The sequence below is a fragment of the Archocentrus centrarchus genome, chromosome 22, assembly GCF_007364275.1.
Source record: "Archocentrus centrarchus isolate MPI-CPG fArcCen1 chromosome 22, fArcCen1, whole genome shotgun sequence".
In the NCBI taxonomy this organism is placed as follows: Eukaryota; Metazoa; Chordata; class Actinopteri; order Cichliformes; family Cichlidae; genus Archocentrus; species Archocentrus centrarchus.
Genome location: NC_044367.1, coordinates 23844214 through 24958914, shown reverse-complemented (window position 1 = coordinate 24958914; position 1114701 = coordinate 23844214). Strand labels below are relative to the sequence as shown.

Here is a 1114701-nt window from a genome sequence, read left to right as displayed (position 1 = left end):
TAAAGAAAAATTAAACTGCAGTTCCTCTAGTGATCACTTGAGGTTGATCCCAGAAGTGAGTTGGACAGATGTCTAGTTACATAGCTTTAGAGACCTGTTGGCAACCACAGGTCGCTAGGGGAAAATGTTTGCTCCCTGATCAACTAGCGAGTGGTCACTGGCAGTTGCTATGTTGCCACAGTCACTCATAGTTTGTATGAATGATGCTGACTTGTCTGCAAACACTCACCACTTACTCTCTGAGTGGTAGTGAGACAGAGAGCGTTTACTTTCAGAGTAAAAGTTGTGCCTTACCACTGCAACCATCATGTTTCAAAAGGAGCAGCTTTTACTTTGGTGATTGAATTGAATTCAATTTTATTTATATAGCACCAAATCACAACAGTCACCTCAAAGCACTTTATACTTTAAGGTAAAGACCATACAATAATTACAGAGAAAACCCAGCAGTCAAAACAGCCCCCTGTGAGCAGCGCTTGGCGACAGTAGGAAGGAAAAACTCCCTTTTAACAGGAAGAAATCTCCAGAAAAACAGGCTCAGGGAGGGGCAGTCATCTGCCGCAACCAGTTGGGGGTGAGGGGACGGAGACAGGACAAAAGACACATTGTGGAAGAGAGCCAGAGATTAATAATAACTAGTAATTAAATGCAGATTGGTGTATAAACAGAGAAAAAAGATGTGAATGAAAATGGCTTTAAGACGCCACGTTTTGCTTCATCGTCAGTGCTGCTGCTGCTTTTTAGAGCAAGAAAGTGACCATATTTGGATAAGAGGGCGGAGTTTTATCAATAAAGTTTACAGATTCAAATTTATAGAGTAAGGAACTATTCATAGAGATGAAAACAACTTTTTGTACCAGTCTGGAAACAGGCTTTTTGATGCTGCAAAGTTAAACATTTTAACATGGGCGTCTTTGGGGGTGACTCGCTCCTGTAGCCGGCCTCTAGTGGTCATTTGAAGAACTATAATTGCTGGAAGTTGCTGCTTAGGTGGAACTTTGAGCTGCAGCATAATTCCTTCAGCTGTGCCAGTTATTGCACAGGACTGGAAGTGAAATTTGCTGCTTGTTTTCCATCCAGCTGTGAACAAATAAAAACATTCTGTTTCAGTTCAGTAAAAGTTGTGATTGTTACAAACATTTTACTAATGCAACTGTGCATTTCATCTGACTGTGTGTGTGTGTGTGTGTGTGTGTGTGTGTGTGTGTGTGTGTGTGTGTGTGTGTGTGTAGGGCTGTCAGAGGGACTTTTCCAGATCGCCCAGAACGTCTTGTCTGAAGATGAAGAGGTGTTGCTAGGCAACAGAGCCAGGGACAGAATGGGTGAAAGAGAGAGCAGAAAAATGTGGGAGTTGGTGGAGAGAGAGGGAGAAGAGACGGGGGTGGCGGCTCGGGCGATGATGAAGACGATAATATAATCCAAGGACTTGCGTGAGGAGGTCAAAATGAAAGCTTCGCCTTGAATATTTAAGACTTAAGTGCTGATTGTGGGATTGCTGAGGAGCAGACAGAGGGACAGAGAAGTGTAGGAGGTGCTGGATGTATCCATGTAGCTCTCTGTCACACACACACACACACACACACACACACACACACACACACACACACACACACACACACACACACACACACACACACACACACACACACACACAGTTAGTAGTTGGAGTCATGTAACCGTCTGAAGTGTATTAATACATCCTGCTGCTCTTTACTTGCTATTAGTGAGCTGCCAATCCAACATTAATAACAGGCTTTCCAGTGCAGAAGATTCTCCCCCACCTTTAAGATTTTACTCATAAATATTTCAGCTTTTCACCTGACAGCCAGAAGAATGGAGAGTATCTGAGGGTTCTTTTTTATGGGTAGTGCAGAAGATCTGAGTTTTACTGATCAAATTATTAGTTACTTCCTGTTTTTGATCTTCTGTTGGCTTCCCGGTTGAACTTTCTTCTACATTTACAGCTTTATTGTAGCCAGCTGATCGCGGTCACTCAATTTTACCAGTTTTATCACCAGTGATGAGTTATAAGACATGTGGGATTAAAAAAAAAAAATGAAGGAAGCAGATAACATGAATCCAGCTTTGCTGTATGAGTTCCCTTCACTACTTTTTAAAATTTTTGTAAATAACCTCTTGCGGCCCACACAGAGTCTGCACTGCCTGGCTAAACGAGGGTCCTGAGGGTGAATGATTTCTAGCCCTGTAGGCCACATCCATCTATATACAGTCTGTAGTGCTGTCTGCCTGCTAGGCTCTATCTACTAATCTGAGTCACTGAACAGTGATGTTGCCCTTTGGAGCAGTTTAATTGGGAATTTCTGGTAAATAACAACGCCCTGTGCAGTACTTAGAGCTGATCAATTATGGAAAAAAATATAATCAATGCTGAGATCATGATTATGTTATATCCTCTTTTTATCCCTTAGAGATAGAGGAGCTCAGTCACTCAGGAGGGGCTCGGAGTCGAGCCGCTACTCCTCCACATCTACAGGAGCCAGTTGAGGTCGCCTCCTGGACAAGATTTTCCAGGCATGTCCTGCCAGGAGGCAGCCCCAGGACTCACTGGAGAGATTACAACTCTTGGCTGGCTTGAGCTGGAGGAAGTAACTGATTTCCCTAAACTTTATTTGTAATAAGTGACTAAACCTGCCATGGCCTGGCAATAAATGAATTTGGGCTTATTAACAAGTGAGCAAACATCAGAGGGCTAAACTTATGCCATTATCTCATCAAAATATGGTCACTTCTGGCCTCCAAAAATGAACACAAACCGATGATGCTACAGCCATTTTTTATATACAGTCTATGGTTGCATCCCTCTGTTGTCCTTATCTTCCGGTTTTTGTTGAACAAAGTCTTTGATAATCTCATCCAAAAATATGTTAAGTTGGTTTCAGAGTCTGTGCTCACAGTAAGACATCACAGGCAGTCACTGATGAGTCATTTTTAAGCAGCACGTCCCCCACAGAGTTGCAGGAAAACACACAAGTCAGCTCTTTAAAGAAAAAAGAAAACACCACAAAGAGCAGCCTCTCAATTCATGTTTGTGTTTTTATTGGAAAAACAAAATGCAAAGACGAGCATGTACATCTTGGAATGCAGATCAACTGAACCGAACAGAACAGCTGGACTGGGCCGGGCCTCGCCGCACCCACACACACACACAGGCACGCACGCACACTCACACACAAACAAGATAGAAACGCCGCAAAGCACCGACCCCCATCCCCGCTAAAGTGAGAAACGCCCCTGCATACACACACAGCCTATGAGGCAACAAGTTTTCTTTAACCACTTCCTGTTTTAATCTCCAACCCTTCGGTTACCGGATGTTGCCTCAAAAACTGCACATGTATACGGATCGCCTTTAACCAACCGAAAGCCTACAACGTACTTGCCGCCCAACGGGGTTCAAATCGTTACCCCGCCCTCAACAAAAAGTAAACACATGAAGGAAAGTGACATGCCAGAAACACAAAATCTCAAATGACTTATTTATTCAATTTCAATTTTTTTTTTTTTAAATATATGACTTCAATCAGTAAACAAACTAAAATGTGCCGCTGCTTCGCTCAGCTAACCAACACCTCCCAGGCCAACCTGAGGTCCACTGACTGCTCCCTGCTGCCGCGCTCTCGACGTTAATCCACGCAAGCCGCATGCATGAAGAACAAAAAAAAGACAGGAAGTTAAGGAAGAAAGGCGATCGGATGGCCCAAGTCATCGACGTGACGTCAGGTAGCCGGCTGTGCAGCGACTGCTGGGCTGCTGTGTTGAGATCTGGTTGGGCAGCTCGGCGCTGAGGTGGGGGAGGGGGCAGGGCAGAGAGGTGGGGGTACAAGCCAGTACATGCAGATTCAGTTGGGTTTTTTTTTTTTCCTTTTTGTGAACTTGTTTAATATGGACAGATTTGAGATTTTGAACATTCAGTTTAAGTTGTTGATACAGAACAGTATGATTAAATGTAGATTTTTGCAATAAGAGGTAAGTGAAACGTTTGACGAATTCTTTGTCATTAACGCGAGCCCAGTTCACTTGGCGGTCATCATCTGAACAAATTCTGAAGAGGAAAAAGAGAGAAGGAAAACCCATCAGGAATGACAACACAGTGAAGGCTCAGGACCACTCAAGAGCTGTGGAGCTTCCGTTAACTGTAATGACTGAGCTCACCTTCGTAGTTGACCTGTCCATCTCCATCGATGTCGGCTTCCCTGATCATCTCGTCTACTTCCTCGTCCGTCAGCTTCTCTCCCAGGTTAGTCATCACATGACGCAGCTCTGCTGCACTAATGTACCCGTTTCCATCCTGCCAAGAGACAGGAAAAGAGTGATCAGACAACACACCTAGAGCCATATATTTACTGCAGCTTTGTGAGGCAGGAGGTGGGCGCGTATGTGAGATACCGCTGTCACAATTATCCAAAAACCATGTTTGATTATTCACCATGTTATTCCACTTCTGTTCTTGACTTCCTGTTCTAAATGTGACATGAGGTGAGTCAGTTTCTCCACAGAGACTTTACTTGGGCGGACTGCCCAGGTATATCTGATCAGCTATTTTACTATTTTTAAAAAGAAAATTGTGATAAATTCAACCATATTTTATTTATATAGAGCCTATTCACTACAACAATCATCTTAAGATGCTTTATATTCTAAGGTACTTGGAAACAGTGGGGAGGAAGAAGTCTTTTTTTTTCTTTTTTAAACAGGAAGAGACCAACAGAACCAGAGAGGGTCAGTATCTATTATAACTGACTGTGGGGAGAGGAGCACAGAGAGACTGAGACAGATTAATCTACTGGACAAGCCTCCTAACCCTTATTTTAAAAGCTCAGTTGCTGCTAGCCAGCCAGCACTGGCATTTCCTGTCTTTAGTCATCTCTACCAGCTGACTAGCAGCCTTTATACCCTTCAGCTGTGTCCCCCAAAGGATCTTATTTAGCAGACTCGCTGTCCAACTCGCTCCTGGACTATGGCTGGTGAGGGTAATACTCTTCCTGCCCAGGAGATGAGCTGGTAGACCAGTAAAACCTGAACCTGCATCAGGTGGAGGATGGGTTTTAGTGCCACTGTACTGAGCTCACCAAAGCTGTAGAACCTGAACTACAAGCTGCAGCTAAAAGCGAAGGAGTTGGAATTTATTGGATGATTTAATGCTCTTTTTTAAATTTTATTGCCAGAAAGTATGAATCAAATTAGCAGCCGTGCACAACATGTCTACATCTATCTGAGCAACTGCATCATCTTAGGGGTTGTCGCTTCCTCCATGATCAGGGCAGTTTGGTGCCCAGCAGGAGAGCCTTTAATACTTCTTGTCTTTCTCGTTTCTTAACATGATTTTCACTTGCTTTCCGAAGACATTGAGAGTCCTTGTGGGAGAAAATTGTCAGTGTTTGGTTTTAGTCATTGCTTTTAACCAGCAGCATTTTTGCTTCTTAGAGTCATTTAAATGCCTCAAATGCATTTGGAGAAGTGCTGAGAACACAGCTAGGAATCTTACGGAAAGTGCTTTTGTCCACAAGCATTTACCAGCTCTTTTCTCCTCTTGTCAACGACAGGAAATCTGTAAAGCCTTTACTCCCACTTCCTCTAACTGGAAATTACTAGCGAAAGCAGCGTAATGTGCCATTTTTTCAAACTCTAAATTCCAGAGCAATATTTGTCCTAAATGTTCTGCAGCCATCAGCCACCAGATGGAGCTGTAGTCTTGACATCGTTATAGAAAAACGCCATAAATTTCCGAAAGGTAATTAACACGCAATGTACCTGCATAAAGCATAAATGCGACAACATCGGCCACTTACATAGGTTACATCATAGCTCGACAAAGACCCAGCGCTTAAGTCTGAATCAGGGATAAGCTGGGGGAGAGGGAGATCCGGGCTCCACTGCTCAGGATGCCGCCCCCACAACCCAGATTAAAAAAAAAAAAAAAAAAAAAAAAAAAAAAGGATGGATGTATTGTATTGATTTGATGCGTGTCATGAATTGTAGAGCATCATTCATAATGTGCGGCACAATGCGCCACACTTTGAAGTTGCAATTTATTCATTTTTTGGATGTTAATTTCTCATATTAAATGATGCGTGAACACTGTTTGCAGTAACGCATTTTCATATATTTAACATAAATTGATTTGAAGTTTTTTTTTTCCTTCGTTGTTGTGCACTGCTCATAATGCGCGGTGCCGCACAGTTAAGCAGTATTTAAAGTGCAATCCATTATAGAAGAATGCGATTAATGGTTTCAAATGCCTTTGTTTTGACAGTTTTTGACATTGTCCATTAAACAGGCATGAAATTGAATTTGATATCAGAGTGTTTCTTAGTTTTAGACTAATCTGTTGGTCAAATTTTTTCCTTGTTTAGCTGACTAAACTTAGTGGCCAGGAACATCCCTAGTCTTTACCTTGCAAAGTAAAGTGCCTTGAGGCAACCATTGAACTGACTCAGAATGTACTGTACAAATAAAATACTGACAGCCTTCACATGTTAAAATATGTATGAGCACATTTAAGATTTCTAAATGTTTACTCAAAACCTCTCTTTGCTCCCCCAGCCACGAACCCAGGCCCACCTTATCAAAGACTCTGAACGCCTCCCTGATCTCCTCCTCACTGTCAGTGTCCTTCATCTTCCTCGCCATCATCGTCAGGAACTCAGGGAAGTCGATGGTCCCGTTGCCTAGTAGTAGCAGTAGGAGGGAAATATGACTCATCGTTGATAAAAGGGTCTAAAAAAGACAAGTTTGACAGATGAATCCTTCCCCACATCGAGGGAGGAGAGCAGCATACCGTCAGCATCCACCTCGTTGATCATGTCCTGCAGTTCTGCCTCAGTTGGGTTTTGACCCAGTGACCTCATAACGGTGCCCAGCTCCTTTGTGGTGATGGTCCCATCGCCATCTTTATCAAACAGGGAGAAGGCCTCCTTGAACTCTGGACAGGCAAACAGAGAGGAGGAGGAGAAAATATCAGAATACCACTTAAACTGCAGTTGCAAACACATGGATGAATAAAGAGGGAAAAAAATTTGTTATATTTTTTTTTATATTGCCTTACCAGCAATTTGCTCTTCTGTTAGTTGGTCAGCCTAAAAGAAGGAGAACATAAGAGAGTGAAATGCTAAAAAAAGCTCAATCATTGAGGTGCTCACATAAACCGGGTTAGTACTTAGATTAATGAAGAAAAGAACTGTTCAACAAAATGTCTTGGTGGTGGGAATCTTTAAAATCATGTTATGGTGCAAACTCAACAAACTTTAAGGACTTCACTTTTTTACGTCCTGATGGCTATTTACAGTTAATCAGATAATGCTTCATTAAGCGTTACCAAGATGGCTGATGAGTGGTGAGAATTGCTTCTGCAAGCACTTTGGTTGTGGTACACTTGTGACACGCAAGCTTTTCCTGGCAGAACTTTTTGTCTTTGGCCATCAATATCACAGTTTAACATATTTTACCAGTCCAGGACGTCCTCTAGTCTTTGTTGTTATACTTGCAGAGATATTACTGCATTACATCCTACCATGTAAATTGTTCTTTTAGTGTAAAGAAGAAGTACATTCTGAAAACCTTCATATTTAATAGACCACTGATTGTGAAACTGACAAAGAGCTCTTTGGGTTCACATTTTAAAGAAATAAAGCCTTTAATAAAACAAAACAAAGTATTTGCAATCTCGTTATTCAGATGTTTTTTGGTGGGTTTTTTTTGCCCCTATGTACCCACCGTATAAAAAGAATTCTGAAACTTCATGGTTCATTTATAGTGGGAAAAAAAGTTAAAAAAAACCAAAAAACCCCCCATTAGCTCTTTTTCTGTCATTTAATGATCTATTATTTCCTCTACAGTCCAACATTTTCAATCATTCTCTGCAATTTTCTTATTTTGAAAAGGTCACATACATGTTTGATCCTGCAGGACTATAGCGGTACTTGTCTTTAAGTACCGCTATAATCTTCCCATCAGCCAATCAGCAACAGCTATCATGCTGCAATCACAAGTCAGAGGGTAGAAAATATGATAAATAAATGCAGGCTTGGTGTGAAAAGCAGGAGATTATGGATTAATCAGGGATGTTTTTCTTTGAATCCAACCTTTATCTCATCAAAGTGGATGTCTGTGAGGTCTGCCACCAGCTTTGCTGCTTTCGGTTCTGTTTTTTTTGCCTCCCTGGCTCCACTTCCTCCATCTAGCCTTAACCCTCCAGGTCCTTTGCGCTGCTTCAGATCCACACCTCTGCCTCCTGCACCTACTCCTCCGGTTTTCAGGGTGAGCCCGTCAAGTGCTCCCCGCACCATCACCAAGCCTTCAGCCAAGCACTCTGCCCTCTTGCTGGTCTGGACGCCCTGTTTTTTCACTTCGGCCAGCTCGGCCTTGGTTCTCTGCAGGCAGTTCCTCAGGTCCTGCATCTCTCTGACAAGGCCGTCCATGCGGCTTGATGACGAGTCCATCAGCATCTGGAGGAAGGCTCTGTAGCTCCTCTCCTGCTGCTGGATCAGCTCCTTGTAGTAGTGCTGCTGTTCATCCAGGAGGTCATAGACAGTAGACAAGCTCACTAGCTCATCCTCTGCTGGGTAGATGGCAATTTTCTTGGGCAGCATGACAAGCGAGTGATGGCAGGAAGGGCAGGAACTGGGAGGGACCGGTGGATGAAAAAAGTGGTTAGCCATCTAGCCGTTGCTCCTGATTGGTAGAAAGGATGGAAGGAGGAGACTTTGCCATGTCTCTGAATAACTACATATTTGCGTAGATGATTATAAGATGCTAAAAGATGGTTTTAATTGCCCTGGACAGGCAGACAGAGAGATGCATGAATGGTCTTGTTTTCCAGTCCTTAGAGCGTAGATCGATGACAGAAGTTTTCTCTAGGGCAGAAAGGGTCAGCAGACTGGCACTGACCAGGCAGGTTGATGGAAAAGCTGCTCTGCCTGTTGACGTTTTCCGTTTTGCTCATCTATGTGTCCATCTCTCAGCTGAGCTTTCTTTCCAAGTGATCAGGCACTGTCCTTCCCTGGCTGCAACTGCCTGAGTCAGCGACACTTTGGAGAACCCCTCTCTTAGCCGTCTTTCAGCCTTCCTGACACATGGACATTAAAGCCCTCCTGCAGGCCGGAGGAGGTCAGTGAAACTTGTCAGGAAAATTGACTTTAGGTGTGTGAGAGTAACAGTGTCCAGACCAGGGGGGGAGGTCATGGGAGTTTAGAGTGTGTCCACATGTATGTGCTAATCTGTCACCTGTCATCTCACCACTACAGTTGCAGCTCCCAGGGAGGATCGGTTAGCTGGTCATCTCACCTCCTGCACAGCATCATGGGTCACACTAAATGGACTTCTCTGGAAGTTCCCCCTCTCTCACCACACACTAACTTCTCCCCAGAGCAGGCCAAACTTACACCGCTCAACGGAAAAGCTCAGTGCTCGTAAAAACCCAGCACAAGAATTAAAAAACAAAAAAAAACCCAAAGCCATGCACTTTTAAATTTTTCAAAAAAAGATTTTTCAACTGATTTCTGTATAATGGACCGAGATGCTGCCTTTAACAAAACTGCAGATCTGGGCTGTGACAAACATGTCAAACTATAAGCTAGTGAGGGCTAGTGATACGAATAATTTTAGTTTTATATTTATCATTTGTTTGCATTTTGATTTCACTTGAAATTTTTATTTCCAGTTCAATTAAATTTGAATTAGTTTCCACTGAGGGTTTGCTTGTTTCGGTTTAGTTTAAAACTGCTTTATTTCAGCTATTTTCATTTTTTTATCTTTATAATGTGGGTGCTGTTTGTCAAAGCTCACACTTAAGAAGTTAAGAAAATATTAATTACAACAAACATGAACCAAAGTCTTCTCACCCAGTTTTAGTTCACTATAATAACTTTTACGGTTGCACTGGTCAAGCTTCATTCATTTCTGATTCAATACAGATAGATGGCTGTGGATATCTGCCAATAATGGGTCCCAATCTGATACAGGTGTTGAATTATTAAGGTGTATTCCTTGCTGTGTACGACAACATCAAGCTTGACCTAAACATTGCTTTACTAACTTACAAAAGATTTTATAATCTTTAAATCTGATTTTGGATGAAGTTTATTGTGCGTTTTTGTGAAGTAATGCTTGTTGTGGTAAGAGCTGAGCAAACAAAAATTATTATTTATCATCATCATCATGGTCTGATTACTTAGCACATATACAAACTGGTAAAAATGTTGATTTATTAGACTAATGTATTTTTAATAAATCAGATTTCTGTGAACTTTATTCTTTCCAATTTAAATTGTAATTAAACCTACCACAGCCTGTTGGGGACTGAATATGGACTTTTATGGATATGCTTAAAGGCAAAATAATGCATGGGGCACATTAACAGTTTAACCTCAGTTATCTTGTGTGAATAACTGCTGGAGACCAAGCCTGAAACGGAAATTAAATCAATCAATTGCATAACCATGATTTTAAATAATGCAATCTGGATCAAAACACGCAGTGTACCCTTGTGACTCAAGGGGAAGGCTGACAGTACAGACAGCACTGATCTGTGTCAGGCCGAGCGATGGTTAACAAGCTGCTAACACCTCTAATATCCAGGCCAAATTCTTCTCAAGGCGCCTGGCAGCAGAAACCACGTCGGGCATGAGTGCTCTATGGTTTCTTTTAACAGCACCCATGGGGATTATTCAGAAACTTAAAATTAAACTCCGTGCAGATGGTTTTGATTAAAGCTGAACACGATAGCTTCTGTTCACAGTACTTTGACACTTAAAGCGGGCTCACGGTGAACACGTCACACAAGATAAGTCTGTCTGCTTATAAACTGATCCTGCACATGCAAAGGAAGTACAACTTCACACTACTTCCTGTGTCTACTTTCTCACCTATGTAGCTATAGCAACCACAAACTAACCACAGGGTGATTTCCCCTCCAGGAAATGGCCCCATGGGACAGTTTTTACGGGTCATTATCAGGACAGAGGAAGGGAAAATAAGTAATTAAAGTGCCAACTCTGGGTTAAGTACTTCTGAGCATCCACAAGAAACTGCTAGATGGAGCTCAAATAACAGCAAACAATCGGGAGCTAGACTAAAACAAACATCACCTTCAACAATGTCAAATCTAAGAAAGCCAACAGTTTTCACCCCTGCCATTCATCTCTGTAAATCAGTGGGATTTTCCCCCTTAAATTCTTCATTGGGGTGGGATTTATCCACTTTAGAGGGGTGATCAGCACCAGGTGGGCAGCAAGAAATAACAGGTGTGTAACTTGAACCTGAAAGCTGTTGCTTTGTTTCTTTTCAGATGAGGGCTTCTCTCAGATGAGATCATCATGATCTCATGTTGACAAAAATAAACATCATGAAGAAAAGCCTGAGTAAACTATATTGTGATGCCTACAGGCTGAAGAACAGCAGTCAATTTCTCCACGTTTGTTCTATAAGAGTAATACATTGAATAAAAGCAGATAAAAAGCTTTACATCTACTCGTTCAAAGAAATAATTCAGAATCACTTTGTCATTCAGACATGACATCAAGAAGCAGTGCAGAACAAAATTACATACAGGTACCCACCAATTAAATTAAAAGTCCACTGTTCATGAAATGTTTTGGTTTAACTTAAGCCCCTGAGACTCAGAAGCACTAATATTTTGAATTATTGAAAAATGTCAAAAATTGACTGAGATGGCAATTCAACTGAGAGTGACCCTCGCCTTTTTGTCCCAGACTTTGCAATATAGAAGTGCATAATTAAGGCCGGGTCCTCATCTGTAAACTTTTTAGTTTTGTCATTAGTCATCAGAATACTACAAAACTTTGGCCCTGTTTTTTTTTTTTCCCCTCTTTTATGGCAAATCATGAGCTCAAAAAAATTGATGAAAAATATAAGTATTGTAGTGAAATTTAGGTTTCCATGGAAACCAATGTTGGGTAACACCCACACACAATAACACCTGATTTTTAAATGTTTGCATATACTCAGCACTCATGGCATGGTGGTTAGCACTGCTGTCTCACACTTAGAGGGTTCAAATCCACCTTGGCCTGGGCCTCTCTCTCGCTCTGTGGAGTTTGCATGTTCTCCCCATGTCTGCGAGGGTTTCCTCCGGGTACTCCGGTTTCCTCCCATAGTCCAAAGACATGCAGTTACTGGGGTTAGGTTAATTGGTGATTCTAAATTGCCAATAGGTGTGAATGTGAGTGTGAATGGCTGTCTGTCTGTGTCAGCCCTGCGACAGGCTGGCGACCTGTACAAGGTGTACCCTGCCTCTCGCCCTATGACAGCTGGGATAGGCTCCAGCGACCCTGAACAGGATAAGCGGAAGAGAATGAATGGATGGATGTATATACTCAGATATTGATGCAATTTTTTTTTGAAGCATAACACTTAAAAATATATTCAGTGATAGTGAAAAAGTCATGCATACTCTCAGCAATCTCATATTTCCCTGAACGTTCACAGCACCATCTTGCGGTAGCCACCAAATGTCTAAAACTGGGTCCAAATGCGCATACATGGATCTTAAGAATGAAACGAAGGCACTGATTCAGTGAAGAAAATATCTTTAAAAAAGTACTTTCCACTAGGGGTGTGCGATATATATTGTCTATAATAATATCTTAATTGCCATGTAAACGATGCGTGGACTGACATTATTGAGTATGCTACTGACTGGGAAAAAAATCAACAATCAAAACGCCTCAATTCCAAGCGTTCACTACTTCATACTCTAGTATATGCTGCTGCATGTGTGAATTGAGAGTGCCCATACTGTGTGCTAGCATAGCTGCCTAAACAACACACCTAAAGCTGGAAATGAGTGAACACACTGCTCCAGGGGAAGAAATTCAGACATCGCCAGCCTCGCAGTCTACTGCCTTAGATTTAATTCCTAGGCGAGGATCATCTTCACTCACAGCAAGACAATCCGGGTTCGATTCCCAGTCCGGGCCATTATGTGTGGAGTTTGCATGGTCTCCCCGTGCTTGTGTGGGTTTCTTCGGGTACTCCGGTTACCTCCCTCCATAGACATGCATATTGGGTTGATTGGTCACTCTAAATTGCCCGTAGGTGTGAATGTGTGCATGAGCATGTGTTGGCCATGTGATGGACTGGACCTGTCCATGGTGTACCCATGGTGTACAGTTTTTCACTGTGTGAGACAAACAGCAGTGAATGGAGCAGCTACAAAGTTCTCTTGTCTTCATTTGCTGATCAGGTGGTTAATGAAGGACCTCCAGCTGTTTCCCAGTAAATGTTTAATAGTGGTTATAGGCAGGAAAAAAAAAGAGCTTCTTTTGGGCGCTAGAAAAACGTTTACTTTCGCTCCACCTGAGCTCACCGTCTGTATAACAGCTCTGCCTCTTTGCACTTGTGTAGACAGACTGCATGTAAAACAGCTGCCTGCTGCTGTTGCGTTAGTGTTTTTGTTGAAAAACTGGGGCTGCAAGAGCTTAATGTTGTAATGCTTTGTATTTACAAGCATTCTCCTAAATATGTTTCTACTGCAGGTCTATTTTTAGTCACTAACCAGAGATTAAAGTATAAAAATATATTTTGATGGGGAAGTGGTCCTTCCGGTACTGAACGATCGCTAGTGCTAATAGTGGCACTCACTAGCAATATGTCTATGGTTATAGCGATCCACTCTGGGAGCTGAAGCAGAGAAAAAAAAATAACAGCTGAAATTCTCAGCACAACGAGCACAACACACAAGCACAGCTTAGAGTGGTGGAGGTGTGGAAAAAACGTTGTCAGCGATGATCCACTTAGTGTTAAAGGGAATCCGTCGCAGCAACAGAGAACTTTTTAAAATCTGAGGGGTTTTATGTAACTCCTGATCCACACTCCAGTCCAGTAGGTGGCGGTAATGCAGCTCTAAGCTGGTTCGCCCACCACCATTAAACCCACAAGACGACGATGACCACGACAAGGAGAAATTTAATGCTGCCTATCTGAGTGAAACGCGACACCTGTGCGCTGCAGAGTTTAAACGAAGCATCGAAGCAATGAATTTGCTTTGAAGATTTTTTATAATCAAATTATTCCAGTTACTAGAGGAATTGTTGCAGCCCTCAATCATACTAAGTATGCGGGAGTCTTGAAATGGAAAATCTTAAACATTATGACTTCCAGGTCGGGTCACACAAACTGTTGTGGTCAAAATTCTTGCCACCCATTGCGGATTTGCGGGTACCTACCAGTTAAATAAAAACACCAAATAAATAAGCAAATAGCAACACCATGATCCATGGCATTACACTGTATTACAATGCAGGTTGCAATATAGATTACAAACACTACTAATCAATCCCCTCGTCCAGCTATAATAAAAGCCAGACGAAAAATCAAAAGTACGCCTTAGGTAAGGAGCTTATTTTTCAACTTAGTCCTACAATAAAAGTAAACAAGATTGTTATTATTAAAAACAAGCAACCCTCAGGGCCCTGTGGCCAAAAAAAAAAAAAAAAAAAAAAAAAAAATGCAAATAAGGGAACCTCTGCAACACACACACATATATTTAAACCAAACCTTGTCAATAATGATGTATCTGTAACTTTAAATGTGTTAATGTGATAATTAGGACAAAAACTGCAACACAGGTAAAGTGGAACTACACACAAATTTAGACTTTAATTACTTATTCTGTTTGTAGGAGTCCTTTGAGAGTCTGGTGTTTAGTTTTTCCTTCCTCATTAGAGGATATATATTTATATATTTAGGTAATGGTTCAACCCAGAATTGGGAGTGAAAGAGAATGGATGGATGGAAGGTAGCGGTTGATGTTTGCATGCCTCCAACTTCATCTTTTTTAAGCCAATGCAGCATTTTAGTCCAGTGACTCTGGATCCATCGGATGATGCAGACCCACATCTTTCTACGCTGTTTATACCCCACTCTGCATTTAATCAGTTATTATTAATATCTGGCTCTCTTCCACGGCATGTCTTTTGTCCTCTCTCTCCCCTTAGTCCCAACCAGTCGTGGCAGATGGCTGCCCCTCCCTGAGCCTGGTTTTGCCAGAGGTTTCTTCCTGTTAAAGGGAGTTTTTTCCTTCCCACTGTCACCAAGTGCTTGCTCACAGTCATTTTGACTGTTGATTTTTTCTGTAATTATTGTATGGTCTTTAGCTTACAATATAATGCACCTTGAGGTGACTGCTTGTTGTGATTTGTGCTATATAAATAAAATTGAATATTATTAGAATGCTATAATTGTGTGTGGGATTTTTCCAGCATTGTAATTGCTAGATGTGCAGAGATTGATGAATACTCAATCTCAAATTCAGGTCCTGAAGCGCTCAAATGACGGTACATTTGGTTTAGGCCCTCTAAAAATTACTTGTTTAATTTTAAGCACTGCTTACTACCGAGTTTAGGTACTAAAATGTACTCTGAGGGCTGAGTAGTAAAAAGTACTCGTTTAGATTTAGGGTTAGAAAATAGATATCCAGCTTGCACAGACAACCAGGAACACACACACACACACGCTCTCTCTCTCTCTCATATATATATATATATATATATATATATATATATATATATATATATATACACACACACACACACACACACACATACTTAACAACAGGGTGCTGCGTGTGTGAAGTAAAGCACCTCCTTCCACAAGCTATAAACTACAAACCCCGACCGGGGCGGGATGCTTACCACTCCCCAGGAGACCGACGGTGCATTCATGGACACACAAACCAGAAACAGTGGTGTATATATGTTGTATAAATAGTGTAAAATAGTTTTTGCAGCCACGGCAGACCACATTTTTCCATCTAAAACCATCAAAGTGCACTTAAAAACGCGACGTGAAACAAGTCAAACACGGATTATTGTACGGCAAAAAGGAATGCATGCAAGCCATACCCTATGACCTAATTAGGACTATCACCTGCTTTTACAATGATTACACGCTGGACTTTGACAGCTGTTATCTACAACTGTTAAGTCAACGCCTTTAAAATATGCAACCCTACATATCCGCTGAAACTGGAGGCCAGATGTGCGCCCTTTTTTTTTTTTTTGATCGGTGTCTCAAAGTAACTGCAGAGAGATGCAACACTCCTCCTGAAGCAGAGGACCACCCTTAGCTCCCCGGGAGCGAAAACGCACCGGAAAATCCGTCTATCCGCGAGGGCAGCAATGTTAGCTGTGATGCTAGCGCCGGCAGCCAACGGAACTACCACAACTATCAACTGTGGCCACCTGTAACGAGCAGTACCCCTCAGTTTGGGGAGGACGAGGGGGTTAACGGCACCTACACCTGCTGTAATTTCACAAGCTGGGCGCTAAAAAATCCGCGATGATAATAAGCTGCTCCACCCGCAGGGTCTCCGTCCATTACCGCCACAATATTAACGGTCAACTCTGCGCGCTCTGCGGTGGAGGTATTTTAAACCCCACCCGACACCTAGTCAGCTTCACACAGTTTAAATCAGTACACACCACAAAGTACGGCTGGTTAAAATACTCACCATATCTGTGTAGAGCTCCGACGGTATCTGCTAACGCTACGGGGAAACAGAGGGAAATGGACGGTCGCCACCGAACAGGAGGGCTGGCTGTTGCTTGGAGGCGGGCGCGCAGGACGAAGCACCGCCGCTCGGCTCTCACTGTATTCCTCCGCTCTGTGGCGCTGGAGGTGAAGAAGGGAGGGGCAGGTGAGTGTGGCTGCTCGCGCACTCTGCACGCGTACACGCGCCGGATCTTGTCATTTAATTTAAATCCAGGGAAGTTGTGAGTTGGGAAAAACTGCAGTTATTTAGAAAACAGTAGGGGAATACAGGTTTGGTGGTGATGTGCAGTGCATATACTTAACAAAAAGGTGTGATACAAGAAGTGAACTCCTCATTTCTTTATATTTGAAACATGTGCAGATATAGATGTACAGTTCTAACTTATTATTCAGCACGGCCTGAACTCTCTTAGGCATGTTTTCTTGGAATTTCTTTAAGTAGTCTTCAGGAATAGTTCTCCCGGCTTCTTGCAGGACAAAGTTCTTCTTTGGATGATCCCACACTCCTTCAGTAATTTTGAGTTCAGGCTCTGGGGAGGCTGATAGTGCTCCACTGTGTGTTTTTCTATCCAGATATGCATTTACTGCATTGGCAGTGTGTTTGGGACCATGGTCACACTGAAAAATTAACCTGTTGCCAATCAGATGCTTTGCAGATGATGTTGTGTGGGGGATCAAAATCTGACTGTACTTTTCTATGTTCATAATTCCATCAAGATCTCCAACACCACTGACTGAAATGCTGCTCCAAACCATGACAGCGCCTCCACCATGTTTTACAGATGGCTGTAGACAGTCACTGTTGGACCTCTCTTCTGACTTCCACCGAGACTACTTTTGATGAGGCTTCAGTGATCAGTAGATGGATACTTTTCATCTACCATAGATGGCTTTTTTAGGCCTGGCACGTCTTATTTTGTCCTCCACTTCTCCAGTTACCTCAGTATTTTTTTGAGGCCACACTGCACGCCATACAGAGATATGCCAGGTTCTCAGCTAATAGCTCTTTGGGAATCACCTTGTTGGTGCAAAAATACTATTTTATGTCTGCCAAACTGTATTATTTGCATTTTTCATAGATTTAACTAAAGAAACGGGAACAAATCTTTTTTTTTTTTTTAAGCAAAGTACCTAAAGACACAACACTGGTTTATCCCTTGAGTTAGGTGCCTTTGTCCTTGAATGATTCATAGGTCAGTGTTAAGTGGCTTAACAAACAAACAAAAAAACATTCCCGAAGATTGTCAGGTACTGTACAATGACTGGACTGAAAATGAGTGAAAAAACAGCCAAAGAGAAACTTTTAAAGAGCCCCAGAAAGCCTGGAGAACTATTGCTCAAGACCACTTTAAACATTGATAAGAAAGTCTGGCTTCTTAGAAGCAAACCATAAAGAAATGAGGGGTCGATCAAGACTTCTGCACAGTGCTGTATTTCTGCAGGTGTCTGCAGGAGTCTGGTAAGTGAAGTTCCTCAAAAGACATCTTCAAGCCCCTTGGAGGCTCAAAGTTTGAATAGAGAATGGAATAACACTAAATTTTCATTTTTAAATGACTCTATTAAAGACTGATTATGAACTGACTTTTCTATTTGACCACTTAAAGCACTGTGCACGATCGTCATCCATTCAGTCACACAGCAAACAAACACAAAGATAAACACAAACTCTGAGGGTTACAGATTCAGCACAGATCATGTGAAAGACAAATATGCTGTAGGGCTTTTGTTTTTTACTGATGTATTACATTTTTTTTATCACTTAGTCACTCTGGTTTCAGGAAATGTTGACATTTAAGTATCTGTGACATGGTTTTGGTATCTTATTTCACCTTTTTTTGACAGTCCGATGGAGCCAGAGATTATAGCACTGAGCTTACATCATGTTGAATGACCCACTCTACCTGTTAAACCACAACCACTCCTGTATGCTACTCTCACATTACATTTCTTATAGTGTGACAAAAGGTCGTGCTACAAGAAATAGGAAAAACATGTTACAGCATGGCAAGAACTGCTGAAAATGCTCAATCCTTGAGGTTACCTCTAAACATAGATAGATGTAGCTTCTGGGTCTGCAATGTGAAGTTCACAACGTGAAGCTCCTTGGCTCTTCAGAAAACTCTTTATGGCCTCAGTTGCTCATTTCAGGTCACAATGAACACAACATGTTGTTTATTTTGCAAACTGTTGAGATTACTGTCATATTCACCATTTTTTTGTCATGTCCAATTTCAAAACATGTTAAAATGCCCAAATGTAGAACAGAAATAAAGATATTTACTTATATTTCTCTAATTTGGGGTTTAAGTGGTCTTGTTTCACATGTGCACACCTCATCCCAAAACAAGCAGCACTGACCTCAAAATTAAGATTAGTATGTTACCTGCCTACTCCCAGTCACCTGCCAGAAGGTATTTCCCCTGTCATCTCAAATTTTTAAAGTCCAACCTTGACATTTTTGTCCAGTTTATGAAAAAATAAATCAAATATCAAAATGCCCACAAGCCAACAGGTAATAAACTAGACCTATTAAATCTTCTCTAATCTAAATATCCTGGATAAAATACCTTTTTTCAAACAGTGTGTTGCTACCTGTCAGTACCTGTCCTCTCTTAAACAGACCTCTTTGTGGAATCCCTGCAGTCTGAAGTTGTGCTGGTGTCTCTTTCTTTTACATTTAAGGTAATATTATTATAATCTGAAACTATATAACCATCGCTATTTGGGCTATGATCATAAAAAAATAACATTATTGTGTAGTGGAGGATTATTAATGTTCTCTGGGTGGAAAATAGCATTACTGTGACCTCAAAAAAGCGCCACTTACGCCGTAGCGCGGCCACACAGAAACTGAAGGACTACTTTGTGTAACAGAGTATTTTATGCGGGCGGAAGGATACGCCCTAAGCAGCGCTTCTGACAGTACTGGGTGAAGTTGTGGGTTTGCTTTTGAGAGGCGGATTCTGATTGGACAGCGCGGAGCCGCAATGTGCTACACGCTGTAAGGAGGCCGCTGATTGGCCTGGGCGGATCTGCAATGCGTCAAACCACAACGCGTCTCCACCGCTGCTGTGGACAGTCTGGAAGGCGGGCGAGAACTTCCAGGTAGTTTACAGGTGTGTGGCAAGTACAGTTGAAGAGGTGGTACCCCTGTTTGTATAAAAATTACACAAGCAAATGTATATGTAACAGAGTTTATCATAGAATTGTTAACATAATGAAAATGAAAATGCTCCTGAAAGTTACAACTTTCTGTAGTAACTTCCCGTCTTGTTAAATCATATATGAACTGTGATTAACCACATTCTTTGGAAAGCTGAGTTGCGTTTCTCTAGCCACACCCTGGCCTTATTACTGCCAGGCCTGTTGGATCAAGCAATCACCTAAACAGAATTTGTCTGACAAAACAGGCTAAAAGACCACAAAATGCAACACATCATGCCACGATCTAAAGATACAGCTAAGACAAAGTCACTGACATCTATCAGTCTGGAAAGGGTTACAAAGCCATTTCTAAGGCTTTGGGACTCCAGTGAACCACAGTGAGATCCATTATCCACAAATGGAGAAAACTTGGAACAGTGGTGAACATTCCCGGAAGCAGCTGGCCTACTAAAATCCTTCAAGAGTTCACCAACGACTCATCCAGGTGGTAACAGAAGAACCCAGAACAACATCTAAAGAATTGCAGGCCTCATTTGGCTCAGTTAAGGTCAGAGTTCATGATTCAACGATAAGAAAAATGGCCTCCACGGGTGAGCTCCAAGGAGAAAAACATTGCTGACCAACAAGGACACAAAGGGTTGTCTCACATTTGCCAAAAAACATCTTGATGATCACCATTCTGTGGGCTGATGAGATAAAAAGTTTGAATATTTTGGAAGGTTTGAATCCAGTTACATCTGGCATAAAATGGACACAGTATTTCATATGCAGTGGTAGTGTGATGGTCTGGGGCTGCTTTGCTGCTTCAGGACAAATTGCTGTAGTTGATGGAACCATGAATTCTGCTCTACCAGAAAATCTTGAAGGAGACTGTCCGGCCATCAGTTCGTGCCATGAAGCTCAAGCGCACGTGCAGCAGGACAATGATCTGAAACACACCAGCTAGTCCACCTCTGAATGGCTCAAAAAAAAAAAAAGGTGGTGATTTTGAAGTGACCTAGTCAAAGTCCAGACTCAAATCAGATTGAGATGTTTTGTCATGACCATGCTCAAAAATCTTAAGACGTGGCTGAATTAAAGCAATTCTGCAAAGAGGAGTGAGCCGAAGTTCCTCCACAGTGATGTGAAGGCTCATTACCAGTTATCACAAATGCTTGATTGCAGTTCTTGCTGCAAAAGGTGGCACAACCTGTTATTAAGCTTAGGGGGCAATTGGTTTTTCCACACAGGGCCAGGTAGGCTTGGATAGCTTTTTTTTCACCTAATAAATTAAATCATCATTTAAAAACTGCATTTTGTATTTCCTCAGGTTATCTTTGTCTAATATTAACATTTCTTTGATGATCTGAAACATGTAAGTGTAACAACTATCTAATAATAAGATGAAAACGGGGCAGGCCAAGGGGTTTGAACAGTACAGTGTAAAAAAAAAAAAAAGCTCACCTGCTGAAACAAAGACAGATGGGAGAAAGAAAAATAGTGGAAATAAATAGTTTTTTAAATAGTTAACAGTAAAAGTGGGTTAATAAGATGCTCTGCATTAGCGCCAGATTTATATTACAGGTTGTAGATTTTGTCTTTTAAAGCAACTGCAATTGTTTATGTTCAGCATGGGTCAACTTACAGTAATAATGCAGTCTGTATTTCATTTAACTGGGGCATCTATCCATCAGGCTGGAGCCTATCCCAGCTACCTCAGGGTGAGAGGCCAGTCCATCACAGGGCCACACAGAGAGAGACAGATGACTATTTTACTCTCACTTTCACACAACCAATTTAGAGTCAATAGTTAACCTCACATGCATGTATTTGGACTGTGGGGAAACATACACTGAACCCTCCCCATCTCAAACACAGGCCAGATACTCCATTTTCACATTTTATGGTTAAACACTGCCATCTAGTGGTGAACCTTTAACTTACATTTTATAAATACTGATGACAGTAAGATTAGATGTACTTTATTTGCCACAAAAGTTGGAACGTTCCTGTGTGACAGCAGCCAGAACATTGAACACAGCTGTAACAAATTGCCTTAAATGAAGTTTAATAGCTTAATAAAAATAAAACATGAGAAAACAGATAAAATCAATAAGGCAAAAGAAAAAAAAAGGTATACCAAAGAAAGGAGCTCAGTTAAAGAGAAGAAGTAAAATAAAATGAAAATGCACACTTGCAACACTTTTTTTTTCTCTCTCCATATTTTGTAACAACAGGCATAGACAACAAAATTCAGGCATTGCTTTTCATTTTGATTTTATATTTTATGCCAAATTAGATATTTTTAAAAATTTGATAGCACCAAATCACAACTAATTTTGTTTTCTTTACAGTACAAAAGATCAGTATTAAAGAGAAAACCCCAACAATCAAATGCTGCCCTATGAACAAGCACTGGAAGACAGTGGAAAGGAAAATCTCCCCTTTAACAGGAAGAAACCTCTGGTAGAACCAGGCTCAGGGAGGAGCAGCGATCTGCTGCGGCTGGTTGGGGATGATGGAAAACAAAGAAGAGACGAGATGAAGCTACTGTAAGTTTTGCTTTTGGAATTTTTATTTGATGCTAAAATTAGTTTTTGGATAAATTAGGTCTGTGTCAAGATTTTGAAAGAAGCAGGGCAGTGGAGGAAGATGGTAATTAATCATCAATGTGCTTACAGCAGCACCTGGAGCAGGGCTTTGTAAGAGCTTTTCCCACTGCTGAACTGGCAGTTCTGGACTTCTTTGGACAAGGACTGAGGAGGATACCGAGATGGATTTTTAGGTGCCTCAAAACAAAAGATCTATTACATGACATTGCAGCCTGTAAGGCCTGTTCTGTGGCCCCAAACTCCTTACTGAGGCCCCTTAGCCATTGTTTTGGTAAGCTGATGCATGTCCATGAGATTTCTTACAGACTCCACGCTGCTGATTTCAGGGTGCACCAAATCTGTGAGACGGTCGGTAGCAGCATCAATTTCTTTAAGTGAAACCAGAGACAATTTTGTGGCCTTTTTGGATTTCATGAGAACTCTAATTAAGAGAAAGGTGACTAAGTCATTAGACATTTTCCTCTGCTTCAGACGATGACACTGACAAGAGTTTCTCCTCTGGCTTTTTAAGGGTTGATGACTGACTGATGTGATCCTCTTGAGGCTTGGGAAGAGAGGTTATTGTAGGCTCAGGTGTTGCACTTGAACAAGATGATGTTGTGGAGCTTTTTGTTCTGGAGGTACGGCCATCTCTACTTTATTCACACAGGAGATGGATTTGTTTTGGAGCAGATGCTGAACTAGAATGACGGGAAGCTACAAATACTCTGACACTGATTTCCTTATGCTGGTTATGAATCCAGTATACATATACATACATATATATATTCATATATCTAGCCATACACAGTAACACGTGTGCGTCTTCAGCACACTTACCAGGCACTTGGTCAATAACTGTGACTATTAAAAGGTTACATTCGCATTTATGTATCTTTCTTTGCTAATTTTGTTTAATGACATTTACTATAATTATTAATACTTTGTTACCTTGACGATATGCTGAGAGGCAGCTCTTTTTGCTTCATCACTTCCTCATTTTATCTTCACTAGCAAACCTACAGGGACACCATTTGTGACATCATTCTCATCTGGCGTTCCATTCAGTGCTCAACTGAACTGTCAAATTGTGGGATTTGTATACTCCATATAAATGTTGGCACTCACAGAGCCCTAGGCAATATTTGTGCAAAGTTTGACCATGATTGGTCCACTCTAGGAGGAGATGGGGAGCACACGAAGGACTGTAACAACTTCTGGCATAAAGAGTACATTTTATGTCATATTTAACAGAAAACAGGCCTGTTACATAAATTAGTCTTATATTTATTGACAAAATCAAGTACTAAAGCACAGTTTTAGTGGTTTGCTGTGATAATTAAAGCATTTTGAGTCACTGTATACAAAAATAACTCTTTGCCCATCCTCAGGTCATTGCAGCAGTTCAATACCGCAGCCTTGTATGTGCTGAGTTTGCCTTTGTGTGCGTCCTTTTCATCAAGTCTGTCAATATGAAGGCGCACACACACACTCGAATAGAGTGTGTGTGTGTGTTCAGTCTTCCAGCAGTATATCCAGTTCTTCTAAAGGCAGCCGCACTCGCAGTTCTTTCTCTGTCATCAGGTCCACAAACTCCTGCAGATGATCGGGAAACAGCTGCACTGCATCCATATACAAACCCTGATCACACACACGCACACACACACGAATAAATGCCAATTAACAATCACACAAAAGTGAATTTTACATACGCACAGTCTAAAAACTGAAGATGCTTGATTTACAGAACTGAGTTTGAATTAATTTGCAGAAGTGTAATAAGACATCAGGGTGACAGAGATGGTGATAATTGTGACTGGTTAGTTTGGTAGTAATATGCTGTGTAAGCACAGTATATTGATCAAGTGGCAGCATGCAGAGCTGAAAGATATTTTAAGCTTTAAAATAAGAAGTGTAAACCATTTTGACTGGAAGCAGAAGCTGTAGCTGTCTGCCAGGAGGAGCTGCTCAATATTTATCAGTGTAGTTTCACTTGTATAACCACAGCTGATGACTCTGAGGATTCACCAAGGAACTATAAATTAAGTTTTGGGAATTATCACTTTCATTGTATGTGTGTGCCTCACCTTAGCCCAGGGGATATTTTGTAAGGCCTTGTAGAAGATCCCTTTGGCTTTATCCACCTTTCCTTCAGACACCTACAAGTTCACATGTATACACATTACATTCACAGTGCACACATTTTTCGATATTTGTGCATCTACATGCAGAGAAGCATAATCAATATTTTGTAAGAGGAGGAACCTTTTTTTTTTTTTTTTTTCCTGAAATGCACATTTTAGAATCTTTCTTTCAGGATAATTTCCCCCCCCTATTTAAGCAGGATCAGGTCTGTACGTCTTCCCTAACAGTTTTGTGGCTCCAGTGCAGGAAACAGCAGCAAATGTGCGCGTGTTTGTGTGAGCAGTCTCACCAGGAAGTGGATGTACATTCTCCAAAGTAAAGGACAGTGAGCACCCGTCTCTGTTGCTATGGCATTTTCGAAGAGTCCGCGGATGCGGTTGCTGAGGCCGTTCTCCGGCAGGATGGGTAAGGAGTCATCATGGCAACAGGATCTATAAATACCATAGATTTACATGTGCAATATTTTGTCAAAAATTTGATAATTATGAATAGATAATGTGCAACCCTGTTTCCAGGAACGCTGCGTTAAATCATACTATAATCATCAAAGCATTTGTATCTATGTGTGTTCCCCATCTCCTCCTAGACAAGTGGACCAATCTTAATAAAACTTTACAGAAACACTGCCTAGGGCCTTGTGAGTGCAAATTAAATTAATTTGTTTTAATTATTTGCTAATTTAAAATTTGACACCAGAAATCTTTAAGCATTTGGTAACCAAGGAAACAAATGCTGTAGCTTTAAATCCAAATGTTTCCTATAAATTAATAAATGTAGGATTTCTGGATTTTTATTTTTATTTTTTTTAAAACATGGATGACAGGTTTGGACTACAGGCAGACTGAGGGTTTCTACAGGGATACATGAGGAATGTGGTTTAGTATCATCTCACTGAAATAAGCAAAGCCTCACTGAAAACATCACCACATGGATGGCAGCACATGTTCCTGCTAAACCTGCATATAACATTCAGATGTGCACGGTTACTCGTCCCCTAAAACAAAACTGAACTCTGCACTGTTAACAAGCCAGGTTGGTCCTCTCTTCTTTAACTCGGTGGAGGCAGGAAGAGAGGAGGAGTCATTTTTTAATGTGTAAGGCAACATCAGGCTTAAACATCAGTTTTGTTACCTTATAAAATAAATATAAGATGTAAATAAATCAAATAATATAACTTGAATTAAAAAACTATATTTATTACTAATAATAGGGACACACAAAGTCTATACAAACTTGCAACTTGAGGGAAATTGGGGTGAATTCACAAGAGTTTAGGCTGACACATGATGGTCCCCTCCAAATCTTTACTCCTGAAAGCGTCTCTGGCACACTCATCTTTTAATCAATCACAATATTAATAAATCTGATTAGTTGTGTGATGTTCCACCAAGTGTATTTAACTTTTTTTGAACATTAAAGAACTTTTCCAGTCTTTGGTTGCCCTTCACTTGCTTTTTTTTTTTTTTTTTTTTTTTTTTTTTTTTTAAACTTGTTGCTGGCTTCAAAATGAGCATTTTATTAATTAAATTTTTTAAAACTACTTTCATCCATTTCCAAATCATTTCATTCTGTTTTTATTTACAGTTTGCATACCGTCCTTATATTTTTAGAAACTAAGTTGTAAAATAATGTGAATTCTGATGCTCGTGGTCACCATCTGTCGTCTTACCGCTGAGCTGCGTCCACCAGCTGCTTCCTTTGCTGTTCAGCGACGATGGCAAAGAGCCGCGGCATCACGTTGCTGCAGACTCTCGTTACAGAGTGAAAAAAGCGCCGCGCCCGTCCAGCGCTATGGTAACGGTTCTCCACCTGAAACACATCCCATGGAAGTCAGTCAGGCCAAAATTAATGAATCATGTTATGGCTCAAATAGCTGTAAGAACAAAATTCATGTAGAGAAGGATGGTTAAAAATTAGTTTTTAATTAGGCTAACCTGTACATAAATGCTCCAGAGAGGGGTGCTGGTGGGGCAGACCGGGAGGGCTGATGTCAGTGTTTGTCTCAGTGTCACTAGAGGAAACACAGCGACGTTGTTGTGGTACCTGAGCAATGCCGCCTGCTGCACCGCCAACACCTCACACTCAGAAACTAGCCTGCTGACACAGGGCCCATTTGAATCAGCTTCAGTCAGCGTGCGGTGCACTTCCTCCATCTTCTCTCTGACCAGGGCGTAGACAGCGTTGGCTGCTTGGATGCTAACCGTGAGGTACTGAAAAAGAGCATAGCAGCCGACCAGACCTCTCACCATCAGCTTCTCTCCCGTCAGGTCGTCTTGAGCTGAAGCTGAAAGGATTAGACAAAAAGAGCGAGCTCATAAAGTGGAGATCATTTTTTACACTCTTTAACACATCAGATGCCTTCTAATCTGAAGTAAGATGGCTTTAACTCCACCACTATTCTGAAATCTGCAACAAACTATAATCAGTTTAGAAAACAGGGTTTCCATCAGAAGAAGCCCTGGTTTATGAGGTCTTTGAGAGGTTAAACACTTGGAAACGGTTCAGAAAACAAACCTTTACTGTTTTGGTCCAGGGCTGATAAGCTGATGGCCAGAGCCTGTTCATAGGATTTTCTGGCTTTTAAGATGGAAACCGGGGAGGGGGAAGATGAACTGAATGAGGAGGTTCCTTCTGCTAGCTGGGTCAGTACACACACAGCCGGGGACGCCGTTACATCGATCGGTTGCCCCTGTCGCCCTTTCTCGACGTCCTCCACCTCCAGCTGGGACCACATCAGGCACAGATCACACAGAGCGAAGCTGCTCAGCCCTTTGGTTCCTGCCATCGCCATCGCTGTGGAGAACACTTTGCGGGCCTCATCCAGGTTGCCCAGCAGCCATTCCAGGTGGGCGTACTCCCGCCACAACACCAATGATGAGCGGTTGTCTGGTTCTTTGAGCAGCTGCTTGGTGACCCGCTTGCTGCTCTTCCCCTGAGAGCGAAGACGCTTTTTATTCCCGCTGCGCAAGCAGCGCAAGACCTGACGCAAACATGAGGAATCAAAAGGATGCGGAGGTTAGTTTGACCTTACTTTCAGTTTGAATGCAGTCAAATGAACAAACTCCTACCTTGAGTTTCTCGTACCGGATCCAGCTGAGTGACTGAAAGGCTCGGTGGTGGCGAGGAAGCACAGGCTGAAGCATACTAAACACGTTGGTGAGGAACTTTTCGCCCTGTTTCCCGAGCCCCACCCACTTTCTTGTTCCCTGGAGAGTTGTCATGTGACCTATAGAGTTAACCCCAGCATCAGGTAGGTCGTAGGAGGTCAGAGGATGATGGGGATCATTACCTAGGATGAAATTTTTTTTTTTTTTTTTTAAGACTTCATCTCAATTATATTTAAAAACGATAGCAGCTTGTTGTATTCAGACTTATTTTTACCCTGAGTGAGCAGAGAGAGGTTCTCCAGCAGCAATCCAGGCTGACACGGGGAAGCAGAGAGCACAGAGTCCACAGGCAGACCCAGAAAGGACAAGAAACGTAGAAACAGACGGAGCTGGAGCTCTGGCGAAGACAAACAAATCAGGGATGGGCCAATGTCATCAAACAACACCTGGAATTAGAGAGAAAGGTCGGCAGAGGGGTCAAACTACATGATAACATTCAAACAGATTATTTTAGCTTAAAACAATCAAACACTTTACCTGTCTGTCAGGGTCCTCACAGTCCTCTTCTGATTGGCTCTTGGCTTTGTCAGGCCTCCAGGGCAACCAGTGTGTGGCTTCACGAGATGACTCCACATCCAGCCAGATGGTTCCTCTGGGCTGGGTCTTGTCCTTCACCTCCTCTTCATCCTCTTCCTCTTCTTCTTCTTCCTCTTTGGAAGAAAACCCCCCACACCACCAGAAAGGGGAGAAAAAAAAAAAAAATCAATGTGTAGATTAATAACATTCCCATAAAGAGAGCTTGGCTCACACAGCCTGCAATAACTGTTTTATACATAGAATTTCTAGGCAGAGTCATGTGGTCTTTGATTGCTGCAGATGACGTGGTTGTTTTCCTTCATCGAGTGGTGACCTCCAAGTTGTACTGGGGGCTCTCGTGTGTGGGGAATGAGCTGCTGCTTTAAGTGCAGAAGCTCGAGTATCTTGGGGTCTCATTTGCGAGTTAGGGGAGAGGGAGACTGACAGACGGTGACGCTGGTTTACTGATTGATGCACGTTCCTACCATCACCTTTGGCTGTGAGCTCTGGGTAGTGACTGAAAGAACAGCACCACAGATACAGGTGGTGGGCTCAGCCGTAGAAATACGGTGCAGAGCACACCAATTGGCTCAAACTACAGTAGCCAGCTGATGGTGGTTCAGACATCATGGACGCCTGTTAGGTGAGATGTTTTTGGGCATCTCCAACTGGGAAGAGACCCTGGGGCAGACCCAGGACACAATAGCAACATTACATCTCTCAGATGGCTTAGGAATGCCTCGGTTACACTAGTATTAGGATCTGTGTGTTTTACCTGGAGTGGGCTGTAGCCAACCTCCTCGCTCTTGCTGAAGCATCCACGCTTTCCAACCTCTGGCGCCAAGCTCCCCAACTCTGGCCTCCCCACTGTCCCAGAACGGCTCAAAGAACTCGACCTGTAGACACAGAGTCAGAAAGAACTGCAGAAGGGCACAAATTCTTCCTCACTAAAACAGAAAACGCACTAAATTCAAGAAAAAATAAAACCGTGTCATTGTCGCTAGTCATCTTTTACATACAAGCAAAGTTGCATCACATTCATTAGCTGCAGCCAGTGGCTGTGTGGTATTTCATGAGGATCCAGGACAGTTTTATTTATCATCACATCCAACTCCTAGAAAAAAATATGTCACACATGTCCTTTAAGAGTAGATTACAACATTAAAACTCAGTGTGTGTGTGTACCTGCTGCTTAGTGGACAGTTCTCGCACACTGTCAGGCTTGAAAAAAGTAAAGTCGATCATGGCCTGAAACAGTGCAATCGCCTTCTCTGAGTGACCACACTGACGCAGGAAGTGACACTGCTGGGTGAAGATATCTGGACAGAAAAAAAAGGACGACATTAATGAGCCTTAATGTTGTCCTCATACAAAAGAAAAGGACCAAATGATGAATGAACCTCGCACTGAAATGTCAACCGTCTCAGTTACCCAACATATCCTCCTCTGTTCCTGGCAGAGACGGATGAGACACCATGCTGCCGTCTCGCACAGCACTGAGCGTGCTCAAACACTTGCTGTACGCAGAGTTGACCTTGGACACAGTGAAGTTGCTGAAGTAGCTCTGGGTGAAGAGCAGATACTCCCTCCACAAAGGGGTGCTGTTTGGGTGGAGAAACACCTGAACCAACAGATAAAGAGCAACTTTATTATTATTTGGATGTGATACTTTTTTCCATTGCTATCAAACAGTAAATCAGGCATGCCTGAGGGTTTCTCCAGCATTTTGGGGATATTTATAAGTGTGGTTGAACAGCCAAAAAAAATTACTTCCTGTGTCTTTTTTCTAATCACAATTAAGAAAGTAGTGTAGATGTACCAGTTTCTTCCACTCTTTAGCCAGAGCTGGGGGCTCCCAGAGCTCCTGGCAGATTCGCAGCCTCTCAAGCTGCAGAGCTATGCAGAGGGGGTTGGTGGCCACGGCACGATCTGCGATGCTTAGCTTTTTCTCCAGCACAGCCCTGTGGGAAGACTTGCGGTGCCCTACAGCATCACTGCCCTGCTGCTCCTCCTCACCTCTGAACACAGCCGCACTCGCCTCATCCTAGAGCAGGAGGGAGAGGAGGTGGTGATGGAGTAAACTGAATCTTATTTCATAAGCCAAAGAGAGTGCTCTCCTGTTATTACACTGCATGGGTTATCTAGAAATGCACCCATCACATTTTAAATCCTATTTAAATATCCCCCCAAAAATGTAACTGGGGTGGAAATCAGGCAACTATGGAGGAATATCTGTGATATTCAGGGATTCTTGGTCTTCAAGTCAAAGCTCTGAGGTATGCTTGGGCTCTTTTCCTGCTGCAGAATCTGGCCCGACAGACAGATGTCAGAGTCCTTTTATCCACGTCACATTTACAGGCAGCTGTGTTTGTTTTGCTCCCAGGCAATAAATAAAAAGTGCATTTAGATTTGAATTCCTTCCTGAAACAGGCAGTAGGAGCACATTAAAGCAGTTTTAAAGCTACTGAAACTATATGGCAGGTCACTTTTAAAACTTTTAATTAAAATGTATTATTGTGGTTGATTAAATGTCAAACTTTTTCTGTTGAGGGTTTTATGTACATGGGAAGATTTGTTGAACATGCAGTTTGCATTAAATGAAAGCACATTTTCATTTCATTTAAGTTTGAAACTCCTGGTTTAACTTGTGTGCATGATTTGTTTAAGCCTTTACCGACAGATCTCCACCTTAAATGCGGTATTCTAGAATGCCCTAAACCCCAACAATGGCTGCAGGTTAATCAAATCCACTTCTGAGATACCTGAACACTTCTTTAGTGGAAGGACAGGACCCAAGTAAATGAACCTTTTTGCACTAAACTGTTTGATTGCTGTTGTGGTGAAGAACCTCAATTACTGTTTCTAAATCTTAGATCTCTGAGTATTTCCAGATGTAGATAAAAATGTCCCAGATTTTGCATGTGGTCTCACACACACACACACACACACACACACACACACACACACACACACACACACACACACACACACACACACACACACAAAACATGCTGAGAAACTTGTTTAAATTTTCCCTAAAGGAAAATGGCAGATCTCCATGTTAAATGCTGTGTGTGATTTGAAATTGTCCGTAGGTGTAAATGTGAGTGTGAAAGGTTGTTTGTCAGCATCAGCTATGCGACAGACTTGTGACCTGTCCAGAGTGTCAGCTGGGATAGTCTCCAACACCCCTGAAACCCTGAATTGGAAAATAAGTTAAGAAACTGGATGGTGAATGTAAAATTCCTGCTGCAGGATTTCTTCTTTGTGAAGTGAGCGCTTACAGAATCAGAAAGTCAGCTTTTTGGAGAAATGTTCCCCCAAAATGACACTGGTACTTTCAGCTTCCAGTGTGGGAGCAGAGTGAAGGTTCAGATTTCAGACAAATGTTGTCAGTCAGAAAAAATCTCTCCTTTGCAACAACCTCCCTTGAGTCAATTATGCCCGAGCAGAATCCCAGCTTAAGTCCTCTCAGTGCTTCTTGTGGTGTTCTCATGTGAGAGCACAGTTGGTGTTTGTTTTGTTTTTTTAAAGAAAACTTTAATGCGCCCTCTGGTACTGACTCCTGCAAAGCACCCTCTGAAGCACTGACATTCCTACAGCAGCATGATAAAACAGAGGTGTGTACCTGGTATCGTATGAACTCTATCCACAGCTGTGTGTCTGCTGGCTGCTCTCTCAGCCGCCTGTTAAACTCTTCAGTCCTCCCACCCAAAAGGGCAGTGCCCTCTACCGTGTGAGCACCCTCCTTTTGCTGGTCCTGCTGTCCTTTTCCCTGTAGCCAGAGGGCAGTCGAGGAGTCGTACACACCGAGGGGATTCACCAACGATCTCTGGCCCCTGTCACCTAAAATAAATAAATAAATAAATAAACTCATGCATTAAAGAGCAGGGGTTATCTGTAAGGACTACCATGAGGAATAATCAGAAGTTGTTAGAGATATTTCAGTCCATTAAAGACCTGAACTATATTGTGATGCTAAATCCCTGGAAGCTGAGCTCTTGGGTCTTGGTTCGGATGGTTTAACTTGGAGGTAAGAGGCTTGGGAATGCGTTGACAAAGACCCTAACAGAGCCAAACAAACATAACTGTGTCTATGTCTGACCCTTCCCCTATATATACACACCATCAGAGAAAAATGTTTTAGCGAATAATATGCCATTTGCTCAAACGACATAAAACTTGGCACCACCTAAGTTTGAAGGAGATCAGATAAACAGACGTTGAGAGAGACAAAGAAGAGACGGACAGACTCATACAGAGATTTCTCAAATGATTAGTGAGATGGCCTGTTTTACAAATGTGAAGACTTAATCCCTTTTTCTGTCAGCCAGAAAAATAATCAAACTCTGCTGACATTTTTTTGATTAGTCCTTGATCGTGGTCACTTACATAAGTGTGTGTTCCTCAAATCGGTAAAATGATAAGGACTAAAGTGGCACATTAAGAATTAAGCCCCCCCCCCCAACCTCATACCTTTCTCTCCTCTATTTTCTGCCTCATCATCACCCAGAGGGAGGAAGAATGCAGAGGTGGTGGCATCGCTACCATCAGGAGTTGCAGGTAATGCAGGAAGAGGAGGCGCTGACTTCAGCAGCTGTCGATTGACTGTAGAGTAGTATCTGTCCGCTGCTTTCTTACTGTCCCCGCCCTTCTTCTTCTTGTTGGTAGTCTCTGAATCCTCCCAGCTGACTCCCTGCCTGTGAGACTCCAGACCCAGGGCCGAGCTGCCTTTCCTCTTATATCTGGAACACAAACATGAAGGTGGGTCTGAGGCAGGGTACAGAATATATGGATGAATCCCAGATTTGCACACGAAACATTTGCACGCACAGTTTAAGCACAGATTTGTGCGTAGGGCTTATAGTCCTGTCTTTACACTCAGGACAGATATAATCCCACCTCTCCTTAAACTGTCTGAGGATTCCTAAAAAACATCTGGAGGACAGAGGAGAAAGGAGAGAGGAGGGCAGGAGGAGCTATAGTATAATCGAGGATGCACAGGTGTGTCCTTACAGTGTTTTTACCTTCAGAGTCACACACAACTGGAATATAAAAACTGTGGTGGGAGCAGAACTCTAAAAAACTCATCCTTTTTATTCATATGCTGCTTCATTTATTAAAAATTATCAAACTTTTTTGCCCTTCACTGTTTGCAAGACTTTAAAAAAGTATAATCTCCCATGACATTGCGCAATGTTGCAAAACTAGTCAAAAGTAACCTTAAATATAGCACAGATAGGCCTGAGATCAAAAAATGGGTTATAATGAAACAGTTTATGATGCAGTCGTGCCAAATGTCGGTGAGGATGTACTTCTACTTGTGCACCGTTTGTGCACGAAGGACTAAAGACGAGGGGAGTCAAGTGTGCAAGACAGGGCAAAAGTTTGGGTTTTACCTGGCTACGTCTCCTCTGTACAGAGACTTGTAAGTCCAGTTGGCGGGGTCTGGTTTTCGATCCACACAAAACGGCTGCTCTGTCGGCAACTGGAGGTCATCCAACCAGGAGAAACGGCTCGCTAACTGAGGAGCCTCCTGCCTGCATAGTTTCACAGAACAGAAGTGAGGTTATATATAGAATATAAAATTACAAGTGGAAGCCTCTGTGACATTAAAGATATTTGTGCACCTTTCGGCCTCTTGTTCCTTTTTGAGATCACTCGGGTAGATGGTTTCAGAGTCAGATCCGCTGCTGTGCGAATACCTCCCACTCTTCTTTTTGTGCTTTTTCTTCTGTTTCTTTTTCTTTTTCTTCTTTCTGGATGCCACACTGTCCTGTCCCTCGTCTTCAGAGCTGACATCTCTGCTAACGCTGATGATTATGAGGCAGTGACACAAAGAAAGGCTTCAGCACCAGTCATCAATCTTCAACACAGTTTGATGAATTTCTAAACGCTAAAGGTAATTTTGGGGCCACCTCACTGGCTAGAGCTACATTTGAATTTGCAGATTTTTATGCCAGATGCCCTTCCTGACACCACCCCCAGGGGTTTGTGTCTTTCCAGGGACTGAACCAGGGAGTGATGAATTTCTAAAGAAAATTTTCTACATATTTCTAAAGCATTTCAAAGTTCAGCAAAAAGAGTTATGATTATTTATTTTTTTACCTTGCTTCCCACTTGTTTTCCTCCTCACTGGTCTTCTCTAGAAATCGACTGTGGAGAGAGAGGGCATCTCCAGTCTGAAAACTCTTATTCTTCAGCCAATCTAATTCTGAAAATCAGAGCAGACAAAAGAAAGCTACTTGATAATCAGAATGAATGATGACTCATGAATGACATGATCTGCTTCTGTCAACATATATATATTTTTTTCGCAAGCATCTTGCCCTTGTAGTGCAGGGATCACACATCTCATGTACTCCTTTATTATAACTGGCACAATTGCCATCTGTAAAACACAGTGGAGTCTGTGTCGTGGTGTGGGGCTGCATTTCAGCCGGCGATCTTGTCAAAATTGATGGAATTATGAACACAGAAAAGTATCACGGTACAAAGTAATATCTGGAAAACATCTGATTGAAAACGAATTCACTTTTCAGCATGGCAATAATTCCAAACACACTGCCAGTGCGGTAAAAGCATACCTGGATAGAAAAACACACAGTGGGACACTATCAGTCATGGATTAGCCTCCCCAGAGCCTGGACCTTAATATTACTTAAGCTGTGTGGGATCATATAAGGCAGCCAACATCTAAAGAGCATCTAGACTCCTGGATGATTGAGAACCTTCGCAGACAACAAATCAGCAGCTTTTCCCAGCAACAGTTAACCAGCATTAATATCACACTGAAAGAAGACGACAGCAGCTGTCTTGGACTTTCGAGTCGTGAAATCAAAGATAAAGCAAAGACAAAGCAGGACATTTTGTGTCACAGAGCTCCAGCGCCGAGCCGCTGTTCTGACAGCGAATATCAGCTCGATTTTCGGACGGTTTCAGTTTGTCGGCGTCCTGTCAGTCTGACGGAGCGTCCAGAAGAGTGTTAACCGATAATAAAAGCAGGGTGTTACAGGAAGCAGTGATCACCTTTGGCGGAATCTTTAACGTTGCTGCTCGCCTCTTCTGCAAACGCTGGAAACAGCGCCATGATCCAGTGTCGCATATAAACAGGACGCAGGAATGTGACGTCACTTGGCGGTTGGACTCGCCAAAATAAAACGTGAATATTTTTTTTTAATTTGTAAAATCGATCCAATGGGGGCGGGGGGTGCCATCATTAATTCGAAATTTAACTCAAAATTCCGAGTTATGGTTTTTACTGGCGAAAACAAGAAAAATGGCGTTTCACTTCGAACAAAGCAGTTAAATATACAAAGATAAAAAAATAGTAATAAGGCCAGCAGCCAGGGCATTCATACTGAGTAGTGAGAGCCTAAATGTTTAAGTGCTTATGCTGTATTGTGTAAATAAGATTGTGCAAATGTTCAAAGAAGGTCCCTGGTCATAGTTTAGTGCTCTCACAGCCTGTGGGAAGAAGCTGTTGAAAAGTCTGCTGGATCTACAGGAGGGGGGCACGTATGATCCCTCTGGCCATCTTCACCCAAATATTGAGCTGATGAGCATAAACATCAGCTGGCCATGGCTCCATTTTAACCAGGCTGCACGCCTACTCAGCTGGCTGTGAAATGTGTCGCAGCTTTTTGTATTTTGATTGTTGCCATCACCAACGCCCTGAATGTCCGAGTTGCTCTCAGAGTCCAAGTGGTCTTCTTGGTGGCCAAAGTGATTTCGCTGACTTTCATTGTAATTGGAGGACTAGTGGAAGTCATAAGGAGCAGCACTGTGTTTGAGGAAAATTTTAAAGTTGAGAATGCTTTTAAAGACACTCAGTATTCTTTGAGCACTCTAGGAATGGCTGTCTTTCAAAGTCTCTGGTCTTACTCAGGCTGGTACAACTTAAACTATGTCACTGAGGAGCTGAACAGACCAGAGGTAAGACTGAAAGGGATTATGCAAACAATATTTTTAAAATACAGCTTCACCTGACAGACAGTGCTTTGATAAAGATTATGCAGGAAAATATGACTGTTTCAATGCTATACTTAGTGCTTTAAGCCCCCCAACTCTGATTTTGTGTTTCAGGTGATTTATCAACTTTGCTCTGTAAATCAGTGATCAAGGTGTCTGAGGTTTTATGCGAAGTTAACAAAGGTACACGAGAGGACATTGCTTGGATTGCTGTAACTGCAGTCCTAACTCTAATTTGATATCAAAGACTGTAAATAAAGATATGCTGTGAACATAAGATATGAGGATGGTGCAACAGAACATGTTTTGACAACACGAAACATTTCCATCAACATTTTTTTTGCATCTCCAACTTTTTGAGAACAAATAATGAGTTTTTGTGCCAGAGCTCAGCAGTATTAGTATATGACTGTTCCACAGTGTCTGCTAACTGCATGAAAATGTCTTTTTCTGTTATTTCAGACTTAAATCAAATTTAATTAAACAACAGCTCAGGTTTGGAGAGCATTTTTTTCATGCTTTGGCAAACTATGAAAAAAAAAATATTCAAGTGGGCTTCATGTTATTCTGTGTGACTGATTTGTTAATTTGCAAACCCTGGTGCAACCAAGGTTTAACCACAGCATACCAAGCTAGTCATGTTGCCTTTGGTTTGTTTTCCTTTCTTTCTCTTTTGGCACAGGTAAATCTTCCCAGGGCAGTGCTGATAGCCATTTCTCTGGTGACTACTCTGTACTTGCTGGTGAATGTGAGCTATGTGACAGTAATGATACCTAAAGAGCTTGTGTCCTCGAGCACAGTAGCAGTTACCTGGGGGTAAGACAACACCTGATCTCAGCTTGAAAAGATCTTATAAATGCTTCAGCCACCGAACGAGAAGGAAACCAGGAGAAATCATCTTCTGTGTATAGTCATATGATATACATTCATTTTACTGATGGTCAGACAAATGCTGCTGTTATCTTTCTAAGGTGAATCACCACCTGATCATGGTGGAGGGATTTATATGTCCCTGTGATTCCAGGAGATATGTTGTCAGGGGAATTTGCCCCCTGGTAGGGTCTCCCATGGCAAATTAGTCCTGGGTGAGGGGCCAGACAAAGAGTAATTCTGGAGAGCCCTATGGAAGATACATCAAGGGAACTGTTTACCCTGCCCTGGATAGGGTTACTGGGGCCCCACCCTGGAGCCAGGCCTGGGGAGGTAGCTCAAGGAGAGCATCTGGTGGCCGGGCATTAGACTGTGGTGCCTGCATGGGCACAGCCCGAAGAGAAGACATGGACCGGTTTCCTCTAGGCCTGCCACCCACAGGAGACGTCGTAGGGGTGAGGTGCAGTGAGGTGTGTTGGGCGGTGGCCAAGGTCAGAGGCCCTGGCAAACTGATCACTGGCTATCAAGACTGGTTATCAGGACATGGAGTGTAACCTCTCTGGTGGGGAAGGAGCCTGAGCTAGTACGTGTGGTTGAGAGATACCGGCTAGTTATAGTCAGGCTCACCTCAATGCATGGCCTGGACTCTGGAACCAGTCTCCTGGAGAGGGGCTGGACTCTGTTCCAGTCTGGAGGTGCCCTTGGTGAGAAGCGGTGAGCTGGGGTGGGTATTCTTGTATCCGCTCAGTTTACTGCATGTACATTGGAGTTGTCACTGGTGGACGAGAGGGTTGCTTCCCTGCCCCTTTGGGCTGGAGAATGGGTCCTGACTGTTGTTTGTGCTTATGCTCCAAATGACAGTTTAGAGTTGCTGGGTGGGGTGCTTGAAGGTGCTCCATCTGGTGACTCCATCATCCTACTGGGAGAATTAAACACTCACGTGGGCAATGACAGTGAGACCTGGAGGGGCGTGATTGGGAGGAATGACCTGCCCGATCTGAACCTGAATGGTGTTTAGTCACTTCCAAGATGGCGCCAGTGTTTACGGCGAGTCGTCTACCTAGCCTGTTCAGTTTGCTGTTTGTTGTTTTTGTATCCATTGGTTTTTTCTGCCAAGATGTTACAGCTTTGCTCGTTTATGATCGCCAGTCACTTCTTGACATCCGTGATTTCCAAGCGTCTCTGTTGATGTACAACTTTGACACCTGGTCAGCCAGCCGTCCACCGGACTTGCTTGACATACCTGTGTACTTGTGGCGTCGAACCTCTGCAGCTCCCCGTAGGAAGCGTCTCAGACGACGGGGGAAACGAGGAGGTGTGCGAGCTAGGATGAAGGCTCGTTCTCGCTGCTTATCGGCAGTGTGTTGGCGATGGCTCTGTCCAGTTGTGCCGAGTTCCTCGGGCTCATCCGGTGCCATTCCGCTGGTGCCATATTCTGCTCCTCCACGGGGTCGAGGCCACAGACGCGGTACTGATAGATCTAATCTTCGCTCATTGGACCGGGCTGCATCTTTGGCTGGAGAGGATCGGCTTTTACGCTTGGCATTGATCAATGCCAGATCACTGGCGAACAAAAGTTTTATTTTGAAAGATTTTTTCACGTCACGCCAATTGGATTTTATGTTTCTCACGGAAACCTGGATTCAAGACGGTGAGACTGTATTGTTTTCTGAGCTTTTTCCCCCTTGCTGTGATTTCTTCAGCTCTCCGTGGGCCACCGGTAAAGGTGGGGGGCTAGCTTCAATTTTTAAATCCTTCTTCCACTGCCGTGAGGTACCGTTTGATAGCTGTGCCAGCTTTGAGCTGCAGCTTTTTGAGGCAAATTTTCCTATGACTGTCCTGTGTGCTGTTATGTATCGTCCTCCAAGATTTAACAAAGACTTTGTTCAGGATTTTATGCATTTTGTCGCAGGAATTGCTCTTAAATCTGACCATTTCTTAATTGTTGGTGACTTTAATATTCATGTTTGTTGTGAGTCTAAACCTATGGTCAGAGAGTTTTTGGATCTCTTAGAGTCATTTAACTTGAGTCAATCGGTTGCTGGTCCCACACATGAAAAAGGACACACATTGGACCTTGTGCTGTCTTATGGCCTATGTGTGGATATCAGTGAAATCTGTCATTCCTGTATTTCAGACCACTTCCCTGTGTTGTTTACGGTCACGGTCAGATGCTGTGAGATTTTATCCCCTCCTGCACACGCTGGCAACGCTCACTTAACCCTTCAACTGCCTCCAGGTTTTCTGCTGCTTTTAAAGACACTTGTTTGTATGCCCTGGATCACTGTGAATACAGTGTTGAGGAATTGTTCACTATGTTTGACTGCACTTGTCGGGAGATCCTTGATTGTGTGGCCCCTCTGAGAAGGAAACGCTCTGAAACACGTTCTGAGCCTTGGCTAAACAAGGATATTCGCACTCTCAGACGTAACTGCAGACAGGCAGAGAGAAAATGGAAAAGGGATAAACTTCAGGTCTCTTATGAAATTCTTCGGGACATGTTGCGTATCTATCAAAGTGCTGTAAAGAAGGCAAAGACTGGCTTTTTATCCAATCTCGTTGCTGCTAATAGCCATAAGCCTAAAGTTTTTTTTAGAGTTTTTAATTCTCTTGTTGACCCTTTGGCTTCAGATCATGAGCCATCATCTAACATGCTATGTGAAAGCTTTCTAAAGTTTTTTACTGACAAAATTTCTGGCCTTATGCATTCCACACTCGTTGCTGTAGAACCCTTAATATCCCCCTTGTGTCCTGCTGTTTTTGATGAGTTTGAGCCAATTACGTTCCCTTATTTGTCGGACATAGTCAATCAACTACGTCTTGGGAATTGCTCTACTGACAGTATCCCTGCTCCTTTATTTAATGATGTTTTTAGTACTATTGGATCCAGTATTTTAACTTTGGTCAACACCTCTCTCTGCTCAGGTGTTGTTCCAACTTCTTTTAAGCATGCTGTTGTACAGCCCCTCTTAAAAAGGAAGAATTTAGATCCATCTGTCCTTGGTAATTTTCCCATTTCTAAGCTCCCTTTTTTATCAAAGGTCTTGGAGAGAGTTGTTTTTAACCAACTACAAGCCTTTTTAGCAGAATTTGACATTTATGAAAAATTTCAGTCTGGTTTTAAGTCCCACCATAGTACTGAAACTGCCCTTTTAAGAGTTCTTAATGATCTTCTCATAGCTGTCGATTCAGGAAGCCCTGCTATATTAATCCTTTTAGATCTAACAGCAGCTTTTGATACTGTCAACCATTCGATTCTTCTGTCTCGCCTTGAACAGTGTATGGGTATTAGAGGCTCAGCACTTGATTGGTCTAAATCCTATTTGACTAACAGAAGGTTTTCTGTAAGTATGGGTGAATATTCTTCCTCTGTAGCCTGTCTGTGGTGTGCCTCAAGGATCTATCTTGGGCCCATTACTGTTTTCTTTATATATCCTACCCCTGGGGTCAATTTTTAGGAAATATAACTTGTCTTTTCATTGTTTTGCTGATGATATTCAGATCTATTTTCCAATGAAATCTAATGCTCCAAATTCATTGCAGATTTTGTTGAACTGTCTTTCTGACCTGAAAAATTGGCTAAACATGAATTTTCTGTATCTTAATGAAAGCAAAACTGAGATTCTTTTGTTCGATTGTGCTGACCAGTTGAGGACCTCTGTTGCCTCTCTTGGACACTTAGGGTCATACATCCATCAATCTGTCAAAAATCTTGGTGTGATCATTGATGGCTCCTTTAACTTTGACAAACAAATTAGTTCTGTGGTGAAGACTAGTTTTTTCCAACTGAGATTGTTGGCCAAAGTAAAGCCCTATCTTTCTTATAAGGATTTTGAAAGAGTCATACACGTTTTTATCATGTCTAGACTTGACTACTGTAATTCTTTATATGTAGGTTTATCTCAGTCATCTCTTCGTCGGCTCCAAATGGTCCAGAATGCTGCTGCTCGACTTTTAACAGGGACCAGAAAGCGTGAGCATATTACTCCAGTTTTAGCCTCACTTCATTGGCTTCCTGTTAATTTTAGAATTAATTTTAAGATTTTAGATTGTTTTTAAGATTTTATCTGGGCAGGCACCTCTGTACTTGTCTGATCTTATTCATGTTCATACTCCTGTCAGAACATTAAGGTCTGCCAATCAGATGATCCTAAAAATTCCAAGGTCTAGACTTAAAAACAGAGGTGATCGAGCTTTTTTAGTTGTGGCGCCGAGTCTCTGGAATGCCTTGCCATCTCATATTAGATCAGCTCAGACTGTTGCTACATTTAAATCTTTGCTAAAAACGCATTTTTATGGTCTGGCTTTTAATTCGAGCAAATCTTGACATTTTTTATTTATTTAGTTATTACATTTTTGTCTGGATTTTTGTTTGTGTGTTGATGTTTTGTATTTTATGTATTGCCTGTGAAGCACTTTGGTCCATTCTGGTTTTTAAATGTGCTATATAAATAAATTTGACATTGACATTGACATTGGACTTCTGTGTAAACCACAGTTTGTCCATTACGAACACCATGTTTGAACATAAAGATGTCCATAAGTGCACTTGGCACCAGGACACCCTAGGTCACAGGCCAATGATTGATTTTGTAATCTTATCATCAGATCTGCGGCCATATTTTCTGGACACTTGGGCAAAGAGAGGAGCTGAGCCTTCAACTGATCACCACCAGGTAGCGGGGGAGGATGCTGGACAGACCTGGTGCACATGAATGTATAGTCAGGGTGTGTTGGGAATGCCTGGCAGAGGCTCCAGTCCACGAGATCTTCAATTCCCACCTCCAGCAGAACTTTGACAGCATTCCAAGGACATTGAGTCTGAATGGACCATGTTTCGCACCTCCATTGTTGAGGCTGCTGCTCAGAGCTGCGGGTTGGTGCCTGTTACTGTAGGGTCTTTACCTTACAATATAAAGCGCCTTGAAGTGACTGTTTGTTGTGATTTGGTGCTATATAAATAAATTTGAATTGAATTGAATTAATCCTGAAACCAGATGGTGGTCACCTTGGGCTTGGTTGGCTTGTGGGACTCTGGAGGCAGCTGATGGGTACCAGCAGGCCAAGTGGAATGTGGCTTGGGCAGTGGGCGAAGCAAAAAATTGGGTATGGGAGGAGTTCAGTGAGGCCATGAAAAAAAGACTTTTGAACGGCCTTGACGTGATTCTGGCAAACCTCCTTAATCCCACTGACACGCCTTCTGTAGTGGAAGCAGAGTCTAGGGACGAGGGGAACGACTTGCCCATTGGTGGCAGGGTCCCTGAGGTGGACAAGAGTTCCTAAAGGCTCTGGATCTTGTAGGGCTGTCTTAGTTGACATGCCTCTGCAATGTCGTGTGAAGATCTGGGATGTTGCCACTGGATTGGTAGACTGGGGTGGTGGTCCCCATCTTTAAGAAGGGAGACTAAAGGTTGTGCTCCAACTATAGGGGGATCACACTCCTTAGCCTTCCAGGTAAGGTCTATGCCAGGGTGCTGAAAAGGAGGGTCCGTTCATTAGCCAAGCCTCAGATTCAACAGGAACAATGCGGTTTTCATCCTGGTCGTGGAACACTGGACCAGCTCTTTATCCTCTTGAGGATATTCGAGTGTGTGTGGGAGTTTGCCCAAGAAGTCTACATGTATTTTGTGGACTTGGAGAAGGCATTTGACCACATCCATTGGGGTATCCCTAGGGGGTGCTGCAGGAATATAGGATGTCTGGCCCATAGTGCGGCACATTTGACAATAGCAATGGGGCAGTTGGACAGCGTCCAAAAGGTCAGCAACCTGTGTGGTATTCAAAATAGGTTTGCCATCAGATTTCAGGAACAATCTGTTTTTCCAAAGAGCACCAAAGTCATGCACAACACCAAAAGTGTAACGGGACTCAGTGTAAATGGTGACAGTTTTATTTGCTGAGAGGCGACAGGCTTCTGTGAGGACAACCAGTTCTGCTGTCTGAGCAGAAAAATGCCCAGGCAGGGAGCCAGAAACAAGTACATCATGTTCAGAACAGACAGCATAGCCAACATGGTTGACACATGTTCGACAGGCTCACAGAATGCATCACAGACTAGATTAACTTCTGTGTGGACACCATTGTTCCTACCAGGATTGTAAAATGTTACCCAAACAACAAGCCGTGAGTAACAAAGGACATTAAAGCACTTCTCAACAATAAGAAGAAGGCCGTCAGGGCTGGCAACAGGGAGGAGGTGAGAATGATCCAGAGGGAACTTAAAACAACAATTAGGGAGGCTAAAAACAATTATAGGAGGAAGCTGGAGCTGAAACTCCAGGAGAACAACATGAGGGAGGTATGGAGTGGAATAAGAACCATCACTGGCTTCAGGACCAGCAACAACAAGGGAATGGAGGGCAGTGTGGACAGGGCCAATGAGCTAAATCTGTTCTTTAACAGGTTTGACACTGCAGGCTCTGTCATCCCTCGTCCAGACAGCTCTGCTGCCGGTCTCCAGAAGTCCACTCCACCCCCACCCACCCCCACACTTCACAATAGCCTGCTTCCTTCCTGTGATGGCCCTCTTGACATCTCCACCCCTCCGTCATCTGCCACCTCTACAGTTAGTCTCACTGCTGACCAGGTGAGAAGACAACTTAAGAGACTCCACACAAACAAGGCTGCAGGCCCTGACGGGGTCTCCCCCAGGGTGCTTAAAGCCTGTGCCACCCAGCTTTGTGGAGTACTGCACCATGTCTTCAACATGAGCCTGAATCTTCAGAGGGTCCCTGTGATGTGGAAGACATCTTGCATCGTTCCGGTCCCGAAGATGACGCGACCCAGTGGCATCAAGGATTACAGGCCAGTGGCACTGACTTCCCACATAATGAAGACCATGGAGAGGCTCATCCCGGATCAGCTCCGGCCCATGGTCCAGTCATTTCTGGACCCCCTCCAGTTCGCCTACCATCCCCGCCTGGGAGTTGAGGACGCCATTATCTACCTGATAAACCGAGTCTATGCTCACCTGGATAAGCCGGCCAGCACTGTGAGGGTCATGTTCTTTGACTTCTCAAGTGCATTCAACACCATTCAGCCTGCTCTTCTGGGTGATAAGTTGACAGCGATGCAGGTAGATGTCCCCCTTGTGTCCTGGATTGTTGACTACCTGACTGGCAGACCACAGTATGTACGCCTGCAGCACTGTGTGTCTGACAGAGTAGTTAGCAACACTGGAGCCCCACAAGGGACTGTCCTCTTCACCCTCTACACCACAGACTTCAGCTACTGCTCAGAGACCTGCCATCTTCAGAAGTTTTCTGATGACTCTGCAATAGTTGGATGTATCAGCAGGGGAGATGAGGATGAGTACAGGAGGACAGTGAAGGACTTTGTCACATGGTGCAAGCGGAACCATCTAGAGCTCAACGTGACAAAGACAAAGGAACTGGTGGTGGACTTGAGGAAAGACAAGGCACCGGTGGCCCCTATGTCCATCGGGGGGGGGGTCAGTGTGGACACCGTAGAGGATTACAAATATTTGGGAATACACATTGACAACAAACTGGACTGGGCTAAGAACACTGATGCCCTATACAGGAAGGGCCAAAGTCGTCTCTATTTTCTGAGACGCCTGAGGTCCTTCAATATCTGCCGGACTACGTTCAGGATCTTCTATGAGTCTGTGGTGGCGAGTGCCATCCTCTATGCTGTTGCATGCTGGGGCAGCAGACTGAGGGCGGCAGACGCCAACAGACTCAATAAACTGATCCACAAAGCCAGTGATGTGGTGGGAGTGGAACTGGATTCGCTTATGGCAGTGTCGGAGAGGAGGATGCTGTCTAAGCTGCAGGCCATTATGAAGAATGGCTCCCACCCACTCTACAACACAGTGATGGGACACAGGAGCACATTCAGTGCAAGACTCATCCCACCAAAATGCACCACAGAGCGCCACAGGAGGTCATTTCTACCCGTGGCCATCAGACTCTATAACTCCTCCCTTAATAGGTGACATTGTGGTTCATCAGTGTCATTCACTTATCAGTATTCATTTGGTATGTGTGCCTGCAATTGTACATAAAATTGTTTAAATTTCCATATACATTGTACATACACTATATACATTGTAGATACACTTACACATTGTACAAAAAAAAAGGACTATGCATATATATATAATGACACCTATTTAAAAATTTTTTTTGCACTCACAAGTTTCATATGTGTATAGATTTAGATGTGTATATAGTCAAATTATCTCTTTAGTCTTTATATTTTTATGCCTTTAGTGTATGTTATTGTGTTTTTGGTTTACTCATTTAAATGAAACGGTTGCAGCTGTAACAACAGAAATTTCCCTCTGGGATCAATAAAGTATTCTGATTCTGATTCTGACATCAGGAGATTTGTGAGAGGAGCCGTCAACAAAGAGAACAAAGTCAGGGTTTTGTGAGGTCAGGTCTAGGCGTGCAGACAATCTGCAGGGCAGCAGCACAGTCATGTGGTTCTCCATTATCAGCAGTGGGTAGGAGAGTTGCAGGGTTGAGAGTAGTGCATCGCTGCACTGTAATGTTAGGCATGTCAAGCAACACGGAAGTGTAACGAAGCCATCTCCAGCAGAAAGGCGGGAAGTTTTCTGTTCCAACAAAATAATAGACACTGAATGTGGGACCATGACCGTCAAATCAGAATAGCCGACAACATCACGTGAAGCAAAGACAGCTTTCTCAGCAGCAGCCATGGCACGTTAACAACTCGGTAGTCCTGCTGCAACCGCATCCAGGCGTGAAGAGTAATAGGCCACTGTTCTCAAACAGTCACCATGTTTCTGTAATAAGACTGGTGACATGAATACCCCCTTCTCATCAACCATTTGAACAAAAGGACATGAAGAGTCTGGCAGTGCAAGAGCTGGAGCGGTTTGGAGAGTAATAATCTCTAAAAAAGCATCTTCCCCTTCAGGTGTCCAGGTGATGAGATCATGTGCGGCCAGGTTCTCGCCATAAGATAAGATAAGAGATAAGATAGTGTTTATTTGTCACATGCACAGTTATACACAGTACAATGCACAGTGAAATGTATTTTGTACGTGCAACCTTATATACACACACATATAAATAAGAAGAATAAAAAATAAAAAAAAGTAATTCACACTATACACTATACTCTATATACTATACACTATACACACTTTTTAAATTATAATATTTACACTGTGCAATAATGGTCCAGTTAGGGCTCAGAGTTGAGCAGACGGATGGCTTGTGGGTAAAAACTCTTCTTCAACCTTTCAGTCTTAGTCCTCAGGCAGCGGTAACGCCGGCCTGATGGGAGCAGGGAGAAGAGAGAGTGTCCGGGGTGGCTGGGCTGTTTTAGGATCTTCATGGCCCTCAGCCTGCACTGCTTGGTGTAAATGTCCTGCGGGTTGGGGAGGGTGGTTCTGATGGTCCGTTCAGCTGAACGAATAAATCATCTCTGAGAGAGGGGCCTCTACTGTAATTTGGAATAAAATTTCTACAGTTGGAAGTAATGCCCAGAAAAAACATCATTTGTCATTTAGTCAGTGGTTTTGGGATTTTGCACACTGCAACTATCCTTTCTGAAGATAGGCAGCATGCTGAGTGGGACTTGAGTTTGTGTGAACTGTAATTTGGGCTGACTGACCTTGTGCCCCTTAGCATATAGATGTTGAAGTAGGGAGATCGTGTCATGCTCACACTGAAATCGGCTCGGAGCACAGAGAAGAAGATCATCCACTTTGAACGCCTCATCAAGAGAGGCTTTCAAACCAGAATTAAAAATGGTTGGTGACTCACAGTAGCCCTGACAAATTCCCACCTTGCCATTGAACTCAAAGGCAAAGTTAACAGTGCACAGGGAGCCTGCTGAGCAGGTTGTGTGTGTGTTAGGTGCACCATGTGTCAGTGATGTATGTGAACTGTGTGCCAGTGTGTGAACTGTGTGTGTGTGATATCTCACTTCCCTTTTTTTGCTGATCAGGCAACTCGCCTTCATCTGACTCGTCTGGAGTCCCGCTCCCCGATCAGTCTGACATGCTCTGATTAGTCGACGTTCCGTTGACTAGCTGTGGGCATTTGTTGCGCCAATGACAAGTCTGGCCGCAATTGTAACATCGGCCATCTTGGGTATCTGGGAGAAGCCACCCCGCCCTCTTCCACGTCCACGCCCTCTCCCTCGGGTGATGTTTTGCCCAGTGGTGACTGGTGAGTACAGAGTGAGGGTTGTTTTTCTTTGGTCAGCATCTTGTTTGTCCTTTTTTCTCTGGTTCTTCTGGTTAACCAGCTCCTGCGCATGTTGCACATGATGACGCAGTTCAGTAAGACGGCTGTCATACTTCAAGCCCACATATGTTTGCCTCACCACACCTGCTATTTCAGGCTTTCGACCATCCATAATGTGCACGCACAACAGCTTTTCCCATGGGGTTGGATTCACTCCCAGAACAGCTGGTTGCTCCAGGCTGGAGTGTTTATTGAAAGATTCTTCCATGCGATGTAGGAAATCCCCTTTGGGAAAGCCGTTTGTATGGTGTTGCAAAGGTGGTGAATAGCAGCTTGGCATAGAGAGATGATGTATCACGAGTAACATATGGAGGTGGGGCCAAAGCCGTCACCCCATTAATTAGGGCATTATCTGTTTTGCCACTTCTTTAGCTCTTCTTTCTTTAGCTATTGATTTTCTATTCCTACATTCAGTTTCGTCCTTCCAAACACTTAAACGTTTCATTTGTTTTTCATATTCAGTCATTTTATAAGTTTTCACTTTTAGCTTCCTTTTTTCTTTCTGCTATAAGAGTTAAAGTAAAAATTTTCCATTACAGAAGCAAAGCTAAACACAAAGCACATGGGACAAGGGACTGTCAAAGTAAAACCGGAAACAACTAGACGGAGACAGAAATGCAGACTTGACACACCGTACAGGAAATAAACAACAAAACAGAACACATCAGACCAGAGACATGACAAAGGGACAGGATAGACACTAGAAAACAGAGACTCAGGGAAGACAGGAACAAAAGGAACTATGAAATCAATATGTCAATAACAATAACTAATAACAGAACAGGAAACTATGATGGCTAATCAAACTGAAACAAACTAGGAACATAACAGAAACTCAAACAAAGGCACGGAGACGGAGACTATGCTGTAGTCACGCGAGACTTTGTGAATCTCGGCAGTATCGTTAATGGCGGCGTGACTCTATCAGCAAACATTTGCGTGATTAGCCTTTTTTTTTCTCGCCAATTTATAACTAGACAGGCTTAAAACTAAAAAAATATAGGTAGTTTCTTAGCCTAACTTAAATTATTTTCAACAATCTGGAGGACGGTGGAGAGGACCTGGATAGTTTGCTGCGGTACATCGACGGGTGTTTTGAGCGAGTCGTCATGGGGAAAACAGACAAGACGCCGACTCCCTCCACCAGCAAAGCAACGCCGTCCACAAAAAGAAGCCGCCCAGAAGATTCCCCAGAGGCAACTTCGCCACCCACCACCAATATTGTGGACATTCTGGAGTCCATTAATAACAAATTGTCCAGCTTTGACGCCCGCTTGGCCCTGGTTGAAATCCTTCACAAGGAGTTTCAGGCCCTGCGGGAGTCAGTCGAGTTCAGCCAGCATCAGGTGGAAACACTGGCTGCTGAAAACGCTGTCCTCAGAGAGTCGGTGAATTCCCTCACCGAGGAAACGACCCGGCTCTCAGAAGAAAATAAGAAAATTAAAGAATCGATTATCGAGCTTCAGGCCCGCAGCATGAGAGAAAATCTTGTGTTTTCAGGTATCCCGGAGAAGGCAGAGGAGGACCCGGAGGCTACAGTGAAGGAATTTATCCAAACTCACCTGAAGCTCCCGGAGGACGCCGTGAAGACCATCGCCTTCCATAGAGTCCACCGCCTGGGAGGGAAGCGACCCGGAGCACGCAGACCCAGACCGATCGTGGCCAAATTCGAACACTTCAAAGAAAAAGAGCTGGTGAAGAGCCGCGGCCGGGAGCTGAGAGGGACGGACTTCAGCGTCAACGACCAGTTTCCAAAGGAGATTCTGGAGCGACGCAAGGCCCTATTCCCCATCCGGAAGAAGTTCATGCAGGAAGGCTCCCGGGCTGTCATCGCCGTGGACAAACTGTATGTAAACGGACAGCTTTACCGAGACAAAAACACCACGCCATGGCTCAGCTGATCGATCAGGTGATCTGTGTCCATATTAACGTTCTTTTCTGAGTTTTTTTTTCAACTATCTAAACAGTACCATTAAATAGTCTAAATCTGTCTAAGTAGTACCATTAACGCCGACGAGTCAGCATAGTACCGTGATCGTTTGTTTGGTTGTTTGTTCTGTTTTGTTTTCCCCTCATCTAATTTCATTCTTATGTCACTTAGTTCACTTTTTACACGTCTTTTTTCTTTCTGCACTCAGCAATATGTTTACGTCACTTACAATGCTACAGTTTACTACACTAACATACAGCGCAGATGCACACACACCAACATACAGCGCACATACACACGCACACATCAATATAAAGGGCACACGCCAACATACAGAACATATGTACACACACACACACATCCTTAGTGAGCACACAACAGTCCATCAGTTAGTTTAAATATGAGCACACTCAGATTTGTCTCATGGAATGTGCACGGGGCTGGTTCGAGGGAAAAGAGACTAAAAATTTTTAATCGGTTAAAAGACTTAAAAGCAGATGTTGTTTTTCTACAGGAGACACATGTGTCCAAAACATCTGTGCTCACTCTTTCCTCTCCACAGTTCCCTCACACGTACTCAGCCTGCTATAACTCCAAACAAAGAGGTGTAGCTATATTGATTAACAAGAAGATAAACTTTAACATTAGCAACAGTACAATAGACCCTGAAGGTAGATTTATAATACTTAATTTATCTATACAGAATACAGATTTATGTATTGCTAGTATATATGGACCAAATGTTGATGACCCCTCCTTCTTTCATGCTTTGTTCACTTCACTCTCAGATCACTCTGACACCACACTTGTAATAGGAGGAGACTTCAACCTGGTACTTAATGCAGATATTGACAGGCTCAGTACAGCAGCGAGTCAGAGGAACTGGCAGTCTGCAGACATTCTTAAACAGTACATGAAGGATTTTGGACTTTGCGATGCTTGGCGTTCACATCACCCTACTTTGAGAGATTATAGTTATTTCTCACAAGTACACAAATCTCATTCCCGCTTAGATTACTTTTTAGTTAGCAGCTCCATAATGATGGATATCACAGACACTCAGATTCACCCTATCACTATTAGCGATCATGCACCGGTGTCTATGTCTCTGACACAGAAAAGAGTCACACCACCAATCAGGAACTGGAGATTTAATACATCATTACTTAAAGAAGAAGATTTTATTAATTATTTCAAAAAGGAATGGTCAGCATACTTAGAATATAATGATATTCCAGGAATATCACCATGTGTTCTTTGGGAAGCAGGAAAGGCAGTAATGCGGGGCAAAATAATATCTTACTGCTCGCATAGGAAAAATAAAGAAAAAGCACTTGTGTTAGAATTAGAACAAAAAATTAAATCTTTAGAAACTGCTTATGCCGCTTCACCACAAGAACATACAATTATCAGCCTGAGGAAACTGAAACTGGAGCTAAATGAAATAATTGATAAAAGGACACAATTTATGTTGCAGAGGCTGCGTTTGGAAAACTTTGAGCATGGAAATAAATCTGGAAAATTCCTGGCCAAGCAATTAAAACTGAATAAAGAAAAAACAGCTATTTTTTCTATTAAAGACTCGACTGGTATTATTACTCATGACCCACAACAAATAAATAACTCTTTCAGAGACTTCTATGAAGCCTTATATTCACCACAGATTAACCCATCTGATACTGAAATTGAAGAATTTCTTAATAATATAAATCTACCAAAACTAAATGACAGCCAGGCTGCAGCTCTGGATTTACCTCTTTCATTGTCTGAACTTAGTGAAGCCCTACAGCATCTCCCAAATAATAAAGCCCCAGGCCCAGATGGTTTTCCAGCCGAGTTTTATAAAGAATTTTGGTCTGAGCTAGCTCCCATTTTTTTCAGAATGGTAACTCAGATTCAGAATGACCACATCTTATCTCCAACCTTAAACTCTGCTAACATTAGCCTGCTTCTTAAACCAGGCAAAGACCCCACACTCCCATCCAGCTACAGGCCAATCTCTCTCATTAATGTAGATCTTAAAATAATTTGCAAAGCCCTTGCCAAAAGATTAGAAAGTATTACTCCATTTATTGTACATCCAGATCAAACAGGCTTTATCAAGGGTCGGCACTCAGCCAATAATACACGTCGACTGATAAATATAATAGACTATTGTTCTATTAACAAATTAGAGACGACAATCGTGTCTTTAGATGCAGAGAAAGCATTTGATCGGGTAAATTGGAAATTCTTACTAGCAGTTCTGCAAAAATTTGGATTCGGTTCATCCTTTATAAACTGGATCAGAACACTACACAGCTCTCCGAATGCGCGAGTTAGGACAAATGATCTCATTTCACAAAGTTTCAGTCTGCAGAGGGGCACTAGGCAGGGCTGCCCACTCTCTCCCTCTCTTTTTGTAATTTTCATTGAGCCGCTAGCAGCAGCAATCCGTCAAAATGCAAATATTAAAGGGATTCAAACTGAAAATATGGACCATAAACTTAGCCTTTATGCTGATGATGTATTACTTTTCCTTGGGAATTCACAAGGCTCTCTTTTGAAGACTATCACACTGATAGATAAGTTCTCATCTATATCTGATTACTCTATCAATTGGAGTAAATCAACAGTTTTGCCTCTGAATTGTAATTTCCAGAGAACCTCTAGGACCCCACTAAAGTCAGGAAATATTAGATATTTAGGCATAAATTTTTCCGCCAGGCTCTCAGACTTGGTACGATTAAATCATATCCCCTTATTAAAAACAATAGAGGATGATCTCACACGTTGGAACAGTTTACCTATATCACTTATGGGGAGAGTTGCTGCCATTAAAATGATGGTTTTACCAAAAATTAATTATCTATTTTCATTGATCCCTAATAAACCTTCTATTCCTTGGTTCAAGTCACTAGATTCAAACATCTCAAAATTTTTATGGAAAAACAAACCGTCAAGAATAAGCTTAAAAACTTTACAAAAGCCAAAACACAGTGGAGGTCTAGAATTACCAAACTTTTATTACTATTTCTTAAGCAGTAGATTGCAGTATATTTCAAAGTGGATCAAATCCAACTCATTAGACAACCCATGGCTGGATCTAGAACAGGCGTTTTGTGGAAAAATAAAAATCTCAGATTTACCTTTCATTAGTTCCAGTATTAAACATCATAACTGCTATAAAGTCCTTAGTATAAATACCTCTCTGACAGCCTGGTGGGAATTTTTAAAAATAACTAAGTCTTCACTCATCCCCTGTAAACTAACACCCATTTGGAACAATCCAGATATTTGTCAGAAAAAGAAAATGCTGAATTTTCCGTTATGGCGTGATAAGGGTATAAATAACTTAGAACATATTATCCAAGATGGAAATTTTATCACGTTCCAAGAACTTATATCAAAATATAGAATTGGCAACGGTAGATTTCTGGAATATCAACAAGTTAAGTCCGTCCTACAGGGAAGATTTAACCTTAATCAATTGAATCTAGAAATGCCTACTTGGGTAACAGAATTTCTTAACCTCTGTACCCCAAAATTGTTATCAAAATTATATAAATTATTAATAAAAACTGATGATTCAGTTTCCCTCCCAATTACAAAATGGGAGCGTGATCTTTCTGTCAACCTGGATCAAAATTTATGGACAGAAATATGTTTAAATATCTTCAAAATGACTAAAAGACCCCAAATACAACTTGTACAATATAAGATTCTCCATAGAACATACTACACTGGACAAAGGATGTTCCAAATGGGCCTTACACACTCAAACATATGCACCCACTGTACAAGCAATTCAGAGGATAATCATCTACACGCTCTGTGGTCTTGTGTACCAGTTCAGAGATTTTGGCAGAGGATTTGTGAAGATCTATCCACATGGTTTAGCTGTCATATCCCAACTTCCCCCAGACTATGCATCTTAGGTGATGTCAGTGAATTAATTATGGAGTTAAATATATCACACATAGTTCTTACTGCCTTGTGCATCGCTAAGAAGATGATCCTCATGAACTGGAAGACAAAAAATAAACTATGTATTACTCAGTACAGAAATTTATTAGTAGATCATGTTAGTTTAGAGAGAATGTCTGCTTCATCTAAAAACAAATTGGAGGAATTTGACTCTCTTTGGTTCCCACTGCTCAGCTCCATTACTTAGTGGGGGTGGTGGGCTGCGGGCTCTGCTCCTGATGTGCTTTGTGGGGGGGTGGGGGGGGACTCCGGGGGCCTGGGTAGCTGGTAGCCTCCTGGGGCTGGGGTCCTGGGGCGACCTTCTGGTGATGTCTGTGTGCCTGTCCTGGTTGATGGTGGTGGGGGCTTGGATGGTGCTGCCTTCGGTCCTGGGGTGTGGGCGGGGTGCTTGGGGGGGTGGTGCCGGCCCTCGGTCGGTTGGCTGGTCTTCCCTGTGTGGCTTGGGGGCTGGGGTCTGGGGCCCCGGCACTGGGGCCGCGCCGGCTCCCGGTGGGCCCCCCCTGGCGCGGGGGGGGCCTCTGCTGTCCCGGCCGCGCCGCCGGGTGGGGTGGGTTGGCCTGACGTCGGGATGTCCGGTCTACGCTTTTGGGGCCCTGGGGTGCCTGCATTGCAGGGGGGTGGGGTGGGGGATGGGGCCGCGGTGGGGTGGTTGGGGGGGACTGGGCACTGCATTTCCATGCCCAGGCCAGTATGTCCTGTCGCCTGTTTGTGTCTATTGTTGAGTGAATGGGCATCTAGGAGGAGCGGGCCGCCCTCTGCGGTGGGGGCGAGGGCGCCAACCTCGGGTGCTGCAGTGCTCCGGGATGCTGTCACCGCGGCCCCGGGCTCACCTCCCCCTGCCCTGTGCTGGGGTGTGGGAGGTCGGGGTGCCTATTGAGCCAGCGGCCAGCTGGCTCTCTTCTTCCAGGATTTTTCCTGGTCATATGCCCCCCCCCCCCTCCCCCTCCCCATACACAAACACACACACACACACACACAGAATACACATCACTCACAGATGTAGGATGGAGAGGCCACGTGGAGAGCTGCACCACCACTTGCCTCTCCGTTTTAATTGCACTTTAGTCATTATAACTCACAACACATACACACTTACACCCTGATACACATAGGACCTTTGGGGCAGGCATGTTACTCAGAGGTTGATGAGATGGGCCGCTGAGGTGGCCCCACTCGGATCCTCGTCACTGTCTGTCTCCAAATTTTATTTGCACTTTAGACATGGAGGGTTTTGGGGGGGCAGTGTGGGCAAGCGCTGACGACCAACAGTTGGCGCTTGTGGCATAACTGTCCCCTCAATTTTAACTGCACCCTATACACCTCATTCACTCACAAACATTAACACATAGACCTACAAGTTGGGGAGGAGGAGGGGTGGATGGGTCATCTTACACCCCGATTTCTTGCGTCTCGCCCGGGGTAGGGGTCGGGTGGTTCCTTGGGGACCGGGCTGGTGGCGTCCTGGGGTCGCTGTTGGCCCTGGGGTGGTTTCCACTTGCCCCGCCTTCAGAGGGTGGGTAGCTATGGATGAATGTGTGTCTTTGTGTATTTGTCACCGTCTCCGTGAGTATGGGTGGGTGAGTGAATGTGTATGTATGGCATATCTGTGTGTGGGTAAGTATGTATGGGCATGTATGAGTATCTGTGTATAAATGTGTACACGGGTGTCTGGGTGTGTTTGTATGTATGGCTGGACCTGGGTCTGGGCCTTGTGCCTTGCCTCCTGGCCGCTCCTTGCTGGTTGCCTCCTCCCCCCTACCCCCCTGGGATGGGGGTGCCTCGGGGTTCCGGGGTGGGGCTGGGTGTTCTGGCGTGGGTACTGGCCTGCCCCCCTTGGGGGTGCGGTGCGGGGCTGCGTTGGCTTCTTCGGCGTGGGGGGGGGCTCTGTGGAGGGTCGGGCGGTCCTTGGGTGCCGTGGGCCCGGGAGCCCTGCCGCCGGCCAGTGCAGGGGGCTGGCCGCTGGGGGGGGGCTGGCTTCTCATCGCCTTGGGTTCCCTGGAGCCCTCGCTCCTCGACTGGGGGGGCTCCGTCTGAGACCACCCTCTCCCGTCTGCTGGGGTAGGTGTGCGGTTGTCTTTGGACTGAGTGGCCGGGGGTCTTCCTGGCCCTTGGGGGGCTGCTGGTGGCCTGGGGTTCTGGGGGCTTTCCGTACCTGCCTCTGGCTTCTGATGGGTGGAGCTGCAGCGTTTTGCCCTCATTGGTAAGTACGTTCCATGACACAGACACAAACATGACACAGACACAAACGCCCACTCAATCACAACTCAACAAAATTGTTGGTGTGCGTAACATGCTTTGTTAGTTTTGTTTTTCACACACAAATTTATTTTTGCAAGTATTGATAGTATTTTTTTTTATATGTTAAAGTGATGAACTATCTGATTAATAGACTTGTGCTCTTTCCCCTTTTTTTTTTTGCTCCCTTTCTCTCTCCCTTTTTCTTCTCTTTATTTTCCTCTTCTTCAGCCTGTCAGCTCTGGCTGTTACATAGTATGTGGAAAAATAACTCAGATAAATAAAATAAAGGGTTAAAACAACAACAAGAAGAGCCTATTGAGAACCTATAGAGCTCATCTTGAAATAGCAAATATGTTTGGCACAACAACGCATTCAGATCACAGTTCTGCTTGCAAGATCTACCAGACATGACAGGCTAAAAGAAAAAAAAAAAAAAAAAAAAAAAAAAAAAAAAAAAAAAAAAAAAAAAAAGAAAGATTCTTCCATGCGATGTAGGAAATCCCCTTTGGGAAAGCCGTTTGTATGGTGTTGCAAAGGTGGTGAATAGCAGCTTGGCATAGAGAGATGATGTATCACGAGTAACATATGGAGGTGGGGCCAAAGCCGTCACCCCATTAATTAGGGCATTATCTGTTTTGCCACTTCTTTAGCTCTTCTTTCTTTAGCTATTGATTTTCTATTCCTACATTCAGTTTCGTCCTTCCAAACACTTAAACGTTTCATTTGTTTTTCATATTCAGTCATTTTATAAGTTTTCACTTTTAGCTTCCTTTTTTCTTTCTGCTATAAGAGTTAAAGTAAAAATTTTCCATTACAGAAGCAAAGCTAAACACAAAGCACATGGGACAAGGGACTGTCAAAGTAAAACCGGAAACAACTAGACGGAGACAGAAATGCAGACTTGACACACCGTACAGGAAATAAACAACAAAACAGAACACATCAGACCAGAGACATGACAAAGGGACAGGATAGACACTAGAAAACAGAGACTCAGGGAAGACAGGAACAAAAGGAACTAGGAAATCAATATGTCAATAACAATAACTAATAACAGAACAGGAAACTATGATGGCTAATCAAACTGAAACAAACTAGGAACATAACAGAAACTCAAACAAAGCCTAAAAGAATACAAAACGCTGGGCACATGGCACAGGGCCATGACAGCCAAAGTTTGGGTTTTACCTGGGTACGTTTCCTCTGTGCAGGGACTTGTAAGTAAGGTTTGTAAGGTTTTTGATCCACACAGAACAGCTGCTCTGTGGGTTTTACGTATCAGGTTGTTTCTTCTGCTTACAGTTTAGTTCTCAGTTTATTTGCATTCCTGATTAATTAGTTTCACCTGTTGCTTGTTCCCCTATTACCCTGCTGTGTATTTAAAGTCTCAGTGTTTTGTAGTTTTGTGTAATGTCTAGGTTGATGTTTCCTGCTGTATGCCTTTGTGTTTCGAGTTTCGTGTTTCCTTGTTCAGCTGGTTCCTGACCAACTATTTGAGTTCAAGTGTTTACAATGAAATCTAAGTTGTATTTAACCTCTCGCATTGTGTCCTGCATTGGGGTCCTCCCTGCCTTGCCTGCAGCAGCCATGACAGGAGGTGAAACATCCAGAAGTAAGAATTTCAAAATTTACAATTTGTGGTTAATAGAAATACCAAAATACAGAAGAAGATTGACAAAAAATGGGCACCTCCAGTCATGTTTGTATATAATTTATCTAGGGCTGCAATGATTCATTGAGTAACTTGAATATCTCAATATCCGCAATGCAGACACTATGCAGTGACAACACTGTTATACTTTAACGTGAAGTCTGTCTGCACACAGTGAAGAGCAAAGAGGCGGAGCTGCTCCCAAGAAGGTGGGCTCAAATGGGATGAAAGAAATTGTTTTTCTACTGTCCAAAACAGCAGACCTTAAAATCTTTACTATAAATATATCAATTAAATTCTATAAACATTTTAAAATATAAAAATTAAAGTGTTTTACCCCTCTGGCCAGCAGAAATATACATGGGGCCAGTAAAACTCAGAGCCACTGACCCTGTGCTGTTACTCTGAATTATTATTAATTATTAACATGTCCACCATCAGAACGTTATAGAGTAAAGGCTGTTTTGTGCTCTATTTTAGGCTGTATATTCTATTTATTTTTGCATTTAAGAAAATGTTTTCTTCAAAACTCGGATTTAATATGGTACGTATTAAAACACTGCTTTCCACTTTAGAAATTGCATTGAGCAGTTTATTTTAAAAGACCTCTGTTTTCTCTTTTGAAGATTAACTATTACTCGTTAATAACACAAGTATTTCTATTTCAATTACTCAATGAACAGATGAATAATTAATAGAATACTTGATTACTAAAAAAAAAATAATCGATAGCTGTAGCTCTAATCTTATCTTCTTACTGATTTAGATGAGTAGACCAGGACAAACTGTGAGCACATGAGAGCTGATATAATAATCCTAGCCACAACGTGGTGCAGTAGTTATCACTTTTGCCTCACAGCAAGAAAACTGTAGAGTTAATATTTAATTCAAGGTTACAAGAGCTGGTTTTACCCCCACCCCCCGGATGCTTTGAAAGCCATTTCTACGCAGTTTGTAGTGTCTGAATACTTTGTGATCTTTCAGTCTGCTCTGTAGACGTGTCACCCTGCTCTCTGTGGCCATGGAGGACAAAACCCAAAAACCTGAAGGCCTCCAACTGAAGAGGCAAATTGGGTTGGTTGGCGGTGTAGCAATAGTTTCTGGAACCGTGATTGGATCTGGGATCTTCATGTCCCCAAAGTTTGTCCTGGGCTATGTGGGAAGCCCTGGTGCCAGTATGTTAATCTGGGCTCTGTCAGGAGTTCTATCTTTGTTTGCAGCTCTTTCCTACATTGAAGTTGGGACCATCATTCCTGAATCTGGTGGGGACTTTATGTACATCCTGAGGATCTATGGTTCATTCCCTGCCTTCTTTGCAGCAATCACTTTTATCTTGCTTCTGAAACCTTCCAGCATTGCAGCAAAGTCGATCAGCATTGCACAGTATGCCATGGCTCCATTTTATCCAGGCTGTGCACCTCCTCAGCTGGCTGTGAAATGTGTCGCAGCTTTTTGTATTCTGATTGTTGCCATCACCAACGCCCTGAATGTCCGAGTTGCTCTCAGAGTCCAAGTGGTCTTCTTGGTGGCCAAAGTGATTTCACTGACTTTCATTGTAATTGGAGGACTAGTGGAAGTCATAAGGAGCAGCACTGTGTTTGAGGAAAATTTTAAGGTTGAGAATGCTTTTAAAGACACTCAGTATTCTTTGAGCACTCTAGGAATGGCTGTCTTTCAAAGTCTCTGGTCTTACGCAGGCTGGGACAATTTGAACTGTGTCACTGAGGAGCTGAACAGACCAGAGGTGAGACTGAAAGGGATCAAATAGTAGCATTTATGCAAACAATATTTCTTTAAATGCAGCTTATCACCCGACAGGCAGTGCTTTGATAAAGATTATGCAGGAAAATATGACTGTCTCAGTGCTATACTGAGAAAGCTGAGCACTTAGTACTTTATGGCTTTTTTCCAAACTGTGAATTTGTGTTACAGGTGATTTGACTGTTCCACAGGGAATTTAATGTTTTTTATTTTTTTGAGGAATTTCCAAACTTCGGGATAAATAAAGTTTATCTTAAATAGTTAAAACTTCAGTGTGATTATCCTTTTTGTTCATAGCAGTTCATAATCATTGGGTCAATATCACCAAAAAGTGCTTTTGGGACTTCGTAAATCATCTAAACAAAATTTCAGTTTTCCAACTAATTTCATGTCCATTGCATCAAGTTGACTTTAGGCTGTTGTAAATGAATGTTGGTCAAGCTCCCACACTTTTTATGAATTTACTGCAAGCAAATAAAGAATGAGCACATTGTAAAATATGTCCACCCTGTCATGCACAAAGTCAAATGAAAATAAATGCATTTTCATACCAACGTGATTATACAATGCACATTTTCAGATAGCTAGTTTGTCCCTTGCTCAACAATAATATTTATTTGGCAAAATAAGGCATTTGAAAATAGTGAAATAATTGCAAATTGCTTGTGTCTTCAAAGAATCTGTGATAGCTTTTCAAACAATATTATTTGGCAGTGATTAGTTTATTAAGAAAATGTGAAAAGCTTTTACTAACTTGTGACAATAACTTGAATATTTTCAAAAAAATGAAAAATTACAGGGTGGACAAAAATGTGTTAACTGCTGACATGAATAGATTTATTGAGAGCTTTCTCAATAAAAGTGGACATTGCACAATATAAATATGAACATTCATAAGCTTTTTGCATCACAATTAAGATATATAATGGGGTCTAAGGTGGCAAAAGGAAGTGTATGACAAATTGCTTCTCTGGGAGTCACTTCCTAAGTTCTTCATTGTATCGTATGCAAACTCTCCTGCATTTTTGTCTTAAGTTGTGTGACTGTTTGCTTGTGTCCAGTTGCCATTTGACTAACATAATCTTTCAGAGGGCAGCACGGTGGCGTGGTGGTTAGCACTGCTGCCTCACAGTTAGAATGACATCTAGAAGCTCCAGGTTTGATTCCACTTTGGCCCGAACCTCTCTCTCTGTGTGGAGTTTGTATGTTCTCCACGTGTCTGCTTGGGTTTCCTTCCACAGTCCAAAGATATGCACTTACTGGGGTTAGGTTAATTAGTCACTCTAAATTGTGTGTGAATGCGAAGGTGTGAATGGTTGTCTGTGTTGGCCCTGCAACAGGCTGGTGACCTGTACAGGGTGTACCCTGCCTCTCGCCCTATGTCAGCTGGGATAGGCTCCACCCCCCTCGTGACCCTGAACAGGATAAGTGCAAGAGAATGGATGGATGGGTGGAATCTTGTAGCAACAAGGATGTTACTTTAAAAAAAAAAATCTCAATTGTACTGATGCATTTCTCCCATAGCAAGTTAAGGCAGCAGGATACACCTTTCTCTATCCTTTTTTTTTCCATTTCCCCCCTTCTCTGTCTCACTGAGCTCAGGGATACCCTTCTTCTTTCCAGTGTTTCTGTCTTTATCTCGTCCTCTGTCTGGGGCAGCATCATGTTGTTCCTAATATTGCCTTGCTGTCTCTGCTCCACCTGGACTCATTGCTTTAAAAAGACAATACAAAACTCACCAATGATTGGCCCTTTTTAGCATTATGAGCCTAATTTGAGAAAAAAGTTCAAAGAACTCTTAAATTATCACCATCTCATCAAAATATGTAAAAAAAAAAAAAAATCCCAACTATACAATACAAAGTCCACCCTGTCGTGGGGTTTGGCGACAGGGTGGACATTTTTGGACTAATTTAGTATCTAAGAAGCACATGGTGGACATCAGCTACCAGAGCTATTGGTTATTGAAGGAGACCACATGATGTTTTCAAAATATATTTAAATTTTCGGAAATTAGGAAATATAAGTGTAGCTACTCACTGTAGCTGCCGCAGCTGTTTCAGCCTCCATTGAAGAAATACAGATTCAGGGTGCTGATGTTACTGACTTTATTAGTTGGTCTCTTAAAGGGGCAATTACTCCATGATGACAGGGTGGACAGTAGTTTTAGGGACATACACAAAATGTTAAATAAAATAATAAAAATGGAGACAAAAAAATCTAAATGGTTTGTTTTACCCAATAATTTGGTAAGAGTAATAAGAACATTTAAAAAGTGTTTTCATTTTGTGCCATTTGATACCTTAATACACTGCTTCAAAGGAGCAGACCAGCGTGTGGGACATAGGAAAAACAGATACATCCAACCAAAGAAAATGGTATAAAATTAGTGAAATTCATCTTAAGAAACTTGTTCTTATACTGATGTGTGTGTCAGTGTATCCACATTTATAATAATACCTAAAATTTTCATTATTTTGAAACATGTTAACAATGATTTATTGATTCTGATGAGGACACTAAAAGGTACTTTATACTGATATTGACCCAATTAACCAGTCTGCTATCTGCATGAAACTTAGTGCACTGTCCTTTTCTGTTATTTCAGACTTAAATCAAAGTCTGAAATAACACTTTATGGCTTTTTCCCCAAGCTCTGAATTCGTGTTTCAGGTGATTTATCAACTTTGTTCTAGCACATCACAATAATGCTCTGTAAATCAGTGATCAAACTGTCTGAGGTGTTGTACAAGGTTATCAAAGGTAGATGAGAGGACATTACTTGGATTGCTGTAATCGCAGTCCTAATTCTAATTTAATATCAAAGACTGTAAATAAAGATATGCTGTGAATATAAGATATGAGGATGATGCAATAGAATATGTTTTGACAACAAGAAGCATTTCAACCAACATTGTTTCTGCATCTCCAACGTTTCAAGAACAAATAATGAGTTTTTGTGCCAGAGCTTGGCAGTATTAGTATATGACTGTTCCACAGGGAATTTAATGTTTTTCATTTTGTTGAGGAATTTTTAAACTTTGGGATAAATAAAGTTTATCTTAAATAGTTAAAACTTCAGTGTGATCATCCTTTTTGTTCAGAGCAGTTCATAATAATTCACTAGTGCACTGTCCTTTTCTGTTATTTCAGACTTAAATCAAATTTAATTACAACAGTTCAGGTTTGGAAAGCATTTTTTTTCATGCTTTGGCAAACTATGAAAAAAAAAAATATTCAAGTGGGCTTCATGTTATTCTGTGACACTGATTTGTTAATTTACAAAGTCTGGTGCAACCAAAGTTTAACCACAGCACACTAAGCTAGTCATGTTGCCCTTCATTTGTTTTCCTTTCTTTCTCTTTTGGCACAGGTAAATCTTCCCAGGGCGGTGCTGATAGCCATTTCTCTGGTGACTACTCTGTACCTGCTGGTGAATGTGAGCTATCTGACAGTAATGACACCTAAAGAGCTTGTGTCCTCAAGCGCAGTAGCAGTTACCTGGGGGTAAGACAACACCTGATCTCAGCTTGAAAAGATCTTATAAATGCTTCAGCCACTGAGCGAGAAGGAAACCAGGAGAAATCATCTTCTGTGTACAGATGTACGATATGCATTCATTTTACTGATGGTCAGACAAATACTGCTGTTACTCTTCTAAGGTGAATCATCACCTTATCGTGGTAAAGAAGTTTGTGTGTCCCAGTGATTCCAGGAGCTATGTTGCTCCGCAGCCTAGTGCCCTGGTCTCATGGCAAATTGGTCCTGGGTGAGGGGCCAGAGAAAGAGTGATTCCAGAGACCCCTATTGAAGATACATCAAGGGAACTGTTTACCCTGCCCTGGATAGGGTTACTGGGGCCCCACCCTGGAGCCAGGTCTAGGGAGAGAGCTCAAGGACGATCCATCTGGTGGCTGGGCATTAGTCTGTGGTGCCCGGGTGGGTGCAGTCCAAAGAGGAGACAAGGGTCTGTCCTCCAGTAGGCCCACTACCCGAAGGATTCGTTGTTGGAGTTAGGTGTAGTATGTGTTGGGCAGTGGCCAAGGGCATAGGCCGTGGAGGACTGATCCCCGGCTATCAAGACTGGCTATCGGGACATGGAATGTCACGTCTCTGGTGCAGAAGGAGCCTGAGCTAGTACGTGTGTTTGAGAGATACCGGCTAGATATAGTCGGGCTCAACTCAATGCATGGCCTGGGTTCTGCAATTTGGAGTTGCTCTCGGGGAGAGGCGGTGAGCTGGGGTGGGTATTCTTGTATCCCCTCGGCTTACTGCATGTACGTTGAACTTGTCACTGGTGGACGAGAGGGTTGCTTCCCTGCCCCTTTGAGCTGGAGAATGGGTCTTGTCTGTTGTTTGTGCTTATGCGCCAAATGACAGTTCAGAGTACCCACCCTTCCCGGAGTCACTGGGTGGGGTGCTCAAGGGTGCTCCATCTGGTGACTCCATCATCCTACTGGAAGACCTCAACACTCACGTGGGCAGTGATAAAGAGACCTGGAGGGGCGTCCTTGGGAGGAACGGCCTGCCTGATCTAAACCTGAATGGTGTTTTGTTATTGGACTTCTGTGTAAACCACAGTTTGTCCATAACCACTCTTGGACAAAGAGAGGAGCTGAGCTATCAACTGATCACCATCAGGTAGCGAAGGAGGGTGCGGGACAAACCTGGTGCACCTGAATGTATAGTGAGGGTGCGCTGGGAATGTATGGCAGAGGCCCCTGTTCGCAAGCTCTTCAACTCCCGCCTCTGGCAGAGCTTTGACAGCATTCCGAGGGAGGCTGAGGACGTTGAGTCTGAGGCTGCTGCTCAGAGCTGCGGCTACAAGGTGGTTGGTGCCTGTCATGGTGGTAATCCCCAAACCAGATGGTGGTCACTAGAGGTGATGGGCACCGTCAGGCTCCCTTCACATCGGGCTTGGTTGGCAGCTGACGGGTACCAGTAGGCCAAGCGGAACGTGGCTTGGGCAGTGGCTGAAGCAAAATCTCAGGTATGGGAGGAGTTTGGTGAGGTCATGAAAAAAGACTTTTGTATGGCCTCAAAGTGATTCTGGCAAACTGTCAGGCAACTCAGAAGGGAAAAACAGTGCTCTACCCACACGGTTTATAGTGTGGGTGGGGCACTGCTGACTTTAACTGAGGAGGTGGAAGGAATACTTTGAGGGCCTTCTTAATCCTGCTCCCACTGTAGTGGAAGCAGAGTCTGTGGATGAGGGGGCTGACTTGCCCGTGACTGGGGGTGAGGTCATTGAGGTGGTTAAACAACTCCTTGGTGGCAGGGACCCTGGCGTGGATGAGATTTGCCTGAGTTCCTAAAGGCTCTGGATATTGTAGGGCTGTCCTGGTTGACACGCCTCTACAACATTGCATGGAGGTCTGGGATGGTGCCACTAGATTTGCAGAGTGGGATGGTGGTCCCCATCTTTAACAAGGGATACCAGAGGGTGTGCTCCAACTATAGGGGGATCACATTCCTCAGCATTTCCGGTAAGGTCTATGCCAGAGTGCTGGAAAGGAGGGTCCATCCATTAGTCAAACCTCAAATTAGAGAGGAACAATACCATTTTCATCCTGGTAGTGGAAGACTGGACCAGATCTTTATCCTCTTGAGGATATTCGAGTGTGCGTGGGATATTGCCCATGAAGTCTGCATGTGTTTTGGGGACTTGGAGAAGGCATTTGACTGTGTCCATTGTGGTATTGTGTGGGGGGTGCTGCAGGAGTATAGGGTGTCTGGGCCGTTGTTGTAGGCCATTCAATCCCTGTACACACGAAGAGAGAGCTTATTCTGTATTGCCGGCCATAGGTTGGACTCGTTGTTGGACCTGTGTATGTTGGACTTTGTCAGGGCTTCCTTTTGTCACCAATTCTAGGCGTAGCCAAGTGGCAGATGGCTTCCGCCTTGGTGGCCTCAGACTCTGATCTCTTTATCAGGTAGTGGCCTCCAGCTTGCAGTGGAATGGTTTGCAGCCGAGTGTGAAGCGGCTGGCATGAGAATCAGTGCCTCTAAGTCAGAGACCATGGTCCTTAGCCAGAAAAGGGTGGATTGCCCACTCCGGCTCAGGGACGGTTTGCTGGCCCAGCTGGCAGAGTTCATGAGTGATGGGAGAAGGGAGTAGGAGATTGACAGATGGATTGGGGCTACGTCTGTAGTGATCTGGACGCTGCACCGGTTCACCGTGATGAAGAGGGAGCTGAGTGTGAAAGCGAAGCTGTAGATTCACCAGTCAATCTACGTCCCTACCCTCACCCATGGTCATGCGCTTTGGGTAGTAACCAAAAGAATGAGATTGCAAATACAAGCGGCAGAAATTAGCTTCCTCTGAAGGCTGGCTGGCCTCTCCCTTAGAAATTCAGGAGGGGCTCAGAGTAGAGCCACTGCTCTGAAAAGAGCCAGTTGAGGTGGTTTGAGGATCTAACTAGGATGCCTTTTGGGTGAAGTGTTCTGGGCATGTCCTACTGGGAGGAGGCCCTGGGGCAGACTCGGGACACACTGGACAGGTTATATTTCTTGGGTGGCCTGGGACAGCCTTGGGGTCCCCCACCCCGGATAAGCTGGAGGAGGTCCCTGCATAGAGGGAAGCCTGGGCTTCTCTGCCTAGGCTGCTGCCCCCGCAACCTGGCCCCAGATAAGCGGAGGAAAATGGATGGATGTTAAAGACACAAACTGGATGGATGGATGTAGTTGTCCGGTCTGTATTTTGAAGCCTCTATATTAGCATTTTATCCCCTGCCATGTTGGGGTTGTTTTGGAGCTAGAAGTGACCATATTTGGATTAAAAGTTATCTTAATGCTTCCATGAATCTGCAAACTGTATGAAACTGATACAGATGAGTGCCAATTAGTGCTGAGAGAGAAAATACAAGAATTTTACTCAACAAAACTATAGCACAAAATTTTTTCTGGGCTAATCATTACAGCAAGCCATGCTGCTTGAAGGTCAGTGACGAGTGGTTCAGTGGAGGAGGTAACTAGACCTGAAGCTCCAGTACAATGTCTCCATATAGTGGAGGTGTGGCTTGGCAGAAAACCAGCCTGTGTAATTTCAATTTGTAAAAGAATCCAGATCCCAGACAATGCACCAATACACACAGCAAGACTGGTGAAAGATTGGTTTGATGAACATGAAAGTGAAGTTGAACATCTCCCATGACCTGCACAGTCACCAGATCTAAATAGCCACTTTGGGGTGTTTTGGAGGAGCGAGTCAGGAAACGTTTTCCTCCACCAGCATCACGTCGTGCAGCATGCAAAATAGGGAGCAGCTATAACAGAAACAGTAACTGCACTGTCATGTTCATCATGTAACACATTGTGAGATGTTTTGTAACAGAAATAATTTCCATACAGGAATAAGGTGCTGGGCAGCTGGGGGTGGATCATGTCTGTGGCTGCAGCCTTGTCAGCTTTTGGTTCTCTAAATGGGACGTTCTTCAGCAGCGGCCGTGTGTGCTTTGTTGCTGCCAGGGAGGGACTAATGGTAACAGCCTCTCTACCTTATGAGAATACATACACCTGTTTAAATTAATGATGGTGCAGAGTGTTATACAGACCTGTGTTGGTTTTGTAGCCAGATATTCTGTCCATGGCCCACGTCCACAGACTGACTCCATCTCCAGCACTGATCTTCACTACGGTGATCTCTCTGGTGGTGCTGATTCCTGGAGACTTTCAGAGTATTATCAGTTACTCCAGGTGAAGACTGACTCTGTTTCTGCTTTATTCCTAATTTATAGCTTTTCCTGTTTGTCTTACATTCCTCTTCTTTCACTGTTTTCAGTTTCACCTCCTGGATGTTCCACACCATCGTTCTGTCTGGGCTCATCTATTTCAAAATCAAGAAGTCGGACCTTCCCAGGCCATACAAGGTCAGTGTCATGCACTAGGTTCTCTTTTTTTTAAAGCTACATGAGAATCACATCTTGTTCCCATGCCTGGTTTTTCCTCTCCCCACAGGTTCCCATTATACTTCCTATACTGGTCCTCATTGCTGCGATATTCCTTGTGCTGGCACCCATCATAGACAATCCTCAAATTGAGTACCTCTATGTGGCTTCATTTATCTTAAGTGGTGTTATAGTCTACATACCCTTCATCCATTATAAGCTCTGCCCAGGTCTGCTGGACAAGTTAACAGCGTTCCTGCAGCTATTCTTAGAGGTCGCCCCGGCAAAAAAAAACCTGTAATTTCTACTGAACACTCACAGATAGCATCTCCAATATGATTCAGATAACTCAAACATATAAAATAAGCCTGGCTGAATGATTTAGCTTTACAATATATTGTATGTAATTATATGTGAAAATGTTTTACTTCTGTTATTGTAAATTTACAACTTTCAGTTCTTTATAAAAGATTATTTGCAAATTGTTTCAGTTTAAAACACATTAAGATGACAGGAAAAAAATGAAATCCATATTTGTTTTTGAAAGATGCTGATTTGGGGTTTTAACAGGGGCGCAGTTATATACTTTCTGAGGTTTATGGGACACATTTTGTGCCACTGGATTTTAATACAATGACCTATCAAACATACATATATGTATTTGGTAAACGCTAAACCTACTATAAGTCATCATTTTAGAGCACTATAGTGCTACCATTTCCTGCATGCCAGTCTCTTTCCGCTTTCCATTCATCTATCAGTATGTAATCAACAAATGCGGTATCACAAAACATTTGTCTGATTTATACATACACATATATATATATACACACACACATATATATATATATATATATATATATATATATATATATATATATATTATACACAATGTTTGCAAGATTAAAAAAGTATAATGTCCTGTTGCTATGTTGGGAAACTAATTATTAGCACAGAATCACCTGAGATCAAAAAATGCAGAAGTAGTTGGGTTATAATGAAACAATTTATGATGCAGTTGTGTCAAATGTCGGTGAGAATATACTTCTACTTGTGCATCTTCTGTCCGAAGGACTAAAGAGGAGAGGTGTCAAGTGTGCAAGATGGGGCGTATATCTGTGTGGCTGATGAGGGTGGACCCCAGAATGCAGGACTCAGAGACAGAAATAAATTTAAAACGTGATTTAAAAGGTGACGAGAAGGGAAACGATAAACAGGGTTAGACTGGGCTGGATGGGTGCCAGAACCAAATACAAAAAAAACCAACGGATAAGGTGACACACAGCAGGAATACATCGACGACAACGCGACAAGGAACAGACACAGACTGAGGACTTAAATACACTCACTAGGTAATCAGGGAACAGGCAACAGGTGAAGGCACAGCTGAACGTAATTAAACAAAGGAGACAAGGGGAAGCAAAGCTAAACACAAAGCACATGGGACAAGGGACTGTCAAAGTAAAACCAGAAACAACTAGATGGAGACAGAAATGCAGACTTGACACACTGTACAGGAAATAAACAACAAAACACAACACATCAGACCAGAGACATAGCAGAGGTACAGGACACACACTAGAACACAGAGACGCAGCAAAGACAGGAAAAAATGGAACTAGGAAATCAATATATTAATAACAATAACTAATAACAGGAGAGGAAATTATGATGGAAAGTCAAAACCAAAACAAACTAGAAACATAACAGAATCTCAATGAAAACAAAGTCTAAAACAATAAGACACAAAACGCAGGCACACAGCCCAGGACCATGCCAGTTTGGGTTTACCTGGCTACGTCTCCTCTGTACAGGGACTTGTAATTCCAGTTGGCTCGGTTTTTGATCCGCACAGAACAGCTGCTCTGTGGGCGAATGGAGGTCATCCAACCAGGAGAAATGGCTCGCTAACTGAGGAGCCTCCAATCTGCATAGTTTCACACACAAACATAAATACAGAACACAAGCAAGGTTATATGTAGTGTAGTAGTGTTGTACATAGAGCATTTATTTTATTGATCTTCAATACAGTGCGATGAATTTCTAAAAAGCCAAAATGCTCTCTTATTCACAAGGCCAGATGCCCTTCCTGACACAACCTCCAGGGATTTGTGTCCAGATCCACATCATTTTGGATCCAGGCATTGAATTTGTGCACGGTATGGAAGCAACATTAAGCCCTGGTAGAGATATGCAGCAACTCCTGGCAATAGGTGTTATGGAGTGATGAATCTAGATTTTAAATTTTTGGTTCAAATTGACAATATGTACAGAGGAGGTTGGGAGAGGGGTACAACAGTTGAGTATCTACAGCATGGTGAAGGCTCTGTCATGGTTGGGGCTGCATTTCAGACAGTGGTGCTGGAGATCTTGTCAAAATCGATGAATTATGAACACACAAAAGTACCATCAGATTTTGATCCACCATGCAATACCATGTAGAAAGCATCTGATTGGCAGTCACTTCATTTTTCAGCACGACAATGATCCCAAACACACTGGCAGTGCAGTAAAAGCATGTTTGAATAGAAAATACAATGAAACGCTATCAGTCATGGATTGGTCTCCCCAGAGTCAGGACGGCGACATTACTGAAGCAGTGTGGGATCATATAAAGGCAGCCAACATCCAAAGAAGATCTTTGAAGCCTGGAGAACTATTCCTGAAGACTATTTAAAGGAATTATAAGGAAGCTGCCTCAGAGACTTCAGGCTGTGCAGAAGAACAGAGGTGGCTACACCAAATACTGACTTTCAAGCTTGTTAGAATTGTACAAACTCTGTTTATACCTTATTTACTGTATTTGCATGTGGTCATTAAATTAATGGTACATCCCATGGTATCTAAAGGTTTGTTATAGAATAAACAGAATAAAGGGGAAAGTAATAAAAGAATCAGCTGATTTTTTTTTAAGGGGTGAGGAGAGAGGCACCAACTGATTTGTCATGAAATGACCCCAACAGCTTTAATATTTAATAAACTGTTGATGCAGTGATGCAAGTAGGGCGGGTTAAAGGTACCTACAGATACTGAAACGTTTTTTGAATCATAAAGAAGTGAAACCATTGCTGTTTTAGCTCCAGAATCCACCGCACGCCCCCTCTGAGATCTGTAATGAGACATCGCTGAAACTGGCATTTTTTTTTATTATTGGTGGAAACAAACTTCCACAGAAATGTCCCGAAGGTGGTCTTCAGAGACTGACGCACAACCTGACAGTCCCCCCCCCATCACCTTGAATAAATAAGTAATGGTTTCACTAGAAAAAAAAATCATTTGCTGTCATTGCTGAGAACCTTACAAATGTTTAACATGATGTAGTTGTTTGATCTTGATGTCATAATGTTGTGTATTGGAGAAATCCTTCGCTGACAGTCTTAATGTATAACATAAAGTTTATTTACAAAAAAGACAATGTCAAAACCGATGCTTTGTAGAGCCATCGGGGGACAGGGTATTCCAATCTCTCTAACTCCACTAAACAAAAGAAGAGACAAAGGTTATATACAGTACCATAATGTTGGCAAACCCCCACGTCCTGCCTTTCCATATATGGCTAAGAAACAGCTCCAGCCTCCTAACCTATAGCTGGACATCTGGACAATCCCTTATATGGAAAGCCAGAGATCCTACAAGGACATTCTATGCATTCCTTCTGTGGGGGAAGTTTAAATCACATCTCCTTTGCCTGAGCCCTTAAGGAAAGAGACAATACATACATTCCAGTAAAGGCTTTAAGAAAGAGAACACATATGCATACATAGAATTTTAGCATAGCAGTACAAACACCATATATAGTATTTTCTGAAAAACCAGGTATATCTTGTTTCCTGCATGTATGTGAGGTCATTCTCTTTTTTGGAGAGAGCAACAAGAGGTTACACTCTCTCATACCATTTACTGATCAAAGCAGCCCTGAACTCAAGGCCATAATCCTAAAGGAGAAAACCTATACATAAATGCAGTTTAACACAAAGATCGATCAGACACCACAATGAACTTTGAATTATAGCTAGCAGCATAAAACTTTGGAATCAGTTCTTTGTACTGATGTCACAGAAGTACAGTAGCAACAGAAAAAATAAATTAATAGCTAGAAATGATTTAGCTTTAGATGTTAATCCCAGCTGTAGGACGCATGCTAACATCAGCTTAGATACTTATTATTATCCTGTTGGTTGTGTGCACTTTGTAAGATGGAACAAAACACACAGGAACAAACTGTGGATATTCTTCCTATTTCTTCTCTTTAATCAGCAGAAGACATGAAAGACCTTAAACTTGCATCAACAGTCTATCTTATCATAAATGTTAACACAAAACAAAACACCTATACTAAGGCAGTGCAATTCAGATTTCATTGTTAGTTGCTGTAATGTTGTAAATGTTACATTCAAGATTAAATGATTATTGTGCCACATCGTGTTTGACAGATTTCTGTATTTTCCTCTAATAAAGTCCAGATTCACTCTGTGCTGGGCTGTGTCAGGTTTACATCAGTTTCCATTCATTTAGTAAATTTATTCAGTTGAATTAAAATTATAAAGATAAGTTGCTTGTTAAAAAAAAAAAAAAAAGTAGTTAATGCAAACATCTCATCACACTGTTTGTGGTGGAGTATCTGTGGCTTTCCAGGATTTACAGCACTGTAACGTGGTAGTTAGGGTGTGAAGTTAGCTAGGCATGTAGAGCTGTTGATGATGATCATGAGGGCAACTTTTTGAACACAATAACTTGAGAACTTGATGCCACCTAGGATATTCAAATTGATACCATAAATGCATTTCCTAAAAGTCTCAGATGAGTTAATTCTTACCATAATAATGTCAATCACAGAAAATGGCAGTATTCTCTGATTTATATTTATTATGATTTTAGCATTTCTTATTCCTGGTTCTTACTCAAAAGCCATTTGCTTTTGATTTGATATGGTGAATAAAGTCACTGAGGCTCATATGCACCACAGTAACATCTACTGAGACCTGTTGATTATATCTTTTAGAACTTGAACTTCCTGGGGATTTGTGCCACCTACAGTCTACTGCTAGAAGGCTGAGGGGTGGCACTTTTGACCGTTTAGGTTTCTCGTTCATTCAGTGCTCAGTTTTAAATTGATTTTTGATTTACTGGCAGTATAAAGAGACAGGAAATGGGGCAAAGATACAGGGGAAGACAGGCGGGCAAATCGGCCACAAGCCGGCACTTGAACTCGCGCCGCCCATACCACAAAGCAGCATATACAGGTGGTTGCCTGCTCCACCCCTGAGCCACCCAGGCACCCTAGTTTCAGGGGAAAGATTTAGGAAGTTCAGAATGGGTACAATGCATTATTTCCTGTAAATTGTTTTATTTCAGTTAGTTTTTAACCTTTTTATAAACTTAATACAAAAAGCAAGGAAATTTGAGTTTGGTTCAGTGCTCAGTTTTAGATTTACTTTGATTATTTTCAAATGGGTTTTTTTTTAAGCTTTACTTGGCAGAAATAAGAACCAGTTCATGTCCTGACCTTGATGTAATATCCATGGTTTTTTTTTTTTTTGGCCACAGTGGCTTTATTGGCAGTGTAGAGGGAAAGGAAAGAGGAAAGATATGGGGGAAGACACATGGGCAAATCGGCGACAGGCTGGGAGTCGAACCTGCACTGCCTGCACCACAAAGCGGCATATGCCTGCTCCACCACTGAGCTACCTGAATACCCGATGATAGCCTCGCCTTACTTTCATAGCTCCTTAATTATTTAATTATTTTACATCTAAGAAAATGTTTTCTTCAAAAATCGGATTTAATATGGTACGTATTAAAATAGTGGTTTTCACTTTAGAAATTGCATTGAGTAGTTTACTTTAAAAGAGCTCTGTGTTCTCTTTTGAAGATTAACTATTACTCATTAATAACACAAAAGTATTTCTATTTCAATTACTCAATGAACAGATGGAATAATTAATAGAATACTAGATTACTAAAATAATCGATAGCTGCAGCTCTAATTTTATCTTCTTACTGATTTAGATGAGTAGACCAGGACTGTCATGTCCTGGGCCGTTTGCCCAGCATTTTGTGTTTATAGTTTTTCCTGAGTTTGGCCTCCCAGTATGTTTGATGTTATTGTGCCTGCGTGTGACGTTGTGTGCCCGTGTGTTCCTGTGCTCCCTGTGGTTTCTCTTCGTCTCCCTTCTGAAAGGTTTTTGTATTCTTTTCCCCCCATCTTTAATAAACCTTTTGAGTTATGTATGTCTCCGGAGTCCTTCGTGTTTGCCCTTCCTCGCCCGTTTCCTCCACGGCCATGACAAGGACAAACTGTGAGCACATGAGAGCTGATATAATAATCCTAGCCACAATGTGGTGCAGTAGTTATCACTTTTGCCTCAACCATAGAGTTAATATTTATTTCAAGGTTACAAGAGCTGGTTTCCCCCCACCCCCCCACGTAGCCATTTCTACACAGTTTGTAGTGTCTGAATACTTTGTGATCTTTCAGTCTGCTCTGTAGACGTGTCACCCTGCTCTCTGTGACCATGGAGGACAAAACCCAAAAACCTGAAGGCCTCCAACTGAAGAGGCACATTGGGTTGGTTGGTGGTGTAGCAATAGTTTCTGGAACCATGATTGGATCCGGGATCTTCATGTCCCCAAAGTTTGTCCTGGGCTACGTGGGAAGCCCTGGTGCCAGTATGTTAATCTGGGCTCTGTCAGGAGTTATATCTTTGTTTGCAGCTCTTTCCTACATTGAAGTTGGGACCATCATTCCTGAATCTGGTGGGGACTTTATTTACATCCTGAGGATCTATGGTTCATTCCCTGCCTTCTTTGCAGCAATCACTTTTATCTTGCTTCTGAGCCCTTCCAGCATTGCAGCACTGTCAATCAGCATTGCACAGTATGCCATGGCTCCATTTTATCCAGGCTGTGCACCTCCTCAGCTGGCTGTGAAATGTGTCGCAGCTTTTTGTATTCTGATTGTGGCCATCACCAACGCCCTGAATGTCCGAGTTGCTCTCAGAGTCCAAGTGGTCTTCTTGGTGGCCAAAGTGATTTCACTGACTTTCATTGTAATTGGAGGACTAGTGGAAGTCATAAGGAGCAGCACTGTGTTTGAGGAAAATTTTAAAGTTGAGAATGCTTTTAAAGACACTCAGTATTCTTTGAGCACTCTAGGAATGGCTTTCTTTCAAGGTCTCTGGTCTTACTCAGGCTGGGACAATTTGAACTATGTCACTGAGGAACTGAACAGACCAGAGGTGAGACTGAAAGGGATCAAATAGTAGCATTTATGCAAACAATATTTCTTTAAATACACCTTGGCACCTGACAGGCTGTACCTTGAAAATGATTATGCTGGGGAAACATGACTGTCTCAGTGCTATACTGAGAACCCACTTTATGGCTTTTTCCCCAAGCTCTGAATTCGTGTTTCAGGTGATTTATCAACTTTGTTCTAGCACATCACAATAATGCTCTGTAAATCAGTGATCAAACTGTCTGAGGTGTTGTACAAGGTTATCAAAGGTAGATGAGAGGACATTACTTGGATTGCTGTAATCGCAGTCCTAATTCTAATTTAATATCAAAGACTGTAAATAAAGATATGCTGTGAATATAAGATATGAGGATGATGCAATAGAATATGTTTTGACAACAAGAAGCATTTCAACCAACATTGTTTCTGCATCTCCAACGTTTCAAGAACAAATAATGAGTTTTTGTGCCAGAGCTTGGCAGTATTAGCATATGACTGTTCCACAGGGAATTTAATGTTTTTCATTTTGTTGAGGAATTTTCAAACTTTGGGATAAATAAAGTTTATCTTAAATAGTTAAAACTTCAGTGTGATCATCCTTTTTGTTCAGAGCAGTTCATAATAATTCACTAGTGCACTGTCCTTTTCTGTTATTTCAGACTTAAATCAAATTTAATTACAACAGTTCAGGTTTATAGAGCACTTTTTTTCATGCTTTGGCAAACTATGAAAAAATAAATAAATATTCAAGTGGGCTTCATGTTATTCTGTGACACTGATTTGTTAATTTACAAAGTCTGGTGCAACCAAGGTTTAACCAAATCATACTAAGCTAGTCATGTTGCCCTTCATTTGTTTTCCTTTCTTTCTCTTTTGGCACAGGTAAATCTTCCCAGGGCGGTGCTGATAGCCATTTCTCTGGTGACTACTCTGTACCTGCTGGTGAATGTGAGCTATCTGACAGTAATGACACCTAAAGAGCTTGTGTCCTCAAGCGCAGTAGCAGTTACCTGGGGGTAAGACAACACCTGATCTCAGCTTGAAAAGATCTTATAAATGCTTCAGCCACTGAGCGAGAAGGAAACCAGGAGAAATCATCTTCTGTGTACAGATGTACGATATGCATTCATTTTACTGATGGTCAGACAAATACTGCTGTTACTCTTCTAAGGTGAATCACCACCTTATTGTGGCGGAGGGGTTTGTGTGTCCCAGTGATTCCAGGAGATGCGTCGTCCTGGAGCCTTGCCCCTTGGTAGGGTCTCTCATGGCAAATTGGTCCTGGGTGAGGGGCCAGAGAAAGAGTGATTCCAGAGACCCCTATGGAAGATACATCAAGTGAACATACATCTGGTGGCCGGGCATTAGCCCGTGGTGCCTGGCTGGGTGCAGTCCAAAGAGGAGACATGGGTCTGTCCTCCTGTAGGCCCACCACCCAAATAATGCGTTTTTGGAGTCAGGTGCAGTGTGTGTTGGGTGGTGGCCAAGGACATAGGCCTTGGAGGGCTGATCCCCGGCTATCGAGACTGGCTATCGGGACATGGAATGTCATGTCTCTGGTGGGGAATGAGCCTGAGCTATTACATGAGGTTGAGAGATACCGGCTAGATATAGTCGGGCTCACCTCAATGCATGGCCTGGGCTCTGCAACCAGTCTCCTGGAGAGGGGCTGGACTCTGTTCCAATCTGGAGTTGCTCTCAGGGAGAGGTGGCGAGCTGGGGTGGATATTCTTGTATCCCCTCGGGTTTCCTGCATGTACGTTGGACTTGTCACTGGTGAACGAGAGGGTTGCTTCCCTGCCCCTTTGGGTTGGAGAATGGGCCCTGTCTGTTGTTTGCACTTATGCGCCAAATGACAGTTCAGAGTACCCACCCTTCCCGGAGTCACTGGGTGGGGTGCTCAAGGGTGCTCCATCTGGTGACTCCATCATCCTACTGGAAGACCTCAACACTCACGTGGGCAGCGATAAAGAGACCTGGAGGGGCGTGCTTGGGAGGAACGGCCTGCCTGATCTAAACCTGAATGGTGTTTTGTTATTGGACTTCTGTGTAAACCACAGTTTGTCCATAACCACTCTTGGACAAAGAGAGGAGCTGAGCTGTCAACCGATCACCATCAGGTAGCGAGGGAGGATGCGGGACAGACCTGGTGCACCTGAATGTATAGTGAGGGTGTGCTGGGAATGTATGGCAGAGGCCCCTGTTCGCAAGCTCTTCAACTCCCGCCTCTGGGAGAACTTCGACAGCATTCCGAGGGAGGCTGAAGACGTTGAGTCTGAGGCTGCTGCTCAGAGCTGTGGCTGCAAGGTGGTTGGTGCCTGTCATGGTGGTAATCCTCGAGCCATCAAGCTCCCTTCACATCGGGCTTGGTTGGCCTGTGGGACTCTGGAGGTAGCTGACGGGTACCAGCAGGTCAAGTGGTATATGGCTTGGGCAGTGGCCGAAGCAAAAACTCAGGTATGGGAGGAGTTTGTGAGGCCATGAAAAAAGACTTTTGTATGGTCTCGAAGTGATTCTGGCAAACTGTCAGGCAACTCAGAAGGGAAAAACAGTGCTCTACCCACACGGTTTATAGTGTGGGTGGGGCACTGCTGATTTTAGTTGTTGTGTATTTATTTTGTATTTTATTTCACCTAGTTATTTTATACAGTTTTATTATTTGATTCTTGATAAACTCTGTATGTTATTGTTGCTTGTATCCTATGTTATTTTTATTTATTTATTTATTTTTATCTGCACTTCCCTTGTGTATTGTCTTGTTTTCCTTGTTCAGCACTTTGGTCAGTGCTTGCTGTTTTTAAAGTGCTTTATAAATAAAATTGGCTTGGCTTGGCACTGCTGACTTTAACTGAGGAGGTGGAAGGAATACTTTGAGGGCCTTCTTAATCCTGCTCCCACTGTAGTGGAAGCAGAGTCTGGGGATGAGGAGGCTGACTTGCTCATGACTGGGGGTGAGGTTACTGAGGTGGTTAAACAACTCCTTGGTGGCAGGGCCCCTGGCGTGGATGAGATTTGCCTGAGCTCCTAAAGGCTCTGGATGTTGTAGGGCTGTCCTGGTTGACACGCCTCTACAACATTGCATGGAGGTCTGGGATGGTGCTACTGGATTGGAAGAGTAGGGTGGTGGTCCCCATCTTTAAGAAGGGATACCAGAGGGTGTGCTCCAACTATAGGGGGATCACATTCCTCAGCATTTCCAGTAAGGTCTATGCCAGAGCACTGGAAAGGAGGGTCCTTCCATTAGTCAAACCTCAAATTAGAGAGGAACAATACCATTTTCATCCTGGTAGTGGAAGACTGGACCAGATCTTTATCCTCTTGAGGATATTCGAGTGTGCGTGGGATATTGCCCATGAAGTCTGCATGTGTTTTGGGGACTTGGAGAAGGCATTTGAATGTGTCCATCGGGGTATCGCGTGGGGGGTGCTGCAGGAGTATAGGGTGTCTGGGCCGTTGTTGTAGGCCATTCAATCCCTGTACAAACGAAGAGAGAGCTTGTTCTGTATTGCCGGCCATAGGTTGGACTCGTTGTTGGACCTGTGTATGTTGGACTATGTCAGGGCTTCCTTTTGTCACCAATTCTAGGCGTAGCCAAGTGGCAGATGGCTTCCGCCTTGGTGGCCTCAGACTCTGATCTCTTCATCAGGTAGTGGCCTCCAGCTTGCAGTGGAACGGTTTGCAGCTGAGCGTGAAGCAGCTGGTATGAGAATTAATACCTCTAAGTCAGAGACCATGGTCCTTAGCCAGAAAAGGGTGGATTGCCCACTCCGGCTCAGGGACGGTTTGCTGGCCCAGGTGGTGGAGTTCACGAGTGATGGGAGAAGGGAGTAGGAGATTGACAGATGGATTGGGGCTGTGTCCACAGTGATGTGGATGCTGCACCGGTCCACCGTGATGAAGAGGGAGCTGAGTGTGAAAGCAAAGCTGTGGATTCACCAGTCAATCTAAGTCCCTACCCTCACCTATGGTCTTGAGTTTTGGGTAGTAACCGAAAGAATGAGACTGCAAATACAAGCGGCAGAAATTAGCTTCCTCTGAAGGCTGGCTGGCCTCTCCCTTGGAAATTCAGGAGGGGCTCAGAGTAGAGCCGCTGCTCTGAAAAGAGCCAGTTGAGGTGGTTCGAGGATCTGACTAGGATGCCTCCTGGGTGCCACTTGGGTGAAGTATTCTGGGCATGTCCTACTTGGAGGAGGCCTGGGGTAGACTCAGGACATACCGGACAGGTTATATTTCTTGGGTGGCCTGGGACAGCCTTTGGGGTCGCCCTGGATGAGCTGGAGGAGGTGCCTGCGTAGAGGGAGGTCTGGGCTTCTCTGTTTAGGCTGCTGCTCCCGTAACCTGGCCCCAGATAAGCGGAGGAAAATGGATGGATGGATGGATGGATGGGTGGACTTTTCTAAGTTAAAGACACAGACTAGATGGATGCAGTTGTCCGGTCTGTATTTTGAAGCCTCTATATTAGCATTTTAGCCCCTGCCATGTTGGGGGTTTTTTGGAGCTAGAAGTGACCATATTTGGTCACTCCTAGTTATCCTAATGCTTCCATGAATCCGCAAACTGTATGAAACAGACACAGATGAGTGCCAATTAGTGCTGAGTGAGAAAATACAAGAATTTTACTCAACAAAACTAAAGCACAAAATTTTTTCTGGGCTAATCGTTACAGCAAGCCATGCTGCTTGAAGGTCAGTGACGAGTGGTTCAGTGGAGGAGGCAACTGGACCTGAAGCTCCAGTACAGTGTCTCCATATAGTGGAGGTGAGGCTTGGCAGAAAACTAGCCTGTGTAATTTTAAGTTGTAAAAGAATCCAGATTCCAGTTGTTTCTAAAGGTAGAAATTAGGTATGGATACCAAAAAAAGATTTTGTATACCAAGCTGTAAATGCCTTATTTTCATGGCTGAAGTTGATCATTTAACAAATGGCCACTGGAGGAAGTGCAGATTTTGTTCAACCAGTGTTGACTTTGGGGATCATAAAAGTCGCTCAGTTCTTGGGCTTCTCCGTGATGTCGCAATGGCTATATCCATTTTACAGCATATAGTTTCAGATTAAGTACCAGAGAGAATCTCATTCTGAGGGATTAACAGGTGGAGCCTGTCTTATTTTAACCTTGTGAGCATCCCACAGATGCTCAATTAGATTTAGATCTGGGGAATTTGGAGGCCAAGTCAACACCTCAAACTTGTTGCGCTCCTCAAACTATTCCTGAATCATTTTTTGCTTTGTGGCAGGGTGCATTATCCTGCTGAAAGAGGCCACAGCCTTTAGGGAATACTGTCTCCATGAAAGGGTGTATATGGTCTACAACAATGCTTAGGCAGGTGGTACAAGTCAAAATAACATTCACATGGAAGGCCGGAAAGTTTCCCAGCAGAACATTGCTCAAAGCATCACACTGCTTCTCTTCATCCTGGTGCCAGGTGTTCCCCAGGTGAGTTATGCACACGCACCTGGCCATCCAGATGATGCAAAGGAAAATTCGATTAATTAGACAAGGCCCAAACTTCCATTGCTTCGTGGTCCAGTTCTGATGCTCATGTGGCCATTATCTGCATGGACACCCTAACTGGTCCGAAGTTGTGCAGCTCTGTATCCAACAAACTTCGATGCACTGTGCAAATGCTGTTAAGTAATGCTTTATATGAAGCTCATGCTGTAAACTGATTTATGATTATTTCTTCAAATATATAATTAAGTTTGAAAGTGTCTCAATTTAAAATGTGATGTAAGGCACAGTAAATTCTTGTTACAGTCTGTTTATCAATGTTAAGAAACTTTAAGATATAAAGTAACATGTCTTGTGAGAACTGAGTAAAGGTTTAAAGACTTCTTTTCATGACAAGCAGCCAACAAGATATTTTATTGTTTGGTTTGTCTTGTACTTTAATTTTATTCTGTGTGCATGCTAGGTACCACGTAATATGCTAACGCGCTTTGTATGATTTGTCCATAAATACAGTTCTCATGGTGAGACTAAGCTAGCAGAGAAAGGCTTAAGCAATTAACGCCTGTTTCAAAGAACCGACCTGTGTCTGTGCTGCCCTGGAGAGAGCTACACACTGTGTATTCTGACACCTTTCTATCAGAACCAGCATTAACTTTTACTTCAATTCTAGCTACAGCTGCTCATGGACTGTATGAGCCAGCCTTCTCTCTCCAGTGAGCCTTGGCTTCCCATGACCCTGTCGCTGGTTCACCACTGTTCCTTCCTTTGACCACGACAGACTGGGAATGTCACACAAGAGCTGCAGTTTTAGAGATGCACTGACCCAGTTGCCCAGCATCACAGCGTGGCCCTTGTCAGACTCGCTCAAATCCTTACACTTGCCCATTTTTCCTGCTTCTAACACATCATCTTTGAGGACAAAATGTTCACTTGCTCCCTAATGCATCCCATACACTAACAGGTGCTATAATGAAAAGATAATCAGTGTTATCCACTTCACCAGTCAGTGGTCATGTTGTGCCTGATCGATGTATATAACTGAATGTCATCTGCATAGCAATGATAAGAAATGTACTTGAAAGTACTCAAAGCATGCAGAATAGGGAGCAGCTATAACAGAAACAGCAACTGCAGTCATGTTCATCATGTAACACATTATGAGATGTTCTGTAACAGAAATCATTTCCATACAGGAATAAGGTGCTGGGCAGCTGGGGGTGGATCATGTCTGTGGCTGCAGCCTTGTCAGCTTTTGGTTCTCTAAATGGGACGTTCTTCAGCAGCGGCCGTGTGTGCTTTGTTGCTGCCAGGGAGGGACACATGGTATCAGCCTCTCTACCTTATGAGAATACATACACCTGTTTAAATGAATGCTGGTGCAGAGTGTTATACAGACCTGTGTTGGTTTTGTAGCCAGATATTCTGTCCATGGCCCACGTCCACAGACTGACTCCATCTCCAGCACTGATCTTCAGTACGGTGATCTCTCTGGTGGTGCTGATTCCTGGAGACTTTCAGAGTATTATCAGTTACTCCAGGTGAAGACTGACTCTGTTTCTGCTTTATTCCTAATTTATAGCTTTTCCTGTTTGTCCTACATTCCTCTTTTTCACTGTTTTCAGTTTTACCTCCTGGATGTTCTACGCCAGCAGCCTGTCTGGGCTCATCTATCTCAAAATCAAGAAGCCGGACCTTCCCAGGCCATACAAGGTCAGTGTCATGTACTAGTTTCTCTTTTCTTAACACTACATGAGAATCACATCTTGTTCCCATGCCTGGTTTTTCCTCTCCCCACAGGTTCCCATTATACTTCCTATACTGGTCCTCATTGCAGCGATATTCCTTGTGCTGGCACCCATCATAGACAATCCTCAAATTGAGTACCTCTATGTGGCTTCATTTATCTTAAGTGGTGTTATAGTCTACATACCCTTCATCCATTATAAGCTCTGCCCAGGTCTGCTGGACACATTAACAGCGTTCCTGCAGCTCTTCTTAGAGGTCGCCCCAGCAGAAAAAAACCTGTAATTTCTACTGAACACTCACAGATAGCATCTCTATGATTCAGATAACTCAAACATATAAAATAAGCCTGGCTGAATGACTTAGCTTTACAATATATTATATGTAATTATATGTGAAAATGTTTTACTTCTGTTATTGTAAATTTACAACTTTCAGTTCTCTATAAAAGATTATTTGCAAAATGTTTCAGTTTAAAACACATTAAGATGACAGGAAAAAAATGAAATCCATATTTGTTTTTGAAAGATGCTGATTTGGGGTTTTAACAGGGGCGCAGTTATATACTTTCTGAGGTTTATGGGACACATTTTGTGCCACTGGATTCTAATACAATAAACTATCAAACATACGTGCATATCTTTGGTAAACGCTAAACCTACTATAAGTCATCATTTTAGAGCACTGAATGTCACTCTCTTTCTACTTTGTAATCTACAAATAAAGTATTATAAACATCTTACTTTGTTTTGGCTCTTGCTGGGGTGCCACGAAACATTTGTTTGATTTGTGTGTGAGGCTCACTGTCCTGTCTTTACACTCAGTATATATATATATATATATATATATATATATATATATATATATATATATATATATTATAATGTGTTGTCACCATGTTGGGAGACTAAATATTAGCACAGAATCACCTGAGATCAAAAAATGCAGAAGTAGTTGGGCTATAATTAAACAATTTATGATGCAGTTGTGTCAAATGTCAGTGAGAATGTACTTCTACTTGTGCATCTTCTGTCCGAAGGACTAAAGAGGAGAGGTGTCAAGTGTGCAAGATGGGGCGCATGTCTGTGTGGCTGATGAAGGTGGACCCCAAAATGTAGGACTCAGAGACAGAACTAAATTTAAAAGGTGATGAAAAGAGAAACAATAAACAGAGTTAGACTGGGCTGGATGGGTGCCAGAACTAAATACAAAAACAGGGAAACATCAACAATGACACGACAAGGAACAGACACAGACTGAGGACTTAAATACACTCACTAGGTAATCAGGGAACAGGCAATAGTTGGGGACACAGCTGAATGTAATTAAACAAAGGAGACAAGGGGAAGCAAAGCTAAACACAAAGCACATGGGATAAGGGACTGTCAAAGTAAAACCAGAAACAACTAGGCGGAGACAGAAATGCAGACTTGACACACCGTACAGGAAATAAACAACAAAACACAACACATCTGTCATGTGGGAACGGTGTGGCAGGCAGGGTGGACCCAAATGCAGAACTCCAAGGCAGACTATACTTAAAAGGTGGCTTTATTGTAGATAACGTGAAACATAATGCAGAGGAACGGCACTGTAACAAAACTCAAACTGACAGGAAACAGGACAAAACCACACCTCCATTAGGGAGGACGCAACGGAGAACAGAACAAACACAGGGGCTTAAATACACACGGCGGCGTGGGTTCAAGTCCCGGCCCGTTGCCAATTTGCCCGCGTGTCTTCCCCTCTATTTTTCCCCCATTTCCTGTCTCTCTCCACTGCCCATAAATGCCGCTGTGGCCAAAAATGCAAAAAAAATACACACAGGAGGTTAGAATGAGAGACAAGAAACAGCTGGAGAACACAGGGCACAGGTGAACAGAATCTAACAAATTAAACAAGGGAAACAAATCTAAACATGACACATAGGGAACACCAGACTGTCAAACTAAAATAGGAAGTAACTAAAGAAGAAAACAATGAAGACTGGACAAAGGACACTAATCACAGAGGGAACTCAACATATGATAACACGAAGAAGACATGGACGCCAGAAACACAAGAACACAGGGAAGACAAGAACGGGAAATAAACCAAGCTAAATTCAAAACTATAACAAACTGAAGACCTATACAAAAGAAAGCTAATAAACATAATCAGAGATATAACTTAAACAGAACCAAAGAACACAAGACACTGGGCCTTCAGCCCAGGACCATGACAACATCAGACCAGAGACATGACTGAGGTACAGGACAGACACTAGAACACAGAGACGCAGGGAAGACAGGAAAAAAGGGAACTAGGAAATCAATATGTCAATAACAATAACTAATAATAGGACAGGAAATTATGATGGCTAATCAAAACCAAAACAAACTAGAAACATAACAGAAACTCATAAATCATAAAGAAGTGAAACCATTGCTGTTTTAGCTCCAGAATACTCTGCACTGCCGCCTCTGAGATCTGTAATGAGACATCACTGAAATTGCAAAGACACCATCTGCTTAGTGGCAGTTTATCATGCATCAGCCAACCTGACAGTAAATCAGGCTGTACTGAACCTAAGTGGACTAAACTGATTGTGATCAGCTAATGAAAAAAATGCCATCCTTAACTTAAAATTTTGAGTTATGGATGGCATTTCTTTATTATTGGTGGAAACAAACTTCCACAGAAACGTCCCAAAGGTGGTCTTCAGAGACTGACGCACAACCTGACAGTCAACCCCCCTCAATCACCTTAAATAAATAAGTAATGGTTTCACTAGAAAAAAAAAATAATTTGTTGTCATTGCTGAGACCCTTACAAATGTTTAACATGAACTTTGAATTATAGCTAGCTGCACAAAGTTCTAAGTAAAACTTTGGAATCAGTTCTTTGTACTGATGTCACAGAAGTACAATAGCAACAGAGAAAATAAATGAATAGCTAGAAATGATTTAGCTTTAGATGTTAATCCCAGTTGTAGGACACATGCTAACATCAGCTTAGATACTTATTATCCTGTGATTATCTGTTGGTAGTGTGCACTTTGCAAGATGGAACAAAACACACAGGAACAAACTGTGGCTATTCTTCCTATTTCTTCTCTTTAATCAGCAGGAGACACAAAAGACCTTAAACTTGCATCAACAGTCTATCTTATCATAAATGTTAACACAAAACAAAACACCTATACTACGGCAGTGCAATTCAGATTTCATTGTTAGTTGCTGTAATGTTGTAAATGTTACATTCAAGATTAAATGATTATTGTGCCACATCGTGTTTGACAGATTTCTGTATTTTCCTCTAATAAAGTCCAGATTCACTCTGTGCTGGGCTGTGTCAGGTTTACATCAGTTTCCATTCATTTAGTATATTTATTCAGTTGAATTATAATTATAAAGATAAGTTTATTTAAAAAAAAAAAAAAGTTAATGCAAACATCTCAACACACTGTTTGTGGATGTTCAAATTGATACCATAGATGCATTTCCTAAAAGTCTCAGATGAGTTAGTTCCCAGACTAACTCCCAAACTAAAACCCAAAGCGCCATATACATGTGGTCGCCTGCTCCACCCCTGAGCCACCTGGGTGCCCTAATTTCAGTGTTTTAATATGAGGGTTTTCAGTTAGTTTTTAACCTTTTTATAAACATAACACAAAAGCAAGGAAATTTGTGTTTTGTTGATTTTTTTCTTTGTTGTTTTCTTTGTTGCTTCTTGGCAATAAATCTTATACTGTTAGAAAGCCTGTTTATTGCCACGTTTGTAAGGAAAATGCATCTGCGGGTTGAGCCCATGAAAAAGCTATTGATTCTTATTTTGAGCTACCCGGGTGATTACCCCAGGTGCTGAAAATCAGAGATATAAAGATAAATAAGCAGAAAAGGCTGTCTGGCATTGGCAGAAAAGATTTTTATGTTTTGAAGGTTTTATCAGTTCAGATAGTACATTGAGAGCAGAATCAGCTGTGAGTCATAGAATAATTTACAGTCTTTACTTGGCACAAGGAAGAACCAGTTCAGGTCCTGTCCTTCCTCTGATATCCTTGATATGCATTTGTTATGCATTTATGCATCTGTTCATTTTTCCACTCACATGAGGAACTTTCTAATCTTTTGCTGACAGTTCAGCTTTCTAATCTTCATGTACGGCCAGAAAACAAGCAAATATAATATTTACAGGTGCCAGAGAAAGGCTTCAAGCACACCAGTAGAATCCACTTGGCTTACAGGGATTTTCCCAGTAAGGAAAGCAGGACTGAAATGATTTAAAACATTCTGAGTTTTTAATTTGTCTCTGCCCAGTCAGTGTTTTATGGAGATAAAATAAATGCTAAAATGAATCACAGAAACCTGAGAGACAGGGAGAACTCTGGACAAGCAGGCATGCGTAAAGTCAATGATAGCCTCACCTTACTGTCATAGCTCTTTGATTATGTTTCCTCCTCCTTTTCCACATGTGGACCTTGTGTAACAGTCAGTGTTTTACAACTACAAATGTCTGTTCTTGTCTGCTGCTTCTGAGAAGTGAAGAGCTATGTGAAAATGGGGGATGACACACACGGACTCAGTCTGAAGAGGGAAGTGGGGATTGTAGGAGCTGTGTCCTTCACTGCTGGAACAATGAAGCCCGGATCTTCATTTCCCCCCAGCACGTCCTGTCCACTATAGGGAGCCCAGGGGCCAGCTTCATTATATGTTCCTGCTGCGATAGCTATGCTGTGGCGGCTCTGCTATGCTGAACTGTGCACTATCGTACCGGAGTCTGGAGCTGAGTACATTTACATACTGAGGACTGTGGGGAAAGTGGTGGCCTTCATGTTCGTCTTCAGCTTCATCACAGTCATGAGGCCAGCTAGTGGCACAGGAATCGCTCTCAGCTTTGCTGAATATGCTGTGGCCCCCTTTCACAGCGGCTGCACCCCTCCACAGCTGGTGGTGAAGTTCGCATCCAGATGGATCACCACAGCAGTGAAGATGGTGGCCCTGGCGGCGATCATCCTGGGAGGCATTGTGATGCTTTTCCAGGGCCGCACTGAGAACTTTGAGGGAACCAATGTAGGGGTCGGCTTCATCTGCATTGTTTTCTATCAGGGCTTGTGGTGCTTTGATGGCTGGAACACTTTAAATTATTTAATTGAGGAGGTGAAACATCCAGAAGTAAGAATTTCAAAATATACAATTTGTGGTTCATAGAAATACAAAAATACAGACGAAGCGTGCCAAAAACTGGGCACCTCCAGTCATGTTTGTATATATTTTATCTAGGGCTGCAATTACTCGTTGAGTAACTTGAATATCTCATTATCCTCAATGCAAATCTTCTGCTTCATTTAATGCATGACTCTGCAGAGCTCAGCATGGAAACGAGCGTTTCACCCACATTAGCAACTAAAAATAGACCTGCAGTAAAAACATTTAGGAGCACTTGTGTGAATTTAAAACCATTACTATACTTATAAATATATCGATTAAATTCCATTCATATTTTAAAATATGAAAATTAAAGTGATTTTTCCCCTCTGGCCAGTAGAAATATATATGGGGCCAGTAAAATTCAGAGCCACTGACCCTGTGCTGTTACTCTGGACACTGAATTATTATTAATTATTAACATGTCCACCGTCAGAATGTTATAGAGTAAAGGCTGTTTTATGCTTTATTTTAGGCTGTATATTCTATTTATTTTTGCATTTAAAAAATGTTTTCTTCAAAACTCAGATTTAATATGGTACGTATTAAAACATTGGTTTCCACTTTAGAAATTGCATTGAGCGGTTTAATTTAATTAACCTCTGTTTTCTCTTTTGAAGATTAACTATTACTCGTTAATAACACAAAAGTATTTCTATTTCAATTACTCAATGAACAGATGGAATAATTAATAGAATACTTGATTGCTAAAAAAATCGATAGCTGTAGCTCTAATTTTATCTTCTTACTGATTTAGATGAGTAGACAAGGACAAACTGTGAGCACATGAGAGCTGATATAATAATCCTAGCCACAACGTGTTGCAGTAGTTATCACATTTGCCTCACAGCAAGAAAAGTGTAGAGTTAATATTTAATTCAAGGTTACAAGAGCTGGTTTTACCACCACCCCCGGATGCTTTGAAAGCCATTTCTATGCAGTTTGTAGTGTCTGAATACTTTGTGATCTTTCAGTCTGCTCTGTAGACGTGTCACCCTGCTCTCTGTGGCCATGGTGGACAAAACCCAAAAACCTGAAGGTGTCCAACTGAAGAGGCAAATTGGGTTGGTTGGTGGTGTAGCAATAGTTTCTGGAACCATGATTGGATCTGGTATCTTCATGTCCCCACAGTTTGTCCTGGGCTATGTGGGAAGCCCTGGGGCCAGTATGTTAATCTGGGCTCTGTCAGGAGTTCTATCTTTGTTTGCAGCTCTTTCCTACATTGAAGTTGGGACCATCATTCCTGAATCTGGTGGGGAATTTATTTACATCCTGAGGATCTATGGTTCCTTCCCTGCCTTCTTTGCAGCAATCACTTTTATCTTGCTTCTGAAACCTTCCAGCATTGCAGCGATGTCAATCAGCATTGCACAGTATGCCATGGCTCCATTTTATCCAGGCTGCACACCTCCTCAGCTGGCTGTGAAGTGTGTCGCAGCTTTTTGTATTCTGATTGTTGCCATCACCAACGCCCTGAATGTCCGAGTTGCTCTCAGAGTCCAAGTGGTCTTCTTGGTGGCCAAAGTGATTTCACTGACTTTCATTGTAATTGGAGGACTAGTGGAAGTCATAAGGAGCAGCACTGTGTTTGAGGAAAATTTTAAAGTTGAGAATGCTTTTAAAGACACTCAGTATTCTTTGAGCACTCTAGGAATGGCTGTCTTTCAAAGTCTCTGGTCTTACTCAGGCTGGTACAACTTAAACTATGTCACTGAGGAGCTGAACAGACCAGAGGTGAGACTGAAAGGGATTTATGCAAACAATATTTCTTTAAGTACAGCTTATCACCCGACAGGCAGTGCTTTGATAAAGATTATGCAGGAAAATATGACTGTCTCAGTGCTATAATGAGAAAGCTGAGCACTTAGTGCTTTATGGCTTTTTTCCAAACTATGAATTTGTGTTTCAGGTGATTTATCAACTTTGTTCTAGCACATCCTAATAATGCTTTGTAAATCAGTGATCAAAGTGACTGAGGTGTTGTGTGAGCTTAGTGAGTTAGGTTAATCTGTGATTTTAAATTTCCCATAGGTGGAAATTTACAATCACCCACAACCCTGAAAAGGATGAGCAGAAGAACATGTATTGATAGTGGAAGATCTTGGCAGTATTTTGAATAGTATATGACTGTTCCACTGGGAAGTTAGTGTTTTTAAAGGAATTTCCAAACTTTGGGATAAATAAAGTTGCTCTTAAATAGTTAAAAATTCAATGGGATTTTGTTCATAGCAGTTCATAATAATTCACCAACTTCTGCTAACTGCATGAAATTCTTTTCTGTTATTTCAGACTTATAGCCTATTTACTGTAATTAAAACAACAGTTTGGGTTTGGAGGGCATTTTTTTCATGGCTTGGTAAACCATTAAAAAAAAGTAAATATTCAATTCATGTTATTCTGTGAGACTGAGTTGTTAATTTGCAAACCCTGGTTAAAGCAGGGTTCAACCAAAAACTACCAAGCTAGTCATGTTGGCCTTTGATTGTTTTCCTTTCTTTCTTTTTTGGCACAGGTGAATCTTCCCAGGGCGGTGCTGATAGCCATTTCTCTGGTGACTACTCTGTACCTGCTGGTGAATGTGAGCTATCTGACGGTAATGACACCTAAAGAGCTTGTGGCCTCAAGTGCAGTAGCAGTTACCTGGGGGTAAGACAACACCTGATCTCAGCTTAATAAAACCTTTTTAATACTTCAGCACTGATCTCTGTTATGATAAGAAGGACATATAGAAGATCATTGCACTTATTACAGATAAGGGAGGACAGTATGGCCCTCATAAAACAGAGCCTGAAAGCCTAACTTTCAGATAAACAGAAGGTGCCTCAGCAGAGACCTTGATGTTAAACTAGGCCACACCTGCAAAGGCTCCATTAAGTCCACAGATCTCAGGCTCCAAGGGAGACAGTTATAGTGTCTGCAGGCCCATGTCTACTTTTGCATTCTCAGCCCCGATCACATGACCTCAGGGACCTGCTGAGGATGTATGGATGTAAAAGTTCACTGATGTACGCTGGTGCTCGTCCATGCAGAGCTCTAAAAGTCAAAACCAGTCTTAAAGTGGACTCTGAAGGTAATGGGAAGCCAGTGCAACTGAATTAGCAAGAGTGTGATATGTAAGCACTTAGAAGACTTAGTCAGAAGCCTCGCAGCGGTGTTCTGAACAACTTGCAGATGTTCCAAGGAAGCTTTCTTGATACAAGGAATTCAGAGCGTGACATACAGTGGCTTGCAAAAGTATTCATACCCCTTGAACCTTTCCATATTTTGTCATGTTCATCATGTAACACATTATGAGATGTTCTGTAACAGAAATCATTTCCATACAGGAATAAGGTGCTGGGCAGCTGGGGGTGGATCATGTCTGTGGCTGCAGCCTTGTCAGCTTTTGGTTCTCTAAATGGGACGTTCTTCAGCGCCGGCCGTGTGTGCTTTGTTGCTGCCAGGGAGGGACACATGGTATCAGCCTCTCTGCCTTATGAGAATACATACACCTGTTTAAATTAATGATGGTGCAGAGTGTTATACAGACCTGTGTTGGTTTTGTAGCCAGATATTCTGTCCATGGCCCACGTCCACAGACTGACTCCATCTCCAGCGCTGATCTTCACCACGGTGATCTCTCTGGTGGTGCTGATTCCTGGAGACTTTCGGAGTATTATCAGTTACTCCAGGTGAAGGTTGACTTTGTTTCTGCTTTATTCCTAATTTATAGCTTTTCTTATTTGTCTTACATTCTTCTTCTTTGACCGTTTTCAGTTTCACTGCCTGGATTTTCTACGGCATCGTCCTGTCTGGGCTCATCTATCTCAAAATCAAGAAGCCGGACCTTCCCAGGCCATACAAGGTCAGTGTCATGTACTAGTTTCTCTTTTCTTAACACTACATGAGAATCACATCTTGTTCCCATGCCTGGTTTTTCCTCTCCCCACAGGTTCCCATTATACTTCCTATACTGGTCCTCATTGCAGCGATATTCCTTGTGCTGGCACCCATCATAGACAATCCTCAAATTGAGTACCTCTATGTGGCTTCATTTATCTTGAGTTGTGTTGTAGTCTACATACCCTTCATCCATTATAAGCTCTGCCCAGGTGTGCTGGACAGGTTAACAGCATTCCTGCAGCTCTTCTTAGAAGTCGCCCCGGCAGAAAAAAACCTGTAATTTCTACTGAACACTCACAGATAGCATCTCTATGATTCAGATAACAAAAACATATAAAATAAGCCTGGCTGCATGGTTTTGCTTTACATTTTATTAAACATGAATATATGTGATAACATTTTATGCACAGGTGCTAAAATGTTTTACTTGCACTTTAAAGTTGTAAATGTACTTGCTCATTATTAAAGATTGGTAAACACAAGAAATCATTATTTTAGAGCTCTCTATAACACTACCATTTACTGCATGTCACCCTCTTCCCACCTTCCATTCATCTGTCACTTTTTAATCAACAATAAATCATTGCACACATCTTTCTTGGTGTTGACTCTCACTGCAGTATCTTATCACTTCCTGTTCCTGTAATAGTGAATTGTGATGTTTATGTGTAGCTCAATTAATTGTAAATCTCTAGATAATGGCTTATTTCATAGTATAATTCTCACATCACACTTTGTTTAGTCATCTGTAAATTATGGTCACAGTATTCACTTATTGTGTCTTAGAGATTCCCTAGTTTAGTGTAGCTATTAGCTTAGCTCTTAGCCGACTCACTAACTGCATGCCTTCTTCTCCTGTCCCTCCCTCGCTTTGCTGCTCTGTGTGTCAGATGTTTAGTTACTCCTTGGCCTCCTTTAGCAGTAATGGTACTTGCAACAAATGTAGCTTGTTTGCAGCCTTGGAGGTCAGGCTCAGTGAATTGGAGACCTGGCTCCACACCCTGGAAAATCCTGTAGCTTGCCAAGCCCCTGTAGTCAGTGTGGACCAGGGTAGCTTAGTCACCATTTGCTCTCCCCCAGAAAATCCTGAGCAGCTGGGAAATCAGGCCAGCTGGGTGACTGTGGAAGAATCCTAGTCCTAAACAGAAGCCCCTGGTACAACCCCCACCCCATTCATCTTTCAAGTCGTTTTTCCCTACTTGGCGGCACACCAGCTAAGGAACAAACTCTGGACACTAGCAACCATCACAGATTGTATTCCAGGGGCCAGAGCAGGCAACATACAGTAGAAGGAAATCTAAAGCTGCTGGCTTAGGCTAAACATAGATTTGGTAAAATAATAATTCACCTTGGCAGTAACAACACCCAATTAACGCCAATTGGAGGTCACCAAAGTTACTATCGTATGTAGTTTTCTCTGGACCCCTCCCCAATCTGACGAGGAGTGACATGTTTAGCCACACGGTGTCCTTCCATTGCAGTTGTCTGAAAAAAGATGTGGGCTTTATAGATAATTGGGAAATTTTCTGGGGAAAACCTGGTCTTGTTTGGAGAGACAGCATCTATTGCACTTTGAATGGAGCAGGTCTCATTTAAGCTCCCCAAAACCTGACTATCCAGGGTTGAGATCAGGAAGCAGAGCTGCAGTCTTACACGCAGCTTCCTCCTGTCATACCCCCAAAAGTCCATCCTTATAGAGACTGTGTCTGCTCCCAGAGCACCAAAAAAGAAACCAAAAATTAGGAAAAAACAAATTAAGCATAAAAATTGAAAAAGAATGAATTATACAGAAGAACCCTGAATACTGTCAGAATCCTTGAAGCATAGGCAGAGGAGGAGTAGAAGCAATCCCTCCCTGAGCCTGGTTCTGGTTTCTTCCTCTTAAAAGGGAGTTTTTCCTTCCCACTGTCACCAAGTGCTTGATCATAGAGGGCTGTTTTGATTTTGGGGGTGACTTATAGGGAACTATTGTTGTGATTTGGCACTTTATGAATAAAATTTAAATGAATATTGACATTAATATGCTTCTGACAGGTGCACCATTTCTTGGGAGTTTTCAGATTCTGCATGATTCTGCTGTATATATTTGTATTTGTCTGTATTCGCTATAATTTACAGGTTTGCTTGGGTTATGAAAGCATTACAAAAGCATCTCCATGGAGCAGACCTACCTGAGATAAATGTGCTTTTCAGGTCTTAAAACACTCATACAGATGTGTGAATTAAAAGGAAAATAAAAGTTTATTAAATATTATTCACCAAAGAGATAAAACAAGACATGGTTCATTTATAGTGCAACTTTCACGAGACAAGATTGTTCAACACAAATCAGGGAAGAGCAAAGAACAGAGGAAGTGTATGAATACGCTGTTTATTCATATTTAGACAATTTTTTGGACTGGAGTTCACATTCTCAAAATTAAGACTGGAAATTTTGTTCAGCTCTAATGTTCAGTTACTTAATAATTTTCATCTTGACAGTTTGGAAAAAGCACTTTCCTCCTGAAAGCTTAAATGATTTAATATCAGTGGGATTAAAAAAAAAGGCTTTTCCAAACAATAAAGCTCTAAAACTAAAAATTTAAAGTCTTTTTTTTCATGTGTGTGAGTCTTTTAGTTAGTTTTCTTCTCTGTGCCATTAGAAGCGCCACTATGCTCGCCTGTCTCGCTTCTGCCACCTTGTGGCGACTGGTGGTACAGCGTGAACAGCCTCTCTGCATTCTGGTCTGCATCCTCCGCCCCCTCGCAGCACTTTATCCAGGACTGAGGGATGGTGTCGATGCCATAGTGGGCCCCAGCAATGGCCCCGGCCATGCAGGCTATGGTGTCAGTGTCCCCTCCCAGTGCCAGGCTGTACGCTATCGTCCTCTCCACGCCACCGTAGCTCTCTGGAATGCATTCCCGTGGCTGTAGGCAGTGGAGGACGCAGAAGATTGCAGTGGGGACAGAGTGGAGTGCTGCAATGCCATTACCTGATATAAGACACACAGACAGAACACATTAAGATCATTTTTGGGGGTGTTTTTGTGGTGTAGAGAAACAGGAAATGGTATGCAAATGAAAAGAATGGGATCACAGCATCGCTGGACCGGGTATTTGTGCACATGTGATAGGTCAGCAGAAAAAATGATTGGGGTCACACTGCCATCCATTGGAGACCTGGCAAAATAACACCACCTGTCGAGGGCAACAGGAATTCTCAGAGACCCCGCTCATCCCTGTCATGAACTGTTCTCTCTCCTACCCTCAGGCAGAAGATACTGCAGCCTGTTATGCAGAATAGTGAGGTTTGTGACAGCTTCTACCCATTAGCCATCAGACTTCTGAACACTGCAAATAATCTCAGACATTGCCCCCTGGTAGGGTCTCCCATGGCAAATTGGTCCTGGTTGAGGGGCTAGACAAGGAGTGATTCCAAGGACCCCTATGGAAGATACATGAAGGAAACTGTTTACCCTGCCTGGCATAGTTTTAACTTCTCCCACCCTGGAGCCAGACCAGGGGAGGGAGCTTGAGGGAGAGCATCTGGTGGCTGGGGATTAGCCTGAGGAGACATGTGCCTGCCCTCCCATTCGAATGGTTTTGATTCATTATCATATGTAAGGTGGTAAGAACAAAACAGGGCAGTGTGCAGGTGATTTTTGCATGTGCACTTCTTGAAATTCCTGAATCCAAATCCAAACTGACTCTAAAAGGCATCTCTAATTCAGCCCAAACCCAATCTCTGCTACCATCTTAAAGCTTTAAATAACCTTTTGTGTAATAGTGCAAACAAATGAACCAATCACGTACCCTCCTCAGCAGCAATAACAGAGATACTGACCCAGTTCAGAGATGACTTCCTCTATGCTGACTTTGCTCCTGTCCATCAGGTCTCTAATTCGGTGGAGACGTTCACAGAATGGCTTCTCTGCTTCTTTTAAACTACAAAGGTAGTTAAAAATATATATACATCTCATACAGCATGAAAAGGGATACTTCAGACTTTAAAAACATATTTTTAGACAGAAATATTTGAGCTTGAGTTAACTTGTCTGACAAACATCTGTAACACAGATTTTGATTATTCTTTAGTAAATTAAACCCCAAATTACAAAATAAGTTAAAAAAATTGTAATATTAATTTCACTACACTGAAGGAAAAATCATGCTCCTGTTTGATGCCAGTGACACTCAAATTTTTGGACCTCTTCAGTCAGATCCAGTCTGTCCATTCTACTCACATTCTTGCATCGTTGCGTGCGGCCTCATCACCCTCCACCTCCTCCATCTCTGTAATTAGCCTGCTAATGAATTGGTGAGGCAAGTCCAGCGCCCCCTGCAGGGAGAGGTGCACAGCTAATGCCTGCAGCACCGCCCCATTATAACCCAGAGAGCAGGAGTGCGTCAGCATGGCGCCCAGACGGGCAAACTGCAGAGAAAAAGAGTCAAACATGTGGTTTACATCAAGAATCCTTTTATTTACAGAAAACTCAATCTGCAAAAGACCCCCACTCACCCTTTTAACATCAGCCATGTCCGGAAAGGCCAGTGCGAAAGGGGCTGCTCTCATGGCCCCTCCGTTCCCAAAGGAGCCCCGACCGCTAAACTGGTCCCTGGCTGGCTGATACACATCACTTAACTGGGGGGACGAGAGCTTCTTCAACACCTGGATCACTCCAGCGCCATAACCACGATGTGGGGAAGCACTGTACTCCTTAGCAAACCTACAAAGGATGAGACACTGAGGTAGCAACCATCCACAGTTCACCTGGAGAAGCTTTGGATCGATATGTAACTCAAATATTTTTTCCTCATTTTCTGTTACATATTATATACACTGTTCCACATGGCCAAAGATTCCAAAAATTAAATCAGTGTAGTACAAGTAAAGCCTGTGAGACAGTCTTTTCTACTCTTGGCTTTGCACACATCTTTGGCTCTGCACACAGAAGCCCCACCCACCTGCTGTTTAAACCTTTTGTGTACAAGGATCAACCAATCAGAGGAAAGTTGGCTTAAAGGGGGACAAGCTAAAACGGCTTGTTTCAAACAGAAGATGAACTGATGGGCTGCACCAAGGCACAGCAAAAGATGAATAAAGATTATTTTAAACATCAAATCATGCAAAGCTACTCTAGCACATAAAAAATATGGATGATGATTTATCTACCTGCGAGCCATGTCGTGCTCATCAAAGCCAGTCCTGGTGAGTAGAGACTGAACCACACAGCGCGCCATGGCTGTGTCATCACTGTATTCAAGGATCCCTGAAACACAAACACATAAATACACCGATCTTTGATCACCATCCTGATCCTCTCTGGACGCTAAAAGACCCCATTTTCCAATTATATATGAAAAAGAACTTAGACTCTAAGATTACACAGCATAACAGTGAAGCTAATAAGTAATTTTCCTATTAAAATTAAACATTCAAAAGCCTTTTATGTAAAATTCTCATCCAAACTCTTACAGAAGGCCAGTGATGTGCGCAATTCTTCTGCTGACACAATTTACACTGTGCAAATTTTATATAATTACATAATTATAATATAAATTCTTTTCAGTGTTTCACTTTGTAGTCAGTTCCTGTGTGCTCATCTCACAGCCAATCAGGCTCCAATTTTGATGAAAATGGTTGTAACTCAGTTATGCCTCACTGATTTCAGAAGCTCGAGGAATATCTCTTCATCTATACTTAAGTCGAGCAAGATGGACATAGGTGCCGGGTCTTAAAAGTGAAGCAAACACAAAAGCGTCTTAAAACTGCATCTATTTAACAGCCAGCAGTGGCTGCAAAAAGACTTGTGGCCCTATAGGAGGCTATGGAAAAACAACTATCAGCTCTGACCACTGTAAACACTTTCCTGATGAGTTTATGGGCTCAATCACTCCTTTTGGGTTATAAATGAAACATTAAGCTGGGGCTTTATAATGTTACTCCATCGTTTAGGCTGTGGGGAGCGGGTTTGCAGAAGGAGCTGCAGAGGCTATGCATGACCACAACAAATGAGATTTGTTGGATGTCTTTACAGCTCCATCAAAAACAACAAAACCATCCTGCATGTACAGCAAATACAATGACATCCCTGGTACCAGCAAGAGAGCAGGGAGGTGGTGGTTAGAGATATACACACACATCACGAAGGTTTCATCAGTGTTAATCACACGCAAAAGAATTAAGACCATTTTTATGTCCTCCCACAATACAGTACAGAAATGTATGTTAGCTCATGATTTTCTTAGATGATTGCCCTAGACAAATAAACATATATTGCATTTATTTTAAGGACAACAATCATATGAAAACAAGCAAACCCGATGTTTCTTTAACAGTAAATGCCTTTTATAGTTTTTTTTTTTTTAGAATTTACAAAGCATTTTCATCCCTTTGGGCAGCTTTGCATCCCAGTACAGTGGGATTGTTATGAAACCTCCTCCTCCTCCTTTCACTGACCGTTTCCTTTAGTTTCGTCGTCCAGGCTGCCGAGGTGCTGCAGCACACTCTCCATGGGAACCTCCTCCGCCCCTTCAAACTCTCCTCCGATACAGTCTCCCAGCACACCCGCAACCAGCGCGCCCCTGAAGCGGGACAAAGACGCCGGACCCCCCGCGGCTGCCACCGCTCTCACCGCTGTTACTGCCATTCATCCGCCGGGGGAAAAGGACTTCAGCCTGCGCCGGGAAAACAACTCGCTTCTCCGCTGACCAGACTCTGAGACAGCTGTTTAGCGGATCCAAAGTAATTCCCAACAATAACAACAAACGTCGGCCTGAAGCTCTCTCTGCACGGCTTCCGGAACGCGTTAACATCACCGTTTGACCCCCGGTGAAAGTTCGCACATAGAAGTTCAGCTAAACAGAGAAGACTCGCACTGAAGGACACGTTTGAGTCCGGTCTGGTTCACCTATTTCTATACAGGAAAAACCTGCACAGGATACCGTAAAAGACATAAGAAATGCGCATGAACTTTACACCGAGTCTTCCTTCAATAAAACTGGACTGTTCAAATTAACAGCAATAGGACAGCAAATTGTGAGGACCTTTTACACCATATATGATGATACTTTAAAAATAAAAGAATATAAATAATACATAATCAAATTATAATTTTAAATAAAACTTCTAGAGGTCTTCTAAGAACACATTTCACCACTCAGTTCACAGGGCATTTTCATTTGGGCTCACCAGGACATAACAGCAGTGTGTAAAATATCAACAACTCCATCTAATTAAAAAAAAATGCTTAAAAGGTTTGCAGACTTTGCCCCAAATTATAGTTATAAAAAGCCTATTTCCCCCAGACACCAGTCTTCTACCAACATCTTTTCTGTTACAAAATTCTCCCATTGATTTCAATTCAGAATTTGCTGAGTTCTACATCTCTCTATTTTATAATAATCTGTTTTTATATTTAAAAATAAAAGGGGAAACTAATGAAATCAACCAACTGTGAAATTGTGGGCACTTGAAGTCATATCCAAAATATTTCTAAATGTCTTTAGCTGACCTCAGTAAATGTTCTGTTATTTGCCAATATCAACATGTTCAGTATCACACAGATATTTGTCTATATTAATTTTCAATTTTTGTATCTCTAATTTTCAATAGAGATACAAAATAAAACTACTAATAACTAATACATTTTTTTCATTGGATTCATTGCAATCCTGTTGTCATTTATTGTTTTTTCTTTTCATTATTTTCATTATCAGGGGAGCAGAAGTTGAGAACTACAGATACCTGGGAGTGCACGTGGACAGCAAACTGGACTTGTCCAGAAACATAGACATTGTCTTTAAGAAGGGCTAGCATTGCCTGTATCTACTGAGGAGGCTCGGTTCTTTCAGTGTCTGTAGGACCGTGCTGTCTATGTTGTATCATTGCATAGTGGCATGTGTGGTTTTCTATGTGATGGTGTGCTGGGGCAGCAGGGTGAAGGCAGCTGATGATGCTGAAGAAACTCCTCAGTATCATGGACAATCCATCCCATCCCATGCATGGATCCCTGATAAGTGACCACAGTACATGCAGTGAAAGGCTCATTGCCCTAAGGTGCAGGACTGAGCGCTGCAGGAGATCCTTTCTTTACCAGATGGGAGGATTTTTATTATTAGTCTCTGTTATCACTTACCAATAGCATTATTATTAATAATCTGCCTCTTTGTTTATTTGCACTACTGTACATACTGATATTTATATTTTATACTGTTGTTCTTATCTGTATGTTTTTTTTTTTTTATCCTCAAGTAGATGCATAGAGGTTGAGCTTTATTTTGTTCTTACATTTATTTTTGCTGTTTCTGTTCCTGTTTCTATTCATATTGCACTGAGCATGTAAAGGGTGCAAGAATTTCCCATCACGATTAATAAAGAGTTTATGCAAACACACTAATCATTACGGTAGGGCCGCCCCTGCTGGACATAGACGTGACCTCTGCAAGGATGAACCGCAGAGGACAAATTAATGGGGAAAAAAAAAAAGTGTGTACCTCCAGATAAGCTTCAGTGCTCCATGGGGGACTGATTGCCCTATTGGAGTGATTCCACACCATTCTTCCAGGGATATCTCCTTATTTTCCTGTTTTGATGATGGTGGTGGAAAGAGATGTCCTATAAAAATCTTTCATGGATTTAAAACTGGGTTGACATCTGGAGACTATGAAGGCCACAGCACATTATTCACATAATGTTCATGCTAAACAAGTTATCCAGTGTTACCTCGTGTCTCATGAATGGGGACTTTGTAATCCTGGAAGTGATCATTCTCCATTATTAATAGAATGTGTCATTAAAGGACAACGCTGATCAGTCAGAACAGCTCTGCACTCATTTGCTCTGCAAAGATCTTTTTTTTTTCTTTAATTTGTCACCTACCTGACTTTGATTTAACAGTTGCTGACAGTTCAATTTAAATATGGACTGTGCTAACCAGACTGCAGGAAAGAAGGGTGGAGGATGCGCAGGAGTGATGAAACAAACACATCTCATTGATTTTCAATAAGAAATGCAGCATTTCATAGTCACTTAAAACACAAATTACCGTAATGACCACAAAATGGCAGCAACAGCATTTTTTCCTGAAAATTGCTTTTTTAAAAGCGGATGTTTGAGGTCTGTTCTTCGAGATAAGATAAAATAAGCATCGACACGTACTGACGAGAGAACACTGCGCATCACAATTTAACATTACGATACTTACAAGTTTCGGGAATAAAAATTGGGAACTCTCATGTAGTCCTTACGGTAATCTTAACCCACAGCTTCTTGAAAGTATTTGTGCTTTTTTGTCGTCGTTTTTGGGTTTACTTTAAAAGTAAAATAAAACATAAGTTTTCCCCTCCAAAGTGAACTCTTCTGCGTCTGCCGCTGGCCCCACTCGTTTCTCCGCTGAACTGCAGCATCCTCTGCATACATACATGACCCATAACCCCGAGAGGAGGTGGGCGGCTGGGTGCGAAGCGCGGCGTCTGCAGCATAATTAAAACATGGCGGACTCGGAGGAATACAGACTTAAACGATTAAAGGTAAGAAATTCACACCTGGGCTGTAATTATAGCGACACACAGCTGGGTGCTAAATTGATTAGCAGATCCTGCTACACATCGTGGCGTTTAGTTGTGGGTCGGTCGAGATTCGCATATTTAGGCTAGTGTTAGCTGCTAGCTTGCTGCCTGCTATTCAGTGCTGCTGCATGCCGACAATCTGAAGAACAGCAAACGAACATGTTGAGAACAATGTGTCGCAGGCCTTTAATGTAAACCTCCAGAGCTGGTTGTTAACCCAGCTGCAAGGCAACTTTTGGGTTGCAGCTGTGCCCAGATAGCTCGCAAAGGCATCGGCCAGGGCTACTGTGAACAATAAGGAGTGGAGGTTATATTGAAGTTATATGTGGCTACATTAAGGCCGTTTTGTTGCATGAGAACTGGATCCATCACTACCGGGTTTTTCTTCTTAATTGGGGTGCGTCTGAACCGAAAAGTATAACCGAGCTCAGAATATGGCTGAATTTTAAATGGAGTTTGGTGGGACGCCCCCCCTCCCCCTTTGATACAACTAATGATTAGACATGAGGCATGAAGCCATTAGAATAGCAGTATAACATCAAAGCTAACGTCTATCTACAGTAGTCTTAAATGTATTTGGACAATTACGAGATTATAAGTAGTATAAAATTAGAATTAGTAAATGTATTTACAAGTAGCAGTTTCATAGCATAAGTAACCGTAGATTTAAAGGTACTTTTTTGGATTACCACTTGCCAAAAATTGCAGTTCCTCTAAAAGCCACTTGAGGCCACTTTCAAAAGCGAGCCAATGTCCATGAGACCAATGTCCATGGTCTCATGATAAAATGTGTGACTTCACAGCCTTAAAAAGCCTCAGCGCATAGTTTTCCCCGTAATAAAATATATATATATATATATATATATATGCTACTGAAGTTATTTTTTTCACCTGGATACTAGAGTTAGCTTTGTGGCCACTTTGACAGGTGTCCAGACACAGGCAGCTGTAGCTAACTGGAGTCACTGAACTGGTCAGCAGCATGTATGTGTACAGATTATAAGTAAAGCTGCATCCTGACTGGAAGCTATTCACAGTGATGTGGCAACCAAAGAAACTGAATGACATTCGGCGACTTCAGGAGAAGTAACCGCTGGCCAGGAAGTGTGCAGGATCCAAGATAAACTTTTTTTTCCCAGGCGTGCCATTGAAATGACTACCTGTGAGAGCACATTATACTGCTGTAAGGAGGATGCTGTGACGCAGCTGTAAATATGTTAGAGGGTTACTGAGGCAACTGGATCCAAGAAGCAGGTCCGCAAGGAATCAGCAGTTGGCTTCGAAGTGATGCATGTCGAGAAAATCGCTTCCAGCATGGAGGTAGCTTAAGTTTGCTGCAGTTAGCTGATAACTCGGGCCTTTAACCTTTCCTTCACATATACAGTTGTGGTCAGAAGTTTATATACACAACATGGGCATGAATGTCATGGAAATTTTAGGATTTTATTGATTTATTTGAACTGTTCTTTCTCCAAGCTGGAGTGATTGTACAGCATACATTGTAAATGACTTTAAAAAACAAGAATTGGGTGCACAAGTTTGAATTTGTTTTGGATTTTCTCTACTCCACATGTGGTCAAAAGTATATACTTTTGACCACATGTGGTCAAAGTGGTTGTATGTTTGACAGCACTGATTGGGCTTACCAATACTCAGAACAATGGGAAAGTCAAAAGAACTCAGTGAAGCTCTCAGAAGAACAACTGTAGATTTACACAAATTGGGAACATCTCTTGTAGCTGTATCTGAACAACTGCAGATTCTAAGATCATTAGGATCTTGCTTAGGATGTTCAGGAACAATCCAGGAACCACCAAGGCTCAAGCCTGCCATAAACTGGAAACTCCTGGTACACCAGCATCACTGGCCCTTTTTCCACTGACCGGGTGCCAGTGCCGGTGCCAAGCGCTTGAACCGTTTAGCATTTTTATCCACCACGAACTCACTCGGTGCATGGCCAAAAAATGGGTTCAGCTCCAGTACCACAAGCTAGCTGGTCTGGAACCAAGAACGTGTGACGCAAGCAGCAGAAGGGCGTGACTCTGCCATCTCAACGTAAAGTTTTCTACCGCTATTTCGCTGCAAGGTGTGTATTACACGAGAAAAGCGATGTGATTTTCATGGCTGTGAATTAGGTTGGGCTCTAAGGCTGAACTTGTTGCTTTGTATCAGTTCATATCACAGATAAAAGGACGCAAAGTGCGTACTTGTCGTCTTGCTCGTAATTGCTGTCTGCGTATACCTTGTGCCACACACAGATGCTGCAGTAGTTTTGTTTGGACCTTAAAATATGTTTGCAGCACAAGAAATAGTTTGCAAAAGGGGAGTGTGTTCTCCCATATTTGTGCCCTTTGGCTTCCATTTCCAGACGAGGACCCGCCCACACTCATACGTAAAGAATCAGCTCGCAAAGCGCAGTGGAAACGCGGGCCGTTCTTAAGCTGTTCGCTGGTTCATTGAAACCAGCACTGGCACGAGCAACTGCACCTCGTCTGTCAAAACGTGGTAGCAGTCCACAGCGAAGGCCGTTTTACATCACCATGGACTGAGAGGGTGCCGACCAAGAAAGAAGCTCCTACTCCAAAATTGACACTTTCAAGTTCGACTGAAATTTTGTAGCTCTCCACATGGACAAATGTGTCCAAATACCTTGTGGAGAAAAGTTTCATGGTCAGATGAGACAAAGATTGAGCTATTTGGCCGCAACAAGAAGTATGATTGGAGGAGTAAATGTGAGGCTCGCAGAACGCTATACCACCTTTCAAGCATGGTGGTGGTAGCATCACGGCTCTCCCCTCATCCCCAACCGGTCACTGCAGATGACTGCCCCTCCCTGAGCCCGGTTCTGCCGGAGGTTTCTTCCTGTTACAAGGAAGTATTTCCTTCCCACTGTCGCCAAATGCTTGCTCACAGGAGGTCATTTTGACTGTTGGGTTTTCTCTGTAATTATTACTTTTCAATATAAAGCGCCTTGAGGCAACTGTTTGTTGTGATTTGGCGCTATATAAATAAAATTGAATTGAATACTCTGGAACTGCTTTGCTGCCAGTGGTACTGGTGCATTGCACAAAGTGGATGGAATAATGAAGGAGGAGGACTACCTCCAAATTCTTCAACATCACTTCAAACCAACAGCTAGACGGTTGAAACTTGGACAAAAGTGGGTGTTCAGAGACGACAGTAATCCCAAACACACATGGAAACTGGTTTTGGAATAGATAAAACAGGCTAACATTAAGCTTCTGGAATGTCCCAACCTCAACCCTATTGAAAATTTGTAAACAACACTTAAAAGCCAGGAAACCAACCAATTTAAACAAACTACCAATTCTGCCAAGAGGAGCAGTCAAATATCCAGCCAGAATTATGCCAAAAAGAGTCTGGTTGAGGTTCAACTTGCTAAGGGACATTTAACCAAATATTAGTGGGCGTGTATGTGTATATTTGGGCCTGAATGTATACTTTTGAACCTGTGTGGATTAGAGAAAAATTCAAAATAAATTCAAACTTGTGCACCCCAGTTCTTGTTTTTTAAAGTCATTGAAGATGTATGCTGTACAATCATTCCACCCTGGAAAAGGAACAGTTCAAAGAAATCATTAAACTCCCCAAATTACTATGACATTCATGCCCACGATGAGCATATGTCAGCTTTACAACTGTATGCATATGTGGCTCTAAAAAACTGACACTGAGGCTTCAAAATGTAGAATCCCAATACGAGCTGGCTAAAGCTTTCACCGCCAATATTTTTGCCAGTAGGTGTGTGGGTGACTGTTTAACCCTTGCTTTTTTCGTTTTCAGTCTGCCACTGTAGATAAGAGTGTTCTCTCTTAAAATTTTTTATCATGACTCACTACACCTACCTATGGTACAAACTGGTGTTACACAAGTAAAACCTGGCCCTGGTTCAGCTTCAGTTGATATCTTTTCAGTCATAGCAATTTTTATTTACTTTCTCTAGATGGCTTTAGTTATTTTTAGACGATTTAAACCTACTTAATTTCTTTAAAGTAAGTTCAAGACATTCCCTTCTTCTCGTTGAGCAGTTAAGTTGAGGAACCATGAACAAAGTTTGGAAAAAAGTATTTCAACAGTTTTGTCAGGGCCATCATCATTGTGATTATATTCACCTGTGGATACTCTGCAAGGGCAGCTGTGTAAACTCAGTGCTAATTGGCTTTGTTCATCCACTTTAAAATTACCATAAAACTGGTTAGCAACTCCAATTTAACAGAAAACAATGGTAAAGACAAGCGAGGTGTGCTCAGAGAAACGATTGAGCATTGTTTATTTGCACGTACTGGGACACTCTATTCGTCAGATTAGCAAACAAATCAGCGTTCCGCCCTCCACAGTTGGATATATTATCCAAAAGTTCAGAAATGATGGACTGGTCTCTGAAAACAGAAGGCGCCCAGGCAGGCCCAGAAAAACCAGCAGAAGGTCCATAACTGTGAGTAACACCAAGAAAAGCTTCAGAAAGTTACTAAACACAACTCGGCTCCCGAGAGAGAGGGATTGGAGGGAAATCCATTACAAGCAGCCATTAGACAAAACTTACATGGATCTGATGGTTGGAAGTTTGGAGAGGAAACCAAAGCCAATCTAGGGGAGCCATTTCATTTGCTGTTAAACTCAGTGTACAGAAACTGGCTGCAGTTCAGCAATGGGCCCAGCAGAGGGCGTCCACAAAACAGTCATCACTCCAGAAAATAACAATTTACGCCTGCTTAAAATGGTAGATTGAAATAAAACAACACGTCCTTTAGTTGTTTTTACAGGGAAGCCTATTTTTCCCACAAAACACTAGCACTCGATTAAGGGTCATGCTCCCTCAATGGTGTGCATTTCTGTTGCAAGAAAATTCAAACTTTGTTTTTAAAGTCATAATCAAGAGGGTATCATTTTAACATGGGAGTCTATGGAAATATATTAAAATAAAATCTCTTTCCTTTGCAGCATGAGGAGCACATGTCCAGGGTTTTTGATGAGGTGATGGGGCTGGGAGACTTTGCCGACTCCTCCAGGGGCTCCGTCACGTCCTCCAAGAGCGGCGGTCTGGATGAGCCAAAGGAGGAGGACCAAACTTCAGAACAAGGGGAACAACAACCGATGGAGATGGAGGAGGAAGAGGAGGGAGAGGGGGAGGGGGAGAGGGAGGGGGAGAGGGAGGGGGGGGGAGGAGGGGGAGGAGGAGGACAGCAGCTGCAGCAGGAAAGAAGAAAAGATGGACAAAGAGGAGGCAGACTCATCACTTCCTCGCATTGCCTCACCTTCCCCTGACCAACAGCCCTTGTTTAACTTGGGGACCAGCGAAGGGGGACGGGGAGGAAGCAGTGCGCCAGTATTTGATGATGCTCTGGATGGCCTTCCTTCGTTTGGGCAGGAGGAAGATGATGAAGACTGGCACTTTGCCCTGCCCATGGGCACCCTGGAAGACGTTGATGTGGATAAGGCTGGCAGGAAAAGCAGCCAACAGGAGAACAGCGAAGCTCAACGCGATACCTTTGCTTCTGAGTCAAAGGCAGGAGAGGAAGAAGAGGAGGAGGAAGAGGAAGAGGACCAAGAAGAGCAAGAAGAGCAAGAAGAAAGGGCAGGGAGCACCGGGTCCGCTAACACCTTCCACTCCTCTCAGGACAACAGCAGAGGTAACCATTCAGCTCGTTAAACAGTCTTTGTGTCTAGAGATGACCCTCATGATGCCAGTCAATCAAACTTTATTTGTAAAGCACCTTCCATGCAGTGCTTCACGGACAAGCTGATAATTAGAGCAAAAAGTAGTAAAACAAATAATATACAGTAATGTCAAATAGCATATAAAGACTACACCAAGTGAAATTGAAAACCATTTTTAAAAAGTTAAATAATGTAATAAAGTAAGTTTTGTTATATTTAATATATATTCAAAAGACAGGCACATGGGCACCGGTTTAGCTCACTAATGCAGAGGCTGGGGTTCGAATCTGCACCGAGGCCATTCACAGTGTGTTTTCCCACCTGGCCTTTCACTGTTCTGTGGCAGTAAATGCTAAAAAGCCCCAAAGAAGTTGCATCATAAAGTAGAATAAAATGTACAGAATCAATAAGCTTTTGTTTATTTTTTTGGTGCGACTGTAATTCAAAACTTGTGCATTTACAAACATCTTACAGGCAAAGACATTTCTATTTGGGAATTACACTGATGTGAAAAGATCAGGCAAAAGGAGGCTGTGATTTAATTTTATTTATATTTAAATGCACCACCAGCACAAAGTAAACCATCACAGCGACAGGAAGTCAACATATTTTTGAACATGCTCATACAGATTGGGCAACAAGAAACGGACATTTTTCAGGCAGGGGGAACTGACAAACACAGTTTGTGCATTATGGGAAATGGAGGCTCCGGTCTTTTAAGGGGTAATTGAAACTGAAAGGATATTTCATCCCTTTCTGCTTGAAAGTTGGCAGCTCTGTGGAAGTGCAGTGCTGTCTGGTTACATTATATCACTAGACAATTAAATAAGAATATGAGTGGCAGTATTTGAAAATTATTAGAATCACCAAGTTATTTATTAGCCAGAGAGCACCTCTGCATGATTTACAGGTCAAAATAATGTTTCTTTAGGCTTTGGTATAATTCCCCAATAATGGATAGGTTTTTAGCTCCTGTCTTCTGATTGGCTGCCCTTTGCAAACTTAAGGTTTTCACATGGGTGGGACTTCTGTGCAAGTATAGACAAAGAAGCCAACTTTGATGACCTTAACTAATATGTGACAGACGGGGAGCTGTTGTAGCTGAGAAGAACATGTTCACTGAAGGTCATAAATGCAGAGAAAGCAGCAGAAGTCACAACCAACACAGAAAAGTCTGTTAAGCCTGCAGGTCTGCAACTAACAGGAGTGAAATGCCTGCTATGTCCTGAAAGAGAACAGCATGAATAAAAGCCTTATAAGTGCAGGATTTTCTCCCTTGAGGCTGGTGCTTTCAGTCAAAGAGCCAGATATTTGTGTGAATTTGTTCAGCATCTTACAGATGTACCTCAATATATTTGTTTTTTTCCCTATTTATTTATTATTTTTAATACATTTTTGAGAAAATCTCAAATATTAAAATGGAAACACTTCTGAATTTAGTAGGGCTGTGCAATTAATCTATAAAAACGATTATTATTAAATTATTTTTGTCACGTTATGCTCCGTATACCCTTAGCCCTGATTTATTCTTCCTTGCGGCCCTACAATGTAACCTACGTAAGTGGCCAGCGACGTTGCCAGCACTTGTGCAGATGCATTATGTGTTAATTACTGTTAATTATCAAGCAGGAAATCTATGCCGTACCCTGACCTGCACCTCCAAAGAAATATCAAATTAGTTGTGATAACTGGCATTTAGGAAGTATTAGGGCCACATCGAGGGGAAAAAAATAATAAATTGTGCATTTCAAGAATGAAGTCAAAAGTTTGAGAATAAAGTCGAAATACGATTTTGAGAATAAAGTTGTCAATTCAAGTCAAACAACTGACACGGCTGCTATACCCTATTGCCTTGGGTAGATGAGTTAGTGAAACAACATGATCAGCTGTCTTATTGCATCTCGTAATTCAACATATTCTCTCTGAACTGCACGAAGGTGCAACCATCGATATCTTTGCGTCGTTCCATTGCCAGTTTGTGTGGTTTTTCCTTCTTAGCAGATGCAGCTTTCTGCACCATCTCTTTAATGTCCTCGTACTTATCAAAACATTGTGTTTATGTGCTAAAAGACGAATAATTTCCTTCTGACTAAAACCGATTCTGAAGTATAGCTTCACTAACTCATCTACACAAGACATTCTGGAGAGAGTACAGCAGACGTTGCGTGGCAGTTGTTTGACTTGAAATAACAACTTTAATCTCCACATTATGACTTTTTTTTCTCAAAATGCATAATTTAATTTTTTTCCCCAATGTAGCCCTAATACTCCTTCATAGGAGTATTCACAGGAAATGGGGGAAAGACACAGGGGAAGACAAGCGGGCAAATCGGCGACAGGCCGGGACTTGAACCCGCACCGCAAGGTGGCATAGGCATGTGGTCGCCTGGTCCACCACTGAGCCACCAGGGTGCCCCATTTAGTATTTATCTTCAAGAGATTGTAGAAATGCACTAGATTTCAAAGTATTCATTGTTCCTTAAGTGCAATAAATGCAGTGTTTACAAAGTCAGTGAGTGTTAAATGTTAAATAATCGTGATTTCAATATTGACCAAAATAATCGGGATTATGATTTATTCCATAATCAAGCAGCCCTAGAATTTAGCATCTGTTGGTACTGGATAACCCATTGACAGATGGTCTTAGTGGAAGGATGGCTGTCATCAAGCCATTCTTAAGGAAGGGAAACTGAGAGAAAAGGCTGAGGTGTGCCAAATTACACAATGGCAACAGGTTTGATGGAGAGATAAATCCGCATTTTAAGTTTTTGGCCCAGATCGCTAATACGTATAGAAGTGGTCAGGAGAGGGGGTACAAAAGTGAATGTCTACACCACCTGTAAAACATGGTGGAGGCTCTGTGATGGTTTGGGGCTGCATTTCAGCCAGATCCTTTGTTTGTTTTTTTCGAAGTATTTAATATGTTTACTGTTGTAATTAAAACATAACAACAACAATAATAATACAGTGTTTTCTTTTTTAGATGGAGGCGTCCTGAACCAGACAGAGGAGACCGAAGACAGTCAACAGGGAGAGGTGAGGGTTGGAAAAGACTGTCAGTTACCTGCCTTTTCAACCTGGGTAGTTATGGATACCTTCTGTTATTTCAGACATCAGAGGCAGCTCCAGTGGAGGACAGCAATCCTCCGGTTTCTCCAAGTGTGAATATTAAAGAGGAGCCTATTGATGAAGGTTACGATGCTGCGTTACTGCCTCAAAGCTCCATCAGACAGATCAAAGAGGAGCTCGAGCACCAGGAGGTTGGTATAAGCTGAAGAAGGCAAATGATTCCCCTCCATTGATTTGCAATTTTCCCACTGAGCAGTATGAGAGGATCCAACCAGATAATGACGATGTATTTGGATTCAAGCTGCTGACCGACTAAACTGTTTCATAACAGTACAGAAAGTAGCTGTGTGGGCCTTCCTGTTTAAATGCAGCTCACCTGATCCCATCAGAATCAGCTGATTCTTTTTGCACACCTTTTGACCTTTTAAATATGGTTTACAGCCGTATGAAAGGCAGAATTAAAGAGTCTGATTTCTTATCCTTTTATTGTTGCAGGAGGAGCTGAGGATCAGCTCTGTCTACTCCGTAGGTGGGGGGAACACCTTTGCATCTCCTACCAGTGAGTATGTTTGTTTAGGCAGACATGTAGTGATATTTTGTAATTGCTTTGTTAACACATAAGAACTGCACAGATTCTATGTTCCTCTTTAGTTTATATGAATTAAACTGTGAAAGCAAGAATTTGAATTGTATTATGTTTCTGGTAATAATGCTTCAGGGGCTTTAGTGAATGAAAGAAAATCTCGGGCAGTTGAAATTGCACGTACTCCTCAAACATTGATTTGTTTTAAGCAGAAGTGATAAACTCTTGAGCTGACCAGCATGCACTGACCAACGCACCATAGGATTTCTGTAAACTGAACTGTATCTGTTTTAAGAAATTGCAGCCACACCACTGACTTCTTTGACATGTTAGTTTTGTCAAAATTTAAACAAGTTGAAAAGTTGTGAAACAGTATTGGAGTCATCTGATAGACAGTTGTAGTCAGAGGTTTACATAGACTCATCATGGGCGTGAGTGTTATGGTAATTTTGGAGCCTTTTAATGATTTTCTTTGACGTGTTCTTTTCCCAGGATGGAATGAGTGTACAGCACACGTCTTTAATGACTTACAAAAATAAGAACTGGATGCACAAGTTTGGATTTATATTGGATTTTCTCTAATTGACCAGAAGAAGAAGAAGAAACATCCTTTATTGTCCCACAGAGGGGAAATTTGGGTGTAACAGCAGCCGCAGTAATATATATATATATATATATATATATATATATAATCGCATTTTAATCGCATTTCAATATTTAACATGATAAATATTAATTTAAGTTTGGTTGATGAATAAATCAATATACATAAGCTTAAACTTCAAAATCTTGTTTATTTTCCCACCAGTCTGCTACACAGACCAACGAAGGGTGGAAGTACTCCTGTGATAAGCAAACTCCTGAAATTAAAGTTAAGCATCATAACTGGATAGTTTTATTCAACATTAATGTCTCACTTAATATAGTTGGAAATTAATCATTCTCTCAGCTGTATTCCTTGATGTTGAAATGTGTTACGCTTGTTTTAACAGCTTATTTTGAATTAAAGATTTAAAATTAAACCACAAAAAGGAGAAAAAGTTCGTTCTCCATTTAACCAGCTGTTTTTACACAGCTGTGCTTCGCACTCACGGTTGCTAGGCGACATGAGCTACACAGAGGTGACGGCAGCTGATATGAAGGCTAGCCGCTCACTTCCGGCCTTTGTGGTGTTCGTGGGCTGCGAAAGACGTGGGCCGGGTCCTTCGCAGGATGCGGCCCCTAATTTGGACATTGTGCGTCGATATAATCTGTATGCCGGGAACTTGCGCACTGAGAAACGTTCCACGGTGCAAAGTGCGATTAAAATGCGTTAAAATTTTTAACGCGTTAATTTCCCCGTAATTAATTAATCGAAATTAACGCGTTAAAGTCCCACCCCTAATATATATATATATATATATATATATATATATATATATATATATATATCTCAACAAACAAGATTAACCTTAATAATAACACTATACACCCAGGTACTTATAAGAGTCCACTATCTCAATGTCCACTCCCTGGATGTTCACCGGTGTCCGTGTGGTGGGTCTGCGCCTGCGGAAATCCACCACCAGCTCCTTGGTTTTAGCGGCGTTGACCAGGAGGTGGTTCCGCTGGCACCAGCCCACAAAGTCCTGAGTCCACTGTCTGTACTCTGAGTCATCCTCACCTGTGATGAGGCCAACTATGGCAAAGTCGTCAGAGAACTTCTGCAGATGGCAGCGTGGGGAGTTGAGAGGAACGGTGCCAGCACAGTTCCCTGTGGAGCTCCCGTACTGCAGAACAGCCTGTCAGAGATACAGCCCTGTGTCCTCACGTACTGTGGGCGGTCAGTGAGGTAGTCCAGTATCCACTCGGAGATGTGGTGGTCCACTCCTGACAGTTCCAGCTTGTCTCTCAGAAGTCCTGGCTGGATGGTGTCAAAAGCACTGGAGAAATCAAAGAACATGATCCTCACAGTGCTTCCAGGCTTCTCCAGGTGGGTCAGAGCTCGGTGCAGGAGGTAGATGATGGCGTCATCCACCTCGATGCCAGGCCGGTAGGCGAACTGCAGCGGGTCCAACGAAGACAACACCATGAGGCGTAGATGGTTGAGGACCAGCCTCTCGTGGGTCTTCATTAGATGCGATTTCTGGGCTACCGGCCTGTAGCTGCTAAGATCCTTTGGATGTTTGGTCTTTGGTACCGGTACCACACAGGAGTTCTTCCACAGTTGTGGTACTTTCCCCAGCTTCAGGCTCAGGTTGAACATGTATCCCATGATGCCACACAGTTGATCTGCGCAGCACCTCAGGAGCCTGGAGCTGATGCCGTCTGGACCAGCAGCCTTTCGCACCTTGATTTTACGTAGCTCCTTCCTCACATGATGAGTTGAGAGGGACAAGATGGAGGTGGGGGATGGGGGTTGTGAGATGGAGTCCTCAGAAGTGAAGGGGGTGGGTGATGGCTGAGAGGTGTGAGGTCCCAAGAAGAAGAAAGGTTGGCAGTCATTAAAGATGGTGGGGCTGACAGCAGGGGGGACTGGGCTGGGGGAGGGGTGGGTGGCTGGTCAAACCTGTTAAAGAACTGGTTCAGGTTGTTCACCCACTCTAAGTCTCCCACAACCCTAGGGCTTGGTTTGTGGCCTGAAATTGAGTTCAAACTCCTCCAAACCCCACTGATGTTGCTCTGCTGTAGCTGGTCCTCCATCTTCTTCCTGTAGATGTTTTTTCCATCCCTGATTTTCTTTCTCAGATCCTTCTGCACGGCTCTCAGCTCCTCCTTATTTCCTGATCTAAAGGCTCTCTTCTTCTCCTTCAGGAGAGCCTTTATTTCAGAGTTTATCCAGGGTTTGTTGTTTGAAAAACACCGTACCCTCCTGATGGGCACAGTGTTTTCCACGCAGAAATTGATGTAATCAGTGATGCAGTCCGTGATGCTGTCGATGTCCTCCCCATGAGGGGCACAAAGCTCTTCCCACACAGTGGAGCTAAAGCAGTCTCTCAGAGCTTCTTCAGTCTCCTCAGACCATTTCTTCACTGTGTGTGTCACAACTGGTTCTCTGTGTACCAAGGGTTTGTACACAGGGTGGAGATGAACCAGGTTGTGATCTGAGCCCCCCAGGGGAGGCAGAGGTGATGATCTGTATGCCTCCTTGATGTTCGCATACAGTAGATCCAGTGTGTTGGTATTTCTGGTGTGGCAGGTGACATACTGGGTGAAGGTGGGGAGAGTGGAGGACAGGGAGACGTGGTTAAAGTCCCCTGAGATCAGAAAGAGGGCCTGTGGGTGCTGTGTTTGGAGTCTGCTGGTGGTAGCATGGAGGACATCGCAGGCTGCAGCGGCGTTAGCAGAGGGCGGCACATACACAGTTATCACAATAACATGTGAAAACTCCCGAGGAAGATAGTACGGCCTCATACTAACAGCGAGCAGTTCAATGTCCTTACTGCAGAGCGTCTCTTTGATGGATAGATGTCTGGAGTTGCACCATCTATCGTTCACAAACACAGCCAGACCCCCGCCCCTCTTCTTACCACTCTCCTTGGTTCTGTCGGCACGGATCAAATGAAAGCCGTCCATGTTTATGTGTGAGTCCGGGGTTAGCTCGGTTAGCCACGTCTCCGTCAGGCACATGAGGCTGCTCTCCCGGTAGCTCCTTTGATGTCGCTCTAGCGCCGCCAGCTCGTCCACTTTGTCGGGAAGAGATCTCACGTTTCCCATGATGATGGACGGGATGACGGGCCTGTACCTTCTCCCCTGGCAACGACGACCTATGCCCGCACGTCTCCCGCGTCTCTTCCTTCTCAGTTCGCGGGGAATATCAAGTCGTTCTGCAGGAGTAGGCAGAGCGGAGCTCCCGATGGAGATCAGCTGGTCCCGAGAGTAAACAATAGGAGCGTGGCCACTCTCGCAATCTCCAGACATAAACACCATAGAAAGGGTAAATAAAAACAAAGTTTTCCAGAAAAAAGTCTGCTCCATCATGAGGAAAAAGAGCGGAAGATACAGAAACACAAAAACACATCTAATATTAATCAAAATGAGAAAAAGCACGGAATTAGTGCGGAGCTGCTGAAACTGGCTGCCTGCTCGCGCGGCGCCGGAAGCGGACCAGATGCTACTCAAGCTTCTGGAATAATTCTGGCTGGATATTTGACCACTCTTCTTTGCAGAAACAGTAGAGCTCCTGGCACGGACCCAGCTTTTAAGTGCAGTCCACAAATTTTCAATAGGGTTGAGGTCGGGGCTTTGGACAGTGTATTCCAGAAGCTTAATGTGAAGCTGGTCCAGTGTTCTGAGATTTGAAAGCCTCACATTAATTCCTCCAGTCATATCTCTTGTCATTGTGGCCAGACAACTCAATCTTTGTCTTGTCTGACTATCAAACTTTTCTCCAGAAAGCATTTTGCTCGTCCATGTGAGCAGCTGCACACTTCTTTCAAGCTTTAAGGTGTTGATTTTGGAGCAGGAGCTTCTTTCTTGGTTGGCACCTTCCCAGTCCATGGTGATGTAAATCTGTCAGCTTCCAGTTCATGGCTGGCTTGAGCCTTAGTGGTTCCTGTACATCCTAACCAATTTCCTCTCATCTGAGGTGACAGTTTGGGTCTTCTTCCAGACCTCGTCAAAGTGGTGACACATCTAAATAATGTGTACTTACATATAATTGTTTGAACTGATGATCTTCGACTCTGTAGTTGTAGTTTAGAAATGGCTCCAAGAGCCCTTCCCAACTCGTGTAAGTCTACAATTTGACTTCTTAGATCTTCACCGAGTTCCTTGGACTTTCCCATTGTTCTGAGTATTGGTCAGTCTAATGAGTGCTCCCAAACAAACCCTTTATATTCTGGCAAAGAGAATCTACCACATGTAGTCAATTATGATCACTAACAAGATGATAATCGGCCTTAGCTTTGTCAAGTTAAAAGACATCATAGAACCTTCAGCACCATTTATTAAAAGATCGGAGAGTATCTATATAGCTGAGCCTGTATGTTTACTTTTGACCCTGTGTGGATCAGAAAAAATCCCCCAAAAATTCAAACTTGTGCGCCCACAATGAGTGGATGTAAACTTGTGACCAGAACTGTAGCTCTTTTCTCCTTATAAGACATAACACAGCTGATAGACAGTTTATTCTTTTCAGCATATTTAGATTCAAAAGTTTAGTAAATTATTGTGTCAGGTGCATGAAGAGCACTGATTTCAAATTCAGCTTTTCAGTTCAAGTTTATTGTCTGCCTTTTGCCAGTTTGTCCCCTCTTATCCACTCCAGTGCCAGCAGCAGTCCCAGCCCCGACTCCAACTGCCATTTTTATCCCTGGCAGAGGAGCTGTCCTACAAGCCATGGCTCCCCTCCCCATCAGACCTCCAGCTCTGATCCCAACTTCACTGCCAGCTCTGGCGACAATACCTCCACGCCCGCCACAGCCCCCAGTTCCTGGTAGCGTTCGCTGCAGCGGCTGCTCTAAGGTATTAATGTAAAAATGCACATTGTTAAGGGGAAACTACAATGTCAAAATCTTCACATAAAACTCATTGCATTTAATAAAAACTAACAACACAGAGGTTACCTGATTAATCCCTTTATCTGCTGTGTTAAAGGCATGTTAGGCAGAGGTGATGTTTCCTGTGAGGATTTGTGCAGTGATGTAATTTTTCATTTCCAGGTTCTGCTGAAAGGTCAAACGGCTTTCCAGAGAAAAGGTTCGACGCAGCTCTTCTGCTCCACCGTGTGTCTGACGGGTCATCTTCCTCCACCCATCAAGAACCGAAGCTGTTTCCAGTGCAACAGGTACCCACTTGTTTCCACTGGATGTCAGTGTGAACTCGCTGCCACATGCTGGTATAACAACTGATTGTCAGTTAACCCTATAACGCCGGGCGATCGCAGCTGAAGCACCAGTTACCTGCCCCTGCTAGCTGTGAACAGCTGGTTAAGACTGAGCGTATCGCTGCTGAGCTTGCTGATCAAAGGAACTTTGAATTACCGTAATTCTGCGACTGTTTGCCCTATCGAAAAAATTCAAATGGTTTCTGAAAGCTGAGAAATTGTGCTTCACACCCAACATAGGGTTATTACAGTAATTGTTGCCAGAAGTCTGCGAATGGCAGCATTTCTGAAGTGTGCTTCAGACGACGACATGTTTGATGTTAAGGGCCTAATGAAATCCTACGCAAGTCACAATGCTGCTGAAATGTGAGACGCTTTGCACTGTGCATGGTATAATCACATAACAATGCTGTCATATTTTCCAGTATTATGTATTGCATTGTGTGACCCTCAAAACATCTTGAGCACAACACAACCCCAGTTTACACTTCCAAATAATTTTCCTGTTGGCAGTCCATAATGACAGGACTAACCCAGCCTAATAGAAATGTTCACACATGCATGCTTTATTAACACATTTGAGTCCGTGTTCTTTGTTACATTTAGTTCTTGTTTTACTCTTTGCAGGGAGATCATCCAGCCCAGGGACATGATCACAATCCCAGCAGAAGACAGCACCTTCATGCACTTTTGTGGCCAGTTCTGTTTGTCTGTGTTTAGGCACAAGAAGAAACAGACTGACAAGATTCCTGACAAATGGGCTGATAAACGAGTGGAGAGAAAGCCAGAGAAGCCGCCTGAGAAAGCAGCAGACCGCCAGACTGATAAACCCTTCTGTAGTGTCTGCAAAGTCTCCAACAAAGTAAAGACCTCAAGTCTCTAAAATAAAAGTTTTTAGGTCAGCGTATTTCTTCATTTTGGTCACATTTATCGCTTCTCCTTACGTTTTGATCCTCTCTACAGCCAATTGAGCACGAGGTCACCCATCAAGGCCGCCTGCACAGACTCTGCAGCGATGCGTGTTTTGTAACTTGGCGCAAGATACGCCAGTTAGCCATGAACTGCTGTGAAGGCTGCGGGCTTTACTGCAACACCAAATCAGGTTCCTGTCAGACGCTCACGATTGAAAGGTCTCAGCTCAACTTCTGTGGTCCCACCTGCATTAGCACCTACAAACAGGTATAAATGTTTTTTTCATGAATTCTCTAGATTAACTTTTTTTAAGGCAGGCTGTTCATTTTTGATAATCAGTTTTTTAAAAAAATATATACTTTTGGCCTTTTTGCCTCTATTAGAAAGTGTACAGTGAAGAGAGACAGGAAGGGCATTGATACACACAGGTGCTTCATTGGTCTCTTCTGTTCATAGGAATGATGCACCGCTATATTGTTCACGTGGAGCTGCACCCTAAATGTGTTATTAAAATCACCGTAACCTGCTGAAGTTCCATGCAGCTCCTGGCATTGAAAAATATTCCTTCTAGGACAGCCTTACAAAAGAGATCCTTAATTTCAAGGATTACTTCCTAGTTTAAAAAAAAAAAGGGTGGGGCGGGGGGGGGGGGGGGGGGGGGGGGGGGGGGGGGGTGTTGCACAGATGCATCTCACAAGCCCAGGTGCCGCTTCTGTGTATATATCTATCTATTCCCATGAATCATTATGTCATTAAATCAAGCACGGCGCCCTCTTATCATTTGCTGCACAGACCTGCAGAAAGACGACGGAGTGTGCCTACTGTCATAAGACGGTGATCGTGTCCTCCACAATCATGGAACGAGACCAGAAGGGCAAAGTTCAGCTTTATTGTTCACTGGTTTGCGTGGAAAAGAGTCGACCACCTCAACACAATCTCACTGGTACGGTACAACACACACACACACACTCATGTGTCACGGTCATGTGACAACCAGAGGGCTTACAGCTGTAGCAGAGAGTTCTCTTTAACAGTGATACAGTATTTGCTAATTAATTTGTAGATTTAGATTAGTAATAACTATAAATTAACTATATTACAAATTAAGCTACCCTGAAGTAATTAGATTTAGGTTTTTTCCCTCGAGGCTAGTAAAAATAAACTGACCCAGAGGAGAAAAAATATTTTTTTTTCTTTCTTTTTTTTTTTTTTTTTTTTTTTAAATTAAATTAAAATAATGTTGTTTTTCTGCAGGTACTCCATTCCCATGCTGCCTATGCAAAGTGACAGCTGTTCCTCAGTATCATCTGGCCATGGTGGACGGCACCATACGCAACTTCTGCTCCTATACCTGTGTGTCTATCTTCAGGGTAAAGCAGCAATGGCATTAATAAATTTAGCAATGGTGCGAATGTTTGTCTAAGCCTTCTTGTAAAATTAACTTTTTCTTTTCCCTTCATTTCTCACAGAAGTCTGGCCACACCTCCCAGCCAGATCTAACCAATGGAGCCTCCTCTCTCAGGGACCCCTCCATCAGAGATGCCCCCAAACCAGGTCCCTCTGCCGGAGCCAGCTCAGTCCCTCCCGTCCCTCAGGATTACCCCTCCTCAGTCCCCTATCCAGGCCATCATCCCAGCCATACCTCAGTGCCCCCACTTGTGCCTCCCCACCCGGCCATCTCCTCCCCCTCTGTGCCAGGACAAACCCAAGCTGGCCACCCCCTGAAACCGGCAGAGGGCCAGCCAGGTGACGCCTCCAAACTGACCTGCCATCAGTGCAGCAAACAGTTCAACACCAAGCCGCTGCTGTTTAGTCATCAAGTAAGTAAAATGGGTCATATACTCCTTTGTGGCTAGTGCCACACCATAAAAAATGATTATACTAATTATTGCTAATTGTTGTTTTTGCCTGCAGGGCCGCATTTCTGTGTTCTGCAGTAAGATGTGCTGTGAGCAGTATAAAACCCAGAAAAATATCCTTGCCGTTTGCGAGTGGTGTAAACAGGATAAGGTGATCTTTGACATCATCTCCTACAACCAGCAGGACCTGGTCTTCTGCAGTGAAAGTGAGTAATGCTCAAAGATGGCTTTCCATCCTCTTCTACACAGTTAATGCTAGTCAGTTTCTTTACGTTGGTTAGTAAACATAATTCAGCCAGCTGCATTCAGAATGAATGCTAATATTAATGCAAGAAAAAATAGGAGCCAGTGTAGCTGCTCCCATTGTCCTTCACTTGTTAGCTAACATAACTGAAATAGTGCTGCCTTGCAAACATCATCTATGAGCCCTTGTTTCCAACAGGTAAACTAACAGAAACATTACTGTACAAACATTAACATGGTATCAACGATGTACTAATTCTCTAAAACGTACCCATCCAGAGCTGACATCACAGCTCCAGGTTGCCGGCGTTTTAATCGCTCACATATTGCAGTAATGCTGCCGTGGAACGAAAGCTCTGCTTTGCACAGTCTGCATTCAACTTAATTTTTGTTTCCTGTGAAATGCTCCCACACTTTTGACAGTCTTTCTCCATTTTCTTTCATTTTCTCCACCGTCCTCTGTTCCAGCATCGTTATGTTGTTCGGTTATGTTCTTCTTCGTTGGTATTATTTGCAGGCAATAGAGGTAATACTGCCCCCATTTCTTCCTGTAGTGTATTGCACCTACAAAATCACACGATAAGCGGAAGAAAATAGATGGATGGGTTTTAAAATACGACGCTTTGACACTGAAATTCCATGTCAACTAATTTTTGTAGTCGATGTCATTGATTACATCGATGAATCGTTGCAGCCCTACTGTCAACAAGATCCATCTATAAGCAGAAACTCGAGATACCAGATAAACCTGTTCCTTCCACAACCTCATTCACAAACATGTTAGTTTAAAAAAAAAAAAATGCAAAACCTTTATTAAACCCAAAGATCAACTCAGAGAGTCTTGTCAGAACTGATGTTAAAACGGCTAAATGTTCTAATTTTCTAATTGCTTAAGTAAGTGTGTGTGTGTGTGTGTGTGTGTGTGTGTGTGTGTGTGTGTGTGTGTGTGTGTGTGTGTGTGTGTGTGTGTGTGTGGTGCTGAGTTAATAGCTTGCCTGCTGTGTGTTCCAGACTGTAAGCTGCTCTTCAAGCATGACCTGACCTCTCGTAACAAGGAGCATGCCTGGCGTCCCTGCACCTACTGCTCTGGCATCACGCAGAAGATGCTGCACAGCCACTACGGAGGCAAGCTAGAGGAGTTCTGTAGACCCCACTGCATGTCCCAGTACACTGTGCTCTACTATGGGGTGAGTTATGGGTGTCACACTGCACTGTACACTGAACCAGGTGGAACCTCTTAGAGCATGCTGACTGTGCTTGTGTTTTTCTTTCTTTTGGTGCAGATGGGTCGGTGTGATAGTTGTAGGAAACAGGGCTACATGACGGAGAAGCTGCAGTGTTTGGGTTCGGTGCGTAACTTCTGCAACCTGCCCTGCGTGCAGCAGTACTGCCACCTTCACTTCGAGACGAGCCAACACAGCAGCAGTAATGGGACTGGAACGGCGCCACAGACACCATACGGTAAACTGTCCTCTCAGCTTGCTCCCTGTACGTTTTCACCAGTGGATGAGAGGGTTGTTCGCGACTCTGCCGCCTTGGAACGAGACTGACGATGAGAGTCCTTGTTCTGCAGTGTAGCCTCTGTGGAGTCTATTTGACTGTGAGACTAGACTTTCTAGAGAAGCAGCTGAATGATGTGATGGACTGCTGCACCAGTCATCTAGCAGCGACTGCAGGGTTGCATTTACTTTCCTGGGTTTGACCCCTCGTTTTTCTCTTGTTCCAGCTCCAACCCAACCCCACCACTCCTCAAAGATGAATCCAGTCATAGCTGACGTCGTCTCGTTGGCCAACGGCTCCGCGACTCAGCCCAGCGTGTCAGCAGATACCACTCTGACCGGTTAGTGTACACGCAGGTCTCTTTTACTTAAATGTTGTTTTGTTTATTTTTTTGTAATGAGCAGAGTACAGATGCTTCTAAAAAAAAGTTATTAGTTAGCTTGTCCCAGTTATTGAGTCTAAAAGATTAAATATACACCTTTTGTTATCCTTTTACCTCTAAAGCAGCTTGTGCTATTTGCAGTCCTTGAGTGGTTTTTACAATGCATATCTTCTGTTTTTAGGAGCACTTCCAACCTCCAGTGTAGATGGCAAGAACCTCGACCACGTACGTACTGTTTCTGTGTGTATTTGTTCTTTCAGGTTAGATCTTATGTAGGTTTTTGCCAAACATTAAAGAAGACCAATCATGTATATTACTGGGTCTATTTTTATTTTCTATGGGGGGACTCTACTTCATTTTCCTTTGTAAACCTGAAGTAAACACTTTGATAGCTCATGCAGACCACTGAGCAACCTCAGCAGACTCTGCGTATAAAAGATGGTCATAGCAACAGAGGCGTCACCTGTATTTATGCAGAGCCCTGAGCTGAGTGATTTCGCCACCGCCTTAAAAAAATAAAATAAAAAATTATTAATCTCACTGATGCCATTTTCTCTTTCCCATCTTTTGTTCATCTCATGACATTTTTCATTGAGGTCAAGAGAAGAAGTGGAATACATTGTCTTGTATGTGGAATATATCACCTCAATTTGTTTTTTTCATGGCCTATTATTGTACAGTGCATAGTTTGATAAGTTGCACAAATGCTGCACTGTACAGTTACTGTCTACCACGTGCATAATTTAACTTTCATTTCGAACATTTAACATAACATGTTCTTTTCTTTTGTATGAGACGCATTCAATTTGCGACTAATTCAATTTGGTCATATCCTGTTTTTGTAAATATGAATGTGATTTGTACAAACCACATTCACGTGCTTTTGTTTGTGCAGAAAACTCATTTGCACGCTTGCTTTTGTGCTTTTCACCCTCCCGTTACGATGCAAAACAGCCGAGCACTTGCTCAGCAGCGCGCTTGTTGTCTTTATTAGATAGTTTAGTGAAGAGGAGACCAGATAGAGGGGAAAGGGTTTGGGGAAAGACGGGCAGTCTCGGGTCAGGGCCGAACCCAGGCTGTTGCATTTAGCCTTGCAGCATATGGTCAGCTGCTCAACCTGTGAGCTAAACTGGTGCCCCAGTATCCATTTTTATTAATTCACCCAGGCCAGAGAGGTGAAAAAAAATGGTGCCCTTCTTGGTACCCAAAATTATTCCTCTAAATATTTTATGTGGGATGTGGTCAGAAATGAAAAACTGTCCACTGTAACATATTTACAAGTAGGAATCATATCAGTTCCTCCTTGTTTATTATTACTGTTTAATACTTTGTATCCAGGCCAGTACTCAGACTGATGCCATGCGCGTGCCTTCATCCCGTCGACGTCAGATGAAGAACAAGTCCGTTCTGTGCCGGCCCTTCACCGTGGACCAAGAGATCATGTGCCAGCTGCCTTCCACTGAATCAGGAGGTAATTACAGGAATCACTTAAATATGTTTGGGTAGTTTATCAGTGCAATTTAGGAGCGGAACTACACACTTTTAGCTGCTTCCTGACCGTAAAATTCATTACAGGGCATACCAATGCCAGGTGAACACAAAGCACACTAACAGATGTGGAACACCTTTAAAGAATTAGCATTTGTAACAGTTTTTAAATGGAGAAATGTTCATTTTATGCAAATGTGCTACATTTTCTCTCTATTAATGTTCTAACTAAAAAGCTGGAGGTTTAGGTTTCCCTTTGAGGCTCGTGCTGTGTTTACTGGGGGTGTCATACAAGTCACAGTTTTATGTATTATTCACTACAGCAGTGATTGAATATTTTAGTTTCTGAAAATATGTCTTTGTAAATAAGGACACCAAGGTGTTTGAATGATTTAAAAGTCAATAAGGAAAAACTATTTGATTAATTATAAACTGGAGGGGGGGGGGGGTGTATCTATTAAGAAATATTCATTAAGTGAGTTAATTAATCTCTTGCAGGTTACAATGAGTTGCCCGTACACTTTAAATGCTTATTAACTAAATACTTCCTAAAAACAGACCGCTACCCTAGCACCACCAGTGCTTGCAAGGATTATTTGCAAACAATTTAATCAAAAAAAATTATTTGACCACAGTCTTATATTTAAGGACATCCAATTTTATTTAAGTCTTTACCATGTGCTTCATTTCAAGACCAGTGACGAACTTGAGACATAGTTTTTCTGATTGTTTGGCTGTAGAAAAACCATGAAAATGGAAAGGGCAGAGAATTGATGTATGAATCCATCAACCAGTCTGAGGCTTGTGTTGTAACTGGTAGGGACCTGATTCAGGACTTCCTTTCCTATCTGCCGGTCTTTGTTAAAGAGTGCAGATAAATCAACCAGTGGTTTCAACTTTGCATTTTCTCAAATGCGCAGACACACAGTATATACAAAGTAGGGATGCACCAGTCCACCTTTTTCCAGTTCTGATACCTTGGCTTCCAGTACCTGCTGATACTAAGCACCAGTCTATTACAGTGTTAAATTTATAAGCAGTATTCCTCCTGACTGCCGGGAACAGGCTGGGAATGAATATTTTATGTGTAAGGCAACATCAGGGTCAACTTAAGTGTCCCAACTTTGTAAGACAAAATGTCAACAGAAACAAAATGCATCCAGTATAAATCAACAAAACCGTTTTTATTATTAAAATAAAAACATCAGGATCAACATGAATAATATGAAAGTTGTTTATTTTTTATTCATGTTCCTTTTCTGCTGCTGCTGTTTGAAAACATTTAGTTTTTAATCCGTTTCAGTTTTAGTCCTCTGGCATGTGGAGGGCATGTGCTGGAGGCAATGGTAATGGGAAATCAATACAGGCATTAAAATACAAAGAACTTCTTGAAAGCAGCTGACTCAGTCTTGTAGTCTCAATTAACATGTCCGTCAAAGCCTCATCAGGCAGGCTGTGATAACAAATTTGACCAAATTAATAAATTAAACTGAGGATATTTCCTGTTTACATTTTATTTTAGTCTTCCAGGTTCACAAAATCATTTTATTTAGTTGAGTTTTTTTATTTATTTATTTATTTTTAAATGTCTAGTTTTTATTTCAGTTAGCTAAAAGGCTTTTTAAACAACAAAGAAAAGAAAAGCTTTTGGAGTTGCAGGTGTGAAATGACTCCAGACTGCGGTCACGTTGATGTTTGTGAACTCCATGCTCACCAGAGGGGGGCGCCGTGAGTGAAATTCAACAGAGGCTTTTGTTGCATTGACTGGCTTGACAAAACCTAAAACCCCAGTGAGATAATGGGTATCATGATGGTGGCTATCAGGTTTCTCTGTTAAGGCTTTCTGCTTCAGGTTCTTTGCACGCTCACATAAAAAGGAGCATTTTGCAGGTCATGTGACTCTTCTTCCACACAAAATGATCCCTGTGAGTTCCCCTTAATTCAGTCAGAGACATTATCTGATGATGATCATGATGATGATGATGATGATGATGATGATGATGATGATTATAAAATGGCAATTTTAAAAATATATGAAGAATATAAAATATAACAGTAAAATGCAGCATTTTTACAAATAAGATGAGATGAGTGTTGCAAAAAAAAAAATCATTAATCTGTTGATTTAGCCTACAGAGCAGTAAAAATAAACATTTTAATCTAAGTTAATAATTTTATGACTGAGTGCTGAGCTCTGAAACTTTAACCTGGATACATTTAAGCCTTAAATGTTACCGTCCCACAGCCTAATAAAGGAGATGTTGAACTCGCTTCAGTTTATCAAAAGTCAAGTTAATTTTAGTGATTCTTGGTGAGTGTTCTGTGTTCTAGTAGCTGCAGTTCCTGCAGTATAAGGGAGCGTAAAAATGTGTGTAAAATGTTTGTAGTGTAAAAATGTGCATCTTGCCAACAGATTCTGCTGAAATGTTCAGGATGGAGCTCATACTCTAGCAACATTGTTCTGGGTGCACAAATACATCGGCCTAAATAAGCTTCTGACAGGCTCACTGGGCATTTCACACACTCGGGGACGAATGCACGCACCATTACACCCCCAGATTTATGTAAATATTATCTCAGTGTACATTCAAGGTAGGCAGTTAAAGCTGGGCTAATATTCTGATAGCTGATGGCAGTAATAGTATGAAATTATAAGAGCTGATACTGGCTGTGTATCAGTCACTGCTTCTAGCTACACCATGCACCTAAAATCAAAAGATAATGTCTATGCTCGGTAGCGGTGTTCCTGCAGGCCACAGCTGATGATTCTTTTTAATTTATTTTTCTTAATCTTTTACTCATTGCTCACAATTAGCTGTTTTTAACAATTGCACCAGCTCTGCTAGATAGCTCCTCGCAGCCTGACCAACCATCTGCTCAAGCTTCCACATCACCGCAGCCGTGCCCAAAATGTCAGGAAGAACCCCAGCCCTGTGATGGCGTGCCAGCACGTCTAACCGGACGCCATTTCCTCGGCAAGAGAGAGACTTACTCAGACTGCAAGGTCTGCAGACTTCGCAAGAGGAAGAGGGTGAAGGAAGAGGAGGGAGGGGAGAAGAAGCAGAAGAGGGCAGAGGATGAGGAGATGGAGAAGAATAAAGAAGAAGAAGAAGAAGAGGAGGAGGAGGAGGAGGAGCACTTTGAAAAGACAGATTGTGAGAGCATGAGTGAGCCGTCGGGCAGACAGACATCGTATTACTGTAAGACGTGTTCAGGAGAGCCCAGCCTCTGCCCTGTGCCCTGTTTTGAACTCTACCACACCCGACTGATCTACAAAATGATTCCCGAACTGGAAACTCAAGGTGAGCCTCCTGAGCAAGCACAAATTCCCTTCTGCTTTAACCATATAAAGAATAAAAAGCTGAATTCAGTATGTGTGTACATTTGTGAGTCTTAAGACCACCACAGCCCTTTTTTAGTGCAATTAATGTTGTGCTTACATGATTTATTGAAATGAATTTGCATTTTCCAGCTGACTTCTTGAGAGGGTCGAGTGTGTCACCCGAGTTTTTCTCTCCACAGCCTCCTGATCTGCCAACATGAGACGCTCTCCTCCTCCTCCTCCTCCCCTGACCTCGGACACAGATTGAAAACTACAGGGTTTAACAGGCGTTTCCACACTACTTAAGTTGTATCTTTTTTTTTTTTCCATTTACCTCCAGAGCCTTAAGAGCAAAGGCAAAAAAAAAATACCCATTTCTTTTCAGTAGTTTTGTGAACTTGTACTCTGGCACTACAAAGAAATGATGCACTTAAAGGGGCATTTTGTGTATTTTTATATGAACTAAAGATGGCAGTATTAATGACCCAGTCACATGGCTCAGTATTTTCTTTTTGTTAAGAGCATTTAGTTTTTGAGGTATTTGCAAAGAGGTCTGCAAGAGGTGATTCACTGACGCATGGACCTTACTCTAAAAGTTGTCAAATAACCTGTCATTAAGCTTGATTTGTAACTTTTGTTATTCCTGATGCACCCTCATCCCTTCATTTCACACACAAATATGCCACCCATTTCCTGTGATGTGCGATTAATTTTCTTTGAGCTGAAAAGTCTAAGTTGTTAATTTTCCTCCAGCTTCTCGTGAAGGAGATTACCCTATTTTGCAGCATGTGGTTGTATTTTGAGTGAAATACTCAAGTACTTTTGGCTGTCTTCTTAAGACAGGATGGTCACTGCATTAAAGAGGACCCATTATCCTTTTTCATATACACTGTTACAATCGTGGATGCTTAAACTAAACATGGCAAATTACTTTAATGTACAAGTAAAACCTCAGGCTTCTCTGAACAGTCAGTTTCAGACCTTTTTTTTTTTTCTTCTTCTTCTCTTTAATACTCTTGGTTCTAAATGATGTCGGTGAGAGTGGTTGTTCCTAATATGGTCATTTTAGGTATAGAAGTCCCACCCACCTGCTCTTCGAATCTTCCAATCACAAGAAAGTAGGCTTTAAGGGGGAGGGACTCAAGCAGCTTCTTTCCAAGAGAGAATAAAGTGTGTGGGGTGGGGGGGCATGTGTCCAGTTTGAAAGTTAGTAAATCCCCTCGTAAAGTGAGACGGGAGGTCATCTGAAGCACGGTGTTCTCGATGAGCTTTCTTAAAAATGAAAACCTCACCCAAAGCGTCACCTTTGAGGTTAAAACCTGCAGTCACTTGAATTTCTGACATGTTGAGTCATGAAAATATTCATTCATTTGATGTTAAGCTAACTTTATATACTGTTCCACTTTGTTTTAGCGTTTGCTATGAATGTGTGATTTATGAAGATTACCTCACTACTGATGCAGTCTTGTGAACCAAGTTTGATCTCAAGTCTTTGAGTTGAACTTGATGTGATTCCAGCTGTGTAATGTTACTGAAGTTTATTTAATGACACACTGTATGCTGTTTTTTTTCCCCCTATTTATTCCACTTTGCTCTGTGTGCATGTTTCATTTCCTCTCATTTTCTGTTTGTTATTCTCATCTGAATTGTTTGTTTAAAGCAAGAATGCAAATAAACTACATTTGCGAAAGAACGATTGTGACGGTTTATTTATGTTTCAATTTTTTTTTTTTTTTTTTTTTTGGTCACGCACAAATTCCAAATAGACATATTTGGACCTCATCTGGGCCACTTGCCAACACACTTGCCAACAGATTCTGACATAATGTTAAAGATGAGCTCAGACTGTCACCATAAATGGGTATTTGTGGTTCAATCAAGGGTGGCAATTGTTGAGCGGGCCTAAAGTCATCAGCTGGGATTGACATGGGTTATAGGAGGTGTTCTGTGGGTCAGATGTGGCCCAAAGACCATGAACCATTTGGCATTTTGACCTATATAAGGTGGCTCAGCTAAAGTAGCTAGACTCATCTCCACCCAGTGAGGGCCTCAGAAGACTGCAGCAGGTGTCAGATATTTTTAATCACATCAGTGTAATCTGTTTTCACCCTCTGCACATCTGGGTCCTCTCTGCTGTTTTTACGTGTACAACCATGAACAGTAACAGTGTCTTGATAGAATATGCTATCTAACTTAATGGCTGCAGCATAAACATTTTAAAAGTACAAAGTTTAGGTCTCTATATATATGAGGATGCAAAAAGTAAACCATTTATGTCAGAGATGTTTTGACAATCAGTGGGAAATCATTATGCTTTTTTTTCATATAAACAAACACATTTGGGCACTGCTCTTAAACTAAACCCTTTGAATTGACATCAACTTCTGAAGTGTATTTCCAGCTCAGGTTTGGTCTTAAATTCCCCTTAAAGTGATTTCTAAAAGGTCTTAAAGTCTTGGTTATACCTGTAGACACCTGGTGCAGATTAGGGGTGAAGGTTCATTGCTGTCTGCTGAAAAATGCGCGTCAGCAGCCTCCTGACAGGATGGAATAGGCTTTTTTTGCCATACATGATGGTTCAGAAATGTAGGCCTAGTGATGGGGAAATACATTTTCCTGGAGTGAACTGACACACTAAAAAGTGGTGACATCTGCTGGCCACATCTTGGTTATTGCATTTATGGATGGATGGATTAATAAGCTTAAATTCAAAAAGCTACTGCTTGTCCAAATCAATCAAAAGTCACTGCAGTTGGCAGATTTTTAAAGGTGCAGTTGGTCACATTTTAACTTTTCTTATGGATCACTCTTTCCTCATTTTCCTTGTGCTCGTCTCCCAGACACAATCAGTGTTATTTTGGTAGCTGATTAAAATTAAATTTAAGGTTTTGATTAGTTTTATAGGTCTAGAGTAGTAAGTAATGGGGGCACTATGGATTTTTTATTTTATTAAGATGTTTTTTGTTAAAAAAAAAAGCCACCCTTTTTTGCACACATCCCTGCTTCTTCAACATCCGTTTTAAAAACTTTCTGGTGCCAAACATTAACTGCTTTCATCAGTTAGGAGGAGCCGCACTGAGACTTAATATAAGAAAATATTATTGTGAACTCTGAGTCATGCAAAGCTACTCTGTTAGAATGCAGGACTAAAAATATGGAGCTGGGAATGAGTCTAATAGGTCCACATTTATTCCTCTTAATTAACTGCTGTCACTTTATAGTCTCATTTAAAGTTTATTTAATTGCATCGTGTTGTTTACATGTCTCACCTGTAATATCCCTCATGCACATAAAAATAGGAATAATCCTTTCTTTATCTCCCCATTGCCCTCCTCCGGCCATCATCCACAGCAGGTGAGGATCGTGTGAAGGTGATAATGGTTCCAGTCCCAGTGCCGGTCTTCATTCCAGTGCCTATGAACATGTACTCCCAGCACACGCCTGTTCCACTGCCTATGCCCATGCCTGTAGGTCCTTGTGCATTGTATTCACATTCCACAAGGTTTAAATGATTGTTTCAAGGCTTTGCAGCAATAAATCAAACACTTCTCTGTTTTTTCTTTGCAGGTTCCAGTACCCATGATGGTGCCACCTCAGAGCAAAGAGACAAAAGAAGCCTCTGTCCAGTCAGAGGCTTCTTTTGTGGAGGAAGATACACAGAAAGATGAGTCCAGTGCAGGTGAGGATTTGTAAAAAGTGGATTTTGATCCTGATTTTTATATGTGTAACGCTTACAACAAAGTGTATTTATGATCTTCTGGGTTTCCATGTGTCCACTCTAGACCAGAGCACCTCTGAGAGTGGAGACATGAAGTCTGAAGTGGTTGCTCCAACAGTCCCTCATCATGAGGAGGCTCAGAAAGAAGAAGAGGAGCCAGCTGACCTACCACTTACTCAGAGTTCAGAGAAGAGTCCAGAGACAGCTGATCCAGAGCCGGAGATGAGCCAAATGACAAGCGACCCTGCTGCCATCTGTGCCGAAGATCAGCCTCCCACCTCCCCGATGATGGACTTGGAAAGTGACTTCCCTCCCGGTGAGATATCACATCACTGAAGCTGAATTTAACTGAAGAAACGTGGAGCATATAATGAACATTAGGGGTTAGATGGCAGGCACCACTCAGCTTACAGATTTGCTTCAGCTGACAAGCTTGACCAGGATACTAAATTCAAACAAATACAGGCAAACAAGATAAAGTTTAGAGAGATAAAAAATAAACAAACAAAAGAAGCACAGCGACAAGTTAAAAGCAGAAATGACCACAGCAGGTAGCGCCGGGTTTTATTTGGCAGATTTTTACGCCGGATATCCTTCCTGACACAACCCCCAAGGGATTTGTGTCTTCTCCCTGACTCATATTAGGAATCTTTTGCTTGTTAGGCAAATGTGTCAGCCACTACACTATGGAGGTGCTAGAAATGATCAGCATAATTAATATATATTAATAAAAGAATAGAAGTAATACACAAGGAAGTTGGAAAAAACACAATCAACAGAAGTCGGATGATTTAAAGTGTTTGTTTTTGCAGAATCATTGGATCAGAAGTCGCCGGCTCCGCAGCGAGGAGTGAAGCGACCCAGAGAGGGCTCGTCTGGTAGAAAACGGGTATGACATCACTGATCAGAGGTCTTTATTTCGTTATTCTAGCTGGAAACTCCTACTGATCCAGAAACCTGGATACAAAACAGAGAATGCCTCCCTGCACTTGGACGTTATGGTATTATGAGGTTTTAAATGCACCTACTTTGGCCATAAAATGCATTTTTTTGTCAACTATTCAGGGTCGGAGGCGGACCGGATCTCTGGAGCGCAGTGCGGCAGCGGCAGCGGCGGCGGTGGCGGCAGCGGCGACACCACCTGTCGTCTCCAAACTGAACCACCTGTACGGGGTTAAAGCCTGGAGAAGCTGGGTCCGGCAGCACAAAAAGCAGCCCCAAATATGTGAGATTTCTTTCCTGTTCTTGATTAATTTTCCACTTAATCTCCACTCTTTGCGCTTTACCTTCATTCTCTCTCCCCAGCAGCCGATCTGGTTGAAGTCAAAGAAGATGTCCTGCAGTGCAACTCCGCTGAGCTCAGCTTTGGTCTGTCTCGCTTCATCAAAGAAGTGCGACGGCCAAACGGGGAGACCTACAGCCCGGACAGCATCTTCTACCTCTGTCTGGGGATACAACAGGTGCATACGAATGACTGCATCACTGGTTTCCATCTTGCTTCTTTTTGGGGGAGGTTTATCTTTTCCTAAAATAGTCCTTACTGACTCCCACTCTCTTTATTTGAACAGCATCTGTTTATGACGGGTCGCATAGAAAACATCTTCACTGACCAGCTGTACAGTCAGTTTGCCTCTGAGATCTCTGGGATGCTTCGACTCTGGAAACCAAAGCTACTAGCTGGCGGTACAATTATTAAAATTCAATTTATTCAATTAATCCTCAGCATATCAGTGTAGTATAAGTAAGAATTTATTCCCTGCAGGCTATTATCTTATTATATATTTACAGTATGTTTGTCTTGCTTTTTGTGTGTACTCTTTAAAGTTGTACAACTTTAAGTCCCAAACAGCAGACACACAAAGATCCAAGCATCTTTCTTGCTCCAGGTGGCGCCGTTTCCTCCCGTGTCGAGGAGTCCTACCTGTGGGAGTGTAAGCAGCTGGGCGCCTACTCACCTTTAGTGTTGCTCAACACGCTGCTCTTCTTCTGCACCAAACATTTCCACTTCAACACCGTGGAGAAGCACCAGCGGCTGTCTTTTTCCAACTTCACTCGCCACTCTAAACCCTGCAGTCGAGCCGGCAAAGTCTACTACCTCCGATTCCAGAGAAGCGGGGCTGGTGCGTCCGGCTCTGAAGAGACAGGTGGCGGGTGTTGTTGAGTGAAATTGTGTGTAATTTTGAATAGAATATGTCCAGAAGTAGTGATTGACGGGGTTTTTGTTTCCTGTTATTTCCAGAACGACTCAGAAGAAGACAGGTGGAGGCTGAGGGGGACCTGGAGATGATGGAAAACGTCACCAATCCCCTGCATTGTCCTGTCCGGCTGTATGAGTTCTACCTCTCCAGATGGTGAGACTCACACGCAGGCAAACTGACCGTCACTGCTGCAGGAACGAAAACTGAACATTTTACTTCCTTTCCGTCCCACAGCCCAGAGTCTGTGAAGAAAAGGACCAACGTGTTTTACCTGCAGCCTGAACAGAACGTCCACACACACAGGTCAGAACGTCGCTCAGTACCAGATCTTAGGTGTAGCTGTTGCTTCTCGACTCAGTTATGCGTGTCTCGTTATTTTCTACAAAAGCAAAATCCCAGCAAACATTTTGATGCTGTGTGATCCACACAAGTTCACCGTGCAACAATTGAGACAGAATTTATTTGTAATGTTATGTAATGGTGGACAATCAAACTTTATTAATTTTTCATAAAGATCAGAAAACAGAAAAGACTTTATGTTAATGTTATAAAGTAGAAATAATGTTTTTTTTTATTTCAACTTCAACAGTCCTCACTGGTACACTTCTCAGCCATTGGATGCCACCACTCTACAGAGCATGCTCACCCGCATCTTGGCTGTCAGAGAGGTTCAGAAGGAACAGAAAGCAGCGTGTCACGCGCCCTCATCTGCAGCCGCCAAGAGTGATGGCTTACAGTGATGTCGAGCGCTTACAGTCCCCTCTGTGGTCAAAACATTCCCTGAATTAAAACTGTACTCATCGGTCACATTGGACGGAGGCCGACAGGGAGACGGAACAGCCAGAGACGCGATGAACAGACACTTCGAAGTGGAGATCATCGGTTTGTTACCTCACCGGCCGTCACAGAAACGCACAAAGAGTTTACAAACATCTGATGTTATTAGACAGGAAAAAGGGAATGTTACACACAGCTTTCAGTGCCCAGCATGTCAGATGTGCTTTTTACTTCAGATACAGACTGACGAGGGGTGGCGCCCATCTGAGTTATTGTCTTATCGGTGTCTCCCCTTTTTGCTTCAGCCCTGCTGTTTCCAGATCGTTCCCTGGAAGTCCCGTTCTGTCCCTCCAGCTTCAGTTCATTTCATTGTACATCCTGTATAATGACAATAAAGGCATTCTATTCTATTCATTTTGGGGAAGATGACAATGTCACACAGAGCCAGTTCTGATGAGAAGGGTGGGTGCTGGGCAAAACCTTTACTTACATGGCTAAAAACCTCCTGAGCTGGTGAATGATGGCACTGACTTTCAGAGCTTTCTGCAGCTCCTGTCTCTAAAGAGTTTCCCTCGTTTTTACCAGCATCCGGTCGGATGTAATACACATCTACAGCCAGAAGATGGTGGCAATGCACATAGGAAGTGTTACTCAGTACCAAGAAGGGCAAGTCATCAGAGAAAATCTGAGGAAGCCATTAAACATCCATTTGTACAGAAACTGCCTGGGGTCCTCATACTAAATATCTAAAATAATTATTTACACAGGGTAGAACGGTGTCGCGGTGGTTACCATTGTTGCCTCACACGCCTGGTCTCACAGGGGGCACTGGCACTGGTTACTGACTGCCATAGGGCAGACCTGTAGAACCCGTGTGGTGCAGTGAGATTAGATGATACTGCTTAAACATGTAAATCCCAAGAAGACTGCAGCCATTAAACCGTTTAAAAACAATGCAAATAACAAAATTAAAATAAAAAAATTAAATTTAGGTCCATTGCAAACTCCACCACAAGTCTGCAGCAGCCATGAAAACTATTCACTGTTCTCTGTGAATATCTTTGCTTGAAATGCCCACCCGTGCTCCTGACCCGATGCACTGCTTTCAGGCTCGGATGCCACAGACTTTTCAACTGAAAGTTGGATGTACCTGGACACCAGTCTCTCCTGAACACATCAGTTGAGGTCAGTTTGACACAGAAATTGACGTTTACTCTTTGCACGACCTCGAGGTCTGTGGTGGAACTGCAGGCGCAGAGTGCTGAAGCTCATTATGGGTCTTACAGGGAGCGATCGAACAATAGCGGAAAACCCAGAAACTGGAAGGCGACCTCAAAGGGGAGATTGGCCAGATATAATTCAGGTGTGGTTTTTAACATTTTATGGATGGATCTTTTAATCACAACTTGTATTTTAATCAGTTAAATTACTCATCACATTGGATGGAGACGACTCTTACTGGTTGAGATCTGAATAAAACTTTAAAGTGGACCTATTATGCTCTGTTCTTGGATTCTACTAGACTAGCTTTGCATGATTCACAGTTCAAAATAAGCCTTCTCTGTCTTCCCTTCGTGCAGCCCCTCAGTTCAGAAACAAGCTCCTCCCCTTTTAGGCTACCTATCTTCTTATTGGCTGCCCCTCGTAAACAGAAATTGGGTGGAGCTTCTGTTCTCATGGACAGAGTTGTGTTCATGCCAGGGACTTTGCCTCTCAGTGGCCTCATACTTGTGCGTGCACTGGCTGGCCATCATTAATATGATGATCCACCACTCTAACAGTCTATGAAAGCACAGTAGGTCCCCTTTAACATTATCAGTGTAATAGAAAACTCACAGTGCCTCTCATCTTTTCTTGTTTTATTTTTTTAACTAATTATCAGATATTATGTAGTTCCCCCATTTATACAGTCGATCCCACGTGGCCTTATTTTATTGCCATCAGCTTTCCCATTTCTCTCTTTCTCTCCCCCTCCTCCTTGTAGTAAACAGTTAGCTCACTACTAGTGTATAATCAGCTGAAATCTGAGTTTTATTTGCCTCCTTTCTTTCCTCTTTCTAACACTTTCTTCTGCTTCATCCCCTCTGTCCCCCCCTTTTCCTTTGGGTCCTAATTAAAGGAAAATGGAGTTGACAAAATTTAGATGAGCAGCAGACAAATAAAAAGTATGACAACAATACTCGCACTAACCCCTAAACCTGGAGGTTTTCTGTGTTTTAAGTACAGGACTGTATGGAGTTTTTCTTTTTTGGAGTCATTCCTGTTTTCTGTGAGACTTTTGATGAGGAATGAACTCTGTGGTTCTTTTCACTTTGTTGCCACACCCAGGCGTGTCTCCACATGCTGGATATTAAGGCCCCATTGTTTTGATTGTGTTTTGCTTGTTTTTTTAACCTTTGAACTTCCTTTCATGAGCAGGTCACAGTTCTGCTGGTTGAACAGGAGCTTAAGGAAAACTCTGGGATAAGTCGGGGTGTGTTGCTCCATTGACTTAATGAAAATATGAATTTGTTCTTTGTCATTGTGGACATCGGGGACCAGGGGCGTTCGTACAGCCTTCATTGTTACTTGTGTTTTTTGCCACCGAGGCTGAGGTGGCTTTACCTTTGCCTTGTGCTCACGCTTTGATATGGAATCCATGTTGCAGTGTAAACGAGCCCCTCACTGACGGTTATAAGCACTTGCAGTGTCGACTGATGGTGAATTAATCCACACGTGCACACGCAGACTTGTCAAGCATAACTGTCACCGCTGCTCGTGTAAATGAAATATTACTGTCTGAATATTACAGCTGCTGTCTGAAACTCCCATTTATTTCATCATGATTGTTCAGTGAGAAGAGGCCCAACGATGGTGTGAAGTTTTATCTCATGCACAAAATGCTGAACTGCCATTAAGTATTAAAAAACAAAACAAAAAAACCCAGAAGATCCACCATATCTCTTTGGTTTACGAGGTGAAGGGTTTGTTCAGTTTTGAAACATCAATTCATAAAGTAAAACAATAAAATGTGAAAAAAATCTTTGTGTCAGGGACCTATTATTAATATATGTGTATTTAAGCTATTTGTTATATGTTGTCATGTTTGACTTTTAACTGCTGTAAAAAGTATATCTTATTATTATCTTAATATGCACATTTCTACCTACATGTCTATTATTGGACTCTACTAGAGTAGCTTTGCATGACTCACAGTTCAAAATAACCCTTATTTGTCTTAGTGAAGCCCCTCAGTTCATCCTCTGTCTAAAACAAGCTGCTCTGGCTTTCCTACCCCTTAAAATTAACTGTCTTTTGATTGGCTGCCCCTTGTTTGAAACATATATTTGGGTGGGGCTTCTGTGTTTGACATTTCCATATTAAGGATGTCCTGTCTCTGTGACACCATATGGATCCAAGAGTATCAGAAATTGAGCATTTAGGCATGTAGAAATGGTCAAACTGAAGTTCAAACTGAGCACCAGAATGGGGAAGAAAGGTGATTTAAGTGACTGAACGTGGCGTGGCTGTTGGTCTGTTTCAGAAACTGCAAATCTGCTGGGATTTTCCCACACAACCATCTCTAGAGTTTACAGAGAATGGTCCAAAAAAAGTGAAAATATCCAGTTCTCTGGGTGAACGAGGATCAGAGAACGGCCAGACTTCTTCAGTCTGATAGGAAAGGAACAGTAACTCTAATAACCACTTGTTACAAGCGAGGTATGCAGAAGAGCATCTCTGAATGCACAACGGATAGAACCTCGAAGGAGATGGGCTATACTACTGTCAGCTAAGAACAGGAAATTGAGGCTACAGTTCACACAGGCTCACCAGAATTTGACAAGACTGGAAAAATCTTCCCTGGACTGATGAGTCTCAGTACAGAATTTGGTGTAAACAACATGAAAGCATGGATCCATTTTGCCTTGGATCAACAGTTAAGGCTGCTGATGATGGCACACTTTGGGCCCTTTAGTACCAACGCCACAGCCTACCCGGCTGTTGCTGCTGACCATTTCCATCTCTTTATGGCCACAGTTTACCCATCTTCTGATGGCTGCTTCCAGCAGGATGAGGCGCCACGTGACAAAGCTCAAATCATCTCACACTGGTTTCTTGAATGTGACGGTGAGTTCACTGTACTCAAATGACCTCCACAGTCACCAGATCCAAAACCAACAGAGCACCTTTGAGAAGGGGTGTAACGGAAGATTCACATCGTGGATGTGCAGCCAACAAATCGGCAGCAACTGTGCGATGCTGTCATGTCACAACATGAACCAAAATCTGTGAGGAATGTTTCCAGCACCTTGTTGAATCTATGCCATAAAGAATTAGGACAGTTCTGAAGGCAAAACGAGGTCCAACCCAGTACTGGAAAGGTGTCCCTAATAAAGTGGATGGTGAGTGTACATATTGGGCTTAAAAGTCTAGTTTATATTTAATAAATAAAAAATAACAGGCTTCAGTGGTAGCAGTCTGTGTGAGATAACAACCATTTAGTAAAATTTCTGACAATCAAATGCAGCTGGATAAAAACAGAAAGGCAGGTAGATAAGCTTTCTTCATTGCATTAATATGATCAATATTAATGGACCACTACTGTACAAGGAAAAAAAGGTCACCTACAGTGTCTACACTGTCTTCTCTGCTCTCATACCGCAACCAGTTTGTTTGGTATACATGCAGCAGAAAATAAGGAAGGTCAATTAATGTTTACTATATCCTGTCATGGTGTCACGAGTCAGTCATTCAAGAGGAGGCGGACGTCTTTACAGCTGATTAATCAGAGAACAGGCCAGAGAAAAATCCACAGTGGTCAAGACTGACTCCTGAATTCATGCTCACAAATAAAGTCAGTACATTAGATATCCAAGAGGTCAACTTTACTTTAACCTCAAAAACAATGCTGTAACTTAGGATCATATCGTCTCATATTAGTTTTAAAGGACACACAATCATGTCTGCATACATATGAATATTAAATAGTAGTAGTAGTGGTAGTAGTAAACTACACATCCAGAGGGAAAAGGGGGCCATTTCACAGCTGAGAACAAACCTGTTGAATGATGTTATAGCTGCTGATTTTCTGGCAGGAAGTTTGCCGTCATAATGACAGCCATTTGTTATCTGTCATTCAAATATTCAGGATTATTTCCCTCCAGCTGCGGTCAGCAGGTTCTGCTTCTCTCTGATGGCTTCGGATAAGTCCTTTGGATAATTTAGATGTAAAATCTGCTCGTGATCAAATGCAGTTTGATTTCTTTTCACATATTTTCAATAGAAAATGTTTGTAAATCTGAATTTTACCTTCTTCTCTTCTGCCTTTCACAAATGTTTAGAGTATAATTTACTCACCCAACACACAGCTGATAAATATTGTTAATTTAAAAAAAATTTTCACATATAATATACAATAAAATTAATATAATGGATTCTTCTGGAGACAATAATTGTGTGCCTGTTGCCTGTTGGACACTAAGCATGGAGTGGAGTCAGATATCCAGTATGAATGCCTGTTTGCACTGAGCTTTATTCAAACACACAAAAACATGCTATTGTTAGCTGTGGGCCGTGTGGAGTCTTGCGCGGTTGGAGAAGGGTTAAAGGAAAGTAGCCATTATCCCGATGAACATGGATAAAGATCAAATCTGTGGCATGTCCGGACAGAAAGGGGAAACAAACTTCACATAAGCAGCTTTTATTTTGCATGAACAAATGTGAAACAGATATTATCACCAAATGCAAAAGTTCCCCTGAGGTAAAACATCTGGATATACCGATAAAAATATGGGTCGAGCCTTCGTTTTTAAAAAATGATCTCTAAATACTGCAGGGAAATTTTTTGCACCAAAACTCACCGACACATTTACAGGTGTGGTGAGAGGTTTACGTTCACTCGTCGTGGGCATGAATGTCATGGTAATTTTGGGCTTTCAGTCATTTCTTTACACTGTTCTTTTTCCAGGGTGGAATGATTGTACAGCATACATCTTTAATGATTTTAAAAAACAAGAATTGGGTGCACAAGTTTCTTCACTCATTTTTGGTTAAAAGTCCCTTAGGAAGTTGCACCTTGGCCAGACTCTTTTGGTAGTCATCATCAAGCTTGTGGCATAATTCTGGCTGGATATTTGACCGCTCTTCTCAAGGTGAAGTTGAAAAATTTGGAGGTAGTCATCCTCCTTCATTATTAAATCTACTTTTTGTAATGTACCAGTACCTCTGGCAGCAAAACAGCCCTAGAGCATGATGTTACCACCACCATACTTGAAAGTTGGTACAGTGTTGAAAGTTCCTGGGTTGATCGGGAAGATCCTAACCATTTTCCTCTCATCTGATGGCGACAGTTTGGGTCTAAGTGAGTGTATGCATATATATTTGAGTGTGACTCTGTGTGGATTTGAGAAAATCCAAAATAAACTTTAACTTCTGCACCCATTTTTTTTAAGTAATTAAAGCACAGTTCAAATCAATCATTAAATTATGATATTCATGCCCATGATGAGTGGATGTAAACTTCTGACCACACCAGTAAGTGAAGGTAGCACATGAAGAGATTGGGTGAAATGTCTAATTTACAAATTATTAAAGGTGTTTTGGTCTGTGGGTTGTATGTTTCTTCTGTCTTGTTTTTGATTCTTAGTTCATATATCTGAGTCTTAGTTTTTGTGTTAGAAAGGTTTTGGTTGTCTTGTTTATTTTATATTTATTCTAGCAATGAGTTGGGTTTTATGTGTGTGTGTGTTATCCATTGTTTTATTCTTGTCTCTCATTATTATTATTACTGAGTGAAAGGCATTTCCCAGGTGTTTCAAATTCAGGTTACACCCTCCCCCAGGTGTGCCAGCTGGGGTTGATGAAGCCCCAACTTGCATCCCAGCAGCATTTGTGCATCACAGGTCTCCCCTCTTGAGCCTCTACCTACAAGCTCTTTCTGCTGCCTACTCATGCCCAGTGGGGTAGAAACTCTGTACACAGAGTGAGAGGTGAAGCCTCTGCAGCCGACTTCTAGTGGATGATTAGATGTTCACCAACCTCAGATACTCAGCAATCCTCCAGAAGCCCCTGGTCCTTGGCCAGCCTCCGAGGGCACAGTCAGTTCTGTCAGAAAAAGCTGCTTTGAAGTCTCTGGCACAGGTCTGCTATTATTTGCCTTTGTGGTGGAAAGTAGACATGCAGGAGTTTCAGGTGCTCTCCTGCCTTGACAAATGTTATTTGTATCCTCAGGGGACAGTGGAGCCTGCTGATTGTTAGAGCTGAAGAGCCACCTGTAGCAACAGTCCCCTAGGGCCTTCAATAGCTGCTCAGGATGTGAGTGTTCCTCTCCCAGAGCAGAGCACAGGGATGAGTTTCAGTCTCACAAGGGCTAGGTAAGATGTCAAATACAGCTTGGATTAGGAATTTGACTCTCCAGCTATCTGTCCGTATGAGCCTTCATTTCCTTGCATTACCTCATTTTCCATCAAATTCCCTGCTGCCTCATGCCTGCCAGCTGCTTCTTTCATTGTCCATTGCTGCTATCACCTCTTCTAGGTCACGCAGTTGACTCTCCTCACCCTGGAACTTTTATTGAGGAATTAGAAAGCTGCCAAATCCTGATCTTCACCCTTTGGTTCAATGTATTACTAACCTGAGCAGCCCAGAGGCATGCTTATCAGGTTAACTGGTGATTCAGCTTTAAGCATTACAATTATCATATCAGCACAGTTGTTAAAATGAGGCAAAGAAATTAAGAGTAAAACCTCTAAAACACATCAATAAGTTTTAATTCTAAGGTAAAATTTGCTCTTTGCAAAGATGGAAATGATGAGGATCTTTACAATTTCAAGTGATTTTCCAAATTAATAACTCCAAAGGTTCTTACTTGTGCTCCACTTTTGCAAGATTTTTAGCCAAAAGAGTGTTAATGTCAGAGTGGTTTATGATGAGCCACCAGTAACTGGAGGAACCATACAAACACATTTTGGTAATTTGATCCTAAATTTAGTCAGCAGTTTCCTTTTTAAAACAGCAAGAACCACCTTAAAGAACCTCATTGGCTTTTAACATTTGGATTTCATTACAGTGAACTTAAAAATGTCTCATCTTTATCCCACTGCTCTGCTGCACAAAGGGATGAGTCAAACATATGGTGATAATTATTAGCCCATCTGCAATGAACAAGTTTGAAATTACTCTTATTTTTTTTTTTGTTAAAGTAGGCAAAAAGACAAAAGTAGACGTAATCCACAAAATGTAGCACCAAACTTTATTGATCTCAACAGGGAATTTGCCATTTAGGATTGTGGAAGTTTTGGAAGTCACATGTGGTTGTCAGTTTGGAAGGGATGCCAGAAACAAAAATGACTGATGATAATCTCAAAGTACTATGGATTTATCCCCCAACGCCCCCCAAAACTTTTATTTAAATGCATCTACAAAAAGAACAAGTGCACACACATTTGGGCTGGAATGACAAGTTCCTGGCACTCTGTCTTTTCTTTAATTTAGACAAAATGTTATTAAATATTTACTTCTGCTTAAAAAAAAAAAAAAAATTATATTCTCTATGAAACATTAAATCAGGAAAAGTGCCATGAATTAGTGTTACATTCTCTTTAGTACATATTAAAGCTGCAGCTGGGTCATGTTCAAGATATGTGATATCAGAGTGCAAAGGGTAAGTGAGCTACATGACTTTGAACAGGATATTTTAAAATCTTAAACTGAGCTTTCTGATCGCACCTCCTATGACAAATGTCAGGTCTCCTTTAACGATGCCTTTCAGATTTCTAAGTGGAAACTCTTTAACCAGAGAAGACACGCTAAAAACATTCATATTTAAAGATGGTAAACAAAACTAACATGTAACATGTATGTCTGCGTGGTTCTCAGTCGTCCAGGACATTTAACATGTAAAATTTAAAGATGGAGAACACCAGCACACTACTGCTAAGCTTGGAACAAAAAAAAAGTTTTATGACAACTTTTATTCTTAAAAAAAAGTTGCTGAACTTATTGATGTTTGAACTGCGCTAACCTGAAGCTGTTGCATAGAAAGGAGGGGGAAAAAAAAAAAAAAAAAAGCCATAGCAGATGTTTAGGGCATGTCCTCTTCACCTTCCTCCTCAAACTCTCCCTCCTCCTCAGCCGTGGCCTCCTGGTACTGCTGGTACTCGGACACCAGGTCGTTCATGTTGCTTTCGGCCTCCGTGAACTCCATCTCGTCCATGCCCTCGCCCGTGTACCTGAAACAGAATCGGTGAGGTGCTTAACGCATCGCATGAGGGCGTGCACGCTGGCTACACATAGGCCAGAGCTTCACTCACCAGTGCAGGAAGGCCTTGCGGCGGAACATGGCGGTGAACTGCTCTGAGATACGTTTGAACAGCTCCTGAATGGCCGTGCTGTTGCCAATGAAAGTGGCGGCCATCTTGAGGCCGCGCGGTGGGATGTCGCAGACGGCCGTCTTGACGTTGTTGGGGATCCACTCCACGAAGTAGCTGCTGTTCTTGTTCTGTATGTTCAGCATCTGCTCATCCACCTCCTTCATGGACATGCGGCCTCGAAAGATGGCGGCGACTGTGAGGTAGCGCCCGTGGCGTGGGTCGCATGCTGCCATCATGTTCTTGGCGTCAAACATCTGCTGGGTGAGCTCGGGAACGGTCAATGCCCTACAAAAATAAATAAATATTTCAGTTGAGGTTTTATTATAACAGAGTAGGCATGACTACCAAACGGCGTCTTGCTGCTCCACCTGTACTGCTGGCTGCCTCGGCTGGTCAGGGGTGCGAAGCCCGGCATGAAGAAGTGCAGCCTGGGAAATGGGACCATGTTCACGGCCAGTTTCCTCAGGTCGGCGTTGAGCTGGCCAGGGAAGCGCAGACAGGTGGTCACACCGCTCATTGTGGCCGAGACAAGGTGGTTGAGGTCGCCGTAGGTGGGCGTAGTGAGCTTCAGCGTGCGGAAGCAGATGTCATACAGGGCCTCATTATCGATGCAGTAGGTCTCATCTGTGTTCTCTACCAGCTGGTGGACGGAGAGGGTGGCGTTGTATGGCTCCACCACTGTGTCAGACACCTAGAGAACAAAAGCAGGCATTGTTAGGGCGGGCGGAGGCCCACAGCGTTAATCTGGAATGATCTATAAATACGAACCTTGGGGGAGGGCACCACGCTGAAAGTGTTCATGATGCGGTCCGGGTACTCCTCTCGGATCTTGCTGATGAGCAGCGTGCCCATGCCGGAGCCTGTGCCTCCACCCAGGGAGTGCGTGAGCTGGAAGCCCTGGAGGCAGTCGCAGCTCTCCGCCTCCTTCCTCACCACATCCAGGACCGAGTCCACTAGCTCTGCCCCCTCAGTGTAGTGGCCTTTAGCCCAGTTGTTCCCTGCTCCACTCTGGCCTGTGTGTCACATGCAAATACAGAAATCTGACACCCCCATTTGACTGTAGCTGCATAGTTAAAACACAATTTACTTAAAAGTGAGCCGGGGTAGGGGGGGATTGAATATTGAAGTTTCAAATGCTCACCAAAGACAAAGTTGTCAGGTCTAAACACCTGACCAAAGGGACCAGACCTCACAGAGTCCATCGTCCCCGGCTCCAAGTCCACCAGCACCGCACGAGGGACATATTTCCCACCTTGGTGAAGAAAGATTAAACAAAGAAAAATGAACCACACTTTCAGCTTCAAGATTATATAATTGGCTTGAATATTAAGTTGCCTGTTTGATATCAGTTATAAATCCTTATTATGGACTGGGACGCCTACAGGAGTTTTTTTTTTTTATTGCAATTCACCATCTAAATATTGCAAATCTTCACCACTGAGCTCACTCCTTGTGTTAGAATAAAATTAGTAAAAAGAAAATATATATATATTTTACAGAAACGCCCAATTTTGGAATGAGAAGATGTCACACCAGGGACTTTGAAATTATGAAATTAAAGAGAAAAATTGCGATAAATGAGAGACAGTGAAGTAATCACGAGCAATTCTTTAAAAAGCGCCAGGAAACAATTAAAAGGAAGTCAAGTGAGGTCATCACTCATTTCTTAACACTGGGAAGAAAAGGTGACCTTTACAGTAATCCCTCATTTATCGCGGGTGTTACGTTCCAGGACCGCCCGATAAGTGAAAATCCGCGAAGTAGGGACGCTATATTTATTTTAATACTTATACATCATTTTAGTAGTTATAAACTATTTAAAGTTTTTATAAACCCTCCCCACACACTTATACACCAAATATATACATTACTGTACAACATGTACTACGCATGTGAAGAACGAGTACCGCAAAAACCCGCGAAACTGCGAAAATACCGCAATAAATATTTTACACTAATATTGACTGAAACCCGCGAAACAGCGAAGTAGCGAGGGATTACTGTATTTTCTTTACATATTTTATATTTGTTTTACATTTTTGATGTGTTATATCATGTCTTTTGTATATTTGATAGTTATATAAACATTATCGAACTTTAAATGGTTAGAAATAAATAAATACATTTTGGGCCTCCAGTCACAGCACTGACCCACTATACATGACTGCGAAGGTGGAAGTGTTCAAATAACATGTTTTATTTTAACACAGAAATAAACTGTAACCCTTTAGGTAATATTTCTGTAAAGGTCAGGGACATCTCCAACTGCAGAAACTAGTAAAGACAAGTGTAAAAGTAATGAATAAATGCAAAAGTAGAAAAACTAGTGCTCATAAACTTCTCGTACATGTTTGCTGTGCCACGCTAATATAACCCCCAGTCTGAAGTTTCATTCATGCATACAATTAAAGTGAAAGCGGGAACCGTCTAATTTCTGGGCACCATTGCTAGGCGAGTTTGTTTTTGTTGTTTTGTCTTGGAAACGGTAACCAGGAAGCGAAGCCAACAAAAGCCCCCTTACTCGGGGGAGGAGGGGCATTAATCCTCCCCCCGCTGGATGGCGGGTGTCCTAAGCAGGTTTCTGCTGCGTATTGAATTACTCGCCTAACCCAGAAATTAGGTAATCAGCCTGTGCAGCTCGGAGGCAGTGTGAAGTTAACCTGTAGCCTCGTTGTAATACACGTTTATTCGCTCCAGCTGCAGGTCGCTGTCTCCGTGGTAGGTCCCGGTGGGGTCGATGCCATGTTCGTCGCTTATCACCTCCCAGAACTGGAACAGGCACACACAGACAGAATAAACCCGTTAAATCGGCCAGCCGAGTCAAACTCGGCGGCGCTATCATTAGCTCTAGCGCTAAGTTAATTTTTCCGCGCGCGCACTCCAACTTCAAACACTAAAACTCTACTTTTAAACCAGCAACACTCTCACCTTCGCTCCGATCTGGTTGCCGCACTGGCCAGCCTGCAGATGAACGATCTCCCTCATGTTTTGGTCGAAATAAAAAACTTCTGAACGGTCAAACGTAGACAGCAACCCAGCGATCCACCAGCAACGAACTAACCTAAGAACGTAGGACCGTTGCCAGCTATAGAAACACCGAGAACGGCAATTGGAGGAATTAGGTGTCAATCAAAACAGACTAGGCATCGGATTGGCCAATACAATTTCGTTTCACGTTTTGATTGGATAGTGATCCCAGGGGCCTGTTACCTCGGTAACATGGATAGACCTGTGCACAGTTTAACAGAACAGCGTCTCCCGGAGACGCGCAAAAGCTCTGCGTGCGCACCATTTAGGTTTGAAGCCCAGGGAAGACTTCTCAGAATTAAATCAATTTTCTACCTTATACACGAGCTCAAAACATGAAATCCAATATATAAAAAAAGCAGGTGCTTGTTTGTAGTTTCCACGTGACACATTAAATTTTATATTCAGTTCGAACATTTTATAACTATAAAATGTGCAATTAATCAGAAACGGAAATAAATTAAATGAAATTAAAATATCAGTTTTTATGCTGTTGTGGGATAATTTATAATTTTATGCTTGACAGTAAGTCTTGAGTTACCTCTAATTTCTTGATATTTTGCTTCCAAGGAGCCAGACTTTTGCGTAGTGTTTCAAAGCGGTCTTGAGGAACAGTTCTCCGGGCTTTCGGAAGCTCTTTTAAAGTTTTCCTTTGGACATTGGCTACTTTTTTTCACCCATTTTCAGTCCATTCCTTGTAGCTGACTATTTTCATTTTCATTCAAGCATAAATAGGCACCTAACTCAAGGGATGAAACAGTGTTGTGTCTTTGGGCACTTTGATAATAGTAGCCTGTCACAAAAACACATAAACACATCATTTGTTCACATTTATTTAGTTGAATCTACAGCCTCGTTTGACAGACATAAAATGGTATTCTTGCACCAACAAGGTGATTCCCTAAGAACTATTAGCTGAAAACTTGGCATATGTCAGTATGGAAGTACGTGGCAGGCCTTAAATCCTACAGCAGATGAAGATTTCAGGCTTCATTTTTCAGAATGGCAGTGATCCCAAACACACTGCCAATGCAGTAAAAGCATACCTGGATAGAGAAACACACTGGAGCACTATCAGTCATGGATTAGCCTCCCCAGAGCCTGGATCTCAACATTATTGAAGCAGTGTGGGATCATATAAAGGAAGACAGCATCCAACGAAGAACTTTGAATGTCCCTCAAGAAGCCTGGAGAACTTTTCCTGAATACTACTTAAAGAAATTACAAGAAGGCTGCCTAGAGGCAAGATTACAAGAAGGCTAAGAGAGTTCAGACTGTGTTGAAGAATAAAGGTGGTCATATCATATATTGACTTTCAAGCTCGTTAGAATTTTTGCCTTATAAAGTACCCTTTGCAGATTTACTAAGGAATACACCATAACCCACATCGTGGTTATGGTGCTGGAGTGATCCAGGTGTTGCAGGAGCTCTTGTCCCCCCAGTTAAGTGATGTGTATCAGCCAGCTCGGGACCAGTTTAACGGTCGGGGCTCCTTTGGGAATGGAGGGGCCATGAGAGCAGCCCCCTTCGCACTGGCCTTTCCGGACATGGCTGATGTTAAAAGGGTGACACTGGCATCAAACACGAGCATGATTTTTTCCTTCAGTGTAGTGAAATTAATATTATTAATTTTTAACTTATTTTGTAATTTGGGGTTTCATTTACTAAAGAATAATCAACATATGTGTTACAGATCTTTATCATACACGTTAACTCAAACTCAAATACTTCTTATTAAATTAGATTTTTGTACCCAGTCACTGCCCGAAGACCAGTTCTGAGCCAGAATAAAACCCTGAGAAATTTATACCTTTAAAAACATATTTTTAAAGTCTGAATTATCCCTTTTCATGCTGTGTGAGGTGTATATATTTTTAATTTCTGCCTTTGCAGTTTAAAAGAAGCAGAGAAGCCATTCTGTGAACGTTGAGTTAGAGACCTGATGGACAGGAGCAAAGTCAGCATAGAGGAAGTCATCTCTGAACTGGGTCAGAATCTCTGTTATTGCTGCTGAGGAAGGTATGTACGAAAGAGTATTAAGGCCACATTGAGAAAGAATTTCAATTGTTCACTTTGAGAATAAAGTCAAAATAATAAAGTCTAAATATTGTTTTGAGATTGCTATATCCTCTACAAAATGCCTTGGGTAGATGAGTTAGTGAAACAACTTGATCAGCCGTCTTGTTGTGTCTTGTGATTCAACATATCCCCTCTGAAGGTGCAACCATGGATATCCTTGCATCTGTCCATTGCCGGTTTGTGTGCTTTTTCTTTCTGAGCAGATGCAGCTTTCTGCACCAGCTCTTTAACATCCCCATACTTATCATACTTGCCACTACATCGTGTTTATGTACTAAAAGAGAAATAATTTCCTTGTTACTGAAACCGATTCTAAAGTAGTTTCACTAACTCATAACACAAGACATTTTGGACAATCTATAGCAGGCGTGATGTGGCAGTTGTTGACTTGAAACAACTTTAATCTCCACATTTTTATTTTTTCTCAAAAAAGGAATTTACTGCTATAGTTTTTAAAAATCTGTTTTATCATATTTCTCTTGCTTTTTGTTGTTGAACTGATGTAACAAGTAAATTTGCCTGGCGTTGGATCATTAAAGTCTTATGTTTTTGTATGCAAGGAAGTGCTAATAGGCAAAGGGTTAGGGAGCACATCACATGTGCACAAATTCCCTTTGCAGCGAGGCTGTGATCCCATTCCTTTCATTCCCATCCCATTTCCTGCTTCTTTCCACCATCACCACCACCACAAAAACTGCCCCAAAAATGACCTTAAAGTGTTCTGTCTGTGTGTCTTTTATCAGGTGATGGCCTTGCAGCACTCCAATCCACCCCCACTACAATCGTCTGTGTCCTCCACTGCCTGCAGCCCCTTCCAGAAAGCTATGGTGGTGTGGACAATAGTGTACAGCCTGGCACTGGGAGGGGACATTGACACCATAGCCTGCATGGCCGGGGCCATTGCTGCGGCCCACTACGGGATCGAGACCATCCCTCAGTCCTGGATAAGGTGCTGCGCAGACCAGAATGCAGAGGTTTTCGATGCTGTACTACCAGTTTCCACAAGGGGGCAGAAGTGAGACAGGTGAGCAGAGTGGCGATGCATCAGCCAGATTGTTACTAAAAGACTCACACACACGAAAAACACGATTTTTAAGCATCTGCCAAACTGCTCTGAACTCCAGTAAAAAAAAAAAAGAAAAAAAAAAGGTCTAAATATGAATAAACAGCATATTCATACACTTTCTCTTTTCTTTGCTCTTCCCTGATTTGTGTTGAACAACCTTGTCTCGTGAAAGTTGCACTATAAATCAGCCATGTCTTGTTTTATCAGTTTGGTGAATAATATTTAATAAACTTTTATTTTCTTTTTAATTCACCCATCTGCATGAGTGTTTTAAGACCCAAAAAGCACATTTATCACAGGAAGGCCTGCTCCATGGAGATGCTTTCGTAATACTTTCATAACCCAAGCAAACCTGTAAATTATATCAAATACAAACAAATACAAACAATATATACAAAATTTGAAAGAAATGGGGAACCTGTCAGGAGCATGTTAAGTTAATATCACCGTGCTATTTGCAGTATGTTGTTTTTGTTTCTTGGGAGAGCTATAAAGACACCTACAATGCTGATGTAAAGTAGGTTCAGTATTTATCAAATACAAAGATTGAGCATTTACTGTACTAAAACCCCAAATTAGCATTTTTTTCAAAAACAAATATGGATTTCATTTTTTCCTGCTGTCTTAATGTGTTTTGAACTGAAACACTTTACAAACAATATTTTACAATGAACTAAAACAAGCTGTAAATTTGCAATAACAGAAATTTTATGTGCAAGTAAAACATTTTACCACCTTTGCATAAAACAGCATCATCATATATAATTTCATGTTTAATATAATACAGAGCTAAACCATGCAAATAGGCTTACTTTATAGATTTATAGGTTTGAGTTATTTCCATGATATTGGCAATGCTACACTATATTGCTAAAGATATTGCCTCGTCTGCCTTCATATGCATATGAACCTGAGTAACATCCATTCTTAATCCATAGGGTTTAATGTGATGTCAGCCTACCCTTTGCAGCTATAACAGCTTCAACTCTTCTGGGAAGGTTTTTCACAGGTTTAGGAGTGTTTATGGGAATTTTTTACCATTCTTCCAGAAGCACATTTGTGAGGTCAGACACTGATGTTGGACGAGAAGGCCTGGCTCACAGTCTCCACTCTAATGCATCCCAGAGGTGTTCTATCAGGTCAGGACTCTGTGCAGGCCAGTCAAGTTCTTCCACATCAAATTGGCTCATCCATGTCTTTACGGACCTGCTTTGTGCAGTGGTGTGCAGTCATGTTAGAACAGGAAGGGGCTGCTTTACGCCACTGCATCAGACGTTTTGTATTGTGCTTGGTGATGTAAGGTTTGGATGCAGCTGCTCGGCTCTGGAAACTCATTCCATGAAGCTCTCTATGTGCTTTTCTTAAGCTAATCTGAAGCCCACATTAAGTTTGGCGGTTTGTAGCTATTGACTCTGCAAAAAGTTGGTGACCACTGTGCATTAGGTGCCTCCCCACCTGACTCCACTCTGTGATTTTACATGGCCTACCACTTAATTGCTGAGTTGCTGTCATTCCCAATCGCTTCCACTAACAGTGGGCTGTGGAATATTTAGTAGCAAGGAAATGTCATGACTGGGCTTACTGAGATCCTGAGAGCGACCCATTCTCTCACAAATGTTTGTAGAAGCAGTCTGCATGGTGCTTGGCCACCTGTGGCCATGGATATGACTGGAACACCTAAATTCAATGATTTGGATGTGTGAGTGAATACATTTAGCAATATAGTGTATCTGTGAGTGTTCAGTAGAAATTACAGGTTTTTTTCTGCCGGGGCAACTTCTAAGAAGAGCTGCAGGAACACTGTTAACTTGTCCAGCAGACCTGGGCAGAGCTTATAATGGATGAAGGGTATGTAGACTATAATTCCACTTAAGATAAATAAAACCACATAGAGGTACTCGATTTGAGGATTGTCTATGATGGGTGCCAGCACAAGGAATATCGCTGCAATGAGGACCAGTATAGGAAGTATAATGGGAACCTGTGGGGAGAGGAAGAACCAGGCATGGGAACAAGATGTGATTCTCATGTAGTGTTAAAAAAAAGAGAACCTAGTGCATGACACTGACCTTGTATGGCCTGGGAAGGTCCGGCTTCTTGATTTTGAGATAGATGAGCCCAGACAGGACGATGGCGTAGAAAATCCAGGCAGTGAAACTGAAAACAGTGAAAGAAGAGGAATGTAAGACAAATGGGAAAAGCTATAAATTAGGAATAAAGCAGAAACAGAGTCAGTCTTCACCTGAAGTAGTTGACAATACTCTGAAAGTCTCCGGGAATCAGCACCACCAGAGAGATCACTGTGGTGAAGATCAGCGCTGGAGCTGGAGTCAGTCTGTGGACGTGGGCCATGGACAGAATATCTGGCTACAAAACCAACACAGGTCTGTATAACACTCTGCACCAGCATTATTTTGAACATTATTATGTATTCTTATAAGGTAGAGAGGCTGATACCATGTGTCCCTCCCTGGCAGCAACAAAGCACACACGGCCACCGCTGAAGAACGTCCCATTTAGAGAACCAAAAGCTGACAAGGCTGCAGCCACAGACATGATCCACCCCCAGCTGCCCAGCACCTTATTCCTGTATGGAAATGATTTCTGTTACAGAACATCTCATAATGTGTTACATGATGAACATGACTGGTTCTGTTATAGCTGCTCCCTCTTCTGCATGTTTTGAGCACTTTCAAGTACATCTCTTATCACTGCTACACAGATGACATTCAGTTATATACACCAACTAGGTACATGACCACTAACTGGTGAAGTGGATAACACTGATTATCGCTTCATCATGGCACCTGTTAATGGGTGGGATACATTAGGGAGCAAGTAAACATTTTGTCCTGAAATTTGATGTGTTAGACGCAGGAAAGATGGGCAAGCGTCTGACTGGGTCAGAGCATCTCCAAAACTGCAGCTCTTGTGGGGTGTTCCCAGTCTGCAGTGGTCAGTATCTATCAAAAGTGGTCCAAGGGAGGAAAAGTGATGAGCTGGAGACAGGGTCATGAATGGCCAAGGTTCATTCATGCATGTGGGGAGTGAAGGTTGGCTTGTGTGGTCTGATCCAACAGACGAGCTGCTGTAGCTCAAATTGCCAAAAATATAATGCTGGTTCTGACAGAAAGGTGTCAGAGCATAAGAACTGGACCATGGAGCAATGGAAGAAGCTGGCCTCATCTGATGAATTACATTTTTTTTTTTGTATCATGTCAGTGGCCTGGTGTGTGTGCATCATTTTCCTGGGGAATACCTGGCACCAGGATGCACTATGGCAGGAAGGCAAGCCAGAGGAGGCAGTATGATGATTTGTTATCCATGTCATGTCTTGTCCTGTCATCCATGTGGATGTTACTTTGACATGTACCACCTACCTAAGCATTGTTGCAGACCATGTATGTACACCCTTTCATGAAAACGGCATTCCCTGATGGCTGTGGCCTCTTTCAGCAGGATAATGTGCCCTGCTACAAAGCAAAAATAGTTTAGGAACGGTTTGAGGAGCACCACAACGAGTTTGAGGTGTTGACTTGGTCTCCAAATTCCCCAGATCTCAGTCAAATTGAGCACCTGTGGGATGTGCTGGACAAACAAGTCCAATCCATGGAGGTCCAACCTCGCAACTTACAGGACTTGAAGGATTTGTTGCTAACATCTTGGTGCAGATACCACAGCACACCGTCAGGGGTGTAGTGGAGTCTTTGTTTGTGCCCCCTTTGTGGCTAAGGCAATGGAAGCTCCAGATCCCCTTACCACATTTGCTAGAACCTCTTTCAGGAACCTTGGGGTACCTTTTAACTTTGCTCTCTCACTCTAGATTGAACCTCTTGTTTGCTCTTGCTTTTATCCCTTAAGAAATATTGCCAAGTTCAGTTCCACTGTGTCATGCTCTGAACTGTTATTCATGCATTTATTTAATCACATCTAGATTATTGTAATTCATCACTTGTCTCAAAAAAGCTTCCTCAGAATTTCTGCAGTAAGGCTTCTGACTAAGTCTTCTAAGTGATTACATGTCACACCCTTGCTAATTCAATTGTGCAGACTTCCCATTATCTTCAGAGTCCACTTTAAGACTGGTTTTTATGTTTAGAGCTCTGCATGGACAAGAACCAGCTTACATCAGTGAACTTTTACAGCCATACATCTTCAGCAGGTCCTGAGGTCATGTGATCAGGGCAGAGTACTAATGCAGACATGGGCCTGAAGACTCTCCCTCTGAGCCTGAGGTCTGTGGACTGAATGGAGCCTTTGCAGGTGTGACGTAGTTTAACACCAAGGTTTCTGCTGAGGCCCTTTCTGTTTATCTGGAAGTTAGGCTTCTAGGCTCTGTTTTATTAGGACCATACTGTCCTCCCTTATCTGAAAGAGGACTCATCAATATAGAGGACATAAAAACTCTGAACTCTTTGTTCATATGAGCTAAAACACGTGTGCTTGTTTTTTTTCTAATTATATCAAGTTCTTCTTGGCAGTGAGCACCTGGTCTCACACTACTCCACAATAGCTGGCATGAGGCTCTTCACCTGAAAAGCTGTTGTTTGATCTGCATTGTTCCCAAAGGTGTGGTCTTTTCCCTGTAAGCAGCCTCTGCTGCTTTATTAGGCACCAAATGCTCTTTGCTGCCATTCCTTCTGTGTGATAAAAAAAAAATGTAAACAGACCTTTTCTATGTGAACTACTGCAATAATCTCCTGACCTGAGTTCATTCAGGAAACAGGACCAAAGATGCAGAGCTTGCACATTTTTTAAGAGGTGAAAATGTGCATATTACATCTCATTTATTGCACTGTGAGGGTGCAAAGATCTTATATATGTACTTTTGCTTATATGTGGTTATATGTAGGCTTTAGAGTCATATTGTCAACTGGCAATTAGATTTACATTGGAGGTAACGCAAAAGTACATTAAGAAGTAGTGTAATTAATAACCTCAGCATTGTAAATAATTTGGAGAGATTTTTAAACTCATTGTCAAACTCATAGGCAGGCACAAGCTTTTCTTTGAAGGTCTTAGAGTGCACTTTAGCATCTCAGCATGATAACAGCACATGCTTTTACAGCAAAGAAAACAGCTGACCCCAGAATGCTGAGGTTAAAATAAGATCCACCCATGAATGATCTGTTCTCTGGTATTTAATCTAAAACTATATGCTGTAAAATGTACGCAGCCATTGCAACATCACCCACTGAAACCCAGGAACTGAGCGACTTTTGTGATCACCACAGTCAACACAGGACTGGCAGGCTGGTTTTCTGCTAAGTTTCACCTCCACTATGTGGAGATAATGTATTGGAGCTCCAGGTCCAGTTGCCTCCTCCGTTGAACCACTTGCCAATGACCTTGAAATAGTATGGCTTGCTGTAATGGCCACTTTTAACTATAAAAAAAAACATAGTGGTGGCTAAAATACTAATATAGAGGCTTCAAAATTCAGACAGGATGGCTACAGCCATCGTTTATACAGTCTGTCTTTTCAACTTTTTGCACGACATACACAGAAAATGATTTCACAGAAGATCAGGTGCTGTCTTACCCCCAGGTAACTGCCACTGCGCTTGAGGACATGAGCTCTTTAGGTGTCATTACTGTCAGATAGCTCACATTTACCAGCAGGTACAGACCAGTCACCAGAGAAATGGCTATCAGCACCGCCCTGGGAAGATTCACCTATGACAAAAAGAAAAGAAAACAAGTGAAGAACCACATGACCAGCTTAGTGTGCTTTGGTTGAACCTTGGTTACACCAGGATTTGCAATTTAACAAATCAGTCCCACAGAATAACATGAAGCCCACTTGAATATTTACTCTGTTAATGGTTTGCCAAAGTGTGAAGTGCTGTGAACAAAAAGGATGAAAACACTGAAGTTTTAACTATTTAAGAGCAACTTTATTTTTCATTATTTTTCAACATTAAATTCCCAGTGGAACAGTCATATACTAATACTGCCAAGATCCATCCATCCATCCATCCATTCGCTTCCGCTTATCCTGGTCAGGGTCGCGGGGGGGCTGGAGCCTATCCCAGCTGTCACAGGGCGAGAGGCAGGGTACACCCTGAACAGGTCGCCAGCCTGTCACAGGGCCAACACAGAGAGACGAACAACCTTGCACACTCACATTCACACCTATGGGCAATTTAGAATAGCCAATTAACCTAACCCCAGTAAGTGCATGTCTTTGGAATGTGGGAGGAAATCGGAGTACCCGGAGGAAACCCACGCAAGCACGGGGAGAACATGCAAACTCCACACAGAGAGAGGGAGAGGCCTGGGCCAAGGTGGAATCGAACCCAGGCCTTCCAGATGGTATTCTATCTGTGAGGCAACAGCGCTAACCACTGCGACACCGTGCTGCCGTGCTACTGCCAAGATCTACCATTAAAAACCCCTTATTTGTTCACAAAAAGTTGGAGATGCAGAAAAAATGTTAATGGAAATGCTTCTTATTGTCTAAATATATTCTGTTGCTTCATCCTTACATTTTATATTCACAGCATATCTTTATATACAGTCTTTGATATACTGTAAGAGTTACGACTGCAGTTACAACAGTTCAAGTAATGTCCTCTCGTATACCTTTGATAACCTCGCACAACACCTCAGACACCTTGATCACTGATTTACAGAGCATTATAGGGATGTTGTGCTAGAACAAAGTTGATAAATCACCTGAAACACAAATTCATAGTTTGTGAAAAAAGCCATAAAGCAATAAGTGCTTTCTCAGTATAGCACTGAGACAGTCATATTTTCCTGCATAATCTTTATCAAAGCACTGCCTGTCGGGTGATAAGCTGTATTTAAAGAAATATTGTTTGCATAAATGCTACTATTTGATCCCTTTCAGTCTCACCTCTGGTCTGTTCAGCTCCTCAGTGACACAGTTCAAGTTGTACCAGCCTGCATAAGACCAGAGACCTTGAAAGAAAGCCATTCCTAGAGTGCTCAAAGAATGCTGAGTGTCTTTAAAAGCATTCTCAACCTTAAAATTTTCCTCAAACACAGTGCTGCTCCTTATGACTTCCACTAGTCCTCCAATTACAATGAAAGTCAGCGAAACCACTTTGGCCACCAAGAAGACCACTTGGACTCTGAGAGCAACTCGGACGTTCAGGGCGTTGGTGATGGCAACAATCAGAATACAAAAAGCTGCGACACATTTCACAGCCAGCTGAGGAGGTGCACAGCCCGGATAAAATGGAGACATGGCATATTGTGCAATGCTGATTGACATCGCTGCGATGCTGGAAGGTTTCAGAAGCAAGATAAAAGTGATTGCTGCAAAGAAGGCAGGGAAGGAACCATAGATCCTCAGGATGTAAATAAATTCCCCACCAGATTCAGGAATGATGGTCCCAACTTCAATGTAGGAAAGAGCTGCAAACAAAGCTAGAACTCCTGACAGAGCCCAGATTAACATACTGGCCCCAGGGCTTCCCACGTAGCCCAGGACAAACTGTGGGGACATGAAGATACCAGATCCAATCATGGTTCCAGAAACTATTGCTACACCACCAACTAACCCAATTTCCCTCTTCAGTTTGAGGCCTTCAGGTTTTTGGGTTTTGTCCTCCATGGCCACAGAGAGCAGGGTGACACGTCTACAGAGCAGACTGAAAGATCACAAAGTATTCAGACACTACAAACAATATATAGAAATGGCTTTCCAAGTAACCAAGGGGTGGTAAATCTAGCTCTTGTAACCTTGAATTAAATATTAACTCTATGGTTTTTCTTGCGGTGAGTCAGAAGTGATAACTACTGCACCATATTATGGCTAGGATTATTATATCCAAAATCAGTATCAGCTCTCATGTGCTCATAGTTTGTCCTGGCCTACTCATCTAAATCGGTATGACAAAATATATACAGACATGACTGGAGATGCCCATTTTTGGCATGGTTCATCAGTATTTTTGTATTTCTATAAACCACAAATAATAAATTTTGAAATTCTTACTTCTGGATGTTTCACCTCCTCGGTTAAATAATTTAGTGTGTTCCAGCCATCATAGGACCACAAGCCCTGATAGAAGGCAATGCCGATGGAGCTGACCCCTACATTGGTTCCTTCAAAGGAGTCCTCAAAGTTCTTAGTGCGGCCCTGGAAAAGCATCACGATACCTCCCAGGATGATCCCCGCCAGGGCCACCATCTTCACTGTCATGGTGACCACCTGGATGCCAGTGGCCAAGCGAACACTCAGACAGTTGATTATGCCCAGCAGCAAGATAGATCCGGCAGCCACGAGCTTCACCACCAGCTGTGGAGGGGTGCAGCCGCTGTAAAAGGGGGCCACAGCATATTCAGCAAAGCTGAGAGCGATTCCTGTGCCACTAGCTGGCCTCATGACTGTGATGAAGCTGAAGACAAACATGAAGGCCACCACTTTCCCCACAGTCCTCAGTATGTAAATGTACTCAGCTCCAGACTCCGGTATGATAGTACCCAGTTCAGCATAGCAGAGCCCCCCCAGCATAGCTATCAACCCACAGCAAGACCATATAATGAAGCTGGCCCCTGGGCTCCCTATAGAGGACAGGACGTACTGGGGGGAAATGAAGATTCCAGCTCCAATCATTGTTCCAGCAATGAAGGACACAGCTCCTATGATCCCCACTTCCCTCTTCAGATTGAGTCCGTGTGTGTCATCCCCCATTTTCAGATGGCTCTTCTCAGAAGCAGCAGACAAGAACAGACATTTGTAGTTGTAAAATGCTGCCTGTTATGCAAGGTCCACGTGTGGAAAAGGAGGAGGAAACATAATCAAAGAGCTATGACAGTAAGGTGAGGCTATCATTGACTTTACGCATGCCTGCTTGTCCAGAGTTCTCCCTTTCTCTCAGGTTTCTGTGATGTATTTAAGCAGCTGCTCCATAAAGCACTGACTGGGCAGCGACAAATTAAATGTTTTATACTCAAAATGTTTTAAATCATTTCAGTCCTGCTTTCCTTACTGGGAAAATCCCTGTAGTTAGAGTGGATTCTACTGGTGTGCTTGAAGGCTTTCTCTGGCGCCTGTAAATATTATATTTACTTGATTTCTGGCCGTACATGAAGATTAGAAACCTGAGCTGTCAGCAAACGATTAGAAAGTTCCTCATCTGAGTGAAGAAAAAAACAGATGCATAAATGCATAACAGAGGAAGGACAGGACCTGAACTGGAGCTCCCTTTTGCCAAATAAGTACTCAAAGTACGCTAAGAGCAGACTCTGTGTACTTTGAGTTCTTTCTGAACTGATAAAACCTGGAATGTATAAAATTTAAACCAGAGTATTTTTTTAATGTTCCCTCAGAATATTGTCTTCCATTTAAATAACTATGTAAGCATAAGTATTGAGTATATGCTTTTCAAATCAGACAACTTATAAATAAAAAACAGGAGATTGTTTGCATAACAACCTATGCAAGAAAAACAGAGTTGTTCTTATATTCATTTCTGAATTTTAGGTATTTAATTCATGCTTTTTACTTAATTCAAAGTTATTAGTTTAATTATAGTGTCAAAACACTTTAGTAGTTACTGTATAAACTAACAGCACAAAATGTAAGGAAATTTGTGTTTGGTCAATTATTTCTTGCAACAATGGTTTTTGCCACATTTGCAAACAAGTGTCAGTAGCACATTACCTCAAACTTTAACTACCACTTTACGGTGCTGTAAATACTGGAGGCAAGGGCTGCATAATCTCATGATTTAATACTATGACTTAGTTACTTTGGGGAAAAAAAAGTGGATTTACTTAAAAAGAAGAAACTTGTCTTATAACATAAAATTCAACTAAATAAACTAACTGAATAAAAGCAAACTGATGTAACCCTGACACAGCCCGGCACAGGGTGAATCCGGACTTCATTCGAGGGGAAAAACACAAATCTCTCAAACATGATGTGGCACAATAATCGTTTAATCTTGATTGTATTAATCTGTGGATAATAAAATAGCAACTGAAAATAAAATTGGAATTGTACTGCTGTAATCATGGGTGTTTTGTTAGTGAGAGTTTAAGGTGTTTCATGTATTATGTTGATTAAAGAAATAGGACTTTCCACAGGAAACGTTTGTTCCTGTATGTTTTGTACCATCTTACAAAGTGCACACTACCAACAGTTAATCCATTCTTTTTCCTGGTATAAATTCTTTTCTCTCGGTGACTGGGGTGTATTTGACTGGTGTGGGTCCACCTCTGAAGACCCCTCCCACTTACCTCAGGACGTTTTAACTCTTCCGTCACTGAGTTCAGATTGTTCCAGCCGTCGTATGACCACAGCCCCTGGTAGAAAGCAGTTCCTATTGAATGGATGCCAACATTTGTGTTCTCAAAGGAGTTTTCAAAATTCTCGGTGTGGCCTTTGATCAGCATCACCACACCTCCTATCATAATCATCACCAAGGCCACGACCTTGGCAATCGTAAAGAAAACTTGGACCGATATTGCAAAGCGAACTTTCAGGCAGTTCACACTGGCTAGAGTGATAATTGCTGCTGCAGCCACGCACTTCACCACCAGCACCGGAGGGGGGCAGTCTCCATAGAAAGGCACCACAACATACTGAGCAAAGCTCAGTGCCATGCCGGCAATGCTTGCAGGTCTCACAAACAGCACAGAACTGAAGATGAAAAAGAAGGCGAGCACCGGACCAGAAGTCCTCAGGATGTAGATGTACTCGCCCCCTGATTCTCTTATAACCGTGCCCAGCTCGGCATAGCAAAATGATGCCAGGATCGCCAGCAAGCCACAGCACGCCCAAATCACCAGGCTGGCACCGGGGCTGCCGATAGAGCTGATCACCGTCTGCGGGGTCATGAAGATCCCAGATCCGACCGCTGTCCCTACGATGAGGGACACGGCTCCCAACAACCCCAACTCCCGCTTCAGTTTGAGCATCTGTGGCCTTTCTTCCATCGTCACTGCAGGTTCAGTCGTCTACAGTCTCACACCTTTAACAGTGGAGAAAACACTAATAGAATGGCCAAAGTCACTATTGCGTCAGCACAGGGAGTTAATAATTATGTGGGCAGCTCATGTAATTAGTGGTTCTGCCTGGTATTCTGAGATAGCATTGTTGGGCTTTTGTGATTGGCTGTTTTAGGGAGGTGAGATGCAGAGCACCTGAGTCAGAAATGTGTCAATCAGAGCAGGAAGATTCTCTTATTCTCCTCCGTTGGCTTTTAGATCGTATGTTACCCACTAACACTTTATCCCACGTATGAGAGCACGTCACTTAACTACAAGTAATCTCCCAGGATTACTTTTAGTTAAGTAAAAGCAGAATGGGAGGTAGAGCCTCAGTGTTCAGGCTCCTCACCAGTTTAGCTTTGTAAGACAGACTAGGCTTAAAACTTTTCATTAAGTTAGGACTGGACGAGGTCTGGAAGTTAGACTGTTTCATGAAAATAATTTAAAGCCAACAAATAGACTCCATAACTCCAGGCTAACTCAAGCCTAGAACTCGTCAGTGACCAGCTGCATTTAACAAGAAAAAAAAAAAAAAAGAGGAAAAATAGCTCATAATTTGTAGTTTACTAACAGTTTTACACTTTTTGCTCCCTGCACTTTTATATGCCTTTCAATTTGCGTTCTCTTGCTAATGTATTTGTGCATTCATCATGGTTTCTCTCTATACTCCTCCTCCTCTATCTTTCCCCTCACCCCCAACCCCCTGTTCTGCTGGGGGTTTCTCCCTGTTAAGACACTTTTTAATGGTCTTAAAAAAAAATTAAATGATGAAGCCTTAAGAATACTGGAGCCACCCTCACTGACCTGTCTGAAACGAGGGTTTAATCATTATTTTGGACCCTCAGCATCCTTTACATGTTGATTTTCTGAAGTTTAGCCTCTCCATATTCAGCAGTAACAGATGCACTCTGTCATTTGTTGTGTATATTTATGACTGTTATGGTATCACAGGAACATTAAATTTTTAATGTAAACCATCCTTGTATAAGATTTATAAGGATTATTCTGAACTCTAAATCATGCAAAGCTACTCTAGTAGAGTTCAAGAATACAATATGGAGCCAGAAATGAATAGGTCACCTTTAAATCATCAGCATCAAGTTATACTTTCAAATTTTGGGGCTTAAAATTCTCAAAAAATGAACATATAATCACCTAATAAACACTTTATTAAAATTAATATAGCACTTCAGGACCATGTTTGGTTAGATATTGCCACACATGAACTTTAATCAAATAAAAGGTAAGGAAACTTTTTTTTAATAATAAACATCCAACTCTTATCTTATCAGTGACCATTTAATGATCTTATTTACAAACCAAAGGAATGTTTTATGTCTCCTCAAATTACGGCTCCAGCCGCAACAACAAACGTGTTTTATTCCTGGCGTGTGTGGAAACTTTCCTGTTTATTAAGCACAGTAGATAATCTATGCTAAATTAACTTCAGTGGTCCTTTTCATATCCATCCAGTCTCAAATATTTTTGTCTTCCCCTCCTGTGATAAAGAGGTGAACAGCCTTGTTGGAGTTCAGCATCTGTCCTGCTCGCTGTGCTCCGGTGATAGCTGCCAGTTTGTAGGTGTCATAGCGGGAGTAGAGGGCTGTGCAGGTCCAGCTGGCCTCCTCCCCCTGACTCTCCGCTGCCAGCATGTTACACACCTCACTGTAGAAGTGCGGGAAGGAGGGCAAGCCGTAAAATATCAGGTTCTGGATCCCTTTGATTGTGTACCTAAAAGGAAAGCAAGTCAGAGATCAGGCTTTTTAAAAACCTTTACTACAATACAAGGGACAATATGGTCCATCATTTTATGACATTTTATGCACTTGAGAACCAATGGCCTTAGACTTGGAGGTCTTAATTCTCATCCCAGCTGCAAACCGCCTCAGTGCGAGCTGAAGGTTGTTGCTTGATGAAGTGAACAGGACTGCATCATCCGCAAAAATCAGAGATGAGATCCTGACACTGCACCTCAGCTGTGGCTAGAAATTACATTCATAGAAGTTTTGAAAAGAATCTGTGACAAAAGTGAACCCTTGTAGAGTCCAACACCCACCCATTGAAAACAAGCCTGGTTTGCTGCTGGTGATGCAAACCAAGCTATGATTGTACAAGGACCAGATTCCCTTCAGCAACGGGCCAGTTACCAAACACTCCCAAGTCCATAAAACACATGTACTGTAAACTGTTTGGGCAAATTTGAATGCACCTTCGACTGTCCTCAAAAGGATAAAGAGCAGTTTTTGGGACTACCAGGAGCAGATGGTCCACTGACCTCAATGACCTCAAGGGGATGTATGGAGTCAGTAGCTTAGATACGCTATATTGTGTTGGGGATGATTTTTTACTCAATGAATAAAATGACAAATGTCTAAAAAGTAAACTCCAGTAAATGAATTAATAAACAGCGGCTGAACCAAATAACACACAATTAAATAATACATTAGACAGAGAGCGACAGATAGATGGTGCCAGACCAACTTCACGCTTGCCTTTGGGTGATATGTTTATCTTATTTATGACCTTCTCGGTCTCGGAGAAGAATATGTTCATCTTATCGCTGAAGGTTTTACCAAAACATATACATCTGTGTCTAAGGGTGTGTGTAGGTCATCATACCCTTTTGCTAAGGAGAATAAAACTGCCAAGTCATGATTAGGAATATGTGAGAGGGGGAGGTGTGTGTGTGTCTTTTATGGAGCTTTTATTGCTGATTGGAGAAGCTTGTGCCATGATGCTGGAACCAACCAGTGGACAAACCAATCTGAGAAGGCCAAGTCTAAACCACGGCTCTCTCCAACTGTTTTTGAATTGATAGTGCTTGAAGATAGCGCTGGTAGTATAAAATTGTTGTGTTTGGCTTAGAGCAGTGCTCTTCTGGGGAGGGAGAACAGGCAGCTGGCTGGGAAGGCCTGTCTCCCTCAACAAGATTAGCCCACATGTACATGTGATTAATTTTGATTCTTTAATAGATTAAATGTTATCATTATGGTGACCCTGATGTGATAACAGGTGATAACAGGTGATTTGTGATGGAGGCTGATTGGCATGAGAGGACGAAGGTGAATATTTTCTCCACGACTCACCTTGGGACTTTAACTCCTCAAACACTCACAGTGAGGCTTCAGCAAAATGGGAAAGAAGGAGCCTGTTGTTTACATAACCGAAGTCTGCTGAATTGGGTGTTAAAACTTTTTTTCTGTGAGTGAGGAGGGGGTAAGGTCACAAGAGAATAAATTCATAGAGAATCTGTTAAATAAACTGTTTAAAGCTTGGAAATATTGAAGCATCAGAAGAACGGTAAACATTAAGAATTAAAAATAGCGGTTAAAAGAAACAAAGTATGCAAAGTCATAAGAGTTTAAGTGAGTGAATAAGGACTGTGAGAGATACTGGGAATGTAAAACTCATAAAATCCACAATATGAGGAATGGTGTGTGAGAATTGGCTTTTATACCATGAAAGATGACTAGTAGTGACGTTTGTGCAGTAAAGTCTAGAGAGTATTGTTTATTTTTTGAGTTGTGCCGTAGGTGGTGGTGTGTTGAAACCATTAAAGACATTAATAGAGCTAATCTAAGAGTTTGGCCCCGACCGGTAGCTCGAATTACCGGATTAAAGACTGAGCTGAAGTCGCACTGTAAGTGGTGGCATGCTGAAACCATTCAAAAACACTAATTAGAGCTGTTCTAGAGGTCAAACCTGACCGGAGGCGTTGCAACCGGATAAGACTTAAGAATAATGACATGCTTGTTTAATAGACTCGCGGCTGTCTTTTAGACAAATAAGAATTGAACTTAGTAAAGGTTGCAACTAAACGTGTGAATGAGGAGGCCTTTGAATGCTTGGAATGCTGTGAGTGTGTGTGAACAAGTGGGCTGATACTGCGGTAAATAAAAAGAGGGTGAAATCCTCAGAGAAACCGGTAAAACTAAATTAAGATGTATAAAAAAAACAAACAAAAGAATAAACATTAAGGTTATAGTAAACATAAACAAAAAATGGGAGACGTCCTAAATTTTTAAATAAAGGTTAGGAATCTGGGAAAAAATCCAAAACTGGATCACATAGGAAAGGAAAAAGAAACAAGCGTCTGTTACTGTCTGTGTGCGTCTGTATCTGAGTCCGTGTGTGTCTTGGAGAGAAAGAAAACAACTGGAGTTGGTGTGTGAGAGTGAGACTCAGAGCGTTACTGTGTGTGTGTGTGTGTGCATCTGTATCTGTGTGCGTGTGTGTGGCTCAGACAGAGACAGCGAGAAAGAAAAAAGGAAAACAGTGGTTGCAAAGTTTTAGCATATGGAGTCTGTGTGTGCGCGTGTCGCGGAGGATTGATGTGTGTGTCTGAGTTGGTGTGTGAGTGAGAGGAAGTTGAGGTTGATTATTGGTTATTGTCGAACAATCTGTGTAGATAGTGGGAATAATTTATTAAGCTGATCAGGAAATCCACAAATGCATGTAATATGAATGATGATTGATCCAAATATTTTACCATTCATTTTGACAAGCAAATGATTATTTTCTGGCTCTTCGTTTAAAGCAGTGAGGGATGTTTATGGTTCCTGTTGAGCCGTGCCTTTGTGGATTTTGCCCTGAAAATGTGGATGCATGAAGTGCATCAGTTACAAGTCCTGTAAGTTATTGTTGCTTTTCTTTTGGACAAACATTTTTATAGACAATTGGAAAAGGGAATAGTGCGTGTTAATATTTTGTGAAACGCAAGGCAAAGTGCCAGGTCAAAGCAAAACATAGAGAGCTAAAAACCTATTTATGAAAACATATGATAAAATAAAGGTACCTGATTTACACTTTTGTGCATTTACATTTATTTATTTGGCAGATTTGAGCATAATCATAATAGAGGGATTATTAAATGATAACATTCAATAGATTAAATGGTATGATTTTTTAATTCAAGTGTTTCAGGTGTCTTCCTTCACAAACAAATAACACGCCCGGTCAATTGACAAAAGTATTCACTCACCTATCCAAATAATTAAATTCAATCACGTCCATGGCTACAGGTGTAACAAATAAAGCACCTAGGCATGCTTCTACAAACATTTGTGAAAGAATGGGTTGCTCTCAGGAGCTCAGTGAATTCCAGCATGGTACTCTGATAGGATGATACCTGGGCAACAAGTCCAGTTGTGACATTTCCTCACTAGTTAATATTCCAAAGCCACCTGTTTGTGGAAATGATTGGGAACCACAAAGTGGTAGGCCACGTAAAATCACAGAGTGGGTTCAGCAGATGCTGAGGCGCATAGTGCACAGAGGTCACCAACAGCAGAAAGTCGCTACAAACCTCCAAACTTCATGTGGCCTTCAGATTAGCTCAAGAACCGTGCATAGCGAGCTTCATGGAATGGGTTTCCATGGCTGAGCAGCTGCATTCAAGCCTTACATCACCAAGCGCAATGCAAAGCATCAGATGCAGTGGTGTAAAGCACACCACTGCACACCACTGGGGGGATTATGGTGTGGGACTGTTTTTCAGGAGTTGGTCTCGGCCCCTTAGTTCCAGTGAAAGGAGACATTTGGGACAATTTTATGCTTCCAACTTTGTGGGAACAGTTTGGGGATGGCAGGAGACACTGAGACAGGACTTCTCATCCAACATCAGTGTCTGACCTCACAAATAGACTTCTGGAAGAATCATGAAAAATTCCCATAAAACTCACTCCTAAACCTTGTGGGTATTGCTGGTCCATGCTCAAAAATGCTGGAAATATGGATTAAACAAAGCTAAATTTCAACCCACCCCTATGTACTTTTAAGTCTGGAACCCGGTAAATTCCAGCAATATTAAATATACCGAAGTTATTGTACAAAATAAATCATTCAGAGGTGGCCAGGTGAGAATTTTTTTTTTCAGATTTGTTAGACTTAACATGGAAATGGCCCATCTGATGGAGCATTACATATAACTGACCTCTTGTAGAAGTGAAAGCGCTCAGTGAAGAGCAGGAACTGCTTCTCCCCCTTTTGGAAAAAATGGCGGGCTCGGGACACTTCCGATTTGCTGGAATACTCGCAGATGCTGGCAAAGTTCATCTCCTCTTTCTTCATGTAGTTACGCAGCCGAACATAGTCGAAGTAAGACGGGATGTAGATCAGAGTGTGGGACATGACCGAATCCCTGTACTGAGGCAGCACTTTGTCTACAAAATACTGAAACCTACACACAGAATCGGAGACAACAACTAATCAGCTGCCAGGATCTATATATGAGGATGAGAAAAAAAAAGCAATAATATCAGGCAAGAGACTAGGTTGAAGGTACATGCAGGACCTTACCGAGCATCGTGGTCCATGAAGCTGTCAGAGGAAAACATCTGGAACACATGAGGCAGCTGAACCAGGACCTGGCAGATGGAACCTGTTCTCGGTATGTTCTTTATGACAATCTGGGCCAAAAACACACAAACATTAAAAAAAAACAAAACTACACTGCAGTTTTTTTTCAGAGCTCCGTTCTGCAAATGTGGTATAATTAAGGGTTTAAATACACCTTCTGCCTCTCAATAATGTTGTTCACTGAGCTGTAATTAATGTTGAGCGTAAAAATGTGAAGTGCGTCCTACCTGTCCGCGGTAGTTGGAGCAGTGTTTGGAGAGGATGTTGTTGATCTGCGGGTCCTGAATGGAGCTGAAAACCAGCGTCTGCCTGTAGTGTCCGGCCCAGTTGTTCAGATTCCACATCCTCACTCTGGAAAAGTCGACACCGTGGGAGTCCAGCGGCTGCAGGTTCATGTGCTTCATCACATGCTGGTGGCCATAAAAAATAAAACAAAAACTATGGGGGAAGCTGGAGTATAAAAGTCAAGGGCTTTGATGTAAAAGTTGCAGTTAATTTCCATTTTCACAGTGAAGTTTAATCATTACTCAGGATAAGGAAAGATAATTTTCCAACAGAGACATTTCTTCACTCTCAATTACAGAAGTAACTGCAGGTAATTTCAGCTCTATCACTGTCGGGGTACTCAAATGCACTGAGGACTTGATTGTGATGAATGACTGCAGCAGGTAGCACTGAAATCATGAGTGAAATAAATATGGTCAGAATGTGACTTAAATGAAGTCTTGATCTGTTTCCTTACATCTAAAATTCAAATGTTCATTTATTTAAGCCCAAAGTTGCATCCTGGACAGCAGAGGGCGCCACATTTACCCAGCAGTAAAACCCATTCTCACCAGCACATGCTCCCAGTTCTGCATGAGGAAGATGTCTGCTTGATCCACGACCAGCAGCTCGATAGAGGACAGGAAGTCAAAGTCTCTCTTGCGTTCTCCTTCTGCTCCCAGCACAGTGCGAAGGCCCAATGGAGACGCGATGATGATGTCTGACGAGTAGAAGGGGGCATAGAGACGCATGCTGCCCTTCAAAATGGAGACACCTGGAGAGGAGAAAGCAAAGCAACAGGAGTGGCTGTCAGAGGGACAAACTCAGATTTTTAATGTTTAGCTTCTTTTTTCAGACCCTACCTATCCTGAAGTGATCGTCCACGTTGCCTGTAAAGATAGCGTTATAATCATCTGGTCTCCGCAAATTGGGTGGCTTCTCGTCTGTCTCCTCTCCAAACTCTTCCTTGAACTTCTTCTTGTTGCTGACCATCACTTTCTTGCCTTTTGTCTCCAGCAGGGTGATGAGCGTATGGATGACTTGCAGGGCGCTGCCCCGAAATGGGGCGAGAATCAGGACCTGACAGATTCATCAGATTAGCTCAATATCCAACAAAATTAATATGAAATTCAGAAGAACTACTTATAAATGGACTACCTTTGGCCGGGTCAGTCCCTGGTCTCGTAGTTCATCCTGAGGCTCGGTTCCAGCTTTAGACCTACTTTTCCGCTCTTTCAGTTGTGTGTTGTGAGCCAGGACACGGGAATTGGCCTTCAGTACATGGTTGAGCACATGGAGGCAGTAAGCACTGCGCACATGTGGTCCCTGTTTGAGAGGACATGTCTCTGGGTAGTACAGATCCTTGTAGGTGCCCATGAGGGCCAGCAGCTCCAGCTGGAGAGGACTGATCTCTTCAGCCTTCCCTTTAGGATTGAGGGTCTGGTTCAGATCCTTCCAGCGAGTCTCCACAAGTTTGTGGAAAACTGGGAGGGTTGTGTCTTTTTGAGGTCCAACAGGGCCAAACTTCTCCAGGGGGTTAGTGCAGAGCAGAGTTCCCAGCTTTGGCCACTACGCAAGAACAAGGCAACGACAGAAACTTTAGATTTTATCATGCTTTTTCTTATTTTATGTGATATATATACACCCTGATACAATGATGGGCACTGATGAGTGCAGATGTGCTTAACACAGTCCTCGCAGGCACACAGCTTGCACAGAAGCCCCACCCCCTCCAGCTGTTCAAACCTTCTGTTTGTGAGGTGCAGCCAATCAGAAGAATGTTGTGTGGCCTTAAAAGAGGAGGCACTAATATGGAAGATTAACCGCTGAGTGCGTGCCAACACTCAGCTGGTTTCGATTCATAACGGGGTTTAGTAAAGGGTGGGTCAAAGTGCTGTTATAGTAAAGACAGTAAAGAAGTGTGTGAAGTTTGATGTGTGTAGTTTGAATAGTATGCATCTATGGTGATGAATTTGAACATCCTAGTTCACATTGTTCTTGAGTTACGGCCAACATTAAAGCTTTTGTGGAACAGATGCTGACACCCGCAGATGCCAAGGCTATGACAGCGAGGCTATGACAGCGAGGCTATGACAGCGAGGCTCAGTAAGATTAAGCTCCAGAAGAGCCCAAAAAAATATGGAGCTGGCAATGAGCATTTGAAGTCACCTTTACTAAAGAACACACAGTTGTATTTAATGAGACTTGTGTACCGCAATCTGAGTCTTTGATTTGCAGCCTGATGTTATCTTCTTCACATCCTCTTCATCAAGATCTGTGTCCAAATGTTGTATAAACAAATCTGCAAATAAAGAAAGAAAAAATTGTATAGTTGCATCTAGGGCTGTGCAATAAATCAAATGTACAAGAAAACATTTAAAAATCCATCTTTTAAGTTATTAAATAACGAATTCATGTTGTATTTTTCCTTTAATTACCTTTTTCATCTTCATCCTGCATTCCCTCCTGTTCTCCTTTCCCCGTGAAGTTGTTCTCCAGACAGAATTGGGACTCATGTTCTTTGTCTACAAACTCATCATCACCTGCCTCCTTCCTCTCATCTGCCCCTTCTCCTGCTTCCACCAAAACTTCCTCCCCATCTGCAGGATCCATTTCTCCCCCTTTCTCTTCATCACCATCCTCACTTCCATCCTCAACGTCACTGTAATCTACAACAAAACGCACAAGCATATTCAGTGAAATCCAAAGTGCTGGCTGTATTAGTGCTATGGAAATAAACAGCTCACCTTCACCAAGAAGCTCCTCCTCTTCTTCCTCTTCTTCATCATCTGTGCTGTCCTCTTCTTCACTCTGAGCTTCACCTGTGGGTTGGCTGAGAGTTGAAAGAAGTTTTTGATAGGCTGTTTTCTGCTCTGCTTCCTCCTCCTCTTCTTCCAGCTCATCGGGCTCTGTATCAGATTGTTCTGGACTTGATGGCTAAAGATAAAGAGCAGACTGTCATCACATAACTTGATTTAATATCGCTGTGTTGGTGATGTACTTCAAATATTTCGCTGGTCCCGGACTTTTGGCAACAACTACTGTAATAATGTTGCTCAGTGCATGTGATGTTGTCGCTTTGCAAATAACATTGAATACTAAAACAAAAAAAAGAAATCTACCCTTAAAACTGGGTCAAATCTGATGATTTTATGCAAGGTTGGTGTGTCACATACATTGCTGGGACCACTACTTAAATATTACACATTACTTATTTAAAAAGTAATTATTTACTGTCTGCATTCATGTGTTGGAATGACAAAAATAAGGTCACAGAGAGAAACAAAATAGACTAAAAGAGGATGACATATTTGCTGTCTGGGGGATCATTAAAGGCACAAACAGTGTCTCAATGGCGACAAAAATTTCTCTAAGGTTGATACCGAATCCCTCGACATTCCACAATCCCTACCAGAACAAGAGCATTACCTAGCGGGCCAAAATACCCCCGTTGCATTGTGTTAACCCTGTTCGTTGTCACAGGTGCATCGTTTTTCTATAAGTAACATTGACCAGTGACCCCATATACAATCCCAACCTTGCTTTGGTCATAAGCCATCTACCCATTAAGTGTAATTTCCGGATGGCGCGGGGCACATCACGCATGACAATGAATGACTAATAAAATTAACCACCACTTTTTGGCATCACACAGGAGTCAAGCCCCAGCCTCTCAGGTGAAATGGACCCATTTACTCAACACAACCTGATCCACACACTGTTGCTCTTCAAATCACCTCACCTGGCTTCTGAAAACTTTTAAAGGTTTTCTACCAGAAAGCACTGAAGGCAAACATCTCCCACAAACGTATTTTTTCCCCAAAGCAGAAAATATTGATGCTCCGGGGACAACATTTCATTATTACGTTGCAGGAACAACACCAACATAAGTGCACATGGCACCAGGACACCCTAGGTCGCAGGTCGATGATCGATTTTGTAATCGTATCATCAGATCTGCGGCCGTATGTTCTGGACACTCGGGTGAAGAGAGGAGCTGAGCTGTCAACTGATCACCACCTGGTGGTGAGTTGGATCAGGTGGCGGGGGAAGATGCTGGACAGACCTGGCACACCTAAACGTATTGTGAGGGTGCGCTGGGAACGCCTGGCAGAAGCCCCAGTCCGGGAGATCTTCAACTCCCACCTCCGGCAGAACTTCGACAGCATTCCGAGGGAGGCTGAGGACATTGAGTCTGAATGGACCATGTTCCGCACCTCCATTGTTGAGGCTGCTGCTCAGAGCTGTGGCTGCAAGGTGGTTGGTGCCTGTCGTGGTGGTAACCCCCGAACCAGATGGTGGTCACCGGAGGTGAAGGGAGCCATCAAGCTGAAGAAAGAGTCCTATCGGGCTTGGTTAGCCTGTGGGACTCCGGAGGCAGCTGACAGGTATCGACAGGCCAAGCGGAATGCAGCTCGGGTAGTGGCCAAAGCAAAAACTCGGGTGTGGGAGGAGTTTGGTGAGGCTATGGAAAAAGACTTTCGGACGGCATCGAAGCGATTCTGGCAAACCGTCAGGCGACTCAGGAGGGGAAAGCAGTGCTTCACTCACACTGTTTATAGTGCGGGGGGGGTGCTGCTGACTTCAACTGAGGCTATAGTCGGACGGTGGAAGGAATACTTCGAGGACCTTCTGAATCCCACTGACACGCCTTCTGTAGTGGAAGCAGAGTCTGGGGATGAGGGGGATGACTTGACCATCACTGGGGGTGAGGTCACTGAGGTAGTTAAACAACTCCTTGGTGGCAGAGCCCCTGGGGTGGACGAGATTCGCCCTGAGTTCCTGAAGGCTCTGGATGTTGTAGGGCTGTCTTGGTTGACACGCCTCTGCAACATCGCGTGGAGATCTGGGGCAGTGCCATTGGATTGGCAGACCGGGGTGGTGGTCCCCATCTTTAAGAAGGGAGACCGGAGGGTGTGCTCCAACTTTCGGGGGATCACACTCCTCAGCCTCCCCGGTAAGGTCTATGCCAGGGTGCTGGAAAGGAGGGTGCGTCCGTTAGTCGAACCTCGGATTCAGGAGGAACAATGCGGTTTTCGTCCTGGTCGTGGAACGCTGGACCAGCTCTTTATCCTCTCAAGGATATTCGAGTGTGCGTGGGAGTTTGCCCAACCAGTCTACATGTGCTTTGTGGACTTGGAGAAGGCATTCGACCGTGTTCCTCGGGGTGTTCTTGGGAGGTTCTGCGGGAGTATGGGGTGTCTGGCCCATTGTTGCGGGCCATTCAGTCCCTGTACAACCACAGTGAGAGCTTGGTCCGTATAGCCGGTAATAAGTCGGATTTGTTTCCTGTGGGTGTTGGACTCCGTCAGGGCTGCCCTTTGTCACCGATTCTGTTCATAATTTTTATGGACAGAATTTCTAGGCGTAGCCAGGTGGCGGAAGGCTTCTTCCTTGTTGGCCTCAGAGTCTCATCTCTGCTTTTTGCAGATGATGCGGTTCTGTTGGCTTCATCAGGGGGGGGCCTCCAGCTCGCAGTGGAACGGTTCGCAGCCGAGTGTGAAGCGGCTGGCATGAGAATCAGCACCTCTAAGTCTGAGGCCATGGTCCTCAGCCGGAAAAGGGTGGAGTGCCATCTCCGGCTCAGGAACGAGTTCTTGCCTCAAGTGGAGGAGTTTAAGTATCTCGGGGTCTTGTTCACGAGTGATGGGCGAAGGGAACGGGAGATCGACAGGCGGATCGGGGCTGCTTCTGCAGTGATGCGGACGCTGCACCGGTCCGTCGTGGTGAAGAGGGAGCTTAGCGTAAAAGCGAAGCTCTCGATTTACCGGTCGATCTACGTTCCTACCCTCACCTATGGTCACGAGCTTTGGGTAGTGACCGAAAGAATAAGATCGCGAATACAAGCGGCAGAAATGAGTTTCCTTCGAAGGGTGGCTGGCCTCTCCCTTAGAGATAAGGTGAGGAGTGCGGCCATCCGGGAGGGACTCAGAGTAGAGCCGCTGCTCCTCCACATCGAAAGGAGCCAGTTGAGGTGGCTCGGGCATCTGATTAGGTTGCCTCCTGGCCGCCTCCTGGGTGAGGTGTTCCGGGCATGTCCCACCGGGAAGAGGCCCCGTGGTAGACCCAGGACACGCTGGAGAGATTATGTATCTCGGCTGGCCTGGGAACGCCTTGGGGTCCCTCCGGATGAGCTGGAGGAGGTGGCTGGGGAGAGGGAAGCTTGGGCTTCTCTGCTTAGGCTTCTGCCCCCGCGACCCGGCCCCGGATAAGCGGAAGAAAATGGATGGATGGATGGAACAACACCAACACAAGAAAAATACTGATGACTGAATGGCAGTGGAAGAAAATGGATGGATGGATGTCTTATTTAACATGCAGGGTTTATGATTTGCTACTCACCAGTTCCACTATTTCAGTTTTTTCAGGTCTTTCATTAACTCTGTAAAACACACAAAAAAGGAAACAAAGTTGCTTAGACAACAGATTTGTAATATTAATGAAATTACTGGAAAAATTACAGATTTTCAACCAAGACTTTACACCAATGATTAATAACAGAACATTTGCTCATGGGTATTTCCTTAAAATAAGCAATGTGGGTATTAGTGTGTTCCTTTTTGTTTAGGTGTAGGAAGCTGTTCACATATTATTACTTTGGTCTGTAGCGCTATTTACGTAGATCAGCGACGGCACCAGGGGTAAGAACAAAGGCTACAATCCAACCCAAAGATGGCTTTGCAAATTAAACGTAAAGAAAAGGAGAGTCTGACAGGGCCCACTAACAGATGTTAGGTCCTCCTGAAACCCTCATGGAGTGTGACTCTAGTTAGAAACATGCATGAGTAACCTGACGCACACTACTGGGCAAACACCGGTACAGTGTCCTCTTTAGAAAACCTCTTGGATGCCTGCTATATTTCTGTTTACACTTTAACATAATGAGAGTCAGCACGGAAGAAAATAGTTACATTAAAAATGTGTTGAGACTGCCGTGACCTACAGTTTTAGTAAAATGCATTATTCCATTCAGGTTTTCGCTAATGATACACACTTATCTGTGTTTCAGTTTGAATAAAGTGCCGTCTGAGTGCCAATTAGCAGCCTTGCTAACACAAAGTAGCTTGTTGTTTCTTTAAACCAGACCGGAAGTTGTTATCGTGTTGCTTACACATCGTGAAACGGGTGCTCCTCTCCAAATTCCTTCAAATGCTTTTTCTGTTTTTTGGATAAGTTAGTTAGAACCTGCTTATTCTGCTTTCTTTTGCCCATGTTGACACTTCAGTGAAGCAACACGTGTGAGAGTGCTTCTTCCTCCTGTTGTTGTGCGTCACTAGTGGACGTTTCCTGCCATCTACAGGAGCGGGGTGGAATTACAGTCTGGCGAGTAGACATTCTTAAATTGGTGCAAATTACTTATGGGCATACAATCTGTGAAGCATTTGTCAAACATATCTCTCATGAATGATATCAAGGCATTTTGAGTGAGAAACAACTCTCCTGTCACAAGGTAGAAGCTGTAATCCTTTATTGGCAAAGTGACTTTTATATATTCTTTATTTAGCAGGGTAAAAACTGTCACTGACATTAAAAATTATTTTTTTAAGACAGATCTGACCAAGAGAGCAGCAGAAATTGCAACAAATATAACATCACTGTTCTATAAAGATATTTTAAGTGGCCAAAAAGGACTGGATTGATTATAATGTAGGTGCAACAGCGCAGAGTCATTTGGAACTTGCAGAACAGGTCATTTCTTCATTTTATATATAAAACCCTTCATAAATCCTGTTGACTACAGTCTATTTTCCAATATAAGCAAAGATGTTACAGAAACACACAGAAACATCTGAAATAACTTTTTTTGGCACAATACCGGTAAATGGGGAGGGCTGAGTTCCATCTAAAAAGCCATCACTTGACCCAGCTGTCTTAGCTAATTATAGGCCAATCTCCAACCTTCCTTTTCTCTCAAAGATTCTTGAAAGAGTAGTTGTAAAACAGCTAACTGATCATCTGCAGAGGAACGGTTTATTTGAAGAGTTTCAGTCAGGTTTCAGAATTCATCCCGGTACAGAAATAGCATTAGTGAAGGTTACAAATGATCTTCTTAGAGCCTCTGACAGTGGACTCATCTCTGTACTTGTCCTGTTGGACCTCAGTTTAGCTTTTGATACTGCTGACCATAACATTTTATTACAAAGATTAGAGCATACTATAGGCATTAAGGGTACTACGCAGCAGTGGTTTGAATCATATTTATATAATAGACTCCAATTTGTTCATGTAAATGGGGAGTCTTCTTCACACACTAAGGTTAATTATGGAGTTGCGGAAGGTTTTGTGCTAGGACCAATTCTATTTACACTGTACAGCATACATTTTCATTGTTATGCAGATGATACTCAGCTTTATCTATCCATGAAGTCAGATGTGCATCGATGTGCATATTAAGTAAATATGTACAACTGCTTTTTTGCATTCGCACAATATTTCTAAAATTAGAAACATCCTGTCTGTCAGTGACGGAGGATTGACACCGACAGGGATTAGAAAGAGAGAGCAGATTTCTCCCATATTGGCTTCTCTTCATTGGCTCCCTGTTAAATCCAGAATAGAATTTAAAATTCTTCTGCTCACACACAAGGTCTTGAATAATCAGGCCTTAAAGACCTCATAGTCCCATATCACCCCAACAGAGCACTTCGCTCTCAGACTGCTGGCTTACTTGTGGTTCCTAGGATACTTAAGAGTAGAATGGGAGGGAGAGCCTTCAGCTTTCAGGCCCCTCTTCTGTGGAACCAGCTCCCAGCTTGGATTCAGGAGACAGACACCCTCTCTATTTTTAAGATTAGGCTTAAAACTTTCCTTTTTGATCAAGCTTATAGTTAGAGCTGGATCGTGTGATGCTGAATCCTCCCGTAGTTATGCTGCTATAGGCCTAGGCTGCTGGGGGGTTCCCAGGATGCACTGAGTGCTTCTTTTCATTCACCTCTTTCATTCTGTTTATACTCCACTCTGCATTTAATCATTAGTTATTATTAATCTCTGGCTCTCTCCAACAGTGTGTCTTTTGTCCTGTAACTGAGCCTGGTTATCCCGGAGGTTTCTTCCTGTTAAAAGGGTGTTTTTCCTTCCCACTTTTGCCAAGTACTTGCTCATACGTGGTTGTTTTGACCGTAAGTTTTTTTCTGTAATTCTTGTATAGTGTTTACTTTATAATATAAAGCACATTGAGATGACTGTTTGTTGTGTTCTGGCACTATATAAATAAAACTGAACTGAAGACCTTGTTCAGTGCCTACTGACTACGGCTGACTTTCGTATTATCGTTCTCAAGATAACTTGGAGTCATGCAAACAAAATGGGGGTCACAGTAAAGGTCACTGGAGGTTATCTGGTGTTTTCTGGGTAATTCATCATTGTTGCTGGCCCAGTAGACCATGAAGGATCACACACTTCTGTAGCTGTTTGAAAACTAACCTTGATCAATTATTAAACATGGTAATATCAATTTACTGTTTGCCTGTTTTAGCGGTTACCATGGCAGAAGCTCATTTTTTATTAACCATCTGGGTGTCTAGTTTTTGTACTCGGAGTATTTTCAGCTCATTTTGACATGTCAATGAGGATGTTATTGTTTGATAATTACACAGCAGTGAGAGAGTGCATCTGGCTTTTCTGAATGGGATGTAAAACATGTGAGAGATTCTTGTATTTCAATGGAGGGGCCAAAACTGAAACAGGAGAAAGAAACAGCTAGGAAAACAGTCAGGTTTAGAGTAGCATCTGCCAACAGCGGCCGAGTCTTGGCGGAGGTATTCAAGGATGAGACAGCCTGGTGCGGCTTGTTGGAGGACTTGGTGGAGTCTGACTCGACCAGCAGCCCGGAGGCAGAGCAGCAGGGCAGCTCACTCCCCACCAGCGAGGCCAACAGCCACCTGAACGGTCTGGTGGTGGAACCAGCCGCGGACGAGAACGGCTGTGAACCTGATGACCTGCTTTTGTACGCCAGTGCCAAGAGAGACATGCTGTTCAGCAATAAGCGGATCAATATCTGCAGCAAAAATGGGACCGTGAGAGGAGTGAGGAACAAAGTGAGTGCAGGCCAAGTGCTTTTCAACAGCCTCTCCAACATTTACTCTGTAAGTAGCTCTGTGCATCATCTGAAACCCATTTCAGTGAAAGTTAATCACCAGTATTCTTCATGAATGAACTCAGGCTGGAATATTCTGGACTATGAAGAGGTTTTTATGCACTCATGACTTTTATTCCTTCATCAGCAGAAAAGAAGACCCTGGGAAAAGCAGTAAACAGAGTGGGATTTCACACAGTGGGCTCATCAAGGAGGAACAGTCCTGTGGATGAAGATTGTCTTGCAGTTTTGCCTCCACTGGGAATCCCTATCATTGACTTCTGTTTCTGAATAGAGTCATTTATGACCCCCAACCTTATATTTACATGTGCCGTCATGATATTTTTTACCGTAAAACGTTTTTGGTTGTACTTCTACAGCTTTTCACAGCTTTTTTACTGGAAGCTTGGAAATGGAAATCTGGTTAGAGGTATTATATGTTTATTTTAACATTATAGATACTGATTTTATTGCAATTTTAATTTATTAGTAATTATTTCATTACATCTTATTTTAAAAGCTACAATTTCAGATTTGTCAATAATCTGAATATTTTGAGTGTTTCTCCTCAAAATGTTTGAAATATTCCACAAGTTATTTGTTCAGTTGTAGCATGAAAGTAACAAAGGGCGAAGAACCATAAGTCCAACATCCCTTAACTTTTAAAGTTTTCTGACATTACTGACAAAAAAAAATATTTTATTGGAAGAAGCAAAGAAGGATTGTCTAAATAAATGTAATTTTGTTTGAAGATTTTCATTTCAATGCTCAGTTATACTCACGCAGAGTCATACCCCCAATAAGGAAACAATGCACTGTAGTTAAGCTACATTTTAGCTGCACATTTAGTCATTTACACACAACACAACCCTTTAAAGGTGGCGCACCGGTTAGCACTGTTGTCTCATGTGAAGAAGGTCCTGGGTTTGAATCCAGCTTGGGGCCTTTCTGTGTGGATGCTCCAGCTTCCTCCCACAGTCCAAAAACATGTAGCTGGTGGTTCCAATTTGACTGTAGGTGTGAATGGTTGCCTGTCTCCATGTGTCCAGGGTTTACCCCACATCTCACCCTGTGGCAGCTGGACTAGACTCCTGCCCAACCCCACCAAACCTGTACTATACAAACAGAAGAAAATGGATGAACAACATTTCAAAAAGGATCCATGGTTTTCCAACATGCTGCTGAACTGATGCACTTCCCTGCGTTTCAGTAAACATTAATTAAAACCAAACAGCTGAACTTTACTCGATGGTCTGAGACTTTGAATGAGTTTCTCAGAAGTTTTCTTTCTTTACTCGTTTAAATGAAACGGTTGCAGCTGTAACAGTAGTAATTTCCCTTTGGGATCAATAAAGTATTCTGACTGACTGACTGACTGACTGACTTTTGTATTTTTTAAGTTGCAAGTTTAATTGTTACCCAGAATGTGCTACGATTTTGATATTCGATGGGGTCTCTTTCACGTGTGAACAGGTGTGTTTTTTGAAAACATTTTGTAATAATTTCTAGATTCATAGATGCTATAAACTGCATCTTTTATTATACAGGGGTTACGTACATTTTCAGCAGTAGATTTTATGCTTTATGCTTTCTGGAAACTTTTGCTCCCTTCTTTTACAATATTATAAAACAACATTTGTAATGTCAATGGTGGAATTCATGTTTAAAATTAAACAAGCAAATCAGTAATAAAAATGCTGTAACTTTTTACCTTTTCTCTGTACCTTACTGCTCAACAGGAAAACTTCCATGATTCTCCAAACTTCCACACTACTCTAAGTTCTCCCTGATTTCCCTAAGAGAAACTCAGCTCTGGCTCCTCTCACCTGCTGGGGCAGCCAATTAAAAACAAATCAGCTAATAGGAGGAGGATGCAAAACAGCTTGTTCCAGACAGAGAATGAACTGAGGGGCTGCACCAAGGCCCAGTATCGGATAAATTAGAATCTTTTTGACTGCAAGACCTTGCCCCACCTTATCATGTGACATATTAAGGTCGCCTGAAGTCAGGTGTGAGTTGGGGTTGAGGCACTTGGCAAGGGTCCTCAAGACTGCATTGTAGGTGGCTGACAGTGGCATAAGCACCACCTCTGTTCAGTGATCATTCACAGATGGCCTCTTCTCATCTGTGATCTTTTCCCAGGCTCATGAGATGACACACATGATTAATAGTGACATGACATGTTGAACCAGCTGATCAGATGCCAAGTGTCACCAGAATACTGTTAAGTGAAAAATATCAGCAGTTCCACTGTTGATAATCAGTGGAACTGCACATTTCATGAGTCGCTTTAGGTCGGACTTTCCCTTTAAGTGATTTATGCAACAACATCTCCCGGTACATCTACCTCAGTCAGCACCATGGACAGCGACCCCGCCAGCTCTCCGCGCACCGCCGCCGCTGCCTCATGCGCACCCAGCGGGCCCCGGGGGCCAGGGCATGCTCCTTCTGTAACGACGACCAGCTAATACTGCAAATCTCCCATCATGTTACTGCGGCACTGACAGCTAAACCATAGAAAGCGGGATGCGGGATTTCCTGTAGAAACACCCCCGCTTATTGTTTTTCTTTTCTTAACCCACATCTCAGCCAGTCGGAAGATAAAGATGCTCTTATTTTGGCTTTCACCGATCAACGCGTCGCCTCTAAATGCCTCTCAATGATAACAGATGTGACAAGTCTCTTTTGAGGGACGCTGCGGAGCAAAGGTGGTGAAATTTCTCTTCCTCCACGCCCTGTCTTTACTACCAGTAGCTGCCCAGCACCATGTCTCCTCCAGCATCGGCTGCGACAGCGAGTGAAAACGGCACCGACACTATTTTCGAGGAGGACACCAGAGAGGAGGTAGAATTTTCTGGCATCCTTTTTGGCACAGCAAATGCCTTTTGTTACGGCCTGTGTGTTGCGGAGCTTTAACGTATCCATGTACGTGCTGTGCCGGCTGCAAAACGCTGCAGGCGGATAATCTGACAGGTGTCATCGGTGTGAAGTTGGACAGTGGGGTGGTGATGCAGTGATGAGTGGGTTATGTTTTAATACAATTCTGTATTCAATCCTTCTGTTTATTTAGTTTTTCCATTTAATTTCCATTTCATTTATTAATTAGTTTATTTTTATCATTTATTTTTTATTTGTATTAAGTAATAATTTTCTCCCATTTTCTTTCTCTATTCTCGTTATTGTAAATACAGAAAACGAAACAAATAAGAGTAAATGCAGAGGAAAATACCAATCAATAAATAGATGCTTAAAAACTATTTTATTTGTTAAGGATGAAAGTATAATAAAAAGTGAATCCTAACAGTGAGAACAGCATAAAAAGCTGAAAACATACCAATTCAATATAAATAATTAATGTCAGATTAAATAATTAATGCTTACATTTATTTTTAATATAATTTGTGGTGTGTTTAATGGCATAATAACTTTTTAACAAAATCATTCTTTTTTATTACTATTCTTGATTTTGATTATTTTGGTCCTCCATAGATTAAAGCTTGGCTCTACAGCTCCATCACTCTGAAAAAATATTTGGTGCAGTCTGAAGTCTCAGTTCCTCGTCTGTTGCTCAATATGTTTGCTGGTTTATGGATGTTAAAGCCAAAATGAAAATGCAAACTATGTTCTTTAAAAAACAAGCATATTCAGTGTCCAGAGTTGTGTAATGCAGGCTGGATTTGTTCCACAGGAACTGAGGACAGGTGTTCTAAATGGATCATGAGATTGTTGTTTATTAATGTTAAGAGGTCAGATGGTGATAAAATATATCCTAAGCCATTTTTTAAACTCTTCCTCTTATGTTTGTGGTTTCACCTGACAGCAAAGACCGCTGAAGCAATCTCTGAGCAAGTCCTTATGTCGAGAGCGCTTCTGGAAATGCCTCCTTCTATCCCTCCTGATGTATGGCTGCATGGGAGCCATGGTTTGGTGTCACGTCACCAAAGTGACCCGCTTCACCTTTGACAGTGCCTTCAAAGGGAAATCCAAGATGTACCATGACAGCCCCTGCTCTGATGGCTACATCTACATCCCACTGGCTCTACTGGGCATGCTCTATTTAGTGTACCTGTTGGAGTGTTGGCACTGTCATGTGAAGAATGAACTACTGCACAAAATGGATGTGGAAGGCACCTACGAGTACATCAAGAAGATGCAGCAGGCTCAACCCTGCATCTGGTGGAAGGCCATCAGCTACCACTATGTCCGTCGAACTCGACAGGTCACGCGCTACCGCCGTTATACTTGCACCCAGATTTACCACGAGCGTCTTGAGACCCATGTGGCAGAAGCAGAATTTGACTACAGCCATTGTGGCGTCAAAGATGTTTCCAAACAGCTGCTGGGCTTGGAGAAATGTGTACTCACTAAGCTGCGCTTCACCAAGTGCTTCAGTTTTGCCAATGTGGAGTCAGAGAATTCTTACCTTACGCAAAGAGCGAGGTTTTTCACAGACAATGAGGGCCTGGATGACTACATGGAAGCCAGGGAGGACATGAACCTGAAGAACATTGACCTGAAGGAGTATGTCTTGGTGCTCTGTGACCCAGAGCACCACCCCTGGTATCTGTCCCACTATGTCTTCTGGTTTGCCTCCTTCCTCACATTCTCCTGGCCTCTCAGAGTCTTCACAGAGTATCGCACTGCATATGTCCACTACCGTGTTGAGAAGGTCTTTGGGCACGATTACCGCCCTGTGTCGCCATGTGTTGATCGACGATACTGGTGTCGTATCCCTCGAGTTAAAACCACTGACGTTACAGAACTAGAGTGGCACATTTGCTCCAACCAGCAGCTGCTTACTCAGAGGCTGGCCTCATGGATCTGGCCCAGTGACCGTCCAGCTTCAGCGAGATTCATCAGAACTGTGAGTGCTGCCACAGAGTCATCATCTGATCCTCAGTGTTCTCTAGAAGCGCCCTCAGCATCTGTACTGGTGCCAACTTTCCTTTAAGAGTTCCCATCATCACCAGAAAAAGAGACCCTGGAAACAGTAGGAAATAGTGTGGAATTTCACACAGCGGGGTCGTCAGGGAGGAGCGGCTCCAAAGGTGAAGATTTTGTTGCAGTTTCGTCTCCGTCAAGTATCTTTTCCTGTGACTTCTTTTTCTTTAACCTTCAGGTGACCTGTATGGAGTCATTGATGACCCAAGCCTTATATTTATGTGCCTTTGTGATATTTTTGATCACAGAAATATTTCTTGCCATGATTCTGTCAGTCTTATTATTTTAATGTTACAGGCTTTGTTTTGGGTTTTTTTGGTTTTTTTTTGGGGGGGGGGTTATAATCTGCATTTTTTGTTTGTTTGTCTTTTGGTAATTATTCCATAATATTTCACATTTCAGTAATCTGAGTAATTTGAGTGTTTCTGCACAAAACAAAATATTCAGATTTAGTTTGAAACAGAAACCTGGAAATAACAAAAGATGAAAAAAAACCTCCTGACTGTGACGACTTCACTGTAATTTGTTGCTGATCAGCATATTATGGACTCACCAATTTATGTATATTTCAGTGTTAAAATGATACCAGCACACTGTAATACATAGTTTGCTTAAACATAAGTAATATTTTTGTACCGTTATTGAAACAGAGAAAAGTTGTTTTGTGAGAAGCAACAAAGAAAGACTGTCTGAATAAATTTTATTTTGTTTGTGCTATTTTCCTTTTAAACTCCTTTTTGCCTTGAAAATGGTAATGGACTGGTCATTTGAGGGTTAAAATGAAGACAGTTTTACTAAAGAGTGATAACAACAATGCACTGCAATGTTGTTATCAGTGCATTAACTGCACATTTGAACTTCACATTTAGTCATTTACAAACACAACACTCCAGAATGAGCCATAAGATTTTCCAACATGCCGCTGAACTGATGCCCTTCGCTGTGTTTCAGTAAAAACAAATTCAAACCAAAGAGCTGAGTGAGCAACTTTACTCGATGCTCTGAGACTTTAAACGAGTTTCTCAGAAGTTTTTTTTTGTTTCATTTTTATTGTAAGTTGTTAGTTTAATTGTGACCAAGAATGTGATATAATTCTGATGTTTGATGGAGTCTCTTTCATGTATCCCATTTATGTGAAAAGATGTGCTTTTAAGTAATAACTGCAACATTAAATGTACTTCACTTCATGTCTGACACATGACTCACATATAGGATGAGCTGTACTTATAAAACTCTTTATAAGACTTAAAAAAAATAAGAGTAACACACATTTTCATGCAGTAGGTTTTATGCTTGATGGTCTCTGGAAACTTTTGCTCCCTTGTTCACCACATTTAGTAAATGCTTATCAAGGTCTTTGAAAATGTTTACATATTGTATAACATATGTAACATTAGTAATGTGTCTGATGGTACTCATATTTAAATTTAAATATGTAAATTATTAATAAAAAATGATTTAATTTTTTACCTTTTCTCTTTGGTGGCTCCAGAATAGGACAGAGGAACAGATGTAGAATAAGAAAAGAAAAGAAAAGAAAAAATAAAGGCACCAGTCAAATGGGGAAAATAAATAAATAAATACTACATAAAATAAATTGAACAATGCTGATCATACAAAAAAGCAACAAAAGCTACAAGTTGAATTTATTTTCAAAGAATGTGCTACATCTCAGACTTTACAGGCCTCAGTTAGCATTTTAAATGTTAAAGTTCATAACAGAAATTTTAGACTGAACAAACCCAAGTCTGGTGATGACTTGGGCTTGTTTTGCATCCACAGGACCCGGGCAACCTGTAGTCATTGAGTCTGTCTGACAGCTAATGCTTGGCCCAGATTGGGTCATCAATATCCAATGATCCCAATTTGCACCTCTACAACAGAAAGTCTGAAAAAGAAAAGAATCAACGTGTTGCAGATTCAACCAGATTAAAATGCTTTGGTGGGCCCTAAAGAGGGCTGTGCAGAAATGAATGCTCCCAAACCTCAATGAGCTGTAACAATGACATAAAGAAGAGTAGGCCAAAATTCTTCCACAATAATGTGAGAGACCGATACAGTCACACAGAAAACAATTACTTCAAGTTATTGCTGCTAAATGTGATTCTACAAGCTACTGAATCATGGGGTGGACTGCAGGGAGTCCTGCAAAAATGAACAAATATATATTACTGATTCATTTATATTTGTGTGTGTGTGTGTGTGTGTGAACAACAAATAAATCCAGAGGTTTGTTTCTTGGCAGAAGACTCTAAATCCACTTCTTCCATATAGACATAGTTGAGATGGGAAAAATCACCTTTGACTGAACTGGACACATTGAAAATAATGAAAGAACACAGAAAAAATTAGAAATTTGCCATTTCTGGGAATTAAGGATGTGAGTAGGTTCATCTACATTCATACATATGTGCCATATATAACAGTGTCTCTGCTTCTATCCCTGCATTGTGTTTTTAACTGTTTGTGTGTAAATGGGAATGAAAGCATGTTGGTTTATGTGGATAAAGTCTGCAGTTTTTTTTAATGCGTCTGTTTAATCAAGATGCTTTCAAAGCCCCTGTAAGAGCCACTTTGTTTATTTCTTTGTATTTTATGCATTTGGACACTAGAGGGCACTCATCTTGAGTTACTGCTGTTCTGTTACATGTTGGCTGGCGGATCTTTTAGCATAATTGTAAAGTCATTATGTCAAAATCTCCATTTGAGTTAATATAAAACCAGATTCAATAAATCTGAGCTGATCGTGGTATATCAAGTATCAATAGATCAGTTGTGGTATATCAATAAACAAAATGACAGTGTTGGGGGGCTCAGGTAATTCCTTCTTCTTGGCATTAATTCCCCACCCTTAACAATCTCTCTCTCACAGAGGACTGAAGAAGCAGGAGCACACTGAAACTGAAGTTCAGATGTGTACAGGTGAGAATCCAGGTGCCTCTGATTATGCCGCTGTAACAGTGGATCAGACCAGTGATGAGTCGGGCGTGAACGATCCGGCACTAAGAGCCGGCTCTTTGATTGCCTGTCACTTCTTTGTCTTCCACTGTTTAACCAGCTAGTAGCTCTTTGTGCTAAGCAGTTGGACAACTGCAAGAGAGCCGACAGCACTAACTGTTTACGGTTACAAGATGAGGCCAGGATCACTCCCAGGTGAGTCGGATGATGAGGGTGGAGACGTGGACCTAGCTCCACCCACAAACATGAGGCCATTGAAAACACCGGAGAGGAGAGAGAGACAGCCGCAGGTAGGAGCGCCCAGGAGGATGGAGGGACCATGACATCTTCCACTTTTTAAGAAGGCACTGCACACCAGCTAGCAGCTCTTTGGGAATCACCGTGTTGGTGCAAAAATAATATTTTATTCCTTTCAAACTGTGTTATCTTCATAGATTCAACAAAACGTTTCAAGACAGATTGCAGTTTGTTTTTCCAGACAGCTTTTTACCTGCAACAATGTTAACAAGCAAGCAGTCTAAGGTCAACCAGCTGTAAGCTATTCACACTGCATGAATTCAGTCATGGTTAGTCTGATTTAGCAGCCAGATCAGCCCCAGAGGTTAGTTAACCTTACTCATTAGACAGCTCACAATAATATGAATTACAGTAATCAAGTTTGTTTTTATACCACAAAAATCAGGGTTAAAAAATCCTTCCCAAAAACACACAATGCACATAATAAAATGAAAACTGGAAAAATCTTAAAATAATGAAAAACACAACTGTGAAGGCCACTGGGCTGGCCTTGTATTCTTATTGCTGGTGTCTACCTTTTTCAGGTAACTAGTAGGTGGAGCTCACCCAATTTCAGATGCAGCACACCTGAGCATGTCAAGCTCATGTTTCCAAAATTGTTCATATAACATTTTGTTTTGCTTTGTGTTAACATGGCAGCAAATTGTAACTTTAAAGTGTTGTTGGCGGTGCGCACAGACGCAGAGGCTCACGGCTCTTCCTTTCGCTGCTCTTTATTCAAATGTAACTTTCTGTAAAGGCTATGGACAGAAAAACTGACATTTATCTGAAAATCCAGTTTTTTGGAACTTGTGCTTCTTTCCCAATACACACAGTTGTGCATATTTTCAAATATCTGCAACTATCCAAGTGGTTACTCTTTCTGAGCTGAACATTTTATTGTGTTGGACTGAGACAGCGACAAACATCGTGCAAACTTCTACTTAACTGTAAAACACACAGCAGGAAATGCTGGAAGACGTTTATGGTTCTTATCAGCTGTGCAGAGAGTAAATGCTGCTTTTCCTCATGTTCTCAAGTCCTGAGGAATACACTGTCCTGCTTTGAACACAATTTCATTCTAGACACTAACAAAGAATTTACAATGTAACAGATGTGAAGATATGGTAATATTTATTGAAAACTTGTGATTTGACAGATAGAAAAAAGTGGGTGAAAGGAATAATAAAGACAGTCAGTTGTGCTGGGACTGACACAACAGCAAAGAGTCCTACAGAGTTTCTGGAAAAACCCCATTTTTTCCTTCTTTTTCTTCTTGGCTTTAATTTCTTCACAGTTCACTGTGACTGGCACAAATTCTTCAGACACCGACAGGTGAGCAGTAGGAGGTTCCTCACTGGGCTTCACCTCTAACAAACATGGAGCTGTAGCAGGAGGTTCCTCACTGGGCTTCACCTCTAACAAGGATGGAGCTTTAGCAGGAGGTTCCTCACTGGGCTTCACCTCTAACAAGCATAGAGCTTTAGCAGGAGGTTCCTCACTGGGCTTCACCTCTAACAAGCATAGAGCTTTAGCAGGAGGTTCCTCACTGGGCTTCACCTCTAACAAGCATAGAGCTTTAGCAGGAGGTTCCTCACTGGGCTTCACCTCTAACAAACATGGAGCTTTAGCAGGGGATACCACAGGTACAGTAATATTTACGCCCTCTTGAATTCTCGATGGGCTTTGAGAAGCAGCTGTGTGACCATCTAGCTTGCTGGGGATCTGGGGCTGAAAAAGCTCACAAATGTGTTTCTTTGATACACCAGCAATTGAAGTGAGCAGCGCTGGTGCAAAATTCGAAATGCTATTGAGCAGAATGTCAGGTGGGTGTTGCTCTCTTATTTCCTTCAGGATTGTGTGGACCATGGTATCTCTGATAGAGCGGGAGAAGTTGGCGTGGCCTTCTGGTGCTGTCAGAGTCTTGCAGACCTTATCCAGAGTGGCCTTTGTGACACTAGTGCACAGTACGCTCAGACTCTGGGACGCCATGTTTAAGAGCGGTTGTGGAGGTAGCTGCCAGAAGCCCTGCAGGACTCGAGGAACTACCTCTATCACCACTTCCTCTGTGGTGTGCAGTCTGGAGATCTCTGTGTTCTGCTGCTTCTCTTTGAGGAGCTCAACGTAGTCTTTGACCATGCTGAGGAGTTTAGGTGCTCTGTAGATTAAGGTTATGTGTTTTAAACCCAGAAATAGTGAAACATGGTAGTTAAACTGTTAATGATTGTCAAATGGGACTCACTGAAATTCAGGAGGTTTGGCCTCTGGAAATCTGAGGAGCATCCATGCCTGGAACTCAACGTCCCTCATTTTATTATTGATATTTACTGCCCACACCTGGAACAAAAACACAAAGTGTATTTTTCTTTTGAGGTTTTGTGAACGTAATGAAAAAAAATCTACAATGACTCCAAGGCTCATCAGCTTTCTAGTCTTACCAGTTTGAGAAGAGGTTTGGCCTCGGTTTCCTCCAGATCCTCCAGTTTAAACTTCCAGAGCCTTGAAAGGAATCACAACAGGTTTTATGTCAGCATTTACACTTCATTACAAACAGACTTTAAGCTGTGAGCTGGATGCTCTGTAGGTGTCTCAGTAACTCACTGCTCTCTGAGTGTCTTGTTGCTCTCCTGCACCAACAGGTTGCTCATATCCTCCACAGTGATGTGAGCTGGAACCTGATTTTCCTGCTGAAGTCTGAGGAACTCTGTCATGATGACAATCTAAAAATAAAAGTAGATATTTAATCAAGACCACACTGTTTTTCAGAACTGAACATGTTTTATGTCAGTTTTGGCTTGCATGGACAGTGGATCTTACCTGAGTCTTGTAGCCTTTGAGGTTCCAGCAGGTGTTCACAGCTGTCTCATATATGGGCGTGTCAAACAACACCTGCCATAGAAATTAGAAGTTACTCATCATTAGTTAATTTGATTCTCAGTTTCTTGGCTTTTAAAGACACATCAAGCTCTTTAAATTGTTTCAACGCAGTACAAACAAAAACCCTCTCATACCCTGATGGGTTTGTAGATTCCTCTACTTCGCTCCATCTAATGTCGCTGTTGAAAAGCTCAACAGGGAACAAAAACACTCAAAAACACTGTCAAAAGTTTGTGAAATGAAAGCTGGACGCCAAAATACTCCGAACTCGCTGGTTTCTCTCACACAACTGAAACAATTTTGATCTTTGAAGTAGAATTGTAGAAGTGCTATGACACAGCAGGTCACCATGGGGACACTTTAAGCAAGTCTCATGTTGTTACATAAAAGATTCTTTACTTATTTTGCTCTACACTTTATTTCTTTCATAAATCAATATATTCATTTCTGTCATGTGTGGTGGAAAAAATAAGTTGAGCTCTGAAACCAAACTTATTTTCTGATGATTTATTGAAAGTAAGAATATAACCTTTGCAAAGGGGTCAATACAGCACGAACAGCCTTCGCACCAGCATTGAACAAAGCACAGAATAACACCCATTCCTTTATACTACTGTGTTGATACAATCTTGTTCCACTAGCCATGGGGAGTTCAGGTTCCCACCACCATGTAGCACCTGCATGATAACAAGTGCGCTATGGCCTTGGACACAGCCTACAGTCAAGTTGTTTTTCCCGTCTTCACACACTCGGTCTTTGTGCTAGAAAATTACAATTACAGAGAAAAAGTATACAGATGTTATTCGAGTTCAGGGGTGGCTGTAGCTCAGTAGGTAGAGCAGGTCACCTACTGATCGGAAGGTCAGTGGTTCAATTCCTGGCTACTGCAGGCTGCATGCCAATGTGTCCTTGGGCAAGATACTTAACCCCAAGTTGCTCTCCGACCGTTCCGTCGGAGTATGAATGTGAGTGAATGTTAGATAATTACAGCACTTAGCTTAATTAATTAATCATGGAAGTGCTTGTATGAATGGGTGTGCATGGGTAAATGTAAAACGTGTTGTGTAAGCGCTTTGAGTGCTCATATCTGAGTAGAAAAGCGCTATATAAGAACTAGTCCATTTACCATTTCCACCCTTTTGATTATTTTTAATCATCTTATAAAATTTGTTTGTAATAGTAATGATAATAGAAAACATAAGACAAAAAAAAACTTCCATAGAGGATCCGTGCTTACACACCTGGGGTTTAAGTAAACACATCATAAATTGGAAGGTGAAATAGCCTTAGCTGTTGAATGAAACATCGGCACTATAATCATCATACCTGTGAAGAGAATTTAAAATTTACACATCATTTTGCTCATAGTCAACAGTCTCTTGTGATTTTTGCTGTAGTAAGGTAGTCAGTCTGATGTAATAGCGCATAATCTATGACACTATTGTAATGTTTGCGAACATCCCAAAGGTATTTACAATTTGCTTTTACTGTACCCACATCGGTGGTGCCGTAGGTAGAGATGAAACAGTCAGTTACATTTAGCTCTGAAGGAATAAGGACATCCTGAGGTGGCTCAAAGTGTGTTGGAGGCCTAGTAAAATCGCTTGACGGAAAGAAATGACCACAAAATTCTGGAATCTTAGATGATGTGTCAGAATTTGTGTAGTAGATATCGCAAAGGAACTTACAACTACAATTGTGACTAGGATAATGAGGATCTGATGCACAGGTTTCTGAGGTGTCAGGGACCAGTATTACCAAAAGTAGCGGCCTAGCCGCCATACAGAATGTGCATGAGTAATTTGTCAGTGACATAGCAGTGAAATTCCAAGGTAGTCGCTCACCTGTAGTCAGCTGTGCTAACAAAAGCTGGTCCATTCTCACTGCTGAGCTTACCTGGTATTCCCCACCTTGGGATGATTTCTTGCAGTAAGGCTTTGGCCACTGCACCTGCATCTTTTTGCTAGAGGGAAAAACTTCTACCCATTCTGAGAACATGTACTTTTTACCTTCACATGGTGTGAGCTCTATGAAGTCCATTTGTAGATGTTCAAAAGGCCTATCTGGAGGTGGATGTGCTGCCGGTGAAGTTTGAATGCCTCTGCCTACATTATTAGTTGCACAGATCACACAAGACTTACAAAATTTTTAGGAGTAAATTTGGAATCCCTTTGTGAACCAGTGTTGCTGCATTTGTTGTACCATACCCCCTTTTGACACATGGTCCCTCCCATGTGTCAACTTAGCATAATGTGGGAAAAAATGTTTGGGGAGACATGGTTTGTTTTCAGGACCATACCAAACCTCCTCTTTTATGTGAGCCCCTGCTGTTTTCCATACCCGTTTCTCCTCTGGGGTAGCCATGCTCTGGATAGCCTGTAAATCTGTGTTAGGAGATGGAGTTAGTGTGGTTTTGATGTTAATGCTGTGCTCTGGTTTCACCTCCTGTTTAGCTGCTGTCTTTGCTGCTGCATCGGCTCTGGAGTTGCCTAGAGAAACAGAGTCTTTTGAGTTAGTGTGAGCATCACATTTACACACAACTATGGTTTTTGGGAGTAATAAGGCATCTAGCAATGCAGCCACTAGTTTGTGATGTGCAATGGGTTTCCCTGCAGCAGTCAGGAACTGCCGTTGTTTCCACAATGTGCCAAAATCATGCACTACCCCATAGGCATATCTGGAATCAGTGTAAACAGTGACTGTTTGGTCCTTAGCAATTTCACATGCTTTTGTCAATGCTACAAGTTCTGCTGCTTGAGCTGAAAGGTGAGATGGTAATGAACCAGAGGCTAGAATGTCATGTTCTGTGACCACTGCATAGCCTACTTGATTTTTACCGGTGTCTGGGTTGCGTGATGCCGAACCATCCACAAAGACCACCAGATCAGAGTTAGTCAGCGGTGCATCCTGTAGGTCAGGCCTGGGAGAACAGATTTCAGAAATAGCTGCTATACAATCATGAGGTTCACCATCTGCTTCTGTGGGGAGAAGTGAAGCTGGGTTTAGCACAGTGCATATTTTAACTGTTACATTTGGCATCTCCACTAATACTGTGTGGTACCTTAACCAACGAGCAGCTGATAAATGTGTAGTTTTTGGCTCTAGGAGGATCGTGATACAGAATGTGGTATCAAAAGGGTTAAGTCAGAGTGGCCCACAAGGTCACATGAAGCTAGAAGTGCCTTTTCAGCTGCTGCTACTGCTCGCAGACAAAGGGGGAGGCCTGCTGCTGAGTCCAGTTTGAATGAGAAATATGCCACTGGTCTTTGTCGCCCTCCATGTTCCTGCAATAAAACAGATGTCATGTATCCACCCTTTTCATCCACTGTCTGGGTGAATGGTTTATCAGGATTTGGTAATCCTAAAGTCGGAGCAGTCTGGAGTGTCAGTTTTAAGTCAGTGAAAGCTTTGTCAGCATCTTCAGTCCAGTCTAGTCTGTCATGTGCAGTCAGTCCCCTCCCATGTATCATTGCTGACAGTGGAGCCTCTCGCGCAGCATAGTTGAGGATCCACTGACGGCAATATGACGTCATGCCAAGAAAACTCATCATTTGTTTCTTTGTTTGCGGTTTTGGAATGGATTGAATCACTGTAATCCTTTTTGGAGAGAGGGACTTACCGTCTGACGAGATCACGTGTCCCAGATAGGTGACCTTCTCCCAAGCCCACTGTAATTTGGAGAGGCTCACCTTGTGACCGTTTTCAGTGAGGTATTTTAACAACTCTCTTGTGTCTGTCTCGCAGGCCTGCTTAGAAGGGGAACAGATCAGCAAATCATCAACATATTGCAACAATGTGGAGCCTCCGGAGGGAGAAAACCTGGGGTCAGCTGGCATGGTTCCACCTGCTGGACATAAAGACAAGTTTTTGTTAGCAACTGCACAGTCCTCATAACACAAACTACTGCTGTCAGGTGCTTCTTAAACACCCCATTGCAGTGTTTTACTCCTGAAATGTCAGTTTCTTCCCATTGTTTACACTGTTGCACTCGTTTTAGCCATGGCCCCAAATCTTGCCAATCATCTTGCTCAGCTTTTGAAAGAGAAACATGTGGAATGCTGTCATGATTCTGTAAAAACTGTTTTGTTCATCTGTGAGAATAATTTTAGCTGCACATCTATCTTTTGTCCACTCTCTCAACCTGCTCATCAGCTCCCTCACACACATGTGCTGTTACATGTAACCAGTCTGCTGCCCTGTAATCAGATGTGTGTGTGTGTGTGTGTGTTGTTGTGCAAGCTTTACCAGTTCATCACAAACAGGAAACACAGCAGTCTGCTGGAGTCTCCACTCGTATGCATACAGCAGCAGATCTGAATCATATTTAACCATCTGCATCATTCTGTTCACCCGTGTGATGATCAAACCGTCTTTCCCTGACACAATGACAATCCCAAGTTTACACATCAAATCTCGACCCAACAAGTTAGCAGGACAACACGGTGACAGCAGGAACGTTTGTTTAAAGAGCCCACTTTCAGTATCTTCACATTGTAAATCTCTTGTGTATTGCTCAATTATTGGAACACTTCCTGCTCCTACAGTTTTAATATATCTACCACTAAGTTTTGGTTTTGGGTTTAAATCTGCTTGTCTGATCACTGATTCAGAAACACAACCTGTTGTCCTGCAACCTGGAGAGTTAGTTGAGGCAAGCGTTTGTAAGCAGTGGATGAGCTCAGCATTTGGTAAAAGGTGTGTCTGTTAGGCCTTTCAGCTTTAGCAGTGATGTGATGTATGGCCATATTTATGAGTGTAAGCTGGTCTTCTTTGCGTGTATGTTTGTGTGTGTCGTTTTTATTGCATGTGTGTGTATGTATCTTGTTTTCATCCTTTACCTTTTGATGCGATGTCTGGGTACCCTTCTCTTTCTCAGCCTCCGCCCCGAGTCAGTCAGCCTCAGTTTCCTGCTTTTCAGGGCAATCTCTAACCCAATGTCCTGCAGCTCCACACTGAAAACAACTCTTTCTATTTCTCCCCTCCACTTCTTTCCCTCCAGCTCCTCTCTGCCGTCCTCTGCCTCTCCCACAGCCTCCGTGTTTGTGACTTGTACATTGTGAGCTGTGCCAACTGGAGTTTTTCTTCAGTTTTGACTTTCCTCTTGTTATCTCGCTCCATTTCTTCCCTTGCCATTTTTTCTCCATGAATGGCAGATCTCTCAACCTCAGACAGTCTTGCCAAGTCCCACTGCACACAGTGTTTGTGTACATACGTTTGCACTTCAGGTCTTAGTCCTTTCACAAAGCGATCTCTGAGATGCACTTCCCAGTTTGTGATTTGGAGTGCGTCTCTCCATCCTGCTGCCGGGGTGTCCAAACCGCTGTGTTTTGAATGTATTTTCCATCTGTACCCATAACTTCAACCATTGGCATGGTCGTAATGCTGTCATCCAAACTGATAGCCTGTTCACTCATTCCTGGATTAAATTTTGTTCCCGATCTGGTGACATGAGGGGACAGAGGTGGTGCAGTTGCTCCAGCAATCTCTCGTGCAGGCTGGGGGAGGTTGGTTAGCAGTGATGCTGGTTTTCCAGGGTCAGAGTAAGGCGGAGGTGAAGCTGCGGAGGATTCTCCCCGGTCTGATACTGGATAAGATGATGTTGGTTGTGTTGGTCTGTTGTGTTGCTCTGGCCTCTGTGCTTGGGGAGGAGGTTGATCCAGGTCTGGGTCTACCCTGCTTTTGACACACTGAGACACTTGATTAGTAACATTTCTTGACCCTGCCTGTCCACACTTTCTCTCCCTGAGTTTTGCTTCATCCAGCCACAAAAAAAATGCTTTCCAGTCTGCATGAAAAGCAACAAACTTCTTTGTTTTCTTTCCTCTTCAATTGATTGATTTTTTCTCTGGCTTCACTTTCCCTTTTTTCTAGTGATTGTTTTAGTGCATTTAATTGTCTTATACTAAAGGACCCTTCTTCTGGAAACCCATGTTCATTTACCCACACATTTAATTGCTGCAAAATTTCCTCACCATGTTTGTTCTTCATAAATTGCACATTTGGGCTATTTTGGTTATACTTCATTTGTTCCGGCTTTTCTGTTTTGGATTTTGAGCTCCTCATTTAGTTCCTGGCAGTATACACTCTAATCTCAGAGAGCCACTCTCTAGATCAGGCATCCCCAAATGGCGGACCTCGGTCCGAATCCGGACCGAGCGATGGTTCTGTCCGGACCCATGCCCAATATGATGAACTCACAAAATTAGATCATTTTCATGGAGCATTTTTTCCGGCGAAACACAGGCGCAGAGTCAAGCAGAAATGTGGGCAAGAGGTTACCTCTTCTACAGTTATTACGGTAATAGCATCACTCAGTTGAGCCAATCAAATCTTTTGTTTGCCCTGTGCAGCCAGTGCCGCGAGCTCACCCGGGCAGAGCCGAGGAGGTTATGGCTTGTTCCAAAATAGGAAAAGTTGATGCTGAAAACAGCTGTTTTAAAGATGAATGGACAGATAAGTTTATGTTCATTCTTCCTGCAGGCAGGTCAAAACCTGTTTGTCTTATATGCTCAGAAACGGTTGCTTTAATTAAAAGTGGCAACGTGAAACGCCACTACGAAACAAAGCACAGCTCTTTTGAGCAAAGTTATCCGCTGAAGTCCGAGCAGAGAGCACGCAAATTAAGCGAACTGCAAGCCCAGTACCCGACTCATCACAAATACTTTTACAGCCCAGCAACGTGCAAACGAATGTTAACTCAAGGTATTGTGGATTTTGGGGCAACATAAAAAAAAACATTTAATAATGGGACAGTCGTGAAGGAGTGCTTAAATGCTGTTGCTGAGACATTATTCGATGGAAAACAAAAAGACGATATATGTGAAAAAAAAAAATCAAACAAATCCCTATATCAGCTTCAACAGCAACCAGAAAATCAGAAATATTAGCAGGTGATGTACTGGCACAGCTTGATGCAGCTATTCAGAGTGCACAATGCATATCTCTGGCCATCGATGAGTCTACAGATGTTACTGATAATGCCCAGCTTTTAGTGTATGTGAGATTTTATCACAAAGATAGGAAGGAGCTCTGTGAGGATCTGCTGGGTGTAACACCACTGGAAACACATACAAGAGGAGAGGACATATATGTAGCAATAAAAGAGATGCTGAGAATAAGGCACATAGATCTGAAGCAGGTTGTCTCTGTTACCACAGATGATGCCCCTGCCATGGTGGGAAAAGAGCAAGGGGCTGTGACACGGATGAAAGAGAACAACCCAGATCTTATTGCTTACCACTGTCTCATCCATCAGACTGTTCTGTGTGCCACTCTATCAGAACATTTTGCTGAAGTAATGAACACAGTGATGAAGCTCATCAACTTCCTTAGGGCATCCTCATCTCTTCAGCATCGCTTCCTGAGAGAATTCCTGGAAGATGTTGAGGCAAACGCTGATGATCTGCTATTGCACAACAATGTGAGGTGGCTTAGTAAAGGCAATGCACTGGGACGCTTCTGGTCTATCCGAAAAGAAATTGCTGCGTTCTTAAAGCAGTTAAAGAGTCAGAGAGCAACGCAGTTTTCACTTTTTCTGCAAGAAGAGCACAAGATGGATATGGTTGCTTTTTTAGTTGACATTACATCACATCTTAATGAGCTTAATTTAAAGCTGCAGGGCAGGAACAGTTCAGTTGCTGATTTGATGACAGCTGTTCGATCCTTCCAGAGGAAGCTGGACATTTTCAAAGAAGATCTTGAAGGAGAGTGTCAACACTTCCCAAAACTGCAGGAACAGATTCGGGGTGAGAGAGATGTTTCTCCCTATGTTGACTTCATAAACAAACTGATCGGAAACTTCAGTCAAAGGTTTGACAGCTTCTGCCTTGGGCAGCAGCTCCTCCTGCTGATCCAGAATCCTTTTCTCATTAGAGAAATCAAAGGCTTTTCAAAGGAGGCAACACAGACATAAGTGGGCACATGCAGGATCTCTACAGCTTGAGCTCATTGATCTGCAAGCAAATGCAGAATTGAGAGCATTTTGAGGCAACTGACCCTGCTACCTTCTGGCTACAGCTTGTGTCTGAGAGTGTGCTCCCTGGTCTAACCAAAGTAGCACTGCACACACTGACTATGTTTGGATCAACTTACAACTGTGAGTCAGCTTTTTCCACTATGAACTTGATAAAAAACAAGCACCGTTCTAGACTCACAAATGAACACCTACATGTCTGCATGAGAATGGCACTGACTCCATTCCAACCAAGATTTAAATTACTGGCAGGGCAATGCCATGCCCATTTCTCTCATTAAGAAAAGTAAAGAATATTGATAGAGAAAAGGTGGTGTTAAAAGCTCTGTTTTCTTCTAAAAGAGTAATTTTTATTTATTGTTTTTTGAATATGCTGACCTGTTTTACTTGAAAACTTGATTTTTTTTTATAGGTTGTACTGCTTTAATGTAAGTTGAAAAAAAAAAAGAGGAAAAAGGTTGCTTGCCACTTTTTAATTATTGTTTTCTGTTTTCTAAAGTTAACTTTTTTGTTAATTTTTTACTTGAAGTGTAAGCCTTCAATTCTCTAGGCTTGGACTTATTCATTTTAAGCAAAAAAATTTTATTAGGCTCTGTTTGCACTTTTAATTTTGAGGTTTCTGTTTTCTGAAATAAAGGTTTTAAAATTATTTGCCTGGGACTATTTTTAAATATTGTAAAATAGCCAGTTGTATACCTAAGTGCCATTTCTTAACAGTGAAAATGTAAACATACAGGTGAACAAGACCATAATGCAAAAGTTGGACTTTTGTTCGGACCTTTTACTAGGAGGAAATTTTAGCTCTGGACCTCAGTGAGTTTTAATTGAATACCCCTGCTCTAGATTTTCAAAGACATCCAATGCCTATTTGTGGTTCGGCCCCAGTAAGTCGTCACTTACGTAACCCACAATGCTGTTAACCTGCGTCTGCCTGGCAATCAGCGCAAACCAGCCTTAGTTTGTGTGTGCCCACAGCAATCAGCCCAAATCAACTATGTCAATTTGCGTCTGCTGGTGGCGATCAGCCCAAGTCAACAGTGTTGATCCCAGATCAACTGTGTGTACAGAACTTTTCTCTGAATGGCGGACCCTCTTACCAAACACAGAACAATTTCAAATTTTCATTAAATTATTTGTCCTTAAAATTATAGTACAGTCAGAAAATCAAGTTGGTCTCACCCGCTCTCCACTCTGAGTTCTTTATCAATTGAGATTTCAGCGGTGATTCCCCCTGCTCTCAGCTGTCAGGTGCACGTCTCCTCAATAATGGGCTCGGAGGTAAGCACTTTTCAGACTGGTTGAGTCTACCTGCGCAGGTTTTCCTGGATCAACACGAAAGCAGAGAAGAAGTCACTCGAGAAATCCCATCCTCGTCGCCAAGATTGTGGTGGAAAAAATAAGTTGAGCTCTGAAACCAAACTGATTTTTTGATGATTTATTGAAAGTAAGAATATAACCTTTGCAAAGGGGTCAATACAGCACGAACAGCCTTCGCACCAGCATTGAACAAAGCACAGAATAACACCCATTCCTTTATACTATTGTGTTGATACAATCTTGTTCCACTAGCCATGGGGAGTTCAGGTTCCCCCCACCGTGTAGCACCTGCATGATAACAAAATGCGCTATGGCCTTGGACACAGCCTACAGTCAAGTTGTTTTTCCCATCTTCACACACTCGGTCTTTGTGCTAGAAAATTACAATTACACAGAAAAAGTACACAGATGTTATTCGAGTTCAGAAACAAATTTCCCATTACATCATGAAATCAATATATTTCTTTCATAAATCAGTATATTTTTTGTATGAATAAAGTGTAGGCTACAGCTGTACTTTGGTCACTACTGTGAAAAGAAGCATACAAATGCCAGCTGCGCAGCTCCATTTTCTTATTGTAGATCAGGGGTGTCAAACTCAGTCATAGGACCGGCCAGAATTGAAGATATAATCTGAGCAGGCTGAACGGGATTAAAGACAATAATTTTAATCAGCAATATGAATTTGAACAGCCAGAATACAGCTGCATTTTCCTCAACACGTTAAATAAAATATAAAATTATATTTTTCTTCAAAAATAAGATCAGGAAAAATTAAAATATATCAAGCTGATGAAAATGTTCAACATTTTCAGGTTAAAATCTGTGATGTGAATTTCTGCGCTTCACAGATGGAAAAACGCTGTGTAAACTGTGTCCAGATTCTCAGCAAAAAGCGCAGCTCCAAACACAGTGATGGAGACCTGCTCCGATTTTTTTTTTTTCTCTTTTTTTTTGGCCAATCACACACATAATCACACGGTCCCATCCAGGGACATATTAAGATGCTTCGTTATGTCGCAGAGAAAAGCCGACTCACACAGCCACCTTTCCTCCCAGAGCGCTGCTGAGTCTTTTCCTTTATTTTTCATGCACTTAACAGATTTCCTCAGGTAGCTCATGGCACCTGTGTATAAGGCACGTCACCCAATTCAGAAGCAATTTCCACCCAAACTGCCGGTGATTGAAACTTCTGCCTCTTCAATAGTTCACTGTCTGTGTTATAGCGGTTATGACCTATTCTGTCTTCAGGACTTTGCTGCAGCGTTTCCTGCTGTGTGACACAGCGATGCACTGTCAGCTCACCTGTGCAGGTCTGAGAGAAAAGGAAGGTTGGAGATTGGCCTATAATTAGCTAAGACAGCTGGGTCAGTGATGGCTTTTTAAGTAGCGGTTTAATTACAGCCACCTTGAAGGCCTGTGGTACATAGCCAACTAATAAAGACAGATTGATCATTTTTAAGATTGAAGCATCAATAATTGGAAAGACTTCTTTGAACAGTCTAGTAGGAATGGGATCTAACAAACATGTTGCTGGTTTGGAGGAAGTAACTATTGAAGTTAACTCTGAAAGATCAACTGGAGCGAAAGAGTCTAAACAAATACCAGCAGTGCTGAAAGCAGCCGAACACAAAGATAAATCTTTGAGATGGTTATGAATAATTTTTTCTCTAATGTCTAAAATTTTATTTGTAAAGAAATCCATGAAGTCACTACTAGTTAACGTGAAAGGAATACTCGGCTCTACAGAGCTCTGACTCTTTGTCAGCCTGGCTACAGTGCTGAAAAGAAACCTGGGGTTGTTCTTATTTTCTTCAATTAATGATGAGTAGTAAGATGTCCTAGCTTTACGGAGGGCTTTTTTATAGAGCAACAAACTCTTTTTCCAGGCTAAATGAGCATCTTCTAATTTAGTGAGACGCCATTCCCTCTCCAGCTTACGGGTTATCTGCTTTAAGCTGTGTGTTTGTGAATTATACCACGGAGCCAGGCACTTCTGATTTGAAGCTTTCCTTTTCAGAGGAGCCACAGTATCCAAAGTTATATGCAGTGAGGATGTAAAACTATTGACGAGATAATCGACCTCACTGGGAGCAGAGTTTAGGTAGCTGCTCTGCACTGTGTTGGCACATGGCACTGAAGAGCATAATAATGAAGGAATTAGATCCTTAAACTTAGTTACAGCACTTTCAGAAAGACTTCTACTGTAATAAAACTTATTCCCCACTGCTGTGTAATTCATTAAAGTAAATGTAAATGTTACGAAAAATTGGTCAGACAGGAGGGGGCTTTCAGGGAATACTGTTAAGTCTTCAGTTTCTATGCCATATGTCAGAACAAGATCCAGAGTATGACTGAAGTGGTGGGTGGGCTCCTTTACATTTTGAGAGAAGCCAAATGAATCTAACAATAGATTAAATGCAGTGTTGAGGCTGTCATTTTCAGCATCTACATGGATGTTAAAATCACCCACTATAATGATTTTATCTGAACTGAGCACTAAATCAGATAAAAAGTCTGAGAAATCAGACAGAAACTCTGAGTAAGGACCAGGTGGACGATAGATAACAAATAAAACAGGTTTTTGATTTTCCCAATTAGGATGGACAAGACTAAGAGTCAGGCTTTCAAAAGAATTAAAACTTTGTCTGGGTCTTTGATTAATTAATAACCTGGAAGTGAAGATTGCAGCTAATCCTCCTCCTCGACCTGTGCTTCGAGCATTCTGACAGTTACTGTGACTCGGGGGTGTTGATTCATTTAAACTAACATATTCATCCTGCTGTAACCAGGTTTCTGTAAGGCAGAATAAATCAATACGTTGATCAATTATTAAATCATTTACTAATAGGGACTTGGAAGAGAGAGACCTCATGTTTAATAATCCACATTTAATTGTTTTATTCTTTGGTGCAGTTGATGAAGCTGTATTATTTATTGTTTTTGAATTTTTATACTTAAATAGTTTTTTGCTGATTTTAGCTTTGTTTTTTGGTGGTCTGGGAGCAGGCACCGACTCTGTGGGGATGGGGTTTTGGGGGGATGGCAGGAGGAGAGAAGCTGCAGAGAGGTGTGTAAGACTGCAACTCTGCTTCCTGGTCTCAACCCTGGGTAGTCAGGTTTTAGGGTTAATAAATTTGGCCAGATTTCTAGAAATGAGAGCTGCTCCATCCAAAGTGGGATGGATGCCGTCTCTCCTAACAAGACCAGGTTTTCCCCAGAAACTTTGCCAATTATCTATGAAGCCCACGTCGTTTTTTGGACACCACTCAGACAGCCAGCGATTCAAGGAGAACATGCGGCTAAACATGTCGCTCCTGGTCTGATTGGGGAGGGGCCCAGAGAAAACTACAGAGTCCGACATTGTTTTTGCAAAGTTACACACCGAGTCAATATTAATTTTAGTGACCTCCGATTGGCGTAACCGGGTGTCATTACTGCCGACGTGAATAACGATCTTACCAAATCTACGATTAGCCTTAGCCAGCAGTTTCAAATTTCCATGAATGTCGCCTGCTCTGGCCCCTGGAAGACATTTGACTATGGTCGCTGGTGTCTCTAGCTTCACGTTTCTCAAAACAGAGTCGCCAATAACCAGTTTGTTCCTCAGCGGGTGTGTCACCGAGTGGAGAAAAACGGTTAGAGACGTGAACAGGTTGGTGGTGTACCCGGGGCTTCTGCTTAGGACTACGCTTCCTCCTCACAGTCACCCCGCCGGCCTGTTTCCCCTGCTACTCGGAATCGGGGGGGGGGGAGACTAACGGCGGCTAAGCTACCACGGTCCGCACCCACTACAGGGGCCTGGCTAGCTGTAGGATTTTCCAGGGTTCGGAGGCGAGCCTCCAATTCAGAAAGCCTGGCCTCCAGAGCTACAAACAGACTACATTTATTACAAGTACCGTTACTGCTAAACATGTGACACCCAGAGCAGGAAAGTGCAGGAGGGACAGGAGAAGAAGCCATGCTGGTAGTGAGTCGGCTAAGAGCTAAGCTACTAGCTGAGCTAAGCTAGCGAATTTCTAAAAACAAATAATGTGAACACAGGTGATTCAGCAAAGAGTGTGCTAGATAAAGTAGGTGAAGATTACACTAAAATATGTTATTCAGATAGATCGAGTTATACAGATTTAACAGCTAACAGACAGCAAAACACGACTGTGCTCCGAAACAGGAAGTGATTCAATACCGCAGTGAGAGCGAACACCAAGTGACAGCTAAATGACAGATGCTCCCAGATTAGCTGTGCTAGTTTATCTTTACCTGCAGTCAGTCCTGGAAAGGGTCAATAAAAATCATTCATGTTCTTGGCCCAGTATGATATAAACTACCGAGACACCCACCACCTAAACTGCCCCAGTGAAATAAATCCCCTGAGGGACTTTTTGAACTTTTAATCTCAGAGCTTCCATCTATGTTAACTAATATGGCGGTAGCTAATGTGCTATAAGCTAACTCCACCGGCACAATCTCAAATTTCTCAATAAAAACAACAAATAAAGCAGTTACTTTCATGATCTCCTACCAGGACAAGTTTACTGAACAGGTAACACTATGAATGAAGCACATTTAACAGAACAGTTTACACTTCTTACCGTAGAGAAGCGCTGCCGTCCAAAGCATCTGAACGGACGCAGTACGAAGGCTGTATTTACACAAAACACGGCGATAGCGGAGGATTTCAGGTTAACAAAAAACTCTCCAAAGTCGCCGACGTCACCGGGAAAACTCGCTAAATTTGTCACTAGTCGCTTTTTGTGAAAAAAAAAAAAAAAAGTCTCTGCCGGGGTCTGAAAATCTGCTAAATCTAGCGACAAATTCGCTAAGTTGGCAACAGTGCTGACAGGCAGGAAGTCAAGATTAAGGTGGGTGGGGCTTCATTGTCAATGGGCGGGGCATGGAATGTTTTTGTAGGCTGGGCCTGTTCCCAACTTCAAACGCAATTACGTCATCATCTTAGTCAAAAGATCTAAGGACCGACACATTCCGAGATATCCCGTAGGGCACCCTGCATACGGGACACACACTTTAAAGTACATCGAGTCAAGAGCGAATTTTATTCTTCTGCAGACAAAACCATTAAAATTAAAGTGACATGAGTAACCAGCACCAAACCTCTGGATTGATGCATACTATAACACAATTTATGTTTAGTCTCAGCAACATTTGGAACGAATATCATGAATTCATTTCTGAAAAAATCGAAATAATGGAGGAAGTCCAAAAGGCAGACATGCAAACCAAGCTGGACCAATGTGAGATTCAAGTGGGAAAGCTAAATGATGAAGCAGCAAATAAAGAGCAAATCATCAAGCTGACCTCACTGCTGGAATCCAAAGTGGAGGAGCGAGGGCACCAGGTTTGTTCAGAGGCTCAGGAAGAGCCCAGGGACTCTGAACTGGAAATGAAGAGGCTGAACAAGCAGCTTCAGCAGAGGGAAAGTGAAATCGTGAACCTACAACAGGAGAACGAGATTCTGTTTGCCGAAGTTGCACGCCTTTACAAAGCCGAGCCTCCGTGGAATGAGGCAAATGAGGAAATCCTGAACCTAAAACAGGAGAACGAGACTCTGTCCGACAACGTTATCCACCTTCAGAACGCAGAGGCTCTGTGGAATAAGAAGGCAAAAGAGGAAATCCTGAACCTGAAACAGGAGAACGAGATTCTGTTTGGTGAAGTTGCGCGCCTTCACAAAGCCGAGGCTAAGTGGAATAAGAAGGAAAACGAGGAAGTCCTGACCCTGAAACAGGAGAACGAGACTCTGTCCGCCAAAGTTATCCACCTTCAGAACGCCGAGGCTCTGTGGAATAAGGCAAAAGAGGAAATCCTGAACCTTAAACAGGAGAACGAGATTCTGTTTGGTGAAGTTGCGCGCCTTCACAAAGCCGAGGCTCTGTGGAATAAGAAGGAAAACGAGGAAGTCCTGACCCCGAAACAGGAGAACGAGACTCTGTCCGCCAAAGTTATCCACCTTCAGAATGCAGAGGCTCTGTGGAATAAGGCAGAAGAGGAAATCCTGAACCTGAAACAGGAGAATGAGATTCTGTTTGGTGAAGTTGCGCGCCTTCACAAAGCCGAGGCTCTGTGGAATAAGAAGGAAAACGAGGAAGTCCTGACCCTGAAACAGGAGAACGAGACTCTGTCCGCCACAGTTATCCACCTTCAGAACGCCGAGGCTCTGTGGAATAAGGCAGAAGAGGAAATCCTGAACATGAAACAGGAGAACGAGATTCTGTTTGGTGAAGTTGAGCTCCTTCACAAAGCCGAGGCTCTGTGGAATAAGAAGGAAAACGAGGAAGTCCTGACCCCGAAACAGGAGAACGAGACTCTGTCCGCCAAAGTTATCCACCTTCAGAACGCAGAGGCTCTGTGGAATAAGAAGGAAAACGAGGAAGTCCTGACCCTGAAACAGGAGAACGAGACTCTGTCCGCCAAAGTTATCCACCTTCAGAACGCCGAGGCTCTGTGGAATAAGGCAGAAGAGGAAATCCTGAACCTGAAACAGGAGAATGAGATTCTGTTTGGTGAAGTTGCGCGCCTTCACAAAGCCGAGGCTCTGTGGAATAAGAAGGAAAACGAGGAAGTCCTGACCCTGAAACAGGAGAATGAGACTCTGTCCGCCAAAGTTATCCACCTTCAGAACGCTGAGGCTCTGTGGAATGAGGCAAATGAGGAAATCCTGAACCTGAAGCAGGAGAACGAGACTCTGTCCGCCAAAGTTAACCACCTACAGAACGCAGAGGCTCTGTGGAATAAGGGAAAAGAGGAAATCCTGAACCTGAAACAGGAGAACAAGATTCTGTTTGGCGAATTTCTGCGCTTTCAGAACGCCGAGGCTCTGTGGAATGAGGCAGCACACAGAGATGAAGAAAAGAAAAAATTCAATGAATGTACAGTATCAGGACAGTATCAGGAATGTCAGAAAGTAAGTCAGGCATGGAAAGAACTGAAAGAAGTGCAGAAAGACATTCAGGACAAAAAGACTGACAGAGCAGAGCTCATAAAGAGACAACAAGAGACAATGAACCTGCTGGAAGTGATAAATTTGCAGCTCGGACAGTCAGACATAGATAATGATAGTAATGAAATAAAGAAGCTCCTGAAACAGAAAGTTAAAATAGAAAAAAAACTGCTGAAATCCAGAGAGAAAGGATTAGAGAAGCAGATGAAAAAACGAGAAGAGGAAGAAAGAAAACAGCAGAAAATTCAAGACAAAGAAGCAAAAAAAGAGCAGAAAAGACGGGAAAAAGAGGCAAAGAAGCTGAAAATGCAAGAACAGAATGAGAACCGACGACGTGGCATCTGGTCGTGGTTCTGCTGCTCAGGTCCACCTGAGGATTAGCCTCCTCTTCCTCCTTATTCTCTCCACTCTCCCTCTCTCCACTGTTGCCAACTCCACAGCAAGGAAAGTAGCTATTGGCTGTCCTAAAAGTCGCCAGAAGTCGCTATATGATGTCATCACCAAATTTGCATAATTGGTTATTTGCATGTAGTTGCAATCAAAGCTGTAGGAGAGAGGAATAACATCTTTGGAGACACAAAAAGTGAAGAAAAAACACCCTAAATATGTTTAGAAGTACTAGAGCCTTGCCCCATCGTACCTCTCTGAGTTACTGCATCTACACTCCCCTTCCCGCTCGCTCAGATCAGCTGATAAACTGCTCTTGGACGTGCAGAGGACTAAGCGGAAGCTTAGGGGGGACAGAGCCTTTGCAGTGGTAGCCCCTAAACTATGGAACTTGCTCCCATTGCATATTAGACAGGCCTCTTCACTGACCACTTTTAAAACCTCTCTTAAGACCCACTTATTTCACCTGGCTTTTGACCAGGTTTGAGATGCTGATTTTAGTTGTTGTGTATTTATTTTGTATTTTAGTTCACCTAGTTATTTTATACTGTTTTATTATTTGATTCTTGATAAACTATGTATGTTATTGTTGCTTTTATCCTATGTTATTTTTATTTATTTATTTATTTTTATCTGCATTTCCCTTGTGTATTGTTGTCTTGTTTTCCTTGTTCAGCACTTTGGTCAGTGCTTGCTGTTTTTAAAGTGCTTTATAAATAAAATTGGCTTGGCTTGGCTAGAGCTGGGGAATATGGACAAAATAATATCTCGATATTTTTTACCTGATATACGAAATATATCTTGATATTTTTTTCTTCCCAAAGGTATAAACAAAAAGGCACCTCTGAGTCAAAGCTACATGTCCCAAATGTCACACAGACACTTTTATTAACATTCAGCTGTAGATGTACATGAGAAATTGCTCAAAAATAAACCACTGGCATATTTAAATAATAATGCTCCCCAAATAAATTAATGCTTTTTCCTCCATAACAAAAGACTCACAGCTGTGCTATTAAAATGTAAACAGAAAAGATCCAGAAATATATAAAACAGCAAAAGGCTGACTGATTCTTTAAAAAGCCAGTCTGCAGTGAAGTAGACTTCACCAAAGTGCTTCCTCCTGTGTAAGATAACAAACATGTAAACAGACTGAATGAACAAACTTCCATCCTTCAGTCAGCAGGATTTCCAGCTCAGTAAATCCATACGCTGATGTATCACAGCAACGGCCCCACCCGCTCAATGCGGCGTCGTATCCACCGGCTGCATCACGAGAACACGAACAGACCCACTTCAGCTATTACAGTCATGTGACTCACTGTACATACCAGCAGCCAGGTACTCTTCGGGGTGTAAGGGATGCCAAAGCATCTGAACGGACGCAGTACGAAGGCTGTATTTACACAAAACACGGCGATAGCGGAGGATTTCAGGTTAACAAAAAACTCTCCAAAAGCCGCCGATGTCACCACGAAAACTTGCTAAATATGTCGCTAGTCCCTTTTTGGAAAAAAAACTCACTAGGGGGGGTCTGAAAAGCCGCTAAATCTAGCGACAAAGTCGCCAAGTTGGTAACACTGCCTCTCTCCCCTTCTCTCTATCTTTCCTACTATCCTTCCTCTCTTTCCTTCACCCGAGCCGGTCTCAGCAGATGGCCGCCCCTCCCTGAGCCTGGTTCTGCTGGAGGTTTCTTCCTTTTAGAAGGGAGTTTTTCCTCCCCACTGTCGCCTAGTGCTTGCTCATAGGGGATCATATTCTGATTGCTGGGATCTTATCTTTCCTCTCTTTTTTCTCTCCCAGTCTCCTTCATTTTTCCCCCTACTTCAGGTGTGTTGAAGCAGAGACACAACTAAAAGTTGCAGGACGCCGGACCTCAAGGCCTGGACTTGAGGATCCCTGCCCAACTTTAACCTTTTTGTAATTTTAAACTACTTTAATCTTTAAATAAACTCTTAAACTATATTTTTGCATCTCTGCATGTGATTATTTAGAATCTTAAAAATACTTCCACAACTCTGTTAAGTGTGGTTAAATGACATATCAGTGATTGTTGAAGCCATTTTCTTTTTTAAATAATAGTATACATTTGGGAATATAAATTTTGTTAAGTATAAGTAATTCTGTTTGCAATAGTATTATTAATCTGTCACTAATAATTTGCAGAATAATAATTTGGTAGTTATGATGTTATAATATCTTTGTATACTGGTAGGAAGAAGGAGAAAATGCACTGGAAGTCACTGGACCTTAGAGTGACACAATTTTTCGACCTACACTGCACTACAGACTGTGAAATTTAGTTAGATTAGAAAGGTCAGGATTCGCCTTTATGTTTTGTTTTTTGCTTTTTTTTAGTAAACATACAAAAGAAGATTCTTTGGACTCAAGACCTTTGTTTTACTAATGTGTGTTGAGTGCAAAACACTTCAGGGTCCAGGCTAGCGAGGCAGCCGTGCTGCTGCAGCCACAATGATATTTTCAAAAGGTTTTTCAATAAATATTACCATTGATCAATGTCATATTTACACAAACAGTAAGCAATTGTACAGGACCTGGGAGATGAAGAATTTGATGAGGATTTTAAAATGTAAATCTTTGTAAATGGTGTCTGCGATGAATAGTTTGAGTTATAATGAAAAAAAACATTTTGACCAGTGGCGTCATGACATCAAAAGTAACGTCATGATGATGTCAGGTTATGTCATGTTACAGAGAATGCCATCGTATCCCTCAGTACTAAATTTTATTGTGATAGATGAAAAATTCCCCGCAATAGTTATTTTACAATTTGGCCAGTGTTGGTGTGACCTTGACATTTGACCTTGAAACTGAAATCATGTTCTTGGGTAGCTAAGGAATATTTCCACAAAGTTTCCTACATTTTTGGCTCATAACGTTTTGTTTATTTTTGATAGATGGACAAAAGTTAAACGCAAATACATGAATGTTGTCCCAGTCTCACAACGGTAAAGAATCTTTTCACAACATCTTGGATCCAGAGCGTGAGCTGGATCATGTGTCGAAAATGGGTTCATTACTCGAAGCTTCAGTAACAGCGCCCTCTCCTGGAGAAAAGCAAGGCTGCAGTCAAAGTAGGCAGTTATCGGACAGGAGACTGTTCAATTATGCACACACGCACCTCAATGAGCGACATTTGTTGAAAAGACATTTGCATTCTTTGAGGCGCATACATTATGGCCAAATATGATCTGTTCCATTTACAAATAAAGATTGATGACTGTGTGTGGTGTCATTAAGGAGAGAGTTCTGGGGTATATGCTAAATGTATGTACATACGGAACTGTAAATATGGATACGGATATGCTACTGAGTGTATACAAAGATGTTTTAAATGTCCAAAATAAATAAAAATAATAATAACATGGCATACAGTGCATGTGCTTATGTAACTGTGGCGGGGGGGATTGTGGGATGGGGAACACTCAAAGATTTTTATTGAGGTACATTATTTTTTCAACTGTTTTTGGATTGAGCCGGTTCCTTTTTTTGCTCACACCTTCTCCACATTTTGAAAAGACTCGCTCACACGGAACAGAGGACGCTGGCGTGCATAGAAATTGTTGTGCTAATTTAAAAAGATTAGGGTACACATGTTGATGGGTTCGCCAGAAAGCGAGTGGGTCTGCTGATTTTTCCAGTGGTGGATCAGTCATGTACCGCTGCACCTCCACTGTAGCATCTGCTGTGGCATTTCTTGCCCTCCGTGCTACAGAAGCATCTGTCGAGTGTTTCCCAGAGGTTGATATCTGAAAGATAAATATGATAATCATCAACTCTGAAAGTTGTCAAAATATGTATTCCTTTTCTATGTCCTGCATTTTAGCAATTAACGATTAAAACCAGCATTTAACCATAAACCAATTCATAACATTACCCATGGATAATCGATTCTCAACATTTGCTGATGGGTGAGCCGATGGGGAAGGTTGTTCCTCTGTAGGTGTATCTGATGGTGTGTCTCGGATCAGTTGTGCACATTCTGCTGTCGGTCGTTTTACTGATGCCTGTGCCTGTGTGTGATTGAAGAATCCAAGGGTTTTGAATCTGGGGTCCAGCAGTGTTGATAGGGTCAGAGCTATTTGGGTTTCTATAGTGTCAAATCTGTTTTGCATGGCTGACACCAAGTTCTGTCCCAGACGTTTAGCCGTATTGTGGCTTATTTTTCCAACTGTGTCATACAAGTATAACATGAGCATTTTTGTCATAGGGATGACCTTTGAACCAGAGACTCGCTTCTCCTTCGACAATTCTGTTGCCTGATAAAAGGGGGCAAGCAATTGCAGGCATGCAGCAGCTGTTTCATAGTCTGCAGAAGAGAGAGGTCTCACATCTGTTTTCAGTGTTGCAAGAGCTGCCCCCACTGACTGCCTTTCTTCAAAAAGGCGTTGCAGCATAATGAAGGTGCTGTTCCAGCATGTGTCCACCTCCTGAATTAGTTTCATTACTGGACGATTCATCTGCTCCTGCACTTCTCTGAGCATCACTTTGCCTTCCATACCCCATTCTCCCATTTCAGATCTCATTGCAGTGGTGATGTTAGCAGCTGTATGAGCTTCAGGGAAAGGCAGCACTCCCAAAAGCACTGTGGCCAGCTTTGCAGACTCATCCAAATAATGGCAGGTAACTGCTAGATATGCATCCATATTAATGGAGGTCCACATATCAGCAGTCAGGCTCCCACGTGCTACTCTCTGTATGGCAGCCTTGTCCTTGGTCTTCTCTTCCTCATATCGCTGGGCCACCATGGCCTTCAGAGCCCATCTGGATGGAAGAGTATATGTGGGATCAAGCAATGCCACAAACTCCTTGAAGCCACAGTCATCCACAATGGAAAAAGGCTGCGAGTAGCTTAATGGCCACACACACATCATTTTACTATAATGCTACGAATACCTTTATACAAATACCTTTATTAGTCCCACAATGGGGAAATTACAGTTAACAGAACACCCATCCAAGAAATACACAGAGACAAACACAAACAGGGAGGACAGGTGTCTGAAGTCTACTTAATGTAGACTTGAGATAGGTCAGAGTCAGTGGCGCAAAAAGGGGGTATGCAGTATATGCAATGCATAGGGGTGCCGCACAAGAGGGGGGGGCGCCAAAACGATGTGGGAAAATATTTCTCTACTTGCATTTTCTGTATTTAACAGCTGTGCAAATGACATGGTCAATAACAGAGGCGCGGTGCTGATTAGGCGCCCCTGTGCTCCCTCACCTCCCCTCCTCCTGTCCCCGTTTAAAGACAGTCGACAAGTGATGTCATAGAAGTCTTGTATTTTATAAGTCCATGAATAAGTGATCTGCACACATGAACACAGTAAATGTTGAGAGTATGCGCATGGTGTGTGTGTGTGTGTGTGTGTGCGTGTGTGTGTGTGTGTGTGTGTGTGTGAGTGAGTGAGAGAGAGAGAAAAACTAACTCAGATATACTGTGTTGGGTGGATGGGATTCCTGATAGCTGTATGGTTGCACGTGCTTCCATCACAGTCCCCTTGAAGTAACACTGGAATGAAGCTGGATGAGACTGGAAAACCAAACAGCACATAAGCCACAAGCACAGGAGACAGAGTGTTTTCTAGTTTGTGTAATAAAATCAACCTTATATCCCAGAATAGGAAAATTGAGACAAGACCCCAAAACACAATATTACAGAATATCATGAGGTGGAATGTAGACGTGAGGAACAAAATACAAATGCAGGAAACAGAATATTCATATTAAAATAAAAAAAATTTTAAATTCCAATCAGGACAACAAGAATCAATAATGCAAAAAGAAGCAGGAAGTGTGACTGTATATAAACACAGGACTGTTAAGAAAGAAAGAAAGAAAGAAAGACTCAGTCTTCTTAATTAAAAAATATTAAGTATACAAAGTATGCAAATTCATTAATTTTCATTTGCTTCCGCTCATCCTGTTCAGGGTTGCAGGGGGGCTGGAGCCTCTCCTAGCTGTCATAGGACAAGAGGCAGGGTACACCCTGAACACAGAGAGACAAACAACCTTTCACACTTATAGTCACACCTACACTGTAAACCCAGATTTTGATTCCACTTAAAAATATTGAGTTCATATTACTTAAAATTGCCTAGAATGTGAACATTACTTGTTAATGCTGAGTAGACTGTACTTTTTGATGGTCTATCTTATTGTAATCATGTGTTTGAGTTCAAACAACTTAATATCATCAAGTTTTGCACCTGCTAAAAATCTAGTTTATACCAGTTTTAACAGACTGGACTAACATGTGGCTGCATGGTGGCATGAGGTAGAATGCCTCTAGAAGGTCTGGGTTCAATTCTGGCTTGGCCCAGGCTTCTCATTGTTTGGAGTAGTAGACATTTGGTGTTTTTGTTCACAACGTTCTCTCGTATAGTTTTTTTATTGTTCCATAGACAAATATTATTTGTAAATGTTAATGTACCAGCATTCAGCAGGGCTGAGTTTTATCATGTTTATTTACCAAATTTTAAACAGACACAGTTCAACACTGTAAAAAATATTTGTGTTTCTGGGCAGCATGGTGGTGTGGTGGTTAGCACTGCTGCCTCACAGCTGAAATGGCTATCTGATAGGCTGGGTTCAATTCCACCTTACTCTGGGACTCTTGCTGTGTGGAGTTTGTATGTTCTCCCTATGTCTGTATGGGTTTCCTCCCACAATCTGAAGACATTTAATTACTGGGGTCAGGTTAATTGGTCTCTCTAAATTGCCCACAGGTGTGAATGGTTGTCTGTGTCAGCCCTGCAACAGGGTGTACCTTGCATTTTACTGCCTTGTCAGCTGGGATAGGCTCCAGCCCCCACCACCCCCACACAACCATGAAAAGGATAGGGGGAATTGATTGATCAAAAGACATTTTATTTTTTCATGAACTATAAAAGATAAGTTTGGTCAATTAGAACATGCAATTTAGTTCAATTGGAAATGGAGTAGTGCTTACTTAACAGGGTGAGTTAAATGAACTGTTTCATTACATAAAAAATTTAAGGCAACGAGTTACTTTGGTTTTTTTTTTAAGTAGATTCAACTTGTCCGGGTTTACAGTGTATGGGCGATTTAGAGTAGCCAATTAACCTAACCCCAGTAAATGCATGTCTTTGGAATGTGGGAGAAAACCCATGCAAGCACGGGTTGAACATGCAAACTCCATACAGAGAGAGAGAGAGAGAGAGATGGGCCCGGGCCATGGTGGAATCGAACCCAGACGTTCTAGATGTTATTCTAACTGTGTTAGGTGGCACACTGTGCCACCGTGCAATATGCAAATATTACACAAAATGTAAATATCTAACTGGTCTGCCCCTCCCCACACACACACACACACACACACACACACGCACGCGCGAAGGATATGAAGGATATCACAAGTAATAAACTTGAACTAAGAATTGAATACCCCCAGACACAAAAGCTGAGCACTGTGAGAACCCCCACCCCCACCTGAAACACATCACTAGAATAACCATAAAACTAAAGCAGGAACCGAAAACTCAACAAACAGCGGAATCCAAAACGGCAATGAAATCATAACTCATGTATATCAAACAAGAAACCAAAGTTACCAACATCACCATGATACTTTAGACAAGTTGAGTCTGGTCATCCGAACAGAATCGGTGGGTAACCTTCAAGTGTCGCCAGAAAAGTCAGCTAAAGTAAAAGGGAAAAAAAGTTAGTTTTTCACCATGTGTTGATAATCAATGGAGCTGCACGTTTTAGGTCGGACTTTCCCTTTAAGTGATTTATGCAACAACATCTCCCGGTACATCTACCTCAGTCAGCACCATGGACAGCGACCCCGCCAGCACTCCGCGCCTGTGCATCCAGCGGGCCCCGGGGGGCAGGGCATGCTCCTTCTGTAACGACGACCAGCTAATACTGCAAATCTCCCATCATGTTACTGCGGCACTGACAGCTAAAACATAGATAGCAGGTTGCGGGATTTCCTGTAGAAGCACCCCCGCTTATTTTTTTTCGTTTCTTAACCCACATCTCAGCCAGCCGGACGATAAAGATGCTCTTATTTTGGCTTTCACCGATCAACGCGTCCCCTCCAAATGCCTCTAAATGATAGCAGAAGTGACAAGCCTCTTTTGAGGGACGCTGCGGAGCAAAGGTGGTGAAATCTCTTCCTCTTCCTCCTCCACGCCCTGTCTTTACTACCAGCTGCCCAGCACCATGTCTCCTCCAGCATCGGCTGCGACAGCGAGTGAAAACGGCACCGCTACTGTTTTCGAGGAGGACACCAGAGAGGAGGTAGAATTTTCTGGCATCCTTTTTGGCACAGCAAATGCCTTTTGTTACGGTCTGTTTGTCGGAGCTTGTCGCAGAGCTTTAATGTGTCCATGTTGTGCAGGCTGCAAAACGCTGCAGGTGGATAATCTGACGGGAATTAGGTGTTACAGACACGTCATTGTTCTTCAGTTTGATATAAAGGGGAATTTCAATAATCTTGTAGCATGCACTGATTGTTTTAGAGGAAATTGCAGGAGATGATATTGGGAATCAGTCATCCAGCGTCTTTACCTGTTTTTCACCTCCCATGTACTGCAGCAGGCCTGTAAAGCTGACCATGGCTGGAATATCTTCAGTTATTCTTTAAAAGTAAATGTCTAATCAATGTGTGCATGACCCTTCTGGTCATATTTTTATGCAAAACATCCACAGACGTTACAGCGATGCAGGTGCTTGTTTGCAGCTGACCTGTTAACATCCATCAATTTGTCAGGGGTTCGTTTAGGGTTAGTTATGTTAGTTTCTTGAACTAAGGGATTGTTTTGCTTAATGGAATAGCTACATAGGAATAATGGTAAGGACAAATTCCTTCCTGAGTCTTTAATTGTATTTATTTATTTGCATATTTGTCACACTTAAATGTTTCAGATCATCAAACAAATTTTAATATTAGTAAATATGAGTAAATACAAAATGTCCTTTTAAAATGATGATTTTATTTAAGAGAAGAATAATTCAATCAAACATCTGCAATAATTGGCAATGAGTCTTTCACATCACTGTGGAGGAACTTTGGCCCACTTTACTTTGTAGAATAGTGTGAGTTCAGCCATATTGGTGGGTTTTCCAGCGTGAACTGACTGTTTAATGGGAATCCAAAGAATCTCAATCAGATTAAATTCCAGACTTTGAGTAGGCCACTCCAAAACCTTTATTTTATTGAGCCATTCAGAGGTGGACTTCCTGGTGTCTTTCAGATCATTGTCCTGCTGCAAGTGTGCTTGAGCTTGAGGGCATAAACTGATAGCTGGAGGTCCTCCTTCAGGATTTTCTAGTAGAGCAGAATTCATGGTTTTATCAGTTACAGCAAGTCGTCATGAAGCAGCAAAGCAGCTGCAGACCATCACACTACAACCACCATAACTGACTGTTTGTCTGATGTTCCTTTTATGAAATATTGTATTAGGTTTATGTCAGATGTAACGGGACTCAAACCTGCCAAAAAGTTCAGCCGCTGTCTCATCAGTCCACAGAATATTTCCCCAAAAGTCATTGAGATGTTTTGTGGCAAACGTGTGAGGAGCCTTTGTGTTCTTTTTGGTCAGCAGTGGTTTTCTCCTTGGAACTCTCCCATGAGTGGCATTTTTGCCCTGTCTCTTTCTTATTGTTGAATCATGAACTCTGACCTTAACTGAGCCAAGTGAGGCCCGCAGTTCTTTAGATGTTGTTCTGTGTTCTTCTGTGACCTCCTGGATGAGTCGCTGATGAGCTCTTGGAGCTTTTGGCAGGCCGGCTGCTCCTAGGAAGGTTCACCACTGTTCCAAGCAGTGTTAATTTTGACAGCAAATTTTGATTTAGTTTTAGTCATAGTCTTTTGATGAAAATGTAATTTAGTTTTAGTCATAATTTAGTCATCTGAATAGTTTTAGTTTTAGTCTAGTGATTTGTGTACTTGTATTTAACGGTTTGTATGCGTACTTTTATTTTGTATTCATAATTTCTTAATATTTGTATTTGTATTTGAACATACATTTACAAGTACCAGAAGTTATGCACAAAACGTGATTTACAACTTACAAAAAATTACAACTCCCGCAAGTTAAGCACAAAACGTGATTTACAACTTACAAAAAATTACAAATCCAGCATTACAGATACACAGATATTTTGAGTCAATTTTCTCTCCATACAACACACACATTCATCCATCTTTATTTGTTAATAGAACCTGATATCATATTTGGTCATAGCGTGTGTGTCTCAAACCATACAGAGATGCTTCAGATCATTGAGGTGTGTGAGCGTGTGCATGCATGTGTGTAATTGAAAGTATTGCACTTTTCTAGGAGAGGGCGCTATAATTGAAGCTTCGAGTAATGAACCTATTTTCGAAACAACTGGTTCAAGTAGTTCAGTGTTTCACAAAAGCTTCATTTCCTCATCACTACTTCCCGGGTTTAGAGCAAATTTGTGCAACTGTGCCTTTGATTGGTGTATTCCTAACTTGCCCCTGCCTTTCACAAAATTAAATCAGTTCTGATTGGATGTTTTCCTTACTTGTCCTGCCCTGTTACAAAATTAAATCAGTTCTGATTGGATGTCATCCCACTCAAGCATTTTTGTCTTGTTTTCATATGTTGATGAAAGTGTCAATTAATTTTGTCATCGTTTTTATCCTTTCAGGTAGTTTTTATTCAGTTATCGTCTCATTTTCGTCATGAAAAAAAGGGTCATTGACAAAAGCTATGACAAAAATATTTCGTCAACGAAATTAACACTGCATTGAGGACTCAGGATTTTATTTCAATACCAGTCAAGACTGCAATTGAAGAAATATCACTAAATTGCCAGAATATTGCCCAATTTATTTATTAACATCCTTGCTTTTATTGAATGTAAAAAATACTGATTTAAATCCAAAAAAGATTGCACTCCTCTGCCCTCCCCCAGGAGCTCAGCCCCGCAGACGCCACCCAGGCTACAGCACTGCTATTATCATATCATTTCACCGCAGTTTGCAATCTCCCACAGAGCATGGGCAGTTTCACTCACAATGTGCACATTTGAGCCCGCTACGGTCATGCCTGAGCTTGATTTCGCGGGCTACCGAAATTGAAATGACAACCGGCATGAATGCGAGAAGTAAGAGGAAAAATGAAGATCGAATGAAAATTTTAGGCTTCAGATTCAAAATAAATAAATAAATAAAATAAAATAAAAAAAATCCCAGCATGATAGGTAAATACCAACCTTCATGTAATTTGATACAACAAACTGAAAATTTAATGCAAATTTTAGGGTTGTAACGATTCCTCCTGTAACTCATTTTGATTATTAAAAATCCTAGACACAAATTTGTTGCTTTGATGCTTTGTTTTAATTCATGGAGAAAATTGTTTTGCTAATGTTCTATTGTTTCAGAACAATAACTTTTATTTTGATAAAGTATTTTCTATTTACCTATTAAACTTTGTCCAGTTCTATCCTGGCTTTTAACTAATTAATGATCCAAAGGAAAAATTCACAAATCAGCTCAACTTCATGAAAATTCTTCATAATTATTAAAAAGTATCGCTATCAGTATCACTATCAGTATTGGTATCAGTATCGGCGATACTGGCCTTGTATTTACTTGGCATTGGATCTGTACCAAATCCTGCAATATTGCACACCACTACATTGAGCAGCACATACACAAGGAGTGATTGACAGTGCTAAGACCCTCCTCCTGGCTCTGATTGGTTGTTTTTGACCGGGAGCAGTTCAAGTAGAATGAATGAATGAATGAATGAATGACGTTTTATTGCCATGTGGGTGAACAAGTTCACACATTGGAAATTGCAGTTACAGAACACCATCCAAATACACAAACACAACACACATAGGGGGAGGAGCTCAATTTTTTTTCACAGATTATCTGTCTCATACTGTAGTGACATGGTGACATTTTTAACAATGATGTAAAAAACAGGTTTTTTATAAAAGGTTTTTTTTTTTAAAGTTACTTACTGCAGCTTTAATCTTCTAAGCATTTCATATGATCATGTACATTTATGTTGTGCTTATGTACATATTAAAAATTAGCATATACTTGAGGTGTGTTTTTAGATGTTTTAGTTTCACACTTTTATGCATCTTCAATTAACCTGTTGACAAACTGACAAAATTTCCAGTCTTGAAGTTCGAAAAGAGTTTAGCTGTCTGTCCAGAGATATATACAGCACATATATTGAGGAAAGAACAGGCCAGCCTGGCTAGATTCAGAGGTGTAGAATTGTGCAGGGACGGTAAAGACATGTCCTTACCAATATTTGCTCCACGGGTGTAATTGGCACCACACTGAGCCTGCCCCAGAAACCGATTTAACGCATGTCCGTAGCAATATTAATACAAAAACTTTAGAATACATGTACAGTATCTGTCAATGTGTTGTGGCAGTGCACTAAAATGTAAGCAAATTTATTTGGTCTAAATAATTTGGTCCCATTTCCCCATAATCTAGAAAAAATGTTTGCTTAGTTAGACTCATTGATGAAGTGAATGCAATTTGATGGTCAAAGATGAGGTTTTGACCATAAACCACTACATAAGTATACTGTATCATGAGTGTACAGACATGGATGTAAACTGCAACTTGCCTGTGGTAAAATGTGTACTAAGTACAGATCACAACAAAAATTAAAGAATTTTTGAACAAATGCTGGATAGGTTGTAATTGTATAGAATTTATTTTTATTGAAAATATGAGATACTTCTGTACGTCAACACATAAAGTGAAAACAACTGCCTGTTGTTCTGAGAACCTGAGTTCTTCAGTTTTTCAAGCCAATTTAAATTAAATCCTACACAGGTTAATACCTGTATAGGAGTCAAAAGTGTGGACACATTTACCTGTTCATATGAATGAATGAGTGTCTCCAAACTTCTGACTGGTATTGTACCCCAACAATTAAATGAGCAAACACAAGGCAAGGATGGGAAGGAAAAACTCCCTTTAACAGGAAGAAACCTCCAGCAGACCCAGGCTCAGGGAGGGGCAGTCATCTGCTGCGACCGGTTGGGAGGTGGGGGGGCACACATCTACTTTGATTCGGGTAATCCAAGCAAAATGAGGCTCTTTGGAGTGTGGGTGGAAAACGGCATTCTTTTATTTAAAAGGGAATTGGACAATGCTGAAAGTCTCAGTAGGGTTCAATGAGATTCCGTAATAGCTGGAAAGCATGCATTGTAGCTGTTCAACAGTGAGATGGCCCAGAAAGCTGAATAGATTAGAAGGCCCCCCACAGACAGACCCAAACCTACTTTAAGTAGGCATTTGGCACTGGGAAACCACGAACCAGTGTTAGGAGGGGGCTCTGCAACAGGATTCATCATTTCTTCAGAGTCACCCAATATCTTTTCCTTCTGGAGCAAACTCAGCTGATCCTTAAGATCTTGGATTATCTGTCTCCTAATTTCTCTGTCTTTCATCAGATCATCTATCTCATGGTGGTTGTGTTCAGTTATACTGTTCAGCTGTTTTATTTCATATTCATTCTTCATTATTTGATATTCAGCCCTTGCCATTTGGTATTTAAGATCTTGTACAGTTTTCCTAAGATCTAAAGCCTTTTTCGTTAGTTTGTCTCTGTGGCTCTCCACCTGGATCAGCTCAGCAACAATGCGGGGGTTTTGATCAAAGAGAAAATCTTCTCTTTCCTGAAGATTATGCAGGTTCATCTGAACAGTTTTAATCTCTGCCTCCATTTTTGCGGTCAGAAATGCCACTTGGGCCTCTTTGTCAAAAGCAGAGTCATCCACCCACCAATCAAGCGCATTTATTTTTTCTTTCAAATGTCTAATCTCCTCATGTTTTTTCTGAGTAAGGCTTTGGAGACTGGCAAGTTCAGCAGTGTGACTCATGTTTTTTTTAGTTAAGCTTTTCTCCTTTTCCTCAAGAGTGCAAATCTCTGCCAACAAATTTTCATTCTCTGCTTCGTTTTGGCTTAACAGAGTTTCAAGCCCAGTCACCTTATCCCTGATGGCCTTATTCCACTTCTTCAGATACGCCTCACTATCCTTTAGTTTCTGAAATATCTCAACTGGAATTTCCAAATCTTTCTTGCTCTGCTTCGCAGCTGCAATGTTTAACTGGCTGCCAGCAGAATTCGGCCATTTCTCATCCTCAGCCTGAAGTTCCACAGGCCCGGGTATTTCTCTCCTCACTGACACAATCGGTGAGGAGAGAAATAACTCTCTCTTGCCTTTTATCAGTTCCTTCTGTGACATTGTTTTTTTTCGTTTGCTTATTGGCTGAATCACTTTAATACTGAAGGCTGATATTGCTTTCTTAAATCTCCTGATTTGCAAAAACACAAACTGGAACTTGTCGAATCTGGTCTATATATAGCCTCTCGTGACACACTGTCCAGTGCTTCGATGTGCGATGACGTCATTCTCCTTCAACTATGGTCTGCGCTTTTTATTGCGGAAGGGGCGGGGCCAAGATGGCAGCGTGATAACACGCTCTCGGCACCAAACTTTAATATAAACTTTACACCTTTGTAAGCAAAGTTTATTCAAAATATACTCCTGCTTGAACTAAGTCTGACAACCTTTGGAGCCTTAAAAATGCCCAAGTCAGCCAGAAAAAGTGACGCCTGCGGTGAGAAACAAAACCAAGCTAGCATCGCAGCTAACGACCACAACTATAATGGCAGCACGGACTGCACGATGCTTCCGCCTAATGAAGAGGACTTCCCGCCGCTGCCGATCACCCCAAGTAAGCCTCCTCCTGCCAAGAAACCCACTCTACTCAAATCCCATGACACAGACGTCTTTGGTTCGGACAATGCTGTCCCCACATTATCAAACCTGATCAACTCCAGAATCGACGTGTTCGAGAGCTTAGTAGACACCATTCGCACTGAGTTAAAAGTGATGAACGAAAAAATGACTAATTGAAAAACGAGTGGAAAAGAATGAGGCGTCAGCTTTGAAATGCCTTATCCACAGTATTCCTGACTCCGCCCCACTACCCATAATTCATAGCGGAAACCGGTTGTTTACTTCCGTTTGCGCTGTTGTTCACGGTTGCGGGCTTACACACTTGCCGTTCAGTTTAACATTTTAACACTGCAGTTTCTCTTACCTGGCCTAAATGGTACCACATTGGAGGTGGAGACATTGCAAGGATGTTTTAAAAAGCAGCGAGGTAACAGTGCCTCACCCATTACTTGTGTAAATGACATGAAATTATGGCCTGAAGTCAGCTACATCCACATTATCAGTTACCTTGTTTTTTCCGAAGGTGTTGATGGCGGGGAAATCGCGTAATTATAAGAGCACCAGATTACCTTCAAAGCAATAAAATCAATAAAGTAATGCTTAACAAACAAGGCAACGTTGTTTTCCTTAAAGCAGCTGTAGAGCCGAGCCAGCGCATCAGCCAAGCTAAGCATCCCTTAGCATGGGTCACGCTAAGGGAAAGTGCAGCGGTGGAGACAGTCAGCTGTTCCTGTATCGCGGATTAGGGAAATCATGCAGTGATGCTGCAGCTATTCTGTGGAAGGTATATCAATTATCTGGATATCAGAGTGTTCAGATCACTGAAAAAGAAACACTGGACTGGCCGAAGGCTGTGATCGGGAAGACACGCAGCTGTCATCTTGCTAACTGCTACGTGTCTACATGAAGGCACGCATTGTTTAAGCTTTGTGTAGGCTGTATGCTGTAGTGTCACACTATAAATAAAATAACGTAAAAAAAAAAAAAGAGGCTGTACATTAAAGGAAAACTTAAAACATAAGGAGAAAATACAGTAATAGGATGTGCAACTGGGTAGTATAATTTGGGGGAAAAAGAACAAATTTACAGAATAAAATAATTTAAAAAATGTACAGACTGATGTAGTGACAACCGACAACAGCACAAGTTGAATCCGAGCTCATGTTCCAACTAATAAAGCCACCTGTTACAGCACAAAGTAACCGAATTTTGTCATTAACTCTGGCTGTAACTTTGGGTAACCGGAAGTATAAAACCGAACAGCGGAAGTAGCAGTCTGTCATGGCAGCCTACATATGCTCTTCCAGAAACCCGTGGATACGCATCGCTGACCTGGAAAGCTATGGCAGGCGGTGGAACCTGAGGCTGCAGGGACTTCCAGAGGACGAAAAGGAAAATGTACGTGCGGAAGTCATCAGTATATGTCAACAGGTGCTTCCATCTGAGAAAGAGAAACTTCTCGATGCCATAGATGTAGCTCATCGGCTGGGGAAAAGGCGCCATGACAACCTGAGGCCTCATGTTATCATCAGGTTTGTGTCCAGGGAGGCGCTGTGGATAGCAGCGAAGAACAGTGCCTTTCTACAGTCAAGAGGTCTGCACTTCACGGAGGACCTGACCATGGAAGAAAGGGAGCACAGACAAAAACTGTGGCCCGAGATTAAGAAAGCATGAGAGGAAGGGAAGACGGCCTACTTCGTTGGGGGGAGAGGTTTTAACAACGGCTCAGAGATACGGCCATAGTGGTGGAGAGAAACTTTTTATCCTAAAGAAGTATGGCAGCTGTTTAAAATTTTCTCAGGCTCATTTTGTTCTTAGGTTCGTCTGCCTGGAGTATAGTTAGCCACCATTTTCTTTAAAAAAAAAAAATTAAATAATAATAACGAGGGGGGATTAGAAGTCGTTAACACTGTTTATTCTATCCCTAATAGAGCTGTGTTTTCTAAAAAGGGGGGCTCTATATACATATTTAACTGTTTAAGGCTTTATTATGAATTTAAGGAACTCAAAAGGAAAATAAAAAAGGTTTTACTGAGTTACTGTTAAAGCACTTTCCCTGTTTTGTGTAATATAGAATATTGGTGCTGATCTCAATGTTGCACACTAAAACTACTTAAGGGTTACTTGAAGTTTTCTCTTTGTTTACTATTGTTTAATTCTGTTAAGTCTATCTCTAATATCTCTTAATGCTAGGGGTTTGCGTAACAATGTTAAGCGCAAAGCTTTATTTTTTTTTTGCCAAGCAGTTTAGAACAGACCTTGTCTATCTACAAGAATCGCACTCTGTGCCAAACGATACCAACTACTGGAAATCACAGTGGGGTAACTCCATTTGGCTCTCTCATGGCACAGAGCATTCAGCGGGGGTCACTACATTAAAGAACAGGTTTAATGGGGATGTTTTATGTACTAAGTGTGACCCTGCTGGTCATTTCATTTGCCAAACCATACAATGTAATGACCAAATATAAATAATATGCAACATGTATGGGTACAATTCAAGACCGGAAAATAACAATCTTATTTCAGCTATAGAGGATATACTGCTAAGCTGTTTATCCAAATTTCCAAATGCTAAGTTACTGTTAGGAGGCAACTTTAATATTGTACTTGATAGTGCCATTGATAAATGGCCTTCAAGGTCAACAAATAGAACAAATACAAATTTCACTGCATTCATGGATAAATTTAATCTTGAAGACATATGGAGAGTAAAATATCCTAATAAAAATGCTTTTACATGGAGCAATAAAACAGGGTCCAAGCAATCTAGAATTGATTTTTGGTTAATTTCCCAGGGTTTTAACAAAAATGACATTGAGGTGGACATAAACCCCACTCCCCTCACAGATCATAAGGCTATATATATTAAAATTATCCGTCTCTCAATTAGGTGCCCTCCGTTCAGGATATTGGAAACTTAACAGCTCAGTACTAACGAATGAGGTAGCAAAGAGAGAGGTGATGCGTATGATTTCACACTTTTGGTCTAAAGCGAGAAAAGAGGAACAATTTGGCGTTAACTGGGAGCTTCTGAAGTTTGAGCTTGGTACTTTCTTTAGAAAATTCAGCAGTGATTTAGCCAAATCTAGAAAAATTGAGGAGTTAAATGTGGTGTCAAGGATCACCTGTTTGTCTAGTAAAACCCCAGATACATTATCAGAGGGTGAAAGACTAGAACTCTCAATTCTGCAAACTAAATTAGACAACTGTATAATCTGAAAGCTAAAGGTGCCTTTGTCAGATCTAGAGCAAGATGGCTGGAGGAGGGAGAACAAAATTCTCACTACTTTTTAATTTAGAGAAACACCACTCCAAGATTAACAGTCTCAATAAGCTAAATGTGAATGGGGTGCTTACAGATGATCATAAGATAATATCCATATACTGTAGTCAATTTTATGCAGAATTATACAGTTCCAAATTTTGCCAGAGGTCGGCTGATGCCTTTCTGAACTATGAAACAGCTAAGTACATCTCCGAAGATGAGATGGAGCTGTGTGATGATCCTATTAGACTTGAGGAGGTTATAGATGCAATCAATCAACTAAAAAATAATAAGTCACCTGGCACTGATGGTCTGGTCTCAGAATTTTACAAATCTTTCACGGAAGATCTGGCTCCCTTTCTCTTTGAGGTCTATTTGGAAAGTATAGAAAATGAACAACTTCCTCCAACCATGACGCAAGGACTAACAACACTGATTCCCAAATCCAATAAAGACACTTCCCTGATTTATAATTGGCGCCCAATATCATTACTTAACAATGACTATAAAATATTTGCTTTAATTTTTGCAAGAAGATTGAAAATGGTACTGGGCTCAATAATTGAAGAAACACAGTCAGGTTTTATGTCTAAAAGTCATGTAACAAACAATATTAGGCTAGTTATGGACATTATAGATTACTCTGATATTCTAGATGATGATGGATTTATTCTGTTCCTAGATTTCTATAAGGCCTTTGACACAGTGGAGCACCAGTTTATCCTACAGTCTTTAAATAAATTTGGCTTTGGTACTTATTTTTCTTCTGCTATAAAGACACTTTATAAGAACAGCAGCAGCTCTATTAAATTACCAAGTGGCACATCCCCCAGATTCAATCTCTAGAGGAATAAGACGGGGCTGTGCTGCCTCCCCCTACCTCTTTCTGTTGGTGGCACAGCTTATGGCATATCATATCAAAAATAGTGCTGTGGAAGGCATCTCCCTCCTTGGCAAAGAACTAATTTTAACATAACTTGCAGATGGCACAACACTCTTTTTGAGAAATGAAGGCCAGATCCCTGTAGCCATTAATGTAATTCAGGACTTTTCAAAGGCATCTGGTTTGTGCCTCAATCTTAATAAATGTGAACTTATGGCTATCAAGAGCTGTACAAAACCTGAATTGTATCACATTCCCATAAAGGAGGAAGTGCAATACTTAGGAATCTCAATAATAAAAGATCAAAGCAAAAGAAGCACCGCAAATTTCAACCCAATTATACAGAAAACCCAAACTAAATTAAATCAGTGGCTCTTACGAGACTTATCATTGAGAGGAAGAGTTTTGCTCAGCAAAGCAGAAGGAATATCTCGGCTAATATATGCAGCCTTGGCTCTGCATCTCACTGATGAGACCCTAAAAGGTATTGATAAAATGCTCTTTAACTTTGTCTGGAAAAATAGGAATCACTATTTGAAGAAGTCAGTTGTCATGAATGCATGTGAAAATGGTGGTCTCGATATCCTGGATTTTTACACTTTAAACAATACATTCAAAGTTAATAATTTAAAGCAAATCTTTAGAAACCCCACTTCAATGTGGAATATTATTCCTCTCCATATATTGTCTAAGCTGGGTCGTATTGACTTTTTCCTATTTGTAATTATGACATTGATAAAATCCCTGTTAAGATATCTGCTTTTTATCGCCAGGCCTTTCTCTCATGGTCCCTCATCTACAAGCATAATTTCTCTCCCCACAACTTTCTGATCTGGAATAACAAAGACATCTTATATAAACAGAAATCTCTGTTTTTGGAACATTGGTTTCAGAACATCATATGGGTTGACCAGCTATTCAGCAGCAAAGACCTTTTGCTCACCTATGAAGAATTTCTTAGAAAATTTAATATCCCTGTGACTCCTGGAGACTATGCCAGGGTATTTGGAGCCATCCCCTCTGGTGTATGTATGCTTTTTAAGGGCCAAAAGAGGCTTGACACTTATGACCTCACCTGTCTGTCTCCAGCAGACACGCCTGTAGGGAAAATTTGTCTATCTGGTCAGCGAAGAAATAACAGAGCTATAAGAACATTATTTCTAGATAACCGCACAACACGACCGGATGTTATTCCATACTGGAATGGGTTTGTGGATGGGATACCATGGAAAAAGGTCTGGCTTCTCCCAAATAGATATCTGATTACAAATAAAGTTAAAGAAATCTCTTTTAAAATTATCTATAAGATATATCCTGCTAAATCTTATGTAAAAAAAGATATAGATACTAACTGTAGCTTTTGTGATACATGTCCTGAAACTGTTGTTCACCTGTTTTGGTATTGCCCATTTGTTAATGTATTTTGGCAAGAACTGTGACTTTATTCACAGTAACATAGAAAAAAACTTTGTCTTATTGTGGAAGGCAGTACTGTTTGGTCTTGTTAAAAACTGTACACAGAGAAATAACTCTGGCTACTTGATAAACCTTCTGTTGTTAATGTCAAAATATCATATTCATTGTTGCAAATACTCTGGAAGGAAACCACATTTTATTGCTTTTCACAATGAGATCAAGCAATACATTCGGACGATCAAAGACTCAGACAAACAAAAGGCACTTCGAACCATTGAGGAATGTACTGCTTTGAATGTTTTCTTATGATCCTGAAGCCCCCCTAGCATTCTCTTTTCTTTTCTGTTCATAATTTAGCTATCTCTTTGGACTGTGCAGTATGACTATTGTGTGTACAATTGTTTTTTTCTGATACTCAGGGTTACTGTATGCTATTTCTTTCTGTCTTTATCAGTAAACAGTCCGAATTAATTAAAAAAAAAAAAAAAATCTTTTTATTGCAGTTACCACTGTGGCCAGCTTAATAACTTTTCAGACCCCCTTAGAGACTTATTTTTTCCAAAAAGCGACTAGCGACAAATTAAGCGACTTTTCACTGTGAGGTCGGAGACTCTTGGAAACCTGAAATCCTCCGCTATCGCCATGTTTTGTGTACATACAGCCTTCGTACTGCGTCCCTTCGTACGCTTTGGCATCGCCCGGGACATCCAAGAGTACCTTGGCTGTTGGTTTGTACTGTAAGTCACGTGACCTCAATATCGGAAGTGCGTCCGTTCGTGTCCCTGTGATGCAGCCGGTGGATACGACGCCGCATTGAGCGGGTAGGCTGTGATACATCTGCGCATATGTCAATGGGCTGGCTACAGTCCTGCTGACTGAAGGATGGAGGTTTGTTCATTCAGTCTGTTTACATGGTTTGTTATCTCACAGAGTACTAGATGTACAGACAGGAGGAAGCACTTTGGTGAAGTCTACTTCACTGCAGACTGACTTTTTAAAGAATAAGTCAGTCTTTTGCTATTTTTGCTCTGTATCTTTTCTATTTACATTTTAATAGTACAGCTGTGAGTCTTTTGTTATGAAGTAAAAAAGCATTCATTTATTTGAAGAGCGTTATTATTTAAATATGCCAGTGGTTTATTTTTAAGCAATTTCTCATGTACATCTACAGCTGAATGTTAATAAAAGTGTCTGTGTGACATTTGGGACATGTAGCTTTGACTCCAAAGTGCCTTTTTATTTATACCTTTTGGGTGCTGCTGACTTCAACTGAGGCTATAGTCGGACGGTGGAAGGAATACTTCGAGGACCTTCTGAATCCCACTGACACGCCTTCTGTAGTGGAAGCAGAGTCTGGGGATGAGGGGGATGACTTGACCATCACTGGGGGTGAGGTCACTGAGGTAGTTAAACAACTCCTTGGTGGCAGAGCCCCTGGGGTGGACGAGATTCGCCCTGAGTTCCTGAAGGCTCTGGATGTTGTAGGGCTGTCTTGGTTGACACGCCTCTGCAACATCGCGTGGAGATCTGGGGCAGTGCCATTGGATTGGCAGACCGGGGTGGTGGTCCCCATCTTTAAGAGGGGAGACCGGAGGGTGTGCTCCAACTTTCGGGGGATCACACTCCTCAGCCTCCCCGGTAAGGTCTATGCCAGGGTGCTGGAAAGGAGGGTGCGTCCGTTAGTCGAACCTCGGATTCAGGAGGAACAATGCGGTTTTCGTCCTGGTCGTGGAACGCTGGACCAGCTCTTTATCCTCTCAAGGATATTCGAGTGTGCGTGGGAGTTTGCCCAACCAGTCTACATGTGCTTTGTGGACTTGGAGAAGGCATTTGACCGTGTTCCTCGGGGTGTTCTTTGGGAGGTTCTGCGGGAGTATGGAGTGTCTGGCCCATTGTTGCGGGCCATTCAGTCCTTGTACAACCACAGTGAGAGCTTGGTCCGTATAGCCGGTAATAAGTCGGATTTGTTTCCTGTGGGTGTTGGACTCCGTCAGGGCTGCCCTTTGTCACCGATTCTGTTCATAATTTTTATGGACAGAATTTCTAGGCGTAGCCAGGTGGCGGAAGGCTTCTTCCTTGGTGGCCTCAGAGTCTCATCTCTGCTTTTTGCAGATGATGCGGTTCTGTTGGCTTCATCGGGGATGGGCCTCCAGCTCGCAGTGGAACGGTTCGCAGCCGAGTGTGAAGCGGCTGGCATGAGAATCAGCACCTCTAAGTCTGAGGCCATGGTCCTCAGCCGGAAAAGGGTGGAGTGCCATCTCCGGCTCAGGAACGAGTTCTTGCCTCAAGTGGAGGAGTTTAAGTATCTCGGGGTCTTGTTCACGAGTGATGGGCGAAGGGAACGGGAGATCGACAGGCGGATCGGGGCTGCTTCTGCAGTGATGCGGACGCTGCACCGGTCCGTCGTGGTGAAGAGGGAGCTTAGCGTAAAAGCGAGGCTCTCGATTTACCGGTCGATCTACGTTCCTACCCTCACCTATGGTCACGAGCTTTGGGTAGTGACCGAAAGAATAAGATCGCGAATACAAGCGGCAGAAATGAGTTTCCTTCGAAGGGTGGCTGGCCTCTCCCTTAGAGATAAGGTGAGGAGTGCGGCCATCCGGGAGGGGCTCAGAGTAGAGCCGCTGCTCCTCCACATCGAAAGGAGCCAGTTGAGGTGGCTCGGGCATCTGATTAGGATGCCTCCTGGCCGCCTCCTGGGCGAGGTGTTCCGGGCATGTCCCACCGGGAAGAGGCCCCGTGGTAGACCCAGGACACGCTGGAGAGATTATGTATCTCGGCTGGCCTGGGAACGCCTTGGGGTCCCTCCGGATGAGCTGGAGGAGGTGGCTGGGGAGAGGGAAGCTTGGGCTTCTCTGCTTAGGCTTCTGCCCCCGCGACCCGGCCCCGGATAAGCGGAAGAAAATGGATGGATGGATGGATGGGAAGAACAAAAATATCAAGATATATTTTGTATATCGCCATTCAGGTAAAAAAAAGATATTGAGATATTATTTTTGGTCCATATTCCCCAGCCCTAGTAGTTCAAAACATATTTAGGGTGTTTTTTTCTTCACTTTTTGTCTCTCCAAAGATGTTGTTCCTCTCTCCTACAGCCTTGATTGCAACTACATGCAAATATGAAATATGAATTTTACTCTCACATTTTAGGATTTAAGATTATAAGTGTAGAGTTGCAGAGCGCTGCACTTCACAGCAAGAAAGTTCTGAGTTCATCCCTACCTCAGTTTTCCCGGCAGATCATCAGTCATACGAACACAAATAAAACTGTCCGTCCATTTTCAAGTTTATAAATGAATAAAAATTAAACAGTATCCCTGGGCAATGCTAGTTTTTTGTACTGTGATGTTAATATACAAAATTGTCAGCAGATATGTAAAGGGAACAAAGAAATGCCCTCTGTATCCTGTACATCAGAGGGTACTGCCCCAGTGATAACCAACTGTACCACTAAAAGTGCAAAAAGGTACTTTATTGTCTTAGAGTGTGTGATAGCGAATGATCTATATCATCTCAGTATTGCATACTACATTTGACATAGAAATAATTGTTTTATTATTCTTTTTGGCCATAACAATCATGAAGTGACTGATAGCTCTCACATCTCTGATGGCCCCAGTGGTACTGCAATGGTGCATGGCTCCTTTGTTAATATCCAGAGATGTCACTGTTAATCAGTAACTGCAAACAAAGCAGGTGACCTGTTAACATCCACCAGTTCAGTAGGGACCTGTTTAGGAATACACAATAAAACAACTGACAGGGAGATGCACAAAGGACTGGCTGGGAAGCAAGACACAAGTGGAAAACATGAAGGCATGAAAGGAAGGAAGGAAGGAAGTAAAAGCCACAATAATCCACATGAGAAAACTAACCTAAAAACATGAGGCAACTAAAAGACACAAAACTCACAGTGGCAACACAAAAGGCACGAGAAAGCCAGAAACACAACATAACCAATCAATGCAAACCATGACGGTCAGTTTCACTGAAGACCACACTGGGACATAAGGATCAGACATATATACTTCATTTGCACCCTATAATTTAATCAGAAGTTCCTACTTTATGAAACTTTTTTACCGACAATATGATCCACATAAATGCTTAAAAACAAGTGTACAAAAAGTTTATTAGCCTTTATAATATTTAATCAAACAGAAATTATACATACAAGCAGCCAAAACACAGAAACCTGTTTCACAAGCCTGGATTTGATGATGACTGGCAGTATGGAGGATCTAAACTGCCTAAAATCATAGATAAACAAATACTAAAAAGACTCAGTAAAAAAATAAATAATATTAATAATAATAATAAACATGTATATGAAGTAATTATTTTATGAAATGTGATCTAAAATGATGTTTATATTTTAATTTAATTATGCAGTAACACTTCTTAACCAGTTTATTTAGTTTTTCATTTAGTTTCCATTCATTTTTTTCATTTTTAATAAATCAATTTTTATTAGGTATTGCATTTCCCCAATTTATTTATGCATTTTGGCTCTGGGATTCTTCTAGATATCTCTACTGCTATATTTAAAGGCATAGTGAGCAATTAACAAAATCCCTGCATACCATGAAACTTGCTGCCAATAAGTAAATAAAATCATTATAATAATAAAAAATCAACCTGCCTTTGCCACTCCATTACTTTGAAGACATGTACTGTGCTGGAGTTCATGGTTATTTTCAGCTCCTTAACACTGGAAAAAGGTCCACAGTATCTGAGGACACGTGTAAATGGATCATGAGATTGTTGTTGATTGATGTTAAGCAGTTAGGTCATGATGCAATGATAAAATATATCCTAAGCCATTTTTTAAAACTCTTCCTCTTATGTTTGTGCTTTCACTCGACAGCAAAGACCGCTGAAGCAATCTCTGAGCAAGTCCTTATGTCGGGAGCGCTTCTGGAAATGCCTCCTCCTGTCTGTCCTCATGTATGGCTGCATGGGAGCCATGGTTTGGTGTCACGTCACCAAGGTGACCCGCCTCACCTTTGACAGTGCCTTCAAAGGGAAATCCATGATGTACCATGACAGCCCCTGCTCTGATGGCTACATCTACATCCCATTGGCCCTTCTGGGCATGCTCTATTTAGTCTACCTGGTGGAGTGCTGGCACTGTCATGTGAAGAATGAGCTGCAACACAAAGGGGACATGGAGGGCATCTACGAGCGCATCCAGAGGATGCAGCAGGCTAAACCCTGCATCTGGTGGAAGGCCATCAGCTACCACTATGTCCGTCGAACTCGACAGGTCACACGCTACCGCAATGGAGACGCCTACACTAGCACCCAAGTTTACCATGAGCGTGTCAACACTCATGTGGCAGAAGCAGAATTTGACTACAGCCATTGTGGCGTCAAAGATGTTTCCAAACAGCTGCTGGGCTTGGAGAAGTCGGCACTGACAAAGATGCGCTTCACTAAGTGTTTCAGTTTTGCCAATGTGGAGTCAGAGAATTCTTACCTTACGCAAAGAGCAAGGTTTTTCACAGACAATGAAGGCCTGGATGACTACATGGAAGCCAGGGAGGGGATGCATCTGAAGAACATTGACCTAAAGGAGTATGTTTTGGTGCTCTGTGACCCGGAGCACCACCCCTGGTATCTGTCCCACTATGTCTTCTGGTTTGCCTCCTTCCTCACATTCTCCTGGCCTCTCAGAGTCTTCACGGAGTATCGCACTGCATATGTCCACTACCGTGTTGAGAAGCTCTTTGGGAACGATTACGTGCCTGTGACCCCTTGTGACGATAGACCATACTGGCGCCGAATCCCTCGAGTTAACACCATTGACAGTACAGAACTAGAGTGGCATATTCGCTCCAACCAGCAGCTGGTGCCCAGTTACTCAGAGGCTGGTCTCATGGACCTGGCCCAGTGCCCTTCTAGCTTTGGCGGGCTTCGTCAGAACTGCGAACGCTGCCACAGAGCCATCAGCTGCTCCTCGGTGTTCTCTAGGAGCGCTCTCAGCATCTGCACTGGTGCCAGCTCTCGCATCCCCTTCAGTGGGAGTCGCTTCTCTTTAGCCCGTCGCTACGGCTCCCAGCGCAGCTGCTTCTGGAGGAGCGGCAGCTTGGACGACCAGGAGAGCCCCAGTGAAAATACCCGCTGCCTATCAGAGCGCCTCACCACAGATGATGAGGAGCCCCCGGACTACAAGGATGCACTTTGCTACCCAGTGCTCATCGTCCACTGCAGTGAGAACTGCCACAACCACAGATCTTTCCACAGAAATGGCTCTTGTGTGGAGACCTCTCTATGATATGCAGTCACAGTGGCATTTCTGTAGCACTTCAAAAGCAGGGTGTCACGGATACTGTAAAGAATAATTTTCTGAATCCTGAATGTGTGAATCACCGAAGCAATAACAGCGGTTAGTGAGCGGTGAACAAAGTGACATCGGACAATAAACATACAAACACAGACAAATTATATCTGCTTGGCTTCCAAGAAAACCAAGGAGACTCCGACTGTTACAATGCACACCATCGCCACAGCTTTTACAGTGCACCTGAAACTGAAACTAAAGCTGCAATTACCTCATAAAACTTTCTGAGAGGTCACAGACGGACAGGTTGAAACCTCTCATGTTCATTCAGTGATTCAGTGTGGAGCAGCTTCTACAAATGTAACTTCTAACTACAGCAATAACTGAAAACAAACCTCAAGTGGGGGGGGGGGACACCAGTTTGTACTGGTGCATGTCACAAAGAGACTGGTCAGTACGGAAACCTCTAACTCAAAGAGACAGTTTAACATTTGGACTTTCTCACTCGCTGTTAAAGCATTCGGCAATGTTTTCATTTCACATGTGAAGTGCTGTAATTTCTTTTTTAATCATCTATGTTTTCCCTACATTACCCAGAATGCCTTTTATCAACTTAAGACAACAGGTATAAGCTTAATTTTAGCAGACAGTGACCCAATGATGTTAAACAGGGGAGAGGCATTTGTTCAGATTGAGAGAAGTTCAGACTTCATCCTCATAGCTGGTCCTGTGGGTTTGTTGCATCCTGGTGCATCTCTGCTTCTTCTTCTTCTTCAGTGGATTTCTCAGTGTTTGACTGTTGACTGTTAGTGCTACGTGGCAGCTCCAGAGAAAAGCACCTGTTGTGAATGTTGAGTGACTCACACATAAACATGATGTTTACTGTTGGTGCTTTCCTTCTACCTTCAGAATTAACAGTTTGAGCATCTTTAAGGAAATAAGAGAGATGAAACAGAATCAGAATTTTTTTTGACTTTAACATGTGATTAATTTGTCTTGACTGACCCAGAAAGTGAAAAATTGTGGGCGCACTAGCACTGTCCACTCCTATGAGCCTTTACTTTGCCAGACTAAAACACATGAAAACCGAATCAAGCATTAAGCGTAAAATGGGACTTTTCCGCTGCCAACTGCCATGATGAAACCTGCCGGCAACTGTGGTACAAACACACCTCATTGCGCCAGTCACATGGACATAAAAGACAGAGACTGGTTTAGTACAATACATGTGAACAGGTGAGTGTGGATTTTAGTTGCAAAAAAGATCATATGATCATTAAATCCATGCCTGGTTTTGCATGATTTCCTCCTGCTGAGACACTGAGGTAAAACTATACAACATCCATGAATGTAAACCACCAGCATATATGATATATTCTATACCATTATGTGTTGAAGTAAAGGAATAATGCTCTATTTTTCATGTGTAAAATGGTGATTTCACTGTCCAGCGTGCACTAACATGCTGCCATGTTTCTGAAGGAGACTGTGACTGCTGACATCTGGAGGATCTGCGACTCTTTTGAGGTTACAGGCAGTATATGCAAGGATGTAAATGCCATTATGTTTACACATTATACAAACTTTATAATACAGACTCGTTTTTATTTTATAAAACATGCTGTATGCATTCTGGCATATAACATCTTGTTCACTGTGGAGGACCAAAACAGCCAAAATCAAAAATAAATAAATAATTTAAAAAAATAATCTGATATTAAATGCCTCTCAAATGAATATAACTTACTTTTAGCATTATTTGTGTTTCATTTTATTATTTTACTTTTATGAATTAATGTATTTATTTCTGTTTTTTGCTCTTTGCATTTCCCCAAACTACTGAACTGATGTATTTTCATTTCAAATTTCTCTCCACGTTTCTGCTTTATTTTGCAAATGAATGAATTCAAAATCATGACGTGAATGTTTTACCTTTGTAAATAAGCTTTAGCCGCTATGAATTTAAGATAGATTAGCTAAGCCCTCTAATTTGCACAATGAAGCAGAAATACAAAAAGAAATTTAAAAATACAGAAATGAATGTATTTGGGGAAACAAATAGGGAGAAATACAGTCATACATAAATAATTTCATGAATAAAATATAAAGAATCTTTTGTGGCATTTAATGGCATAATTAGTCATTTATTGAATAAATAATTTATTTATAATCTTAATTTTGCAGTTTGGGCCCTCCACAGTTGTTTTCAATAATGTAGTGACACCCATATTATTATACACTTGATGCAAGTGGAGCTGAATGTTGACGTCAATTACATTAAAGTAATAATTAAGCTGATATATGGTCATAAATGCTCAGACGTGGAACAAAAACAAGCATCTTGTACAAAATGTGAAATATGTTATAAATGTCACTGTAATGGGTTGTATAAATAACTTGATTACCTTTCAAAATATGTATTTCAATTTATCTTATGCTGGAAAAATAAAAATTGCAATAAATGTCTGGGTCACACCCATGTATAGTTAAAAAAAATGCTGCTGGCTTCAATGCTCAAACTGCTGAGGAGAAAAACATTTTTTACTGAAGGTTTTTATTTTTTCACCTCTGCTTTTCTTCCTGTTACCCGTGGAGAGGCAAAATTGCCAAAAATCAAAGAAGAAAGAAAGAAAAGTTTTTTTGTTTGGTAAACAATGCAATATGTCATTAAAAGCACCAGAAATACCATTTAGTAAGTAAATAAACCAATTAATTCATTTATAAAATGTGAAAAATTGCAATTTTTGTTTACAGATGGTGTAAAAATGCTCACATTTTCATGAAAATATAATCAGCCAATCAAATGGCTGCAACCTAATGCATTTAAGCATGTAGACATGAGGAAGAAAGGTGACTTAAGTGACTTAGTGTCAGATGGACTGGGCTGAGTGTTTCAGAAACTACTGATCAGCTGGGCGTTCTTCTGGAATATTCAGCTTATAGGGTCATGAAAGCATGGATCCATCCTACTTTGTATCAACAGTTCAAGCTGGTGGTGGTTGTGTAATGGTGTGGGGATGTTTTCTTGGCACACTTAGTACCAACTGAGCATCAATTAATGGAGCCGCTCTCTTAATTATAAGTCAATAAACAACACAAAGTAACCAATCAATATTTCTGTGTTTGGATCTTTGATTCAAGAATATTTTTACTTCAGGTGGTTATTCAATTCTTTTAGGATTATAAAAAATGCCTCCACAGCTCCAGTAAGTGTTGTTAAACAACATATTAGTGTTATTATTTTTACTGTTAATATATCAACAACAGGTCCAGTTTGTGTGTATTCATTATGACAATGATTTGAATAAAAGGAGCATCTAGACTGATCAGGAGCATAAATGTCCAGATTGGGTTTTACTATTGAATGAAAGTAATCAAATCCTCAGAGGTCTGATCACAGGACAAAAATCTATCACTTATCTTTTTGACTGCAAGAGCAACTGTTCAAGTGGTGCACCGCAATCTCATTGTGTATACTTGTATATGTAATAACAATAAAAGAATCTTGAATCTTGAAAACACCTATTTACATAAATAGTTTTTCATGATTACTCATACGGCCTTTACAGAAATATTACATTTTAGGATTACATTTTTTTTCTGTGTTAAAATAAAACAATCTGTTATTTAAACAATGACACCTTTTAGAGCCATCAGTTTGACTGTTTTTTTTTTTATATAAAAAATAAAGATTAAATATGCACTCACTGGTCACTTTATTAGGTACACCTTGCTAGTACCAGTTTGGAGCTCCCTTTGCCTTCAGAACTGCATTAGTTTCTATTGCCTGTGTTTGTTCATTGTTGTTTAAAATGAATCTATAGATTTTTGAAAAAAAGGAAACGTTATCTTCCCGAAATTGTGTTATTTTGTATTTACAATCCCTTATTGCAATTTGCCTCGGGCATAGATGTAATGTCCCGCCGGTGCTATAGGTGGCAGTACATTTAAATCGACCGCCCTACATGTACTGCAGGCACCGGAGGGGACGAGGAACAGTGAGACGCTATGAAAGGTTGTTCCACAGGTGAGTCTCTTGCAGGCTGCTACCCGTGAGGGAACGCGCATTTAGCGTTTGGCAGCAGATAAAAACCGTCTGTACTATCTGTGCTGGTCAGGAAGATCGTGGTGGGTCGCGCGTGGGCTGAAATAATGAGTCCACGAGCTCGCTGCGGGAAAGTAAAGCTAGCTAACTGTCCGTGTCTGCTTCGGGTCAGATTCAACTTCAGCGGACATAGCAACTGCTAACAGTTATCACGTAAAAGGACACGAAAAGCAGAAAATATATGTTTAAAACGGCAAATTATAGCTATAGTGTCACTTATCCGAGGTCAGCGACGACCATTTAAAAAACAAAAAACATCTTCTTACTGATTACTTCCGGAATAAACACGCATCTCGATAAAAATAGTAAAGCTTAAACGTTACCTTTCATCCTTTTATTGATTTTCCAGAACAATCGGTTGACTCTTTTCTTGTATTCATCTGATTTAATCAATATAATTGTATTTATTTAGTTATGCTTTTTACCTGAGCTGAAACTAGAAATAAAGTGAGGCTTTTATTTTGAAGGTTGGACAGTAAATCTAATTAATCTGGGCTTATCACGTTAAGCAGTAAAAATAAAAAAGCAAATATAACCATTATCTTATACATAAGTTTACTAGTTTTTAAGTACTAAAATATAAATCTAGTTCTGTAAAAACGGGACAAAACACACACAAAAAAATGCAGATTATTTTAAAGCAGCTCTATTTTTTTCTAAATTTAATGGATATTGTGACGATGATGAAGTGAAGTCCGTTATAGTAACAGCCATGTTCTCGACTCCTGATACTGAATCCATATTATTTGAGCTAACTCAAATAATAAATTCTGTACACATTTTTCTTAAACCTTGATTTTTGTCTCAGCAAAATTAGTATTTTGACAGACTCCTCCATCTTTTCAGTGACTGGGTGGAGCACAAACATGCAGAGTTTGGTGGTGCAGGCTCTTGCCATGAGGCAGCTCGGAAGGTTGAGCCCTCGCCATCTGCTGGCCACTGGATACGGACTGAGACAGACCGAGTGGTGTCCCAGGACCATTCATACGCGTCAGCTGTGGGGCTGCTCGGCCTTTCCTGTGACGCCTGGCTATCACCGGCCTGCTTTCCGTGGAAGAGATGCTCTCAGGTGTTGGGCTGTTCATCATCTGAGGTTTAAAAGCAACAAGAAGAAAGGCACTTCGAGGATGCAGGAGGAGGAGGAGGAGGAGCAAGATGAGGATGATGAAGACCCAGAGGACCGTGATTATGAAGATGTGGACCCAAATCTACCCAAGGACTATAAAGACATAGAGAAATATGTGCAGTCCTGTCGGTACGACATTATCATGAAGGCTGGGCTGGATTTGGCACGCAAGTGAGTCAGTGAAGCAAATTAATCTGAGGCTGGGTTGGTGTTAATAAGCGAGGATGCTGCTGCTGAAGATGAACAGAATTACAGCATATTCTCATATTTTACCATGTGGTGTTAGAGCTCCAGATAGCACTGACATATTAAAGTACGGGTGACTTTGATTTGTTACCTGTACATACCTTCACAGTCACCAGATTTCAGTCTAACTGAACACCTCTGAGAGATTGTAACCTCTGCCATTTTGTTATGGAGGACTAAAATGCCCGAATAAAAATAAAAAATGACTTAGTAAAAAAAAAAAAAAAAAAGACCCCAAATTAGTTATTTAAAAATATAGTTATTGTTTTGTGAAATGTGGCTTTATTGTATATTTATGCATTTATTACTGTATTATTTTTCTTTTAAATTTTCCTAGTGAATTTATAAACAGAAATAAATGCATTAATATGCATGTAAATAAATATATATAGAGAAAAAACATGTTAAAATGGAAGGTAAATATGTAAATGAAGGGAAAGGTAAATTATTTTTATTTGGGGGACATTTAGTAGCATTTATTTTTTATTTTTGCACTCTCTCCTCCATACCTCATAATCAAAACAGTAAATGAGGGAGTAGTCTGGAGAATCAAAGCCAGGGTGCTCTGAACCTGCTCTAGCAGCACATTGTGACCTTCCTGAAACACTTTGGCCTCTTTCCCACCAACAGGGTTCCGGTGCCGGTGCCTTAATTTGAACCGTTAGGCGGGTTTTCCACCGCGGAAGGACTTGGTGCTTGGTCGAAAAATGGGTTCAGCTCCGGCCCTGCAAACTAGCTGGTCTCGAACCAAGAACGCGTGACAGAAGTGGCAGAAGGGCGCAACTCTGCCGTCTCAACATCAAGTTTTCTACCATATTACATGTGTATTGCATGAGAAAAGCGAAGCGATTTTCACGGCTGTGAATTAGGTTGGGCTCTAAGGCTGAACTTGCTGCTTTGTATCAGTTCATATCACAGATAAAAGGACACAAAGTGCGTACTTGTCATCTTGCTCTAATCGCTGTCTGTGTTTACCTCTGTGCTGCACACAGATGCTGCAGTAGTTTGGTTTGGACCGTAAAACGTTTTTGCAGCACAAGACAGGGGAGTGTGTTCTCCCACGTTTGTGCACTTCTGCCTCCGTGTCCAGACGAGGACCCGCCCACACTCAGTTCACAGAAACGCGGTGGGAACGCGGGCTGTTCTTAAGCGTTTCGTTGGGAACAGCACGAGCACTGGCACATGAACCGGCTCCTCGGCGGTGGGAAAGTAGCAACTGTTTACTTTCTTTAATCTGTCGATGGCCGGCACATAGAAATAAAAGCAAACAGAATATTTGCCCTCATTAAACCAGAATCTAACCTACTTGTCTTGTAACAGTAAAATTGATGACGCCTTCTACAACAACAAGCTCAGACTAAACGGACAGAGCCTCATCAAGAAAAGTAAAACGGTGAGTGCTGCTTGCTTATGACAGTCATTCAGTTGCATGATCCATTGTTCCTCATATTTTGTTCTTTACTCAGGTAAAAGTCGGGGACACCCTGGACCTGGTTCTGTCAGAGAACCCGGAGAAGACCACTGTTACACTGATGAGGGTCGTCCTCAGAAGGGTTTTTACTGACTCCAGTAACACGGAAAAGCGCAAAGTTGCCATAAGGCGCTGGAAATGTCTCGAGCTTCCCAAAGAAGAGGCCTTTAAACCTTGACCTTGCAGGACAGTACTGCCTGTAATGCCACTGGACAGTGAGCTCAACAGCACAGAGTGGCAGCTGAACAGTCTCCAACAAATTGGATTTAGAATGGTTTACAAAAATGTTGTGTAAAGCTAATATTTCTGTGTGAATAAATATGTACCTCTCCCTTCTACAGTATGAGACTCCCCCAATAAAGGCGCACTGTGGTTTGAACTTCGACAGTCGTATCCTTGTGGCTTCTTTTTTGGAAAGCTGCATGACTAATGGAGGACTGAAACTGTCAACATTTAAAATACAGGAATAAAGAAATTACTCAAACTTAATATGCCCTTTTATTTATGCATTATAATATGCATTATTTTCTTTAAAATGTGACAAATTAATATTGGTGTTAGTAACTCGCCTATTTTAAAATAATTCATTAATGATTGATAACCAGCATGGTGGCGTGGTGGATAGCACTACTGCCTCACAGCTAGAATGACATTTAGAAGGTCTGGGTTTGATTCCACCTTGGCCCGGACTTCTTGTGTGGAGTTTGCATGTTCTCCCGTGTCTGCATGGGTTTCCTCCCACATGCAGTTACTGGGGTTAGGCTAATTGGTCACTCTAAATTGCCCACAGGTGTGAATGGCTGTCTGCCTCTCTGTGTTGGCCCTGCGACAGGCTGGCGACCTGTACAGGGTGTACCCTGCCTCTCGCCCTATGTTAGCTGGGATAGGCTCCAGCCCCCCCGCAACCCTGAACAGGATAAGCGGAAGAGAATGGATGGACGGACTGATAATCAACTTTTGGGTTGCGCGCACACACATTATAAATTTATGCTGCAAAATTGAAGGGACTGGCACTCAAAATCTGACTTGTCAGCTCTTCATTTTTCTAAATAATCCTGACTGACCACAAAATTGCATAAAAAAATTGAAAAATACAATTATTAATGCCTACCTGTGTTTCTAATATTTCATGTGCATTAATTGCAAATTCATTTATTTAGTGAATCTGTATTTCTCCTTGATTTTTGGCTGTTCTGGTTGCACAATACAGAGCTTACTTAGCAGAAGATTCAAGATTCAGGAGCAGCTGCCCCTTGCACTCCTGGATATAACACTACAGCCAGTATCCAGGCTGGCTGTAACACACCTACAGCAGGTACAGAAGCCTGCACTACGAAGTGGGAGTTGCGCTTACCCCGGTACCTCAGGGTTAACCTTGAGTTTTCATTGTTATGAAAGAGGTTCATTTCTTACCAGAGTGTATCACCATTTCAACTTATTCTGCAGTCCTAACCTGCTCCAGAGCAGGTTGTGTTTCATCAAAAGGTGTAAAATCACCTACTGACCAATCAGTTATCCAGAAAATAGTATCACCGTTCCTGGGAGATCTCTCAGACTGCAGCACCATTAGTCAGGGGGTTGAAAGTCTTTTCAGGCCTTTTCCTGATTAGCATCAGTAAAAAATATAGATTCTTAGTCACAACTTTATTCCTGCTTTTATCCTGTTGGCTGCAAACCATTTTGCAACTTTATTGTTATATAAGCATGAACCTAAAACAGGGGGCCCTTATTTGTACTTGTGGACTTTAAATTTGCACGTAGATTAAAGCTGCTGTTCTGTTTTTATATTTATTCTTTCGGGGCTGCAGCTGAAACAATAAAAACCAAAACTGTCTCATGAACATCTAAACAATAATTTCATGGAATTAAAGAGTAATCATCAGATTCACCAATATCTTAATGAGCACCACCAATCATCCACCAGTCTGAAGGTTGGTGGGTCGATTCCCCAGTTCCTCCAGTTTGCGTTTGGAAGTGTCCTCGGACAAGACAGTGAACCCTAAATTGCCCCTGAGGAATCTGTGTGTGTGTGCATGTGATAGCACTTAAAGGCATAGAATAAAGCACTGTGTAGACATACCTTGCAGTAGAAAGTGTTTTGAGTGCTCAGAGTAGAGTACAGCAGTATCACTGTATAGCCCATTAAGTCCATGATACTCGAGTCTATTAACTTATAAAGTTGGCATTTTTGCCAACTTTCCTTCCTGCCATCAAATAAACTAAACTTTATTAATGGTTTTCCAGTCCTACTGATCAAAGCTCTTGAAGTGCACACGTTCATGTAGCATTTTGATATTTTCCCCTCATGCACACACACACACACACACTACTGGATTGCCTGCAGCAGCTGCGTTGCTTTCAGCCTAGATTACATGTTTAACCTCTTCATATTTGTCTTAAATCACAGTTTTATCTGTCTTAATAAAAAAGGTCATCTGCCAGTAGACTTAAACATGTTTCTGACTGGTCATATGCCTCCAACGCCGCCCCTTTCGTGTGATTGCGCTCGTAGCTAGATTGGGTCAGGCTAAGTGAACCCAGATAAGGAAAGGTTATCCTCGGTATGTTGAACTTACCCTGGTGCTGTTACGTAAAACAGTCTGATTACTTGTCACGTTTATAACTGTGGTTTTATTAGAAACTGGTTATCATGAGCCATTGTCATGTTAAATTATCTTTATAATATAAACTTCTATAAGAAGGCTTAACATAAGCACATTGTTATTAAAACAGTGGTGGCACGATGCTACATCAGTAACTGCAATGGAAATATATCACGTCATTGTGATTTGATTTCTATTCATAGAGCAAATGTGTGATCTATGCTGTTAGCTACTATCAATATTATTGTTTGTAAGGCTACAACATTTATCAACAGAGTATGTTAGATAAGCTATGACAGGTTTGGCTTATAAATAGGAGCGGTTTTAACATTTTATCCAACAATAATAAAGACTACATAAACTAGAACATCTACTGCTGTAGCCAAAAGGTAAAATATGAGTAAGAATACTACTAAAGAAACTCGCAACAGCTTGGCTTCTTCCTACAGAGGACAGTGTGTAGAAGTTCAACAATGCGGTTTCAGCTTATATACTGTGCAACTGTTCTTATGACAAAGTGTTGGGTAACTGCAGAGTACTGTAACTAGGACACAGTGCTTGACCTCTTGGCCTTTTTAAGAATGTCACACTTCTTGCGATTGGGGCGCCGGCAGCGTTCGTCAATGCTTGGCACACATTCGTAGTGCCACACCTCCTCCATCTTATCCACAGGATACACAGCTTCCACATAGTGACGGATCAGTCTCAGTCGTACAGGGTCGAGCTGCTTCTTATTGCAGGCCCCTGAATGGTTGTACTGCAGCCGCAGGTTCTCGTGGGTGAAGAGCTCGGGGAAGAGGCGCACCAGCAGGCGGGCGGCAAAGTTCCCAACAGACAGACTCTGCTGGACGATTTCCCGCACCTCGGTATCGGAAAGCAAGTAGATAGAGGGAACGGGGAAGTCTGGTCTGGATACAGTCAGCTCATCAAGGGGGATTTTGCAGAAGTCTTTGCTACTTTTCTCTGGAGGTAAAGAGGGAATATCTGGATCCTGTCTGCTGTTGTCTGGATTGAGCTGGTTCAGCTGGCAAAGAAAGTCCTGCTCTGCGTCCTGACCGTACACTTTGCGCTGCTGCAGGTAGGATCTCCTCTGCTCCGTGTCGCGTCTCCTGCACCGCTCATCGAGTTTGCCAACAAATTCCAACATCCACACTCTGTCGTTCTTGGCCCGAGGGTAGACCAACTGCACGTAATGACGGATCAGGTTTACACGAATGGGGTCAAGCTGCTTTTTCCCAAGAGAGCCGCTGCAGTTGTATTGCTTTCTAGCGTTCTCATGGGTAAACAGCTCAGGGAACATGAGCACCAGCAGCCGAGAGGCAAAGTTCCCAATGGACAGGCTACATTCATAGTTGCTCTTGAGCTGTTCCCTCGACAGGATGTACTCCTGGGAAATGGAAAAGTCAGGCAGAGGAATCTCCAGACTGTCAAAATCTACAGGTGTGAGCAGCGACTTTTTAGACTTGCGACTGGGTCTTTCATATTCACTCACTTCTGGAACCTTAATAATTGAAACATCTTCAGGAAGGCTGGCTAGTTCATAGCCCTCCTCGTTGATGTTGTCAGGTTCACTCCCATTGCCATTACTGTGAGGACCCTCGAGTGCATCTTCCATATGTTGAATGCACACCTGCAGCCAGCTGTCCTCAGGCACGTCAGGAAAATTTGCTTCCATGTACTTTCTAATTATCTCCATCTTGTCAGAGTCCAGAATCAGCTGTCCCACGCTACTAAAATTTCCGCAGCTTTCTGGTATTTTCCCCTCTTCAAAAACTTCAGGGAAGAGACGGTGAATTAGAAAAACAACAAAGTCTTCGGGGGACGAGAACTCATCCAACTCCTCTGTGGCCTGTGTACCAAATGTGATGTCTGAACCAGCCAGGCTGCCCTCCTGGTGATCTAGAGATATGTGCTCTTCCTGACCCTGCTCATTAATGAAACGAAAGGTTTGAGGCTGCTCCGCTTTTACCCCGCCACCTGTGACCGCCTGCTTCCTGAGCAGCCGGGCACTCTCCATGTCTCTCTGTGCCCAGAAGCGATTAAAGAAGTCATTAATCTGAAGGAGGCACTCGTCCTGCCACACGCTGTTGTTTTTGACTGTGGGGTAGCACACCTCGACGTAGTTGCGGATCAGCTGCAGATGCAGAGATTCCAGCGTTCTCTTGCTGGCCATGCAGTCATGTGAGCACTCCCTGGCTTTGAACAGTTCTGGGAACAGATGCACCAGCAGCCGACAGCCCAGCTCCCCAGCGCTGGATGTCTGCTCCATCAGCTGATTCAATTCATCGCTTGTTAGCAGATACTCGGGCGGAGGCTGGAACTCTGTCACCATCTCAGCCGGTTTGATCTGCTTCTTTATCCTCATGACTTCCAGAGTTAGCAAGTCCACTTTACTGTGCAGTTGGGTCATGCTTGAATTCAGGGTATTGAGAATGAAAAACATTTCTCAATCAGTGGATAAAGGCTGGAGTCCGCTGTGGAAGCTTGGCCTAAAGTGTCTGTGGTGGGGTTGGTCTCTGCCGGGCCATTTTGCTCTGGACTTTGGAGCTTGGACGAAAGCATATAGTTGAGTTGATTCAAGCTACCAAGACTGGCCTGCTGCTCCAGACTTGGGGTATTCCTCTTGTCTGAGATGCGGTGGGAGATACTGAAGAGAGGCTTTCTGTAGGAGACTCTGGATTTCTCCTGCATGCAGTCCCTCTTCTCTCCGGTTGTGGTGAGGCAAAGAGGTTCAATCCTGCTGCTCTCGTCTATCAAGTGTCTCCTCATCTAGACACAATAAATGGCATACAAGGATGTGTAATAACACAAGAGGATATTGTTTTAATCATGATCCGAGCGTAATTTACCTCACTAGACACCCTGGCCCTCTTGCTGCTAGTGGACTGGTCTGTGTCAGGACCCATTTCTGCAGATGATCGTTTCCCAGCCTCTGCAGCCCCAGCAGATCCTCCTCCATGTACCTGAAGTGGCTCACTAATAGCAATGTCCTCTGTCTCCTCCTTACATTCCTGGACATGCTTGTGTTCTGCAAAATAATGCACAATTTGCATTATTGCAAGAAATTAAAACACTATAAAAATAGATCAAAACATACTTTGTTAACAGGAATATCTACTGCTGCAGATGCAAAGATAAGAATGCAAAACTTGCCTTTCTCAAGCATCGCTTCATCTGAAATTTCCCCATGCTCGCAGGAATTCATAGCCTAGAGAAATAATTCATAATCACTTCAAAATCACTGAAAATGTACAACATATATAATGTGACAGTAATGTGTGAAATATACTCATTCTGATGGTGAAATAAATTACATAAAAAATTCATTCACTATCAGAGTTAAACTAATGTACCTAACTACCTGCTGTTCACACCTTCTTTTTACATGGGGCAACCAATCAGATCAAAATGTGGTTAAAGGGAGGGGAAGGGAAGGTTTAAAAAAAAAAAGTTTTTGATCTTGAAGATCTAAGAAGGACAATTGTAGATTTACACGAGTTTCTTCACGCAGATTTCAATTGCAATGGCAGATTTAAAGATCACCAGTTCAAACAACTGTCCCAAGTTACTTGAATGTGTCACCACTTTGCCAAGGTCTGGAAGAAGACCCAAACTACTGGTACACCAGCATCACTGTCCACAGTGAAGAGTTTTACATTGCCACGAACCGAGAGGGTGCCGACCAAGAAAGAAGCTCCTGCAAAATTTGCAGCTGCCCACATGGATGAACCAAATGCCACCTGGAGAAAAGTTTGATGGTCAGATGAGACAAAGATTGAGCTATTTGGCCAAAATGGCAATAGGTGTCACTGGAAGAGTAAAGTTAAGGCTTTCAAACCTAAGAACACCATACCAACTAGCGGCACCATCATGCTCCGGGACTGTTTTGCTGTGAGTGGTACTGGTACATTGCACAAAGTGAATGAAATAATGAAGAAGAAAGACTACCTCTTCAACATCACCAGATCGGTGATGCTAGAAGCTATGCTAGAAGAGTACAAGAATAAAAATATGACGCTTTAAATTTGCTTAATGATATTACCTTTATGTTATTGTCTTAACTGCTCTATAAACTACTGTTTTTAAGTTAAAATACATGCATGTTGTGGTTATCGTGCCGCCCTCATAGCAAACACCATGTGACCAGTTGCAGCCTTGCAGCTAAACACACATACACACACACACACACATCTCTGGGTTTGCCTGAGTGTTTTATCCCAGGGTCGTGAGACTGATATAAACGTGTAGTTAATGCCGGCACCGCTCACACCTCCCCGTTACCTAAAGTCAGCCCGTTTTTGGTGCATGTCTCCACACGGAGCTCCCTCTTAGCTCCCCTCCAGCATTCATACCCAGCTACTTCCTCATTCTTCCGCCCATGAACCCTTGAACCACAACACGACCCAAAGCCGCCGTGTGAACTTAACTCTTCCACAAACTTGCTTTTTTCCCCCAACACTGTGCGTCTTTACGCATCGTTTCTTTAACAGCGCCACATTTTGTTTGTGAATTTTAATGACGCGGCAATGTTTGCGTGGACGACAGCCTGCTCCCCCCTCCACCACCACTACCACCCCCGTCCTCTTCCTCCTCCTGTGCCCTGACTCTGGGTAAATTAACCAAAAACGCGCGTGACCGGCGGTTTGGGCTCACCTTCACGAGTCCATGCCTCCCCCCGGGACCGTCAGCGACATGTCTGCGGACTATCACGGCAGTTTGTGTAGCACGTAATAACAGAAGGTAATTCTTCTTGTTGGTATTTTTTTTTTTCTCGCTCGGCTCCTGTGCTTTCTCGCGTGACGTGACGGCCGCGCGCCTGCTGTGTCACTTCCGCACAGCTGTGGAAAAAGAAAAGGGTGAAATAAAAGGATTACAGTTACAGTTTTACATTTCTAAATAAATAACATTTTATTTAAATAAGAGCCCTGGAGTTTAGAAAAAAGAATATCCTCATCGTGCTGAGCAGCTATTGGCCCACGCACGTACACACAGTGTTTAAGAGTACAACTTTATTTATTTTTGAACACACAAAACCTCGTAAAGGACACAACGATCAAACAGCGTGAGGCATTTTCCATGAAACATAAATATAGTGGCGGTTTAACATATATATGGGTTATATGCAGTTTATTAAGGTTGTATACAGTCTATACATGCCTAAACACGACTGGCCACTTTATTAGGTACACGTGTTAAACTGCTCTTAACTCAAATATCTAATCAGCCAATCACGTGGTAGCAGCTCAATGTATTTAGGCATGTAGACTTGGTCAAGGTGACCTGCTGAAGTTGAAACCAAGCATCGGAATGGGGAAGAAAGGTGATTTAATTGACTTTGAATGTGGCACGGTTGTTGGTGTCTGATGAGCTGGTCTGAGTGTTTCAGAAACTGCTGATCTATGGGGGTTTTCACAGGCAGCCATCTCTATGGTTTACAGAGAATGGTCTGAAAAAGAGAAGATGTCCAGTGAGCGGCAGTTCTCTGGGTGAAAATGCCTTGTTGAAGTCTGAGGTCAGGGGAGAATGGCCAGACTGCTTCGAGCTGAGAGGAAGGGAACAGTAACTCAAATAACCACTGTACCCATCTTCTGATGGTTGCTTCCTGTAAGATAACACATCATGTCACAAATTTCAGATCATCTCAAATTAGTTTGAGTGAGCTCACTGTAACCAAACAGCCTCCACATTCACCAGATATCAACCAATAGAGCACCTTTGGGATGTGGTGGGAGATCTTATCATGGATGTGAAGCTGACAAATCTGCAGCAGCTGTGTGATGCTGTCATGTCAATATGGACTAAATCTTACAGGAATGTTTCCAGAACCATTATTTATTTTTCTGTACAAATGCGCATTTTCAGCGTTCTTTCTGCATTAAAAAAAAAAAAAAAACACCCACACAAACATTTGTTGACCAAAGAAAAATCACGAGAACTGTGATTTAAAAAAATTTAATGCATAATTTAAAATAAAATGTCCAAAAGTAACTGAAAAGCAGACTTCTGCAAAGTAAGATTGCTCAGAGTGTTTGTCTTAACATGTGGACCAATCACCCCCCAAGAGCTGATTTTGACCCAGGAAGTTTTATTTTTTATTGGTGTCTTTTAAGATCTGTCTGCATTAACCATTAAATACCCTACTATACTATACAGTAAATACATACACCGTATTAATAGACACAAAAGTCAGGCTGAAACAAACTACATACAGATGGCAAAGTACAAGGCCCAGGTTGTAGTACAACGAAGCATAAGAAAAAGGCAGCAGATTGTTAATGACAGCTGGACTGATCCCTCTTTAAAATCAGTTTCAGTTTGAGTCTGGCAGGTATGGAATACCACACAAATAGAAAACTCCACTAGATCCTCCACGTGCTGCTAAGCCCAAGTGGATACATGAGGTCAATGAGCACCCAGGAAGACTGATTATGCAAGCACTTATAAATGAGTTTAAGATGTAATAAAAATGACACAACTTGGCATATTTAATTTCTTGAGAACAGGGCTTATCAGCACCCTCTCCAAAATTTTGATTGCATGATTATATATCATCATCAGGCTTGATTGTTGCAGATGCTGCTTGTGACAGAGAGATGAGACAATAATGTAAATCCTTAAAAAAAGAATGATTCATAGTGTGCATAAAGCTATATATTTTTCTTTTAATTAAATATATGGTTAGGTTACATGCTTAAAATATATACTTCAGTTAATTATGTTTAGTTCAGAAAGTCATCAAGGCAGATGTGAGTGATGCCTCCTGTGCCAGGATGACCTCTGTGAAAATAAAACTACAGAGCCAGCATCATGTGGACAACATCGCCCTCAAGTGGAAAAATGCTGCAAAACCATGTGAATGATCTTTGTGTAAACCAGGAGGATGACATTAATTTAGCTTTAAATTAATTAGTGTTGATGACACTGCTGCTTTAGATGCTGGCTTTCTCTTCCAAATCACTCAGAGGCTGAGTTGTTTCCTTTATGCTTTATGCTTTATGATAAATGCTCGCTGTTCAATACATATGTTGATCTCTGAAAAAAAAAAAAAAAGGCGCAGTGTGTTGTGTTTGGTTGTAATTTCCAATCAGAGGAAGCAAGAAAAGCGATATCAGTCGTAGAAAAAGAAGTGCAGCATGGTCGACACAAGATCTCACAAATGCTCGTGGCTGTACGCAACAATGAAAAACAAAGGCCAGGCCTGTATTTTTCCCCCCACATGGAGTATAAATGCCCTCAGATGGGGAGTGAAAATTTAAGAAATGTGAAAGGTGACGAATATGAGATGCTGTCCTGCTAGGCAGAACAACATCCCTCTTAACACGTGAAGCAACATTTAGGTTGATGGAGGAAGCAACAATGTGCTCAGCAGTCTGTAAGTGTTCAGTGTTCTCTAAGTAAGATGATGGAGCTACTCAGACCTGTGGATGCAGCCGTAGATGCGCAGCCAGCAGATGTGCACAGCCTGCAATTATGCATCCATGTTTACGCGTGTGAACAGGAAAGGGATTTCTACCAAAGAGTAGAGGAGAGCTACATGATTACAGTGGATGCTGAAACTACCGTTAGAGGAATATGTTTAACCATAAAACGATAATTCGATCCACACGCTGAGCTTTTCACAACAAATGCTGTCCCTCTCAGTTGGCATAGAGAAGCAGCTGCATCAAGGGTTTGCCCCACTTTTTGCCTCTGTGATCAGCTTCATTCTGGTGCACTGTTTGAAAAATGTCCCATGTTTTTTATCTGGATTGGATTCAAATTGAAAAAGCTTGAGCAGGATGCATCGTTGCATACATGTGACATCACTATCCAGACTGCATTTAGTCATAAACAAAAATCCTTTTGCACACAAATCCATCCATCCATCTGTCCATACACTTTCTTCCATTTATCCAATTCAGGCTCGTGGTTGGGCTTTAGCCTATCACAGCTGTCTCAGAGTGGGAGGCGGGGTATGCCCTGGACAGGTTGCCAATCTATTACAAGGCTAACACAGAGACAACCATTCATATTCACACCTACAACCAATTTAGAATCGCCACTTAACCCAACTGCATGTCTTTGGACTGTAGGAGGAAGCTGCAAAATTGAGGACAACATGCAAACTCTGCACAGGAAGGCCCTTACCAGCTGGTGGATTCACTCCTAGCGCCTTCCTGGTGTGGAGTAATGCTGCTAACCATCAAACCACCATGATGCCCATATAGTGATGAAAATGTCAGTATAATAAGTTATGCATGCCTTCATAGTCAGGGCAAAAGAATTGCGGAAAGCACATTGTAGAGATATCCTACCTGAAAAGAGAGCTGATGTAAGAGAACAAAATCGTGTGATATTAAAAATGTTTGTTTTCCGTCATCCACCCTGTCTACCAGTGAAATTATAACAGTAGTTTGTCCATCAGTAATAACAGAATGAAATGAAGGCCTGAGTTTAAGATTGTGGGGTCAAAACTGCAGAGAAATATTTGTGACAGAGCCGGTGGCAGCAGAAAGAAACTGTGGGAAATGATTAATAAGAGAAGGGAGACAAATGGAGGTATGCCATATTGTTGCAATCAGGAGACGATTTTGATTTGTAACAGGCAGAAGCTGTTAAACAGAACTGGTTTCCTCAGATGTCAGTCAGAGATGAACAGAAGACCTCACATAATTCTATCTTAATCATCAGCTCTTTCATGCACACAGCAGCACACAGCGTTCTGTCCTCAAATCAGAAGTGCCTGACTCTGTGGTATAATTCACAAACGCACAGCTTAAAGCAGATAACCCGTAAGCTGGAGAGGGAATGGCGTCTCACTAAATTAGAAGATGCTCATTTAGCCTGGAAAATGAGTTTGTTGCTCTATAAAAAAGCGCTCCGTAAAGCTAGGACATCTTACTACTCATCATTAATTGAAGAAAATAAGAACAACCCCAGGTTTCTTTTCAGCACTGTAGCCAGGCTGACAAAGAGTCAGAGCTCTGCAGAGCCGAGTATTCCTTTCACTGTAACTAGTAGTAACTTCATGGATTTCTTTACAAATAAAATTTTAGACATTAGAGAAAAAATTATCTCAAAGATTATTCTTCATGTTCGGCTGCTTTCAGCACTGCTGGTATTTGTTTAGACTCTTTCACTCCAGTTGGTCTTTCAGAGTTAACTTCAATAGTTACTTCCTCCAAACCAGCAACATGTTAATTAGATCCCATTCCTACTAGACTGTTCAAAGAAGTCTTTCCAATTATTGATGCTTCAATCTTAAAAATGATCAATCTGTCTTTATTAGTTGGTTATGTACCACAGGCCTTCAAGGTGGCTGTAATTAAACCTCTACTTAAAAAGCCATCACTGACCCAGCTGTCTTAGCTAATTATAGGCCAATCTCCAACCTTCCTTTTCTCTCAAAGACTCTTGAAAGAGTAGTTGTAAAACAGCTAACTGATCATCTGCAGAGGAACGGTTTATTTGAAGAGTTTCAGTCAGGTTTCAGAATTCATCACAGTACAGAAACAGCATTAGTGAAGGTTACAAATGATCTTCTTACAGCCTCTGACAGTGGACTCATCTCTGTGCTTGTCCTGTTGGACCTCAGTGCAGCTTTTGATATTCGACCATAACATTTTATTACAGAGATTAGAGCATACTATAGGTATTAAAGGTACTGCACTGCAGTGGTTTGAATCATATTTATCTAATAGACTCCAATTTGCTTACTTACTGGGGTTAGGTTAATTGGCTAATCTAAATTGCCCATAGGTGTGAATGTGAGTGTGAAAGGTTGTTCGTCTCTCTGTGTTGGCCCTGTGACAGGCTGGCGACCTGTTCAGGGTGTACCCTGCCTCTCGCCCTATGACAGCTGGGATAGGCTCCAGCCCCCCCGCGACCCTGACCAGGATAAGCGGAAGTGAATGGATGGATGGATGGATAGACTCCAATTTGTTCATGTAAATGGGGAGTCTTCTTCACACACTAAGGTTAATTATGGAGTTCCACAGGGTTCTGTGCTAGGACCAATTCTATTTACACTATACATGCTTCCCGTTCAACTGATGATGCTGTTAATGCAGCCATCCATACAGCCCTCTCACACCTTGAAAATAAGGACACTTATGTTCGAATGCTGTTTATAGACTACAGTTCAGCTTTCAACACTGTCATCCCAAGCAGGCTGGTTGAAAAGCTGTTCACCCTCGGAATACCACCCTCCCTCTGCCGCTGGGTCTTGGACTTCCTTACAGACAGACCTCAGGCAGTCAGAGTTGGTACCAGGACATCAGAAACAAAGACAGTGAGCACTGGGACCCCACAAGGCTGTGTGCTTAGTCCTCTCCTGTACACCCTCTTCACCTACGACTGCATCCCCTCCCAAAGCAACACCTCCATCGTCAAGTTTGCTGACGACACCACCGTCATTGGGCTGATTACTGGGGGAGAGGAAGCAGCTTACAGGGAAGAGGTGGCCCAGCTGGTGTCCTGGTGCCAGGAAAATAATCTCTCCTTAAATACAGAGAAGACTAAGGAGATGATTATTGACCCGAGGAAGAGAAGAGACCAGCATGCTCCATTATTCATCAACGGGACTCAGGTGGAGAGAGTGAAGACTTTCAAATTCCTTGGCACCCACATCAGTGAAGACCTCACCTGGACCTACAACACAACACAGACTGTCAAGAAAGCTCAGCAGAGACTCTTCTTCTTAAGGAAACTGAGTAAATTCGGATTATCCCCTAAGCTCCTCAGCAACTTTTACAGATGCACTGTGGAGAGCATCCTGACAAACTCCATCACGGTGTGGTATGGAAACTGCACCAGTCAGGACAGGAAGGCTCTCCAGCGTGTCATCAAAACAGCACAATTCATCTGTGGAGCTGCCTTCCCATCACTACAGGACACTTATAATACCCGGGTAATAAAGAGGGCACACAACATCATCAAGGACCGTACCCACCCACAGCACACACTGTTCACACTCCTGCCGTCTGGCAGACGTTACAGGAGTGTAAAAGCAAGAACAACCAGACTAAAAAACAGTTTCTATCCACAGGCCATCAGGCTACTGAACCACTGACTGATTACCAAACTGTGATTACCTGCCTTTCTTTCATCTGTACATATCTGTATATATTGCACTTGCTTTATTATTTATTTATTTTTATTTTCTACTTTTACTTTCCTAATATACTAGTTCTTAAATTTTATTTTAACTTAGTTGCTTATTTCAATTGTTTGTAAAGCAGTCGCAAGTAAGAATTTCATTGCTCAGCATAACCACAGTGTTTTGTGGTGTACATGACAATAAACTTCTTGAATCTTGAATCTTGAATCTTAGGCAGTATTATTAGAAAGCATTGCATCAATTTTCATTGTTATGCAGATGATACTCAGCTTTACCTATCAATGAAGCCAGATGACGCACATCAATTAGTTAAACTGCAGGAATGTCTTAAAGACATTAAGGCCTGGATGACCTCTAATTTCCTGCTTCTAAATTCAGATAAACCGGAAATTCTTGTACTCGGCCCCACAAATCTTAGAAACATGGTGTCAAACCAGATACTTACTCTGGATGGCATTATTTTGGCCTCCAGTAACACTGTGAGAAATCTTGGAGTCATTTTTGACCAGGATATGTCCTTCAATGCACATATTAAACAAATATGTAGGACCGCTTTTTTGCATTTGTGCAATATTTCTAAAATTAGAAACATCCTTTCTCAGAGTGATGCTGAAAAGCTAAATCATGGATTTATTACTTCTAGGGTGAACTACTGTAATTTGTTATTATTAGGCTGTCCTAAAAGCTCCCCGAAAAGTCTTCAGCTGATCCAAAATGCTGCAGCTAGAGTACTGACAGGGACTAGAAAGAGAGAGCATATTTCTCCCATATTGGCTTCTCTTCATTGGCTCCCTGTTAAATCTAGAATAGAATTTAAAATCCTTCTCCTCACATACAAGGTCTTGAATAATCAGGCCCCATCTTATCTCAAAGACCTCATAGTCCCATATCACCCCAACAGAGCACTTCGCTCTCAGACTGCTGGCTTACTTGTGGTTCCTAGGATACTTAAGAGTAGAATGGGAGGCAGAGCCTTCAGCTTTCAGGCCCCTCTTCTGTGGAACCAGCTTCCAGCTTGGATTCAGGAGACAGACACCCTCTCTATTTTTAAGATTAGGCTTAAAATTTTCCTTTTTGATCAAGCTTATAGTTAGGGCTGGATCAGGTGACCCTGAACCCTCCCTTAGTTATGCTGCTATAGGCCTAGGCTGCTGGGGGGTTCACACAATAGACTGTTTCTTTTTTATTCACCTTATTTACTTTGTTTATACTCCACTCTGCATTTAATCATTAATTGTTATTAATCTCTTTCTCTCCCCTCAGCCCAACCGGTCGCGGCAGATGACTGCCCCTCCCTGAGCCTGGTTCTGCTGGAGGTTTCTTCCTGTTAAAAGGGAGTTTTTCCTTCCCACTGTCACCAAGTGCTTGCTCATAGGGGGTCGTTTTTGACTGTTGGGTTTTCTCTGTATTATTGTAGGGTCTTTACCCGCAATACAAAGCGCCTTGAGGCGACTGTTTGTTGTGATTTGGCGCTATATAAATTAAATTGAATTGAATTGAATTGTCCTCAGCCACAAATACGTCAATACAGATATAATATAACAAGACAACATGTGGCTGGTGTGGTTCTCGTTATTCGACTAATGAGCTGTCTCCATGGCAGTCTGATCTGTCAGCCAATGAGGCAAGTAGGCCTTGTGCAAGGGGAGCAGCACAGCCCAAGGTCAGCCAGGCAGTGGCTTGCGATGAGGGGCCGGCGTGCGGCACTTAACACGGGGAAGAGCTCGTTAAAGTGTCATTTTTGGTCAATATGCTCGTCTGTGTGGAAGAGGCCAATCAGCCATACTGTTCCCATCTCAGGAGAATGACTTTCATCCATCACCGTCAGCTATATGATGATATTAGCAGGTGTTTACTGAGAGGCCATTCAGAGGAAGACAAATGGAGATTCTAACATCTCTCCATGCTCACATTATCTCAGTCATTTTACATTCAGACTTATTCCTAATAGCGTCACATAGAATCAATCCTAGTATGGATAAAGAAGGGAGGCTGGGAAATATTATGTCACAATCACTGGTGTGTAGCCAGTGATTGTGAGACTCTGACATCTATGTCTGTGCATTTGAAGCCCATCCACAGAAACATGGAGACCAAATGAAGCCAAAATGTTTGTGCCATTTTTTTTATAGTGTTTGTCAGCCAAGGTGCTGTCTTTAATTTGGCAAACACCTACATTCAGCAGCAATATGAAGTGTGCACGAGTGTTGGGTGTGATGTGTTACTCTCATATGCACAGTGTTGTAGTCAAGACCAGCTATCCCGAGACGAGACAAGACCAAGACCAAGACCAGAGTGTATCGAGACCGAGACAAGACCAAGACTTTTAGGGTCCAAGACCGAGTCAAGACCAAGACCGAGGGAGGGGGAGACCGAGACAAGACCAAGACCAGGGCCTCACACTACATGACACAATAAAATGTGAAAAATGATCAAAATCACTTCTCAAATTGATCTGAAAGATCCACATTCCCATAAAATCACCTAGATATTAAACACTCAGAGCTGAGATAAATGTAACCATCTTTATTTAATACTCCTGGGTGACTTCCATCATTTATCACAGAATGTAAAACAGTTATTCATAGTTCATCACAATGGTCGTAACGTTTTTCTACCTTTTATAAACAGTGCATAAAGTTGTGTTGTTTTTAAACCAACAACCTTTGTAAAAATGGGTGCTATTTCAAAACCACAGCTAAATGTGTAAAAATGGCAAAACAATCATCGACAGTAAGAACTAAAGCCACAAGTTTCTCTCTTATACAGATTAAAGCTGCAGCATGTAACTTTATGAAAATCAGTTTTTACATATTTGTTAAAACTGTCACCATGTCGCACCATGAAAAAAATCAAGCTTCTCCACCTCCTCCCTGAACTGCTCCCGGTCAGAAACAGACAATCATAGCCAGGAGGAGGGTCTTAGCACTGTCAATCACTCCTCATGTATGTGCTTTTTAATGTAGTGGTGTGCGATACTGCAAGATTTGGTATCCATCCGATGCCAAGTAAATACAGGGCCAGTGTCGCCAATAATGATACCGATACTTTTCACTAATTATGAAGAGTTTTCATGAACTTTAACTGGTTTGTGATTTGGGCAAAGTTTATAGGTAAGTAGAAAATACTTTATCAAAATAAAAGTTATTGTTCTGAAAACAATGGAACATTAACAAAACAATTTTCCCCATACATTAATGTCTGGATTTTTTTTTCCTTTCATAAATGAAGTATACAAAATCAGCACTCAAGAACAAATGCAAACTTTTTTTCAGGGTAGAATGTTCAGAAAGTATAATATAAAAATTAAAAAAAAAAATATCCCTTCATTCAGTAATTTTCTAGATTTTTTATTAAATACACAAGCTGTACAAAAAACGAATTTGCTTTAAATGTTTTATAGCAAATTCCTTTTTTTCCCAAGTAAAATATGTTACATGTCACGTGACAGTATAATGTCAAAACACTGTGGGGAGGGAAGGAGCCAAGTGTGCCTGCTCTGTGCTGTGACAGGAGCGGCACTTAGACAGTCAGCTCGTATGTTTGATGAAACTGAAGCACTGCATACAGGAGAGAAACTGAAGCTAAAGTATCGATCTCATTACACTGGTCAATACCAATACCAACACTGGTATCGATATTTGGATTGATCTGCCCACCACTAGCTCAATGTACTAATGGCTGAGAAACAACTTACTTATCTGCCATCACTGGTAGCCATGGTAACTACAGGGTTCTAGCAAGAAATATTTTTCAGCTCAGCGCTAATGCTAATGCTACTTAGTAAGATAATGGTAACCGCTTAATGCCACTCCCGCTTGTTAATTGAGTGACGGGGCCTACGATGTAACTGGGAAGCACCTCTGAAGCCTAGGCAGTAATCACAGTCTTTGTGGACGTGTAGTTACATTTCTCGAGGTGCATGTCAGATTGGGTTCACAGGGGATTTTTGGTTATGTACATAGTTCCGATGCAGAACTCTAAATCAGGACTTTTAGATTGATAGTGATAACTTTTGCATATAATCCATAAGAGTTACACTTATATCATGCATTTGTGTCTCAGAGTGCAATTTTTCTTCCACTAATGGGTTTGCAGAAATCACATAAAAAGCATGCACAACAAAAACATAATCCAGATTTTTTAACGACCAGCTGCTAAAATAATTTGTACTTTTGAATATCAGCCACAATGTTGTGAGTGTTGTGCGAAATTCTGTTCTCCCATGAAAATCTGTTCCCCCTGTGTCGCGAGAGCGCAGCCAGAGAGGCGGATCCGACAGTCTTCACGGCACTTCTGATCAATTTCTCGGTAAAAGTCTTTACTGCGTTTATTCCTCTCATCAAGAACAACAACTCCTGTGAATATGAAAACATGCTCTTTATTTGCCAAAGTTACATGGGGGGAACCAAATATTTCAGCCATCCAAAATATTGTGTTCCCCCTCCATGACATGGTAACAAATTAATTTACCAGCAAGTCTTTTACAGTGTCATTTTACAGAGAAATCGATCAGAAGCGCCGTGAAGAGAGTCGGATCCGCCTCTCTGGCTGCAGTTTGTGCTCCCGACACGGGGGGAACAGATTCAAATACTGGCACTGGCACCGGTGGAAAAGTGGGCTTAGAAGACTTAGAAGCCTTACTGCAGAAATTCTGAGGAAGCTTTTTTGAGACTAATGATGAATTACAATAATCCAGATGTGATGAAATATATGCATGAATAACAGTTTCCAGTTCAGAACATGACACAGTGGAACTGAACTTGGCAATATTTCTTAAGGGATAAAAAGCAAAAGCAAACGAGAGGTTCAATCCAGAGTGAGAGCGAAGTCAAAAGGTACCCCAAGGTTCCTAAAGAGGTTTTAGCAAATGCGGTAAGGGGATCTGGAGCTTCCATTGCCTTAGGCACAAAGGGGGCACAAAGAAAGACTTCTGTTCATTAGGTTGGTGAAAATTATCAGCTATCCAACTTTTAAAAGAGTCTGAGCACCTCTGCAAAATCTCTAGTTTAGAAGCATCTTGGGGCTTAAAAGGATACACCAATCAGACACAAAATTATGACTGCCTGCCTAATATTGTGTTCGTCGCCTTTTGTTGCCAAAACAGCCCTGACCTCTTGAGGCATGGACTCCACTTGACTCCTGAAGGTGTGCTGTGGTATCTGCACCAAGATCTTAGCAACAGATCCTTCAAGTCCTGTAAGTTGCAAGGTTGGACCTCCATGGATTGGACTTGTTTGTCCAGCACATCCCACAGATGCTCAATTGGATTCTGATTTGGGGGATTTGGAGACCAAGTCAACACCTCAAACTCACTGTTGTGCTCCTCAAACCGTTCCTAAACTATTTTTGCTTTGTAGCAGGGCACATTATCCTGCTGAAAGAGGCCACAGCCATCAGGGAATGCCGTTTTCATTAAAGGGTGTACATACATGGTCTGCAACAATGCTTAGGTAGGTGGTACATGTCAAAGTAACATCCACATGGATGACAGGACCCAAGGTTTCCCAGCAGAATATTGCCCAAATCATCAGACCGCCTCCTCTGGCTTGCATTCTTGCCATAGTGCATCCTGGTGCCAGGTATTCCCCAGGAAAATGATACACACACACCAGGCCACTGACACGAATCAAAAGAAAATGTAGTTCATCAGAAGAGGCCACCTTCTTCCATTGCTCCATGGTCCAGTTCTTATGCTCATGTACTCATGCTGGTGCTTTTGGTGGGTGACAGGGGTCAGCATGGGCACCCTGACTGGTCTGCTGCTATGCAGCCCCATACACAACAAACTGTGATGCACTGTGCATTCTGATACCTTTCTGTCAGAACCATCATTAACTTTATGGCAATTTGAGCTACAGTAGGTCATTTGTTGGATCAGACCACACAGGCCAGCCTTCACTCCTCAAGTGCATGAATGAGCCTTGGCCACCCATGACCCTGTCTCCAGTTCACCATTGTTCCTTCCTTGGACCACTTTTGATAGATACTGACCACTGCAGACTGGGAACACCCCTCAAGCACTGCAGTTTTGGAGATGCTCTGACCCACTAGTCTAGCAACATAATAGTCAAACTCACTAAATCCTAACGCTTGCCCATCTTTCCTGCTTCTAACACATCAACTTTGAGGACCAAATGTTCTTCAGCGGCGGCCATGTGTGCTTTGTTGCTGCCAGGGAGGGACACATGGTATCAGCCTCTCTGCCTTATGAGAATACATACACCTGTTTACAATAATGCTGGTGCAGAGTGTTATACAGACCTGTGTTGGTTTTGTAGCCAGACATTCTGTCCATGGCCCACGTCCACAGACTGACTCCAGCTCCAGCGCTGATCTTCACCGTGGTGATCTCTCTGGTGGTGCTGATTCCCGGAGACTTTCAGAGTATTGTCAACTACTTTGGGTGAAGGTTGACTCTGTTTCTGCTTTATTCCTAACTTATAGCTTTTCTCATTTGTCTTACAGTCCTCTTCTTTCACTGTTTTCAGTTTCACTGCCATGATTTTCTACGCCATCGTCCTGTCTGGGCTCATCTATCTCAAAATCAAGAAGCCGGACCTTCCCAGGCCATACAAGGTCAGTGTCATGCACTAGGTTCTAGCTGTTTAGCACTACATGATAATCGGGCTGCAACACTTATTGTTGACATTGTCAAATAATAATTGCCCTACCTAAATCAGCATTGTAGGGCACTTTATAGCTCTGCCAAGGAACGAACAGCACAGTGATATTAACTTAACATGCTGCTGACAGGTTCCCCATTTCTTTCAAACTTTGTACATATTGTTTGTATTTGTCTGTATTCGCTATAATTTACGGGTTTGCTTGGGTTATGAAAGCATTACAAAAGCATCGCCATGGAGCAGACCTTCATGTGATAAATGTGCTTTTCGAGTCTTAAAACACTCGTGCAGATGTGTGAATTAAAAAGAAAATAAAAGTTTATTAAATATTATTCACCAAACTGATAAAACAAGACATGGCTGATTTATAGTGCAACTTTAACGAGACAAGATTGTTCAACACAAATCAGGGAAGAGCAAAGAAAAAAGAAAGTGTATGAATATGCTGTTTATTCATATTTAGACCTTTTTTTTTTTCAACTGGAGTTCGGAGCAGTTTGGCAGGTGTGTGAAAGTCACATTGTCAAAATCAAGACTGAAAATTTTGTTTGCTCTAATGTTCAGTTACTTAATAAATTTCATGTTGACAGTTTGGAAAAAGCACTTTCCCCCTTTAATATCAGTGGGATAAAAAAAAAAAAAAACTTTTCCAAACAATAAAGATCTAAAACTAAAAATTTTAAATCTTTTATTTAAATGTGTTTTTTGTGTGTGTCTTTTAGTAATAATCTGGCTGATGCATGCTTGGCGCCAGTTTTCTTCTTTGTGCCTTTAGAAGCACCACTATGCTCACCTGTCTCACTTCTGTCCCCCTGTGGCAACTGATGGTACAGCATCTAAAACTTCTGCATTCTGGTCTGCATCCTCTGCCCCTCACAGCACCTTGTCCAGGACTGAGGAATGGTCCTGATGCCGTAGTGGAGCAATGGCCCCGGCCATGCAGGCTGTGGTGTTGGTGTCCCCTCCCAGTGCCAGGCTGTACGCTATAGTCGTCTCCATGGCATTCCTGGGGCTACAAGCAGTGGAGGACACAGAAGATTGTAGTGGGGGTGGAGTGGAGTGCTGCAAGGCCATCACCTGATAAAAGACACACAGACAGAACACTTTAAGGTCATTTTTGGGGCAGTTTTTGTGGTGGTGATGGTGGAAGGAAGCAGGAAATGGGATGGGAATGAAAGGAATGGGATCACAGCCTCGCTGCAATTTGTGCATTTGTGCACATGTGATATGCTCCCTAACCCTTTGCCTATTAGCACTTCCTCGCATACAAAAACATAAGACTTTAATGATCCAATGCCAGGCAAATTTACTTGTTACATCAGTTCAACAACAAAAAGCAAGAGAAATATGATAAAACAGATTTTTAAAAACTATAGAAGTAAATTCCTTTTTTGAGAAAAAATTAAAATGTGGAGATTAAAGTTGTTGTTTCAAGTCAAACAACTGCCACATCACGCCTGCTATGTCTTCTCCAAAATGTCTTGTGTTATGAGTTAGTGAAACTGCTTTAGAATCGGTTTCAGTAACAAGGAAATTATTTCTCTTTTAGTACATAAACATGATGTAGTGGCAAGTATGATAAGTATGAGGGCGTTAAAGAGATGGTGCAGAAAGCTGCATCTGCTCAGAAAGAAAAACCACACAAACCAGCAATGGACAGATGCAAGGATATCCATGGTTGCACCTTCAGAGGGGATATGTTGAATCACAAGACACAACAAGACAGCTGATCAAGTTGTTTCACTAACTCATCTACCCAAGGCATTTTGTAGAGGATATAGCAGCCGTGGAGTTGTTTGACTTGAAATGACAACTTTAATCTCAAAACAATATTTAGACTTTATTATTTTGACTTTATTCTCAAAATGAACAACTGAAATTTTTTCTTAATGTGGCCTTAATACTCTTTCGTACATACCTTCCTCAGCAGCAATAACAGAGATTCTGACCCAGTTCAGAGATGACTTCCTCTATGCTGACTTTGCTCCTGTCCATCAGGTCTCTAACTCAACGTTCACAGAATGGCTTCTCTGCTTCTTTTAAACTGCAAAGGCAGAAATTAAAAATATATACACTTCACACAGCATGAAAAGGGATAATTCAGACTTTAAAAATATGTTTTTAAAGGTATAAATTTCTCAGGGTTTTATTCTGGCTCAGAACTGGTCTTTGGGCAGTGACTGGGTACAAAAACCTAATTTAATAAGAAGTATTTGTGTTTGAGTTAACTTGTATGATAAAGATCTGTAACACATATGTTGATTATTCTTTAGTAAATGAAACCCCAAATTACAAAATAAGTTAAAAAATAATAATATTAATTTCACTACACTGAAGGAAAAATCATGCTCGTGTTTGATGCCAGTGACACTCAGTTTTTTTGACCTCTTCAGTCAGATCCAGTCTGTCCATTCTACTCAGATTCTTGCATTATAACCCAGAGAGCAGGAGTGCGTCAGCATGGTACCTAGTGGGGCAAACTGCAGAGAAAAAGAGTCAATTTAAATGTGGTTTAGATCAAGAGCCTTTTACATACAGAAAACTCAATCTGCGAAAGACCCCCACTCACCCTTTTAACATCCGGAAAGGCCAGTGCGAAGGGGGCTGCTCTCATGGCCCCTCTGTTCCCAAAGGAGCCCCAACCGCTAAACTGTTCCCTAGCTGGATGATACACATCACTTTACTGGGGGGGACGAGAGCTTCTTCAACACCTGGATCACTCCAGCTCCGTAACCACGATGTGGGGAAGCACTGTACTGCTTAGTAAACCTGCAAAGGGTACTTTATAAGGCAAAAACCGTTTGTACAATTATAACGAGCTTGAAAGTCAATATTTGATATGACCACCTTTATTCTTCAACACAGTCTGAACTCTCTTAAGCAGCCTTCTTGTAATTTCTTTAAGTAGTATTCAGGAAAACTTCTCCAGGCTTCTTGAGGAACATTCAAAGCTCTTCATTGGATGTTGTCTCCCTTTATAGGATCCCACACTGCTTCAGTAATTTTGAGGTTCAGGCTCCCTGGAGCAGTGAGGTGTAGTGAGGTTTGTGACGGGTGAGGCACTGACTCGTCTGGAGTTGATTGTTCACATATATGAACCCAAAATAGAAGCTTATATTTCAATTTTAGTTATGCTTATGCCCAGCTAGCAAGCGAAGGTTCAGAAGACGTTCAATGAACGTTCGTTTATCATGTAAATTATTTTTGATGTGAATTTATTTCAACAGTTTCTATATATATTTTACATCTGCAGTGTTATTAACAATAATTTTTAACCAAATTTCCATTTTTTTGTCTTCGTGAGACACAGTGCACACCTCTGACATTCTCTGAACGTCCTGTAAACGTTTGAAAATAATGTCGGACTGTTTCTGTAAAATGTGGTTTTTGTAAATGTTAGCATTTAAATGATTGTTAAGATATCTCAGGTATATGCACATATATCCACAAATATGTGAACAAATTTATGAAATAAAAAAGTTATATAGTACTGTGGCCGGGTGGGTTTGACGTCAGTGACCACTCCCCTTTCTCTCGCTCTCTTTTGCTTGTCCCTATTATGCACACCTGTGATTAATTACACGCTGGCGTCTGCGGCTGGATGAAATCGTTTAGGTTTGGCCTTGGGTTATTCTTCTCCCTTGCCTTCACTGGTGTCTAGAATTTCAGAAGGGTGGCAGCCCTTTAGGATCGCCAAAATCGGTGTGTATCCACTGTGTGACCGCGGCAGGTAAGCGCAGTTAGCGGGGTGGGTTACTCTTAGTATATTTGTAGCAGCCACTTACCTATATTTGTTTTTAGCATTGTGGACTAACTGTGCGCCTCGAAGCAACTATCAAGTGCTAGTGATGGCAAAACGAGTCTTTCTGAAGCTCTGAACCTTTTTGAACCATGTGTCAAAAATTGGTTCGCTACTCGAAGATTCATTCGGTACTCTTGGGTGACATGTGCTGGCCGCAATGGTTGTTTCACAGTCAAGTGAAGCCCTGCAGATGTGACGCACCTTTCATGTATATAACACTTCTTAACGTGTGTTGGGACAATTCCTCAAACGATCTGCAATCCAACTCTTTTATGCATTTATTTGTATCATGTATATAAAATTATCTTCCAGAGTAATTCTTGGTTTGTCATTGATACTAAATTACATACTGGACAGGGAAGATGTTCAATATTTATTTATTTTGGTGTACAGTTATTTCCTTGTGCTTGGTGTCAGTGGCGCAAAAAGGGGATATGCACTATATGCAATGCATAGGGGCGCCGCACGGAAATTATTTCTCTAGTCGGAATTTTCTCTATTTAACAGCAGTGCATATGATATGATCAATAACGCGGTGATTAGGCGCCCCTGTGTTCCTTCACCTCCCTTCCTCCTGTAAAAGTCTTGTATTTTATAAATCAAGTGAGATCTGTACACATGAGCACAGTAAACCTTGAGAGGGTGAGTTTTGTGTGTGTGTGTGCGCGCCCGCATACACCTCAAAGTATATAACTGCGCCCCTGCTTGGTGTGCAGGAAATGTGTGCTTATGCACTTTGTTTGCTTATTTAGGAATAATTTTTACACAGTAGTGTTGTAGTCAAGACCACCTAACCCGAGACAAGACCAAGACCAGTGCCTGACGCTACATGACCCAATAAAATGTGAAACATGATCAAAATCACTTCTCAAATTGATCTGAAAGATCCACATTCCCATAAAATCATCCTGATATTAAATACTCACAGCTCAAATAAATATAACCATCTTTATTTAATACTCCTGGGTGATTTCTATCATTTATCACAGAATGTAAAACAATTATTCATAGTTCATCACAATAGTCTTAACTTTTCTGTCTTTCATAAACTATGCATAAAGTTGTGTTGTTTTTAAACCAACAACCTTTGTAAAAATGGGTGCTTTTTCAAAACCACAGCTAAATGTGTAAAACTGAAAAAATGGCAAACACTCATCAACAGTAAGAACTAAAGCCTTTAATCTTATACAGATTAAAGCTCCACTATGTGATTTTTTTTTTTATTTTTTTTTTTAAATATTAAAAAAAATCTGGTTTTTACATATTTGTTAAAACTGTCACCATGTCACGACAGTATGAGACCGATAATCTGCGGAAAAAATGGAGCTCCTCCACCTCCTCCCTGAACCGCTCCCAGTCAAAAAAAACCAATCAGAGCCAGGAGGAGGGTCTTAGCACTGTCAATCACTCCTCGTGTATGCTGCTCAGTGTAGTTGTGTGCAATAATTCATAATTTGGTATCGATCCTATGCCAAGTAAACACAGGGCTGTTATCACCGATACTGATACAATACTTTTTAATAATTATGAAGAATTTCCATGAAGTTTAACTGGTTTGAGATTTTTTTTTTTCCTTTGGATCATTAATTAGTTAAAACCCAGGATAGAATTGGGCAACATTTATATGTAAGTAGAAAATACTTTATCAAAATAAAAGTAATTGTTCTGCAACAATAGAACATTAACAAAACAATTTTCCCCATACATTGTCTGGAATTTTTTTTCATAAATGAAGTGTATAAAATCATCACTCAAGAAAAAATAGAAACTTTTTATTTTTCCCAAATAAAATATGTTATGCATCACATAACAGTATAACAAAACACTGTGGGGAGGGGAGGAGCAAAGTGCTGCACACAGATGCTGCAGTAGTTTAGTTTGGACCATAAAATGTGTTCGCAGCACAAGAAAGGGGAGCGTGTTCTCCCACGTTTGCGCTCTTTGGCTTCCGTGTCCAGACGAGGACCCCGCCCACACTCATACATAAAGGAGCGGTTCTCAAGCGCAGTGGAAACCCAGGTCCGTTCCTAAGTTTTTCGCAGGTCTTTTCGGCAACAGCACGGGCACCGGAACCCCGGCGGTGGGAAAGGGGCTACAGAGCCGCAGCATATGGATGAAAGAGCCGCATGCGGCTCCGGATCCGCGGGTTGCCGACCCCCTGGTCTAAATAAATGTGATTTTATTTTTCACATTTTTATTTCAAACTCCTTTTTGCATTGAAAATAGTAATAAATTAGTTATTTGACAGTTAAAAGAAGGATAATTTTTCTGAGGATGCTCAATTATACTAACATAGCCAACCCCCCCCAGTAAGAAAATAATGCACTGTAGTTAAGCTACATTTTAGCTGCGCATTTCGTCATTTACACACAACACAACCCTTCAAAGGTGAAACAGCAGTTAGTACTGTCGCCCCATACGAAGAAGATCCTGGGTTTGAATCCAGCTTGGGGCCTTTCAGTGTGGGTTCTCTCTGGATACTCCAGCTTCCTCCCACAGTCCAAAAATATATAGCTGGTGGGTTCAGGTTAATTGGTGATTCTAATTTGACTGTAGGTGTGAATATGTGTATGAATGGTTGCCTGTCTCCATGTGTCCAGGGTTTACCACACATCTCACCCTGTGGCAGCTGGACTAGATCCAGCCCCAACCCCCCCAAACCTGCTCTGACACTTTGAATGAGTTCTCTTACTTTTGTATTTTTTAAGTTGCAAGTTTAATCGTGACCTAGAATGTGCTATGATTTTGATATTCGATGAGGTCTCTTTCATGTGTGAACAGGTGTATTTTTTTTGGTAAATATTTTGTAATCATTTCTATATTCATGGATGCTATAAACTGCACATATAGGAATTTTTATTAGACTTAAAGAAACGGGTTACGTACATTTTCAGCAGTAGATTTTATGCCTTATGCTTTATGGAAACTTTTGCTCCCTTTTTAACAATATTATAAAACATTTGTAATGTCAATGGTGGAATTCATGTTTAAAATTAAACAAGCAAATCAGTAATAAAAATGCTGTAACTTTTTACCTTTTCTCTGTACCTTACTGCTCAACAGGAAAACTTCCACGATTCTCCAAACTTCCACACTACTCTAAGTTCTCCCTGATTTCCCTAAGAGGAACTCAGCTCTGGCTCCTCTCACCTGCTGGGGCAGCCAATTAAAAACAAATCAGCTAAAAGGAAGGGGATCTAAAACAGCTTGTTCCACAAAGAAGATAAACTGAGGGGCTGTACCAAGGTCCAGTATCAGATAAATTAGGATTATTTTGACTGCAAGACCTTGCCCCACCTTATCGTATTAAGGTCGCCCGAAGTCACTTGGGCAGGGGTCCTCAAGACTGCATTATAGGTGGCTGATAGTGGCAAAAGCCACCACCTCTGTTCAGTGATCGTTCACAGATAGCCTCTTCTCATCTGTGATCTCTTCCCAGGCTCATGAGATGACACACATGATTAACATGTTGACCCAGCTGATCAGATGCCAAGTGTCACCAGAATACTGTAAAGTGAAAAAAAAGTCTAATTTTCCTCCCGATAATGATAATCAGTGGAGCTAAACATTTCATGAATCGGACTTTCCGTGATTTATGGAAAAGCATCTCCCGGTACCTCTACCTCAATCAGCACCATGGACAGCGACCCCGCTAGTTCTTCGCACACCATCGCTGCCTCCTGCACTCCCAGCGGGCCCCGGGGGGCAGGGCATGCTCCTACTGTAACGACGACCAGCTAATACTGCAAATCTCCCATCATGTTACTGCGGCACTGACAGCTAACCCGCAGAGAGCAGGTTGCGGGATTTCCTGTAGAAACACCCCCGCCGCTTCTTGTTTTTCTTTTCTTAACCCACATCTCAGCCAGCTGGAAGATAAAGATGCTCTTATTTTGGCTTTCACCGATCAACGCCTCCCCTCCAAATGCCTCTAAAAGATAGCAGATATTACAAGTCTCTTTTGAGGGACGCTGCGGAGCTAAGGTGGTGAAATCTCTTCCCCTTCCTCCTCCACGCCCTGTCTTTACTACCAGTAGCTGCCCAGCACCATGTCTCCTCCAGCATCGGCTGCGACAGCGAGTGAAAACAGCATCGCTACTGTTTTCGAGGAGGACACCAGAGAGAAGGTAGAATTTTCTGGCATCCTTTTTGGCACAGCAAATGCCTTTTGTTACGGCCTGTGTGTTGCAATATGTGCTGCAAAACGCTGCAGGCGGATAATCTGACAGGTGTCATCGGTGTGAAGTTGGACAGTGGGGTGGTGATGCAGTGATGAGTGAGTTATGTTTTAATACAATTCTGTATTCAATCCTTCTGTTTAGTTTTTCCATTTCATTTCCATTTAATTTATTAATTAGTTTATTATTTATTTTTATTTGTATTAAGTAATAATTTTCTCCTGTTTTCTTTCTCTATTCTCATTATTGTAAATACAAAAAACGAAACAAATAAGGGTAAATGCAGAGGAAAATACCAATCAATAGATAAATGCTTAAAAACTATTTTATTTGTTAACGATGAAAGTATAATAAAGTGACTCGTGACAGTGCAAAAAACTGAAAACATACTAATGTTTGTTCTATTCAATATAAATAATTATTTACATTTATTTTTAATGGCATAATAAGTTTTTAACAAAATCATTGTTTTTATTACTATTCTTGATTTTGATTATTTTGGTCCTCCATAGAATAAAGCTTGGCTCTACAGCTCCATCACTCACCAAAAAATATTTGGTGCAGTCTGAAGTCTCAGTTCCTCATCTGTTGCTCAATATGTTTGCTGGTTTATGGATGTTAAAGCCAAAATGAAAATGCAAACTATGTTCTTTAAAAAACAAACATATTCAGTGTCCAAAGTTGTGTAATGCAGGCTGGATTTGTTCCACAGGAACTGAGGACAGGTGTTCTAAATGGATCATTGGGTTGTTGTTTATTAATGTTAAGAGGTCAGATGGTGATAAAATATATCCTAAGCCATTTTTTAAACTCTTCCTCTTATGTTTGTGGTTTCACCTGACAGCAAAGACCGCTGAAGCAATCTCTGAGCAAGTCCTTATTTCGAGAGCGCTTCTGGAAATGCCTCCTTCTATCTGTCCTGATGTATGGCTGCATGGGAGCCATGGTTTGGTGTCACGTCACCAAAGTGACCCGCTTCACCTTTGACAGTGCCTTCAAAGGGAAATCCAAGATGTACCATGACAGCCCCTGCTCTGATGGCTACATCTACATCCCACTGGCCCTACTGGGCCTGCTCTATTTGGTCTACCTGTTGGAGTGTTGGCACTGTCGTGTGAAGAATGAGCTACTGCACAAAATGGATGTGGAAGGCACCTACGAGTACATCAAGAAGATGCAGCAGGCTCAACCCTGCATCTGGTGGAAGGCCATCAGCTACCACTATGTCCGTCGAACTCGACAGGTCACACGCTACCGCCGTTATACTTGCACCCAGATTTACCACGAGCGTCTTGAGACCCATGTGGCAGAAGCAGAATTTGACTACAGCCATTGTAGCATCAAAGATGTTTCCAAACAGCCGCTGGGCTTGGAGAAATGTGTACTCACTAAGCTGTGCTTCACCAAGTACTTCAGTTTTGCCAATGTGGAGTCAGAGAATTCTTACCTTACACAAAGAGCGAGGTTTTTCACAGACAATGAGGGCCTGGATGACTACATGGAAGCCAGGGAGGACATGAACCTACAGAACATTGACCTGAAGGAGTATGTCTTGGTGCTCTGTGACCTGGAGCATCATCCCTGGTATCTGTCCCACTACTTCTTCTGGTTTGCCTCCTTCCTCACATTCTCCTGGCCTCTCAGAGTCTTCACGGAGTATCGCACTGCATATGTCCACTAACGTGTTGTGAAGCTCTTTGGGCACGATTACTGCCCTGTGTCGCCATGTGTTGATCGACGATACTGGTGTCGTATCCCTCGAGTTAAAACCACTGACGTTACAGAACTAGAGTGGCACATTTGCTCCAACCAGCAGCTGCTTACTCAGAGGCTGGCCTCATGGATCTGGCCCAGTGACCGTCCAGCTTCAGCGAGATTCATCAGAACTGTGAGTGCTGCCACAGAGTCATCATCTGATCCTCAGTGTTCTCTAGAAGCGCCCTCAGCATCTGTACTGGTGCCAACTTTCCTTTAAGAGTTCCCATCATCACCAGAAAAAGAGACCCTGGAAACAGTAGGAAATAGTGTGGAATTTCACACAGCGGGGTCGTCAGGGAGGAGCGGCTCCAAAGGTGAAGATTTTGTTGCAGTTTCGTCTCCGTCAAGTATCTTTTCCTGTGACTTCTTTTTCTTTAACCTTCAGGTGACCTGTATGGAGTCATTGATGACCCAAGCCTTATATTTATGTGCCTTTGTGATATTTTTGATCACAGAAATATTTCTTGCCATGATTCTGTCAGTCTTATTATTTTAATGTTACAGGCTTTGTTTTTGTTTTTGTTTTTGTTTTTTTTGGGGGGGGGGGGGTTATAATTTGTATTTTTTGTTTTTGTTTTTTGGTAATTATTCCATAATATTTCACATTTCAGTAATCTGAGTATTTTGAGTGTTTCTGCACAAAACAAAATATTCAGATTTAGTTTGAAGCAGAAACCTGGAAATAACAAAAGATGAAAAAAAACCTCCTGACTGTGACGACTTCACTGTAATTTGTTGCTGATCAGCATACAGAGGTGGGAAGTAACGAAGTACAAATACTTCGTTACTGTACTTAAGTAGATTTTTCAGGTATCTGTACTTTACTTAAGTATTTATTTTTCTGACTACTTTTTACTTTTACTCCCTACATTTTTACACAAGTATCGGTACTTTCTACTTCTTACATTTTCAAACAGACTCGTTACTTTTTAACACGTCAGAGAGAAGTTTTTATTTCCGGTCAGTGCGCCTTCAAACATCAAATGATCTGAGCCTAAACGGAGGAATAATAACACATAAGAGACAATCGTACTGCGTATCCTCCATCACCGGGGCTTATCTCGTACAAAGGGATTAAATACGCAAACCCATATAATTAATGTATCATTTATAGCGCTATAATCGGGCCGGACCGAGTCCGTAAGTTGCGCTGCGGCACATAAACAGCTTAGCTAACGCTACTGAAGAGGAGCGAGCATGAAGGGAGTAACGTGTGGCAGGTAAATGCAACGTTTCTGAATGCTCAACAAATATCAGCAAACACACAAAGTGTGTGCAGTTTGTCACACAGTGTGTCTGCTAGCTAAAAGAAGAGCTGCTGTATTTCAGGGAGAGCAAAGAGAGAGAAGTTCACTCAGAGATGGAGAAAGAGGACAGGAGAGGAAGAAGAGAGGTTAGAGTTAAAGGTAAGGACTGGAAAATAAACTGAAGTATGCTGACGTTGTGTAATTCAGAGATTCTATGAAAATACTGCAATTTAGTGTGTGATAAACAGGTCAGCTTGTTGTACTGTATTTACAGTAAAGCTCTGTGGTGGACTGGAGTACAGTGTTTGTGTTCATGGTCAAAGTTACAGGTTACATCAGTGCAGCAGAGATGAGTTTGAATCAAAGCTGCTGATGCTGAGATTCATTCACTGAATCCAACATTTCTACAGCCTGTATGCTGTCAGTGTAGGGGATGGAGATCAGCTCAGAGAGCTGTGAAATACTGGGTTACATCTTTGTGACTTCAGTTCATCCACACAGAGCAGTAAACCTCAGAGCAGCAGCAGCATGTCAGCTGATCACAGCCTGCACACCAACATCATTTACTGCAGCTCACAATAGAAAGCTGTGATTCTTCTCCCCATGCAGAGCCACTACAGCTGATCTTAGGGTTCCTCCACCTTCTGAATCCCACTGTAACCCCTGAGGCACAGTCACCCTCTACTATGGAGGACACAGAGAACAGAGCTGTGTTTAAATTCCCTTTCACAGTTTGTGTCCTACATAACAGATTCAAGCTGAGTGCATTCATTAGGATTAAAATTTAGATTGGAATAACGTTTGTATTCTCATGTACTATTTTATATTATTACAATAATAGATAATGAGGTTCGGTTAGTTTTACACAAAAATAGCAGGTAGAAACATCCTCCAAAGAACTACTTTTACTTTCTTACTTTGAGTACATTTCAGAGCCTGTACTTTTTTACTTTTACTTAAGTAGAGAAGTTGAACCAGTACTTCGACTTTTACTAAAGTATTTTTTAACACAAGTACTTGTACTTCTACTTAAGTACAGAATGTCAGTACTTTTGCCACCTCTGTCAGCATATTATGGACTCACCAATTTATGTATATTTCAGTGTTAAAATGATACAGCACACTGTAATACATAGTTTGCTTAAACATACGTAATATTTTTGTAGCGTTATTGAAACAGAGAAAAGTTGTTTTGTGAGAAGCAACAAAGAAAGACCGTCTGAATAAATTTTATTTTGTTTGTGCTATTTTCCTTTTAAACTCCTTTTTGCCTTAAATGGTAATGGACTGGTCATTTGAGGGTTAAAATGAAGACAGTTTTACTAAAGAGTGATAACAACAATGCACTGATAACAACATTGCAGTGCATTGTTATCAGTGCATTAACTGCACATTTGAACTTCACATTTAGTCATTTACAAACACAACGCTCCAGAATGTGCCATAAGATTTTCCAACATGCCGCTGAACTGATGCCCTTTGCAGTGTTTCAGTAAAAACAAATTCAAACCAAACAGCTGAGTGAGCAACTTTACTCGATGCTCTGAGACTTTAAACGAGTTTCTCAGAAGTTTTTTTTTGTTTCATTTTTATTGTAAGTTGTTAGTTTAATTGTGACCAAGAATGTGATATAATTCTGATGTTTGATGGAGTCTCTTTCATGTATCCCATTTATGTGAAAAGATGTGCTTTTAAGTAATAACTGCAACATTAAATGTACTTCACTTCATGTCTGACACATGACTCACATATAGGATGAGCTCTACTTATAAAACTCTTTATTAGACTTAAAAAAATAAGAGTAACACACATGTTTATGCTTGATGGTACCTGGAAACTTTTGCTCCCTTGTTCACATTTTTTTTTTTTTTTTTTTTTTTTTTTTTTTTTTTAAGCCTGTCATGTCTGGTAGATCTTGCAAGCAGAACTGTGATCTGAATGCGTTGTTGTGCCAAACATATTTGCTATTTCAAGATGAGCTCTATAGGTTCTCAATAGGCTCTTCTTGTTGATGTTTTAACCCTTTATTTTATTTATCTGAGTTATTTTTCCACATACTATGTAACAGCCAGAGCTGACAGGCTGAAGAAGAGGAAAATAAAGAGAAGAAAAAGGGAGAGAGAAAGGGAGCAAAAAAAAAAAAAAAAAAAAGGGGAAAGAGCACAAGTCTATTAATCAGATACTTCATCACTTTAACATATAAAAAAATACTATCAATACTTGCAAAAATAAATTTGTGTGTGAAAAACAAAACTAACAAAGCATGTTACGCAGACCAACAATTTTGTTGAGTTGTGATTGCGTGGGCGTTTGTGTCTGTGTCATGTTTGTGTCTGTGTCATGGAACGTACTTACCAATGAGGGCAAAACGCTGCAGCTCCACCCATCAGAAGCCAGAGGCAGGTACGGAGAGCCCCCGGAACCCCAGGCCACCAGCAGCCCACCAAGAGCCAGGAAGACCCCCGGCCACTCAGTCCAAAGACAACCGCACACCTACCCCAGCAGACGGGAGAGGGTGGTCTCAGACGGAGCCCCCCCAGTCGAGGAGCGAGGGCTCAGGGAACCCAAGGCGATGAGAAGCCAGCCCCCCCCCAGCGGCCAGCCCCCTGCACTGGCCGGCGGCAGGGCTCCCGGGCCCACGGCACCCAAGGACCGCCCGACCCTCCACAGAGCCCCCCCCCACGCCGAAGAAGCCAACGCAGCCCCGCACCGCACCCCCAAGGGGGGCAGGCCAGTACCCACGCCAGAACACCCAGCCCCACCCAGGAACCCCGAGGCACCCCCATCCCAGGGGGGTAGGGGGGAGGAGGCAACCAGCAAGGAGCGGCCAGGAGGCAAGGCACAAGGCCCAGACCCCGGGCCAGCCATACATACCAACACACCCAGACACCCGTGTACACATTTATACACAGATACTCATACATGCCCATACATACTTACCCACACACAGATATGCCATACATACACATTCACTCACCCACCCATACTCACGGAGACGGTGACAAATACACAAAGACACACATTCATCCATAGCTACCCACCCTCTGAAGGCGGGGCAAGTGGAAACCACCCCAGGGCCAACAGCGACCCCAGGACGCCACCAGCCCGGTCCCCAAGGAACCACCCGACCCCTACCCCGGGCGAGACGCAAGAAATCGGGGTGTAAGATGACCCATCCACCCCTCCTCCTCCCCAACTTGTAGGTCTATGTGTTAATGTTTGTGAGTGAATGAAGTGTATAGGGTGCAGTTAAAATTGAGGGGACAGTTATGCCACAAGCGCCAACTGTTGGTCGTCAGCGCTTGCCCACACTGCCCCCCCAAAACCCTCCATGTCTAAAGTGCAAATAAAATTTGGAGACAGTGACGAGGATCCGAGTGGGGCCACCTCAGCGGCCCATCTCATCAACCTCTGAGTAACATGCCTGCCCCAAAGGTCCTATGTGTATCAGGTTGTAAGTGTGTATGTGTTGTGAGTTATAATGACTAAAGTGCAATTAAAACGGAGAGGCAAGTGGTGGTGCAGCTCTCCACGTGGCCTCTCCATCCTACATCTGTGAGTGATGTGTATTCTGTGTGTGTGTGTGTGTGTGTTTGTGTATGGGGAGGGGGAGGGGGAGGGGGGGGGGGGCATATGACCAGGAAAAATCCTGGAAGAAGAGTTCACATTGAGTAAATGCTTATCAAGGTCTTTGAAAATGTTTACATATTGTATAACATATGTAACATTAGTAATGTGACTGGTGGTATTCATATTTAAATTTAAATATGTAAATTATTAATAAAATATCTTTAATTTTTTTTACCCAGATTGGGTCATCAATATCCAATGATCCCAATTTGCACCTCTACAACAGAAAGTCTGAAAAAGAAAAGAATCAATGTGTTGCAGTGGTGCTGTAAAAATATAGATTTCAACCTGATTGAAATGCTTTGGTGGGCCCTAAAGAGGGCTGTGCAGAAATGAATGCTTCCAAACCTCAATGAGCTGTAACAATGACATAAAGAAGAGTAGGCCAAAATTCTACCACAATAATGTGAGAGACCGATAGTCACACAGAAAACAATTACTTCAAGTTATTGCTGCTAAATGTGATTCTACAAGCTACTGAATCATGGGGTGGACTGCAGGGAGTCCTGCAAAAATGAACAAATATATATTACTGATTCATTTATATTTGTGTGTGTGTGTGTGTGTGTGTGTGTGTGTGTGTGTGAGAGAGAGAGAAAAACTAACTCAGATATATTGTGTTGGGTGGATGGGATTCCTGATAGCTGTATGGTTGCACGTGCTTCCATCACAGTCCCCTTGAAGTAACACTGGAATGAAGCTGGATGAGACTGGAAAACCAAACAGCACAGAAGCCACAAGCACAGGAGACCGAGTGTTTTCTAGTTTGTGTAATAAAATCAACCTTATATCCCAGAATAGGAAAATTGAGACAAGACCCCAAAACACAATATTACAAAATATGAGGTGGAATGTAGACGTGAGGAACAAAATACAAATGCAGGAAACAGAATATTTATATTAGAAATAAAATTTTCTCAAATTCCAAACAGGACAACAAGAATTAATAATCCAAAAAGACGTAGGAAGTGTGACTGTATTATAAACACAGGACTGTTAATAAAGAAAGAAAGAAAGAAATAATTAAAACATTTTTAGTACACAAAATATACAAATATTACACAAAATAAGAACTCAAACTGGTCTCTCACACACACACTAAAAAAAAAAAACCACGCAGGTCAAGTCCGGACAATCAGACAGAAGCCACTTTCCCATCAACAGGGTTCCGGAGCCGGTGCCTTAATTTGAACCGTTAAGCGGGTTTTCCACTGCGGAAGCACTCGGTGCTTGGCCGAAAAACGGGTTCAACTCCGGCCCCGCAAACTAGCTGGTCTCGAACCAAGAAAGCGGCAGAAGGGCGTGACTCTGCCAGCTCAACATCAAGTTTTCTACCATATTACATGTGTATTACATGAGAAAAGCGAAGCGATTTTCACGGCTGTGAATTAGGCTGGGCTCTAAGTCTGAAATTGCTGCTTTGTATCAGTTCATATCACAGATAAAACGACACAAAGTGCGTACTTGTCGTGTTGCTGTCTGTGTTTACCTCTGTGCTGCACACAGATGCTGCAGTAGTCTGGTTTGGACCGTAAAACGTATTTGCAGCACAAGAAAGGGGAGCGTGTTCTCCCACGTTTGTGCGCTTCGGCTTCCGTGTCCAGACGAGGACCCGCCCACACTCATACGTAAAGCAGCGGTTCACAGAAAGGCGGTGGAAACGCAGGCCCGTTCTTACGCGTTTCGCCGGTTCATTGAAACTACAGTAGCACCAGCACTGGCACGAGCACCGGCTCCTCGGCGATGGGAAAGTAGCAAGAGAGAGAGAGAAAACTGTAAAAGTAAAACACAAAATTAAAAAAAATCTTACTAATGAGGAGATATGAAGGATATCAAAAGTAATAAACTTGAACTAAGTCAGAAGGACAACTTCAAATGTTTAAATTAAGAATTGAATACCCCCAGACACAAAAGCTGAGCACTGTGAGAACCCCCACCCCCACCCGAAACATATTACTAGAATAACCATAAAACCAAAGCAAGAACCCAAAACTCAACAAATAGCCGAATCCAAAACTTCAGTGAAATCAAAACTCATGTATGTTAAACAAGAAACCAAAGTTACCAACATCACCATAACACTCCGGAGAAGTTGAGTCCGGTCATCCGAACAGAATCGGTGGGTAACCTTCAAGTGTTGCCAGAAAACTCAGTTAAAGTAAGAGGGGAAAAAAGTTAGCTGGACATTTTAGGTCGGACTTTCCCTTTAAGTGATTTATGCAACAGCATCTCTCGGTACATCTACCTCAGTCAGCACCATGGACAGCGACCCCGCTCTCCGCGGAACGCCACCGCCGCCTGTGCATCCAGCGGGCCCCGGGGGGCAGGGCATGCTCCTTCTGTAACGACGACCAGCTAATACTGCAAATCTCCCATCATGTTACTGCGGCACTGACAGCTAAACCGTAGAAAGCGGGATGCGGGATTTCCTGTAGAAACACCTCTGCTCCTTGTTTTTCTTTTCTTAACCCACATCTCAGCCAGCCGGAAGATAAAGATGCTCTTATTTTGGCTTTCACCGATCAACGCGTCCCCTCCAAATGCCTCTAAATGATAGCAGATGTGACAAGTCTCTTTTGAGGGACGCTGCGGAGCAAAGGTGGTGAAATCTCTTCCTCTTCCTCCTCCACGCCCTGTCTTTACTACCAGCTGCCCAGCACCATGTCTCCTCCAGCATCGGCTGCGACAGCGAGTGAAAACAGCACCGCTACTGTTTTCGAGGAGGACACCAGAGAGGAGGTAGAATTTTCTGGCATCCTTTTTGGCACAGCAAATGCCTTTTGTTACGGTCTGTTTGTCGGAGCTTGTCGCAGAGCTTTAATGTGTCCATGTGTGCTGTGCAGGCTGCAAAACGCTGCAGGTGGATAATCTGACGGGAATTAGGCGTTACAGACACGTCATTGTTCTACAGTTTGATATAAAGGGGAATTTCAATAATCTTGTAGCATGCACTGATTGTTTTGGAGGAAAATTGAAGATGTTATTGGGAATCAGTCATTCAGCGTCTTTACCTGTTTTTCACCTCCCATGTACTGCAGCAGGCCTGTAAAGCTGACCGTGGCTGGAATATCTTCAGTTATTCTTTAAAAGTAAATGTCTAATCAATGTGTGCATGACCCTTCTGGTCATATTTTTATGCAAAACATCCACAGACGTTACAGCGATGCAGGTGCTTGTTTGCAGCTGACCTGTTAACATCCATCAGTTTGTCAGGGGTTCGTTTAGGGTTAGTTATGTTAGTATCTTGAACTAAGGAATTTTTTTGCTTAATGGAATAGCTACATAGGAATAATGGTAAGGACAAATTCCTTCCTGAGTCTTTAATTTTATTTATTTATTTGCATATTTGTCACACCTAAATGTTTCAGATCATCAAACAAATTTTAGACAAATATATTTTAGACAAATATAACCTAATTAAATACAAAATGTCTTTTTTTAAAGTGATTTTTAAATGATGATTTTATTTAAGCCACACTGGAGGGTTTCACAGCATGAACCGACAGTTTAAAGGGAATCCAAAGAATCTCAATCAGATTAAATTCCAGACTTTGAGTAGGCCACGCCAAAACCTTAATATAACTTTTTTGAGCCATTCAGAGGTGGACTTCCTGTGTGTTTCAGATCATTGTCCTGCTGCAAGTGTGCTTCAGGGCATAAACTGATAGCTGGAGGTTCTCCTTCAGGATTTTCTGGTAGAGCAGAATTCATGGTTTCATCAGTTACAGCAAATCGTACTGAAGCAGCAAAGCAGCTGCAGACCATCACACTACCATCACCATATGTTCCTTTTATGAAATATTGTGATAGATTTATGCCAGATTTAACGGGACTCAAACCTGCCAAAAAGTTCAGCTTTTGTCTAATCAGTCCACAGAATATTTTACCAAAAGTCTTGGGGATCATCGAGATGTTTTTTGGCAAACGTGAGAGGAACCTTTGTGTTAGTTTTGGTCAGCAGTGGTTTTCTCCTTGGAACTTTCCCATGAGTGGCATTTTTGCCTTTTTCTTTAGATGTTGTTCTGTGTTCTTCCGTGACCTCCTGGATGATTCACTGATGAGCTCTTGGAGCTTTTGGAAGGTTCACCGCTGTTCCAAGTAGTGTTGCAGTACTCGAGATTGGTCTTGATCTCAGTCTTGTCATGAACTCGGACATTGAGGACTCGGGATTTTATTTCAAGACCGCAACTGTGGAAATATCACTAAGTTGCCAGAATATTACCCAATTTATTGTTAGCATCCTTGCTTTTATTGGATATAAAACGTACTGATTCAAATCCAAAAAAGATTGCGCTCCTCTGCTGTCTCCCAGGAGCGCAGCCCCGCAGAGTCCGCCCAGGCTAGGTCGCTGCTATTATCGCCGCTTGCACCCGTATCATTTCACCGCAGTTTGCAATCTCCCACAAAACACGGCAGTTTCAGTGACAATGTGCACGTTTGATCTCGCTACGGTGGCGCCTGCGCTTGATTTCGCGGGCTACCGAAATTGAAATGACAACTGGCATGAACGGGAGGAGAAGTAAGAGGAAAAATGACGATCAAATGAAAATTTTAGGCTTCCGATTAAATAAATAAATAAATCCCAGCACGAAAGGTAAATACCAATCTTCATGTATTTTGACACACAAACGCTGCAACGATTGCTCCTGTAACTCATTTTGATTATTAAAAATCCTTGACACAAATTTGTTGCTTCGATGCTTCATTTTAACTCTGCAGCTCAGGTGTCTGTGTTAGTGGAGTATTTCATCCACATTAGCAGCATTAAAGTTCTCCATCGCCGCAATGGATTTCCATCATTTGGAAAAAAAACCGACCCTTTAACACAAGTGTATCATTGCTGACAAGTTTTCCCAGGCCTCCACTGCTCTGTGATGGGAGTGTGCTTGTTTGGGTGCACGCCCATGTGTTGTGCAGAGAAGGGCAGCTGTTATTTTTTTCTTTACTTCAGCTGTAGCCAACAGAACTGATCTATAACCCCCCCACCACCACCACTACTGAGGGACTTCTTCAAAATATTTTTTTATGCTTTAATTCCTGATTAGCGACTAAAATAGACCTGCAGTAGAGATGTAATTTGGAGGATGCTTGTGAATACAAAGCATTACAGCATTAAGCTCCTGCAGCCCCCACTTTTTTAAACAAAAACACAACAGCAGCTGTAGTCTGTCTGTAGATGCAGCAAGTGCAAAGAGGAGCTGTTACTGAGACGGTGAGCTCAGGTGGAGCGAAAGGAGCTCTTGTTCCTGTAACCACCTTAAAACCTTCACTGAGAAACAGCTGGAGGTCCTTCATCAACCACCTGATCAGCAGCAAAGAAAAGAGAAACTTGTAGCTGCTCCATCCATGCTGTTAACAGTTAACAAACAATATGCTGATGAATTATTAAATTTAAAATTTATTTCTTATCCGATTTCTTGATTAACTGGATTCAGAGGTGTAGAATTGTGCAGGGACGGTAAAGACATGTCCTTACCAATATTTGCTCCACGGGTGTAATTGACACCACACTGAGCCTGCCCCAGAAACCGATTTCACGCATGTCCGTAGCAATATTAATACAAAAACTTTAGAATACATGTACAGTATCTGTCATTGTGTTGTGGCAGTGCACTAAAATGTAAGCAAATTTATTTGGTCTAAATAATTTGGTCCCATTTCCTCATAATCTAGAAAAAATGTTTGCTTAGTTAGACTCATTGATGAAGTGAATGCAATTTGATGGTCAAAGATGAGGTTTTGACCATAAACCACTACATAAGTATACTGTATCATGAGTGTACAGACATGGATGTAAACTGCAACTTGCCTGTGGTAAAATGTGTACTAAGTACAGATCACAACAAAAATTAAAGAATTTTTGAACAAATGCTGGATAGGTTGTAATTGTATAGAATTTATTTTTATTGAAAATATGAGATACTTCTTTACATCAACACATAAAGTGAAAACAACTGCCTGTTGTTCTGAGAACCTGAGTTCTTCAGTTTTTCAAGCCAATTTAAATTAAATCCTACACAGGTTAATACCTGTATAGGAGTCAAAAGTTTGGACACATTTACCTATTCATATGAATGAATGAGTGTCTCCAAACTTCTGACTGGTATTGTACCCCGACAATTAAATGATCCCCTATGAGCAAGCACAAGGCAAGGATGGGAAGGAAAAACTCCCTTTAACAGGAAGAAACCTGCAGTAGAACCAGGCTCAGGGAGGGGCAGTCATCTGCTGCGACCGGTTGGGAGGTGGGAGGTGGGAGGTGGGGAGGTGGGGGGGGGGGGGGGGGGGGGCACACATCTACTTTGATTCGGGTAATACAAGCAACATGAGGCTCTTTGGAGTGTGGGTGGAAAACTGCATTCTTTTATTTAAAAGGGAATTGGACCATGCTGAAAGTGTCAGTAGGGTTCGATGAGATTGCAGGCCCAGTCCCATGAAGAATAGCTGATACATGCATTGTAGCTGTTCAACAGTGAGATGACCCAGAAAGCTGAATAGATTAGAAGGCCCCCCACAGACAGACCCAAACCTACTTTAAGTAGGCATTTGGCACTGGGAAACCACGAACCAGTGTTAGGAGGGGGCTCTGCAACAGGATTCATCATTTCTTCAGAGTCACCCAATATCTTTTCCTTCTGGAGCAAAATCAGCTGATCCTTAAGATCTTGGATTATCTGTCTCCTAATTTCTCTGTCTTTCATCAGATCATCTATCTCATAGTGGTTGTGTTCAGTTATACTGTTCAGCTGTTTTATTCCATATTCATTCTTCATTATTTGATATTCAGCCCCTGCCATTTGGTATTTAAGATCTTGTACAGTTTTCCTAAGATCTAAAGCCTTTTTCGTTAGTTTTAGGGTTTAATCCCGGGATCCGGGATTCCCGGGAAATGCGATCAGAACCATTTCCCGTTTCCCGGGAAACGTTAGACGGGAAACCGGGAAAAAAGTCGCGCGCGTCGATTTGACTTTCAGAAAGAAAAGAAAGCTTCAGAAAGTTAAATTTAAGGAAATATTGAGAGAAGGGTTCGTTTAATGCGAAAAGCATTACTCTTCATTTCAGGCACGTTCAGCCTCCGTTTAAGGCTTCAGCCTTCATCTCAAGCGTTTTAATAGAGGTATTACACAGTTGTACTTTTTTCCTCTTTAATTTGTTGAAATCGTAGGCAATGTGTTTACCCTAAGGTATTTTGTATTATATAATTTTATATTATTATATATTGTTATATTGCATTATATAGCCTATAAAATATGCCTGCCCTGAACAATAAAGAAATATCTGTTTAACTTCGAGTGTTTCTTTTCCTCGTTTGCAGACGCTTACTAACAATCATGAATTAGGATACGGGCCTAATGTGTGAAGAAATTATCATGAAATAGATTGCTTTAACATATTTTGCTTTTTAAATGGAGTTGAGTAAAATGTATATTTTTTAGGCTATAAGGATTGGCCAGTTTTTCAATAGACGATTCACAGCGAACCTACTTTAACCCTCAGACACGGTGTTATAAATTTGCTGTTGCCAGAATGGCAATGACCAAGTCGTAGTGCATTACTCAAGGCCCTGTGTTATGCCATATTATAGTGTAGTACGGTAGTTAACTTTTCAATGACTATTACAGCGTTCCACTGGTGGAGATATAGCGCAACAGATGTCGCCACGACAGCGTGGCTGAGCCTTTATCAATGCTGTGGACATGAACCGTATTGTTTTGCACCAGCAGTTGTAAAATAGCTTGGTATAATTCCATGTACAATGGAGGAATATTCGAATTATATTTGTTAAGGGAGTGTTGAGGAACGATACAACACCGCATAGCTCGAGCACTCCAATGTCGAGATGTAGGTTTTATTGCGTTAATCAAGCCGACGTTGCCCCCTACTGGGCATAATAGGACATAGCTGGAAAGCTACCTCTACAATATCACAATAGGTTAAGGCCGACACAGGCTACAGAAGGCCTAATTAAAATAAAAAAATAAATAAACTTTTTCCCGGGATTCCCGGGAAATGGCTCGTCATTTCCCGGGATTTGATTCATGTCATTTTCGGGAAAAATATTAAACCCTAGTTAGTTTGCCTCTGTGGCTCTCCACCTGGATCAGCTCAGCAACAATGCGGGGGTTTTGATCAAAGAGAAAATCTTCTCTTTCCTGAAGATTATGCAGGTTCATCTGAACAGTTTTAATCTCTGCCTCCATTTTTGCGGTCAGAAATGCCACTTGGGCCTCTTTGTCAAAAGCAGCGTCATCCACCCACCAATCAAGCGCATTTATTTTTTCTTTCAAATGTCTAATCTCCTCATGTTTTTTTCTGAGTAAGGCTTTGGAGACTGGCAAGTTCAGCAGTGTGACTCTTGTTTTTTTAGTTAAGCTTTTCTCCTTTTCCTCAAGAGTGCAAATCTCTGCCAACAAATTTTCATTCTCTGCTTCATTTTGTTTCAACAGTTTCAAGCCCAGTCACCTTATCCCTGATGGCCTTATTCCACTTCTTCAGACACGCCTCACTATCCTTTAGTTTCTGAAATATCTCAACTGGAATTTCCAAATCTTTCTTGCCCTGCTTCGCAGCTGTAATGTTTAACTGGCTGTTAGCAGAATTCAGCCATTTCTCATCCTCAGCCTGAAGTTCCACAGGCTCGGGTATTTCTCTTCTCATTGACACATCCAGTGAGGATAATAAGTGTCTGTGTGACATTTGGGACATGTAGCTTTGACTCTGAAGTGCCTTTATATTTATAACTTTTGGGAAGAACAAAAATATCAAGATATATTTTGTATATCGCCATTCAGTTATAAAAAATTATTGAGATATTATTTTTGGTCCATACTTCCCAGCCCTAGTAGTTCAAAACATATTTAGGGTGTTTTTTCTTCACTTTTTGTCTCTACAAAGATGTTATTCCTCTCTCTTACAGCCTTGATTGCAACTACATGCAAATAACCAATTACGCAAATTAGGCAATGACGTCATATAGCGACTTCTAGCAACTTTTAGGACACTAAATAGCTACTTTCCTTACTGAGGCAACAGTGGTGTCAATTTAGAACACAATGTATCAATTTAAGGACCACACAAGATGTGCAATATTTTACACAGTGTTCGATTAAATATCGACACATTGTGATTAAAAATGTGGTAATTCCTTTCCTAGGAATTGGGATTTTAAATAAGCCAACACCAAACTGTACAAAAAGTTCATATTTATTGTACAGTTTTAACAACCATAGTCCTGAACAAAACATTTCATGAATTTTAAAATACACAAACTTATCTGTTTTAAAGGAAAAATCATCCTTCTAAAATTCCCAACATAAATAACCATGACAAAATACACTTGTATATTACATGTGTATGTTTTTTCAGCTGAAATTTTTTTTCCAGCCTACAACGTTAAATTGGATTATCAGTAAACATGTATGAAAGCTCTTAAAACAATATCAAATTATTGCCTCAGATTTTGAAAATGCGATTCAGAATTACATACAAATTTTCTAACTGAGATTTAAGTAAAAGCTTAGTGTTGAAATATTTTATTTAATAGTTGTTAGTTTTTGTAGTATTGTACTAATAAAGTTGATTAGTTACGTTGTGTCCCGGTCTTGTGTTAGGTGGTCTTGACTGCAGCATTGGTTCCAAGCTTTCTCCATTTGTGGATAATAAATCTCACTGTGGTCACTGGAGTCAAAATGTCTCAGAAATGGCTTTGCAGCCCTTTCCAGACTGATAGATGTCAGTGACTTTGTTTCTTAACTGTTTCAGGTTCTGTTTAAGTGATTTCTCGATCCAAGAGGTTTGTTAGTAATAAGGCCTTGGTGTTGCCAGAGAAACTGAACTTAGCTTTCTAAAGAATCTGGTTAATCACAATTAATTCATGATTTAACAAGAAGCACTACCAGAGCACAAACCTCTGCAAAGGCAGTTCACTGTCTCTGCAGTATTTACCTTTAATGGAATAATATTATATTTTGTATATATTCATTTTGTAAATATGAAAAAAAAAACAAAAACAAAAAACAAAGAAAAAACTCAGAAATCAGGAACAAGTACAAGTACTTTTTCACAGCACTGTACATATTTGCACAGTTTCTTCTAGGCTGCTGTTTTAACACCTGGTGAAATATGAATTTTACTCTCGCATTTTAGGATTTAAGATTATAAGGGTAGAGTTGCAGAGCGCTGCACTTCACAGCAAGAAAGTTCTGAGTTCATCCCTACCTCAGTTTTCCCGGCAGATCATCAGTCATATGAACACAAATAAAACTGTCCGTCGATTTTCAAGTTTATAAATGAATAAAAATTAATTAAACAGTATCCCTGGGCATTGCTAGTTTTTTGTACTGTGACATTAAGATACAAAATTGTCAGCAGATACGTAAAGGGAACAAAGAAATGCCCTCTGTACCCTGTACATCAGAGGGTACTGCCCCAGTGATAACCAACTGTACCACTAAAAGTGCAAAAAGGTACTTTATTGTCTTAGAGTGTGTGATAGCGAATGATCTATATCATCTCAGTATTGCATACTACATTTGACATAGAAATAATTGTTTTATTATTCTTTTTGGCCATAACAATCATGAAGTGACTGATAGCTCTCACATCTCTGATGGCCCCAGTGGTACTGCAATGGTGCATGGCTCCTTTGTTAATATCCAGAGATGTCACTGTTAATCAGTAACTGCAAACAAAGCAGGTGACCTGTTAACATCCACCAGTTCAGTAGGGACCTGTTTAGGAATACACGATAAAACAACTGACAGGGAGATGCACAAAGGACTGGCTGGGAAGCAAGACACAAGTGGAAAACATGAAGGCATGAAAGGAAGGAAGGAAGGAAGTAAAAGCCACAATAATCCACATGAGAAAACTAACCTAAAAACATGAGGCAACTAAAAGACACAAAACTCACAGTGGCAACACAAAAGGCACGAGAAAGCCAGAAACACAACAAAACCAATCAATGCAAACCACAACGGTCAGTTTCACTGAAGACCACACTGGGACATAAGGATCAGACATATATACTTCATTTGCACCCTATAATTTAATCAGAAGTTCCTATTTTATGAAACTTTTTTACTGACAATATGATCCACATAAATGCTAAAAACAAGTGTACAAAAAGTTTATTAGCCTTTATAATATTTAATCAAGCAGAAATTATACATACAAGCAGCCAAAACACAGAAACCTGTTTCACAAGCCTGGATTTGATGATGACTGGCAGTATGGAGGATCTAAACTGCCTAAAATCATAGATAAACAAATAAAAAGACTCAGTAAAAAAAATAAATAAATAAATTTGCCTCTGAATGTCCATGAAATAATAATAATAAACAAGTATAGGAAGTAATTATTTTATGAAATGTGATCTAAACTGACATTTATATTTTAATTTAATTATGCAGTAACACTACTTGTCCTATTTATTTAGTTTTCATTTATGTTTCCATTAATTTGTTCATTTTTAATAAATCAATTTTTATTAGGTATTGCATTTCCCCAATTTATTTATGCATTTTGGCTCTGGGATTTTTCTAGATATCTCTTCTGCTATATTTAAAGGCATAGTGAGCAATTAACAAAATCCCTGCATGCCATGAAACTTGCTGCCAATAAATAAATAAAATAATAATAATAATAAAAAATCAACCTGCCTTTGCCACTCCATTACTTTGAAGACACTTTTCTTGCTCCACCCTCTGACGGGGACGGTCGCATTCTATCTCTCTCCCTGCCCTCCCTATCTTTCCTGCTTGCTGCTTGCTGTGAGAGCGTCTCTTGCACACTGTTCGAATAAGAATAAGATTGAGAGCAATATGGATTTGGCAAACTGGGCCTTCAAGACCACTGATCGAATTTTTTCCACTATGAGATCTGGGAAAGGGGAGCCTGCGTGTCCGAGTGGAACAGACCCAGTTGGATACGTCATCGATTCTTGGAGCTCGTGGAGACCTGTGTGCTTCTCGGCCCTCGAGGTGGAAGACGTGGAAGACGTGGAAGACGCTTACATATTTGGCTATCTGGTAGCGGTATCTTTTCTGTTTGGGCTTGGAGGATACCTGATTTACCGAGAAATCAAGAAAACCTGGACGGCAGTTCGACATCTGCAGAGGCTGCCGACCCAGGTGGATGGGCTGACCAGAACCGTACAGACTCAGACTCAAAGCCTGATGAACCTGAGCCGTAGACTTGGGGAGTAGCAGGTGAGAGGGGTTCGATCTGGAGATAAGGTACGGTTCTGCACATAACTAATGAATTTGGATTATTGGATTTATTGAATGGTTTCCCAGTGAGACTGAAGGCTGTTGGAAAAACAAGCAGCCTGTTCCAAAACAACATCTGCATTATCAGAATTCGGCTCCCTAGCCGGCCTTGGCTGGCAATCATATCTCTCCAGAGCTATGTGTGAAGGCCGCTCTCCCCCTCAGCCCTCTCTGTGATTTGTGAAGCTGGATCTGGTGTACCAAGGCCGCTGATGAACTTCCATCACTATCAGTGAACTGTTTGGCTAGGAGCTGGCATCTGGGCTCCACAATGCCCCCACCCTCTCGTCTCCGTCTGCATCCCTTCCTGACCCTGACCCTACCCACCATACTGCTATCCCGGCTTTATATGTGCAATATGCTTTTTGCTGAGGTGTTTTTTGGAACCTCGTAAGGTGTTCTTTATGAACACAGTATGAGATGATTTTTTTGAACCTAACTATCCCAATGTATCTCTTTCTGTCTTTCTGCTAAAGGTAGCGCCGTTGAGAAACGGTTGCATGACCTCAGACATCTGTCCCCCCTGTCTGTGTTATGTTTATGCTTGTTTTGGATGGATGTTCTGTTAACTGCAATTTCCCCATTTGTGGGACTAATAAAGGCATTCTTGATTATTGATTCTTGATTCTTGACATGTACTGTGCTGGAGTTCATGGTTATTTTCAGCTCCTTAACACTGGAAAAAGGTCCACAGTATCTGAGGACACGTGTAAATGGATCATGAGATTGTTGTTGATTGATGTTAAGCAGTTAGGTCATGATACAATGATAAAATATATCCTAAGCCATTTTTTAAAACTCTTCCTCTTATGTTTGTGCTTTCACCCGACAGCAAAGACCGCTGAAGCAATCTCTGAGCAAGTCCTTATGTCGGGAGCGCTTCTGGAAATGCCTCCTCCTGTCCGTCCTCATGTATGGCTGCATGGGAGCCATGGTTTGGTGTCACATCACCAAGGTGACCCGCCTCACCTTTGACAGTGCCTTCAAAGGGAAATCCATGATGTACCATGACAGCCCCTGCTCTGATGGCTACATCTACATCCCATTGGCCCTTCTGGGCATGCTCTATTTAGTCTACCTGGTGGAGTGCTGGCACTGTCATGTGAAGAATGAGCTGCAACACAAAGTGGACATGGAGGGCATCTACGAGCGCATCCAGAGGATGCAGCAGGCTAAACCCTGCATCTGGTGGAAGGCCATCAGCTACCACTATGTCCGTCGAACTCGACAGGTCACGCGCTACCGCAATGGAGACGCCTACACTAGCACCCAAGTTTACCATGAGCGTGTCAACACTCATGTGGCAGAAGCAGAATTTGACTACAGCCATTGTGGCGTCAAAGATGTTTCCAAACAGCTGCTGGGCTTGGAGAAGTCGGCACTGACAAAGATGCGCTTCACTAAGTGTTTCAGTTTTGCCAATGTGGAGTCAGAGAATTCTTACCTTACGCAAAGAGCGAGGTTTTTCACAGACAATGAAGGCCTGGATGACTACATGGAAGCCAGGGAGGGGATGCATCTGAAGAACATTGACCTAAAGGAGTATGTTTTGGTGCTCTGTGACCCGGAGCACCACCCCTGGTATCTGTCCCACTATGTCTTCTGGTTTGCCTCCTTCCTCACATTCTCCTGGCCTCTCAGAGTCTTCATGGAGTATCGCACTGCATATGTCCACTACCGTGTTGAGAAGCTCTTTGGGAACGATTACGTGCCTGTGACCCCTTGTGACGATAGACCATACTGGCGCCGAATCCCTCGAGTTAACACCATTGACAGTACAGAACTAGAGTGGCACATTCGCTCCAACCAGCAGCTGGTGCCCAGTTACTCAGAGGCTGGTCTCATGGACCTGGCCCAGTGCCCTTCTAGCTTTGGCGGGCTTCGTCAGAACTGCGAGCGCTGCCACAGAGCCATCAGCTGCTCCTCGGTGTTCTCTAGGAGCGCTCTCAGCATCTGCACTGGTGCCAGCTCTCGCATCCCCTTCAGTGGGAGTCGCTTCTCTTTAGCCCGTCGCTACGGCTCCCAGCGCAGCTGCTTCTGGAGGAGCGGCAGCTTGGACGACCAGGAGAGCCCCAGTGAAAATACCCGCTGCCTATCAGAGCGCCTCACCACAGATGATGAGGAGCCCCCGGACTACGAGGATGCACTTTGCTACCCAGTGCTCATCGTCCACTGCAGTGAGAACTGCCACAACCACAGATCTTTCCACAGAAATGGCTCTTGTGTGGAGACCTCTCTATGATATGCAGTCACAGTGGCATTTCTGTAGCACTTCAAAAGCAGGGTGTCACAGATACTGTAAAGAATAATTTTCTGAATCCTGAATGTGTGAATCACCGAAGCAATAACAGCGGTTAGTGAGCGCTGAACAAAGTGACATCGGACAATAAACATACAAACACAGACAAATTATATCTGCTTGGCTTCCAAGAAAAACCAAGGAGACTCCGACTGTTACAATGCACACCATCACCACAGCTTTTACAGTGCACCTGAAACTGAAACTAAAGCTGCAATTACCTCATAAAACTTTCTGAGAGGTCACAGACGGACAGGTTGAAACCTCTCATGTTCATTCAGTGATTCAGTGTGGAGCAGCTTCTACAAATGTAACTTCTAACTACAGCAATAACTGAAAACAAACCTCAAGTGGGGGGGGGCACCAGTTTGTACTGGTGCATGTCACAAAGAGACTGGTCAGTACGGAAACCTCTAACTCAAAGAGACAGTTTAACATCTGGACTTTCTCACTCGCTGTTAAAGCATTCGGCAATGTTCTCATTTCACATGTGAAGTGCTGTAATTTCTTTTTTAATCATCTATGTTTTCCCTACATTACCCAGAATGCCTTTTATCAACTTAAGACAACAGGTATAAGCTTAATTTTAGCAGACAGTGACCCAATGATGTTAAACAGGGGAGAGGCATTTGTTCAGATTGAGAGAAGTTCAGACTTCATCCTCATAGCTGGTCCTGTGGGTTTGTTGCATCCTGGTGCATCTCTGCTTCTTCTTCTTCTTCAGTGGATTTCTCAGTGTTTGACTGTTGACTGTTAGTGCTACGTGGCAGCTCCAGAGAAAAGCACCTGTTGTGAATGTTGAGTGACTCACACATAAACATGATGTTTACTGTTGGTGCTTTCCTTCTACCTTCAGAATTAACAGTTTGAGCATCTTTAAGGAAATAAGAGAGACGAAACAGAATCAGAATTTTTTTTGGCTTTGACATGTGATTAATTTGTCTTGACTGACCCAGAAAGTGAAAAATTGTGGGCGCACTAACACTGTCCAGTCCTATGAGCCTTTACTTTGCCAGACTAAAACACATGAAAACCGAATCAAGCATTAAGCGTAAAATGGGACTTTTCCGCTGCCAACTGCCATGATGAAACCTGCCGGCAACTGTGGTACAAACACACCTCATTGTGCCAGTCACGTGGACATAAAAGACAGACTGGTTTAGTACAATACAGTGGGCACGGAAAGTATTCAGGCCCCTTTAAATTTTTTACTGTTCGTTTTATTGCAGCCATTTGCTAAAATCAAAAAAGTTCATTTTATTTCTCATTAATGTACACTCAGCACCCCACCTTGAAAGAAAAAAATCAGAAATGCAGAAATTTTTGCAAATTTATTAAAAAAGAAAAACTGAAATATCACATGGTCATAAGTATTCAGACCCTTTGCTCAGTATTATTGCCATTTTCAGATCTCTCCAAAGATGCTCAGTTGGGTTTAGGTCAGTGCTCTAGCTGGGCCAGTCAAGAATGGTCAGAGTTGCTTTGAATCCACTCATTTGTTATTTTAGCTGCGTGCTTAGGGTCACTGTCTTGTTGGAAGATGAACCTTCGGCCCAGTCTGAGGTCCTGAGCACTCTGGAAGAGGTATCTTCCAGGATATCTCTGTACTTGGCCACATTCATCTTTCCTTCAATTTCAACCAGTCATCCTGTCCCTGCAGCTGAAAAACACCCCCACAGCATGATGCCGCCACCACTATGTTTCACAGTTGGGGTTGTATTGGGCAGGTGATGAGCAGTGCATGGTTTTCTCCACACATTCTGCTTAGAATTAACACCAAAAAGTTCAATGTTTGTCTCATCAGACCAGAGAATCTTATTTCTCATAGTCTGGGAGTCCTTCATGTGTTTTTTGGCAAACTCTATGCGGGCTTTCATATGTCTGCACTGAAGAGAGGCTTCCGTCCGGCCACTCGGCTATAAAGCCCCGACTGGTGGAGGGCTGCAGTGATAGTTGACTTTGTGGACCCTTCTCTCATCTCCCTACTGCATCTCTGGAGCTCAGCCACAGTGATCTTTGGGTTCTTCTTTACTTCTCTCACCAAGGCTCTTTTCCCAAGATTGCTCAGTTTGGCTGGACAGCCAAGTCTAGAAAGAGTTCTGGTAGTCCCAAACTTCTTCCATTTAAGGATTATGGAGGCCACGGTGCTCTTAGGAACCTTGAGTGCTGCAGAAATTCTTCTGTAACCTCGGCCAGATCTGTGCCTTGCCACATTTCTGTCTCTGAGCTCCTTGGGCAGTTCCTTCAACCTCATGATTCTCATTTGCTTTGACATGCACTGTGAGCTTTGAGGTCTTATGTAGACAGGTGTGTGCCTTTCCTAATCAATTCCAATCAGTTTAATTAAACACAGCTGGACTCCAATGAAGGAGTAGAACCATCTCAAAGAGGATCAGAAGAAATGGACAGCATGTGAGTTAAATATGAGTGTCACAGCAAAGGGTCTGAATACTTATGACCATGTGATATTTCAGTTTTTCTTTTTTAATAAATTTGCAAAAAAAAAAATTCTGTCAAGATGGGGTGCTGAGTGTACATTAATGAGAAATAAAATGAACTTCTTTTAATTTTAGCAAATGGCTGCAATGAAACAGAGTGAAAAATTTAAACGGGTCTGAATACTTTCCGCACCCGCTGTACATGTGAACAGGTGAGTGTGGATTTTAGTTGCAAAAAGATCATATGATCATTAAATACATGCCTGATTTTGCATGATTTCCTTCTGCTGAGACACTGTGGCAAAACCATAAAACATCCATGAATGTAAACCACCAGCATATATGATATATTCTATACCATTATGTGTTGAAGTAAAGGAATAATGCTCTATTTTTCATGTGTAAAATGGTGATTTCACTGTCCAGCGTGCACTAACATGCTGCCATGTTTCTGAAGGAGACTGTGACTGCTGACATCTGGAGGATCTGCGACTCTTTTGAGGTTACAGGCAGTATATGCAAGGATGTAAATGCCATTATGTTTACACATTATACAAACTTTCTAATACAGACTTGTTTTTATTTTATAAAACATGCTGTATGCATTCTGGCATATAACATCTTGTTCACTGTGGAGGACCAAAACAGCCAAAATCAAAAATAAATAAATGATTCTTTAAATAAATTTATATGCTATTAAATGCCTCCCAAATAAATATAACTTATGTTTAGCATTAGTTGTGTTTAATTTTATTATTTTACTTTTATATGTATGAATTGATGTATTTATTTCTGTTTTTTGCTTTTTGCATTTCCCCAAACTACTGAACTGTTGTATTTTCATTTCAAATTTCTCTCCACGTTTCTGCTTTATTTTGCAAATGAACGGGCCGTCGTTCAAAATCATGAGGAGAATGTTTTACCTTTGTAAATAAGCTTTATCCACTATGAATTTAAGATAGATTAACTAAGCCCTCTAATTTGCACAATGATGATGATGATACTTTATTGATCCCACAATGGGGAAATTACAGTTAACAGAATGAAGCAGAAATACAAAAAAGAAATTTAAAAATACAGAAATGAATGTATTTGGGGAAAATAAATAGGGAGAAATACATTCATACATAAATAATTTCCTAAAAACAGAAGTAAATAAAAAATCTTTGTGGCATTTAATGGCATAATTAGTCATTTATTGAATAAATAATTTATTTATAATCTTAATTTTGCAGTTTGGGCCCTCCACAGTTGTTTTCAATAATGTAGTGACACCCATATTATTATACACTTGATGCAAATGGAGCTGAATGTTGATGTCAATTGCATTAAAGTAATAATTAAGCTGATATATGGTCATAAATGCTCAGACGTGGAACAAAAACAAGCATCTTGTACAAAACGTGAAATATGTTATAAATGTCCCTGTAACCAAATGGGTTGTATAAAAACTTGATTACTTTTCAAAATATGTATTTCAATTTATCTTATGCTGGAAAAATAAAAATTGCAATAAATGTCTGGGTCACACCCATGTATAGTTAAAAAAATGCTGCTGGCTTCAATACTCAAACTGCTGAGGAGAAAAACATTTTTACTGAAGGTCTTTTATTTTTTCACCTCTGCTTTTCTTCCTGTTACCCGTGGAGAGGCAAAATTGCCAAAAATCAAAGAAGAAAGAAAGAAAATAAATAATTTTTGGTTTGGGAAACAATGCAATATGTCATTAAAAGCACCAGAAATACCATTTAGTAAGTAAAAACTGTCATTTTTGTCTACAGATGGTGTATAAAAAAAACTCACATTTTCAGGAAAATATAATCAGACAATCAAATGGTTCCAACTCAGTGCATTTAAGCATGTTCAGTTCAAACTGAGCATCAGATTGAGGAAGAAAGGTGACTTAAGTGACTTAGTGCCAGATACGCTGGGCTGAGTGTTTCAGAAACTGCTGATCAGCTGGGAGTTTCACACACAGCCATCTCTAGGGTTTACAGAGAATGGTCAAAAAAAGTGAGGATATCCAGTGAGCCGCAGTCCTCTGGGTAAAAATGCTTTGTTGACGTCTGAAGGGAGAAGGTCTAGACTGCTTTGACGTGAGAGGAAGGGAACAGTGACTCAAATAACCACTGGTAACAACCAAAGTATGCAGAAGAGCATCTCTGAACTCATAACACATTAAACCTTGGAGAAGATGGGTTACAGTAGCAGAAGACCGCATCGCAGCTGGTTAGCTAAGACCAGGAAAGTGAGGCAACAATTTAATCAGGCTCACCAAAACTGAGTTCTCCTGCAATATTCAGATGGTAGGGTCAAGAAAGCACGAATCCATCCTGCTTTGTATCAACAATTCAAGCTGGTGGTGGTTATGTAATGGTGTGGGGACGTTTTCTTGGCACACTTTGGATCCCTTAGTACCAACTGAACATCAATTAATGGAACCGCTATGTTTCCTTTTTTTTTTTTTTCTAAGTCATCTTCATTATAAATCAATAAACAACATAAAATAACCAATCAATATTTCTGTGTCTGGATCAAGAATATTCAAGAACATTTTTACTTCAGGTGGTTATTCAGTTCTTTTAGGATTATAAAAAATGTCTGCACAGCTCCAGTAAGTGTTGTTACATGAAATATTAGTGTTATTATTTTTACTGTTAATATAACAACAGGTCCAGTTTGTGTGTATTCTTTATGGCTTAATGGTTTGAATAAAAGGAACATCTAGATTCGACGAAGGGGAATCAGAAGCATAAATGTCCAGATTGGGTTTTACTATTGAGTGAAAGTAATCAAATCCTCAGAGGTGTGATCACAGGACAAAAACACCTATTTACATAAATACTTTTTCATTAATGATTATTCATACTAGAGCATATATGAAACAGATGCCTTTTATGGCACGACAAAATCATTTGGTGACTTTGTTAATTCAGACAAACAGGAATTCAATCTTTCATGATCAAAATCTTCAAACAGAAAGGGAGCAACCTTTTCAGTAATTGCAAATATTTAAAAAAATAAAATAAAATAAACATATATAAACAGGGGGCTCCCAAGCTCACATACATTTAGAGTGACCAATTAACCTAACCCCAGTAATTGTGTGGCCTTGGACTGTGGGAGGAAACCCACACAGACATGGGGAGAACATGCAAACTCCACACAGAGAGACCCGGGCCAAGGTGGAATTGAACCCAGACCTAAATGTCAATCTAGCTGTGAGGCAGTAGTGTTAACCACCATGCTGCCTTGCTGCACAACATCTATTACACAATTTTAAAATTGTACAATTAAAAAAAAAAAAAAAAAAAAATCAAACTTTTCATTAAACTCATGTTGGCAGACTGAGCCCTCTTTTTTCCCATCCTTTATTTTTCCAAAGTTTTCTTAAGATAACTCAACATATAATTATATAAAAACCAACAAGTAAAAATAAAATTTATAATAAATAAATAGAACAAAATAAACATTTGATATAAATTTAGGAGGCGTATACTTTGACATAAAAACAAACTCCAATTTCAATAAAATTTGTACAGAGAGTCAAACAAATTCTGGATAATTTACCACAATGTTTTTTTTTCCCATTTAGCCTAGACCTTTTTAAATTTTACAAGCTGCAATCTACCTAAAAAAACATTCTTTAAAATTCTGAATAAACATTTAGATTCTGAGTCCATGTCCACTGAGTACAAAAATCCAAATAAAAACTCATCCCACTTAAAAGGTAGATTTTTAAAAATCATTCTGCTATAAAAATGTCACAATGAACTGTTTTCTTTCAGTTGTATTTATTCAGGAAAAATATAGCAGTTTCTTTGCCGTCCCTTTTCTGGTGTTTTTTTCTTTTACTTGCTCTTCTGGAGTTTGATGACAGAAATAAAAATAGCATGGTACCACTTCTAGGTTATAGAATATATTATCTGATGTCATTCTTCAATCAATAATATTTTATACGTGAGGTAACTTATATTATGACCTTTGACTATTCTCAATATTACCAACTACATTGTTTGTTTTTTATGTTAGCACTGACCACAGACAAACAATACAAAACTAGTATTAGCTCGCTAGCTTCATAGCTAACAGTACAAAAAAACAGCTCAGTGCAATCTAAAAAAAAAGAAATCAAAAGTTAAGAATTTTCCTGCCATTAGTTCTTCTGTCTGTTGTCAACTCATTTTTGAAATCCTCCAGCTTTAGATGTCTTGTAAACAGCCCCAGCTTACCATGAAACATTTTCTCTAGCATCTCCTCTGCTCCTTTGCTTGACATTGGGCACCAACATTACAAAAAAGAAGCAGCCTGATTGGCTCTCTTGTGAACATTTCTAGTGCCTATTGGTTCACAGATAGAACCTTACAGTACCAAGTTAAAGCTTGATTTTGCAGATCCTTATTATTTTGTGAATAAAACGCCCAAAAATATATATATTTGAAAAAATCTCTTACATATTGTTCATAAGTGGCCAGCAAATAAGTATATGACAATAACTCAGTTTCGCCAAAAATGTCAGAACCTTATAATTCTAAGGGGATGATTTATCTGTGTATTGGTAACATTTATCTGTGCATTGGTATAATTTATCTGTGTATTGGTAACAATTATCTGTGCACTGGTAACATTTATCTGTGCATTGGTATCATTTATCTGTGTATTGGTAACATTTCTCTGTGCACTGGTAACATTTATCTGTGCACTGGTAACATTTATCTGTGCATTGGTAACATTTATCTGTGCACTGGGAACATTTATCTGTGTATTGGTAACATTTCTCTGTGCACTGGTAACATTTATCTGTGTATTGGTAACATTTCTCTGTGCACTGGTATCATTTATCTGTGTATTGGTAACATTTATCTGTGCACTGGTAACATTTATCTGTGTATTGGTAACATTTCTCTGTGCACTGGTAACATTTATCTGTGCACTGGAAACAGTTATCTGTGCACTGGTAACATTTATCTGTGCACTGGTAACATTTATCTGTGCATTGGTATCATTTATCTGTGCACTGGTAACATTTATCTGTGTATTGGTAACAATTATCTGTGCACTGGTAATATTTATCTGTGAATTGGTAACATTTATCAGTGCACTGGTAACATTTATCTGTGCACTGGTAACAATTATATGTGCATTGGTAACATTTACCTGTGCACTGGTAACATTTATCTGTGCACTGGTAACATTTATCTGTGCACTGGTAACATTTAACTGTGCACTGGTAACATTTATTTGTGCACTGGTAACAATTATTTGTGCATTGGTAACATTTATCTGTGCACTGGTAACATTTATCTGTGCACTGGTAACATTTATCTGTGCACTGGTAACATTTATCTGTGCACTGGTAACATTTATTTGTGCACTGGTAACAATTATTTGTGCATTGGTAACATTTATCTGTGCACTGGTAACATTTATCTGTGCACTGGTAACATTTATCTGTGCATTGGTAACATTTATCTGTGCACTGGTAACATTTATCTGTGCACTGGTAACAAGTATCTGTGCACTGGTAACATTTATCTGTGCACTGGTAACATTTATCTGTGCACTGGTAACAATTAATTGTGCATTGGTAACATTTATCTGTGCACTGGTAACATTTATCTGTGCACTGGTAACATTTATCTGTGCACTGGCAACAGTTAACTGTGATCAAGCCAGTTTTCCCACGTCCTACGATTATAAAACATATACATATGTAAATTATACATGCAATCATATAAGTGTACACAACACTATTTTTCCAAGAAACATTTGAAAAATAAGAAAGTAAAAGATCAAATAGCATTTTTTAAATGCTTTTCTCAGAGTATTTATGGATCTGTCAGGTTTCCGATATGTGTCCCCCCCAATAGGAAACTCATTCCTACGCCCCTGTGTACCTTTCTAAAAAAATTAGATTTTTAGATCAAATGTTTTAAGGAACACTCTATGGAAATGCCAGTCCCTGGCCTTTACAGAAATATTACACTTGAATAACATTTTAGGATGACATTTTTTTTTCCTGTGTTAAAATAAACCAATCTGTTATTTAAATAATGAAGGGTGGCTGGCCTCTCCCTTAGAGATAAGGAGTGCGGCCATCCGGGAGGGGGCTCAGAGTAGAGCCGCTGCTCCTCCACATCGAAAGGAGCCAGTTGAGGTGGCTTGGGCATCTGATTAGGATGCCTCCTGGCTGCCTCTTGGGTAAGGTGTTCCGGGCGTGTCCCACCGGGAGGAGGCCCCGTGGTAGACCCAGGACACGCTGGAGAGATTATATCTCTCAGCTAGCCTGGGAACGCCTTGGGGTCCCTCCGGATGAGCTGGAGGAGGTGGCTGGGGAGAGGTGAAGCCTGGACTTCTCTGCTTAGGCTCCTGCCCCCGCGACCCGGCCCGGATAAGAGGAAGAGAATGGATGGATGGATGGATGGATGGATGGATGGATTTAAATAATGACACCTTTTAGAGCCATCAGTTTGACTGTTTTTTTTTTTTTAATTCTTATCGAATATCTAGAATTCCAGGCCCTACAGGAGTGCTTGTCCCTACAGTGAAGTATAGAGGGCAAGAGCTGTATTTTGAGGGTTTTTTAACGATGAAGAACAGTGAGAAGCTATGAAAGGTTGTTCCACAGGTGAGTGTCTTGCAGGCTGCAGCATGAGGAAATGCGCATTTAGCAGCAGATAAAAACTGTCTTTACTATCTGTGCTGTCATTAGTGATGGTGAGATGAAGCTTCTTGAAGCTTTCCATCCAATCAGCGAACCCATGGGTCGAAGCTTCATTGTGCTTCATTTGCTCTATTGCGCCATCAAGTGGTCAGTCAATGTAAACAGGCAGAGTGAGTGTAATCTAGTGACGGTGAGATGAAGCTTCATGAAGCATTTAAGCTTTCCAGTCAATCGTGGAACCCATGGGTCGAAACTGCGCCCTCAAGTGGACAGTCCATGTAAAACAGACATTATAATCACACCAAGGCTTTGGTGCGTGAAGCTTTGAGTAGAATAAACGATTTTTGTGATGACAATAAATAAATCCTGAGCTGTCTTTATGATACAATGTTGGGGTCAAGAGGGAAAGTGGAAATAAAATCGGGAGAGAGTGTGTGAATGTGATTGTGTTACTTGGTTGGTAAGTGTGCTCACTAGGGACATTTTACTTATTCGTTTTTATTTAGAAATGTAGCACGGCGGCACTTTCTTACAAGAGTACTAAAATTTCCGACAACGCCACCGGGGAAAAAGGTCCCTCCGGAATAGTAACAATTTACTGTAAATATTAAAAGGTTCGAAATGCACCATGCCAAAGAAGAGCGATATCTCTTAATAATCCAATAAAATACTGCAATGTGCCACACGCGACTTCCCACCACCAGGACGCAGACCCTTCGACCACTGGCTCGCTCACACAAAAAATAACACAGTTAAAAGAAACACACCAGATCATCTGAGTTCAATTTAAAAAAAAACAAAACAAAACACACACACACGGAGCTCGCACGCTCACGCTATAAGGGCGTCTCGGGGCTTTAAGCGCCCGAAATAAAAATGTCCAATGAGCGAGACACTGCTGCAAATTCACACTGGTGCTGGTCCCTGAAGTAGCCAGCTCGAGACAGTTGTTACGTCGATTCGCGTTTCCCCATCAGATACTGATTCCCCAGCGTCTCCCCGCCGCTCCGCGCTGCCCACGCGGCAAAAAAACGCGCGCGCTTGTTCAGCGCTCGTAATCAGCGTGCCGTGCTTGCGCTGCAAGAGAACTACGGACACCGTGAAAGGTCAAACACAGGGGGAACTGGGGGAACGGTATCTGGTGGCCGTAATGCACCCATTAGATACCGGTCCACCTGTGTTTAACACAGGGGTAAGTGTATCTGATGGCACTTATTGGTCCATCAGGATGCATTCTCCCAGTTTTGGGTTATATAGACCTATCGGGATCGGCTGTATGGAGTATCTCTCTCTCTCTCTGTCTCTCTCTCTTCCTCTCACTGTCTCTCTCTCTCTCTCTCTCTCTCTCTCTCTCTCTCTCTCTCACACACACACACACACACACACACACACACACACACACACACACACACACACACACACACACACACACACACACACATATATATTTCGCCGAAACACCTTGTTTGAGTTTTCACGGTGTCCGTAGTTCTCTTGCGGCGCAAGCACGCGCGTTTTTTGCCGCGTTAGCGGCGCGGAGCGGAGAGGAGACGCTGGGAAAACAGTATCTGATGGGGAAACGCGAATCGACGGAACACCTGAACGCTGCAGAATGATCCGTGGCAGATCCAAATTTATGGCTCGGATAGTACCGTATTTTAGGGCTTTTATTCCAGTGAAAGATTGAGCTATTTGGCCACAATGGTAATAGGTATCATTGGAAGAGTAAAGATAAGGCTTTCAAACCTAAGAACACTATGCCAGCTGGTGGTAGCATCATGCTCAGGGGCTGTTTTGCTGTGAGTGGTATTGCACAAAGTGAATGAAATAATGAAGAAGGACTACCTCTTCAACATCACCAGATCGGTAGCTACATGGTGGAAACTTGGGGTACAATTGGGTGTTCCAACAGGCCAAGGATCTCAAACACACATCTAAACTGGGTTTGGAACGGATAAAGCAGGCTAGCATGAAGCTTCTGCCCACTGCAGATCTACAGTCTGTTTATTTAATACTTTAAAGAAAGCTCTCACCAAACCAGGCTATCAGAAAACCTTTGTAAAACTCTGATGAAACTAAGCTATTCATAAGGTCACCTAAAAATTATTGTCATAAAGTTGTTATAAACGCTTAGGACTCTGGCTGGATATTAACTCCCTTTTAAGTTCCCCGTGGAACACCTGTGGATAAAAATTTAAGACACAAGGTGCATCCTGTATGAAAAAAACAGGGGTGGTCCTCCTTAGCTAAGAGAGGAGAGCAACATTACATGCTGTCCACGCTTGGTTACCTCAGTGGTTTACCCCAGTCCGGTCACAGGACCTTCACTGGGGTCATATTATGTAACCATTCTTGCACATTCTTTTCTTAAATTGCCTTTTGTACACGTCTCTCTCAATAATAAGGACAATAAGGATATTTTCAACTGTGACTCATGCAAAGCTATGCTAGAAGAGTACAAGTGTTGTGCGAAATTCTGTTCCCCCGTGAAAATCTGTTCCCCGTGTCGGGAGCACGAACTGCAGCCAGAGAGGCGGATCCGACTGTCTTCACGGCGCTTCTGATCGATTTCTCGGTAAAAATGACACTGTAAAAGACTTGCTGGTAAATTAATTTGTTCCCATGTCATGGAGGGGGAAAACAATATTTTGGATGGCTGAAATATTTGGTTCCCCCCCTGTAACTTTGGCAAATAAAGAGCAAATGTTTTCATATTCACAGGAGTTTGTAACGTGAGGCGAGGTGAAGCCAGCCACGGAGGTGTGCAGGTGGATAGCAAAAGAGCAACGACTGGTAGTATTTCACAAAAAGGGGTGGTTTATTCCAAACATATAAAAATAAGGCACTGGCTAAGCTACACGCCACGGAGAAAGCACACCATTCCGCAGACACGCAGACGTAAGGTCTCTCTCTCTCTTTCTCCATAGAACAACCAAAAAAAAAAAAAACCCGGTAACTTAACAGTCACAATAAGCAAGGGGTGCCACCATGTGGCGGCACACAGCATTACAATAACAGTGACCGTTACAAGTTGTTGTTCTTGATGAGAAGAATAAACACTGTAAAAGACTTTTACCGAGAAATTGATCAGAAGCGCCGTGAAGACTGTCGGATCCGCCTCTCTGGCTGCGCTCTCCCGAAACAAGGGGAACAGATTTTCACAGTGGAACAGAATTTCGCACAACACGTGGACCGTCAGCGACATGTCTGCGGACTATCACGGCAGTTTGTGTAGCACGTAATAACAGAAGGTAATTCTTCTTGTTGGTATATTTTTTTTCTCGCTCGGCCCCTGTGCTTTCTCGCGTGACGTGACGTGACGGCCGTGCGCCTGCTGTGTCACTTCTGCACAGCTGTGGAAAAAGAAAGGGGTGAAATAAAAGGACTACAGTTACAGTTTTACATTGTAAATAAATAACATTTTATTTAAATAAGAGCCCTGGAGTTTAGAAAAAAGAATATCCTCATCATGCTGAGCAACTATTGGCCCACGCACGTACACACAGTGTTTAAGAGTACAACTTTATTTATTTTTGAACACACAAAACCTCGTAAAGGACACAACCATCAAACAGTGTGAGGCATTTTAACATATATATGGGTTATATGCAGTTTATTAAGGTTGTATACAGTCTATACGTGCCTAAACACAGTGTAAGACAGTGTTTGTCTTAACTACATGTGGACCAATCAGTCCCCAACAGCTGATTTTGACCCAGGAAGTTTTATTTTTTATTGGTGTCTTTTAAGGTCTGCCTGCATTAACCATTAACCATTAAATACAGTGTACTGTTATAAGCTAGCAGTCTTACAATAGATTTCTCCATGGAGGTTAAAATTCCCTCCAGACCATGCATGACTTTAGCTACTGGATCCAGATTAGTGCTGGATTACTTTGCGGTATCTTCTTTTACTTCAGTTTCTTCATTTAGCCTCTTTATTGTTTATGTATAATGCAGCTAACCACATTATTTACACTAAGCTAATTTGAAAAGTAGTTTCCTATACATACTGTTTATAATACATAAAACTGAGCAACACGTACACAACAGTTTAAAAAGAAACACTAAACAGTAAATACATACACCATATTAAGAGACACAAAAGTCAGGCTGAAACAAAATACATACAGATGGCAAAGTACAAGGCCCAGGTTGTAGTACAACGAAGCATAAGAAAAAGGCAGCAGATTGTTAATGACAGCTGGACTGATCCCTCTTTAAAATCAGTTTCAGTTTGAGTCTGGCAGGTATGGAATACCACACAAATAGAAAACGCCACTAGATCCTCCACGTGCTGCTAAGCCCAAGTGGATACATGAGGTCAATGAGCACCCAGGAAGACTGATTATGCAAGCACTTATAAATGAGTTTAAGATGTAATAAAAATGACACAACTTGGCATATTTAATTTCTTGAGAACAGGGCTTATCAGCACCCTCTCCAAAATTTTGATTGCATGATTATATATCATCATCAGGCTTGATTGTTGCAGATGCTGCTTGTGACAGAGAGATGAGACAATAATGTAAATCCTTAAAAAAGAATGATTCATAGTGTGCATAAAGCTATATATTTTTCTTTTAATTAAATATATGGTTAGGTTACATGCTTAAAATATATACTGCAGTTAATTATATTTAGTTCAGAAAGTCATCAATAGGCAGACGTGAGTGATGCCTCCTGTGCCAGGATGACCTCTGTGAAAATAAAACTACAGAGCCAGCATCATGTGGACAACATCGCCCTCAAGTGGAAAAATGCTGCAAAACCATGTGAATGATCTTTGTGTAAACCAGGAGGATGACATTAATTTAGCTTTAAATTAATTAGTGTTGATGACACTGCTGCTTTAGATGCTGGCTTTCTCCTCCAAATCACTCAGAGGCTGAGTTGTCTCCTTTACGCAACTTTCTTTTAAGCGATCCGTGACTTTTTCAGCTCGTGGCCTGATGCTCGCTGTTCAATACACATATACATCTCTGAAAAAAAAAAAAAAGGCGCAGTGTGTTGTGTTTGGTTGTAATTTCCAATCAGAGGAAGCAAGAAAAGCGATATCAGTTGTAGAAAAAAAAATGTGCAGCATGGTCGACACAAGATCTCACAAATGCTCGTGGCTGTACGCAACAATGAAAAACAAAGGCCAGGCCTGTATTTTTCCTCACATGGAGTATAAATGCCCTCAGATGGGGAGTGAAAATTTAAGAAATGTGAAAGGTGACGAATATGAGATGCTGTCCTGCTAGGCAGAACAACATCCCTCTTAACACGTGAAGCAACATTTAGGTTGATGGAGGAAGCAACAATGTGCTCAGCAGTCTGTAAGTGTTCAGTGTTCTCTAAGTAAGATGATGGAGCTACTCAGACCTGTGGATGCAGCCGTAGATGCGCAGCCAGCAGATGTGCACAGCCTGCAATTATGCATCCATGTTTACGCGTGTGAACAGGAAAGGGATTTCTACCAAAGAGTAGAGGAGAGCTACATGATTACAGTGGATGCTGAAACTACCGTTAGAGGAATATGTTTAACCATAAAACGATAATTCGATCCACACGCTGAGCTTTTCACAACAAATGCTGTCCCTCTCAGTTGGCATAGAGAAGCAGCTGCATCAAGGGTTTGCCCCACTTTTTGCCTCTGTGATCAGCTTCATTCTGGTGCACTGTTTGAAAAATGTCCCATGTTTTTTATCTGGATTGGATTCAAATTGAAAAAGCTTGAGCAGGATGCATCGTTGCATACATGTGACATCACTATCCAGACTGCATTTAGTCATAAACAAAAATCCTTTTGCACACACGTCCAAAATGTCAGTATAATAAGTTATGCATGTCTTCATAGTCAGGGCAAAAGAATTGAAGAAAGCAGATTGTAGAGATGTCCTACCTGAAAAGAGCGCTGATGTAAGAGAACAAAATCGTGTGATATTAAAAATGTTTGTTTTCCGTCATCCACCCTGTCTACCAGTGAAATTATAACAGTAGTTTGTCCATCAGTAATAACAGAATGAAATGAAGGCCTGAGTTTAAGATTGTGGGGTCAAAACTGCAGAGAAATATTTGTGACAGAGCCGGTGGCAGCAGAAAGAAACTGTGGGAAATGATTAATAAGAGAAGGGAGACAAATGGAGGTATGCCATATTGTTGCAATCAGGAGACGATTTTGATTTGTAACAGGCAGAAGCTGTTAAACAGAACTGCTCTTCTCAGATGTCAGTCAGAGATGAACAGAAGACCTCACATAATTCTATCTTAATCATCAGCTCTTTCATGCACACAGCGGCACACAGCGTTCTGTCCTCAGCCACAAATACGTCGATACAGAGATGATATAACAAGACAACGTGTGGCTGGTGTGGTTCTCATTATTCGACTAATGAGCTGTCTCCATGGCAGTCTGATCTGTCAGCCAATGAAGCGAGTAGGCCTTGTGCAAGGGGAGCAGCACAGCCCAGGGTCAGCCAGGCAGCGGCTTGCGACGAGGGGCCGGCGTGCGGCACTTAACACGGGGAAGAGCTCGTTAAAGTGTCATTTTTGGTCAATATGCTCGTCTGTGTGGAAGAGGCCAATCAGCCATACTGTTCCCATCTCAGGAGAATGACTTTCATCCATCACCGTCAGCTATATGATGATATTAGCAGGTGTTTACTGAGAGGCCATTCAGAGGAAGACAAATGGAGATTCTAACATCTCTCCATGCTCACATTCACTCAGTCATTTTACATTCAGACTTATTCCTAATAGGGTCACATAGAATCAATCCTAGTATGGATAAAGAAGGGAGGCTGGGAAATATTAGGTCACAATCACTGGTGTGTAGCCAGTGATTGTGAGACTCTGACATCTATGTCTGTGCAATTGAAGCCCATCCACAGAAACATGGAGACCAAATGAAGCCAAACTGTTTGTGCCAATTTTTTCTTTTTTTCTTTTTTTTTACAGTGCCAGCCAAGGTGCTGTCTTTAATTTGGCAAACATCTACATCCAGCAATATGAAGTGTACTGGGTGTTATGTGTCACTCTCCTATGCATCAGACTACTTTTTCACTGTAATGAGTAGTATAAAGTTTTAATTTTGCATTTAAGGTCACCAGTTATCTGTTCTTTTTATTGTGGCAAAAGAAAGAAATACAGGGACACATTTGCAATTTTTTCTGTCTCCAGCTTGCATGCAGGTGTGCACTTGTGGATAGCATCTCAACCTGTTATTGTCAGTCAGGTCAGGGTTCGTTTATTTCTGCTGTGTAGATGTGCATTTCAACAGGGGAGGTTATGGGAACAGACTCATTTTTACGGTCAGCCTCAAGTGGTCATTTGAGGAACTGCAGTTTTTGGCACTTCTGCGTTGGGTTTGTGGCTTTTAGGTGAGCTAAAGCTGCTGCTTTCTGAGCCATTTTGAACCCCCTTTGCTTTTAGACCTGGCTTAATTCTTTCTGGCACAGATTTAAAAAGATGCTTGATGTTTAGGCAAGTTTACAAAAAATAAGAAAGCAATCCCTGATGGTTGATATGACAGCTGTGCTTCAGTTGGGCAGAGAGAAATACAAAAAAAAAAAAATCCAGAAAATTTGATGAATATTATGGGGTACAAGTATAACCATAGAAAAGCTCTGTCTTTTGGTAAAAGTATATGTTATCAATATATTACCAATTTATTATTGAGCAAAATGGCAGAAAACTGAAAAAAAAAGTTTGAAATATTCTTTTAAATATTAAAATTTAGACAAAACTGAGGCTATTGTACTGAAAACCTTTGAAACGTTTTGTCTAACCTGATACTTATTCTGGATGACTTTATGTTGGCCTCCGGTCTCACTGTGGGGAATTTATTTAGGGTCATTTATGACCAGGATATGTCCTTCAGCACACACATTAAACAAATGTGTCTTACTGCTTTCGTTCATCTGTGGAATGAAAATTAAAAGCATCCTGTCTCAGCGTGATGCTGGAAACTAATCCATGCACTGGTTACTTCTAGGCTGGACTATTGTAATCCTTTATTATCTCCCTGAAAAGCCTCCAGTTGTTCCAAAATGCTGCAGTTAGAGCACTAACAGGAAGTAGAGCAAATTACTGCAAACTGCTTTACTGTCTTAAAGTATGTATCAGATTTTGGAAACTAATTCCCACTTTAATGAAGACTCTTTTTTGCACAGAGTCATGGATGTTCATTGTATTATAAGATTTATCCTTTTATATTGGATAATAAAGGCAATAAACCTTGTTAATTATGAAATAAGGGATTAAAAATTTAACACTGTGTAAAAAAAAACATAAATAACATGCTATTTACAATAAACCCTGAGCTTTAAAATTTCATAGAGGACTACAACAAACCAAAGAAAGAATGATCAAAACTTATACAGAAGCTCTTAAAACAGCTGGTACTACACTTCCCATAATGCATTCTCAGCTGCATCTTTCACCAGGCGCTCCTTCCTGGTAAATAACCAAATCTCCCAAACTCTCCAGTCTCAGTTTGTCACACAAGGTTTCTCTTAAATGTTTAAAGGCTCCCTCACAGCTATAGATGGTGTGTTTTTCCCCCCACAGGCTTGAATAATAATGCTCATTATGAGCAAACTGATCTTTATGTGCAAGGGAAATTCAGTCAAATTCCCCTTTAATATTAAGTTAACTTTTAAACACTTAACAATAGATTTTAGTACAGATGCTGTTCAAACTTTCTGGTTGGCTTTGAGGCTCTCCGTGTGGAGTTTGCCTGTTTCTGTTCTTGCCTGCGTTGCTTTCCTCTGCTGCTGTTTGGAGGTTAATTGGTGATTCTTAAATTAACTGTAGGGGTTGATGTGAGAGCGTTTGCTTCTCTGTATCTCTGAGATCTCTGAGGCTGTACCCCACCTCTCACTCTGTGGTAAATGGGATAGGCTCCAGCCTCCTGCAACCTTGAACTAAGTGATTAAGAAAATGGATGGATGGATGGATGGATGGATGGATGGATGGTAAGTACTATTTATCAAATCGATGCAGTGGCCCTCTTGCTAAAATACAGGATTTTTTGTGACTTCGCAAACTAAACCATGTTCTTAAAGACACAGTTTCCTCTGGCCTGCAGTGTTTTTTTCCTACCATGCTTGTAATTGGGTGTTGTAGTCTTTTCAAAATATATTTATTCTCTTATTATATTTTAACCAGGTGTTGATTTGACTGTTATTGACTCTTTATTATTGTAATTTTTGCTTAAATGTTTCATTTTAATCTTTTTTTAAAAATCGTTGTTATAGTATTCATCCTATTTGCCATCATGTTTATGTGGTTTTCATGTTTTGTGTTTCCTTCAAGGTCACTACCTTTTCAATGTTGTCATTTATTCCTTGAAGGACTCACGGGCTTCATGACATGTATGTTATCCTGCTGGAAGCAGCCATCACAAAATGGGTACACTGTGGTCATAAAGGGATGGAAATGGTCAGCAACAATACTCAGGCAGGCTGTGGTGCAACAATGCTCAGCTGGCACTAAGGGGCTCAAAGTGTGCCAAATAAATATTCCCCACATACCATTACACCTACCAGCAGCCTGAACTGTTGATATGAGGCAGGATGGATTCATGCTGTCATGTTGCTTATTCTGACCTTACCATGTGAATGTGGCAGCAGAAATTTAGACTCATCAGATCAGACAATGGTTTTGTCCAGTTTTGGTGAGCCTGCATGAATTGTAGCCTCGGTTTGCATGTTTTCTCTTTTTTGGACCATGCTCTGTGAACTCTAGAGATGGCTGTGTGGGAAAATCCCAGGAGACCAGCAGTTTCTGAAATACTCAGAGCTCATGCTGATGCTCGGTTTGAACTACAGCCGATCGTCTTCGACATGTCTACATGCCTAAATGGACTGAGCTGATACCATGTCATTGGCTGATTTTAACAACTGAACAGGTGAACCTAATGAAGTGGTCATGATTTTATTCCATTTACCCAAATGGAAAAGCACTTTGGGTTAACTCCTGACCTTTTTAAATGTGTAATACATAAATAAATGTATCCCTCCAGATTGTTTTGAAGATCTCAGCTATAGAAATAGCTGCCATCCTTTAAATAACCAAATGGAAAGTGCTTTCATGTACTCAAACCACAAGGACCAATCCATCAACTATAATGTTCTATAAACCATAGTTTATGAATTAAGGAATAATTAACTATTAATAGGGCATTTATAGGTAATGTAGGCTTCATGTTTAATTTTAAGGCCAATTTTTTCATGTCTTGTTGTGGTTTTAAAGAATTTCCCTCCTTTTGGATTGACCCTCCTGCCCTCTTTAGTTTCACCTGTGTTTGCTTGTTTCCATCTTTTTTCTATTTTTTTTAATCCAATAAAGATTTGTTTATTTCAAACTGCCTCAGTGTCCTGCATTTGAGTTCTCCCTCCAGCAATTCATAGTGCACTTAAAGGATTTTTTTATTATTTTTTATGGCAAATCAAGGAAATTCTAATTTAACAGCTACAGTGACAGGTAGTGTTTTTATTCAGTTTCACTGTGAGCTTTAAAAAAATCTGGCATTTAGTAGAACCTTAAAAAGTCCAGAAATATATGGACTAACAGCTACTCTGTTCCCAGCTTCCACAGCAGTGTTTCAGTGTTTTAGTGTTTTAGTGTGTGTGTGTGTGTGTGTGTGTGTGTGTGTAATGGAAATCTGATGGGCTGTGCTGACCTGCTCTCTCCACTGGACTCTGCTGTAATTACGACACTCGTCGCCTGGGCCAGGCACACTAAGGCCACTCTTTCGCACTTCATGTTTCGGATGTAAACGTCTAGTCTAGCCAACTCTTCCTTTTCATGATACCAAAGACTCCCAGACTGGAAACTGTAAGCAAACAGAGTCAGATTTCTGCAGTGCAGGATGTAAACTTGACAAAAGCCCCACCACCTTCCTCATTCTGCTCTTTATTTGGGCTACGAGGTATCAGAAAGATTAATACTGGCATAACAATATTGTCAGGGAAGGAAAAATGCTATGATTTCTGTTCTGCGTTAAACATTAAGCTTTACCACTGGAAGAACTCTGTTTTCCTCTTGAAGTTCAAAAGAAAACTTCACCCATCAAATCTTCTTTTGCTGTGCTCGGTTGATTTCTGCTGGGAACGTCTGTGCAACAGTTTCATTGCTCAGGCCAGACCTCATCCTCTGAAAAAAGTTTTGTTTAGTAACTATATTTGTCATTCTGGCAGTGCCCCGGCCTCTCTCCTTGTTTGGTCCTTTTAACTTTCTGTGTAACTTTCCTCATGTCTCCTCACGGCGAGGATAAATATTTCATGAAGCGCCTGAGGCTTTCCCTGGCACATGCAGTACCTCTCTGTACCCAGGAAGCCCAGGCAGCGGAAACCAAAACAGACGAGGAAGTGGACGAACAACCCAGCAACAAACAGGAGCTTGTTTTTGAAACAGCTCTCTCCACATCACCTCCTCTTGCACTTCAACCCCACCTTCTTCTTTTATATCCTATCATCTCCTATTCCCTGCTCCTCCTCCATCACTCTGCTTCTTCTTCCTCACCTCAGGTCCCTTTCCCCACCACTGCTACTCTGGTTTCAAAGCTCTTACTATCTGAAGTTTCAGATCATATAATTATATCCAACATGTAAACAAGAGCCTTAAAAAAAACAGCAACACTCCCAGCAGGTAACCTTTGAATGTAGTTTTTCTTCCTCCCCCAGAATAAGCTCAAGTTTTTTTGATTAGGCAGGACTAAATTACCATTTTCTCCACATGGTTGTGAAGATCACTCTGCTGTCTTTGATTTTTTCTTTAGGGAATCATCTGAAAGTTTACAGTCACACTGGAAACTCAGCGGGACTGTATTTAAACATTTTACCATGTTCACACATCACCGGCACCCATCTATCAGAGGTACCGGGGAGCTGAAGTGCAGAGCCCAAAGGATCCTGAAGGACAACACCCACCTGAGCCACAGCCCGTTCACCCTGCTGCCATCTGCCAAGCGATGCAGAAGCATTCAGAGCAGCTTCTTTCCTCAGGCTGTGAGACTTATAAATTCATCCTCCACAGTTCACCACAAATACCACCTTTATTTTCTGTCTAAATTATTCATTCATTCATTTGTAACTTTTAGCTTTTGTTAGTAGAAGAGAATATTTGCAATACCATTACAAAACTTTCTTTTGCTTTTGTGCGGAGGATCGAAACTGCCAAAATTTTTTTTAATCTATTTATTTTATTTATGATGGTGGTTGCTAGGTTACAAGAAAATCCGAAAGTGATCTGGTACATCACAACCATTTATTTTTCTCTTTATTTTTTAAGTTGGCAGTTTTGGTCCTTCATAGATGAATGTCAATTAAAATGAACTGTCAAATGTATGTGGCGATAAAGTAAAATATTTTAGAAAAGTTTTACCTCATAACTACGACTACAGGGAAAGGATTGTGACAGGGTTGGGTGGGGGCAGCAGTATATCCATCTCACTAATACTGAAGGCACTTTAAGCCATTAGGAGTCAGTAGTTGATATAAATGCATGTGTATTATTATTATTAATATTCATGGAATGTGCAGTACATCGCATTGTGTCGTACATTACAGTTGCTGCACTGTAAAATAACAGGATTTTAATTTTAGAGACATTTATTTTAGTGTGGGCACTGCAGTAATTTCTCAGATATTTCAGTCTGCATCAAAGTGACTAACAGGTAAGTATATGGAGGACCACAAGTGCCATGGAAATGGTTATAAAGCATTTAACTGACAAGTAACTGCTTCTAAAATAAAAACATGAAATCAGTGTGTTCAATGAAATAATTGAAAAATAAATTATAACATTATTCATTATGTGACATTTAAATGCAAAGCAATAAAAAAAGGAAAATATGTGCAAATCAAATATTATTCCATCAATAAATTGTAGATCTTTAACAAAAACATGAAAGTCAGTAATATTCAAACTATGGAATTACAAATCTAAACATACTGAAAAGAAAGAGAATAAAAAATAAAGAAATTTAAAGAAAATGTAAAGGGGCAATTCACAGGTAAAACACCTTAATGACTTTTTAAATAATTAAAATGCTTTATCACCAGTTCCATAACGTTGGGTCCTCCATACCAGAATGTCACCCTTTTATTAAATAAATTAAAAGTTTTAAAATCTTATTTATTTAAAATTCTTGTGAGAGTTCCATAATTTCTGGGTTGGGGGTTATTAAAGTTCTCTTGATTCCCGAGGAGCCAAGAAGATGCACCCTAAAGGCCATCATTTAATAACATTACAGAGAGGACTAACAGAAAGACATCTCTCTTTTTCTAAGTCAATATTTGGTGCCAGTCTACTCTTTTAAATTTGAAAACTTAACACAGAGGATGTGACTGTGATGCTCCTCACAGCATCTTAGAGTTAATCCTGACACAGCTCACTTGGACCTTCCAGACTACAAAAGCTGGCCTATATTTTTACTGCCTCTCCCTCTTCCTTCCACATGGCATGACATTGAGGGTGGTGTTTTTGTTAATTTATTAAAGTAAACCTCCCTCCTTGTTACTTCCCCTGAGTCAGTTTGTGAGAGTACTGAGGCAACAAATGGGCCGCTGATCTCCGTTAGCTGTATACCTTCAGGCTCCCTTCGTTCTTGTCCCGTCTCCGGCTGCCTGTCCTTCAGGTGTGGCCTGGATGTGACAGACAGCTGCCAGCGGTGGCCTGGTTTCACACCTTGGCTACCCCCCACCTCCCTCTGCAGACAGCAGCCTGGGAAACCACAGGCCACCAGGCTGGCGCCAGCCTGTACAGCTTAGAGCAGGGCAGCCGGCCCAATCAATACCTCTGCATTTCCTGTCCATTTGCTCAGGTCTCTTCATTAATAATTACTGCTTGGCAGAGCTTGAACGCGCTCGCTGGCTGGGCCAAGGGGAGAGGCTGGGTGACCTTTCCCCGCCCCTGGGTTGACTGGGATCACATACACAGACACGGGGACAGACATAATAAGGCAACACAGATGACATTACTCCTGATTCATGCTGGTTCCTCCTCTGTAGCGAGTATCACGCCAAATTCCATCAAAAAACCCACATTTTTTCTGCAGCTGTGCTTATCAGCAGTGGTACAGACCAGGTAGAACATGACTTTGAGACATTTTTACAACCAGTTTGGTGCCGCTTTTCAACTTGGCAAACACCCACTACATCCAGCAGCTATGATTTCAGCATCGTCTGTGCCGTGCAGCGGCAAGCAAGGAAGAACCTATTCTTAAAAGAAATTTTTTGAAAAATAAGTGCTGCTCGGTGTATCATTTCCTGTTCATGGTACATTTTCCAGATGACAATAACAATTCTTCAAAACATCTTAAATTACGTTCTGCCTGGGATGTGCCTTTGCTGATAAGCAAAGCAACAATAAACTGCCAGGTTTGAAACCGCAGCCCGGTGTGATTATTTTCTCCAGGCAGGAGAGCAAACAAAACGCATGACATGATGCTGAAGTAACGTGTTTTTATTTAATGATGACCACAGAGCACAACAGTTTCTCAGCATCTGGATCGAGTAAAACAAAGTTCATCTGTTCTCGTCCTGTGGCCTCTGCAGACAGCCCCCTCCAGGCTGCATAGGAGAGAGAGAGTGTGTGTGTGTGTGTGTGTGTGTGTCCAGGTCAAAATTTGGTGATGGCAGAGGCGATGTTCTCTAAGGCGGATCGAGCCTCGGAGGAGGGGAAAGCCTGGATGGCCTCCAGAGCCTTGTTGCCATGGTAACAGCACAAGTCCATCGCCGTGCTCACGCCTTTCTCCGACTTAACCGCTGCCAAAAGCTGCAGACAGATGAAAACACACATTAGTTTGTCATGTTTGTGTCACTCCCGTTACTATCCAGCTGTCAACACAATAAACTGTTAAAAGGCAGCGAAAGTTAGCTCGCTGTTAAAGCGGGCCCGAGGGGTAAAAACTGGAGGAAGGATGTCTTTTAATAAGAAAGAAAACTTAAATCACAATCACGTCTGTGCTGCCCGTGGTACCACTGAAGGCAGCTTCCCAAATTTAACTACAAGAGGAAATTTTCAAACTCATCACTGTGAGTTAGGCTTTAAAAATTTGGCATTTGACAACGAGGAAGGAAATGCCCTGAATTGTGTTTCTCTGCCAGCGCTAATTACGTACCTCACAGCTCCTCTGTCTTTCCAGTTTACTAATGATGGCACCAGCTTTTCTGCATGCCAGGTAATGAACTGAGTAAAGGATCTCACGAAGACTTTTGCATGATTTCTGCTCCTATATCCCTGAGAGCATGTCATGCACCTTACACAACGTACACATTTCATGCATGAGGAAGCAAAAACCATCAAATCAAATCAACTCTAACAACAGCTTTAAGTACACAGGCAGTGAATTTGTGCACCTCCCTGTGCCTTACTGCTGCTGTGTTGGGACATCTTTTTGCTGAGGGCATTTTACCTCATGAATTCTGGAGGTGGAAAGCCCCGTAGGCCTTTCTTCCCTAAATCAGCAGCCAGGGTGATGCCGAGTTCGACACCTGAGTTCTTTAGTATTTTTTTTTATATAGTAAAGATTATTTTTCCTCGAACATTTCACACCATCTTCTTTGCTAAACTTGTTTAATTATGCGTTAGTTTTTAACATTACCTCCCTCCCTCCCTCCTCTGTTTGCACGTTACATTAGGTTCCACATCCTGTTCTTTCTTCATTTTCCTAACACCATCTCATCAATATTCACATGCAGAACATGAGAAAAAAAATTATACAGGACAAATGTGCATGTTAGCTATGACATAATTGAATAAAATATGATCAAGATCATTCATTTTTCAAAAGTAATGTATACTGAATATATTAAATATCATTTAATGATTGATGGAGCTGGGTTTTCATTTGAAAACTATACCTTCAGTGAGTTACCCCTGTGTGATTAAATTAGAAGCCACTGATAAATCCTTAGAAGAGCCTGAAGGACCTGTTCACGATATTATACTTCATCCTGTGCCTCCTGATTACACCTGCAACTTTCCACTGATTTTAGTTAGACATCCAAGTCTCTTCTATGTGAAACTGTGGTATAGAAGTCTGAATTTAAATCTACATGATAGAACTGCGTAATGCCAAGGATGGCATTTTCCCAACCTGCCCTGTGGGTGGTCTTTGTCCTCCAAACTCGGGTCCTCTACCAGAGGCCGGAGAGCTTGAGGGTCCTGCGCAGTACCGTAGCTGTTCCCAGGACTGCGCTCTTCTGGACAGAGATCTCGGATGTCGTTCCTGGAATCTGCTGGAGCCATTCTCCAAGTTTGGGGGTCACTACCCTGAGTGTTCCGATTACCACGGGACCACTGTTACCTTCACTTTCCGCATCCTTTCTAGCTCTTCTCTGAGCCCTTGGTATTTATCGAGCTTCTCGTTTTCTTTCTTCTTGATGTTGCCATCACTTGGTATTGCAACATATATCACTATGGCTTTCTTCCTCCATTTGTCCAGCACTATGATGTCCGGTTGGTTAGCCATCACAAGTTTGTCTGTGTGTATCTGGAAGTCCCACAGAATCTTAGCTCAATCTTTCTCAATCACCCTTGAGGACCTCAGGACTTCCAGGTCATACTCGGCACAAATGTTCCTGTATACTATGCCAGCCACTTGGTTATGGTGTTCCATGTATGCCCTGCCTGCTAGCATCTTGCACCTTGTGCCTGGTGTAGTTGACCTCAGCCTCTATTGATTTTGTGCTCAGAGTTTGCTCCTGTGCTGCCATGATTAGTGCCTCTGTGCTGTCTGTCAGTCCAGTTTTGTCCAGCCATTGGTAGGATTTTTCTAAATCAGCCAGTTCTTCAATCTGCCGGTGGTACATGCCGTGCAGAGGCCTGTCCTTCCATGATGGTTCCTGTTCTTGCTCCTCTTCTTTCTCAGGTTTCTGCTGCCTGAGGTACTCACTAAGCACCTGATCCTTTGTGGTCATCTTCCTGATGTATTCATGGATCTTTGTTGTTTCATCTACGATAGTGGTTCTAACACTCACTAGTCCTCGTCCTTCCTTCCGCTTACCATACAGTTTCAGGGTGCTGGATTTGGTGTGAAACCCTCCATGCATGGTAAGGAGCTTCCTTGTTTTGACATCGGTGGCATCTACTTCCTCCTTTGGCCAGCTTATTTTCCCAGCAGGGTATCTGACAGCTGGCAGGGTGTGGGTGTTGATTGCCCAGATCTTGTTCTGCCCATTCAGCTGACTCTTCTGGACTTGCCTTACTCTCTGCAGGTACTTGGTGGTTGCAGCTTTCCTAGCGGCTTCTTCATGGTTCCCATTCGCCTATGGGATTCCAAGGTACTTGCAGCTGTCCTCGTTGTCTACAATGCTGCCCTCAACTTTGACTACCTTCCCTCTTGTTTTTACCATCTGACTACACTTCTCCAGTCCGTATGACATGCCGATATCATTGCTGTAGATCTGTGTGGTGTGGATCAGTGAATTGATGTCTTGTTCACTCCCGGCATTCAGCTTGATGTCATCCATGTAGAGGAGGTGGCTGATGTTTGCTCCATTGCATAGTTTGTATCCATAGCCAGTCTTGTTGATGATCTGGCCGAGGGGGTTCAGGCCTATGCAGAACAGCAGTGGAGACAGAGCATCTCCTTGATAAATCCCACACTCAATGGTGACTTGTGCAACTGGCTTGAAGTTGGCCTCTAGTGTTGTTCTCCACATTCCCATTGAATTCTTAGGGTCCTGTTGATCTTGTATAGTTCTAGGCATTCCAGGATCCACGTGTGGGACATTGAGTTGTAGGGCAACAAAACACACATGTTCCAACACTTTTGCTCACAAGAAAAATGGGTGGGTTCAAAGATGCTATCTTCTGAACTGTGTATCAGATCCAGACGTAAATACCTGGAAATAAAACTATAGTTTGTCTCATAATGATTTTTTTTAATGTCAAACCCAAATGTTTCCAGTCTACAGCAAAAATAAAGGGACTGGCCTCACTGTTACTGTTCCAATACTTTTGTAAGGGAGTGCACTCTAGACTGAGCAGAAATGAAGCCATAATATCTTGAAATTTTACCTGTATGGTAAAAGGCTCTATAACCTGCAGGAAAAAAGTTTTTTTTTTTTAAAAAAAAGTTTATTTTGAGGCAGAGCAGTTATATCTTTTTATTATTTAGTACTGTATTTGTTTAGCTCCCTTTTCAGTGCCACTTTCTCCATTATGTCCATCTTCACCACAGAATAAAGCTGATGTTTCTGCTTAATGCCACAGGCTAAATGGCTGCATAATTTTTCTCTCTGCGGTCTTGCTATCTAGTCAACATTTAATAACATAAAAATACTCAATTAATTTGGCAAAACATGTTAAACTCACCGTATTTTCCTTCCGTGCTGCTCATCATCACTTTTCAGCCAATCACAAGCAATAAACTGTCAACAAGTTATCCAAAAAACCCCAGACATTTTTCTTACATAATCCACTGATTAAAAATGGACCATGCTTACTGAAGGTCAAAATAAATTGTGCATTGAATGGTGAACACACTTCATGAGTAACTGAAGCTGCTCCTTAGCTCTTCAGGCTACAGTGAGTCATCTTCACTTCTTTCCTGCATTCGGATTCTCTTAGCTGATTAAAACCAAAACTTAAGTGCCTGCAAATAATACTTCAAAATGTTTTGTGTGTGTAGGTTGTGGGTAGAGCTACTGGGGATTAAAACACTAACAGACAACACAAAATCCTGCTTGTCATTTATCAGTTATGTGCTAAATCTCGTTGGTTTCAGTTATTACATTTTCCTAACTTTGTGCTGAATTCAAACTTTTATGTTTTCTCCCCCCTGTGGGGCTCTTAGTTTTCCTCCTCGTGTCCCCTCACCTCTCTTTCCTCTCAAACTTGTCTCCCCTTTTCAGCAGCCCTGCTGAAGGAGATTCTCTCACAATGCCACTGTCTCAGAGCCTCAGTGTCTCCTCCACAAATAGGCCTCGGTAACTAATCCTTCCTGCTCTGGTTTCAGGCGGGACCAGATAACACCCCCCCCCCCCCCCCCCCCCCCCCCTTCCAACACCATCGGACCCCTTCTCTGTAGCTTCAGTCTCTTTTTGCACCCCCATCGGTCCCCTTCTTCCTTCACACGTTGACTTTGGAAAGCTTGTTTCCCAACTTTGATATAAGTTACAGTGAAAAGACATCCTGTTTCACTTTGTTGCCTTTGAGGCCAGACAGTAAGGAGGTAAAAACAGAGAAATACAGCAGAGAAAAAGTGTGGCCATCTGACAAACTTGTAACACAAGCGCAGCTCAAAGGCAACAGAAGCTCCTACAAAGAACATAATCAAACTTTGTGCCACATTGGGAAATAACATTAAGAGTTCATATCTCACAGATTCTGAATAAAGGAATTCATAAAACTGTGTGCTTACCTTTGAGTGATCGAGGTGGTTTCTCAAAGTTTTTGCCTTGTGAAAAAAGAAAGAAAAAAGATAAGTCAGGGATGTAACTCTGGCTTCTAAAGTTAAGGCTTTTAAATTTCTCTGAGGCACAGGGAAGAATTCACTGCCTTACTTTCCAGCTACAATATTCATATACATAGGAGTGAAAGTGTGCTTCTTCACTGTTACAGTTTACACAATAAAAAATGCATAAAACAAGAGCAAAGACTCATTTTCTTCATTTTATAAACCCACTGTTATGTCATGAAAAGGAAACTTTCCTCAAAAGCAAATCAAATGCAAAAAAGATTAAGCTGAATGGTGACAAGGTAACACCTGGAGTAGGTGTTGTAGTATGTACAACAACAAAAACTACTTCAGTTGATTCAGAGGGGGTCGGCTCAGATTTTTTTTCTGATTTGGTTGAATTTTTATGGAATGACCCTGAAATCTTGACTACCCCGGTGATGCTCTCCCAGCCGCTCACTGCTGCTTTCTTCTACCTCTAGTCCACCAAACTTTTCTACCTGAAGCCTGAAGGCAGTTTTGGAGGTTGGCAGCAAAGTGAGGAGTGTTTGCTTTTCTGGATATAGTTAAAAACTTTGAGTAAAACCCTCCACCTGTTACTGCCACTTTTTACCTAGCCATCCAATCACAGTGGAGCACGGGTGGAACAAATGATAGTCTAACCAACCATCACATCCTGCTTGACAAGACATTACTGCTGCTTGTGGCTTTACCAAAAGACATTCCCAAAAGCATTCCCAAGCCCCCCCCCCAAAAACAAAAAAAACGAATGGTTTTAAAGAAGAAGAAGAAGAAGAAGAAGAAACAGCCTTTATTGTCCCACAGAGGGGAAATTTGGGTGTAACAGCAGCCGCAGTTATTATAAATATAAGTAAAAATATAATAATTCACACTAAGAAAAGAATATAAATATATATAAAATCAACAAACAATATTAACCTTAATACTACTAATAATAACACTATATACAATGTACATGATGTGCCTGTGTGTTGAACCTTAACAGGCCGGACTATTTACAGTATATTATATATTATCCTACATTGTGTAGGTTATTGTGGTTTTTGTTGGGAGCAGTGATGATTATAAAGTCTTACAGCTGCTGGGAGGAAGGATCTACGGTAACGCTCCTTTGTGCATTTAGGATGCAGCAGTCTGTCACTGAAGGAGCTCTCCAGCTCAGCAACAGTTTCATGCATGGGATGGGAGACCTTGTCCATCAGTGATGTTATTTTGGTCAGAGTCCTTCTGTCTCCCACCACCTGCACTGAGTCGAGAGGACATCCTAGGACAGAGCTGGCTTTCCTGATGAGCTTGTCTATCTTCTTCCTCTCAGCTGTAGATAAGCTGCTGCTCCAACATACTGCTGCATAGAAGATGGCTGATGCCACCACAGAGTCATAGAAGGTCTTCAGGAGTGTCCCCTGCACTCCAAAAGACCTCAGCCTTCTCAGCAGGTAGAGTCTGCTCTGACCCTTCCTGTAGAGCGCATCAGTGTTATGAGTCCAGTCCAGTTTATTGTTTAGGTGAACACCCAGGTACTTATAAGAGTCCACTATCTCAATGTCCACTCCCTGGATGTTCACCGGTGTCCGTGTGGTGGGTCTGCGCCTGCGGAAATCCACCACCAGCTCCTTGGTTTTAGCGGCGCTGATCAGGAGGTGGTTCCGCTGGCACCAGTCCACAAAGTCCTGAGTCCACTGTCTGTACTCTGAGTCATCCACCCCTCAAATTTTTCACTCCTTATCTTTTCTGATTTTTCACCAATTTTGCATTTGGCTAGGGACAGTGTCACCAGTGTCACTGGTAGCCTGAGGTGATACCTGGACCCCACAGAGGTTGCAAAGATAGTCCAACTCCTCCAGGATGGCATATCTGGTGTGAATGTCTCTGACCAAACAATCGTGCGGCCTTTGTGAGGCCTGATGGCCAGACATCCTCTAGTGGACCCTGTGCTCAACGCCCAGCACCGTGGAGCCAGATTTGTATTTGCCATACCAGTATTGGCAGATCCACCACTGGCGTCCTGTTCCTTTCACAGATGAGTGCACGTAACATCGCTGTAACATCATTCAGCATGACCGGTTTGGTGGTGGGTCAGTGATGGTCTGGGGAGACATATCCATGGAGGGACACACAGACCTCTATAGCCTAGGCAATGGCACCCTGACTGCCATCGCGTATCAGGATGAAAACCTTGAACCCACTGTCAGACCCTATACTGGTGCAGTGGGTCCTGGGTTCCACCTGGTGCACAACAATCTCCGGCTTCATTATGTTTCAGTCCATCTGAAGCTGCCAGGCTGCACCTCAGACAGTCCAGGAGCTCAGTGATGCCATGGTCCAGATCTGGGAGGAGATTAACCAGGACACCATCCATCTGCTCATTAGGAGCTCCAATGTTGTCAGACAGATATAAGCACGTGGGGGGCATAAAAACTCTGTAGGCTGACAGTTTTCATGTCCATGAAACGATGTGGCATCCTTTAGTTCCTAACACATTACCCAGCCCACATCAGTATAGATATCCAGTGTAACACCCCCCCCCCCATCAAGAGCTGATGTGTTTTCAAAGTGTTCCTTTAATTTTTCTGAGCAGTGTAGCTAAAAGCGACATTCTTTCAACTCATATCAGCTCGCTCATGCTTGAACTTAAACTGAAACAAGACATTTTGTTAGTTTCAGTTCAGTTAATTTTCACTTCTTTCCACTTCAATTTCTCTTTTTCAAATTTGACGTAAACCTACTGAAGTAAAAGCTTATGCTCCTGCTAGAAACAAAATGGCAGTGACTACATCTGCTGCACTGGTGTCATGGACCATCCTTACTGTACCTGCTGCAGCTGCTGACGCCAGGTCTCCCGGCCCACAATTTGACGGTGGAAAACGATCGGGGCGGTACTCAGACTAAATGACACCGGCTCTCCTGTTCCGCTCTTCACAAACGGCTGCAGGTCAGAGTTCAGCTGCAGAAAGGTAGAGCACATTCGTCGATACAGACATTCTGCTTTGTAACTTTCAGGTTATCAATTAAACTAAGTCAGTGGTGGAAAATAGTCGAGGCTGCATTTGCCTGCCTACACTCTGAGTGACCCTGTTAATGAACAGACACAGCTAGCCTGATGAGGATGGTTCTCCTTCAAAGACCTCATTTCTGCTTCCTCCCATGCTGAGATTCCCTGTAGCCACTGAGGCCTGCAGGCAGGCAGCTACAGGGAGCCCCAGCAGGAGAGGACGCACTAAAGCAGCAATGAGAGTGGGATCATTATGAATGACTTCTACAGCAGCGCCAATAAAATTCAGCTGAAAATCTCTGAACCTTGAAAAAATAACTGAGCAGCTGCATTATTTACATCTTAATGACATTTTAGCACATAACAAATCAACCTTCTTCCTGTTTCCACATTTTTATGCCTCTCTGCTGCAAGAATAAGACAGTCAGGCACTTAAGACTAATGTTTCCAATGTTTCACTCACACTTTTTTTACTGCTGATAAATCACTCACTCCCTTTAACATCACATATGTATGAAATCAGCTAGAGTATGAAGCATTTGATAAATAGACACAAAAACTCTTATTTATCCTGAGGATGAAAGAAGAAGTGAGACACTGCTGCTACATGTAGAACAGGAGCCCTTTTGGTTCAGACTCTTTATTTTGAATCAACTTGATCATAGAAAGTATGTCAGTCAGCAGGTCAAAAGCTTCGGTATAAACAAAAGACCAAAGACTCAATTAAAACCCCCAGAAAACTTCCACATCTTTAATCATAAGTACTGACTTAAATACAACAACTTTTTTTTTCCTGCCAAATGTGCAAATAAAAACATGCAACCATCTACATAAGCAGGAGAGTTTGGTTTAATCAGCAAACTACTTTTTGCTGGTGGAAATGACATTTTGATCTAACTGTAAATCAATTTGGTGCATTATAATAAATGTTTCAACATGTAGAAATTACTTTTGGACCAGCCAAAAGTAAATTAGAGATCTGTTACATATATTTATTTTTCATTCCAAACAGCTACAGAGATCTACAAATGCGTTATTCCAATCCAATTTATCAGGATAAATTCATAAAAAAAACCGATTGCATTTATTTTAAGAAACATGTATGTGTTGTAATGGCGTCAAACACACATGTTCTCTCCTTGGCCAGAATTTTTTTTTTTTTTGCTGGGCCACAAGAGTGCATAAAACATCCGACTCTGCTTCTGAAATAATCCTTGGCTGCTGTGCATAAATATGAACATTTGTGGAAAATATCACACTGAAGTTGGATGGATTCCCCGCCCCCATATTCAAGCTTTAATATCTGCGAAACCACTCACCTAATTTGGCCTGTTTTAAAGAATATTTCATGGCTTGTATATGAGAAGCTATAAATAAATATCAGCCACCTACTTGCAACAGATTGGCTTTGACAGGCCTCCAAATCAGAGACTGGCATCCAAATATTTTAGGGACTTAAAGCATCCATCATTATACAGTCATGTGAAATAAAGAGGAGAGGAGATTCTGTGCAGTACTGTTAAAAACTACGCAGACCCTAACTGCTTCCACAGGAATTAACCAGGTGCTGCTAATCAAATACATTTGATTAATTAATCATCAGCAAGTGTGACCACCTCTATAAAACAGAGGCTTTGGCAGTTTGCTGGTCTGAAGCATTCAGGTGTTTGTTACCATAATTCCTCAATCTTCCCAGGAGTGGACGTAACAGCAAATTCAATCCAATGGCAGACCATGCAATGCTCAGAGCCCAAGGGCTACATCTCAGAATCTACGGGCTTCAATTAACACATTAAATGTTAACGTTTATGACAGTGCAATTAGAAAAAGTCTGAATAAGTCTGGCTTGTTTGGAAGGGTTACCAGGAGAAAGCCTCTTCTTTCTAAAAAGAACATGGCAGAACAGCTTAGATTTGGAAAGCTGCATCTGAACACACCACAAGACATCTGGAAAAATGTCCTTTGGACAGATGAGCCCAAAGTGGAGGTGCTTGCCCATAGTGCACAGAACCACAGCACAAACACCTCATACCAACTGTCACAGGTGGAGGGGTGATGATTTGGGCTCGTTTTGCAGCCACAGGATCGCGGCACCTTGCAGACATTGAGTTGACCATGAACTCCTCTATACCGAAGTATTCTAGAGTCAAATATGAGTCCATCTGTCTGACCACTAATGCTTAGCCCAAATTGGGTCATGCAACAAAACAATGATCTCAAGCACAGCAGCAAGTCTACAATAGAATGGCTGAAAAAGCGAAGATTTGAGGTGTTGCAATGGCCCAGTCAAACTCTAGACCTCAACCTGATTGAAATGCTGTTGGGGAACATAAAGAAATCTGTGCAAAAACAAAAGCCTGCAAACCTCAATGAACTGAAAAGTATTGCAAGGAACTTTAAAGAAGAATGGGTCAAAATTCCTCCACAATGATGTGAGAGACTCAAAGTTATACAGAAAACAAATATTCAAGTTACTTAAGGTGCTAAAGGTGCTTCTACAAGCTACTGAATCACAGGGTGTACTTCATTTTTCACAGAACTGAAATCACAAAATACTGAAATTTCTTGTTTAAAAACAACAAAACCAGTTTTAACAACAAAAAAAAAAAAAAAGTTTGTTGTTCTTGTACATCATCACTTGGAATTCAGTTGTGGGTTTACCCTTAAAAAAAGCAGTGTGATGATAAGGCAGTCAAGCCTCAGACAACCAAGTGCTACTTGGTAGATCTGCCTCACCTTGTGGCCCAGTGACAGGTGCCTGCCATACTTGTAGGCCATTCTTTGGGACTCCTTGTCATGTTTGGCAAGCTCCATCGCAGCTTGACAGCTTTTGGCTAGCAGTGCCCCGTGGGACAGGAACGTCTGCTCCTCCCACGCCGCCACGTCAACGCCATCGATGAGGCCGTCCTCCTGCAGAGCAAACGCAGGCAGACAGCGAGTGAGAGTGGGCCTGAGCTCTCTCTGCTTTTACTTGACAACTTCAAAAGTTCCCACAGAGAACCTCACTGCTATCAAAACAACCCATCCTTGTTCTTTGACTTTGTCAGTGTGCAATTCAATTCAATTTTACTCTTAAGTATCCTAGGAACCACAAGTAAGTCAGCAGTCTGAGAGCGAAGTGCTCTCTTGGGGTGATATGGGACTATAAGGTCTTTGTGATAAGATGGGGCCTGATTCTTCAAGACCTTGTATGTGAGGAGAAGAATTTTAAATTCTATTCTAGATTTAACAGGGAGCCAATGAAGAGAAGCCAATATGGGAGAAATATGCTCTCTCTTTCTAGTCCCTGTCAGTACTCTAGCTGCAGCATTTTGGATCAGCTGAAGGCTTTTCAGGGAGCTTTTAGGACAGCCTGATAATAATGAATTACAATAGTCCAGCCTAGAAGTAATAAATCATGAATTAGCTTATGAGCATCAGTCTGAGAAAGGATGTTTCTAATTTTAGAAATATTGCGCAAATGCAAAAAAGCGGTCCTACATATTTGTTTAATATGTGCATTGAAGGACAAATCCTGGTCAAAAATGACTCCAAGATTTCTCACAGTGTTACTGGAGGCCAAAGTAATGCCATCCAGAGTAAGTATCTGGTTAGACACCATGTTTCTAAGATTTGTGGGGCCGAGAACAAGAATTTCAGTTTGATCTGAATTTAGAAGCAGGAAATTAGAGGTCATCCAGGCCTTAATGTCTTTAAGACATTCCTGCAGTTTAACTAATTGATGTGTGTCTTCTGGCTTCATTGATAGGTCAAGCTGAGTATCATCTGCATAACAATGAGAACTGATGCAATGCTTTCTAATAATACTGCTTAAGGGAAGCATGTATAATGTAAATAAAATTGGTCCTAGCACAGAACCCTGTGGAACTCCATAATTAACCTTAGCGTGTGAAGAAGACCATTTATATGAACAAATTGGAGTCTATTAGATAAATATGATTCAAACCACTGCAGTGCAGTACCTTTAATACCTAAAGTATGGTCTAATCTCTGTAATAAAATGTTGTACAATTGGTTGTGCATCAGCGCACACAGTTATTTTCTCACAGGTTTGTCAGTTAATTTAAAGGAAGAAGGAAACAGAAACAGGAGAAAAACAACTAAGTTTGATTTTTGAAACTGCAAAATTAAGTAAATCATTAAAAAATATATATATAAAAATGGAACCAGGTTGAAACTAGAACCTTTTAGATAAGACAAAAGTCAGGAGAATAGAGAATATAAATTGTAAATTCAGCACATGACCTGTAGTTTTAGATGAGTTAAAGAAAATTCTTGCTCACTGGTATCTGAGATTACTGTGACAATTTAAAGAAAGAAAGCTTCTTATTACTGTTATTAATTTGACTCAGGATGTCTTTTATTCTCATTATAGATAGTGGTGCCCACTTTCAGACAGAAGCATTAAAGACTTTTCTATGCTGCTCACAGCAGAGGTTAACTATTTGATGTAAAGGCAGACAGATAAAGAACCTTGGGGCTTTTAAATGAATTACACTAAGCTTGTTGTTTTTTTAAATATATATATATATATTTCTTATAGAAGGATGCTGGTGTTACTCTATGAAAAAGGCCATAACCTGAAGCATTTTTCTCTGCTTCTCAAACTTTCTGATTTCCCTATCTTGCCTTTTAGCCCCACCTCTTCCTGCAGAAGATTCTGATATTATCAAAACTAAGTATATGCAATTACTTTGATTCCTGAAAAGTGCTGTTATTTCCTTAAAGCAGCCAGGCACTGTGGCTGTAGCTGGCATTGTGGTGGTAGGGGGAACCTATCCCAGCTGTCATAAGGCAAAAGGTGGAGTATACCCATGACAGGTCGGCAGTCTATCATAGAGAAACGCATTTCATGTTCACATTCACACCTGCAGCCCATTTAGAACCCCCACGCATGTCTTTGGACTGTGCGTGGAACCATGGTTATCCAGTGAGAACCCACACAGGCACAGGGAGAATATGCAAGCTCTACCCAGAAAGATTCAAACCTGGACCTTTGTGCTATAAGGAAAATATTAATGTGCACATATTCATAATTCATTCATAAACTACTACTGCTAATTAGCCTCAGTATCAGTAACATCACTGCACTTTATCAGTAATTATAAACCATGCCCATACTCTACATCAACTAAGAAGGTTTTTCCCAATAACTTCCTAATTATTGCTTAAAGCTGCAGATAGATTATGAGTTCGATGTTCTCTGCTCAGTATAGTTCTTATAATGTGGTAGTAAAATAAAAAGAGACGATCTCCTTTAAAAACATCTTAAACTGGGCCTTGGTGCAGCCCCTCAGTTCATCTTCTGTCTGAAACAAGCAGGTTTAGCTCCTTAATTAAGGTCATCCTTCCTTTAAAGCCAACTTTCTTCTGATTTGCTGCCCATTGTAACCAGAAGGCTTGAACAGTGGGTGGGACTGCTGTGCTCACAGCTGGAGCTGTCTGCCTGTGATAAAAATAGCAAGGATATCTTCTCTACTCTATGACATCATACAGACTCAGGAGTAGAAAAAATGTGAATCCAGCGAGCAGGTGGTGAGCAAAGAAGTTTGTGTGGTCAAAAAAAAGCCTTCGGAGAGCTCTGTGCTTTAGTACACCGTGGCACGGGCCACAGTAACGGTCATTTCATTGGAAGTTCTCTCTCAAAGAGCTTAGGAGGGAACAGCAGAGATCTGCACTGAGAGCTTCACCCTGTCAGTATTTACAGCCATACCACCCTGAGCATGCCTGATCCCATCTGATCTCAGCAGCTAAGCAGGGTCTGGCCTCATTAGTGCTCGGACGGGAGACCACCTGGGAATACCAGGTGTTGTAAGCTCGTGGCTCTTGAAGTAGAGCGTGTCGTCTATTAATCGGAAGATTGGTGTCCATATTGAGATAAAGTTGGAAAGTACAGGAAAAATAGATGTTTTACCTCAATATTGTTGGAATTCTCATCATAGACTCCTTGAACCAAATCGCCAATGGCACTGGAGATCAATTCAACAACCTGTCAAAGAAAAATGAAAGACAAAAAAAACCCCCCACATATTTTAGATGTTTGTTTTAGATCAGGACCTCAAAGGTGCACATTTATGCTGATTTTACTTTATTTTACTGCCTCCAAAATATAATAATCGACAGGAATTAAATTCAATAAATCGTGATTCATGAGAAAGGCATCAAACATTAACAGGTGATTTAAATAGCACTTTGAAACTACTTTTTCCCGCTATCATTTATTAAGAATAGATTAAAACCCAATAAAATTCATCTCCCAGACAGTTATCAGTGCAAAGGTTGGGGACGTTTCTATCCAGTTCTTTTCAACCTGACCATACACTTTTGGATGTGATCCTTCATCTGCTGTTCCAAAGGTAATTTCATTGAAATGTATTATTATGACACCAAATCACAACAACAGTCATCTCGAGGGGATTTACAGTGCAAGGTAAAGACCACATAACAGTAGCGAGAAAGCCCCATCAATCAGATGATCCCCTGTGAGCAAACACTCGGCAACTGTGGGAAGGACGATATTCCTTTAAACAGGAAAAGATCCAAGTCCCGCTCCATGTTAGCAGATGAACAGGGGTCAAACTAAAACAAAAAACTGTCATGGTCCTGGGCCGTCTGCCCAGCGTTTTGTGTCTAATTTTATTTTCCCTGTGTTATTTCCTAGTTTGTTTTGGTTTTCATTGTTCTTGGTTCTGGCTTTATCATTTCTGGTTTTCTTGTTCCTTCATCCCTGTCTCCCCTGCGTCTGTGTTCTGGCGTCTGTTTGTCCTTGTTTCATACCCCTGACCTTCTACAGTATGTTTCCATATTGAGTTTTATTCCCAGTGTTGTGACTAGTCTGCGTTTCTGTCCCATGTCTGTGTCTCTGTTTCCCTGTGCCATGTTCCTTGTTTAGTCACTTCCTGTTTTATTTTGACAGTCTTGTGTTCCCCGTGCTTTGTGTTTAGTTTTGCTTCCCCTGTTATTAGTTTCATTTGCTTCACCTGCTGTGCCCTGCTGTTTCCTCTTGCCCTGATAACCTAATGTGTATTTAAGCCCTCAGTTTTCTTCTGTTCTTTGTCCTGTCGTCGTCTATGTATACGTTATGTGTGTTCTCCGTCCCTTGTGTCCTGTAGTTTAGTTCTGGCCTCAGCCCCAGCCCAGTTTATTTGTTTATGATCTTCATTTCAATAAAAATACATTAAGTTCATCACTTCTGAGTCCTGCATTTTGGGGTCTTCCTGCTCCTGCCACACACCGACATGACAAAAACTGTTTTCCCAAAAATGGTTTCTGCCCTTTTTAGTAGTTCCTGTCACACCGATTTAGTTTTAGGAAGTCACTTTTGATTTAATATATTTTATTTACATTTCTAATTACTAACTTGACGCTGCCAAACGTGGGTGTAAAGTCATAAGTGACAGCTCTGACTGACAGCTGGAGCCACAGAGAATATTGTGTATCTCTCTTTGTGAATGAGAGGTTGAGAAGCAAGGCTGAGAGGAAATGCCGTGTTTACTTCCCTTAACCATTACTGCCTGTTTCAAATTAAGTGAGGTTTTCTGTAGTAAACTGGACTAAAAAGCTGGTCTTTTATACAGCCCTTGATGTAAATGTACTGACAGTGAACAGAGGCGAGTGGAGGAGAAATGTTCAGTCAAATAGGAAGTCCCCCCAGACTATAACCTCATAACTAAGAGATGGTTCAGGGTGACCTGATTCAGCCCTAACTATAAACTTTATCAAAAAGGAAAGTAAAGAGGGGGGGTCTGTCTTCTGAACTCAAATTGGGAGCTGGTTCCACAGGAGAGGGACCTGATAGCTGAAGGCTCTGCCTCCCATTCTACTTTTAGAAACTTTAGAAACCACAATTAAGGCTGCAGTCTGAGCAAAGTGCCCTGTTGGGATAATATGATACTATGAGGTCTGATGTCATCGTCGGCTGATGTTACATTTTTTGTGAAACCACATACAACACAGTCTCCAGCGATCCAATCGATTAATCTTTAAGGCCTGAGGTGGCACATACAGTTTAGACTACCAAGCCATCACTGCTTTCAACAGTGAAGGAAAAATGCTACAGAAAATACACATAGAAGTATGTAGTGACACAGCAAAATCTTTTAACCAGCTTCGTAAGGTTTTTAATTACACAGGTGAACCTTGTGACATTAAATAGTGGAATCGGTAGTGTAGTACTGAGGTAGTGCTGGTATACACAAGAACCACTCAGCTAAGTAAAAAACTAATCTGTCCATGTTTAATTAAAGAGATGAAGGTCAGTTTCAAGAACTATGACACTACCAGCCTCCTAAATCCAAGCGTGCCACTTTCAGGAATATTTCATGTGCCATGTCAGTGCATTTCAAGCTTACTGCACTGTTGGGGATTTTTTTTTAACCACTTTTATACTGATATTTACTGTCACTATTTCTATATCATGTATTAAAGTATATTAGTCAGGGGGGTCAAAGTCAAGTGGGCAGTTACCATCTTTAAGATATAAGTGTTGGCCGCTCTTTGTCTCATGCTCTTATTTTTTTGCTTTTCTCTTTTCTGTCCTCTTTTGTTCCTGTTTTCTACATCCTTCTCTGCCTCTGTGTTTCTCTTTTCTCTTCTCTCTGTCTCTCTATGTGTGTATATCAGTCTTAACTATGTTACTGCCTGTGTCTTGGTCTTTGTCTGTGTTTTGTGTACCTAAGATGTCTAATAAACAGCCTGCACCAGAACCTGCTTATCCAAATGATTTTTTATGAAATTTTAGATTTAATTGGGTTTGAATTTTTGGCCAAAAGGAACATGAGGACCCCTAAAAAAAAAAAATTACCAACAGCATGAGCGGTTTTGTCTTCATTGTGAAGATCCACCTCAAAATCAGAACCCTCAAAAACACTGACAATGGTGACTTAGGCATCAAGGCCCATATTATATTTTGCAATTATAAGATTTTATGAGTCATTCCCACAAATATAACTAATAAAGTTAGAACCAGTCAGTCCTACAACACAGCGATTCTTGATCCAATCCCTTTAACCAGCAGCAGACACAATGTTCACAGTAATTAGCAATAAAACAAATAAGAAACAAACCTCCACAGTATATTTAGTTTTGACAGCAGACAGTCCTCATCACTAAACCCAGAGTCAATTTCTCAGTCTTTTAAGTCATGCTATACCGAAAATTCTCAACAGGGTTTTGTGAAGTGTTTGAGGATTACCTCGATCCAGACTGAGCCCGGATGGCAACATAACAAACCTGACAGACGTTTGATTGTGGTTGCAATGGACTAGCCACTTCCTGAGTCCTGTCAGTGTAGCATGGCTTTATGGACTGCCATTTATATAACCCTTTTCTAGTCTAACTGACCATCTGAAACAATTTACAATACAAACTATGTTCAGGTTTTCACAGCAAAGAACGGGTGTGAGAGCAGTGGGAATCTCAACTTTGAAACCTTTGAAAAGCTAAGACGCACAGGTACTAAGCGGTGTCTGCATGCCTGGTTCCAACAGTGAAGCCTGAAGGAGAAGCTGCGCTGATGACATGCCATCCCATCTGGTTTGAGCTGAGTGGGATGATCAGTGACCTTAAATACACTGCCAGCCTCTGTAAGGGCCATCTCGCCAAGAAGCAGAGTGATTGAGTGCTGCATCAGATTACTGGTCTCCCACAATCACCCAACCTAAATCCAGCTGAGTTGATTAGGGATGAGCTGGATCACAGAGTGAAGGAAAAGCAGCCAGCAAGTCCTCAGCATACGTAGGAACTCCTTCCAGTCTGTAGGAAAAGCTTCAGGTGACGACCTCATGAAGCCGGCTGAGACAAGTCCAAGAATGCGCAAAGCTTGTTATCAAAGGAAAAAGTGCCAAAAGATCATATCTGAGCCGGAGATTACAGGTTTGATTTGCAGAGCAGTCAATATGTCCAGCTACTTGACCTCTTCAAATGTCCCCAGGTCAGGTACTGCACTTAGCCTCTCCCTCCTCTTAAATCACTACAGCTAACGGTGCTGATTAAACTCCCAAAATGTCGATGCAAATGAGGCTGATCACAACTGACACGCTATTCGGTTCATCTGTGAGATTTGTAATTAAAAACCACAATTTTCCCCCCCCTTGACTGAAAAGCGAGGAAACAGTATCTGAACAGCTGGTTTGGAGAATTAATCTGAGGTGAGATGTGCTGGAAGCCAGGTGAACTGCAACTCAGCTGCTCATTTTCACTCCGTAGGGGAGCTCCTGGCGATTTCATGAAGCACATCCAGACTCGCCTTCGTTCATTATACTCTGTATTTATAGAGGAGTCCAGTTTGAGAGAGCCAGCTCGGGTGTCTGTCTGGTCTGAGGTGCTGAAATGGAGCTAAAAGGCAGATGGTGAGACAAAATAAGAAGGCGTCCAGAGAGCAGAGGGGTTAACAAGGTTTTGGGAGTGATGATCTGACCTAAGGGTCCTCTTTTCTCAAATTCCCTCATTATTCAAAGATTTCTTTCACTTTTGTACATCTGGGTTTGGCTCATCAGCATGCAAGGTCAGGATTCTGCAGAAATATTGGGAGTCAAATGAAAAAGAAAAATGAGCCTTAGGTCTATCAGAATAAAAGGTAAATAACCACTACACCTGCAATCAGTCAGTCATTAAATATACTTTAAATATACTTTAAATACATTTGAAAAACATTTCAAAGGAGAAACAGCTAAAATTGTCTCACAGGACCTTTTGTCTGTTTTGTTTCCTTAAGCATGCAGTTGCCCATTTCCCCTTACAGGGGGCATGCATGCCTACGTTTTAGCTTAGAGAAATCCTACCAGCTTCTTATCAACCACCAGATAAAAGTCTGCATCCTTTAAAGTGATTGTTTATGTCTGGATCTATTGAATGAGTAAGAATCTCAGTTGATGTCTTCGTCCTTCATTCACAGCTGCAGAACAATGTGGACAGTGAGGATGAGGCCACGCCTGTTACAGTTCAGATGAATGAGTTTAAATTTAGAGCTCCTTCAGCTCATCCCAGACATCCTTGGTTCATCAAAAAAAAAAAAGTCTGGTGACGCTGGCTGCTCCGTCAGCCTCGCAGTGCCCTTTGGGTAACTGAATCCACAAGAGGAAAATATTGAGGAAACCTGAGCTTCGCCCACAGACCTGGAAGGACAATGTGCCTACAGTATTACCAGATGTGGTGTCTCTGCCTGGCCTGCGTTGGGAAGTGGGGGCCAGTGGGGGTCTTTTTTTGGAAAGTATCAGATAATCTCTCCCCCTGCCTCCCCCTTACTCCATTCCCAAATCTAGCCAGATCGTGTTTTGCCGACAGGTCTGCGAGGGGGAAGAAACCGGAGCTCCATGGGAAGATTATTTTACAGTTTATACAAGTAGCAGCATAGGTTTTCTCTCAAGGCCACGACACATAATCTCCATCGCTCTCAGTGCCTTAAAAGAAAAAAGAAAAAAAGCCTGGTTTATGAGAAAAACTTTAAAAGCTGCAGGAAATAGTCATCTGTTACCCTGCACTGTCAATATTTAATATTAGAGTCAAACTGCACAGTTAAAGGGCTTTAAATATCAGGTTATTAGCAGATTTTAATGAGTGAAAAGCAAATCTCTTACAGCCTTCATTGCATTTGCCTTTGGAATACTTCGAAGTTTGAAACTGCAACAGTATATTTGCAGTTTTTCTTCTTCAGGCCAAACAAAAAAGATGCAGCACTTCAATGGTTACCCCACCAGTATTATACATCAGGTTTATCTCAGTACTTCTTTAATCAGGTTTAAGAGCTAAATATTTACAAACTAGAGGTTTTGGCTTGTAAAGAAGCAGGAAGATGGCATGCAAAATGATTGAAGATGAAGACTGGTATATTCATCATTTCTGTGGCAGTCCTGTTTTTCATGTCCTTTTATAGAAATACAATCTCACACCTCTGTTATACAAAAGCTCGAAAGTGTGGGGCAGAAACATGAAGCCAGTGTGGAAGTGCCAAAAACTGCAGTTCCTCAAATGGCCACTTGAGGCTGGCTCCAAAAGTGAGTCACTCCTCATAAACTCCCATGTTAAAATGAGCACTTCACAGCAGAACTAAACATGATCACAGCCTGCAAAAAAACCCCAAAACAAACTTTTAGCTAATTTACCCTTTCATAACATTTATTTAAATAACTCAATTTAAACTGTATCAAAGCTTAAAGTTTGCATTACTGGGAGGCGTGGCTGTGGTGAGTGACAGGCAGGTACTGTTAACCATCTGCTAGACTTGCACCAATTTGAGTCACTGAACGGGACTACTATGTTATGTGTCTGTTTCTATTTGGTGTGTTGGTGCCTTTTTGAGCATTTTAGTGCAGTTAACTCACAATTGCATAGCTTTCTGTGAAGTTAATTATACTAATGGACAGTCCAGGCAGATTAGTTTTAAGGTATTATATTATTCACCAATAGGAGCACTGATAAATGCATTGACAGTGGACCTGCATTGACTGTGCACCCTTCTAATTTACAGTTCTAATCATATGAATTAGAACAGCTGACCAACTGTTCAACATCTTGGTACACTGTTTCTAACACTAATGAATGCACATTTATAAAATTACGCCACCAAATGGCATGCTGGGTAATGCTAAATGGGTAATGTTAAAGGCTGGAAGCGGCTCTGTGCTGCAGTGAAGAACAGCAAAACAAAGATGGAGAAGAGACGAGGCCAGCGATGTTCCAGAGTAACTTGTGACAAATAACAGATGAGAGACTCATTTTTCATCATTTCTCGTGCTCTCGTCCCCTCAGACTTTCACTGCGGATGGGGCTCAGGCAGCTCCACAGCGACAGGAAACCAGGTGAGGCAAAGATAACATGTTACTCGAGGCTAACAGGTGTTTTTCCTGACGCCAGAATAATTTGTGCAACAAACGTTGGAAGAATAAGTCCAAATGGAGTTTGTTTCAAAGCTTTGGCTCTGCTCTGGAAACATTAATGCTAAAAAAAACAGATGTTGGCTTTGTGTAACAGCAGCTGCACATCCAAATATAACAGGCAGCATTTTAAGTACTGACTTTACAGCCCTGTGCCAAATATTTTATTTTTGTTAAAAAAGTTTGGGAGAAGATTATTTTTAGTTTTGATTGTGTATTTTATTAATGCTTTATTTATTTTCTTAAGTAGTTTTGAGGGTTTTTTTAGTGTTTAGGCTGGGGCAGAGATCGGGGGAAGCGACCTGTGAGTGGGGTGGATTCAAATCTAGGCCTCTGCAATAGATCACCTGCACAACCCAATGAGCTAAACCAGGTCCCATTTTATTTATTTTTGATGATATAAAATTTTTTTTTAAAATTTAATTCCTGACAGAAAAAAACTAGTGATTTTAAACCTATTTAATTACAAATTTTGCAACAATAATAATATTATTATTATTAATAATAATAATTAATATTATTATTAATTATTATTATTATTATTATTAATAATAATATTATTGTGATATACTGTGGAACATCCATCTATCGGTGCTTATCCGGGTCCGAGTTGCAGGGGCAGCAGTCTAAGCAGAGAAGCCCAGACCTCCCTCTCTGGGGTGACAATGAAGTCAGTGACAAGTAACAGTTTTAAAAATAGAAAAATTGACTTAATTGAATAAATTAAATGCAGCAGGGCTTAACACCAAAATTCAGCACAAACTAAACCACATTTCTGTAACTTCAGCTCAGCATTATGGACTCATCTCTGCTGTTTACAGTAATCTCATTTCCCCCGTGTTCCTCCCAGTGAAAAAGGCTGAAAATACGAGCGTCGCTGCATGCTGTGGTGTGGTTTTCCCTTGGTTCATTTTGTTTTGCTAACCTTTTCAAACACGAGTAACTGTGAGCTATCAGATGTCCATCTCCTTATTACCTCTTAAAAACTTCCACTACGGGGGATGCTTCCTGTGGTTGCTTCAGATTGCAGGCTTGTTTGGGAGGGAAAAAAAAATAAAAACAAGGTTAATACTCTCCAGGATTAGTACCAGCTGAATGGCATTGTTCTCACCTTGAAAATTAACAATACTAAAGGAAAATATGCCGTAAGCATTCAGTTTAATCAATGCCAACATGCTTGGCTTGAATCCACACTTAATGTGATTAAGTCATTGTTAGTTTGAGTCATCAGGAGATCTGCTTTTATTTCATTTTCACTGTTTTTCTTCATCTTCCAGGGAAACAACAATATCAGTTCCATTACTGTCATTTGTAGCTTAGCTACAAAGTGGCTATTATCGCTTTTAGCCAATTAGCCCTGTTAAGGAAGCACCATACCTTTAGAATTACCTCTAATTTATCAAGGAAATGTTGTTTCATAACTCCCTCTGTGTTTCTAATATAAGAAGCACCACTGGGACCTACAACATATGACTGCGTGTGCTGAAAAAGAAGCGTCAGGGAAGGTGATAAGGGCTGGTCCGGTTGATAGCACGGGAGGAGGAGACGGTTATTTTGATCCACTCAGGCAACCACATTCTGAGGGAGCAGCATGGTGACAGCATCTGTCAGCGAGGGGTTACCGGGCTACGTAACAGATATGATCTGCAATGCTCTTACAAGGGCGCCACCGCACCGACGTCAGAAAATGAAAACTAGAACAAACTAGTGTCTGTAGACCACGTTATCCAGCATATAGCACAGTCTGCATGCCATCAGATGTCTGAGCAGGAAACCCTTCTAAGACTGAGACTTACCCCTCAACATGCTACTATACAGCCCCATGCTTGAAGGTGTTTGAGGATGAAAATCATCCACCAGGTGCCAAATGAATGCAGTGTGAAATATACTTAAGTATTAGAATGACAGCTGAACTGAGAAGCAAAGAGGACCACCTGCTGAGAATCCTGAACCAGATCAGGTCTCACCTACACCACTCGTCCTTAAATTTCTAAACTTGTTACCCTTGCCAAGCAACGTCTACTCACGAAAACAAAGCTATGAGAAAGTGTTAGTATTAGACAAATTCTTGTTGGAGTACACTTTCTGTCTTAGGCTGCACAAAAACTACTAAGCTGAATTTCTTGAAATTTTGGCAGAAATATGAAACATGGGTAAAAGAAGAATTCATTTAATTTTGATTCAGTACTTTCTTCCCGCTATGTTTGGACCAAAGCTGTGGTTTCGCTTGCTGGAAGCATTTAACCCTGGGGTGACAAGCATATGACCAGTGGACCAAAAATGTCTTGCCAAAGGATCCAACCTGGACCACTGCATGGTGTGCAAAGTGTAAAAATTGGAGAGACAAAGGGTAAAATCTGGGCACATTTACTATACTTTGCATAAATGTACAAAACATTAAGCATGTGTTACATCATGAGAATGACTGAAGAACATTACCCATGGTCTGCCATACCACACCGAAGGGAAACGGTTATGCCAAGAAACAATGCCAGTGCATTTCTTTGATTCTAGTATAATCAGTAGCACTTCACTTTCCTGAGACATATCAGGCTGTTTTTCATGTTTTGTGAATTAACAGTTAATAAAATGCAAACAAATTTTACATGGAGCTTGTATTCTACTCTAAAACAAAGGGGGAAAAAAAAAAATCTGAAGGTGCGAGCAGCTCCTGAGCTAAAATAAATCTGACACCCCCGATTTAACGAAAACTAAACCACTGTCTTTACAATTATTGTGCGTGTATGTATCCTTGATGTATAGCAACAACATTAAACACACTTCCTCTTGCATTTGGGAAGCTTTGATCTTTAAAAATATTTATACATATAGTTATAGATAAAAAGATGTTCAGGAGACCAGCAGGAAGGCTGATCATAGTACCCACATGTGTGCACAAAACACTGACTTGTATAAACAGTTGATCTTTTAGCAAATCCAACAGACTCAGCTCTGCCTTGATTCTCCCACTGTTAAAACTGACATTAATGAGCACAACATCAGGAGATGCTTCAAAGTTCTGGAAAGCAGCTAGTCTTTCTAATCATCTTGTGGCCCTAACCCAAGATTGGGACGCAAAAGACCATAGGAAAGGATGCGCAGCAGTAAGTCAGACAAAATGAAAAACATTGGAATATTGCAGATTAACACTTTAATGTACACATATATGAATATCAGTATTGCACTACCTTGAAAAAGAAGTACAACACCTGCCAAAATTAAATTTTCTTGAATCCATTTCATGACTACAAGGAGACGCTGCACTCAAGGATTGAGAGAAAAGATGTTGGTACAAAGACTGAGACTGTGGAGGTCTCTGAGGACTCATACTGAGACAGCCCTTCCCCCTAAAATCAGTCACGTCAGATTGGATATTTCTCAGGAGAACAGGTTGTTACTGTCGGACAATACCTTAGTGTTGTTGAGCTGGGCCAGCCCCGTGCAAGCGTTTGCGAGCAGAAAGTCGCCGCTCAGAACGGCCATCTTATTCCCAAACTCCATGTCCCTCAACGGGCCGTCTGAGACCGTCCAGTCCTTCAGGTTGACAATCCCACGATGCACCAGGAAGGCCGTGTGGATCAACTCTGTGATTTCTGCCAGGTTCCTCTGACTATGAACCAGAAAGAAAAAACAATAAATCTGAAAATCACAGCTTTGCCATCAACAGCTTTTAAAAAAAGGCGTTCCAAAAGTTTGACAGTTAGAGAGCTTTTTGACAGAAACATTTTTATTGTCTTTATGTCAGCAAGTTTGAAAACTCATTCAAGCATTCAACACACAAGTGTGCTGATCACAAAGAAATCAGTCAAAACAAAGGACTTATGGGTTTCTCGTTCTTCCATCTTCAAAGAAGGAAAAGTATTTAGTCAATAAAGCTCTGATATTCAGGAGCTGCAGTCCTTTCAGTGGGATCCTTTCAGTTCAAACACCCGAGAACTTAGAAACTACTATTTAAAGGAAAAAAAGACAGCTTGTCTAAAACCATAAAATAGGGGGGCTGATTTCCAGTTTCATATTTTTACACTTGGACTCCAGTAGAGTAGCTTTTCATTATTCATGGGTCAAAATAATCCTTATTTATCCTTTACTGGGCCTCCGTGCAGCCCAATATGGTTCATCTAGAAATGCTGATGTAGCGACTTGCCAGTCTCAAGGAAGAACTAAAGCATACCCTGTTTTATCGTCCATCAAACACTAATTTTTAAAAACTGAACATCATGTTGTATCACTGGTCAACAATTTTTCAGAAGTCGTCTGCTTCAGAGATAAAATGTGCCTTTTTTTCTTTTGATCTGCTGAATCCAAATATGACAGATGTTGATCAGCACACAGGTCAACATCTCTTGTTTAAACGTGTTCTATAAATGCAGTGACCTGACTTGATTGGCTACTGTTTCCAAGTTATTTTTTTTTGCATTTCACACCTTTGTACATTGTTTAGATGAGTTTTTATCATAATTTATAAGCTTATCTGTTCTTTATTATGTAACAAATTAAGGCCTTTGTAGAGAAGAATTAATAACGTATTAGAAAGTTTAGCAGGGTTACTCCACCTCAATTCATTAAAAAAAAAAAAAAAAAAAAAATTTAATGAATTTATTAAAGGGCCAATTTATAGTCTATGATGTCACTACAGCCCTCTCACTGTATATACTGGCGCCGACAGCATGCCGGAGTCGCTGCAGTCTTCTCCTGAATGATAGCTGTTGCTGCTCAGACAAAACTTCAGCATCAGCAGTGATACAAGAACAAAAGTTGAAACAGGAAGCAAAGCAAAGAGTTTTGTTCAAAGCTCTCTCTCCAGAAAGTTTCATCTCACCTTATGTAAACAGAGAATCTCTGACCTCCTATACTGACTAGAGTCAGACCAATAATAGGATTTTTAAGACCGATGTAATACCGATATTATATCGAGTGCCCTCTGCAACCTTCCTGTTGCAACATCGACACTAACAACGTAGCTGAAGGATGTTTCTCCCATCTCTTCTGTACTTTTTTAGTTTTCATTTATTGGTAAATATCTAATATCGGCCAATATATCGGCCCCTGCCGACATATCAGTCAGGCTTTAGTACTGATATATGACTGAAATGGTGGTAAAAACCAACAATTCACTTGTGTCTTCCATCCATCTGGCCAGCTACACCACTCACACCACCCGAACGAGGTTACAAAAACTGAGATGAGCATAACCAGCAGAAACAACACCAAAATGCAGCTCATGCTAGCAGCTGTGACGTCACTTTTGACGTGTTCCACCATATGCAAGGGTGACATCGGCAGATATAATGGTCCAGCCTGCTTAGCCAGGTCAAGATGGTAGGTCTACAGGTGGGACGGAGAAACGTCGATTTCATCAGTTACCCAGAATATTATGAGATCTGATGAGTGATCTGTTGGTTTGATCACTTTGATGTACGTCTCCCCAGCCAAACATATTTAGTTATTTAACAATGTAGGACACTATTAAAGGAAACATAAAGGTTATAAGAGTCGCAGTACTTTCAAAAGAATCTCATGAAAAAAAAAAGTAAAAATATTACTTGTGCACTCTCTGCATATGGGCCAGAATTCAGGGGTCAAAATGCATTTTAGTCATTTCTGGGTTCAATTAAGAACGTCTGGTCTTAGAATGGACCTTGTAGCATTCCATGAAAAACAGCGCCAGCCAGCAGTTGTAAGCACCGTTTTCAGTTTCAGTGACCCAAAATTCAAAAGGTTTGACTACAATTATTTCAAAAGAATTAAAACTTATCAGGGAAGTATGGCAGATCCATTTCCCTATAGGCTTTTTATATAAACTGACTTTTTGGAACCACACACGTCACCCCCTGTTGGCCATCAGAAAGAATGCAAGTTTACATACTTTTTTTTTTAATATATAGTCTATGTCAGAAACAAGCCATTGTGGCTCCCTTTCTCTTGCCTTTAAGCCAACTTTACTCTGATTGGTTGCCCCTCATGCTCAGTGTGCCAGTGATGACCAAGGATATTAGGAAAATCTCCTGTCTTTGACATCATACAGATCCAAAAGTAAAAAAAAAAAAAAAGAGTTCTTTGAGCAATAACCTCGCAGGGATTACTCATACACTGATCTCATTATGTGAGACTCTGCCAATATTTAATAGGAGCATCCACCATTGGAGTACTATAAATATATGACATAAATAACAGAAAAGCATAATAGGTCCCTTTAAAAACCGAGTCAGTATCCTCAAGGGCATAAACCAGCAGATATGTCAGACATTTTGCTGCAGAGCATGTCAGTGGTTGTGTTAAAAAAAGAAATTAGGCTTATCATTAGCAAATAACAGCCTTTCTTGATTATGAGAGAAAAGACATAAACGTGGTCTTTGAATAGAGCCTTTCAGCGCAGCCTTGTGGAGGATATAATCAAATGTTGATTCAGTCATTGGTGGGGGATAATTAGGCCCCTCTCCATATGGAAGGAGCTCGCCATGCTGTGACAGGAGGGATCCATCCAGACAGGGTCGGGTGCACTGATAGCCACTTACGACCTTCTTTCAGCCGCTATGAGGACCTGATGAGCCGGTCGTCTGCGTTGAGCTTCAACTCCTTCCTAAAGACACACTCTCACACACACACACTTGTAGCCAGGTAATTGCCGTGTTCGACGACGGTGAAGGAAAAGATGTGATTAAAATTCAATAATGTCATCTATTTTGCCTCTCAATCACACCCATTGTCTGGTTGGTTTCTCTGCTCGGTGACGCAGAGCAACAACACAGAATGAGAAGTTAATAAGTTCAGGGTTTAAATAAGAGGAAATTAACAGATTGACAGGCTCATGTTCTCAAGGTGCCTCGAAGTGATGGCTATGCTCGACGGGCTGCACGAGGAGGACTCATTGTTTCAACAAGAGGAACAATAAAAAGAGCCAGGGCTGATTCTGGATCACAAGAGTAACAGGTGAAAATATATTCCAAGTCATCTTATTCTTTGCTTTTTCACTTGAACTAAATGTAACAGAGAGATCATCTACTCATGCTCCATATGGCTACAGCAAAATAATATATTATACCCAACAATGGACACTGATACAGAAATAAAAGCAGCCCTGTTAGTCTGGGTTGATGTTTTGCTGTTTTGAAACAAACAAAATGACAAATATAATATTTTCTGGAAATGAGTGAGAAACTGTGTCTATTCTTTATTTAGTAACTAAGGTGAAACCACTTTATGTGAGTTATTACTTTAATTTCAGTGCACAACTATAGTGAGACAAAGTAACCACAGGGGAAAATGTATATTAAATAGATTATCCAAAATACCACACGTAAAAAAATAAAATGTCCTTCATCCAAGAAATCCAACATTTCCTACCTTTAAAGAGGTGAAAAAAGCTTCAGAGTGGCTGTGTGTTTTAATACATGAATAAACAATGAGAGGCGGTGCTAAAGACTGTTGTATAGTAGGTTTTTTCTTTTAAATGGACATAGCATGCAGGTTTGAAAACCTTAAGCCAAAGTGGAAGTTCCTTAAAACCCACATTCTTTCTAACAACCAGCAGGGGGCGACTCCTCTACCTGATAAAAGAAGTCAAACTGTATAGAAGTCTTTAGGAAAACGGCCCTGCTTCTCACTTCATTTGTGACGTCCTGACAAGTTGATGGTCTTAATTGATCGTCTTGCATGTTTTTCAAAACGATGCTCATTTTGCAAACTTTAGAGTAAAACTGATAAACGAGGGCGTGCTTTAATTGGTGGGTCACTGGAGTGATTTTAGCTGGACTCGAATAACAGCAACACTTTCAGAACTTACCAAGAAGTCTTGCAATTTCATTTACTTTTCTCCAAGACCCCTCCTTTTATTGTCGTTATATGAGAAAAGTTGAATCATACACTTTCAGCTTGCCCTCCATTTCTGACTGTTAGTGGAGTCCCAGGTGACAGAGTGTAGCAGCACAGACTTGGATTTGGCTCTGTTTGCATAGGCTTGTTAATTTAGTTAGTTGTTTAGCTTTTCACAGTTAGCACATTTTTCAAGCTGATTTTCGCTGGGGAAAACTTGCAGCACAAATTAACGTTAACAGTGAATAACGGATGCACCTTCCTAACCAACAACCCAACACTAGGATTAGATGATCAGCTCTGCCTTCTTGTCCAATCATGAGCACTTGAGGTATCAAAATGAGCCCATGATTTAATGGGTGACGGCACAGTGGCTATGCCATTTACATACAGACTGTGCTTTTTGTGTTCGTTTGTCTTTGGTTGTTTACTTATTTGCTTAAATAAATAGAAATATTGTTGCAAAAAAAAATAACTTCCTCTAGAAAGAACAATAAATATTTTTAAGACCAAACAAGGGATGTTTGAAAAGGTGAAGGGACTCTTTACGAAGGCAAAACATTTGGATCTGGCAGATGGATGATCAGGCTGGGGAAAAAAAAAAAGACAAAATCGTTGGTTTTCCTCTTTTCTTTACCTGTACATGATTAGTTTACCAATGTAGTAAAATGCATAATTCCTAATTGGTGGTATTTTCTTTTCTTTCTTTTAGAGATAAGAGTATTATTATTATTATTATTTATCATTTTCACTTCAGACAAGAGTGAAAGAAAACGAGGAAACTCAAAATGAAACTCCTGTACAAAGTACCACCCTCCAGAACCCCCTATCAGTTGAACCCTGGTGCATACAAATTCCAAATCTCCACTCTGCCAGACCTGATCAGCAGCAGTGGAGCTTGGGGAGGAAAAAGGGGGACAAGGGGGCCGGTGTATAAATAGCTTTGGTGCCCAGTTGCATAGCAACCGATGCCATCTTGCAGAGGTGTAACGCCCCTTGCCACGCCCCTTGTCCTGACTGTTCTGTTCCATTTTCCTCCCTCCGCAGTCTGCCTTGCTATCAAACACTGCCTTGCAGATCTGTGTGCATCCCCGTGTGTGATTTAAAGAGGTGGCCTGTCCATCACACGGCCTGCTTGATGTGCAGTGGCATGGCTTTCATTTGTCACAAGAAATTAAGAGGTGTGGTGGGTACAAGTTGGACTGTGCATGTATGTGTCTGTGTTTCTATCTATCTATCTATCTATCTATCTATCTATCTATCTATCTATCCATCCATCTATCCATCTATCTATCCATCCATCATGGTGGTGCTATGGTGAATCATCAATGTCAGGCAGCAGAGTGGGAAATGTTTTACAAATGCTGCCTGTCAGGAGGGAGGAGACCATCCCCCGGAGGTTTCAATCACCCCCCAAACCCGCCCCACCCTGACTCCCTCCATCCTTCCATCTCGCCATCAGCAGAGGTGCTAATGAGCTCAGGAGAGGTGGGGGCAAAGAAAGAGAGAGAGAGAGGAGGCAAAACAGTGCAAATGAGGTGATCAAGTCATGCTGTGTGTGTGTGTGTGTGTGTGTGTGTGTGTGTGTGTGTGTGTGTGTGTGTGTGTCTTTGGACCATCCATCACACGAGTGAGGGAATGCAGCATGTTGGATTCAGTGATCCGGTGTCACAGGGATGTGACATGAGGTGACTGTGTAGAAACTCTCGGCCTCGCAGGCTGAGCGGGGCTGGGCTCGAGCTCTTCCATGACGCCTGGCTTATTTCAATTAGTTCTAATATTAGGATTTCTGCACAGACGCAGCTCCACTGCACACATGTGCCTTGTGCCAGCTTGCAGTAAGAAAGAAGGCTTTCAGGCTCCCAGCACATAGCCACGCCAAACACAGCAGTCACTTCTGGAAACCACTTGGCACACACCCACACCCCTGTTCTGAGCCGCGTGCTGATAGTTGATGTGTGTGTGTGGAAGCCTGAGAGGACCATGAAGTGCTGCCTAAAGCATTTTAGCAGCAGAACATTAATACCACATTAAGCACTTTACTTTTAAATATGTGAAATAAATTGGTATGTGTTTAGTTTGTGGTTTTATTAACCACTTTTATTTTCTTTATACCATATCTAGACTTAACAGTGTGCAGCTGCTCTGTGAGGATTTATTGCTCATTACACAGAACTCTAAACAACAGCAGGACCAGACTCAACACCTTCACCAAGGCTGAAAACTCCCTCTATTTAAGAGAAGTTTATGTACGTTGCCAGAATAATTTGTGGACATGAATATATTGAACACATTTCAATTTAATACGCATTTGTGAAGATATGCAAGGTTCATCCTCCGGGGAGCAGGAAGTCTGCGTGAAATGTGTGGCAATCTTACTTTACTAGAAAAGTAATGTTTAATTTCTGAGTGACTGTGGGAATTATAAACATCAGTGAGATTAACATTAACATTTTTGAAGCCACGACACTCAAATGGCTAAAAGCAGCAAATTAGGAGTAACCTAGTGGGGATGACTGGTTAGAGCATGTACAATGTGGGTGTGAAGGATTTCCACCAGAAAAGTTGTTAAACCCAGAGGCTGCTGCAACTAGGGGGGACACAGGATTTGGTTCAAGTGCTACTGAAGTACTATATTATTAAACCCTAACCATGCTGTGGCACACAGAAGCCTAACAAGCAGCTCTGTACACAGTATGTAAGAGCATTGGCTTCACTTCTCAGAACTGGAGACACTGGGGAGGCACTGGGGCATTTCTTTTCCAATTCCAGCATGAAAAACATACATGCTACACAGCAATGAACGGCTCAACCCATCTTAAATAGTGGACGCTAATGTGTGTGTATCAGCTTTAAAGTGAATACAGTATCATGGAATAACATTCGCCTGGTTCTCCATGTTATACGATTTTACATTATTTAAAGTATTAGCTGTTCTTATAGGTGTGAAGCCCCAATCTGACTGGAACCCCCGACACTGCACGCTCATTGGCCACGTCTTGAGCCAGTAAGCATGCCCAGGATAGTCCTCTGACTCTAATAATGACCTTAATTTAGAAAAAATATTACATGAAATTAGTCACTGCACCCAGAAATTCATCAGGAATGTTTACTGAGGTCATTGTTTTCCCACAAACTTCCATACAGCTGGAAATCTTTTTGTAACCAGAGGAGTCGCCCCCTGTTGGCTATTAAAAATAATGCAGGTTTAAGCTGCTTCGGCACTGGCCTCACTTTTCAGACCCAGAAGCTGCGTCATCTTTTACACCATCTATGGTTTCAATTCATGCCCAGCAGGCTGCTGAGCTTGTGATGCACTGGCAGAAATACTAAAAGCAGCGACTGTGGGCCTTTACAGAATTCCCCTCTCTTTATTTTCCCACATTTCTTCTCTGTCCGTAGGGCCAAAAAATAACTCTAATTTTTTAAAATTTAATTTTCTAAATACCAAGTTTGTATAAACAGAGGTTTTACACATGTATATTTTCCAGACTAAAATCTCTCCATAACGTATCCTCCCCCAAATGATCTGGAATCTAAATATAACTAAATATAACTAATCTAAATATAACTGAATAAAATATAAAACATTTGATCTCGCAACTGTGCCTGCATTGTCTCCATATTTCATCATATTCACAGGATGATGTAGTGCTTCATTTATAGGAATTGATATGGATGATAACCACAGAGGACGAGATAGAATTACCTGACACGAGGATTTTATTTCACTGTTTATCCTTCAGCAGCCATGTAACAGGGACAAAGGTGGCATTGCCTTTCTCGCTCGGCTTGCCATGCACATTTATGGCTCTACAATCCAATGCTACAGATGTTCACACTGCCCACTGTTTCCCCCCGAACGGCACATACATGAGAAGTGAAAGACTGGCTGCGAGTGTGGTTACGGATTTCATTTAGCAGCCATGCAACTGCAATTAAAGGTGGAACATTTAACCTTCACTGTGAAAAGCAATCAGTTACAGCTCTCAAGTTAAGTATTATCAAGAAAAAGTGAAGAAAAGTGTTTTAATTGATATTTGCTGATCAAATCATATTACTAATAAGCACAGATTTTGCATAATTATCATGACAGTGTTGTGATTTACCTTGGGTAGATGCCGCAGACCATGTCCTGGGCTGGGAGATCAGAGGTGGCACGGCTCGGCCCTGCAGCTTTAGACAGGAGCAGGACGACCAGTCCCCTCATCTGAAGGTTGTTCTTGCTATCGTAGACGAAGCCTCTGCAACAAAATACCATCAGCATTAAAGCACCGCTATATATTTCATCCAGAATTTTCACATGTAGGAAAAACCATCATTGTTGGCAGTGATAATAAAAGCAGCTATGTATTGGCAGAGACCCTGAGTGTGAAGCCAGTCACACAGTCAAACGGTTGGTTGGTTTATGCTGGGCAGACGAGGGAAGGGGTACCCTCTGGACCAGCTGGAAGTCTGTTACAGGGCAGACACAGACCACAACTGTGCACGCCCACATTCACACCTGGCTAATTTAGAATTGCCAATTAATGCATGTGTTACACAGGCACAAGTACATGAAGAAAAGGCTGAGATACCAACTAGCCAAGTTCAAACTCACAAAAGGAAGCACCAAATAGCTCTTGTGTTTTAGTCCAATTATTAAGGATTTGCAGACACATGACCACCAACCATGTGACATGAACTTGTCTGACATTTTGGACGTGACGATCTAGAATCAAGTGAAAACTCTCTGAAACAAGATATTTTAACTCCTCCCCCCTCTAAGGCCATCCTCATTCGGATTGGCTGCCCCCCACAAACAGAAGGTGTGCGCTCACATTTAGAGATGACAATATTTTGGATATCCCCACTGTTTGACATCCTTTTCATATACATACAGTTATTACTGCCATTTTGAAAGCAGTCCCCGATACTCCAAAATCAAATATACAATTTTTTTTTCTCGAGTCAGAAGTGCCATTTATCCAACAAAAGACAGGGAACAAAAAAATAATTTTAATTTTAATCACAGGACCATTTCAACACGTTGCATCTTTCACACAGTAGTAGTAGCAGCTCACTTCTGCATATTCGTTTGAAACCCATTTTATTTTACAATGACTGCTAATCTTTACTGCTCACCATAGAAAATAATAAAAACGCAACTGATCATTTTTGCTGCAGGACTTTTTTCTTTTGGGTTTGAAGGGTTGTGGTGATGGAGGTGGTCATGGTATTCCCACCCCCCTCGCCAACAACCTTCTGAGACATTCACAGAGGCACACGCACACCCACAAGACACACACAGAGGCCAGCGGTAGCTGCTTGTGTGGTGGGCAGATTAAATATCTTTTTACTCTCTCCGGGGATCGGTTAGACAGAGCACCTCTAATCCTGTCCCTATGGGAGCCCCTTGTGCCATGAATCACGCTCTCGTTAGGGGCTCCGAGGCAGACAAGCGGCCACGCCCCCCTCTGCTCGATGCCCAGACAGCGGCCTTACCAACCTCAAGCCCCCACCCTCTCTGACCCACCCCTGCACCACAAAGGGGGGAAGGGGTGGCTGTGGTGGTGGAGGAACCCTAGACAGATAGGGGATGTGAGAGACGGAGCATGAAGAGAGGGAGGGGACGGAGAGAGATGGAGGGAATAGAGGCCAGGCAGAAATGGGAAAGCACGAGAAGATGACTGAAAAAAGAAAGACGAGTGATTCACAGTGTTGTGGTAACAGGAAGAAAAATGCCCCAGAGCTTTGTTCCTTCCTCCCCAAAAAAACCCTATCACATAAAACACCTCAGTTTCCAGAAATTTATGATGACACTCTATAGGGCTGTCTTTCATCACAGCTCAAGAGATTTATTTATGGCTACTTTAAATTTCTACCCAGTTGGAAAATAGTTGCTGAGACCGGGGCGCTGATAAACGTGGCAGCACGGCCCGCTGAGCTAAACCGACTAGAGAGCGAAAATTATGAAGCTGTGGAGCCCAGGTAAGCCTGTGGCCTGAGGGTGGCAGATGATTAATATTTATGTCACTATCCACACCAGCATACATCAATCAATCACAAACGCCCTCCTGCAAAGGGTGCAAAGGGGGTGGGGGCAAAAAGATGATGTGGTAGAAAAGTGAGAGAGCAGAAAAAGAGAAATGGGCTGCTGTCATTTTAAAGGGTTGTGAACAGGTCACCACGCCTTCTGCTCTGCTACTGCAGCCCAAGAATTCGGGAACTTTAGCCGCTGTACACCACTGGCAGGAATTAATGCATGCAAATGTATGACCCCACATATGGAGTCATATTGATCCTGTGCCTGTGTGCCCCCCAATATGCCTGCATTTAACAGATTTTATGCAATGCATCCGCCTCTACAGTGCACAGCAGATACATTAAGATGATGATATGTTTAGAGTATTGACCAGCAGTTTATTCCAGTTTCCAGGATTTGACTCTCACATTTACATAAAGCCTGGTCTACAGCAGGTAGTTCAGGTAACGTGTAGCTGCTTTTTATAGCATTTCTTCAGAGAATCCACTGATCCATAGACCCCTATGATCCAGGTTCTTCTGCAATTTGCAAGGACATGTTCAAACTATTATACAAAACATGTGTGTTATTTCATAGTCATAGGCTGCAATTATGAGTCTTAAAACATGACCGCCTTAGAAAATGAGTTTGGCAAAGAAAAAAATGCTGAAACGAGTCTTTAAATTTTACCCAAACCATAGTTTTTTAAGTTTTCTCCATTAAATGATCAAAAACAGAAAACAGCCAGAGTACTAATGCTTTCGTTTGCATCACAGACATTAAACTGGTGCAGTTTTGCTATTTAAACTATGATATTCATGCTAAAAAGTTGGTTAAAGGAAAAAAAAAACTCATGCTGAACAAAAGTTAGATTTGGGCTTTAAATTGGGATATCTGACGTGGGTGTAAAATTGATTTGGTTGTTTGGCAGTCTAAGTCAAACTCTCAAGGACTGTCCTTAAAGCAAATAAAGTTTCTTCTCCCTGGCCCGCAGTCCTCTCGCTGTAACTCCACACTTTCGGGCGAAGTTAGCTGAGCTGCAGTTTTTGAGAATGAAAAGAAAGGAAAAACCGAAACCCAACTCCACGAGGGTCTGCCTGTCTGCTATTGTGGATATTTTTATCTGCCGCGTGTCTATAGCGGAGACACAGAGGGAAATACGAACCAGCCAACCCAAGCTGACAGTGAGCAGTCAGACTGTCAAGAGGTCTGCTACACCCCTCCTCCCCAGCACAACCCCCACCCCCTGCTGCTACAACACCCAAATGGATTGTCATATCAGATTCAGGTGTATAGGTTATTACACCCTTGGGTTCCTGTTTCAAAAACAGCCGTCCGCATGGCAGGATTGAGTTCGAGGACTCTCTTCTGGTTTGCTTTCCATGGTGCTCTAAGCTCCTGATTTCTTTTGATAAAGCAAAGTTCAAGCAACTCCTCGGATAAAGTCAAGGGATAATATTGTAAAGATGTGGCCAGCATTTTGAGTCATTTTCTACAAAATTCTTCTCTGGAAGTAAATCAAGGGCAAATTCCTGAGTCTGCCTTTGCACCCTATAAAAAGGAAGCCTTCAGAAATTCCATGATTGTGAATCGATTGCTCCTAAGATAGTGTCTGTTCTTAATCTGCTTTAAGTTATAAATATAAACTAACATAATCTAAGTAAAATAATAACTCACACAGTTGTACTTTTTTGTCTTTCTTAAATTCATGGGCTGGAAAAACTGAGCGAACTCTTGAATTTAGTAACTTACAGAAACTCTTTTGGTAGTCCGTCAGCACTTCTGAGATGTCTTGATCAAACAGCCCTCTTCAGGACAACACTCTGACTGCCCATCTAAAATCATGCATTTCCTTCTTTTAACCCTTGTACTGCTGATTTACTTCTACACTTTGGGTCATTATCCTCTTGCCTCACTCAGCCAACCCCTTTTTTCCTTCTTCAATAATTTCAAAATGCAAGACCCTCAAGTAACAAAGCTGCCCCAAACCGTTGATGCTCCCACCACCGTGCTTCACAGTTCGGATGAAGTTTTTATCCTGCAGTGCCAATTTTCCATTCCAACGTTAGTACACAATTTGGAAAACCGCTCAGCTTTTATCCCATCCATCCACAGATCATTTGAAGGCAGTGGTTTCTTTCGTAGTGCCTTTCAGTTAACACCATTCTTATTCAGTTTTTTTCTTCCTGCACTGACAGAGAATTGCCATTTCAGTAGACTCAGCCACACAAACTTTTTTATTCCTGTCTTAATGTTTGCCTGGAGGTGTTTGTATATAAAGATCACTCGAGCTTAATTTACAGAACATTTGATTCTGGAAAACTTACTGAAAGTGGACATTTTTTAGCTGTTGAGAGCATTTCTGATTCATGAGGCGATAAAAAAGAAATATCCAAAATCCCTTCGGAAAAAACCTTTGAATGAAAACAAGTTAAACTGAAAAAAACTTTTGAACCTGACGTATGTTCTACAAAATGATACAAATCAGCACATACTGTATCTAGATATATGATAGATAGCATTTCAGAACACCTGTAACACAAAGATATATTTCCTCAATTTAAATAATCAATTGGGGAAGTTTCAGGGTGATATATGCTAGTTAAAAATCTTTAGCATGTTTACTTATAATGTCTTGTCTTAAATCAGTGCAGAAATCCTGACCTTGCAACTTTTTCTTGCAACTATATGAACCAAATTCAGCCCAAAAACACTCTTGACAAGCACCCAAATCCTCTTTAAATGTCAGCTATTAGCCAGTGGCCTCACTCTTTACATTCAGCAAATTTTCTGCTGAATTTGTTTTAGTTTTACTTTGCTTCTTTCTACAAAAAAGGTCCACATTTCAGAGTCTACGCTTGTTTCTGTGCCACACTTGTGCCACACTCCTGCAGCTCACAGAAGTAGCTACAGTTCATTTCACGCCACGTGTAGCTAATTGTTGTTATTACAAGTAACACAGAGCGGCAATCAAAGTAGTGCATTTGTTATCACTTTATATGTTTCCTCACATCCAGCAGTCTGATATTTCACACTAGAGTCAGAGCAAGACAAAGGCTGGAAAATAAACAGGGAAGTAGCTGACTTTACTCATGATATTATAATCTTTAATTTATTTACATCAACGTCAGGACACTTTCAAACCCCTGACCACAGACTCAAGTAACTGCATCTATCCAAACTAACAAGCCTTTCTAATCATAAGCGAAGCCCCCTTGTCTGCATCAAACTGTGGAGACTGAAGCACAAAGATTAATGTTTATGCATTTTCACAAAATACATGTAATAATAATACTCCACTCTGATAGCGTTGGCTGTTGCTTGACTGAAAGAAAAAACAAACAATAACTGCTGATTGTGGCAAACTGCTGTTTAGAAAGGAGATACATTATATTGCCAGTCTAATATGATGCCAGCCCACCTTTTGCACCTATAACAGCTTCAACTCTTCTGGGAAGGCTTTTCACAAGGTTTAGGAGTGCTTATGGGAATTTTTGACCATTCTTCCAGAAGTGCATTTGTGAGGTCAGACACTGATGTCAGCTGAGAAGGCCTGGCTCACAGTCTCCGCTCTAATTCATCCCGAAGGTGTTCTATTGGGTTGAGGTCAGACCAGTCGAGTTCACCCACACCAAACGCACTCATCCATGTCTTTATGGACCTGCTTTGTGCACTGGTGTGCAGTCATACTGGAACAGGAAGGGGCCATCCCCAAACTGTTCCCACAAAGTTGGGAGCATGAAATTGTCCAAAGTTTTTTGGTATGCTGAAGCATTAAGAGTTCCTTTCACTGTAACTAAGGAGCTGAACCTAATGCCCAATTCCATGCTGGAATTCACTGAGCTCCTGAGATTTAATTGTATTTATATAGCGCCAAACAACAACAAACAGTTGCCTCAAGGCACTTTATATTCTAAGGTAAAGACCCTACAATAATTACAGAGAAAACCCAAAGGTCAAAACGATCCCCTATGAGCAAGCACTTGGCGACAGTGGGAAGGAAAAACTCCCTTTTAACAGGAAGAAGCCTCCAGCAGAACCAGGCTCAGGGAGGGGCATCTGCTGCAACTGACTGGGGCTGAGGGGAGAGACACAGGACAAAAGACACACTGTGGAAGAGAGCCAGAGATTAATAACTAGTGAGAAAATGCAGAGTGGGGTATAAACTGGTTCCACAGAAGAGGGGCCTGAAAGCTGAAGGCTCTGCCTCCCACTCCACTCTGAGAGCCAAGTGCTCTATTGGGGTGATGCGTTACTATGAGGTCTTTCAGACAAGATGGGGCCTGATTATTCAAGGCCTTGTATATGAGGAGAAGAAGGATTTTAAATTAAATTCTGGATTTAAAAGGGAGCCAATGAAGAGAAGCCAATATGGGAGAAATATGCTCTGTCTTTCTAGTCCCTGTCAGTAGACTTGCTGCAGCATTTTGGATCAGTTGAAGGCTTGATAATAATGATAATGAATTACAATAGTCCAGCCTGGAAGTAATAAATGCATAAATTAGCTTTTCAGCATCACTCTGAAACAGGATGTTTCTAATTTTAGAAATATTGCACAAATGCAAAAAAAAAAAAATCCTACATATTTGTTTAATATGTGCATTGAAGGACATATCCTGGTCAAAAATGACTCCAAGATTTCTCACAGTGTTACTGGAGGCCAAAGTAATGCCATCCAGAGTAAGTATCTGGTTTGACACCATGTTTCTAAGATTTGTGGGGCCGAGTACAATAACTTCAGTTTTATCTGAATTTAGAAGCAGGAAATTAGAGGTCATCCAGGCCTTTATGTCTTTAAGACATTCCTGCAGTTTAACTAATTCATGTGTCATCTGACTTCATGGATAGATAAAGCTGAGTATCAGCTGCATTACTATAAACATTTATGCAATGCTTTCTAATAATACTGCCTAAGGGAAGCATGTTTAATGTTAATAAAATTGGTCCTAGCACAGAACCCTGTGGAACTCCATAATTAACCTTAGTGTGTGAAGAAGACTCCCCATTTACATGAACAAATTGGAGTCTATTAGATAAATATGATTCAAAATACTGCAGTGCAGTACCTTTAACACCTATGGCATGCTCTAATCTCTGTAATAAAATTTTATGGTCAACAGTATCAAAAGCTGCACTGAGGTCTATTGTTTACAGCACCAGGTATTCCCAAGCAGTCTCCCATCCAAGTATTAACCAGGCGAAACCCTGCTTAGCTTCTGAGATCAGATGAGATACGGCATGGGTGGCATGTCTGTAAGGCAAAAGCAACCCATTCTTTGAAAAAAATGTTTGTAGAAGCAGCCAACTGTGGTCATGAAATTCAGTGACTTGGATGGGTGACTGAATACTTTTGGCAATACAGAGTACTATGAATGCATCCACAGGTGAGTTCAAATGCAGTTGTAGTGTTGCCTCACACAAGGCTCCACAAGTGCTGACAAACAACACAGATTTTTGAGTGCATCTTTAAGGAAAATCTGGGTGAGACTGACCCGTCATTATTTCATTACAAATGAATAAAAATAAAAATAAAACATCTGGAGTTGACTCCACTTGTTGAACTTGTCTTTAGCATCTTTCTCTGGAACAAAAGGCCGGAAAGACCACAGAAGAAAAACAACTTCATAACATCTAATCAAGTCAAGAACACTTCGAGGAGGTAGGTGTATCATTGTCAAAGTCTACAATCAAGAGACCCCTCCATGAATGGAAATATAGAGGATTTACAGTAAGGTACAAACCACTGGTTACACTCAAGAACAAGAAGGCCACATTAGACTTTAGACTTTACCAGAAAAAAATTTAAAAGAGCCGGTACCTAGATCAACTTGTACCTGAATGATGAGAAAAACACGGAGGAAGGAGAGAAACAGCTCATTATCTAAAGAATACCACACAATCTGTCAAACTTGGAGGCATGGGCATGTATGGGCTGCAAGTGAAACCAGGTCACTAGTGTTTATTGATGATGCAGCTGCTGATCGATATAACAGGATGAACTCAGAAGTGTACTCTGCTCAGATTCAAATGCTGCAGAACTGATCAGACAGAGCTTCATAGTGGAAATCAATAATCAGCCAAAGCACATTGCAAAAACGACCCAAGAATGAGATATTCTTCAACAGCCAAACCACTCACCTGATTTCAACCTAACAAAGCATGCCTTTTCAATTCATGTAAAATCCCTCCCCCCGTACCCAAGTTAAAGCTGAAAGTCAGCACTTTAATCATATCTTGAGTTAACGATAATACCCTTGCTTCTTTTGTCTCTTATTTCATTTATGGGGACCGGGTGACCCTGGTATTTACCTTGCAGTGTTGAGGAGAGGGTGCTGAGTCCCGACCAACTTCCTGATGTGCATGGCAACATTACTGAGCTCATCACTGAGGAGGCAGCGGAGGCTCATGAAGGAGGTCGGATATCCCACGATCTTCTCCGCATCGGAGACAACTTTGCTCCAGTTTGATGATCCAGAGCTGGAGAACAGACTCAGCGTCCTCCGTCCACCTCGGCTGGATAAAGCCACGCAGGACAGTCGCGACCAAGAAGGTGAAAACATCTCCTCTACTACTTAAAATCACTTCACTAGTCCACAGCTGCCTTTGATAGCAGCTACAGCATGTTTAAACCGCACATTCAACTGCTAATGTTGCGACATGTCATTAAACCGAACCGCGTTTAAAAATGCGTAAAAATTAATATCCAAACTGAACAAATATAGTGTCAAAGTCAGAATAAGCAGCTATGTTTCATTACACATGACCTGTCACTGCAAGCCGCCATTTTTACGCACGTCATACGTTACGTCGTAAAACGTAGTTAGGCGTTATTACATTCCGCCACGCCTCGGCTACGGAGAGCACGCCCAACCAAACTCCTACAGAAAACACGGATCTTTTAAAGTTTGTGGGTTTTTTTCTGTCGAAGTGTCACACTAACTGAATATAACATGATTGCTGCTATTTATTCGGCATGGAGAACTTACAGAACATCACCCTAACTTACATGTGTTAAGGGTAAATATTATTACTGAGAGCACCATGAAGCATCTGAACGCATGTTAGAGCCACTAAAGGTATAAATCTGTGCGTTTCTTTCCAGCCTGACCTTACTAAGTGAAGTGTATGGAAACTTGTTTCTGCCTCAAGAAAAATAATTCCCAGGTAAGTCAAGCTGGTAATATCTCGAAATTTCGATTTTTATTTTTATTTTTGACTTACGGATGTCATAAATAAATAAATACATTTTGGCAGAAAACAAACTTCCTTTTTTTCTTATTGACACTTTGTTTATAATTTTTTTAGTAAATGTACCTTTTTTCTCTTGTAAATTTATAACTGGGGTCCCAGTATAAGCTAAAGCAGCTTCTTGGGAGTTCCCCTCTTTTTGCAAAATCTTACAAAAGTAATGTTATGCACATGTACCTGTCTTAAAATATTTTTGTAAATTCTGTAAACTTTCATCTTGTGCAAACCTACTCAGGTGAGCTATTATTGTCATTCTATTACAAGTAGTCTAAAATTTACTGAACTTATAACACTGGATAAACCAGATTCAAAATCGTTTTTATTGTGTATATATATATATATATATATATACACAAAGCTACCAATAGCCATCTGTTTTGTTAATAAGAAAATGTTGAGGGTCAAAATAAATGATTAAGCCAATAAATGCAGATATTGAGAGTACAAAATCAGACTGGAATAGTGACATTTTGGTGTATGCTCGTGGCAGTGAAAATGTGCTAAAAGACACACTAAACATACAAACATTGAAGCAAAGTAGACCAAAATCTCAAAATGGACCTGAGCAGGAAAAAATTGTGTTTTTGCTTAAATCAAAACTAAACTTTTACATTCACACCTGTTGTCACTGTCCACCATGAGAGGTCAACATTTTGCAGATTGTTTAACTATAAAACCTTCCACTTAAACCCTTACAACCATGTGCAAACAGCATAGGGATCTGTTTAACCCCCCAAATATAATTGATGGTCACTAAATTTGATGCAAAAATGAAATTAAAATCTGGATTTCCTTTACATGTGGCTCTCTTGCCTTTAAAACAAACCTTTAAGTTAATATGGGGAGGACACAGATAGTAGTACGTTTTTTGGGGTGTTTTTTTTTTCTTCAATAAATCAAAAACTATTTACCCCGAAAGATACAATTTGCTATATTTCAGAAACTTCAGTGTGTTCAATGAGTAGAGACAAAAAGGGAAAGTCTTCTACTTATTAAACTGTATAGAATACAGCATGTTCAAAAACAGTTTTGCAGTTAAAGCATTTGTGAAAGAATCAATATCAGGAGTTAAACCACAGCTGCTGCTTCTTGAAGGGCCAAATATGCAGGCAGGCCAATTTAGAGCAACACACAAACACTGTCTTACCACACAACAGGGTAAATGGGTGAGACAAGGGGGGGCTGAGTTTTAGTGGTTATCTAGCATGTGTTTCCACTGACTGTTAGGATGCAGCTGATTATCACTGACTTAGCATGTGACTATTTATTTTTGAAAACATGACTGAAAGTACTGGTAAAGTCAAGAAAAGTTCATTCAAGTTAACTAAAATTAAACTAAAAAGTAAACCTAGGTTTTAAAAAACATTTTAATCAACAGAAAATGAACTGAAACTGTACAGGAAATATCTTTTATTTTAGCCTTTAGTCAGATTTGTTAACACAACCCATCTGAGGAGGCATCGTGTGTGTTTGTAACTGTAGTAGCTGCGTGATTACCCAAAACATCACAATTAAATGAAAAACTAAAAGCAATCCTGAAACTTTAAGAAGAAAACTGTGAACTAAATATTTCTAAACAATAAAAACTAACCTGAAATAAGCAAAACAAACAACCATCACTGCTGGCTCCAAAACCCAGTTAACTCTATAACTCCCATGTTAAAATCCCTACAGCATTAAAAACCATGGCCACAGTCCCCTTCATGAAAAACTATACATTTTGTTTTGTTTTTTTTTTCTTAAAGGGTTAAAAATTAAGGGCTTTCCTGCTTTGATTGACAGGTGTGTGGACACTAGCTGCTAGCTGTCTGCTGATCAAATTGACTGAATCAGATCTCTTCATGATGGTTGTGGTGTTGTGTCTTTTGGAGTCTATTTTAATTGAATTATAGGATAGATTATATGACCTACTGTGTAGTTCAAGATTTGTGTGATCCTGTTTTGTTGAGCTATTTAACACTAATTAGCAGATGTGTGGCTCTGTACATTTTACCCATATGGTTTATGGATGCAGCATTTAAAACAAGGTTGTTCCTTCTTTGCTGGCTCGAAAAACCCAAGACACTGAGGCTTCAAAATACAGAGTCCAGAAAACAGTGGGTGATGTCATGGTGGCTACATCCATCTTTTATATACAGTCTATAGATCAAACCTATAATGAAAACTTGCTGAAAGTAAATTGAAGTGAAAATAATAATAATAAAAAAATAGAAACAAAGTCAAACTATAACTTTGGAATATCACCAGCTATATTTTCTCATTGTGTGAAGTAGGGTTTAAATAATACTTGTTTAGATTTATTGACAGTATCCAAAAAAGACACCAACATAAACACACGCATCTATGGCAACAGCACTCCCCAGCAGCAGCAGCTTTCCCCAGCAGGACTGGGAAACATGCTCAGGAATGGCCACCAAACTCTTCAGATCCCAGTCAGAGGGATTGTTTCTATTTGCAGGAAATCCAGGTGGTACCTTCCTGGTTTCCTTGGCATTTGGGAAATTGTTAGGGATTATTTTTTACTCAGTGAATAAAGGACAAATGTTTAAAGGTAAACTCCAGTAAATTAATTAATAAACAGTGGATCAACCAAATAATAAACAATTAAATAATACATTAGACAGACAGCAACTCATCAGAAAGTTCTAGACTAACTTCTCTGTTTCAGTGCATCTTATCTTGAGGACCGGCCACAGAACGTACAATTAAAACATCACCAACATCACCACGTTCTGTCATTAATCTGGACAAGATTTCTCTGTATTGATTAAATTAGAACATCAGGAAGAAGGTGTGCTCATGACTGAGAGGAATCTGGGTCATGAAAAAACCAGCTTGAACAAGACTGAATGAAGAAGGTCAACTCATAGCACCCAGAGATTGATTATGTTTAAGATAAGAGGAGGCTGTCAGTATAAAAATGTTTTGGTTAGACAAGAACACAGACTCGCAGAGAGAGAGAGAGAGAGAGAGTGCACACACGGCCATGTGTGCATATTTTCTGATTCTTTGATACAATAAATGTCTTACTTTTTTAATTAAAGTGTTTCAGGTGTCTTCCTTCATAAAAAACCTGTTTACCTGTCAAAATGAAGATCCAGAGGTTACAAATTACTTAACTACTTGAGCTTGAAACAATGTAACATAATGTATTAATATACAGAACCAATTATCTAAAGATAAGCAAAACTGTAAACTGTCAAAATGTTATTGTCAGCATGTGTTATCCATGAGGGAGCTACGATCCAGTAAGGTTTCTACCCTGCAGTGAGAGCACTGTCTGTGGTCAACTAATGTGAGGGCCCATCTGCTTTCAATTTGACTTGGATGTTATTACATACACATTTGTAAAGCTGCTGAATGAGAGCAGCACTGATCTGTGATTTGATGTTTTATATAATGTTATGTGTGATCATTACAGAACATCAGTTCTCCTCAGTTTTGTAAGAAAGTGCCCCTAATGTAAGGTTAATCATTCTTTTTTTCTTTCTGACAGTGACATTTATTTTGCCGCTGCTTATTTCAATTCATTAAAAATTATTCAAACAGCTGTGAGCTTCATATTAAATCAGATTACAACGAATTAAAAACACACTTCCTGAGATTTTTGGCCAATATGCACTCAGTTTTGGGTAAATTGTGGTTTCGTTCTGTCCTCACTCATTACATGTTTCTGTTCTGGCAAATGTCAGATAACAAAACCATAAATTTAAATGTCATGTAATGTACTGTACTTCAGCTAAGGAAAACCCCCTGAAAATATCAACTGAATCCAAACTGTTGAAATAATGAAAAGTGAGCGTCCTCATGTTGCAGTTCATGTAACACAATCTTTGTGACTATATAACCGTTCCACAGTGTGATAAGGTAATGCCCTCACAGCCACAGTGGTTTAACAAAGCTTTCATTGAATCCTCCTCCATCTGCTTATAACAGGACTGCAGAGAAGTCTGTCAAGGACAGCTTACACAACATGAAGCTGCATCCTCTTTTACTGGAGACACAAAACACACACAATGTTCTCGTGCTTATGCCGCAGGAAAACTGTACTTTGTAACTCAGTCATGTATTACTTTTAAGGATTTTAGGCAAGAAAGATTGGAATCTAATTTAGTTTTAGCAAATTTGCACAAAAATGCCACTGATTTATGTAAGATTGCACGTGATGATTTGTTTTTGCTGACGTTAAGAAAATAAAGTACATTATTGTACCTTTAGAAATACACTGGGATTGTACTCCCTAGGTACTCCTGTTTTACCCTCGACAGGAGGTACTTATTTGTACTCTTGTTCTTTGTAAGACTCGTCTTACAAAAAGGAACCTTGAAAATTTTGGATAAGGTATGCAGTACTTTATTTATTCCAAAAGTTGGAGAATTTCTGTGTTACATAAGCTAAAATATTAAGCACAAATGATTAAAAACTAGCGTAAATAAAGTAGAATAGCCCAATAAAATCGAATGCAATGTAACAGGACAAAAAAAGCTCAATAAGGTGAAATGAAAGGAGCACAAAGAAACAGAAAAAGTGAAATAAAAAAATCGGAAGAGCTGAATATATAAAAAATCTAAATAAACTAATAGAACGCCACGTAAAAAGCTGAATATGATACAATATGAGGTTAAGAAGTCAAATAATTGGAAATATAAATAAAATAAGCTCAGATATTGTGGTAGGAGAGTTCAGACAGATAGTGAATGAAACTAGTCAGAATATATTAAATGTTTTTACGCTGCTTAAATAACAGATATAATCTTAAAATCTACGATTTCTGTTTGTATTTGGCCAAACACAGACCAGATATTGCACTTTAAAGAAAGAAGAAGAGCAGCAGGACCCTTAAAATTGTACACATGTACCCTGAAGTCCAATAATTTTCTCTAGGGTGCACATTGATTCACTTCAGCTGTAGCCCTTTTATCAAAGTGTTAGATTTAAATTACACTAAGCTGGACTGCTGTAAAGCTGGAGGAACACATTAAAGAAAGGGGTCCTGTCATGCAGCTGAGCTGCCACTTTGCAAGGAATGGCAAGAGCATGCACTGTAACACGCAAGTCATCTCGCCCTGACCCCGCATCACGGTTCACAGCTCCTGTTCCTGCTGATTCTCCAGCTCAAATGGGTGTCACTGTGCCACGAACAGCCTCCCCAGCAGCACTCTCGGCAGCTTCCCTTATTGTAATTTCATTTTAAGACAGAGGGATGCATGAAGCTCATGGCTTTATACCCAAAGAAAAAGCAGCGATTAAAGGGCAGCTGGATCTGTTTTGCATGACTATGAAGAATATTATGCATTTCAGACATGAAGAAATCCACTTTTCAGTCACATTGTCAAAGAGCTTGTTTAAAGAACTTCGCAAAGGCAATAGCAAACTGTGAGCACTGGCATGACTGGATAGTGTGTGTGACACTGTTTATACTGAACTGCTGCAGGCTTTCCCCTGGGACAATCAAGATCAATCAATATGACCTACAATGGTTTATTGGGACACTTTTTTTTTACTGTAGAATATTGGATGGTAATGGTACAAGTCCAGTAAACATGATTGATCAGTATAGAGGAAACCACATTGTATAAATCAGCTCTGGAATTGATTTACATTTAAACTGTTGGACTCCTGCTCATAGTCGTATTGGAAAGAGAAATGTCCTGTGGGACCTCTGTAGTATCACTCTACTGAATCCTTGAAGTCTCTGCAAACGGGTGTAATTAGAACAAACCCCTAGCTAAACTAAACTCTGCGCTCTTCTTTTCTCTCTTCTCTTTCAGTTGCAGCAGATCCTCACCCTTTCCTGAGCTTGGTTCTCCCTGCAATTTTTTCCTGTTAAAAAAAGGGAGCTCTTACTCCCCACTGTTGCCAAGTGCTCTTCATAGGGGATCATCTGATCTTTGGGGTTCTCTATCCATCCATCCATCCATCCTGGACCCTATCCCAGCTGTCAATTAATGAGCCAAGTCAAAGATACAGCAACTTTTAAAGAATTCCCCATAAGTACAATGGGCATTGAACCTCTCCTCTTACACCAGCTCCCAGTTTGGGTTCAGGAGGCAGACACCCGTTCTACTTTTAAGATTAGGCTTCAATCTTTCCTTTTTGATAAAGCTTAATTAGGGCTGGATTTGGTGACCCTGAACCAGCTCTTAGTTATGCTGCTAAAGGCTCAGGTTGCTGGGGTACTTCCCATCATGCACTGAACATTTCTTGAGCACTCTCCTCTTTTCACTCCCCATGTGTTTATATGCCACTATTACATGCCATTAACTCTTGTCTTCTCTTTCCCTGTTTGCTGTGTGTGGTCTCTCTATGTTCCTCTCTTTCTCCTCACACCCCAGCCAGTCCTGGCATGTGACTGCCCCTCCCTGAGCTTGGTTCTGCTGAAGAGGAAGGGAGTTCTTCCACTTCAGTGTTGACAAGTCCTTATTTTAGGAGGTTTTCTCCCTAATATTATAGTGTCTTTACCTGACATTATAAAGCATCTTGAGATGGCTGCTGTTGAGAACTAATGCTCTATGAATAAAAGTGAATGGAGATGACAAAATTTGTAGCCTCATTAGGTCCGTGCACGTTGAGGAACTAATCAGAGTGAGGGAAATAAAAAACAACACTCTGGGGCCTGGAGGGAAACTTTATTTTAAGCATGCTACAGTTCTCTTATGACTACACACACGCATTTTCTTTATGCACCTGCTCCAGACTTTTCACTAAAATCGTCTTTGCGGGAAAAATCAAAAGACACAGTTTTACCGAATCCCTGCAACACGGGTTTATCTGCTTAAGTGCCACAGGGCAAGGCTCTCCACCCACTGTACTTGCTCAGTTCTTCCTACGCACGGAAACTTTGTTTTTGTGTCGTTAAATGATTGAAGAAGAAGGGCTGGTAACTAACAGCATGATTAAATGTTGCTATGACCAACAACAGGCTCCCCTGAAAAGACTGGAGGACTGTGTGTGGGCACCTGTTTGCTGGTTACAGCCTGTCACCCTGAGGGAGCACCGCTAAGTGGATGTGACTGCTCTGATTGCGCTCCATGGGAAAGCGAGAAGATATAGCCTACCTCTGATCATCAACGCGTCATATAATGTTTCAGCGGACGCCCCTCCCCCTGTCTCGTTTTTTCCCCTCACTCAACCTCTCCTTTGACTCACAGAGGCGGCTCACCACTGGCGCACGGACCGTGGAGGATACGGGCAGAAGATGGCTGACTTAGCCGGGCACCGCAAGCCTTCGGCGGCATCACCAGCGTCACACGGGCCGCTGAAAAGCTGCAAGACATCCGCCGTCTGGCGACTGTAAACAGCTGCCTCTCTCAACCCCTCCTCTCCCCTCCTCACCGCAAATATTGACAGAAGTATCACAGAGAAAACATGGCAGAGATGGAAAAAGAGGGCAGACCTCCGGAAAATAAAAGAAGCCGAAAACCAGCTCACCCGGTGAAAAGGGAAATAAATGAAGAGATGAAGGTAAACGGGGATCTGTGCCCAGCTGCATGTGATTACGCGTGAAGTGGCTGTGAGGAGCGTGCGTGTGTGTTGAAGCACTAACCAGACAGTGAAAATATATCATGCACTCAAGTGTAATTGGCTGCATGATGACCAAACTTTAATTTACCATTTTTTTTTTAAATTTGATCCAAGTTCTTTTGTCACATCCACGTTGAACGCCAGCCTCAGCAGCGCAGCCTGCCAATACCGCCTTGCACAATGGATGCGGCACCCATTCACAGCTACTCCTCTACTATTAAGTTTTGAGTCAGTGGAGGAATAATGTCGCTTCAATTCATGTCATAATCTATCCGTTTGTGAGCCCTGCCTTTCATGGCTCACCCAGAGTTAATGGAAAATCCAGTGCGTCAGTGAAGGCGTCAACAGAGCTTCTACTATTACTATTAATACTGCTACACTACGGCGCAGGGGAGAGCGGCCAATGTGCATAATTAGTGAAAATCAATGGGGGAACACTGGTCTCTCCGCGATGCTTTTGTGGGTTTGTCTCTGAGTCGAGATGTTTTTTTTTTTGTGCGTGTGTTTATGTGAATGTGTGTTAGTGTGTTGACCAGCTGCCCAGAGGCGTGTGATCCAGATGTGCGTCTGTGAGCTTTACGCACTCGACAAGAGCACATTGTCTCCCGGGATCGACCTGCACGATTCTCTCCTCCACATTCAAGCATACGTTGTTTCTATTCGTGTGTTTTCTGTTTTTTTCTCTTTGTACAAATTGTGATATTTGAGCTCCGTGCGGTCATTGTGGAGCAAAAAAGTGTTCCTGGCGTGTGCGTGTGTGTATGACAGAGGCAGGCTGCGTGTCCGCTTTGTCTGCATCTCTTCATTGTTTGTACACATCTGGCCGGAGACACAGAAGCACCCGGTGTTTTCAGTGTTATGGGATGTATGTGCAGGTGATCACAACGAGAACAACTGCGGAAATTGTGATTGATTTTTTTTTTTTTTAGGGTGTCAGAGGAGACGCGAGGGTGCACGCTTTGAGCGAGTCCTGAAACAACCCTGGAATAAAAAAAAGCCTTTTTGTATGTAGAGCCCCTCCAAAATGCCAGCTGCGTTCACGTGTCACTGCTTTATTTTTTTACTGTAAAAGGGGGGAATGTGCACTTTACTGATAACAAAGCAACTGTCAAAGGTGCACAAGAATGGAGCATTAAACTATAATAATATAGCACAATTTCAAACCAGTGCAATCTACTCTGTTGCCGGCATTTGCTTGAATATATGCATGCCTTCACTCATAATTCTCAGTCTTTATTTGTCAGATAAAATTCTTTGGAAGCCTAGAGGAAGGAGAGTCCACGCAGGAACATAATTTTAATTGTATGCACAGTTTTTTGTGATGAAATTAGACTATTTTTTTTCAATAAGAATAAACTTAACTCATCTCTCACTCTCTCCGTCTGGTCCTGATGGCAGAAGGGAGGGATGCATGGTGATGGTGGTGGTGGTCCGTGGAGAAATTTCCTTATTTCTAGTAGTAAAGGTGATCTCAGAGGAGCTTTTAAAATGTACTGAATGTTTCTCAGCAGCCTTTTGGGCAGAAGGAGGTGTCTTCCTGTCAGATTCTGTAGCACAAGTCTAGGTTTGATTTTGTCAGTTCTGTCATTATTACAGCCGACAGCTATCAGGCTAAAAATCTATTTGGAAAGGACATGAAATTAAAAAAAAAAAAAATCACAGAATGTCTCATCTGATAATTTATCACTTTGACCAAGTAATTATATGATGCCAGTCATCAGTCAGAAATGATGTTTTATTTGCAGGTCTGTGTTTTGCTGTTAGATGACAGATTTTGTGACACGGGTCATCATTCAGGATTCAGCAGAACTGACATCTCTTGTATGTTTTGGAGAGGTGTCATGTCTGTCAAACATCTCATTTGAATGGGAGCGGCTTAATTTGTCATCAATTTGTTTTTCTTTTTTTAAAATTTGAATGTGTGAGCAAATAAAGCTGTCAGGAGCTTGTTGATTTTAAAATATGCCAATAAATGCGTATGTCAGTGGAGCAGATATACTGTAGAGCTGTGCCGATGGTGTGGAGGGAAAAGCGATGCCGCCTCATGACAACTCCAATATCTCCATCAATACCAGGGGAAGCTACTAAAGGGAGCAGCAGATGTGGTTAAGGTGTCAAAACACCTTTAAAAGGCTAAACAAGTTCGATTGCAACTCCTTACGCAACCTTGAATTTCAACTCTCATTACATCACACAAGCGGTTGTCCATACACAATTAATTTAAGACACTGATCCAGTGGTAGAAAGTTACATCTGCATGCCTGTACCTTAATACCAAGATTATTAAGTGCAATTTCACACATTTAAGACCTGGATTGAGCTTTGCAACACTCCTTGCAGAGCTGCAGTTAATTAACATTATGCTGCAGAGTTGCATCTGTCAGAACAGTAAGTCCTTAGTTAAAAGTACAGATTTTTTTTTTTTTTTTTTGCAGAAAACTTTTAGATTCTTCTGTTCAGAACAAAAACAGACCCAATTTGTTCCCGTCTCCTCTTTAGATTCCCTCATCTTCAATATTTCAAACCTAAGCTGGAGGAAAAACACAGAGAGAGACACACAATGTGCCCTTTTGAGGGATCATACTCCTCTGAAAAACTAAACAGTCTGACAGTGTTTCCTTCATCTGGCTGCTTAATGTGCGCCATGGTAAAATAAGCCTCGGTGAGTAATCTAGGAGAAGGAGGAGTGGGCTTGGAGGGGATATGAAATGCTGGAGAGTGGGGTAAGAAACAGGGGAGAAAGGAATGTATACAGCACTGGGCTGGCTGAGCTGTAAAAACTGTAACCCGAGCGTGTCTGCTGGATCAGATATCAAGGAAAGTAAAGGGAAATGAAAGGAGAGGAGAGGGAGAGGCAGAGGAGGAGAGAGGGAGCAGGGGAGTGGAAAAGTGGAGAGGAAAGAGAAGGAGGAGAAGGAGGAGGCAAAGGGGAAACTTGGCGCGTGGATTCAGGAATTTTATCACGGTGTATTGTGTCCTGCTCTGGTTTCTACCCGCAAGGTATCCAGTTTCCACCATCATTACCACAAGCCCTACTGGCCATGTTTGGGTCTTACTGGAGGGAAAACAAGGGGGGAGACACACAGAAGCAGGGTTTAAATCTTTTTTTTTTTTGGTCAGCTGCTGAAGTTGTGACAGAGAAGTGGAGCACGTCATCGATAAGCTGCTAATTATCCTGCAGATTTAGGTGTTAAAGTGTCGGAGTGAAAAGTCCCAGTGAAAAACGTATTTTACTGCAGATGGTTTCCAATCCTTTAGTAGAAGGAGTGTAAACAAACACTCCAAAACATCATTATCATACTGTGTGTGACCCATAACCTCAGCTAATGCTAGCAAGCTTGGCGAGCAAGGTGCATCCACCTGTATGCAATGCTTTCTAATTAGTAAGTAAGCACAATAGCACTAGAATTTAACGGACCAAAAGTGGATAGCCTGTTGGTACATTTAACTAGACAGTAAGCTAGATTATTTGTCAGATAACTGCAGTAGTGGTAATACTTCAGTCCCTCAAATTAGCTGAGGTGAAGAAGAAGCTTTAAGCCAGGATTAAACTTTCTCTGCCAGGGAGTCCTCTCAGGTCAGAGTGATGGAAATTTTGTCATCAGATGGTGAGTGCGAGGGTCCATGTGGATGTGTTTTTTGGGACTCCATATACTCATCTGTAGAGAATTTACATTACAATGCACTCACTAAGCATGAGCCCCAGGCAGCAGACTTTAAAGAAGTATAACAGGAATGATTACTGTTGAGGACAGAACAGCTGCAGCAGAGTAAAATCTCGGCCTTAATGAGATGAAATAATCAAGTCTAAGGGCAAATCAGCCTCAAGTGGCCATTTGAGGAACTTCAGTTTTTCACACTTCTGTGTTGGTTTCATTTTTTTTTTAGTCCTGGAAATTGCAGCTTGTTCACAACTAATAAAATATAAGAAGTAACCTTTAAAATGCTCCAATCCAATTCCACATCTACAGGGTCATAGTGACCCTGTAGCTGCTTCAACACCTCTTTGATGTAAGAGTGCCAACTGAATATGATGAGCTTCATAAATACAGTTCTGATGTATTAGATTACGCTGGATGAAGGTGTATGCAGTAATAAAGTGGCCTCTCAGTGTTAGAGATGGCAAACAGCAGCATCTGCTCTGATAGCTCTGTAGTGGTGTCTCCACTGTCACCATAAGTCACTGTTTTAAGAAGTAGTGCATATGTGTGAAAATGTGTGAAATTTTAATGTTTATTTAATTAAAATGAATAAACATTATCATCTCGTAGACACTGCCATACTTGCAGGTACAATCATTTTAGGAGAAAAGTAAGGGTGAAGAGCTAGAACAGAGAAGACAAAAAGAAAAAAAATGTTAAGGGAGTCAACAAACAAAAGCATTACTTACTTCTTCCATCTCCACCCATCACATGTTAGTGGGGAAGGAGCACAAGAAAAAAAAAGCTGTAAGAAAAGGAAAAAACAAGTATGCTTCTAAGGTTTCTATGAATATTTGTTCTATTGTATCTGTACTGTATATACAAAGATATTGAGGTGTCATAACTCCAGTGAATCTACTTTCTTATTGCATTTCTTATTTCTGTGTTTATTTGAAAGGGACAGAGATCACACAGCAACAGAAAAATAACTGTAAATGAGCCAGAATTAGACTTATGGAGTAATTTTCATTTGTTGTCATTGGCCAGTTCTTAGAACAGCAACAAGAAAAGCAGTGATCATTCCATACTGGATCAATGAGGTTTTCCGATGACTTTGAGTTTGTAGTTGTTGCAGCCTGACTAGAATGGCTGCTTCTGGATTACAAAGAGTCCATCAGCCTTTCGTGTACTAGTTGCTGCAGATCAACTAAAGGCATGGGGTAAACCCCTCTCAGTGTATTAAATATAAAAATGGTGTTTTCTTGGTATGAATTCTCATTGTAAAAGCCGGATTGTTCTGTTTCTTTTCTGTCTGTTTCATGGCTTTTTGCAACCACTGCATTAGCTTTTCTAGGACAAATTGATATTACAGGACAGTGCAAGCTGGCCTCAGTTCAGCTTTAGCTGATATCTCTTTCACACAATGTGCACATGCTTTTTGAAATGAAGTTATAGCAGTTGTTTCTTTATATTCTGTGTATCGCTTTAATTTATTTTAGCAAGTTTTAAATGGTTTTTAAACAGAAATTTAAAATAAGTACCTCTAAGCAGACAATTCACCTTGTTCTTTCACATTTTCCCACACAGTCAGTGGTAGTAGTCTGTCTGGCTTTTACCTTCATTTCTGCATTTATCATGTCTGGTAGCAGTCTTTGCTCTGTGGAGCTAGCCCAGTTTTCCAGCTCCGTTGCAAAACCTCCTGCTGCTTTCCTGTGTTTGATGATCCTATTGGAAAGATGCACAAGGTCCAGAAAACCTCTTCTTGACCAGGCTTTCCAGGGAGACACCATCCCCTCTGAATAACTTAAAACAGGAGGCAAAAAAAATGCAGTTAGTAATTTTTTCCTGTAAAGAACTTCTTTTAAATGAGTCCACTGGCTTATTTCACTCAGCAGGTTGGCTGTGAGGCATTGTAATCTCATTTTATATATATATTTCTTTAAGGCAGACTTTCAAATGTGTGCTGTTAAAAAATAATCCACCTTGTTTCTGGTGACCACAGTTGCATTCATCTTTTCAAAAAGAAATATTTACTCCTTCTGACTATAAGCAAGGCCTTCAAGAATCATTCACATCACGTCCATTCACAAAAGCTTTGAGAGGAAGTGTTTATAGGAACTTTGGACTGGTGTTTTTTCTCTGTCTGCACTGCAGGACCTGGAGACCATCATGCTTCTTAGAAATTCATTTTTAGGATTTTTTTTCCCCCCTTATCTTTTTACAGCACTGGCAACAATCGTCAAAAATAAGTTCAGAAAATGGTTAAAGATTAGCCGTGTAAACAACAGCTGTTGATGCAAAACTACAGAAATGAGCTGACATTGAAGTCTGAGATTTATGTAAGGGAGGGAGTACTGTGCAATTTTGACTCCTCTGAATGAAATATGAACTTTCCTCAAATCAGTCAGAGAAACATTTTAAAAATCTTGTTTGCAGCTTTGTGCTTGAAATACACTTTGACCTCAGTTTTGTCCGAGGCTCTCAGAAGCCTTTGTGATGAATAAAGCTGATAAACAGAGATTTTTGTCAGTGATAAACCAGACGAAAAGGCTATAAATCCAGTGTAACATACAGATATCTGCAGCTGCCCTTCTACCTCTTCCTCTCAGCACACGCAGAGCCGAAGTTGGTGCCGCTGCTTTGATGAGCCGCCAACAGGGATTAGATTCCCCTCTTAATAATGCTCCCCCTTTCTCTAAGTAGTAGGGTGACTTAGAGGACAGGATGGTAGGCTGGAAAGGGAGACACAGAGAGATGCTGTGTTTTTGTCTTGGTGATGTGGTTATTTTACAGCTACATCCGTTTTACTCAGGAGTACATTCAGCCTGGGTTATGCTCCATCTCGTTTGTTCAAAAGGAGGATTTTCTCCTGGGTGATTTTGTTCCTCTCAAGGTTTCATCCTTGCAGTTGGGCTAATTGCTGCACTTGTGCCTGCCAATTTGTGCGCTTCGAGTCTGTCAGCACTCTGACTCTTTTCAGCTTATTGTTATGTAAGTTACCCATAAATCTTCTTCTCCATTAAGGTTTCATTAATTATTCTCATAATTTTAAAGAGCCCATAATATGCTGATTTACAGCTGTGTAATTTTATTTTGAGAGTTTTACTAGAATATTATGGTCTTTTTAATGTTAAAAAACAGGTTTTTTTTTTTTTTTTTGCCACACCCCTTGTCTGAAATGTTCTGCTTTAACTCCTCTCTATTTAGTGCTGAATACAAAAATAACAGTCTGTTTGGACTTTTCATCTAACCCAGCAAACATTTCCTGCAGTTCCTCAAATGGCCACTTGAGACTGGCTCCAAAAGCGAGTCAATCCCCATAGGATCCCATGTTATAAAGCCCGACTTTACAGCAGAAATGAGCATGTTCACAACTTTGCACAAAAATGGTTTGAATTCTGTAGCTAATTTTCTGTTTGCCTACAGAAATCGCGCCTGTTGAAATGTGTTGGTTGTGGCTTTAAGGTGAATGTTCTGTGTTTCTGGATTGTGTCACACTTTTTCAAATTTTACTACCCCTCCCATAAATCAGCATCTTCCCTGGAGACACCCTCTTTGCAACCAATGTCACCTAGCTATAGCAAGCAATCTCCTGCAAGCATTGACCAACCGGTTAGGGAATAGAGATTTTTGATCTCTTTTTGATCTCTATTCCCCAACCGGCCATCCATGTCATCCATTGATCATAAACCAATGGATGACATCACAGTGGCTATGTTTCTCTTTTATATGGAGTCTGTGGTAAGGAGCTATAACACTGGACGCTATGAGGCAGGACATAGCCCCCTTAGAACTATCAGCATTGTATATTTGAGGGTGTGACAGACTAAGTGGGCATTATACAATTGTGTTACACAGTGACATAGATAGGTAATAGAATAAAAGCTTGGTCTACAAATGAGGTGATTCAGGAAGTCTTTCCATAAGAATAACTCTAGAATAACTTAAAAAATACACTAAAGTAACAAACTAAAGTATTGAGAAACCAAAAAGCACAACACTTAAACTTTTTTCCAGTCATTGTACGTGGGACAAGCTCTTCTCCAAAAATGCAATCTCTTCCTCAGGCCACTTCCTGTCTTATCTGTAAACTAACATCCATCCATCCATCTTCTTCTGCTTATCGAATTCAGGGTAGGCTGGAGCCTGTCCCAGCTGCTATAGGCCGAGAGGCGGGGTACAGCCTGGACAGGTTGTCAATCTGTCGCAGGGCTAACACACAGAAAACAGACAGCCATTCACACCTATGGGCAATTTAGACTCACCAATTAGCCTAACCCCACTAACTGCATGTCTTTGGACTGCGGTGAACCCCCCCTGCAGACATGGGGAGAACATGCAAATGGCACACAGAAAAGGACCCGGCCAGATGGTGGATTCAAACCCAAGACTTTTTTGCTGTGAGGCAGCAGAGCTAACCACTGCTCCAATGTGCTGCCTGTAAACTTAAAAAAAAAAGTCACAAATTCAGTTAATTAATATGAAAACCAAGTTAAGAATAAAGAACTAGTTTGCTAACTGACTGATCATTTTAGTCATTATTCCAAGTGGGGAAAAGTGGTTACAGTTCCTTGTTTATGTGTCATTTCTGCTTTTCTTTGTTTTTTGTGGGTTTTATATTCATTATATAATAGGTTTATAATTTATATAATAAGCAGACTAATCTGTAAATAAAATGATAATTAGTTGCAATCCTAATTTCCTCTTCCTGATTATCTGCACTGCACATGTGTGAAATTTGGAAGGACTCTCTGGTGTAAATGGAGCACAGATAAACACAGTTAAAGCGAAAAAAGAAATGAAATTAATAAAACGGCGTCTTTAGTTAAAATGTCAGGAGGCGAAATTGTGACTATGTAATATATGTAGCAATGTGTTCACAGCGTGTCTCAGTGGGTGACAACATGGTTATGTATTTAGCTGTCAGCACCTAACTTTAGCTCTGCTCAGGACGCGGTACTAAATCTGACTCCCAGGAACCTTCAGGCGGAAAAAGCACTGCTGTCACTCATCATTGTTCAAGCATTAGCGTTGTTACATCTGCAAACATGAGCTGTCCTCATTAACAGCCTTCACTGCTTTAACCACCATTTTTAAAAAGCTCTGTGGCAAAAAAAAAAAAAGAGCTGCGATTATGAGTGTTTGGATTAGACTTTAATTACTGTAAACAATCACCACAAATCCTTTCATTGTTGAACGATGACGCTGCCTGACCTTGAAGCCCAGAGAGCTCCAGATGTTCGCTCACACGTGCTTGCATAGTAAGGCCTTCAAACAGTCCTGTAGGTACCGCATGCACGTGGATGGTGTGTTTTGACTTAACCTTTGTGTCACATCTACCCAGTGATAACCCCACCACAGCGGTGTTTAATGACAGACAGATCAATAACTGCTGTCGTTCTTTATTAATAAAGCCTTCCCAGTATTTTAAGTTCTTTTAACGATCACACAGGTCTTCCTGCACAGCATTGCAGAAACTATGCTCTGTGTGAACACAGCAAACTGAGGTAAAACTGAAGACTGCTGTTACTACTCTGAGGTGCAAATACAGCACGTCATGAATTTCTCCCTAAAATGCTTAGAAATGGAGCAAATATGCTGAATAAGCAGGAGAACATCAGCCTCTGTCACTCCTGTACGTGTCACAATGTCTCAGATATGCAAAGAGATACTTCTGCCACAGTCTGAGTGTTGTGTGTGTGTATATATGAGCTCATTCCCACTTGTATTTCCCTTAATACATATAATACCATTGTAAGCAGTAGCCAAACTGCACTTAGAGTTGGTGATTGAGTTTGTATCAAGTAATTGAGTCAGTGCACCTACTTGTTTGCAGGCTGAAGCTCCATGCCCAGCAGGCCACACTGTGTCAGGAGCCCTTTTAAGAGCTGCAGAGGGTATTTTATTCTGAAAATACACCATCCTCCTTCCCTCCACTGAGACCCCATAGATCCACTTTGTTTGCCCAAATTAAATTCTATCGTCGGATGTGGTCAGTTTATCACCCGCAGGAAAACACAAATTGACGCTGCAGAGCTGCCTCCACTCTACTCTCTCCCGAGAAATCAGGACTTACCAAACTTTCTCCGTTTGATTACTTTGGTGTGAAACAGCACAGGTCAGCACAGGCTGGTCGACACCAACCCCGTGACGTGCAGTGAGCTGATACCTCATCATTCTACGCCATCACAGGCTGTTGGAAGTTCAGATATTATTCAAGTGCAGTTTTCTTCCACGTGAACCTTTCATGTACAGCTTTGTATTGAGTATGTGTGTTCCAAATCTTACTTGCACATCAGTGCATGTTTTTGCTTGGTTTTACGTGAGAGTTCTTTGTTTTTTTAATTTGTCGTTATTTGAAAAAAAAAAAAAAAAAGCAGACTCGTTACCTTAAAATAACAGTTTTACAAACGTTTTACTATAAGTCACATGAGCTTAACTAATACATGGCTGTGCTGCAGTATTGTTCAGCCTGTTTGTGTTGTTGGCCATGAAATTAGAATGATATGATGCTTTCATAAGGCCCTGCAGCTGTATAAATGCAAAGATGGGTCATTGTAGGCAACATGATAATGCTAGGTGTTTGCTGATCATGTAGGAGGAGTCGGCAGACAAACAAACTCATAACATATTTTGTGCATTATAGTAAGATATAGAGTACAGAAATAAAATACATTTACTTATTTGAACTAAACTAAACTAAAACACTGAGCAGGAGTCATTAGTGACTAAAGGAGTGTCAGTTACTACCCAAAGCTTTCTCATCTACAAATGTATCATAAACTACATTCCCATCCAACCAGATTAACTAAAATAATAGTTACAACTTTAAACTACTTTGAACTTAAACATTAATATTCCTACAAGTCTTTGTATTCTGCACTTAGAAAAATAAAGTACAGATTATTAAATCTTCGGGGGCCGCCCCTCCCGACCTTTCCAAATCTAGAGGTGACCTTGCATTTGCCATCAGGTGCTTCAGCTTTTCGAACGACCTGCCTGAGGCTCAGTGACTTCCTTCAGTTCACTTCTCAAAATGCATTTTTAAAGCTTGAACCTGATGATCTCTTTCACTCGTCTTTTATCGTCTCTCATTTTTAAATCATTTGTGTATTTTTTTTCTAGTATAATTGCTTTTATTCCTTTAACGGCATTTATTAATTATGCTGACACTATGGAGGGTTTTCTTCTATCTTAGTTTTTCTTTTAATTAATTTCACCCATTTTTTACCCCCCCCCCTTTTTTAAATGCAGCATTCTGCATTTGCTTATCTGCAAAAGCTTTTGAGAACGCTCTTTTTAAATTGTGCTTCTTTAATAACCACAATATAAAATTTATTTAATGTACAGTTACCCCATAAGAAAATAAACTTAAGTTAAATGCACTAATTGCACCAGTTACCAGTTCATTTTGGTAACAAATGCACACAATGCACTGTGCAGTTTATGCTGGCTGTGAGAGTCAGATGTGCTGGGTGGCACTGATCCACCCTGACATGATCACTCTAGCTGTGTCATATCGACAGGAGCTGTTTGTAATTGACATTTAACTGCTTGCTGTAGTGACTGATGAGCAACGCCTGTATGAAAAAAGTGCAACTGACCATAAAATAATGAACTGGCACCTCTGTTTGACTGGGAGCATGTGGCAATGTGTTGTAAAGTATGTTCGACTTTTATCTTAAAGTATTTTTATTGTTATGAGAACATTTGAATAAATTATCCTTCAAATCAGGAAAAAAAAAAAGTCCCTTCAGAGAGCCGGAGTTTCCTCTAAGCTGACAGTTTAGTGACCTGTGACTAATATTTTATAGCCAAGTACAAATAATTACGGCTGATTCATCCTCGGTCACTGCTGAAGTCTGTTTCCAAAGAAAGAACATTTTCAGCCATGTTTGAAAGCTGAACCATTTACAATAGTTTACGGTTCAGCGATCAGACGCTTCTGGGAACATTCCAGCTGAGAGGTGCGTGGTGATAATGGGCTGTATGCATTAGCCGGGTTATGATTTTGTTTTGAGTATAGTGTTTTTTTGTGTTGTGAGAGGATGTTATGGAGGAAAGTACTTTTTAATGTTTCACCTGCATCGAGTTTTTTATATTCGCATTCACACTCCCTGAATTGCGCCTCATTTTGCTGTGCCTGTGGTGACTTTTAAAGCAACTCAGGTGGCAGTCTGTCACAAGACATGACAGATGTTTACTGGACAGGACATTAATTGAGAAGTGTCAGTTAATTAACTTAGTTTGTTTGTCCCGCACTGGGATTGTTTCCTTGCAGTGATGTGCGAATACATGGAAAATCCCTATTGTCATGAGTAGTCTGTGTACTTCAATATTTATGTGTAGTATTTACCAGTTAAATGTTTAAAAAGACTTATAGGAGACTTTGGCCTTTTTGGGTAGCAGTTGCTTTCTTTCCAAGTGTTAATGAGAGCACTAAAGGAGACCTATGATGCTTTTCCTTACTGTCATATGTGTGCATATATGTATGTGCGTGTGTGTATTGTTTCAATGTTAGATTGTCATATTAGATGTGGCCAGAGTTTCAAATACTAAGGTCAGTGTATGTAAAAGTAATAAATTTGCTTCACACTGCTCTATATACTTGATTTGTCCATCTTCTCTGACATCAGCTTTGCACAGGTTCCTTTCTGTGGTCATCCATAACATGAGAAGGCGGGGCTTATAAACAATGGGTTCTGTTTATGGAAGCCAGGTGAAGGGCAGCCAATCCAAAGAAAGTGGGCTTTCAGAGACCAGAGCTAAAACGGCTTGTTTCTGGATTTAATAATGGAATGCATAAAGGGCCAATATGAGGCAACAATATCTTTTTTTAGTTGCTTAACATGTAAAACAACTCAAGCAGAGTCCCAAATTAAAACCATGGAGGTAGAAATGAGCACAAGTCACCTGCACTGCATCTAGCCAAGAGACATTTTTCCATATAATATTAATAAATGCAAACCTTTTGATTTTAGAATTTTATTGTAGATTACTCAAATATACTGCAGTATATTTGACCTCTAGAGCTTTAGGTTGCCTTAAAGCAGAGCCGGACTACCTGTTGCCCAGCTGCTTACATTCTGTGTGCTAAGGTAGGCAAATTGTCAAATTGGCAACATTTATTGTTTATTAGACTTTCTTCCTCATTGAAGGCTCGTGTTACTGCAGTGTTTGTGTTTGTGAATACCCTGTAATGTGTTGTTATTGACTGGTATTTCTAGCAATGTTAACCTGGCAAGAGAGCCTGCATGTGATCAGCTTGGATGTAAAATCATTCCAGCTCTGGTTTCCAGAGTAAATGGACCACAGATTTATATTAAAACAGCTGATAAATAAATAAAGCTGATATTGATCTTCTCATCTACTTCTCAACATGAAAGAGAATGGTAAACGTGTCCTTTGGCAGTCTTTGTACTCTCATACTAAGGACCAAAACTATTCAAATCTGAAAAAAACAAAAAAAGCAAACCTATCCCAGCTGTCATGGGGCAAGAAGCAGGGTACACCATGGACAGGTCGTCAACCTGTCACAGGGCTAACACAGAAAACCATAGGTGTGGATGCTCACCAAACCTAACCATGAGAGGAAGCCGGAGTACCCGGAGAGAGCCCACACAAGCATGTGGACAACGTGCAAACTCCGCACAGAAAAGCCCCGGCTTGGACCTTCTTGCTGTGCGGTGACAGAGCTAACCACAGCAACACTGTGCCATCCCAGCTTTAAAATGTTATTTATTAATGAGTTTGTATGTGTTGTATTCACCTAAAAAGGTGTATATTTGATCCCAAAACATGGGTTTGTCCTAATCTAACCAAAGCGTGTGTAAAACAGCATCCGATAACAAAAAAAGGAAAAATAAAAAGGAAAAAGGTAGTACAGAGGGCACAAACCCCAACTTCCTGGGTTAAAATGCTGTGACTTTAACATTCATGCCATGGATGAATGAACACAGGTAGGTCACTGCCACCTAGGTCAGGGTGATAGGTTAAAACTTTTTGTCTGGCTACTGTCAGTCCAAAGACAGTCCAGTGAATACTTGTGTATTTGCATTCATGTGTATGTGCAGAGTAAAAAGGAAGGAGAAGCAATGCTTTTGGTGGTTGTAAACACAGACTCTCTTTACGGGAGCCCCGACACACACGCTGGGACACTCAGCTTATGCACATGTGGGTGTCTTTTATTAATCATACATAGTTCCACTGCTAGCAAGGATAGCCCCCCCCCCCCCCCCCCCCCCCCCCCCCGCCTCCCACACACACACACACACACAGACGCACACATACACGCACAACCTTGAAAAGGATAAGCAGAAAAAATGGATGGATAGATGAATGGATATTCCACTGCTTATACCTGGGGTACTTGGGGCTAGCTCGGCTTGCTCGTGCCTCGACTGCACATTTTTCATGCGATGGCGCCACTGCAGCGTAGCATGGTCCAAGCAGAGAGTGAATGAACGTCTCAGGAGATAATAGTAGAGAGAGTCAACTGCCCATCAGATGGCCAAGCACTCTTTCTCCACCGTGCTGCAGCGAGTTTCCCTCTCTAGCAGCTTCCAGCAGATGTAGACAATTGGGCAGTCAACCCCACTTACCTGCTGATAGAGAATGGCTCCCAGCCCCCTGTTCAAAGCATCAATTTGCAGAACAAAAGGGAGGAAATAGTTATGAGTGTGGAGCAGTGGTTCCCCACAGAGAACCCGTTTCACTTGGTCAAACACGGCCTGGCACTTCTCTATCCACTGGACCAGATCCAGAACACCCTTCTGGGAAAGGTCAGTTAAGGGGCTGGTCAGCTCCACAAAGTTCGGAGAGTTGTTTTTTTCTACCTGAAAAAAATGCACACCTGGCCACCTCCCAAGTGGTACCCCAGATACTGTACCTCCCTCTGTCCAACTGCACACTTCTTTGGGTTGGCCATGAGCCCTGCCTGCCTCACAGACTCCAGCACTGCGGTCACCTGCTGCACATGCTCCGTCCAGGTGTTACTGTGGATAATAACATCATCCAGGTAGGCAGCAGTGTATGCACTGTGCAGACACAGCATCCTGTCCACGAGACACTGGAAAGTGGCCGGGGCTCCAAACAACCCAAAAGGAAGGGTGACAAATTGGTGCAACCTGTACAGAGTGGAGAAAGGCACCTTAGACTCTGGAGACAAGGGAATCTGCCAGTAGCCCTTGGGCAAATCCAGTGTTGTAAAAAAGCAAGCAGTGCCCAACTGGTCCAGGAGCAGCCAATGCGCTCAAATGGGACCTCCACTAATGGTAACGGGTGCAATGGCACTTTTGGAATGGCCAGCTGGTTCACTAACTGGCATTTCAGACAGGACGCACACCACTGGCATACATCCCCCAATATGCCCAGCAGATAGAATCGGGCTATAATTTGAGATATGTTTTCTCATATCTCACATGCCTAGCCATTGGGTTATAATGAGCCGCCTGGAAAATTAATTCTCGACAGCTTTTAGGCACCAACAACTGGGTGTGTTCCTCTCTGGTGTGAGTGTCACGACTCACTTGATACTGTCTGTCACTAATCAATACAAAATATGGGTATGCACTGCCTCAGGGCGCACCATGTGACCATCAATTTTTATCACTTGATCTAAGGCTGAGCGTAGCGTGTCATCGCAAGACTGCTCTAGTGGATAATCTTCCATGGAGTGAATCACGGGAGCTGGCAGGGTCTCCTGAGGCTCCCCATCTCTGGCAGCAGTGTTGGACAAATTTGCGTCACCACTGAGCACAGCACAAATCTCAACAGTCCCACCAGTTTATTAAACCCAGGTCAATCCATCCCCAGAATGAAAGGGCGTGCAAGGCAGGAGCTAACTGCAGCTTTAACTCTATACTTTTTGCCCTTGTGTCTAATTTCCACTAGACCATAGGACATTTGTGAATGTCACCATGTACACAACACCCATTCCACTTCCAACAGTGCCCTGGGTTGAACCAGGGTTTGATGAACAAGTCCACTAGAGCTTGGTGTGTACCCCCTCTGCGTCTTACCGGAACACTGTACTGTACGTCCCTGGGTGAAGGTGTCGGAAGGCCGGCAACTTGGACAGCCAGTCCCTCCGCCATCAGTGGACACTCACTATGGAAGTACACCAGCTACCCACACTTCCAATACTTCTGCCCCGGCGTTAGCCCGGCTTCCTGTGGGTGGGAAGCAGTACCCATAGCTGCTGACATCTGAAGAGGTAGAGTACATGGGAGGTTAGTTGATGGGGTTACCAGTGTTTGCTCCATGGACAAAGCCAGGGTCCTAAGAGCAGTGCTGAGGCTTCCTCCTCAGCACCAGGACTGGATGGCTCTCTGATGCTTTCCACGCCGCAATGTGATTTTCCACCAATGTGACGACCGCATTCAGGCTCCCCGATCAGTGGCATCCCCGCTGGGAGCCCCTCAATGAACTGCTCCAAGACCACCAGTTCTAGCAGCCGTTGTTCCCCTTCCACCAGTCCCAGCTGCAGCCATCTGTCCGCAGATGGCTGCAGGGGCATGCAGCGATATGTGTGGGCATATGTGAAGGGCCGATCCCTCACTGCCATCCACAAGCTGCGGAAACAACGTCAGTGGTTCACTGGAGAGAGCCCGAGCTGGTCTAACACTGCTCGCTGGACACGATCGAAGCTGTCCCTCAAAGCCAGGGGCAGACTCAGTACCACTGTCTGCACCTCTCCAGACACCAAGGGCAGCAGCTGCACCACACACTCAGACTCTGGCCACTTGCACACCTCCGTCGTGGCTCTAAATATGTACAGGGAGGACTGTGGATAGTCCGCCTCCTCCATCTTGCGCAGCGTGATGGAAAGGGTCGGGACGGGCAGCAGCGGTTGAGCCACAGACCCAGACCTGAGCTACCAGATTTTCCAAAACTTGAGTGTGGCACTGGGCTTGCAACGTCTCCAGCTCCTGATGCTGCACCACCGCCTGCTCCCTGTGCATCGCTACCAGCTTTGCCGCCATCCGCCCCGGTGCCTGCATTGTCTGTGGCTCCGACATCTCTGTGTAGGGCCAAGTTGGGCGCCAGTGTAAACACAGACTCTGCTTATGGCAGCCCCAACACACACACACTGGGACACTCAACTTATGCACTTGTGGTTTTTTTTCATTTATTTATCATACACTGTTTCACTGCTTATACATGGGGTGCCGGCTAGCTCAGCTCGCTCATACCTCTGCTGCTGATTCCAACCTCCTTCTGTCTCCTCCCAGCACGCTACTCCACATATATAGAGGGGACACAATTAAATCATGTCAGCCAGCTGTGCCGGCCAGCCTCTCCTGACGCCATCCCTGAACCCGCTGCGGCACCCCTCTTCTGCAGCTGAGCCACAAACCACACCCCACCACCACAGTGATTTTCAATTTACAAATTAATTTACCAGGCTGAATAAGCTTGGGAAATTGCCACTGCAGATATCCTTGTTTAACCCAGTCTGCCTCTTAATGCAGCCACACCAGTGCTGATGCAGGTGAATAGGTTAAAACAATAAGCCAAGAAAGTACGCAGTCATTTTTTTGATGTGGGACTGGGTTGGTTGAGCCAATGTGATGTTTGTCTCTCCATAGAAGACTTATTTTGGGGTTTCTCAGCATTGAATGACATAACCGAATAAATTAGTGTTCTTTAAGTGATGCAGGGAGGCATCAGTCCTTTATCTCTGCTGTTACTGTGTCTTTACTGTACTGCACTGTTCCTGTTACTGTAAATTGATACATTTTCTATGCTGTTTAGCATTCTGTGATAGGGTTCCCATTTTCTTTATTACACTGTGATAAGATTCTCCTCTTTTATTGTGCAGTGATAGGGGCTATTAGTTCAGCTGGATGCACACTGCAGCGTTTGGGAAGGAGTTTGCCCCAATTAGGTTGACCTATACTTATGAAGAGGACATGCAGGGAAAACTCTACATTGCAGTTTTTCTCTTGACACAGAGTTAAATTTTGAGTGGGATCACAATGTCTCTCCTTAATTAGCTGAAGAAATGTGGACAAATCTAAAGAGCGAGTCAAGGTCTCAAGAGAGGCACAAAAAAAATGCAACAAAATACCAGATTACTGCATTAGCGTTTGTAACAAATGACCTCAAACCTCATTTATCTTCCTCTTGTTCCAGCTCTGGTAACATTAATATTTCATGTGAAAATGTATTTTTTAAAAAGTTTCTGACCTTTAACTTGCTATTATTTGACTTTTACTATATCTCTGCTCATTAGTATTGTATCACTGTGTATAATTAAAGCAGGCGGACAGTTATTTTTTAAGCCTGACTGTTCCTATATAAAGAGCTTTGTTCCTTCCCTTTGTGTTGCAGAGTTTTGCAGAGAACACCATGAATGAGCTGCTGGGCTGGTACGGTTACGACAAGGTGGAGCTGAGAGACTCTGACAGCCTGGAAATTGGGGAGACGCCACAACACATCTCTGTCCTCAAAGGTATACAGCTTTAGTGGTATTTTTATAGCTTACCTTCCTCCTTTTCCACAAGGTGAAGGTAGTGTAAATATCACATCACGACACATGTCAAAGGCATGTTGTTTGCGTGTTAACATGTAACTTTTATTAGCAGATTTATACATTTTAGTTTTTGTCCTTTCTAGTTTGAAGATGGTGTAGCTCATGCATCTTATCAATATAGCCTGAATATAAAAGATGGACGTATTCTCCAGTTTTTGAGGTCCCATTCTGAATACTCTACTTTGGCTTTATTTCCATTGCCATTCTGCTTTTCTGGGGTTGGCAGTGAGTATATCTGGACATGTGAGGGTGGAGTGCTGAGTTGTCAGCTAACACAACCAAGAAGTGTGTAAGCTGCATCCATATGCTACACTGGTGACTGTACTGTGCATCAGCAGACCCTGAGAACCTGCTAATTGATGGTAATATAGTACTACGGTACTATTACTACTATATTATTTGTCAGAAATTCTACAAATAGCACCAAGGCTGAGAGGTCTAGTTCAGTGAGGCGAGCAGACAGCTAGTGTCTTCACCTGTCGCTCAAGGTGGCTATGCCCCTAACTTTAGCCTATATAAAGTTTGTCCAGGTTCTTAACATGTTTATTGCTGCTTTGAAATCAAACATTTCAGCATGCCATCCTATGAGGATTGACTCATTTTTGGAGTCAGCCTCAAGTGGCCACTAGAGGAACTGCAATTTCCGGCACTTCCACTTTGGCAACATTTTTCCTCATTGCCACTTTGTTAGCACATCTACAAGATGCTTAAACTCCTTCAAAGTTTTCTGGATATGTATTTGACAAATCTTTTGTACTCCATTAGCTTTTAATCTGCTACATGTGCTGAGAGCTGGATAATCTTTGCAAAAATTTAATTGTGGTTTGGTGCTGTGCAGGCCGTGCACTTTAGGTTTACTGGAGCTTGTTCTGGTTGCTGCTTGCTGCAGCCTGAATGAGAGAAGCAACACTGAACCAAATATTAAAGTTTGGTCACATGTACAATAAAAACAATGAGCTGAATGATGCTACAGGAGATTAAGCTGAGGGGGGATTGGAAAGTCAGTTGGTTGGTTGTTGGTTGTATTTTTTCAAATGTAAAATTATTGATTGATTCAACTTTAACTTTCTCTAGTTATTATTGAGAAATACCTAGGGTTTCAAAGATGTCTGCCTTTTAACCACGTCAAAACCCAAACAGCTTTTAGTATTTGTGCTTGTTCTTTGGTGAAAACTATTGGGTGAAAATTTAGGAATATCTTAGGCTTTTACACTCAGCAAATGCTGCTCATTAGTTGGTCAGTAAACGCTTTATTTTACTTAACTTTTCCCATCTAGAAAACTCGTTGCCAAAAATCCCAGCTTCAACAGAGAACAGTGAAGTCTCTCCAGATCGAGCCAACAGCTCTCAATCCTTGCCAGCCTCCAGGAATGGACTCACAGAGACCTCCACCACGCCGTCCACCTCCACGCCCAGCACCAAGGAGCATGGCAGCCTGCCCATCATAGTCCCCATGATCCCCCCGCCACTGATCAAGCCCCCCGCAGGTACAGAGCACTGATGCCATTTTGGAGAGATTAATGCAGCAGATTAATTGAAAAGTAGTTTAGACTTATGGATGTCCTTGATTTTTAAAGAGCGGTAAAACGTGATACCTTCTGGAAAAAAAAAAACAGTTTCAAAACTGACACACCTGCCCACATCAGAGCCCGTGTAGAAAGCTACATTGTGCTTTTATGTTACGAGGAAGGTTACACATTAAAATTGCAAAAAGATCAAGGTCATTTTCAGCCCGTCACTGATTGCTAATAAATTCACCCAAATGCTTGAATGCAAACACACACACATACACACAAAACAGTTTTTCTCCAGTCAGAGAGAAGAAATGTCATAGGTTTAAACCGCATCTGCTCTCCAGACAGGCTAGATTGCACTGAAGATGCCTAAATGCTGATTCTCCAGCAGTAGGCATGAAAACTCAGTGTTTATGCAGTTTTGAAAGTTTGAGTTTTTGCAATGGCCTGAAAGCCTCCATATCAGGCAGAGGCAGGCGACTAATGAGCTAGCTACCTGCTGTACACCTTGTTTTTCTCCACCTGCCCAAGTGTCAATATTACCCCATCAAGTCTCTGAGGAAATGTCCAGGTTCCTCGGCCAGACAGAGGGCTTCATTATCCCTTGCGTCTGCTGTGGACAGGAGGCTGGTACGCCCCGGCGGAGGGAGCGAGCCTCCTTGGCATCGCCCAAGAGGAGTCCCCGCTGTCCCTGCCTAGGCGGGGAAACAGATGGTGCGGTCCCACTTAAAGCCCACCAGCACCAACTAACCACCCGGCCAACACCTCCCTCAACTCCCCCACCCTCCACCTCCACACATACACTGAATTATTCATGTGCCCCCGCAAAATCCGACAAAGGACCTTTTGAGGTGCAGGTACGGCGAATGACGGTGGCATTTAGTACGGAGGCTGCATAATTACTGGCATGTTTTTTTTTCCCTGCTCATGCAGATGTGAGTGTTTTCAGATGAGCTTGTTAGGAGGTGCCAGAATGTGGGAAGGCAAAAACAACTCCACCTCAAGATGTCTCTTTGTGTGAAAATGTTGAGATGCTGTGAAAGATGTTGTGATTTCATATTGGCCTTCGATCCTGATCATTATGCTGTGGCGCATGCATTTTTTCGAGCGACGTACAAACCCTGATCTACCCACTCACTCAGCTTAGAGTTAAGATATTTTGTCTTTTTTCTCTTATCACTGCAGTGGGCAGCAATCCAGATAGACACAAAAAGGCAGCGAGAGTATAGGAATGAGAGCAGAGGGGAAGCTAAGCCATGAAATATGCATGTTGGGTCTGCTATGCTGTCTTTAGGGCCCCAGGGAGTTATTCCTTTAATTGTGAGTTAGTCTTTACTTAAAATCTGATGGCCCTGTAGATCCATTAAGCTCCACAAGAGGTGAAAAGCCTGGCCAGCGTGCGATAGGGAGGTGAACAGAGGTGAAAGACTAATGGGCCTGCATTTTTTCGCCCTCACACCCGCGTATAGTCATAATGTGATAATTGGGAGATACTGGAGGGAATCTCGGAGGATCTCTCTCATTTCAGCAGTGGCAGCACTAAAAGCCCGCAGCTCATCATCAGCAGTCACAGTTTACCGCAGAAGAGGCATTTCACTGTCACTGAGGGTCTGTTAAAATAATTTGTTGACCACACAGCAACGCAGCAGCTGCACGCAATACAATTACATTCACGGTTAAACAAGGGAATAAATTTGTTGTTGTCATAGACATGATTTCTCGAGAATTAAAAGGGGAGTGTGAGGGGGGGGGTCAGATGCATCTTTACTGTTTGTTTTTTCCTTATTTTCTGTCATATATATACTGTAACAGTGCTCAATACTCACATTAAACATGGCCAAAGTGCTGAGGCTTCAGACAGCTCTTAACCCTCCATTTAAGACAGATTTTATTACTACGCTTGCATCTAAATGATGTCGTAGAGAGGTGATGTCTCTAATGTGAACGTTTGAACTGTGAACACAGTAGCTCCACTTACCAGCTGTTCAAACCCTTCAGTTTGCAAGGGGCAGCCAATCAGCAGAAAGTTGGCCCTAATGGGAAAGGAGCTAAATCAGCCTGCTTCAGCCGGAGAATGAACTCAGAAGTTGCTCCGAGGACCTGTATGAGATAAACGAGGACTATTTTGAACTATGAATTATGCAAACCTACCCAGTAGAGTCCAAGAATAACAACACCCAGAAATTACCATAGCTGGTCCCCTTTAAGAGACAGATTAGCTCAGGATTTACTGTTTTTTATATCTTAGACTAAGTGCAAATAGAGCTCACCATTTCTTACTGTAGCTTATTGCCCCACTAGAAAAGTCATAAATTGTGGTAGGGCAATAAATTGTGGCCTAATCCACACACTTACATGCATTTACTTAAAATAATACACCAGGCAGGTGTTCACACACATATTCACACCTATGGGCAATTTAGAATCACCAATGAACCTAACCCCAGTAACTGCATGTCTGTGGACTGTGGGAGGAAACCGGAGTACCTGGAGGAAACCCACACAAACATGGGAAGAACATGCAAACTACACACAGAAAGGCCCGGGCCAAGGTGGATTTGAACCCGGACCGTCTACCCAACTGTAATTACATGATACTTACATTGAATTACATTATATGTAATTCAATTATACAACTGCTGTTCCAGCGTAAAAACTACCGCTAACTAAATAAAAGAGAAATTAAAAAGATTCAAGTATCAGATTTTACAAGCGACTCAAAGATCTTAGAGATTTTCCAACTGAGTGTCAAACACCTGCCTGATCATCTACATCAGAATTCCTTACAAAGGGGAGAGCCACAGCTTCTTATGTCAACGTGTTGAATTGCAGTTGTGCATCAGAACTGCTGTCTGTGACATCCTGCAGTTATGAAGCTTTTTATGAAGGGCATCTCTGAAGAAATGATTTGCAACCGGTGGTGCAGCTGCTGTGATGGGCCGATAGAGCGGAGCAGCCTGTGTGAAAAGATCAGTCCTAATCTGACCATCACTGCTCACACTTAGATCCTGCTGTCCAAGATGCTGTAAGACACATCACAGAGCCGAGTCTTTGTGCGTTTGCACACTTGGAATATTGTTTGTATTAATGTCATTTAAAGAAAAAATACGTTACAATATTATTGTTAACACTGTGGTTTCATTTTTAAGGGCTGAACGACATTAGTTAAAGCTCATAAATGTTACATTGACAACACCAATAAATAATAAATATTCTAACAGGCTTCAGAGTATATAGAACCACTTTGGTTGGTTTGGTTTCTGAACTGAAAATGAAAAATAAATAAATAAAACACCTAAAATTTTAACATCAGCACTTTGAGAGGTCAGTAAGCTAAAAAATGCCATTCCATATCATATGACCATTCATACTAAGCCCGCTTCATGCAGGGAGTAGTAACATGATAAAATACCATTTAAAAAAGTTTTTTTTTTGATGAAAAGGCTTAGAGTGTCCACATTAGAATACAGGTGAGGGTGAGGAAAACTAAAATAGACTGTGGCGAGTGGTCCACTTCAGTGACTCGAATTAGCAGCGGTGAGTCCTAGCAGCATCCGGTCAGTGACAGCTCACTGCTGGGACCCCTAACATCCAGATTCATGAATTATAAAAAAAAAAATACAGTTACAGACAGTGAAACTATCCATAGAGGTCAAAATAGCCTTTTGTACCAGGCTGTAAGCATGTTTATTTCTCCTATAAGGTTGGGAGTCTATAAAGATCGACTCACTTCTGGTGCCAGCCTCAAGAGGCCATTAGAGGAGCTACACCTCCATGTTGGCTTTGTTTCTCAGGTTTCTGCTTGGACAGCATACAGTAGGCAGCACACACAACGCCCACTCAGTAGTGGTGAAAGTACTGTGCTGTTTGCACAATGGCACAATCCATTATACTGACTATGTGCTACGGAGCTGGCGGGTTAAAGACCAGGTGATGTCAATTTCAAACGTGTTAGACATTTGCATTCTCACATACATACTTCTGCCGGGTAAGTCCAGCTTGGGTGTTGTGACCTATAGATATAATTTCCACCTAATTATGCACACAGTCGCTAGAGGTCACACAGCTCTAAAACAAAACCATAAGTCATAATAATAGGTCAGAAAAGGGGTCATGTGAGACGGACATGACTAATCAGGGAGGGACTCATCTAGGCATCTAATGTGGGTGTTTCCATCGTTTCCAAAAGTTTCCCAGAAGTCTCAGTTTCTTCCAATTTAGACTTGAAACACTACACATTTTAAAATGAAAACATATCAGTGTGGATATGGCCTAAGTGTGCTCGTTTATTTACCAGTTAGCAGACATCCTATAACTCCAGTCTTTGCAAAAACACCATAACCTTAGTGTTGTTGTGAGCCTGTAATGTGAATATATGTTTATCACAGCGGCTGTCCTTGTGGGCTAAATTTGTTTATGTATTCAGTTTTTTTTCCCCTCATGTTTTTTAATTTTGTTCTTTTTCTTCCTTTCCTCTGCCCTCAAAGTGCCCTCATCATGAATAATTTGGGAATAAAAAAAACAAAAAACATAAAGTGTGGTTTCACATTAAGTTTTAGTGTTTTTACAGAGAAGGTAGAAATCAGGCTTGTGTAACACAGAAAACTTTTAACTCAAATGTTCCCTTTCTGTGAAACGAACTGACACCTTTTATGGCACAAAACCATCAAGAAGATACACCTTACCGAGAGAACAGAACATGCTTTTGTCCCTCCAGGCTCTCTAATACCCACAAGGCACAGCCATAAACAGGCATTTTCCCATATCCCAGGCTCATCCACTATGACTACATTTATCCATGGCAGGACTTCACTATAAATCCTGCAGTGGTTTTGTGGCTTGAGTCTTGAAACATTTTATCCAGCCGAGCAGCTGGGCTTCATCAGTCGAATTAATGCATTTTTGGTTTGTGTGTTTAATACGTCTAGTTGCATACTTTTCCCCTGCCATGCACTTTTTACCTTGCATATAGGATATACTATAATCAGTATCAGGCTCACTTTGATTACAAAGATTAAGATTTGTACCACAAGGTTATTTTATTGGACATAGAATAAGAGCATTATAAAGGCCTGTGGTGTAAACAGCCCATCATCATGCTCATTTCATTAATTCTTTTTCTCTCTAGACGAGGATGCATCCAATGTGCAGATCATGTGCGCCTGGTGCCAGAAGGTCGGCGTCAAGCGCTATTCTCTGAGCATGGGGAGTGAGCTGAAGAGCTTCTGCAGTGAGAAGTGCTTCGCCGCCTGCCGCAGAGCCTATTTTAAGAGAAACAAGGTAAAATCCCTTCCTTGTCAACAGCTTGACTCTTTAATATGACATATTTTAGAGACTTTGCAGGGGGATTGTGTCACAAATCTGCTGGTGAGGTCCCGAGAAGAAAGTGGCATATCCAAAAACATCCTAATAGGGCTGCAATTGTTACCGTGATGGGAACAGTTACTGAGAGTAGCGTGAATTGGTTAAATTGTGTTCATCATCTGCGAATGTACTAACACTTAAAGCATCAGATGGAGGTTTTAGGAAATATGCAACTACTTCTCTTGTCTGTGTGAGGCAGCCTATTCCAAAACCAGAAACAGCTAGCCGAGTCTAATCCACGCTTTCCACTCCCAGCTATACTGACGCTTGGTCAGGGTACCAGGTTCCCCTTTAGGTTCATTTTCCAGACAACCTTTTTTCCTAATGGTGAAGTAAAACAACTGACCACGAAGGCAGGCTGGTTGGCATACCGAATGACGGTGCAGGTTGATATAATTCAATTCAATTCCATCCATTTTATTTAGATTATATTTATTTATACAGTACCAGTCAAAAGTTTGGACACACCATCTCATTCAATATTTTTATGAATGAGAAGGTGTCTTTTTTTTCCCTACATTGTACATTAATACTGAAGTCATCCAGACCACGAAGGCACACATAATGAATCATGTAGTAAACTTAAACATGTTAAACAAACCAAAATATGTTTTAGATTTTAGATTCTTCAAAGTAGGCATTAAAGCTTTGCACACTCTGGGGTCTCTCAAAGAGCTTCATGAGGTCATCACCTGAAATGGTTTTCCAGCAGTCTTGAAGGAGTTCCCAGAGGTGCTGAGCACTTGTTGGCTGCTTTACCTTCACTCTGCAGTCCAACTCATCCCAAACCATCTCAGCTGGGTTTAGATCAGGTGATTGTGAAGGCCAGGTCATCTGACGCAAAACTCCATCTTTCTTGGTCAAATAGCCCTTACATAGCCTGGAGGTGTGTTTGGGGTCATTGTCCTGTTGATAAACAAGTGATGGTCCCACTAAGCACAAACCAGATGGGATGGCATGTCCCTCCAGAATGCTGTGATAGCCGTGCTGGTTAAGTGTGCCTTGGATTTTGAATAACTCACCAACAGTGTTTCTTTGCAGCAATTTTACCATGAAGTCTAGATTCACACAGTCTTCTCTGAACCGTTGATGTTGAGATGTGTGTGCTACTTGAACTTTAGGTGGTGCATTTAGGTGGGCTCTCATCTGCGGTGCTGTTAACTTGCGGTTTCTGAGGCTGGTAACTCTGATGAACTTATCCTGTGCAACAGAGGCAGCTCTTGGTCTTCCTTTCCTGGGTCGGTCCTGATGAGAGCCAGTTTCATAATAACATTTGACGGTCTTTGCGACTGAACTTGAGGATACTTTCAAAGTTCTTGAAGTATTTCAGATTGACATTCATTTCTTACTTGAGTAGTGTTTGTCATAATATTGATTAGAACATTACTGAAATAGGGCTATTCACTGTATACCAACTCTACCTCTTCACAACACAACTGAAGAAATGAACTCTGGACAGGCGCACGTGTCAGCTGAAAGCCGTTCCAGGTGACTGCCTCATAAAGCTGACTGAGAAAATGCCAAGATGTGCAAAGCTGTCATCTAAGGAGGAGGTGCCTGCTTTGAAGAATCTGAAATATAAAACATATTCTGGTTTGTTTAACACTTTTTTGTTTACTAAATAATTTAGTTTCATCATAGTTTGGATGACTTTAGTATTAATTTACAATGCAGACAATTTTTAAATAATAAAAAAAACATTGAATTAGAAGGTGTGTCCGAACTTTTGACTGGTACTTTATATATATTTTACGTGTCTAGTCCCTCTTTTGCATGTAAAGCACTACACCATGGAAAATATATTTGTGAGCACCAAATCTTGCAAAAGTTACAAAATAGCAGATTACCTTTGGATGTGGTGCCAGGGACTACTCTACATGTTGAAAATTTTAGATGAAGTGGTACCCAGAGTATCAAAATGCGATGCGTGGATCCTAATCAGGCATCAGTATCTGACAAGCTGGGAATGAGACAAATGTTAAACAGCTATTTAGCTTGCTCTAAAACCTTAGGTGACAGAGTGACAGACGTTTCTGCAACTAAGATGAGATAAGGCACACTGAATTATTCCCAAAGTTGGGAATATCCTCGTTTGGTTTTGCTGTTGCATGAATATGAGAACTTCAGTGTAGGTACTTTTATTTGAGGGCAAAAAAAATAAAAAATTTAATTTTTTGCACATGGTAAAAATCTGTCATACTTGAAATGGAGGTCCAAAAACATTACACAATTTCCAAATTTAGCTGAAAAGGTAAACTCTTGAGTTTGAGTCAACTCGGGAATTATTATTAGACAACAGAGAGAGAATGGTCAGCAACCATCCAGCAACCACTGGTCATGGGGGGGAAAAAATGTGTATTTCCCAACCAGTTGCGAGTGGTCACTTGAAGTTGCAAGCAGTCACTGTGAAATTGAATGCTATAGCCCCCTAGAGTGACCCTTTGGTGACCAACGGTTTCTAGGGAGAAATGTGTATTCCTTGACCAGTTGGCAGGTGGTTGCTGATGGTTGCTGGCAGTTGCTAGGTGAACTGTTGCAAAGAGCTATACGATGCTGCACTGAAAACCTCCTTTTGATTGCTTTGGTCACTATCAGGTCACTACGGTTGCCCGTAGTTTGCTGACTTGTCTGCAAACTACTTGGCAAGTGGTAGTGAAAGTGTGACGCAAACCAGAAACGGAGAACATTCACCTTCGGTTGTCCCATTTGAACTGTCCTGGTTGCAGCCAACATTTTACTTCACTGCAACAAATATTCTTTGTTTCCGGTTTGCACTGCACTTTTTCAAGTTTTACAGCCTGAAGAGAAATGGCGAGTATTTACAGACATGTTGGCATCTTTTATGCAGATCATGGTAATGACCAAAGCAAGGGTGATTTTGGTGCAGCACCCTTTTTGCAACCAATTTCTCCATGCAACAAACAGCAACCTCTAGCAACCACTTGCCAACTAGTTGGGGAATAAACATTTTTCCGTTTTCCTGGAAATGAGGACTAATATGTTGATACTATTTACACTCAAAATCTGTCATTATGTATCTGTTTTATGGTTGGGAGTATCTGTGGTTCCCAAAAACTGGAACATTACCTGGCAAGCCTTTTATCTTCTTAACACACCATATTCTGCTTAATGTGAGAAGGAGTTTTATCTGTCTAAGTTTCACTATATCAACCTAAAAGTAAAAATTAAAGCTTTTTAATTTTTAGCTACATTAGCACATTAGCAAATATCAAAAGTTGTTGTTGTGTTCCCATTTCCCTCCCAGTTACTGTAGTTAAACACTCTCCTTTCTCTCTTGTACCAAAGCTGGGATTTATAAGGAATTATACCGTGAGTATGATGTTTTACTCTCCTGCTTGTCTGTCCTAAAGTCATTCAAACATAATCACTCTTCAAGCACTGCACTGAAGCAGGAACCATAGGGGAGCACTTAGAGTACGTCTCTTCATTTCAGTTAGTGAGATTCAATTTCTTTTTTTTTTTTCTGACACATTTTCCCCAAAGCATGACAATCAAGTTGAACCTTACATCTACTGTACTGTTGTATGTTTTTAATTTTTTACCTTTGACACTTCAGCTCATTTACTTTCATAGCAAGTGTAGTTTTCATTGTACTGAATGTTGATTCTGTTGATGTCAAGGAGTCTGACGTGGTGAATCCTTGTAGGAGGATATGTGACAGTTGCAAAAGCTATGAATCTTTATATCAGATCAAAACGCTGCTTTTGAACTGGTTTTATTTTGATCTCTGAGCTCCAGAGGAGGTCATAAAAACCAGCACGTACTGTACGGGTCTGTGTCATGTGGTACACAGCAAAGTAGGCGAGGAAGCTTCATATCAATCAGAGCTCAATCAGGGAGGCTGTAAACACGACATCAAATGCGAGGCTGATGTGAGGAAAGCTCCCTGCTATGAATCAGTGGGAGTGGGCCTTGTGTGAAATTATACATAAATGTAAAATTTACATATACATCAAAGTAGCAGAGTTATTAGTAAATAGTTTACACACACCTAACCGCTTCTTTTCTGTAGGTACTGGTCCATTTTTGTGATTCCTCTGTCAGACTACTTGAAAGAATATGTCCAAATTACACATTTAGGCCTTTATTTTACACTTTGGAGATTTATGCAAATTAGTACATGTTTAATGAGATTAAATCACATTTGCATATGTAACCTTTGAGTGACCAAGTGGAGCCATTTATGACCCCAGTTTTATAGTTATGTGTGCTGGTGTGAAACGATTCCTACAATGAATTTTTCAGTGTATTTCTCTTATGAATTTTAACAGTTTTTTTTTTTTAAAGGATTTGGCCCATTGGTGTGGCTGGATACTGGAAAGTTGTATGGGGTAATTTATTATTGAGGAAATATATCAGTTAACAAAAACCAATCACTACATTGTAATGTTTTGCAGTGCACTGTGGCCAACAGAAAATTAGAGTAGAAATATCTACTGCTGCAGAGGCAGCCCTTGAGGGAGATAATTAATGCCCAAAGTGATGTTAAAAACAGCTTAATTGACAGAGATGACTAACTCCTTTTTGCATAAAAAAGAGTGAAAATCATAGTCGCTGCATTAGAACGTTTTAGAATTTCCATCATGGATAAAGGAAACAGTATAGGTAAGATAAACAAATGGAGCCATTTAAATCAAAAGCACTCGTGTATAAAATATAATGAGATCATAAAATCATTTTGATCACTAATATACATTCGCCAGCTAGTTTGTTAGCTACACCTGTTGTTAATTTAAATAGCCAATCATGCAGCAGCAACTCAATGCATTTAGGTATGTAGACATGGTCAAGATGACCTGCTGAAGTTCAAACCGAACATCAGAATGGGGAAGGAAGGTGATTTAAGTGGCATGAATTTTGGCGCCAGACTGGCTTGTCTAGTATTTCAGAAACTCCTGATCTGCTGGGATTTTTTTTCCCCCCACATCTATCTCTCTACTTTACAGAGAATAGTCTGAGAAAGAGAAAACATCCAGTGAGTCCTCTGGGTGAAAATGCCTTGTTGATGGCAGAGGTCAGAGGAGAATGGCCAGACTGCTTTGAGCTGAGAGGAAGGGAACAGTAACTCATATAACCACTGGTTACAACCACGTTATGCAGAAGAGCATCTCTGAATGCACAACGTGTTGAACTTTGAAGCAGATGATGGGCTACAGCAGCAGAAGACCGTACCAGGTGCCACTCCTGTCAACTAAGAGTAGGAAACTGAGGCTACAATTCACACAGACTCACCAACTTTGGACAATATAAGACTGGAAAAACGTTGCCTGGTCTGATGAGTCTTGATTTCTGCCATGTCATTGGGATGGTAGGATCAAATTTTGGCATAAAAAACCTGAAAGTGTGGATCCATCCTTCCTGTAATCAGTGGTGGGATGTGATGGTGGTTTAAGTGGGTGTGGGGAGTATTTTCTTGGAGCACTTTGGGCCCCTTAGTACTAACTGAGCATCATTTAAACACCACAGCCTACCTGAGTATTGTTGCTGGACATGTCCATCTCCTTATGACCACAGTGTACCCATCTCCTGATGGCTGCTTCCAGCAGGATAACACATTATGTCACAAAGCTCAAATCATCTCAAACTGGTTTCTTGAATATGACAACAAGTTCTTAGTTCTCAAATGGCCTCCACAGTCACCAGATTTCAATTCAGTAGAGCACCTTTGGGATCTAGTGGACCTAGAGATCCTATGGTGTGATGCTGGCATGTGAACATGGACCAAAATCTCTGAGGAATGTTTCCAGCACCTTGTTGAATCTGGCCATGAAGAATTAGGGCAGTTCTAAAAACAAAAGGGGGTCCAACCCCGTTCAAGCAAGGTGTACCTAATAAAGTGTCCAGTGAGTTTAGCGTGGTTGCTTTAAACATAAAAATCTCAGAAATGTTGCAAAACTAAAAGATCAACCTCTTAAAATAAGTATTTAAGAGCAACTTACAATAAACATTTATGGAATTTAAAAATAAATATTCTATCTTTGTCTCTTATTCTAAACCAGAAATTTTCAGTTACATCCACCCACCTCTTTAGTTTTATTCTGATTTATATTTTGAGGATTTTTACAAAGGGTTTATTCATACATTGCTCAAAAAATTAATTGAACACTTTGAAAACACGTCAGATCTCTGCTGCATATTCTCGCCACATGAGGCTGGGCATCGTGCACCAGGAGGAACCCAGGACCCATTGTACCAGTGTAGGATCTGACGATGGATTTCATCCCAGTACCCCATGGCAGTCAGGGTGCCGTTCCCTAGCCTGTAGAGGTCTGTGCATCCCCAGGCCATCTTTGACCCACCACCAAACTGGTCATGCTGAACAATATTACAAGCAGCACATTCTTCTCCAGACCCTTTCACATCTGGCACATGTGCTCGGGGTGAATCTGCTCTCATCTGTGAAAAGCACAGGGTGGCAGTGGTGGACCTGCCAATTCTGGTATTCCATGGCAAATGCCAGTCAGGCTCCACAGTGCCGCGCAGTGAGCATAGGGCCCACTAGAAGATGTCGGGCCCTCAGGTCACTCTCGTGAAGTCTGTTGATTGTTTAGTCAGAGGCATTCACACCAGTGGCCTGCTGGACATCATTTTGCAGCTCTGGCAGTGCTCATCCTGTTCCTCCTTGCACAAAGGAGCAGATACCGATCCCGCTGATGGGTTAAGGACATTCTACGGCCCTGTCCAGCTCTCCTAGAGTAACTGCCTGCATCCTGAAATCTCCTCCATGATCAGACTGTGCTGGGAGACACAGCAAACCTTCTGGCAGTGGAACGTATTGATGTGCCATCCTGGAGGAGTTGGACTACCTGTGCAACCTCTGTAGGGTCCAGGTATGGCCTCATGCCACCAGTAGTGACAGTGACCCTAGCCAAAACTAGAGAAAAACAGTCAGAAAAGATGAGGAGGGAAAAATGTCAGTGGCCTCCACCTGTAAAACCATTCCTGTTTTGGGAGTATATCATTTGGAGATTAGATTTATTCCAAAATATGATGGAAATTTATTTATTTTTCCCTGAAATTTTCAACCTTATTTTCTGATTCATGGAGTAATGAGAAGAGATGTTCCAAATCCACTCCTTTGACTCCAATATGTCGACAGAATGAAACAATTTGGAATCTGGCTTTATCCAAAATTGTGGATGCGCAGATCAGTGTAGATTTTGTAGATATTGCCTATTTACATTTTAAATATGCAATATACAAGACTAATGAGCTCTGCATTATGTTCTGACCTCATCAATGACATTTTTGCACAAAGCAGAGCTGAACTATATTGTGATGTGTGTTGAGAACAAATACAAAGAAGCAGCAATATTCTTTCCACTTCTCTGCCTGCTCTCCCCATTAACCTGTTCCAGACTTCTGACAGAAATTTTCAAAGCATGTTGTGTGAGTGCGATGACAGCTCCTCATGCAAGTATTAGTTCTAGAAAAGTTCAGACTTTTAAACTCAAAGCGAAGCTAGGGATAATATTAGTCTTGGGGGGGGAAAAAAAAAATCTTTCACTTTGTGAATTCTCACACAGTCAGCCTGTTGTTCTGTTGATGCTTCAGCATACCTTTGATTATAATAACAATGCTATTATACATTAATATTGTACATTTTTACCCCTCAGCTGCAAAATGATTCATCAGTACAATCAGTCAGCTGCTTCTTCAAAAACACTTCATTACCTCAGGTGCTTGATGCAATAACACTTAATTAAGTGTACCACTTAAGCCTAACAAAGCACATGGGCCTCTATTGAGAATTAAAGGTATGTTTTTCTATGGAAGCCCATTTCTGCCAAATTTTATTATCCAACTTTGAGCTTAAAATCTGTCCATAACAAATTTTGCATAGCCTTTAAACCCAGACTCTGTGTTTTTATTTATTTAGTTAACTGATGTAACTTATTAAATCAGGAACATTTAAAGCTCCCAATGAGATTAAAGAAAAATACAAAAAAAAAAAAACAACCCTAAAAACTTGGTGTACAATATACTGAAAAGGAAAACTAGTTGTGAAGACTAGCTAAAATCAGTTGGGGCAACCCTGCAGCCAGGTGGTAGGACCTTGACCAACTGAATCACCCATTTAAATCCCAGCAAGCCAGATCTTTTCTGTATTCCCTTTCACGCATCCCCAACATTTTTAATGCAATGAGCCTTTAAAAGCAAACTTCCAACAAATGATTAAAAAAAAAACCTAGACTTTTTTGCCCAGTTTGGCATTTTTAGTTGTTTATTTATTTGCATTTTGTGGGTAAAATATATGATACAGTGCCTTAGTAAGGTGTTGCACCACCACATGCCTGCAGAGCAGCATCAGTGCACATTGGCATTTATCATCCAAGTTTTGGGAATTCTACTGAAGTGCTGTCAATCCAATATCAGGCATTTTTTTTGGGTTGAGATCTTGTCGCATAATTTTCACCCTCATCAAACCAGTCATTGAACCCTCGCGCCCTACCGATGAGGGCTTTGTAATTCTGGAAGAGACCTCTCAAATCAGGATAAAAATATGCCATCATAGGTTAAAGGTGATCACTCAGCACTACTTTATGACCCTTAATACTTATTTACCACCAATGCAATCCCGGCACAAATGCAGAGCCAGTTCTGCCTTGGCTTGTGTGTTTTTAAGAAGTGACACATAGCAGAGCAAAACGCCATACACACTCTAGGCTCAGGTTTTTCCATGAGTACTTGCCTACTAATAAGCAAAACAAAAAGTATGGTGCTTGTTTAGCCGGCTAGCTTTTCTAGTATAGTTTATGAATGCTGATTTATGGATATTATCATAAGTCCAAAACTTTGCATGTCACAGTTCAGGATTTGTGTTGAACAGAGTTCCTTTATTGTTTCTTTGCACCAGCCGGGCAGGAATGTACAAATATAGTCAGTTATGTCATACATAGTTTAGTAGACATCATGAATAGTTTATGGTAATATGTTCATTTATATACATACAGTCTGTTATCAGCCAGTCAGACATGTTGGGAAAAGGCCTGCGCTACCACAGCAGCTCAGATTCTATATTTTGTCTGGCTCTTACTCATTCACGCAGGTCATTTGTGTAAATGATACCCATGTGTTTCTTTTCTCATGCACCCACAAGGTTGGCCACAACAACACAGCCTCCAGGCTTTTTTTTTCATGCTTTTAAAAAAAAAATGTCATGGCTGGGGAAAAAAAGTATCTTATGTCTACGTGTGCTTTGGCTGGAGGTGAGGAGATGTGGGGGAAGGAGAGGGGGATGCAGGGGGTGGGCAGCAGCTCTGGCATTATGTTGCATGAAATATCTTCAGCTGCCTCATCCATGAAACCCAATCCCCTCCTAGGGTGACTATGGCTGCTACTTTCTCACATCTCTGCGTAACTCCACATTCTGTAGTGCCTGTTTGAGTGTGGCGAAAGATGATTGATAGTTTAACTCGTGCTAATCACTTATGTGTTCCTGTTTACTGTGTGCCTTAAGCTCCTGGATTAGTTTGTATGGAAGGTGCAGCTTCCTTCCTGCTTGCACCACTCAATTATTCTGTCTGTCACCTCACACTGCCTGCTCACTTTCATTCTCTTTTTGACCATCTACTATTGATTCAGAAGCACCACTTGGCTCTTTTTCTTGTTTGGTAATTCACTGCGACTTAGCCCTTTCCCCGTGTGCACATTATGCCGGTTTGCATGGTGTACACTGCAGAAAATGACATTTGAGTGGAAATATACCAACCGAGGGGAAAGTTCACTGAGTTTTCGGCCCCTATCTTGGACAGTTTAGAGGATTAAATTAGAATTAAGGGTGGAGTTTCAGCTGGAGTAAAAGCTGCTTAACTGTCACACGTTTACACGCAGCTGTATGTTTTCCTACTTTATCTGACACCCACACATACGCCGATAAACATGCTTACTCATTGGACACAGTGCCAAGATTAAGTTAGGCAATTAGCAGTGATGGATTACGCTCTGTGCGCGTGAAGCTCGGCGGCAAAAAAGAGGGAAAAAAAAAAGGTGGAATGAGAGCGTGCTCTGCGTTGTCCACAAATCATTTAGGGCTGGATTCTGAATGTAGGAAGCTGTAACAAATGCATTACTGTGGCATCAACTGTGATGAAATGTTGCTTGTTGCTGTTGTAATAGCAACAATCTGATTTTTTTTTCCTCCTCAGCTGGCTTTGAGTTTCTCAGCTTGCGCTCCCTCAAGAAAACAGCCAGCTGGGCCGTAGTTTGTAATGCTGCCTCTTGTTCTTTTAATTTTGATTGCTTTGTAAATAAATATTTGCATGCATGCTTGAAAAAAGATGGATAATTCCGTATGTGTAGACCTATTGATACAGTTTAACCTATTTTAAAGGAACTGAATCTTAGTTTAAACCTTAAACTTAATGTTTTTTAAATACCATGAACTATTAAATGGATTAAGTAAGCCCATTTAAAAGTATACTTTTACTGTACTTATTTCTGTTGTTCTCAGTGTTATTGTGTTAGTGAGAAATGATAGAAAGCATTGAAGTAAAATAATCAATGTTACTAATCACAATAATATTGTTAGTTTTTCAGTTACCTGCATAAATGGTACATTTAAAAATAAAACAACATCAAATGTGTATTTTTCCTGTACAAAGCCCGATGTTCACAGGTAACAAAAGCAGCGACTTCATTTCCACCTGAGACTGTTTTTATCGTAGTGATTTTTCTGTTACGTGCTCTTTGAGCAGGTTTTCACCAACTCTGCCTTTGGCTTTGTGTTCACACCCAATCACTGAAAGAAAGACCATGTGCGTTTCCTTATTAGGATAAGGATTTGTGCCAGTGTGTGGGACTGTAGCATAAGGTTTGTATTGTTAGTGGACAATTATGTTACAGTGCGTCTCAGGCTATGTTGCGGACTGCTGCAAAAGTAATGTAATGAGTTTTGTAATGAGTTACTTTGATCAGAGAGAAACAAGAAAGTAGTTACGACCCCGACACCAGCGGTCATGGATTTTAAGCATGAGGAGGAATGACCTGTATGGCAGCTTTAAGCTGCGTTACTGTTTGTATCAGTTGCTTTGGCCCAGTTGTCAATAAAGTGATAGTAAGGATGTGTGGTAACAAAAAGAGAAGCCAGAATACAGTGATTCCCAGCTCTGTTTTGTTACTGAAGTATATTATTGCACTTAGTAGGTCAATTTTTTCTTTTTGTTTCTAAAGTTTGAGGTGTTTTTAGGACTGATAGGCTACATGTTTTGCTACATTTTCTGCATTTTTTTTCTGTTTAGTGTAGTTTATTATGATGCGTGAACATATTTTCCCCTCAGAATACATAAGAAAGTGCTCATTTTCTTTAAAAAGTATAATTTTCCTTACGATCTTGAAGTCAGCATCTAAAGAGTGTTCACTTTGATACACAACAGCAGTCAGTTATGCTCCCAAAAATAATCATCTGGTAAATATGCATTCAGTGCCAGTGAAAACATGTCAGACAAAATTGTTTTGGAAATCAGGGGATGAGGACCACTGTCATCCAACAATTTTCTTAACCACCGATCCCTTTTAGGTGTGTAGGAGAGCTGGAGCCCTGTCCACCCTGCACCCTGGACGGAGAGGTCACCAGACAATCACAGGGCTCACATAGGCAGACAACCGGAACAGGAACAGACAACAGGAAGTTAAGTTACAGGAAACGTGTGAGGAAAAGCAATTACCAAAATAAAACAGAAAGTGGAAATAAGGAAGACAAAGGCACTAACTCAGAGAGAGGAAAGAGGAAGGCAAAGACAGGGGAGCGCTGGAAATACGAGGAAAACATGAACATAGAAACACAAAAAATAATATTAATAAAATCAAACAGGGACCAAACTCAACTGATAAAAAAAGGCCAGGGATGATTGCATGTTTGTGTCACACTGAAATGTATGTTACATTGTGTTTGCTGGTATGTTAGTTAGGTTGTGCTTCGTTGATGCCCATCATGAGGTCTGTAGACACAGGCGCGTGCAGGGTGATGTTTAAGTTTTATTAGATAGATAATAGAATAAAAAGGGAAGACTTAAGTGAAGAATAAGTCACCTAATACGTACAAATTAAAATATATAAATTAACTTATTCAGGTTTGCAGTGATTATCTTTTTTTGTATATATAGCTTCGTTATTTTTACGAGTTGTACAAAAGCAGCAAAATTGCATGCACAAGAGCCACAGCATTCATAAAAGCATGAAGCAGGTAGCGAGGAAGCCTCCAGTTTGTGTCATACAGGTCGTTTCTGCCGCAGTGCGAGGCTTTTTGTTCACACCATGAAATCCCCCCACCCTCCCCCCAGAGACCCCAGACCTCCATCAGTGTCTTTCCCTGGGAGCTCCCTCCAGGCACGAGGGGGCAGAGTGCCGCTTCATGTCAGCCCAGAAATGTCACATTACCTCAAACACACGCACGTCTGCTCCTCTCCACACACAGCCCCGTGGTTGCCTCCCTGCTCCGGCAATTTGCTTTTGCATCTCCATCGCCTGCCGAGGAGGGCACGCACGCGGGAGAGACGTGGGGGTGTGTGGGCACGCGTGTGCGTGCATATAACTGCTCCTTGTGCGTGCATGAATGTATCTCCTTGTGGAAATTTTGTGTGTGTGATGAAGTGTGTAAAAGTGTCTAGCAGTTACGAAGCCTTGAGGCCTGCCTGACACAGCTGCGGGGCACAAAGAGGAAGGTGATTATCTCATAGCTGCCAGCCATTCAGCTCAAATAAAGACAAAAGTAACTCTGACTAACTAGGCGTCGAGACTGTAAAAGTGAAGCCATGTACGTGAACTTAGAATGCGTTGGTGTCATTTCTTAAACTTGTACTCAACTCACACAAAGAGTGCGGTAAAAATTATACTTCATTGTTTTTATTTGCAGGTACAATTGCACATTTATAAAGGTCCAAGTGCAATTTAGTAATCCACCGCTCACAGCGAGATAGATTGAGATGAGCATTTACTGCAGACTCAGGAGGAGGAAACTGGCCTGCAACATTATTTATGCAAAAGTGAAATTGAGAGGCACATAAATGTTCGAAAAGATACACAGATCAATATGTTGCTGTAAAAAAAAGATTATTTTTTTTTAAACCACTACCCACTTGCGCACGCCTAAAAATTTAAGCGTGAAGATCAGAACCTCATGCATAAATCTACAGTGATGCTTTGCAAAGAGAATCGAATTGTGTGTCTTTTGAAGGTGCAGATAGTATAGACAAACTCATCTCTTTTTTTTTGTCGTAGTGATAAGTGTGTGTGTGTGTGTGTGTGTGTGTGGGGGGGGGGGGTTCATTTCCTTGCCTGACATTTGCATAGTGCCAGGATTGCACCTTCATTTCAGGATTTGGGATGAGCTCTAGTGCGCACGGCTGTGTTTGTGTTTGGATTTGGAAAAGCCTGCCTATGAGCGCCTTTCTTTGGGAAGCGCAGCTCTTTTGGCAGGTGATGGGCACACACACCTGGACGTGTATGCAGGCCCAGATGGAAGCTTGTGCAGCAGCAGCTGGCGTGACGTCCCCTCAGGACGTCAGAGAAGAGCTCAGTGGACGATGTCCTGCTCTATCTATCTATCTATCTATCTATCTATCTATCTATCTATCTATCTATCTATCTATCTATCTATCTATCTATCTATCTATCTATCTATCTATCTATCTTTGTCTGTCTGTCTGTCTGTCTGTCTGTCTGTCTGTCTATCTCAGCCCCATCTCCTTTATCTGTGTGGCTCCCTGTGTGCGCCTCACGCCTCGTTCGCAGTGCCAACACCTCATTAGTACAATATGCAAATGAACTGGCGCTGGGCCAGAGGGTCAGAGCACAAACTGGAGACAGAATAATAGCACAATGGTGCATCTTTTTGTGTGTCAGAGGGAGAGAGAGTGTGTATGTGCGTGTCCCCAAATGCCTGCCTAGAATTATGTGATTATGTGTGTTTACCTGACTTTGAGTCAGTGCGATGTGTCCGTGCCCAAACTGTTCAAGCATATGTGGGTCAGCCTACACCTGACAGCTTCTAAATAACCGTGACCTCATAAACTCTGTCATGAAAGGTTAGAGAAAATGAAACCAAAGTTTAAAAAAAATTAAAAACTTGCCTGTTATTTTGTAAATTCTCACATAACAGGGTTTTCTTGTCAAATTCTTACACTGTGTTGTTTCTGGTACAAATAGCAGCATGCTTCATGACACAAGACAGCAGTATCTTTGCACCAGGCTTGGAATGGGAAACCCAACCTGGAGGTGAGGAAAGCAGATGGGAGTGGAGGCAAACTCAATCAGTCTCTGGACTAAAAATGTAAAATATACGCCAGAGTTGCCCTTTGGTATTATCAAGAGATGAAGAGAGCTGGAGGCCAAATTACCCATGACAAATCAAAGGTTGCAGGGAGCAATTTAAAGGGAACATAATATGAAAGAGCGCTACTCAAACCAGCGGTTCTTCTGTCAGTGCACAGGCTCAATTTGAAATGTCAGCTTCAGGGCTGCGAACGGCATGATGTACACGTCTAATCGAGGTTAAATCTCAATTTCTGATAACAGTGTCCCAGCACCCCATGGCTGTAAAATATGAACTAATTTGATCACACTGGGGTCTGCATTATATAAAAGTGCATTTCATTTAATGAAACACAATGGAGCCATTGGGCAACGTGCCAGACAAAGCTCCTCCAATAACTTCTTTGTAAGAGAATTGCCCACACCTGGCACAGCAGCACCGACTGCCTCAGTTTTCACACTGCACATAATGAATGACTCACAGAGTGCAGGAGAAGGTGGCTCCTCTTCCAGCTGGTACAAACGTTTAAAAGAAGTTTGTATTTTAATAGCATTGCAATGGAAAGAAAAGGCACAACAGCTTCTATTTGGCCAAATTAATCACATTATCAATATTTTAGGTTATATAATGTAACTGGTATTAGCTACATTACTGTAAAATCCTTTTAAATCAGTGGCTCCTCTGCCCTGCCGCACAGTGTAACAGTAACTCACACAATTTTCCTAATTAGGAGCTTTAACTGCTGAACATTTCTGCAGTCAGGGTAGCAAAATTAAACAATACAGCATAAATCAGCAGCATGTTTTGATGCGTCTAACCTTTAAATTTACCATCTGACTCAAACAGTGTGCACCCACAAGTCCGGGAGTAAACCGTGTAGGTACTGGACATTTAATGCGCAAATCACAGATTCATCATATTTTCTCACCTGTGCTCTGTGAACAAATTTAGAGCAGCCTCAGACTGCACAAACGCACAAAAGATGTCACAGGAAACTGATGCACACATCTTTAAACTAATTAATAAAAACCACCATTGCTCCCAAGGGAACACGTTAGAGGTTTGCCTTTTCTGGCGTCGCCCCCCGAGGTAAACCTGTTTCTTAATGTAGAAAAATGTGGGCGTGGCAGTATTCAAAGTGCAGATAGCGAGCATTCTCCTGATTCTGATTCATTACTGGTGGTAAGAACGGACTTGGCCAGGATGCACGTTTTTATGAATCCAGCTACACTGTACGTGCATTTATTTTGTGCATATTAGGAATAAGCTCCCTTGTTTTTGTATTTATTGTCCAGTTAGAGTGCTTATATCTGTTGAGCTGTGTTTCACCCTGTTGAAATGTACACTTTAACCCCAAAGGCTTGCAGTAACAACATAGCTTGTTATATGAACTTAATATATTTTTATAAAGTGGACTAAGAAAGTGGAGGTCCCGTATGATTTTCCTCCATTTTGAGTCAATGAAACTGTTTTTTGATCAATTTAAATGAACATTTTTGGATTAAAACAAAAGGAGAATTTTACTGTATTCATTTCTGTTGTTTAAGTGCATCTCACGCAATAGACTGTATCAAGTACAAGAAAAAGAAACAGAAGGAAGTAAAAGTGACGAGCATTTAACATCTGTTTGTCAGTTGCAGTCTGCGCTTGTCGATTAGCATTGCAGTATTTTTAAACATTACTGTCCTGATGTTATGCGGTACATTAGATTATTAATAACTGTGCAACAGTCTAATTAAATCTGCAATAATTGTAGGCCTCGTATTTTTGAATGTGCTAAATTTTGACTGTTTTTGGAGTGTTGTCCTGTTTTTAGACTATTCAGTTCAGTTGTATTCACATAGCGCCAAATCGTAACATCAGTTGCCTCAAGATGCTTTATATTGTAAGGCAAAGACCCTACAATAAGTCGACTTGTCTCATATTTTTTTTTGCTCTTGTTTAAACAGCTTCAGGTACCGCTGGTTCTCAGTGGAGGGTTGTGGGCTTCTTTTAGATGCTAGCTACAATACTAAGCATGTTGTATTTTAGGTTGTAATAGGCACGTTACATTATATTTATGGTTAAGTTGCTCCATTTGTGTTAACTTACCTTCATGATAGATTAGGAAAGCTGACATCATGAGTGAAGTGACTTGCTGGGTTGTTGCACAGAACGATCCTCTGCTCAGTGAAAAAGTAAAAACATGAAGTGAACTTCAGGCCGTCTCAGTGGAAGATTTGCAAGACGAAGGTTATGCAGCGCTTTTTGCAGTTTGACGCTGCTCATGTTTTAATGAAACTGTAACGGGACTAATAAATGCTGAGTTTGGCTAACATAAAAACACAAAAATATTGCATTTTCTCAGGTTAGTTAAAGCTCATAAAGTAAAAATTTGTTGTCTTAATTTTTTTAGTTCTGTTAACTTTTACTGGCTTACAGTTATTAAGTAGTAATAAGTAGTAATAAGCTTGCTTAGCAGCATTAAAATTATCAGCAGAAGAGGAAAGATTTGATTCCAGCCACTTGTGAAAAAAACAAAAAAAAAATACAGAAACATATGTTCATTGAAATGCATGAACTGATATAATTAGCTAACGTAATGGCTGTGTGGGTGTGAACAGATTGTACTTGAGTGACGTCTCCCTCACTCTTTGGTTTAGTCAGCTCATGGCACCTGTTAAGGTGGAACACACTCCACCTTCCAGTGTAATTACGCCAACGTCATGTTATGTCATTCAGACATTACAAAAAGCTGGGGGCACAAGGCCATTATAACCGATCTGCAAGGTGAAAACAGTATCAGCCTCAGGCTACAAGTAATGGAAACAGCAGGATTTTAATCTTTCATTTTTTTTAATGCATTTTTGTTTGTTTTGTGCTGTTTTTGTTTGTTTGTTTGTTGTTTGGGATTTTTTTGTAAAATGTGTGCTTTTCCTGCAGGAAAAGATTAAAATTAAGTGATTATTCGCAGCAAAGCTTCAACCTGAACAAGTCTTATGAGCAAAATTACATTTTTTTATTTAAATACAGAATCAATCCTCCTGTTGAGTCTTTTAAAAATATTAGACAAATAAACAGTCTTCGCTGCACAGCTCCCTGCTTTGTATATTATTCTTTACCAGGTAACTGAATTTGAAGGCATCACCGCCTTCAGAGCCCTCCTTCAAGGTAGGATCAAAACATTCTAAGAACCGAGGTCCATAAAATTTTAAAGGCTTGCCTGATTTAAATTCGACTGATCCCACATTCAAGGTCATCTTCTCGGGTATGTCCTGTCAGATTCCAGCATGCGTGCTATTTTTAGATCTCTCAGTGCAAGTCCAGTTCTGACCCCTTGCAACATGCACACTGTTGAATGTGAACTTGTGAATTTCTTGTGGAAGATCATCATCGCTGGTGATGAGAGCTGGGAGACAGAGCTGTTCTCAGTTGAGGAGTGCACAGTCTCCAGTTCTCCAGGAGTGTCAGGTGAGGAGAAAGGCTGAGAGCATGCACCTTGAATTCATCCCCCAGCGTGAGACTGTCAACGTGGAGTTTTGCTGTAGTGTCCTGAGGTGTCTGAGAGAGATTTTTTTTTTTTTTTTGGCCACATCAGCAAAACCTTTGCTCTTCACCTGGACGACTCACCAGATTTGCCTCCTTGTGATTTTGTTCACTGAAAATCAAGTTGAAGGATCACACAGCAATTGCAGAGGTACAAGTGCAAGGGGACACATGATGGGACCACTGAGAGATCTAAAAATAGCAGCTGAGGGGCACAAGAAGATGATCTTTGGAGGGAAGATCGGCTATAATTCAAATCAGGTAAGTCTTTTGATTTTCATAGACCTGTTCTCAGAACGTTTTGATCACACTTGTATATTTTAACTTAGTCATGTAGCTTTTGTTTTGCTTTAAATATGTTTAATTGTTCAACTGTATCTTAAATTAATGGGTGTTCAATACTTGCACTGCTGTTTTGGCAGCACTTTCACTGCTTAAACTAAATGTCTTGCACACACGACCTGCACATGCACACCTGCACACTCAAACACTGTTTTTTTCAGAAAACCGTAACCCCCCCCCCACCCACCCATTGATTGGTTTGATCACAAACCAATTACTGTTCACCCATTTCACAGTCACCATTTCTGTTCATCCTTCTGTTTTTTTTTTTCATTTCTGAGTTTCCTTGTTACCTCTGTTCACCTGTTTATTTTGTCCATTCGTAAAAAGAAGCCATTATTTCTCCCCCCCAGGCAAGAGACGACGATGGCCTCGGTGGGAAATTACCCCAGCACAGCTTTACTCAGGACACGCCCAGGCTTGTCTTCAAGACAAACAGCGATGTGCTTGTAAGGACCATACCCATTTAATGCCAGACAGAGTTTAAGCTTAATGGCTTCTGCACAAATATGTTTTGATGTTGTTCTTTGTTTAAAAATATGTAATTTTCAAGTCATTTCTGAAATGTGACTGGGCTGGTTCATGTTTGGAAATTACTGTAAAAATAAAGCAGACTAATCTTCACCCCCAAACAAGATAAGAGGCGCTACACGAGTCACTTATATTTAAACAGAAAGTTTCCATTCATTATGTTTAAGGATTTCATAACTTTTTTCATGCTTAATCGTTTGTTTTGCTCATTTTCATTTTACATGTAGTGAGTTTTCAGTCTTTTTATGAGTTATCAGACACGCGCAAGCTCACAGTTAAAATGGGTGTATAATAATATTGCAATAATAATGGTGAAGCTAACGTCGCTTTACCGAATAATATTTATTGACAATTTTGATATACTACGTGTAATACGTGTTACTAGTACATGCCCATGTCCTGCTTTACTATAGTAATGTCATTTTAGTCCATTGCTACTGTATTACTCTGACCACTGACATCACCCTTGTTGATGCCACATACTGGATATTTTGTCTTTTTTGGACCATTCTCTGTAAACTCTAGAGATGGTTGTGCGGGGAAAATCCCAGTAGATAATCAGCTTCTGAACTACTCAGACCAGCCCGAGCAGTTTAAGAAATGTACCTAACAAAGTGGCTGGTGAAGATATATCATAATATCCGAGGTTTGTTTGTTTTTTCATAAGTGTTATTGTGAAATTCAAATGCTAAAAATGGGTCATTTTAGCCTGTTGGTGGGTGGTTGCTAGCCAATATGATGACATCAATAATATAGATAATATAGATAGATAAGAACCTTCAGAGGCCGAAGATGTGCATGTGTGCCAGGTTTGGTTGTTGAACTCCTGATTGTTTAGGAGAGTTTGCAGACATATGTGATTTGGTGTATTATGATAAAATGCATTTTACATCAGTCACTCATAATTTATCCAAAGAAAACTGTTTGTTGGTCCTTTCTTTAAAAAATATATTTTTTAAATCTCGTAAATGCTGCCTATACACTTCCTGTAAATATAATAGGGCCAAGGCCATTTCCATGCAGTTAGTGGGTACTGGATTTGAACCCGTGTGGAGTGCTTCTCCCTTCATTGAAAATCATGCTAGGATAATGCTGCCCATGTTGGCCCAGGGCAGGTTCTTTAATCTCAAGAATTTTACATGTTGGTAATAAGAAACACATGTAGTCATTCATAATATTTAAGCCGCCATTCTTCCAAGTTCTCATTCCAGATGTGAAATAATTTATTTTAATTTAATGTGTTCAGATTTTAGGTCAGACTGTGGAAAGACTGCCAATTATATTGCTCATAACTTTAAAGAGCACGTTGGTAGCTGCTTTCAGGACATGGCTGCTTTACATGACCTGTTTTCAGGGCTACTGCGAATAACTAACAGACATAACTAATCCAGGTTTTTTAATATGGACCAACTAAAGGCTACAACATTTACTTTAATACAATGTGCTTCATGACATGACATCAACAGTTCAATCATCGGCTCCAAAGTTTTTGTAGACTTTTTTAATTGACTTGAAGCAAAGCAACCAATCACAGCAGAGCAAAGTGCCCATCTGCCTGATTCAATCAAACACTGATCATGGAGGAGTCGGTCTTCAAGAGACCGATTTTTTTTTTTCCTTTTAAAGCCCTGCTTTATAGAAGTGCCAGCTGCTTATGGCTCTTTTTATGCATCAACCAGATACAATGTTGTCTGGCAGACTGAAAAAAGCAGTACTGAATATTATCGCATCTCCGCTCTCTCTGTGACAGCTGGTTGTTCCCTACACCCTCAATCATTCAAAACATCTATAAACATTTCTGACTTAAGACGTGACCACACGTCACATTATACAAACTACCTCTGAAATCGGCTTGTTGATGGACCAATCAGCACAGCTTACAATCTCTAACCTAATCAAGAAGCTATAGCAAGCAGCTTGTTAGTTAAGCTTGATATAGGACAAAGTTAACAAGCAAAATAAAAGCAATCTCTCCTCACTGAGAAAAACAGTCCCACACCAGTCCAACAGTCTTCAGACTGAAGTCCAACAGTCTTCAGACTGATGGACTGATGTTGGTGTTTAGCTATTAGCTTTAGCGATCCCAGTAGGCTCACCTTAAATATTTCTTCTGATTGTCATTCAGTAGCTCTAACACGCTGAGAGACATTCACATACTCACAACAGCTGATGAGGGAAGCAGCTTCCTATAAATGTTTGACAAAACAAGCAGATGAACCATCCGTGCTTCCCCATCCAAATACAATGTATTTGATGGCAGGTTAACACATCTCCTGTTGGTAATCACCTGAAAGTTTAAATGAGTTTTAATTGAAGCCCGCCCACTTTATGTCACTTATGGTAATTTCACCCACAAGTGACTGAATTTCATTCCACCATCAGTGGTTGTCACATCATTGCTAATCTGTTCCTGTGAGGACGCCCCTGAAGGGGACTCAACCATTCGCGAACACCGCTGTCTTTCCCAGTTTGTAGTCTAAGCTAGTTACAGTACGTGCAGGCTTTAGAATCATATTTACTGCACGGATGTGACAGCAGTATTGATCTTCTCAAACTAACAGACATAGCCATATTTTCTATCATGTCAAACTTTCTCTGGTATGGAAAAGCACCGAGCAGATATCTCTTCTCAGAGAGCGCCCATCTGCTGCATTGACATTCAAGCACAATCCGCCAGGTCTGTCTCACCTCTCTTGCAGCTGAAGTTATTTTACTCACTGTGCGTGCGCGAGTGTGCCCTGTGAAATATAGCGCAATTGAGCTTCACCTGGCCAAGTGAGAATGGCTTTTGTATGTCACATCTATAATGACTGATGGGACGGCTGGCTGTGAAAAGAGCCGCCTTTCAGGGAGTGTAGCTCTGCTGCTCTTTGGCTTTTAGCTACAGTTTAAAACTTTTCATGCTCTATTCAGGGTTGGATGGAGAAGTCGGGTACACTATGTAGTCAGCATAAAACACTGGGAGAGGATATGTACCAGATATGTTTCCTCTTTTGTAAGCCAAGTAATTATAACCATTGCAACAATGAATGAGGCAACTGTAAACTGATAGTTTGGTTAATCATAGTAATAAGTCCACATGTTGCAGATGGTCTTTTAAGCCTTGCCAAAGTTTAATTTTCTTGTGTAAACAGCAGTGTAAGCTTTACACTGTTTCCCTTTTTTGCAGTGGACCAGGTGCTTTAAGATGGCAGTCTGTTGCAACATGATCTAGTTTTTGGACTGAATCCACAGCACAGCCAGCTCAGTGTTTCTGTCCGCCTATCCTCAACATCTCTGATGGACCCGAGCTGTCAGGGTTTATACTTTGCTGCAGATTGTTTGGAGTGTAAAATAACCAAAAACCAAGCTTTGCTTCAAGCACCTGGTTCATTTTCATGTGTTTAATCTTTGCGTTTTGCACTTTGTGATTATGGCAGCAATCTGAGAAGTGTCAAAAGAATCGCATATCGACCTTCACAGGGCGGGACATACAAGCCTGTCCCTTGATGCACTTTTCCTGCTTAAACCTCCTCATTTTCAGCAACCCTCTTCATCATACATATAAAACCACTTCAGGCACTGCAACCTCTTATGAAACCTTACAATCTCTGCACCGTCTGAAACTCTCCAGCCTCTTAACCCTCTGCCACCTCCTCCTTCTTTCTTCCTCTTCATCTTCTAAATCCTACACAGCCTCAGAAATCTGCAGCCCCTGCCTGATATGGAGACTCCAAACTGCCAAAATCAATAAAAAAAAAACAAAACTTCATAAACACAGAAAAAAATCCAGAATTTACCAAATGACATGGATATTTTTTAAATTTTACAATTTTGATTAATTCATGCAGACATATTTTAAAAGTTTTGGTACGTTTAATCATTGTTTTATTTAATTACATTTAATTAATTGTTATTGAGCCAGTATTTTATTTTTTTTATCTTGGCAGTTTTTGTCCTCCATAGAAGGAAACTTTCTTATTTCCCTCTTCTACCTGTTGGGGCCACAGCAGGGTCATCGTGCGCTGCTCTAACCCCTGAGAACTGATCATCTCACAAATCACCTCACTTGATGTGTTGTTTTCTTATGTACTAAGACAAGTTGCTGACTAACATGGGGATTCCTAAAATTCCCCGGACTCATGGCCGGGTCAGAGAGTGAGAGGAGGAAGAACACAACGAGTGCGGGTTGCTTGTTTAGAAGCCGGATAATCGTTGTAATGCAAATGGTTAAACTACACCGCCGATGCTGGTTCGTTGGCCACGATGGAAATAAATGACCATAATTACATTCAACTGCAAACATCTGTGTGCAGGAGCCGGGAGAGAGCGAGAAAGAGAAAGCACAACTCCATTAGCGTAATGCACAGTGAAATTTCACTCACGGTGCAGAAAGTCGTTAAGTGCTCTCCATCTGTCTTTCTGAGTCGAGGAAATTTTCAGCACATTTATTATTTAAAATATCCTGGGCATACCATTATCAAACTCAACTTGTGAGAGCACCTTTTTGACTTTTACTCAGTCATGGCTCATTGAATTAGCGAGGACTAAATGGGCAGTTAAGGCATGTAGAATTCAAGGGACTGACATCTGAGCGCTTCCAGTGCTGTGTAGTTCAGTCTCTGATCTGCTTCTGCTGTGGTCCCCTAACTCTTTGGCAGCTCGAACTCCATTCAATTCTTAAGTTAGAGTGACAGTAACTACCAAATGCAGACTTCTGTCCTTTTCATAGATGCCTCTGCTTGAATCAGTTCTCCTCTGATGTAAAGCACATAATTGAGGCAAACAACCTGATGTTTTACACATGTTGTAGCTGAAGGACAGCACACTATGTTTTCTTTTTTAAATTCTGGCCAGTGTTGCAGTGCATCTGCCCAAAGAGCCCATGTGAGTCCACTGTCTTTCAGCTGCTGCCAGACACTTTCCTGCCAAATAATCCAATGTTGCTATGCAGCGTGCAAAAGGAGTTTATCCACCTTCCGGTTGCATCCCTCAACTTATTAACATTCAGCAGGGGGGCTTAAGGGTCTGTGTGATGGATGGATGTCGTTGAAGGGTCTGACAACTGATTAATGCCTTAATTATCTCCAGCGAGGACCTGCCACTCCTCCCAGAGCTGACAGAGTGAGCTGTGTGTGGCCTGACGAGTAACTCCATGTTCGGGGCTCGCCCACTGCTATCTGCTCTACCAGGGTCACATTCATTTTCCTCCCCCCAAAAAATCTGCACGTTTTGCACTAAAAAGGTGTATAACGTTGATGAAACTGTGCAGCAGGGCGTGTTGGGATCTTTGCCACTGCAGTGACTAAGAAAGACAACTTTTCAATTGAGCCCCCACATGTTTGGATCCAGCCCTACTTTGCGTTCTGCATACAGAAGTGAGGTCCATTTTTTGCATGTAAAATGTTACGGCTGACTTACAGAGCTTTACTCACCAATCCACCTACTATATCAATGACCTATTAACCCCTTCTTAAATCAGCTCTGTTTTAATAGGTAGAAATTGCAAGTAGAACCAGATTCAGAGAGGTCAGCCATCTACTGCTGCTGTGTGTGAGAAAACAGTGAAGAGAAAAGAAGGACAACAAGCAATACAACATAGAACACTTGACAGGAATTAGTGGCAGTAATCGCATGTCAGGTACATGCAGCTCTGGAAACACCAGCAGAAAGGTGCCGGGGGAGCAGGGGGGAAAGCACAAAGTACAGGAGAGGAGGACACAAAGTTATGCACTATATAAAAAACACAAGTAACATCATGGGATGGCCCCACAGCTAAATCCTATAGCAGCATAACTAACGGCTGTGTTACTTTTCATGTCTAATTGGCATTACTTGACTAACTGATTGACACCGAAACTGTTTTTAGCAAACAGCTACGCCTTTTTGCTATAAATTTCCAAGCCTGAGTTGGAAAAATTATCTTTAAGAAGCTGATAGTGGGCAGCATGGTGGCGCTGTGGTTCTCACTGTTGCCTCACTAGAAAGTCCTGGGTTCAAATTCCCCATCTGGCCGGGGCCTTTCGCTGTGGAGTTTACATGTTCTCCCCGTGTCTGTGTGGGTTCTCCCCAGGTACTCTGGCTCTGTCTCTCTGTGACAGCCAGGGACCTGTGCAGGGTGTACCCTGCTTTATGCTCTATGGCAGCTCTGAATTGGATAAGCATTAGAAAATGGATGGATGGAAATTTTTAAAGTTTTGCACTTAGCTGCAGCCATCGCCTGATACCTATAAAGGTGTCACCCATTAATCGCCCATTTACGCATTACACCAAAATACAGTGTACTTTCTACCATTTAATCTGATCTGACTTGTTGACCCACAATTCAATACCAAGTGTGAGGGAAGTCATATTTTTGTGTTGTGCTTGAGGCATTGGTCTGTTTGGGGTCTGCGGTAAATGAGACTTTGTGTCTTTTTATTGCCATTAAAAGGTGTAATTGAACCTTTTTTGTTAAGACAGAAAGTTAAAGGCAAAGTCACTTCAGTAGCATTGAGCAGCTGAATGCCATAAGAAATAACTCATAAATATATTGAAAGCAGGCAAGTATAGACTTCGAAGTTAAATGTTTTTTTTCTTGACAGATCCATAAAAGTATTTTAAATCAACATCGGCTTCCTTAGAAATAATCTTTTTCCAATGAGCTTATCTCCAGATGGTGTGGAGACTAAGCTCCTTCCTTATATTTTTCAGAGAAGATTGTGTAGTATATCATCAAAAGCAAATCAGAAGTCCTTTGTATGCAGGATGACAGGTGCTTATATAGTATATGTCTTATGTGTGTGTCTTTTTGCAGGTGTGTGACTGGTGCAAACATATTCGCCATACTAAGGAGTACCTGGACTTTGGTGCTGGTGAGCGGAGGCTGCAGTTCTGCAGTGCCAAATGCCTGAACCAATATAAGATGGACATTTTCTATAAAGAGACCCAGGCTGCCCTACCTGGAGCGCTGTGTAACCCAGGACATGGAGCTGCTGGGGAGGGTAAGCCAGAGTGCGGTACGGGAGTGCAGTTGCTCACTCCTGAATCCTGGGGAACACCGCTAACGGACCTCCGGCGTAAAGCTCCCTCACCTGGGGGGCCTTCCACCACCTCAGCTTTGGCCCCATCCACTTCGTCTGCTGCCTCACCCTCAGACACTAATGCTGTCTGCTCCCCAGCCTCCTCATCTTCAGCCAAAATCCCCACACCCAGACCCCACGAGAGCCCCTCACTTCCCCCGCCACCTGTTCCCGCTCTTCACCCACCAGTTGGGGTTCCCTCTGGCAGCCCTCCCATGGTGATGACTCCACGGGGACCCATGCCCCTGCCTCTGTTCATGGAGCATCAAATGATGCAGCACATGCGCCCACCATTTCTTCGTCCTTCTGCCCATCCAGGAGGGCCCAACAGCCCGCTGTCAAACCCAATCATCCCTGGTATTGGTCCACCACCACCTCCTAGGAGCCTTGGTCCTGCATCAAGCCCCATGCACAGGCCTCTGCTATCTCCACATGTCCACCCTTCATCCAATCCTAACCCTGGCATGATCCCCCCACACCCTGGTATCCCCATGCCAGGCCTGCCACCTTTCCCCCCAGTCAACATGATGCCCAATGGACATATCCCCCTGCCCCCTATGATGAACTTTAGCATGCCATCCTTGGCTCCATTGGTACCCCCTCCAACTCTCTTGGTCCCTTATCCTGTCATTGTACCCCTCCCAGTCCCAATCCCTATTCCAATCCCCATTCCCTTCAACCCCAAATCCTCCAGGGACCAACCTGAGGGCAGTGGTTCTGTCCGTAGTGCTCCAGAGTCCTCAGAAGCTTCAGCTTATGGGCCCCACTCACCAGGTTCCTCTGGAACTGATAGAGGGGGGCAGAAGATAGAGCCAGCTGACAGAGGACGTGTCTCTCCTGTACGCTCAGAGAGAGGGATGACAGTGGAATTGACTGTAAAGGCAGAGGACAACTCAGGCAGCCTTTGTCTCAGCAGTGGCCCTGGACTGATGGATGGGGTTATTGATCTGACAGTCGGCCAAAGATCATGCCAGCAGCAGGTAATTCACAGGATGCTGCCTGGTGTCCAGGTCAAAGTAGAGCCAGAGGCTGATTCAAGATCTCCATCAGCTGCTGTGCTGGGGAGGGAAGGGAAAAGCAATCATGATGAAGAGGAAGGGGCTCTACTCTCAAAGGAACTCCTCAGTGCTGCGGAGCCAGAAGGGGTCACACATCCTAGAACACTGGAATCATCAGCCCCACCTTCCAGTGCTCCCAGCAAAGCTTCAGTGAGCCAGAAGAGTCCCCATTACTCTAACCGTACAACACCACCCTCACCCAATACAGTACGAACCCAGCCCCCATCCATACCCCAGCACCAGACTAGCCCTGCTGCCCCATGTAATGTGATAGTCAATGGTACAGGATGGCATCCACTTCTCACGCCTGCATTTGAGTCTGACCGAAGGGGAGATGCAGGAGAAGGAGAGGCAGAGAAGCACCCCGCCAACGGTGAGCTGGAGCACGAGGCGTTGAAAGAGAACAATTGTTCAGTGGGTGAATGGGATCCAGGGAAGCGGGTCTCGGCACAAGATGAGATAGGTAACACGGTGGAGGGTAAGCCAGATCCCGACTCTAACTTGGAGGAGGGTGAGCACGCCTACGCCCTACCGCTGCTGTCAACTGGAGGCTGTGTTGTCATCCAGCCCGTGCCAAAGCCCGCCGCCGACAAGACAGCCATCCTTTCCTGTTCCATCAGCGCACCGCTATCAGCCGCCGGGAGTCCTGAGCTCGAGCCGCCGCTGAAGAGGAGGTGTCTGCGAATTCGCAATCAAAACAAATGAGGTGAGTGTTTTCCCACAAACAACTTCAAATATAAATCCACACAGATTTATTCAGTGACATTTCATAATTCACAGTTGGGGATTTATCAAATTAAAACTCTGTTTTAAAAGTGTCTTACTCCCCAGGATGCATCTTTGAACTATTCAAAATGATTCCCTTCAGTTCTAAAATCTTCTTTAACAAGCTGTTTCATATTTATAATCTTCAAATCTGGAAATTCCTGGCAACCGGGTTATTTTATATTTTGTCATTTTGAAAAGGCATAATAGGGTTGATCACTTAATCAGAATTTCAACAATGTCACGCTTGATTCAAGGGCAGACTCAATGTGCCCTCACGCTGTCACAGCGGAAGAGGTCAAACAAGCATCAGTTGAATTATTACTTCCAAAATAATGCCAGAGTGCATGTTCCCTGGCATTAAGTCCACTGTGACAGACGGAGTGCAGGTGATGTATGAGAATGTCACTTGGAGGGGCGCTCATAGGGGCTGGCTCTGAAAGACTCTAAAAGGGTTAGTGAAGCAGGAGGGAACCTGACACAAAGCCCATTTGTGAAAAGATGAAATGAACCAGCACACCTACAAAGGTGGTGTTAATACAAGCAGGCTGTGCATATCCTCCTAATATGCAGCCAAACCATACTGAAATAAAATCTTAAAACTGAGTAACATCAGACAAATAAATAGATTAATACTAGATGTTATCAGCATTTTAGATCATGTGATTAGCCAATACACTCATTTATCAAACATTTCCACATGAGCTTGTACCTTGCTGTCGTTCTACAAGAGGAGCGCTATTCTTTGCTTTACTGTGACTGGCAGTATATGAGCTTCAGAGTGTGAATGGGGAGTCTTTCATGCCATTAATGCTGAATTTAATGATGCAATCCTCGGGTTATTAATTAAATGAAATTGCATTCAAGAGCAATTCAGGTTGTGGTAACATGAGGCGAGTGCTCTGAATAAGATTAATTGGTAACGACAAAAGATGGAAATCAAGCCCCGCACACAGTCAGCGCTGCTATACGCCAACCAGCAGCTGAAATAAACAGAAGTGATGCACTGATTATAGTATTTGCTACATAGGTATGGTGGACCAAAAGTGCCTATACATATACTGTACCAGTCAAAAGTTTGGACTGTTTTATATATATATATATATATATATATATATATATATATATATATATATATATATATATATATATATATATATATATATATAAAACAAATCTGTAAAATGTTAAATAATTATTAATATTTTTTAAGCTTTTAAGAAATATGTCATGTAAAAATTCATTTATTTTACTCAGTATTTATTTTCCTTTGTATATTTTTATTTGTTTCACTTATTTATTTTTTATAATACATAGATTTTTATTGTTTCATTATCTTCCTCAGTTTTCCATTTAATTTATTAATTTATTCAGTTTTAATTTTTAATTTAATTTGGGGTTTTTTTAGGTGCTGTATTTATTTCTGCATTATTTTCCCTTTAACCCCCCATTTATTTCTCCCAACCTAAATAAATGACACTAATTAAACAGAAGAATCCTGGCAAAGGAAAACAAATATAGAAGCTCATTAAATTATAAATATTAATTCATCTAACATTTCTTAAATTAATTCATGTCTACAATCATTTTTATTATTTTAAAATAATTATGCAATTAATTGTATATTGTTTTTTAATGAAGTCATGTATTTATTTTTTATTTATTTATCTAGGTGGTTCTGGTCCTCCTTAGAATGCAAAACGCTGAATACCATATCTCACCTTTAGCACTTGCCTGCAATATCACAAGGCATTCATTATGAACTATCTAAAACATTATGTAAAATTTATTCCAATAGAGAAGCAGATGCTGAATATTTAATTCTTTATTTGCCCAAAAGTGTCCTCAAGCTGATTCTGATTGCAGGGAGAATAAACCACAAATTAGGAAGTGCTGCTAAAAATCTGCATGTTCCCTAATTTGGCCCTCAGAGGTTTTAACACCAAAACCGTCTTTGCTCTGAACATCCTCCACTCTCCCACTTACCTTAAAATTAAAATACCTTCAATTCATGCATCAACTTTACCCCAAAACAGCTCTGACTTCGTCTAATTCTCCTCCCACTCTGCTTCACAGATGGATGCTCTGAGGACCGCAGTGCCATCAACGACACTCACTTGTCCACCCCCCACCTCCAAATCACACTGCTTGACACACACACACACACACACACACACACACACACACTGTCCTCATCCTCACCCATCATCCAGTCTACCAGCACCACAAATCGCCTTTGATAACCGATGAGTCCAAACAAACATGATGATGTGCATCGTAGCCGAGAGGACTACTTTTGTCTGTGCGACGGACACTCTGACGGCCAGCAGGACCGTTTGATCTTTGAACTGAAGACAGTATATTCCTGCAACAGGAGGACTTTACCCCGCTGCTCCTCTCCTCATTTAGAGACTCTCAGCCCACACTGCCCCTTTAGACTTCAATCCACCCTCCCCTATTGAACAAGTACTCTCTGTATTGTCTTTTACTGTGGAATGCACCGTAGTGTCCGATATTCAAACCTGCTGCTTGGAAATTACTGAAGGAACCCCTAAAATTGAAATGCTTCAGTCCAACCTTGTGCCACACCACAGGTATAAAATCTCTGCTCCAGCAAGTCTTATTTTTTTTTTTCTTGTCACTGAGGTATTACAAAAAAAATCGTCTTGGCCTTTGCTTGTTCACCAGACGTGTATACACATAGATGCCACATTGGTTGCTTCAGTTCATGGAAAGATGCATCAGTGCAGCCACCATGTTGCCAAGGAGGAGCCAGAGTTTTTGATGCATGCATGTCTATGGAGGCCAAAGTCTATACACAATTAAACAGCAGCACGACCTAAAGAAATTTCAGAGGATTTTCAAACCATTTGATTTGTCATTTATGTTGATAGTAACCATGATAGTTCTGAAATATCAGATACTGAGATTACAAAGCAGCTGCTTTTCTGTGACGTTCTAAAGACTGACTGTAAAATGTGAAACCTGACGGGATTACATCATTTCAAAGAGTTTGCTGTCGCCTGTCAATGTTTAACTCGAAATGCGAGCAGCAGACGAGTCATTTGGCTCAAGTGCCGCCGTTCATGAATGTCTTTTATCTTTTGGAAATCCACACGCACAAAAGTCATTCTGAACAAGGCTATACAGCTTCTGAATGCTTCTGTAGTCACAATTCAGGCACATTGTAAATCGTCTTAAAAGAAAGTTGCACAAAGCAGCACCAAACCTCTCCCATTACACATGAATGAGTAAGAACTCATAGTGAGCTCCTCTGAGCAAGATGGTGGCGGCAGAGATGCATCTCACAAGCCCAGATTTGGTATCTAGATGTTAACACACGTGCTTGTTCACAACCAGCAGAAAATGTACTTGCTAACCTCGTCGCCAAGTGTTCTGGGCGAATGCGATGGGTGGTGAACCAAAACACGCATGTATGCAGCCAATGCAAGCTAAAGAAATCTAGAAATCTTTCTTTGGACATAAAATCACCTTCATATGTGTTGAGGATTATTCTGGAGATAACCTTCACCAGCAAGTAAGCGTGTGGGTGGAATCGTGCAGTCTCTGCCATTTTCTGTTGGCATCTATCGGTTTTGCTCTCCACTGAATTCAGTTATAGTGCACAAGAATAACACAGAGCTGTCACGATTAGCATTCCTATTATTGACATCTCTACCCCCTGGAATGCTGCCTGTGTGCTTAAACAGTAATCTGTACTAGTAACAGTAATGCCAGAGAGCGTTTTAAGGCTTACTTGCACCACCGAAAGAACTGAGATGGCATGGCAACTTGGAAACATCTACCAGTGAGTACTCGCTACCGCAGGCTAGTACTTAATCTTTTCTATTATACATTACCAGTGATGTTCCTGTCATCGGTTAGTTTGAGACTGACTGCACTGAATTTCGAGGGGGGGCAGAGGGAAGCCAGCTCTTTCATAAATTATTCTTGTGGGACTGAGGGGGAAAATGTTGAAGTAACACAACAGAAATGTTTCAACAGTAAACACAGAGGACAAATTTTTTTTTATGGCAATATTTTGTCCCCTAACCCCACCAAGTTAGTTCTTTTTTCTTTTTTTTTTTCTTTTTGCCGATTCTTTGTTGTTTCAAGGAAGTGTTGTCAGCATCCTGCTCCATCCTGCTGGGCAGCTTAAGTAAATGCAACACAACTGTCACCCATCCAGTTTGATCTGATCCAGTTACACAGTGGCTGTGAGCTGGGACGCCATCAGACAAAGCCAGCATTTAGTTTACACTCCTATGGAGGAGGTGCACTGTACCAATGTGAGACAAGGTATTATCATATGCCAAAGGCCTCTGGTGTGTTGAAACAAAACATGTCACCTAATTTTTAGTGGAAATGGGATTTTAAACTGAAGATTTGACTGGATAATTTATAGTTGCCAAAATAACAAGCACTTATTATTTTTTTTTAAAAAGAAAAGAAAAAGAAGACCCATGATAAGAGAAGTGGATGTCAAAAGCATCATTACTATTATACTTTTTTTGGTTTAGACCTGCGATATGTCACAGTAAGCGTGAGATACAGTCTGGCTTAAAAAGACAGTGTGATCTTTAATTATTGTTTGTCCTGCAGCCTGTTTTATTTACTTTTCCTTAATATCAAAGTGAGACACTGTGTTCTTCACTGTGTAAAGACGAGGCCCAACACTTCCTCACGCACTTATTCACGAGCGTACATGCTCATGTGGCACAATGCACATAGTAAATTTAACTGTGTGTTTGTGTGTGTGAGGCAGGTGCAAGCAGAGAGCCCGGCTGAGATTACAGAGTGTTGACTCAGAATAAGCAGTGTGCAACTCTATCTGTCGCCTCTTAGTCAGGCATTTAGACTTAGCTCGCCTCTTGCCAAGGCCCAGCTTTGGTGTCACTTTAAGCTTTTCCTCATCTCTGCTTTATTTCTCTGCAAGCAAAGGCAGTCAAAATGCTAATTTTAAGCTCATGCCTGCCTTTCTGCTGTATTGCACTTAAAGAGAAAGTTCATCGCAAACTAAAATATGCATGTCGTGCTGTTGTTTTGGTGTGAGTTGCCTCAGTGTTGAAGGTTATCAGGCGTGGAGAAAGTGTAGTTCCTGGAGTGGCCACTTGAGTCTTTTTTTCCAAACACAAACAGACTCCCTAAAAAAAAAAGAGCACGTTTACAGCCTGGTACAAAAGAACAGTTTTGGTCTTCATGGATAGTTTCCCCTTTCATATCAACTGTCTGGTGGATCATTTATTTTATAACACTTGGATTTTGCTAAGATTCAAAGTTTGGGCGTTGGCAGCTTTTACAGCATTTTTATTAATATTTTAAATTTCTGACAATATGCTCTGTATTGGGCCGCTCGAGAGGTTTGTGCTTCAGTTTTGGTGAGTGAAATTATAGTATTTTATTAGTCTATTATCACTCATTAGCAGGTGTGTCTGTGTGTTATTAACACTCTTTAGCACCCTTTCATCCAGTTATGGCCACTTCAGCACTGAAACCAACATTGCCAAAATGGCCCAAATAGCCAGAGTGCTAATGCTGAATCTTAAGCATAGTCCGTAAATATACAGTGTTGAAGATGCAGTCTGTGAATGACACTTGCCTGAAAAACTCTACATAATTTTCCTGCAACAAGAGCCTCATGCTTGTGACAACCTGTAGGCTGTAATGCTTCTTTCAGCTGGCGGGTGTAGACATTAAGAAAATATTGCATTAAAGCTGTGCCAATTTTTTTTTTTTTTTTTATTAATTGGGTCATGATGTCTCATAAGAGAGCGTGCTGCTGAGTTTTTCAAACCCTAACCTTAATTGTTTGAGCACAACTAATTAACAGCTTTTAGTTCCATTATAGTGAAGAGGAAACAAACATCTTTACAGCCAGTAAACGAGATAGGACAGGAGAAAAAGCACTACAGACCACAGGGAAAATATGCAAATGATTTTAGGGTGAAATATTCCTTTAAGTAGAGCTATTCCTTTCTTTAATACTTTCAAAAACTACAGTTTACATCAGAAGACTATAAATTATTCCTGTGATTTAATTTCTTCTCCGGAGAACAACTGTGTTTGCTTTATTGACCTTTTCCTGACCTTTCCGGTGGCACAATCAGGCAAAATTTACAAATTTATTCCTAGTATGGCAGGTCTCAGCTATCTAAACCAGTAGTTTCATACTGATTAAAAAGGTTGAGAGGGCTTGATTTAATGAGGAACTTACTGCAATCTATTGTTATGTCCGTTTTTCTCCTGCTTGACACACTTACATAGAGATGCATAGACATACAGAGACTACAGCAAACATGCCCAATCGTGTCTGTTTCTAATCTGCACCATGCTGTGTTGGCGTCACAAGCGGTACGCTATCTGTGCCTGAGACAGATACCGAACATACGAAAGCCTGACTCTCATGGGGAAAAATCCTGGACCGCTGAGTCAGTCTTTGTGATGGCAACCAGACTCGTGACAAATATCCAGCATTCCTTTTTTGATGATGGACTACAGGCCTGGTCAGCAGCCTTAATTATGCAATGACAACCAACTCCAAACCCGCTAGAAACAAGTGGTCCACAGGCGAAATAAAACATGATTCGACTTCATGTTACTTTTCAAAAACAACGGAGAAGTTGCCTTAACTCTTGCTTGTATAATCTCTCCAGTTAAGACAATGATGCTTGTAAAGAGGACTCTCCCTTCTTTGTACAAAACGAAATATACCAGAAACAACAACTTTGTTATCTTGCTAGTGTCAATGTATAGATGATCAGCTTTTTCTGTAACTTGTATGGACCGTCACATTTTTGCTAAGAAGAGACCCTCACCCTCCCCCTTCCAAACTTCCTTCTTCCTAATCATCCAATCTGTTTTAACTCGTGGTGGACTGTCAATCTTTTTTGTGTACATTTTATAGTATTATTTATTGTTGACAAGTTTTGCATTCGCAAATAAAAAAGTGAAGGTGGTTTGACCTGAGCATTCGATTCCAGTGTAAATGCTTGGTGAACAGTGACATGCTTTTTTAAAATAATTAAAATGGAGAAAACAGTAATATGAGGAGGCCTTTTTATTATGTTGTAACATGTACATAACATGTGGCCAAAATTGCTTTGGAAAATGATCATTTTTTTGTGTTGTAACAGTATTTGTTTTATTCAGTGAATTGCCCATGAAGACGAATAAATAAGAACGCACACACAACTCTGTTTCACATGGGTCATATTTATTCTTATACACATACAATGAACGCAACTATGGAGGACCAAACATGACAAATTAATATGAGAGATTTTAACATTTTAATTGTATTAATTGAGATTTGTGGTTCAGTTTGCTTCTATATTTATAAAAGTATAAATAGATTTTATATTTATATCTATAAATATAAAATGACTGACCATCTGAGAACAGTGAACTCACTGTTATGTTCAAGAGACAAATCTGAGATGATTTAAGTTTTCTGACATGGCCCGTTGTTCTGCTGGAAGCAGCCATCAGGAGATGGCTACACTGTGGCCATAAAAGGATGGACATGGTCAGCAATAATACTCAGGCAGGCTATGGTATTTAAACAATGCTCAGGTGGTACCGAGGGACCCAAAGTGTGCCAAGAAAATATCTCCCACACCATTGCACCACCACAACCAATCTGAACCACTGATAGGAGGCAGGATGGATCCGTGCTTTTAATCTGACCCTACCATCTGAAAGTTGCAACAAAAAGATTTTTCCAATCTTCTGTTATCCAACTTTGGTGAGTCCATGTGAGCTGTAGCCTCCGTTTCCTGTTCTTAGCTAACAGGAGTGGGACCTGGTGTGGTCTTCTGCTACTGTAGTTCAGCAGCATCCACATTTGACATGTTGTGGGTTCAAAAAATGCTCTTCTGCATACCTCGGTTGTATCAAGTTACTGTTACTTTTGCCTTCCTGTCGGCTTGAAGCAGGCTTGCCATTCTCCTCTGACCGCTGGCATCAACAGAGGTCAGATATTTTTTCTTTTTTGGACCATTCTCTGCAAACCCTCGATGTAGTTGTGGGGGAAAATCCCAGTAGATCAGCAGGTCGGCTCAACACTGTCTACACAACTAAATGCAGTTGCTGCCACATGATTGGCTAATTCAATATTTGCGTTGAATTGTTGAACAGATGTACCTAACAAAGTGGCCGTTGAGTGTATGTTTATAAGCGACAATATTAAACCATAAAATCTGCATGTGTGTCACATTAATTAGTAGAATATCCACTATATTACTTTTCTGACAAAATGTCAAGAACCACCACTAAAACCTGTGAATGTTGTAGCAGTGATTCATATGCATAGTGTAATAAATTGAACTGACATGCATGTGAATTTTAAAGGTTTCATAATTTTCAGTGAAACTTTTTAACAATAAAACTTTAAGATAAACTTTAGAAAAAAAGATGTACAGCTCAAAGGAATTAATCTTGTGCAGTTATTTTTTTTTTCGCCTTATTTTTCTTCCATATTTGCTTGTTTTCTATGACCTTCAATGATGCATAAAGAAAGCCTCATTTATTTTGAACCCTAACATTTGATTATTATGAATAATTGTTATTGCTCTTTATGGACAGTGTGTAGGTCTTTTTTTTTTTTTTAATTCCATTTTAACTCCAGCTCTTAAAAAGCAGAAATGCCATAGGTCATACCAGTCAGATAGGATTATTCTTATAAGTCCTGCTGAACTGTTCTGAATAATTAACGCAAAAGCAATAAAGAGTTTAACCACATCTTAGACCACTGAATCATTCATAACCAGCTAAGCTTTGGTTACAGTATTTAAATATTCATGAGCAGTATATGGTCAGTTTTAAAATAAGGAGACTGCAGCAAGAGTTAGTTCAGTAATTAGAACTTAATGACACTTATCTTACAGATGATGTGGTAGTAATAATAATAAAGATATCTATTCATAATAGATAAAGTGCTACTTCTTAAACAGCACACATAAATCACCAGAACAGCCTGGCATTATATTTTTCTAAACACTCCATGTGTTTGCATCTGATTTCTTTATGTACTTCAAAGGGAATGTTTCTGACTTCCTGATGCTCTCTGCAGATGGGAAATGTGGAATCAGTGGTCTCTAGCGCCATCTTATGGTTGCTGTAAGTATTGACCCGCTGTGTGTGTTGGTTGTTTTTTTGTTTGTTTAGTTGATTCAGCTGTTATAACATGAACACCTCACAATATAAATTATGTCATACTTTTATTATAGCGTATTGAACTGCATTGTACCATCAGATGTTCCCTTATATTATTCTCATCACCTTTGTAATAATTACAGCTAAAATATTATTCATATACCTAATAAATTTCTATATTTCACTTGATCAATGAGGATATAGATGATTGTTGGTGAAAAATTTGAATCTTAGTTTTATTACATATTAGTTACACCTTGATTTTTACACATGTTGAGCCTTTAGTTCATAATTCTAGTTTGGAGTTTATTTCTTACCTTCAGTGTTTCCGGTCTCATCCTCCTGTCTTTTCCTCCCATGTCAAGTTTATTTGTGTGTCTGTGTTTCCCTGTTCACTTATCGTTAATCACTTCCTGTTTTACTTTACTTCCTGTTTTAGCCATTTTTCTCTTGTATTTTGTGTGTAGTTTTACTTCACCCTCCTGCCTCATTGTCTTTGATTATCACCATCTGCATTTTGTTACCCTCCTGTGTCCTGTTCCCTGATTACCCTTTCATGTGCAAATAGTGGCATCGTCCTGTCAGTCTTTCTCTGAGTGTCTAGTTTAATCTCTCAGTGTGTTCCCTCCCTGCTTTGGTTTCAGTTTGCCTTTTGCCTGTGGATTTTTGTGTTCAGGCCTGCTTTTTATTTTTCAGTCTGTCTTTGGGTCTGCATTTGGATCCTCATCCTGCAGTTGACATCTGTCCTCTTCTGTGTTTGCTTGGCTCCACATGTGGGATTTAGTGTAGTAAGAAAACAATTCTGATACTGGGCCACTTTTGTGTCTTTGACTTGGATAAGTAACTCTTTAAGTGTGACTAAAGTCACCTGTTCACATCAATGATTAATTCATAAGTGAACCTAAGTGTTCATATGTGTTTCAGCAAGATTTCTCCTCACATTTTTTAAAACACGTGACATATACGTGTGTTTTGAGATGACTCATGTACTTCTCAGCGAGTGTTCTAAATACTGAGGCTGATGTATGCTCTCCATTTTGCTGCTTAAGTCTCAGGCGGCACATTGTCACACTGCTTCAGTTTTTGGGGACACCTGATTGGCAATAAGCCATTTTCCTTCTCCTGCCATCAAAGTTTCTGCTGTAAAGAAGGCTATAACACAAACTGATCGAGCCCAGCTCCAGGGAACTTAAAGCTCTTCACATCTAAACAGGTTAATCCCAAGTATTTATTAAGCTGATGCAGTTGCAGAACAAAAAAGTAGCCCAAGCAAACAAAGGTAAAGTCTGTCCACCCCTCTGATCATCCCACATAACTAGTAACAAAGCTCATCTGGAAGCTATTTACATATGTACGCATTCATGGAACAACCACACATCTATGGAGTGAAATTAAAAGGTTTACAAATACATTTGGCACAGTTTGACATGTGATGTGATCTGTGCATGTCAGCTGATTCATGCATGCGCATTTAACGATCCTTAGGATTCAGTAGGATTCATAAAGAAGGGTTTCAGTATAGCACACATTAGCCTAGTGCTTTACTGTAAGTGATGAGACCGGCTTGCAAATGCAATAAATGGATAATTTTGAGCCTGCATTATTGCTGGGTTATTTTGGACTGCATTTCCCAGAAATCCCCTGTCAAACAGACAATATATCTCTGGTGTGACGCTGGTGTGGGTGCTTTTCCAGGAAACATTCCCGTTTCTGTAGGTGGCGCTTGTGTGTTTATCTGCTGGCCTGTCTGTGACTCTGTCATGCAAATTAACTGTTTCAAATAAAGACAATGTAAAAAGCATCACTTCCTGCATTTTCCAAGGAGATTACACACACACACACACACACACACACACACACACACACACACACACACACACACACACACACACACACACACACACACACACACACACAGTGGAAAAATCTTCAATTTAATCTGAGCAACCCAATTCCAAAAAGGAACACTGTATAAACTGTGAATAAAAATAGAATGCAATGATTTGCAGATGTCATAAACCCATATTTTATTCACAGTAGAACATGGGAAACATATGTTTAATGTTTAAACTGAGACATTTTGCTATTTCGTAAAAAATTATTAGTTCATTTTTTAATTTTATGGCAGCAGGATGTCTCAAAAAAGTTGGGATGGAGACAAAAGATTGGAAAAGTAAGTGCACTAAAAAGAAACAAGTTGTATTTCCCTAATTTTAAGACCTTCTAGGCACTTTTTTTATGCCCTGGTATTTAAAGGCCATAGAAGGTCCTTAACCCATCAGCAGGATTGGTATCTGCTCCTTTGTGCCAGAGCCCTACAAAATAACCTCCAGCAGGCCACTGATGTGAATATCTCTGACCAAACAATCAGAAATAGACTTCATGAGAATGGCCTGAAGGCCCAACATCCTCTCGAGGGCCCTGTGCACACTCCCTGGCACAGTGGAGCCCTGTGCGTTTCACAGAGGAGAGCAGGTTCAGCCTGAGCACGTGTGATAGACGTGAAAGGGTCTGGGGAGACTGTGGAGAACGTTATGCTGCCTGTTGGTCATTCAGCTTGACCGGTTTGGCGGTGGGTCAGTGATCATCTGGAGACACATACACATGGCGAGACGCACAGACCTCTAAGGGCTACGCAACGGCACCCTGACTGCCATTAGGTATCAGGATGGAATCCTTGGAGCCAGTGTCAGACCCAGTGCTGGTGCAGTGGGTCCTGGGTTCCTCTTGGTGTACAACAATACCTGGTCTCACGTGGGGAGAGTATGCAGGCAGTTCCTGGAGGATGAAGGAACTGATGCCGCTGACTGGTGCCGACACCAGCCTTACCTAAATCCAATCGAGCACCTCTGGGTGAACACCCTAATTCAAAAGCAATGTCTGATTTTCATGAGTTAATTTTCAGTAAATTTTAATTTATTATTACTTTTGTCACTTTTGTTATTTCAGTGACCATTGTGGGTTTTTCATTCTTTAACAGAAGGGTACCAACAATTTTGTCCATATCTGTAGATATTCAGCATTATTTTTTTCCCCATTGAGAGCTGATGTGTTTTCAAAGTGTTCCTTTAATATTTTTATATATGTATATATTTTTTTGAGCAGTGTATATTTAGCTTAAATATTTCCTTTTCATATATAATAAAATAAATGAAGAAAAAAATAACAGCAAGGCAAAGAAAACTGGGCATTATTTACAGTTATTCACAACAATAAAAACTGAGATACAGTCATTTAAAAAAGAAAGTATAGCCTCTGTTAATTCTGAAGACGGACGTGCAGAGGGTTGAGGTGAGATTTAGGCAGATAATCCACTGTGGTGACTGCTAAAGGGAGCAGCCAAAAGAAGAAGAAGAGCCTCTGTTAATTCTAAGGTTTTTCACATCAGGACATTAAAAAAAATATTTAGTCCTTAGCAGGTCTTAAAATGAGGTAAATACAGCCTGAGATAAACATGACACATGACAACACAGTGTCTTTATTTACAAAAACTAAGCCTGGATGGTGCACAGGTCCTGTGGATGCAAAAGGAGCCCAAAATCATCACCCTCCACCACCGTGCTGACAGTTGGTATGAGATTTTAGTGCTGATATGCTGTGTTTGCCACTGTGTCAAACACCTTCACCTTGGTCTTGTGTGTCCAAATGATATTGTTCCAGAAACCTTGTGGTTTATTCAGATGCAACCCTGCAAACAAGGCATACTTGTTTAGTCTAATTGCACTGTCATGAACCTTAACATCTAATGTGCTAACTGAGGCTGGTCGAGTCTCAGATGTAGCTCTTGGCTAGTTTCTCTGAGCCTTGCACGGTCTGACCTTGGGGTGAATTTGCAAAGATGTCCACTCCTGGGAAGATTGGCAGCTGTCTTGAATGTTTCCCAGGTATGAATAATCTTTCTCACTTTCTCACTGTGGACTGATGGACTTCACATCATTTGGAAATAGCCATATAGCCCTGCCCAGAATGATGGGCAGCAACAGTTACTTCTCTAAGATCTTTGCGGATGGCTTACCTACATGACATTATGATAACACACACCTGAAACGGCCAAGACATCAGCTTTTATAGAGGTACTCACACTTGCTGAATTAATCACATGAATTTGATTATCAGCATTATTTTTTAACTATGCAAAGTCTTAGAATTTGAAAAGAGTACACTTTCTTTTGACCATGCATATACAGTAATGTCAAGAAAAGAAAAAGAGAACTTGAAGTAATGTATAAACTACAAAAAAAGAGCAAATTTTTCATTCACTGAAGAGAAGAGTTGAAGTGCTATAAAATTATACTTCTCATAACCAGGTATGACTCAGAGAGGTGTTGGAGGACAGGAGAGATGGATTATGGGTAACCGAGTTCTCGGTGTGTTGCTGTCAGGGGGCGGAGAGAGAGCGTCCCTCCTCCGTGAGTGTGAGTGTGTTGGTGTGTAGATGTGTGTGCGGTCAGGAATTCAGCTGCTGGATGACTTTTCTCTGCGAGTAAAACTTGTTATTTTTTTTTGTGACCGCGGCTTGAAGCGAGGACAAAGCGAGGAGGACAAATGCGAAAATGCGAGAGGAAATCCAGGAAGAGGCGAGCGAGTGCTTATTAAAAATTCAGCGCGGGAGAACAGACGTTATCGCCCTTTTGGGCAGCACTGAGGATAAACTCCACTTCTGACGGGCTAAAGTGTTGTTGAATGGGGTGAAACGAAGCGGATTTTTTCCCCCCTTAAAGATAGCAAGTTCGGAAAGAAAAATCCAAGCGGTCAAAATCCAGGAGGAAAGGGGAGGAAAAGGGGGCAAAGAAAACGCCCTGTTGCTGCTGCTTTTGCTGCCTGTTGCTGGTAAATTCAAACTTCATCGCCGAGTTTTTAGAAAAATGCATCTTTCACTTAACGAGAGGTGATAGTTCAAGTCGTCTTTATTAGCTCAAAGCCGCGCTGGTTTGCTAACTGAAGGCCCCTCTCACTTGGCAAGTTTTGTTTTTTGGGAGGCTTTGGGAATATTTTCTCCTCATTGTGCACACTATTCCTGTTGGAAGCGATTTGGGTGGGCTGGGAGCCCAAGGCTGCTCCGCCAGGCCTGCGGCCATTAGCCAGGAACAAAGAGGGTTCACATGTAAACTCAAACAGCTTGGAAAAGCCTCTTCTTAAATTTTCAAGCTCAACTTTTTAACCACCACCGACGCCGGAGTCATGTCGCTGGGCGCCGAGAGGAGGATGGAAACCCGGCTGAAGAAGCTGGAGGACATGATCAGAGACCCCAGATCTGCCATAAACCTGGAAAGTTTACTGGTGAGTCAAGTGGGATCTTCTCGTAGATTATTAATGATGCCATGTTGCGTGCTCGCGGAATGGGTACACACGCAGGTGAGCTAATTGCATTTATACACCTTTTCGTGTTAAAGTGGTGCAGGTTAACTGTTATGGCCTCAGGCTTTTATCAAACCGCTCAGTTTCCGTATCATTTAAGATCAACCTGGTGGACATACTGTAGACAGGCCTGATTAATAGTTAAGACTGGGTGCAGACAGCAGTTTGGGGCTCTTTGAGGCCTGTCTGCAGATTAGGATTAACTACTTCAGATTGCTCCCCTGGGTGTATTCATGGGGACTAATATTTTCAGATAACATATGGGCCCACAAGTCACTGTAGTCCTGTCAGTCCCAGATGAAACCGCACAACTATTGTAGTCTTCCTACAATGGTATGTAAACGCAGTGTTCCTATGGAGGACCCAGTCTGCCACAAATGCCAGCAACCATATCAACAATAAATATATTGGTATTATTTTTTAATTAAATGTTTCCAGTTTAATTTGCATGAATATTTCTATTTAATTAACTTTATTGAGAAGAAAGTGTGAAAATTTGTTGCATACTGTTGCAACACCCCACATCTATTTTAATGAGAAGAAAGCATTTTGAATGAGGTCATAAAATTGTGAGTCTCCTACTGTTGCAAACCCTCACGTAAATGCGTAAATGTTATTTATCCTATAAAACGTTCCACTTTCTTTCTTTTTTTTGTTTTATTTTAAAAATGATCTGTTTCTGTTTAGCTTTCATTTGGTTTTTGTCCTCCTTCTTTTCCCTTCCAGTATGAGTTTTTATCACATTAGTGACATGGACAGTGCAGTTATGACATACTTTAAATTAAACTTTAAAGTTTTTTTTTCTTTATTTGTGGATTTTGACAGCATCGGTCCTCTGTACTTGCGTCAGCGAGGGCGATTAGATTTCTGACTTTAGTCATTTTGATTTGAAGATTTCTGTTTAGCTGTTTTGTAGGGTAGGATTTTAAAACGGTCTGGTGTTCACATACAGCGATGCATTTATGACGTGTAGACTGCATCATGTATTTGCCTCCCTCTGTCAGCTATCTAGTTCCTCTATTTGAATATTAGCCTCAACATTAACATGGCCTCTGTGTGTGTTTATATATAGATGAACTCAAATAATGGGGGACTCTCTGAGCCAGATGTGTTCTTACTACTGGAAATAGTCCACGTAGTTTGTCCATGACCCTCACTCGCTTGCTGTTCTCCCACTGGGATAATTGCACTTTTCTCGGACTTTGTCCACTAGGGAGCTGGCAGGGTAACCAGCAGTTAATGCCAACTGGTTTGGATTATTTGTGTTCGCACATACGCCTCCTTCAGGTGATATTTGCAGAAGTGTGAAAGCAGCTCTCTATTCAATTATAATAATGTGTCAGTCTACTTAATTAGCTTTCTCATTTGTCTGATCCCCATTTTCCCTCTGCGAGCTGCTGCTGCTTCTTTTTCATCAAGCCGAGTTAGGTAACCTCTTGCTTATTTGCTTTACCTTCATTCATTTAATAAGTGCCGAAGTGACACCACAAGGAGAAGTGGATAAATGAGATCACATATGCTGTTGTGGGCTTTCAGTGCCATCAGGGTGAACACAGCTGCCCAGTGGTGGTCATGTTGGCGCAAGTTTATGCAGATTATCAATTTGAAGAAAAAGAATTTAAATATCATAAACTTTTAATTTGACTCAGAGCTTATTTTCTCTTTGCCTGCGGAAGAATTGCCATTGCCTTTTTGAGAGAACTGGGACAATGCTCCAGTTTGGCTCATTTATAAGTGTTTACCATTAAGCCATTGGTTCCTACAGTTTTCCCAGCATGCCTTACTTCGGAAGCTGGACAGTCACACCATAGATCCAACATAACTAACAATTTAAAAAAAGGATCCAAGCTGAATCAAATTTGAACATAGGTGCATGATATCAGCACAGTAGTGTCTGCTCCCTAAAGAAAATCATACCAGCTATCTTAGTTTCACTTCATATTTCTCACCTGTCTGTCTGTGTGTTGTTACATCCACACACAGGTTCTTATTCGCATAAAGCCTGGCAACCATTTCTACTTTGCTTTCCTCAGCAGAGGGGAGTCAGACGTTGCATTCCCTGCATTTTTTTCCTCCGAGGTAAAGCGGTCAGATATTAAGAGATTGTGAATGATGTCTCGCGTCCCTGTGTTTATCCTTTGCAGGACTGAAACAGGCCCGTTTACACAGCCGCTTATGTGACGTAGAATTTAAAGAATTGTTATTTTTTTTGACCAGCAGACGATGGACTTGCTTGATTGCAGACCTTTCATTAACCACCCACATCTGGTGATTTCTTTAGCAGTTCAGTGATTGTCAGGGTATGGATGATGGCCCAGAAGTATTAATAGATGTTGAGCCAAATAAGAATAGTGTTGTTTGCAATTACTTCTATTGATAAAATCAAATAACTACTTGTCCTTATTTATTTATTTTTTTTTTGAAGCTAAAGTTATGTTTCTTGGCCGATATCTCACAGTTGAGAGTCTGTTTAAATGTATCTGTCTTTGGTGAGTTTTGTGATGACCTAAAGTTGCATAAGGCAGTGGAAAAATCCTTACATTACACCAGCGTATATCACAACTTTGGGCTTAAATGGGAAAGAAGGTCTTCTGACAATTCAGTTCAACTCTGTTCTCCTGAAATAAATTCTGATCTTGGTTATTTCTCCTCAGAAATGAAAAAAATCTGGACCCTCGGAAAGCTGGAAGCCCAAGCTTAAACTGTTTAACTGTAACTCTGAGCCAACATTGTGCGATGTTGCGTACTTTAGCTTTAAAGTTACAGGGTGGTGTTTGAATTTCTGGGGCCCCTAACTGGATGTGACAGAGTGCAAACACACTGTCAGCTCTATCTTAAAAAGCATCACCTCACCCCTTTTAATGGGCCCTGTTTGACTCAGCCCCCCCTCCCATCCCTTGCCCCGGGTCTCTCCCCTCACCCCCTTCACACAACTTGAGGCACTCTTGGTCCCTCTTCCCTTCAAAAAAAAAAAAAAAAGCAGCATAACTTGACCACCGGTGGTGTTTACTTCCTGCACATGAGCTGGGGAGAGAGAGGTGTTGAGTGTTTGAGACAAAAGTTGAGTGGGAAGCATGCGTAGGAGAGAACAGGCTGCGGTTTTCCATTTTTAGCAGCCTCGGTGCTGTCGCTGGGATCAAGAAGTTTTGCTGCTCGGGTTGGGATTCAGACACACATGCATGCACACCGACGTTAAGGGCTCAGATATGTCCTTTTTTTTTTTTTTTTTTTTGCAGGTGGAGGAAAAACATGCATGCTTTAAGTGCCTTGATAATTGCTCACAGGCTCATATTTGGTAAATAATGAATCACAAATCCCCTGTTATTGTGGCATGGCAACAGTACCAGAGGGAGCTGCATTGTGTGGACATTTATTTATTCTTCTCACTAATAGCTTAGTGAAAGAAACTCAGTAATTAATTTCAGGTTTGTGCTTTTTTTTTTTTTTTTTTTTTTTAAAGTCAACATGAAGTTAATGCATTTAAGACTTTCCAGTGGGCAGGTTTCCCTGAGGATACGGAAAAATGACATGGAGGAATGTGCAGCATCTGTCAGGGAAACTCAGTCACCTTCTTAGCCGATCCTCGGTATTGAACTCTTGTGACGTTAGGGAGCAAAGGTGCTGCTATCTGTAAATCCACCCACAGAACAGCCAACAAAAAAAAAAAAAAAATCACTTAAATGATGCTTTAGTGCCGCCCCACTCTGTGGTTACATAAACTGTAGCTCACTATATTGCCTCTATCAGCGCTCGATCAAGCATAACCTTAAGTCTCAGCAATCTTCCCCTTGTGCAAACTGTAGTGATCGTTATTTGGCAGCACACCACTGCAGACTGAAATGCAGGACTCAACTTGGCAGCTCCAAGCACATGCAGTGATTGTTAAGGGGCAAGCACAAGATGGGGCATTTTCAGGATTTAGAAAAGGGGGGGAAAAAATCTAAATTATGGACAGGTTATTTGCAAGTCACTTAAGTTTCTGCTGTCCTCAAGGAAATGACCTCATTGAGTAAATAGTTGGCAGCCATACATGAGGCTCAAAGTCCCAAAGACTGGTTGCACTTTCCCCTTTTACTTTTTAGCCTTTTCTCTTTTCCCTGGCCCTGCTTTTCTCTCAGCTCAGCCCCTCCCCTCACACTTGTTAAACATACTGCAGGTATGTTAACTGTGTTTTGATACTTCTGCAGACCTGGTGCATTCACATAACTTAATGCACAGGACTTATGTGTGCACAATATGGGAAATGGAGCTAATAGCTTGAGTGATGCCCACCAGATTATCCCTGGGGGGGAATTCCTGTCCATTGTGTTTATGTTCATTTGGAGTGATTCTCTTTTTATTCAGCATTAGTTGACAAAGCCTTTTAATAGTTATGCTGTCGGGTTTTACATAGTGTTGGTTATTCACTCCCTTTTCTTCCTCTCCCCATCCCTACTCATGTATCCTTTTTTTTTTATTCATTACTCTCCTCATCGAGCATCTCCTGTCTCCCCTTTTCTTCAGCGTTTTTCTTCCTTCCCATACTTTTTAACTTATTGTCCCTCCACTCCTTCCCTCCACTAGACCTTCCAACTCCTGGGCAGCTACTGGGATAACCCCTGCATGTTAAGTTCTCGCTCTATCTTTTTTTTTTTTTTTTTTTAACCCCTATTAGTTTTGGCTTCTTCTTCTTTGGAGTGTAGTTGAGTTACTCTCAGGCGAGCAGCAGCAGCAGACCCGGCTTCAGTGTGCTAGCTGGATAGAAACACTGCCTTATAAGGCACTGGGGATGGTGGCCCCAGCCAATTTTTTTTTTTCTTCAAAACAAGCCAGTCTCTCTGCTCCACACCTCCTTCTGGTGAGTCGTTCGGGCCTCTGCGGTCTTTTTTTGGTTTTTTGCTCCACTCCAGTGAAGAAGGCCCCGACGTCTTCCGGGTGTGCAAACCCTCAGCAGTCTCAAAATGTCATCCTTCACTTCAGCTATGCAGCTTCTGGTCTCCCTTAGCGGTTAGAGCTAGGAAACTTGATAAGGGTTTTCCCTGTTTATTAAAGCCATACATGGCCCACCAGAGGCTTTTTGTTTAAAATGCCAATCTAAGGCCTATAGAAAAAAAATGGACATATTTTTTTGGTCAGTATTTTAATCCTGATTATTTAACCAAGCTATTAATTGGTGTAACAAACATGCAGTTGCTGAACTTAAAAGCACACATCTTTACAGGGGATTTACTTAAACTTTAAAAATAACTCAGATAAAGAACAAATATTGACGTAGGGACGGGTCGTCTCATAGGGAGTCGAGTTCTGATTAGGTGGCATTTTTAACCACAAAGCTTGTCTTGCAAAGAGAAACGCTGGTCCCTGCTGGCCTGCTTCCACTGTGGGATGTCTGCGGGTGGAGGCGGGGGTGTAGAGAGGTCCTCGTGCCTTGGGAGACCTGCACAGTAGCTGTGGCGTAAGCAGCATGGAGAAAATTGTAGGGAAAACAGGTTCCTCTACATTATAGTTTGAGCTGCCCTGAACAGTGAATGACTGAGCCTTTAAGAGGTGGCAAAAGTGCTGAAAAGCAAAGGGATGCCTTTTATTTATGTAACACAGAAAAGCAAGAGTCATTGTACTGCTACTTGCCTACGTTGAACAAATAAAATTCCCTTTTTACTTACTTATTCTGCATATATATATAACAAATTTAAAAGTTTTACTTTGCATATGGGATGTTTGGTTGGTTGGAAATGCTGCATAATTTTTATTTTACTTGCAGAGTTTTTTTTTTTACACTATTAAAGCTAAATAAGTCTCATGTTACATCTCATTCATTTTCGTGATTTTTGTGAAACTAACATGTTTTTTTTAAGGGTTTGTGTGTCAGATTGCTGACACACAAAGAATGAACTTTTGTCCAAAATTAACCACCTAATTTCCTCATTCACTGCTTTCTAATTAGTGGACACGCTGGTTTACTCTATATTTGTCATAAATTGAGATTTTGGACAACTAATTATTGTTCTGGTGCACAGTAGCTAGTTTTGAAAAAAAATTATACATTGATGGGCTGATGTTCACTGCTCAGTATTGGCCCATCACATTTGTATTGGTTTTGGCATATATGGTATCCCAGTCTTGAGAAAATCTGTGGTATTGTGTCTGCTCTTAAGTTGAATAGATTAGTCAAGCTTGGACGCCCATCACTTGTTTTTCTGCAACTACTTCCAGGCATTTCATGTGAACATTTACTTAAGTAATGTTCTGTAGCACAAAGTATAAATACTGATAAATCTTGAGCCTTAGTTTTGCTTTTTAAAGTAAAATGAGTCCCTTGGCCAATTGTAAAATATTTATTACACAGTGAACAAGAATCAGAGTCCACACACAAAAATACCCACACATTAATAAATAAACACACACTTCTCAGCACCCTGGTTTCACGTTATATAATACCTCAGACAAAAGAAATAGATATGAGTCAGGAGCTGTCCAACAGGGATGTGAGAAGGAATTCAAAAAGAGGAAGAATTCTGTCACAAGAATGTACTTGGTCTGTTCAGCTATACAGAAAAGTGTACTGCCTAAATTCCAGCCAGTGCTACCACAACACCTCTGAATTTCATTCCTGCTCTTAAGGGGAAATTCCAGTTTAATTCCACCTAGCGTGCTTCCTTAGTATCATTCTAGTTTTGTGCTCTTCAGCTTTTGGGTAAATAAGTTTGCACATAATTGGAGCAACCTGCTGGCTGGCCTGTTCATCCACACATGCTAGTTTGTTTACATCCGTGAGGGTGTGGATGGCTTTCCATTTAGTGTGTTTCTACTTCAGAGTTAGTTGGATACCATTTTATCAAAAGACACATGGAGATTTTCCAAGTTTTGCATCAGAAAGGCTCTTTGCATCAAATATGAGAGCAGGAAACACTACTAGTTTGCTGAGTTGTGTTGTGTTACGTGTTGTTCTGCATTTTCGGCTTCCACGTGATTTGGCTCCTCTTCTGTAGACTTTAGTCCTTCACTAATCCAGAATTGGAAGGACTTTGACACTGACCACATTCATTGACACACACATAACAAAGAATATGCTGTGATGGGGCCAGCATGCAAGTTTTCTCATATTTATAGACTCCGCATGTCCCTGAATTGCCACAACAAAGACTGTAAAGTTAACATGATCCTTGTAGCCATATTATTTTGAAGTATGCCAGGTTGAAATAAACCAGAATTCCCCTTAGTATGACACTTGGACTAGATGCAAAGGTGAAACCTGAGGTCTTGATGTGTTTACAGTGGTATAGGGTTCTCATGTACGCACACTGAGATTATACCTTAATCTTTTGGATGTTCTTGTCTAGACATAAAGACTGTGGTTGATATTTTAACTTAAAGAGGGATTTGGTTATAATGCAGCACCCAGGTTCTGTGACAGCTTTTGGGTACTACCGCTCTGCAGGAAGGTTCAACTTTTGAAGAACTTTCACTTCCCACACTGATCACAGCTGCAGGGTCATGAACTTAGCTACGCAAAATGCATTGTGGTTAACAGTGTATGGATGCAACGATCGTGTTGTTGACTTTGTTGATGTGCTGTGCAAAATCTCCAATCCCCCCCCTACCCCACCTGAGGTGCGAGCATTGAGGACTTTAATACCTGAGTCTTGGTGTATTTTTAGTTTCAGCTAAGGCTGTGAGTGAGAAGAGCAGAGAAGAGAACAGGAGGCTCCCACGCATAACGCACAACCCATCCATCTGGCCTCAGCCTTATCATTCCATCACAACCTGCTGGTGAAACACAGCCTCCTCCTACACGCACACACAAACTTTCTCTCACGCACACATGCATTCGCACAGGCTCGGGCACTCATATATACGCATTAGTGTTCATTTTCGCAAGCAAACACATTATTCAGTTGATCTTAGCAACACACAGGCTGCATTATGTGTAGCCAGCAGCAACAACAGAGCTATACAGCTCATTACCAAACAGCTACAGATTGTCAGTGAGTTCATCGAGCCTTCACTGCCTTTAACAAACACAAACAAGAACATTTGTATGTTCGCACTCGAGTTTAGACCAGGAGCGTTTTTGTGTTGAAGCTGGCAGTTATAATTGAAATAGTTTGTGCCAATACTAAAAATATTTATATACAAACGTACTCATGGACATGCCAAAGGATCAAAACAGGAACTTTCCAATGAAACCTAGCCTAATGATATCATCTTAGTGCTATGTTTTTTTTTTTTTTTGTATTTTAATTTGCCCCAGATTGGGTGGCATGGTGGTGCAGTGGTTAACACAGGAACCTCACCTCATTTGAACCTCATGGCTGGGTCTTTTCTGTGTTTGTGTACTCTGCCTTCCTCCCCACAGTCCAAAAAGCATATGTGTAGGCCGTGGATGTGAGGTAGCTGACGTGTGTGGAGTGTATAAAATAAAGCACAATATGAATGTATATGTAAAATGTGATTTGTAGTCTAAAGTGGTAAGGAAGACTAGAAAAGCGCCATATAAATGTGAGTATGTATGCTTAACGGATATAGAAGGACATACCTATCATGATTTCACCATTTAGTTTGTGAAGTCCGATTCTGAAGCCTCGAGGTGAGTGTTTTTGCCGCTGTCATCCTGGTGTTTTGAAACAGGATGTGATGAATGAGTCGCGGCTCTGACTGTGAGGCAGACATCACAAGTTTGTTGGCCAATGAGCAACTTTTGCACTGAGTGTTTTACTCTGTATGACCTGAAATAAGTGTCCATAAATGCATTGTGCTTATTGAGGTCTGCTTCCTATAGACTTCTAAATGTTTTAGTGTGAACTGTGACGGGTAATAATAGATAATGATCCTATCTGCAAGAATGAAGGGCAAATATCCTAAGTCTTTGTGTAGTGTTAAACAACAATATGGCTGGTTGGCAGAACTTCCTTATTAGAAGCATTTAGATTAAGTTTTTATGTGCAAGAAGTCCCCCCTTGCCCCCTTTTTTCCTGGCACATTCCTGTGTACTTAATAATAAAGTGTGGGGAGGGTGCAAGAGCTTGAGACAGAAATATGTCAAATTCAAGAGTAAGAAATAATAATTGTTATTCCCAGTGGAGACATTAGCTGTGCTATTTGTGTTGTGTCTTTCTTGGAGGGTTTACGGGCTCTGCCTGGCATGGTCCCCTTGCTCTGCCGGGTCGGCCGGCCCACCATTTATCCCCACAACTATTTTTAAAAGGGCTGGAATTCTATCAAAACAGTAACTTTCTGCTCAATCCTTTTAAAGCTCAGAGCAGTGCTGCTTGTTTTCTGTTCCACATGCCTAGTGATGAGATAGTTATGAGGAGAGGAACATTGGAGGGAGGGGAGTGGATTGAAAATGGAGCAGTGAGGTTGTGACGTGAGACTTCTAATAGTTCGGGTTATTCCTTTCTGCTTTTAGCTCCTTTCAGGTTAACATCACTGCATTCCTGACTGTTGGATCCACGTGGCTTTTTATAGGGTGATAAAGAATGGAAGCGGGCGAGGGGAGAACGACCGCTCTGTCAGCGGCAGGTTGGGTAAATAAAAGGGAGAAGAATAGAATGTGCAGAAATGGAGCTCTTATAAAACGCCTGCCTCCTGCTTCTCTGCAACTTCAACCCGTTTCAGTTCTTTGTATTTTGCAGGAGTTGCTATGCGACCAGCCATAACCCACAGGCTGGATTACACTATAGCAAAGATAAAGAGCCATCTAATAGATACATGACAACTCATACTGATAAGCCTGACTGGAAAGATACTCCTATCAGCTCTGGAAGACATTTCTTTAAGGATGTTAATAACTGCAGTGAAGTGTAGCCTACTATATATCAGAGAGTGCTAAAGAAACTGCCTGTATAATCTATAATTACTCAGAGTGATTGTTACAAAAATAAACGTTCCCTTTAATTTAAGTGAGGCCAACACTACATTAGTTATCTGAAAGGGCTTCAGATATATGGAGGACCAAAGCTGCCAAAATCGTGAATGAAAAGGTGTATAAATAAAACAAAACAAAAACATGTATGATATTAAATGCACCAAATAAAATATTAAAAATAACTGTGAGGTGATTGTAACGCCTTACAGGCCTGGAGGCTTCTCATCCCCTCCCCCCCGGCTGCTGGATGTCCCTACGTGAAATCGGTTGCAAAGAGGGTGCTGCCCAAACAGCCTCTTCATGATTGTATTTGTTGCTAGCGGTCTGCTGCAGTTGCCCATAATTTGCACGGGAAGTGCCAGCTTGTCTGCAAATTACTCGCCAGGTGGTGTTGAAACCTGAAAAAATGTGACACAATCTGGAAAGAGAGAATGTTCGCCTTCATGGTAAAAGTTGCGCCTTATTTCTGCAACCAGTGAACAACTGTGACAATCTGTTAGCAACCAAAGCAATCGCAAGGAGGTTTTTGGTGCAGCAACCTTTTTGCAAATAATTTCATCTACATCCATACAAATAAACTAACTCAGATGCAGTTAAGTTAAAACTGTTGATGCAGCTTTTACACTTCTCCAGAGATTCACCACTTATTTTTAGTTCATAAAAAGCTGCTTCCACCGTCTTACAGAGTCTTGTTTGCATTTTCAGCTCAAAGGAAAAGTCGAGCACCTGTATTATCCTTGGCGTCATCGGCGTCTGTTCCACAAAAACTTTAAAATTGGTCATAACTCGAGAAAGATGTGATCAAATTCACATCATAGATGCATCTACTAAAAATGTCTGACCAATTTAAATCTTGAAAACCTTGACTTGAAGGTAAAGGTCAGGGGTCAAGTTCCACCAAAACTTTACTGTTGGCCATAACTCAAGTACAATCTCACCTAGGATGCTCAAATTCACACCATAGATGCAAACTGTTCAGACTATACCCATCAAACTTCACACTTGTTCACTGACGTCACTATAACAGCACTTTGACACCCCCACCCCACCGGCTCAGCGGTGCTCTTGTTTTGGTTTATTTGTTGTTGTTTTTTTTGTTTTTTTACAGTAATTGAAGTAAATTGAAAGAGTGGTTTGCAGTTATTTCTCTTGTGTAACGTCAATGCACTAAATGACTTATTGTGCAGGACCTTTGGGGTTTCTGCTAATCCTGCTGTCCTCAAATTTCTCTAAATGTGGTTCAGGGAAGCATTTTGAAGTGGACTGGCATAATTTGCAAATGAAATTTAAAAAAAAAAAAAACAACAACAAATGTGCTTCCACCAACATAATATCAATCCCTCACTGTGGAGCCTCTCGTCATCACCAGGGCAACATTTATTTGTACCACCCCCACATTTGATTCATCTTGTTTAAAGGAGGGCTACAGAAATGACAAGGATAAGAAAAATATATCACCATGAGGTCCAGTTTGTAGATGGGGAATGTTTGCTACGTGCCTGCAGCCAGTCCAAGCGTTACCAGTGTTTACTTTGCATTTCTCGTGGCAACTGTCAGCGAACGGCTTTTGTCAACTTTTTCATGTCCAAAGTTGGAAATCTGTAAAACTGAATTCCATCTGCATTTGATCTTTTACGGTGTGGATGCTTTGGTGTAGCGCTTTCTCTGCTCGCCCTTGTGCTTTGGTGGTTTCACTTTGACAATATGTGACAGATCACTGGTGGTTCTTTTCTGAACTGCTGACTGACTCTTGCATTCTGCTTGCTTTGATAATATATTGTGCATGTTTCCTTTCATTGCATTGGGCAGAAAACAGGATGCATCTCATGTATATACGCCGCACATGTGGCCTGCTCAAGCATGTGTCCACCTCTCCAAGAGACGGCAGAAGGCAGAGCTGTACTGCATGTTTAACTGTAGATTATAGGCATGAGGCCCTGTAAGTCACTTCACGATGCTTGCTGTGGTTTTGTGGTCTGTTCTCCTGCCTTTGAAGATGACTTCAGCTGTGCAGACAGTCCTCCAAATGGTCGCACTTGATTTGTTACCAGAAATGGATTTCAGCATGCATGCTGGGGTGACTGCAGTTATCATAAAAGTATGCAGATGTAAGAAAATAACATGTTTTATTACAGTTTTTTTTTAAAAGAATTAAACTTACCTTGTGACAGATGAACAACTGAATAATAGCTGTATCTCCACTGAGGCTCTCGGGATCCGATGCCACAGATTAGCATTACTGACTGCTCTCTAGTTAGCGATGGTGGGCTTTAATCTGCTCTGCAGCCTCTGTGAGCTTGCTGTGGCCTTCCAGTAGGGGTGCGGGAAATTTTCGATTCTTAGATGCATCTCGATGTGCAACGTGGACGATTCAGAATCGATTCACAAATGACAACAATCGATTGTCTAGACGTTAACTCTTAACTGAGAACGTAATGAGCGGAACATAAAGAGCAGAACTCAGAAAAGCGGAGGTGTTGCACCCGGACAGTCTGTGCTGCGCTAACAAAAAATAAAAATCAGCAGATATTTCCTCTGATATCCAAGTTGGCCAAGAGATATTTGTGTATTCCTGGCACTAGTGTTTCTGCAGAGAGAGTGTTTTCTACGGCAGGAGACATTGTAACAGCCCAGCGCAGCACACTTGCATCTGAACATGTAGACCAACTCCTGTTCTTACATAAGAACTTGCACATTAGCACTCGTTAGCTAAGTACATTTGCATTACCACACACTGACCAGATGTCACTGTGGTCTATTTTGCATTTTTTTTTTTTGTATGACTTTAATTATTGTTTAGCTTTAACATTATAGTATGCTGTAAAAAATCTGGGTGCAAAGCCCTCCACAGAGTATATCTTTAATGCAGCCATAAGACGTGACCCAGTGTTTGACTCTCCAGTCTGCAGATGTTAATTTAGATACATATTTTTTGGAGGCTGTTATTTTGATTTGGTATACAGCAAACTTTGTCTGAGGAATTTCATCCTCAATATTTAGTCTGAAGTCTTGGAATCTTTATTTTTATATAAGGAAGGCGTTTAAGTTATTAGCTATTCAAAATATGCTGAAGTGTACAAGCATTATTTTTTTTATTAGAGCTGATGGCACAGAATTCTGAATTTGTGTATGAAAAGTTGTTTGTGATTTTGGTACAGTTCTGATTTTGGCTGAGGAGTTCTATTCCCAGGATATTGTTTTAAGTCAGAAATATTGGACTCTTTTTCTGTAAGTGCAGAGTTTTATGTTATTAGTTATTCAAAATAAGCTGAAGTCAACAAGCATTATTTTTGTGTGAGAGCTGCTAGCACATAATTCTACTCTTGTGTGGAAGTTGTGGTTTTGGTACCACATATTTGTTTGTTGTTTGCACATAATGTTGGTTAAGAGTTGGCATTTGCTGAAATCTGTTAATTTACTACAAACATGCTGCTAAAGGTGCACTTTTTTCAGTTTGTATTTCTTTGTTCAGTTCTCTGGAATGTGTGGCCTTGTACTTGCCATATTGCTTTCATTTGATTTAATATAAATATAAAATAAAATGGGAGTTTTAAAATGGAAATAAAATTGAAGTTAATTCATCATGGATTGCTACTACCAAGATGCATCAATAATCGTTTTATAATCGAATCGCAGTCCTCTGAATCGTAATCGAATCGAATCGTAGAGTGCTTGGAGATTCCCACCCCTACCTTCCAGTAAGAAGCTGTGGTCCTCACAACAATAAATGGTCAGCCAGCAGATAGAGAAGCATGAGAAAGGAATGGCAGGAGCTAGCTGCTAAGCAATGACCAGACTTTTAGAATTAAAGCAAGGAAATTGTCTACTAGTACCTCAACATCTAATGCATGAATGGCTGCCTTGCTAAGGAGCAAAACAAATCCTGTTTTCCGAGTATTGGGACACGCTCAACTCGGGAGTGACGTCACTCCCAGCTTCGACATCCAACTTGTGAGCCAAATTGAGCGCACCAAAAGTGCCAAGAAATGATGTTTAGTTACTCTGGAGATGTTTTTTCGAAACAAATCAGGAGTATAATTCCGCAAAATGTGCATGTACATACACATATAGCATTGTACCTGTAGCTTCTACGCATGGGCCATAGACTAAGCTTTAGAGATTTACCGTTTTGATCCTTAAAAGCATCAATCAGTCAAATTTTGAAATCAAGACTTGCATTCAGGTATCATCTGATTAACATGTGGTATATTTAAAATACTTTTGCTTTGTAATTTGTAGTTATCTCTTACTTATGTAGACAGTCACTATTTCCTGAAACAAATGTACAATGTGACATACAAAGGCAATATAAAAATATGCTTGGCTGTTGGTTTTTTGCTGTTGATTCATTGAGCTAATTTTGGACACTGCTCCTATGCATCCATTATGTGTTTTTCATTGTTTCTCACCGCCTGCCGAATGCAGAGCTGCAGTAGCAGCAGTAACGGTGCCTCAGAGGAAATGACTTGCACACAGGGACTGGCTTCATGACACAGTGAAATTATCTGCCAGCCCTGGGGTGGGGTGGATCATTTCCTGTATTGCCATGCTCGTGCATGTGTGCGTGTAGGTGTATGTTCACACACACACACACACATACACACGCCCGGCAAACCCTCTCCACCCCCCTGTGCTTGTATTTTTTTTTCCCTTAAATAGTAGTTTTGTGCAAGGTTAGTCCTTTAATGGGGAAGTGAAGTTGAGTTGATGAAACAGAGTGCGTAACTTGCTCGATGTGAGCCGACCTCATCCGAGCGCAGAACGATGGAGGGAGCAGGAGGACGGGCAGATAAGACTGAAAGGCTGCAGCAGAGAAAGAGATGAGCAAAAGGTGGAGGAGACTACAGCGGAAGTGATGAAACTGATTCTATCACAACGCCCAACAGTGTGATAATGGAAGAACAGAAAGGAAAGTGTCAAGCATGTAGCGCAAAGAAAGCGATCCCAGCACTGCGTCGGGTTCTCGTGTTCTCATTTGGCTCGGTCCAGCAGTTTGAACAGCTCCTCATTGACCGTTGAGGAATGCATAGCTGACAAAAGTTGATAGATGACTTCCTTACTGTTACACACTGTAACGATTAGAGGTTAGCAACAGTCTGTCCTTTGCTTATTTAATGGTTTCCCTGCGTTGCCCTGGGTCAGACTTATGAAATGTTCTGAATGCCATGAATAGTCGGCTGAGCTGACATGCTGCAGTCCAGTTGCCAGCCTTTGTTGCACTCAGTGTAGCAGCACCTGTAACAGGACAACACACATCACATTAATCATATAGATGCAATTCTATGAAATTGAAGACTTCTTTTGTGAAAGGTAATCAGATGTCAGAAACACAACTGAAATACAGCTGTGTGTAATATTGTACTCACCAGTGTTTAGTTTGAGGTAAATACTCATCAGCTGCTTTGTTTGTTGCTTGCCACACATATTTCAGGCATGTCTATGAATCAGGCTGTGTGTGTGTGTGTGTGTGTGTGAGCGAGTGTGTCTCAAAAGTTAATGTTCTGCACTTTTACAATGGGTTTCTCATTCATCTGGTCACACACTTAAATACCTTTTAGTGTTAGAGCTGCCACACAGTATACCCACGTGATGCCAGCAGGGGGCAACTCCTCTTGTTGCAAACAAAAGTCTGGTTGTATAGAGGTCTGTGGGAAAAACTACCCTAAGCTCCCTTACTGTATGACATTAGTAAACACTTTCCTAACGGTCTCCGAAGCTAGTTTCAAGTCTTACCGAATATAGCATGATGAGTTGGTCTCTCTAATTATCCAGGGAACAACCACTCTGAGGTTCTCAACAGCCTTCCTCAACCGATCAGGTCAGCTGAGACAGTGGCTTTTTTTTTTTTTTTTAAGTTTGATTTTTCTTCAACATCTTCTGTTTGCTTTAATTTACTCTGGGCATATATCCTTCACTTTTGGCTATTGTTCACACCATCACACAATATGCATATAAGAACATACAGTTAAGAAGAGGAGACCACCCTATTTTGTTTGACTAGATGCACCCTTTAAACAATGTCTGACAGCCTTTCTTCCTCTCAATAAGCCCTTTTCTGCCGAGAACCTGCATCAAAGAGGGTCTACCTGGTCAGCTCGTGTCAGGATAGAAATCTGGGTGGCCAGGTTATGGTTAAAGTGTTCCACCAACACAAATAGTCCATTGCATAGAAGTTTCCCTGGTCAGTGGTAGGGAAAGGGCCAGGGATGTCCACCCCTATCTGTTTCATAGGAGCCCCCCACCTGACACTGTTGCAAGAGGGCATGTGAGCATTGTGATAGTCCCTTCTGGGCAGTGCAAGCATCACACCGATGAACATAGAGCTCTACGTCTTGGCAACACCCTGGCCAGTAGAACCGGGACTGAAGTTTGCGTAGTCTTGGTGACTCCGAAGTGACTTGCCCCCACTGAACCACGAACCAGCTGTTGAACCTTATTACATAGCTGTTGAAGCACCAAAAGTTGGAAAACATCATGGTGGCCCCCAGGGGCCTGCCAACGGCAATGGAGACCATCCCAGCTTGTGAGGTTGGACCACTGGAAATAGAAAGCCTTGGTCTCTGGGTCCAGTGCTGATACTTTTGGTCACGCTCATCTTTGGCCAGCTTCAACCCAATTCTGAATCTGGATGAGGACAGGGTCTTGATTCTGGTCATGCTGAAGCTGCTGGGAATACATGGCCTCCAGCCCATCAGCACCTGCTGTGGGTGACTAAACCTGAACGGTGCTGCAATGGCCATCTGGAACAGTTTTATCATTGTGACTGGTCTGCAGTCATTTGAGTTGGTGCCCTCCAACAAAGGCCTGGAGAACAAGCTCTTCCTGTGCTGCAGCATCAAAGGTGAGATACCCTCGGGGTGCATAAAGGTGGAGGTCTGCGGCATAAAGTTCTCTCAATCCTCCTTGTGGGGCTGGCAAGTTTGGCAAGCACGCTAACACTGTGCTTCCAAGGGGGTCATTAACCCTGCGCTATCGTAACTCATAGTCTAACATCTGTTGTCCACCACAACAACAACTGTAAGTCAAAACAACACTGCAACATTGGTGGGAATAAACTGTAACATAACAGGTACAGTAAACACAAATTCCTTAAACTCAAAAACAAACTCAGTGTTCCAGAGGCATGATGGGAGATTACATCTAGCCAGTCCCAACAAGTCACACTATGTTGGGATGTGTAAAGCACTCTTTAACTGTGTTTTATGTGCTATATTATCATTATTGCTATTATTATTATTATTATTATAAATACTGTGAAGGTGCCATATGTCATGAGTGGTAAATGCAGTTCTGAATCTGTGACTATAGTGTGTGTGTGTGTGTGTGTGTGTGTGTGTGTGTGTGTGAGAGAGAGACTTCATCTCTCTTAGACCAACAGTTTTCAAAAGGTTATAGAAACGGCGTGTTCATCATTTGTTAACAGATGAATATCAGAGGATCGAGTAGGCAGCTGCTGATGGAAAAATGAGTCATTGGTCCACAGTTGCTCTCACTGTCTCTCTTGAGGAACACAGCTTTCAGTTAAAACCATTTTCTTTGAATGTAGTTGCCGTTTGTGTATCCAGCCAGTCAAGTTGAGCACTGTGGTGTTGAATGAAATGCTGAGGGGAAGTTGGCCGCTTTCATTCAGAGTTGCTGACTTGCACTGATGTGGAACTGTTTTCGTTCTGTGCAGTGGTGAGAAAATAGACAGAAAATAAATTGTCCTTAAAAAGGCAGTCAGTGGTCTGTAATGTTGAATTTCAATGTTTGTCTTGTTTTAAAGTAGTCTGGTCTTTATGGGATGGAAGTTGATGGAAATTATTTTTTTTATGTTATTTAATTGACAGAGGCTTTTCAGTTAGGATGGATGGACACGTGCTCATCAGCTCCTCGTCAGCTCATGTGGGGTCCCTCTGGGGTCCGTTTTGATTTTTTCTGTGTGAGGTTTGCATGTTTGCATGGGTTTTCTCTGGGTCCAAAGACATGCAGTTAATGGGGTTAGGTGATTCTGTATTGGCTGTAGGTGGGAATGTGAATGTGAACGGTTGTCTGTCTCTCTGTGTTAGCCTTACGACAAGCTGGTGACCTGTCCAAGGTGTTCCCTGCCTCTGATGGCATCTGGGATTGGCTCCAGCTGCCCCTGCAGCCCTGAAAAGGATAAGCAGAAGTGGGTGGGTGAATGGATGGATCCCATAGGTTTAGTCAAAGCTGTGCAGATGATTTGCACATTTATGGGAGACAAAACCATGACTTCTATGAAGGCCATACTGGACTGCCTGAAAGACACTAATACTGTATGTGGACAGCATGAAATGAGACAACAGAAGCTTTCAGAAGCCCCTGACCTCAACACCTGTGGTACGCCCGCTGAAAGATGTGATATGAACACCCATGGTGGGCGGGTAGGTGTCCAGACGGCATCCATTGAAGTGTCCGCTAAATAACTCAAGAACCTACACTTACCAAACTTCAATAGATAGATTATGACCAACACAAGATTGGAATTGTATATCGGGTCACTGGGGTCAAGGTCACTGTTGCCAATAACTGGGTGGCAACAAACATTAATAATACAATTAATACAGTGTGATGGGCATTGACCAAGACAATGTTTGAACAAAGAATCTCCAACAGTCTTTGAATGGTTAAAAATAGTTCAGGAAACCTGTGAAATGGAACGTGACCTCCCCTTTGAGACTTCAAACTATAAATTGTAGAAAATGCTGGGAAAATGTCATATCTGTGAAATTATGTGCTTTCATTTTTTTTTATTTGTTTGTTGAACTCTGTTCACTTCATTTACATATGTTTTCTTTTTTTTTATAGAACAGTTCTCTGGAGTAATCTACCCACAGATGTGACTCATAAGGTCTTTTTAAATATAATTGACAATAGACGAAAGAACTGTCGACCTTTTGTGCAGAAATATAATCCATTCCTTTACTTTTTTGACATCTTAGGGTTTCGCTCTACCACGTATGCCTCATCTGTTATTGTGCGATTAATTGGTTTTGTTTTTTATTGAAAATAAATTTTAAAAAGAGAGAAGGTCGTTCATGGCTTCACCTCTCTAATCTTTTATCCTTGTACTGTCCCAGTAGATCACTGAGGTCTGCTGAGCTGATGCTGCTAGTTCAGGGGTCTCAAACCTGCAGCTCTTTTGCCTATCTCCAGTGACTGACAATGCTTGGATTGGCCAGTTGCATTTGTGGTGTTCCAAGCACCAGTGTTGCCAACAGGGAAATTGCAGAGTGCTCACTGGTGGACAAACAGGGTTTCTCCCATCTCGTCTTTATTTTTATTAATTTTTATTTTATCGGCTGTTATAAATGCTAATACCAACATATTGACAAATAGCTAACATCGACTGACAAATCGGATTAAGAAATTTTTGTTCATCCTTGTTTTGATTCTTCACATGCTCAAATTGTAAAAATTTGTAGCATATACATATAAAAAAAATGTGCATGGCATCCTGTGTCTGTTACCTGGTGCCTTGTTGTCTTAATTTTGCTGAACCTCACTTGTGGTGGATGTCTGCATATAAATGGCATATATGCATAAATAGCTAGTTGTGAGTACTCAGCTTTAGATTCAAAATCCAAGACCGGCCACCTACCCGTGCCCCCGCGAGCAGAACGTGTGAGAGACCCTCACAGCAAAGGAGACGGGAGCCCCGCGCAGACCGGGCAGTGCGCTCGGCAGCCAGTAACGATTCTTTTGCAGGTTCACCGACAGAAATCTTGTTAGGACTTTTACTTCCTTTAGTTAGGCGCCATTGTTTCGACACAAAACAAGGCTAGACTCACCTTCAACTGTTTACAATCTGATCACCACCAGCAAAAGCCGGCTCCTCAGTGCAGCCAGAAAATGCTTGAAGTCACATGGTCCAATCTTGCATTCTGATTGGTTCTAGGGACATAGAGGGATTTATGGGCAATGGGAAGAGGCGTTTGATAATGCAGACTAGTCAGAGACGAGTATTTAATGGGTTATGATGTGACAGAATTGATTGGCGTATAGTACCTGTGGCATTACTGTTCTGGGGGCCGGATGGAAAGCTCTGGCGAGCCGGATGTGGCCTACGGGCCGCCAGTTGACATTCCCTGATGTAGGCATTAAAAGGGTCTATTAAATCTGTTTTTGTTTTTTTAAAACTTTTACTGTTTTTTTTTTTTAATTGTATTTTTATTGACATTCAGCATCCAGAAAATTAATATACATCTATTTCCAACCATATTGCCATGTATCTGTCTGAATGTCCCATTTTTTGGGGGAAAGTAATGATAGAATTGAAGTTAAAAAAACCACAGAACTACAAAAAAGGTAATAGTACAATGAACTATCAAGAACATGAACGCTTGAGGAGAGGGGGTGGTTGTTTTTGTGAATCATGCATTAAATAAAGTTAAAACTTTTACTGTTTTTATGTTCTTTATTCACTATAAACATGAGCTACTTTTAATCTGATTAATTTGTGCAAAAATACGTAATAGTTTTCATTATTGTAGCTCAGTAATTTCATAAATGCAACAAAAACAGGGTATTGTTGTAAATGAAGTAGAACTTTAAAGTACCAAATATAAGAAAGAAACATACTTAATACAGATTTTTTTTTTTAATTGCTCTTTTGATAGTAAAGTTTGCCAATTCTTATCCTAGCTGCTTCAAGCTCCACATTTTTTTTTTTACTTTTAAACCAGACTTTTCATATTTTTAATGTTTATGATTCAGATTTCTTTTTATCGTCCCAGTGTAGTGATGATAAAAGGGTAAAAGATAAAGTCAGCGTTTCCTGAATCAGGCTGAATGACTCATATCTCAGTAAAAACCTGATGACTGGCAAACTATGGAAATTTCAAGTAGACTTTGTATTTTGACACCTAATCTGTGAATGATAGCACGTCACATCATCTGCATCATGCGTGAGAATCAGTGCTGATGAAAATAGACTTACTGGCTGCGCGTGATTAGTTGTCTCGTTTTATGCAAAATGCGTTGAGCTGCAGTGTGACGTGGCATTTTACCGTCCATGTGCTGTTTATGATGGCTTGATGTGTTTTGCAACAGCATAGTGACTAATGTTTCCATAGAGGTGACAGCTGATGAGTCAGCAAGTTTGAAACTGCTGTTCCTGAGAGGAGGAAGGACGGACAACATGCTGCCATATCCTGGAACCCATTGTTAATCCTCCAGACAATCATGTGACCCTCTCCAGATATTTAAAAACTTATTAGTGCCTTTGCACTATCTCTTGATTTTGACTTATTTAACAGTGCAGTGCCACACCTTCCTACAAAGCATTTCCATTTGATGCTGTGCAGTGTTTTTATATATCCTGGATCTTATTGTTGATGGTGTTTTTTACTCTTTCTTTGCAGGACTCCATCAATGCGCTGGTCTTGGATTTGGACTACCCTGCTCTACGAAAGAACAAAAACATTGAGACCTTCTTAAACAGATGTGAGTAGTTTTGTCTGAAATAACTAGAAGGTGAGGAACCCAGTCATTAGGGAAGGACTGATGTAGGGCAACTCGATTATCAAACATTCCTCAGTTATCAAGGACTGTCAAAAATCATAAAATCATTTTGGTCAACATTGAGATCACAATTATTTAATATGATTAGGCCCTAGTCAAACAGGCCTCTAGATCAGTTGCCCGCTGTCTGGCAACCATCCCTTGCTTGGGAAAAATATGCATTCCCTGACTGATTGTGAATGGTTGCTGGCAGTTACCAGATGAAATTGATTGCTAAATCCCCAGTCCTACAGGCCTAGAGACTGGCAAGTGACCCCATAATAAATGCTAGTCGCTACAGAAAAAATGTGTTTTCCCAACCAGTTGGTTAGTGGTTGCATGAGGCTGTTTGCTGTCACAGAGTAAAATTGGTACTGAGGTATATGGTACTGCACCAGAAACATCTTTATCATGTGGAATTGCCGCAGTTGCCCATAGTTTGTATAGCAGACACTGATCTGTCTACAAACACGAGCTACTCATTAAGCAGTTGTGAAACTTGCAAACTGGAAATCAAGACCATTCGCTATCAAATTAAAAGTTGCACTTTTTGAAACTTGCTGGTTGAAGCAGTAAGGCAGAACTTTTACTTTGAAGGCAAACATTCAGTTTCTGGTTTGCGCTGCGCTTTTTTTTCATGTTTTACTACCTCTGTAATTAATAATCAACCAAAGCAGTCACAAGGAGGTTTTTGGTGCAGAATACTCTTTGTGACCAATTTCACCAAGCAACCACTTGACACCTAGTTGGGGAATACACATTTTAAACTAGCAGCCGTAAGTTGCTTTACTTTAGTAAAGAAAGAGTGTCTGAAAAATAATAAAATTGTCTTTTTATTTTGGTGGATCACTTAAACTTTAATTATATTTCACCTAAATAAAATAACTACACAAATAAATGTAAAACTTAACCTACCACAGCCTGGTGGGAACAAATTTTGACTTTCATTGCAGGGCTGAAGTAAGGAAAAGGATGTGCCGTACACAGATGCTGCAGTAGTTTTGTTTGGACCATAAAATATGTTCACAGCGCAACAGAGCATTCTCCCACGTTTGTGTCCTTTGGTTTCCATGTCCAGACGAGGACCAGCGTACACTCACACGTAAAGGATCAGTTCACAAAACCAAGTGGAAATGCAGGCCCGTTTGTAAGCATTTTGCTGGTTCATTGAAATTGACACCAGCACTGGCACGAGCACCCGGTACCTTGGCAGTGGAAACGTACAAAGTGTGTCTCTCAGCTGGTTTGGGCGTACCTCAGCCCCCACACAGAAGAGCTAGTGGAGGTGGCTGAGATGAGAAAGCTGCCATAGTTTTCACTGTGGATGTGCCTTAAATGTGCCTTTGTTTTAGTGGCCAGTAAGGGACCGTGTGTTTGTATAAAAGTCTATGAGAAAATGGTCCCCGGCTTGTTTGCTCAATAAACACTTTCCTAGTTTATGAGTTTATGTTCACAGTTGCCCGTTTCAAGCTTTATTTACCACAACATTATGTTCATTTTTTTAAATGAAAGTACCCGTTAGAGTCAAAATGGACAATGAAATAGGATTTACTTCATGGTGGGACTACTGTGTGATTGATAACCTGTTACTGTGTGAACCAATGAGGGAACTAGTGTAGTAACGTAGCTATGTCCATCTTTTATATACAGTCTACGTGGAAGTCTGAGCATCTCTGCTTAGATTGTTGGTGCATGACCTGGATAAACAGTAGAAAATGGATGGATGGATAAATACATAGAGGATGTTTACCGTAATAATTTCTTTGTATTCACAACACTAATGCACGTTCATTTCCTCTGTCCGGTCAATAAACTTTTACTTTAGATGAGAAGGTAATTGGGCAGATTCGAGACCTGCAGATGAAGTCTGAAGACTTCGACAGGGTCAAAGTGATTGGCCGAGGAGCGTTTGGTGAAGTGCAGCTGGTAAGTACCGATCATGTGAAAAGTTGACATTCACTTTTTTGGCTTTCATAGTGGCTCTGTTAAGTGGTATAATAATGGATTTTCTTGAAATACAATTTATTGTTGAAAATTGTATTTATATCTAATAATTTAAATCCATCTCATGGGACTATATACCAAAGTCTGGAGAAATCAAAGAAGATTTTCATTGTGGACCCTGCTTGGTTGTAACTTGCTACTCCATAGGTGCTTTGCAGAAATTTGCAAGTTAGTGACTACATGTTGTAGCTGTGTACTGCCACTTTAGAGCAGTGGCAAAAAGTGAAGTATGGAAGTAAAATTGAGTATTAAAAACAATGAAAACTGTCCAGAGCAGCAGCCATTAATGGGTTTCTTTCCTGTTCAAGACAGATTTTGAGCCATTGCTGCCATTACCAACACCTGGTTTACTTTTTGAATGACTGCACGCAAGTGCACACCCATAGCCTCTGCTGCTTGGATTGCTATAATCGTGGTGGTTAGCACTGTTGCCTCACAGCAAGAAGGTTCATGGTTTGAATTTCCTCTATGGGTGGGTCCTTTCTGTGTGGAGTTTGCATGTTCTCCCTGTGCCTATTTTCTCAAGTACTCTGGGTTTCTCCCACAGTCCAAAGACGTGCATGTTACGTTATTGGTGATTCTGAATTGGCCATGAATGTGAGGTGGATAAAGTGCTTGAAGTGCGGTTAATTGTGGCTTGTATTCTAAAGCGCTTTGAGTGGTTGGTAAAGTGCTTTATGGGCGCCAGGGTGGTTCAGCGGATGAGCAAGCGACCAGCTATGCGGCCAGGTTTGCGTCCTGACCTGTGCCCATTTACTGCGTGTCTTCCCCTATCTTTCTCTCTCTCTCTCTGTCTCCCTGCTTTCCTGTCTCTCTTCACTGTACACTATCGAATAAAGCCGCAAAAGGTCAAAAAATAATTAAAAAAAGAAAAGTGCTGTTCATTTCCTTAATCCTTTTCTCTGCACAGCCAAAGAGCTTTGCAAACCGATACCATAAACCAGTCGTCTACCTCAACTGGTTATATTGAAGTGAGTGGAGACTGAGCACCGGGAGCCAACAACCAAAAACACAAATTATGAAATGCAGTGGTGTCATATAAATGCATGGAGAGTTGACGAGTGGAAATTTAGAGGTTTCCTAGCAGCTTGAGCCTATTTCAGCATTACTAAAGGATGTTTCAGGGGTCACCTGATCCAGCCCTACCTGTGAGCTTTATCAAAAAGGAAAGTTTTAAAGGAAGTTTGAATCTTTAAAGTAGAACGGGTGTCTCTCTCTCTCGCTCCTGAACTCTAACTTTGAGCTGGTTCTGCAAGAGAAACCTGATAGCTGAAGGCTCTGCCCCCATTCTACTTTAAAAACTGCAAACCACAACTAAGCCTGCACTCTGAAAAAATCGAGATTAATTGCATTGTAATTCTGAAAGTGGTACTGCATCTTTGACCATGCAAAGAATCTGCACTCACGAGTCATCTATTATGATTGTAATTTAATCTATTCCATCCACATTTCTTCCCGCACGCTGGTCAAACAGTTCCCATCGAGTAACATTAGACTTTGGGGAATCTCTTAACTTTTGTTTCTTTAAATATCTGGTTCTCTCTGTTGTTCAGGTCAGACATAAAGCCTCACAGAAGGTCTACGCCATGAAGCTGCTGAGCAAGTTTGAGATGATCAAGCGCTCGGACTCTGCATTCTTCTGGGAGGAGAGGGACATCATGGCCTTTGCCAACAGTCCCTGGGTTGTGCAGGTACAGCATTTATGTCGCTGATCAGCTGCTAAATAGCTTTCTTGTGCATTAATGGGTATATTCACTAGATGTGTTTTACCATTTGGATGAAATGCTTTTTCTGCAAAGTAAGTTGTTTTAAATGTTAACTTATTAAACCTAAAAATTGTTTTTAGTTGTGCTGTGCCTTCCAAGATGACCACTACCTCTACATGGTGATGGAGTACATGCCAGGAGGCGACCTGGTTAACCTCACCAGCACCTATGATGTACCAGAGAAGTGGGCCAAGTTCTACACGGCCGAGGTGGTGATGGCCCTGGACGCCATTCACTCCATGGGCTTCATCCACCGCGACGTCAAGCCGGACAACATGCTGCTGGACAGACACGGACACCTGAAGCTGGCCGACTTTGGCACTTGCATGAAGATGGACTCAGTGAGTAAAAGTGTGAAACCTGAGCCCAGCAACATGCCGTTTGTGAGTTTGCGACCAGGTTACAAACACAAGAAACCCCAAACTAGAAGGCTTTGGTTTATTTGAGGAACTTCCAAATATCACCTGATGCCAGAAAAAGGTTTATATGATGGAAACAAGATGCACAGCATGAAATGCTGTGAAAGATTTATTTGATAGTACAAGTACAGGGCTGCCTGGATGGAGTATGCATCAGACAGCACAGATGAAGCTCACTTGCTGCTCCATCTCACGATTGCCTGCCCTTTTCCTAAGTGGACTCAAGGGGAATTTGCACAAACTTGACACACAAAGCTGGCAGGTTAAAGACCGATCTGACTGCGTCGGACCTTTTCATTCTCACGTGCCGCTCCTTGGGTAATATCTTGACAGGCTCTGGGCTTTTTTCTGGACTGTAATGATTCTGAGGTGCTTGTTGTGATGTGGTGACGATCAGTTAATGAAGCATACTCTAAATGACTGAAATATTTTTGTGATAAACCAGCTTGGTGGAGCAGCTCTGTATAAATAATGTGACTTAAAAGGCTGAAAACTATTCACTCTTACATTTGTCAAAAATATTTTGGCAAAGAAAGCTTTAGATACTCTTTCCCCTCCATTTTTTAGTGTTCTGTTACAATGGTAGAGTCTCATAATAAAAAATGCAGTTTGAAAATAATGATGTCAGTGTATGCATGGGTAATCACTGTGTTATTCTTATGTGGACATCTCAGGCACACAGTGAGTGCAGCAGCTCCACCCCCTGCTGTTCAAATCTGGGTTTTTTTGGCAGTTAGTCAGGAGAAAGTTGGCTTAAAGAGAGAGAGGAAGGGGCTAAAATGACTTGTTTTAGGCAAAACCGTGAGTCATGCAAAGCTACTCTAGTAGAGTCCAAGAATAAAAAAAACAGGTCTGGAGTTCAGCATAATAGGTCCACTTTAAAAACTAAGCTGTTATAGTCAGATCTGCTCAGCTCGAAGGTTTAGATTTTAGTACTCTCTTAAGTTTGGACTGACATCTGTCAGTTTCCTTTAGATGAGGCCCATAGACCTATATGAAACTATTATATTAAAGCCTACCTGTAAAGTACTGAGCTTTAATGAATTCTGGATTTGTGTTGCAGACTGGCATGGTGCACTGTGATACAGCAGTTGGGACTCCAGACTACATCTCTCCAGAGGTGCTCAAGTCCCAGGGAGGAGATGGCTATTATGGGAGAGAATGCGACTGGTGGTCCGTCGGGGTATTCATTTACGAGATGCTCGTCGGTCAGTGAACATTTCATCAAGTCACTTGTTTACCTTGTATGCGCTGATGTTTCTGCCCCTGAAAGAATACCGCTGTAGGAGGTTTAGCAGTTTATTTCTGTATCGCTTCCTTGCTGTTAGGTGACACGCCATTCTACGCTGACTCCCTGGTGGGAACCTACAGTAAGATCATGGACCACAAGAACTCCCTCAATTTCCCAGATGATGTGGAGATCTCCAACGATGCCAAGAACATCATCTGTGCCTTCCTGACTGACAGGTATGAAACTTACATGAAGAAGATGCCAGGTTTGACATTTTGGAAAGAACACCTATTTATTTTCTTGCAGAGAGTAACGGGGGGGAAACTCGATAGCACTCATGTCATGTCTCAGGCTCTTCCTTTTATGCTCATCTGTCTGTCAGCCCACAAACCACTTAGTCTTTCATGTTTTTTTTTTTTTAAATAGAAATCTAAGCTGTACTAGTTTTTTTTTCATGCTGGTGTCAGAAGTAAGCACAGGGTTTCTTTTTTTTTCTTTTTGGTGTGGCAGTACTCAGACATTCCATAACATGTTGATACAACTGCACACTTATGCTTATCAGGGTGTTTGTGTCTCTTAATATTTAAGGCTATGAGGGTTTGTATGTCTTAGATAATTCACTTCCAGTCACCTTGGTGCTGCTGAGTTAAGGACAAAAGGCTGATTCAGACGACTCATTCACTGCTTTTGTTTTGAGGGAGGTGCGATTAGGCAGAAACGGCGTGGAGGAAATCAAGCGACACCCGTTCTTCAAAAATGACCAGTGGACCTTCGACACCATCAGAGACAGTTAGTATACAAACTTTGTTCTGCTCCCTATAATTGATAACATGTTGGGGTTGTTTCCCAGTACTGTGTGTGTGTGTGTGTGTTTTTTTTTAAGCACCAGTGTTTGGTGGTTGGATAAGTGCATGCACAGAGCATGTAAGTATTTTATTTGCGGAGTACTTTGTGACAAATAAATAACAGAGAACTGTGCAGAGCTGAATGCAATCTCCGCCTTCTTGGACTGCAGCTGGTAGTTCTTGTTCTGCTCTGCAGCCTCGGGGAGCTTGACGTAGCGGCACATGAACCAGCTTTCCACCTCCTGCAGGTTCTGGCTCGCTGCAGATCTCCAGAGGAGGACAGCTGTCGCCAGCTGAAGTCCAAGATGGTCGAATTGGAGTCTATCTGTCTGCGAGACACAGCAGCTTAATTATATAAAGGGCTGACAATGACCTGGCCGGCGTGCCAGCAGTCAGGAAATGCCAGGACTAGCTGGTTAACAGCAACTGAACTTTCAAAATATGAGCAAGGGGATTTTCTACTACTAAATGGATAGTAGGGGGGAGCCGTTCTCTCAGATACATAAAGATAAAAATACACAAATACAAAAATATCCCTCGATGGTGTGTGGGAAACACTAAATACAGTAAAAATGGCTGTGGAATAAACTGTAGAGCACTCAAACTCAGCTACCAACAAACCCTGTCTTCCCAAAACCATTAAATTTAAATTTAACTTAATGCTAAATTACTGTAACTGCACATTCATACTTTCTTCTAAAAACATATTTCACCTTTTCTTCCACTTCAGTCTGCATTCAAAGTTGTTTACCTCATGGCTATCCAGTATGGGCACAACAGATCCTTTTTTTTTTTTTTTTTTTTTTTTTTTTTTTTATCCATACCTGCCAGAAATGCATCATGTACACAAAATGATTAATTCTTAACTGTAATTCAAGAGAGGATCAGAATTTGTGACCAAATATAAAACAGGACTCCCGCGGATCGGTAAAAAATCCTGTTTTTTTTGTTTTTCTTCTTCTTTTGGTTGCATTGTGTCGGGCCAACAAAGACCACTGTTGAAAAAGTTAACCCAGTACTGAGAAATCCGGGTAACCAGACGTGCAAAGCTTCAGCAGGAATTTCTTCAGAACAGCAGCTGAATCAGAAAACACATTAAAATGATTTAATAGACTGACATATTTTTACACAGTACTTCCTTTTTCCACCAATTCACTCTCACCTGTTTCCCGTCTCTCTCGCTCGCTCTCTTCTCAGCGGTCGCCCCCGTGGTCCCCGAGCTGAGCAGTGACATAGACACCAGCAACTTTGATGAGATCGAAGACGACAAAGGCGATGTAGAAACCTTCCCCACACCCAAGGCATTTGTTGGAAATCAGTTACCCTTTGTTGGCTTCACCTACTTCAAAGAAGACCAGTAAATCCCCCACGTCTCTTCATTTCTCATGATTTTAAGGACCTCAGTGGTTCTACATACACAAAAGACAATTTATAGATTTATTTTTGGCTGTAGTGTCCTTGACCTTGTGTTGATTCTATTCATTTCCTTCTTCAGGTTATTAAATGCTTCCAACAACTCAGTGGCTCATGAGAATTCAAAAGGAGAGGTAAGTACTTTGACTCCCACACACACTAGCTTCCAGGTGCACCTTGAGCGACTGCAGTAATACCGGCCAAAGCGTTTCAGGAAATAAATAAGTCTGGTATCAGTTTACATGACCACACAGAAACAGGCCTGTTGACATTGTCATCAGTCCAGCTTCACATTGTAAGACATGAAGGATTATGATGGAAATGACTCACAGGGGGATTTCTTCCCTGATCCCATGATTTATTTGTACTTTGTTAGAATTTCAGTGTTCTCAGCCGCACACAGAGACTTAAGCAGCTTTCAGTGTAAGTGGCAGAGCTGAACACTAATCTGGAGAACTTTTATTGACTTCAGTCCTAAAAGACTGCCGCCCGTTACAATCAGCAGCCAGTCTGGAGGAAGGAGGACCACAAAGCCTGTGTTTTGTTTTCAAACCTTTTTATTGATCAATTGGTGTATAGAACTTAAGAGATTAAAGGTATAATTAGCAACATTTCAGTATTGACCTTCAAGTGACCAAGTGGGGTCATTTATAACCCCAGGTGATATTTGTAAATGCAAAAAATTGTTAACTGCCATAACTTTGTCACTAAAACTTTTCATAGTTTGGTTTTACAGAAATTGGCCCCCACCGTTGTTTTTTTTTTTTTTTTTTACATTTTATAGACTGTTAACTTATCTGTTGGTAAATACTTCACAATTATGTATCTTATTTTGACAATCATACTTTCCAAATATATTAATATATTTAATTTTTCTGCACAAAATGTTTAAATTTGCACACCTACAAAGAAATGAAAGCAGAAACGTGGATGTAGCAATGAATGAAAAAACCTTGACTGCGAGGACTTAAATGAGAGTACTGTACTGCAATCATAATTCACTGAAACATGCCTTATATTAAGTTTCTAAATAAACTTTTTTCCAAAATTTAAAAAGTTCAAAGTTGAAAACGGTAATTATAATGAATTACACCAGAACACTGTAGAATCGGTCATAGTGAAAGGAGAGATTATAGGTGTGATAAACACAAATAGACCCATTCAAAAAAAGTCTATAAAAAAAAATTATTTTTTTTTTAAATGTCACTGCCATCATCTCCCAAACATCTGTTTACAGTCGCTGTAGTTGCCCTCGCAAATCACAGCGCGAGCCTAAAGTGACATCACAGCTGTGCTTTGGTGTCGTTTTGATTTGGCGTGCACCTCTTGATTATTTTATTTCATTTTGTAAAATTATGAATGCATTTTTTTGTAACACAGTGCAGCTTTTGCTGGCATTTCAATAATATATTAGTAGAGCAGTTTAGAGTTTTCCCGGTTATACAGACGGAGACGCTGCAACATTTTGGAAAAGAAAACAATCTTGGCTACATAGTAATCAGTTCTCAGCCAGTAGGATGATAGCAAAGTTTAACTAGCTGTTGATGTTATTTATGTTACATGTCTTGTTACCTTGTGTGTGTATTAAATTGTCATTTTTAGAGTGCAGATCATATGTTGCCACTAAGTTGAAGTGTTTTGTCCTTTTTTTTCCCCAGTCAGCAGCACTGCAGAAGAAACTTCGCCACCTAGAGGTGCAGATGAATAATGACAAGCAGGTCAAAGATGATCTAGAGCAAAAATACAGGTGTGTGATCTGTAAGGAACATTGTATATCAGTAATAATAGTTGCATCATGTTGCTGCACGTATTTGCTTATGCACAGTGGCCACATCTGTAAAACATTCATAAATGTGTATTATTCTGCAGGACCACCACCGCTCGTCTAGAAAAACTCTCCAAAGAACTTGAGGAAGAGGTAAGTTAATCACACAGAAACATCCAATTACCTGAATATTTCTGTGTCTGTCCTGCTTCAGTATCTGCTGGTACATGACCCCTCTGGGATTTTATAAGTTCTTTCTTCCTCACCCACTTTAATGGGCTTTCCCCAAAAACTCTATTATTTCAGCCAGAATAATGATTCTTATTATCCACACTTGTCCACTTTCCGGTTGAATACCGGCATCTCGTATCCAGGGAGGTTCAGCTGGAGCACCTGCCGAATTCTAATGGCCACATTAAAATGTCTATTGTGATTGAATTTGCGTTGAGGCCCGTTTGGATTCTGGGGAATAATTTCTAATAAAGTGAATTATGGAATTGCAGCAGCATGAAACCATCCTCGCAGGAGATGTTGAACAAAGGCCTTTATGATTAATTTTTAGGTGAGCAGCAGAAAGAACCTGGAGTCGAGTCTGAGGCAGCTGGAGAGGGAGAAGGCTCTGCTGCAGCACAAGAGCCTGGAGAGCCACCGCAAGGCAGAGAGCGAGGCCGACAGGAAGCGCTGTCTGGAAAATGAAGGTGACACGAGACACACTGGATTCTGCATTAAATCATTCGAGATTTCCTTTTTTTTTTTTTTTTTTTTTTTTTTTTGCATAGAAAGTTGAACACTTATTGAGCACTTACTAACTGAAATTTACTACATTGCACAATAAAATATGTTTTCTTTCACTTAAATTGCAACGCAAGGACTAAAAAGTGTTTATTAAATGGTGGGTAATTTGATGGTAAAGCTTTTGAGTCAAAAATTGCAGCAGTTTTATTTGTAGTTTTGTAGTTTATTTGTATAACACAGGCAGGCTATTGCAATTTAAGGTGCTAAAAACTGTATCAAGAGGCCAACTGCACGAATTGTTAAAGCTTTTCAACTTAAGTAAAAAAATGAGGGTGAATAAAATGGATTTTAAAAAAAAAATGGAATAAAATTTGCCAACAGAGATGCAAAGTGAGAGACTAAAAGGGACGACACACAGGATTCAGGATTCAGAGTGAGTCCTGTAAAAAGCAAATTCCTGCTTCTTGCATGAAGTCAGAAACTTCTTACATTTTCTGTTGGCTTTCTAATAAATTCATTGTGACTTCACTGACTGAGATAAAGTGGATGATGCTGCCATCACCTGGACAAAGTCACTGTTAGAAAACATTTCATCAGGTCTACTCGCTTCTTAGTTGTCCTTGAAATCTCAATGTTTAATTACCATTCACATTCCATTTTAACAGTAGTGCGGTGTGTTTTAAAAAAAATGTTAATGAGCTTTTCCAGCTTTAAATTGAGACTTTACTTTTTGAAACACTTCACCATCACGATTGTCTTTATTCTTCTGATCTGTGCAGTCAACAGCCTCCGAGACCAGCTGGATGACATGAAGAAGCGAAACCAAAACTCACACATTTCCAATGAGAAGAACATTCACCTGCAGAAACAGGTCAGTTATATACCTGCCATGTACATTCATACATAAATAGATGTCAAATCAAATACATAAACAATTGCAGTAAAACTAAAATTTGATTTGGATTCAACCAGACTCAAAACATCACTGTGATGATGGCAAGTAACTTTCTCTGACTCAGGAAGACCTTTTAAAGGGAAAATATTGAGATTCATGTACATCTTCCTCTGTTAGCTCGAAGAAGCCAACACGTTGTTGCGGGCAGAGACCGAGGCGGCGACGAGGCTCCGCAAAGCCCAAACTGAGAGCAGCAAACAGCTGCAGCAGCTGGAGGCCAACGTGCGCGAGCTGCAGGACAAATGCTGCCTGCTGGAACGCAGCAAGCTGAGTCTGGAGAAGGAATGCATCAGCCTGCAGGCGGCGCTAGAGACGGAGAGGAGGGAGCACAGCCAGGGCTCGGAAACCATCACTGATCTGATGGGTACGTGAAGCATTATCACATGAGTCTGTAAACAGTGGTCATTTATATGTATTATTTTTAATAACTAAAGATGGGAAATGAAGGAAGGAATTGGTTCTGAGATGATATTATATACAGGCTTTGAATACATTAGTTTAGCTTTAGAGAACGGCAGTCTATTTGTAAAAAATGGAACTGCTTTTGCACACCTAGAAATATTAAAGCAAACAAAGGACCAAGAGAGCCAAAACTGACATAATTACAAACTGAGGAAGGCAGTAAGTAAAGGACTCAAAAACATGAATATACCATCAAAATATTAACAATAAATGTACTCCACAATTAACTTAGAAATTAGATTTTTTTTTTTGCATTAAATCTAATTTTTCACCTTCCAATTTAATTTTTTAGCTATTATATTTGTTTTAATTTTGTATTTGTTTCTTAAGCAGAACTTTGTAAAGAAATGGGGGTGCGCAAATACAAATGATGAAGCAAATACATAATGTAAATAAATAGGGGAATTAATATATAGAGGTTTAATTTCTGTTTTAAGCTATTTGTTTTATGAATAAATGATCATCTTTCATAATTTTTTATTTTATTTTTGGTGTTTAATTGCATATAATGCATTTATTAATTTATTTGTTGAGTCATGCTTTTTTCCCTTTTCTTTTTAAAAAATATTATTATGATTATGACAGTTTCTGTCCTCTGCACCAAAATGTTTCGGGTTCACCTCTCCATCAAGTTTCCCAAAATTTGGTTTGCTGTCAGACAAAAAAAAAAAACCTGACCTCTGTTCTCGGTTCTCACCTTGGCATCGAGGGAAACCAAAAAGAACAGAATATGATCGTGAATATTTTGGATATGTGCAGAGTGGCAGGTTGGGTGTCAGTATAATTCATAATTCGAGGCACTTCTGTGCATGAAATCCTGTTTTCGGGAGCTGCTGATATTTTTACCTGTATTTTTATGAGGTGGAAATTTAATTACATTACTTTGAAAGACGTTCAGTATTTCTGCGCTGGAAGTCGTTTTTCGCCCGCCTGCCTGCCTTGCAGCTTATATGGCAGATTTAATAAAGGGGCAGCTAGATGAGCAACAGCAATGTGCCACACAAATACACTGAGGGCAGGCCTAAATAATTTTGAACTGGAGTAAGAATCCATTCAGCAAACTTCACACTGTGTGCGCTCGAGAGCGAGAGAGGCTTATTTGAATTAGTAAAAACAAGTTTGTCCAGAGGTGTCACAAACTCGAGATAAAAACTAGAACAAATATAGCGGATGTTTTAGAGACAGAAGGCTTAAAGCTGCCTGTTTGCTATAGTGCTGCTGGACAGTTTGCAATATTTGTGTAACTATAGGGAGTCTGTTTACATACAGGCTAACAATTCACCCATAATCTGATGAAAGGCGCACTCTGGCTGCTTAAGCTGTCATATAAAACCTTTTCTCTGACTGTGTTAATTAGGATGTGGGGGTCACAAAACCACGAGTTCTGCTCATTAAGCTGCAGTTGTGGGTCTTTGGATGCAGTGACTTGGGTGTCGCATTTACAAATAAAACATGGCACAGTATAATGAGCTGCTTCCTCCAACTGGTGCAAGAAATAAAATTCATTTGAACTATGTAAATATTTATATTCATCAAAATATTGCCCTCAGTTGCTTACTGCAAGTAACTTGGGTGTGTGTATGTGTATATAAATAAACCCATTGTGGCACCAGGCACTGCTGGATGGTGGTGGGGGGGGTGGGGGCACACTTTCCTACTTAGAAGTTGCCCTGAACTGCCCTAATCACGCTGGTCAAAGTCAGTATATGAAGACACCAGATAAAAAATAGTTATTTTTATAGCATATTTAAATCAAAAGGACTGCTTTTTAGTTGAGGCCAGGGGATTAACAATGCAAGTTTACAAAAAAAACTAAGTTAAAACTAGGCCTAAGTAATAAACACAAAATGTGACAAAATACACAAATTAAAGGGCAATTAGTGGAAACAGCAGACAAACCTTACTGAACTTTTTATCATGGAATTAAACTGAGATTAATAAGGATTGAAGTAATAATATGAGACTAAACAATGTCTATAAAGTGGAAATTAAAATGCTCGCTGATTGTGTGCGAACACCTTGTGTTGGTTTGTTCATTGTTGGGTTAAGCTGTATGTGTTGTGCACATGAAACGTGTCTCTGAGGATTCTCGTGTTTATCTTGCAGGACGTATTTCTGGCCTGGAAGAGGAGGCGCGTCAGCAGAAACAGGTGTTATCTAAAGCCGAGGCTGAGAAGAGGCAGCTTCAGGAGAAACTCACTGATCTGGAGAAGGTAGATCACAAAATCTGACTTGAGAAACAATTTTTTGTGTTAGGATGTAATTCCTGTGAATTTTAATTAACCCTTCTGTGTGATCCAAATGAAGGAAAAGCTGTTTATTTAGATTTTGCTCTTGGTGTGACATCTCTGTGCGTGTTTGGTTACAGGAGAAGAGCAACAAAGAGATTGACTTGACCTACAAGCTGAAGGTGCTGCAGCAGGAGCTGGAACAGGAGGAGGCATCTCATAAGGCCACCCGAGCACTGCTGGCAGACAAGAGCAAGATCAAGGTCACGATCGAGGGCGCCAAGTCAGAGGCCATGAAGGGTAAGGGCACTGATCTTGTTTCCAGTAGGTTGTTCTTTCACAGTTTGTGCCACAGAAAAGAGGTTCATTCAAGGTTCGAGATAAATAATTTGGGGCTGATTGACAGTACTGACTTCATACATTGTAAGATGTACAGAATGAGAAATGTTATTGGTTAACTTTTCATAAGGAAATGAACTAATATAAGTGAATAACGTGCATTCAGAGATGGAGCAGAAGCTGGCAGAGGAGCGAGCTGCCAAACTGCGGCTGGAGAACAGAATACTGGAGCTGGAGAAGCAGAGCAGCATGATGGACTGTGACTACAAACAGGCCCTACAGAAGCTAGACGAGCTGCGCAGACACAAGGACCACCTCACTGAGGAGGTGAGCTTTTCTATTCTGCACAGGAGACCAGTGAAGTGTGTGTTTAGCTGCTGAATGCCACCAACAGGAACTAACTCTGCAGCTAATGCCACAGCTGATCCAAGTTCACCAAAAAACAAAACAAAACAGGAAATATGGACCAAATAATAACTAAATAAAAAGTCTGATGCAAGTAAAAACAAACAAGTCTATTTTATTCCTTCCATTCTTTCAGGTGAAGAACTTGACGCTGAAGATCGAGCAGGAGACTCAGAAGCGTAACCTGACTCAGAACGACCTGAAGGCTCAAAACCAGCAGCTCAGTGTCCTGAGAACCTCCGAGAAGCAGCTGAAGCAGGAAACTAATCACCTGCTGGACATCAAACGCAGCTTGGAGAAGCAGAACCAGGAGCTGCGCAAGTCAGTTTACATTTAGCTTTAACCCAGCGGACATACTCCAGGCTCTTTATGTGGTCAGATTATGAATCATTGACTCATTTTACTCTCCGCAGAGAAAGACAAGACACAGATGGGCAAATGAAGGAGTTACAAGACCAGTTAGAGGCTGAACAGTATTTCTCTGTAAGTCTGCTGTTTGATTACAGATGTGGATGTAAAATGAAGTACAATTTGCTTCAGTGTTTCCCACGCAGAAACTGTACTTTTGTGGATCGTTTTAGTGTTGTTATAGTGTCATTTATCCTAAGAGTGGTGCAAACTGTGATTTATTTACTGCTGATCAGTTTCATCTCTCTGTTTTTAGATTAGTTATTGTTAAACAGCTTTTCTTTGGCTTTTTCACGTTGTGTTTTGCTACCTGCTACCTAATCAGGGCACTGTTTTGGCAGTTTTTATAATATTCAGCTGCCTCTCAAGTCGGACGGATTCCCACTCTGCTGTGCTGGACAGTAGTTCTTGTTCTGCTCTGAAAACGTGCCCTCTAACCAGAACCTGCAGCAGGCGGAGAACTGGTTCATGTGCTGCTCAGTGAGGACGCAGAGCAGAACACGAACCACCGTCTACAGCTGCACTCTAAGCTGGTGCGGAGGTGGAGTTCAACTGTGTGTAAACTGTTAGAATCAGAGGGTTCATTTTATTTCTGTAGTTAATGCATGTTTATTGAGAAGAGCTGAATGATGGCGAAGTCTTCATCCATTAGTTAATGTTGATATTATATAAACACACTGTATAAATATGCATACAAAATAAAGACTCTTTCCTTTAACGTGCTCGTTATCAGTCAGGGGAAGTAGCTTTTGCTGTTAGGAAACTTTCTCACCTCTCTGGTCTTCCCATCGGAGATTTCTGCATTAATAAGTTATCTAGAGTTTTGTTGTTGATGTATTAACTATGGGGCTGAATTTGACCTGTTAACCTTTTCTCCAGACACTCTATAAGACCCAGGTTCGTGAGCTGAAGGAGGAATGTGAGGAGAGGAACAAACTCTACAAAGAAGTGCAGCAGTCTCTGCAGGAGCTGCAGGAGGAGAGGTGGGAGCGTTTTCAGTTTAAAACTATAATAGGAAATAAATTCATCCACTTTAACCTTCAAAAAATCATTAGCAAAAAAAAACACAAAACAATGAAGACGAATGTGAGGCTCAGTTCATTCATCTCTGAATAAGACACTTGTGTGGTTTGTGGGTTGCTCAGGCCTTTGTTTCTTTTTATTCCTCTCAGGGACTCTTTGGCAGCGCAGCTGGAGATCACTCTGACAAAGGCTGACTCAGAGCAGCTGGCACGCTCAATCGCTGAGGAGCAGTACTCCGACCTCGAGAAGGAGAAGATAATGAAGGAGCTGGAACTGAAGGAGATGATGGCCCGCCATCGTCAGGAGCTCGCCGAGAAGGACATCACCATCAGTTCTGTGAGTTTTAGAGTATCACAGAGTCTAAATCCAGTACATTCTGAAGCCCAGTAAAGATGTTCTGAAAATAGGCTAATATGAGATTAGGTTGAGGTTATAATACCACAAAAGAGTGGATGTGAATGTATTTCCTGCCCATTGCAGCTGGAAGAAGCTAATAGGACCCTGACGAGTGATGTCGCCAATCTGGCCAACGAGAAGGAGGAACTGAACAACAAACTGAAGGAGGCACTAGAGGGTAATTAGAACGTTTCCAATTTAAATGTTTATTACAAAAATAATATATTTTTGTCTGGGTGCATAATTTTTTTTTTGTTTGTGTTTTCTTCAGAAACTGAGAAGTCCAAGGACTGGGAGCAGCAGATAAGCCAGATGAAGCAGGTGTTCGAGAAGCAGCTGCAGTCAGAGAGAACGCTGAAAACTCAGGTCTGTGTTTTTAAAGAGAGAACGCTGAAGATAAATGTACTTTTAAAAGCTAATCCCACACATTCATGAGCTAAATTTACATTTTTTCCCATCACTTTTCTTAAGTTGAGATTGAAAGTCGTGTTCGTCCACAGGCCGTCAATAAGCTGGCAGAAATCATGAACAGGAAGGAAGTCCGTGGTGGAGGCAGCCGTCGTGGTAATGACACGGACATGCGGCGAAAGGAGAAGGAGAACAGGAAGCTGCAGCTTGAGCTCAGGTCGGAGAAGGAAAAGCTAAACAGCACCATCATCAAATATCAGAAAGAGATCAACGAAATGCAGGCAGTAAGTGAACGGATGAATTTTCTTTTCCCTGCAGAGGGACGATGCTGTGCTGCTGTATCTGTGACTATGAAACTTAGGATATGTTATTTCTTCTCATTTTAATCTGTAGCAACTGGCGGATGAGAGCCAGATGCGTATCGAGCTGCAGATGGCTCTGGACAGTAAGGACAGTGACATCGAGCAGCTGAGGAATCTCCTGCAGACGCTCAGTGTTCAGTCGATGGACTCTGCCAGCGTCAGCAGCGGGCCCGAGTTCGATGCCGATGATGCGTACACAGGCAAGAGCTCAACCACAAAAACCCTTTATGTTTATGTTCATCACAGTTCAGTGCTGGATGGGGTCATTTACAAATGTCAGTTTTTTATGAATGGATCAGAAAGGTTGTAAATGGCAATTAATGATTACTGGAATGACTGGAGTATTGTTGCTGACCATGTACTAGCAAGGTGTACCTTAAAAGTACCTAGTGAGTATCACTCCGTTGTTCCCACGACACGTCTAATTTATCTTGTTAAAAATCTGTTTTCATCAATAATGTTTTGGGTTCAGTCTCATCAGTTTTCTTGTTCTAAAAAGGGAAGTTTTGAACAACAGACTCCCTTCACAAAGCAGCACCGTCTGCTTCTAATTTGTACCATTTATTGAAGCTGTCAGTCAAGGACCTGTGCGAGGTCTGTTTCTTCAACTAGACTCAGATGTCTTATTGTTTTGCTGTGGCATTTCATTCATCTTTTGATTCAGGTCAGCTCAGGTTTGCGCTGTTGTGTAAAGGGAGTGATGGACATTGTTGCATAAAATCTTTGTGTTTTCTTTTGGGCATTTATCCAACTGGAATCACATTCATTTTTAAAAGTTTCAGCAGAAAGTCCATAATCAAACTCACAAAGTTCGATGCTCCAGACACTTAAGTCTTTTTTTATTACTACTTTAATCAGCACACCAATTTTTGACTCTAACATGATTGAAAACTGGTCCTTCTAATAATAAATCTGCACATTAACATGACAAACTATATTTAATGTATTATTAGTGTGTTATGCACAGGTTATTTTAGACATAATTGATTTAGAGCCGCAGTTAGTGTCGAGCATTTTTAAAGGTGCCTAATATTTGACTGGACTCATGTGATGTAAAACAAAAAAGCTCTTGCTTATTGATTTTAAACTGAACCATATGAATCCAAATTCACTCTTTTTCCCCTCAGAAATGAGGCTTGAGGGTTGGCTGTCTCTCCCCGTCAGAAACAATACCAAGAAGTTTGGATGGGAGAAAAAGGTATGAATAAATCACTGAGACTGCTTTTAGAGTGCAAAATGACGCGTAACCGTTTTTCTTACCGCATCTGTTCCTTCGATGCAGTACGTCGTCGTAAGCAGCAAGAAGATTCTTTTCTACAACAGCGAGCAAGACAAAGAGCAGTCCATTCCTTACATGGTGCTCGATATAGAGTGAGTATGACACCTGAAGGCACCTCTGCAGAGAGAACAACTCGGCTTATATGAACACATATACTTTGGGAAGAATATAACACTTATTTCCATCACGCAGCAAACTCTTCCATGTGAGGCCTGTTACTCAGACAGATGTGTATCGAGCTGACGCCAAAGAGATTCCCAGGATATTCCAGGTCTGCCCCAGCTCTAGTGAAAACGTTCTATTTCCATTGATTGTTTAAAGACTTGTGAAAGGCTGAAAAAAAATTAGACACGTCCTCTGTCCATTTTCTAGATTCTTTATGCCAATGAAGGTGAAAGCAAAAAGGAGCCAGAGTTTCCCGTGGAGCCGCATTCCATTGGAGAAAAGTCCAACTACGTCTGCCACAAAGGCCACGAGTTCATCCCCACCCTCTACCACTTCCCCACCAACTGTGAGGCGTGCACGAAGCCACTGTGGAACATGTTCAAGCCGCCGCCTGCTTTGGAGTGCCGGCGCTGCCACATCAAGTGCCACAAGGACCACATGGACAAGAAGGAGGAGATCATTGCCCCCTGCAAAGGTGGGATGCTCCTGTTATTTCTGGGAAGGCAACAACTGGTGCATTTTTTTGCATCTTTTTAAGGCTTAAAATATATATTTTTGTACATCGGAGTGTTACTGAATATTTCTCTACTCTTCTACCACCAGTGAACTACGACATTTCTACGGCCAAGAACCTGCTGCTGCTGGCCGTGTCCCAGGAGGAGCAGCAGAAGTGGGTGAGCCGGCTGGTCAAGAAGATTCCCAAAAAGCCTCCACCCCCAGAGCACTTTGCACGCTCCTCGCCACGCGCTTCCATGAAGGTTCAGACCAGCCAGTCCATGAGGAGGCCCAGTCGACAGCTCCCCACCAGCAAGAGCAGGTAGCAGAACAGACCGGCAAACACAAAAACAAACTTATTTTATATAATGGACACCTTTAGCTTTGACTGCGCTCCAGTTTGGATTCATCTATGTTAGTTAAATTATTTATAAGCTTATGTGGAGGTTTCCAGGTATACAAATTATAGCTTGTGGGTTTTGATGCACAGCAAATGAAAGGTAAGCATCTGCAGGCTGGATTTGGGATGATATGAGGTCAAACCAAACACATGACCTACAGTTTGAATGGAGCAAGTAACCAGTAAAAGCCTCAAAACTGAATTTGTGTCCATTTGATGAACATACTATACCCAGAAATTTTAATATTTATTTGTAGTAACTGTGCAGTAAGACATCTGTTGCACTGCTTTGTAATATATTCTGCATTTCTGAGTGTTGTGTGTCATAATGTAAATTTAAATGTGTTCCACCTGGAGTTATGAGAATATAGAGGTATTATACTCTATTTCTAGAATACAGTTGCTTGAAATATCCTGAAAACTGGCCACTGTTGTCACAAATTCACCAGTTTCCCCGAAGGTCCACCGCTGATTGACAGCAAGAACCATACCTGAGTTAAATTTGGCAGATTGCTCCTTCGAGGTCATGTCCTCATCAACACTTGCTATAAGATCGCTCCCTGGACTTGCCTCCACTCTGTGAAAACGCACAGCATGTATGCATGCATGTGCTAAAACGCAACTTCCAGGGGGACTCTTAAAAAAAAATTGTAGCAGCAAATAAAGACGTCCAGAGGTCCACGAGGAGATGACCTCGAAGGAGAGAAATCAGATACGCAGCTTCAGTAAGAGCTCTTTTTAAGGTGTATGGAAGTGTTAACCTGTAGAGCTTTGTTCTTTATATACAGAAGATGAAGGCCTGTTTTCATTGTCTCATCTGGTCAGTCCAGTTCTGTGTCTCAGGCTCTCCCCTCACCAAGTCTCTCACGAGCAGGAACAATGAAATGAAAACTAATCTCCCCTTTCAGATCAGAGGACTTCAGTCTCCAGGACTGGCACTGGGCCTCGGATGATATAGATGATGATTGTTCCTCTATACATTTCTGATGACCATATTTGGTAACACTGTGTGCAACGTGTGCTGTGCAGTGCCTGCCATGCCTACCTGCTTTTGATTCTATCTGTTCACTGGTCACATGATCCTGTTAACACCCTAAAAAAAAAAATGTCTGACCTCAGCCCTCGCAGGTCAAATGGCTTCAAAATAAAGCGAGAAGATTCCAGCAGTACGTGGTACAAATGACAGCTGCTCCTCCTCCTCCTCCTTCCTTTGACCAGATGTTTCCCTGTAAACATCTAAACTCCTCAATGTGTGTGTATGTTTGATTGATTTGGGTGTCACTGGGGTGGTGCAGGTGGTGAATGCACGCTGTATTAGTTACCTTGTGCCACATATGAGATTGGGTGGATTTGCTCATCTAATAGCTGGGATCACTTTTTTTTTTTTTTTTTTTTTTTTTTTAATGGACAAAAATAAATTCACACATAAACTTGGAAAAATAAGTTCTAGGTTTTGTCTAAAGTTGCTCTTTTTCACATGTAACAGAGAACAAGAGATCAGACACGTTCTCACTACTGAAGAAACTCAGGTTTCAGTGAGGGTTTTTGCACCCAGCTGCATGTAGGAGGCAGTACAATTACCGGCTGTGTGCTCAGTCAGACTTTACATGGACTTTGTAATGTCAGCAGGGCAAAGATTATTTAATGTCAGTCTGTCCTTACACTGTAAATAGAAGGAAAAGATCTAAGAAGCGAAGCCAGTGTGGAAGCAATCTGAGAACCCATCAGCCAGTCTGCCCGTTTGGTCTCATGGGGCAGTAGACAGTTTGTCGGGATGTCCGGTTTAGCCAGCAGAAATCCGAGCCAAGATTTCTCGTTCCGTGTGCCAGTCATTGTTTACACATGCAGATAAATTAGAATTAACTTGAAATGATGCATTTTGGCAAATGCCAGCCCTCTTTTGCTCTCTGCACAGGCAGTGCATGCAACTAAAGCCTGCTAAGATAAGGCTGTCTCATGGCCAGCAGTGTGTCTCCTCTGGCTGCAAAAAGAAGTCAGCTTCTATACATGACTCATGCCCTAATTAGCACTTTTTTTTTGGTCAGTTTATGGTCTCAATCAGTGGTTTAAAATTTTACTTAATACAACATTCTCTTCATTTAGTGAATTATGCTGCCATTTAGATTAAATGGTATGCTTTAGGATGAGGCCTCTTTATGGCTTACATTATGAGCGTGCGGTGTCCTCTCCCTTTTGTGATGTCATGTTTTTAAGAAAATGGCAATGGTTCTCCAAAACAGGACTTTACAAACCAGTGTGTGATTGTGAAGTGTGATTTCCATCTTTTATGTTTAGTCTATGGATCCAGTTGATTCAGACATTTGTATTTGCACATGCAGCTCAAAAAAGCTGGTGGCTGAAAACGGCTTAACGTAGGACTTACTTGCTTAAAATCCTAAGTAGGATCATTGTATATCTCAGCAGGACAAGTGCATGCTTGGCCAATTTTCTTTAATACAGAGACCTGAAGTAACTTGATTTAAAAATAAATGTAGGGTAACATTTAAAAAGAGACTGCAGCTTCTTAAATTTGGTCTGAAAACAGCCAGGTCCTTGATTTGGTGATTGTATAACATAATGCCTTCACCGCACCATTCAAATCACAGCCCGGTCTTACAATCTTCCTGACATATTTCTGCATATTTGCTGAGATTAACTTTGCATCTGTTTCCCTCTCTTCCTGCAGTTAACCTTGCTCGGGAGTGTGGTGCATCTACAAGGTGGTGGGGAGTGTTTCCTCATAAATCAAAGACTACACAAAGCTCCGTTTGCAGATCAGCACACTGGACTCACTTCTCCACTGCCCACTCCACCCTGTCCTCACTTCAGCCTGCGAGACGTACCAAGTTCTGCATTTTTGGTTTTTGTTCAGCTTGTTTCCCAGCCACTTTTCAAGCTCACCTCAGCACCTGCCATCTTTACAGCAAACTGGGCAACTCATGAACATACAAGTCCTCTCCTGGGCCCTTGGCAACAGCACTTTGCAGCTCTGGGGGCACTGGAGTAGCTTGTTTGGCTCCCACACAATGGAAGAGGGCCCTTCTGAGCTTGACCAAGGCCGACAGGAGGGGGGGCGGGACTTACCTCAGCAATTCTCTCCAGGACACTGTTTGATTGAAGCAGCCGACAGGGAAACTCCTCCGCTCCACGCCACCTTTGGGAATTCTCGTGGCCAAGAAAAAGACGTTCTTGTGTTTAATGATTGTGAACAGTATGAAGGGTTTAATGGGGAACACTACACTCAGAAGAGTCTGTATTTTTGTTGGCGTATTGTGTCTGTACTTTCAAACTCTTCAACGTGATTGTAGCTTTTTGCTTTCCACAGCTCTGCTTTCAGGTGCGTGTCCACGGGGAATCCTGAATAAGGTACTTAGGAAGCAATCGAGCTGTGACTTCATGGAAAGTCATTAAGGGAGCAGATGAAGGCCAGCTTCCTCTCGGATGTGAGCAAATAATTCTTCGAGTGTCTCTTATTCAGATTTCTGACTCAGGCACGCTCTGAATCATCAGTTTGACGTCACACGGCTACAGAATCCTGCTCAAAACAGCATTAGATTAAGACATGAAGTCCCCACAATCCCATAATCTCTGCAAGCCTGCACTGTCAGTTCTGAGGGTTAATGTTTACTGAATTCAAAGGGTGCACCGTTAATGCTTTCTGATCCGAGCTCGGCTCCTTCTGTTGTTTTGAATGTACATCTGGGCTTTGCCAGAGATGACACACAGGCATTGTATTATCCAAATATACTTGACTGGAGCGCCGCCTTTCATCACCAACTACTCTGAGTGAACTTGCATGCGTTTGCTTTTTCACCCACATGCCTAGTTGTTTTTAGTCAGTAGCGAAACCGAAAATGAGGGAAGTTAACCAGTAAGAAGCAGAAATGATGAAGGTATCCAATCATATCCTGAACCCATGAGTGGAAATACTGAGCAGCACTATTCCATTGAAGTTTTCTAAAAGTGTTTGTCCTTATTTTTGTATTAAAGGTAACCAAACTCTGAGTTTGGGCACATTGTCGTATGTATGTGACTTAGTTAGCAGGTGGAGAGTAAACTTTGAGTGTGTGGGTGTGTATGTGTGCACTCTCCTTTAACCAAGAAGCATGTTTTATACATATAAATATACACAGTATATATTTTACATGCCATACAGCGCACATGATATTATTTATACAGCCTTGTCCACTTTGTATTTAAGGGCTCTACATCCAGACTGCATGTTTGCTATCAAACAGCTCTATAATAACCACTTCAACAATAAAGACATGGATGTGCCTTTTGCTTTTGAATCATTTCTCTGTCTTAGTGTTGGATGTTTTCATTCTGCAGAGGTGTACAAGTATGGTGGACCAGAAGTGCCAAAATTAAAAAAAAAAAAAAAAGTTCCACAAGAAAAATAAACACAGTAGCATTTTTGTATAATAAATTCATAAAATGTGAAAAAATTATATTTTTGTTTTTAATCTGTATTCTATTTATTAGGCATATGTATTCCATCTCTGTATTCTGATAGTGATCAACCAATAGGTGAATTGAGATGCTGTTGGTAATACTGAACACTGCATTCTGAAGCATGAAAGAAAAACTGAATAATGTGTAAATAATACAGAAATATAAAAAAAATAAATGCAAAAGGAGATATGGAACATTAGAGGAATTCATACAGTTAGGTTTATAAGTTTTCACTGATAGTTTTGGTCATTTTGCCTCTGCATACCACCACCGGTGTAGACTTTGAGCTTTAATTCAAGGGTTTTACAAAAATTTTAGAGTAACTTGAGGACTTGCAGCCTTTTCCTTTAAAGTCAGTGACAAGTCTAGAACCCACGGCTGTCACCAAATGCAGCGTTTCTTCCTCTGAGATGTTCTGCAGACCTTAACTGCAGCCACCTTCAGCTGCTGCTTGTTTGTGGGTCTCTGCCTTCAGTTTTCTATTAAATATCTAAAAAGCTGCTGCACTGGGCTGCGATCAGGTGACTTGGCCATTGAAGAATATCTAATTTTGTTACCTTGAGAAACTCTTCTGCTGTTTTTGCAGTGTGCTTTGGGGTCATCATCAGTTTCAGAACGGTTCAGGCTCTTTTAGATGTTTCCTGCCAAAGTCTAATCTGACCTTTTGTTCTTGCACCTTGCTGTAAACTCTCCGTATTTCCATTCATGAAGGCGTCTCTTGATTGTAGACTTTGACAGTGATAACCTGCCTGCAATCATACACTTCAGTTGTCTTCTGATGTTTTTCAGGCCTTTTGGTGTTGCTGAACCGGCCAGTTCATTTCTTCTTTTTAAGGCCGTACAGATGTTTTCCTCTCTGGTTTCTTTTGATTTTTCTGCCTAATGATGGCCTCTTTCATATTTTTGGAACTCCTGTTGAGAGCTCCAGAGAACAGATATCAAATACAAGTTCAGCAGTTCAGGCCATGGAATAATGAGAGGCCAGGCCTCACCTGGCTGTGAAACTGCTCATTAGTCAGTTGTCCAATTAATTTTGAGCCTCTGAAAATGGGGGACTGCATAGAAATCAGTTAATACTTTTGTTAAACCGCTTCATTTAAAAACAGAGTCTGTACTTCAATCACATCTGCGGTGGTGTACAGAGGCAAAATTGTGTCTTTGTCCAAAATATATAGAGCTGTTATAAAGAAGCAGATTAAATGACGTCAGACTGACATTGAATTTTGGCACGTTTAATGCAATATTTTGACTTGATTTTGGAAGTGCTGTTCCTCCATACTGAACATGACTTTTTTTTAAATAAAATAACCTCACTGTTAAAAGGTAGAATATTTGGTTTATTAGAACAGTCCAGAAAATAACTACATATATAAAAGCTTTTCTAAAACAGTTTCTCCTGAATAGAAATATTTCACATTTACTTTGTCCTGTCTACGAACACATTTTTGCACAGACGGTATGACAAAGTGTTGGTCTGTTAGAACAAACTGGAATGTTTCTGAAAGTGATGTGTGGATTTAACTGTTGTTACCCGTTTACAGTATTGGTTGAGCCTAAAGTGACCCAGTTAACTCTGATCTCTGGGATCCAGCATTAAATAATTAGTCTTCTTTCTTGGAGCTGCTGCTGCTGCCATGTCTCTGGTAGTAGAGCACAGTGAGCAGCACCCACAGGTTCAGCAAGGTCATCGCTACGAACCGCACCAGAACTGTGACAAAGAGAAAGATTATCAGAAACAAAAAGCTGACAGGAACGTCTCACTGGGAATGATGCAAAGTAGAGCACAGCTGCAGTTACAAATACTGATAACTCAGGGATATGCAGGGTAAAAGGGGCTTGATAATTCTTGGTCTTATGAGGAGCTCTAGGTTTCTGTTGGTGCATAAAGTTATGAGACAGTCCAGTTTCTGAGGTTTCCTTTGGATTAAAATCAGAAATAAACTGTCATGTCTTACATTGTAGACATCCTCTTCTGTCACACCAACCCTCTGCATGTCCTCCACTACATGTTCTTCCTCTTTTCCTCCTGCCTGGCAGCTCCATCTTCAACATCCTTTGTAATAATGTATCCACCATCCCTCCTCTGCACATGTCCAAACCACCTCAGCCTTGCCTCTCTCTAACTTTGTCTCCAAAACACTCAACCTGAGCCGTCCTTCTGATGCACTCATTGCTGACCCAGTCCATCCTGGTAGCTCCCAATGAAAATTGTAGCATCTTCAGGACTGTCACCTCCAGCTCAGCTTCCTGCCTTTTTGTCAGTGCCACCATCTCCAAACCATACATCATATAAGATCTCACTACCACCCTGTGAGCCAACTCCTTCACTCTTGCTGAAACACACTAGAGATATAGTAGAAATATGATGCATTGATGGATTACTGCTTATGGCCTCATCCACACTAATGTTTCTTTTTTTGTTTTAGAGCAGTCTTACTTTTACTACACCTCCCATCATCACACAAGCCTAAAATTGAGCATTTACTTCTTTGTAGTTTCATTCATTTATTTTGGGGTATGTGTATTTTATCAGTTAATCGGCTAATTAACGTCAGTAGCTATTTTTATTCACAGTCTATGATGCTTCCCCACAGAAAAGCACAAGGTTCACCAAAAAAAAAAAAAAAAAAAGCTCATTTTAAAACTATGATGAAAGTTATTTAGAAGACACATTATTTTCCTCTGAAGTGTTCATTAAAAAATTCTGGGATACGACACCTCCCACAGTCATTTGTAATTCAGACCGACTTACCCTGCACGTCTCCAGTTGTCACTGTGGTGGTGTAAATCCGAGCTGAAACAAAGAGGAAGCCGAGTTAATGACATCCCCGTTACCCGACAGAGCATCTGATCATTAATTAATGAAGCGTTGAATTGCTCATTTATTAAATCAGGGGCTGGGTAAACACTACCATACATATTCATGAAATGAAAGATTAGAGTTGCTACTTTAGGGAGGGGAACTTATGAGAACTGATAAAACTGCTTAACAGGATTCAATTTTTGAAGGATTTCTTAATGCAAGTGTTAGACGGATACAAGATGACTAAAGTTTGAAGAGTAGAGATAAGATGCATGTTCATGCCTTACAATTTTGGAGACTCACACCTTATTTGTTATTTTAGCTGTGTGCAGAAACATGATGAAAATGGGCTTAAGGCGCAGCATTCATTTGAGGAGTTGGATCAAAAATATTGCTTCAACCATTGAGGAGACCCGTGTTTTCAGAGGCCCAGATGTAACTGGACAAAGTAAAGACTGGTTGCTCTCCCTTGTGATGCTTTGCCAGACCTTTGCTGCAGCTGCCTTCAGCTGTTTGAGTCTTTCTACCTTTAATTTTAAAATGCAACTCATTGCGTTGGGATTCGGTGATTCACTCTGCCACTGTGGAATATTCCACTTCTTTAACTTCCAAATCTTTTGGGTTGCTTTTGCAGCTTTTTTCATCTAGACATTTTTGTACCAGGTTGATCTTTATCTTTAACAAAAGAGTGCTGTTCCAGAGATGGTGGGTCCTTTTTTCCCTGCACAGTCTCATCTACCTTTTCTACGAATTTTGCGTTATGATTTGAAAACCTCCTGGCGAGTTTTGTGAATGGTTTCTTCTTGATCATGGAAAGGATGTTGCGATCACACACCGCTGAAATCCAGTGTAGAGTTCACTAGCATGTTCTAGTTTCTTCTCAAAATGCTCTAAAAAGTTTATTTGGGTGATCCACGTGTTCCTGCCATCTCTGATGGATTCTATGTTTTTGGTTTGTTTCACTTGCACGGAGAGCTCTTTGGGTAAGGATAATTTACAAGCACAGCCTCCAAATGCAATTAATTTTAGATCTTTTATTTCCTAAAATTATGATAATTTACAAAGATGTAGCCCTCACATCTACATGACAAAGCTGCTGATTTACAGTTGAATTTTTGACTCCTCAAACGTAACTTTAAAGTCTGTATTTTAAACTCACAACTTGAATGTGTTTTTGGTACACAGCTAAAATGATTAAAAATAACTGTCAATGACAGATATATGAAGTTAAATGTATATATATATAATCTTTATCTTAATTTATTAATTATGGTATATCTGCACACAACCTGGACAATGAGGAATCTTTCCAAAAAAAAAAAAAAAGTTAAACACTTGACTGATTAAACTTTGAACTCACCCATACACGTGTAGGTAGCCAGAGCCCAGGAGAGGGCGCTAACCTGCCTGCCATCCTTGGACTTCCACAGGCATTGCAGCTGGGCAACCTTACTGGCTGCACTAATGAATGTGCACAGGCTCTGAGAGGAAGAAGAAGAGGAGGAGGAGGAGGAGGAGGAGGAGGTCAGACTTCATGTGATAACACGCTGAACACTCAGAAAGTTTCAAACACTTCTAAACAGCTCAAACTTTAAGGGGAAAGGCTGCCGAGGGTTCACTGCGCTCATCTATTTAAATGCAAAACACCCTGAGACATGTTCATCTCATTAACCAATGAGGCCATTTGGCATTTATAAGGTCTGGGTGAGGAACACCAGGTGAAATGAGGTCTGGATAAGTTTCTTCTCAAAGCTCCACCTCATTGCTTCTGACTGATGACGTGCCATCTCTGACTGTCACATACTCTGACTTATGATTGATGTGAAACTGCTTTATTACCATAGCCAAATCTATGATCCACTTCTCCAGAGTCAGGAGCCTCCAGCCTCCCACAAACCTGAACACAAGCACGTTAAGGCAGGGACACAAAAGTCTAATGGGTCATTGATTTCTGCAAAAAACAAAAAAAAACCTGAATGAGCACTTTCACATCAATTGGTGTGATAAGAAAGTGAAAGGATACACTAAGGTGTAGATGAGACTCTGCCGCAGGCTGCCGTTGTAGTGAAGAATCAGCAGGAGGAGGATGACGTCTGAGGACACACGGCAGGTTATAACACGCACCACTTAGGGCTGCATTTGATTTCCATTTCAAGGGCTGCTGATGTATGCAGATGCTTCAGAAAGTATTCAGACTTCTTCAGTTTTTGCAACCTTATTTTACCCATCACTCTACCCTTAATTACCCTTAATGAAAAGTCTTAATTTCCTCTACCACTGCCACAGGCGTGAAGTTGCCGATCATATGTGCAGCTTTACTAAAACAAGATACATTAATGTGACTGAGCTTCTTTTGAATGATCTCAATAGAGAGAGACTACAGAGAGCAGCGTGAGGCATTTAACACTGAATGATAAATTCATTAAGAAATCTGGATCTAAAAAAAGAGGTTACAAAGAAAAAAAGCACGTAGTGAGATAATTATAAGGACAGAAAATTTATGTAACAGCATAACTTACCCTGAGCAATGAGGATGGGATATTCCAAGTAGGTTGGAGGTGGGTAGTCATAGTACATCTGATATGTTACAAAAACAATGAACCTGTAAAGCATATAGTGTCAGGTTACTGAACTGGAGGCATTTTATGATGTTCAATACTGATTAAAATGAGAAACAATGCTCGGGAGCAAACGAGGCAAAGACTCAGTGAGTGGCACAAAAACAGATCACTTAAAGCTTGATGTTGTGGGAAGGGATTCACTCAGGGAGTCAACAAGCAGCTTCAGAGCCAAGTGGTGACAGGATGATCGGCTCATTCACTCTTTTATGGGAGCAGCTCGGCTCAATATGCTCAGCAAACATGATGAATCAACAGTGGTAGCCTTCAGCAGGAGAATTTCTCCAAGCAGTGGGCTGTGGAGGACTGAAACTACCACAATCAAAATATAGAGAAATAAAGATGCCATTAAATGTGCCAATAATTAAAAAAATAAATCTAATAAATTAATTTTTAAAATGCCATTTGTTTTCACTTGCTTCTGTATTTAATTACCTTTGTATTGATTATTTTTTTTTCCTGATATTTATCACTGCATTTTGTCAGGATTACTGTATTTATTTTTGAATCATTTTCATTTTGCTTTCCTCCCAAACATCTATTATTCATTTTTTTCTTTTTTGATTTTTCCATTTCCGCTAAATTATGCACATGTAGTGGATTGGAGCGTTTAGAAGTGCATGAAGGAATGTAAAAAGAAAAATGGAAATAAGTTTGCAGAAATGAATTGGGGCCAGATGCAAAGGGAAAATATTACATACAGGGAGTGAGATACATGGGGTGAGAAGCAGAGCTGCAGCTCCTCTGCTATGAAAGGAGGAGGTTAAGGTGGTTCAGGTGTCTGACTTGGATGCCAGCTAGATACCTCACAGGTGAGGTGTTTTAGGTATAGGAGACCCTGGCAAAGACCCAGGACACACTGGTATCACACTTATTAGTGGTGGAGGACATGGCTGAGGAGAGGGAGGTCTGAACATCTCTGGTAGACTGATGCACCCACAACCCAGACATGTGGCACAAAAATAAACAGACCAATAAATACTTCTAAAAAATAATTATATTATTGAATAATTGAATTATTAAAAAGAAAGCACACAAACTGAGGAATTAATGCAAAAATAAGTACATAAAAAAGCAAGTGAAACAGCAATTTATGTCACATTTTATATACATTTACAGATACAGTTTAGATTGTGGGCATTTGACGGCATATTCCATTTTTATTTCAGTAAAAAATTTGTTTGATTTTGATTCTGGCAGGTTTGATCCTCAATTCCCAGCATGGAAGTCACCATGCAGCTGGATGCACGTCTATAAAGGCATAGATTCATATGATCCACAATGATAAACAAAAGATATAATATAATAACACCCTATGATGGCAAAAATAGCAGATTAATCTACCCACCATCAGAGTATTTATTGTGTTTGGACATTTATTTATTTATTTTTGTTTAAGATGGAAAATTAGTCACATAGGAAGAGGTGCAGATCAACACAACCTGACTCCCAGGTAATTTAATATAACCTAGGAGTGGAGATTTTTTCCCACTAACAGCAAAACCAAACCCCCTGACATTCATGCCAAATGACAGGAGTGCTTTTCTTTTCTATTTCGCAGCCATGCTCTGTAGCTATAACTACATACACATCATCACTATTTCACTGTGGCATGCACAATGACTGCAGGCTTACCAAAACAGTGGAGACATTACAGACGGTGCAGCCACTGCCAGGCACCGAGGAGAGAGAGAGATTACGCAGCTTTACAGACGCCAACTTTCTCCCCCTTTTTCCAACAGCGAAGATAACCACAACACTGCCTGTTCGATACAGAAGAAGTACTTCAAGCTCTAATCTGACCCACAGAAACCACACAACCAGCCGAAGCCAGTTCTTACCCAGTTTTCTATCATTTAACTAAAATCTTCAGCTGTGCAAACAAAGCACAGTCTTTCAGCGTTAAGACTTCACAGTAGTAGATTTTTTTTTTCATTTTCAGGTACTGTAGCTTTGCAGCTGTTAGGAACACAATCTCTTTTTGTTTTATTTAGTTGTAAGAAAACCTCATTTATTTTTTATCAAAGTAAAAGGGCTTCATATTTATGCCCAGTATTGTTACGTGTCAGGGATTCTGTAGCAGGGTCATTCCTAGTACTCGCTGCCATTTGAGTTATTTTTTTTAATACATGCTTAATGCTTAAAGCCTTTGGAATATGTTGTGTGTCTGGGGCCTTCGTGGGTGGAGTTTTCTCTGTACCTGCATGGGTTCCTCCTGCAGTCCAAAGACATGCATGTAGGGTTAGTTGCTGATTGTAGTTTGAATGGAGATGTAAATTTGAGAACCTTTAACATTTTAACAAAGTTAAAATGTTACCAATAAAGTTACATTGGTAACATTTTTGATAAGGTTAATCCTGCCTTTAAAAAGAAAGAGGTTTGGGAACACATTACACGGTGATGCTCTCAGAGGGGATTTTTTTTTTTTTGCGTTGTAGCTGCTCTGTCTCAGGTTGGGTGCGTCTTTACTGCTGGTCACCGGCCACGAGTGAGGAAGAGGAAGACGTCCCATCATCACAGCAGCATGAAGTTACTGAGTTACATCGTTACTCACACACATTTGCAGATTAAATAACAACATTTAACACCGAGAAACACACAAAACCCCATCCCAAAAGCGGAACTACAGCCGCCTACCCGATCAGCTCCAGAAGAAGACTGTTGAGGCTCACTCCGCTCGTAGACTTCGCTCGCATCAGTACAAAGATCTGCGGGAATTTGAGCACCATGCACACAAACAGCGTGCTGAAGTTTGCAATGTGCAACAACGTGTCGTCCTGCTGCATCTTTTAAAGAGCGAGTTAACAAAATGTTAACTTTAGACTGACAGATATATGCAAATTTCTCCCAAAAAATCGAGCTGCCAGATGCTGCTGCGCTGATTCCGCCGTCAATCTGCACGGCTTTACAGAGTACTTCCGCATTGATCTTTCAAAACAAAGACGACTGTGAATTTGAACACATGTCGGAACTTTTAGGTTATATTTTAAAATTTACAAGAAAAGAAATGATTAAACGAGTCTGTCGAAAAAGTAAAACATTACTTCTACAACAGAGGTATTCATAGATCGATATAAGCAGATCTTTATTTTGAAAGTGCACTTGTTTGATATCCTTTGTTTCTCTGTCAGCTTGGCAGTTTCCTGTCAGCCGGCATCTTTTCTCACTTCCGCGTACATCCACTGAAAGCTGATTGGATGGCAGGCAGGTTCGCTCAGAATATTTGAAATCTTACTTTCAGAGCAGGTAATATCATTTCCTGCCGTGGACGTGAGCCTGCGCTGCACTTTATTCATATTTTAATATTTTTGCTTTCCCAGACACATTATAGAAAGCACCGAAGTAGGAACTGTTCCTATAATACAGACAGACTCCTCAATTTTTGACTTTGAAATTTAATTTAATATTATTGTACGTGCCGAAGACTCTCCCCACCCCAAACTTGAAGCCTTTTGATTTTTCAGACATCAGAGCCGCAAAAAAAAAAAACAGGATAAAATGAAAGAAAAGTTGAAAGAGAACATTGCTGTTCCCCTAAGGTGGAAAATGACTGTGAACCAGCGTATCTCTGACAGTACAGGCATGAATATCAGATGTTTTCAAAAGTTTAGAAAAAACTGGAGACAGAGCAGTCAAAGAGCAATCATGGGAGGATTACTGTTCAAAAAGTGTGTTTTATCTTATCAACAGATGAAATTCAGCTGTTTTGGGGCTCATGAAAGAGTTCTACCAAACAGAATTTAGGTATTTTATTGCAGGGGGATATCTGCCGTGGCGGGTCCTCCAAGCTCAGGTCCTCCCTGGGAGCTTGAGGGTCCTGCGTAGTATCTTAGCTGTTCCCAGGATTGTGCTCTTCTAGACAGAGATCTCAAATGTCATTCCAGAAGCTACGTGTGGCCTTTCCAGCTCCTCTCTGAGCCCTTGATATTTATTGAGGTTCTCGTGTTCCTTCTTCTTGGTATTGCAACATCTATCACTACACCCTTCTTCCTTTGTTTGCCCACCACTATGATGTCCAGCTGGCTGACAGGAGTTTCCATGCTGTACTATGGGCTGGTAGTTGGATGGGACTGGTCCCTTCTGGGGGTCTTTGGGGATCAGGGGACCGTCAAACCAGAGAACATCTGGTTTATTCTCCTGGCTTCTCTAGTATACCTCTTCAGGCGGTTAGTCAAGGCTGTGAGTCTTTGCTTGCGTGTGGGTGGGGTGTGAGTGTGGGGATGATGAAATCTCCCCCGACATGTTGTCCTGGCTCCCCCTCTTGCTGTAGCATTTGTTTTGTACCTCGTCAATCTCTAGTTGTGATAGCAGTTCCTTCCTTCATATGTTGAAACACTGAGATACGAGTTTTTTCAGAGAAATAAAAGACATGACCAATGAAAGAATGGGTTAGAAATGTGAAAAATATAAAACAGTAAGTAGGAAAGATGCTCAACTGGTAAATTCATAGATGTTTTTGCAGTTTGTGCTATTTTTTTTTATTGGTTTGTTTAAGCCACTTTATTCTTGCTTTCAAGTTGTTTTGTGCTTGTTTCTGCAATTCTGTTTGAGTGTCCAGAGTGGCCTAACCGAGTGTCAGCTCTGGGTCATTTGCACCGGCCTGCTGGCCAGAGTATCAGCCTGTCCAGTCTAACCAATTCACGTCCCAGCGGAGTGTACAGTCTGCTACCAACTATCTGGTTGGCAGTGTTGGGAACGTGATCAGAGAAGAGTGACACGTAGTTTGGCAAAGGCTCCTCCGGCTTCACAAGTCCCTGGAAACACATAGGGGGTAATGTCACAGAAGGTCACAGTTCAAGCTGCTTTTTTCACAATATTACAAAAGTCTAATATTACTGACTTTTATATCTAGTTGATGTACCATTGTAAGTGGTTAATATTTTAGGTTTTTATTTCCAAAAGGTAAAAATGGTCTCTCTGGTTCAACTTTCTAGTCTTGAGGAGTCTTATGCTTCAGTAGAAACATCTTTTAAAAAAATAAATACTTCTTTTTAAAAAAAACAACTTTATTCAGTCACAATCAACAGTAGTTTTATTTGATCATTTATCATTCTTTTTGTTTGTAGCATAAAGGGACTACCGCTGCACCTTCTTTATACAACCTCGTGTTACCTACAGTTTTCTTACCGTCTGATAAAATTCCTTGTTGCTGTCCCAGTTCTCCTCCCTGCAAACAGATTCTGTTGGTTAGTTTTATTTAGCTTCATTGATTTTTAAATTAATATGATCTGCCACAACTTTTGACAGGATCACTGGTGCAATGTAACTTAGTACTTTTGCTCAACTACAGTTTTACTTGCAGTTTTTTTTTGTTGTTGTTGTTATGCTACTTTCTACTTCTATAATTTGGATGCAAATATTGTACTTTGTTCTATTATTTTAAAACTTCAGTTGCTTTTTGTTTTAAATACCCTACAATATAAACTTGTTAATATAAGATCCTGTAATATTACATAAGAAGCTACCCAGCAGTATGTAAGTAATTAAAATAATCTGCAGCTACAACACCGAAGTGATACACATTAATGAATCAATAAATATGAGCCAATACATTCGTATATACAGCACGTGTATAGTTTTGTACTTTTAAGTAGTATTTTGAGTAATACTGAGTATTGGTTCTAAATACTTGTTTCTCCACCTTACAGAAGTTATTCAGTACAGTAAACTCTTGTGCAGCACCGCTTTTCATGAGCCTGAAAATCATGCTCATTTTTTTTTTCTACACACCTTTATTTGTATATGATCAAATATTCTGTTTTCCATGCCCGCCTGCTTTGTTCTTGGTCCCCTCTGTGCCTCCTCCTGGAAAACTCACCTGATTATCTAGCCTACTTTAAGCCATGCTCACCATTCCAGGGCTGCTCTCCTCTGCCTCCATACCATCTCCCTCCAAAACTGGTCCCGTTTAACTGGGTCATCCTTGTCGCCATGCGCCGCCTGTCCTTTACATCGTGCCGTGCCCGACAGGCCCTCAGTTGTCGCTCTGGTCCCCATTGCTCGCCCCGGTAGCCGGTATCCTGTAGAGGACGCGCGCGTAATAGGTTTCAAGTCCATCGCGGTAGCTGGATTAATAAGGAATGCAGGTGTTTAGCTTTTCAACTACGCACAGACCAGTTACTGGATCAATCAAATGAGAGTGGATGAAATCACTGCCAGGATTTAAGTCGTTTTGTTTACTTTTCCATGGAAACGCTCTTCCGGTGTTCCGGTTTAAAACTGGCGATCCTCTTAACTGGTGATGTTTGTTTACATGTTCCAGGTGCGACTGTCCGCAGGTAATACCCAAATAATAACAGCATAAGCCCGCATGTATGTAGTAAAGTCTGACAAGGTTAAAGACGACAGGTCCGTGCCAATATTCTCCTCAGACTTGCAACTGATCAATGCCAGAGAATGAAACATGCGAGTGTAGAAGTCGTGCCATTCATATTTTAAACTGTTGTTCACCCTCTAAAAAGAAATAATGTCTATTTGGACACCGCCTGAGTGATTTTAAAGCTTTAAAGCTGTTACGCAGATGATATCCAGTTGTCTTCAATCTTCCAATCACAGCTGCACAAATCAGCAGTTTCCAAAAGCTTTACATAAAGACATGTCTTCAACTTAGATTTAAAAACAGTCACAGTCGAAGCTTGTCTGAGGTCAGCTGCAGATCTGTGGACACTGCTGATATCTTTAAAAAGAAGCTTACAGTAAGACCCACCTGTGCAGGCTTGCGTTTATTTAGTTTTATGTATTCACACATTTTAATTTCTGTGTCTTATTTTGTACTGTAAAGCACTTTGTGACTTTTGTTTTTGAAAAGCACTATGTATAAATAAAATTCACTTATGGTCTATGTCATTCACTTTGTGTCAGTCTGTTGGATGTCTTGAAAAACAGTTCTTTTGAGTTTTTCTCAGCCTTTTTTCCCTGTTAGTTTGCAGCTTTGTGGGAGCTGTTTATTGTCCTCTATGAGCTTATCGTTTGAAGGACAAAAATCTATCTTCTCTTTATATTTTTCTGCTGCCATTCATGCTCTGCTTCTCCTTGAGAACCATTGCTTGAAAATAGATCAAATCTAGAGTAGCCTTTTTAAAAATCTGTTGCTCCACACTAAATTCATATTGTGCTTATACTAGTAATTATTTTTGCACTTAATTTCTGCATGTATTAGCCAAATAAACACAAATAAGACACCAGTGTCTGAATGTCAAACAGAAAGGAGGAAGAAGCTGCCATGGTCTGTGGGGTTTTTCAGGGTCATTTTCTGTGATTATTTTTTGAGAGTCAGTCTTGAGTGGTAGTTTTGATTATTATCTGGCTGAGTTTCATCATTGGTTTGTTTTAAATTATTATTCTAACAGTCTAAGGTCTGTTTTAGAAATATGATTAAGTGGCCTTAGAGTTTGATATTTGATTCTCTGTGCTTTAGTTGAGTGCAGCCTCTCCTGTGTTTCGCTATGTTTAACTGAATGCTAGTATCTTGTCTCTCTGTTTAGATACTTGCTCTTTTATTTTGTGAGTCTGTTGTCTGTTGTGCTTTCCCTTTAGTTTTACTTTCCTGTGTGTTCATCTGTGTCTTCTTACCCTTATGTTTCCACTCACCCTGATTGCCTCCTGTGTCTATTTAAAGCCTCAGGTTGCTCGTCATACTGTGTTCCAGCCTTGTTCGCTCCCTGTGTGTTTCCATGCAGTGTTTGCGTCTGTTTTGGGACTTTGGGATTTTATACTCTGGATCTACAACTGCAACAATAAAGGCTCGCTTTTTGTTTATTCCAAGTCAGTCGCAGCAGTCTGCAGTTGTGTCCTCTTCTCCTACATTTCAGGACAGAAGCAGTCACACATGCAGAGGGCTCTTCAGGTTCAATAAACACCAGCACCCATCACTGAATCTTGACTAAAAGTGGCTTGTCAGTCTGAATGGATATTCGAGGAAAGTGTCGCCCTGAGAAATTACCTTCTGCTGAAAAGAAAGATGTGCAGCACAACTTCCCAGACTGAGGCAGCCAAGAATAAGAGAGGAATTAGACTTAAAAGTGGCCTCTTGCACCATCCATCTCTGTTGCACCTTACGTTATCTGTTTAAAAGTAGGAGTTTCTGCTGTGTTGGGATGTTTGTGTTGGGGTGCTTCAGAATAAGGTAGTGCATCAACAAAATGAGGGCCCCATTCCTATACAGTGATTTATCTTAGTGGAATAATTGTGAATTTTAGAATTAAAACATGAAATGGACTTAGTACTCATCAAAGTGTTTCATATGACAATGATGCACATTTTGCTGTTTTTTTCATTTTTTTGAAATTACACACAATAATAAACAGTAATATATGGTCTTTTGTCTTTTGCCCACCCTCCTTCACTTCCTTGTCCTCCACCAATTGTCCACTTACACATTTGCACAAGCAAACAAAAATGTCTAGATCCAAAAGAGTATATTTTTGTATCCAAAATAGTACAGTGCAATTCAGAAAGACAAGGTATTTCTAGGATTTTTAATCCTTCAGTAGGTTCTGGTGTCCAGTTTCTGATTGTTTTCCAGTAATATGTAAAAAAACAATTAAAGCCTGACCTGCTTACTGGATGGCAAAACACTTTACTCAGTGGATTGTTGCTCAAACCAGAAAAGATAAACAGAACAGGCAAACAAAAATGTATATGCAGACATGTTATTAAATGTTAAAGTTTCCTTGAAGCATATGCTATCAAAATGTTGGAAGTTAGATGATGTTTAAATTTTTGGTTGCCGGGCCGCATGTTTTCAAGAAACATTCAAGAGATATTTAATGTTTTTAAGTAGAGTTTGCGTGTGTGTATACTATCGCTGTAATACTTTTATTTTGAACGCCGGAAGTGCACTGTACCCGCCTTTATTCTGAAGCCTCAATGCTAAAACAGGAAGTACTTCAGCTGTGCAGCGTCTGGTAAGAATGGACGGAAATTAAATCCGCTACCTGACATTTTCCCCATGGGCGGATCAAAACAACCAGCGAGGTGAAGGTAACGTTAAAGCTACATTTTTAGCAGCCTCACAGGGAGCTTGTCTCGCTCTGTGTTCATTAAGTGCATTGTAAATAGCTGGGATGGTTTTGGCATGATGTTTGTGTTGGGAACATCAACGTCAGGGAGCTAAGGTGAGTGAGAGGAGGGCTCTGAGTAACTTTTCCCACATTTCACATTCACACAGTGAAAGCAGCGTCTGTTAGCTGCCTATAGGTGACTGAGCATTAATTGCAGTATTAGTTGTATAAGGTGTGCTTTAGCTGTCGCTAAGCCCGACCCGGCTTTTGAACATATGCTAGCGGGCTAACTGTGACTGTCAGCATGTAGCGCGGATAAATGACAGCTTTTAGATGACAAAGTTAATTGGAAACTAAGTAAATTCATATGTGGACGTTTAAAAAGATGACATGCTAAAGTTTACTTTGCTCAGGGGCTACACAAGTGTGAGATGAGGATGGAGTGGTTACTGATAAGGGGGGATGACCTCTTCCACTGTGAAGACCAAGTTAGCTAGCCACTGGTGGATATAAATGAAGCAGCCATCCCTGAAGTAACAGAAACTATGCTATGAACAAACCCCAAATAAGTCATCTCTGCAGCCACAGGATATTAGATAATAGGCTGTGAGAGAGTGAGATGTCCACTGGTATTTTAAATGATCCAGGCTGATTAAAGCCCATGTCAAAGCATCACTGTTACATGAAAAATCTTAATTGCAATAGTAATTGTCAGCAGTTTTGATGTCATACTCCTTGAGTGTATACCTGCGTCCAGTTGTGGTAACAGTAGCCCCCGTCTTTGCATAATCAGGCTAATCCACACATCCACCTCACTTCAGCAATCAGTGACATGCATCTCAACTTGGATGTTGCACTGACCATGACATCATAAATCCCACCACTGACAATTGTTCAAAAAAAAAAAAATTAGAAAGCTGTTGTTTTGATAAATATAGTATCTGAAAAATACTGATGGGAGAATTACTAAGAGTTAAAAACAAATAAACTGTGCAGACAATTAATTATTAGATGTTATTGGCTGTAAACAAAAAGAAATGCATCATATCAAAAGTAACACAACACTTGCTGAAATTGTGGTTAAAAAAGGCATTTTCATAAATTTTCATGCCTCTTTATTTCTATAGCTAAAGACTAATTCAGCCTGGTGCATGAGATGCACATTGTGGAATTTAAGGTCTCTTATCATGAAATCTGTCTGTTAGAATATACACTCTGAGGCCGTGCTGCCTGTGAACAAAAATATGTGAACACCATCACAAATTTTAGATGTTATAACCAGACATCAAGTCTTTATAGAAAAATCAAATTGTTAGTTATTCGATGATGGCATTTTTTTTTTTTTTACAATGTCAAAATGAACTTGCATGAAAATCCTTTTTCTTTTTTTTTTTTTTTTTTTTTTTTTTTTCTCCCCATTTCCAAGCTCTAATGTCTTTAGGGCCATTCAGCTGATTTAAGTAGTTTTGTGGTATTGAGTAAACCTCATGAATTGGAATCTATGTTCTAAATTTCAAGCCCCCCATCTTTGAAATTGTTCTTTCCACAGACCTTCAAATATGTTAGTGCAGGCCAGACTATCTCATTTTCAAGCTCTCAGAATTTTAAGTTGAACTTTAACTACACTTTTGAAATGTCATATTCCTGAAGTGATAGTAGCAGACATATGGCCTAAAAATTTGAATGGCATAGCTTAAGTAGTTCTCATGATATAGCTATTTGAAAATGGCTCCAGATAAAACACTGCACAGAAAAGGCTTGAAAATGCCCCCAATGTCATCACAAAAATATTTTTTTAATGAGCAAACTAATAACAGTAGAAAGCTAGTTGCCTATTAAGGGTTTTTTTTTCCTTTTTTTTTTTTCAGGGGAAAAAAAAAAAGCCTTTAATGCAAATGTAAATAAATAAAAAAAAACCCCACATGACGTTTCCGTTATCCTTTCCGTGCCATTAGGCTACGTCCTGCAAAAAAATGGAAGGCTGTCAGGTTAAGTTTTATAATGATGGTTATTTTCCTTTGGCTCCTGGCAAAAAAGTACCAAAAATTCCTCTATGCACAAAATGAGATTGTGATTAAAAATAACTTTATTTCTCATTGTTATACATCCTATGTGACATCTTTTTACCTAAAGGGCATAAAGGGGCTTCCATACTGTTGAAAATGAGTGAAAGTCCTGAGATTTTCAGAGTGATGCCAAAGCATATGTACTATTAAAAATAATTGGGGCGTTTGATTGCACAGGGTATGCCTTTCTGATATTTTAGATATTCAAGCTTGTTAACCTGAAAAAACAAAACTCTCACAAACAACATAAAGCACATTGTGTTGGCATGCAGCGGTACTGCTGCATCTAATTTTATTTATTTTTTTATTTCTAAAAATGAACTATAATTTTTGTTGATGTAATGATGCTGGCATTACATGGGTAGTTTGCTAATGGGTACTTAAAAGTCCCATCATCAGAAATATGTGACAGTGGTCTCTTCAGTAGCTGTGAGGATGGGAGGACGGTGACATCATGTAGGTCAGGCAAACAAAAAGAGGCTTATTGCAGAAGTAGGCCGTTGTCTCAAATCACACTGCAGAGTCCTAATCTGCAGTCATCCAGTCAGTGACCTCAGAGAGGTTAGAAGTAGTTTCTCATCCCACTCTCCAGCTACATAAAAGATGGAAATTACATTCCCTGCTAGAATATATATATGTGTGTGTGTGTGTGTGTGTATAGCAAATATAATACTACAAAATTCAGTAATTAAAATGAATTTCACTTAGATCTGATTGCAAACAAAAGGATTTCCACATCTCTGTTGTTAGCAGCAATGTGCATGTTAGATAATTAAATATAATAACTTTATGTAATTAACATACAGTGTCACTGACCTCAAAAATTGAACTATCCTGTCCGGGACACATGGAACCAGAAGGGGAAAAAAATGGCTCCTGAATTTTTTGTTTGTAGCTTTGCTAGTCTGCCTCTTATTACCTGCATCTCATACTGGCAAAGATGGACCTCATGCAGGCGTTTTTCATTATTTTAACCTGGCCAGAAGAAACAGTTTTCTAGGTCATGTGATAATCACCCCATCAGGATTTAATTGTCTATTTATGACATGAAATACCTTTTGCTTTTTGCTTGAATTTTCTTGAGAAATAATCACATTGTTTAGTCAGAGCTTCACCTCAGCATGCCATCAGAAAGTCAGACTGTGAAGTGAGAAATCCAGCAGGCTTATTAAAAAAAATACAGTTCATGCTGAAAAGTGAATTGGGTGCTTTAATTTCAGGGCTCTTGTCTTGCTAATGCTGACCCACTTGTCACATATCTTCACCACTTAAAGAGATTGGACTCATTAATATTAACTTTTACTTTTTCTTTTGAAATATGCGTCTCTTCTTGCAATATTTCTACAAATGCCTTGTGCATTTGCTCAGATATTTAGTTTAGAAGTTTTTTTTTCTTTACCCCAGATGGATAAAGATCAGGCTGTAGAAGTCAGCTCTACTCTCCCCTGAAGCTGATAGGTATTCAGTGTCTGTCCTGTGGTTGCTTTAGTAGGACCGATGCTTCCTGTCAGGGGGAATCGGACACTGGCCTTTATGGTGAAGGACAGTCCTCCTAATCAAAGCCACCACCTTCCTCCCCTTTGGTTGCACTCTCGGCCTACAGATCATCTTCCCTGCACTGGGGAGGTTACGCTTAGCTAGCCTGTGCCAGTGGGGTCAGAGGTGCACAAGAGTGGAAAGTGAGAGTGACATTCCAGCTGGGGAAAGTCAGAAGTACACGATCCCTGGCTTGAAAGTGTTCAGGCTGTAAATAGCTGCTGGACCTGGGAGTCAGGGGATCAACAGGGTATAATCAGAGAGAGTGGGGGTGTTATTGGAGATTGAGGAGGGGGTGGCAGTCACTGAGCCTTGGAGTTATTTTGGGAAGGATTTTGGTTAGATGTTCTACTGGACCCAGTCTGTGTCTTTTGATTTTTAGCTTAGCTCGACTGGGAGGCTCTCATGGAGATCAACAAGAAAGAGGATAAAGGAGAAGATGACAGTGAGTGAGGGTTGGATGGGAAGATTTTAGGCTCAATGCTGCTTTCCCAGGCTTACGTCTGTGTGTGTGTGTGTGTGTGTGTGTGTGTGTGTGTGTGTGTGTGTGTGTGTGTGTGTGTGTTAGTATGCTTCTAGTTCAGCCTCTGAGGGTTGTTCCTTTATCAGAACTTCCTGTGTTCCCTTTAAAATGTCACTTTTTCAAGATTAGTGATTTGGCATGCTCACCAAAACCTTTCTTTGTTTTATAATCTGCAGGAAAGCTGAAACAGTCTCTCAAAGGTGCTACGAGTCAAATACTGATTTTCTTGTTGAAGTGACAGCTTGAATGTGTCTTTACCTATATTCCTCAACAACACCACAGATTTATATAACATGCCATTTACATTACCTTAGTTCTAAATGCCTTTTCTAGTTGCATTTCCTTGTGTTGCATTGCCAGATCAAATGAAAGCACTGTAGCCTGTGTGCTTTTATTGAGAGATTAGACCTACTTGTGTTCTCAGAATAGGACTTCTAATATTGTTCCAGCCGCAGGCCCTGAGGGGGAGATGACAAAGGAGGATGTTTCAGAGCCTGTGGAAGGCGACACAGTCCTGGGCTGCTGCACTAGACTCGCTAGACTCTCTTCTCATCAGCGTCCAGTGATCCACCAGGTGGCCTCTGCACCCATGCCCAGTGACTGTGGTGAGTATTCACGTTCACACTGTGGAGCAGTGTGACATTAGTTAACACTATCCCTCTCTGCAGCACCGGCAGACTGTGTCATGCCGCAAGGGATAAGACTGAAGAAAGGTTTGATGGTGTAAATTAACACACTATTGTAGTTTTTATATATTCATTTTGTTTTCTTTCTTCTTTTAAATGTACTTTAAGAAGTTTGTAGTGCAGTAAAAATCAGATAAGGGTGACTGTGCCTGTATGTTGTCAATACACACCCCACTTGTAAGAATCATAGTTTCTAAGTTACTGTATAAGGCTTTTTTGTCAATTTTGGGCCAATAAATCATTAAGTTGACCTTGAAGACCTTTGTGGATGTGAGCCAAATTTTAATGGATTGTTAACATGATTGGACACTCTGCACCCCCACAAAGTTTTATCAGAATTCATTCAAAACTTTTCGAGCCAAACGCTACCAAGAATATAATCTCCTTGCTGGAGGTAACAAAGTAACCAAGTTGTGTTTGAATCGCAGGTTTTCAGCTTAACCAAAATATTGCATTTACTGTTCAGTAAACTCTGAAGTATTTGGACAAACTAAAGTTTTTTTTTTTTTTATATAGTGACTGCAGAATTCCTCCTCTGACTGTTTGCTGCAGCCATCTTCAGTTCCTGCTTGTTCGAGGGTCTTTCTGTCCTCAGTTTTGGCTTCAGTAGCTGAAAAGTTGTCTCTGACTAGGCACTTGAAGAAAGTTTGATTTCTGAAAGAAGCTTTTGCTTTTGTGGTAGGTTTTGAAGGTGAACAGAAGTCAGCTGACACTTGAAGATAAAACCTTTTTTCAGTCAACTCTTTGGTTACTTTTGAACCAGTAAAAATTGAGAGACTATGTAATAAAGTATAATTTTTAAATGGTTAATGCTTTTTAAAAAATTTTTTTTATTCAAGACCCTCTGAAAGTTAAATCTTTAATCAGAATGTTTCATTTCAGATTTCTGTGGTAGCACTCAGAGCCAAAATTACAAAAAATGTCATGCTCAAATACTTACAGCCTAGGCTGACTGCAGTTAGTGTTAACTTTTGGCCTTTCACAGTGAAAGTAATTTGCCTTCAGCCTCAGCTCGGTCATCTAATGCCTCATTTGGTTCACGGCGTGCCATCCACTGTTACATCTGCTTTCATTTTCCTCTGCAAGGGCAGCAAGGGCATTTCCCAAGATTAGTAATTTGACTGAATTGATTGAACAGTCAGTTGCAGAAACTTAATAAATGTCTGTGCTGCAGAGTTTCACACGTGCTCGCTTCATGTGTATACACAGGAGAGAAGTATTTCCAGTCCCACTCCTCATTATAGTTAACATGTGTCACTTTTGTTCTCCATCGCTTCCAGAGTTCTCTTTTTTTGACCCCAGTGAGCCGCAATGCAGGGAGGTTCTTTTGGATCCCAGCACTACCATACCGGAGCTGTTTGCTGTCCTCAGGCAGTGGGTGCCCCAGGTTCAGAAGAACATCGATCTCATCGGCAACGAGGTGACGTAACAATAGTCCAACTGCTGCTGAATGCCATTGCCTTCAGCAGTCCCTTCTCTGGCAGTAATACTTTTATTTTTTTTGTCATGAAAAGATCAGCTGAAACTCCAGACGACTTCAGATTAAAATTAAGTTCTGATTTTAAAAATTTATTTAAATATATATATATATATATATATATATTTTTTTTTGTGTTGTTTTTGTTAATGGACTCCATGCAGACACCCTCCCCAAAACCCTTCTACGCGAGCTACACAAAGTAGCTGCATTGCAGTAAATTGTGCAGGGAAGTACTCGTCTCAAGGGTAAAAGAAGGCGATTGTTTTCTGTGTTACTGTTACCCTTGAGAAATAAATACCTTGTTTCAATGTCAGCTTGTGCAACAGTTGTTGTCCAGATTAAAGATGAGAAGAGTTATGAGGCTCAGATTGCTTGTCATTCATCACATCATTTCCCACTGATTTCACTTCAGTGTATTGTGGAATGTTTTTGTGCACCAACACCACATCCTTAGTGGCACACATTGCATATCGTGTCTTTGCACAGATCCTAAAGAGAGGCTGTGGTGTGAACGATCGAGATGGTCTGACAGACATGAGCCTCCTGCACTATTGCTGCAAGGCCGGAGCCCCAGGCATCGGTAAGTATTGACAGGGGTGGCGAATAAGCACCCCCAGCTGCAGAGTAAAAGTATACAAACATATCTCTGGCTTCTGTGTGTGTTAATTCATGTTGCCACTGTACTACTGAGCATTATTCTGTATACTTCAGTTAAGTGCTGCTGTTCATCAACTGCCTCTTAAACACACTCTCTTGAGCTGACTTACTCTCTGTTACTACGACTCCTCTCAACTCTAACACCTGTGTTTGTGACCTATTCCTCAGGTGATGCAGACACAGCAGCGAGCTTTGCTCGCCAACTCCTCACCCTTGGTGCGGATCCAAACCTTCGCTCACGTTGGACCAACATGAGGGCGCTGCACTACGCTGCTTACTTTGATGTGCCCCAGCTTATCCGTGTGGTGCTGCAGGCATCCCAGCCTGGAGGTGAGCGCAGAGCTGCAGCAGGAGCAGAGAGAGAGGAAAGGTCACCCTAGCTGTAAGAACAGGCAGATATTGTATTTTCTCAAATAAACAGCCTCTCAGGGATTTTCTTGGTTCAAACTGGGCCTTTGGGGGTGACGAGGCTTATAAGCAAGATTGATGCTCAGCAGTGAAGGCAACGGCTGTGTTGCCTTATTGGAAAGTATTTTCTGTTTAATTTCTACAGTTGGTACCAACAAAAATGTTTGGTTTTGATGGAGTAAAAGAACTCTTAATTAACAACACTGGTTACAAATATTTCTTCTACAGTCTGACATTGATTAAATTGTGAATTTTCTTTAGTCCTTCCCACTGAATTAGATTGTATTTATGGCAGTAATAAAGGCACAAGGTGTGTGTGTCTGTGCACCCACGCTTTGTTAAAGAAATCAATAAATATTCTTCATAAAACCTCAGCACGGTGGTGTGGTGGTTAGCACTGCTGCCTCACAGCAAGAAGGTCTAGGTTCGATTCCACCTTGGTCCGGGCCTTTCTGTGTGGAGCTTGCATGTTCTCCCCATGTTTGTGTGGGTTTTCTCCGGGTACTCTGGTTTCCTCCCACAGTCCAAAGACATGCAGTTAGTGGGGTTAGGTTAATTGGTGATTCTAAATTGCCCATAGGTGTGAATGGTTGTCTGTCTCTCTGTGCTGGCCTGCGACCTGTACAGGGTGTACTCTGCCTCTCACTCTGACAGCTGGGATAGGCTCCAGCCCACCCGCGACCCTGAGCAGGATAAGTGGAAGAGAATGGATGGATGAAAAACTCTGAGACTAAATAACAGCGCAGTAGCAATCAGCTGCCTCTTAAGCGAGTTCCTCATCATGTGGACAGATCAGCAGTGACAGTAGTCTTTGGAGGTATTCCACCTGCTCACAACAGATCTCCATAGCAGCACAGGGACTCCTGTCACTGTTAAAATCAAAACGGGTGGAGCTGGAGTAAGTCCAGCGGTGAGATAAGAGATACTATAAAGCAGGTGAATGACATTGAGGATTGCCACAACAGTGATCTGATCAGCCTGCTGGTAAGAAAGCAGGAGAGGGGAAGGTAGCTGGTTAGATCACTGTTCAAGTCTTTAAAATAAGATCCCATCACTGGGACGAATAGAAAAAATAAATTGCAAAATTAACCTCTGGCGGCCACCCAATTTAAAGTCTGTGTGTGGGGAAACACTGCCTTGGACAAAATCTCTTTTAGGACGTATCAAAAAATTTGTGTATGCAGGAAAAAAATCCTGCTGTCTGATAATTGCTGGGGTCGTTATGCAGCCATATTTCATTCAGCTTAGACAGATGTCTAAAATGCACTCATTTCTGCTTTTATTTCCTCCAGACTTGGCTGCTATAAGGTACTTTACTCCAGCATCATTCATTGTAACATACACCAGCAACAGTTAATTCAAAATGCTTCTGCCAGGCATTTATAACATTTAGCAAAACAAGCAACCACATTAAACTAGTCCTTATAGCCCTTCACTGGCTACCTGTTGGTTTTAGAATTGATTTTTAAGATTTTATTGCTGGTTTTTAAAGCCCTACACAGTCAAGGCTCCTTGCTCCATCTGCGAGCTGCTGGCTCTATATCAGACTGGCTGCTGCCTGAGATCTTGTTAATGGTCCCAATATAGAAAGTACCATGTAAAGATTAAAATATCACGTCACATTTGACCTCTGACCTCTCCTTCTAGGACAGTAGATTGATCTGAAGGTGATAATAATGCCATATAAAGCTATTTAAAACGGTTTCTTACTGCCATTGTTTGTATTGACAACATATAGGGATATAGGGAGTGACCTTTGACCTCTTCAAGGTCAAATAAGGTCCAAATTTTCTTTACGTCAGACTTTGATAAAATGTATTTTCTATTAAAATGGAACATGTATGAAGCCCTGTGATTAGCTGTTCCTACTGGCGACTCATTGTGTAAAGATTTAATAGTACAGATGGACTCTGGCAGCAGGAGTGTATTGTATTGTATTGTAGTGTATTGTATGCTGATTGATCTTCACTCGTTTCTTATAGCTGTGACGTTTGATTTATGAAAAATTGCTCCTCAGCAGATAAAGCCTTGTCGATGGTGCTGGAAGGAACAAATGGTAATGAGAGCAGCGTTGTTCATGGACGTGCGTCTTGAAGAAGGTGCTTCATGGAAAGCTTGTCTCAGTAAATGAGAAATGCACAGAGTGTGGATGGTTTTCTCATTATCACACACAAATACAGACTAATTACTAAACAGTAAAAACCTGTTTTGGGATGTATGTTTTCTTCATGCTTTTTTTGGGGTTTTTTTGTAGACATTATATCACTTGTTTTGGTTTGGAGTGCTTTTTGATAGTTCTATATTTTGAATGCTGTCATCTTCTAGGTTTTCATTCAGCTCAGTTGTCCCTTTGCCAAATCAGCTGACGTTCTGTCCAATCTTGAAACTTCGTGCTATTGTCTGATAACTTAGCCTCTTGGGATGACGGCCAGTGTTTTGGGGCTTTGCTATGCATGCATCTGGGCCAAGACTTCCTTTTCTGCTCACCAGTCACTGTTTATGACTGTGTATAAATTTTAAAAAACCTATTAAAGAGCAAAATCGCTCTCAGACCGTCATAGATTGTTTTGAGATTGCATTTCAGTAAATGCAGTCCCTCTTTTGAACTCCACACAGATTGTTTACCTGCATGAAACCAAAAGTGATTGGTCTGTAGACCTTGGACTACAAGCAGAAACTAGAATGTTTGTATGCAAATGTCTTTATTTTTAAAAATATTTTTTTGGTCGAACAGCTGGGTGAGGAGTTTACAGGAGACCAAACCTGAATGTCCTCTCTCATGTGCTATAGACATTTATAAATTACCATCATAGTTGCTCTATTACTGTCAATATTGTCAAAATTATTATTTACAATAGAATCAGTGCACGTTGTTGTATTCTGAAAACCACTCCCCTAGGAGACCAACACACTTTGCAAATGAGGCCTAAAATACTAACACAATACATGTATTACTATCAGACTTCATTATGTCTGAGGATTATTTTAGGACCTATACACACTTACAGGCCACTTTATTAGGTACTTTAGGTACTTTATTAGGCTAGTACTGGGTGTGACCCCCCCCCCCCCCCCCCCCACATTTCTGTTTTGTTTGCATTCTTGTGTTTCTTTTCAGTTGCATTGTAAATAAAGTAAAAAGAACGACCTCCACGTTTCATAAGTCTGTAAATAGTCGAGCGAAATAATGAACGCTGAGAGCAGCTGCCAGATGCTGCAGAACCATAGATTTGGGCTCGGTTTCCAGATGTGGATTTTCTGAGTTATTGTTGGAAAAACTCTGAGTGTTATAATCACTATGCTTTTGTCATGCCCGACTGTCAGCAGAGATGCTTTGTGCTGTGTCGGTCTATGCCTGAAAGAATGTGTAACTCCCTCTCCGGTCCTGACCTCGATGGAAGGAACACAGTATTCTGGGAGAGAGCAACAGGCTGGAAAAGATAATCATTTAGAGCATGTTTCTTTATGTCTTATTCTGCTTCCTTCTCATAGAAGTTATAGAGCTAATTAGTGTGTGGCAAGCGAAGGAGTGCACCTTAACCTTGAACATTGCGTTTGATGCTGGGAAGTGGAGTCAGTGTTGTCACTGTGAGAAGCTGCAGAGGCATCTCTTCCTTATCTTGTTAGCAAAGTATACTGTTTGAAATGCACCTATGAAAGACGGCTCAAGATGCTGCCCCAGCGAGCCTTTTGCATGATGTCTCACTGAAATGTAAAGAGCTCCCTTGCAAGTAAATAAAACCTTAAGTATTCTTTGTTCTGAGTGCTGTTTCCTGGACTTTGATAATTTTCTTAAGTTATCTGGAATTCAGGGTTTTATACAGCAAGTCTGCCAACTCAGGAAACCACATTCTCGACTCCACTTGACTGTCCCAACTTTTCTCATTTTAACTTATTAAGTTTTCTGGAGTTCCAGTGCATTTATTGTACACTTTGAGATTTCTGCCTTAAAAAAAGCCCAACAATGCTGCTGTCACAGTGGTGCGTAATTTATTCTGACAAACCACGCAGCAATCCTGTTCTCAGCAGTCTGTTCAAATACAAATGGTGATGGCAATGGAGCTGGTGTTGCAAGCACAGGTTAATTAGGAAGTATCTTTAAACAAAGGTGCTGTGTGTACAGGGCAGAATTTCAGGAGATGGCCCATAATAGTTAATCTCAGAGTCTGCATTTAAGACACCAGGTAGAAAATGATGTAAGATAACAATAACGTGTCAGTTAATGGTTCACACTCCCATACAAGCCATAAACCTGTGTACTTCTTACCTCTTGATGTTCTTTTTATGTTGTAGATGTTGATGCCACCTGCAGTGACTTTGATTTTGGCACAGCTCTGCACATCGCTGCATCCAACCTGTGCACATCAGCTGTCAAATGTCTGTTGGAGCTGGGAGCCAATCCTGCTTTCAGAGTAAGTGCCATAGTTCTTCTGCGTAGTCTCGCGCACCCGCAGACTCACTAGTCATCTTGTGAGTTTGATAGATTGAATTCTTTCATCAAACCATCCCAAGAATTATTACATTTAATTAGGGCTGCATATCGGTATTGATCTCCTTTTTCGATTTTAAGTCACTGAGATGAGAATCAATGCTTGATGAGTCAGTTACGTCACATAAATGTCAATGTTAAAGAATGAAGATCTTCTCAGAATATATCTTGTATTATTATTTTTTTTTTGTTACCTCCAGAGTCAGCAAATTACCCACGCTGTTGTTTCTTGGATGTATAATAAAGCTGCACCAATGCAAAATTCTGATCTTTAAAATGTAAATTTGACCCATAGTTGATGAGTTTTCAAGTGCTTTTAATTAATTAAGTTAATTAATCGTTATTTATTTCCTCTTTGCTCCAAGGAAACAAAGAGGTTTTTCAGTGCTCATTCATTTTGCACTTTGAACTCACGCCAAATTGTTCTGACACAGCACGTAAATGTCGGCCGCTGACACAGGTAAATGCCATCTTATTTGCAAACATGCTTCTATCAGGCAACAGAAGCAACTGTCGGCTGGTATTCTGATGAATCTGTAAAATTAGTAAAATTGTGTAAGATGCATATTATGAGCTAACTGGCCAAGAACCTTTTTAATGGAAGGGCAGAAAGGCTGAAGCATTAGAGGATTATGGATCAAATGTGTTACTAACAATGTGTTCACTGATTGCACTGAAGTCACATGACCATAAGACCCACCAGTATACTGGTGATAATTTTATGTGTGATATGAAATTTTCAAATATTGCTAAAACCCTTTCATGCATGAATTATGAGAACCTTAGTCAAGATTTTTTTTTTTTTCTGAATGTTTGTTTTTATTTCTCTTTAGGCAAGAAAAAAAATGCAATAAAATTTTTTTTTATGAACCTATTTTTCATGGAGATACAAATATGTCCACTCAGCTGGACACCATGCATTTGACTTTTCAACCAGAGAAATATGTATTTAAGACACCAATAACAGAAAATGATATTGCATCCTCAGATTGACTGTCACTACTGCTAATATTCATTAATCCTGATTCTGTTAATTCAAATGACAAATAAAAATAAAAAAAAGCAACTCCCCGTGACTGGCCAATCGGTAGCAGTGTATGGGATGATCACAAGCATCCACTGTGTTGACTGATATGCAACTATAACAACAAAACACAGGCATATACAAGAGAACAGCTTTGAACAGCCGTCCACTGTAGTGACCACTATGCACGAAAGGGTTAAAAAAAACAAAAAAAAAACCCTTCGGCTTTCCAAGTGGCAGGCAGCTCCTCCACACACAGTGATTGGGTGGTGGGGGGTGGGGGGGAGCCACAGTTTGTGTCATTTGAGGCTAACAGTTATTTTTCCTGATGACAGAATAATTTGTTTTACTACTAACGAGTCACATGACTTTGAAAACAGCAGCAATAAAACATGGCATTGCATCTTAGCTAGGCGTATAACAGGCACCCTGTTAAGTATTGGCTTTACAGCCTAGTGCAGAAATATTTGAAGTTTTATTCACATAGCACATTATTTATAGTATTAGTTGATTTTGATGTATTTCTTTTTTTATGGTCATTTTAAAATCTTTATTTTAATTTTCCTGACAGATGAATGAGTCAGATAACATTAATAATGCTGTTACATGTCCAGCACTAGGCCCAGCCCATCCTTTTGGCTGCCAACATGGATATTTATGATTTGCTGTTTTCCTTTGTGCTTCATGCCTAATTAATTTAAAGTGTTGTCTGTAGCATGTTTTACAATGACCTCAGTAAAGATCACAAGCTGTAACGTGTCAGTCCAGCAATAAAGTTCTTTGAGATTCAAGTGTTGCTGGAGCTTTGACCTCTTCAGACTTCACCCTCTCCTGCATACACCTTAAGTAGGTGAAATTATGCCACAAACATCTACTCTGCAAGCATAACACATGTGCAAAACAGTTGTGCAGAATGATAATTTAAAAGAACTGCACCACTTGCAAAGGTAACGATATTTAAGAGGCTTATGCAACTAGACTGTCAGTACCAGATGCATCAACTAATTACATAGTTTTAAGATGACTTTGGGCACAGACAGGGCAGAAACAGACAGCTGTGTCATAGCTGTGTGTGGGTATGATGGCCATATTTCACTTAGTCCTTTGTGCTTGCTGGCTCACTGATGTAACTTACTGTAGCTCTTAATGCCACTGAGTCATCATTTATGTTATTGATTTGAGGTTATTTACACCATTTCTCCTGCAGTGACAAGTGAAAATGTCTGTTCATGTAAACTCAGGGAAAGCTGGCTTGCTGTGGGTGCAACTGAGGGGGAGTGAGAAACTGGCGCACATTTGAGCATGCATGGCCCAAATGTTTTTAGTTGCAAACAGCCATAACAACTTTCTCTGTAATTTCTTTGAAACATAGAGGGATATTTACCATGTTTAATTGGCCTTTTCTTTTCTCAGTATCATTGAAAGAGGGAGGTGCCCCAGTGTCTTGATTTAACCACCTATCACTGTCTGCACGCTTTGTTTTGAAACACCTTACACACACATCTGCAAATTGCTGGCTAGCTAGCATCACCTACCATTCAGGAACAAATATAACAATCAATATTTTCATATCTCATCGTCAGAAGTAACACATTGTAAGAAAATTCCAGCTGTGCCAAATTGTTTTTCAGTCTGTCGCTCTTGCAAATACAAGATATCCACCATGTGGAGTGTTGGGTCCTTGGAGAACTGTATGCAAGCATATTTGCTTGGTTGCATACCCCTTTGTGTAGACAAGTACCTATGCAAACTGAGCCAAACTGGTACCATAAAACAAGTATTAGTTTCAGTTTTCTGATGATAGTGTTGTGACTTACTAAAGAAAATTAAATCAGATTTTTTTTTTATTTATTTTTCTTATTTTAATGAGTATTGTGTTAAACGTCTGAGTGCATAACTTCACAGAACCTGAATGCGCATTGTTTGCATGCATTACCTGTTACTGCCCTTATTTTAACGTCCACCACAGACGTGATGTGATTGATTTTGTTTGTTAGGAGTATTCAAAAAGTTGTGGATACATCTACATGAAACGCAGCCTTTAAGTGATGATCGGGATACATGTACATCAGATTCATATAAAAAAAAATTGGGACATTATCTTGATGTTCTCATAAAAATTTCAAAAACTTATTGGATCGTTCTGGACCCAGGGACTCAATTCATAGTCTACATGTTATTTACATGTACAGTTTATTTACATGTACAATTTTTAGCCATGGTGAAGTTGATGGTTGGAAGTATGAACTCTAGTTAAACTAGGATGAGAAGGTAACTAAAATAAGGCACAAAACAAACCCAAAATCTAAAAATGGTGAAGTTTCCAAGTATCCCGTCATGTATGCTGAACCCGTAGCTGTCTTCACATTTTGCATTATGAGCTTGTGGTGCTGCACTGAGTCTTCCTCCATGTGAGCACACAGATATGAGGGTGTGTTAGGGTTTTAAAAATGTAAACATGATTTATATTTTACATCAAGTATGAAAACTTCTGTAAGAAAATGGGTGAAATCAGAAACACCTGTTAACGATGTTAATGATTGGGTTAATGGAAGTAGTATTTATGGAGAAATTAATCTTTGTTTTGAGACTTGAACAAGAGAAATTGAATTAAAATGAAATAAATAAGCAGTTTATTTACCTGTTTTTCTTCTTTTATTAACAGCTTATCATTTTAGCGCACCAGATCAACTTAAGTAATGCAGTCCTGTACACGCCACTGTAATCTGTAGCCCTAAAAACTGTATCTGATTAAGCTGCTCTTCTCAGATGTAATCTCAACAAACTGATTGTTGTTTCTTAGCTGTTGTGTTGGATTTCAGTAGATTGTAGGCAGTGATGACACTGTTACTGCCTCGTGCATTTTCTCAGATGGTAGCATTCAAAACTCCCTTTGAAATAGAAAATTGACTCCCACAATTTTCCCACTTTCACCTTTACAAACCTTCCTGATGTGATTCAATCTTTGCTCCTTTGTTTATTGCTAGACAGAATTACAGTGATTTGTTGGAGACCTTTGCAGAGGAAATCTGCCTGCTTGGTTAAAAAATAGGACAGATTGCAATCTTAAGGCCAGGTAATCTATCAGTTTATTCAATTTTCGATATTCAGTGGGTTTTCTTGTTTGTGCACATTTACTGTTTGGCATCTTCTTACTCAACTGTCAGCTTACACCTAAGGCGGCAGCTGCTTAGAATACAGATTTCACAGACATTTTTGAATAGATCCACTACTTTGACATCTTGCGCTTGGTCTGTTTGCCTTTGTGCCTCTCGGTTGCATCTCAGTTTCATTTAAATCTTGATCGAGGGCTTTGCTGAACAGTTCTGATCAGCTGTTATCTTGAGCTGAGATATATACACAGCAGGGTCCCAGCAGATAGCCTGTGGGTTTTATTTGAAATTTTATATCCATAATGGAGCTTGCAATGTGTTTATCTTTAATATTGCACATTTTTTGCTTAAGAATTATTGAAGCTGTTTGTAAACAGGTCTATTGCCTGTTCTTTGTAAGCACTAATTTTCCCACTGGAGGTCACCAAAGCACTACACACCATAATCCAGTAATTTCCTTTTTCAAATATGAGAGCAGAGGCTCCATATCTTACTGAGTGAATGCAAAGCTTGCAAGATATATATGGACTTTGTGGTTAGAAATTACCAGCCTGGCTTTTTGAAACCCACTTTTATTCAGAGGTTTTCTTGGTTTCTGTTTAGTCGTTATCTTGCCAAGCAAAAGTTAAAACGCCACAGAGGGAAGATTATTTTCTGCCTGCTTTATTATTTAAGGTTTATCACTGCTGCTGCCAGTTGGCCCTAGAGATATGTTGCATCAGCTTTTATAAGCGCTGATATTATTGCACCCCCCCCCCCCCCCCCCCCTTTGTAGTCTTTGTCATTGTTTGAAAGGACCAGTGTGTTTGCTGTTACCCAGCCGATTTTAGATGAGACTCCTTTAGCGTGGAGGGTTTAAACTACCAAAATCCAAAAATGTAAAACGATTCAGTGAATAAATATGCTAATAAATGAAATAATAATAATAATAAAAACACAGTTTATCTGGGTCCTGGTCACAGGGGCAGCAGTCTAAGCAGGGATACCCAGAACTCCCTCACCCCAACCAGCTTCTCACCTGGGAATTCCCAAGCCAGCTGAGATATTCAATCTCTCCAGGGTGTCTTCGGCCTGCTCTGGGGCCTCCTTTTGGTGGGATATGCCTGGAACACCTTGCCTAAGAGGCATCCTAGTCAGAGGCATCCTGGACTGGCTTCTTGCTGAGTGGAGGAGTAGCAGCTCTACTCTGAGCCCCTCCCAGCTGACCAAGCTCCTCTCCCTGTCTCTGACACCAAATCCATTTCTTATTCCCGGTTCTTACTTAGCCGTTGTTTTGGGGTTGATATGGTGAATAAAGTCACTGTAGCTCATATGCAGCCCATTAAGATCTGCTGAGACTTGCTAATTGTGTGTTCTGACTTTGAGATTCTGCTGCCTGGAGACTGAGGGGGTAGCACTGCTGGTTGGCAGTGTTTTTGATTTGGGTGGCTTTGGTCCTTTATACTGTGGTGCTTTTGATGTAATTTTGTCATGTTCGCATTACTCAGAATTAAAGTACAAACACAAAGGAAAGTGACATTAATCTAATGCTCTGTTGAACATGTAAAACAGTCTTATAGTTGTAATAGTGTGTAATGTATCACAATCAGCCACATATTTCAGTACTGTTTTGTTTTTTCATTGACTTGTCATGTATTTGACAAATTGTGAAATTCGCATTTGAAAAACGATGGTGTTGGCTGGCAGTGTGTTCATGATATAAGGCCAAGAAATTCAGTCCTCTCTTAGTAAAGGTCAGGCATGGAAGTGGTTTAATTTGATATTTCTCTTCACTGGCACTGCAGAAATTAATCACAACAAACTGAATATTGGAGCAATGGAAAAATTTTTTTTTTCATATTAAAAAGATGGAAAAATAAAACAGTTGCTGGCATTTCATGCTTCCCTTACCACATATCTTATGGACTGTGAGCTGTGGCGACTTATCATTGCCTGCATTGGTAAAAGGCATCTGTGGTGAATTGCTCACTTATTTTTCTTTCAGTTTCAGATTAAAAGTGAGCCGCTGTTGCAAATCTGTTAGGTATGTGAAGGATTTTTGGTGGGTGGATTGACACGTTTCCCTGCACATTCTGAGTTTCAGCATACAGCTCATGGAAAGTTCAGCTGTCTACAATAACAGAAGGTGTTTTACTTACTCAACTTTATTTTACTTTCTCAATATAAACCCTCCTGTTCTTGTGTTGGTGTGAAGGAAGCTCCGCAGTTGTCTATGCAGATTATATTGTCCTCATGTTTAACCCAGTTGGCGATAGATTAAAAATGGTCAGCAGATAACTTGTAATTGTGCTTGTACATGATAATGGAAATGAAACCTGCATACTTGAGTACTACAGTTTTTAGCATTAATCATAGGACCTCTATGTACTCCACTCATTAGTCATAGATGATGAGAATCCACTCGTGCTCCACTCCACATTTTAGTGGCCACCATGTTGGAGCCAAAAAGTACCATGTGAGCACCTAGAGTTAAACTAATGCTAGTAAGCTTGGATAGCTGTCTATACCTGGTAAACGGTGTAAAGAAGTAGACTAATAAAATACTAGTTTCTTTTACCAAATCTGAAGTACAAGCTTCTTACAGCAAGCCGTGTTATTCTTTTAGACAGTTTCATTAAAAATGCTCCAGAAGCCACAAACAGCACAAACATGGAGAGGTCCAGTTCAGAGACTCCAGTGAGCAGAGGGGACACCAAGCGGATACTGATTGGCTGCCTGTTTGGGGACATCTCTCAAAGTGGCCATGCGCCAAAATCAGGGGTGCCCAAAGTCAGTCCGCAGGCCGCTTCTGGCCCCGCCCCCTACTTTCAGTCTGCAAATTGATGTCAGAAATAACATAATTTGGCCCTTTAAGTTACTTTTTTGGCATTAAGCGAAATGTCAAAAAAGTAACTTAAAGGGCCAAATTGTATGTTATTTTTGACATCAATTCACGAACCAGAAGGAGATGGAGCCGGAAGCGGTCCACGGGCTGCAAGTTTGGGGACCCCTGGCCTAAATCCAGTATTCAAATGGATGAGTTAGAAAAAAAAAAATGTACACAATATAGAACTGGGTACATCCATAGAGACCTAAGTAGTTTTTTGTGGCGGACTTTAAAAACGTTTTAAAAATTTAGAAATCATTAGCAGGAGTTTCAAATCTGTTTCAGGTATTCTACCTGTCTGAAATTAGTTGTGCAGAAGCATTAAAAGCATCTTTCAGTGCAGAGGTACAGTCAAAAGCATCGCTGAGTTTCATCCACAAATCTCTGGCAGTTTTAACTGCTCTGGATGCGGTATGGCTGTTGTGTAGTTGCAAAAAGCATTTGCTACATGTCAGTATCTGAGTGTGTGACAGTGCTTAATGGTTCACTGTGGGAGCTTGGCATGGTATTACATTATGGCACTTAAATGAAACGCATTGGAGCTGTCTAGAGGTGATTATTGTTGTGTTTATTACCCCATCAATCCAAAATACACATGAAGAGATGATTAGGGTTGCCTGTTGTTTTAAAAAAAAAAAAAAAAAACTTGCATGCCTTAAATACACTCCTTCAAATATAGAAAATAACCACTGAACTAAGCATTTCTTTCCTGGAACTAGTCCTGTGGCAGCCTGCCTTCACTCTAGGCACAGGAAGACAGATTGATTGTTTGGTACTTTAGCTCAGTGTTACAACATGAGAGCGACAGGCCTCAGCAATGAAAGGCAAGCTGCTTTTTGATATTTATCAAAGACCACTTGTATTGTTGCTGGAGGGGCTGGCAAATGCAAGTGTGCCCCAATTAATCCAGCACCGTAGTGCCGGATGAGCTCCTCTCATCTGTCACGCCTCCACAGCCGTATCCTCCTACCTCCACTGACACTTAATCTCGCTTAGTCTGTCTAAGCTCTCCCTGACTGTAGTTTCTTTACTTGACTAAATGCTCATGTTGTGTGTGTCTTGCTCTGACTAGGGTTTAATATTTTTCCCGAAAATGACATGAATCAAATCCCGGGAAATGACGAGCCATTTCCCGGGAATCCCGGGAAAAAGTTTATTTATTTTTTTATTTTAATTAGGCCTTCTGTAGCCTGTGTCGGCCTTAACCTATTCTGATATTGTAGAGGTAGCTTTCCAGCTATGTCCTGTTATGCCCAGTAGGGGGCAACGTCGGCTTGATTAATGCAATAAAACCTACATCTGGACATTCGAGTGCTCGAGCTATGCGGTGTTGTATCGTTCCTCAACACTCCCTTAACAAATATAATTCGAATATTCCTCCATTGTACATGGAATTATACCAAGATATTTTACAACTGCTGGTGCAAAACAATACGGTTCATCTCCACAGCATTGATAAAGGCTCAGCCACGCTGTCGTGGCGACATCTGTTGCACTATATCTCCACCAGTGGAACGCTGTAATAGTCATTGAAAAGTTAACTACCGTACTACACTATAATATGACATAACACAGGGCCTTGAGTAATGCACTACGACTTGGTCATTGCCATTCTGGCAACAACAAATTTATAACACCGTGTCTGAGGGTTAAAGTAGGTTCGCTGTGAATCGTCTATTGAAAAACTGGCCAATCCTTATAGCCTAAAAAATATACATTTTACTCAACTCCATTTTAAAAGCGAAATATGTTAAAGCAATCTATTTCATGATAATTTCTTCACCCATTAGGCCCGTATCCTAATTCATGGTTGTTAGTAAGCGGCTGCAAACGAGGAAAAGAAACACTCGAAGTTAAACAGATATTTCTTTATTGTTCAGGGCAGGCATATTTTATAGGCTATATAATGCAATATAACAATATATAATAATATAAAATTATATAATACAAAATACCTTAGGGTAAACACATTGCCTACGATTTCAACAAATTAAAGAGGAAAAAAGTACAACTGTGTAATACCTCTATTAAAACGCTTGAGATGAAGGCTGAAGCCTTAAACGGAGGCTGAACGTGCCTGAAATGAAGAGTAATGCTTTTCGCATTAAACGAACCCTTCTCTCAATATTTCCTTAAATTTAACATTCTGAAGCTTTCTTTTCTTTCTCAAAGTCAAATCAACGCGCGCGACTTTTTTCCCGGTTTCCCGTCTAACGTTTCCCGGGAAACGGGAAATGGTTCTGATCGCATTTCCCGGGAATCCCGGATCCCGGGATTAAACCCTAGCTCTGACATCATGAAAAAAAGATGCAATTGAGTGCAGAATCCCTATACATAAATGATGGTGACCATTTTGAAGATGGACCTAAAAATTAAAGTCTTTCTTTTGAAAGCAGTTTGTCATCAGTGATGCTGATACTGCATTTGACTTAATTAGTATTGATCAGTGCTGGCAAGCTGTCTCACTGTTGTTCTCAGATTATTTTATTTTTCTAGATGAAACTGCTTTATTTTTCAGTTTTAACTTTTCAACACACGAGCTTCCTCTCTCCTCCTGCAAATGTAAACATCTAACCCGCAGGGATTAGAGTTCCAGATATAAAGCTCAGTTTGTAGGTCGAGCACTGGTGGTTCTCATTCACTGCTATAAAAACTGCTGGTTAAATTCTTTCTTTACTGAACAGTACTTCAGCATGCAATACATCCTCGTTCTCAGGCACTCTTGGTCCAAATAATATTGTTACAAAATAAAAATCCAGCTCAAGTTCAGCCAATTATTTTCTGCTCAGGTGGAGTTCATGAATTCAGTGTTTTGTCAGAAGGTTCAGTGCTCATACCAACACAAAGCCCAGTCTTGTGCTAGCAGTTGGGTAATTTCTAATATATCAGTGTTCTGGTAAGTGGAATCAGTTTATTGTCCAGTGGTTGGTTTAGTTAGAGGTTTTTGTGCAGTTGCAGGTTTTGTTGTAGGTGTTGCCATATTTTGTTGCATGTGTGGCAGCTTAGGGATGGATGTAATTGGTGGTTTAGTTTCTGCAGTTGCAGTGATTGCTTTAGTTGCTGGTGTTGTCATTTTTAACTAATGGGGGTCACAGATGTTGCCTGGCAAATTTTGCTGCAGTGTTACTGTAGATGTTATTGTTGGTGTAGTTACTGTGGTTGCAGTGGTTGGTTTAGTTGCAGGAGCTCTCATGTTTAGATAAGATATGCTTTGTTTAGCCCAAAAGTTGGGAAAGTCCTGTGTCACAGCAGCCAAAACATTAAACACAACCAGTGACAACATAAAGTAGAAAAACTCAATGAAATTGATACATTATGAAAAAACTTGTTCAATAAGGTCAAACTTATACAGAAATAAAGCCAGTTTAAGTAGAAAATGGAAAAAAAATATAATTATAAGAGTTCAGTGAATAAAAATCTAATCAAATAAGAAACTTGGTTTAAAAAAAAAAATTATTGGTGGTAAAGGTTTTGCTGTTTCCAGTTAGTGGTGCTGAGGGTGATCTGGATTACGCCATTCACTCATTCAAAGGTATTTGTTACAGTAACGTGGATGATCTCTGCAGTGCAGGTGTTGCTGGGCTTAGTTGCAGATGCTGCTGCTGATGTAGTTACTGCAGTTGCTGTGGTTAAAACATTCTCTTAACTGATTCATCAGTATAATGTCACTCTTCTTGTCCTCCACCCCTCGTGTCCACTTGCAGAATGATAAAGGGCAGTGTCCAGCAGACGTGGTGCCTGATCCCCTCGACATGCCCTTGGAGATGGCCGATGCAGCGGCCTTGGCCAAAGAACTCCGGACTTTGCTGAGACAAGCGTTACCCAGACCCAGCTCTCCTCTGCCCCTCACACTGAAAGCCCAGACCCTCCCTGGTCTCTCTGAGAAGGCCAGGATACAGCTCGCCTCCATGGGAATTCGACTAGGTGACCGTGTGGTTATAGCTGGACAGAAGGTGGGTCGTGGCTCGGAGCAGTGATCTTCACTGATACACAGCAGTGTTTTCAGTCTTACTTAAAGCTGTGCTAAGATATTTAAAAAAAAAAAAAATCCCCTTTTTTCATATCTCACAATGGAACAATAGAGGGAAGTTTCACAGCCCTCTAATTATGACTCAGCGATTAGCTAAATTCAAATAAGTCCACACGTTTCCCTTTATAGGGAGAAACTCTAAAATGAGCTGTCTCTTAGCAGCAGTGAGTCAGTATATTTAAATGAAGCTGTAGTCACTCACACCGGACTTTCTCTTTGCTTTTTCAGGAATATGATACTAACTGTGGTTCAGGAGCTTCATTCAGCCTTTTTTCTTCTCAAATGGAGCCTCTGTCTGTCTGACAGTTACTGTCATTTTTTCCTTTATTACTTGAATTTTACATGTTTTGTCTTACATCATGTGACGTATTTCCTATGCTTTCACAACCCGAACAGAGAAGTAGTAGTAGAAGTAATAGCTGGCAAGATGTGGTGTGCATCCATCTGAGTTTAAGGACATACTGCTCCAAAATGAGCAGCACCAGGAATATCAATTTTGAGGTGATTTCCAAGTCTTCTTAGGACAATGGAAATTAAAGCCCTTGATAAGCACTGACACTGGGCTGGTGTTCAAAACGATATGGTGCCAATGGAGCCTTTTGTGTGTGCTGCTACTAAATTATCAGCTCCCGCTGGTCCACAGACTGGAAACGCTCGAGTATCGATAACGCTGTGTGCTCTTTTCATCCCAGTGTTACATTAGGTTTTTCACCTGCTAATACACTGAGGTCCGAGCTGTTGAGTATTCTGCACATACCTCAATGACATTCAAGCAGTTTTTATGCTGATGTTTCCAATCACAGAACTGCTGAAGACATTCACTTGCAGCAGAGATTAAACAGTCTACTTGCTCAGATTAGATATTGTTGTGCTATGGAAATATTTTTTTTACTGTTTAAATTTGATTTTAAAGGTTGTGCAGGAAGCCTGGATAGCTAATAGCGAAGAATTTCTTAATGTTATTTTTTGTAGATCATTACAGAGTAGGTTTATGTCGTCATCATCATCTTAAAACAAGGCAAAGCAGAAGGAGGTTATTTGTGTTGGTTTGATTTTTTTTGAGTTTCATGTAACTGCGTGTTTGCAGAGATGCTCGTTTATCTCCTGTTGGCAGCCTTTTGTTTTACTGGGTTTTACTGTGCATGTGGGAGCACAGTGAAAAGTGAAGAAGAGACAGGTGAGCCACTTTTCACATTTTCAAAAGTCTAGTTTTTATTATTTATTTCAGTAAAATACTTTTTTCCCCACATCTAGTTTTAGTTAACTGTAACGGTGGCTGTGTGCATTATGGAGAGTGGATTGTAGGGTTAGCCATCGTCTAATCAACCTATCGTTGCCTTTTGGCATCACCAGTTGGAGATACCACCATCTGAGAGATGTGGAGGTTATCCACTCGTCATAATACACAACTTGTGGGTGAAAGGCCAAAAAAAAAAAAAAGCACATGGGTGACAGTACAATGCTTATTTAGCCAACAGCAATTAGTTAACATAAGTGAACAAATATCAGCTGAACAGCTAAAATGATATTGAGTCATAATCCTTGCTGGCTCTTCACTTATTTACCTTAGATCTGCAGTTCTACTATTATGGTCCAGTTTGTTTTTTTTCTGGGTAAAATATCTCTCCTCTCTCTTCTGCTCCCTTCACCTGCCACCCCCACACACAGCAGTGAGTTTCCCAACAAAAACACCCGGTGGGGAAAAAAGTTGAGGAGACAGTAAATGAGTGTCTCTGCAAATGCACAGTTACAATAAGCCTTAGTTAAAACAAAAATCAGTCCAGCAGTCAGAAATGGCCTTCTGTTTTCTCTCATTTGATGATGATGATGGGTCAGTGTCGCCTCTCCACACACACATTAATTTCAGAGCAGCACAGAAGTCTGAGCACGAACCTTTGTGCGTGCTTGTGCATGCCCTGATGCATCTGTTCTAAGTGTTATATGTGGAGTTGCGACACATAACGATAATGAGGCAGATTCAATTCATTATGGATCTCATAATAATGATATTAATTTAATGCATCACTGGGGAAATGAGATTTTAAAAATCACGTTGACTGGCGAGCTGAAGCTGCTCACTTTGACATCATCGTCCATTGGCACAACCATAGTGGATGCTGCAACCTAAACGGATGCACACCACCCCTGCCGGCAATGGTATTGGTTATTGGGGGTTTATAAGCAATCAGACTATAGAAAAGATTTGACAACTATACCAAAGAGATATTAATAACCTCCTGTCAGGGAGACCTCACAAGTGTACATATAGAATAGATATGCATTTACCAAGTAACACCTGCACCCGTGTTCATCTTGCAGTTATTCAAAAAGTTAGGCCCTGCATGTGCCCTAAAAGTTGTGGTGAGCGTTGTCGCTGAGTAACACTGAGGAGGCTGGCATATGGACATGCTTAGAACCTCAATTCCTGCAGTGTGCTTGTCTGAACAGAATGAACCGATTTTTCTCCTCCATTCAATTAATAGAGTAGAGTAGAGTAGAATCTTTATGGTCTTTGCTTTAAAAAAAAAAAAAATTAAAAAAAAGGAAAATAATTTAGTAGCTGTATGTTTGACAGCAAGATAAAAACAGACTTGAACATAAATATAAAAGAAGAGATAAATGCAGAAAAGGAATATGCAAAAAAGTAATAGTGCAACCAGATAAATTTTACCTCCACTTAACATTAAAAGCAGTGTGTGTTTTTGTGCCGACAGCTCTGCACCTGTACTGGCCTCGCAGCAGCGGTGCGGTAGTCCATTCTAACCAAAGTTAGAAGCTTTGGTTACATTTTCAACCAAGACGAAATAATTTTCAGTTGCTAAGCAACACCATTTGGGAATCCATCAGGCACTCCGGGTTATGGCCATCAGATCACTCTGGCACATCATCAACATTTATCTGAGCATGTTCATCTCCAATGTCTGGCATCAGTATTAGAAGTTTCACAAATGCTTGTGCTCATCATCTTTGTCTGTGGGTCATTCTCCTCCTTTTCTATACATGGACTCTCACACAGTCCATGTTGTTCACAGCCCACAGTGAGTTAAACTGTGCCGGCTGTTTCTTTGTAGCAGTGAGAATGTCTAATGAGTTCAACTGTAAACATAGCAGCGCTTTAATTAAAAGCATTTATACGAAGTCTGTTGAGTTGTCACAGTGTAACTATACTTTTTTAAAAAAAGAAAAAAAGAAAAAAAAAGGCCTTTTCTCCTCATTTTTTTAAAAAAATTACATGCAATGCAGAAATCCTGAAACATAGCTGTAAGTATACACAGGGCAATGCGTTAATGCTGAATGGAAAGTCTAGATGAATAAGTGTGGGTGTGAGCAATGACACCTGTAGTAAGTGGGAAGGCAGTAATTGGCAACAAATAGCCAAAGTACAGAAAAGAGAAGAGAAAAAAACATCTATAACAAATAATTTGAGTGAAATAAAAGTGGAGGGGAGGAAGCATGTGTCTACCAAAGTATGCGTGGCACCTACAGACTACCAGTGCAGTGCCATGCTGGGACCTAAAGCCGTGTGCAATCCTTGGGAAATGAATCACACCTTTATAAGAAGGGATATTTAGCCCCTTAGGTTAAATACAATTCATTTTTCTAATTGAGTTCATTGCGCTGTTCAGCTCTGACAATTTGCTACATGGTGCCTCTGCTCCAAAATTAAATGAGGACCCCAGAAATCTTTCTCTTTGTGCTTTGTGTTTTATTTAAAATCATCAGGCGGACAGCGTGGGCTCAGTCCACCCTATGTGACCTAACAAAGCAGGTAAAAGACACGGAGTGCAATGACACAGGCACAAAATTACCTTACTTCATGGCAGTCATGGGTAATTCAACATCACTAATACTTAACAGCTTTTTCCATTTTTCTTCCCCATAGACTTTTTTTTTTTTTTTTTTTGGACCGTTATGGGTCTGCTCGGTACTTCTGGAACTGCATCCAGTTCTCACACAGTGGGATATTTATGAAGTTTCTTTGTCCTCGTGGTGAAAGCGTGTAGCATGATAACCACCAGAGTAATAAAACTGGCAAACAATGATGATGTATCTAATAAAAGGAATTTAGTCGAGCTTTGTTAAATGCAATATCCTTTTTACTGCACGAAGTCTCAGGACATCTGTTTTACACAGCAGTCACAAACCATCCACATAAGGCATGACATTGTCGTTGACATGAGCTGCATGATTTGTGAGTTAAAACTGTAATTACCTCTTGCTACCTATTGCACCTTTTTAATATTACCTCTGTGCTGACACCTAGCACCCAGCATGATTGAAAGTAATGAAATTTAAACAGCTTTTTTTTTTTTTTGTTGCAGTCACCCCTTTACCCTTCTACAAGTAATCCTGGACTCCGTGAGTCAAGTCAGTTTTATTTATTATAAATAAATTTGCCCAGTCTGTAAGGTATACGATACCCTTTATGCCTAGACTTTTAACACGGGGCAGTTCTCATAACCCTTCCTCAATGAGGAGAGAATAATGAGTGTGCTCAGACCTCAAACTCACCGACAAACAAACTTGGTATTTAAAGTAGTGCTGTGGAACTTTTTTAAAATTATGTAGACCCCATTATATCAAAAAGATTTGTAGTCATTCTTAAAATAACTCCACTTTTATGAAAGACATCCTAAAAATGGACTTTTATTAGATTAGGGAACACCTTTTCCTCTCCAAGGACTCATGAGTTAAAATTGTACAATTTTATTAAAACTAAGGCCACATGAGAGATCACGCTGAAAGAGCTGCTGTTACTGAAGGTTTAATGCTTTTATGGAAGTGTGGATTTGTGAAAATAACTTTCCAACAATCATCGGGGGGGTGTTCCTTGGCTCCGAGAGGTCTGAATTTGTTCCATTTGTCTGTCCGAGTTAACACAAGCTTTAAGGTTTCTGACGTTTACCATGTAAATGCTTGCAGACAAATCAAAGTCAGTGAGTGCGGGAAGACGGTTAACTGTTAACATAAATGAGGCTGCTGGCTTTAGTGCGCAGTGGTAGCAGCGGCCTGTTGCTTGTCATTAGTTTTGCTTTAGAGCAAATGCAAAGCCTTGCACAGCGGTTCATTGTGAACGCGTTGAAGGAAACACTAGTGGAGAAAAATTAAAGCATCAGGCACCAACTCTTCAAACACTTCTGTCTTTCATATTGCAAACTCTAAGTAGTCTGGAATTTAAAAATGTGCTTCAAAACACATAATTTCCCTTCAGTTGACTGTTGATTTTCTATCAAGACCAGCTTCTGTGTGAACATCAGATTTATGGATCGTGGGCCCTTGATAATGCAGTGGATCTGGCAGTACACTTAAATCACCTATGGAGGCTTACAGTTTTGCAGCTCATTGACTCAGAAATAAAAGCATTTTGATTAATTGCCTGTCCTAATACTCTTAATGTGTACACACTAATGTATACAACCGGCCACCTTCTGTAGCCCCCGTTCTTCTCACTTAGGGCTCGTGTGAATGAAGTGTGTGTTGTGTGCTTTGCTCTAAAGCCATAGATAGATGGGTAGATAGATAGATACTTTATTGATCCCGCAAGGGAAATTATTATAGCAGGCATAAGGAAATACTTATCATTGTGCAGCCAGACATTTGGTCCTGAAGAATGAGTCATTAATGAAGTTTTGTGCCACACTGGGAATGGAATCAATTTGTGCTAAGTTGCATAGTTTGCTAATCAAAACTCTCATCTTCCCTCCATTGTCGAGCTGTCTCATGCTTTCGTCTCCTCTCTACCTTTTAATTGTTGCACACTTCTGCTGTTTTGGTGGACATGGACATTAAAATCTTAAGTCATTAACAAGCTGTCATTAGGATGGAACAACTTAACCCAGTGCTTAGTGCAGTGGTCTTTTCTTTTACTGCATACCTTTGTTTTTTTTCATTGATGTTCTCCATACTTTGTTTATGACCATCTGGGGTACAAAAATGTGTGTACACAGGTTGGAACTCTGCGGTTCTGCGGCAGCACCGAGTTTTCTGGAGGCCTGTGGGCCGGAGTGGAACTGGACAAACCGGAGGGGAAGAATGATGGCTCTGTAGCAGGGGTTCAGTATTTCGCCTGTCGAAACAAGCATGGTAAGTGATGCCTCAGTGCTTGAAAATAAACGCAGTGACCCACACAACTGCTGCCTTAATTAAATTCTAAACTGGGATTATCAACTGTGTAGGATCTAAAAGTACACAATATAGTATTTATGTTTTGAGCCCACAATAAATGGTGTAATGCTAAAAAGCAAAAAGCATATTGACTGACCAAAAATGGCTTTGTGCTGGTATCGTAGGGGCAGTTAGCCAGCTATCTGTAACTTAGCTACAGGGCATCTGGCATTGGTAGTTTCTTTATGTCATCTTTGTTGTTACATGATCATTTCAGGTACTAGTATATGCACTAATTACTGCTGTACAGCAAACATGATATATTTCACTGTTGTATGCACTATAACAGTCCAGGAATGTCTTGTGTATGTGTCATTGCCATTTTGTTCTGCACACAAATGTGAGAAACAGCAAGCTGACTGTGGTTCATGTGACGTTTCCTGGCCCTTTCAATAGTCTGGTCAGTTTTTCAGTGGTGTCTAATCTAACCATAGGAAATAATATTTGACCTTTTGGCCAAATGTCAGTGAATTCAATCTGTTTTCAGCATTTAAAATGTGTCTTGGCACAGAAAATGTGTTTCATGCTGCTCTTTTATGTATTGAGATTATCCTCATTCTGTATGTCTTGTCACCTATGATATTCTCACTTGGTTATGCTTAAAACCTTTTCTTTTTTTCACAGGAATTTTTGCTCCCCTGTCCAAGATAAGCAAATCTTTGGAAAGACATAAAACCAGCACCACAAAGATGACTACTCCCATGCGTCCCCCTCGTCGCATTGACCTGTCCCGGATTACTTCTAAGATTAACACAGGTGAGGAATGACTGATAAACGTGTTACTGGCTAATTCAGAAAATCAGTGTTGGGTCTGCAGTCAGCTTCTTCTTGCGACAGATGTTACAGCATTTATAAAAACTGTCTGTTGAGTGAGCTTCGTTCGTATGTCGTTATGTCGTTTCATTCTTTGATGGACACAGTGCTCAGGTCCTGACAGGCTCCCTTAAACACTGCAAAAACGACATGTGAGGTTGGCGTTGTTGTTAAAATTAAGGCTTACCTCAGAATCTCTGCCATAAAGAACTCTCATAAAAAAGGCTTAAAATGATCAAAACCTGAACTACAAAGACAGTGAACCTGACTAGCTGGAGGAGCCCTGGGGCAGGGATATGTGTGAACTTTTATCAGAGCAGGTGAAAAAGATTTTACAAGGGCAGGCATTTCCTCATGTCACAGATAAACTAATGTACAGTTCCCCGGATACTTCATACCATATTAATAAAAATCAAAAGAGCTGTACTAACTTCATAGAGACCAAATATTTTCAAGTAATAGCATTAGTCATTTACACAGCTCCAAATATTATTGAAGCCATTGAAATGTTGGAGCCCTCTCACTTGAAGGGGGGTCAGGACAGTACACTCAGAATAGAAACTGAGGTCCTTTGTGGGTCCTTGAACAAATGCTGGAAAAAAGCATCATACAGTAGTGGTGCATCAACTCTAAGCATTTATTTATTGGCACATTTTGATGTATTGAGGACTGAAGGCAAAAACTCCCTTGAAAGCAATAAAGGTAAAAGGCTGAGGGTAGCCAAAAAAATGCAATCCAGTCCAGCTGTTTGAAGTGTATTATATTTTAGTGCTCAGATGATGTTGCCCTTTTTTTTTTTTTTGTGTGTGAAACCAGATGATTGCTGGTTGGTAGGTTTATTTAACCAAATCAATATAGTGGCATTTCTGTCAAACAGATGAGCTGTAATTTCAGCATTATTCAATTCAATTTAATTTTAATTATATTGCACCAAATCACAACAAACTGTCACCTTAGGGCGCATTTTATTGTAAGGTAAAGACCCTACGATAATTACAGAGAAAACCCAACTGTCAAAACGACCCTCTGTGTTCAAGCACCTGGAGGAAAAAACTCCCTTTTTATCAGGAAGATTGTTGGAGCTGAGGGGAGAGAGAGACAGGACAAAAAGACAGACTGTGGAAGAAGAGGCTTCATGGAGGCTTGTGCTGTGCATTAGTTGTCTGCATTATCTGATTAGTCAGTTCAATGTATTTGAACATTATACCCAGTTTTCATCAGTCAGACCCCTTCACTGACAGTAATAAAGATGCATTGCCAAGCTGTCGTAGTTGCCTCTAATATTATTGATCTGGCAAGTCAAAAAGCAATGCAGATGTTCACTGGCTTTGCTTCTATTTAGTTAAATACCACTGCTAACCAAATGTACTTATTGTTGTATTTGTTGTAGATTTTTTTTTTCGTGACACTCATTCTACATACAAAACTGGTGCCCATACTGGCACGAGTTTCTTTTAGCCTTCTGTGGAAGAACTAACTGTGTTCAGTTGATGCCATCAGCTGCAGTTATGACTTCAGCCTCCCTGTTTTGTGCTAAAAATAGTCTTTCTCAACCTTCCTGCCCTGTATGAGCCATGCCACTGCACTGAAGGATTTATAGCATCTGTGCTTTCATAGTAATCTTATTAATCTTATTCTTAATACTTTGAAAAGTAGATCTTGAACCAGTGCCAAAGGACAAGGCAAAAATTGCTGACTGCTGACATGACTTAGTGCTTTCATTCCTCAGATGCTTCAATTCCTCACTGTTGACGTCTGCAGTCTAGTCCCTACAGAACATTGTAGAAACTGTGTCGGTATGGTTTTTGGGTTTTGCTACCTACGGGGCTTATGGCTGTATTGTTGTTGTTGGTGTAATACTCAGAGGTCTTGAAGGCCACTTGATTTGGACGTGATTGGAATTGCAGACCTGAAAGGCCTTTAGAATTCGATGATTGATAGTCCAATTAAGCCGGATTTAATAACTATGGCATAGACAGGCTGGATAGGCTGGCAGCCATTCATCACAAAGCGCATGTGAGTGTTTTGTGTACCATGCAATGCATGTGAGGCCATGTTTCTCTGCGCCTTCACGCAGCTAGAACTAGACTAATTTATGACTACACACTTCGTTTTCAGGGCTTTTTCAGCCATGTATTGCCCAAACTCTGAGCCACCCGTGTTCCTGTCCCACTGGATCTGCAGTGCAGACTGCTTGCTCGTGTTGATCTATAAATTGAATGGGTCTTTGTGGAGCTGCCTTGTCTCACTAACCTGGGGAGACAGACATGGCAGAGTGCCAGGCTGGCCCCTCTTGGAGTGTGTCAACTATAGCTCAGGCCTCAAAGGGTATTGAGAACATAGACAACTGCACAAAGCCACCTCTGCTTAATTCATAAAGCCTCATAAAGCCTACAGTCTGCCACTTGAAGTGAATGCCACTATGTGGAAGGGATAGATAGCTCTATCTACCAGGAGGTCCCTGCGAGCTAAAGGTCAAGTGACAAGAAATGTTTGGTATTCTGAGCTGGAATTTAGTCTCTTCTCTGCAGTTCAGAGGAAAGACACAACTCTGTCTCTGAAGGGAGCGTTTCCCAGCTCCCCCTAAATGTTAACTGAAATGGCAATCAATAAATACCAGGTTGATTTGAGATTTTTCTAATGACTTTTCAAAGAGCAATATAATATTTAAACATGGATGCCCTGTTAGTGGCTAGAAAGAAAAATGAGACAGTTTTATGTACCTGTTGAATCCTCATTAGATGATTTTTTTTTTTTTTTTTTACTATTGGTAATATCATTAAAGCCAGTTTTTGAAGCCAGGAATCAGACTGCTGAGGCCCATGCCTATGACTGCTCCCCAATCCACAATTCACTGGACCTCTACTGTATGGCTCCTTATGCTCACAGGAGGGTGGTCCCATGTGGCTCATTTGAGCTGGGTTTGGCTGGTCCCAAGGGGGAAAGGCCTGACCACCAGCCAGTCATCAACAAGTGCACCCCCCAGGTCTGACTCCCAGCTGGGGCCTGGGGTGTCTTTCCCCTGCCCGAAGTGTCTGGGTAGCTTTTTCTGTCCTGCAATTTTATTCCTCTTGGGATCCCCAGGTGAGGTTTTTCAGGGTTATTCACCTGGAAGGAGAACCTGGGACACACATAAGAGACACACTAGAGGGGTCCTGTCTCTCAGCTGGCATAGGAATGTGCTTGTTTTCCCCTTTAAGAGCCGAGGCTTTAGCTGGGGACATCTGATTAGGCTTAAAACTTTCCTTTTTGATCAAGCTTATAGTTAGGGCTGGATCAGGTGACCCTGAACCATCCCGTAGTTATGCTGCTATAGGCCTAGGCTGCTGGGGGGTTCCCACAATAGACTGTTTCTTTTCATTCACCTTATTTACTTTGTTTATACTCCATTCTGCCTTTAAATAATTAATTGTTATTAATCTCTGGCTCTCTTCCACAGCATGTCTTTTCTCTCCCCTCAGCCCAACCGGTCACGGCAGATGACCCCCCCTCCCTGAGCCTGGTTCTGCTGGAGGTTTCTTCCTGTTAAAAGGGAGTTTTTCCTTCCCACTGTCGCCAAATGCTGCTCATAGGGGGTCGTTTTTGACTGTTGGGTTTTCTCTGTATTATTGTAGGGTCTTTACCCGCAATACAAAGCACCTTGAGGCGACTGTTTGTTGTGATTTGGCGCTATATAAATAAAATTGAATTGAATTGAATTGAATCTGGGCATCTCTGCTTAGACTCCCCCAGTGAGCCAGGCCTTGAAAACAACAAAGCATTGCAACCATAAGCTATAATATATTTAAAGTCAGCAAACAATATAAGAAGCTGAAAATAATAGTTTGCTGCTAAAAACTTGTTAAAAGACAATTACATGCATTTCTGCAAGAAATGCTGCTTTTCATTATGTGTTGAATCAGTCTTAAGGTCTCTTTTGAAGTACTTTGGTGTTCACTGTCATTTAGGCCTTTGTGTGCGCATAACTGCTTGTCTCAGCATGTTTTTTTGTAATTGTGTGTTGGAGTAAATGAAAAGTCAGCTTCAGTATTCTTGTATCATTTACAGTCTGCAATGTCAGGCTGTCCTTTATTTGCATTCCTTCACTCTCCTGCTTGTGCTTTATCGTTTTCAGTGTAGCAGTTTTGGCTCTGCCTTTGACGCAGCCACTTTTGGAGGCGCTGCACTGTGTGTCTTCATAGCTTCATTTAACATTCTCCTCATTTGAAATTCTTTTTTATTTATTCTAACTTGATAGACTTCATAAACAGCATTTCTAGGGCTCAAGTCAACAAAGCAAAATCTTGGTCGACTGAAATCGTACCCACTCTTCAACGCTTGATTTATCACTGGCGAGGGTGGGTGATGAAAAGTTCACTCTAGACTTGTTGGCCATCTGTTTTAACAAAGTGCGGTCACACCGGCAACCAGCAAACTAATTGACAGCTGGTGTCAATTTGTTTGGACCCTTCTCAGAGTAAAAGTTCAGTTAATTTAAACACTAATTAAGCCAGTTTGGGCGAGTTCAAAGTTGCAAAAACACGTCTTATTTTCTATTTATTTATTTTATTCCCACCGGTAGATTGTTCGTCCTGCTTCCAAAGCTAATGCAGGCTATTGATGCACCACATGAAAGTAACACTGGAGACTGAGAATGAGAGTTTGCTTGGATAAGAGCATATCAACCAGTCAATCCTGTGTCTGCTGTGTGTGTTTTTGCACAGAGTTTGGACAAATTGACCTGACGTTTGATTAACTTTTTCCGTTTTGGGGGGGCTGCTTTACATGCAAACACTTGTGTTGACAAAGTTCCACTTATGTTGTTTTCAGTATAAGTGCTTTTTATTTATTTATTTATTTTTTGACAGTCAGGTTGCTCAGGCACTTCCTTAAACAGATACAGCGGGACACCAATACAAATTATTCAGTTAGATTGATAGGCTCCTTAGTTCAGCCAATTTAACCTGCCAGACTACACAATCTTAATACAATTTCCAGTTGTCAACGTGGCTTTTATTTATCAGTGTTGTTATCTGATGAGTAATGCTTCGTGTGTCTTTTTGTGTGTATATGTGTGTGTCTGGGTTGAAAGGTTTATCGCCTTCTGTTAAAAAAACACCTGATAATCAAAAAAGTCCATCTGGTCCTGCTCAAGGCACAGAGGGCGACACCTCAATCGTAAAGACAGGTACTGCAGTTACAGCTGAGCTGGCTTTAATGCGCTGAGAATGCAGTGTTGGCAATGTGTTTGAGCTTTGGTTAAAAGTGGGGGAATTGTTCGAATCCTACTTCCTCATCTGTGTCTGATAAGTAGTGCACCTTAATACTTGAATCCAGCATCGTAATCCATCTGTGTAAATGTCTTTTTAAACAAAGAACTGCCCTTCCTAAATTAAAGGGATGCTTTGATAAACAACTGTGTGTAATGCATTTGCAAGTGATGCATAAATTATTGATGAAAAATCCATGTAGTGTCCTATGTGCATGGAGCATGCAGGCAGAAGTGACAGCAGCTTTTTGTCTGTGCTGAAGTCCACTAGCCAAGGCTTACAACTGAAAACAACTTTTGGGAAAGGCTGGGAAGTTCCTCTCCCATTTTTTCCATGTTTCAATTCGTTTGTAGCTGAATCATCCCTTCTTAAGACAGTCTGGCACTGATTTAATCAATTAGCCTCCAAGAGTCGGGCACTTAATGAACTAATGGCCTGTAAAGGTCTGTGAAAGTTAAAAGCTTAATGAGGTCCTGCGTCCAAATAGCTTCTTAAGAGTGAAATCGGGCGTCCTCGTCCTCCATCTCATTCCCCTGTGTTGGGAGGGGATTAGCATGTTGCCCTTTAGTTGGAGCTCGGTACATGCAGCTGCAAAAGAGTGAGCTTGCTTGATGTGTGCTGCCTTAGATTGATGTGACACAGCTACTTAGTTTTTTTGGGGGAAAAAAAAAATGTGGTAATTGCCTGGATCCCGTTGCTGTAGGCAGTGTCACACATGGAAGAATAAAATGGAGAATGAATAATGGACTGAGCTTCATTATCTCAGTGGCATTAGAGTCACTGATACAGGTCCAAATGGAGGGATGGTAGATTCATTATTAAGAATTTGGTGCCGTGTGATTTGGTGCTGTGTGATTTTTAGATATAGTGAATAACAACGTAGACAGGTAATGTCCCAGCGAAGCCTAGATGCAGTAGTTGATATGCCATTTTGATTTATGAGTAGCATGTACGTGGCAGTATGGCTGTCTTGGTGTGAATTAATTATTAATTTGAACTTTCGAATTTTTCTGCTTTGGCCAGTTTTTTTTTTTTTTGGCAGGGTTTCTTTCTCTAAATTACCTGTTCCTGCATTGCACCCTCAGGCATCCTCTCCCGCTCCCTCTCCTCTTCGTCCTCTTCTCTGGACTCTCGACACGGACCGGGTGCCCGACCTCGTCCACTGCCAAGGCAACGCCTTCCTGCCAGGCAGCGACGGGAGCGCGTTTCCCCGAGTCCCAGAACAACACCTTTACCAGCCCTCCGCTCTTCTTCTGGCACCACAGCAGTTAACAGTGCAGGTCTGATCATTATATATTACTGGATTTCTGGATTTTCCCATCATAATGCAAATTCAACTGTATAAAATTGACAGAAATGATGATCACAGTAGACAAATGGGCTTCCTCTCTCTCCCAGGTTTTCGAAGCCGAACCCCCTCAGGTAGTAGCTCCTTGTGTGATAGCTCCGAGGTGCGCCTGGGGGAGAGGGTGCTGGTGGTTGGTCAGAGAACCGGGGTTGTCCAGTTCTATGGAAAAACCAGCTTTGCTCCAGGTCAGAGGTTAAAATAAATGCTTGCATAGGATGTGGCTAATTTGCAATTGACAAGTCGCTGAGCATGCTGTGTCTTTAGTTTCTGAGTGCAATCCACCCCCTGCAAGTCACGTCCGGTTTTAAAGCACAAAGATGGAGAAAATGTGATGTCACACTGGCTGCATCACTGTTTTATATAGAGCCTATTATTCTCTGTTTGATACTGGCATTTATCATATCAGCCGGACAGCACTTTAGTCGCATTCTCAAATTATCAAGAAAAATATGTTTCTCAGCTTAATAACTCTGAATTTATCAACTTTGCTCCCAAATTATAAGATGTAAATTGTTGTGAACTTTGCAGTGTGAATGAATAATGTTCTCATCCTGTGGTGTCAAATACTCTGCTGTGTCAGAGGCAGCTGGCGTGGCAAATATGCACACAAGCTGTTGTTTGGTGTCACTGCCATTAGCTGCACTAATATCGTGTGCTGAGACACCGGTCCTGTTTAAAAAAAACAAAAAAAACCAATACAGTCTGCCTTTGTAGGTGGAGAGGTCACGATGCTTTCTGTCACTGGTTTATTTAATGCCCTGGGAATGATACGGTACATGGAGGCACGCAGGATAATTCATAAAACTCTAATTTTTAAGGAATGTCTTAAAAATTTACTGTAAATAAATGTCAGTAGTGTTATGGTTCATATTGTGCTGCTTTCTTGTCTGTTTGATTGTATCCTGCAGTTAAATGGTATTTTCTGGAGGAGACTGCTAAATGTTTTTTATCCTGGAATACATATATATGAATAATTTAATAGCATACTAAGGTAAATGTGCTTGGAAGGTGTAAGCAAAATGATGGGATTAAGTAGAAAAAAAAACTCTAGAAAAGGCTCAGTATTGGGGATATGACACCTTGAATTTAGAAAGTACTTTAACAAAGAGAACTTCAAAGCCTAAAATATTAATTATCCTTTTAATAAACCATGTCTGTCCTTATTTAGCTGTTTTCAGGGCTGACATAAAGAATTAAAGTTAATACAGTTTTCTTTAATGTACCTGTCCTGTGTGTAAGTGACATTCTGGTATTTTTATATTATATTATATTCACTGAAATGCAACAAGAGAAAGGAAGAGAGTTTATCAACCTAACATGATGTAAAAACAAAGACCGGCTTTTCAAAAATTCAAGGTTGTGTTTTTGGGTTCCTCAGTGAAATCACATGAATAATTGAACCCAATCAAGGAGAAACGGTTTTGTCTTGAATTGTTGAACTTTTTGGAACTTTTGAGAGTTTATTCTCTGCTGATGACTCACATGGACAAAGATAAAGATAAAAAGTGAAGCTCTGCTGCTCTCTTTTCTTTCACCTTGTATGAACTCTGCTGCATTCTCATTCTCAAGTTATTGCAGAGGGAATCCACGAGTTCAACAGAAGATACTTCGAAAAAAATTAAACTTGAAGAAGCTGCTGCTGAACAGAAAGCCATCGAAACCCAAACAGAAAACAGCTCACAGTGTTCATTAATATTTAGGCAGTAGTTCTGCCCCAGCACCAGTCATGTATGAATAAATACTAATGTATCTCACACTGCTGAGGATCACGTTTGAAGGGATTTCAGTCTTAAGTTTCCTTTGATACGCTTAAATCAGTGTTAGCAATGCTCTGTTATCTTACTGCACCGAGCACTGCACTTCCATACCAAAAGCAGCAGCAGCTGTTCTTGCTGAAAACTTCACAGCAAATTCAGTTGTTTTTAGCATTCTGTCCATATCTTCATCTGGCACTTGCAAGGTGTCTTAAAGTCCTCATAAAGCGAAAGGAGAAAGATATTCTGAACTTTGAGGAGTTGCATCATTTTACACGGCAGTGAATAAAAGTTTAAGGGGTAAGCAGTTACTTATTTAGGAGCTACCCAAGAGGGAGTGCTGCCCAGTGAAATATTGGCACTGCGAAATCTTCTAATTTAGGGCTAGCGCTCCTATTCAGAGGTTTCCAGTAAACACTGACATGTGAATGCCTCCACGAAGCAAATCCCCCTCCAACCACTCAAGTGTTTGTATCATGGATGTATTATCCATGTCAGTGGTTCCCAAATGGTGTGCCTTAAGCCAAGTGTGGGGATTTTGCGTCAACCAAAAATTATTATTATTGTAGCTGGAGAAAAAAGTAAAAAATGTTTTACTACATTTGTACACATCGAGTACCCTGATAGTGAGGAAGATGGATTTTTATAAGAGATAAAAATCACATAAATCTACTCATATATTTAAAAAAAAAAAAAAAAATTACTATAAAGGTATCAGCTGGGCCTGGGATGCCACTGGCCTTTAGACTAAGTACAACATTTGTGGGGATCAGTTAACTAATGCCAAATTAAAGCAGCAGTTGGAAACCAAATATTGGCTGCTGTAAAGTGCTGTATTTGAACTGAAGGCAGCAACAACATTTTATTTTATTTTTTTGTGAACGTGTCTGATAACGGGTGGCAGGTTAGTGGAGCTTACTGCAAAGCAAAAAAAAAAAAAAAGTAAAAATTGTAGCTGCAATGCTCAAAGTGGCTTAATCTGAGAGAGCCATCACTGGCATTATTCCATATTATTTTATGCAGGTATGAATATGGGTTTCATAAACTTGGTGTCTCCTACATGTTTGCAGCTTATTGTTTGCTGCTGGAGGGAGAGCACATCAGTTGGTTGTTGATAGTAATCGTGTGAATTTGGGCTTGAACCAAAAAAAAAAAAAAAAAAAAAAAAAAAACTTAAAATATTTATAACTAAAATGTAAAACATGTATTTTTTTTCCTGCAACATCAAGATGAGAAAAAGACCGGCTTACAGTATAAGACAGCTCTGTTTTTTGACCGCCTTACAATCAGTGAAAGAGACGATGATAACATAGATGCAGTTATTAAGATTTTTTTTTTTTTTTTCTGTCATTCAGTCCAAAATCTTTGGTCATGATTTTTTTTATTTTGAAGGTGCATCCCTCATTCATTAATTTGTCTGCTGACATTGTTAATTTCCAGTCTCTCTGTGCAGGACTCTGGTTGGGCATCGAGCTGGACAAGCCGAGTGGTAAAAACGACGGGTCAGTGGGAGGAGTGAGGTACTTCAGCTGTCCACCAAAACATGGCGTCTTTGCTCCTCCGTCTCGTGTTCAGAGGTGAGTGCGTACCCTTTAAGGTAGCTGAAATTTTCTTCTGAAGATTAATGGTCCCTTTTTGGTTTTTGCCTGTGAGCGTGCACAGAAGTAAAAAAAAAATGATTTCTCAAACAAGAATGTTTTCTAAATGATTAAAAAGTTCAGAGCAGATTTGACAATAGGCTCAGAAACCCAGAGGTTGCATTTCATTGCCTTCATCAATACATTTAATGGCACTAATGAGCTCCTTTGACAGTGTCATTTGTGCAAGTACTGACATATTTGATTTTGCCCTCTGTGCGGCTGCGTAACAGTGCTTCTCTGAACTGGTGATTAACTCGAGTCAGAGTCGTCAAATGTGAAGCCCAAGGCTCTCTCCCAGCAGGACTTCTCTGTTTAATGTGCCACCTAGTAATAAGCCAAATGCCGTCAACTCTGCTTTTAAGTATTGATTATGGATAATGGATACGTGAGGGAGGTTATATTTACCCAGCAGTGTGTGGAATATATGAACAAGACATCACTTTAAAATGCTGCATTTATTCAAATGCAAGGCAGATTTTATTAGTGATGTGTTCTCAGTCTGACTTTAGATTTTACTGTGGAACAGAGAGAGATTGTGACTTTGGCTACTTGTAGGTCACGTTTAAGAGTGCTACTAAAATGCACACGGCCATGTTGTGTCAATGTAATTGTGGTGAAGTAGACTGCTTATGTGAGACTGTTGGATGAGCAGTGTGACATGTTTCATCCTCCCTTCAAAGTCAGTTGTTTTGTGATTGCTCGGTTTTATCCTAATGTTTGATTAGCTTTTGGAGTTGTTTGTTCGTGTGTCCTTGATGTCTTTAAAGATATGGAAGTGTGTGATTGCTCTTGAATAATCTTCGATCACAAGATCACTCATCAGATATCTGTCTGCACTGTGGGGGTGGAGACGGGAAAGAAAAGTTTTTATGTTTTAACTTTAAATAGCTAGCAGAGAGAGAATAAATTAAAGAACTCAGCATTCCGGATGGAATTCAAAACAGTTTTAAACTGTCTTAATTTAGAACCTCATTTTATTTTTATTTATAAATATCTTTGAACCTTTATACATCATCATTCATCATTCAGTGTTGTTTTCAGTGCCGGATGTTGTTGATAGTTGTTAGTGCTGCTATCATAGATTTCCCTTGAAAACAGGATTAAAGGTTTATTGTGAAAATGAAATCAGAATTGTGGTTATTTTGATATTGAGATTATGAATATTTATTGGTCATTGACCTTGTATAAACTTGTCGGTAACACAACGGACTGAAAAACTCAACAACAAGATCCGCACACTTACGCTGACTCCAGATGAAACCACAGTGTCCTTCGATGAGGTCTCGTCGTTCACTACAACCGAGGCAGTGGAGACTGTCAGGAAATGCTTCTTACACAACAGAACCAGCTTTACCCCGATCACATTTGTACACTGTTAGCCTTACTACCACATATTTCATATACAACAAGGGTTTCTACAGACAAAAGCATGGCTGCACAATGGGCACCCATTGTAGCCAACCTTTACATGGAGGAAGTGGAAAGTAAATCTCTGTGCTGGTACAGATTTGTCAATGACACCTGGGTCAAAATCTAAACCCAAGAAGTAGAAGTCTTCACTGACTCAGTGCATAAAAACATTAAGTGCACCAGGGAGGATACCAAGGGTAATAGGTCATCATTCCTGGATTGTGCTGTGCAGCTGGGCAGTGTCCTGCACCAGGAGGAACCCAGGGCCCAGTGCATCAGCATACAGTCTGACAAGGTCTGAGGATTTTATCCTGTACTTAACACTTACTGTTATGTCCCTTTAAGGATATGGTTCTCCAGACCATCACTGACACAGTGTCAAATGGCAATGTTGCAGGAAGCATAATGTTGCCATGTCATCTCTAGACTCTGTCTGTGAAACATGTGCTTAGTGTGAACCTGCTCATCTGTGAAGAGAACAGGAGTTCATTGGTGGACCTGCCAGTTCTAGTGTTCCCTGGCAAATGCCAATTGACCTGCATCTGCTGGGCTGTGACCACAACTCACGCTTAAGAATGTAGGGCCCTCATGCCATGCTCATGGAGTCTCATTCCAACAGTTTGGTTGGAACCATGCACATGAGCAGCCCCCTGGAAGTCATCTTCTAGGGTTCTAGCAGTGCTCCTTGTGTTTGTGCTCACACAATGAGACTGTGCAGCGACACAGCAAACTGCCCTGTGGCGCCACATATGAATGTGCCATCCTGCAGGAGCTGGGCTACCTGTGCAACCTGGATGGGCTACAAGTACTGCAGGAAAAAAAAGGAGAGGGCAATGGGTCTGTAGTCACAACAAGCAAAATTATTACCTTTTGGGGGTTGTCTTGTTGTGTCTCCAGTGCATCTATCGTCATTTTAAATTTCATTTACATCAAAGCAAATTAAAGTGAAATGGATTTATTATGGACAGGCTGGCGACCTGTTCAGGGTGTACCCTGCCTCTCGCCCTATGACAGCTGGGATAGGCTCCAGCCCCCCCCCGCAACCCTGAACAGGATGAGCGGAAGCGAATGGATGGATGGATTTATTATGCTTTTGTCCTTACTGGACAGATTTCTATCCCTGAAGTGTAACTGACTTTGTGTTATACTACAATATTCAGGTGTTCCCTTAATTTAATAATTTTAGGAACCACGCCTGCAGTCTCAAACCCAAACACATAAGTGTCAGACACATGCTCTAAAGGAAGGACGTGCCCTGAGTTTATGATACAGGACAAAATGCGAGTGTCCTTTTAAAGAGAGAATATGGCACAGTGATTGTTTCCATGATCATCTTGGGAATCGTTAGGGGGGGAAAAAAAAGTTTAATTACACCCCCCCACCCCACCATTTGCATGTGTGTGTGAGAGGGAAAAATTGTAAAGCCCTTTGTGTAGCTAAGTACAGTCCAATGCATAACAAAGGCAAATTCCAGTGGAGGCCTAATTAATATATGTAAGATCTGCTGCCTGGGATACATATGCACAAAGCCACTTAGTTATTCATTGCATGCATTGTTTTGTTTTTACTTCCTTTACTTTCTTTCTTTTCTTTTTTTTTGAAATGGATTAAAGGCTGTTGACCTTTTTATTGGATGGTTCATTAAAAGCACAGTGTGTCAAGTGTATTATGTGTGTCATAACTTAATAAAAGCCATTACAGCCTAAAAAGCAGCTGACATCAGAAATACTAAACATGTTTATTGTAAAGGAGTGGGCTTTACGAGAACTCATGTACTGCTGGTTAAATTAACACTTTTAACCTTTATTTCTGGGAGTAAATGCCACTTGTGCTTCATCTCTGTGCAGATCTATGCAGATTTTTTTTTGAACTCTGCTTATTTCTTCCATAAAAAGCTGTTTTTTTGGGAAGTTGGCTGCTGTATTTTTTTTTCCTTGTCATCCTTTATTCATTTCCTTTTCCTCTCTCTTTTTCCCCCTAATTAACTCCAGGGTACAAAGTATGCTCAGCTGAGCACATGCTTTCCTGCTGTCAAATCAAGAATATCACTTTCTCTCCATCCAGGAACTTGCTTCTCCTCCTCCTTTCTTTTTCTGTCAGCAGCTATCACAGTCTATTAGGATGAAAATGCCCCCCCCCCCCCCCCCCCCCCCCCAAATTCCCAATCCTCTTCACACACTTTCCTGTTTTCCAGTTTTTCCTCATTTGCTGTTTGGCACACTGATGTTTAATAGCTTCCAAAATTCTAATGTCAGCTTAAGAAAACCTTAATAAGCAAGACAGTTTATCAGGCCAGGCAGCCAATCTGTTGTTGTTTGTTTGTTTGTTTGTTTTTTAAGTCAAGCTGTTTTCAGAGAGGTGGCCATTATCAAAAGCACACCCAGTAAACTTAATGTGCACTGGTATTTGAAGAGAACCAATTATCCTGTTTTTTTTGTTGTTGTTTTGCTTTATTTTTTCTAATTTGGTGTCATTTATACACTATTGAAATGGTGTATGCATACATTAAACATGGCCTAAGTTTCAAATAATGAGGTCATGTGTGAATAAACCCTAATGAGCCAAAACTCCTGGATCCGTCTGATGTCAACAAGATGGGAAATCCTTTTATGGTAATTTTAGGCACAAAAAGCTCCACCAAAGCCATTCAAGAACTAACTTCTGTTACTTAAATCTGTACAGTTAGTTCGAAACCAGTGTCATCAATTTCTGTGGTGACAGGGACATAAAAACCACATTTATGGAATCACCTGTCAAATCTGATGTAAAACAAAACAAAAAAAAACCCATCAAACGTTTGGTGACTTTCTCCCCCCAAAAAGGTTAATGAGACCCATCACCGATGAGGATGTTCTCCCGGGATCGATGAAAATAGAAAAAAAATATTTAGAAGTCAGGGTAACATTACAGCTCCATTTTATAAGAGAAACCCTTCATCAGACATTTTATTACCTTCTGCAAAACGTTTTTGCCCTAATTTGAAGGCCTTGCCATAAACTTTTATCTAAATACTTTCAGTCACCCCTGGGTTAGTAAAGATGCTTTGCATATTCCAGCAAAAATACTTTTTGTTGACCACATCCTAGAATAGACACAAAAAGTCTTTTAAAAGTACATACTGCACTCTTGTTCAAGGGTGTGTACTATATAATGTCTTTATACAATCTATAACAATGAGCAGATACAATGCATACTTACTCGGTATTCACATCATATTATACTTGTGTGAACAGGAATATCACTGCATAATGCACCCATACTACATAATCTGCTGATATCAATGCATAGTGCTTGTTTTACAGTTCAGCAATATTGCTGAGCAGTAGGTATGGCTTTACGATTGCTCAATGATGAGTCATAGTCAGTACTATTTATGGCCAGGAGGCATCCCTCACCAACATGCTCAGCCAATCAGAAGTTGGCATAACAGGCTAATCAATAAGACTGCAGCCTAGAACCAATGTTACTATAAATAGACTGACTCTTTATTTAGATATTTTCCTAGGCCAGTTTCTAGAAATGGGGAAACCCCACTTTCTCCATTTCAGTCAATAATGGTCAAGTAGGTACAGACTATCATACAGCAGAATATGATCAGGCTAAACCAATCAGGTATGAGAAAGAGGATGCATATCATTAGCATATATTCTCATAGCATTAGCAGCCTGAAATCCTCCATGTTGTTTACTCTCTACTTCAGGTAAATACAGCCAAAGTGTACAAAGTTACAGAGCGGGGTCACTGAGTGCTGAAGCATATAATAAATGCAGAGTTCCAAACTACCTCTGGCATTAACATCAGCACAAAAACTGTGTCCTGACAGCTTCATGGCATGAGTTTCCAGGACTGAGCAGCTAAATATAGGTAGTCCAGTACTTTTGCCCGTACAGTAAATGTAGTAAATAATAAATGCTTGCCACCACACACACGAAACTGTTCTGTGTCACTGCAACAACATGACAGGGAAATTTGTTTCTTGGTTAGTGTTTCAGAATGATCCCTTCCTGTAGTTCTCTGTCACTGGCTCCACCTGCCTGCTGCTCAGGTCTTCTGTTTGTTAGGGGCAGAAAGCTCACTTAAAAGCACTGTGTCCTCCCATGGTGTTTTAGACAGTGGATGAACTGAGGAGTGCAAAGAGTGAAAGAGTGCGTTATCTCGTTCTGGTAGAACTCATTGAGGATCACTGTGTGCTTCTTTTTGCAGGATCCACGGATCTGTTGATTGTCTTTCAGAGCTCACTTCCTCACGCCTCAGTCATCCTTTAAGTGGTGAGACTTCTGCCTTCATTGCAAACTGTGAACTATTCGAAATGTGACTCTGCATTTATTATTCTGGGTGTCTGTGTGTGAGCACTTGACTCTTGTTTTTGCTATGCAGGGACAATTCGTCGCAGTTTCAGCACATCATCGGCCATCGCCACTCCGAAGGAGACAAACAAAAGAAGCCCTGTTACCAGGTGTGCCTGTCTTTCCTGCATATTCCTCGCATTATTCCCTCCCCAAGCTTTCCAGCTTTATCCTAATCCCCTGCAGCAATGACTGAATCAATACTGATAAGAAGCAGTGGTATTAGTCAGCAAAAGGTTCCTTTAAATGGCCAGCGCATGATTGTGGTTATAATGAGCAGGGAATTGAAGATCAATCCCTCAAACACCAAGCTCCCATGAATCTCCTGCTTGCTTATGATTTATTCTGTCACACTGCCTGACTTTTCTCATAAATCTTCCTTGCTGTATTTTTTTTTCTCCTCTATTTCCACAAACATACAAAACAAATCAAAACAAAAAAGGAGTCGTTCCAACCCTCACCGCCGGCGTTGGAGCACCCTCAGTGGGGGCAGTGGAAGTATTCCTGGAAGCACTGCAGGCTCCAGTCCCTCTCCAGGCTCTGACGGACAGGTCCGCCTCCACATGGGCATGCAAGTCCTGCTGAGCAGTGCCAATGAGATGGCAGTCATCCGTTACCTGGGCACAGCAGACTTTGCCCCAGGCCTTTGGCTGGGTCTGGAGCTCCGAAGCCCCAAGGGCAAGAATGATGGCTCAGTGGGGGGCCGTCGCTACTTCAGCTGTCGACCCGGCCACGGTGTACTGGTTCGCCCCAGCCGTGTCACTTATCGTGGCATCAATGGTTCACGCTTGGTGAATGAAACCAGCTGAGGCCTGCAGGACGCTTTCTGTTTATAATCCACTCAAAGCAAAAAATTTTAAGTGTAAACTTCTCCATCATTGCATTGTGCATTAATGTTTTCAGTCATATACTCTTGTAACAGGACTAAAACCACTTAGTAAGTACTTATTTTATGAAAATGTAAAGGACATAAAAGCACTTTATAAAGTTAACTTTAAATTCTTAATAGAATTTGTTTGGCATGGTGGGTAGGCGGGTGAGGGGGTCTTAATAAGACATTAAACGCTGCACTACTTTAAATCTGATTGCACTGGCAAACATGGCTATGATAGATTAGAACAGGATAAAGTGGATAGTATGCATGTCCACAAGTGAAAACTTTTTCTATACCCAAAGCTAATTTTGATCACATCAAATGAGATTTTTATCAGATAATTTAAGTGGTAACGTAGTCCACTATCTAACCAAAAGAGTGCATGCGTTTGTGTGTGTGTGTGTGTGTGTGTGTGTGTGTGTGTGTGTGTGTGTGTATGTGTATGTGTGTGCATGTTAATTAAGAGCACTTTGAAACAAGAGAGAATGATTTTTTTTTTTTTTTTTTTTAAACCACGGTTGCTTTATGGCTTACAGATAATTGACAGATACTGAATCCAAACTGAATACTCACTTTATGAATCAATGAGAATTAAAAAAGATTTAATTAAGCTTAGACCTCCATCAACCTTCATTAAAATACAGCTGCATCAACAGGAGTTGTTTCCTCCGATGTGCAACAGCCTCCATCTCAGACTGTCTATTAACTGCAGACAAACGATGGTTATATTGTGCTGTGGCATAGCAAAGATCTGTACCTATTTGGCTGTGATTCCATTATGGTTGGCATCAAACTGATGACACTTTTACAGCAGCGATGGTATTTGGGTCTAATATGACATCAAAGCAGATATCGATTGTTCTCTTTTAAAAGTGCATTAACTGCAGCTGAAACCTGACTGTTCACCCCAAAATAAATTTTATGTATGGGCGCTCTGGCCTGTAGTGCTGTTTAGCCCTTTTTGATGGATCTTTGATTTGCATTGCCCAGTTTTGGAGACAATGGCTGTAAAAATGTCTCTTAAATAGTCTCTTAAATGCATGTGTAAGACATTGTAGTGGTACATGAATAGTAAATATCAGCCCAACCTTTTTTGTTTAATGATGCAGGTTTGTACTGCAAAGTTATTGAGATTTGAGATGGCACACAGCTAATGATATTCATGAAACTGACCGGGTGTTTGCTCATAATTAATACTGAGAATTAGTATTTTCTTCATTATTGATGCAGAAGAATACTGTCTCAAACGGTCTGCCTTGAGTACATAATTATAATGTAGTATGCTTCATCATTGACCTGTGCAGTGGAGCATATCAGACACTTAGTAAGATTTAGGCTAATTTAAAAGTTGACTTGTTTTCTTTTTAAGTGGATTATTTTATTGAAATAATCTTTGTATTGTAACCTCAGAGAGCAAAACAAAAAGTGCTTGTTTTCTGAATCAGGGCTGCCTGTGCTGGCAAATAGCCTAATGTAAAAAAATCTGCCATGTCAACAAATTCAAGGAGTTCATCATGATTCAGCACCAACGTGCGGAGTGTTGGTTGCTGTTTTGTCAGTGTGGCCCTTCAGGGAAAAAAAATATTGCCACTTCTTAAGTAGTAGAAAAAAAAAGTCCTTCATGAAACTGCTCATAACAAAGTTTGTGATTTTTTTTTTTTTTTTTTTTTTTTTTTTTTTTTGTTCTATGGTGTTTAAGAGGAGTTGGACATCTCTACAGCTGATGTCTCCAAAACTCCAAAACCGTGCAGATGGCAAAAATAGTACCACAGGCCATCGGAAAAATCTGCATTTGATTCAGTGGTGAAGTTTCTCTTTAAGGCTCATTCGTCCACAATGAGTGTTTTTTTTTTCTCTTTCTCTTCAGCATTGTCTAGAATAGTTTCAGCTCCACTGTGACAGATTCATATCTTTTTGTCCCTTGGAGTGAGCATTAAATCTGTCAGAGCTGTCACAATGTCACACTTTCAATTTGCATTATAACCTGAATGTGAAAAAGCTCATTGTGATTCTGTACTTTGAGCTGACTCCTGTCATTTTTGAACTGTGTAATCTGCTAATGTCAGGTGTTAAATGTGTGAGATTTAAAGGAGTGTTAGCAAGTGATTTAAAAGCTCTCTTGAATCTCCCCAGCTTTGGTATCTAACAGTAAAATATGGTATCATTGCATTTGTAGAGGAGTGGGCATAATTGTATTTGATGCTTAATTAAAGCAGTATGGCACAGGAAATATGCAATCATCCAGAAGCTTCAAGCACAGAGTTTGCTATCTGATTAGAGCCGTGTCAGCGGAGAAACAAGCTATTGCTTGTGCATGTTGAGAAACAGGCCCAGCATTCAGTAAAACACTCATGTACCATCCAATTAGGGCGCGTATGCCACAGCAGCAGCAGCTGCTGAATCACCTGTGGCCTTCTCTCATTGATCTGTCTGGTCAGGGCCCCTTGTGATTGAAGAGCAGTGGTGGTCAGACACAAGGTTGTCTAAAATACATACCACAGTGGAAAATATTCCCACTGAAACATTTTCCACACTTATAAAAAGCTTCTCATTTACATTAAAGCCATCTTTGTGGTGATTTCTGCAACATTTCTATAAATATTCGACTTTTCAGATTGCATCTTCAGACTTGCGTTTCTTGTGGGTATTTTCTTTAATGCAATTCCCAATATGTATATTTGAAGTGTGTGTGATTGTGTGACAGAGGGATTTGTTCTGATGCATTTACACGTTGTCAGTAAAAAGCAGTATTTGTAAAATAAATGAAAGTTTCCGATCTGACCTCTTATCCTCTTCAGTTCTTTGCTTTTATTGACTGTTTGCCTGACATTCTCAGATTGTTCACAGAGAGCCGTCTTTAGGGACCAAAAAAAAAAGAAAAGGCACAAGCACTTTGAAATGGTTACACGTCTGTTCACTTACCATCCGATTCCACTGGGGCTCATCTCCGTCGAAGCTGAAAAAGCCTGGTGCGCGGTGGCATTGTTTGCCAGCCTGGGCACACAAATTCAGGTTTGAATGGGAGTGACGTGCGCTATTATACTGTGATTGTGGAACAAATAGATGTTTGAATGGTTGCATGAAATTGTTTTCAGAGCTTACTGTTGCTTATTTTTATAGTCCACACAGAAGAGAGGGGGCGGGGGGAGGGCAAGGGAGAGGATCCAGTGAAGCAGCGTCTGCCTGTCCAAACCACTGACCGACAGATGGTTTCAAAGGTGAGAATGAAATGAAATATGCAGTCATTGTAACAAAAGAAAGAAATGTAAAACGCTTGTGGTATTGTCTGACATGGAAAAAAAAAACCCCTAAAACCACTATTATTGCAGTGACCACAAACTGAGTGCCAGGCAGGAGCCCACTTTAGAAAAATGACACATTTCACATTCAGTCATTTGTGTGTTTTTTACTGTGGCACAACCATCATGAAAAATGATACTTTGATGGTTTATTCTAATATTCATCTCGTACTAACTTGAAAGTAATCATCGTCCTGTCTGATTTGAGCCAGATGGAGACGTTTACGTCAGCTACACCCACTGATCGTCAGGGTGGGGAAATGAACGGCGTCTTTAAAACTCAGCGATGTTTGCCAGCACCTTGTCTGACTTCAGTTTGTCAAAAGTGGGAGAATAAATAAGAAACAAATAAGAGAAAAATGCCCATTAAAATGAATGGACGGATGCCCATTAATCTATTCAATAATTATTTTAGTCTTAAATGGGTTCTAGCAGATAGCAGAAAGAGAACTATTACTATCTTTGTTATATCTGGTTGCAGGACAACAGCTTAAAGGAGTAAATATATCCCAGCTGTATATTTATCTGCTGTTGTAATTTTTTGAATCATAAAAATGTGTCCCATCATGAACATCTTTATAAATAGGATCCATCCATCCATTTTCTTCCGCTTATCCGGGACCGGGTCGCGGGGGCAGAAGCCTAAGCAGAGAAGCCCAGGCTTCCCTCTCCCCAGCCACCTCCTCCAGCTCATCCGGAGGGACCCCAAGGCGTTCCCAGGCCAGCCGAGATACATAATCTCTCCAGCGTGTCCTGGGTCTACCACGGGGCCTCTTCCCGGTGGGACATGCCCGGAACACCTCACCCAGGAGGCATCCTAATCAGATGCCCGAGCCACCTCAACTGGCTCCTTTCGATCTTTATAAATAGGAATTGGCCCATTAGTTTGGCAAAGTTAATGAAAAGTTGTCTTTTAACATTATAAGCTTTGATTTTATTGTAATTTTCCAGTTGTAATAACTCCATCTCTGTAATGTTTTGCATGGAACTATGACTGACAGACCTCCAGTTGCATGATTCACTGCTGCAGATGCTCAAAGCTGGAAACTTAATGCTCGACTGACAGCGATAACTCCGCTTATATCTGGTAATTAACTGCATTCAAACATTTCACAATATTTGTAATAGATAAAAGAAACTGCATAGGATAAACACAAATGGAGCCAATGAAGTTACAGTTCCTGAATAAAATATAATGGGATCATAAACGAGCCCACTTGTTCACTTGAAGGTTTATGGTCAAACCAAAATACTCGTTTGTTCCAATTAATTACTCCTGATGTCAGAGTCGTCATAATTACGGGTTTACACCTTTTAAATAGCAATTAGAGAAACAATTAAAGGAAGTCTTAAATGGAGGCAGTGTTTTGTAGTGCCAAACCTCACCTTTCTATGCATCCTGAAGGTAGACTGCGTGACAGAGCCATGACTCTTCACACTGTGGATGTCACTTTTAATAAATTCTTTATGGATTCTTTTCTGTTTTGAAAAGGGGGAAAGAAGTGCACATACTGTGCTACATTATTGTTGCTATTAGTGCAAGTGCTTATGTAAATGACTTGCAAATGTAAATGGAGGTACTGGAGGCAGCTTGCAGAGAGCTCCACTTGATGGGCAAAGTTTTGAGAAATGAGGTTATGCTTCTGTTTTCAGCCTCAGTGATGTCTTTGTCGCCTAAAAACATAGCAGGACAAATGCTTTTCAACTTGAATATAGCCTTTTGAAATGATGAAAGGGCCTCCCTGGAAAGCACAATGGTGCTGTTTGACTCATGGCCCACTGTGTGAAATACTTGGGCATTAAAGGTGCGCGCTTATTTTCAGATAATGGAAAAACATCAGAAGAATCTGACTCGGGTCATGTTAATGGGAAGGTCTGTTGTTTCAGGGGGGGTTCTCTAAATCGGCAGGTTGATTTAGTTTTTGAAGCCTCCGTTTGTTTGTTTGTTTTTTAAAGCATTTTGGCCATTGTCACTTTGTTGGAGTGCTAGTAAGCTTAGTTAATAAACTGCATCCATAATTATATGCGTGCAATTTACAAACACCTATCTGCTAAATAATTAACTGAAGTGCAGCGCAAACTTCTGTGATTGGCTGTTACCATGACTAATCATGCAACAAATCATATTATTTGTCAGATAATTGCATTAAAATGCTCCAAAAGGCTCCAACACCACACGAATGCTTGAGAGGTCAGGCTCAGAGACTCAGATTGAGGTAAAGCCCAGCAGACAATAAATTCGCTGCCCGCCCAGTTGTGCCAAAGGAGGAAATTACCTGCTGAGACTAAAACAGTTTTTTGTACCCGGCAGCGGGCAGGCTGCTGTAAGGTCGGCACTTTAACATGGGAGTCACAGACTGTACACAAAAGATGGACATAGCCACCATGACATCATCTGCTGGCTTTTGAATTACACATTTTGAGGGCTTAACATTAAGATGATTATATTTGGAGAAGACGGTAGAGTGCTAAGTTATCAGCTAATACTAGTGAGCATGGTTAGCATACCACATCAGGTAAGGACACAAGGACACATACACCCATATTGCTAATTAGTACTAAGTAAAATTAAAATACTAGAATTTCACTTAAAAACTAAAATAGTCTGTACCCATACAGCAAACCATGTTATTAGTCAGATAATTATATTAAAAATGCTCCAGAATAGGAGGGGCTCACTTCAGTGACTTAAAGCTAGCAGCGGTTAGGCTTAGCAGACGGCTCCCACCTGTCAGTCATCGCACCCATGGCCCTTACATTAAGCCTTATCAGTATCCAAAAGGACGTGTTATAAAAAGCTATTCATAGAGGCCAAAAAACTTATTTTACTTATTTGTATCAGCCGTAAAGAATTCTTATTGTGGGCATTACAGCATGGGTATGTACGCTGTATTCAGCAGAAGATACAGGGAGGAAGTTATGTCACTACCAGGTAACGGGTTTAATTTAGTAAGTAAGGACCTGAGTTAGTTAGATGCTAGTAAAAGTGAAGCTCAATCCTATATGTAAGTGCCTTATAAAGCTAGGCTCCTCCTCCTGCTGAAAATGTCTTCTGAGTTTTATTTAACGGTTCATTCATAATATCAAATAAGTTGAGCCATTCTGTTCACTTTAATAAGTTCTTAGTTGCACCATCAGCATTTTATAACGAGCATGGAGCTGATCCCCGATGCGAGACAAATGGTCTTCATAAGACCGTGAAGTAATACTTTCAAACGTGATGGAGCACAGACCCGGCACAGCTGCCGCATAAGGAGTTCAGTTTGCTATCGTGAGCAAGTGCACACTGCGAGCTGCACAAGCCTCTACAGTTGTAGGCATGTTTACACTGCAGGGATAATCCTGCTGCGGTCTCCGTGCACCCCATCGGCTGGCTTATGTGCAGTAATGACCAGCTCTCTGTGCATAATCCTTGTTATTACACAGCTACTTTGCCAATGTAAGTGATAATGATTTGACACAAATTATTTTTCTAAAATTATATCATATTAAATATCCAATAATTAATGTAATTGTATCAGAATCACTTATAATTAAACAAAAAATATGCAGTACTAACCTCAAATCCACAGGTCTTAACCTCAGATCATCTCCTGTCAGCTGACCTCATTATGTCCTTCTATAGTGAGACAATATAATCCCAGTGTTTCCTCTTTATCGTGCATACCACACTGCTTTTCATGTTTGTTACTGTGATGCTGCTTGAGACTTTTCTGGAGAACAGCAGCGTTGTCCATGTATTAAACATGGACAAAGTTTCAAACAGTGAGGTTCTCATACTGTTTATGTAAGCATATAAGCCCCTCCCATCCGTTGTTCAAACCTTCTGCTTGCATGGGGTAGCCAATCAGAAAAAAGATGGCATAAAGGGGGGAGAATGGAGCTGAAAGAGCCACTGTGAGATGACAATAGATTAGCTTTCAGTGATTCACAATCTAGAGTCCAAGAATACAAATATGAAGCTGGAAATTAGATGAACCCTTCTCCCACCTCTCTGTGCAGTAAATCTTAATGGCAGACACAAATCACATGGCTGCTTAGCTGAATCCCAGATTAGGAACTTTGTTCATTCCTTCTCCCATCTTTTGTCTTTCTCTGCATCTGTCTGCTGTCACATAAAGGAAAATAAAGGCTGTTCTCCAGACTGGCTGAGCTGTGGTAAATTAATGCTGTTGGACTTTGCCAGCTTTCTTTTGGTGCAGTTTCTTAAAGTAAATATTCAATCAAAAAAGAAAAAAAGATTACATTTTCCAAAATATAACACAATTTAGTTTTTATTAGCTTTTATTAACTTAACTAGCAGTTTGAAATCTTGGCCCAGGTATCTGCTGGCTACACTGGAAACTCTAATAAAGCTCACTGATGATTTTTCAAAGCTTAACAAACTGTCCCAGAGTCTCCTGTAGAAGCTATTTTTCTTACTGAGTCTTTGAGAAGGGCTGTTCATTTTTCCAAAGTTAAACTTCCTAAAATGTCTACAGATGCACACTCACTGGCTACTTTTATTAGGTACATCTGCAGCAGCTCAATGCACATAGGCATGTAGACATGGTCAAGACCACCTGCTGAAGTTCAGACAGAGTAGAATGGGGGGTAAAAAAGGTGATATTAAATGACTTTGATGGTTACTGGTGCCAGACGGGCTGGTCTGAGTATTTCAGAAACTGCTGATGTGACTGGGATCTCTAGCATTTACAGAGAATGGTCAAACTGCTTTAAGCTGAGAGGAAGGCAACACTAACTCAGGTAACTCACCTGAAGCGTGAATCCATCCTGCCTTGTATTAATGCTTCAGGTTGTGGTTGGTGATGTAATGATGTGGGGGATGTGTGGGGCACAGTTTGGGCTCCTTAGTATCAGCTTAGTATCATTTACACCCCACAGCCACCCTGAATATTGTTGCTGGCCATGTCCATCCTTTTATGACCACAGTGTCCCCATCATCTGATGGTAGCTTCCAGCAGGTTAATGCGGCATTTCCCAAAACTCAAATCATCTCAAACTGGTTTACTGGTGAGTTTACTGAACTTAAATGGCCTCCACAGTCACCATATCTCAATCCAGTAGAGCACCTTTGCGATGTGGTGTAACAGGTGATTCACATCATGGATGTGCAGCTGACAAATCTGCCGCAACTGTGTGATACAATCATTTCAGTATGGACCAAAAATCTCTTCCGAGGAATGTTTCCAGCACCTTGTTGAATCTGTGCCATGAAGAATTAAGGCAGTTTTAAAGCCAAAGGGGGCATGACCCAGTATTAGCAAGGTGTATCTAATGAAGTGGCCAGTGAGTGTGTTTCCAGCATGTGATAGATGCAGCTTGGCCCTGGCCTCTTTGGCACATTCCTTCTGGCAGTGCATTAATTTGTAGTTGTATTGGAGTTCAGTCTTTAAAACACTAACTTTTTTTTTTTTTTTTTGAGAGATCCATTTTCATATTTGGTGGGCAAGAACAGCAAGAATCTGTCTGGAATTAAGCTCAAAGCAATAAAAATCTGCCACCTTATTAGCACAGATCAATTCTCCTCAATTAGAACTGAGTTGGACCCAGTGACTAAAGGAAGTAACATTTTAAACTTGGGAAACTAAGATGTACTGTATGTGGCTCCTCTGATCTATTTATGTATACTCAACATAAGTCTTCAATATTCTAATTATCTAACACCTGTTTTATCATAGGTAAGGAACCCATCTCAGTAGGACTAGAGGATATCAACCTTGTGCATCTTCCAGTATGTTTAAATGTAACTTTTTTCATATATATAAATAAAATATTTTTATTAATTTTTAAAACACATGAAAATGTAACAGCAGAACCAGGGAATGCAATCTTTTTGCTGCTAAAATGGTAGAATGTTAATTTAACTTAAATCAACCAATAACTTACATTTGTATTCTTCTTGTGTCCTCCTGCTGCCATCTGTGGAGTCGGTTTCCAGGACGTCTATGTGACCTTTTGCTTTGTGATATTAATTGCAAACAACAGTAACTCTGAAATACTCGCGTATTATTATAAGAAAATTCGGAACAGAGGGACAAAAACTGTCTGTGTGGTTTAGCTTCTTTGTCCGCCTGGTGTAAGAGCTCATGGCAGCTTGTGAAAGAGTCTGTTATCTTGAAGCAAAATTCCTAAGTTACAACATTTGTTGGAACTAAGGTCAGACTGAATGTCAGTGAAAACCAGTCTGGCATCTTTATAAGCACCATTTCATTTTCTCATGAATTGTCTGCGGAGACTTGTCTTGCCCTTTTGTTCCTCCATTTTCAGTTCTCCCGTACTCTCAAAGAAGTCTGGCTTCTTTATCGAGCCATCGCACAGCTTTTGTATTAGCACAGTGAATAGATCACAACACATTTTAGATATTTCTTTTATACTGTTTGTATCATCTGTCAATGACTTTTTAGTTGAATGAGGGTATTCTTACCTTTGTGCTATGCAAGGGTGTCATGAGCAGTAAAATGCATTTATCACATAAAGCTAGCAAAATAAGTAAGGTAGACCTGCTGAGTAGAAGTGCAGGCTTTACACTGGCTTATTAAATGCTAGAGAGAGAGACAGAAATCCATAGTCTGAAAATTCGACCACCAGGGGACTGATAAATAAAATAAACTGAGGATAGCAGAGTGAGCTGCTTCAATTATTTGTAAAACAAGAAATAAAGGTCCCAGCACTGACAGCGAGCTTTGCAGACCCACGTCTACATGTTGTCAACACAGGGCAGTGTCAAAAACATGTGGAACAGCTGGTAATGTGGGCTATTGTTGTTCATGCTTGTGTTGTTGTCCTCTTAGCTTAGCATCTCCAACACAAATCAGAATATACAGTGTTGTGTAAAAGTCTCGAGCCACCCCTCATTTCTTCATATTTTGCTAGGACACAACATAATTGGAAATACAGCATATAAGGCAAAAAGCCGATATTTGATATGATCGTGTTTACGCCCTTACTGGGGTGGCTGTGGCTCGGTGGTAGAGCAGGTCACCTACCAATCAGAAGGTTGGTGGTTTGATACCAGGCTGCATGCCAAAGTATCTATGGGCAAGATACTTAACCCCAAGTTGCTCTCCGACGCAAAGCGTTAGAGTGAATGTGTGTGAATGTTAGACAATAAGCACTTAGCTTGGTTACATATGGAAGTGCTTGTATGAATGGGTGAATGCAAACATGTTGTATAAGCGCCTTGAGTTCTCAGAGTAGAAAAGCACTATATAAGAACTAGTGCATTTACCATTTACTCAACACAGCCTGAGGTTCTTCTAATTTCTTTAAGCAGTCTTCAGGAACGGTTCTCCAGGCTTCTTGAAGGATGTTGGCTGCCTTTTGTTCTGTTCTGTCAAGATGATCCCACACTGCTTCAACAATGTTGAGGTCCGGGGAGGCCAATCCATGACTGATAGCGCTCAATTGTCTGTTTTTCTACCCACTGGCAGTGCGCTTGGGATCATTGTCATGCTGTGAAATGAAGCTGTTGCCAATCAGATACTTTCCAGATGGTATTGCCTGGTGGATCAAAATCTGATGGTATCTTTCTGCATTCATAATTTTATCAATTTTAACAAGATCTCCAACACCGCTGGCCCCAAAGCCTCCACTGTGAGGCTACGAATGGCTGTAGACATTCATTGTTGTACTTCTACTCTGACTTCCATACATATTGTCCAGTGTCTGTGCTTCTAATCCCTAATCTTTGATCTTTTATACATATACATATATATATATATATATATATATATATATATATTTTTTTTTTTTTTTTTCTTTTCTCCCCACACTTGTTTGTCTTTGTGGTGAACTCCACTGTGGCTCCCTTTCATGTTCAAGCCAACTTTTTTAACCAATCAGGAGTCGACCTACACGTAACGTTATCACTGCTGTTGTGTGCGGAGCCTCTTTGTTCATCGAATTCCCACAATCCTCCTCTTTGCACAGACACAGTTCTGTGCAGAGAAATACAAACTCGGGACGTGAATCTCAAACGGACCGGTTGTGTCGGTGCTTTATCTTATTCCCCATAGAAGTCAGACAGGAGGCCTTCATCACTGAGCTTAAATGGCGAAGGCCAGTGGTTTGTGCATAAATCAAGGAGACCGCAATCATTCTGCTACCCCACAGGCTGTGCAATCAGATATCTAATCCATTATTTTAATAGACCTGAAATTTCCATACATTACCACTTTAATGTTTGGTGCACCATCAATAGTGTGGATCCTTTTTTAAATATACTGACTGTATTCATTTGTGAATGTTGAATTTCCACCTCTGACAGCTGAGCGGTTGGTGAACGCCAGGGTGAGGTAATAACATGAGAATGTACCATATAAACAGAGCTAGAAGATAAACAAAAATAAGTGCTTAATAAATTCAAAAGGTATCAAAATACTGAGTGATAATCAGTTGACTTCTTATTAATAAGAAGTCAAACCTGTATCAGTGCTTCTGACAAGCAGAGTCTGCTTCTTCTATATTTATTTGTCTTATAAACGCCTTTTTTTTTTTTTTTTTTTTTCCCTCTTCTTTCTTTAAATGAGAGATCAAAATCAAATTAAGAGGAATCTAACCAGAGGAATGGATGGAAGTCATTCTGGTAACTAATAGTGGGTAAAATCATTTTTTGTTTTGTGCTGTCCTGCTTCATAATAGAACATTTCCTGCCTCGTTAGTAACAAATACTTCATAGCTATGAATTTACCCTTAATTTAAGCTTTTGGACGAATGAGAAGATTTATTAGTTAATACACTTCAGAGTGTGAGAATGAGCTGGTTTGACAAAGTTGTGCAGATTGGCGAGGGGCTTATAACTGGTGCACAGACTGCTCAGTGCTTTAACTGGCCTCAAGCTCATTACTGCCAGCTTTTTACCAATACCACTCAGTCAACACATTTTGTTGTGCCAATACCATCTATAGCTACTGCAGTCAAAGTGCAAGTCCTGAAGCTTCACTTCAGCTTATAATATTAAGCTTATAATATTTATAATAGGGTTTTAAGGGAGTTTTGGTTTGAAGTTCTTCTTCATTGCTTCAGTTTTAGAATCATACCTCCAGCACCTGACAAAGTATGAAAAACTAAAACTAATCATGTGGGGATGATGAAATCTACCCCCTAGATTTAGTCCTGGCTCCCCCTTGCCGTAGCATTTGTGTTATACCTCATCAAGTACGCCCTGGTCAGGGATCGAACCCCCGACTTCCTGCTCCAAAGACTGTAATGTTACCACTACGCCATTCCAGCTGTGGTTTTTGTGATCGTACCAGCAAGAATTTAAAACTACTTTCATCCCTGGTAACAACTGACCAGTCTCAAAAACTGAGGCCAGAGCATCACAGTGCTTGCCACAGCAATGTGACCCTCTGAGGCATTTTTAAATCTTAAGACAAAATATAGCAAATGAACGGTCTTCTTTTTACTGACATTTTACCCACACTGGGCTCTTCTTCTAGCTGTGATGAAATCACTTCGATTTCTAATGTAGTCATTTTGCAATGCTCATGAATTTACCTTACAGCTGTGAAATTGAGGAAAACCTCGGTGTTAATGTGTTCCACTTTTAAATTTTTCCAAATTCTTTGAACAAAGGGTCTCAGGTGGTAACATTTTTCTTATTTTGCTGATTATTATATGGACCCCATATTTAAACTGAGATACAATTTCATGCATTGTGGAACATTTTAATGCTTTTTTTTTTTTTTTTGTAATTCCGGATTACTTTTATGATTTCATCCTCCTTTTGCCGGTATTCCCGTGGCATTGACTTCCTCTGTACCGCTCTAATGTGTTGCTGCAGTTGCTTTGCAGTGACTTCCAATTGGTTTTCTGCTGCCATGACCGCCTAATACTTGTGCATTACTTTTATTGACAGCCCCCCCTCATTGCTGATCCAAAGAAATCTCTGCTGTTACTTCTTGCTATTTCTGCTCTCTTTTTGTAGTATTTTCTGTTAGTGACCAACCCTCTGCTTCCAGTTTGCAGATTCTATGTGATGTTCTAGCTGGAGATCATTTTTATTTAAGGTAAAAGGCATTAGTGTGTATGTAGTGTAATCTGGTTGTGGGTGTGAGGTTTGGTAAGTGTGCATGGCTGCAGAGAGGCAGGGCTAAAAAAAACTGCCAGCTGGGACAGGCTTCAGCCCTCCTGTGACTCTGTAAATAATCAAATATCCATCAGCTGCCTCCCTTATTACAGGTTTCTTAAATTATTGCTCCAAAACAGTACTACTACAGTACTGTGCGTAAGTCTTGAGTCCCCCCATTTCTTAATATTTAGCTTCCAAGGAGCCAGGCTTTCTTGCAATTTTTAAGGCGCCCTTAAGCAATAGTTTCCCAGGCTTTCTGAAAGTCTTTCAGTGTTTTCAGGTATGCCAAATTACACAAGAACTGGACTGAAAATCAGTGTCAACAGGTCTCATAGACTGATGAATCCAGCTTTGAAATTTTTGGTTCAGAAATCATTAATATGTCCGGAGGAGGTCAGGAGAGAGAAACAGCACTGAGTATCTCCAGCCATCTGTACAGACCACAGAAAGAGTTCAGGCTATGCTGAAGAATAAAGGTGGTCATATCAAATATTGACTTTCAAGCTCATCAGAATTGTACAAACTCTGTTTTTGCCTTATAAACTGGATTTCCATGTATGCTTTTCCACGTTTCAATAAATCGCTACACCCATTTCCCCATTCTCATTGCAAAATAGAAAGAAATGAGGGGTGGCTCAAGACTTTGCACAGCGGATCAAAAATCCTATGAACACTTTCTGCTGCTGTCGAGGAAAAAAAAGAATGTCTTAAACAGGATTTATGCTTTTTCTTCCAACCTTGAGTTAGAAAAACTGATCAAAATTCAGTAATCTCAAAAAAAAAAGAAAAAAAAGAAAAAGTGATTAAGTTTTGATAAGAGAAAGAAAAGATTAGTGAGAGTAGTGAAGTTTTTCCTCTGGGGAGAGCCAATTAGAAAGTGGTTTTAAAGTACTTCTTCTTGCACTAGCTGATACGTGGCATGCTGTCGAATTCTCGGAGAAATCAAATCATCATCAGAGAGTCATGATCATCAGAAACCTAGTACAAAAAAAACTGCAAGTATGAGCACACAGCTCCTGAATGAGCAGCTCGGTTTTAATGCCTGAATGATGTTTGTAGAGCAAACAAAGATCAGCGCCCACACAAACTGCTGTGCGGCTATAGTTAGAAATCATGTTTCTTAAGAGGTAATCTTATTTAAGTTAATTTGCTTAACTTGGCTCAGAACTCCAAAGATGGCGACAGAGGGGAAAAATACGGCCGTTATATAGTAATTTATTAATTTTGCCGAATGTCTTCTGAAGGGCAATGTACAGCTTTTACCAGAGCCATAGTACAATACTTCATAATTACAACATTTACAGGTGCAGTTGGGTTTGTCTTTTTACATCAAATGACAGGGATGAGCTGTGAACACAGAATGAGTAAAATGCAGTTTAACACAGACAAAGCAAAAAGCAGCGTTCATCAGCCAATACCGAGCTCGCCTGCAGGAACGCATTTATCAGCGAGCATCATGACACTCAACGTGACAGCTCGTCGTCTCTTTACAGCAGATGGACCAACAGCCGAACACCGTCAAGCAGAAGCATAAAAAATATCGTCATTAATTCACGTAAATATCAACACACTCGTGGCATCATCTGATAGATACACTGAACTGAAAGAAGCAGATGGTAAACACAGACTATGTGGGTGAAAACGAGCGGTTCTGGGTTTCATTCACATGTGGAGTGTTTAAACTTTTTCTCTCGCACTCATTTGTATTCCACAACAGCCATCTCGTAATAGAAAAGATAAAATATGCAAATTTAAGAACGTGGAGTGCTTCGCGATTGCAAATTGAAGGTTAAGATTGATTCAGCAATATCCACTGTTTCTATATCCAGATGAAACCAAAAAAAAAAAAAAGAGGGGAGGGGGAAAAATGGTTTTAAACAAGAAATGAATTAATAAAAGGTTAGCCAAAAAAAAAGCAATAAGTAAAGAAAAGTCACAGCTTCTCCATCTCAAAGCGCTCGTTTGGCAGAACGGAGCTGTGAACAAAAGAGTTCAAAGAGCAGCGATTTCAGTGAGACCGGGGGCAACGAGTAATATCACATCTTTAGCAACAACAAAAAAGCTCGACTCCCAAATGTTGCTGAGACGGCTCGTCTTCAGTCAAATAACTTCATTTATCCCACTATTCCACTTTAAAAGGACAGAGCTGGTTATCTGTATCACCGCAGTAATAACAAACCTTTCAGGATATTTCATTACCTTCTTTTTTTTTTTTTTGTAAGGCATTTCTTAAAATAAATTCTTGTGGTATTTTTTGTTATTAAATGAAAAATAGCTGCTTCAAAATGAATTTGTTTGGATTTGGAGAAGCATTAATAATTTATAGAGCCACTTCCAAATAATAAATAAAGAGATGAATAAATAAACAAGCAGGCAAGCAAACATCAACAACCACTTTTCCCCCCAATATTATTATTTTTCTCTTTTTTTTTCTCAGTATAAATGTCTCTGGTAATCCAGCGTCTCCTCCTGTGATATTCTTGAAAAATAGTCTGATACAAGCTATTTACCACGCTGCATTTTTTTTTTCCCAAAGTGATGAGGAACAGTGTGAGGGTTCTGCAGAAGAATGACACATGTGGCTGGCAGCTACAGTCAAACTGATCACCAAAGGTTGAGAGTCAAAGTCTGGCAAAATATAGCGATTTAATCCTCCTCGTAGTCTGTTTCTGATAGTCGTGAAGCCTCCTCAGCTGAGCGTTAGGTTGAGCTTTCCTGGTCACGAACGTGCGGCAAGTCTTCCAGGTGATTCTCAGTTTTCTCACTCGATCCCTCCAACGTTGAAAAAATACATTTCTTTTTAATTCTTAAAACTATGTTCGACTCTACACTTTGCCTCCCAAAGCTTTTTAGTTCTCAGATGTGCTTTAGCATCCACTGGGGTTTGAACACACCTCTAAGGCTCTCGTGTAAAAAGCCCATTTTACAGAGATGGGCTCTTTCCAAAATGGTGGAACAGGAGGAGTGGTGAAAAATAGTCTCTCTCATGGCACAGTGTTTCTTGCTGTGTGACTCGCACAGTCTCCAGAAAAAGACGACCTTCTGCACAGGCCTTTGGGCTAAAGCACGGTGGCGTTGTGGCCCTCCATCCTGGGTAGCCGTGGGTCCTGAACCGTCCCCATTGTAACTAGCAGTGGACGGCTGTCCTCAGGCATACCTGACTGACCCATGGACACCGAAGTGGGAATGGAGCCCCCCCTCTGGTGGGCTGCTGAGGAGGGAATGGAGGTGCCCTGCTGGGGTGGAGGAGGCGGGTTGGCGTTACCGTGAGTGGACTCCACTGGGAGGCCTTGCTCCTGGTAGCCGTATCCGATGGTGCCGCAGGGGAAACGTCTCAGTCTGTACAGGGGGACTGGGGGCAGGGCGGCTGAATCTAAAAGTAGAGGAGACTGGGCAGCGGGAGGGGGTGGAGGGGGTAACAGAGGTCTGCACAGACCCTGCTGCTGCTGCTGCTGTTGCTGATGGTGCAGCAGTTGGAGTTGGTGCTGCTGCTGGAGCTGATGCTGGAACTGCTTGTGCTGGTGCTGGAGACCTAATGCCCCTGCCACCTCAGCCACTGTCCGGCCCACATGCTCCTGCCCCTCTCCAGGAACCCTGCCACTACTGCTACCTGCTCCCCCCACCCCTCCCTGCCTCTGCTGATGCTGCTGCTGCTGCTGCTGCTGCTTCCTCTGCTGCTGCTGCAGGAACCACGAGCCATATGTGGGGTTCCACAGACTGCTGCTTTTCCCAGCATGGGCATCCTTTTCTGAAGGGTGGCCCTGGGCAAAAGCCAGGTTGATGTGCCCCCCCTCTGAGCTGGGCTGGGTGGTAACATGAGGTCCCTTGGCAGTGAGTGTAGAGGGGGCAGCAGAGGTGACCGTGTTGGTGGTCTGTGTGTGAGGCTGCTGGTGAATGTGGAGGTATGGCTGGGGCTGAGCTGATGTTTGTGCTTTGGCCTCCGACGCTGTGCTCGTCACAACAGTGTGCTCCCCTCCTCTCCGGTTCTCCTCTGTGGGATAGGCAGGGGGTGGCTGTGGAGCCTCCCCATCAGGCACCTGGGGATTCACCAACACAGTCGGAGCTGAGGGGTCATCAGGGCGCATGGGTGCATGTTCCTCCTCCTCAGGTACTGGTCCATACTCGACAGGCAGGGGCATGGTCACCACATCGGGGTCCTAAAAGATTCAGAGGTCATGGTTGTGGGTGAACAGTCAAAACAGTTATTTTCTTTGTCTATTCCCAAATACACTTCCTTGGAAAATGTCATGAGGTCAAGCAGAGAAACAACTTATTAACAAGCAGAGTTGTGTAATATTCACAGTTCACCTGTGGGTGCAGCAAACTGTTGAAAGTTCAAACAACACCTGCATATCAACAACTGATGGTATAAGATGGAAAATGCAGCAGTAGTTTACATAATAATCTGAGATACCTGCCAGTTGTATTGATTGATTGATTTTTGTGAATGATTGGATAGTCCATTGCAGTCAGTGCCTTTGAACTGTAGGACAGCATTATCTCCTTTCCTTTCGTGAAGGAAAGTAGATATTAAAAAAAGGCAATAAAGGAAGCACTGAAGCACCTTTCCTTAGTATCTGAACAATTTGAACTGCTCGTGTTATGACTGCCATGCAGGTAGTTGACCCACAGATTTCCCAGAGATTTGGCCAGAGAAACTGATGCTGGTGCTTCTGGTTTAATAGTGACTCAACAGTCATATTAAGAGGAAGGGGGAGTGTCCACTAGTATACTGATTGCAGATGGACCAAATAAAAAAAATATATATATACATAAAATATTTGCCAAAATATACTTTCTGAAGGTTTGGGAAACACTCCTTTCCATGCAGAAATACGCTTTCTTATACTTTATGCAAGCTCATCTTGTGTAATCAGCCTTTGCATGCCTGGAACTTATAGGAAACAATCAGCTGCAGTTAAGTCATTTCCTCTGATTGTTCAGCCCTAGTCAGTGTCTACGAGACAATCAGACTCCCACAGGTTGCTCCGTTTAGTTACCTGTAAGCAGTAGTCGATTCTCTCCAGGATAGTTGAGAAGTTGGGCCTGTCTTCAGGCTGGTGCTGCCAACTCTGAGTCATTATACGGTACCTAAAACACACATGAATGAGCAGAACATGCACAATGAGAACACTTTGTCCCACTCCATGCAGAGAAAGCAGAGACTTTCCAGCACTGTCACTCCAGCTGGTTTAATGAATGCCGGCTAAATCTCCTTTGACTAAATATTCTTAATAGCTGTTTTTTGTAATGCAGAATTAAAGTGTAACCTCCCACCACTGTGAGTGATTGTTAATTGGGTGATGCAAATTACAGGAGCAAGTTTTAGTGATGTTAAATCCTGAGTTATGGTTTTAATCGCTGATTAAGTTTCAGTCCAGCTTCGAGTAGAACTTCAGTTTGATGGAGCACTAAAGGGATCGGCTTATTTCGAAAGAAGAAAAAACACATTTACAGAGACGAGAACATGAAGGGCACGATGGAAAGCCTGGTTTGGCCACCAGGTGTGAAGGAGAAGCCAAAGTACTGCTGGAGTGTCTCTATGACAGAGAGAGAGAGAAATGATGTGTTTATGGCTGACCTATATATATATATTTTATAGTAGAAAAAAAACATGAGAGGTGGTATATTAAAAGGTGACTGAGAAATTCAGTAAATCCCCATGACTTATTTCAATTTGGGAGGCAAACATGAAAGAAAACTGTTTGTGTGGTTTCCATACTGAAAGCAGTGAAAGCAATTTCCCAGAAAATTTTTCTGACACCTTCTTGGTCACAATGCATTTATATGTCAGTATCAGAGAATCGTTTGAGCCGTGTGTGTGTGTGTGTGTGTGTCTGTGTACACACATGCGTCATATCTGGTTGCAAGACAAAGTTTACGAACCCTGTTGAACAGCCAGGTTTTCTGCTTTGGTTACTCATAAAATGCAGTCTGATCTTCATCGAAGTCACAGCTCTTTATCAAACATACTGCCCAGAAAAAGTAAGTGTTGACATTTTGCTGGTAATTTGATGTTGATCTTTTGACCCACATTCAGGGTTGCACAATGTACCCTTACTGCGTTGGCTGCTTGATGCCCACTCCCAGGGGAGAAAAACTGTCCATTTGTGGACCGTTTGAACCCAGGAGACTGAGGTCCACTAAAGCCTCAGCTTTGCGCATCTATATAATTCTTCTTCGAGGGTCCTTTGCAAGTTGCTGTAATCAAGGTATGATTCACACCAACCAATCTTACTTGAGAAGATGAAACATGAGCGGCACCTCTAGAGCCTACAATTCCTATCTCATCTCTTTAACTGGAAGACCAGACTGAGAGTAGGTTTTGGAGAAGTCATTAGCACAGAAAGTCATTAACCTTTTGCTGCCTCGACCCAGAATGACTAGAAACACGATTTCTGTCACCAGCTGCAGTTTGAACCTTGGGAGTTGGAGTCTGCAGCACTACAGGGTAAGGAACTATGGGGATCACCACAACAACAACCTGATCAGCGTACCAGCAGGGAAACATGAGACAGGAGGGGCCAGTAATAACTCATTAGCAGGAACTGGACTTTCAAAACAAGACTGAATTAAATCTATAGTGGTGATTTCTCACAAATTAATTCACAAATATACCGGCTGGCTGTGGATATACCTGGGTGGCCTGCGTGGGTAAAGTCTGTGTGTGGGGAAAAAAATAGCATTTATATTTTCACATGCACCTCCTGTTTGGGCTTCAGGGGGTTCAGTGCTTTTTCTTGCAATCTGTGGTCTGCACTTACACTGGCCCGGGACAGTTTTTAGGTGGGTCCATTCTTCCTCCGTTCGTTACAAACTCCAGCACTTCTTGGTTACTGCGGCTTGGATATGGCATGTAGCCCAACGAGAAGATCTCCCACAGTAGAACCCCAAATGACCTTTGAGAGGCAATTGATGAGAAAGACAGATTAGTTGGAGGGAGAGAAAGAAAGAGGGAGACACTAAGGACAATCAAGTCTTAAATTACAGGCATCATCACCGCCAAAGTGGTGAAGGATGAGAGCAGAGGACAAGTATGAGACAGAGAGATTTTGCAGTGAGGTTCAGTAGGAGGTGAAAAAAACAGACAGGTGTGAAACTTTGGAGGTGAAACCAGTGTGGGCGAGATGGAAGGTAGGTCCGAGAGAAGTGTGCAGGGTTCTCACCATGTGTCTGTTTTAGATGTGAAGATGCCCTCCATGAAAGCTTCAGGTGGCATCCATTTCACAGGCAACATGGCACGCCCGCCCTTCCTGTAATAGCTCGCCCTGCACACACAAGCACATTTGGTAAGGGAAATGCTTGCACAACCATGTGGCTAATCATCCATCCATCCATCCATGACACCCCCCTCCCCTCCCCCCATGCTACCTAAGCCTACCTCAGAATATGTGTGAGATATATAACTGAAGCCATACCAGCTGGAACTATTTTACAGGAAAACCAGCATCTGTAGTCAGAGTATAAAAAAGGTGAAAACTCAGATCCAGCAATTAATTCCCTGTTTGTCAGTGGCTGTATCAGTGCTCTGATCCAATCACATTTTCAGCTTGCTAACATGTTGCTGTGAGAGACCTTTTAAGAGCTTCTTATCTCGCAGAGAGGAAAGACGCAGATTTCTTGCCGGGCCGAGCCCTGTCTGAGCCATTTTTAATGCTGCCTTGCCCTTTGCATTGCTAGAAAAATTATCAGATGTGTGCTGTATCTGATTTTTTGTCTCGATAGAGGTCACTGCCTGTTTTATCTCTTGCACGACGAGGACAGACGTGAAGTTGGTCCCGCTTGGCTCCCCGTCCATCATGGTGTCCACAAAGAAAAATGGACATGTGTGAGAATCAAAGTTAAGTGGTGTCAGCTGCTGCTGGATGGGGGAAAACTTTATTTTTGGCACAGTTTCCTGCTGCAGAGGAGTAAATCTGTTTGCCCCCAGTAATACTGTCATAAAAATATCAGTGTATTCCCTGAGCACTTGTTCATAAACATGGCAATTCTTGATAATAAATGAGACTGTGTGACTTGCTGGGTGGTTGCCAGTTCAAATCCCCGGGGCTTGAGCTGTAATGCTCTTTCTTTACTGAAAACAGCAGCTGCTCTGCTGAAACTGCACATGGCTGCACAGGAATGAATTGTAATTACAGTGGGCAGCTCCCAGGTGTAACTGGTGTTCCCTGGTCAAGTACAAAAATGTATAGAGAAAAGAAACGCATCAAAAACAGGGGGATAAAGAATAAACAGGCAGTTGTAGCTTGGAAACTTGAGCTTTTCAGAAATGCCATCCAATGCCTGGAGACGTGGCTGTATGACCCATCTCATTTCATCTTTAGGTGAAGTGGACATATTGTGCTCCATTATCCAGCTCCATATTTTCATTCTTGAAATCAGTTACAGTAGCTTTGCATGATTCACTTCAAAGCGCTGACAGTATAAGATTATGTATGTTACTGTGCCTCGGCACAGCCCCTCAGTCCATACCGTCTGAAACAAGCTGGTTTTGCTCCTCTCCCTTTAAGTCAGCTTTCTTCTGATTGGCTGTCCCTTGCAAACAGAAGATTCAAACAGCATGTGGGTGGATGGGTGGGCTTCTGTGGGTACAGTCAGAGTTGTGTATGGCTGACTGTATTACAGATATCCTCAGGAGCTGAGAATAGAAAAACTGTCTGAAACTGAGCATTTAGAGCAGTGTGAAGCCTTTTGGCTCACGGGGATTACTTTTACATCCACTGACCTCATCATTTTGAAACTTGGGTCATGTTCAACATCCAACATTGGAACACGATATGATGCATGATAGAAAATAAGAAAAGGCATAATGGTGCCACTTTCATTTCATGCTCTCCTGGGGCAAAAATGTCCAAACTTCAGTTAAAAGCCAATACTCAGTACTTATGAATATCCTGGAAGTGACATTTAAATTAAATCCAAAAATAATACGAGACGAGCGCCAAGAGGCAAAAACTGAAGTAAAACGTGCAGTATTTATGCAGCATTAACAATGTGCAGCTGAGGCCCAGCCTCGGATATTAAATTTTGGTCATAAAAATGGAGTTTCCTTTAATTACAAATTCAGGTGAAAGCATTAATAGGCTACTGGATTCCCTACAGTATGAACCCACAGCAAACAGCAAGAGCCAGCGCTCATCATTTACTTTAACTTTCCTGCAGCTGCGACTCTTCAGGGGCTCCACGAGATCCACAGATGAATATAAATGATATGCAGGCAGATAATATGGTTAAAAGGGAAATATAAACTATTGGCATAAGAAGTTACCCTTGAGGGAAATTACACATAATCAATGAAGCAGAGAAAACAATCACTAGAGAAGTCTGTTTGCTTGACAGATTAGCTGAGAGCTACACTGCAGGGCAGACACTCAGATATGCGCCCAACGACTTAATCCATCACTTAAAATAACATGCCCCAGTCAGTGATGGGAGTCAGTTACCACCTCCATTTTTAGGCCTACAATTACAGGATTGAATCGTGCTACCATCTCATTCCCCTCTTTGTCCTCGCTATCCCTCTAATTTTCTTGTCCATCCTAATAAAGAAAATGGAGAGGGAAGTGGACTGGCCTCCATAAATTTAATGCAGTAAGATCAAACTGCTGCAGGAGCTCGGTTTATTCCCTGCAATCCCCTTTTTGTTGTTGTGTGTCGCGGCCACCCTCACTGACCTCTGCAACTGAAATAAATCTTTATGTAAATGAACAGAAAAACTTTGTTTCATTCAGTCGTTATCCGGGCCGTTAGAGAACGCTGAATCATTTTTGAGAAAGATTGAGGGATGGTAAAATGTAGAACACGAGACTGATAATCCCCCTATCAGTAGATCGACCTCTTTTTCAGCACAGGGTTTATGGACATATTTATTACTCCTGCTAACACCTCCAACACAGACTGAAAGCTGAGCTGCAGATTAGGGAAGCTTAAATACAGTCTCAGGAAATCTATAGCTCAAATGGGGGGTGTTTTATGTTTATGTGTGAGCAAGTCTGTGTGCAAGAGGGAAGCTGCAAGATAGAGAAGTATTAGAGGGAAAAACTAACAGTAAGAGACAAAGGCGCAGAGCGGCCTGTGGTGAAAGGAAAGTAAGATAGTTGCATGTACCTAAGGACACAATGGTGGAGGCTAATGTTTGTGTCTGCTGAGCTGGATGTCTTTGTTCTGCTTTTATTGTGCGCCTGCATGTGTGCACGCCGGGCCGACTTTAATAAAAACAGCCCAGAGTCATGCTATACAACTACTGTTATTAGACCCTATGAAAATGCGGTCATTTAAGGCGAAACCGTGGATTTCTCCTCATACTGGCAGCTGTTCACCTTAGGATGACGACTGTCTGGCAGCTATTGTCTACCGAGCTTTTTTATTTACCGCCACATCACTGGTGTGCAGGCATGCGTGAAAGACTCTGAGTGAATTTCTGCAAGTGCAAGTACGCCTGTGGCTCTGCTATCAGAATATGAAAAGCTGACATTAAGCTGTGTCCTGGTCCCTCACTGGGGGCACCTGTCCCCCTGTGATCGCCTGAAAAGACCCCCATGTCGCTTGTCACATAGCAGTATGGCCACATCATGAAACAGCAAAAATAACGCACCAACAGCCTGGCAGCCATGTGTGCAAAACAACCCACCCTCTCTCCGAACACAATAACAATAATAATAAAAAAGCCCCAGCACCGGAGCTTCAGGCTGAGAGATAACAAAAATCGCAGCGAGGCACCTGAAAAACTGACATCAGCAATTAAATCAAGCGTTCCTAAAGTGGCTCCCCAGGGATATTGTGCAACAGCTTTTTCCGGATGCTCTGAGAGTGACTTTGCTCTCGTGTGACTTTTCATCAGATGATTCAAAAGCTCTGTGTTGATCTAGCTGAATGTTGTGACATATTTTCCCTGCTCTAATTTCTTACCAGATGAAAGGCTTGGGAGATTTCCCTGCTGGATTGTGCATTAATTTAAATGGTGCCACGTGAAATAAAGTTAGCAGTATTATAAAAAAAAAAAAGTTTGTAATAAGAATAATGAGACACTGTTGGGAGTAAAGACAAGCTCGTCTGGATTAAAAGGAAGTATCAGTGCGACAGTGCAACAGAGAATAAAACAACTGAGCTGCAGTATTTACCGGCTACAGGACAAAAGCCATCGCTTTTTACAATCACAGAAGAAGAAAAGCCTTTTATGTGTCTTTGACCTCTTATTGCAGATGTCAGTATCACTGTACAGTACATAATGAATGCTACTGTAAGTGACAAGAAGTTGCAGTGCCAATGTAGAAACATGTAGGGTGATTACAAAGTTTCTCCACCAGAGAGCACTGACAGGTCTAAAAGTGTAACATGTAGCTTTGCTTTCACCAACAGCACGCAGCAATCGCATTCATTCTGGGGTTTGTGTCTACAGCACAGAAGGCATCCAGCGGCCAGCCTGTTCAAGGATGTCCTGGAGAAGCTATTGGACTTCCCTCCAGTCCTGATGCTTGATGCATGTGAGCAGGGTGACAAGTGGTACTGGGCTAAAATCAAACCCTTGCAGTTTAGTTCTCCTGGTCGTGCTGCTCTCTGTGAGGTCAGACTCAGACTGTATAAAAGAAAAATATGATCTTCATCCATGTTTCTTTATGTTTGGTATGAGCTGGGTCCCTTTGGACTTTATCTAGATTCCAGTTCAGCTGAAACTGGCCAACTGGGCCAGGATGTTCTCGCCTGCTGCCAGTGAGCTGTGTTGGAAATGTACCTGTAAATGTCTCGAGCCATCCCAAAATCTCCAATCTTAGCCACTCGTCCTGGTCCTTTGCAGGTCAGGAGGCAATTCCGTGCCGCGATGTCCCTGAAAGCACAGAAAACAAAGCTCTTTCAGGATATCGTGTGCACCTGCATGGAATCATGTAATTAGAAGTCTTCACTCCTGGACTCCAGGCAAAGTCAGGCGAATCAGGTCAGGATAACGTGCTCACTTGTAGGGTCTTTACCTTACAATATAAAGCACCTTGAGGTGACTGTTGTGATTTGGCGCTATATAAATAAAATTGAAATGAACATGTAGCACACAACAGGACAGTTTGTATCAGACAAGCTCTCACTACTTGAAATACTCTGCTTGTTTTTGACGTGGGTGCTGCCTGAGAAGAACGTGCAGGAGACAGAGCGCAGGGCGACCACGCACACTCACTGTTAATGCATCAGCCAATGCACAGACTTTGTGCTTGGGCGCTGGCAGGTGAAAGAATGTTTAATATCCAGTTCAACTGTATCATATATTTGCATTCTTACATGCTGTGCATGTGTGAAAACAGCTTAAGCTTGAATTATGCAGAACGACAAGGTGAATACTGATGCTCACAAAGCTCCTCTTCTCAGAAATCTTTCATACATTTGCATCTATAAGATCTCCATGTATGAAACACCTACAAATACTTCCCTGCTGGATCTGAAGTTCACTGTAACTACCGAGCTGCCCTGGGCAAGCTGGCAAAGTGTATAGTTTCTTATGGCTCTGCCCACATGGTGCATCTAGAGAAAAGATTTAAATGCATGTGCAGGCTGAGTGGGTTAAAGCAGAAAATTCATATTTGCACTGTTCTGGGCCAGTTATTCTTTGAGCAAAATACAGTAGTTCTCACAGCGTGCTCTACTCATGTCTGGGGAAAAAGAAACCAAGCCCACACACTTGCTCCCCAGGCATCCAACTTTCTCAGCATCTTAAGAAGTGACGTAGCCCACTGTTCATCTTCAGACTGGAGACAAGTGAGCACCAAAGGCCAATAAACAGCCAGACTTTAATATCAGAATAACATCATGTGGCACTGATCTCAGAGTAGATCATGAGACAGGATTCGGCTGGAAACTACCCATGACGGAAACCGCAGTGCTGAGCTCTGTGGGAGTGTAGATGCAAACACACACACACACACACACACACACACACACACACACACACACACACACACACACACACACACACACACACACACACACACACACACACACACACACACACACACTGTTTTGATGTCTGGTCTCCAAACTCAGATGAGAAATGACACAATGAGGATAAAGTAATGGATCAGACTGATTTAAACTGAGGGCTTTTTAACCACTGTACATGGCTGCCCCACTTTAGTCCACCACAAGACTTGTAAGCTAACTTATGACATTATGAAACTGCTCCATTATGGTAATATCAAACATAAAAAAATTGTCTGTAGGACATCAATTCCATGTTCTCCAAGTTCCCCTTTCACTTTAAATGAGAATAAAGCAGTCCGATGAGTGTCGGTGTGAATAAACTTAGTTATAAAAAAAAACAGTGAAAGGAAACTTTCAAGAGCAAGAGGTGAAACAATTAATCAATTTAAAGTCATCTAAGCTGCTCCAGGAAAGCTGAATCATTTCCATCGTAGTGCGACTCTAATCAGCAGGCGGGAGGGCACACACGCGCAGACACACACAGTCATGAGGTGCTATTGCTAAATCCGGCTTTCTTTGTTTAATGGCTTGGAAGAATTCATGGAAATGATTTGCTTTTGCTTGCAGGCGAGGACGAGTCTTGAAATGCAGCATACTGCTGTGACAGACTGCAGTTTAAAAGCTTAAGGGAAGGACACAGTTATGCTGCACATGCAGCGCCGTGATATGAGAGGAGACTGTTGTTAAAATAATATTAATCGGCCTTATAACATGAACCTTATTTACAGTAAATTTTCACTGCAGTTTAAAGACCCGTTTCACAGCAGCACTTACAGAACAATCTGTGTTAGTCTATTTTAACACCTGCGGTTGCACAAAACTGCCCAACTCCTTAGCACAGTGATAATTTTCAGGTGGCTACAATTGCCAGGCCAGCTGTAAAATAAAATAACCAAAGAGCAACACTGCACTATCCACTGGCCATAAAATGGAAATAAGCAGAGAAACACACATAAGCTGGAGTAAGTGATTTTCAGACAGCATTAACCCTGTGATTTAACCTCTTGGTGCACATAACAGCTCTTCATCCAACCCAGTAAGCCCCGAGAGAAAGCTGCATTTTTATTTTTGAGTAGCAGCCTACTTCACTCACCTGCCCTTTACTCAACCCCAAGTAAACACACTTCTATAAAAATGAAATTAGCCTCAAGGACAGTGTTAGGGTGAATTTTAATACAGGTTTGAAGGCAGAGAATCAGGTTGAATAGAAGATCGCGAGGCTCTCGAGAAGAGTCGGCCATTAGGTGGATTGATGGAGCTTTACTGTACCACAAGGTTTAATAGGCCTCGTTTGTCATTGGCCAAGCCCTGGGAAGGCAAAGGCAGAACTCAAGAAAGGTGGATGTGCTTTAATTGTCCAGATTTGATTGAAGAATCAATTTTGACCTTTTCCTGCATTAACATGTACTTGACTTTCCTCATGCGCATCCATGAAGGAGGTTCAAGAGAAGGCTTTTAAATATCTTTAGCCACATCATATGGTTCACCAGCCACTGTGAATATGAGCATAGAGGGGCATACTGTTGACTTGTGCCTCGGATACAGACCGTAAAAAGGCAAGCCGGCTACCCCATCTGGCTGCTCTAATACTAAACTCATCACTTGTCCTTTCTGCTATCTCATGGAAGGCAAAAGGGATACTGAGTCCATATGTTATGCCTGGACAGATGCAGTCAGTTCATTATTCTCAGTAGATGCTAGATGAAGGCAGAGAACTCTGTTTGTTTGAATGCACATTTGCATTCCATATTTATACAGCGGCATGCATACCCATATGTTCTGCATATTGTTCATCTGTCAAAGCAAAAGCCGAGGCGGGGGTATGTGATAGGTGCCGTTTGTTTGCTTGTCAGCCAGATTACGAAAAACTACCAAAACGAATTTCATGAAACTTGGTGAGCTGGAGGATGGGGGAAAGAGGGACCCATTACATGTTGATGCAAATCTGAAGCACTGTGTTTTAAATTGTGAAATACTGTACTGATCTCGGTGGAGGATGAGCTCTCTGAATCCGTCAGTCTGATCTGTTTTGCTAGGAAGACTACAGAACCACAGAATGCACTCTGTTCTTTCATAATAATGTGCTCCATTTGTTTTTGCATAAGTATATGCAAAGCATGCAGCCATCTGCTGAAGTACCTGTGTATAAACTGGTTCTCCTCAAGATACTGGCAGCCCTTCGCGATGTCTCTGGCCACGTTGAGAAGGTCCACCATGGTCAGGCTGGATGGTTGATCCTGATCAAACAGAGAAAAGACAGGAAAAAAAAACAAAACAAAGATATGTACTGTCACACTGTAGCTTTAAAGAAAACTGTGCATTTTATGACTGAACCTGAATCAGAGAAATCTGGGGTTGAATCAGAAATGATAACATGATAACAATGACTTTTGCTCATTCTTAAGCTGTCTGGCTACAAATCTACCATTTTGGTTCACTCTCACTTCCTTGGCTGCATCAGTTAAAAAAAAAAAAAACGCACACAGCACACTGGAGTCCAACTGATGTTGGCCTATCACAGATTTATCGGCATGCATGTTGTCAGATATGCGCTGAAGGTTGGAAAAATGTTGCCTGGTCTGATAAGTCTTGATTTCTGCTGTGGCGGAACAGGAGATTTGCATCATGGATGTGCAGCTGACAAATCTACAGCAAATGCATGATGCCATCATGTCAACATGGACCAAAATCCAACTGGGCTGCTGCATGTGATGTGTAGGCACTTAACATGTGGTATGTTTGTGCATCACAAAGGACAACGTTCACTCGAGTGCCATACAGCAGTGAGTCTCACCAGCCGGGGTCTGGTCTCCCTCAGGAAAGTCTTGAGGTCCCCTCCAGCCATCAGCTCGAGCAGGATGAACCTGGGCATGGCCTGCAGACTTACTCCTATACAACGCACAATGTTCTGGTGGTTGAACTTACTGTAGGAACACAGCAGGGAGACATGAATCAGAAATGTGGTTGCTGGTACCGTCTGACAGAAAGAATTTCGTTAATGGTTTAAGTGGCCGTTACCTGATGATTAGAGCCTCCATGAGGAAGTCCAGTTCATCCTGCTCAGAGCAAACCTCAGGAAGGGTCTGGTGTAAATAGAAACCAAATCTCAGTGCAACAAATAAGGAAGCTGTAACTGGCTTCAAAATGAAACTGTGTGTGGTCACTTAAGGCTTCAAACTTATAAATAAATCTTTTAACTACAATTACAAAAAAACATTTTGGTCTCTAGGGCCAGTTTCCCTCTTCAGGATACCTGTAAAAAAAAAAAAAAAAAAAACCCCAACCCTATTTTAATTGGATAAAGGATGAAGGTTTGCATTATTAGTGGCCTGGACACTGGGAGCAACAAGTGGGTTCTGATAAAGCCGCTAGCTGTCTGCTAGGTTTCACCTCTGATAATTGTAGTCACTGACCTGGACTGTGTTTGGCTGTTGGTGCCTTTTAGAGCATTTTTAATGCAATTATCACGTAAATAATACGGCTCACTGTGCCGTTAAGAGACCTTCCAAGAAGAATGTGTTCCAGCTTTGAGTGAAATTCTAATATTTTACTAGCCTGTTAGCACTAATTAGCAGCAATCTGTGCATGAATATGCACCTATCTATTAATGCATATTGCTTAGCAGGCTCGGTGGTGTCATCTCAAAGCTTAGTATTTCACTGTCACGGCCAAATATGGTTTCTTTTACTCCAAAAAACAAAAAAAACCCCCAAAACACCCCCCCCCCCCCCCCCCCAAAAAAAAAACAAAAAACAAAAAAAACAAAAAACAAAAACAAAAAAAACCCCCCACCATAATGCCACAAAGTGTAGCTTTTAGAATGGAGCTTCACAAACCAACTAGTATCCCATTGGGTACATCTATCTTTTATAAAAAGTCTGTGGGTAATAAGTGTCACATACAGTATTTATTACATTTTGTATGTTAAGCTGAACGATGCTGAACGTTACAAAGCTTTTAACTGAGTTTGAAATCAAGTAAGCCTGCTGATCTTCAACCCTGTGATCGCCTGAAAGAAGAGGCACAAGGGCAAATCACGTGTAACTGCTTTTAGAAGCTCCTGTGAATCTTGTTTCACGACTCACCTTGACTGCCACTTGCAGTGGACTTGGTTCACCCGGTATCCCCACTGCCAGACCTTCGTAGACCTCACCAAAAGCACCGTGACCGAGACCCCTGCAAACAAACGTACGTCTAGATTAGCAAAGAAAGATTTAAACAAGAAAAAGGCTGACGCCTCTGAACTAAAGACATTTGAACAAGGCAGCAGAAAGACACATCCTAAATATACCTTTGTCTGGACATTGATTACTAGAGGAGCTGAGCACCGGCTAAGCAAGTGGGAGTCATGTAATGAATCAACAAGAGGGATTTCTTTCAAACAGGATGGTTGAGATGCTGGTCGGTATTCTAATTTAACATCTGACAGCTTTTTAGCTCACAGAGAAAAATGACTGTCTTTATCCTGCTGCAGAAATTAATATTAGAATGACTATGCTGCTTTGTTGTTTCAATTTATTTATTTATTTTTTTTTACATGTTTTTTTGTTGTTTCAGTTGACGTTACTCTAGATGAGTCATGAAAGTAAAAAATGAAAACTATTAATGATTCCAAATGATTAAGAACCTCAAATGATGAACTGGTAAAGTATAAACATGCAGAGATGTATTAAAAATGGAAAAGATCCTCACAAAAATAATTTCTCAGAAGCTTGGATCCCTGCAGCCAATCCCACGACACCATGTGACGTCACACTTTTAATATTTCATGCTTTATTTAAACTGTTTCCTCTCACACTGTTAGATATTTATGAGTCTGCCATAAGTGGATTTTCAGAACCATTTCGTAAGACTGACAGCTTGTCACACTTAATTGATAATTGTACATTTGATGCCTTCAGTCCATCACTGCTCCACAGTAACGGGATTTCTCAAATCTTTTACCTTGTGAGAGAAATGTTTCGTCGTGGCACTTCCTTCAGGTCGTTGACCGAGGCCGTTTTTCCAGCGAAGCAGTAGTTGGGGTTGTAGTCTGTCATGATGGTGGAGGCCCGCAGCTTACTGAGCTTGCAGTCTGGACTCTGCAGCTCCAGCTGGATAGACTGCAGCTCTGTGTGCTTACGCCTGTACACTGGTGACACGAAAATAAAAGAGGAGTTTCATTCCACTACTGAGATATCTACAGTTAAAAAAAAAAAAAAAAAGATATAGCAAAATTTTAAGCACTTCTTGTAGAAAATTATTGCTGACAGCCAAAGCTCACAAAGTGGAAAGCTTTTCCAGTAATTGTTTCTCCAAATAACACGAAGCTGTACAACAGCACACCCTCCGTTGTGTCTGTGAACACTGATTTGTTCAAAATGTAGCACAGGACATGTTTTAGATTCAAACTTTTTTTATCTAGAGTACATGTGCACCTGTTAGATACACGCACACATTTAAAGTGCACAAACTTTAAAGGGAACAAAGTGTAAAACCCAAAGAGCTCACACCCTTTTTCCTCAATATTGCAAATGGATGCACCTCATGGAGAACAGCATGAAGTATGAAGACTTGGCGCTTTGTTTCCCTCTCACACACCCACAGACAAAACTTCACACTTTTTAGTACTAGAAGCCTCAACCTGGACTGTGAACATATCAGTTGCAGGGAGAATTATTTGTGTGTGTGTGTGTGTGCGTGCGCTTACGTGTGTGTAGGGGAGTTATTTATTTACCAAGTGCTGTCTAATGTATGAGTGCTGTCAGCTGCTGGCTAAGCAGCCATCCATCATTAGCGTGTTTCATTCATCAGAGAGGTTGTCCCACACCTCGTCTGCCCCTGCCTCGTCCACTAATGTGCGTTCAAGAGTGTAGGTGGGAGTCTGGAAATATGCGTCAGCCTGCAAGTGATGGCTCAATGAGTGTATATGTCTGGCGGTAATAGTCTGAAAGCAGGCAGGCAAACCAACGTCTGTGCTGGCCACGGGGCTCACTTCTCATTCTCACTCACTAACTGCTACCTGAAGAAAGAGCTGGAGGAACATTTTTGTAACTAATTAAATTAATTGGCAACAGTTCAATAATATGATTGAGTATAAAAATCTTAGAGAGGCAGAGTTTCACCAGTATGCAAAAAAATTTGTCTATAAACTGTGGAACAATTTCAGAATAATGTTCCTCAATGTAAAATTGTGAAGACTTTTAATGTCCTATCATCTACAGCACATGATATCATAAAAAGATTCCAAGAATTTGGAGAAATCTCTGTGTGCAAAGGCTGAACATCAATATTGGATACTGTGATCTTTGCGCCCTCAGGCAGCATTGTATTAAAAACGGGCATGATTCTGTCATGGGAATAAGGCCTCAGGAACACTTCCAGAAATCATGGTCTGTGGACACAGTTCACTGTGACATCCACAAATGCAGGTTGAAGCTCTATCATGCAAAGAAGAAGCTGCAGAAATGCTACCATATTGTCACAGCCAAAGCTCATTTAAAACGGACTGAGCCAAAATGTAATAACTGTTCTGTGGTCGGGCAAATTGCAATTTGAAATTCTTTTTTGGAAAACATGGACGACGTGTCCTCCAGACTAAAGAGGGGAGGGACCGTCTGGCTTGCTATCAGTGCTCAGTTCAAAAGCCTGCGATGTTACAGGGGTGCATCGGTGCCTGTGGAATTGGCAGCTTGCACATCTGGAAATCCACCATCAATGCTGACAGGTTGGAGAGCAACGTATGCTCCCATCTGTACTTTTTAAGGGAAGGCCTTGCATATTTCAGTGGGACAGTGCTAAACTGCATACTGCATCTATTACAACAGCATGGCTTCGTAGTAGAAGGTACTGAACTGGCCTGCCTGCAGTCCAGGCCTTTCACCAACTGAAAACATTTGATACATCATGAAATTAAAAAAAAAAAATGCAACAAAAAGGCTGCACAGAGCATCTCTTTTTTGGAATTAAGATTGTACTGTAACAATACAGGGAAAGAAACTATCTCACATTCTCCTAATAAAATCTGGGATGATCGATGTGTTGCATTGTGGTATGGTTGCGTATAACTTTATGTTAGTGATCAGGCAACTGAAGTGTTAAAAATCACAGAGCAAAATCCTTTATGTACAGCATAGAGTAGTGAATCAGTGAACAAGGGAATACACTCCCTTTTTTTAAAGTCTCAAATTAATTATGTTGTGTCCCCCTCCACGTAAGCATCTCCAGCTGCTAAGCTGAGTACAGAAAAAGAGCCGGATTGAAATGGGAATAAAATGAGTGCAGATGCTTACTGATATAGGATTTTGAACATCATGTCAAATTAAGTGCTTCTGCTTTTAATACAAGACGCTAATTTTCATGCTTACAAATGCTAAATTATCAAGCAGGGTTATATCTGGCCTTTAAAACTCTGACCAGCTGATGCCAAATAATTCTCTGAAACTCATAGTAATTCGTTATGGAATCGCAGTTAATGACGAAGATGTGTTGACACTTACTTATCATGACTCCAGACACAGCCAGCAGCAGGGCAGCAATGAGAGCCGAGGTGCCCACGGACAGACCCAGGGCCAGGTGTGAGAGCGATGGCTGCGGAGGCAGCGGGGGCACCTCTGCAGGACAAGGGGAAACAACAGCGTCATACAGTTGTTATCTTCCCCCAGAGGAGTATTAACATTCACTTCACCACTCTGATCCCCGACTTAATTAATGATGTGAAAGCGATGACACAACAGAGCTTAGGAGCAGCGACGGACGGTGCATGTCAATTCCTTTTTTCTGTGCGGAGGGGATCTCGTCTAAGCGCAGGAACAAATCTGCACGCCGAGAGAGACCATATTGAGACTGTGACCTTTTTCCGACCTAGCATCACAGAATTATCTACTGCTTGTCATTACAGAGAACAGATTTGCAAATCATAGGTTGAGGAGAGAGTCTAGGTCATTAAGATATTATTGAGATGGTAAAAGGCCTGTTATTTTGCTTGAAATTATAAAGTGACACTGCCATATTAATTCATTTCAGATCGCCTGAGATTGCAAATCATAATTGAGGAGGCAGTCTGCAGGGGTTTGTCCACATCGGCTTGTTAGAGTTTAACCCAAGAAGGATGCAGTTTTCAGACATTTCTGAGAGCTGATTTTTAGTCGATGGGCCTAATGGGCAAAGCTAGCTCCACGAAGGCTCATTAAGCCCATTATGAAACACATTCCCAATCACTGTCTAATGTCACTACACTTCAGCACTGAGGTGAAACCTTTTATCCTACATCCTTGACATGCTGAGATAAAGAGCTTTTATCTGACTGCAGCACTGAGAGTGAACTGACAGAACAGGAATCTGCACAGCTATTACTCCTACAGTTACTTTCATTTTCAATGAGAGGTTAGCTTATCCTACTTATTGATAATTATTATGAATGATTAAAGCACTATTAAAAAACATTTTCACTGATAAAGATTCAATAAAGTACAGAGCCTTCCAGGCTTAATTACTTTTGCGGATTAATTCATTATCTATTCTTTGAGTCACAGTCTATTACAGGTACAATTACGTTCAGCTCATTTCTGCGTTCAGATCATTTCTTACGCTTGTGTGGCAGAGAGAAAATTACACTATGGCTCTTCATTACTTGTGCTCCACTATTGTTATATTGTGTGTCAGACCTGTAGCGTTGATGCAGGACACTCCATTTGGTGCCAGGATGAGGTCTTCATCACAGTAGCAGATTATGGAGTCCTTGATCTCGTGGCATTCACCGCTCTCACAGTGGCTGCAGTTCTGCACGGGGCTGATGATCACCTCACCGTCCCCCTCCATAGCTTTAGGCACCCGCACACACGCACACACACACACACACAGGCAGAGCAGAGGTTTCTAAAGTGAACAGGATTTGATTAGATAGCTCCAGGATGTCCCCTGGTTAAATGAGCCAATGTTCAATAACACTCCTGATGTAATTTACGGGGAACAATCCTCATTAAAAAATCTATGAAGAAAAAAATCCTCCCAAGGTTTCACTCTCCACACCATCGTCATTCAGCATACGTTATCCCAACTTACACCCCACAAAGTAAATCAACCCAAATGGAACCAGTTAGGAAATCTGTGTAAACTGTAAATAAAAAGAGGAGATGATGACCTGCAAATCAAATAACGATTATATTAAAAGGAAAACATCAAATATTGACAGAGAAGTTTGATTGGGTTTTGAGTAATATGTGCTCACTGTAAGTTTGAAAAAAGTTGGATTGAAGGCGATATCACCTGCAGCATAGCTTTCTCCAAAATCAGTGTCGCATTCAGTATTCATGACTCCTTCAAGTTACCCAAGACAACAGCAACCTTTGACGCAGTATTTCTAGTTAAACACGTTTGAAATGGTTTGCAAATCACAGTATTTGGTTTTTATTTACATTTTATGCAGCTGAGCAACATGAAATAAACAAAAGCTGTAAAAAATAAGTGCTTAACAAATATAATTCAAAGACCAGGAGGAAGACACGCAGTAAATGGCCTTACGGCACATGGGTTGCCTCTGCTCGACCCAGTGAGCTAAACTGGTGCCCAAATGATGCAGAGTTTTAAAATGCTCAAAGCCAGACATCCAGGTCTGAAGGCAGAGGTGTGATCTAACAGCTGTTAACTCTTTATTAGACACACATAAAAACATTAAAATGTTGGAATCAGCTGCATCTACCCCGACGAGCGCTCATATTGGGGCTGCTCGTTTCATTGTCATTATGGAAATAAATTTATTTGATTGATTGACTTGTTGTATATGTTTTGTTATCCTGAATCATGGAAGTCCAGTAGTTTTGTTCTAAACTACCAAAGAGCTGGAATGTTGACATTCCTGCTGCGGAGCTTTGAAATCCTCGGCTACAGATCAAGATGTCATAATTGGAACTAAACCTGGGCTAAAACACTTAGATATGTGGCATGTATATATAAGAATTTATCTGTTTAAAAAAAAAATGTTTTCTGCCATTGTGCAAAAAACCTCATATTCATATTACTGCCATCCAAGTATCTTTACTGCCTGGCCAGTTCAAACTGCTGTAGAGCTATTTAAAGGGCGGGTGGGTTGCTTTTGTTGCGTGGGGAGCTGGGAGCTTGCAGATCTTCATTACAGCTCGGTCTCGCCTAAAATAGATGAATTCAGTGATTGTGATTGTGTGTGTGTGTGTGTGTGTGTGTGTGTGTGGGTAATCAGAAAAACGATCTTCTGGCTAGAAGAAAAAATCTGCAGACTCTCTGCACTCCGTAGCACAACAGCTCACAGCCATAAAGCCTTTTAAAGGGATTTTTACAACATCATTCATTTCATTTTGGATTTAGTGAAACTGATTCTCTTAATTGTAAACTACAGTAAGCAGAGACAAGGCAGTGCAGCACAAATTAGTTATGGGCTGCGAAAGCCTGTACTGTTTAGTAAGCAAAGCAAACGCACTCATCTGTAGAATCTATTTCCTCTCATCATTCTGTTATCAGCTTTATAAAAACAAATACATAAATCTAACCCAAAAACACAGGAAGGCTCCAAGGAGGAATACAAATGTGTTGAGAACAGCTACTGACTGCATACTAATGTGAAGGTGTGCTGTGGCTCTTTAGACACAGACGTGCTAAGTGCGCCTTCATGTTCATGAAAGGAAGAGGGTGATGATTATTGTTACAAACATTTCTAAGGCATCCTGTTGGTGCACCTGAGTTAGTCTAATAAATATAAATTTATGTGCTGAGCTGCAATTGTTTCACTATCAAAGCTAGACGAGAATCCTGATAAAGAGGAGCAATTTTTCTGCTCAAAAGTTTGTTGAATAATGATTTGCTCAGACTCTTACCATACGCATGAAAAACCGGCTATTCGCTTTCACACCGGCGCATCGACGGAGATTCATTGACACGCTCGTGGCTTCTAATAACATTCATGTTTTCCTCGGTGCCTCCCTGCATCGAGTGGCCAGATGTGCAGCCCTATCTGTATTACAAAGGATTTGAAGTAGTGTGTTGCATTCAGTGGATTAAGGACGGGCATTACAAACTGTTGCCTGTGTCAACATTAACCAGCATTATTTTTGATCCTATTTAGGTCTGTCACTGCACACAGCGGGGCTGTCCTGCATCACCTGCTGTTTTTGTTTGAGCTTCCGGATCTCCCAGTGCCGCTCAAAAGAAAATGCTGCCGTAGATTTGTGTGATTACAGCTTAAAACTACACCCTTAAACCTGACCTGTACTCAGGTGATATTCTTTTTAGTTATCACATTGCAGATTTAACAACACAGCCATCCCGTCTATTATGATAAGTTATGCCTTTTGGGGATTCACTAGTTACAATTTACATCACTTTCTCTCTTTTAATCCATTTAAGATTTCTGCTGCAGTGGTTTTAGGAAGTGAACAGTTTAAAACCTCAAACAGCTAAAGATCTAAAGATAGATGTGACAATAGAGGCTAGGGCTACCTGATGTCTGATTTTATTAACAGTCACATATACCCTGAAAAACGAGTCAACATGAGAGGAAAACACTGAAGGACAAAATAGAAACAAAGATGGTCGTTGCTTATTTTAGCACCCTTTGTCTAGGCAGCTGTTGGACAGCCAGTGGTACGGTAGCTACAGTATGTGTACTGCACTTAGTTATAGGGCTGTACAGTGTCAAAATGCTTTAGCTCAACTTGCAGAAGTACAGAAATCTAAAGTGGCATATTAGATTTTTAGAGCCAAAATGTTTGCCATACAAGCACGGAAGAAGCATAAACAAAGGCACGTGTGTAGAGGTGGTTTGCAGATGTGCAGACTAAAGCTGTAAGCAGCGGGGCCCTATGTGAGATTTGCCAAATTGGCTCCATAGAAGAGTAGAAGAGTCAGGTGATCTGGGCTGACTGGGAGCAGCTGATGTGCCCTGGATTGCATCTGAAATGGTGCATTAGGATTTGGAATTTTGTAGAAATTGCTTTTCAGGAAGAACTGAAAATAAGAAAGATTGAAAATGACAGATTTCTGGTTTCAAAAATGGTTTTAAATGTTATGCAGTTTGATAAAACAACATTTTGTCTCATTAACAGTTATTTACATAGGAAATTAATTTCCTTGATGACAAATTGAGAAGCGCAGCTGTCGCGAGTGACGCTGCTGCAGGAAAGAAATAAATTAATCTGAGTCAAACCTTCTTTTTCTGAAAGACAGATGTGCCTCTGTTAACAACTTGGTTTTAAAATGTGCCCCGAATGACCACCGAGACGCTTTGTGATTCAATCACATCTCAGACGTGATGTGAAACGCAAACGTGAATTGTTCTTCTTCAGGAAAACATGTCATTAATGCAGCACGTGCTGTTCCTTTTTCTCTTTTTTTTTCCAATAGATGAATTTTTCCACAAATATCTCAGCTGCACAACAAGCACTTAAAAAAAAAAGGGCGTAAACAGGGCTCATTTCTCTATAAAGCCAAACAAAGATAAAATCTTGGATGATGTATAGACAGTCAACATTTTTACAGTCAGACTGTATTTTACTTCCTGACAGGTCCAAACAAACAAGAAAAATATGGCAGTGACAGATCAACAGGTGAATTTACTGATCAGTTTACCGTCTCCATCTGGAGACAAATTAATCAATAAAACATTTTTTTTTTTTTGTTTAGAATGAAATGCTCCACAGTGTCCCTTTATGGAACAGCTGTCCACATCTGCAGTACATTTTTTATGTCACCGAGTGAAGCGCCCCGTCCTCCTCTTGCTGTACACATATCTCTACAAGCTTCTGCTGCTGCGGATGCTCATTCTGCTGAAAACAATCTGAATTTACCACAAGAAAAACTAATTTAGAATGTCAATTGCAAAAACAGTTTTCTCATCATTCTGTGAAGTACAAACACATTAACTCTCACCTACACACACTACAAAAATATCAAACGCTGCACACTAATGTGTTGATGATAGGTGCTGACTACTGACTAGCCTGGCCTGCACTTGAATCATCTGGCGTTACCTTTTAGGGGGTAGAGGAAGGGCTCTCCCACTGGGCCGAGGAAGGACGTGCCATCGTCGCCGTCGTGTTTAGGGTTGTTGTCTATGGAGGTGTTGCCACCTGGAAAACAAGGACGGCAATGAAATCATCACAGTTAATGATGTATAACTCCAAATGAACACATTTTGAATATCATCCAGATTAAAAACAAAAGGACCAGAATGACCACAGAGGATTTTTGTCAGACTTCCTCTGAATCCATCATCCATCCCTCATTTTCCCTTTTGTATGTCCAGCCCAGTTTGCTTTTTAAAAAAATAAAGCCTGTTATTTCATTTTATGAGTTTCCTGCATACTGTGCAGTACTGTAATGACAATTTTCTACCTGTACTCATTAAATATAATCTTAAAGAGCAAATATACTGCATAGAAACACTATACTAAGTACATGGAGAGTACAGGGTGTGATATCTTTATATTTGAGGAGAGTGAAGTCTGATCCAGACTGATTTGCAGTCGATTGAGCAGTAGGAGAAGAGGACATGCAGCTGTCTCTGGGATTGAGTCCGATCCCTGATCTGTATGAACTCTGCCACCTCGTCACAGTCACTATAAAAACACAGATGGCCCTACAAGATGTACATTTGGCTCATACCTGACAGCTCAAGGCAATTTATTTATTAAACTTTTTTTGGGGGGGAAATCTTCCCGGACTGACCTCTGTAGCCTCCGCCGCCGCCACCAGACGTACAGCCACCTCCGCCACCTCCAAAGCCACCACGGGTCTGCCAGAACTTTTGACAGGCCTGCCCTCCCTGCCCCCCGAGCATCAGCGGTTTGCCACCCTGACTGACAGGAGTGCTGTCATTCCAACCTCCGCCTCCACCTGTCGCCAAACACAGCACACATTTGATAATGACAGGTAGCAATGTGCAGTGTGTGTAGCTGTGATGTTTGTGAAAGAGACAAATGACATTAGAGTGCATTAAAGTGAACACGTACTGTTGCATGTCTACAGGCAATTAAGACTTGATTCATACCAAGTACACACAGATACATTGATCAGCCACAAAACTAAAACCACTGACAAGTGAATCGAATAACATTGATCATCTTGTTACAGTGCAGCGTTCTGCCGGGAGACCTTGGGTCCTGGATGATACTGTTTCAATGGCATTTAACAAAATCAGTGGCCTTCACCAGCAGGAAATTGCACCACAAAAACTGCCCAAGATGTTTACCCTGACTCCAAAACTGATCCCAAACTGATCAAACAATCAATCGTAACCAGACAGATCCACAAGGGCCAACAGACTGTATAGAAAAGACGGATGCAGCCACCAGACAATTAGTTAGCTCCAATTGTGAACCATTGACTTCAGTTTATTTATTTATTTTTTTAAATAAATGGGTGGGATATGACTGTGAAACCATGGATACTACAGGATCCAACTGGACTGTCAATCACAAGGTAGCCACGCCCTCAAGCAAGGATTTTTTAAGGGTCATAATGGGAAATTGTAATCATATAAAGTAAATGGGGGAAATTTTTTATATATTATATATATATATATAATATATATATATATAATATATATTATATATTATATATATATATATATATAATATATATATATATATATATATATATATTATATATATAATATATATATATATATATAAATACACACACACACACACACACACACACACACACACACACACACACACACACACACACACACACACACACACACACACACACACACACACACACACACACAGGATTATATTGTTACATGTTCTATGTATTACTCACACATCAACAATTCAGCAAAATTAGGTTGTCTAATTATTATATAATTTATTCAATTTATTCAAGTGCTGCTGTTAGTATTTCCTGTATTTCTTAAAGGCCTTAACATGACAACTCAATGTCTATGTGGGAGTTAAAAGAAAATACAAATCCCAGGCTAACTGCAGTTTTTCTGAACCTAAAATGATTGAAGTGCCAGATTCAAATCAGCCAAGGACCAAATTTGGGTTTGGCACACTGGGCCTAAAGCATACCCTGCTTTAACATCTGTTTAATTGACATGGGGACCATATTTTACACAATGAACGTCACGTTGTATTAAATAAGACTTGAAACTAGCAACTGAGATCATTTCCTGAATGTCACAGATAGAGTGAACAGTAGGATTGTTAGGAATCCCGTGGATTCTTTATTTGCAGTGGTTAACACAATTGATTGACAAGCAAAATGTCGCTGGTTCAATTCTAGCTGTTGACACAAATGGGTGTAAAACTGCCAAATAAAGCACATGGAGCTACCAGCTGTGGTAACTTCTTGTGACAAGGGAGCAGCTAAAACTAGCTAGCTATCTGCAACCAAAGGAGACGCCCCCTGCTGGCCATTAGAAAGAATGATGGTTTATGGCAGTTCTGCATTTGCTTGATTTACTAGATTCCATTTTATGGCCCAATTTATGTGCCAAGAGGTCAGCGCTGATATCAGCATGAGAGAGAAGATACAATTATGCAGGTGGTTTTAATGTTGTGGCCAATCAGCACACACACACACACACACACACACACACACACACACACACACACACACACACACACACACACACACACACACACACACAGCAGTCTTTATTAGTGATAACACACTGGTTACAACAGACAATTTAGTTTCCTCCTTTTTCTCCAAAACCTGAGGGATACAAAAAAATATATAATAAATTCCCACCTTACCAGCACCCCTCCTCCCTCTAGATATGGTTAATATTTCATTTTGTATTCACCGAGTTTCCTCAAACTGAAACCTTGGGCTTTGAGAAGATGTAAAAATCAATAGCTTATATGCTTTTTGGCTGCTACTTGAAGCACATGATTAATGAAATCCGCAGTGAGCGTGGATGTGACAGAGTGAAGTGTGCAGTTCAGCCCAGCAAAGTCAGAAAGAAGTCAGGAGGGCCGCACTGGTTTGTTTTCGTTATAACACAAATGCTGGCACACAGAGGTGGGAAGTAAACACCTTCAGGACGGGCAGACATGCAAATAAACACTTCCACCGTAGAAACCCAATTGTAAACTCGCTTTATTATTTTGCATGCGCACAGAAGGGAGCAGAGCAGACACAGCCCGGCTCATCCCAGAGCGAGGAAAGATAAGCCACGCGCACTGCATAACAGTGCTGTATTACTCATCTACTGTCATCATTTCAACCATTTTTTTTATCTTGTTCTCCATAACTCAAACTCACACAGTAGATTGTCTCTCCCTGCACCCAGCTCTGTAACTCACACACATAAATGCAGTCACAAAGACTGCAATGAGCATGCTGCACTTTCCCACAGGGCAACAAAGCTGTCATACATACAAAATAAAACCAACGCTTACATCAAAGCTGTGTGTGTGTGTCGCGTACCTGCAGCGTGCGACTTCCCATTGCGTCCAGGTTGGCTGGGGTCATAGTCCATTTGCTCCAGCTGGGACTCTGATTGGCTGCTGTATCCCCGGCCACCTCCCCCAGCAGCGATGATGAGAGGGATGTACACTTCTCTGTCCACCTGGGTCAGTATTGATAACAGTTACTTTTATGTAGTGGCACAGGATTTGCTCTTCAAAGGAGTGGTTATGTTTTTGGGGAAATGAGCTTGAAATCACTCATGCGTGTGTACGGTTCATCTAGAATCGCAGCTGGTCGACCTGGGAGCATCCAAAACTGACTAAATGCTCCACAGCTAAAGCTCACTGGACATGCTACTTCTCATTTGCTTAATTATACAAGTTGAGATTCAGGGAAGCAGTAACCAGAGTAAAATAAAGAAGTATTTTTTTGTACAGAGTAAACCAATTAGGGTTCAATTAATGAGCTTTAGCAGCGGTGGCAGGGGATTTCTGTTACCTCCTCTGTTCCCCCTGGTTCCAAGCTGTCGTTCACAAGAGCAAAGTCCATCAATATCATTATACAACAACTGAAATATCTCCCCAAGCTGAATATAAGATTCTTTTTTCTTTCTTTCTTTTTTTTTTTATTGCCTGAAAGCATTCTGATGCACCATTCAAAAACAAGGCTTCCGGTGCAATCATAATCCTTTCAGCAGCTTTGAGAGGTTTTTTTTCTTCTAGACACTTTGTACAACCTGAAGGTCTTTTGTGATTATATATCAATTTTTTTTTTTCCCATGTTGAAAACAGGCCTTCTCTGTGAGCCTAGATTATACACACTAAAGTTTTCACAACGAGACCCGCTGCTGGATTTAGCTTCACATTCACTGTGCTGACCCGAATGTGGTGTCAGTCTTCACCTCTGACTCTTGGCGCACAAATAAGTGCATTTTCCAATATGTCAACTGCTGCTTTAAAGAGTGCCTATTGTTGCTATTGGTCCAATCATCTGTTCAACGATGAGACATGGATATAAGTCCTGTGTCCTTGGCGGCTCTTTCGGTTTACGATCTTTGATATATTAAGCAGTAGGCCAATAAAAATATTAAATATAATAATATAATAAAATATGGTGGAGTGACCTGAATGCACCATTAAAATGATGTTTATTGATAACACCAGCCAATCAATTTTGAGCTGGTTAAATGTTCATAGGCAGAGTGATGCAGAGCTCAAGGACTTTAACCCAGTTCAGTTATTTTGTATGAGGATTTCTTAAACATCAGAATTTTACAATCAGTACATGCCTTTATTGCACTTTTTTTTTTTTAACTGGACTATCAATAAAATTATATGAAATGTGCAGTTCCTAAATATAAAGTCCCTGAGCACATCATCATCCCCCACAGCTCCTTCTTACTTTGAACACATACGTAGCCCCACCACCTCCTCCTCCTCCTCCTTTCACTTGCGTTTTGTTCACCATTGGACCGCTCTGCTCCAGGCATATCTTATTCAGCATGCCGTTGGACTGCAGGGAGCGAGACAGAGAGAGAGAGAAAGAGAGAGAAACATGTCAGTTTGCCACAGAATTGCCTTCATGGATGTCAGCTGTGTATGAGCAGGTTGAGCAGTTGCCAGACCGCAGCTGTTGTGAGTCTGAGGATTATTATGGTGTGCAAATATCAAGTAGAAATATTCACATGCACACAGACACTGAAAAGGAAGCACCTATGCTCCCCTTGCGAGACCATATGAAACGACTCAGATGTTTACTCATTCCACGCTGACTAAACTTGTGATACAGCTGATAGTGCTGCTGGATCTAGGGTTGTTATAAAAAAAAATAATTATCACGCTATACCTGTGAATTTATCATAATAGTTTCTGGTTGTAGTTTGTCATGTTTGGCTTTTATTATCATACTTTATTTTTCTTTCAGCTGCTCCCTTTAGGGGTTGCCACAGCGGATCATCTGCCTCCATCTCATCCTATCTGTAGCATCCTCCTGTGTCACACCGTTCCTCTGCATGCAATCTTCTCTGTCATCTTCCTCTTTTCCTCCTGCCCTGCAGCTCCATCTTCAACATCTTTTGTCCAATATATCCACTCTCCCTCCTCTGCACATGTCCAAACCAGCTCAGCCTTGCCTCTCTAGCTTTGTCTCCAAGTCGCTCAACCTGAGCTGTCTCTGATGTGCTCATTTCTAATCTTGTCCATTGTCGTCACTCCCAAAGAAAATCTTAACTCCTTCAACTCTGCCACCTCTGGCCTTTTTCTCAGCACCATCGTCTCCAAACCATCCATCACAGCAGGTCTCACTGCCACCTTGTAAACCTTCCCCTTACCTTGTCTTTACTGTAGGCCGACTAAGTTGGAATAATTGTACATTTTCTCTTAAAGGCACATGAGAAACTTTTAAAGAATTAATTATTTGGTTTACAGCTGATTTATCACGTTACCCAAAATGAAAGACTCTCCTTGTTGTTGTTTTTCAGCCCCTTTTTCAGGGACTTTGCCCTGGCTGAGACCCTGTGAACTGATGCGTCTGCTTAGTGTGTGCTATCATGCTGAACTGCCTGGAGCGAGTCCTACTTTAAGAGTGAGAGGGCATAAGTTTACTCGCTGTGTCTGAGTCTCATACAAACTCTCACAGTAGCTCATCGCTCTCTCAGCTCCCTCCATCTGTCTAAAGCAACACTCTCGAAGGATGTCTTAAAGGTAGGAATGGGCGGGACTTATGTGGCTGTGATTGACAAGTAGAGGGGGTCAAAGGCAGTGCATTCAAATACTCTGGGAAAGTCTTCCTCACTATTCTTTCACTCTCAGCCAGTTCTGTCTTTGCATCTTCTCATTTCTAAGTTAACTTTGTGTTTTAGAGAGAATGAGAACGGGAGGATGGAGGTGTGTGTGTGTGTGTGTGTGCGCGTGTACTGCAGCAGGAGAGAGACATAGTGAGTATTTCTAAAGGCGAGGGAGGTATCATCATTTCCGTCACATAAGGGAAAGCCAGGTGTGAGAAAACACTGTTCTGCAGCACAAATCACTTTCTGAGCGACCCTTTGGAGAGAGTTGCTGCCTCTCGCTGTCAGAACTTGGGGGAAATAAGAGAAACCTTAAATGACTTCAGTTTCACTTTGGAACAGCCAAGTCTCTCTCAATGCTGTCTGTACAGAGCACTTCAAGGAGCACTGTGTTAAAAACTAATAACTGGATGGCAGTGGCAAAGACTGGCTGCCTCTAGAGAACAAAACCGCAAAACTCAAACAGGCACTTGGGCTTCCTCATGTCCAGCTACTGTAAACTATCTTCACTATACATGAGGTGCTGTTGCAACCCTGTGTCCAGAAAGCTGGGACATTTAAAAATCATTCAAAGTCTATATTTATTTACAGAAAGTCCAAAGACAACATATTTAGTCATTTTATGTTTTTCAGTGCATTATCATTAAACTGGAATCTGGAGAAATCTCTGTGGGCAGGGGGAAAATGCTAAAAAAAAAAAAAGCAGCACTGATCGGGCTGTATTAGGGGCAAATTAAACATCTGTGAAAGCCCCATTAATGCTGACCATTTTGGAGCAACATATGCCGCCGTTTAAATTTAGCCCGACAGCGCCACAGCACATTCAGCAGAAGAGTCTGCATGCTAAACCGGCCCGTCTGCACACCACACATGTAAACCACTGGAAACTCTAGAGATACAAAATTAAAAATATGATACAAGCACATCCTGAACTGTCAAGTATCAAGTAAGAATAGGAAAATATTACATTTACAAAACTGAAGCAATTCCTAAAAGTTTACAGAGGTTGTTACATGAAAATAATGCTGCACAGTGGCAAACATGCCTCTTTCTAAACGTTTATAAAACACGTTGCTGGCAATTAAAATGAAAACAGCATAATTACATAATTTCCTCCAGTAGTTCGGAAACATGCTGAGATGCGCCTAACATTTTATAAGGAAATAAACATTTCTATATAACCCACAAAAAGTTGAGTAGTTTACTGTACGCGTGTGCCACACACTTCAAATTATGCTGGTCTCTTGATGAAGTTTTTAAACATTTAAATTGTGTATGATGGAGCTCGTTGGCTGAGGGATGCTCCACTCTTTTGTGAGCTTTTGGTGCCCATGAATTGTCTGTGTTTGCAAAGTGAGCTCTCAGTGTACTCGAGGAAGGCTGCAGGGAGTTAATGATCTTTTTTTGGATAATGTGTAATATGAGAATAAGTGAGTCTCACTAGCGAGGACAGCAATATCATTCAAGAAAATTTAGGATCAACTTTAATCTTCCAACACTGACATGCTTTGGGGATTGTATACACACAGGGTGATAGTGGAAGGCTGCTGTATGTATTTGTGTGGCCATAAAAAAGAAATGTTGGGACTCTTCATTCATAAAGTTGATCCATTGTAGCATTTACAGCTATTTTACTCTCATTTTTTAAGTTTATCTTGCTTTTATGGCATACTGTAGACTACAGGGTCCCCGATGCAACAGTATTCCTATTTACTGCATGATAGCCGACTTACAAAACCGCAGTGAATTATTGTAAAAGTGACTCACATTGGGGCATGCGTCCTCTCCTCTTTGCCCCACCAGGATGTAAAGGAGTTCCCCCTTCTTCAGCAGGAAGTCTCCTGTGATGTAGACACCGTGCGACCTGCTCATGGCCAGGACACTTCTCCCGCCGGCCGCGCCGTAGGCGGTGATCCTGAAGTTTAACGCGGACAAAGAACACACAAAAAAAGAAACATTAACAGGGAAATTACTGTGACGATGCAAGAAAATGTTTCACAGGTTTTGTTTTTTTTGTTTTTTTGTGAGGGTGAAACGAGTAGCAACGAAAATATTGTGAGTCGTCAGGCATTCCTCCTGCGGCTTCATGAGTGCACAACAAATAACAGCCAAAATTAATTTGGACACACTAAAACACACTCTCACTCTGGGTGTTTTTAATAAAAACCATTTGACCTACTGTGGCACATTATACTGAGGGAAAAACACACACACAGAACCCAGACTGCATAGGCACACAAACACACCAAAACACACCTACAAATAAACACCTATGTAGCAGAAAACTAATTTCAAATGTTCCAGTTTTCTTGCCAGACAAATAAAAAACAACTTGATTGGTTTTTGGGAACGCCGCTATATTTTTCTTCCCTGGTGGTCGAGCTTGATCAGGAGACAGAACATTGCTCAGTGCTCAATAGCAGCTACCTCAGCTGTTTGCCTAATGACTTTTGGGAGATGCAGCACGCATATTCATCTCTGTGGCCGTCTGTCAGCTTCATTTTGGGGGATCTGGCAGCTAGACCGGGCCGCATCAAGACAAGTACAGTTTGTGAGGAGGCAGAAGGTGCTTTCTAAAACTCTGGACATGTGTCGAGGCCGTCCGGTTTGTGCCGTTTGTCGGGTATTTTAAGTCTTGAAGGTTTTGGCTGAGCTTAGCGGTATGTGTGCGTTTGTTTTTGTGCTGATGTGGGAGGCTTGCAGCTTTCAGAGAGTCAAATCTAAGTTAAACAGCTCATGTTGTCATGAGTGCCCACAGGAGGAATATTGATCCCTGAAAAAAAAGGCTTTAGATATTGCAGCATTAATCTCGGAGCAGTGCAAGGCAAGGGGTCAAGGTGCTAAAGCTGATTGCTGAGGTATTCTGAAGGCTTAAAGGCTACCAACGTAGACGTGGAGGTGGGTGTTTTTGGATTTCAGAGTCAGGTGTAAAGTGAATCACGCCATTTAGCTGCCATTACTCCAGCCTCTGCTCCTTCCTGCAAGAATCTGATAGTGATATTTCTCCGCTTGCTCTGCTGCACTGAGGAGCAGAGGTGGGCGTGAGGAAGAACCGGTGTTGGAAAAATGCGAATTGCACAGAGTGCTGATGTCTAAGAAAGATAGGTTAAGTGTGCACTGTATACCGAATGTGTCGAGTTCTCAGAAGCTCATGTACCTAATGACTTCACAGTGAGACCCTTCAGAAAAAGATAAAATTATTCCTGAGTGGGTGTTGAGTGAAAATTCAATGTTCAAATGGCTACCTCTGATGTCTGTGTGCTCTAAGGCTTTATAGGCTGGCAACAGTCCTACCTGTAGGTGCCAGTTTCTGGGACCCGCCACATTTGAATGCCTTTGAATGGCCCCCGGGTTCCAACTGTCACGTTGACATTGCTGCTCCTGTAGGAGTTGAGGCACTGAGTGGGAGTTGGACCTTCAGGGCCCACAGCCCCACAGGTATGAAAAATCCATTTTTTGGCTGCACATGAAGAAAAAGGAATAAAAAAAAACAAAAAACATTTAGTACTTTGCAGAGCTTAGCAGTAGAGGCACATACTCTCTGTGTTCAGTGGGGCATGCAGCTAAGTAAAGTTAAAGATGATGAAGAGGCTGAAATTACAGTTCTATTTGTCTAACATTCATTCCACTTCAGCATTCCTCACTGCTCCACTTTCACTTCAGTAAATCCAAATATAAAGATATGTAAATTATTGGAGCTTCTCATGTGAGATGCTACTATGATCATATTCGCAAAAGCAGCAGGGGACTTGGTGACGGGATCACAGGTAACAAACATTTCTCCTCATTTTCCATGTAATCCCATGTGTCTGCGCTAATTGGAGATCTTCTCATTGTAATTAGCATGAGATTAGTCTTGTCAGATGGACGGAGAAGGACTTAACGCTGCAGGACTAAATCCTTATTTAAGGCTTGTGATCACAGAGCAGTGAGGTAGACACCAGGGAACCTCTTTCACTCCCTGAAACTACTTCTAATTTGTTTCACAGCAGGGCTGATTATTGAAAATGTGACACCGGCCAAAGTGAAAGTAATTTCTTAGGAAGAATGAGTTACATGTTGGCTTTCACAACCTCAAAGTGGATGCTTAGAGTGAATGTAATTAAGCTTGGGCATATTACGTATATGTAATTAGCATTTTGAAGGTACGTGTTGTAGTGCACTGCACAGAAAGGCCATTAGAGGGCAGTCTCTAGAGGTAGCCCACTAAATTGAGCTCAGTGAGCTGTGATAATGGCAAATGCAAAGTAACTATTTAGCTGTTTGGGAGGATTTAAGTTTTGTCCCATTAATAAAGGTGAGCCACAAAGCTCTTTGGAATATTTGCCTCTAAAAACTTGTGACTAAAAAGAGTAACACCTCAAATTGGATATCAGTTTAACCCAGTGCTCGACACACAGACTGTACATAAAAGATGGATGTAGTCCATTCCAGTAGCTTCCAGGTCTGAAAAGTAAAGTCACTGCTGAAGAGTTGCTGTGGTTGCAGAACATTTTCCAGTTGTACGCTTTCCAGCCACTTTATTAGGTACACCTCTTCAAGTACTAGTTAACACAAATTGGCCAATCACATGGCAGCAGCTCAGTGCATTTAGGCATGCAGAGATGATCCAGAGAATCTGCTGAAGTTCAAACCGAGCATCAGAGTGGGTTAATCGTTTAGTCGCCTAATCCCTCACAGCCATAGCTAATAACTTCAAACATAGCTAAAATAAAACAAAAACACAGATAGCGACATACACCGAAACATCTGTCAGAAAGACATGAAGGTATGAAAACATAGATACCACCATGCCTAAGTGGAATGCTGTTTATATTAATATATATTTTTGGGAAAACAGATATGGTAGCAGATTTATTAAATATCAAGGAAAGCGAAGAGATGGCTTGAGACAAGTTTCAGAAGTGTCACTTAAAGCCACGATGCTCTCACTGCAACACCTTTTGCTGTTCAAGTTTCCTGCTGTGTGGTGCCTGTTGCAGATGAAGCCCCAGAATTGGGATCGCAGTATTTACCAGCATCTCTCTACACTTCAATCTGTCTGACTGAGCAAAAACTGCAGGAAGCTGGTGTTCTGAGCAAATGTGTACCTGTTTGTCTGCATTTATCTGCAAACAAGCCATGTGTGAATACACACCAATTTCTGTTATTAAGTGTTACAGTAAAAAACTGGGTTTGTCAGACATGATAATTTCACCTCGTCTTCAAAACATTCATCCAGATGACCTCTTTCTGCCCCTGCCACTTCAAATGGTGGCTATTTTCATTGCTGAAAACTTGCTGGACTGCATGGTGAGCATCATATTAGTCAGCCTGGTTCTCATGAGTGGTTCGGTCCAAGGCCATCATCCAAGCTCCGCTCTGTCTCACCACAAACATCTCTTTCGAGTTCAGTAAAGTGTTGCCAGCAGTGACTGTTTCAAGGAGGCCAACACTTTGAGAAAACACTTTAAAACATCACTGTGGTAAGAGAGCGATTTGGAGTTTAGCCCGGTCTTAGCAAATGCACTCCTACTGTAAAAAACACTTGTAGGGTGACTGCAGTTTGTCTGACTCTAGTCTGGCAGAAGTAAATCGTCCCATCAGGCCAGAATTTTCAGCACTGAGGGAAAAGAGACTAAGACTTCCAGGAATTAGTCTATCACCGGAGCAGAAGAGTTCCAGACCCAAACTTTAGATGTAAATCATAATATACTTAATGGGTGAAAGTAATTCTCATTTGAAGAACCCCGATTCAACTAAGAGCATTTGAATGCAGAATTGGTTTCACCACATAACGTGCTGCGCTCGTGGTTAACTGATGAGAGAAGCTGAAATCTGCACTGGAGTGATTCTCTTGTTAATAGCCATGCCTCTCCCTTCACGTTCCCTTGTTGTGGGAAGTCTACGACATGAGCATGTAAGAAGCAGCTGCTGCCGCTGTGAAGTGCACGTCCCAGTTCATGCAGCATGTCCCAGTTTATGCTGTGATGCATTGGTTGAAGGTTACGGGCTAATGAGCAAGGCTGGAGGAGAGACACGGCAGCGTTTTAAGGAAGTTCAATTCAAACTCCATGAGCAAGAAGTAGCAACAAACGTGGCAAACTTCTTGAGAAGTCGCATATAGATGAGAGAGATTTCACTTTCACTTCATGCATTGCTTTCTTTATGTATGCATTTTACATTTTGTTTAAGTTTCTGATTCACGAGAAGCCCTTCATATGGAAGATCCTTGTTATGGAAGATTAATGCTTGTATTGAATGTCCTCTCTTGTTTGTATTCTCGCTTCTGTCTCCCTTGGGTGCAGCTGGTTTCACGCTTCAACCCAACTGATTGATCTTGTTGGTCCATCAACATGAATTCAGACGACCACATGTGCACATGCACTGCACACCCAAATGCACTGCGCAACCGGCCTAATGAGCCATTCAGTAAACAAACAAAACAAGATGATAGCCTGCTCCAGTAAGTGGTGTGCAAACTCTTCAGCCCCCTTGACTTACAACACACACACACACACACACACACACACACACACACACACACACACACACACACACACACACACACACACACACACACACACACACACACACACACACACACACATCCCCAGGGAGACTCTGGCTCTGCCTGACTATTACATGAATCTCGTTTTCTGTGAACTTTGCCACTCGTGCTATGCCATCATCATAACAAACAGTGGCCTCCATCAAAGAAAGGGGCAAAGCTGCACACTTTCATCAGCAAGAAATTGTTCCAGACAAGTCGCATCACAGGGGGAGAGAGAACCAGAGAGACCCAGAGTTAACAAAAATGTCTCTGACTAGGTTGCAGCACTGATAGTAATTCCAGCAGTGTTTATCCCCTCTGAACATTTTTACTGTGTAACAAGACAAACAACTTTAGGCAGTCCTGGGATATTTCATGGGGTGTTTCATTATACATACAAATCCTTCCAGTTTTTGGAAACTGACCAGCACTAGGAGACTTTCTGTGTGCATGTTTTCAAAGGCATAAATGCACTAATTCTACTATTTAAAAAAAAAAAACTTTAACTTCAGGCTTATTTGGGTTAGTAGCAGATCGGTTCTTTGTCCAAATGGAGAGAGGCCTCGTTCAGACCAACCGACCTTGTTCGCTCAGACTCACAGGTGCACTGTAAGCAGAAGAAGAAAAAAAAAACAGCTCTTTCATTCATTTGAATGGACCCAGGCGGTCGATGCAGAGCAGATGGCTAAACACGAAGAGGGCTGAATGAGCTTAAGCCTTTGCTGCAAAGTAACACAACATCAACGGACAAAGTTGAAAAGCGCACTTTCCCCAATAGTAAAGCATATTTCAGCTGTTTATGTTGGCGGTTGTCGAGAGGGAAACATTTTCTCTGTGTTATCCACCCAACGAACAGAAGAGCTCCACATGTAAACCAGCGAATGAACAGAAGAATGAACCTGACGTGTTTCTGATGGCAGGAGAAAACAGAGTTTCTGTTTTTTCCAAACAACTCAGATAGTAAGGGCCCAGTGGCTCAGACCCGCTGACCAGTAGCCTGCCTGCTGCTGTCTAGACCTTCATGTATCCTTTACTCAAACTGGGCTTCCTTCATCCTATTTTATGACTATGCCCCCACCAATGCAGCCCCCCCCCCCCCCCCCCCCCCCCCCCCCCCATTGTTTTAATGCAGTTCTGTTTCAAGTCTGATCACCAGCCTGGAAAAACTGAAAACTATCTGCTCATGCCACCAATAAACAAATTAAAATAAATTATTTAAAATGAAATAACTCCTAAATCTCAGAGCTGTTATTTTCCGGTTTTTCTTCAGGGTTCACAGTGAAAAACAATCCCAGTGTTGTTATCAGTCCTTCAAACCACGAGCCGCACCCCAACTTTTTGTTCAGTTGGAGGACTTGTTGAACCAAATTAATCCCTTAATATAAAAAGAATAGAAAAGACAACCGGGGCTGATTATGAGTCTAATCAGCCATTTTCAAAACAAACCAGACTCAGCATCCTGTATTTCTCTTTTCTTAAACTGCTGCTTTTCATTCAAAACAAAGCACTCTTTATTTTGCCATGCTATTAAATGTTGTCTTCTCCAATACCTCCATAAAAGTCCAGGCCAATAACTTTAAAAGCTGCAGGGATCATCTCACACACACACACACACACACACTGTACAAAGGCTCTCCTCTCTTAGCATGTATCGCCCTCAACCAGTGACAGTTGTCCTCCCTGGGCCAGCCATTAGAAAGATGGATCAAGGTTGGCAAGCTATGAATGGGATCTGAATGCTAAGTACAAAGCTTATGGAGCAACTGAGTCCAATTAATTACAAAAGCCTATTTTGTATGGCACCGCTTGTTATCAGTCTCATATCTGTCTTAGTGACTAATGCCCCCACCCCAAAATAACAGCAACTAGTTAAGTGATTGCTGCAGGCTGGTGTTGATGAACAAGTAAACAATGAAGACTCACTTCTCTCCCATGCAGCTAATTAGCGAGCACAAACCGGCCAAAACTCCTTTCTGCATGAATCATTCAGGGACCAACAGCTGCTGTCGCTTGCTCTCAAGAACCAATCAGATTGCTTCAATCGGCATCCCTTCTGTCTTTGATTTGACGCCAGTTCTCATATACTCCACACAACTTGCTCTTGTTGTCTATTGATGTATGAATGGAAGTGGGACACCTTGATATGAAAATGTACTGTTTTCAAAGAAGCTAGTGCTCGTCCATCCTGCTAGATAAATAAATATAATGTTTATGCACTGCAACTGTGCATCATGTAAAGTTGTTTTATCGTCTAAAGAAACTGCTAATCTTTGTCAAACCGCACACCCACACACACTCTCATAGAGCGACGGTCAGAAAATAGGCCTGCAGCTCATTTTGTAGTTAGCAATGTGCTCCTTTCCCATCGGAGGAGGTAATCACAGAAAGAAAGCGAAGCAAACTAATACAGGTTGACTTATTCAACCCTCATCCCCCAAAAGCAGCTGATGAGTCAGCAGTGAGTTGCGGGTGGCACACTGCAGGGTGGTGGCGAGAAATAAAAGTGTCTGTTGCCAGAATAGAGAGGAATCAACATGGACCGGGAGAAAGAACAAGCAGGAAGAAAAGAGTGAAGGTGAAGTCCAGGTGAAGGGGAAAAAAGGGAACAGGAGGAAGAAGTGGGACAGCAGACTCAGATCAGAGTGAGATCTGACAGGAAGACAGGGTGGCAGGGTGAGAAGGCAATAATGTGAACTAACAGAGAGTCAATAATAGCTTTAACATGGCAAAATTGGAAAACAAATCTGGAAATAAAAGGGGACAAAATGTCCTGGGAGCAGATATGGTGGGAGAGTGAAGGGAGAAATGAAGGGGAGAGTGAGAGGAGACAAGAGACGTTGATGTTCGGTGGGGTTAATCATTGAGCGTGTCGGAGGAAGAGGAGAGCCGTGTTGGAGTGACAGGTCTGCTGAGCTAAAACCCTCATCATGCTTGCCGTCCTGCCCTGGAGACGTCAAAGCATCGGCTCCAGAAGAGGAGAAGAGAGACGCTCGGCGAATGCTAACTGCTCGAGGCTGGCTTTGAAATGGCCGACGTATAGCTGAAGTTCAACTTCTTTCCCCCCGAGTTAATATCTATGATAATCACAAGGGCAAGAGCAGTGTGATCTCAAAGTCCCATCTTTCTCCGAGGAGATTTACTTACTTCTGCTGCCATTTTTATTGTAACCATACCGAGGATTACCTGTGTAAGCATAATAAAATGGCCTTTTTGTTGCTGCCTGTGCAGCAAAATCCATGTAGCAAACACACTCATTTGGATGATGTTGCACTGAAATGCTGCGTTTCTCGCTTAGAAGATTAACTGACCAACTCATGCCCTGCAGTTTGGCAACATTAACAAATAATGTTAGCTGGTCAGCATTTATGTCTGCTACTGTCCCTGTTTGACCTTTGACCTTCCAGAGACAAACAACCTGCTCTGTGTTCACAACTCACATCACAGATCAGATAAGAGCACAAATGCCCTCATCATCGCGTTACATGCCAATCAAAGACTCAGCATTGGGTCACTTTGGGCATGTTCTTGCGTCCGATTAGCAGCAAAACGTCATACGTAAAAATATTTACAGAATATTTACTCCTGGATTCAACAGCTGCTGCTGCAGCAGATCGAACGCTCTTTGTAAAATCAGCAGCCATCTGATCAGCTAATCACTCTGATGTCACCCAATTAGTGCATCTCTCTTTAATTGCCTCTCCTTCCTTATTTAACACAATGCACAGCTGTGAAACAAAAATACAAAAACAAAAGTAGTATCTTTTTAATTAGACCTATGTTCATATTGAGCGTATAAAAAAAAGATATGAAATCAGAATAATGCTGGAATACACTCGGCCAGCTCCCGTGTCATCTGTGTCTCAGCACTCTTCAGGAGAACACATACAGACACTTTGATTAATTACTTTCCTCTTGTAGGCTTAGAAATTGTGTTGCAGTTGTTAGTAATGCATAACAAAAAGAAGAAAAAAAAAGTCATGCAAACAAACCATTTCTATAGTGAATGACAATAAAACAAGTGCACATGCTAACTAATATAGGGTTTTGAAGGTCATGTCAAACTAAAAGCTTTTCCTTTAGCAGTAATGTGCAAATGTCTTGAGCCACCCCTTTTATATTTTGCTTCCAAGGAAAGTGGACTTGACCAGTAGTTCTCCAGGCTTTCTGTAGCTCTTTCAGAGTTTTTCAGTCCAGTCCTTGTACCTGACCATTTTCACAGGAATGTTTTTTTAAGCCACCTAAAACTGACCTATGAATCATTCAAGCATAAAAAGCTGCCCAACTCCAGTGTTCGGTGTTGTGTCTACACACAACAGGCAACTTAGTAAAGAACCAATTTAAATGGTATCTTTAGAAACTTTGTTACTAGCAGGCTGTTGCAAAAACACATCATGTGTTCCCATGTCTTTCAATCTGTGAAAAATACCAAATATAGCGCGGTTTAGTTTTACAAGCATGAAATAGTATTTTTGCACCAGCAAGGTGATTCTCAAAGAGCTATTAGCCAGAAACTTGGCCTATCTTGGCAGTGTCTACAGCCATCTGCAAAACTACTTATAGCCATCTGTGAAGACTACTCGGTGAAATCACAAGAAAGCTGCCTGAGAGAGTTTAAGCTGTGCTGATGAATAAAGGGGGTCACACCGAATACTGACTTTGAGCTTGTTAGAACTCCTGCCTCTTATCCTGCATTTCCATGTTTGTTGGCACATGTTTTTATACATCTCTGCACCTAAATGCATTTTCCTATCAAATAGAAAGAAATGATGGGTGGCTCAAGACTTTTGTACAGTATTTTATACATTCCCACACAAGCATGTATGCACTTTTAAATTTATATAAACTACATAAGATACTCTAATTTGCCATAAAAATGTGATTTTAATACTTATTTATAATTTCCAAACATCCAAACGCCATCTTTTCTCAAATACAGCCTCCATATTATTTATTTTACGAGCAATTTTTTTCCACCTCCGTTATTTGCTTCAAAACTGCCACTCTCAAGATTCTATATATATATATATAAAAAATTCTCATCACGATGAAGGCTGGTGGAAAGTTCTCCCAATGCGACGCTCCGCTTTTCAAATCTTAAACTTCCACAAACTTAAAGACTTGCAGCCTACCGTAAATGAAAATTATGTGTGTAATTTTCTTTGCTTTCACCACAGTTTCTCCAGCAACAAGATTTTTAAATTCTGTTATAATTAGAAGTAATTTCCGGGGTCAAAAAAGCATGTCACACTTATTATCCCAGCAAATTCCTGCCCACAGTGTGTTAGTGTGAGTCGCCTAACTAGTTTCAAATAGAAGACGAGTCTGTATACACTACAAAATTGATTTCCTGGCTTTAACTGCATATGAATGCCATAACAGCCTTTTATGCCGCATGGGAGAGAAAACAAGATATAGATGAATCCAATTACAGTGCCGGAGTGAGGGAATGCTGCTCATACCAATTGTGTTTGGACTGGAAAAGCAGCTCACATGTATTTAACATTTGTATGAAAAGCGTTTTGCATCCGCGCTAGGTGGAAATAATTTCATAATATAAAGTTATCCATTCAGATAATTTGTACTTCACAAACAAATTTCCACCCTGTGTTACGCCCAAAGTCACACTGCCTGATAAGTTGCAGCAGAAAAACCTCAACTACTTCAGTGTACCTCAAAGTACTTCAAAGCGTCTAGCTGAAGAAATGTGTTTCAGAACAGGTATGATATGAAAGTAACTCCAAGTTATGACTTTAAATATAGAAATTGAATCTCTTGCTTGTCTTTAACCTTTTGAAGCACAGAAGTGAGGGAGTGTGAGGTGGAAAATGTCAAGCCTGTGTAGCTGACTCCATTGACATTCTCAGGAGACAAATTGGAGGATTTTACACTTCAAAACTGCCCGTCCTGCTCCATTTAATGCCAAAGGAGAGCTCTGCAGCACTCACTCAAATGTGGATGTGGGACACACCAGTAGGGGGCACACTTACTTTGTTGCAGTCCATGCATTGTTTCCACGTTCAGCACGTGCAGAGTAAGTGGGAATCAGTGCTACATGCAAGAAGCACAGGTCTGTGTGAGTTTGATGGATGTGGAAAAAGTAGAGCAGTGAAGACAAAGAGACAAAAGGAGACAGAGACAGCTGCCCTGTGCACTGAAACCACATCTGGAGCTGATCATCACTCACTTTCAGCTGAATGGTAGTGATCAAGCTCACACTTACAGTAATCTGGGGTGGGGAAGCTCATCGGTGGGCTCCTAATGGAAGGGGATGGAGTCTTGATAGTTGGTCCAAACGGCAGGCTGGGTGTGGTTACCACTGGTGGAAACTCGCCATTGGCTGAAAGAGAACACAGTGGATTTATTGAAAGGGTTGTGCGTTCTCACACTTTATGTGCAGCAAAGAAACCCTGTTGCTCTCACACTGGAGAAAAGTGAAAAAGGCACAGTAGCTGCAAACCCCTCACTGGCACAGAAAATGCGGACCCACCAGCAGGGGTCATTCTTTCATTTGTACCACCATTGGCCATACAGAAGGGGAGGAATACATAACCACCCAGCCCCACTCCATCTCTCTCTGCCTCCATCCTACTGTAGATGGGTAAGCACATTCAGTCTAGGTATTTTGTAGCAATCCATCACGCCTCCAGCCTCACTGCATTCCTAGGACTGAGATCATAAACATGTTGGTACCTTGATCTCTTCTGCCTCAAATTCTATCCCAGAATTAAGTCTTCCAGGCAAACCACCCCCCCACTGATAAGGATTCAAGACAGAGAGCAGGGACTGTTTTTTCTTCCAAAGATGTTAAAGTAAGGTAGAATTTTAACTACTAAAATGACTAGAAGCTGACCTTTAGAAAAAAACACACTTTCCTGTCCCCATTCTCTGGTTTTCAGCAGAGGTGGGGCTCCCATTGTTATTTGACTGAATCCGTGTTTTTTGATTAGGTCCATTCACTGCAATCAGTGGTACAAAAGACTGGTGTTAAAGAAATCTGTGTAGGCACCCAAGAACAATCGATGTAATGCTGACAACTAAACATAACACAATTCAATTATGTAATGAGAAATTGCCAGAATGATAAATAAATAAATAAAAATGTCCCGCAACGGACTGCAGGACAATAACACTAAAATCTGAAATTCAAATAACCATCACAGGAGAGACTGCAGAGCATGTACCGGCACTTCTTCCCTCACTGCCCGTTAAAGGTTTGACTTTATTTCGAGAAGCCAGCTCATACGTCTGTGGCTTGAGCTCTGTTTCCAAGGAGAGGCCATATTTCTGTTTGAGAGTTCTGTCCAGCATCTCATTTCTTTGATATAATGCTGTGCAGAATAAAGCCCTCAGAGGTTTGTTACTACACGACCCCTGTGGTTTGCCGTGAAAGAACAGGACTCGTGCACAACTGAGATTATTTTCCAGAAATGTCAGATAAGCGTTACTGAGATCCGTGGAGCCGATAACGCCATCACGCAACTGTATGGCAACAAACATGGGGGCGTGTTCAGATCTTGGCCGCCTGCTGTTGTGCTGGTCCCCAATTTGATCTGCGACTTTTACAGCAAAGGTGTGTGTACACGTCGACGAGAGGCGTTAGGCTTCCCAGTCGGCTTTAAAACAAACGAAAATGTTGCAGTTTCAGCCAGACTGCCAAATACTTCCGTCCATCAATGCCAGTTTTATTTTAACACTTTCAATGTGCTCAGTGTAGATACTTGAAGCATGCGAGCAATAAATCGTAAATGATGCTCTCTGTGCATCTGACCTGCATATTAAGTCCTATTTCTCTTCTGCATATCGAACAGACTGTTGAGAGGATGATTACATGGTTACAGGGCCTATTTGCATTTCATACAGTGAGAGAAAAGAGAAGGTTTGTAACTGCAGACTGGCCTGTCTTACTCACCAGCAGAATGGCGCACAGCTTGTTTGTACTGTAGCTGCCTGATATTCTCTATAGGGCTGCCCTGAATGGCAAACAGCAGCAAAGGATGATTTAGAGGTTTATGAGAATATTTTCTCTCTTTGTCTTTGCTTTTCTGAACCACAAGCAGTCCCGGAGTAAAAAAGCTTCAGCTCCCTGTAACACTGGGAACCCATTGATGAGCCTGTGCTGTTTGCAAGATGCTGGAAAAGAGCTGTATGACTTGGATATGAAGCTAAAATCCAACTACAATTTCGCTAATTGTGAAGAGCCAATGAGCTTTCCCCGTTGTGTCATTCGCCTCCACGGTGAAAACAAATCAGGCCTGCTCTCTTCGTCATCATTACGGCTGTGTCGGGGGACAAAAACAACACTTTTCATCTTTATCTCTGTAATCATTTTACCACAGCAACATTCCCTCCTCTCCTCTCCAGCTCCCCTGTCACTTCAGGCTGAAGACTCACCATTTATGACAATATGGCGGGGGACTCCCTCAACAGCTGAAAGGTTTAGAAAGCTACTGTGTGCCAGTATTGCATCTGGTCAGGAAAAAAACCCTGCTCGCTTTAACTCAGAGCAAACATCTTGACCTTAATGTTCTGTGCACTTGAGCTGCAGCTTCACCTGAGTTCCTCTGGGTAATATGTATCATTAAAAGTTTGGCTTTAAATATACGCCAAAGCTCTGTACCGAATCTGATGGCTTTGGTCTCGACTGAAAATGCCTCAGGGTAGAGGAATCTTGTAATTTTGTCTTCAAAGCTTAAAAACCCACAGAACTGCTTTCTTAAAATCAATAGCTCATTCCTTAGCCCTGTAATCCCCAAATTAATATGACTGTCCAACTCTTCGCTGTTCGGGAGCTTTGATACTGATAGAGTTTATGTGCTGATTTGATGGATTGCAGCAAGCGACTGCAATGTGTTTGTGAGGGCAAGAAAAGAAAAGGAAAAAATACTCCACACCAGTCAATCTATCTGAGAAATATTCTTAGATATGTTACAGCACACAAGCTCAGGAACCTCTTACATTTTCAACAAAGTTGCTAATAAATCCCATAGCATCGTTATTCTCAGCATGGCAACACGCTACTGCAGAACTAAGGAACACACAGAGCTGCTGCACACAGCATTGGTATGCTGCTGCAGAAAGAGAAAGACTCAGCAGGTCCACCACGGAGCAGCATGAACCACAGGGCAAGGCAACAGCCAGCGTGGCTGTCACTGTTCATTAGCAGGGCGCCGTAAGCTACCTGAAGCCCACCAGAGGCCAGCTACAGAGAGAAGGTGGGGTGGGGTGGGGGTGGGGGGTTCATCTTGTTACCTCCCAAGCACAATCCCAAAATATCTCAAGATTGTAACAGCTCTCAGATCCACACAGACATTTCATGTTGACAGTCACGATCTGTCCATATGGAGACGCACAACTAGACTAAATCCCCTACATGTCGTTTCAAACGCAGCAAAAAAATGTAATATTTTTTCTTTCTGTTTACTTGCACACGCTATTGCTTTCTATTCATGCATCTAAATCTTTTTTGTGACTGCTGATTGTTCCGGCTGCTGCAAAAATAAGAGCACATAGTCGCTGATAAACCCGGACCAGGCCACGGGAGGAATGAATAAACAACACATTCTCATCCGAGAGTGTCAAATGCTGCCCTTCTGCTATGAGTTGCTGCTGTCACAGAGATATGACAAGCACCAGTAATCCGCATTTGGAAGGTGCAGTGAGTCACAAGCTGCCTCCCATAAGATTGAAGTTCATGTCCCGTATGGGAGCTTTGTGTTTTAAACTTTTTGTTTTGCACTTTGTATTCCACTGATTCCTCATTTCCTTCTTTCCTTCAGCCTCACTTGCTGGTTATGTTTAGGGACTAAAAACATCTTTGTTAGCAAGTTAAGGAAAAGATCAGGATTTTAGATGCTTTCACAACACTCACTGTGCACGATGAACATATAACGCTTACACAGAGAGTTTAAAATTAACTCAGAGAGGGTCCTTTACAAGCATCCATATGTAAAAAGCTGGAAGTGAGACCTGCACCCATAGCATCACTGCTGCTGACCAAATACAGCAGTATTCGATGTCCTGGGAATGAAACCTGATTTTAATTAGCACCACATGCTGTCGCTCTGAATGTGACAGCATTCAGTCGGGAGACTGTAGAGCATTAGCGCTTATTGGTACATGCTGTGTCATGTTTATTAGCACCAACACGTGCAAGTGATAATTACTAAAATTAACAAGTTTTTGTAGTCCCTTGATGAAAGTTACATGACAGATACACAGATAAAACGGCCAATAAAGACATCACCACATAACTGGAATTTCAGCCTTCAGAACAACAATTTAATTTCATCCAAATCTCCATCTTTTGCAGGGGTAAACTTTTGGAGGAGTGCTGTGCTGACTGTTCAGTGAAGTCAAGGACCGGGTACTGACTGAGGAGGCACACTGATGTTTGGGGCTCTCTGTAGACGCAGCTGCTACTCCTGTTAATGCATCTCAGTGCGTGGGAAAAGAAATTACAGTACATGCCAGAGAGAAAAGGATGAACTTCCTGTGCTGTCTAACCCAATAAACTAATTTATTGATTCTGCTGAGGATAAAATGATAAAAATGACAGTCTGGTCCAACACCTGAAGGGCAATTGATGCATCATCAAGCGCAGATGCTTGCCAAACTATATATCACACAAAAGCCTGTAGAAATGTAGGGAAGAGGCCACGGGTGGCTGATCCTCTGCATAATGTGTTCCCACTATGTTTTCTCACCAAAACACATTACAAGGCTGAGCCTTCCCGTTCAGGAATCCATCATGCTAATCAGTCACTGGGATCACTCCTGGAAATCACATCTTTTGCTGAGCTTCGGCATCTCCCATCAACCAGCCTGATTGATAGGTGATAAAAAGTGACGGTGTCAAGTGTAGCAGTAGGTAATAGATACCGGGTCCAGATTAAGAACTTGCCATCTGAGAAGTGAGTGCAACAGGAATGAGTGATCCTTCAGCACCGCCTCCCTGGTACAGTCCCTTTGCTTTGGAGGACATAAAACACAAATTGTTGTGCAAATATCTGCTGGAAAACGTAATCTCTAAATAAAGAGTCTGTGATCCAGAAAACCTGCACACGGCACAGGGTGAAGGTGACAATGCTCCAGCCTTTTCTCAATTATTTAGTTATGAGATTAGTACAGTGTTGAGATTATATCTGCATTTGATGAAAAAAAAAAATTAATCATCTAAAGATGATACAGCACAGATTATGTGTGCCATTCACATTTTTTCCGTCTTTGACATTTAGATGAAAACTGCTGCCTAAATAACACGCTTCAGTCGCTCACGCAACCACCGAACAGTTTCCAACATTTTATCTTTCACTGAGTTGTTGTAACGATATCAAAGCGGTAACGCTTTTGTATTATTCATTCATTTTTACTCATGTCTCCTGTTTCTTTTTTATTTTCAATTCAGTTTGGTTTCCAGAGCGGCTTTGTTTGTTTCAGTTTGTCATTGTTACATCAAGCACGTTACTGTTTCAGGTACGGCACAAAGTAAAGCTCAACCAGCCTACATAAACTGATAGCTCAGCTGATACTTTTCTATTCATTGAATTGGCGATACAGGCAGTGCTGCAACCCTGCAAGCTGCTTTGCAACCCACCTCCAGCCCAGCTCCTCCTTTCATGCTGTTCCTAAATCAGTGTCATATCTGTTGTCTCATCCATGTTTGGAAGATCAGAACTGAGCCATGCTGCCAAATATAAATTACTGCAGATGGTAACATCAAGCTCTTGTTGATGTTTTTTTTTTCCACACTTTTTTTTGTTTTAGGTGGCTATAATAATCATGAGCAATACCACAGAAAGCTATAAATTTTAATCTTCCAACAATCTCAAGTCATCAAATTAAAACAGGGGAAAACAAACAACTGTCTGTCGATGGGTGGCTCTCGTGCCCTTGTCTATTATGTTTTCTTTGCTCTGGGTGAAGTCACTTTAAACACAGTTCTCATTGTCAGAGCTATATTCAGGCACAGGATGCTGTCACACATTACTATTCCTCTCACAGTTCAAACCGGTTCCTTCTGATAGGCAGAGATGGAGGGAGGCACTGAACTCCTAACCTTTCATTCTCATTCTTACATGGTTGTCATCTCACTTCTGTTTTTATACTGATAAACCATCTCAATTATGACACAAAAATATCTGAAAAGGTGACGGAAAGCTTGACCTTTATAAGTGAGCAGCGCGACATTGGAACATAAGCCCTTATGAATCAGCGAGCACCAGTTCTGACATTTCAGGACATGTCCAAGGTTCTCAAAGAAAGCGCGTTAAGGAAACTGTTATCCCGTATCATTTCCATAGAGATTCATCTATCTGCCTAAAGGCAAAGCATTAATATATTTAACAGAGAAAACAACAGAGTAGGAATCTTGACTGAGATCAGTCTGAAAGCATACAATGTGCCATATTATGGGTAGCGAATAAATAAATAATGAATACATAAATCCTTGATGAATTCTTCCATGTGTTCAAAAGTAGTGCTCACTTAAATCTTATCTTTGTGAAATATGAACACGAGGCTGACCTGCACTTATTATTCATTTAATTGCCTTGGGTTAGTTTGACTGTTTACTTAAGTTTCTTTGAAGTAGGAATTCTTTTAATTTTTTAAAGCATTCCAGTTTTTCCTTGCTGTACGTGTCATGGCCAGTCAGCCACAATCAGTCAAACAATTTCGATAATTCAGCCACAGCCTGATAAGTAAGAACGAGAAAAAGAAAGAGTGGATGTCTTTAAAGTACTCACATGCCAAGAAGCAGTCCATGCTGAAAGAGATGTTGTCCACAGAGATGGCTGAACCGGGTCCAGGTCCATCTTCAGTACTGAAATAGAGCCAGAACCTGTGGAGAGGCAGAGCCGCTTTAACATCTCACAACCTTTGAACAGTGCAACAGCTCCTGTCTGAAATGATGAGAGAAATAATGTATTGTGCTTTAAGAAAATTGCCACTGAGAACTGGCCTTGGAGGGGTGGGGTGGGGGGGGGGTGAATTATGTGTGAGAAGGTTTGCTATTTACAACAAAAAAAAAAAAGGAGTTTGACTTCTATAAGGATTAAACTCACTGTCATGGTTATAGTTCCACAAATATATGAGAAGTGCTTTAATCTCAAACCTTCAAAGCAATACTTTAATATTTTCAAGGCTTCTGTCTTGCCAGATGTTAGCAAAAAAAAATGATCTTATGTCTGCATGGAAAAAAAAAAGATTAAGTTGGATCAAAGACTGCATGTAAAAGACGGATGTAGCCACCATGATGTCACCCATTGCTTCAGAGACTCCTGTTATAAAGCTCTGATTTTATTACTTCGGTCCACAATGTTCATTGAAGTCAGAGTCTGCCATATTTGGATGAAATGATGGAGCGCGAAGCAAAGCAGATCCACACACTGTATGGCCACATTTTACAATCTGTTTTTTTTTTTTAAAACATATACACTCTAATTAGTGTTACGTAACACCCATCCATCTTCTCAACCTCTTATCCAATTTAGGGTCGAGGGAGAGCTGGAGCCTATTCAAGGGTGTCACAGGGCTAACACATAGAGGCAATCGTGCACACCTCCACATCTGCATCCACGCTTAGGGCCAATTTATGATCATTAATTAACCTAAAACTCATTTCTTTAAAATGTGGTGAAAAACTGGAGAAAACCAACTGTGAGGTGACAGGGCTACAACTACTACAACCCATATGTTTATATGTTAAGTAACATATCAATACAATAATTTCACTGAAGTTGGAGCACAGGTCTATTAGTACAGTTAACCGTACAGCAGGACATAATATTTGTCAGATAGTTGCATTAAAAAGGCTTCAAAAGGCAACAACATACAAAAAGAAAAAACAAAAAAAAAACAGTTCAGTGACTCAGATTAGCTGAAGTGACCGTTAACAGACAGTTAGCCCTCATTTCTGCCCGAGTCTGGATCCACGTCAGTCAAAGTGGCCACACTAAAAACAGTGTTTTGGCCTTTTTGTGTACAGCTTGCATGTTCTCTGTGTGCCTGGCTTTAGGTGAGAACGAACGGTGGCTTATCCACTAGCACACCTCACGTTTGTACAAAAACAACAGCTCTCCATTTTACAGGGGGACTGTGTGCTGGACTTTATTTATTTATTTTCTTTGGTCAGGACCACTTGACAGGGAACCAAGAAGACATATTATGCTAATTTGTGAGTATTAAGAAGGTTTGAAATTGGATCTGCTGTTTTTTATTGTTTCCTGTGATTTTTTTTTTTTTATGCCAAGATACACTAACTATGTCCTGGCTCTGAACATCATGTTTGGCATTCAGGCATCAATCCTGCGATCTAACTTTCCTGGAAGAAAGTGAATAAGTAGATTTGTTGATTGGTGCAGCAGTGGCAACTGCATAACCTACAGTAAACACGAGCTCTGTAAATCAAGAAACAGTCACCACTTGGTCCCATTCAGTCAGCTGAGGTTTGTGTCACAGTTGTTTATTTCAGCTGCGGCTTTAAGTTGATGGGAGTTTACATCACGCCAACCCACACGTTCTGCATGTAGCTCGCTTCCTGGTATACCCTGACTCCTGCCTACACTTTAAGCTGTGTTTCTGGTTCTGTTTAAGCTCTACAAAGGTCAGTGTGCAAAGTCTGACAGGTTCACCAAGTGGTTACAGACATGACATTCTAATTAAGAGCACAAGCACAGCTGACTACATAACCCAGGAATCAAAAATTAATCACTCACAGGGGAGCGGGATTAATCAAGCTTGAATGGCAAAGAAACCCCCAGCCACACAAACAGAGATGAAATACTGTATTTAGAGTTTCTCGTGGTTTTTTTTTGTTTTTAACTTTTTTCTATTTTGTTTTAATTTGTCTCTTCAATGAGGGGAAATCAGGGCTGTAGCTAATTGGAAGGCATAGAGAGTGGAGAGAGCCTTGTGTATTGATTTATCTTTTTTTTCATCACAGACAAGTGGAATAAAGAGAGAGAAGGATATTTCGTACAAGTGTACACATGGCAGGTCCATTGTATAAGACTGGGGTCCCTATGGTATTCATTAATTTTGTGAAACTGAGAGGAAATGTACCCGGGAAATGGAATGAAAAATGCTGAAAATCCTCATTTATAAGGAAGAGCTTCTCTATCATGTTTTCTGAGACTTCTTTTGCTGTGTGAGTGCTTTAGTATTTGTGTGAGCATGTCAGAGGGTTGTTGGGATCAGAGTCGGATGACTGATGATGACTGCTCTTAAACACTTCAAAGTGGAACTGCCAGTTTGATGCCTTCAGACAGTCCAAACACGTTGCCTTGATATAATCACAGCTGCCTGACGTGCGGTGAAACAGGCGAGCACTTGTCATACCAGTCTGCCAGCCCATAAAGGGGAATTGTGACGAGCTTCCATCCTTTCTCAGATTTGGGTTTGGTGGCTGAATGCCAGAGTCGGCGTGGCTTGTCAGGGCCTGTGCCGTTCTCTGCGATCCACAGAGACAGCGCCCCCTTCTGGAAGCTCACAGAGCACAGCCAGAATCGCACCTGTGGAAGTGGGATGAGATTTGAAATGATCAGTATGTATCACAGGCAACTGCAGAGTTGTGTTGATGATTTCTGAGACATATAGTGAGCGTCGGTATAAATATAGATATAAATACGCCAACAACTTTAACTTCCTTTGAGTATTTTAGAATTGAAGTAAACCAGCCAAATGTTATCAGTCAAGGGAGGGATGCATTTAAAATTGCACTGAGATTAATCAGTAAGAGCCATCTGTTCACTTCTAATTATTCTAAGATTAATAGAATTCAATCAGGATTATAATTTGGGTTATTTTGCAGCCTGCATGCTTCATCACATATCGGCCGCACGCTGCAGCTTCCAGGAGGGACATGTTGGATCTAAACCTGCTGAAAATTAAACAACACACAGACTGTCACGAGAATTAAACAGCAAAAGGAAGTCTTAGGATGTGACCACGTCCCTCTTCAGTGTTTCTCGGAGCCAAGAGCATAATTCTTGTTTCACCATTTAAGTGGAACAGATGCTGGCTTAAGCCTGATGACTAAATTCAACACTTTTAGGATGAATGCTTGCATTGTGCCCACGGATGGCAGGTTTTGGTTCTTATCAAATGCGAGACCACATGGTGAACATTTAAACATCAAGATTACAGGCGCCGCACTGTGCACACCGGGAATAACATGAAAGTGAAAGCGGCCTGTAGCTAATACCCGAAGCTAATATCCTCGACAAAGTTGTCCAAGAGCGGACAGGCCAGGCTGAACAGCACCAGTTCAGTGTAGAGAGACGGATTTAGAGTGTTAATCTGGAATCATTACTAATCTTTGGCTGTGTGCCAAGAAGCTGTGAGCAGTGGCGTGTTACTGCCTCCACTGCTCTCCACAAACCTCAGACACCTCTGATATGCACCTGAAAAGCAGCAACACCATTTTTGTTGTTTTGTTTTTCTTGTTTTCCTTTCGTGCTGTTTCTCTGTGTTTTTCTTGTAAAGGTTCACTAACTTTTTATCTTGTTTTCTGACCCCTTGACCTTTTAATCAGCTCAGCATATCTACAGCTTTTTTCTTCCTTAACTTCTCTCACATGCATAGAAGGTCAAAGGTCTCTGTGCTGAGAAATATTAATATCTAACTAATCAAAGATGCAGCAGCATCAATCAAGATGTCGAGTACTGAAGCTTTTTTTTTTTTTTTTTTTACCTGGAGACCTGCTCTGTGCATATCACGATCTTAATAATGCATCACTTGCAATATGTGTGACCGTGTGACTGACGAGGTCGACCTCACTATCTGTCAGGGTCTCACAGGAAATGCAGATGCCTCAGTGCTAACCAGCTGTCTTGGCTGGTTACGGCTTGATTTTAAAGATATTCCTGCGAGCATATTCAAGACGTTCAAAGTTTTATACTGAATCAGAAACATAACAGTTAAAAATACAATTACATAGCATTTTATGTTATTCTATTTGCTATTTGTTATGAATTCATATCACAAGTCCCTTACTCCTGTGTTAACATCTTAAACTTCCAATGCAAAAATGATCTTACAGGGTGCAATATATGTTAGCTGGAATTATCTGCATAATGAATTGATAACAACTGCTCTGCCCTGCTAAGAATTAAACTGCAAACATTATAATATCTGGAAACTATCTTTTGGAAATGTATCGTTCTTAAGGCAAAGTGCATGTCATCATCTAAATATAGTATCAAGCAGAGTTAAAGAGCTGACAATAACAGAAGTCCTGTCCTCTTGTTTTATTTAGTTTGGGTTAAACTTTAGTGCTGCATATTAAATTCTTACTATTTCAAGCTGCTTGTAAAACAAATCAACTGGACATATTCCAACCAACTCACAGTTTTATCTGCCGATAAAGCCTAGAAAAAAAGTCAATTTCTTTAAAGGACCACAGCAAAAATACCTTTTGGTGATAGTTTGTAACATTTGCCTTTGCTTTGCTCTGAATGCAAGAAAAAAAAAAAGACAGCGAGTGAGTGGGTGCAGAGCTCACCGTGCAAGGAGAGTTTCTTAGAGGAGGAGGGAAGACAGGACTCTTCAGTAATGCTGAGCCACGCTGACCTTTAGACTGGCCTCCCTCAACAGTGAATGTAGCGCCTTAAACAAAGACACACACACACAGATGAGTGTCAGAAATGTAAAATCTTTTTTTTTTTTGCCATTTGTCTGTCAGTGAAGTTACTCAAAACCTGCCCGGCTGAATTTCATAAAAAATAATGGAGAAGTGAAGCATGAGCAAAGGAAAAGCTCACAAAATTTTGGCTATTTCCTGGATCACCTTATTTAAAAGTGCAGGGCAGGTCAGTGGCTTTGGTAGTCTGTGAAATAATTACAAACTCTAAGGGCAGAAATCACAGAGTAACACGTGATACGTGATGCACAAACAATACTGATGCTATAACGATGCAACAGTGCTGTGATTCTTGTCATCTGTGGCACCTGTAGATAAAAATAAAATACCCCCCAGAATGCAATAACAGTACATAATTTCTAATTTATTATATGAACCCTACACTCATTCATTTTGTAACCACCGCCCAGACGAGTCATCAAACAGTGATTCTTGTTCATTAAACTCTTGAGAGAATAATATAGACCAACCTTAAAAAATATCAATATTTGAAACCTGTGTATTGATAACTGTTACAAAAGGAAGCTGTGCATCTATTGCAGTACTGATATTTTGTCCTAATAAATAGAATCAAAGTCCTATAATATGATGTTATTGGAAATTTAAACATTTCAGTTTCCTGTATTCTGAACTATAACTGATTAAACTAAAGGCTTCAAAGAGACTCTCACCCATAGGTTGCTATCACAGTATGAAATTACAATGCTCCATTTATAGTCCCCCCCCCCCTTCCCAAACACTACCGCTGAGAGTTCTGTAAATAGTTGAGAACAAAACAAGCCTCAGCAAAGCAAGAGTTTAAAATCTCATCATGAGACACACTTGAGTCACCGCACTGATGATGAACTGCGGTCGCAGGAGTCTACATGCTGGAGCCACTATATCGAGAAGGGCTGTGTTTTCTTTCCACACTCACAAACTCAAGATTCAAATATTTAAAATGAAGTTCGAGTGAAAGAAATGCCCCGATAACGCTTTTGAAGTACATTTCAATGAGGCTGCACTGCACAAACTTAAAAGAGCCTGCAAACAAGTCATCTCAGAGAAGGTTCATGATATGATAAAAGGCGTGTCGGAGCTACCTGATGACGGGCAGCTCTGTCTGGTTGCCTTGACTGGTGACTGGAGTCTTTTCCAGGAGGGACCGCGGCCTGTTATTGACTGCCAGCTACACTCGTCCTCTTCAAAAGAGCAGTAGCTGCCATTGAGAAAACGGCCTGGAGAGAGACAGGAAAGAAACTATCAGGGGAGGAGAGGCAAAGAAGATAAGAAAAGGGGGGCACATAATGACTGGACAGGGCCAGCAGGAGGGTGAAAGAAGAAAGTGGAGTGAACACTGCCAGTCAAATTTCCAAGGAGAAAAAGGACGGGGCTGGGGTGGGGGCTGGCGATCAGGGAGCTGAGCGACAGTGAAGGCAAGAGGGTTAAGAGGAGAGAAACACGAGGGGTGCAGACTAATGGCTCACAGGACTCAATGTGTTGGGGGAAATTAGGACTGAGCTGTGGTGAGGGTGGGCTCTCAGATAGACACTAGAAACAGGAGGAGAAAATGGACGAGGCCTGAGGTGTCTAGAGGGGGAGACAGGAAGGAGTCTGAGGGGAAATGAGAAAGCTGAGATGGTGACATGATTTCTTTTGGGGATGGCAATCAGCTTGAAATTTTGCAGAATGGCATGAGCAATTTACAAAGGGAGTCTGCACAGCAATGATACAGTGAAAATTTGGAATTATTGGATTGTGTAGTGGGTGCAACACAAGCCAAGAGAGCAGTGTGTTTCCTTGTTACAGTTTCATAACCAGGGCTCAGAATACAGGTGCTCGCCCACAACTATACTGTGACTGAAACATCTGTGCATACATGAAAAATAACCCAATTTACTATGTTATACTATAATAAATTCAATAAAAAGTTAGGTATTTTAGCACAAAATAAATATTTAAGTAAGTCTGACACACCAATAAGATGTTTACTGCGTAAAAACGTGTCAAACCCTGAGAACTCCATTATGTAGTCCTGATTAACATAAATGACTGGAAGGCAACAATGTTTGGAAAAATAAATGAACTCGACTACACTGTCCTCAGTTTGCATCTCTCGGGTCCTGGTGTTTCTCCAGTCATAACTTACACTTGTTCGAGTGAGGCCAGACATTATTAAAGTTGGCATTTATCCGGCGTTGTGCAAATTTAAATTTTGTACAAGTACAAGCTGCAAATGTGATGGTACCCCACACACAGAACATCATAGCATCAAGTGACACTATTAATCTCCCAGAACATCAGTATTATTTAATCAGTATAGATTTTCCCCCATTAAGTTAATTTTAATTGAACCACACACTCTATTATACAGATATTTCTGAAGCAAGTTTCCATGGGATTATTTACTTCTCTAAAACTTCCCCAGGCCTGTAAAATGTTTTGAGAAAAAAAAGGTTAATTCCACAATTTCCCATGGTTTTCATGGGCGCACAAATTCCTCATAACAAACAAGTGCAAAACGGCTGAATTACAAAAAACATTTTTTCTTTTATGCTCTGTTACATAAATGACAGAATAAATAAAAACAAACAACTTTTGGTAGTGCAAACATTAAACACAGGCACATTTTTTTAATTCAATCTTTCATTATCAGGACAATTTTCTTCAGTCCATGATTTCTTATAAAAAACATTAAAAAATAATAACATCAGTGAATCACTGCAGTGCATTGAAATGACTCGAATCACTGACTGTCGGTCGCACACGTGCTCTTATATCTTGTAAAAGAGATTCTTAACCTGAAAAGTTTGACTTCTCGGCTAAATCAGGATTTTTAAAAAGCAGCTTTCAGAGTGTATTAAACTCACATCGATAAAACAAGCGTACTGTGTCAATTCCCCCCTTCGATTTTATCTCTGGGAAATCGCACACTTCTCTCAGGTTGCACCAAAATGCTCCTGGCTTATTAGTCATTTTACCAGCTGGTGTTTATGGAGAAATATTTGAGTCAGTTCAAACTGTCAAATGATGCTAATCCCAAACCAGTCAAGCAGGAGTTAACAAAGTCCTTCTAGAAGGACAATGAGACGTCTTTAAAGGCTTTGAGTACTCCTGAATTTTTAAACGACTTCAGCTGACAGTTTCAAAGTTTTCCCTATAAGTTTGCTTTATGTTCCTTTCATCCTGAGCTCCTGTCTGCGAGCGCCTATTACCTATATCTGAGAGATGAGAGATGTGGGATCACTATGCTTTTTTGGAAATGACCCCATCCAGATAATAGGAAGAGAAACTGGCCTGAGCAGAGATCATACGGCGTGAGGAGAAAATATTCCTTTCTCCAAGAACATCAGCTTTGAAATGATATTTTTTATTATACAAAAGACCAAAGGGTAGTTTTATTTTTCAACACTAAGAGCAAGACCACATTTCAAGGGATATTTCCTGGTATGTTTTCTTAAAGTAAACCAAAAAGCTTCTCTGGACCTTTGTGGGTAATAAGAATATTTCATGTTCTTGTCCGTCTTGTGATATGAGTCACTCCTTGTTACATAAACCCCTTAGACATAAAGTCTGTTTATACAAAGGGAAGAGATTTAAAGTCATATCACGCTTGAATAGAGAAGTCTCTGATGATTTAATCTCTATCAATGTCATTCAGTTTATAATGTCACTTTCATTCGAATATCAACACTACTTCAGTGCTGTCTGTCATCGCAATTTGACAGGAAGACGCAGTCTATAAAAATCTGTACGGATGCTTTTTGGACCACTTGTCAAGTTTTTTTTGGAATATACCAAGAAAAACAAGTGCAGTGCTTTTAAAACAGCTAATCACCACAGACACACTGCAGTGGCTGACGCTAAAACGCTCCGCAGAGAGAAGCGAAAATGAAACCTTCCAAGCCTGCGTCCTTCAGGATGTGAAGCGAATGAGGTCTGCGGATAAGAGCAGCAAGACCTTCATCATATTTGTCTGACGTAAAAATAAAACTTGATTACCCGAGTTCTTGCCATTACATGGAGGCTGTGCGCATCTGTGAGCGAATTATGACCATAACCTGCTACTTCTTATGTGACTTTAGGGGCTTCATGCAATTAAAACAGCTAACAACATTTTGATTTGATGTCTATTACTGAAACTATGTTTAAAAATGCATTTAGGGTTAAAGCCTAAAAAAATGTAGTCTAGACATGCCAACAGTCAGTAAATGCAGAATGTAATCTTCAGTTTTGCAGCACAGTTGTAGAGAAAGTGCTAAAAACATTTAATGTGAACTTGAGTTTCAAACTGGCTTTTGAGTCTCGACAGCCTGACTGGAATTCACTGGATATGTCTGGAGGCCAACAAATGTTTTCGTTACTTGATCAGAGTGCTGCTTCTGATACATTTGATCACCAAATTCTTTTCATTTGCACATTACATTACGGTAAGGTTTTTAACCAGTTTGCCAATTAACTTTCTGGCAGATGGTTCTTTGTAGCAACAGATGATTTTACTAAGCACTCTTAAAAAAAAACAAAAAGAAAAACAAAATTTTGTGCCTTTAATTTTCTACCTCTGCCAAAGGAGGCGGAGCTTCTGTGTTTTAATTGCTGTTTGTTTGTTTGTCAGCAGGATTAAGGAAAACACTGTCAGGCTGATTTATACAGTATAAAGCTGTTATTGAGGTGCAGCATGGACAAAGGGGAAAAATCTCTCTCTCTCTCGTGCCCTTTCAGTAATATATGTGTTTGATCTTTTGGGCTCTTCATTCCTAAATGACATATTAGGGTAACTGCTAATAACTGTCAAAACAACAAGAGATCAGATGTAGTACTAATGTTCTATTAAGAGTTCCCATTCAAATGTGGTGAGAGGTTTCTGAATCTCTGTTTCAGATCTGTGAGGTGCTGGATGGACTCTCAGTGTAAGCAGTTAAAGTGAATTTCTGTGTATGTAGATGGCAACAGATCTGCACATTTTGCCAGTTTATCACATTCAATCAGATTGCATGTTATTGCAAACTTGACTCCATACAGTCACATCCTGATAGCGGACTGATTGCGTCTTGTCGCAGTTTTATTGCCATCTCGACGCCGCAAAGTTGCTTTGAAGATGGGAACTGACTGTCACAGAACTGGCCCCAGTCTTTGAAGCAGCCATTCTGCACTCTTCTGCAGTCATTTTGATCGTGCTGCAGTCTCCAGGCACTGTTTTATCTATTGGGACTGTAGCATTAGTATTTATTTTCTTGTGTAAATATTCTATTCTATCAAAGCTACCACAGATAAAAAAAAAGCAAAGAAAACCATCAGTAATAGTACAGTAGAGTAGTCCTGTTCAGGAGGAGCAATCTCAAACATTACTAGATTTGAGTTCCTACATGCATCCGGCTTTAACAGCATTTCACACAGGGGCAGGCGAACTAATGTCTGCAGAATTTCAGCAAACTCAGGCCAACAAGAGGAAGTTCTCTAACACTCTCAAAGAGAGTAGGATGTGTTTGTGTATAATGATGCTGAAGTAGGATGGTGAGGAAGACCCACAGGGACTTAGTTTTTCTTATATGTCAGGAATCTTGGTGATTGATGCATGCTAAGTTTGTTCCTCCTGCCTCTGTCTGCCTTTTCCCATTAATGAGCTTTGGCAGAGCTCATGAAGGATTTAAATAGATCAAATCAGATGACGATAACTCATGGATATATCACAGAGAATAGCGTATCAGAGAGGGAACACTATGTGATTTAGGAAGAGGGGGTAATCATTACAGGGTGGTGATGTAAATGGAGCAAATATAGAACTTAAGCTACAGTAGTGTGTGAGAACGGGGGGGCAGGATAGACTGATGAATGAGCATATGTCTAATTGGTCCTTAATTAAAAAGGATAAAGGCTATTACTTTTCAAAAACAGACAGACAAAAAGAACCTTAATTGAGAACAAATGACAGCTGGCCTTCAAGCCTCTGTGCACTCTCAGCATTACAAGAGCACAAAGTGGAAAAGGTGTGTGGAAATGCACTCGGAACAATCACCATCTCTCTCTGCAGAAGCCATTAGTTTGTGTCAAATATTACACATGAGTTTCCATGCTCTGTTTGTTACTGATGCAAGAGTGTGCATTTACCAGTCTGATTAATGTCGTGAAAACAGAATTCAGGAATCCTGCAATGACCTGTACAACTCAGCTCTGTGTTTTACTGATTGTTACTTATGCTCAGATGTCCAAGTAAATCTTCGGAAATCAAAATGTTACATACGCATTATATTCGAATGGAGATTATACCCTTGGGTTACCCCCTCAGGCCAATTAGCACTGATAAGTCCTCCTCCAGTAGAAAGAGAGACAGTGCCTGGCTGGGATTTTCACCCTCTTATCTTTCAGCTCCCATTGTTAGCAAACCTATACACATGAGGAAGCAGCCATCATTTTAATAAGCACCACATGGGAGGCTGACCTGCACCATGGGCAAATTAATTCTGCTCAGTATAATATGGATGAAGAACTCTGAAATCAAGCTACAACATGTAGGGGTTAAAGATCTCAACTGTGTGTCTATAAATCTGAAAAAAAAAAACAATGCACATACATTCAGGTAGGACTAAAAAAAGATCCTCGGGACTCTCACACACAGACACGCACAAACAACAAGGCCTGGGGGACTTCACTTGTGAATGAGATGTCAGCATAGTTTGCTAGTGTTCCTCCTAGGCCTCGAGAAAAGCACAAAACAAATGTGCAAAGAGATAGAAATAACAACTACAGAATATGTCAAGGGTGAGAAATGCTCGCCAAGCATAGCTATGCTGGCTTTTTTTTTTTTTCTTTGCTTTTGCCAGTGCTTCTCTTTCAGGAAAAGCTCGTGACGATGCTCCGTTGTTGCTCTGCTGGGCAGGAAGCAACGGCTTCATTAAAGGAGACTCACTACAGCTGACCGATTTCGCATGTGCGCTGTTTTTATGCAGAAATGAATGCAGTTTGTGTATAAAGTTTACTCACGACACAGGCTGCCTTCGTCATCGCCGAGCGGGCAGTCTGTAGTGAAGTCACAAAGTTTGTCCAGTGGGATCTCAGGCCCGTTCTGACAGTGGTACTCGCCTTCCAGCGTGATGTTGCCGGGTGAGGATACTAAACAGAGAAGAGGAAAGAAAAAAGAAATGAAAATGGACATAATGGTTTTCAGGAGATACTGTAATAGCGACTGTGTGAGAAAACAATGTGTTTCCACAGTGCAGGTGGAGTTTAGGAAGTGGTTTGCTTGTTGGCAGGAGAATCAAAAGAATGCATTGTAAAAATAAAAAATGACAAAAAAAACAAACAAACAAAAAAATAGACAACTTTGAAGACGAGGAAAAATGGCTCCCGATTAAGCTTTAAGTTTATTGTTGAGTGTTGCTGCTAGATTTATATTACACACACAAAAAAAACACAAATCGGCGGCTCAGAGAAAATATATCTTACAAAAGGGAAAAAAAATACAGTTACTATATCAGTAAGTGACAAAGGCTAATATAACCCCTGAGTGTAAACCTTGTGTTACATCAGCTGACTGCCTGCACCATCATAAACAACTTGGCTTACGCAGTATAAGCATCTTGCTTTGAATACAGTACACATCCATCAAACAAGGAACACAAACACTAAAAAAAAAGAAGAAGAAACATGACCTAGATACAGTGAGCAGATACACATGCAGTGTGTGGGAGAACACACATACACACAAAGACACCAATTGATATCACTAGTCTCAGCAACTCAATTGTAACCAGGAGCATTTGCATATCTATGCAAATCAGAAAAGTGATATCTCACCTTCATCTTAATAATCAGAAACTGATCAGAGCAAAGAGAACAAAACAGAAAAGGCGGAAAAACTGCACACTGATGGGAATCTTGTTTTTTTTTCCCCCAACGTCTCTCATGGAGGAGCAAAAAAAAAAAAGAAAAAAAAAAAGGGGAAGTGATTCTTATCATGAGTGACTGGCTGCGCCTACTGTAGTTTGCCCTTGATCTGTAATATGCAGATTTGTTCTCTGCTCAGATGAACTTGGAGTTAAAGTCTGATAATGATGCCATGGCAGGAGAGGCAGCGTACAGCACAGGCTGAGACGACTATTCCGGCTAAACTTTGACACCAAGTTTGTAATGAATTAGCTTTTTGTTTTTCATTTTGCATTACGTTCTGCGTGACACGATGATAAAACCTTCAGCTCCACTTCGGCGTCACAGACTTACAGAAAATGTGCCAGAACAAGTTAAATTGGAGAATAAATCCACGTTTATAATCCTATACTCTATGCTTGAATTAATTCAGGTTTATTCAAATGACACTGAATGACAAATATAGTCATCTCAAGAAACATTTATATAATTTACAAGATAAAGAACGACTAGCGTAACAGACAGAAACCAAATGATACCTTATGAGCAAGCACTTAGTGACAGTAGGGAGATTTTTTTTCCTTTTAAGAGGAAAAAATCTTCAACAGCAGCAGCTTTTCAAAAGTTTTTTGGACCTCCTGATAATAAAGGAATATAATACTCCAACCTCAAAGTCGGACCATTGTATTTAGTCATGCTGGTAGTATGTCAGCATTACTCTGAGACAGGACATTTCCTTAATTTGATGCCGCACTTTACTTTAAGGTGAAAGAAGGGGTCCAAGAGACTTGTGTTACGTGTAAGTTGAAGAACATTTCCTGGACTCACAGTATTACTGGAGGCCAAGGTAACGCCACCCGGGATAAGCAGATTGTATTTCTGAGGTTTTAAGGGCAAAATACAATAACTCGGTTTCAGTCAAGATCACTGTAATCAAAAAGAATATTGCCATTTTCTTATACAGTAATTTATATTTAAGGATATGGCTCTTTTCTGGGACCTCCATCCCCTTCTATGCCCAATACTGTACGTGGAAATCTGGAGCAGGCATCAGTGAGAACAGAAGAAGGAGCTGGGGTAGAGATGGGTTGCAATGGGGTTTGCAGCTGTGCACCAACTACGGGCAGCTTAATTAATGAGCCTTATATGAGATCTACCAACTGGAGGTGAAGAAAGGCATCAGCTGGGTTGCTGGTTGATGTAGGCTGGTATAGATCTTATTGAGCTTGACTTTGTGGCCAGCTATAACTAATCCTATGGCCGATTTTTGTCTGAATTGAGAAGGAGCAAATTCAGGGTACTGTGGCTTTAGGTTATTCTTGTAGTTTCACTAACTGATTTGTGTCATCTGGCATCACAGATAAATATACAGTAGTTGGTTAACTGTTTTAACGATATTGCCATATTACTGGCTTGAAGCAATGAAAGGTTCTGATCCTAACAAATAACCCTGTGGAACTCCATATGTATGTCAAAAGGAAATGAATAAACAGCAAGAAAAATGCCAAAGCTCATTTATCCACAATTACACGACTGTATTTTGATTGTATTTTGTTGTTGCTTTCAATTCTGCATATATCTTGCCAGTAAAGGTTAATAAAGAAACAAATGTTACTATAAGTTGGTGAAGGTGTTGACATAACGCGTGTAAAGATGTGCAGGCATTAGATGTAATTAAATATGTCTTCAGATAACATATGTATGAGCAAATTGTCTAATTAATTGACTGTCTAATTAGAATGCAGCAGAGGCCCGACTTTTCACACTTGTGTCTCATTCTCACCACACTTCACTCTTTTTTTTTCTCAGTGTGGTGGAGAAAACCTTAAGGCCCAGCGGGAAACTGGCACAGTTGAGTCTGCGGCTCAGAAAGAAAGGGTGCCATTTTCACTGGACAAAACACATTAGTCAGAGGCCTCCCACAGCAGAGAGTCACATTAACATGTCAGTGAGTAATTCAGTTCAAACTCCTTTAACGCCTGGCCTGAGTAAATGACTGCTGATGAACCTGCTCTACTGTTATTCCTGAGCTTTTTATTTTTTATTTTTATAAGCTCAATGCAGCACGTGTTTGAACACATGAAACTGCAGTCTCTCGCAAACATGAGACGTGCACACAGAAAAAGGCAAATATGGTATTTTATTTAAATGAGGTGAGGAGAAGGCTTGTTTGTTTAGCACCCAGTGTGTGGGTATAGATGTGGTTTTGCTATGTGTATTCAGTCATGCTCAACGCATGTATTATGCATTGCTTGTGCTCAGTGGCTTCCTTTCTGTATAATGTTGACACTGCAAGCAGAGCGATTTATCAAGAAAGGAAAAAAGTTACCAGGAGTACACTGAAACCTTCAGGCGATGTATGTAAATTCATCGATTTATCTTAGTTTGATGACAGTGGAGTAAAAAATATCAAAGCAGCAGCGTCACTAACTTTAAGCTCCTGAAGCAGGTGAGAGCAGCCAGATGTGGCCGCTGCATTCCCGGCCTACCGCAGTTCTTAAATCACACTTGTCAGATTGTGAAAACAAGTGGGTCAGTGAGGGATGAATTGCCCGTGGAAGTGAGTGAGTTTTGTTATCCTTGTGCTCATGGGGCTGGCTTGGCTTCGAGAGGGGAATGATGTATGGGTGGCAAAAAGCTGGAGGGGTGACTGGAGAGGGCACAGCTGCTGCTGATAAGTGACAAAATGGATACAGAAACACAGGAATCAAGGTGCTAAGTAGTTAACAATTATGACCTCAGTGCATGGTTATTAACTGAAAACAAAACAACATAAATTGGGGTTATTTTTCTCAACGGTGCTTTCAGGGCTTCTAGCTGGGTCAGGATAGCAGACAATGGTAATCACATTCAAGCTTTCCCATTCTATCTGCTGGTCACTGTTCAAGAATGTATTTCTAAAATGTTAATAAAAATAAAAATCAATGTTGGGCTCAATGTGCCATCAAAGCGTGCTAAAATGATGGGTCGGCTCTCATCCTGAAACTCGGAGTATAAACCAACTACAAAAAAAACCATCAGAAAGCTTCCCGTACCAAAAATCACCCGTCACCTACAGATTTATATTCATGTGCAGGAATATGCTTGCTTTGACTGCACCAATTGGAGTGCTTTTTGAGGCTGCAGCAACAGACCTGGATGGTCTTACTGATGCTGTTGCTGAAGCTTTTATGAGGACGTGTGTACGGAGAAAAATATGCTTCATAATTGTTACAAATGCATACAATATGATCCACAAGCGCAAACTAAGATTTACAAGTGCAGTGTTTTGGGCGTAAGTTTAAGGACTCACAAATGTGTGCTCTAATCCTCACATACACAAAGCAATTTGACCACATGTAAAACTATTTTACAAATGCGTACATCTAAACCTGAATAAATAGTGATCATTTATGCACAATTTTTCAAATTCATCTTCACAAATCTGATCATTTTCTCTTTCAAACAGCTTCCCGTGCATATAAATATCTAAAAATACACGTAACATCCCTTTTGCTCACTTACAGAACCTTAAATGCCGTTGTTTGCCAAAGAGCCGGCTCTGACAGCCGATGCTTTGCAGTGAATCAGAGGAGCCGAATCCCGCTGAATGAGAGCCGGCTCCCCACTTTCTTATTAGCAGCATTTGGCTGCAATTTAAGGAAACTGGAAACATTAGAGCAGAGTCCCGTCATTGCAAACTGAAAATTACAGTGAGAACAGGTTCCATCTGCACCAATACACACGAACTGTCCATCCCTTGGTGCAGTTGGAGGAGAGAGGGCAAGCTATGTCTCCATCTACTGACCCTGGTGAGTCTGAGTCTGAACCAACAACAACTGTCACAGCATCCACTGTCCTCCCAAAAACTGCAATTATAACCCCTCATTCACAAAGTCCCCCTGAGCTGGCGAGAGACCAAGGCCTCAATTTAGCCACACCTGGTGAAGGTGATGGAGGGGAGACTGTGTATTGTGGCAGCATTGGTCCCTTCTGAAAGAATATAATCAAAAGAGCCGTCCTTTTAAAACGATTGCAGTGGTTGTTTCTGCAGGGACCTTTTACAACCAATATCTACATTTTAAAATGAAATTAAGTGACCTCTAGCGGTCGCAGATGAAAGTGCCGGTTTTCTCCGGCAAATCCTGAAAAAAATATGTAAATATGGATTTTCTCGCCATGTGTGGCCTCAGGTCCCCTGAGCTCCTGGTGGGCTGTGGTTGGCCTGGGTCCCCTGGGTCTTTCCCTATCTACCTCTACATCCCGGGGGTCGTTGTTGCAGCTTCTTGCCCTCATTATTGAGTATGTTTCATGACACACACATACACAATCCTGCTGTGTTATGTTGTAGTGTGTGTGTGTGTGTGTGTATATGTGTATATGTGTGTATGTGTACCTGTGCTCTGTCCCCTTATTTCTTCTGCTTTCTCCCCTCTATCTTTTTTTTTTTCTTCTTCTTACTTTTCTTCCTGCATGTCAGACCTGGCATTCATATATTAGCAATGAATAAATAAAAAAAAAGACAAACATTAACAAAAATAGCCTATAGAGAACGCATAGAGCTCTTCTTGTAAAAGCAAATATGTTTGGTACAACAGTGCATTCGGATCATGATTCTGATTGTGAAAACCTCCAGATATGACAGGCTAATAAATAAACAAATAAAATAAATAAATATGGATTTTCTCCAATTTCTGATTTTTTAAAGTCTGTTAAAAATGTTAAACAAAGTAAGACTGCTTTTTTTTTTAACAGGACAAATTCACAAAATGATGCAATTACAAAGTTTATCATAAAAACATTGAATGCAAAAGGGCTCAACACACAAACCATTCATTTTTGCTCAGTCAGGCTAAAATATGAGGCCACAACTGATAACAAGTAAAGAGCCATTTGGGAGCCGGAAGAGCCGGCTCTTCTCTCAGAGTAGAGGCTAAAGAGCCGGCTCTCTGAAAAAAGCAGAACTTCCCATCACTAGTGTGCAAGGATCCATAAATATAAGCTGTGTTCAAGTGCTTAGTGGGAAACTGGGATATCTGGGCTTTCTCTGCATTCCTTTGTTGTTTCAACTAAAGCGGACATTTCTTCTTCTAAATAAACAGAACAGTTCACTACCCCTCTGCTAGAACTACACTACACAGTATAGTATATGGTTTAAATAAGCTGCTGCTACATGCTGGACGTTCTGCTGCTGGGAAAAGTCAGTCAGTGCTCAGCTGCACATGGGAGAACACCATGGTTGCACATCCCTGTGGATCATCCTCTGGAATATGCCAACTAATCTCTGTATATTTTGAATACCGATATAATCCAGGTAATACGGAATAACACTTTGATGCTAATATTACCATTCTCTGATAACAACAGGCTAACATTAACATTAGACTCATCAAGGATGGTGATGACTCATCAGAAGTGGAGTTGAACAGCTGGCCCTCTGGTGCGGTCACAACAACCTAGAGGTGAATACACTTAAAAAAGTGGAGATGGCAGTGAACTTCAGGAGGAGCCCCTCAGCTCTGTCCCCCCATTACTTTGCTCGACAGCACTGTGCCTACAGTGGAATTCTTCAGGTCTCTGGGATCCACAAACACCCAGGATCTGAAGTGGGTATCTAACAGAGACAAAATTATCAAAAAGGCAGAGGATGCACTTTCTTCGCTAGCTCAGGAAGTTCAACCTGCCTCAGGAGCTGTTGATCCAATTCTTCTCATCAATAATCCATACATCATTGTACGGTTTGGATCAGCCACCAAACAGGACAAGAACAGACTCCAACAGACAGTGAGCTCTGCAGAAAAAATCATTGGTGCTGGCTTGCCCTCCATTCAGGATTTGTACAAATCCAGAATCAGGAAACAGGCAGGTAACATCATTGTAGACCCATCACACCCTGAACACAACCTCTTCCAACTCCTCCCCTCTGGTGGGCGCTACACTATACACCAAAACACGCAGACATCTGTACAGTCTCTTTCCACAGATGTGAGCGATGCACCTGAACCTTCAGTTGTTCCAATTTACTGTTTGCTGAAGCCTCGTCAGAAATGGTCTCACTGGAAGGGTGGCAATCAAGAAACTATGGTTAAAGAAGGGAAACAGAGAAACGTCTGAGGTGTGCCAAATTACACAAGAACTGGATTCCGGTCTTGAATTTTGGTAAAAATTGTGAGTGCCCACAGCTGTAAAATGTGGTAAAGGCTCCGTCATAGTTTGGGGCTGCATTTCAGCCATTGGTATTGGGGATCTCGTCAAAATTGAAATTGGAATTCTGAATGCAGAAAAGTCCCGTCAGCTGGCCTTCAATACCATCTGGAAAGTGTCTGATTAGCAACGGCTTCATTTTTCAGCATGACAATGATCCCAAACACACTTCCAATGCAGTAAATGAATGTCCTTCAAGAAGCCTTCCTGAAGACTACTCAAAGAAACTACAGAAAAGCTTGCCTAAGAGAGTTCAGGCTATGCTAAAGAATAAAGGTGATCAAATACTGACCTTCAAGCTCATTAAAGCTGCACAAACTCTATTTTAGCCTTATATACCATATTTCAATGAATGTTTATGTGTTTCAATGAATTGCTGTACCTATTTTCCATTTCCCAGGAAAATATAAAGGGTTGGCTTGAGACTTTAGTACAGTACTGTAACCAAAAACAAAAAGAAATTAAACCCTTCAAGTCTGATTGCAACAAGTGTGTAAGTCCCTTTAGGGGTGGGTGCATGCCTCTCAACTGCATCATTTTTTAAATGTAGGCATATAAAACTTGCCTAAATCGTGTACGGCTCTGAGAGGAAAAACAAGCCACTGTTGCAGCGGGTCCTAAAGGGATATTCACTTTTATCCAGTGACAAAGCAAACCATTTCTGAGGTCAACAAAGATGCTGGATTTCTGTCACAAGAGGGAAAATAAAAGCTGTGGGGTGAGTTTCCATAAAATTACACAAATATTCTCAAGACAGACTCATTGTCTCAAGACAGTTCAGTTTTTGCTTATTATATCTGCTCATTATATTTTTTTCAGTAAAATTATGCAGAAACCAAAAACACAGTTTTTATTCCAAAATAATCTTAGCTGCATCACTGATGTTTTTTTAAGGTCCACTAGTTTTCAGAGTCTAACACCCCATTGCTGCTTTTGTGTGAGGGGAATGAGCTGAAGCCATCCTACATCATCTGTAGCGTTCAGGTTATCATGGTTGACTGTTAGCAACTGTTAATGGCTGGCTGGTGAACAATTAACATATAACCAGATAAGAGTCACGCTAAACAGGTGGTGAAATGTTTTATTTATTTTTTCTTCATGTCAATGAAATCTCATTAAAAGTGGACCTTTTTATAAACACCACTGAAATATACTGGCTCTGAGGGCTAATTATCATTTTTCTAAGGAGAATGAAATTCATTTAAATTCAACTGAAACTGAAAAATGAGCAGTTTTTAAGTTAAATATGTTTTTCATGCATTTCACTGCCAGTTGAGCATGTTTGAGTTCGGATGTGTGTTCAGTGGAGTTTAGCTTTTCCTGCTCGTCATCTAATTATGAGCCAAGTTGCTCCATTTTATTTTATCTATTTTAACTTTTATTCATGCCATCTGCTTACAGGATGAAAATCGAAGAGGTTTTATCAACAAGATCAAGACCAATATATGGGAATTAATTTACAGCCAAAATTTTAAAAATAACTTAGATGCCCTCACTTCACAAAAACCTGTTATGGTCAGTGACCGTATTTTTTTTTTAGTATTTTCTATTTCAAAGGTTTAAATATTATTTGAATGTGCAGATTGTCCCCTTCCAGGTCTTCATTCAAACAAAGCTCAAACAAAGAAAAACTGTCCTGAAAATAAAAAGACATCTAAAACTTGATTGTGCCTAAAAGAGAAGGCTATAAAAATTAATACACAAGCATCACAGGCCAAGTCTTACACAAAGTTTTTACATCTTGGAAAGAGTTTTATTTGCATTGGTTGGTACTGAAGCCAAGCTTACGACGGGTTGTCTGGTTCAAGCACTTTTCTCCTGGCACAAACAAAAAAGCAGGACTCAAGAGACGAGGACTAAATTTAGACTTCAGCTTTACTTCAGCATGAAAGACATTAACAGGGCTGGTCAGGAGCCAGCAGCACAAAATCCTAAACTCACTTGAACTTAAACTGGAACATGAAGGAAGCCAACGACGACGACGCAGCTAAGAACAAGGGGAACCGCAGACACTAAATACACAGAGGGAAAATGAGGACATTAAGGGGGCACGAGGCAGGTAAGGAAAAGTAAACTCCAGATAATAAGAACACAGAAATATAATACAGAAAGAAATACAAAGGTGAGAAACAAAACCATAAACAACCTGAAGAAAACCTCTAAAGTGTAAAAACACAGAACGCTGGGGCAACTCCAGGATCACGACAAAACTGAAGAACTAGTGAGCCTAGCTGAAATCAATTCAACAGCACCGTTTAACATTTTGGTGTTTTTGCATAGCCCTAATAAACATATCACATTTTAGATTCCACTGATAGAGACATTACACACAGCAAGATATCAAAAGATCTTGCAAAGCAGTTTGCCTTTCCATTTGAATAAAACTTTTGCCATGGTTTGGTGGATATCGCTTGTAGATTTGAATACAAACAGACGCATCCTTGTTAAAGACAAGCTGCAAAAAAAAAAAAAAAAAAAAAAAAAAAGAAAAACACAATCTGGAGTCACAGAGAGGGTAGACTCATCCAGAAATTAATATGGTTTTTGTTTTCCTACAGATGAGCAAGCACGTCAGTCACATCCTAAAATCCCTCTGTGTGCTTTGAAACAACAACAAACCCAGTCTGAAGAACCGCCTGGCTTGAGATCTGCTTGTGCTTTGTGTGAATAGAATGCCAATAAGCAGAAAAAGGAAAACACAACAAAAAAAATATCTTCACAGACTTGATTGAGTCTAGCAGACAATTCAGCAGTAGTTAGAACTCATTTATCCCATTCTGCTCATTCATTACTTCACAATCTTCCATTCTGAGTGCCATAACGGTGGCCCGTCCTCAGCCACAGGGGACAAAAAAACTAAAAGAGCCCAAGGATTGCTGGGGCAACTATCTTGCCACCCCATTAAAGGCAAAATTTAAAGATATTTATGGAGATTTACATATGCTGCAATACTCAAGATGGATGAAGCTGGGCTTCCCACTGGACAGTCGACAGGACAAGAAGTATTCGCTCATGAATTCAATTAACTGCACACAGCCACGCTCGATTGGTCCGAGCTCTGCCCAATCACCATCACTATCTGTCATGCTCCCTGCTGGAGAGAGCTGCACACACAAGAGCATAGATGGGAGAGAAAAATGTCAGTTCTGCACTCCTTTTTTTACTGCAGAAAATGAAAGATATTGTACTCAGTGTGAAATAATAAATATGTATTATATTGTAAGATTATCCAGCTGCCTTTTTTTTTTAATTTTATGTACAGTACGTGACCGATGCATTGTCTAAACATCTCCTCTGCCTTTTAGGTTTTATGTGTACATGTCATTTCTAACTACAAAATTACCCCAAATTTAACCAGCAACAGCTACATAACTATGAGGGCTCTATGAAGCTCAATGATTAGGAGCCACTTGATATATTTTGGAAATATTTATATTTTTACTCTGCCTAATCTAAACTGTAAATGACAGAGTAGATAACAGCCTCATAACAATGAGCAAGTAAATACCGATGTTATTGAACCCGTTCTAAAGACTCTCAACTACTGCTTTGCCATATTTGATGCGACAGAAATACATCACACAAAGGCCACCTCCATTAAACTTATAGCAACACCATAAAGCCTCTTCGGTGAATGTGAAACACTTGGCCACTCTTAAAAAGGTTAAAAGATAGATGCAGCACTCTTGGGGTTTTAAAACCAGCCATGACAAGCCATGGGTGGAACTGACTGAGAAGACACATGGTAGACTGCATACTCTACTTTACCTCATGGTGTACTCAGTAAGAACTGAACACAGTCAGAGTCAAAGGAAAGCGTATTGAGGTCATAGGTCATGAGGCAGTAGGATTGGTTTTTCATCTTATACAATCAGTCTTCTTTTTGCAACCTCAGGGCTCGCCCCTGGTTGCCCCCCTGCAGTTGAAGTCCCTTGAAGTAGAAGTACAGTGCAGAGGTTCCTTCAACTGCGGGTTGAAGGGACCTTCAAGGAAGAGGAGGGCTTCAAGGTGCAAGAGGTAAAGACTACACTACGCTAGGAGAAATACACCCTTGTCAATACTAGGCCTTAAAAACACTGAGCATTAAAGTCTGGTTTCTTTATAAGTACTTTAAAGTAAATTCTACTTGATTTGACATCCATTATACTATGCAGGGAGAACTCTATAATGGAGTCCCAAAGTTTCCTCTTGTGTTGGGGCAATACCTGCACTAAAGGAGACAGTTCTAAGAACTATGATTGTACTAATTCTTACAGTGTGGGAACAACAGATAGAAATGGATCCTACAGGTCATTAGAACTCTGAAAGACTATCATTTGCATATGTGTAACTTTGTTTTGTTGTTGACTCTCAGAGTTATAATGATACTGGATAATTTTTAGGATAATTTGGTTATTTTTCTCAGTTTGGTTGCCTCTGTCTAACTTCACAAGACATTTTATACCACTACATACCTTTCAGGAAAATAAGACTAAGATTAGAACCAGTGGGAAATGTCTTTCAAGCCAGTTTTTTTTTTCTTTTATCTACAATTTATGTGGTCATTTCCTTGAAGTATACAAAAGAGTGAAATTTACAAGGTGCATCACTGTATAAGTCTCACAGATGACGCATGACATGGTGGCTATTCTCACTTTTGTTGCTTTTTGCATTACTGCAACTCTGCCTCTATGAACCTAAGTAAACATTGTTACCAACAAATGACACACATTGGCTTTGACATCAAAGCGTCTTTCCCACAGACAGAGTGGCTGTGGTGAGACTGTAGCCTTTGTTTTGTTTAAAATGATCAGCATTATGCTGCAGGGCTTTGATTCCACAGCACTGGCCTTGATGTTTCATATCTTTAGCAGTTTGATGAGCAGGTCTGGGCTTATTGCATACAAGAAATCATCTCAATGCAACTTTAAGGTACAAAGTCATAACCAGTATTTTTACTTTACTATTTTACTGACACTGATTTCTTCAGAAGGTGATGCAATATATCAGAGTTTTTTTTAAAAGATGTAAATTCTGATAATTTTGTTGAAATTTGTACTAGCTAGAGATTTTTGGGTGTTCCTTTGTCTCACTGGGAACCTCAGTAAACATCTAACTTATAAATTTCAGTTGCTAAGGCCTCAGTCACGCTTGCCAAGGGACCTGTAGGGAACCCCTCAGCATCCTGATGTTGCTAGGGAAAAATGTGTATACCCCAAGTGGTTTGTGAATAGTTGCTGGCGGTCACCAAGTGAAAATGATTGCAAAAAACATGCTGCACCAAAAATCTACTTGTGATTACTTTGGTCACTAGCAGATTGCTATAGTCGCTTTCATGGAAGACACTGACCTGACTGCAAGTCGGTTTTCAGCGCAGCACTGTATATCTCTTTGGGACCAATTTCACCTAGCGACTGCTAGCAATCTCCAGCAACCACTTATCAACTGGTTGGGAAATACACATTTATTCCTTGCAACTTGTGGTTGCCAGGGGGGTCAGTGACCGGTCTCTAGGCCTGTGGGACTTAGCAATGGATTTCTCACATTTTACCAGCTGGGAAATGCACATTTTTCCCCTCATGACTGGAGGTTGCCAACTGGTCTCTAAGCTTGTTTGACCGGGGCCTAAATTACCCACACATTATGCTACAAAGACTCCTGTGAGTACAGCCAATGACTGGTTATCAGGCTGACATTGGCTGGTTGGAAGACTTTAAGATACTGCACAACCCTTCTGTACCTACATAAACATTAGTATATAAAGTGCTGTTTGATATTAAATGAAAAGAAGAACCTCAATGAACAGATTCATCCCAGCATTCTTGATATAAACATATGCTTTACAGACTGTAATTAGAGTTAATGTTGCTTCATCTTGATGATTGACTTTTCGTCAATGCTACTTTAAGTCCATAACATCCAGAAATTTCCTCCTCTATGCCAGTTTAGGGCTGATTCAGACATCTGTTCCATTTGGCGTATGCATGTTGTGAACACTCTACTTGGTGCCCTGGGCCATTTAACACTTGCTCAATATCTTAAAATGAAACTGCCTGTGTAGATTGCCTTGGAAAGGTGCCTGCAACAGAAACACAGTTTGGGTTGAGGGGATGCTGCTTGTGGAAAGGCCTAAGGCAAGACATTAGAGGTATAACGTGATAAAGCTTAGTGCTGGCAGAAAGACTCTTTACTTGACGAGTAGTATCGTATATTAATTGATGAGCTTTGTTTTCCTGTTTTTAACTTGCTCCAGGTTTTTTGTGCCTGTATATTCTCTTAGAGTCGCTTAGTGTTCAAAGGACTTCAAAGTATCCCAACAAATTACAAGATTAACAGAAATATCCATTTAATTAGCTCACAGGTATATCTGGCAAATAGATGGACTTCTGTTTGCCTTCAAGGCTCCTAAAGGCTTTGAATGCAAAGTAAATAGTAACTTCTTTTTAATGTATTTAGCTTAATTAATTTATGAAGCACGCATCTGTGATCCAAAATATCATTTTATTGTGCTCTTTTAAGCCAGACCCTGAGGCAGACAATGTAACCCACAATAAAGGTTGTAAAACAACAACAAAGAATGAATGACAACTAGTTATGTTGAGATGTACTAAAAACAATCTTACTAGAGATGCTAATATGCTCTACAGGCCTGGAGTGGTGGCCTAGGGGAGAAGAAGAGGGTTCGTCACTGAGAGGACCCTGGTTCAAATCCTCGGGCTGGCATCACTGTGGGTCCCTGAGCAAGCCCACCCCCCCAGGTTGCTCCCCGGGCGCCCTTTGGCTGCCCCCTGCTCCATGCTGTGCTGTGTGTACTACATACTCCATGTGTGTGATGGGTTAAATGCAGAGAATGAATTTCACTGCATGTAAATGTATGTGACAAATAAAGCTCTTTCTTCTTTCTTCTTCTTCTACAGAGCTGAATTCGGTTGTTGCACCTGATTCTACACAATATACATTTGAGTGCAGTGTGATGCCCTGCTTTAATATACAAGACCTCTTAAAGCATCCATCCATTTTCCTCCACTTATCCAGTTCAGGGTCATGGGGGAGCTGGAGTCCATCCCAGCTGTCATAGGGCGAGAGGTGGGGTGCAATGGGGGAACTACTCATGTTCATATTCACACCTACAGTGAATTTAGAATGACCAGCTAATCTAACCTGCATGCCTTTGGACTTTGGGAGGACGCCGGAGTACCTGGAGAGAACAATGTCTTGCTATAATATGTTAAATTTCTGTTTCTTTGCCACTGAACTCCTCGTAAACAGGAGTGGAATAACCAAAACTGTCACACAAGTACGTCCTAGTCATCATGTTGCCTAGCAACCACCTAACAATAGCCTAAAATTGCATACTGTTGTGTGAGTGTGTACTAGTCATTGTAAAATTTAAACAGCACCTCATCAAGAATTATTTTAAGCTTCAGAAGGGGACACACACACACACACACACACACACACACACACACACACACACACACACACACACACACACACACACACACACACACACACACACACACACACACACACACACAATACATTATGAAGATCCTAAATGAAGTAGACACCCGGTATCAGATGAACAGCTTGTGGCCTACATTTCAAGTATGTTAACATTTTATTAAATTCAGCAGACATTTTATCTTTTTGCTGGCTCAGTAACATTATTTGATTTGATTATTTTATTTTATTTTTGAAGTTAGTGAAGGTAGACATTCACTGCTTTAGGAAAGATTATATGTCCACATGTCTAGCTGATCTGCGGCAGCCAATAAATAGCCTGTATAGTAAATCAATCAACAAGATGTTAAAATAATAAGGTTTTTTATTAATATTAATGAGAATTCCATATACAATCAACCTAAAGCAAAGAAAAACTCCCACCTGACACCCCCAAAAGTTTTTCTGTATGAAAACTTTAGTATATTTCAATTATGGCATGTAACATAGACCAAACTGTGTTTTTTAACCAGACCCTGAACAATGTGGCCTCTCCATAAAGCATTAATTACATGTTATTTATGCTTCCTTGTATTAGAGTTTATGAACTGCAAACAGACAGTACAGACATCCAACTAAATGGGTTTATTACATTAGACATAATTAAATTAGATGGATATTAAAACAGATTAGCTGTGCTTTTTGAGGCTCAGACAGAAAGAGCTATGTGGACGTGTGCATATAGGGCCTGTTTTGTGTTTTTGTCCTTGCTAGAGGTATAACAACATAGCAATGTATGTCTGAAGGTTGTTTAGGTGATGCAACTCTTGTTCCTTATTTGACTGAAAGGAATTAATTGAGCAACTATGAAATTCTGTAGAGATATTCATGGTGCTCACAGGTTGAAACAACTGTAGACAAACAATGAACACAGCTGTGGTTTCAAGTGCGTAAGTGTCTTAAAATGGCTTTTTTTTTTCAAAGATCAGTGGAGGGAAAATCTTCTTGTTGCAAAAAGAAGTCTGATCTAAAACTAATTACTCTCCTAATAAAATTATGTTCTCGGTCACTTGTTTCATAACTTATTGAACAGAACATGATGTTCATTTTTCAAATTATGAGTGAAAAAGGAGTATAAAGCAAAGTAGCTACTTTGTGGTTGTTGTGACATACAATCATATAAAACAAAGTTTTTATAGAGTGCAGTTCTGTGGAAAACTAAGTACACCCTTACTGTTTCCATGGGGAATTATGAAGATACAGTAACTAATGCATTTGATTAACTGATCATCAGCAAGTGTGTCCACCTTTTGTGCACCAAAAGCAGAAGTTTTGGCAGTTTGCTGGTCTGCAGCCTTCAGGTGCATGTTAACACAATGCCACAATGTTCCCAGGAGTGGACATACCAGTAAATTCACCTCAAGGTTAGTCTGTCCACTACTTGGGGAAACAGCAGAAAAATTGTCTTAGTTAGCATTTTAAAGTTCATGCCAGTAGAATTAGAAAAAGACTGAATGAGAAGGTTTCATTTGGGAGGGTTACAAGGAGAAAACCTCTAAATTGCATCTGAAAAACTACAAGAATTGTAGAAGAATGACCTTTGGACTTACAAGGCCAAAGTGGAGAAGTTTGGTCATGTGCAGCATCATGTTTGGCAAAAAAAAAAAAAACAAACAGCATATGAACACAAAAACCTCGTACAGTACATTATACCAACTGTCAAGCAGGATCGTGGAGGGGTGATGGTTTGGATTTGTTTTGCAGCCACAGGATCTAGGCATCTTGCAGTCACTGAGTTGACCATAAACTCCTTTGTATACCAAAGTATTATAGAGTCAGATGTGAGGCCATCTATACGACAGCTAAAGCTTGGCTGAAACCGGATCATGCAACAGAACAGTGATCCTGAGCACATCTACAACAGAATGACTGATAAAGAAAAGAATCGAGGTGCTGCAGTGGCCCAGTCAAAGTCCAGATCTCAACCTGATTGAAATGCTGTGGCAGGACCTTAAGAGAGCCGTGCATAAATGAATGTCTGTAAACTGAACTGAAGCAACATTATAAAGAAGAAAGTCATACAGAAAATGATTGCTTCAAGCTATTGAAGGTGCTAAAGGTTATTCTACAAGCTACTGAATCACACTTTTCACAGTCCTGTGTGCACTCTCATGACTGTATAAACTTGTTATTCAGCTTCAAAAAACTTTGTTGGCTCCAGCCAAAACGCTCAGCTTGAGGCTGCAAAAGCAGGACTTGCACAACATTGGGTGACGACACTGTGTCTACATCATACAGTGCCCTGGCTTCAGCAAGAGGTTAATATTAATGAAATATTGTAGCAATTGGACTGGATGCTGTGACATTTGGTACATGCATTACTTCAGAGGGATATGTAGCATCATCAACAGGGCAAAATTTGAATTTGATTGCTCTTAGAAATATTAAAAACATCTGACAGAACAATAATGTCAATAGCATTTGGAGCTGTGGTCTGAAAGCTGCCTAGTTCTTCTAATTTCTTCCCCCAAATATATTACAAGATTCAGTTCAATTCATATGGCACCAAATCACAACAACAGTGACCTCAAGGCACTTTTTATCGTAAGGTAAAGACCCTACAATAATACAGAGAAAACCCTAATAATCAGATGTCCTCCTGTAAGCAAGCACTTGGCAACAGTGGGATGGAAAAACTCCCTTTTAACAGGAAGAAACCTCCAGCAGAACCAGGCTCAGGGAGGGGCAGCCATCTGCTGTGACGGGTTGGGGGTGAGGGTAGAGAGACAGGACAACAGACACACTGTGGAAGAGAGCCAGAGATTAATAATAACTAATGATTACATGAAGAGTGGTGTACAAAAACACAGAGAGAGTGAAAAGAGGTTAGTGATAAAGATTCTCTCAGTGTATCAAGGAAAGCCCCAGCAGCCGAGGCCTGTTACAGCATAATTAAGGTAGGGTTCATGATTGACAGTAAGTGGTGTTATTACAAAGTGGAAGTGTTTAGAAACCACAGCAACTTATCTATGAAAGTGGCAGACCACATAAAGTTACAGAGCAGGGTCGCAGAGTGCTGAGGGGCCAACGCTCTGCTGACTCAATAGCTGCAGAGCTCCAAACCTCCTCTGGCATTAGCACAAAAACTGCACCAGCAGCTTCGTGGCATGGGTTTCCATGGCCGAGCAGTTCCCGAGGTGGCCGAGTACATTTGTCCATATAGTGTGAACATATGACTGAGACTTTATTTCATGCGATCAAACATCCAAAGTGAAAAAGAAATTTAAATTAAAGCCTGATGTCCTGCTATAAAGTGAATGGCTTTTTCCATCAACCATCCTTCCACATGTCCACATTCTGTCCACTACACTAGCTTTCTCCAAACCCATTTCCCTCATAGCATTCGCCACAGGGCCATATTTGATTGATGGGCCTAGGGACACTTCATGCTGCTGTGTACCTAATCACAAAGTATAGACTTGTTGTAACGCTCCATTAATGCCCCGCAGCAGCACGGTGTAGTGGTTAAGGAAATGGACCAGGGAAGAGAAGGTCAGTGGTTCATATTCCCTAAGGGTTCACTGCTGCCTTCACTCTGCTCAGTGTCCAATTGCAAAAATGAATTGTGACAGTTTGTGGGGTAATTCATGAGCACAAATACAGAATATGTTCTTGAGAGGACAAATGTTGTTATAAATGTTAAGGAAAATGTGACCTCCTTGCTTGCCATAGAGGAAAAGTCAAATCTGTTGACACAATCTGTTAATGATCTTGTCAGTCATCACAGTAGTGTCTATTTACTTTCAGGATGAGAAACGGTAGGAGGTTAAGAGAGTTGCTGACATGTTTGGTGAGACTGAATAATTATGTTCTCTGTACAGATATGCCGCAACCATAAAGAGAAATACTAGCAGAAGGTAGGATTCTAACTTCCTGTCAGAAGGATGAGCTCCAGAGATAGGCATATAACCACACAAGTCACTTTAAGGGCAGCAAATTGGATTGCTTGTTGGTCCAGTGACTGATGAGTTAATTAAAGTGGAAGGGTATGGAGAAAGGAGTCAGACACTACTCCATTTATTTATCCTCTATTGACTATCTCCGTGCACTTCACTAGCTAGAGTAATCGCTGCCTTTCTGCCCATGAAAACAACTAAAGAGGAGGAAATGGATGTAGTCAAAATACCAAATAAGGTGCAAAAGATGAAAAGGTAAGCTGATTTTGACAGAATCTACAATATTTTGATGAATTTCAATTGGGTGACAATAAATAAAATATATATCCTGTTAATGAAGAATATCTCAAGGCAGAATTGCTTAAAAAAATGAACAAAAACAAAACACAAGCACTCAAGAAATAAAATTGATCATTAGCAAGTTTTTCTCTCAGTGATTTAAAAATTATCAGAACGAATCATGATTTTCTTTAAAAAATTCTTCCAACTCTACAGGAAACTGTTATGCAACCACAACAGTGCAGTCCATGTCCACAGCCTCGTGTTTGCTGAAATTAAAACTTCAAACCTTTGGGACCAAATTAAACACAATTAATCACCGAAGTCTGGATCAGTCTTAGAGCTATTCACCCCAAAAGCTTGATAATGGAGGTCATTAATAGTAGTAATTAGCAAATTTTCAGCACAAGGGACTAGAACAAATAAAGCAAACGGGTGTATTTGTCAGGGATTTAGTGTGAGAGCCTTAATGGAGCGCTCTGGCTTCATGTTCTGAGGAGAGAGGTAATTCAAGCTCAGGTTTGTGACAGGTGCTGGAGGGAAAAGTGGGGGAGGTTTAGAACACCACGAGATGCGGTGAGGCCACACGGCGAGTGTGCTGAGATGGATTAGGACTTAGTTTAGGAGTGGGATGTGTGTAGTGGGTGTTGCACTAGGGACCCAGGTGGTGCCTGAGGAGAGTATGGCACGTCTGCATGCTCCCCCCCGTCTGCTAGCCAAGGCTTATGCACTGTCAGGGAAGAGGAACAGGGTGAACCCAGAACAGAGAACAATTAGATACTGTGCAGCCCAAGGTGGATTTGCATGAGCAGCATCACACACAATGCTCTAGACAAAGAATCACAGGAGAATCACTAATACTTCAGTGAGATGGAAATTGGTTTGCTTGATGTGAATTTAATGTAATTACATGTTTTCATAATTTTGCACTTTTAATAGCAGCATTTGATTGAATGATTTTCTTCACTTCAAAGAGAACTGTAGGTTAAGGGAGATATGCACTGAGGAAATATGAATGCATTTCCTCTCCTTCTGTTACTCCCTCTCTTATCACACTCATACACACAAATGCATTTACATAGTTGATAACCAAATTATACCATTGACCTGAAGTCAAGTTTAAACACCTTATTTGAACCAAGTCTGAGGACAAATCGACAAGACTTTCCTGTGATGCGATGTTCCTTTTTCACCTAGAGCTAAATATTGACTGAGCATAAAAGCGATTTCATTGTTGCAGAGTGCAAAGAGACTCTGCCTCTATAAAAGTAGAAGGGATTAAATTTGCTGGACTGTGAGCATCTCTCTGAATTTAAAAAGAGGCCTTTGGGAATGAGTACCTTTTTGCACTGTATTTTTTTTTAAATACAGAACTACACGGCAAAGGCTCACCTGACTGCATTCCAGTGCTCTGCACAACAAGCAGTCAAATATAAAGTGCAATACATGTCCATCTGTAAGTCCTTTGTTCAAGTGATCCAACCAGAATCAGTGGCCAGAGATCACTGTTGATGATTATATTGATATGAGAAAATTCTTCACATACAGCTGCAGGCAAATTGCATATTTGTTGATCTTTTTTGAAGTGAAAAGAAGTAAATACACTCCCTTCAGTAGAGTGATATAAAAACATCACATGTAAATTCACTTTACTTTTCATTTTGTGAACTTAAAAAATGTGGCATGCAATTGTAACATGTGCAAACATCGGGGGAGCCTTTCCCTTGTTAAATCTCAGAGCCTTCTGGCTCATGACCTTAATTAGGTCCAAGCTGACTTGTTTGGAGTTCAAAGATTAGATTATCTGTCAGCTGCTGACAATGAGATTCATACATTTTCTAACTGTTTAGGCTCCCGGGAGTAAACACTGAAGAATCTAATAATGAAGATAATTGATGCCTAGAAAGCAGTGAAAGGTGTCTGAAGGATTTGAGAATGCTGCCAACTCGTTTCCGCTCTGCGAAATGTCCTTAAACGACAACGTGAAAGTCGGGCGCAATATAAAGAAGACCGGCTTCACCACATTCTCAAATTCAACATCAAACCACTGCAAAGCAAAAACTTGGTCATTTTAAAATCATATGCTGTTGGCAGGATGAGTTACAAATCTTTAGCCACAAACACCAATAATGTTTTTGGAGGAAAGAATGACTGGAGTTTGATCAAAATAACACTTTGCCAGCAGTCACGTTTGGGAGTGGAAATATTCAGATTTGGCGATGTATGACAGGCAGTGGCACAGGAAGCGCTGCATGAATAGAGCACAGATTGAATTTTTCTAACTAAAAGCAAATTATGAACGCTATGTTATGCACTCAGTTGGGAAAGTCAAAGTGAAAAGAGGCTGGCTTCAACAATGGGACAAAGATCCAACGTAGACCTCAAAACCCTCCTTGAAGTAATTTAAGAAATTCAAGCTGACTCTTTCAGAATGGCTTTGCAGCTGAAGATCTGTGGGTAGATATTTAACATGCTGTGCTTACAAAATATCTCAGAGCTTGAAATGGCTGGCAGAGAAAAGTGTGTGGAAAAGGTAACAAAAAAAGGAAAATGGAAAATGGAAAGTCATTGCAGGCTACTACACCTGGAAAAGGCTGACACAGACTCTGAGAAACAAGCCTAAATTTTACAAATTCAAATGACTTTCCTTCATTTTTTTCCCCCCATTTTTTGTCTTTTAAATAAAAAAAGCAATAGTGCACTTTGTTGCAGGGGCTCTAATTATCATACAATATGTGCATACAAAGATAACAAGAAAATATTTTGCAGCATCACATGTGACAGGACCAAGACCAAAAATCAGGAAAAACTATTTCCTGGATAAATATGAAAGCTGGAAGTGCCAAATAACATGAACAAAGATGTGCGTCAACAGGAAAGCACAATGCTAGATTGTCATAAATCTAATGTTGCAATACACAATAAGAAAGAACAAAAACAAAAAGGATGCCGCTGTTCCACTCTGCTGCCAATTTCAAGATTGAATTTAGTTGATTATAAGAAGCTACTGGTGAACCATTTCTTTGGTCATGCTTGACTTGATTATTCCTTTTTATGTGGGTTCAGCAGCCACTGAGATGGTTGGGTAAACATTTTATTATTTTTTTTTACAGAAGCCTGAAATGAAGCTTTTTCGATCAGCACTCAGAAAATGGTGCCACTTTTGACAAAAACTATGTTATTTTATTTTATTTTTTTTTTAAATGGGAATACTTTATACATGCACATTAAAACCTTCTCTTCTATTAAATCAGCACCTGGTTGGTGTGACAAACAGGTGCTGATTTGCAGTTTTCTGCCTGTCAAACATCTGCCACTGAGAGGAAACAAGGACTTTCTGTGTAATTCTACACATTACATGTTTGAGGAAGGATCGCTGTGCTTCTGCATCTAGTTCAGAGGAAATTGAATCAGTTTTATTAACTCGATTTCAGAAGCTTTCGAGGTTGACAGAGAAGGATATTATTCCAGTCTAGACCGGTCTACGCATTTCATTTGACAACATGCTGTAATGAAGTTAAAAATGACAGAGTGTAGCTATGCAATTTCCAGTTTGACATGTTTGAGAACTCAGTCACTCTGCAGACATGTGAGACACATTTGTCTGCATGCACATTCAAAAACAAGAAAACAACTGAAAACATAAAAGTCACAAATTTTATTATCCGATATTTTGATTTCTATGAGTTTGGAGCCATTTGTGTTTAATCCTGAAGCAAATAACTTTCATTATAGGTTAATTTAATTACTCAATTATAGAAATGTAATGCATTGCCTTCCCCACTGTGTTGAGTTTGTGGTGATATAAATTTTAGAAATGACAGCAACTATTTTGTTCTGATTTTTAATCTAGTTTAGAATTATTACCTGATAAAAGACAGCTTCATTAATCTTTAACTAATGAATATGTTTTTTAGTACTCTGAATAAAGGTGACTTTTTAAAATCCCCACATCACATTAACAACAGTAACAATAACAAAAAAGAGCTGCTTACCCATGGTGCAGTTGGTAGTGAAGTGGGGCTCAATGGTGGCCGTATCATCCTGCGGGATCCGCTGATCGTAGCTGGCTGAGATCCGAAAAGGCGATCCTCCATTTGCCCCCAGGGTGAGATGGACCACTGCCCAGCTGCCAAGGAGAGAAAGCAGGAGCAGGATCAGTGCGAAGAGCAGACACCACGGCTGACAGAAAAACCTACAGCGGCTGCGGGTAAGAGGGGTGAGGGTAGCTTGGGCCTGCTCGGCCTGAATCACAGAGGTGGCACTGTCCAGGGCTGCACTAGAGGCTGTCATGGTGGCTGCCTCACTCCCTTCCATTTTGGGAGGGTTCCTTTCTTCCTTTGTATGGTGATGCATGGCCCACCCTTTGAGGCCACCCAGACTCTGCAGGTGTAGAAGAGGTTTCAGAGGTGGCCAGGTGTCAGGTGGTGCCTCTGCTGAAAGATTACAGGTGGTGTGGAGCCAGCACACGCTTACGGGTTGAAGCCACAAATACAGAAAGAATGTGGTCAAGAATCACCAACACACTGAAGCCAAGTTCTTGTGTGTCAGTGAGCTGAAAGTCCTGCAGTGAATGCCGTTCTCCCTCAAGCACCCTGGCTTTGTGCAGTTCGTCTGTCCCTAATTTTATTAAGCAAATTGTGCTGATTTCTCTTTGGCTCTGAGCTCATCAACAGTCTCTCTCTCCCCCTCTCTTTCTCTCTCTCTCTCCCCCCTCCTCCTGTCTCTGCCCAACCCTACATACAAGTCATGACACCATGTATAGTTAACGTCCTGTAAACAGGTACTTCCCTGATGAGAACGTAAATTCATGTGTGCCACACCTGCACACAGACACACCGGCTGCTACAGTACAATAGTGCTATATACTATATTATTATTATCGCAATAGTAACAAGTGACAAACTACAGTTGGCACACTTGCGTGTGCATGAATACAAAGGCCATTACAGGAACACTGTACATCATGACAGACTGCAACAGAACCTTGTTTTGTCAATTTAACTTTTCCTGAACCTGCACTATGATTTCATTAACTGCATCCAGTTTGCTTAGACATGCCACATAGACAGAATACACATAAATCAGGACATACATTGTTATTACAATACATTACAATGCTCCTACTCTCACTCTACTTTATTATGTTTACATAATAAAGAGCGGCACCGGGAAATAGTCGCTCATCCACTCATAGGCACAGACTATGAGCAGCTAAATGTCATTAGCATGTGGCTGTGGCTGTTATCGAGTTCTTCACTGTGAGTGAAGAAGACACAAAATTTGCCAAAGTAAACCGTGGGGTAACCACCACATAAACATTTGGAACAATAACCCTGATCAGACAATGAAGCCACCTTCACCCAGCCGGACACAGACAACCGCAAGCCAGCAGCCTCGGTATGAGCAGTGAAAGGAACAAAGCAGTTTTTCACTTGGAGACAAGTGAAAAATTAAGGCTAATGATTAAAACAGATGTTATGGCCAACCTGAAAAGTTTTTGTGGATTTTCAATAAGGGGGAAGGGTTATGGCCAATAGTGTTTGTGGCTAGCATTAAAATGTTGAATTTCAAAGTTAAAAAAGGGGGATAAATAAGTAAAAACGCACAGCTGAAATATGACCCTGGTCAGAATACAGCCCTCGTGATAGTGAACAAGTGTGTGAAGTCTGATGAGATTACCTTGAACTGTATAGAACTTGCGGTTAACGTTCAATTTTTTAATTAAATTTCTAAGTTGTGTGTAGTCCTTGTGATAGTGAACAATTGTGTGAAGTCTGAGTGGCCTAGCTTGAACGTTATAGTGTAGTGGCCAGTGTAAAAGGTTTTGTGGTACAGACGCCGCCGCCGACTCCAAGCCTACAACAATAGCTCGACTTTTTCGAGTTAAAAATGACCATTTTTAAAAGGTACCCAAACTCATAGCTCTCACAGCATCAGCATCTGCAAAACGAGAGTACAGAACAACATGCTAATGTGTAATCAATAATTTCACAGTGCAATGATGTGTAGTGTTGAGTATCTGTACTGTCTCTCTAATTTTTTTGCCTGGAAATTTGCTGGTCCATAAAGTCCATCATTAAATAGGAATTTGGGTTTTGTGATTTCAACTTATTGCTATGAGTCTTGAGACATTTTCAGTGGCCGCACAGATTTATTTCTAACAGCTTAGTTTGGTGTGTTGTGGTTAAACTTTGAGTGGTTGTGAAAAAAATTAAAATGAAATACTTCTAAAATGAATGCACATCTCTGGGTTAAAAAGTTGATTTCCACCTTGACAGAAAACCTTGGAGTCACTGGGAATGTACGGATAAGAAGCACTCCGTTTCTATTCACAGATTTATTTCCCCCACACCTAGATAACTTAGATCTGTTTCCACACAAGGATTAAGTGAGCCAAATTGGAACACTTTCACTACTTTATAAAGGTTTTAAGCCATAGACCATTAGCGATGTTATTCTAAGAGATCTCAGCAGGTCTCTAGCTTTCAATTATGACAAGTGCACTGGGTAAGAGGGAACTGTCTGTGTTTATTTTGGGGTTTATTTTGTGCTTTGTTTGGGTAGAATTGTGCGAGTAAAAGTACAGCAAATATGAATGCACACACAAGCCCCCACTACACAAACAGGCTCTGAGCTTTTCTGATTTCCCCAATGTCTGCGCTTGAACTCAGCAGGCTTTGCATTGCTACTTTCACCAGCTTTCCTTCTTGTGTGTTTTCTTCTTCTTTTTATGTTGCATTTCCTCTCCTCTGTCCTCCTCTTTTCAGAGCTTTCACCGCTTTCCATTCACTTTTCACTAAACCGTCTCTGCACCACCCCTCTCTCTCTCTTTTCACCCAGACACTGCTCAGAGTGGAGGGAAGACAGGAAGTGATGTTACGGCACCATAGAACACCATTAGAGAACAGCTCAGCGATGTGGGACTTGCTACCTGTCATTCCCCTTAATAAGAAGTAAATGAAACCCTAGACAAGGGCTGCCACTGTCTCCTTGATAACCTTGAAATGATTTGCCAACTAAGTAATATACACATGATCTTGCTAAATTCTCCACCAGCTCAGCTAAATTTAAATACGGTCTCTCTACATGATGATAATAGGATTGTAAGTCTGCAGGGATATACAAATAAATACAAGAATATGCAAGAATATACAATTTGACAAGGATGGACTAGAGTCCACCAACCTTAGCGCTACAGCTATAGAGCATGCTCTATAACTGTAGAGCTAAGGTTGCTAAGTGCACACTTAGTGCAACTGCAGAAATGTTCTTGTATTCTTCCCGAGGTCTGGGCCTCAGCACAATCCTGCCTCACATGTCTAAGGGCAGTTTTCTTGGGCTCTTGGCTTTGCTTTAATTCTGCAGTCTCAAGAACCCTCAAAACAAGTATGATGCACCAGAGCTCAACAGCTACTGTGACAGCAAAGGTCTGACTACTTGTATGAATTTTGAGGGATTTTCAGCCTTTTCAGTTTAATAGATTAAGATAGATTGTCTTTAGACTGATGAGAAAAGAGTACTTGGATTCAACTTTAAGATACACCTGGAAGTTGAAGGGGTCTTCAAACATTGGGAATACATTGTAAACCTCATTTCTGTCTTGTCCAGTCACAGTCTAAAATTATGCACAAGTCTTGGTATACTGAATCATTTTTATGTTTCGTCATGCGGTGTGTCTGTGCTGGCACTCTCAGGACTCATTAACAGAACGGTGGATCCGAGTAGAGCTGCAAGAGCACATCACTCAAACATTTAAACTTAATTAATAGTATATCATGCAAGACACAGTAGTCCTAAATAAAAATATAAAAAATGATAATGAATGATAAAGACCCCTAATGTGGGAATTAGATATACATGACTAATCTGAATGCGGATGCTAATAATTGTCATTATGGTCCTTTGTGCCATAAAGGCCTGCTGGTTATTTAAAATCACCTGACCTTTGTTCAGACTGCTGTTTTTTCAAAGACTCCCATGATGGGAATGTTCTCTTCACCACAGGAAAACAGAACAAAACAGCTCAGACTGACTAATCTTTGCTGCCAATTGACAACTCTCATTTCATAATGCTATTCATTTATGCTCCCCTAGTGCTGTGCTCTGGCTAACGTAGTGCTTTTAATTTTCATTTGCTGTGTGTACGTGTGTACGTGTGTGTGTGTGTGTGTGTGTGTGTGTGTGTGTGTGTGTGTGTGTGTGTGTGTGTGTGGTAGGAGGCTGCTTATGTCCTAACCACATTATGACTTATTTGTTATGGGTTCTGGTTTGCATTATCTGTGACTCTCATCTATCAGGACAAACAATACACAGAGATGTGTGTTATTTTGTATATTCTTTCAGTGTGGTAATGTTTCCCTAATGCTGTGAGGTGGACACTGCCAGAGTGAGACTACTGCACAGAGACCAGCTTTATGTCTGCATTATATCAGCCATTGTTGTCCATGTGGTAACATCAATGGCTGATAAATTCTCCATTTCCTCCCATGGCCACTTGAGGCTGGCTGCAAAAGTGACAGGTGTGCCAATACAGGCAGGTATAGTCGATAGCTGTCTACTTGGGCCTCACCTCAGCTAACCCTCTGAAGCTTGTTTGTGCTGATGGTACCTTTTAGAGCATACAGTTGCGGCCAAAAGTTTTGAGAATGACACAAGTATTGGTTTTCAAAAAGTTTGCCGCTTAAGTGTTTTTAGATTTCATTTTTTTTTTAATGGTAAACTGAAGTATAATGACAAGCATTTCATAGGCTTTTATTGACAATCACATTAAGTTTCTGCAACAAGTCAATATTTGCAAAGAATGGACGGATTCTGAAATAGCACTTTTTTACTTGACCACTCAAAGTGCTTTATACAGCATGTCTTCATTCACCCATTCATACAAGCTTTTTTCTACACCCACAGTAAATGCTTTCAATCTAATATGGTTTCTGCAGTGGTTTGAATCATATTTATTTAATAGACTGCAATTTTTTCATGCAAATGGGGAGTCTTCATCACATGCTAAGGTTAATTATGGAGTTCCACAGGGTTCTGTGCTAGGTCCAATTTTATTTGCCCTATACATGCTTCCCTTAGGCAGTATTATTAGAAAGCATTGCATCCGTTTTCATTGTTATGCAGATGATACCCAGCTTTATCTATCCATGAAGCCAGATGACACACATCAATTAGTTAAACTGCAGGAATGTCTTAAAGACATAAAGGCCTGGATGACCTCTAATCTCCTGCTTCTAAATTCAGATGAAACTGAAGTTCTTGTGCTCGGCACCACAAATCTTAGAAACATGGTGCCTAACCAGATACTTACTCTGGATGGCATTACTTTGGCCTCCAGTAACACTGTGAGAAATCTTGGAGTCAGTTTTGACCAGGACATGTCCTTCAGTGCACATATTAAACAAATATGTAGGACGGCTTTTTTGCATTTGTGCAATAAGCACCTTGAGGTGGCTGTTGTGGTTTGGTGTTATATAAATAAAATTGAATTCAATTCAATTGACAAAATTGTGAATAAGCCCATTCCCTTGGCTGAGAAGTAACCCCACACATGAATGGGCTCAGGATTCTTTAATGTTGGCATGACATAGGACTGATCGCCCTTAGCAGAGCAGTCCAATCCCTGCACTTTTTGCAGAGTATCTGCCTGTTCCTGATGGTTTCCCAAAGAGAAGTGGCTTCTTTGCTGCCCTTCTTGACACCAGGTCATCCTCCAAAAGTATTCACCTCACTGCATGTGCAGATGCAGTCACATCTGCCTGCTGCTACTCCTGGTTAAGTTCTGCACTCGTGGTGCCCCGATCCTGCAGCCGAATCACCTTTAGAATCCTGGTGCTTGCTGGACTTTTTTGGACATCCTGAAACCTTCTTCACATCAACTGAACCTCTGTCCTTGAATTTCTCTATGATCTGTTTGATTTAGGTGTAATCTTACTAGCAGCAATACCCACGTGAAGCCCTTTTTATGCAAAGCAATGATGACTGCACGTGTTTCCATGCAGGTAACCATGGTGAAAAGAGGATCAACAATGATTCCAAGAACCACCCTCATTTTGAAGCATCCAATCTGCTATTTGAACTCAATCAGGATGACAAAGTGATCTCTAGCCTCGTCCCCATCAACACTCTCACCTGCGTTAACGAGAATGTCCCTGAAATTTCAGCAAATTGTCATCAGGTACTTTTTGTGAAATGAAGTGGAAATGTTTTTTGGGGGAGTTTGTTCATTCTCAGGGCAAAGAGGGACTTTGCAATTATCTGCAATTCATCTGATCACTCTTCATAACATTCTGGAGTGTATGCAAATTGCCATCATAAAAACTCAAGCAGCAAACTTTGTGAAAACCAACACTTTGTGCCATACTCAAAACTTTTGGCCATGACTGTAGGAGTGGACTGTCTTTCCATAATTGTAATTGTCTTTATAGCTTGAACACGGATTTTTTTTTTCCCCTTTTCTTTTTGTTAGATAATTGCATTTAAACAGCTGAAGCTTTTTTTTTTTACACCTTTGTTAAACACACTTGGAAATCACTCACAGTGCAGCTGGAGAAAGACTTGATTTTTGTAACCCATAGAACCTCCTTTAGAACCTCCTGCACTGATGTTTCATGTAGTCACTTATGAGACTTGCACAATAACGGAAATTTTGGCCCATTTGGCCTACCAATAGGGATGGATGTTCAAAGCTTACATCGATTTTGGTGATGTTTTCATTAAGTACTCATATTCCTTTATGCTGAATGGTTGTATACCTGTTGGCATAAATGAATAAAAAAAACACTGAAATATAAATACACTTAGCTAAGATAAGGCTGTGTAAATGTGCAAAAAATTATGAATTACTACAGTATTGTGTTTTGAATCAGCCAGTTTCACATCACAAACACACTGATTCAATAACCTAGTAAAATCAACAATGTCTCCTGTTGCTCAAGTGGCCCTCTGTAGAAGCCAAGCTGGTGATTGTATGACAGAAAACTTTTACCTGTAATATGTTGGGTAATAACAAAATACAGCTTATGGTATTGACAAAGCCATTTAACTTGTGTCCTCAAGTCTGAGCGCACAGAATGGAAAAGCTTTTTCAGAGTCCAAGTACCCGGTTAAATGTATGTGCAGTAAAACTAAAGGAAGGGGAGGACAGAAATAGAAACTGCTTTACATGGTAATGGAATTTTTACTCCCTAAGAGACATGGGCAATGGTTTTGATCATTCTGGCTATAGATCGAAGTGGTATTTTTTTTCATGGTGGAAAGATGAGACTGATTGAAAATGATGCTGGTACAAAACAGGTAAGCATGGAGGCAGCAGGGGTTAAAGACTTTGGAGGTAGGTGGGGGCTCTGCAGTAATTGCTGCTGGATCTCTACTTAAGACACATTGATTTTGACTGTCAAATGGCATAGTGCACAACAAGCTTAAGCCAATATGTCAAGAGAAGTACAGATTAGATTGAATAGCCTGACATGGCCTAGCTGAGTGAATGTCATTTACCCAAACTAAGCAGGACACTTTTGAATGGTATCTGTTGAGAGCAAAATCCGTTATGCCGTAATGCCACTAGAGTGATAGGGTGGATGAGATAAGCAGGGTTACTTTGTGGTTTTATGTTTTTAAATCACTCTCAAAGATTTCTTTGTAATATTAGTTATGTAGGGGGGGAAAAAACAAAACACAAAAATCACTATATACCTCATTCTAAGAAGGCAAACTTTGGTATCAACAAATGCATATCTTTTAGACGGTGAATAACAAAATGTTTTCGTTTTAGCAGTTTGTGAACAATATCAACTGCGGAAGAGTGGCTTAGGCAGCAGTAATCATAAGGCTTTCACATAATTTGCAGACTAAAACTTGGGATCGCACTCAAGGCGAGCATTAGCCATTGTACATTCAGATGAGTCACACCTGAATACAGCTATCTTGCATTTACAGTGCAAAGCAAATTATTCTGTGACTGAAAAATGAACAGAATCTGCCACAAGCAAATTACAGAGGATGAAAGCAAACCCAACCTAATAAACAACCCCAGATTAAAAGAAGAAAAAAAATGGGATGCAAGTGAGTCCACTAGGGATTCATGTCAGTGTGGTATTTTCAGATGGCCTAAAAACAGACACAAAAATGCAAAGCAAATTTCATCATGAAGGCAGACCAAGTGGGTAATTATCAATGGTCACACCTCCTACTACAATGTACCTACTTCAGAAAGCTTTCTGTTTACAGTAAATACAGAATATATGAATTGCAGAAGTGTCTGAAAATGTGTGTGCCTGTTCACAGAAGCACATGAATATTCAAAGATAGATCTGATGTGCTGATAACTACATACTGACTCCTCTTTTGTATGTGGGCTGTACAGTGACCTGATGGTTTCACTTTCATTTTAAAAACTGGAATCCAAATGGATTTTCCACTAAATTATATGAACTTGTGTGAAGCATATATATGCTTCACCGCATCTAGTGGCAATTATGAATATCTGTGTACTGGAGGGCTTCATTTCTGCACTGCATTTAACTCAGAACCACAACAGTTAAATGTTGCTGACTGGGTCCTGTTATCCCTCCTGTGTGCATACATGAAAAATCAGAGGTGAGGCGAGCAGCACCAAGACCCACAACAGACCACACCACTGGCAACAGATAAGTTGTTAATTTAGTCAGAAACAGCATGAAAAAAAAGGTGCTGGAGTAGAGATGAACTGCAAAGTTCAAAATTCAGCTTAAATAGCAGGCCCTAAATAAGTTGGCCAGTTGGATATGTAGCAGGGTACTGGCTGAATTACTGGGATTAGCTCAATTTCATTGTCAATAAAGCTATACTCAGCCTCAGTTACATACAACCTCGCTACTGAGTAAAGAAACCAAACAGTAAAATGAGAAAAAAGAAAACAACTGCAGTGTCCAGATGTGTAAAGCTAACAGCTACATAGATTATATGCATGCAAATTACATTTGAAAAATAATAAATAGGGTGAAATGAGCCCTGTTTTTGTTTTTTTAACTAAAACTTTCTTTTTCTGATGATCATTTTCACACATCCCAAAAGAAATCTACTTTGATGCACTGATGTAAGACAATAAGAAATGCTGAAGGCTATGATGTGATTAAACGATGACTTGGATATCTCTCTATTAGATGTACATGATGGCTATACATCAAAAGAATGGCAGGCATACAGTAACCCCATTTTCATTTTCTGAGTTTCCGTCTTCAGTTCTGCAGAGAACACATTTTGCTAATGTCCTGAGCAAGCATTGGATCAGATCTGAAAATTATTACAGTCTTGAAATGAAATGATATCTTTGGCATCTGCTGTTGAAAAGTGTACAGGGTGGATGTTAGCTTTGGAAATCATAACCTAAATGAAATAAGTTCAAACCATCACAGTGAGTGAGCAAAAAATAACTAAGATAAAAAAGAGCAAAATGAACTTTGCACGTTTTGCTGTGACTGTAAGAACATGTTCCTCTCTGATACGGGTAAATAATGATGTTAAAGGCTAAGCACTGCTGAGTGATTATAGACCAATGGATCAGTGGGGCTGATATATATCAGCTGATATTATTTGCTGATAAATCGATATCTGCATTTATAATGGACGATAAATGAAAAATTTAAAAAGTAAGGAAGAGATGGAAGATATACCATTCAACAATGTTACGAGTGTTAATGTTGCACAGTTTGTCCACCAGAGGAAACGCTGCAACATCCCTGTTAGCAACGCGTTTGGAGCTGATCCGTGCAGTCGGTCAGTGCATAAAAAAAAAAATCCATGACTTATTGTAACAGTAAAATAAGATTATTTTCATCATCTATCTAAAATCCTAATCTTAGTAAGGACTAATAATATAACCACACATACAACGTTAAATAAATCAATTTATGGTTTGTGTGGCGGAAAGAATAAAGTAAATATCAGCTGATATATTAGGTTTTTAAATCAGCAAATATTTTCATCAGGCACTAGTAAAGATAACTCCTGGGGTTCTAGCAAACAAATCAACAGTAAAATAATGACTTCAGTGTGATGAAGAAGAGGGTGGTGGACCAAAAGAATGAAAAAAAAAAAAAAGCTTATAAAACAGGATTATGCATCTTGTTATTCAGTGCTGATTGGCAGGTTGCTTCTGTTAACTGCCCATCTGCACTCAGATATCTCTCGCCAATTTTTGCAGGCTTCAAAAATTATCCAAGGTTTACAAAAAAAAAGAGGCACCAGTTCATTCTGATACTGAGACAGAAGAACCTCAAGAACCAGGGGCACCTTGTCCATCTGGAGGAGCAAGAAACTTTCCCAGTGGCCCATCAATGTGTGGGATGATACCACTGACACAAACAAAGTCACATTCTGTTTGATTATGCACTAGAGTGACCAGCTGGCTTCATACAAATACGCTTGCGTGTGTGATTTGTTCTGTGTTTTTCTGTTGCAGCTATCCATCATATCTTTCTCAACACATCCTTCTTTCATAACCTTCACTTTGGAACCTGATTTACATATCAGCCATCCCAATGAGCGGCCCTTATCAGTTGTAATCAGCCACACAGATATGCTCAACAGGCAGTTGGCATACAATGTAACCAGTGACAAACATAAAAAACAAAACCAAACCAAAAAACAGATTATCCAGGAGACCTCTAGTGTTCGTTTGAAAAATGGCAAGTCCCACTGCCCCTTTTGACTTTATTGTAGAGTCTTTACCTTACAATATAAATCACCTTAAAGCGACTGTTTGTTGTGATTTGGTGCTATGTGAATAAAATTTAATTGAATTATGCCATGAACTCCTGCTGCTTTTGTAAAGATAAAACACTCTGGGAACTCTATATTGTAACTCTATATCGGGGAGCCTACAATGTTACACAAAGAACCCTAACAACAAAACAATCCCCTCTGAGCAAGCACTTGGTAACAGTGGGGAGAAAAAAATTACTTTTAAACAAGAAGAGACCTCTCCAAGAACCAAACACACAATACAATATTAGAGACCATAGGAGAACAAACAGGACAACACACAAACTACAAGAGGGAGAAGACAAAAGTTCATTAGACTATGTAATTTCTGGAAAAACTGTGGTGGGACTGTTGCTACAGCTGGACATCATGTTTGGCTTGCTGCTGAATAAGTTGGAGGTAAATTAGGTTCACTAATTCAAGGAAGACAACAGTTAATATTTATATAATTAAAGGTTAAGGAGTTACTGTACAGTTCCCATGGTAATTGCAGACATGTCTGAATACACCTGTGCCTGTTCACAGAAGCATAAGAATATTCAAAAATAGAGCTGATGTGTTTGTAAGTACATACTGACTCATCTTTTATATTCATAATTGCCTGCGTGACTGATGGCAACCAACTGTTAATACTTCTCTGCTCGGCACTCCTTTTGCAAAACGGCTTACAACATTCAAAACATGAATTGTATCCACCTGCTTTAAAATCTGTGAGCGTCCCATGAAGTCGCTCTACAGATCTGCCCTTTTTGTACTGCTAGTGTTAAAAATGTGTTCACAGGAGCAATATAAGAAAAGAGGTTGTTTCTGCTTTTCTCCAGAAATCCTTGATCATATTATAATAGGAGTCTATTTGTCAGTTAGACGGCACTCCTCTCACTCAACTGCATACTGATCAAAAACTATAAAACTGCTGGCTTTTGAGTGAGACCTTGTTTTTAAGGTGGCAAATTTTCCTACAATTTGGTGATAAAATGATGGCTGTGGAGTGAAAATTGTCGATTTACCTGCAAATTTGCAGAGAAAATTTTCAAATGAAGTTTTCTACTTCTCTCAGTCCATCAGTCTCTCCATCCCGGCTCTCAACATTCTGCCCGTCGTAAGGAATGGGATTATTTTTGGCGACAAATCACTGCGTAATTCCAAAAAGGTAAAACATGCATCAAAGCTGAGTAGACGCACGTGTTGTGCAACCAAGATGGTCATGTCAGTGTTTAAATGGTGTTTATCACCAAACAGAGGCCAGAAATTTTGGAAAGTATTTTTTTATTGTAAAACAAATGGTGAGATTACTTGCTCTGTAACAATCCCACCAATAACATGCAACAGTGGCTACTTAAAATTTCAAGGTGGACTGTACCATTAAATCAGGTGTTAACAGCCTGATGAGCCTGAGCAGGAGGTCACCTATGGGCAATGTGTATGGAAATAACTAATAAATCTAATAATTACCACTTACAGTAAGTGTCTGATAACATTTGAAACAGGTGAATCTGGTATGTTGGTATGTTTTTAAATCACACAGTACTGACTCTAATGACACACTGCTTTTGTTTCATTTAAATCAGTGGTTCCCAAACTCAAGAGTGCTGCGGCCCACCTGCAGGACCTCGGCCCACACTTTGGGAACCACTGATTTAAAGCATTATCTACCCTCCAGTTACATGTTTAAAATATAATTTCTATATAAATAAATTCTGCTGTGCGGTGATTATTTATGTTGATATAGTGAACTGCAGTAAGGCATTTGTTTTGAATAATTGGTGAGTAACAGCGGGGATAAAAAGTGACACCAAAAAGCAGCAGCAGTCCAGTTGACTCAACATTTTCCAGATCTGCTGACGCCATTATTCACAGCTCCTTACACAGAGCGCAGCAGTAGCATCTTTACATTTCACCAGCTTACAAAAAAACCAACAATGCAAGTGTTGAGCCAAAGCGCAGTGTTCAGTTGATACATGTGTCATGTAATCCTATATTCAGTAGATTCATCATATATTGTAGAGAGGCACTACATGTCAGCCATATTCAGTCCTCCTCATCACTGTATCTGCTTTCTCTCTCTCTGCATCTTTCTCCCTGTGTTATAATTTCATTTTCTATAGTTCCCTCCCCATCTATGCAACCATTAGTTACAATTCTTCTCTCCCATTGATTTTTTTTTTCCTCGAGCTGGTCTCCTCATGCGGTTCTATAATCAGATGTGTTATTCCACCTACACCCTCCTGTTCAGAATAACTCAGAGGTTACAACACGGCAGCCGCAGTACTGTCTAATGATATTGTGCTGATTGAAATATCACAGCAGTTGTGAAATATCAGGGTTGGAGCCTAGAGGAACCACAAAGACACATTAAATTCACTTGTAGCGAGAAATGGAAATCACCTTCTCTTTGCAAAAATAATTTAAAGTACCTTTTAGTTCAACTCAAGGAAATGATCATAGATATTACTATAGCAAACTGATATCTCCCTTGTCATTTATTTTGCTTTTGCTGCCCATTCTCCTCTGCACATGGCTGAACCTCAGCTCATTTGTGTTTTCTTCTTGTCAATGTCAAATTAAACTGCATATCCAATTTAATAAGGCTGTTGCTCTACCCTCCATGGCACATAAAACATGGAGGACCTCGATAAATTACTAATTTCAGTGATGAAAACTTGGCCTCTCAATGTAAACTGCTGCGCTATTACGAAGATGAAAGGCGTGGGGGGAGAGATCACATGGCTCCTTGCACTTTTTAATTATGACCCAAATTCAATTACTCTGCAACCTCGTACTTTACAGAGCCACGGGAAATTGCTCCAATCGGGTGACAGCACTTGTGATTAAAACATGTTCACTTTGTAACAGAAAAACGCCGTTCACAGGTAATGGATGATGACTCAAGACAACAGGACAATGTCACCCTCCCCTAACTGACTAATTTGTCTGTCACCAGAACACTCTGCATGTTAGAGCATTTTTTCCTCACATGCACATCTGTTCTTCTCCCTGCAACCAGCACATGGGACAGAATGTTAGCCCTGGGAACTGCTCATTTAGAGTCTAGTTTGCACTTCCTGGTGAAAGGACATGAGAGACCTGTAAAAAAAATTTTTTTTTCAAACATTCTTCTTTCATTTTTCTTGTGATGAAGGAGATCATGGAAGTTGACACTTCAGTACTAGCTTGTATTCATTTATAGTAGACAAACCTCAGAGGTGCAACAAACTACTAATCAACCCACATGATGTGTGTGGCTCTTGGGGCCACCCACTTTCAATATGTTATCTAGAAGGTCACACTCAAAGCAGAGACCTGTATGTGGCTAGACCACGACTAGGAATGGGAATTGTAGCAGAGCTTGGTGAAAACCCTGCCATGTTAGATTTCACTCATTTCATCCTTTTTAGATGATGACAGACAGACTGCTGTTAGTGAATGGCCACAACCAGCTCGAGCTGCCTGACTTGGCCATCAGCTCACAGCCAGCACAGTTTTTTTCATGCTTGCACAGGGAGGAAAATGAGTGAAGAAAGAGTGAAAGGGTATCCCTGTACAGTCACTACATTTTTGGAAAAGGTTTGTCACCTTTTCTCCATGTACAAGAGGCAGATTTCCATCCATCCATCCATCCATCCATGTCTAAGGTTGTGTGGGAGTTGAAGCATAATGAGCTTAAATCTTATTGCATCTACACACTGTTAAGAACATGAGCACAAATATTAAAGAAGGCAAAAATTTCAAATAGTTGTACAATACAAGTAATCCCTATGAGCTAAAAGCTCAGCCTGCTCTAAATTTTCTGTTTCACTTTTTTTTTCTACCCTTGGCTCCGTAGGATGCCAGTGAAAGCAGATATGCTTAATATGGTCATCTCAAGTACATAACTCTGGCTGTGAGCTGAGCAGCCCATTCAAACCTTCTGTTTGTGAAGGGCAACCATTTCTGGAATTAAATTACCTTTTTTTTTTTTTTTTTTTTTTTACATGTTTGCCCTTTTAGACAGTTGAGGAGCGCAAATAAGGGTTATTTTTAATTGTGAAGGATGCAACACTACATAAGTCCAAGAATAAATACAGAGTTGCAAATTAGCATGATGGTGTAGGAGTCGATGGAAGGAGACACGAGCAGGTATGTAGTCTCAGCTTTATTCCGTAAAAACACACAACAACTAGCACTCCAAATATAACTCCCTCCAAAGGAGGAGTCAAGCCCTTTTATCCCAGGCCTCTCTCTCCTGCCTTTTCCAGCTCTATTCCGGTCTCTCTCTTCGCAATAAGAGCTTGGGGCATTCTGGTGTGAAATGTGCATATATGTGGCCACCACACAGGCCCCCCCTGAACACACAGAATGGCAAACAATACAATAATAAAAACAGCAACCATTTTCAACTCAACATAGCAAAAAAATAAAATACCACATCAAGAGTATCTCCTAGGGGGTTTAACAAGGCGGCCGCTACGGCTGTGCTTGGCGACCACAGGTGGTGAAAACGAGGGAGGGGCATAGCCCCGACCACGGCGAGACTGCCCCCTCGCAGGGGAAAAAACAGCAGCTGGGGGCAGGTCCTCCGAGTGAGGCATAGAAACGGGAGGACGACCGCGGCGCGGAGGTTGGGCCAACTCAATAGGACCATCCGGAAACATGTGAGCAGGCTTAAGGCGATCCACCGAAACCCGCTCCTGACGACCTCCCAGCTCAACCAAAAAATCCTTAGGTCCCACCTCTAGCACACGGAATGGACCATCATAAGGAGGTCGAAGTGGAGAACGGTGCGCGTCATGGCGGATAAAAATGTACTTGGCAGACATCAGGTCCTTTGGCACATATGACTGTGGAAGGCAGTGATGCGCCGCTACTGGGGCCAAAAACCTATCATTCCCCGGGAAAACCGGCCCGCTCCTTTTGTCGGCCCCCGAAGCAGATGCACCAGGAAGGAATTCCCCTGGAACCCTCAAAGGCTGGCCCAGGACCAGCTCGGCTGAAGAAGACTGCAGGTCCTCCTTAGGTGTCGCACGCAGGCCCAGCAGGACCCAAGGAAGGCGGTCAACCCAGCTGCTGTCCACCAGCGCAGCCCGTACGGCAGCCTTCATGGTACGGTGGAACCTCTCGCAAAGGCCATTGGCCTGCGGGTGGTACGCGGTAGTGCGATGGAGTCTGACGCCAAGGTTCTCCGCCACAGCAGTCCACAGCTCAGACGTGAACTGAGGACCCCTGTCAGATGTCAAGTCAAGCGGTACGCCAAACCGAGATACCCAGGAGGAGACGAACGCACGAGCAACATCTGCTGAGGTGGTTGACGCCAAAGGAACTGCTTCAGGCCACCGAGTCGTCCTGTCCACCATTGTCAGGAGATGGGTGAAACCCCGGGAAGGGGGAAATGGACCTACCAGGTCTACATGGACATGTTCGAACCTTCTCTGGGGTATGGGAAAGTGCTCCAGAGGGGATTTGGTGTGTCGTTGCACTTTGGCGCGCTGACAAGCAACACATGAGGAAGCCCACGCCCTGACCTCTTTCCGGAGGCCGGGCCACACAAACTTGGCCCCTACCAACTTAACTGAGGCTTTAACTCCTGGGTGCGAAAGAGAATGAACTGCCTCAAAAACCCGCCGACGCCAGCAAGCAGGAACCAAGGGGCGAGGCCTGCCCAATGACACGTCGCAAAGTAGGGTTACGCCACTATCCTGAAATGATACATCTTCCAAACGCAAACTGGACTCGGCCACCTTAAAAGCCTGAATCTCCGTATCCGTAAGTTGGTCGGCAGCCATGGCAGAGTAGTCCACTCCCAAATGCACAGAACTAACCTGCGCCCTGGACAGACAGTCAGCCACCCGATTACACTTGCCGGCGACGTGCTGAATGTCAGTGGTAAACTCTGAAATAGCAGAAAGCTGCCGTTGCTGCCGTGCAGTCCATGGTTCTGAAACCTTTGCCATGGCAAATGTGAGAGGTTTGTGGTCTACAAAAGCGGTAAAGTCACGGCCCTCAAGCAGGAACCGGAAATGACGCGTCGCGAGAAAAAGGGCAAGGAGCTCCCTGTCAAACGTACTGTACTTTCTCTCCGCATCCCGAAGCTTCCTGCTAAAAAGGCGAGGGGCTGCCAAGCACCACCCACCCATTGTTCGCACACGGCCCCGACTGCAAAATCGGAGGCATCGGTAGTAAGGGCAACAGGCGCCTCGGGAGACAGGTGGGCCAGCAGGGCAGCGTTGGCAAGAGCAGCTTTGACACTGTCAAATGCCTGCACCCGCTCAGGTGTCCACTCTATCTCTTGGTTGCCTTTCTTGCCCTGAAGTGCACTGTACAGAGGGTGCATGAGGTGAGCAGCCCGGGGGATGAAACGGTTATAAAAGTTCACCATCCCCAAAAACTCCTGCAGGGGCTTCACTGAGGAAGGGCGCGGAAAAGCAGAAACTGCCTCCACCTTAGCGGGCAGGGGAAACGCCCCTTGGGGCGAAACGAGGTGTCCCAAAAACTCTATGGCCGGCAGACCGAACTGGCATTTAGCTGGATTCACAATCAAACCGTGCTCACTGAGACGCTCAAACAACTGGCGGAGGTGCACTGAATGCTCCGCGGCGGAAGGGCTGGCAACCAGTATGTCATCCAGATAGACGAACAAAAATGGCATACCACGCAAAACGGAGTCCATGAGGCGCTGAAACGTCTGTGCCGCGCCCTTCAGACCGAAGGGCATTCGCAAAAACTCGAAAAGGCCAAAAGGAGTGATAACCGCGGTCTTGGGCACATCACGCGGATGGACAGGAACCTGATGGTATCCCCTCACCAAATCCACCTTTGAAAAAATAGTTGCCCCCGCAAGATGAACCGAAAAATCTTGAATGTGGGGAACCGGGTACCTGTCATTAGTCGTCGCATTATTAAGGCGCCTAAAATCCCCACAAGGGCGCCACCCACCGTCAGCTTTAGGGACCATGTGCAACGGGGACGCCCACGGGCTGTTTGAGCGGCGCACAATACCAAGGCGCTCCATGTTTGCAAACTCCTCCCTGGCTATCGCTAACTTCGCGGCATCGAGACGGCGTGCACGCGCAAAAACCGGCGGACCCACAGTGGTAATGTAATGCTCCACACCATGTTTAGCTACGGCTGCAGAGAAGGTGGGAACCGTGAGGGTGGGAAACTCGGCAAGCAAACGCTGGTACTCATCACCTGTGGCAAGCATGTTAGCGAGGGGCAGGGGGCCAGGACTACCAAGTGTACAGGGGTAGGTATCAAAAGACACAGCATCTATCAAGCACCTATTAGCTACATCGACCAACAACCTGAAAGCACACAAGAAATCAGCGCCGAGTATAGGTACTGACACAGACGCTATCACAAAGTCCCAGTTAAACTGACGTCCCTTGAAACACACAGTCACCAACCTCATTCCATATGTGCGAATGGGGGTACCGTTCGCCGCGTCCAGCAGGGGTCCGCGACATTGTCCCAAGGCGTCCGCAGCTGAAGCCGGCATGATGCTACGCTGAGCACCCGAGTCCACAAGCAGACGGCGTCCCGAAGCAGTGTCCTCAATGAAGAGCAGCTTGTCCGAGCTGCCAGCGCACACAGCTGCTAGTGAGCACCGGCCCTCTCGTTTCCCTGGTGCTGGAAGGTACACGGCGGAATGCAGCGCTTCGCCTTCACTCCGAACCGGCGATGATAGAAGCAGAGCACGCTCTCCTTCCTCCGGCGCTCTGCGACGGCGGCCACAGCACCAGCTTCTCTCGTCTCCGCCCCTTGTAGAGCCGCACTCGGTAAAAGTGCATGCACACCGGAATGCCTGGATGCCAGCAAAATCTTGTCCGCCTCTTCAGCTAGCCCGCGGTAATCCTTGGCCCGTATCAGAGCGGAGCTGGCTAGCGCGGTGCGCACGGGAGGGGGGAGCTGGCGCAGGAACAGATGCGTAAAGAGAAACGAAGCGTCGCCCGGGCCGAGCAGAGCCAGCATGTGCTCCATCAGCTCGGAGGGTTTACCATCTCCCAAGCCATTCAGGGACAACAGGCGATCAGCCCGCTCTTCGTCTGAAAGCTGATACATCCGCAGCAGATTCTCCTTCAGCGCTCCATACTTGTTAGCAGGCGGCGGGTCCCGGAGCAGTCCCATCAGCCGGCGTGTAGAAGCAGAGTCCAGCGCCGCGACGACATGGTAATACTTGGTGTCGTCTGAGGTGATCCCGCGGAGGTGAAACTGGGCCTCCACATGCTGGAACCAAGGCTCTGGATCGTGCTGCCAGAACTCCGGGAGCTTGACCGTGGCCGCAAAAATAGCGGGAGAAACGGCGGCGGCTGGTGAGGAAACGGCGGCGGCTGGTGAGGAAACAGCGGCGGCTGGTGAGGAAACAGCGGCCGCGGCCGTTGAGCTGTCGTCAGCAGACATGTTCTTTAGTCGGGGTCACCAATGTAGGAGTCGATGGAAGGAGACACGAGCAGGTATGTAGTCTCAGCTTTATTCCGTAAAAACACACAACAACTAGCACTCCAAATATAACTCCCTCCAAAGGAGGAGTCAAGCCCTTTTATCCCAGGCCTCTCTCTCCCGCCTTTTCCAGCTCTATTCCGGTCTCTCTCTTCGCAATAAGAGCTTGGGGCATTCTGGTGTGAAATGTGCATATATGTGGCCACCACAATGGTCTCATTTACAAGCCCAAGATCCTGTCTGAGACTTCCCAGAGCTGGATAGATCTGAGATTCTTTGTAACCTGTACAAACCAAAATAATGCACTTTAATGGCCTTCGGAGACACAATTAACCAATAATTCACAAGCAATCTGGCAAGAACTTAAGGAAAGTATTTAAAATAAAATATCTAGGAAAACTATGTTTTTCTGGTGGTCTTCATAAAGATACGTACACAGATGGCATCTACGGAAGATGCTATTTTATGGAGGAATGTATGCCAATATCCATATGGCATAAATACTCTCTTGTTGATTATGATCTCTAAATAACTGAATTAATGAGCTGAGAATCAAGTCAGAAATAAATGTAATGGACCTTAGGTTACTATCTCACCAGATGGCACCTGAAATATATACTGTTCATTATGTCTCGGATAATAATCCCAATTAAATGCGTTTACCAGCTTTAAAATCATGTACATTCATTTATATATGCAAAACCTTAATGAACAAACATTAAAAACAGGCTACAGTACACGACGATGAGGGCGCTGCATTTCTATTTCATGTTTTCTTCATGCTGAGGCTCAAATTAGGCTCCCTATATATTGTATACTAAAAAGGAATAATTAAGTGGTATTTACTTGTAAACCTTAGGCCCTGGGTTGTATGAAAGGAATGTTTTTTATGTTTAAATAGGAAGCACAAGGGAGTGAGTGCTGGGCTGGGAGCTTAGAAAGCAGAAATCAATGCGAATGCGATATGATTTGCTTTTAGTGCGGAATGCTGGCTAAACCAAATATGAGCAGCAGTCGGGACTTCAAGGAACAGTGCTTCCTCTGTTTTACTTTCCTTTAATGTCACATGGCCCGAGTTGACTTCCAGCATGATTCACAACTAAATACCTTAAAAGACAAAACTGGTTAAGCAATTAGATGATTAAAGAGCTTCAAAAGGCTCTGTGGAACGACGTAAACTAAATGTGCTTTTTGGCCTTTTTTTGATATGACAGGAACAAAAAATTTTTGTTTTTTATGCAGTGAGTCAATTGGCTTTTTCATTTTTTTTTTAAATACAATGTGTTAGCATAAAAAAGTACTTGTTTTTTCTTGCGTTAATTTTATGGATAGGATGATGAAACACCGGTAAAAGGCTTAGATAATGAGGGCATGTATACATGATATAGATATCACATGAATGTGTCATGGAGTTATTGTTAAACCATTTTGCATAGATAATGAATGTGATGATGCACCACTTTACTCTTACCTGCAGTGTGCAAAGCCCATTTATTTTCTCAAAGAAAACATCTCGTTCATTCAAATCGAATTGTTCCACTCTTAGAAACTAAACACTTCAAAGATAGCTGGCAGACATGGCAAACTAAATTAAAAATGTTTTAAGATCTACAAAAGCAGCTAAATTTTATAAGAAGAGACAAAGTGATGCACCACGTATTGGAGCCTTGGTTGCTGCCTGATTGAGCATTGTTTGTTGTAAATATGACTGTATTCTGCATGAATAATCACATAAGCTGCACTCGTGTAGAACAAATCCATGATCACATTTCTGCTTGCTCCTGTGAGGAAAACTTTATGTTTTATGCAAAAATTCCCATTAATGTTACATCTTTCATTTTCAGTCATGAAAATGACTGAATGGTTCTATCAACATCCTTTTATGCATTTCATGAAAAATACAGTTAATTACAGTGAGTAAAGGCTGAGTCCCAGAGCTCAACTAGTTTGCAGTTATTAATAAGTAACTGAATTTAGAGCTCAGAAGTTGTGCTACACAGATGAAACTCATTGAGCGTGGACCCGTGAAGTAACAGTGCCCTGCTTTGCCTGTGACCGTTCAAGCTTGGCGTGACTGGGAGTGCCTATTTAATTCGGACAGTGCAGTGCAATTTTTGTGTTCCAAAATATTCGTGCATCACTGCCTGCACAGATTACATCTTAGCACAGAGGTTAGGTGTATGTATTTGGATTTCTCAATGTGACTGCACTCATCACAAAGTCCCTGCTCCAAAAAAAAAAAAAAATCCATGAATACATTTATTGTATGAAATGTTTTCTAAGATGTTTTTTAAAAAAAAAATCACCCTTTACATGCACATTAAAATGTGTGAGCACAGTGTGTAGCAAGTTCTATTAATGTGTTATTCTTCTGCCTTACACAGCATCTCTTTAGATTGATAAGCTCTAGTCTTTCAGTTGATTAAATCTTTGCAGCCAATCTGAAGCATGCAGGACCACTGTGTTTGTTCCAATTACAACCTTGAATTTGAGGGATGCACTGCACATAACCAAAGCACCAAAATAGTGCCCAATTACGTCCACCTCATGTGGGAAGCGTGATTAAATTTTGTGCATCCAGGAGCTGCTGCTCAATGACGCATGTAACAACTTCACGACTTGTCTCAGTCTTCTTAAAAAATATAAAAAGCTGACGCTGAGGTAACTTACAGAAGAGACAGACATGTGGCTGTGATGTGGCAGAGCAGCCAAACATTCAGCTAACTTTAAGGTGTAGTGAGCCACACGGATCATTTATTAGAATGCATGTGGATTTAACTTTGACCTGTACCATTTAGGCATGCGCATAATTAGTTGACTAGGTGGTTAAAATTTACCGCCCTCTCTACTGGTGTACCAGTCGGCAGGCACCAGCTGTGTCTTTGTGTCTGGAAGTTGTAAACAAGCAAGATGGAAAGTAAGTCCAATAACATCCCAGCGAATCAGTGTGGTTCTGCAGTATTTTGATCTGAAAAACAAACAGTTGTCCGTCCATCCAGGCTGGAGCCCACCCCAGCTGACAGCAAACAAAATATAGATGCAGAACAAAGTGGCACCAAACTGAAGAACTGCATAAGCACAGCGAGTGACAGCAAAGTGAATCGAATCCAACGATTGAAAACAGCCAAATAAAGCGCAAATCCAAAAGATCCTAACAGGATGTAAACCGGAATCTATTTGCTAACAAACCAACAATTAATACCACTGCCACAACAAATTCTGCAAGTCTCTAAATGGGAACCATTACTGTGCGGTTGCTGATACTGCTGGAGGTGCTACATCAGGGCAATGGTGTCACAGGATGTGCAGTGGTAAGATGCTGGAAGCTTCTGAGAAAACCTCATTCAATTACAGCCACACCACTAAAAACTGCTTCAGAATAGCCCAAGGAAGACAACAAAGAGCTGCAGGCATCGACTCTGGTCTCCAAACATCGTATTCATAATCGAATTAAGCATCCATGAGATGTGCCAGAACACGGCCGATCCAGGGAGGGACCTAAGCATTATTAGGTGGGTGATTTAAATGACACAATCTGTGGTATTACAGGCAGGATTGAATGAGAATAATACCACATGCCAAAGCTCTGGCCTCGCAGCTCCCTTGAGTCTACAGTAAAGGTCAACACAGCGTGAGTGACCAACCTTTCCTCATGAAAACAAGGACAAAAGGCCTTCACATTAGATACTAAAATCAATATTTTAAAAATGATTGATTTATTTAAGTTTTGTAAAATAAATTTAAAAATCTTAGGACTTCTTTATAGGGGAAAAAAAAAGCTATGACCGCAAAGAAAAAAAAATTCATTAAATGTGCTAAAGTGATCAGATCAGATTAACAACTTAGACACATTATCTGAAAAGCTTAAGGACTGACTGACATTTACTTGGTCCAGTCACAGTCAATGGCTTTAACACTGGGAAACGGGCAGCAGCAGAGGACACTTACTGCACTAAAACTCCTGCTCAGCTCATACCGGGGGAGAATTCAACTGGCATACTTTAAAAAAAAAAAGAAGATGATCTGTGTAGTTAGTTGGTATTAAGCAACCTCACTGTCACCAATAACAATGTCAGCCCTTTGGTGGTCGTATTAACCAAACTCTAATTTATAAACAATGTATTGGAATGTATCAAGTTCTTAAAGAATGATGTAACTGTCAGTATTGTTGATTCATATTTCAGTGTGGATGTAGAAAGAAATAAAAGTAAATGCTTTGATTTAACTTCATTACATTTTCTTTTTACAGATAACCAAACAAAAATAATTAGATACACACACACACACACACACACACACACACACGCACACACACACACAGTACATATGAATATTCTGTGAATCTTTATCTTTCAAATTAAAATTGTTGGTGCATATCACCACACAAAGAACGTGCTGATGGGGTTCCTCAAACATAAATTCATTTAAAAAAGAAAAATTATCTCCTGTTGGCAACATGTTTTTTTTTTCTGCTGTGTGTTTATATTTATGAACTAAACCTTTGCGTGCATCTATTCAGATTTGTTAAAACAAAACTAATAAAAAGCTTTCAGCTTCCTGAGTTCAGAATTAGCCGATTACATGAGAAAAGTTTACAGAGTGAAAGACTTGAAACAAAAATGATGACATGCCCAGTGAAATGTTTTATGTATAGTTTGCTCTGCCAACAGTTCTGGGGAGCTTTGTGCAAAATGACTTGAAATGCAGAATGAAATGAATTGTGTGGTTTGTGGATTGTTTTTTTTTTTTTATTATTATTATCTTTTCTTCATAAAGTTCTCTGTGGTTAAAAATCTGACTTTATAATTTTTAGGTTTTGGTAGGGGCTCTGTGCTAAGTAGAGCTTCACCACTGCCACACATTTGAACTGAGCACCATCTACACAAGTCAGTCAGCTAACATGAAATGATCTGGTTAATGTTTACTTTATATTTCAAAGTCAGATATGACAGAATGTGGCAGTCTTTATCACTTCTTAAAGCCTAATATTAAAAGCAGCCAATGGAAATATTTCAACAAATCAGTTTTTCGGGCAGGCAGAGCTTATACAAGTCATTCATCATTACCCTTAACCTGGCTAAAGATAGCTGAGACCAACTCTGCTATTCCCTAAATAATTAAATTTGTAAGTCAAGTTAATTGACTTAAATTAGCTGTATTGACCCTGTATTGGATATGTGAAAGAAAATGGATGGATGGAAGCCATATATGAATTAGCCAATGGCTGACACTCAGGCTATGGCTATAGCTCAGCTTCTTCTTTGAAAAAGCTGAGCTAAAAATGTTAATGGTTACTCTGTGATATGGTTACATTGATTAGTCAGAGAAAGGAAATTGAGGCCCGGTTGCATATTTGTAGAAAATATTTCTGTTAAAATATGTTAGATCATTTTTTCATGACTAACAAAAAACTGTAAATAACAATCATGAACGCCAAACTCTGCCATGTTCCTTCAAATCATTCAGTGTGTTTGTACTACATATCACTCAAACTGAATGAAACTGCTGTCATTCAAATGCAATGAAACTGGGCCAGGGTGACTGACATGTAGCACAGTGGAATAGAAAACCTTGTTGTGAATAGGCAGTCAGAATCCTTTGCCATGAAAACTTTATGTAACTAGGGGGAAGATGAAAGGAATAACAACACAGTTTTGCCATATCCTTTGTCATTACAAACAACTGCCTGACAGTTTGTCTCCCTAATTTGCCTGGTGTGTTTGCAAGACTGCAGAGAGGTTTAACCCCTGCATCGCAGGAAGGCCACAGTACAGAACTTGTTATCTTTTCTCATCATTAAAGCGTGAGAAGGGTGCGAGCATGCCTATATGCAAGTCTAAAATTTGTGATGAGAAATGTCAACCTTTGCAGGCCTTACAACATTTTAAAAAAAGGATGACAAAGAAAAGGAGAGCAACAGTTTATCTTTGAAACATTTTTTTTTCCCTCCACAGAAGAGACAGACTTGTTTAGATGTTGGCATTATTGTTCATGCAAGAATGAAAACATTTGATACTCGTTTGCTAAAATGTTCCTGTTATTAAAAAGCTGCCGGTCCAACTTTTCTCTGGAGTGTAAAACACAGAATTTGCAGAATTTGCATGACCTTCTTTGTGGTGCTGAAATTGATTTTCAGTTCTTTAAAATTTTTTAACCCTTTTTTCTACCTTTTTCTGCATAAAAAAAAAGAAAAACCCAACCGGTAAATCGACAGCTTCGCTTTTATGCTCTTCTTTACCACAAACGACCGATGCACCACCTGATGAAGCCAACAGGACCGCACCATCCGCACACTGTGGACCAAGCTCTCGCTGCAGTTCAACAGGGACTGAATGGCTGGCTACAAAGGGCCAGACACCCTATACTCCCACAGTGCCTCCCACAGGATACCCTGTGCCTTCTCCAGGTCCACAAAGCACATGTAGACTGGATGGGCAAACTACCACGCACACTTGAATATCCTTGAGAGGACAAGGAGCTGGTCCAGTGTCCCACAACTAGGATGAAAACTGCATTGTTCCTCTTGAATCTGAGGTTTGACTAATAGACGAACACTTATTTCCAGCACCCTGGTATGGACCTTCCTGGGGAGGCTGAGAAATATGATCGCCTAATTGTTGCACTACACCCTCTGGCCCCCCGTCTTAAAGACAGAGACCACCACCCCAGTCTGCCAATCATCAAGAGTTCTTCAACTACCTCAGTGACCTCACCCCCAGTGATGGGTGAGTCCCCCTCCCCACGTCCCCAGACTCTGCTTCCTTTACAGAAAATGTGTCAGTGGGATTAAGGAGGCCCTTAAAGTATTTCTTCCAGTGCTGACTATAGCCTCAGTTGAAGCCAGCAGTGCTCCACCTGCACTATTCACTGTGTGGGTAGAGCGCCGCTTTCCATCCCGTTCTTAGTCGCCTGACAATTTGCCAGAATCTCTTTGAGGCAGTCTGAAAGTCTTTTTCCATGGCCTCATCAAGCTCCTCCCACAGGGTCAAGTTTTTAAGGAACCTCTGCATTAGCCTTACTGTTCAGACACACAGACTAGATCCATCTTTTATATACAGAGTTTTTGAAACCTTTAGCTATATTGATAGTGGCTCAGCCTTTGCAGTTTTTTTAATGTCTCTTCTCTCAGTATTATGGAAACGTTTAAGAAGTTTGTTCTTAAAACGTGCCTCTAAAATATTTATTTCAAGCAATAAAATGCCTTCATTAAACAAGTCACCTGCACAGTCACAACCATAGATGTCACAGGATTCACATATATCTATTGTTTTAAGTCCTGGCACAAGCTGCAGCTTGAGTTTCCCAGGGCTCAACATGACTTTATGATTCAGTTAGTTAATGGGCACCAGAAAACACATGGCTCTCTTCAGAGACTGCCCTCTAGACTGAGCTGTTTTACATTCAGCTCCAGTGCTACGGAAACACTCAAGCATAGTTTAGCAGTAAGAACGTGAAACCCATAAAACATGCTCAGTCCCAGAGAAGATTTATGATCGGATTCCCTCGCTGCTGCTGCCAGCAGTAGATTACATGTCGAAAGTGGCACAACGAGCAGATATTTCAGCCAATAAGTATTGGTGGAGGGAGAGGAGGACTCATCTCGAGAGTGATATTGCTCGGGCCTCACTGTGAGAAGGGCTCAGGCTGACCCTTGATCCTATTGTTCTTAAGAGTGATGGGTAACCATAAACCTGCCTGGCATCATTGAGGTGAAATGTAGCAACAGGAGACACAAAACAGATTACAGGCCTGAGGTATAAAATACTCAGAATGGAATCTTCTCACAGAGCGAGCACATAACTGCACAGGTAGGGTCCAACTTGTACAGTTTCTAGAGGTGATGAGCCAATTGTTTAAAAAAAAAAAAAATCTCAGTCATACAAATCACTGCCAACAGCATTTGATTTAATGGGAAACCATTTCTCCCTGAGGCTATGATATAAATATTAAGACTGGACTAACGCAAACTATTTAGAGAAATGAACAGAAACTATAGTTTGAAGGCAGTGAAGATTGTCACTGGATACAAAGAAATCCTTTTCAAAACCAACCTCAGTATCAACTAAATAATGTCTCCTTGAGGGAACACAATTGCCATACAAATTAAAAGTCTGAATCATTCTAAAATGATCAATTTATCTACATTTGGAGCATAAACATGTAATTTGAACTATAATACTGCACACTATATCAGAAAACATTCAAAAAATAAATCATTTTCCAACTTCTATGCACCAACTTTATATTATGTATAAAGAACACTGTATTATATAGTGCATTTGAAAATTAGGACCCAAATTACACCAACAATAGAATCAGTTGTATGAATTATGTGCAAGTTATTACACTATATTGCTAAGAGTATTCGCTCGTCTGCCTTCACACACATGTAAACTTGAGTGACATCCTATTGTTAATCCATAGGGTTTAATATGATATTGGCCCACCCTTTGCAGCTATAAGAGCTTCAACTCTTCTGGGAAGGCTTTATGCAAGTTTTAGGAGTGTTTATGGGATTTTTTGACCATTCTTCGAGAAGCACATTTGTGAGGTCAGACACTGATGTTGAATGAGAAAGTCTGGCTCACAGTCTCTGCTCTAATTAATCCCAAAGATGTTCTATCAGGTTGAGGTCAGGACTCTGTGCAGGCCAGTCAAGTTCTTCCACACCAAACTGGCTCATCCATGTCTTTATGGAGCTCCTTTGTGCACTGAGGTGCAGTCATGTTGGAACAGGAAGGGGCCATCCCCAAACTGTTCCCACAAAGTTGCGAACATGAAATTGTCCAAAATGTCTCGGTATGCTGAAGCATTAAGAGTTCCTTTCACTGGAACTAAGGGGCTGAGGCCAACTCCTGAAAACCAACCCCACACCGTAATCCCCCCCTCCACCAAATTTTACACTTGGCAGAACGCAGTCAGACACGTACCGTTCTCCTGGTAACTGCCAGAGCCAAACTCATCCGCCAGATTGCCAGACGAAGAAACGTGATAACACGTCTCCACTACTCTAGAGTCCAGTGGCAGTGTGCTTTACACCACTGCATCTGACGCTTTGCATTGTAAGGCTTGGATGCAGCTGCTCATCTTTGGAAACCCTTTCCATGAAGCGCTCTATGCACTGTTCTTGAGCTCATTTGGAGGCCAGGAAAGTTGTCAACCCCTGCACACTATGCACCTCAGCGCTCTGGGATTTTATGTGGCCTACCACTTTGTGGCTGAGTTGCTGTCGTTCCCAATCACTTCCACTTTGTTATAATACCACTAACAGCTGAATGTGGAATATTGTGTGATAGGCATCCTATCACAGTACCACGCTGGAATTCACTGAGCTCCTGAGAGCGATCCATTCTTTCACAAATGTTTGTAGAAGCAGTCTGCATGCCTAGGTGCTTGGTTTATACACCTGTGGCCATGGAAGTGATTGGAGCATCTGCATTCAATGATTTGGATGGGTGAATGAATACTTTGCCAATACAGTGTATAATAATCTTTAGTAATTCAAGGGATTTTTTTTATTCAGTTTAAGCAGAGTCAAAGATTAATTGTTATCTTAGAGACACACAAAGCTTGTTTCTTCTAACATCCAGATCCTATGAGGTTCTTAAAAAAATGATAAAAAACAGGCGCAGTGCTCACAGCGCTTCAGTTGGCTGAGCTTTGGGAGCAGTGACAAGGCTGCTGTTGTTTATTGTCTTCACCTGTGCAAATCTTTTGGCTTGTCACTTATCATCAAAGGTAGAGGGGCTCCTCGCACAAGTGATCTTTGAGAAGCTGTGCTGACTCATGCGTTGGATGTGTAGTGACAAGGCTGCAGTTATAGTATTTCTTCTGCACGGGTGGCTCTCATGGATATCTAAAACCTGTCAGTTCACATCGAGGAAGGAGGGACCCATGACCAAATGATCTACATGAACGACTGCTGAACCTTGTTTCTGTTGTCACAACACAGAAAATGTCGAGTCTTTCAAGGCACCCATTTTCCACCAGGAAACATGATCTCTACAACATGTCCTGGGTCTTCCCCAGCAGTCTCCTCCCAGTTGGATATGCCTGAAATACCTTACCTAGGAGGCAACCTAATCAGATGACAAAACCAGCTCAACTGGCTCCTAGATTAACCAATATTGACATTTTTCCTTCATGCACAGCTCTTGCTTCACCCTAACGGAGCAATCCTTCAGTCAGTCCCCTGCTTGACCCCCCCCAATGCTGCAACAAGACCCCGTGCTTGATTTTATAAACCCAAAACTAAGAGCTGTTCAACAAGTGCATTCAAATTTAAAATGCCAATCTAGGAATACTAGAATTTATTTTAAATCCTTTTTTTCTATAATCACCCATGTTATTAAAAAAAAAATCCATATAATGAATACATCATTTGTCACTGGGTGTTAAGAGTTTTAATATCAACAGTCTGCACAGAAATACAAAAATATCCTCCCATGCACATCAGACACTTCTCAAACAGCGGGGAAAAAAGGTGAACTATTCTAAATGCAGTGCAGGTGCTCTGTGCTTTTTAAACTACAACAGTTCAAACATCTTTGTAGGGGTAAAAGATCAAAATCAAAGAGCTCATCTCATACCCATGAGGTAAAGTTAACACTGATAAAACATTTCACAAGCTAAAACCAAGAATTTATGAACACAGACAGCCATTAGAGACTCACCTTTATATGCTATCTAACACTCCCATTTAATTAAAGTCTTAATTAAAACACACTAAAAGGTTCTGAAGCTTTGAAAGGAGGCAGATTTAAGGATTTATTACAATAATACCTTCATTCATTTTGGTGTAAACCTGCATCTTGACAAAAGCCTTTGATTTGATTGAAGAGATTTGCTCACCCCAAGTGTCGGGTTCATACTAACATGGCGTAAATACCATGTTATTATTATTTTATCAATTTAGTTTATCATAATTTGGTGTACATCTGGATTCAACGCCTGATTCTAATAGTACAGAGTTTAAAAACAGATTATCAATAAAGCTTTCTACAGTGTTTCTTTTTCTGTTAATATCTTATGTGAATTATCCTAAAATATCTGGTCCTTGGTTTAAATGGAAATGTAAGCAGTTTAATGGCTTCTGAAGTTGAAGTTATGACTTTGCCATACTCCTTAAGAATCATTAAATATGACTTTATAGTCCACATTAATCTGCTGATTGCCTTTCTGTGCTTTTAATGGCTGAAACTTTTCTAGAAAAAAAAAACCCTGCACATTTTGCGTTACAACATTTGAAATATTATCTTTTAAAAATGTTTAATTAATTGCAATTTGTATGTACTTCCAAACATCCCATTAAAAACAGTATGATAATGCCACTTGAAATGACCTGAAAAATATGGCAATAATTTATAACATTAATCCATATATTTATGAACCCATCATACTAATGTGTTTCAGCATAAGCCCCCCATTCAGACTGCTAATGAAGCCCGTTTGTTGTTTTTGGCAGAGCACCAGGCTGCAAGGTCATCTGGGGGCATATACCAACCATAAATTCTTCATCTCATTAATGTGGACGAGTCCACTTCCTGTTCAGTGTTACAGAGGGTAGAATTGGACTTAACTTTTTGCCGTTGCTGGTAACAAAAGGAGTGATGCACAGAGGCAAAAAAAGCTATTTGTCTGTTTCAATCATAGCACAACAGATCTCAGGTATTATTTTATCAGTGATGACAGGAAACAGTGTGAACACAACAGTCTCTTCCTGTAATTCCACTGTCTGGCATTCAATCAGATCGGCTCGTTACTGTGTGAAATGGTGCATATAAAGAGCTTGGTTTCATGTCACTAATTCTGATGCCAATTCCTGGACAAGATTTGATTTCAGTGATGAATACGGAGATTTCCCTTTCTACTTTTTTACTGTTATGTTTAAAAAAATCTTATATAGTGTCAGATGTTAAATTATTATTGAGAGAAGTTTCATGAGGCTTTGAGAAATATCTCTTATGAATGAAGTGTGTCTACACCCAGGCTTGAGATGGATAACACAAATACAGAGCAAGCATTGCATTTCTCAAGTCTTCTTCCAATACAATAAAGCTAAGCTACAGTTTTCCCCAAGGCCAACCCACAACCTTTTGGTTTTACACATAATTTCTATTTAAAGCCATACAAACCTACCAGACACTTTTAGATGAATTTAAGCAACTCTTCTACCTTCGACATATTCTTCTACCATCATTACTGAAACCCTGGCAGTCGAGTTCTTCACGACTGGGTGATCGGCCTGGATTCACTGCTGACCCTCAGCCTCACATCTCACATCTCTCTCCTTCTCTTTCCAACTTTTAATGCATTTGCCCCCGTTAGATAGCCGCACAGCTGCAGCAATGTAATCCAGTGTATGTTACATCAGCATGGCAATCAGTCACACAGCCTACCCCGTTCGCTCGCCTGTAAAGCGATGGACGTGTGAGCCATCGTCTCACATTAACTTGCAGAAACCCTGCAGAAATGAAGGGTTTTGAATGCTCAGTCAGCACTTGAGAACAATGTTGCTTTGTGACAAACTCCAACAGTTGGCTCAGAAAAAAAATCAAAATAAAATAAAATCGCTTTTCCTGATTAACCAATAAGATCATAGATAATAGCATTATTTTTTTTAAATGGGCTATTAAATGTGGATATTGATGAAAAATAGAGTCAAACTGAGAAGAAAATGAACCAAATGTGATGGTGTTTTTTTGTGTTTAAAGCATCTCTAATGCCTTCAATTATCTAGTCAATCAAGGCAGGAAGGTGAAATCTCACAAGCCAAGCTACACAGTGCTGTCCTGATAACCAGCTTTCAGGATGTTACATAAGACAACACTGTTTCCAGAGTCTGCATTATTGATCAGAAAAGTTCACTTTTTAAATTGAGGCCTAACAGCTATGTAGCAAAGTATAAACGGAAAAAATGATCAGCTCTGGAAACTTAATAATAATGATAATACAGTACTTTCATCTGATTTATACACTGGTAGAAATCAAAGTAGCCTCAGTTTTTCCCTGTTAAATCCAGAATTCAATTTACAATCCTTTTCTGACAGCTCTGGAACCGGCTCCCAGTTTGGGTCTCTACGTTCAAAATTAGGCTTAACACTTCAATTTTTGATAAAGCTGGATCAGGCGACCCTGAACCATCCCTCAGTTATGCTACAGTACCATAGGATCAGGCTGTCAGGAGACATGATTCACTTTTCACTCCTAATGGATTGATATGCTCTCCTTTTTCCCTCTTCTCTTTACCCTCATCCCCAACTGGTCGAGGCAGATAACTGCCCCTCTCTCAGCCTGGTCCTGTAGGAGGTCTCTTTGTGTTAAAAGGGAGTTCTTCCTTTCCACCTTTGCCAAGTGCTTGCTCAAAGGGGTTGATCTGTTTGGTGGGGGTTCTTGCTCTAATATCAAAGGGCTTCGAGGAGGCTGTTGTTGTGAATTGGTGCTATATAAATAAAATTTAATTGTACAGAACTGAAAATAAAACCGCAAAATGGAATAAAAATGGATAGCATGGGCAGCTCCTCCCCAATGCCTCTAATTCACATGGCAAAGTATCCTTAGGCAAGATACTGAACACCGAGTTGCTCCCGATGCATCTGCTGAAGTGTGAATGTGTGTGCTAATGTAAGACAAGGTGCTTTGGCATGAATGTGGGTGAATGAGACTTGCAGTAAAAAGTGCTTTGAGTGCTCAGCTAAGAAGTGGTAGTAGTGGCGCTATATAAATACCAGTCCATTTAATTGACAAAAATGTCAAAAAGTATAAAGACACTGTGACCTTAGACATAATTTTTTAATAAGCTAAGCTAATCGAGGCCACAAATGTTACTTCCTGTCCTACACTTCAAGTGTTCTTTGATATTTTCATGTATACTTGTTGCAGATTGCACTTGTTTTTGAATAGGACGCACAAGTACAATAGTTACTATAATTTAACAGCCACTTGAAATTTATACATTTCACAGGGTAGTTGGATTCAATAATGGTACACATTATATTCAGAGATGGAGCAGCCTTGTCATTACTGCTGCCACTTATTCTATATTTATGTGCAGCAGCTGAACACACCAGTGCTCCTCAGTTTACTTTGTGATATATTTGTGTTGCATATCCATCTTATTAATGGATATGCAAAAAATAATGGTTAAAAATAATGGTCAAAATTGATCAGACTGAACTGACCCATAAAAATGAGCCTGATGAGGCCACAAGCCAAATGAAGCGAGCCAGCACTGTACCTTACTGCTGCCAAGCGCTTGTTCACAGCTGCTCGAGGAGTCATTAGGTTTCTGTGTATAGCGTCGTCGGGCCTTTACATTATAACATAAAGTGCTGCGAGGAGACATTTTTTGGTGATTTGCCTCAGAATACATGCAATAACCTTTTTCCAGCTGAAAGTTGAGGAACACACCTGCGAGTAAAAGTAAATTGTTAACATTGAGACAGTTTCACTAAAAAGCGCAGAACCTGTCAACCTCAGTGTTGTCACAATGAACTCTGAGCTTGATTACACACCTGTGAACTGCCAACTCTGAATCCAAGAACCGATGCTCCGTACTGACAGGTACACATGCTAATTTAAGATATCGCACCATCATTGCAAAAAGAAAAAACTTTGCACAGTACACATTTTGTATGAATGCTGTGAAAAACATTGTTTTACAACCCTGATGTATTCTACAAAAGTCTTTTTTTTTAAATGTCATATTTATGATGTCTTTGCTGTAACAGTTAGATGGCAGTACCCAGGAAGTTTTTTTTCCCCTCTAAGGTATTCATGGCCTAAAAAACCTTGAGAACCCCTGCTACACATATAAATGCAATTTATCAACATAATGAATAATGAACTGTCTGTGCCCTTAAATTAAAAGGATACATATAACAAATATGTTTCACATATACTGAAAAATACTAATAAGCTGCATCTCAGAGTGGTTCTTGAATTTCAAGTCTCCTGGGGTGCACCAGGTGAGCTGTAGATTTGTACTGACCCAGAGTTTTTGCTTTGAGTATTCAGGGACAGGATCTGCTGCTCAGCTCTTTGGGGCACACTGCTCTTCATAACTCATTTAGAGAAAATAAATTACATGCAGTGTACCTGTTGAATCACAGTACAGATACAGCACACCTATTTTCAGCAGTGCCAGAGAGCTGCCTAAAAGGCAGCATGGGAAAAAAATATGTTTTTAACTTTAATATTACACCAAGGTTCCACGTTATGACCCCATCAATCTTGGTTAGCACGGTACATTCATATATTGTATGGGCGCAACAGACAGTCAGTATCAGCTAAATAGTGCGGACTTATAAAACACTACAATTTCACCGAAGGACAAAGTTCTTGGATGGTCTGTACTACACAGCAAATCATAATATTAGCCATATAATCAATTAATAATGCCCCAAAAGGGTCCAGTAGCACAGAGTGAGGTGGTCCAGTTTAAGAACACAAAGTAATAGATGCTGGAACAGCTGGTAGTCAAAGCAACCACGCCCCCAACTCAATGATCCAGGTGGATGAAAGGGGAAAAAAAACAAAAAAAACCATCCTACTTGTTATGAGAGGAAAATCTATCCATAAACGCCCAAACCGCTTTCCGTACCAGGCTGTAAATACGCATTTTAAATCTGTGAATTTGGGCATTTTAACACAAAAGTCTGTGGGGACTGATTCCCTTTTGGAAAAGCAGCAGTTTTTGCCTCGTACATGCTGGCTTCATTTTTCAGCTCTGGAGGAAACCCCCTGTGTTTTACAAGCACCAAGAAAAGTTTTTTATGGAGTAAGTATTGTCTAGGATGAAGAGAGCCTAAGCATTCAAAAGAAAAGAACCGTCAAGCTTACTTATATGATCTTATAAAAGCTATGAGTTCACAAAAACCCCATTATTATATATACAGGATTGTTATATTTCCACTACTGTTTTGTAGAGAAGATTCATGTGACTGGTTATTTTAGTTTGTGAAAGTAAAAAAAATCCTGATTTTAAAAAGCCTACAGTTTTTAACTTGTTGCACAGCTGGGCTCAAGGTATGATCTGCAAACATGCTGTCACTACAGGCATCTCTTTGACCTATCAGGAGAAATACCAAGATATTAGTCTTTCTACAGAAAACTTCCTGCTTTGCAATTATGCTTTTGATTCGTCTGACTCGCTGCAGTCTTCTTTGAAGCAAACAAGTATAAATGGTTATGGCAATCTGCTGAGGAACAACTCACATACAAGAGGGCTAATGCATCAGCCGTAACTGTGACTTAGTTTTCAACACATTTGAGCTCTAGCAATCAAACCTAATAAAAGCAGTAGTACAATAGGAAATGATGAAGTTGGAGTTATACCGCTTTCTTTGAGTGTTAAAGTGGATGTAATACATTATTGAGTGGGTCCAATTGTTCAGCCTAGTCAGGTCTGCTCAAGGCAGGGGTTCTCAATATCCACGTATTACAACCTGTCATTATGAGACATGGTGAACAGGTGCAAAATGCAGCTTTACAGCACTCACATAAAATGACAAATGTTAAACACTTTAATATATCTTAAAAAAAAGTCAAGTAAAAGTGCAGTGAAAAATATTATAAATAGTACCACATTGAAGCAAATAGTTTACTTCTTCAATGACTTCTATTCATTTCAGTAAACATAAACCATTAAAAAGGCATGCAAAGAGCGCCGTACATCGCAGCAGTGATGCAAGAAATCCATGCAAATTTTTCCTTCTGAAATTATACGAACAACACGGGAGAGAAAATAAATTCTCTAAGCGACTCACCTTGACAAGAAAGTAATCCTTTCTCACAGTGACACACGCGGCCATGCACCAACACACAAACCCGTCTGTACGTCTCGAGCGACAGAATACAGCAGGAAGATGTTAATAATGGCTGATATCAAAGGCCCATTTGTTCTTATACAATGAAACTACAGTTAAAGCTACACTAGAGCTCTGACCTCTAAGAACAATGCTCAAACAGGTAGTGCAGATTACCTCAGGTTGTGCACAAGTCAATGCACTCACAATTCCCTTTGTGTCATATTACTGAATAGATTATCAAGGTGACCTTAGCTGACTCACAGAAGGATAAACGTCAGCTCATGATACACAGAGAAGACATTAACACTGAATGAAAAGGGTTCGCGTACAGTTTTTTTTCTTGTGTTATTTACAGTGATTAGCCTCAACAATGAAACTACCGACATATGAAATGTATATTAGTGATATAATGTTCTGACAGCCAGCTCATTCAGGACATATTTTATTATTTTTATTGGGATCTCCATTCATAGCAGTGTTAGCCTTGGCTTTTCTTCCTGATCCTAAAAACCTTCACACATACACATACAGTCTACATCAGACATTAACCAGTATTAACATATGATGCTGCTTTAACAAAGAAAAGGAGGTATCAAAGCTGAATTTAATAAAATAAAAACCAATTTGAGTGCTTGAAATGCAGGTGGGGTGGAGGCTGTATGGAGCTTATATAGACAGTTTGTAAATGAGGTAGGGACCTGAAAGGAGGACTGACGTCTGACAACCAGTACTGACCAATTGCCAAGGGCCATTAACATAAACTTTAGGTCCTGGAATTCATTTGTTTGTTACTTTGACACATTTTACTTCACCAAGCAAACCCATCCACAGCACTCCCCAACAGCAGTGGTCTCGCCCAGCAGGATAACTGTTCCCAACTCGACACAATAACTGCTCAGGCACATTCTGAAACAGGTGACGCACATAACAAGTGCCCTAAAGTTTCCCAGTCCAATCGCTCATCTGCAAGATGCATCAGAACAAGCCTGCTGTAGAGACGCCCCACTGCCACCACTGGACACCCCCACTGAGCCAGAGCTGCTTTAGAGGCAAAAAGCCATTGTTTTACATTGTTTGCATTAGAGTATTTTCTTTCTTTGCCATATACTTCTTCACATGCACCAATACAGAGGTTATGATTATTTAACTGTTTTTCTTGTGTTAAGACCATGACAACATCTACCAACACACTGGTCAACAATCTCAGTACCATATCGTAGCTCTGATGACATACAGAGACAACAGAGAATCAGAATGACATTTAGAGTACTCCCACTCACTTCTACAAATAACTCAGATTGATGTGACATCTATCAAGAAGAAGAGAAAGTCAACTTTTTGGTGGGGAATCTGCCAGTACCACACTCTGATGAAGATAAAAACAAAAAAACTCAAGGCGGATAGGATTACAGGTTCCAGGCAACAGCGATCAAGTATTCCTCGATGTCAGTTTGACTTTCTATTAAGAAAAAACAGAATGGAGTGCAGCTGTAATTACCGAATATTGGAGAAGACAGCAAAACATGTGATAGGAAACTGTTAACAAAATATCCAGAGAAAAGTTGTCAGTAAATAACACCTCAGAATCTCTCTTTATGGCACAGGAAATACTTCTTCTTAAAGTTTATTTATATTTGGGTTAATGTGACTCATATATATTAGCATTAAATTATGATTACTGACTAAAGTACACAAATAATGGTCACTGTATGATAGGATGAAATTAGTGAAGTTATATTTTCTAATCGATTGTTTATTCATCAGTTGTGTAGTATTTTGGTTCGGTTTCACGTTCTTGAAACTACATTTTTTAGCTTTAATTTTTCATTTTGTTCTATTTTCAATTTCAATCAATAGAAATGCCATAAAAGGAATCTGACTCATGAAACTTGGATTGAAGCCTTGGTTACTGTCTAATAATACAATGTGCAGTAAACTAATCATTTCTAATTTATATGAAATGAACAATAAACTGAATCAGCTGTTAATGAGTTTTACGTCTACTTGTGTTATTAATGTGAAACCCGATAAGAAACAAAAACAAACCTGGTGACTAATGTTAGGCTCATAAACATATCCATCTGTATGAAGGATAACAATACGAGTGTGTGTAAAAGCACAACACCATCAACTTGCGACTGAATGACTGCAGCTGTTCTAAACGTAGAATCTATCCTTTAAAGTTAAGAGAAAATTTCTAAGATAAAGCCATGAGACACTAAAGCTTCATACATACTTCATACTGACTGCATGCATCACAATTATTATGAGTGTATCATAAAATACTCAGATGAGACTGGACATGTTCAATTTACACAACAAACAAAGCTGCATAGTAGCAAAGCTTCCATCTGCTGTTTGACGATGCAGACGCTGTGCAGGATGAACTTTTTTTTCCCAGTTTAAACATAGTTAACTAGTAAAAGTGCTTGTGGCAGCTTGACCTTTTGAATCAGACTGACGCTTGAAACGGTTTCACCTGTGATGATCCCTGGCATGCATCACTGCTTGAATACTGAGCAAGCTTCAAAAGAGCATTTGATGAGTTACAAAGGCATTCGCCAAGGGAGATATCCAGATGCCAAATATTGCTCAGAGGACAGGTGCATTTGCTTCGCTGAGGCACTGTGTAAGTAAACAAAGCAATGACAAAGAGAGTGGGAGGAGGGAGGAAACACCAGGAAGGAAAACAGTGGGCTAAAATGGGGGATAGAGGAACAGCAGGGTTGTGTGTGGCATCCTGAGGCTCTATAGAATGAAAGGATCACCGGGGACAGAAAACTGTATGCTCATTGAGGTGCAGCTGTTTCTAAGGTTTTAGAAGTTGAGCAGACAGGTCCTTGGCCATTTCACACAACAATGGACTTCCTTTAGCCAGCCCTGACAAGTGAGCAATGGCCAAAGGGCAGGGAGCAGCATGGCTTTAAAAGAGGTCAGTGTGCAAGAACTCCAACAAGATGACTCTTAAGATGGCAGGCCACTGGGGTAGTGGATGAAAAATATGGCTGGAACAATTTAGTGAATAGTGCATCATTTGTAACCCTGAAGGAATCTCCGACTCTCTGGACTACACAAATGAACAGTGAAAGGTCTCTTGGTTCAGTAATGAATGAGGAGAGGGAGATTCCCTTGCCAGGGTCTGCAGCCAAGGCTTCTGGCTGGCCGGACCTGTCAGCTGCTAATGATAAAAAAGGTGGCAGGTATGTGTGCGCAAATTGCACGTGATGAGGTTTCCGTCTCTGGAAACATCTCCGTCAGAGGAATTACACATGAGGTAATCTAATTGAGGTAGCCACAAAGGCAACTCTGACAAAAAACAGTATTTACTGCAGGAGTCATTACGTGTCAGAGGCTGCTGAGAGGTCCATTTTTCTCAGGGCTAGGAAGCACCTTCCACTGATACCTAAGCTCCTGCTGCTTTAAATCAACTTAATCGTATTTTGGATCCTGTGATTGGAGACAAAGCTGGTTATTCCTATATGTTTATACCATGCTGCCAGAAGGGAAATTCACATCCCTGACCTGATGTTAACAAAAGAAAAATATATATGTGTTTGGTTCAAGTTCCTACTAAGGACTGATCCTGCTAGCCCGGGGCACACTGTGTTTTGAGACCAGTTCTTTTAAAGGCAGTATGCATCCAACAGCTGAAGGTAAACACTAGTGTGACAGAGGAATTTCTTAGAAGGAATGAAAGCTTGTTTCTGCAGGGTTGCATTTGCTGGGGCATCTTTGCCTCAAGGCTCATTCATTGCCTGCAATTCTTTCTAGGAGGAAATTACACAGTATGATTTTTAGAGTTGTGCTTTGGAAGTATTTCTCTCTCTCTCTCTCTCTCTCTCTCTCTCTCTCTCTCTCTATATATATATATATATATATATATATATATATATATATATATGCAATATAATATGCATAAACCACACTACCTCCTCTTTTACAAAGATAAAATGGGCTTAATCTGACTTCATCAAAAACGTGCCGGCTCACATCACGAGCTCGCTCTTCCTAAATTATTTTCTATACCTGCTTTGTCATTGTGCTCCATCTGATTCGGCAGGACAGGTAAAACCAGCTGTTTCCTAGGAGAAGTTATCAGCTAACTCCAGCCGCTACACAAATGCAAACAAAATTGAGTTTCGCATTGACAGCAGGTGAGATTTAACAGCAAATGCAGTGTTGTTTTCATCTATTCCTTTCCCTGTAGCTACCAAGGAAAACTCATGTAATAAATTGTACTATCAAAGGAGTTGCCATGCTTTCATCTTCACTAAAATAGGCCCTTGGGGCTGATAGGTGATGGAGGGTTAACATAAATACAGGGGGAGGTCTCCAAAGGTACATCGTGGGGTGCATAATTGTGGTGAAGAGGGCAATTGGATACTGAGGATACGATGCAGCATGGAGGGAGAAGGAGGCTTATGTAAAAGCCACATGGGAATAAGCAGCAGCATGGTTTCTTCTAGAGCCAGTATGTGCTTCTAAAGTTATCACTACTTCTACAGAGTTTTCTACTGTTGGAAACACAGAAAACAGGGAAAATGAAAGTAAGAAAGAAAGAAATAGAACATGCTGTTTTGCAGACCTTTAGATCCAAAATATGAATCTTCAAAGAGTCACATTTCCTGCTTCAACTAGAATATTGCTGTATACATTTGATCAAAAATGCTATTTAGTTAGATAAGATGCTTTCTTACTTCTCAAACCAAATAAATATCTGTGATTCAAGTTAGGGCTGGGTAATATGCAAAGTTTTTAAGATAAATCCAAACATCTTACCAGCAGATGTAAGATGATGATATATTGTTTGTATCAATATAGTTTGATGTTGTGTTGCATAAAGCATTTTTTCAGTGTTGCTGTGCAAGTGTTTGCATCTCTCCTTTTTCACTACACTCTCCAACTTTGCAAAGCCCCTGACATACTTTAACTTTGCACTTGGAATGATGTCTTATTTGAAGGTAAACATTGAATTTAAATGTTAAATTTGTATATGTCACAACAGCTGACGAAGTTTGCTGATTTGTGGAAATAATTCACTCAAAGTTCCGCTTTAAAGCCTCTGAAAAAAACCTGCAATTTTTACCTCGTCAATCATTATTTCGTATCCAAATGATCCCAGTAAAACACAAAACCCACACAATTCTGGGGGCTTTGACACCAGCTTTCTCATCAGGAAGGACCGGTGGGGCAACGACCATGTTCTAAATCTAGTGTACACTTAAACTGATATTGATTTCTCCGAGGTGCCTAAAATCCGTTTTCTGCAAGTGCATTGTTGTAGGTTGTGTGCCAGTCAGTTCTACTGCTGAGAGTCACTCCAACCGCCATCTACTCTAAGTAACACACTGACTGTTGACCAGTCGTTCAAGTGCTATGTTCAATACAAACATGAACTGCACTCAAACTGCACTATTTTGTGTGAACAACACAAAATCAAGGATCCACTCTGCATCGTATCAATCCCAGCAAACGTGCCTGTGTGGGCCCACAGTGGGTATATCTGGATAAACTGTGTGTGCTGGGCAAACCCACACTTAACTCCACACGGATCCAAAGTGGGTGTGCCCATATATGTGGGCTTGCCAACAGAAAACCTATGTGGGCTCTATTAGGCTAGCTCATGTGGGGCCCATAACTGATTTACCTTTTTGGGCCCCCCTCAGAGGGCCTGCTGTGGGCCAGCTTGGGGCCTGCATAGGATAGGTGTGGGTTTGCTCTGCCCACACAGCCCCACAGCTTACCCACACCTTTTTACTGTTGGCAGATATGGGTATGTTTGCTGACATGTTATTTATAATACCACAGGGAAATGTGACTATTATGGAGATAAAATCATAGAACATCCTTTATTACACTGTCAGAAATAAGAAAGCTAAGAGAGGTCAGCTGATTCAAAGCATCTGTAAAATGGAAGTTAAACTGGATCTTATTGATGCAGACTTGCTGGTTTGATGGGACTTTTTGAGTGACATTCTGGTCAACACTCCAACACTCCACCTGTTGGTGGTGGTAACGCACAATTTTACTGTATGCCAACTGCCAATACACATCGAGAAGAAGGAGGAGAAGCAGTAGTTTTGGGCAGGAAAGTATTTATTTGTATTTACACCAGATTCTGCTTCAGAGAACGCCAGACTGACCTCAGAATTGGTCTGTACCAATCACACCAGCGTCACACAGCAACAAGCGTCAGCAGATTCTTCTATATTTGGCTTTTCAAGAAGGCCGACAATTAAGGGTGAGATTTAGGCTTTCATCTTTAGGATTGCTGTAGTAGATGCTGAAGTGAGATTAAACTAATTATATTGCATAAATGAAACAAAGTAATTCATTACTACTGATGCTTTCCTATGACCGTTCTTTCTTGTTGTCAATCTCTCTTTCTCTCTGCCTCAGTCTTTTTCACTTTCATATACACTATACTGCTCAAAGTATAAATATAGCGCAACTTCAACCTTTACAACTGAATGTAAATTACATATTATTTTTGTGACTGTTAAGTACATGTACTATGTATAAGGTGCTTTTAATTACACTGATAAGCTGGGCATGAATTAATTACAGTAATTAATTTGAAATGTTCTCCTTTTCACTTATATGCTGTACAATATAGCACCCGGGCCAATCTGAAGTGGAAACTTTGATGAATATGGATCTACAATGCTAGAGGCTGGTATGGGGGAAGCAGCAGAAGGACTTGACAATGAGCAGCCTTTGCAGAGTTTGACTTTTAATGTCCAGCTGAGAAAAAAACAAAAACTTTGCAACTTTGCAAACCTTGTGGAATTACCAGAATGTTATAGTGTTATAAGCAACTACAGGAAACAGCTGTTGATGCTACAGGGGTTTCAATGAGTTTTACTTTTTCTATAAAGTTATTACTCTTTTTTTTTTTCAATAATTACATGAACAGTACAACTTTTCGGGTGTTACTTGTAAAGTCAGATCATACTTGTCTATAATAGAATCTTGATTTAAATTATTCTGTATTGTTATTATAATTTTTTACTGTTTTCATAATTTTACTCTGTTATTGTTTAAACATGACTTAAATTATTAATTCTATTTTGAATAAGTGTAGTTACTTTGGATTTGTACTAACAGTATTGTGTGTATATATGTGATGCATTACATTTAGAAAGGACCAAAGTAAATGGGGAAAGTACTGTGCTCACTTAGCCCCATAATTTACTCACTACCATATAGTTTTGCCCCAGTATGCCTGCCCCCAGTATTCCTGTGTACAAGTGGCAGGCATACTTTCTATGAGGCCTCGATACTTACCTACCCGCTGTAGGGTGGGCAGCCAACTGTGGGTGTTGGTACTGATGTTAAATGTGGGGCAGGCTTTCAGCTCCTTAGTACCAAGGGTCATCATTTCAACGCCACAGCCTACCTGAGTATTGTTGCTGACCATCACCATCCCTGTATGACCACAGTGTATCCATCTTCTGATGGTTTCTTCCAACAGGATAATATGCCAGGATCCAAAGCTTAAATAAACTCAAACTTGTTGCTCAAACATGACAATAATCATGTTCACATGTGCAAAGCTGCCACAACGGTGTCAAAGTATGGCTGACATAAGAGAGATGATTAACAAGATGTGCTGGAATGGCAGGTGCATGGCCGTGCAGCTGATAAAACTGCAGCAGCTTTGTGATGCTAACATGTAAATATGCACCAAAATCTGAGGAATATTTCCAGCACCTTGGTGAATCTATGCCATTAAGGCATTTCTGAAGACAAAGGGAGTCCAACCCAGTACCTGCAAGGGGTACCTTATAAAGTGACCACTGAGAGTATATGGTTGCACCAGAGAAACCAAATGGAGCTAAATGTTTTCCTTGTATTGTACCAGGGCATCAGCAAACACCTCTGTTTATATTCATGGTCAGCTTTAACTCCAGACTTCTAAAGGCCTTGAAGTCTAGTTTTCGTCATCTGCCTGGGAGCATGATTCATTTGACAGTTTGGCTTTACAAAGCAATTGACATCAAAGAAACACAGAAGTGGAATGATCTTTCTTCACTCTGCAATTTTAATGATTCTTATGAACTCATGCTGAAGGGTAACATAATGACAGCTCTTGACTCTGGAAAGGTGCTGTAATTTCCCAGTAATTACAGCACCTTTCTGGGCTGGAAGTTCTTTCTTGTTAACATGAAGTAAAAGACTAAATGGAAGTTGAGGGTGTTCTCAGGTGGGGAGTCTTGCTTAGACAAAGGAACACAATAAAAAAACACATCAAACTGAATCTGAGACCGAGAATGAGAGAAGGAGGGACAGCATGGTGCTCCATTGTGTACCAAATTATTCAAGTAAATACAGTGAATTTTGCAAAGAGATGCTTATTTTCCAGCAGTAACATCAACATTCATTTGAAGATGACAAAGGTCAGTTGTTATGATTTGGCATGCATTCCCATTCCATTTCTAGCCTGGATGATAGGGAATAATTTCTAGGCTACCAATTTTCTTTTTTGGTTAACTTGATTGGTGAGGCTCTGGAAACAGACAAAACAAATAAAACAACAGAAAACAGACCATATTTTAAATCTGGCTGTTCCCTCTTTCAAAGTTGTCCACTTGTGCAACTCTGGAGCACTAGACCAATTTTCAGGGAGAGGAAAGAGTTGCAGCAAAACAAATCTGGTGAGTAAGTTGTGTCTTTAGTAAAGTTTCTGTGGTCACAAAATCACATCCGATAGTTGCACTTTTAGCACGCACACAGTCACAGAATGACATGCATCACAGTTGAGGGTGTTGACAGGAAATATCATCCCTCAGATACCTCAGGATGTTAGAGTAAAATTCTGTATTCACAGTTTGACCCCAGGGAGGTAAATGTGAACACTTGTCAATGAAACAGCTTTTATAAGCAGCAATTACCTCTGAAAGCTGTGTCAGTTTGACACAGAAGTTTTCTCTGTGCACAGTTAAAAAACGGCAGCATTTCACAAGCAGAGGCAAACACCAACACGGCCTCTGAAGGGGGATTTGGCCAAATTTAAATGAGGTAAGAGATGTAAACTTTTTTTTGTTTGCACCTCACATAGTATAAAAGCAAATCAAAAAAAATATATTACACAATAATTAGATTAATAATTGATTGTAAGTGTTTGACATTGTAACATTGGTTAAGCCACATTAATCATTTCATCAAACACAAAAACCTGGAGCTGCTCCCAGTGGTTCTGGCTGCATTTTAAATTGCAGCAGGCTGAGCGGGGCTTATCCCTTTTTTGTCTTTTGGAAGATGTGTTTGTTCAGGAGCATTTTTACAAACAAGTGCAGCAAACACGGGAAGGTGGGCATTTTGAGGAATGAGCTGTATTTGTCTGCCTTTTAAGTACCAGCAGGGTCAGATCCCGCTTAGCTTCTGACATCAGATGAGAGCAGGTGGGTTGCATGGCCATAAAACGTACTTTTCTAATTGTGCACGACAGCTCGTTTATGTTCTCAAATGATGTGCCTGCGTGGACGGGAAAAAAAAATGGGGTGTTTTTTTGTTTTGTATTGTTTTTTAATTCAATAAAATTTTTCATTATTAAAAAATTCTTCATGCCTAAAACAGCATAATAATCTGAGATAAACATAATCAATTCAGTTACTTGCTATAGTACTTCACAGTACTTCTGTGGTGTCTCCAGTGTATGACTGATGTATACAGTATGCACATCAATTTAAACCGCAAGCCGTATTATAAAGCCACTATGTTGGAGAAGCAGAACCACCAAAGCTCCTCAGCATGTCACCCAATTGCATCACTTCATTCAGTGCTTCCTTCCATCTGGTTTCTCTCTGAAAGCAAATCCAGTTTCCTCTCATCATGCCTGTGTTCCATTATCAGTCTTGTGCCTGAAAAAGTGCCACAGCAACACAGAATGCGTCAGTGCTGCTTCTGCTGCTTTCAGGTAGCCAAACCAGGCCACGCTCTATCGTGTCGAAAAGGAATTAGAGACAGCTCAGCGCTGAGTGAGGGTAATTCTTGCAGAGGAGCACTGATGAGCATCTGGATATTTTTATGCACTATTAATTACCGAAGGGCTATTATGCATCAGGGTCTTGTCTCCGATTGCCAATTTCGGGTGCTAATTAAAAGAGCTGCTATTTCAAAAACCTAAAACTGTTGAAAATACTTTGGAGAAAAGAGCCTGTGATAATACTTTAGAAATTAAATGTTTACTTCACCGGAGTGTCAAGCAAATGTATAACTATTTTTACTTGTAGGTAAATGCCAAAGCAAGAAATTGGTCAGACAGGCTCTTATATTAGCTTATTTGAATGACGTGCGTTATTACATTCATGTTTCTTTCAAACGTACAACTGTGTCTGATGGAGTAATAGTCATATCTGTCTCATAGTACCCAAGACAGCCATATGAGAACTCAGAAGTAAACAAACAGTTTGCCAGTTCTCAAACCACAAAGCCAAAAAACTACAAGACTCTCCACCCTAATTCCCTACGCCAAACCTCTACAGAATGCTTTATGATAAACAACCCCAACAGCCCCGGAGCATGTTCAAACAGCCAGCCTTATATTTATGGTTTTAGTAAAAAAGGAAAAAAAACAAACAAACAAGCAAAGCAGTATGTGCTTAATTGCAAGAAAACTGTATAAGGCTGCATCAATTACCATTTCTAATTAACCATAGATTCATTTTCTACTGTTAGAGGAATTATTTATTGGTATTTAGATGATGGCAATAATTGCATTGCCTTGTTTTATTGCTGACCATGGTGGCAGGAAAAAAATAAAGCTATTTAAAAGTAATACGCAATGACAATATATTGCATTAATATTATTTTATATATAGACCCTGTCCCAGTTTGTAAAACGGATAACTAACAGTGTATGCATACTCACTTAACCTCATGAAATTGCAGTGATTAATTATTTTATACATTTTCACATTGCTCATACAAACAACGTTGCAACTGTTTTTAAATGGCTGGACTGAGCATTAGAGACAATAATGGCTAATAAAGAAGAGCGACTGCTGATTTCTTTGGGCTTCGGAGAAAGCTCATTAAAGTCGTGGAGCTTCTGTGAGGATGAGCTGTCTGAACTTTGCTTTAATTTGGTGAACACCAGAAGCTCTGAAATCACGTTAAATAATCTCAAGTCCCCTTTCAGATTTTCTGCCTGTGAAATATTTAAACAGGATGTACTCCTGAAGTTTATGCCCCAGCCACATTCTTCTTTTGTACACAGTGTTGACATAACTGCAGAGGCAGTGAAAGACCCTCGAGAAAAACATGTTTTCAGCAGAAAGACCTACACACTATTTTCCACCAAAGCAAAACCATCTTCACAATAATAATAAAAAAATTGTCCATATAAATATCTCTAGATGATATTGAACATTGTTTCTATAAAGGGAAAGTAGCTGAAAACTACTTGAATTTTATAACAGCAAGGTCATTGCGCTCGAGATAACTACAAGAGACTCATCAGTCATGATTTATCTTAATCTTAATTGCATGCATTTTGATCATTGTGACATTCTTGGCTTTGTCTTTTCATACACAGTTTCATCTTTTCTGATCTGACGAATGGCACAAAATCCTCATTATCAGCAGCTTCAAACACATTTCAGTGGAAATGCCAAAAACTGCAGTTCTTCAAGTGGTCACTGAGGCTGGCTGTAAAAGTGAGTCACTCCACACAGAGCCGTGTTTAAATGTCCAGAGTAAGTCCTGTAACCTAAGTCCTGATAACCAAATGTGCTTGATTAATTGCTCATCAGCAAGTGTGACCACCTCTGTGAAAGCAGAAGTTGCATCAGCGTGCTTTGCATTCATGCGTTCGTTAACACAATGCTGCAATCTTCCCAGGAGTCGGCATCCCAACAAATTCACCCCAATGTCAGACTGTGAAATTCTTACAGAAACTGCAAAACAAATGCCTGCAAACCTCAATGAACTGAAGCGATTCTGCAGTTATGCACAATCTGGAGAAAGATGGGTAGGTGCCAACAATTGTGTCTTTTGGAGAACATGTATTTTTAATAATACAGATTGGTAATTGTACTAAGAGAGGAAGTCTTTTAAGTTTCAGTGAGTAAAATTCAAGTTCTTAATTTGTATTTTGTCACTACTTAGCAGATATCTGTGTAACGCACCAATAAACTCTATAGTTACAGCTTGCTGACCAGGCCACCTGGCTGATAAGTTAGTATGCACCCTTAGTAACTTTGGCTGCCAGAAAGAAGTGACTGACAACAATCTAAATGCTAAAAATTAGACTGCAGAACGACAACACAGCAGGTAACATCACAGTGATACTGTATGTTCATCTTTTATATACAGATCCTTCATGTGGCAGTGTTGTTTGTGAATTAAAAGCTATCCATCTCTTTCTTGCCACTCTGGTTTATTCTTGTCCGCCCTAACAGTGTAAGAGCCCGGAATTTTTTTGGAGCCACTCTCTGTGAAACACAGAAGAGTGCACTCACAGACGTCTCCTTGATTTCTCAATAGTATGTTAGCCCGTCCATCTCACTGTCCAGCAATCTTACATCACCCTGGAACAGGACTAATCTCCTTTGTCGGTTCCCCTTATCTGAACTTATCACTTTTTTCATCTCTTCCTCTTTGGCGTGTCTTCCTGGGATGTCTGCTGCTTGTTCTGGGCCTCTGTGCCACCCTCAGTACAATGAGTTGGATCCACGCCACAAACAAAATGAGCAAAGGACCCTAATCAGTATATTTAGCGATGGCACAACTCTGAAAAGTGACAAGCAAAAAATACCCACAAGAAAAGTTTGAGAAAAACAAAGTAAAAATCTTGAATAAATTAGAGAACAGCCAAAAGGAACTGTAATAAGATGCATCTGGCAGAAAAAAAAAATGAAGAAAGAAAAAGAAGTTGTTTGTTTGCTTCACGGCACTATTCTGCAGCCATGAGCTGAATATTCTCCATAAGGTACTGTATAGAGTATATGATAAGGAACATTATATAACACCAAATGTGATTTTCAAAGCTACACATGAAACAGAATAACATGAAAAATATTACACGCCCAACACCCCATCATCTCAACTACTGCCTGCCTTCCCAACTCAAATGGAATGACTGACTACAGTGAACCCAATGATATCTGTTCCTTCTCCATTACAGACTGTGTCACTCCATTTACACACTAACTGGGACATTTCATCAACATACTGAAAGAAAGAACCACTTAATGCTCAAAGAATAATTAGTTGACACTCATCACTTTGATCCATTTGTACAGATCTAATCTGGCCCAGAAATGAATATCCTCACGCAAGGACGCTGACGTCTGTATCTCACTCGCATCTACTGTAATAACCTCGGATGCTGGAATACCAGATTAAATCACTCTTTGATCCCCTCACTTTGTTCCGAGTCATTGGAGGCAAACGAGGCAAGTGTGCACAGATTTGCAGAAGCAAAGCTCATCAAGGATGACACTTAAAGGGAGAAGCGAGAAGCGCAGAGATGAAAACTCCAGCTTACGAGTCCTTAATGGAAAAGAAATAAAGAACGTGCAGAGAAAGGTTTGGTGATTATTTCATAAAGTTTCGATCCTGCAATTTCTCATATCATAATAATTAAAGGATAAGTAAAACACCAAATCAGACAAGCTGCACAGTAAAACAGATTAAGGCACACGGTTTGTACTTTTTCATTCAAGAGGCTCAGCAGGATGTGGGATGTAAAGTAACACTGGCAACGCTGCAGTTTCAAACCTAGTTTAAAAGCCTCTATTGCATGTTATACACTTTTATACCCTTATTTCCTTCAATTTCTGCATAGAAAAACAGCCATGGCAATCTTGAGTCCCTGATATTACGTTTTTAAAAACTGAAGATAAGATTGCCCTCCCGCTGCATATCTCTCCAAACAAATAGAACCACCACCTGAAAAATGCTTAAATGCTTCTTGAAGTTTTGCATGTGTAATATCCTGTCCCATTCTATTACCTAAGGCTCCCTGAAGGATTACAAAGACCATGGTGCTCTCATTTCTGTTTTTCCCTCTGTTGCTGAATCCCCGTATTAAAAAAAAATAAAAAATCTAACACAACAACTTACAATAAAAGAAGGCTTTTAAGAGTGAGGAGAAACTGTTTCTCATCCCTAAATAAATAAAAATTTCCCAGTTGTGTATTGTTTAAGTTATGGTCTCAGTGTACAGTGAAGTTAACCTTTAGGACCACTTCCACAGACGGGCACGTTCACTAACCTTTAGCAACCTCCACGATGACACACACAATCTTTGGATTGTAGCCACCTCAGTCACCTCTTTGTGTATCCTGTAGCTGTCAGGGTTTGGGCTTGTGTGCGGTTTTATTTGTGTGCTGCACTGTCAGGTGATGAGGTGGGTGGGACTGGTCTCCCCCCGGGGCAGCTGGAGTCACACCTGTGAGCGATCTGCTCATTTTTGGGCTGGATATTTAAGGACCAGGTGTGGCAGTTATCCTCCGACAGTTTGTTCGTCCTCCACGATGAAGCTCGGACTCTTTCGGTTCTCGGCTCTCGCCCTGAGTGTGTCTAATCTGAGTCTTTGTTTTTTCACAGAAATCCATTGGAGGAGCTCGGTTCGTGTTCCCCAGGATTTGCCACCATCTCCCTCTCTTGCTGGTTCTAAACTCTTGCCTTCCCCTGCCTGCCCACTCTCCATCAACGCCCAGCAGCTCGCCTTCTGGACTCACCCCACCAAACTCTACTCACTTGCACCCTAAGTAAGGCTATTACTTTTACCGACACCTCCACCTTCGTACCTGGCTCTGTTTTAACTATCTTCTCCCTCTCTGCAGACACCACTCCAGCTCCCCCCGTGCACATTCAGACCGGGTCTCACCATCCCCAGCGGCTCCCCGATTCCCTCACTTCACTGTAAATAAAGCACTCTGAGCATCGTTAATTGCAGTTTTGTCTGTCTCTTGGGTCTGCCAAGTTGTGGAGTTATGACAATAACACTTCATGCCACTCATAAATGTTACATTTTCCATTCTATATATATCCAAAACTAATCAGTAAGTAACTAAGCTTCAGTGTTTCTCACAGATTTGGTTCCATTTGTGTTTTATGTGTGAAGGCACATGTGCGCAGTTCAAGGAAGCACAGATGCTTTCTTAAATTAATTATTAAATGATAAAATATCTCTGCTACAAATATTTGATTTGCTGAGCATCTTGTGACAAAAAAATAACAATGGAATATGATACTGTTCTTTTCTTGGAGCCCATGTTTTGACTCCAGCTCTACCATCTTGGCCTACAGCAGGTGACAGTAATCTAAATTAGTTCACCAGCCACTGCAGGTCCTGGTTAGAGTGACTCTCCTGTTCACAGCAGATCTCAAAGAGTGGATAAAAGACTGCAGCATGACGGTGGAGTTGGAGTATGCTCCTCTCTGGAGAAGGAGCTGAATGATACTGAGGACCACAACCTGCTAGCAAAGCTAGCTGGTAGGGAAAACAAAAGACAGGAAGGAACAGGCTAACTAGCTAGTAAGCAGTGAACCTTCTAGAATTAGGTGAGGGGACTGCCCACTAGTCCACAGATCACACTGTTCTCTCAGATGAATGTGCTTTGGCAGCTGTTAATGTACAAGGGGAGCCCACCTACAGTATAAAAAAAACAAGTCTATGTGTGGAAATCACTGTTTGATTTCAGTTGATCAAGAGACACTAAAAAGTGCCCTTCATGCACACGTGCTTCTACAGATGTTGGAGAGGTGCAGGCAGCATGGCTTCCAGAGGCCAAGTAGAAGAGGAGCAACTGAGAGCTTGGTGATAATGAACATAAGTGGCGGCTACTTGTGGGGAAGTAACCCTCAGGAAGAGGGGGCCATAACAACCATCTGTTTCTCTCCTAAATATGAGTTGCTGTTATAATATCAATGAAAACACCCTAAACTATGAGCACTAAAAGCTGCTTAGTGAGCAACAAGAACAAAAAGAATTGCAACCACAATATAAACAAGTGCACTTGTTGGAGAGGTTTATACAAAAATCACATTTTACACTTACATTATATTTGACATTTCATTTGCTAAATTGTGCACACTAGAAAAGACACAAACAAACAAAAGGCCATCAACTGGAGGGGATAACTGCAGTCAGAATTATGAAACCGGCAACCTGCCAACATTATTTGTGCGACAGATCTATGAAAAGTTAGCAAAAAATGTCATTCTCAAAAAAACTTTAAATGTCAGGATTATAGGATTTCGACTGCTTATTAGAGATTAACTTTGGCACTGAGTGTAGAGACTGAATAACAAAGATGACACAAACATACTGATGTGAATAACCTTTGTCTTCTTCTCTTATTCAGTCAGATAGAGTGCATCATTAATATTTCTAAAGGAAACGCTATGAAAATGATTCAAGGACTATACAAAACATAAGCAGTAAATTATCACCTTTATCATAGGTGCAGTACTGCAGTTAGATTGGATGAATGACCTGACTGACGTGAAAAGGACTCTCTGTCTTGGGACACCAATCCCATCGTGAAAATCCAGGTTTTTGAAGGTTTTGGAAACTCAGCCTCTCATCTTGGCTGTACTGTAGCAGCCCTCTGAGGCACTTCAATAACCAAAGTGGCATTTAACCAGATGGCAAAGTTGACTGGAGGATGGCCTGATTGGAGGTGATTATACATCTGGAATGGGCCAGCAAACCTGGATATCAGACTCTCAGCGGACAGCTGTAGGATTAAAAAAAAAAAAAAAAAATCCCTTTTCTGAAGTGCAAAACAAAAACCTGTATGATCCACCTGTCCCCCCTGCTGTCCTCTGATGTGTAATGGCCTTTGCAGTTATGAGAAGCAAACTGCTCATCCTGAAGCTGCCTGAGCAGTTTAAAGGTACCAAAGGAGAAGGGCAATGTCAGGGGGTGAAAGTTTTCCACGCATCCTCTCACTATATGCAAAACGTAAAGTTTCAGAGCAAAGTTGGCTTACTGCTGCTCAGGCTGTGGCAGCGGACAGGTGTCCTCAAACTTGGTGTGTTTTACAGTTTGGTGACATGATGCAGGTTTCCAGAGTGGTGTAAGGACATTTAACTAACACACAGTGCAGACTATTTGGACACAGACATTTTTGTACTCCAGTACTCTCAATTTCAAATAAAACCCTACGTTTTATCACTTCATACTGAATGGAATAAAGTGCTAATGCTCTGCTTCAATTTAAGTCGGTATTGAAAGAAGCACTGAAAGAATTGTGTGGAAGATAGAGCATTTTTAACATAATGTATGGTGCCCAAATGGGAGGGTTCAGTTGCAGTTGAACACTCAGCCAGGGTTTTTCCTGTTACAGAAGGAGGATATGGGGGTGACTAAAACTCTAGACATTTTCTTCTTATTTCTCACTATTTAATAAACAAAAATCTGTTTTGCTAAGGTCAATAAAAATTCCAATTACCAAAACTTATTTAAAAGGTTTAATTTCATTAGAGTGCTGTGATTTTCCTTTGTGGAGGAAAAGAAAAAAGGAAAAGCTAATAAATATTTAGTGGGTAATTTCAGCTTTATTCAAAGAAAAAAAGCTCAGTCCAGGCTCTGAGCTGAGAGTGGCCATTTAGATTAAAGTGATTAAGGTGAAGCTTTCTACCAGTGTAAGGAGTACTGTAAATGCATGCAAGAGAGACAATAATGAGGCTTACAATGCAAAAAATAAATCACATCTATCACAGGTTTGCTATAATCTACCCTCTCAAAAAGCCGGCACACAGAGAAACTAGAAAGGTGCTGGACTGATGTCTAAAAGTCTTGTGGATGACCAAAAATAATTTGAATGGTAAAAAAAAATTCATCCCAATGTGCAAACCCCTTAAGAAAACAGCAGTTTGAAGTTTGCAAAAACATACAAAAGTAACAGGTGAAAATGTAAAGCAAGGTTTTATGGACTGACGCAACACAAATCAACCTGAATAAAAGTGATGGAAAGAGGAGGGGTGGAGGGAAAAAAAAGCAGTTCATGACCCAAGGCAGCAACTCATCTGTCAAACATGGCGGTGCTGCTCTTATGGGTTTCTGAGTGAGTCATCTGATTGAGCTGCATTCTGCCTGACGAAGACCAGACTATAGGCCGAGAGACTCCAAAAAAACAAAAACAAAAAAAACAGGTGGCCAGACAAATGCTGAAAGCAATTTAGTCTGTCAATTTAGCCTCAGTCAGTTCGTTTTGTTTTCCACGGAGTTATAGACAGGCACACACCAAAATCCTTTTGGATGCAAATGGACAGAGTAACAGAGCAACAGAGTGCTGAGCATAAAATGTAAACACACGACAGTGTTCAGACATGTCCGACATCATTAAAAAAAACACAAAAAACAGCATATTGGATAAACAGCTCTGATTGTACTGTTTGAACGGGAGAGGGGCCACGGATGGGTTTGGCCAGAACAAATGAAACGTGAACTCTCAGATGCATCTGCTTCCCAGGTCAGAAGGTAGCAGCGGTGAAAGCTGCTTCAACAGTTTAATGTGCACAGAGCCTGACAATAAAGTGTAATTCTCCAGACACTTACGTCATTTGTGAGTATTAGTAATATCTCTGTCTGCGCTCTTCCAGGCCCACAAATGAGTCAGCTAATTAACTCAGACAAGGTGGAGGCTTAAGATTTGTGTTTAATATTTTCATTTATCAGACAGAGATACCCAGCGCTGACTGCTGAGTGGATTAAAAAAAAAACAGGCAGTCAGAAAGTTAAAACTGGAATACTGCACAGCCCATATTAAACGATTCATCGTGCACATTAAGCAACAAATACATGTGCACAGAGATGTTTTTAAAGTGTTGCTAAAAGTCAAACAGACATGCACAGTTATTGCTGGTGAATTTGTAGCATCACTGAACTTTAAAAGAATAAAATAAGTTATAAAATAAAGAATGCCTTTTAATTGAAAAGGAAGGGAGCTAATCAGCTGACTTTCAGAGGAGCCAGTCTCGCAAACTAACAAAAGACCTCCCACTCATCTGTTCAAAAATGTTGCTGCTCGCCCTCTGTCAACATTAACTGCACTGCTGTATAATAGCTGGCTTTCACAGGCTGTAACAAGATTAAATGCATCATTGTGTTGAGGTGCAGTGATGCAAAAGTTAAGCTGGGAGATAAAAAAAAAAGAAAAAAAAAGAAGCCAGTTAGCTGTTGATAAAAATGAATCATTCGCGAGGCAGTAAGAGGGGGAAAAAAGTCATTTAGAAGTTATGTAAGAAGTTTTCTCCATACTTGGAGTTGTTTTACATTAAGTTTTATGAGTTACATAAGATTTGTATTGATAACTGCATGTTAATGGAAATTCACTGGATATATATGAGCTGTCTATAGGTCAGGGCTTTGGTACAGAAACTATTTAGAAATAAGCCCACAGAAGAGCAGAGATATGAGTACCAAAAAAGATTGCACAGTAGGCCATTTTAATCTCTGAGGATCAATCAGTTCATTCTCAAAACTCATCCTCACAAAGCTTATCTAAGGATAGCTGCAGTTTGTCTGATGACAAAAGTCTTTGGGTGCAGCTGAAAAGGTAAAGATTACTGAGATACTTAAGCCGAGACTTGACCCTATTAGAGATATCTGGCCTTCCAGTTGTCTAGGACATAACAGACAAGTTCATCTGCTGTAAACTGAAAAAAAAAAAAGCATTTCCGGATAAATGCAGTTGTGACTAACATGTCATTAGTCAATGAGCAGAAACTTTCTGACTCCAATAAGGACCATAATATACAAAATGATCTTAATGTTTTATTCAATATGACCTCAAACTAGTGACTGAGCCCCTAAAATATTAGTAAAATGTTCACTGAGATTAGCAAGGGATGGGCCAGTGCGTCCACATGATTTCAGGTGATGTAGCAGTGGGACGCAGCCTCAGTGAGTCGCTTCTACTTTTGTACCAGTACCAGTTTTTAAATTGTGTTGATAGACCAAGTAAATCCAGAGTTACGGTCAATAATTTACACCATGCTGTTTCCTGTACATTGTCGTCATGTACGATGCACGTTTGGTGCAGGAAGAAACAGTAAAAAGAGGATCTCCACCAGCAGAAAGTACTTACAAGCAAGCAATCAAACAAACAAATCCGATTGGTGGAAGAATGCACCACATCAACCAATCAAAACATTATATGGGAAGGCGCGGCATTTGGTTGCTGAGGAATTGTGACAACTGTGAGAGAGACTGTGAGAGTGACAGGGAGAAAGAGAGACAGTGACACTGACAGTGAGTTTTGAAAATTGAGAGATTTGAGTGCGTTTGGAGTGTGTAGTGTAGTGTGTTTAGTGTCTTGTGTAGTCATGGACAAAGCAGATGCTGCTAAAAAGCCATCAAAGGCTGATTCAAATGTAAGTACTGTCTCCAGGTATACAACAGGAGGTGTGACACACCTGGAAATGTCAGGCCCGTGAAGGTCCCTCTGTCTCTGGTGGACGGAACTGTTTTGTTTTTGTTTTTTTTGGAGCGGCACAAATAATTTGTGCGGCATCTTATTGTTCTGTAAAAATGCCCGAGGCACTGCCTGCATTTTAATGTAAATATTTATATATAAATTTGTTCTTTGTGTGACGTTAGGCTCAATGTATTAATACAGTATGAAGAAAATAACTGTACAGTCACACGTGATGCTGTGCTGAAAAAAATGATACCAAACAAGGGAAGGCAAACAGTTTTAAGGTGAACTATAAAGGTAAAATCAAAAGTAGTTATAAATGGCCAATTATACCCTAGACTTCACAAAAATCATAAAAAAAAAAAAATCAAATCTCCCTCCAAACCAAAATCTGATTCATCTGATATTTGGAACACAGTTGTTGAGGGCCAAGAAATAGTTCCAAACTGATTAGTTATAAATAGTGATTAGTGCCAGTTATAAATAGTGAACAGTCATCTGGATCTGATTCAGATTCTGGATTTGCAGGCTACTTGAATTTAACCTGGGAATCTCCATTTAATGCATATTCTTTTGCCATTTGTCGCAGTAAGAAACATATTACTATTATCCAATTTAGAATTACTATTACATTTGATCGGAGAAATGCAAATATATGACGACATGTAACATTTGATCGGGATATGCAAATATATGACTCAACTTTTGAGTCTCTATCAGTCTGATCACTCAATTCCCCTATTATCGCCCACAAGTTGTGTATTTTCTCATTATGAGAAATAAAGCTTTTCCAAAAAATTGAAATGTCCATGAAATGAAAGTTATTTTACTTTTTAAACCTTGGAAATTATGGGCATAGACAAGGACAGCTGACATGCTGCTGCAGTTTTTAATCTTTATTATCTGGTGACTGCTGCATCATTAACCAACACAAATCACAAATCAGTGCCATTTAAAAGAGACATTTCCATACTGTTAAATACCTACAGCTGAGTACAGAAGGACAAATATTAATGTGCGGTACTCTTCAACAGCAGGGTTGACAGTTTGTGTCCTGTTCCAGACCTCTGAGGATTCTGATAACACACACACACACACACACACACACAACACACACACACACCACACACACACACACCACACACACACCACACACACACACACACACAGCAGCAGCTCTGTGTAACTCAACACTGGAAACAAATTCAGCTTATTCAGAGTATATTTTCACCTTTTTATTTTTGACATTTTATATTTGGCTGACTTCCCACCTTCGTCTGACCTGCCTGGTAACCCCAAAATGGCACCAACTGGCACCAAGAACATTTTTGACATTAGTACAACTTTTGCATTGAGGTTTGTTTTTTCCAGTGGAGTGCCACTTCAGTCTGGCACTTGACAAATGGCTCCCTGGTACCGAGCCTAGAAGCTTCAGATAAACTGTTCAATATTTGTAAAGCAAATGAGCTTAGATTGCCACATATTTAGTTGCTGTCAAAAAAGATTTGAAAATTACATCAGCTATATGTATGTAGTATATAAAAATATTCTCAACCATCTCTCTACAGGCTACCATTATATTTGCCACTATTTTTTGTCACATTTAGCCTACAATTCACATTCAATGAATGCAAGCTATTACCTTCTGAATGCAACAAATATTGTTTTTCAACAACTAGGTGTCAGCTGGAAGAGTTGTTGATTTTGTACACTCAGAGGATGAAGCCAAGAAATCATTGGCTATCCCTTGGTTCTCCACCACAATGTTGACATTTTTTGTGAGTTATCTGGACAATTACTAAATGGACTGTCAAGTATTTTTGGCAAAGCCACTTATGTTCTCCAAAGGCAGAATCCTAGAGATGTTGATGACACCCTTACTTTTCCCCAAGTGTCACTATGAGGTTACTTTTGGGGCTCAATGCAAAAATGTTTGACATCTCTTAGAGGAATCATTTTTCACACTGGGTGGTGACCCTTCATGGGCTGCTTAAATCAGGTAAACCTCTAAAGGGGCATCCACACATGAAGTGACTAAGCAATGTGGCAACCAGAGACCACAGAAATTCAAAGACACCAAGCAACTTCAACCAATGACGAGTGAAATTTCTGCTGATGACGTGAACTGGGCAGGTTCCAAATTAAAGTTTTTTCAACTTCCAGCCAAGTTATTGAAGCGACTACCAATGAGAGCATGGAATACCACTGATTGGCACATCATTTGGCAGTAACCGGAAGCCTGGAACGACCACTAGTGACCAACCACCAGAGACAAGATGATGTGTCAGTCGCTTCCTGCATGCTCTATACTGAAGGATGTTAGCTGACTAATGTATCGCTCCTTTCTACTGTCTGAATTGACCCTTTGAAGGGTGCCCGAGATGATGTCCAACGGTCACGCACTGCTTGCTATTGTAACAGTTCAGAACCAAAACTAAATGGTCTGCATAGCTTTTACATGTTATCCTGAGATTGCTTACTATAGGTTGACAGCTTGCTCAAAGGGACCTGTGGTGTCAGTTTTTGGGAGATGACAGTCCCAAAAGCTATCCAACTTTTGGGATAGTCTGAAACACAGTCCATCGAAAGACATGAGAGTATCTATGATATTAAAATATATAATTAATTGGGGCTATAAAGTTCACAGTGACTGATCTTTAATGTTTCATGTTTAAATGAGTGACCTTTTCATGCCATCGGATCATTCTCAAGGAGTCGGAGGACTCAAAATTTATGACTTATTGGTGTTTCATTTTGCATTTTTAAATAAGGCTACACTTGACATTTTCTGTCTGAGCAGCTGACGTTTTTATTGTGAGTTATCACTGCACACCCACAATACACCTGAGAAACATGCTCTTCCCAACACGCTCTTCATAACACAAGCCCACAGGGGGACGGGGGCAAGCAAGGAGAAGACACACTATCTCTATCTCAGCATTTTCTTTGATGCAAAACTTGCAACACAGGAAGAGACTTTGGTGATTTAAGGTGCTAAGCTTTAGTCAATGTCTGGGCTTGGGATTTCCTTGTGCTGTTGCCAAAGGTAAAAAGGAAATTCGGTATTGGCATAAAAACTAGGCCACTGATCCTTTTTCCACCAAATATCACCTGCCTCTACACGTGTGCAAATCTGTCAGGAATGTACAAGACAACTTTGGGAAAAAATGATTAAAGATTCTTAGATAAGACAGAGGGTCTATAAGCACAATGGGAAGGGCTGGGAATAAAACCCATAGTACCTTATGTAACCTGTCTGCAGAGAAGAAGGGGAAAATATAAAGAGTGCGCATGAGAGGGAGAAAATTGTAAAGTATGCAAGCTGAGGATGATAAGATATAACTCATCTGTGGATTGGCCCCTTTTTTTCTTTTCTTTTCACAACTGCATACAGTATATGAGGCTGAAGTGTTTCATTTTTTGAAGCTTTTGATGAAGTCCCACCAGGATCTGCCAAGAAAACACTACAAAGACACCATAAAAAAGTTTTGGTGAGAGAGAGAAAAAGTGTGTAGATGGCACTATGAGATAAAATCACAAACAAACATATACCACAGTGTTCTAAAGAGAATTTAGTTGGATTTTATATTTATATAAAATCTAATTTTACTTTATTAATGTATTCTTTTATTTTCCTACCTCGGGTAAAATACTAACACCAGAGTGTTCAATTCATGCTCAACATTCTAAACAACACCGTAAAAGGGTTTTTTAAATAACTAATGTAAAGGAGTGATGTAAAAGTGACACCTAACATCTCTAGAAATCAGTGACACCCTGTATATTTCTTTGATATATTCCCTTTGTTGGTTTCACTGAAAGGACATTTTAGTATGAAGCTACCGGCAGATGTAGAGAGGCAGAATGTTTTAGTGAGTGAAAATAATTCCACCACCTCCTTTCTCTGGAAATTGGTATAAAAGCCACCAAGAACAGTTGTGTGGCTGTTGCTATAACATGTCTCATTTACATTTGAAACAGTAGAAAAAAAAAGAAGCAAAGAAGGCTATCAGGGAGCCAAAGAAAGACAGGAAAAGAGTATGTCAAGACATAAAAATGTATTTCTTTCAATTCCCTCTTAGAACCACTGCCCGAGCACTCACTCACTTCTCCTCTTTTCTTTTATTTGGTAGTGTTCGTGGCTCCATTTATCACCGCTTCTATGACTAAAAATATAAAACGAATACATATCCAGTTCACCAATTGCATTGATGCAACATAGAGAAGGGTATCTTAAAAAAGTGAATAATCTTATATAATGTGCAGCACAATACAATGGTCTTTGCAGCCACTGACAGGAGTTTTGTATTTATGTAAGATCATTTATTTGAACTGGGTCACTGCTGTCTGTAAATTAGCTGTTTAACAGATGAGGGGTTCTCAGAGATTTTGGGACTGGGTACCCTTTACAGGGAAGACAATTTTTCAGGTTATCATATTCTTAACTTTGATTGACTCAAATATTTCTCAGTGCTCATCAACTAGCTAGCTGGAGCATGATTTTGCTGTACTCTGAGAAAAGTGGGGACTTTTAAAAAAGATGCATGTGTCACAATCATATCAAGGTTTGTAATGGCCTAAAGATACACTATATTGCCAAAGTATTCATTCACCCACCCAAATAACTGAATTCAGGTGTTCCAGTCACTTCCATGGCCACAGGTGTATAAAATCAAGCACCTAGGCATGCAGACTGCTTCTACAAACATTTGTGAAAGAATGGGTCGCTCTCAGGAGCTCAGTGAATCCCAGCGTGGTACCGTGATAGGATGATACCTGTGCAGCAAGTCGAGTTATGAAATTTCCTTGCTGCTAAATATTCTGCAGTCAACTGTTAGTGGTTTTATAACAAAGTGGAAGCAATTGGGAATGACAGCAACTCAGCCATAAAGTGGTAGGATACATAAAATGACAGAGCGGGGTCAGTGGATTCTGAGGCGCATAGTGCACGGAGAGTTTTACGGAATGAGTTTCCATGGCTGACCAGCTGCATCCAAGCCTTACATCACCAAGAACAATGCAAAGCATCAGATGCAGTGGTGTAAAGCACACTGCTACTGGACTCTAGAGCAGTAGAGACGTGTTCTCTGGAGTGACAAATCACAATTCTCCATCTGGCAATTCAATGGATGAGTCTGGGATTGGTGGTTGCCAGGAGAACAGTACTTGTCTGACTGCATTGTGTAAAGTTAGGTGGAGGGGGGATTATGGTGTGGGGTTGTTTTTCAGGAGTTGGGCTCGGCTCCTTAGTTCCAGTGAAAGGAACTCTTCATGCTTCAGCATATCAAGACCTTTTGGACAATTTCATGCTCCCAACTTTGTGGGAACAGTTTGGGGATGGCCCCTTCTTGTTCCAACATGACTGCACACCAGTGCACAAAGCAGGTCCATAAAGACATGGATGAGTGAGTTTGGCATGGAAGAACTTGACTGGGAGTCCTGACCTCAACCTGATAGAACACCTTTAGGATGAATTAGAGCGGAGACTGCGAGCCAGCCAACTTCACAAATACGCTTCTGGAAGAATGGTCACAAATTCCCATAAACACTCATAAACCTTGTCAAAAACCTCCCCCCGAAGAGTTGAGGCTGTTACAGATGCAAAGGGTGGGCCGACATCATTTTAAACCCTATGGATTAAAAATGGGATGTCATTCAAGTTCATATGTGCGTGAAGGCAGACGAGCAAATACTTTTGTCAATATAGTGTAACATGGTAAGGAGCGATGCTACTGTCACACCAAGGAAAAGAGTGGTTGCAGACCACAGCATGACCAATACTATTACAACCGTGTTGCTTGTGAAATGGTTGCTTTGAAGATGGGTATCAGATTCACAACCACTTGCAGTCACCTGCAGTTTTCAAAGTGACTTTGGTGTATTTGTATTTGTGAAGTTGGCTGGCTCCCGCTGGTCGGTGTCGAGTTTTTAACTCTTCTACTCTTGCACAGTTTTCTGCTGCCTTTGAGCAGCTTAACGTTCCCTCTGACTTACATACAGAGCAACTAAGTCTCTGGTTGGACGGATCTTGTAAGTGTATTTTGGATGCTGTAGCACCTAAGAAAATCATGCAGTCCAAAGTAAAAACTGATCCGTGGCTTAATGACAAAACTCGCACCGCCAGACGGGAATGCCGTAAGGCTGAACATAAATGGAAGAAGGACAATTTGCAAGTTTCCTTCCAGATCCTCAAAAACTGTTGGCGACACTATCAGAACACCGTCAAGGAAGAAAAAAGGGAATACCTATCCAAGATTATTGTGTCCCATCGTGATAAATCACGTATGTGTTTTAAAATGATTGATCATGCCCTTAATGCCCCGCAGCCTGCCTGTGTAGAGGCATGTCCTAAAGCATGTGATGATTTTCTGCACTTTTTTAAAGATAGGGTAGCTGCGGCAAGAGCCCTTATTTTACCACCTATTTATGATCCTTCCTGTATGGCTCCTTATCCAGCCCTGTTTGAAAAATTTGAAACAGTGAATCTGACTTTTTTAAAGGATATAGTCGAACATATCAAGCCATCAAGTTCTCCTCGTGACCCTGATCCCCCTCAGTTTCTTAAGGAGGCCTTTTCCAGCATAAGACAGATTATTCTTGACATTGTAAACAACAGCCTGCTGTCAGGTACAGTTCCGCGAGTTTTAAGCACGCTGTGGTGCAACCTCTTCTTAAGAAACCCGGCCTTGATCAAACAGTTTTAGCTAATTTTGGACCTATTTCTAAGTTGCCTTTTATCTCCAAAGTTTTAGAGAAAGTTGTTTCCACTCAGGTTACGTCCTATCTAGACGAACATAACATTGTGGAAGTTTTTCAGTCAGGTTTTAAGGCCCTGCACAGTACGGAGTCTGCGTTAGTGAGGTTTTAATGATATTTTCAGGGCAAATGATGCCGGGGAGCATGTTGTTCTTGTTCTCCTCGACCTAACTGCAGCATTCGACACAGTGGCCACAGTATTTTATTAGCTCGTTTACGAACCCAGTTGGCTTCAGTGGCACCGCATTAGAATGGCTTAGGTCTTATCTGGCAGACAGAACCATGTCTGTAAGGTTAGCCAATTTTGAATCGTCATCTGCTCCCTTACCTTATGGGGTCCCTCAAGGCTCAATCCTCGGTCCCCTGCTCTTCTCACTTTATTTGCTCCCATTGGGCTCAATACTTAGAAAACATGGGATCTCCTTTCACTATTATGCAGACGATAGCCAGATATACATGCCCTTAAAAAAAGGTACTCACTCGATTAAGCCGCTTGCTGTGTCTTGAAGACATTAAGGCATGGTTGGCCTTAAATTTCCTAAATTTTAATGATAAGAAGACTGAGGTAATGGTGTTTTGTCCCAGTGGCTCCTACGCAACATCTTCCATTGACCTGCGGCCCTTGGCATCTTATTTAAGGCAGACCGTCTCAAACTTAGGTGTAAAAATTGATAGCGACTTTAAAATGGATTCCCAGGTCAGGGCAGTGGTTAAGTCCTGTTTTTACCATCTTAGGGAACTGGCAAAGATTAAACCGATCCTTTCAAAACCACATTTTGAAACACTGATCCATGCCTTCATTACATCTCGGCTTGACTGCTGTAATGCTCTTTACCTTGGAATTAGTCAATCCTCCCTTCCGCCTTCAGCTTCCAGAATGCTGCTGCGCGGCTTCTGATGGGGGCCAGAAGGAGAGAGCATATCACTCCTATTCTGGCTTCACTACACTGGTTGCCAGTACATTTTAGAGTTCATTTTAAGATTCTCTTATTTGTTTTTAAATGTTTACATGGTCTTGCCCCATCTTATCTTTGTGAGCTATTAAACCCATATCTCCCAGCTCGTTGCCTCAGGTCGGCTGATCACCTGCTCCTAGAGGTACCAAGGTCGAAGTTGAAGCTCAGGGGTGACAGAGCTTTTAGTGTTGCTGCTCCTAAACTATGGAACAACTTGCCGTTGCATATTAGGAGCGCCCCTTTATTGGCGACTTTTAAAACTGCTCTTAAGACACATTTTTATTCCCTGGCTTTTAATACTTGCTGAGACTCGTTTTATTCGTATTATTTGTTTTATTGTGTTGGTGCTTATTGTCGTTGTTGTCATTGTTATGTGTATTAGTTTATTTGACTTCTATCTGTACAGCACTTTGTTGCAATTGCTGTTGTTTTAAAGTGCTTTATAAATAAAGTAGTAGTAGTAGTAGTAGTAGTATCAAGATGGTGACAACACAGCATTAAGACAGTCAGCCTGCTATCAGTCTGTGATCAGTCTGGGAATGAATGGGGTCAAGTTGGCAAATTCATGCAATCTGTTAATAATTAACTATAATGAATCAGTGAAAGTTGAAAAGTTGCCATCTGCTACATATAGAAATTCACAACCAGACTCTCATAGATTTGAATCAGAAATTAAGAAATTCCTCTACAGCTTTATAAAACTACCTAACATTTTCTGTTTGTTTACAAATTTGCATGTATATCTGTAACACTGAGAGGAAAGTCTTAACATGTGACTGGAAAAAAATAAATAGAGATTTGTGTTGCAGTGGCAGATGTTCAGCAGCATATCACAAATCATATGGCACATCATGGCTCAATGACCTTTAGAGGTTATATACTGTACAATGAGCACATGACGTCTCAAGGAACAAAGTTGAAAATCACAGTTGTATGCTGCCTTCTCCTGTTCTCCGAATAATCTTTAACAAATGTAACCTTCCCACTGGCAGCACTCCCAGATCCACAGCTATGAAGATCCCATCAGCTGTGGCCCTGCGGCAACTACAGTCCGAGAGCCGGAGGTCAGCTTTTGGTAAGCACTAAGTGGAGAAGTGGAGATTCCTGCCAGGCATGGATGCTCTGCTTTGCCAGTGAGAGGGCCTCGAGGTTACCCATCTCTCCCACTCTAATTTAGCTTCACTCATTGAAGGGCCCAAAAACATGGCTGTAAGAGACTCTTTGTGGGGTGGATGCTTCATGATTGCAGTTTCATGAGAGTTTTTACTGTACAGCAGAAACATGATGCTGTGAAAACATAAAAGGGTCACTGCATAAAACACTGCCAGGCTTCAGAGGAGACTTGATGATGCTCAATTACTTATTTATATTATTTATTTGTTTTGACGCTAGTAAGTGTTTTGAAGGTAGTAAGTGGGCTGAGAGAAAACCTAAGAGCTTGAAACATTAATTATTCACCAAAGCGTCTTTATTAAATCTAAACGCTATTTATCTATCAAACTCAAATCACAGCTGCTTAATCCACTTCAGACAACAACAGTTCATGACTTTTTGGATATAATGGAAATAAAACATTATATTTTACCATGCACTCATGATTGTCATGACCATACATTTATCATATATAATTACTGAGTTCAAATATTTGTTTTAAATCCAAATTTAATATGCAGTTTTTATTGACTTCTTTATTTTATTTTACAAGTTAAATAATGCACTATTTGGCAATATTTCAACTCGCTAAGAGTATCCACTGTAAAGACAGATGCATATGATGTCAGTGTTGTGGCTGCTTCTTATTTCACTTGTGGGAATGTAAATTGTATAATTAAGTTAGTCGCAAGAATAATCCCTTTCATTTACAGGGATTAAAGCTGGCTCAATTTGACATAAAAATACAGCTATGCTTTTAATTCTAGCCAGCTGACTCTGCTGTGTGGGAACACTTTGATGAATTATAACCATGAAAACTCTTAATTGTACATACAAATGGCATCAACTGGTAATGCTCATACTGCCTATACAGTCTGAGCAGCATGGCAGCAGAGCAGCCTCACATTCAGAGCACAGGCACAGTACTGTATGGTCTAGGTCATAAAATCCTGTCGCTCTCTATATGGACATGGTGAGATGTGCAAGCCACAGCAACATTAGATGCAGAGTGATGAAGTCCACATTAGCAGAAGTATTGGAGTAAGTCACAAGTTTGTCAGCCTGGAGATTGTGGTTTGTGTCTCATTTTGGAGCTTTCTGTTTAGCACTTTGCCCATTTTTTTAAAAAAACATTAAGTGGTGGGCCATGTTGTCAGAAATTAAGTCCTTTTAGAGTTGGAAAAAACATTTAAGAATTTTTTCTTCTGAAATCAGAAATGGGATCCAACATTGCTTCACAGTGTAAGTAAAGTTGTTTTCCAGCAGTGCCAGTGCTGCCAAATATCAAAATGCTCAGTGCCAAACTGCACAAAACGGACAGCCTGTAGAGGACTTCTCTGCTTTACTGTCCGGTTTAAATATTTGTCAGAACCAGTAAAAAATATTTGTATCTTCAGCTTATTCATGTAGAAATGAAAGCTGTTACATTACTGATAATGTTTAGTAATCTGTAGATTTTTAAATTTCAAAAGTATGTATACATTACTTACATATAACATGAGTGAAATGGAATCATTACTCACTGCCTGCTTCAGTAATGCTGAGGTCCGGGCTCTGGACATTCCCAACACCACTGGCCGAAATGCAGCCCCAAACATGACCGAGCTGCCACCATGTTTTACAGATGACTGTAGACACTCACTTTTATGCCTTCCTCCTGACCGACGTACATAATGAAAACAATCTGAACCAAAGATTTCAAATTTAATTCATCACTCCATCAGACCTGTTGACACTGATTTTCAGACCTGTTCTTGTGTAATGTGGCAGACCTCAGCCTTTTCTCCCTGTTTCCCTTCCTTAAGAATGGCTTCTTGACAGCCGCCCCTCCATTGAGACCATTTCTGATGAGGCTTCAGTGAACAGTAGATCAACTGAAGAGCCAAATGCATCTCTCAGGTCCTGTGTCAGGTCTTTGCTGGGTTTTTGCTGTTTCTCAAGGGCATGACCTTCAGATACCGTTCATCTGCTACAGATAGTTTTTCAGTCCTCCACTTGTCCAGTTTTATCAGATTTCTTAACACTCCATGCTCAGATATGACAAGTTTTCAGCAAAAATACTATTTTATGCCTGTCAAACTGTGTTTGACAGGCATTTCTCATAGAGTCAACAACAACAAAAAAGGTACAAATGATGTGTTTTGTGACCTAACCCATAACCCTGTTAATAACAAAGTGCTGAAAGATACAATTTCAAATTGGTTCTTTGCCAAGTTGTCTGTTATGTGTAGACACAACATTGACTCACCCCTTGAGTTAGGTACATTTTTTATGCTTGAATGATTCATAGGTCAGTGTTGAGTGACTTAACAAAACAAAAACAAAAAAGTCCACAGAGAAATGCTGAAAGACCTCCAGAAAGCCTGTTCTTCCTGCTTAAGATCACTTTAAAAAAAAAAAATGAGAGTCTGGCTCTTTTGAAGCAAAATATGAAAAAAAGAGGGGTAGCTCAAGACTTTTGCACAGCACTGTGTCTGTGTAGATCTGTGTAGACTAAAAGAGATTTTTTTCAAACACTGCTGCTGTAAGAAACTTTAATATCCCAGCTTATGTATGAGGAATAATTATATAGCACTCCCCATAATATTCCGATTGTACATCAAAATTAACATTAACATTTGCCTCCGTTGATGCTTCCTTCCCCCACATTACATAAGCTATCGATCAATTTTATGATGATCCTACTCTGCTGTGGTGCTTTAACCTATATCAGCCGTTTTCCCACACCGACGCAGGATATCATTTTTTTCACACTATGAGGTCCTGCCCTATTCTTCTTTCATTTAGCATCACATTAATGCACCTGCAGCTGAGGCCATTGGGTACTTGTGGTGCTGTACACGTGGCTCTTTCCTTGCAGGCATGTGCAAATACTGTACTTTCACAGAGTTCATGGGAGAAACACACTGACATGAGGACATTACAGTCTGAATAAATATTGGCCAGAAAACACACATCCTGCAGCTCTCCTATACATTTAGACAGCTGGGTTTCTGGAACCGATGCTGTCTGATGCTGTGAAAACAGTGTGAAGAAATCTGAGGCGGGAGTTTGAGAGAAACTGTAAAAAAAACCCCAGTAACTTTATAATTCCACTAATATACAAGTGAGAAAAAAATCTTTCCAAACTACCATCACTGAGAAAGCTGCCACCTCATTTCTGTCTCTGTGTGCTTAGCCACAGTTAGCCAAAGGTTCACTTTACTCACCTACTCAGTTAAAGGCCCAGTTTTCACATTGATGCACCACGGTACTCAATATCAACATGATGTACTGTTATACATAAGATAGAAGCCTTAAGCCTTAGCTGTGTCTCATTAGCCTATAGTTCCAGTTAACTATTTCACACATATAAAAACAACAAAAAATTAAATACTAACATAAAAAAAAAGGAATCAAGAACCATGAAAATGTTTTACCTGTTCAGTTCACCTCTGTCCACTAAGGCAAGATCATTCATTGCCGTATGTGATGTATTGTGACCGTGAGCAGTGAACTTGCAATCTTGTTGCCTTTGAAGTGGTTGCTTTGGAGACAGAGACCAGGTTTGTGACCGCCTCCAGTCAGTTGCCTCCTCAAAGCAACTTTGGTGCAAGACGGTAATAAAACAGCAATAAGACAGAGTCAGTCTGCTATCAGTTTATGATTGAATGAGGTCCAGTTGGCAATTACAGGCACTCTGTTTGTGAAAATATGGTGATTAACTGTGCTATAGCAGCAAAAATCACAAATCTGTTGCCATCTACATACACGGAAATTCACATGAACTACTTACATTCAGAGCCCAGCCAGGACCTCACAGATTTGAAACAGAAATTCCTACACAAATAGTGATGTAGTTGCTGCTGCAACCAGAATACAACTGGATGCCAACCAGTTGAGTCGAGTCCTCTTTTGCAAAGAGAGTCGTTGCATATTAGCTGTGCTCATCAGTGCAGGCTGACTCAGACTGACTGCAATGTTAAGCAAACTATTTGCAACCACCAGACAGCCACCAATTTTCTCCTAGTCACAAGGAAGTTGTTGCCCTTTTTACTTTAGTGTGACTGAACCATAACCATGATTTAGTGCTCTTTCATTAGAAAATGAACTCCTTAGGTGTCTCCTTCCCACAATCTGTTGTTAGCCACTGTGTGTGCAAAAATACACTTTGGTTAACACCACTGTTCCCTCAGTGCCTAACATTATACTGGATTGATAGTGCAATATTAATTGTGTGCAAAATGTCCTCCAACCCACAGTAAAAACTTTGTCTCTTTTTCTTACGTTGTTTAATCTTTCATTTTATACTTGGTATATCTTTTATCATTTCTCCACAGAAAAGTTTCCGCACAACTTTTTCTTTTCTACACTATGAAACAAACTTGAAGCGGATGAACCATTATACAAAAAGATTTCACTTTCAAAGACTTCATATGCTTGGACAATCCCATCAGATGTGATGCAACATTAATGAAACTCAGATGGTCAAGAAGCTTTCAGGACTTTCAAAGCAAGCGCTCTCTCCAAGGGTAATGGCTGGAGGAAAAGTTGTGTGCTTGTTTTAGAGAGCTTGTTGATTAAAAATACTGCTACAGACAGAAGTTACAGGGGCTACAGCATTTACTGGGGCATCCTTAATTTTTGACAGCTCCAGCGATTAATTAAGAGAAATGTTGACTGCACAGTGTCGCATTTATTCTCTGCCCTCTGTGGCTAACCACTGAGGTTAGGCTAATATAAATACAGAAGTACTAAAAGATACTGGATGAGGGTTAAATGTTCTTTATTGGAGGAGTTACAGAATCTGAGAGCTGTGGATCAGCAGAGAGGACTGCCATCACATGACAGGAATAAGATACTGAACGCTAAACAAAATCACAGCCGGTGTCTCAGATGACGCCGTGTATCACACATGGTTATTCATTAGGATGTTGCTTCATGGTCTGAATTATTTACTCCCAAGAAGTCACGAACCTGAGCTCAATCTCCATAATAAAATAATTATCTGTTCTGAAGCCTTAATACTAGCGTCCAGGACACTGTGAACACAGGGATGGTGTATACAGTGAAATTTTTAATGTCTGTGTTTCAGCTAATGACTTTATACTTTAAGTTTAAAGTCAAGACCACAATTATATGGACATGGACAGTTACATTTATTTGCCTCAGTGCTTAAACAGTTATTTTGAAATCAAATAATGGAGGTTAAAATCAGCTTTATTACAGTATGAGCATGCAACTATGGCAGCTTTTGCCACTTTAACACACAAAGCTGAAAGTTTATGGGCTTTAAGGATATTCTGTATGTCAAAGCAAAGCATAACTTTCAATACTGTATGTAAAAATTATTTGCAGTCTCTGAGTTTCTATAGCTCTGCTGGATCCACAGAGCTCACCCAGTGCATGTATCTTCCTGGATGCCGCTCTCCCAGATATTCACTGAGCTCTTGTTTGTTGTAGAAATACAGCTCAGTCGGACTGAGATCAGGTGATTGGGTCAGCCAAACAAAGATGTTGACTGAAAAGCTTTAATTTCTTTGGCTGTATTTTTAGGCTCTGTGTTCGGCTGAACAATAATAAGAGATACAAATACAAATTACAAAGAGTTTTATAAATGTTAGCAGAGAGGGTTGGTAAGATTTTGAGGGTTATGAACAAAGTCCAAATTCTTCTGGGGGTGGCTATTTAATACACAAATTAGCATGGAAATGCAACACAACTGGCAAAGAAACACTCAGAAATAACTACGTTTGGAATTTGGGCTCTATGTGCTGAGGCAGACTGCAGTACATGAGTGTTGTGTTTCTTTTTGTTCTGTACGTTAAAGCTGAGCGTTAGCATTTTAATGTAGAATCTGTTATTTTACTCCGAGCCGAATGTCTCCAGCTTCATGGAAATGAACAAAATGAATGAATCTCATTAGGCTTCATTTAATTCAAACTACCTTGCAGTTAGAAAGACTCTGGTAAGTGACTAATCTATACAGGGATATTTTTTTTTTCCTGCTTGACTAACCCTGTGCTAAATGCCCAGACAACTAAATTGGGCAAACATGTCAAAACATGGCATTAAAATTCAAAGGCAAAGGCTCAGGTTTGCAATTAGTAACCTGACTGACTCTACGGATGTTTGTGGGTGGCTCTTCTTGCTTTGTTTTTGCCCTCTCTTTTTATAATACAAGTGTCTTCCCATCAGAGCAGAAATGTGGGGAGTTTAGCTGAGCGACTCAGAGATGCTGTGGGAGGATGGCAGGCTGACTACAAATGAGAGCGTACACAATGCACAGCCTAATCCGTCACACATGTAATGCATGTCTCTGTTTTGCTCCCTTAAGAACACACTAGTGTGAGAGTTTGCATTAACATAGACACACACGCACGCACACATGCACACACACCCAAATGTTAATGCACACTCCCATACACAGGTAGCTAATGCTGGGGGTGTGTGTGTGCGTGCTCAAATTCAATTCAATTCAATTCCATTTCATTTATATAGCGCTGCCAATATCAGTCGCCTCAAGATAAAGCATGATATTCACATGATACCAGTCCCCTTAAGAGATAAGACACACAAGCACCAAGAAACCTGCTCATAGCAGCAAGGTGAGCTCAGCTCTTTGTATTGTCATTTCCTATTGACACTTCCCCTAAAAAGAACATCTATGCTAATAAAGCCACATGTGGATATGACCACACATACCAAGTATTTAGAGCTTAAACAGGTATTGTCCTGGCCTGTGCCACCCTGTTGCTCTCAGTGTGAGACACAGGTCTCAGTAAAGCTTCTCTGAAAAGGCAGACCTGGTGTTAATTAAGGATTACGCACACCATAAGATAATACTAATGCATTAACTTTGATTGGCTGCTGCAAAAGAAAATTACCATTGGTTGTAACAATGTGCACTACAAAAAAGCAGGTCTTAAAAACTAGAAAAAAGAAAATAAAAAATTAGAGAAATTAGAATTATTTAATCTAATTAGCAAAATTATCTGCCAATGCAGAAAATCACAATTAAAAAATTTTACTCAGCACATTAAAGAAAAACAAACCAAAAAACACAACTGATCATATAAAGTCTCAAAGAAGTCACAAATATCTAAAAACTAATGTGGCCAGATTATTGGTGTCCCCCCACCATGCACGCTGTGCCATGACTGAGCCCGTTTGACCCCGAAAGTCTGGTTCTGTTTTTTGCATAATTGTGCATAAAATGGAACAATATCCAGTTTAAATGTACTTAAGTATCAGCAGGAATTCCACTTTTGTATATAGCCACACAGTGTTGGTCCAATTATCCCATTTATTTTTTCCAATAAGGTTACAAAAAACTTCAACAAACCACTTTTGCACTTGTCCGTGTTGTTCAAAGAGTAACAAGATTTAAATCTCATTATTCAGAAACACGGACAAAAAAAAGGAATCTTTAAAACCAGTAAATTCTTCAATGTTACACGTCCTAGTACGAAGAAATGTCCGATAAAAAACAAGCACACATTGCCTTAAATGAACATATTAAGATGGTGGGGTGGGGGGGTTAAAAGCCCTAAAAACATCAACAAAAATTAAATTAAGCACCAGGATTTATTTGTATAAAAATGGGCTTACCCTGTGATGCGTGGGAGAGCGTCCGTGGAGAAGAGCGAGAAGGGGGACTTGTCGCGCACTATAAGCCAAACGGTGTATTGCCCGCTTTGCCTGGGATGGAAGAACACAGCCATGTCCAGGCTACAGAGACCTTGTCCCCCCCACAGCCAAGGACTGAGCACCCAGGGGCCTCCAAACGCTGAACTGTTCACCCAGAGAAACTGACCTGAGGGACAGAGGAAAAGCAAACAAGTGTAGAATACAGACGAGCAGTTGACTAAATGCACGAGTAAAAAAGCTTGAAAATGTTCAGAAATTCTAATCTCGCATGCATGTCGCGATCTCATGGTATGTTTTTAGATGATTTATGGGCGACAGAATGAGATAGTTTTAAGGCAACATGTGAGGCTAGCCCTTGAAGAAAATTAATAAAATAAAGCTGCTTTGAAAATGAGCTGTCAGTGACACCCTGTGCACAAAAAAGTCAAGTGAGGGGTCGGGGGTGGCGGCGGGGGGGCGAAGAAATCAAAGGAGTTTTTTTTTTTTTATACCTTTGATATCCCATTTCACTTTCTATTGCACTCACTCAAGGAGGAAGTTGATCCGAAGCTCAGAGTTCTGTATGTGTGTGTTGAGGAAGCACGAGTCTGAACTTAAAAGGCAGAAAATCCATTTTTTAACAGCCTCAGTTACAAGTATTGTTAATGAGGGGAATTTAAAAAATGCAAACCAAAAATCTTGCAGAATAATTGATTTTCTGTTTTTCTCACAAACTGTTCAAGGTCGGCTCTTTATTTTGTTCGGTGTGTCAGATGCAACTGTAGAAATAAATTTGGAAACCAAGGAAAAAAAAAAAAAACACACAATGTCCTCCACCCCACTTTTTTGCTTTCCTGATGTCAGATTGTATTAAAATATGCTTCTCCAACTGGGACACAGGTGTCTCTTAACTTCAAACTGCTTTTTGTCATTAGATGTCCGCGTTGCTTGTATATTGGTATATATAAAACAGAACAGAGATTTCTTTAAATCTAGCTTATTTGGTCTTTAATAAGACCGACCAGTGTCCAGTGTCAAACACTAAATACTGCAAGAATCTGCAGTTAGGTGGCATCCAAACATCTGACACCACAACTGAAGATACTTTGGCTTTGCCTTTGTTTGTTGCCAGCACTGGAACTGCACTGACTCCACATTTCTTCAAACCTGAACCTCTAGTAATGTCAGGATTTTTTTTTTTTTTTAGGATTCTCAGTTCAGTGGGGTTGATGTTAGGTGACTGTAGAAAAGAGAATTTGGAGTGCATTTTGACTCATTATTGTGCAGCAGTATGAATCCTTGTCCAAAAGGGCGCAGCAGAGGGTGGAGCATGCCTCTGAAGAATGGAGTGCTGCTTCACCTCAGTCATAGTGTAATCCACGTCGATCGTGTGAGGTATCGTCGCCCCTCTTCCCTTTGTCTCCTTACATTCACCATTATCTCTAACAGGGATTCACCAGTAAATACAACCTCCTTCCATCCTTCACGGTGAAATGCTGGGAGGACTTAGACCACCCAAAGCATTTGCTTTTCTATGTCAGTGGGCTGCCTTACTCTGTTTCAGGTACAACTGATCCAGTTTCCAAAAAATGTAGCCATGCACTTGTCTTGGAAACCTTAAAATAAAAACTAAAATTAAAAACTTGGAAACCTTAAAATAATCCTTTCACTTAGTTCTGATGTAATTTTTCTCACTAACACAATGCTGCTTAACCAGCAGTGCTCTGCTGGGATGTTGAGGCACAGCCTTAATAGCTATAGTTGAATAAGTCTCTGGTGCCATCTGAGCACTGCTTTATTGGAAGGATACAACTCAAGGGACTAACAGCAGTTAGAATGGTCAGTGTCACAAATCTGCTTCAATTTGACTGCTCACATAGAAAGAGTGACGAATCTGAAATACAGCTTCATTCAACAGAGAACGTCTTGGGTTATTAAATGTTTCTACACCCTCAAAGTTTCTGATTATTTCCAGTGTTAATGACAGATGATTAATTCTACTATCACAAAGCTTTTCTCTTCTACTGTATGTCAACAAGGGAATACCTCTGCTTATCAGAGAGGTCGCAATAGGTGCTGGTGGTGCCTGCAGAATTATGCTTGATGACAAATGCATTCCTCTATCCAATGGGGTTGTTGGAAAAAAGCTGTATAATTTGAAGGCCTTCACATTGGAGTGCTCCAGTTAAGCCTCATTTGCTCTGCCTTCCACATTTGAATGCTTCTTACACAAAGAGTCCAGACAATTTGGCAAGGACAGTATGAATGCTTACAACACATTTTAGGCAATGTAGACTGAATGCATTTTCTACACACCCAGCAGCAATCTGATATAAAGGTTTTAAGACTTAGCCTGGAAGGGCGTTGGCCCCCAAGGCAGAAAACTATTAACTCTCTTTTTCCAGGCCTAATAAGATGGAGAAATACCTGCTTGGAAGCAATTACTGGCAGGGCACAAATTATAATGGACTGTAATTCTGTTAGTAGATTTCAGCTTCAGCGTCACCTGTAAATACTGCTGCCTAGCAGAGTTTGATAGTCTTACGTAATGCATCACAATATCTGCTTCCACTGACTGTCCGCCTCAATTTGCATAGAGCAACGTCATCACTGGGATATTAAGCAGTACTGACGGACAGGATCACTCACCCCTTTAAAAAAGATCAACATTAAAACTTCATGAGACAAAACATGAGAATGATTTATGATTCTTTTTACTTAAGTTTCAGTTTATGTTACATATATTGTTCCAGTGGTGGATGTTCATATCAAAAATGAGCAGTTTTCCTTTCTTTTTTTTTTTTTTTAAATGGCTTGATGGATGAATATAAATTACACAAATATATTCTAGTATGTCCAAGAATAGATATACTAGATTTGAAAATGTGCACAATTAGCACAATAAGCTCTTTAAACGAGTAACAGTTGCATTTTTAAACACGGGTCTGTGAAAGCATTTCTTATTTGGCCAACAGATTAACTGTTAAAATCACACAACAAAGATAAAGTTATCGCTCTTGAAAGATAACCTGCAATTAAAAGATAAGAACTGTGGACTAACAGTTCTTTTAATCCGCAGTTTGTTTTTCTTTTAGAATATTTCATAATTTAATTGTGTACTGACTGGTTGAGAGCTGCTTGAGGCATCATAAACAAAAGAATTGACTGCTGTGAATCAAATTTTGTAAGCTTCGGGGTAGGAAACGTGTTATCTGTTGAGATAGTATTTATAATTTTTCAGCAAGTCTTTTTAAAACCACAAAATATCATGATATTTTGTGGTTTTAAAAAGACTTCATATTTGTATTTGTTATTAGCCAATACCTACAGGAATATATAATAATGGGAAAAGTATGACACCTACTTTATTTATTTATTTTTTAACCAAAGTTGTACTTCTATTTTTAATTGTGATACTTTATTTCTTTGCAGAAAACTTCACATAACAGCTTAAATTACAGAACAATCACCTTATAGTCAGTCAAGACTTGACTGTGGATTACCACTATCAGGCAGTGCAGAGGATTAGTAAGGAGTAAGTGAGGGCAGCTATGAAGAGGATGCAGAGTGGAAAGGCATACCTGCGGAGGTGTGGAGATGTTTAGGAGAGAGGACTTTTTAACTAGACTGTTTAACACAATTTTGGAGAGAGAAAGGATGCCTGAGAAATTGAGAAAAAGCACTGGTACCAATTTTCAAGACCAAGGTTGATGTGCAGAGCTGTTGTAACTAGAGGGGGATAAAGCTGATGAGCCATACCACGAAGATATGAGAAAGATTCGCTGAAGCTAGAGAGGTGATGGTCAGTGAGCAGCAGTATGGTGTCACTCTGAGAAATAGCACTACAGATGCCATGTTTGCTGAGAGAGTGTCGCAAGAGACGTATGGAGAAGGTAAGAAAGAGCTGCGCTGTGTCTTTGTGGATCTAAAGAGAAAGCATGTGAAAAGGGTGCCATGACAAGAACTGTGGTACTGCATGAGGAAATTAGGAGTGGCAAAGCAGTACATGAGGATGGTGCCGGATATGCATGAAGACAGTGAGATGGTGGAAAGGTGTGCAGTAGTGACAGATGGGTTCCAGGTGGTAGTGGGATTACATCAGGGATCAGCTCTGAGCCCCTTCTTGTTTGCAATGGTGATGGACACGCTGACAGATGAGGTCAGGCAGGAGTCTCCATGGACTATGATGTTTGATGATTGTGATCTGTAGTGAGATGAGGGAACAGGTGGAAGAGAGGTGGAGGTATGCTCTGGAGAGAAGAGGAATGAAAGTCGGGGAAGGTTTACAAGATGGTAGCAAGACTTGCTGTGATGTATGGACTGGACACAGTGGCACTAACAAAGAGACAGGAGGCCGAGTATGAATGAGGCATGTTGAATAAAATGCTTTCAGTGCTCAAGTACAGTAGAAAAGTGCTATATAAGAACCTATTTCATGTTTAAGCTTTTCCTCTACCATCTAACGCCAGTTAGTTCCCAAAGACTTTTTAAAAAATTGAGAAAATCCATATTTGCATATTTTTTCAGGATTTGTTGAAGAAAACCGAACATGTTAGTCACATGCCCTTTCATCTATGACCTATGAGGTCATTTTTTTTTTCTCAAAGGAGGATAGGCTGGCGCTGGAAGTGACCAGCATGGACAAGATTAAAAATGGCTACATCAGAGGAACAGCTCAGGTTGAGCGGTTTGGAGACAAAGTTAGAGAGGCAACACCGAGGCATGTGTAGAGCAGGGATAGTGGATAAATTGGAGATAGGATCATAAGATGGAGAAAAGCAGAGGAGAAAAAGAGGAAGACCTCAGAGGATGTTCATGGATGTAGTGAAGAGCTTATGGGGGGGTTGGTGTGACAGTTGTTCCCATTAAAATCTAATGCAGTAATACAGAAAATTCTGTAGTAATTATATATCCTTTAGTTTCGAATAGTTGTAAACAGCATAATTAATATTTCCATAGGCATAAAAATTTTATCTGTAAACACTTAAAAAAAAAAAAAAATTCCTTATTGGAATTATCAAGAAGAGTCCAAGAATAAAAGTACACACATCCTACAATTTAAAACTCAATGAAAATTCTAACTTTTCTCAAACGTCTCTCACTAAAATGACTGCATGAGTCTAGAACTAGAAAGAACCCTTCAGGAACCACCAATTAATACACTCTTCTTTTCTTTCAACCCCACACTACCAGTAGCACTCTGTGTGACCCGTTCTTCTTAACGAATGGAGCTTGTTGGAGGCAATTTCTTATTTATCTGTGAAGTTCAACCTCAGCGACACCAGTTTAATCAGCAGTGTTTCAAAAATGATACTTGATTGCTGTCCCTGCGATGAGGAAGACAAGCCCCAAAACACAGAAGCAAGAAACATTTCAATCCAAAGTTAAAGTTGTATTCTGTATCACTGAATCAGGCAGGCTGGTAAACAATCCTCTCTCTCTCTCTCTCTGTGCAGTTACCGATTCAATCAACGGAGGCTCTTGTTGACAGCATACCAAATCTAACCGTCGGAGAGAACAGAATTCCCTCAGATAATAAAATTGCAGCTAAAGGCCTGAGAGAAGGAGGAAAACAAACAATTCAGATTGTATTCTCTGCCAAATCCTCTTATAGCATAATGCATTTACCCAGGGCCAGCAAAGGCTTTCTGGGGTCCCAACAATTTGACTGGCAAACATTTTAATTTACAACCCATTCATCTGATCAACACGGTGACACGGCTTCCACTGTTGCAAAATGGTGTTAAAGTATGTTCTGCATGCTGATAAAAAGCCATCTTGGATTGTTGATGGTTTCTTCAATAGAGCTGTTTACTGCCGCAGTGATTTCGAATTTAAATCTCATGTGTTATTATGGTGAAAGGAGACAAATCAGTAAAAATGCAGTCAGGGACCGCGATTCACTGCCAAGGCTGAAAATTTCCTCCGCACCGTGCAAAAATAAGTCCCTCGACCCAGAAGGATTTCTGGATGTGCATTGTGTTGGGTTTCTGAGAACATCAAGACAATGTCTCCCAAATTTTCCAATTTCAACATGATATGTACCTGTGGGGATGTGCTGCAAAAAGTCCAAACTCGTGATGGTGAAGAACCCATCCGAATATGTTTGATCCAAGTCAGGATTGAGATCCAGATTGAGTCCGAAAGTTAATCATTCCAAGTTGGGCCAAGCCCCACTTCTGGTCATGCAAATCCACTCAAACTTCAGAGTAATCTGGCTACCAAGCAAACCAAACTAATCACATAACCAACTCCTTCGCCCGGGCAAAATTGCTTTCATGAACCATGACAGGAAGTGTAAAAGGATGAATTACACTCACACTGATTTTCTTCACGGGACTAAGAAGAAGCAGCAGTAAAAAGATGACTTTTAAACCTTATTTTGGGGGCAAACACACAGCACATTTGTAGCCAGATGAAAGTGTGTTGTTGCCAATTCAGTATTTTAATTGAGCATTAAAAATTGCCTATGTTTGGTGGCTGAGCCGGTTGCACTGTAGCACATTTTCTAGTTGCAGTGTGTAAGAGACTGAGGTTGTAGTTTACGACATTGTGCAAATAAAACCAATAGTTTCAGTCTTTGTAAAACTAAAGTGTGCGTCCTTTTACGCAAAAACATCCCAACTGGACTTTCACTGTCTTTAAAATAAAATTGTGTTTTGGTATGAACAGAGCTACTGTGTATGATGGACAAAAGTAAATCTAAAACTTTCAATAATAAATGATAAATAAGATGATTAATTCTGATGAAATTGGATGGGACCTAATGCTTTCACTGGACATTGCATGCAAAGTGTAAACATCATAAATAATGACGTGTCCTCTCAGACTGTGTCCTCTGCCAAGTTAAGAATTAAAATAATGTGAAAGTAAAAAAAAATAAATAAAATAACACTAATCTGAATAACTGAATAACACGAAATGCTCACGGGCATGCTGCCCACTGTATGTGCAACTCAGTGTGAAGTCTAATGTGCGTAAACGAACAAAAAAACATCGTGTGTGGGAGTGCCAAGCAAAGCACGGTTTTATTTTTGGTTTTGATTTTTTTTACATTGTTTAAAAAGGAAATAGCTCATTGTGACTATGCAACACAGGCAGATATGAAGGGGGTGTGCAGGTCATGGTGTTTGCTGTGAAAAACACGCAGAAAAGATGAATAACAGGGACAGAAAAACTTTCTGCATTCCAATTTGATTCTTATTCTTAGTGTTGTAATTTGGTTCTCAATTCAAAATGTGTTTTTTTTATTTAATAGAAATAACAAAAAGCATTCCATTTGTTTTTTTTTACTTCAGTTCACTGTGCTAAAAACAACCTCATCTGCTCTCACAGCTACAACTAAAACATAAGTGACAGCTATGTGGTTTTGATAAGGGTCATCATGAGGGTGAGAAACAGCAGAGGGGGTCTGTGAGAGCATGCAGCTTTTAAAATGTAATTTTTGTTACAGTTATAAATATGTTAACTGTATTAACTTATCTTCTTTAGACATCTTCATATTTGAAAATTACTAAAGTGACATTTACTGACATCACTGGTTCAAAGCTTTTGTGAAACAGGGTTATGTGTTCAGACAGAACAACTTGTGTTGTAACACTGGCTCAGTCAGGATCAATACAGTCGAAAGAACACTTGTTATTTTCATCTGCAGTAAATTCTATTTGGCAGCATGGCTCCAGTTTTGGGACTTCTCTGCACACAGGTGGAAAGCAGCATGGAGCGGCAGCAGCAGGACCAAGTGGAAACACAGCAGACGTCAGTGACAACTGGTGTGACAATGATTAGGTCAGAAAGAGCATGAAAGAGGAGGTGAGGTGGAGGTGGGTTGCAAAGCAGCTGACCAATGTGCAGCAAACGCAGACGGGCACATCCTGTGTCGGCTGAGCCATCAGCAGATGTGAGCTGCTGATGGCTAATAACTAAGTTATTTCATTTTACCCACCAAAACTGATTGAAGCTGGTCAGCTGATCTCATTTGTTTATGGTAATCTGCTATGTTTATCTATTTTAATAGGGTGCAGTGTATTCATGAAATATCAACTAAATTTCAAAGGTTTTTGTCCAGTGTAGGGAAGTAAAACAGTAACGTAATGAATCAGATACAAGTCATTTTCAGGACTTACAGTTACTGATTAAAAATGTGAAAATATCACTAATATACTCCTCAAATATATTGGGATATTGGTCTTTTTTTGGACAGTATTCTTGAAGAATAAATTAACAATATTATTTCACTTGAAGATGAGCTGTTTTCCCTGTTTATAATTACAGAACATAATATTATAAAGTTTTTTATTGATTTTGACTTCCCATTACTGAAGACAGATTGTCAGGATAAACTCTTTCTCTGTACACTCATAATTACAGTTATTAATAAAAATGTTGGGATAACAAATAATTTACATCAAAAAATAGTTTTGAAAAAAGCTTTTATGTAAATAAAACCTTTTTGTTTTTACCATACATGCAACCAGTAAACAATGCATGTGACCATATTAGTACTAAAATACATTTATTATATTTTTAAGTGTGTAAAAAAAAACTGTACCCTCGTTAACCACTAGAAACCACTTATTTCCTCTTCATAGTCAAATCCCACGGCTGCACATTTGTCCTTAGGTTTGTCTTTCATTTTATCACGTAAATTACAAAATTAGTTCTCTATAAAAAACATAATGTAAGAAGGAAATTATCAAGCAGATGTGACTTTTTATCCCATAAACCTTTAATACCCACTAAATAGTCCAGTATTTACCTATAAATGCTGCGTATTTAACAGGGCAGAAGAGACAGTTTCGATTATATCATCTAAAGTATTTTCTGTGTTCTGTTCACTCTTTCAAGCCCACCTCACATACTTAAGTTGTTGTATTAATCTCCATTGATCTAATGCAGTAATTTGATTTTTGTAAGGATCTTCACATTATTCCAACATGATGTATTACTTAAGCGGAGGATATTAGGCTGCAGTGTTTATAGTGTTGTAGTTATTGCCAGGAACTCCCCCTCTCTGCCTATAATGTGGCAGATCAATGGTCTCGATGTGGCTCTCAGCTACATCAAGACCATTGATTTGATTGATTTACTTTGCTTAATTAATTTATTTCTTGAGCATCTGAGCAGCTGTTAACTACATGATAGAAGACCACATGCACCAAAGACCAAGTTCAGAAACATGCTCACTGAGAAAAAGAAAGCAGCTACAGTATGTATTATCACAAACAATAACAAAAGGCATGCACTCTAAAGAACTTAATACCCTCCATTGATAATACAAAAACAATTTTTGTTGTTCAACAGATGAGACATTTTTGGGAAGGGTAGTATCAGACAAAATATTTGGATTTCACCACCAGGCCAAAAAAAAGGGCTCTGAACATCATCAAGAAAAGTACAATTTAAAAAAATTAATATTGAATGTGCTATTATTATTCTTAATTACAGTAAAACAACTGATGAAACTAAACACCACAAGCAAACAAAAGAGGGATCCCACCTAATATTGCTGTAAGGTTTGGTCTTGTGTCGTATCTGCATTGCATAACAAGCCTGTCCAAGGAAGTCGATCTTTGAGCAGTCGATGTTTGATTTAATGAGACTAATATTTTAAAGAGAATAATAAAATGGCAGCATAAATCTTAACCACATAGATGTCAGAGCAGCCACTGCCCTCTAAATGTGCCCTTCATAATTACATCAATTTATTTATTGTTATTGATACAGTTAACCTGCAATGTCTGTCACTCTGTGTGAATATAATTGCACTAGTTGTTCATTACTCCACTTAAAAAGGTAGTTGCTACTGTAGCATGTCCACTAATCATTTTCACACTTTATTTCATATTCTTGGAAAATCCAGAAAGCACGAAAAGACAGTAAGATGTATGTGTATACAAAAAAAACAAAAAACAAAAACCTTGCAGTGCATAATAAATAACTGGCAAAGGTAATGGCAGTCAAATTTTTATCCAGAAACAAATCTGTCAAACCAGCGTGAAATGTAAAGGAAATTATGAAATGCAACAGCTCATCCTCAGAGACACACCTGCTTAAAAGTAATTTTCACAGCAGGGAATTTTAAATTGCCCATCAGCTGATGAGATAAAAACTTGCTGCTTCCAAGTCTTCCAAACTACAGCATAAACATATTTATGTTCCTTTATAAAAACCATATTATTGCAGCATTTTCCTGCAGATTTCTTAATGAATAAAAACAAATTGCAATTAAGTTGATTATAACCCACAAGTTAAAATGTTATAGATGTCACACAGTCAACAAGATAACTGCTCTGTAATTTAAGCTGTTTGACACTGACGAAAGAATTTCAAAATGAAAGAAATCTCTCATTAATGAGGGCTCAAAATACTTTAAATGTAAAACTTAACGCAGAGTTCAGGTGTCTCAGGCCCTTCATTACACTAAACCAAGCATTGCGTAGAATACTGTTACAAATATAAGTTATTTGACTCAGCATCAAGGAAAGTATGATGGTTAAAAAAAAATACCTCACAGAGTCATTTCCAGCGTCTTAAGTGGATAAAATTTGATTCCCAGCAGCATCTTTTTTTATTGATGAGACCTCGAGCAACCGGTACAAAATATATTAAAGGTAAATCTTGAAAGGTACGACAGGTGAAGATTTGATAAGTAAAACGACAAATGGGCAAAATAAAAAATGTTTCCAGTGCTCCATATGTAAAGATACAACCGCTGCTAGTTGATTTAAGCTCAAACTGCTGGCAAAATTACTTCCCCTATTGGCAAAGTCAAGTTCTCTAATACATTAACTACACTAATCTTTATAGCTCTAATGATATTCTGTAGGTTATGCACTTCTTATACTGACAAAGCCACTGATACAGTCCTTACCTATAACTTTAAATTTAAAAGGAAGAGAATTATGCTAAGTAATGAAATTGTATATCACACACAAAAGCACGCCATATGCTACTGTATCTACAACTATAGTAAATTACAAGCAAATGCAATTAGTCAGATAGGGAATTATTCATGGCACAAGAATATGCTTTTTGGCTGGCATTTAACCACTTAACTACCTTTATCTAAGCTTATTGCAACAAAGGTAAAACTGAATGTCAAGGCAGCAAATACATTTAAAGAGACAGTAATTTATCTCAATCAAAGAGATGGATGTTTTCACTGCAATGCCAGCAATGTTAACAACTGATTGCATAACTCGATCTTCCAAACCTTTGACTATTTTACTGTGTTATCAAGGATAGCCTGATACCATGCAGTGAGACCGAACAGATGCCCAAAGCTATTTTGAAAATGCAAGGCATAATTTCACAAATTTGTCCTAATGTAACAAAACACAACTTTTGATAGTACATAGAAAGAGAGTAGAAACAGTCTGTTATGATCTTCTGAGATTTGCAGTTTTCAGAACACAACAGTAACTGTCCTGCAGGTGCCTTAATAATATCTGCAGTGTATTATTACCAGTGTTGCTATTAATGTAATGTAGACCAGGAGCGGGAGCTGAGACAGTGAACTTGATACATAATGTCATGTCACCATTCCATCCAACGCAAACATGAAAGTCAACAGAGAGTCTAAGTCATGATTTAAAGAGGCTTAGCAGAGACTTCCACCGCAGGGACTTTATGTCTGGGGCCAGTGAGCTGACTGATTAAGTGGCCTTGTTTATGGATTGAGCTGATACAGATACCGCCAATGGGGCCTTGACAAATGAGCGAAAGATGCAACGGGATATTCAACGTTCCGTCAGTCACTGCTGATCAGTGTCATTTGAAACAGGTGAACAAAAAGTAAACACAAATAAGAATGAGAACACTTCACAAGATTAACGGTTTCACTCATGCAATCAGTAATCTGGGTGCATTGAATACATGACTATCAGTTCATTCAGTTTCCTTTCCCCATCAGAACCTTTAATTGAAAACATGTATATTTACCACAGTCAGAAGTCATTCATGTCAGTTCAATACTGTAAGTTTGCTTTACCTGGTATAAGAGGCACTTAATGTTATTTTTTTTTTTTGCCAATCAATCTATTGACTGGTGTTTGGGTAACAAGGCATGACAAGTGAACAGCCAATCACACTCAGATGTATCTGATTCTTTACTTATAAAATTAGACTGCGCCACTGTCTGATGTTTTTGAAATTATTTATTACAGCAGCAGCTATGTTACATATAAAAATTCAGGTATGATGACTAATATCACCTGGGAGCCTACAGGTGGATATTGGGAAGGTGGATGGTTTTCAAAGAGTCTGCAGTGGTGGGACCACTTGCAGCTTAAGTAGGCTGAATTTTGGAAGGTATGTTTGGAATAAGGTAGGACAGTGAAGCATGTAAGCGATGCAGCTCAAGTTGACAGGCTTTGTTGCGCTGATTTGTGCAATGATAATAAGTAATAAGCAATAAGAAGTAATACCATCAACTCAAGTTTGTAGTTTTCTCTGCACCCCTCCCCAGTTGGACTAGGAGTGACATGTTTAGCCACGTGCTCTCCTTAAATTGCTGTGGCGCTCAAAGAAACAATGCGGGCTTTATAGATTATTGGGAAACTTTCTGGGGAAAACCTGGTCTTGTTAGAAGAGACAGCATTCATCCCACTTTGACTGGAGCAAGTCTTATTTCTAGAAATTTAGCAAAATTTATTAATATGATATATTAATAATATTTATTTATTAATATGACCAGAAAGCAGAGTTGCAGTCTTACAGGCCTCTCTGGAGCTTCTCTCCTCCCATCATCCCCCCAAAGCCCCATCCCCATAGCAACTGTACTGCTCCCAGACCAAAAAAACAAACCAAGAATCAGAAAAAAAAAAACCCTGAATTAATCATAAAAATTCACAAAGAAAGAGCAATATAACAATAAAATACCCAAGTTGCTTCCCATGATGCCCTCAGTGTTCTTCTTTACTCACCTCATCACTCTATATATGTTTATACACTGCTCTGCATTTAATCATTAGTTATTATTAATCTCTGGCTCTCCTCCACAGTGTATCTTTTGCCTGTGTACCTCTCCTTCCCCCTGAACCATCGCAGCAGATGACTGCCCCTCCCTGAGTCTGGTTCTGCTGAAGGTTTCTTCCTATTAAAAGGGAGTTTCTCCTTCCCACTGTCACCAAGTGCTTGCACATAGTGTGTCTTCTGATTTTTGGGGTTTTCTCTGTATTATTGTAGGGTCTTTACCTTACAATAGCTTATCTTGAGGCAACTGTTGATGTGATAAATAAATAAAACTGAACTGAATTGGATAAGTAGAAGAAAATGGATTGATGGATGGACTGGTATCTGGCTTCCTAATAATTCTAACAGAGTAGCCAGTGAAGACATTTGTTATTTCCTCATTTTCATATTTCCGTCAGTCTACATGTTCTTAAAAAAAAAGAATTGGACTTTTAAAAAAAAAAAAATCAACCAGGATACCCAGTGTCCCAGAAATGATTTTTCACAGTAATTCCTGTGACACTGCAAAATAAATTCTGCAGAAGGGCAGACTAAGTAGAAATCCTGGCAGCAACTGAGTTGTGCATTCAGTCCACCAGATTTGTCAGTATCCACAGGTTCGTACCCACTGGTGTTCCTTCGTAGCCGCCAATATAATGACCACAGTACAGGGTAACTCTGAGCCATGCAGTACAGACAAGAGCTGGACTGCAGTCCCCACACATTCATTTATGCAGATGTACACTCAAAGGTGCTGACCTATAAAAAAAGGGGGTGTCAATCTGCCCACCCCTTCCATATTTTCAAAAATAAACTTACGGCCAGTCCCGTAACTCTAGTTCTCTGCTGCAAATCAAGTTTGCATAACAGTGAGCCTCCTCATCAGGCCAGTTTAATCAGGCCTTTAAACTTAGATGTTTTTACAGTAAGTAGCAGAGGCAAATGGTATGAGTGCATCTGTTTGTAAACAGTAAATAATTAACAGTAAACATACACTAAGCACAAGACAGGGAAAAAAAGAGAATTTTTAAAACACGGAATATGTACAGGACCTAAAAATGACATAAATGCATTTTTGCTAATGCATGTCTACAGCTGACACTTTTGATCTAATCTGAATCCATTTCATTGTATATATTTTTTTGTATTTAGTACAAATCCTTTGCAGACTCTAAGTGAACCTATTTATGTTTCAACATCACTAATATTATAAATAACTGAAACTCAAAGGATCCTGCTGAAGCTATAATTTAAGAAGACAGAAACACTTTAGAGTGGCAGCTTAAATAATTCACAACCTGAAAAAATGAGATAAGACAGAACTTAATTTATCCACAGAGGGATTTTTGTGCCAAATGTATACACAGTAAACAGCAGGAGTTATCAAATGTTGATTCAGCATGTACACCTTATTTCCATTAGCTTTCTTAAAATTTTTAACCAGAAATTCTAAGCCCTGAAACTAGAAGACACAATGAGCGATGGTTTTACCAGAGGAGGACAGTCGCTCTGTTCACCTGAACCTTCCCTGTAATCCTAACAGACTGTATACACTAACGCATAAATAACCCTCTGCTAAAAGTGGGAGGCTGTAATCTTAATGTTTTGTAAACTGAGCTTGAATAACGAGAGAGAGCGAACTCAGAAGTCGTTCACACAGAGATGCACTACAGTACGTGTGAGCGATTTATCAGAAAAGCTGTACTGCCAGTCACAAGACAACAGAGGTGGTCTTTGGCTTTGGCCACAAATAAAAATAAATGAATAAACTCAACTTTCTTTGCAAGACTTTTTGCGCACAACACACAAAACTTTACAGCTGACACTGAAGCAAAAGACCCAATGACATCTAATACCAATAGAAATCCAACAGTTGTTTTTCCTTCTTTGTTAGTCCAACTGTTAAAATAAATTTAGTCTATCATTGCTGATTAGACTAATAAAATCATCAATAGCTATTAAAACACCAATGACTAATAATCTACCCTTAGGTAAAAGTAAAAGCGTTGAAATGAAGTACCTAATAAGACTAAATCTCATTTTAATGTTTTTGTTTTTGCAGCATGAAGATAATTAGAGCTTGCAAATTCAACTAATCAGCATTTCACTTTTTTTTTGTTAATTTAAATTACTAAAATTTATCAACTGAAAAGATATCTCACACAGTTTAACGATCTCAACAACAGAAGCCCAGAGCGTTCACACAAACAAGGCCCGAACAGACGGGTTTCTCTGGCAAGATAATCCACAATAAGCACCGTCAACTGCACAAACTACCGATCGCTTTAAATACCCTCGTCTATCCTTTTGTTTGGATAGTGCAAATCTAGTATTTAACAGTTGTCAGAGGCTACCTTTTTAACATTAACGAGTCTTTTCTGCAAAATCAAATATTTAAAAAACTAATTTCAGTAAGAAGTTCATCAAAGCACTTGAATAACCTCTAACATGCCCAGAAATGATGAACTTTGAAACTGCGTGGCCACAAATGAACATGTTTAAAAAGCTCACATACTGACTAGACACTGACAAAGGAAAAAGAAAACTTCAGAGGCATGTTGAGACTAAAGGCAGAATGGTTTACGGATGTTACACGGCTTCGCCTGGGAAGCGGGCCCAACAGCTGAAAGAAAAACTGTATATAAAGAACTGGGACACGTTCTGCCTTTGTAGTCAAGAAAAAGAGGAATGAATATAAATAAGAAGACCTTCTAAGCAGAAAGGCACAAGAGTGTTCATTATAAAACCTTAGGCAACAGATCTCCACCCAGTGAAACAGGCTATCATGAAGTCTGGTGGAAGGTACAGACCTTGTTGATTATTCTCCAAGTGAATGCTGCTACTATCTCCTAGAGTGAATCTTAAGAGCCAGGATATTACGTGATTATAAATCATCAGAGGGAGATGGTTGTAATAACTCCATTAAAGACTTACACCACCGTTTGTCTGCCCTTGTCTTACTTAACCCTGTTTAGAGTCCCACTCTGCCTTCCCCTACAGGTGAGGGAGAAGCAGGAAGGTCTCTAATGCGTATGCATACACGCTGATGTGACAAAAACATCTACAGTCTGCATTTTGTAAGCATGTTTATTTAAAATAAATTAAAATAAATGTGTTTGTGTTAGCATACACACAAGGGCCATAGTTCCACTTAAAACAAGTTTTGCTCCTCATTGTTGGTTTACGAGTGTGTGCGGTACTGTGTGATAGCTGACTAGGGACTGGTTATAGACTGAGGGCCAGCCAGCTAGCTTCATCTCAGTGAGGTAAAAGGAGATGATGGATCACAGTCCACCAGGGAAAGTCAACACTTCCTTCCCCTGCCAACACCTTCTGCCTGGCGCTGCTGCAGGGAGAAATCCCAAAGCTGCTCTCAACAAGAGGCCTGGAAGCCTTGAACAGGGATGCAGCCAAGAACCACAAACAGAGCAAAGCAGGTAGATTATCTATGATGCTGCATTTCTGTGTGTTGTAGGCTGCATGGATTCTTTTCAGCTGACAGAATGTGTATCTAGCAGCTGTTTATTCGGCTGGAAATATACAAGACAATGAGGACAGTATTAAAAGATGAAAAATAAAAAGAAAATTTATCTGAGACAATAAAATTACTGAAAACTATAACTGTCCTTGACTCATCTGAACTTTACATAAAATATGAGCATCATTCATTACAAAATGCTACACAGCTATGTGATGTTTTCACTGCCAGCGGCTTGAGTCATTATATGGTCAAGGTTTTTGACAGAAACATGCTCAGTATTGGAGGTGGCATGCTGATTTATTAAGGAACAGAAGGCACTCACTGAGTAATACAGTAAGCCCTGTTTAATTCACCTGCTTTCTTGCTGTTCTTGTTTGGGCATCATGATCTGAGTACTACAATACACTGCTCAGAAAAATTAAAGGAACACTTTGAAAACACATCAGATCTCAAAGGGAAAAAAAAATCACGATATCTGTATAATGAACAGGGTAAGGCCTGATTTAAATGTCTCTGTTGGGTCTTTGCAGGGTCTACGTACTTAACCAGAAACCCATCTGAAGACTTCCGATGAAGTGCTACGCCAAGATGGTAGAGTAGTGGAAAGCTCCTACTAATCGGTTGCAGGAAAAGTACCTTCAGGCAAAAATTAGCTTCAAAAACAATGTAAATGAAATATGAGGGGGGGGAAACAACAAAGGAGTCAGAGGAATAATAAGAAAATGCCTAAACCACAACAAAGTCTGCTGAACACAAGGGAGATGGAAACAATGGAGAAGCAGCGCCAGGTGAAGCTAATCCACCAGCTAGCAATAGTGAAAACGCTTTACTCGAAGCCCTGTCATCACTCGCCGAAGAGTTAAAAAACTTCAAACGAGACATGAGAAATGAGCTGAGTGAATTCAAAAACGATGTCAGGAAAACTCTGAAAGACAACCTCGCGGAGTTTAAGGCGGAAGTTTTGCAGGAGCTACAGAGTCAGAACATTAGCAATCTTAAATAGCTGATCTGGAGTCGGTCTGCTTGGAGATGTAAGAAACGCTCCTTACAGGGGGGGTGAAAGAGAACATGGAGACGTGGGACAAAATAGTCGATTTAGAGAACTGTTCAAGGAAGAAACAACATAAGAATCTACGGAGTGCCCGAGGAAAAAGGCGGAAAGTCTGTCACCGACTTTGTAAAAGAGCAGTTCAAAACCCTCCTCAAATTGCCAGACAGTATAGAACTCCAGATCGGGGAGCGCACAAAGCATTGATCCCAAAGCAAGCTGCAACTTCATCACCGAGATCAATAATTGTGAACTTTTCATAGTTTTACGTTAAGGAGCTGGTACTTAGGAAAGCATGGCAACAGAAGATAGAGATGAATGGAGGAACAACTGAGCACAGTGATGGCATGGAAAGGTACCAGTATCATTTTATAGCTCATACAGTCATGGATGTAGGAGAGGGGTAATCATACTGTACTTATCCTCAACTCTGTGAAATATGAATGTGTCAAAGGAATTAGTGATAAAGAGGGAAATATATCCTAGTGAAAGGAAAACCCAAAAAGGAAATGGTGACAGTGGTTAATTTATCAGCCCCGCCTAATAGTGGAAAACAATTCTTTAGACCTTTGTTCGACACCATGAAATTAGAAATGGAAGAAATACTAATATGTGGTATACATGTGGTGGAGACTTTATATTCATTTGAATGGACAAGTGTGTTCAAACATTTGACTGGTACTGTGTATATATTCCAGTACTGATGTCTCTAGACCAGCTGTATCAGTCAGGCTCCAAAAAACACTCTCAGTTACAGCTATCCATCAACTCTTTGCAGGCTTGGATACCAGTTGACATCAATATCCTTGACATCATACAGTGTTACATCCTCTCATTTGAGTGTAAGCAGGTCAGAGAAAAAGTGGTTACAAGTAAATGAACACTAACAAGAGCAGAAGCCTAGTTGTTTGACAGCAGAGTAAAAAAATTCATGCTCAAATAGCTGGGTCATCATCTGAGCTCAAATCTGACTGCTTCAGAATCAGCTGACTTTTTTTTTTTAAACGTCAACTAGAATATCTAATGAAGTCATGCAAAATTTTCTACTACAGTGCAGTGAAAAAGTATTTGCCCACTTTCTGTTTTCTTGGACACAGACAAAGATAACCTGAGGAAATACAAAATGCAGTTTTAAATTATGATTTTATTTATTAAGGGAAAGAATCTATCCAAACCTAGCTGGCCCTATGTAAAAAAATTATTGCCCCCTAACCTAATAACTGGTTGTGCCACCCTTGGCAGCAAGAATTGCAATCAAGCATTTGTGATGACTGTTAATGAGTCTTTCAATTGCTGGAGGAATTTTGGCCCCACTCTGCAGAATTGTTTTAATTCAGCCACATTGGAGGGTTTTCGTGCATGAACGGCCAGTTTAATGTCAGGCCAAAGCATCTCAATAGATTTAAGTCTGGACTTTGACTATGCCGTTCCAAAACCTTTGTTTTTTGAGCCATTCAGTGGTAGACTTGCTGGTTTGTTGTCCTGCTGCATAACTCGAGTGAGCTTGAGCTTCGAATTGAACTGATGGCCGACATGCTCCTTCAGGATTTTCTGGTAGAGCAGAATTCATGGTTCCAATAATTACAACAAATTGTCCAGGTCCAGAAGCAGAAAGAGCATCCCCAGACCTTCACACTACCACCACCATGTTTGACTGGTGGTATAATGTTCTTTTTATGAAATGCTGTGTTAGTTTTCTGCAACGGGACTCAAACCTTCCAAAAAAGTTGAACTTTTGTTTCATAAGCTAACAGAATATTTTCCCAAAAGTCGTAGGGGGTCATCCAGATGTATCACAAGCCTTTGTGTTCTTTTTGGTTTTGGTTCTGGCCTGCACGGTGTTATGGATCCTTTTGTGACCTCCTGGATGAGTCATTGATGACTCTTTGTAATTTTGGTAGGCCGGCCACTCCTGGGAAGGTTCACCACTCTTCCAAAATTTCTCCTTTTGTGGATAACGGCTCTCACCGTGTTTTGCTGGAGTCCCAAAGGCTTAGAAATAGCTTTGTAACCCTCTCCAGTCTCAGTGTTTCTAAGTTGTTTCTTTATTTTGTGGCGTGATGTGTTGCTTTTGAGGGGGATGGGGGATGGGCGGGGGGTAGGGGGAATTACTTTTTCACACAGGGCTAGGGAGGTTGTGACAGCCCCCCCCCCTCCCCCCCTTTCCCTCAATAAATAAAATCATCATACAAAAACTGCATAAAAAATATCCAAAAAACATGAGAAATCAGGAAGAGGGCAAATACTTTTTTCACAGCACTGTATGCATTACAGCTGTTTTCATATATAAAGTCTGTAAAATGTCAGGAGAAAATCAGGTCAGGTTGTCTAAAGGTTGTCTCCGGCACCCAGCGGGAGGCAAAACTGTTCCTGTACCAGTTGTTGCCAAACAGCAGGACGCTGGTCATAGAACTTTTTTGATATACCATTTTGAAAAAATAAAAGGGTCTGAGAAGTGTCAAAACCTAGCAACTTAGTCGCCAAGTTAGAATCAATGACATGAAGTGAGGAGTGATTATCAGTGCTGTGAGTGAGAAGGATGTCAGGCAGACAAGCTGAGCTGGTATTTCCGGTTAAAAAAAGACAAAAAAAAGGAAAACGATACAGATAAAATTGAAGAGCATACACCTTCATCGTCTAATGCCTAGAAAAGTTTAGGGCTGCTGTTCATGCTTGAAAGAAGCTTTGACCATACTTGACAACCTATTAGTCTAACATTTGGGAGGAGGAAATTATGGTTTTCCCAACACTTTTACTTAAAGGCTTTTATTGCTTTAGCAGCACAGCTTGCATTTTTGATGAAAGCCCACCAAGACCATCCCAGGGGGTGTGAGGGTGCTGATAATGTGTGGTGTCCTGCAGGAACTTTATGGTGCTGAAAAAGACTGCAAAAGGTCTGTGTTAATTTAGCGCTAGCTTCTGTCACAGATTGAAATCATGTGTAAGAGCATTCAGTCATGCTCAGCGAGTCCCTCTGTTTACTATCAGATGGCAGTCATCACTTCACGCTATGGGTGACAAAGTCTCAGCCACATATAAACACATGAGGTGGCCTGCTGAGAGAGAAATGTGGGCTTCTTGTTCATTAACACCCTGTTTTTTTCTTACACTTGATTTAGTCAATCACTCTCTTTTCCTCAAACACATACATTCAGAATTCCAGCAGGAGTAAACAGTGAGTGCGATTTGTGCCCACGTCCCCAGCACAGCTCTTCAGAGCATGGCAGACCAGCTGAGGGGTCATATGTCTGTGCTAGTGTTTGCACATACAGTACAGTACAGATTGGCTGTGGTGTCTGTGCAGTGTTAAGATTATTTAAGGACTGAGCCGTCTCACAAGAACACTATTGATCATGCAGATTATCTGCCTGCTTTCACTTAAAGTACAATAAAGACTATTAAAAACATACACAAACAAATGGCTTTACTCCACCCGCCCATTTGTGAATGCATAGACCTCAAAGCACCAGCACAGACACACATACATATATTAGCACACACAGCAAAAGCTAATGTAATTAGCTATCCTGCCAAACAGGCGCTTCTTTTTAATTACTTGTGGCTGCACCCCGCAAAGTCTCTCACAGCTTGCAGAATAAGAAACTCACCATGGATTTTCATTAACTAATGACTGTGCCATATACAGTACGTCGACAATAATGGAACACTGAAGAAGACAAGTCAAAAACAGCCTACATTCTCACAGACAATGTGGTTCCAGAGATATATGAGGCGAAAAACAGCAAACTAATTCACCATTCCCTCTGAGTGAAGCCATGTTATTAGAACATACTTTGTTAGTGTGATGGAGAGCACAATGCTTTAGTGAGCGGGCGGGGGGGTAAAGAGAGGAGAGAAACAAGCAGAGAGGAGAAAGGAAACAGGAAGGCGAGAGGCAAGGGGGGGAGAGACAGAGAGAGAGAGAGGAGAGAGAGAACACAGAGACACAGAGAGAGAGAAACAGAGACACACAGGAGAGACACACACAGACAGAGAGGAGAAGACAGCAGAAAGAGAGGAGAGAGACACACACAGACAGAGAGAGAGAGAGAGAGAGAGAGAGAGAGAGAGGAGATAGAGAAGAGAGAGAGAGAGAGAGAGAGAGAGAGATGGGAGAGAGAGAGAGAAGAGAGAGGCGATAGAGATCTCTCTCTATATGATATATCTATATATACACACATACATATTATATATATATATATATAGACCACACACGTATTATATTATAGATTATATATATAATATATATATATACACATACATCTATATATATATATATGTGTGTGGTGTGTGTGTGTGTGTGTTGTGATTTCTCATCAACATTTGTAACACAAGGTGGCCCAATGCACACACAACAGGCTTCACCTGATATGGCAGAATGAACAATGATTACAGTTCGACTGCCCTCAATGACGGTTACACGGGTGAAAAATATCGATTCCTCCTTTTCCTTGTCAGGGCCAGCCACTGCATCACTTAGTGTGACTCAATGGCTGCAGGCTGCACCCAAACATGGCAAACTTTGTACAGTCATCTTTGAAAGTGATTATAAACTATGAAGCCCAGAGAGGTGAGAAGAGAGAAAAACAGTCTGGTAAACCATTTTCTAAGTATGATTAAAAGTGTTTTCGCCCACATGACTTAATAACAGCTGAACGGCAGCTTGGTGAGGCCTCTGTGTTCACAGCCAGAGTGATGTGCCTGAGGAGAACATATTAAGGATATCCTCTCTCCGTGACATCATATAGATAATTAATAACCTCCTTTGGAGGCACAGTGTTTGGTTGCAGTGTGACATTGGTGTCCCCTTGTGTAGCTCTTGAGAGAAGGTGTTGATCTAATTTGGTTATTACTGTGATGAGCCTAAATGTAGGTTATTTTCTGGGTCTGGCTTAAATCTACCTTGAACCAGGAAGGTTCCACAACAGTTCAACATAAAGACAAAGAAATTAAAAAATATCAAAAAGAATAATAAACGGAGCAGATACAATAGGGCCTTCGCACGTTTTGTGCTTGGGCCCTAAAAGAAACGTGGATAGGACGCACAGACTATGAACATTTTTAGCTATTTTTAACTTTATTTATTGATCTACACAGATCAATAAATTATGATGGACAAATGTACAAATGTACATTATGATGGAAAAAAAAAACAGCAAAGGCACAAAAAGCAGCCAGCAGTTATGAGTGTTGCACATATTTCCAACAGTGCCCCCAAGCAACCATGGACAGCCACAACATTGCAATACCATGCAGGTCCTTTTAGTGCCTTGAAGAAACTGTGAAGACTTGTATTCCTATTTAAAACCATGGGGTACTGCCACACTTAAAATGAGCATTACAAAAACAATCACCTGCCAAAACTTTAACACAAGAAAAACAAAATATTCCTGGAAACGCACATTTCGCTTGGCAAAACATTTCCTCGAACTGCTTCAAAAAACAAAAAAAAAAGAGATCCTGGCAAAACCTTTTCACACCTGTTCTTAAGTCATAAACACAGAAGGAACACTTGTGGCAAACAACACAACCTGGAACTCGGTTTTAACTCGGTTTTCTAACATAAAACAGAGATTTATTTTTGAGGCAGTGATAGCAACAAAAGTAATTATTACCTTCAACAGTTTACAGCACAGTGCAAACCTGCTTTTACCAAAAATATCTTTAAATTTCATTGCGCTAATAAACTAGATGTCAACATGCAGCCCCTACAGTGGACATATTTGCATCATATCCTGTGTCAGAGGAGGCTGTATATTTCTTGATACACTATCAGTGAGCCAAACCCAACCCTGGAGGCCTAAATCCATCTGTGTTGCGCTGCATTTAATGTGCCCCTCAGAGAGCCACTCATCCCCCCATCTCTGCATCTTTGCCTGCTGTCGGTCCATTTCTGTTTGTGGCACAGAGAAAATTCAATTGCCATGGAAACCAAGACTACTTCCACTGACATGGACACTGCTGGGTTGCAACCAGTGAGAACAATTCACTATACACAAAGCCCAGAATGTATTCGAGGGCAAAGTTCAGATTATATGAACAAGTACCCCTGCTGCCCACAATCTCTCCTGCTGTCCAGTATAAAAAAAATATTAATTTTACTGTGATCACTCTCCTAGAAAAAGTTCTTTGACCTTAAACACTTAAACAACAAGCCTAAAATTAACTAGCTATGCAATACACACACATGCACACACACACACACACACCACACCACACAAATAACAGGAAATGCAAAGTATTACTTTCCCAGAGATTGAAGTGCAACCTTTGTTTTGCAGGCCACTTTTTTGTATGCTTTTTTTTTCAGCTGCACAGAATAATTCCACAGCTGAGTCATTTCTGGCAAATAGAGAAAGATGTTTAATTTATTAGAATTATTCAAGCTTAGGAAAAGTCAGAGCAGGAGTGTTTAGATGTTTGTGACATAGGAAAAAAGAGAGACAAACACAGGTCCCCAACAGAGATCTGCCTCAGGTATTTGGTATTTTGTTAAAATTGCCCCTCATATTCACAATTTAATCAAATGCCTACAACTGTATCCATCTGTTGGAGTGACATGCAGTTACATATGCATATATATGTAATGTAACTAATGACCTTGCGTAGTTGTTTTTACCATTTTGAATGGGCCACGGCAGCTACGGGCCACCACCGTTCACCATAAAACCAAGCTGCTAAAAGAGGAGTTCAGTTCAGAGGGTTGCATTTAGTAAAAAGGCAAACTAACCTGATTCCATCAAATGTCTTCTGGCTCTCCTGCCCTCCATTTTTTGAATGATTCGTATTCTTGACTGCTAGTGCTATTACACCTTTGGCTCCGAGCAGCATCTCAGCTTGGCTTCAGACACCAGATGGCAGAGGCGATGCAAGTAACAGGGTTATAGAAGTCTCCTCTCCCTCTGGCATCCAGGCCTGTGGTATTTCCAAACAGTCTGGCATTTAGCACAACAGTTGATGTGCCACTAATAGGGGCTGGGCTGCCTCCCACCATTACCCTAAAGGAGAATCCTTGTCAGCAAGTATGTGATCAGTTACGTGATCAAGGGTGTTCAACTACATGCCTGATTGATTCAAGATGTCTTACGAGAGAGCTGTAACCACAGCTGTTTATCTCGGAAACCAGGGTCAGAAAGAAGGACTCTTTAAAACATGTATTTCAGTAAACTGAAAGAATAACTGTAGAATGTCTGGATGGCCACAGTGAATATTATTACTACAATTAGAATTTCTTTTTTCTATTGGAATTGAAGACAGCACCAGCATAGCATTTACTGCATACTATGCTTCAGTGAATTCATGTGCTAAATAGTATAGTGACCTGCACCAACAAGAGGCACATCAGTGATAAATGTGTGGCTGATCAAGGTAAAAATCTGTGGAAAGAACCACATCACACGAAACACATGCTGTGAAATCTACAATATGCTGCATGTTTAAATTGCTTTAAATTGTCTGCTAAGGTTTGGATCTTAGAAGGAAGGGAGCACTTCACCCACTGAGTTCAACTGAAAAGTGCTGCTGTAATCAGGCTCATAAAATCTTCACTGCTGTTCAGAAACAACCAGCGGAGTTTTTTGATGTTGTTAGAATCAAAGTCCAACTCCTTACTGGCAGATTGATTTGCAGCAGCTTTTGGTTGCAGCTAAAACCTTACAAACCCACACATCCTCATCCGTAGCACAGTACTGAGTTCAGATTGTTCGGCGGCTTCAGCACTTGAAATTCTGTTCGCTGCTCTCAGTGTGGAGTGTCAACCGTGTTATTATGTAAAATTGCCATAATTTTGAGGATCACTTCAAATGGAAAGGAGAATCTGATCAGTCAAATCAGCAACTGCTGGGCTGGAATCGAATCCTAAAGCTTTGTGAAGTCAGTATCTGTAAGCTTGGGAGAGGTTCAGGCTGCCTGAGCCTTCTGTGTTTGAAATTTTTTAACCTATGAATTTTAGGTTAAAATTAATAATTTCATTGTTATTTGAATTAACTGTTTTTATAAGCTTGATAAATTCATGACAGACAGAACAGGTCCTGTTCTTGCCTTCCTGGTGCAATGCTAGCTGTACTGTCAGAGAGTCAAACAGAATCCATCCATCCACCCGGCGCTGAGTCACAGGGGTTGCAACCTAAGTACAGAAACTGGAGGAGGTGGCTGAAGAGAGGGAGGTCCCCAGCCACCTCCTCCTCAGCTTGTCCAAGGGAATATCGAGGCATTCCCAGGCCAGCCGAGAGATGTAATCTCTCCATCATGTCCTGGGTCTGCCTCGTGGCCTCCTCCCAGTAGGGCATTGCCTGGAACACCTGACCGAGGAGGAGCCCAGGAGGTATCCTAGTCACATTCCTGAACCACCTCAGCTGGCTCCTTTTGATGTGGAGGAGCAGCATTCTACTCTGAGTCCCTCCCAAATGATTGAACTCCTCACCCTGTCTCTAAGGACGAGGCCAGCCACCCTATGGAGAAAACTAATTTCCACCGGCCGGACCTTAGCCTGTGGTTCCTGGGGGCACAGCTGGAAGAGGAGGTATGAGTGCTCCCTGTGAGCCCACTACTGGCAGGAGGTGCCATAGGGGTTGGGTGCAATGTATCAGACCCTGGCAGTCTGATCCCCGGCTACTGAGACTGGTTATTGGGAGTAAAACAAAATATTGGTCAATATTTTATTTTACTTATTTTTTTTATTTTTATTTCATTTTCTTGGTGGAATTGGTTTCTTGTTCTCTAAAACCACCCACTAATCTACTGGTGCCATTGTGTTTTATTCTATTTTATATTCTGTTATATTCTATTTTGTTAATTAATATGTCGAAGTAGTGATACTTGAAAACATTTTCTCTGTCTTTATTCCAAATTGACCCCTACTGCTTCTTTAAGCTTAGTTATGAATGGGGTCTGGCTCTGCAGGAAGCAGCGACAGACGACCAGAATTTGTGATCTGTCTTCATTTGTTAGAAAACAATGAAGCTAAAATGCCATCTAACAATGCAACACCCAGAGCGTGCGAGCGAATCCAAAGACCTTTTCCATACCAAGCAGAGGGAATACACTTGCCAAAAACAGCTAACAACTAACCTTGAAACTGTTTCAGAAAAAGCTCTGAAAGGGTACACAAGTGGAAAAAGCTCATACTAAAAGTTGGGATTGAATTTTATGACTCATCTTACTCCACGCTTAAAGCAATCAAGATTAAGCACAAAGCATGGTTTGCAACTTTAACTTTACTAATTAGGACACTCCACAGCCCCATACGTTTGGCAATTTTCAAGCAAACTAAGGCCCACAGTTAAATACTTAGTTTGATGTGTTAAAAAGAGGGTTTAACAACCACAATGTGTTGGTATGATTATGGTAAAGTTATTACTTATAAGATGGCTGCAGCCTGTAAAAGCTTGAGAACCCACTGCTCTAAAAGCTCTCATACTAAGCCAACCTCGGTATACAGAAGCCAGATTCAAATCCCTATAATCTCTGATTACTACCAGAACAAAGTTTTTTGGTACTCCCCCCCTTATGGCTTATAAGTATAGGTAACTCATTTGAGTAAGGCTAGTAACTGCAGTATAAAAACAACATATTGAAAACCAGGGAAGCTAGAGATGTTATGAAGCCTCTAGCTGAGCATTTTTTAAGTGGCTAATTTGGTTTTCTGATATTGGTCATAACGAGGAGGGGGTGGCTCTGACTGTGAAATAGAGGACACTCCAAGCTTACAATGTTACCTTCACACTTCATTCAATCACAATGTAGTCCATAAGTCATCAGGAAAGTATTTCCTGGAGTCACAGATCAGTGGGGTCTACAGCTGTTTTCTACACAACCATACCCCCCCACCCCCACCCCCCCATGCAGGCGTAAACTTCCACTTTGCTGTTCACATTCAAAAACAACATTCATCTTGTATACAGTTCCAACAATTTCCAATTGTTTCTTATTTAGATGCTGCAAGGCATCCTTCAACTGATGCCTTCGATTCGACTGGTTTAATCTGGTCTGAATATGTATCAGCATTATAAATGGTTGGAAAACATTAAAGGTCAGCTGCATTTAGTTTATCTATGAATCTGGTGTGTGCTATGGTCACAGTATATTGAAAAACTTCTATGCTCTACAGATCACCTCTCCATAAAGAGCATGGGGACTCCCCCGTGCCCTTTTCAGCCAAACCCTGTCAACTTAAATATATTTACAGCTCATGACAAATTATTTTTGTCATGTCACCTGTCTTTGGAAATCAGGCTGCAACCACATGACCGCTAATCTCAAAGAGTATAATCACATCATTAGCAAAGTTCCAAGGAGTCTGAAACTGAGACCAGTTCATGATCCACAAGCATCAACAATTTGATGCTTATGCCTTTGGTTATGAAAAGGTACAACACTTGAGTTATTGCTGAAAGCACTGTCTGCTATAGTTTCTTTGTTTTCCCCAAAAGGTTTTATTGATCTTACTGACAAGCAAAAAAAAGATCTTTTCTCCTACTGAATCTCCTGGAAACTCCTACTTGGTGAGACTTTAGATAATATTTGAGTCTCTTTGTCAAAACTGCTTCACTTTGAGCATTTTTGTTTATTTAGGACCGACTTCCACCTCTCAAACGCTTGATAAACAGGCCCACACTATCACAGCTAATTCAATACCCCCAAATGTGCAATGCTTACTGCGTGTTTGATTTTTTTTCTTTCTACATATAACGTTCATAGGATCCTCTCAATTTTTCTCAAATATCAGTTGTAAGTAGGGCACTGACTGTTATCTGTCAGAGATGTCTTCACTTTCTATCACTGTCTTATAGACTCCATACCCATCTTATTTCTAACATCCATCTTTTCGATGCCACATATTATCTTCAGATCTCCCTCCGCCAAATCTCTTTTTACTCTATCAGTGCCTGTGACAATTTCTCTTCCTCTCTTTTCTCATCTTGTGTCTATGAGTCTCATCTGTCTCTTACTCTCTCCTATTTCAACACTTACTATTTTGCTCCATCTCCCAGAGCCACCAATCTTTCTTTGTGTCCAATCTCTTTTTGCATCATTACTAGCTCTACTTTTCTCCCTCTCTCTTCCCTTCCTGTCCCACACAACTTTAATATTTGTCACTACTGGCCATCCTGTCGATCTCTCCTTCAATTCCCACCATCTCACTTCCATTTCTCTCCCTTCTCTGCTGTTAACCAACCGGCATTGCGGATAGCTCTTGCTGTGTCTTTGCCTTTGAAGGGAGAGAGAGAGAGAGAGAGAGGAGGGGGGGGGGGCCCTTACTGGTACTGAAGAGATTTCTGTCTTCTGTTAAGAGCGGCACAACACCAGAGGCACTTTATATTACTTCAAAGACTGAAGCAACACAATCATAAGCAGCATAGGAAAGCAGGGCAGTCTGAGGCATGCAGACAGTGATACGGGGGAAAAGGTGCTCACAAGTAAAACTGTTTGACATCTTTGCCTTGCTGCCCATTAGACTGATTGGCAGTACCTTGAGATCGATGTTTAGACCTCCTGTCCTTGAAGACTGCCATTTTCAAACCTTCCTGTGCTGGCTTGGTCTGCATCATATTGAGGTAAAATAAAGACTTAAATGAATATTTTTCTAACTCAAAGGGCTTTTTTTCCTTTTTTTTTTTAAATCTGAGCAACTCTATGTGTTTTCCATCAGAGTTCACTTTTATGTCACACGCACACACCTGTTCACCAAATTCCACATCATGTTCTTTTGCCTTAAGGCATGGACCCCGAGGACAGGAAACAGTTTCTCATAGCTCATCGTCATCTTAGAACCCAGGCCTAACAGACATGGACTTCTCATCCTGTGCATGCCTTCAGCTGAGGCGTTACATCAGGTGCATTCATGATACATTCCAAAACTTTGAACTCACCTCCTGCTTGTGCCTTCAACTTTCCGACCCCATCCTCACTACAAACAATTCCGCTTTCCAATCCTGCCTGTAGAGTTGAGAAGCTGACTTTTTTTTTTTTTTTTTTTACTTGCTCTCCATCTAATTAGTGTCAATGTTCAATTCCTCTTCTCCCCCAACATGGCACTCACTCTCTTCCCCCCACCATCAAAGCTCTCAGCACAATTAAGCGTGTAAAGCGAGGCGAGGAGGAAAGAGAAAGGGAAAAATAAAAGGCGGACATGCAATCTTGAAGTGCAAAGTGAGATGGGGCAGGTAACCCTCTTGCGGGAGATTAGTCAGGTTTGCTGCACTGCTGGTGAGTGGAGGACATGTACAGTGCCTCAGCCTTAGAGCATTTATCCATATGTTTCTTTTGCTTCACCGTACATGTGAGTAGGGATTAGGTAACAATGGCACAGAGCAGTGATTTTGATTGACCAGGCTACAGCGCTGGCTACTGAGTCCAAAAGATGTGATTTAGCAAGAACTGATCATTCATTCACTCCACCATCCCTCCTGCCAGCAAAGGCCCTTTGATTAGGGATGACGTGTATCTGTAAATGCACATATTCTAGTTTTCTCTAATATTTTTCTTAGCAAAAAACAGGTAGATAAAAACTATCTAATATTGATCAATTATCCTGTTAAAAATTAGTTGTGAATATTAACAATTTTCTCATGTGTGAGGAGTGCTATTTTACATTCAAAATTCATTTCAGTTTCACCCTTTTCTCCTTCAGAACATACTATTTATGCATGCGCCCCTCTCTCCTTTCTCACACCGGGATGCTTCACACCATTCCCTCTCTCTTTGATGTAGGCGGCTCTGAAACATTTGTCAAGGCAGATGTAAAGTCGCAATAATACCAAGCTAACCAACAGGGTCAGATTACATTTAACATGAAATGAAACAAGTTGTCTTATTTTTTGTATATATGTATATATATTTTTATGTTTATATAAATTATATGATTGCTATATTTCCTCATGAATCAAAGATGGTTTTTATTCTCAACTGAGATTTTACCCAGAAGCCATGAGCATCACTGCTTTAAGATAAAAGTGGCAGCGGTGATCTGTGAATGTGAAAGCGTGCAGCAGCATAGAGTGACAGGGTTCAAGTTGGGTGGGACCACTATCGGGGATTGTCTCTGAGCCCCTTCTGTTTGCAGTAGTGATGGACAGGTTAAGAGGCAGGAGTCTCCAGGGACTAGGATGTTTTGCAGGGTGACATTTTGATCTGTAATGAGAGCAGGAAGCAGGGGACAGAGCTTAGAGAGGTGGAGGTATGCACCGGAGAGAAGAGGAATGAAAGTCAGCAGAAGTGGGAGAGAATAAATGTAGGAAAGAGAAGATCAAGGAGAAGATTCATGTATGCAGTGAGGGAGGACATGCAGACGGTTGGAGTGACAGAGGAAGATGCTACTGTAGATACAGGTTTGAGATGGAGGCAGATGATCCACTGTGGCGGTCCATAATGGAGCATTATCTGCTGTGGTCACTGTAAATCTGTGTTTGAAAACCTGAAGTATCCACAACAATAACAGACTGAAGTTGCCGATGTGTTATGCATATCCACTTCCTATTTACAGATTCCACATAATGTGGAAAATGTAATATATACATAATACTGTACTCTTTACATTAAACATGTCGAAAGTAGTTTAGTATGACCTGAAAACTGATTCATTCCACTTATTTATTAGCTTTATAGTCTCTATATTTAAAAGGAAATGGTACCCAGTGGAAACTCTTGAATCTGGGATGTGTGGGTTATCATGTAGCTGTAGATCTAGTGATGATCATGACTGCAAACAGTAGTTGTGGAAGCAGGATACGTTTGTGCAATAAATATCTAATTAAACTGTTCTTTTTTAAGTGAGAGGTCATTTCGATTCTTAAATTCACACTTAAAAACAACCTGTTGCTGAGAGCCCAGAGAAGAACAGCTCCTTGGACAGTTTATGTAAAATTCAATACACAAAGGCTGAACTTCAGCTCATGACCGAGGTGAAGGTAACAGCAAGAATTTCCCGGGATTGCAGCGATGTGTGTATATGTGCTAGTGGGGAGCAGTTGCAACAGAAAATGTGATGCTAACAAAGAGAGAAGACAGAAAAAAACTGTAGCAGGAGTGAGAGTATAAACAGGGTTACAGGTGGGTCTATTTCAAGAATATTCCTTCAAAAACTTAATACAATGGGCCAATCCACCAAACACTTGACCTGCTACAGGATGGCTCAAACTGACAATCTGCCAGTCTATAAAAAAACAAACAAACAAAAAAACACCAGCCCAGGAGTGTTTTTCTTTCTTTTTCTTTTTTTTTGTGGATATCTGGAAACTTGATCCTGGTTAGTGATCCATAAATCCAATCCTTAGGAGAGGCAGTTCTATGAAAGCAGTACCTACTCACACAGTGAATTGGCCACAGTTCAAAAGACTGACTTAATGCCAAGAGGCAGCACCACGAGGAATTAAACACTCGTTACAGATTTAAGAACAAGCACTTGTCAGTAGTGCACAAACACAATTATCCAAAATAGTTGCTTGTTACTTCATTTCAGAGCAGTTAAGTGGATGTGTATTATAGGGTTGATTAGGGGAAACAAATTAGCTTAGATGATCTAAATTGTTCTCTAACAGGTTAGCACGTACACACTTTATTAAACATGCATCACAGCATCGATTATGTAATTAATGAAAGCGCTCGCATTTGCACTAATAAAAACAAACAAACATGAAGTAAACTATAATAAATAACAAGAAAAATATCTTAAACATGATTTATGGATGGTATGACCACCTCAGGATCAATTCAATACATTTAATAAAGAGTGATTTTTTATTTAAGGTTTGGCTTAGTTTAAGCTGCTTCAACCAAGCATGCTCAACCAAGCCATACACCACTGCCCCATAACTTTAATAAAGTCCTATCTTGCACTAACGTGATTAGCTTCAACACCGTAGTCGTGTTGAGCTAATCGGGGCTTCAACACGAACATTTCTGTGCCTAAATGTGTTCGAGGAGAGGAAGGGCAAACCGACCATCCAGATGGATGGTGGCTGGGGCGATGATGGTCTGTTTGAGAAAGACAACCCAATGTGCAGAGGTGGAAGTAACAAAGTATCAATACTTTGTTACTGTGTATATGTCAAATTTTTAAGTATCTGTACTTTACTAAGTTTTTATTTTTCTGACAATTTTCCTTTTATTCCCTACATTTTTACACAAATATCTGTACTTTTTACTCCTTACAATTTTCAAACCAGGCTCGTTACTTTATGTTTAACACATCTGAGGGAAGTTTTTATTTCCGGTCACTGTGCGCCTTCAGACATCAAACCGATCTGAGCCTAAATGGAGGAACAATAACACATGGGAGAATCGTATTGGCGTCTCCATCCCCGGGGCTTATTGCATACAAAGACATAAAGAGGCCAACCACATAATTTATGTATCATTTATAGCGCTGTAATCAGGGGTTAAAGTGGACCAGAAGGTGTTTTTGGTCCATAAGTTGTAGTTGCAGTATTTCCAGCTTCTAGCTAGCCCTACAGAAGAGGAACAAAAATAAAGGGAATAATGTTTTTTAAGTGGCAGGTAATTTCAAATACACCTTTCTAAATGCTCAACAAATATCAGCAAACACACAAACTGACTGTGGTTTGTCACACAGTGTGTCTGCTAGCTAAAGGTGCAGCTGCTGTATTTCCAGGAGAGAAAAGAGTGAGAGAAGTTCACTCAGAGATGGAGAAGAGGAGAGGAGAGGAAGAGGTGTTAGATTCAAAGGTAGGACTGCTCAATGACATTTGATGAGCTGGAATTTAAAGCTTACATTTTAAAATCAGATATTGGATCTGTATATGAAAACATCCTGCAAAACAACTGAGGCACACCAACTTTGTTATCCAAAGGTTGCATGAAAATACTGCAGTTTAGTTCAGGATAAACAGGTCAGCTGTTGTAGTGCGGTGCACTGCAGATGTGCTGTTTGTGCTCAGATTTGGGTTACAGCAAATGTAGCAGAGATGGATTTGAATTCAAGCTGATGATACTTAGATTCATTCACTGAATTCCACCATTATACAAGTGTATACTGTCAGTATAAAGACAGTATAAACAGTATACTGTCAGTGTAGGGGAAGGGAATCAGCCGAGATAGCTCGTGAAATACTGGGTTACATCTTATTGAATTCAATTGTGTAAAACCACAAAGAGCAGCAGCAGCTGATCACAGCCTGCACACAAAGAAAATCTACCGGAGTTCACATAGAAATTACTATGAGTTGTGTTTTCTTTTTTCCGACACTGAGCCACTACAGCTGATCTTAGCGTTCCCCCACCTGCTGGATCCGACTTTAACCCCTGACTGTACTCATTTTTTCTGTTTAGGTGATGAGGCAGAGTCACCCTAACAACAAATAGAGCTTTAAAAATTCTCTTTCTTTTTCTCTGCTCATTTTCTTCGTAACAGTGGTTCAAGCTAAGTGCATTCATTAGAATTAGAATTTAGACTGAAATAAAATTTGCATTCTCATGTTATAACATTGTTTTATTATTACATTAATATAGCATGAGGTTCAGTTAGCTTTGTACAAAATTAGCTGGGAGAAACAAAGAGCTACTTTTACTTTCTTACTTTGGGTACATTTCAGAGCCTGTACTTGTTCACTACTAAAAGAGTTGAATCAGTACTTCAACTTTTTAATAGAGTATTTTTTAAGCACAAGTATCTGTGCTTCTACTTAAATACAGAGTATGTGCTTTCGCCACCTCTGCCAATCGAATGGTTTCTAAAAGTCAACTATCACATTACATTAAAAGAGAAAAAAATCAATCCACAGAATATGCATTTGTCATGGTTTTGACTGCTGTTAACTTTAGGTTAGTTTTTTTCCTCCTAATATGACTTTACTCTTATTCCTGGTTGTCTTCATGCGTTTGACCCTTTTTTGGACTTCATCTTTCACCACCCCAGGTTACCATTCCTGGACTGTGCTGTGCTCACTGAGGAAGATGGAAGCCTTAACAGTGACATTTACTGGAAGCCTCCACACACAGACTAGTAACTAGTGTTTGACTCCCACATCCACTGGAACACTACTTGGGGGTGATCAGAACCCTGCAAAACTGGGCAGAAAATGTTCCCTCTACGTCAGAAGGTAAAGAAAAGGAACACACACACGTGTAAAGAAAGCTATTTAAAAGATGTGATTATCCCAACTGGGTCTTCATCAAATCAAGATGCACGGGAAAGAAGGTCAGATATCAACTAGGGAGAAAGAGAATGACAAACAGAACAACATCGTCCTCCCTTATGTAGCAGGTCTGTCAGAGAAACTCAGGAGAATTTTCCCCAAGTATGACATCAGTGTGCTTCAGACCCAGGCACACCGCAAGAGAGACCCCTTTTTTTTCAAGCTCTTAAGACCAGCTGAGAGCTTTTTCTGTGGCACAGGCCTAGCTTTAGAATCACCAGCCTTTGTAAGTGATGCAGTTTTTCAACACAGGGTGTGTTTGTACTGAGAAATAGAAAATGAGCTGCAGACTGGCCCTAAATGTGCTTTCAGACAGCGAATAGATGCCGCTGTCGCCTCCATTGTTTTCAATGTAAACACCACATCTGCTGTCTGAATTTATGATGGCTGAACTTTTTCAACTTGCTACTATGGCTCACTGTGTCACCATGGCAACCACAGAAACTCCAAAAAGGAAAGAATACATGAAGTAATTTTGCAGGTACTAACTTATCAAAATAACTCACTCCTTCACAGATAGGGATGGATCGCTGCATGTTTACTTAGTAAAAACTTCTCCTTTGGGTGAGTTATATTCCTATTTCCCCCCAGTTTGGCAACATGGTGTAATTACACTGGCTGGATATCAGTAGGATGTGGTGTACAGGTTGGTAGAATCAGAAGTATCGAAAAGCTGCCACTGTGTCCTGCTGTTCAGCTTCCCAAACTGCCAATTAACTCACAGAAGAAAAAGCTGATGTAGACAACCAAAATAAGGCAATGGTGAAACTATTATTCATGCTCAGTGTTTTGAGCAAAAGTTCACCTTCCTTTCTGTTAACTGTTTCTTCAGGAGAACAACTGGAAAATACCATTTCTACCAGGAAATTAAATCTGGACTTAAATCCGATGCTTTGGCATGACCTTAAACAGGCCATTCATGCTCAAAAGCCTTCTAGTACTGCTGTCTGCAAAGAAGAGCGAGCCAAAAATCTTCCATAGTGATGTGAAAGACCAGTTATTAAGTTTAGAAAGCAATTATTTTTTCACATAGGGACATATTTCTCCTTAATATTAAATTTGTTTGATTATCTGAAACATTAAGTGCAACAAATTTGCAACCCCCCCCCCCCCCCCCCAAAAAAAAAAAAGAATCAGGAATGCAGCAAATAGTTTTTCAAAGCACTGCAGCTTGTGGATTTGAACCTACTTTGTACCTTCTTGCAGTGAGACTATAGTAATACAAGCTCCTGCCTTGCCCTTCATATTATTGTGACCAAAAATGAAAGAAGTTTACTGGAAAATCATGAAACCATAGTAGATACATTAAAAGTGTTATCAGACATGACATGAAAATGTAGTTAATATAGATTTATTTCATGGAATACTAGAGAAAACGAGTATTTGCTGACAAATGAAAATGAAAATTAGACAAGGAATAACATTCCAATTGCTCAGATACAGTATATGCTTTCCTGTGCCCCAGGCGATCAATTTGCCACAGAGAGAATTTTCTACTGTATACCACAGCCATAAATGAGTGAATTTTCCCCCCTCCTTGATCTGTTGTCACACATCAGCACTCAGCTCCATAGAGAATAAAGACAGATTGAAACAATGACTCTGAGATTACCCAGGAGAATTATCTGGGAAAATTGATACATTTTCAGACTCCCGTTGGCTAACAACTCTGCAACCATGATTCAGACATTAAAATTGAAACAAACATGCTGAGTCTACAAACCGAGACTTTATGTAGCTCCACACTGTTTTGTCTCAGTTTTAAATGTTAGCATGAAATGCTGTAACGTAGAGACACAAATGGCCCATGGATATTGCAGTAACATGTTTTTTTAAACAACCTACAAATCTAATACTGAACGTGGAGGTCATGACAACGTTACGAGTTAAAACTGCATGAATCATGCAATGCACAAAATGAATATCAGCAGCATTCAATGGACAAAATGGGCCTTTTGAAACACAAGTCAGTGCAAAAACTGAAATGCAGTGTGTTTAAATTCAAATCTCCATTTTCCAACTCCATATTTCATCTGCTGCGACCAGTTGGGGCTGAGGGGAGAGAAGCAGGACAAAAGACATGCTGTGAAAGAGAGCCGGAGATAATCATTAAATGCAGAGTGGGATGGTTCAGGGTCACCTGATCCAGGGTCACCTGATAGGGTACTATGAGGTCTTTGACATAAGATGGGGCCTGATTATTCGAGACCTTGTATGTGAGGAGAAGGATTTTAACTTCTATTCTAGATTTAAGAGGGAGCCAATGAAGAGAAGCCAATATGGGTGAAATCTGCTCTCTCTTTCTAGTCCCTGTCAGTACTCTAGCTGCAGCATTTTGGATCAGCTGAAGGCTTTTCAGGGAGCTTTTAGGACAGCCTGATAATAATGAATTACAATGTTCCAGCCTAGAAGTAATAAATGCATGAATTAGCTTTTCAGCATCACTCTGAGAAAGTATTTTAAGAAATATTGCACCAATGCAAAAAAGCACTCCTACATATTTGTTTAATATGTCCATTGAAGAACATAACCTGGTCAGAAATGACTCCAAGATTTCTCACAGTGTTACTGGAGGCCAAAGTGATGCCATCCAGAGTAAGTATCTGGTTAGATACCACGTTTCTAAGGTTTGTGTGGCCGAGTACAAGAACTTCATTTTATCTGAATTTAGAAGCAGGAAAGTCTTACACTAACCTCATTATTTGAAACTTGGGCTACGTTTAATATGAGCATCCACCACTGGAACAGAAAACAATTAAATAGAAAAACTAAAAGAAACATTCAATGAAAAATCCATTTAGAAAACAAATGAGGAACTTTTTTCCTCACATTCAGTGAGTCTCATTATTAAAATGAAAGGCTGCAGTCATAACTCAGAGAAATGAACTGCTCCTTGGCTTAACCAGTGTTACTTTAACATGGTATGGCGGGTTGTGGATAATGTCTTTGTTAGAAAGAGAGGTGTAAAACTGATAACGACTGAAACTCAGATGAAATTAACAGTTCAAGCAGGAACCTCATCCCTTTGTAACAATTTGCAACAGCTACCTGGTAAAAAGGCCCCTAATTTTCCCTTCCTCCTGTGCAGATTTCACAAAACTATTCAGTTTGGCCAGTGGGACACATATTTATCATTATTGATTGAGTACAGGAGCATTTTAGGGTAGCTGCACATAAGAAACCTCCAAAATTTATTGTCTGATTTATACCCTTACATTTTAGTGCCCTCCTTTGTTAATGTAGTTCAAGTTTATCTTCCAAAAACTACACTTAAAGCAGACTGAGGTGAATTTTGAGCTATCAGCAACTTGCTGGCCATGTCATATTAATTTCTTTGAGTCAGCTGCAGCTCACTACAACTGCACACTGAAAATTAAAGCAAGTCATCAAGGCAACTGTTCTGAATGTTATGAGAATTCACCAATAGACTGTAAAGAACATAACATTTGTAAGTCAAAGGATGAATCCAATGAAGTATGTAAAATGCCACTGTTCAAGAATGTATATTTTCTAACGAGATATTTTCACATCTGCTGCACATCTTTTATCAAGAAACAAACAAACAAAAAAAAAAAACCCAGGATGAACGAGTCAGTAGTGAGTCTGAAACAGTCACCAAGGCTGAAATGACAGAAACAACCTTCAAAGTAAAAGAAAAAAAAAAATCCAAGGGCAAAGACAACATAATGCTTCACTGCAAAAATCACACATTTCATACAGACCTTAAAGCTGAGCTGACAAAGTCTACACAGACATTAACTTCCTACTATACTGTAATAGTTGTGCATATTTGAATTAGTGAAAATGATAAGAGAAAACCTGTAAGGAGACCAAGAGGCTTAATACCTAGAGGGTTGATATGAGAAAAGGTATACAATGTTAGAGCTGTAAAATGTATGCAAACAGTAACAATGTGGATAGTGCATAGTAATAACAGCTTTATTGCAGGAAAAGCCAATAACTATGAAGGTCACAGCAGTAAAATATGGCATTTACTGTGGTATTTGACTGCAGCTACCTCTCACTGTATCTTTCTCTCTCTCTTCTGCTGCACCAGATGATTTTAGTCCTTCTGTCCTTTCACAGAAGAACCATTAAGTTCATTAGATCTCCGCAGGTGGGGTAGAATCTGCGTCTGTGTGTGGTGGTAAAGGGAGCAACAGTTAGAGCTAATCAAGTAGGAGGTCACCCATCTTTATCAAACCATTTGACACTAATGTCATTAGGTGAGATGCATAGCTATGTGAGTTCATAAAATTAAGGTTGAGCTACTGCAGACACTGTGGCTCCTATGCACAAGCAGTGTTATGAGATTAGCTTGATGTGCTAAGAGCTGACAGGCCTCATCAGTTCACATCATGAGCAGCACGATGTGAGAAAAACCATACTACTCTTCGTGGGCTTACCCTTGGGATGGGGGTGGGGTATGCATGTGCTAATACAACGGTTCAATGAAAGGGAGAGTGAGAGAGACAGGCCGGCAATGCTTGCGTTCAACAATCAACATGACTCAACCTCTGCCTGGGAAGCCCAGATGTTCCACAGACCCCTGTGCCAATGCCATTAAGAGTCGAGCCAAATACACTTGCAGATTCATGTTACTGATGGCAAAGCTGATAGGTCAAATTGAGTGTTACAATTTCCAGCAACAAACGGATGACCTGCCTCGAACACTGATTACAGCAGACAGGCATTGGAACGTGTTCTGAGGAGAGCAGACGTTTGGACTGAGCTCTGTGTTCAGGCCAACTCTGTCATTCTGGGACAGTGTGACCTTGTACAAGCAAAGCGCATTAGCAGTTGTCAAAGGGAAGGAAAAGTGCTGCTGCTAGCCAAGGCCAAGGAAGGACCCTGGTCCTGCAGTCGGAAGGCTGACATCGGAAGGCTGAATCACAGCAGCAGACTTTCAAATAAACACAGCTCCAGGGAATCTTAATATTACTTCAGTGCTATTTCAGTTGCTCTGCATGAGATTTAAAGTTGAAAAATTATTATAAAACAAAGAAAAAAATATTAGAAAAGCATGTTTGCCCTAAACGAAACAACCAATACTGCATAATAGTCCAGCATTATCTGTTCCACCCTTTCCTTCCAGATTAATGTCATTAGCAAGGCTAAACGCAGTCTCGCTGGTCAGCGTTGTAAATGTAAATCATCATGCTGATTATGATAAAACTAAAATATAGTATTTGTTGTATCCGTAACCAATGTAGCAACTGTGACTTATAGATATAAATATGCACACATTCTTGCCTTAAAAGAGAAGCGGAAAGGTTCAAGTGCTGAAATTTCCATCTCCCTAAAGAGATTTTGCCCGAGACTGAAACTTATTACAATTTTCACCGTGTAAATCCCTGAAAGATCCACGGGATTGCTGTTCAAGTTGAAAGCAGCAGCAAGAAGATTTGTATTCTTCCATAAGACTCCCCTTAGGTTCCTTTTTTATTTGGACCACCTCCAGAACTGAGAGAAATCACTGGCAGTGCAAAAAGAATTTTTAACCCTGACTGCCAAGTGTCACTGTTTGCCTGAGGCAATTTAGACTGATAACTTTTTAATTATGGGCTTATTAATGTTTAATCACCGGACAGGTAAGCTGTAGGGAAGTATCTATCCTGAGAGGGAAGATGCAAATATAGACTTTTTATACTTCAAGCTCAAATGAATAAGATGCCTACGCCTCGCCTAAGCCTTCATACGATCGCCTCCATCTTCCCCCCGTCCTGGATGCAAAGAGAAAAGTGTGGAGATGATCATTAATCAAAGAACATCAGCCTATATTACTAATGAGACTCCCTGTGATATGTTTGAGATGGGTGGTATTTCTAGATTAAGTTTAAGAACACAATAAAGAACTATTATTATTAGCCTGATTTAAGAACAGACTGACACATGACACTTAATGTCTATTAATGTTATAGTTTGACAGGCGCTGCATTCAGATAGAAGATTGGAGAGTGAAATGCTTGTGTTTTTAAAGGCCTCATTAACTCAGTAACCTTTCACGCACATCTTTGTGAAGCATTCGTTCTTCCAGCCAATCTGACGACTGACTGAATCACCAAAAAACTGTATGCCACAGTCTCTTTATCTCTCTGTCAGTTGATACATGGTTGTTTCAGTAAACACGCAAACAAAAGCACCCCAAATCTGCCTCCTCAAAGAACAACTGCAAGCTAATTTATTTTCTGCGCTCTAAAGCGATGGAGTTAACTGCGGAGCTGGTGCTTCTTTTATTCCTTAACAAAACGCATGCCGTTCGTCAGTCCTGTCCAATCCCTCTGTCTTAACACCATTTGTTTTGAGCCTAAGATTTCCATCCGGAGAACAGAAAGTTATATTATGCTACACCAAGGAAGAGCAGAATAATGGCAATAAGCTGACACAGGGAGGAAAAAAAGGCCACCATATCCATCTTTTTTATTATTTCATTCCATAAGGCTTAGTTAGATTTCCTCACTATATTTACTCATCTCTTCCACATATGCATCTTCACAGAGAAGGATATGTGAAGGAGGCAAAGAAATGAAGCTCTTCTGCACGGCCTGAAACTGTTAATGACTTTCTGAGCAAGAGATGTCTCCCACCCTCTTCTCTCAACAGTGGAGGAACATAGTGAACAAATGAAGACGAACTGAAGTCCTCAGAATTAGGACTCGGGGATATGAGTGATGTTTCAGTCTACTTGTTTTGTTAGGTCAGCAGCTTGTTTGGGGAGAATAGTGCTGAGCAAAGCCCCTGTGTTTAACTGGGTTTAGACCTGTGAGACAGGTGTGGAGCTGGTCGATAAGCCTGTAACAGGTTGACTTCTTGCTTGTGAAAAAGAAGAAGTGGAGCTGAATTGCTGGGATATAAATAAGGCTCATCAAACGCCAGCCACATTTTTATTTTATTTTTTGTCATCTCTTCAGTCTATCAGCATTAGAGACAATCTCCTTTATCTCTATTTCTCCTCTGCTTCCCATCTGGTCTTTGTGGTCCTCTGAAGCCAACTCAGGCCTGTCATATCTCTTTCCTCGACTACTCCCTACTCTATCCCTAATCCTTCTTCCAGACTTATCTCACTCAGTCTTTGACAGTGTCGCTCTTATTTTAATATTATTTTATTATCTTTTTAGCATTCTTGCTCCTCCGCCTCTTTCTCTGTGCCCTTTACTGATCCATCATTTTCCATCACTATGCTGCCAGTGCTATCAAAGAATAATGGGGAAAAAAATCTCCACGTTGAAAAAGACGCTGATTTTGAGCTGAGTCAGCTCCCACTGCAGGGATGGCATTTCCGTTCAGTGACTGTGGAGGCTTGTAGGGATGAGGATGTTCAATTACTTTAACAGTTTAATAATCATAATATAGTAATGAAATATACTGAAACTGATATACCTTCACTGCATGGATATTTTAACATGTTATATCTGTGATTACATTTGCGTGGCTGTACATACAGTATTTCTCAGTTATCACTGCCTGGTTGTGGAAAATATATTGTCTGTCTTCAATAGAGTGTCATGGTCCTGGGCCTTTTTGCCCAGTGTTTTGTACTTTTGAGGTTCTTTCATTGTTGTATTTCTTCTGTGTTCTGAATTTGCCTATGGGTTTTGAACTTGGATTTAGGACTTTGAGTTTTGGACATTATATGAAGATTCTCCATTCTGGAGTTTATGTTTGTTGTCTCCGTGTCCTGTGATTGGATCCAACTCTGCCTGCCACACAGCAAACTCATGACAGTACAACGTGACCACAAAATGGACCCAGCAGATGCTATCCCGCTGGAGCACATGGATGAACTGGGCATGCTATGTAGAATTAGTCCCCCTGCATCAGGGCGTCCACGGACACAAAGACACTTTTAGTTGGGTTAAGTGCTATGGATGCCATTATCAAAACACTCCAGTCTCACCCTCACAGCAGCACGACCCCTCCTCAGTGCTGCCGCCGTGGGCTGGGTCCTCTTCACTGTATCCTCGACCACCAGTCTCCACAAAGCCTCCTGGGAGTCTTTGCCGCTGGCCCAGAGGCCGGCCTCCTGAGTGTCATTCCCAAAGAACTATTAGTTGAAAACTCAATGTGGTGTACAGTGTGTCCTTAAAACTGAAAATTGAAGGTCAAAAGAAGGCCTAAAAACTATCTACAGCAGGTGAACAGTATCTGAAAGCCATGTCCTTAAGAAACAGGAAAAACCTGATATGGGACATGGGTTAATCCATCTGCTGTTCACTGAAGCTCCATCAGAAATGGTCTCAATGGAAGGCTGACAAGAAGCCATTCTTAAGGGAAACAGCGAGACAATGTTGAGTTATGCCACATTACACAAGAACTGGACTGAAAATCAGTGCCAACAGGTCTTATGGAGTGATAAATCCAACATGGTGGAGGCCCTGTCATGGTTTGGGGCTGCATTTCAACCAGTGGTGTTGGAGATCCTGTCAAAATTGATGAAATCATGAATACAGAAAACTGCTTTCAGACTTTGATCCACCATGCAAGACTATCTGGAAAGCTTCTGAGTGACAACAGCTTAATTTTTCAGCATGACAATGACCGCGGCCACACTGCCAATGGAGTAAAAGCATACCTGGATAGAAAAACACACAATGGAACAGTCCCTAACAACACTATCACTCTTGAAGCAGTGTGGAATCATCTTGATTGAAAACAGAACAAACAGCAGCCAACATCCAAAGAGCAGCTTTGAATGTCCTTCAAGAAGTCTGGAGAACTATTCCTGAAGACGACTGAAAGAGACTTCAAGAAAGCTTGCCTATGTCAGCCGCTGTTGAAGAATAAAGGGGGTCAGAACAAATACCGACTCATCAGAAATCTGCAAAAACCGTTTCTGCCTTATAGTATAACGAGAAATGAGGGGTGAAGACATTTGGAACAGCACTGTATGTAGTCACATTGTGACCCTGAAAAAAACCTTGTTTGAATAACAAGTTTCTTCACATATTTTATCTTTCCCAGTGGATGGGAATGCAAATCTGGAAGAAACCGTGAACATTTGTCATTTTTATCATGCAGAATTTGACCCATGCACTAAAATAAGCAGCGAAATTAAAAAAAAAAAAAAATGCTGTGATTGGTTTCATGTATTAGTTTTCAAATCCTAATCGCAAACATGCATTCATGTTTTTTCTGTGCATTTGTGTGTGTAAGAGTGTGCACACCGTGGTCTGTTCCACCTAGATTAGCTGTGATCTTAACAGGTCCTGTCTGATTCATGCTGCCGTGGTCTCTAAACACGCTCTCATCAACTTTTTCAGAACCAATTCAAAGGACTGCATTGACTGCGGGTGACACAGCCCTGATGAATAATGTAACACAGTTCACGAAAGAATATTAACACAGTATAATCTTTAGGAAACAAAATGTATGAGATTTATCTTTGTATGAGATTATTGCTCCTGGTAGTGCCATCAAATGCGACTGAAAATCCATGCAATTTTATAGTCTTTCATTTTAAGGTTAATGAGGTACAATACTGACTTTTGTCCCTTCACTGATACTGTACAATCATCCTTAAAAAAAGTACATGGTAATAAAAAAGTGCACATTAGGCAAGCAATACTGAGAGGACTGTATGAAAGCTAGTTTCTGCCACTTTTTTGCTATCCATAACTCGAAATTTTGAGTTATGCTGCACGAAAGGTTTAGGCACTTTCGAGGCTTAGCTTCTTTAGTTCCTTATTTATCAAGCAAAACCATCAGGGAAGCTTCTGAAGCTAACGCTAAAGTTTTTCTGAAGGCAAATGTTGGACATATCCAATACTGAATGCACAGCCACGCTTCAATCCTGGGTTTCAACAGGAGTAGAACATACTGTAACATGAAAATTAAAATAAAACTAATTAATTAATTTAAAAGGTGTGACAAGAATTAGGTTTATGTGGATTTGACTTAGGATTTTGCTGTTAAACACTTTCTGTGAAGGTAACTGATAATTAAAAAAACATTTATGACATGCACATAAATGCACAAACTTTTTGAACACTGAAGATGCTATGAGGATGTGATTAAAGCATTCTAGACCTGGCCTTCAAGCCCTTTCACAGACCAACCTTTCAGCTCCTTGTCCTTCAATATATATTTTTTTGATCTCTGTATGTGTCTGAGCCAACTGAATGGGCCATCCATTTGAGTATCATCTTCTTCTTCTTCTCTTTTTAATCTCATTGTGGGAGCCTCCATCTCTGTGTCTGTTGTTTTCGCTCCCTTTCTCTCTCACACACACACAAATACTTAAATATGATAAAGCCGGAGTCTATCAGGGATGTAATCATTATATCAAAGGAACATGATGTCCAAGCATGTTCCTACAAAAACACACATTTCCTTCATTGTACCAGCAAAGAGTGATGACTGAGCCCGTGGCATTTTCAAATGTGCTTAAGGAAGAATACCAAACATGACTCCTGCAGCCAAGCAGCAAATGCTGTTTAATAATCACAAAAAGATCTTTTTTTTTTTTTTTAAACAACATTTCAGTCGAGCAACACTATTGTTATCTTCCACCTGCTTTATATTATAGTGTTTCCGGCTGCTCCACTCACCATTTGAAGCAAATTAGGTTCTTGTAATCACGATGTGAAATATCCCTCACTGTTATGACCTTCTGCATAAGGTCGCTAAAGAAAATATTTGCATAATTTCTTTATCTAAATGCTTAATTAAACTCTAGCATTAAATAACATGCTTGAATAAATCGATGTAATGTGTGTGCTTCATGGCTCCTTCTTGCACTAACAGGAAACAACAATGGGAACAAAATAGTGTAAATACTAAAGGTTCTTCCTACTGTGGGTTAGGGTTTGCAGGGATCTGTTTCACTGTCAGCTGGTGTTATTAATCACTTCATGTCACAATCATCGCATCATACTGGATGATTAAACCATTTGGATCACTTTACTTTGCATTATCAGCTTGGCCTTCTCTCCCCGTCTCTCTCAGAAATGAGATGATAAAAAAAAAAAAAAAAAAGAATCTGTTAAGCCTGCAATTAAATGCTGACCTGATCAGACCCTACGTACTATGGAAGCTTGATTGTAATCCTGCTACGTGGTGAGGGATCGTTAAAAATCTTATCTCGCAATGAAAACGAGGAACTATGAATCACGATTCTTATCATCCACTATTCAGAATCAATTTAAAAAAAAAGATTTTTGTAATAACATTGCTGAATGGAAAGAAACTAGAGAAGCTCAGTGCAGAAACAGGATAGCTAATGCCACATTTTGATATTCATCTTCCAAAAAAATTGGGGATTTGGGGACATTATCACCAAAACAAGGTTTTTAAAAAAATAAATAAATAAATAATTTACTGTACCACCATCACAGCAGAGAGGCTGGAACAATTAAGAACAACACAGTGGCTCACAGTTCCAGTATATTAAAGTAAATCAAAATTATCATACAGGAAGAAGATGTGCCAAGTTCATGCAGTTAAGCTTAAAGATTCCTGACAGTTAATGAAAAATAAAGATTCTTAAGATGAAATCTTAACACATCCAGGGACTAATCTGATCTGTAAATATGGAATACATGACTTTCCCTCCTTCCTGGAAAGCTAATTTCTGCACATCATTGCTATCGAGCCAAAAGAACTCTATAAAGCGACCGTAATGTCTGATCCAGCTCAGAATTTACAGAACAGAGAATAAAACAAGTTTTACAAAATACAAAAGTAGGCAGTCACAGCTTCATTTTGATGAGTTAAACATAAACTGATTAAAACTTCATTCATACAGCAGCTGTATTTAGTTACTGTGCACGTTTTCTCCCCGTCTGCCTGCTACATGTGATTCATCCAGCACTGAAAGACTCACTTTTTTAACTATGCGGTTGGGAGGATTTCAGCACGATGACTGACACTACCTCCATATCAGACCCTTGTGAGTAGTTAGTGTCAGCCTTGTTTGAATAAAATTATTTGTTTAAAATATTATAATTCACTGTCAGCACTGTACAAGTAAATTTTCAAAGTACCTCTTAAAGCTAAAGAGGAAGGGAAAGCATTATATATCCACCGATGAATGCTTTAACCCTGAAGTGAAGCAAAAGACAAAAAGCATTTCCTTGAGCTTGGGCTCAATTACAGCCAGAGGCAACGGAGCCCTGCTGGCTTCCATTCAGCAGAATAAGCGGTCAAAGTATTTATTAAATTATAAATGTAATGTGAAATCTGTACAGCAAAAGGGGCTGTAAGGGAGACCATACTGAGACTGAACAAGCGTTAGAGCTGCAGTTCCCTTCAAATTGTAGCCTTCCGCTGGTGCTGAAACACCAGCGGCATCTTTCTTACAGGGGTGCCTGAATTCATTGTACAATGCAGTGCAGCTCAGAGTGATGAGCAGCACCCGTTTACAGTCAGCGCGCCAGTTGGAAACCCTGGCTTGAGGTTTAGACCATTAGAACACTATAATAAAATAGGCTCAGCTTACAGTATAGAGCTTTGACCTAATAATTGACTACAGTATGTTGATATTCTTTGATTTGAAGCCTTAAATATTTTCTGCCGCCGAATACGACCAAATTTCAAGAACAGTGCAGCCCTAATGCCTTTAACCCTGTATGTGTACATCCTCCCTCTAAAGATTTAAATACTGCTTTATTTTATTATGCAAATATCCAGAGCTGCAGTCCTTTATCAAGTATTATTGTAACTTCATGGTACTTCAGTCACTCCATCTTGTGCAGCTTTTACTTGCTGGTGAAAGGGATTATGTTTTACTTTTACTGCACTGTCATGGAGATGACCTGAACCATATTTTCTTTTATTTCACAGTTTAATAGAGTCCATATTCCTGCATTTTAAGCACGCGACAGTGGTTGTGTGACTCAACCTACACCTCAACTCTGTGCCTGAATGCCCCTGTATAGGCACAGAGGAAGCTCGAGCTGCTCCTGTTGCTCTGTTAACACTAAGCCTTTTGTGTAGATGTGGGGTATGATTAAATTAGGATGTTCTTTCTCCACCTCTCTAATGTGTTTATGAAGCTTGTGAAGCATCAGAAACATAGCCTTGCTGGAAAATCTGTTATGCAGTGGCAAGCTGGTCTATGATGCATCTAACAAAGGTCTTCTTAGACTATTTTATTGCCACTACTAACTGACAGAGTTTTTTGAATCATCAATAGGCCAATAAACATTTGCCGATGAAGGATAAGTCCAGTTTATTTTAAGCTTTCATATTTCTAAATAATCTATCAACTGTGGCTCTTAAAATAAAAATTCCCACCTTCAGTTTGTGCAGTCTCCTCTTACATCCTTTAGATCCCTAGAAGTTCTATTCTGACCATTTGAAGTTTCACCGCTGACCTCAAACTTATGCACAGAGCAAAGAGAATCTATGTAAAACTCCCCAGACACTAATCCAAGATTGTAGACCAGTCTCTCATCACCAGTGGAAAAGACCACAGTGCCCAAGTCCCAAGGCATGTATCAGGTCAGGACTGTGACCAGTAACATGCTCACCCCATTTTTTGACATTCATAGGATTGTGCACAGTAAATGATATCAACTCCAGCTCCACTGTAATGTCCTGAGGCATCATAGGAAGAACACTTGGCACAAAGGATAGCATCTATGGCATGTACCAGCATGGCACTGTGCATCTTTTTTCACAGCCCACTAAAAAGGCAGGAAACACCAACACAATAGTTGTTTACCACTACATGTCCTACTTGCCAGATTTGGCTCCCTGCAACATGCAGTTCTTTGCCTTTAAGCAGCAGAACAGGACTTGCAGAGCAAAACGGAGCAAGAGGAATGAGAGCGGCTGTTCAAGAAAACCTGGAAGCAGATAAACTGAACACCTTCTACAGTTGTCACAACACTAGCATTTCAGACTTGATATCAATACCCAGGAAAATACTCAATACTCTATACCAGTTTCAATACCAAGAAGAAGCTACTTTTTGGCTGCTCCCATAAAGGGTCACCACAGCAGGTAGCTCCACGTTTGATGTGGCAGTGTTTTACACCGGATGCCCTTCCTGACACAACCTCAAAGCGATCCTGTTATTCTGTCTGGAATCAAACCCGTGACCTTTTGCTTGCCAAGCCAATGTGTAACCACTACACCAGTGGAGGCAATCAGGATTTTTAATACCACAGGGAAAAAATGACAAAATTAAGAGCCATTTAAAAAAAAAAAAAAGATTAGAACAATACTGGTTTGCCCAAATATATTCAGCTACAGACCCATTTATTTTCTATGCTTCTGGTGACTTGACACCATATTTTCCTTGCTGATCAAATTCAGCTGGTTAGGTAGGCTGCAACTGTTGCTCGGAGACTTTTCTCAGCTTCATTCTGGGACATTAAAGATAAACAAACATCACAAGCATCAAAGTTTTCAGACACAAATAACTGTGTTGTCCTGTTACATTAACACTGACTATTAACGTTACAGTGGGCATTTTCGGAATTCTTGTATCAAAAGGTACATTAAGTATCAGTTCTGGTGACATCCCTGCAGGATACTCCAGGTTGGCATAAAATCTGATCCAGTACTTGAGTGTGTAAATCAACAAGGGTTTTTTGCAGCTTATAAGAGTGAGGTCGGTCTCTTTATATTTGCTGTAGACCTAAAACATTTAGGTTTGGCATAAAAAAAATTTAATATGACACAAAAGATCAACATCTCGTGTATTTACATCTGGATCTGATACACAGTTCAGAAAATTGCACCTTTTGTCTGAAGCTACCCATTTTTCTTGTGAGCAAAAGTATTAGAACATGTGTCTGACAGGTGTGTTCTGTTACATTGCTTATTCAGACCATGAATAGCTCTGAATGTCTACGCTCACTTTCAGATTTGGGTTTTGCCTGTGCAGGCTATTTATTTCTAGTTAGAGGAGTGACCAACATGAAAACCAGAGAGCTGTCTGTGGGTGAAAAACAAGCAATTGTGAAGCTGGCAGAAAATGGAAAATCAATCAGAGCCACTGCACAAACATTGGCCATAGTCAGTACAATCGTTTGGAATGTCCTGAAGAAGAAAGTTGTTACTGGTGTACTAAGTAACAGTCAAGCAGGTAGACCGAGGAAAACAACAGCAGTTGCTGTCAGAAACATTGTAAGTGCTGTAAAGAAAGACCCTAAAACAGCTGTTAGTGACATCAGCAACAACCTCCAGAGGGCAGGAGTGAAGGTATCACAATCTCCTGTTCGCAGAAGACGTCATGAACAAAAGCACAGAAGCTTAACTAGAAGATGCAAACCGGTAATTAACAAAAAAAATAAGAAGGCCAGGCTGGATTTTGGGCAGAAGTACAGAGACAAGCCTCAGAAATTCTGGGGCAAAGTTTTACAGACTGATGAAATGAAGATTAACTTTTACCAAAGTGATGGAAAGGCTAAAGTTTGGAAACGACAGGATCTGCTCATGATCCCAAACGTACGAGGTCATCTGTGACACACAGTCGAGGAAATGTCATGGCTTGGGCTTGCATGGCTTTTTCTGGGTTGTCACACATGATGTCAGCAGTACAATGAACTGAGAAGTCTACAGAAACATTTTGTCTGCCAATTTAAAGAATGATGCAACCAAAGTGATTGGAAGATCCTTCGTCATGCAGCAAGATGATGACCCAGAAATCACTGCCAAAGCTATAATTTAGTTCATCAAGAGCAGGACTTGGAAGGTTTTAGGCTGGCCTAGTCAGTCTCCAGACTTTAGCTGCTAAAGAGGAGACTGAAAGGAGTAACTCCCCAAAACAAACAACAACTGAAAGAGGTGGTGGTGAAAAAGCATCACAAAAGGAAAACGCAAAAGTTTAATGATGTCAGTGGGTCACAGGGTTGATGCGTCATTGAAATCAAAGAATCTGCAAGTAAATATAAAGTCTAGTTCACGTATTTTAGAAATAATGGTCTTTGGGAATTTGTGACTAAGGCCCCTTTAACACCAACAGTGCGTCACAGTTTGTTTTGATTCAGGTGTTTAATATATAATCTGCAGAGGAGCTCAGAGGCAGGCAAAGCTGTCTCTGAGCAGCATTTGACTTTTTCTAGCGAAGTTGATGACAGTAAATAACAAACCAGTGAAGTATGACAAATGAGATGCGCGTCTGTCCACATAAACAAAGACGCATGCACACAAACTCATGATTTTAATTAATTCAACCATGACAGAGTAATTCAACAGTGGAGGGAAGCACAGTTTTAATGCATTTTTAAAGTCAAGAGTTGTTCTTTTTCCTGTTAACTAATTTTAATCATCTCTTTGCTAAGACTAACACAAACAAGAAAAAAAAAAAATCCATTATAACAGAAACTGTGACATTCTCTCTCTCTCACACACACACACACACACACACTCAAACTTTTAGAAAATAACAAGAAACACTCCCTTTATGTTCCATGCTTTTGAGCATTACTGCATCACTGTATATTTAAAAGATACACACAGTCACTGTGATATCACACACTGGCTTCTGAAGTCCTGTTTTGAATCTGTAATTTTATCAATTTGGCAGTCACCATGTTTGCTTGTTGGAGCCAGAGAGGTCCATATTTAGCCCTACACGTGCTAATTAATGACTATACAAATACTAGAAATGCACTCATCAAAATTGGAGCACAGACATATTAGTACATTTGACCCCACAGCAACACATATTATTTGCCAGATAACTGTTAAAAATAAAAACCCTCCAATAAATCAACAACACCACAAAGAAGGAACCTGCAGAGAAGTCCATCTCTGTGACTCCAGTTAGCTGAGATGATACCTGAAAGAAAGGAAGCTGTGTTGCCACCCACCTGTCAGTCACAGCAATCTTAATTATGGAAACTTTAAGCCTGAACTAAAGGCACATTGCTGCATTTTCATGCTCTTGCAGGTAACTCCCTGGGCTTGGAGCTGAATCCTGCTGGCTGGTATCAGCTGATTTTGACTGTTGGGGCGGGGCCTAATGTGATTGGTCACTGTGATGGGCAGTTCAGGTTAATGTGTTAAACTAAGTTACACCATGGTAGAAACATATTTGAAAATGAATTTTGCAGAATTAACTATCAACAGTTACTGTTTGCTGTGTAGCTGTGGAAATACTGACAGCTGTCACTGGATTACATTAATGCCGAATAAATCTTTAAAACTGGAAGATTCAAAGTCAGATTCTGAAGCTTCTGCACTCCGGTCCCATTACTCAGTTGTACAGCATCACATATGATTTAAAAAAACAAAGCAAAACATCATAATGAGGAGCAAACATCATCCTTGAGAACAAGGAAAAATAGTTTTAATAATCAACTGAGTAAACTGAATTTTCCAAAATGTGAGCAAATCTAAAATGTGCTTGTGTTGCTGCCAGATGTCACTCAATGAAACAGCTGTACACACCTGGCTCCAGAGCTCCACTCGCTGTGGGTTCAGGCTCCACTATCATACATAAACAAATACAGTTTAAAACAGCTCTTATGTTGCTGCCATGGTGCAACACTGTTTAACACAGTAACCTGAACTGTCCATCAAAGTGACCAATCACATCAGGCTCCGAGCAGGATTCAGCTCTGAGCGTGATGGCTTGATGGCTTCTTTCTGTGGCCGCTGAGCTCTACACAGCCAGGTTGTTGAATTTATGCACCTGAGAAATTGATTGTTTTTTTCTTGCACGTGGCTTTTGGCATAAATATAATTCCATATGCAGTCTGTCGCACTTGTGTGTTGGCTTCATTTTTTTTCAGTCCTGTGTGTTGACACTTGTTTATAGTTTGTTTAGATGACTTCACGAAGGTTTTTGATGATGTTTTTGATGTTTTTATGTACTCATATGTGTATACATGTTTTCAGCCTTCCTGAAGCGTTGCCTAAACAAAGCTTCACAGCTTGTGACTAAATCTTGTTAATAACAGAAATCTTTAAAATTTTTAAAACTGGAGCATTTTAAGCACATTTTTTTTTTTCAGTTCTATAAAAATAATTGCTTTCTGCCTGACTGGTGCCACAAAGGCATTTGTTATGCCGAAACTGATAGTATAATGTTTAATTATTCCATCTATGGGTCACTTCACCAGCATATTTATTTCTCCCCTTCTGGACTGATTATTATATACGATAGACTCTCAACAGTAGTCAAAATAATTTTCTTCTATTTTTCCAGTCTTTGCATTTCATCTTACCTTCTTTGCAAGCTCAATCACTTATGAAATCTGTTCTTATTTTTGCAACATTTGTCTGTGGGGCTGTTATTTCCCTCCCCCTGCATTCCTTATCAATGGTGTTATTACACTGCTTTTTGCACAGAGGAGGGAAACAGTTTCAAACCACACAGCTATGCTGCCCTCTGCCAAAAAACATGCCACGATTTATCTACAAATTCACCATGTCAAAAACCCCCAAAACAACCTTTTGCAGTGGATTGTAATATCATGAAAAAATGATGTCTGAACAAGGCAACATATTTTCTTCTTTCCCTACATTTTTTCTACATTTATTGACACCCAAGTACAGCTTTGTAAAATTTTCACTAGATTTACACTCTAGTTTTAAAATGCTGCATTTTTAAAGCTTTATTTTGGTTTCAACTATTAAAGAGTTAGAGGAGTAAACCAAGGACGAATAACCTAGGCCAAGGGGTAACATTTGTCACTGAGCTTATGTGTCTTAATCTTTGCTTCAAAATGAGAAGGGAAACATGTGTGAAAAGCACAAGACCTGCAATCAAGCTTGGAAACATACAAAGGTCTCAGATGTGAGATGCTTCAAAAGAAGTAGCAGGAGAACTAGAGCAAAGTTACAACAGTGTTCAGCGAGACACCTGTGAAGCCTTCAGGGAGTTACCATCAAGAAAGCTCAATTAATCAAAGGTAATACAGCTGCGGTGCAGGTGGAGAACTAAATTAATTCTGGCACTAACCCTGCAGCCATCCAACACCCCAACATCATTTCACCACAGACCTCCAGGAAGTTTTCTCATCTGCTGCTCGCACAGTTTACCTCAACAGTATAAACTGGCAAAGCTCTAGTGCACATTTTATATAAGTCCAGGTAATTCAAAGGATGAATGAGAGCCTGAGCCAGCTTACCCCGTGTTCAGGTCAGGATCAATAGGCAGACTGATTGAGTATGCACAGGTATCTTGGCAGCAGGTAGGATATGGATATGGAATTGAATATGGAAGATACTGGCCTTCAAGAAACCAATCAAATTGACCTTTAAGAATCGATGATCCACTCAATAGTAAATGAGGAGCATCTGCCAGTTAAAATAGGTCTAATATCATACGAACTTTACGGGAAATAAACAGAGGAGTTACTGATTTAACGGGGCTCTGATCTTTACTCCTACTTTAAGGTGCTTGGCACAAAACTGAAGCATTCTCCAATGCTTGTTAAATACACTACCATCAATCAAAGTGCTCTGAATGTTTTGGTATTAAAATAACTGCTGCCATGTACAGACTTAACGAACAAAGCAGCCATATTATTATGAGTTTATAATGCATATCACAAGGGGCAGTAAAGCTAGATTGGCTGGATAATTTTAGGTTTCTGGTCCCTTAAGGCATTTATAATAGGGACCGCATGGGACAGGGTCGGTTACAAAACAATACACCTATAAATACATACACAACCCAACAGACGTCAAGATGTCAGCCATACAGCGTAAGTATGCTAATTGGATAGTTCACAGACTGTATCCTAATTACATAAAAATGAATGCCGAGATAATGAGATTTTTTTGTCTTTGAAAGGTACGCTGTACTTGTAATTGCTTTCTTATGTTTTATTTGTCTTTTAACTGTACTTCATTAAATGTGTGAGCGGGAGAGAATAGAGAATGACAGCATCTTCTTAGCTTACGCAGGTAATTATTATCTGGGGAGATAGTTTGCCAGGGATGCTAGCCTATGATTAAGTAAGGGGCTGATGGATCTACAGTAGTAGATACAAAATACACATGAAAGTTTCAACATTGAACCTTTTTCTTTAGTTTCCAGCACTTCACAGTCATAACACATAATTTGGCCTATTACTCTATGAATCATTTTGCAGAAAATATCAGCTTCCCACAAGGCAGCCAAGCAATTTCAAAGCCATGAAGAGGTGATGAGGTAATTTTGATGTTATAGTGGGCCAGGGTAATTAACTTGGCTAGCGCAAGAATATTCTATTGAAACAACATGTCAAGTAAAAAAAAAAAAAGTGGGTTTAATCTAGCACCGATATACTCCGTTGACCTTGCTTTTATAGAACAGGGCAGTTCATTATAGAAACAGGGTTGAAGGTGGGTCATTTGATGGAATATTGACTATGGAACAATTGTTGGGTTGGACATATTTGACAGTGAACATAGACGGGAAACAACACACTCAGTGGACCAGGATGTCAAGGTTAGCACTTAAAAAGTGGTATTCAACGCTTCTTGGGTCTTGATGATGCAGTAAACTCTAGGTCCATTAAAGCCCTCAAGGTGTACTCATTGACAGAAACACTATCTTGTCCAATCTTTAGCAGCTCATTAGCAGTGAGTCATCAAGTAGGATGATGGCTCAAATGATGCAGGCTGAAAGGACTCCCAGTCTCAAACTAGGGATCTTTTACATTAGACAAATGTGTTAACCACTACACTGCAGAGCAACTATAGCATACATAACATACAGTGTTTTGCTTCATTAGCCAGCTAGCTTATACTGCTGGGTCAGATGAACTGGCCAAAAGCAACAGAAAAGTATTTGTGGGGATGCTATTCAAAACAGAAACTGAGATCTAGAGGGATATGGTACTCTGTTTAAAGTTTTACATTACAGTTACATAACAGCATATTATCTCCACATTGTGCAGTGGGTAACTTACTGGGTCTGATGCTACAGCACAAATGAGTACTCTACATAAATTGATCTGCCCTCTCTGACATTAATCTGCTACAGTCTGCTGCATGTTCTAGTTATCTACATCTAATTTTTTACTTATTTAGTTTTTCTTTTTTAAGACTGGTTCTTTATCATTAATGTGTGCATGCACAACATGGAGCATGCAAAGGAAAAAAAAATGGCCTCAGTCACTTGATGTCACCGATGACAAAGTGGGCTTGCATTACATTGTATTACATATTGTTTATTTCTATAGATAGATACTCTTGGCTCCCCAGGTGTGAGCTGCATTTTAAATAACATGTCCTCATTCTGTGAGATAAGTAGGGGTTTGGAACTGTGAGTGATGCTAAATCTATTTTTTTTTTTCTAAAGTTTTAATGAATGCCATTCCAAAACTAAACCAGATGCCGAAAGATAAAAAGACAAGTCTGCTATAAGATTTCTGATGCAGTTAAAAAAAATGTTATCTTGTCTTTAAGATGGTATACACACTTTTTGCTTTCTGTGTTCTCACAAACATGCCATTTTCCTGAAGTATATAAAGATGTTGAAGTTACGACCTCAGGTTTGAAAAGCTGGGGGGATGTGTGTATTCCTTGTCCACATGAACTTAATAGCCAAGAGTCTGCCATTATGTCAGGAATCAGAGCACAATGTCAAACATTTTCTGTATGGTATTTGATCTACTACACAAAATACAGACACATCTTATCTTGCACTTCTTTTGCTTTTATAAGGCAGGATGTATCTTTTCATACATCCATAAAAGAAGGGTTCGTTAAGGACAGAAGGCCATGGGTCAAAAATATCAGTGTCTAACAAACAGTATTCCCACAATTGATTAAATCTGCAGCCTGTGTGAGCCAAGCTTGCTGATTAAGCAGAGATGTTTCTTACTTGCAAGAAAACTTAAATTCTTAACACCTAACCCTTCTATAATTTTAGTCACAGCCACACAGAAGACTGATAGACCAACTGTGTTGTCATGGAGGCAGACATTTTTTTCATGTGTCCTGGTTTTGCTATACTTAACAGGTCAAGCTGCAGATGGAGGGGCCAAACCCAAAGCACAGGCTTGCTTTAAACGCCAGGGCTATTACATTTCAGCTCCAAAATGGATAAGTAGAACAAATTGCCTCTCATCCAAAGTAATGGTTCATAATTATTTGCTCAGAAAAGAAGGGTTCTGGGTGCAGAAAAAGGCATTGGGTGGCTTTCCTGTGTGCCCAGCAAGCAGAGCATTGATGTACAGAGATGCAATCTCACTGGGTACAGGTGAAAGCAACTGTGCAATAACAAGTTTTTTTCTGGTTCAATTTAAATCAAACTTTGAGAAAGTGTATATGGAGTTTCTAATAAAAAGGATCATACTCTATTCTTTCCATTTCTTATCTGGTGGACTGTGCAAGAGCAGAGTCAACTCAGAGCTTTTGGTCTTTATGAAGGGGCTCAGGAAGGTATTCCCAGAAGGCCTCACTGAGTCATTGCAAAAGGCACTTTAAAGTTTATGGTCAGCTATGTTCAAATGTCCACAAGCTGCAGTCTTTCCTTTGCCACATTTGACTCCTTTCACCATCTTCCCAAAGAGCAGACATATAGCAACTAAGGGGTCATTCACAATTATCAAGATTTTCCAAAGTGTAGAAAGCGTACTCTTTGGAAAATGTGTACGGTACGGTTTCCATTTTTGATTCGGCTTTTTGGAACAACGCTTCCACTTCCTTGTTGAATTTATCTCCAATGGCTTTGGCTGTATTCCACACCTGCTGAGCTGCACTCACAGCTTGTTCCTGTCTAATATCGTCAGTAGAGTCTTTTTGTGAATTGATGTTGGCCTATTTTAGAGAATTCAATGAGGCCTTTAAACTAATCTGCCAGACATGAGGCCATATTGCTGCAGACCACGCAATAGTGCAGTAGTGTACAAGTGAATGAGAGTGGGTGCCTTGGGCGTTGGCGGTCAGGTGGCGGTGCTCAAATTACATAGTTCTGACTGACACTTTATAACTATTTGAAAAGCGTACACTGGGTGTTAAAACAACATAGAAGGATTGCTTTCTTGCTGTAAAAATTAAATAGCACATTGATAATGCCTGAACTGTTATCAGTGGTTGGCTCTCCTTTTTGTTCTGTCTCATGGATTTTACAAGCTCTCTGGAGTCATCCTGAATCAGGCACCAAGATCTTAGCTCCTGTAAACCCTGGAAGGATTTCAAGTATTCACCACACAGCACGACCGCAGATGCATAATCAAAGTGAGATCTGGACAATTTGTAGGCCAACTCAACGCCTTGAGTTTCTCAAGCTGGTCTAACCATTTCTGAACAGCACAGCAGGGTGCATTATTCTGCTGAAAGAGGCCATCGCCATCAGGGAGTTCTGTGGCTATGAAGTGGTGTTGTGATCTCTGTGTGTCGTGACACACAGCTAGCATGAAAGCCGTCAAGAATTCATGAGGCATTAGCTCTTCTGTGGAATTAGACTGCATTGCCCAGCCTTAGCTCACTGCATGCTATGTACTAACTACTGCCTACAGAAAGTACACCATGTACACTTGCAGTTTTGAAGTTGTCCAGTCATCTAACCACGAAAATTTTGCCCTTGTGAAAGTGAGTCACATCCTCAATTTTCCCCATTTTCCCCACTTCCAACACACTGACATCAAACCATGACACTTTCTGCCCACCTCTTGACGGTTGCCGTTGTGAAATAATGTTATTCAGTTCACCTGTAGGTGGTTTTAGTGTTGTGGCTGATCACTATACACTGAGAGTGTTTGCCTTTACTCATTAACATTAAAACCTGGATATAAGATAAGGACATTGGCTTCTGAAGCCAGAGCCAAGCTGCCACTACATTTTGCCCATTTATCCTGAATCTCATAATGCTGAGCCCAGCTAAGGAAATTCAGATGACTTCTAGAGTTGGCAAATGACAGACAGCCTCAGGGCCACTCTATTACAAACAAACAAATCAACTGCTCCAGCAAACAGCATCCTACCAGATATTTCCTCCTGCCAGTCAGCTCACATCTCCAACTCATGCTTCTCTATTCTGTGTGAGAGAGCGAGAAATCAATGTGTAATCATATTCACACTTTCTTTGGCAGGAGACATTGGGGGCAGACATGGAATTGAGACGACCCACTCTGCACAGAAAGGGGAGGCATTCAAATCATTTTTTTGCCTTCGTTTCGCCTCTTTTAAAAGGGTCTTGATTCAAAAATCTGTATAGCACACTACAGAGGTGACTCATTTTCAATCAACCCAATTAGCATCACAGAATTTGGTTCACATTTGGCAAAGCGAATTTTGCATGGTTTGACTGAGTCGATGTAAATACCTGTAGCTTTACCTCTCCCCACAGTTGCTGCTGTATGTCAGGACTTGTTAACCATCCGCTGTGAAAAAACACTTTCCTCTGCTTTCTCACACCAGAAAGAGCTAGTGTGTCAAGCCAATCCACAATTAGTGCAGATTTTTCTTGCTCTGTATTTGAAGTGTTGTCTTTTATCTTGACTGCCTTGCCAAGTGTACCATTGCCTCATAATTCTCTTATGACATACATAGCCAGAGCGCTAATGTGGCCCACACTGACGCCTCAGGGGAGGAGCAGGGTGCAGTGTGTTCTTGACTCACTTCCCACTGATGGTGAGTAACATAATGATGATGGCTATTTGTGCATTTATGCCACATATTGTTTCACACATTCACCAAACTGAAAGAAAGAGCCATCTATCAAAGCCTAACACAATCTAAAGCAAGTTTAAGACCAACACACTGGCCTCTCCACAAAACTAAAGCACAGAGGTGTCAATTTTCCACTTATTTCAAGTCACAAATATTTAGATCTCCACACAAAAGAAGAAGAAATAAAAGATGTAAACAAACTACAACTTTTGGGCACTTGCCATTCATACTACTCCCACCAGAGTATTTCTATCACTAAGAAACAGTCAAACTCCTGTCAGAGCACCACATCAGCAATGACTTACAACAATATCACGTGGAGAATTCCCCCTTTAAACTGCCACCAGGATAAAAAGTGTACACAAGTGCAGACAGTATGTATTCTGAGCTGGATGTGTCTATAATTCTAATGTTTGGGAGGTAAAGGAAATTTTTCTTCACTGTCAAATCAAATATGAATTCTAATTCACTGATGTTAGCTCATTATTTAACACTGCCTTATCGCTTAGCCTTCAAGGTCCAATTTCGTGGTGGTACAGTGGTTAGCACCACTGCCTTTAAGTGTGGGAATTGTATCTTGCACAGGGATACTCTCTGGATACTCCAGCTTCCTTCCACATTCCAAAGACAGTATATTAGGTTAAATGGTGATTCTAAATTGACAGTAGGTAGAATGTGAGTGTGACTGGTGTTAGCCATGTGATAGAATGGCAACCTGTCCCCCACCTTACGACAGTAGGGATAGGCTCAAACACACCCTTTCAAAACTCTGAATTAGATAAGCGGTTAAGAAAATGGATGTATGTAAAGGCTGGGTTCACAAACATACTTTACACTGGTATTTGGAGCCAGTTAAATTTGCTCATCAATGAGTCTGGTCCAGGTTAGAGGGTTTCACAAAATCTAAGACTGCAAGTGGTAATAAATTAAATTAAAAAAAGAAAAAAAGCACGAGTCTCAATTTATGGCTTGCTAATATTGTAAAATAGAATGCAATAAGGGAAAAAAGTTTTTAGAGACTGCAGCAACCCAATGGAAATATACAGTGATGGTGGCATCATCAGTCTTTTTGTTTCCCTGAAGAAACTACCCTGAGCTTGACTGACGCATTAAGCCCTGTCACAATAAAAACTCCCAGCATCCCAGCTCTGCTATGGGTTTGCACTAAGGTGAGACTTTATGCACAATAAATTTCCCACTGTTAAATGTGAGCATCATATTTCTTTTTCCAAATTACTATGAATTCATTCAAAAGACAAGCATTTTCTGCTAGGGTAAACAGAGTGTTCAGACACTGTCTGTAACTTGTTGGATGTTTTTTCTTTGAAAGAAGTCTTAATTTTGCATTAAGCCCTGCTTGACAGCAAATGACATACCTGCGTTGTCCAACAAATGAATTTAGACATACTTGATGTTGCCAAAAGTATTCACTCACCTATTCAAATCAAATCATTTCCATGGCCACAGGTGAATAAAAATCAAGTGTCTGGGCATGCAGACTGCTTCTACAAATATTTGTAAAGAATGGGTCACTCTCATGAGCTCAGTGAATTCCAGTGTGGTACCATGATGGCACCTGTACAACAAGCCCAGTTGTGAAATTTCTTTACTACTAAATATTCCACAGTCAACTGTTAGTGGTATTATAAAAAAGGGGAAGTGATAGGGAATGACAGCAGCTCAGCCACAAAGTGGTAGGTGTGGGGGTGTTTTTCAGGAGTTGGGCTCAGTCTCTCAGTTCCAGTGAAAGGAACTCTTAATGCTTCAGCAGACCAAGAGATCTTGGACAATTTCATGCTCCCAACTTTGTGGGAACAGTTTGCTGATGGCCCCTTCCTGTTCCAACATGACTGCACACCAGTGCACAAAGCAGGTCCATAAAGACATGGATGAGCAGATTTGTTGTGGAAGAACTTGACTGGCCTGTACAGAGTCCTGACCTCATCCTGATAGAACACCTTTGGGATGCCAGACCTTCTCGTCCAACATCAATGTCTGAGTTCACAAATGCAATTCTGGAAGAATGGTCAAAAATTCCCTTAAATACAAATGCAAACTTTGCGGAAAGCCTTCCCAGAACGATTGAAGCTGTTATAATTGCAAAGGGTGGGCGGACATATTATGGATTATGGATTAAGAATGGGATGATATGACTATGGCTATTGGGTTCATCTAAGCAACAGTTTATCTTTCTGAAACTGAACCCAGCTCTTTATGGTCAGCTTACTGGGACAGTAGTAACAAAGCAACTGCATTATACAAACCTTAAATAAATAGAATCAAAATCTATTTCCGTCAGTTTGAAGTACTCATCTGTGTTGTTGTGATGAAAAATGGATTGTTGTGATTGAACCTTTGCAATTCTACAATAGGGAAAGTATGATAAGTGGCTTTTTAGTGCATCTTATTTAACAACTATCTGGCATTTTGGCTAAACAAATATGTTGTGAGAAGGCTCGTTTTATCCTCCATGCGGACATTCCTGTAATGATGTAATGTTAAGTGAAGATTGCAGCCACAGTAGGAATGTTACAGCAGTATCATTTTGTTTTTTTTTCCCCCACCTATCTTCTTCCTTGCACACCAAAGGGCATTAATTACTCATTACTATATATAGCACATTGAAATACACATAGGAACATATCGTTAACCCTCGTTTTTTTGGTAGCTGGACTTGGCAGCTTGTTCTGATAACCTCGGTGATTCATCAGCTTGTGTCTCCACAACTTTAGGCTAAATACTAGTATCCACGCATAAAAGACTGTGCATTTACAAGCTTCAAAGTTGAACATCTTACAGCGGATGAATGAGGTACTGTAGAAAACAGCTCTTGCAATTCCACAGATCATAGCCATTAAGTATTCATCCCCTATTTCCATCTCTTTTAAAAAGAGCCAGTGAAATATGTGGAGACAGCAGCTCACCCAGCTCAATTATTCAAAACACGCCAACTGCATTGTGGCTAACTGAGGGGTTGAACACGATTATGCACATATATTTCCTTTGTACTGTGCATTGCCTTTCTTCAATCATGATCAGCTTTGTTTTCTTTTTTTTAAATTTTGGTATATGCACGTACAATTTAACAGTGGATGTTAAATGGGTCACGGAGATGGCTACAAAGATCTGATGTCCCCGTTAATTATAGTGAGGAATATCATATATGTTGGAAATCTAATCCATCTGGAGTTAGAGATCTAGTCTTGTTAAAGTTAACTTGGAAAAAAAAAAAAAAAAATCACTCTAGGCCAGATGAAAAACATGTTTAACCGTCTAAAAACATCTATTAACTATTGTCTTTAACATTATCTATTGTGTTGCAAGCATGAAAAAATAAACTAAACAGTAAAGATCATTAAAAATTTAAATTTGTATCACAATGAAAGTGCACATTTAAAAAAAAAAAAAGAATTCCTGTATTTTACAAGTTAAAAATCAACTTCAAATGCATTATTACATGTATTTCAAAGCTGAGTAAGTAAATGTTTTAGAAATAAAAGCTGATCTAACCTGAATATCAAATGCAAACAAAAATTCTTGGTTTTGAGAAAATATTTAATGAGGACTCGGTACATGTATTGATCCATCGATGTAAGCTCCCAAGTTTGGGGAAGAGGGACGATGTGCGCCATGAAATACCAAAACTAATAACCGCATGCAATCATAGAGATTTGATATAATTATTCTAGAAATTAATTTATTACAAAATAGTTTACTTTTAGCAGAACAAGCCAAGACGCCCACTTTTAAGTTTATACACTTTATTTCTAAGTAAGTTTGACTTTTAACACATTCATTGGAATTACCGTCATTTCATTAATGTGAATGAAAGATGGTGAGGCTGTGATCTCACAACATCACTCATGTGCCTCAGTTTCTGTGGGAGTGGACAGCCCAAAAGTAAAATGATAAAATTTGTTTATATAAATTTTGTAATGAATCACAAATATATGATGTTTGTAATGCTAAAGTAATGAAAAAATAAAGTAATATGTAGTGTAACAAACTATAACCTGCTTTTGATTTGACAAAATGTAACTCGGGCATATAAATATGCATCAAACTACTGACAATATTAATGATTTATTTGGCAAATTATGCACAGTAATTTTTCCTTGTTTACTGATGACAGATCAATCAAAGAACCCAGAGTGTTTGCTCACTGTCATTGTAGTGTTGTTACTTTATCTCAGCTTCTTATACTACATCAGCTCTAGTGTTGGTGCTTTAACCAACACACAAACACGCACTCATGCACCGTCCGCCTTCATTTACAGCTCGAGCTAGATGTACAAGACAGCCATCAATCATTTCTATAGTCCACTCACTATAAGTCCTTCCTTTTATGAGTCAATACATTTCACTTTTCCAATTTCACCCAACAGTCCACCCATCTGGTCTTAGACTTGTAGCTCATCATAGGAAAAAAACATTTAAGGAAATAAATAGATGCTTCTGCCTCCCTCCATTTCACCATCACCTCAGGAGATAAGATGAGAGAAACTGTTTTCTCATCTTCCAAGGTATGAAAATGAATGATGCCGGAGAATATGGAAGATTTGAAGGCACGGGGCTACAAGATGTGGCTGAATACAGGCTCAGTGAAGCATACTGAGTTTTTTTACACCACTCATTGTGTTGGGGCTAAAATATAACATTTAGGCACCTGTTTACTTGGAAGGTTTTTGTAACGATGTAAATGAGAAAAGATGCCATTTCAAAACAAGCATAAAATCATAAAGGTGAAAAACTAATTACTTGTTTATAAAGGTAAACATGAGCAGACAGTAAAGTATGATAAGAGAAAGCTAGATAAAGTTTGTTGAAAAATGAAATTCCCCTCCAACGGGGGGACGTGATACCTTCATTCTTACCTTCCTCCCAACCCTGGGGACTTCCTGCCTTCTTAATGGCTTTCCCATTCCTCTCGTCACGCAGGTCCCCTGCAGCCACAATACTCCACGTGAACTCTGGGATAGCCTCCAGGTGCTGGTTACATGTTTTGCTCTTGCCAGAGCACTGGCGATCTGCTGAAATGAGAGACATTACCATATTGAGCTCAGCAACCCGTGTCATTATTAATAGCTACAAAAGGAATGACACAAATACAATTTAATTATATATATTTTTAAAGATTCTGCGGTTACTAAACGACACATAAACTAAAGTGAATACTGAAGCCCACTCTAATGTAATCTTGTTAAACTAAACCCTCAGGGAAAGAAAACTGATGGGCCCGGCAAAATATTTGAACGAATGTTCAAATAATACCAGAAAGACCAGAAAACACCTTGTTTAGTCTGATAAGCAAATGGAACTTTTAATTACACATAATGCCAGGGGAATAAAACCCCTCAGTGAAATAAACAGACTGCCGCTGCTCTATATATGTCCTTTTATTTGATTCAAAATCCACAGTTCTTCAAACTAAGGCACTGTTGCTTTTACTCATGCATAACCTGTTACCTGCACCCTTCTCTTCTTCCACACATTTTAAAGCCAGTCTTGTTAAGGTTGAATTTTTGTGAGCTTTTTGTGTAATAAATGATCAGCTCAGGCCTCACACTTTTTGCTGCCCATCGTACGGCGTCAGCCCACAAACCAAAAAGTAACACCTTTAATGGCCGCCTCTGTTTTGGTGTAAATTGCCATTGTCAGGCATAGGGTTGAGTGTAATAGCAGTTAAGGTGTTACTGTGGCAATATCACAAAACTCTACTTATAAAAATTACTCAGAGAGAATATTAAGGGTCAGCTCCCCTCCCACTCATCTTTTCCCTGTTTCTATCTGTGCCTCAATCTGTCCTTCACTGCCTGTGGACAGACCGCATGTGGGCTCATCCCTGTGGCTTCGAAAATCACTTTTTTAGAGGACTTGGTCACATTCAGATGACTTTTCATACTCAGCTCTAGTGGTAGATGGAAAACTAGAGTATTGCATAATCACTTTGTGTTTTTATGCATATAAACACTTCTTCCATATTTGCTTTTTTCAAAATACCACAAAAATATAAGAGTTGGAGATTGAGTCAGTCAGTATATGAAACTTATAAATTTTTATGACAATCGCATCATTTCTCAGACTGTCTTGCACTTGTTTAAAGCATCTAGAACTTTTTTTTTTTTTTTAACCAAAACATGAATGAAAACAGAAGAGGAAAAACCACTGTGCAAGGAATGAATGGCAAAAAAAAATAATAATAATAAAAAAAAGGCTCTGCTGGCTGACAAAATGTGCTAAGAAAATAGCTTTATTTAGGCAGTCTACGAATGATGAGAAGCACAGTGGCTGTAATGGATTTTTGGAGGTAACCCATTTATTTGGTGAGGTTGCACCATTTTGGGGAAGTTTAGAAAAGGTCAAACCTGTTAGAACCTTCTGGAGCACAATGACCTGCCATGTTTTTGGTGCCATTTATGTTACAAAGGGCCTTAAAGAGAGCCTACTGCTTGTTGACAGTACAAAAACATACTGTTTCCTTATATGGAGACAAAACAATATGAAACTGCAGATCAGGATGTCCATGGCTGCTGTAACATATATTCACTTGTTTTTCAAGTGATCTTTCATAATCCATTTATCTACATTTTATAGCATACACCTGCATGTCTTGAAAAATTATTTCTGCACAAGATCTTTAAAAAAACAGAGGATGCTTTATGGTTATTAGCTTTGACTGTCAATAGGTAGACTGAACATGTAACTATAAATCACTCATCTACACTTCCTTTCAATTGTTTACACTGTTTGACACTCAGTCCAGCAATAAAGTAATTACTATTATCCTACACTCTAAACCAGAATGGAAACACATGCATTAACATGACAATATTCACTAGTTTGTAAAACATGTTAAATATAGTGAGTGTGTCACCTGCACTCACATTAAAGGATAAAGGATAAAATCTGGAGCACGTAGTCCACTATAAAAAAAAAAAAAAGTAGCACCAGAAATATAATTTAGAGGTTTGGAGACAGGCCAAGGCAGATTTTTTTTTTTTTTTTTATCCACTTACATCAGCAAAAACCTGAAAAAAAATCTAAAAAAATAATTAAAAAATAATAATACTGAACCTCTACAGACCCGTCGCTATGGGCGGGCCCTAGGGGGCCGTGCCCGCCCACTGATACGCTTGGGCCCGCCCTGGCCCGCCCACCCAAGCCAGATCACTAATCAAGCTAATAATAGTGGTGCCCCCTTGTTGGATTTCATAAGCCCCCCTTAAGACTGAGATCTGGCGACGGGACTGAACCTCTAAAGGAAAGAATATACAATGAGAACTAACATTAATCTCTGTTCATTTCAACTGTCTAAAAATGTCATATTTGTGATTTTATATTTTGCTTTGGGTTCTTGTTTTTCCTCACCTGCAAACTCACTGATATCTCGAGGTCACTTCAGCAGCTCTCACTCCTAGTTTAGATGCGCAGTGACACAGCCACAGTGTAGCCAAGCACGAGTGTGAAGAAAAAAAACAAAAACAACTTTTTTTCCTCCAACTTTGCTGCACTTTTTGTATTGTCTCACTGTGCTGGTGGATTGGAAACTTTCCAATTTTGGGGGCTGTATCTCAGAAATAATGCACTTCACATATTGATTTTAGAGCAACAACACCGACTTCTTCTGTTTTAAAAATGTTTGTTCAGCTTATGAAACCCTGACACCACCCTTTGCTGTGCTGGTAGTTTCTGGCTAGGACGCTCTCAAAAAGGCCACACAGGATCTGTGACACATGGATCAGCTGTATTTGTTCTTATATTTTAACTAAATAGACAGATGATACTTTGTACATGTGTACACCTGTGGTAGGTAGGTTTGTGGTGGCCTTTTCTTTAATGAAAATGCAACAAGCATGCTCAGTCTTTGTAACCCAGCCAGTCACGCTCAGTGGACAGCATTTTAAAACCGACAAGTTCATATACCTGGAAACAATGCTGAATAGCTTCTCTGTAAACATGTTTTTCAGCATTGTAAATAGGACCCTGGATGTAAATACATTAACAATAAGGGGAAAAAATCTCCAAATGCCTGAAAAAAATAACATATTTACACAAGACAGTGAACATTATGCAATCTAAAGTCAAAATGCCCTAAAACACAGTACACAAACTGTTAGTGGTGGTTCACTGGAACCTCAACACCTGCACCTCTTTTTGTTGCATGGAGAGTGCGGTACTCAACATAGAGTTTGACTTTCAGCAACAACTTTTAACACTGATGTCTTACTTTTCTGTGCTAAAGATCACGCCTTACCAACAAAAATACATCATCTGAAAAAGAAAGTGTTCATTTCAATGGACTCTTTACAGTCCTATGAAAACTAAAGCGAAGAAGTAGCTTATAGAAAGCTGTAATAACCTGAAGAAATCATTTTCTGTAAGACTATCAGTCTTATGCCGTTGTGGTGGAATTCTGGCCCACTCTTCTTTACAATGTTGCTTCTGTTCACTGAGGTTTGTTGGCATTCATTCATGCACAGCTCTATAAAGGTCCTGCCATGGCATTTTATTCCGTCTGAGGCCTCTAGTTTGGCTGGACCATTGCAACACTTTGATTTTTTTTCCCCCTTTTCATCCATTCTGTTGTAGATTTTCTGGTGTGCTTGGGATCATTGTCCTGTTGCATGACCCAATTTTGCCCAAGCTATAGCTGTTGGAAAAATGGTCTCACATTTGATTCTCGAACACTGGTATACAGAGGATGTCATGGCTGACTCAATAACTGCAAGGTACCCAGGTCTTGTGGCTGGAAAACGAACCCCCAAATTATCACAACTCCACTGCTGCACTTGACTGTTGGTGTGAGGCGTTTGTGCTGATATGCTGTGTTTAGGTTTTGCCAAACATGGCACTGTGCATTATTGCAAAATATCTCCCCTTGGTCTTGTCCAAAGGACAAAACACCACACTGAACACAACATGATAACTGAGCCAAGATCTTGGATTTTCTGCAGTTTTTCTGAGCATTGCACAGTCTGCCCTTGGGGTGAATTTGCTGGGATGTCCCCTCAGGAGACCATTGTGGCATTGTGTTAATTTACCCCTGAATGTTCCAGACCAGCAAACTGCCAAAACATCTGCTAGTCAAATGCACCTGGCTGCTACTTATCTTCTTAATTCCCATGGAAGCAGTAAGGGTGTGCATATATTTTCACACGGCTACAACTTTCTTTTTCATGTGACTCTTTATAAGATGTAAAAGTTAAAAAAAAAAAAAAAAAAACATAGGCATGTTAGGTTAATGCTAATGATGGGCTGTAGGTGTGAAAGTGAACGTTTGCCTGGCGTGGCTGTACTTTACCTCTCACCCAGTGTCAGCTGGGATCCACCCTTTGTGACTCTACCTGGATAGTGGGTTAAAGAAATGGGTGGGTGGATGGTTGGTTGCATTATTTACTTTGTGGACATCAAATTAGTACAACAAAAAAATAATAATATGGCACTCTTGAGTGGCATAAACATGGACTAAATGCAGTTTATGTGATTTAAGCTGAGAAAACAGATTGAAAAAAAAATATGCACACTGATCTCGGCTGTTATTGTGTTATTTGGCTCGATATTATCTCCTGCTATGAGCTATGAAGCTATAGAGCACAACTAAACTGTGTGTGAATTCTGCCTCTTTCAGCCACCTGTCTGAAGATAACAGGGTGAAAAACACAAACAGCAGCAATGAATGAGCAAAATGATTGTGGCTGTGGGAGAGGTTTCTATGTATAAATGTGGTGGCTTTGCAATTCTTTTAGTATTCTTGCTTAAATGCTTTGCACAACTTGGCCTAGATGTGACTTAGACGTGTTGTGTCTCAGTTTTCTTATTTGCATTTGGCAAAAAAAAAAAAAAAAAAGTTGGCAAGCCACTTTTATAACTGGGATATTCAAGAAAAGAGCAACACCTCCCTTATAGCTCCATAACTGAATGCAATTACAGAGGAAATCAATTTTCAGAATAAGTTCTCAGAACTGTTTTATGAGATACTGATACAGATATTATGAGATATTTATCTGGACCTTGTTAATCAAAATCATATTCATTAAAGAGGTTGGTGCCAATATGCAATATTCAGATTTTGTTCAATATTTAGATGCAGGTACAATACAAATACTTGTTTTATAATCTCTGTATATCTCACTCCTTAGATATTTCAGTCTACATTACTATAAGATTTAGAATATAAGTGGAACAAGTTATAAGAGCCTTGAAATGTTGGACTAAACAACTAAAAGGAGCTTTACCTCATGAAGTGTATCACCTCATTAGGTATACTGAGGTGGCTGCATTAGGCTGCCTGATGCCGTCAACTATAGGGGCAACTGCCTTTAGAAAAATCATGGCAGCAGTTGTTCCCAATCACTTACTGCCAGAAAGGGTAACTGTTCCCATACTTAAAGTCTATCATTTGGCAAAAAAGTTCGATTTTCGTACCTCACTACCACTGGGGACCTCAAGGCCTGATGAGATGTGGAGAAACAGATAACTTCAAGGTTGTAGTGCAAACTCATTTCCTTTTCTTCGACAAATGTCTTTGTCGCCAGAGTGAAGTGATGCAATGTATTCAGCAGTACTGGGCTTTACAGCTGCACTGAGCTGTGATCAGCACAGTTGTTCTCACTCGTATGGATGCAACCAAACGCTTTAACGTTCAGTTCAAGTTTGCACTGATTGGGCCATTCGGCAGAGTTTGATAAAATACTTATCAGTGGCTACAGGCCTGCAAATACCAGTGGGTTGAAAAAAGTGACAATTCAGAAAGTGCAAGAGCAACACATTGCTTTCGGCGTGTGACTGCTGAGGCAAAAAAAAAAAAAAAAAAAGATAGGGTGGAGCCTAATCCCAGCCTTCACAGGGGAGATTCAGGACACACCCTGCACAGGTGGCCAGCCTGTCGCAGGGCTCACACAGAGAGACAGACAACCTATGGGCAATTTAAGATCACCAATTAACCTAACCCCACTAACTGCATGCATATGCCCATTTATTATGTTTGCCAATCACGATTCATTAGGCAATAAGCTTGCAGTGTCACTGTGACATTCTTTTTCAAAACAGCAAAATGACGATGGATAAAACACTCACTTCAAGGCTTCATAACAGGCCTTCACAATTAGGTGCCATCATGGTGACTGTCCATCATTTTTACTCTCTATGGATTGTCCAAATGGCATATAAAGCATTTATTAGACTTTTAAAAGTGTCTATTTATATAACAGTGACTCTGTAAATGCACAGAGTTAAACTGACAAAGGGCACTTTATGCTTGTGTATGCATAACTGAAATGCAAACTTTTTTCAACTGTGCATTTTGTGTCAACGTGACAGAAATCTGTAATCAATGGTTTGGTTGAACAATACTTTTGACTCCTGATTTATGATCATAAGGAGTCAGGAGTCAAAAGGAAATAGTATGTATAAAAATCTGCTTTCTGTAAAGCACAACAGAAGCAAGAGGTCAAAGAATGGACACACACATAGCACTTTAAAGTACATGTATACATATATTTTTGTAGGACTATTTGTGTGGGTCATATGGGTCATAATACTGTCAATAATACTTTCTTTGTAGCTGTTTTGTAACATTGAACATTTACTATGAAACTGCAGTATGTACTGATGAAAAATATCAAACTATATGCAGGTTTGCATGCATTCATGCATGTGGCTATCAAAATGGAAAAAAAACACTTTAGATTTTATACACTCAAAGTTTCAGAGCTGTCTGCTCACATTTTTCTACCATTGGATATCACACCAATATTCATGTATGCAGAAATGCACTTGGCACATTGACAAGCTAAGCAACGTGTGCTGCCAAATAGGGATGAGAGATTTGATTCAACTGTGGTGAGCAAGATCTGGATCTGTCATCCAATTCCGCCCACCTCCTGCATGCACAAAGTGAGTAAGAACCAATGACTTGCCAAATCACCGTGGACGTGGCTTTAATGGTTCATTCATTCACAATCACATCTTTGATTAAAAAAAAAAAAAACCTTTAATAACCTCTGAATATATAATCGTATTTGTTTTTGAATTTATGACTTTTTATAAAACAAGAGGAGCTATTTATTGAAAAGCTGGACATCATTCACAACTTTTTTTTCCTTTTATTTCCCCCTTAAAAGGTATCTTTGGTTAGGAGTAGATCATGATGACCAATCTTTGCATGAAAAAGTTCATTTTTATATGTGATTTGTCCCCAGAGCACAACACAAGTGCTAGAAGTGCAGTCTGAATTTGAATCAGGTGCTCATTATCAAACTGTAATATATCAGAAGAATTTATGTGCTTAATCATTGTTTCCATTTAGGAAAAAAAAGAATCACATGAATAAAAAAATAACTGCTTCTCAGTCATGACTTAAAACTGTCACAATTTTTAAATAACTGGGGGGTACCTTTGTGCCTGTTAGCTACATGGAATACCAATATCGCATTTTCTGAAAATCACAGACACATAGTAGGAGAGTGATGCTAACCTTCAAGTTTTCATGAAAACCATTCAGAATCGTTAGTATGTCTTACAAATGAACTCTCTATTAATGTCAATTAACACTGTATAAAATAGACAAAAAAGGTTTTGCATTTCTCATAGGGCCATGCAAAATTTTAAATATAAAATCTTAATATGTCTGCAAACTATATCAATGAGGAGTCATAGTATGTATTGTTTATGAGTCATCCCTGACTTACACGATAGACAATGCTCAGCCAATCAGAAGTTGGCATCACAGTCTAATCAGTCAGGCTGCTGCCTAGAACTGATGTTAGTATAGACAGACTGGCTCTTTACCTAGAAATTTGGGATTCTCCAGTTTCTCACTATCTAGCTACTGACAGCTGTTCAGTGACCTAGGTCAGCTGCTAGATATGGGGGATCCCTGTTTTCTCCATTTAAGTCAATAATGGTTGAGCAGCTTTAGCCGATCACACAGCACAATATGATCACATGATTAGGCTAAGCCAATCAGGCATGAGAAAGAGGCTGCATATCATTAGCATATATTATCATCATTAGCAGCCTGAACTCTTCCATGTTGTTTACTCTTCACTTCAGATAAATACAGTCAAAGGGTACTAAGGACTATGAATATGGCATTGCACATCTGTGAAGGGTAAAGAACATATATGCCAATTTTCATGGCTCAACTCCTTGAAGTTCTGGATTCTAAAAGCTGGAAAGGTGAAACTGCCCAGATGAATGGATGTGTGAATATTGAATCTCACATCTTTAAAGAGTAAAGAACACGTGCCAAATGTCATGGCTCAACTCCTTGTGGTTTGGGAGTCTACAGACGGCAGATGCCTGGATGGATGGATCCTCCTGCTTTATTCTGCACAGAAGGATTAAAAAAAGCTGAATTCGATGTCTTAATAACTGATTATTTCGTGTGATCGGTGAATCTTCAAAGCATTTACAAATATTTGTTGTAGAACAATTATCTTCCAAAAAGCTATTGGATTAATTCTAGTTGTCATAGCAGAAATTGTATGTAGTCACCCGTTAGTGAAAATACTGGCACTGCTGTATGGCACCATTATGTAATCCAATATTTCAGCTTGTTTTGAAGTGAAATGGAAGCTCAGTCAAAACAGCTCCCGTGTGCTGCCACAGTTATTCCTTTTCAAAAGGTTTCATTTCTTCTCTCTCTGATCCACACACCATTAATTTTAACTTAACTGAATGTAATTAAATCGGTCATGTATCCCAGTACATTTTAAATGCTTCTGGAAAACAATACTGATTATAATCACAATATTATTGTCTTTTTTGTTCTTTGATACTCAAAACTTGTACTTTGTTTCAGAGCCCTTTCTGACCTCCAAACAGGCTTTGATGATAATTAAAGGCAATCTATGAATAGCAATTGCCCAGAGATTATGGTGACTGGTTGGGGGGATGCTTAGAGTACAACAGTGTGAAGCAATAACACATCATGGGGTTTACAGATGTAAATCTACAGAGAATGTTTAAAGACCATAAATCTGTGATGCCTTAAATGACCAATTAGTGCTTCTTGCATCTCACTTCTTTTTAAGAAAGATTATCAAGTTTATTCAAAGGCAAAACCAACTTGACCTTGATAACCTTGAAATCCTTAAAACCACTGACTGAAAAAAGTGCCATGCAAAGGGGGGGTCAACATAACACGGCAGTTACTTCATTTGTCTGAAAGGATATTCAGGCAACTTGCATGTTTAATGCAGAAATATTTATTTTAAATGGCTGAGGAAAAGTGCAGCATTACAGGTTGACACATGTAAAGCTACCATCCATTCTTACAGCCATCCTGATACAAGGGTCTATTCATAAAAAACAAAACAAAAAAAAAGCCTTTTTTGTTGTATTGAACATTCCTCCTCGTATGTTAGATATTAGATTCAACTCATTGTCGTTGTGCGCACAAGACACACAACGAATGATCGTTCCAGATCACTCATCCAGAGACGAGCATCTGCGGTCATGCAGCCAGAGACCAGCGCTACCGTTAGGCAATGTGGTTTAAGTGTCTTGCCCAAGGACACCACGCAGCGCAGGGACAGGGGCTCAAACCTGCAACCTTCCGGCTGCAAAGCGAGCGCCTACCCACTGCCTTTTTTTTCTGAAGACATTATGCAGTTTTCCAGTCTTAAAAGATCTGCTGTTACCTTAAAATCAAAAAGACTAGGGATGTGCACAACATCAACTAGATGCTACATTTTTATCCAGGCTATGTCAGAGTAAACTGGCATATAACCACTGAACTGTGTAACCACATTCTGGACAGGTGTGTGGACCTGCAAGGAAAGCTGCTAACATTAGCAGAGCTTTGGCTAGCACACAAAATATTTTTATAGAAAATGTTTAAGCTGGGGCAGCTCCAGTTTCCTTGCATAGTCTTAAGACTCATTTATTAGATGTCATGACGTTACCTATGAGAAATCCCTTTACATGATAAGGGCTTGACAGTGTCAGTCTACATACCGTATTTAAATAGGATCAATAGAATAAATAGGCTCTGGGCAATACCATGTTGTAATTTATTGAACTTGTAAAGGCAGTTGAATGTATCAAAGCAAATGATGCTAGCTTTATAACATCCCATACATTGATTATTCAGTATAATCAAAGTCAGGAGATCATTGTAAACAAGGCCTGAAAATGATCTCAATGAATTTAATATGCATGAGCTCGAGTGCTTTAAAGATATTCAATTAACTGTTTTAAACAAATCTAAACAAACAAGAGTAACTCTGTGAGCTATTGGTAATCAAGCAGAGCACTCCCAGTGTTGCCAGTGGTACTGACTCTGTTAAGGATGTTGTGTGACTGGTTAATGAGCCCGTCACAACACTATGACCCTGACCTTATTCATCAAACAGAGCAGAGATTCAATGATGCTTCGTGTTACACAGCACAAGGTCACAGAGATGTGAGACAACTCCGGTCTTCTTAATTTTCCATATAGATTAACTACTGAATTCCTGAAACTGTGCTGACAAATCTCTCCATGAAACACTTTAATTGACATGATGGATATGTTTATTTCCTGATTACAATGAGATTCTGTCCAGCTAAGCTTATTTATGTATCCATTTCACTGTTTAATGGCCTTTGCAATCAAAGTAAATTCATTTCCTATCAACCAAGCAGGAGCCCTCTGTAACATGCATTTGAATGGATGCATGGCAAGTGATTTTTGACAAATAGAAGGTACAACAGGGATGAAAAATAAGTATTTGTAATGAATAAATTCTATAGTTTTTTGGGGGGTTTTTTTTGGTCCAATCTGATCTGAAAATAATAAATGTTGCTCCCAAACCAAATTAGTGCCTTTCAATGTTCTTTTTTAAAATCATAGTTTAGATGTGATTTGTTTATTGAGAGTACTCAAACATATGGAAGAGCATCTAGAAGTATGAAGGTAACGGAGGGTAACTCATCTGTATTTCTGCTCAACTGCAAGTGACAGTTTTTGAATCAGGATTAGAAGGGATCAAAGTCAAATGTCAGGAATCCCATTCCTTGTGAACGTACTCCCTTGCCTCATCCATAGCATCCACCTATCAAAACCACAAAGGTGACAAGATGGCAGGGGGTCAAAAGAGATTCTTCACGTCAAACCCCCCTGTAGACAGAAAAAAGGGCAAAACTAAAGGAAAGAACCCTTTGCCTTACAGTAGATTTTAAGAATCATTATAACAGCTTGTGAGTTTCCCATCCTTCCAGTCAGTAACAACCCAAAACAACTGCAAGCAACAGCAGCATGTCTGTCAGCAAACCCTGTTAATTTGGTCATTGAATTTCCACCCATAACAGACCCCTTGTTTTTATTCACTCCAATTTTAAAATTGGCCCCATTCATCAGAGCAGCTAAACAGAAGTAGCTGCAACACGAGAGCGAATACAGGAGCATAGACGGTGGTCAGGTGCCAGCTGGGAAACCCAATTTAGAGCTACACATCCTCATACCTCAATGACACAATAGGTCGACTGCCAATGACTCCAAAAACAATGTGACCATTTGCACACTTGCTGCTCTCCTCTGCAAAACAGATGGTGAAAAGTCTTTCTGCCGCAAAGCCTTTAGGAAGCTGTATGAAGAGTGACAGTCTGCTTTTGGTGGAGGTGCTGCTGAGGTTTTCAAGTGTATATACATTCTAGGCAGATAGACAGCACCATAGACCAAAAGTATTCTTTATGTCTCTTAAACAATCGGCCAGTCCGGCTGTTTTTCTGGCTGTAACATAAACATCCTGATTTGTTCACTTTGCTATTCCTGATAAGTAGCTGCTAGACATAATGTCCAGTTTACTACAGAAAACACAGTGTGTGAGATTAATGAGGCTTTAGTCTCTGAAGGAGTGAGATGCTGACAGCTGATATTAAAGATTTCTAAACAATTTCTAATGGCCCTTGAATGTGATATTGAACTATAGGTGCTGCCTCTCCTGGAATCTGGAAAGTTTTGGACATCCTTTGCATTATTATTGCAGGAAACTTTTGTTTATTTATTTAAAGGTTATGTTCATGTAAACAAATGCTCATGGGGGGAAAACCACCATATAGATCACCACATGAAAAAGCTGTGTAAAAGGAAGAGTGCACCGACTAGTAGGGGTTGGAAGGGCTGCATGATATGACTCCAAGAGGATGCCAGATTTAAGCACCTGCTCCAGTGCTCTATCCTTTATAACCCTCCGCCTTTGCAAATGTGTTTTATTCCACTGCTGTGTCTCATTACACAAGAACAGCACTACCAGCTGAGTGAGGCAGATGTTCTATTGTAGAGCACGGCAACTCCTCAAGTGGCTAGCATCCATCTGAATGCCTGTGTTACAGCTGGCAGGCACAGCTGAAGCAGGACAATCCATCTCCATGAAGAGAATAGGTCTGAAGTGATAAAGATGGCATATGGGAATGTTTTTGCTAAACAGAATATGGCTGTGGTCACTTCCTGCTTCCATTAATGTTGATGGGAGGTAAGGAAGAGTTTGAGTCTAAGGGCTGTGACATCACTGACACAGAGGGGCAATGAAGTCAGCTTACCAGCACTGAAATTCAAAGAAGGAAGAAGATTTACCCTGTGTCTTTGCAGCAAAAGCTGCTAATGGAAGCAGCGATGCAGGGAGAGGAAGAGAGAGCATGGTGGCGAAGGTCCAGTTGGTTTGTGCTTTTGGCTTTTGTGGAAGGTAATAAATGCCAGCGGACAGCAGATGCTGTAGGGAGAACTGAGATCTATCGCTGCAGCCTACAGCCAAGTTCACCGTGCCTCGACTGTACCGTGACTTGTCCTCTCTCAAACCTTTTCTCAGCACCCTCTGATGCTATGTTACACAACATAAAACCAGACAATCTTCAGGAATTATCAGAAGAACCACAGTGTCATGACTCCTTTCGGCTTTTAAAAATGTAATCTCACCTAGAACTGAAATACAAGGAACACATATGCCCATACACTGAAGGAGAACACATTGGAATAAATTATACACAGCACTAGTAAAAGTGTACATTTGTTCTTGTCTGTTCAAATCAACATTTAATTTGTTTCACTGAACCTCACCATTACTCTGTATCAGCATTTGTATTCATCAAGCTTTTATTGGCCAGATGTGATCCTTCCTGCTCCAGCCAAACTCACTTCACTAATCACCATAAAGAATAAAAAAAAAAAAAAAAAAAAAAAAAAAAAAAAACACTCTTTGGGTTTGTTAACATACTAGAGATGATAGGTCAGAGCTGCCACTGTATGAAATGCCAGTAAAATGCAGCTGGCTATGTGCATGACAGGCTGATTGATTCAAAAACAGTATGGCAATCTGTTGTGTAACTGACACCAGTTCAGTCAGGTTCACCATGGACTGTCAGAGCCATGGGCAGCTGAAGCATGGTTCCAGAGATCCACTGTCAAAGATGTGTTTCATAAACAGTTAGGTGACAGTTTGGTGCTATTGGGAGTTTGAATCATCACTTACAGGATGACCTCCAACCCTCCAGGATGGATGAAAACAGGCAAAAAAAAAAAAAAAAAAAAAAAAAATCCTGCCAGAGCTGTCGCCTCCAAGTGACGTGAACGGCTGATGTGACAAGGATGCACACATGCGCCTAAAGGCTTACACAGATGCTCATCCCCAGTGTTGTAATACTGAACTCTGACATCTTCAGATCACTTTTCAAAGTCAGATTTGACTTTGCTGTCTCAGCATCAGTCTCGACTGAACATTTTTCTCCAACTGCTCTACAAACAGATGCATGCAGCTGCAAGAATTAGTCTTCTGGTTCATTTAAATCTTTGTATTAAGTCAGCACTGAAGAGTTTTATATTTAGAATGACCTTTGACGCTGATGTTATTGACAAGGTCTAGAAAATAACTATATTCTGCACGCTCTCTTTTTTCCCCTTCCTCTCATGTCATGCCCTCACATTGACTGGCCTGGTAAGAGCTTGCTTTTGAACTGTGATTAACAAATTAGAAGCATAATGCATAATGCCAAATTCAGCCCACTTGATTTCTTCTTGCTTACTAAACATGACTAATTAAAGTAATTAACAAGGGTTCGTGAAGAATCCTTGAAAATGAATAGTGGAGTGGGTAAACCTCTTAGTCATCCTGTGTCATGCACAGCAAATAAAGGAAAGGTTAATCAATTGTAGCCCTTGAGCAGATATTTAGTTTTTTTTTCTTTCAAGCAATGCGTCAGGAGTTACAAAATAACCATGATAAGTGACTGTGATTGTATCTGTGGCACCAAATTCAAATTTATGAGCTGTGAGCATATATCTAATATAGTACCATAGCAGCAACCTGCTTTATATGCAAGTACAGTGAACATTTTCACAGGATTCTATACTTTACCATGAAAAGTGAAGTACAACCCATGATTAAATGGACTGTAGAACCACCTTCAGTGGGAATAATTTTAAGTAATTGTTTTCCATATGACTATCAGTCTGACATCATTGTAGAGGAATTTTGGCTCATTCTTCTTTACAGTGTTGCTTCAGTTCATCTGGGTTTGCAGGCATTCATTCATTCATGCACAGCTCTCTTAAGGTCCCAACACAGCATTTCAGTCCAGCTGGAGTCTGGACATTGGCCTGGCCATTACAACACTCTGATTCTTGCTGTTTTCCAGTCATTCTGTTGTAGATTTGCTGCTGTGCTTGGGATCATTTCCTGTTGCATGAGCTAGTTTTGGCCTAACATTAGTTGTCAGCTGATGGCCTCACATTTAGTTCTAGAATACTTTGGTATACAGAGCAGTTCACGGTCAACTCAGTGACTACAAGGTGCCCAGGTCCTGTGTCTGCAGAACAAACCCAAATCATCACCCATCCACCGATGTGCTTGACAGTCCATTATAAAATCCTAAGTCAGCATTTCTGTTTAACTGCACACCTTATTTGTAAGTGCATAAGACTCATGGATTTTATCTGTTTCCTTCACTTTATTTGGCTTTTAAAGTTAATTTCACATGCAATATCTGCTTTCGTGTTTATTAAATCTTCAAAGGTCTCAACAGTTTTGTCATTTTAAACAAACCTGAATAAAAGAATTCTTAACGCCTAGTGCTTTTCAGGATTCAAAGAGAAACAAACTGTCTTTCATTATTTGGCATTACTGTTTAATATTCTGAGCAAACTTTTTCACAGTTCCAATCGATTTCATCACATGAAGTTCATTTTTAAAATTTTTGTCCCTTCCTTATAGGTGGATTACTCAAAATCAAGCCTGCTTCATTTCATATACGTTTTTATTAGAGACACACCAATCGACCAGCCAAGGACTGCAATTGAAGACCAGCTGGCCAGCGTCATGAATTTCTGATTACAAACTGGTCCATTTCACGCACGCACTAACAAGTTTTTAGCATGGAAGCGCTTCACAGTGAGTGATGACACAAAGTTCACCCAAGTAAACCACAGGGGGACCACCACGAAAACATTTGGAACGCCAAACCTAATCAGACACTTAGATCATCTTCACCCAGCTGAATAAGATATTTTAAAGTAACATAAACATCCTGATTTGTTCACTTTGCTATTCCTCAGAGCTCAGAGCCAGCCACAAGCCAGCAGCCTCGGTATGAGCAAAGGATCAAAGCAGTTACGAGGAGATGACTGGAAAAGCGAAAAGGGTCAATGTCCTATTATCTGGTGAAGTAATAAACATGCTGGAAATTATTTAAGTACCTGAGATTTTTCAGACTTTGTGTGTGTGTGTGTGTCAAAAAGGCAGTCAAAACAGAGAATTAATGTGTACCAAGGAAGAGTTGATGCCAGGTGTCAAGAACAAGCAGGAGCTGAAGGTGGTGTATCTGGGGAGGGCCGACAACACCTGACTCACCTGAAATAGGAATGGAGTCACTGGGAATGTTCAGCTTGTCCTCAGCTATCCAGGAGAAGCTCCAGTACCCTTTAGGAACCCCAGCAGCGGTCCTACTATCCAGTGGCTCACCTGCAATAAAAGCAAATCCTCAGTTTACTTTCAGAGTGCATGTTGCAAAGAATGACAGCCAATATTTAAATGTTAAGACAGTCAATAAAATATGGATTTTGTCTGCAGCCATTGATTTAGTATGCACATTGCAGTCCCATTTCTTTGTTAGCCCAAGTTAGTTGTAAATCTGCTTGCTCCACGATGACATACTGTATGATCTTGCCATTTTAAATCAACAATTGTCTTTATTATCTAATAGACAACCTTAATGGGAAAGTGACACAGTCTCATAGCTATATCACCAATTATAACTGGAGTATTTGTAGTAATAGTAAAGTATGTTGGAGCATTTCACTAAATGAATAAATAAAAATGGTAAACTTCACCATTTTTACGTCAAAGAATCTGCAGTTTTGGTACTGTCGATTAATAGCACAGAACCAGTGCACAGACAGCACACTGAAGTGATAGTATGAAAGTCCAAGCAGCCATATGAATTGGTTATTGGATATCAATAGACTGCATAATTACCTGGAGGCAGGTTTGTCTAATTTTGTTTGACTCTGTCTTCACCTTCTAAACTCAAAGACTAATTATCAGAAGATCGAACAGAAGTGTGATCCTGTAAAGTAGATGCAAAAACTTTCTCTTCCACTTCATGTAGCCCTCTTTCCATGATTCACACACTCTCACACACACACGCACACACACACACACTCTGTCCCTCTCTCTTACTTTGTCCTTAGTCCATGGATAATTACTACAAAGTCACAGACCAATACACTGCTGCCTAAAAAGGAGACTCCTGCATAAATCCTACAGTCATTTCAAATGAGCCTTAAAGAGCAATTGATTGTATATGCTGACTTTTATTGCAATAAACAGTGTACACTGGGCTTTAGCCAAAAGGAGACCCAGATAATATTATAGATGCATTTAAAGCAGACTGCATTAATATGATTATTGTTTATATTTTTTCAAAGGTCTGCATCAATAACTTTTGCTGTAATTCTCTTGGAAAAATTCCAGACTTCAGTTCAGATGTGTTACTATCTAAAGTCTTATACATTCACTATACTAATGTTTAGCTGTGGTATGTTTTACCATGACAGAGCAGAGATCAGTGAAAACTGATGAACTGAACATTTGTTTTTGTTAATTTTTGTGGTCTTCCTCTTTAAGCATTGAACTCAGTAAATACTCGATTTAGAAAGTACATTTTTAAATAGTGGTACAAAGTAGTGCCATTTTTGTGTGTGTTGAAAGTTGGACACAGACAGCGACAAGATTCTGTGTGACTAATGTGGTGCCACGTGGAGACAAGCTATCCCTGAGGTAGGATATCTTACTCTACCAACATCATTTTGATCCTTTGACTTGCCAGTTTTGTCTAGCTTGAAAACAAAAATACTCCTAAAATAAGTGAGCAGGTGTGCACAGAGGGCAGAAATCACCAGCTGGTGACTGGTCAGAAAAAGTTGTAGCAAAACCGTATTGTACAAGCAACTCCTCGTGCATGAAAACATCTCGACTCACGTCATTGTTAAGAATGTCAATTCTACACCTTAAAGCTAACAAGGTTTATATTGTATTGCTGCTAACCTGCTGCAGGAACCAACTCAACAGCTCGATGCACCCTGATAAGAGGGGGAAGTTACAGAGGTTGCATCTCAGTAAAAAGCTTACCTTGCTTTTGTGTTTTTTTTGTTTTTTTTTTTATCTTAATTAAGTGCATCTCATGATTCAGCAGGTTGTACAGCCACCTTTAGCAGTAATAACTTTAAGTAATTGACTGGTAATTTAATTCTCTCAGTGTCTCACGTTGGAATTTTGGCCCACTCTTTACATCGTTACTTCAGTTAACAGAAGTTTGCATTAATTTATGCACAGATCTCTTAAGGTCCCACCACAGCATTTAACTCAGGTTAAGGTGTTGCATGACCCAGTGTCAGCTAGGCTTGCAGAGTTCACAGAGGAATTCAAGGTTGACTCAGTGACTAAAAGGTGCCCGGGTCCTGTGGCTACAAAACAAGTCCAAATCAACACCCTTCTACCACTGTGCTTAACAGTTGGTATGAGGTATAGAGGCTGCTGTGGCTTAGGTGGTAAATCAGGTTGTCAATCAATTGGAAAGTCAGTGGATTGATCCCTGAATCCTTCTGTCCATGTGCCAAAATATCCTTGGACAAGATACTGAGCCCTGAGTTACACAAGACTGGAGTGTGTGTCTGTGTGTGTGAATGTTAGATGAAAGTGTTTAGCTATAGCTAGAGGCACTACATGAATGTGTATAATTGGGTGAATGAGACTCATAAGCAGAAGGCGCTTTGAGTGCTCAAATTGAGCAGAAAGATATATAAGCTACCTAAGTAACAGTCCATTTACCATTTAGGTAAATATTTAGGTTACCATTTGTGCTGATATGCTATGTCTGGTTTTCACCAAATGTGGCACTGTGCAATATGGTCATTACGTAAGTCTTGGGTTTTTTTCGTTTGTTTTTCACACGATTTTAAGTCCACACAAGTACCGTCGGGGATTTGTCCCCAAATTGCTCCCACAGCATTTGAGCTGTATGCTTTGGGTCACTGCGGTGCTGAATGGTAAACCACAACCCCAGTTTCAGGTTGATGGAGCAGATTTTTTCTTCTTGATTTGACTGCAATCTACCCTCAATTCTGACTGGTCGACCTGTGCCTGCTTGCTGAGAACCATTACCACAGGATTATGCTGCCACCACCATGCTTCATTGCAAGGACCATGATTAGAGATGATTACCAGAACCTGTTGTTCGCACATCACAGCATCTAGAATTTTGATCAGAGATCTCAATATCTTTCTCATCACAACAGAGAACTGCTCTCACAGTTCTTTTAACACTTTTTGGTTAATTCCATGTGTGTTTGCCTTTTACTCAAAAGGGAGGTTTTTTTTTCATGTACATCTACAGATTTTTTTAAAAATATATTCTTTCAGAAAGGAGTGCAACTTTGCATAGGGCACCTGTGTCCATTCACAGGATAACTCAGCTGCTCTAATGCTTTTTCTACGCTTTATGAGAAGGGTGTTATTTTTCTCCTTCTTACCACGTCCTTTGATTGCATGCCCCTGCTTCCAGCACAACCTCAAACAATTCAGCAGCTGCTGACTTTTTCAGTTGTGGGTGGCCTTTTCTCTTTTTATCATCCACCGAGCCACCAAAGATACCTCCCCTGCATTTTTTTTCCTTCTCATGCTGTTGTTAGGTTACATGTCCTCTTTTTCCTCTATGGATGTAGTCTTCACCCTTTTCGCCCTACCTGCAAGCTTGAAGTCTTGCCAGGTGGTGTCAGGTGGTGTTTTTAGTTTGGGTGGCTTTATAGCTTAGCAATTGAAGGCATTGCTGCTCTCAACAAATTCACTGTAGCTTTGGTCATATTGACTGTGAATTGATTTTTGTTTCCAGATTGCTAACTAGTTAAGCTAGCACAGGGACACAGATGTGATGTGATTTCCATTTACTCAAAGATATATTGCTAAAATTATCTTTTTCTGCAGACAAAGGTCAATAACGTTCTATTACAATTCAAGCCTTCTGAAACAAAACCTTATCCATAATAAATATGTTCAAAAATGAAGGCGTCAGAATGCATTTTGTATTCATTGTAAATGAACTGTTTCATACTCTCAATTTCAAACAGAATCACACTAAGCAAACAAATTGCAGCTCATTGCAGTGCTGCAATAGTTTCATAAGTTAGACACAACAAGGTCACAACTGTACATCTGTGTGTGAGCTCTATTATTACTTCTGCCAATGAGGTTATATTTTGGTAGCGTTTATGTGTCATTCTGTCTGTAAACACAATAGCTTGAAAAGTTTTGAATGAATACTGATGAAATTTTGTGGGTGCGTAGATTGGAGCCATGCTAAAAAATTATATGAAATTTGGCTTATACTGTACCCACCGAGGTCTTCAAGGTCAATTTAAGTATTTATTGATTCAAAATTTTCAAAGCATACAAAGCCCATTAATCCAACATGTCTTTTACGGCACCAAAAACTTCCTAAACTATGTCTAAAAAGAACAAAGGAAGCAAAATGAATGCATGCAGGATAAAATATAATATTATTCCCTTAAAAATAAAAACAGCCCAGAGACTGAGCTGCCATGGCGGAGGTGTGCGCTCCTTGAGAGCTTCTTGTTTGATTTTACTTTCAGTTTGATATTTCTGTTCAGTCCATTCCAATGAAAATACCAACTGTAACAATGTTATTCCAAATTCATGGAGAAAAAAAAAAGAAAAAAAAAGCATTTTTGGGAACCCTGTCACCCACAAAAGTAGGTGCGTAACAAATACATAAACTTCTGTGCACACAGTCAGAGCAGAGAAGAGCGCTACAGTATCTCAGCTCAGTGAGCAATCTAACTATGTCCCACCCACACTCTCAAATCCTTTAAATGCTTAGTGGATTTATCAATGAGGCTTGACTCAACCTGTCAGCGAGACATGCCTATGCATAAACATACATCTCTCTTAGTTGTGTACATTCCTGTTATTTCTTATACTATTAATATCTCCAATATCCAGATCCGCAACTTTTGTTTTAATGAGATTAAAGTGGAGACTTTCAGATACCTGCAGAATCCATCAAAGACGGGGGGACTAAAACACAGCAGAGAGACATATAGAGCAGTTCACAAGACAGGAGAGGAACAAATTGTTTTGAGTGGACAGTCCTGTACATGATGTATGTGGTGCTTGAGGCCTTTGTTTCACAGGAGTGCAATGGTCCAGAAATGCAGCCAATTACCCATGAAAAGTGGAGCAGGGTGAGTGTACAGATAGTAGATCTGTGGCTCAGCTAGACCTTCAAACTGGTGTGGCCTTCGCTAAAATCATAATGTGCTGTGAAATGTTTGCACTTAGGATAAATGGACTTTTCTAATATGCCAGTCACACAAGTATCTTAGAGGGCTAAGATAGTCTGTGGGTTTAGTGGTGGTGGTGGTGGTGGATTTTAAGTGATTTACACTGGAAACTTCCCAGAATCCAGTATGATTACAGAAAGCACGTCTTAATAATTCCAGATTTCAGTATAACAATTGTCCTAATGTTTGAACATTAAGAACTGCTTCAATCCCCTTCTTCTTCTTTCAGCTGCCCCCTTTAGGGGTCACCACAGCAGATCATCTGACTCCATCTCACCCCATCTGCAGCATCCTCCTCTGACACACAAACCCTCTGCACGAACTCTTTTACTACATCCATGAACATCAATAAAGATTAAAATAGTGGCTCTCTCTGCCTCTCACCACTATAACAAAGGAAAGTCTGGACAGTGAAGGCTATTATCCACCCCGGCTACACTGAAAACACCCAAATCCAGAGATATTCCTTCCACATACCAATTAAAACATTCCTCAACACATTATTAATACACAGGATGCTCACATTGCCAATTTCTCTTTGTGTTTGTGATCAAACCACATCTTCATTTTCTTCCATGTCAGTGTGTAAAACTCTTAGCATTTTAATATTATTTTATATGCTGCCTAAATGACTTTATACATTCCAATAGTAGGTAAAATCCTGGTTATGGACGCTCTCCTTGCCTAGAGAAGAACAAGCTTAACAAAGACATTTCTAAAGGTAACAGAGCACAACGGGAGTATGAAGCATTACAGCTAATTGAAAGGGAAATGAGAAAGCCACCCTTACACCTTGTTGGAATTTCATACTCTTTGGCCTTCTGCATCACAATTGTCCTCATCTTTTTGCCCATTAATTAAAGATTTACCTAGGGATACATACATTACTGCCTAAATAAATTGATTACCTGTCCAATCCAGTGACGCGTCATTAAATGTTCGTCAAAGTCTGCCAGCACCACATCAGGCAGCTGAGGCCTGGAATTGGCTGCTCTCCCTGCTACAAAAGACCACATTGATTTCCATCAGAGGAGCCCTCATGTCCACTAAGCACTCTGACTTTCATTAAGACCTTCACAGAATTCCACACACGTTGCTCCTCGATCCCAAAATGCTGTGTGTGTATACACAGTCATTCACAGGCCTCTACCAACAGAGGCAAGGCAAATACTACATCCCTAATTAAACAGTCTTTAAACGAGAGTATGATGACAATTATTCTCAAATGTCTCAGCTACATTGAAATAGGTGACATGTTTTCCTAAGGCTCAAGTCCCATTCTAACAACTGGCAACCAAGGTTAAACACGGCTGAAAAAAAAGGAGAGGCAGTTAAGTGTTCTTGTGAAAATGCCACCCACCCTGGCTGCTGTAAGCTTAAAGTGGGTGACGAGTTGTTTCTAAGAGGCTTTTTGCATTTGTCACGAGATGCTGGTACATTAATATGTTTTTTGCATAAACCCTGTCTTGTAAACAAGCAAGGATTTTGGTTCAACTGTAGGATCCAGCTTATTAACTCAAAGTGCTGCCCATGAAACCAACCCTTAAGACCTCAAATAACGCAACCACTCCTCTGCAGAAAGAGGCAATCTCAGCGAACTCACGTCTCCCTCTTAGATAGCCATTACTGAATTTTTAAGAGCCAAACAGCAGCACGAATTATTACCTGCAGAGCAGAAACGACTGACATAATGATAGGCAAATCTCATAATTAAGATTTGCCTAACTGCGTTTGAAACTGAGAAGTTTAATATTTCTCTACTGCGGCTGAACAGAAATAAAGCAACATCAAAAGGCATCTTCATTAGCTGTTTGCTTGGAATGCTGAACATAAGTTGCTCACACAGTAAACTTAGCAATGAGCTGAGACACTTTCACAACATGTGATGAAATACTTGTGATGCCAAACACCAAAACACTGATGTACCATCAGAGGGATGCCTTCTGACAAAGAAACTCCCCTAGGTAATATATGTTCATTTGACGTGTACCCCAAATTCAGAGTAAGATCAAGCACTGTTTTGTCTCACAACATAAACTCTAAGATTTTATCAAAGAAATGGATCACAAACCTTCAGTGTGAAACTATTATCCCAGGGAATAAAGAGCTGCTCAGTGACAATGAAGATGTCAACTGGGCTTCCCTGATGCTCATTAAAGAAAATGATTTTGCTGTTGTACATTGAGCCCCCTTTATTTTTTCTTTGAAGCTTTACTACACTAGTCAAACATACAGCAACACCTCTGAACAGGCAGCCCAGCATTCACAAATAATACATGAAAATGACTCGCTCTGTCACAGAGTGGTATCTGGAGTTACAGAAAAACTTCTCCACTCTCATTTGCTATGCTGGAAAACAGTTTTTAGCCATGAGAAGAGTAATTTAATGATGTAACTAGTTTAATTATGTAGACCTCTTTCCTTTATGCACGTTTTACTGTACATGTAACATTTTGTATTGAAGAAGTACAAGGATCCAGCCAAAAACTAAAAACTTAAATTTGCCCGGTGAGCTAGCTCTTAGAGACATCCCAACCTCATCTGAAGACTCTCTCTTTCACACATCCCATAAGGCCCTTTCTTCTTTGCTGGTATAGATTAGGTAGTGAGGAAATTTGCCAATATGAAGAGATGTCCCAGTGCATTAAAAATAATTTAGAACAGAAGCATCTAGTAGAATGAATGTTAGTGATATTGTCCTGTGACATTAAGTTTATTATCATAGTTTGGCCTTCTAAATTTGGCTGCTTGTAAGCACTGCAGCGGTTAGCACTAGAGTACACGCTATCCTTCATTTTACTCTACTGTTCATAAAAATTCAATATCATTTATATCTGCCATTCAAATTTGTAATGAGACAGATTTAATAGGGCTATAATATCATGAACGACTTGATCAAAATGTGAACAGAGTTTGAATTTATGAGGGCTTGAAGAGAAAAGAGAACCAGAAACACCACAAGTTCACTTCTCAAAATTCACTGTAACTGCACTTACATGTGAGGAACTAAAACACTGCAGCCGTCGTACCTAAACAGGCAAATGTGAACTAAACGAACTTAACGTGATAGCTCGCACGAGCGTAATTAAAAGCATTGGGGGAATTTGCTGCAGAGGCTGCTGACAGACAACTTTTCAAATCTGATTTTATTTTATTCTTAAGGCTGACGCCTGTTTCTGCTGCCACAACAGATACTGAAGCTACAGGCATCATTTCAACCAGAGTTTGATAGCCAGAGCAATGTTTCTGACAGGGAAGTGATCAGAAGTCACCAAAAGTTTTCAAATGTGGGTTTTTCTGATCCTGTAAGCACTGGCTTCCTTCATCCTTCAGCACAAAGGGGGGCATCTGCACCTCTGACCCTGTAGTGGTCCCAGAGGGGCTCGAAGACCTGGTCAACATAGTTGTAGCATACAATGCTATGCCTTTCTTATACAAGCTAGGAAATAAAGATATTCACATTTCAGCATTAAATAAAACAGATTTCATGCAAAAAAGCTGATAAAGACAAACTGAACGGTCTAAGCTGTCAAATTCATGCTCAGTGTTCACTGATAACATCAACTGTCGCATTAAGTAATTCACAAGGAAACATTCCACATTAAGAGCTTTGAGTAGCTCCTCTTTTACAAGTTAATAAGTGAAAATAAAAGGAATCAAAATAGCCTTTTATTTAGCTCAAACAGACAGCTGTTTCCTCAGAGTACTCCAACTTCCTCCCACAGTCCAAAGACATGCATGTCAGGTCAAGTGGTGAGTCTAAATTGGCCTCAGGTGTGGATGTGAGTGTCTGGTTGTGTGAGCCCTGGGATGGACAACTGGCACCATAGGCAGCATGATGGTGTACTTGTTAGCACAGTCGCTTCACAGCAAGATTGGGATATTTCAGTGCGGAGTTTGTATGTTACCCCTGCGCCTCTTCCCACAGTTCAAGGACATGCATGTTAGGTTAGTGGATAACAATCATAGATGGGAGCAGTAAATAAAGCACTGCATGAATGCATGAATGCATGGTGAAATGTGGCTTGTAGTCTAAATTGCTTTGAGTGGTCATTAAGACTAGAACAGCACTAGGTGCCAGTCCATTTCCATGTCCAGGGTGTAACCCCCCCCGGATCCTTCCAGCTCCAGCCTCTATAACACCTTTGAGTGTTTTACCATGATGTCAGGGTTCCTATTTTGTTACATCATCAAAGCACCAAGAAAGCAAGATCTGTGTTGTTCTTAGTGACTGACACATTGATTAGTTTGTGGCTTTTCTCTCGGAGACAACTAACATGTTGAGCTGTGATTATAATGAAATTGCTAGTTTGGTATTTCGTGTGCATATGAATCATTCATCAAAGAGCAGGTTTCAAAGCCCACTCTGAACAAGATGTGATTATCATAAAGCAGAAATTACTGTAGTTTCCCATGGATTGCACTGACTGAGCTGATTACCACTTTATAGGGCACAAGATCAGAGACACTTGTGGAAATAAAAAAAAAACAATATAAAGTTAAAATTAACACAGGATGTGAAAATGTTTGCTTTTAGCTCATGCTTTTTGCACACTGAAGTACCACAAGAGAACAGGAGAACAATGCACAATGCTCTGCTGTTGGATGTGAGCTAGCCCATAGTGCCTCTCATTCTTCACTACAAAGAGTTTTCAGCAAAGCTCCCAACAGCCAAACGTAGGGATAAACTATGTACAAAACACACACACACACACACACACACACACACACACACACACACACACACACACACACACACACACACACACACACACACACACACAAAATATAGGCAAGAATGGGAAACTGAAATATATTCTACATATTCTCCTCTACATTTATCAGCATGCATAGAGACAAAGCTCTCTGCCTCTCTGTCGAGGGCTCTGCCACTGCAAACAGTGTGACATTAAACAAAAGTCACAGTCACCCATCAGTGTTTAACATTTATCCTAGTAAAGAATGCTACTGATAGTAACAACTGTCATGTGTTTAACTCATTAGCCACTTAAGCTTAAACTGGGCCTTTAGGGTATGCACGTAAATATGCAGTTAAGGCAACAAGTCTGTGTTAACCTTACTTAAAGTAACGATTATCTTTTAATCCCGATCAGATTTTGGCCTTCCACAATTAAATAAATATCAAGCAATATTAAAACTGCTTGCTCCACCAGCAAAATGCAAAGCAAAAGCAAATCACAACTTCCCTAAATTGACACCTGATCACCTGCCTGCATGTGCCAGTCACAGCTATTCCCTGCTTCACCCAGCTTGTGGTTTCTTCCATGTAGTCTGGACAGTAACACTGCATTAAAAGACAGATATACCGTACATGTCTGGCACATGAGATGTGAAGAGCTTATCCCTTGTAGCAGCTCATCATCCATTGTTTGGAAATACTTCAAATTTAAGGCAAGCAATATTAAGCAAGAACAACTCATATGCAGAGTGCTATAGAGCTGTGTCTGTGCTGCAAAGCAACACAAATAACTTATTCAACCGCCTGAAAATACACCAAACTGCAGTATAATTAATGCATGAAGGCCAAGAAAAACAATGTAGTGGTTGCTAATGTGACTCGTCCAACATCAGCTCAGACGTCATATCCATAAAAGTGAGCCTGCACAGCGTGCCTGCATATCCATCCAGCTCACAACAACACAGTTGCATTCTGTTTGGCCAAAGATTTGCATGCAATAAACACGGTGAGTAATGAAGGCTTCAGGAAAATGGTATGAATACTGGGAAAAAGATGCGTTATCCCCTCATGTAGTTTTTCTAAAGTGCCAATACCTGCACTGTATGCAAAAGCACGCAGGGGAAATGGAGAAGGATCTCACAGCTGTCAAGTACTTTGGTTCCAGTTTAATTCACATCCATCATACAGGTACAATGAATGGAGTGAAAGACTTTATATTGTGCTTCTAGGAGATGCCCTTGGGTCAGGTGAATAAACACCTCATTTGTCTGCAAAGACGTTTTAATTAACAGGAATCTAGAACAATGTAAAGATGAAAGCGGTGCCCTGCTGACTTAATTTTGCATAAAGTTTGTTTTTTTTTTTTCTTCTGCAGATGCAGTGAATTTAGGTGGACCAATTTTATTTTGATGCCAAGATTCGTACATTAGGAGGAATGTAGCCTGACATGGATGCAATGTTATATTTTCGTGACAGTGCAGTAGGTGAAAAACTAAAAATTTAGATCACAATTATTGGTCACAAAGTAATTGTGATAATCATTTTGGTCACAATCATGCAGCCCTACAACTGTCTATAAAAGCCTATTTTATCCTTCAGTAAATAAAAAAAAAAAAGATTATTCATATTAGAATTCCATTAATTTTCTTTTGTAAGGGAAGGCCAAGACCTCTTGGGGGGGGACCAAAATTTTATGTGTGCAGGAAAAAATCCTGTGAAGACACTGACCAAATCTCTAAAATAATTACAGCCCCCAGAAAGTACAGTGCATGCCAGAATGTGCTGATTAACCAGCCCTGTGGTGTGTTAAAGTACCCTAATCCCCACCTCAATAGAATATGTGATTTTTGGCTTTTGAAAATTGCTCTTGGCAAGTTGCAGATTCTTCCAACAAGTCATTTCGTTTTCCAAAATATAAGTGCTAAGATTATAGCAGCTTGGGTACTCCAACCTTGCAGGGCTAAATGACAAATTTGAAATAAGGCATGGGATATATATATATAAAAATATACACATATATATACACACACACACACACACACACACACACACACACACACACACATATATATATATATATATATATATATATATATATATATATATATATATATATATATATATATATATATATATATATATATATACATATACACAGTAAACTCAGTTTTTTGTGGCATGTTCCATGTACAATGAGTACAAACTGTCACAACATATTTGCTCCCAGCATGACACTTTTTGCTGTAGTGTTTCTCGAGCTCTTTCCCTTTGACAGACGGTAGAAAAAAGCTCACATACATGCATCACATTTCCTTGCCCATCCACACAACTGTCCTGGGTGAGTTTAGCAGGGGACATGGCTCTTAGCCCAAAAATCGGTACTCTGACCCCTTATAGCAAGTTTGTTTAAAACAGTCATTAGCAGCATATCTAACAATCTTGTAAACAACCCCCCTTAGCTATTTTCAATACAAGACTGTCAGCAGTGCTATCAGGCAAGCACAAAGTCCCGCTTTACTGCTCTAAGCATATATCCTGGATTGTGCTTGGAAAATGAGGAATTTAACAGCGCAGAGCAGCAGTTCATAAATGGTTTGAAAGTGACCGCTGGATAACATGTACTTTTATTTCAGTCAGTATTTCCAGCTTGTTTCATTTTGTGAAAACAGAAACATTAAAATCTGAACAGCTCTACTGGAAGTTTAGCTTAAAATACAGCATATGTGAGCACAGACAGTAGGAAAGATCTATAGAACTAGGCCACGGTATGTGAGCCCGAATCATGCCATTATTGATTTTCATTTAAAAGCTGTTAAAAGCCTACAGTATCTTTCCAAATTGCCTGGTTTGTATAAAACCTGTTTTGTTAAATTTAACTTGATTGTGATTCCCTCATTTGTGCATGCTACTTTTTTATTATTATTATTATTATTTCTTTCATTCCCAACAGAAACCACTACTGAATATAAACTAGAATGTTTTAACTGTGGTCCACATTGGAGGGGCTACTCCAATCACCGCACTGATGGGATGGGATGCATTAGAGTAAAACAAGCTTTTATAAAGAATAATAACTGCTTTTAGGCCACTTTGTCCAGCAATAGTTTGAACCAGTCACTCATGAATCATGAAAAGTAGGCAGTGGATTAAGTCGCTGCTAACTTTCTTGCTTTCTTGTCCCTCACTGCTCACTAATCAATCACCTGCAGCGACAGCAGCCAATGCAACACACGTTACATCAGAGTGAGTGAGCACACTGAAGGAGAGATGCCAGTTTGGAACATTTTACTTTCCCTCCAGTAGACACTCTAATTTTTCTTTTCTTTTCTGGTTATTTTTTGGTAATACAGTAGCTATGTCCCATCATATTTTTTAAAGCTGCAGTGCTGTGAAAATGTGATTCCTCATTTCTTCTTATTTATTTTGTCACTTAAATGTTTCAGATCATCAAACAAATTTTAATAGTCGACAAAGATAACCTGAGTAAATACTAAAAGGTCTTTATAAATGATGGTTTCATTTATTAAGTGAAAAAAGCTCTCCAAATTTACCTGGCCCCGTGTGAAAAAGTAACTGCCCCCTCCTTGTTAAATGTCCATGAATTAACTGTGATTAAACACATTTTTTTTGGAAAACTGAGTCCACTAGCCACATCCAGACATGCTTACTGCCAGACCTGTTGAATTAAGAAATCACTTAAAAAGAACCTGTTTGACAAGGTGAAGTAGGCTGTAAGAGTCATTGAGATGTATCAGTCTAAAAAGGGCTACAGAGGCTTTGGGACTCCAGTGAACCACAGTGAGAGCCATTACCCACAAATGGAGAAAACTTGTAACAGTGGAGAACCTTCCCGGGAGCGTCTGCTATCCAAAATTACTCCAAGAGCGAATCAGCAATTCATCCAGGAGGTCACAAAAGGACTCAGTACAACATCTAACACAGTGTTTCCCAACCACTGTTCCGCAGTACATGAATGTGCCGTGGAAGATTATCCAATTTCACCTGATTGGTACTCTAAGCCAGCAGCGTGTAGTAACAAGCAGAACAACTCGACTCTGGTTGTAGTGCCCTCTAGTGACTAGAGGGCAGTATAACGTCTTGCTCCAATTAAGTGGGTTGCCAACTGTCAGTAAAACAGAAAAAGACGAAGAAGAAATACAAAGGTACACGGTCATGTTGCCAGTGAGACAAGACGAAGACGACCCAGATGTAGGCCCTAGCAAAAAAGGTGAGCTTAAGACAACACAATGAAAGTTCTTTCTCCACAACCAATCTATGCGAGGTGAGCTTTTCAAACATGACTGCTATAAAGATGAAAAAAGAGAGAGACTCAGAGCTGTTGAGGAAGATCTTCGTGCGAGTCTTTCTTCAATTCCTGCAAGAATATCAGCTTGGCGTTCAACTAAACAGGCCCAGATTTCACGAGTAAGTAAACTGAATAAATTGAGACTAGATTTGCATTATATTTCAATAAATATACTTTTTGTGACATTTTGGTTTGGTGGTGTGCCTTTTGATTTTTCTCATGGGAAATATGTGCCGTGGCTTAAAAAGGTTGGGAAACACTGATTTAAAGAATTGCAGGTCTCAGTTATGGTCAGAGTTCATGATTCAACATTAAGAAAGAGAGACTGGGCAAAAATGGCATCCATGGGAGAGCTTCAAATGAGAAAACCACTGCTGACCACGAAGAACACAAATGCCCGTCTCACATTTGCCAAAAAACATCTTGATGATCCTCAAGACTTTTGGGAAAATATTCTGCAGGCTGATGAGACAAATGTTTGAGTCCTGTTACATCTGACATTTAACTAACAGCATTTCATAAAAAGAATAGCATTGCTGCTTTGGGATGACTTGCTGTAATTGCTGCAACCATGAATTCTGCTCTGTACCATCAAATCCTGAAGGAGAACATCCAGCCATCAGTTTGTTCCCTGAAGCACAAGCACACTTGGGTTATGCAGCAGGGCAATGACACACCAGCAAGTCCACCTTTGAATGACTCAAAAAAACAAAACAAAATGAAGGAGTGGCCTAGCCAAGGTCCAGACTTAAATCTGATTGATGTGCTTTATGACCTTAAAAAGGCCGTTCGTGCTCAAAAACGCTCCAATGTGGCTGAATCACAACAATTCTGCAAAGAAACGTGGCCCCAAATCCCCCCATAGTGAAGAGAAAGACTCACTGGCAGTTATTACAAAAGCCTGATTGCAGTTCTTGCTGCCAAGGGTGGCACGACCACTTATTAGGTTTAGGGGGCAGTTACTTTTTTTTACACAGGGCCAGCTAGGTTTGGATAACATTTTCTACTTAATAAATGAAATAATAATTTAAAAACTGGATTTTGTATTTACTCAGGTTATCTTTGTCTAATATTAATATTTGTTTGATAATGTGAAACATGGAAATGTGACAAATATGAAAAACAAACAAAAAAAAAACCCAGGAAATTCTTTTTCACGACACTCTTAATAAATTCAGGTTATTAAAATTAACTCAGTGGATCAATGTGTATAAACATTTGCTGTACTACTATTATAATATTTTTTCACAATAACCACCAGACATCTGAAAACACCACTTGTACTGATTAAAAATGACAACTGTAATTCATGTGCATCTTTTATGGACTATGTTCCTAAAACATGACATTTAATTTCACACATTTTTAATTATCTTTGTTCTGCAGTGTTTCTTTTATTTATGGTCTCCTACACTATGAAAACTAGGCTACTGAGATTTTAATAGCTCTCCTGCCTTTTGTAACTAAGAAACAGTGTCACAACAGGGAACCAAGGAGACGTGGGCAGAAAACCGCATCTCTCAGGTTTCTCTACTGCGGGTAACTGTAATATTGACAGTGTGACAGGCAGGCAGCAGCGCTGACTCAATAATGGGCAGGTGCCACTGTGCTACTCTGTTAGCTCGCCTGTGACTCTGAACCAGTGACTAATTGAAATAAACAACCACATGTTATGATTTTGGTAAATTATTTAAGACGTCGACTTGTCGTGATGTATTTGAGAATCAGGAGCAACTTTTTTTTCCCCCACACCCGATTTCAATGGAATTCCTGCCAAATCAGTGACATTGCTGTTGCATGCTGTCATTTCTTTAGTTTTGTAATTTACCATTTCGAGAACGTGAAATCAACCAGTCAACATCTGCTCTGCTTTCATTGGCTAAAGCAGAAAATCCTTTTAGGTGATTTCATCAGACTTCCGCATAATTTAACAAACATCTACACGTGTCCAACATGATAGCAGGCATCAGGAGGATCAGAGGAACCGTTTATGAACTGAAATGAGCTGGCAGACTAATTTCATTTTATCAGCAAGTTCCAGTGGGAAAGAAGCTGAAAATACATGCTGTGAAACTATGAACTTATCTTCCAGAGTGTCAAATCATGCCATTGTGTTGACATCAGGGTATTTCTGAGGGTCCTCTGAACTCCTCAAGAGGACTTTGCCACTACTAATGTACCAAGACACTGACATTTTAATTAATGCTACTTGACTAGAATGGATGGATGGATGGATGGATGGATGGATGGATGAATGGATGGAGGTTTAATGCCCCTTGCACATTTTGCTTTGTATATAAACGGAACTGTAACTCAATCAAGAAGTACTGCAGCTTTCTGCTGTCACAAAACAAATGAGATATGCCACACTCCCTCCTTAAAACAACTTGTGCATTTTACTCCTGTAATATCCCATTATTGAGAATATTTACACTCAATACACATTTTTGCATATTTTCTCTGAATGTATAAAAAACACAAACAAACTGAAAAAAAGAAAACAATTGTAATGTGCTTGAAAGCAGCACTAACAGTATCTATACTTCAGGTTACGCTTCAAATGGGAAAAAAAAATAAGCATAGTGATGAAAAGACATTAAAAAAAAAAAAAAACCTCAGCTATCTGGCCAGAAATTAGCAGTGCCTCTGAACTGCAGCAGTGTGAAGCTGCAAATCAAACCCTGCCATACAATTACCACAGAAACACAGTCCATCTCCTTTTGCCCCTTGAAATTTTGCAATATCTTGGGTATTTCATGTGCTTTCTACACAAGGCTCCACTAACAAACACAATCCATCAAGAAAGAGCAGCCACTGTATGAAAGTGGACATGATTTACCACAGCACCTCCCCGCTACCCCCCCATAATCACTGGAGTTAATGTAATGCGGGCAGGCTTTTAAAAACTGAAACAGGACTCGATAAATCTGGTCACACTCTTAACCTGCCATCTCTCCTTCCACTTGTTTCAACCAGTTTTTTTGCTCGCTTGCCCTCTTTCCCAAACTCACATGTACACATGTTTAATATCCCACTTCTGTGGCAGTCAGCCCATCCAGCTTCCTCTGACCGCCAGCAGTCTCTCACTTTCTACATAAAATCTGACTCTTACCTGCTCTTTACTCTTGAGTGACTCCCCACCACTACAGGACAGCCACAACCAGTAAATCATCTCTGCTGTCTCTGAACAGTTTGTCACCTTGACATTTCTTCAGTGGAGCTTTGTCTAAGTGGATGTCCTACACACTCTTCTAACCACTTTAAAAGATATTTACTTTGTGCTGATTCTTGTTTCCCCATCTTTAAAACACATTAACCTGTTTTTAAGAAACCATCCAACCCAGCTGCAGTATTTGCATGCTGGATTGATTAAGAGGGCGTATAGACTACTATAGTAACACAGCAGCATTTGCTACATATACATTATACCTGGAAGGGCCATTATTATGGCTGCGCAGGTATATTTTGTGATTATTTTTTTCCATGGCAATACAGAGATTGATCTAGTATTAGACAATGGCATCTCTCTTATTTTGAAAGTTTAATATAGGAAACAGCTAGCTCCAGTCTTTCTACTGGCAGGCTGGTCAGTTTGCTTTAGTTGCAGTTTTGATGGCAATGATGGCACTTGTCTTGTTCTGGAGATCAGCTACATCCTTGACAGGCATACTAACTAAAAGATGCAATGGGTGGAGACCAGCAACCGCTATGCTGAGCTCAACAAGTCAGCAGAACAGAGACTGCTGTCTCCAGTTGCAGTCCAGGGGTCGTCCAAACACGGGATGAGGAACTTACTGGAGAGGCAGCTGATTACTGGTCCATTATACGTACTCATGAAGCACATACAGAGGAAAATATGCCTTTTTGTTGTCTCCTCACTGGTAACTTTGTGACCAATGTTTTGTGGGTATTATAAAGAAGCTGCCAGTAGAGGGATTCTAAGGTGTCTGTTTCACTAATAACACCACCTGAGTTCTTGCTGTTCAGCACCAGCGTCTCCTTCTTTGTTTCGCTCATCAGTTTGTACTGCTTTGTTTATAGAGTGATGTACACTGTTTTTCTCTTCCTTTCTGTGATTTTTTCTTACATGTTATAATCTTCATTTCTTAGAATGAGAAAAATCAAGTTCTTTTTTGGTGGCCAATTTGTGTCTTTAATCAAACTCACAGAGGCTGATGCTTCACACACTCAACAAGCCTTTTCATTACTTATTTAATCATCACAGTTTTTTTTTTTTTTTTTTTTTTTTTTAAGCCACACTTACATGTTTTGGAAAAGGTTCTTTCTGATGATCGACTAGCCTTTAAACATGACAAATTTACATTTGGTAACAGTGATGGTTGCTAAAAATGAGCCTCTGGACATCTGCAAAGATATTCAATCAAAATTTATAAATTATCTGGAAATATATGTAATCACCGGAATCCCCATTGATCAGTCTTACTAGATCTAAAATAAATGTAGTCTACTTTAAAAAACAAGGACATGTCTAAGAGCTTCTGAGTGGTGGCGTATTTACCAAAGAGTAAATGGACTGATTAGTTATAATTCAATACAGTTGGTAAAGGCAGATTTTCTTTTAAAACTACAGCTTGCTTGAGTAATGCATTTATGATCTGTATAGTCATTAGAGCTGCTCACAGTCTCACAATGGCCTTTTCTCACTGCTGAAAGAAAGCAGTAAATATTCTATTCATATTTTGTGTTAATTTGTTTAATCTGCATTATGCAACTGCAAGCCCTGCTTCATGGTTTATGTCATGCTATAACTGGCAGCATTATGTATGATAAAGGGAAGTAGTACAGTGGAGCATGATGTAAATGGTCTTTAATGGATAAATGGATAGTTTTAGAGTTACTTCAATCATTTTACAGGTAGTTGACCACTGGAGCAGTCTCTTTAGATCTCTCATTCTTCTCACAGTGTGACTGCTTTGCTGCTGCACCTGTTTAAACTTGCAGCATGCCTCCACTCTGTATCAAATTTTAATGCAAACATTCATTTCACATGGTGACATTCTCACGGTCTGGGTCTGTCATTTGGTCTGGTTTGTGCTGCATGCTTGCTGATCTGAGAGGAGAGTGTGTCTGATGTGTGTCAGGGGAGAAGAGGTTCTGCTAAAGCAGCTGGGGGGATTTGGGTGACAGAGCGGGCATGATTGTGTCGGTGAATGTGTGCGTTTATTGTCAACACAGTCTGATATTAATGGATCCTTTCTGCAAATTTGCATGTTGGTGTATTTGCATGTATGAAAGCAATTTTTGGAAACAGTTTTTCTGATATGTCAGATGGGTGGACAGGACTAAAAACCAAACTTGATCTTCAACTTATGTGATCAGTTTTATAATTAATGAGTTTTGTATTTAGTTAGCTTATAATTAAGGAGCTGCGAGACAGAGATAATGTGTGCAAGATTTAAATCAGGACTTGCAGGACAGGATTGCAGGTGCTGTGCACAATTTAATACATTCCCACAAATTTAGCACTTATAATATGGGAAATTCCCAAATGTAATTACAGAGATCTAATAAAGTCCAGCCTTATGTTTCACTGTTGTAGAATGACTGGCCAGAAGTGCTGAGGAGGTGGACTGACATCTGACCTAGACAAACAGGGCATGCTCTCTCTCCATCTCTCTGCAAGTCTATAAGCTCTCTCTACTTCACAAAGTCTTTGTAGCGCACACACACACACACACACACACACACACAGACAGGCTGGTTGTGAACTTGAAGGCATTTAAAAAAATGGATTGGTAGCTAAAATGTTAATCTACATTAACTGAAGAGAAATTCACTTAAAAGAACCTTACACCCCAGACGCTAACAGGACCTGCAGTGGTCCAAGTGAAGCTAACGTTAAAAATATTAATCCTCAGACAGGTAATGCTAGCATTATTATGGTGAAACAACCATTTACAGACACATTCAAACTAATAATAACACACTGTTGCAGTGTACATTGAACACACACAGGCAACACGGAGAATTTACACAAATCTCAATTTCACAAATTCACTCTGGCTACATCAACAAGCATGGTAACATGGTAACATGCAAGGACATCTGTAAGTAAAGTATCATCCATTAGTGTAAAATACATTCAAGAGGAGAATTCAATTTTTAAGTATATTTCAAATTAAATTAAATAAAAAAGCACTCTTTGGCAATTGTCTTCTAATCTAATTGACCCAATATCACAACAACAACTTGTGAAATTTTGTGTGACAGTGTATTTATACACTGAAACAGAACACTCAGCCTTGACCTGTGGTTTTTCCACTCAACAGCCACTTTATTAGGTACACCGTGCTAGTGCCAGGTTGGATCCTGCTTTGCCTTTGGACCCACTTTAATTCTTCTTAGATTCAGCAAGGTGCTGGAAACATCCCTCAGAAATTTTGGTCCATATTTACATGATACCATAACCACCACATCCCAAAGGCTTTGTGGTGCCTCATCCTGCTAGAAGGCATCAGAAGATGGGTACACAGTTGTCATAAGCAGACGGGCATAACCAGCAACAGCACTCAGGTAGCTGTGGCGTTTAAATGATATCTGTGTTAAAGAGCAGCTGAACAACTGCCTAATAAAGTGGTCAGTGAGTGTTTACTACAGGTTAAGAAACATCAGTGCACAAAACACCTTGAGGTTCATGCCTTCTTCAGAAAAGGGCTATATTACAATGACCGGAGAGAAATGTTGCTTTTAGGATGAACAAATTAAAAACTGGTGCCCATTCCTGCTGTCATTCCACGACCTAAAAATCTACTGAAGGTGTCAAATAGATCCCTAAAACTATAGACAGGCCAGCATGTTCTGTTTTCTGCTTTTTTCTGACAATCAATAAATCAGGTCCACATGAAAGTCAACATATATTTGACATGAAAATGCCAAAACATCAATTACTACATGTACTTCTGCGCCTTGGTGCTGTTGCCTTCACTCTGTCTCTCTCTCTGTAGGCCTGTGCTGATTTCTTCCTCTGACTATCTGGCTCATACAAATGCAGTCGTATTGAGTCCATCACATATAACAATTTCTTTTTGTGCCTGAGACATGTATTTATATTTATACTTGTCATATTGATCTAACTCTGTCCCAGACACTGTTATTTTTTCAATAAACTCTAGTCCAAAGTCAGAGGGTTGTGGAACAACGAGGTAACAACAGAATAACTCAAACTGATCGCAGCTGTGGCATGTATTCCTTAATGTAATCTGTGGAGCTGCTTCTAAACACAGCACTGTTAGCAGTGCAGTGCTGCAGCTCACTGATGAGTTTTAGAAAAGAGACAGATTTCTGTGGTAAAGCTTCATTTGGGTTTGATTACATAAAAAAAAAATCATCAGCTTTAAAAACAGTAGTGGTTATATCACTACCACTACACATATGAACAAACACATAGCATACACACAAAGCCTACACTCAGACACTTTGTTAGGTACACCTCTCTAGTACTGGGTTGGGCCCCCTTTTGCCTTCATAACTATCTTAATTCTTCCTGGCATGAATTCAACAAGGTGCTGGAAACTTTCCTCAGATATGCTGGTCCACATTGACATGACAGCATAACACAATTCTGCACATCCACGATGTGAATCTATATCCCAAAGGTGCTCTATTGAATTAGGATCTGGTGACTGTGGAGACCATTTGAGTACAGTGAACTCATTATCAGCAGCTATCAGAAGATGGGCACACTGTAGTCATAAAGGGATGGCCAAGGTCAATAACAATACCCAGTCAGGCTGTGAGGTTTAAACAATGCTCATTTGGTACTAAGGGAACCAAAGTCTGCCAAGAAAATCTCCCCACACCATCACATCACCAGCCCGAACTGCTGATACAAGGCAGATCCCCAGAAGACAAAGGTGTACAAGGGCTCATGCAGCTCATGTGGATTTAAATCTGCCCTTTAAAAAAAGCAAATCAAATCATGTTCTGCTTTTTTCTCCCTTACCAGTCCTGGAAAATTACTAATACTAACTCAAGAAGTTAAGGATGATTTTAAGGTATCCAATATTCCCACCAACCAAGACATGATGATACACAAGAGGTATCAGCTAAAAGTACGGGTCACCAAGGTGAGTATGGCAACAGCAGGCGAAACTCAAATTAATATAATAAATGCTTGTTCAGTTATATAAGCTCCTACCATGGCAGGTAACTCATACACACATTTATGTAACAGCAGGAGAGCAGCCCATAAACAGGAGAGCAGCTAATTTACTGGTGGTGTAAGCTGGTGGCTCCTCGTGTTTCCAGACAGCATGGAAAGAAAACATATTTTGGCCTTGACTTGTTCCTTTTTTTTTTTTTCATCATAACTGCTTATAAGCACCTTATACTAGTTATGGTTAAAGAACAAGCTCCATGCCTTCAGCTACCTTTAGCTAACTCACCAATTGTGATTCAATTAAGTTTGAGACAGTCTGAGTCACGTGACTGTCCAGCATTACAGAATCCTAGTATGCATAGTTATAGATATATATACAGCCTTAATCTTAACACATTATTACTGTAACAGTTGTTTTTTAACTGTATCTGTTTCATATGTGGGGGTGCCAGTTTGCATGAAGACCACGTTTATTTGTTTTCAATTAAACTCACTAAGTTACAGCATAATTTAAGTGTTCACCTTCGTGCTCCTTTCCTCCTTCCCGTGCATGGACCTTGTTTCAGGTTTCACATAAGGAGCTTCTCTGCTAATGAGCTGCTGCGCTCAGTTCCGCTCTCAGTGGCTTTTAGTGCAGCTGCCCGGAGCGCACAAAAAAGATTTGGAATGGTGACATTTGCGGGATGGGTTTTCAGAGCTCATTTGTATGTCGCATGCTGCTGATATCACGCAGAGCCAGGCAACCTTACAACCTTACTAGGCAAGAGACCCGGCTTCCACGCTTGTCAATAAAGGTGAGGATGATGCATGGCTTTGCTTCTGGCCATGAAGAAACTAAATAAATAAAAAACATAATGGAAATGAATTCTGGGTACAGCAATCATGTAAGTTAAACTTGTGTTCCTTCCCCTTATGATTTCAGTAAATAAGGGGAAAGCTAAGTTGATGTGGAGCTTGCAGCATATCTCTGTGTCTGCATGTCTGGCTAATCTAACTGAATAGTGCATCTCTTGGTCTGTCTGTGCCTTGCTTGCTTGACAGCCACTTCCACTGACGTGCTGTTCTGTGACTTTGTGGTTGATTAAAGTGAGACCGGAATACAATTACTTATTATATTTGATAAACAAGCAATAGTGTTTTGTGAACTGCAGCTTGGAAAAGATAACTGCATCGTGCGCGGACATGCATTCATATGAACGTGCATGAAACGAAACTGCAGCTTTCCATGCATGCAGGTTTTAAAGAAACACTGAATCTGCATTCGCATTAAGTGAAAACCAGATTCTCTGAAGGGAGAATAGTATGATTAGCATATCATGATTAATACAGATCTTCTATCACACCTCATTGGTGAAAATAACCAAAAAATATTAACTGTGTCACAATCTAGGAAATGCTCCCTTTTTTAGATCAGAGGGCTATTTCAGTCTTTACAATTCTCTATTGATCTATAATCCCATTACCTTCTCCTAGAACTCTTGAAGAGTTGTGTGTTGTATTAAAAGCTCTTTTCATATGTGCATGTGTGTGTGTGTGTCTCTGTTTGTTAATCTCGCTCACAGCCTCCCTGCTATTGATCAGTTCTGCGGCCTACGGCACTGTGTATTAACACTAAATGAATACTGAGCTAAAATGATGGGGCTGCCATGGCTGTCAGGGCACAGCTGCCCCTGTACAAACTCCCCACATTAGTGTCAACTGCTGTCAAAAAAATAGAGACATTCAAATTTTTCTGAAGGAAAACAAAAAAAAAAGGAAAAACAAAAGACTAATCTGTCAATAGTAACAAAAGAATTACTAGCAATCATAATTAAATCATGGTTTTGTATCTGTATAGCAACACTGCAAGCTGAAGATCTTTAGGGTTACACTGTCCTCACAGACAGCTGATGCTAACGCTCAAATGAAAGAGGAATCAGGCAGAGTAGCACTTTGCCCATGCATAGCAATTATTATTGATGAAAACCGTGCACTTGTGTGTACACAAAGGAGCAGCTCATGCTGCGTCCAGAAAATAGCAAAATCAGAACTTGCAATCCACACAAACAACAGGAGGCGTAAACCACAGAGTCCTGTCCAGACACACTGTGTTGTTTAAATGGTATCCTGCTATTTCTCTAATTCCTGTGGTTCCCCTCCACCCACCTGCTGGTCAGGCACTGTGTGCAGTAACTCATCACAGAAGAGACGAGGCAGGGTGAAACACAATTACCTTGCCTCCATCTGTCTGCACGTGAGATTCTCACTCTATAGTTGCACACAAACACAAAAGCAGCCACTCTCCCTCTATTAAAACACACACACACACATATTATCACCAACGGAGACACAACTGCCTTCCAATGTTTGCCTCTTTTCTCTCTCCCTCTTGTCACTCTGCAGATACAGCGTACTTCACGCCATTGCCATGCTGACCCCAGTAGAAGCAATCTGCACCATGTCCCACATCTGTCTCTCTCTAAAACCCCATCACTGCACCTGGCTGCTGGTAGAGTGGAGGCTGAGGCTCTAATCCATGTGTCACCAAGACCGAACATGTTTGTTTAACTCGATTTAAGAGCGTATTCGGGTGAAGGGTGGCGACCCTATCAAACACTTGAGGCTATAGTTGACTTCTGTTTGTTTTCCACAGATTTGCTTGGAAATTTGCACAAAATGTTAAATACTGACTGTTTTCTGAGTATTACAAGAAGCAAATTTAATCGAGGCTGTGTTAAAACAGTCCATAAACAGCATAGCACCAGAAAAAAAAAAAAAACAAAAACTGTTTTTCTGATTATGCTTGCAGCAGTTATCACCTCATTAGGCAGGCTAGAGAGTGCTTGATTTTTTTTCTGGTTTTGTGTGTTTTTCTGTTGGTTTTTTTTTTGGTTCTTTTGTTTGCTTTTCGTTTAGCTGCAAGTCAATAAGAAAGTCTTGCCCGGAGAATAATATCCCCTTATTTGAGTTACAGGATGTGTAAAGTTTGTGCTGTTTAAGGAGAATGGTATGAGATTTCCTCCTTCATTATTCATTCCCACTTCTTATGAGTTTGTCGCACATTATATGTGCATGTAATTGTTTTATTACAAATGAAATGTAATCACAAAGAAGGATATGGATAATTTTACTTTTGAAAGTTCCTTTAAGCAAATAATTTATTTGCATTCCTTCAGGAATTGATTATTAAATGAGTCAGCATATTAGCATCCTGGATCCTTTTTTATAACACAATATTTCCTGCTCTTGGCACACTGTAAAATGTGTACTTGTGCATTTTGCTCCCATCTCTCCATTTCGCTATATGGTAACTGCATTACACAACTGCTCTTCACTATGCTGCAGTAACTTGCAGTTTCACAGCTACCTATATAACAGCCACTGTTTTATACAGGTTTAAAGACACATGAAAGCATGAAATTACATTATAAACCCTGATTTAAACCCAGTGTTCAGCAGTTTGAATATAACTTCTTTGGATGAGGGATAACTGCATGCTTTTGTGAAATATTTGGGCACATTTAAACATTTTTTGTGGAATAATAAAAGAATAGAGGGGTTGTAAAATGCCATGAAAGGTCCACGTGTTTGATCAATATCCCTCATGTAACTGCTGAGCTGTTAATATGGCAAAGGGTTAAATGAGCTTTGAATACAACATTTCTACTCATGCTGGTACATGAGTCGTCACACCAGAGGTTCTCTTAACAGGGCTTTAGTGAATGAAACAAAGGCGTCACAGGGATCCTTTGATCAATTTCTTCACATGAGCCCTGAATGTGGTTATTTCCAGCAGAAAATTGCCTATGATTAAATGTCTATCTACACTATATGGCAGCATTTGTGTGTACAAGAGAAAACTCGAGCCTGTGTATTTGTGTCTTTGATATGCAAGCTTATGTGCAAGTGACCTAATACATCAATCAGACGCTAACTTTAGCAATACTGACAAGCAGTCAGAGACAAATCCAGTGGGATTCCTCCCATTCCCTAAAGCACAGTGAATGTGACACTGGGCTGAGACTGGAGAGTTGAGGTGGTGGTGGTGGGGTATGTGTAAAATCACCTTGCCCAAGGGTACAACCTCCACAGATCAATATCTGTGAAAATTGATGACAAATAGTTGTGAAAAGGAACAGAGTGCGTGCGTGTGAGTGCAGTGGCCTTGAGAAAACCGTGAGGCTGAGGATGAACAGCAGCTCCCCCTGATGGATAGTAATAACTACTGAATTAGAAAAGCAGGATGTTACTTGAGGACTGCAAACCAGGCAAATTAACCCCATTTAAACTTCAATTAAACTTGACAACCAAACTTCCAAATAAACTTAATCTCTTAATAGCATTTAAGTAATAGAATTAGTCAGCCAAAAATAGTATTTAAGTCCTTTTTAATATTCTGTTTCCATACTTCACCTTATTGAATTGAACATTAGTTTAGATACAGATATATCAAACTGGCAGCATGGTGGTGCAGTGGGTGGTTAGCACTGTAGCCTCACAGCAAGAAGGTCCTGGGTTTGAATCCATCTTGTTCCGGACTGTTCTGTGTGGAGTTTGTATGTTCTCCCTGTGTTTGTGTGGGTTTCCTCCCACAGTCCAAAGACATGCAGTTACTGGTGGTTGGGGTCAATTGGTGATTCTAAATTGCCCATAGGTGTGAATGTGAGTGTGAATGGTTGTGCGTCTTTCTGTGTTAGCCCTGCGACAGACTGGCGACCAGTACAGGGTGTACCCCGCCTCTCGCCCTATGACAGCTGGGATAGGCTCCAGACCCCACCCCACCCACGACCCTGAAAAGGATAAGCAGAAGAAGATGGATGGATGATATATCAAACTATCAAACAGTGGTGGAAAACATATTCTAATCCTTTACTCAATTGAAATCAGCAAACCTGAATGTAAAGCTGCTTAGTCACAAGTACAGTACTCATTCTACAGGTTGAAGGATTATTATGAATGATGCATTAATGTGGGAGCAGCATTTTGTTCCAGTCCTTCAATCTTTTGACTGTGATTAAATAGAATTCTAGTAGCAATTTTTGCAAGACAGAAAGAGGACAGAATGACACAGGTTGCAGCAGTAGAAAATACTGAGAATATACAGTACTGTGCAAAAGTCTTGAGTCACCCCTCATTTCTTTATATGTTGTTTCCAAAGAGCCAGACTCATAAACTTAGCAACGAACCAATTATAAATGAATCTATAGACAGTTTGTTACTAGCAGCCTGCCAGAAAAAATACATTATTTGTTGCAATGACTTTAGTTGAATCTGAAAAATGCCAAAGATAACACAGTTTGAGGGGCATAAAATAGTATTTTTGCACCAACATGTAGATTTCCAAAGAGCTATCAGCCAAAAACTTGCTGTATCTCAGCATTCTGTGCAGTGTGTCCTTAAAAAAATTGGAGGACAAAAAAAGAAACAGGAGGCCTAAAAAGTATCATGTCTAAAAAGTCATGTCCATAAGAAATAGGAAAGAAATCCAGCAAAGACCTGACACAGGATCTGAGAGGCACATCTGGCCCTTTAGTTGATCCATTTAGTGTTCAATGAAGCTTCATCAGAAAAGGTCTCAGTGGAAGGGTGGATGGCTGTCAAGAAGCCATTCTTAAGGAAGGGAAACAGGGAGAAAAGCCTGAGGTCTGCTAAATTACACAAGAACTGGACTGAAAATCAGTGGCAACAGGTTTAATGAAGTGATGAATAAAACTTGAAAGTTGTGGTTCATAACATTATCAATATGTACAGAGGAGGTGAGGAGAGGTACAACAATGAGTGTCCTGAGCCATCTGTAAAACACGGTGGAGGCTCTGTCATGGTTTGGGGCTCCATTTTAACCAGTGGTGTTGGGATCTTGTCAAAATTGATGGAATTATGAACACAAAAAAATATGATCAGATTTTGATCAACCATGGAATACCATCTGGAAAGCATCTGATTGCCAGTGACATTTTTCAGCATGATGATGATCCCAAATGCACTACCAATACAGTAAAAGCATACCTGGATAGAAAACACACAATGGAACTTTATCCCAGAGCACAGAGCTCAACATTATTAAAGCAATGTGGAATTATCTTGATAGAAAATGTAACAAAAGGCAGCCAACATCTAATGTCCTTCAAAAAGCCTAGAGAGCTATTCCTGATGACTACTTACAGAAATTACAAGAATGCTGCCTGAGAGAGTTCAGGCTGTGCTGAGGAATAAAGGCGGTCATAGCAAATATTGACTTTCACATTCATTAGAATTGTACAAACTCCGTTTTTGCCTTAGAAGCTGTATTTGCATGTATGGCTACACATGTTTCAACAAATCATTGCATCTATTTCCCATTTTCCAAGAAATGAAGGTGAGTAAAGACTTTTGCACAGCACTGCAATCACTGACATTAACAGCAATGCCATAAATTCATCACCCTTTAAAAATTAACTACAGAAATGAGTCAGTGACAAAAATCACATGAATATGAAAACTATGTTTACATTATATCTGCCATAACATAAAAATACTCAGGTACAGTACCTCAAACCTAACCTCAGATTTAGAGTGGATAAATTATTACCACAAGTACTTAGTTACTCCACTTCAAGTATTGAGTATTTTTATTGCATTTTTAAAATATCTTCATGTTGACAGAAAAGCCAATAACTATAGTTTTTCTGAAGTACAGTACAGTACTTGCATACAGGATGCACTATATAATAATCTAGCATTGTAGGTAAAAACAAGCCCTATTCTGTTTTTAAAAAAATAATAGATAAATGTTTGTGCAGCATAACCTAGTAAAGTTATTATGTTGGATGAGAAAAATGATTTCCCAAATTATGATTAGCATGTTAAATTACATGTATGTAAATTTTTTGATTTACTATTGGAGGCAGTGGGAAATTCATGGCCTTCATCGTTTCAGTTTTAACACTGCGATGCTTTTTTTTTAAGACTTTACACATTGCGCAGAGTGAGCTTCTTGTGCTGGAGGGAGTTACCAGGAACTCCAGGTAATATAGCTGTGTATGTGTGTGTTCATTTTGTGTACAGCAAAATGGATACTACCTTTGAAAAATACTGTTCACTGAAAGTTTTGGCTTCAGATGAAAAGCCGATAGAACCCAGTCTGAATCTGCTTCAAAGCATTTACATTCAATTTCTGCAAAATGTGCTTTTTTTTTTTTTTGCCCACAGACATCTTTTCCACTACAGACTCCCAGCTTGTATTTATGTTCGGGCAGCAGCCATAAAACCTCCACACCGTCCTTGCACACCTTGGACCCATTGATGCGTTAGATGGGTGCTGCCTTCAGTCTGACATTATTTGGCTCATTCTTCATCTTTTTCTGCTCTCCTTCTGCTCACAGCAAACACAGCTCGAGTGCGTGCGGATATCTGAGAGAGTGCAGGAATAAGAAAAGCAGAGTAAAGAACCATGTGTGTAAGCACGCTTGTGCGAATGTCAAAGTCAGTGTGTGTGTGTGTGTGTGGGGGGGGGGGGGGGGGGGGGGGGGGGGGGGGGTGTTAAGTATCTGCATGTGTGAACACATGTACATTTATCTATGTGTAACATATCAGACATTTTTCAACCAATGCAAACTGATTTAAAGAGTGACGAGTGTCCTTCGCTGCCACCTCTGCTTTCTGTAGATTGCGGGGACAGTTAAAATAACCATGATACACTATGACAGCACATATAAACCAGCCACTCTTATCTTTAAAAAAAAAGCAAAACAATACTGAAGTCCATCCACAGCGGAGAATTTAATACTGAATAGCACTCCTCATCAAGCACCGCATTCTTAGGTCCTCTCCTCAGGTGGCAATTTTCATTGGGCTGCTGTCAACAAAAGAAAAGGTGCTCTGTGTGCTTGACTGATGGACCAGTGCATCGGCAGCACAATTGAAAGGAGAACAAATTGAAATCAGGTAATCACAAGCATTGGAAGACTGTTCTGTGACTCATACCCGCGAGACCAAAGTGGACAAATGGAGTGGAGGACAAGGGAAATAATAATCAAAGTCACTGTCCCTCCCTTTGCCATTAATCTGAGACAGACCTGTTCCAGAGGAGTCTATCAGCTCAGCTGCTTTATTTGTTGCAGTGGGTTGCCTTCCTCAATTCCTTTATTCACGTAGCAATCACTTTGAACCTCTGCATGCTACACTTCTCTTCTGTCCTTACGTCTGTGTCACTATGTGACCATTACACCAAATTTAACCCATTTATACCCTCCCCCCCCAACATATAATGTGAGGTCACTTCATTTGTAATTTCTTTTATTTATTTGAGGAATAGAAAAGCAAACCAGACCCAAGTGAAGTGATTAAGACCATATTGACAAGTGAATTACAACCTGATTGAATGGCATGAGGGTTGGCCTTGGTTGTGCTGCCTCTCAGTGAGAAAGCAATTCCCCCTAAAGATTTTTTCCTGCCCATTATTTCCTCACTTCTTCGCTTTCACCAATGAATTGCAGCTTTTTTCTTTTTTTTTTTTTTTTAAGACATCAGTCTCCAGGCATGAGGCCATTTCCCCAACTAAAGGGCATTGAAGGTTGAGTCATATAATTGTAGATTTGTCTTAGAAACAGAGGGAGACAGCATATGAATCACTTTTATGGCCCCTGGTGTGCATGAACCATTGTCGCTACAGCTGCTATAATATCTTGTCATTCACACAACGGTGAATGCCACTGCACTGCTGCCACTTTGCTGGGAGTGCTTCCATGTTCCAAGGGGAGAAAATGATGACATCCCTCCTTGCAGTAATGATAACATTTGGAACCCAGAACACGGCGAAGTTGGGTGAAAGACTGTCAGGCTGGTAGCCATTGACAGTCAGCGGCTGTCGTGGAGAGAAGGCAAAATGCCAGGACGTCTGATGCCTTGCTATATGCCACTCTGGGCCTGACAGCTGCCAGCAGGGCCCACAGGCCGGGCAAGAGTGAGGAGGGAAAAACGATGGGGAAACGTCATCTCTGAGGTGAACTGCCATGTCAGGGCCCAGGATGGTGACAAGGTAGGCGTGAATGCATGTTCGTCAACACAATATCTACTGGAGAGGGATGCTCATTGGGAGGAAAAGGCTATGGAACACCCTCAGTGAATCTTATGCTGTGCTATACATATAAACACAAGCGCATAATAAAAAGCATTCCATTAAAGTGTAATCACTGATCATTCATAGGCTGACTCAACATGCCTGGCGGTAGGGCAAAAAGCTTTCATTTAAAGCGGCAATCAAAGATTTTCATTTGAATGTATTTCTCTCAGGTCATAATCGAATGAGGTAACACAGTGTTGATTCATCCTTTGGCCCACTAAGGAAAGACATATTTTTTTAGAAATGCATTTGTGGCAATGTTCCTGAAAAAAATGCTGAACATAGCACAGTAGGTTCACAGTAAAGGCATTTTAAATTAGAATCACTGTAGTTAAAAGAAGACTTATTTTCATACGTAATAATTTGTAATAATTTCTGCATTTCTTGACAGAAACCAAATATCAGATGTGAGAGGAAGAGCAGATGGCAGACTCCACGCCTTCAGCTTCTCAGCAAGGTACCCAACTCCCCTTATGGTGAAATTTTTGACAGGTTATATTAACTAAATTTGCTGTTTCTCTAACTTCAGGTATTTCCAAATCAACCAGGAGGGAAATCTTTGAGATTGTTACTTTAAACTCCTTCAATTGCCAGATTGACAGAGGACAAATGGCAGCTCTACTAGTGCTCTGGGAACATTGAAGCTCCTAATGCTCAGAATGAGAAAGGGTAAACAGTTGGACCTGGGTGTCAAAGAGTCTCTAAGGAATCCTTTCAGACTCACTAGACCATCTCTGAAGGCAATCAAAATCAATATTCTCTCAAAAGCTCTTGTGAAGGAATGACTTTAAAGAGGAAACAGAATACAAAAGATCTTTTCTTCTGTGTACTACAATAAAAATATCTCCATAAACCCCCATAAACAGTACAGACTGTCAACAGATACTTCACAAAACCACATCTGATCTATTTTCATAATTTGTCAAGAATGGTCTCTGATGGTAAAACACACATTTTTCAAAGTAGTTGATGAGGGACTATTAGATTCTGTATTCCTCTGAGTGCCATGTAGAGATTACATTATGGAAATAAATTACATTATGGCAAATGAAAGAAACCACTTTTATTGCACTATATGTGAGACAGCATATAATACAGAAAGCTGAAAATCTAAATTGCCCTTGCTTTGTTGAGTCCCACTATCCTCATTTACTAATCCATGTACCATCTACCTCTCGAACACATTTGTCCTGCAGCAGCTCTGAGCCTCCATCGGGTCAGCTGAGGCATAATAAAACGCACAGATGTCCTTCTGTGAGGCCGCGCTTATTTTTCCCTCCATTTGCTCACTTCATCATTTTATCTCACTGTGTTTTCAGGGCGTGGTGCATCTATTCCAAAACGTGTGCATGTCAAGGTTTCACTGCAATGTCTTCTCAGGGGTGAGTGGATTTACTGAACGTATTACACTGGGGCAAGATCAACATTTAAACCAGGATAAGAGCAGAATAATAGTTTTCAAATCTATCAGATGATAGACCTACCCGTTAATTAAACCTGTAACATCACCATTCAAACACAAAAACTACTACAAATCATTTGCAATACGTTCACTATTGACACAACGTTTATATTTGTATTTTAAATATTACGATTGTCGTGACCCCCCCCCCCCCCCCCCCAATTCTGACACAAGAAATCGGAGGCAGAAAAAAGTTGTTCTTAGTCTTTTTGGGGGGGGGGGGGGGGGGGGGGGATGCGAGCAGTTGACAATAATTTGCTGGCAAATGCGACACGCTGTCTGCTTCACATGTTGAAATCCAGGAAAATGAAAGAATTAATCACACACATTTGCTGTAAAATGTGTTTGGGTGCATGATTTTTATCCACTGTGCCTGCAAAGCTGGCTGTTTAAACAACATGCAGGTGCAGAGCTTCCAACATTTGCTAAACTGATACTTTGCACGCTCACATACTTTCTCACGAGCCAGCTACTGTCTGTAATTTACACATGGAGATTATGTACAGCACATACAAAAACCTGGCAAATGCTCGTGTACTACTGTGGCACCAAATGCTTATCCAGCATCTAGAATCCCTCATGATAAGTACATAGAACATTTACCCCACCAGTGACACATTAAAACAATTGCAGATTCTGTTTGAAGAAAATTCCTCCAGGACAACTCACAGCATTCCTCCCTTTGTGCATTTAAATCAAGCTAAGTGTTTACTGAAGCATGCCCAACTAACTTCCCCCTGCCCTTGGCAGCAGCAGTACTATCCCTTGGCGGGAAGTGAGCACACAATCCAGCACTCTGGATGCTGCTGCGCCACATCCACTGCCGCCAGCTTCTCAGCTAGGCCTAACTGCCACCATTTGAACATCTTTTGAGGCAAGGACAGAGTCCATGAGCTCCGTGGCGGACACCAAATCCTCAGTGAGAGTCAGAAGGTAAAGCGGTCCTGTTGCCCTTCTCTCCAGCCTCAACAATCTGACTTGTCAAACAAATTGCTCTAAGCAGCTGTTCCCCAATCTGCCTGCTGAGTTGAGTGTTGTGCACTGCTGCCACCGCCGTGCCCCAGTTCCCCCGACTACTGTGTTTCTGCTCAGACACCATAAGGAAGGGCATACGTGTTGCCCCCATCAGCGGCGAGTCACCGGGGCACCAATTGACCACGTTTGCAGCGAAGGACTCTATTGTTGCTCCCAAGTAGTGGTGATGTGACAAAATCTGCTGCAATTCATATGAAAGCAAGTACCACACAGGCATTGTGTACTGTAATTTATGTTGGGAAATGACACACTTCAGCTGCAGCAATTTGTGTAAATTGTACACAACAATACTGCTTTGTTTTATGATGGCAAATTGCCTGTTGCATCACAAATGAGAGGCTGTTTTGAAGATCAGAAATTGTGCATTTCAGATAATTTGCCAACAAGATAGAGAACAAGAGTTAAAAGACAAATGACTATACTACTGCTTCACCCTGTGGAGCAAAATGTTTAAACAGGGTCACAAAGCAACGCCAATAGGCAAGCAGAAGAGCCAATATTTATTCAAGCTAGACAAAGTTATTTTTCTTTGGGGCCACACTGTCAACAACAATAATTTTCTTTACTTCTGTGGATGGATTGTGCATAAACAAAGTGATAGAGGACCTCAAAGCAAGACAGCTGCTCGGTCTCATTCTGTCCTGGCGTGCTGAATCTAATGTATTGTCCAAATGAGTCCCAATCTGCATTTGTTGATACATTTTAATGAAGTCCCTGAAGGCTGCTATAGATGGATGACATTCCATTATACCACTCCAAAACCCCAAAGCAAATTTGCTGCTCTTAATGAACACTTTCTCTAGTTCCAAGTTTTCCAGCTGTATTCCATTTTAACCATCCAACCCCGATCATCAAGATCTCTGTCTATTGTGTCCATTTCTCAGTGAACTGTTCCTCTCCACAATCCCATGTCCTCGTTCACCTTCTGCAGTAGCAACCCACCTTCCAAATTCCTCTGCTGTTCCTTTCCCGTATTCCCTCCATCTCCTCCCTCCATTCTCTTTAGTCATAAACAGCCAATCTCATTTTTATTTTTAAGGCGAGTTTGGTCCTAACTGTGATGGTTTTTGGCACTTACTGGTGACTGTAAGCAGATGTTTCATGCTTAAAGGTGTTTCAGCTGGCAGGCTGTGGACAGAGGGCAAAATCCACCCAGCTGATTCAGTGGGCCTTAGCCAGGGCTGAATAATGATGCACCCAAGAATTTCTGGCATGGTGAGCCACTATGCAGGATAACTATTTCTCAACAGAATACTTGTTTATGAGCTTCTCTAATCTACAATGCAATTTATTATTTTATTCAAATGAAATGACAATGAGTGGAGAAAACCATCAAATACAGATGCTTCCATGCAAGTGCACTGCTTATTTAAATAAAGCAGTGATTATGATTTTGTATAAAATGTCAATATTTATTTAATTAAAAAAAAAAAATGGCAAGAGGAAATGATCTAACTGACTTGAACATAAGGTTCTTGTTGGGACACAAATGACTGAACCTTGAGCCACAAAGTCTGCATAACAAGCTTCCAGTGACTAAAGTGACATCTGCATTCATACCTACAGTTAGATCACAATCTGAAACTGTGATCAATCACCTGTGATGATGATTAGCATCACAAATCCAGCATCCAACCAAATTTGTACCCCTACCATTCTGCCCCTTTATGATGAATGACCAGAAATGCAAAGAATTAAACATAAAATACAGTATATTCACTTTGTAATTTTAGCTTATTATGTATTTTAAATAACTAGCATATAAATTCTTTAGTTATTTCCACAAATATGTTGTGGGTGGTCACAGCGATCTCCACCTTGACAACCAAAGTCTAATTAGTACTTTTTGAAGTTCATTTGTGCCAATTTTGAAAGAAAAAAAAATCCTTAAAGCATGCAGTAAATATCATGTTCAGACTGGGACAGAGGGATGGATGATGGCAAAAACAAGATGCCCTCAGTAGTGAATGTTGCCTGCATGTGTGCCAGTGTGTCTATGGACACTCGTGCGTGTGCCTGAGAAAAGTTGTAAAGTGCTTTGTAGAACCACTAAGATTAAAAGGCACTAAATAAGCACAGAACATTTACCGTTTATCAGATCATAACAACCTGGCACACGGTACATGTTCGGGTCCACGCTTGGTTGTTCCCGGCAACGTTGTTGCTGAGTGTTCCCTCTTTTACGTCGTGTACCAGACAGTTTTCCATTAAAATGGGATAAGTAAAGCAGACTGATCCAAAATATTTTTACATAAGGGTTTCCATAAAGCCATTTTCACATTTTCAGTAATGGACATGAAAAAAAAAAAAAAGGCAGAACACTAATTATGACTCAACCCATCAGGGGCAGCAATTGCTAGCAGTTTACAGCCCATGATGTCCTACCACATTAAGTGGTTTAAAAGATCAAATTGCTGTACTGAAGCAGTAGCACTTAGGCATCTTTTGTTGTGCAACAATCCAAGATAAAGGAAGCCTTATGCACCAATTGCTTTAGAATTTATTTTATTTTTCCATACCTTTTTCACCTCTGGAGGGAGGGAGGTTTCCTGCTATCGCTAACTTCATAAAGTTGTTCTGCTGCAAAAGGAAGATTTTCATGGAATTTTGTATTCGTTTCTTTTAGACACATAGGTCAAAACTATCCCAGCCTGTCATGAGTTTTTAAAGTGTTCAGTTTGTGTCAGCACTGTTTTCAGTCATCGCTATGCGGAGATAACACGGCAGCAGCTTCTTTGTAGCAGAAATGATGGGCTCTGTCAGAATAGCTTAAAAAAGGAAAAAAAAGTTTGGCTCGGCCATTATGTTTCTCATCATTTCTTTCTTCATGCTTGTCACACATAACTTATACCATTGGACTATTTACTATCATCTGCCGTTTCTTTTTAACTACAATCTACCACACTTTACCATCTTCTGTCTTCTATTTAAAATCGGGAGTGACAACCGCAAAGTGGGCCAAAGGGAAATGGATTCGATTAAAGGCAGACAAGACAAGTTCAAACAAGCAGCTGAGAAACCACTTCGGACCTGAACTGTGTTCGTCTAACAGCGAGCACAGTTCGCACAGGAACAACCGCTCCGTTACATCCATTTGTTTTTATTTGACTGCTCCAAAAATCCCTTAGCAAATCAAGGATTTTAAGATCAATGTTAAAAAAAAAAAAAAAAAAAAAAAATGTTAAAATCTCTATTTATGTGTGTGAACTGTCAGTTTTTGATGCAAGCAGTCCTGGGAAAGAGTAATCTGTGCTGTCATTCATGAATTTTATAGACTTGCCAATATTATCCGTAAACCGGAGGGATTCAGTGATGAAAATTACAACCTTGGATGCAAACACTGAATACATCAGCACAGCGACTGCCTTTGTAGATCATTTATTTGCACTGTAAAATACTTCCAGAATATGAATAATTCTGCAATGTTGAATAACACATGAACATAGGCGTTACTTTGTATGCAACAGTTTTACTCTGGTGCCTCAACAAAAAGATGTGCTTCTTTTTTGCAAATTCTTAAGCAGTTTTGCCGCTACTGACGTCTGAGTTGAAATATAAGACTTTTCAAAGCCAATTCCAGAGGGAAGATTAGTAAAGAATTTCCAACATAAAAAAAGGAAAAAGATTTGTGTCAGCAAAAGGCCAGAAGTCCACATTTATTTCAGCTGTTTTAGTTCAGTTGTTTGGCGAACGCTGATGCTACAGCACAGCGATCCAGAAGTGTTTATAGAACTCAGCAGGGAAGCCATCAGGCAGTGAAGCTTTCTTGGACATGTGATTAAGTTCAGCAGAGAGTTCATCTGGGTGTTCTTTAGTGAGATGTTGTACATTATTACTGTCGAGAAAGAAGCCGATGTCTTCTTGATGTGGGTGATGCTCTGCTGAATAGAGGTCAGCGAAGCAGCCGTGGAAAGAAGTGCCCACATTGCTTCCTTTAACTAAATACATAGATAACTAAAATAGTTTGTCTGTGATCTAATAGAACTTGGATTTTCATATCTGCAAAGCATTTCTACCATCTACTATCAAAATGTACTCATTCTATATTTTCTCTGCTGGTCTGCTTGCATTAATGTTATCTACAAGCGGAAGTTTGTTTTTCTTCCTCTCATTAGTTTTAGCAACGCACCAGTGTGTTACTTTTAGACAATTCTTTATGTCTAAATCTCTTTTATTATAACAGCCAAATTTGTGACACTTAAGAAGGGCTGCTTTAAGTAGCATCTGGTGGTGGATTTATATGGATTGTTTCTATTCCAAATGAGCAACTGGGGAGTGAAAGCAGTGATGCTAACAGGGTTCCTCTGAGCTCTTTACTATAAGGAAGAGACAAAGAGACAGGCCAGCAGTCTTTTCAGTGTAAGCTGGAAACACAAAGCTGCAAAATGATGTGTGAGATTTAGTGACGACCAACTAAAGCTGAGCTGGCCTATATATTTTTTTATTCAGAGATTCATGCAGTGACGTGTCAACCAATCATATGCTATCATGTTTCTAAGCACACACAAGCCTTCACATTATGTCAACAAGTTACTGAGCAACACTAACAGCGACTTCAGCAATGAAGTAGTCAGCCATGCTTGGTCATCTTGTTATTTTGTTGCTCTAAGCACTGACGTGGAATAAATTATGTTCAATAGAAACAACTGGCTACAAATCATTTTCAGTTGATATGGTGATACGAGGGTCTGCATGGTCTGGGCGCCACAGCAGCAGTTTCTGTTTGTTCTTATGTGCCTCACTAGTCAGAGGCCTGTGCTACAAAGCAGGATTTGGAGCTTTGTCAGGTGCAACCCTAACCTGCTCCATAGCAGGTTAGGGTTGACATACAGGTACAAAACCACTGCTGCCTACTGACCAATCAATTCTTTGACATTCTCCATGGAGACACTCTAGTTTAGACTGTCTAAAGGCTTGCCTTTCCCTGAACATCAGTAAGAAAAATAGATTATCTATATTAACTATATTTCTTTTTTTTCTGTTGGCTACAAGCAATCCATTTAAATCAATTTCATTGTTCTTTAAGCCTAAATATAGTGAAATTATCCCCAAATCATGCACTTTACTTGCTCTCAAATAGTTTAACAAAACAGAGAATAAAACTGTTTTGTCTTAAAGGTGGGGCAGTGATTCTGATAAGTCTACTGACTGACAATGATTTTTTCCCCCAACTCCCCTCCGCCCCCCCCAGGCTTTATTTAGGCTTCATTTCTAGTCTTACTGAGCAAAGAGCTTAAAGCACACACAGGTTCATACAGAACCTTTCCTAATAAACACACTCACACAAAACTATTTTGGCTGCAAAAACAGTTTTCATTGGTGATATGCTGCCATCATTTTCACTGGGAAAGACGTCGCCCACCTCGGTCAACAACCATTTTCATGTGATTCCTCAGTAAGATTACCAATATTAGAGTACATGAAGCCAGATGAGGAAAGGGTTCCTAGTTTGATACTTTATGGGCAGCACCCCTTCTTTTTGCTTAGTGTTAATATTGGGTTATGGTTACTGTCTTAAAGACATTTAGTGAAGATAAAATTTGTTTTGGTAATAAAACAATATGGACACATAGAAAAGAGGGGCAGGGTTATTAGTTCAACAATAAAGTTAGAGAGCATCATTGTAATGATTACCAATTATGATATTCCATTACTGCTTTCCTCATCTCTGCATCATTCATAATCCTGAATCCACTCTCAAACCAGCCCAATAAAATGGAGGGGGGAAAAAAAGCATATGAATGTATTACCTCGCTGTCCTTTATGTTCACATCAACTTCTACACCTTGACATGTCTGGTAATTATTTCAGAGTTATTTTTGTCTCTGCAAGGTGAAGAGATTGTCCAACATATGCAGCATGTAATGTGTCATGTACAAACCAAATGAAGTTTGACCACTGCCACCCTCTATACCTGTCGCGTAGGGCAGCAGGGGCTAATGAGAAGCTGAACTACAGTGCCACAGAGCCTCTTGACCAGGTTTCTAGGCTAGATAATAAGGCTGCCTGCCATAGGTAATTACTGCCAGCAAACCTGTAAATATGGTTTTTCACACTGTAATGATGGTTTATTAAAGAAATCTGTACATATAGCCAACACAAGACAAAGTTTGTCATTATAGGATTTTTTGCTCATTTTTTTCTTCAGATAATTTCATGGCTAACAACATACTATTATAACCAATCACACCTCCTGTCAAAGTAGTTGAAACACCATAATTCACTGACGTGTTGCAAATCATTGCACAAATATTACATGCATGAAAAGGTTTCCTGCGTTAGTAATCAACATACAAATGAAAATATGACAGATGCTGTCATGTATCAAAGTAGATTCACTAGCAAGAACTGCAACCTATAACATAAATAGATGTTAAATGATAGGGGGTGATGATGGATGGCTAGCAATGACCTAGACCTGAGACCACAGGCCTCACTGAGGACCAGCAGCAGCTCCTGGACTGAGCAGGTTCTCCTGGTGCCAATGACAAACTGACAATTTGGAAGTGGGGGGGGGCACGGAAATGAGAACAGGCAGGCATGTGGAGCAGGAATGCTTTTACAGACGTATGATCAGAAGTATGTGGACTGATCCTACTCCTAAACTTCAGATAAAGTATCTCCAATTAAGTAAGAAAGAAATGTAATTACACTAATTACTCTGCGTAATGGTGAGGCAAATCGAATGTAGAGTTTACTGACTATAAGTGGCTGTGCGTTATATGGCTCTGAATGTTGGCTGTGGAAGGCAATCTGTTGACTCCATGGAAGTTTTTTTAAGCTATAATTTTCCTGCTCTCATTGAACCTGCACAGTAGAAATCTAATAAATTCTACCTGCCCAGCACGCGGGTAGGGAACATTTAGTGAACAAAGATGAACATTTATCAGCCAGCAAGAGCTACATATTTCAGTCAGAAGAGCTGAAATACAAATAGAAAAAAAGGAAAAAAAATAAATAAATCAATTCATGTTTCTTTAGAGTATACTTAACATTTCTATTCTTTTGAAGCCAGTCAGCTAAATTGATTTTCTTACCTAATCTCACCTGAAAGGAGCTGTGGTGATATAGTCTAGTTTGAAGGTATTAAGTTTACACTATTTGCTCTAAATTATGATGCTGCTTTCATTTAAAACACCACCATAATGTCACCACCATAAAATAATAAAAAGACCAGCACCAACAGTGGTAGTTTATTATATTAAAAAAGGCCAAAGTTTCTTTTTTTTAAATGAAGCTTAAGGAGTTTAAGAGTGCAGAGAGTAGAGGGGGATAACACACAGTAACTAGTTTGGGGCAGAATTGAACCTCCGCAGTCTTTTGACATATGAGCAACTGGGTGAACTATACTGTAGCAATGTGCTGATGTTTCATTTTTTAAAACATGCTGTGTAGTTTCTCAAGACAGCTGGGCACTGTCACTTATAGCAAATATCACATATACAGGAACAGTGAATTTGTTGGGGACCATTTGCTGTTATGGATAAAAATTAGGTGTGCGAAATGAACTACAGTGCTCAAGGAGCATGTGACCTAACTGTCTGCCACAGTAATGTGTTTTTAATATTTATTTATTTTTAATAACATTGTGTAAGGAGGTTTCAAATTATATGAATCAAAATAAATTAGTAACTTACTTTAAAGTCTGTGCAAACCCCCACTCTGAAAATGTCGGGACGCTCTGTAAAATGGAAATAAAAACAGAATACAAGGATTTGCAAATCTCATAAACCCACATGCCCTCAGGCAGCGCTGCATTAAAAACAGGCAGGACTCTGTCTTGGAAACCACCGCGCGGGCTCAGCAACAGTCTGTGAACACGGTTCACGTTGTCATCCACAAATACAGGTATGTGAACATGATCCACAAATGCTACCATCTTTTCTGGGCCAAAGTTCATTTAAAATGGACTGAGGCAAAGTGGAAAACCGTTCTGTTGTCAGACTATTTACATTTAAAATTATTTTTTGGAAAACATGGAGAGGAACAAGCCTGCTTGTTGTCAGCTCTCAGTTCAAAAGCCTACATCTCAGATGGTATGGGGGTGCATTAGTGCCCGTGGAAAGAAAGACACCATCATTGCTGAAAAGGTATATGCACATTTTAGAGCAACATATGCGCCCATCCAGATGATGGCCTGGTCAGGGAAGGCCTTGCATATTTTAGCCAAATAATGCTAAACTGCATACTGCAGAGTGTGGGTGCTGAACTGGCCGGCCTGCAGTGCAGACCTTTCATCAACTGAAAACATTTGGCTTTAAACATTCAACATGTTTCCCATGTTCTCTTTTGGATAAAATAGGGATTTATGAGATCTGCAAAGCGTGGCATTCTGTTTTTTATTTACACTTTACAGTGTCCCAACTTTTTCAAAATTGGGGTTGTGCATTGATCTGTTATTACCATAATAATAATGCCTTGCATGTACATCTTTAAATGTTGATCTTTTTAGGAATAATAATGGCACCAGAAAAGGCAGCTTGGAAATGACTCATAACAACTGGCACTGCATAAATAACAAAGGCTTTTCATAATGTTGTTCTCAAACCATTGTTTATTTTTTTCCCCCGACATTTAAATGGATACATATCTGTTACTGGATATAAATTACAGAACAAAACATGGTCTCTGCTTGTTGTTTTGTTTAGTTGTCAGCATTTATTATTCAACTTGCTGACATGCTGATGTGCAACTTGTGAGTGATTTAGGTTGATATGGTGTTAGGTACATAATCAAACCAGCATTCAACTAAAAATACTTTAATAAGTTAGCCCTTTATGCAGTCTTTTTAATGTAATTATCAATATTTATATATTTAAAATTAATATTCATTCTACCTGTATTCCCTTCCTCTCCAATATTGACAACCTTTTATCATTTTGTTTATAGAATTGTCACTTATCACATATAAACTCCTGTAGCTGTTTACAGAATAGTTCATTTAAAAACACAAAGAAGATAAAACATACAATGTAGCAGTGTATTTATCAGTCCCTTTATTTTTGATGGGGTTTTCTGTTTTTAAACCTATAGAATTAGGACCAACAGGATGGTGCAATAAACTCAGCGATGGCTGCCATGCAGCTGTGCCCTCAGTGTACCCTGCTTCAATGTTATGACAGCACTGACAGCAAAGCATTGCACCATTTTCCTGAGTGTCATCTGGAGGGACCATCTTGTAAACTATTTACTCCCTTTTGGCACACTGCATGCATTAACATATGCACTGCTATGTGTAAAGGCAGCACCCCCCCCCCCGAGCATCCTAAAGTGCCATGCATTTCTTCAGCGTTACTTCCTCTCAACTTAAAACCTCCATTTTATTTTATTTTTGTCACGAGAGATTCTGTCTCAGCCTGCTCTCTGTTTTAACTCAGAAAAACAAGTTCCTTCTCATTTGTCAGTGTTCCCTTATCTGCGGCCACACCATGTTCTCCAAGACCTCGCTACAACTCAGGTTGCTCGGGTGGGTGTGGGTAGCAAGCAAGGACTCCAATATCAATGAGAGCCCCACCATCCTGCCATTTCAAAAGCTCTCACTACAGACAATAAATTTCTAACAGGCAGACATGCTGAAAGTTTTTCTGTGGTCCCTAAATGATCTGAAGATGGAAAACAATCAAGCCCCCGTTACAGTACAGTGTGAACACATTTTACATAACATAAACACTCTGTGTCCTTGATAGCGCTGGGCTTTTCAAAATTATTACATTAGTAAAGAATGACATCATAGAAGCCTCTACCTGAGCATGAGTCACAGAGAGGAATTTCATTCAGCTGAAATGAAGGCGATAACATGGAGCGATTCATTTAATGTGTATTATTTGTTAAGTTATTGCTACATTGACCAAGGAAGTGCTTCTCAATTCCTCCACCAACATCAACACTGCAGACCTCTGTGTGGGATGTTTCTGATTATGTCATGGCTTTTACTTGATAGTTAATAGTTTCAAAGAATTCTGGTACATGCATCCAATGTTTAAATTTAAACAGGCCTTGATATAGCCAAAGGATAGAATATAAGACAGAGGAAGATCGAGGCAGATGATCCGCTGTGGTGACCCTAAAGGGAAGAGCTGAAAGAAGAAGTAGTTCCAACACTGGTCCATGAAGATCATCAATGACACAAAATATTTTGTTAACAGTTAATGAGACTGAAACAAGGTTGTGTTCCTGTATTTTGCTACAGCCTACACAGATGAGACTTCTCAGAGTCACAGTGGTATCCTTAAGCTATTTGTTACACAGAACCTATACTTCATAACTACTTTGGGAGAATTGGGACAGATAATAATAAAAATATTACAAATAAAATAAATGACTACAAGTAGCTTAAAAATTGTTGTACAGCAGATTTAGGCTGAATTATTCAATTATTAGTGGAATATTATTAATATATATGCTACTGTATTGACTAATTCAAAAGTATCACTAAAAGAGTAAATTTTATGAATTCTTTAAAAGGTACAGCTGTGAAGACAAAACATCAGCAGCACAGATACTGTCACAAGCTCCCTGCTGATGGTTACAGGTAAAGTCCAAGTCTTGTTTGGCTTCATACTAATTTTGAAAGAAAAAAGTATTCTTTAAGTACTTAAAATAAACTTAAATGACAAATTAATTCCTAAAGGGTTTAAAATGTTAACCAAGAGTTGACACATATGCATGACAGTTTCTAATCCCATACTGACCTTTTCATGGTTCTTTTTTATTTAATTTTTTTTGAGTGATCATTTTAGTTCAGCTTTAGTCTCACACAAAATTTTCTAAGTTGTCATTTGAGCAAGCCCAAAAGCTCCTCTGGCCCACTGGTAATTAGCCTATGATAGGCATAACCAGAAGGTCTTGCTGATATGAAGCTGAAATCCTTTCGAGTAGGACTAACACCTTCAACACATGGTAGAATAAAAAAACAAAAAAAAACAACCAAACAACAACAACAAGAAAAACACTTTGACAAAGGGAAACTGGATTTTGAAATATGTCACATGTGCTATCATGAACATAGAGTGTGTTGCATGCATGTCAAGCTCACAGCTAGCACAAATGGTCAAATGCTGGGAAGAGTGAGAAAATTGACAGAGCAGGAGAAATGTGAGGAAAAGCTCTCATGGCAGTCTTCACCCCATCAATACACGAGCCGCATCCAGCAGTCAGAGTATTATCTGCATAATCCAGCTATCGTTTACACCCACACATTCGCGGCTGGCCGGTAGACACATTATGGATTTACATGGAGGATTAGGTGATGATAGTTTGTGTGTGATAATAATGACAATGGAAATTATGACAAATGCAGCAACTGTGGTTACATTATATCAATGCTGATAAGAAATATGTGGAGTAAATATGTGTACAGACTAAATACATGCTAATCACTATGTAACAATGTAACAAAATGTCATCATAACAGGAACTTTGGACACAAACACACATATATAAACACACATTTTCCAAATAAAGCTTGTTATTTAAAAATGAAAGATAATGGTTATGACTGAATATTTGCACACAATTGTAACTTGTAAAACACTTCATTATCTCATATGACCTACTAAGCAGGCCAACAATGGCCAGTTGCAGAACTTAATAAGTTGTAAGTCCTTCATCAAACCACAGAAGTTGCCTACAAAGTTGGGAATGTTTATAAAAAGATATGAAAGAACCTCCAGGACGTAATTAAGAAATGACAGTTAAAGGAAACTGCTGAAATCATGAAACCATATATGAAAATGAAAGAATTTTTCAGATAAAAATTAATGGCTGCTTGGCAGAAAGAAAAAGCATTTGAATGTGAAGCATCTACTGGAATGTTAATAAGATGCAGAAATGAAGGTGGAAAGTGTGCCTAATATATATGACATGAATGTATAAGTCATTAAAAAAAAAAGAAAGAAAACAAGCACTTTGGATAGATTAAGTTACAAGAGAGAAACACTACATGGATAGGTGAAAGGAGGAATTTCACTAAATATCATGATTCAAATGTCATACAGTCATTTCAGAAAGTGAAAGTGAGGTGGGGAAGCAAAGAATACGCTGCTAAAACAGGACAGTGATTGAAAGCAGGCCTCAAAATCTAATCCAAATCTATGCATACATGCTGTGCTCACTACTTCATGCCAAAGTTTGATAGTACAACTGAGCTGTTTTGAAGGTAGTCCTCATAGCTCAAGAAAGGTAAGATCAATCTGGCCAATATTGACATGATTAATGGGTTAGAAAAGAATGAAAAATCAAGGCTCCAAATATGTGGACATTTCTTTAGGCCAACACTCACAGGCATTTTAACTGTAATTAGTGGACAAACCAAAAGTAACAAACCAAAAAGGGTGGCATTTAACAATTTACTGTATTTTATACATTTTTGTATAGTATTTTAAAATACACAGTACAGTATTTCCCTAAACAGCCATGTTTCCACAAAGTTTAGGAGTGTTTATGGGAATTTGTGACCATTCTTCCAGAAGCGCATTTGTGAGGTCAGCCACTGATGTTAGACAAGAAGGCCTGGCTCGCAGTCTCTATTCTAATTCATCCCAAACTGTTGTGCCGGGTTGAGGTCAGGACTCTGTGCAGGCCAGTCAAGTTCTTCCACATTAGACTCACACTTCCATGTCTTTATGGATCCTCTGTGTTCACTGGTGCGCAGTGATATTGGAACAGGAAGGGGCCATCCCCAAACTGTTCCCACAAAGTTGGGAGCATGAAATTGTCCAAAATGTCTTGTTATGCTGAAGCATTAAGGGTTCCTTTCACTTGAACTAAGGGGCTGAGCCCAACTCCACAACCCCCCCTCCACCAAACATTACATTTGGCACAATGCAGTCAGACAAGCATCATTCTCCTGGCAACCACCAAACCCAGACTCGTCCATCGGATTGTCAGACAGAGAAGTGTGATTCATCACTCCAGAGAACACGTCTCCACTGCTCCAGAGTTCAGTGGCGGTGTGCTTTACACCACTGCATTCAAGGTTTTGCATTGTGCTTGGTGATGTAAGGCTTGGATGCAGCTGCTCAGCCATGGAAACCCATTCCATGAAGATGTTATTGAGCTAATTTGAAGGCCACATGAAGTTTAGAGGTCTGCAGCAACTGACTCTGCAGAAAATTGATGACCTCTGCCCACAATGCGCCTCAGCATCTGCTGACCCCGCTCTGTCATTTCACGTGGCCTACCACTTAGTAGTGAGGAAATTTCATGACTGAGCTTTTTGCACATGTGGTATCCTATTACGGTACCACACTGGAATTCACTGAGCTCCCGAGAGTGACCCATTCTTCCATAAATGTTTGTAAAAGCAGTCTGCACGCCTAGGCGCTTAGTTTATGGCTGTGGAAGTGATTGGAACACCTGAATTCAATTATTTGGATGGATGAATGAATACTTTTGGCAATTTAGTGTATTCTGTGATTATCTTTAACATTTCTAAAAATACTTTTTGATAATCACATCTTGAACAGAAAAACAGTTTCATGGTAAACACGTTTGAGAAAGTACATACTGTACTCTTGTACAAGGGTGTATACTACATAATGTCTTTGTATTTAGATCATCTATAACAATAAGCCAGACATAATACATACTTACAAGTTATTCACATCATATTATACTCACATATATACAGAAATATGACTACATAATGCACCCATACTACATAACATGCTGATATCAATGAATTATGTATAGTATCACTTTAATCACAAGGCAAAAAGATAATGCAACCATATGATTTACAATTGAGTTAGATTGCTGAGCAGTAGATATGACTTTAATTTTGCCCAATGATGAGTATATTCATCCCTCACCAACTTACTAGACAATGCTCAGCCAATCAGAAGTTGGCATCACAGGCTAATCAATAAGGTTGCAGCATAGAACTGATGTTAGTATAAATAGACTGGCTCTTTACCTAGAAATGTGGGATACCCTAGTTTCAATTTTCAATTTTCAATTTTATTTATATAGCGCCAAATCACAACAAACTGTCGCCTCAAGGCACTTTGTATTGTGGGTAAAGACCCTACAATAGTTTCTCACCATCTAGCTGCTGCCAGATGTTCAGTGACTGAGGTCAGTGAATCCCCATTTTCTCCATTTCACACAATAAAGGGCAATTAGGTACAGACAATCACACAACACAATATGATCACATGATTAGGCTAAGCCAGGGGTCTCAAACTCCAGGCCTCGAGGGCCGGTGTCCTGCACCTTTTAGATGTGTCTCTGCTTCAACACACCTGAGTCAAATATAGAAGTCATTAGCAGGATTCTGGAGAACTTGACTGCATACTGAGGAGGTAATTCAGCCATTTGAAGAAGAAGAAGAAGAAGAAACAGCCTTTATTGTCCCACAGAGGGGAAATTTGGGTGTAACAGCAGCCGCAGTTATTATAAATATAAATAAAGATATAATAATTCACACTATTAAGAAAAGAATATATATAAAATCAACAAACAATATTAACCTTAATACTACTAATAATAATAACACTATATACAATGTACATGATGTGCCTGTGTGTTGAACCTTAACAGGCCGGACTATTTACAGTATATTATATATTATCCTACATTGTGTAGGCTATTGTGGTTTTTGTTGGGAGCAGTGATGGTTATAAAGTCTTACAGCTGCTGGGAGGAAGGATCTGCGGTAACGCTCCTTTGTGCATTTAGGATGCAGCAGTCTGTCACTGAAGGAGCTCTCCAGCTCAGCAACAGTTTCATGCATGGGATGGGAGACCTTGTCCATCAGTGATGTTATTTTGGTCAGAGTCCTTCTGACCTTCTGAGTCCTTCTGAGTCCTTCAGTCCTTCCATTTGATTCAGGTGTGTTGGATCAGGGACACATCTAAAACCTGCAGGACACTGGCCCCCGAGGCCTGGAGTTTGAGACCCCTGGGCTAAGCCAATCAGGCATGAGAAAGAGGCTGCATATCATTAACATATATTATCATAGCATTAGCAGCCTGTTGTTTACTTTCCAATTCAGGTAAATATCCTCCCACTTTACATTGAGTGGGAGGACAAAAAGAAATACTAAAGTAAAGTACAACTACTGCAACATTAAACTTTGAGTACTTAATTGGTACTTAAAGTACTTAATTACTTTTCCTTGTTGGGATAAACAGTGGTTTTTTGTTTTTTTTGGCATGCCTCCTTCAGAAACCCCATAATTTTTTGATATTAAAAGGGTATATTCGAACCCAAACAATGATCTTCTCCAAGTAGTTTTGGTGCTTAAAACTGACTAGACTGTGAGTGAAAGCAAATCTTAAAAATGGCCCCAGAAGTGACTTCAATTTATTGAAAATAGAAATGCTCATATATGCTACAGGAATGCTTTCATGTGTTGAATTGTACCGAAGGTGTTCTACAAACTCTAAACGGAAAGTGCAAAATGTTTATAATCAAACCCCCCAAAACTATACTTTCTTATTTACATTGCAAATATTTTGCAAAATGCAGCTAGATTAAAAAGTTGTGAAATATTGGTTTCATAATAAGTGAACAAAACAGATGAGGCATGTTTAATTTGCCCAATCAATTATGTAATATGGTTGGGGAATTAAAAGTTCAAATGCAATTTCAGAACATGGAGTTTTGGACATTTGGGAAATTGAATTAGTGCTGCTCAGATTATTCCCTCTGCATCTATCTTAATGGAAAAAATATTAAGAAATTATACTGCAGCTATCTACAGTCTTCTGTAACAATGCGTTTTATCTACTTCCATGCATTGTGAAAGGGCAACAGCTTGAAATTGTAACCAAAAAAAAAAAGCCTTTTTTTTCTGAGGCAGGAATTGTCAACGGAGGATTGGATAAAAAAAAAAAAAAAAAAGAGGAAACATTGTTATGTCGTAAACACACTGGTTGCTGCCGTGCTGATGGCATGGAAGTAACATCGTTAACCTTCTGCAGAGTGTCGGAGACCAAGAAAATGCCACAGGAAGGCAGTTCAGCAGGCACCCACATCACAGCTGCAGTCTCTCCTTCCACTTACTGCTCAAGAAGGGCCCATTGTGAGCTCCGGAAGAAGAACTGAGTGGGTAATGGTGTGTCATTAAACAACTAGGACACAAACACACACTCACTGACAGATTACTATACTGGTAAGGACCTTCATTGAAACCATTCATCCTCTCACATCTAAACCACAATATCATGTACTCACTGGAGAATTTTCTTCATATTTCTATTCTTGTGATAAAGAAGTAAACACTAATCTTTTTACTACACCCTCACCCTCACACACACACACACACACACACAGCCCCAGCTGTTTCAAGCGTGCAACCATTTTCGCTTGACCTTCTTTTAGGAGTTGGTCCAGTTGGGAGCAGCATATGCACAGCTGATTTACTGCATATACCTGCAGAGAAACACATATCTGTGTATGTTTGCACATGTTATAATATGTATGAAGCTCTGTGGAAGTGAGTGAAGATAGAAGTGAGGGGGCAAGTGAGTTAATGAGTACAGGGTAGAGAGGTGGATAGAGCACCGTAATGTGGATTTGGAGTGGCATGCGGTGCTACAGTGTCATAGCAAGAGTGATTAAAACAACGCCTCAGGTCAGTGGTGGAATGGGACAATGGAAGAAATGGAGACAACCAATCACTGCCTGCTAAGAGTGTGGTGACTTTGCCCGCCCCACTGGTTAAGGAGACACTCCTACAGCCCCCCGGGGTATGTGGCAGCATGTGGCCAATATTTTTAGACATTTCACACACACACGTCTGTGCACACATTTTTTAAACACACACCTCATCAAGCACGAGTGCGCTATTTGACGAGTGAGCCTCGTTGCTCATCAGTGTATTTGTAAGACAGTAATTATATCAGTGTGAATGCACACATGTATGCATGCTGTGTGGGGGACACTGCAGCTCATTAAAGATGGGTTTTTAAGGTTTAGAAATCAGTCTAGTTCACTTTAAAGAGATGATGAAGGGATCGTTATATGATTTAGTTTATGCGTATGTGTAAGTAGCATGTGTATTCTAATTGAATAAATTAGGCCAAGTGTGGACAATTGTGGTGGACAAACTTACACTGCTAAAAAGGTAAATGACAGCGCTTAAAAAAAAAAGATGAATATGGGAAGCCACATTCTATTACCACATTTCAGCAGTATTGCTCTACAAGTGGGAGGTAGAAAGTAGATCCTGAGAGCACAGTGGGAGTTCTGTCTGAACTGTTGTTTCAGATGAAGCAAAATCTGATTAATAATCCATTAGTAGAAGACGTGCTAGTAGAGACAAATAGCAGATGAGCAACACTAAGGTTAGGCCAAACATACTGAGGTTAGAAAAGCCTGCATGGATGATGTGTTTGTTCCAGCAGATTTGATTTTAGGCAGTCCCTTGGTGAAGAGCTATTAAAAAAACACCAGGAGTTGTACTTCAAAAATGTCTGTTTGTATGATGTATGAAAGCTGCAGAACTTGTGTTTGTCTGACTGACTTTACTGGTTGACTGTTGATAAGCTGAGATGTTATTAAAAGTAATGGCGAGAATCTGATGAGATTAAAAAACAGAGCAAAACTTAGTTGTAAATGATTGCAAATTTAATACAAGTTAGATGTAGTTTGACTGTTGATTGGAATAATGGATTGATGTGATATATGGTTATAGCTCATTATAAAGCAGAGTGAACTGGTGCCAATACCAGCATGTACTCAGCATTAGAATATGGCAGGTTAGCTGTCCTTCACTGAGCAAACAGAAATAAACAGCCAACCATGCTCTCTTACATAATTTTATAGCACCAATTAGCATGATATTATATGACAAGCAGACACAAGGCAACACAGAAGAACACATTGCTGCGAATAGCAACACTTTACTTAATGAAAATTAATAAAATAAAACAGATGAAATAAGCGTGACAAGTAAGTTTTGAAGACAAAGTAGCAAAGCTGAATGTGATTTTCAGCACTATGGACAGTTCATTAGTTGGCGCAACCACTGATCCAGCACCATGGACAGCTGCACTGAACTCCTGCCTGCAGGACCACAGGAGGGAGTGTGTACTTACCAGTCACAGCACCACAGTCAGCTGGCTCATTATCAATAAAACTCACTACCCATTCTGGGATCATAGGCAATAATGTTTCTTCACATCTCAGCCCCAGCAGCACTCGAGTTTCTCAAAAATTACATTTCCAAACATATTCAATTACACTTTGAAGGAAACGACTGCATCCCTAAAAAAGTCACATATTTTCATTCAGGACACTGGATGGGATGATTACTCTCTCACTTAGTTTTGCATTTATTGTAACTTTTGTTTAGTTGCATGTTCACTCCCTGCCTGGTCAGGTTTTGGAAAAGATTATGGTTTGGGTTAAAATAGACCTTTTCACAATGCCTATGCCAGCTGACAGGTCACCAGTCCATGACAAGTCTAACACAGCAACATTGACCACTTTCCCTAATCTAATATGATTGCTCAAAACAAGAAAAAGTTGGATCACAAGTAAGTAAATAGTCTTGAAAAGAAAGTTTCCTTAAAAATATATTCCATGGGAACATAATTTCAAGTGACAAGCCTGATACCAGATAACTACAGTTCCTCTTTGCTAGAAGTTACCAGAGATAAAAACCCAAGTTCTTCTTTTTGCTGCAGCCTTTGCTGGTGGTGAAAACACTTTTAGATAGATGAGACACTAAAATCTTTGAGTTGTAGGTTGTGATAAAGGTGGTCCATTGTAAAGATTAGCCAGAAAACAAAGCTAAATAGTGTTTTTCAGCATTTTGGTGCCCTAATGGCCATTTACCTGTGCCCTATTATAGTCTTTTACAAAAATACTGCCATTAAGGGGAAACAATAGATTGGGGGAAGGGGGGCAATACATTTAAAATCGGTATAGTTGTTTTGGACTGTTTGCCAAGCAAAGCCTGCTTGCCAAGCGAAGGAAATTCATGCAGAGACGTGTTCATGCACTTAACATGCGATCTACATGGAATGCATGCAGGCATGTCTGTGTTTCTGCTGTTATCAGAATAGGGAGGACAACTGTTTTTTTTTTTTTTTGAAAGGAAAAAGGAATATGGCTGTAGTTGCTGTCTCTTTTTAACCAGGCTGCTCTCTGATCCGTGGAGTGCTTGGACTGCAGTATTTTTGGGGGGCAGAGCATAAGGCCAGTCTGAATTCTGTCCACAAAGCAGCCCAGGTCTGTGAGACCTGGCTGCACTATTGATTGAACTTCTGAGACGCCACTTTCAAACGTGAGGAACATACTAAGAGCTGTCAGGTAAGGCAGATAGGAGAAATGAGAGAGAGAGAGAGAGAGAGAAACAAATAGATGAGGTGCAAGATGAGATGTAGCTCTGCATGCATATTGCTCAATTGCAAGTGAATGTGTGGTAGATTCAGAAAACAGGGGTGGGAGGGCAGGAAAAATGGAAGCTGTGTGTGTCTGTGGGTTTAAAAAAAATGGGTGTAGTTTGAGGGAAATGAAACTTAGGAGGTTGTATAAAGCAGCTCATATAATGTATCACACATGCCAGTGGTCCATGAAACTGGAATCCCATTGCAGTGTGAACCACAATACTCAACATGCATGTAAACAGATTGAAGGCCAACCTGGGTATGTGAGAAGAAATGTAACAAGTTTCAAGACATTTCCTCTTAAAACTTACACCTCAATGTACTCAAGGACTCCCAAAATCAAAACAGAGAATTGGAAGAGGCAACTTTACTGATCCAAGGTAAACAGATCCCTTTTTGGAAAGCTAGGGAAGAGTAACAAAGGGTCTTCTACCTAGCTGTGCTTTACCAGATCAAGTGGAAATAATAAGAAGAGGGTAAAGTGAGTCAACGAGCAATAAAATGCAGAACAAAGACAGTAGGTTTTTATTTTGTTTTTTTTTGCAGTGGAAAAATATGAAAGTGTAGTTCCTGAGAAATCAATTTCACCTCATTGATTTTCTTCCTTTTTTCCCCTGTCTTTCAGTCAATGACCTCTACACCTTAAAAAGAACAACAGAACTTTACCCTGGGGTATGTGCTATTCTCAAGGTGAAAAGTTTGGTGGCTGCAAAAGTGTGCATGAGATGTACAATGCTTTCTAATTATTATACCATTAAAAATTGATTTCCAAGTAGATGTCTTCCTGTTGTGGTGCCCTATTTCTTTGACTCATCACGTGCGTTATGTGCCAACAGCGTTAGCGTGCAATGTGAGCAGTAAAGTCAACCCTTTCATCTCTCGTTGGGATGGCTTCAAGTCAGCCAAGCAGCGAAGTGTGTCAAAGAGCACGGTAACCTAGAATTGATGCTTTTTTCTTCAAGAGGAGCAGCAGGCTGAGAAATAAGTGAAATTTATAAAAGGCATACAAATATGTCTTCAACCTTACATTCACATTCTAAAGCAGTATAGGTATCTTCAAATATTCAAGATTCACACTGACAGGATTCAGTGAAATATTAACCTCCAACATTAACATCCAATATATGTGGTTAGAGTTTGGCTAAGGTTCTATTTTAGCCACATTGTTAAAATAATAATAATAATAATAATAAAAAAAAAAAAAGTAGTCATTTTGGTCATATAGATTTCTCTTTGGCAAGATTTCCTTTTGGGAATGCCAAAAGGGTGAAAATTCCATGGAAAGGTGTAGATGTGAACTTAACTTTGCTCCTCTCCCTAAACAGGTCACCTACAACGAAAAGAAACACATGCAGAAGGAAACCTTTGTTTTAAATGCGTCTGCAATTTTACTTTCACATACTGTGTGCATTCCCTACACAGTGTTTGATCGGAGCACAGAAAATGGTGTTTCTTATTCTCTATGCTGGACTGAACAGTAGCGTTTTATCATTTTTGCATGATGGTCCTAATTATACTTTGTTGTGCTTGTTGTCTGGCTTTGTTCTTTCTGAAATAACATGTAAACTAGTGAGATAAAGAAAAAGATCTTTTGAAACCCTTCTGAATGTTTGTTACCGAAATGAAATATACAGTACTTTATAAAAGTTTAAAGTACTGAAAAAAGTAAAAGGGTTTTTTCTTTTTTTTCTTTTAAACACACATACACATAGCATGCACTGTAATCAGAAAAAAAAGTGTAACCAAATCAGTATGTACTGTGACTTTCAAACATCTGTTCTTTTTGAAGGGACCGGGTACGTAGGTTGTTTAAGCATCTTGAAGAGTGAATCTAAATTTTTTGCACAGTGCTGTGCAGCACATTTGCATTTGAAAAACAACTCACTGAATGGCAGAATTTACAGAAGTCCTTGTAACTCAGCAGCCATCTTGATAATCCTCCAGGATGTTATTTCAGGTTTGACTAAGCAGAAAAAGACTCGCTTAGCCTTGCAGGCATATATAGTAACCATCACTTAAATCTGGTTTAAAGTTATAATTTGCATGCATATGCACAAAATTTGTTGGTCAATCCAGAGTGGCAACACGTGTCAGTGTAATCACATGATTGGTTCATATGTTTCCCGATTCCGCTTTTGATTGGCTCTTTGTTGGTAGGGATGGAATTCTTTCTAATCAGGATTATTTGAGTGCAAAGTCTCCTCTTTATAACTGTTGTAATTAAAAGTGCTCCTTATGCACTGATCCCAAAAGATATAGTATGTCATTACCTAAGTCTACACTAAGCAAAAAAACTGGCAATGGTGGGGAAAAAAACCCAAAACAAAACAAAAAAAACAAAAAAAAACATGGGTTTTGATTAAACAGGGCAGTTAAAAAAGTCAAGACATTTTTGAAAGTTGAAATAAATTTTCTTTAAGATAATAATGCCTTTACATGCCAGGGGGGAGTCAGAATAGAAAAGGAGAGTATCTTTTGCATTTTTATAATGCAGTGTCTTTGGCTCGCTTTGTTTGTTGTTGCCTGCGGCAAAAACGTATTGCAGGTCTGACACTGGAATTAATAACTGCACCGTCTAATGTTTTTTTTCTTTCCTTCTCTTAATATTTTTCCAAGTGCTGTTTTTCCTTTTTCCTTCCCAAAGGTTCATAGACCCTTGAATTTGACAGTACGAGGCCTCGTAAGCTGCTCCACTGGGGTTCACTCCTTTATCTTCCCTTTCTTACTAATGGTTTTTCTCAATAGTCTGGTGAGAAAAGAGGACATATAAAAATTAAAAATACCCCAAATTTAAATAACTTATGTGAATACATCACTTAAACATGCCACTGGAGAAGAATCCATCTACAGAGACCTGACATGTCTGATGGACTGACAAAGCATAAGTGAGCTGAGAGGGCAGGTTCTCTCTGATTGATCTTCTAATTTCTACTTGCTTGGTTTGACCCACTTTGAAATATGCACTCTTTTGAATCATCAGTATATTTATGCAGGGGAGAGCCACCAGAGAGAAAATCTGCTCCACTGGCTTGGTTTTGAGGTCCTTAGATTTCATTCTCAAGGATCGATTAAGCTTCCTTTCGACATGTCACCACCTGATGGGAGGCTAAGAATGAGCGCTTAGCTTATCATCCTGTTTTCTGAGCCAACCCCTAGCTTGGAAGCACCCAAGGTTCTCACTCACATCCTGACTGAGGTAAATATGCAGGTCCGTCTGTTTTGCCCAGAATTTCTGGTTTCCTCAGGAAGGAGCTGCCAGCACCCCAGCTTGCTGTTGCATGAATAAAAGGGAATAAAATGCATAGAAAAGCATAGAATGAGGAGTCTAGATTACAAGAGCTCTTCAGATGTGTTTGCCCTAGGCAGGAGATGTTTGGACAGAAGTGAATGGCATGAAACAAAGACAGAAGGAGAAGATTTGAGTGGCAATATAGAGATGCGATGTGAATATGAGATAATAAAAGAGGTTTGCACAGAACGGGGGTAGTTAAGCCTTACATATTTACAGTTGCTTATGTGACATTGTAAGACAGTCTAGCTCAAAAGTCAAGGAAGTTGGTGAGAAGGCAGACTCAGCAAACATTTTGAGTTCCCAGAGGGAAGTAGTTTATTTATAGTGTCCTCCATGACATGTAAAACTTAAGCCTAAATAATGATAACAATAACCCTCCCTAAATGAACTCATAATAACCAAAAACAAAAAGTACATGATCTAAGCAGCAGACTGACTATAAATAGGGATATCATTCACTCCTAATTAGTCCAGCCTGTACCAATAGCTCAAGCCAGTAAACCTAGAATCCAATGTGAACATCTGAGAATCACATAACACTCACTAAACCATCACTAGCTTATTTACACAAGATCAAATGGCTCCCTATAAAGATAAAAACTTTTAACAAATTATTCCATATTTTATAAAAGAAACAACAGAAAACATTCAAACACCCCTCGGATTGGTTTAGCCCAGTGATGCTAAACATGACATCACTATAAAAGTCAGGAACAGCTGAGCAGGCTCCTTAATCACTTAATCTGCATGGAGGCTGGAACATAAACAGTGGTATATATGCAAATAAACAAACAATATTTAAGCCTGTGACATAATAAAAGAGACTGTCGAAACTCATGACTGTGTATTTGCTTTAATCCGCTCAACTGCTTTGATGTTAATGGCAACATAATGCTAACACAAATAAACCCGCAAGCATTGTTACCTTACCAATCACGAATCACAGAAAAATAAATGTGTAAATATACAAACACACACACACACACACACACACACACACACTGGTATATTAATTTAACATTTATGAGACAAGTTGTGAGTATGAAAGCACTCTTAAGTGCTCTCCCACTTTGTCACAGATATACATTAATTTCTAAATGTATAATTAAAAGTTCTTTTAAGGTTAGATATTCAGGTGTAGCGCTACAACATATCCATAATTTGGAATAATGTCTAGGAATCATTGTCTGTTAGCATATCAACAGATGAAACTTTTAAAGGCTGTTGCAAATATACTTTTAGTAGGAAAGTTAGCAAGCATATATTTTGAAAGGGGATTACAAACACAAAAGCAGGGTAATCTTTAGCAGGAAGAATGCTCATTTATTCATGCCAGATTCTTAAATTCTAGTGCCCTAAATATTATTACATTAGAATGAAAAAAGCAGCATGGATTAAAAAAAAGAATTCTGCACAATTCTCAACTGGCAACCTCTTAATTCAGTAAGTCCCAATATCAAGTTTTTACAGTTAGCATAAGTAATCAAAATCCCTCTTAACTTACAGGGTGTTGACTAATTCCTATATAAGAAGCGGTGAAGAGTTTTTACGAAAAAACTAGAGACTTGTGACTGAATGTGTTTCAGCGCATTATTTTTTATCTACTCACTGCCTATTGTGTGCTGTGTTATGACTGTCACTAATAAATACTTAACTGCCCACTCTACCAGAAATATTTTTGTCTTAGGGCTTTTAATTATTGCATAAAACCCCAAAGAGAAACCCCAGTCAATCAAACACAGATTTTTTTTCTTCTCGGTCAGAACTAAGTCTATAAATTATAAAAAAGCACAATAAAAACATTTAGGTCAGACATTTTCAAGAACCAACCTTCTCATCAACAGTGAAGTCACTGAATTTCTGCTCTAAAATCTCAATTACCATTTATAAAACTGGGTCAAACAAAAAAAAGGGTCACATGCCAGGCGCTTTGAAAAAAATCTAATTTGCGTAGGCCTCCTCATGTTAGAATTCTGCTGTATCAGTGTCAAACTGCCAATATTACAGTGTGCTCGCAGTGGTGCTACAGAGAAGAAAACACATGCACAGTTGGTGGAGGCATACCTATTAAATCTGACTCCTTCCTATACTGACTTCCTTGTCTGAAGTAGTAGCCAGCCAGAGGAAAGGCATGCTGGGGGGAAAAGGCTCCCCGTGGTAGATCTTGGCTAAGTTGATTACAGCTCAGCCTACTTCTGCACATAAAAACACGGACTCAAGGTTGGAGCAAGCAACGATAAGCCTGAAATGTTCATGTGCAATTGTGGAAGAAAACGATGGTCTCCTTCAAGCCTTGTGATGGACCCAGGGGCAGCCCGTCTCCACACATCACTACATTTTTTTTGGTGGATAATGTCGACACTTACTTGCCAATGCAGACAGATGGAGAACGAAAGAGAGGACGATGGGTAGAGGAAAAAGAAACAGAGAGAGAGAGAAGCCACTCGTAGGAGGCTGGCTCATGGGGTTACTGCTGTCTGCCTTTGCTGGCAAACACATTTGTCCTGATGGGAAGGTAAAAGACTGGCAAAAGAAGGCAGAACGAAGCCGGTTGGTTGTGGTTACCAGGCAGCAGTGATTTGATTTCATGGGTATTCAACAAATGGTAAGAGGGGAGTTTTAACAGAGGCTGTGGAGTTTTACAGGCTGAGGAAAACAAAGAATGAATTGCTCATTGATGCTCATAACAGAAACACAAACTTCGTTTTCTTAATGGTTACGGATCCTTTTGTAATAGTACTACAAAAACGCAGTCATAAAATGTCTCATTTTAGTATTTTTCCAGGCAGCACCTGAACCAGTTCTGTTTGTGCATTTGCTTGCTTCAATAAATCCCTGAGAAGCAAGCTAATTATTTGCCAGCTTTTACTGTGTAGCAGTGATGCCATAATGGAAATATAATTTCTGCAAGATGATGCAACAATAAACTTCTTGCAGCGACACTAAAGATAAACTATTGATTATTGCAGACAGTCACGGTTTGCATTTCATAGTTGATTTTCTTCCCCATCGTGTACTTGAATAATTTACTAAACAAATGGACCATATGTTTGTAAAAATCTCAAGCCAATAAAATGTGAAACACTAGGAAACAATCTCTGCCTACATAAAGTTTATATTGTGCCAGTAATGAGCTAGTCCAACTTTTTCACCTTTGACCCAGTGGACTGGGATACTGTTTAGACACATCAAACAATCTAATTATTCCAGAAGCTTTATCAGGGCTGAACACTAGTGCAATATGTTCTCTCAGCTTCCCACTTGTCCATAACTCATGTTAAATTATCTCAGATTGAGATGAAGTATTTCCCTGACAGATGTCAGTCTAATTGAGTGTTGCAGCTCCAGTTGGTGGGGTTGTTTCTTGGCCCTGTGCCTATCTCTGCTTCTATGCCTTGCATGACGGTGCAAAGTGCTTGACTTAGATACACACAGATGCACTGTTTTGTCTTTGTCTCGTTTGGTTTCTTCTGGATGCATCAACCTCTACAGCAAAATTCTAATATTTTCTCACAACAGTTAATGACTGAGCATCTCCTACATGCTCTGTGTTGCACACATTTTGTATGAATGCGACTACTGTCACCACACTCATCACTGTCCACTGATCCGATTAGTGTGTCGAGCTCCACAAATGCCAGTATTGCTGGTGTATCTATTAGATCCTATCAGGGACCATTTTTCATCACATACAGTAGAATTCCACTGAGTGATGCTATTCATAACATAGTATTTGTTGCATTTTCACAATACACATAGGGCTGAATGGACCAATGACTGTTCGTTCTATTTTGTGTGTCACACAGTTATTATCAACTGACTGCAAATCTGACATTGACTGAAAGTGATGTCTAGCTGGTTTAATTTTTCCAGAAATGTCCTGAACATGTGGCGTTGTTCCTCACGCTTAACTGATCCTTTAAAAATTCTTTATTGGAGATTTTTTAAAATTGCCATTGCAGCACAAAACTAATTTTCATGCAAATTTAGCTGGCCAATGGCACCCTTAGCACTCCCTTTGTTCTATGTTTTGGTAGCTGGTCTTGCTGAACATGCACATTAAAGCATTTCTTTGAGTTTGTGTGACTGGGCTGCATTTATTAGACAGTGACCTTCCACTTTCGCAGTGAGTTGGAATTTCTTCTAACAATTTGAGTCTTAAAATATACACATGAAGTATTCTAAGCATTATATATCTTTCCCTGTAGCAAAGGTTGGTTTCCAGTTAGCAAAATATAAAAATAAATCATTACATTTTCGTTCAGTACAATGACCACAGGCTCTCGGATTTGGCTGCATCACTGATAAACAGCACCACTCTCATATATACTACAGTATTAAGTCTGCTGCTGAAAATATTATTGAACAAAAGTTCAGTAATATTGAACCTTTGTTCAGCATTGCTAAAAATAGTTCTCAGCTGTTACTGAAAATTTCTTGTGACCCATTTTTAAGGGTTCACACGATCAACTTAACATTGTTGTAGACCACAGACACACCCCGTGGAAATGGCCTCCTTCAACAGCCCTGCCTTACCCGGAGAACTGCGCAGGAACAACCCAACCAACACAATACAGAGCCCCACAATGGATTTAGCTCCTGAACTCTTATGATCCAAATCCAAATGAGTATCTGTGGGATGCACTGGAAGACTGGCAGTGGATCCTTTAGGTTCTGTGGATTGTGGAGCAGGACCACTGTGGATTAAACACTACAGGACAGTGCCAGAGGTTACGTGTCAGTACTCTGATGGAAGAGTGCCGTTGCATGAAGGGGACTCCACACAATAATAGGTAAGTGGTGCTAATGTGGCTGACCTGTTTCATCTTCAAAAAGAGTAAATGTTTATGATTTCAATTCATGAACAAATTTCAGATTTTTCCAAACTGGTCAAAACATTTTTCAACGCCAACATTTTGACTTGACACTGCAGGATAATATTAACATAATATAATATTAACAATGGCTGTATTCCACTGAGGTGAGCCAGTTCCAGGGTCATGATCTTGTGCATGCTGGCCCACCATCATTTTTATTTTTATTATTATTTTACAGCATTAATGAATTAGTTTTACCTGTGTGTCTCTTTGAACAGATTAAAGTCTTTTGTGACAATGGTGTATTCATGAACATATTTTTCTTTAATTATGGAAGGGTCTAAATTGCTGAAAAGAAGTCCCAGGAGGCAAAAACAGCAAACAACCAGACAAACAGGCAGGTGGTAAACAAACCTTGCTTAGCAAGAATGAAAATTTATTCATTGTCTGTTTACAGGCCAAACCTTCTGACTCAACCTTGACTTACCATATGTAGTCACACACAGTTTTTTCTATGCAATGCTTATTACCATATGCTGAAAATTATTATAGGTGCACCTAACAGAGCTGCTGGAGCCTATTTTTGCCGCAGTCATAGCAGTTTCATTAATCAATAGCATTCTCCACTCTGTGTATATAATATTCGATATGTTTGGTGTTTTGATGAGCTGATCTCATCAATGGACTCTGTTCATCACAGAATTCCATTCTTCAAACCACAATTACAAAGTCGAGATGAAGCATTGCCCAATTGGTTTAACCCTTCAGCATTCACTCTCAAGCATACAAGCCTAATGTTTGGCTGCTCTGTTTTAATCTTCCCACTCTGAATCAAATTTGTCAAACAATACATCACGCAACAATACAAAGCGCATAGCCACACGGTTTAAATGGTGTAAATCAATCAGAGACCAAAGTAACAATAGTGCATATGCAGCAAAATAGTATTTTTTTGAAACTTTTTCTATCATGTCTGGGGAGATATACTTGTTGAATCATCATGCTTTGCATACTATATTCTTTTAAGAGTCCCATGAGTAAATTGCTTCCAAGCTTTCATTAAAAAAAAAAAAAAAAAACGAAGAAAAAAAGTTGTTAGAAAAAAAAACTCCGTCTGAGAACTCAGACTGTTGTTGCTGATGGCATTCAGACTTCCCATCATTAGTGGATTGCCACAGGACAATAAAAACATCAGTCTTCCTACTCAGTACTTCAGTGTCCTTTTTTCCCTTTTTTTTTGGCATATGACACAATTTTTTTTATGCCCCTGGCTCCACCTTAGGCCCGTCTCCGAAATGTCTTCAGTCTGCAGTGGATGATTTCCATTTATCACTAAATAACCACAGGCCTGTTTCCTCCAACTCCACCAGCGATCCTGACTATCCAGCCATCAAAACACGGCTCATGCTGAGGCTGTCATTCACGACTCATATCCAATATCTGAGTCAAAAATTTTCTTTTCTTTTCTTATATTCTTTTTTACACCCTTAAACTACCCTGTCCAGCACCATACTTTGCCTTAGATTTCATCTTCATTTCCCTCCACTCACCACCCTAACCTTGGCAGAACTGGATTCAGTTCACAGTTGGAAGCCTGGTGAGAATCTCCAGAACTGGCATTGTGCACTATTTGTGGATTTATCTCCCGTGTCCCTGGACATGCACTACCGGATATAGTAAACAATAAGAAAGAAGGGTGACTCAGCCTGCGTAATGCCTCAGGGCATCAGAGACAGCAGATTTCAGCCATCTATGAGCTCTTCCTTCTGTATCACCAGGCTGACAAGCACCTGCACCAACCTCTCACGAACATCTATCAATCCTGTACAATGTATAATTTGGTTTGAATAGGCACCTGCTTTGAAATGAGATAATAAAAGCATAAGTCTTGATGCATTTTAGTGAAAAAAATTTGAGGTGACACATCACATACAGTCTAAATGCTAGGTGACAGGTGGCTCTGGGATAAATGGTGAAGGTTTCTTTTTTACCTGTGGACGTCTGGACAGCACACATTTGACAGGTAGCAAAAGGCTCTCATTATTTTTGGCCCAGTAATCTTTGCCTGCTGGTTGGACACAAATTCAATTCTGCTATTTATGACAGGAAATGAAAACTGCAGCAGAATTGGAATTGCACTTGAAAATATCCTTCTGATTGAAGTATGAAAATGTAACTGTGTTTTATAAGGTTCTGAGACACCATAGTGGTGGTGAGGGGTGGCATGTCAATTTGCTTTGAAAATAAGCGTTTAACCTTTACCTTTGGAGAAAACTACCATATTGCTTTTTTTTTTTTTCTTCCAAGTGACCAATTTGATGTGAGCAATGTCCTGATCTTTTACACTCCATGAGGAAAATAGCAAATTGCCCCTTCTTTCACTAAACTTCAGAATCTGCCATGAGCATCATTCCTTATTGATTTCATGTCTTGACTTTGCTTTTCTTGGAACTGGAAGCCTTGTGAACATGACACAAGGTGATAAAGTTGAACAGAAATTCAAATTCTCCTCACTTTTTGTGCAAATAAAAATAAATTGCATTTTCCTGGGTAGCTGTGGACTGACCCTTGAGAGGAGGTATTGCAACTTTCCTTTCCTTTCGCTACACATACCTGCAGATTATAAACCAGCTTCTTCAGCATTTATCCTTCTATCATTTGCCAAATAAATGCAGTAAAAAATTCTCCAAATGCGCCAACACCACTAATGTGGTACCACCTGAGTGACTTGAATTTGGTATTAATTAGCAGCTCCTGAATCCACTGGGACATGATTAAAGAATACCATTCAAACCTGAAAGGCAAAAAAAACCCCACCATAAATGAAATCAAATGGTGAGGAAGGTCTCCTCATTGCTTCACACAAATCTGATATTTCTTTTTTCTTCTGTTGCAGTTTAAGTCTATTTACACCAAACTTTGACACACTGTGTATTTATCAATGTCAGATTTTACACCTCAGCGGGTATATTTTCTAGAGTTTGGAGTTTTCTATTCACTTCCACTTCTTTGTCCAAATTGAAAATGCCCCGTCTATCAGCTCTTGAGTTGTGTAATTGCTTGTGACAGGGTAAAAGTTTTAGTGCCCACCGGCAACGACATTGCACCAATCAAATTAACATAGTAAGTGGAAGGGACGCTGGACTCAAAATTCTTGTTTCTGGTAATCAGATTAACAAACAACTCAAAACACAAGTGTATTTGAATTAGAGTTAAATGCTTCTTTATTGTGGTAGTTTTTGTATTTTATGTCTAACATCTCGCTGCAGTGTGTCAATGTAATTCTTAATACAATCACAGCAATAGTGTTATTTGGTCTAACTTTTATGCTGCCTGCTGTGTTCAATAGCTACGGACAGAAACAACCAACTAGTGCCACAATATCTCAGCCACACAACAATCTGTTGGGATATAAAAGTAATACAATCATGTGGGTGGTTGCACAGCACTCACAGTCTTATCTACGATACTGAGAATCCATTTGGTATATAGCCCCGTCCCTCCCTCTGCTGCCCCGTCTTTGACCTTGTCATATAATTGAGTGGTGCCGTCTTGTCATTTAGAATTGGACAACATCTGTCCTTTATGGTGCCGCTGCCTGCCTATGGTGAGTAATCTCACATCTTTTGAGTGCTTGTGTCATCCACCTGACTGCCTTTGGTAACATCACTGTGGGACAGTGGAAAATGATCTTCCAGCAGCACCTACTCCCACACTGGCAATGAAAACAATGCATCGCCCTCCATCTAAGTCAAGTGCAGAGGAGGAAGCGTCCTCATAATATTATTGAATAATTGTTATTTAAAGGCATTAGGAGTAGTGGTGTAAATTCAGTCAATTCTTCATGTCGCTACTTTGTGAGTAGGTGATAAAAATCATTTGCAAACAGTGAAACAGAATGTCAAATTCTGCCATTTTACATAGGGTTTTATTTTATTTTATTTTATTTGCAGGACAAAAGGTGTGCATAAATTATCTGATGCTTCACTTGAGCAGAGACGTTTGGCTCTTTGGAACATTTCTCAAAAACCCAGCAAGTCAATTGTGCAGTGACTCAGAGTTGGCTGACTCCAGAGGCCAGGGTGAGAGAAAAAGAAATCCAAACAACTTCCTTACAAACAATCCATCCCCTTGCCAAGAAAATCTGCTTCTGCCCTTGACTTTTGCACAACAATTAGTCTTTAATAAATATAAATGACTTTGGCCTGCCTCAGAAAAAAAACCACCCCCCCAAATTAACCTCAGTGTAGTAAAATCAAACCCAGCCAGCCTGTCACATCTTAGCTTTAGAGTCAAAAGCTCTGAAGGATCTTTAGTCTGTTGCCTCGAACTGAATATTTTGGAAAAAAGCCATAGCAGCAACACAACATGTAAGATTAAGTTTTGTATTTTGTAAGCAGTGAAGGCTTGTGTGGAGAGGGGGAAGAGGTTAAAAGATACATTTTCCTAAAAATGAGCAACTGTAATTTTAAAATGAGCTCATCTAAATGCCTTGAAATAATTTAAAGATAATACAAAGACAATCTTCCATGTCTTTGTGAGTGCATAAGCCAACATGTGTGCCATGAGTGTGCATATGCAATGAAACATCAAAAGGAAAAAAAGTTTTTGGGTATCTTTTGAAAATCATCCTGCACTTCTTTTCCCCGAGCTTCAAGGACCCCCAACAGCTCGAGCTCTGACCTCTATTCCTTGCGGACGAGTTTCTCTGAAGCATTTTCTCGATTATGGGATGAGTTTCGTCCTGACTGTCAGAATCTTTTTGACTTTGCATTAGGCAATATATGGAGCATTATATTAATACACGCTTTTTTGGACAGGACAAAAGAATTGGATGATTGCTAAAAGTGGGGCAATTAGACTGATCTTGTGCACTGGCCCATGCTAAGAGATGTTGGCGGCAGAGGGAACATTTCTAGAGTTTGACAGTGTGCATCAAATGAGCTGAGAATTTTAAGGATTTTTTTAATTACAGAAGACGTACATTATCCTACAGTAAATTATTTGATATTTAACTAGCATTTTGAATTAATCACAAAGACCAAAAATGATAAGGATGGAAATACATGCACACGTAACCACAAATTAATATTCTGTAATGCTATACTAACATTAAAATATAAACGCTAGCATCCGAAGCTGACTGTGAGTTTCGAGTGCCAACCCCTACAGGCTAAAAAACGAAGCAAAGCCGAAGCACCCATCGATCCCCTTACTCCTTTTTGTTAAAATACATAACATTACAGCATCTCTCCAGGACCTGTACACCTCCAGGACACTGGGGCGTGCAGGTCGGATCACAGCCGACCACTCTCACCCTGGGCACAGACTTTTTGACCCTCTCCCCTCAGGCAGGAGGCTACGGTCCATACGGACCAGAACCTCCCGCCATAAGAACAGTTTCTTCCCCTCTGCTGTTGGACTCATGAACAATTACCCTAAGACTGTTACCACCACCCTCCACAAACGCTGATGACCCTATGTCTATGCACCTGTCTGATTGCACTGATGTACATATTAGTGGAATATAGTCTACATTCTTTTATCTTTTAATTAGTCTCTGCACTGTATATTTTGTAATTTTGTAATATTGTGCTATAGTTATAGCTCTAATATCTCTGTATATTTGCAATTTGTATACTTGTATATTGTCTTATAGTTTTTATACTTATTTGTTTTTTTTCTGTAAGCACGAAGTACCGCAGCAATTTCCTAATGCTGTGAACCTGTTCACCCATATGGCAATAAAACCTTCTGATTCTGATTCTGATTCACTAGAAATCATTGTCTCTCTGTCTCTATGGATAGCACCTTTATGGGGGTATGATTTTTTTTTAATAACTCACCTTTTGTAAGGCTTAAAGTAAGGGGCATGGTCACTGTAACTGACAGGTGTGTTGACACAGGTCGCTGTCCCTGCTAGCTGTCTGCTTGGCCTCCCACTCCCTAAACTGAGTCATAGAACTGGACCTCTGCTTTTAGTGTTTTTCAGAAACATTTTTTTTAATCTGATTATTTATCTGATTATTTGATACAGTGCTTACTTGATAATATGGTTTGCTGTGTGATAGAGACCATCCAAGAAGTTTATGTTTTTGTTACTATGCTACTTAACATTGAATAATGGATATATATTGCACTCTTTAGGTTATGGATGAAGCTAACTAACCAGGCTTGCTAGCCTATTGCGATAAATTAACACTGGTATAGTTTGTGGACAAGCTCTCACTCTAAATAAATAAATAAATAAATAGAAGTAGCCAAAATGTTAATTATGAGGATTCTAAATACAGAGTCTACAAACAAATGGATGACATCACGGTGGCTCTGGCCATTTTTATATATGTTATCTTACTCTGCTATGCTGCTAAAGCTAACTTTACACTGTACTTGCAGGGTCTATAGAACGTATGGTCGTAATAAAAGGAAAAGTGTTTCTGTAGCTCAGTCTTCATGGCATCGGTTTTGTTTCTGTGGCATTTTTAACAGCATTGGGGACGTTTTAATCAATAATCATTTTAAGTGGCTACATTTCTTAATCCATTAAGTCTTGATTCAGTGTACCATGCATCTCTATGTTTTATTATAGAGGCAAATTCTCTGACTCACCACTGCATTCATTATGATTTGGTGGGCTGGCCATCACTGATCATTCAAAGAGAACAGCACTGGTATATTTGCCTCTATAAAGCCATTTTAGCTAAACTCCCAGTTTACCTCTGTCCCAGTACTGATAGTTACCAGCTACGCTCCTCTAAATGGTTGCTTTTTGATGTACCTGGCAGCATTGTCCTACTATGCACCTAGAACATGGAATAATTTACAGAAAGACCTAAATTTAAACATGCCACTATCTATAGGTGAATTTAAAAGCATGAGAAGGAATGCCGTGAAGGAGACTTGTGGATGTTTCTTTTGAGAAGCCACTGTTTTAATGTTTTATGTTGTGGGTGTTTTATATTGTGTATTTGTTATGATTTATATTTTATGTAGTATGTGTAGTACTTTTTTGAGATGTTTTGAGTTTGTAGAGCTGCTATCTCGGCCAGGTCTCTCTTTTAAAAGAGACTGTGAACACAGTGGAGATAAAATAATAATAATTTATCCCATACCACTTTTGTCTAATAAGAGCAGTGTTTTCTTCTCACTGACAGTAGCACAAATTCCACAAGCTTACATAATTGAGTCTAGCATTACACACTGGCCTTCTCGGTGATTCAAATGTGAAAATGGAGGCTACATTACTTCTGTTGTTGCTGATACTCATAAATAAGTGCAGTGGTATCTGATAAATAGCAGCTGCCAATAGTATGAGTCCTTGAGCACTTTGATTATTTTTGGCCTTATGGTTGTTATGTAAGTAGGGTTTTGACATCTCCTGTAAATGGTGCAAATATCTCCTAAAAGCATCTCCCTGCTCTTGGTATAAAGTTCATACTTTGTAATATTTCTGGCTGAAATGCAGCAGCATGAATAAATACAGCTGCACCACCTTAGATTTGGATTAAAATACAATCTCTGACAGTGTAATCGATAAATGTATGTAGAGTTCCCACTTGGTGTGGGAAAACATATTCTATCTCTGCTTAGTGTATGGAAAATCAACCGTATATTACAGAAAGGATGTCTTTGGATTGTAATGAGCAGTGGAGCGGGCAACTTAACACCTTAGAGGGATTTTACCAGCTCCCTACAACGGAGCCCACATTTGGCAAGATAACAAAGCCTTTTAGGTGTGAAAATAATTAGACAGGTCTCACATTTTTATAAGGATTGAAACATTCTTCTGCCCGACATTATGTGTTTCAAAATCATTTTAAATTCATTAGTGTTTATGCTGCTGCTGAAAATGTAAAGACTAAGTCCTTCAGAGCATTCTTCACCTAGAAGAGGAACCAGAAGTTAAAGCATTTAGAACAAAAATTAAAAGACCCTCTACAGAGTACTGTATGTGTAGCACCACAAAGCATTTTATTAGTCAACCTTTTGAATTTTAAAAAAGATATGCCGACATAAATGTAATAGTTGCTACATCATTGGCTTTTTGCTTTTTATTGGAGCTTTTTTCGGTTTGTTTATTCTCCAATGTAGCCCATTATTTTTGAAAAGCTGCAGCTGACTCTGCTACCCGCCTGTCCTTCATCCTCAGCTGGGGAAATTCCACAAGTCCCCGAGCACTCAGAAGTGCCACAGTCACAGTCTGTTGTTAAAAAAAAAAAAAAGTGGGGGAAGAATGAAATGAAGAATGTTTTGAAGACATTTGCAGTGTCCTGTTCTCAATTACAGCACAATTTAATTCAGTTTCTGAATAATTTTTCAAACACAGTGTAGAGCCCTTAGTGATAAAATATGCATCATCTTCCCACAGCCCAATCGCTGCGAAAGCCTGCAGAAGGGTTGAGTAACCTCCGCACAACTATGTGTGACATCAGGCCGAGTCTGACTCAGTGCCAGAACCACAACTCTCAGGGGAAATCATTTAGTCGAGAACTTGGGCCCAAACACAGCCTGCTCATTGCTGATAAAGGGGTCATCCCGTGCTTTGGTCCTGTCCTGCACCCTCTCCACATCCTGTTTCTAAAAGCCATCAGCCATATGATTATTAACTCAGAGGGAAAAAAAAAAAGATTAAAGGAAAAGAATATGAAATAGTGAGAGGCAGGGGTGTGCAGTGTCTATGTAATCACACAAAATGCCACAGTTTTACTGACTGGGATATAATAGCTGCCTTTGAAGGTGCAGCAACAGGCTGTTGCTTTGATGTAGGACCTCCATATAGTGTCACTTTTCAGTTTTTAAGCTATTTTCCTTGCAGTCATAGTTATACCTATCAAAAGTCATTTCTGCCTGGGATAGACTACATTCATTATATTTATTCTGGTGGATGGAAATAATAAGCCTATCCTGTTAAAGCGTGTGATGCTAGGCAGCATGTCAGTTTGCTCCATGTTGAAACTAATTAAGCTTTAAACATTGTCATGCCAAAGATAGCCTCCTCCATTTGGTCATTCATTAAAAATATGTTGCAATTAAGATGATCCATTATGGGCTTAATTACAGCATTAATGCTGACAAATCCACCCTCTACAGCGGAATAAAAAAAAAAAAATGAAGCCTCCTCAAAATCACAGCAAAAGCAGAGGCTATGACCACTTTGATGTGAGACAGCTGATAATCAGCTGTGTCACACTCGTGTTGAAGTGGGCATGGTAAAAAACACCTACGATGTATTCGGGGAAAGGTGACTCATGGATTACCACTGTGAGGAAGTGAAACAGCTGCAGTTTGCAGCATCATTTGTTTTGCAGCCAGTGCCAAAAACCACAACAACCCCCCCCCCATCAATGAATAACCTGTCATTTCTTTGTATGATAGACCTAAGAAGCAGCCTACAGGGTTAAAAAATGAAGCCACCCATGAAGTGACAAACACTGCAGTTCCTCTAAAGGCTGTCTCAGGCTGCTGTTGCTTGCGCATGTCTGCTAGGCTACACCTCTGCTAATTCAAACCACTGAACTGGACCTCTTGGCTGTATCCACAGTGTTAGTGCCTTTTGCTGCATTTCCAGTTGCGTTATTGGACAAATAAAATGGCCTGCAATTAAATACAGTTGCAGTTTTGGTGAGTGAAATTTAGTGTTTATTCATCTGTTATCTAACACTAAAAAGCAGGAATATTACCAGCATTAGCTGACAGTACTCCGCCCTCAAGGCCAAAATGCTAACGCTGAGGCCAAAACCCATGGGGGACGTCACAATGGCTATGTCCTTCCTGCATATACAGTCTATGGGTAGGCACAAAACAGTCTGGAGGCACCAGGCCTGGTTAATGACCCAATTCCTGAAGGCGACATGATGGAAAGAGATGAGAATAGACACACAAGCAATTAAAAAGGATAATGTAATGTTGGTGAGGTGGACAAGTTGGGTTAAACATGTGGAGGAAACTTAAGAAGTGGCAAAGTGATTAAACAGATCGTTTAGTGTCTTCATCCATTTTCAGTTACCTCTATTTATACTGTTAACCCCCACACAGAAATAATGAGCCTCCTCTGAGTTTATTCCACGGCATGCTTTTGTTCTCACAGCAGAGGAGTCAGTTCAGTCCCCAAGTTTGCTTTGCTTGTTTGGATTGTTACAGGGAGGTACGCCTTGACATCAGGAAGAAAGAATACATAATTATAAATCACGGGACAAATCAGTTTGATTGGAGCGGAGACTCTTTTGAAGAAAAATTAGGATTTCCTGAAGAGCCTGGCTACAAAGAGCGCCCACTAAGTGAACAGCATTTAATAGGGGTGAAATGGGTGTTTTGATTTTGAACAGGATGGACATGCAAATGCCCTCAGCCAAAAAAATATTTTATAAATGATCCAACAAAAGAATTAACAACTTTTTAGGGATTTTATTTTTTTCTCTGCTGAGTGTTGCATTAACCCGCTGACCCCTTATTACAAATGCACCTTGAAACTTTCAGTCAAGGTTACAGCAGAAATGAAAAGGAAGAAAGCCAAGGAAACCAAATCTAAACAAATAATAATAATAATATAAACAGACATATTCATGATTTTCCATTTGAGGCAAATTAATGTCATTTTTTTTTGGTCACAGATGACCAGGAAATTAGCTGTGTACTAAACAATGTAGGAAACTTTACTGGTGCTGAGAGATTTTTCTATCTGACTTCAAAATAATACAGACAAATTGGGCAGGTTACAAGCTTTTTAGCATTTAGCATGCGAAGAACAAAAAAAATATTTCATTCCAATGCAACCTTCCCATCTCCCTCGCTAAGCAAATACGATAAACATGAAAGGAAAGTGAAGTTTGTTCTTATGGTCTTATGCAGCAGTCTTCTTACACGCGTATCCTCTTTTTTTTTTATCCCAATAACTGTAATTTGTTACTTCAGTTGCTTTTCTCTGTGGTTTAATCTTCAACGCATTTCTTTTCGAGCCACATCTTTCTTGTGAGACTCACGCACACAGTGTCACTTCACATCATTCTTCCTCCTGAGGAAAAACTGAAAACCAACAGAAGAAAAAAGCTCTCTGAGAATTGCTTTCACACAGTTATACATACTTTCCCAGTCTGTTATATTGTTGCATACAGATTTTGGTTAAATATTGTACAGGATTTCCAGTAAAACCTCCATGGTAACTTTGTAATGACTGGAATTTTTCTCTGTCGGGGATGGCACAGGCTGTAAAAGACAGTGACAGATTAACCTGCTCGATCTTTGATGGCAGTCTTATTTGCTTTTTTTTTTTTTCCTAAGGCCACTGGATCAAAGCCAGAGTTTGGGGAAGAATATGTCCTGCAGTGTTGACTTCATCTACTTCAGGTTTATTGTTGGGGACTGGGTGCTGTGTTTGAGGTCATTCAGATAAGCAGCATTCTCCTTGTTGCAAGGCAAGACAATCAAAGGCATTGTGAAATTTTCTGTGGCCTAAAAGAGGACAAATGAAATGTATGAAAATGAAATGTACCGTTATCAGGTGGCAAAAGTGGGCACTGGAAGTTCTTTCATAGCTGCCTCATGGATTTTTTATTTTGCAAACTATATGTTTACATGAAACATTACTGTTCCAAAAACCATGTTTAAAGCACACTGAACAGACACCTGACTAATATTATGTAGCTCTGAGCCACTGGGAAATGGGGATACATCCAATGGTCTCTCTGCAGTGGGACGCTGGATTGTGTTGGTTGTTTTAGTGGGTCTGCTCTGGTGCACGGTGTAGATGCTCAGTCGAATTAGGATCTGCAGAGTCTGGAGGCTTGGCCAACACTTGCTGTGTCACTGATGGGGGAAGCTGCTGGCTTCACGTTCTAAAAGCCTTCAGGGAATACTTTTTATAATTATTCAATACAGTGTTACAAATGTTTAAATAATTATTTAATAGCCGTTAAATAAACATCAACCACATGTTCACAGAATGTAAAAAATATTGTAATGTGCTGCAAGGCTACACTGTTAATAAAGCAAGCTCATACCGTCACTGTCCACAACCTAAAGAAGCTGTGACTAAACAATTATGGTCGTGTTACAGTTAGCACAGTGTTATGCTGTATTAATGTCAGAATAACTTTCATTACAATTAATTATTTACTAATTAAAATAATTTTATGCCACGGTCTAGTGACACAAGGATTAGCTGCTTGTGTTGTCACGGTTCCTGAATTTGCTACTCAGGTGGCAGATTACAGAGTTTGCAAAAGCATCCTCCACTTGTTATTACCTCTTGACAGTCTCCCCAGTCAGCAGCTTGTATTTACGGAATCCAAGGCGTGCAGTGAATGCAGCATTAGAAGACTTGAGCAGTTCAGCTAGTGCTTGTTAAAACGACATATCCAATACTGCAATGTGCTCCAGCTTCAGGCAATGGATAATTGAAAATCGGTTGAAGCCAGGTCTTATTCGTCTGTGATTATTATTTTGTTGGAGGGACGTGATTTAATCCATTTTCAGGGTCCACCTGCTGAAGAAGCTTGGTAAAGCGGTATGAAACTCTACAGTGATTTATTGATTTTTTTTTTTTTTTTTTTTTTTTAAACAGGTCCATTTGCCACAATGGCAAAAAGTTACAAAAAATTCCTTCAATGCAAAAAAAAATAACCAGATTTACCCTTCAAGGATGAAATGTTCTGCTAAACACCCCAACAGAAAGCTGAACTTTAAATAGATTCACTTTGATTTGTGCTTTTGTTCCCTTTGAAGCAAACAAGCTGTGTCAGGTCACATTTTTCTTGACATTTAAATTTTATTTATTTAATGGATGAATAAATGTATTTAATTTTTGCATCTAAGAGCAGCAAACAGATGAAGTTTATTCCCATCACTAAGTTAGTTAAAACTTTGGAACTGCCAAGACTTTTTTTTTTTAACAAAGTAGTAATTTTCATGTCTTTATCGAGCACATTAAATTATCACTCGGTGCAGGCAAGAAGTAGTAAAAGTATGTGAACTCACTCAGTGACCTCTGTTATTTTTTCCTGTAGATGTTCTGCGATGCTGCGGAGGACTTTTAGACCATTTTGCCAACAAGACTTTTTCAGTTCACCAATATTTCTGAGACATCTTGATTAAATGGATCCTTGTCACAGCATCTCAGCTGGGCTAAGGTCACGTCTCTGACTTGGCCTTTCCTCCTCCCATTAGAGAGAGAGTGTGTGTGTGTGTGTGTGTGTGTGTGTAGCTCACAGCCACCTCGCCTCCTCTGCACCCAACAAAGAACCAGCAGTTAGTTTGCTTGGAGCATTGAGCGTTTGTATGAGAAGCCTGATTATATCTTGACTGTATTTCAATATCTGTGTTGTTGAGAGCCTTGTGTAAATAGTCTTTGTAATTAGTGAATTGTAAATACATATAAACTGTACATATTGAGCACCTAGTAGCATTTAGCAGGAGCGAGAAGCTCTTTTTGTTTTTTGTTGCAATCCCTTTTCTCTTGTTTATTAGTTAGAAGCATAGGTTAGAGAATCGTCTTTTCTTTGCCTTTCACTTTTCCTGCGGCAAATTAGGGACCATTAGAAACTTTAATTTGTTTCTCTAGCATTGTGCTGCTGGCCTTTCCTTGGGAGTGGTAATGGTATGTCTAGTTTACCCCTAGGCCAGCGATGTAACGCGTATTTTTGCCAAAAGGCTCTTTTCTCGCATCTAAGCAGTGGTTCCCTCCACGGTGTTCTTCCTTTAACACCATCCTTATTCTGTGTCTTCTCATAATGGACACACGAGCAAAGATTGTAACAGGTTATAGAAACGTCTTTAGAAATGCATTTACAGCATTTTGCAGCTCGTTGCAAGATCTTGTGAAAGCTGTGATTGACTCCTGGTTTGCACAAGACAATCTTTCTTTCGAATAGCACACTCGGTCATTAAACAGAGTCTGTGTGCCTATATGGAGAGGCTCCTCTACGACCCACCCTTCCAGTCCCCTAACTGAATCTACTGACTCTACACATCATAACCAAAAATGTCCATTTTCTTTTTCCAGCCCTGACAATGAGTGATTGCTCAACTGTTTGTGTGTTATTAGTTTAGCCAGATTTATTTGATCTATGTGGCTTTGATAAAGACCGTCCCACTCTTCAAGCGTATGATGTCATGAATAATCATGTTATGGAAAATCAATGCTGAAATTCTACTAATTCCAAAGCAAACTCTTTGATCATGAGGTTGTTCTGCTTACACCTTCCTGTGATATACAGTTTGATTTTCACCTCACTGCTTCCTGTTGAATTCCATGTAATTATGAGCCCCGTGTTTTGCTTAATCAAGAACCAGTGAAGCACTAAGGTGGAAAAAGCAGTCTTGTTTACATGATCTTACTCTTGGCTGCCGTGGCCCCTGTCTGCCCCCAGCAGATATCCTAATCACGGCAGCCTGGGAATGTGTTAATCTTTCTTGCAGTGATGTCACCAGATCATGGCACAAAGACGTAATAAGAAGCTATGGAAAAGGAAACATTTTCACATAAGGCCCCAGGCGTGTTGACTGACAAAGCCTTCCTCTTTGGGGTGCTGGCAGCCTTTATTTGTTGCTATAATGTCCCGGCTTTTATGTTAGGTGTGTGTATGAAGAAAGGAGTAGTTATCTGAAAAGAAAGAACAAAAAGACGAGGCATGGAAACACATTACAGCAGATGGCGTGATGAGGCACGACTTCTTTAGTTCGAAATACGCTGGAGTAAATAGAACAACTCCCTGTTTACAGCTCCCTTTTTCTGCTCTCATACTTTAACTCCTTCTCCTTTTCCCTTTTACCCCACATATTTTCTTTATCTCACGGGCAATTTTCGGCTTTCATACCGTCTGTCTAATTTTCTCAGTGATTTTTTGTGTTTTGTCTGAAGGGCACTTTTAGAACTGCTCAAAGTAAGTTTCTCCACCAGGCTGATGTTCACAGAGATTGTCCTATTTTTGACTCGATCGCTTTCAACTACTGCTTGAGGAGAATTCAGTGTTTAGTGTATGAGTGTTGAGCTAATGCAGTAAAACTTATAACTGTAAAAGAAGATCTTTACATGCACAGATGAGGTAAGCTGTATGAAGTCATCTGTGGCCTGTGTAGGCCAAGTGGGAGCATTAAAAGAATCAAACAAAGCCAAGGTACTAATGGGTTTTATATTAGAAATATAACACAGGGAGCTAAAGGCTAAAGATCCAGAAAGGATTGCATGTCAAACATTATACTCACTTGGGCTACGATACATAATTTTGTGAACAGGTACAGGTTGCCAGTCTATCACAGGGCTAACACAGAGAGACAGACAACCATTCACACTCATACCTGTGGGCAATTTAGAATCACCAATTAACCTAACCCCAGTAACTGCACATCTTTGGACTGTGGGAGGAAACCAGAGTACCCAGAGAGAACCCACACAAACACAAGGAGAACATGCAAACTCCACACAGAAAGCCCCGGGCCAAGGCGGATTTGAACCCAGACCTTCTAGCTGTGAGGTAACAGTGCTAACCACCGCGCCACCGTGCTGCCCACATCAGAGAATGTTACAAAATAAAATAAAATATTATTTCTAATGTCTTAAATCACAGAAAATATCATCTTTGTGCAAAAAAATAGTTGGTATGTTAATCGACTGCAAATAAATCAATGATTTTCTCAACTAGGAAATTTCCATTTCTTCTGCCAAACATGCTAGGGGGGGATAACCTCCCCACCTTTTCAATTCAGATAATCAAACTGACAGCAAAAGGTTTATTTTAATGATTTTCATATATTATTTTTACTCTATCCCACAGCAGACGCCTCATGAGATTTTAAACAACGTATCAGTTTCTCCACTTGAGCTTGAAAACAATAGAGGTTAAAAAAAATAAAAAATCAGATCTGTTTTAACATTTAGTTTCACAGTGTGCTGATTTAATCAGTTTTTTAACTTGTTTATTATCCCGCAGAAGTATCTTACGCTCATGTGACCTGTTTGCTGCCAGAGAGGAGATTCATTTATAACAACTGATAACAAGTCAGAAATGAACCATGAGCTGAGAAAGTCTGTCAAACTGTCTCAAATTACTGCTGTCACAGATGATGACCTCAAAAAGGTATCCTGAAAAAAGCTGACAGGGGAGAGTGTGTGCCTGTGACTGATAGACATGGCACGCTAATGGAGGTCTGACAAAATATTTCACATTTCACTTTTATGAGGAAGAAGACTTTAATGACGACAACTCTCCTATTTTTGATTTAAATAATTCTCACTTAAACTTTTCTAACAGGATGAGCGCAAACACATCTGTAATCTTGAGATTCTGTAAAACAGGGGTCGGCCTACTCAAAGTGACTTAACATCCTATTCAAGGCAATACTGTACTTAGTCATTCATTATTTAAACTGGAAATTGATGCAGTCTGGCCTGTTACTCATTCACTTTTCATGTTTATTGTATCAAGCTAAGTTACACTATCAATCATCTTTGTGGGTTTCTCAATAATGTCTTATGTCCAGGAAAAAAAAAAAAGGTTCTGCCATTAATAATTTTACTACACTGACTATGTGATGCTTTGTTACAGTTATGGCCTATCAGATAAATACCTCATTTAAATGCCAGTTGTCCCTTTGGTTGTTGTTGATTGAATAATTAAAGAAGCAAGAACAATATTTAATGGCTACGAGGCTATATACAAAGTCTACTGGCGCTGGATATTAAATAACATTAATAAAACATACAGACAGCTGTTATAAACTAAGATTAGAGTTCTTAGAGAACAGAAATGATTCAGAGAAGTCTGAGTAAAAAAAAAAAAAAATTACTGTCACACCTCGGGCACTGTGTGCACAGAAAAGATGTGTAGATGGAAATATATTAGAATATCCAGGAGAAATAGATAAAACAAAAGTAGAGTCGCCAGCAAAGTAGCAATTAGAAGCAGCCTGCAGACTCATGTTTCCTCATGTAAGGACCGACAGACACACAGAAGCATAAATGATGCTTCCGTGTTGATCTTAATGCATAATTAACATTTAATTTACGGTATTGTAGAAGATATACAATAATATTTGGTGACATTTGGTAAACTTTTCTTTGTGCCACCTGGAAAATGCAGCAAAAATTATATCTTTATACTTAAGTTAAAGGTTTACAAACTTAAACAGAGGTGATTGGATGATTTAGAGTCCCTATTCCACCTAACTTTGCAGATTGCATACTGCTGGGCTAATGCCTAAAGCTCACCTAACCACGGGAGAACATACAGCATGCAAGTCTGCAAACAGAAATGTCGGCTCTAGAACCTTAACCTGAATCCTTAATGCTTGAAGTCAACACTGCTAAACTCCTTGACTGCTGCCATGCATTAATGATTCAGTTTTCCAGATTTTACAAGCTGGTCCAGAGTATAAAGCTTGACTGATATGCATTTCATGGGGAAAACCAAAAAAGCAGAAGAAGGAAAAAAAAAGATTTCTCTTTTCCAGCATCTGTAGAGAAGGTGAAAAGTGTCTAAAAAAGCTCATTCTAATGAAACTCTGCAGAGACTACACAGCCTTCTTCATCTGTTTGACAGAAAGAGGAACTCTGGGAAGCATTAAACCTTTAAATAAAGAATTAAAGCACTAAAAACATTATTAAGCACTATATTGAAATGAATAAATCAAAAGTAGGATAACAGAAGATGCAGTCTGAGACACTGTGCTCATTAGGTAGCTGTGGGGAAAGAGGAGCCACTGACTGTCAAAGCTGGACAATAAAACTGATCAGTAGTCAATAACAAATGTAATCATGGATTCAAACTGTGACAGCTAGGCTACACACCTACTAATCTAACCTTCAGGATCTGGCCAAGAAATTGTGTTGGCCATGACTCAAAGTTAAAGTGACAAAATGAATAGAATCAGAATGACAATAAATAAATAAAAAAATATACATGCCCTGTTATTCTACTGCTTATTGAGCCGATTCAGAGGTCAACTCAATTTTCCGTCTATACCCGATGAAAAGATGAACATTTGTAGGAACCATCATAATCTCATGAATATTTTTAATGTTACTTTTTGTACCGTTTGCATAATCGGATCTGCAGAGTGTTTGCTGTGCTGTAGTTTCACAAGAGCAGATATTTGACCTCCAAATTGATTCCCTCTACAATATTAAAAAGATATTAAAATTAGCATGTGCACACATGCACATGCTCATACACACATACGCGCGCACATGGATATACAAAGCAATAAATAAATAAATAAATAAAATAATGATGGGCTAAAGATCAATGTGATTTGATTCATAGTTAAAATCCCACAAGGGAGAAAAAATTAGACATTTAATGATAATCCTTGGGATGTTGCTTATTTTGGAACATTAGTGAAATGAAATAACCTCCGTAAGGTGAGCAGCAAAAACTCACAGAAGGAATGAAAAGAACAGTGCTATTAAAAGATAGCAAGCTGATGAATTCCCTCTATCTGCGGCTTCAATGGAAATAATGTTGGTGGAGCAATAAGGATGATGAGGTTTTAATACTGCTACATATTTCCCCGCGTCTGTTTTCTGCTGACTTACACACTAATGCTGTGCATTTATGAACCTGTGATTACAATAACACTACCGTAGGTCATTGTGTACACTGCACCACAATATTGTATTCTTCACAGTGCGAAAAATCTTCCAGTACCTGATGCATAAGAAATGAGTATGCTCAGTAGCAGGCAGAAACTGCTGGATAATCACAAGCACAAAGATTTAACCATCAACCAAAACCGAGCTGCAAGGCCTTATTGTCTAAGCTGTCTTGACCCTTAAGCACGCTGAAGATGTAAACTTTGCTGCACAATGCTCTCCAAGTGTGATTAATGGCACTTGATGAGGAAACATTAGCAGCCTATCAGAGCCCAAGAAGATTTTTTTTTTTTCTTGAGTAGAGTAGACTGCAATTTAACGAGCAGTGAGGAAGAAACACAACAAGAGGGAGATGATCGAGATGGAGCCAATTTGCTCGTCGACGGCAGCATGCGCCGCTGTAACGAGTACCAAAACAGACATAGATGAAGGGAGGAGGAGAGGAACAGGAAGGAGCAGGAACCCAGAGCAATTTCCATGTTTAATTAAAGTGACCCTTAACTAACAGTAGCTCATGGATAAGTTGGCTAATTGACTGACTTATTGATCAGCAAATGGAACTATTACGCTGTGGTGGCTGGTGAAAACACACACTCCAGCCGCTCATTATCTTTGCAGGGGCTGTCTTGCCTGACTTGCTGAGCGTGCAGTCGGTCCCAGATTCTTTTTGACAGGGATTTCAGAGCTACCCTCAAAGGGCCAGTGCATATCTGTTCTGCATGTGGCTACCTGCACTCTCATGCTTCAGTAACATAGTTAATGGGAGCTTTAGCCTCACCAGATGAGAAGTGATGTGTAAAAGAGTGTGTGGTCATGCTAGTGCAAACAGAGCATACTCATGACTGACCGCAGAGCAAATCCCTCTACTGTCGATTTTTGACTTTGCTTTTCTTCACACCATGTGGAGCCTGTTTAAGGAATTATTGGGTAGTATGTGGAGTCATCATATCTGCTAAACAGTATATGGAATAACACACATACTGTAGATATGTAATTATTTGTAGACTTGCAATTATAAAAGTCTATTGTGGTAAAAATACAGCAAAGGGAATGTTTAACTCTGTGAACGCTTTTTCACTTATAGTTCATGAGCTAGAGGAAAGTTAAGCTTTATGATTTGGACAATTTTGGTCAGGCTAAAGCCAAACTACATCTAATACCTGCATGTATCAATCAAAAATAAAATCAAGCTTCAGTATACTGAGATAATGAGATAGTGGTTGGAGTGGGTTTGCTTCATCTCAAATACAAATGTAGCACAATGTGACAGCTTTTCAGTCACTCTCCTTAACTGACCTGGATACATATTGAACATATAGACCTACCAGCTGCAGATGCACATTATTTAATGCAAAATCTATTGATTTAATAGATGCTTATGACCACCATTCAATGGGTAAACACATCCACGTTTGCTTTAACAGCAACTGCAAATCTGGTTTTACAAGACCACCAAGTTATCGGGGTTACTTCTAACCCAGCCAACATTCTGAATGGCCATCGTTTGAATGACCATTGAAGACAGCGAGTCAGGGTTGTAAAATGCTTCCAAAATGAGATCTGTGCTGGTGTGTGAGGCATTATCTCAATGTCCTTTCCATGTCCTTTCTGAACCAAATCTGCAAAGCTTTTTTTTTTTTTTTTTTTAAACCAGAGATTTTGCCTGTTGTCCTTTTACCAATTAGAGCAAAGTAAACTAAGTGGGATAAGTTAATAAAATGCACTACAAAGCAGGAATATGTAAGTCATTCTCATTTCTCGGGTATCAATTAGTGCAGTTTTGGCAAAGCTATGGGCACCTCTCAGTTATGCAAAATGTGTCCTTCAGTGTTGTCTGTGACGCAGAGGTTTATGGCATTAGTGAGATGTCACTCCAAATACTGTAATTTTTAGTGTTAAACCTTAGACAGGAATTAAAAATGAAATTAAAAAGCAAGTGAAAACAAAACTAATCAATGAGTGGAAGGAAAAAAATGAGGCAGAGTGCAAAAACATCTTTCCTGGCTAGTATTAGTAGCAGTTGGTGTATCAAACCACCAGCACCGATACAAGCTTGTGCATAATGGTGAGACAAAATGTAATGCATTGGAATATGGCTTATATAATGTTTCTTGAAGGGAAGAGGGATGACTATGGCACCATTGATACACACCAGGTGTGGACAAACACATAAGTTGGAACTCCTTTTGAAGTTTTCAGACAATTACTTCCATCACTTTTTATGTGTGAAACACTGAAAACAGCTAAGAGAAGACTTAGCATGTGTTGTTTATCAGTAGACCAAAGATCATGCTGTATTTACCAGCTTTAATATAACAGCAGGCTTTTTACTCTGCCTCAGAGTGATGTCCGTTTGGCTTCAGATGTGGTCAAATGAAGTGTTAAAAATCTTGTTTCGGTGAGTCTCAGCTTGACGTGCAGCATCCCACCATCATAATGGCTTAAAATGTAGAAAAAAAAGATTTAAGATTTCATTTCATCCTAAGGTTTCATTGCTCTAGGCAATTGCATGTGTCTATATATTCTGGATCTTTTTATTAAAAAGTATAAAGTGCTATTCTTAGACATAATGGGTGAAAGGTTTCAGTTACTGACAGAAAAAACCTGTTTCTACTCATACTCGCATCTTTGAAAGTTCTCTCTCTCTTGATGCTTAACTCCAAATGATTTCAGGTACATGATAAGCCCTGAGAATCCTTTCAAGGAGGGGAAAGAAAGACAGCAAAAGAAGAAGAGCAAAGGATGCTAAAAGTAAGACAATGTTGCTCATAAACCATTCAGCTCCTCAAAATCTCACCTCAAATTAGCTCACTGGGGACAGAAGCTGAAGAAATCCTACAGAAACCCGCTGGGCATATATTTCTTGCACCCTTCAACTCCACTGGCAGAACTTTCTGGACAGTGAACACACATGGCACTCATCTGCCAAAAGACGGAGTGAAGGGAGGAAAAAAGGAGGGGTAAAGGGAATCCAAGGAGGACAGGAAATGCTGAAAGCAATCTATCTGTCATCAGAGATGTTAAAAAAATGGCAAGGAGATGATTGCGGGGAGTAGTGAGGAAGCGAGAAGGCAAACTAATCGGCCTCTGTCTATTCATCCCTGACACGCTCCTTAACCAGACTTGACAAGTTCGAAAAGTAGAAGGCGAGTTTGATGGTGGAGATCTCTGAGAATGCCTCACAAACATGCCTAGTTTGCATAAAGGGACAGACGCAGCCTTGTTTTTTGCATAGATTGTGACAATGTGCTTGGCTGCCACTGTGTTTGTGCATTCTGAGCTCAGGTGTGCCGTAGTTCTCTATCTGCCCTGGGGCCCTTAGCTACATTGCAAAACCAGGAGCTCATAAACGAGAGCCTCTAACAAGACTGGTGTCTAATGCAAGATGTAGAGCATGTGCAACCCAGAGCACTGCTCCCCACACTCAGGAGATCACAGATTCACCTAGTCGGTCTGCTATTTTAACATCCATCTGTTTGGTAATTGTGTTTATTTAGTGAATTTTCACACTACAAAAAAGAGGCATAGAGCAACATTATAAAATTTCCAGGTAAAGAAAGAAATAAAGAAAAAAAAAACTTCACAGCAAACCAGGGCCACCTGAAAGGACTGAAACACTCACAGATGGTCATTAGTCTGAATGGAATATAGATCTGTGCAGATAAATGTGAAAAAAGAAAAAAAAACATTGAGAAAATGGCAAGTCTACGACAAGAAGTGCAGTGCCTAAAATGGAGACCAGGGAAGCAAGGGAATGCTTTGAATTCTGACACCATCTGTATGTGCACTGTGGGTTTCCAGCATCCATCAGATGGGAAAGTTTGCGCCTATGATTGATTGGCAAGTATTTCAGATAAGGGCTGTATCTGGCAGAGAGTGTTGGCTGGCAGTGACGAGGCAATCAGGGCTCTCGCCTTGAAGCAGACAAAAAAATGCTTTGGCATAATTTAGTTGCTGGACTGACTGAAGATGAGAAGGGCTTCAGAGGCCAAAAGGTTTGGTCGTTTATTGACACGAGCAGCGGTCAGCACAAATTAACATGGACGGCAGCCTTGCTGTTCCCGCTGCACTTTCAGAATCACTTTCATTGACTTCAATATACAAAGTGCTTATTTAGGTCATTTCAGAAAACAATAGACGAGACTCTTAAATTATAATCAGAAGAGAAAAAAAAAAAAGAACTGCATTTATTATCATATATTAGGATCATTTTAACCACAAGGATCTACAGTACTTTTAGGTTTGGGGTATTTTTTGTTTTCAATTTTCTTCTGATAGCTACAAATTGTACAACATGAAAGAATGCGTTATATTTCGAAAAGCATGGTTATTTTGAATTTGATGCCGGTAACAAATGTGGGACAGTAGCATGCTTCCTGCTGTGTTGCATCCCATTTTATTTTAATAACAGCATTTGAGACCAAATGTTGTCCTGTCTTTCTTTTAGAATTTTTTATTTTTTTTTTTTTTAAATTATACCAGACAAAAGTTTGTACACACTCACCCATTGAGTGTGTACTGTATACACAGTGTATGAGGTGTTCTACAGTGGCACATGAGCTGCAGACAGACAGCATGGACTCTTACTATGGAGCCATGCTGCTTGAATATGTGAAGAACGAACATGCACTAATGACCCCCCCCCCCCCCCCCCCCCCCCCCCCCCCCTTCCCATACCATCATAAATACTGGCTTTTGAACTGTGCGCCGATAAGGTGGCTTCTTTAGCAGAAACCATTATTTCTACAAAGCATTTCAGATGTTGATTAATCAGACCACAGGACAGTTTCTTTATTTCCCCCATCAAAATAAGCTCAGGTCCAGAGCAGACATGGTTGTTTTAAGATCTTATTCGTATGTTTTATTGCGTGCATCACAGAGTTTTAACTGCTAAGATTAACCGTGTTCCCTGACAGTGGTTGTCAGAAGTGCTCTTCAGTCTAAGTAGTTATTTTCACTGCAGAATTAGCTTGTGTTTTTGATGCAGCGCTGCTTGAGGGCCTGAAAATCACCAGTTAATTGGTTTTCTAGCCTTAAATAAAGAGACTTCTCTGATTACCTGAATGTTTTAATGATATGTACTGAAGATGAAAGCTATAATTTCCCTTTTAATTTCAGTTTTTTTTTTTGTTTTTTGTTTTTTTTATACAGTGAGGTGAACCCCTCTATCTTTTCTTCTGAAAGACATGACGCTCTTTATACGCAGTCATGTTACTGACCTGTGGGCACATATTAGTTGTGTGATGATCCATTTGGTGTACAAATTCAAATCTCTCACTTTTTACATTTGATATGTTTTCCCTTTTCTATTTTCGATTAAATATGCAGTTAAACGATTTGCATGTCACAGCATTGATGCTTTATTTTAATCATAAAGAGCATGTCAACATTTTTGAAAACACAGTTGTACAAACTGTATAAAAATAGGCGAGATGAAAGTGTTTCCCCTCACCAACTTAATTTCAGAGCCACATGCTGTAGTATGCAGCATACTGTAACTAATGACAGCTCATGGATTTTTGCACCACTGGACAGCTGAGGTATATTCATTTTCCACAGAAAATAAGATTACTCTGTAAAATGTCAAGGCAAAGACTGAGCCCGCATTTGGAAGTTTTTGAAATAAATAATGCTCTTTTATAAAGGCAAATACGTGATTTCACCAAGGAAAGGGAAATTACTTTCCCACCTCAGTCAAGAGAGATTAATATTAGACTTAAACCAAGGTGCTTTGGCTTAGACCAAAATGTAATGCTTAAAATACATATCATGTGCTTAATTTAAACATTTTTGGAATTTTTAGTGTTAATTCACGCTGTTGTTGCACAATTCAATTACGGGCGTCAAAATAAACAATGTTGAATTGCTCTTGATTTTGCACTCATTTAATGGAACTTAATGGGCTGTGAACTGAGCCCTGCTTTCTTACACTGTGTGTGCGTGTGTGTGTGTGCGTGTGTGTGTGTGTGTGTGTGTGTGTGTGTGTGTGTGTGTGTGTGTGTGTGTGTGTGTGTGTGTGTGTGTGTGTGTGTGTGTGTGTGAGAAAGACAGGCGAACAATTTCTTCAGAATTTGGAGGAAAGTGATGTTTATCTCAATCACGCACAGCGAGCAGGACAAAGATCACTGCAGGAAATTAAGGTTTGCGCGTTGCTCGAATACCAGAAGAAACTTTAAAATAGATTTCCCTTTAGATATCTGCTCCTCAATGGAAAAACAAAACAGGTGAAGGTGAACTGCGCTTTCTACTGGACTAACTGCTTGGACTTAAATGTTCATTCTTTTTGGTTAAAAACACAGAATTTAGGTCAGAGATGTCTTTGTAGCCAAAACCAGCCCAGTTAATCTGCATGGGCACATGAGAGAGAAATCCACAAAAAGGAAAAAAGAAGGTTATGGCTGTGCACAGGATTTGATTCGGGCTCCCTCACTTGCCCCGATGCCATGCTGCTTTTTATAACTCCGACTTATGTTCAGCCAATGTTCAAATAGCCTTTTTGTCAGCGATTCCCTGTGTTTAAACATTCAAACCTGAGCGGTCACAACATGAGCGTGACTGTGGGGCTGATCTGCAAAGACATCACTTTGTGTCACTGACAGCAACATGTCAGCTCCCGCTTTCCCTATACACCTTTCAAAGCAAGGTACAACAGTGCGGATGGCAGATTTCTTATGCTTCATGTCCTATTCTGCCATCATCAATGTTTCCAGGAAGCAGAAAAGACACACCAGCCTAACCCAAAAAAATCTAAAAGTCAAAATTATAAACAGAAAACAGAAAGATGAGGGCATGTCAGCGAAGTGTTTATTTAAATAAAAGAGGCCGGAGATGCTGTGAAACAGAATTGGTATGCATGAAGGCACAGCTTTGGCTGACAAGCCTGCCTGGGTCCTCATCATTAAAAATATACAGTAGATGCCTTTACAACCTAGTTCTGCAAACTAGGCTGCACCTTGCACAGAATGACAGACAGAAGAAGAAGAGGGGAAAAGTGATATGGGAGAAGGGGAAGAACCAGTAGCAGTAAGCTGGATTTTAATTGGCTGTATGCTTTTCATCAGTCCCAGGAGAGACAATATTTATGAGTCTGATCTTTCTACGTTGCTCCAGAGTAACAAGACTGCGGAGTATAATGTGACATGCAATGAATCCTCGTCTTTTTTTCTTGCAGTGCATGACATTTTGCACACTCTGGTGGATTTATTTTGAAGCCCCCCCCCCCCTTTGCATTATTTCAAGGTTAGCCTGGGATTCCATAAGACATGTGATGAGTGATGTATCATCAGCAATAGCTGCAGCATCACAGATCTGAACAGTGATGGTATCTATTAGAGAAATGGCTCTTGTCAATAAAAAGTTAGAAAACATTTAATAATCTGTGCCGAGGAGCGCCGTGTGCCGAGGAGCGCCGCGTGCCGATTTGCTGGTAGTTTTGATCTCACAACCGTACTTTAGAAGAAACGAGAAGCACTCAGCTATAGTTATTTGGAATGTAACAAAAGGGAAAGCACTATCCTGCCTAAACTACCATCATTTGCATTCATTTAACTATATAATGAGCAGCAGGGCCAAGTGGAGACAGAACAGAAATGTTTAACCAAACACTGGGAATCAGATTAAGATATCTGTAGAAATGGCTTGCATAATAGAAAACCCAGACAGATGAGCCATGCTATGGAATTATTGATGAGGTTTTGCAGCCTTGATGCAAATGTTTGCTTAACCTGACCTTGGGTTAATCAAAATTTGAGAGATGCCGCTGTGAGGGATAAGTCACTGTTCTCACCTCTCAGTATAATGCTGATGATTCACTCAGTGGCATACCTGAGAGACATCCAATACAACCTCAGTGCCAAAATATATGCAGCTGCTATTTAAATATCAATAAAAATCTGTCTGAGGCAATGGAGAAATGCCATCTGTTTATAAAGAAAACCTAATATCTTTTAGTATATAAAAAAAAACAACAAGCCTGTGTTTTGGTGAGAAGCATTTACTTGACAGTTAATCACATTTTCCTATCATTGCAAAATTATTCTTATTTATAGAAGATATTCAGAAAGGTCTGTCTCAACTCTCCTTTAAGAAGGTACCTTTGGATTCAAGTAATATTTCTTACTATTGCTGGTAAAAACAAAGAATCAGAGTGAAAGAACTGGCAAACATCCTCCCACACAGCTACCCACTCGCACATAAGTGCACCTTCAGATGCCCACGAACACTGTGACGCACAGTCTTCAGGTCCTCTTCAGCAGACTTTCCGATTTAACTCGATAACACTTGGCCTGCACAGTACAACAAAAGTGCTGCGAGGGTTCGGCTCACGTGTGCAAAACAGAAAGTAGGAGCTGGCAGAATGTGGTCATTAGGATGTGCATTGCCAATAATGTGAGGGAATGAGGGAACTCACAAGCCGATGTATACGCCCACCTCCTAAACACTTAGGAGCATGCTTAGATGCCCATAAACACGCCTGCACGTGCACCCAGAAGAACCAAGATAATCTGGAATGATTTGAGTTCTGCGAAGAAACATTTGGTATTCATGCTGTCCAAGAGAAGGGCTCAGAGGAAGTGCAAATAGTACAGTTAATCTTGCATGCTCCCACTCGGCCACAGCATAAAAGACTTTTCCTTTGGGCAACTTTACCTGAATTTCCCCTTCCCACACGGCTCAGCAGCAGCCCCTCCGGTGTCTGATTTCAGCCTACCTACATCCATACAAACAGGGCAGCACTTCAGGCAGGACTCTGGCTTTATTTCCAAGTTTATACGTCAGTCTCACAAAAGTTTCAATCCACTTCCCCGAGGCGGCATGAGAGTGAATATGATATGCTTTAAAAAATAAAAAATAAAAAAAATGGGTCACACACTGTGAGAGACCAGACAGAATGAGTTGTAGGCTTCATGTGTAGCACTGGAAGCATTTTATGTGATTTAAGCGAGAGAAGCAGTAACTGTGGAAAGTTTTAAAATGAAAATGGTATAACTGAACAGAACGGAAGTTCCTGTGATTATGAGCTCAACCAGTCTGCACACAATGTGAAAATAAGTTCAGCTACCTTTCTGTTCCAAGTCACTGACTGCATACTGTAACATTTCTCAGGCCTGATAGCTACAACAGTTACCTCAGTTAAAGTATTTAGGACATTGTTGGTATTGAAGCAGCTTCATGCTAATATTTGATCGGCTTTGCAGTGGATTGAAAACCAGAAAGTAAATAAACTGTACAACATGGACTACTGCAGGATAAAAACAGTCTGGATGACACAATGTAGACCAACAAAATTCATTTAGGTAACCTGGTGTTTCCACCCTCTTATCCTATTGAAGGCTGAGGAAAAATTTCCAAGCAGAAAAGACCAACAAGCACAGAGTTATAGACTTGTGAGAATTCAGATACAAAATTAAGTTGTCTATTATCATTCTTAAACTCCAACTTCCACTTTCCATCACTGCCACAATCCCATTGGACACAAGTTGTTGAGGTCAACATATATTTGGGTCAAAAATGTAATTTATTTTAAGTTGTGCTTCACAGCCTGTCAGAAAATCAGTGTAGTGTTCACCACTATGGCCCATGTAGCCGCCTGAGAGAGTGCTGCTGGAAATATTGGATTTGCTGCGCTCAGCGTTGAACTTGTGATTGTTATGTGATCGCTGCTGCGCCCTGGCTGTAGTTTCAAATAACACCGGCTGTGAAGCAGCGACACGAGGGACTGCTATGAGGTGTGAGGTGAGGGTCACACGGATGGTGGGCAGAGCTGACAGCACCGCAGCAACAGGATCTGATGGAAGTTCGAGTTTTTAGGAATGCGTTACAGGTCATTAAGATGTGTGTTTCAGATTTTTTTGGAAAGTTTTTTTGGCAGTTGGCAAGCTAGCAAAAAAAGTTTGGAAGACTCGCAAGATTGCTGCTCCAGTGGCGAGTCACAGTGTGTGTGTGTGTGTGTGTGTGTGTGTGCGTGTCTGCGTGAGCATGTGCATACACAACATACAGCAGAAAAGAATGGATATCTGGTATCATGCTTTCACATTTTAATTTAGGTAAGTATAGATAAATTATACTTAAATGATACTTTTGAAAATTCTTAGTGCCTTCAGTCCTCCATTAAAACATTAGGGTTTGTGTGCTGGCTTTGTTTAATGAGAGCCACTTCTCAATAAAAAACTAATTTAATAAACCCCAATTACATAATGAGTTCCAAGACTGAAGCTGTTATAAATTTTGTATCAGTTATGGACATGCCAAAATTGCCTAAAGTGCCATATCATGGAAACCCAAGTCAAACCCAAGTACTATCCATTCTGAATATGAATCTTGATAAGCTACATCACATGTTAAACACGGTCCCTACACATTTTGTGAGGACACAGGTGGAGATGCTGTTAATGACATCTGTAAAAACTGATGGAGCGACAGTGTTCAATGCAGCTTTCAGTCATCAAAGACACACTGAGCAGCCTGAGCTCGACACTGAGCCTGCCGCACACCCAGAGAGCTCCAGGGCACCTGTGTACTGCCCTGTTCTTTCTGTCAGGTGTGATCACACACCGGTATCTTCTACCACAGCCTGCTGGGAGCATGAGAGTCGGGTGAACAGGGGTGATTGTGGCAATAAAAGAGACTCACATTGAGGCCTCTGTGTGCACTGCCTCTCTAAGCTGCTTTGGTCTGCAGCTTTGCACTCTTTCAAAGTGCTGGCTTCTGCCATGGATGCTAAGCTTGCCACTGTGGGGCCAGCAGGCAGTCAAGGGATATACAGAGTCAGAAAGAGATGGAGAGACACAGATGGGCAGACGCACAGAGACATAGGTATGAAGAGGATGATAGAAACCAAGATCACAAGTACCTCTATTAGCCAAGGGGCATTCGTGTGTTTATGAACTGCTGAGGTCCACATAAACAAATGGAATATAGACAGACACACACACACACACACACACACACACACACACACACACACACACGCTCCTCATCTCCTAGACTCCCTCTGGCAAAATCTCCCTAGTGTTCATAATTTGATTTCAGATCCATGCCACAGCATTCACTGTGCATATGGGTGAGGAGACCAAGCAGCAGTTCTTGGTCTTTCCCATGTTCTGGCTGTCCACATCGCTCACACTTTCCAAACTTTGCTCTCTCCTGATGCTGATGAGATTGAAAGTGCAGGCCCATTCTTATTTTGTCAGGGTGCTTCTCAGTTCTTCCTCTTTATCGTCTCTGTTCGCAGTATACAAGGCCACGCTCTCATCCTCTTTTCTCAAAGGATTAGACATGCTGAGTGTTGAGAGCCACTGCATACAGAACAGCTGGGGATAAGAAGAAAGCAACCTTAGTGTGGACTCCAGGGTGCTGATTGGGTACCAAATTTAACAGGAAGTCAAAGACAACAGATAGGAGATGGGGGTCGCAGGCAGCTGCTCATTGGCTGAATATTGGGGTATAAGGAGATTTTTCAAAACTGTAGGTTGCATTTCAAAGAGATAATGAACAGTTTGCACTCTGCAGTTTCAACATTTGCTCATCAAAGTGCACTGAAAACTCTTCCCCTGAGATGTATATTAATCATTACAAAGCTGCTAACGCAGGAATACAGAATTATACTTTGCATACTTTACTTTTCATTTATTTATGAAAATAGATTAAGTCCGCACAAAATTTAAAATTCTGGCTATTTGAATATGTCATTACTGGTCAAAGTTCCTCTATTAATTAAATATTTCTTCTGATAAATGAAATACAGTTTTGCTGGAAGTGAGCCATGGCTTAAAAAAAGCATGAACACATGCACAAACATTTAATGTGGAAAGCCAACAGCAGCTAAAGCACCATGAGGCTGAAGCTAATGCAGGAGACCCTGATGTGCAACTCCACTGACCACTCCTAGATGCAAATCATCTTTTTCAACTAGACATTATGTATGTATTTGCCTTCTAATAGGTATGCAGATTTATAATCTTATGCAGCATAAAGTACTGATGTCTGATATAAGTCTGATGCTATAAGTCTCAAAACACAAGCACCAGGAACCTAGGGAAAACCATGAAGCAAGGGAACACACAACCAAGAGGGAAAACAGGAACTACAGGAAACATGGATGGAGGGAGGACACGACACAGGGCAAGAGAATAACGAGACTAGGCAAGTCAAAAGAAGCACAAAACACAAGAGAGACACCAAAACCTGGGAATATAAAGAAACAAACCAGAAAACACTGTAATGAGAAAGATACAAAACTCAAGACTCTCAGTCCATGACCCAGGGACTATAACAATAATAATGCATGAGTGAACTTTAGACATAAACTTGAATCTTATACTCTACCACAGCCCCACAGCAGTGCTGAAAAATTGGAAAATTTTTCAGAGACAACACATTAAAATACTTTGCACATAACTTAATTTCCCCCACATCTTTGTCACCTGCAGAGAACGCCAGAAAATGTGGCAGGGGTTGTTGCCACAGGTTTTTGAATGACTCCTACCCACTAGCTTTAGCATTATCAGTAATTAAAGTATTTGAGAGAACAATTGAAAAAGCTGCTGAAAACACCCTGGCATTCTTGCTGTTGGCAACATGGAGGAGCTGGAGAATGGAACTTTAAACCCTTTGAAGTACCGCTACAAAAAATACAGAAGGACCAAAGAATCATGCAAGCCTGCCTCTACACATTATTTTCACATTTCACCAACTTTAGCATATCTCTGATGGACAAACATTCAGCTTATCAGTCACACTGTAGCACATGTGTATGCTGTCTCCTTTCCTTTACAGTTCACATATGAATGACTGACACGGCATTACGCCAGGACAGATGTACTATTAAGATCACAGATGACACAGTTATCGTCATTCATCTGTGGTATTTATATGAGCCTATAGAACAGGACTTTGTTAATTGGTGTGGGAATTATTGTCATTAGCAGAACTTCAAAAATGAGTAGTTAAGGAAATAACTTTAGGAGGGCATGACCCCACTCAGCTGTCAGTGGAGTCAGTGGTGGTCAGTCACCACATGCACTGCTCAGAGCTACAGAAATTACTGATTCCCCTTTGAAGCTACAATACTTTTACTGTATACTACTTATACTACTATCTAGATCAGGGGTGTCCAAACTTGACATTTCGCCTTGTCAAAAAAGTAACTTAAAGGGCCAAATTGTTTGTTATTTTTGACATCAATTCGCGGACCGGAAGTGGGTGGGGCCAGAAGCGGCCCGCAAGTTTGGACACCCCTGATCTAGATACAGCATGCACTCATGATCATTAAATCTAGCATGCATAATAATATATTATTGTATTTCCAGTCTCTTAAAAGCAGTAATATTTTTCAAAGGTATTTGTATGCTGGCTTGCTTAGTGCCTATTTTTTCTCATTTAAATATGTCAAGTTCTCCAGTAGAGACCCCCCATTGCTTCCACTTCAAGTGGAGTTACTGGCAACATCCACTCCGGTAAACATAAAAACAGTTTTTTTTTTCACATTATTTTTCATATTCTAAAGTCTAACTGTGCATACAGGGGCTGGACTTCTGTGCTGTTGTCTTAATAAGTTAATGAAATGCCAACCACAGGAAATTATTAACATGAGTTTGAGTGAGTGCAAGGGACTAAGTGCACAAGGAGATATAGGAAGAGTTGATGGAGCCATTCAAAATGTAACATCAAGATCTTCTTTGTGTGAAATAAGGTACGTCTTTTCTGACAGCAAATTAGTTTAAACATTTTTTTTAAAAATATTACAGGAAACTCTCCCCAGCCCTCCATGACCAGACAAAAAAAGCAGATAGTGGGTGAAAAAGAAGGTTAAACATCACCAACATAAAAGCAGAAAAAGAGAAATGTATGAATATTGAGGCCCTCTGATTTGATTGGCAGGTGTTCTTCTTGCTAGTGTTAAAATGCCAAACCATGCTAAAGACTGCTTAGCACCAAATGCACATCTAAAAAAAAAAAAAAGGCTCAGACACGGCTTCTGGGAATGCATGTCAGAAAGAGATCATACATGCTTTATACATGGAAACAGACTTTAGCCATGATGCTGACATGGTGTATAAGTCAATCTCTGATACGGAGTTTGGGTGGTTTTCAAATTACTTGCTGCTTTTTCTTGTGTTGTTGAGCTATTTTGAGTATCAGTCTTATTATCCTGACAAGCACAACTACTTGTATGTTGATGGCACCAACTAATGTTCAGCCAGTAGAAGAAAGACACATTTTCAGTACTGGTGATCCCAGTGTTAGCTCGCTAACTAGCTAGCAGTGGCACTTTTTGTGTGAGGCGTTAATGCTGCATGTTGTGGTGGCGTCTGGCGTCCTTCATTGCAGATGTGTAATCAAAGTTTGATAAGTACTTGCCATCTTCTAATGGAAGTACCCAAAAGGCGCGGGGGTGTGTGTGTGTGTATAATAATTATATATACATACAGACACACACCATATAAAGAGTGAATAGATCAAAGTCATCAAAGGACAGCGCTTGAATAAATGTGCAGTCTACTGCAGGCGAGAGTGCAGTGAAAAGTGTTTAATTTGGTGTAACAGGCTAAATTAAAAAACACAACTTGGCTGCTAAAGATTTCACACACACACACACACACACACACACACACACACACACACACACACACACACACACACACACACACACACACACACACACACACACACACACACACACACACACAAACAGTTGGTGTGTATGCTGGGCCAAGGCTCCAGGCTAAAGCATGCTTCTCTAGGCGCAACAAAAGTGAAAAAAAAAACAACAAAAAATAAAAAACAGGTGTTTGAAATGTTAATACATACGTTTCTGTTTCAAGCTCTCCACCTGAATTGAGCGAAGGGAAACTTCGCATGCAGATCTGTCATCCAGGTTTTTTGGGCAAGTCACAGGAACACAGCTACATCAGTCCAGATGTGAACTGAGACACATATAGTGTAACATATACCAATGAGGTATTTCTGATACAATTAGCATTCTGCACCTGTGAATCTTTATTTTCCCCCACCTTTTCCTCACCAGGTGCCTCTGAACACCTGTAAGAGCAGTATCTAGTGGTTCACATCTGAAGCCACCCGGATTTACATTAATAAATAAGCAGGTATTTATGAAATGTGTTGTATTATACCTAACAGATGCAGCTGGCGTGACTTGAAATTTAGAGAGACAGTGGGAGCATCAGTAAACAGTAGTGCATGTGATATTCATCAAATCTCTTCTCCTCCTGAATATTTTCATATTTAAAAATGGGTGAGTTATTGTGCTGAAATAATGAGAATGAGAGGAGAACGGATGGAAGCTGGTTTGCAATGCATGCATGATTCTGACATCAGAATATTGGGATGAAAATTTTTTGCATCCTCTAATTTCATCATGCTCCACTTTTGTCTTCCATTATGTATTTATTTGGAAGTTCAAAGGACCAGTTTTATACTTAATGCATATTTTTTTTTTCCTTTGGACATTTAATGGCTCCTGAAATGCCAAAATGAATTAACTTCTTTGTCTAACCGTACAGTGCATTTTTCTCATACCCATATGTTTTTTCTCCCCATAGACAGTTTCCAATTATCTCTGCTTAATGCGTCATAACATCTTTCTGTTGGTTAGCACTCCAGCCCCCATGCTTAAATCACTCCATTCAGCTCTGGTTTCAGCTTTTTTAAATAATAGCACTCTGTTTAATGCCTCTTTTCAGTAATAAAGAGTCAAAATGGGTAAAAGTGTAGGTGGAAAAGAATTCTAATTCTTAAATTTCACATTTATTGGTATAATATTTGTAATGCTGGTGCCAAATATTTTCTATGTGCTACTGCTGGTTCTTTTTTCCATGGCCCAATATCTTGTGTGTCAAAGGCTGTAAAGCAGCTAAAGAGATTATAGAACACGCCGCCTTGCCTCTAGTCTAAACCTCAGTCTATATCCACCGAAAGCATCCAGACAAAGACACTGCCGCTCTAATGATATCACAACACAGGGGGATATGTTAGATCTGAATCAGCAAACAGGAGGAAAAGTAGCAATAAATTACAGCATATGCTCTCCCTGTTTTATAAGTATGGCTGCACTTGCTGAACATATCAGCCGAGAAAAATATTTCTGGCAATAGCAGAACATTAAGTCGTACATAAATCAAACTGTGGCCAGCATGGATTCAGATAATCCAAATAATTAGTCTAATGCTGATGCTGAGGTAATCATGTTACCTTTGCTACAATCCAATCAGAGCTGCCTGTGGTAATGCATGAATGCATGAATGATGGTGTTGGCTGCTTGGCTTAATCAGTGTCATTTTGAAAATCTGAATGGTGACATCCATCATTTGAGACCACGCTCGCAGGTACCTACAGCAATATAACATCCCGCTATCAGATGAATGAACAAACTGACAGAAAATGGTCCAAAGTACAGCAGCAATGAAATCAGGTAACACATGATGACAAGTACATAAACTGAAGAACAAGACCTATCCCCTGCAGCATTTCCACCTTGACCTTTTTATTCCCATCTCAGCCTCCAAGTTGCTGCCGGTGTAGAGTAAGTGCTCAGGCACTGATCCCAGTGTTGTATGGCACAGCCTGTGAGCATTTCTGAGTAGCAAAACATAACTCCCCTTCAAAGGGATATTCCTACCAAAAAAATTCTGAAAACTTGTGAGTGCAGCTGCTTTTTTATTCCTGTGGGCTCCATTTACAAGCCATCCAAGCAGCATCAAACAAAGAACTGTAATGAGCTCACGCAGAAGAAATGGAGGGAGGTAATGGCTGTGCAGGCTAGACAGCATACATTTAAAAATTATCCTATTTAAGTGGAGATGAATTGCTATTTTTATGGAATCTAGAAAGTAATGTTTGCAATTGAACTTCACCGTGTTTACAAAGGGCTGAACCACAGGTTAGAGTAAAGAGAAGTTGTGTTACACCAGACACATTCTTTCAAATTCTGTGCAAACAACTGTTGAGTCAAAGAAGCTTACGTCAAAAAAAAAAAAAAGTCTAATTGCGTGAGCCGATCCGTGACTCAGTATTCTGAGAATGGTTGCCTCTTACCCTCAAAACCAAAGCAGACGTTTCTGTCTCGACTTTTACCGTTTCCCTGCCTTTAAAAAGCATTGATCTGCTGACCTTTTCCCGTAATGCAATTGTAAAAAGAGCTTCCCTACACAGCCAGCCCATAATACTACTATAATCACATCTAGCTCTTCAGTCTCGAGCGTGAGAACAACTTCAGGAACACAAGATTGAGTAATGGTTTTAAATACTGTGGTCAAATTAGCTTAAACCATGTATTACAACAACGTCACACCGCTTCTTACATAAAACATCACACTTTGTTTCACAGCTGGAAAATACATGAGTTTTTTATGATTTGCAGGGGAACCATAGATTATCAGCTTTGCAGGTTTGCTGTTAATTCCAAAGCAGCAGATGTGGGAAATTAGCAAATCTGATACAAATCAGCTCAGGGGTTTTTATAGCAAAATGAAAAATTGAAGCAGAATGGAATTAAACTGAGTTGTTGGTGTTGCATATGCTTGGTTATAATGGCAATACGCTTCACTGTAAGTATGTTCCACAAAAATGTAGTGAATCCTTTGTTGTACTGTGAACTATTGCCTTTGGAAATCAAGAATTTTCTTGATTTATGACGGCATTTCTCCCAGTATTCTGTACAGAAAACAGGCAGAGCGTAGATAAAAGTATTTGATTGCTCGTGGGAATTAAGACAGGTAATTTTCCTCTCATTGTGGCTCATTTGGGGCTAAATACAAATAGAGACGGTAATAAGAAATTATCTCTTTCACCCGCAGTCACAGGATGCCCTTCAAAAATGATTTCTCTACAACTTCATTTTGCAATCAGACAGCTGTCAGAATCATCTTCGAGGGAGCATCAAATGATTGGCCCTCAGTATCTCGGCGAAGCTTTGCCAGTGCCAACAATAAAGTGGCTTTTAATTTCAAAGAAAGCAAATGCTTTGTGGCTTCATGATTGTTTTCCCTCACACAGCCAATCACTGTTTTCCTCCTCACCTCTCAGCTCCATCTGAATACAAATCACCCAGGACTTTTGAGACTGATTTGTTTACTGAGAATAAGTGAAGGACGACATCTACGAAGTGGGATCATAATTTTAGTGCCTCTTTTTGCTAAAAGGTCCTTTTTAGAATTGAGATTTGTTTTAAGGGAACATCAGCTGTTTTTCTTCTTAGCAATGCTAATAAGGACTGTTTGCATGTGTTTAAACTGCCAATCACGTATCAAAATCATCTGTATTACCATTTCTTTATAAAGTGTTGCACGCTTGTGTCGAAACTGGCATGAACAAGTACTAAAAATACTGCTTCTGTTCTGTGTGGGGTTTTTTTTAATACATCTTTTTGTATTTGATAAATGGAAACCAAATAAAGCAGTGTGCCTTTAATGAAATTAAAACAGTAAGAGGAAGTAAGTGCTAACAGAATTGGACATTGATTGGCAGATAGCACCTTACCCCGCTCTTACACTGGAACTGATGAAAGCACGATTTGTTTGGATGACATTCAGCTTGTTGAACTGAACACCTCAACAGAATTAAATCTGACAGTTGCATTTCTGTACCACTGGAGAGAAATGGGCCAATTTAATCACATCCTGTTGACAACATCACCCATCCAAAACTAAGTGATTGATCCTGAGAAAATTTAGGACAGTAATTAATTTTTCCCAAAGACTGTCACTAAATTAGGAATCCTCAGCAACACATTCAAGCACTAAATCATACCTTAGGCAATTCCTTTGAAGAATAAGTTTTGGATTTTACTATCTATATGCTATTTTACTCAAACAATGCACAGTTATGAGATTATGCGTGACTGACAAAGGCTATAATTGAGGCTAGGATGGCTGACTGTGAAACCAAGTCAGACTCATAATGACTTTCAGAGGCTTTTGTGCTCAGGGGAATGTGGCCACAGTGATTGGAGACAAAGGAAGGACTCCTATTGTCTGTTGACTGCCGGACAGGAAATTAGGCTTGGCATCAAAATCTGCATGTTGGGGTGTTAATTGTCTCCCCCTACACTCAGAATAAAAACTGATTTTCAGAGAATTAGTAGCCTCGTTACAGATCATATATCCATCCTTGTATTAAATGAGGATTGGTTGCAGTGGCAGGGTTCCCAGCCTGCACTGAACATGGCAGGGTTTTCTAGGCACTGAGCCAGCAGTGTAATATTGTTTGGTATGGACATAGAGAGGTCATGTCTTACCTGTAACATTCAATTTAATTAAATCACCAATCTCAATTCCATTGGACAAACTGGTGTTTATGAGTATTGTTGCACTTGTTCTCACACTTTATGGAGCAGATAAGTCAAAATGAGGTTGCTGGTTGCCAAGAAATTCCCCAAAGGTGTTTGTGCTGCTCTCTAATCGTGTCTGTGCAATCTGTTCCATTTACTGAGGGACTGAAAGTTAGAACACACTTTTTTTTTTTTTTGGCTTTTATTTTGACTAAATGTGTGCACTAAGATGTCAGAGGCACATCTAGTGGCCAGGCTCATTTTTACGACATTTAATGTTTCTTTCTGCATCAAACTGGCTTACGGTTTGCTAATGCAGAGCCAAATGGGTTAGTGTTTCACTGTGTTGCAAGTTTATTGCAAGCTGCACCATGTGAAATAAAAAAAAAAAAGACAATTCAGATTGTATTATGATAATAACTAAATTGCATGCAATTGCAGTTCCTCCGCTGAGCCTTCTGCTACCACAACTCAAATAGTGATCATACGACTGCTTGATTATGGCAAAAAATCATAATGTGAATGCCCTTGAATATTTTAATTATAATTGTACTGAAAATCAATAATACAAATAAAATAAATAAACCAAACGAAACACAAAAGGAAAGCAGTGAATACCGTCTACTGCTTTAATAATTATTGGAAGCCAAAAAATTTTAATTCAATAACCATCCAGCCCTAGTTGATCAGCTATAGTTGTCCTTTCATGCTGTAGTCACATTGCTCATTTAGTAGACAAAGGTCGTAACACTGGTCACCTTTCCTTTGGGACAGCACAGAATCGCACGGTGCATGACCAGTTCTGTTTCTTTCTGCTTTTTACCCACTGCATGCTGTAACCTGCTTAAAAGCCTAATGACCTTGAGTATGGATTTAAAAAAAAAAAAAAAAAAGCTTTTGTAAATGAGGGGCTTGGATTTCTCTATTGCGTCTTCTCTAACATGGTTCTAGTTCTAGGCCTGAGGCAAGAGTACACTGGGTGAAAATGTTAAGCGTATACAAGTGTGCCACCCTTGTTGTCTCATTGCCAAATTAACCTGGGTCTCTGCTTTGGTGGGCAGGAAGTTCAACGTCAAAGTTCCTTTGACTCACAGAATTTCATGTGCTGAGGGCAATTTCCTGCCAGATTACTTCCCTGGATAACCTTTTACTTAATTGTAAACTACATAGTTTGGTGGTGGGTATGACATTCTTGCAGCATTTGCACTAACACGGAGCTGTCTTTAGTGATGGGTGAGAATGCTGATCTGTCATAATGTGTGAAGTTAATGCTGTCTGCATTTGAAACTTCATGGACGGGAATATGACCTGATTTTTTTGCCGTCTTTTTTTTTTTTTTTTTTTAATGGATTGGACATCTTCAACCCGTCACTTGAACATCACACATTCATGCCAGTCCAGATACTGAGGCTGGACACAAATGCTGTCACTGCCTGTGTGTCTGCCACTCTGCTATTCAACACGAGTCTCCTTTGGTGGGTGGGAGTTACTTTTGTGATTTCTGGAGAGATCCTCCTAAAATTAGTTTGGGCTACAGATCTATCATCCAACCTGCGACCTTTATGCTCTCCTTTTATCAAATATTGCTTTCATCCTTTTCCCCCAAATTACACTTTTTGAAGGACTCATTAGCACCTTAGTAATCAGGATGACTCCTTTCCTCACTGAAGGTGCATATTAAGACACTGATAGCTAGCTCTATTTATTCGGCCTTAACAAACTTGCATTCCCTACATGTGATCTTAAACCACTTGTCATATACATTTAAAGTTAAAACACAACCTTCTTTCTTAAAATTAACCCAATAAAGCATTTTTCGCTCTTCACTCTTCATGCTTCATGAACTCCAGTGGATCATAACCTAACAGTCTTCATTATCTATTAACATGGCAGTTGTATTCCTGATTTAATATGATTTTTAACTGTTTATGATCATTAAATTAATGAAAGCAAACAAAAACTCGTCCTTAGCTCCTGCTTTAAATGATACAATCCTAATGAATGGCCTTAAACAGCTCTATTTACTCCTATAGATATGGCTATGAGACTACTAGCTACCACCCTCCTATAGGTACCAAAAGGTGCATTATCATTCTGGTCACTGACAAACTTAAAGGAATCCACATTACATAGCTTACTCGCTGCCGCTTTGTGAATACAGTTTCCAAAAGCTGTTTGTATAAAGAGCTGATTGCATTCTAACCTGTGTCCTTCCCAACACTTAGATCACTGGTTTGGTTAGCAAATGTTTTTTGTTTCCAACTAGAGGCCCAGAAGATTGCATGCAGTACAAACCGGGGGTTATTTGCTTCTTTGTTCACACATGTAAAGATATTCTTGGGTGACTGCCAACAGCCTGGATGTTGTTTCTTCGAGGCACAGCCTCTCTTTTCACCAAGAAAGGGACACTACTAGTAATAGAACAGGAAGCATGCTGAGGAGGATGGGACCTAAGACGCACAAGAACAAATTTCCGTTCTGCCAAGGTTCTCTACCATATAATTCCTCTGTGTGCTGTCAGTGAGTCATACAGTATCTCCCAAAGTGTAAGGTCTGACAAAGGGAATATAACATAGCATGATATAATTATAACTGGTACAGTGAAAAAACAAAACAAAACAGACCAACTGGGAAACTTAACTGTTTGTTGGGTGACATTTGGCCACCCTGTTTTTAAAACCTTAGAGGCAAAACAACTAATAATCTCTCTTCAAACAGTTTAAGCATGTCTGCAGGAGGCTGTACCTGTGATATCACATTACAATCTAAGGCTCAAACTAAAACTACTGCAGTGCTGATCCACATGATACACATTAGCCTTACTGACATATTCCCACAAGGCTTCATTAGCTTCAAAACCCCTTCTAGGAACATGAAGGAAGTAACAGATATTTCATAATAGCCATGATTACAAATGTCTCTGAGAATTATTCAGATTCTACCTGGGGGTACCTTGAGATTTTCGTGACTATTACCCACGGAGTATGACAAATACACCTCTGGTTCTTATGATTGTTGATTTATTCTAAGCCAAGGTCAAGTGATGTTGCTTCTGTCCAGGAAACATGAAATACTACTGAGGTCCACAGATGAATCTCACATATCTGCTTTGGAGAAGAAACCCTAATATTTTACCCTGAGATTTCAGATGACCCTGACCAAACACAACCAAAGTACTTTTTCAAGGGTTGAGGGGGTGTGCTGGGATTTAGTGATGGGATTTCATGGCCCAGTGGGAATATTTCCATAAGCTTCAAGAAATGCATATGGAAGGCACAAGCCCTGATCACTTCATGTTCCCCGGTGACTCAGCACAGAGGTGGAGATAAACACAAGGGTTCATTTGGAGGAGCTTCCAGATGAGGACAGCTCAGTGCAGAGCAGGTCAGCTGAGTGGCCTTGCCTTTGGCTAACAGAGTGACTGTCAGTGCTTTTGAAAAACACACGCACAGCCCACCCCAGACACACACACACACGCACGCACACACACACACACACACACACACACACACACACACACACACACACACACACACACACACACACACACACACACACACACACACACACAAGCAACAATTTTAAGGACAAAAAGCAACATGAGTGTATGTTTGTAAAAAAAAATGTGATTATTCACCGCACTTATCTCCAGCATTACTTGGCACAATACATACTCCTTCCTGCAAGCTTTTTCCATATTAATAAAATAAAAAAAAAAAAGACATCTCATTCCAGTTGTGCCAGGAATCTTTTGGATTTCCACACTGCACTATGCCCCAGATACCAGAAAGCTTACATCATTACCCATGACAAATGATGCTCCTGCACTTGCTAAAACAGTTGGATTTTTTTCCCCCATTCGACTGTTTATCACCAGCTACCAGCTTGAGGTGTCACCTATTAGAAATCTTTACTCACCTGCCACTGGCAGTAAGTAAGACAGAACGACCAACAAGAACCATATCATAGTATCTGTATTGATAATCAGCCATGTGGGGTTTATTGATATGTATTGTTTTCCTACTTTCTAGAGTGTGATACTGAAAGCCAACTCCCTTGCCTGAATGGAGCTGATAGAAACCACTTAATGCATTTGCTTTCCTAATTAGAAAACAGATAAGTGAGTGGCCACTGATGACTGGGGTATTCTGCGAACACCTGTCTATCCGGAGATCTCCAGACGGCACTGGTACGATGGCTGGTTTAACAGCCATTTAACGTTGCAATCACCACACACCCCAGACGCCGATAAAAGGCACTGAGCATTTACTTTGAAATCGACTGAAATCATTTGCTTTTGAAGATTGTGAAAGAGGGGAAAGGAAACCAGGGGAAATAACATTAAGGAGAATGGGCACCAGGCTCCTCCTCTGTCATTTTATAGCCTTTTGAGAAATATACAGTGATGAAAGACAAAGAAGGGGGCACACTAGGTGAAGGCATTTCAACCAGTGCAGCTGACATCAGGTAAACAAAGTGTGAAGATCCTTTTTTTTTTTTTTCTTTTCTGAATGTATTGATATAAATGTCACCTGGAGTCAACTGGAGATCTTTGCACTGAGGAAAAACATTTAATATATTACTGCTATTGTTTTCTCTTCTCTCTTTCTCTCACTGTACCTCATAATTGCAAATGTTTTATAAATCATGGGATAAGAAATTAGCAGTGATAAATTAAACAGCATACCCAGTAGTACACTGAATGTAAAATAGTTATACAGTATAAGCAGCAAAAAAAAAAAAAAAAAAAAGTTTAACAGGTGCATGGCGAGATTGAAAGCTCTGCACAATTCTGAGCTAATTATACAGGTCACTCACTGTAGGGAAGGATATTACAAATAAACAGTATTATACATAGCTGGTGTATATAGCTGGTGTAAGAAAATATCTGATTTGTGAGCAATGGCCAAAGGTTTTTGAGATATTAGATCTGGGGTCAGAATGGGGAGGGGAAAGCATGGAATAAATGTTGCATGAGGCGTTCATTTATTAGAGCCATTTGTCTGTGCAACAGGAGACAACTGTGACTTCCTGGAAGAGTGGGACTATTTACAGCTATTGGCAGGCTGCTGCAAACACCCTTTCTCTCCCGCATGGTGTCTGTCTGGTAATCCTTCCAATGCATCTCCTTACCTGTGACAAAAGGAGACCGACTGCACCAAGCTGCAGAACAGTGTACGCCTGCCAAATGCTAATTTACACGCATTCCTTCATTACCCGAACACACGCATGTCAGAATCGCACAAAATTGCATACTCCATTACATTTTGAGGGAAATGTTATTTTTCTCTGCAACAAAATACTGTGAAATTTAAAATGGTCCATAAATTCTGGTTAAGAAGGCATAATCCTGGAGAATAGGGATTAATTTCCCTATGGTTTTACATTATTATTATTATTATTAGGTTTTTAAGTTTTTTTTCATTGGCTGTTTGCATACATTTAGGCCGAAATGCTACTTGGTTAGGTTCAGAAAAAGATCATAGTTTGGGTTTTAACAATATATAAGTCATACCTGATGAGGAGCAACAGTGTGAGAGCAAGAACATGAATAGCAAAAAAAAAAAAAGGGGTCAATAAACACTAAATGAATGCAATTTGGAAAAAATATATATTCCCTTGAAATGTAAATGACAATGGATTTTAGTTGTATGTGCAGACAATGTAAAGGAAATACACAGGAAAAAAAAAAACTGAAGCTCAGATGTAAGCGCTTACTTTGATGTAAAATTGGGTTTGTATTCCTCTAAGAGCAGCAGCAATTAACGTGCAAATGCAGCACACGGGCCAGCGAAAGTGAGTAAGCAAATCTGAAACACATGGCTTGTGCCTGCTGAGTTGAGTTTATAGGCTATACTTTGTGGGCTCAGCCAGAATTTACTTTGTTGCATTACTGCCACTGCCAGAAAGCAGTGTCCTGTCAGTCCATCACTTCAGTCCTCTCCCACCTGTTGTGAGCCATTATGCTCAATCTGGATGTCCCCCTATTTTTTTTTTTCCTTTCTTTTTACAGCAACTAACTGCACGGTTTTGATTTGGTGCTGTTGTTTATTCCCAGTTAATTAGATACCGCCATATTTGGCAGTAGGATTTGCTGTTCGAGCCCACACATGTCTGAGATGTTATACTATAATTATGTAGGCTTTTAAGCTGTTGATCCTCCATGCATTTAAGTGCAGCTTAAAAATTACATATTACACATAGAAGCATGGAGCCAATGTGTAAACACGACTGCTTCTTTTATACTGTTAAAATGAAGATCATTATCTTTGTTTCCCAGGAGACTGAACATTATTTCTCTCCCTGTGTGTAATAATGTTTGAATGCTGTGCTTGACTTTAGCCTTGCATGTTTTTTGGAGTCTCTTCTCTTTAGAGTTCTTTATGGTGGAGAGAAGGTTAAGTGTCATCTAGATGTTACTTGATATCCTACTCCTACATTTACAACCATGTACACTTAGACTTAGAATGTCGCTCTTAAATTGCAAATCACGCCTTTCCACGGTGGAAGAGGGGGCCCTCCTTATTTGCTGGGGTATATTTGAGTACAGAACATGCTGCACAATACTTGTGCCAATTTTGTCATTAACTAAAACCGGCATTAATTTGTATCATGTGTTTTTTAATCGCACCCTTTTTGTCAGCTTTCCTCTTCTGTTTAAAGCAGGGAGAAAGCGAGTGGTGGATGGTTTATTTTTGTCAAATCACTGTGATGAATGCTCACATTAAACAGATCGATATGGTGCCCTATGGGATATTCCGAGAAGTGACATTTCAGAGCTGCACTACTACTTCTCACTTCTGTTTTCTTCTGGATTACTGTTACTGATGCATAAAGAAGCAAGCACGCATGCACGGTTGGTTCTGGGTACACAGCACATCTACTGCTCAGTGGACCACGGAGATCACACAGCTCCCACATGTAAAACAACTGCGGCTATACTGTAACAGTTTAACATGAGTCACAAGCATATCAGACTGTATAGCTGCCACATTATCATCAATTAATGGTGGAGAGTGTGCATCTGTTTTCAGGATTAGAGTATCTCTTGATAACAGGTGAAGATGAAGAAAAGAAACCTGCCCGTGACTGTCCACAGTTTACAGCAGCAACATAATGGATTAATCACTGCCTACAGCTGGGGTTTTATTTCTTTTTATCTTTGTGTCTTGAAAACTCTTCTCGAAGAAAACTGGGCATCCTCCCAAACGCGCCTGCTTCACTTTTGTTGCTGTTGATGTGATCTAGCTAAAAAAAACCAGAGGGAATGAAGGAAAAGGTCTCTTATCGTAAACTAATTAAAAACTAGCTCAGGACACAGGGAGCGCCTGACAGAGTGCCATCCGTTTTAATCAGACACGCAGCTCCACTATAAAGACATCACCTCAACAGATGCCCCACTTTCTGAAGAAGGAGGGAGTCTGCAGAGATGACAGGTGTTATTTATTTTTCTCAAAACCACATTTCAACTAGATTTCTGCTTTTTGTTTTGCATGGGTATGCAAGTGTTTGAGTAAAGGATTACTCTTCTTTTTTTTTTAGTTGAACAGGAGGCAAATGAGAGTGAGCGGCAGAGTGATAAGAAAGACACCTTTAGTGTTAGCTTGCAAACAAAGCTGATGTGCTTTTTAAGAAAGCTGTGCTAATATTCATATGTGTAAAAATGTGCATCATGAGCGGCCAGGACGGCTAATATTTTGGATGAGTGATCTGCTATTTCTTTACTGCTCGGCGGTTGCGGCTGCAGCCACTGACGAGGATGTTTTGAATAAATTAAATTTAGCAAGTGGAAAAGCAGAGATGAATTAGGCCTTTTAATTTATGAGTGGTTTTGTAGTTTAGCATTACTGGCCCATAATACTGCATTTAATTGAATTAAGCAAACTTCAGGTCGTAGCATGAAGCATCATTGGACTGATGTGGCACCGGCAGGGACAGAAAAAACTGCAGCATGGACTCAAAAGTACAGCAGAGCAAACACCGGCCACAAACACATCCGTCATCTGCTTTTATCCCACACTGGTTGCCATTATTACCATAAAATTTCATTGTACTTTGTAGTGGTCCATCAAACTGCAAAGAAGGTTTCCGCTCATGAAAGCCGGCTTTTGGGACAATTGTAGATCCAAACTTCGGCCTGCAAACATTCATATTCCATTTTCACACACACACACACACACACACACACACACACACACACACACACACACACACACACACACACACACACACACACACACACACACACACACAATGACATACTTCTCCCCTTCGCTTATTCTGTTTTGCAAATAAAATGCTGTTGCTTTCAGTCATTGTGTGCACTTGACAGACTCTCTCAGTCCTTGACATGTTCACATTCACATTTCCTGTATTTTCTGTATTGACACCACCATGAATAGACTTTTAAAATCTCGAACGCATACATAATAACACTCAGTTTCCATATGTGCTTAACATCATTTATGCTTCCAGGCCTGAAATGGTGTATTGCTGCTGCACATGAAAGCTACTAATGAGCCTAAAATACACCATGCTAATCCTCCATGTAATGTTTGGTTAGGTGGCACCAGTGACTCAGTGTCACCATATATTCACTGGGTGGTATTTGCACAGGTCTTGTCTCCAGACTGCTTTGATTACTGGTGCAAGGGCAGGTCTCACTGTTCCAATATTCATGCCTGTGAAAATGTATGGCTTGCTGCTGAAATATGGGCAGTTTGACTGCGTTTCGAACCCATTTCCCGCTAATGCCTTCCCCCTAATTAGATCCGGAGGTCTGTCTTTTTTTCGTTTAGATATTTTTTTTTCTTCCCACACACACACACACACACACACACAGACATCTTCTCACTCCTGGTAAATTCAAAGTAGAGTTGAGATGAAGGCAACTGAGCTAATTGCATTAGCATCAATTTACTGGTGCGGCAGAGGACAGCTGTGCAAGGCAGTGATGCATGGACACTGCTTACAGTCCGAAAAAAAAAAGCAAGCATATGTGTGTACATCTGATAGTGTATATTAGTCTCCCCAGAGAGGCAACCCCACAACCATATTTCCACACTGATCATGATTATCAGTATAATTTCATTAAGCTATTTACATACATTATAAGAACTGCCATTATTTCCATTTTCATGCAATATTGCTACAGCGATTGCTGATAGAACAGATTGTCATGATAATTCTTCACCACCAGCTACTAGCAACATAAATCATTTCCTGTCTGTCACTTGCTCTGGTCACATTGCTCCCTGCTCCATCTCCCATATTCCCACCTCAGGTTTGCACAATCTATCTACGGGCGAGACTTAAGACATTATTTTGTATACTCATGTATACAAACTAATGTCAGGGTGCCGCATGCCACAGTGGCAATGCTAACAGGCTTCCAGTGATTTTCACTTTCATGATATAGTTGAGTCAGTGTGTTCACACAAACTAGACATAATTTTCAGCTCATACTAACATTATGCTCAAGGCACAGGATGTGGAATTCTGATTTTTTCTGAAATTAGGGTGTAATTTGATTTACCTACAAATACTTACCAATAGGTACAGTAAAATAAGGGGAAACAATTCATATTTTTAGAAGAAAAACAAGAAATAAATTATACTGTTAGTGATTTTCACTAGTGCGTAACTTCAGGGTATCTTAGTGGAAAAACGAACAACATTTTCCATCTTACTCCAAAAATTCTCTGTACTTTAAGTATTATGAAGCTGCTTAACTTTATAGTGGTGTGCATGATGGATGTTCCATTATTCAACCGCCCTCTCAGATTACAGATCAAAATGTGATAAGGACCGTTCTTCCTTTCCCACTTACAAGAAAAAAATAAATGGCTTCAAACTTTGCAGGGCACACGGGAGGCCAATGTGATCTTATAATGATGGAGCCAAGTCTACCTTTTCTCTCACAAACACAATTCAAACAGAACTTTCAAAAGAAAATTACAAAAAAAAAAATCCACTCCAATAAAAAAAAACAATTATATATATTATATTATATTATATATATATATATATATATATATATATATATATATATATATATATATATATATATATATATATATATGCAAACCCAAAACTGAGCACAACAGAATTTATGAATACTTTCCTTTTAAAATACTTTTTAATTGTATGGTTTAGTTATTTTGTTGCCTTCTTTTTGTGCTTTCTTTTTTGTTTTTGTCTGTGTTCTTTCCTTTTCTTCTTTCTTCCATTCGTGATGAAGATTAATGTGAGGAATGATTTTCCAAGTCATACGTGGATCCCTATCTCTGATTAAAGGTACTGAGCCATTTAAAACATCCAACCCCCAAAATTTGTCATTTTTGGAATGACAATATCACACTCAGGACTCTTACAATGCTGCTGCATAACCCGTGCATTTTGCTCCTCAGGCCTCAGTCACGTGGGCCTAGAGACCAGTCGGTGTCCCTCTGGCAATCTTTGTCCTTAGTGAAAAATCTGCATTCCCTGATTGGCTGGCGAGTGGTTGTCGGAGGTTGCTGACAGGTCTGAGGTGAAATGGGTCACAAAGAGGTATTTGGTGCTGCATTAAAAACCTCCTTGTAATTGTTTGATATTGTTTAAAGTTACTTAGAATACAGTGTGTCTCCTTTTCTGTAAAATACCTGAAGTTATGCACTACTTAAAATGACTTATGGGACAATTTATTTCCTCTTTCCTGGAAAAACCTTATTTTATTGTACCTACCAATAAGTATGTGTAGGTAAATTAAATGACACTCTATCGGTAATTTTAAAAATACATCAAAATTCCACTTTAAATTCAGAAGAATTACACCCTTAGTCATGGGCCATATTATAAAGTGCTACCAGCTGAAGCTCTGCGAGTCTACTGTATGTAAGCTGTGTCCAGTTATGGAGATGATGCATATAAATTGATGAATCAATTAGAAAGCGGATATTAGATTGCTGAGGTCATAAATTAAGTGAGAAGTAGCCTTATTTTCTCATAAACATGTAAACAATCAGACTTTGATCTCTGCTGGCAGGTTTAAGGCTTCAGCTTCATTTTTTATATGCAATCTGTCGCCGGATAGAAGAAGAAAATATGCAGCTGTGGTCTAAGGTGTTGTCAACCCTAAAGGCCCTCCAACACATCGTATGCACAAGCCGGCCCCAATGTTAACAACATGGACAGATGAAGAGAAAAACATTGATCGCTTCATTATGATGTAATGTTCTAGCTAGAAAACCTGTGGTCGTGGCATTCATGTGGTTGCTACTTTATTTATCAGTCAGTAAAGTATTGTTTAGCCAGATGATATTGATAAGCCTGGATGATTTATTAAGCTTGCTGGCTGTCAAATGAGATTAGCTCGACCGTGCGCTCTGAAAATGAAATTAATGAACTGCCATGAACTCAGTGTTATTGCTCATTGTGAAAAGCATTGGTACTTATTAAGTAATAATGATACATAGCACACACCAAACTCTGTGTTCCCTGCATAGATAATTGCTCTTGTGGACAGACTTTACACTGTGTTGAATGACTAATGTGAAAAAATGAGAATATGTGGCAGCTCTAATGCTAAATGCTAATTGTTTTAAATGATATATGGCCGAGTGTGGCAGTTTTTGTGTAGGAGGTAGAATTTGTGCATTTTATAGAATGCAAAGGATGGAGGGAAAAAAAAGAGAGAGAACAAAAGTCGCTGCACAGCTTGGTACCTGTGATTACTTGAATAAAATCAGCTGTAAAGACTACATTTTAGCCTTTGGACTTTGAACAAGCAGGAAGACAGTTACCACTGATCTTCAGAATATTTTTATTCAAACAACTTTGTCTTGTCTGTCTTGTGATTTATTTGAACATACTGTATAATACACACGCCTTTTTCCACTTGATTGAGCTATTTTTTTCGAAGGAAGTTGATCAACAGGTGCATTTCTTTTGAGACACTAAAGTCTTCACCATTCATATGATCTCCTGTCAGCATTTTGCTGGCTTCAGGTATCCTGAATAGAGATGCTTTAAATTACCGTGTCTTAGCAGTGGCCATGCATGTGCATGCGTTCGCTTAATGTGCCCCAAAGAACATCCTGATAAATCCACTCCACAGAACAAACATGCAGTATATAACCACCAATGCCACTTTTTTGTCATCTCAATTTCCTTGTGTTATGCAGGATCAAATGTCACGCCTGGTTCTTTTCATGCCCCTCCAGTCAGACAGAGCAGGAAATGAGGAAATTGAAGATAAATCCTATCAAGAATTATTACGACCTACTTCACTGCATATGCTCAACCTGTGTGAGTGCTGATAACATTTAATAGCCCCGCCTTGCTACTAATCTGAGTTGAAATGGTGTATGAATGTTCCAAAAGGTCAAAAGGATCAAAAATCCAAAAGTCGCCCTGAGTGTTTGAAAAAGCTTGTTAAAAGATGAGTCTCGTGAAGGTGGTCGAAGTGGCTTCGTGTTACATTTATGGCAAAAATTTGATGTACTCATTTCGAATAAACTGGCACAGTTCAGTACTCCAAACAAAATTAGTTTTAGTCTCACTGCTAAGGAAAAGTTAGCTACTCAGCATCGCAAATGGAAAAGAAAAGAAACTTTAGACACTGTCAAAACATGAATGCTTTTTACTTTTTTTTACCCTTTATCGAGGAGAAGTAACTGTTGCCTAAAATACATGCGATTCCCTGAACTCGAGCTGCTGAGGTCTCCTGAGCTTTCATCTATGGAAGCATAATCTCCCCCTGCACTCACATCAGGGTGCTCACCTAACCACCGCCCCGCCTACACATTTAGAGCCTGTCAGAAACTAAAATCATCATGCCTGCCTATTGTTTCCTCTCCACACCACTGAGCAACTCTGTAATGTTAACAAAGTTCGTGCTTTGCTCTCTCCCATCCTTGGATTCATTCTTTGGCAAGAAAGACATATTTTCACACACAGCAGTGGATAATAAACATGTACCAATGATTTGTGCATAAATATTACTGCATCGGTGGGCAGGCTAAACAAATATCAAGGTCGCCAAGTCTCAAACTTGTGGCTGGTGACACATGCTTTCACCCAAACACGTCTCAAGGCAAATATGGCACGAATAAAAACCAACAAAACAGGTTAAACAGGCTGAACATCGTTTTTTTCCCCCAGATTTCAGCATCTACATAAGGCCACAAAGTTCACAGAGAGCACAAAAGACTCTTTATGTGTTTAAGTTGCTGGAAATGCACACACAGACCCATCAGATATTATGAATGAGGCTTTGTTTTAGTAGATACCTGCCTCATAGGTTCCACTGAAGGAACGAGTAGCACATGTTTTCTTACAAGAGCCACAACTTCATTAACTATTCTTCTTATTCTTTTGGCTCATCTCACAGTGGCTCATCTGCCTCCATTTCACCCTGTCACTTGTGTCCTCTTCTGTCACCTCAACAGTCTGCAGTCTCTCACTACATCCATAAACTCTTTCTGTGGACATCCTCTTTTCCTCCTGCCTGGCAGCTCCATCTTCAACGTCCTTTGCCTAATAAATCTACTATCCCTCCTCTGCACATGTTCAAACTATCTCAACCTTGCCTTTATCTCCAAACCACAAACCACAGAGCTCCCAACAAAAATCTTAATATCTTCAGTTCTGTAAGCTTAGTATGTTCCAGGTACACCTCATGCTTTTTTGGCAGTGCCACCATCTCCAAACCATACATCATAGCAGGTGTCTCTACCATCTTGTCCGTCCATCCATCCTCTTCTGCTTTTCTAAGTGAGGGTCGTTGGGGGCTGGAGCCTATCCCAACTGTCATAGGATGAAAGGCGGTGTACCCCCTGGGCAAGCTGCCAGTCTTTCGGAGGGCAACCATTCATGCTTACCGTACATTCACGCCTATGGCCAATTTAGAATCACCACTTAACCTAACTCGTCCATGTCTTTGGACTGCGTGAGGTAGCTGGAATACACAAAGAAAACTCATGCAAGCATGGGGAGAACAAAAACCAGAAGCAAAAACCATACAGAAAGACCCAAGCCAGCTGATGGATTCAAACCCAGAACCTTCCATTCCTTTTTTCAGTTCAATTCAACTTTATTTGTATAGCGCCAAATCACAACAAACAGTCGCCTCAAGGCAGTTTGTATTGTAGGTAAAGACCCTACAATAATACAGAGAAAACTCAACAGTCAAAATGACCCCCTATGAGGAAGCATTTGGCGACACTGGGAAAGAAAAACTCCCTTTTAACAGGAAGAAACCTCCAGCAGAACCAGGCTCAGGGAGGGGCAGTCATCTGCCATGACCGGTTGGGACTGAGGGGAGAGAGACAGGACAAAAGACATGCTGTGGAAGAGAGCCAGAGATTAATAATAACTAATGATTAAATGCAGAGTGAAGTAAAAACAGAGTAAAAAGAGGTGAATAAAAAGAAACAGTGCATTATGGGAACCCTCCCCCCAGCAGCCTAGGCCTATAGCAGCATAACTAAGGGGTGGTTCAGGGTCACCTGATCCAGCCCTAACTATGAGCTTGATCATAAAGGAAAGTTTTAAGCCTAATCTTAAAAATAGAGGGTGTCTGTCTCCCAAATCCAAATTGGGAGCTGGTTCCACAGAAGAGGGGCCTGAAAGCTGAAGGCTCTGCCTCCCATTCTACTCTTAAGTATCCTAGGAACCACAAGTAAGCCAGCAGTCTGAGAGCAAAGTTCCCTATTGAGGTGATAGGGTACTATCAGCCTAAGCAGAGTAGCCCAGACCTCCCTCTCCCTAGCCACCTCCTCCAGCTCATCCAGGGGGGCCACAAAGTGTTCCCAGGCCAACTGAGAGATATAATCTCTGGGTCTGCCCCTGGCCTCCTCCTGGTAGGATCTGACCGGAACACCTCACCCAAAAAGCGCCCAGGAATCATCCTAGTCAGATGCCCGAACCACCTCAACCGGCTCCTTTTGATGTGAAGGAAAAAAGCTGCGCTCCTCATCCTATCTCTAAGAGAGAGGCCAGCCACACTTCGGAGGAAGCTCATTTCCGTCGCCCAGGACCTTCATTCTGTGCAAACCACCACACCACGGTGCTGCTATCCTTTTGTCACAAATCAACCATGACACTTATCTACACCCTCCCTGCACTCTCCGCTTCACCTCTCTTGTGCACTGTTCACTGCTTTGGATGGTTGACCCCAGGTAATTAAACTCATCAACCTTCACTACCTCTGCTCTTTGTATCCTCACCTTTCCACCTATCCCCCCCATTCACACAAATGCAGTTTGTCTTGTTCTAATGACTTTTATTCCTCTTCTCTCCAGAGCATACCTCCACCTCTCCAGGCTCTCTTTCACCTGCTCCCTACTCTCACTACAGATCACAATGTCAGTGAACATCATAGTTCACAGAGACTTCTGCCTGACCTCATCTGTCAGCCTGTCCATCACCACTGCAAACAAGAAGGGGCTCAGAGCCGATCCCCGATGTAATCCAACCGTTATTAATTATTCCTAACAGAGAGAATCAGGACTTAAAGGTAAACAACACTTTTATTATTCTAAAAGGCATTACGCAAAGAGTTTTATTAGGTTTTGTTTGTTCTCTGACATTTCTGTCCCTTTCTGACCCTTTTCACATTCCATTTATTGGAACTATTTCAAACTCTTATGAAACCAGTGAATGAAAATAGCTAGTGGGATGTATTTTCATGTATTTTGTTGTTCACCTTGGTGGAGAGGACTGCTGAGCTGCAGCTAATAGTGAAACATGTGGTGAAACATTTGGAGGGACGACATGCTGAACAATATGCTGTGTTTGAGCAGTGGGCTTTGTGCACTCTCCGGAGACTCTGCACTGTGCTTGCTAAAGCTAGCATGACCTTTAAACATCATTAACGTTAACTTGGGTTCTGTTCTACCTGCATTTGTAATGAAGAGCTGTGCGCGTATTTGCTCAGACTCGCCTTAATGCGCTGCAAAAGACAGGGAAATGGGGAAGCAGGTTATATACAAACACACACACAGACACACAAATCTTTTTCTCAGTGAGGGGCCAAATCGATACAAAACACACCACACTGATTCTATTTGCATGGCTTTGATGTCAGACTGAAGCTCTCCGGAGAGCTTCTTTTCCCTCTGTAATGCTCGGACAGGCACATGCACGCATGCACACATTATGGAATCTCACCAAAAAAAAAAAAAAAAAAAAAGCTAAGTGCACACATGCACACACTCATGGGACCTGTGATGGTGAATTAATAGATTTGCATTTATTCCCAAAAGTCAATACAAAGCAGATTGCCTTGAAGTAAAACAGCCAGTCGGCGAAGTTATAAGGCATCTCGGTTTAACCATGACAATACTTTCTAGCAAGTAGATGTAGGGGATGCTTGTGCATCTCTCTCTCTCTCTCTCTCTCTCTCTGTGTAGGTCTGAAAGACAAATCTCAAAGACAAGAACCAATAAACAGCAGAAATAACGGTGCCCCAGGGTCTTTTTGAAAGCTGCTCTTTGTTGCACTTTAGGATAAACAAACCAGTGCCAGATAACTCTCAATTAATACACAGAAGGTATCACTGACAAGACCAAAATGAATCATGGGGAATTTATTGGACGTGTTAACTGCACACATATGAAGTTGCTTTACTGGACATTATGAGGAAACAATTCTCTTTGGTGGGAGGAGTCCATGATAGGAGTTAAGACACTTTGTTTGTTCTCTTACTATCAAGATATGTCAAAAACAACTTCACAGATTTAAACTTTGTTAAATAGGCAATGGCCAACTAACAATTATTCATATTGCTACTTCCTGCTACCCATTTTTCTTTTGTTAAACAGTCTATATGTATCCTAGATAATTAATCAATCTTACATTTATGGATGAGAGGCCTTTATAAAATGTATACACCAGCTGTAGATGAAGATCATGTGATATGACTTAAAGGTTAAAACCTGTCAAAACAAGAATTAAACCTCAAATTCCTACAAATTCTCCCATGTGGTTTATTTACCATTTGGAGCTGTAGCACCTAAACTTTGGAACATTCTTCCTGAATCTCGCAGGTCAGCTGAATCTGTCATGGCGTGTGTGTGGCAGGCAGAATGGGACCCCAGGATGCAGACTCACAAAACAGGATTTATTAGAAAAATTAACAGGAACTAGAACACAGCGAGGCAGGGGCTGGACAGATGCCAAAACTAAAATAGTTACAGAGGAGGGACATACACAACGAGGGAACACTGAAGACGACGCGACAAGAAACAGATGAACACTGAGGGCTTAAATACACAGCAGGTAATCAGGGCAAGAGGAAACAGCAGGGAGCAACAGGTGAAGCAAATGAAACTAATAACAGGGGTTAGCAAAACTAGACACAAAGCACAGGGAACACAAGACTGTCAAAATAATACAGGAAGTGACTAACCAAGGTGCACGCAGACTACATACGGGGAACTGGCACACAGACACGGGGCAGAGACGCAGACTAGTCACAACACTAGGAATAACTCAACATGAAAACACAGGAGGTCAGGGACAAGACATCAGGACAAAACAGACAAGACCATGGAGCAGGGGAGACAGAGACAAAGGGAACAAGATCAAAACACACTGGGAATTAAACACTCAGGGAAAATAAACTAAAAAACACAAAACGCTGGGCAGACGGCCCAGGACCCTGACAGCACCCCCCCCTCAAAGGCCGGCACCCGACGGCCAAAACAGGAAACAAAACCAGACCAGGGAGGGAGGCGGGGGACCAGGACGGAGGGACCGGAACAAAAACAAAACCAGGCAGGGAGCAACAAAGGCAGGGAGCAAAACATCAAAATCACAAGGTTAGAACAAAAACAGCAGGGGCACAAGGCTGGGACAAAGTCCAAAAACAGGGACAAAACACAGGGATGAGAAAAAAAAACAACTGGATTAAAAAAAAAGCGACGGCACAAGGCCGGAGAGCTCCAATGTCCAAAACAGGGGGTCAAAACAAGAAACAGTTCAGGAGCTATGACAAAAACAGAAACAAAAAGAGCAACGGCCAGGGGGAACAAACAGTCCATAGTTCAGGGGGCCGTCCAGGCCAAGGGGCCAAAAAGCAGAGTCCAAACCTCTCAGGCGGGCGACCGCGGCTCCAGTGGCGGCGACGAGGAGTCGTGGCAGGGGGCCGACCGCGGCACCAGCGGCGGCGACGAGGAGTCGAGGCAGGGGGCGACCGCGGCACCAGCGGCGGCGACGAGGAGTCGAGGCAGGGGGCCGACCGCGGCACCAGCGGCGGCGACGAGGAGTCGAGACTGGGGGCCGACCGCGCTCCAGGCGGCGGCGGCGGCGAGACTGAGGGCCGACCGCGCTCCAGGCGGCGGCGGCGAGGCGAGACTGAGGGCCGACCGCGCTCCAGGCGGCGGCGGCGACGAGGAGACCAGACTGGGGGCCGACCGCGCTCCAAGCGGCGGCGGCAAGACGAGGCAGGAGGCTCGACCTGAGCCAGACGCTCCAACTGAGCGTAACCCTTGGGCTTCAAACACGGCTCCGACTGAGCCGGACCCTTGGGCTGAACGGGGCCTACAAGGTGAGGCTCCGAATGTGCAGGCTGGGTCTGCGGTGTAGGGCACACAGCTACTTCACTGAGCAGCTGGGGCTGCTTGGGGGATGGACCAGGTGCATGTGATGGTGGGTGCGTGGAAGCTGACACTGGGGAGGGCGAGGGAGCTGACACTATGGAGGGCGAGGGAGCTGACAATATGGACTGTGACTGCAGGGAGGCTGAGGGAACCAGGGGGACCGAGGGACCAGGAATGGAAGTACAGGAGGGAACTAAGGAGACTAAGGGGACCTGAGAGACTAAGGGACCTGAGGGAACTAAGGCTGACACTGAGGGAGCTGACACGGAGGGAGCTAGGAGTGTGGAAGCTGAGGACGGGGAAGCTGACACTGGGGAAGCTGACTGCGGGAGAGGTGAGGGGACCGAAGCTAACTGCGGGGAAACTGGAGTCGGGGGAGCAGGAGCAGAGGAGACTGGGACTGAGGCTGCAGGGGGAACCACAACTAAAGGAGCTGAGGGACCAGAGGAGGGAACAAAGGGGACCAAAACTGAAGGGACTGAAGCTAAGGGAGCTGGCACTAGGGGCCACGTGGAAGCAGGCCGGGCGCTAGGGAGAGCCGGCTGCGTGGAAGCAGGCCTGGCGCTAGGGAGAGCCGGCTGCGTGGAAGCAGGCCGGGCGCTAGGGAGAGCCGGCTGCGTGGAAGCAGGCCGGGCGCTAGGGAGAGCCGGCTGCGTGGAAGCAGGCCGGGCGCTAGGGAGAGCTGAAGGGACTACGGGGACCTGAGGGACTGAGGGACCAGAAGTGGGAGTAGAGTAAGGGACTACGGGGACCTGAGGGACTACGGGGACCTGAGGGACTACGGGGACCTGAGGGACTACGGGGACCTGAGGGACTACGGGGACAGAGGGCACGGAGGAAACCGAGGAGACTGCGACTAGAACTGAAGATGAAACTAAACTGATTGGAGAGACCAAGGGATTTAAGGGAAGTGAGGCCACTGAAGGGGGCAAAGCTGAAGCACTGGCTGTGGGGACCGGGGAAGCTGACTGGACTGAGGTGACTGAGGAAGAGGGGACTGAGGTGACTGAGGACGAGGGGACTGAGGGGACTGAGGAAGAGGGGGCTGAAGCTGAGGAGGATGAGGGGACTGAGGTGACTGAGGACGAGGGGGCTGAAGCTGAGGAGGATGAGGGGACTGAGGTGACTGAGGACGAGGGGGCTGAAGCTGAGGAGGATGAGGGGACTGAGGTGACTGAGGACGAGGGGGCTGAATCTGAGGAGGATGAGGGGACTGAGACTAAAACTGAAGATGAAGGGACTGGAGGTGAAACTAAACTGACCAAGGGGATCACAGAAAGAGAAACCACTGGAGGGAGCAAAGCTGAGGCAGGGAGAACTAGAGCGGCTGGAGCTACTGCTGACTGAGGGCGAGCAGGTTGAGAGCTAGGGCGGGCTGGAGCTTCTGCTGGCTGAGAAGAAAATACAGGGGCTGGCTGAGACGGGAGTAACTGGGGAGGAGCTGGAGCTATAGCTGAATGAGACGGGAGTAACTGGGGAGGAGCTGGAGCTACAGCCGAATGAGACGGGAGTAACTGGGGAGGAGCTGGAGCTACAGCGAATGAGACGGGAGTAACTGGGGAGGAGCTGCTGCAGGCGGCGTGGGTGGCTGAGGCTGAGGTGCTGAGGTGGGAAGAGCTAGCACCGGGGAAGCTGAGCCCAGGAGAGCTACAGAGGCTGGCAGAACCTGGGGCTCCTGGAGATGAGCTGGCGTCACAGCTGACTGGGGAGAATGAGAACGAGCTGGCAGCGTGGGAGCAGACTGAGGGAGGGCTGCTGGAGCTGCTGCTGACTGAAGTGGCTGAGGGGTGACTGTTACAAGCGGCGTTGGTGACTGAGGCGCTGGTGCTCCCACCCGCGGAACAGAAGCGGGTGCAGGAGCATGAGGCACAGAGGATGGAGCGTCAGGGTTGAGTCCAGGTGTGAAACACACAGTCTTTTCTTTAGCCGGTTTATTGGAAACAGTCACCTTGGGAGACATGGAGGGGAAAGTGAGGGCTGCGGAATGAAGTATTTGTTCCGCATAACACTGGGTTAGCCGGGGCAAGGAATCCATAAGCCAGGTGTGTTCTGTCAACATGTCATGTATCCTGTGGGCGATGGTATTCCCCAGCTCCTCACTGGGTAGCCGGAACCACAGGATACAGAGCTTGGATGCCTTGTTGCAAATGTCTGATCTGGCTGTCAAGGACGGTGGAGCAGTGTGGTTAATCATGTCTGACGAGCCGGGGAAAGGAGGGACAGATTCAGTGGTGGAGTCGGAAGTGGTTGAAAACTGCAGAGAGTCCATTGTCATTTTATCCCTGGCTGCTGGCTCCGTTCGGCTTTTATGGCGCCGGGAATTCCGCTTACGTGCCGGCGTAGCGGGTCGTGAAGGAGGTGTGCTGGGGCATGACGAGGCCGGTGGAGGCGAATCTGATGCCAGGGAGAACCCGCCCAGCTTAATCCCTAAAGGCTGGGGCAGAGGTGGGGCAGTGGTATCGAGCGGTTGCTGCAGTGCGGCTGATGAACAGGGCTGTGGCGGCGGAGGTGGAGAGAGCGGCAAGCTCTGACGCGGAGACCCTTTAACCCAGCTGGAGTCTCCCCAAGCGCGGTGAGAGCGGCGGAGCTGTCCCTCGTACTCGGGAGCCAGCCACGGCTTCCTCCTCACCACTTCCTGCAGGTGAGCTTGCACAGCTAGCTGCCGTTCACACAGGTCTGAGTCCGCGGGGTCTTTGAAATGGTCGCGTCGTTCTGTCATGGCGTGTGTGTGGCAGGCAGAATGGGACCCCAGGATGCAGACTCACAAAACAGGATTTATTAGAAAAATTAACAGGAACTAGAACACAGCGAGGCAGGGGCTGGACAGATGCCAAAACTAAAATAGTTACAGAGGAGGGACATACACAACGAGGGAACACTGAAGACGACGCGACCAGAAACAGATGAACACTGAGGGCTTAAATACACAGCAGGTAATCAGGGCAAGAGGAAACAGCAGGGAGCAACAGGTGAAGCAAATGAAACTAATAACAGGGGTTAGCAAAACTAGACACAAAGCACAGGGAACACAAGACTGTCAAAATAATACAGGAAGTGACTAACCAAGGTGCACGCAGACTACATACGGGGAACTGGCACACAGACACGGGGCAGAGACGCAGACTAGTCACAACACTAGGAATAACTCAACATGAAAACACAGGAGGTCAGGGACAAGACATCAGGACAAAACAGACAAGACCATGGAGCAGGGGAGACAGAGACAAAGGGAACAAGATCAAAACACACTGGGAATTAAACACTCAGGGAAAATAAACTAAAAAACACAAAACGCTGGGCAGACGGCCCAGGACCCTGACAGAATCAGAGGTTTGTTTTAAACATTTCATTAAAAAATTTATTTTTAAAAGTCAGGTTTTACACAGTCGCGCTCGTTTGCTTTAGTTATTTTTAGGTGGCCCTTCATTTTGGCTTTGGCTCAGGTCAGTGCATTGCACATTTGTATATTTATAAATGTATGGTTTTATTTGTATGTACTATATGGTCGCATATGTGAGACATTTATCCTACATGGGAAGCACTTTGTAAGTGTGTGCTTTAAAGTAATTACTAACAGAAGACAGATTATAGATGGAATCAGTGTGTAGGTGCACAGCAGAGACCTTGAATGAACTTGAAAGTTAAAATTATGTACTGGCAAAATTTGAAAGCTTCTAATAATTGCTGTCCTGATGACCTTCACCCCCCTCCATTTCATGAATAAATTATTCTTAAACAAACTATCCAGATCCAGAACTATCTAGATTTTCTTCAAAGCTTATAAACTGATGTTGATCCCAATAAATTTCTTTGAAATTCTGCACATCTTCTGTTTGTCGGAACAAGTAGGAGGATTGTGATGCCTCGGAGTAGATGCACTCTCGGAGTGCCTTCTGGTTACTGTTGAGTTTTAAAGCAGTGCTTGAAGCACAAACAAGACACCCCAGGTGTTTTTAAGGGCACTCCCCTCATTCTGTTTATAAAGGCTTTAGAACCTAATGGCTTTGTGAAGTTTGCCCGTGTAGTTATGGGAGCTGTAACCTGAAGACAATTTGGCTGTGCAGATTACTTCATTTTTACGATCACATTCTCGAAGACTCCTACATGTTATGCTTTGCTTCTTAAATCTTTCCACCAATATGCCTTGTGTCATAAAAAAAAAAGGTGCACCTCTTCACTCCCATGTCATAAAAACACAGAGACTTTACTTTTATGTTCTGAAGGACAATTATTGGGTTAGAACAGAGAAGGGTGAAGATATAACCACTGCAGATTACAGACAATCTTTGAGTATGAGGATTAACTCTGCTGCAGATTCATGTACAAACAACTAATCTTTAATCATAACCTGACCTTATAAATATTACGGGCTGATTTGTAGCTTGTTTATGCTCTACAAAATTCAATAAAATATTTATGTGAAAATGATGCCACATGCAGGATTTGCTGAGGAATTAGTCTTGTTGACATAGTGAAATGCCAAAAAAAAAAAGGATGTTGCAAATTATGGCCAAGTGATCAGCTTTATGCATTCATTTAGCCTAATTTGAGAGTTCTCAAGCATCAATTTCCTCAAAACATTCCACCCATAAAATGGTGATCAGCCCAGTTTTGCATCAAAAGGAGTAGGGAGGAGATACCAACAGAAATATATTCACAGAGGCAGGAGGGAGAACCAGCGGATGGTACAACACATTTCATAACAGGGGGCATGTTCCCAGCAAATCCCCTCTGGGATGCTTTCTGACGCCCCCTTTGAGTTGCAGAATTGAACCGGTCAGGAAAGTGACCAGTTCAAGTGTCGTTGAATCTTGCAACACACTAGAGCGATAATTTCCTTAAAATACAGTAAATTAGTTTAAAATACTTATTTGGTGGTTCTGAAGCAACATTTAGCAACTACAGCATGTTATTTTCTCCTGACTCTTAAACTGAGCTGGATGTCACTCAGACATTACTCTGTTTTTCAGTCTAGCACTAACATTTGGTGTTTTTAGTCTCCTGCATGCAGAGAGCCTTCAAAATTATATTTCTCAGGATTGGAAAGAATCTCTATAAAATATTCAATAAAATTTCATAGTTTCCACCATTTAAATAGTTTTTCTCTGGCACTGAAACCTGTTTTTATACATCAACACATGGCTTCAGATTTAGAAAGTAAACTGTGAGAGTACTTCAGAGACCGCAGTATGTAATCAGCATAATTGGCAAAAGTGTTGCATAAATATAGTTCATGGAGTTAAAAAAAACAAAAAAACAACACCACTAAATATACTGATTGATTTATGCTGTCAGACTTCAAGGTTTAACCAATTCATTAACAGCAAATGAAACAAGGCTCTGGCCACATGCACAGTTCCTGACCCTGAACCTCTAAGTTTTTCACCTGTGCACTTATATGTCTGCTAGTGCATGACAGGCATGTGCACACAGGGTATGGCCTCACTTGGCCATGTTTAGCTATCTGCCAGGTGACAAAATGTATCTGCCCAAGTGTGCATGCATGTCCCTTCTCTGCTTGAGATCAATTAGACCTGTGGGCCAGCCAGCAGAGGAAATTTTAATTATGCTTGCAGATGTCTGTGGTGTGGCGCAGAGGCTGTCAGCTAGCTGACAAAGCTCTAGAGACACATACTATATTTAAGGAGACTCGCTTAGCCCATGATAAAGGCATTAGGTTGTGCAGTGTCAGGACAGTGAAGAGAGAGGCTGGAGCTGCAGTTGAGATTCACAGATGTTAGTGGAGTGTAATGTTGACACAGAAATATCCCATGACTCTAAGATTTTAGAAATCAAACAAAAATGTGCAGAGTAAACGTTAACAGTGACTGTCTTCCGTTTATTCTAATAGTCCTCATTAAGTAATTGTTAGTAAAATATCCCCATTTTACATCATCAATTCTATAAATTTGGAATTTTACAGCAACATGACTGCTGTAAAATTCCCAGTGCACTTTGCATTTTCATGCATTAAACCTTTTATTTTATACAAATTAGCAGTCACACTGTGCTAATTCTAATTGCCCCATTTCAGTAAAATCAGTTGAAAAAAAAAAAAGGCACAATTTAAATTGGGAAATGTGTTTTGAATCTTTAAAAACTGAAAAGAAAAATCTGGTAAAGTTATAAGAATTGTGTGAAAGGATGATGCATGTTGGTGTCGTTTGGATATGTGCTTTGCCTTTTGAAGCAGTACTTACAGATTCACAGCTGCCCTATTTGGAAAGAGGATCTCCCCAGAGAAAGGCAAAATTAGCAAAATAACGCTCGCCTTATTATCGTGGTTGGATACAAGGTATGCTGAGGCGCTGCCAAGAATGTCTGGCAAGCCTCATTGTGCAAAGATATAAAGGCGTTCACCTAAAACTAGGGATGCATAAGTGGTTGGAAAGTTTTAATTCCACCAGTCTGTGGAGAATTGCTGTGTTTGTGCCTTTTGTTTATAATGGCCAGGGGGAATAAGGCTAGCTTAGCTTCCCAGACACGCCACCTTGTTTTCTGTCACACACACATTCACACAGTGAATGCACACACCCCGGCTGCACAAAAACAATCTAGGTCATCTTTCATCATCTGGTTCTCCTGCTCAGGCAGAGGGATGAGCTTGGCGTTAACTGGACACAAAGCATGTGCATAAAGTCAGTGTGTAGCCTGAAAATGTAAAATCTAACTAGTGGGTCCATCTAATGACAGTGCACAGCAATGCCTCCAATTATCTGCCATAGTTTAGAATGGGGAAAGCGGCAGAGCTGGCAGTGAGACATTTGAGAATCTCTGCACGATGCAGGTGATTTTTCTTTACATTTGTGTCATGGCAGCTGGTAAAAGGGCAGCTTTTTTTTTTCCTGACCTGAGTAGAATTGAAAAGCAGATCCTTCATTTGGAATATGCTAGACGTTTGTCCTAATAAACATCTTAATAAATATGACACGTTTGCTTAGTTCTGTAAAGTCACTATTATTTGCAGCATGTTTTTAACTTCTTTATCTTTTAGCCCTAACTGTGTAATCCACTACATCAGTGTCACTGTATAAACTCACTGATTAACCAATGTGATTAACTTTGACTCACTTATGTGTTTTGGATATGGGGACTTCTGATGTTACATGTATGGTGTTTAAGATTACAGTTGCCATATTAAGATACTGATGATCCTAGTATTGACTGACTTCTGATACATATATGTACAAGGTGATGATTAGTCTGGCGAATATCAGTAGTCCTCTGGCTAGATGATGGGATCAATGAGGCAGTTATACGGTGCATATATATAGAAAGATTTTATAGAGTGAAACATTATAATTTAATAAACATTCTAGAAACAAGTGGAACAATGTGCACAAGGTCCATTTTAATTGCTTTTACAACAAGTTTTCCTCCATCGCACCTTTCTCATTCAGGTGTGCAGCTGGTGAGATGTAATATCAGAAAACAAACTGGCAGAGATATGCAAATTGCACGGGTAACTCATTTCCCAAAAAGTTGGGATGCTGTGTAAAATGTAAAATAAAACAGAATGCGATAATTAGCAAATTGTTTAAAGCTTATTTCCTTTCACAAAAAGCAAAGAAATCAAGAACTGAGCTCAAAAATTTTAGCTTTCTGTAATTTGATGCCAGCAACATATTAAAAAACCCCAAACAAACAAAAAACAGTAGAGGCATGTTTACCACCGTGTTGCATCACCACTTTTTGGTAATATTTGAGAACTGAGGAGACCAGTGCTATAGTATTTTTACCAGTTCTTGGTTAATACAGTCTGGGAACTCCTCTGTCCTTTTTTTTTTTTTTCTTCATGCTGTAATGGTCCAAAATGTTTAATAGGTGACTGACCTGAACTGGAGACCGTTCAGTTTGGCACACACTTTTACTTACTAATGGCTCAGTCACACTAGAGTAAAAATAGGACAACCTTCTCGCAAGTACAGTAGAAAAAAAAGAAAAAAAAAAGAAAAAAATCAGTGGTTGCCTGGTGACTGCACTAAAATCTCTTGTCTGCGTGTAGTTGCAGTGAGCAACCAGTTGCTCAGAGGTTGAGCATGCGACACTCTCAGCCTCTGGGCGACCACTTTTGATCACAAGATGATTGCATAGGTCGCCTGGTGGGAAACAATCTGTCTCCAAATAATGCTGGTCTGACTCAGACTAACTGCAATCCATCTCAGACAGACTGGTAAAGGTGTGCAAATATTTGCCATCTAATTCACAAATGCAGACATATTGCCAATATTTTGCAATCAATCTGAGTCAGTCTGCACTAATGAGGGCAACTTGTCTCTCTTTGCAATAGGGGACTCGACTCAGCTGGTCACCATTTGACTGTACTCTGGTTATATTGCCAAGCACCTCTGTATGTTTGCACCATCCTGCAGTAACTGTGGAAATTTCTGTTTAAAATCTAAATTATGACATTCAGGCTACACTCCAAGTATAAGCAGTTAATGAATTTCTATTTAGCATGCATTTATGTGTATGTAGATGTCAGATTAATTGCTGTAGTTTCACAAACAAATTGTATGGAATTGTCAACTTGACCTCATTGATTTGCAGACTGACTCCGTCTTATTGGCGTTTATCATCATCTTGACACATCAAAGTCACTGAACATGGCAACCGACTGCGGTTACAGATCATGTCCCCATCTTCAAAGTAACCATTTCAAAGGCAGCAAGATCACAAGTTCATCGCACATGGTCGCAATAATCTGGGTAGTGCCACGGTCTCCAACTGCTGTCCCCTAATGTGACTGTACAGCAACATAAGCTATAATGTTTGAATAGTTGCACAACATTGTTTGGCATTGTTATGCTGAAATAAAAAGCAAACTTCCCTGAAAATGGCAGCCTCAGAACCTGTAGATATGGTTCAACAGTGGAGCCTTCATGAACATGCAAGTTACCCATGCCATTCGCATCAATGCCCCCCATACCCAACAACTCGAACTTTTGGGGGGGAAATGGGATGTTTATCTTTATTAAGGTCCCAGTAGTTTATTTTGGACGTATTAAAAGTTAACCATATGATAATCAAGTGAAATGATCTTTAGATCATTAGTTTTCAACAGTACATGCTATGGCATAGCCTAAAGCAATTTGGCAGTAACTTTATGTGTAATACAATATTTACAGTCTTGACCATTCAATCATTTTTTAAAGTAGAGACACTGTTGGGAAAGAAGACTTATGTGTGTGAGTAAGCTTGCACCACTGCCCGCCACTGGTTTCAAGTTGCAGAACTGAATGCTGATCTTGAACTACATGTTCTTTGTTCTGCAAACGTTTGAGCTTCACATGTAGGGGAGCCAAACACAATCTGTAACCTTGTGAGAGTGAAGACACAGTAATCCAATAAAGCAAATTAAACATCTGAGACAAAATGTCACGGTGCAAACATGTTTTCAGGAGAAAAAAAAAAGAAATCTTCTGGCATCTGCATGTTTCTGATGAAATCGCTACTAATATAAATACTACATACTCCATGTGTGTGATGGGTTAAATGCAGAGAATGAATCTCACTATATGTATGTGACAAATAAAGCTCTTTCTTCTTCTAACAAAATTGATACACAAGAATCTGAATTCACAATAAAGACACAATATTTTAAAGGCAAAACCTCAGATTTCCTTTTCAATTCAACCAGTCGAATGTCTGAAGGACATTAATTCTCAAACATTTTCCAGCAGTAACTCTGCCATTTCATTAAAAAAAGTGACTTTTTCTAGCAACAGCAATAAATACACAGCATGATAAACACTTGGTTAAAAAAAAAAAAAAAACAACTTTCAAGAAATTGCAAACCACTGCAACAAGGATAGCTTATATTAAAATTCTTGCCAGTTATCAGCATTTGTCACACTCCCATGTGCCCTACATACTTCATGATATTTTATATTGTGACTGCAGCTCGACTTTGTTAGTGAAGCGTGTCTGTTTGTCATAGAGCATTTTTTTATGATTATCCAGACAGTTCCACACGTCAGATTACATAAATCAGCAGTTTTATTTTAGACTGTTGCACCTGCAGTGTGGACGCAGCTGATCTCGCCTTGTTGAAACTCTGGTTCTTTGTTGCTTATATGAAAAATCATCTATTTTTCAGACCTGACACATGTGGCAAATTGGCATTCAATCTAATGTGACCCACATTCTGAGCTGCGTTTGAATCCATGAATACTACAGAATAAAAATATTTCAATTTTTCCCTACTCTCCCACTTTGTTATACAGTACAGTTTTAGTAAAGCACTGCAATATTCTTACAGTTACATGCACCAGGACCTACTGGCGCAGAGAAACAGATACTTTAAAGCTTCAGTGTGCGTAGCATCTGTCTGAGAAAGCAGCACGGCTGCCACACTCGTGCTTTTCAGTTGAATGACTATTACATGAACGCTGCGCTCTCCTGGGTGCAAACAGGCGAAGGCCCAGGGAGTGTCTGGGGGGAAATTACATATGGGTTTTTCTGTGCTATGGTGCCTCATTGATTCAATATTCACAGACACATTGAGGAAAGCAACGAGCTATATCAAAGCCTGGACACTTCCTTGCCATACCTCCCCAGACACTCCAGCATGTTTTTCTAAAGTTCTGAGTTTTCCTTTGAGTACACTTAACTTCAAAACTATGGTTTATATGGAGAGACCAGGACCTTTGCCTTTGATTTCCTAATGATTTAAAGGCTTCTATCATATCTGCTGTGACACTACCTTTGGTTGCATTTATTAATGATCTACTTGATTAATTCACAGGAAATTAAAACTCATGAGCTCTTGGATCCAGGAGAAAGAGCAAGCCCACGATTTTTTTTCCCTGAACATCTTGCTGTCATCTTTTCCCTCATCAACTGTTTCAGTTACAGTACTGGAATGACAAGAGTGTCTTTTTAGTGTGTTTAATGTACTGCAGAGAAAGACAAATTGACTAAAATTATTCTAGCCTCTGATGAAATTACTTACATGAATTCATAGGTCACACAGTCTGTAACCTACAGCAAAGTATGCTTTTATCTGTCTGTGCTGCGGCTGAAAAAAAGAAAACAATGCTTAAAAAAAAAAAAAAAAGGCTTCCACGCTTGACAGCAGTGGATTCTAAAAGCCCAAAGCACCATCCAATTGTTCATTTCATGCTAAAGCAATAAACAACCATTTACTTCCATGTTCAGCACCTCACTACCCCTGTATGCCATTTCATTACGTAACAAATAATCGGATGGCATAAAGTGGTAGCTTATTATTTAAAGGTTTTCGGTAAACTTAAATAAAACTTTAAGTTTATTTAGGTTTGTTTAAGAGCGCATTGTTAATCTTCTTTAAGACTAAATTCTTAAAGAACTTTTAGTTTTTTTAATTTACTCAGAGCAATTCCAGTCATTTCAAATGCTTGTCAGTCTCATGAAGAAAATTTATGAAATCTGTGTTGATAGCGGTCTGCTGGATTACTCACTCCTGTTCATTTTTGCATTCACAAAAGATAATAATGTGTACAGAAAGCTATGCGTTTTCTTACAAAAGAGAAGAAGCAAAAGTCAAACAATTAAGGAACCTGAAAAAGTGTATTCTTTAAAAAGGCGCCTCGGCAGTGTGGTCTGAGATTTACATTCCGGTTTTCTCTCAGCAAACACAAAAGAAAAGGAAGATGAGAGATGTATGATATTTTTCCGCTGTTTTTGAAGTTTCTCTTTGAGGCGGCATGAATAACTCAACAGTGTTCATTCAACTAAGGATCAAATATCTCCTTCTCCCTCTCTCTCTTCATCCCCCAATCTCAAGCTTTTTCTTTTATCTCCCTCTTCTTCAGCACCTGTTTATTTAACTATCTGTCTACAGCTCACTGCTCGTTTAGAGACCATCTTCTCTCAATTCTCATTAAACAAGACTGCCACTGCAGTTGAGAAGAGGGCATGTGAGTGTTTACATTGGTATATAGTGTGTACTTTGAAGCAGCATCAAACTGAGGCACGCCAAACACAGCATGTGTCGTATCAAGTGACGGCGCACACGGGGGCAGTTTGGGTGAGTTTTCATCTGACGCGTGGTTAAATGAAGTGACAGTTTGTCACGCACGAGACAATTTGAGCTGAAAAGGAGTATCAGGTGCAGCATTTACAGCTTCTTCACTACAGTCTTTTGTCCTTAAAAGGAGACAGCTTTGGCAGAAATACAGCCGCCCTCTTACAAACCAAAAGTTGATGCTACATGCAGCAATACGCAGTACTGTGCAAAAGTCTTGAGTTGCCCCTCATTTCTTTGCCTTTCATAAAATAGTGTATTTGCACCAGTAAGACCTATTAGCTAAAAAAAAAAATATTGGCATGATGTGCAGTGTGTCCTTAAAAAAAAAAATCCAAGAAAGACCTGAGACAGGACCTGAGAGATGCATCTGGCCCTTCAGCTGATCCATCTGAAGCCTCATAAGACATGGTCTCGGTGGAGGGGCGGCTGTCAAGAAGCTATTGTTAAGGAGTAGAAACGGAGAAAAGGTCAAGATGATGTTTAGTCTATGATGACCAGAAACTTTATTAAGTAACGCAGATAAACTTTTGATAGTGATTGATCTGTTGCGATTGACTTTCTTTTGGAATCATCCTCAAGTGGCCATTAGATGGTTACAAATTTTCCTTCCCACTGTCGCCAAGTGCTTGCTCATAGGGGGTCGTTTTGATCGCTGGGGTTTTCTCTGTATTATTGTAGGGTCTTTATATAAGTTAACTGAGTTGAATTGAATTAGAGAAACTGCAGTTTGTGACAGTTCTATGTTGGTTTAATTTTTCTGCTCGGTTGGTTGCAGCTTGCTAAACATGTAAAATTACAGATAAAAACCAATTGCACAGAAGTATCTGGATAAACACTGACAACATTAGCCACGTTTAGCCAATGGTCATACTGTATCAGACCATACAAAGTTATCACCTTGTAGCATGTTTCATATTCTAAACTAAGTAAGAGAACATTTTAGTCTTGAGAATTTAACATAATAATTTTTAGCAATAATTTTAGCAAAGTGAGTAAATCTTGAATTCATTTTTCACGATCAAACCTCTAACCACAGACTCCTGTTTGTCTTAACTCAATTTAAGAATACCCTGGGGTCTAATAGCTTTGGTGTCTATGCAGATGGGGAAATGCACTGCTAATGTATGTTTTAATAAGAAAATCATTTCAGTTATTGCAGGAAATGGCTCAAATTATTACACTTTTAGTGGCAAAAGATCCTACTACAGAAATGGTAGCAGTTTGAATAGTCATTCATCCTGGGGTGATAAGTAACCCTGCCAGATGGAAGACAATGCACGAAGATGTAATTAATCACTGTGTTCCCGCTGGGTCAAAATAAAAGAGAAAAAAGGACTAGATTTGCAGTTTTACTGCTCAGTGTTCAAAAAGGGTCGAGTAAGACACAAGATGTGGAGCTGTAACTCATTTAAATGAGGCCGTGAAGTGTTTGATTCTTCCTATACATCGATTTCTCATCATTTCTCCTTGGACATGCTTTGACCATTTGTGTGTTGTTAAAGATTTCTAGTGTTCGTCATCATTAGCAGGATTCCGACCCAAACCCATTTCTTTCGTTGTGGCTCAGTTCCCACATCGCTGATGGAACATGTGGGTGCCAATGATCTGAACTCTTTTCCTGCAGTAAATGTGCTGGCATGGCAGGGAAGTTAAAGTGAGAGAGAGAGAGCCAGAGGACACGTTTAACAGCCCCCTCAAGCTGGTTTATGACCTTTTAGTGATAAGAGGCTTGTCTTAGTGCCCAGCAAATTTATGAGTGGGGAGAAAAAAAAAAAAACGTTTTCTAATATTACCTGGCTTCTGTTTCTTTATCCACTACATCTATGTAATAGAGGTACCACATCAACTGAAGAGGGATTGTATGTTAATTAACCCAAGTCTCATCTGACTTATTTGAACACTGATCAGTCCAACTTACATGATAATTAAGCTGATTAGATTACTGCTAAGAGCTAGGAACATTCACATTACTGATCTAAAATCAGGGTTAGTGGTTAACTGTTTCAACAGGGGTCAAGTTTTAAAAGGACACATACAGAAGTGCATAGATTGCTTAAAATAACTCATCTAAATTATACAGCACCGAAATACTGCATGCTTTATGTCCTTTATCTTTCATGTCTTATTGAATGAGCCCATGTCATTCAAAGTAAAAAATTATATCTCGTTCCTCTAGTTAGCACTTGATTACATCCGATTTCCTTCCTTCCAATCATCCCCCATTTGCCTTCTTCCTCATTAGTAATTCAAACTGGCTCCTCATTCTCCTACAGATGTCCCCTGTGGATCACGACCCCCTGTCCATTCTTCATGGAGACATACTGACTCTTTTGATGGTCTCACGCCACTGCAAAAATATTCTCTCCTTTTTTTATTCAAATGACAGAGCCTGTAGGGAGGGCCAGCGTATGGATCAATGTGCAAATCTCAACAATCTCTCCCCAGCTGCACATGTGTCAAACACTGTGTCGTGGAGAGATTACACTGTTCTCAGAAGCCCAGTGTCTCTTTTTTTTTTTTTTTCCAGCTTGCCAAGGCTGCAGGATGCATGGTGAAAATCGATCATTACACTCTGGTTGGTGGCAGGGACCTCAGCATCCCGCCTTTGGCTTAAAAATTGCTGGCATGCAGAGAGATGAACCAGATGGTAGGTACCTAGGGCAGTGAGCGCTGAAACCAAACAGACATGGCATGCACTTTACAATAAGCAGCAAAATCTCTCAAAGTGACACAACTTTTTAAGTGCATCACATTAATGCTGAATAAATGATTGTCTGTGTGCCATCAGTTGGAAATGTTTGCAAATATGCTAATGACGCTATTCTGTTCTCATTAACTAACACTGGCTCAAAGACAAAAAGAAGACTTAATTGCGACCAGATTATATTTTGTATAAGGAAAGTGTTTTCCTAATGAACACATTTATTTTAAATATGGTAATACTAATCAGTAACTTATTCACTCACAACATATTTTTCCAATCTTTTAGTACAACAGTCACTCATAGAGACTACAGAATTATTAAACATTAACCAAGCATGTGGTAAGGTTACAGAAAGATGATAGTCTTCTTTAACACTGAAACACAACAATTTAATATACATTATAATGATTACACTTAAGACATGAACTTCCCTAATCCTAAGCAAAGTGCTTTTGTTGCCTATACCTAAGCACATACATGTAAATGTGACCCTCAGCTTCCAAGTGAAAATTGCATGTTTTGCACAGCCACCATCCACCACTGTCACCTTCAGCTTGGATGAGTGTGTACTCAGCTTTATGTGGGACTGCACACAGCACTAGTTTTCAAAGTTTACAATGCAAAACAGACACAGGATGACATTGCAAGAAAGCAGGTGAGGCTGTCATTATGGCTCAGGTGCAGGTTGCTACTTTCTTTTGTTGCCTAAGTTATCCTAAAGTTATGTATGATGGATAAACAATACAGACTATCATGAAGAAATGGAAAGTGAGCTACAGTACAGACTGAGAAACGCCTTCACTTTGATATAAACAGTTAACCAGAGAAGCCTCCTGCCAGAGTTAGTTTTCAGTCTCACACAGGGGAGGATATGACATGAAGTGGTACTATTTATAAGAAATGTGCAGATTTGCTGAAACCCAAAGGTGATGACAAAACACTAACTGAAATAACAGTTAACAGCAGTTAGGGTAGAAAAGTCTAAAAAGACTTTTTACAAGACGATTAGAACAAACTTTAGCTTCCTTCAGTACTTATTGTATTTCCTTGGCGAGGGAGTTACAGATATCAAAATTTCAGCCCACCTCTAAGCTTTAGCTAAGTCCCACCTTGCACCACAGAAGGTCTTTAAGCTGAGAACTCTACCTCAAGTCAACTTAATGCAGCATATATATATATATATATATATATATATATATATATATATATATATATATATATATATATATATATATATGCAGTGCTTAAGTGATAAATAAATGCTCTATCTGAATGTAATCCTGTCAGTGGCTGTATTACACTACAATGTAATTGATAAAATCACTATGTAGACATATAGAAAAGTACTTTACACTATTACCAATAACAAAGTGATTGTGTTGTGCCGTGGTTGTTGGAATGAACCGTTTGTGTGCAGCTTCACTCACAATTGTTCTTTTGTACAGACTGAATAGAAACTCAGTACATATTTGAAAACTATTCTCCTTTCACTCAGCTTGACCAAACATGTCCTCTGTGTGGGTCAAGAGACCAAAGCCTCTCTGCACTGACATGCCTTTCTTTAGAGAAAGAAACACCGATTGCAACAAAACCAATACAATCTCTCTCTCTAATGGCTTCCTTCCCTCTGATGGGCCTGATGTTTAATCAGAGTAAGAGCTGGGGTTTTGCCTCCCTTCTGCTGGCATCCATTAATTTGGCCTCTCTTTTTCATTTGTTTGTTTTTTTTTTTCTTTTAATGCTCCAACAGCCAGCTGGCATTCATCGGTGCTCTGATTGAGTCCTGTTCAATACAAAAGCAGCAACTGGGTTGAAGACAAATGACTCACAGCCACAACTGGTCAATGCTGACACTCGTTGATCCAAACACACAGGCGGGGTTTGCAATCTTATTCCCAAGTGCTTTATCAAAAGCTTGATTCTGCTCCGCCCACTTTTCCATTCTTAAATGAACTATCATTTTTCCCCCATAGCTTTGGCATGCACGAGTTTATTTGTTTTCACTACAGCATCTTCCATCTTGGCTGTCACTGCAAAGTCATTACGGGCCTTTCACTCTGGATATATTTCAACCTGGTGGAGAAGCCAGGAAAATTTCTGTGCATAAACCACATTACAGTGATGTCAAAAGTTAAAAAGATATTAGGTTGGCTTTTCTACCCCAAACAAGGTGTCCATTAATTTAACAAATGTACTAGTATTTTTCATCATCATGTTTGGCACCATTCCTAAATAGGTTTGCAATATATGATGCCAAGGAGCTACCCAAGTTTACTTGTTTGCTACAAGACACACTGGCATATGCTACATAAATCACTGGGATTTTTTTGGTTTTGTTTTCTTTAAAGTGCTTGTACTGCTATAACAGACCAAGAAGGAGAGAGATTTATCTTGTGTGAGTAGACCAACAAAGAACAGAAATTGCACACAGTCACTCCATTCTTTAATTCAGTAATAGCTACATACTGTGTAGACTTTAATGTATTGTACTATGAAAAATGTACTTCAGCTTTGTCATGAAAGTGCAGACAGCAGTCATGAAAGATGAATGCAATGATAAATTTACAGTGACAAAAGGGGAAGGAAGGAAGAGGGACTCCGTCACAGATGAGGAGCAACATGTGTAGTTGTTTGATGATTTGATAGGAATAACATTAAAATAACGTTTATACAGATTAATCAACACTAAATTAGTTGTATACAAGTGGCAGTTTCTGTGGGTAACATGATAGTGCCAAAAACTGCAGTTCCTGGAGTATGAGGTGTAACCTGGCGGCCTTGAATGGACCAAAACATAATGTCCCAGAGGTGTTCCATTGGATTAAAGTCAGGCAAGCATGGGGGCCAGTCAATGGTAAAAATTCCTTCATCCCTCCAGGAACTGCCTGCATACTCTCACCACATGAGGCCAGGCATTGTCGTGCACCAGAAGGAACCCAGGACCCACTGGGTCTGATAATGGCTCCAAGGATTTCATCCCGATACCTAACGGCAGTCAGGGTGCTGCTGTCTAACCTGTAAAGGTCTGTGCGTCCCTCTGTGGATATGCTTCCCCAGACCATCACTGACCCACCGCCAAATTGATCTTGCTCAACAATGTTACAGGCAGCATAACGTTCTTCATGGCTTCTCCGGACCCTTTCACATTTGTCACCTCCTCAGGGTGAACCTGCTCTCATTTGTGACAAGCACAGGGCGTCAGTGGCGGACCTGCTAAACATGGTATTCTATGGCAAATGCCATTAGAATGCGCCTTGAGGCAACTGTTGTGATTTGGCGCTGTATAAATAAAACTGAATTGAATTGAGCTCGACAGTGCCGGAAAGTGAGTACACGGCCCACAAGAGGATGTCGGCCCTCAGGGCACCCTCATAAAGTCTGTGTCTGATTGGTCAGAGGCATTGACACAAGGGGCCTGCTGGAGGTCATTCTGTAGGCCTCTGGCAGTGCTCATCCTATTCTTCCTTGCACAGAGGAGCAGATACAAGTCCTGCTAATGGGCAAAGGGCCTTCTACAACCCTGCCCAGCTCCCCCTAGTGTAACTACCTGTCTCCTCCATGCTCTTGAGACTGTGCTGGGAGACATAGCAAGCCTTTTGATAATGGTACCTATTGATGGGCCATCCTGGAGAAGTTTTGTGGTCCAGGTATCACCTCATGCTAACAGCAATGACAATGACAAGTGCAAAACTTGTGAAAAAAAAGTCAGAAAAGATGACAAGGGAAATAAATATCAGTGGCCTCCACCTGTAAAACCATTCCTGTTTTGGGGGGTTGTCTCTTTGTGGCCCCTTTAGTGAACCTCGTGTTAATTTGTATTAACACCACAGCAGCTGAAACTGATTAACAACCCCCTTTTGTTACTTACCTGATGCTATACTGATTAAAGTGTTCCATTAATTTTTTTTTTTTAGCATAATGCTAGAGCCCAGTCATGACTGGCTTACCATAGCATAAAAAGCTGAAGGCAGCAAAAAGACTGCGTCTATCTTGGCAGTTTAAAAAAATAAATAAAATCTATATAAAACATACTCAAGGTTGCATGAGGCACAAGGCAGTATGTAAAACTGTACACATTTCCATTTAAATGAATTAAGCTTTTTTCGAAACAAGACCTCGAGAACCTCCAACCCAAATGTTTCAGCCATCTCTCAAATTAAAATCATGCCCTTGCTGATAAATTAGAGCACAGACATTCTGTGGTGCTGCAGAGAAATGCGAGCTTTTTTTCCATCATCATTTCAACTCTTTTTAGTTGCAAATATGTTTGTTCCTGTAGTTTAATGAGCACTCTGCAGTAAATATTGCATAGCTAAATGAGGATGGCTCCTCATCAGTGAATAAAGTGTCTGGGGCAAAAGGAAAAGGAGTTAGACTGTGTTTCAAGATACGCCAAATCAAGAAGCTGCCAACCTCTACTCGCCGAGGAAAAACACTCTGCCTTTCTCTCTAGGTCATTAGCTCCTGCTGGTCTCCCCTCCACACCGGCCTTTTCTAAATGGGCCAATGCCCTGACCACATGAGCGCTGCTCTGGGACCATGTCGAAGCCGTCACACTACATAGAGCCATGCCATCAGATCCGAGGCTGAGTCAACGGAGCTAGTCCATTACGTGACTTGTCACTGCTGCGAAAAGGTAGAGCCAGTCACTTGTGTCATTTCATGGCACCCCATGGTATTTCTGCTCAGAAAAAAAGAAGAGTTGTGTGAACTATACCAATGCCTTTGTACAAAGCCAAATCTCTGGAGTCCTGTTTTATTCTCCTTTGATACGTTGGAGCTTGATCCATGTCACATTATGGCTACAAGACCCGCAAGTCTGAAAGATAAAGGAGAAACAAAAACGACTGTGTCCAAGTTCACTTTGTGTCTCTTACGTAATGTGTCCTAAAGCGTCTTTTTTTTTTTAACCAAAGGCAGCCTCAAGGCAGCTCCATTCACCATCATTCCTGTGATAGTGCAGTAGCCAAGCATTTTTATAATGAAATGCCTGTAAGGTGACAGATAAGGCCCCTCTCATACTTGTCAGTCAGCGGCTTTGCCCCCTGGAAACTTAAGCATGAATCTAGAGTACATGACAGTGGAGTCAGACTTTTCTTTAGAACAGCAGCCGAGAATGAAAGATGGAATCGTATGTTTCTCAAAGTATGTCTGTCACCGCAGTGAGATTACTTATTGGCCAACTCATGAACCCTGACACCCACGCACCTAGTATCTAACAGCACTTCATGATGTATTTGACGTTAGCATTCTGTCTTCTTCAGAGAATGGTGAAAGGAAATTGTAGGGCTAACATCAAACTTCTGACCCCAATTTCTTTATATTTGCTTATACAATATGATACAAAACTGACTGTGTGCATGACTGTGTAGCTTTAAAAAATTTTTTTTTTTTTTAAATCATACACTGATCTTGTATCTCTGCACTTGGCTAATCACAGTTACTTTGTGTCTAATTTAGAGATGCACACCAAAAGGCAAACAACAGAGGGGGCATTTTTGACATAATTGGACTGACAAACCGATTCTATTTTAGCCCGCAATTTACTGTGGCACCTTGGTGATGAGCCTCCCTGCAGACTTGCACAGCTTCACCAGTGCCCACCCACAGTAATTGCTTGCATCATGGTTAATTCTTTCCAAGTAAGAGAGGGGTCTTATCTCCAATTTATTTGCAGTTCAGCAAAACCTTCGCATTTGCGATAGGCAAAACCCTGCACTGCAATCGACAACAGTACCACCCAGAGTGTGAACTATTCCCCTCACTTGGCCAAACTGCCAGCAGTACTACTTTGTTTTGCACAACTCTATGTTGTCTTTTTACTTAACACCACAAAAACAACTGCCAAGGTCAGGCTGCAGTTGTAGTATGTGGGTGAAAAGGTGTGTGCAAGTAGAGAGGAAATGTGTGTTAGAGTTAAGGGTGCTGAGGCCAGGGATGTGGTTTGATTTCGTGGACTCAGTGCAAGCATGGCAAGGTCAACCTGATGTCATCCAGCTGGCACTAAGCAAAAAAAAAAAAAATCTGAGGTGCTGATCTTTATTTTTTTTTTTTTACCCATGTTGCATTGCAGCTGGGGCTGCTAGCTGCTGGCTCCAGCTCACTGTCCTACCAGGATCAGACAGAAGAGGAGGAGGCTTTGTGTCTGAAAGCACCCCAGTGCTCCCTAGTGGACATGCACACATGGATGAATGCACATGCACAAATACATGTGCGCATGCATGCTAATATGGCATACATCAAGCACATGCAAGATGGATCTCATACACATATTCAAACAGTGGTGAGCTGCACGTGTGGAAGTACAAACACAATTGAAATGCTGATGCCTGAAGACAAGAGAGATGGGACGTATGCCAGACCTTTCAACCCTGCACAATTCATACACAAAAGAGGAAGTACAGTGCAAAGCGCAATGCCCGCCATCAGTCTTTCATCTGAAATGGTTTGTTCTTGTGGTTAATGGAGACACTGTATCTTCCAGTGCTGGTTGCACAACAAGGTTAATACACAATGGCCACGATTGCAAAAAGCAGGCTACAGGAAAACAGCATGGTTCTTGGTGAAGGTCAGGATCCCTCAGGTTACAAGAGCCCCCTGACATGCTATGTACAGGGCAAATGGGGGAGGAAAGTGGATTAAATCGACCCTGTCAAAGGTCCTTGAACGTTCAAGTGAAAGAACTAAGCCAGAAGCTGTAATACAGAGTAAACAGGTGTGAGAGAGGAACGAGCTGGAAGGAAAAGTTACACAAAACTCATATTATATCAATATTTTAAAACCTAAATATCATGGACACATTTACACTTGATTCCCAGCAGAAGAAGCTACTTTTGGCTGTTCTCTTTTTCACAAGGGGTCACTACAGCAGGGAGGTTGACATATTTAACTTGGCAGACTTTTCACCAGATGCCCTTCCTGATGCATCCCTGAGGGAATTTGTCTCTCCTCCTGATCTCAAACCAGGGACCTTTTGCATGTTAGGCAAAAGTGTAAACCATGACACCATGGAGCCACTGACTCCCAGGAACAACTTTTTAAAGGACAGGTTTGGCTTTAGAAATAAATTTTAAAAAAAAGAAAACACTTATAAGCCATGCTATTGGTCACTATTGTTCTGTACAATAGGCTGATTGTGCAACAGCAGTTTTTTTTTTTATGGCTAGCATTCGAGAGCCTTGCTATAGAAAGCCAAACTAAAATTATTTTTAGAGAGCTGAGAGTTCTTGTCCACTCAAGCTGAGAAGATAAGCCATCTTGAGGCACTGGTGAGCTCTGAAAAGCTCCAGCACATCTCTGTATTCATTTCAGCAGATAAACAAGTTGCAATTCCATCCTTTGAGCTGGTCTAGGCCACCGAGCATGCTCTGGATTTGATAAGCCACAAACAGTTTGGCACTGACTCTGGCTCTTCATCTGTACAACCCCCAAACATAAAATCTGTATATGTCACAAAGAAGAGAAGAAATGTTGGCAAAATTTGAGTTCCAGTCTCCTACTGGAGAAATAGATAGGAAGATTGGGATGTGGGATATGGGTTTAAGTTTTAAGGGATAAGTGGGTTCAGTAAGAAACTGCTCTTCCTTGCCCTTTCATGGCGAATCATATCCCATTAAGTGGGTTTTGTCCTGTGATGAGGATGCTGCTGGCGCTTCTCAACAATCCCATTAGAGATCATAAAGGGAGCTGGGGATATGGCCTGAGAGCACTCAGGCTGCTCCTCTCAGGCTGCCAGAATTCTTGTGTATGGCAACTGCACCACATCTGGTAATGGCTTTTTAACTCCAGGTGAATGTTGGGGGTTTTCTTTTGGTCAAACTGTCCATGTTCCCCTCTGATGCTCCATAGCTCACTGGTTTGTGTCACACAGATTGGTTTGATTTAGTTCAAATATGAGTCTCACTTAAGATGTGTGAAAACCCAAGGACAATCTGACAACAGAGAAAAGCTTTGTGGTTGTGCTTCAATAGATGGGAAAGACCATGGATGTGTTACACTATTCTTAACATGTAACCTCCCTTGCTCCTTTATAAATCCTCTTTTCCTTTGACTTTTGTCCTGACATCCTGTCATATGCCTGAATATTTTGACAATCTAAGAAGCTTTCAAGGACCTTTTTTTGGGGGAAAATAACATTTTCCCATCTGGAAATTTACATTAAATCATACCATTAAAGCTGCACTAATCAATATTTTTATATTATATTCCATTAAACTATGAAAGGGGTCACTTGTAGTGATGAACCTTCTTTAACATTGGAGCATTTTGCAGCTAAGCAGACATATTTCTCTAACAGGCTGATGTGGACCAACACATTACAAGAAGACTGGGACTGGGAATACAACTCCAAATGGCTACTAATTTGCAATGCACATAACCTGTAACCTTTTTTATTCGAAATTCTGACTGTAATAAGAGATATTTTCTATGTGGACAACAAATGTATTAGTCAGAGTTCACAGCCTACATACCCACATTTCATCTGTTTTTGAGATGCCTTATGTTGCACTCATTTATATTCAAATCTAAATCTAGAACATGAGAAAATTTGAAACTTAAGACAATGTCCTAATGCATAGTTGTTTCCATCTGTCTCCATACTCATTCCCTCCAAGTTAAGTACTGGCAGGAAACAAGTGAGAGAGGACAGGAAACAAGCCATAAAAAAACACACCTATCAATGAGACATCATTTAGCCTTCATCATGCACATCATAATTCTTTGCCGGAATGCATAAAAACATGAATGAAACATAACTGAAAGAAAGGACAACAGCAGATCAGCAATTCTTCTTTCAACACTACATTTCCTTGTTGTTCCCATTGTAGATAATACACAGACAGGTAATGAAGGTTAGAGATTCATTATACTTGAACACGATAATTAGTTTGATTATTTTCAATCAGTTTGAAATAAGAAGAAAATCAATGATGTGTTTTTAATGGAAGGCAACTGTGGAATAATGCATTAGAACATTGTACATTTACATTAAATTCTTTTAAAAAGACTACATATACAGTGCAGTCAAATGTTTGGGACACACTTTTCTATTCATATGAATGTGGACTCACCACTGGTTGATTTTTATTTTGACTGTAATATAATAAATTGCCCATAGGTATGAATGTGAGCGTGAAAGGTTGTTTGTCTTTCTGTGTTGGCCCTGCGACAGGCTGGCGACCTGTTCAGGGTGTACCCTGCCTCTTGCCCCATGACAGCTGGGATAGGCTCCAGCGACTCTGAACAGGATGAGCGGAAGCGGATGGATGGAAATGTTTCGTTTCAGGGTTTTCTGAGAGAAAGGCGTTTGGAAGCGAGAAGACGAATGCAAGAGGGTAAACAACAGTCTCCATCATTGTTTAAACTCATAACTTTCACAAATCCTCCGCAAAACCTTAAGTAAATTAACTTTTAAAAGTCTTCTCATTTTATAGCCTTCAGGTCTAGGCACTAAAACTTTTTGGTTAGGTTTAGGAAAAGGTCCTGGCTTTGGGGTTAAAATAGAGCCTTTCACACTATTCACATGTTAGGTAGGAGTTTTGGCAGAAGGCCCTTACTGAAAACTTTTTGCATGTGTTCCAGCCTTTGGCGTGTTTTAATTGATTAAAAGACAATCTGCTGGCGCCTGGGTGGCTTAGTGGTGAAGCCGGCGACCACATACGCATGACGCGTGGTGGCACGGGTTCGCGTCCCGGCCCATCGCCAATTTGCCCGCGTGTCTTCCCCGTATCTTTCCCCCATTTCCTGTCTCCCTCCACTGTCGATAAAAGCTGCTGTGGCCAAAAATGCACCCCCCCCCCCCCCCCCCCCACACACACACACACACACAAAAAAAACAAAAAACAATCTGCCATTTTTTAAACTGTTAGTTTTTTTATGTTTTATCTGACATATTTTTGTCACACTATAGAAACAGAAGCTGGAAATGTATATTCAATGTAACAAATATTCTGCTATATAATATACAACATATAACATAGCATGTAAAATATCATATTCTGCTTAACAAATGGCAAAGACGGCTTACAAATGTACAAAAGTACTAAATTGGGCAAGTGCTGGCACCCTGGCATTTAAATTGGAAAACACATATATAATGAGATATACACATACAGTGCAGAGCTTCCAGAACAGTACGACCACTGACTATGCACATTATTTACCTTTCTCATTATGAAAGTGGAGCATATCAGGATGTGATCTTCACATTCAGCTTGTGTACAGTATGTGTTCAACTCTGCATCTAGCTTTAAGCTAAACTCCAGTGCCGAGGCCTCTTACGAGCATAACCATTAATCAAACAGGCAGCTTTTTTTTAGAAAAAAAAAAAAAATGAAAAACACAAGTGGCATAAATAACTAAAACATCAGGGGAAAGAAGAAAAGAGACAGCATTGCTGAATAAGGAGTGAAAAAAGAATCACAGCCAAAGTCACCTTGAGCCCAGCTAATTTACAAAACAGTGACACAAGCATTAACTACAATCAGGGTGATTAATATCATAAAGGGCATTAGCTGCTGTTTACACTGTCAAGGTGTTTATCTGTAGCTCCCAATTTGGCAAGCTTGTCGTTTTCATATTTTATTTGAAGTATGGCTGCCTACAGAATGCTAACAGCTTGTCTTTTTTGGGCAACAGTTGCGGTCTCTGAGCTCTTGAGATGGAGCCAAGTAATGTGAGGGCCAGTTCACAGGCTGTACAATTCACCAGCTCGGGCAGCCAAATTAATGATTTCTTCACTTTCTTTAAGCCTAGAAAAATCGGCCGTCTCATTACGCTGACAGCAGACCTGTTCAATGCGTGACTGTCATAAATGAATCTGAGCGAGTTCAAGGGGCATCTCATTAAAATGCATTAATTTTCAACATCTGCAGTAGACATGGTGACACTGAGAAGTGGTGTTTTTTTTTGGGGGGGGGGGGGGGGTAACGTAGGGCTGTTAGAACTGAAACTAATGTGTTTGAAATACTTCATATGGGTCTATATGGAAATGTGTGTGGTGACAGCGTATAGTAATAATAAAATCACTGCACTGTCCTTAGTTCAGTCAAGCTATACTGATGTTTGAGCACTGGAATCAAGTTTGTATTGCAAATTCTCTGAATATTTTATTACGCACACTTGTGCAGAGGAATGATTCAACTTTTCAGACTAACAGACTCGAAAACTGCGGCAGGGAAAGTTCTTCTATTCATTTTGAGTTCTTTGCTTTGTCCTCTCAAGTGACATCGTATCTCCAAACACACCGTCTCCAAATAAACAGTAGTTAGCGGCTAACACTGAGACACATGCACTTGATCATGCTCAGTGCAATGTGCAGTATCGATCAGGTGCCCAGGGTCTCACGGGTCCACCGGGGTGTCACAACACACTGCTGACTCCTTGAGTGAATTGATCATAGAAATGTATAAATAATAAAGTGGCATGTTATTCTGACTTCCTATTGATTTCACCATTAGCAGTTGATTGATACAAGTTTTAAATGTCAGGAGTCCCATTGATTACCACGAGTCCACACTTGCAATGTCATGTCACTTTTCTTTCTGGCACTGCAGGTTTCCACCTGGAAGGACTAAATTAAAGGTCAACAGGTGCGCCGTGTCATCGAGCTGCATTTAAACTGCAATCCCACCAAAGTATTTACTCCTTTATTTCAGGTGACTTAAGAATGATAGCGGTTCACTTTTTCCCACACAAAAGTCCCATAGACTGCATATAAAAGGTCAAAGCATCCACAGTTATTTAAAAATGTGTTATTTGTGACTTTAAAAAAAAAAAAAATGTTTTAACTGTGTTCAGCATTACATGAAAAATGTGACAATAAAGCAGGTTAAATGATGTGCATGTTTTCAGTAATGATATTGCGCAGGATTAGTGTTTCATATTCTTTAATTACATTAGTCATTAATCACAGTAATCCAGTTGGAGGTTCAACTTTTTTCCTTCTTAGTGGGGTCACTTTGGTCTCTGTATACTGACGTGGATGGGTATCTGCACTTGTGAAGTCAGGAATTCTGCATACAGTCAGGGAAACAAAGCTGGCTGCAGGATGTTCAGCAAATTGTTTCAAATTGTAGGACTGCCTGCTGCTTAAACTGCTTTACTTTTCCTACACATGTATCTACAGCAGCAATCTGCATGTGTGAATAATTTGGAAAAGTAAATTATCACATTTTTGCTGCTAGGTAAATTAGCAGTAAACAGCATTTTTTTTTTTAAATTACTAACACTAAATGTTAGGCATATTGTTTTTGCAGTTTTGATACTTTCCTTTTATTTGGAGCTTTTGAACACAGTTTGGTCCATATCTAATAATCTCTTTGGATAAGGAATGCACTTTGTAGCTATTTTCAATCGGCACTTTTGGAAGTTTTTTTATATACATAACTTTTGGAGCAAGTCCCACTGTTTTTGTATGTCTGCATGTTCATAGCTTCTACTACAGGGTAGGTTATCTCTAGTACAAGACAGATCTCTGTGATCTAGGCATACACTGGCTGGCAGCGACTGTATTTAAAAAAAAAAAAACATATAAACATTAGCAGAGACGTTATAGAGAGCCATAGGCACCTTGCAAACAAATTAAGTGATAATAAATTTCAGGCTTTATTAAGCTTATATGCAAAGGGGGGGAATGCAGTGCAACTTTGACTCGACATCTTCTGAGAACGTGTTCTTTTTTACAAGACAGAAAAGACCCCACAACAACCGAAGCAAATCTGAATCGGTGGTTTAATGAACGCCATCGTTAACCACAAACCGACATGTGTTGTTCATGCAGGCATAAAGGATTTGTCAGTCTGGATTTGGAGGCTATCATCGAGGGCACGGGACGCTGCAGGAACCCTCTATCAGATGTTGGTGGTTTGTTTTAAATTTCATAACATAATGAAAACAGCCATTGGTCATATTCTGGCATATAAATATAGATCCTATTAATGTCATAGTCCAAATTCACACATTTCTTTTTCCTTTTATTGTGAATCCAATGTCACAGCAACAAAGAGCTCCACTAATGGTGTCCTCCAACTTCACGTTAGCATTCACATTGGTGGAGTAACTGCAATAAGGAAAAATGGCTTCTTAGAGATGTGTAGTTCTCATGGGAGCAGCCAAGTGGATAGTTACCCTCGGGAAGTCCCCAGAACTGTTTGGTCTGAAAGCACCTAGCGTTGATTAATCTGCCACATACTTGCGTATCACATACACTAATCTATCAGGTGCCAGCTCATGCCAGGCAAGGGGAAATAGTGTGTCACAGGATGAACACTTACAGCTCCACAAAAATGTATTCATCCTCCACTTGATTTCCTGTGTTTTGGGGTGTTACTCTTACTAAAACATCAACTCTTTAATCAGAAGTTGACAGAAGTTAAACTTAATAGTTAGCTGTGAAATCTGCTACAACAATCCAACACTTCTGATATCAAGAGATCAGGCTTTCATATCACTGTGGTGGAATTTACAGAATTATTTCAGAACAGCCACATTTCCAGAGGTTATGAACATGAACTGATCCTTTCAGGTTTGAGGGTTGAGGTCTGCCAAACATTAATCTTATTCTTTTTGAGCCATTTATAAGTATATGTATAACCCAATTGTATTTCAATTCAGCTGACTGATAACTTAGCATTTTCCTTCAGAATTTTCTGTCCAAGAGCTGAATTCATGTTTCACTCAACAATTGCAAGTCGCCCTGAAGCAGCAAACCACTGACATTGACAACTTCATGCTTGACTGTAGCTATGATTTTCTTTTTGTGAATGTTTATTTTTGGTTTAAGCCAAAGTAAAGCAAAATAAAGGGATCTCTTTCTTTGGAATCATTCAACTTCCCACTCATCAGTTTCCCAAAACTGCGAGCTTCGTCAAGGAGTGACAAATTTGAGTCTTAATGTTCTGCTGGGTTAGCGGTTGTTCTTTTCCTCAGATTAAAGCAAGGAAGTGAACATTATTTTCCTGTAGCTTCTCCTCTTCATGCCAGGTCCTCACCAACACTTGACATTTAAGCAGTACAGCAGTCTGGTCAACATATGCTATTTTTAAATGTGCTCAGAGATAATTTAACTTGACATGGATGTCAAGTTTTAATGGGGTGAGTGAGGCCTGGCATTTTTGGATGTTTTCCTTGGATCTTTTGTGAGTTCCTGGAGGAACCCCCCACCCCCACCCCCACCCCCCATGGTCTAGGAGGAATTTTCAAACCATATCTGGAAAGGTTAACTATAGTTCCAAGACTTCTTCAGGGGCTTCAGTGTATTTGTTGTATTTTGCTGTTTATAGAGTTAAACTTCTTGTGTTTCGACTATCTTTGGTTAGAAGTGAACACAGGACTATGTACTTCTAGAGAAACGTACTCACCATTGCCCCTAGAAGCTAAAGAAAATTATGCATTTAATTAGTGTTGTACACCTGTGGTGAATGACACTATAATTGCTCTGTTTGTGTCTTTGTATTTCTACACTCTGAAAAAGGTGCAAGCAGATATGCATTAGTGTATTTTTAATGTTTTTTGCCCTGAAAAAAAGAAGACTTTTTTTTATTACTTTTTCAAACCTACCTGGAGTGCCTGCAACCCTTCAGACTGTATTTCAATGAGCTCTTCATGCTCCTGACTTTTTAGTCAATTTCCTGCTTCTGAGAATGGCCTATTTAGGTGATGATTTTATTGGCTGGTAATAACCACACCCTGGTGTTTCTGCTTGAAAACAGTTATCAATATACTTTATTCATTTCTTTTCTTTTTTTTTTGGATTTGCTTTCTCCACACGGGTCAAGTTGGTATTAAATAACCTTTTCGCTTTTAAACAAATCATTATCATGTAAAACTTGGATTTTGCATTTTCCCAGGCTGTCTTTGTTTTACATTAGAGTACATTAGAGAAATCTGGCTCAGTCTGGTATGAGACAGAGAAAAACAGTTACACTTACATTTGAACCAGTTCACAAAACCTGCACATACTGCAATTGCTGATTGCAAATATCATTTTAAATTTGGCTGTGATTTCACCTTTAACCTCACACTTGTGTAATGAGGAAACACATATATAATATACATTAAGGACCATCACTGGTAACAAGAGCAGTTTTCAGTCAAAGAATCGAAGTTTCCAAGCCTGAAGACAGCACATCATGTGACCAGACGCGTGCTCATCATTTTTTGTTTTTTTGGCCACAGTAGAACTTTGCATTCTCATCTGAGCTGAACGTTCTTACCTGAGTGAGAACATTCAGCAGCAACAACCTGATTTGTGGCGTATGTCGGCACAGAACACACTGATTTTGGCCACACCAACACAGTCTTTGCTCACCACCTGGACCACTCACCATATTTGCCTCACTGTGACTTTGTCCACTTACTGAAAATGAAATTGAAGGATTACTGTTCTGTCACACTGGACCATCCAGCACACACTGTCGATACACACATGCGAGGAGACCGAACAGAACGACAGAGCGATCTAAAAGCAGCAGCCACGCTGACAATGAGCCAGAGGTGAACAAGAAGATGGCCAGAACATCAACCAAAATTAAGACTTTTCTGCACCCAATCAGCAAAACTTTTGATCACCCCTCGTAAGCTAGAGCCTGATAATGTTTGGCATATTATCCAAATAACTGTGACTGATAAATTAAATGGATAATCTTCACATCTATTTGGGCCTGCAAGTCACCACGATTGTAATCGCAGAAACCCTCCATTCAAGTTCATATTAACATGTTTTTCAGTGGCACAAATACACATAATTATTACTTCAAAAACAAGTCAGTCATATTTAACTATAAAGTTAATGACAATGCAACAAAACAATTGAAATGGTAATAACAGTATACAAATGAAGATGGATAATGATAAAAATTAATTGAGTATGTCTGTGTACTCGTTTACAAATGATTGTAATTATGCTGGGTGACCAGTAGGTTTTGTGGGGCAGACTACACTCTCTCACACCGTAAATTAAACTTCTCTTGAGACTACAAGGTACTTTGTCAGGAGACAAAGGAAAAAGGTTTTGGAAATTAAGTTTATTCGTCTTTCAAAGATAAATCTCTTCCAAAAGGGCCACAGGCAACACAAGGTAAGCAAAGTACTGAGTGTGTAATCTCACTTTATAAATGTACTGTTTACTGACTTTATGATTCCAAAGGAATTACTGAATTTGTCTAACATGTAAAACCACACACACTAGGATTCAATTTTGAGCCTCTCAAGGGAAATAGACTAGTGATGCTCAATGAAAAAAAAAAAAAAAAAAAAAATCACGTGTTTGGATTTGGGGCAGAGTTGGGGGCAAATGTGGCAAAGAAAAGCTCTAATATGCACAGCTGCTCCTGTCAAGCATACTGGTAGCAGTCTTTTACTTTAGGGCTTCAATCAAACTCTCTTAAGTGTGTTCATGAAGACACTCTTTGCTAATGGTGCGGCGAGAAACATCAGCTTCCCAACGAGCTCTGAGGAAGGTATGCGCAGCTTAATGAGGCGGAAGCCCCCACTTCCTCCAGCTTCCAACACTGGAATCATTTAACAATTCTTTTGCAACCTATTTATGGCACCACTTGGTAAACATAACAAAGGTTAATAAAGTAGAGGTCATGTCTTTATCACACCTGCAGAGCATTGTTTCCCTTCTCTTATACTGTAACTGGTAGAAGTATTTCTCGTTAATGGTGTCCCCCATAGGGCGCACAAGGCGAGTAAGTATAAATGCACTGTGCAGAGTTTAATGCCTTGATTCCCGCAGGCATGCTTCCCTGATTGTCAAATTATTCTGGGTGCCATGGCGGGTATTTATTTCATGCTAATAGCCAGCGTCTTTCTGGAGGCTGGAAAAACAAGTGTAGCACGTACATTACACAGAAAAATGCCAAACATTGGCAAGTCAGGGGCGTAAAAATGCTGAAAGAGTGAGACAATACTCACTGGAGCCTAGTGTTGAGTCATTTTGTATGGAGGAGGGAGTGTGTGACAATGGAAAGAAGCGGAGGGAGGACAGGTGTTTGCGTGCATGCATGTGTGAGGTGTTTAGAGCTCATGTCTTTCTGTGCATCAACAGCAAGTAAACACAGATTTGCTTTGCAGAAACACAATGTAATAATCACTTATGACAATAACTGTGGCTCTGCAAACATGCAACAGAGTAATCTAGTAGGAGGCACTGAGCATACAGTGTGAGGCTTATAGTGTCAGTGGAGTCCACCCGTGTTGCGGAAACTTCTGTCATTTGTTACTCACAATAATTCACAATAATCCACTTTTGTTTAGAAGTGAATTAAACCAAGGATACTTTCCAGTATGATCATAAATCGCAATCTGGCAAATGTGTGCGAAATCCCATACAAATTATTCAGTCTGACAACGTATGAATGGGGGGTTATGTGATAATAACCAAGGGCATCACGAGGGAGAGGCAACGCACATGCAGTCGTGTGAAGGGTTTTCACAGCACTCTGTGCAGCCCTATGAAAAACAAAGTACACCCCATAACTCAAAAGCTTGTAGAACCACATATAGCAGCGATAGCTTGAAGTAATTATTTTGGTTATGACTTTATCGGTTTCTCATATCATTGTGGCGTGATTTCGGCCCACTCTTCTTCACAGCGTTGCTTCAACACTCTTAAGGTCCCACCATCCATTTCAATTGGATTAAGGTTTGATCTCTGACTGGACCATTGCAACACCTTGATTCTTTTCTTTTTCAACCATTCTGTTGTAGATTTGCTGCTGTGCTTGGGATTATTGTCCTGTAGCATGACCCAAGAAGTATACTACGAAGGAAATTCAACACAGCCGGGCTTTCTTTGGCTTAGCTGGCTCGACAAAACCTAAAACCCAGGTTGGAGATAACAGGTATGACAGTGGTTTTCAGCTTTCTCCCTTTAAGCCGAGCTTTCTGCTTCTTCAGGCTCTGAGCGGGCTCACATTAAAAGGGGTGTTTCACCTGACTTTTCTTCTACACAAAATGATCCCCGTGTGTGCCGTCTACTCCAATCAGATAAGTTATCACACGATGATAAAAGTGATTACAAATCTATAAAGAACATAAAAATATAACAGTAAAAGGACAAGAGATTAAAAGTACAGTGTATAATTGACCTGTGCATAATCCTAGCTACAGCTGCTGCTATAGGGCAAACATGTTTATGTCAGCGAAGAGAGATCAAAAACATTAAATTTAGACTGTATCCCATAATGTCCGTGGCAGGCTGGCACATTTCTTCTACTGTTTGTGTAAAAAAAATAAAATAAATAAAATTTTGTACACATGAATTGTAATTTGATTATTTTCAACATTTAGCAATAACTGAGGAATAAAAAAATGGATAGGGTCAATAAAATATTTTGTGGCCACACCAGATCTGCCCTGGAGTCTTTTGCCATCTGGGTAGGCTGTCAGTGCACTCTTCACAGTCCTGACTTCAGTTCAAGAGATGAGGCTTGAGGTGAGAATGAAGAGGATGACATGTTATTGAGATGCTGGTTGCATTGCCTCTTTTCTTCACGTTTTCGCTCCTTTTGTGAAGGGGACCCCCTTCTCTGACGATAAAATAAGTCTGAAGGTGCAGACACAAATTAAAAAATTGCCTCCATGGCACGGGAATTCCTACGAGCTCTTTTCGCCACCTTTGGCGTACTGTATATGTGGCCAGTCTCTAAACGCCAAAATATAACGCGATTAGGCAGAATGGTGACGTCTGTCTCGGCCACTGTATTCAAGATGGTGAGGCAACACGGCAACCACTCCTATGTATTTTTAATGGATTAAGTCTAAGTTTCTGAGAATGTCTCAATTTGTTGGAGACGTGATTGCACCATAAACAATGTATATTTATAAATAAAATATTCTTTTGTTCTATTAAATAAATTCAAAAAACATTTTAATTCAAGTTAATTATTTTGTAGCTGAGTGTGCTCTCAGTGTTGCTGTTAATTGCTGACCGCTGCAGGTTCTGAAACTTTAAACTGAACAATTAAAGGTTACTGTCTCTCAGCCTAATAAAGGAGATGCAGAAATTGCTTTAGTTTTTTTTTTAACAGATCAAAATGAAATTAATTTTATTGTTTGAACAGGTACGCTTGATGTGCGTCCCCTGTTCTAGTAGCTGCAATTCCAGCAGTGCAAAACAGAATAAGTAGCAGATTAGAATCAAATATAAAAACATTTTTACATTTTCTGAATAATACACACATTCCCATGACAATTAAAAACTTGCACATATAAAATGTATACATCCAGCAGAGGGTCTGTATTACACTTAAAACATGCTCTGAATATGGTGCTTATAGATGATTTTACACCAAAACTCTGAATATAACCTGCTCCTGGCCCGCATAAGTTACTGTGGTGATTTAACCAGGTAAAAAAAAAAAAAAAAAAGACATTTTCATGACATAGGAAACTCTGACTTTAAGCTTGACATAACCTGCTAAGCCATTAATGTGGCTTTGTAGTGCACCCCTCCAGTTTGGGCCAAGCTTTAGTTGTCTGATAGACGGCCTCACACTTGACTATAGAATACTTTGGTATAGAGAGGAGTTCATGGTTGACTCAGTGACTACAAGGTGCCCAGGTCCTGTGGCTGCGTAACAAGCCCAAATCATCACTCTTTACCACTGCACCTGGCAGTTGGTATGAGGCGTGCATAGCGTGCATAGAGCCCTGTGAAAACTCTTTCACACTGTAAAGGTTCCTGAATGGAAAGTATAATTCTATAACAGCATTGCAAAGATGCTGTAATGAACTAAAACTAAACTGAAAACTAAAATTATCAGTGGAAAAGAAATTGTGACAGAGAAAACTACATATATAAAAATTAAATGAGCTGAACTGTAACTGGGATTTTGTGCTCACAAAACAGAGTAAAAATTTTTTTTAAAGTTTAAATTTTGTCCATTTGGTGAACACAACATACTTGAGGAAACACACATATATTGAGGTTGTGATGTATAAATTACTCACTTGCCTTCACAGAGTGTCGTATCAATACTGCAATATATGTTCTTATAACAAATAGTGCCCTACATTAAAATATAAAACAATGAAACTAATGCTTAAAAAAAAAAACATTTTGAAACTAAAATGAAACAAGCACAGACACTGAAATTAAACTGAACTGGAAATCTAAAAAACATGTGCAGCAAAAGCAGTGGGTGTGGGTGATTCAGATGGCTCGGTTTTACGTCCAAGTGAAAGTGAAACGAATCCCATTCATTTAGAAAGTGGTCTTCCCTCGTTAGCCCATAAGGTGTGCTTGGACTGCATGTGTTCCCCAGCTGGCTAAAGAATGAAAAGATTTATGTGTAGATTCTAGATTAACTTGTGTTTTACAGCTGTGTTATGAGATCTGGTTCAGAACTAAGAAAAAAGTTAATAAATAAAAAATATATTGAAAGTCAGTATACTCTCAAGGCCAACAAGAATCATACCAGGATATAATAGCCAATTATCCTGTTATGACATCAGCCAGAAAGCAGCCTGACCTGGGAAAGGGCATTACAGGTCAATGCCTTTTCCCAAGTGAACGTATTCAGACTGACAACACATTCACACCCAAACTGACACCTACATCTAATTAAACAGGTAGCAGTTCACTTGACCTGTATGATAATGTGTTGTGTGAAGTGAGACTGTGATGTTGCAATGAAACACAAAGTGTTAGAGGGCATCGTGTCAAGGCTTTTTTGTGAAGGCAACAGGTGAATTACTGCTTTAGCAACCTAACCTGGAGGACTATTAAAAAACCCTTTCAAAAAAAAAAAAAAAATGCTAAACTTCATCACAACCCCGTAGTATACGCAGATCAAAAGTGGCCACTGTGTGCTTCTGATGCTCTGCCATGTACAGAGCCTTTTCTATACAGTGTGGAGGAAAATAATGCAAATGAGAAGCTAAAAACAGAGATCACAGGCAAAATGTCTTTAAAGGGGATCTAAAATGGTCGTATGAAGATTCATATAGTTATTCTTGGATTCTAGAATAGCTTTGCAGTAATCGTTATTTACAGTATCCTATGATAGGCCTTCCTCGCCTTTCAATGCGGTTGTGATTGGTCATTCCTCCCAAACCGACAGTTTGAACAGCAGGTACTAGGTGGGTCTGCTCACAGCTAGAGCTTTGTGCTTGAGGTGACCATATTAGGCACATCCACTCTCACTGACATCATACAGAGCCAACAGTAGAAGAACACTCTGAAATCACAGTGTGCTGTTTCACAGTCGGACCCACCCATTTCTCGCCACATGCAGTTTCAAAGCAGGACGATGGAGACAGCAAAAATGCTCATCGAGGTCTGTCAATGTAAATCATTGAAATTGTGTAAATACTTTCATGAACTGCTGTGAGGCCAGTTTGTGATGAAATGTATACATGTGACAGGATCCAGATTTTTTTGGTGTATGTATTTTTCTTTAAACTGAAAGAAAACAGGCTTAACCAGGCCTCTGGTATATATATATATATATATATACACACGCACACACACACACACACACACACACACACACACACACACACACACACACACATACATAAACAGTGTGTGTGTTGAAAAACAGTAATATTTCTATCCACATAAAAAGACTGATTTTATTTGATAAGAGCAAACTCTGGCATGCACTAACATTGTGTTTTGATTCGTTGCACACAGTAGGAGACAAAATGAGTCCGAAGATACAAGGACTGCCCCTTTTTACTGTTTATTTTTGTGTATTTTGATGCTGCGCTCTCAATGCAGCCCCCTACCAACAGCTCTGAAATGAAAGGATGCTCCTATATCTTCTCACTGAAGCTTCCTATAAGAAGTGCCTCTGAGCAGCATACTTCCTGAATGATTAAATACGTGATCAATTTTTGGGTTATGTAAGGATGCGGCATAGAGGCGAAATGAGAAAGGATCACGGATGTAATAAACAATGGACGGTGGTCTATTCATTCCAATCAAATCTGCTCTCTCTCACTTCTGTGCCTGCAAGTGTTCATTGAAGTATAAAGTTAAAATAATGGGATTTTTTGCTGCTTTTAAAACAAGCTCATCTTTTGTTTTACATTACTGCAGCTCACATTTCACTAAAAAGTGCGAATGCAATCAAGTCCTCAAAATTAGATGAATAAATAATAAATATATTGCTTAAAGATGTCGTGACCCTCCAGCCTGATAGGGATTCAAATGAGCCAAAGCTCCTATCAGCTGGAAAATATATCAGAGTCACTGTTGGACAAATACAACACTTTTTGATATGACAGTGAAAATGGTGAGTAAGAGCCAGTTAGTGGTTTTAAAGAGAAAGAAAGTGGTGCTCTAAAAAAAAAAAATCCAGCTGAGCCCCCTCGGGAGAAGAAAAAACATCCCCTGCGGGCTTCCCACCTGCGAACACTCAGAGCTGTTTTGGGCAGAAAACCTGCTGAGAGCTGACATATTACCTCCATTTCAATTAAAAAGAAACTGGGCATTAAAAATGCTCACATCAGCAGTGTTCTACTGTGGGCATTTTTATGTCTTGTGGTACACAAATAACTTGGTTTGGGAAAATCATGGTTTCAGCAACAGCGGTCATTTTCATGAGGGGAGTGTCAACAGCAAAATGATAAGCAAAAGGAAATATCCTTTGTCAAAGTCCATCATTTTGTTGACCCATCCAGCTATTGTGGCTTCATCTGTTTGCAGATGTCACATTGTTCCTGCTGGTTTTTTTTGTTCGTTTGTTTTGGGTTTTTTTATAGTCACACAGTAGTAACCATCTTGATCTGCTACTGAGCTGCTGGAAGTCGTAGGGTTCGGTGATTTTCTCAAGATTTATTCAAATGTCACAATGAGAAAGGGGTGCTTGTAAAAAAAATAAATAAATAAAAATAAAATGATAATGTCTTTACTGCAAAAACGATATAATGCTATCATTGCAAGATGGGTTCCCACCTGTTAACACTACCAGCTGTGTTGCTGGAATCCCTGCTGGGAACTGCAGGGGTAGTCCACTCAGGTGTTTCTCTGCCATAGTCTCAGATGTGCGTGTGACATACTGAGGTGTTTAATCTCTACTTGTAATAACAGCATATGTCAAATAAAATCCTAATGCAGCAACCAAAACAGACAGTAACTTACTACATAATGTAACGTCATTGCTTTCTTAGTTTCAGTGTGTATCTTGCATACATTTCCCTGTGCACATAGTCCTTGGGGTCTATGTGTGTATGTGTATGTGGGGGTGGGATGTGGTGGGGGGTGTATCTTCCAGCCTAGCCAGCCTCTTCTTTTGTCTGATGGATTCCCTTGCATTTTTCTGGGCCAGCCTCCCTCATCAAAGTGATTAAGCAATTACACTGATTGTGCCGATGCTCAGAAGAACGGGGAAGGACCCTTGAGTATTGAGTGCTAAAGCTTTCTTGGAGATAACGACTTAATTTGTGCCTAATCAAAATAAAAACCTGTTTTCTTAAATCTCCGTCCTTCCTTCAGTACAGGTTAGCTTGGGGAATTGAGAAGGTATCTTTAAGAAGAAGCCAGTGGAGTTAAAAATAAATAAATAAATAAACCCCTGCTGGGGCCTTTTCCAACTTAAGCATCATTGCGTAGCCTTTAGTTATCCTTATGCAGTATACACATGTTATTATCAGGCAATGAGGCCTCTCTTTCCCCTAAAATGAAATAATGATTATCATCTCAGAAGTGACATAGATGCCTCTAAAGATGCTGCATATACACATCATGGATCCCATGTGGAAAAAATCAAAGTGTTTGAAAATTAAATCAACATTCAGTTCATCTCTCACAACTGCTCTGGGCATCAATAATAAAACAGGGGTCTGGAGAGTCCCCTGAATCAGAGCAACAGAACTAAATGTAAGAAATCCCTGAGTGTTATTTTCTTCTCGCATACACATATTTATACCTCAGTCATCATTTCCCCATCAGAGCAGCGCAAATAACAGATCTTTTCCCATGTGCTGTCATTTTAAGCCAACCAAAGCACATCCAACGAGCGTCTTCAAGCGCACTGGATTCGGCATCAAACATGAATCACATCAGAACTTAAATCACAACCGTGAGCGAGTTGAATATGGGGGTGTGAGGGAACAACACGGCAAAAGAGTGAGAGCGAAACGCGAAGGGAGGGTAGAAGAGAGGGACTCACCCGCGGAGGATATCTGGAGGTAGAGGCGGGGGTCTGACGCTCGAATGGCCGCTGTGTACCGATCCTCAATCCCTGGCACCTGCGCCTTTTTCTCGGGCATAAGCCGGACCCTGAGCCGGCCCCCCTCGGCGCCGAGCCACCACTCCAGAATAGTTGTGAGGTCCATTTCCAGGATGTATACCGGGGCCTCCTCGTATACAGACAACCCCCCGCATCCCGTCCTGACTAGATCCTCTCCTATTTCCACCACAACTTGGTTTGATTTCCTGCTTGCCTTTGTCAAGCCCAATTTCAGAACTTTGGACAGCGGTCGCTTGTAGAAGAAGGGGAGCTGTCCATCAGCAGACGCGTTCCTCAGTGCTGATTCCATAGCAGACTTGGGGTCCACAAAAGTAGAAATTGTTTTCTGTAAAGGTATGCATTGCATTTTTAAGTTTGCGCGCACCGTGTAACATCCGCTAAAAGTCTGACAGTCGCCGTTCAAGGGTCTCTTTATGAACTCCGCCAGATAATAGCGCAACAGAGAAGGGACCGCAAAATCCACGGCGAGTGTTTTCCTCTTGTTCCTGGAGATTTGGGTTTGGTTAGAGTCTTTTTTGCCCCCGATTTCTCCGCTGCTGTTGCTGTTGTTGCTGAAGCCGATGGCGGGGAGCTCCATCCCCGCTGTGGTCCTTGGCGAGGCGCAGTGCAGCTCAGCGAAAAATGCTGCAGAAGAAACAAGCAAAAATAATATCCTGGCGTCCATGGTTTAATAATTTGACTGTTTAGTTTAGGAGACGCGCGCCTTAATTCCACCGTTCACCGCTTCCTCTCTTGTCACATAGGTTACGCAGCGCAAAAATCACAAAGTGCGAATCGATGATCCTGCGTATCCTGCGCCTCTTTGCCGGCGCGCACCAGTGGCAAGACGGAGGGGAACTGGGTTTTACATTCGTTTGCCACCTACTATTGTTATCCTCCCGTTTTCAAGCGGAAAAAGTGCCATGTCCCCTCTCTGTTCCCCGCACACAGACCTGTAAGACAATACCTTTTATCACCGGTGCGAACCGAGCGAGTCGCTCTCCGGGACGCTGATTGATATGCCGGTCGGGTTCGCTCCGGTGGCTTTCAAAGACTCCCTGTCTCTTGGCACAGTTGTGACGGCGGTACAAGTGGTCTCTCTGTCAGCAGCGGGGTGCAGCGTCCCTCTCTCCCCTCACAACTAAATGAATTCACAATGAGTTTGGAGGAATCAAGCGGCCATTAAAGTTTAAAATGAAACCATACAGTCCTGGCTAATTGGAAACCTCTTGGATAGTCTCACTGGTTAACAGTCTGCTGAAGATTTCGGTGCTCCTTTGGTCCGAACTGGCAGCTCTGATCGCTTCTGTCATGCCTACACATGCGGTAAAGTCATTCACACATCCATTTGACGTCAATATAAGCCATTTTCTCTGAACACGACTCCCTTGTGGAAAAGGCGTCGTTATGGACACATGTGATGCGCCCTCAGCGCAGCCGTAACTGTGTCTATTTCTTTATTGAAATTAGAAATGCCAGGCGGTGTAGCAGCACAGCTCCGCACACTGTCTCTAGTGATTTTTTTTCAATGAATCACCTTTTACGTGTGCGGAAATTGGATTGGATTAGTCGCACTCTCCCGGACCGGTTGTCTGCAAATCAAATAGTTTCAGAGGGAGGCCATTTGGGTTCTAGCTCATGCGGTTCTGTTGTATCTTATGTGCAGAGGCTAATAGCCTTCTTTAAAAAGATCATGGAGCTGTGTTGCCATCTTGCCAGTACATCTGCCACACAGAGTGTCCTTAATTGGGAATTAAGGGGTCAGTGTTTGGACCAGGAGATTTAAAAAAAAAAAAAAAGAAAAGAAAAATGCCAGAAGACACTCCATCACCCCTCTCCCTCCCTCACCTTAACACCCCCTTCGCTGACTTTAAAAGTTGATCGGAGAGGACACCCACTAGATGGCGTCATCACATGCTGCTGATAATTTGCACTCTTTAGTTTCACTGACAAATCCATTAATGCTCTAATTGCTCTGGATTTTTACAGTCTCATTAGAGTGTTATCTGTGGAAGAGGTTTACGGCAATATGTGAAATTTTATATAAGTCGAAGAATCACAGTCTCCAAAGTCAGAACTCTGAAGTCAGGTTTCTGAAAATCAAAGTATTTCTGGACTTGCTGCTGCGAGATAACGCTGCACTATCCGGTTTTCCAGAGGGGTGTTTAGCGGTTTTGGCTGCTCATGACAACCACATGTAACTTTCACTTTGAAATGTAAGACTGCCACTGTGCTGAGGTCAATAAGAGACAATTGTGTACAGAAAAAGTTTCCACCATATTTAATTGATTCGCCAGATTGTATTATAGAAAATAATGCCGTTTTTAAATTTAGATATGGTTCTACAAAATAATACAAATTTTCGTTTCCTTGATATAATAAAATTATTAAGTCATTACAATTTATGTGACCAAAGAGTGCTGGGTTGGACATTTTGATTAAACTGGTCAGGTCTAGGTCTATTCAGGTTAAGTAGTCAGGCAGCTATAGCTGCTCTGGGTTTTGAGTGCCATGCAAATCTTTATTTTTAATTTTTTTTTTTTTTTTTTTTAAATATGACTGACTGCAGCATTTTTCAGTTTAAGTAGCATGTAATTGTGTTTATATGTGCAGGGTGTTTATGGCTGTTGTCATGTTGGGTTTTTCATGGTCAGAACTGACCATACTTGGACAAGAAAATGAAATGCTCACTTGTCAGCGCGCTGGCTAGCTTATTTAGTAAGCTGTATCCAGACTGTTCAGGTGCACACTGCAGACACATACTGCACACCTGCTTATTTCTTTTATTCACCATTGTTGATCTTTTAATACAGTTAACTTTACATCCCATTTGTCTGATAATTGCATTAAAAATTTTCAAAAAATTTAAAGTGGCCACACCCCCAATAATGCATAACTTTAAGTTTGTATACATTTTAAACAACTGAGTTATTAAGAATAAATCACCCCACGTAGCTGGAAATTTAAATGGAAATTTAGCTACAGAGATCAAAAACATTTATATATCTGGCTGTAAATATGTTTATTTCTGCTCTAAAGTTGGACATTTTAACATGATTATTGACTTTAGAGGAACTGTGGTTTTTGAAATTCTCATGCTGGCTTAGGCCTCAGTCACACAGGCCTAAAGAATGATCAGTAACCCCTGGTAATCACTGGTTACTAAGGAAAAATGTGTATTTTGTGACCAGTTGGCAGATTTGCTTGCTGTTGCTAGGAGAAACTGGTTGCAAAGGGGTGTATGGTTGCTAGCAGGCTGCCGCAGTCACCTGTAGTTTGCAGGCAAGACACCAACTTGTCTGCAAAACAAAAACTACTCGCTAAGAGGTAGTCAAACTGTAAAGAGTGCGATGTGCACCAGAAACGAAGATTGATCACCTTCAGCGTAAAAGTTGCACTTTTTGAAAGGCGTTAGTTTCAAGGCGCAACTTTTACGTTCTCATTTCCAGTTTGTGCTGCACATTTTCAAGTTCTCTAGCATCCGGCGGATAGCAAGTGTCTGCAGACATATTGGCATCTTCCATGCAAACTGCGACAATCTGCTGGGGACCAATGCAAACACAAGCAGGTTTTTGGTGCAGCACCCTCTTTGCCACTGATTTCACACAGACAGCCAGCAACTACTCACCAGCTGGTTGGGGAATACACATTTTCCATAGTGAGCAGAGTGAGTATGGGCCTTTGTACCTGAAGCCTTAATTATTGAATCCTAGAGGTTTCCGCTTAGTTCTGACTGGGAATGTCGTGGTTATGTGTTACAGTTTCTAAACATCCAGGTTTTAGAAACCTAAATAATGCCTAGATTCAGTTTTGATAATCTGACTTCTGTACTACAATGCAGGACTACAGGGTAACTTCAGATTGAACTCTGGGTTTTCAGTGTTACAAAAGCAGTTCACTTCTTACTCAGGTACACTGCCATGGTACCTTATGCTGCAGACCTAATCTAGTCTGGAGTGCTTTTATTTTCCACAATGAGCATCAATAATCCTTGCTTCATTTTTCCTGCTGGCTGCAAGCAATTTTAAAACTATTTAATTTTTCTATAACCCTTAACATAATGATACAGTCATAAAAGAGAGCACCTAAGCACTGTACCTGCTGACCTTGTATAAAATTTGTGCATAGACTGAGCTCACATACATATTAAATACTGTTTTTCATATTCTTTATTCACTCTCAGACCATTCAACACTGCTGAGGCCGCAGCTGAAAGAATTGGGCTAAAACTGTTTACACACAATTACACAACACTGCCTATTAATTTTAAATGATATGCAATTGTAATTATAAGTTAGATCCTTTTGTCTGGCAGTGACAGTGATACAGTGATAATTCTGTTAACTTACATCATCATAATTTTTAAAGTGCTTTTCAGTCTTACTGACCACAGCATTTACACACACACTGCTGCTTTGCCTGCAGCTGCGCTGCTTTCAGCCTGCATTATGTGTTTCATCTTTTCACATATTTCTAATATTAGTTTGATCTTTGTCTAAAATACATCTCTCTGCTGCCAGTCCACTTGTCCATGTTTGTGGTTGGTCATATGCTGCCAACACCCCCTCTTTCATGCAAATGTACTTGTAGCTAGATTGGGAAGCCTTGCATTGAATTATTGAGTTGATAACCATCTTTGGGTAACTGCTTAGTGGGATTCCCAGTGTTAGGGTAAGAGAAGCCATATAACAGAAAGATATCCTGGATATGTCAGACTTGCTCTGCAGCAGCAGTCCCTCGATATGCGTCCAAGAGTAGTGTAGAAACAAGGATACGGTGTACTGTACACAATGTATCCAGGTTTCGGAACTTTTTTGTTGCTCAAAAGATGGTGAGAAATCAAGACGTGACTGTACATAGGTATTGTTAAGCTCCTGTATTCAATGATATGAATAATCAGATTTCTCATGGATCCACTAAATGCTGTAGCTCAAATATTTGGTGACTCAGGGGCAAATGGAAAAACAAAGAAAAAAAAAAATACAGTGAATATCACTACACGTGGTGACCACTGACTTTTTCCTCCATTTATTCCAAACAAACTACTGCTGCTGCTTTAAGTATAAAACATTAACAGTTCCAGGGCATCATGGGATTTCTCAGAGGAAGGCAAACCAGATCAGCGTGCAGCAAATGCACAAGCATCAATGAACTGATTGCAGGAGAGAAAAAAAAACTGCTGTGTTCTAAACAAAGACAGACAGTAGAAACATTTGTATGACAAGATGGATTATTATATGCCAGCTACATTTATTTCCATCATACCACAGTTGAGCACTCTGCACTGCAGCTGCACTTTTACCCACTTTATTTTATTAATGCCATGGCCTGTTCATTGCACAACTATAGCCTGTGTGTAATCCAGAGCAAAAAAAAAAAAAAAAAAAAACACCCATCATGATTAATTATTAACATTAAGATTTTAACTCTGTTGTATTACCTACAGCTACTTTCTTCTACCCTGTTTTAGAGACAACTTGTTCTGCTTCTTAGGGGTTAATTGAGGTGCACTTGGAGTAAGTGAATTATTAATATATTTATTATTGATTGATCACTGCCTTGTGTCTGTGTAATTGCTTCCCAATAACGGAGGTGTCCTTTAGAGAGGCTTTTCTTCACTATTCTTCTTTTTCCTTGTTTCCTTGATTTGCACTGTATTGCCATGATTGGACAAGGTAGTATTGCCTTATTTGTGATGGTATTAGACACACACGAATGGGCGTATTTGTGCTTAACAGTGCCAACAAACTTCAACGTTTGCGAGTTAAACCTGAAGCTGAGGCTGCATCATCATCAGCTCCTTCTCTTGTTTTACAAATTTCCATTTTTTCCCTGCCACACCATACATGTATCTCATATAAATTTATACGAACAAGATAAAACAGATGAGTACGCTCTTCAGTCAGTTTGCATCTTCCGCCCTAACCTCATGGAAGAGAAGAGAAAGTCAGAGGCACATTGGTGAGAAACTTTCTTTATTCATCGTACATTCTACCTCGTACCTGAACACATTATTCAAGACAAGTTGTTTTATTCATTTTCAGACAAGGTGAGGAATCATCAATGGTGTGGGAGGAAGTGAATAAGGCTGGTAGAGCACAAGAGAGGAAGGGAGAAACTAACACAGACACTGAAATTCATTCAATATCTAATCTGCATTGCTGTACTTGCAAATACCGAGATGCTTCTGCGGCGTTACATTGGTCGCTCCACTTCTGTGCATAATATTGTACATCAATACTGGAGATTCTGCCTGGTAATTGCTTCAGTCAAGGTGAGCATGTGCGACCAGCTGAAGTGAAGCTAAATGCAAGTTTGATCGTTTGAGTGCAGTGGCGAATGAACTGTGGAAACAGCATAAACATTCACTGAAACAAAACAATATTTAGTGTTATTAATAATAGATTAAACTCTTTGGTAATGTTAGCCAAATTGATTTTTAACTAGCAAAACTCAGAGTTTCATTTTTCACTCCAAATTGATTTGATGAACAGTTATTTATGTGCATAATTGTGATTCAGATGGATTCATTTGAAGCCCTGCAGGCTAAAGTAAGAGAAGAGTGAAGCAAGTATGGGCTGAGATGAACGGCTCTTTGTTAACAGTGATTGCTGGATTCTTGGTAATAAGCATGCACTTTGAAAGTCATTTACCAGACCGCCAATGTGAGCTTAATTACTTTCTGATTGATCACTCATTCCACTTTTCAGGCCTTATTGAGTAAAATGAAACAAATGCTAGATATCCATTACCCACTAGCCTCTAGTACACTCACCAGTTATATTGTCCATTATGTTTGAACCACAGTTGGTATCCAGCTCACAAACAAGTCAATGGAATAAGGTTGGTGGGGGAGTGGTAGTGTGATAAATTACAGAAAGATAAGTTCCTACAAAGACCCTTCCCCCCCTTGCCTGACACTTTTCACAGCATGCAGTAAACCTCATAAATCAGCAGCTGAGTCTCTGCTGGAGACCGTTTCAGCCAGAATCGTCAGACTTCGTGGCCTGATCCATTCACTTCCTGCATCTCTCAGTGCTCCAAAGTTAGTCACAGCAGAAGCAGAGAAGGACATTTGATCACAGAGAGAAAAAGTTGTCAATCAGCATCTCTTCCTTCTTTCTCATGGCTTCAAAGTCATTTTTATCTTTTGTCACTTTTTGCTTTCCTGTATTCACAACACACGTTCTCAATGATTGGGGAAGGATGTGCAGAGTCTCACGCAGCCAGGCTTGCATTTCACAATGTAGAGGCAACAGTCTTGCTCCCTTTAGCATTCCCACCTCGTGACATTTTTCGTTTTAGTGCCATAAATCAAACACCAGAGACCTGCTGCATTGAAAAAAAGCAATAAGTCTTTTGGGGAAAAAAAAATGAAGGAAAAAGATGATTTTGCACAGAAAATGTTTGAGATTTGGAGTTTCCCGTTGACAGCTGTAAAAAGAGTTTGGGGCTGGTCATCTCTTACATTCCATGCTCACAGGTGCAGAGGGTAAACATTTGATAAAAGACCTTTCTGTGGGTAGTGAATTTGAAAAATGTCAGCCTTTTAGCTCTGGTCCACAGAGCACTGTGCATGACCAGCACTCACATTAATCACTGCACTGGAGGGGTTTAGCCTGACTTTAGCTGGATAGTTAGCATGTCAGTAGTAATGCTGATTTAGACTCCCGTTTCCTGAAAGCATAACTCTTCTTCAATTTGGATGACAAAAACAAAAAACACACAAAACACATCTAGAACATTTTGGCAAAGCAGTGTTAATTGCAATAATAGGACAAATGACTGAAGCCTGCCTCACCTTTTCATAAACAGTTTAACCTGCCAAGTATCTGATAATAACTTCTACGATTCCCTACATTACAGGGAATTTAATTCAGACAGCTGTGAAAAGTGGCTACAGTTAGTTAGACTAATGGCACCCATTAGTCTCTATAAAGGTTGTGTTCATGTGCCACCTTTTTGTTATCAAGGTGTAAAAAAATGATTTCAGATTGATGCAAAGTGGATATTAAATAAAGTTTGCAAGAGGACATGCGCTGCGGTGTGGGCGTAGTTCGGTTTTCATCGCGACTCTTTTGGCCTGAACTCTAGAATTTTCTGAAATAACTCAACTGTTTGAAAACTGTCTTTATTTTGGAAATGCGCTCATGTTTGCCAAATTCTGTCTTCTCAGCAACACATAAGGCAGACTGCTCTTCTGTCTGCCTCTAACCATATGGTAATCTATACACGCAGGTCCCAAGATAATTTATAATTACTGTTTGTGGAATATAAAGACAGTGTTTCAAAGCTGAATTCCATTAATGTAAAAGTGCTTCAAGACTTTCATATGTTGTACACAACATTAAAATGTGCTTTAAAATGACTTTCCTCACATTACTTTCAGTGGAATTTAAAGTGCATATATCCTGTTTTTTTCATATTTTCTGTCACATATATACAGTGTAATAATAGTGAACACTCATACTGAACATTACCAAACTTTCAAATAATGTCAGCATGACTACTGACTGACCGCTCCAAACACTTGGTTTCAGATAGTTTTATTTTTTTCTCCTATACTCTTGGATCTCTACGAAGTTATATAGAGACAGGATCCGACTAATATGGTCTTTGCTTTGCTTTTGACCACACTGCTGCCATCCCGCTGCCTTGGAAAGTTTGTATCATGTTTGTAGGAGAATGCCACAGATTTAAGGATACAGATGTCTCAAAGTTGGACTAATGCTAAAACACAGTTCTATCTATAATAAGAAGCAATACTGTGCTATTGGAACTGCAAATTGTAACCAACATATCACTGAAAATTTTGACTAACTGGACTGAATGGCTTATGATTAAAGTTTCAGTAAAGACAGTGGCTAAGCTGTTCTACTATAATTTTACTTTACTGTGTTCAGTTATAAGGCACAGTACATTACAGCACAGGCTGTGGTGTACAGACAGGTTAAGGCTTGGGAGCTACAGTACAACACTTTGTTTCAGACAGCGGATGAACTTTGTTGAACTGTGAGTCACACGTAGCTATTCTCACAGAGACTGAAAAGTAGTGCTGGCCATATAGATATTTACTTATTTTACTTGCCATTATCATTAATGTCATTCATTTTTATTATAATTCTTAAACAGATAGAGACACCAGGTATGTGCTTTGGTTCAAAATGCTGGTGGTGAAGAGTCCGCTGTAGTGGATAATGACAGTAGCCTCGTTTATGATGAACTGCACCTCATTTAGAAAGTGGACAAGAGCAGGCAGCAGGGGCAGAGGTAAAAAAAAAAAAAAAAGTCTAGATATTTTTAAATAACCTTTCACTATGTACAAGAAGCAAGAGGACCACATTTAACTTGATGGGGTGGACAGACCCAGCCCCCCAGCCCTGAAGTGGATAAGCAGAAGAAATGGATGGAGTGTTTATGTTTATTGAACCTTCTGATATCCAGCATTTTTGTGCAGTTTATTGCTCACACTAAATGTGTCTGATTGTATATATCAGGTTTTTCAGGGGAAAAAAAAAAAAAAAAAAAAAATCACATTGACCTTTACAATAATGATGTAGAGGTCAAAAACCCACATATCAAATGGTGTTACAGGGTTAATTAACATTGGTGGCTGACAAACAGACACACAGACACACACACAGAGCAAGGGGGTTATTTAGAGTAGCAGATAAAAAGCAGCACTCATTACCTGAACTAAAGCTAATTTACGTCCAAATAGATAAAAGTTTCCAAAGGAAACATATCACTTGTGTTTTGTTGCCAGTGTGTTAAAAAAATAAATAAATAAATTTATGAAGCCTGCCAGGAACTTATTTAATATTTCATCATGGGGTTTGTTCAAATTACATCTTGTTATGAACTGAGTGTTCGTTTATTGGCAAAATTCTAAACACAAAGACACAAAGACTATTCCTAGAACCTTACAGGTAACTTAATGTGATATATAACTTGTTTAAAGCTTTAAAATTAATATTTTTTATTCATACTTTGGGGCCATAAAATGCCAATAACCTCTGTAATTGCAGTTTGCCTGATTATTAACTAAATAGATTGATATAGTTAAGCTTTTCATCATTTCAGCTTAATTCTCCATTTCTTTGCACAAACCATCTCCTCTGTTAAAGCTCAGAGGGGGGGGGGTAAGAAGCTGGGATACGTTTGTGTTTGCCTTATCACTTTATCCTGTTGGCTGGGAGCCTCATAATGAATTCATTGCCTTGGTTCGTTCCACTACTTTCAGGCTTTATCAAAAATGTTTAAAAATTGACAAGCTGACCACTTCCAAAGAAATCAATCTTTTCCTGAAAATGAATTTCTACAACCACAGGCTTCTGAAATAATGAAAAGCATGTAGGTTAAAATGGGAAGTACCACGGGCACTCAGAGGTTCAGCAAATACACGTGTACGTGCACACATGCGCGCACGCACACACGCACACACGCACACACACACACACACACACACACCCTTAGGTGCTTATCATCAAGCATGTGATTAGATCGCTACGGTTTAATATGCTTAAAGCTTCCAAATGCAGCTCTCTTCATGTTGAGGCTTATCCTTCCATCTAGAAAAATACATTTCTCAAAGGCCTCTAACGTCTCCAATATTCTAATATCAATGAACGCAGTCCTGCCGGTATACACCGGAATGTGTACAGCTCAAGGATCACCCATCACTTATCTGGAAACTGCTGATCTGAGGCTGTGCACACCTGGAGATCACCTGAAATCCTTTAAGCTACTAGAAGATAAGTGTTTCTTTTACTCACCCTTATCCAGCAGAAATGCATGTGCAGGAAAAGACTTATCATGATTTATTATATCAATATCAGACTCATTCAGTCATCCAGGCCAATCGAGGGAGCGCGAACAGACTCTGGGTTTTTGCATGATCATTCTATCTCAGTTATGGATTGGATGGATTGGCGAAGAAGTTGCTGTTGAAGCTCCTCTCAATTAGTTAACCATCGACCTGCTGGATCCTAATGGGCCATTGGCAGTCAACTTCAGTGCCACATCTGATTAATTCCCACTCTGAAACCAGAGGCAGGGCAATTCTGTGGCTGGATGGCGAGCACCATGTCAATGCCCTTCACAGATCCCGCTTCTTGAGAAAAGGATAGGACAGTAGGAGGTGCTAACCTGGGTCGCAGGGTGATTATTCACTGGCCTCTTGTCATTATGAGCCAGTGCTGTGCTGCAGGACATCGTGGTTTAAAATGATATATTGCATAGAGGGAGCAGGGTGCAGGGCATGCCCAGTACTTGACTCTGTGACATACATCACAGGGGGAGAGGTTAGAGGTGCATTAATAGTGAATTATCTGGTGTCAGGGGAGCAGTGGGGAGGGTCTCTGCAAGCGTGGATACACCAAGAAGCATCAGAGCACAACACAAAGTCTGCTCAGTTGTTATGCTTTTGGAAATAGCAAACCTTGTATCAATGACTCAACTTGTAAGAAAAAGAAAATCTCAGAACAGGGTGGCATTTGGGAGGAGTGTGGGGGGGAGTAAAAGCCAAAAATAGACCATAGCAGTGGTACTTGACTGTGTGTCTTCAATTCACAGTCTTCTTTCTCATTTTGGGAGAAGCATAGGTTTATTTTCCCTCTTCCCCTTCTTTTTATCTGTCTCGCTCACCCCTGTTTCCTGGTAACAGACGTGCATGTGAAGCGCCCTGGTCGTCCATAGGAATATAAATCACAGAATTTGTTTAGTATGCATATCTGGGAGTTTTCTTTTCTCCCTCTACCTAAGAACAACTGCAGAAGCAAGGATATATATATTTATATTTATATATGGGCAATTTTTAAAATGCAGTTAGAGTTAGTCTCAGGCTGAAGCAGGGGTAGGCAGGCCAATATGGGACATACAGCATGACCATCAAGAGCTAACCAAAAAGAAATTGCCCACATCTCACTATCTTGTTTTCTCCAAATTGCTACTAGTAAAAGCAGATGCGGCTCCCAAATCAACTTGCCGTGTGTTTCAATTTCTTTTAGGCTTGTTTATAATCATCTTGGCCTCTACAATTCTTTCTCTCTGTGTCCTTAACCTTCTGGGCTTAGTATGCATTTGGCTCTGACCTACATGTAGGAGTTTTGCTCAGTTGAGCACCAAGATGTTCTGGAGTCTTTCAGCAAAAAAAAAAGATGTTCATGCCTTTATTTCAAAAAACATGTAAGAGGCTTCAGTCTTCTCATTTTCCTGCAATATTAACATTTCTCACACATAATCATCCTGCTCAGATGTGTGTATAATAAAGTATCTGTGCTCTGTGATAAGCCACGTGCTATCACCTGGTGATCCGTGGATTCTCATTTAAAAAAATCATTTGCAAACAGCTGCAGGAATTTCAGCTGAAAGCAAATTAAATGGTCTTAAGTCTGGTAAAGGGATTGTTCTGACAAGGACCGCCTTTCCTCAGCTTTGCCTCAAGCTGACCACCTGGCTGGCATTTAGCGTTACTCGCAATTCTCTTTAGTTGTGCATATGGGCACATTCAAATGAAGAAAAAAAAAAAAATCTAGTGACTCTTGTGTTAATACACCACAAATCCCATCATTACTATACAAATTAAGCAAAGTGCTGCAATTATTAATGAACCAGTGATTGGGCTATCTTCTCTGAAATAATTAGCACAGGGATTACAATTCAGCCGACATTGCATTAAGCTGCTTAGTTGACATCATGTTCTAATGCTTTTTTTTTAAAAACTGGAAATATTAAACATTATCACAGGTATTTTCTGTCTTGTGCATAAAGTGTCTGTGTTTAAAAGCAAACACATCCACATCAGGAAGTTTTAATAGTGCAGCAAAACCTCTGAATGGGGTAGATGGAAGTCTAAGAAGAGCAAATGATTTGACAAATGAGACAAATGTTAATATCCCTGAAAATAATGTGGGTGGATTTTTTTTTTGTTTGTTCGTTTGTTTTAAAGGAAGTGATCTGCTCATAATCTTAACCATGGAACTGAAAAAGAAATTTCACCTGAAAGCCCTTTTAATAGATGTTACACAACGTTCACTCAGATCATGGGATCTTACTGTGCAAGATCAAACATGCCACAGGAAGAAAGACACTCAAATTTTCATTTGAGCATTATGCAACTCAGGAGATGTAATGCGAGGAAAACTATTAGCATGTGGACTAAAGTGCATGGTTTGTGCTCCAAAATGATTGCATTAAAAGAGGATGAAGACATTCAGGATTGTTAAAGTTAATGGAAATCAAAAATTATGTGGAATTGAAAACAGCAATTGTACTTTAAAAGGACTATAATAAATAATTTAGCACTAACAATGGATCAAATGGCTGTGTATAATGTTAAAGTGGCTGCACATAATAATAATCCCACAAAGAATTCTACCTCTGCCAGCTTTATTAAGCATTGTTTTGAGAAAAAAAAAAAAACCCTGAGCTGATGGTTTATCACAGATTGTGACATGGAATTTATTATTGCTATACCATTTTGAGTGATTAATAAGAACAGAAAAGTGCTATCTGAGTACCAGTTCATTTACCAGTCCATATAGCAGGAATAAATAAACAATTCATTTCCCCTGGAGTTGGTGGAAACTAAAAGAGAGCTGTAAGATGGGATCATCTAAATCTTTTGAGGTGCATACAATCACCTCCAGGTTAAGGGCAACGTTACATATCTCCTGGATGAGTGAGCAGCATGATAATAATTTCTCTGTATTATTGTAGGGTCTTTACCCACAATACAAAGCGCCTTGAGGCGACTGATTGTTGTGATTTGGTGCTATACAAATAAAATTGAATTGAATTGAATAATACATTAGCTACAGTAAATAACTGCCAAACGGTGTTCACATAGCTGGTTTCCATTTCCTTTAAGTGGCCAAAAATTTTAGTTATTACATCTTGGAAGTAGCTTATAATATAACTAGCTTGCAGTTTCCCAAAACTAACCAAATTATAATGGTAGTAGATTACTGTCATGTACATAATTTTTTGTAGCCAGCGATTCATCATAAAGTACTCATCTTGTATCAGCTTTAAAGGCAATGGAATAAAGTTAACACATGACATACCAGCAACAGATCTGTAGATATGCAGACACACAGAGAATACTGATAAACTATCCACAACCCCCCCGTGGTTTACAAGGACTGCAAAGATATGAAAACAAAGTTTGTTTTTATATCCTCATTTTTCTCCTTTTGAGAGTTGTTATGTGTGTGTGTGTACAGTTATTTTTTTGTTCCACTTCTTTGGGTAAAATTTCTGTGTTTCTGCCTTCCCTCTGCATTTCTGACCATATGTTGCCAAGCTGTTCTGTAATAATAATAATAACCAACCATGAAAATAACCAGTGTCTGTAAGATAAAATATAACGGGTGTTCCAGCAAGCAAGAAGCAGATTTTTGCTGCTGTCAGACAAATTAAATACACTCTTTATTGTAATCATGACAGATTTAGCAAGACTGTGCATTTCTGTTGTTTAGCAAAGAGGATTTATTGAGTGGAACACCAAGCAGCAGTTGGTGCATCATAAGACACTGAAACACTGGAACAACTGGAGGTAATGACATTACAGGTCAAGGTTTTCATCTAAAAACTAACTTAGCATTGATTCAGCCAATCTTTCATGCAGGCCTTTCATCCTGCATAGTGACACGTTGGTCTGGAGATTGTTTTAGCTTACAGTGGCTGCCAGCCTTTCACAGACTGCCAATTCCACAAAGACAAACATCACGCTTGCATATAAATGCAGTTGGGACAGTGTATACTACTGCACCAACATTATAGTGTTGATAAAATACAATTGTACATTTTACTCTATAATCTTGGGAGAGTTGCTAGATAAGATGGTTAAGCTAATGACACGGTGCAAAACTGCTGATGAAATAGCCACACACAGTCACACGCAAACATATCGTTAGTGTGGAGGGTCTTCACTGTGGGTGAAGACAAAGTTTTCCAGAGTAACCACTTGTAAATGTTGGTAACAAACCTAATCAGGTACTTAAGACACCTTAACACAACTGAACATGGACATTTGAAAGAAGCGAACATACTGTAGGCAAAGAGGCAGAAACTAAAACTATCCAGAACTCAGAGCCAGCCACAACCCTATGAACTATGTGAGAACTATGTGAGAGTGCTGACACTGGTAAGGGGAACTATGTGAGAGTGCTGTTTGTAGATTACAGCTCAGCATTCAACACCATAGTTCCCTCCAGGCTGGTCTCTAAGCTGCTGGACCTGGGCCTGGGCCCATCCCTGTGCAGGTGGGTTCACAGCTTCCTGACCAGCAGACCACAGGTGGTACGAGTGGGTCACCTCACCTCATCCTCCCTCACCCTCAACACTGGATCCCCCCAAGGCTGTGTGCTCAGCCCTCTGCTGTACTCACTGTACACCCATGACTGCGAGGCCACGTCAGAGTCCAACGTCATCATCAAGTTTGCTGACGACACTGCTGTTGTGGGACTAATCTCCCACAATGAGGAGACAGCCTACAGGAGAGAGGTCTCCCGCCTGGAGAACTGGTGCCAGGAGAACCACCTCCTGCTCAACGTCAGCAAAACGAAGGAACTGATTGTGGACTTCAGTAGGAAGCAGCAGAGGGACTACCATCCACTTGTCATCAGTGGTGCTGAGGTGGAAAGAGTGGACACTTTCAAATACCTGGGAGTGACCATCTCACTGGACCTGTCCTGGACTCATCACATAAACATCACTGTGAAGAAGGCCAGACAGCGTCTCTACCTCCTCAGGCGGCTGAGAGACTTCAAGCTCCCACTCAAGGTGCTCAGGAACTTTTACACCTGCACCATCGAGAGCATCATGCGTGGGAGCATCACCACCTGGATGGGAAACTGCACCAAGCAGGACTTCATGGCCCTAAAAAGGGTGGTTCGTTCAGCTGAACGGACCATCAGAACCACCCTCCCCAACCTGCAGGACATTTACACCAAGCAGTGCAGGCTGAGGGCCATGAAGATCCTAAAACAGCCCAGCCACCCCGGACACTCTCTCTTCTCCCTGCTCCCATCAGTCCGGCGTTACCGCTGCCTGAGGGCTAAGACTGAAAGGTTGAAGAAGAGTTTTACCTACAAGCCATCCGTCTGCTCAACTCTGAGCCCTAACTGGACCATTATTGCACAATGTAAATATTATAATTTATAATCTATAATTCCACGTAAAAGTGTGTATAGTGTATAGTATATAGAGTATAGTGTGAATTACTTTTTTTATTTTTATTCTTCTTATTTATATGTGTGTGTATATATGGTTGCAGGTACAAAATACATTTCACTGTGCATTGTACTGTGTATAACTATGCATGTGACAAATAAACACTATCTTAAACCCAGCAGCCTCGGTATGAGGAGACGGGTGGAAAAGAGAAAAGCGCCGATGTCCTCTTATTTGATGAAGTAATAAACATACTGGAAAATAACAGAAGTATGTGAGAGTTGTCTTGCTATATAAACTTGCTGCACCTGCTTTTGTCTGGTAAGGTGAAATATGTCAGGTAAAGGTGGGTGTACAGCAGCTCCATTTCCATTAGCAGAGCACTTTATTTTCAGCTGTTTAAGTGAAAGAACTTACTGCAGTTTGGTGGAAATTTGTAAAGTTTGAACACTTCTTTTATTATAGAAATCATATTTTGCATTGAAAACAAGTTGACTTTTGCTTGTATATGCTGTCAATTATAGTTCTTGGTGAAAAAAAAAAAAAAAAAAAGAATCGGCCAAGAAAATTGCAATTGGTGTTTAGAGGCCTTTTGTTCATTGAACTGTGAAAACAGTGTCCAGCACACAGTGATTCAACACGTATGGCAAATGTACTGGCATCTGTATACTTCTTGTCTAGTCTTACTGAGCACTTAAGCACCTTACGCTACAAGCAACATTCATACAGTCATAGTATATATGTGGATATATTAGCAGCAATTTGGAGTTCAACTATTACTCAAGGACACTTTGACAAGCAGAACAAATCACCGACCCTCTGATTAGTGGCCTTCCTCCAAAGCCAAATGCTGTGTCCTAACAGATGAAGCTACTGCTTTGCTGTGCACACACTCTTATTACAAAGGAACATGTAATGGTGTTTTGTATCAGATTAACTGTACAAATGTCTCACTGCCATTTAGAGTCCAGTTTTCACTTGGTCTATATTCACATCTAGGACTGTTAAAGAGCTTTTCTGTAAAACAAAACCTCCTTTAGATTTTGCTCTTTTCACCTAAATATTTTTTTGGCTATCCTTGATGCCAAACATGCATTTTATTCTTCAGCGTAAAACTCATTGATGCACACCTGTTCGCTTCACCACCTTTGCATGTCTTTGTGCGTTACAGACATTGCTCCACAGCACCAATCATTGTCAAAGACTTCACAAAGCACCTCTGAGTAGGACTTTGAATTTGATTTCTTCAACCAATGAATGTCATAACCTAATTAAGCATATGCACTGTGAATTCTGAAAACATACAAACAATATTAATATTGCCCTCATACAGACAACTAAATGTCATTACAGTTAGTCTCACTGTGGTATGCAAGAGAATAACAAGCAGAATCTCTGAAAGCATCACATCTTCCCACCTACCTGCGTAAAAAATAAAACTCTGGTCTACAGCCACTCCACTTTTGGAATTAGTTTTGCTGTTACTTGATCTCTTGACAGTGAAGAAAGAGGGATGAAATGTAACAGAGGTCCAAGGCCAGATTCAAGGGCATTGTGCTTACATGGTGTATATATCTACACTGTACACTCCCCTCCCACCACCACTCCACCCACCCTCACACCCACACATCCTGAGAAAAATTGCCTCATAAAACTGCCACAACACATAGCACAACAAAACTACAGCGTAAATACTACTGCAGGAATATCTTATAAGTACAAGAGGACAGGAAAACATAGCTGTGTTGCTGCAGAGTTGCTAAATTGTTTGTGTGCTTTGCCAAAGAAGGACCCTAGCTGGGTTACTAATTGCCCTCTTTTCCTCGCGTGCTCTTCCAATCCTTCTAATCCTCACCTCACCCGGTCAATCTAATGAAGCTTTCCAGTCAAGAGATGTAGTGGTTAAAGTGTCCTGTGCTCCTTGTTAGCTGCTGGCAAGCAGACACTCACATCAAGAGGGGAGTAAACAGGGAAAACACTACTCCTGCTTAACCCCTCTGTGCTGTCACTATTCTTTTGTGCACTTAGAACTGCCAACAGAAGTAAATCACAAGAGGCCAACATGAGCTTCAAATGAGCCGATTAATCCTTGTGCTAATAATCACTCTATAAAGAATGATGGAGAAATTATTAAAGCTTGTGGAAGCGTCTCTGCACATTGTTTCATCACACTGGGTTTCAGTAGAATACCTGTGGGAACATGTGGTTAAAATATACAGTGAAAGAGTAACGGTTTCATGATGAGGCCATACCTTAAAATCTAAGCAAACATTGAAGAGACTATAAAGGATTTATTTATTTTTAACATGTAAAAGTAAGAAGCTTTAGTTCCTTGTTTTTTAGTTGTGGGTTTTCACCCTGGAGGAAGTTGATTCATCTTTGTTTGCAGTGATATACCTCTCAGTGATATTCTTTTGCCTCCGGGTCTGTTCCATAATCCTGTTTACTTGTGTTCCCCCTCTCACCGTCTAATTTTTGCCCCTCTAACGTGACAGAGTTTTCTTTGTGTCTTAGTCTGCTGCTCTCTGTCCCACCACTGTTATTCTTACTTTGTGTGGCTTATTATGGAAAATAAGCTCATTCATAAAGTCAGATTTTATTTCCTTTAATGCTAAATATAAACCCAGCCATTTAAGGTCACATCTCCCCATAATGTTGCATTTATTCCCTCCCTGTTGCCATTAATTCTCCTCTTCAGCCGTCGTTACTTCTTCAAAAATAGTCTGATACAACAATGTTCATGTGGAGAACTGAGGAAGGTTATAGACTCCATTAGAGGCTCTTACATAATTTAGTTATGTCATCATTTAATTATATTTACACGCTACTTTGCAAATGGACGGCGGAGCATTTGGCAGACATCTCGCCTGAGTTGTTCATGATAAATAGCAAACGTGGAAAGCTGCCACTGTAAGAAGTGCTCGGCCACACTCTGCAGTGTTGTTGGCTTTAATTGGCCTAGAATGAATCATACTCATAGAACTTTCGCAGACTGGGTGGTGGCTGTCGCATGCCTTTCACTGTATGGAGTAGATTTATTATGGTTTTACATCTCTAACAGTGACTTAAAGCATGTCCATGGATGCACATTTAACTCCAGTGAATTATTAATGCTTTGTTAATAACTACTTTCCGCTCTTCCTTAAAAACTGTCATGTGTGACTTGAGTGAGGGGAGATGGGCTGCGAAGTGAGCCAGCACAAAGGAAGTTTATCAACTAGCAGTTAGGAGTTCACACAAATCATGCAGCCCGTGTTTAATGGCGCATCAAAGCTTTGACACTAATTTGCAGAGCTGGAAGAAGTATTTAGGTTGTTTTATTTAAAGGGGCATGCAATTTATTTGTTAAGATGAGTTTACTCAACAAATTTTCATTTCCAACTCATCACAAACTGACTTGGTCACTTTGCTTTGTATTTTTATGCATTGGGCACTTCTTTTGGCAATATCTTCCAGAGTACTGGTACATAATACAAACTGACAAATGTTCAAGAGGGACCTGACTGGGTCTAGTATACTAACAAGTTAAGTTTACTTTTGTTTTGGATTTTTTCCTTTTGGTCACTAGTTTGTTAGGTTTAGGCAATGGAGAGAGAAAAAAAAAAAAAAAGAGAAAATTGGAAACGCAGAGGTTTGATTCAATAATGCATATCTGTTTATCCATCCATTTTCTACTACTTCTCTAGGTCCAGTTTGTGGGGGCAGCAGTATAAGCAGAGATCCCCAGACCTCCCTCCTCCAGCTCTCCTGAGGGCCAGCAGAGAGATGTAGTCTCCAGCTTTTACTGGGTCTTCCCTAGGCTTGTCTCCTAGTTGGACACACCTCAATTAGAAGACCAAAAAGCATCAGTCCAGCTTGCTAATCTAAAGGCACTGTCCCCAACCTCCACCCAGTGCTGTAGAGGCATGTGAACCAAGGCAGCCCAAAAACATCCAGAGTTGAAGTGTAGCAGCAGTGAGGAGTTTTTAACTACTACAGTGACCCTAGCCTCAGTGATGGGTCATCCCCTTTGCTTCCTATTCTTCCAGAATATCTTTGAGGTTGATCTAAAGTTTTGTTTCATGGTTTCACTGAACTCTTCTCATCCCTGAGTTTTTGCTTCAGCAGCCACCAAAACTAAAGTACATCCCACAATCTTCCAAGCTCAACAAGACTTTATTAGCTTGACAGCTCCCTTTAACTGTGGGGTGTGATTGGGAGGAAGGCCTGCCAGCTCTGAACCCAAGTGGTGTTTTGTTGATTCAAACACCGTGTTTGAACATAAGGATGTCAAAAAGTGGAGGAATTTAAGTATCTCAGGGTCTTGGTCACAAGTGCGGGAAGAGAGTAGTGGGAGACTGACAGAATGGGGCCGTGGCCGCGGTGATGTGCACTGATCCACTGTGGTGAAGAGAGAGCTGAGCATAAAAGCGAAGCGGTTGATCTTTGTCCCTGCCCTCACCTATAGTCACGAGCTTTGGATAGTGACCGAAAGAACGAGATTGGGGATACAAGCAGTGGAAACGAGCTCTCTCCCAAGTGTTGGCTTGCCTTTCCGTTAGGGATAGGGTGAAGAGTGCAGTCATTTGAGAGGGGCTCAGATTAGAGCTGCTGCTGCTCGCCCACATGGAAAGGAGGAGGTGGTTCAAACATCTGACTAGGATGCTTCCTGGACACCACTTGGGTGAGGTGTTCCAGGAGTGTCCTACAGGGAGGAGGCTTGAGGACACGCTGGAGAGATTATATCTCTCGGCTGGCCCGGGAATGCCTCTGTGACCCCCCTGGATAAGCTGGAGGAGGTGGCTCGGAAGGGGGAGGTCTGACTTTCTCTTCTTAGGCTACTGCTCACACAACCTAACCCTGGATAAGAGGAGGAAAGTGGATGGATGTTTTTAACAACTGTTATTAAAAGTGACAAGCACAATTTGACCCCCCCTCCCCCCAAAAAAATCCCTGATCACAGCTGAAAGTGAGCATCATATATTCCAAGCCTTCATCTGTCTTTTGGCTGTTATTTTAGCATTGATGATAGCTACACTATAGAAACAAACTGCACAAACACAAAGTTATCTGTCAAATCAAAGAGCTCCATGACAAAAAAAACTGCACCATAGTCTTTGATGGATAATACTGAGTGCTGAAAGCAACTTAAGAACTTAAGAACATTTTGATTCACAATGTACACAATAGTGAAATTAATTAAATTGCTATAGAATTTCATGCCGTGTTTGATGTACTCAGTTTGATTGGACCTTGTTTTCTGTCTCTGATTTTATTATTATGCAGGGCCAGTCTTCCTTTCAAAACCTCAGCACAAAGGATTTGAAATCTTTGAAGAATGCATCAGTGCGTGGTTTTTACAGGGATTTAAAAAAAAAAAAACTTAATCAAAAACATTCTATGCTCTCATTGTGATTTTTATATGATAAATATTTCATATTACAAGGTGAATATATTGCATGTATTAGTCTTGTGCACGGAAGAGGACATGCATCGTGCTTGTGGACATTGTAGTGGAAAAAAATGCCTCCTTTGTATGTCTACCTTAAAATGTCCATTTATAACGAAAGTATGAATGACTACTCAGGGTCTAAACTTAATATTATCCTTTTTACTTTAGGCTCTCCAGTAACTCTCCCACAGTGGCTAATTTCCAGAGAGATTTGATGGCTGAACATGTTAAGTGATGCTGATGTCACCAATGTGCAATGAAGTCAGATGGCAGTCACTCACTCAAATTTTAAACTTGCTTTCCCCCCAGGACCCTCCACTTACGCTTCACTATGGGTTTGTTGTACATATAAACTAACAGTGCATTTTGAGAGAAAGATCTGAAGACTTTGCAAGGTTGCAATGCTGAGTCTGCACTTTTCCCCTGAGCTTTAAACTATAGAGCAGTCGCATTTTAGCATGATCTTCCTCAGTCCCTCTAACACCTCAGCTACCTCCCATTTCTGTCTGTAAACAAACCTCCAGCATCACTCCACATGTTGCAAGCTTCCTCACAGAAAGGAAGACAGTTGCTATTTACCACTCAGGGGGAAAAGGAAAAAGAAGACCTGAGAGCTACACCACCACCAGTACAATGCTTTCCAAAGCAGCCTTTTTTACATCAGTAAGAAGTTTACACAAGCATGGAATCTACACAGTGGCAATAATGCCTCTTACATTATGAAGATACAACAGGAAACAGAAGATTTGATCCAAGTTACTCAAGTCTGTCACTTTGAGGTCAGACACTAACCTGTATTTGGATAAGTGTCTGGATTAAAAGTCACTCAGTTCCCACATAATATGACTACGAAAAGAACAAACAATAAAATTAGTGGCCAAACTAAATATTTCTTGAAATATGCCCCAAAACAGGTTCAACTGAAGAATTTCAGCTTTTGTGAGAGGGCAAAGTACTCCCAGAGTTGTAGTTCTGGGAGTATTTTGTCTTGATCTGTTACCTCCCTTGCATAAATGCCTTTCACCTTCATCACACCAGTCCTTTCAGTCTGCTCCATCACAGCTACATTACCTTGTATTCAACAAAGAAACACTTTAAAAGCTCAGACCTGCTCTTCCACAAGAATCCACGACAGCCTTTTGTGGCGCATTATCATTCATTTTTCTGCTTTCTGTATCCAGTGCACTCAAAGATTCAAAAGGGTTTTTTTTTTTTTAATCCAAATCAGTACCACATTAAATCATGACAAAAGTTCCAAAGTTTCTTAAAATTTAGAAGCCAGGACAAATGTGCTTGTGTTAGGTTTAAATATAACAAGACAATGAGGTAATTCTTCCAGAGTTCTCAGAACTTTGTGCTGACCCACTGAAGACAAGAGCCCAAGGTTCCTAGCATTATAAAATGGCACTCATTCTCTCCCATTTTCCCATTTGTTATAATTAATAGACATAGACATAGACAAACTTTATTGTCATTCAAAATTGCACCATACAGTGCGCATTAGAACGAGATTTCATTGCTATAGGCTCGGATTAAATTTGGAGGAACTGCAGCAGTGATGTACAAAGAGAAAATTACTAAATAAATAACCTAGTTAAAAATAGAGTATATGTATATACATACACACACATATACATATATACACACACACATACATATTTACATATTTAAGTATAAATCTATCTTCATATATATATATCATACACATATACATACTATAATATATAGATAGATACACAATAATAATATATAAGATATAAGATATGTTGCATAAAAAAGTGTTTCACTGGAGCTCCATAGAATAGAGCCACCAGGAAGATTGGAGCAGCATTTTAATTTGAGTTCAACAGTCTGATGGCATACAGGAAGAAGCTGTTTTTAAATCTGGCTGTTCTGCTTTGAAGACTGCGGAGCCTTCTTCCAGAGGCCAGCAGGGAGAACAGCCCGTGGTGGGGGTGTGAGGGATCTTTGTAAATGTTTTGAGCTCTGGACAGGCAGCGGCTTTTAGCAATGTCTTGTATTCGGAGGAGGGGGGTCCCAATGATTTTCTCTGCTGTCCTCACCACCCTCTGCAGGGACTTCCAGTCTGAGGTGCTGCAGGCACCTGCCCAGACAGAGATGCAGCTGGTCAGCAGGCTCTCTATCGTGCTCCTGTAGAAAGTGGTGAGGATCGGAGGAGCGAGACGTGCCCTTCTCAACCGCCGAAGGAAGTGCATGCGCTGCTGAGCTCTTTTGACCAGAGCTTCAATATGGGTGGACCAGGTCAAAGAGTCTGTTATCTGTACCCCCAGGTGACTCTTTCCACTGCAGTGTGATTGATGAGAAGCGGTGCATGGTTTTGCCGGCTCCTCCTGAAGTCTATGATGATCTCCTTGGTTTTATTTACATTCAGGGCCAGGTTGTTGGTGTGACACCAGATGACAAGGTGGTTCACCTCAGCTCTGTAGTCCATGTCATTGTCATTCTGGATAAGGCCCACTACCGTTGTGTCATCTGCAAATTTCACAATGTGAGTGGTAGTGGACCTGGCAGAGCAGTCATGGGTCATCAGGCTGAACAACAGTGGGCTCAGGACGCAGTCCTGAGGGGAGCCAGTGCTCAGGGATATGACGCTGGAGATGTTATTGCCCACCCGTACCGACTGAGGTCTATTTGTGAGGAAGTCCAGCAGCCAGTTACACAGGGGGGTGCTGAAGCCAAGGGGGGCTAGTTTGCTCACTAGGTGCTGTGGAATGATGGTATTGAATGCTGAGCTGAAGTCCATAACATGTCAGGTTCAGTTGCAACCCAAAGAGCAATCGTTCTTTAGAATCTGATGCAACAAGAATAACCACAAAAGAGGATGCAGCCATCTTCACACATCAGACCATCACCAGCTCTGTTATCAAGACGAGACCAGATGTAGCCCTGGCTCACCTCTGGTATCAAAACCTGGACCAAGGAGTATCAGAGTGAAGTCTAGGACCACATGAGGATGTCCTGAGCGATCTAACCTTTAAAAGAATGTAACAATTCATAACTCTGGGAATTATAATACCAGAGTCTCATGGAAAGAGACTGTGTCTCATTTAAAACATTCATATTTGGACAATCAAATACAAGTTTACCTGACCTTAAACATTAAAATGGCATTTATCAGCAATAAGATAATGTCTCCCTTTTTCCTGGAAGGCATGTGCAAATGTAACACAAATTTGAGATTTCACATTCCGCCAAATGAACAAAAATCAAAAATGGGGCTCCTTCATTTGATGTCTCACCTAAACACCCAGTCAAACACTTTTCTTGAGGTCATTTATGTACAAAACTGCAGTCCCATGAAAAATGAAACACACCACATAAGTGATTGTTTTCTGAATGATTTTATCAGTCTTTCACATGGAGTCTCTTGTTGAGGAATTTTGGCTCACTCTTCTTTACACTTTATTGAGGTTTATGGACATTTCTCACCACAGTCTGGTAATTGACTGGGCCACTGCAACACTGATTATTTTCTTTTTCAGTCATTCTGTTGTAGATATGCTGCAGTGCTTAGGATCATTTGTCCTGTTGCACGACCCATTTTTGTAGCTCTTGGGTTTTTGTAGTCAAATGAAACATGATTATTCTGTTGGTGTTTTACCTTTAATTTTTTTGGCAAAACTGAATTTCCCCCAAATTTCTGATTTACCACTGCAATTACTGACTGCTTCAGGTGAAAGTCTTTTTCCCCACCTCATTAAACTCAACACATATTGCACTCTAATGTTGCATTTGCATCTCTGGACAGTTCAACCTTATTCAGGTTTAGTATACTGTTTGTGTTCATTCCAGAGGAATGCAGTGATGTTTGCAGATAGTCAAAAAGAGACATGCAAAGACAAACAGGACCAGATTAAAACACAACTTTTCAGGATTTTATGCTCCCTGCCTTTTCTTTATTTTTTCTTTATTTTTTTTTATATAAGCTGACGACCTCGAGTATCTTCCTGCTGTCTGCATGGACATCTTCACATTTGCTCTCATTCCTAGATGAAAAATGTATTATTTCTACAGTTATCAAAATATTTAGCATTAGCTGAGCATGATGAGTGTTGGAGGAATTCTTTTTAGAGCCGTTCCTTTAGTAAAGGTAGCAATGTAACACTATGAAAGTACCTCACTACACATAAAACTGTACTGGCAAATTGCACATAAATAATTGAAAGTAAAAGTTCCTGTCCTGCAGAAAAACATCAATGATATATGGATTGATATTATTTCTGCAGATGTTTAAGGTTGAACTCTTTATAAATAGTTTACACTCTGTTTAATCTACAGCAGGGATGTCCAAACTTTTTTCAAGGAGGGCCAGATTTGATCATGTGAAAGTGCCTGATGGCCAGCAGTCCCTGATGACATTATTATAAACAATAAAGGTTGCATATAAATATTCTTTTAATACTTAAATTTTTATGCAGCAAACAAAAATGTGTTAAACAAAGGTAACCATCTGGCAATCTGCCAAAAAATTATTTCCAATGTTTCTGTATGTTTTTAATGTGCAATATCTTTGATTATACTGGTAAATGGGCTGTAGTCAACAGGATTTATGTAGGGCTTATATAAAATATTTGAAAAATACCCGTTTTGCAAGTATCTTTAAGACAGTTATTGTATCTACATTATCATCGATCCAGTCCTTTTTGGCCACTTCAGATACATGTAAAGAACTATTATGTTATACATAAAAGTCACTTTGCCATAAATTGATTGCCGCTTCTACCTTGCGACAGTAATGTTGTTTCTGGCTCAGAATTACTTAATATCATTTACGAGGGATATATTTGACATATATTTCACAGATTATTGGTCAAAAGGTCAATTACAACAGTTTAATGCAGGTAACTTTTTTTTGCAAATCACTTTTTGGCACAACGCCGGTAAAAAGGCTGCGGCATTCACTGTCACACTGAATCTCAGTGAGCTCCAGCTGCAGGTGAGGTCAAATAGCAACGTGTGTTTTTCGAAAGCGGAAAAATCCCGACAGCGGTCATTGAACTCACCAGGAGGGATGCGATGGGTGCTTCACATCGCTTCGGCTCAGGTGTCCTGGAGCTGCTTCACCTTTCAGCAGGTCACTGCCTGATAGCTTGTTATATGTATTAGTATGTTTGGTCCCGTAGTATCTCTTCGCATTCCTCAAACCAGGCAGCAGTCTCATGGCAAATCAGGCAAGAAGTTATTTCGGTGTTCAGTGAAAAACATTTTGTAATTTCCTCCTTTCCTGCAAGCGGCGACATTCATTATTATCTTTCATTTTTCCATTTGCTGACAGCAAATTACATTCGGACAACACCTGCAGAGCCCTCTGTGTCACCTATGACCACGCCCCAAGATTGGTCCACTAGTCAATCTTCTTCTTTTTGAAGTTTTATGGCAATTGGCAGACATCTGTTACACGATGCTGCCTCCATGACTTAAAATGAGGTACTGCACGCAGAATTGTTTGTGCCGAGAGCCAAAAATGACACATTTTTAGACAAAATGTGCAGGCCATATAAAATCTGAGCTTGGGCCATGATTGGCCGGCATACCAGACATTGGACATGTTAGCCCATTTGCAGGGTTATAATAGTTTTGGATTTTACATTATAGTTTAGTTTTAGTTAGTTTTTACTTTTTTTTCTCTAATTCAGTTAGTTTTAATTAGTTTTCAGAGTGGTTTTGCTCGTTTTTATTAGTTTTTATTTTTGGTTTCATGCTTAGTTTTAGTTAGTTTCAGTATTAGTTTTAGTATTTTCCAGGGTTATTATAGTTAACGAAAACGAACGAAATAACGAAAACTGAAATTGAAAAAACATTGTCGTTAACTGAAATAAATAAAAACTATAATTAAAAGGAAAAAACGATAACTAATTAAAACTGAATTGTGAGTTTACAAAACTAACTAAAACTAACTGAAATTATCGATAAACTGACTTTCATTTTAAGCCTTGTGGATTGATATGAAATCATTGTTTCCGCTCTCGGAGTTTAAGCTGGGAGCGCCACAGGACAACTGTGTGAGTGCGCATGTGCGTGCGCTCACCGCGCTGGTCCGCAAAGTAATTGCTGCGGTCTGCCGAGAAAGCGGCAGAGTCCCGTATGGAGGTTCTTTGAGTACAAACACCTGCACACGACCACAAGGTAATAACACACACAATCCAGCTACACAAGCATAAATGCGGACATGAGGTCGGCAACTTCCGTAGGCTATGTACAGAGGCCGCAAAGACCCTGCAGGTTTAATTAGCGAGCATCTAACCAAGCTAGCTCCAAAACAGAAGCAGCTTCAGGTGGTGAGAACATCAGGATGCAGATGGATTTGAGCTTTGACTCCTTCAAAGAGTTTGTTTTTGTTTAACACCACATGTAGGCGTTATTAATCTGCTGCACTGATGCTGAAGTTTATTGTGGAGTTTATTGTAGAATTTATTGAGTTTGGGAGTTCATGTTTTTCTTTGTTTCTCCCTGTTGATGTTCATGTGTGTCCTTAATATTACACACATTTAGCATGTCTTGTGAACAGCTGGTTGTTGAATATATTTCTTTAAACTGTATCTTTTGTCAAGTTTTCATTACACAATAGTCACTTTTGCGCCTTGAATCTTGCACCTGATTAGGTATGAAAATACTAAAACTAATACTGAAACTAACTAAAACTAAGCATGAAGCCAAAAATAAAAACTAATAAAAACGAGCAAAACCACTCTGAAAACTAATTAAAACTAACTGAATTAGAGAAAAAAAAGTAAAAACTAACTAAAACTAAACTATAATGTAAAATCCAAAACTATTATAACCCTGGTATTTTCATACCTAATCAGGTGCAAGATTCAAGGCGCAAAAGTGACTATTGTGTAATGAAAACTTGACAAAAGATACAGTTTAAAGAAATATATTCAACAACCAGCTGTTCACAAGACATGCTAAATGTGTGTAATATTAAGGACACACATGAACATCAACAGGGAGAAACAAAGAAAAACATGAACTCCCAAACTCAATAAATTCTACAATAAACTCCACAATAAACTTCAGCATCAGTGCAGCAGATTAATAACGCCTACATGTGGTGTTAAACAAAAACAAACTCTTTGAAGGAGTCAAAGCTCAAATCCATCTGCATCCTGATGTTCTCACCACCTGAAGCTGCTTCTGTTTTGGAGCTAGCTTGGTTAGATGCTCGCTAATTAAACCTGCAGGGTCTTTGCGGCCTCTGTACACAACCTACAGAAGTTGCCGACCTCATGTCCGCATTTATGCTTGTGTAGCTGGACTGTGTGTGTTATTACCTTGTGGTCGTGTGCAGGTGTTTGTACTCAAAGAACCTCCATACGGGACTCTGCCGCTTTCTCGGCAGACCGCAGCAATTACTTTGCGGACCAGCGCGGTGAGCGCACGCACATGTGCACTCACACAGTTGTCCTGTGGCGCTCCCAGCTTAAACTCGGAGAGCGGAAACAATGATTTCATATCAATCCACAAGGCTTAAAATGAAAGTCAGTTTATCGATAATTTCAGTTAGTTTTAGTTAGTTTTGTAAACTCACAATTCAGTTTTAATTAGTTATCGTTTTTTCCTTTTAATTATAGTTTTTATTTATTTCAGTTAACGACAATGTTTTTTCAATTTCAGTTTTCGTTATTTCGTTCGTTTTCGTTAACTATAATAACCCTGCCCATTTGGTTTGTAAGAGAAAACCTAAGATGTCTGTTTCCATAAACACAACTGATCCCAGAACAGTGAAAGCAGAGACAGATTCCAACTGAGTCAAGCAGAGTCAAGCCTGCTTCCAGAGACAATAGCCAATAAAGCCAAAAGATTGCAGTAATTTAAAGGATGGATGGAAACAGGGGAGAAGTTTTATGGCAGAATGCTATTTGACATGTAAGGAGAGAGATCACTTTCACTTTGAATTAATTAAGACACAAGTTTTTAATTGATGTGTCTTTTTAGATTTCATTGGATACACGCTGCTTGCTTAGCATGACCTGATGTAACAGGTTCATTTCCATTATTTAGTGTGTGTGTGTGTGTTTGTGTGTTCATGTCATAGTAGGTTGTTGTCTTGTCAGTTTAGTTAACATGTGTGAGTGTGTATGAAGTTTGTGCCTCTTCTGTTTGTTTACAGTTTGGGTCCCTGTAACTTGTAAAACTCTAGGTAGCAGTTTTATGATCATTTTCCCCCTTCAGTGTAACTTTAAAAATCTTTCTAACTGCCTACCAGAGAGATTAATTATAATTCATTACTATAACCATATGAAACTATCTCCAAGGGCAACTAGCCAAGTTGGGATGTCTAATAATAACATGTAATCAGTTTAGAAAATACTTGAACATAATTTCCCTACACCGACTTCCCCCTTGTGGATCCAAATCAGTCTGATAATGAAGGATGACTGTCACTTTAACCTCCCTGTCAAATGCTACCTGTAGGGCTTCATTATGTTACTCTGATTGGATTGTTTGTATTACAGTGCATATCAGAATCACCAAAATGGCAATTGAAGAAATGGTACTGGCATTTTCAGATACTATGATAAGATGCTTTGTGAAGACATGTTAGTTGTTCCACTGATTTGCGACTCATCTGTGGATTTTAGGTCTTTTGTGTGCTAATCAACCCGTCTACTGCGTGTTGTAAACTGCTGATTATCCTCATAGGTGTTTCAGTGTGAGACAGTTATTGGTGTCTGTAGCATGAGGCCTGAGAATATGGAGCTTCAACATTTCTGTCCTCTGCTCACTCTGTAAAACAACAGCTGCTTTGTCCTGTTTGACAAGCAAAGCACTGATTAGCTTTTATATCTTCCATATATTACAAGAGCGGCAAGATAATGACTAACTCATTTGTTTTTCTCCCTTTGTGGCACCGCAGATGCTGCTATTATACAGTGCCTGGCAGAGGCACAACGGAAAATTTAATGTTAGATTTTATGTCTAGTAACTTTTTATTTCTATATATAGGTGGTTTTCTCCTGTGAAGTTGTGATTCCTCTTGTATTTAATCTAGTCTGTTTCTTTTCTTCGCATAAGTTTTAGTTTATTCCCAGCATCAAAAATATCTGGCCAGTTGGTTTTGAGCACCTTTTTAGCCAATCAAAGCGCCAATGCTGCACTTTTAAGATGAATATTTTTTTCTATGCTTTCTATGTTTTTAAGACTTAAATTTGCCCAACCAACATTCTTCCAATTACCTGCTAAGCTTTAGGGTGACTCCATCAATTCCAGTGATATCCTCCCATGTCTTCACTGACCTACCCAAGTATCACATATGCATATAACTGCCAAAGTCCTCTTCTTCTGTCAGACTCAAAATGTTTATGAACCTTTTGACGTTTCTCCCCCATTTAATTAATCTACTTTTATCAGCAGCACAACCATAGCTCATCTTTGTTGTTACTTCTATAAACTCAATACACAATAAACTCAGATCTACTAATTAAACGAAATACCCATATTCACTGATAATGTTGTTATGATGAACTTAGAGAGAATTATGAAAAATTTTAAAGAGTTTTATAATGAGTTTTGCCTGCCTAGTTGCTGCGCTGTGCTGCCTGCTCAGTGCCAAACAGCTGATACAGTCAGAGACTTGCTGGTGAACAGAGTGAAGCAGCTTAAGAGCCAGATATTTCTCTCAGGAGAGTCCGAAAATAGAAATAAAAAGTGAATATTGAGCTTGCATTTGGACACAAACACATTTCCAAGTGTTCTGTGGCCACTACCAAATTTCTGCTGCCACATATGTTGTTCATGTACAACATATATTACAGATGTTGTACATATTTCTTATAATTACAGTGAAAGGTCCAAGGTGGAGTCCCTCTTCTTGCTGTGATGCAACAGTGCTAACCACTGCACTGCTCTTTTTTTCTAGCATTCACACACCAACAGTTGCATCAGAGAGCAACTTGGGGTTCAGTATCTTGCCCAAGGATACTTTGGCACCCAGACTGAAGCAGCCAGGAATCGAACCACTGACCTTCCGATTAGTAGATGACTTGCTCTACCTCCTAAGCCACAGCCACCCCATCTTTTTTTTTTTTTTTGTAGTTTAATTAATAACACATACACTGTGGCCGTATTTTAATACTCTGTTGAAATCAAAAACTACCATTTGTAGCTAATTAGTTTCTTCATTCTTTCATATAGTGTTCACACAGCATAACATTTTTAATTTGTCCCATTATGTTGAACAAAATATCTTGCAGCTCTTTTTAAACTAGACAATACTCGGTGTTTTATTTTTTTGCCGGTTGTAATTCACTCACAAAAAGATCAAATCATTCTAACAACAAATTTCCTGTTACAGGTTTGAGTGAAGCATTTTCTTCACTGAGGCTAAAACCGTCTTCCTTACTTCTATAGTGGGAAGCAGGAAGATGATAGATGGTATATTGCAGTAGCAGCTAAAAGGCGCTGTTGAAGGTTTTCTATTCAACTGACACCTAAATTCCTGTTTCGATACATTGCTCTGTGCTTATCAAGAGGAAAGGTGGGAGCCAGTCTCACTATTGTGGCCTCCACACATATATTACATTGGATTTCTTGTAATCATTGCTTTTAAGGGGGGGGGGGGGGGGGGGGGGGGGAATCAATTTCTTCAGGGATCAAGGCTACAGGCTAAGATTAGCCTGGAGCTTCTGAATATACACTCCATGGCTGAATACAGACTTCCACCATGAAATACTTTAATTTGTATGTGAGTAGGAGTATCGTAGCAGCATCATATTCTTGTCACTGAAGGGAGTGAGCTAACAATTCAGAACCCTACTATAATTTCCCCAGTCTATTCCCACTGTCCTTCACTCTTCCTCTCACCAAAACATGCAGAATTCAGATCCGCTCCGTCTGACCAAGCTGTAATTGTTCACACTTCCTACTTCCATTAATCGATGCCTCTATCTCCCCGGACTGACAAGCCCACCCACACAAGCTCCCGTGTCAGGATTTTACCACGTCTCTCCACCAGCATATACTAGATATGAAAAATTCATTAACCGCCTGGCAACCGGCAAGGTGAGCCTATAGTGCAAGTTGTTACCAAGAGAAAAGAGTGGGAGTAAAAGAGGCGATAGAGCAGATATAGATGAAGGGGGATGCAGGACTCATAGTTAATCTTCTCATTATCTTTTCCTATCTGTTCTTGTTGAACCAAATCGCCATGGATGGCCTGGATTAGAGACTGGTAATGGCTATCTGACAGTGAATCTTACAGGACAACAGGGACTGGCCTTTCATCATCTTCATAACAAGTGAACCTGGTGGGTCCTGTGAGGCTTTTCATAGCAATAAATCACTGCAAAGTGGACCAGCATGCAGTGTCACACCTAAAATGCCTGAAAAAAAAAATTAGCCTTTAAAATCCAGTTTGCTTGTGTGCAATCCACTTTGGTGTGTTTTATGTATTATCTCTGTGGCTATGACTCAAGGAGTGTAACAACAGTTCTGCCAGCTTTTTATTTCCTAAAACACGGTGTTTACCCTTGGAGGGTGAATGGCATTATCCACAGAAAACTATCAGTATGAAAGGGAGCAACTGTCTAGGATTCTAAACAGTTGTATATTTGATATGACATTTAGAAATAAAACATAAAACTGTGTTACTGTGCCAGCTGAAATCCTACGATTACAGCTTGTTTCCAAAAAAGTCAAGATCCTGAAAAATCTTCATATTGTTAAAACTCTATATTTACCTGAAATAGCACATAGATTATGTGTCAAATGTTGAACTTGATCATTTTTATTATTTTTTTGGAAAAATATAGTACTGTATAAAAGTCTTAAGCCACCCCATTTCTTCATATTTTGTTGGGTAAACCACCTTTATTCCATCTTTATTCAGCTCCTTTAAGTTGTCCTTTAAGTTCCTTTAATTTGTCTTCAGGAATGGTTCTGTGGATTTCTTGGAGGACATTTGTCTTCTTTGGATGTTGCCTGAATTTTGTTCCATTTTCTGTTATGATTATTCTGTGCTGCTTCAATATTGGGGATGCAAGTCCATAATGAATACTGTCCCATTGTGTGTTTTTTCTTTCTAGGTATGTTTTTACTGCATTGGCGGTGTGTTTGGGATCATTATCATGCTGAAAAATTAAGCTGCTGCCAATCAGATGCTCTCCTGGTGTTGCATGGTGGATCAAAATCTCATAGGTCTTTTCTGTGTTCTCAGTTCCATCAATTTTGACAGTATCCCCAACGCCACCTGCTGAAATGTAGCCAAACCATGACAGAGTCTCCACTGTGTTTTATAAATGGCCACCAACACCTACTGCTGTACATCTCTCCTGATCATCCCTCCTGATCTTCTCTGATTTGAACTAACATTTTCAGGTTTGGATCTCTCCATCAGATCTGTTGCCACTGATTTTCATTCCAGGTCTTGTGTAATTTGGCACACCTCAGCTTTTTCTCTCTGTTTCCTTTCCCTGGGAATTACTTTTTAACAGCCACCCCTCCACTGAGACCATTTCTGATGAGGCTTCAGTGAACAGTAGATGGATCAACTGAAGGGCCAGATGTATCTCCCTGATCTTGTGTCATCTGCTGTAGACAGGCCTTAAGAAAACACAAAACAAAACTTTTGCCACTTGTTTTGTCCTCCACTTCTCCAGTTTTCTCAGATTTTTTTAAGGACACACTGTACACATACTGAGATGTGCCAAGTTTTCAGGCAATATTCATAGTTCTGTGGGAATCAGCTTTTTGGTGCAAAAATAAAATTCTACTTTATGCCTGTAAAACTGCTATCTTTGGTATTTTTCACAGGCTCAGCTAAAGAAATGGGAGTAAATTGTGTTTGCAACAGGCTGCTATAATAATAAAGTGCTTAAAGATACAATTTCAAATTGATTCTTTGCTAATTTGTCTGCTGTGTGTAGACAACACTGGTTCATCCTTTGAGTTGGTGCATTTTTGTTCTTGAATGATTCACAGGTCAGTGTTAAGTGGTTCAAGGAAAAAACACTTCAAGAAAGTCTGGCTCACTGGAAGCAAATGTAAAGAAATGAGAGGAAATTAGTTTTTTTGCACAGCATGTTTATGTGTAAATTATATTTCTCATGTTGTGACATTTTATTGGGTGTTACATGATGTGCTATAAGAGCTTCTGATCAATTACAACTTATTATTCATGCATTCATGGACAACAGCTAGACCTTCCACCCCACAGCAAGAAGTTTCAGGTTTCAAATTTGCCTGTTTTCAGAGGCGTCGAATGAAGCCTCACTTTTCATGTTATAGTTTGTGTAAATGACTCAATTGCAGGATGCAGTGGAAAAAAGTTCAGTATTTTTAATGAACAGCTTCAAGATAACAGGCAAGTATTTTCCAGAATAAAACTTGAATAATGTTCAAACAACTTTCAGGTCTCTCTTTTTTCCCCACAGTCCAGTTAACACATTCTTTTTGTACAGGTGAGTTTTCTCCGATACTGCAGGTTTCAATTTCTGGTAGACTGAGTTTGATTTTCATAAAGGATTCTTTGTTTTCCACTGGCTTGGACCCAGGTAAGCATTCTTAAGTGGAGCAAAAGTGGAACTGACAGCTATTACCAGAAGCCAGGCAGGCTGACACACCAGGAGGGAATCTGCAACAGAAGAGCACAAGCTGGGTAAGTTTAGCAGGTACAGAAAAGAACAGCAACTGGCAGAGAGGCCTGAGCAATACTACCACACTGTGTGGCTTCACAATGTGGCAAAGAGGGGAGTGGAGAACTGCCTTGGACAGCCACTCCTACTTTTGGGAGAAGGCAAGCGGTATTAGTCTCACTCATACCTACTTACACACATGTGGGAGAGAGAGGGAGAGATCTGAAAGGATATTTTAACGAAATTTCAGTGTTATTTAGACATCTGGCAAAGTCATCTTTCAGGTAAATTTGTCATTACAGTCATAATAAAGTACCAGAAGCATGTTCACTGAGAACGTGAAACATTTTAATACAACATTCACTTTTACCGGCAAGATCAATATTCAGCTTTTTATGGTCGTGTTCGGGCATTTGCTGCACTTCATTAAGGTTAGGAAAAGCTTGTGGTCTGTTTTAATATATAAAACAATCCACTCTTACTTGAAATGCAGTGTTTTCATTTGCATTTGAACAAACCACAATCTTTCTTTCATCTAAGACTTCTGCTTTTGTTGCCTAAACCAAAGCACAGATGGGAGTCTGCATGCATCCCCCCGTTTCTGTGTGTGAGAGCTGTGTCTTTTGTACGCCTACTACCTACCCCAGCCACCTGCAAACTCTGATGCTGTTCATAGATGTGATACTTTATTGGAAGAAAGTTGGTTCTGAATGTAATCCAGCCAGCATGATAGGACCAGCATTTCTCTGTGATGTAACTGGACCAATGGATCTATGTATGACGTTCCAAAAGATGACAACAAAAAGGTTCAAAGGGGTCTCAAGGGTGCCAGCGTGGCTCAGGGTGTGAGCAGGGGACCATGAATGCTGCTTGGCAATGCGGCTGGTGCTGGATCGAGTCCCAACCATACCGCCATTTGCCGCGTGTCCTCCCCAACGCTTGTCCCCAGCTTTCCTGTCTCTCTTCACTGTACATCTGTCAATAAAGCTGAAAAAGCCCCCCCAAAAAAAATCAAAGGGGTCTCAAAAGGTGCAAAGCAAGACAAGGACCCCAAGGATATATAATGGACTTCACAAAGACACACAACATTTTAAAGGATACTCCAAAACACTACAAAAAACAACAAAAAAGACACAAATGGCCAGCAAGAGCAGAGAAACTGAAAAAAATGTCAATGACACAGCGAAAGAAAATAACCATAAAAATACAAAATGTTTCAAATGTAAGTAAAAACAGAATGCAGTGATTTGCAAATCTCATAAATCCACATTTTATTCACAAAGGAACATAGAAAACATCAAATGCTTAAACTGAGAAAAGGCAGTGGAAATGGAAAGTTTGATGGCATCAACACATCTCAAAAAGTTGAGCTCAGGAACTGGGAACTGAGGAGACTTCTGGGAAAGGAACGCTGTCCCGTTCTTGTCTGATTGAGGACTCTAGCTAACAGTCCTGGGTCTTTTTTGTTGTATTTTTCATTTCATGATGCTCCAAATGTTTCCCATGGTGAAATGTCTGGGCTGCAGGCAGGGCTGTTCAGCACCCAGACTCTTCTACTACAAAGCCACTTTGTTGTAATAAATGCAGTATGTGGTTTAGAATTATCTTATTAACTCTGCCAAGGAGGTTGTGTTTTTGGTAGCTGTGGTGTGCTTGTGGCTCAGCTGCAGGGAGGAGGTGGCACAGTGGGTTCAGAGGGTGGCTGACACACACACACAAACACACACACACACATATATATATATTTTAGATTAGTTAGATTCAACTCATTGTGCACAAAAGGCACACAACGAAATGATCATTCCAGATCACTCATCCAGAAATGAGCATCTGTGGTCATGCAGCCAGAGACCGACACTACCGTTAAGTGTCTTGCCCAAGGACACAATGCAGCACAGGGGTCGAACCAGCAACCCTACAGCTGCAAGGCGACCGCCTACCCACTGCGCCACTGCCACTCAAATAGCTGGTGAATCTCATGCACAAGCAGTGCAAAAGCTGTATTGTGAATAAAGAACTGTGCATAGGAACAAAGCCATGTGTCTCAGTGTATGTGTTGTAGCTGTGTATATGTGCGTGCGTGCGTGCCTGTGTGTGCATGTGTCATTCTGTCTGTAAACACGATAGCTTGAAAACTTTTGGATGAATTCTGATAAAAACATTGTAGGGGTGCAGAGTGGGGTCATGTTAACAATTCATTAAAATTTGGCTTACATCCACTGAGCTCTTCAAGGCCAACTTGATGATTTATTGGATGAAAATTGAGAAAAAACCCTGATAACTTAGAAACTATGATTTTTACAAGTGTGGTGTATATAGAAAGCACCATATAAAGACTTTTCACATTTGACCTCTGACCTCTCCTTCAAGGTCAATAGATTGATCTGAAGGTCAACGTGATAATAATGCTGCATAGAGCTATTTAAAACTAAGTTATCCTTTAATCCTTTAAAACTAAGAATGATAGAGGTAGAGCATGATATATGGGGATTTTTAATATATTACTTTGGACCACTGACCTCTTCTTCAAGGTCAAATAAGGTCATAAAAGTTGCTTTATCTTTAAAACTCTGCTTAAAAGTTGACTGCCTTTGTCTGTCTGCCTTTGGCTCCTTCAGTGACAGACTGCTGCATCCTAAATGCACAAAGGAGCGTTACCGCAGATCCTTCCTCCCAGCAGCTGTAAGACTTTATAACCATCACTGCTCCCAACAAAAACCACAATAGCCTACACAATGTAGGATAATATATAATATACTGTAAATAGTCTGGCACATCATGCACATTGTATATAGTGTTATTATTATTAGTAGTATTAAGGTTAATATTGTTTGTTGATTTTATATATATTCTTTTCTTAATAGTGTGAATTATTATATCTTTATTTATATTTATAATAACTGCGGCTGCTGTTACACCCAAATTTCCCCTCTGTGGGACAATAAAGGCTGTTTCTTCTTCTTCTTCTGTATTGGCAACATTTAGGAGATGATAACGGTATATGGGGATTCCAATTATCACATTATAGTTTGGATCCAAATATCCTGTCACAGTTGACCTCTGACCTCTGATCTCAGTTTTGCACTTCTCATCTACCTTTCTTCGACCCCAAAGTGCATTATAGCTTTAAAGAAAGCATTGCCAAACCAAAGAGAATGACTCCACAAAAATAAAAATTTATAAAAAAAACAATATACTCAAAATTATGTCACATATGTTAAAATGAGTTTCACTGGGGTAAATAACAAAAGGCTGCATATTGCACTACAAACGTCTAAGAAAAATGAATATATACAAAATACAATACTATTCCCTTAAAAGTAAATATTGCCCATAGAGTGAGCTGCCTTGGCAGAGGTTTGTGCTCTGGGAGTGCTTCTTGTTGAACTATGTAAGGCCTTTCCTGAAAGAGATGTCATCTGGATGGGAGCATATGTTGCTCTAAACCTCTTGTGTGTCTGTCAGCACTGGTGGTGCCTTTTCAGATGTGCAAACTGGTGATCCCAGAGGCACTAATGCACCCCCATACAGTAGCATCAGAGATGCAGGCTTTTGAATTGAGTGCTGATAACAAGCCAGATGGTCCCTTTCCTCCTTAGTCCAGAGGGCACAGCATCCACGCTTTCCAAAAATTATTTTGAATTTCAATTTGTCTGACCGAACAACAGGTCTCAATTTTGCCTCAGTCTGTTTTAAATGAGCTTCGGTTCAGAGAAGATGGCAGTGTTTCTGGATCATGGCTTCTTCTTTGCATGACAGAGCTTTAACCTGCATTTGCAGATGGCATGCTGAACTGTGTTTGCAGAAGGTGATTTCTGAGCCCATGCAGTGATTTCCACTATAGAATCATGCCTGTTTTTAATGATGTGCTGGCTAAGGACTAAAGATAACAAGCATCCAATATCGATTTTTCAACCTCGTCTCTTGCACACAGAGATTTCTTCATGATATTATACACTGCAGATCATGTGATATTTTTGAGAAATAATTATTAGTTTTTTACACATTGGTGAACATCTGTCCATCTTTTCTTCTGAGAAACACGTCCTCTCTATGATGCTCTTTTTTATACTCGAAGGATTACTGATCTACTGCTTTTGAACCTAATTAGTTGCAAAAAAATTTTTCCTCCAGCTGTTTCTTTTTAGTACTATTTAATTTTCTACTCTTTTATTGCTCTATCCCAAGTATTTTTTCAGATGTGTTGCTCCCATCAAATTCTAAATGAGCTCATATTTTTTAGGACTTCAAACATACATACATATACTACATACATATACTACATATATATATATATATATACATGTAGCACACTGTTTACCAATATATAAATAAATAATATACATGTAGCATACATATTTATTAAAAGGTGTGCATTTGGCCCAGCTCCTGAAAAAGCTCCTTGCTGTTACTTAATGTGCTGTGACATGAGTGGAGGCGAGTACAGCACTGAAAGAATAACTCTAATAGCAGCATGTGAATCGCACCTTTGAAAAGCTTTTCTTTCAGTAAAACATTGACTTTGATCTCTAGCATAAAAAACGTATAGCTTGAGCAGTCTTTTATGTGGAAGGTCATCCACGTTGACTGTTTGCTGAACACGTTTTCAACATGTGAGCTGGAAAAGCGCACTCTTGTAGTTCGTAGTGGCGATGCCACTAAATCAATCTTAAAAACATCACTTTGGAGTGTTTCCACCTTAAAGGATGCTAAAAATCTGGACTGAGAGACAGGTGAGGTAGTCGTCACAAAAAGGCACCTGCCTTTAGGCCAGCAGACTAGAGGTGTTTGGTTAGGGTTAGGAGATATTGATTTGGGTAATAATCCACTCTCTTTTATGAGACTTTTTTAGGTTACCAGACAGTCTTGATTTGCTTCATAATATTGTGTCTCAGATATCTCCAATTTCCAATTATTCTTATTTTCAAGTGAATAACTAGGGAGTCTTAAAAACCTCTGGTGACAAAAAGTAAAATTTATATGCGATTAAACTCAGCCTTGACCATTTCATAATGTTTGTGGTAGCTGACGTTTTTCCTCCAGTTTGACTTGATGATAGCTTTGCACATTAATGACAATGTTTCAAATGGATTCGTGAGATTGGGATGTTTTCCAGTTAAAAGGTGAACCTTTTCAAAGGTTAATTTTTTGATTTTTTTTTCACTGCAAATAGCCCAATTCAAACAAGAACTGAGAGAAGCAACAGCCAATTATTACTTCAGAGTTACTACATCAAAAGTACTTGCCTCAGAAATCAATAGTCAAAAGCAACTCAAACTAGAGCTCACATCAGTGTTAACGCCTTCTCATCCCTGCTCATGAAATACTAACTTTCTGTCAGACTCAACTGATTTTTGTAGAAATAATATACACTGTGGCTCAGGAGATAGAGCGGGTCATCAACTGGTTGGTGGTTCGATCCCTGACTCCTTTAACCTGCACGATGAAGCATCCTTGGGCAAGATACTGAACATCGAGTTGCCACTCCATCGAAGTGTGAGTGTTAAAAGTTAAAGGTTAAAAGCACTTTTATGAATGTGTGTGTAAATGGGTAAATGAGGCTTGTAGTTGAGTAGGAAAGCATTATACAAGTGCCAGTCCATTTACCATTTATGCACAAGGTATCATTCAGTGATGGTGTCTTGAAGCATCCACTTGGAGCAAATTATAGGTTAGAAATTACAAGAACTCTGCAGCTTGTGTCCCATTCGAACTTCTGTATTTCGTACTTTGTTTGATTCATATTGAGTGGTTAGGATTAGACGCCAAAAAGTACTTGGTTTGGTTGAGAAAAGGATACTTGTTTGGGTTCAAATATGTCCTGTAACCAAGTGTATTTAAATGTGATTCCAAGGGGTTCTTTATAAGTGCCCAAATTTGAAAATGGAATATGTATGCATGTGAGATGAGTTTGGAGTAAGAGACTGTCTCACTATTCACGTAACTGGGTGCATCGTAGCATCAAGGTCAAAGATGATGCTTTGGCAAATTGACAGTGTTTGAGCCCCAGGGACTGAGTATGGACTGTAAAAGCTTTTTAGAGTTCAAACAACAGAGCCTAACAAGAACTGTTGGGGAAAGACTGTGTGAATCAGGCCAATGTGGTTGAACTGCAAGCAAAGAAATCACTGCTGAGGGTGACCAAGAAGAAGAACTGCTGAGACCGCTGAAAATTTGGACTTTGGTCTAATGAGTCAAAATCTGAGGGTTTTGTTTCCAGGTGAACAGATGGTATCCACACGTGTGGTTCCCACCATAGAGCATGGAGGAGGAGGAGGAGGTGTGACAGTGTTTGGGGGGCTTTGCTGGTGACACTGCTGGTGATTTATTCAGAATTTAAGTCTCCAACGTCCTGCGGTGACACACCAACCCCTCCTGTTTCAGCTTAGTGGGACCATCATTTGTTTATCAGCAGGACAAGCTCTGGATGGGCTATTTGACCAAGAAGAACAGTGATCACCCAACCTGAACCCAACTGAGATCATTTGGCACGAGTAGGACCACACAGCAAAAAGAGAAAAAGCCAACAAGTGTTCAGCACTGGAATATCTTTTTGTGTTTTTAGCAGATGAAAGAGAAAAAGAAACGAAAAACAAGCTTTGAATGTGTGTTTCCAAATGTTTGACTAGTGCTGACTGTAACTGGTGAAGTATGTTTGACAAAATCATAAGATTCTTGTTTAAATCTAGAGTAAAATATCAGAATGGATTCATCATATTTTTTGCCCTTTGTGCATTCAACAAGTATGAACTGCAGCACTGGTTGATAATTCACTTTAAAATCAACTCTGCACACATTTCACATTGTAGTTAGATCAATTATTGATGCAATAAATTGATTTTGATTATTAGGTGCTGTTCATCACAAGTCACATCACTTTAAAGTGCTTCTTTTAATTTGAATAGCAGTTGTCCAGCTGAATAGATAAAAGCTGGCTTACATTAAGTGTCTGATCTCACCAATAACAATCCTTTTCATGTCAGATTGTGTCGCATCTGATTGTGCATCTGGTGTGTTGTGGAATTATCTTTTCTTTACAATCAGTGAAGCAAACCAGGGACCCAGAGCATCTGAATTTGAGCTTGGGAACATTTCAGTCTCTTCTCACAGCCCAGACAGCGCTGATGTCAAAATCTGCCATTGGGGCCTTGGTGGAAATTCAGTCTGTGTTTGCTCTGAGATCACACTAATCCAACGTCTGCTATCGGTGTCAGTGTGAGTGTGTGAGCCATGAGATGCAGTTACATGTCCTGCTGTCTGTCCTCCGCTCAAACTCAGAGACATCACTTCTTCTGTTTTTTTTTTTTCCATGTGTGTGCACCGCCTCCTACTTAAAGCTGATGTGCACGCTGCTTGTGGTTTTGTGTGTTCTGAATCCTGCCTCCAGCACAGCGCCTCTTCCTGACAGTAACGCTCAGAGAAGCTGGCACCGACCAAAATCCTGTCTGTCCTATTAAAGAATATGACTTTATGAAATCGTGTCCAGCAAAGTTTTTCTTCCTTGCTGCTACAACTGTCCACATCTTCTGATGATTTATAATTCTTACAATTCATAACTCCTTCATTTATTTAAAGACCTCTGAGGATCGATTGTCATAAAATCAAAGTGAATAATATTATTTCTGTAAACTAGTCACCTCCATCTGGTGTGGAAAATTCAAGCATAGCACTTAGTTAGAAAGCGATTTTTAAGAGCTACCCCACTATCCCAAACTGCTAGAAAACCAAGAAGTTGATAGCAAATTAAAGTTGGATTTATTAGACCAGACTGAGGAGAACTCTTTGGAGAATTTCTGCCAGGTATTGAATCATCTAATTATGAGTTGAAATTGTTGACATGTATCATATAGACTTGAGCATGCACATGCACACCTGATGTTGTTGGTATTCTCCGGCAGCAGCAGCGCTGAGGTTTGCTCAATGCAGTGCTGAAAACAACAAAAATGGACGTCCTTACCTTATTAGGTAATGATGCAATTTCTTCTGATACACATATAGAACTGCTCTCTCCCTCTCTCCATCTTGATACTGTAGTTGCTACCATACTTGTGTGCTGCACATCTATACTGCTCATCTAACATCCTTCTGTTCGATTGTTATTCTTTGATTCTTAATTGGCGTCACATAACAAAGCCTGGGACTGTTTTGTTTCATCTCGGATGTTTTTGTACTTTACTGATAACTTTAATTGTAACCACAGTTTGTGGCAATTTGAAATTTGTTCAGATATTCAGGTCCCCTCATGTTACTTCTTTACTTTCATCGAATGCCATTTGGTGACATTCCTTACTGCCTCATCTGTGCGTTATGTTTATGCTTATCACTTCTGCATGTCCATTAGGGTCAGCATCACGGAACTCATCCATCCATGTCTGTATGCAGGCACCTCGGTGGACATCCATCACAGTCCAGCAGCTGAGACTGCACTAAATGCCCACACAGCGTGCGTGTTGACTTCACATTTGCCAGGAAATAATTTTTTGTGTAAAGTACACTTTTCATGATGTGTGCACTGTGTACTGTACTTCCACATCCTAGTCTCTGTTCAAATATTTATATACCACAATAAACAAAGCCGCTCTTCTTGCAGTGAGGTCACTATCATGCTTTCTATTTGGGGCTTCAGGATAGCCCTGTATTGACGGTAACCATATGTGTCAATAATGCGCAAATGGTATGATAACATTGTAAACAATTGTGCATTGTTTCTTTTTGGTTTTTTGTCACTTACCGTTAGGGTTGAGTTTAATTTGTCAAATAAACAACGTACAAAGTTTCAGATGAATTTGACTGATTTGCATTGTTGCTTTATATTTATAAACACTACATCAAAACTCACTTATTGTTTAGATTTTTTGTTTGTTTATCACAATAATGATGAAATGAAAATCTGATATGCTCTTCTAGTGCACATTTGAGGAGTGTGGCCAAGTAGGCAAGTCTGCCTGCAGATGTGGAAACAATGAATTATCCTTTAGCCTGCTGATACGCTAAAATTTGATTGAGGTATGGGTGGGGGTGGGGGTGGGGGGACCATGGCTTTTACTTTTTAAGCTTGAATTGGCAGATCACATCTTCACATCCTTCAAACAGCCAGATCTGTGTCTATCACATAAAGGTAAGCTAACGAACAGCCTGAGGCTGCTTACATTACTGCTGACTTCAACATGTCAAACACAACCTGATTAATTGCCAGTTATGTAGCTTTGGACTGCACAGCTAAATGAATCAATAAATGATCTATGGATACTTAAATAATCTCGTAAATGATATGAATGTATGCAAATCTCCTTGTAATATAGTCCCAGCAGGTCTTTTATATGCATTTATATTGTAAATTAAAGTCAGCAGTGTCATTGTCACTCTTTATATCAGTGCAGACCCACACATTGCTCCTGAATGATGAACTATTAACGTACTCAGGTGTCATTTCTTATTAAGAAAAATTAGGTTATCATGTGTGGAGAGAGTCTAGTCATCAAATAATGAGACAACCCCTGATGAATGCTTAAAAAAAATACATCACTGCTTTGTAAACCAGTGCTTTGTTTAAACACAGCTGCATCAGTCTAAGGAGGAGCCTGAACTCTTATTGTAGAATGAGAAAAGAAAGCAAGCCCTCTCACCCCTGATGGGTTTAAGTATTGCAGGAGAACCAGAGTAGCACATCTACATGTGTTATGATAAACTTCAAACCCAGTGAGAACTGCTTTATTGTGTTGTCTTACATTTCATTCAAGCCCTGTGTGATGATAAAATATGCAAGCCCTGTATGGTCTTTTCGCAAAGGATTTATTAAGTCCCACTCTTTATGGAGACTACAGTATAATAGCTGCATATAAAGAAAAACTCACCACCACTGCTCTGCTCCTTTTCTCTCCGAGCAAACATCCTTTGCATGATGAAGACTTATTGCAGACGATAAAAGAATACCAGCATCAGAGAGGTATTCACTAATAAAACTTGCTACAGTAAAAGGCATATAATTTGACTTGGTCGCAGTTTGCCCGTGTGAGCTGCATTAGCCCGCACGGACAAACTAATGAGTCGGAACTCACATCGGGAAAGACAAAGCTGCGGTAAACACACAGTTCAGGAATACAAGAGGAATAAAGCAAAATTTAACAGGTGGCCCTTCTACATCCAGGGACTGCAGCTCACAGTGTTTTAGAGTAAGGACGGGGTCAGAGGGTCTAAAGATAACACACTTTCCAGAGTCCACTACCTCATCAACCCTGTCCCTTTTTCCTGAAAGAGCCCGGAGCCACATTATTTAGGTCTCTTATTCTATGCTTGGCCCAGTTGCTATATATTTAGATATTATTTGCAAATCTCCAGTGGACCTCGACATGACACCTGCAGACACAGTCAGGAGACTTGGTACTGAATGCAGTATTAAATACTACTTTGTATTTTCCAGCTTCCTTGTGGCTCACTGGTGGCATAAATGGCACAAATTGAAAGATGGTGGTATTCTCTGATTACTGAGCAGTTACTGCTGGATTTTTTTACGACATAGTTTAGTCTAAAATAAAAACTCTGAATGGTTATATCACGCCTCTAAAATGGCTGTCACTCAGTAATATTGTAGTTTGCAGAGTAATATTTCTTCTTTTTTCATGCTGAGTACTCCTCTCTACGGGCAAATCAATGAAGACCTTGCTGTATGCTGATCATCTTTTTTTTTTTTTTTTGCTAATAATGTTCCCTAGGAAGTCCTTACATGACAGTGGGATGCCATTTTATTGACAGCATGACCCAAATACTGTAATTATTGCACAAGTGTGAAATCGGAGGGAAGAGAGCGGCAGTGAGAGGCGTTGAAAAAGAAACAATATTCAGTAATGTGAAGTCGGGTTGACACATTTGGAAAGACTGGCAAATTAACAGCCATGGCACCAGATCAGAGAATTTTTCAGATGAATCAAGCATTAGATAGACAATCACATTACCCAGTAGAACTGTGACATAGTTCAGGCTATAATCTATATGCTAATATTCTACAGCTTCTTTCGCTGCGGCCTTTATGGGTCAGTGTGAATGTTAGTGAAGGACAGCTCCAACATTTTCCACAGGGGTGAGTACGCTAACTTTCATGCATTTAATATTGGTCTCCTTTACATTATTGACAATGCTGGCCGCTTTTCTGTATTCTAAATCATCACTGCTGCAGTTTAATCTACTCGCCGCATTTCCTTGAGCTCTGTCTAATAAATGTTAATGTCAACCACAAGGCTTTTCCTTTTTCCGAAGAGCTGCTCTGTCAAACTTTATGTCTGCAACACTGAATCAGTGCATCAAATAAAAGTTACCGTGCTGAAGTGGCAGGGATGACACTATCTGACTGTCTCCTGCAAATAAACATGTTTGACGAGAGAGAGACTTTGAGGAAGAAGCAAGAAATTAAGCAGCGTTTATGATTCATGGTTTACAAGTTAGGCTCTTCACTGCAACTCTTATCCAAGCTGGTGACATAGCCAGTGATGTCCTAATGATATGTCAAACCCTGTGCCATCATCACATCCTGTTAGAGCTGTATGTAGAAGCATGGAGTTTTAGCTGGGGGTGGGTCTCATTAAGGGTAGTGCTGAATCTGGGTTATACTAGTGACTACATCCTTGTAAATTACTGTGTCCAAATTCTCACAGTGTCAAAGAACAAATACTTGATGCACACTTTTCCTAATCCATCAGGATTCTGAAATCCAGAGCTCATAAGTTTATAAGCTCATAAATTCAGAGCTCACTCTCATCAGACGCTCCCTCTTCCAAGATGGTGGCTGCACCCCTGCACCTGTCTTTCCCTGTCTGTGTATCTGTGTGATTTTGAAGAACACCAGTGAGCGTATGAGCTTTGCTGGATTATTCTAACACTCATATTAGTGGACTGTTTTCATTTATTGTAATGAATTTAATTTGTAGTTTGGACTAACTCTGGATCGGACTAGTTCTGGCCAGCTCTGCATGCAGGAAGCATGCTACGCAAACACCCTTTATTAGACAGTAAAGGTTAAAATTAAAGTTAAGGATTTAATTCGCCTTGCCACTCAACTGGACTGCATGTGAAGTGCAGCTTGCATCGTGATCGCTCCTGAGGGAATTGTATTTCCCTGTTGTCCTGGAGCATGGAGCCTGCTGGCCTCTGTCTGCTGACAGTCTGCTTGAGTTTGATGGGTCCAGACTTCTTATGATAAAGGGAAGTTGTTTTTTTTTTAGTGAATATTGAATGTTGCTGGTTAATATGTGATGTCACACAGCATTATGGGAAGAATCAAAAACCTGGACTGAACTATATATTAACAGCACTACAGTGGATTTTCCAACCTTTTGCTGCTATATGTCTATCAGCGTATCATCCTCAGCAGCTCTTTTTCTTTTATTGACCTTATCAACAACTCTCCATCCAGGTGAACAATATTTTTTATTCTTTTTAAAGGGCACAAACTGGGATTTTAAAACCTCTAGAACCTCTTCAAACTTGATCATCAGTGGAGAGCTCATTTTATCTGATTTAATGAACTCATTTGCTCCATATTACTGGTTTATTTAGCTGTTTTGTTATTGCCCAAAGGGACTGAGAGCAAAGAGAATTCAGTCTGAAATACTACAAAAATCTGTGCAAAGAAAATGATTCATTGTTCTTTTGCTTCTCTTATAATCTTATAATCCTGGTCCAGATTATAAATGCGATTATAAAGTGACATTTGGGTTTCTTCCTAAACTGGACTTGGTGAAAATTTGGGTGAAAACTTCAGATAGTGATACTTTTGTGCTGTCTGAAACCTGGTTTACAAGATTGATTACTGACAAAGATATTGCAATTACGGGATACAATCTTCTTCGTTGTGACCATCCCAGAAGATGTGGTGGTGTTGCAATTTATATAAAAAATAAAGTCCATGCTACTGTCCAGACTTCAGTGTCTGTTAGTAAACAATTTGAACTTCTTGCCATTTTCAAGGGCCATTTTATTACTATTGTAGGTTGTTATTGAGCACCCTCAGCAAGCAGCGAGGCTTTAATTTCATTCAATGACAAAATATCTACTTTAGATTTTAATGAAATTCTCCTGGGTGGGGATTTTAACTGGGATTGGTTGTCTTCTACATCAGACAGTTTTAAATCTACATGTGATCCATATAATCTCACACAGTTAAATCACAACCCCACTCGTCCAAATCTGAAAAGCCCAGAAAATTCATCACTTTCAACAAACCAGATAAATATTCCCATATTGATGTTTTTCCAAATGATATCAGTGGCCACTGTGTGTAGTTGCTGTCAGACAAGCAAAGTTCCCAAAGTTAGAACCGCCAATAGTTGTTAACAGGATTTTAAGCAGTTTTCTTTCATGATTTACGGAACTGTGACTGGAATAGACTTTATCTCATTGCTGGTGTAGAAATGGCATGGAAATATTTTTTATGACATTTTTTATTAAAATTAAAAATAAACATGCCCCCATGCATAGATTTGGAGTAAAATGCAGAAACAATTCTTGGTTTTCGCCAGTCCAGTCCGGTCCTCAGCATCCTTAATTAAAAAGCCCAAATCACATTTCTACCTGTCAAAATCCACTAAATACCTTAATGATCTCAGGAAATTCTGGAAACTAAATGGCCTGCAACAATGGGCCAGACACCCCATACACCCGCAGCTCCCCCCCCACACAGGATACCCCGAGGGACGCAGTCAAATGCCTTCTCCAAGTCCACAAAACACATGTAGGCTCAATGTGCCAACTCCCACGCACACTCGAACATCCACGAGAGGATGAAGAGCTCCCTTTATCCAAACATTAAACCACTCTGTAAAACTCTGATCTCAAATTCCACAGCTGTGTGAACATGTTTCATGTAGGGGGTGCTGTGGGTATGGCACTGTTGCTGGATAACACCCTCTGCACCCAAACAAGAGCTATATAAATTATACACACTGTAAAATAAAACATGGGTTATACATGTGTCTTCTATAACTGTGGTGTTTAAAAATAATTCAGATATTTCAATAAATATAATATTAGCTTCTGTAGGCATAATCATGTAAGAAGACAGACTAAAAAACACATCAAGCCATTGGGCACTCAGAGGAAAGCCAGATTTACATTCACTCAGGATTCACATTAACTTCCTGCTCTCTTGCCAGCAAAGAAATAGCCAATGTACTTGGGCCATCATCATTTGAACAGTGCAGCTGTTGCTTCGGATCATCCACGAGGTTTTGCTGTGTTTTAATGGATTCACTGACAAACGTGAAATTCACTTTTGTGCAGTCGTTTTCTCGTGTGGCTGCTCACGTGTTCACCAGCGTGCTGCCCACACTGTTTTCAGGCATGTGACTCAACCTAAACAATGAAAGGAAAAAACTAAACAAAACAATAGAATTTGAAGGAAAGCAAAACTTTTTATTTATTCATTTTTCCGTTAGTAGTTGAGGACATAGAACATGTCCTTTATGATTTCCCAGGGGCTTCTGTAGCACCCTCAGCACTCTACAAATTCAGGAGCCAGAGGAAAAGATTACTGGTTCTGGAAGCTTTCCGGATTCCAGCTGTGGCCTGTTTATTGTCAGATTTCTACTGAGCAATCATTTTTGAGCCAGCTTTGGCTACCTGCAAGTAAGCATTCTCTGAGGGGAACAAAAGAGGGATTTGCTGAACAGCAATCTCCAAAATGTTAGCTAATTTCTGATCACAATTTAGCCTTTTTTTTCTTTTTTTTTTAAGCTGATAACACAGTAAACTTTGAGCATGATATTCCTTACCTCCACCTTGGTAAAGACATGGGTCTAAACAGCAATTTCACTGGTTGGTTGGTCAAGGGAAATAACCATTAATCAATAATAATAATAATAATGATCAATTTGGTTGTTTTTTGGCTGCTGGAAGCACAAGATTCCAGCATTTCCAGTATACCCCAGGGCAATGCAATCAGTCAGTACTTTTGTCCTCACAAATATGGCACACACGGACTTTTATAATTATAATTTGATCAAAGAGTATGAAGTGTGCGAGAGCTAAGGCATGAAGAAAAAGTGGCAATGTCACTCAACTGCACGTGGAAGTCTGATGTACCTGCAAACAAACAGTAAACTTGCTCTTAGTCTCACTCTCAGCTTATTTTTCCACTGCATTTTCATATCTTCTTCAACATCCAGCTACTGTAGCTGCTGTTTGAAACAACAAATATTGGTATGGGCTTTTTTCTGTCCCCAGTAAGACCCTGACTCTCCAATTAGATTCAAACTTGCTCGGTGGTTCCCTTGCGAGAATGGAAATGCGTGTTTGTTTGAAACCTCGGGCAAAGCAATGATAACAGTGAGGACTCACTGGAAAAGTATAATGGTAATTTCTTCTGCTGTCCTGATCACAGTGACGTCAGTTCCCATCTAATTATTATCAATGCTACAGCGCGTACTGTCAGACCTAATTTCATTTTTTACTTTCTGTAATTTTGTCCTTTGTGTCGCCTCTTAGCATCACTTATTTTTGCTAAGCTTTCCGTCTCTATGGCCATGAGGAGGAAAAAATCAATGAAATCTAACCAAAGATTAATTCTTGTGTTGTGTTCATTAGTTTCTTAATCATTTTCAAATCGTTGCTATGGTGCACTGCAATTGTTCCTACATTCAAAGCAATTATGGCAGGATATTAACATGGCGATGACTCAAGTTGGAAAAATGTAAGTCTTTCCTTTATTAAAAATGAGGCAGGTTTAGTTTTATAAGAAGACAAAGAAGCAAAGAGGCCATTTGCAGAGCTTCAGGATGCTTATCTGGAGCTTTCATACTTTGCTAAGAGATGAGTTTAAACTGTGACATGGACCAGCGTGTCACCCCTGGCTGGATCTGACACGGTGTCAGTCCAAACTGTAAATTACATTAATTTCAGAAAAGCGCATCAGGCAGTATGTGAGGAGAACAACATATTCTGAATTAATCTTCTTTCCTTTTCTGTGTCTCCAAAGTGCTATTCGCCTCCTGGAACAGGCCTCCACTTTGAGCCGTCACTCTCTCACTAAAAACAGAAGCTGGGGAACCAAGTTGGACCAATCACAGCAGATAATGCGCTTAGATCAGCCAGTGGGTGTGAAAGCTGACCACTTGGGTTTCACTTCTTCACTTCAAAGCCTCCAAATTTGCCCGACTCTCCTCATTAACTCTGAAGTATATACTACAAATACTGCTTTCAGTGGTTAATCAATCGCATAATGAAAGCCTTAATGCCTTCTTGTGCCTCTGGGTGGTCTGGTACTCGTTTGACGTAGGTACCAGAGCAAAAAAGGGGGGGGGCACCAAAACATGAGCTTTGTAAAACGCACTTATACTTTTCCCTTCTTTCTGAAAACAGATAATGGAGTGGCTTCACCAGAAATGTACTCTAGGTGCTGTGACAGCCACTGTATTCTCATTTCCATCTGATACACATCATAGGGATATCACACATTATATTAGTTTTACGCCTCCATGCTGGCAGCAGCTGCGGTCAGAGGCATTATGTTTTTTGTTTGTGTGTCCTCTGTATGGCCCTTTCTTGTGAAAGAGGTTTATCACGAACATCTTGGATCTGCCAAAAGTCCACTTGCATTCAAGGATGAGCCAATTGCAATTTGGTGGTTGAAGGTGGCTGAAGGTCAGTGTAATTTCACAAAACACATTTAACAGGATAATTCACAAAACTGGACAGACTAGAATAATAGATGTTTTTCACAAAAGTCAATGGTCTATTTTACTGTGACATGATGATGTTCTGGACAAAAAAAAAAATTAGGCCATTGTTCAACCCCATGACTCAGAAAGATGAGGCTGGACTGTGACTATATTTCACATTTGGTTGGATACTGAACTGGCAACGCTAATGCTGCATTCTCACCTAATCTGTGGTGATGTACAGCTCTTCTGTGCTGTCAGGTTGTACATGCATATGACACCTACATTAAATAATTGGTGGTTCTAAATTGGCATTCAGTGTGGATGTGAGTGTGAATGATTGTCTCTGTGTTTTAAGGACTGGCAATCTGTGCAGGGTGCAGCCCACCTATCACACAGTGAGAGCCAAGCTGCTACCTGAATTGGGTAAGTGAGTAGCTGCCTGGCTGGCTGGATGGGAGTGGTTGTAGATGTTAAGCATTAACCTTTTAAGCCTACAGATTCTTTTCTTTTTTCTTTTACTTTCCAGCAGAAAATATATACCCAAATTCAGTTAGTAACATTCAAATAAGAGAGAGGACCCAAATGCAGGGTAAGATAGAGATACATCAAGTCAGAAGGGCTGGTTATAACAAAATGGGAATCCAAGAGCAGCACAGGGAGCTTTTAAAGCACAAACAGGAAATAAAACAGATGGCTTGACAACTGAAAGGCACACAGGATTAAGTGGATGCAGGTGAAACACCTGACACAAGGGAAAGTAATGAGGGCAGGGCAGACAAAAGAAGCAAAGCAACCAGAGGTAAACAAAGAAAGTAATTAGCAAAATAAAATGGGAAGCGAGAACAAGAGGTGAAGCAAATACAGACACAACAGAGAGAGTCAAATAAAAGAAAATGTGAGCACTATAACATTGATTTGGATTTTAATATCAGGTACTGGTTGGTCCGCGTATAGGAACTGCACAGGGTGGAAAAGGTTTTATTTTTTAACTTCTGGTTATTCAACCTGCAGTGTTGATGCTTTAATGTAGCCTTACCACTCAGTAGCAGCAGGCTGCTGTTTCAGAAAAGTTGCCTGCCAAGAGTAGAACAGAGGCCTTTCTCATGAGTTCTCTGTTGTCATGAGCAGGCTTGTGTGGGCTCGCTGGGGCCAAATATCCAGAACACATTTCGCAACACTCTGCAAGGATTTTGAGCCAAACCATATTACATGTTTTTTCCTCATGTTGTTTTTAGGTCACCTCTTTTTTTAAACCACTGATCTAATATTCAGCAGCTCATTCAAATAATATCTATTGGAAATTTGCCATAACTTTAATTTTCTAGAGAAAATGCGTTACCGTGTATCTTACCATCTTTTGGTGGCATTTCATGGCAGATTTTGCCCCCACAAAAGCAAGTCTGTAAGTAAAATCTGGAATTTCAAGATTTTGAGAAACGAAATCTTTCAGTAGCAACAAAAACTTTAAATAGAAATATTAGATAGGATTAAAAAAAAAAAAAAACTAGCCATGTGGTTATTATGGACACAGAGCATCAGCTCTACAAATAACTTCATAAGTGCTACTGTATGTCCAAAACTGTATATGAAGAAAAATTAAAGTTCTGAACTCAAATTATGGGTAAAGTTTGGTTTCACTCTGAAATGAACATTATTTGAAACAAAATGAAATTTTTCAGAAATCTAAACATACATTATAAAGGTCATCATAAAGGTCAAAAATCACTAAAGGTTTAAATTTGTGTAGGCACACAGAGGCCCATCAGTCCTGTGTACATGTTAAAAGGCTAACTGATCATTAGAAAGTTGTGAAGCAATAAACTGACTATCCAGAGCATCAGCCTTTCTGGGTTTGATTAGATTCTGTGGTCAAAAAGCTCCATGAGTCATAAAAACAAAGGCTTTTCCCATTCAGAAAATTCACTCAAAACATGAAGATTTCAACAAAAGCTATTCCCTTTACAGAACAGCACCAACTGGCTCCAACCAGAACAGAAAGAGAAGCGGGAGGCACTGGTGCACAACAGAGCAAGAGAACAGTTTGAGAAACCGATGCTTTAACTCCTTAACAGGCATTAAATAGTACATATAAAAGCCAGTTTGTGCTGGTTGAAGAAGTGAAAAGAAAAAGTATGAAATCTTCAGTTTTTGTCAGTTCTTCCCGTGAGGTACCGTTTATGTTTCAAAACATAAAAACTAACTAGTTTCAGAAGATTACAGAGGGGTGTTTAGAGGTTATGAAATAGTTTTCAGCTGAGGCAACGTGATCGGTTAACCTTTTACATGAGGTAACATACGAGTGATGGTTGCTGAAAATAGGCTTCTATAGGCCTTCGTTAGAACTTCATTAAAAATCATTATTTATGATGAATGATTCCACTAATCACTTCCTTGTTTGCAATAACATTTCTATCATCATTTCGATTTCAAAAACAGGAGACTTTCCTGAGTACCCCAAACATTCGAGCAGTATCTGCCAATACTAACTTTTTGATGTAAACAATCGTGATCCCTTGGATTTGTGTTGTTTTTTTAACACTTGACATTTTACACCTGAGAGGCCTGAGCGAGAGAGAGACAGAGAGAGAGACAGAAACAAAATGTGCATCAAAATATATTGTTTGCCTGTATCTTTAGACCAGACCTGCAAATTAAACATGATAGAAAAGAAAATGCCTCCCAGACCAGACTGGTGCATTATTGATGGCACATTTCTTGCCACTTGTAGACTCTCAGAATTGCTGGAATTGATTTAATGCAACACACAATGACTATTTGAAATAAGACAAAGGAAGCACATTTAACAAACACTAAAGGGTGCAAGGATTTTGACCGGGATCATATGCTCCCATAGAGGATATGATGGGTTTCCACCATGAAGTAAGACAGCTGTGGTTAACTGTATTAATAGCCACTGAAAGAAGTATGTGACTTAGTACCAATTAGCAGGTATCTGTGACTGCACCTTCCTAACCACGTTTTCTAGCATTACCAAAATTCAGAGATGATGTGCATCACAGCAACTTGTCTGGTCACAAGTGTTGCATAATAGTTTGCAAAGACAAAGCATGCAGGGAGATGATAAAACATCAACAATCAGTGATAACACTATACAGAGAATTTGCGCTTAATATTATGAAAAGCTCTCCTCCATTGAAAAGAATGTGTTGACTCCTGTGTAAAAGGTTCAGATTTTAAGGAGGAGCTTTCAGATGACTCTCAGATGGATTTGATCGACTCATCGCAGGCTTGTTTTGGATGTTTGGCTTTAACTGTGTGGGATGATGTGGGGGAATTTGACAGGATGAATTGGTTTAACATTCTCGTGATGCCAAACAGGCAACTTTCACAAGCTTAAATGGAAACTTAAAGCATGCGTTGTGCACATGCTGAAAATAGTTTGCCAGTGAAGTGGCAGACATCTTAGATCCAAGACAAACATTTAAAGATCCTGGATTTTTCAATGGGAAATACACCAGGGAGATGTCATTTTAAGAAACCAAATGACTGACCTTATGGAAAACTTGTATTAGAATCACAAACTGGTATTCAAAGCAGAGTATTTGTAAGACAGCAACATCTCAGTAATATGGCTTTATGACTTGGCACACTAGTTAACTACTGAGAATAGCTGGACTTGAACAAAAGCAATGACAACATTTGTGTCTTTAGAATAGATCTGCCTCTGAGACTTGTTTGTGTAGCTAAAACTCCAATCTGCTAACTTGCTGGCATGACTACAATTCACTCCAAGATGACACATTTCCACATAGAGATGCATGTTGCATGGCACGTGTGGTTGGCAAAACAAAAGTTCTTGGACAAAATGTTGTGAGTCGATTCAATTATGTGAGAAAACTCGTTAAAGTGTTAACACTGGGTAAAGTTTTGTGGATATTTCACTTGCTAACTAGACTCAGTGTGACTTAAGGTATATAATAAAAGCAATAAAGAGCAAGACGGTGCTCTCGTCTTTTTATGAGAACTATTGGTTTTATTGTTTGTCTTTTTTTTTTATGTGCGGCAGCTAGGGGATTCCCCACCATTATAGCTACAGTTGCCTAATTTGTTAGCATTAATGACTGTCATTTAAAATGTAAATTGGGATCACAGCAAGGCTATGGCACTGTAGTGAATGAATTAAAGATGAGTTTGCATGTTAAAGACGAATCAGAGCTTTGAAAGAATGCAGAGCAGAAGGCTGTGATGTCTTATTACTGTAACAACTGTTTTGTTTGAAATGCATTTTCATGAAATGGAATTTTCCCATTTATTTAATTTTTTTTTTTTTTACTTGATGAAATTTTCATGAATAGCAAAAAAAAAAACTGAGCTTCTTGCCAACGGAGGAAACATTTTGGCCCAGAATCAGAAGGTGCCATCTGCCCGAGAGCCTTGTGTCAGCAGTTTAGCCATATCACACTATCTGCTGCATCTCTCTGATCAAGACATGGCTGCAGCTCAAACGTTCTCTCAGAGTGATGGCTGGGGACAGAAACAGTGGGCGGAGAGAGATGCAATCTCAGCTTAGCGAGGGCTTTGATGCGAGCCAAGGCGTACCCCGATTACAGCAGTCCCATCCTTTGTGGTTGGAATAGCTTAGTCCCGCTGGGGATACACCCTGCAGAAACCAGCTGCTGAAGAAAAATATGTAGTATAATAAGGCTGGAAATATTTCTGTGGAAGTATTTCATGGCATGTTTGTGGAAGTGGGAGTCAAGATTTTGAATATGCAGCATAAATCATGTACCTTTAGTGTCACTGTATGCTCTGTCATTGATGATGCTCCAGGCTGTCTGTTTTTTTTTTAACTGCCTGCATTATTACTGTGAGTGGGCATAATGAGAAATTTACATATGAGCAAACAAAAGATAACTATTTATATCTACACAGTTGGGATTCATAAGTCTGAGACACTGAAAATTTGTCACATTTCCTTAAAAACTTGGAAATAATGTTTGTTGGGTCTACATGAGCAAGTACATCAGCACAAATTAGCGGCACTGAACATGTTACTTCCTTTGTATAAAAGGACAGATTCCCTCCAACTGGATCCTTTAAGTGTTTCTGTATCCTTTCCATGAAATGATCACATATGCAAGATCCAGAACTTTATGATAAATGAGTGGTTTTACAAGGATCTATATACAGCAGGAACAAGAATGGATTATATATATATGTTGTCATGTTCAAAATTAATTTAGTGTTTGAGCTTACCTGTTTAGGTAAGGGTATTGATAAATAAAGAGCATTTATTCATTCATACTAATTCAAATGTATTTAGATTGTTTCAGATTATTTTCAGCGTACTAGTAACATCAACTTTGATCATAAAGCAGTTATAGTTGCAGGTTGGTTTGTATGCTGCCAGAAGATTTTTGACTGGAAGACAGTGAATTCAATGAATTTGCTAAATAAAGAACACAAGAATCCAATCAGAAGTCTCTGAACTTCTTCATCTCAGAGGATGAGTGGTGCCTCTAAACCACTTCTCACAAGGGGAAACTGTCAGGCCCCCTGCCTGTGTGTGTGTGTGTGTGTGTGTGTGTGTGTGTGTGTGTGTGTGTGTGTGTGTGTGTGTGTGTGTGTGTACAATGACTCTGTGGCTGTGCCTCCAGAGGTGGGATCTAAGGAGTGGTCTCAGGCCCTGTAATCAAGCACTCGTGGTCCTTGCTCCGGTTTACTCACCTGTTGGCTATCATGCTGATTGAGATCCTGGCTTTAAAGGAAGTTCCTTCAAGCTTCCTTCAAGCCAACGCCAGATTGTCTCATCGCTATCAGTAATGCAAAGCTTGCCTCTTGTGCAAACCGCCGTATGCTCAAATTGTTGTCTCTTCCTCTGCATACCTTTCCCTTCCTCTCTCCAGCTCGCCAGCAGCAGCTTCGGAGTAAAAAGACTGGAAAACTCTCTTACAGAGGAGCAGAGAAACAAAGAGAGGAGTGTGTGGGAATCCAGCCTCAGCCGCCCTGCCGGCTTGCCACCGTGCTCTGCGTTTGTGTCCAGGCTAAAAGACTGAGCTTAACAGAAACAAGAACAAACTTTCAGGCTGGCCTCACACATACCAACTTTTGACATTGAAAAAACAAAGTCCTGAGAACGATACCTGATGAATCCCAGCTAGTGTTTACTGACACGAGCACAATGGTGAAACATGGCCGTGGGGTCCCCTTGGAACTGAGCAATGTAAATTTTGTCATTAGAGGGTGAACACAAGGTTTCCTGCAGATGTCCACATGCCTGCACAAACAAGTCTGCATGATGATAAAAAATGGCAAACATAGAACTAAAAGGCCAAAAGCTACTCATCCCTCCTCTAAGCAGACTCCAGGAAAAACTACAATAAGACCAAGCAGCTGTCCACCTTACACGGGCTTTGTCGTGTTTTCAAAAAGAGCCATTAGCTTTGGCATCCAGTGTGCATCAAGGTACCAAAGTGGTAAACTGAACAAACTGGTGAAGTCCATGTTGCTCAAAAAGGGGGGCAATCACATACTCTGCAATTCTTCAAATTTCAAAGGTTCAACTTTTTACTCTAATTAAGCTGATATTACATTTGTTATGAAACATTTTGTATTAAATTTATGATTTTTCTTTTAAAAAGTATCTTCACTAGCGGTCTCACTGTTACTCCTGGGATTTTCCCCGTCACCTCATCACAAGGCTCCTGCCTACAGACATAAATGAGACAGCATGAAAAGAAAACCATGTAACAGGCACACTTCATATTTACCACCAGCAGCGACAGCTCTGCCTGGGGACGTATTTGTCCTCAGTAAACACTGTTAGTTGTCTAGAAAAGCAACACAGAGCATGTTATTACCTTTCATTCAGAGCCAACACACGATGCTTACAAAGATGGTACAGTTTTTCCCCACAGCTAGCAGCCGACTCAAGTGAACATAAATTATGCCTCTGAATCAGTAAGTTACCACTGTGTTCCTCAGCTTTCACCACCCCAACCTAGTCAATTATTGCACAATCGACGGGTGTCTGTGTGCGTGCGTGCGTGTGCGTATGAGCGTGTGGTGTGTGTGTTGAGGGGTGTTTTGTGCTGAATTCCTGGGGGGAAACCTTAAATCATTGCGGTTAATCCTGTCAGAGGCATTTAGGATAAGCACATTATATTTCATTTCAGTATGTGAAAAGAGATGCCACACTGCCTTCACATCTTCATATCTGCTTCAGCTCATGTTCAATTCAATTCAACTTCATTAATCCCCATGGAGGAAATTGATTTAAAGGCAAGAAGAGTGCCTCAGACAACAAGATAAGGGACATAAAAAACTGAGTCATGGTGGGAGAGGGAGTAGGAGGGGGTGCAGAGAGTGCGTTTTACAAAACTTTGCGTCTTCATTATGTTTCAAGGATGCAAAGATGCTTTTTCCTAGCCTAAAAAAATCTTGTTTCATTATTTCTGGGCAGAGGAGGATAGAATGTACGTGTGTGAAACTGTAAATTGGTGCAATATAATGAATTCAGGAAGTTGGTGGGTTTAACCTGCTGTTAAACAAGAGATTCGTTACGCTCTGGGATCGCTGGACGCAGGCGCCGAGCACAGTGGTTAGAGTTAAGACCAAAAGTTTATTTAACGGTCTCTTTCTAGCAACGATATGCTGTAACAAGTGAGTTAATCCAATCCGGTGGCGCTCTCTCGCTCTCGCTCCATGTCTCTAGATAGTCCACAGCATTCCTCACAGGTGCTGGCTCTGCACACGGTGCAATGATCCAGTGATGACCAAGAGGCTGCTCCACTCTTTTGTAGCCAGGATGGAATCAGTTCAATAGCTCCCAGGTGGGTAATTAGGCATGCAGCCCAGGTGTGACCATTGGACGGAGACCCCAGGAAAAACTCTGCCTGTGGAAGGGACACACATCCATACACATACTGACACATAAACACAAATAGTGGGGGAGAGAAAGGGTAGGGGGGCAAGCCGGTCCAGGAGGACTGGGAAACCATGACAAGATTTTTGTTTCCTGGCAAGCTATCCCACTTAGTCCTTTTCTGTCATTTACTTTTGTTCCTGTCCTACCTCTTAAGAGAAGATTGGCTTTAGTCTCCAGAAGGGGGGAAAAAAAAAAGCCCTGCCCTTGTCTCTCCCTCGCTCCATCACTGTTCACTCGCTTTGTGTAAACCAGAAAAAAGACAATAAAGTCAGACAGCATTATTGTGGAAGTGAAGTGTGTCCTTGCTCAAAATATACAGGTATAAAGGTAACATAATCTTCGTAATAAAAGTAAGTGTCCAGAGAAAGAGCCAAGTTTTATGTATTATTTGCAGTACTAAACAGAGCATTAGCTACAGTCAGAATATGTAACATTTGTAGTCCTTATCTTAACTGTTTCCAAGTGTAAATCCTTCACTTACCCTCTCATTGTTTTAATTACCCATTACTTCATAGAAACTGACGAAAAGAAAAATAGGAAAACATTTTTTCTGTTAGCACTTAGACACATAACATAATTTCAAATAAAGAGCTTGTGCACACTGCTGGATGTTGATTTAGGGCAGCTGTGGCATAAATCTTACACAGTGTAAGAGTGGTGGCGTGGTGGCCTAGAGGAGAAGAGTGCAGCTTGTGACTGAGAGGATGCTGCGTCTGTGAGGATGATGGTTCAAATCCCTGGACTGGCATGTACTGGAAAAATGGGATTTCCACCCTTTAATGGACTTAAATGGAGTCCAGATTCCAGAAAAAGTCCCAGACTGACGCTGGTGTTGGAATATTGAAGTTGAAGTGCTGCCTGTCTCCACTCTGAGTACACCACTGTGTACTCAGTGTACACTGTGGGCCCTTGAGCAAGGCCCTTAACCCCACCCCCCCAGTTACTCCCTGGGCACTTTCTGCATGTTGTGCTGCATGCGCGATGGGTTAAATGCATGCAGCATTTGTATGTGACGATAAAAAGTTGTTATGATATATATGAAAATATAATCTTTCAGTACTTTGAGCTGTACAAAAACCTAGATTTGTTTGCTACTATTGCATTAAGGTGAAAGAAAACAATTATTCTGCACATCACTATTAAAAATGTGGATTTGACTTAATGCAGAGGCAAATCTAGTCATGATCTGTCCATGATACATTTCATTAATATGATCCCTATTTGGCTATTAAAACAAAGTTTCCAGTTTTATGAAGAAAAAAGACAGCTGAGAAACTTTTAAGGGATTTTCTTCTTTTCCTTTTCATCTGAATCTAAATTTACACCCATGAAGCTTATCTGGAAGATCTCTCACATTCTCTTCCTTTTCATTTTCTGTTTAAATAGCACTACAATGATGTCTCCAGGTTATTCCATCCTTACTTCTTAAAATTTTAATTCATTGTTAAATTAATTGCTTTAAATGACTCCTCCTACTCATGTCTCATGTCTAAAACCTTCAAGTCAACACTGAAACATTATCCTCACTCAGTGCATTTACATGTGATGCCAAGGCCTCCTTTACAAAGCTCCATATTTGACAAGCTGGGAGTGACAAATCTATCTTACTATTGCCTCAGCCTGTTGCATTATAGAACAGACACCTCAGGACACCTTGGGCCACATTCACAAACAGTGCACAAATGCACACATTTAAAATAAAAAATATAAATAATAACTTAAAATGTGCACATGATTGTTTCAGGCAAAATTCTGTGATTCAAATATTTCATATATTTTCTTACCTGGATGGGATTGTAATCTACATACAAACAAATGATGAAGGCCTGGCTGTCTGAAAATGTAAATACATATCTTGAAACTGACAACTGCTACTACTACTACTACTACTACTACTACTACTACTACTACTTATAATAATATTATTTACAGTCTTCCAAAACACAATAAACCAAAAAATGCTCAGAATTAGAATTAAACACATGTAAACAGCACAAAATAATAACTGAAACTGGTGTAGGCTTTAAGTGTTTTAAAACACATTCTAATAGGCATTAGCTCAGCTTATTATTTATTAGAAATGGCTTCCATACTTGTTGGATGTCATCACTTACTGTCTAATTTCTTGTGCTACCCTTTTTATTGTTTGTTTGTTTTGTTTTTTGAAGGACTGCACATGTGGGCAAAGCTTGTTGAGGGAGAGACAGGCCTTCTCAGCAGCTGCCTGCGGCTCCTTCCACAGAACAGCACTGCTCTCAGCTAACCATAACATCTTTATACTGCACATCTACACATAAACAGAGTCTGGGTGCTGCGAGTTGGCCTTCGTCATTCAGTCTTGTCCAAGCTGGTTTTTCATGACCCAGATTTCTCTCATCAGCGATAAAGCCATAAAGCACATCTTCTTCCCTGATGTTTTAATTTGTCACAGAGCAATCTTGTCCAGATTAATAACAGACTATGGTGACGTTGGTGATGTTTTAATTGTACGTACTGTGGCCAAACCTCCAAGATAAGATGCACTGAGACAGAAAGTGCCTGACTAACTTCTCTATCTGTTGCTCTCTGTCTAATGTATTATTTAATTGTTTATTATTTGATTGATCCCCTGTTTATTAATGAACTTGCTGGAGTTTGCTTTTAAACTTTTGTCATTTTTTTTCATCGAGTAAAAAATAATTCCTAACAAAAAGAACAAAGAAAGGATGTAGAAATACACAAAGACAGGCGAGTACCTAACCTTCAAAATAAAACAGGAAGTAGCCTAACTGAGAGAAGGCTTAAGTCTTCCACATGTAATTTACCAGATCGTTTGTGGTTGACAAACGATGTAGCAGCAACACATTTTCTAAATCACCTCTTTTGTTTTTCTGCTGTAATTTGTGGTAATACTGGCCTGCATTTTCACATGAAACGCTCCACTGCTCAACCATTTTGGCACGTTTCATCAGTTCATAATCATTTCCTCTATTCCCTGTCCTGGTTGAACATTAGTATTACAACTGTGAAAATGCAATCTCATGTAGTACCAGAAAGGATCATGTTGGATTTTATGCACCACTGACATCTATGCCTGTTTTTTACTCTAAACAACTTCCCAACATATGAGCCCAAGCTGTAAAGTCCCCTGTCACCCTTAATATATATGGGCATGTCAGTAGATCTCACTTGCAAAGCCACCTGCCCTCTCCTTTGAGTATAATATCTCATGACAAAAGCATGCTGTGCATGTATAAATAAATAATAGAAGGAAGCACAGAAAGCATTTCCACTTTGGCTTATATTATGTAGCGACATTAGAAGCATCCTGATTGGGAATTTTTGTTTCCCTTAATCAGATTTGCATTCAGCTTTAATAAAAGACTAATTTTTAGAAACAACATTGCAGTATAATAATATACCTGATTGTTGTGACCACCTGCAACACAGTTTTAAAATCCAAACTTGTCTTTTTTTTTTTCTAGGTCAAAGAGCTCCTGTTTTTTGGTTTTTTTTGCCTATCAGCATGATGACATTTTTCTCAGCTACAAGTGAGCTGGAAAAAAAAGGGAGGCAGGGTGAGGGTATGTATAGAATAGTATGTACAGAATACATTCACTGTATTCTGTACATTCTATATAAAGCCCCTAACAGGCTTTGTCATTGATTTTATCACTGGGTCTAGGTTCTTGGAGAAAATTGAAAGCGCACAAGAGTGGGGGGAATGGGGGGGGGCATGGCAGGTTAAGTGTTTCATAAAGTCCATCCATCCATCCATTTTCTTCCGCTTATCCGGGGCCGGGTCGCGGGGGCAGAAGCCTAAGCAGAGAAGCCCAGGCTTCCCTCTCCCCAGCCACCTCCTCCAGCTCATCCGGAGGGACCCCAAGGCGTTCCCAGGCCAGCCGAGATACATAATCTCTCCAGCGTGTCCTGGGTCTACCACGGGGCCTCTTCCCCCTTTCATAAAGTGGCCAATTAAATTTCTTGCTCAAGCCATCAAAACACTTGTTTGTTTCATTTGAGTTCACTCTCACTGCTCTCAGGAGCGATACTTCCAAAGGAAGCAGCAGACACTTTCACATTTTGCATCTGAAGATTTAAATGTAACTTAAGATCAAAAGCAAAGACCAAAAATATGAAAAGGCTGAAAACTGGACTTAGATTTGTTAGAAAATGTAAATGAACTGCATATCGGTCACCCAGTCTGTCCAGTCCTGGCTTCGCAGACTCTCCTAATTTGCTGCTTTATCTTCAACCTACTGCATTAGCTGTAATTGTGTATGCACACATGCATGCACAAGCACACACACACACACACACACAGAAGGTACACCTACTCTACATCCTTGTGAATTTCAACATGTTAGTGTTGCCTCAAATCGAATCAGGGTACTCATAGTGTACTTAATGCAGCCATGTGTGCCAGTGTGAAAACATTCAACATGAACACCTCTATAAAAGCAGAAGTTCTGGCAGTTTGCTGGTCTGGAGCATTCAGATGTGTTAACACAATGCCAAGAAAAGACATCAGCAATGATCATAGATCAGCAATTGTTACCGCCACCTGAGAAGATTCATAGGGCCATTTCCAAACAATCTGAAGTCCATCATTCTGCACTCTTCTCTCTGAAAAGAACATGGCAGCACAGCTTAGCTTTGCAAAGTTCCAGCAGGACCTCTGAAACAGTGTCCATTGGACAACAAGACCAAAGTGGAGATGTTTGGCCATAATATACAGCGTCACATTTAATAAAAAACCAAACAGCATATTACCACAAACACCTCATACAACTGTCAAGTGCAGTGGTGCATGACTTTTGATGGTGGGGTTTGTTTGATTTGGGCTTGTTTTGCAGCCACAGGACCTGAGCACCTTGAAGCCATTTACTCGACCATGAACTCCTCTGTATGCCAAAGTATTCCAGAGTCAAATGTGAGGGGACATCTGCCGTCAAAAAGAAAAAAAAAAGCTTGGAAAGCAAACTGGGTCATGTGCTGCTACGGAATGACTGAGAAAAGAAAAGAAAAAATGAATCTAGGTGTTGCGGTGGCCCAGCCAAAGTCCAGAGCTCAACCCGAGTGAAATGCTGTGGTGGGATCTTAAGAGGGCTGTGCATAAACAAATGTAGACAAACATAAAAACTGAAGCAACAACGTAAAGAAAACTGGGCCAAACTTCCAATGACAACAACGTGAGAAAAGAATTTGTCCCAGTTTTTGCTCTAAAGGTGGTTCTTCAACCGGTTGAATCATGGGGTGAACGTAGTTTTTCACTCACCACTTCTGCATTTTGTCTTATCCAGTGTAGCAATATTGCAACGTCTCCAAATATCAGCATATTTGTTGAGTGCACTGAAAGGAAGGATGAAAAAGCAATAGAAGAAAAGGGCCAAGTCATAATGAACTAGAAATATCCTTTAAGTAAAAAACTCACCTTTTCTTAACAGCAAGTCCTTACTTCCAAGCAGAAGAATATTAAATATGCAATGTGACTGATTCATTAACTGGTTTTAGTTTCAAAAAACATATTAATAGACTTAAAAAGTATGAACACCTCAGTCGAAATCCAAATTGGAATTGATTATTCCTGCTTTTGTCTCCTCGCGATTGGACTGTTGTAATCACCTGTACACTGGTCTCAATAAGTCATCTTTGGATAAATCTACAGTTGGTCCAAAATGCGGCTGCGAGGCTACTTAATAGATCCCCTAAGTGATCTCATGTGACACCTGTTTTGTCTTTGCATTGGCTCCCTATAAAGTTCAGAGCTCTGCGCAGTCAAATGCATGCATACATTAGTGAGCTCTTTTAATCTAGAAAGGTGCTATCTAAATACACTTTACTTGCTTACTTACTAGTAAATGACAGCTTACTGGCACATGACCCGTGTCAGAGTCCTCAGTTTGATGCACCAGTGGCTGTGTGGTATTTAGCCTCAGTGCTGTGGAGATCTCTGACCTATCTGCTCCCTCTGGATAGCTGCTGTCTGTTCTTTTACGTGACTTCATCAGTCTTTGGTGTTAAGCTCCGAGCTGTGTCCACTTTCACAGAAAGGAGGTCTTTATCTGGGATGATGTGTTGATCGTCATCGCGGTGGGCATTTGTTCACTCCGACATGCGCTTCTGAACATGCTCAGAGCAACACTGACCCATGGCATTGTGTGTGGGATTAAATGGGTTGACCTGACCCTCTGCTGCACTGACACTCACTCATTCTCTGCCACCACCTGGAGAAACAAATTTGCTACCTGAAGTCTACTGGAACTTAAAGACAGAAATCAAACATCCTGACACAGTGTGGTGACGAACCCTGGCTCAATGCAGCCACAGTAAAAGCATTTTACTGTGTGTCACCGGGGTAGATATAAAAGCAGCAGCTGTGTCCCATTTCAAGAAGCTCCTCATTAGAAGGACTGAAAGCTTGTAGGCTGAACCCTCACAGAGCTCATCAATCTAATCATTTAGATTGATGACGACAGCTCTAAGGGCTTCTCTGTTAGCAGCTACAGTTGCTCGCCATGGGTAATGTGTCCCGTGTTTACTGTGAAGGCCACCAGTGACTTGTTTTTTTTCTTCAGAACTTTCCAACTTTTTAAACTGCTGTACTTGACATTTTCCATTTCTTCTGGTTTTTAAATTACTTTTATCCCTTCTTCTTACAGATTAGTATTTTTAAGTCATACTCAGAGCCCCTTTTTTCATATTGGTTTCCTGTGGCTCCAGTTCTAATCTGAAATGAACTGAAATGAAGACACCCAGTGCACTGTTAGAGAAGACCTGTCGCTGGTAACACGTATGAGCATGAAAGGATCATTGTGACACTTCATAATACAGCCCGACTAAGGCCATAAATACGATGTAATTACGTATTAAGTACACGTAATTACAGGGATGTACCCTGTAGTTAAATTTAAGTTTTGTGTAATTTCTGGGTAATTTAGACAAAAAAAACAACTATGTTTTCTTGATCCTACATCGTAAGTACTGTACTTTTCGGGGAGTAGGTTGAATTATGTAGTCGCTTAACCTTGGGACTTAGGCCGTAAGTACCCTGTAATTACGTCCCGAAATGTACGGCGTACTTATGATGTGGTTTTGGGGAGAATTGTTGGTTTTATGGCTAAATTACCCAGAAAATTCCACAGAACTTAAATTTACTTACAGGGTACTTACGATCTTAGTCATGGGCTGTATTAGGAAGTGTTACCAGATCATTAAATACAAGATGATAACCATCCATCCTCTTCTGCTTATCCTTTCCAGGGTTGCAAGGGAGGGGGGCTGGAGCCTATCCCAGCTGTCATAGGGCAAGGGGCAGGGTACATGTCACCAACCTGTCGCAGGGCTAACACAGGGAGACAGACCTATGGGCAATTTAGAATCACCAATTAACCTAACCCCAGAAACTGGATGTCTTTGAACTGTGGGAGGAAACTAGAGTACCTGGAGAAAACCCACGCAGACATGGGGAGAACATGCAGACTCCACACAAGGCCCGGGCCAAGGTGGATTCAAACCCAGACCTTCTAGCTGTGAGGCAGCGGTGCTAACCACCATGCCACCATGCTGCCCATATAATGACCAATTTTTTAATTTAAAATAGTAGTAGAAAGAAGAAATTTTACTCTTAATATAATTCTGGAGGTATGTTTAAAAAAAAAAAACTACCCTCAGTAGCTGATGATCACAGGTGTAATTCAGAAGAGGCACTGACAACAGTTTCCACTGCTGATGTCATGAAGTGGAACCAATTTCTGAGGCACAAAGTCAGTAAGGTATTACAAAATTACACTCTGTTTTAAATTTGTGAACCTATAGTGTGAATACAGCATTCAAGCCTGCTTTTGGGGAGATGGTGGCAGTGACTGCACCTGTCACTGACTGTAGAGACAGACGATGAGGAGGACTCTCCTGCTGTGCCTGGCTCTGCAGTTTTGTTTGGTAGGATTTGACTACATCATGCATATTCAAGATCACCTGTTTGCATTACAGTGACATTCACACAAGTCTATTATTCTTTCATGCTGCACAAGAGCAAAATGTAATGTTAAAAACAGCTATCATGTAAGCAACAATTTATCTTTGGAACACCACGAAAGTGGAGCTTTCTCTGCTTTTACTGTAGTCGCCTTCAGTTGCTGCTTGTTTGTGACTCTCTCTGCCTTCAGTTCTGTCTTCAGTAACTGAAAAGCAATGACTTCACCATTGAAGAACATTTAATTTATTTGTTTTTGCAACATGCTCTTGGTCATTGTCCATTTGCACTGTGAACCACTATCCAATCAGTTTTGCAGCATTTGGCTGAATCTGAGCAGACAGTATAGCCCTTCAGAATTCATCCTGCTACTTCTATCAGCAGCCACAGCATCGACACAACACTAGTGGCCCGAATCCACTGGCAGCCATACATGCACATGCCATAACGCTGCCTCCACCATATTTCACCATATTTAACAGATGATGCGGAATGCTCCAGATCACAAGCTGTTCCTTTCCGTTCTCCATAGCAGTCTCAACACAGTATTGTGTTAAGTGTAGAAATGCTGTGTACCCATAACGCAGGAGGCATTGAATTCCAACAGAAAGAGAGCTTTTGTAATTGCTGACAGCAAAATAAAAAGGTACAGATCCCACGACAATAAAAGGAAGAGGAGCAGATCACCTCTTCCTGTGATTATGTCTCTGAATAAAGCAGGCAGCACTTGATTAGTTAATTTTGTGAAGAAGACAAACCAAGTGTTGCATCAAAGGCCCCTTTTTTATGTGTAAGATGGGAAAAATGCATCCACACCAAAAAAATGGGACAGGTGCTGGGCCAAAAATATGTATCAACACATAAAAAAAAAAAAAAATCAACAGCTCACACACTGAAGTTCTTCAGTGCAGACAGCACTCCCACTCTTCATCAGACAATACTCTAGTGAAGCACACCCTGAAGTCTACCCTTTTTATGTGAATACACTCAGAACCTCAATCAGAAGGCCTAGGAGAAAGTTGTTGACCACTTAAGATATCCAGTATCTCCAGTTTTAGGTGTTGTCAAGCCACCTGACGATGTTGATCCCTCAGGTCTCCTTAATGCATGAGCACTTTTGCAGCGTATAGCATAAACACCTTTCTTTTTAAATTAAACACTAATTATCACAATTAAGACTAATTTCTGAGATTTGAAATGTCTTTGCAAGCAGGACTTGGCGATTAGTTTGTCATCAGGTGGCACAAACGCAGGTGTTAACCAGACAATCATAAAACAAAGACCGCTATTCTTCTCCCAGTTCTTTTGTGTTCGTACAATGACATGACGTCACTGCAACAACAAAGAGTCTTCCTCGGGAAATGTCATTTGTAAATTGAGTTACAAACAATATACAGTGCATGTCGGGACAATATGTCCACATCTATTGTTACAGGAAGTAGTGACATTTACCTAAGTATTGAGCAGTAACAATTTGTTTATTTTTCTGCACTGTGGTTTCTGTGGTTTTTGAATGGTATTTATGTTGTGTGACATTTATGTGGTTACTGACTTACCACTTACATGTGTGTTGTAAATTTATGAACTCTGCTGCATACCTTAAAAGCTAATTTCTCCAGGCAGAAACAGAGATATTCTTCAGTGCATATATAGCTCCCTGGATGGGCACTATGTAGTGGTGTCTGGCACCAGGACACAGCAGCAGATTGCTTGGGTCATGTGGGGTGCAGGGTGAGGCCTCCATAGACTACATGATGATCTTAGATATGCAAAAATTATGTTAGGGTTGGGTTAGGGTGAGTGACAGGGCTCAGATTTACTCAGCACTAAAAGGTGCATAATGATGCATTAAAATTAAAAATTATGTTCATGTAACAAATGTTACTTTTGTGCTTTTCAAGATATTTTAAATGACTTCTTAAATTTCATTTTTATAGACTGGCTTTTAAATGATGTCATTTTTTTTTTCCCAGCCACAGCAGCTTTTTCTATTAAGTGGAGATAGACAGGAAATGGGGGGAAGGATGCGGGGGAGGACACGCGGGCAAACACAGTATATGCATGTGGTCGCCTGCTCCACCACTGAGCCACCAGGGCGCCCCAATGATGTCATCTTTTTAATGTCCTTTTATAATTTATCATATAATCAGATCATTTACAAGAATATTGTAATGTAGGCATTTTTTTTTTATTCTCAGTGTCATGTTTAACCCTTGTAGACCAAGGTTATCCCGTTAAATGCAACAATAAAAACAGGTAAATGCTATTTTAATGATTTTAATGTGCCAGAATTGAATCCTTCCTGTTCTTCTTGTATGGAAATCTCATTCTTTATGATCCATGTGTTTGATTTTACATCGGTTTCCCTTCCTCACACAACACGGCCCATTTATCCGGGTTTAGAACTACCATTTAACTTCAATATTTAATTTGAAATAATATCAAAATGTAATTTCACAAAATGCTGTAATGACTGATTTTTTCCTCCTTTCCTGCAGAGCGTCACCTGCTGCATGTCACACTCTTTTAGCCACACCTGTAAATTTCCAAATAGGGAAGGAGGCGATCCTGTTCATTTACTGAGATCGGCAACAGACTTTTGGACTTTGAGATTTAATGTGAAAATGAGTTGCTCTGTAATGCATTTTACAGCATTATGGACCACAAGTTCTACCTTGTGTTGCAGTGAATGACAGTCAGGTTAGAGTTGATGTTTAAACTCAGGAGTGTGTCTGTTCCCGTCTATCAGCCCATCACAGCAGCTGCACCACCAGTTGGAAAGACAGCAAATGTGCACGTAGCACTTCTTCAGAGATGCCTTTCCTGACAAGGCTTTCTAACTTTGTGATGTGATCGACAGCAGCCTGGTACACAACTACATTTCAACAAGTTGAAATAAGGAGCTGCAGATCTAACCTTTGTAGGGAATTCTGATGTAGACAATCGGGCATGTGCTTGACACTCAGTAGGCTTATTTCTACGATTCTTTTGAGAGTGTCCTGTGAAATCTGACTATCTTCTTTTTATTTCTCTTATTTAGTTTGTGGGAGTTTCCGCACTGAAACAAGTGGTGCTTGGCAGTCAGAGTCAGACTGGAACGGGATCCGGCTTATCCGATGTGCAGTGTCATCTGTTCTGTCACAAGAGCACGAGAGCTGAAAGGGAATTTCTGATTTTATGTTTGTACTATAGACTGTTTCAAGATAAAGAAACTGGAGAGGGGAAACCCCCCCCCCATCCCTGAGCAAACTCCACCCTGGTTATAACACTGGAATCTCAGGACCCAGTGTTTTCCAGCAGAGCATTGCATTGTAACAACACAATTAGAGTGAGTGCACTTATTTTACTATGATATAATGGAGGTTATGACCACTTATGCTCCATATAAAATTTAGTATTTAAGTACAACAAAACTGTTCAGAGCCCCGCTTTAGAGTTTGGAGAAGAAAACTATTTATCTTGCATGCCATGTGCATTTATTGATTCATTACTTTTATGATTTGTGATACTAAATGAAGCTCAGTGGAAATGTTTATTTCCTAAATCTACACAGTCTGCCTCGCAGTCATTGTCAGTTCAGGTTTTGTCTCCTGACACAGCTGTCAACATCACCCGGTCCTGAGAGGCTTGTTCATGTTTTAAAAATACTGACAAATACTGACAAAACCTTTACACATTCCACTTCCAGGAGGATTTTCCCTCGTCAAAGTCATATTTTATTCCAAATCGTGAATGCAGAGCAGCGCGTGCGGTTACCCACCCTGCTTAACCTCGCTGGGAGCTGATCTCCATATCAGCTCCTTCATGTTCTACTTGCTGTTGTTGTGATCCAGAAGTTTTCAGGCTGTAAAGGAGGGATGAGCAGTGAGAGGCTTATTCCCGTTCCTCCTGCTCTACATGGGGGCCTGTCAAACTTAGTTTACAGGCTTGGCGCTGAGGTCTAGCCTAAAGCCAATAAAGCAGCTACAAAACCTTCATGAATTTATAATTTACCTCCTGACTCCTGGTGCCTAAACGCATCACCTTGTTTGGTAAAATAAGAACTTCTTTCAGTGTCCAACAGAGTTTTATTTAATAGTCTCACTTGTCAAGTGTTGCAAAGAGAATCCTCTGCTTAAATTAAACGTGGATGTGCTGAGCTGTTCACTGCTGGGCAAATATGAGTGACCTGAAGGTTGATGCCATTATGTTGAAGTGCACTTTAACATGTAGCCGACTGTTTTTCTCTTCTATAAATACCAGCGTGTCTTCACAGGCTCCTCTCTCTGCTCTCATAACCCATCATACGTACATCTCAAATTAATTAACTATAATTAAATTAGTGAATGGCTCCACTAGCAAGCTCAGCCAGTTTGTGAATATTATCTTGGATCTGGTGGTAAATGTAATCAGGAGATTCAATTGAATGTTTTTAACACCTGAACTGACATAATTTCTTGATTTATTGACTGTCAGTGAACAGAAAAGTTTTTTCCACAGAGACTTACTTATTTTCTTTATCTTAAGTGATAGATTAATGCTGAGATTTCATGCTGTTGGAGAAAAAAAGAAATCTATAGATCACCTGAGGCTGGCTGGTTATAAAGATCTGTGGATTGGGAGGTTGTAAGATAAAAGATGCATCAAATAAACAACAAAAACTTTGCAATCATAATCCTAAAATGATTATTTAGAAGCACACAACAGTCCTTTAAAGTCTGTTCCCAGGTCTTCTCAATAAATACATAAATAGAAATAATAAAGAAAACAATGAACACCAAAAATAGAAAGCAAATAGTAGTCCAAAGAAAAATACAGACAACCGAGGAGCTCATTCTGCAGCAGCTTCTGCTGAATCCTAGAGTTTAAATTACTGCTGCTGTCTGACAGGTGAAAAAAATGCTTTATTTTAAACATAAGTCCTCATCACATTTCCAGTTTAAGCAGTAGTTACTGTATATTGCTTCAAAAATCCAGTTGAAACCCACAAAAATACTCAGTTGCTGCCATTTAAGCTTTATATACAGGCTTCAAAACAAAGTTTCACAAAGCAGTGGGTAATGTCACTGTGCCTATCCAATACATGCAGTCTATTAACCAATAAATGTATGTCTTATGGTCTCCCCTGTCATCTAATTCAGTTCAGTTCAATTCAATTTTACTTATAGTGGGGGGAAATGAGTATTTGATCTCCTGCTGAATGTGTAAATTTGCTCACTTACAAAGAAATGAGCAGTTTCTAATTTTTATGATAGTTTCATTTTAATGGAGAGAGACAGAATACCAACTAAAAATCCAGAAAAAAAAACACATTAAATTGATTTACATGTCACTGAGTAAAATAAGTATTTCACTACAACCCAGCCAGAAATCTGGCTGTGTATCCATGTGGTATACAGATTACAATCAATCAATCAATTACAGATACTCCTCAGCTTAACTCATTGTGTGTATAAAGGACACCTGTCCACAGTTCCATTCTAGCCTCTCCACCACTATGGGCAACACAAAAGAGCTGCCAAAGGACATCATCAACAAGACTGTAGAACTGGACAAGGCTACAAGACCATCAGCAAGAAGCTTGGTGAGAGGTGACAACTGTTGGTTAGTTTATTCAGAAATGGAAGAAATATAAAATGGAGCTCCATGCAAGATCTTGCCTCATGGGGTGAGGATGATCACGAGAAAGGTGGTGGATCAGCCCAAAACTATATGGGAGGAGCTTGTTAATGATCTGAATGTAGTTGGGACCAGTGAGTAAACTTCCAAATTCATTAGGGGAATCAAACAATTATGCTCTGCACGGTATATAGCACCAATTCAGAACACCAGTTGCCTCGAGGCACTTTCTATTGAAAGGTAAAGACCCTATGATATTAGAAAGAAACCCCAGCAATCACATGAACAAGCATTTGGTGACAGTGGGAAGGAAAAACTCCCATTAAGAGGAAGAAACCTCCTGCAGAACCAAGCTCAGGGACTGACTTGGGGTTGAGGGGAAAGAGAAGAAGAGGAGACAGAGGCAGGACAAAAGGCAAACTATAGATGCTGGCAAGCCCACTGTCTGTCTCTTCTCCTGCTGTTCTCACTTTCTCTCCTCTGTCGGTGTGAATGAGTGTGTGGGTGGAACCAAATACTGTTTTTCAGGAGTGTGTGTGGTCCAGGGAGGTCTAAGCAGGCGCACCTGTTCTCCATTTAGCAATCACTGGCAGTACTTGAACCCAGATCTCACCAACACCTGTTGCCAGATTGTTAACCTGCTCCATGTGGTAGCGTTGTGCAGGCTGCTAGTGATGGGCAAAGCGAGCTTTTGTGAATCTGAAACATTTGAAGCAGTTGAACTGGAATTGTGTTGAGGTTTCATACCAATCTGACACCCATTTCCGCAGGGACACCTACTGGCCACGTTTGCCATTATCACATATTGAAAATGCCATCCTGTGAAACACTTACACAGACCAGCATTGCACAGTTCTAAAGAAGGCCACTTTTTATGCCAGACTATCAGTAATTATGATCAACACATATTTTGGAGGAGATCCCCAAGCAACAATGCAAGAAAAACTCTGAGGCTGTTAAAGACAGCAAGCTGTGACTGTAATGAAGAGCGTTTTCCCACACTGTGCTACGTGTGGGCTTGTGTTACATGTGTAACATTAAGGCTGTTTCAGTCATTTTGTAATTCAGTGCAATGCATAACAAAACCATCCATCCATCCATCCGTCCGTCCATCCATCCATTCTCTTCCTCTTATCCTGTTCAGAGCCGTGCGGGGGGGTGGGGTGGGGGCTGGAGCCTATCCCAGCTGTCATAGGGCGTGAGGCAGGGTACACCCTCATTTCTGAATTAGTAGGAAGGCTAAACGTGGGCCCCCCAGTCTTCGTGGAAGATGTTTCGTCTACAGTGGAGTAGAGAGAACGAATCTGTCCAATCATGCTTAAGAGAAAATCATGTAACGATGTCTACACTTGTCATATGTAAATATTTTTATTCAAAAATATTAGTTTTTCAGCCATTTTTGGTCTGTCAGCTTTCTGGAAGGTTGCTTCGTCATCAGGTTTGTTCTACACAATGTCAATCAAATCAAGAAGCCGCAGGTAAGCCACCTGTTGTAGCTGGGGTGAAACCTCTATTAGCTGCCTGTATACACATGTGGCTGTTTAGAACCACGCTTCAGAGCAGTGTTTCAAAACAGACAGCACAGTGTCAAACATCAGTATCAAGCGCCCCTTCCCTACAGGCTGCTTGCAATTCTGTTTTGTGATCTACTCAGCCGTTTTCTCTGGAAATCAAGATTTGCATTTACCTGCTCATTTCCTGCTCTTCCTAATGAATCCTATTTTGGTGTACCAGCCTGACCCACTCTCCCATACACTCTGAAAAACAAACCTGCTTCAGAAACCTGGAGACTGAGCCTGTATCGAAGGAGAATGGAAATCTGTGCTAAGAAAGAACTACATGTCTGTCAACACATTCATAGATAATCCAAGAGTCTCATCTTTAGCTGGTTCAGGTGTGGCAGTTTGGCTTCTTACTGGTTTTAGGAGTCAGCGTCAAATCACCCCAGTCCTGGCTTCTCTACATTGGTTCCCTGTAGGTTTTAGCATTTTAAAGTATGTTGTGGTTTAGCTCCAAGTTACATACCAGAATTGATGACCTCACAGGAACCATCTTGCAGCATTAGATCCAGTCCTGCCCTCGTGGCCATTCCAAAGTTGAGGTTTATATCTAAAGGTGACCGTTTTTTCCATTGAGGTCCCTCAGTTTTAGAATAACCTCCCAGAGGTAAGACTTGCAAAAATCTCCCTTCTCTCAAATCACTTTTAAAAACACATTTTTATAAACTCGCCTTAATGTGATTTCTTTCTTTTGTTGTTATTCTATCATCACCTATTATTCTGTAATTGTTTTATGCAATACACTCCTATGCTTCATCTTCTCTCATTTTATTTATTATTTCTGGTCATAACATCCAGTTTCGTGTCTGAATTTAATATTTTACTCAGCTATGCATGTTTTAAATCTTTTATATTAAAGTAAAAAAAAAAAAACTAATCTAATACCTTGCCTTATCTAGTATCTGAGCAAAACTTTGGCACAGAGATACGTGACAGCTTCAAGGAAAGGCTGACATAAGCTTGCTTAGCTCGACCCACTTGGATCTTGCAGAACTGCATCACTGCTCCTTATGAAATATTGTCAAACTCAATTGCGATCAGGCGACATTCAGGGTCGCACTACAAAATGTAGATACTTTTCCCACTCATCAAACCTTTCAGTGGCTCTTCATGTCTGTATTTGTCATGTTTCTCCTGTTACTCAGGTTTTCCTCTTCTAGTTTGTCACCAAGGTGAACAATTTTTATTTTTTATTATTCAGACAAAAGAAAGAAGTGATGCGTGCCTAACCCGCCTCAAAGGCTTGAGTGTCTTTTTTTTTTTTTTTTAAAGACAAAAAAAAAAATTGTTCTCTGGTATCTGTCCCAGTTCTGACTACTCCTCACATCCATCACTTTTGAGGCACATTCAGCCTAAGACTCACTGTTGACTTTGGGCCAATTACATCAAAGTGGGAGGCTACTGTCTTTATTTATGCAATTCAGTCATTTGTTCGCACTCAGCACCCCCCAACCCTCGCCACTCTGTAAAAGCCGAACATGAGAGCTGCCAGCGGCTCTCCTCAGAAGTAATTTTGTTTGAACTAATGAGCGAAGAGCGAGAGGATCCCGCTTGGCGTTTGCTTTTAAACACCTTTGATGAATGACTCCTGTCCCAGTGGCTCATGCTGTCATTAGCTTGACACCAGATAGAAGTGAAGTCCTAAAAGAAAATGGAAAATTGATTTACCTCAATTTTCATCCGGAGCAAACAGTTCATCCCCGTAATCCCACGCGACGGTGCACAGAGCGATTAGAAAACTGCCGGCGTGTGGTTCCTGTCGTGCTCATGTGGAAAAGCACCATTCTAATCAGCAGTTATTCCATCGTTTCACTGCGCTGCACCACTATTAATGTGATATAAAAGACAGTCACCCAAGCTGGAGTTTAATTTCAGCGAGGATTCAATGGGACTTATTTTGAAAGCTAGTTCCACTCTAATTGTATTATATTTGAGCATATGTTCTGGGCCTCAGTTAGGGAAACATTTGGGGATTAATGGAAAAAGCTGAATATTTGATTTCCCGAACCCAGACATCAGAGAATTAAATGGCTCATCACCATGTGAGGGAGGGTTCTACAACTGCTGTCTTTATGTTTATTATATTTCATATAATTCTATATAAATTTGCAAATCACACTTAGTTTATGTGGGTTTTAAGGAAAGCTTCTAACACCCACTTTTACTATGAAACATTTTAGGCAGGGGCATGAAGAGGGGTGGAGCAATCCTGAGTACTATTCTGGCTCCATCAGTTAATAGGTAATTAAATCTGATAGGCAGTTTCATGCAAACTATTATCAAGCAAGATGATTTTTCACATGTTGCATCCTGGCGGTCCTTCCTGTGGATGCCACGGAGATGGTCACTACGTGGTAAGTGTCAGGTAATTTCAAAGGCACTGTTTCAAACAGCTGAGCAAATATCTAACACACAATGTTTCTGTGCAGTTTGGTACGCAGTCTCTCTGCCAGCTATAAGTACAGAGTCTGTATTAAACGGGGAAATAAATATTAATGTGTGATAACTTCACTCTTAGACATGGAAGAAGTTGTAAGAGAGCAAAGGAGAGGAAGATGAGAGATTATTTTCAAGGGTAAGAACTGCTCGGTAACTGGCATTTGATAAACTGGATATTTAAAGCTTACATGTAATGCTCTAAGAAAAAAATTCAATATGAAACTATATCTGGTTATTTCATATTTAGAAATGTCTTTGACAACAAACAAATTATAATAATTGCATGTTATACGGGACTGGAGCAGTGCAGACTGCAGCATCTCTCTTATAGACACTGCTGAGTTCGGAAGCAGAAGAGACACAAGAGAGAAACATGGAACTCAAAGAAATGGTAAATGGACAGGTTCTTATAAAGCGCTGTTCTACTCTAGCTGAGCACTGAGCACTCACAGTGCTTTATGCAACATGTGTGCATTTACCAGTTCACACACACACATTCATACAAGCACTGTTTTCTACTTCAGAGTGCTTTCTATCTAACATTCACACATTCAAACCAGTGTTAATTTTGACAGCAAATTTTGATTTAGTTTTAGTTGTAGTCTTTTGACGAAAATGTAATTTAGTTTGAATCATAATTTAGTCATCTGAATAGTTTTAGTTTTAGTCTACGAATTATCAAAAGAATGTAGTCGACTAAATCTACAGTCGATTTAGTCAACTAAAATATAGAGTGTAAAATGTAAATGCTTTTTCTTGAGTTCCCTTGAATTAGTCATTATACACACTTACAGAAAATTAAACATTTATTAAAAGTTATGGAATATTATTAATAATATTAACATGAGCGTTTCACCTGCTTCCCACACACCTGATCATTAACACCACCTTACTGAGATAATATGAGTGTTTTACAGCAGGACGCTCTGAAAGGTACAGGGCAGTGTTCAGGACTAAGATTAGGAAAGGCTAATCCACCGCGGTGTGGAGATTTTCTCTGAACACAAACGCTAAACTGGGAAAAACACTTTACCCTGCATGACATTAAAATGCTGACCTTTGCATGGAGATCTGGGTGACTGGTTTGCAGATGTCGTTTAAGATTTGTCGTGTTTTTACCCGAGATAGTCGCCCCACATGGTTTACACATCGTTTTGTTTGTCACGGTATCAAAGGACAAATGTGTCCATACATCGGCTCTTCTCTTTCTTCCTGCTGACATTGTTTACATAAATTAGTTCTATCGGAAGTAACGACCAATCACAGGCTAGTTTGGTCTTCCCGGATTTTGAGCAAATTTGTGCAACTCTGCGTTTGATTGGATGCTTTCCTGACCTCTCCCGCCCTGTCACAAAATTAAATCGCCAAGCATTTTCATCTCGTTTTCATTCGTTGATGAAAGTGTCAGTTTATTTTGTCATCGTTTTTATCCTTTTAGGTAGTTTTTATTTAGTTATCGTCTCTTTTTCGTCATGTAAAAAAGGTCGTTGACGAAAACTATGGCGAAAATATTTCATCAACAAAATTAACACTGATTCATACTCTAACGGTTGCCTCGGAGAGCCACTTGGGGTTCAGTGTCTTGCCCAAGGATACTTTGGCATCCAGACTGGAGCAGCCACGAATTGAACCACCAACCTTCAGATTAGTAGATGAGCCACAGCCACCCCAATGTGAAATGTGAATTGAAATTTGATAGAATTCTTCAGTATAACCTCCAAGGGTAAAAAGCTTTTAAAACCTTATTTGTGGGCAAACCTTTGCTTTTTTTTTTAAATCAAATTTCACTAGATACTCTGTACATGCAGTTTTTATGGCTCACTGACCACTGATATGAAAGTTAATTTCAGATAGTGCTTCAAAATAATTGCCAATATAAGTAACCATATATGTTTCAGTATGGCTTCTTCAAGATCTACATTAGGAGTCATCAATCTGAATGTGATCTGATAATGTAAATGTAAAATGTGCTTATATATTGCATCATGTTGTTGTCTAAATCCAAAGAGCAGCAGCAGCAGCACAGCTCAACATACCACGGCCAAGAAAACAATCCACAGGAGCTCACAACTGAAATTATTACGTGACTTATTTCAGAGAGTTATTTTTCCCTGATGCACTGCTACAATGGAACTTAGGGATCCTCCACCTGTCAAATCCCACTTTAGCCCCTGTCTCTCCCTCTATCAAAGACACAGTCACAAACAGCAGCTTTGAAGATTATAGGTTCACTTCATACCTAAACAGGCAGAGCAGTGCAGTTTTATATGAAGTGCGGTATATATACGGACAACAGCACAAGAAAACAAAACAGCTGGAAACACAAGAAAGAACACAAAGAAGAGTGAAGTTAAATGAACAGAGGATAACATCTACCCAAAATATGGCAAACATCACCATTTTTTTTTATTGCAAATTGGCTGTTTTCACCATCTGCTTCTTTTTCTCTGTTATGACTTTATGGATTATTGTTAGTGCAGCCTGGGGCCAAATGCCATTTCAATTCAGACAGCTCATCAAGACAAGTGACAAGAGTTGAGGTGTGAATGTGTTGTAGTGTGAAGTTGTTGGAACTCTCACTTTAAAGAGCAGCCAAGCACCTAAATAGCATTTTTGGGGTTTATTATCCTGTAGGCCTCCAGATTTCAACATCTCAAGTCCACCTGCATCCCCATCAAAGTCATTCTTGCAGTCTTCTTTTTGTACAGGATGAACATGAATGACAAGCCAAATCAGTACAAGCAGTAATTCCCTTTTGATAGTTTGATAGAAAAGTTTAAAGCAAAAAAGTTTCTGTCATCAAGAACAAATAGCAGGTCCATTCATTAAGCTCCCAGCATTCATTTAGGCTTCCGTCCTTCTGTTTGATGTCTTTTATTACATAGAGACTGGCTCAGGCTATTCAAAGCACTGTTGTGTCACAAAAACAGCCTCCATAGACAGCTTAAGATCAGTTCTGTAATGGTGCATTAACAATGTTCACATTGTAGGCATGTGACAGTGGGGTGTGGTCTTCTGGGTCAACTGTAGAGATGGGGCACAGTTAGGGAACACGACCAGCTGAGGTAAGTGGCACATCTGGCATGCATCTGCTGACAGACCTCTCCTTTTATATAACAGGTGTGGGGCTAGAGACACAGACACACACACACACACACACACACACACACACTAGACTAGAACACAGCAGGGGCTGAGAGGATCTCTGAAAAGAGTTGTGGCATTAAGGTGGATTGTTGACACTCCACAACCTCACTGTGAAATAAGCATTGATGTGTGTGGGGGGAAAAAGGGCATGAAATGAACAACAGTAGCCTGGCTTCCTAACACTGAAGAAACACGTGGTAGACGTGTGCATTAAGCCAAATGTTTATTGCTTATGCTACCATGTGTAAAACCTAAGCTGGCCTCTCTATATTGCTGTAACTAAGCTGTGTTCAGTTCTTCATAATAATAATAATACACTTTTTATCCCATGTTCATCCATCCTGCTGAACTGCGGCTGGCCATAAATTTATAGTACATCATCACATTATCATCGTTTGTTGGTCCACCACTCCAGCTACAATAAAATATCGGAGCTAAAATAAAAAATCCATTATCATATTTTCTCAGTTTAAGATGAACTCAGATTCTATCCATATGCATTTATTTTTTTGAATAAGCAATTTAAAATAACAACTTAACACATCTGTATTTGTGGGATGTTGTACAAAGCTACATTTTTTTCTGATCTTTTTCATTAAATTGCCTAATTAAATTTGTGTTGTTCCATTCAGAATCAGCAGTGTAAAAGTAGTCATTTTCAAATTCTAATAATTAACTTTCAAAATATAAAGCTACAGGTTTTATTGGTTTACCTTAGTACAAATTGATACCTGCACAGGGGCGGTTCTAGGGGCAGGGCCACAGGAGCATTGGCCCCATCTGAAATCTGATTGGCCCCCTGAAGTGCCCCTGTCCTGTCACTCATCTGCCCTTTGTCTGAGAGCGAGGATCAAATTATAGGTGGATGCAAGTCCATGCTGAAACACCAATAGCGCTAATGAGCCAAATAGGAATGCTCAGCGTGAATGAAGCTTACAGAAGAAAAAGATTTGACCGATCTCACAGAGAAAGTTTTTTACCTGACAACCGATGCCTGTCTACATTTTGAAGAGTTTGTTGGTTAATGATAAGTCATAAATCCCTTTTTACTCACAGCAGTCACATAGTGTAAGTCTGACAAACATTAATTTAAGAAGCAAAGTTAGTTAAGAGTAATGTTAACTGAGGCACTACTTGTGTTTGGACATGAATGTTAGCATTTCACTAATTCATGTACTTCTTTGTAATTTGCATTTGTGTGTTAACATTAACTATAAAGTTTGGCAGTGATAGAGAAAAATATAAAAAAGGTCTCAGGTGAGAATTCAGCAGTTTTTGAGCAAAAGACTGAGTCTGCCAGCTGAAAATGAGCAGGGTGAGAGGAGGCAGAGAGCAGCAGAACACAGTACACCAGAGGATGGTCAAGAGCAGGGCACCTTCAGCCCCTTTTCATCAGGTCAGAACTCATTTAGGGAGAGCAACAGCAGTTAATGCTGTAATCTATGAAATGTCTGATACTGTTATTTAGTGAAATGGCACATAAGTTCTTATGGTGATAAGATATTCTCATGGTGATAAGATTTACCATAACTGTAATGGAATGGCTTTAATTTTTATTGGTCCGTATATTACCACATCAACCACAAATACTTGGCCCCTCTATGAATACTGTGGCCCCTTGATGGCCCCTTACTCAGAAAAATCCTAGATCCACCACTGTACCTGCAGTCAGAGGCTCTTTAACAGGAGCACTTATATCCAGTTTAGGTTGGTGATACAACTAGACCTGGCCCCTCCTCAGAATTTCCAGCTAATGATACTGGACAAAATGACAAAGTTAGCTAGAAGCTGCTGGGAGCCAGATATAGCAAAGGGCTGCACTTGGGGAACATTACAGACACTATCACCAGGGATAGGCCGCCCAATACTGATGTTTCAAAGCTATATTGAGTTTACGAAGCACAGATGCTTTGAAACCCTGTTCTGAAGTGTGGTTCAAAACACCCATGTCACGTGACCAGGGCTAATTGAGGTTTTGCTGTGTTTCGCCCCAGTTTCCGCAGGTTTGATTGACAGTGTGTAGAAGAAGCTGATGACACTGCAAACTCTCAGACAGCTTAGAAGTCAGCCAAACACATTTCCAAAGTTCGAGGGTTTTTGTGACAGGAGAGCGATTTAGAGAGAGGAAAAAGATTTTGAGATAGTGGCATATAACAATTGACAGTGAGATTTAGTGACTGATAAATTAGTTAATATATTAACTGATATGTCAGTGACATACAGTGAGAGATAGTTACATTATATTTCACTGAATTACTAAGTAACTGAAACAGCTTCACATACACTACACTGCCAAAAGTGTTCGCTCGTCTACCTTCACACGCATATGAACTTGAGTAACATCCCATTCTTAATCCACAGGGTTCAATGTGATGTCGGCCCACGCATTGCAGCTATAACAGCTTCAACTCTTCTGGGAAGGCTTTACACAAGGTTTAGGAGTGTTTGTGGGATTATTTTGACCATTATTCCAGAAGCACATTTGTGAGGTCAAATACTGTTGGATGAGAAGGCATGGCTCACAGTCTCTGCCCTTATTCATCCCATAGGTGTTCTGTCAGGCTGAGGTCAGGACTCTGTGCAGGCCAGTCAAGATCTTCCACACCAAACTGGCTCATCCATGTCTTTATGGACCTGATTTGTGCACTGGTCTGCAGTCATGTTGGAACAGGAAAGGGCCATCCCCAAACTGTTCCCAAAAAGTTGGGAGCATAAAATTGCCCAAAATGTCCTGGTATGCTGAAGCATTAAGAGTTCCTTTCACTGAGGCTGAGGCCAACTCCTGAAAAACAACCCCACACCATAACCCCCCCTCCACCAAACTTTACACTTGGCACAATGCAGTCAGGCAAGTACCATTCCCCTGGCAACCATCAAATCCAGACTCGTCCATTGGACTGCTAGACGGAGAAGCGTGATTCATCACTCCAGAGAACATGTCTTCACTGCTCTAGAGTCCAGTGGCGGCGTGCTTTACAACATTGTATCTGACACTTTGCATTGCTCTTGGTGATGCAGGACCATGGAAACCCATCCCATGAAGCTCTCTGCGCACTGCTCTTGAGCTAATCTGAAGGTCACATGAAGTTTGGAGGTCTGTAGGGATTACCACTTTGTGGTTAAGTTGCTGTTGTTTCCAGTCACTTCCACTTTGTTATAATACCACTAACAGATGACTGTCGAATATTTAGTAGTGAGGAAATTTCACGACTGGAAAACATGTGTTGATCAAAATTATTGTCTGGTATAACAAGCAGCCCTGTTAAGAATTGTGCTTGTCCTTGTTATTGCTTGACAGAACGACATCAGCAAGATGTAACAATAGCAAACGTGGCCAATAGGTGTCACTGGGGAGATTAGTTTTAGGTTAATCAAAAGTTCGATACAGTTCCAGCACAACTTTTATGACCGTTTCAGTGTTTCACAAAAGCTAATATTGCCTATCTCTAGTTGTGACATAGACTATGGGGAAGACAGGACTATTTATACACAGAGGACTGATTAGGGGATACGACACAGCTGAACGTGACCACACAGGTTAAGACAATCAGGACAATTAGGGAGAGAGAGACAGGAAGTAAAACTAAGACAGAACATAAAAGAAAACAAACCTTCAAAGACAAATACTAAACACAGAGACAAGAAGACTGAAGACTTTAACATGATAGACACAAAAGAATATTGGGGGGACAAAAACAGAAAAACAGAAAGGTGAGACAGAAGAAGGGATAATTAGGGAAATGCTGTACAAACTACAAACATGAAAATAAAAAAATACACAAAATAGAACAGTAATCATATAAACTGGTATTCAACTCTCTGTAATCTAGACAAGACGAGAACTCAAATATACAGACAATAACAAAAATCTAGCGTACTAGGATAACAATGAAATCGTGGCGCAAAACACAGGATTGCAAAACCGAAAATTTTCAGTTTTTTCTTAGTGTCTCCAGTCTCTCCCCCAGACTAGACCCCCACCAGTTTGCCTACAGAGCCAACCGGTCCACAGAGGACGCCATTGCCACGGCCCTCCACTCTGCCTTCTCTCACCGGGAGCAGGGGGGGAACTACGCTCGGCTGCTCTTTGTGGACTTCAGCTCGGCGTTTAACACCATCCTTCCTGGCAGACTGGTGACTAAACTGTCAGATCTGGGGATACCACGCTCCACCTGTCTTTGGATCAAGGACTTCCTGACAGACCGTTCCCAGAGGGTAAGAGTAGGTCCCCACCTCTCTTCAGCCATCAGCCTCAGCACCGGCTCTCCACAGGGCTGTGTGCTGAGTCCCCTACTCTTCACCCTCTACACACATGACTGCACCTCCATACATGCCAGTAACTGCATCATTAAGTTTGCGGATGACACCACTGTGGTGGGGCTCATATCAGGCGGGGATGAGTCAGCATACCGGGACGAGGTGCAGCGGCTGTCAAGGTGGTGCAGTGAGAATAACTTGATCCTGAACACCACTAAGACAAAGGAGATGGTAGTAGACTTTAGGAGGACAACACATGTCATTCAACCTCTGTTCATCGAGGGGGATGAAGTGGAGCTGGTTTCAGATTTTAGGTTCCTGGGAGTACATCTGCAGGATGATTTGACCTGGAGTATCAATACGACCAGCATTGTCAGGAAGGCCCAACAGAGACTGCATTTCCTGAGGGTTCTTAGGAGCAACCATCTGACCCAGAATCTGCTGGTGTCCTTCTACCGTTGCTCTGTAGAGAGCATCCTGACCTACTGTCTGTGCGTGTGGTTCAACAGCTGCACAGCAGCAGACAGGAAAACACTCCAGCGAATCATCAACACGGCTCAAAAGATCATAGGCTGTCCCCTGCCCTCCCTCCAGGAACTGTTCAATGCCCGCTGCCAGAGGAGGGCACAGAACATCCTCCAGGACCCCTCACACCCTGGACACTCCTTGTTTCAGCTACTGCCATCAGGCAGACGTTTCAGGACAATGAAGGCCAGAACAAACAGACTGAGGAACAGCTTTTATGCCAGGGCTATCATTGAACTGAACTCTGTGTGGTTTGGACAGTGATGTGGGGTGGTAGTGCTGACTGTGTGCGTGCGTTGGTGTGTATTGGGGCTAGATTCGTCTGTTAATTTACTATTGTGCACTGTATTTTAGTAATCATTTTTATCACTCATATTTTTATTATTTTATTATTTATTGTCTGAGGCACCTAAAAGGAATGCATTTTAAATTTCGTTGTGCAACTTCTGTGTACAATGACAATAAAGATTCTGATTCTGATTCTGTAATTTAAATTACTAAGAAAAAACATGTAGTAAAGACAGAAGTCAAAGACTCAACAATTCCACAAGGAATTAAAGTTTGTTTTTTATTAGAAGAATAAAGAAATTAAATCAGAAATCCAATCAGGAAAATAAAACTCCACACACTGGAACATTAAAAGCCAAACAGAAACCCAATCTCAAATATATTCACAAAAATCCCAAACTACACAGAACCCAGGACCATGATGCATAAGGCAAAAAACAAAAATGAATAAATAAAGATCCGTGATGACTGCTGGCTTCACACATGGTCAGTGAAAATCCTTTACTTAACCCCTTGCACCACCAAATCTTAAAACACAAAATGAACAATGATTGGGGACAAAATAGTTCACCTGTGTCCATCAAATTTTATTTCAGTTTCAATTATATAGTTCCATTTCACAAGTCCTCTGAAGGCACTTCATATTGCAAGTTAAAAGCCTTCAGTCTTAGAGAGAGAGCCCTGACAATTAGACAATTCCCTAAGAGCAGCACTAGGCGATGGTGGGAACAGGAAGAGACCTCCGGCAGAACCGGGCTTAGGGAGGGGCAGCCATCTGCCGTCACTTGTTGGGGGGTGAGGGGAAAAGAAGAGGAAAAAAGGAAGGCCTAGAGAGACCACAGTTCACAAAGAGGACTGAGCACCAAAAAGCAAGATAGCGGATAAAAGTTAATGACATGCAATAGTGGCATATAAACACAATGGTAATGAAAGGGGGTAAACGAAGAAGGAATGCTCAGTGCACCATCGGAAACCCCCCAGCAGTCTGATCATATTGTAGCATAACTAACAGATGGTTCAGGGTCACCTGGTCTAGCCCTAACTATAGGGTTATTTTTTTAAAGTTCTCTGATCATTGCACGGTCTGACCTTGGATGAAATTTCCAGTTCTGGAATGACGCACACTGGAATGCTGCAGACCAACAAACTGGCAAAACATTTGCTTTTATAGAGGTGGGCACACTAATTATCAGTTAATTAAGTGCATTATTAGCAGCACCAGGCTGCTACTTACCCTCTTAATTCCTATGAAAACATTAAGGGTGTACTTTTTTTCCCACTGGATGGCACTCAGTCCTGTGAAAGCTTTCTTTTTCACATGACTGTAGCCAAATTATTAACTAGCCCACCCTGTAGCTAGCTAGCCAAGTGGTGCACAGCAAGTGTCCATGCCAGTAAGAGCAAATCTCCAGATTTGTGTTAGGGGCGTGAAGGATGTAAATTAAAGAAACTGCACTGTTTTAAGTTGCGGTGCAGAGCTAATTAGTCCCAACGTCTGTATTATAAGCTTGGCGAGCTCAGACAATTTAATTTTAATGTAACCTTGTGTGCATGTGGTTTCTCTACGGAAACAACTTGTATAAACAAAAATTCTCTTGTGTAACTTTGGCTTGAGGGCAAATTTCAATAAACCCAATATATGCTACACCTAAACTTTCACACTAAAGGAGTTCAGCAATTGGTGAACTAGTCTGTCCTGTAAATGTGTCAAATTAAAAAATATAGCCTGCAGGTGCAATGGAATAAATCCATTATCTAACAAAAATAAAAAGTAAAAGTCATATCAGCATTTTCTGCTTAATTTCCACCCTCTTGTTACTTTTCCCATTAGCCCGACAAAGCACTGGAACTGAAATTTCTCTTTCCCTCTAACAATAAAACAAGTCTTTTGACTTCATTTGTCTCTGTGTGTGCATTTCACCCAGGTATTTGCACTAATTGGGATAAGTCGAACATGAATTCAACACAATGAATTTGTTCATTTTGGTGACCCTGAGACCTTTAATGTAGTGCCATCTTCTGTCCAAATGTGCATGTCTTCATACATTATTCATTCATCTTTGACCCCTTCCTTTTAAATGAACAAAATTCTATGCACACTCGTGGCTGTGGCAAGACATTTCAAAACGAAACATCAAACATCTCTCTTTGTAGGAATAGAAGACATTCAGCTCAGCTAAAGAGGTGATAAAGTCAGGGTCTTTTTTAGATTATTTATTTTAAAAAATCATTTCCACAGGTCACGATCAAGGACTTCGAGATGTAGGTTTTATAGAAGTTCTTTACTATCTGTGATATTGCAATGGTTTAGGTTATTTATTTGTATTTTGTTGTATAACTCATTTTCTTGAACCTCTTTTGACATATATTTTTTTAAAGTTTATTTTGCATGCATTTATTAGGGATGTGCAAGACTATTTGATTAGATGTTAAAACATTAACTCACTAAAATGCGATCCAGCCATTCTCCATTAGCCACGGCTGAAGTACTGGACCATGGCAGCATCTCTCTGCCTCTCTGTGTGATTGGAAGTTGTAAACAGACAACGCGGAAAGTAAGAAATTACAGCAGTACTGCAGTACTTTGATCTAGAGAATAAATGATTGTATTTACCTTTTGTCAGAGTAAACTGGCATAGGTGCGTCGATATTAACTTGCATGGAAAGAAGGATGCTGGTGCTAGCACTGCTAATGTTAGCACACTTGTAAAATTAAAAATACATTTAAAATACAACTAGATTATTGAAGAATGTGATTAATAGATTAAAATTGCTCCTAAATATAAATACTTGTAGACTTTTTAATTTTACCCATTACATTTGCTCAACTAACTGCAATTTGTTTTTAGTTTTTAGTTTGTTTTGATTTTTAATTAACTAGTACCAGTGGTCCCAAAACCTCCCTAGCACTTATCACATCATTAGAATTATCCAAATCATAGTTTAAATTTGGTGAAACATGTCTACTGTTTCTTCTTTCCAGGGACAACTACTGGTGTGAAGCACCCATCCAACCTACACTATACTGTCAAAAGTATTCACTCACCCATCGAAATCAGTGAATTCAGGTGTCCCAGTCTTTTCCATGGTCACAGGTATATAAAATCAAGCACCTAGGCATGCAGACTGCTTCTACAAACATTAGTGAAAGTGAAAGAATGGGTCGCTCTCAGGAGCTTAGTGAATTCAATTCAATTCTATTCTGTTCAATTTTATTTATATAGCGCCAAATCACAACAAACAGTCACCTCAAGGCACTTTGTATTGTGGGTAAAGACCCTACAATAATACAGAAAACCCAACAGTCAAAATGACCCCCTATGAGCAGCAGTTGGCAACAGTGGGAAGGAAAAACTCCCTTTTAACAGGAAGAAACCTCCAGCAGAACCAGGCTCAGGGAGGGGGGGTCATCTGCCGCGACTGGTTGGGCTGAGGGGAGAGAAAAGACATGCTGTGGAAGAGAGCCAGAGATTAATAACAATTAATGATTAAATGCAGAGTGGAGTATAAACAAAGTAAATAAGGTGAATCAAAAGAAACAGTGCATTATGGGAACCCCCCAGCAGCCTAGGCCTATAGCAGTATAACTATAATTCCAGCGTGGTACCCTGATATGATCCCACCTGTGCCACAAGTCCAGTTGTGAAAGTTCCTCGCTACTAAATATTGAACAGTCAACTGTAAGTGGTATTGTAACAAAGTGGAAGTAATTGGGAACAACAGCAACTCAGCCACAAAGTGGTAAACCACATAAAATGATAGAGCAGATACTGAAGCGCATCGCAAACTTTCTGCAGAGTCAATCACTACAGGCCTCCAAACTTCACATGACCTTCAGATTAGCTCAAAAACAGTGCGCAGAGAGCTTCGTGGAATGGGCTTCCATGGCCAAGCAGCTGCATCCGAGCAGCCTTACATCACCAAGCGCAATGCAAAGGGTCAGATACAATGGTGTAAAGCACACCGCCAGCAGTGGAGATGTGTTCTCTGGAGTGACGAATCACGCTTCTCCGTCTGGCAATCCAATGGACGAGTCTGGATTGGATGGTTGCCAGGAGAACTTGTCTGACTGCACTGTGCCAAATGTAAAGTTTGGTGGAGGGGGCGAGTATGGTGTGGGGTGGTTTTTCAGGAGTTGGCCTCAGCCCCTTAGTTCCAGTGAAAGGAACTCTTAATGCTTCAGCATATGAGGACATTTTGGGCAATTTCATGCTCCCAAATTTTGGGAACAGTTTGGGGATGGCCCTTTCCTGTTCCAACATGACTGCAGACCAGTGCACAAAGCAGCTCTATAAAGACATGGATGAGCCATTTTGGTGTGGAAGATCTTGACTGGCCTGCACAGAGTCCTGACCTCCGCCTGACACAACACTTTAGTTTTAATTACAGCAGAAACTGCAAGTCAGGTCTTCTTGTCTATTATCAGTGTCTAACCTAACAAATGCACTTCTTGAAGAATGGTTAAAAATTCCCATAAACAGTCCTAAGCTTGTGGAAAGACTTCCCAAAAGAGTTGAAAGTGTTATAGCTGGAAAGGGTGAGCTGCCATCACATTAAACCCTATAGATTTAGAATGGGATGTCACTCAATTCATGTGTATGTGAAGGCAGACGAGCAAATACATTTGGCAACATTGTGTATCATTATAGGTCTATTTATAGATATTCTTTTGGGTGTGTATGTTTGGTTGTTGTGCTTTCTACTTACATTCACATTTAAAATGATTACTACATGGTTCATTATGACCATGATGAAGGCCACATGCTGAATCGCATTGATCAAACAATGAATTTATTTGATATACTACTTGTATTGCTAGAGTTTTTACTTCTGTACATTCAAGAATCTCTGACTTCATCTGGATTGTAACCATGAGGCCACACTTCAGCTGTGATTATATAATTGTGTCCTCTGCTTGGGATAATGATGATAGTAACAGCTGAGGGGCTGATTAGGCCTTGGTAGAGGTCTACTCTCTATTCGCAGCTTTTTTACTTAGCTTGTAAATGTTCATCATCGAGTTATTGCAAAAAAAACCCAATAAAAATAGGTTGTGTAAAATAGTTTTCAGTATTATTTGAAGGTGCTGATGATAACAGTGATCTTCAGTGTTCAGTGACAACCACTGTCATTGTCTCTAGGCAATGAGTTTGCTTAGTAGAGGGCTACACCAAGAAAAGGCAAGGTTGCTGAGCTCCACCAAGAGACTCAGAAAAACATGTACACACTCATCACACACATCAAAAATAGCGACATGTTGATGTGGCTATCCTCGGGCAGCTCAGGGAATATTTTCATTCTGGTCACTCAGTAACTTGACCTTCTGTGTTGTGGCAGCTGGTCCTATTTGGATGAAATGGCCCTGTGACTGTCACATAATGTTGCAAACAGTTCAAATTAATAAACAATATTCATTTAAGCTGAGCAAAGTTCCGATCCCAGGGAATTATGCATATTAAAAACCTAAACAATATTGACATCTAGTGGTTTAATTTTAATTAATCTACTGTCATTTGCAATTTAGAGAAGTAATTTATAATATAATTAGCACACAGTTAGCCCTGGAGGTAATTGGAAAAACAATAGGCAGGAAAAAAAAGAAAGAAAAATATAACTTGTTAGAATAAAACCTTCATCCACTAATCCAATAAGGGTCCAGTGGGGCTGGATCACATCTGACACTGGGCAAGTAGTGGAGTACAATCTGGATAAGGTGACAGTCTATGGAAGGGTTTACACAATGACATAGACAAATATAGGTGCTGAAATATATAACAACTAAATGCTAATTATTATTACACATTATTAATATCTTCAACAGTTTCTGTTTACTGATGGCTGGCAGCATATCCTTCTGCTACTTGCTGAAAATTGGTTTGTAGTCTCTCCTATAAGAAGGTAACAGTGTACAGTGTTCCACATTCAACTTCCTGTCAAGAATACATCATCTGGGAACCCGTAAAGCACTGCATGTAGCCAGTCTGTGTTTGTTAATGTGGACACACTTATGCACACAAAAAATTCTTTTACAGAACATTTCTATTTGAGACAGCAAATGTAACTAATAGCTGAGGCTTACAGGAATGCCATCAGTTAAGTAAGCAAGCAGTAAGTAAAGTTCATTGATAAACCGTAGTCACAAAGAGCTGTACAATTAAATAAAAAAACTAAACAAACAATTAAATAATAAAAGATAGGACCAATTACAATAAAATATAAAAGAAAATTAAAATACATAACCAAGTTAAAATACAGAACTAAATAGAATAAAAGAAAACAGAAAATTAAGGGCCTCAACAGAAAGCCTCATTAAAAAAAGGTTTTAACTGATTTTCAGTGGAGTCAGCTAAACAAAGTTTGAATGAGGAGACTGGTCCAAAGTCTTGGTATTACAGAATGAAAGCTCTGTTCCACCAGCCTACAGTCCTGTATGAGGAACAACCAACAAATTGTGTTTAAGAAGAAGAGGCGATAAATCATCTGGAGCTTGTCCGTCTAATGCTCTATATGTAAGTAAAATAATTTTTAAACAAATTTAAAAAAATCTAATGGGAGCCAATGTAAAGAGTATAAAATAGGAATAATATGAGTTTGATTAGCGGTAGTTGGGAGCCTGGCATTTTCTATAGCATGGAGGCGTGAAATAGATTTTACATGAAAGTCAAAGCCTAGAGAGAAATCAAAAATCCTATTATGCCAAGATTACGAATGCTGGACATAGCAGATGAGCAGAAGGAAGCAAGCACTTGAGTAATTCTTGAATGTTTCATGGGGAGCTATAATCATGGCCTCAGTCTTATTGGAATTTAAAACAAGTTAATTGTTGGAGAGCCACTCACTAATCTGACAATCAACTAGGGTGGACAGCCTACGCAGCTGGTAAGGCTTAAAAGAAATATACAGCAGGATGTCATTGGCATTAAAATAATAAGAAATGTAATTAAAAGATTGAATGATGCCAAGAAAGACAATAATAATGGACCTGGGATTGAACCTTGAGGAACTCCACAGGTTAGAGAAGTAGAGGTAAAAGAGAAGCAGCTATTTTGGTCATAATAGAACAACTAAACCTATAGCACCAACTTCTGTAATAGATTGATTTTATCACGACAATAATCATTAACAAAACTTAAATAGGCAATAAAATAGTCATATAGACAAAAGTGAATTAATTCATGAAAAGATAAAAATTAATACATCAAACAAAAAAGTCCCTTGGGGTTCACTATCTTGCCCAAGGATACTTTGGCATGCAGACTAGAGCAGCCAGAGATCAAACCACCAACCTTCCAATCAGTAGATGACCTGCGCTACCTCCCGAGCCACAGCCACCCACCAGGTGGAATAACAGTTTAACCACTGTTAAACCATGCATGTGAGAAAAACAGTTTTGACTGCCCAGAGAGGCCCATACAAATAAGCTCACCATGCAACACACAATGAAACATAACGTCACCAAAACATTCATCTGTAGCAGTAGGAAAAGTATTAGTTATGCACAGCATGCACCTGGAAAAGGCTTCTCAAACTGAAATGCAGCCATTGGTAATGCTAACAGTTAGGTGTGCTTTTTCTGATTCGACCTTGAAATTTTTTTTTCCAAAAAGGATTATTCCTATAATAAGGATTTTAGTCTATAGCTTAAGTTTAAATTTCATTAAATGAAGTTGTGGATTTTTTTTTTATTGAAACTGTATTTTTTTTAAGGGAGCGCTAATCAAATGCTCAGGTTGACCACCCTGTCTATCTTTAAATATGATATATAAATTAGACTCAATTCAGTCTTACATAGGAGCAAAGATCTCAGTGTGAAAGAGGAAAATTTATCATTTTTATATATACAGCCTTACTGAAATGTCAGCACTTCCTCACCAATGATAGATTAGATTAAAATGTAGTGTTAACGTCTGCTATGGTATCTCAGTGCACAAATTAATGACTTGGACTGTGCTAATTAATGGATCTCTATGTCTCTTTTTAAAATGACACTGTGACAAATGCAGAAAAAAGACCGTGCCTTTAGAGTGGTTTGAAGTGTAAAATCACTGTAATTTTTGTGTGTCACTAAAATGTTCCAGCTAAAGCTGCCACTGAAGATTTTCCTTTAACATGCGCAAACCTGCTGTGTGATCCTGTAAACACTTCTAAAAGCTAAGAAAGTGTTTACTGGTGCAGGAAATGACTTCGGGTGACATTTAGCACCTATAAAAAAGCAAATAAATTGGACAGTTCTGAGTGAGAACCCAGAAATGCAGCATATTTGTAGGGATTTCAGTCTGAAACGTAAAATATAGAATTAAAGAAGGACAATTATTCCTGCCCCTGACAGCGTAGAGTGATGTAAATAATAAGGGGATGTTGAGATGTCAGACTGAAAGTAAATAATGTAACGTCTTTCCTGTTTATGACTCTTGATGTTGACTGAATTACCTGAGAGATGCAATGAAATATGTAATATACTCTTGTCAAAATGTCTTCAAGCACTAGATGAGACATTTCTCAGGTAGCAGGAGGCTCTTTTTCACATCAGGCATAATTCCCTGTGGATGGGGGGTGGAGTAAGTTTACTGCAGCTGCCATCACTTGTCAAGACACTCAAGAGGCTATTTGTTATTCCTTGTCTGTGAGAGGGACTGACATTTCCCATTGGCAGTTGGAGCACATCTAGCGGTGCCCTCTGCCCCCTTCATCTCCTGTGGTTTGCTCAGCTGAAATGGGACAAAGCTTGCAGGGCTTTTAGAAATTCACAGGGGAACTCTGGCAGGGCCACATCCATGGATTTCATGACAGATGGGCTTTGGTATTGTTGGACTATGATCGCCTCCGGACACTGGTGGATCACCTTATTACATACATTTACACAGGAAATGGAAGCATGAAGATAATATTTGAAGCCAGCAGGCAAGTTAAAACTTTTCCATGCCTCCATTCCATGCATGGACAGAAGCTGAAAAAAAAAAAAAAAGACTGTCTACACGGTTTGGAGATGGCTGTATGGATTTCTGCTTTTCCGGGCTTTATTACTGAATGGGAATGTTCTCCAGTGGCATGATGTATTTCCTAATTTATCATGTCACAGAATACCCATATTGCCTTCATTACTTTAACATATGTGTTAAAAGTAATAGACCAAAAATAGAAAACATCTGGTAGAGCCTGATGTATAATGGCTGTGTGCATAAAGGGGCTCCTTTTATTAAGCTTTCAATGTCAAAATTCAGTGAAGGAGTTTTCATCTTTTTTGGGGGGGGGGGTCTTATTGGTTACACTTATCAATCTTTCATTATAGTAACATTTAATAAATTATACCTGCTGACACAAAAATACATGAATTGAAGGAGACCCTGCGTTCACATACAGAACAGGTGTTAGTAATGAATGAACCTTCTATAAAGACACGTGCGCCTCAGTTTGTCTGTAGCTGGAAGAAAGGCCACTCAAGGCTAACAGAAAGCACCACTCTGCCTAACAGAAATTGCACAAATCACTACATTCATGAACAGCCTTGGAGCCAGCCGAAGGTTGTTGGGGGTCACTGGGGGGAGTACGGACATGCACAGCAAGATATGCAGCCTGATTCCCAGCTGGTAGAGGCAAAATAAAAACTTACATCTGGCTCTTTTCCAGACACCATCTCAGATTGCTCCTTTCACAGATGCTTGGACTGACTTTAACATACAGTAAAACTAGCTTTATTTCTTGTCTGAATAAAACATCAACCAAGAGTAGGGTGGTGAAAGGGAGAGGATGTCATGGTCTGTGAGATTTATGGGCTTTGTTTTGGTGTTTTGCTATTTTTAAGTGCTTTAAGTGCTCCTCATGGTATTATTATGAGGTTGAATGTTTCCATATTTCAGTTCTGGTTTAGTAATTAGTGTTTCCTCTGTTTCATCCATGTATGCCATCTCCTCTTTCAAGTTCACTGATGCTTCTGTGTTTCCCAGAAAGTTGATTTTAACTGGGAGAAACGTGTCACTCATCCAAGTGACTTCTGACTGCAGATTTCTCCAACTTTAGAAACAATATACTTGCATAATGACTGAAACTAGCACCATTAACTAACAATGGGCCATGAATTCAGTTTCATGATTATTAGTATGCAAATTGTCATGGTACTCATGGCCATGATCAATGGAATGGCTGCAATCACAGCATTGTAAGATGGTGAAAGACGTACTCTAAGGTCACTGCTTAGTGACAAAAATACTTATGAGCCCCTAAAATGAGACCCAGGTTGTGGTTGCAGGAAAAGGGTGATAGATTGTCTGAAGTCAGGACAATGCTTTTGATCAGATCTCATACCACAGATTATACCCAGGAGAAGCTACATCAACTCTGTATGGTTTACCTAAGATACGTACACAAACAGGCGGTACCTTTAAAACCTGTTGTCTGTATAATCAACTCGGTTACATACGATATCTCACTTTTTGGCTTTGGTCCTCAACCCATAGGCAGCTCCAAAATGGGTGTCATCAGTATGCTACAACACAGAATGAACACCATCACCACGGACACAGCGGCCAGCGAGCAGAAGTACATCGTATCAGAAAGGCCCTGAGTAAATGTCTTTATTCCAGCTGGACATTTGTCAAAGCTGGGAAGGCACCTAAAGAATGCTCCAGACTGGGGCTGTGCATTTAATCAAATTTTGAATTCAATTTCGATTTTGGCTCCAGATGATGACAAAAACAGTGTAATTGACAAAAAAAAAAGATTATTATTAAAATGATTTTTTCACATTACCCTCTGAATGCTCTCAGCCCTGATTTATGCTGCAGTGCTGAGTCTTTTCGGCCCTACAACATAACCTACGTAAATGGCCAGCGGCATTGCCAGCAGTTATGCATGTGCATGTGTTAATTACCGTTAATTATCGAGCGGGAACTGTATGCCGTAACCTGATCTTTTCTCAAAACACAGTGTCTCTGTGGGTTTCAAACCCCCAAAAATTGGTCTACCACAAGGATCAAGCACCCCGACATACCTCAGGCTGAGCAGATGGCACAACACAGACAAGCTACCTCGTTGGGCCAGGACTCTGCAGTCTCTTTACACTTACAAGCCAGTGGCCACTTTTTCAATAAGTGTTGCTACTGCTGGTTTGAGTGGGGAGTCAAGGAGGCCCTTTATGAAAAAAAGGGAATGCCATCTCTGAGCTGAGGAGGGGGCCTTAGAGTACATCTTTCACCATCTTACAATGCTGTGATTGCAGCCGTTCCCCAACTCTCTGTGAATGGTACTCGTGGCCATTGATCAATGGTCATGATAATTTGCATAGTAGCAATCATGAAACTGAACTCACAGCCCATTGTTAGTCAATGGTGGTAGTTTCAATCATTATGCAAGTATATTGTTTATGAGGCTGGGGGAAACCTTCCGTCAGCTGAGACTGAGGAAGTCACTTGGATGAGTGATGAAACATTTCTGCCACTGAAAACGCTACATCCAGATGAACAGAATCTGCTTTCTGAAATTTCCTTACCTGGATGATGCATCAAGATGTATGCTGTTTCCTATTTCAGTTCCTGTTAGTCATCTACTGTATCTGGTTTAGAGTTGAAGAGCCCTAGTCTACAGCTATGTCTCACTTTCATCCTGTTTCCACATACCTGATTACCTCATGTGTATAAATAGTCCAGTCCTTCCCCTGAGTCTTTGTCTTGATGTCTGTTTTCCTGCCATGTGTTTTTCACTTGTGTCTGTGTCTTTGATTAGCTTAATTTTTTTTTTTTGACTTTGTATGGACTTTTGTTATTTTGCTTTTGGAGTTTGCGACAATCTTAAGCTTTCTGTTTAACCTGTCAACCTCTAGCGTCTGCATTTGGATTTGTTATCCTGCAGTTGTCTTCCTCCCAGGAGTCACTGCCATGTGATTGGCTGATTAGATACTAGCATTAATGAGCAGTTGAACAAGTGTACCTAATAGAGTGGTGGTGAGTGTAAACATTCTTGTTCATCAAACAGTCAAAAAAAAAAAAAAACTGGAAAATGCACGAACTTCTATTAAATGATGCAAACTCATTGCCTTTACTGCATGCAGACTAATCCTGCTTACTTCAGTAGTCACCTCCCAGATACACAGTCTGAGCCATGAAAAACTCACATGGTAATGGAGCTGCAATACAAGCCTAATTTTATATATATTTATAAAAGAATACAAGCCAAAGTGGCTATTAACTGGTGAATGCCAGACCCCTCACACCTAGCACAAATGATTTCAGTCTTTTTGTGGTATGATTTTCTTTAACAGACCAAATGTATGTTTTTCCACCATTCTAAACATTCCACACACATTTCTTCATGACATACAGGTCAGTTCAAGTGTTTGACCAACCTCTCCTCTCTTACCTTGGTGGATCAAATGTACCACAGTGGATGGACTGGCACTTTTCCTCTTTGATTTCTGCATAGCATTCACATCATGTCCATGTCAAGAGCCTGGACTCCAGGTCAGTGCCCACAGTGCCTCTAAAAGAGGTTTGTTGGTGCACTTTTCCCATAGTATGTAACAACGGGAGATAATGAGATGAAAAAACACTGCCTGCTTGTTTTTTCATGGCTCTAAATGTTGCTGTGCTGTTAAAAAGTTTGAACTATTGTAGTTATGAATTATGCATGTCATTCATTATGAATGCACACTCATAAATGCATTATTAACTGTGCAGAAAGCCTGGTGTTCATTCACACAATTAAAGCATTAGTGGAATAATGATATTTTATATAACAGTTCATGAATGGTTAACCACCAGTACGGGTGACTCTGGGTAACCAGCAATCAATGAGCATTGGGAGGAGGACAGAGTTTTCTCTTTCCTCGGATGAATCCATGTATAGTTCAACCACAAGCTCTGTTAATGAGCTAACATCTCTTCTCTGAATTATCTACACTCTTATAGGCCTGAAGTGGTGTCAATACCATGACAGGAAGACGTCTCTCTTGGGAGCTTTAATGAACAGACCCAACAGCTCTCCCACATCTTAGAGACCCTGAGGACACAGAAGTGTGGCTACTAGCCAGTAAATCTAAAAAAAAAACACACACATGAACCCATGGTGACTTGCACTGAAATGGATTTACTGCCTTTGCAAGTTTCACTGAAGTCAGAGAAAGGTTTATCATAAAGGAAACTTGGAGAACTGATGCTTGAATGAGCCAAATGAACTAAGCTCTAGTTAAATTCCCACATATTTTAACCCCATCATTGTGAATAGTGTGGCTCTAAACCAAAAACTCCACTCAGTTCCTCACTCTACCCTAAAAAACAAAGTCCCCGGGCTATTTCCTGTGTTGCCCCCAGGCTCTGTAATAGACTGCTGTCCCACATAAAGTCCTGTTCAACAGTGGCTGGCAATTCTGCATCAGTGTTTTAAAGCACACGTTTTATGTGTCAGTATCATCACTGTCAGTATTTTCCTATTACCTTGTTTCTATTTGTACACTCATCACTTATTCATTTGTCTTAATATGCTATTATACATTTTATCTGGGGTTGTTTTTATATATCTGCAGATTTTTTTCTAATTTAATCTGTTCTTTTTGTTTGTTTGTTTTTAATTCATTATTCTGGGTATTTGTCCACATATCGATGATCAGTGTAAGTGTGGAATGTTGAATTTAATGTCATTATCATTATTATTATATTCACCAGCCACTTCATTAGGTACTACTGACTTCAGACACTCATAAACGCAAATATGTAATCACTGTACTGCAACAACTCTCTGCATTCGGGCATGTAGACATGGTAAAGACCTGCTGAAGTTCAAACAGCATCAGAATGAGGAAGAAAGGTGATTTTTGAACACGGTATGGTTGTTGGTGTCAGACAGGCTGGTCTGAGTATTTCAGACCATTCCAGGTCCAGGATTTATAGAAAACTGCCCAAAAAAGAGAAAATATCCAGAAAGCAGTGACATTCAGGGTGCGGCTGCTGGTGTGTGGTTTGGGGGATGTTTTCTTGGCATACTTTGGGTCCATTAGCACCAAGTGAGCATTGTTTAAACTCCACAGCATACCTGAGTATTGTTGCTGACCATCCATCCCTTTATGACCATCTTTTCATGGCTGCTCCCAGCAGGATAACGCACCATGTCACTAAAACTGGTTTCACTGTGTGTTCACTGTTCTCAAAGTACAGTCGCCAGATCTCAGCCCAATAGAGCACTTTTGGGATGTGGTACAACAGGAAATTCACATCATGGATGTGCAGCTGACAAATCTGCAGCAACTGTGTGATGCTCTCATGCCAGTATCCTCCTGAGACCTTGTGTCCTCTGTAGTGGTCACAAAAACACGTTAAAATGAAATATACTTTTTTTCCCTGTTCTTGGGAGGATATGGACCAGAATCTCTGAGGAATGTTTCCATAACCTTGAATTTATGTCACAAAAAATTACGGCAGTTCTGATGGGAAAAGCAGACCCAACCTGGTACTAGCAAAGCATAAAATGGTGAAAGATATTTTTCTATCTGAGTAAGCATATTATTCCACCTTCCCTTAACTGGGAAGGTCACTTTGGACAACAGTAAACATGCATCTCAATGAGTGAAAGACTCCAAATGTATAAATGTGAAGGAGAAGGTGACATTTCCAGTGAGTTTTTACTCAGATACATTTAATAATGTGAATATTTCAAACTGTCTGGAACGCTGGTGGATTCAGTCTGGCAGCATGATGTTTGGGTTTTTTTTTTTCTAAATGGCTACAAGTTGCTTAAAAATAAAACATAATGGATTATGGATTTGTTAATGAGCTGTTTCCATAAACAACCTATTTGGGGGCTTTTTATTTACTTTTTTAAATGTGAGAAGAGTCTCAGTACACCAGCAAGGTGCACTCTGCCTAATCAAAGGCTCCTTTACTGAAAGGATAATACCTGACCTGTATCTAACCAAAGATATGGCTGCACTTTCTTTTGTGCTTATATGGAATATAGTCAGTATGCAGCTCAAAGCTCATTCACAGGAGAACTAAGAACATCAGGTGAATTTATGATGGGTAGTTCTCCCATAGCATATACAATATGACCAAGACAAAAGAGGCACTTTGGGGGACTTTCAGAGCATCCCACCTGTCTCGTCGACCTAAATCACAAAGTGACTCCGGCAATACGGAGCGTCCTCCAATTCAGACATCATAAATTCACTCCATTTTCCAAATTAAACTCTGATATTGTATGCGGTCTCTAACAGGAAGGTACACTTAGAAGAACTAAAGAGGTGAAAAAGACATAAGAGCAAAATGAAGGCTAACAAAAATGCAAAACAGGTGCATGTATCAAAGCCATACTATCTGTCTGCTTATAAATATTTAAGATACCACCTTTTATTTCACTGCTGATTTATTTGATGTCAAAATAGAACCACTATAATTAAGAGGAAGATGATTATGGGATTAAACCACTTTCTTTTTACTTCCCCTGAAACTTTTTTGGGTAACTGTTGTTCCTCCAGGCCTAATTTAATGAAACCTGCTGGAAAGGTAGAGCGTGGGCGGGCCGAATGAAGGGGCCGTTAAAATCTGGCACAGATCGATCACTGGCTTTACTGGATTTTAGGGCCACGGGAGAAGGACACACCAGTCCCCTTTCTGGTTGTTACCATGAACCCCAACCAATAACAGACATTTTTCTCAGCTTTCTCAAGCAGGTAGAACACTAACAGGTGGAACAGCAGGTGGAATAATAATAATAATAATAATAATAATAATAATAATAATAATAATAATACATGTAATGAAAAATAAGAAACCGTAATGAATCCAAATCGCATTTTTCAAAATGGAGAATTACACTTGAATTTTGTAATTCTTAAGTATATTATACATGCCACAAGTCTTTTCCCTTTAACAACCCTCAAATCAAGTTTGAAAGCTGCTCTTCTAAAAGCATCATCCTTGCCTCTGTGTTTTTTGCTAGAGGATTTTTACTCATTTCTCTGCCTCGTTATGGTGACTCATGACTTTTTCAAGTGAGTGTGGAGGGAAAAACAAAGATGTAAATTATATGAAAAATAACTTGATCTATTTAGGATAAGATGATTACGGGATATTGCATTGTGCCGTTTGGCTCACTGGAACACTTAATGGAACAAAGTCATCAAATTCTGCTCAGCTATACTCAGCTCCACAATTCTTACATATCAGCTTTTCAAATGATTCACATTCATGTTAAATCTTTGGCCTTGGTGTGGCCACCGCAGCTCATTCACTGTCTTTAACCCAACCTTCTTCTGATTGGCTGCCCCTCACAAACAGAAGGGCTTTGTGCCTGGAATTACCATATTAACAATATCCTTAATATGCTATGATCCCTATGACATCATACAAATCCAAGAGTAGAAAAAACCTGAAGCTGAGCATTCCCAGCAGTTTGAAGCGCTTTAATGAATAGGATAAGAGATGAAGTTTCATCATGCTGTATTACTTTGGTTTTACAAGAGAAAAGACCGATCCTGAGAGAGGAAGGTCAGCATATCTCTACAGCTCTCAACATTTTGATCTTTTTGGAGCTGTTAATTATGTATGAAAGATGGCATGGTGATATGAACAGTACACTGTGTAAAAATGTGTGACCCATTTTACAGCTTGCACCAAAATCTCTATCTTTGTAGCAACTCTGGTTGGGGCAGGGATGGGAGTAAATGCTGTAAGGGGAATCGCCTGCTTCTTTTAGATAGTTCAGTGGATTAGACAGAAATGCGCCTGGCAATTTATAAAATATCTATAAGTGTCGATTTTATCACAAAAAATCCAATTTCAAAATTTTAATCAGCATGCTGCTCCAGTATGCTGATTAAATCTCCTACTCCCACTGTGAACCATACTGACCTACAGACTTGCTATAAAACAGGATGTAACCACCACAGTGTCACCATTGGTTTGTGAAGCCTTGTTTTCTGGCCTCAAGCTGAGAATTGTGGCCATCCTGTTGCTTTGACCCTCGAGGTCTGGTTTCAGAGTTGGATCTGATTAAGATACCGCCCCTTCTGGCCTTAATGATTTCAGACCAGTTGCCTTGACATCATATGTAATGAAGATGCTGAAGAGACTGGTTCTGGCCCGGCTTAGCCTGCAGGTGAAACATGCTCTCAACTCTCTTCAGTTTACTTAACAGCCTTGTGTGGGGGTGGAAGATGCAGCGTGCTCACTCTCACCTGGCCATGGCTTGGTGAGAATCATGTTTTTTTTAATTCTCCAGTGCCTTTAATACCATCCAACCCCTTCTGCTGCTCAGGATGGGTGCCACCACTTCTAATGTTGCCTGGATTGGTATATCTGGCAGAGAGGACTCAGTTTGTATGGCTGGTGAGGAGCTTTGTGGAGTGGTCCAGCAGAAATCACCTCCTTCTGAATGTTGGTAAGACAAAAGAGATGGAGGTGGACTTCTGGAGGAAAAAACCTGCGACTAAGCCCATCAACATCATGGGTGAGGAGGTGGAAACAGTGGATGACTACAGGTACCTGGGCGTTCACCTGAATGACCAACAGAGATGCCGTGTATAGGAAGGGGATGAGCACTCTACTAAGGAAGCTCAAATCCTTTAATGTGTGTGCATCAAGATGTTGGAGATCTATCAATCTGTGGTAGTGAGTGCCATCTACTCTGCTGTTGTTGGTTTTTGTGTGTGTGTGTGTGTGTGGGAGGGGTTGATTCACAAGGCTGGAACCATCATTGGTCAGAAGTTGGAAGCATTTGAGTAGGTGAGGGACAGGAGGCCACTGAACACACTGCTCTCCATCATGGATCATGAATAACCCATCGCACCTGCTCCACACTGCTGAGGCAGAAGAGCACCTTCTCCCTCAGACTGATTCAACCTCACTGTAATAAAGAACAGGAAATCATTCCTACCGTTTTCTATAAAACTGTATAACTCTTCGTTCTGTGACAGGTGAACACACCTGTTGGGACTTAAGATTCCTTACACGTATTTCTGTATTTTATCTTCTTGCCTCTGTGTACATATTTATTAATGCAATTTGCACTACTCTATTGCAGTGCCACTCTTTTACTCTTCTTTACCTACATTTTTATATTTTTTTGTTTTTATCACTGTTGTATATGTATAGTTTTGCACTGTGCCTGTGCCATTTCTATTCTCAATTTGTTTATTAACTGTAGATCTATCTGCAGTTTGCAGTGCTACTCCTTGTTCTGCAGCCTCTGAGCTATACATGAACTAGTTCTCAGCCAGCTGCAGGTTCTGGCTGGAGTCACCCTCCAGCTTACAGTAGATCTTCAGAACAGAACAAAACTACTGTCACCAGCTGCAGGCCAGCAGTGTAGCTGGAATCTGTTGTGCTGAGGATTAAGAATCTCTGGGGATTGTTACAGCAGTGACCTAATCAGCATAACAGTAGGGAAACAGAGAAGGGGGGTTGCTATCTGGCTAGTGGTTGGCTGGTTTCAGTCCTATTCATGAAACTGTATGAGTTCATAATTTCTACTTATGAATATCTCCTTCAATAATTGATGCAGATTTTAATCTATAAACAGGTCTATATTCAAATTCAGCTGCACCCTAGATTTACATAGAAAAGTCAAAGATTTTCTAATAAGTTCTTGTTTTTGGAACCAAGATTCAGGCTTATTTTGAAACAATCTGTTTGGCTACCAACAGTAATGTTTTTTTTTTTCTATTCACTGATTCCAAAAAAAAAAAAAACTTCAACCGTGATGTAACACATAGCCTACTTTATCAATTTTACTTTAAACAGGAGCATAATATACAAACTGGGACACCCTTTAATTCACCTGGTAGAGCAAGCGTACTAATGGCTGACGTCCTTCCTGCAGCTGCCTCGGTTTGCACGCCCCGGGCCATTTAGAGCTCGTCATTCCCTCACTTTCTCCCCACTTTCAAATAAATGTCAAACAAATGCCTTAAAAGGCCAAAATAAATTATGCTGTATTCAATAAGACTTGAAACTAGCAGCTGAGACCATAAACCCATCAGAAGGTTTTTACTCAGATCATAAATCAAGTGAGCAGTTGGACTGTTTTCTCTTTGACTTTTAGAGAATCACAATTTTCTAGGCCGGCCATTAGAAATAAAACAAATGCAGGCTTAAGGCACTTCCGTATGTGCTTCATTTTACAGAAATGGAGGCTACATCAATCTTCTCTTTATCAGTGCCTATAAAAGACACACCATCTTAACTATGAAACTGACTCTCAAATATGTCCATGACCCCCGGACACCACAAGCCACTTTGAAAAACCCATTTATTCACCTACTAGAGCAAAGTTCACAATTTCTTGTCCTCCATTGCCCCTGTGACTGTGGGTTATAGACTGTGGACATCAGGGCATGTCCAGATATTAAACACACAAAGAACACATTTAAAAAAAAAAAAAAAAAAAAAAAAAAAAAAAAAAAAAGAGAAGGCTGCAACAAATCTGAAGGCAATTTAAAAAAAAAAAGAAAAAAACAAACAGCATTTAGGAGACTTTACAGGATTTCATTTAATCCCAAGCTTTTCTGGGGGAGGCTGTAGAGGGAAGAGCTCATACAAACACTTCACTGTACATACAGATTTACATTGTGTGGGACATGATGTATGGTCTTGCCTGGAAATCCCACCTCTGGTATTCTGTACAACAAACACCCCGGGGTGGGGAAGCTGCATCCAAACTCCACTCCTGCTCCGCGTTTGCACTTGTGCCAGTGTTTCAAACGGCCTACAGAGTGTAAATAAACCAATCCCACAGCGCTGCAATGAAAAGCTGAACACACAATATACTATTTTAAACATTATGACATAAAATTTGGAATGCAGACTCAAGAAAGTAGGCAAACCCAACAACTAAGTTAGTCTGGTAGTCAGTGCAAACGCATCAGGCTGTAGAGCTGGGATGCAGACGCACAAATCGGTCGAGGAACCTTCAGTTTCATTTTTTTCTTTTTGAGCGGAAACGACGGGCTCACCGTCGCCGACCCCGTGGCTGAACAGAGCTGCAGTGAGACAGAGGGGCCCACCTGGCCTCATTTCAAGGTGTCCCTAAAATTGCATTTTACTCTGATAATAAAATCAAATGCATGAAAATAAAATGAAAGTATATATATAACTCTTTCAGGTCCGTTTTCTGTTCGATTGGTATTTTTGTGTTCTCATTCTTCTTCGCTCTCGTTCTCATGCTCCATGTCCTCCTCGCCGTTTGCTTTGGATTCTGTTCTGTTGTCGGGATCCTCGTCTTCTTGCTCCTCCTGGTCGTCGTCCTCCATCGCCTCGTCCTCCTCCCAGTGCTGAGAAGGACACGCGAATATAAGACCTCAGCTTAACTCAGAAACGGACAGCCTGACAGCATGAGTGCTACTAATCTACTTGTTTTTCTTCCCAGCGCCAGCGTTGCCCAATATCTGCAAAAGCTTCTACAAAGTCATAGATGGCAGCGGCTCGTATTTGTTTGCTGTGTCTCATCAAATCTCCACTGACTTAATGCTCAAAAATAGTGTGAGGAAGAGCAGCTAAAAGACTTGAAATCTGTTTAACTTACATCAGAGTCTTCATCAGGGAGACCTTCATCACCGGATGCCTCATCTTCATCAGATGATTCTGGAAAGGGCGGGCAAAGGAAAACAAAAATCAATCGGCTGATGAAACCAAATGGCTTTCAGTCCATGCAAGTGCAAACCTTCTACAGAGGTTAAAAAACAAAGAAAGGAAGACGCGACATTCAGGTCTTTACATGTTACTACAGCAGAGACGTTCAGTTGTGACAATAATATGAACTTTATGGTGCTGGACGTCATCATGATTTGATGAGTCTCTGTCCCATTAGATCAGCCAGTCACTGTCTGCTGCCTGCACACTGACCAGCCAGACATGGTTATAGATATTGCTAAATACTCAGCAGCTATATGTCATAACTATAAATATGCCTACATGCTGTCCAACAGTAAAACCAGGGAGAAGTAATCACCATGATGATATGGAGACTGTAAGGATGAAATAAAGAGGTTCCCGCCTCATTTAAAAGAAAACAAAAATCAATGCTTTTAAAGGCCTCAGTGAATAAAACAGCACAATCTCAGCATGATTATATGATTCAGGCTTTTATAAGCAAACCGTAACTACTTGCAGAGTATACAAGTATTCAACAGTACTAGAATCTCTTTCACAGTATTTGATGCTTTTCTCTGCTGCAATAAAACAAATGAGCAGGGAACCTGATTTTGGAGCTTTGGTCAGCAGAAACGAAGAATTTTAAGAAACTGAGAGTTGCTGAACTTTCAAATGACAGCAACTCGTTAATCTCTAACTTTATCGTCCCATTTGCCTCAATGACCATCATTTTGTCACCTTCCTAAAATAATGCCCCAAGTAATTATTTGACATTTATTTTATTTTTTTTGCCTAATATCATATTTTCAATATTTGGTTCCATTTTTTGTGTTTTCTGAAAAACCTGAAAAAATGACTTTTTATTTTAAGAGGGTGTTGGTTTATAAAATAAACACGCTGGGCTTCATATGACTTGAAATGAGCAGCTGAGACCATGAAACTCATCAGGAAAGATCACTGATTCGCAACACAGTGCCCCCTGCTGGCCAGAACATAGGTTTAAGGTAGTTCAGTACTGCTTCATATTTCCTTCCCAGAAACTGTGTCCATCTTTTATGTACAGTCTACAGACACCCCCGCCGCTGGTTGTGAAATGGCAGCATTTATGTAACAAAATGACAAGTACAAATTTTCTAACTGGCAGCCTTATTATCTGCATCACGCCTGGGACTAATCAATGTATAATTAATGTTACTCATACAAACAACAATTAGCACAACTGGGAAGCAGAGAGATGGCTTAATCATTTCTGGTCCTACTGTATAAACTATGATTCACTGACTAGTTTAGCAGTTTAAAGCTTCCTGTCAAATTCCCAAGTTGGACCTATAAAAAGCTCAGAGCACAGCATCATCCTGACACTCAGAACAAAGTTCTGCTTCCTGCTCATCAGCTTCTTTTATGAACTTTTTTTTTTATTTGTTCAATGAACCTTCACATCCTGGACCACTGACAAGGATATTGGAACTCAACGCGCAGGTTAATTATTTCATGAAAGCCAATTTTCTATGTGGTTCAATAAAGCGTTTTATACAGTACGGTAATGAGAAATGAGAGTGAACAGAGTGGGGCCTTGTTGTTCGCTCAAAGGGGAGGATCTGAACGCTGCCGGTCAGGTTGCCAGGCAACAGGAGTCATGTTTCCGTGCAGTGCATCGCCAAGAGTGGCTGCTGCACGATGGCCGACGCCGTTTTCATAAATCTCAACCAATTTTGGGCAGTCGTCAGAGTCCCAGATGAGTTGAGGTGAAATGACAAGATAATGAAGGCCAGACAAAATAATGAGAAGACAACAGTGCGGTGGCGCAGAGACCTCAGCAGAGCATCCATGTGACCTGTTGCGCTGCAGCAACTTCAAGAAGCCAATCCAGTCAACAAACCATCAAAAATGGACAAGAGATGATGTACAGGGTGAAAAAAAAGCTGATTTTTATTATTATTTTTTTTTAAATGAAGTCAGTTGCCACACCCTCCGCTCGGTGGAGTGCATCATTGGTTAAGGCGATAATGACATGCATGAAAAACTGATGAAGAAACTGAGACGAAGATTTGAAAGAAGAGAGCTGAAAATCAGAAGGTTGGTGAGACTAAACAGAAGAACAAACACTCACCATCTTCATACACCAGCTTAGCTGTGTGGTCGACGTCTGATACCATGTTGCTGCTGTCAGTTGTCGCCATCTAGTGGTAAAATGGAAGATAGTTTTAGACCCAAAAGCAGGATTTGGATTTTTTTTTTTTTAAACTCATCATTAAAAACCCAACTAAAATACATAGTTTCAAAAGGTTTTGTTTCTTTATGCTGTAGAATTAAAATATATTGTTCTACCTGTAAGTGAAATAACTTCACTTAAAAATGGTTTTCAATACCAACCATTACTGCATTTGTTCAGTTTGTAATTCCAACTTAAGTATTGATTTCACTGTTTTTTTACTCAGAACAATAAAACATCTTTTACACAAACCAAACAACCCAGCTGAAACTTAAAAACTAAAAATCAATATATGTACATATGTTTTTGTTACACTGGGATTTGCAGTTTCCTCTAAGAATCACACTTTCACCAAGTTGCACTTTTCCTCTCCTCATTTCAGTTTCTAAAGAAGCTGCATCGACAAGCCCAAGTCATGTTATCACCATTATTAAAAGTGTACGCTGGCAGAGAGTGCTCATTACATACGTTCAGAAGCTATTATGGATACAGACAGCACAAACTGTTCTAGAGGTGTACTCAAGACAAGACAGCTGGATTGGCTGTGACTGTGAGAAAATGTCACATTTCTAGGCATCTATTCATCGTAACTATATATAACCAGTGCTTACACTCCCATACAGATGGTCCATTATCTACTACACAGTGATATATACTCTTATAAAAAGGATGAGATTTTTATATACATCTGCATAAAATGTACTTAAAAAAAAGAGCAACATACACAGTGTGACATCTGTTTGTTACAGTGTAGTTACAGCACTGTCTAACACCACTATCTAATGTGTCTGTTACTTATCTTGTTTGGGGAGTTTATTTGCTGTGAATTTCCCCTGGGGGATAAATAAAGGATCTCTCCGGATCAAAAAGTGGAACAATACATAGAAAAGTTTGGTTTTACAAAACCCGATCACCTGGAGCTCTCAAAGCAGTCACTGAATATTGCACAATACAGTGTTTAGAAGCAAGATGCAAGCTTATCTGCCTGCATCTTCACAGCCTCACAGGTATGAACGAGCAGAAGTGGGGAAAAGAAAACGCAAACAAGGATCTGTGCAATCAGACTGTAGCCTGAGAGCCCTCAGACACAGATCTGAATGACGCATCACAGTCCTGTTTATTTTTATTATATGGGATTATTATGAAGCACAAGACTTTTGAGTGTGAATTTTAAAAAAATAAAAAAAAAATCTTGTGCGGCTACACAATCAGTTGAAAGTTCTCATTCTTTCTGTATAAACTGGCACATTTGTTATTTTTACATGGCCTATTTAGAGAAATCTTTCCCTCAAGGAGTAAATTATAATATTCAGTAGTAAAATTGATTATTATGTGCACATTATCTTTTCAGTAGTGTAAAACTGACACTGCCTATAGTACTAAAACTGCAGGAAAAAAAACCAAAAAAAAAAAAACTGTTCCAACTTTATACTCTAATATAAACAAAAGCATGAGGCTTTGATTGTTGACACATTTCAATATTTTCAACCCAAACCCCTCAGCTCACAGTGGAGGTTTTGGAGGACATTATGCATTTTAAGGGTGCTGCTAGACACAACATCAACATGACGGAGGCCATCTAAGCATTGCCTGACCCCCAATTCACCTCACAAACACTCAAAACCCAGTCATTTGAAAACACTTAGAGCTACTGATACAGTGCACATCACTGTATATGCTGGCACATACCTGTGTCATCAGGAGATAGAGCTTCCCATGCAGCTTTGTTAGCTTGTGGAACATCTTCACTCTGCTCTCAATCATGTGATAAAGGACTCCCAGCTGGGTAACAAGGTCTGGCAGCTGTTGGATACACAGATGGATCAGCTGAAGGTAAAAACATTTCAGCAGACAACAAGAAAGCACTCACAGACCTCTGCCAGAGATTTGGCGCCTCTGCTAACCATTTCTTTCAGGTGACATTTACATAAAGCAAGCTCGGCTTCAGTTCGCATTTAAAAGTATAATGTGGTAATTCCAACTGTTTTGTGGAAGCAAAGGGGTCAACAATGAGTTTGGGTCTCTTTTGTTCAGAGTGATATGAACAGCAGGTTAGAAAGTTGCATGTCAATCAGATTAGCTCCTGCTTGTGGGGGTATTTTAATCAGTCACACTAATGGCCAGAGACGATCTGATGTGGTGCAAAGACCTACCTCTAAATAGCCATTCATTAAATATGAATACCTGGTTTCTGGGCTTATACATCAATGTGCACTGTTGGTCACTACACAAATGACAGTACAGATAATAAAGTGAGTGCAGACAGTGTGGACTCACCGATGCTAGGTATGATGTGTGGTGCATAAGTACAGCCTTGAGCCACCGTACCATTAAGACTGCCCTGTAAGAACGAACAAATGCATACGCTGTTAAGAAAAGGGACCAGAGCTGATTCACATCCACAGAGTTCAGTTAGTTAGAATGTCTTCCATAAGCTCTACAGGAAATAAAGTTTATTATAGTAGGATAACTAGGAAGTTAATGCTAATTATCCCCCACCCCCCAACACACACACACACACACACACACACACACACACACACACACACACACACACACACACACACACACACACACACACACACACACACGCTGGGCTGAATTTTTTTTTTCCTGGCCAGAACCCTGCACCTTTCCATACTTTCATTTAGCTGCTTGATAGAAAACACCTTTAATGCAGCATGCCATAGCTTCAAAATTCATGTGTGGAAAATTTACTCGTGTACAAAAAGTGAAACCGTCTTCAGCTTCTGGACATCTAACCAAACACAATGACATCAACACAGTTCCAAAATGATGGCACATTTCTTGGTTTTGGCCTCGTTCTCGCAGCACTCTCAAAGATACCATATAGAGGGACCAAAACTAAAAAAGCAGTAGTACGAATAATTGCACCAGGCACTAATGTCTGATGTGGACAAACACTGAACTCAAGCTAATTAAATGCCGACTTGATCCGTCAAGCTTACACTTACATGAACGGGTGCCCTTGGAGCCTCTTTGTGAGCTGCAGAGGAGAAACAGGGTTCATTAAAAACTGCAGTTAACACAACTTCACTTCACTTCATCCTGACAACAGGGCAAAACGCATGTGCAGGTTAGTGCAGCTTCACAGTAGCGATAGGCAGTTCTGAATATATACATAAAAATGAATATATTTAGAATGCATTCAAAATTTGATTACTGCTGAAAAATCATGACCATCGCATCACAGGAACAAATGAGACAAACCAAACTTTGACTGAAGTCAGTTTTTTTCACATAAAGGAAGGCGACACTTACTTCTTCCACTAACGGCAGAACTGCAGGGAGGGGTAACCGAGCCACTGTCTTCTTTATTACCATCTCTTTGCGAGTCTGGAAAACTTTCTTTAGGAGGGAAGGGGAAAAAAATGTTTGTACAGAACAAGTTAATGTTAAACCCAAGACATGCCAGAAGACACGGCTCTGTTTATATTCAGCTCACATTACTGTAGAAACTTGATCAAAGTCACCACTTTCAGACTTGGTTTCAAAGATTTTTGAAAGACGTTTTGGAGATTGATATTTGACTTTGGATGAAACCTCAAAGTTTTGTGTCTGCGCTCACACTCTGGAAGGAGAACTTACATTCAGGATGTTGGCGTCATTGCTCTCCAGGCCCTGCACCAGCAGTACGGCAAAATTGTCCGTCTGTAACGAGGCCGTCCCTTTGGAAGCTCCTTTCTCAGAGACTGTAGACAGATCAATTTCACCAAGTCGCTCTGCTATTGACATCTGTAGAGGAGCAGAGTTATCTCAGACAAGAAGTTTACAAACTAAAGTAGTTTAGTACCAAAAACATCAGTTAAAATACCACATATGCACACACTTAATTAAATGTGAAACCTTTCAGAGAGTTTCTCTGTTTCTGCACCTTTAGAATAATCAACAAAATAAAAACACTGTTAGCATTGAGCACAAGCAGCTTGTACATGTATCCAGTTAATGAGATAAAGCAGTAGTTTGAAAAAACAGCAACTGCAGAATGACAAATGATCAGACGCATTATCATTAAGCAGGTTTTTATCCACCTTTGAGTGGGTTAGATGAGGATGTATGCGCTTTCAGCTTAACCGTGTCCTACTCATAATAGATCACCTGTTAAGAGCCTCTCCTGACTGATTAGTGTGTGACTAATCACTGCACCAACAATGTGGTGAAAACATGTATGCTCATTTCATTATTTTGGGGCCAAAGCCAAAAAGCTGACCCAATCAGAGAGACAGACAGATGCACTCATGCAGAGTCTGGGCCTACCTCTTTGGTGTCTGTGTCTTTTTTCCTCTTCTCTGATCCCTGTGAGGTTCCTTTAAGTGGAGCTTGGTGACCAGGAAGCCCAGGGACCAGCACTTTGCTCTTGGCATTCACAATTGGAGTTTTCACCTGCAAGACGCCATTTCATATATTTATTTATCTCATATTATATATATATATATATATATATATATATATATATATATATATATATATATATATATATATATATATATATTTGGGTGACACTTCTGTCACTCAAACTGCTGGAGTTTATCTAGAGTGCACATGGACTGGCAAATAAGCTGCCCGGACCAGTCTTCTTGACATAAAGTGAAGAAAATGAAGACTTGATTGTTACCTTGGAGACAGTGGTTTCCATGGAAAGGGACAAAGTGGTCTGAACATCCCGGGTCAAACACACATGTCTTTCTGCTGTATTGATCTCCTGCACAGATGACAGAGAAAGAAGAGTGACAGGTGAGTTTGACCAATCCTGTTGAATATTACTAACAAAGAGAAAGCTGTCAACACATTTATCAGCTGTATATTGCCAGGCGCTCATCACCACTGAGCCCCCCCCCTTTTTTTTCTTCCCAGACATGGGATATACAACAATCTGTTAAAGCTACAGTGGTCTGTCAATTTCACGTTATCTCTTAATTAACAAAACGTGCCAGTGTGTGAAGTACATGCTACCAGCAGCCTTATCAGCCCAAAGAACTTATAAACAAACATAAAAAGCAATTAACTGGATTCTATTAAATCATTTTAAAGCCACATTTTATAATGAAATGATAACCACAGACATGTAGCTGCCAAGTGCGCACCTGCCCACAACTACATCAACAGGTGAGGGTAACACATGAACCACTAAGGAACAGAGCAAAACTAAACAATTCCCATCATTACATTTATTTATTTTTAAACAAGAAGAAACTATTAAATATTTAAATATGCCAAATCTAATTAAGTTAACAATAAAACCTCGGCCGTTAAGCATGAAAGTTGTTGGAATATCCAAAGGTAGATAAAATGTGCTCTGTGCCATGCTGGCTATTAAGCTGCTGTTTGCAAAGTTTCCTACTAAACTGTTTGGCCAGCCTTTTTAATAAAATGCAGCCACACAGATGTCTTCTTTGAGATCATGTCAATACTGTTTAGTAAAAGTAAAAATTAACTCAATTAGACCCAACAGTCTCCTGGAAATTGGGCTGTTTCCACAGGTGTTTATTTCCTGTGCTGGCAAAAACTTATTAACCAATCCCAGAAGGCTAATTATGCAGTGCTTTGCTCCTTCTAAAAGTAATCCTGGTGATCTTCTGACCAATGAGAATTTAGCCAACCTTGAGACTACAACTCAAGTGAGCACAGACTCCATTTTTCTCCAAGTTTCATCTGCCCACGTCCCTCACACACCCTTTCCAAAAGTGAGAGACCAAATTGGGATTGATGAAATCAGACCTGGCAAGATGGGACTATACTGCCAAAAAGTATTCACTCACCCATCACTTCCACAGGTGTATAAAATGAAGAACCCATGCATGCAAACATGCAGAGTGGTTCTACAAACATTTGTGAAAGAATGAGTCACTCTCAGGAGCTCAGGGAAGTCCAGCGTCACTCAAGTTCATATCCATGTGAAGACAAGATGAGCGAATACTTTTGGAAATATAGTTTAACGATTTTATGTAGACCTGCGACAGGCTGGCGACCTGTACAGGGTATAGGGGTGTAGGAAATAGGGGGAAAGATGTGGGGGAAGACAAGCAGGCAAATCGGCAACAGGCCAGGACGCAAACCTGCGCCACGGCATACGCATGTGGTCACCTGCTCCACCACTGAGCCACCCGGGCGCCCCATAAGCACTGTTTTTAATGTTGAAGCAACTCAGACGGACATGAGCAGTCCTTGACATGTGCATATCCAGTAATTCTTCTGCATGTAGTCTGATGCCATTTTTAAAGCTGTGTGAAAATATAATTTAACGGGACCCGTTAAGACTGCCGACATGACTCTTGTGTTCAATAACCTAACATCAGCTTCAGACATGAAGCTGAAAGGGGGTGTTAATGTGAGCATGAATTTGTTGTGTTGGGACAATTTTAGCGTAGTGATTTACACATGTGCCTAACAAGCGAAAGAGCCCCAATTTGATCCTGGGGGGTGGGGGGGATCCTGTGAGGGCTGTGTCAGGAAAGGCACTCGGTGTAAAAGAAAATCTGCCAAATCAAATATGCAGAGCTACCTGACATCTTGTGAATAAGACCGCAGCTAAAATGAGCTTTTATTAATTATACAGTACGAGGTATACCAGCACATCAGCTTACTTGATGTAAATTTCACACATTAAGTAAAGATCTTAATTGAGAAACTTTTTTATGTATATGAGGGAAAAAAAACATCGTCTTATCAGCGATATAAAACACACTGCTGTCCAGGCTACTTATTATATAACACTGTGTATTTCAGTGTCCTTCGGGGTACTCACCACTTTCTCCATTACTGGCTGTAGGTGGTTGCCATACGCCAGCATCACAGTTCGAGTATCTGCACCAAGCGCAGCTGCAAGCAGTGGGATCGGCATTGGGGACACCTTTGTGTCTGACATCTGCACTGTACACGATGGTGACAAAGGCTTCTTACAGGGGCTGAGGGGACAAAGGTTTAGACCAGCCATGAGCGCAGACAGCATACAAAACGTGTACTTGGTGATGTTTCGTTTTTACCAACAGGAATCCATGTAACCCACACTTTGAATTTTGTAGTACTGGATACATATTTGCCCATAGCCACTAACAGCCATTAAGGGGCAAAGAACACCAAGATGCACGGAGGTCCTCCCAACTCCATATGCACCCATTTTCAGAGCTCCAGACTAATTTTTCACAAGGGTGGCGCTGGTGCCACGAAGTCTCTCAGATTGTAATGGCACCACTTCTTAAAATAAAATAAAGTATATTAAAATAGAAATTAAATTAATGTCTTTAACATTTATTACCAGAGGGAGGAAGGGAGGGGGAGGGGGTGGGGACTTATGTAGCTAAAGGGGAACAGCAGCCTGTTTGTCTTTGTTTTAGGGCAGTCTGTATCTTTCTGTGTGTAGGATCTTTTTTTTAGGAGTGCTACTTATGATCCACCCTGAAAAACTGCTGGGTGGAGCCTGATGCTGGGTAATAAACTGAATGATCAGCAACTGAAAAACAGAAGCTACACAAAATCTTTGTCATCCTTGTTTCAGTGCATGAGTCAGGTGGACCCTACACCACAATGGAAACATTAAGCCCATCCACTCTGGAGCGACTACAACAGATTTTTGATGGCTATTTGACAGAAAGGGGGCTGAGACAACGTTAACTCTTTCATTATGTCCAGAGGATAAACTGAATAAATGTATGTGTCGTATTGTTTAAGAATTTCTGACTTGAATTTTTAAAACAACATCTTAGAGAGCAAAGTTTAAAATTTTCATGCCCAAAGTTTGTTTAGCGGCTCTTCATTTTGCACAATTTCTGCAGTGCAATTCACTCTTCTCTTTATTGCGTCTCACCCAAGGACACTCTGTTACCTGCTCATGTCCAAACACACATTTATTGTTTCTAGCTGCCCTTCTTTTTCACCCTTTTATCTCCTGCATCATCGCAGACCTTCTTTGTGGCTTTAACACTTTTATTACCTTTTCAGTCTCAGCTGCTAATGTTAATGCTGTGCTTATGGAAACGCTGCTCTCATAAGGCTGCACTTGGCCCATAGTTTCTTGCTTGTCTGGGGCTTTATAGCTAACTATGATTTGATAAGTGATCACAGTCTGGATTGATTTTTTTAAAGCCCGTCTAATTTGCAGTTGTACAAGTTCAAAAACTGCAGGCTGTCACTTGGACGTTATAAACTATGTGGCATTTTTGAGTCCTGAGAAAAGAGCGACACAACCTTTAAGCTCTGAAACGGCTGTTTGGCCACATTTGAAACTGTGGACAAATGAAATGTGCTAAACAGCAAAAGATGAATGCCTGGTGCTGAAATATTTCATACCTACAATATTTTTGAGAACCTACCCATTCAAAAAGTGCTCAAAGAGGTGCAACTGGCCGTCCTTACACACCACTGCCAGCCTCACCGCCTGTGAAAAACAAAGGAGCAGAGAAAATATTTGCACATGAAAACAGGAAATATTAAAACAAAGTTCCAGCATAATCTCACTCCAGGCAGCACACGTGAGCAAAGCTTTTAGCTTAGACCCACTGTTCTTTTAAAATTAAATATGGTAGCACAGTAACAGGATCCAAATTGAGTACAACAATATGAGCATTGTTAATCCATGATTTTGTTATTGTTTGTATTTAAGTTATTATCTTTTACACTATTAAAGACGCACTTCAAATAATTTAACGTACAAGCAAAGCAATGCATTACCTCTTCCTTGCTGTTGGACGTAACAAGGTCAATGTGCCGCGGCTCGTCCGTCAATGTGAAGGACACCACCGAGTTCTTGTCCTTTCCATCTCCTCGTACTTGCCTTCAGTGAGACAGCTTTGAATTAGTTATGCAAATATGATGGCAGTGCATTGGCATATACACACACTTAATTACACAGCGTCACAAAGCACTTGAGATCAACTCTGCACTCACCATACACTGAGCAGTCGATCATGGGCTGCACCTGACAGAAAGTACAGGCCGTTGCTGTCAGGGGGTCGTGTGGTGGCAAAGCGCAGGGTCGTCACAGCCGTGGAGTGGCCTGTGAATTTCTACAGAAAAACAACAAACTGGCCGAGTTCACTTCTGATCAAAATACCATTACAACACTACGGTAACAAGCCTGACTCCTCTAGAGTGTTAACAACAGATCTGCATTAAAAGTGATTTCATTAGATGACTTATGTCTAATTAAAAAAAAAACAAACAAAAAAAACCCAAACATGTCTAATAAAACAAACTGGAATTAAGCTCACCCTGTAAACCTCCTTGGTGTCCAAGTCCCACATCTTGATGACGTGTCCAGCTGACAGCAACAGTTTACCATCAGGGCTCACACACAAACTGGTCACCGCTGCACGGTCTGCCTTCCACTTACTGTACCAAAGACACAATGACGACATTAGGTTCATCAGTAGTTTTCCCCACAAATTAACTTAACTCGGGCGTGCCGCCATGGTACATTAATATCTACCCACGCATATCTGGCGATTCATTTTAGCACTTTCTTCCCCAATTGTTGGGCTTTTTTGCTTTTGTGGCTGGTCTCAATATCATTCAGCTGCTTCTCCAAAGTGAATCTTGTCCTCCAACTCCACTCTCTAGGACTACCGTATTTTTCGGACTATAAGGCGCACTTAAAATCCTTAAATTTTCTCAAAAGTCGGCAGTGCGCCTTATAATCCGGTGCGCCTTATGTATGAATTCTTGTGGCTCTTACTGACCTTGAACCAATTTTATGTGGTACACTGCGCTCAAAAATCTTTCAAAATGTTTTAGTGTGACTTTGGTAAGGGGCGCTTTACAAATAGACATTTTCCAGAGCGTACAAAGCATACGACAGGGGGGTAACACCCAGCGTACGCTTTTCAAATAGTTAGAAAATGTCGGTCCGTTTGTCTAATTTGAGCGCTGCCGTCTGACCGCCAATGCTCGAGGCATCCACACCACTGCACCATGCCATGGTCTGCAGTGATATGGCCTCCGGTTTGGCAGATCAGTTCAAAGGCCTCATTGAATTCTCTAAAATAGTCCATCATTGATTCACAAAATGACTCTACTGACGATATTAGACAAGAACAAGCTGCGAGTGCAGCGCAGCAGAAACGAGCCTGACGAGAGGGAATCCGGCATGCTTGATGCCGAAATCGCCCAACTGTTCAACTCAGACACTGAAGATGAGGAATTTGATGGATTTGTGGAAGATGAATGATTTAAAATGTGAGGGTATTTTTCTGTATTTGTTACAACTGAACAATATTCTGAGTTATTGTGAATGAGGTGAATAAAGTTAACCCTTTAACACCGAATGTGTCCCATGTGACACGACATACTTCAAAAGTGCCGCCGTTCCCGGACTTCCGGCAACAAATACTGTAATACCCCTATATGGCTGTGACGCGCAATTTCTGGGCTTTCAGGAACCGTTTGCATTTTTTCGATAGGACAAATGGTTGCGGAGTTACGGTAATACACCAGCTGATCAACGTTCCTTTGATCAGCTGTTCGCCGCTATTGAGGGCAAGAAACGGGTGCTTCAGCAGCGATCGCCCGGCATTAAAGGGTCAAACTTACCTGACGCTTTTGTTTCGTTCTACATATGTTTTATCATGCTCCTTATAACCCAGTGCACCTTATGTATGAAAATAGACCTGTTCATTGATAGTGCGCGTTATGGTCCACAAAATATGGTACTAGTTCTCAGTCTACTCTGGAGATCTGCTGCAAGCACGAGGGTCTCAACCAGAACCTGCATGAGGCAGAAAACTGTTTTATACAAGACTAAGTGAAGCTCACTGAGGCTGAAGAGAAGAACAAGGACTACAGCTGCCAACTGCCATCCAAGGCAGTGAAATTGGAGCTCTGCAGGATGAAAGACTCATTGGAAAGGCAGCTGATTGTATTCATCTTCAGTTTAAATCCCCCCCCAGGTTTTTCCTTCTTGATGTCATAGAAACCACATCATAACACTTTCCCCATCCTCTTAGTGACAAGCTTAAAACTTCAGTGAATCAGACACTTAAAAAAAAAAAAAAAGCAAGTAAACTTTGACACCTACTCCTTGGACTGCTAAAAACTGTAGTAAGCATGAAGCAAAAAAGCACTTAAGTCTGCATCAAACTGAAGTTATTTTAAGGTTAGCAAAGAGCGATGTGGAAAGCAGGACCTGAATGGCACTTTCCCCGCTTTGACAAACTTCAGACAGCTGACCACACAGTGACCAAAGTCAAATTCGTCTGTTTGATACAAGCAGTTAAAAGGAAACGGATGGACTCTGCTCCACTTGCTGCACCAACAATAAGATGATAATGACCTCAAGTGTGATGTGCAAGGAACGCTGTTGTGTTTTCTATCACTTGGTTATTCTTTTTCCAACTCAAATTACGAGCATAAAAGTTTATAGTTACGGCCAACAGCATATTATTTATTGGTGCTCTCCACCGGTTAACAGCAAGAAACTAACACTCTCCAAACCACTTTGTGCACCACAAATGGGCTTTATTGAGCATCAAGTGAGGATTCATGGTGACATTAATGCCCATGATTGTTGCTGCTGACTGTGCCTGTGCAGCTAATATATCTGTCACCAGACAAGTAGCCTTCATGATGAAATATAGTGATAATAAATGCCTGATGGTATAATGTTCAATGATACTGCTGTATTTTAGAGCTCAGTGGGTCTGTGACCACTTAAGCTGCAATTCAGATTTTTCATACCACCAATGTTGTCTCTACAGGTGGAAAAGCAAGGCAACAATGGGCTTTTAAAACATTTAAATTTCAAGTGATATTGTGACAACATACAGCATCAAGAATAGTTTAGAATGTGAAAACTGTAAATGGTTTAAAAAGAAATAAGTTCTCTAAAAGTCCTTTTTATAAGACAGACTTGCAGGTGTGAAAGAAAAGTTTCAACATTTGGACACTCTTCTATAATGACTTAATCAAAGTGTCTCTCACAGACAAGCTTGCAGTGTCACAGAGAGCCCCGGCAACTACTAGTAATATAGTTAAATGAATTGTAGAACAGCAAGAATAAATAAAGAGAAACTAAAAAGCAAATATAAATAATTTTCACAGTAACAAACAGTAAATTCATCTCCCCTTCTAAACCAGCTGCCATTACAGAAAAAGTGTTTTGCTCAGTGCTTGGTCATTTCTTCTTGCTTTAAACAAACTATCTTAAAGGGATACTTAGATACTGACCTTCGCGTCTTGCCCGTCTGCAGGTCCCACTCTACAATATTTGTGTCATCTGAACCGCTGTATAATAAACTTTCTTCAGAGTGCCACTCGACACAGTTCACTCCTCCACTGTGGCCTCCATCCTGGGACACATAATTACAGTTAGCAACTGTAAACAACTAGCACTTTGATATTAAAAAAGCGAATGCAATACTAATGCTCAAAAATTCTTACAAAAGAAAACTTGTTTTTGCATCCAACAAATTATCAGGTGCATCTTATTCCAAGGTATGATTATGGGTATTTTATGAAATTCTCTTCCTTAACAGCTAATATTTTTCATTCTGCAGCAGGCTGTAAATTTAGCCATTCTTTGCAAAGCGTGTTGGGTCTTAAACTCACCAAGGTACAATGCAATGCACCCTTTGCTGTACTATAGATGAGCACAGTACCAGCTGCTGTGCCCATCGCCAACAAGTCTGCCTTCTCCTCCACCTGCACAGCCTCTGATTTCCTCTTCTTCCTCTGAGGCCCCTCCTGCAACAAAGATTTGCAGTGACAACATTACAAAAACAATGCAAAACTATTAGAATTTGCCATTTTTTCCAGGTACTGTTCAAAACATATAGACATTTAATTTTACAAAATCTGACACCACTTCAACAAGTGATGTTGCATTAAACTTACTAGTGAATTAATATTGCTTCACATCTGTAACACTAAAAAGATCCATGTTAGCAATCTTTAAATTTAACCACTAACCTTAATGCACAGTTGCATATAGAATTTATATTTATGTTGTGTATAGAACTTTAATATTTTGTATATAGTATTTATATTTACATACTATCTATATTGTGTATCTAGTATATATTTTGCGTTCTTATAGCACTGTATACTGTATTAGTGTTAAACTGCTACTACTGTAACGAAGCAATTTCCTGCAAAGGATCAATAAACTTCTATTCTATTCAAAGATATCAAAGCCAAGGAATCTGTATGGGGACTGAAAATAGGATCAGTGCTTGGTACTACGGTTCCACATATCAAACCACTTCTACAGCAGCACAGTGACCGCTAAAAAATTTTTTCCAAACGCTCTCTTGATAATGCTATTTTTAAAAAATGTACATAACGGGAAAAAAAAAAATCGAAAAAAAGAGTTAGCCATTACCAGTTCATATTTGTAGCATTTAAATTCTTTGATTTCAGCACCCATGTTAATTTTACCTTGACTTTTTAATAAACTTTCAGCAAACTACCCCTTGATAAACTGAGGTACAGCTAGCGGACCTCGGCTTCTAGAAGTGTCATGGTGGCACACGCTGCTGAAGCTCCGCTGGGCTGATGCGAACTTCAATAACTCGTCAATTCACAATAATAACAATTTAAAGCCAACGAAAATCACTCAGTTGGTTTAAAATACCTCCAGTCAGTATTCTTTAGGGTAGGTTCGCCATGAAATACCAAATTAAGACACATTCGTCATTTGCTTGGAGCACCATGTGGGACAAACATGTGCGCTCTTCGCAGTCGTGGAAAACTAGCGAGCTGCTAACGTGGCTCCGCCGATAAGCACGTCCGTCAGCTCCAAAAAGTGTTTCCAACAGCAAACGGAAGAGCCTTCGGAGATCAGCAAAAACTTTACTTTCTGAAAAGTAGCACTTCTCCCGTTTTACCAGCTGCACCTTTATAACACGTTGTCAAATGCAGCTTTATTCGGGCCTCGTTGCTGACGCTAACAACAGCCTCACGTACCTTGACTGTCCGGCATGGTCCCCAGGCTATGCACGTACAGGTGGCACTCAGATGAGCTGAAGGCACATATTCCTGATGAAGTGTTTTACTGTCTGTGTTCCAAATGCGAAGTCTGCCATCCTGGGCACACAGCGCTAAGAACTGCCGTGATTTGGGTGAAAAAACGCAGGGTAGCTGCAGCGAAGAACTGCCACCGTCGGCCGCCATTTCTGAAGCGCTACTTGCGTCTGCGTGCGTGCGTCGCGGTGTACACAACCCACGTGTGGCCCTTTGCGCACATGCGCACTTGGTGTCAGCACCTCCCACTACCTCCGGACTCTCTTCTTTGGGTTTTGATGGCAGGAGGCATCATTTTAAGTTACATTACTGCCTCCTAGTCGCCAATAATTGTCTATACTTTATGATGATGATTATTATTTTTTTTTCCAGTCGCTGAGGCCCCACACCCAAGCAGGCCTTTAACCCCGGTCTTATCGTTCTATTGTACAGTTATGTAATCACAGCTCTTATCTTTTTCACAGTCCCTTCCCTTGCACTGACTACAGTAGCCGGTTGGACATTTCTGTGATTAAAAAGCCTGTTCTGGTAGAATTACTTGCTCTTTCATGCTTGTTCTCCCTTTTCTTACTACTCTTTATTTTGTATTTCATATGTCTTAGGGGTGCTAATCAAATATTGTTGCTATTTCTTGGTTATTGCTACTTAAACTACTATATGCTATATGTAACTATATGTAATTTTGTTTTTATTCCCCAACCCTTTAATATAAAAAGGGGACCAAAGACAAAAAGAAACAGCCTTAGTAGTGGTAAAAATACATAAATGAACAAAATCATTGAATTATTGTAGGTTTTTAAACATAAGAATGTTTGAAGATACATATGATTCTTTATTTACTATATAAGAGAGAAATTTAATTTAATGAATGACAAATCTGCCTGAAATAATGAGGAAATAACATATTGTTCATTGCTCCAAAAATATCCATCCATCCATCCATCCATTTTCGTCCACTTATCCAATTCAGGGTCGCGGGGTGACTGGAGCCTATCCCAGCTGCCATAAGGTGAAAGGTGGGGTATCCCACGGGCAGGTGGCCTGTCTGTCTCAGGGCCAAATTTAATGGATATGATTTATGCAGGCTTTTATACAGCAGTTCTTTCCTTTTGTTAGCCAACAGATTTTTGCGGGACAGAGTGAATACAGAAATCCAGACAGATGAAACAACAAGCAGGTTGATTTAAGTTTCCCTGCAACGTCCAAAGCCAGCACATTCTTAGTTGTAAATATCAAACTTTACAATCGGTCAGTGCATTTACTTGCACTGACAAAATAAGTGGCATCGTAACTCGGGTATTCCAATTTATTTTACAACTACCCATAAATAACACGACTTGTAGGGTACTTATCTCTGCATCACCCTATAGGATCCTCATATCCTCAAATTGTAAATTTCTTTGACAGGCTCTTGAATGCATCACCAAGAGATGAACTCAATATATATATATATATATTATATATATATATGGAAGAAGGTTCATTAAAAATAAATAAATAAAAACAAATAAATATAGATAAGACAAATACAGCAAACGCAAAAAAAGTCTGCTAAATTTGCATAATATATAAAATAAAAAATCATGAAGACACACATTGTTTTCATCTGAAAGTTTGGGGTTGCAATTTAATGTTCAGTACAAGTCAAAAATCCCTCTATTGTCTGTTTTTACTGGGGAAACGATTAAAGGCAAATGTATTTCCAAGTAGTATCTGTGTTTTCATAGTACAAAGCCATTTATGTTGTGAATAATGCATTTTGGTTACAGCATCGCTCTCTGCTGGTAGACTTAAATCAGTACACCAGTCGCTTAATTATGACGTTGTACACATGCGGGCGTCCAGCATGGTGTCCTCCTTGAGTATGTGAACAGCCGGATTAACGAGAAACCGAGACAAATTCAAAACTTCTTCACTGTAAGTCCCATTGTTGCAGGATTGAATGTGCATTTGCTTTGGGTTTTATTCCGCAGGTCAACACGTTGTGTTTGTGTGACTGTAGGTTTTTCTGCTTTCCCCACCGGGTGGCATCGAGATCACAGCTTTGACTTTGTGTCGTTTTTTTTTTCTCAATATAATGGCTCTGAAAGTCGTGCTCCTGAGACTTATGTTTACGCACAGAATGATGTCAGTTTGCGCATCCAGTCGGAGACACAGCAGGCACAGGGATTTACTTGTGAAACTCAATGAACGTGTCAGGGACTCAAGAACTTTTTCAGCTGCTTCTGTGAAGTGTAACGAAGATAAGGAGGGCACCTCAGACTATTCACGCCTGAGTACCAAGCTGACATCCAGGAGGAGGAGACCTCTGTCCCCGCTGGAAAGGATCAGCCGCCTGCTGCCCGAGGACACCTTGAGCCCCGAGGTGATGCAGCTGAGAGAGCAGGAGCCAGATAAGGGGGCAGACATCCAAGGATCAGTCACAAATGACACACAAGTGGAAGGTGTGGATGAGGAAATTGAGAAAAAGGCTGAACTCCCAGCTGAGACTCCCAGTCCACTTGTTGGAGCAGAGGAGCCAGACACTTTGTCAGCTCATCATAGGGAAGAGCAGCTATGGCCCACTCTACCTGGGGAGAGGCTGCTTACCTGTGGAGAGCTACTTGTTGCTGAGTATCGCAAAAAGAGGTGGTCGGAATTCAGGAAGATGTTCCAGCTGCAGACAGGGGCCCGTCTGCCTAGCAACTGGGGGGTCATACTGCACAATGACATTGCCGGACAGCCAGCGGGGCAGTTTCTGAAGACTAACAGGGGGGTCCCCATCTTTATAAGACGAGCTAGTCTCGAGGATTATGTGCTGTTCATGAAGAGGGGGCCTGCCATTGCCTACCCTAAGGTAGAGAGTAGTGCATGCACCATACACGTACACTTTCCAGCTTTAGTGTTCATACAGATAATCTGTTAAGTGTTTCTCCTTCCTCAGGATGCAGCTTCAATGTTAATGATGATGGATGTCACAGAGGGAGACTGTGTGTTGGAGTCTGGGTCTGGGTCAGGGGCCATGTCTCTGTTCCTGTCCAGAGCAGGTTTGCACTCGCATGTTAAAAATCCCAGTTAGGTGTTAAGTCAAGAACTGGCGACTGTGAAGATCTTAGCGTACAGCTGATGTCAGGGTGGAGGCATGGGTTGCAATAAATATTGAGTTGCAATAATTCTTCTCTTAAAGAGGTAAAAAATTAATATAAGATATACAGCAGACTGACTCATTAAATGAACACAAAGGATGTATTAAATGAACAATTTAATGTGAACTGATTTTTATAATGAAGCAAAGATAAAGGGTAACAGTGTGGATCAAATATCTATCTGAACTGGCGTCCGGGGAATGACTCAACTTCATAAGTGCTCACTGTCCTCATTAATCTTCATGAAAACCAATGATAATCATTTCTATGATGCGAAGGAAAGGGGCTGTCACATTTCCTCAGGGACAAAGACATCTAGACAAAGTCTAACGCCTTGCAGTGGAATCTAATTAATGATGTTTTTGTTTTGCCCAGTTGGCTCTAAGGGCAGCGTGCTGAGCGTAGAGGTCAGGGAGGATCACTACAGGAGAGCTAAGCTGAACTACAAGCACTGGAGGACGGCGTGGAGTCTGCGACGAGGGGAGGAGTGGCCTGACAATGTCCAGTTTCACAACGCTGACCTCTGCACAGCCTCTTCACTCCTTGCTGGTCGGGGATTTCACGCGGTGAGTGTCGGGTTGAAATGTGCCATTTTTATTATTTATTTGTTTTTTTCTGTTCCTCACGTTAATACAGCACCACCTGAACAGTTAAGACTCTTGGAAGTAGATTTAATTATCAAGTGGCTCATTTCTATTGCAGGTTGCTCTTGACCTGATCAACCCTCACCTGGTTTTACCCACTGTGATTCCACATTTGCACCCTGGAGCTGTGTGCACCATCTACCTCGCAAAGTACGAAACTCTGCTGTTTCATTGTCAGGAAAAACAGTTTTGTCTCTGCCTTGAACTTTTATCCAAAAACTTTTACCTGTTTAATACATATTCCAGCAAAAATATGTTTTCAATATTAAGAATACAAATGAAACTACTTTAATCCTGAGGTAAGAGATTGATATTCTGTGATTATCTTTACCATTTCTAAAAATACTTCTTGGTAAGCACATCCTAGAAGAGACACAATGCAGTTCCAGTTAACAAATTAGAGGACCGTGTATTGCACTCTTGTACAATGGTGTATACTACATAATGTCTATTTATATAAGCTATATTATAATTAATTATTAATAAATTATTAATTGGGGTCTTTACCTTACAATATAAAATGCCTTGAGACATTATTATATTGATGACATTGTTCATGCTTTATTTTGTGTGGGAGGATAAAAAGGGTTAAGGGTTCCATTTTAGTGACAAATTAGCAGCAGTGTGGCTTTGCAGACAGCTGTAGACACCTGTCAAAGCATCCAGCTACTAAGCTCTCAATGTATAACTCCAGATGAGTTAACAAATTTCACCCACTGCAAACCTGTATATGAAAGGTTAAAGTATCCAGAGGTCAAAACCTGTTTTGTACCAGCACTAGCGGAACAAATCAGAGCCGGGCCGGGGGCGGGGCAAATGACCGGGCCCTTTATACCCAAATAATAAAGCTCATCATAACATCATTTTATAACATACACATGCCCAGAACAGCGGGAATGTGTATGTTATGAAGTGCCACTCATGTTAGCTTAGTCCGTAAAAATGCTCCACCTAAGGCCTTTAAGGCCGTTTCACACCGGATGCGTTGCGTAAAAACATGAAATTCCGAATCTTTCGGATGCGAACCTGTCGTGTAAACTACATACACACCGGACGCGCTGCGTTTTTGCGACTAAATTGCCCTCATAAAACGCACTGTGAAAGAAAGGAAGCCGACATCAAACGATGATGGAATGAGGTTGTGATTTTTCTAAACAAGAGAAGGAAGAAAAAGAGATTCTGGGTTCATCCAACACATTAGAAAGCGGCAGCAGGGAGAGTTTCATGGTTTGATCCAGGAGTTGAAGCTGCATCACGGATGCTTTCGCGCACATTTCACATCATCAGTGGGCAGTTGTTGTTGACAGAGTTAGGATCACATGTGAGGAGGCAGAGAATAATTTCAGAGAGCCGACTGACTCAGAACAGCGTGTAGCTGTGTGTCTGAGGTAAAATAGTACCAGTTTACTGTTCCCGCATCACTGTATATTCAGTACATCAGTGCGCGTTTTGAGCTATGAACTCACATGTTGCTAAATGCAGCGCTCTGATTATTCGCAAAAACGCAGCACGTCCGGTGTGTATATAGGTCACACGACAAGTTCACATCCAAAAGATTCAAAATGTCATGTTGTTTTTATGCAACACATCCGGTGTGAAAGGGCCTTTAGAGTGAAAATAAAGGCAGTCAACATCTTATTCAATATTTTACACCTACTACATCACTAAAGTCAGTCGGTCTTGTAAAGTTTTGAGCAACCAGTACTGACTGTGCCAATCTTTAAAACCCCCGTGTAAAACATGAATGATGGGTGATGTATAGTGGGTTGTACACTGTATACTGAGGCCTGGCTACCTGAAATCTTATTCTCCTCTCTCCCATTCGGGCCCCTGCTAGCCCCGGGCCGGGGGGCGTGCCACCCTCCCAGCCCCCTCCAGAAGCTCCGCCCCTGTGTACCAGTCTGTAAAGATGCCGTTTCTTGCATTTTAAAATAAAGAAATAGGGACTGACTTGCTCCTGAATCCAGCCTAAGAACAATTGCAGGTCTTGGCATTTCACACTGGCTTCTTTTTCCTTTTCTGCTTTGTTGACTCTGTCTTTATACCACAGTATAACTCAGGTCACTGACCTGCTGGAGGGTATTCGATGTTCGGCGTTGCCTTTACTGTGTGAACGCATCATTGAGCTTCCACTCCGAGAATGGGTGGTGGCCCCAGCCCTTCAGAAAAATGGGCAGTACTGCAACAGGAAAGCCCAGATGCTGGATGAAAACCCAAGTCAGGAAGCTGAGGCATCAGATGAGAGTGACAAAGGTGATTTAAAGTAACACAGCAGACTGTCATGGAGTCTGTTTGAGTATTTCCACTCATGTTTGATTGTTATTTCAGATGAACTGACCACAGAGGAAAGCGCCAACCCAGCCTTTGGGAGTATTCCTTACATTGCCCGACCTCATCCTGAACAAATGAGCCACACAGGTCAGATGTCATCACACATCTAGTCCCAGTTTCTGTATGATGATATAACTCAGTGTTCAATGTGTGATTTTTGCCTTTTTCAGCCTTCCTGGTGAAACTGAGGAAGTGTGTGCAGTAAAATTTCTGCTTGTGGGGAACCCTGAAAACAGATTGTTTCACATCAACCAAAAAAATTTAAAGCAAATAATAAATTAAAGCTGTCAAGATCAATTTGTGCCTTTTTATTGCAAAATTTGTCTTCTTTGTTACAATGGCTCTGCTGGATAGATCTGTGTGTGAGTAAAGAGCAACAGAACAGTTGCGTGAACTATATTAAGGCAGGTCGCAGTGAAGAATGTCAAAATTCAAAATAAAAGTGCTGAATCCAACAGAAACATTGGCAACGCCACTAAAAACAAACCCAGTCAGACCCCTCTGTGTAACTGACAGTATCCAACGCTCAGTTCATTCAAGTATTTTATCATCTGTGAAAAATAGGATGTGAAAGAATCCACAAATAAATTAATTAAATAAATAAATACCTACCTACCAAGAACACTTTGGTGAATCAGTTTCACACTAAATCTTTTGGCACATGCCCACAAACAGCCAACTTGCATGTTTTAAACATTACATCACTGTCACTGTTACTTAAAATAAGTTGTGATCACTTAGGTTGACATCAGTACCCTGTCAGCTTTAGAGTAGATTGACACAAACTGGGGATTCAGACTTTTACTTCAGAGTGAAGTGCTATTAAATCCAGTAAAGGAGGCATTAACTGCCTGGTTGGTACAGGAACCTGCTGTTGCTCTACTCGTTCATCCAGTCCATGAAAGTGCTGAATGTGGACTTGCAGGGTACATCATTCCCTAACAGAGAAGGAAGATGGAAACATGTAGTTAGGAATGAATTAAATATAATCACAAAGAGCATCGTCAGTACACATAAGCACGGTAGATAAGTGTCCAGTGTTGTTTAGATTTGGGCCAGTGTAGTTGGAGAGATCCTGCAGCAGGTCTCCAGAGCATGTTGGAATCCATTTCACAGCAGGACTAAATTCTTTCTGATAACACACATTCGTAAAGGACCAAAAGATCAGCAGGGCCCAACATAACCAGTGGCCTGGGGCCAGTAATGGTGTTACCAGTGATAACAAGGTATTGGTGGTGAATTTAAAAAAAAAAAAAAAAAAAATCACCATCCATCCATTTTCTTATGCTTATCCACTTATTGTTGTGGGGGCAGCAGCCTAAGTAGAGAAATCCATGCTGCCCTCACCTCAGCCACCTCCTCCTGCTTTACTTGCTGTCACTGGGCTATTTTCACATTAAAGTGAAATAAAGAGGATATTGTGGCATGGATAATGGAGCAACCGATGCTGGTTCTGTTGAACAGTGAAAGAAATTCACTCACACTTGCAACTGAAAGTACACCTGCAATAGAAACATTTTCAGAAGCATGTGTGTGAATACAAAGTGAAAGTTGTAAGCCAGCAAGGAGGGAATAAGTAGATGACAGCTGTGCTAACCAGTGCTGTTCTGCAGTGCTTTAATGTGAAAAAAAAAAAGAAAGGGAAAAAAAAAGTGGCTGCATGTCAGTTTGTTAGAAAAAACCTCAATATAACCAAGAAACTGAATGAGTAGCCATATTCTGCACCAGGGACCTGGACACTAGCATAGAAGAAAATCAGACAAAAGGGCGGGGGTCGACGAACGCTTGCTAGTGCTAATACCCACACCTGCTTGCTAACTGTGGTAATAGCGAACAGTTCAGACAGCCAACCAGTGAAGTTCTCAGCCCGGCACAGTGCCGGGCAATCAACTGCTGGCTAAAACCCTGCAAGTAACACCAGATCTTATAATTTCATGTCACGTCTGTGTTTTGTTTCCTCCCAAAACATCACTTGGAAGTGGGTTCAAGCGCAAGAAACGTTGAGCACTGAATACCAGCATTCTGTGGAATGTTTACGTCATTTCCGTGTTGCCAGACTACTGTGGCACTAACTGTTTGGATTGCAGGGTTTCCTGAATATTGGTATAAAAAAAAAAAAAAAGGGCACCCAATACTGAACAGTTCTTTACACTATACACTACACTGTAAACCTGGATACCAGTATTGGTTATACGTACTTGGTACCTCCTTTAGTATCTGCATAGCTGAGCTTCTGGAAGGAGGAGAGGAGCTGTGACCTATCCTGGTGCCACGCTTACATAGGGAACAGGACACCGGTGAGGCAGAGGGCCCACGGGGAAAACGGACACAGTCATTGTCACTATATTGCCGCTGGGCACCGCCATGGTGGTCAGACCGCTGCCGTTGCCACACAAAATGAGAGGACACAATGGCCATCACCTGGAGGACAGAGGCCCAAGAAATAAAAATAAATAAATAAATCACGTCGATGCAAAACACACACAAAAACACACTAGAGATGGAATGTCTGGCATTAAACCAAAGCAATAAAAATGGCACTATGCAGCAAAAACAAGGCCCTTAAAAATTCCCCCAGATGCACCATTTATCAGTCTCCTCAGGCAATTATACTTGTGTGTACCTCCTCACAGCAGCGCCTGCTGACAGCAGCTCTGTACTCGATGCGAGCCCACAGCTTGTCTCGCTGCTCAAGGAAGCGGGGAAACCGTTTTCTCCAGTTCTTGCCCAGTGCCCACGGAAAAATTTCATACTTGCTCTCCTCCTCGTCCTCCTCCATGGTATTGGCAAGATACCTACAGGAGAGCGAGAGCCGAGTTCAGGGAGGTAGGTTTGCCAAGAAATATCACATATGAAAGCAGAGGAAAAACAAGGGTTCCTTTTCATGACGGAATACAGAGGCATAATTTTCAGCCTTTTCTTTGAACTTACAGTGCAATGAAAAAATTCTTTCTGGTGTATTCAGTGATAGTGAAGCAGGCCCTTTTGAAGTAAACAAAGGTCATGGCTAGGAGGTACTGATGAATTAGAGGGAAAAGATGGTGTAAGTTTTAATATTAAGTACAAGAAAGTTTTGTAGCTTTCATCAAAGTAATAGCTTTACCTTGTCTGTCAATTTATAGCAACAGTCCATTCTTAGAAAGCCTTGAATCAGGTCATCCTCTGTAATCAAACAGATGTTTAATATGTGAAAACCTTAATCCAATTTCACATTTACTTGAGTGAATCTAATTTGAAACCTGCTTTCTTGTTAGGATTTTTATCTACCAAAAAGATGGAAGTATGCTGCCATTTCCTGCCGCTGGACAACAGCTGACTGATGCATTCTGGTATAATACAGGTCTCTCTGGTTTGATTGAATATTCCACAGCAAGCCCTGGGTGTCTTGACCATTGGCTCTGTTTAGGCTGAGGTGTCTTCTGATTTGGCAAACATTTTTGCGTTTGACCCGAAGGGTAACAGAGGGGGGAGTTTTCATCATGCTTCAGCTTGAATCATCTGTGGTAAGGAGGCCTCTGATGTGTTACAACTGAAAATGGAGAAAAGGTATGAGCAGTGAGCGTGTGAGTCTGAGCAACATTGCTTTAGTCTGCAGGGCTTCTACTGTGTAGAGGGATGTTTCGCAAAAGCCAAAAGGGTCATTCCATCTCAATTCATCACATTTAAAAGAAACTTCCCACCTGACCTGAAAATTATATTTAAGATACACTTCTTAAAATGAATTATGCAAAATTTAAGCTCCCTACTGTCAATTATCTCAAAAAAGTGTTTTTCTAGCTTCCTTTTTGAGGGGCCATTTTAAAATTACATTACCTAGAGAACTACTCCAGCTAGTTCCTTAATTTTTTAGGGTAAATATCTGCTATGTTGGCTCTATAAATATGGACTCTCAAAAGTGTAGCTCAAGTTAACAGCGCCTGATGGACGCTTCAAGTCCCTAAAACACCTGGATGACCGTCTAGCAAAATGGGAGCTCCTCCTAGACAATCTAGTACGTTTCCCCGAATAACTTCTGATTTAATACACTTAGCAAACAGGACTTAAAGTTAGTCAGGTTGACTGTACATTTTTAAAAATCGACAGTAACAGAAAGAGAAAGGCGTCAGCTCTGAAAATGTCTCTTCGGCACAGGAGTTTAACAGCTAGCTAGAAAAACCGACCAAAAAAGGGATTAAGTGACATGTTAGCAGTGGTGGCACAGTGAAACACAAGAACCGGCCTAAAAAATGGAATAAGTGTTGTTCTCATGAGAAGCCTAAATATTATACTAACCATTAACAAATTTTAAAAGGACAAAAGTGAGTCTAAAGCAGTCGCTACAGGTCACTCACCAGACTGGTAGCTGACAGCCCTAGCACTTTGTGGAACGCGCTTCGGGATCTGCGTCCATCACCCACCTGCACGCGGGGGCGCGCGCACAATGGCGCCACGGCTCCTTTTCTTCTTCTTCTCCCGTAAAGTCTACCCCTATGGAAGCAATCCATACTACCCCCCGTGCAGTGGTGTGCAGTCATGTAAAAATAGCCTACTTTGTAAACGTAGTGAGAATTATTATTTATTTAGTTAGTTTTTGGTAATTTGTTCCCATTACATTACATTATTAAGAAAGCCAAAAGAGCAAAGATTTCCATTTTTTTGTTAAAGTTAATGATGTGATATATGTGTACTTATATTTAATTTAATGTTATGACATGTAAATAAAATAGAACCAAGAGAGCATGTTTTCTGATGCAGATGGAAAAAAAAACTTTCATTTTTATTAATTTTTTTTCTTTTTAGTTTTGCAATCTATTGGCTAAATTTGGAGGTATTGTTTCGTAGGCTATAAAAAACTACCTGAGGCCAGCTCTCATTATCCAAATGAGCTTAAGTTCTTAGAAGTAGGTGAGTTTTATATGCCTTAACGTGACATATGTGCAGGCTGAGGAGTTCACTGAAAGACCCACTAATCCTTTCAGCTGCTTGTCCTTTGCAAGGTGCAGAGGGATATTTTTTTAGAGCGTGCTCCCAGGAAATTTGAATAAACATGACCACCAAACTGTGGATTTATTTTGTCTGTCTGTGACAGGTGGAAGCAATTTGTAAAATGGATTTATCCATGTTTTGTTTTGGCAGCCTCCTTGCAAAGAGGGATCTTATTCAACGAGTCAACAACATCGGCCATCTGAAAATGACAGATACAGCTGGTGGCTAAGAACCTTTGCTATTTTTTTTTTACATGGTTTACTGCACTGTCTGTGTTAATGTTTCCGTAAGAAAAGAAAAATCATCTTGTACATCAGAAATGGGCTGCTCACCATCCAAAGGTAACAATTTCGGTACTCTGGGTGTCATGAGGAAGGGGAGAATGCTACCCCCTCCACCTCAAGACAATCCCAAAGATTCACAATTTGAAGATGGAGAAAATTATAATTCAGCTGGATCAACAAATGGAGATACAAAGGAGAAGAAGACAGCTGGGCAAACCCAAGTACTTCAGAAAGAGTCGCACATGACGCCGCAGAAAAAGAGACTTGATATTGAGCAAGTGAATATGGAAGCAGTGAACATAGATAAGCTGGGGAATCAAGCAACAGACAACAGCACAGTTTCACAGAGGAAAGAGAAAAACAGTGAAAAGCAGGATGCAGCAGAGAAAAAGCTTAGCAGAAAACCAAAGAAAACTACCAAAGGTGCAAAAGTTCTTAAAAAGAAAGACAAGGACAAAGACAAACCTTCTGCAGAGCAGAAAGTAGACTTTCCAGAACCCTTAGTAAAAGCTCACCAAGCTGCTTATGCTTTTTTGAACCCTAGCATAAACAAATATGATGTTTTGCTTGGACTTTTGGAACAAGCAACTCAAACTCAGGTTTCTGTCAAGCCTATGGTTGCTTTCATGGCTCTACGCTATGAGGAAATAATTCAGGGACTGGAAGACATAGTGGAGGAGGGGGAAAAATTTTTAAAAGAAAATGGTGAACATCTTGCTTGGCCAAGCCAAATGAAAAATCTCTCATCCTCTACCCCTCTGAAGTCTGGCTCTCCTAATATCGAACCCCCACCGGATTTGTTGCAGCAGCTGCTTCAGTACACCACACAGAGAATGAGAAATGTGAGCCAGACTGTTGGAGGAGTTGGGGACTGTGCTTTAGAAGAGGCAGTGGACTACTTTGCCTCAGTTTCAGAGCTTTTAGAGGAGAAGCTCAAAGTCAAACGTGCAACAGAGAGCAGGTTAATGCAACTCTTATCCCGCATTGAAACAGCCTCTCTGCACAAGCCTGGGCCAGAGGATTCAGCTCTCTTTAGTGAGGACAGCGGAATAGGGGCTGAGAGTGAATCCCTTGCTGGATCTGAGAGACGCCAAAGACGAGAGAGTTGTGAGTCTACTGGGACAAATAGAAATACTCCTGTCAGTCCTGTGGAATACACCTCCATGAATGTTACACGAAGAGTGTCAAGGCGAAAGCTTCTGAGTCAAATAAGTCCAAGTGTTTCCCTTACCTCACTCAACTCACTAGGTTCTACATGTACCATAATGGCGAATGGCCAAGGAGACTCATTGCTCGGATCAGTCTCCACAGAGTTTGGGGAGGACAATGACAATGACGATGATGAGGTGGACAGAGATACGGGAGATCTGCAAGAAGCAGGTCAAAAGCAATCAAATTCTTCTCCTGTAGACTGTGGGCCACAACGTCTACCCCCAAAGCGAATCGAAAATCCTCAAAATGTAGAAATGACTATCAAAATGAAAAATGCAATAAGTGGTAAGATACAGTTTGTATCATCACGAAATCCTAGTTCTAAAATAAAGCCATCAGACAGCCCAAAAATCAGACGGGACTGGACGGATGAGGACATACGATCTCCAAAGAGGCCTCAAACAGCAGCACCTGTTCGAAAGGCAGCAGTGAAAAAGGCCCCAGTGACTCAACAGCAACGTTCCCGGTCAGCAGATTCCCTCCGGAGCAAAGGAGAAGATCCTACTCTACTTGAATTAGAAAGGACCCAGAAGGATTTAAACCAGAGACTGCAGAGGATAAATAAAAGCAAAGAAGAAAGAAAAACAAGGACTGGTCCTTTAAAACGAAATCAAGGAATCTCGCCAGCACAGTCTCCAGCAATAAATTGCAAACAGCCCCCCTTGGAAAAGAAAGGCATCCCCCAACCACCTAAAGACATGGCAGGCCTTACAAAGTCCAATAGTAAAATGCAGGAGGAAACCAGTGAAGAAGAAGATGATAAACAAAAATACAAGAATACATCCAAGGGTCCTATAAAAGCCACCCCACCACCCACCCCTCCTTTGTCACCTCGACCATCTTCTGGCCTTCACAGAGGCAGGAATTCAGTCAAAAAACTGATTGATACCTTCAGTCAAGGAATAGAGGAGCTAGAAAGTCCCAAAGTTCTAGGGCCTCTTAAAGGTGTACGGAAATGTGGCGTTCCAGTGTTACCTGGTTTAGGAAATGTAGAAGCTGTGCTGACTGCTGGGATAACTAGCTGCCGGCCTGAACTGACATCATCTGAGAAAACAGATGATTTAGATCCGGATAGTCTTCCTCCACCTGCAATGGAAGTATTACTAGACAATTCCTTTGAAAGTGCCCATAGTCCATCAACTAGTATAACATCAGATGGTGCAACAAAAGTGGGAAGGTCACCTTTGTTGAAAAGGGCTATAATATCACAACGATTGAAGGCCTCGGTTCAGTCAGTGACTGTGCTGCCAAGTAAAGGAGGCTTGCCACAAACCTCCAAACATATTTCCCCTGCTAGAGTGGAACAGCAGGACACATGTACTCTGTCTAAGATCAGTCAACTAGATATTCAACAAGGGGCAGACTCAGAAATCAAAAAGGATTCTTTGTATCACCAACTCAGAAAGACCATACAGCTAAAACACTCTTCAGACTCTCAGTCAGAGAAAATGTCAACAAGTTTTATAGCGACATCTGTCAATCAAACAAAATTGAGAGACATACAAGATGGTGGCAACATTTCAGTGCCTGGAACTAACACCACAGCATCTTCTGTGCCTGCTTCAGTAGACGCTAGCCAAACACCTGCCACCCCACCTGTGTCTAGAGGACGAATGTTACCTTCCACACCTTCTACTCCAAGCAGCTTACATCGACGACTTCCCAATCCTCATCAATTAAAAAATCAGCCTACTCCACCCTCCTCAGCTAGCCCCTCTGTTAACAGAACACTTCCTACACCACCTGCTGTTCAGAGGAGTCTCCCCAACCCGCCCATTTCAAAGCAGAACATTTTGAACTCAAATTCAGCCTCTTCATACCCTTTCAAAGCACCGTCTCCTCCAGCCTCACCGAAAGTACAAAGATGGTCAAGGGAAAACAGCAGTGAAGACTCATCTAATGCTAGGACGATCAGTAATGCACGTTCAGTCTTTTGTCCCGTTTCTCCATCCATGTTTGAAGCCCAGCCTTGTTCAGTACCCCAACCCCCTCAAGCATGGATGTCAACCAGAGTTTCATTCCTCTTACGCACTTTTGAGACTCGTGGGAAGATTCCTGTATCTGTCAACAGACCACGGCCCTTTATCAGACGTAGTCATTCAGACCGGAGGCAGAGTCTAAGTCTGCCACCACGAACACAACAAATCTCAGTGGCTGAGACTTGTGGAAGTGAGCCAGCAATATGTTCACAGGGGTAAGATTTTACCAAGTGTGTCCATCTTAAATGAGCTTGCACAGCATTTTTCTTCCTTGTCCCCCTGTCCCACATCTTGAGACACTGTCCCCCATTTTGACTGGCTTTTACCCAATGCATATGAGGGGAAGGCTTTTTATTCTAGTCATGAAGGTTAGTGCTTCTAATGCTGTGCCCACCAGGGAACGTTACAAGTTACCAAAAAGTCACAAGCTTTGCAGATTTTGTTGAATATGCCACAAAGAAAATGAAGCACCATATACTGAGAAATAGAGTTATCTTTGTCTTGTCAGTTTCACACAGGAGAAAATCTGGTGTGAAGTGACACAGTATGTGTGTATCATAATTGCCTTAAAATAGCTAAAATTGTCAGATATGGCTTAAAAAAAGGTATGTCAATCTGTGGGCGCATCTCTACTGAAACACAAAGACTGTTACCAGGCAGAACAGCAGCTATACAGAAGTATATAAAGACTATCTCATTAAACTATAAGAAAAAACTTCAGCTTCCTTCAAATTTTATTGTATCTACTTCAAAAGAGAGTTGGAAAAGTTGCATTCAAATATAGTATATTTGATGACCTCCCACGTTTAGTTCATTGAGATCTGGTCACCCTAGATAACAGTGTAATAATTAATGTCCTAAATGTGTAATTTTTTTTTAATGCTCTTTGCGCTTGTATTTTAAGCCCAAATAATCAGCCAAAAAAAGAAAAGAAAAGGCATTATCTCAATAAACAGTTACAGATCTATCTAATAGCAACATTGTTATTGCTATTTTTTTCTGGTTTTCTCTAGAATCACAATAATATTGTTATCATTAATTTGTTTGACTGTGAAGTTAAAATCAAATATTGTGACAGCTATATTTCTAAAATATTGTTATTGCCAGTAAATATCTAAATTTCATGCCACACTTTCACCTAAAGAATATATATACTAAATGTAAGAGATGCTTCGCTTACATGGAAGCTTGTGCTCATGACATATTATGAAGCAAATTACACTCTATACTTAATGACACTCTCCAAACTTCTACTTATTTTGTCCTGCTTTTATTGCTGTATTTAGTTAGATTTTTATAATGGTTGCACTAAGTGATTCAAATTCACCTGATCCAGTTACCTAATGGCTAATGACAACATTCTCTGTCCATTCCTATAGGCTAGATGATGACCAATCCAGGGACAATGACTTATGGGGTAGCCAATCAGACCTCAGAACTACAACACGCTCTGCATCACACCCGGACCTGTGTGTTGTTGGGCATGCCTTGCACAAGGACTAAAGGGACCAATGCAGGGCCAGTAGGATTATGGATTAGCAGGTCTTACTGAGGATTTAAGTCAGTGCTGTTTATTCCACTTGGAGGAGAGAAAGAACTAATTCTATCCACTCTTCTGCTGTAACACACCTTTACAGTGTTTACAACTACATGTATTTCAAGTTTTATTTGTTGGAATTCTTTCAGTGGTGTGCATCACTGCATTCATGTCTGCACTGTGTCTGCAAAAAAAGGAAAAAACAAAAACAAAAAAACATTCTATTGTGTTTCATGTTTACATCTGCCTCAGGTTTTAGAAGCAAAATTCTTATCACAGAGTTTTTGGTAAGTAATCACAAGGTTTTAAATTTCCTTTAGGTTTATTCAGTTTAGAGGTTACAGCATTAAAATTCATAAAATCAACAGTGTGTTCATGTTTTTTTTTTTTTTAATTGAGTATTATTAATCATTTTTATTTTTGTCATTTTGTAATAAAAAGGATTCCATTCCAACTTTGCATGTATTATCAATAATAAGTGCCATAACACTTTATTAATCCCTTGCAGACATCATGAAAGCTGCTTAGGATATTGTATTGCATGTTTAGTGGGTAAAATAATTACCATTAATTGTTTCCTGCCCTAGTGTTTTATGAAAACATGCTCTGAAACCAAAGTGAAAGATTATGGGAATCTCATTAGATTTGCAGTAATTACTGGAAAAGTAAAAGTTTTGACCTGTTGATGACACTAGATGATAATTCAGAAGGTCATCAAAGCTGTTACAGTTCATTCTCTGGAGCAGCATAAAAAAAAATAACTGCATTTCAGCTAAGAATAACAGAAGGCGTTGGCCCTAACAGATCTTTTCTTGTAATTATGACTTGCTATTTCATAATCACAAGATTTCAAGATCCCGGTCTCTCTAGACATCACAATAAGATTGTTATCATTAATTTGTTTGACCATGAAGTTAAAATCAAATCGTGAACACTCACTTGTGAACAAGACTCCGAAATACTTAAACTTCTCTACTTGGAGCAACAATTTTTCTTCTTCTTCTTGTTTTACTTTTTCTTACTATTTTTACAGCCATACCACCCTGATCACACCTGATCCTTTCTTATCTTGGAAGTTAGTACTGGTTAGTACTTGGATGGGGTACCACCTGGGAATACCAGGTGCTGTTTGGGGTAGCTGTGGCTCAAAAGGTAGAGCAGGTCACCTACTAATCAGAAGGTTGGTAGTTTGAACCCTGGCCGCTTCAGTCTGAGAGAATATTTCATTTTTTTGTATGGATCAGAAGATTTCCATTTTATTACGGTATTTTTCTGGTGCCCCAGCTGCCAGAATAGTTCTGTTTTTTTAACTGATTTTTTTTTAACTGTGTGTGTTCAGTGCTTGTGAGTGTGTATGTGTTTTTCCCTTTTTATCCTCCTGCCCGATATAAAGGGGAAGGAAGTTGTCATCATACTGACCATCTGTCCGTCCGTCCATGTCTATCCGTGTCTGTCCTTGAAGTTTTACCTTTCCGGTCTATGGACTCCAAAACCACAAGGAGCTGAGCCATAAAATCTGGCAAATGTGTTTGTTACTCTTCAAAGCTGTGCAACATGATATTCACCTGTCCGTCCATCGGTCTGGACTAAAGACTTTTGAAACAGGTAACATCTGCTGAAGGGTTTTCTGTTATGAAATGGGCCTGTAATGTTATCCAGACTACTAAATGTATTTTATATTTTCATGACTGGCGGGAGGATATCCCCAATGGTGATGGGTCTTGTTATATAATCCTGCCTTGAAATGGAAGCTACACCTCTGCTGAATAAATCTTCTGTTTTCCTTCAAAGAAAAGCAATACAATATCCACAGAATTCATTTGGCAACCAAAAACTAAACTTATGATTAGGTGAAGCTTTGATGTGAGGATTTTACAAAAGAGAATAGGGCAAGAATGCATTTTTGTACACTTACTTAATTATACCTCAACAGAAAAAAAAGATCCTATTTTAATCCCAAAAAAATAAGAGTTATAAACTATATAAGAAAAAAAAAGTAAAAAAAAAAAAAACCCATTGAATTACATATTTTTGATGCTTTCATTGGCTGGTGGGCAGTAACACAAAATATGTAATTTTCTTGAGAAATGAAAAGTTAAAATAACTGTTTCTTAGCACAATATCAAAATTACTTTGTCACAAACATTACAGACAACAGAGCAACTATGTCCAGGTGGCTTTTTGCTTTTCTTTTCTCTTTAGTAGATATAGATATAGAAAAAAACTGATATAAAAATATCTAAATTAATCTAATTGGTAGATTAGTTTTCCTCTTATCTGGTATCAAAGACAGGGTACATGAAGGGATGCCTGCAATGAAACTTGTTCTCCACCAGAGGAGCATCTTGCCTCAATTGTTTCCCATCGGGCTGCACTGCCTGTGCCTGTGCAGTCAAATGGAAGCCGATTATGATTCAAAGACACAGATGGAACCATAATCTCCCCTTTGTTTGTTTTGCTTAGATTATGAGTGATCAGTGAATTCTCTAATGTGTTAGACAATACAATGAATGACTTATACAGTCTCTGAAGATAAATTTTCCAGCAGAGAAAGTACACAGATGACAGAGAGGACTATGATAAATCTGCTCCATCCAAGTCATTCCGTCTTCTCTGGAGGGACTTGAATATAAACGTGCAGATTATACCAAAAGATAAACACTAAATAAAACAATCTTCATGTTGATAAGGAAATGAGATGTCATGAGAATAGCTGATTTATTCATGTTGGTGTTGTTTATATCCTCTTAGTCTTACACCAATGAATCTTTTAGTAATCCCTAAGAAAGTCGGAGACAGTGCTTTTAGATTCATGTTGGGCGGCTGTTTTATGCAAGATTTATTTCAAATAATGTAGCACATCCAGCATCATGTATAAATTATGACTAATAACACAAAGGACATGTTAATATCCCACAAGACAATAAGGATCAGTGAAAAAATATGGTGTAAATGTAAGAACCAGAGTAGTATACACAAAATCAACAGCAGTTTTAAATGATATTTTCTTGGCTTGTAAGTTTCTGTGCAGCACTGTCATTAAACCACCTCATGTGGCCCTCTCTTATTGCCAACAAATTAATGCTGAAGGAGGATGATATAAAACAAGTGGTGGGAGTCTAACTGTCCTTATGGCTGTGTGGATAATTCCACTCATGAATTTTTGAGCATTTATTTTTAAAGACAGCCTCTCGAATCAACTGCTTAATAAATTACACCTCCTCACACAACAAAGGCACCCACTGTGTAAAACTGCCACAAACTACTATACTGGTAATGCAGCTCTGTGAGCATAAACTGCATTAAAAAAAAAAAATCTAAAATGCCAGCCATTGGTTTGTAGATCCATTTTGAAACCCTGTGTTGAATGTTTTAACCGCTGCTGTCCTGGGTGAATCTGGCTGAGAAACTGAGGGGCACTGAACACTTATTCAGTGCTGACTTTTCAATCAGAGGGTAGCCTTGGCTTCTTTCTGACTCTAAAAAACATAATTTACATAACAGACATCATTTTGTCTTCAGTAAGACTTGGAGCTAGTGACTGAGAGCATAAATTCATCAGAAGTTTCTACTGAGGTCACTGATGAAGGGAGCCAACAGCAATTTTTGTCATCTAACAATTTCATTTTGCAGAGCCGTCGCCTTCTCCTGGCCCTAAGAAAGAGTGTAGATTGAAGGCACTTCCACGCTTTTTCTGCATTTAGGTGTAACTTAAACGCAGGCTGATTTCTCCTTCAGGATCAAAAATATTTTTTTCTGTAAACATTTTACTGATATATGTTTGGATTCAAAGCATGTGCAGTTGATTGCATTGCTGGACAGCCCTCTTCAAGGTGTATTTGCTATTAATGGAGGTTCTTGGAGACATTATTGGCCTTTTATCTCATCTCGTTGATGCTGTAATAGCACCTGGTTCCAGACTCAAAATAACATAAAATGATGTTTATTGTAGTTTCTGAACAGAATAAGTGCAGATTATGGAACTGAAGCTAAACAGCATCCACTCTAAGCACAAGTGGCATTAATGGAAAAATAGCAAAAGCTACAACAGAGTGTAAAACCACAACAACAGAAAACTGACATGTGAACTCATACAGCAATATCCAGTGAGCTAACATTAGCGATCATAATTTAGAGCAGTACAATCTGAGCAGCAAAACCCCTCACAAGGAGTAGGCATTAAATTATAGTATTTCATTGCTTATGAATAAAGACTTTATGGACAAAGAGACACATAATGGCAGAAGTTACTTACTGAAATAGTGGGCCTATATTTACTGATGCAAGAATTTAAAATTACAGGTCAAAGTAAACGTGCAACACTTTTCTTTAAAATGGTTTTCCGGGCTTTCAGCAATAAGAACAATACAAAAAACATTTTACAGCACCCAGCAAGACCAGTCACCTGTATTTGATACATATACCACTGGAAGAGGTGCATTTAGTGTTATTTGTTTCAATTACCAGTTTCTTGCCCAGGGAACAAACGTGTGTCTGCTGCCTTGGAATGAGCAAGTACAAAGAGTGATTGTTATTCTGAGGGGAAGAGACGAGTACCAAACCTGCTGTGAACGGCATATAGCTGGAGAACTACAGCTCCACTCCCCTCCTGAGCAGCACAATATTGTTCATGGCCTCAGCTTTTAGCAAAATGGAAACAATTTTCATCCTAAACACAATAATCAGAAGACATTTTTGATCGCAGCATGCCATCACTGGTTGTCCACTTGGACATTATAATAGGAACTTATTAGAAATGGGAACTTATAGACCAGACAACCACAATGTCAGCAAATACAATATCAAATTAGTAAGAAATATTTGGACGTTTTCTGAGTAGTGTTTGGCTTTAGTGCCTCTGTTATAAACCATAAAAAGACACCGATAGATGTTTAGTTTTTAGTCCTTAAACTAAGTCATAAATCCTTGCATGAGCAGATGCTACAGGTGCTCGATGACTTCAAATTTTCAGCTCAGCAGGATTGTGAGGTGCCATTTCATAAATCCTCATTTTCTATTCACACGATCGGCCTGTGAAATTTCGCGCTTAAGGAACTCAAACTTGATTATAAATGGGATCATTTTATACATGACAAACTATTTTAAGAAAAGAGCAGTCCTGCAGTCTAGATATAATTTCCCGATTCTTGTCTGTGCTTGCTCTGTCTATAGTTTATGTTCTTTTTTGTTTTGCATTTCTTACTGTAATTGTATGGATTTAGATTCTTATTAACTCTTGTCTGTGTTTCTCAGTTTTATGTATTTTAAAGGCCCATATAATGATGAGCATTGCAAATTTGCTTGGTGCATAAATGCTGTGATGTGTGACAAGATTTATGTTTCATACTTTTCTGTATAGAAATAAATATAAACATAGAATAAAGGAGTATCTTTGTCACAAAGAATACAATTGTCTTGCAAACGTTCAGCAAAATTAGGTTTGCCACTTCTTAAGCTGATTCTATAAAACAACTGGCAAGATCAAATATAAATATAATAAAGTAATAGACACTACGACACGAGTTAGCTCCTTTACACTGTGGTAATTAGTTACAGCATTTGTCACTGTGTTATAGATGTTGCATATCATATTGAGACACAAGCTGAGAGTTTGTACTGTAGAATTGGTGTCATACTGCAGTAAGTATGTGTCTGTGAAGTCAGCAGTCCCTGATAGTTACGGGAGTAATAGGTCAGTTTATGTGTGGTGATTCAGAGCAGTCATAGCCCTGGGAAAAAAAAAGCTATTATCAGTCTGGAGGTGCATTCAAAGAAGGTTTTATACTGATGCTGGCTGCTTATTTGCTGCAGTGTGAGCAGTAGATGAACTAACTACAGGGCTGAGTGCTGAACTCCAGTGTTTTCTTCTGGCAGGAGAAGACTCTGAAAAGCGTTCCCATCAGGTGCTGTGCAGCCCACTTGCCAAACCAAAATGCAGCATGTTTGGATGCTCTCTAAAATGCTGCACTGGGGCAGACATGGTTTCTTCAACATCCTCTGGAAAATCTGCTGTTCTTTCTTGACTGAAACAGTGTTGGTGGACTGTGTGAGATCCTCTTCACCCAATCTCATCTGACAAAAAGTCCTTATCTGACATTCTAAAGTTAAATATAAGCCACTCAGTGTTTGTTGTATTAAAGGACATGTTGTTCTCCCAGCACCAGCTCTTCATGTTCTGCACCTCCGCTCTACAGGCTGACTCATCAGTGTTGGACATCAGCCCAGTTAGTGTTGCGTCACTTGCAAAATTAACAATGGTTTGTGGCAAATACAGGGACAAAAACAACTGTTTGTGTGAAGAGGCTGAGAGGCATAGAAAATCTCCTTTGCCTTCAGAGCTATGTTAATTCTTCAGGGCATAGATTCAACAAGGTGTTGGAAACATTCATCAGAGACACCAAAGGTGCTCTATTGGATTGAGATCTGGTGACTGTAGAGACCATCTGAGTACAGTGAACTCACTGTCATGTTCAAGAAACAGTTTGAAATGACCTGAGCTTTGTGAGATGGCACATTATCCTGCTGGAAACAGCCATCAGATGCTGGGTACACTGTGGTCATAAAGGGATGGATACGGTCTGCAGCAATATTCACGTTGGCTGTGAGGCCCAAAGTGTCCCATCCCCCACCTCTTTACACAACTACCAGTAGCCTAAATGGAAGAATTCATGTTTTTTACACCAAATGATGGCTCTACCATCTGAATGTTGCAGCGGAAATCAAGACTCATCAGATCAGGCAACTTCTTTTGTCCAGTGTTAGTGAGTCCAGCTGACCTGGTGTGGTCTTCTGTTGGTGTAACCTGTCTGATTTAAGGTTCTGCATACCTTAATTATAATGAGTGATTATTTGAGTTACCATTGCCTTCCTATCAGGTCAAAGCAGTCTGGCCATTCTCATCTAATCAAAGAGGCATTTTTGATTAGCACTCAAGCAAAATGCCACCTGGATATACAGTAGCTGCTCTGTTTGTGACAAAATCATTTCAGAAGGTTACACTGAAAATAAGACTTCGATTTTGTGCTCTGAAATTGTTGTTTTAATTTTTTAAAATGACGTATTTTGTGTTGAAAGGGTCAAAAATACGCATATCCAAAGGAAATTTTGGACAATCACTTTTATTCTTAGGTATATACTGATATATACAGAATGCATATATCAGTATACACCTAAGAATAAAACTGATTCTCAGGTGTATACTGATATATACAGAATATAACCTGTACAGTGCTCTAGATGCATTCAGAGATGCTCTTCTGCATACCTTGGTTGCAATGTGTGGTTATTCGAGTTATTGTTGTCTTCCAGCTCAAAGCTGCTCACTGGATATTTTCTCTTTTTCAGACCATTCTCTGTAAATCCTAGAGATAGTTGTGTAGGAAAATCCTCAGAAATCTGCAATTTCTGAAATATTCAGACAAGAACAACTGGCACCAACAACCAACAGTCAAGTCACTAAAAATCACCTTTCTTCCCCCAGTTTGAACTTCAGCAGGTCACCATGACCATGTCTACATGCCTAAATGCATTGAGATGCTGCTATGTGACTGGTTGATTAGATATTTGTATAAACAACCAAAAGAATGATCGTACATAAAAAAAAGTGTCTGTTGAGTGTATGTACCTTGAAGCACCCACAAATGTGTACACGCACAGGTGATGAATGGTGTCTGTGTCAAAAATGGAGCTTAGAAATAGACGTCTGATGACAAATTCTCTCAAGGTCCACTTACTGGATTTCTTCAGGTGGTTTCAATGACATCAGTTTGCTCAGCAGCCACTTGAGTGATGCAGTGAATTACGTTAGGAACAATTTGATAATTACCTCCACCAAGGAGGTTATATCTTTGGCAAAGATTGTGTGTGTGTGTGTGATTCTGTCTGTAAACACAATAGCTCAAAAAGTTCTGAATGAATTCTTATAAAACTTTGCAGGGGTGTGGAGTGGGGTCACGTTAACAATCCATTAAAATTTGCCTAACATCCACCAAGGTCTTCAAGGTCAACTTAATGGTCAAATTTAACAAAAGGCCTTATAATTTAGAAACTATGGTTCTTACAAATGTGATGTGTATTGTCAAAATATAGAAAGTCCTTTAAAATATCATACCACATTTGACCTCTGACCTCTCCAATGAATTGGATTTATGCAGAATATTAGAAGAAAGATTTGCATCCTGTTCATGCATCATCATGTGTAATGACAAAATGTAACAGCAGTATATTAAGTAAATAGGCACTGTGCTGTTACAAAGTTGTTCTATTCAGCTAGCTTGAAAGGCTAAAACGAGCACCTGAATGTTTAACAGTTTTTATCTTTCGTGGGCGATGACAGAGAGGGGATGTTAAACACACGCTGCCAGCGCACCCGGTGTTTTCTAGATCTGAAAATAATTGTGTGGGCAGCCTTCCTCTGCTGAGGAAACCAGGTACAGACGGTACCTTTTGTTGCTGAAGCTGCTCCCTTGAAAGACCGATGTGTGTTCTCCTTCCAGTGCAACAATAATGTAGAATCGGGCAAGTTAAGCACTGGAGGTTAGTGATGAGTTAAACAATCTATTAATGTTGTTCAACACTGCGGTTTATTTCTCTGTTAATGAGATGGCGCTAAAGTGATATTTACTGAATGAGTTCCCATCATAATTACCTACTCCACATTGTTATTGGATGTTTGCTCAGCCTGTCAGGAAGGGAAATCAACGTTTGCCCTGCTCTCCAGCTCTTCAGTGGGTGTCACGGTTCCAACGGTGGCATTTGATGTCTGCATCTTACTGGCTCACATCACTTCACATAGGGCTGCACCCACGCTGGGAAAACAAGTAGAGGACAGTGACTAGACACATACAGACACAGCCGTTAATAATGTCATCCAGCTGAAAATTAATTCTAATAGTTGTAGAACTAAACTGTTATACAATTAATATGTAAACTAAGCAAGCTGTTGGGGGATTAAATGCCTTCTGGCATCCATTCTGTAAGATGGTCCATGAATGTAAATGGCTAATAATGTGCAGTTCTACTAAATCCATCACAGGAATGAGCCCTCCAACCTAAACAATAAGTCTGTTTTTGCTTTCCAAAATAACCTCTATGACCTCTGCCAGCACCCAAATGTGGATTTAACAATATAATATTTAATAATGATGGATCCCTGAAGAGCATATAAACAGCTTTGATTAAGATGATCAAATAACTGTTAACATTATTAACATGCAGGAGTTGGTTCATTTTAATTTAGCATGTGATGTTGCTCAAAGAAATCTCTCAGGCTTCTAGGTATCAGAACACATTATCTACAAACATTTATTTTTCTTATCATCTCTATTATGCGTACAACACCCAGATCTATGTCCCACTGAAAAACAGTGATTGAAGCAACCTACGGGAGCTAATGTCTGCTCTTTCAGAAATCAAATACTACAGTCCTTCACCCGTGGTGATGAAGCCGCAGCGGTCAGCATCTTCTGCAGCAACATTGTGCCACGCGCCTTTACCGCAACGATCAAGCTTAGCCGGGCTGAGCAGACCGGCGTTACAGAGGATTGCTATGGCTCAGTCCAGAGCGCTCATAGCTTCAGGCGTGCCCACCATCCCGGTGAAGAACCTCAATGGGTCCAGTGTCGTTCACCCCACACTGGCCGGTAAAACTCCAGAGGAGGTGGTGAAGAAGTACCTGCAGAAAGTAAAAAGCCCACCAGAGGAGGACTGTACCATCTGTATGGAGCCGCTGGGGGGCCCGTCTGGATACAAGGGTCCAGGGGTGGGGCCTGTTTCCAGGGCGGAGTCAGTCGGGCGGCTAGCACAGTGCGGCCACCAGTACCACTTCCAGTGTCTGGTGGCCATGTATAACAACGGCAACAAGGACGGCAGTCTTCAGTGTCCCACCTGTAAAACCATCTACGGCGTGAAGACAGGAAACCAACCTGCAGGGAAGATGGAGTACCACGTCATCCCCCACTCTCTACCGGGCCACCCCGACTGCAAAACCATACGCATCATCTACAACATCCCACCAGGCATTCAGGGACCAGAGCACCCGAACCCAGGGAAGCCCTTCACTGCCAGAGGCTTTCCCCGACACTGCTACCTCCCAGACAGCGAGAAAGGACGCAAGGTACTGAGACTGCTCCTGGTGGAGTGGGACCGCAGGTTGATGTTCTCAGTCGGTACTTCAAGCACTACAGGAGAGTCGGACACTGTCATCTGGAACGAGGTCCATTATAAGACGGAGTTTGGCTCCAACCTGACAGGCCACGGCTTCCCCGACCCCGGACACCTCGACAACATCCTGGAAGAGCTGCGAGCTCAGGGCATCACGGAGGACGACGCACTGATGGAGAAGTGAGAGGGCAACACGAGAGGAGGATGGCGAGGAAGAGGAGGAGAAAGAATCTCTCTGCCAGCACTTAGAAGGGGGGTAGGGTTTAATCCCGGGATCCGGGATTCCCGGGAAATGCGATCAGAACCATTTCCCGTTTCCCGGGAAACGTTAGACGGGAAACCGGGAAAAAAGTCGCGCGCGTCGATTTGACTTTCAGAAAGAAAAGAAAGCTTCAGAAAGTTAAATTTAAGGAAATATTGAGAGAAGGGTTCGTTTAATGCGAAAAGCATTACTCTTCATTTCAGGCACGTTCAGCCTCCGTTTAAGGCTTCAGCCTTCATCTCAAGCGTTTTAATAGAGGTATTACACAGTTGTGCTTTTTTCCTCTTTAATTTGTTGAAATCGTAGGCAATGTGTTTACCCTAAGGTATTTTGTATTATATAATTTTATATTATATATTGTTATATTGCATTATATAGCCTATAAAATATGCCTGCCCTGAACAATAAAGAAATATCTGTTTAACTTCGAGTGTTTCTTTCCTCGTTTGCAGCCGCTTACTAACAATCATGAATTAGGATACGGGCCTAATGGGTGAAGAAATTATCATGAAATAGATTGCTTTAACATATTTCGCTTTTAAAATGGAGTTGAGGAAAATGTATATTTTTTAGGCTATAAGGATTGGCCAGTTTTTCAATAGACGATTCACAGCGAACCTACTTTAACCCTCAGACACGGTGTTATAAATTTGCTGTTGCCAGAATGGCAATGACCAAGTCGTGGAGCATTACTCAAGGCCCTGTGTTATGCCATATTATAGTGTAGTACGGTAGTTAACTTTTCAATGACTATTACAGCGTTCCACTGGTGGAGATATAGCGCAACAGATGTCGCCACGACAGCGTGGCTGAGCCTTTATCAATGCTGTGGAGATGAACCGTATTGTTTTGCACCAGCAGTTGTAAAATAGCTTGGTATAATTCCATGTACAATGGAGGAATATTCGAATTATATTTGTTAAGGGAGTGTTGAGGAACGATACAACACCGCATAGCTCGAGCACTCCAATGTCCAGATGTAGGTTTTATTGCGTTAATCAAGCCGACGTTACCCCCTACTGGGCATAACAGGACATAGCTGGAAAGCTACCTCTACAATGTCAGAATAGGTTAAGGCCGACACAGGCTACAGAAGGCCTAATTAAAATAAAAAAATAAATAAATTTTTTCCCGGGATTCCCGGGAAATGGCTCGTCATTTCCCGGGATTTGATTCATGTCATTTTCGGGAAAAATATTAAACCCTAGCAGGGGGCACAGGGAAGATTTGGGGTAATGGGGGATATTGATTTTGTTCAATCGCATCAATCGGGGTGGGTGGAAGTTTGAAGAAGCAGCAGCAGCTCAGAAAGAAAAACCAGAGTGATGAAGAGGAGGTTTTGTTACTAAATATCTAGGTACTAAACAACAGCGGTGAGAGTGAATCGGTACTAATGATTAGGACAAAAACAAGTTTACTTTACTGAGAGAGAGCCAAAATATAAAAGAAGGAAAAGCGTTAGAGCAGATCAATAAAAACTGGGAGAGGAAGGACAAAGATTCACTTAAAAAAAAGAATAGCATTGTTTTATTTTGGTCAGTACATATTAATAAAATTATGTTTGAAAAAAAAAAAAAAGAAAAAAAAAAAGAAATCAAATACTAGATGTCCCAGAGCTCCCTCCAGCAAAATGGAAATAAATCTGAAACAATTATTTTCTGCCCTCTGTCCATATTCTCTCTACAAAACAATCTTGGGTCTCAGTCTACAAAAATCGCAACCCACCAGCCAAAGATCTATTTGAGGACAGTGATCTCTTTTATAGCCAGAGGTGAGCAGACTTTTTCAGTCAGTGGCCCTCAACTCTGAAAGTCCCTGCTTGATCTGCGAATTCTTAAAACTTATCTTTAAAAAACAGAGCTTTTTTTTTTTTTTTTTTTTTTTGAGTCACATTGGTTGTCTTTTGTCTCCAGTATGCTGTATCTATTCCAATTGATTATTTAGCCCTCTCTGTGTGAACTTTACTATCTGTGCTGGGTTTTATTTTCTCTCCTTACTTTCAGCTTCCTGAATCAGAAATCACCTCATAATAAAGATAACTGGTGGGTACAGCTTCATAGTTCCCCTAAGATGGAAAAATACTACCTTGCCTGAGGTTTTCTTTGTGTTAATTACATGGAACACACACACACACACACACACACACACACACACACACACACACACACACACACACACACACACGAGTGGGTTGTTTACCGATTGGAAGGTTAGTGGTTTGATTGTCGGCTCCTCTAGTCTCCATATTGAAGTATTCTTGGGCAAAATACTGAACCACAAGTTGTCCCCTATGCGTCCATCGGAGTGCGACTGTGTGAATGCTAAGTTAAAAGTGTTTAGACATAGAAAAGACTGCATGGGAGAATCGTAAGTCAAGTCAAGTCAAGTCAAGTCAAGTTTATTTATAAAGCACATTTAAAACAACGACGTTGACCAAAGTGCTGTACAAGATCTGTAACCCCAAGGACTATACTAAATAAAAATAAAATATATAAATAAATAAATAAATAAATAAAATAATAAAATAAAAATAAATAAATAAAAACATTAAGAACAATAAATAACATAAGAAAATTAAAAATTAAAACGTTTAAAACAAGTACCATAAAATACCATAAAACAATCATCTAAAAGGAGGTAGCACTGCAGCCAAATGCCAAGGAAAAGAAATGTGTTTTTAATAGAGATTTAAATGTGTGTATCGTCTGAGCTGTGCGGATATGGAGAGGTAGATCGTTCCATAGCTTTGGTGCTGCTGCTGCAAAAGCTCGATCACCTCTCTGTTTTAGTCTAGTTTTAGGCCTCTGTAAGAGCAGCTGGTTCGATGACCTCAGAGCTCTTACAGGGGTGTGACAGTGAAGCAGCTCAGACAGATACAAAGGTGCCAGTCCGTTTAAGGCTTTAAAAGTAAGCAATAAAATCTTAAAATCGATTCTAAACGGACAGGGAGCCAGTGAAGGGATGACAGGACTGGGGTAATGTGTTCATGCTTTTTTAAACCGGTTAAAAGACGAGCTGCCGCATTCTGGACTACCTGCAGGCGGCGCACAGATGATTGATCTATGCCAAAGTACAGAGAATTACAGTAGTCCAGGCGGGAAGTAATAAAAGCATGAATAACTTTTTCCAGGTCCTGCTGCGGGAGATAAGGTTTTACCTTGGCAATGACTCTGAGTTGGTAAAAACTGATTTTGGTAACAGCACTTACTTGCTTCTCCATTTTAAAACTACTATCTAAAATGACACCCAGATTTTTCACAGCATCACGACAGTGAGGAGCCAAATGACTCGGAGTGCCAGAGGAGTAGCTTGAGGGGTCAAATTTACCAAAGCATATGACCTCGGTTTTGCTTTCATTAAGATTTAGGAAATTGTTTCTCATCCAGGACTTGATGTCACTTAGACAGTTCAGCAGGGGTTCCCATGGATCTCTGCTGTTCAGTTTGATGGGCATATACACCTGGATGTCATCAGCAAAACAGTGGAAACAAATATTATGTTTCCTAATATCGACCCTACAGGCAACATATACAATGAGAAAAGAATTGGGCCCAGAATGGACCCCTGAGGCACTCCACAAGAAAGCTTTGCTGTGGTAGAAAAACAGTTTCCTAGATGGACAGAGAAACTTCTATCAGTAAGATAAGATCTGAACCAAGTCAGAACCGTGCCTTTAATGCCAATTTCATGTTCTAGGCGGGATAGAAGGATCTCGTGGTCCACAGTGTCAAAGGCAGCTGACAGATCTAGAAGTACTAAAACTGCAGGACTACCAGAGTCCACAGTTAAAAGCAGATCGTTAAAAACTCTTAAAAGAGCCGTCTCTGTGCTGTGACGCATTCTAAAACCTGACTGAAACTTTTCCCACATTCCATGTTCACTTAAAAATGCTTGAAGTTGCTTAAAAACAACTTTTTCAAGAACCTTGGATAAAAATGGTAATTTAGAAATTGGTCTGTAATTTGAAAGAACATCAGGGTCAAGGTTCTTCTTCTTGATTAGAGGCTGTACAACTGCATGTTTAAAGGCAGCTGGAACACAACCAGATGCAAGCGCACTGTTAATCAGAGCGAGGATAGTTGGTCCCACTGAATCAAAAGCCTCTTTAAAAAGGCGAGACGGAACACAGTCTGTGGGAGAGTTTACAGGTCTCATATTGTGAATCACCTCCTTTAGTGTGGAGAGTGTGACAGGCTCAAACTGCTCAAAGACAGCTCTGCTGGGAGGAGGTGCAGATGAGTCTGTTTCAGCCTGAGGTGATGAAGGCCTGAGGGCAGAAATTTTTTCCACAAAAAATTTCTTAAAGTTTTCGCACAGTGCAGGACAGACCTTCGCTTGGTTTACATTACAGCGAGGATCAGCGAGTGAATTAAAAACACTAAAAAGAAAATGAGGCCTGTGACTGTTACTTGAAACAATGTTAGAGAAATAAGCAGACTTTGCATATTTTACTGCTTTCTGGTATTTCAATAAACAGTTACGCAGGATCTCTAAGGAGACATGGAGCTTATCCTTTTTCCACCTTCTCTCAGCACGTCTGCACTCACGTCTGAGAGCGCGGGTTGTCTCATTCAGCCAGGGCTGGGAGGAAGGTTTGGTGCGTTTGGTTGTAAAAGGGGCAATACAGTCCAGTACAGCAGTACAAGCAGATATAAAAGAGTTAGTGAAGTCCTCGGTATTCAGGCTCAAGCAAAAATCCAAATTGCTTAAGTCAGAGTTTTTAAAAGCAGCTGCAAAATCAGCAGCGCATGAAGAGTTAACCAAGCGCACACGACGTGTAGAGGATACTCTATTTATCCCAGAGCTGGGGAGCGCTGCTGTAAATAAAACAGGAAAATGGTCCGATATACCACAGTCACGTATCCCTGTGATGCAGACTCTAAGTCCATAAGACAGCACCAGATCCAGTGTGTGACCTTTTTCATGAGTGGGACCACACACGAGTTGTGTTAAGTTAAAAGAGTCAATAAGCGAGGCAAATTCTTTAACCAGTGGACCACTCTCACAACACACATGAATATTAAAGTCGCCAACAATTAAAATACGGTCATATTTTAGTATGAGACCCGTCAGCAAGTCAGCAAAGTCACCGATGAAGTCCTTCGTGCACTTCGGTGGTCGGTAAATCACCGCGCAGAGCACCGAGGGGGAAGAGTTTATCTCCAACAGCTGCAGTTCAAAGCTGGCGTACAGGTCTGCCGAGACCTGACGACAGCGAAAACTGCACTTAAATATTGAAGCAAGTCCTCCACCTTTCCAGAGATCCGCGGGGAGCTGAAGAAAGAACAGCCGGGAGGTAAAAGTTCGGAAAAAGGTGCAGACTCACCAGCATGAAGCCACGTCTCAGTCACAAACATAAAATCCAACTGCTGTGCGATGAAAAAGTCATTGAGAAGGAAAGTTTTGTTGGCTAACGATCTAGCATTTAGTAGGGCCATTCGGATGACCAGATCCTTGTTAGCTGAGGCCGGGGCCCGCTTCAACAGGCGAAGGTTAGCATGGTTTACGCCGCCTCCACGATCCCGCATCCTGCGCCAGGACGAGGGACGCCGAGTCTCCAGGATGACAGGTGGGACAATCGGCCTGATCCAGCGACGCCCGAAATCCACAGGCAGCCCAACAGCCTTGAGGCGGCAAAGACCACCATCCAGGGGGTAATGAACAGACAAACCTAGGAGTCTCAGGTAAGTTTTGACCCGCACCGCGATACCTCCCCGCTTTCCGCGTCTCCTCTGGCGTTTGTTGGGGACCGGAGCACTGGGCAGCCGGCGCAAATACTCAGGTACATCCGATAGGTGTGGAGGAAAAATCGTTGAGTTTTTCTTTACAGTATATGCTGGTACCAAAACAAACTGGAGGTTTAGAAGTGTCTGCCGATCGTAGGTGATCAAAGCGGAGACATCTGGGCAGATGACTACCAGGAACAGAGCGACAGCAAACAATACACAGAACAGCTGACGGCAGCCCGTACACAGTGGCGCCATCTTGGAAAACTGTCCAAGAATGTAAGAAAGCACTTTGAGTGATTAAATTGAGTAGAACAGTACAATAGACATTTATTCAATTCAATTCAATTCAGTTCAATTCAATTCAATTCAATTCAATTCAATTTTATTTATCACAAATCACAACAAACAGTTGCCTCAAGGCATTTTATATTGTAAGGTAAAGACCCTACAATAATTACAGAGAAAACCCAACAGTCAAAACAACCCCCTATGAGCAGCACTTGGCGACAGCGGGAAGGAAAAACTCCCTTTAACAGGAAGAAACCTCCAGCAGAACCAGGCTCAGGGAGGGGCAGTCATCTGCCAGTTGGGACTGAGGGGAGAGAAAGGACAAAGGGCACACTATGGAAAAGAATATACCATTTTGCTTCACAAAAACCCCTTGGTTATATTGAAAACAAATAAACCACGGCTGTTTGTAAAAGATATGATTAAAATATCAGTCTCTGGTGTCAAGCTTGCAAGTTTTGTGCACCCAGTGATCTACCCCTCTGTTAAAGATGAAAGAAGTCATTGTTGTTCTTAAAAACGAGGTTTTGGGGAAACAAACATGCAGCTTGAGATTTAGGGTAATGGCTAATTTTATGTGATGGAATAGTGAAAACAGCCATGCATAAGAAAGGACTTGCAGTACCAGTCAAAAGTTTGATCACATGGGTGAGTGGGTGAAACTAAAACTACAGTACCAGCTTTTGACTTGTACTGTAGTTGTACACCATATTTTTATTTTGTCTGTTTGCTCTTAGTAGCTTTACTTCCAGCATAAAGTTCCAAAAAAACCAAAAGAGAACAAAACTCACTGCTAGTATCCCAACACAAAGCAGCAGATACACATTGCTGTGCAGCTGCTAGCTAGTGAACATAATAATCTAATAGTGTTTTTTAAAAATTGCAAATATTCAAAACTACAAAAAACAAAAAAAACCCCAAAAAACACAGATCTTTCATTTCCATTGTCAATGCCTTTCTGATTTTGGGTCTGTGGTAACTTTTTTCCACAAATAAACACAACAAATAAATAATGAATGGTATTTTTATTTTTAATATGGTTGTGATGTCACATAAAGTAGTGCAAAGCAATTCTACACTCATGATCCATGAGTCCTCCAAGATGGCACCAAACCAAATATGGCTATCTAAATCTCTTACCATCTTGCTGAACTGGCCTCAGATTCTAATCATCACACAAAAGCCAAGACCAAAGCAAATACACAAGTCAACAGAGCTTCTCTTTATCCAGTTTACACAGGCCGACTCCTCCGGTTGGCTTACTGAACGCTCTGGTCCAGCGGGGCTGAAGAAAACCATGACCCACCAGCTGCCATGGATGCCTCTTATCAGGCCCTGTATGTGCTCAGCACTGGTCCAGACACGGCAGCTCCATGATAATACTATCTGATAACTGTCTGTGTCAAATGGCCTTAACCTGAAGGTTAGGTCCAGCTGGGCTGCACCGATGCGGATGCAGAGATGTAGAAAACACGGTCTAATGGGAGAGCATGAGCATGACAAGCGTGCAGAGATTTCTGGCAAGAGGGCTCACTGAGACATCTCATCTGCATGCCTGAATCACTGACTAATAGCAGATACAGGAAATGTTGTTGCTGTTATCAGGGTTTTAAGCAAGATAAATGTGTTTTTTTCCCCCCACATTTTAGGTAAAGAGATAAAAATATATATTATACAAAAATGTAGCTACAGCTAAAAAACAGCTCCTATATAAACCTGAGTGTCTGCACTGCCTGCAGTGACACTATGATGCATGGCTGTTTAAGATGTCATCTCCAGCCTGTTTCACAGATATGTTATTGCATTAAAATTTTGCTGTATGAGAAATAATGGCTGAGAACCTACTAAAATAAAAAAATCACCTTACCTTTACATTTAGTTATTTTGAACTCCTGGGAAGTCTTACCAGGTACTTCAAAATGTAATTATATCCTTTATGGGGCACATTAAACCGCATAGTATTGAATTTATGCTTTGAATTATTCCATAAAGTTGCATCACACTATTTACATTATAGGCTGCAATTTATGAGCTTATCACATACATACATAAGATTTACTGATCTGAGCCCGACCAGTCCCATCTCAGGCTCTGATTCTCTTTCATTTCTCAGCAGTGGTGCTTTCACTGAGTCTTGTGATGTTAATTTTTGCATCATCACTTACCACGTGTTGACATTTATGTAAACACCCTCATTATTAGATTAATGTCAGAAAAAGGCAGAGGAAATGAGGGTTGGTGAGTATACACCAGTTATTTGACTGGAATAATTATAATTTTTCAATGCTGACCATGGGTTTTCATTCTTTTTCTGTTTATTTAATTCCCAGATGCTACAAACTAGTTTTCCCACATTTTTTACGGTCATCCATGATGGTTTGCAATTCCTCTGTGGACAGTCCAGAGTCTTTCCGTAGCTGGTCCAAATATGCAAATGTTGTTCTTCTCCTCTTTCTTACTCCTTGCTTTGGCTCCTAAAGAAGCCCTTTATTTACTATTTCCATTTTCCTCCTCCTCCTCCACAAGTGCCCTATGAACTTTCCTGTAGTACGGATGTTATATTGCTAAGTTTACCGTACAGCTCTTTGTTGGTTTTGTAGTCCTTCCAAGTATTACTAAGTACTGCTCTGGGCCCACACTCTCAACTGTTGCTCTAAAGAACTGTATCTTTAGAGACCTACATAAGTTTGATTTCCATAGCTTGTCCAACTCTTTTGGTGCCTTCCAAGCCAGCCCAATTCTGATTTCCTTCTTACTTGATGCTATCCATGATCCAAGATATTTGAAGTCATAACCTGCTTCAGTTTCTTTCCCTCCAACGTCACTACCTCCACTTCTGCCTGATTGTACATCATGTGCTCTGTTTTCTTGTGACTGACATGCAGTCCAGTAGCCTCTCCAGCTACTTCTAGTCTCGTTAAAAGAAGTTGGTTCTGTTTAACATGATTAGAGAGCAGTGCTAGATCATCAGCATAATCTGTGTCTGTAATATATAGGGCAGACTTCCATGAGCTTTGCTTTTTCTCAATCGTAAACCTATCAGAGACATTGCTAATCTCACTAATGGTGCCTAGTGTGCAAGAATTAGCTTGTTATTGTTCATATGAGAGAACAAATATTAACTATATGTAGGTACATCAATTGCAATTTTCTCTAAAAGGAGTGTTTAAAGAAAATATTTGTTTTAAATAATAAGCAAAAATCATTTTTAAAGCCTAACTAGAATTGGGAATTTAATTACTTTTGTGTTATATACCTTATAACCTGGGTTTGGAATATTAGTTGACAGTTGCAACATTAAAATGCCTAATCTAAGGAAGGCATTCTTTTTTAAAAAGTGACATAAGATTCAACTCCAACTCCACTCAAATGACTTTGTACAATCCCTTAACCAGCCCAGGGCTACTTTGGAGTTTCCATGCTGAATAATACATCCGCAAATTCAGTCAGAAACAGATTCACTACCAAGATGAACAAACCTGGGCTCTATGGAAAAGAGAAAGTCAGGAGAAAAAGTCAGGAAAAAAAAAATGTTTCCTTTTATTGTCCCCATCACCAGGCCAGTGTTTTACTTCTGATGGTATTCTAAAATTTCCCAACTTCAATTCTACAAAATTTGATCATGTAGAGCAGCTGAAACTGGTTTAATCACAGTAGTGCTAGACAGTGTCTTTATTGAATGTGCCACACCTGGCAGTCTTCTTCCTGGTCCCTGGTACGCAAATCTCAAGGGTGGTAATGACAACAAACTATTTTTAATTAAATCTAGATGAGTGCATGTTATGCTGTCATATAAATTTGATTGTCTAGCATCTTTTGCATTTGTAGCACTTACAGATAACATCTAACGCAATTAGTTTTATGAAGCCTTGAAACCAGAACACTAAATTGCATTAAATGTTACTCACCTCCTTCTTATTTGAGAGCTGATCATGTGGAAGATTTGCATGCTGTGCTCTGATATGTGTGTAGCCCGTCTACCATATATGTAAATAACGATGCAGATGGGGCCCTAGGTTCTTTTCTCTATCTACTGTAACTGTTAACAATTAAAGATTATTCAACACAAATTACCCCCAGAAACTAACATACACTAACACACAATAGGATTAGCAACAGAGAATGTACATTTACTACTACCACCTTGAAACCTTAAAGAGAATGAGCTTTACTATAAACACAATAAACACAACAGTATTTGAAATTAAAAGAGTCAATTTACTAATAGTTCAATGAAAATAAAAGAGAAATACAAAATTAAAGTGCCTTCTGTTATTCAACTTAAATTTCAAATCATCCTTATCATTTAACACTATGCCGGCAAAACAATATAAAAGAAAATAAATGTTGCAGGCCTGAATCGTGGCTGGAGATCGTAGTGACCTAAAACTCAGTGGTCGTTTCACTCCACCTGGAGCAACAAAATAAAATGGTGGTACCTTTTTGAAAGACACGTGTCCCGCAGGAAGAAGCTAGCCAGCAGGCCTCATCTCCGGAGCAGAACACAAGCTCTCAGGAATCACTGCAGAACAAGATGGACTTCACCTCCACTAGAGGAACCACGGGCGTCCCCGGGCCACTCTAATTGTTGCTTGGATGCTATCTCTTTTCCTGGCCCACAAAATGTCCAGACCGGGCAGCTGTCTTGAAGCTGGGTTAGCTACTAGCCGCTTACAGTCCGATCGCTCAGTCATTAGCTACTCACTTCACCAACGAGCAGCAAACTTCCACACAGCAAACTTCAGGTCGACTTTTGCTGTTCTCAGAATGGCCCACAGTCTCTGACTTATCTAACCAACAATCCAAAATGTCTGTAGCCATAAACTTTTGCCTCCGATCTCTGCGGGAATCCACTTCTCTGCGGTAGCTCCTCTCGTCTCCTCTCGTTCTCACTCCGCCATTCCACCTGTGTCCCCTTCACTTCCACTCGGAAAAAACAGTTCTTTCAAAGAAATACAGTTTTTAAAACCAAAAGAAATATACAATAATTAAAACAAATGGTTTTTAACATTCTTAATATTTCAGCCATGAACTTAACACAACAAAATATATTTTTAACTGTTTTTAACCAAATATCACAAATTTATTATGAACAGCTTATTTATTACAGTTTCCCATTTTTTAACCGGGCTACACCCTCCCCCTTCTAAACGTCTGATGTCCTCATCAGGCTTCAAACATCTCAAAACATAAAACACATAAGGGGGTGTGAGCAAGCATCCTGTTTTTTTTTTTTTTTTTAGCTTTGCCCAATCTTTATGACAACACCTCTATGTATGATGGTGATTGGTTCATCTTTGGCAGTACCTGGTTTGTCATACGTTAGCCTAACAACTGGCTTCACTGTTCTCTTGGGGCGGATCTCAGTTTTCTCATCATGTCTGCAATCTGTCTCTCTCACATATCTTGGAGCTCTAGCATGGTGAGATCCATCCCCTTCCAAATCTTCTTCCTCAAGATCAGTTCCAGAATCAGGAACAGAATCCTGAGATTGCTGGTCTTGATCAGTCCAATACTCTTGCTCAGCATGATCCAGCTCTGGACCTTCATCTAACTGAGAACACGATCTCTCTTCCTCCAAAACAACAGATGACCGCCTAGCAGGTTGCCACATTTGTTGCCCCAATCTTGCTGAGCATTCATCGGCAATCCTTGCTGGTCTATAATACTCTAAATCAGAGGATGAGTCAGAGTCTTGCACCTCTCGACTCTCAGGTAAGTTTTGGGTCCATCTCTGGGTAGATGAAGTTCTGGTCTTTGGTCTGGTGGGTGGACTGCAATCCCTATTAGTCTTTGGCAACCTCACAAGTTGTCCAATAGGCAGGATATGGTCACGATGAATAGTTTTCACGCCTCCACAGCCATCTTCAGGTTTGACTCTATAAACTGGAAGATTGGGCAGTTTTTCCACTACAGTGTAGGGGACAGGACTCCACCGGACTTGCAACTTATGCTTTCCTTTAAGCCCCAAGTTCTTGAGTAACACTCTGTCACCTACTTTGAGAGACTGAAAGCCAACTCTTTTGTCGTACATTCTCTTGTTCTTATAGTGACTCTTGTTGGCAGTTTCAGTGGCAAGCTGATAAGCTCTCTGAAGGTCTTCCTTCAACTTTGCCACATAGCGTGAATGGCTCTCTCCTTTTCCATCCTCACCATTACCAAAACACAAATCCACTGGGAGCCGGGCTTCCCTGCCAAACATTAGATAATACGGGGAATAGCCTGTTGCATCGCATTTAGTACTGACCAGGGAAGCCCTTCACTGCCAGAGGCTTTCCCCGACACTGCTACCTCCCAGACAGCGAGAAAGGACGCAAGGTACTGAGACTGCTCCTGGTGGAGTGGGACCGCAGGTTGATGTTCTCAGTCGGTACTTCAAGCACTACAGGAGAGTCGGACACTGTCATCTGGAACGAGGTCCATTATAAGACGGAGTTTGGCTCCAACCTGACAGGCCACGGCTTCCCCGACCCCGGACACCTCGACAACATCCTGGAAGAGCTGCGAGCTCAGGGCATCACGGAGGACGACGCACTGATGGAGAAGTGAGAGGGCAACACGAGAGGAGGATGGCGAGGAAGAGGAGGAGAAAGAATCTCTCTGCCAGCACTTAGCAGGGGGCACAGGGGAGATTTGGGGTAATGGGGGATATTGATTTTGTTCAATCGCATCAATCGGGGTGGGTGGAAGTTTGAAGAAGCAGCAGCAGCTCAGAAAGAAAAACCAGAGTGATGAAGAGGAGGTTTTGTTACTAAATATCTAGGTACTAAACAACAGCGGTGAGAGTGAATCGGTACTAATGATTAGGACAAAAACAAGTTTACTTTACTGAGAGAGAGCCAAAATATAAAAGAAGGAAAAGCGTTAGAGCAGTTCAATAAAAACTGGGAGAGGAAGGACAAAGATTCACTTAAAAAAAAGAATAGCATTGTTTTATTTTGGTCAGTACATATTAATAAAATTATGTTTGAAAAAAAAAAAAAAAAAAAAAAAAAAGAAATCAAATACTAGATGTCCCAGAGCTCCCTCCAGCAAAATGGAAATAAATCTACATAAATAAAGCTACATGTGCTGTATAGGAACACTGATAGCCTTAGGAAACACACAGCTTCTGGGAGAGAAAGCATAGCGGTGCGCAGTCAGCATCCAGGCAATTGTAAACACACATGCAAACTATGTATTGAATAGACTGGTGCTAAAATTATTATTACAGTTGTCCAAGGCTGCTGCAAATAAATACAAATCCTCACAAAGCTTCTTTATAACTTATTGAAAATGTGACCTGTTTTTTTAATAGATGACATTGAGTGACACAGGTTCCCAACAAAAGCCTGCCACATACTGATTTGCGGTTGAATTTCACACATCATTAGCATATAGATGGCACAATCAAAGATCTGCAATGATGTAAGAGTTAGAATTTTTTAGATTGCTTAAGTATCGGAGTGATGATTGGATGAAAACCGATGATTAACAGGAAGAGTTCAATCAGATGCCTGCGTGATAACGGGCAATAATGAAAATAAGGAGATAGAGAAGGGCAAACAGGTCAGTGTTATTGGAATTCAGAGCAGGTTGAACAAAGAACCAAAGATAGCTCTTTAAGCTTAAAGATGCCCAAACATTCCTGAAGACAAATAGTGGGTTTATATGTTATAGGATGAGCTATTAGTTCAGAGCGCGTGTATACATGTCAGGGCTTTGCTCACTGCAAGAATGCAGGAGTCCCTGCACAGTGCTGGCATGCACTGCATCTTAATAATACCATTAGCATTCAAGGTCTGTAAACTCTGCTGGGCTAAGAATATCAGCTAAGAGCGGGCTTGATTAGATAAATGCAGTTTAAAGTCTTTAATTTGGTAAAGCCTGTAGCTACTCTCATATATATAGAATGAATAAAGTGACTTGAGTTTGACATTGTGAAGGAGCTGCATTAGCATTGGAGCATTGTGATACTGAGAATATCAGTAAACAGCTGCAGCTGCTCTTCTGCACACTGGGTGGCAGTGTTATCAAAGGCATTCTTGCCATTGTACCCAACACCTCATAAAGGTCTGTAATTATTTACAGGAAACTCTAATTTACCGTTTCGGTTGTTATGCTACAATAAGAAGCACAATTTAATCTAACATGAGAGACGTGAAGATGGATATTTTGCTTGTTTATATATAATACCTTCACTCATCCATGCTTATGAATGAAGATTAGAAATGCACACACCCGTCTACAAGTGGAGAATGAAGGAAGCACGTCTCTTAGACCTGCAACATCGTAACGCCCTTTAGCAAGAGCACAAATTGAGTTCAGGATTGTGTCGGCCACAGATGCAGTTGAGGGCATCTCCTCTGCCACAGTGTTGCTGAAGCTTTTGTGAAAGGTCAGCTAAGAAGCTGTGGCATTGTTCTTCTCACCAAATGTCACAGTGTCGCACAGGTTGATGTGACTGACAGAGGACCTTATCTGGTGGGATAATGCCACTAGTGGTAGAGGACTGTGCAAGGGTCACTTGTGGCGGAGTGAGTGATAACAGGTTTTAGACTAAGGACTAAACATAGCCTCAAGTTGGTATTCTTGCTCAAGTAAATCTGAACTGTAATGTACTGTAGCTACTGCTTTATGACATATTGATGGAAAGCCTCTGCTTGGCGGCAGATGTCTAAGATTTAGAGAGCCGGCTTTCCTTTGAACAACCGTGAAATACCGATGCATGGCCATTTTTCAAATGTGACATATACAGGGACTTTATAGTACATGCAGAGTATATGCTAATTAGCTTTCTAAATGTTTGTACCGTGACGAGTTATGTTACAATGGTAGGAAGACAAGAGGAACAAAGAGAGTCAGTGGGTTATTCAGTGATTTTTGGACTATATATAAAGGATGGACATAGTTCCATGAATTTGAAAATTGAAGGCAGTGCATAAGTACCTTAAACTTGTTTATTTATTTTTTTTAAACACTAAGCAGGGATTGTGGGAGCTGGGGATGGTCTATGAGGAACGACTCAATTTTTAAAATTTTGACATGATGTAACACCTCAGTAAACATTTTCCTGGCAAGATCATGGTCTCAGTCGCTATTTGATTATTATTAATATTATTATTATTTTTTAAGCATGTCATATCTGGCAGTTTTCACAAACAGAAATTTAATTATTTATTTTTTACAGCATTATTTGTATTTCATAAATTGTGGTCCATTTATAGTAAAATAGGTAAAGCAGGGGATGCTTTAAGGCCTGGCCACACTGGTAATGACAAATTGGTCCTGTGAGAATATGCAGTGTTCTCAGTCACATCCGCTACTCTCTCCTCACATTCTTGTCATAGTTTTAGAAAAACAAGATGATGATGTCTACAATACTCAACTTCCATCCACCCATTTCCTTCTGCTTATTAAATCTAGGGTTGCAGGAGGGCTGGAGCCTATATCAGCTGTCATGGGGGGAGAGGCAGGGTAGACACTCTGGACAGGTTGCCATTCTGTCACAGGGATAACACAGGGACAGACAGCCATTCACAGCTACAGTCAATTTAGAATCATTAACCTAGCCTTTGCATATCTTTGTAATATGCAAACACCACACAGCCTGGATATGAATCCAAGACTTTCTTGCTGTGAGGCAACAGTGCTAACCGCTGCATCACCGTGCTGCGAGTAATACTCAAAAATGGCTGCAGGCGCTGCCTGATCTCACCGCGCGCCTTCCAGCTGAGGACGTTGCTTTTTGTAGCGTGGGTCGTGGGCTACGCCGCCTTTCTGCTCTCCATCAGGAGGATGTGGACCGGGAAGTAGATCCGAAATCCGGTCGTCCGCTCGCTCCTGGTCAACATGCTGAGTGACCCGGATACGATTGACGTCAAAAAGTGGTACAGGTGCAACACTGACCTGCTGGAAGAATCACTGCGACCGCTGTTTATCCAGAGCCAGCTGGATGCAGACACCAGGGCTTTTGTGGAGCAGCGTGAAGAGAGGTCTACCTATCTTTTCACCCAGATCTACTATTCTCTTGTTTCAACTGTCCTCAGACCACTGGTATCTCGTACCTCCATTAATGGGTATCTGGGACGTGGCTCTGTGTTCGTGTTTTCCAAGGACCAGTTCTGGCAGCTGCTCCGGATCGAACCGGACTGGGTGGCCAACAGACTACTGGACCTCGGAGCTGGAGATGGTGGTGTTACAAAGGTGATGGCCTCACATTTCACAGAGGTCTATGCAACTGAAGTCTCATTGCCCATGAAAAGGCGTCTCCGCAAGAAGAAATTCAAACTGCTGGATATAAATGTGTGGCAGGAGACGGGTTTTCAGTATGATGTGATCAGCTGTCTGAACCTTCTCGACGGCTGCGATGATCCACTGAGTCTCCTGCGGGACATCAGACGAGCACTGGTTCCAGGGACGGGAAGACTCATTGTGGCTGTTGTGATTCCTTTCCAGCCCTGGCTAGAAATCAGAGGGAGATGGGAGCGTCCCAGAGAATACCTTCAAATTCAAGGAAAGACGTGGGAGGAGCAAGTGAACAATCTCACCAATGAGGTTTTCCGAAAGGTGGGGTTTGAGGTGGAGACCCTGACCCGATTGCCATACCTCTGCAAAGGGGACATAGCAAGAGATTACTACCTTCTTGATGGTGCAGTTTTTGTTCTGAAGTCCTCAGATGATCAAGTGGCTGCTCCGTGAATACTACAAGTACTGCGTATGTAGTATTCATGAGCATTCTTGGAACACAGTAATGCGCCTTTTTTTTTTTTTTTTTTTTTTACGCTGTGGTGAGTCAGGTGTGAAGCTCAGGTATTGTAGTTCCCATGTTCACCAGCCATCTTGTTTAGTGATACCTCGACCATTTTTGGAGCAAAAATAATTGGACAGCAGTTAGCCCATGAGAAAATACCTCTAATGATACTCTAATAACTCTAAAATGATGCTGTGTTGGTCCTGTGTGTCTGTTACCTGTGCTTACAAACAAAGCTGTTTCTGAATTAACTTTTTTTTCCACAAATTTCTTTAAATCGGTTATGCTGATCAAATGATGGTGCAGACTGAATTATTTGGAAAAATGTGCCACATTTAATGCAATCTTTAAATGTGTATGTCCTAAATAAAGTACTTTTGCTGCAAAAAAAAAAAAAAAAAAAAATGGAACTTCACAAACTTTTATAAGTAGTTTATATACACTCAACTCAGTTTTTTTCAACATCACAAAGCAGGCTCACTTTCAATTGGTCTAGATCTTCATTTTGACCTGTGCTGTGTGGCTATCTTTAGAGGATCCCATCAAAAGACCTCCAAAGCTCAATAACTGACCTGCACGTACGTGTTCATCATTTCTAAAATATCCTAACGGGAAACAGGAGATTATGAAGTGAAAAGAAGAAAAAGCAAAAGACGTTTTCATTGATCAGCTAAAACTGTCTTGTTGTTCTGGGCTTCTAGGCTTGGTTACTTTAATTCTGTCTTCTTTTCTTTGCTGTCAGTGTTGAAGCTTTTACATTCTTATTTCTTCACAGAAAGCTCAAAATAAGACCAGGAGTCTCTGTGATGACAACTGGAAATGGTTGTCTTGTATTATCCCAGGATTATAAGGTCTGGCATTAACTACTTTTCTCCTCCTCCTCCTCTCCTTTCTGTTTTGGCAGCAGAAGCAGTTTGACATGACATTTTTTTTTTTTGTGAATCACATATTTGTTCCTCATTAGACTCTTCTAATAATTCCTGCACTCTATTTATATCCTAAATGTTCAGAAATTAGTTCTCCAGTTTCTACATCTTCTTCTGTCTTAATTATGTGAAATCTGCAACAAACTTGCTCAAGGAAAGTGACAAAAGTGGCAAAAAGGGAGTTGACCCAAGAGATTTAGTTAAATAAAACTAAGATTAATTAAGCCGTACTTCCATTCATGGTTCTAATGATGACTTTTAACTCTTTTCAACAACTCCTCCAAACTGACATGAACATGTTTGTAGCACCCGACCCATGTAGCTAATAGGTAAACATCATTTAAAGACAGGGGTATTGTAGTACTATGGGCGGGGCCCTGGGTTCTTTAATTTATTGGCTTCCGTACTAACCTGTATTGATAAGAAATTTGGTGATTGGTGCCTCCACTTAGCAGAATACAACCCTTTGGCCTTTAATCCTACTAAGAATTGTTATCATCCAGTGTTGAAACACGTTTCTCTGGTTCAAATTTAATAAACAGGGGAAAATCCTTACACGAAAGAAATAACACACACAGGATTCTTAACCTCAAAAATATAGAATTTAGTAATCAAAATTAATATTTGCAACTTCAAATAAACACAATAAGAGTACAAAATAATTACTTCAATTAGGGTCTCTTCAAAACACCTGTAAATAAATCAAATTACTTGTGAAAACAATAGTCCTGCAGCTCACACACACACTCACACACTCAAGCTGCAACTCAATATCAGTCCTTTAAAATAAAATAAAACAAACGGTGCAGGCCTGTGTCGACGCTGGGGTGCGGTGTGGTCAGAAACTTTATGACCCTTTCGCTTGCAAAGCAAGCAGAACAAAACAATAAAATAATAAGCACGTGCAATTTGAGTACTCACAACCTCGAGCAGTCAGTCAGTCAGCAACCTGGTTAATGTTAGTCGCTGGTAACCTTTAGGGAATCATTCGTGAGGGCAACGAGGGCGTCCGGCAACGGCTTCGGTCTCCGACACAAAATCCAAGCAAGATGGCGACTCCTGGATACTTCTATGCTCCGTCACGTAGCAAGGGGGGAAAAAAAGTCCAAGGATAGTCTCCTGGTCCTACACGTTAGCGAGCATATAAAATATCTTAGTCTTGCTTTATAATCGCTCTCATTTAAACTACTAACAGCATCGGCACACATTAACAACTTAGCAACTTAGACAGCTACTATATTATACATGTGCGACACGGCTAGCAAGCTAATATGCTATCCGCGATTAGCATCTCCATTTTAACATACTGCATCTGACAGAAACAGTTCAATACAACTTTCAAAGGAATATTTACCTTCGGATGTTTCAAAGTCCTTAACACAGAATGGCAAACTCTGCATTCACCACGATGAAAGGCACTTATACTCCGATACGATCAGCGGTCAACACACACGTTTGATGTACGTCTGTGGCATCTCTGTACCTCTCGCGCACCTGCCCTCTACTAGGTCAACCTCACATCCCGCCCCCACAATCCCTTGATTGGTTACATAGGTCACAAACAACCAATACAAATAAACACAAGTCAAGACTGACATTCTGATGCTCAGTGAGGATAGGTTGTACACAACACAAAATGCGTGAAAGTGCAGTGAAACTAATTAAAGTGACATACTACTTTATTAGCAAACAAAATGATTTGGTCCACTATTGTTCTAACACAACTCACTTATGAACTTTATAAAAACTGTACATGAACTATTAGTTATTTGAACATTTTAAAACTATTTACTCATGCCCATAATCATTATGGACTGGGCTACATGTTCAAATACCAAATAGCTAATCCCAGAGCTTACAAGCAGTATCACGTGAGGCCAGTGTTTCAGATAATCTCAGACTTAGAGTCGGAATAACTGAATCACTGTCCATGTTACTGGCTTCGACTAACACAAAATTTTAATTTTTGAAGTAAATACATCAGATTTGACCAAGTAAACACTGAAATCAAAACAGATACAAGCATATAATTACATTAAAAATAACCAATTTATGCAGAATTGCATCCTGCAAATCTATAGTCTTACCTTTTTTCCCTTCCATGTAATCCTGAAAGACCTGCTGCTACAAAGAATTTCATTATTATGGATCTGAATAGAGAGTTTCAATGGACTCTGGTGTACATTTGCAGATTACGTTCCTCCTCCTTTCCTCCATCAGCTTGTCTTTATTTAGCCTCTCGCTTAGCTCTTGACCCTTTGTGCTTCTTTGGCTTCCTCTTGTCTGTAGTGCCTCCATTAAAACAATGTTCCACTACATGACTTCACTTCTCTGTCCCCTCTCTGCATTCCCCTAGCAGATTCAGTGGTATGCATTTAAATCATGTCTACTCAGGAACTGAGTATCTGTATGTAGGTGAAAGAGAGATACTGTGGTGGTACCTACCCTCTGGCCATTTAATTAATACAAATCTGTCGGGAGGTATACAGCCTTCATTGTCAATTGTGCACTCTTTGTGGTAATAATTGAAGATAGCTGCAAGGCATACATGACTGTCAGTTGCTTTAACTACATATATTTAATTTGGATGGAAAATAAGCTACTGTCATGGACATGAGAGCCCAATAACCACAGACAAGATAAAATAAAAGATAAAAGATGAACGTAGTTACTGTGACATCACCCACTGGTTTCTGAGCTCCCGTTTTGAAGCCTCAGATGAACATTAAATTATTATTTTTTAAAGATGAGGATTTTTGCCATTGCCATTTTTTTTTTGGCAAAGTCTAATATATATGCATCTTTGAGATTCATTACTTTTTTACCAATAGCACTGGAAAATTAGCGCCTAGTTGTTTCAGTTTACTGGCTAGTTACCAACATTAGCAGCTATGTCCTTTGATTTTGGACAGGCCTGCATGCAAATGAGGTTATTAGAGTTGTAATACTGTAACCACTGATGAGAGCAGTCAGAGGGAATCAAACCAGCAAAAGAGTGCTGTCAAAGATGAGCATCAGGAAATATTTCTGATTGGTTTTGTCACTACAAGAACTAAAGCAGCACATAGCTGGTTTTCCGTTATGATCATTGAAAATGAACAGCTACACATGAACTTTACACTCCCAATATTTTGTTCCTGTCCCAAAGTTAGTGATCTACCCCCACCAGACCTCAAACCTTCCTCTGACCTGACCACATCTTTTAATTAAAATTGACTTACTCTACAGTACCACGTAGTAGTACTAGTGATGCGCCTTAACCACTTTCCATGGAATTGTTTTCATCTCTCTTTATTTTTCATCAATCATTTTGGCAACATTGCTATTTCCCTAGAGTGTGATACTTGCTTGGAAAACAGCCCTTTCTTTGTTCCACATATGCAACCATACAAGTCTGAAACAGCTCATCCCTGTAGACCCTGCAAAATAAAGAGAAAAATAGCATTAAAAGAAAACTTCAAAACACAGGTTTGAAGATGGGCACAGATAAACACTTACAGACTAAACATTTCCCTGTAGGTCAGCCTATCATGTTTTCAACCAGGGTCAAGAAATGCTATTGATGACAACATCAAATATTGTTGAGATTAACGGATGGATGAAAAAAATGTAGAATCACTGGATAAAAAAAAAAAAAAAAAACTATTATGTTTTGGATAATAATCCTTTTAACACTTAAGCACTGTATTTATGTTCTTCAAACAGCCAAATAGACTCAGGAAACACATAATGCCACAAGAGCCTTTACAAAATGAAAATGAATTTAAATAACTCCCTGCTTATCCTTGTTTCTAAATCCTTAGGAATCAAATTTCTCTTCATCTACAAAGATCCTTGTTCAACATATGATCTGTCCAACATAAGAGCGTCTTCAATAAAGATAAGTAGGACTGAAACTACACGATCAGAAATGGCTAAATAAACAACTACATGAGTAAGTAATAAAATAAATAAAAAAAAAAAAAACATGTGCTTAACTGCACCACTAATTATCTTAAAATATTTTGTAAATAAATTAATTCATTCAGTAATTAGAGTGAATGCAACTTAAATCAGAATATTGGTTATATAATGATTATACTGATTGTGGTAATTAAAAAACAATAAAAAACAAAAAAAAATGTGCTATGTATTTAATTCTTTACTTTTTGGATTTCCGACGCTTTAGCTTTCCATAGTCAGCTACACAGAATTGACAGTAAGCTGCTCAAATGACCATGAGTGTGAACATGAGCAGATTAGTAGTGACTAGTCTACTCATGACAGATTTTTGATTGCATTTTTGTATCAAAATAGAAGCAGTTTTGTCTTCAGTTCAACTGATGTGCACTTTATGAGCTTGAAGCAAAGGATTTGGTTTCAAATTTAACGTTTTTTTTTTTTTTTAATTCTTTCTCATGAGCAAAAAATTTACAGCATACTACTGTGAAAGTAAACTTCTTTAATGCATTTTTCTCAGCTTGTCCTCAGCTCTGGAAGCCCCGCCATATAAGCAGGAATGACAGAGGGTGGTGTAGCCTTCCCCAGGGCTCAGCTCTGCGGAACACACACATCAACACACTGCAAGTTTTGAAGCTCTATTTGACTCGAAGCTTTAACTCAGATGTGTTTGGTAAATGAATTGACACCCACTGTTCTGCAGTTTTGTCAACTACATGCCTGGAAGATATAAGCATCCGCTGTTTGTTTGCTGTCCATAGGGATATTACTTGTGTTGGTGCAGCCGCCTGTGAGAAAGTGGTGGCTTGCAGACAAAAGAAGGCTTCATTTCTTAGATGAAAATATAAATCAAAGAGTAAATAAGAACAAACATTGGAACTGTATTTGTTTACATTAAAAGAAAATCAATTTTACAATGTACTCTGACAGAAGCATAATGCTCGGGATCTAAACTGCTCATCACCAAAAAGCAGCATGGCCAAATCTACTGATTAACATATCAAACAGGTTCATACCTGCCTGAGCTTTAGCCTGATTCCTCTTGCAGGTACATCAGCAGCAGTGATGCATAGGTTCAGATTGTTTCACACCCACACCTACCCCAAACTGTTCACCAAAGACCAAAACTGCACGATTCCACCACGTGTAACCAACTCAGCATGTAATTGACTCAACTTATGACCCTGCACACAGCCACATGCTGTCTTTTTGTAACTGTTAATTCAAATATTTAGTAAGTACATTTTGAAATTTGCCTTAGTTTTTAACTCAGGCAGTATTTTGTAATGTTTCTCTCCAGGCACCACGAGGAGGGGCATCATACATCACATGACCTCAAATTATGTACAATGTAGCCACTGAGCACAGTGTTGTCAGTACAGGTTAATTTCTTCATATGATGGTGGTGCTGCTTCACTCCCAGCTTACACCCGGATGCTTTCTGCTTCATTAATGCAGATTATTGACAGCCATGGCGCAAGAGGATCTCCACTATACTGTGTACGTCTGTGTGTTTGAAACAGAGGTGAGGACGACGTGAAAGTGGACTAGCAGTCACAGCCCGGTCTGTTCCAGTGTTTTCTGTTCTTTAGAACCCAAAACCCTTGAGACCCGCGAGTTATGGGCTGACCCGCGCATCACTAATGAGGAGAGTTTCACCCTGCCTGCAGATGCAATACAGAGAGAGCCCAGTCAGAGATGTCAGATAATCCCATAGCTGAGATGGACTGTATTAGTTACAGATAACATGCTTCATTTCTCACTTTGGCACCGTGCACCGACGGCTGAGAGAAAAGGACTGGCATGCTCTGATGGCAGGAGCTGCCAAAATGACTTCCCATGTGACCTCGCTATGTGAGACAAACAACTGCTTCCAAACCAGAGTCTCAAGAAGGGCAGCGGAGGCAGCAATAGAGGCATCAGCAGACACAGACTAATAACACAGTTGCATAGTTTGAATTTAAATATTATTTATTCAATATTCAGCTGTGTTTTTGGCTTCAGTTAATTTAGAGTTAGTTATGTCAAAAACATACATTGCATATAAAAGGTTGATGTAGCTACCATGATGTCACCCATAAAAATCACACCTTGATTTTAACATTATGACGGATGCAAGCTGGCTACAGCTGTTACAAAGGAATTAGCTACAGTCACCAAGACATTTTTTTATTGTACCAAGCTGCAAATATGTTTATTGTTTATTAAACTGGGCATTGTAAGATGGGAGTCTGAGGGGACCAACTCAATGAACTGAAACACCTCAAATAGGTACGTACACTATGTTATTTATAATGAGGGTTTGACCCTTAATGCGCTCTATGTGCATGATGTGTAAACTGTGAAATAGATGTTGAGATGTTCTCAAACTGAAGCCCTGTTTGGATGGTCGATGAAGCGTGAAGCGGATTAACACAGAATTTTAAACTACATGCAGCCTCTTAATGTTTCGTCTTTCCACAGTGGGATCCCGGCTAAGCTGAACTGTGTACTCCTCCAATCAACTGTGGAAAGATCTGCCTCAGAGGGTGGCATGGAGCATTGAAATGCATTTTAAAAGCTGACTGAAACAAACACCATAATGACACACACGAAAGTTGCCTGTGGCTCATCCCCGAATCCAACTCAGTGAAAAGTAAATCCATGTGCAATTTCAAAATTATAGAGGCACATTGCATTTACAAAAGTAAAAAAAAAAGAAGAAAAAAAATGAAAAAAGTAGATAATGAGGATGCAGACATTATAGCAGAGCTCCAGTCAGCTTCTTCTCTGTGCTGCCAAAGCTGTCAAGCTGTCAAGCTAGTGTGTCCCTCCCTCTATGCACCCACAGCCCGTAGCCATCAGTGGACTAATGAACAGAACGCAGGAGCACAAAAATTCTTCTTAGAGGCTTGATAAGTTATGGCAACTCTGCAGCAGCATCATAAATGTCCAAGAACCCATGGCTGGCTTTATCGAGGTCCAGGGGGAAAAGTAGTTGTGTTTAAATAAAGGCTAAACATGTCAGTGCAGCCAGTTCTATATGAGATACCTGCTGTACTGACCTGCAGCTAGGAATTATATCCATATTTGGCATTTTCACACCTCACAGTCCAAAAGTAATCTTCAGTGTCAGTGCAGGAAGTCGAGCACTCTTTATGTAGCTAGAAGGAAAGCAATGTTTGCTTTGGGGATATTTTATCAGTGAAATGGCAAAAAGGTTAGTTAAATCATGGTTGTTGATAATACTGATGGTGCAGTGTTGCAGTACTTAATTTATCAAGATGGATAAAACACAGAGGCTGATGCTAGAAAAAACTCAAATATTTTTTTAATCCAGCAAAAATGAATGTTTTCTACTGGACATTGGATTGTAGTTTCACATATCCTCATCGATATATTAGCTTAAGAAAATAAACCTCGGGTGAATCAGGAAAATACAGACACACGCTCCATTAACAAAAAAATAAAATCAAATCCAAAGTGCTGTGTTGAAAAAACAGACACTTATTTTGAAATTTCAGCTCGTGTTCAGTACAGCAAATCATGCAGCGATATCACCCCATCCTCTTAAGTCATCGCTGAGTGATTAGTAACTACCCCAACCTTTTCTTATAATTACAAGCTCTTGTAATTATGAAATATTTTCTTGTAATTACATAGAAACTCATAATGATAATGAGACAAGCTCTCCAGATTGCATTTTTATGGAAAAGCAAGTTTATGAGTATTTTTGAGAAGAGACTTCAGAAACTATCTTCTTGAGCAGTTTGGGTATCAGGGCCCAGACAGCGTAACCTCTGACTGCTTTAGTTTCAGCAAGGCCTTATGGAAGAAATACAGATTTCTACCAGAGCAGCAAATATCATCCAATATCAGTCAACCTTCAGTACACAACCCTACTGCTAGACAAGGACGTTAGAGCAGACATCTCTGAGAAAACAGGTCTCCCATCCGCCAGCCTGACCTCCACACCTGTACGTCCTGACCAAACACATAAAAGGCATATTACTGCATTGGCACCCAGTGCAACCATGATGCCACCCACTGGTTTGTAAAGCCTCAATTTGAGCAATTTGGCAGTCTACATCTGAGTTTCTGGAACCCAGACATCACAAGTGAGAGGTGTTTATGACTGAGGAATAACGACACTGAAGGCTCACACTGTGTCGGCTTGCCAATCACAAGGTAGCCATGCCCTTAAATCACTCCCTGTTTTGTTGTCTATTTTACTTGTTTGAGGCATTAGGTTCACTTTTCAGACCCAGTGGCCCATCTTTTCTAATAGTCTATTAT

The 1114701-nt window shown here is 40.8% G+C and overlaps 28 protein-coding genes, 1 long non-coding RNA gene and 5 pseudogenes across 43 annotated transcripts; 19 read left to right on the top strand and 15 right to left on the bottom strand.

Annotated features, from left to right (window-relative positions):
* Positions 1-3696: 3696 nt before the first annotated feature.
* On the bottom strand, positions 3697-16620 carry calm1a (calmodulin 1a). The gene is made up of 6 exons (XM_030759168.1): positions 16490-16620; positions 7067-7097; positions 6800-6943; positions 6583-6689; positions 4174-4309; positions 3697-4063 (listed from the first exon to the last, which is right to left on the bottom strand). The coding sequence occupies exons 1-6, from the start codon at positions 16490-16492 to the stop codon at positions 4035-4037; spliced, it is 450 nt and encodes a 149-aa protein (XP_030615028.1). The 5' UTR covers positions 16493-16620; the 3' UTR covers positions 3697-4034.
* LOC115801380 (uncharacterized) lies at positions 7110-11482 on the bottom strand. 2 transcript variants are annotated; one of them, XM_030759167.1, is made up of 2 exons: positions 8103-11482; positions 7110-7996 (listed from the first exon to the last, which is right to left on the bottom strand). In XM_030759167.1, the coding sequence occupies exons 1-2, from the start codon at positions 8676-8678 to the stop codon at positions 7979-7981; spliced, it is 594 nt and encodes a 197-aa protein (XP_030615027.1). In that variant the 5' UTR covers positions 8679-11482; the 3' UTR covers positions 7110-7978. The 2 variants fall into 2 exon arrangements, with proteins under 2 accessions (XP_030615027.1, XP_030615026.1); XM_030759166.1 differs by having other exon boundaries at positions 7110-9110; positions 9244-11482.
* A 6743-nt stretch (positions 16621-23363) lies between the features above and the next one.
* nrde2 (NRDE-2, necessary for RNA interference, domain containing) lies at positions 23364-35224 on the bottom strand. The gene is made up of 19 exons (XM_030718859.1): positions 35123-35224; positions 34202-34307; positions 33724-33906; positions 33493-33633; positions 32570-32838; positions 31722-31939; positions 29913-30137; positions 29525-29714; positions 29279-29412; positions 28869-28989; positions 28055-28227; positions 27792-27963; positions 27479-27699; positions 26925-27390; positions 26345-26694; positions 26080-26219; positions 24700-24841; positions 24353-24424; positions 23364-23906 (listed from the first exon to the last, which is right to left on the bottom strand). Exons 1-19 carry the CDS (start codon positions 35196-35198, stop codon positions 23781-23783), a joined length of 3525 nt encoding a protein of 1174 aa, XP_030574719.1. The 5' UTR covers positions 35199-35224; the 3' UTR covers positions 23364-23780.
* A 22763-nt stretch (positions 35225-57987) lies between these two features.
* LOC115773076 (b(0,+)-type amino acid transporter 1-like) lies at positions 57988-66914 on the top strand. Its single transcript, XM_030719585.1, has 6 exons — positions 57988-58710; positions 62101-62234; positions 66078-66207; positions 66298-66422; positions 66508-66595; positions 66684-66914. The coding sequence occupies exons 1-6, from the start codon at positions 57988-57990 to the stop codon at positions 66912-66914; spliced, it is 1431 nt and encodes a 476-aa protein (XP_030575445.1).
* Positions 66915-73128: 6214 nt separating this feature from the next.
* Positions 73129-81326, top strand: LOC115773094 (b(0,+)-type amino acid transporter 1-like). Its single transcript, XM_030719603.1, has 6 exons — positions 73129-73851; positions 74733-74866; positions 80492-80621; positions 80712-80836; positions 80921-81008; positions 81096-81326. Exons 1-6 carry the CDS (start codon positions 73129-73131, stop codon positions 81324-81326), a joined length of 1431 nt encoding a protein of 476 aa, XP_030575463.1.
* A 5912-nt stretch (positions 81327-87238) lies between these two features.
* Positions 87239-90611, top strand: LOC115773078 (b(0,+)-type amino acid transporter 1-like). Its single transcript, XM_030719588.1, has 6 exons — positions 87239-87961; positions 88740-88873; positions 89554-89683; positions 89774-89898; positions 89984-90071; positions 90159-90611. The coding sequence occupies exons 1-6, from the start codon at positions 87239-87241 to the stop codon at positions 90387-90389; spliced, it is 1431 nt and encodes a 476-aa protein (XP_030575448.1). The 3' UTR covers positions 90390-90611.
* A 1781-nt stretch (positions 90612-92392) lies between these two features.
* On the bottom strand, positions 92393-96938 carry adprs (ADP-ribosylserine hydrolase). Its single transcript, XM_030759191.1, has 6 exons — positions 96549-96938; positions 95262-95358; positions 94608-94815; positions 94333-94520; positions 93933-94033; positions 92393-93081 (listed from the first exon to the last, which is right to left on the bottom strand). Exons 1-6 carry the CDS (start codon positions 96736-96738, stop codon positions 92723-92725), a joined length of 1143 nt encoding a protein of 380 aa, XP_030615051.1. The 5' UTR covers positions 96739-96938; the 3' UTR covers positions 92393-92722.
* Positions 96939-104868: 7930 nt separating this feature from the next.
* On the top strand, positions 104869-134197 carry LOC115801396 (zinc finger MYM-type protein 4). 4 transcript variants are annotated; one of them, XM_030759190.1, is made up of 28 exons: positions 104869-105309; positions 108321-108373; positions 108448-108597; positions 108902-108965; positions 114238-114434; positions 114632-114756; positions 115423-115657; positions 115759-115974; positions 116500-116650; positions 116962-117077; positions 117177-117527; positions 117622-117772; positions 118821-118996; positions 119093-119270; positions 119536-119649; positions 119873-119916; positions 121030-121162; positions 127853-127968; positions 128069-128180; positions 128284-128535; positions 129032-129108; positions 129285-129444; positions 129525-129679; positions 129788-129902; positions 130106-130363; positions 130459-130570; positions 130652-130720; positions 131007-134197. In XM_030759190.1, exons 1-28 carry the CDS (start codon positions 104889-104891, stop codon positions 131155-131157), a joined length of 4452 nt encoding a protein of 1483 aa, XP_030615050.1. In that variant the 5' UTR covers positions 104869-104888; the 3' UTR covers positions 131158-134197. The 4 variants fall into 4 exon arrangements, with proteins under 4 accessions (XP_030615050.1, XP_030615049.1, XP_030615047.1 ...); XM_030759189.1 differs by having other exon boundaries at positions 114214-114434; positions 127856-127968; XM_030759187.1 differs by having other exon boundaries at positions 114214-114434.
* Positions 134198-139410: 5213 nt separating this feature from the next.
* LOC115773062 (tubulin beta-4B chain) lies at positions 139411-143639 on the bottom strand. The gene is made up of 7 exons (XM_030719567.1): positions 143473-143639; positions 143205-143313; positions 141686-141796; positions 141313-141557; positions 140913-141235; positions 140485-140829; positions 139411-140403 (listed from the first exon to the last, which is right to left on the bottom strand). Exons 1-7 carry the CDS (start codon positions 143527-143529, stop codon positions 140256-140258), a joined length of 1338 nt encoding a protein of 445 aa, XP_030575427.1. The 5' UTR covers positions 143530-143639; the 3' UTR covers positions 139411-140255.
* An 862-nt stretch (positions 143640-144501) lies between these two features.
* LOC115772777 (ADP-ribose glycohydrolase ARH3-like) lies at positions 144502-147046 on the top strand (annotated as a pseudogene).
* A 1420-nt stretch (positions 147047-148466) lies between these two features.
* Positions 148467-154301, bottom strand: LOC115773075 (b(0,+)-type amino acid transporter 1-like). The gene is made up of 6 exons (XM_030719584.1): positions 153579-154301; positions 152259-152392; positions 149174-149303; positions 148959-149083; positions 148786-148873; positions 148467-148697 (listed from the first exon to the last, which is right to left on the bottom strand). Exons 1-6 carry the CDS (start codon positions 154299-154301, stop codon positions 148467-148469), a joined length of 1431 nt encoding a protein of 476 aa, XP_030575444.1.
* A 4572-nt stretch (positions 154302-158873) lies between these two features.
* On the bottom strand, positions 158874-171570 carry utp25 (UTP25 small subunit processor component). Its single transcript, XM_030718922.1, has 12 exons — positions 171420-171570; positions 170651-170690; positions 167056-167245; positions 166747-166977; positions 166522-166610; positions 165467-165877; positions 165172-165388; positions 164881-165083; positions 164272-164454; positions 163985-164094; positions 163620-163865; positions 158874-159418 (listed from the first exon to the last, which is right to left on the bottom strand). Exons 1-12 carry the CDS (start codon positions 171518-171520, stop codon positions 159163-159165), a joined length of 2277 nt encoding a protein of 758 aa, XP_030574782.1. The 5' UTR covers positions 171521-171570; the 3' UTR covers positions 158874-159162.
* A 5546-nt stretch (positions 171571-177116) lies between these two features.
* Positions 177117-179528, top strand: LOC115772999 (transmembrane protein 151B-like). The gene is made up of 2 exons (XM_030719488.1): positions 177117-177227; positions 178204-179528. The coding sequence occupies exons 1-2, from the start codon at positions 177150-177152 to the stop codon at positions 179332-179334; spliced, it is 1209 nt and encodes a 402-aa protein (XP_030575348.1). The 5' UTR covers positions 177117-177149; the 3' UTR covers positions 179335-179528.
* A 4147-nt stretch (positions 179529-183675) lies between these two features.
* On the bottom strand, positions 183676-199552 carry LOC115772998 (uncharacterized). 7 transcript variants are annotated; one of them, XM_030719483.1, is made up of 9 exons: positions 199317-199551; positions 189681-194729; positions 186677-189181; positions 185570-186196; positions 185376-185447; positions 185160-185278; positions 184997-185057; positions 184801-184895; positions 183676-184716 (listed from the first exon to the last, which is right to left on the bottom strand). In XM_030719483.1, exons 4-9 carry the CDS (start codon positions 185603-185605, stop codon positions 183693-183695), a joined length of 1407 nt encoding a protein of 468 aa, XP_030575343.1. In that variant the 5' UTR covers positions 185606-186196; positions 186677-189181; positions 189681-194729; positions 199317-199551; the 3' UTR covers positions 183676-183692. The 7 variants fall into 7 exon arrangements, with proteins under 7 accessions (XP_030575343.1, XP_030575342.1, XP_030575344.1 ...); XM_030719482.1 differs by having other exon boundaries at positions 186677-189811; positions 190274-194729; XM_030719484.1 differs by having other exon boundaries at positions 190274-194729.
* Positions 199553-209863: 10311 nt separating this feature from the next.
* LOC115772997 (transmembrane protein 151B-like) lies at positions 209864-230407 on the top strand. The gene is made up of 2 exons (XM_030719479.1): positions 209864-210358; positions 227258-230407. The coding sequence occupies exons 1-2, from the start codon at positions 210281-210283 to the stop codon at positions 228665-228667; spliced, it is 1488 nt and encodes a 495-aa protein (XP_030575339.1). The 5' UTR covers positions 209864-210280; the 3' UTR covers positions 228668-230407.
* Positions 230408-232619: 2212 nt separating this feature from the next.
* On the top strand, positions 232620-236006 carry mtres1 (mitochondrial transcription rescue factor 1). Its single transcript, XM_030719489.1, has 4 exons — positions 232620-232700; positions 233625-234075; positions 235471-235543; positions 235617-236006. Exons 1-4 carry the CDS (start codon positions 232682-232684, stop codon positions 235797-235799), a joined length of 726 nt encoding a protein of 241 aa, XP_030575349.1. The 5' UTR covers positions 232620-232681; the 3' UTR covers positions 235800-236006.
* A 2226-nt stretch (positions 236007-238232) lies between these two features.
* On the bottom strand, positions 238233-243029 carry bend3 (BEN domain containing 3). The gene is given in 5 exon segments (XM_030719478.1): positions 238233-240669; positions 240672-240993; positions 241074-241252; positions 241378-241432; positions 242878-243029. Coding segments are annotated over 4 exon segments (2454 nt in total). The 5' UTR covers positions 241430-241432; positions 242878-243029; the 3' UTR covers positions 238233-238768.
* A 20357-nt stretch (positions 243030-263386) lies between these two features.
* LOC115772775 (transmembrane protein 151B-like) lies at positions 263387-266097 on the top strand (annotated as a pseudogene).
* A 7101-nt stretch (positions 266098-273198) lies between these two features.
* Positions 273199-285074, top strand: LOC115772929 (transmembrane protein 151B-like). The gene is made up of 2 exons (XM_030719382.1): positions 273199-273302; positions 283665-285074. Exons 1-2 carry the CDS (start codon positions 273225-273227, stop codon positions 285072-285074), a joined length of 1488 nt encoding a protein of 495 aa, XP_030575242.1. The 5' UTR covers positions 273199-273224.
* Positions 285075-308671: 23597 nt separating this feature from the next.
* On the bottom strand, positions 308672-350136 carry pdss2 (prenyl (decaprenyl) diphosphate synthase, subunit 2). The gene is made up of 8 exons (XM_030719003.1): positions 349639-350136; positions 341435-341569; positions 332925-333123; positions 322556-322630; positions 319378-319551; positions 316462-316593; positions 313593-313628; positions 308672-308998 (listed from the first exon to the last, which is right to left on the bottom strand). The coding sequence occupies exons 1-8, from the start codon at positions 349887-349889 to the stop codon at positions 308843-308845; spliced, it is 1158 nt and encodes a 385-aa protein (XP_030574863.1). The 5' UTR covers positions 349890-350136; the 3' UTR covers positions 308672-308842.
* LOC115773145 (uncharacterized) lies at positions 322341-322459 on the top strand (annotated as a pseudogene).
* A 48-nt stretch (positions 350137-350184) lies between the features above and the next one.
* LOC115772640 (uncharacterized) lies at positions 350185-356936 on the top strand. The gene is made up of 3 exons (XR_004019045.1): positions 350185-350346; positions 350432-350493; positions 356349-356936. It is a non-coding gene; the product is annotated as an uncharacterized LOC115772640 (long non-coding RNA).
* A 976-nt stretch (positions 356937-357912) lies between these two features.
* On the top strand, positions 357913-417871 carry sobpa (sine oculis binding protein homolog (Drosophila) a). The gene is made up of 6 exons (XM_030759101.1): positions 357913-358041; positions 376077-376197; positions 377556-377765; positions 382921-383072; positions 408602-410630; positions 412766-417871. Exons 1-5 carry the CDS (start codon positions 357946-357948, stop codon positions 410627-410629), a joined length of 2607 nt encoding a protein of 868 aa, XP_030614961.1. The 5' UTR covers positions 357913-357945; the 3' UTR covers position 410630; positions 412766-417871.
* A 6387-nt stretch (positions 417872-424258) lies between these two features.
* On the top strand, positions 424259-470405 carry rock2a (rho-associated, coiled-coil containing protein kinase 2a). The gene is made up of 32 exons (XM_030718948.1): positions 424259-425122; positions 446411-446492; positions 448375-448475; positions 450107-450244; positions 450400-450660; positions 451802-451946; positions 452067-452205; positions 452667-452758; positions 454012-454171; positions 454310-454361; positions 455886-455974; positions 456097-456145; positions 456555-456690; positions 457507-457598; positions 457800-458046; positions 460251-460357; positions 460513-460672; positions 460878-461038; positions 461253-461437; positions 461530-461599; positions 462404-462507; positions 462697-462883; positions 463028-463121; positions 463215-463309; positions 463444-463635; positions 463745-463913; positions 464841-464911; positions 464996-465084; positions 465185-465263; positions 465365-465632; positions 465761-465974; positions 468739-470405. Exons 1-32 carry the CDS (start codon positions 425024-425026, stop codon positions 468740-468742), a joined length of 4131 nt encoding a protein of 1376 aa, XP_030574808.1. The 5' UTR covers positions 424259-425023; the 3' UTR covers positions 468743-470405.
* A 1418-nt stretch (positions 470406-471823) lies between these two features.
* Positions 471824-478817, bottom strand: slc66a3 (solute carrier family 66 member 3). The gene is made up of 7 exons (XM_030719203.1): positions 478566-478817; positions 475830-475912; positions 475334-475403; positions 475150-475207; positions 474671-474791; positions 473260-473301; positions 471824-472215 (listed from the first exon to the last, which is right to left on the bottom strand). The coding sequence occupies exons 1-7, from the start codon at positions 478712-478714 to the stop codon at positions 472109-472111; spliced, it is 630 nt and encodes a 209-aa protein (XP_030575063.1). The 5' UTR covers positions 478715-478817; the 3' UTR covers positions 471824-472108.
* A 1570-nt stretch (positions 478818-480387) lies between these two features.
* cimip5 (ciliary microtubule inner protein 5) lies at positions 480388-482256 on the bottom strand. The gene is made up of 3 exons (XM_030719525.1): positions 481780-482256; positions 481056-481095; positions 480388-480682 (listed from the first exon to the last, which is right to left on the bottom strand). Exons 1-3 carry the CDS (start codon positions 481983-481985, stop codon positions 480515-480517), a joined length of 414 nt encoding a protein of 137 aa, XP_030575385.1. The 5' UTR covers positions 481986-482256; the 3' UTR covers positions 480388-480514.
* A 2558-nt stretch (positions 482257-484814) lies between these two features.
* Positions 484815-534188, top strand: LOC115772247 (CAP-Gly domain-containing linker protein 4). Of its 2 annotated transcripts, XM_030718326.1 has the most exons (16): positions 484875-484910; positions 488915-488977; positions 489505-489660; positions 491022-491161; positions 491708-491801; positions 492047-492208; positions 496580-496698; positions 507483-507731; positions 513757-513892; positions 514598-514729; positions 521121-521315; positions 521434-521568; positions 524591-524714; positions 530391-530455; positions 530565-530643; positions 530976-534188. In XM_030718326.1, the coding sequence occupies exons 2-16, from the start codon at positions 488938-488940 to the stop codon at positions 531340-531342; spliced, it is 2193 nt and encodes a 730-aa protein (XP_030574186.1). In that variant the 5' UTR covers positions 484875-484910; positions 488915-488937; the 3' UTR covers positions 531343-534188. The 2 variants fall into 2 exon arrangements, with proteins under 2 accessions (XP_030574187.1, XP_030574186.1); XM_030718327.1 differs by lacking the exon at positions 488915-488977 and having other exon boundaries at positions 484815-484910.
* Positions 534189-545987: 11799 nt separating this feature from the next.
* Positions 545988-940738, bottom strand: alk (ALK receptor tyrosine kinase). The gene is made up of 29 exons (XM_030718325.1): positions 939994-940738; positions 783542-783652; positions 767579-767743; positions 703556-703760; positions 630751-630884; positions 608034-608162; positions 602156-602290; positions 600936-601039; positions 598772-598944; positions 596179-596273; positions 589656-589772; positions 580198-580363; positions 578671-578818; positions 575520-575630; positions 574137-574278; positions 571419-571586; positions 570722-570820; positions 566390-566545; positions 565223-565336; positions 562689-562875; positions 561830-561920; positions 560763-560827; positions 560539-560668; positions 559884-559981; positions 556513-556605; positions 551948-552049; positions 551546-551680; positions 549782-549872; positions 545988-548938 (listed from the first exon to the last, which is right to left on the bottom strand). The coding sequence occupies exons 1-29, from the start codon at positions 940736-940738 to the stop codon at positions 547841-547843; spliced, it is 5307 nt and encodes a 1768-aa protein (XP_030574185.1). The 3' UTR covers positions 545988-547840.
* Positions 940739-1045004: 104266 nt separating this feature from the next.
* On the bottom strand, positions 1045005-1062495 carry wdr43 (WD repeat domain 43). Of its 3 annotated transcripts, XM_030718557.1 has the most exons (19): positions 1062256-1062462; positions 1060900-1061034; positions 1060519-1060640; positions 1057569-1057689; positions 1057246-1057364; positions 1057030-1057132; positions 1056672-1056736; positions 1055108-1055267; positions 1052978-1053064; positions 1052620-1052745; positions 1051951-1052097; positions 1051624-1051710; positions 1051317-1051348; positions 1050619-1050682; positions 1050031-1050144; positions 1048240-1048309; positions 1046062-1046120; positions 1045641-1045810; positions 1045005-1045458 (listed from the first exon to the last, which is right to left on the bottom strand). In XM_030718557.1, exons 1-18 carry the CDS (start codon positions 1062460-1062462, stop codon positions 1045676-1045678), a joined length of 1953 nt encoding a protein of 650 aa, XP_030574417.1. In that variant the 3' UTR covers positions 1045005-1045458; positions 1045641-1045675. The 3 variants fall into 3 exon arrangements, with proteins under 3 accessions (XP_030574417.1, XP_030574416.1, XP_030574418.1); XM_030718556.1 differs by having other exon boundaries at positions 1045005-1045810; positions 1062256-1062495; XM_030718558.1 differs by lacking the exons at positions 1046062-1046120; positions 1048240-1048309 and having other exon boundaries at positions 1045005-1045700; positions 1050101-1050144.
* A 1651-nt stretch (positions 1062496-1064146) lies between these two features.
* Positions 1064147-1068705, top strand: trmt61b (tRNA methyltransferase 61B). Its single transcript, XM_030718284.1, has 8 exons — positions 1064147-1064229; positions 1064315-1065148; positions 1065236-1065338; positions 1065813-1066003; positions 1066140-1066231; positions 1068132-1068334; positions 1068410-1068499; positions 1068583-1068705. Exons 2-8 carry the CDS (start codon positions 1064390-1064392, stop codon positions 1068615-1068617), a joined length of 1473 nt encoding a protein of 490 aa, XP_030574144.1. The 5' UTR covers positions 1064147-1064229; positions 1064315-1064389; the 3' UTR covers positions 1068618-1068705.
* Positions 1068706-1068719: 14 nt separating this feature from the next.
* Positions 1068720-1072948, bottom strand: spdya (speedy/RINGO cell cycle regulator family member A). 2 transcript variants are annotated; one of them, XM_030718282.1, is made up of 7 exons: positions 1072744-1072948; positions 1071680-1071941; positions 1071516-1071574; positions 1071344-1071429; positions 1071036-1071207; positions 1070611-1070833; positions 1068720-1069350 (listed from the first exon to the last, which is right to left on the bottom strand). In XM_030718282.1, the coding sequence occupies exons 2-7, from the start codon at positions 1071891-1071893 to the stop codon at positions 1069292-1069294; spliced, it is 813 nt and encodes a 270-aa protein (XP_030574142.1). In that variant the 5' UTR covers positions 1071894-1071941; positions 1072744-1072948; the 3' UTR covers positions 1068720-1069291. The 2 variants fall into 2 exon arrangements, with proteins under 2 accessions (XP_030574142.1, XP_030574143.1); XM_030718283.1 differs by lacking the exon at positions 1072744-1072948 and having other exon boundaries at positions 1071652-1071939.
* Positions 1072949-1073346: 398 nt separating this feature from the next.
* On the top strand, positions 1073347-1078782 carry pcare1 (photoreceptor cilium actin regulator 1). The gene is made up of 2 exons (XM_030718281.1): positions 1073347-1077067; positions 1078232-1078782. Exons 1-2 carry the CDS (start codon positions 1073631-1073633, stop codon positions 1078353-1078355), a joined length of 3561 nt encoding a protein of 1186 aa, XP_030574141.1. The 5' UTR covers positions 1073347-1073630; the 3' UTR covers positions 1078356-1078782.
* Positions 1078783-1087780: 8998 nt separating this feature from the next.
* Positions 1087781-1101713, top strand: LOC115772774 (E3 ubiquitin-protein ligase DTX4 pseudogene; annotated as a pseudogene).
* Positions 1101714-1104413: 2700 nt separating this feature from the next.
* LOC115773117 (methyltransferase-like protein 9 pseudogene) lies at positions 1104414-1105578 on the top strand (annotated as a pseudogene).
* Positions 1105579-1114701: the final 9123 nt, after the last annotated feature.

What these genes read in the sequence shown, in the direction of transcription:
- LOC115801380 (XM_030759166.1), bottom strand. Translation starts at nt 8,678, where the DNA reads ATGGCTAACCACTTTTTTCATCCACCGGTCCCTCCCAGTTCCTGCCCT.
- calm1a (XM_030759168.1), bottom strand. An exon ending in CAACGAGGTGGATGCTGACG is followed by an intron (nt 6,690 to 6,799) that starts GTATGCTGCTCT and finishes TGCTACTACTAG; the next exon opens with GCAACGGGACCATCGACTTC. An exon ending in TGGACAGGTCAACTACGAAG is followed by an intron (nt 4,064 to 4,173) that starts GTGAGCTCAGTC and finishes TTTCCTCTTCAG; the next exon opens with AATTTGTTCAGATGATGACC.
- nrde2 (XM_030718859.1), bottom strand. Translation starts at nt 35,198, where the DNA reads ATGCGACACTGGATCATGGCGCTGTTTCCAGCGTTTGCAGAAGAGGCG. An exon ending in GAAAACAAGTGGGAAGCAAG is followed by an intron (nt 33,907 to 34,201) that starts GTAAAAAAATAA and finishes CATAATCATCAG; the next exon opens with CGTTAGCAGAGATGTCAGCT. An exon ending in AGAAAATAGAGGAGAGAAAG is followed by an intron (nt 31,940 to 32,569) that starts GTATGAGGTTGG and finishes TATTTATTTTAG; the next exon opens with GTGACAGGGGCCAGAGATCG.
- LOC115773076 (XM_030719585.1), top strand. Translation starts at nt 57,988, where the DNA reads ATGGAGGACAAAACCCAAAAACCTGAAGGCCTCCAACTGAAGAGGCAA. An exon ending in AGTATTATCAGTTACTCCAG is followed by an intron (nt 66,423 to 66,507) that starts GTGAAGACTGAC and finishes CACTGTTTTCAG; the next exon opens with TTTCACCTCCTGGATGTTCC. An exon ending in ACCTTCCCAGGCCATACAAG is followed by an intron (nt 66,596 to 66,683) that starts GTCAGTGTCATG and finishes CTCTCCCCACAG; the next exon opens with GTTCCCATTATACTTCCTAT.
- LOC115773094 (XM_030719603.1), top strand. Translation starts at nt 73,129, where the DNA reads ATGGAGGACAAAACCCAAAAACCTGAAGGCCTCCAACTGAAGAGGCAC. An exon ending in CTGCCAGGGAGGGACACATG is followed by an intron (nt 80,622 to 80,711) that starts GTATCAGCCTCT and finishes TTGGTTTTGTAG; the next exon opens with CCAGATATTCTGTCCATGGC. An exon ending in ACCTTCCCAGGCCATACAAG is followed by an intron (nt 81,009 to 81,095) that starts GTCAGTGTCATG and finishes CTCTCCCCACAG; the next exon opens with GTTCCCATTATACTTCCTAT.
- LOC115773078 (XM_030719588.1), top strand. Translation starts at nt 87,239, where the DNA reads ATGGTGGACAAAACCCAAAAACCTGAAGGTGTCCAACTGAAGAGGCAA. An exon ending in AGGAGCTGAACAGACCAGAG is followed by an intron (nt 87,962 to 88,739) that starts GTGAGACTGAAA and finishes TTTTTGGCACAG; the next exon opens with GTGAATCTTCCCAGGGCGGT. An exon ending in CTGCCAGGGAGGGACACATG is followed by an intron (nt 89,684 to 89,773) that starts GTATCAGCCTCT and finishes TTGGTTTTGTAG; the next exon opens with CCAGATATTCTGTCCATGGC.
- adprs (XM_030759191.1), bottom strand. Translation starts at nt 96,738, where the DNA reads ATGGCAGTAACAGCGGTGAGAGCGGTGGCAGCCGCGGGGGGTCCGGCG. An exon ending in GAGCACGACATGGCTCGCAG is followed by an intron (nt 94,816 to 95,261) that starts GTAGATAAATCA and finishes CATCCTTTGTAG; the next exon opens with GTTTGCTAAGGAGTACAGTG. An exon ending in ACATGGCTGATGTTAAAAGG is followed by an intron (nt 94,521 to 94,607) that starts GTGAGTGGGGGT and finishes TTTTCTCTGCAG; the next exon opens with TTTGCCCGTCTGGGCGCCAT.
- LOC115801396 (XM_030759187.1), top strand. Translation starts at nt 104,889, where the DNA reads ATGGACAAAGAGGAGGCAGACTCATCACTTCCTCGCATTGCCTCACCT. An exon ending in GGAAAGTGACTTCCCTCCCG is followed by an intron (nt 128,536 to 129,031) that starts GTGAGATATCAC and finishes TTGTTTTTGCAG; the next exon opens with AATCATTGGATCAGAAGTCG. An exon ending in CAAAAAGCAGCCCCAAATAT is followed by an intron (nt 129,445 to 129,524) that starts GTGAGATTTCTT and finishes CTCTCTCCCCAG; the next exon opens with CAGCCGATCTGGTTGAAGTC.
- LOC115773062 (XM_030719567.1), bottom strand. Translation starts at nt 143,529, where the DNA reads ATGAGGGAGATCGTTCATCTGCAGGCTGGCCAGTGCGGCAACCAGATC. An exon ending in GTATTACAACGAGGCTACAG is followed by an intron (nt 141,797 to 143,204) that starts GTTAACTTCACA and finishes TTCTTCACCAAG; the next exon opens with GTGGGAAATATGTCCCTCGT. An exon ending in CGAGGCAGCCAGCAGTACAG is followed by an intron (nt 140,830 to 140,912) that starts GTGGAGCAGCAA and finishes TTATTTTTGTAG; the next exon opens with GGCATTGACCGTTCCCGAGC.
- LOC115773075 (XM_030719584.1), bottom strand. Translation starts at nt 154,301, where the DNA reads ATGGAGGACAAAACCCAAAAACCTGAAGGCCTCAAACTGAAGAGGGAA. An exon ending in GCAGTGGCAGTTACCTGGGG is followed by an intron (nt 149,304 to 152,258) that starts GTAAGACAGCAC and finishes ATTTCCATACAG; the next exon opens with GAATAAGGTGCTGGGCAGCT. An exon ending in AGTATTGTCAACTACTTCAG is followed by an intron (nt 148,874 to 148,958) that starts GTGAAGACTGAC and finishes CACTGTTTTCAG; the next exon opens with TTTCACTGCCTGGATTTTCT.
- utp25 (XM_030718922.1), bottom strand. Translation starts at nt 171,520, where the DNA reads ATGGGCAAAAGAAAGCAGAATAAGCAGGTTCTAACTAACTTATCCAAA. An exon ending in AATCAAAGACTCAGATTGCG is followed by an intron (nt 165,878 to 166,521) that starts GTACACAAGTCT and finishes GTTCTTGCGTAG; the next exon opens with TGGCCAAAGCTGGGAACTCT. An exon ending in GCTCCAACTACCGCGGACAG is followed by an intron (nt 164,095 to 164,271) that starts GTAGGACGCACT and finishes TTTTTGGCCCAG; the next exon opens with ATTGTCATAAAGAACATACC.
- LOC115772999 (XM_030719488.1), top strand. Translation starts at nt 177,150, where the DNA reads ATGTCTCCTCCAGCATCGGCTGCGACAGCGAGTGAAAACGGCACCGAC. An exon ending in AGGAGGACACCAGAGAGGAG is followed by an intron (nt 177,228 to 178,203) that starts GTAGAATTTTCT and finishes TTCACCTGACAG; the next exon opens with CAAAGACCGCTGAAGCAATC.
- LOC115772998 (XM_030719480.1), bottom strand. Translation starts at nt 185,605, where the DNA reads ATGGAGCGAAGTAGAGGAATCTACAAACCCATCAGG. An exon ending in GAATCTACAAACCCATCAGG is followed by an intron (nt 185,448 to 185,569) that starts GTATGAGAGGGT and finishes TTTCTATGGCAG; the next exon opens with GTGTTGTTTGACACGCCCAT. An exon ending in AACAAGACACTCAGAGAGCA is followed by an intron (nt 185,058 to 185,159) that starts GTGAGTTACTGA and finishes ATTCCTTTCAAG; the next exon opens with GCTCTGGAAGTTTAAACTGG.
- LOC115772997 (XM_030719479.1), top strand. Translation starts at nt 210,281, where the DNA reads ATGTCTCCTCCAGCATCGGCTGCGACAGCGAGTGAAAACGGCACCGCT. An exon ending in AGGAGGACACCAGAGAGGAG is followed by an intron (nt 210,359 to 227,257) that starts GTAGAATTTTCT and finishes TTCACTCGACAG; the next exon opens with CAAAGACCGCTGAAGCAATC.
- mtres1 (XM_030719489.1), top strand. An exon ending in GGGCTGGATTTGGCACGCAA is followed by an intron (nt 234,076 to 235,470) that starts GTGAGTCAGTGA and finishes GTCTTGTAACAG; the next exon opens with TAAAATTGATGACGCCTTCT. An exon ending in TCATCAAGAAAAGTAAAACG is followed by an intron (nt 235,544 to 235,616) that starts GTGAGTGCTGCT and finishes TTCTTTACTCAG; the next exon opens with GTAAAAGTCGGGGACACCCT.
- LOC115772929 (XM_030719382.1), top strand. Translation starts at nt 273,225, where the DNA reads ATGTCTCCTCCAGCATCGGCTGCGACAGCGAGTGAAAACAGCACCGCT. An exon ending in AGGAGGACACCAGAGAGGAG is followed by an intron (nt 273,303 to 283,664) that starts GTAGAATTTTCT and finishes TTCACCCGACAG; the next exon opens with CAAAGACCGCTGAAGCAATC.
- pdss2 (XM_030719003.1), bottom strand. Translation starts at nt 349,889, where the DNA reads ATGTTTTCACCTTCTTGGTCGCGACTGTCCTGCGTGGCTTTATCCAGC. An exon ending in GTCTGCGGCATCTACCCAAG is followed by an intron (nt 333,124 to 341,434) that starts GTAAATCACAAC and finishes TCTGGTTCATAG; the next exon opens with TCAGAGGAACCTGGCAGAAA. An exon ending in ACCACCTCGATCACTCAAAG is followed by an intron (nt 308,999 to 313,592) that starts GTAAGCACACAG and finishes ATCTGTCTGCAG; the next exon opens with CTTTTGGCAGCGGTTAAGTC.
- sobpa (XM_030759101.1), top strand. Translation starts at nt 357,946, where the DNA reads ATGGCAGAGATGGAAAAAGAGGGCAGACCTCCGGAAAATAAAAGAAGC. An exon ending in AAATAAATGAAGAGATGAAG is followed by an intron (nt 358,042 to 376,076) that starts GTAAACGGGGAT and finishes TTTGTGTTGCAG; the next exon opens with AGTTTTGCAGAGAACACCAT. An exon ending in ACACATCTCTGTCCTCAAAG is followed by an intron (nt 376,198 to 377,555) that starts GTATACAGCTTT and finishes TTTCCCATCTAG; the next exon opens with AAAACTCGTTGCCAAAAATC.
- rock2a (XM_030718948.1), top strand. Translation starts at nt 425,024, where the DNA reads ATGTCGCTGGGCGCCGAGAGGAGGATGGAAACCCGGCTGAAGAAGCTG. An exon ending in TGAGACCTTCTTAAACAGAT is followed by an intron (nt 446,493 to 448,374) that starts GTGAGTAGTTTT and finishes CTTTTACTTTAG; the next exon opens with ATGAGAAGGTAATTGGGCAG. An exon ending in ACAGTCCCTGGGTTGTGCAG is followed by an intron (nt 450,245 to 450,399) that starts GTACAGCATTTA and finishes AATTGTTTTTAG; the next exon opens with TTGTGCTGTGCCTTCCAAGA.
- slc66a3 (XM_030719203.1), bottom strand. Translation starts at nt 478,714, where the DNA reads ATGCAGCAGGACGACACGTTGTTGCACATTGCAAACTTCAGCACGCTG. An exon ending in GGATCATAGATTTGGCTATG is followed by an intron (nt 474,792 to 475,149) that starts GTAATAAAGCAG and finishes TCTTCCTCTCAG; the next exon opens with AGCCTGTGCACATTCATTAG. An exon ending in GGCTACCTACACGTGTATGG is followed by an intron (nt 473,302 to 474,670) that starts GTGAGTTCAAAG and finishes TCTTTGTTTCAG; the next exon opens with CTCGGATTTACACCACCACA.
- cimip5 (XM_030719525.1), bottom strand. Translation starts at nt 481,985, where the DNA reads ATGGACTTGAAACCTATTACGCGCGCGTCCTCTACAGGATACCGGCTA. An exon ending in AGGAGAGCAGCCCTGGAATG is followed by an intron (nt 481,096 to 481,779) that starts GTGAGCATGGCT and finishes ATCTGTTTGCAG; the next exon opens with GGAGGAGAACTGGGACAGCA. An exon ending in ACAAGGAATTTTATCAGACG is followed by an intron (nt 480,683 to 481,055) that starts GTAAGAAAACTG and finishes ATGTGTTTCCAG; the next exon opens with GGACTTGTGAAGCCGGAGGA.
- LOC115772247 (XM_030718326.1), top strand. Translation starts at nt 488,938, where the DNA reads ATGGAGATCAACAAGAAAGAGGATAAAGGAGAAGATGACA. An exon ending in TGGTTATAGCTGGACAGAAG is followed by an intron (nt 507,732 to 513,756) that starts GTGGGTCGTGGC and finishes GTGTGTACACAG; the next exon opens with GTTGGAACTCTGCGGTTCTG. An exon ending in AAAAGAAGCCCTGTTACCAG is followed by an intron (nt 530,644 to 530,975) that starts GTGTGCCTGTCT and finishes AAAACAAAAAAG; the next exon opens with GAGTCGTTCCAACCCTCACC.
- alk (XM_030718325.1), bottom strand. Translation starts at nt 940,738, where the DNA reads ATGGACGCCAGGATATTATTTTTGCTTGTTTCTTCTGCAGCATTTTTC. An exon ending in CACTACCAACTGCACCATGG is followed by an intron (nt 608,163 to 630,750) that starts GTAAGCAGCTCT and finishes TTCTCTGTTTAG; the next exon opens with TATCCTCACCCGGCAACATC. An exon ending in CTTTATGGGCTGGCAGACTG is followed by an intron (nt 596,274 to 598,771) that starts GTATGACAAGTG and finishes GCCTCTCCACAG; the next exon opens with GTTCTGGCTCTATTTCAGTA.
- wdr43 (XM_030718556.1), bottom strand. Translation starts at nt 1,062,462, where the DNA reads ATGGCGGCCGACGGTGGCAGTTCTTCGCTGCAGCTACCCTGCGTTTTT. An exon ending in CGTCCAACAGCAAGGAAGAG is followed by an intron (nt 1,056,737 to 1,057,029) that starts GTAATGCATTGC and finishes TGTTTTTCACAG; the next exon opens with GCGGTGAGGCTGGCAGTGGT. An exon ending in AGCCAGTAATGGAGAAAGTG is followed by an intron (nt 1,053,065 to 1,055,107) that starts GTGAGTACCCCG and finishes TCATCTGTGCAG; the next exon opens with GAGATCAATACAGCAGAAAG.
- trmt61b (XM_030718284.1), top strand. Translation starts at nt 1,064,390, where the DNA reads ATGGCTCTGAAAGTCGTGCTCCTGAGACTTATGTTTACGCACAGAATG. An exon ending in CTGGTCGGGGATTTCACGCG is followed by an intron (nt 1,066,004 to 1,066,139) that starts GTGAGTGTCGGG and finishes TTTCTATTGCAG; the next exon opens with GTTGCTCTTGACCTGATCAA. An exon ending in TGCACCATCTACCTCGCAAA is followed by an intron (nt 1,066,232 to 1,068,131) that starts GTACGAAACTCT and finishes TTTATACCACAG; the next exon opens with TATAACTCAGGTCACTGACC.
- spdya (XM_030718282.1), bottom strand. Translation starts at nt 1,071,893, where the DNA reads ATGATGAAAACTCCCCCCTCTGTTACCCTTCGGGTCAAACGCAAAAAT. An exon ending in AAGAATTTTTTCATTGCACT is followed by an intron (nt 1,071,208 to 1,071,343) that starts GTAAGTTCAAAG and finishes GCTCTCCTGTAG; the next exon opens with GTATCTTGCCAATACCATGG. An exon ending in GCAGGCGCTGCTGTGAGGAG is followed by an intron (nt 1,070,834 to 1,071,035) that starts GTACACACAAGT and finishes TCTGTCCTCCAG; the next exon opens with GTGATGGCCATTGTGTCCTC.
- pcare1 (XM_030718281.1), top strand. Translation starts at nt 1,073,631, where the DNA reads ATGGTTTACTGCACTGTCTGTGTTAATGTTTCCGTAAGAAAAGAAAAA. An exon ending in CCAGCAATATGTTCACAGGG is followed by an intron (nt 1,077,068 to 1,078,231) that starts GTAAGATTTTAC and finishes CCATTCCTATAG; the next exon opens with GCTAGATGATGACCAATCCA.